Source organism: Cydia strobilella, chromosome 12, assembly GCF_947568885.1.
Source record: "Cydia strobilella chromosome 12, ilCydStro3.1, whole genome shotgun sequence".
Lineage (NCBI taxonomy): Eukaryota > Metazoa > Arthropoda > Insecta > Lepidoptera > Tortricidae > Cydia > Cydia strobilella.
In genome coordinates this window covers 15,900,544-17,053,976 of record NC_086052.1, presented here as the reverse complement: position 1 = coordinate 17,053,976, position 1,153,433 = coordinate 15,900,544, and the positions used below count along the sequence as shown (strand labels likewise).

Below are 1,153,433 nucleotides of genomic sequence, written 5' to 3'. Positions count from 1 at the left end.
TATTGAAACCTGATTCTTTCAAATCTGGACATTTTTGGGCTCATTCTACTCGGAATCGACAGCATTCTCCATCCTGCCATTAAAAAAAGATGTCTCAAAATGTCCATTCCATTACGTCACGTGTTTAGTGTGAACAATTTTTTCACTTGTATGTGCGTGACGTAGTGGAACGTTTTCATACACATTTTTGGAACTTTTTTCAATCATCAGATTTGAAATGCTAGGGATTCTGAGTTGAAAGAACCCAACATCATCAGGATCTGTGAGAATCAGGTTTTCAATATTTATTTTAGAAAACGCCCCTCTACGTGTTGGTTTTAGCCCCGCGCAGGGCTTACAAATGTCCGAAACATCATTGTTCCGTGATGGGAAAGAGGACGTAATAATTTTTCGTATTTCAACCACTGTTGCTTCTGAATTGGTAGCCTAAAAATTTTTTTCACCACATCTGCTCGTAAAGGCATTCTCATTTTTTTTTAATGATATAGAGGGCAAACGAGCAGACGGATCACCTGATGGTAAGCGATCACCGCCGCCCGTGGACACCCGCAACACCAGAGGGGTTGTAAGTGCGTTGCCGGCCTTTAAAATGGGAGTACGCTCTTTTCTTGAAGGTTTGAAGGTCGTATCGGTCCGGAAATACCGCAGGCGACAGTTCATTCCACAGTTTAGCTGTGCGAGGCAGGAAGTTCAAAAACTGATGAGAAAGTTGAAAATTATCCACAAAAGTGTAAAAGTACCATTCATACAAATTTTGAGTTGTTTCGTCGTGTCGGCTGGTAGAATTGACTTTTAATGATTATTTTGAATGATAAATATTTAATAGCATTCATTTAAGTTTGATTTCTAATGTTTCACAGTTATTATTTTGCTTGAGTTATCATATGTTTCAATTTCCAGCAACACATGTAAAATGTATTTCTTTGATCATTATTTAAACAAAAAGATCTCATCATAATGCTTCCGTAGCGTATAAATAGAGTTCATACACCCTAATTTGAACCTTAACACATTGAAATAAAACCTACAATAACCCACGGAAGTATTTTAGAATACATTACCAGCCTATTTCAAAAAGAGCGGGTGACGTATTTTTTCTATAGATACCTATATATACTTTTTTACAAGTAGCAGTTTTACGTACAGTCGCCATCAGATATATCGGAGCGGCCGAGGTGCTCTAACGCCTTGACAATAGAGGCGTGTTCAGATATTTGTGAGCACCTCGGCCGCTCCGATATATCTGATGGCGACTGTATAAACAGCAACACTCTTAACTTACCATCGGTGGACATTATGCCTTTTATAATAAGGTTTAAGAACTGTCAGTTAACAGTGTGGGCGATGATAATACGGAGTAAAACCGCTACGTTAAAACAATATTTGTCTTAACCGTTGGAAAGAGAGGGGGATACTCAGTTAGAGACAGAAATAGACACGTGGAAAATCAAGAGGCTTTTAGGCCAATTCGAACGTAAACAGTTATCGAATATTTCGCTCGTACTTGTATTGGCGCGGTCCCGACGTACGATAATTATAATGTGATTCAAATATCATTCTAATGTCAGTGTGTTCGAATTCCCATAATAAAAAAAAAACAGGGACTAATTTTATATCCGCAACGCAGGCTTCGTCAGGTGTTCGAATTGACCTGTTTAAGTTCACCTCATTTATGAAGTGAAGGGGTTTCAAGAGGTTTTTAAATGATTGTAGTCTTGAAACTCCTTTCTCCTCTTGAAGTCGGTCAATAAACTAAATCATAAGTGAATAAACGGTGAATTCTCTCCCGTTTTTACTCGAAATTTGATAATATGAGGAAGCATGTTAAATAAACACGGGGCTTCCTTGACCGACTTTACCGACCCAATTTCAGTTGCAGGCTCATCACAAATTATTTAAATCAAAATTAATATTTCTATTGTAACAACTTTGTGAAAAAAGGTTCAATTGGTACTTCAGAGAGTAAAGGAAATTTATGTTATTTTAGGAAATTTATGTCAATATTTGTGTGCAGCGCTCGACTAAGCTCTCCATAACCACTCTCTGCATAACCACTTCCACTTACTGAGTGGAATTTGACACCTGAAACGTCAAATTTATGGGAGGTAGAGGTATGGATGGTATAGAAAGGATGCCAATCTCTTATGGCAAAATTGTTGCAAAAGTGACCGCTTTCAGCTTTAAATAATAGTTCCTAATCTCTCCGGTGGCGCTAGTTAGACTCTGGGACATGAGTATAACATGAACCATATAGACAACAATTACCCGACCAAATTACGTAGGTTGTTTTTGGTAGTATTTCGGTGTATGGTGGCGCCGCCTAATTACTGTTTTTTGATGGACACTTTTCATACATAGAGATTTGGCTCCTTTATATAGTCTCCATGGGTAGAGGCACCTCTACCTTTCATAGTCAAATTACTGTTTTTTTTTTTTAAATAAAATATGACCGGTATTAATATTTAATTAAAACTTGTTTTCCGTCACACATTTAGCAAATATTACGCTTTGTAAAAGTACCATTGAAATAAGATAAATAGCCCGTAAAAACTATTCGTAAAATTTATCACAGAACTAAACGAAAAGCTAGCGCTTACTCGTACTTAACTTTAAAAGGTCCTGTGCATGCATTACTTGAATATGCAGTTAATGCCATTTCATAATTAGCTAATAGCAGAACGTTCGCTGGGGCCCTTTGCCCTTGGGGCTATAATTTATAGCTACTAGGGCGGGCAGCCCAGTCAAGTGCAACCTGGTTTTCCTTTGCCTAGCGAACGTATGAAAATGACTACTAAAACCAGTCTTTAGCGTCGCTTAATCAGATAGCGTACTTTAATAATAAAAAAATCCACAGGTCGAGTAAGCTTATTTATCTATGAGAAAATCGTAGGTATTTTGTTTTATGTGCGTATTTGCGTATTGAAAAAAAAATCTTTGTCTCACGCAGCTTTGTCGTTTGATTTGCTAGCAAATAGTAATTTATACCAAAATTTGATACTATTACATAATTAGGGTTCCGTACCCAAAGGGTAAAAACGGGAGCCTATTACTAAGACTCCGTCCGTCTGTCCGACCGTCTGTCCGTCTGTCTGTCTGTCTGTCACCAGGCTGTATCTCATGAACCGTGATAGCTAGACAGTTGAAATTTTCACAGATGATGTATTTCTGTTGCCGCTATAACAACAAATACTAAAAAGTACGGAACCCTCGTTGGGCGAGTCCGTCTCGCATTTGTCCGGTTTTTTAATAAATGTAAAGCTACTTTTATTTGTTTCATTATTTATTAGGACAATATCACATATGCAGGTGACCTTTTTTTGTACCTAGTACCTGTTTCTAGTCTGTCAGTAAAGCCTGACCAGGTATATATGGACATTGTCAAGAGGGTGGTAATATTCTCATTTATATGGTAACAGTTTATCATAGTCTGAACAATGTGGATTGGCAACTCGTTTGACCTACATACTTTTATTTTTTGCCCTATAAAATTCATGTATTTTCTTACGTATCACACATAGGTCAAAGTCGTCTAAATGCGTCTTCTTTTTTATTTTTGGTTTACTTTTCTTAATCGATGCCTCCGATTTACTTAGAAATTAGTCGTAACATACCTGTAGGCCGAGCACATGGTTGACGCGACAGTATCTCGCCGCGAGATAGACTACCCGTCTTTTACTAACTGTATGAATTAAAGGGGGACAGGTAGTCTATGTCGCGGCGAGATACTCTCGCGCCAATCAAGTGCTAAGCCGGTAGATGGTGTGACTACTATTAGCCAATAGCCACACCATCAGCTCAGCTCTATATAGCTGATTTTTTTTATTTCGTCTATCATGTTACTCCATTCAAGGAAAGAGGCCTACATCTAAGATTGGATCACCAAAAGGCCACCATGATATCATCATGGTGATGATGATGATGGTCATGTTAATAGGTAGGTATATATTCCGTAACCTTACATAGGTTCTGCTACATTGTCAATTAACAAGATTGATCGTCTCCAAAGCATAGTAAATATTTTTCAAACTCACTCATTTTTGTTACTGTGTTTCCTCGCTTGAATAACATAACACTACAATAACTAAGTCGTAATAACCAGACTATAATGACATTTTGATTTGTCAGCACTGATGTTCATTTGGAAATGTTTCGTAGCGAAATAGTTTAATTTCCCGAACTGTTTATTATTTACATTATTACCAATGTTCCGGTCCTATTTCTTTTCTAACCATGTATAGTTTTGGGCATTTTTTGTCATTTATTATTTAATATTCAACACTTAAGCATTATTTGGTTTGCGACTCGGGGTTTCGGTGTGTACGCCACACATATGCTCTTGTGGCACGGACGTGGACCGACTGGGACACCATGGATTATCTTGTCAAAAAAGTGCCGGCCGTTTTTCAAGACATGCGTCGCTTAATGACATAATCCGTCGGTCTCTTGCCACCATCAATGTACCCGCTCTTCTAGAGCCGACTGGCATTATCAGAGATGATGGCAAGAGGCCCGATGGGATGTCCTTGGTTCCTTGGAGCTTGGGACGGATGTTGGTGTGGGATGCTACCTGCGTAGACACACTGGCACTGTCCCACCTCCAACGGACTAATGTAAAAGCGGGCGGAGCGGCGGAAAGCGCGAAAAGCCTCGGTAGAGAGTATAATTTCGTTCCATTTGGAGTTGAAACTCTAGGTCCATGGGGTCCCAGCGCGCATAAGTTGTTTGCAGAAATCGCGAAGCGTCTGGTTGACGTAACTGGTGACCGAAGAGCTGGCGGCTTTCTCGCACAACGTATCAGCATTGCGATACAGCGGGGAAATGCCGCCAGCATCCTTGGTACAATGCCTCAAGGGCCTATTTTAGATTTAAGCTAGTTATTAATTTCGTTTACGTAGTACCACTGTATATATTTTGTATGTAAATAAATGTTTATATTAGCATTATTCAAGTAAACCGCCACAATGACACTGACAACTGTGACAACCTATCATTAAAATTATTGCCAGTGTAAGAAATTAGTTCCAATAAAATTCCGCAACATGGCACATGATCATATATTTCTGGTCAGGCTTTGAAGAGACGAGTCGTGAAATGTATTACATTCTACGATTTTTCTCTTTCCGCACAGACTAGCCACGGCACTCAAGATTCTGGATTATTTTCGAAACGTTTAAAGAAAAACTTTTTAGTATTGGCATGCTCTATGTCTATGGCATCCCAGGTAGCAAAATGTCGTCAAATGACGTCAGCGACGTCGTAATGACGTAATAATGCCGTCATTATGACGTCGCTGACGTCATTTTACGTCATTTTGCTACCTGGGCGCATTGACAGCAATTTGTCAGTTCCGTGAAGTTTCATGACAATATAGTATGCTGATAGAATTTACAAAAAACATCATTTCTGTGAATAATCAAAAATAATCAATGAACTAAATTTTAAACAGACTTCTATTGCATCTATAATAATGAATACTAAGATTATATGGATATTTGATGGATTATTTGATTGCGCGATTAGTGAAAATCTGGTGATTATAATTAGTCTCATGATACAGTTGAAGGAAAGTTACCATGAGTTACGCATGGAATTATTATTACTAACGTATTAGTTATAATAACTCAATGGAGTTACGATCGTAAGCTAACCTACAAAATTATCATTAGAAGCTTTGAGGCAGAAGGTGAAAGAGATCGCTGGAGAAAAATATACCTAAACATGTTGACCACCAAAAATTAATATTTTTTGCTTAGTATCCTACACATCACATATTGCTGAACCCAGTGCTTTTTTTAATACTACGTCGGTGTCAAATAAGCATAAGGCCAGATGGTAAGCAGCCTCCATAGCCTATGGGCGCAGTGTAACGAAGTTTAAAATGTGTGACAGACTTCTAAGACTGTGATGAAAAACGAATAAGACTTATCAAGTGAGAGGCAAGTTGTAGAAGGTAATGACAACAAGACGAATAAAGAACGAGTGGCAAATACATAATAAAATACGAAATAAGTAATAAACTAACATGGGACGAGTGATACTGACACCATACGAGCTACATAAAAAAATCTGTTTAGTTATTAACACTCCTACGAACTTCTAAGAAGAAATAGTGAAAATATAGTTCCCTGCGAAGCTTTACGTACATACGGACCAAATTGTGGTGGAGACTAAATGTACCAACGATGGGTAAGTGATTTGTCTTTATCTTACCTCAGAGGCAGAATAACTTGTTGTAATAATAGGACAATATGCAATAACTTCAATGCAATAAATAACCTGCTCTGACCAAAGTTATCCTCCATCGAACTGGCGACTTTATGATGTCAGTTAAAATCAATTTATTAATAGTATGTTTCATACCTAGGTAGAGAGTATCATTTCGTTCCATTTGGAGTTGAAACTTTAGGTCCATGGGGTCCCAGCGCGCATAAGTTGTTTGCAGAAATCGCGAAGCGTCTGGTTGACGTAACTGGTGACCGAAGAGCTGGCGGCTTTCTCGTTTCAGCATTGCGATACAGCGGGGAAATGCATCGCGTACAATGCCTCAAGGGCCTATTTTAGATTTAAGCTAGTTATTAATTTCGTTTACGTAGTACCACTGTATATATATTGTAATTAATAATTAGCGACTCTGTACATACCTAGGACAGTAAAGTAAGAAGCGTCTCAGATCACATGTAATTGTCGGCCGAGGCAAGGCCGAGGTCAACAAACATGTGACCTGAGGCTTTTATATTTACTGGCTGAGGTGTGTATACTATTTTTCTGTTTAACGAAGCCGAAAAGTGGCAACTTCATTTAGCATAGCGGGCTGAAAGTTGACGCTTTCTAGCCGGACACCAAAAAAAAAAGTTTTGCTCACTGGAATAGCCTACAACCGAAAAGATATATTTGTTAATGTCCACGCCCTCAGGGACTAACAGCCAATTTACTATTAATTAATTACTAAAATCGGGCCAAATTGTAATAAGCGGTGTTGTGCTCGATAATGCTATCATAGCGTTTTAGGCTGATTATGGCTTATCCTATTACGAGTATAAATTTCATGTTTTTACGACTATCCAAATATAACGTTACAGTGTAAATTATTTGCTTTTTAGGGTTCCATACCCAAAGGGTAAAAACGGGACCCTATTACTAAGACTCCACTGTCCGTCTGTCACCAGACTGTATCTCATGAACCGTGATAGCTAGACAGTTGAAATTTCCATAGATGATGTATTTCTGTTGCCGCTAAAAACAAATACTAAAAAGTACGGAACCCTCGGTGCGCGAGTCCGACTCGCACTTGGCCGGTTTTTTTATTAATACTCTATATCACTGCAATGAGTCTTTTATATAAAAAATTTAGTTTTGAAACGAGAAAATTTAGTAATATTCACTCCGTGCATGATTGTGGCGTCAACCTAGTAGGTGTAGGACATATTTATTGTTTATTTGATAGTTGGCAGCTGCTAAATAGTATGAAGATGTCGCGCCACGAAAGTTCATATTTGCACCACGTTGTGCGTTGGCGTCGCTTGTCACCAACTTCGCACATAGCCATGGTAGGTACCTATATAGAATGCCATTAAGGCATTAAGTCGGCGATATGTACATAGTTTTTGTGGTTTGTGAAATAAAGTTTAAAAAAAGTAATAATATTCTCTCTTCAAAATTTTGGATGAAAATCTACAGGGATACCCAAGATAACTTTCCTTTTTTTATTAGCATGTTCGTGTGTCCCACTGCTGGGCAAAGGCCTCCCCTCTTTCCCGCCACTTGGCTCTATCCAAAACACATTCCCGCCACTCCACACAGAACGTATCGAGGTCGTCCCGCCATCTCCGTTTGGGTCTGCCTCTGCCCCGAGATCCATCCTGTGGGATCCAGTCCGTGGCTAATTTTAACTTTCCTATAAATGTTAATTTTTTGTGAATGTTTTACGTATGGATACGAACGAATAAAACATTATTTTTAAATGCCCAGCAATCCTATAGATTGCTAAAATTCGCATTCAAACATAATAAAATAAAATCTCGACGGAAATATGCGTGATTTTTCACCGCACCCGTAACTCTGAAAACATGCCTACAACACAAAACAAAGCTTAAAAACAGAGCAACAGAATAACTTTCTAATGACAAATTCGCGCACAAAAATCTAATTCACGCACGGGGAGATGTGGGGGTGCCCCACATTACACCCCCTCCCCCCACATACACGCAATTTTTGATCAATACTTAAAAATTAACCCAGCCTCCGGTAGTTTTTTAAATTACTGCGCATGTCATGTTTTTTAATCAGACCCCTTTGTGACGCCTACATCGGCACACATGTACATTTTGTACGTGTTCTTGTGACATCATGTGATTATACATTTTTGTTCGATTGCGTGTTTTGTAGGAAATTATGCGAGCGATTGATATTGGCAATGTGCCGGTAGCTGTGCGGGGTTCTGCTGGCCTGGTACCTGGAAATCGAAATAGGAGCTCGATAATGTATTTTTATAGGTACCGTCAACCGGGGTGAATAGGGATGGCTGGGGTGAATAGGGACAAAACATAAAATGTGATTTACCTGACAATTATTTAAAAAATACCAACACACATGGTATCATACAAAATCTTTTAATTTTTTCAATCAAATAATACAATTTGTGTAGGCATTTTTTAAGAAATTGACAGGTAAATCATATTTTAAGTTTTGTCCCTATTTATCCCCATTGACAGTAAGTACCTATTTCTTTAATAATTATAAAATATCTACTAGCGGGTACAAATAAATCAAGATTTTTTATTAAACATTGCTTCAACTTTTTTTAAGCATTATGCCGCAAAAAGCGATTTTTTTTTACCGTTTGAAAAGGGTTAAACGTGAATACCTACACGAGTTTCAAAACTGTATACATTTAAAAGTAACGTATAACAATTGAACAACTGAAACAATGAAAAACACGTGCAAGGCCACGACCTAGCGGTTACCATTCCTAGGTTTCCTTGGTATTGATAAGAGAAACCCGATTCAGTAAAATATTCTAATATGCTAAATTATATTTAGCAGTTTTTTATCTACCATAAGCACATATGACAATTAAATCTGCTTTAGGGCGTCCGCAACGTCGCGTGTAAGCACGGAGCGGAGCGGGCTAACGAAAAATACTATGAGCGCCGCTAACTGACCCGGGCGCGTGCGGCGGAGTTTACCTACAATTTCAGATGCGCGCGTGCGCCCGCTCCGTGCACCCGCGCGACGTTGCGGACGCCCTTAAAACAAAGTTGGTAATAAATATCATGAATCTACAAAAATCAAATAGGTATATAATTAGGTACTTAGTATTATTTTCTGCTTGAATACGTGATGTAGGTCACCTACCCTATAAAGTATCAAAGCTATTAAATGCTATATCTAGCCTATAGGTACATTATATTAGGATACCTAGTTTTTACTAAATTACTTACGCATATCTGTTAAGTCACACTTAGTATATTTATTAGGATAAAATACTATGCTTATTACTATTTAAGTTGATAAGTAGGTTCCAGTAACCAGGAAGACACACAAAGTAGCTACGCGAAAGAGTACAATACAAATCCTCTTTAATTGCACAACCTCAGAACCTAATACGAATCTTCGTGATATTTTTACCTAGTCACAGGTTTAAAAGATATTTCTCATTACCATGACTACACGCGTATATAGATACATCATCATAAACAAAACTAATCCAAACGCAATCCCAAATCCTCAACCCTCTTGAAAATGAGAAAAAACCGACAAAAGTATTTTCATTATCTAAGCCGCGTCACAGCCTCCAAAACCGCCTGCCTACCCGTATATTCATTTCCGTTCTGTACTGTTAATACCGCATACTTTTAACTGTCTAACTAGGGGGTAGCCCCCCTCCCCCCTTCCCCACACCTCACTACTTACACGCGGTAGGCACAACTTTTATAATACTACGTACTCTCGGCGTTTTTAACGAACCCCCCCACCCACCTGCCACGCATACCGAAAAATACGCAGGGTGGGGGATGGTTAGAAGTGAAGTGGCAGTATTTTGCGTATTTTTAAATTATTCTACATGCGGGCTGTTTAGTTCGGGATTCGGGTGCGGTTTTTGATGTTTTGCTGAGTATTGATTAGGGTAAATTAGAGCTGTATTCAGTTGTAGTACTTACTTTTAGAAAATGGGTTTGATATTTTTTTTGTTATTCAAGATTGCCCAAAAATATCTGGAGATTTGTTTTTATGTGAATCCATACTATATATAATACTATAAATGCGAAAGTCTGTCTATCTGTGTGTAACCTCTTCACGCTTAAACCGCTGAACCAATCTAGTTAAAATTAGGCCTAGAGATAGTTTGAGTCCCGGAGAAGGACATGCGATAGTTTTTATCCCGAAAATCATCCCTTAAGAGGGTCAAAAACGGGGTGGAATTGAGATAATTAATGAATTGCCTGATAATTTGTGTAAGCAATTAAGCATATGCTTAAATTGAATGATTGCCATTAGACTTTATCCAGGCGCTATTCTTACTCTAGCTGCGGTTACTAAGTCCACGCAGACGAAGTCGCGGGCAAAAGCTATTATTGTTCATAATTTTAACAAAGCTTTTGCGTATATGTATCAAAGCCAGAGTACAATATTTTGAAGATACTATATTTTGTTTCAGTCAGGCTAAGTTAGGTCACCATTTAGGAATATAGTTAATCTAGTAAACCTAATTTATATTTTATTCATTATTTTAACATGATATTGTTAATACCATGTTTAAATAATGAATAAAATAGGCCTTTAGTCGTCAAGAGGTCCTTAATAATAAAAATAATTAAATATATTGTATAAAATCGCTACCCACTTAAACATGCATGTTAAATAATTTGATAATATTTAATTTAATTTATTAATGTATTACAATTATTATATTTTGAATTTAATAATGGAATATAAATATGTATATAATTATTAAGGAATTAAATGGCTTAAATAAATAAATAAATAATTGTTAATAGATAACAGAATTGGAAACGATATTCAGTATTAGGCAAATTTATGCTCATTTGTTACAATCAAGTTATCTGATTTACTTTATTACATTGGATTTCACATTGTTTTTATTAGAATCGCATTACAAATGCAGTTAAATAATTCCCCTAAATAATTGCAATTAATTTGTGTTCAATTATGTTAACTAATTATTCAATTCAGTACCTAATAATAGAGTAGATGTGGGTTGGTGTTTATGATTTGTTGCAAAGATAGATATAACTCCGTAATAGATGGATACAGTCTAAGGAAAAAACGTGCCTCGAAAATCAAGAAAATTTGATTCTCGTTCAGAGGGCGCTACTTGCTTTGGCCAACTGTCGTATAGATGGCGTTGACGGTTTCGTTTGTTATTTAAAAAATTTAACGCATATCAGTGAAAGAACATGGGTCAAAATCATAAAAATAATTAATGCAAATAAAAAAAATCATTTATCCATATTTAAATACATTAAATAATAGTAAATAAATCTTAATTTTTAGTTTTTAAGTGTGTCGACAGATGGCAGTGAATTTACTGGGGTTACAAAATTTACTATGACAGTACCGCTCTAGTATAAGTTACTCTATGCTTTGTTGTTATACTTTTTTATGATCATAGCTATATTAAGGTTTGTGTGCTTTATTTTACTTAATTCATTCATATATAAGTAAACGCTAACACACTTTCATGCATATAACCTAAACACACCTTAAAAATAAGTTACAATTAAACAAAAATGGCTTAATTGTCGTAACAATGGAATCTATTAACTTTAGACTAATACATACAGACTAATTCACTAATTCACTCAAACAATAAATGAAATTTTCTCGCATTAAACTTGATATTTTTATTTAATTTTACTTTTAAGCATACCTTTTTTACGTGATTAAGTAAACAGAAAGAAGTAATTAGTAAAAAAACTACATATAGTAAGATATGAATTTAATGATTATTTGCCAGAAAAAATAACCAGCTGTCATTGGCATTGAAAAATTTAACAATCAGTCTTAATCTTGACATTTGAATACAACTTTAATACAATTTTTTTTTGTCCCTAGTCCCTGCTATGTGATATTTCGGCCCATCAACTACTTATTAATTATAAACTGAAATAAATGTCATATACGAAGGAAAAAATGACCAAAGCCTCCAGTGTCCAGAGCTGGAATCGAACCAGCGTACCCCGTTTACCGGACAGGTGCCTGAACCGCTGCTACCCTGAAGGTATTTCAGTTTATAGTTTAAATAGTAGTGTGTCTACTTGAAAAACCACAAATTAAAATATTTTCATAGAAAATTATTTAATTTGTTCTTAGAGTGCTTATTAATTATTATTTATATAATCTCTGTTTTAAGCAAGAAATGTTAACATTTCTGTCTCAACAATGCTCTTTGCCACATAAGTTAAATTAATTTATTGCTGAAACGCAAATAGGTAATCAGCAATAGTAGTTTCGATTTCAACAAAATGCATAGAACGTAAGCACTTGATCAAACATACCGACCAATTTCAAAAGAATATTTCAAATTTATGTGTTAGCAAAGTCACCTTCAATTAAAGTTACTACGCTGTAACAAGCAATTTTTACTAAATATATTTGTAGTAAGCAAGTTTTTATAAATATATTTTAGCCATTAAAACGATTAATTTATTTAGTATGGCAAGTCAAATTTAAAAATGTAGGCATGAAGGCCTGTCCACGTATAAAATATTTGAATTTCGCGCCTTTTTCTACTAACAAGCTGGGGTTGCCAGAGTATATTTTACCAGTTTTTTTTATTACGAATATTTCCGAATGAGAATTTACGATTATTTTTAAATTTGAACAGTAATATATTTATTAAAACAGTTTTGATTATTTTACTGTACCATTTTAATATTAAAAACTATTTTTATATCTTTCTTATTTTAAATTCAGGGTCATAGAAAAGTATAAAAATATTCTATAGAACAAATTTATGAACAACTTAAACTAAACATAAATCGCCTTACATTACTATAATAAAAACAAAATAACTACATCTTGCAAGAAAAACCCCTATTTTACAACCACGAGCGAGCAAATATAAGGTAAAAAAAACACCAACATACTTTTGCTTTCACTCAAACATTTTCCTTCTTTTTGGTATCTTATTCTAAAGAAATAGAGTTGAAAATGGTATAGCTGAGAGCTAGCAAAGGATAGAGAATATTTTTTTATAGATTGTAACATTATAGCACTCATGGCTGACACGGCAGTTTGATATGACAGTCGCTTGCATTCAGTTACTTTGAAAGACGCTTTCAACTCAAGCAAATTCCTGCTTTATGCAGGTAATAATAAGGTTTCTTTTTCATGTGGAATTGGCATGTTTAAGTTGGTTTCCTGTTATTTTGAGGCGATATTCTGCTGTTAGGATGTAACTGACTATTCATGTCACTATCAAAATATGGGGGCGGGCGAAGAATGCGTACTTTTGACATCGATCTTATTGGGGGCTATTTGTAGAAATAAAAAACGTGTGTTTTTACTTTAGATGTAAAATAAGACCCACTGACATGTAATTTTTGGCAACTTTTACATTAAAATTAATTTATCCTGAAACTAAATTTATTGTCATGTATTTTACATATTATTGTAGTTGGTCGAAATAAAATGTTTGTTGTTTTATTATTAATCTACAGTTGTATTAAACTTTTTAAGGCAAATAAAAGTAAATAATGGTGATTAAGTGAAGTATATACTAGGAAACAAATCAAATTATTTTACTAAAGAGGCTGTGGTAGGTGAAGAGAGTGGGCAATAGAGAGTACTCTCTCCAGGCGGGTGTTATGCCTGGGGACCGGAGTCCGCTGAGAGTTAGTCAGAAGGAGTATATATAGTAAGTGACATTTGAAACTTCGTAACCGCGATGTAGGCTTCTAGCTAATTGCGTTCTAGCTCCCTAACGCCATCTGTTCGATGACGTCGACAGTGGCAGCTAGAGGAGACGCCACATCAGCCCCCCTTTGAGCGGAGGGGTCAGCGACGACGTATGAAGCGTGCAGCGAAACCAGGTGTGTGCTCGAGCCAGTGTGGCGAGCGAAGATGCTCAGAGTCACAGGCGAGCGGAGCTGCTCAGAGCCAGTGTGACGAGCGCAGTTGCTCAGAGCCAGAGCGGCGAGCGGAGAGAGAGAGAGAAGTTGAGGTGCCAGGCATGAATATTTACAAGATATTTTACAGGATATATATAATACATATGTACAGAACTGTACAGAGGCATGCAAGGTGGCACACAGAGAGGAAACTGTTTTTGCTGCGAGGCGGCGTCATCAGGATCTTGAGGTCTTCATAGCTGTCCAATGTCGGAAGGTCACCAATGTGGTAGGTGAAGAGAGTGGGCAATAGAGAGTACTCTCTCCAGGCGGGTGTTATGCCTGGGGACCGGAGTCCGCTGAGAGTTAGTCAGAAGGAGTATATATAGTAAGTGACATTTGAAACTTCGTAACCGCGATGTAGGCTTCTAGCTAATTGCGTTCTAGCTCCCTAACGCCATCTGTTCGATGACGTCGACAGTGGCAGCTAGAGGAGACGCCACAAGGCATTCTAATTTGTGTACGTAGTCACACTACTATAAGTATTCGTCTTCAGTTTCTGGTAAATATTTTTTTTTCCTTTAGAGAATTGTCTTTGATTTTGTAAACCTATTCTCTCTCTTAAGTAAGGGTCATCTTTCTAATTATTAAGTTAATTGGGTATCAAAAAAATTAAGTTTCCTGATAATTGTTTTAGTAAGGCCTTTTAGTCCAATTTAAATGTATTTTATTTGTATATTTTAAATTAAGTCACACCTAGGTTAATCTAACCATGCCATGAGCTTATAGGGCGAACTATTTCGGTTGATGCTAAAATTGGGAAGTTAATTTACCCTAAAATATGCAAATAAGGTCGCGTGAGCAGGCGCTCGGGCGAAACTATGTCTCGCATCTACCCGAAATAAACTACGAGTAGCTAACATAGATAATATAATACCTGATAATAACATAGATAATATAAATACCTGAGGCATCTACTGGTACGCATTTTTAATACTTTATTTTAAGAATATTATGCCCATGGTAAAAGCTCGACATAGGGCTTACTAAAGATGAAAATTGTTGATAGAAAACGCTAATCGAAAAAATGTACGGAAATAGTCACGTGACTATTCGTAATTCATTACATAATCAAATCAAAACAATGTACTTATTACTTGTGTATATGTAACTTTATTTGTTGATAGTTAATATGTATTTGTATTATTTATAATTGTAATTGTATGTCATAATATGGGATTGTATTGAAATTAATATTATTCACTACATAATTTTAAATATTCAATTATTAAACAGGTTTATTAACTTTTATATTTAGTATTATTGTTTAAGTTGCTACGTACTCATTTGTTATCTATTTAATTACTGCATTTATTTTAGTTTTACAAAATAATACCTAATTACTAGATGTCGAACACAGTTCGGTGTATCAATAATTCAGTAGATTTATTTCATTAAGTATATATTTACCTACAATATTAATCTGTAATGCATTGAAATTTTAATTATCAAATAATTAACGACCAATCGAAGTATCAAATGATTTGTTTTTATAAATAGATAAATATAAATAGTGAAAATACAATTGATAATAATATTTGTAAATTATTGGTAATGTATTTTTTCTAGATTTATTTTTGTTTGTTTTTTGTTACTGTTTTTTATGTCTTTATTGTTGACTTTTTGGAATTAGGTATTTATTTATTTAATCTTTATTGCACAAAAGAAAACCTTACAGTACAAAAGGCGGACTTAATGCCATAAGGCATTCTCTACCAGTCAACTACTCTACTTTATGTGATATTTTATTATTGTATTTGCATTGATTTTGTATTATTAGCAAATAAAGAATTACTGAATAGGCAAATTCAACTCAAATATATAATTAGTATATTCCTGTACCAGTCATACTTATATCACAATCCTTCAACAATAGAATAGTTTCAATTTCCATCCGTCTGACGATAATACCGAACATACTTAGTCAAATTGCTTTAGGCGCCTGCCGTTTGCATCATAGCAATAAATCGCAGCGCGGCGTCATACATCGCCACAAGGCGTTGGTCTGATCGCTTGCGTAACTGCGAATAGGAAATATTACGCAAACTCTGCGTAGGTGGCGCCACTACCACAATCTGAGGGTCTATCGCGAAACAAGAAAATCGAAATTTCGTTACATGACATCTCTGTCACTTGCATATTCGAGCGATAAAGAGGCAGATAGCGAAATTTCGGATTCGCGTTTCCCGGCAGGTCCTCTGTAAACAAACCGCCTTGATGCATTAATATCATATTGTATTATCTATGAAAACTTGTCAAATACTATGTTACTATATGGTTTACTAAAAAGGCTAGTGCTGCACTCTGGTGGCAGAACTGCAGTAACCCTATTGCCAAATGGTTTTCTCAGGCGATTGATCTCACAGAATGTTAAACTCGCGAACGCTAAGTACGTTGAAGTCAATATTTTAGTCTTCTATGAGTTCAAACTAGTTTACATAATACTTGAATTATTATTATTATGTTTTTCTTACTTCCTATGCAATTAATGTGAAAACCATTTTCAATGATACGATTTCCTTACTTGGATAACAGTACAATATGTATTTGTATTTTTATAGATTTTTGTATTTTTTAACAATACAATATGTATAAAGGTATGTTTTTATTACTATTTTCAAAAGTTGTTTGTCATGTATCATTACCTATATAATCTTTTTTTCATACTTGTAAATCGTAAAAACCGGACAAATGCGAGTCGGACTCGCCCACCGAGGGTTCCGTACTTTTTAGTATTTGTTGTTATAGCGGCTACATAAATACATCATCTGTGAAAATTTTAACTGTCTAGCTATCACGGTTCATGAGATACAGCCTGGTGACAGACAGACAGACAGACGGACAGATGGATGGATGGAAAAAAGTAAGTACATACAAGTGTAATCTGCTAAAAATAGCGTCTAGTCGAAATAAGTATATCATAGGTAGACAGATAAACTAAGTATTTTCAATAATATACTGCGAGTAGAAATGAGCGAGTTTGATCGCCATTTCAGCAGAGATGTATCCATATTTTAAAGATATCGATACTGTCTTCGGTTACCGCGATAGTTACTCATGAAATAAAACTATGAAAACGGATTATATCGCGTATATTGAATTTATAATACATCCCGACGTTTCGAACTCTTTACAGCGTTCGTGGTCAACGGGTGACACTCTTTACAGCGTTCGTGGTCAACGGGTGACACCCTTGACCACGAACGCTGTAAAGAGTTCGAAACGTCGGGATGTATTATAAATTCAATATACGCGATATAATCCGTTTTCATAGTTTTATTTCATGATATCGATACTGTTAGAATCCGCACCAGAATATTAATCGCCTCTTTTCTCAATAGAGGCCCAACGTTTCTCTGCAGTATTCCTTCCTAAATAATAAATTCGATTCGTCCCCGATTCGCGTCACACAAACATTGGAGTAAAACAATTTGTTACAAAATGTATACAGGAAGAGCGTATTTTCATTTAGAATACGAATGCCCCCCCTCCCCCCGCCATAGACGAAAATACCCGGTTATGATTAATTCCAAATGCGGCGCATTGATCAAGAAACCGGCTTTTTACTTCAAACTACCCATCTCACCCCCCCCACCCTCCGTCAGAGCGAGACTAAGCGCAGCATCGCCCCTCTCACTCTAAAACAAAGATGCTAAAACTTCTTTCGCTAGTATGAAGATTTTAATTTCATATTTTTGACGAAACGGTTCTAATTTTACTTCCTCATCACACCCATTTTCAACCTTATTAGCTTCATTTAAGGTTTGTTTTAAAACAGTTAGAACAAGCACTTGCTTCCATTTTCTAATACCGAATTAGTTTTCGAAGTGAAAAGATACAGTCCCAAGACTGTGTGCGTTGCCAAATAAAGAATGAACCTTATTTAGAATATATCTAAGTCCAGAATGCTTTGTCGGTGCGCTTGTAAGAAATAATTCTCCAGTTGTACCCCGAAATTAGTCGAATGAGGGGAAAGGGGTTCATACGATGGGTGGTTTTAAAAGAAGAAGGCAAAAAGGTGGGGATAGAAAGATGCGCAAAGACTTAGTTCCCGCGGGGGGGTGGGGGTGTTATAAAATATATAATTCTATACTTACAATACTTGTAAATACGGCACGCGGAAGTACAGCGCTCGGGGAGACTTGATACTTGGCCGAGGCGGAAGTCTTATGAGGACGTATTTAGGTTATGATAATTAATAAATTTTCGACCCCTTGCTGTTCCTAATGCTTCGCGTAACTACAGACAGAACCGTTTTTTGATACGTACTAGTAAATGCCTAAATAAACTTACGAGGGAGCAGGACATTGATATTTTCAACAGCAACATCCAAACTGTGCGGCGTATCCTGACGGAGGAGTTCTTTAGGTGAGCATGCCTTATTGAAATTTCATTGTGCTGTATTTTTTCTTTTTCTTTGTGTATCTTCTTTAGTTAATTTCGAATTATGAGTTTACTATAGCTTTGGCGTGTAAATGTAGGAATCGTGCAATAGTGCTAATCACCAATTGTTTTTGTTAATATGTAGCTACTGGTGATAACCTGTAATTGGCTTTTTGTATCATATTTATAAAACCTATAGACATGTTAACAGCTGTTGGATCTCCGAATAATAATAAATAAATAATGTGATTAAGCTTTGTTATAGGATTGGTGATCTAGCAAGGATATTATGTAGTTAAGGATGAAAGAATGTGTTGTTTTCTTGGTAGTTTAGGAGATAGTTTGGTTAAAAGTATTTAAGGGAATTAGGAAATGTGGTTTATAAGTAGTATTAATAAGCTTACTTGCGAGCCGTAAGTTTATGCTTTAGCATCACCAATAATAAAAAAGTAAAAATACTAAAACTGCCAATTTGAACGTAAATTTGATATTAAAATGATGTCATTTAGTTAACTGAATTCGCGCGTGCGTTTCGCTCGTACTTGTACATTTATGTGTTAACGCAATTGAGCACAGGCGAAGGATAACAAAATGACATTATTTAAATATTATTTTGATGACGAAATGTTAGTTTGACTTGGCTTCTTTGTTACAACTACTAAATGCCCTCATCAATTTTTTGATATGTTTTTACCCTTCCATTATATTTATACTGAGCGTAGATACTAAATTCTCTCAAATTTTAAAGTAAATAAAAAGTTAAGTTACTTATACCACTAATCAATACTTAGGTTTATTATTATTGTTATTTATAAATTGTATTTAATGTGATTTCTAAAACAATTGCGATTACGATTGTATTGTTTAAGAATAAAAACAATTCATTTATAAACAACTTAAATTTGCCATGAATCTAAATAAACAGAAATACAATTTTTAAAACCTTAATGTCTACTTACAAACGTTACAAGACTAACAGACTATTTTACTTAGTTACTTCAATCTAGTAAAGGTAAATATTTAATTGTTCCTAAGTAAACTATATCTCAAGATAACTATCATTTTAAGGAAACCTAAGTATAGCAAAATCCGCACGAAAAGCCAAGCTTAACACGTGCCGCGCATGTAAACAGACCGTCAAGCATCAAGTTTACTCGGTCGGCGTAGCCCGCTACATTCGCTGATATTTAGTCGCGAAACGGGATGTATTATAAAAGGCGGTAGTTGTTTAAAATAAGAGCGGGCGCGGCGCGGTGGCGCGGTCGTTGAGAGGGCGGAGGACGCAGGTTCGATTCTGTGTGAAATTTTTGAACGTCGCGTTTTTGATTGGTAAATAGAGGGTTGTGATTGATTTAGCGTGTGTTTGAGAGATATGCGATGAATTCGGAATTAATTTAAGGTTATTTTAAGGGAATCTTGAAAATAAATTTTACTTTTTTGGTTTCTTGATAGTTAATTATTCGTTTTTCTGTTGTAATATTCCCTTTGAGGATCTATGATTTATGTCATTAGTGGAAACTGTTTTAGCTACTGTATTATTCATTTAAATGTATGATTGTATATGTACAATTATAAGATTATTAATAATAATAAATATCTAATTAAGAACAGAAGTCCCTTTTCTAAAACTATGTATCTACCCTTGTCAGAAGTACATTTTTAAAAGTAAAAACGGGACCCTAATACTAGAAATCCTGAGGCCTATTCGAACATACACTGACATCAGAATGACATCTAACTGATGTCATACAGTTATCGTGCATTTCGCTCGTACTTGTCCGTAAATGTATAGGCGCTAGCGAGACGTACGATAACTAAATACGTCATTCAGATATCATTCTGTTCATCATTTAGGTATCATTTTGATTTCAAAGTGTACTTTCGAATTTTCATCTATCAGTGTGGATAATGATACACGTTTCTAAAATGCACATTATGACACAGTCGTATAATTTAAAAGTTAGTTTATATGATTGCTATAATATAATGATAGACATTATGATACTAGTGTGGGTTTATTAAACGGGCTGAAAGTATAAAAATGTCACACGAGTGTTTTAATAAGTCACATAGTACACTGCTTTATTATGTTACGACCGTTATTTTGGCATTTGATCACACTGTTTGCCAGTGACATTTTCATTTTGAATAAAACGTCATTTCGACAAATACTAGAAATAATTAAAGTCAAATAAAATTCCTTTGTTTTTTTAAGAGAGGTTCGAAATTTTAATATCATTAGAAATCGATATTGACGTTATTAATAACATTTTCACACATAAAAAAATTGTTTAAAAAAAGTGTGTGCGTGTAATCTTTACGCGCAATTGAAGTAAAACTTCTTTTTATCGCTATGTTGGCACTTTCACGTGTGTCCTATTGTGCGTGTCACTACCGAGCGTTACTTCCGTCAGAAAAAAAATCTGAGTTACCCTCTAGTCAAGCCTAAAGACGTTTTACCTTAAAAACTTTATGATGCCCGTAATTAGCTGTTAATTAACGCACCATAGATGATTTTGTGATATGTGTGTGTAAAAAAAAATCTGCTAGACAAACAAAAAATGACTGCCTAAACTAACTTAATTTGTCAGAGTGAAGCTACCTATGTTTTATCCACTCATTTCGCGTGGTTCTTAGTAAAAAGTTGTGTAGGGGGGCACTAGCGCCTACGCCGCTACGCCGCTACGAGCTACGGAGCTACGCCGTAGGCCCGAGCAGGGCCATGCAAATGTTACGTCAGGAGGTTTGGGAGTTTTGGTAGGATTTGGTAGAATTATAGCTTTTTGAATTGTCTGTTTTGTTATGTTACGCTATAGTGATGCGGAATGAAAAAAGGTTTTGCAAGATACATTAAAGTTTTGACATGTGTGTGTGTGTGTGTGTGTGTGTGTGTTCATTTGAAAGTTTTGGTAGGGTATGGTAGAATCATAAATTTTTGAAGTATGTATGTATGTATGTAAACACTTTATTGCACATAAGACAGGTTAAGATATACAATTAAACAGAAAGTATACAATGTACAAAGGCGAACTTATCCCTGTAAGGGATACCCTGAAGTTTTTGTTTTATTAAGTAATGTCATAATGTGGTTTGTAGTTATTATCCATTATGTGGTCAAACAGTTGTGTGATTATAATGAGATGTGGTAGTAAAATTGGCAAGATGGCGTAACCAAATGAAGCACAAATTATATTTATGGTCATATTATTTAAAGTTGTAAAACCCACCTTTCTTCTGACTTTGTAATTTTCATGTTATTTCTACTCAAGGTCATTTTTATCAAGATTTTTTCCATTCCATTACCATTTTTCATAGACTTCATACAAAGTCTAACGGAATGGAAATACAAATGTATGAGTATTTTACTACTAACGTATAAATAACTATTACTAACGTATAGAACCGGCACAGAGAACCAGTATTTTGCGCCATGAGTTGCGGCCGTTTTGGCATCAAACCATAGAAGCGGAGCGTGAATCTCGCGACCTAAACGCGTAAGCGCCATGAATTCTACGGCGCTTACGACGTTTTGGTCGCGTGGTACAGGTTGCGATTGCGACAATTTCATTGTTTTGTATGTCGTTATATAATAACTCAATTAATTAATTATTAATTAATTAATTAATCCTAATTAATTAATTAATTAGGATCGAAAAAGCTCGTTATTCTGAGCAGAAATACCATACAAATTTCGAAAGCTAAAAAATATGTTTTTCTGTAAAGTCAGTTTACGGACGATAATTTTGCGTGATAATGATAACCTCAAAAGAAAACATTAACGAAAAATTGCATACTTTTATTAATGAATTGAATTTAATTATTATCACTGAATTATCATTATTTCGTATAATATAAAGTTCATTGAAAAAAAAAAAAAAAAAATTTTGTCGATAAACCAACATTTATTTGCTTTTGGCCTTAACGTTACCATGGAGCTCTGTCCACAACGTTACCATGGAGATCTATCCACAACGTTACCATGGAGCTCTGTCCACAACGTTACCATGGAGATCTATCCACTTTTTCGTGCATGCTACCGGTGTTCATAGATTTATAAGACGTTACGTCAAAAAAGTGTAGTGTACAATTTTAAACAAAATGACCCCAATACGAAATTATCAGACTTACCTAACAGCCAAAATACAACCAGCCCAAAAGTCAACCCGCGTATTGATTTTTAAAACAGCATCTCATCCCCAACTACTCCGTTTCCCTTTAATATCACCCTAAAAACTTAAAAGTTCATTAGCCCGACAACCCTGCCTACTATCTTGCACGTTCCTAAGACGGGCCCGAAAGGGGCCACCCCCCACCCCGAGGGGGGGCGCGGAAATATGAAGGGAGTGCTCATTTATCAATACACACTGAGACTGTTTCTTTCTCTAAGAATTGATTATATTCTGGTAAGAATATTGATGGGGGGGTGCTCGAAAGTTTACCGGCTTAATGGGGGGGTTGATTAGAGTTTTTGTCCCCCCCCTAATGTTTCCTCTCGTATGGTAATGTGCTCATGTATTTGGGTTTTAATGTTGTCATTATTTTCGCTTTTATTTCTAACGGAATGAAGCCTTATAAAAGCTTAGCGTGTTTAATTGTTTTTTATAAGCTTGCATAATCATGGACACCTAAGTATTAAATATGAATTATCTGATCATAGCATCGCCCTATATTTTTTGATGCAAAACCATACAGGTGCAAGCTAGATGATATAACCAAACGGAGTCGCCTTGTCTGTAATTTTCAAGAAGTCTGCCGATTTTTGCGGGGGAGGGGAACGTCAAATGTATACGTGAGCGTTTCTTTTTTTTTTGCCTTTTTTTTTATGTGACCTTTTTTGCAACTTTTTTTTATTAAAATTTTGTTTGCAAAGAACCACACCGCCCGTCCGATGGTAAGCAGTTACCGTAGCCTATGGAGGCCTGTGACGTCAGTAACAGTGATGTCGACTATTGTCGCACCTGTCACCGTGGTGAAATAAGTCAGCGTAGATACGTTGGGACATTTGAGCATGGGTATAAAATGGAGGCATGAAGCTACACTTCTGTTTGTTAGAGGGTTTAGATACCCTCATCGTATAAATATATTAGAACAACTAACTTTAGTGTAAGTACCTACACTTCTCATAGTTTCTCTATAGCGTATAATTAAGTGTAAAAAAATATCATCTGACGTTTCGAGGACGGCGAAGTCCCCGTGGTCTCAGAGAATGTCTTGATGATCTCCGAGACTATGTATTCGGGTACGTCATATCCGCAACGCGACCTAAGCCCTCCTACACGTACACCCGCACTCTACTGGACATTATTACTCCATTGCGCATCGTGTGACCGCATCTTCAAGACAAAGTTTGGTTTTGCGAGCCACATTAGGGCGTTTCATAATCCGGATCTTCTTCTTCTTCTCTCGTGTCGAGGTTCCTTCAAACAGTGGATGCCCAGAAAGCAGCGGTACTGACAGCCCTGACCGTCGCGGCCCTCAGGTAATAATCCGGATGAGAATTGTTGATGGAGTCGCCATTGCCGGACACGGCAAGGAAAATTGATGATGATGTCGGGTAATTAAGACTACTTCAAAAGGTCGGCTGATTCCAAAAATCACCCATTATTTCAATATATTTAAGTCCATCCAGTTAGGGCATGCGACCTTGCCGTGATGAGTGGCAGAAGAAAGGGGAGGCCAGCGATGGGAAACAACATAGACAATTTTTTTAAAGCCTGTTTTTGGAATAATTTGACATTTTGCATTATTCGGAATTACCCGAATGCACCTACGTGTATTTTCTATTCCACTTAACCTTTTAGTTGCCGTTGCGACGTCAATTTTTCCGACACACATAAAACACAACATTTTAAACACGACAGATAATTATGTAAATAAATACACATGTGCTCCCACTTCATTTAACCTGTTCACTTTCTTACCTTTTCCTTGGATCTAAGAGCCAAAGATTCATTGGTTATATAAGATATGTAAAGTTTAAGAAATACAGATGCGAATTTGACAGTTAAAGATGGGTTATACGGTACGAATATAATGCGGCAAAGCTTTTTCGTTACGTCGCGGTATTTGATCGATCGGCTGAATTAATTGTACTCTGTATAGTAGCAATGTATCGAATATTGTATGTCATCTCTGGTTGTCATAAGTTAACGTTTGAATATTTAGTTGGTGATATTCTAATGATGTCTTCTGCAACATTAAGTAATGCTTGTAAAAATGAGTGACGGATTGAACGATATTAATCGCGGCAGTAATAACATAGATTTTAACCTTAAAACCACCACGATACAGCCGCTATTTAAACGACATTGTTGCTTTGTCACGCGCTCAGACACAATGGCCGACCGCTCGCAAAAAATAAACAATGGCTTTTGTTTAACACAATAGGGTCCTAGGCGGATAAATCATTTGGGAAAATTCATACTATACCTACGACATATCAGCAACACCGAAATGCATAGCGACATCTACATGTCAAACTCGCGGCCATTTCTTTTTTCTTTGACTACATCTCTACTATGAATAGCTCTATGCTCAGAACTAATCTGGCGTCCCCTCTAATATTCATACATTAATTTCCTTACACACACAATGAAGTTTCGTGTGTGTATGTGTGTGTGTGTTTCTAAGAGGGATTGCTTTGCGTAAGAATTGTTAGGGGATTTCTTGAGAAATGTTTGTGGAGGTTGGAAGAAATTTGAAGGAGTGCTTTTAGAAAATCTTAATGAGTACTTGTAAGGTAGTGTTTTGTTATTTATGATGGAGCGATAAAACAGATTCTAATATAAATTGCGATGTTTGACTTGAACAAGTTTGTGAAATTATAATACGTCTTAGTGTAAATTGTTTTATTATAAATAAATTACAAGAAATATTCAATCATTCTTTACTGCAGTTAAATTTATTTATACATGCCTTCCTAATTAATTCATTGTAATATAAAATTTTAGGATAATATTTTCATCTACAACCTTCTTTTTTTCTTTATTTACCTATTAGGTAGGTTCATTCAAGCCAACATTTTACTTTTAAAATTATCTATTATCATTTTATTTTCTAATAGTCAATGAATACATCTTTATTGTCACCATACTATTGACCTGGGGCCCATTTCTCGAACGGTATTAATCTAATATTATTAGTGTGTTGCCATGGTAACCCATACGATTTGACAGTTCTTGGACTAATATTATTAGTCTAATACCGTTCGAGAAATTGGCCCCTGGGGCCTATTTCTCGAACGGTATTAATCTAGTATTATTAGTGTGTTGCCATGGTAACCCATACGATTTGACAGTTCTTGGACTAATAATATTAGTCTAATATCGTTCGAGAAATTGGCCCCTGGGGTGTATCATTCCGTATCACGACTTACATATGGAACCCTCGATGTCTCGACGGACTCCGTCGACCACTTTCGTTTCGAATCTGCACTTACTTATCGGAACCCCATGTCTCGACGTCCGTGCGAGGGGACGTGTTCCCACGCGGATCTGGGTCACTGGGCAAGTGTGTGGCCGAAATAGGTGATGGCATGCCGTGTCACTGATTAGGCTTTTGAACTGAGAATAATTAGTTTAGGCTTTTAATAAAGGCATCATTGGACGGAATTTGGCAAATGAGAAGTGACCCCACAAGAAAAAATCGAGCCTTAGTGTTAAGTTCCCGTTTGCACTACGTCCAAATATGTAAAATTATTACGTAGTTATTAGGTATGCGTATACCTATGTTGTAGTGAAAAATCGTACTAGGTAATAAGTTTTTTTGTTGTTTTAACACAGTATTCAAAACACAAAAGGAACACGAATTATTGTTGTGATCTTCCTAGCTTTTTTTAAGGGCTTCCGATTAGACTCTATGTTCCCTTCGTCAAGCCTTATTAAAATTACCGATGGGACCAGTTTCTCAAAAACTTGTAGCTTGTAATACAAGCGGATGTCACTTTTTGACAGCTTTTGTTAGAAAGGGACTCCCACTTGTATTACAAGCTACAAGTTTTTGAGAAACGGGCCCTAGATCTATGCGTGTAAAGAAATATTGTTTCATAATATGTATTTATTTAATCTAATTCTAAGAAATATCGCAATGACTAGTTTTTAGGTAAATAGTTTGTTGGTAAAAGTTATTAATACACAGTTTTGCATAGGTTAATACTATTTCAAGTAAATAACATGTTATTAATTTGAGTACCTAAAATTAACAAACAATTTTGATGATAATGCATCATTAAACTATTATTACTAACGTATAGAACCGGCACAGAGACCCAGTATGTTTCGCCATGAGTTGCTACCGTTTTGGCATCAAACCATAGAAGCGGAGCGTGAATCTCGCGACCTAAACGCGTAAGCGCCATGTATTTTTACGGCGCTTACGACGTTTTGGTCGCGTGGTACAGGTTGCGATTGTGACAATTTCATTGTTTGGTATGTCTTCTCTATAGTGATAATAACTCAGTGTGTTGCATCTGGGGCCTGTTTCTCAAAAGCTTGTAACTTATAATACAAGCGGATGTCACTTTTTGACAGCTTTAGTTAGAAAGCGACTTCCACTTGTATTACAAGCTACAAGATTTTGAGAAACGGGCCCCTGATGTTGCTTATGTCCATGGGCGACGATGACCTCTTTTCACCAGTTAGTTTTCGTTTTCTTATTTTGAGAAGGTATCCTAGGGTGACAATCGTACATCGACAAAAGTCAAAATAATTAAAAAAATGTATCGGGATGACGGATGCTAGGAAAAGTCGCAAAAAGTTTTTATCGATGATTGTCAACTTGGTTAGGCCCCTGACGTAACAATAAGTACGGGCGGATAGCTAGCTGGGATTAATATACCTATCTGACATTATTATGCCTAGTTTTCTTAATATCTAATTGACAAGGATAATGTATTTCAAGAACAGGTCAATTTTAACGTATACTGACATTAGAATGATATTTAGTTATCGTGCGTCTCGCCCGCGCCATTTAATGTACCTACTCACGACGACTAAATAACATGATTCAAATATAATTCTGATGTCAGTGTCTTCGAATTGGCCTGAAGGAGTAAGTATTATAAAACTAGGCTGAGTATTAGGCAGCAGGTTACAGGATTTACTTAACTGTTTAAACTCAAGACTAAAATCTTAAAACTAATTATCAATCGTTCCGAAATGCCACAACGATGCCAAGCACCCGGAAATCAAACGGAAATACATAACAGAATTACATAATTTAAAAGTGTGTGCTCCGCAGAATTGCTAGCGGGAACATTTTAGGTTAAAATATAAGGATCTTGCATAAGAAAACGGAGAGGGGAGCACACCCCACTGTATCTCCGTTTTTAGTATTTTAGTAAGTTCAGGGGGGGAATTACCCCCTGGGGGTGGAGGTGGCAGGGGGCAAGATGTTGATGTTTCTTAGTTTTATATTACTGCTGTACTTTATTATTTGTGTTAGTGTGTTTGTGTTTTATTTGGAGTGTGAGTGAGATTACGTGATGGCACTATGCAGATGTGGATTTTATGAAACGGGTGTTTTTTTTATTCGGCTCGTAAGGGCTGGGGGTGTAGTGGCATCGGTTTTAGTGCAGGATGGGTATTGATCTGGTCGGATGTGGAGTTTAGATTTGGTAATTGCTGAGCGTTTTTGGATGCTGCGTTTTACGGCGGTTTGAAGTGTTTCCGATGCGATTGCGCTGAGTTAATAAGCCTTGTGTATGGCGCTAAGCTATGTTATGTTTGAATAGTCATACATAACATTTAACTAGGTTAAGACGATGCCTAAGCTTTCTTAGTACCTTACCTACATTATTCGTTGAACTGTAATGACATAATCAACAATATACATTTGTTAATTTATTGTTTCCAATAATTTATGCCACTATATATAGACATAATATTTTATAGATTCATAATATTTTTAAATATTACATGTCAAGCATTGATCAGTTCGTATATAACATTAATTTTAATAAAATTTAAGGATTAAATTATTCAGTTAACACATTATTAAATTCCATTATAAAATTAAACATTATTAAATATAAATGATAGCATAGATTTTGGTAATGATTGTGTAAAAATATAATTGGTCAGTAAACTTCAATATCCAAATAATACCTGCTTAATTACAAATAACAATGAGTAAAAAATAATTCTATTTTTTGAGAAAGTTGTGTTGTCAGTATAAAAATGCAGTAAAATCAATGAAAGCAATATATTTTTGTAAATTATACGTGCAAATAGATTTTTGTGAATTTTTCTGTATCTAATAATCATTAAGGAAATACCTAAATTCATTTTCATGCTAATTAGTACTTATACACTATGAAAATGTGTAATTAAGTTTGACTAAAGTGATTTATATGTCTGTAGACTAACTGATTTTTAACAGGTGGGAAGGAAAGCTAAAATAGTAAAAACGTACCTCCGATTTTAACATTATCTAACGAGTTACCAGACTCGAAATTAATTTCCCAGATCAAAGCTTGTACTAAAGTAAAGTAAAGATTACAAGGGTTCTTTTACCAATTTCGAGGTTAAAATAAGATACACGTGTTTTACGCTTTTCAAAGCATTAAATCTGTTAACATAGCCTTTTGAATCACATAAAAGACTTCTATTTATTTGATATACATGTCAAAAATCCGATTGGCACGACCTAAATGGAAACGGCGATGAAAAAAAAAAATGATAACCCACAAAACGGCGCGTTAAAAAATTCGGCGTATTTTTACCGATCTTTATTTGCTTTTCCGAGCAACTAGTGAAAACGAGAGTGGCTGAAAAAATACGTCACTATTCCTATCGTGCGGCGGAAAAAAGAAAAAATGGCGAACGGTCGTCGAGAGCGAGAGTTCTATTTTCAAATTGCTCGCGCCGTCGGCGTTTTTTACTTTTTTTACCGGTTTTTTCGGACATGTGTTGCCGGTGTAAAAATGCCGATTCAGAAGTGTTATTAGTTTTCATTCACTCATTCACTCACCTGTGCTGCTGTGTATTCATCTGAAACAGAGAAAACGAGCGCCTGTTAGTTGTTTTTTTAATAATAATAATACGTATTAACCGACTTTTTAAAAACTGCAAAATAAATTTATATAGCTGGTCAAGCAAATCTTGTCAGTAAATAGGAACAAAAAAACTATACTCATTTTCTTTTGGGTGCTAGTACTAGTGTAAGACAAAGATAATATGATTCTCTCTGTCTATGTTTGAAATGAGACAGTCCCTTGACAAACTATAAGAACCATGTCAGGAAAGAAATAAGGAATTTCAAATTTGGAGTGAACCTAAATTGGAAATAGAATTTAAGTTATGAACGAAACAAATCATTTATAAACTCTTATTTTGGGAATAGAGATTTCTAAGAGAGTCATTACGATGATATAATCTGTGTTAGGGTCAGTGCCATTTTAGCTTACATTAATTTAAGTTACTTCTCACAGATTGCACGAGACAATAGTTATTTGTTATACAAGGGTGCAAAGTTGTATTTTACCCGCGAGTGTGGAATTAAAACACGAGCAAGCGAAAAGATTCTATAGTTGAACCACGAGCGAAGCGAGTGGTTCTAAAATAGAATCCTGAGCGTAGCGAGTGCTTCAACACACGATAAGTAAAATACATTTGCACCCGTGTGTAACACAAAACTTTTCCCCTCACTATAGCGAGGAAAGTGCAACATCCACAGGCGTTAGATCATCTTCATCACTGGAATCACTTATTTTTTTACGATATTATAACAGAAAACACTTAAAATTCTGATTTTTACGTGAGTCGGTGAGAAGTGTTTTTAAGTAAAAATTTTGTTGACAATGTTGACATTTCTGTTCTGACGTATGAAATGTAAACGATGCGTTTTGAAATTGCATCGACTCAACTTGTGCGTTCAGTATATTTAACATATTTATAAAAATCTAACGTTTCTTATGGAATTTTAAGGTTTATGACTTAAAGTTATTAAATAAAGCTTAATTTGGTATTTTTTATTACATTCTCAAACCATTTATTTAATGATAATTAATATCGAACGAACCATTATTATGAGCGTTTTACGTTTTGTTATCTGTCAAAAGCTACTTAAACACGCTCCATCCAAGGTCAAATTACTTTCCCCACTAGTGGATAAAATGCGTTTTTCCCCGCTTGTTTTAAAGGATAAAAGACGGCTTTCCGAGCTAGTGAGGGGAAAAGATTTTTTTCTTCCTTTTGAGGAGTTTGTAAGAACTTTTAGTATAGATGCCTTTATTTGACAATTATAAAACAAAGAATTTCTTAACATTAGCACTCATCTTTTGTTTGTTTTGTTTAATAATTGCTATGTGAGTTATTGAGAGCCCACAGAAAGCGGAAGGGAGGATGCTGTTATGTATAATTTATTAAGAGTTTGGAGTATGCAACAATTTTATGAATAAAAAAACAAATACAATCAGTTTTGGTAGTTTCTCTTTTATAGATGCTTAGTTTTTATATTCTGTTTTTTTTTTACTGTTTAGCGGCGCCGTACTGTTGGACTTAAATGGACAGACTTAGCAAAAGTAAATAAGGTACCGCGCCTTTAAGAGCGGCGGGTCGACCAGGCCACCGATTTATTTTCACATAATACCTATTAATACAATAGGATTCCTATAAAAATATATTTACAGTTTGACAGCAGTTTCATTTAGCGTAGCAAGGCAAAAAACTCTTTAAATGTCCCGCCAACAAACTTATTATTCACATTTTTTATAAGTCTAGTGAAATCGAATTTAAACTATCGTGAGACATACTAAATACTTAAATACGTAAATACGTGAGTGAAACCGCAAAGTTAGCTAAGTCTAGTGAAACCATGAATCTAGTATAACTGGATCGGTCATGAGGGGTGGGGGAAAATGACCGAACGGGATAGTCTTATGTATCTTTCAGTAGGAGTAGCAGAGAAAGCGCTGTTATTGTTTGTCCTTGTCATAGTTTCACTTTTCCACCGCTGCCACAACCGAGGTTGTGGCAAACAAATAAGTACGTGACATGTCATGTTTGTTCGTTGCTTGTTTAATTATCGTTGTTTTGTATGAAATTGTGCTTTCTCTTATGAAATATAGTGATGGTTAGCGTTTTGAATGCTTGAACTTTGATAAAATACTGGTGAATTGTTCTGTAATCGGCTGTAATAGCCGCTCTGAGCAAAAATATGAGATCATAACCTTTCACACGTAAGTACGGTATTTTACACCTTCCTCTTAACGCAATATGAGAGAATAACATCGTAAAATTACGTTACACTCAAAGCAATGTAGAATCAAACGATTTCAATAAAAATATCACAATTATTTACGCAAATTAACAAAACATTATTTGTAAAATTATCCGCCCAAATTACGTAGGTAGGTAGGAATCTGAGTTCAGCCATTTTTAAACTTCTTCTTAATTTAGCTGTATAACAATCATGTTAGGGATACCAGATGAAAATATCATAATTTTATGGGTAATTTTGACCTCGAAGTTTTTTCGTACTTCTAATTCCAAAAAATAAATAAACAAATGTTGTGAAGATTAAATGTGGTGTACATTAATTGGTGTGATTGCGATTTGTTATTTCTTTAAATTAAAACCCATAATACATTTTATTTTACGTTTTATTTACCAAACATGTTTAGTTTTGTACCACCTGCGCGAATTATAAGAGGTATTCCATTGTTCATACGCCTAAAAAGAACGGCCCATTGACATTTTATTTAACAATTTTTTAATACCGTCAAACAAGCTAACTTTGCCTCCAGGGTAATCGCCCCAACGTGATATCAAATATTGGGGTAATTCCTACCAATATGGTATCCCCACGTTTATGACGTCATCTATGTCTATCCCTTACGGGCGCACGCGTATAGCTGGTCTATGTAATGCTAGGTCTATGAGTGAAACTTATTATTATCTAGGATAGCTTTGTTTGTTGTTGTAACAAATAAATTAAATGTGTAGTTTTCTTATATTTGTCTAAGTACACGAATAAGATGGCAGTATTTATTCAATTTCATGTCGTAGAAATTTTTGTGTTAGCCTTCTAAATAAATAAAAATATTTATTTTAATATATTAATTTTTAAATAGTCGGCTCCACTCCCGACGCTGTGCCGACGGCGGAGTAAAGACCTTTTCTTTTTGCCCGCTCCCATTCATTGGCCGATTTGCCGTTCTATTTTTGAATATTTCAACTTTCGCGCGCTACTTACGGATGCGTTTTCGAAATGGAACAATGCGTTCCAATTTTGAACTTATTTTGAGATGTTTGTAGCCGTTTTATTAAGTATTTGAGTACAAATAATTACTTTACTAAAGAAGTTTGTACAAAATAAGTTGTCATTAAAGTAACATATACATTTATTGAATATCTCAAAAACCGTAAGAGTTAAAACACTAGTTTCTTAGAGAAATTAATTTTATTTAACCTGAAGAATCTCCCCTTAAAATTAACGGAAATTAAAAAAAAAAAACGGTGTATAGTTTAATTGCATAATTCATTACCTGCGTTTTTAAATTACCTATATATTATTAACACATTGATTTGTCGGAAACCCGCTCGGCGGGCGCTCCTTTCGTAGACGCTTTCTACAAAGCGGGAAAACGCTAGAATCGGCTACGCGTGTAGCGCTACGAATATGTTGGCAGTGAATGGGTTAATGTTAATGGAATTATAGCTATGAGCTATTTTTAAGTTAGATACGGCCTGTAAATGCAGGTAATGCCAGGTTTTTTTGGAAAATGAGATTCTTATCTCATAATGCCGGCCCATACTACCGCTAAAGCGAGGAAATCACTTGGTGTTTTGGGGGTCAGACTATTCAACACATTACCTGCTGAAATCAGAGATATCTCTAGTGATGTCACATTTACTAATAAAATTAAAAAAACATTACTAGAGATGGCGTGCTACACTATCGACGAATTTTTCGCCAGGGTGTCATCGATCCACACACACGATGTAAAAGTCTAATTTCGCTGTTATCATGGGACATTATTTTCATTGTGAATCTTTATTTTTTAATTTATTCATTATTATATGAATTACTATACACTATTTAAAATTATGTGACCAAATTTAGAATTATTTTAATTTATAATTACGACTGACATAGTATATTATTGTATTTCCGTTTTCGCTTTAAGATATATGTATGCGATGATTTGTTTTTAAGTTTAAACGATGTTTACTTTTGTAATTTTATTTTATGTACTCTGGACGTGTAATTCACTTTATCAATAAATTTATGAATATGAATGAATATGAATATGAATGTAGAGCTCTTCATGAACTATTAGTTATATCTTTTGCTACCACTGTATGATATATGTAACACAACTTTTTTTTTGTTAAAAAAACCTTGTGACGGAATGAACATACATTTTGACATTGTTCCAAATTTTGAAATCGCGATTACTCAAAATGTTACTAAAGTGACTAGACATGTTCTTTCCGTGCTTCATATATTAATTACCTAAACGTAGTGTTGAATTTAAGCTACTGTTACTGACAAAAAATTGTTTGCTAAATTAAAACGTAGTTGATTTGATTCTTTTGCAATTCTGGTAAATAATTATATGTATTGACACCACGAAATAATCACCATGCAAATATAAGCTTTCTGATCAGCGTAGCTAGTTCTATTAATGATTGCACAATCGGAAACGCATATTAATTATTAGTACCTCTAAGGTTATTAAAATGTGATAGTGTCCATTTATCACGTTTGTAGCAAAAATACATCTATCACAAGCAGATTAATACATTCATTAAGCCTGTTGTTGCGCTATTATTTTGACAAGTTAAATTAAAATTATTCCGCTCATTCGATTTTCAACTCTAGCGTGTATCGATTAAGATTGAAAATGCTTTGGATTTGTGTTTTCAAATAAAAATAAATAAGAATTGTCAGTGCGAAATCGCTGATGAGGCATCAGGGGTAGAGCGGTCGCCATTTTTAGTGGTGGCCATTTTGAATTTTAATATGTAGTTAGTTGGTAATGATGGGTAGGCAATTATGGTGATTTTTCTATTTACTATTTACTCGCACACCACGGTTTTAGGATATTCGATTTTCTGTATTATTTGAAATAAAATTAGGAGAGAAATTATGTGATTAATGATATCTAAGTCTGAAATACATTTAAAAGTATGATATATCAAAAATATATGTAGGTAGGTATACATATTTTTGGTACATTGACAACATCGATGTTCCTAGTGGTCAAAAATACACTGTGAAGTTTTTTGACTATAGATATATTATGCAAGTTGCGGAATGTTTCCAAAAAGTTGGAAATTTCACAAAAAAACACAGGAAACTTTCATTCTGGAAATGAAATATTTCGATTCACATAGAAACATATGAGGTTACCAAAAATTTCCCACGTGCACATTTCGCAATTTTGGAAACTTTCCGGAAGCGCATAAGTACTTTTGACCCAGGGATTTCTAATAAATAAAATGCGAAGGCATATTCAAAATGTCTCCATTTTATACACACTTCATAAGTTCCAATATTAAACCTGACATAATTATATTACGAAGCCTTTATTACATAAAAAAATCTTTCACCAGATATAAAATATACTTTAAAATAAAATTGAGCTTCCATTTAAAAACGCGCGTCCATAATGATTTCGGCCCAAATGAGCCTATGTGCCGCACACATACGTGCAGATTAACATTTACATAGAAAAAAAGTAAATAGTGACAAAAAAGCCACATTTTATTATGAGCCGATTGGAGTGTGTGTATCGGTTGATACGGGATGTTGATTTTTTGTGCTTTTTTTTAATCAGTTTTGTAAGTATAGTCAGACCAAGCAAGTTGGCAGCGATTTTGATAGCACAGACTGTGCAACAGTGGCGTAGCTAGGCGTGGGCGAAGTGGGCCGTCGCCCTCGGCCTCGCGCCCTAAGGGGGGCCTCGCGCGAGGCCTCTTAGGGCACAGTGAAAGAAAAGGGCCTCGCAGATGCGATTTCGCCCACGGTTGGACTAGTTCACGCTACGCCACTGCTGTGCAAGTGTTAAGTAAACGTCATTTCATACAAGTGTAACGTTTAAAATAATACTTCTATCAAAATTGCTGCCAAACTTACCTTGGTCTGACTAGGTATTTGTTATGAGTAAGGTGTGATAAGACTCAAAATACATACAAATAAAACACATGTAACTCCTTTGGAGTTGCAGGCGTACATAGGCTACGGAGACTGCTTAACATCAGGCGGGCCGTATGCTTGTTTGCCACCGACGTAGTATAAAAAAACATGTTGGAAATTTAGCTATGATTGTTATATAATAAAAAAATACCTTAAGAATTAATTATAAATAAAAAATGTATTTATAATATGAGTGTTTGAATAAACTTTCGCTATTGCTTATAGGTGCCCACTTAAAATCTGAGAAATAATAAGTAAAATGAAGAGGTATAAGAGGTATTATGTTTGAATTAAATTCTATACAGATATATTTCCATTAGAACAAATAATAACGAACAAAAAATTGTGTCTCTAATTTATTTAATAGTTAGTGTATCTTTTCTTCATTTTAAAATATTTTTATTTTATTTTATTTATCTTATAAATGTTAGCTTATCTTATATAAAATGTATAGATAGATAGATCATTTATTGATAAAAAAAATAAAAAAATACCTGTCAATTTTGCTTATTCCTATTCTATACTATACATTATTATTAGGTACGTTAGGTAATATCATACAATTACAATACGAGTAGGTACATCACAGATTCAACAATTTTGTAGATGGGTCAGTGACTTGTAGCAGTGACTTGGATGCGATTGACTACCAACAGGATGCATTCAAGTATCACCAATTGCATTTCCTATTAAATAATATTATCACTGAAAAAAAGATAATTATAATAAAACAATAAAAATCAGGACATCCTGTGCAAATGGAAAAAATCACTTGTATTAGTGCGTGCGCACACAATCGCGTCTGTGTGAGTGAATTGCCGATGTGTGCGTATCGAGGTCACATGCAGTGTACACCGAGACGCGGCAGTGACGCAACGTGTGAGAAAAAACAAAATTATCGTTTTCGAGAAATTGGAAAGTGGATTTTGTAACGCGATGACGCGTTAGGTTAAAATTGACATTTGTTTGCATGTAACAGTGTAAATTTTTTTACGCATTTTAGCCACAATTTGTCAATGACAAATATGATTATTTAGAAATGCTGATAGAAATGTTGCAAATTTTGTTCTTTTTTTATATTAAATATATGTATTAAATAGATATTTTCTTTTTTATTATTATATAATATATGCGTAAACTAAGCCATTTTTAACTAATGAGACAGTGCCAAAGGGGTAGAAGTATTATGTAAATATTTTTAAATATGATTCTTCTTGCAGCTGTGTAAATAAATTCGGTTGAAGTAATTGCTAGAGTCGGTCGTCGGATCAAGCTAGCTCTGAATGGCATTTTCAATGACATAGAGTGGATGGAACAACCCTATTGGTTGTTGACACATGTTGCATTTTATAACTAAATCTAGTTAAATAGATAGAAAATGAGCAATTTATCACAGTTAATTGGAAACTTAAAAAATATATGTGAATAATAAAAAAAATACGTTTAAAAAAAAAAAAATTTACTTCCAAGTAGAAGAAAAATAATGATACCAATCGATTCCTTACATTTTATTAAAAAAATATTGTATGGCAACAATTATACATAAACGCAACATTTCACCGACAAAATCGCAATTTTCAACTACCCTATTAGTTTTTCTCTAATCTATTGTTATGGTTTTACTTTATTTATTTTTAAAATACGATCATCGCCCAAGAAAGGGATGAATATAGTTTGTTTATTCTACCACCGCAAAATTGTCGCAAAATTGTTTTGGCAGATTATTACACTTTATTCAAGCATGTTTTTGATTGCACCTGCCAATGCTTTCATATTTGGAGGTCTCATCTAGTTACATTTACAAGCGGAAAATAACCTGAATTTCCAGTATGCAGACAACAATTATGAAATAAAAAATTTATAGCTCAATTTTGTTGTTTTTAGTGGGTTTACGACTGTGTTTTGTCGTATCCGTATATTTTAAGTTTATGTATTTTAAATATGTTTCAATTATGCCAAATACGTAGAAATAAGTTTGAATAAGCGCTTTGCAATAACTTTGGAGATAAGAACAAACTGCTTTCTCTTAATGCCTACTTTTTATTTGCTTTTCAGTCATAAACATAATACAAAGCGTAAATATTTAATACTAAATCATTCTTTTCGCATCCGAAATATATTTTAGTCGAGTTGTAGAAAGTTTTCGGTTGTACAAATACGATAGGTATTTTAATTTTGTTATCTGCGGCAGCCAACATTTTCACATGTATTTATTGTGTCAATGCTTAAGAACATAGTACGAATGACAATCATTGCTTAGTAGAAATAGTAATGTAAAGTGCCTATTAATATCATCTCATATTTTAATAATTTGATTGTTACTTTTAGTTTCATCAAACAGATATGTAATGTTTTATATTTGAAGAGTTGATTGGCTTCTAGCAAGAACTAAATGTAGCCTCCCGAGTTCCAAGAGCAATTACTCTGTTTTTGAATTTGATACATTCTATTTCTCAATAAAAGTATCTACAGTCACCTGGAATAATATAATATGTTACACAACGAAGTCCGCCAAGATATCAGACACGATCTTATTTGTAGAGCCATAGGAGCGTGTCACATATTTTTGCGGCCTTCGAAGAGTAACATATTATTTGCAGGTGACTGTACGCAAGGCCTCACGAGGTTAAAACAAAATGTAAAATTATAACTGCACATCATTCAATTCGGTACTCAGCCAATTTACTAAATGTGTCAAATAAATCTCGCTGACGGCTGTTAGTCATCTCGCGCATTCATCTTGTTTAATGCTACGCCGGTTGCGGTGAAATTTGGGTCAGCCTTTAAAGCGTTATTGTTTTGCGATGTTAGGCGTTCGCTTCGTATGTAAAGTTCCGTGATAAAATCTCGGTTCAGTATAAAGAGCTGAATGATTTGTCCAAACAATTTTTGTTGAATGTTTTTTTAGTATCGTATAACTTGACATACATTTGTAGCTGTTTGTTGAGAATGTAACTGTAAATGTGCATCTTATTACCCTTCTTGTAAATAAAAGGAATGTTTCAAATAACATATGAAATTTATAATGTATACAATTTACTTGTATCAAGAAATAAAACTATGGAAACGGATTATATCGCGTATATTGAATTTATAATACATCCCGACGTTTCGAACTCTTTACAGCGTTCGTGGTCAACGGGTGGGTGACGGGGGGGGGGGGGGGGTTTCATAGTTTTATATCATGAGTAACTATCGCGGTAACCGAAGACAATATTACTTGTATCAAGTTATGAATGTAGTGTAAGTAAATTTATTTATAAACTGAAATTTATTTAGCTAAATCAGATCGATAAACATAAAAAGGTCCATCTCAATTTGACTAAATAATGTTTCGATTTATGATTTTAAATTACCTTATATCAAATCAGTATATATGTTTGTTTACATCTTCTATATTAAGTTTTTGCTATGTGTATAAATAATTAGTTTGCAGCTGTATTGTGTTATACTTTTATACAACATAGCTACTGTTAAATAAGCGGTTAATTACTAGGATATCCTACCAATTCAAATGGCAAATCTAATTGCACGGCTGACTGACGAGCCATTTAATTTATAATTCAAATCTAAAAAGCTATTTAATTTTGTTCATTAGCGGAAATAGCCAACGGCACGTGTGCGTGTACTCTATTGCCCAAAAATGCAGGCCTTGTCGCAACAACACATTAAAAATTGACAATCGTGGTGTTCGTCTAGCTAGCAGGTCTACTAGATAAAACTTTTTTTAAATATATTTTTATTATTTTGTGTTAATAGCATAAAATATTTACCTTTTGTTGTTTTTAACTAGGTTTTGGAATATGATAGAAACATTTTTTTTGTTTGCATAATTTTGGTACCAATATCATCATTCTTCCTCAACCCATTTTATGCAATTTTTGTTTTATTCTTATTATATACCCAATTAATAGTCAATGTCAAACATCTACTATTATCGCAAAACAGCAATGAACGCAATATTGTGCCAACACTCCAAACAAAAAAGTCAGCGAGACCGTAATAATGCCGTTTAATCGAAAAACGTCACGAGACAAGTAATGAATCGATAATAATTGCATAAAATCAGCGATTGCAGCGAACCTGTTCGCCTTTATGCGCCGGCGCGGCTTGTCAAAATATCAACTTCTTCAAACTAAAAATATTTAAGACGTATTCATTATCATCCAAAATAATACCTTATTACGTAAGAGATTAACTTTATTTTTTAACTGCGGCGGCTCAGTGTTTATGCCGATTTTCAGCTGTCAATATGAGAGGTCATGTTCACATGGCTCTGAAGCAAGTAGGTACACATCTTTTATTATTATTTTTTGATTAATGTGAAGCCGAAACATGTTTTAAATAGGTAAAGTAGGTAGTTGAAATCTTATTTTAAGTAGGTTATTAAATTATAGACGTTAGTTGTGTTTGGCAAAAAAAGAAAAACAACGTTTTAAGTAAATTATTGTTTGTAACTGTGGAAAAACCCATTAGGAATGATCATAATCGTAGGTATATTTTATTTTCCTTAGTGTTAAGTGAGATTTCGTCGTTTATGAGGTAATTGGTGGTTGAAGTTTTTAAATAAATTGCGGTCGTTACAATACATTTCAGATGCAATCGGCCATCGGCAACCTTACTAAGTATGATATTACTCCAAAAAAATGCAGTTTTTACTACAGGAGTGACTGTGTCAACCTAGATCAAAGAAACAGATAACCTTTAACAAGTTCTTTTATCCTCTAACGGCCTACCATACAAGAAAAAATGGCAGTCAAATTTGAATCAATGGTACTTATTAGAAAAATAAATTAAAATTGTTTTCCCTCTTTCTATGAATTCTATGAACATATTTTAATTTGTGTTTTTTCAAGTAGACACACTACTATTTAAACTATAAACTGAAAATAAATGTCATATACGAAGGAAAAAATGACCAAAGCCTCCAGTGTCCAGAGCTGGAATCGAACCAGCGTCCCCCGTTTACCGCCACCTGTCCTGTCAGGCACCTGTCCGGTACACGGGGGACGCTGGTTCGATTCCAGCTCTGGACACTGGAGGTTTTGGTCATTTTTTCCTTCGTATATGACATTTATTTTCAGTTTAAATTTGTTTTGTTTGAAAATCGAACGCCAATATCAATTTTCCATTCAATAATGATTTACATTTCACTGTAGGTAATTACGTAATTAGTACTAGTATTAGGACGCAGGGACGCTGAATCTTTAATCTACTACCATCTACCATATCTCCATATGTTTAGTATTTTCAAGTAATTAAAACAACTTAAGTTTTAGAAACTAATTTGCATAATTTTCGAACGACGTGCAAAAAAAAAAGAATAATGCAGAAGTGCATGCCTGGCTTTTACAACCCCGGGCCATAAATAATGTTAATGACGGTTAATTTAATTGGCTTTGATGATTATCCGCCTTATATTTTTGTGGGTTTGAACGTTCAAAATGACAACGAACATTACTTTTAAAAATTACTACAATTATCATGAACCCTGGCGTTTTGAGTGCGAATGAGTCATTTATGGACAAAATGACTCTTTACCTATTGAAAAGGTTGAAAGCCTGTAAAAATGTCTGCCTGAATGTTGTAATAATTCTACTATAACACAAAAACGCTATTATACGCCTCAAAGTTATGCGTACAATATAATTTTATGCTACCTATTCTTAAGACGAAAGTGGATGACCGCCCCGAAACCGCTCTTCCATACGAATGTAGACCCCATTTTCCTCTCTAGATATTAACATTGCTGAAAATATTTTAAACCAATTTAATGTATATCAACCACAACTATGCCCCTTCTTAATTATTATAAGAGTTAGCATTTAAAAATGCAAAAATAAGTATGAAATTTATTTTTTGCTCCTAATTCTTATAATACATAAAAAAATCAAAAAAATCAAATGAAGGGGCATCAACATCCAGAAAGGAAAATGGGGCCTACGTTTGTATGGAGAATCGGTCGTTCCCTTCATCGTAAAGCAGCGCTAACTTAAAATAAAAGTAGTAGGGCATACGTTGCACTTCTCCTTGGGCTTAAAAAAAACAAGACGTTCGCCCGACGATGCGTGTTTATTTCAGCAATTGACCTAAATACGCCACATGGTCGCGCTGCGTTAACGCACGCCGTCAAATTGATGTACGGGTAGCTTCATTGTGTGAGTGAAGTGTGAATGTGTGCTCAGGTTGTATTATTTTGATTGTAGGGTTGGAAAAAATAATGCAATTATGATCTCATTACTATGCATTTTGTATTAGTGATATTTGTGTTATTATTTTTATCATCGTATTGTTGTGTTGTCTTAAGATAGGTGAGATATTCGATGGTTAACGTTTATATCGAAATCTTAAACAATATAAAATAAATAAGATACTAAAGTTATTAACATAAAATAGAGCAACTTGCAGTTTTTCACATACCTTTGTTAGAACATAGATAATTTCTTAATTTACATAAAATAAAACGTATTTATTTCAGAATAATTTTGTCAATATTTTGTTTCAAATTGTAAATGCCACTTTTTTACGTTCATAATTTTCTTTAAAATAGTACCTATTTGGCTTTAATCTAACTATATTTTAAGGGCTCGATTGTACCAAGTTTGATTTACGTTATCGAACTAGTTCTATTAATTAAAGTAAAAAGTTTTTTTTTTCTGCAAACTCTACGTCCAACGACGGGCAATATTGAATTGTGGCGCTATCCATGTGTGCGTGCCTCACACATTTTTTGATCTCCATTTTTATTTGCACGTTCGCTTGTGTGCGTGTAGTGCACACTACAGTGCACGCACACTAATTGCGATAGCTACTTCATTTAAATTTCGAATGACAATCGCCCGGTTGCGAAAAGCACGTAAGTAAGAATTTTAAATTATTTCTTAACCGCTTAGGAAATTTGCATTTTATAATGAGTGGTTGACTTTGGCATTTGTATGGACTATAAAAGTGTTGTGAGTTTTTTTATTGCATTTCTGGGAAATATGCATTTTGTGCAAACGCGTTAATTGTGCATATGCTCCCAGTTATAATGAATTAGTGTGTATATTAGTGTAATCTAACTGAAATTTTGACCATGTGACCTTTCGCAAACCTTATAACCATACATCGGGGTTTTTGGTGGGAGAATGATTTCGTGTATAACTTTGTTTATTGCAAAATAATTGCCAAACTATGAATTAAAAATAGGTAGTAAGCTCCACATGTGCTTAGAAATGTTAAAATATTATCGGTTTTTACAGTTTTTAATAATTTTTTGGCTATTGTAAAACATTCCCGCACCAAAAACTCCGATGTAAGCTTAGTATAACTAAAACTAACGTATTTAAAATGATTAGGTTTCCGTTTTATCTTCAAGAGAATCGAATATAGCATGAAATTATACTTCCTTTAACAATGATATTATATAACTATAGATAGGTTATACTGATACATAAGGAGCATATAAAATACTTCCTTATTTATTCCATCACCTACGAATGAATCTGTTTTTGTTGATTAATTTTCGCATACCATTTCTTTTTGTCATACTCCTTGGTTAATAGGTATAAGCTTTGTCTCTTTCTCTTTCGGTATGCGGCAGCTCGTTAGACGTGCATTTCTCGCTTGCCTAGGCGTGACTACTGACTAAAGAAAACTTGTATAATTTGTACAAGGTAAGCGCTTCAAGTTTCGGACGCCTATAACCTATCTGGAGTTATAATATCATTGTCCTATAAACGCAGGTTATATGTTAAAATCACGGGATATTATTATTTTACATATTTTAGATGTACAGTCAGCATCAAAGTATAATGACGGTTAAAGTGGCCAAACATATTTTTGTTACCATAGAAATAAGGATGTCTTCCGATATATTTGGCCACTTTGCCCGTCACTATCTATTTGATGCTGATCGTATTTGTGTAATATTGTTTTCAATTCAGTAGGATGGAAGAACATCAACATTTATCTCACAAAAATGGTTGAGTATTTTGTTGTTTTTTTTTTAATAAAGTGGCTTTTTTATAATATCAAAATTACAGAATAATCGCATTTAATAAGATCATCTTCTTAAATGCAAAAGAGGCTCAATTAACTAATTAAAAGACGGGAAATCCGAAAAGTCTTCCAGTGATTAGGGTCGGATGTTAAAAATAAGAGTATAATTGAGATTTTCTAAGAATATCGTCATATTTTAAAAATACCCAAAAATAATTATGAAATGATTTGAAACTAATTTATATCGGTATTGTGTTTTCTGAATGAATTATATCCTTAATAGTATCGTTTCTTGTAGTATTTTAATGTATAATAATTTACACTTCGAAGACACAGTAAAATATTAGTATTAGTAGACATAGTGTTGTATTGATCTCAGTATTGAGCTTTGAAATAAAAAGTATTCGTCCAGTATACTTAGCAGAATGCTATTAAGCATGAAGTGAAACTAGGCCGATTTATTTTAGAATACAATATAATATTTATTTACTAATTTAAATAATAGGTAGATGGCCAAACGGTAATGATTTCGACAAATTGCAAATATAAAAAAAAAAAACCAAAAAACTAATTTTCCCACTTACCCCATTCTACCACCCATCGCCAATTCACGATAAACGGCCTATACAGCTGGACATTACCGCCCTCATTTTTATTTGGGTACATAGACGAAAAACACCCTTTTTTTACACATAACACACATACACCCTGTATGGCACATTATGTAACTGGCAGCACATAAATTGGCCGACGTCGATAATTAGTGGATGTTTTTTAAAACGGAATTCGAAATTTGAAATGGTGTTTTAAATTTTTAAATTGGATAGTTAATGAATGCATTGTGAAAATGCTGTTTACTATATGGGCGTTTGTTTGTCTGTCGAGGCCTTTATTAAAGTACGGGACAGCTTCCTGTTGAATAAGTATGTAGAGTACTTTTATGGCGACATATGTAGAAATGAGGCTTTATATTACAGTCGCCATCAGATATATCTGAGCGCTCAATGTGCTCACAAATTATATCTCAAATCTAAACACACCTCTATTGTCAAGACGATAGAGTGCATGTTCAGATATTTTTGAGAACCTCGGCCGCTCCTAAATATCTGATGGCGACTGTTTATAAAATCTACCTCTAAATACATGAGAACTTAGACCTTGCACAGCTACGATCAAGTAGCCTTACCACGAGTTTGTACTGACATGACATTGACAATTTGATACAGTGTGCGTCTTACTTTCTATGCATCTCGCTCAGTGCGTGCGTCACTTTTTCTTTAATATAATGACATCTATTACAGTTTATAATTTATATATAGTAGTGTGACTACTTAAAAACACAAATCAAAATATTTAATAAAATAATTTGATTTGTTTCCGAAACTTGTTTATTATATAAGTGTTACTATTATATAAAAAATGTTTGCAATGTGTGGACATAACATAATTTAAGTCGCTCATATACTGGTAATTTTGAGCCGAAAGCTTGCCAATGCTTTCCAAGCAAAGATAATACACAAGAAGTTGTAAGGATACATTAATACATTTCAACGAAAAAGTCCTAAGTTACACACCGTCTCTGGCGCTTAAGCCATTTCGATTAATTTACAATTAAGGGCGAAGGGTCTTAGTAGATAGCCGATAGTTTTATAAAGGCAAGGGCCCTTGAGGACTCAAAGGTCCGAAGGGTTAGGGACGTCACTGGATTTTAATGGTTTGTGACCGGTTTTGAACTGTTTTAGAATTTTATAACAGTTAGGTCAGGCGTGGCTCACTGCGATTTCGTCGCGTCGCTACAAGTACATGCGGCCCACACCAATTTTGGTGTCTAGCCATAGTGGTTGCCGCGCACTGCTACGGAACGGACGCCGGTTCGCGCTTGCGCCACCTAGCGGTCATATCTGTCGTAATGGACGCGTTGTGTTAGTGAATCTTCTCTACCTATTAGACACATAAGACGTTTTTTTGATAAGATGGTTCTGATGAATAGAATGGTATGGTACGTAATTGTAGGATGGTTGTTTACCTTTGCTTGTGTTGCTGTTTTCTTTTATTGAAATGTGCAATAAAGATTTGTATTGTAAACAAAACAATTTTCGGGTAAGTATAATAATTATATTGCTAGCGACCCGCCTCGGCTTCGCACGGGTTAACTAATTATACACTTTAGTCCGCGGCAAGCTCGGTTCTTCATACAAACGTAGTTACGCTCTTCATTTTAACCCTTAAATGCATAATGATGTATATATGCATCGTATATTTGATAGTCCGTGGCTCAATATGCAGCTATCCAAAATATTATTCCCTCAATCTATACAACATGACACATCTATTTCAATTTATTAAAAAGTTATACAAAAAATCATGCATTTAAGGGTTAAAACAGAGCTAGATTGCTCTGAAACTTTGTACTTACAATAGGATAAGGTATATCTAGGTCTTTAATTAATTTATGTAACTTCAGATACAATAGTAAAATTACAAACAGTTTTATAAGGTGTTAGTGGTACTTGTTTTCAGCGACTTCAGCAAGATATCATCTCGGTGCTCTACTTGGATAAACACACTTGACCATTTTTAGGGTTCCGTACCTCAAAAGGAAAAAACGGAACCCTTTTAGGATCACTCGTGCGTCTGTCCGTCTGTCACAGTCTATTTTCTCCGAAACTACTGGACCAATTAAGTTAAAATTTGGTATACATATGTAAGTTTGTGACCCAAAGACGGACATGTAACGCAAACAAATGAATTTGAAACTTGGGGCTTTGAAATTAAAAAATAAAGTTTTTCAAACTATATCGTGTTATATATATCAAATAAAAGAGCTCATTGTCAGAATCTCAAATATATTTTTTTTATAATTTTAGGATAAACAATTTAGAAGTTATTCAAGAAAATAGGCAAAAAATTACCATTCTCCCTCCCCCCCCTTTATCTCCGAAACTACTGGGTCTAAAATTTTGAAAAAAATAAACAAAATAGATCTTTACCTATAGATCACAGGAAAACCTGTTAGAAATTGCAGTCAAGCGTGAGTGGGACTTAATTACACATAATTAATACATTGTTTAAATTGTGTAATAAACGGAACCCTTGGAACGCGAGTCCGATTCACACTTGGCGGGTTTTTTGTTATTGCTATACCTACTTATAGCAATATTTGGTTATGGAATAAAATTTGCTTGCGGGATAAGTATTCCATTTTGATATTGATTGAAGTAAGAAAAACACTGACTTTTACTGTAAATTTTTGTTACAGTGTGGCTACCACTAATTTGGCACTGACATAAACGCTAGTGTGAACGCAACATACTTTCTGTGCATCTCGCTCGTACTGACTGACATTAGTGCGAGGTAGACGTATTGTTTGTTTCTTACATTTCTAATTAAGTATCTTAAGCAACAATAATAGTTAAAGTATGCATACCCTAACAAAGGTTGAAAGCTTATAAAGATATCCTAATCATTTCACCGAAAACATCCACAAATTCCACTTATGCGTTCGATTTCAAACTTCGAACTATCAAAGTGTGCTAAACTAGTACGGATTAGAACAATGCATGTGTGTTGTGTACGCTAGTTCTATCAATGTGTGCGTCTACCCTTCCTTGACCTACAGACGGCGACTATCATTCTAGGTCAGGACCACTACACACACTATACGGAGCGCCCGATTTACATTGACCCTCCCTGCCTCTATTTCCCAACCTAATATAGGGATACCCGCGTGCATTTGAATAGAGAAGCCCAGTTCAGGTTATATTGGACGTGTGATAGTGACTAGACGATCCGTAGACGGCGGCAGCGGTTTTCTGTTCGAATTTCAAACGCTTTGTGGCTTGTTCCATGTTTGAAATTGGGTATAGTTTTAATTGGGGATGTGGATTATTCTAATCAGCCAGTCTCATGTAAATTAAATGGTGGTTTCGTTTTGTTTGCGGAAGATCGTATTAGGAATTTGTTTGAATAGATTTAACACGTTCGCTGCGGGACTGCGGTTAATGTAAAGGGGGCTTTAAAGCCCGCTACGATTTAGTAGTTGAAATAATTATCAATTAATAGTTTTTACAACAAGTTTATTTATTTACTAATATTAAAAGCACTTAACAAAACCTCTTAAACCCATATTATAAACAAAAGACCGTCAGAAACTTCGTCTAATGGTCGAAGAAGAATAATGTAATGTTTTTAAGAATGTTTTATAACATTATTCTAGTGTTCGTAGTTTTACTTGCAGTAAGGAACAAAGTTTGTTAGGGTTCCGTATCCAAAGCTATATCCGCATGAACCGTGATAGCTAGACAGTTGAAATTTTCACAGATGATATACCTATTTCTGTTGCCGGTATAACAACAAATACTAAAAAGTACGGTAACCCTCGGCGGGCTAGTCCGACTCGCACTTGTCCGGTTTTTATTTTTGGAGTAGGTATACGACGCAAACGAGCATACAAGTCTTCAAATGTGCCATTTTAACCAAGAGGGTACTTATTGTCGCTTGTCAGTAAGGCGCTATTTCCATATAGCTTCAATTAGAAATCAACCTTATCAACAAGCGACAATGTGGTACCTTTTGGTTGAAAACGTCACAAATTTAGACTCAAGACTAGTTCCTACCAACACTAAATACCCGTACCCATTAGGTAAATACGGATAAGTGAGGTATAAGGAGAAGTGTAGCAGGCTTTTACATTATGACCTGTTTACACATTGATTAGTATTTATAGCGAGTTTATAAAGAATTACATTTTTCTACTTGCTTAGTAGTTAGTACTACTAGTAATAAATTATAAATACTAACAAATCGTGTGTTTGGGCATTGTAATAAGATAAAGATAAAAATCAATTTATTCAAGTAGGATCTGTTGGATCGCTTTTGCATCGTCAAAAATCTACATTTAATCTTAAACGAAATTAATACTAAACTAGAAATAAAGCATGCATGCGCATAAAGTGCGATTACCTAATGGTAGTTACGTACAAATACCTACTTGTTGGCTGAATCAGCATTTTGCATCGTCAAAAACAAAATTATAAGCACAATAATCCAATTCTAACAAATCTTTTTAATATGAGGGTATATGCCGTTTCGGAGCAAATTCGGAGGTAGATTCAACACCTCTGACTGTCAATCACTGCGGCTCGGGCACGGCCTGCAACGCATGTTCCTCTGTGTGTTAATATTTCCCAAAATTCGGTATTTCGGTGGTGTTTGCGAACAATCAGTTTACAAGGCGTGTGTGACGACCTCTCAAGGCCCTGGAAGTGCTAGCTAGCTGAAGAAGGACCAGGATCCCCGAAAATCATCGGCGTGTGCTCAAGGTTAGTTGCTATCCCATATTGGTTGATTGCAATGCCTGTCCAGTTTTTAATATGCTAGGGAACCTAGGACCAGCTGAGTTATCGAAGGGTTCATAAATACGTGAACATTGTGTAAGCAGACCGCAATGTAAAGGCGAGCCACACTTAAGGCTCCATCACATTGACGCGGTAGCGGAACCGACGCGGATTTGTGTGATGAGCACAGATATTGTGGTATATTCTATAAAAAGGGACCTTATTGTCGATGGCGCTTACGTCATTATTAACGATGCTCCGATATAAATACAATGCTGCGCGACGCTGTGCGGCGTAAGCGCCATCGACAATAAGGTCCCTTTTTATAGAAAACGCCCCATTTGTTTCTGAGTCACGAGTGTTATCTATTTATTTAAGTACTTCTATATTAAGAGTTTTGAATGATTCGCGGTTAGTTTCACTAGACTTATATTGACCGGGATATAGACCGTGATTACCTTTTGTATTGGGGAGCTCATAAACAATACAAAAGGTAATCATGATCTATAGGTATATCCCGGTCAATATAAGTCTACTTCTATATTGTATGTATTGTTGTCTGAGTATCTACCTACAACACAAGTCGTCTTGAGCTTAATATGGGGCTTAGTCAATTTGTATCCTTACACATTAGCAAGTGACCAAAACAAATTCATAAATGTGGTATTTTCTATAAAAAGGGACCTTATTGTCGATGGCGCTTACGCCGCATAGCGTCGCGCGGCATTGTATTTATATCGGAGCATCGTTTATAATGGTGTAAGGGCCATCGACAATAAGGTCCCTTTTTATAAAAAATACCACAAATATTATAAGGTCTTATAATTAGTGACCGCCTGTGACCGGAATAGCTTAATATGGGGCTTAGTCAATTTGTGTCCTTACGTGAGGAAGTGTCCAAAACAAATTTATAAATATTATAAGTTCTTATAATCAGTGACCGCCTGTGACCGAAGTAGGCAGAGTATAAATACCTAAACTTGGTAGAACAAAGTCGTAAAGTGGAGACTCCCTTGCGAATAATTTTTTTTTGGCAAACGAGGCACCACACACCCTGTTTTCACGTTGTCCTTTTCACGTAACATTCATTTCATTTCATGAGCCGTTACAAAAAAATTGGTTGTTTTATTTTACACCTATTTATTAGAGGGTTGGCGAAACAGGCTATAGGTTACTTTTCACTCATGTCGTCGCAAATATGGACATATTTGCTATCAGTGCATTCAGTGTGATGTCCTGAACACAAATATATGAGATGACAAGCGTGAAAGTGGTGGGGGTAGTTGCTGTGACGTCAGAAAGTCGGCAGTACAAAGTTTTTTACTTGTTTTTTAGTAATAATGATTTATTAAATGCACAAATAAATACAGAGAAACACATATATTACATTTTACTTCCTTCCGACGTCCGATATCGGATCAGGCAATGTGAAAACGCTCTTAGTTCTTTCTAGTATCTTTTGGTTGGGCTTCATTTAAAAATAATTAATGATATATGTTTTTATTGTATTTTTATTACTTAAAAGCATTATATTATTATACCATGCTGAAAAGTTCCATTTCTAAATAAATTAATGTGCTACATGTACTGCAAAATATAGTTGGTCAAACCAAATTGGCAGTAAATAAGAACAAAAAAAAAACTATACTCATCCCTTGCTTTTGGGTGCTAGTACTAGTGTAAGACAAAGATAGTATGATTATCTCTGTCTATGTTTGAAATGAGACAGTCCTTTGACAAACTATACAAGCGTTTTGCGTGACCGTTATAGTGACCATCATTCGCTGCGAGAGGTTGGTTGTCCAGACAATGCTTCGGTTCTTTTAAATTTAAAAATATAACGGCGCCCTCATTTTTCAAATAATCCGTTCCTTTTTCGAACTGCAACGTTCACGACGCTAGAATTTGCCAAAGTCAAGGGTTGGTATGCATCGGGGTGGATGACCGCCGAAACGCAACGCTCACAAGGTCACGCACACTAGCGAGCGCACACATAGACGGCGGCCGTGAAATTAGAAATACTAGTGCTGTGGCGAGCCGATCGCCGATAGATTATCGACAGTTTGCATAGACAAAGTTTTGAATGATTTAATAATACTAATTGTAAAACTGTTTATTATTTTTGAAATTAGAAAACAAATAAAAACATTAGTATGTACTTCGAACCTGTATTTTTAAACAAATGTGGGAAACAAAACAAACCAAACTTTGCATACTTATTAAAGTACATAATGCGTACGTTTTTTTTATTGGGATAAGTCCAACCTACATCTGACTCAAAATCCTAAAGAAAACAATTGCGCTGTAACTAAGCGTTATTTAGAGCTATTGTTCTCACAATAACAATTTAGACTGCAATTACCATTGTTCACTCACAAAGGTTAATGACAATTAAGGCGCACTACTTTCAGTCATTCGATAGTTCAACGACCCCCAACAATGCTAAAGAACCGAAATTTGTTTACTTTGAATATGCAATGTACGTTTAATCCGGCCTGGCTGAATTAGCGATCGTTCACCGACCAATGCAAATGGCCGACATGACTTAGCATGAAAAATTACTAAGCGAACCTTGTAACAACGCTCGTTGGAAAAACATCCTTGTGCTATGTGACATAAGATTGAAATTATCAAATTATCTGTGAGACATGTAAGTTTCTAGAAAACAATGAAAAGTTAGTAACCAAATCTTGTAACCATTGTAAAAATACACTTAAGCGCTTCGATATAAGATTCAAAATTGTTAATTTGCTGGCAGACATGTGAATTTCTAGAAAACAATTTATGTAGGTATCTATATATGTTTCGTGGCGCCGACCTATGTTGCACATTTAAATTGTGTTATTGATTTTAGATATTAAATCATATTACTTTGGTGTTTTTGATTTCTCTATAAAATTTTTGTTTGTTATATGGTTGGACGTCTTTTTTTAGAATTTTCTTGATTATTAAATTTAAGCGTGCATGAGATATTTTTTTAAGCACTACTTGTGAAATGATTAGCAAGTAAGGACACGATGATTGTTTTAAACAATCTTAATATAGCTAACCCTTTCAATTCAAATTAACATTTAGATACAAGAACCAATAAAGCAGTACGCTTTATGGCTATTTTATTATTCTAAGCATCGCACATTTGACTACACTGTGTTTCGAATATAAAATTACCTATACGCTAGTGCATTACCAAATTCAAATTACCATCGGCTTAGCATTTCACTGGCGAATTCTTGTGTAACCAAGAGGACAGATTGGGACACAGCTAAATACTGTTACTTAGTAATGAGATCGTAACATTGCTTAAACTGTCCAAATGCTTGTGTTCGTGGATATTTTTATGACTCTACCATAATGGGTAGTCCATTTCGCAATTTCTCAACGTTATAAAGCTATTTGTTGATAAAAATTCAAAGAAATATATACGTGATTTTCTTAAAAAATAACATAAAAACATTTCCTTCTACGGCTAGTTTGTTTTCTAAATTACTTTTAATTGGTTTATGGTTTATATTTTAGACATTTTTTATCGCAGTTACAATTATATCAACACTTCTGCGCATTTTCACCGACTTTGTGCAACAAGGGTCCACCTTTTTGTAAGCTAGCCGTACCTAGTTATATCGACTACTCGTCTATCGATAGACATCGCATCCCTAAAGAGTCGTTGCACTAGGGAGTGACTAATTTCAGTTTCACTACTTGTTTGCTTGGAGCTCTCGTGGTTTATTTTCGTAACGTTAGGCTCACGTTACGTACTATACGTATACGTATAAATAGAGGCGTATTTATGAAAATTTATAGCGTTTCATTGGCTTGAGAGATTTGTGTGTGTGTGTGTAATACTATTTGTCATTTGTTGCAAGTGGTATTTGCTTTTGTCATTGCATTTATTCGTGATAAACTAATTTATTTATTAACACGTTCGCGGACGCCTAGTGACATCATGTGTCATAGGCCAAAGGAAACAAAAAACTACGCGAATGCTATAGCATACGTGTCCCCGAATGTGTTGTTATTTATTTATTTGGTTGTAAAAAGCACGAATAAGTTTTAAGTGCCCTTTAGTAGGGGTCTACATGCTCCTAGCGTACTTTTGTTAATTTAAAGCGTTATTTCCTGTCTAGACCTTAATTATCTACAATAAAAATTTCATCTAAATCGGTTTAGCGGTTTAAGCGTGCAGAAAATTAAGTGACACACAGACAGATTTACTATGGCATTTATTATTAGATGGGATCTACCTATAAGTCTTTACTAAACTAAGATGGCCAATACAAACTTTTTGAGATACATGTACGGACAAATACGAGCGAAATACACGCGCAAACGACATCATACAGATAATATCGTCGCTATACTTACTCAGACTCATATTTGCAACAATCATTTGATGGAAATGTCCCTTTTCTTTCATTCGGAATACGGGTGTTTTTGTCATCAAATGAGTGTTGCAGATACGAGGTTGAGTAAGTATAGCGGCGATATTTTGGTGTCAAATAACAGAACTGTAGAAATTAAAAAGTGGCAATACTATAGAGTCGTCCCGTTTTCTTAGATTGATTTGAAAGTGACGACACTACAGTATTGCCACTGTTTAATTTCTACAATTTCTTGTCGGACTGTACGTTTGAATTGGTTTCAAGGTAGTTAATTCTTTGTAAATTATGCTTAAGTTGCAAAACATCAAACACAACCTGTCGTGTCCTTACAGCGGCCATTTTTACCTTGGACACGCGGAAACGATTTATATGACGCCGACGCCGTTTTCCTTTACTGACTGACGGACAAACGTACAGTTGTTGTTAGGAAATATTCTTTTTCTCAAAAATGGACGGCAAAGTCGACGTTGCCGGTTAAAAAGTAGGTCGCGAAGTGCCTAGTTTATGGTCAGTCAAAAAATTAAAAAGTTAAAAACATTGCAGTCTCGATTTCGGGACTGCAATGTTGCATACAAATTCCATTATTTGTCGAGTTCCAAACTTTTTAAAAGTTGAAGGTCCATTAAACAGCCAAACAAATGATCAGTAATTATTATTATAATGTTGGTACTGCGACTATTTAGCTGTCTCAAATAGGTTGGCGTATTTTCAGCAGAAAAATACACTTCCATTTTTAATTTAAAATGGCGGCAAAGCAAATCTTTTTAGTTTTTTCTGTGAAAATATATACATAAGAACGTTGCTTCTGTAAAATATTTCTATGATATTTGCATTTATTGCGCCATTTTTGAGAAAAGCACTATATATGACTCGGCTGGAAGGCTACTTCCGAGCCTCGACAATAATGTACTATTAAGAGTGGAATGGGTCCGAGATGGGTCCGAGACTACTACTTTTATGTAACGATTTATATGACGCCATCGGGCGCTATTTTCCTTTAACTGACGGAGAAACGCACATTTGTTTGTTAGGAAATATTCTTGTGAGAGTTGAATAGGTCCGAGACTACTACAATAAAAGCATTTCGTGTAACGATTTATATGACGCCAACGGGCGCCATTTTCCTTTAACTTGCGGACAAATGCACATTCGTTAGAAAATATTCTTGTGAGAGTTGAACAGGTCCGAAACTATTACAGTAGAAGCATTTTCCGGTTTCCGCCCGGATAGTGTCAGATTTCGGCCTGCTGCGCTAAACGAAGTTGTCGCGTTGCGAACAGAAAAATACTATACGTTACTCGGGCAGTAAATAAGAAAGCCTCAGATCACATATGTAATTGTAGGCCGAGACGAATCTTACTTTACTGTCCTAGGTACGTAACATACTATTTATCTTGCGTTGTATAATTGGCATGACAAATTTTGAAAACCCTTTTAATATTATTTGTACACTTGTATTGCTTCCGAAAAACACAATGTTCAAGCTTGTACCTTTCAACTCAATTGGTCCAGTAGTTTTGGAGAAAATGGGCTGTGACACAGACAGACACACGAGTGATCCTATAAGGGTTCCGTTTTTTCCTTTTGAGGTACGGAACCCTTAAAAAAATTATTCTAGTAAATGGTTACCAAACCTAGAGCTAAATAGTTGTTAATACTTCGAAACTAATTTATCATCGCTTCGCATCTGAGTGGAAAAAAATATGAACATAATCCCCACTAGTCACAACAGACCGCTCGAAGCGTATATCGTCCCGCCTGGTCATGGAATAGTACAACGATATTCACATTGGCTAGGTCGCTAACCACTCCTAGAATACGTATGCGTCAGCGTCAACAAACCAGTGCGCTTGGCCAACGTGTCAATCGTTAACGCTCCGTACCGTATTGTAGTCATCTCTCGGGCCAATTCGAACAATGATATAGATATCCACTAGATATGAAACAGAAACGATAACGAGAATTTAAATAAAATGTAAGGAATTGAATGGTACCGTTATTTTTTTCCTATTTACAAATAAAGTCGTGGCAGTCAAAAAAAAATATTTTTTCGAAACTGATGAGGTCTTGTATTTTTCTAATTTTCCCATATATATATATTGTGATATATTGCTCGTTTTCTATGTATTTAACGAGATTTAGTTATAAAATTAAACATGTTGTGTCAAATACCCTATTCTAAAATGGTTGCTGTCTCTAACGCCTAAAACCTATTGGAATAGTACAACGACATTCACATTGGCTAGGTCACAAACGATTCCTAGAATATATTATGCGTCATCGTCATCCGACCATTAGGGTTTTTATAAACTATTATTTCGCTTGACTGCGTACATAATAAATGTATATATCGTGACTACTTTGAAAAACATTATTTTAATAAATTAAATAAAAATATAGTAACAAAACTTATAAACTAAACGTAACTAAAATATACTACCTATCCTAAACCTTAACTAAAATAAAAATTCACCCCTCGGTAAGGTGCCGTAGATGCTGGCAGCATTACCCCGCTGAATTGCAATACTAATGCGCTGTGCGAGGAAGCTGCCAGCCCTACGATCCCCAGTCACTTCCACCAGCCTCTTTGATAAGGCTCCGAAAAATTTCAGGGCACCGGGACCCCAGGGGCCGAGTGTTTCCACGCCAAAAGGGGTAAAAAGATATTCTTGGCCGACACAGCTGTACTTGGCCCTTTTTCTCCGCTCAGCCGCATCCGCAGCCGCACCCGGTGAGACGGAAGTGCCATGAAGATGGGACGGGGCTAGTGTATCCACGCAAGTAGCGTCCCACACCAACACCCGCCCCATCTCCCACGGAATCAATGACATTCCGTCCGGCCTCTTACCATCGTCCCTGAGGACGCCGGAAGGCTCCAGCAATAAATTAATAAATTACATTTAAATGAACTAAAAAGTAAACTAAACTAAAACTAAGTCACAACAATACGAGTGATACATAATAATAAATTACCCTAAAATTAACTATAAACTAATCTAAATTAAAACTGAACTAAAAAAAGACACAACTAAGAACCTAGTCGAACCACTTGTCCCGCGCCCGTCCAGACGCAAAGGTGCCCATCACGCTCGCCGCGTTACCATGCTGGAAAAAAACTCGTATCTTGTTCTGTCAATCAAAACAAAAATGTGTTAACTATAGCATGGGATGCATACAGTTACTGCGTTTTAACTCTATGTAGCAGTGCGAGATACAAGATTTTTTCAAAGTATTGACGATATGTATATAATATATGTATATATTTATATAATATATCATATACTAAGAAAAAGGCCTCCAGTGCCATAGGCAGGAATCGAACCAGCGTCCTCTGCTGTCGCGGCAGGTGCCTGTGCCATTCGGCCACCGGGCCACAGCGGCATAGGTCGAATTTTCCCAAGTATATGCACTTCTTACTGAAGACTTATGGCGCCCCCTGCCCATCCCTAAGGTAGAACAGTATGATTCGACCGTCTACCTGGATCATTTTAGATGATACCGAGCTAGTAATCAATACTTTTAGAAGTATTTAGAACAAATTAATTTATTTAATTATTATTTTTTATTCTATTACTTCTAATAGTAGTAACTTGTTTGTAGAGTAATTATTCTAAAATGCTTTCTAACACGTATACCGAAAGTATCTAAAGATCATCATATAGATAATTGTTTGTATTAATTAGATTCGAATTAAATGTTTAATTGAAACTTTGTGGTATAGTGAGGTCGCGAGTTCGAATCTCGCTTCAGGCGGTGAGAATTTATTTCATAAAAAAAAGTTGCTATATATAGTTGGTCAAGCAAATCTTGTCAGTAGAAAAACGCGGCAAATTTAAAAAAAAGTGCGAATAATTATCGGCCCATAGAAAATTTGAATTTCGCGAATAACTATAAGTTATTTAACAATTAAAGCAACACGATGAATGTATAACATAATTCTTCTTTATAATAAGTTCAATAGCTCTTAAACCTAACTCGTTTTACCTTGAGACCTTTACAAACTCGTTACCTACTCAGCCGAATGCATTATGTTCGAACCCTCACATACCCAATATTATCTTGATGCGTCCAAAAATTAAAAGCAAAACCAGTAAAACCTAAACTTAAAAAAATACTAATGCACTGTCTAGCTCACCTTCGAAAGAATAAAAAGACGACTCCGTTGCATTATTTCAGTCACAATCCATTTTGAACCGTGTCCCAAATAACTTGAAGCTTAAAATAATTTGAAGGATAATACAACAGCCGTTTAAAGGCTCTAAAAATGTAGTCTTAACTCGACGGAAAAGAGTTTAAAATCATTCGACGGCGTTCGTTTTTGTGGTAGTCTCAAGACCAATTGTACCTAAATAAGCGAATAGCTACTTTAAATCTATAGATTTTAATTCTAAATTCGAACGCAGAGCGCTGCAGAACTAATGACCGTTTGAGTCTAGTGGTAAACAGCCAAAATGCATCGAGTTCGTTGAACTCCGCGCAGCCAAGGACAGCGCATTCCATTTTTAAATTTGATGCTAGCGCGCCAATAGAAGGCAGAATCTAAATAGGTCCGCCATCTTGAATTTTCGCGGGAACATTTTTTTATCGCGGTTTGTTAAATTTTTTTTTAAACAATGGCGTCGACGTGTATTATTTTCGGCGTAATTAGGGAGCGGTAACGAGTTGTCCGTTCGTTAGGTTTGTTTATAAAATAATAAAGTTTTCGGTTCGGCAGTTGAGCTTTATAAGAGATTTCTTTGTCTATCATAATGATGGGCCGTGCAGAAAAATAGTGGCGTAATTTTTTGGAGTTTTCTCGGTTGAATGGACTTGAATTGTCCTTGATTGTTTGCATTGAGAACTAAATACCTTCATTCTAAGTCATTATAGTTGCGTTTGGATCTTTTATACCCCTAGAGATATTTTCATTTTAGTAACGTTATGGTTTGTGCCTAAATAAGTAATGTAAGTTACCATTAAATTTGTACATTATTTAGGTTTTATTAAATAAAATGATTTTTATTTTGAAACATTAAGATATTTTGTAAATAAGTCGATTTCTTTTTTTGTTTAAAAACCAAATTTTAGAGATATTTACTTTTTTTTACTTATTTCAGTTTAAACAATTCTAAAAGAATATATACAATAATATTAATATATTTATTTTCCTGTAGACAGGCCGATTTATTCTTCAAACTTTGGGCTGCCTTTCCCAAAGTTTGGCATATCTATAAAACAATTTCATAGGTCATTTGGGTACATTTTAAGAAGATCCCCTCCTCCAATTGAGGGGGGATTGAAATCTTCTCGGGGCAGAGATGTAGGGTTAGAGCCGGCGTATCTTTATTTGACGTTTATAAGCGCATTGTAATATGCCTACTTGAATAATAAACTATCTTTATCTTTGTCAAAAAATTTGTTACGTAAAAAAAATGTGGCAGGCCCAGGCGGAGTTGGCGGGACGACTTAGACACCTTCACTAATAACTGGCCGGAAAAAGCTCAACAACGGGAGTCATGGAAAACAAGGGGAGAGGCCTTTGACAATATAACAGGCTATTAAAAAAATGTACAAAAATCTGCTAAGGATCGCCCACGTAGGACACTTCTATAGGTATCAAAGGATTGATTCACCACGCTCCGCGCCGCGCCGCTTTGCGTGTTGTTCACCTACGTAGTACGCTGCGTAAGTGTACCAAAGTATAAAGTGCAAGGTTTAGTATCTACTATCTATCTATTAGTTATTTTTAAAATGGTCCCGCTTTCTAAGTTGCCTTAATGCAAAAAAACCGGCACTATTTGCATATGTTTTAACACTTTTTTATACATAAGACCGGTTGGAACACAATTTAAAAAATATATATACAGTAAAATACATAAAATAGCAACAAATAACAATTGAATTGAAACTCCATTAAGCTCGGAACACACCAAGGGCAAGTAATCTAAAACAATCGCATCAAAATGGTAATCGCTCCAAACCGGGCTCGCGAAGCATGTCCGTCTGTCTGGGCTAACTGTATAACCTAAACGAGCTCATTTACAATGTTAATGCTTTTTGGGGTTCTGTATACTAAAGTACCATACAGGATTTTGTACCTACTTTTTAGGGTTCCGTACCCAAAGGGTAAAAACGGGATACTATTACTAAGACTCCGCGGTCCGTCTGTCCTTCTGTCCGTCTGTCTGTCTGTCACCAGGCTGTATCTCATGAACCGTGATAGACACTTGAACTTTTCACAGATGATGTATTTCTGTTGCCGCTACAACAACAAGTACTAAAAAGTACGGAACCCTCGGTGGGCGAGTCCGACTCGCACTTGTCCGGTTTCTTTGGGATGCAAAAGCAGTAATAGCGGTTGACTATCCTGAGAAGGACGCTATTTTAAACTCGGACTATTATTGCAGACTTGACTTTGAAAAGCCTTGGACTTGACAAAGGAAGTTCTCTTTCACTAGGATTATTCACGTGTTCATACGTCACAAAAATGGGGGATATTCACAACTGTGGGTTTTAAATATTGCACCACCCACCCCGATTCACCCGATTTAGTACCGGGCTTTCACATGTTCCCTTCTATAAAAAAAACATGTGGTATTGACGCAAACGTACGTTCATAATTGAATTTAGAAATAGAACACCGTACATATATCAATGAATGAGGGCTACCGCGTTTAATTTCGCCGCTATAGGGGCGCTAGTGTAGATGGAGGTCTTTCAAAATGTCAAATGCATAGAAGTGTTGGGGGTTTCAAGCTTTTTTATCGGGATATTTCACTCCTTATTCATGACTGTGGTAATTCTTTGTCCATCTTTGATAAATCATGGTTAATAGATATAGCTCAATAAATGTTAGTGATTTTAAAAAAGTGCCAACTAAAATATATGCAAAATTAAACAGGTTAAAAAAATGGCACATTAAGACGTTAAAATACCTTTGTGTACATTAGAACGTATTGATTTTATAAAAATAAGCATATAAGAATTTTGAGATTTATTTTTCTGGACCTACATCTACAGTGGCGCCAACTGGTGAGCACAAAAACAGTAGCTCTCATTGTATAAATAGTATGAATGAATGCTACAACTCTCGTAGCATAGATTAGGTCTATGCTACGACTCGTAGCGTAGGCCTATGCTACGGCGTAGGCCTGTCGTAGCATGCTGACGAATATTTTCTAATACTATTTTTATACTGCTACTAGTAACAGTAGTAATTTATTATTTAAAAACAAGTAAGTAAAAAAAACATAGCTTGCTCTAAGCATTTCGACGGAAAATAGTATTATAAATCGACGACCGGTCTGGCCTAGTGCAGCCGGTGGTCCTGGGTTCGAATCCCGGTAAGGGCATTTATTTGTGATGAACGCAAGTATTTGTTCCTGAGTCATGGGTGTTTTCTATGTATATAAATATGTATATCGTCGCCTAGCACCCATAATAGCTCTGCTTAGTTTGGGGCTAGGTTGATCTGTGTATGATGTCCCTAATATTTATTTATATTTTATTTGGGGCATTTTCTATGAAAAGGGACCTTATTGTCGATGGCGCTTACGCCGCACAACGTCGCGCGGCATTGTATTTATATCGGAGCATCGTTTATAATGGCGGATGCGCCATCGACAATAAGGTCCCTTTTTATAGAAAATACCACATTTATTATTTAAATTTTGATATACTCGTAGGTACAGGAAGAGTATTCTGATTGCAATAACAGATTCTGATTTTGATTTTGTTATGGATATGATCTGTCAGTGTCAAAATTGACAATTTATTTTGCCCAAATCTACAGTTATCGTAGTCCCCGATCCCCTGTGGCACGTGACGTCGTTGCAAATGCCCAACTTCTTGTTTTAGTTTAGGCTGAACCCTAAAGGGGCCCACTGACTATCAGTCCGCCGGACGATATCGGCCTGTCAGTTAGAACAAAAATTTAACAGTTCCCTACAACTGACAGGCCGATATCGTCCAGCGGACTGATAGTCAGTGGGCCCCTTTACAGAGTAGTGAGATGATAAAATTGTAACTACAAACAAGAGAAAAAAAAATTGCAAACTAACGTAAAAATGATATAATTTAGTATTATTCACAAGAATCAAATGAGTATAACGAACTAGTGATTTCCGTATTATGTACCTATGACAAAAACTGTTAGCGCCACTTGTACCATTCCAATAACCCGGGGTTAACCGGTTAAACCTGGAGTAACCATGGTTACCCGTACAATTTGACACCGAGTTAACGAATGTTGCGTGTCGGACTATTGACAATAATTATCATTTATGCGTAGTGGGTGGTTTGAAAATGTGATGTCTACCCTAAACTTTAAATACACTTTTCGTGGGGTAGTCACACAAATCTCTGTTTTGACATTTTGCTGGGACGTCAGTTAGCCGCGACCACGACCAGTGAAACCTGTGTCAAAACGTCGGTAAATAAAGGTAACAAAATAAATTCGCGATAGACCCGATTTTAAATGTGATTAATATGTGTTCAAAGCGCGAAAGTTTTAAATGTTATACTGAGTTAACGGTTTAACCGCTTAATCCCGGGTTAGTGGGATGATGCAAGTGGCCCTTATTTTTATTTTTATTTCGAAAGGGCAAGCCCACATTCATCGTAGTCTCCGCTCCCCTACGGTGTATGACGTCATGCACATGCATACTATTTATAAGTGCATCTGCGTTGACAATTGCAGGCGCATTGGGTGCTTCCCGTTACTTGTATTGCAATGATGTTTATTTTTAACGGCTGTAGTCTATATTATTCACAACGATGGGACTTAATCGCGTAACATAAGTTTTAAATTTACCTCCGACGTTTCGAGGACGGCGTTGTCCCCGTGGTCTCGGAGAAGACTGGCTAAAGTTGACATCAACATCTTCTGGGCGTGCGAGTTGGGGTGGATGTTGATGTCAACTTTAGCCAGTCTTCTCCGAGACCACGGGGATAACGCCGTCCTCGAAACGTCGGAGGTAAATTTCAAACTTATGTTACGCGATTAAGTCCCGTTGTTGTGAATAATAATGAGTAAAAATCGTGAAAGTTTAAATCAGTGTGGGCTGTAGTCTAGTTACAGTTAGTATAGTTTGTCAAAGGACTGTCTCATTTCAAACATAGACAAAGAGAATCATACTATGGTTAGTCAAGCAAATCTTGTCAGTAGAAAAAGGCGCGAAATTCAAATTTTCTATGGGACGATACGATATCCCTTCGCGCCTACATTTTTTTTAATTTTCCGCCTTTGTCTACTGACAAGATTTGCTTGACCAAGTATATCTTTGTCTTACACTAGTACTAGCACCCAAAAGAAACGGATGAGTATATAGTTTTTAGGGTTCCGTACCCAAAGGGTAAAAACGGGACCCTATTACTAAGACTCCGCTGTCCGTTGAAACTGTCACAGATGATTTCTGTTGCCGCTATAACAACAAATACTAAAAACAGAATAAAATAAATATTTAAGTGGGGCTCCCATGCAACAAACGTGATTTTTTTGCCGTTTTTTGCGTAATTTTATGGAACCCTTCGTGCGCGAGTCCGACTCGCACTTGGCCGGTTTTTTAGTTTAGAGCCGATTGGTATGTAGTAGCAAAGAAAGCGCATCGCGGCAAAACAAGTGCTCGGATGGAGGTCAAGGCGGCTGCAACTTTCGAAAATAAATGTAGGGTTGTCACTTGAACCTAACAGGCCAATAGGGAATGTTACGCGAAACTCTACATAGAGGGCGCCACGACCAAAATCTGAGGATCTATAGCTAAACAAGAAAATTGAAATTTTGTTATCTAACCTACTCATAATGTTGTGTTTCTGCCGGTGAGTAAGATTGCCAGAGCTCAACGAGGGTGCGGAGTGTTAGGGTCGGCTTACAATCAGGCGGGTCGAATGCTTGTTTACCATCGACATAGTATAAAAAAGCTAATCTATGGCTAAAACTTGATCGTGCCAACCCTATCGCCCCCTGATTGTCCTTGCACCGCGCCGGCTTTTGTTATTTATAGTCGTAAACACAAGCTACAAGCTTGTCCGCATACTATGCAAGGATATCGTTAGTTCTCACATCCTTTTATAGATGGCGCTGTAACGATCGAGTGAGTTTCCGGATCACGCTATCGGTTTTAAGTGTAAGATTTGTTTCAGTCATGTATACATTTCGGTTCAATGGCGGGGGCTCCGTAGCAGTTCTTTGTTTTATAATCATATCAAAGGGGATATAATAAGATAGAGCGGTACTGTTATAGTAAATTTTGTAACCATTGTAAATTCACTGCCATCTATCGACACACTTTAAAAATGAAGATTTATAAAAATACGACAAAATGTATTTAAATATGGATAAATGATTTTTTATTTGCATTAATTATTTTTATATGATTTTGATCCATGTTCTTTCACTGAGATGCGTTAAAATTATAAATAACAAACGAAACCGTCAACGCCCTCTATACGAGAGTAGGCCAAAACTAGTGGTGCCATCGGATCGAGAATCAAATTTTCGTGATTTTCGAGGCACGTTTTTTCCTTAGAATGTATCCATCTATTACGGAGTTATATCTATCTTTGATCATATTAATTCAAACTTTAACAACAGCGGTGTCAGCATGGTTGCATTTTTATCACCTGTCACTTTCTCACTTACATACTTGTTAGAACGTGACAGGCATACAGGCTTCTTTTAATAATTGTCGTTCTTCAATTTCTGCGCCCACTTGGACTCGCATAACTCTGAATGAATTTATTATTATTATAATTATATAGATAAAATATTACCTTGAAAAGTTTAGACAAGGTCATTACAAAACAGGAACGCCTCTGAATTGGTATTTTTAGGGTTCCGTACCCAAAGGGTAAAAACGGGACCCTATTACTAAGACTCCGCTGTCCGTCTGTCTTATCCAGGCTATGCTAGACAGTTGAAATTTTCACAGATGATGTATTTCTGTTGCCGCTACAACAACAAATACTAAAAAGTACGCAACCCTCGGTGGGCGAGTCCGACTCGCACTTGTCCGGTTTTTTTGTTCACATTTAACACCAGGAGCTGCTTTTTGAACTTGATGAATCATGTTGATTAGATATGACCGGATAGATATAACGTAATTGCTGTATATCTTGCACACGGTTGTATATTACTATGAGAAAATGCTATGTTAGTATAGTCGAAGGCAAAAATATCCAGACAAATGGCTCAAAAATATGTTAACACGACTTTATTGTCAAAGGTTACGAGCGTATCTACGCATATTTTTGAAACTTTGGGAATGTATATATATGTATGCCCTTGACTGTACATATAATTTTGATAATATTTTATAGTTCGAATGCTAATTTTGGAGGATTCATTAAAAGTATTAAACCAAATAACCAAATGAGCAATTATCATCATGTCATTATGACAAAAAAAAACTCCACCCATTCTGCAAAAATCACCATTAAAAGCCCCTTCATTTACATTACCTATAACCTTTAAATGCGCATTAAATTCCATAATAATCTCCAACCAAATTGCACACTCAATGACTAACTTGCAGACTGCAATAAAACAAGACAATGATGCGTGTGCGCAACTTTAAAGCAAAACGTCGTAAGTGCATTGAATTTACATGTAACTTAGGACTTTTTGGTGTAGGATGGTTGAATAGGCCGTTTGCAAACCCCAAGGTTGTCTCGGTACCTTTTCCTTATGCAGCTAGCTGCGTCTACGCAATTTGAACAGAAATAAAAGGACGTATGTGTATTAGAAGTGCGTAGGAAATACGACTTTCTAATATAGGTAAGTTAGTAGATTGAAATGGATAAAACAGCGTGACAATAAAATGAACAAATGTGTTTTTGATAAGTAATGCTTGAAGGTAAATAAAATGGATTGACAATAAAAATAATGTGAGCTTGAAAAATGATTGTCTTACTGATATACTTTTTAAATATCAAGTAAAATTAAAATTAGGTGTCGGTCTTAACAGTGTCTTTTTATACGGTGCCCCTAAACTTAAAACTGTAACTTAATTTTAAGAGACTCAAATCTAGACGCCGCAATACAATCGATATTACGCTTTTATTTTAAATCAAAATTATGACATGAAATTTGACATGAACTCAGGTAACATATATGTAATGTCCGGGCATGTATAATATTGCAACCGTATAAGGTACAGAACATTACGGCCTAAAGACTGGAATTTCCTGGATTCAACGGGCATTAGTAATGAACTTTAGAGGGAACTCAAAAGGTTCGCAACACCACAATAATAATTATAATCTATGTCTGGTACTAGTGGTTCCCCTCGTCGGGCAGAATATTATGTCTTTCAGTGTCTATTGGGCAAATCGTAAAGATGAGAGAAAGCATTTGCCCAGCAGTGGACATGTTTTGGATTATACCAACTAAGCCAAGCTACGTGAATCTATTTCTTTCCAACATGTAACCGCGTCCTGTATGCTTGCTTTAACTGTCCCAGACGTGTAAAGGCAGCACAACAATTAACATAACACTAACTACTGCAGCGACGTCTAAAATGTGTTTAACCTACTAGTAAAATAAGCAGGATGTATCAAGTACTTAATGTAAGTTTCAAGCACAAATAGAGTCATAAAACTGCCCAGTAATTCTAAGAAGGCGTAGCTTCATGCGAGCAACAACATGTCGTTTTTAGGGTTCCGTTTGGGTACCAGTCACAAAACGAACCCTCAAGTAAATTCGTTTGACGCTCATGCAACCGCGGTAGCACAATAGTTATTACAATCACACACACAATATCAATCACAACAGTTAGTTAATTTATTTAATAGTATATTACATAATTAACTAGTGCACTAAAGTAAGAAATGGGCTACGCCTCTCGGTCGACGATTTCATCTTATCCAAGGCTTTATTATTTATTGGCCGAGGTGTGTATACTATTTTTCTGTTCGACGGAGTCGGAAAGCGGATTTCGCGCGTTTAGCGTAGCGTGCCGAAAGTTGACGCTTTCCGCAAGGAGAGCAGAAAAGCATTTTGTTTTTTATTATTTACAAATGTATGCCGGTCGGTTTTCTCCATCTCTGCTTGTAATAATATAAAATAAATAAAGTGGACGACTTTAAAAATAAATACGAATTTTGCTATATGCTTGAAAATGTTTTCGACGTTCTGGTTATTCTAAATTCATAAATCTGATTAAAAGTTCACATCGTTTTTAGAAACAATGACAACTAAGGTAAAAAGCTTTTTGATTCAAGCTTCTTGTCCCGTTGTGTGATGAAATGGACTGTTAGTCTTAGGGTCAGTTGCACCAAACTGTTTGTCATCGTTAAAGAGTTCGCTAAATTTTATTGTATGGAAACTTTCATAGTAAACCGCCGCGGCGCGCCGGGTGACGTTGATCAGTCTTTCAAGTGCGGATGGTGCAACTGGCACTTAAACAGAACCCTTTAAGGTAGGTCCTACTCGCTATCAACTGCAATAGCCTGCAGGGCGTAGGGCTGACGCACCGGGCGGCCTTCGCGCCACTATTTGATTACGGAAGAGCCCCTTCTTAGATCCAGACATGGACTAACTTGTATAGACTGCGCAATGCCACGCGCAGTTTCAATTAGTGTAAGGCCTAAGTGGACGCTCGAGTTGGGCGTGCAGCGGGGCGACGCGTGCGGCGTGCATGTTAAACAAATGGAAACATATAGGAGCGGCCTTAGTGCACGCTGCTCAATTCACTTGTGAGTACTCCCCGCCGAACGCTCCGCTTCGAGCGTCCACTCAGGCCTTACACTTATTGTGTGGTATGCGTGCCTCGGCCGCTACAGACCATGGCAAGCGCGGACTTTGAGTCGAAGGGGGTGTTTCGGCGGTTTTGAGTCAACCTATAGAGTCCTATGCCGGATCAGCCTCGAAGTTACGTCACCTAGCTTTAGGTACACTGTTTTTTCTCCCTCGTAGTAAATATATAATGTAATCTGAAATTCCACCGCAAGCGTATCCGTTCGTAAAAAGATTGATTTAAAATGGTCTTTTCTTTTTAATTCTGTGTCGGCAATCGGCATTCTATTCTTTAAGTTGGGACAGTATAAGGTTCTCAATGAAAACCAACGCTATAGCTTAATGGCAAGAACTAATTTTTTATCAAGCAGAAACGTCTATGAGCGATACTACAATTTTTTAAATTAAAGAAAAAATGGAAAATGTACACCTCCGGCAGGACTCGAACCTGCGACCAAGAAGAAACGACTGCTTGATTGAGTGGTTGAGAAGCGATTGGATCGGTGTTCAAATGGTCGCAGGTTCGAGTCCTGCCGGAGGTGTAAAATTTTCCATTGTTCCTATAAATTTAAAACTCATGGCATCATGCTTAGTTGATCCTCATCATCATCATCATCATCATCATAGCATCCTGTTTTACTGTCCCGTTTATCTTTATTTTTTTATATATATTATTACTTTGTTGTACCTCTGTGTTCAAGAATAGAATAAGAGCGTTTTCACAACGCAAACTACAACAAGCATTATGCCTACACATACGCACACAAACAAATAAATATTATCGGTCCGATAGCTGACGGGGGCTCCGACATGGCTGAATTTATCGGAAGCGCCTTATCTATATCGGATGTCGGAAGGCGCCTATGAGAAAAACAGCTGCAGGAGAGTGCCATTGGCATTAAGTCCGCCTTTATTGCGTTATTTATCGTTTTTTTGTAATAATGATTTATTAAATTCATAAATAAATACAGAGAAACACATATCATCTCACATTTTATTTCCTTCCGACATCCGATATCGGATCGGACAATGTGAAAACGCACTAAGAATAAGAACAAGTACTAGAACGCCAATGTGTGATGGGCACGCGTCTTTTGCGTGTGTGATGTGTGATGCACCGTCTAGCTGGTTAATGATCTATAGATCCGACGCAGGCGCGGCTGATTTTAATAAAACTGGAATACTGCATAAAGAATGTGCAGCATTTTAACTACTGGTACTCCTGACTAACCTCTGTTGGACCTTATGTCTTGACAATAGGGTTTAAAAATGGTTTAATAATTAATGGTTTAGTAATTTTTCAGCTTTATTTTTGTAAGCATTGTTTACGCAAGTATTAAGTTTAAGCTTGTAAGTATGAAATGAATCTTTATTTTGCCTTTATAGGCCCATTGATAAATACTTTAAGATTAGCATATCTACGTATTACAATATATTATACTATATATTAGAGACGTTACGGAGCTCCGGTTCCGATTCCGTTAAGTCGGAACTTCCGATTGGCATTACACATCCGCTTCGGTTCCGGTTCCGTTGCTTTTGAATCGGAACTAATTGGAAGTTATATCGGATGTCAAAGCTGAGCGCGGCGGCGGGACATGAGCGGCGTACATCAAAAACAAACAGGTTTATACCTGCCATTCGCTTATCTTCCCGCTTGCCACGTGCTGCACTGCACTAGATAGTAGTATTGTTTTATTCGTGTTATTGAATTAAAAATAGCTATTAGTATTGTGTAATGTAAAGCTACAGACAGTACTGACTAAAGGGGCCCACTGACTATCAGTCCGCCGGACGATATCGGCCTGTCAGTTAGAACAAAAATTTGACAGTTCCGAACAACTGACAGGCTGATATCATCCGGCGGACTGATAGTCAGTGGACCCCTTAAGGCTCCGGTTCTGGTTCTGGTTCCGTTTTCGGTTCCGATTCCGTTTCTGGTTCCGATAAACTAAATTTAAAACATTTGGTTCCGCTTTCGGTTCCGATAAAACTACATCCGTTACATCCCTGCTATATACCAAAATAAAAACATAAACTATGGCTGCGATGTATTTCGTAACCCCGCTGAGTCAGGGAGCCGGAAACTTGACACCGTTCGGCCAAAACTCCTCCTTGGTGAAGTTCGATAATATAATAATATAAGTATCTTAACATATAAAAAAACGGCCAAGTGCGAGTCGGACTCGCGCACCAAGGGTTCCGTACTTTTTAGTATTTGTTGTTATAGCGGCAACAGAAATACATGAACATGAACTGTGAAAATTTCAACTGTCTAGCTATCAAGGTTCATGAGATACAGCCTGGTGACAGACAGACGGACAGACGAACAGCGGAGTCTTAGTAATAGGGTCCCGTTTTTACCCTTTGGGTACGGAACCCTAAAAAAACCAGTTTAAGAAATCCAAAACTGATAATTACAATAAAATTATACTCCGCGAGTACGCCTTAAGTGCTCTTTCACTAAAACATTTGCAGTGACACCACATTCTATGAGGTTTGCAATAAAGATTTGTATTGTATTCTATAGGTTCGGCATACATAACATTTTTGGAGTTGCAGGCATCAATAGGCTACAGTAAGCGCTTACCATCAGGCTTATTTGCCACCGGCTGGATATAAAAAGGCTCCTTGAAAAAGTCTATCAACCTGAGAACGTAGACATCTGATATTTTCAAGGCTAGGTGAACAAACCGTCACAATAACGTTTACTTAGATGGGATAGATAGCTCTTTCTTATACGTCTTAGAGTCTAACGGGCGTATGTATTTGTAGTATGTATTAGATAACCAACTTATTTGCTTATGATGCTAAGTTGAACAATGCCCGTTTTTAAAGCAGAAGTCAAGTGGTGCAGGAAAACGAAAAAAGATGTTAGGTGTTCTTTAGAAGAAAATAGATAAGCAGCTAAACTGTGATCCTGATTTCTTACTGTGACTAAAAACTGTATAGGTAAGCTTTTATAGCGTGAGGCGGAAAAAGTCTAAGAGAGAAATATAGTAGCTGCACGGAAGTTTCGGCCCTTCGACTAGATTATTAATCTATCAATGGACTCAAGAATTGTAATATGATTGCAACCTTTAATTTGAATTATACTAGAGTGAAAACAGCCAACTCCTATTAGGGGGGACCCATGGTGAGTTAATAAAAAAGAACATTGAAAGAATGTACATTTCGAGACATCTATAACTGTTATCGAGCTGAAAAAACTATTTTTTTCCGCGCCCCACCGTCCGCTGGTCCCTCCCTCAATATGTGTCCTTGCCTTAAGACGATTATAAATACCTCAAAATTGACGTTGTTTTAACTTATCTCTATTTCAACTCACCTCAGTCACTCCTAGTGAGAGGACACCTGTTATAATCAGCAGTAGGACGTGAAAAGCTGGTGAAAATGATGATGATTAACGGAATGAGCTATTTAATGGAAGAATAGATCCCGTTTTTACTAACAAACGGTTTTAAGTTATTCCAATATGATCTGCCTAAGTTAAAAGCCTGACTTTGCAGTACGGAGTCGATACAATACATACTTCTTCCCGATTGGTGCAAAGGCGCGGGTGCGTAACACATCCTCGCATGCACCAATCAGACAGCAGTGTTATGTCGAAACGATTCCTTACTGCCAAGCCAGTACCAACGGTGTAAGAGTTTCCACACCAGACGTATGTATTTATGTAAAAGTTCGTTAACTTCAGGAATACCGTACGACGGAAAATAACCTTTCCAGCGGTTGGCCTTCGGGCCCGAACGATCAACCCGGCATACATTAGAATTCATTTACCACGTGTGCAATGAACCCCAGAGTAGATGTCATTGTTATAAAAATGTATTGGATACCAAGTTTCGTGCATTTTAGCTGAATATTAGGGCAATGCATTAGCAGTATTCCACGGGCCTACGGAAGGTCCAAGAACCGGGTCCAAACGTGTCATGTAACGTGTAATGTAACAGGATTTCTGCGTGTGGACAGCACTACGAGCATTACATGTAACGCTCGTGCCCGATCCATCGGCTGTCGGTTTTGAGAGCGAACACAAACTACACCGTACCGTGGCGTCCACACGTTGAACACGTTACACCCGTCGGGACCCGGCTCAAGCATGGCTCGCTCCTTAGTTGTCTCCCGGTCGTTAGTGTAACAATATATACGTTCTTAATGAAGTACCTCTGCTTTCTTATTTGGAATTCCAGATAGCCCCTTAAAATAGAATAGAATAGAATAGAATAGAATATATTTTATTTGTAGTAATTGTACATCGTCATAATCAAAAATTATTTACAAATAAACCTATATAGGAAGCGGGAGGGTTTGCGCTGCAGCGTACATTATACTGAGCGCGAAGGTGTGGAGGGCGTGGGTGTAGTTATGCTATTATGAAACATCTTCCAAAAACGAAGACTGAAAATCTGGTTAACATTCCAGAGAACTCTTGAACGATGCGAACTGTGTCCAGTGCTTAGGTAAGGCGTAAAACCAAGAAATTAGAAGGTAACAAACGGCGAGGAGGCGATGGCGAAATACCGAAATTTATAAGCGTTAAAGAGAAAAAGGATTATGCTGCCATACACTGTCAATAAATGAATATGTCTTTCTCTTACCCCTGCCGGGCTAGCACATGATTGGCGCGACAGTATCTACCGCGACATAGACTACCCGTCCCTCTTTAATTCATACAGTTAGTAAAAGACGGGTAGTCTGTCTCGCGGCGAGATACTGTCGCGCCAATCATGTGCTTAGCCTACTGGTCGCTCGGTTTCATGTCTATAACTACTTGTATACCTATATACTATGTCTATATGCAAGTGCAACGTTTAATTCAGTAACATGTTCTTGATAATAGCTCCCAAATTGGATGAATGGATATGACTTTGGTCTAGCTGATATTGAACCAATGAAACTTTAGATAGGTCATCATTTTGCGGGAATAAATAAATGAATAAAATTTAAATAAATATTTGGGGACAATCTTGCACAGATCAATATAGCCCCAAACTAAGCAAAGCTTGTATTATGGGTACTAGGCGGCGATATACATACTTATATAGATAAATACATACTTAGAGACATAGAAAACCTCCACAACTCAGGAACAAATATTCGTGATAAACACAAAAATAAATGCCCTGACCGGGATTCGAACCCGGAACCTCCAGCTTCAACAATGTGGGAACATTTTAGGGTTTAGGTTCTCTTTTTATAGTTTTTCGTAAATAACTCTTAAACGGTGGCCCGTAACAAAAAATGTTCTATTACATAAATAATCTACATAAAATTCTCTATAAAAAAGACTCAGTATACTTTTTCGCTAAGATCAATATATGGGAACAATATTAAAGTGGGAAAGTTACTTATAATATGTTCTAAGGTCGTTTTTTTTAGTTTTTCGTAAATAGCTCGTAAACGGTAGCCCATAGCAAAAAATAGTCTTGTTACGTAAATAATATGTATAAAATTTACTACAAAATAGATATACAGGGTGTCCCAAAAATATCACGTCAAACTGACACTGGAGGTAAGACATAGTGTGTATTAAACAAATACACCTTTATATGTAAACTGTAATAAATGTCATATATACTAAGAAAAAGTGACCAAGGCCTCCAGTGCCCCAGGCTGGAATCGAACCAGCGTCCTCTGCTATCGCGGCAAATCTATACGTAATCTAATATATATCTGCTATCTGTAAATAATTTAATTTGTTTTAATACTTTAATTTGTTTTAATAAACTTTCAGAATGTTTTTCTTCATGCTCTCACTCGGTATGAAAGTACCGTGTGAAAGAGATGGTAAGTTGTTATTGTAAGTTTTACACTTGGTTACTTGAGCATTTTATTTTGCACGCAAAATTTCTTTCTAGCGATATGGATACTTTCGACTTTAGAAACATATTTACAAGCCAAAGTTCTAAAAATACATTTACACGAATCTAAGACACTGACTAAGGTCATGTAAATATACAGTGTGGACAAAAATTATGGGCCCTGGAGGGAAAGTGCCTTAAGTTAGGTCATTTTACTTAAAGGAAACATTCTTTTATTTTTAAAAAGAAACAAAACTGCATTCAAATATTATTTTAAATTCTATTGTCTCGCCCGGTAATCGAACCGACTAAAAATTTCAAACAATAAACGCTAGTCGATAGAGTTAATGTTATTGATAACATTTCTCTAAGAAACATTACGTCTTACCTTACAAGTCTGTCGTACAAAATATCCATAAAATCGAATATTTAGTACTCAAGAATATTTTTAGACGAGCGAAATTGAAAAAAAAAATGAAAATTCGTTGAATGCAGTTTTGTTTCTTTTTAAAAATAAAATAATGTTTCCTTTAAGTGAAATGAGCTATGGCCAGGATTACACTTGTAAGTTTTACTTACGTAAGTAGGGACAAAGCTATTTGCTAGAATGAGATAACGATATTCATATCTCATTCTGTAGTATACCTGTGTCCCTACTTACCTAAGTATAACTTACAAGTGTAATCCTGGCCTAACTTAAGGTTTTAAGCCACTTTCCCTCCAGGGCCCATTAATTTTTTCCACCCTGTATAGGTATTCACAACATTGGCTTTTAATCATGTTTGTGAACTCGGCCCGTTACACCACCTACACAAAATCACAACATAAAAAATCTCTATTTTCCTCTTTCTTAATTATTTACTGAACGAAAGATCCTTATTTCCAAAACTCGTCGAATATTCAACGAAATTAACTGAGTTGATATTTTGAGCCCTTTCACTGTCACAAAGTGTCCCTTTGATAGGATTTCTATTTAGGTACTTTATTTTATTTTGCTAAACATTTTTTGCTCCATATAAAAGCAACGGTATCAGTATACCGCAGTCTGTACCGTACGCGCATTCTTACGATTTTGCATCCTGTGTCCTGTAGGAGACAATTGCGCGTACGCAGTTCTATAGCAAAGCTGTACGATACTTTCAGCATCAATAGTAGGGGATGAAACAAAGCGCCAAAATAATCTACCACCAATCCTTTCCCAAAAAAAAAAAATATCGGGAGACCGAGATTTGCTCGGAAAACATATAAAAACTCAAATATACGCGTTTTCCCAGAGATAACACCTTAGCTAGATCGATTTTTCGCCCCCGAAAACAACAAATAGCAAATTTCATCGAAATCGTTAGAGCCGTTTCCGAGATCTCCAAAATATATAAATATAAACAAGAATTGCTCGTTTAAAGGTATAAGATTTGTACAGTTTGCGTTTAAAAGTATTTTTTACAGTCAAATTGCTCTACATATGAGAGAATGGTGTAACTTTTGACGTATAATGTGATCCGCTACTTTTGATGCAGACTATACTTGCTTTAAAGTTATGTTTTAATTTTAAATAAATTTATTATAAAGAAATAGTTTAATGATATAGTTGTTATAAAAAAGAATAATAATTCTAAAACTTATGTAATCGACACTGATGCGCTCCAAAAGATTTGCAAAAAACTGTTTTAAAATATTTCAGGTGTTTAATCTTAGTTGCCATTTTATTATTAGAGATAAGACTTACGTCTTTAACACAATATGTATTTATTAACAATTATTCAAAACCTGTCCTCAATTTTTTAAACTTTTATTGTTCTTGTCCAAATTTCTCTCCGCCATAATGGCGACGCGCGCGCACTTAGTAGGCTTCAAAAAAGAACAAAATCCAAGATGGCCGACTTTCTCGCCAGTGCCTAGCGCGTGACGTCACAGGACGACGTGTCCTTGCGACTATTTCTAGCTTTATCCTTATCCTTTTGTTGGCATTTCTTCTTTTTGTGTATAATAATAAGGGGGTTAGGAGAATGGGTGTGGTGAACTTGATTTTGGTTTCGTTCAGCGTAAGTCTCTTATAAGTATTTATATTTAAATTGAACATTATTTAACTAGATATTGAAATACAAGAAATTGACATATAAAAGTTTTATTTTATTTTTAATTTATTTTATTTACAGAAACTGGTGTGTATCAGACGTCATTGTGCTACGAAAAACAACGAAAAATAAGGGTGAACGAAATGCATAAAAAATATAAAAATAACGAAAATAAATAATAAGTACTTACCAGGTGAAATGAACAGAACAACAGGAAAAAAGTCCAAACAAAGTTCGTAAAAAATAAAATTTAAATAAATAAATCACAACACGACACAAGGCACTATCTAGAGTTTTTGAGAAAATCTTGCTTTATTATTATGTCATTATTGAGATTCCTGAAATTAAATAATTCACTAGGAATAAGACACTGGCCACCACCACCGATATTTTGATCAAAACGCCCGTTAGACAAAAGGATTAAAAATCGAAATCGTTTCAAAAATCGAACGTGCGATCCGAATTCAAATTAGAATCCTATTAGCGCGCGACGCTTCTTGTTCTTTATTTGAAAAAATATGTTAAAACCAACAACAAGATAGGAAGGGCATCACTTCCTAGTGATGTAGACAAAATTATTTTTTAAAAAGTCTGGAACGAGCGTTTTGAGCCAAAAAATCTAACCTATCCTAACCCTGGCGGACGGGCGACTGGCGGGCGCGTAGGGGCCGCATTGCCAAATATTTTTTTTGCATCTCGGCCGAATTATGCACTTGTATGCTACGTTCCCTTCATTGTAGTGGTGCGACATGTACGTATTGGGCATTTTTATGTTGTGTGTGTGTGTCACTCACACAGAGTGCATCGTCGAAAATTTTGTATGTGCGCGTAGCCCTTTCGGGTTATTTAAAAAATCGTTGTGTTATGTAAACATGAGGTTTTTTTTAATATTTAGGTGTCGGGTGTTGGGTTCAACGGCCGAGTTTTTCGGGAACTGACTAATTCCGCTTAAAGGATCTGCTTTGACGTCTCGAGCAGATCTGCTCACGCGCAGCCGCTATCACGAACTGCGCTGCATTTTCGAATAGATGGCATATTGTTTTTTTCTAATGCATGAATCACCTTTGTGTTAGTTGTAGGTGACTGGTAGGATAATGAGGTCTTTAGTGGATATACACGACTGTTTTGTTATACTTTAGTTCTATAATTATATTGATTTCGATGCACATTATAGCAACAACAGCGTTATAGCTACCTACTGCATCTTACTGTTTCAATCAGCTGGCCAGATGTGCAGTAGTGAAAGATATCCTGATGTGTTTTTCATGGTTTACTCGAAAAACATAAACCAAACCCACCAAGCATAAACTCTTCTCGCCCAAATTCAGGCCCAAGAACAATCGGAAACTTGTCTCGCTCCCAGGCATACTCTACGCTTTAAGAAAAACATTATTATAAGTAAACTCTTATACACAAACAAATACTAACTTTTCTTGTACTCGAGCCATGATAGTCGGAAACGACATTGCTGTATGGTCAATGCGGTCAAATCCGTATGTGGGCAATTCCGTAGTTATTAAACCCTAGCCAATAGAGCGCAGCTACTTTTGACCGTTGAAACTAAAAGCAATCGCTGCTTTGTCGATGAAAAAAAGGTAATATTGTTTGAAAAAAAAAAAAGCCTTTATGTACGGAATTTCCCACAGACGGTTGTGGCTGCATTGACCTACTTGCACACTGAAGCTACTTCAGTTTACTTTCATGGTTACGATTTAGTTAACGAAACTTCGTGCGCTTTAACCGCGCTTTTTAATGGGAACTAGGGCGGCTTCGCACGGGTTACTAAAAACCTTAACAAATTAGAGTGAGACCAAGCAACAATTTTGACAACGATTGGCAACATTTTTTGATGGCACACGCAGTACAAGTGTTATTTATACGTCATAATTTCACAGAAGTTTGACGTTTAAAATAACACTTGCACTGCGTTTGCTATCAAAATCGTTGCAGACTTTTTTTGGTCTAACTCTATACAACTAAACCTTCCTCAAGAATCACTATTGATAGTTGAAATCCGCATGAAAATCCGTTGTTTTTGAGTTTTTCGCAAACATACAGGCAGAACGACGCGACCGGGATTTTGTTTTATAATATGTTTGGTGTTCAGGAATAAATAGGGAGATACTCTGGCAACACTGGACTCAGGACTGAGAGGCATGGCAGCCGGCTTTGTGTGTTACGAGGGCACTGTATGAAGAAATAATAAATGGTTTTATTTACCTACAAAAAATATAATTATCCCAAGAGTAATTAGATTGGTGAGGAAAGTAAACACTACAATATGTAGGTATGATGTCGTTCTCAATTATTATCATAATGTTAAAATAATGTGCAACAAAATCTGGAAGCCTTTAATCCGTTAGGCAGCTTTGTTATATGAATTTCTTTGAGAAAAGGGCTGCAAACATAAAAAAAATCCCTCTGTGTCCTGTACTTAAAGGTACATTTGCAGAGTATAATGCATAATTATAAACTAGTGATGTACCGACTATTGATTTGGCCGACTAGCCGACTAATCGTCGCTCCGATGGCCGACTAGTCGGCCAAATTCATAAATCATTATTTCTTTTTAAAGTTTACATTCAGACTGCGCAAGTGTTACTTAAACATCATAATTTCATAGAAGTTTGATGTTTAAAATAACACTTCTCATTAGCTATCCAAATCGCTGCCAACTTAGCTTGGTCTAACTCTATTTGCATATCTAATATAAACTTAGTACCAAAATAAAGGTAGGAAAAAGTTTATCCTAAAGAAAGCCTGATAAAGATAAAGACAGTTTATTATTCAATTAGGCATATTACAATGCGCTTATGAACGTCCCGGCTCTAACCCTACATCTCTGCCCCGAGAAGATATAAATCCCCCCTCAATTGGAGGAGGATATCCCAATATGGGACCGGCAACAAACTCGGCGGGTCACATCTTTTCAAAACAATACATCTTATAATTAACATGCATTACGAGTAAATAAGAAAAAATACAATTAGAATTAGAATTCATGCAATTACATACAGTACTTTACTAACTAAGTACTTTAAAAAGCGGGGTGGAATTGAGACAATTAATGAAGTGCCTGCTAATTTGTTTGCATAATATGCTCAAATTGAATGATTGCTATGAGAATTTTTCCAGGCGCTATACTTACTTTAGCTGCTGTTACTAAGTCCACGCAGACGAAGTCGCGGGCAAAAGCTAGTAACTGAACAAATGATGATATGATATGATATGATATGATATGATATGATATGATATGATATGATATGATATGATATGATATGATTGTTTCTGTTGTATACACTATACAGTTTAACCGAGGTTCGAACCCACGATTTTTAACCACTAAACACATATGAAAGGTTAAGCAATAAATTCTGGTAGTCAACATCCGAAAAGTGTAGAAGTCGGGAGATAACCTAAGGTCCAGCGATACAAATGAAAAACCCAGAATTTGCCGCTGAAATTTGAACCTATTGTGCAGGGAATAGAGTTGATTTTTATTTGAATGAAACGCAACTCTGTTCCAACAACATTAAATATGGTTTAAATTTCATCGAACTGAAGAAGTACTATAGGTAGGACCTTGGTCTTAAAGCGGCTTCCAAACGAAATTATTTTGTTTGAGCTTCTTTACTCGTACCAATGAGTTCCTTGGATTGGATCCCATCATAAACCTCACGAGTTTTTCACTTTTACTCTACCAAAAAGTATCTAGCCCTCTGGATCCGGTATTTTGAAAAAAAGTCCCAAAAACTAAATCGGAATAAAATCGATTATCCACTGAACCTGCTCAAAAAGTAGCCGAAAAAACCTCGCGTGATTTGTGCACAAGCCCTTTTATATGTTCTTTATAAAACATTCTCAAATAAATCATTAATTTATAGGTACGCCATTTAGCCATTTACGGTACGCCATTTTTTAGTGCGCCTAGACTACTAATATAAACACAATAGCTTAGCTCATTTCCATTACCATAGATAGCCCTGTCGTCTAGAGTCTAGACTATGACAAATTACCATAGTTATTTAATACGGACGCATCTAACAATGCATTAGGAGACTCTATAAACCTACTATTCGCGTCCGTAGAGTAACTTCATACAAAAAGCTTTACCACATATCATGATAGATGGCGCTGAACCGGCAACGTCGATTCGTACATCTCGCTAACGAATTTTTTATCGGATTCGTATAAAATGGTAATCTTAATTATTATGTTATCGAATTTAAACTATCGTGAGACATATTAACTTAACTAACTTAGCGGTTAGCTACTCACTCAGGCACTGTTAGTGCTTGAAAATAGACCTAGGCTCTCCGAAACATGTCGCGCGAGTGACTAAAAATACGTGAGTGAAACCGCTAAGTTAGTTAAATTATTTACGAGTATGTTCTTAAAAATATTACAGATTTTCTCTCACTGTTGCATTTAAATTTTGTATGTGTATGTGTGTGATTAAAAATCATGGATTGCAGCCTCTGTATAAGCAGAAAAAAACATTCTCAAAACAAATGGAAAAAGATAACTAAAATTCGGCCAAGAGTAGGACACTGAACATCTAGCGACCTACCAAAGAAGAGTTTTGGCCGAAGGGTGTCAAGTTTCGGCGGATCCGCGGCCGGCATCGCAGCCATAGTATGTGTATTATTTTTTAAGATACATACATACATACATATAATCACGCCTATTTCCCGGAGGGGTAGGCATAGACCACGGATTTCCACTTGCTACGATCCTGACATACCTCTTTCGCTTCCTTCACTTTCATAACATTCCTCATACACGCTCGCCGGTTTAGGGTGCTCTTGACCTGGCCTTTCTTTAGGATTTCCCCGATCTGATCAGAGAAAGTCCGCCGAGGTCTGCTCCTTCCAACTCCCTTTTTTAAGATATATTGTATAATATGTACCTATGCTAGTTTTATCTATGGGTTAATAGTTGCCTAAAAATAAACATTTTTCATTTCAGTTCATAAACAACCCGTATATCAAATGAAAGACACAATCATTTACAAAATTTAACGACTTTCTAAATCACCTTGAAAAACTAAAGCTCAGTGCACACACGCGCAGCCCTGGAAACCTACAAAGCCCTAAATGCAATAAAGCTATAAATAGCTTGGGACAGCCGAAGGTCAAGGGGACGTGCGTAGGACACAGGTGCCAGTAGTACCATAGAACAGGGGCCTATTTGACTTGTTAGGATGGCAGGTTGTGATTTGACTCGCGTGATTTTTTTGTTAAAGGTTTGGATTCGATTAGGCCATGATATAGTTTAAATTTATCTGATGCCGACAGTACTATTAACAACGCAACATCCTTTAATACAGAAGTGGGATAAAAGTGACAAAATACCACCAATATATATACATACCTATATATTCTGTATTTTGTTTTACCGGAACTACAAAATATAATTTTACTAAAATTTTCAGTACCTATTTTAAATAGGTACTGAAATTTACAGGTATGTATTGCGGATATTTACAGATGTGGCAATTATACGCTATATTAAAATTGGAACATTGGTTACACTACTATTACAAATTTTACGCAATAATTACACTATCACAGATCCTAGCATTCAACATTACAAATGTAATTGTACAGAATACGAACCAAGTATATTTGAAATTCAAAATTGGAACCGCGGTTAGGTACATCTAACTGCGCAAGCGACGCGTGGGCTTAGATCGTAGCTCGGGCTGTTGGCCCCGTGCCCTTGCGAAGGACGGACCGACCTTCGCTAGTTAGGGTTATGCAGGGCTCAGTAAACAATTTAAGACAAAGGTACTTAAAATACCTACAGTACAGACAGGAATATGTAATTTAAAAATAGTTTCTAAAACCTGTAGCGATTAGCAATAGGTATAACTACTAAAAGATTTTTATTTTGTAATTTTTTTTTCGTTGGGATAAAAATTTGGCTCGTTTGAAGCTCCTCATTCTAGGTGGAATAAATACGAAATCAAAACGTCTCCCGCAAAAAATAGTAGTAGTAGTAAATACTTTATTGCACAAAACAAGTACATAACACAGAGAGGATACAGTAAATGTGTACAAAGGCGAAAAATATATGTATTTTTCCGTTATGCTTTTAGGACATGCAGTGAAATTGTTTTTAATATTGAACAGAATTGGGAACTCTATCTAAAAACCAAATTTTATTAAAATCTATCAAAAAAAAAACTACATGAACAAAAATTGGCCCAAAAACTGATTTAGGGCTCAAAAATAAATACATACCCGGGAAGAACTAAGTCGGCAGCGATTTTCATAGCACAGACTGTTTAAGTTTTATTTAAAACTACCAACTTCTATGAAATTATGACGTTTAAAATAACACTCACTAAATAACAGTGTGCCATCAAAAACGCTGCTGAGTTAGCTTGGTCTAACTCTAAAGGGGCCCACTGACTATCAGTCCGCCGGACGATATCGACCTGTCAGTTGTTCGGAACTGTCAAATTTTTGTTCTAATTTTGGTAGGTAGTAGTAATTGGTACCTTTAAGTGTACAGGGCAGTGGAAACTAAAAACGGTAAACCTATTCAGGTGGTCTAGCATGATTGCGTTCTCGTTCTTGATCGAGTTCATACTTGAAGTCGCGCTAGATGTATGGAGTCGCGCGCGAGAACGCAACTCATGCTAGCAGGTCTGATAGTTTAACCGAAATGTCTCTGTTGATCGACAGATTATACCCATAACCCATCAAAGATTATCAAGTTCTAATTAATTCAAAAAGACTAAGCTTGCTTTGGTACGATACGCCTCCATAGCATAGACACGATGTTCTGCTGGCCAGCGATCCATTGTCAATAATCATTCCGCAACACACGAAACTAAAACGCCTCGCGTCTGCCTCGCACTTCGCGTTCGAAAATTATTTAAAAGTGAAATCGGAAATCTGCTGCTGGACAACCTGTTCAAACGTCATATCACTCATATTATAGTCGTGGACAAGCATATGGATTGTTTTTATAACCAGATTCTGCAAAGCTAAGACTTTCAGCTTTTCTAGTCTGCTAGAAGATTTGATTTTCAGTTTGAATGATTTTTTGACTAGTCTTTCCCACCATTTGGTCCCTTCCAACGTTCACTCCCGCCCTTGAAGAAATACAAACAAATTTTTTATCTTTTCGTAACTAAATTTCTTTAAAATAAGTCCTTCATTTCATCTATTGCAGCGACCATCTAAAACAACATTGTGACGCGAATTAGGGCGTTGCGCGGGAGCACGCGATCAACGATCATACACACACACACAGAAACACACTCATGCATATCCATATATCCATTTATTTAGAGTCTATCAGGGGTTTTCGACCCCCGAACGATGACCGCACCCAGACATGCAACTAAAGTACATACATACCTACATACATAATATAGGACCATGCAACTCATACACGTGTGTATTTATGACGGTTGTGTGACCGATTTTTAGAGGCATATATCGTAATTGTCCCGGTGCTGGACACTGTACCAATAATTGTCATCTTCAATCTTAATTGACCGAAGCGTAGCGAAGGTCTACGTTTTGACTCGGGCATTTTGCTTTCGTATGTCCGAATGTTCTCCTCTACAGGTCGCTATTCTCAACCGATTCTAGTGAAATTTTGTGACCAGATTCTATGATTAAATAGATTTTTTTCTCGATCCGGCTTTGGAAAATTTTCATAATGGCGGAGTCGTGATATCTCGCGCCTAAACAAATAGTCGTATCGATATCATAAGCGGTTTTTCTTTTTGAGACGTGTTGGCAAAAAATGCAGAAAATTTATATCGCTGGTTTAGGCGGTATTTAGTTTTTACTCGAGAATAAGTAGCCAAATTTCGTCAGCTTAGCTAAGAGCTCGTTCATGGCGCAGTTTGCAAACATACGCTTTGAAGTAGGGAGGTTCCTGGTTCGATAGCCAGTAATTGTATGCTGAGACATTTTTTGTATTTTTTTTCACAAAGCCTCATTTTCAACAAACAAAGAGACGACCCAGGACCGTGCTGCCTGGAGACGCATGATACGGAGGACCGACCCCAAATAAAATGGGAAAGGGCCAGGCAAAGAAGAAGAAAGCCTCATTTTCAAGAGCGCATTTTCAACGCACGTTAAAAAAGCGTTTGAATGACACAAATGGATATATTATGTGTATTTATTCACACGATGGCGGTAGCGCTTTTTATCAAGCGTTGTTGGATTTTCAACTTTAAGCCTTGGTCTTTAAATCTAATTTAGCGCGCGGGCAGTTTCAAGCGCTTTTTTAACGCGCGCTGAAAAAGCGCTCGTGTGTAGGGTCACTTAATTTCGTATTGTTTTTTTTTATTTATTTAAAAAGGACCTAAAAATTTCGTATTGTTGACTGATCAAGCGCGGGCTAAGCGTATTCGTTTAATTTTTACAAGCTTTTAATTAACTTACTTACTTCACTACTGGCTCAGTGAACTAGGGTAGAATTACTTAACAACTGAGGTACTTACCTACAACGGCTACAACTAGCAATCATGTATCACTAAAACATAGCAAACTGCGTCACCGTAATATGCTGTCAAAATGTCTGACGACTTCTAGAAATCCATTTTGGCACTTAACTTCTTTTTTTCACAATAACGGCGCGATTCGGGAAATTAATTAGAGATTCACTAGATATGAAATAGTAAAGATATGTGACATTCCACGGCAAAAGGTACCTTCTGGCGGCTGGCGCTTACGTCGCATAGCCCCGCAAACTATTGCGGCGCTATGCGAGGTAAGCGCCATTCAATATTAATTTGAGCGGCGTTGATAATAGCGTAAGCGCCAACCGCCATAAGGTACCTTTACCCGTGGGACGTCACTTATCTTTACTATTTGATATCTAGGTATCTAGTGAATCTAATTCATTTCCCGAATCGCACCGTCAGTTTTTTAAAATATTAATTCCTTAAAACCACCCAACTATAAATAAATAAATAGGTAAATATTATAGGACTTTATTACACAAATTGACTAAGCCCCAGAGTAACCTAGATAAGGCTTGTGTTGTGGGTATTTAGACAACGATATATATCCTAATATATAAAACTATATTCCAGTATTATAGCTATTAAATATATTAATAACGGGTCACTAACGTATTTTAAGTCGAAAAACGCTCGACATGTTTCACTCCGTAAGTCCGTACCATAGCTATTGTCCACAAATTCAACACTAAGTACCAATACCAATCTTATTAATAGTATTTTCTGTATGTTTTCCGCCATTTAAGCAACGATGTTGCATCAGAACTAGTAGGTAATAATTCAAATAATTATCATTCCTAATCCAAGATATTCGAGTAACTTTTGGACGTTCGGTAGTTAGGATACTTTGGACGATAGTTAAGTTTTTCTGCTTACACATCACACAATTATTTCACTAGTTACTAAAACTAAGATGCAACAAATGTAGTCCATCAGAGTCGCGCGTAAAACGTACTATGAGTTTCGGCAACTGTGCGTCAGCTATACGTGCTCGATGTTATAATTCTATAACTAGACACAGCTCAATAATATGACCTCTATAGATTAGCAATAACATAGATGCGTCTGAAATAATGCCGTATCGATGACGTTGATAATTAAACCTATAGCCCCCTAGCTATAACCTATACGAATGATGGTCCCTACTCGTGTGACCGTTCCTTCGAGTCTCTTTTGATTGTGCTTAATTTAAAATTTTAAATGAAAAAATAGGTATCTTTTTACCGTAGGTTTTAGGGTTCCGTACCCAAAGGGTAAAAACGGGACCCTGTTACTAACGGGGCCCACTGACTATCAGTCCGCCGGACGATATAGGCCTGTCAGTTAGAACAAAAACTTGACAGTTCCGAACAACTGGCAGGCCGATATCGTCCGGCGGACTGATAGTCAGTGGGCCCCTTTAGACTCCGCTGTCCGTCTGTCCGTCTGTCACCAGGCTGTATCTCGTGATCTGTGATAGCTAGACAGCTGAAATTTTCACAGATTATGTATTTCGGTTGCCACTATAACAACAAATACTAAAAACAGAATAAAATAGAGGTTTAAGTGGGGCTACCATACAACAAACGTGATTTTTGACCGAAGTTAAGCAACGTCGGCCGGGACAGTACTTGGATGGGTGACCGTTTTTATAGATAATGGTACGGAACCCTTCGTGTGCGAGTCCTCGCACTTGGCCGGTTTTTTTTACATAAATGTTATATTTCTAAATAAATGAACGTGATACTTCCAAAAAAGTATAATAATAATCTATCATAGGGACCAATGGGACCATCATCCGACTCGCGAGAATTATCTATTATTTTGAGTTAATCGACAACGTGAAAGACTCTTCATCATCATATCAGCCGAAAGACGTCGACTGCTGGATATAGGCCTCCTCCAGGGATCTCAACAACGACCGTTCTTGCGCCGCTCATATTCATCGGCACTCTGATCATCTTGTTGTGAGTCTTTTGATGCGTTTTCCGGTTCGCGGTTGGCACTCATTGCTACCGTGTCAATGTTACGGAGCCTTAAGGGAAAACTGGTAAATTCTACAAATGCGTCTTGTTAATCTTTATTGCACAAAAGAAAATACAAATGTACAAAAGGCGGACTTAATGCTACAAGGCATTCTCTACCAGTCAACCTTCGGGCAAAGCAGATAACTTGTAGGCGGTGCAACATCACGTTATAGGTATTGGACTTTTCAAAAATTTGGGCGAGGTATTATTTCATCATCAATATCATCATAATTTATGAGCATGGCTTGTCGATGGGGTAGAAGCCAGTTTTCTCGGTCCTCTTATTTTTTATTTTATTTTCTTTATTGGGAAAAAAAACAGATACATGCCAATAAGATTTACAGGCAAAGTTAAAACAGTACATATAGCCTACATCATAGAGTAACTTATACTAGAGCGGTACTGTCATAGTAAATTTTGTAACCCCAGTAAATTCACTGCCATCTGTCGACACACTTTAAAACTAAAAATAAATATTTATAAAAATACGATAAAATGCATTTAAATATGGATAAATGATTTTTTTTATTTTCATTAATTATTTATATGATTTTGACCCATGTTCTTTCACTGGTATGCGTTAAAATTATAAATAACAAACGAAACCTTCAACGCCCTCTATACGAGTGTAGGCCAAAACTAGTGGCGCCCTCTGATCGAGAATCAAATTTTCGTGATTTTCGAGGCACGTTTTTTCCTTAGACTGTATCCATCTATTACGGAGTTATATCTATCTTTGCCTACATCCTAAGACAATTCCCACTAGGAGATCAGACAGTAGTTTTAGGATAGCATTGTGATCGGAACTAAATACACAGACATACACTATATACTTAAACTTAACTATAACGACATTTAACACTTCTAAAGTACTTCCAAGTATAATAATTTCTGTGGTCCGAAGTCACGACATTCACTATTCCTTTTAATTGTGTATCTGTATAGCATGCTCGTTGTTTTCCTCTTCCTCTTCTATCATCTCACTGTGCCCTATATATCTCGCCTATGTCTATTATCAGTGTTATTTTCCATTTATCTCTACTAAATCAAACCTCGATAGGGACAAATGAACTAATGGGTAATAGATATTTCCGATATCAGGAATTCCGGATACAAAATGGTCAAAACAAAACCAATCAGCGACCGCATTCAATTTGCCCTTCGACCAACTCTATTTACGGTATTTTATAGTAATTATTTTTAAATAGTTTGTTGTGAAATTTTCCTTTTTAGGGTTCCGTACCCAAAGGGTAAAAACGGGACCCTATTACTACGCTGTCTGTCTGTCTGTCCGTCTGTCACCAGGCTGTATCTCATGAACCGTGATAGCTAGACAGTTGAAATGTTCACAGATGATGTATTTCTGTTGCCGCTATAACAATAAATACTAAACACAGATTAAAATAAATATTTGAGTGGGGCTCCCATACAACAAACGTAATTTTTGTGCCGTTTTTTGCGTAATGGTACGGAACCCTTCGTGCGCGAGTCCGACTCGCACTTGGCCGGTTTTCGATTTTTTTTTCGTTAAATATGGAATGGTAAATACGAAATCACAACTATTAGTCTCGAAAACAAATTATGTAATTTTCCCTTGATTACGAAAATACCATACTTTTCCGTAACTCATTAAAAGATTTTTAGGACATATGGTGACATTGCGCATATATTGTATAAAATAGGGGACTATCTATCCACCCAATATCGAAATTTGACCAAAAAAATCAACAAAAAAAAATCGGTTGTTATTAAATAGCAACAGCACCTTCACCTTTGTTTGACATTCCAAAACATCTAATTTGGGAACCTAGCTACGAGTATAATGCACTACGATGCACGATGTCAATGTCGATAGTACATCGACTATGGACTGTATAGAAAGGACGACAATCTATGGCAGAACTGTTGCAAACGTGACAGCTTATAGCTAGCTGTAAATAATAGTTCCTATCTCTCCGGTAGCGCTAGGTAGGCTCTGGGGTATGACATGGACCATAGAGGTATAATAATATAGAGATGAAATGGGCGAGAGCAACAAGTAACCCGACCAAATTACGTAGGTTGTTTTTGGTATGTTGAATGTTAAAACGTGTTTTTAATTTTGTCGCATTGCGTATGTTCTGTCCCTCATCTATATAAAATACTAGATCTATGTTATTTTATTTCGGTGTATGGTGGCGCCGCCTATTTACTGTTATTTGATGGACTCTTTTCGGACGTAGAGATTTTGCTCCTTTATATAGTCCCCATGACATCGACACTTTTAATGTCATGACAATTATTATATCACAAAATATTATCATAATCATAATCATAATATCTTTATTGCGTTCATGCTGGTACAAACAGTTCGAGAGCGCTGGTGGCCTAGCAGTAAGAGCGTGCGACTTGCAATCCGGAGGTCGCGGGTTCAAACCCCGGCTCGTACCAATGAGTTTTTCGGAACTTATGTACGAAATATCATTTGATATTTACCAGTCGCTTTTCGGTGAAGGAAAACATCGTGAGGAAACCGGACTAATCCCGACAAGGCCTAGTTTCCCCTCTGGGTTGGACGGTCAGATGGCAGTCGCTTTCGTAAAAACTAGTGCCTACGCCAATTCTTGGGATTAGTTGCCAAGCGGACCCCAGGCTCCCATGGAGCCGTGGCAAAATGCCGGGACAACGCGAGGAAGATGATGTTCATGCTGGTACAAACAAGTGAAACTTACAAAATAAGGGCACACCAACATGAGACCCTATTAATTGGGTATTGCAAAACTATAACTATAACACAAATTTTCTTATCAGGATTTGAACCGGGACTTCTTGCTTCATAGGCAGTCACTGCCGACTAGACTAGAAGGCTGAAAATAAGTTGGTTATTAAACTTTTGGATTTTTTAATTACTTATTCAATCGAATGGCGTAAAAAGTCACAAATAAATTGAAAATATAACAGGTATGTCACAAGTTTATATCCAACGTTCTCAGCCATTGAGCTGCGTCAGAAGTAAGTGAGAACAGGTCATCGGGGCTTCCAGTCCAGGGTAGGCTTTGAGGGGGCACTCCTGGACTATGTTTGGACAGTCTGCGATTTGGCGCCACAATCGCATCTGGGCGAGTCGATCCATCCACAAAGATGTTTAAAATGCGATTTTTTAATGCGTACAATAAATTATAAGTAGTGACATACAAGGTATAAAGAGTATTGAGCTTGAGTATTGAGATTGTCCTGTTTTGCCTGCAAAGCTGTTTACAAAAAAGCTTCAATTACAAAATATTTTTATAACTGCTATTTATTTAGTTCATCATCATCATATTCATCATCATGTCAGCCGATAGACGTCCACTGCTGGACATAGGCCTCCCCCAAGGCTCGCCACTCCGACCGACCCTGTGCCGCTCGCAACCACCGAATTCCCGCGACCTTCATCAGGTCGTCGCTCCATCTCGTTGGAGGCCTACCGGCAGTTCGTCTTCCGGTACGCGGACGCCACTCCAGAACCTTCCGGCCCCACCGGCCATCAGTTCTGCGAGCAATGTGCCCCGCCCACTGCCACTTAAGGTTTGCAATTCTGCGAGCTATGTCGGTGACCCTAGTTCTACTGCGGATTCCTTTATTTAGTTATCGTATGGCAAATTTACACTGTTTTATGTATTTATGTACAGGCAAATCATTATTCAAATTCAGCATTCCGTGCTATTCGTTAATCAATACGCGTTTAAAACGATTCATAAACAATAATCATAAAAGCACCATTTGACAACATCCGCTACCAAAAGTCGTTAATACGTTATTATAACTATAACATTACCTACCTCACTAAAACGCCCATTGTCATGCTGTCGAAATACTACTACTTCTAATAGGTACCACCAATGTTTAGACTTGCCATAACCTACTGTACCTATTAAGTTCCATAATAAGTGAGATCCTGTCTGTCTGTTCCCTTTTTCACACTTGAAACTTGAACTGATGCATGCACCGACTTAGATGAAATTTAGTATGGAAATATTTTGAGGTTCGAGGAAGGACATAAGAAAGTTTCCATCCCGGAAATCATCCCTTACGCGGGTGAAAAGGGGTGTGACATTTACTATAGAAATACTAATTTTATTACCGACGAAGTCGCCGGTAGAATTAAGTTACTTAGACTATATATATACATCCGTTATCAAGTCATTTAAATTTTAAACTAACCATAACATAAATTATCAAACTATCACACTAAAAGGCCGTGTGTCATACTAAGAATCGTATGGAGATACGTCTATTTCTAATATCGTATTAATGTTTAGACTAGCCATACCTACTTGTGTTGTGAGACCTAAGTGCCATTGAACGACACTCGTTACCAGAAGTCATTAAAATAACCATAACATAGATAAATAGGTCAGGAAATGAAAGCTATAAAAATGGTATAGAGGGAAACGCTTGGAACACAATTTTTGACTTCGTAGCTTTGTTTGGACTAGTTAGGTGAACATATCAAAAGCCCCCGCCCGTAACCCTGGTGCCGGGAGGGAGAGGAGTTTTGAAGGTTCCATTTTTCGGTATTTCGATTATAACTCGGAAACTATGCGTCTCAGCGACATGGCCACTTATACAAAATGAAAAGTGAATTAATATCTCGAAAACTATTCAAGATATCGAAAAATTTGACTAAATTAAACTTGTAGCAAATTTAATCACATTTCGTTTTGTTTAAGTAATCATCTTGCTAAGACGCAAAGTTTCCAAGATATACTTAAGTAAAAAACAAAAAAAAAAAAACCTTCAAACCCCGCTGTGCTGCTGTGCGAGCGTTTTTCGACTTAAAATATGTGAGTGACCCGTTATTAATATATTTAATATGTGTGTCTCACGGAAGTTTTGTTATTAAAATGTCTCACATCATATTTAATTTAACAATCACAAAAACGCCATTAAATGATGCTGACAAAAAGTTGTTTGAAAAGCCCCTTGACAAAGACTTATCATAATAATTACACATCGACTATTAAAAATATATATATGTACATATATATATTTATTTATTTATTTACCAACACAAAAAACAATGAGTTGCGAGATAAAAAAAAATCAGATAGAATTACAAATATTTGTGCAGTACAATGGATGAGACTCAGCGAGACCGCTGATTTTCAGCCCCAACTACTACTAATAAGCACACTAATGTTTAAACTACCCATAACCTAACACACGTTTTACGTAGGGACATTTTACCTAAATATGAAACTAGAAACAACAATCACAATTATCACAAATAACATCTCTCTCTAATAATTGTGGAGATTTAATTATTTCTAATAACCGCATGAAAAACCGTTCACTAGTTTTTGAGTTTATCGCGAGCATACCGACAGACGCGGCGGGGGACTTTGTTTTAAAAGGTGTAGGTATAGATAAGGAATTCCATTCACTACATTTTAACAAAAATCTGACGAAAAAAAATGTCGACAATCTAAAAATCGGCCCGTTTAAAAAGCCTTTTGCCACGATTAGAATCGCATGGACATAACTATTTCTACGCACACTAATGTTTAGGCTAGCCATAACCTACCACACTGAGTACTGACCGCGTGGCGTGGTGTTTGACCTTGAGCGACGCCAGTTCGTTACCTATTGGCTAGATGAGTTTGGCACATTTCACGTACATGTTTTTAAGCTAGAAGTGGGCAAGGAAAGGTAGTTGTTTTGGCGAAGATTTAATGCTTTTATGTGGCGGTTATTTGCTTCCAGAAAAAAAGAGCTGTGTAACTTGACGAAAGGGCAAACTTCAAAAATGTATAAGCAGGTAACTTCCCAGGTCACAAAAAATTCCCAGGTCTTTAAAATATGGTCGACAGCTTTCCTTTGGTTTTATGTTACTTACTTACTAAAATTCGGATGCACCTTTTTAGTAAAATAAATAAGTCATTGGCATTGGAGCTATTACCCCAAAGGAGTATGCCATATTGGAGTATAGAATGGGCGTAAGCATAATAAGCGGAAATGGCAGTTTTTTAATCTGTTGTTTTTTTAATTTAAATAAGGCATATGAAAATCTGGATAGTTTATTGCAAATGTTTTTGAATGTGGTCTTTCGTTTGTGTCAATTGTTAATCGTAACAAGGGCAACGTATCTGTTCGTTCCAATTTGGTATTGTTGTAAGGTAAATCTATAATTAACGGTTACTTTGGTATGCCACTTTTGACACTGGCAGATCGTATCCATGATAAATCCAGATCGTCACAGTCAGAACATCAGTCATACTTTACGATCTGCCATCCCTACGTGCCCCCCCCCCCATTGTATAATGCCTTACATTGCCTCGAATATAAGTGGATCACTTCGCCCTTGTTGTACAAACTATATTTGTGAGTTATTATTTTTCTATACATCAGCATTTTTTGTGTTTTACTTAGTACTTATATTTACATAACTAGGTTAATATAACATACTGAGAATGATCATGGAAGATCAAAGTTGTGTTTAGATCGTAAAGAACATGTCGCTCGCGTAGCTACTTCTGCTGAGTTTACATACTAACTACTACTGTAGATACTTGTATGTAAAGTAAGTAACAGGTTATGTGGACCACTGTGCACTGTCCACTTAAACAATACGCCTAAATTGTGTAATCATCGCAAAAAATGAAACTCGCTCAAAAACCGGTATCAATTTCCTAAACAATGGACCTACCTCACTGCAAGCCGCGCTAGCCAAATAAAAATGAGTCTAGTCAAACGTTCGCCTGACCTTCGCTCAACTTTAGACCAATAAAATTCAAAATGGCGTAAACGTTATGCGACTTCTAGCAAAATAAGCCATTTTAAAATAGGAACGCAAAACATCGGCCGTTGACATGGATTCCACCAATTTTATAAATACCGGTGGACGAAAAAAGAACCAAGTCAGTTCTATGTTTTTAAAACTATATATACGCTGCGTAGTGTCGTGATTTTTTAACGTTGGCTGCAAAATGTTATTTGTTTTTTTTCTAATATAAAATGTGGATAAAATGACGAATACATTATTTCGGTCATTATTTTATGATACGGATAAGATTTAATCTTTAGATTATTTTTTGAACGTAGGTCATTGGCCAAATAATGTGCATATTTTTTGTTTTGTTAATCATTTTATCTACATCAATATCATAACCTTATAATATATTCAGACACGATAAGCTAACGGCCTATATTAAAAAACCTGTATCTGTGGGTGCATCATAATTTTAACTGTACGTTATGTAGAAGTCACATAAACTACTATTAAAGTGTAATATCGATAGCTTATTATATAGGTACAGTAAAGTAATGTGGTAATGTGCAGCGAACGGAGAATTAATCTTGAAGCGCGTTTAAACCACCATTTTGGAGTCAACGGCGGGTAGTCCACGTGCTTCTTGTAAAGTCCAGCTATCGCTTTACAAGTGCTAATAACGTCACGTCTTGTACTAACAGTACAATTTTAGTCGTATTTAAAGCTCCTAAGACCTTGATACTGGCAAAATGGTCCCACTGGACTGAAGCCATAATTTCAAAAGAATGACATATCTTAAAGTTAGAATCGGGCCGTTTGTCTTGGCAAGTTTCGATATCTGGGCGGCTAAAGGATAAAGCTTTAAGAGGCCGTAGTCGATTTTGGAGCAAAAATTTAAAATTGATACATTTAGTCGTTGAAATTATACACGTTTTGTTACGTAATATCTAAATAACAAGTATTGATTTCTATTAGCACGTCTTCTCATCTTGCCTTTTAATAATGAGGTCGCGAGCGTGCGTCACCGGTAATGCATGAAGAGAAGGGGCAGTTTTTAAAAATTCATCAAAAAATCATGGTGGTAAATTATACAAATTGATGTATAAGAATAGTTTCAGCAAATGTTGTAGATTGTTTAAGTATCAAAATTACGTTGAAATTAATTCGATTTTCAGAGAAATTGTCACTTGTTTTGAAGTAATTTCTGGAGAAAATCGATTTCGTCTAACTTTCATTTACACTACTTCAAAGTCATAATAATAAAAATGTAGTCTGATAAACGTCAAGTACAGGATATGTGTAATACAAAATTACCATGTTTAGCAGTCCAAACTTTACGAAATTTACAAATTAGAGCGACAAAATCAGTGCTTTACGCGCGTTTACCTTAACGTCCATCAGAAAAGCAAACATTACTAATTTAGTGAGTATGTTTTCAAAAAACTGATCTGATAAAAGGTAAGATAAGAAGACGTGCTAATAGAAACCAGTACTTGTTATTTCAATTAGGTAACAAAAGGTGTAAAATTTCACGGACTAAATCTATCAATTTTACATTTTTGCGACTAAAATCGACACCGGCCTCTTAAGTTTGAGCCGCCATTACTGAGCGTTTTCAAAAAAAAAAATTTAATAGGTACCTGATTCTCACAGATCCTGATTTTTTTGTATGCTACTATAACTCCTGATGCTTAAAAAAGAGTCCTGAAAGTTCGTGCGGTTTTTTTTTATACCACGTCGGGGTTGGACTAAAGCAAAGGGGATGCCGACACTTAGAAATCTTTTCATCGGAGTGATGTTATTATGACACCTATTTTTTATTATGTTATCGTAGAGAATACGCTAAAATAAGCATGTTTTGTAGGAAAACTTTTCTCTAAAATCAAAAATCCAGAACAGACATGTTATTGTACCTACTAAAAAAATTCTAAGTCTTTTTTTTTGCACCCCCTTTGCTTTAGGCCAACCCACGTCGGTAGCAAACAAGCGCACTCCCGTCTGATGGTAAGCAGTCACCGTAGTCTATGGACGCCTGCAACACCAGAGATTACATGCGCCTTTCCGGCCCTTTAAAAACCTGTCCACTCCTTTGAGAAAGAACCCCATGTAGCCCCTCGCGAAAACCTCGGCAAAACATTATTTATTATTATTATTATTATTTGTATCTCCTTGGATATCACGGGCCTATAAATCCCGGTCTTTTGATAGGCTTGCGTGGGGATATAGATCCAACACGTAGAGGCCCCTTGGAGAGCTTTAATGTCATGTAGAACGCCTGCTGGAACCCGTTCACAGGCGCAACAATAGACACCCATGAACCGGTCGCAGCAGGCATTGGGACTATTGCAGAAAAAGTGAACAGTATACCGGTCTATGGATTAAAGTTTGGGTGGACAATGAGACTGGGCTATTGTAAAGAACTCCGGACACCTGCCATAACAATGTTAATACACATTATCGAGGCAGGTGGTGACTTGCCGCTGACTAGATGGGCCCCTGAAACTGCCGTCGTGAAGACGACCAGGAGCAACACCGGTGTGAGCGGCTCAGGGGTGTCGAGAGGTGTGCGCCGCTTTCTACCCAGTGGCTGTTAGCAGCCACTGTGCCAACTCGCGTCTTATGCATCTTTCACTTCCACCCCTGGAGCATATAGCTCTTACGACTCCCCTCTGGACGGCCAATGAAGGCAAGCCAGAGCTGAGAGTCCTGCGGGTCCCCTTGGGGTCCACTCCGACCGACGAAGACACGCCGGAGACGGAGACCCTGACCGACTCTCTGGAGCACTCGGGTCCGTGGGGTCGTCACTCCCCAACAGCTCGCCACAAGCTGCCCTTATTATTATTATTATTAGAAGCCTATAATGTCCCACTGCTGGCCAAAGGCCTCCCCCACTTTTTCCAGTTTTCCCGATCCTACGCAATCTCTGGCCATTCCTTTAAAAAGGAGTTTAACTCGTCCCGCCATCGCCGACGTCGTCTGCCAGATCCTCGTTTTGAGCCGGGCTGCCACTCTGTGGCGATTTTGGCCCACAGCTCGCTCGGCATTCGCCAGACATGACCAGCCCAGTCCCACTTTAGCCGGGCTGCTTACAACATTATAATTTATAAAGTATAAAATCAAATTATTATTCAACAACGACGGGACTTAATCGCGTAAAATAAGTTTTAAATTTACCTCCGACGTTGATGGTCGACGTTGTTGATGTCAACTTCTCCGAGACCACGGGGACAACGCCGTCCTCGAAACGTCGGAGGTAAATTTAAAACTTATTTTACGCGATTAGGTCCCGTCGTTGTTGAATAATAATGAGTAAAAATCGTGAAAGTTTAAATCAGTGTTTATAAAATCAAATGTATCAGTCGGTCCCAAACTAGTCGTAAGCATTAGCCTTGTGCGCGGTCGTTCCTACTGCGCGTGCGCGTCATCTATTGCCAACAAGTGGTTAAATGGGTGCCCCGTGCCCCGTCTGGTTCGCTGTCTATCTTTGGTTAGATCGGTTAGTATACACTACCGCTCAAAAGTATTAAATACTAAATTTACACTATTTAATTTATACTAAATTTTAAGCACCCGCAATTTTCACCATACAATTGTACTTATACAAAAAATATTTTCAAAATCATACTGTTCGATCGCAGGCAAATGACTCTGTTACATGTTGGATTAATTTTTTTACAGTACATATGGTGCTACTTTCTCGCTCTAGTGCGTAAAGAGCACTTTTCGTGCATATGTCGAAAGTTTAAAGTACTGTAAAACGTTGTATGATATACGTGCGAATAGGTAATTCGCAACTAGTGTCGATTTAAAACACTCCCTACGGTCGTGTTTTAATTTATCGCCACTCGTTTCGAATTTCCTCTTATCCGCACTTGTATCGTAAATAACTATATTTAGGTAAATATATTGAGCCTCAAATTGTTGCAAAGACATCCTTTAAAATTTCGAGTAAAATAAAACGATTTTGTACTGAAAAATTATTTCTGGTTCTTTTTACGTTTGTCGTTTGGTAATTACTAAATAGGCAATGTAGGCACCGAAATATACGAATATTCTGAACATCATTTTAAAGCTCGATATGTCTCTTAAATTAAAAAAGTAAACTCCACAAAAAACTGTTACCCGACTGCGACTTAGCGGTATAATTCTGAAGTCTATTTTGTATACAATTGTATGGAAAAAATTACGAGTGCCTAAATATATAGTTATGAGCGGTATATATATAGGAATCGCAATAAGACTATCTTTCTCTATCAAAGAGTGTCAGGCCCTTGGGCATTTATGACATTTGTCAAAAGTCAGAATCATATTAGTCATAAATAAAAAAGAATCAAAAACGTCGAAGAAGGTTTCATACTATTCTTATCTATATATTACCTCAGGAGCTTTCACCTCAAAATTGTGAGTTAGGTACTAACTCATACAGGCTGCTCCAAAGTAAAAAATCGTAATATTTTGTTAATTTTTTCGTAACCGCTGCACCAGTTATTATGACTCTTTGTATACTGGGTATAAATACCCTAATGCATATGTACATTTCGGCTTTCTCCAATGACTAGGGACACCCTGTATACTCATGAAATTATAAAGAAAACAAACAGCGGGTCTCAAATAGTCCCACTATTATACGTAAACTTATAATTTTCGTATTCAGTGGTGTTCGTCTTATGAAACATTTTTACTAATGTCTAACCGAAAATTCGATTTCGGCTTCGAAATTTTTGATTTTAGAATTTTTAGGCGACTAACTTCGTACCATGTAAATTCGTTCCATCCAGATTCCAGACGTTATACACCAACAGCAACTCTTAACTGCCCATTGTTCAACCTTAAGCCTTTGCAATACGGTCTATCAATCGTCAATTAAACCTCAGACGGAACTACAACACAAAACTGCCCATTGGTGAACCTTAAGCCTCTATAATAAGGTTTAAAATCATTTAACCTGGACAATGTAGTATTCACGGCCTTGCACGAGGTCGTTAGCTCGCAACGTCATCTAATGGTTTCAAAACAACTACGTTAATCATCACGTAAGTAACAAACAGAACGTATGATCAGAAATGCATTGAGGACACGTGAATACGTGAATATTTTCGTAAAACCCTATACTGGGCCTGTTTTTGACTTTGAAATACAAAACAAAAATTACGCACCGTACCATTACGCAAAAAACGGCAAAAAAAACACGTTTTTGTATGGGAGCCGCACTTAAATATTTATTTTATTCTGTTTTTAGTATTTGTTGTTATAGCAGCAACAGTAATACATCATCTGTGAAAATTTCAACTGTCTAGCACACACGGACAGACGGACAGACAGACAGACAGACGGACGGACGGAAGGACGGACGGCCAGACAGACGGACAGACGGACAGAGGAGTCTTAGTAATAGGGTCCCGTTTTTACCCTTTGGGTACGGAACCCTAAAAAAACCGGCTTTTCAAAACAGTTTGAAATGCCATATAAATTATTGGTTAGAGTTTATTTGATCACCAGATATAGTATGCTTAATCCATTTCGTCACTTTTTCAGTAGCATTTCGTTTCTATAAGGTTCGCAGTTCTGAACTAACCTAACCCACTTCTCTGATAGCAGTTCGGTTCTGTGAGCACCGCAGTTCAAACTTAACCCACTTAGGTATCTAGTAGCATTTCGTTTTTGTAAGGGTCACAGTTCCAACTCTCCGGATCCGAGTCCAAGTCCGGGTCCGAACCGGGTCCGGGTCCGAGTCCAGGTCCCAGTCCAAGTCGAAATCGAAATCACCAAACGTGTACTATGCGTCGTTGAAGAGTTCCGTTCTGATCCTCATCAGCAGTTCCACTTAATCAAATGCGACCGTTTTTAATAAGATAAGATAAGATAAGATACATTTATTGATAAAATTGTACAAATTTTACACGTCAATTCAGCCATACTATAATATACAATGTCAACCATATAATTATAATAAATTTATACTACGTTACAATATACAATTTGTGTTCGTAGTTCTATTGATAAAGTTCATTATTACAATTATTATATTTAAATGCTTAATTTTCTGATGACAATACAAAAATCTCTATACGTATGCCTTTAAGATTTGAGGAGTTCCGTCGATTCCTCATGGATCCCATCATCAGAATTCGAGCTTGACAAAAATGTGTCTTGAAAACTTAACTTGCTTAGCAAACATAACGAAGACGAAACGTCGCCACACGTGAACTATTTATGCGTCAAACATCAAACATCAAAACATCGTAGCATGGACACTATATAAAGGAGCCAAATCTCTATGTATGAAAAGTGTCCATCAAAACACAGTAATTAGGCGGCGCCACCATACACCGAAATACTACCAAAAACAACCTACGTAATTTGGTCGGGTTATTTGTTGGTTCATGTTATACTCGTGTCCCAGAGCCTAACTAGCGCCACCGGAGAGATTAGGAACTATTGTTTAAAGCTGAAAGCGGTCACTTTTGCAACAATTCTGCCATAAGAGATTGGCATCCTTTCTATACCATCCATACATCGTAGATTCTCGCGCACGCCACCCGCCGGGCCCCATCATAATTTGGTCTAGGTTGAGGTAGGACGCTAGGTTAAGACCTAGAGCAAGGTCAGGCATATTTAGAATGTCTATGTGTGCTGAGTTTTGATAGTGTGGGAAATAGTGTTAGTGTGTGTCTGATTAGACTGTTACTAGGAATTGGTAGCTAGTCTACCCAGGTAGCATTTATACGTCATTATGACGTCCGTTACGTAATTATGACGTATAAATGACGTCATAATGACGTCACTTTTACGTCACTGACGTCACTTTGCTACCTGGGTAAACACTAAACAGTAATAGGTGTTGAGCAAAATATTTAATATATAATAGGTACCATATTGTATGTTTTGATATGTGTATGATTATGATTGCTAGAAGTTAATGGTAGCTTTATAGGTATAGTCTGTAAGCTAAGTTTGTAATTTTAATAGAACAACTTGAGGGAGTCATCTTCCTCGCGGCCTTGTCCCGGCTTTATGCCACGGCTCATCAAGTGTCCCCAGTTTTTTATACAAATTTTGGGTGTTAGTTTTGTAACGGTCCATACAAAATGAACGCGTTACAAAACTGTCATTTTTTTGGTGATACATTTCTTTTTCTTTTTAAATCGATAGTCCTCGTGATTCGTAGAAATACTCCAAAAGTTGATGGATTTTTGAAAAAAAGTAAACGGTACACTTTTAAGGAGTGTTGCTGTTTAGTACTAAAATGTGACTCAAAAATATTCCAAAGTCCATTATTTCAAAAAGTTTTTATAGCCTAAATACATTTTCTGTAATGCCCGAGTAACGTTTGCTAACGCCATCCTAATACGAAACTATGCTCGACGACAAGGTCAGGCGGGCGGGTCACTGCCACGAGTAGGGTTGGCGACTATTATGGATCAAGGTCGAAAAAAATAATTTTACGCATTACATGCCTACTGCTCTTTAAGATAAAATTATGTTTGTTAATTAGTTTTACTGGGCATTTTCTGCAAATCGACATCCAATGTGCCTATTTTGCGTGAAACGAGGTAGCGCTACTCTAACCACCCCAGCTCCTCCACGAAGCCTAGGAAAGTCTTCAGGTTGCTAGTTGCCTCCTTAAGTGTGCATGGTATTCCCTAAGTCTTTGCTCCTATATACTTCAACCTGTTTACAGTCTAGGAGAATATGTTTTGTTGATTCTTCATCTTCCATGCACGCTCTGCACATGGGGCTGTCCGTTTTACCCATATTATGTAGGTGTTTGTTTAGTGTGTTATGTCCTGTTATTAATCCTACTATTGTACGTAGTTGGCTTCTTGGTGTTTTCAGTAATATTATGTTTGTTACAGCGTAACTTTACATTATAACTTAAGTAATAATTATTAAATATAAGAACCTACTCCAATATAGGAGTGTTCATAATATCATTTAGAGATGCAGAAAATGTTTGTTGTAAGTTTATTTATTTCCAAGTTATCTAATAAAAAAACTAGCGGCAAACTATGCTAGAAAGTCAATGCCCGACGGGCGACGACACAAGGTCAGTCGCCGTCACGGGTAGGGTTGGCGACTATTATGGATCAAGGTCAAAATTAAAACAAGAACAAATATTTATAGAAATAGAAATAGTTTTTTCGTGGCACACTATTATATACAAGTTAACAAGACGAACGAAAAGCAAACTTACACATAACATTACAACGCATATTTAACGTTACATTACATGACACAAATAATAATTACTATTATTATTCAGAGCCCACTGTGTCCCACTTCGGGGCGAAGGCCTCCCCCCTCTTTTTCCACTCGTCTCTGTTTAGTGCTATATCTGGCCAGCCTCTCAAGAAGGAGTCCAAGTTATCCCGCCATCGCCGACTCGTGGGGCTCCCACTCCGTGGTTAACTTGGCTCACAAGTCGTCCGGCATTCGGCAGACATGACCAGCCCAGTCCCATTTCAACTTAGCCGCTTTCCGAATACAACAAATAATAATCTTTACAAATAATATTAGTCACAATTATAAGTACATCATAAGACCGATACAGACAGAACGACTGTAACACGACTGCCATTTACATGGGAACTGATCGCTGACTGCACGCTGACTGTACGCTGACTGCACGCTGACTGTACGCTGACTGCACAGTTTCCATACATTGAATACAAATAAAGTTTACCCATAAGTTATGTAATAAAAACCTGAAACTAGCGGTAAATAATATAATAGTTAGTATTCATATAGGGACGTGCACTGTCGAAACTGGAAGATACCTAACCTACCAACCAGCCTTGATATAACAAGTTACGTTGTAATAGTGTACGTGTTGCTTAAGTGGCTCCTGTGATGTTGCTTACGTCCATGGGCGACGATGACTGCTTCCCATCAGGCGGCTCGTCTGCTCGTTTGCTGAACATCACATAAAAAAATAAAAATAAAAAATAAAAAAAAATAATAATAATTAGAATTTTAAAAACACAGAAAGAAATAAAAAAGGACTGTAGGTTTTTAAAGAGTGAGTAACGCGCATGTACTGTAACACTCCTGAAGTTGTAGGTCTGATAACTATTAGGCGTGGTATATAATAGTAGATTGTTAACCAAGGGATGAAAGGCATTCATCACTGTCGAGGTAGTTTGGCGCTCGAACGCAGTGAGAGCGCCAATAATCCGAGGCTGAAATGATGCCTTTCACCCGAGTTAAACACTATTTTTCATTTCGCATGCGAGGAAAGTAAAATGCATGTGTTTTTTTGTTAACATGACTAAGTATAATTTTTTATAGTATTTCTTGAGGGTATTACTTTCAATTAACAATTTAGGGAAAAGTATCTTTATTTATGAAATAGGGAGTTAAATATCAGAATGGAAATTGTATAACAAATCCATTTAAACCCTAATTTCAATTGCTTATCGTAGAAAAAAATACAACTCGTACTTGGAACGTAAAACACTCTAGTGCAGAAACTTATCATTCTCTGCACACCTTTGAGAACAACAATGACCCTCTTTCAGAGCATGAGAAATGAAAAAAAAATTAAACTATGTTTTTTACGAAATATTGTACCACGTTGTGACAGCCCTGACCAAATAGTGAGCTAGATCGTACGTTGTGGTAGGTCGGGTGTCTAGCATGACTCAGATATTGAACAATAAACATTACGTGAGAGGAATTTGGGATTGTGCTAGGCCGGAAACTACGTCAGGTCTAGCATGACTCAGCTTTTTAGAAGTCCGACTGAAGTTTCGAACTTTTCGGTAGTATTTTAGGTAACTATTTGGGTAAAAATCAACAAAAAAGTCCGAGTGGTGGACTACTAGTACATTTGAGACTTAGATCGTCTTATAGAGAAAAAAAAATTCTGGATGGCATGAGTGAATGTAAAGCTTTGATTAGAAATAATAGGCAAGATACTAAATTATAATTATAGTACAAAATTGTATGTTTTTCGTAGGTTGTTACGTTTTTAAAAGAATTTCCGCGTGGTAGTAAAAAAGACGATTTTCATAATATTTTTTTAATACTTCCAATATTAATATTGTCGTCGGTTACAGCAATAGTTACTCATGAAATATAACTGGACACGGATTATATCGCGTATATTGAATTTATAATACATCCCGACGTTGGAACCCTTTACAGCGTTCTTGGTCCTCTGCAGTTACCCGTTAACCACGAACACTGGAAAGGGTTCGAATAGTGTCAGTTGTTATGACAACACACTAATAATATTAGACTAATATTTAGTTCCTTAGGTAGTTGCATGCGTTGACATTGGCGCGCCTTTGACGGTGCATTAGATATCGGGTTAATGAATTGTGTACTGTCGTGCTCAAAAGCGTATCGATTTGTTTATTTATGTCCAATCTAAATGAACGCTATTACAAGGACGTATTTATCACTCAAAATCTTAAAAGTCAGTTCCACTAGCTAACGTGACACGAGAAAGCAACTTAGAATTTGCATCAAATTTGCCGCTTTTTTGGATAAAATGCAACTGATAAAGAGAGAGCCTTTACGAGCAGGCGTGGTGAAAAATATTGTTCCAAATAAACAATTAGGGCAATAAATATGTTTTTTGACTTTTTGATGCATCATTTGAATTTGTATTTTTTTTATATTGTCTGGATCAAAATTGAGAATGGTTCTGAGTAAGACCTTTTCACGTTACCCGATCCGATATCGGGTATAGAATACGACAAAAAAGTAAAGAAGTAGTAGTAAAACTCTTTATTACAAAAAGAAACATATAACAGAAAAAACCCATATTACTGTAAAAAATGCTCTAAATTTTCATTTAATAAATTGTGTTTTGTTCAATAGAAAGCGTATTATACAAGGTCTGAAAGTTGTGGGTATCCGTTTAAGGGCATATTCGGTATCGTGTTCAAACGTAGAAGAAAATTATTTTTTATGCGAAATTGTTTTGCCCTTTGTATGGAGGGTTGGTCGACTTGGAAGACCTGGCCCATAGAAAACTAAACTTTTTTCGCGTCAAAATATTTTCTGAACTTTATTATAGAACACTACATTCTACAATAGGTACATAGCTTCATCAGAACACTACACCGAATACTCGTATGCCCTAAAACGGATCCCCACAATTTTTGTTACACCTTGAATTAAAAAAAAACGTGATGTTATAAACGTGAGGGCACTGGAGCAGCTGTCATTGAACTTCAAGAGTCACCCTACATCCAATATTAGATTGGGCTATGTGAAACATACCTAATATGCACTTCTGTATATAAGTGTACGTTTTTACCGCCCTTGACTCTAAAAGTTCGTTGGCACAGACCCTCTTCTTGTGTCGCTAGTCGGCTAATGTAGCTTGAATAGTATTATATTCTCAATAATTATGTATGTGGCTTTCCTTCATAGAAGGGTCCTTATGCTTCAAGTGCAATAAGTCTTTTTTATCTGAAAGTACCACTGAGGTTATTCATATAAAGATACAAGCAAATTTCGTCTTTATAGTCAAGCGACAAAGTGGTACCTTTTGATTGAGAACGTCTCAAATATAAATTTTATGCCAAAAATGCCTTACATCATTTTGAAAAAGAGCTGATGCTCTTTAAACTGCTGGATCGATTTCTATCAAACATAGCTAAGAATCACCGCAAGGAAATTCGCTTTTACTTTTAAAAAAAACGCAATAATATCCCTATTTTTGCGTAGGGGGTTAAAAACTGAGGGCCTACCGCGAACCTCGTTCGACGTGTTGCCTCTCTGTCACACTTATAAATTCGTGCGTGAGTGTGAGGGGAAGGCAACACGTCGAACGTGGTTCGCGGTAGGCCCTCAGGAGCGGCAGCGGAACGTAACTTTAGACACTGTCATATCCGATCCATGTCGTATCTTTACACACTGTCATATCCGATCCATGCCGTATCTTTATACACTGTCATATCCGATCCATATCGTATCTTTATACACTGTCATATTCGATCCATGTCGTATCTTTATACACTGTCATATCTGATCCATGCCGTATCTTTATACACTGTCATATTCGATCCATGTCGTATCTTTATACACTGTCATATCTGATCCATGTCGTATCTTTATACACTGTCATATTCGATCCATGTCATATCTTTATACACTGTCATATCTGATCCATGTCGTATCTTTATACACTGACATATTCGATCCATGTCGTATCTTTATACACTGTCATATCTGATCCATATCCTATCTTTATACACTGTCATATTCGATCCATGTCGTATCTTTATACACTGTCATATCCGATCCATATCGTATCTTTATACACTGTCATATTCGATCCATGTCGTATCTTTATACGCTGTCATATCTGATCCATGTCGTATCTTTATATACTGTCATATCCGATCCATATCGTATCTTTATACACTGTCATATTCGATCCATGTCGTATCTTTATACACTGTCATATCTGATCCATGTCGTATCTTTATACACTGTCATATCCGATCCATGTCGTATCTGTACACACTGTCATATCCGATCCATGTCGTATCTTTACACACTGTCATATCCGATCCATGTCGTATCTTTACACATTTGTCATATTCGATCCATGTCGTATCTTTACACACTGTCATATCCGACCCTATCGTATCTTTAGCAACTTTTTGACGTATCTTAAAGTTCGAATCAGGCCGTCAGCCCCGCTATCTCACAGCATAGTGTAAATGAAGACTGCATTCTACATAACTTTATACCATCGTTAAATAACTAACTATACATAAACCTTATTGCGACGGAATAAGAACTAATATTAGTCAGTTAAGTATGCTGCTATATGTCTATGTACTCGGGTGAGTACCTCATCTCTACGGGAGCTTTGCCCGCGGGCGTACACTGGTGGCCGAAGAAACTTATGAAATGGATCGTTTAAGAGACATATCCATACTAAAAGAGTAGGTGTTTCGCTGAAATCAAAAGCTCCCCTGACTTGACAGAAAGTATAATGAATGCAACATTATACTTTTTCATTTCTCATGCTCTGAAAGAGGGTCATTGTTGTTCTAAAAGGTGTGCAGAAAATGATACGTGTCTGCACTAGAGCATTTTACGTTCGAAGTACGATTTTTTTAATTTTTTTACGATACGCAATTTAAATTTGAGTTTAAATGGATTTGTTATACAATTTCCATTCTGATATTTGACTCTCCATTCCATAAATAATGATACTTTTGTCTGAATTGTTAATTAAAAGTACCCTCAAGAAATACTATAAAAATGTATACTTAGTCATGTTTTAAAAAAAACACATTCATTTTACTTTCCTCGTATTCGAAATGAAAAGTAGAGTGTTTAACTCGGGTGAAAGGCATCATTTCATCCCTTGGTTAACAATCTACTATTACCTGATTGACGCGGCGGGGGTATACCCCTGCCAGGCATCCCAATCCAATAAAGAAGAAATACTGCGCACTGTAATAAACACATTTTGATGCATTATAAACTTGAATAGGGGTTTTAACTATAAAACTCCCGTGAGACTCAATAATATTAAATTATTTTAAAACGGGTCACTCACGTATTATTAAGTCGAATAGCTCGACATGTTTCGGTCCAATTTACGAGGACCGTCTTCACGGAGCAACGACACGTCTTCACTGGTTAAATAGGGGTCTCTCCCATAAAGTTTTAAGTCATAATGTATTGTTTATCCGCATTTTTTTATGATATAGGAGGCAAACGATCACACGGATCACCTGATGGTAAGCGATGCGATGTCATAATTTGGTTTTTCTCAGAAACCCATAACATTTCAGGCTTGCCATAAAACAAAACTAACCTAACCTAACCTATGTCATTAAACAAAATAAAAAATATAAAAACTCGTAGCTAGTAATAAAATTGTAATCTTGTGTTGTATTGTTATGATTGTTATTGTAATTGTACCTATTTGATTTCAAATTCTAAATTGAAAATTGTGCTTGTTATTTTCCAAATTCTAAATTATGCTTGTTATATTTTTAATCGTGCTCGTGGAATATTACTCAAAGTTATTGTTAAATTCAACTTTAAATTCAAAATACCTAATAATTGTACTTTTTTCGGACCAAAGGAATTTTGTATTAACTATAAGTGGAAACTCTTTTGGCCTATGTTCTAACTATATATTTTACCTTATTGTATTATTATGTGCTGTATGTTTCCCAAATAAATAAATTAAATAAATTAAAAAACTATCTATATGATAAACTTACGAAAATCCTGGAAAGTTAATGGTTTCCGAATTATGACTAATGATAATCTGACAATCATTACATTATGACTTTCAATTATTATATGTCAAACAAAGGGACCCCTTGAAATAGATGTCATATATTAAAGAAAAAGTGACGGCGGAACCAGTCCTAATTCAAATTCCCAGTCCTAACCAGTCGACATGTTCCCCCTGGCCAGACCGTGACTACGGTCGATACCTAGCGGGGAACCTCACAAGTCTTCCACTCCTCGTCTGCTTCTCTTTGTTAGCATCACTGTTAATGCTGTTATCCGTCTCAGGGGATTGCGGCGTCACTTCCCGCATGACAAATGCCGGCTTGAGTCTGACGACCGAAACGTTGTTCACCTTGCCCTTAATGTCTATAGAGTAGTATTTCGACTGTCGCTTAATGACTCTATATGGGCCTTCGTACGGTGGTTCAAGCGAGCTGCGGACTCGATCGACTCGAAGAAACACGTGGGAACATGATTCTAAGTCGACTATATGCCATCTTACTAAGACTATAGGCGTCTTTGCCGGGGTGGCCTAGGGGTTCAAGCCGTTCAAGGCGTTAGCCCGGATTGCTAAAGACGCCGGTTCGAATCCAGCTTTCCCCACTGGAGGGCTTCGTCACTTTTTCTTTAATATATGACATCTATTTCAGTTTATAATTGATATTATACTCTATAATATAATACTTCAAAAATTCAAATCAAAAATATTTTATAAAATTAATTGATTTGTTCCCAAAGTTGTGTACATTTTAATGCATTTTATATTGCTGTCGATTTTTTTTTGTTATACTTCTATACAATTTGGTGGATAAATAGATGATGCCTTTTCACCGTATGTTCTAAAAATCCTCCTATGAGTTACGAAAACGTACGGTACCTATATCATCATCATCATCATGTCAGCCGATAGACGTCCACTGCTGGACATAGGCCTTCCCCAAGACTCGCCACTTCGACCGATCCTGTGCCGCTCGCAACCACCGAATTCCCGCGACCTTCACCAGGTCGTCGCTCCATCTCGTTGGAGGCCTACCGGCAGTTCGTCTTCCGGTACGCGGACGCACGGACGCCACTCCAGAACCTTCCGGTCCCACCGGCCATCAGTTCTGCGAGCAATGTGCCCCGCCCACTGCCACTTAAGGTTTGCAATTCTGCGAGCTATGTCGGTGACCCTAGTTCTACTGCGGATATCATCTAGTTTTTTGAAGCTGTGGTACCTATATATAAATCATAAATTATTTGTGACGTTTTCAACCAAAAGGTACCACATTGTCGCTTGTTGATAAGGTTGATTTCTAATTGAAGCTATATGGAAATAGCGCCTTACTGACAAGCGACAATAGGTACCTTTTGGTTGAAAATGGCACATTTATTTGCGACTCAACGGAAATTTTATTTTGTATATATTACGTAGGTCGTAGGTATGAGGAGCTCTTCAGACTAACAAAAAAAAATCGTGAACGAATAAAAATTTGCCCATGTTGAAACCTAAAGAGATTATATAAGAGTTTCATTATGTTAAGAGATAAATATATTTGATTTTAATGCTCTGAGAAGGGGAAGACTTTTCTCCTTATTTTGTTTTATTTCGTTATAGAACAATCCAGTGCATCAACTTTTTGGTTCTCAAAACCTAAGCTAACTTCCTTCACACGATGTGTGCAATTGTGCATCCACCGAATGCACCCAAGTGCACAATCCCCACTGAACATTTGCCAAATATTTTTTTCTAAATATGTATCGCTCGGTCACTGACCCCGCGGCCATTATCGCGGAGTGTTTTAGATCAAATCCTGCGCATGTGTGCGTGCTTGCGTGTGTGGGTGGTAGTCGTATTTTTATTGCATTCTGGAGATTATTTTATAAGTTATGCGTTGGTTTGTGACGGCGGCTTATCCGGTTTGGGTTCACGCTCATAGGTTCATGTGGTATTATGTGCTTTCACGAATATGAGCACTTCGAACAAGAAGCAGAAGATTTTTGTGTTTATACCACGTCGGTGGCAAACAAACATACGGCCCGCCTGATGGTAAGCAGTCACCGTAGCCATGGACGCCTGCAACACCAGAGATATTACATGCGCGTTGCCGACCCTTTAAAAACCTGTACATTCCTTTTTTGAAGAACCCCATACTGTATCCCTTCGGGAAAACCTCGGAAGGGAGCTCATTCCACAGCCGAAGCATCCACGGGAGGAAATTCCTCTTAAACCGCACAGTACGCAACCATTTAGGTTCTAGGGTGTGAGGATGAACAGATTAGTATGATAATTGTGTTTCTTGACATATTAGGTGAGTAATTGAATGGTTTCTAGCCTAGTCGGTAATTAGTAATTACCCTGCATACGAAAGGATACGAAGCAAAAGGTCCCGAGTTCAATTCCTGGAAAAGGCATTTATGTGTGTTCATTTCGGATATTTCCTAAGTTATTAATATTTTCTAAGTATTTAAGATAGGTCAGTATTCATTATTATCTTTACAAGTCATTACTTACATATTACATTAACTCCATTAAATCTTTACATACTACAAACTAAAACCTAACACAAAAACAATACATAAAAAAAAAACACAAAAAAACCCTTACAAACGAATCGCTAACTAACCCTATTGTTGCCCGAGGCATTGTTCCCAAGACACTGGCCGCATTTCCTCTTTGCAGGGCTAAGTTTAGTCTTTGGGAAAAAAACGCCCCTGCCCGGAGGTCGCCAGACACACCAATACCCAAAACACACCAAATGTATTTAGATCAGTACGGTTTCACTCACTATTATTTTAGTCGCTTTTGGCGACATGTTTCGGATTCGTCGGGAATCCTTCTTCAGGCACGAGTATCTGCGGCGGCTGTACTCCGTGGACTCGTGAGTCCGAATACCGAGTATTCGGCAAAATGGCCAAATAGGCCGAATACTGAATAGTTGCCGAATATTCCTGGCATCTCTAGTTTATAATTAATCTCATTAACGGGTCTAATGCGATTAAATTGGATTATTTTACCTTTTTTCCGACGTTTCAGCTAGTTTGCATGGAAGAGTGACGTCCCAGCAAAATGTCAATTGAGATATTGGTAAACAACACTAAACTACCCGACATAATTAGTTTATATAAATGTTCGGGGCAGACAAATAAATTTATCTACCCGTTTCTGTTTAATGTTTATGCACGACACGCAACACTAACAATATCCGCACACTGGTCCGAAGATAGATCCCTCGGTTTCAACATCTGAATCACTAGTCCCTAAGTTGACGATAATTTGTACCCGTCTTCCCTGTTGAAATCTTTCGGGTGTTTTTGAATTTCGATAGCTTCTCTTACGATCCGAGGTTAATAGTGACATTAGTGACGCTCGGGGCACATTTTGCTGGGACGTCAGTCTTCCGTGACCACAGCTAGTGTAACCTAGCTGAAATGTCGGAAAAAAGGTAAAATAATGAAATTTAATCGCGTTAGATAGATGACTTTAATTATGCGTATAAAACGCGAGAGTTTAAAGTGTTACGAGTATACCTCTAGTTTATAATACAAAACAACTTTATATGCCACCCGGCAGTTTCACAAACCAACTACACTAACTTTAATAACAAAACTTCCGTGAGACACAGACATATTAAACATATTAATAACGGGTCACTCACGTACTTCTCCGCCGGTCCGTCACCGTCGACGCAAGCTCCTGATGACACTCCTCGGTACGGAGTGAAACATGTCGAGCGTTTTCGACTTAAAATACGTGAGTGACCCGTTATTAATATGTTTAATACTACACTAACTTCCTCATACCTACGAGTATTTCCACCCTTATTCCCTTACCCTACGGCTAGTCTGTGCCCTACGATAACTGTTACTACCCCTGCCGACCCCACTTGACCCCGGGGTCAAGGGATGTCTAGACGGAAACAAACTAGTTCCTTGTCTATGTCAGTGGGCAGTTTGTCGTTGTTTACTTCCGGTTGAGTTAATTGGCGGTTTTACAAAGGTTTAGGGTTAATCAAATAAATAAATATTCTTTGACGACCGGTTTGGCTTAGTCGATACTATCGACTATCGAACCCAGCACTCGCTATCGACTCTATAGCGAGTGCTGGGTTCGAATTCCGGTAATGGCATTTATTTTTTTGGGTTCCGTACCCAAAGGGTAAAAACGGGACCCTATTACTAAGACCACTGTCCGTCTGTCTGTCACTCCGTCTGTCTGTCTGTCCGTCTGTCTGTCACCAGGCTGTATCTCATGTACCGTGATAGAGACGGTTCAAATTTTCACAGATGATGTATTGTTGCCGCTATAACAACAAATACCAAAAAAAGTATAAAATAAACATTTAAGGGCTCCCAAGCTCCCATACCACAAACGTGATTTATTTGCCGTTTCTTGCGTAATCGTACGGAACCCTTCGTGCGCGAGTCCGACTCGCACTTGGCCGGTTTCTACTTTAATATATTACATAAATCTATTTCAGTGTATAGTGGTTACCACTTAGACCAAAGGGTGTGTACTCGTTTTTTTTTAAATAGTTCTTAATATACGTCACAGCAATATTTACCTGTGCAAAATGTGATAATTGACCGTTTTGTACATTTTGAGAGAAAAAATAAAATAGTTGTAGGATGGATGCCGTGAGGTTTTTTTTTATGAAATAGGAGGCAAACGAGCAGACGGATCACCTGGTGGTTTCAGGAAATAGTAGACAGTTGTGTAGTATAAATTGTAATAGTCAAAATTGTGGAGCATTTTGTCCTCACAGATAATCCATATAGTAATAGTTTCGAACTCAAAGCTTTGGAACCAATTTTTGACAAGTTATTCTACTACACTTTAGTAATAAATATCTAGCTTTGCTCGGAATACATAAAAACTCAAAAATGCGTTTTCCCATAGATAACACCTAGCCAGATCGATTCTTCGCCCCCGAAAACCCCCATATAGCAAATTTCATCGAAATCGTTAGAGCCGTTGCGAGATACCCCAAATACTACACGCTTTATAAACAGGAAACATTTTACCTCAATTCCCACACAAATTGAACAACATAACACCCGTAAACCCGCAAACCCCGACATATCAAACTAGACAATCCCTTTCCCTTGTAATCTTATAGAAAACCCGTTCCCTTCCCACCCAGTAACAGAACGTCATAACTACGTATATTCCGAGGAAACTTCGTTCTTAACATCACTATTTTAAAGGTCCTAACTCCGTGTACGTTCCATGTACTTAAGCCGTATAGTTCCAAGCGTCTTAACTATCAATAGTCTACACATGAGCGAGATGGTGGGCCGGTTGTGTAAGTGGAAGGGAGACGGGAGGAAAACATAAGAAACACAAGGTCGCCGGTAGTGGGTCAGCGTCTAGGCGACGTCTAGCACGCACACTAGAGTGAAAGTACGGTGTGCAGAGAAAGTGGATTGTTATTTATTTATTTATTCGAGAAACTATTTATCATATCGGAAACAGATCGAATATCTAACTAAAATTGGAATACGCCTGTAAGGCAATTGCAAATGGCCCTATCGTTGGTGGTATAGATTTTGTATGCAATTCGACAATACCTTCAAATTGACAGTTTACTTCCAAATTTATTGAGTTTTTTCAATAAATATGTTAACAAGACATTCAGGCCAATTCGAACGTGCAACTGACAGCAAAACAATATTGGATTAATATTGGAATCATATCAGTTAGCTGTCATTGGCGCGGGCGTCTCACTCGCACTAATACAAGTACGGACCAGTCCGAGCGAAATGAACGCGCGAATGACAGCTAACTGATATGATTCCATTTTTTTAGCCTACTTTAGTGTTCCCACTGCTGGGCAAAGGCCTCCCCTCCTTTCCTCCACTCAACCCTATCGTTTCTACTTTCCCGCCAATCCGGATAAAATGCGTCCAAGTCGTCCCGCCATCTCCTTTTCGGTCTGCCTGAACCCGGCCTGCACCATCGATGGTGTTCCGTGGGTCCCACCATTTTGGCCCACCTTTCAGGGTGCATGCGGCAGACATGTCCAGCCCAGTCTCACTTAAGCTTAGCGGTCTTGACACCTACATCTACAACTCGAGTTCAGGAGCGCAGTTCCGTGTTTCTGATTCGATCAGTTCTACCAAAGATAGATATAACTCCGTAATAGATGGATACAGTTTAAGGAAAAAACGTGCCTCGAAAATCAAGAAAATTTGATTCTCGATCAGAGGGCAAATTAAATATCAAAATATCAAATATCTTTATTTTGCTTAAAATATGATACAAAAGATGGACAGCTTTGGCCTACTGTCGTATAGATGGCGTTGACGGTTTCGTTTGTTATTTAACAATTTTAACGCATATCAGTGAAAGAACATGGGTCAAAATCATAAAAATAATGAATGCAAATAAAAAAAATCATTTATCTATATTTAAATACATTTTATCGTATTTTTATAAATCTTCATTTTTAGTTTTAAAGTGTGTCGACAGATGGCAGTGAATTTACTGGGGTTACAAAATTTACTATGACAGTACCGCTCTAGTATAAGTTACTCTATGGTTCTACGAACACCTAGTATACTGCGCTCCATCGCTCGCAGGCATACCTTAAGTTTGAACTTTAAAGCCTCCGTTAATGACCATGTTTGAGCGCCATACAAATATGATTCAAATATCGTTTTGATGTCATAGGGCCTAGCCAAGATGACAATCGTTTGCGCCGTAGCGAACGAAACGGTAATGTCTCTTTATCACTATCACTCTTCCATATTAGTGCGACAGAGAGACATTAGCGTTACGATTGGCATCATAGCTAGGCCCTCAGGTGCACGTTTGAATTGGCCTGATTGTATCTACAAAAAACCGGACAAGTGCGAGTTGGACTCGCTCACCGAGGGTTCCGTACTTTTTAGTATTTGATGTTATAGCGGCAACAGAAATACATCATCTGTGAAAATTTCAGCTGTCTAGCTATCACGGCTAACGAGATACAGCCTGGTAATAGACAGACGGACAGACAGACGGACCGACGGACAAACGGAGAGAGGAGTCTTAGTAATAGGGTCCCGTTTTTTACCCTTTGGGTACGGAACCCTAAAAAACGCACAATACCTAATGCTAAAAAATATTTTTTTTTATTTGATAGTAAAATAGTTTTTCTCTATTGTAACTATGAACTACCGTTTTTGCGGACGGTCCCACACACGCACGCCACTAACGCCGCGTCCGACGGTTCAATGTCGTGGCCACCCGGTCCGATAAGGAAGCATCTACTTTACTATTAGAAAGGGTGTGCACTTGACACGACAAGACACGGATAATTAGTTACACGTAGGACAGGGTCAAGGGCCTGACAGTCTGTGATAGAGAAAGATAGTCTTATTGCGATTCCTATAAGAGGAAAGAGAAACTGTAGGTATTAATAAAAAATTGTCAAATACCCTATATAATTTCAAAAAATACGGTTTAATTTATTACGGCCTCCTAGCTTTTCGGGTTCGAAATTCGAATCCCGGTCAGGGAATTTATTTGTGTGTTCATCACGAATTTGTTGAGTTATGGATGTTATATACATACATATGTATCTAAGTATGTATGTATCCATATAAGTATGGTTATCTTCGCCTAGTAGGTATCCAAATCAATAGTACAAGCTTTGCTTTTTTTTTAGTTTTTCTAACTTTATTTACTTACAAGATATATACAGTGGTACTATGTAAACGAAATTAATAACTTGCTTAAATCTAAAATAGGCCGTTGAGGCATTGTACCAAGGATGCTGGGGGCATTTCCTCGCTGTATCGCAATGTTGATACGTTGTGCGAGGATGCCGCCAGCTCTTCGGTCACCAGTTACGTCAACCAGACGCTTCGCGATTTCTGCAAACAACTTGTGCGCGCTGGGACCCCATGGACCTCCAAATGGAACGAAAAGCTTTGCTTAGTTTAGGGCTAACGAGAGCGGCGACGGAGGGCGATCTGCGTGAGATTGTCCCTGTCAGTTTCGAGATCTCGCGAGATCAAGATAGCATGCCCTACCCTATGACCAAAGATAGATATAACTCCGTAATAAATGGATAGGTACAGTCTAAAGAAAAAACGTGCCACGAAAATCAAGAATATTTGATTCTCGAACAGATGTCGCCACTACCTTTGGCCTACTCTCGTATAGAGGGCGTTGACGGTTTCGTTTGTTATTTAACAATTTTAACGCATATCAGTGAAATAACATGGGTCAAAATTATATAAAAATAATTAATGCAAATAAAAAAAAAACATTTATCCATATATGAATACATTTTATGGTATGTATTTTTATACATCTTCATTTTTAATTTTAACCGTGTGTCAATAAATGGCAGTGAATTTACTGTGGCTTAAAAATTTACTATGACAGTACCGCTCTATCCTATTATATCCTCTTTGCTATAACCCATGTAGCAATGTGCCAAAGATAATTTTCTAAATTGCAGTCCCCGTGAAAATTTCTCGGTATTTTTAGGATTCCGTACCCAAAGGGTAAAAACGGGACCCTATTACTAAGACTCCTCTGTCCGTCTGTCTGTTTGTCCGTCTGTCTGTCCATCTGTCTGTCTGTCACCAGGCTGTATCTCATGAACCGTGATAGCTGGACAGTTGAAATTTTCTCGAATGATGTAGGCATTTCTGTTGCCGCTATAACAACAAATACTAAAAACAGAATAAAATAAATATTTAAGTGGGGCTCCCATACAACAAATGTGATTTTTTTGCGTAATGGTACGGAACCCTTCGTGCGCGAGTCCGACTCGCAATTGGCCGGTTTTTTTCTGCACATTTATTGCCAAAACCCAACTACTAACCTAACTAGTTGCATGTGAAAACGACATTAATATGCCAAATACGGCTTTCTCTGAAACAAAGGTTTCCTTTAGTAGAATTAATATTTGTAGTAGTAAACTCTTTACTGTACAAAAATACATATTAAAAGTAACATAAAATTAGTAAGAAGGCAAACTTATCCTTTTGAGGGATCTCTTCCAGTTAACCTTTGAGTAGATGAGAGGAGTAAGTGAAAACAGTACAACAAGGTACCAGAAAGACAAAGGTAATAGCGTCTATGGCGCTTAAGACTATTGTGAGTTCACTGTTAAGGTTTAGACTAGCAAGAACTTGCATGCAATTGTCATTACATTGCGGTATCTGATAAACATTTTGAATGCAGTTTACCTTAGTAGTCGGCAATGTAACGTAAATTGCATGCAAGTTCTTGCTAGTCTAAACCTTGCATTATAACAATTCACAGTGTGTGATTTCACCTTAAAAACCGGCCAAGTGCGATTAGGAGTCGCGCATGAAGGGTTCCGTACAATTACCTATAAAAACGGCAAAAAAATCACGTTTGTTGTATGTGAGCCCCCCTTAAATATTTATTTTATTCTGTTTTTAGTATTTGTTGTTTTTTTTTTTCAATTCAATTAGTTAATTCGAATCATTTTGATCCATATAGTGTTAGTAAGTACAACAAAACTTAACATTAATTAAGGTTAGTGACATACAATTACAATTCACAAAACACACACATAAATTATAAAATAAAATACAATAACAAATAGAATAAAATCTAGGCAATCTAGATGCACAACACTGATTTAAACTTTCACGATTTTTACTCATTATTATTCAACAACGACGGGACTTAATCGCGTAAAATAAGTCCCGTGGTTGTTGAATAATAATCTAGATGCACCATTTCTCAATATCTGCGGCCAAATGTAGACCTGTTCCAGTGTTTGAGTAATGGTGCATCTATCTTACCTGCCAACGTTTTTAGGATACTATTATTACTGCCACTCAGTCTCCGCTCTCCGTTCTCTCTGTTGCGTATAATCGCAAAAAAGTCGTCCGTGTGCGCCTCCGCGAACATTCCGGACGCACTACAGTGACGTGGCAGTCCCATCAGCATCCTGAAAACGTTATTATACTGTATTCGTAGAGCATTGTACGCTTGCTGCGTATAGCTGGCCCACAGGCTGCAGGTATAAAAAGATTGGCAGAATGCCTTAAACAGTGTCTTTTTCACGTCTTTATTATTTGTTATAGCGATAGAAATATATTATCTGTGAAAATGTTAACTGTCTAGCTATCACGGCTCATGAGATACAGCCTGGTGACAGACGGACAGAACAGACAGACAGCGAAGTCTTAGTAATAGGGTCCCGTTTTTACCCTTTGGGTACGGAACCCTAAAAACGGACATCGCTCAAATAGCTTCATGGATATTTAATACATTAATATAAAACACCCTAGCGTAGTTAGCGCGTACTCTTGTCTTGGCAGCACTGTAGTGTATTGACGTTTCGAGCGGTTATGGTGACGTCACTGACAGTTAGGGTCAGTCGATATTATACCACGAGCAGAGCCAGTCGTACCGCGTGATGTTTGTGTTGGCGAATCGTTGGAAATACATTACATCGTATGATATACTGAGGTAAATACGGTACATTACAAGCCCTAACACAAATAGGTATTTATAATTCTTTAAAATCTAAATCTATTCAAATCCAAATCCGTTGCTCAAATTAATTGTCTATTTACTAAAGAAGATATCTTGATAAGAATTTATCCCGCATACCTTTGGAATCATTTAAAAAAATAAAGTAGTTTGACTACCTACTAAATTGCATTTCTCAGTTCTGAAGTATGCTTTAAGGATACTTTTGCTTCTATATCAGCCAGGAGAATTAACACGTTTAGGTACTATTAGTAGTAACAACGTTTATATAACTGGCTGTACGTCTTTTTACTATAAAGGGGACAATTTTTGCGATAACTCAAAAACGGCTAAACTGATCATGTTCGCTATAGTTTTCATTTCTTTTTAAGCTCTATTTCTTTGTTTTTTTAGACCCATGGTTCAAAAGTTAGAAGGGGGACACATTTTATTTCTTTCGGAGCCACTATTTTCGAAAATATTCACTTTATCAAAAAATGATTGTTGTGTACCCCTATTCGTTTTGAAAGACCTATCCAACAATACCCCACACTATAGGGTTGAACTGAAAAAAATTCTACCCCCACTGTACGTGTAGGGGATATCCTAAAAAATATATTTTACATTTTATTTTACGACTGTTGGATTCTTTGATTTATATATCCATGCCAAATTGCAGCTTTCTAGGACTAACGATCACGGTGCAAACCCTCGGAGCCTCGGACGGACAGACAGACAGACAGACAGACGGACATGGCGAAACTATAAGGGTTCCTATCCTAGTTGACTACGGAACGCTAAAAAACAACAGAATTTAAAGTGACCCAAGAGAGTGTAACCATGGCAAACGAGTGACAAGAAAAAGTTTTTTCACTCATTATTTAAGTTTGGAAGTCCAGATTAGATAATAAACGTCATGTTATCAAAGATTGATAAATAAATAAATAAATATTATAGGACATTCTTACACAGATTGAGTAAGTCCCACGGTAAGCCTAAGGAGACTTGTGTTATGGGTACTCAGACAACGATATATATAATATATAAATACTTAAATTTAATCAATATAGGTATATTATAAAAGAAAGTGTACAATGTGCGTACCGCTTAAACTCAGAAACTAATAGTCCCGGTAAGGTCATAGGAGCTATACGGTGTGTTAACCCTCTATCTCCCGTCCATGAAGAAGTATCCCGTGTTTATCTGAAGAGTGTGCTTTTGAATCTGTACTGCATGAGTCCGGGACCATTGATCACGACATCCGGGCCCGAATCAGCGCGGCTTGGTCTAAATGGTGGGAGGTCACAGGAGTCATCTGCGATCGCAGAATACCGCTTAGACTCAAAGGGCTAGTGTATAAGTGCATTATCCGTCCAGTCCTACTTTATGGCGCCGAGACGTGGCCGGTTCTTGGAAGGCACGTTCAAGAACTTCGCGTTACAGAGATGAAGATGCCTCGGTGGATGTGCGGCGTTACGCGAGCTGACCGCATCCGTAACGAGTACATCCGTGGCAACCTCGCAGTCCGTGACGTAGCGGAGAAGCTCCAAGAATGTCGCCTTCGGTGGTTCGGCCACGTTTGTCGCAGGCCAGCTGACTACGTGGGAAACATATGCCTTAACCTAGCCCTTGACGGCCCCCGACCCCAGGGCAGACCAAAAAAGCGATGGCTCGATGTCGTGAAAGCGGATATGAGCGCAAACGGGCTTACGCGAGAGGACGCCCAGGATCGAGCAAAGTGGAGAAAGGCAAGCAGGAAAGCGGACCCTGGCAAAGGCCGGGATAACGCTAGGTAGAAGAAGAAGAAGAAGATGTATTTCTGTTGCCGCTATAACAACAAATACTAAAAAGTACAGAACCCTCGGTGCGCGAGTCCGACTCGCACTTGGCCGGTTTTTATGTTCCATGAAGAAGGTTTCTTACCTGAAGTTTTTTATCTGAAGGGCGTGGTTTTGAAGATATAATAGCTTAAAGTTTCGCCCTCTAGACATTTCTAGAACAGTCTAAAACATTCGAGAGTATTCGAGAGCATTCCACAATATTCCGGAATGTTCGTGAACATCCCAGACTATTATGGAACATTCCGGAACACTCGAATGTTGTGATATATTCTGGAACATTGTGGATCATTCGCCTTTTTTGTATGGAGAGTTATCTATTGGTAGGGGTATATAAAACTATATCCGTCGTGGGGTTCGAATGTTCGGGAAATACATACCTATCATCATCATCCTGTCCAGGCCGGTTTCGGCCTCGGCGACTGGGTTTTTCTGGTTAGTGAGAGCGACGATCGTGAGCTCTCAGGTGGCTGACGTAGCCTATTTTCGCAGTAAATGTACGACCACACTCACCGCAGGTCAGCACCCCTCCGACAAAACTATAGTTTATGACCTATATACCTCGGGGCTTATACATATACTTACAACGAAATGAAATGTTGTTAATAAACAAGTATTGTAAATAGAAGTAGGTAGGTATATGTTAGGATATATTTTTTATAAAAAAATTGTACCTTTTATATTTTAAAGTTTATCCTGTCATTACAACTACCACACAATCTCACGTCAACTCCCTGAGCGAAGCCGGGTACTTCACCTAGAACTTAAATACATAGAAAACACCCATGACTCAGGAACAAATAAATGCCCTTACCGCGATTCGAACCCAGGACCATCGGCTTCACAGGCATGATCACTACCCACTGGGCCAGACCGGTCGTTGATGTTTCATAACGCCTTCCAAAACATCAAATAATGCATATTTCGTAATTGCAAAGTGTGTTTGTTTTGCCCGACTCTATCTTTAATTGTAGAACCTAGTGTTGTTAAAATTGTAGAAAGAAATAAAATAAAGATAACGTATTCATCGCATCCTGAAGAACAACGCGCGCTCAGAAACGTATGAATTAATTCGTAATTTCAAATTAGTTTCCACATAAAGGAAGCTTTTCCAGCGCGATCCCGTTCAGAATTAAACAAACAATGCGAATTAAAAACCGAACAAATAGAAAAAAGGAAAACAACCGCCGTTCGTAATTTAAAACGTAATGACGTTCCATTTCGCGCAGGACACAGAGCTCGAAAATTAAACACGCTTTGCAGTGTGCCACTTAAAATTATTTTTTCACTCCGCTGTGTGTTCCTCCAAAAAAACGAAAAAGATACTAATACAAACGCGCAAATCCATCATGTGAACAACAAAAATACGCACACGCGCACAACCGTCTACGCAACACATTAAAAAACACAACACAATACAAACGCATAAAGAATGCAATTATACATCTATACAATGTTTTCCGACGCACACTAAGAGAAAATTTGGTGTTCCTATAATCAAAAATCTCGTATGTGTGCGTGCCTTCTTTCCCATGCATGCATTTTATGTTAACATACTAGCTCTACAAATGAGGATTGCTTTTCAATTTCCGACCATATTGTAACCCGTTAAGGTGCCAAATAATTATGATGCAGATGATTATCGGGTTGCATTTGCGCCGATGTGTGGGTAAGCAATTCGTTCGTTTTATTCCTTTTTTTAAATTTCACCGTTTAGTTCAATCTACTTATTGGTTGTTTGGCTGTGTGCTGTGGTTATATCAGTACACGCGGTTTGTGTGAATGTGTGTGCGCGAAAGTGCGTAGAAAAATGGCTGCAATAAATAATTAATATCTTATTTAAAACTAGCATAATGTATGCGGCTGTTGTCTGGTTTATTTCGGCACTAAAGTAGTATCCGCTGTTTGAAAACATTCCGGATTCTATTATAGTCGTATTCAAATTATACTAAATATTTTATATACTGGTTTGGAATTTTTCCGTAAGTACCTATAGGTACAGTACAGTCGCCATATCGGAGCGGCCGAGGTGCTCAAAAATATCTGAACACGCACCTAGCGCCTTGACAATAGAGGTATTGTCAAGATATTTGTGAGCACCTTGGCCGCTCCGATATATCTGATGGCGACTGTACGTGAAAAATTTATAACAATACATGTGCAAAGGGATCTTTGCCCTTTGACTATGTATTGTATACATAATTTAGTGAAGACTTTGTGGATTATTGAATTAAATAAAATACCTGAATATTATATTCTTAATAATTAATTGTCCAATAGCATCTTAAAGCGCACTTTAGTCGCACTTTACCGCGTGCCCACCGAGGGCTCCGTACATTTTAGCAAAGATAGATATAACTCCGTAATAGATGGATACAGTCTAAGAAAAAAACGTGCCTCGAAAATCACGAAAATTTGATTCTCGATCAGATGGCGCCACTAGTTTTGGCCTACACTCGTATAGAGGGCGTTGACTGTTTCGTTTGTTATTTATAATTTTAACGCATACCAGTGAAAGAACATGGGTTAAAATCATATAAAAATAATTAATGCAAATAAAAAAATCATTTATCCATATTTAAATACATTTTATCGTATTTTTATAAATATTTATTTTTAGTTTTAAAGTGTGTCGACAGATGGCAGTGAATTTACTGGGGTTACAAAATTTACTATGACAGTACCGCTCTAGTATAAGTTACTCTATGATTTTAGTATTTGTGTAGCAATAGAAATACATCATCTATGAAAATTTCAACTGTCTAGCTAATCACGGTTCATGAGATACAGCCTGGTGACAGACAGACGGACAGCGGATTCTTAGTAATGACTTCGACTTATTGTCCTCTAGATGGGGCAGAGGGCGCCCACAGTGCGCCACCAGCATCTGGATCGGTCTTGAGCTTCGTGCTTGAGTTCGCTTCAAGTCTTCCCAATAGCCTTCGCCTCTGCAATAAGTCCGGCGCCAGGTCTGCTTTGGACGGCAACGTTTCCTCTTTCCTTGGGGATTCCAGTCTAGGGCTTGCCTCGGTATGTGTTCAGGATCCCTTCGGAGTGCATACTTACTTACTCAATGGCGCAGCGACCCAAAATGAGTCCTGGCCTCCGACACGAGTAAACGCCAGTTGTCTCGATCCTGCGCAATCTCCCGCCAGTTATCGGCTTGAAGGTCGCGCAAGTCCGCTCCAACCACATCGCCTCAGCGATACCTAGGACGCCCGACCGGCCTTCGCCCTACCGAGCGTCCCAGATATACCCTAGGATGTGGTCCTCCAGCATATTCGGGGTTGTGCGGCGGATTAACACCAACACCCCTCCCACATAAAAAAAATACTCGTTACGATACCGACAAGAGAGAGAAACCGATCGGAGTGTATGCCCAATCCAAATCCATTTCCGGCGCTTGATCTGCTGGTCGATCGGAGTCTCATATCCCGTCTTATAGTTTACTCTTTGGGTACGGAACCCTAAAAACTACAATATTGCGTTAGCCCTGAGTGAAGCTGTAAGACTGTAAGTAGACCGTGCACAGTTAAAATTTGCACAGCGATTTGCACTCTTAAGCCATTAAAATATGCTAGTCATAAATTTTTGAGACCAGAGAGAGTGGCCAAGCGAGTACCTACTACCTATATATTCCATTCCAAATAAGTTAGATAGAAAATACTGCAATTTTAAGTAACAAAGATTATGAAATAAAACTATGAAAATGGATTATATAGCGTATATTTAATTTATAATACATGCCGACATTCCCGACGTTTCGAACCCGACGACATCGATGTCAACGACATGTCCAGCAGCTTCCCGTCACGGAGATGAAGATGTTTGGATGATTGGCGTTCTGGCGTTACGCGACTAGATCGCATACGTAACTAACACATCCGTGGAAGCCTCGGAATCCATGACGTATCGCATAAGCTGCAGGAAAGTCGCCTCCGATGGTATGGCCATATAAGCTGCAGACTGGTAGACTACGTCGGAAATAGATGCCTCAACCTCACTGTCCAAGGCCTAGAAGCGCTGGCTGGACGTCGTGATAGCGGACATGGAAGAGAACAATCTCACACCTGGGGATGCCGAAGACCGGGCAAAGTGGAGAAGATTGGGTAGGAAAGCGGACCCCGACGCTAGGCCGGGAAAACTATCGGTTAAAGAAGAGAAGGAGACAGGCAACATCTCTATTTGTAAATTCAATATTCTAATTTAAGTTTGAAATAAATTTAGAAAATTAACTTTGTTAAAACGAACAATATATTAGGCAACTGTGACACCCCCCTCTCCCCCCTCCCTCCCCCATACTAGGCTATATATTATTGTTAATTTGTACTAATGTCTATTTGTGGTTTATGATCAATAAAATAGCTAATAAATCGGTCTATTTGCAACCGCAAACCGGTTGTATAGTTTATAGGACTCAATGGGGCGATTAGGTTACAAAAAGGGTATAAAAATAACCTTATAAATACTGTATATTACATATGTGACGTTTTTAACCAAAAGGTACCACATTGTCGCTTGTCGATAAGGTTGATTTGGAATTTGGAATTGAAGCTATATGGAAATAGCGCCTTATTAACAACCGACAATAAGTACCCTTTTGGTTGAAAATGACACATATATATATTTACATAGTTTACTCGGCTATGAGTTGTTAATGAATGAAATATAGCTTACAATATGTCAAATTCAGTCAAACTTTATTTTATTTCAGTATGTCGTTTTAAAATGAGAGCGTGACTTCGATTAGTTCGATTGTATGGTGGCGGCTAGGTTCGTCTGACTCTTGGATAGCAAATGAAACAATATTCAGTATTCTAGTCCGTCTATGCTAACTTTGCAGTGGCAAAGTGTGGGATTGCAATTAAAAACATAATATTTTCATGGGAATTTTACATTTATATTGGCACTACAACACTAGCAGACCAATTCGACACTGACATCATTATGATATTTGAATCGTTTTATTTAGTTTTCTTGCATTTCTTTCGTACTTGTCCCTACACCCTACATGTACCCTTTACCTATTGGCGCGGGCAAAACGCACGATAACTAACATTATTCAAATATTATTTTGATATCAGGTGTACCTAAGTACGTTCGTAATGCCCTGTAGGTCTCGACATCCGAAGCAGTTTCATTTCAAAATAACAATGTATAAACTATGCAAAATATTCATAAACCGACTATACTTAATGCGTGTACTCCGGCAGTTAACGACTTTCTAAACTTAGATATTCGGGGGTCCGCCATTTCGCATTGGTCACGGGCGGCGGAGCGTGCCTCAGATGTAGTTTTATGGAGAAATGTGTTTCGACGTTTTATAGGCTTTACGCATGCTAAGGCCCTGGGGGCGAATATGAACTTGAAAGTTACCCAATCGTACATCGACCAACGATAAGAAAAAAAGGATCGGGATGACAGATGCTACGAAAAGTCGCGTGACTACTTCCATACATTAATGTTTACCCGAATATTTGTTAATTAATCTGTCGGTAGTCGCGAAAATGACCCTTCTCTCCTACCCGCGAATTCTAATCATGGAAAAGTATAAATATAACGTACCACGGGGTGGAAGGGGCATGGCGTAGGAACCAGTAACATTTAGTACGAAGGCTAGAAGGCTACTACTCGTTAAGTTAAGATTGTTTAAGAGTGTCGAAAGTGTTGAAGTAAGAACATGGAGTAAATAATAGTTATTTGTGCAACAAGAGAGGAAAGTTGGTTTTTTTGCGAGTGTTTATTTTGAGTCCCGAGAAAGCGAAAGATTCTATAATTGAATCACGAGCGAAGCGAGGGACTCAAAAACACGAGATGTAAAATAACTTTGCTCTCGTGTAACTCGTGTTGCACACATAATTTTTTACCTCAGTAGTGAGAACATATTAAAGGTTAAAATGTATTTCGAATTACACAGAATAAACAGAAAAAAAAGTATTATAATATGTACGATACGATAAGATACGATACGATACGATACGATACGAGACGAGACGAGACGACACGAGACCGGACCGGACCGGACCGGACCGTACCGTACCGTAAAAAAAAAATGTAATAAAAGTATGAAGTTCATGGCCTTCACTAAATTAAAAAGCTACATTGTTTCACTCCCTGGAGTGAGAAAAGTCGCACTTTCCTCACTCCAGGGAGTGACGAAAGTAGGCTTGTTCGAGCTGCTGAGGTGAAAAAGTAATTGATTGTACCAAGGACTTTGAATCATCACACTATCTACATCTATCTATTACATATGAAATCATTTAATGGAACAAATTAAATAAAAATGTATTTATTTGTGGCGTTTCAAACCCTTCTCTGATGGAAATCCACATTTATTTGCAGCGCGTCTCGCTCGTGATTCTATAAGGTAAGGTCTATGCGGCCTAATCGCCCTAATACGTAATACCGGACAATATAGATGGGCATTTTCATACTCACAACCCAAAAGATGATGGATTTTCGAAAAAAGCAAATGGTACACTTTTAAGTAGGTAAAAATGCCCAGATACATACGTACCTACCTACATGTAACTTGAATGTTCATGTAAATTTTCATTGTTAATTCAGAAAGGCGTATTCTTTTCGATATACCTACTTAAAGCGAAGTACTTCTTCCAAAAAGTTTAAGACTGGCAAACCTGGTCCTCGTTGCAGTGCGCTAGTCCCGAATTGCTTCCTTTACAGGTGCATTAAGCGTGTGTGAGTGCGCTGGTGAAATTCAACTTACCTACCTACCTTACCATACTAACCTAACTTCTTCGAAAAAAGTTCATTAGACCGTCAAACCTGATCCTCTGTGCAGTGCGCTAGTCCCGAATTGGTTCCTGTACAGGTGCATTAGCGTGTGTGCGTGCGCTGGTGAAATTTAACTTGTTCTAAAGAGACTTACGGCAGGGCTCGACAATTTCGGTGCAATTTAAATTAGGCTCAAAAACATTCGGGAAAATAGGCGTATTTTTTGTGGACAATGCAAAAGTTAACGACTCGGATAAGTCTCTATATGAATTTTGTCGTTCAAATTCAAAAAAGTGGAAAGTTTTAATATACTGATAAGAATAAAATACGAAAATTGTCTTTTAAATTTCTTTTATTTTATGATCGACAGGTCGACACCTTACATCATCATCAGGCATGTTTACGGAAGCACGAATGGACTATTTTCATGCCATAATGAGGAAAAGAATCGCCTCTTAAATGTATCGCCTGCGGGGTAGCACCAACAGCTTGCTGGTAGATATAGCAGAGAGGTGGGATTGTCTGTTTTTCAGCCGCCCAGTGGCTTTCAGTCTGCTCATCGTTCTGTGTACCAAGACCCCAAATACCTAAGTTCAAAAAAAAACTGTAAAACCTAGGTTAAGATATACTAACTAATATTATAAGTCTGTATATAACTAACAATCTATGGGCAATCTGGCCTGAAATAAAGAATTTATTATTATATTAAAGAACCTACAAAAAAATCCTATTATTCCATAACAAATTCGAAATTAACTGTTTATCCATATGTTAACTTTTCATGACTGAAATATTTAACCGCTTTCATTAGAATTTTGGGATAACTAGCCGATTCTGGTCTCGGCTACCGGCTTTGCTCACTTTTCATTATTATATTAGACCGCGAGCCAGAAACAGATTTCCATGACCAATCGCCTCCCGGACGATAACTCGTATAGTGGTTAACGGCTATGTATGTATATGTATCAGCCGGCGATGACAGACGATATAAAAAAAATATCGTTTATTTCAGGCTTTTAGCTCATAATACATTAATGCTCCTGGCCCGCGGCGCGGTCTATATGATTATATTTATTGATAATGTAATTATAATAGTATGATGACTTAAAAACACTAATAAAATAAAATAAATGATGCGTTCCCTAGTAATATAAAAATCGACCGAATTTAAAATCATAACATCGAAAAATAAATCCGTTCACCTATCTTCAAGATATATCCTCAAAACGAAAACTTCAGCCCCAAATTTAAAGGTTCGCGACACCTGGCATAGAGTAATGTTACATGGGCAACAGGTCTCAGCCGCCATTTTGAAAAAGTTTTTTAGCGCTTTCGAAATTCGGGGCCTAGGCCGATGACCCCAAAGGGCTTGCGGCCTTCGGCCAACTATTCAGATTACTTGCTATTGGTACTTTGTTATTAGGTAGGGAGACCAAAGTGAGTTTAAACCGAGGTAAGTTGAAACAACCTCACTTTTGCGGTGTTTAGAATCATATTGAGGGACCAGTGGACGGTTGGACGCGGCTAAACATCGTTTTTTTCAGCTAGTTAGATAGATGAACAGTTATAGATGTCTCAAAATGGACGTTGTATCAACCCACCTCTATTTTAACTCACTTCGGTCTCCCCTACTTTACTTACGAGATAAATGTGTACACTTACCTATATTATGTTAACCTGTTGGCTTTTAAAAACTGTAATAGATGTCATATATGAAAGAAAAAGTGACGAAGCCCTCCAGTGGTGAAGGCCGGATTCGAACCGGCGTCTTTAGCTATCGCGGCTAACGTCATGAACCCCTAGGCCACCCCGCCACGGCGGTACCAACCCCAATTTCTCGACTATATGCCAATGCTGTTGCCTTCTATTCAGGTAGGTCGATTTTCATTTTGTTATAGATTATTTTTTTCGTTAGATTTAGGGGTCATCCATAAATTACATCACACGAATTTCATTATTTTTTTACCCCTCCCCCGTTCCTGGTCACATTTGGCAACCCCCTCCCCCTTGGTGTGATGATATTTGGCAATCCTGTTCAACGAAATCAGCAATTCGAATGAAGTATTACTATTTTAATAAATAAAAATTTAATAAGAGCAATATTAGAAATTTTACGACACGAAACGGATTAGGAATAAACATTTGCCACATTTGATCCAAAATTGAATGAAAAAAGAAACTCGACAGCAAAATAAAACCGGAAGTAAGTGCGAGCCGGACCCGCCCACCGAGAGTTCCGTACTTTTTAGTATTTGTTGTTATAACGGCAACAGACATACATCATGTGTGAAAAATTCAACTGTCTAGCTATCACGGTTCATGAGATATAGCCTGGTGACAGACAGACGGACAGCGGAGTATTACTAGGGTCCCGTTTTTACCTTTTGTGTACGGAACATTAAAAATCGTTCCACGTTATGTTTGATGGTTACAAAAATATGTAGAAAAATTTAAACTATGTATAGAAATATTCGCGAATTCCACACCTCCACACAAACACACATCACACATCACACATCACACATCGTCGTCACATCGTTACATCTTCTGCATTTTCATTTTGAAAGGTTGTCTGGAAGAGTTGAAGAGCAATGATGATGATGATGATGATGATGATGATGGTTGATGATGAGTTGAGGAGGGGTTGTTGGAGTAGAAGAGTGATGGTTGCCTATTGTTTTTTTATAAAACAATTTCGGTACACAATTATAAAATTGAACTAAGGGCGGCTTCAGTACGCGCCTATAAGCTCGTTTTTCTCGAATAGCCCGAAGACTTATAACTTATACTTATTTGGAAGCGCGTGTAGGCGCGTATAGACCAAATGTAGCGAAATTTAGCGCGCGTATAAGCGCGTAACGCCGAAACGACCGTATACGCGCAGAAAAAAACGCTATTCTAAAACCGTCCTTATAGTCCTAACCCTCTAGGAACCGAGACCAGAATCGAAGCGAAGCCTCAGCTAACCCTATAACCGTCGTCATTAGGTACATTAGCCACTGGATTATAATAAGTACGTAGGTATTTCTAATACTTTCTACAATCCAAATACTGAATAGAAACCCAGCTAGTGGTACTTAGGCACGTTCAAAAACTTCTTTCAAAAACAGATAATGAAACTCCAACATTAAATTAAAAACCTCACATCCACCCTTTTTAACCAAAAGATCAAAACTGCTGCATTTTTCTTATAAATATACGTCTTTTTAGTTCTAAAGTGTACTTTTCACGCACACAGGCTTAAGCATGTATAGAATTTAGATTTGAATCGAATTAGCGGCCTCAGGGCAGTTACGTATTTGTAGAGGCCCGCCCTCCCTGGGGGGTACCCCCGAAAAAACCCTTTAAAGTGAAAAGTTAGGAAAGCGGTCACCTCGAATTTTTACCATTTGCATGTTTAATTTTGTCTATTACGTTTCGGGTTAGTGGAGCAATTTTATTCTTTTTAGCAAATTTGTTGCATTGGAGTGAAAAAATCTGGATGTTTGGGTGAATCGATTGAATAATGTTAATGAATATTATTCTGATCGGCTCGAAGTTCAGTCAGCATGAAAAGTAGCAGATAGTTCATCGCGCTAAAAAAAACTCCCAACCTCTAATCCATAATAATATAATTATTCATACTAATAGGTATGCGAAAGTGTGTCTGTCTACTGTATGTCTGTCTGTTACCTCTTCACCCTTAAACCGCTGAACGGATTTAGTTTAAATTTGGCATAGAGATAGTTTGAGTCCCGGGGAAGGACATACGATAGTTTTTATGTCGGAAGTCTTCCCTAAAGAGGGTGAAAAGGGGAGTGGAAATTAAAGAAAATTAATGAATTGCCTTTTAATTGGTGTAAGCAATGAAGCATATTATGCTCAAAATTATTGCCATTAGATTTTATCCAGGCGCTATACTTAGTCTAACTGCTGGAACTAATTCCACGCAGACGAAGTCGCGGGCAAAAGCTAGTAGTTTTATAAAAACAGATATGTGTCTGAAAATAGAAAATGTGATTATATCTTAGTCAATCTGTGTAAGACTGTGCTATAATATTATTACTTTTTATATAGATTCCGAGTATACTTGCTAAAATAAAATGAGGTTTTTAGACTCCAATAAGAGTGTTCAATGACATCGAAGACGTAATTACCAAAAAAAGATTTGGAAGGGTTTAACATAGTTAGGCGGGACATGTTAACAGGCAGAGTAATGGCAGGTGGACTTAAGTGGTCACTTTCAAGTAAAAAAACTGCTTGTCATCCGTTTACTAAATCGGTTGACGGCATTCGGAAGATTGTGGCAACACATCTGGGTAAGAGTAGCACCAAACCAGGCTTCAATTCAATGCCGTAGCCTAAAAGCGACTAATCTCCTGTTAAAAAACTGCATTGTCTTCCGATCAGCTAAAAAAAAACCGGCCAAGTGCGAGTCGGACTCGCGCACGAAGGGTTCCGTACAATTATGGAAAAAAACAGCAAAAACATCACGTTTGTTGTATGGGAGCCCCATTTAAATATTTATATTATTCTGTTTTTAGTATTTGTTGTATTAGCGGCAACAGAAATACATCATCTGTGAAAATTTTAACTGTCTAGCTATCACGGTTCATGAGATACAGCCTGGTGACCGGCAGACAGACGGACAGACGGACAGCAGCGGAGTCTTAGTAATAGGGTCCCGTTTTTACCCTTTGGGTACGGAACCCTAAAAAACTACCTACATACGTCCTACTGCTGAACACGGGCCTCATGCACGACGGGGCTTGGGCTCCCCACGCTGCCCCAACGCGGATTGAGGACTTCACATACACCTTTGAATTTCTTCGCGGATATATGCTGGTTTTCTTATGAAATTAAATAGGTTAATCTCTTTTGTCTGACTGTGATTAAATAAATATACACAGTCCAAAAAATATTGTTTTTATACGTAAGCTAAACAGTCAAACTCATTATCCAACATGCTGGTAGCCTAAACCGTACGTGGAACAGTCCCTAAAACCTTGCAAAGGTTCAAGCTTAGGTAACAGTTAAGTAACCTATAAGTTTTAGTACTTTGGTACTAGACCTTTAACAACTCACGCGGGATAGTAACATAATGGCTACTCTATACGATGGGCCATCATACTGGCCCATTAAGATGGCCCAGCGTGTAGAGAGGGAAGTGGTGTCGGATGGCTTATGGCGCAGCGGGATGGCGATGGAATGGCCACGGTGTCCGTTTTCGTCCGCACATCAAAGCTAGTGGGCCAGCGATGATGCGTACGCAACTACACGTGACCCATTCCATAGTGCGTGCTCTCAACCATCGCATGGCTATCTCGCTGGTCCAGCGCTGGGCCATCGTGTAGAGGAGCCATAAAGGGTTAGGCTAAATTTCTTATCTGCAAAATTACATGAGCTTCTAAAAACAATGTGGTTCCCGTAGGGGAGGGCCGTTATTATTTCCCAATTTATTAGTTGGCGGTCCGTTCCCTTTATTTGGGCTGGATCTATGCGCGTTTTATTTTGAAAACGATTTTAGATAAGGGTTGGGGGAGGCGGTGCAAGATGAAAAAGCTCAGCGGTATGGAAAATATTATTTTAAATTACTAAAATTACATATACATTATAGGTACCTACAGAATTTCTCGTGTTTTTCATGTTTATAATGTCTCCAAAGTTTAAATATAATTTTATGTGATTAATGTATTGTATTTTCATTGTTTAATTGTAATTTGATTGCTCTAATTTAATTTAAGTGTGTCAATTGTGTCAATTCTATACTACCCCCGAACCCCTATACCCGAAGGAATTTTGTTGACCATTTAGCACTACCCGGAGGTCACGTGTAGGGTATCTAGAGTCAAGAAGCACAAGTACTTCGCCCACAGACGCGGTCAACATTAACCCCCAAAATAGACTTTAGTACTAATAATATAATATAGTAATCCTATCTAATCTTGGAAGCATTTGAATTGTGGTGCTGGAGGCGAATGGAAGGCATTAGTTGGAGAGACAGGATTACGAATGAGGAGGTGCTATTAAGAAGAGTGAGTGAAAGAAGAGCTATTCTGAACACTATTGCAAATAGACGCAGGAAAATGGTTGGACACTTAATACGACACGACTACTTCTTTAAAACTATCCTGGAGGGGCGGATAGGAAGGAAGCGGGGTAGAGGAAAACCCAGACGCAGCTTTTTAGATCAAGTGAAAGAAAAAGTAGGGGTCGTGTCGTATCAAAAAGTCAAAGAGCTGGCGCAGGATAGGGAAAGCTGGAAGATACTCCACCGACAAGAGAATAACTTTTAAGTTAATGATGATGATGATCTAATCTTAAATCCCGACCTCCTGTAACTTAAACACACCCGTAGAGGCAAGAGGAACGTGTGGACGATCGATGTCGCCCGGAGGCGTCGTTGCGAACGCCAATGATGTTTTTTATGCCGGATTCCTTGTATACGAGCCTCAGCTGAGTTATAAGTTGGGCTTTGAGTACTTAGTGAAATACCGATGCTTTTTAAGGGTTATGTGTTGTGAAAGTGGCTATGCGAACATCGGTCTTATCCGAAGCACGCACGCACTTTTTTTTTCTTTTTTTATTTATGTGATAGTCAACAAACGAGCAGACGAAACGCCTGATGGGAAGCGGTCATCGTCACCCATGGACATAAGCAACATCACAGCACGGGAGCCACTTAGGTTAGCGTTGCTGACCCTTGAGAACCCAAAATACCCGCTTCTTGAAGAATCCCATGTCGTAGCGCAAAGGAAATAGCTCAGGAGGCAACTCATTCCACATTCTGCACGTTCTGGGAAGAACCGAGCGAGATGCCCGCTTATTCTTGGTGTGCCATGTATCTAAGAAGTGAGGATGAGCTTTGCTCCTTTGGCGGGAGGTGCGGTGATAGAAACTAGACGATGGCACCAAATCAAAAAGTTCTTCGGAACATTCCCCCTTGTACAGACTTTTTTCGACCCAGACCATTGCCAAATACCAGATATCTTCAAAAGACGCATTTACCACAAGAGACGCATTACCCCGGTTGACCTTAGGCTGATTAAAATAAATGAATTAATTTAAACTAGTTAGACCAGGGTGCCTAACCAAGGGCTGAGGTGTATTAGGGTTAGAGTCGGCGTGGCGGCGCATTGTAATATGCATACTTAAGTGTGAATCGCTTGAGCTACGATAACGAAACGCTTTGTCTCTCATCACTCTTCCATATTAGTGCGACAGTGACCGTTGCGTTTCGTTCGCTAAGGAGCGTAAACAATTGGCATATTGGCTACGCACCCTGGGGATCTAACCGAGATGGCAATCGCTGATAGAAAACGCTTATCGAAATCTTAATAGTGTATGGAAACAGTCACGTGACTTTTAATGTACTTATATATATATTAAGAAAAAACCGGCCAAGTGCGAGTCGGACTCGCGCACGAAGGGTTCCGTACCATTGCGGAAAAAAACAGCAAAAAAATCACGTTTGTTGTATGGGAGCCCCATTTAAATATTTATATTATTCTGTTTTTAGTATTTGTTGTTATAGTGGCAACAGAAATACATCATCTGTGAAAATTTCAACTGTCTAGCTATCACGGTTTATGAGATACAGCCTGGTGACAGACAGACGTACAGACGGACGGACAGACGGACAGCGGAGTCTTAGAAATAGGGTCCCGTTTTTACCCTTTGGGTACGGAACCCTAATAACCTAGAATATACGCCAGCTTGTACAGAAAGTGACAAGATCGTATTCTTGTCACTCTCTGTACAAGCTGGCTAGACTGCAATAGGGCTATAACTAAATTCTTGGATTATACAGAAAACAAAAACAACCGTCAGATATAGGGTTGGGTATTCGAAGCATTTTATGCATGTTTGTATCTATAGGCTAAAACTAGAGACCGTTAAAACCTATTTAAGCGCCATCTATAAAAAATCTTTAACAGTTTTTAACCCTATTACTATTTCTCGTCCTGAATGTCAGTGTACAAAAATGTACAATGTGACATTTATAAATGTGTAACAAATATGAAACAATTTCCCAAACACGATATCTATTTTTCACCTCAGCAGCTCGAACAAGCCTACTTTCGTCACTCCCTGGAGTGAGGAAAGTGCGACTTTCCTCACTCCAGTGAGTGAAACAATGTAGCTTTTTAATTTAGTGAAGGCCAATTATAGAATCTTTCGCTTTCTCGGGACTCAAAATAAACACTCGCAAGAAAAACCAACTTTCCTCTCTTGTTGCACAAATAACTATTTCACCGGTGTTGAATTTAAAAAACCGGCTAAGTGCGAGTCGGACGCGCGCACGAAGGGTTCCGTACCATTACGCAAAAAACGGCAAAAAAAGCAAGTTTGTTGTATGGGAGCCCCACTTAAATATTTATTTTATTCTGTTTTTAGAATTTGTTGTTATAGCTGCAACAGAAATACATCATCTGTGAATATTTCAACTGTCACGGACCGTGAACCGTGATAACTAGATGTAAGTTATCACGGTTCATGAAATACAGCCTGGTGACAGACGGACAGACAGCCAGACAGCGGAGTCTTAGTAATAGTGTCCCGTTTTTACCCTTTGGGTACGGAACCCTAAAAAGGCTACATACGGGTTAAATACTAGTTTCATAGACAGCGCTCGAAACTGAGAGTGAATTGTCCGGATCGTGTTACAGCCAATTTGCAGTTTGCTCTATGCTATTCTAAATTGGCCATGTTTGCTTTCACACCAACGGTTATTCCATGGTTGAAATATTTCAATTTTGCGCTACGTTTGCGTATAAATAACACTTTTATTTAGCTTCACTGAGTATTTAAAAAATTTGAACCGCTTCCTAGTATCTGATTCAATTGAAATTTGGAGTATTTAGTACTTCCGTAATTCTGATGACAAAATGCAATAATATGCTAATATGGAGCTGATCTTATGATGCAGAAGGTAACCCAAAAAACCCAATTCTCATTAGAATGAACTTGAGAAGTAAATAGAGATACAAATGAGAAGAAGCAGGCTGCAATAAAAATGTGTCACTTTTTTTTTACAGTAAAGAACTTGTTTTTACACTGTGTTAGGGTGAAGTGCTGTTTGGTATTTTCAGATTGTAGCTTATGAAAGTTATGAATGTAATTTTTTCATTAAATTGAAAATCTACTTTTTAATATTTTCAAAAGTCTCAAAAGAGCATATGTACATATACATGTACGTGTACTACGGTGAAAAAGCCTTTTCACCTTTACCGGTTTTATTAATCGCATTTAATACATACCTATAATTGTTTTTCTAATTTACTTATTCGCATTGACAGTCAGCATTTCAGTTACAAAACTACTATGGTTTCCGTTTTATCAGTTTATTCAATGATATGAGAATTTGGTCTATTATAAATTTAAATATTATAGGTACTTAAATCATATTTGCATTCGTACTCGATCGTAATTTAGTAACTCGCTATCACAAATTTGAAGGCAACACAAAATAGGAGCCTTAGCAAACGCTCCCAAAAAATTAAACAGATAAAAAGGCGGGATTACGTGCGTCACCGACATCTGAACTACCCTCATCTCGCTATTGATTCACTGCGGATAATTGAGAACACGCGCCACCCCTCCCCCCTCCCCTCCCAACACACATGGCACCTCATTTGATTACAACGAAAAAGCGGCGAAAAATCGAGTAGAGATGCAGTAATCGGTCCGTTGCCATGACAACACATATTAACGCGGGGGGGAACGCACATAAATAGATTCGCACATAATACAACACACACCCCGCGCCCACCTCATTTTTGTACAGTGTTAAAAAGCCTAAAACCTCCCCCCGCTTTAAACAACCCGGGCATGCAGATTAGCTAAAACTACGCATTTTTTACCCCACTCCAAAGGGATCTTTTTTCTCGTTTTTCCCTGCTAACTACCGAAAAGGGGGTCGGGTGGAGGAAAAGTTTGCGTTTTAAATATGTCCGAAGGCACGCATTAGGGCCGTGTGCGAAATACGAATCATTAGAGGTCCCTTTTAGGATTTCTATTCGGATGTTTTATTTGATACTTAGCTTGAGTGATGCTGATGTTAAAGTAGATACGTTAGCTTTGTGACGTTTGCTTGAGATAAATACTAAGGTCGTTAATGTGTACAAATGCAAAGTAGGCGTTTTAAATGGGTCTCTATTGTTTGACATAATTATTGAAAGTCATAATATAATGCTCGTCATATTGTCATTAGTCATAATTTGGTTTTTCTCAGAAACGCGTAACTTTTCAGGATTGCCATAAAACAAACCTAACCTAACCTATCTAATAGGATAACCCGAGGAAAATCCTGAAAAGTTAACGGTTTCGGAATTATGACTAATGATAATATGACAATCATTACATTATGACTCAATAATTATGTCAAACAAAGGGACCCCGTTTTGGGCCTGTTTTTTATGTTTTTTCAAAATTGAAATTTTAATATTGGTATAACATCTCCCTGGGTTGCACCGTGAAAACCAGGTTGGCTTTTTGACTAATTTTACTAACGCCACATAGGTTTTACCTGTTAATCTTAATAATAGTGTCAAATTCTTGTTATTCTTTGGACTGTATGGACTGGATGCTACACCTTTAAGCGATATTTCATAAAACAAAAATAACAGATACAGATAAAACCTAAACTTTTGATAGTTGCCAACCCCACTCCTAGTTCTAAAGAAAATTATATTAAAATATAGTCTGAAGAACGAATTTTGACGATGAAGAAAGGCGTTGAATTTTAAATTATTATGGAAGCTTGGACCATTGTGCCTAGTTTTTAAATTTGCTAGACTTGCCTTTTTCTAACTTCTGCTCAGCAACATAGAAAAAACGAGAGCAATCGATTGGTGGAAGTTCGTCAAAGGACAAAAACACTCGAAAGCTCTCATCAAAGGGTTCAACAGCAAAACTGCTAAGGAGCTTCTAGGGCTCAAAAGACACAAAGCCGCGCAGTGACTAGAATATTGACTAGCCACTGTAAGTTGAACAAACACATGTTTCAAATTGGGAAGAAACAAGTTGCGACATGCAGGTTCTGCCAGGAGTCAGAGGACCACTAATGTCAAAAAGAAGTATCCACTTAGGGCGGCACGTACTGCAACCCTATGAGGTACAGAACATTACGGCCCAAATAATCTGGAATTTTCTGGACTCAATGGGCATTAGTAATGAACTTTAAAGGGCCGTCACAATAGATCACTGATTGTTCGAAATGACACCCAAAGGGCCGTATCAACCCAATAATAATACCTTTTTCTACTGAAGAATTGTACGTTTGTGGGACTGTAGTAGGTATTAACTAATATATTGTGCAAATGTACAAACTGCGCAACAAAAATCGTTTTTACTGCTAATTATTAGTCAAACAGAATCCTTATATACCTGCGCGTTCCAGGGTTAGCCAACTATCTGGAAGTTAACCGGTTTAATTAGATACAGGGTTAAACTGTAGGTAGTGCATAAACTGTTCACTTCGAGTTAGTTAGCAAACCCTAGAACGCGCAAGTGTAAAAAGGATTATGTATTTTAACAAAAAACCGGACAAGTGCGAGTCGGAGTCGCCCACCGAGAGTTCCGCTTTTTAGTATTTGTTGTTATAGCGGCAACAGAAATACATCGTCTGTGAAAATTTCAACTGTCTAGCTATCACGGTGCATGAGATACAGCGGTGACATACAGACGGACAGATGGATAGACGGACAGACAGACGGACAACGGAGTGTTAGTAATAAAATAAAATAAAAATAAATAAATAAATATATTTGGTCATATTGCAGTATTATTTATGACTCGTATTTTATCTGTATTTTTTTCGCATCATCTTATTGATAAATCTACTGGAATTTCCTAGTCCTCACGACACAGGCTTGACCTAGTGTGATGGCTACTGCTAACCAAATTGTCATATGACATAATATACTCACAAATAAAAACACTTTGAACTTTGTAAGTGAAACCGATTTGTTTTATCCTATATTTCATCTATGCCTGGTAAAGAAATAAATTTTTGTATTATGTATTTGTAACTATAGAGAAGCAATATCAAACAATGAAATTGTCGCAATCGCAACCTGTACCACGCGACCAAAACACCGTAAGCGCCGTAAATGTCATGGCGCTTACGCGTTTAGGTCGCGAGATTCACGCTCCGCTTCTATGGTTTGATACCAAAACGGCAGCAACTCATGGCGCAAAATACTGGTTCTCTGTGCCGGTTCTATACGTAGCAAAGAGGATATGATGTAAATTCACTGCCATCTATCGACACACTTTAAAACTAAAAATGAAGATTTATAAAAATACGTTAAAATGTATTCAAATATGGATAAATGATTTTTTTATTTGCGTTAACTATTTTTATATGATTTTGACCCATGGACAGATATGCGTTAAAATTATAAATAACAAACGAAACCGTCAACTCCCTCTATACGAGAGTAGGCCAAAGCTAGTGGTGCCATCTGATCGAGAATCAAATTTTCGTGATTTTCGAGTCACGTTTTTTCCTTAGACTGTATCCATCTATTACGGAGTTATATCTATCTTTGATACGTAGTAATAATATTATTAGCGATATTTTTTAATTTTCAATTTCCAGTTGCTGTGATTTTTTCATTTATTTCTGACTTTTGTAAAGACGATAATGATAACACTCATACTAATAATAATTTCGAAACCTTATAAAACGTGTACAATATTTTGTATAATACTTACCTTATCTTCAAAAGCGCCATCTGTTAACATTTCCCGGAACCACGAACATTTCCCGCCCTACTTAAAAGATGTACAAATTTTCCTGCACCCCTCTAATATACTTCTCTCTCCACCCGTGAGATGTCGTTACTAGTATTGTGTGATAGCAGTTACATTTACCCTACGATAGATGTCGACGTTTTTGATTTTCCTCCATCTGCTGCGTATTTTCCGCAATTTTTATGATGTTACCAGCGGTGAGGACGGTAGTTGTGGAGTATTTGCATTAGATGTCACTTTAGCTCTCTTCATGCCACTAGCTATAAAATTAAAAAATATATTATTACCTAAGTATAGCTATATTATAGCTTCAACTATTTTTTAATAGGTATACTATTGACTTGTTATTGACTTTAACCTTTTATGTAGAGTGTCGCATTATTTTTATATTATTTATGTATCATATTATGAAATTTAGCAATTAGGATATTTAAAGTTTTTCTTATTATATCTCTGTGTGAACTTTTCCTCCAGAAAAACCGTTTTTTGGAGGAAAAGTCCGCCTTTTGAACTATAAGCTTTCCTTTAGTGCAAAAAAGGTTAAATAATTAAATATACACAGGGATGGAGGGATGGCAGATCCTAGTCAACATTCAATAACGATGAATTCAATTTTGAAATGTAAGGCACTATTTTTGACAGAAACAAATATCAAAACTGTAGCCTTACCACGAGCTTGACGCTGACCTTGCACTGACATATTCGCTAGTGTCGTAACTTACTTTCTATGCATCTCGCTCGTACTGCCATATTAGTGCGAGCATAGAGTAACTTATACTAGACCGGTACTGTCATAGTAAATTTTGTAACCCCAGTAAATTCACTGCCATCTGTCGACACACTTTAAAACTAAAAATGAAGATTTATAAAAATACCATAAAATGTATTTAAATATGGATAAATGATTTTTTTTATTTGCATTAATTATTTTTATGATTTTAACCCATGTTATTTCACTGATATGCGTTAAAATTGTTAAATAACAAACGAAACCGTCAACGCCATCTATACGACAGTAGGCCAAAGCTAGTAGCGCCCTCTGAACGAGAATCAAATTTTCTTGATTTTCGAGGCACGTTTTTTCCTTAGACTGTATCCATCTATTACGGAGTTATATCTATCTTAGGTGCGAGCGAGATGTATAGAAATTAAGTTACACAGACGTTAGCAAATATATCAGTTGAGTGTCAAACTGGTGGTAGCCTTACTGGTGGTAGCCGTACTGATGGTCGCCGTACTGGTGGTAGCCGTACTGGTGGTAGCCGTACTGGTGGTAGCCGTACTGATGGTAGCCGTACTGATGGTAGCCGTACTGGTGGTAGCCGTACTGGTGGTAGCCGTACTGATGGTAGCCGTACTGATGGTAGCCGTACTGATGGTAGCCGTACTGGTGGTAGCCGTACTGGTAGCAAGAAATAAATGCACACGTTTATTTTGCAAATTACTTCAAATTTATTTATAAAAGTAACTATAAACAAAAATAGGTATTACATTAGTTATGCAAATAAAATACCTAATACGAATAATAGTTAAATCTACCTATGAGATTCATACCCAAACAATACTACATAGATAAATTCATATTTAATACCGATAAAGTATAATGTATAATTTTTGTTTTGGCACAGAAAACGTTCGATTCTTACGGACGGCTCTAAACCTAAAACCGAAGATATATCTACATTATTATATTCTACTGCAATATTTTTTCTAAAAAGATCCTTAACGTTTACCAAAAATTTCAAACGTTGTTTTGAGATTAAACAACAATGGTATTTTGTACGATTGGGTTGAAAGGTCAGATGGCAGTCGCTTTCGTAAAAACTAGTGCCTACGTCGATTCTTAGGATTAGTTTTCAAGCGGACCCCAGGCTCCCAGGAGCCGTGGTAAAATGCCGGGATAACGCGAGGAAGAAGGAAGGGTATTTTGTACGATTTAATTTTGTAATGGTGTTATCTATACCTAAACTTTTGTCATATCTAACAAACCGTTGCGTCATTTGTCCCTATGCATTTTGACATTTCTGTTTCTTAGAAAGAAACAAAATTTAATTTAATTTTTGTAAGTTTTATGAATAGGGAAGTTAGTGTATAGTCCGACGAACCTATTTTTTCAGTATAGTCTTCTTTTTTGGGTTATAATACCATCAATAAAAACAGTATGATTCTCTTTGCCTATGTTCTACTGACAAGGGACTCTTGTCAAACTATAAATTTACGATACTCCGCATGACCTAAATATAGGTAGATTACTTTGGCATATCTACCTATTTAAGAAAATAGGTATATATTTATTTTATTTAGGAACAGTGTTATAAGTGAAATATGTTTGCATACAGATAAACATTGAGGACCTTTTTATAATCATAAATATCTTTGAAGATTTAAACATGCATTTGCCTTATAATAAAAACTTATTAAAAATAGCAAATTCATAACATTTCATTTAAATCAATTATTACCTTTTATAGATAAAATTCAATTCCTCCATTATATTTACTTATTTTATAACAAATGTTATATTTAAGGCTAATTTTAGTTATGTCGGTACAAGTAGTTAAATGGAGATGGTTTTAAACAATATGAATACAGATTTATTAATGAAAGATGCATTAAGGTACATATATAATTCTCTTAAGGTACCAGATTTCCATAAATGTAGTATCCCGAAAATAGATTTTAAACCTATCGAATATCGCTAAAATATATACTAATTTTTACAGCTAAGGTTTGAGCGTAAAGGAACCTAATTTTAAAAATCGGCAATGAAAGTATAGCAACAGAAAAATAAAACATATCCCATCTATGTGTACAACTTATCAAAAGAGCAGAATATCGAGTAGTTACAAAGGAATTATGACTTGACATATATTAGAAATCTGGTAACTGACAAAGAAGTTCTTAAAGAAATCATGAAACCTATAATGAGTTTTCTAGGTAAAAGTGTAATACCTAAGAACAAATGTGAAGTAACTAGTAATCTAGAAAACAACATATTCCTCTTATTCATGTACATTAGGCATCTAGAACTAGACAAAAAGGTAAAGGACGCGAATCATAAGGAACTAGTTTAGAATTTGAACAATGATGAAACTAAAGTTATTTATAATAGTCTAACTACATCATGAAGTGATTAATGGCATTTCGAGCTAAAAAATATATTTGGCAATGTCACTTTACTGCTAATTCATCACACATGTTACTTACATTGAAATGCATGTGGTACATAAGAGCAGCACAATATTACTATATACTTTATTGAAAATACTAACTATAGAAACGCTAAGCAACGTTCATAAAATCGGAAACGAACTGTTATGTAAAAAGTTGCATTAAATAATTTGTTGGCATTTAGTTCAAAATAAAATGATGAGGAAAAATAAATATCAGTGGTTAAACAAATTATTTAGGTATGTAAGGTACGTTTTTCTGCAGATATTACAAACAGTGACTGCATCACAATAATCCCTTATCCACACTGTTGACTACAGATGTGCATGTTGCGATTTCAAAAATGTTTAAGAAAATCGGAAATTTTAGGAAAATTTTACAGGAAACAAAGGAAACTTTCATTTTGTTAATGGAAACTTTCTATTACCAAAAAACTTTTGAGATGTTCCTGAAATTCTACCATGTGCAAACTTCTCAATTTCGGAAAGTTTCTGACGGCACATCAGTACTTTTGACTGACGATTCGTTTACCTCATTGCAAACATACACGCCAGCAGACGATCAGTTCTGAGTGTCCATGAACATCATGAAATACCAAACAAAAATGGGATCCCAAATCAATACCGTAATCTACATATTCTTTCAGATCGCTACCTACTGTTATAACTTTAAATATTTTGATAATAACCTAGTTTACATTCAATATCTACAATATGGGGTGCTAATTTGTCTCCCACTAATTGGATATATTTTTGCAAACGGGAACCAACCCACACCAAATACTCGTTCAAATATTCACTACATTGTTTTAAAATTAAGGTTTGATTTTCAATGAGTATTTGGTGTGGGTTGGTTCCCGTTTGCATAAATACGTCCAATTCATACACAACTTTTCAGTTTATTTTCGAAATGTAAAGAATTTTCATATTTTAATTCTCTACTATATTTTTTATCTTATCTCTGGCTCTCGCAATTGCAGTAAAGCAAGTCTTAAACTTTATGCTCGTACTATGAATTGAGATTCTTCCAGTATTCCAATAACAAATCTTTACAATTTAGTCCCTAAATCACTGGATAATTCCAAAAACTATTTCCTTGATTAAATTGACAAAGTAAGTAATTTATCTTCAAAGAAAAGAAAATCAAAATACGAAGACTACTTAGATGCTACACTAGGCAACGTGCTTCCAATTACAGTACTCTTTCCTAAGATACTTTGGTACCGATTACTTATTTAAATCTCCTTTACCATTGTAATCACAATTTAACTTACATCTATTTACATAGATAGAATTTAGGAATTTCAAAGCTTAATTAACTACCATTTTCAGACTTGCCACATTCTTCCTCAGTTATGGTGATCATCGGTGGCGGGAGATCAGCGTCTCCCGAAGAGATGTCGTTGGAAAACTTCTCAAATTTAGGAGAACCTGAGGGTCTTATTGCATCTTTAACAGACTCGTACACCTCTGTTCTTATAATAGGAAGTGAAGCTCGTTTGTCTTTCAACGCATCTTTCGACGGTGCGTCGTCTTCTTTAATAGTCTCCATCACCACACTCTTCTCTATCACATCTGGAACTTTCTCTTCTTCTAACCGCACGGGCAGACTATCGGCTCTGTTGAAAGTATTTTTTGGGCTCTCAATTTTTTCTGAGACGATAACTGTTGTCCCGTTTTCTAATTTTTTCTCCATTTGATCATGTATATGTTGCAAGCTGACTTCCCTTGCTTGGACGTCGGAGAGCAAAGGTCCGTCAGTAGAGCCTTCGATGCAATATCCAGGGCCTTGCAACGCATCATTGCCAATAATTGAATCCTGTTTGAATATAGCTGCTGTGACTACAGGCTTGTCTGGGTCTGTAGGGGTTTTTGTAATGAGAGGTTCTCTTGAGCTGTCATGGATAATACCATCTCCAATATCTTCTTTAGGTATATCGTAGCCTGCGTATATTGGGTACCCGAAAGGGCCTTGTTCGTAGCCAATTTGGCTTCCATAGGAGTAGCTGACGTTGTGGGAACCAACGGAAGACATACTTAGATCTGATATCGATAGTCCGGTACTTGATAAGGCGAGGGCCTTTTCTCTTAATTTTCCACTGATGTTATCTTCTTCGATTGTTTTTGGTTCTGGTTCTTCTGGCACTCGATGGATGAGCGCCTGATTGGTGGAGATCTGAGGGTCATGAGGGGGGGAGTTCTGCAACGACTTGTTGGGACGATATGCCGTGGACTGTTGGACCTCGACGACGAAAATTCCATCGTTGTCGGGAGAGTACTTCATTTTCGTCTCGCGCCCGTTTTTGGTTATATCCTGAAACACATAATCTTGAATTTACTATCTTTTTATTGGCTCGAGTCGTCGATAAACTCGCTATTATGACTTTATTTACGATTAGTTAATGCTCTTAAGTTTGCAAATTTAATGAAAGTTCAAAAACCAAAGTTACACGGCGCAACCTTAATGTTTTCTTCTTCGCTAAAGTTGAAAAGAATAATGAACAGAGGTTCGAACTTCAATTTAACTTTTGTAAGAAGTTCGTAATAATAAGAAGAAGCAAATTGGCTGAAGTATTTAATTTAGTTACCTACAGTATCACAAGAGGAACGTTTCAGTTTGGAACAATCGTAATTGGTTTAAACTTTCACGATTTTTACTCATTATTATTTACAACGACGGGACTTATTTTACGCGATTTAGTAAATCCGTCGTTGTAAATAATAATCGTAATTGGGTCTTGCTTTCAGTAGCTTTTATTAAGTAAAAGAGAATACGCTATTAAATTTCTAAACGTGTCAGTCGTGTTATGATACATAATAGCTAACTAAACTAATGTAATATTATCTTATATTTATCTAATTATCACGAATTACGAAGATATAAATGCAAACCATATTGAAGATCACAAACAGACATTGCGCACAACTTTCCATTAAAAACATGTTAAAGGTAATAAAATAGGTACGAATCTACTGTTTTAATGCTTAAACAGTAGATTCGTTAAAGATTTAATTCATAGTTTTTTTTTTTTTCATGAAAACTACATTTTCACATAGGTATAGTACAAACTGTATAACAATTTCTTGGCCATACAATTTTGCGCCTGAGTATGTATACTATGTATACGATAATGAATGAAAAAGTATCTTTAATAGCCATGACCACACCCCGCAACCGAAGTAGCAAATCTGTGGCAGTTGTACGTCAGGGTTATCAGTACCCCGAACAAATTAAAGTACAAAAAATATTGTTTCTTTGTTTTCATACTTTCAAGAAATAAATATTCTATATTATTTAAAAATAATACGAAAAAACCGACCAAGTGCGAGTCGGGCTCGCGCACGAAGGGTTCCGTGCCATTACGCAAAAAAAACGACAATAAAATCACGTTTGTTGTATGGGAGCCCCACTTAAATATTTATTTTATTCTGATTTTAGTATTTGTTGTTATAGCGACAACAGAAATACATCATCTGTGAAAATTTCAACTGTCTAGATATCACGGTTCATGAGATACAGCCTAGTGACAGACAGAAGGACAGCCGGACAGACGGACAGCGGAGTCTTAGTAATAGGGTCCCGTTTTTACCCTTTGGGTACGGAACCCTACAAATAACGTGATTTTATAAACAAAATAACAGACACATTGAAACGCATTTAATATTGATATCGACATGTAAATTTATTTCATTTTACAGAAAATTAAACCGGGTTATATCGGAAGAGGGTCCTTTTTGGTCGTTTCTGGGATAGCCACCTCATTTGGTCTCCAACTCCTGGGACACGCCATGACGCTTTGTCGTCTTCGTATGGAACCATCTGTCCAAGTGCGGACGGTACTAAAAGGGTTAAGAGTATAGTATTACAAGATGCAACACAGTTCTAATCTGGGTTTCCGTTTTTCCTTTTTAAACTTAAAACTGTATGACAACTCGATCCTCAGTTTTATTTTACGGTACAGAAGGAAGAACTTACCTATGTTGAACAAATAAATCTGAATTTTGAATTTGAATTTGAAGGAATTTATATCAATATCTCGGAACTTAATTGTCGTTTTGGTTTTTTACCAACACACCCTCGTAATCGCTAACCCTGACACAAAATTGCATATGCTACGGTTTTGCTGCTAGCTCCGTTGCGAGGTTTGCCCGTGACACATTGACAACCATGATAAACTTAGACTAGAACTACCCAGTGTACAGTCAAGGGCATAAATATATATACATTCCCAGTTTCAAAAATATGTGTACGCTCTTACACCTTAGACAATAAAGTCGTGTTCACATATTTTTGTCATCGATATTTTTGCCTTCGACTGTACCTAGCCAAGATGAAAATCCTACAGTCGCCATCAGATATATCGGAGCGGCTAAGGCGCTCACAAATATCTGAACACGCCCCTATTGTCAGGGCGTTAGAGTGCGTGTTCAGATATTGTGAACACCTTGGCCGCTCCGATTTTTCTGATGGCGACTGTACATCGACAAACGAAAAACGAAAGAAAAAAACGTAAGAATCGCGATGACACATGCTACGAGATACCACGTGACTATTACCATACCTAACATACATTATGTAAGTTGCGTCCCCCTTTCTTTCCGAGGGTGTCGTAAGAGGCGACTAACGGATTACGGCCGAAGTGTCTTATGAAACACTAAGCCCCGAGACGTTGAGACCTACATACATACATATAATCACGCCTATTTCCCGGAGGGGTAGGCAGAGACCACGGTTTTTTTTTATACTACGTCGGTGGCAAACAAGCATACGGCCCGCCTGATGTTAAGCAGTCTCCGTAGTCTATGTACGCCTGTAACTCCAGAGGAGTTACATGCGCGTTGCCGACCCTAACACTCCTCTCCCTCGAGCTCTGGCAACCTATTAGTAGGGTCTAGTGTTATTTGGCTGCGGTTTTCTGTATGGTGGAGGTACCTCCCCAGTTGGGCTCTGCTCTAGATCTGGAATGACATCCGCTGTCCTGTGCCCTACCACACAAAGCGAGATGTCATTCACAGTGCCCATACCTCTCTTTTGGACGTAGTTTAAGGACATACCCGGGTCCGGGGATTTCCACTTGCTACGATCCTGACATACCTCTTTCGCTTCTTTGACTTTTATAACAATCCTTATACACGCGCGCCGGTTTAGGGTTAGGGTGCACGTTGACACCTAGTCTCAAAAAAGAAGGAAAACTAATAATAAACCCGGACCTGCAGCCACCGTTTAGGCGCAAGCCAGGTACCTGACCTCTTTAACCATAATGACAGCATTTTGATTATGAAGAAAATAAACTGTCAAACTTGAGTGAGATATGAGTTTCCAAAAGTAACCAGATATGGATGGTATAGAAAGGATGCCAATCTCTTATAGCAGAATTGTTGCAAAAGTGACCGCTTTCAGCTTTAAATAATAGTTTCTAATCTCTCCGGTGGCGCTAGTTAGGCTCTGGGACATGAGTATAACATGAACCATATAAGGCAACAAATAACCCGACCAAATTACGTAGGTTGTTTTTGGTAGTATTTCGGTGTATGGTGGCGCCGCCTAATTACTGTTTTTTGATGGACACTTTTCATACATAGAGATTTGGCTCCTTTATATAGTCTACATGTAACCAGACTATGATGACAGTGCTGAAGTGATGACACTCAATTTGACAAAGAATATCGATAGTTTTGTAGTTATTCTAATTGTAGGGCGACCATGCATGTCGTAAATAACTTAATAACTTTTTTTTTAACGCGACTAAAAAAATAACGTTAATCTCACTAATACTGATACGAGACAGTTGCTTGTAATTAACGAAATGCGCAGTGTTAATCCTGCTCACGTCTTCTAAATCATCATGTATGACTATAGATTTTTATTTTTTTGCTTTTCCGGATACATAATTAGCAACCCTCCTGTACAACTTGTATAGCAAAGTGTACCAATGTCCCGCTAGATGGCGCTGTTCCCTCCGCGCTGTTCTGTACATCGCGGTGTTAAGATTTTTCTTAGATTGTATAAGTATTCTGTCATGTTTTTGTTTAACCAACCTCAATAAACCACCTATTTCGGATAAACAGTTTTGTTTGATTTGTTCACCTAAGATCATACTTACATTCCTCTCCTCAGTCTCAACAATGAGATGGTTGTTCTTCAAGGTCATGGTGATGATGGACCCGTTGGCCGGGGTGCTGTCCACGGGTACTCCGTCTCTGGTGTCCTCGCTGGGTGCTTTGAGCTGTGGACAAGGTATGTATCTTTCATTTTTGATATTTTGGGTATAGGGTTATAATTTTAAGGGCACTGGATACTGAACGGACTGATACCAGATGCCGTACTTAATTTTTGAGTTGTTGGAATGAAAACTTTCTGTCAAAATCAAAATTTTATCCATCCAGGAAGTGATGATTATGTTCTCGAGAACTTTGACCTAAATTTCAGTTTTTTGGTATCTAAAGGATTACTCCTGTATATAAAATTGTTATTAGCTATTTCTAATTTAGTAACTAATAATCTTTCATTTTAGGAAATGTTTATGAAAAGGTGATGTTATTATAGCATTAACAAATAACAATAATATACCTCAGTTCAGTACTACACTCTGGCTACTTCAATGCTATATAAGAACATGAGTAAAAATTCCGTCACAAAGTCTGTTAAAATTACAGTCCTCAAATAATTTACACTTCCAGTTCTGCTAGTTTCAAAATCAATGAAACTCTTATAAAAGGAATTAAAAAAAAGATTTCATATGTACTACAAGTTACAAGCTTTCGTTAAACGAGGCCAAGACATCATTAATACCTACCACATATAGAGCCCTTGATTTCTGTTCCCAAACTCATTTCAGGTTTAAAAGGGCTTTGTTTAAACGTAATACATAAATTTTAAGCCTTTTTAAGTTACAGCGACAGAACTGGTATCATTCGACCGACAGCCGCCTTAAGATTCAAAGTGGGCCATCATTTATCAACTAAAATAAATGACGATCATTGGCGCTGCCGTCAATATGTAGGCTGGGAGGTCATCCTCAGTTTGGCCAGGCCATCAGGTAAGGAAAAGGTCGATGTTTGTTATTCAATTTAATTCAATTCAATAATCATTTATTTCAAATAACAAAGATTCATAATACATGGTTAGTAACATAATAGCTCATCATCTTATTATCTACGTTAGTATTGTTATATCTAAGGTATAAAACTCCCGTGAAACTCAAACATATTAAATTCCGACTCAAACATATTTGCTCCGTGAAGGCGGTCCTCGTAAATTGGACCGAAACATGTCGAGCTATTCGACTTAATAATACGTGAGTGGTCCGTTTTAAAATAATTTATTATACATATATCTAAGGTTTGCACGTAAACACATGCACACTCACACATTGTTGCATTGTTGTTGTTGTTGTATTAATACTATTAACGTACGCCTATTTAACTAATTTTTTTTAGATTTTTTATGGTTTTTGCTACATATTTTTAGTCACTAACGTCACAACACGTGATATATTATTATGCATATAGTATTCATATTTATATACAAATATGTATTTAAGAATGTTAGAAGTTATACAATCGTATTCGTTTCTTTTTGATTACATATCAAAGGAAGAGCAAGAAACTTAGTTCTTAATGTGACAACTTTGTGCCACAATAATAACATGAATTTAAAGAACATCCAACTATCTCCGGCTACTACATTAAATTAATATACCTACTATTGATAACTAGTGGCTTTCCATATAAAAAAAATAATTAATTAATGTAAATTACCAGCACTCACAGCAACATTTCTAACTATCGCTGGAACATATGCATTGGTAATAAGACTAAATGTCAGTTAAGCCTATAGCAATGCTACAATGGATAACCTAAGTGTCCATTTTTGGTACAATAGCTATATTCCATTTGGCTCTCAGACTGTTTGTATTATCGACTGAGTTGGCACTAACAAAGAGCGGTGATTCTATAAATAAAAGAAGGAATATTGCTTAAACGAGAACTTGATATTGCCTGATAAAGTTGGGATCAAGCAAATCGAAAATAATGGGTTTCCTAGCTGATCAGCCGGCCTAGCCAAAATGACAATCGCTATCGCTACGACAACGAAACGCTTTGTGTCTCTCTATCACTCTTCCTTATTAGTGCGACAGTGACAGTTGCGTTTCGATCGCTACGAAGCGTTAACGACTGGCACGTTGGCTACGCGGCCAGAAGCCCTAACAGATGCTGCGATAATCACGTGCCTATTTGTATACATTATTTATGTATGTTTCGATTGACTTTTTCTACCAACGATCTATCAAAGTCAAAGTCAAAATATTCTTTATTCAAATAGGCCTAGCAACAAGCACTTTTAATCATCATCTTGGCTAGGGCCCCAACAGAAGAATAGTAGATTGTGTCACAAGGGAACAAAGTTGTCAAGTGTTAACGCCCAAGGTGGAAATAATTTTTCCCCTCACTAGCTCGGAAAGTTGTCGTTTATTCTTTAATACATGCGGGGAAAAACGCGTTTTATCCACTAGTGGGGAAAGTAATTTGACCTTGGATGGAGCGTGTTTAAGTAGCTTGACAGATAACAAAACGTAAAACGCTCATGATAATGGTTCGTTCGATATTAATTATCATTAAATAAATGGTTTGAGAATCTAATAAAAAATACCAAATTTAGCTTTATTTAATGATTTTAAGTCATAAACCTTAAAATTCCATAAGAAACGTTTGTTTTTTTATAATGATGTTAAATATAATTCTGAACGCACAAGTTGAGTCGATGCAATTTCAAAACGCATTGCTGACATTTCATACATCAGAAATGTCAACATTGTCAACAATTTTTTTACTTAAAACCTTTTCTCACCGACTCGCGTAAAAATACACAACTTCCAGAGTTTTCTGTTATAATATCGTAAAGAAATGAGTGATTCCAGTGATGAAGATGATCTAACGCCTGTGGATGATGCACTTTCCTCGCTATAGTGAGGTGAAAAGTTTTGTGTTACACACGGGCACAAATGTATTTTACTTCTCGTGTTTCAATTCTACACTCGCGGGTAAAATACAACTTTGCACCCTTGTATAACAAATAACTATTGCTACCATGTAACACATACTGCTTTTCACATCACCTATGACGAAACTGTTATGTTCCAAAATATTATTTAACCTAAAAAAATGTATGCAAAAAAGAAAAAAAAAACATGTCCTAGAACAGAAAAGTGCTACTTTGATCCCTCCTAGCAGGGAAGAAATGTGCCACTTTGATCTCTCCTAGCGGGAAAGAAAAAGCCCTTTTCCGAATAGGTGATGTGAAAAATAATTTGATAAAATAAAATGAAGCAATTATTTATATTCAACATCAGACAACTCTATCTCACATTTTAGTCAAGACAAGATAAACATTGCGTGCCTAGAAAAAGAAATCGGCGCGATTCGGGAAATGAATTAGAGATTCACTAGATATGAAATAGTAAAGAATATGTGACGTACCACGGATAAAGGTACCTTATAGCGACTGGCGTTTACGTCGCATAGCGCTGCAAATGCGCTGCAAATGCGACGTAAGCGCCATCAAATATTGATTGGAGCGGCGTTAATAATAGCGTAAGCGCCATCCGCCATAAGGTACCTTTACCTGTGGGACGTCACATCTTTTACTATTTCTAGTGAATCTCTAATTCATTTCCCGAATCTTGCTGATAGTCGGCGGCGAAATTTAAATTGGGACACTTTGTAAAGGATTGCTAAACAAGGAGTAGCGTGGTGACAGTCATTCTACCGAACCTTCGTCAAATCGGTAAGTCATCGTGGAACATGCTGATACTAAGAAACGGTTTTTTTATTCCAAAATTTTATTCGTTTTCCAAAATCAGCCTCATGGTTACTAATTACAAATATTACTGCATTAAAAATCGGTTGATTGCTTTGTAAAGTATATTAGGAACAATTTCGTGTTAGTACACTCAACGTCAAATGAAGGGAACACGGAAAGAACATGTCTAGTCACTTTTTTTCGTAAATGAGATTTTAATCTCAAAATATAGAGCCCTCAATGAACTATTAGTTACATCTTCTGTTACCGCTGCAATTATAAATATAACTCCTTTTTTTCTCACTTTAAAATCACTACTACACGAAAATAATATGGTTAATTACCTACATCGTTCCTTTCAAACAGCGATAACTCAAAATGTTGTCACAGTGACTACACAGAGACATGTTCTTTCCGTGTACCCCTCAAATACTCTGTAGCAGTCAAAGTGGCCAAATAGTTCGGTACACCATACTAAATATATGGTGTACCGAACTATTTGACTACTTTGGTTGCTACAAAGTATTTGACGCTAAATGTATTACAACCTTTTCAATAAATCAATCTGTAATAGTCCCCCAATGTAGTCTCGAAGGCTCTAAAGCTCCCAAGGGCAGCATGATGTATTCTTTTGTTTTTAGGGCAAGGGTAAAACAAAAACAATAAGTGCAAATACAGGATTACCTAAAAATACGAAGATACATTATTTTAAAGAATGATATTCTTGCTTAATCTTTTACAAAATATAATTTAAAATTATTTAAAACTACAAAACTACAAACAAAACGTATTATTATAAAAATGTTCTCCTTTAACGTGGATACACAAACCAAACGTTCCGCATTTGTTGAAATTATCAACAATATTTATGCCGCCGTTATAGTAGATTGTTAACCAAGGGATGAAAGGCACTCATTTCTGCCAAGGGATTTTGGCAAAAGTATCGTTATTTATGGAATGGAGAGTCAAATATCAGAATGAAAATTGTATAACAAATCCATTTAAACTTAAATTTCAATTGCTTATCGTAAAAAAATTATGGTAAAACAGCGGTGACATTTGTTTTTAACATCAAAACAGTTTTTGATACAATAGGTAGGAAACTAAAACACATAAGTAGTTTAAGGCGCTAACTTCTTTGAACTTTACTGCCAGTTCCTTTGACCTTTGGCTTTTAATCTTAGGCTACAAAAAACCGTTTTCTCTCCGTCAGCCTTGGACCCAAAAAGGATTGCAACACAAAGAAAACTGCCGTTTGCATTTTCGAAGCTATTAATAACTTGTACCTATTGACGAATCGTTCACCTTCGCCCACGTAATGTTTCACGTCATAAGAGCACCGCGATACATTGCGATGCGTTATCAAACTGTTTTTTGCAAATGGTCCAGTTGTAGAAATAACTTTGCAAGGTTTTCCGAAAGACTACAAATTACCCTGACACTTTTATTTATGCAATATTCAACTATCACAACTTCTGCAATCTGCAGTGAAAATCAGGAAACAAAACTGTTTACCTATGTGTAAAAAAGGAAAACATGCTTTCAGATAGCAGTAAAAGCATTTGCATACGCTCATACTTTTCTTCATAATCAATACAGTTTTTAATAGAGAAATCAGTTACAAATTGCGTAATCAGTGTACAGCTTTTCTAATTGTTAATAGAAAACGCCGATCGAAACTTAAATAATGTATGGAAATAGTCGCCTGACTTTTCGTAGCTTCTGTCATCCCGATATATTTTTAATTTTCATTTAAGCTCTGTTTTCCTAGTAATACTACTCCAATCGAATTTAAACTATCGTGAGACATATTAACTTAACTAGCTTAGCGGTTTCACTCACGTACTTTTAGTCACTCGCGCGACATGTTTCGGAGAGCCTAGGTCTCCATTTTCAAGCACTAACAGTACCTGAGTGAGTAGCGGTCACGACGGGTGAGAGTCACGTACTGCGACGCGCCGTTAGTGCTTGAAAATGGAGACCTAGGCTCTCCGACACATGTCGCGCGAGTGACTAAAAATACGTGAGTGAAACCGCCAAGTTAGTTAATACTACTCCATCCATATTTAGCCGTGTTATTTTGTATGGAGACGGCCGCTATATGATGGTACCGCTATCCTAGGAAACCAGAACTTTATTGTTTGTCGATATACCTACGTCTGTCATCTTGGTTAAGCCCCCTGTTCCTCCTCCTCTCGCGTTCATATCACCCTGCCTGTCTTTTTCAGTGTCTATGAAAATCTCAAGACTGAATATTTCAAAAACTGCATCGCAAATTCCTATCAATTGGAACAGTGTCCATAATTTAAAGGTATTATTTGGCTGAACCAAAACCAATTGACCCTTAAGCCATCGAGGATAGTAGTGAAGACTTTTTTACGACTCATTTGAGGGACTCAGTGAGTAGGTCTTCAGACATTGGTCGACATCGGATTTCTTGCCTGATAATATTTTTTTAATTTATTTCGTTTGAACTTTATTAGATGATTCTTGTTTTAAATAGTGCATTTGTTCTTATTACTGCTTGATACGTCTATGACGTCTATTATCATCATGTAAAATAAGAACGTATTCCTTTTTAAGGTTCCGTACCTAAAGGGTAAAAACAGGACCCTATTACTAAGACTCCTCTGTCCGTCTGTCTGTCCATTTGTCCGTCACCAGGCTATATCTCATGATACCGTGATAGCTAGACAGTTGAAATTTTTACAGATGATGTATTTCTAAACCGGCCAAGTGCGAATCGGACTCGCGTTCCAAGGGTTCCGTACATTACACAATTTAAACAAATGTATTTTTTATGCGAAACGTGAGTGAAATGTCTTTAAAAAACCCGTACGGGTCGGATCAAAAACTAAGTAATTAAGTCCGACTCACGCTTGACTGCACATTTCTAATAGGTTTTCCTGTGATGTGTGATATAGGTAAAGATCGATTTGTGTATTTTTTTCAAAATTTTAGACCTAGTAGTTTCAGAGATAAAAGGGGGGGATTGGTCATTTTTCGCCTATTTTTTGAATAACTTCTAAACTGTTTCTCCTAAAATTATTAAAAAAAATATATTTGAGATTCTCACAATGAGCTCTTTCATTTGATATGTAACACGTTATAGTTTGAAAAACTTTATTTTTTAATTTTCACATTTTACCCCCAAAAGTGGCCCCCGTGTTTAAAATTTATTTGTTTACGTTACATGTCCGTCTTTGGGTTACAAACTTACATATGTATACCAAATTTCAACTTAATTGGTCCAGTAGTTTCGGAGAAAATAGGCTGTGACAGACGGACAGACAGACAGACAGACAGACAGACGCACGAGTGATCCTATAAGGGTTCCGTTTTTTCCTTTTGAGGTACGGAACCCTAAAAGTACAGAACCCTCGGTGGGCGAGTGCGACTCGCACTTGTCCGGTTTTTATTATGTTTATTTTACTGTTCATATTATTTTAATTAAAATTGTTACCCAAAAATACGTAGAATTTTAGGTTTTTTTTTCTTACTTGCACGTCTTTTACAAAATGTCTTTAAAAATTAAAACTATGATGCATGGAGACTGTATAAAGGAGCCAAATCTCTATGTATGAAAAGTGTCCATCAAACAACAGTAATTAGGCGGCGCCACCATACACCGAAATACTACCAAAAACAACCTACGTAATTTGGTCGGGTTATTTGTGGCCTTATATGGTTCATGTTATACTCATGTCCCAGAGCCTAACTAGCGCCACCGGAGAGATTAGGAACTATTATTTAAAGCTTAACGCGGTCACTTTTACAATAATTCTGCCATAAGAGATTGCGATCCTTTCTATACCATCCATACTATGATGATTTAACTAAATTAAAACGTATTTCTTCAAAATATTCTCCTTTAGCTTTCATAGACAAACGCAAACATTTGTTAAAATTATCAATAATATGTCGAAGTAAAAAATGCTTTTGTGTTTAAAACTCAAATATTAAACTATTCATGTATTTTCAAAATATATTATAAAATTATATGATACGCAATCGACATCTCTATGAACATTATTTGAATACGTCGCACAATACGAATTAACTATTACATTGTTATTTCAAAACTCATTAATAACACAAAAATCCCTCTCCCTCCTTTTCACCTCGACACATTAGACCCTTTATCAATTATTTCAACTTCTTCATTAAAATATCTAATAAACAATCCCTAAACAGCCTGATACCTAATGTCCTACTGAACACTTCACCATCTCCCTCAACATTGCAACTCAAAACCCACACACCCAAAACCTAGTCTCCCAAAATATTTTTCTCCTCACCGCACTCACACATACATCAAGCGACCAAAAAAAGATAACGACCAGCACTTGAATTTAAACACCTAGGTGCCTAAAGTCTAAGGGGTCGTCGGCCGGTCGTCGGCTCGGTTTTCGGCCGTCGAGTTGCACTTTTTAGATGCACCTACTTCTCGATGTACGAAGATCTAACGACTGGACAGGGGAGGTGTGGAGATGTTTTTCGGAACGCGTTTATAAGCTTGAAGATGTTTTTTTTTAAATGAGGTTGGCCGGTCGAAATAATTAGCAGATGGCACCAGCATAGCTTGCCCTATCAATCCCTAGAATTGTGTCAAATTTTTATTTTTGTAATGCCCTGGATGCCAGCTCTTTAAGCCAAATCGCATAGAAAAAGGGGCAAGCTATGATGGCACCATCTCTGCAAACCTTTGACAGTTGCCAACCCTATTGATAACTGTATATCCTCTACTTTCGAGCGCTCAGCAGAAGAGAATTTCGAAGATTGTTTGTGGAGAAATAAAAATGAAGAAAGAGTGTGTTCCTATTGTACGCATTATGTATGCAAAATATATTTATGGAAGGTAATATAAATATTATTCAGTTCAGCTATTGCTATTCATCGTTGAAATAAAAAATCCGCAATATTAATAGACACAAACAAAAATTTTACTTAAATAATTATACTGATACGTTAATTAATTCCATAAAATTTACTTCACCTTCTTAGGCGCTCATTTGCAACATTAAGGAATATAATGCAAGAATTTAATTTTTCTACACTTTTACTAAAATTTTTCAACGTGCAATAATTGAATAAAAATAGCAAAATTAAAATTGTAGACTATTCTAATTTTGTATTAAGCAGAACGTCTGAAAATGATACTACAAAGCTTAGAAATATGTAAATAAAAAATGGAAAATTATCCAGTCCCGAGTTCGAGCCTCGCCCGAGACAGCAAATTTTTTCACTAGATGAAGGCGCATCGTAAAAGCAACTAGTATTAAAGACAATCATGTACCTACTCGTAGCGACCACAGCAACATTATCATCTTTATCACGACAAACACGTCCACTCTGACAACAATACACGACTAAAATAAAAAGACACCCTTTTGAGAAAGAGAAACATTTACCAAATGCTCCTGAAAATCTCCATCACCCTCTCCTTGCATTCCCTAACCGCACGCACCTTTGCCGAAGTGCGTTGCACTATACGAGCCAGTTTGACTAGATTTTTGGCAACGCCGCCGCGCCCGCGCACCCTCCTCTGCGCACTCCCCCTCCCACGCCCGCGCAGATGCGCTTTTGGAACTTTCTGCTTAGTTTTTTTCTTGTTAGTTATTATTTTGGCGTGGGTTTCTTGGTTATTGTTTTAGCGACGATTATTTCGGTTGTGGCTGTAACTAATTCTAGAAACTTAAAGAACTTAAGTCTTTAACGATTTAACAGAGACATACGCTGTTTTAGAATGAGAAGGCAGTATTTGGGGTTAGGTTACTGCCCGTTGACATTGCAACGCGCATTAAGTTAGTATGCATTTGAAAACAAATGGATTTAAATCGCTGAGATTTTCAAAAATCGGCACCCATGTTACGTTGTTTATGAATCGACACCAAAAGCCATGAGTCATGAGTAAAATGGAAGTTTTTCGTTTAATAATTTTTAAATATTTCGGTAAATGAAAAAGAAATCGTTCATTTAATCATTTTGAGCCTGTATTTTTGTATACGAGTTCATAACGATTTATTACTTTAAGTTTTTTTTTATTGAAACTCCTAAAACGTACTACTATGAGCGGACTATCAAAACAACGCCCTTGTAATATGCACATATGTATAATATAATTCTTAAGCATGATGAAGATTTCTTCTCAGTTGTATTAAAAATCTATTTAATCTAGTACTTAATATAAGAAATGTTCCACTTTCTGCATCTCTATCCCTACTAATAAAAGTAGCCCTGTCTGTCTGTCTGTTACCTTTTCACGCTTAAACCGCTGAACCGGTCTAAGTAGATACAATTTGGTATGGAGATAGTTTTAGGCCCGGGGAAGGACATATGATAGTTTAGGTATATCATTTATCTTCATTCCACGCAGACGAAATTCTGGGAAGAAGCTAGTCAGAAATAGTTTAGTTTTGAAATGTTAATAGGTACCTTACCTAGTACCTACAGTAATTGCAAACAACAGCACCGCCACAATGCTCGATACAAAACATAAATCAAAAACAAGAAAACAAATTAAGACACACAAATTGGAATAACGTAACGAAACAAAATATGGTTCTGGCTCGGACACATTTTTGCATAGAGTTTAAGAGTAAATGGCGGGGTAACAAGGCGGAATTCTTTTTTTTTTTTCTTTTCAGAAAACTCCATCCAAAACGTGCCTGTAACTTCCACTTAATTTTAGGTGCTTTTTGCGAGCTTGAGGTATTTGTATTGGCTGAGATGTAACGGACAATTTTTGTTAAATATGACACGTGGTTGCTTAAATCTATCTCAGAATGTTATTGTATAAAAGTAAAAGTACCTATTAAAGATTATATTGTCTTCGGTTACCGCGATAGTTACTCATGAAAAATACCCATTTTAGTATGTGGGTATTTTTGCACTTTGTAATTTTTCCTCAGTCACCCGTTGACCACGAACGCTGTAAAGGGTTCGAAACGTCGGGATGTATTATAAATTCAATATACGCGATATAATCCGTTTTCATAGTTTTATTTTATATTAAAGATTGCAAAATTTATTATTGAATGTGCAGTTTCTTTAGTAACTACCTTTATGCTTAGTTTTTAATTTTTTTAAACGATGCGTGTTCATATCAATTGGTGTTTTCGGGGAAGAGTTCGGTCTCAAAAATATTACAAATCTGGAGGCCTATTCGAAATTCAAAAATATCAACTGGATTTGATGCAATTATCAAATATCGAACGCACCAATCAAACAAAAGCGTTATTCATTGCTTCTCCCGAAACGATAATACTTGGAAAACTTTTCTTGTTTCTTGTTGTTGTTTTTTTGTTTTGTTGTTGCTTGTGTGTCTATTATTATTTCTACAGTCAGCATCAAAAATAGCGATCTCAGATAGCTTACCAAAAATTATATGTCTCTATATACTTATAGAACAATTAAACTGTTGCATATACAGTACCGGCCAATAATAAATCACCTTTGAGTGTTTTTGTATGAGCTTGTAAGAAATATAGGTTAGTTTGTAGATTGCATATTTTACTATTCATTTTATACAAATATATGATAAATATTGGAATGAAATACTGTAAATTACAATACTCATCATATTACTAAAATACCTCTAGTAAAAAAAATGAAGTTACCAATACATTGATAAAAACCTCTATGAGTTAACCACTACATGAGACCAATTTTTCTCATCGCCCGTACAATTACTACTAGACTATCTAAAGCAGTGAGGTGGAAGTCACTCACAAATATATATAAAAAGTTATACCGTAAAAACATGGAGGTGATATATTATTGGCCGTTACTATATACTGTTGGACGCAAGCCGTCGAGATATATAATATTTACTCGTATTTTGAAAAGTAATATAGGGTAGCAGATACATTTGGCGCGCTGTTTCATTCGCTACAACTAAATAAAACTACATACAAATACGATTTCAATAAGCGTATTTATTTATTTTAAAGTTCGTCATTAAATGAACCACTTATTTAAAGTAGGTATTCCTCTTTATATAAAACGTATGACACGATGTCATGATTTACACAAGTCACTATATCTCAAGCCTTGTCACAAGTACAAGTTCCTCAAATTAGAATTGCGAGAAAACTTTTATGTCGCGACTAGCGATAATATCACTCATAAAAAATACATAAAACTGTTTATGGGTCTTCGTGAGGCAATTTTGGGAACTACAACCCTGGGCTATTCAGAAATTTTATTCATATTTTTTAGCAGCTGGCCCAGAATAAGACTGCCTTTCTACCGAGGCGGAAATAAGCGGAGATGAGAGGAAACATGCGGGAATCAACCAATAACATTGATTGGTTGTGAATTGTGATCCAGCGGAGCGGAGAAGGGATCCAATTAATAATTTTTATAATTTGACTTAGGCATATTTTGTAGTGTGTGTACTACACCTTACCCACACACACACTACAGTAGTGTGTGAGGATAAGCGTGTCACACACTACAATTTCTTGAAATTAAAAACAAATGCTACTAGAAATATAAGAATCACTGCACAATTGCACATCACTTCTCATCCCATCTCATCTCCGCCTTCGTAGAAAGGTAGGCTAATTGTTTATTGACAAGAATTCCTTTTTTTAACCCCCGGCGCAAAAATAGGAGTGTTATAACTTAAGTGTTAAATGTTATAAGTTTGACGCCAATGTTCTGTGTTATAACTTAAGTGTTAAGTGTTGTGTGTGTAGTGTGTGTTTGTGTGTGTTTTTTAGTTTTAATTTTTAGTTAAGAACTTACTAACAATGCTATGGACCTATGAGTTGTCTGAAAATAAACGAATTTTATTTATTTATTTATTTATAAGTTTGACGCCAATGTTCTGTGGCATCGTAGCTCTCAAACGGATGGTCCGATTTCAATCCGGTTTTATTACGTGAAGCGACACTCCTTGCGTGGTTCTTAGCTATGCTTGATAAAAATATAGGGGTATTTAAAATCCAGAATTAATCAAACTTTGAAATCGAAAATCTGCCTGTAGTCACCCTTGTACTAATGAAGTTAATGTGTGATCAGTAAAAAACCAAAAAGCTTTGTGAATAAATAAAGCGATCATTAAAAATGTAGGTATTATCTCAGCAAAGAGTACCGAGGATCTGCATGTTGTAAGACAGCGAAAAAGACCTATAAAATGAGAATGCTTGTGGGCTCCATTTTGGAAGATCCTTTAAGTAATATCATAGAGTAACTTATACTAGAGCGGTACTGTCATAGTAAATTTTGTAACCCCAGTAAATTCACTGCCATCTGTCGACACACTTTAAAACTAAGAATGAAGATTTATAAAAATACGATAGAATGTATTTAAATATAGATAAATGTTTTTTTTTATTTGCATTAATTATTTTTATGATTTTGACCCATGTTCTTTCACTGATATGCGTTAAAATTGTTAAATAACAAACGAAACCGTCAACGCCATCTATACGACTGTAGGCCAAAACTAGTAGCGCCCTCTGAACGAGAATCAAATTTTCTTGATTTTCGAGGCACGTTTTTTCCTTAGACTGTATCTATCTATAACGGAGTTATATCTATCTTTGGTAATATTTTGTCATTGAGAAAAAATTACATTTCTCCACAAACTTTTTAAGTGTATTTTTATCCACAAGATAACGAAACGTCTTGTATATTTCTCGTGATACCATTTGAAGATTAAATAGTAAGTACCTGCCAGATTGTAATAACAGTCCGCCTATAACTTTAATATGAATTTTTGTAACTGAAAGTCTCCTGGCTTAACGTAATTTTTACACAAATATACAAAAGTAAATAATACTTTTTTTTGCACTTTGTAATTTTTCCTCAGTCACCCGTTGACCACGAACGCTGTAAAGGGTTCGAAACGTCGGGATAAATTCAATATACGCGATATAATCCGTTTTCATAGTTTTATTTCATGAATACTTTACTACTTTATATAAACTTACTTAACTGGCTCAGTGACCGAAAAAGGATTTTGGCCTTTGACACTAGAGAACGCCACTTTGCCCTATCCTGCGCCACTTCACGTCAGTTGGGTACTCCGAGGGCGAACAGGACAGGGCTTCATCACTCCTGCCGGGCTAGCACATGATTGGCGCGAGAGTATCTCGCCGCGACATAGACTACCCGTCCCTCTTTAATTCATACAGTTAGTAAAAGACGGGTAGTCTATCTCGCGGCGAGATACTGTCGCACCAATCATGTGCTCGGCCTACAGCGTTAGATACTTTATACCAAAGATAGATATAACTCCGTTATAGATGGATACAGTCTAAGGAAAAAACGTGCCTCGAAAATCAAGAAAATTTGATTCTCGTTCAGAGGGCGCTACTAGTTTTGGCCTACAGTCGTATAGATGGCGTTGACGGTTTCGTTTGTTATTTAACAATTTTAACGCATATCAGTGAAAGAACATGGGTCAAAATCATAAAAATAATTAATGCAAATAAAAAAAATCATTTATCTATATTTAAATACATTCTATCGTATTTTTATAAATCTTCATTTTTAGTTTTAAAGTGTGTCGACAGATGGCAGTGAATTTACTGGGGTTACAAAATTTACTATGACAGTACCGCTCTAGTATAAGTTACTCTATGCTTTATACAAAGCAAAAGCAAAACAGCTTCTGTATTTTCTGTCATTTACTTAACCGTCTTGAAATAAAAATATTGAATTGTAACAATTAATATCCTCTTATTAAAATGTATTCAAGTACAAATACAGCCAGCAATAAGAAGTGTCACCGGCACGCGGGTCTTAAGTACAGTTTAATTAAATAATTAAGTCTTCGAGAATTTATTGTCTCTAAATTGTTTTCGCGATCCTATTTACGGCTGGAGATAGGTAATAATGTGCCTGTATTTTGTTACTGTGTTGTTTCTATAACTGTGACATGCGGATATATACGGAGGTTAAAATTACGTAAAGATAATGTTTGGTTTTTAATGACTTTAACACTACTATGGCTTTTCTTAAAAAAATACTCTTCTTGGAAGAAATTAATATTAAATTCAAACAAAAATTTCAACCAATTTCACAGCACTGACTTAAGCTGACTCGAATCTGTAACGAGCGAGATGCCTAGAAAGTAAGTTGCGCACTCACTAGCGAATATAGAATATGTCAGTGTCAGATCAGTGTCAACTCGTGGTAAGGCTACTGTTATAAATTATTACAAATAATATCAACGTTCGATTTTGGATATTGTTGTTTTTGGTGCTGAAAGCTTGGGTGAACGGTACGTTTTCACGTCACGTTTCGGTTCTAAGTAGTTACGCTGGTACTACGTGCTTTTTCAGGTTTGGTATTGTATTATACCATGCCTACATATAATAAAAGGAAGGCAGGACCTACGTACGAAGACATTATAGACGATAGAGTTACACTCTCGCACCCTATTGCTTTTCAATGGCAATATTTGTCAATTATTGTAACGAATGTAACGATGATGACGATTACGGATTACGATGATTACGGAGCGTTACATTATCAACCTTCATACTATTTCTGGCACTTAACATTCTAAATTCCCTTGTTTAATTCAAATATTTCTTGGAAGCCCCATCGCTGGTTTTAATTCTGTTCGATCTAAAACTTTGATCGATTAACATCTTCATATTCTAACGTACTTAGGTACTTTAAAGCTTCTTATCTCGTCTACGGTGTAATTGTGATTCAAACATTTATTTTTAATAATATAAATTAGTGTTGTGCAGTACTATAGTGCATATCCAGTCGCCCAGCGCACCTCCAGACTATCTACATCGTAAATCTACTAGTGTTTTATATAACTGCTACAGAGGGCTAACCTCTTACCTGTATTGTTGCGGGTGCCTTTTTATTTCTTTAATAAGGGTATTTAACCCTCGTCGTCCTGGAACCTGAGTTTCATTTACTACACCGTTGAGTGAGGCCCGATCCATCTGCCCACTCACAATTACTTTTTAGAAAAAGGCTCTATGAACTTCGATATCTGTCTTTTACATGTTCAATTTATTTACAAGTAAATAAAAGAAAACAAAACAACGAGGAACCAACGGTTTCAAAGCAAATCTATAAATTGGAATTCTTGCGTTATTAATCCACATTTTTTTATTAAATAAAACAAAATGTGTGCGTGTATTATTTACGCGCGATTGAAGTGACACTTCGTTGGTGATATGTTGGCACTTTCACGTGTGACACGTGTGTCACTGCTAAGGTCACTACTGAGCGTTACTTCCGTCAGAAAAAAATCTGAGTTACCCTCAAGTCTCGCCTAAAGAGTTTTACTTCAAAAACTTAAACTTAAGATTATTTGGAAATAGCATATATGCACATTACACGTGTAAGGAATTTCACATAGATGCAAAAAGCTTAAAATTAATAAATTTGTCGAATGCCACTCCAATGTTGCCTTTTTCCACGACGCATTATTACCACACTAGAGCAAAAACCCCGATTAAGGGTCAACCTTAAATTACCTCGAAAGTTCTTGCATAACGATTTTCGACATTACATCCCATCCTTTTCATTCAACATCTGCGCGAAAGAGAGGGACGATGATGGAAATCGATTCTGAAAATCGGTTTAGCAAGCACCCTAATGAGAGAAAGCCGGTTCCAAGTAGTTGTCCGTTAGGACCGTGGTAAAATTACTATGTCGCGATGCCAATATACATATTTTTACACAATGACAAAATAAAACTGTCAAGTGCGAGTTCATTTAACTCGCGCACTGAGGGTTCCGTAAAAGTATTTAATTATCTCATGCAACTACAAACACGAAAGACTTTTGACCCGTAGTATAACTAAGGGCCCTTGCACCATCCCATTAACCCGGGGTTATCCCGTTAAACCGTAAACCCAGTGTCAAATTGTACTGGTAAACTGGTAACTCCATGTTTAACCGGTTAACCCTGGGTTAGTGAATGGTGCAAGTGGCGCTAAGTATAATTGTATACAGCGCTATCTATCGGAAAATCGGCTACCTATTTTTTGCGGCCTAATAATGTAACCTCTACGTTGGCGGCCGATCGTAATACCCGACAGATCATAAAATTCCTAGGCGTAGGTATTTGTCTCGCTCATTTGACAGAGCCCCGCTACGCCGACATATTATTTAAATTATATATATTGGTTTACAGGGATAATTCTTTATCACGATTTTTACTCATTATTATTCACAATGACGGGACTTAATCGCGTAAAATAAGTTTTTCTTCTGACGTTTCAAGGACAGCGTTGTCCCCGTGGTCTCGGAGAAGACTGGCTAAGTTGATATCAATATCTTCTAGGCGCGCGAGTTTTAAAAATCGGAGATAAATTTAAAACTTATCTTACGCGATTAAGTCCCGTCGTTGTGAATAATAATAATTATTTATCATGGAAACCGATTTCAATAGTTTTTATTTTATTTGAAATAGGTTTAGTGTTCTATTTTAACTATTAATAAAAGAAACACAAGCAAACCTGCAAATGAAATAAGGAAAAGTATCGAGAAATTTGGTGATTGATGTATTGATGGGCAGGATTTCCTGTCACAAGAGACCTACTAGATCATAACGGTTGTAAATTAACCTGTATTTTTAAACAGAAATAAACATTTTTTCATTTTTATTTTCATATTTATTGCTACCATAGAGTAACTTATACTAGAGCGGTACTGTCATAGTAAATTTTGAAACCCCAGTAAATTCACTGCCATCTGTCGACACACTTTAAAACTAAAAATGAAGATTTATAAAAATACGATAAAATGTATTTAAATATGGATAAATGATATTTTTTATTTGCATTAATTATTTTTATGATTTTGACCCATGTTCTTTCACTGATATGCGTTAATATTGTTAAATAACAAACGAAACCGTCAACGCCATCTATACGACAGTAGGCCAAAGCTAGTAGCGCCCTCTGAACGAGAATAACATTTTCTTGATTTTCGAGGCACGTTTTTTCCTTAGACTGTATCCATCTATTACGGAGTTATATCTATCTTTGTTGCTACTAATGTTCATCCTAAAAGTAACAAGCAGAAGGTATTTAGAAATTTGCTACAGCCAAAAATGAAAATTTCTCCAAATAATATAGATAGATAGATAGATAAATAATTTATCTGGCAGCTGCAATTATACACAATATAAATTTACAAACACATCAGAAAAAAACAAAAACAAAATAATAACTACTTAGACTAGCAAAGAAATAAAATTATAACGAAAATACCATAATTAAAAATGAGAGAGAAATGGTGTAAAATTATGTACAAACTGTGTGCGTTGCAGCAGGACAAAAGGGTCACGGCTCAATATGCGTAACCCAAACTTCGTTTCATATTATCACAGCAAACAAGTGCCTAAATATACCTTATTATGACGCACATAACTCGTGAATAGGTGTCAATAGTGCCGCTGAGGGCAACATCCTGGGGGAAGTCAATGAACCATCACCATCACAGAGCCATCTTCATGTATTTTGTTTTATTAGCTGCTTATAATATATATTTCGAGGATCGTACTTGCGGAAATCTTTCTTACTTTATTTGAGTTATACCAAAATAAGACATGTTAACTACTCCTAGTTCGATCAAACATAATGTTGGTCATTGTTACAAATTTTTATAATGCGTTTTAGACCTATGTTCGAGATTTTTGACTGTCCTGTTCTGTGTCACCATGAACTGTGATAGCTAGACAGTTTTTTATATTTATTTTATTTATTTAAGTAATTACAACAACAATATCTAACTAATTTACAAAGTATCGATAAACCCGTAGGGTTTGTCTCGATAATCTATTCCTTGTGGGAGGCGTGGTTGAAATTTTCACAGATGATGCATTTCTCTTGCCGCTATAACAACAAATATTAAAAATAGAATAAAATAAATATTTAAGTTGGGCTCCCATACAACAAACGTGATTTTTTGCCGTTTTTGCGTAATGGTACGGAACTCTTCGTGCGCGAGTCCGACTCGCCGGTTTTTTATTGATTTTTTGTAGCATTGTATAATTTATTTATGTAATTAAGATGAAATTACACGCGATCCTTGTCGCAGGTTTCAACTAGTGGTGTCGATCGATAGGTTGATCCGTGTAGTTCTACTTAATGTTATGTACAACATATGTCGTCATATTGTATTTCTTTTTTGTATTAGTTTGTGTGTAATTTATTTTTTGCCATATTTTATGTTTATTTCCTTTATGTTGCTTTATTTTTGTCTGTTACCTTCCGTGATTCTCACTTGATGGTCTCATCGGAAGATCAGCGCTGGAAGTCGCCAGCACCATGCTGAGATGGGGCCATTTCGTGACACTTAATTTTCACTATGGTCTTTTAATGTATGTCTATTTTCTGTGTGTTTACGAATAAAAACGATTCTATTATATTCTAATACATTAACCCAGATATAGCTAATCAAACCCTGTATTTCTGAAAGCAAATACACAAATTCCACTCTTGGCGGCATATTCCATCTGATTTATCGATGTCATTTCTGTCCCGACCTTTCTTTTCTTTTGGCGGGTAATTTCACCGCTCAGTGCCTGTCCAATTACAAGATTGCGCGGATTCACCCGTTTTCCACGGTTACTTAAAAGTGCTGAGATAGTAGCTGCCAGCGAAATAAAAGTGCCTTTACACTAAAGGAGCATTTATAAAGGGTTTAAGATCGCTATCAAATCGTTTATGGTTCCCTATATTTACTTTAGGCACATTTTTAGGACATGTTTAGGCGTCATTTAGATAATAAGTATTTTAGAACAATATTATCACCGTTTAAAGTAAAATGTTTATACAGGGTGTTTCTGACCATGGGGCTTTAAATTCAGGGCTCAATTCTACTATCTAAACTGAGCTACTTCTATTATGGGACCAACCTCGAAAACGCAAAAAAAACTTGGCTTTTTCATATATTTTGGCTAATCAGATGTCGACGTTTTCTATGGCAAAGCCAAAAAAAAATTCGCGATTTTATGGTTGGTCTCATAATAAAAATAGCTCAGTTTAGCGAGTAGTATCGAGCCCTGAATTTAAAGCCCCATGGTCAGAAACATAAGTACTATATTATAGAAAAAAATTGGCAGTTCCGAACAACTGACAGCCCGATATCGTCCGACGGACTGGTAAATGGGTGGTATGAATAAATAAATAATTACCCTTTACTTAATACTAGTCAAAATCATAACTCATTTGAACAGAACAATTTTAAAAAGAACAAAAACCAACGTATCGGAAACAGCCAAACAGGAAACTCATAGTAATTAAACTACATTCATTTCAGTCTAATTTCAGTTCTGAAAAACTGAAAATAATTAATTTCCACGAATATTGAATAACGTTGAAAAAGCTGGTTAGTTCCATTAGTTCCAAACTTTCTCGAACTGAAATGGAGTTTCGATAATTGAATTATATTCCTGCAGAGGACATCAGTGCAATTAAAAAAATTAAAGTTGAATTTATGTTTTAAATAATTTAATTTAATGACAACTTTGGGAACAAATCAAATTATTTTAGTAAATATTTTTATTTGTGTCTCCTGGGATTCCTGGAATTGCGCAAACTCGGATTATACGCTTTTAGGACCAAATGAAGGTATTAAAATGATCAAGCTTGCTGGAAATTATTCTTCGAATAAACCTAATTTAGTTGGCCTATTCCTATTAGTCTTCCGTTATTTTTTTCAGAGATGATATAAACGTAATACTCGATCATCATCATCATCATCACTTAAGAACTTTGCTCTTGTCGGTGGAATAATTGCCAGTCCTTTCTTTTCTGAGCCAGTCTTTTGATTTGCTCGTACGATGCATTCTCTTTTACTTGGCTCAGGTATGTGATTCTAGGCTTTCCACTGCCTCTCGTCTTTTCAATTTTTCCTTCCAGGATGTTAAGGAAAAAGTTGTCGTTTCGTATTAGGTGTCCTAACATCTTGCCTCTCCTATTCCTTATGGTATTTAATAAGCTTCGCCTTTCTCCTACCATATTCAAAACCTCTTCATTCGTCTTTCTTTCAGTCCAGCTAATCCTTTCCATCCTCCGCCAACACCACATTTCGAAAGCTTCCAACCTTTTTCTGTCTTTTTGTCTCAGTGTCCACGTCTCACTCGCATACAACGCAATGCTCCAGATAAACACTTTTATCAATAGTTTCTTGGCTTTTTTGGAAATGCGTGCCTTAAGTAGGTCTTTTTTGTACTACTCGATATGTACCCGTAATACATAAGTGTGTGTATACGTAACATACAAATCAATCATTAAAACATAATATATAATACATGTCTCAGCATGTCGCAAGAAAATGAGGCCATTTCAATGCATCGGTTGCTGTCAACTTTCAAGCATCTGCAGGGTCATTCGCATCCCTTACTTTCGACAAACTAATTTTAACTGACCCCTGTTTGTAAAATGTTGTAAAAGATCTTGAGGTTACATTATATTGGTTTGGTTAAATTGATGTGGTAAGCTTTGGGTATAGCTTTGGGCTTAATTAGCAGGTGGTTTTTGAGTTAAGCGTTAGGACTTTGGCACTAAATTAGGCTTTTAAAATTGACGCCTATTATTATTTGTGATATCACAGGTTTGAACGAAATTTCAAGTCAACGTTTTGTAAAATTAAGGCGTTGCTTACAGTCAAAGAGGCATATTCGGATTTTTAATAACAGGTTATGAATTTGATCTGGATTTGCTATGGATATGATCTATCAGTGTCAAAAGTGACAGGTCTACAACCAGAAACATCGCTTTTGATACTGACAATCAGAATACGTTTGTCAACGTTAGCTCTGCTTAAATGAGATGGCAGCTGGCTCCGCCATAAACATTAAAAAATAAGTAGTTGTTTGTGGGTGAATCAACTATTTCTTGTTGTTATTGTGTCCCGTCAGCCAGGGGACAATATTAGCACAGTTTGTTATACGGATACGAATACGGAACGATCCACAAACGTGCTTAGCTCAGTGGAAAGGCCTTATATCTACCACAAAAATGCATGTTTGGTTATTTTAATTACCATAAAATCGGGGTTTTAAGAGTGACCCAGGAGAACGTAACCATGGCAATGAGTGACAAGAAAAAGTTGATTCACCCTTGTGCGTTATGCAACTCTCGCCCATAGTGAGTTAGGTAGCTAAAATAGTGACATGAGATGCATCAAGGTATGCACAAGGTATGGTTGCATATAAAATATTTGCATCTGAAATTAATATGTTGCGACACTTACGACGCGTGAAATATGGTACGGTCTTGCCTGAAATTCTACAGTAACACGACGTAGGTAGTTATGCTACATCTCGCGCTCTCACTCTATCACTCTCTTCCGCGTTACTTCACTGCAAAGCTATCAATATTAATTACACTTCAAACAACATTAATGAGCAAAAACACAAAAAACATTCTTGAGACGATCTCGCTATTCTGTAGTTCAACAGGAAATCCAATGAGCGTCTCATAACAGTGTGATTCATCACATTCAGCTGTCAAAATTCCGTTTTCTTAAGCGAGGTTTAGACTAGCAAGAACTTCCATGCAATTTACGTTACATTGCTGACTACTAAAGTAAACTTGTATCCTTCCCTGCCTTACATATGGATGTCAAACTTGGGCCCTAACTGTCAAGGAGAGGAAAGCTCTCCAAGTCTGCCAAAATAGTATGGAAAGAAGCATGTTGAATATAAAACTTAGAGATAGAATAAAACTGGAGGACATTAGAAAGAGAACAAAAATAATCGACGTAAACCACACTATGAAAAAACTAAAATGGAAGTGGACCGGCCACATGCTCCGAGACAAAAGAGAAAAATGGTCAAAAGACATCACAACATGGTACCCAAGAGACGGAAAAAGGGATGATGGAAGACAAAAAATGAGATGGGAAGACGAGTTTAGGCAAGTGGCTGGAGCCTTCTGGAGAAGACAGGCTCTGGACAGGGACTCGTGGAGGAATGTGGGAGAGGCCTATGCCAAGGGCAACCAGACAAGACGTCTGCGGAGAAAGGCTAGCAGTAAGCAGTAAGTAAGTAAGGTAAACTGCATTCAAAATGTTTATCAGATACAGCAATGTAATGAGAATTGCATGCAAGTTCTTGCTAGTCTAAACCTCGCTTTAGACAGTGGAATATCCGTTCCTAGTATCGATACTAAGGTAACATATCGCATGCTACAAACAGAATGTTATAATTTTGCTAATTTCCACTTATTTGTTACCCACACAAGTACTGTTTAAAGGCCAAAGGGCTATTTACTCAGATGATTTAAAGGTTTAGTGTGATACTCATTAATCCGGAGCGAACAGGGTAAGGACCCTTAATGAGGCCCTTTGACCGCAGAATGAGGGTTTTGAAGTACATACATGTAACGTAATTTTTAACAAGCAGAAACGTCTGCGATCGATGCTATTAAGCTTAGAATAAATTTAAGTGGAAAAATTACTGCCTTGGGTGAGACTTGAACTCACGGCCTCTGGATCGATACTCCAGCGCTCTGCCAACTGAGCCACCAAGACCTCATCCATGGATGAGGAGGAGGATTAAAAATTAATTTAGAATGGGTAGCACATCGTAACTGGTGAATTTCCAATATGACTTGGAACTTTGGTGGCCGTTTAAGAAGTGTAACACTCTTACGGTAAATGTCGCTAGGGTCCCCTAGACCCATATAGTGGGAAGATTTGCTGACTATGGATGAGGTCTTGGTGGCTCAGTTGGCAGAGCGCTGGAGTATCGATCCAGAGGCCGTGAGTTCAAGTCTCACCCAAGGCAGTAATTTTTCCACTTTTAAATTTATTCTAAGCTTAATACATGTAACGATTTACTAAATCAATATTATGAAGATATGGTACCATTACGTGGGCGTAAAGCGAAACAGTGGGTTAAGGCTATTTTGTGTTTTTTATTCGATCTTTGACGACCTGTCTGGCCTAGTGGGTAGTGACGCTGCCTGTGAAGCCGATGGTCCCGGGTTCAAATCCTGGTAAGGGCAATATTCAGTGATGAACACGGATATTTGTTCCTGAGTCATGGGTGTTTTCTATGTATTTAAGTATTTATATATTATATATTACTATATCGTTTTCTTTAGCTTTATTGAGCTTACCGTGGGACTTAGTCAATTTTGTAATAATGCCCTATAATATTTATTTATTTATTATTTATTCGATTTTCTATCAAGCAATAAAGTTCGTTAAGGCAACTGCCCCTTAAGGCTATTTATAGGTATTTGAACGAAACACAAAGAAGTAAACTTCAGTCGTCAGCATCGACAATTCCATGTTTTGTACAGGTAACACTTTCTCTTAGAATTTCCATCCATCAGGAAATTTCCATCAAAAATGAAGCATCCGCAAGTCAGCTCGGATACAAGTAAAAACTGATCATCATGGGTTATAATCGCCCAAATAAATAAAAACCGTAATTTTCGCGTTTTTTTAGATTTTTGACTAAGTTGGTAAGTTGCGTTCGGCGCTCGAGGTCTCAAACTTGGATTGGTCATTGAGCCAACATCATAAACAAGTCTGCCAAAAATCAGAACTACCGGATTTGACGCAAATGAACCCCATTACAAAAGGCGACAAAGTTACTGGATTATTACCGGAAGCAGTGAATTTTTCGTTTGCGTGAATGTCGCTAAAACTTTCTCCTCCATTAGCACCCTTAAGGGTTGAATTTCCTTCCTCACGGGAACTCTAGGACATTGGATAAATTAGTTTCAAGTTTAAGGGTTATGTACGAGTTTCTGTAATGGTATAGTCTGTCACTTGTCCATCAATATCCAAGTATTCTTGAAGCTGTACAAAATTTGAAAAATACATAAATATATGATTTATATTAAGGTCCTACTTACAATGAAGCCTATACATTATTTGTCGATATGTAATGAAAACTGTTCATAAAGTACAGTCGCCATCAGATATATCGGAGCGGCCGAGGTGCTCAAAAATATCTGAACACGCACTCTAACTCCTTGACAATAGAGGCGTGTTCAGATATTTGTGAGCACCTGGGCCGCTCCGATATATCTGATGGCGACTGTACAAGATAATATCATTAAACATACAAATGACCCACTTACGGCATGATTCACGTCTAACCTTGCAACGTTTTCTTTTACCAGCTATAGAAATTGTATTATTTTCCAAATACCCATGAGTCAGGCTACAGAAAACCTTTGTATTGTCTCAGATCCCATTTGTACTGCGAATCAAGTACAGCCAACCAAAGTTTACCGTTCAATTCTCGATAAAATACTCGAATTTAGTCCGTAGTACTATGCGATAAAGGCTTGAAGGTTTCTTAAACAGTTATAGTATAAGTTTGTAGTGAAACCACAGCATCTTTGTTGGTTGGCCTAACGGTAATTCAGGTTTGGAAAGTACTAACAGCAACTCACTAAAGTGACCAATGGTATACTCGTACCTTATGCCATTGTATTAAGGTTTAGAAATAACCAGTCAGTTGTGTCCATGGTACTATGTGAGATTCGGGTTATGTGCCGGGTTTAGGTATTCGGTCGTTGAAATACGATGGGCTAATCAGGCATGGTGGAAAAATGTTAAGAGGGTTTTGAAGACGTATTTGCAAGGAAATGTGCGTTTAAGTGCACATAATTTTTTGGCAGAATATTGTACTTAAAAAGTTTTAAACGCATTGCATTTTTACAATTTTATGTCGCATTTTTCATTTAGGTCAACAATTAGGCTAATCAAATTTTTGAATAATGTTGTTTTATACTGATTTAAACTAACTCGATTTTCACTCGTAATTTTAAAACTAACACAGGACTTAATCGCGTACAAACTTACGTTTATTTATGGCCTGACGTTTCGTTCGAGTGCGGGTAGTTCGCAAAACCCGCGCGGCAAGATGTTGATACAATTCCTCGCCAGTCTGCCTGTGACCACGAACGTAACGTCACGTTCGAAACGTGGTATAAATAAACGTAAGTTTGTACGCGATTAGGTCCCGTACTAGTTTTAAAATTATGAATGCTGCTTTATTTAATAATATAAATATTTATTTGTTTATTTATTTTAAACTTTATTGCACAGTAAAAATATACAGTGACAAAAGGCGGACTTAATGCTACACGGTATTCTCTACCTGTCAACCTTTAGGCCAAACAGAGAAGCATAGTTGGTGCGGGATATGTAAAGAACACTAAAACTAAATGCTTTAAATTAATAGGCACAAATATAAATGAAGATAAAATAAATATATACAACAATAAATATATTAATATAAATAATTTTATTTATTGCAAAATTATAGGTATTGTAATGTTAATCAAAAAATAAACAATTTATTAAAATGAGCCTCTGTTCGGTAAAAATACTAATTACTTCACAAAAAACATGCAAAGGTTTCATCCAGAACCCCTTGTGTAACATTCGATAGCGTGACGGACGTACGCGTTTGCGTTAAGTCTAATTTTGTATGGGATTTTGAACAGCGCGCCAAGCGGGACGTTTTGGAAACTCAAAATCCCATACAAAATGACACTTAACGCAAACGCGTACGTCACGTCACGATATCGAATGAAATTTACATACAGATATCCTTTTAACATGATGACAAGAATTTAAACAAAATCAGTGAACGAAATCCATACTTATTTCACTAACAGCCTTCATTTTCTGCCAATCCCGGTCTGTATAAATTCGTTGCCACTCGACTGAATTTAGGCTTTTCTAGTTCACGTCTAGACTTTGATCTAATTTCAGAATCTCCTTATTATATCAGCTCAATGGAGTTGAAAATACGAGAGGAGTGATGCGTGGATAGTTGGTTTTCTAAGAAAAATATAACTTAGCAAAGAAAATTTATAATTACGTAGGTCAATAGAAAATAGTACCTAATTATGACTGTATAGATTAATTACCCAAAATATTTGTTCCCCAATAGTTGTTTTTCCATTCGCGTTTTTCCCCATTCTGCTTTTAACCAGGCGTTTATTTTTTCAGTAGTTAATTTAATCACACGCGTATGTCCCAGTCGCTTATTTCCCCAAAGAGTAATATTTCCGAGAACACTCCCATCACTACTTAACTATACTTTTTCTGGGCGGTTTGCCCTTCGGGCATCTGAAGCTACCTAACGAACCTAACCTACCTATCTGTTGACTTAGTGTGACTATCGTGAAAACATTTCTCTGTGGGAAAAAATCGACTGGGATTTACGCATGTGATTAAATTAACTATTGAAAAAATAAACGCCTGGTTAAAAAGCAGAATGGGGAAAAAGGCGAATGGAACAAAAGCTATTGGGGAAAAAAAATTGGGTAGCTAATCTAAACAGTCCTAATTATGCAAATAACAAACACTTAATTGTATAGGTTACCGTAGATACATAACTGAATGTACAGAGGCGAAATTATCCATAAGAGGGATCTCTTTCAGTTAACTTCAAAGGTGATTATAATCATAGAGTAACTTATACTAGAGCGGTACTACTGTCATAGTAAATTTTGTAACCCCAGTAAATTCACTGCCATCTGTCGACACACTTTAAAACTAAAAATAAATATTTATAAAAATACGATAAACTGTATTTAAATATGGATAAATGATTTTTTTTATTTGCATTAATTATTTTTATGATTTTGACCCATGTTCTTTCACTGATATGCGTTAAAATTGTTAAATAACAAACGAAACCGTCAACGCCATCTATACGACAGTAAGCCAAAGCTAGTAGCGCCCTCTGAACGAGAATCAAATTTTCTTGATTTTCGAGGCATGTTTTTTCCTTAGACTGTATACATCTATTATGGAGTTATATCTATCTTTGTTATAATCTATAGTTTTGTGGCAATGCACAAGCAATATTGTTTAAGCATTTTCAAAGATTTCAAAGATGAGTAATTGTATAATACTGCTATAATTTAAGCTTGTACCTACTACTGTTTTTATTTTTATTTACTGCGACAATAAACGACTTTTTTTTTTAATTTTTAATAATTATTTGTAAAATCATAATAAAAACATACATACTGAAAACCATTGCAGAGCGATGTGAGGGGCGCTTCCAGAAGCACTGGAACCTTTTGCATTGCTCGCTAGGTTATGTATGATTGTTCTTGAGTGTGTTATTATGTATATATTAATTTAAGGAGCCTACTAATACTAGCTCTAAGTAAACTTTTGTTACTAACAACTATGGACATTGTTTCCGAAATAAATTATAGATATATTTGAATTTGAAAAGAGGCGTCATTTATGTTTCCGTGCGATTTATTCTGCAAAAAAAATTATGTAATCGACTGTAGGTATATGTAGGTACAGTTGTAGTGCTTAATTATGTCCCATCGTATCATCGTAAACGCACGAACGTGTCTTATTCCTATTTCAGTCAATCTCGGTAAAGAAAGTACTGAGGTTGTGAAGTAGCATGACAAATACGAACGTTTCCGAGAAAATACGATGGAAAAAATTATGCACTACATCTGTACAAAAAATTTACATTCTAACCTTTAGAAAATCACTATTTTGTAGTAACTCACTTACTTCCGGCAATAAAAAAAGGATTTTCTTATTCTTAAGCAAGTTTAAGTTACTTACAAATAGGTAAGTAATGTGCGTATATTTATTTTTTAGGTATCATCTACATTTCTAAACTACCACTTTGTCTCGCTCTTTCACGTCCACATTGTATGGTTACCTAATTTGTTAACTTTCAAAGCTTTGTACATGCGCAAAATCCACCCGTATCAAAATGTTTCCCATTAAGAGTCCCCGGCAAGCTCGGCCGAATTTCATCAATTTCACCTTCCCATACAAACGGAGTTTCGTTCTCATTTTAAAGCTACGTGTTGGATTGTAATGAAACTTTGCATATATGTACAATGACTAGTATATAAAACAAACAAACGAAATAGAGCAAAAACACGTTTTGTATGAAAAACTTGAATTCGCTGTATTTTTTTCACTATTGTATGTGAAGCTAGGTACATATACTAATTACAGACCTAGATATACCTTATCCTATTGTAAGTATAATGTTTTAACCAATCTAGCCAGTCATTTAAAAATGAGAGCGTAACTACGTTTGTACGGAGAAGCGAGCTTGCCGGGGGCTCTTAAAGCCCACTACTTTAATCAAACCCGCTCGGCGAGGCCTTGTGCGGTAAAATTACATTGCCGCCCGTTTTATTGGTTTTAAAACTGTGCTTTTATTACTCAATCGAACTGCGATATGTTATTCAAGAAGCCTCAATGAACCTTGCATCCCGTCCCTAGTGTATTTAGACCTAACCGTTTAGTAGCAACGTGGCAAAGAGAATTTTCGAAAATTGCAGTTTCTATGAAACGTTCTCGGTAATTATTATATTAGTAATTTTTATGCACGTTTATTGCCAAACTTTAGTCTGTTTCGATTTCTATGACGCTTGAAGTAGTCGCCAATAAGTGACGCAGGTTGCGTTGGGGTAAGATTTAACGGGTTTTTCATGCGGACATGAAAAACCCGTTCAATATTACCCCAACGCACCTTACTTAAATTTTAACTGAAGCAGTCAACAGTTAAGAACATTAAGTAATAATTACTAATCTGAACGGGAACATTCTAAATGGAACGAATGAATGATTTTTTTTTATTTGCTAGAGACAAGGAAACTTGCATGTTTTTTTTATATCTCTACAAATTTTCGGAAACTTGTCTTTAGAGAGGAATAATCTGCAACTTTCACATTGCTACTCGCGCTCGCCAAGAATTGGGAATAAAACAAAAAAAATGATATTCCTTTCTGGCTAATCAGAAGCAGGTGCTTTATATATCCTCGTTTAGCTATTACCTTATTCGCAGTTTGATATCGGTAAGTATGTAATTTATACAACATTTTGGCTATGAAATTTTGTAGCGACAGTTAGCTAGTTACATTTTGGCCTAAAGATTAACCGCGAAAATATACTGTTTTCCACTGTTTTCTATAGACCCATTCGAATAAAATATTGAATTTATCACATTGCCATACGTTTGGACAAGTCTTATTACTTATGACTATCAGCCTATCTTACAGCAGGTTCTATCTCACAAACTGTAACTCAAAATTTTCGCTGTGTGTACACACAATGTCAGTAATATTAAATGAAATTGCTTTTAAATAACGACAATGATTTTTTCGGTGTTATTTGTAAAAAACAAGCTGGTTTTTTTGATCAATCAGTATTTTCTGATTTTCCCATTCTGCCGTCTTTTTTCATCCACCCTGAATGTATTTTAAAATTTAATTTCAACATTTTGGACCCGGGTATGTCCTTAAACTACGTCCGAAGGAGAGGTATGGGCACTGTGAATGTCATCTCGCTTTGTGTGGTAGGGCACAGGACAGCGGATGTCATTCCAGATCTAGAGCAGAGCCCAACTGGGGAAGTACCTCAACCTTACAGAAAACCGCAGCCAAATATCACTAGACCCTACTCATAGTGTTGTGTTCCTGCCGGTGAGCAAGGTTGCCAGAGCTCAACGAGGGTGCGAAGTGTTAGGGTCGGCAACGCGCATGTAACTCCTCTGGAGTTGCAGGCGTACATAGGCTACGGATCGAGGCTGCTTAACATCAGGCAGGCCGTATGCTTGTTTGCCACCGACGTAGTATAAAAAATATTACAGAAACGCACCGCCTCGTTCTCGCAATTTTGAACCATAATTTACACAAACGTAAAGCAACACCCATCGCCTTATCATTCCTTTAGTGCCGACATAAATTACTTTAAACATTATTACTTCAAATAACCTTTATTACTTTGTATCAACAAAATATGTGTGAGATATTGCCTGTACGAAGTTATAATAAACTGTACGCCTTTTCTACCAAATATTTAGCGATAAGAAAAGTTTGCAGTTTTTTACACAAATCTAGCCTATTTTGTTTTCTCGAGGGGGCTAAAGCTAAATTGTAGTTTTTTAGGGTTCCGTACCTCAAAAGGAAAAAACGGAACCCTTATAGAACTTGTGCGTCTGTCTGTCTGTCTGTCCGTCTGTCTGTCACAGCCTATTTTCTCCGAAACTACTGGACCAATTAAGTAGACGTAATAATTTTGACGTATCTCAAAGTTCGAAGCCGAAAGTCTCAGCTCCCTGTGAATTCAGTCAGAAATTAATACAACACGTAAGAACAATGAAGTCATAATGCTGTTATGTCGCTACACGAACATTTTCACTGCGCAATTTTGAAACAGACTACGTTGGCCTCGGTTGCACCTTTAAATTTATTTTATAACCTTTTTTGCATTAAAAAAAGAAGGCTGGTTTAAATATTTAACAACACTGTCACGGAGATTTGAAAGTTTATTAGAGCCATTTTTTTAAGGTTGTACAATGTGCACTAAGTACACTTTTTTATTTGGAACTTTTTTTTTTTTTTTTTATCTTTATTAAAGGGCTTTTTCGAGTGAACGAATATGTCGCCCCAACTTTTTATTTTATTTCTACTCAGAACCCCGAGCTTTTTGATCCTAATAAGAGAAAAAAGTGTGCCAAGGTTTTTATTTCCATTGCATTATAATTTTTAATTAACTGCATGACGTTAATGGAATGGAAGGATCTAAAAATGTATGGAAATTTAGGAATATCTAGTTCTTCCATTACGATCGAAAGAGATCGTGATTCTGACTAGTAATATTTAACATAAAAAATCCAGTAGCATTCGAGATGTCTACTTTATCTCCAGATTTCCACTGCTCCTTAGGGGTAGTTACTAGATAGAAAATGAACTAGTCCCGAATAGTTTGTAAAGATTTTGTGTAAATGGGGCATTTTCTATAAAAAGGGACCTTATTGTCGATGGCGCTTACGCCGCACAGCGTCGCGCGGCATTGTATTTATATCGGAGCATCGTTTATAACGGCGTAAGCGCCATCGACAATAAGGTCCCTTTTTATAGAAAATACCACAAATTAGTTGAACTACCCGTGCGAAACCAGGCAGGTCGCTACTAATTTATAAAACAAAGAGAACGCTCTAATAAGTATTAAGTAGACTATTTTTAGTATAGTAACATTAAAACTTATGAGATTAAATTAAATAATTACATGCCGATCGATTCGCCTGTCATATCCTATTTTGGAAATATAAATTAGAACTTGGAAAATATTTCTACAAAAAGCGTCGCATAATAACCGACAGATGTAGCAAGTGCTCTAACCCCGAAATTCTCGAACATAGCCAAAAGTAGTATAGCCACCCTAAATGTAGGTACTTGAATACGAACCGGCTCACGCACACACGCGGAAAGGTTGCCCAGGCGCATCCACACACACTGATAAAGGGCGAAGGGAAATTTTGGCAATGTTTTGTGGTGTGTAAACTGTTCGCGAAAAGATGGTGCGCGGTTATTGATTTTATTTGCTTTGTGAAATAAGTATTAGAACATTTAGGTATATACTAAAATATTTAGGTATGTCTTTTATATATTGCTTAGTCAAATTATTGGTACGGAGTGGTTTTGATTGATGAATTTAATAAAGCTTTTGGCAGTAGTATATATTTTGTGGCAAGATATTTAAACGAGTGTGAACGCGACCGGACCGACAAGTGTGAATGCGACCGTTGGTAACGTTGAAAGTGAACGCAGCCGACGCGCAAGAATGAGGGTAGACAGAGCGCTGTCTACACAACTTTGACACCCACCCGCTATCTTCAGTCACCCGTGAACATGATGCATGTAACTGCGTCGAAATATCGGGAGCTCACAAATAATACAAAAGGTAATCACGGTCTATATCCCGGTCAATATAAGTCTAGTGAAACTAACCGTGAATCATTCAAAACTCTAAAAGATATTTAAAGTCCCCGGCAACCTCGGTTCTCCATACAAACGTAGTTACGCTCTCATTTTAAAACGACTAATTAGCTAGATTGCTCGGAAACTTTGTACTTACAATAGGATAAGGTATATCTAGGTCTGCAATTAGTTTATGTAGCTTCAGATACAATATTAATACAGCGAAATATATACAAAATTTGGTTTTACTCTATTTCGTTTGTTTTATATACTAGAGCTATTTAAACTAATTACAGACCCAGATATACCTCATGTCATTGTATGTGTAAAGTTTCATTACAATCCAACACGTAGTTTTAAAATGAGAACGCAACTCCGTTTGTATGGGAAGGTGAAATTCGGATATTTGCCATTATTGAACTTGTTCTTGCAAAACGTACGCCAGCTAGTACTACTTTACTCAGTAAAATAATCGAAATATAGTATGAAGCTCTTCAAACGAGCTTAGAGGTACATCAAGGGCCTGACACTCTTTGATAGAGAAAGATAGTCTTATTGCGATTCCTATAGGAGGAAAGAGAAAATAGTGCCATGATTTGTCCTTATCACCGACCGAGTGGCATCATAGGTAGGAGGCGATAGCGAAATACCGAAATTTATAAGAGTGAAAGAGAAAAAATTCTATGCTGCCCAAATTTTATATGAATGTTCTTTCTCTTACCCCCGGTCGCTCGGTGGCGCGTCTATAACTACTTGTATATACCATGTCTATGAGCTACATAATAGGCCGATTCAGATGCTCACGAATAAGAGTGAGATGCCTAATAACACCTCTCAAGATCGTATCAAAACAAGATAAAAACCTGAACAAATTGTTATGTTAGAATCAGCCTCTAGTTGTTTTGTCAACGATTAGTCACAGGCGCGAATGAAATACGCATGCAAATATATCAAATAACCCTTACAAATCAATCCATCAGCAATTCAAGTAATAATTAATATTTTTTTAAAGCGTTTTTCAATAAAAAGTGTAGTCTTTTTCAAATGCTAAAAGAAACGAAGTATAAACTGTAACTTTCAAAGTTACTATTTACTATAAAATGCTATACACTAGTTATGTAGTTTCCAGTAGAGAGTAGTAGTAGATAACAAACAAAACGAAACATGGCCCCTCCATTACCGATCCTTCGAGATCATCCGAAACGCATTAAATCCCGCTAACGCACCCGGATCCCGGATCCCGGATCCCGGAAAACGAGATACTAGCTCGAAGATGTAAATGGAATAGTTTTAATATGCTTGTCAAGTTTTCTGCGTAGTACAGTCAAGGGCATAAATATATATACATTCCCAAAGTTACAAAAGTATGTGTACGCTCTTACACCTTAGACAATAAAGTCGTGTTCACATATTTTTGAGCTATTTGTCTGGATCGATATTTTTGCCTTCGACTGTACCTACTGAAAGAAAATTGAAAGGAATACCAACTGCTGGTTTGATTTAATTCGGTTCAATTGTTCATTCTATTTACCATATTAAAATTAAACATAATAGAAATAATTCAGCCGATAAAAAACGCATTGCTGGGTACAGGCCTCCTCTCCGCGAGAGGGCTTAATGCGGGTTGGGGACTTCACATACACCTTTGTATGTATGTCGGCTTTTCTCTTGGTGTTTTTCCATTACAGAAAATGTAAGGTAGTAAATATCAAAATATGATATTCCGTACAGAAGTTCCGAGAAAATCATTGGTACCTTCGGATTGAAAGTCATATATGCCATTTTCAACCAAAAGGGTACTTATTGTCGCTTGTCAGTAAGGCGCTATTTCCATATAGCTTCAATTAGAAATCAACCTTATCGACAAGCGACAATGTGGTACCTTTTGGTTGAAAACGTCACATATACTTAAACATATTATTCTGTATCTATGTTTTTAATAATATTTTGTAGCAAATCCAAGACCTTGCGTTTTACACAAATATATTAGTAATTTTTAACACTAGGATCAAAATCACTTGTAACTAACAATGAAATAACAGCTTAGAAGCGATTTTTGATGGACCCTAAATTAGGTACTTATTAAAACACGCAATCTTTTTTCGGGTATGATTCTTATTGCAAGCACTGCATTTGTATGGGTGAGATGCATCTGTAGGGGTAGTCACGCGAGTGTGCGTTTTAGGCTTGTGTGCGTGTATGTATGTGTGCAGGGCAATCATTTTTCGTAAGTACTAGAGGATAGGAACATACAATATATAGATTTCGGGTGTAATGTATTGCCGGGTGGGAGAGAGTGGATGCAAAAATATATTGTTTTAGAAATGTAGGGAAATGATTATTGAAAGTTTAAAACTTTTGACCTAAATAAATAAGTGGAATAAATTACCAGAAGCAGTGACATGTGCTCCTTCAGTGAACACTTTTAAAAACAGACTTGACAAACACTTAAAACAATTAACAAAAAAACACTAAATAGACCTAATAGTTAAAAAAAACAAAACAAGTGCAGTGATATACACGCATCAGCTTTCAGCTGCTAGTGTATTAAACAATATAATAATAATAAATTTGTACCTACCATTTTATTGGAACTTCGTAAATTCATGAATTTGAGGGATTATTTTAAGGACCCTAAGACTGTTGCATGGCATGAACAGTGGTCAATCCTACAAACATAAACGTAGGTACATCGGTTTCTAATTCGTCTAATCTACCTCTTAGACTATAGTTATAAATAGCAGAAATATAAGTCTCGTGTCATACATGTATGTTATGTGTATGAGTTACAATAAACTAAGAAAATTCATATAATAATATTCTTATCAAACTACTACTCGTATTTTACATATACATATTTTATTACAGTCTCTTTGTCTATAACGTCGATTGAAGAGCGAAACCCTCCCACACCATGATTAGCCCGATATAAATTAATGTAATTACAACAGTTTCCCCTTCTAATGACTACTCATGATGATAGGGGATGACAGTTTAACGACACTGTGAAAATTATGTTGTAGTTAGCACCGTGAAATGTGAATACTTTACTCCAAAATTGGCTTCAAAATTTTAAATTTAATTTAAGTTTTAAGGTTATTATGGTGTGGTAGGTAAATATGTATATTAATATATAAGTACCTGTATATGCGGACAACTGACTGTCTTAGCCTTTGGGCTTCGGGAGTACTGACTGCCCCAAAAATTACACATTCTTTCTAGCTCTGAAATTAAATATATTAATAACGGGTCACTCACGTGTTTTAAGTCGAAAACGCTCGACATGTTTCACTCCGTACCGAGGAGCGTCATCAGGAGCTTGCTCCTCAGTACGGAGCGAAACATGTCGAGCGTTTTCGACTTAAAACACATGAGTGACCCGTTATTAATATATTTAATATGTCTGTGTCTCACGGAAGTTTTGTTATTAAAATTGCTAAGCTCTGAAATTGGTTATGTAGTAAAACTGTTCACACAAGTGCCGCTTCAAAAGATCGACAGGGCGGAAAACTGTCACATTTCGTTCTAGCGGCCGTTATGTGATTTTTCTGGAGTGGAAGTTTTTCTTACGCTTAAAAAGTTGTTTTATTTGATCTTCAACAATTATGTTTCATCGTAGTGATGGATGTCCGGTTTCCAATAAGTACCGTGGAAACATTTTCGAAAACTATTATTTATGTACGTTTTTGATGAAAGTAGAGCAATTATTCTTATACTCGTATTACTACGAGTATTTCTACTTTATTTGTTTTTAACATTCATTCTTCATCATCGTCTTATTTAAATTATTTTAAGTAAATACATGACATGTTTCTTGTGTTATTAATGCTGCAAACTCAAATTTGATTATACCTACTGAGAATCGGACGCCTCGAAGTGACATAGCTGAAAGATTATTTAGTGTAAACAAAGGTTGGAGGTAAAAAACAACATTTCACTTCTGTTCAAATTAAGCCAGAGCAGATAACACTAGTCCTGAAAATTGGTAACGGCACATTTCTATCCTCATCTCAAGTAAGTAATAAATTATATAAAGCTGAAGATTGACGCTATTGTTATAGAAACAATTAACTTGGAGTAATTAATACCGAGCCTATCCGAGTACAGTGATGAATTGTTCCATTTTATTGTGCGAAACGTATGCTTTGAAATAATTGTATGATATTATAATATTTTAAGCAAATATATTATATAATAAATTTGCTTAAAATATTTTAATATGACAACTATGATCGAAACTGTTACTACGTAGTTTAAAAGATACCAATGATATTCAAATTTTGATTAGAGTATAATTTTCTGAAAAAATAGTAGAAATAAGTAGTCCATCATTTCATGGGTCTTTTCCGTTTAAAACTATACGTGAGATATCATACATTTTCTTCTTATAACTAATTGAAATTAGGATAGTCCGCCTACGCTTACTCTCCACCAATACAAACTTGTATCGAAAAACTGTGGAATGCCACTACACACTTCATAGAATTAAGAAAAAAAAAAGTTATAATATACTACTACTCACTAATAATAACCGTTTTGCGTAATATACTACTTTACTTTTTTCTTATTTCAAATGGCCTCTACGAAAGTTCGGCTAAAAACACTCAACTTTTATCAATGTACATAGATGTTAAAATTTTAGCCAGCAGTTTCTTTTTGTGTAGGTATTCTAGAACCAAATAAAATGCATATAGAACCTACATGCTCTTGAATAATCCATTCACTTATAGAAAAACATTCTCGGCTGGCTTTTCTACTGAGTGACTAAAATGACACATGCAACCGAACGCAAATTTAAATAATAAAATAGCAACACTTACAAAAATGTACGCCATGTACGCGATAGTGCATTCTTTTTGACTGCACGGTACATTTCGCCTCACTTGGGTATCGTAAAATATCTAGAATACAATTTTATTATTTCATAGTACCTACACAATACATTTCGGCTCAGTTGGGTATTGCAAAATAGAATACATTTTATAGTACATTTTCCAATCCAATTTGGCTATTTTATAATTTTGAATTATTTTAAAAATAAAAAATTTGAAGGATTTTTAATTGTAATGAATTTGTTATTAAAATTGTAATTTTATTTATTTATTTTAATGTAATTTTATTTTATTTTAATGTATTTTATTAACAAATTATTTCCTGTGTACTAACATAGTTCTAAGTATTACCTATTGTTACTAACATATTTAGTTTTAATTTAGGATTAGTTATTTTATTTTATTTTAAATGTAAATGTAATTGTATATGGAATTTTTATTCTGAAATAAATTAATTGAATTGAATTGAATTGAATAATAGAATTCTTGATGCGACGCGAATGGTTTTTCAAGAATGTTATTTTAAAGATTTTGTGTGATACATTTTCCAAACCACATGTATGTTGCGAAATGTGACTAGTATTTTACGTAGGTACATATTACAAAATGATATGAGATCTCATGTGTATTAGTCAGTATGTCAGTAAATGTAAGTGCAATTAATGTTTTCATATGAACAGCCAGCCAGAACCGCAGCACAGGACAATTTGTACGAGTCTTTAAATAGCCCTAAAGGCGAAAAGCAGCTGTACCGCCTAGCGAAAGCGAGAGAAAGAAGTTCTCGGGATATGGCTCATATAAAATGTGTGAAAGATGATGCAGGTAAGGTGATTACGAAAGATGAAGCGATAAAAGAACGTTGGAAAGTCTACTTCGAAAGGTTGATGAATGAAGAAAATGAATGGGGCAGGGTGCTAGAGCACAGGCTGATAAATATGGGTGCAGTGAAAGAAATATGTATGGATGAAGTAAGAACGGCTGTGAGAAGTATGAAAAATGGAAAATCTGTAGGACCAGATGATATACCAGGAGAGGTATGGAAGTTATTGCGTGAGGATGGATGTATGTGGCTGACTTTATTCTTCAATAAGTTGTTGCATGAAGAAACAATCCCCGACGAATGGTGTAACAGTTTGCTGGTGCCCATTTTTAAAAACAAAGGGGATGTACAGGAATGCAACAACTATAGAGGAATAAAGCTCATGTCACATAGCATGAAAATATGGGAAAAAGTGATAGAGAGACGCCTGAGAGATGAGAGTGATATAACACAAAACCAGTTCGGGTTTATGCCGGGGAGAGGTACAACAGACGCCATCTTTGCACTTCGCCAAATGTGCGAAAAATACAGACATGCCAAAAAGAACCTGCATATGGTGTTTGTTGACCTCGAAAAAGCATACGATCGAGTACCCCGAGAGGTTTTGTGGTGGGCTCTGAAAGAGAAATGCGTGCCTGGAAAGTATGTGGAGCTAATCCGGTCAATGTACAACCGATGTTGTACACGCGTCCGGTCAGCCGCTGGCACCACCGACAGGTTCAGTGTCACAGTAGGCTTGCACCAGGGATCGGCTTTAAGCCCTTACCTCTTCCTGCTAGTTATGGACGCACTGTCGTCGGACATACAGGAGGAGGCACCTTGGTGTATGCTGTTTGCTGATGACATTGTGCTTATAGGTGAAAACGAACTAGAGGTGCAGAGCAGACTTGAGAAATGGCGGCAAAAATTGGAGAATGTTGGCCTAAAGATCAGCAGATCTAAAACAGAACACATGTTCTGCGATTTTGGCGGTCTCTCCAGTTTTGCTGCCATAGAACTCGATAGCGTTACATTGCCGGTCTGCTCCGACTTCAAGTACCTCGGTTCGCTCGTACAGTGCGATGGCGATATTGACCGTGACGTGAAAAACCGGATTAGCACAGGATGGATGAAATGGCGACAGGTTACGGGAACCATTTGTGACGCCCGTATGCCCCTTCGGTTGAAGGGTAAAATTTATAAAACGATCATAAGACCTGTCGTCATGTATGGATCAGAGTGTTGGGCCCTAAAGGTGACGGATGAAAAGAGATTGCATGTAGCGGAGATGAGAATGTTAAGGTGGATGTGTGGCGTGACGAGAATGGATAGGATAAGGAATGAGTATATAAGAGGAAGCCTGAAAGTTGCACCCATAACAGAAAAAGTAAGGGCAAATCGCCTAGCATGGTACGGGCATGTGATGCGGAGGGATGAAAGTCATGTGACGAGAAAGGTATTAAGAATGAATGTGGAGGGAAGTACGAGGAGAGGAAAACCGAGGAAAAGGTGGATGGACTGTGTGAAAGATGATATGAAACTAACGCAAGTGAATGATGAGATGACGGGTGACAGAGATGTATGGAAGAAAAAGACATGCTGCGCCGACCCCAAGTGAATGGGACAAGGGCAAGCGAATGATGATGACCTATTATTGAAATTTTGTTACTAATTATTTCTATTATTAGTTTAGTTAGTTATTAAGCTGATTAGGGATGTGAATTGCCGTGCCCTCGCTGGGCTTATAGCTGATCTTGTTTGATATACCACCTTATGTATGCACCTATAAAAGCAATAAAATACTGAATATTGAATATGTATTTTTAATAAATACATCTTATATACAATTGAAAATTGATTTCAGTATAAAAATAGATGGTTATTATCAGTAAGTGACATTAATTTATTGTAACTTAATAACAATTGTTCAATTAATATTTTATTTACGTCTACAAACGGTATTACAAATTTTCAAAGTACAGGAAAATTTCACTAATTTGGGCCAGTCACTTACAAATCAATATTTTTTTTTTGTAAAAAAAGATCAAGGAATCCAAGCACCCCCACACGCCGAAAAACGAACTACCAAAATCGCGAGCGCATAGGTCAAGCGCACTGTAATCGTCTCGCTCACACGCGTGCGCTAGAGCGAGATAGCAGCTTGGCTCTCTATAACGCAAAAATGCAGTTTGAACCGCCTTACAAAGTAATGAAATTCTTGAGTGCTTTGGCTTCTTTAAGATCAAAGTTAGTATTTTAAATGGATTTTCTATTTAGACAAGTATAGTTGCATAAACAATTATAGTTCCTAAATAGGGAGTATTACTGCAATGTTCTGCCGCCAGAGCGCAGCACTAGTGCACATACTAAACCATAGACTAACTTATACATAGGCCTTAAACCATGGAGACTAAATAAAGGAGCCAAATCTCTATGTATGAAAAGTGTCCATCAAAAAACAGTAATTAGGCGGCGCCACCATACACCGAAATACTACCAAAAACAACCTACGTAATTTGGTCGGGTTATTTGTTGGTTCATGTTATACTCATGTCCCAGAGCCTAACTAGCGCCACCGGAGAGATTAGGAACTATTATTTAAAGCTGAAAGCGGTCACTTTTGCAACAATTCTGCAATAAGAGATTGCCATCCTTTCTATACCATCCATACCTTAAACAGTTTTTTGACAAGTTTTCACTATGACATTGATGCATCAAGGCGGTTTGTTTACAGGTGGCCTACCGTAAAACGCGGAAATCGAGATTTCGTTATCTGCCTCTCTATCGATCGAATAGGCAAGTGATAAAGAGGCAGAAACCGAACTTTCGATATTCGTGTTTCGCGGTAGGCCTTGTGATTATGCTAGTGACGCCCTCTACGTAGAGTTTTGCGTAATATTCCCTATTGCTTGCTTGTTGTCTGTAAATAAATAAATGGTTAAAATAAATAAAGTTATGTTACAGTTGATGTACCTACTTGAATAGACCAAAGTGAGGGAGTGTCATTTCAAACGTCGTCTAGTAAACATATTAAGCACAAAGTACTACCTTATTTTTTTCTTGAGACAATTCTTCTCTATTTCCAGACTTGTCTCTCATACCATGAAATTTGATAAGGTTGTAACTATAGTAGGTACATTTGCGACATTCATATTTCCTTTTTAAATTAGGACTGTTTCTAACGTTGTACACAGACTTCCACACACAGACAACGCTTCATAACCTATTTAGTATACTAGTAAACTCTTTATTGCACAAAAACACAATAAAAGTTACTTCCAATTGGGAAAGCTAAGTACAAAGGCGAACTTATCCCTTTAAGGTAAGGCACCAGTTAACTTAAGAAGCAAACTTAAGCTACCACATTATCTTAGGTGTCGTGGCCATATCATGGATTTTGATCATTTCATAAACAGTCATTACAAAATTGATCACTTCATAATATGGTTAGGTTAAATATAGAATATTGTAATAGTTTTTAAGAGGCCGTAGTCGATTTTGGAGCAAAAATTTAAAATTGATAGATTTAGTTGTTGTAATTATACACGTTTTGTTACGTAATATCTAAATAACAAGTATTGGTTTCTATTAGCACGTGTTCTCATCTTGCCTTTTAATAATGAGGTCGGGAGCGTGCGTCACCGGTAACATATGAAAAGAAGGGGCAGTTTTTAAAAATTCATCAAAAATTTATGGTGGTAAATTATACAAATTCATGCATAAGAATAGTTTTAGCAAATGTTGTAGATTGTTTAAGTATCAAAATTACGTTGAAATTAAGTCGATTTTCAGAGAAATTGTCACTTGTTTTTAAGTAATCTCTGGAAAAAATTGATTTCGTCTAACTTTCATTTACACTACTTCAAAGTCATAATAATAAAAATGTAGTCTGATAAACGTCAAGTACAGGATATGTATAATACAAAATTACCATGTTTAGCCGTCCACACTTTACGAAATTTACAAATAAGAGCGACAAAATCAGTGTTTTACGCGCGTTTACCTAAACGTCCATCAGAAAAGCAAACATTACTAATTTAGTGAGTCTGTTTTCAAAAAAAATATCTGATAAAAGGTAAGATAAGAAGACGTGCTAATAGAAACCAGTACTTGTTATTTTAATTAGGTAACAAAAGGTGTACAATTTCACCGACGAAATCTATCAATTTTACATTTTTGCGACTAAAATCGACACCGGCCTCTTAAGTACCTAGTATTAAGACATAATACAAATACAAATGAATTTATTTCATTACTTTTACAGTTGTTCTTATTAGGAACATAATGACATGTAAAAATATTTTTTATCAATAAATGATCATATCGTACCGTATCGTTAGGTTTGACCTTTTCATGATGTTGCCGACCGATCATTACCTAAAATTACCTCATCATGAGAGAGGTATAGAACAAAAAGGCATGCTGCGCCGACCCCAAATGAATGGGATAAGGGCAAAGCGTATGATGATATATAAACATATTGTAAAACTCCTAACTTGAGATAAAATATAAATAAAGAGAAAATAAAACGAATAAACGTAAAATTATATATTTTACAAATTAAGTATAATATCACCAGAATTTCATGAAATAATGACCGGCAAACGTCGATTTACTTTTTCTAATTTTAGACACTGGCTGTTTTATAACGTTATAGAACATTTTGTGACAACGACAAGATAATATAATATAGGTACAGTCGAAGGCAAAAATATCGATCCAGACAAATGGCTAAAAATATGTGAACACGACTTTTATATTGTCAAGGTGTAATAGCGTATACATATTTTTGAAACTTTGGGAATGTATATATATTTATGCCCTTGACTGTACTATCAATATTTTCTTCTTTAATACTTAAATAGTTATTTAAAATTAGGTTTTGAGCGTATAATTGAGAAATGTTTTACTTATTGAATGAAATCCTATAAAAAACAATTTTTCATTCTGGAATGGAGTCTGATAGCTATTGATCTGTTGTATCTAACAAACTCGTCCCTCGGGTGACGACCGCGTTTGAATAAGTAACAAAACACTGCGGTGCTTGAAACAACAGGCAGAAAACATACGGACCAAAATACTGAAAAGAAACGCTCTATAATACTAATCATAATCATTTACTTCGTAAATACAGACAAAATATTACACGTCAGAAACAGGAAAATACATTTTCTATCATTAACATAAATAATAATAAAGATTTTTTATTAATAAAAAAGCGCATACAAAACGAATACGAAGTAGTTCTTCTATACGACAGAGGTTTTAATTGCACTATCTATAAAGAACTATTTTCCTTCTGTCTAATCCTGGAATGGAGTCCATTAGCTAGTGATCTGCTGAATCTAACAACTCCGTCCCTTTGTGCATAGAGATGCTGTGAAACGGTGACCCAAAACTGCGTAGTTTTTTTTTCATAATGTTGATTAGTCTAACTTACGATTGCGCTTGTGTATAAGCTTGTGTGTGTTGTGTGTGGTTAAGGAGAATATTTTGAAGATAATGCGTTTTGTTTTAGATAAATGATGGTAGTTATAATATAGTTAATGTAAAAAATTATATTCAGCGTAATTTTATCTGAAACTATCTAATAAGCTCTACAGACTTCACCGTGCTTGATACAGTACGCCATTTGATCGATCGAATGAAATTTACACTTAAACGGCTACCGGAGTTCCAAATCATATTGGAAATTAACCAGTTTAAGTAGCCAGCTTGCTTACCCAGCCGAAGGTACCCGTTAGAAGTATAACACTCACTGTAGATGTCGCTAAGGCACCTCCCTATAAGGCGCATATAGTGGTAAATATTCGCTGTCCTCAGGTAGTCTCGGTAGCTCAGTTAGCAGAATGGGCTAGTGATCCAGTGAAGCCAAATTTTCACCATAATATCATTTGATCGATCGATTAAATTTATTGAACCTGTAGTCAGTAATTCAGTCAGTAATTTTCGTATCGCAAATCAAATGCAACTATCTAGGAGGATATAACCAAACGGAGTAGCCATTAACAGGCATTCCCCTCCGAAAATAGTCGGCCAATGGTCATACACAATGTATGGACTGACGTTTATCTGACATCTATTTTGACGTTACGTATACATTTGACGTTCGCCATCCCCCGCAAACATTGGCAGACTTTTTTGTACATCAAATTACAGACGTGGCGGCTTCGTTTGGTCATAGAGTAACTTTAAAAGTGGAAAAATTACTGCCTTGGGTGAGACTTGAACTCACGGCCTCTGGATCGATACTCCAGCCAGAGGCCGTGAGTTCAAGTCTCACCCAAGGCAGTAATTTTTCCACTTTTAAATTTATTCTAAGCTTAATAGCATCGATCGCAGACGTTTCTGCTTGTTAAAAATTAATTTAGAATGGGTAGCACATCGTAACTGGTGAATTTCTAATATGACTTGGAACTCCGGTGGCCGTTTAAGAAGTGTAACACTCTTACGGTAGATGTCGCTAGGGTCCCCTAGACCCATATAGTGGGAAGATTTGCTGACTATGGATGAGGTCTTGGTGGCTCAGTTGGCAGAGCGCTGGAGTATCGATCCAGAGGCCGTGAGTTCAAGTCTCACCCAAGGCAGTAATTTTTCCACTTTTAAATTTATTCTAAGCTTAATAGCATCGATCGCAGACGTTTCTGCTTGTTAAAAATTAACATAGAGTAACTTATACTATAGGTAGAGCGGTACTGTCATAGTAAATTTTGTAACCCCAGTAAATTCACTGCCATCTGTCGACACACTTTAAAACTAAAAATAAATATTTATAAAAATACGATAAAATGTATTTAAATATGGATAAATGATTTTTTTTATTTGCATTAATTATTTTTATGATTTTGACCCATGTTCTTTCACTGATATGCGTTAAAATTGTTAAAAACAAACGAAACCGTCAACGCCATCTATACGACAGTAAGCCAAAGCTAGTAGCGCCCTCTGAAGAAGAATCAAATTTTCTTGATTTATGAGGCACGTTTTTTCCTTAGATTGTATACATCTATTACGGAGTTATATCTATCTTTGGTTTGGTTATATCCTCCTAGGCAACTATCGGTGATGATGATGAACACTTATAGATTATAATTTATACTTTGTGACTACACTTTGGCACAAGACAAAACTTATAGTTTTTTTTTTTTAATTTATTTATCTCAATGTACATCACAACAATTTTCTTACAATTATATTCCTCGCCAAACTGCGATTGCAGTTTGTTGGCGAGATAGCGCTCATTTTTACATTTTAAGCATTTATGCACTTAAAAAACTAAACTTAAACTAAACTTAAACTTAGATACTATCCGAGTGTATTAATATAATATTTTTTAAGTTCAAAACAAATTAAACGAACAATATGAAATGGCTGAAATGCTCGAACATTAGTGTCATTAGTATTATTAGTAGTAAACATCAGTTGGATGCCAACGTGTGACGTCATCACGCTTTGTCGAATTCGCGCCAAAAGTTATGAGCGTTTCAACCGCTTTAAATTTTTCAACATTTGAATGATGCCTGTGGTCCCTGTGGAGCTTGTAGCGACGGGTTCGCTATAAGCTGATGTCAGTATGTGTCCCGTGAATTATTCATCGTCACGCAACTACGCGCGTGATTCGGGCGCGGTGAAATTTTCACCCCGAGCCGAGATTGTGCCATCTAATCGCACATCAACGTGTACAAAAATGCTATCCAATAGCCCACAATATACAGCAATCCGGGTATACAATAAACTGCTAAACAAAATCAAGTCGCATAATAATTATAAATTATTTTATAAGGCAATCAAGGAATTTTTGTTACACAAATGCTATTATTCTTTAAATGATTTCTTAAATGCTAATTTGGAATAAATTGGATTTCATAATAATAATGTAAAAATTTGTAATTGTAAAAAAAATAATATTTGGATAATTTTATGATAAATTATAATTTAATATAATTTAAGCTGGTGAATAATGTATAGCTGTTAAGATATAATTTAGACTAAGTATTATTTATGTAACTATGTTGCTATGCCCTAACGGGTGCATGTTGTAACCTAAGATATAAATAAGACCTACTGTTAACACATGTATGCAATAAATGACATGACTATGACTACAATTCACATGCTTTGTACTATTACATGTTATTACTGCTTGCCAGGGTTGGTATACCCAAACTGGCAAACTAAATTTGATAGTAGAAGGAGCTAAATTTAAAATTTGGAGGGTCGATAATTCGTGCATACATTTTTAAAGTTGCTGCGCTTTTTAATGAAAAACCTGGCTTTTCAGAGTTTATTTTTATAGTTTCTCAAAGGACTGTCTCAGTTCAAACATAGAACGAGATAATTATACTATCTTTGTCTTACACTAGTACTAGCACCCAAAAAAAAAGGATGAGTGTAGTTTTTTGGTTCTTATTTACTGCCAATTTGGTTTGACCAACTATATTTATTTATTTTATTATTTTAAAATTGTTGTACATCATAACATACATACTAAGTCACTGCAAAACTACAAACAAATTAAAAACAAAAATAGGTTAACTATAGTAATAAATAATTTATGATGGGCGTATTTTTTTGCAGCAGCAGGGAAACTTTTGTCAGTCGTCAGGGGGCGCAAATTTGGTGACTGCCCCGGGCGCCATATCCTCTAGCTACGCCCCTGTACAAAAGCCTCAAAGTTAATACTTATTGTCTTCGGTTACCGCGATAGTTACTCATGAAATAAAACTATGAAATCGGATAAATAGATGGATCGGATATGTAAAGGGTGCGAAACGTCGGGATGTATTATAACAGATGTTGAGAAATGGTGCATCTAGATTGCCTAGATTTTATTCTAGCTGTTATTGTATTTTATTTTTTAATTTATGTGTGTGTTTTGTGAATTGTAATTGCATGTCACTAACCTTATTTCATTCTAAGTTTTGTTGTACTTACTAACACTGTATGGATCAAAATGATTCGAATTAAATATTACAGCGATATTAAATATTAATATTAAATATTATATTGATACAGCGGGGAAATGCCGCCAACATCCTAGGTACAATGCCTCAAGGGCCTATTTTAGATTTAAGCTAGTTATTAATTTCGTTTACGTAGTACCACTGTATATATCTTGTATGTAAATAAATTTGTAGTAAGATTAAATAAATAATTGAATTGAATTGTTAACATATAAATTCAATAAACGCGATGTAATCCAATTCCATAGTTTTATTTCATGTGTTCAAAGTTGTTTTTCTTACTCAAAGCATCAGTTTTCGACGCCCAAAACGACTGCGAGAACCTGTCGTCGCGCTAACGCAAAAAAGGGGAACGTCGTAATTGCGCAGACAAATATGGCAGGCGCTTTGTTTTCGTTAACGAACTGCCCTAACAGCGTTGCCTTTGAAACTATGATTGAACGATGATTGGGTTCTTTGTTGGTCAAGGGTGGAACTTGTGGGGTATTGTTACTTAAAATCGCAGAAGTCAGGTAAAAAAACTTATGTAATTTAATAGAATTCAAAGCGATATGATATACTTATATGAACTTATATGAACTTACTGTAATCATTTAAACCTATAAATAATAAATTTTAAATAATAATTATGTCAGGTAATAATTATCTTATACCTAATATTATATTCATACTGATGTGTTTTGCTATGTAACTTAGATGTAAATAGTTGTAAATACGAGTATGAAATATTGTATTTGACATGTAAAACTATGTTTTATAAAGGAATAAATGAAATGAAAATGAAAAAAATGAAATGAAAAAGCAGTGGTGGTTTTTGGCGTTGTCAACATTGTAAAAATAAGTGCATTCCCGTTGCCAGGGAGGTTTTGGGATTATATTGAGCATCTTTTACTATGGGACCAACCACGAAATCGCGAAAAAAATTTACCCTCCCATAGAAAATGGACCAGCCAAAATGTATGAAAAAGCCAAAATTTTTTCGCGATTTCGGGGTTGGTTCACAGTAAAAGTTGCTCAGTATAATCCCAAAACCTCCCTGGCAACGGGAATGCACTTAGTTTTTAGCCACCGTGTAAACTACTTCTTATTACGTTGGTTTTACGAAAAAGGAAAGCTAACAACACGTGCCCAAGTAGACAACAACTATCTACTCTCTTTGCTACGACATGCTACGCCGTAGCGGGCGTAGCGGATCTAGTTGTAGACTGTAGAATAATAGAAATAATTTATTCGTAAAAACAAAAGAGGAAATTATACAAAACAGAAACACTTAGGAAGGAGAAAATGCCACTAAAATGGTTTCATTTCAGAAAAATGCCGGCGACTTCCAGCCCTTCTTAACAAAATCAACAACAAAAATAATCAACAAAAAGAAAATTACATACAACAAATATGAATTTACCATTAACTAGACATTAAATTAATCTACACAGGATAAAACAACACTTATAAAGATATATTTTATTCATAATATTAAATTAAAGATGGATAGATAAAGATAAAAGATATTTATTCGTGACGATCACAACGCAAGTACGAACATGTACAGACAACAACAGCAAGAAAAGAAGAAATCATCAAGTGTGCATCACGAAATGGACCCAACTCAGCATAATGCTAGCTATAAAGCCAGCGCTGGTCTTCCGTAGGGCCCATTCGGTGATGCCACGACAGATAACACTCAAAGATACATATTAAAACATTACAAAAATACACACAAGCGATAATTACAAACATATTAACCAAACCAAAAAATACTCATAATGAGCACAAACAAAAATAAAAACAAGTATACAAGAAATGAACACAGCTTTCATATCAGATCCAACATGCCATACAGTCCGAAAGGTAAAGTGTAACGTTTTACACAAGGTAAGGTGTCGGGCTGTTTTTAGTACACGGTCACAGCGTCCACTTGCAGCGCCAGCGTGATCCTAAGCAAAGTAAACCTCTTGGTCGCCAAGAAATCTTAAAATTGTCGTTGTATAAACACTATAAACATAATAGACCGCGGGCCAGGAACAGATTTCCATGACCATCCTCAACCCACCAACGGAGCGGCAGCTGACGTTCACGAGGATTCATCATACATAGCCGTTAACCGCTATACGAGTTTTCGGCCGGGAGGCGACTGACGAAATTTGCGCCTGACTCGCGGTCTATAAGGTTTATTATGGACTCGCTTATATCAATCATATTGGGATATGCATGACGTTTTTGGAATTGACTAAAACGATGAAAAGGTGAAAAGATGACTCACTCACTCACTTTGTTTTCTATAGAAACATCACGTGATCACCGGTCACCTTTCATTGTAAATAAAGTGTCGGTTGCCACGGCCCGGACCCGGCCCATTCTTCGTGAGTCATCCTTAAATGATAGTTTGATTTCACTTTGTTGCTTGAATTAAAGTAATGAGACATGATAAAAAACAATATATCAGCAAGAAACCTAACCAGAAAACAATAGGCTAGATGACAAATTTTCATTAATGACATCTTTTGATCAGGTTTATCTTTAGGATCAAATCTCTATATGGGACCCATTGCATTAAAGCAATACAAAAGTCAGAAATGATAGTCAAAGTCCGACAGTCGTACTTCACTCGCGAAACGCTCCTAAGAAAACGAACGAAAGTGAACGTGACGTCAAGGTCACTGAGAGCCCATTTTGAATATATGGACAAAACAATAAAATTGCGTTTATGTCGGTGAAATATATTAGATAAAATGTAAGGAATCGGATGGTACCCTTACTTTTTTCCTTTTTGAAAGGTAAAAAATTACTTAAATTTTGAAACTTTCAACTCCTGTATTTTTGTATTATTTCCATATTGTTTTTTTTTTATAAACTGATCGGCGATTGGCCCTAGTCACACCTGATGGAAAGTGAAGACAGGGCCTAAGATGGAGCTCACCGGTTCGATAACAGCCTATTCACTCTTGTTTTAAAGAGACCGAGGTCATATTGATCAGGGAATACAGATGGCGGGAGCGCATTCCATTCCTTAGCCGTCCGTACCAAAAAGGAGGAGGCAAAACGTTTCGTCCGAACGAATGGAATGTGGACCACGAACGGGTGCATTAGCTCCCCGCGCCTGGATGTCCGATGATGGAAAGGGGAAGGTGGGATCAGGTCGTGCAGTTCCTGTGCGCACTCCCCGAAATGTATCCGATAGAACACCGATAGGCAAGCGACTCGACGGCGATGCTCAAGGCTCTGTATCCTTGACTTGACAGATGGGTCATCGCCAAAGAGTCTATGAGCCCGGCGCTCTACTGAGTCCAGGGCCGCCAGCTGATATTTGGCAGAACCGTCCCATAGGTGGGAGCAGTATTCCATGCACGAGCGTACCTGTGCTTGGTATAGGGAGAGAAGCTGATTCGGCGTGATATAATATAATATTTTAATATCTACATTAAGGATGACTCACGTTAGACCGGGCCGTGTCCGGGCCGGAGCTTCCGGCGCTTCGTTTTCTATGGAAAGCATCACGTGATCACCTGTCATGTCATAGAAAAGTAAGCGCCGGAAGCTCCGGCCCGGACACGGCCCGGTCTAACGTGAGTCATCCTTTATTGTGATAAATTGCTCATTTGCTATCTATGTTACTAGATTTTGTTATGAAATTCTAACTTCTATTCAACGCAACAGCGACAACATAAGTTCAAAACAAACTCACAATAAGGCACTTAACACCGCTCTCAAAAGAAAATTACTGAAAAAAACACCCTTACATTAAAGGCTCCCTAAAAGTCTTAGCTTTCCGATTACATCAATTCAAAAAGCAATCTTGTTACGTATAAAATATGGTGCTATTTTCGTTGATGGAAAGTTAGAGAAGGAATGATTCAAGTTCGCGTCGCAGCCACGATTGAGTGTGATTGATTTGACAGCACCATTGATTTGGCTTTTTCGGATGTCATTGTGATTGCTTGCCGAGCACGTGATGATCAGAGGCTAAGGTTCAGCTAAGTACATTTTACTTTGTTTAATTTTTATTTTAGTTTTTATAACAGTTGTATTATTTTTTGTGATTCTTTCTATCTAAATATACATTCGGTGTGTACGCCACACATATGCTCTTGTGGCACGGACGTGGACCGACTGGGACACCATGGATTATCTTGTCAAAAAAGTGCCGGCCGTTTTTCAAGATATGCGTCGCTTAATGACATAATCCGTCGGTCTCTTGCCACCATCAATGTACCCGCTCTTCTTGAGCCGACTGGCATTATCAGATGATGGCAAGAGGCCCGATGGGATGTCCTTGGTTCCTTGGAGCTTGGGACGGATGTTGGTGTGGGATGCTACCTGCGTAGACACACTGGCACCGTCCCACCTCCAACGGACTAATGTAAAAGCGGGCGGAGCGGCGGAAAGCGCCGAAATTTTAAAACGTAATAAATATAAGAGCCTCGGTAGAGAGTATCATTTCGTTCCATTTGGAGTTGAAACTCTAGGTCCATGGGGTCCCAGCGCGCATAAGTTGTTTGCAGAAATCGCGAAGCGTCTGGTTGACGTAACTGGTGACCGAAGAGCTGGCGGCTTTCTCGCACAACGTATCAGCATTGCGATACAGCGGGGAAATGCCGCCAGCATCCTTGGTACAATGCCTCAAGGGCCTATTTTAGTTTTAAGCTAGTTATTAATTTCGTTTACGTAGTACCACTGTATATATCCTGTATGTAAATAAATGTTTTTTTTTTTGATAGAAAGAATCATCTATATACATACATGCTAGTATATAAGCGACTTGGTTTCTGTTGACTGTAATGCTTATATATTTTGTAATAAATAAATAGAAATAGACCTTTACGAAGGTCGAGGAGATCGAAATGTATGAATGTGAATTCCAATTATTTTGTGATGTGTTCCGTCTGAACGTTTACCGACCTTCACCAAGGAGGAGTTTTGGCCGAAGTGTCTCAAGTTCCAAGGGCTTCCTGACACTGCGAGATTGTGAAATGTATCGCAGCCATAATTGTGTGTTTTATTTTAGTAAGTCGATGTATTTTAATTTTATATTAATATTAATAAGTAACTATGCTAGTTTTATGGTATCTATGGGCCAATAATAGTGTTATCATACAGAACGGCCACGCACCGCCCCGCCCCGACTCGAATTACCTCGCCCCGCGACACAAATCTGGCGGAATTCTGGCTTACTCTCAGTAATATTTTTAAGCAATTTACTCACACTATGACGCATGACGCGTGTACAGACGTGCCGTTCACACATAGAACCACAAGTATTTTTTGATGTATAGCGGGTCCGCCCTATGTCTAGGTTACATGCCTCTACTTATATCGCTTTTATTTATTCGAGAAATAGATAAGTGCATGATTGATGAAATAAAACTATGAAAACGGATTATATCGCGTATATTGAATTTATCCGACGTTTCGAACGGGTCACCCGTTGACCACGAACGCTGTAAAGAGTTCGAAACGTCGGGATGTATTATAAATTCAATATACGCGATATAATCCGTTTTCATAGTTTTATTTCATGAGTAACTATCGCGGTAACCGAAGACAATATTATGCATGATTGATATTACGCATATTTTTCTGAGAAATGACGGTGGCCATACTCAGATATAGGTACATTATATATTTTAATTAATTAGTAGGTAATGTAAAACCACTTTTACTACCTAAGCAAGGGATTTAAAAAAAATGTCACGAAAGTAATAAATTATCGATCTCATCACAGATTCCCGCAAGGTTTAAGAGGTTAGCCCAAACTCGCACATCAAAGATAATAGAGCTTGACTTCATTCACCGCACCCCATTCAGCCGCGAGTGAGCGGATTGAAAGAACGAGTGAACGGGTATTATTGAATGAAATACGGTAAATGACTCCGATGGCTATAAAGAGTGGAAATATTTGAAATTTATGTTAAGGAATTAAGGAAAAGAGCATTGGCGTTGATTTTGTTATATTTTTTATTGTACTTATGATTTTGAGCAAAATACAAATATAAAAGGGCTTTTTCACACGATGTATTAATAAATACGAAACCCTAAAAACTGATTGAACCTTAGAGCGTTTTCAGATTGCCCGATCCGATATCGGATGTAGGATCCCACATCTATAATGTCAGGCCGTGGCCCCCGCGGGGTGTACTGGAGCTCGTCTTCCACACATATACGCACACAAACAAAAGTTATCGCTCCGTAAGCTGACGGGCTCTAACATGGCTGAAATTATCGGAAGTGCATCTCCGATATCGGATTCCGGGTGGGATCTATGAGGAAAACGGCTGCTAGAGAGTGCCCTATGGCATCAAGTACGCCTTTTTTGCATAATTTTTTTTTCATCAAGAAATATTTTTGATATTAGATAATACAGAAAAACACATTTTATAAATTTTACTTCGCTCCTCCGAGACCCTATTACTAAGACTCCGTCCGTCTGTCACCAGACTGTTTCTCATGAATTGTGATAGCTAGACGGTTGAAATTTTCACAGATGATGTATTTCATAACAACAAATACTAAAAACATTACACTCTCTTTTTTGGGCAGTCGTGTAAATCCATACTAATATTATAAATGCGAAAGTCTGTCTGTCTGTCTGTCTGTCTGTCTGTGTGTTCCCTCTTCACGCTTAAACCGCTGAATCGATTTAGATGAAATTTGGCATAGAGATAGGTTGAGTCCCTGAGAAGGACATAGGATAGTTTTTATCCCGAAAATCATCCCTTAAGAAAGTAAAAAGCGGGGTGGAATTGAGATAATTAATGAAGTGTCTGCTAATTTGTGTGCATAATATGCTCAAATTGAATAATTGCTATAAGATTTTCTCCAGGCGCTATTCTTACTCTAGCTGGGGTTACTAAGTCCACGCAGACGAAGTCGCGGGCAAAAGCTAGTACAGAATAAAATTAATATTTAGGTGGGGCTCCAATACAACAAATGTAATTTTTTTGCCGTTTTTTGTGCGTAATGGTACGTGCGCGAGTCCGACTCGCACTTTTTTTTTTGATATCACAATGTTAGTTTGAATTGGCCTCCTTGAAGAAGTGTCAATGCCAATGCGATCAATTATTATTACAATACAGACTGATAGCGGCTATCTGCCGCGGACCGGACAACGTGTGAGTAAGATTGACGCGTCCCTAGGGCGCAAGACCTCTGCGCCTCAGATATGCTGTTAAATGGTAGGTTAGCTGCAAAACTGAATGTTGTTACTGTAGTAAACGTACTTTAGATATAACGCGCGGCTGCGCCCGCGCCCGATCAGTCAATAAATAGCTGTCACACAGTCCCTACGTGTGTTTGACTCAGTCCTCCCGGTTTACCGTTATAACAGTGGCGACGAGGATGGGATTTAGTAAAACGCGTGTTTAAATAATGGCCAAGTTAGCAGTTGGTTCATTAACAGCCTTTAACCACGAAGTTCAAGAGTGGTCACTTTATAAAGACAGACTGGAACAATGGCTCCCGGTTTACCGTTATAACAGTTACAAATATTGAATGTTGTCTGGTTAGTGTGCCTTTAATTAAAAAAAATCGTCACCGTTATAAACAGACAATTAACTAACCTGTTGATGGCTGGCGGTGTCTTTGTTGTCACTGCTTTCGGAGTCCGAGGAATCTGAAGGCTTCTTGCAGTAGCGGCGGCACAGGCATCTACAACAACAATATTGTTAACTTGCAAGGCATAAAAGCGTTTTCACATTGTACGATCCGATATTGGATAATTCAACGTATTTCACATTTTGTCCAAATTTAGCATCTCCGACAAACATAGGTAGACCGACCAGGTACAGTAGTACAACTTGTGAGAAACGATCCAACTAAAGCCTGACCAGTAATATATGATCATTGTCAAGAGGGCGCTGTTCATTCTCATGTATAGGGTGACAGTTCAGTATAGTATGTAAAAATTAGTTCCAGTGAAATTCCGCAACATGGCGCGTGATCATATATTCCTGGTCAGGCTTTAAATAGTAAGAGGTAAGTAGTTAAACTCGGAAACTTTACCTCGCTTAGGTACGATATTATGTTACCAGGTTACCACTATATACTTTTTTGAGATAAATTCAATCTTATAACTTGCAGCTTAAAGACTATATTCGTTTGATAGTCGACCATGTAGCAATTCAGTAACTTCAAAACTTACAGCAAAAAGGAAAGTACAACATCATTCTTATTTTCTCTCGTTTAAACGTTCGTCTTTTTTTTCTCTATTTATATTTTCTAGTAGATTTTATATTGTTTTGTTTTCGTAGTGTAACGGAACTGATTCATGTCTTTTTTTAGTCTTTTCATGAAAAACTACATAGCTAGTAAGCAGTAAGGCAATATTGTATTAGGGTTAACCTATAAGGATAGTTGCTAAGTGACAGTAAATAAAATAAAAAAAAATAAAACTGCTTGAAATTCCGTAGTTTAAAAAGCGGTGTAGAAATAAATTGTCTAAAATGTTCTCTAAATATACAAAACAATGTAGTAAAATGCTATCTGCGCTAGTATCACTAGTGGCCGTTCTACCAAATGAAATACAAAGTTTCGTAAACCACAAAGATTTTCTTTGGCAGGATTACTCCTTACGACCCAAGGATAAATTTAAGAAGTGAAGCCACCAAGATTTTTGATGTTTATTAAGAGTAAAAAATTAAGAGTCCATAGACTCTTAATTTTATTCCTCCTCGCGCTTCAGGTCAACTTCCTCTTCACGCTTAAACCGATTAAGGATAAGATAGTTTTTATCCCAGAAATCATCCCTGAAGGGAGTGAAAAGGGGGATGAAAGTTTGTATGGGGAATCAATAACCGCCGAATCGATTAGAATGAAATTTGATATGGTCTACATCTTTGATTTAGTTGAAAATGATTCTATACTTGACGTAGTACGTGTTACAAAGAATAGATTTAGGCAGCTATTTGGCATAAGTAGTAACCAACATTGATCAATTTTAATCTCCGGGTATGATATTCAGTTTTTAGGGTTCCGTACCCAAAGGGTAAAAACGGGACCCTATTACTAAGACTCCGCTGTCCGTCTGTCCGTCTGTCCGTATGTCCGTCTGTCTGTCACCAGGATGTATCTAATGAACCGTGATGGCTAGACAGTTGAAATTTTCACAGATGATGTATTTCTGTTGCCGCTATAACAACAAATACTAAAAAGTACGGAACCCTCGGTGGGCGAGTTCGACTCGCACATGGCCGGTTTTATTTTTCTACTTAAACAGCACAACCAATAATAATTAAAGCCACGATATTTAACCACCATTTACATATGAAAGATATAACGCTCACTTATCGCCGTAAGTGGGACACCTGCCTAAGTAAGCTCATAAATGCACAGCTGTTGTCCGAATATCTTTAGCGTTAATCGTAATATCTTTGTCGTTAAGAGTAACAAGAAAACAATCAATAATCTCCATACTCAAATACACAAAGATTATTTTGAGATTACGTATCCCGGATTTTCGGGGGCAAAAATGCACCAGTGCTAGTGATTAATTAAATAACATTAGACTTATATTGACCGGAATATAGACCGTGATTACCTTTTGTATTGCATTTTTGTTGAATTTCAATCGTGAAGATGGGTTTAAACTGTCAAATGTTTGGAATCCTGTGACTTGTTTGTGCATAAAACCAGTGATAGCCAAATCAAACACGCGTAGTGACACTGTGAGTGTAGTGTGCTTGGACAGACGAACGAATGTGAACGCAACCAGACCAGTGTGAATGCGACCAGTGATAACGTTGAAAGCGAACGCAGCCGACGCGCACGAATGTGGGATGAGGGTAGACCGAGCGCTGTCTACACAACTTTGACACCCATATCCGCTATCATCAATTTACCCGTGAACAAGATGCATGTAACTGCGTCAAAATATCGAGCTCAAAAAGAATAAAAAATCAAAACGTAATCACGGTCTATACATGTTTACTCACCTGATGAAAAGCGTCGCGAAGAGCACCAGCAGCAGCGGCATCAGCGTGGCAAAGCAGGCTAGGAACAGGGTCTGTAGATCCGTGAACCCTGAGAACACGGACAAGACTGCGCCGGGTTAAATGTCCCACGACTCCAGTAATAGAGATAACCCCCCCGAATCAGCTCTAAGCTAACCCAATATTGGCATCGTCTAACAGAGACCCGTCATCCGGTTTGAAGGACCATATTGAGAAGTCGCGGTTAGGTAGAGGTGGGCCATATAATTAAAAGATGTTAACATAGGACAAAATAGCAAATTAAGAATTAAGCTTTATGTAAAAGGTTCATAATAGGTAGGTTTAATGGACGAACGTGAATAACCCAGCCATACAGGCAAAAATGGCTAAGAGAGATGGCAAAGGTGGTCGCCGACGTCCGTCCGTCCGAGGTCATCGCAAATAAAGAAGAAGAAGAACGGTTCATAAATACGTTTCCTGATTTGACTTTGCTTTCGCACACTATGCATTATTTATCTCTGATTGATGAGACGTTTTAATCAGTCAATTCCTGTTGTCATGAATCCAAAGAAAAAATTCTGCCACTGAGCTGGTGTGGTAAAAAGAATTGTTTTGCTTACTACAAACGTACCAGTATACCAGCCCGTGGCTTTCAACAATACGTCTTACATACTCTGTTTTTACCGGTTTATTTCGCTTAAAATTCAATTTATATTCCTAAAATCCCGTTGCCCTAAAAATCTGCATTCAATCCATCGAAAAAGCTTCGCCAATTTAACAAAATGATTTCAATTGTCAACAGATTTAAGCAGCTAAACTCACGTATCATTAATCCATTTAATTTGGGTGAAAATAAATTGTAGACGGAGAGCTAGTTCCGGAAAATGGTATAGACAAACACGCATGAGACAAGTCAGTACATGACACACAAGATGAGTAAATACATAATAGCGTGTATTTTTAACACGTTTATTTAAACGAGCCGTACGTTTTAGTGCTATAAAGTGATTAAAAAACAGCTTTAACTAACAGAGTGAAACGAAATCTTGAAAATTTCATATTTTTTCATATTTTCTTAGTTATACTTCATTTTATAGTAAAAAAGATTGTAATATTTAAAAATTACATAACGGTAGTGTTACGCCATAATTTTATTGACATTGAAGTAAATTTCACTTGCCCTCTCATTTTATAAACAAAATTAAATTGAAATTGTCAAACCGGATACTGGGTTATCATTTATACCATTTTTCGGGGCTAGCTCTCAGTCTATTTGCTTTGTATAAAATGGGTCGTCTAGACTAGATTACATTCCAGAAATAAATTACTATCGGATTTGAAAGTAATTTTGTAATTAGTTTAGAATCTGAGAATTAGAATGTGTTCTAATTCGTTTAGAATATCCAATGGTTTGAAAACAAATCATAATAGCTTTTTATTTTATTGAGAGTTTATTATGCTTAATTGCGGCGATTTAATATTGATATGCCTCAAGCTATGCTATAGAAATAATAACCGGTATTTATACCATTTTATAAATGGATTGCTTACTTGTATCGGGCGCCAAATCATTGTCGACCTCATGTCCCGTTATATTCACAAAGTATGCACTCTTGTTGTCTCCCTTCGGCCTCAACACCTCCACCAGTTCCACGTAGTCAAACTTTCTACTTCTATTCCTACCTTCTAAACTGTTATCACTTAAACCATCCTTAACGCTCCGGTTATAAACATCAGTTTCGTTTAACTTTGTTGAAATTAGAAACTCAAATCTTGGCATGTCTTCAACTAGCTCTGACGCTGGTCTGAAAAGTATATCTGTCAGCGTTTCATCTCTATCAGTCTCGGAGTCTATTATATCTTCCATCAACGAACTTGATATGTTTAGCTGTTTTTCAAACCCTGGAGCATCATCTTTCTTTATCTCTAACACGCTATCCTTTTCTTTCATATTCTTTTTAGATAACGCTTCGTCTCTATCTTGCTCAGCGTTAACAATTTCTTCCATATCAGTATTTGAATTTCTATTTGTTTCTTCAACTGTTTGATCTGCATGACCATCATTATCGGTAGCTACTATTAGTGTATCTGAATTAGGTTCTACAGGTAGAATAAGAGTATCATTATTATTTATGTAGACATCTGTAGTGTTGTCAGAATATGGTCTAGCGTGTACTATGTCTGCTGTTAGTAGTGCGTTTAGAAGGAAGAACATTAGTTTTAGTTTGACGTTCGTCATTTTGCTTCTCACTTCATCGTTGGTTGTTTAACGCCGCTCCGCTTTCATAATTGCGTTGAAGTCTGGAACAAGAGGAACTATTAACTATGCGGCAACGAGGTTAAGGAGAGGACGTCCCCACACTTTAGCAGTTTATCGAAAGTTTAGAGCAAGGATAAAAGGCTCTAAGTTGGGTAAAGGTGAGTTGAATAACAATGAACATTAAGCGAATTTTGAGTAATATTAAAGTTTGACTGATTTATAACTAATTTGAGAGACAAAAAATAACGTAAAATTAAAGACAAGTCTGGCAAATGTCAAACATTATATAGCTATATTTAAATCAACCTAATAATTTACATGAAATAGTTTTATGATGTACTGTCTCAAAATGATTGCCTCCAACAAACATGTAGAAAAAAATTACCCATCTTCCAACTTTGTTTCGAGTTTCTACAGTATGATAATGTTCAAAATTGGGTGTACAAGTTTTTAAAGGATCGGTATCGTGCATTATACATCTACAACGGTAACTATTTACTCATTCTGGCCGTATGCTTGTTTGCCACTTAAGTAGTATGAAGTTCCAACTATTTTAAATGAGTGAGGAATATTTGTCGAATTTGCATGAGTCTCTTTTCCTTTGTTTGGCTCTGTAGCCCAACGCAGCGTACTACCTAGGCGAACAACACGCGAACGCGAAGCGAAGCTATGCAACGCTAGGTGAATCAATCCTTTGATACCTATAGAAGTGTCCTACGTGGGCGATCTCGTTGCGAACGCCGTGGGCCCGCCGCGCCGCGCCGCGCCGCGCCGCGCCACTTCGCTTTGCGTTCGCGAGTTGTTCGCCTACTTAGTACGCTGCGTAAAAGTAGATTGGTAACTACCTATATTATTTATGTAAACAGGGATTAAAATATGTAACTATTATACCTTTTGAGAAAACCTTGAACGGCGAAAACGGCCTTGCTAGGAAAATGAACGCTGTCCCTAATACTAATAGTATTAACATCATAATAAACTGCTATTTCAATTTTTCTATTAAAGGACATTTCCTTTCAGCTTCTTATTTAATATCTTTTCAGCAAAATGTTCGTTCAGTTTTATAACAAATGATATAGCTTGTACAGAAAATATATAAATCAGAACTTTATCTTCAATTTTTTAATTTAATAATTTATTTCAATAGGTAGGCATATCCACCACTACCCAGAAGAGTTGTATTAGGTATTGTAAACCACCAGAAAGTAAGTACGAGTAGTTATATACATGGTGGTTGATTATGATACGACATTGACAAGACCTACAATAACTATTTATCACATTCACTGCCGGCGAGAGCTACGCGCTACGGGCGTAGCCGATAACACGGGAAAACCGTATGTAGCGAAAAGCGCCTACGAACAAAGAACCCGCCTAGCGGGTCGCTGGCAGTGAATGTGTTATTTATCTACAGATGACAGCTTTTTATTATTTTGATGCGTCTTCTTAATAACAGGACTCCTCTAGGTATATAAGAGAATGTATTCGCGTAGCCATCAGCTGTCTTTTATCAACCAAATCACACAAAAGTATTTGGATACTTTTGCACTTTTACTCGGACGTACTCTCTGGCAAGCTACGCTACATTAAAATTTAATGGCTCCTCTACGCGATGGCCCAGCGCTGGACCAGCGAGATGGCCATGCGATGGTTGAGAACACGCACTATGGAATAAACCACGTGTAGATGCATACGCACCATCGCTGGCCCACTACCTTTGATGTGCGGACGAAAACCCGAAACAGTGACCATCCCATCGCCATCACGCCGTGCCATACGCCATACGCCATCCGACGCCAATACCCTCTCTACTGGCCCATCTTAGTGGACCAGCATGATGGCCCATCGTGTAGAAGAGCCATAAAAGATAATCGCCTGAGCAAACGACATTTTCTGTGGTCCAAGACACAATTGTGCCAATATTACGTAACGACTTGAAGGGGACGCGATTGCGCAAATTGAATTTGAGTTTTTATTGTCAGCTCTTTCCACGCTAGCTTTACTTGTCTATGGCGCGCTTATTTCGTTTTACAGTGGTAAATCTAGGCTTTTCAGGTTACTTGTACAGATCTTTATATTGGGTTAATTTTAAGGTTTTTTTTTACTTGCAGTGTATGTGTTGGCACAGAATAAATAATAGTACTAGGTACAGAAGATTCACTCTCTATCAAAACGCGTCTATTACGACAGATATGACCGCTAGGTGGCGCAAGCGCGAACAGGCGTCCGTTCCGTAGCGGTGCGCGGCAATTACGGCTAGACCCCAGAATTGGGGGCGGCCGCATGTACTTGTAGCGGCGCGACGAAATCGCGGAGTGAGTCACACCTGGTGTTGGGGTCAAATCTTGCAAGATAAATCAGAACCACTTTCCGTTATTCGATTGAGCTGAAACGTCACAGACATATTCGTAGGTACATATTGAATTGACTTGAATTCGTCGTTGTAATATTTCAAATGGCACAAACACTCAACCAGATTGGGAATTGGATACTTTGATACCATCATAAAATACAGTGATTTCTGAAGTAAGTAGTCTTCTATAATTTATAACGGTGATATATCGATGACAGTGCGACAGGTCTCTGGAACAACTTGCGATCCACGAATGCCTCTTAAACTTAAGGGGAAAATTTACAGGACGATCGTGAGACCTGTTGTAATGTATGGATCAGAATGCTGGGCGACGAAAGTGACGGATGAAAGAAGAGTGCACGCAGCGGAAATGAGAATGTTGAGATGGATGTGTGGAGTGACGAGAAAGGATCGGATTAAGAATGAGTATATTAGGGGAAGTTTGAAAGTAGCACCAGTAACGGAGAAGATAAGAAGTAGTAGGTTAGCGTGGTATGGGCATGTGATGAGGAGGGATGAATGCCATATAGGCAAACGAATGTTAGGGATGAATGTTGATGGACGGAGAGCGTATGGTAGACCCAAAAAGCGATGGATGGATTGTATGAAAGAGGATATGAGAAAGAATGGAGTGAGTGCTGAGGTGACGAAAGATAGAGGAGAATGGAAGAGAAAAACATGTTGTGCCGACCCCACATAACGTGGGATAAGGGCAGGAAGAAGAAGATATCGATGACAGTGCAACTGTACAAGTGTACAAATAACATGATTGCGGTTATATTAAACTTAACAGGAAAAAATATTATTTTCAAATTAATTTTGCAGTTTTCTTGAAATTAAATATCAATTTTAACTTTCTGAGGGACTTTGAACATTATTATCTCGTTTTACCTAAACTTTTTCATCGCACCAACTTCCCTAGAAACTTCCAACACTATTTGCCGTTAAACTTAACTTTAGTTAGTTTACAACAGAACCTCTCAAGCCGGAAGCGGTTAACTTGTTGTAATTCTGACTTGTACAACGGGATACTTCAGTTACCTATATGCTAATTACAGCGTCTTACGTAAGCGAACAACTCGCGAACGCAAAGCGAAGCGGCGCGGCGCGGGGGGCCCACGGCGTTCGCGTTCGCAACGAGATCGCCCACGTACGACACTTCTATAGGTATCAAAGGATTGTTTCACCACGCACCGCATCGTTTCGCTTCGCGTTCGCCCGTACGTACGTGTAATTCGCCTACGTAGTACGCTGTGTTAGACTGCAAACCTGATAAAGTTCAAAACTCATATACGTATTTACTGTGTGAACCATTTTGAAAAGTGCTCCACTGCAGTAATTCCGGTTTGCGATCTGAATAACTTCATTATACGCTAATTAGACACGTTCAAACAGACGGGAAAAACTGAATTAGACGCTTTCAGCTGCGATGAAATTTGCTACTAACTTTATAAAGAAATTAAGCTAAGAATTCACGTGCATCATTAACATTTTAAGCCAATGCCAATGGAGGATGGGCAGATTTGAATGGTTACTGGCCATTACTGGCCATGAAGCAATAAGAATAAGCAACATATCATCGGAAAGGTTTTTTTATATACTCAATTTTTAGGGTTTCGTACCCAAAGGGTAAAAACGGGACCCTATTACTAAAACTCCGCTGTCCGTCTGTCCGTCTGTCTGTCAGCAGGCTGTATCTCATGAACCGTGACAGCCAGACAGTTAAAATTTTCACAGATGATGTATTTCTGTTGCCGCTATAACAACAAATACTAAAAAGTGCGGATCCCTCGGTGGGCGAGTCCGACTCGCACTTGGCCGGTTTTATTTTTTGTATGGCGATAGTTGTTAAACCCCTATTTAAAAAAATTATGACACAAAACATAAGAAAACGAATAAAAAAACTAAAATACCGTGACACAATATCATCGAACATAACAAAACCTTCATGATCTGCGACACAAGAACTTAGTACTGAAAAAACATAGACAGTCACGTTAAACACACTACTTTTTTCATACAAGATTTGGGACTACCTGCCATAGTAAAAGTTAGGTTAGGTTTGGTTAACTTAAAACATATAACCTATCCGGTGACATACCGCTTGCCCTTATTGGTCAAATGGGCCAATTAGCCCACCCTCCTTTAAATTTGAAATTAATTATAACGGAAAACTTTTACGGAGTTATCCATGTGACTAATTTTCATTGCAATTCATTGACTTTGCTATTGTAAACGAATGTTCTTTTGCGTTTTCTGTCCGATATTTTGTATATCAGAGTTGTTAAGAACTCTTTTCTCCTGACTTGTTTATAACACTAGTAATGTTCTTTTCCCCTCAATAGCTCGGAAAGCCGTCTTTTATCCTTTAAAACAAGCGGGGAAAAACGCATTTTATCCACTAGTGGGGAAAGTAATTTGACCTTGGATGGAGCGTGTTTAAGTAGCTTGACAGATAACAAAACGTAACACGCTCATAATAGTTCGTTCCATATTAATTATCATAAATAAATGGTTTGAGAATTTAATAAAAAATACCAGATTTAGCTTTATTTAATGATTTTAAGTCATAAACTCCTAGTGAGTATTATATTCTTTGGTCATAAACCTTAAAATTCAATAATAAACGTTTGTTTTTTAATAATTATGTTAAGTATAATTCTGAACGCACAAGTTAAGTCGATGCAATTTCAAAACGCATCATTGACATTTCATACGTCAGAAATGTCAACATTGTCAAAAAAAATTTTACTTAAAATCTTCTCACGTAAAAGTACAGAATTTCCAGAGTTTTTTGTTATATTATCGTAAAAAAATGAGTGATTCCAGTTGTAGAAGATGATCTAACGCCTGTGGATGTTGCACTTTCCTCGCTATAGTGAGGGGAAAAGATTTGTGTTACACACGGGTGCAAATGTATTTTACTTCTCGTGTGTTAAAACACTGGCTACGCTCAGGATTCTATTTTAGAACCACTCGCTTCGCTCGTGATCGTCAACTATAGAATCCTTTCGCTTGCTCGTGTTTGAATTCCACACTCGCGGGTAAAATACAACTTTGCACCCTTGTATAACAAATAACTATTCTTTAAAAGTAATCTAGAAGTCATCGCACCCCTATAGCTTCGCTCTCTATCATCAAAATTGCAGTCCAATTGAACGTCAGTAAATGGGTCTAATTTAGGCTCTAAAATTTACACAAGCACTATATACGGCAAGTCAAATAAAAGTGTTAATTATGTCTAAATGCCCAAAGTTTAAATGCAAGATATACAAGTTTGTCCTTGACCTGTGTGCTCCGAGTAAGCCAGTTACATCAATAGTGCGAAGTGAAGAGCTCTCTAGGACCGTCCGCGGCCACTTCATGGCACCGGTTCTAGGGTTTCATTATGTTGCATAAAGTGACCCATTTTTATCATTCCGGTTTAATATGGAAGGTCAAATGAGTTTTAAATGCAAGATATGCAAGTTTGTCCTTCTTGACCAGGTGCTTCGCGTTCGCGTGTTGTTTGCCTACGTAGTACGCTGCGAAGTAGACACCGTACGACTATTACCCTGCCTACCACTCATAAGAAATATTTTAAATATACTCAAACACACCCACTTCGTCAGTAGAAAAAGGCGCAAAATTCAAATTTTCTATGGGAAGTCAACCCTTAATGCCTACATTTTATTTATTTATTATTTGCCGCCTTTTTCTACTGACAAAATGGGTGTGCCAGAGTATATCAACAAATTTCGTAGTCCGATACGATTCACCCTGTGATCTTATTCGCCTGTATACCCTGTACTCCGATAAACAAAAACATGCCAACGATCTTAGTGCAGCTCCCTCATCAACGTGTGCAAGCGGGATGCTCTTATATTGATATCTTGTTCGTACACGTATATCGTATATCGTAGTGTCAATAGGATAAATTGATATTCACAAGTTATCGGTGACCACGTTCGAGCACGTGCGAGTAATGCCATATGCACCACGAATTGCAAACGTTATGCATTTCAATTTCAATGCACCACATTTGGTATCCGGAACGAGATATAGAGAAAATATATTATATTATCAACATAACATAATACTATAAACTAACAAAAATAAATTAGACTATAAACAAAACTAAACTAAAACTAATACCAAAAAAGTAAAAGCCGCCTGCTTTCGCGTGGTCGATTTGTTTTTTTACATGTATTTACGACAAAATGCTCTTATTAAATTCAAGTTTCTGGCCTCGACAGCCCATGAAACCCATCGAGTCATAGTGACAAAATACTCTTATTAAATTAGTTTCTGACCTCAACAGCCCATGAAACCCATCGAGTCATAGTGACAAAAACCGGTTTGCATTCCCTAGTTTTAATGTATTTAGTTTATACCTAATTTTAATAAAACATTAAGTTTTGTTATTCATATCTCATTCCGTAAATAAATGGAATTTACTTTAAAATAATGAGTATAAGATTATTTTTTCTAAAAACTCTCTTAAACGTTTTCTTAACCCTATTAGAGCTCTTGTCGTTCAGCTACCAACTAGCTTTGATAAAAAGCTTAGCTCATCGCTCAAGTGCTCCAGTGGAGCGGTTAACGAACGTGCTTATCGCCTCCCGAGATAGCCAAGATGGAAATGCGATACCTACCGTAATGGCTCCTCTACACGATGGGCCATCATACTGGCTCACTAGATGGGCCAGCGTGTAGAAAAGGTAGTGGTATAGAATAGAATATAATAGAAATAATTTATTCGTTAGCACACACAAATAGAAAATTATACAAAACAGAGAAACATAAAAAAGAAAAAGTGCCACGAAATGGTCTCACCTCAGCATGTTGCTGGCGACTTCCAGCGCTGATCTTCCGGTGAGACCATCCGGTGAAACAATCACGACAGGTAACAAGTGGTGTCAAATGGCTTATGGCGCGGCGGGATGGCGATGGGATGGCCACAGTGTCGGTTCGTTCGCACATCAAAGGTAGTGGGCCAACGATGGTGCGTACACTGCGTACCCATCTACACGTGGCCCAATCCATAGTACGTGCTCTCAACCATCGCATGGCCATCTCGCTGGTCCAGCGCTGGGCCATCGTGTAGAAGGAGCCATAAAATGTGCCTACTTTGCTCCCCATTGGGTATTAGTGCTTCAACAGTTTTTATACCTATATTAAATCTTGTAATATGTGGCTTTCTATCAGGTCCTTAAGCTTCATATGTATGGATGATGGAAAGCCGGTCTGTTTGAAGTCTGTCAAATAGTATAACAGTAAGGTGCTTTGGGGTAACTTCGAAGGCAGTTTAACTTTGAAAATCGCTAATATCTAGGTACTAAACTTGAAGCACTTGATAGGCGTTGCAGTAGCATATAATATGTATGCTAGTTTTAACTAGTTTTAAGGTATTTGTTGCCTGAAATAAAGATTTTCATTCATTTATTCATTCATAAGTGTTGCCGAAGTATGAAGTGTTTACTTTAGTAGATATTACCCATTTTCAAAATTACCCCGTTGTCGAAGTTATCCCAATGCACCTTAAGGGGCCCACTGACTATCAGTCCGCCGGACGATATCGGCCTGTCAGTTGTTCGGAACTGTCAAATTTTTGTTCTAACTGACAGGCCGATATCGTCCGGCGGACGGATAGTCAGTGGGCTCCTTTATATAAGCTGACAGTGGCAAAGCATTTCCAATCTAGCTGTAATGGAAGGTGAAATGCGACTATTCGCATACGACGCCGTTTGCACATCGCGTCGGTGAGATAAACGTGAGAGCTTAAACTTAAACGATCCATGCTCTTCTTAATAAAATAAGCCAGGCACTAAGATAAGGGACAAGTTATGGGTTTTGTAGTAAAATCTAAACCTAGGAAAAAATATGATTAAACAGTGTATCGGGCCAATTCGAACAATGGTCAAGATATCAACGAGACATTTAAGAAAGTCATGTCAAATTTGACATTTCCGCGATTCCGAATGTCCTCTTAAACCATCTTTTTAAGATTTCCTTATTTGGATATCTAATGGATAACCCAGAACGTCACAATAATTATAGCGTGAAATGACAATTGGTTTCCGAATCGAACTGCAAAAGATAACTAGTTGAGAACTAAACTATAACGTATCTATTAGATCTCGTATTGTTCTCGTATCTAGTAATTATCACGTTGTTCGAATTGACCGGTATGTTTTAATAACGTTAACAATGCAGTTGCTAAAAGTAACATTTAGCACAAGCTTAAAGTGATTTATATAAAAAGAATTACTGAAATCGGACCACGGGTCTCGAGAGTAATCGGTGAACGTACAAAAGTGACAGAACAGAAGTTTTCAACTTTCGCCTTCTTTCCCTTGATGTGTACGTACCATTGCCAAGTTCTCTATATAAAATGAATTTTGAAAAAAAGTATCAATGCAAAACTTAAAAGCTTGTCGACATGGACATGAGGACGTCATCAAAATATGAACTTTTGCTAAGCTTCAGTTTTATGCTAAAATTAAATTTCTATCCAATGGATTCTGTATCAAGAAGCGCTCGTATAAACGATGTCAGTCGGGTACAATTTTGTCCTTTCAAATTGCATCAAGCTATTTGCCTTGTCATTTTAATTTTGAACCTTAAATTACAGAGTCACGGTCGATAATACGTCAGCCAGTCAAAGGAGTTGAGCTCTTTTGTTTGATCGTGCGATTTGTCAACGTCATTGGCTCATTTTTCTACTCTTTATTTATGGAGTGACACCCGTTTTCGAACGTCGATGTTTTCAAATTGCAGCACAACCAAGGTTTTAATATTATGAATTCATAAAAGTATAAGTAGAACGTTTAACGAAAGCTGGTGCGAATTTGGTTTGAATTTGGTGCGTGGAGAGAATGAGTGAAAGCAGACTTAAAAAGAGAGTGTATAAGGGAGAAGTAGAAGGGGGAGTTGGAAGGGGTAGACCTCGGCGGACTTTCTCTGATTAGATCGGGGAAATCTTGAAAAAAGGCCAAGTTAATGGCATCTTAAACCAACCTTAAACCGGCGAGCGTGTATGAAGAATGTTATGAAAGCAAAGGAAGCGAAAGAGGTATATCAGGATCGTAGTGTGTGTGGAAATCCGTGGTCTCTGCCTACCCCTCCGGGAAATAGGCGTGATTATATGTATGTATGGTGCGATTCTATGAAAATATTAACTATTCAATATAAATCTCGCGCTTGCTCTTATGCTATTAGGTCATATTGAAGTATAACACTGGTGAAACTTATTTGAATAAGAGGAATGAGAAACAGAGGAGCTTGAGTTCATCGTTACGCACAAAGTTCTTGGTTAGAATCTCTAGCTACGGTCACGATTCTGTTTTGAAATCTTTTGCTTATTCGCTCTGCATATTGCATTTTGCATTTTGTTCTTGAAAACATTCTACTGATGAATGCTCTTTCTTTAAAAGTCCGCTTTCAATGCAGTTTTTTCCGTATCAAGCCACAAATTATTATAAATACGATATAGGTATATCTCGTCTGCTGTTAGCAAGTTTTCCCAAAGTTTTAGCATTACAAAAAGCTCTAATGCGAACGGGCGATCGGCCGATATACGATGTGCCTCAAGCCTGTTCAATACTCATCATCTTCATCTTCCTCGCGTTATCCCGGCATTTTGCCACGGCTCATGGGAGCCTGGGGTCCGCTTGACAACTAATCCTAAGAATTGACGTAGGCACTAGTTTTTACGAAAGCGATTGCCATCTGACCTTCCAACCCAAAGGGGGAAAAACTAGGCCTTGTTAGGATTAGTCCGGTTTCCTCACGATGTTTTCCTTCACCGAAAAGCGACTGGTATAAATATCAAATGATATTTCGTACATAAGTTCCGAAAAACTCATTGGTACGAGCCGGGGGTTTGAACCCGCGACCTCCGGATTGAAAGTCGCACGCTCTTACCGCTAGGCCACCAGCGCTTCAATACTATGAGCAAAAAATATAATAGTCGCATTTTAACACGCTTGATAGTATTTCCGGACCAATAAGACCTTCAAACTTTTAAGAAAAGAGCGTATTCCATCTTAAAGGCCTGAAATGGTGTTGTAAGTGTCCGTGGTAATATATTTATCAGGGGATTCTTCTGTTCGCTTGTCTCTTATACCGTACAAAAAAAAACCGGCCAAGTGCGAGTCGGACTCGCGCACGAAGGGTTCCGTACCATTACGCAAAAACGGCAAAAAAATCATGTTTGTTGTATGGGCCCCACTTAAATATTTATTTTATTCTGTTTTTAGTATTTGTTGTTATAGCGGCAACATAAATACATCATAAATTTGAAAATGAAAATTTCAACTGTCTAGCTATCACGGTTCATGAGATACAGCCTGGTGACAGACAGACGGATAGACGGACAACTCTAATTATTTACCCTCCTTTTTGAAGAATCCCTTTTACGAAAACAGTTTGTCAGTCCTATTTTGTTATGTAAACTTTGGCTTCGCGTCTCTTGAGAATATCTTCGCTTGCTGTGACTTTATCCATAAAGGTTAGAGTCCAAAAAGGGCCCTTTATGCCGTTAATGGCATGCTGTATCTCTTACGACTATTACCTACTCCTATATCACGGGCCGTAAAAGCCAAACTTTGCTCTTTATTTGTGCCATTTTCAACCAAAAGGGTCTTGTCAGTAAGGCGCTATTTCCATATAGCTTCAATTAGAAATCAACCTTAGCGACAAGCGACAATTTGGTTGAAAACGTCACATTTTTCTTTATGTTATGCTATTTTATACTAAATTGGTGGTAAACAACATAAAGTCAGTCTTACATTAATTTACCTAAGCGATTAAGTACAGTACTCTATAGATCCAACCACTAGATCCAAGATGGATCTAGTGAGTTTTTTTTTTTGTTAAAATTAAATGGATCTAATGATAATATCCGTCCGTGGTGTAGGGTTGGAGCCGGCGTAGTTTTTATCGCGTATATATATATATATCTTTACTTGAAAATAATTGTACTAGCCTTATGAACCGATTTTGCATGTACAACCAGCCTTAAAGTTTGTAGTCTATGATTGTTCATTATTTTAGTATGTGGGTATTTTTGCACTTTGTAATTTTTTCTCAGTCACCCGTTGACCACGAACGCTGTAAAGGGTTCGAAACGTCGGGATGTATTATAAATTCAATATACGCGATATAATCCGTTTTCATAGTTTTATTTCATGGATCTAATGATATTAATTATTTTCCCTATAGATCCAGTGTCTACCTGTCAACATAAAATTTATATCTATGAAGAAAACTTTTCTCACTAGATCCATTTTGGATTTATCGACTGGATCTATAGAGAAACGTTTTCAACTCCCGTCACGTGCCCGCCCGCCCGTGTACATGCCCGCTTAATTTTTTTAAGTCCCTTTTTGAAGAACTTCATACTAGTCCGTTAATAAAACTAGCTTAGTCTCTCTTGAGAAAATCTTCTCTTGCTGTGGCTGGGACCCCTAATGTTCGGGTCCAAAAAGGTCCCTTTATGCCTTTAACGGCCCAGCTAATGGCATCCTGTATCTATTACGAATATTACCTATTCCTACATCAGGGGTCGTAAAACCTAACTTTGCTCTTTTTCTTTCATTTTTCTGGATATTTTATTGTATGTATATTACTATTCAGGATGTTTGAATCCGATCTTCTTAGGCGGCATCGGCAAGAAGCTACACTGGCTGTTCACATTTTTACTACAGCTGCAGCCAATTGTCTCATGGCGGGGAAATTTTAAATATTGTTGTACCGCCTGAGGAGAAGCTTACAAACGATAATACTTAAGTAGGTATGTTATAGTTAGTTAATATGATTTAAAATTACATACAATTATAATTCATTTATAGTACCTACCTACCTTTAACTGAAGTTGTATAATGGATTGACTGAGTTTAAAAAAAAATGATAATTTACATAATGTAGATGAAATTGTTAAAATGTACATTACTTTACACCTAATGTCCCTAACATTATTTCGCTTACCTACAGAATGTCACAATTCAAAATGGAGTATCTACTTTATGTACCTACCTATGTACTTATAACGTGTACTAGGTCCATAGATTGGGCAGTACATAAAACCTCTTAACCAGCATAAGTACCTGAAACAAAGAGATGACACATGTAATATTTCAACCCATATCCAATTAAAATTTCTAAAAAATATTATGTTTAGTACTTAAACATTGGAATGTAGGCACAGAATAATTAATAGTATTATCATACAGAACGGCAACGCACCGCCCCGTTCCGACTCGAATATCTGGCGGACTTCTGGCGTGCTCTCAGTACAATTTTTAAGCATCTTACTCACACTATGACGCATGACGCGTGTACGGACGTGCCGTTCACACATAGAAACGCGAGTGATTTTTGATGTATAGCGTGTCCGCCCTGTGCTGTAGGTATGTTTTATCCCTACTAATGTTATAACTTACCTGTTTACTAGTCTGTCTTTTACCTCTTAGAATAGAATAGAATAGAATAGAATAGAATACTATATTCGTAAACACACACAGACACGCTTAAACCGCTGAACCTATTGAGATAAAAATTTCTATAGAGAAAATTTTAAGCCGGAAAGGATAATTCATGCATCATCATCAAAGGACGTCAAGAAAAATATTTTTACCTCGTATTCAAGATAGCCTTCCTAAATCTTCGGAAATACAGAAACCGGAGAGGCGTTTCTGTTAGGAGCAGATCAGAAAATTTAATATTATATAAGAAAGGAAATTCCTCGCGGTCTAGTTATTCAATACGTAATGGACGATGGAAATATTGGCTCAAAAACAATGCGTTAGTAGAAATAAATATGGAGCATAAATTGTTAATGATAGAGGACTTTAAAGCTACAAAGCGGGATAGACGTAACATAGACTACAGTTCAGACTGATAACTTGTCGGAAGACCTAGCCTTACCACGAGTTTGACATTAACATATTCGCTAGCGTCGCTCAGGATCCTTATCATACACAAACAAAAGGTTAGTGTGATTCGTATCCGCGAAACTCAAACTTGTAGGAATCTAGTACTAGATTAACCACACCCTGATAGATTGTCTAAAATTAAAATGACAAAGCAAATAAGAGACAGTTAGCGTACAAACACCGACGAAGATGACTCGGAAAACTATTTGTTTATACTCTTGAGAAGGTGCCTTGGGATTAATAGACGTTATAAATTTAAAAAATATGTTAAACGTAAACTTATCTCTAAAGCCTATTATAGCACACAAGACTACATGAATGATGAAACACCGTGGGATTGTGATTGAAAATAATTAATTATTTATTATTGTGTTAATGATGAAATTGATAATTCAATGAATACCTATATTAGGTAATCCGTATTTTTTGACATTTAGATTTTTATTCTAGAAAGTTTCTAGACTAGTATTTTTTATACAATTTTGGTGTTTGACGATCCTTTTGTGAATTCTTATTATTAAGTTTGACATATCTATAATAATTCAATGTTTTTAAGAATAATAATAACTGCATCAATAAATTGCTCTGATATTTAGATTAAGGTAATATTTAAAACTTGACAATTTAAAAGTGCTTGTTGCTAGGCCTATTTGAATAAAGATTATATTGACTTGACTTGACTTGACTTGACTATACTCGTAGTTACCATAACACCACAAGAAAGTATTAATGTGCAGAAAGTTTTTTCTCTGGGTCAAAATTATTTTTTTGTCTAGTTTCTGACCACTGTCACGCTTCTATTTGTGTCTTTTATTGCATGTTATTCTAGCTATAGATTATAATTCTCTTGAGAAAAATTCAAAACAAATTTCACCCTATACAAAAAACTCCACTCCGTCACATTTTCTGGGGACAAAAAGCAAGACAATTTTGATCCCTCTAACCTCTAATATAGCCGACAATTGATTGCTGATTACGACCCTTCTTTCATAACAAATCATCTTCCTCGCGTTGTCCCGGCATTTTGCCACGGCTCATGGGAGCCTGGGGTCCGCTTGGCAACTAATCCCAAGAACTGGCGTAGGCACTAGTTTTTACGAAAGCGACTGCCATCTAACATTATAATATATATTTAGTATTGTATGTATGTATGCTAGTATGTATTTTATGTATTTTAATCTTTAGTGTTATTTCTTTTTTAAATATTAATTTGTACATCCTGTAAGTTTGTCTATCTGACCTGGCTATAGTTTTCCACTCGTACTCGAAGGTTAGCTGGAAGAGATCCCTTATAGGGATAAGTTCGCCTTTGTACTTCCATTACTATAATTTTATTTATTTTTTTAAACCTGTGTTGTGTACAATAAAGTGATTACTACTACTACTACTAACCTTCCAATCCAGAGGGAAAACTAGGCCTTGTTGTGATTAGTCCGGTTTCCTCACGATGTTTTCCTTCACCGAAAAGCGACTGGTAAATATTACGATATTTCGTACATAAGTTCCGAAAAACTCATTGGTACGAGCCGTGGTGTGAACCCGCGACCTCCGGATTGCAAGTCGCACGCTCTTACCGCTAGGCCACCAGCGCTCATTTCTCTCATACCAAATGATAAATAAATAACTATTCGAGAACTATCTTGTGGCTCCTATACATGATGGCCCAGCGTAGGCCAGTCTAAGGGACGCAGCTATGCGGTGGAATGGGATAGCAATATCACTTGGACTGGCCTACGCTGGGCCATCGTGTAGAGGAGTCCTTAGGTACACCCAACTGCAAAAGTGCATGCCCGCTTTTGCAGCCAGCTGTATATTAGGTACATAGCCTCAAACTTAGCAAAGCTTTTACTATGGGTACTAGACAATAAGAAAGATATACATAGGTACTATTAGGTACCACTATGATGGAATGGAAACTCTTGAAGTATTCCTTAGTAGATAAATAAATGTCAATAGAATGACAATAGATGATATTTACAGTCCATATTCCGACCGCAGCGTACCTATCTCGTCCGGTCCCCATCTTACATCCGATTTATCTTTATCCCACATAATAAATCATACAAGAATAGGTAAGTTATCGTTCATTTGGTCTACACGATTTATGCGAAAAACGCATTTTCAATCGTTTACGCAAATCCCAATCCAATCCTTGCCATATTTATAAAAGAAAGTTCAGGAGTTTTACCCGTGCGATATTGTACTTTATCTCATGGCATTTAAGCTGAGTTTTGCGTGGTTTTCGGTTGAAAAATAGGTATTTGGAAGTTTGTAAGATTAATGAATCCGTTTCATAATTGCGCGACGTGGCGGGCGATAAGAGTACGCCCCCAGTGTCTCGCTTGACTCAATTTTTTGGACCGTGTAATAAAAGTTTCTTTTCAGGGTTATTTTTTCACTTTTTGTTCGACTCGTGAATATAACATTCATCGTCATGTTTAAAATATTATCATTACATTACATTCATTCAATCAGTTTCACTTTTTTAAGGCGCGTATACATTAAGGCTGTTTCAGATACATTCCAATTTAGGACCGGATTGTCTGTGGTTTTAGTTTTTTTTTTTCGATCAAAATGTAAATGGAGCCAATTCCAGTCCCTAGTTCTCTTAACCGTCAAAAGAAATATACCTATAATACACCTACATTTCTTGTGTTTGACTTTCCTCGTCGTCGAAATGAAAAGTAGTGTTTAACTCGGGTAAAAGTAACCATCTCACAGTCTAACTATTGGAGCTCTCACTTCGTTCGAGCGCTAAAATATCTCGGGTGACTTGTTTCACATTCCACCTTTGGTTAACAATCTACTATTTAATGTTTATCCTATGTATGACAACAATGTAAGGTAAATGTAAAATGTATCCACGAATGCAGTGTCGATACAAACCCGATAGGGTTTCGCGGCACTTTTCTGTCTGATCTAGTGTAAGATTGGAATATAGAATAAATAATAATAATAAACCCTTCTTTTTGAGCGTAGAACAAACGACAACTGATAAAATCCTAACGTTTTAATTTGCCGCTAAAGCAGATATCCAAACCAAAGCTCAAATTAATAATATTACCATCAAAATTCAATTCGTAGCTTATTATTTGCTACGAGTGGAAAGCGTAGTTATCATGACCAATCAATTGTCGGTTTTTATTGTTATTTTGTTAGACAAAAACATTCTATACGTTAATACTTTCTTGTGCTCTTTGGCAACTATTTGGTCTCCAAGTCCCAAGGCACCGTCTCAAGAGTGTAAACAATAGTTTTCCGAGTCATCTTAGTCAGTGTTTTCACGCTAACTTTCTGAGTGATTTGTTTTGTCACTTTCCTCATATCTAGTCAATCTATCAGGATGTGGTGAGTGTGAGTTTCGTGGATACGTATGTTTTTAAACCTCACATTTGTAGATTAATAAGATTGTTTTTAAAGATATATCAACTACCTTGTATAATGGTTTTACTCAAAAGCATCGCTATATTTCTTGTATCTCAATCGATTTTCTCAAAAAGTGTAGATCAACATCAATGTACTAAATCCCACCGTACTGCCGTACCTATATATTTACACCAACCATTTCAACAAAATGGCTCAATGTATTTCCTAGTATTTGATCCGGAAGCTAGTGCCTCGGGACTCACAAATTCCAGTCCAGACTATTTGTTTCTATAAGTTAGACGAGTCGAGAATGACCAGTGTAGTGTGACCTCGAGATCTTTGACAGCTATATGTAATGGAGAGCGTATTTATAGTGGTACTCCTAATATTAGGCAGGCCCGGGCAGTTGCTATTATATAATGGCTGATTTCACACCTTCCTTGATAAATAGACATAATAGGGTAGTTGACACATGTAGAATTTCATAACTAAATCTAGTTAAATAGATAGAAAATGAGCAATTTATCACAATAATTTGGAAACTTAAAAAAAAATAGGTATATTAAAAAATAGACCAAAAAAATACGTCGAAAAAATCATTTTTTTTTTTAACTTACAAATAGAAAAAAATAACGGTACCATTCGATTCCATACATTTAAAAAAAAATTGTATAGCAACATTATATTGTTGTTGTTTATGTATACATAATACATAAACGCAACATTTCACCGACAAAATCACAATTGCCTTGTTTTTCATACATCGGAACGGCTTCTAAGCAAAGTGACACAGTGACGTCACGAACTCACAATGTGTTGCCATTTGTGTTAGAGCGTTTGCACAGTAAAGTGGCGATGCCAGACTGACCATCATTTGTGACTTTTGTATTGCTTTAAGACAATGGGTCCTATACAGACATTGTACCTCAAAACAAACCTTTTAGATCTCTAAGGTACGTTAAGTACCATTGAGTGAGCGTTCACTGAAAAAAATAACTATCCAAACTCTTTGAGTAATTCAAAAACCAACTGAACAAGTTCGTAATAAATAAATCTTCTTCTCTCATGTCGAGGTTCCCCTAAACAGTGGATGCCCAGAAAGCAGCGGTGCTGACAGCCCGGACCGTGGCGTCTCTCAGGTCGGATTCAGAGCAGGAGTGCGGGCACGCGGGGCAGTCCAGCAGGTGCACCATAGTTTGCGGTGATTTGTCGCAACCACATTGGGTAGAGTGGCCACGAAGCAGTCCCCATTCAGCCATGCTCTGCTTACAACGGCCAACCTGAGACCTGAGCCTGTTTATCGCCTTCCAGATGGGCCATGGTTCTTTGTGGCCGGGTGGTAAGTGCTCCGACACTGGTACATATGTGTCTGGCGGTGTAATAAATAAATGTTGATTAATATCCTTAAATCGATTTAATAGTAACAAACCGACCTATCGGTGTAACATATAAATAGTTCGCAATTTTGTTACTGTTATGCATACATTTCTTTCAGTATTTCAAGTCGCTTTTCATACAGCTTTATTATATCATAATTTTACTAATTGAAAGGTTGTTTATCTTTAAACAGCCTACCTACAGCAGTACTACATAATTATAAAGTATCCCTCCTTTTATATGGGAGATAGGCTATCGTGAAATCTAAAAAAAATACAGGGCAGACAACGGTCGCAAAGTTTCGTTTCATTCTAGGAGCCCACTGACTATCAGTCCGCCGGACGATGTCGGCCCGTCAGTTGGAACAAAAATTTGACAGTTCCGAACAACTGACCGGCCGATATAGTCAGTGGGCCCCTTGGAGATCGCGTCATGAAAAAAATGCAAAACAGCGTCCTCCAGTAAACAGGATAATCTACATCGAATAGATCCTTGATTACGTATTACCACCCCAAAAGTCATTTTCACTCTCGATTACTCGGACATAATACACATTATCGCCCTCTCTCATTTGGTGTCGTTTGTCGCGCCTCAAAAAACATTACATTATGCAGAATTGTGTTGCCTCTGCCTCAAATTATAGATCACTAGGTCATACTAGATAGAGCATTTGCCTAACACGAGTAGCGGCCACCATATGTACGAGTTTGTATATTGGCGCCAAAGATAGATATAACTCCGTAATAGATGGATACAGTCAAAGGAAAAAACGTGCCTCGAAAATCAAGAAAATTTGATTCTCGTTCAGAGGGCGCTACTAGTTTTGGCCAACTGTCGTATAGATGGCGTTGACGGTTTCGTTTGTTATTTAACAATTTTAACGCATATCAGTGACAGAACATGGGTCAAAATCATAAAAATAATTAATGCAAATAAAAAAATCATTTATCTATATTTTTATAAATCTTCATTTTTAGTTTTAAAATGTCTGTCTTTGTCGACAGATGGCAGTGAATTTACTGTTGTTACAAAATTTACTATGACAGTACCGCTCTAGTATAAGTTACTCTATGTTGGCGCTCACAAATTAATTTAGAACATTTCATTTTCATAATACACTAAATCATCTGTTTGTTGTTTTGTTGAAATATATGTATTTTTTTTATACAAGGAAAAAAAAAACCCCGTGTAATGCTCGCCGTCGATTGGGCTATCGTATATACTGTAAGGTTACTGTATAGTACCTATATTAGGTTATAATCAAATCTCAAATGCTTACAATGTTATATTTATTGATTGTTGTCCAATTTACATCTGCTAATACATTAAGCATAATTAAGTACCGTAAAATGGGGTGAGTAGGGTTCGCGGGGAGAGTTGGGTTATGAATGGGAAGAGAAGGGATGAAAGGGGGTAAGATGGGATTTTAAGGCTACTGCTACAAAAATAATGTATTCTAATATGAAATGGAGCTACAGTAATATTCATAATAATAATAAATCGATCTAACATTCTTCCAAAATTACCTTTGTGGTGGTGGGGGTTTTCATAACCCATCTCACCCCAATTACGAGGGACTACAGGGTTAGGTGGGATTTCCTGTTATCGTCAAAGTTATGAAATGGAACTACCCAAAATAAAATAAAAACTAAAATACAAACGTTCGGAACACTTATTATATACACCATTCAGTTTGCATATGTAAAAATAAAATGTTATCGAGGTTTAAATGTCAGTTTTGCTCCTACTCACCCCATTTTACGGTACAGATATGTAGAACGCAAAGAGTCGCAAACAAGTGGTACACAAAAAAGCTTAAGCTTACGTCAGATATTTTAGCGCCCTACACTGTAATAAGATATGCATGTACCAATACAATAGCCTCTAAATATGTGTTGTGACCTCGCAATATTCATAGTTGCTTCACAAAGCGAGGTCCATCAGTGGTTCTACCAAGTCAGACCAGTTTAAGAGTGAACCCTGATCACACACAATAGTCTCAGCTCGCGAGATCCCAACATTATTGTTAAAAATATATGCAAATGCCTACAAATTATGTAGACACTCATTTAGCCCCCGAGCACGCGCTGTCGTATCATTAAGCTTTTAATCAATTTATTATGTTAACTAATACCTTCGGGGAATGCTACAATAAGTCGCTCGTGCAGTATATTTACGTATCGTTTTTCCTTGTCTAGAATACAGTGTTGCGGATACAAAAAAGAATCGTGAATTTTTGGCCTCGTCTGTGACATGTGCGACAATGTGCGAACTTATGATTTGGCCGCACTTGACAGGTTTTATTTTTACTTTATAATTCAAGAAGATTGTGACTGAATGTAACTTTTCGTTAAACAAATCATAACATATAACTGTTATGGCTCAATAACCCTGGCAGGCGTGGCTCACTTCGCGATTTCGTCGCGTCGCTACAAGTACATGCGGCCCACACCAATTTTGGTGTCTATCCATAGTAGTTGCCAGAATGGACGCCTGCTCGCACTTGCGCCACCTTGCGGTCATATCTGTCATAATAGACGCGTTTTGTTAGAGAGTGAACCTTCTGTGCTTAGTACTATTATTTATTCTGTGACCCTGGCAACACTGCTAGAGCACTTCTTTATCACAATGAACGCAACCTAATGTTACCGACGCTTGTTTTCAGGGTTCAGTAATCAACTAGGAACCTTTATAGTTTCACCATGTTCGTCTGTCCGTCTCTCCGTCCGCGGCTTAGCTCAGTGATCGTTATATATCATTAAAGTTATAGTCGTAGTTACATATCTAAAGCATAGATCAGATAACTTTAACCCAAGCCGACACAACACAACACACAACAACACAACTAGGATACAACTCAATTTTATTCCAGGTACGAAATCATATTTCGCCAGAACACGCCGCGAGATGCATCCATGATGGCGGTTATCATACGAGTTAATTAAGCCAAACGCGAGTAACGGAAAAACAGATGTTTTTGACAACCCTATTAAAGGGTCAAATTGGATTTTTAATCCCAATAATACCTAATTAATTATTGCGGCGGGAAGCGCCGAAATTTTAAAACGTAATAAATATAAGAACCTCGGTAGAGAGTACCATTATTCCATTTGGAGTTGAATTATAAATCAATAAATATTAGGGGACATCTACACAGATCAACCTAGCCCCAAACTAAGCAAAGCTTGTACTGGGTGCTAGGCGACGATATACATACTTATATAGATAAATACATACTTATATACATAGAAAATACACCCATGACTCAGGAACAAATATTTATTTTAGAAAACGCCCTACTACCGTTGTCTTAAAAGGCAGCGCATGACCAGACGTTGTAGAGCATTTTGGGCAGGCCTATGTTCGGCAGTAGACGTTTTCAGCTGATATAATGATGAACTGATGGTTATTCGATTATATAAACTGTCTAATAAGAGTAATAAAAATTGTTCAAGACTAAAACCAGACTAGCTAGATACGTTTTTTCTAAAGACTCAGAGCTCAATTATCTAGCGAAGACAAAAGAGCGACGACAATGAATTCATTTCAATATGACAGAGATCCTTAATGAGGAAAAACGTTGGAAAACTTATTCTTTTTACCTGTACGACTTTTTCAAAGTAATACTTTTTAAGTGGTAGAGGTAATTATAAAGTATACCTAAGTTGTTTATCGTTCGTATTTTTTTGTTCATAATTCTTTTAAACATGAATTTTCGATATGCCTTCACTCAAAATTTTCCCAAGGGTATTGCGGTATTATGTCAAATTGGGTAATATTGTTAAATTTCTAATTTTACCGGATTACGGTACATTACTATTACTTTTAACTTCACTGTAAACCGATTATGTCAGTAGCGGTCGTGTCAAACTCGATGGAGATGTAATAGAACTTATAGTTCCAAGTGCATTCTTTATAAAAGCGAAGAAAAGCTGAAAAAAGCTGAAAAGACGTAAAAGTAGGATTTAGATGGAAGGAAATTAGCTTTAAAAGCTTTAACTGAGGAGACTATTTGTAGAGCTTCTTTAGCGCTTTGTTCTCAATTTAAAGGACACGCAAGGCTTATGGCATCAGGGGGAGTAAATTGCTATACAATTGTTCTATAATACCGTACATTTTTTTCTTGTACATTTTCGATAAGTGGGCAGTTAAGGAATGTAGGCACTATATACAGTTTATACCCTGGTTTGAAGGGTGTAATTTGGTTTGAGTAGATTAGCTTACTTAATAATTTTTAATAAGGTAAGGCATATAAGGTACACCTTAATTTAGACTGAAATGTTTTTAGAAATAATCAGGATATTATGTAAAAGTCACTCAATACAGGTTGCTCATTTGTTTATGTTTCTTAATATACCAAAATAGTTGTAAAAATATTACAGTACCACTGTTAAAAAATACAAGTTTTATAAAAGTACTATTTTGTGCCTTATTAGGCCAACAACAAAATTATATTTCTTTGAAAGTAACTACTAGTTTTAATTGTTTGTAACTTTAAACTTGTACAAAAAACAATATTGGTATCTTAACAAACGGAAAATATTTTTCATTAGTAGAAATAAATCGTTTTGGGCCTAACTATGGTAAAGATATAAGGAATTGTCTATTTTACTTAAAAATAGTAGGCTAAAACTAAACTTCATTATTTACAGCTTTTTTAACATAAACTTTTACCTTATATCTAGCCAATAATACTTAAAATACTGTATTTATTATATATCTGGATTTAATATTCGTAGACGCTTTTAAGTAGCTCCGCCGGATCCGATCTGTCATGCCTTAATTTCCTAGCGGTGGCTAGAAATACAACGTATCCGGTAGAAATACGAAATATTAAACTAGTAACAAAGTAGAAAAATGGGTCACAAAAGTTTGCGGTGCTTATATAACTAGCTCAGTGTAATGTTTATATTGTGAATAGATAGAAACTCGTAAAATATTAAAAAAAAAAAAACTAATTTGCATTAGTAGCCGTAAACAGGTAAGAAAGGGGTACTCTGTTTATCTCACCCCGTGAAACAATTGCTTACATGCACAGGTGTTAACTACGAGTGATAACATTTTTTTGTTAATAGGCTAGATGACAAATTTTCATTAATGGTACCTATCAATCGATCAAGTTTATTTTTAGGATCAAATGTCTATATGGGACCCATTGCATTAAAGCAATACAACAGTCAGAAATGATAATAAAAGCCCGACAGTCGTACTTCACTCGCAAAACGCTTCTAACAAAATAAGTGAACGTGACGTCAAGTTCACGAGAGCCCATTTTGATGAGAGATGGACAGAATAAGAAAATTGCGTTTTTGTCGGTAAAATATTGCGTTTATGTATATAGGTATAGTTGCTGTACAATATTTTTTTGGATAAAATGTAAGGAATCGAATAGTACCTTACTTTTTTCCTTTTTGGTAATAGAAAAATTACTTAAATTACCTTAACTTTCAAGTCCTGTATTTTTGTATTATTTCCATATATTATTTCAATATCTACATTATTGTGATAAATTACTCATTTGCTATCTATGTTACTAGATTTTGTTAATTCAACATGTGTCATCAACCCTATTTATGGGGTCATAAAACGTGTATAGGTCCAGGTATAATGGTCCAGGTCCAGCTAAAAAAACTCGCAAAAAATGTATTATGGCTTAAAAACTAAACTTTCAAAGTCGCCCCCGCAATTGAAAGCCACCCCGTTTTACGGTATATTTTAACTTTCGTTCTTTCCTAAACCCTGTCGCAATTGTGACATAAATCTAAAATGCTCCGACACTCGCAACTTTCCTCAGCAAATAAATCCTCTCGTGTCCTACTTGTTCGTATGTTCAGTTTTCCACCCTCTCATAAATAATGCACTTGGGCTGTAAATGCTATTACGATGGAGTTAAACAGGACAAGTACTGGCGTAAGTTGCTTACATTGTGCAAGTTTCAACGTCGCATTCTTCTACTAAACCACGTCTTCTACTAAATAAATTAAAAAGCTATTGTCTAAACAAGTTTTTGTCAAAAAAATCTTTTTTGGTACAAGCGTTTATCGCTGAAACTTTTCTTTCCGCAGGCAACTAATACTCATCGAGACAATTGTAAAAACCCCACACAATTAGTTTGCGTTGTTTTATCACAGAGTTCCCATGACCACCTGCTGTCTCCATCATCTGATCAGCTCGATGGTATCATAATATTGCATTGTCACCCGACTTACATATGTATATTACATACTTACAAATTTTCAGTTTCATTGGAAATCGGGAAGTGAGTTAAAAACTTGCAAGATTTGACCCGTACAAACAGTACCTACATGCTTACATTGCAAGTTAAATAATGTTGTAAAATTTCTTTCTTCTAACTAAATTTTTACATTCCTTACGTGTCCTTTAACTGTTAATAAAGTACTAAAATTTGTATTAAATATCAAGTACCAATGTGTAGCTATTTAACCTACTTCAAAAAAGGAGAAGTATTTGTGTTTTATCAAATATTCATGTTCGTATTTTCTGCTTATTTTCCCCGCTCTTATGAATTTGTACCGCAAAAGCTAGGTTTATCGATCGATAACATCTATAAGAGTAAGCTGCTTCGGTATTCGGTGTAGTCTACAGTCAATATGTGTACGCTCTTACGCCTTAGACAATAAAGTCGTGTTCACATATTTTTAGCCATTTATCTGGACCGATATTTTTGCATTCGACTGTACAAGTTTCAATTTCTCTTACATTCTTACAGCAACGTAACTTTTCTGATAGTGATTGCATGCCATTGAGAAGTAGGCAGCAGCGTTCACGACGGCAGTGTATCGCGTACTGCCGCGCGCCGCGTCGCCCGCTCGCTGCGCGCACGCCGAGATAGCCGGTTGGGGGAGGTCTTGCGCTATCGTTGTAGGCGGGCACGCAGCGGGCGACGCGGCGCTCGGCAGTACGCGATACACGGCCGTCGTGAACGCTGCTCGCACTATTAGTGGTTGAGAAAGGAGACCTAGGCTCTCCGAAACATGTCGCGCGTGTGACTAAAACTAATGAGCCTAAACCGTAAAATTATTTAATGTTAATAGTATGTCTCACAACAGTTTAAATTCGACAAGTCTTACAGTCTATTATACATATATTTTAGACAAGACCGGTGTCGCTGGCATAACGGCGGTCCAGAACGGGGTTAGGCGGCCGCGCCTACATTATTAAGTACGTCTTTGCACGCTGCGCTGTCTTGGATGACGTGGATTAGCCCTACGATTTTCAGATTCCGTAATTTAACTTATTGGATCGTGTCAGAAAAAGTACCTAGCTACTAGTTATATGTAAAACTTCGACTCGCTCTAAATTCTTTATATTACAATTTCTAGCAACGAAAACTATAAAATATAATCTTCATCATCATCATTATTATCATGTCAGCCGATAGACGTCCACTGCTGGACATAGGCCTCCCCCAAGGCTCGCCACTCCGACCGATCTTGTGCCGCTCGCATCCACCGAATTCCCACGATTTACATGATTATATTTCCACAATTAGAATTGTGGAAATAATCTTATCACTTTGGATTTCCATATTGTATAATCTATGTCTTATCTTTAACTTAATTAACATTATTTGGGGGAAAATTTTTTTATATGTTATTTGAATTGTATTTCAAATGTAGTTTTATAATGAGAGCGTAACTCAGATTGTATGGTGGCGGTGACTCTTAAAGTTGGTAATTAATTCACACTTAGTTTGTGTCCTTTCAGCAATTTTATTCTTAGAAAATATTAAATTTTTTATTCATCATAATAAATCATATTAAAAGAAGAGGCGTCATTCCGACACGTCCTGAGAAAATGAAATATTCTCCAACTAAGTCCTAGCTCTTCCTGCGTAATTCTATCATTTTTAGGGTTCCGTACCTCAAAAGGAAAAAACGGAACCCTTATAGGATCACTCGTGCGTCTGTCTGTCCGTCTGTCACAGCCTATTTTCTCCGAAACTACTAGACCAATTAAGTTGAAATTTAGTACACATATGTAAGTTTGTGACCCAAAGACGGACATGTAACGTAAACAGATGAATTTTAAACATGGGAGCCACTTTTGAGGGGTAAATGAGAAAAATAAATAACAAAGTTTTTCAAACTATATCATGTGGTGTGTGTGTGTGCGATATCAAATGAAAGAGCTTCTTATGAGAATCTCAAATATATATTTTTTATAATTTTTGGGATAAATAGTTTAGAAGTTATTTAATAAAATAGGCAAAAAATTACCATTCCCCCCTTTATCTCCGAAACTACTGGGTCAAAAATTAAAAAAAAATACACAAAATAGATCTTTACCTATAGATAACAGAAAAATCTATTAGAAATATGCAGTCAAGCGTTAGTCGGACTTAATTACTTAGTTTTTGATCCGACCCCTACGGGTTTTTTAAAGACATTTCACTCACGTTTCACATAAAAAGTACATTGTTTAAACTGTGTAATGTACGGAACCCTTGGAACGCGAGTCCGACTCGCACTTGGCCGGTTTTTAAGCTTCTTTTATGCAGTAATAAAAGTGCTTAAGGCGGAAATTCTTCTAGAAAAGACATCTTATAATAAAACTGGACGGTGACGACCTGAAAGGCTGTGCACAGATATAAAAGTTATTAGTTTGCGCGTAAAACTTAAATAACGGTGTTTTATGGGACATTCATTATTCATGATTTCGGATTAAATTTATCATCTTCCTGCGTTATCCCGGCATTTTGCCACGGTTCATGGGAGCCTAGGGTCCGCTTAACAACTAATCCCCAAAATTGTTGTAGGCACTAGTTTTTACGACAGCAACTGCCATCTGACCTTCCAAACCAGAGAGGAAACTAGGCCTTATTAGGATTAGTCCGGTTTCCTCGCGATGTTTTCCTTCACCGAAAAGAGACTGGTAAATATCAAATGATATTTCGTACATAAGTTCCGAAAAACTTAAACGAGCGATTAAATTAATACTAATCATTTAACCCTTATGAGGAATTTGAACGACCGCTTCTCCATACAAACATATTTCCCATTTTCCTCTATGGATATTGACATTATGGAAACAAAATTTCATGTGTACACCATAGCTACCTAACGAAAGGGTCGGTAATAGGATCCCTTAAACTATTATACTACAAAAAATTAATTTACAAAAGTCAAACGAAGGCGAAATTGTTTTAGTTAATAATAATAATTATAAATCAACCTCTATACCTCCAACTGCTGAGCAGGCCTCCTCTCATGCGCGAGAGGGCTTTGGCTATAGTCCCCACGCCAGCCGAATGCGGATTGGGGCCTTAGTTAACATATATATCAAATTGTAAATAGTCTTATTTAACCACAAACATCATAATCACGCAATAGTGCATTTTACAACTAGTGTGAAAAGAATGTCTTTTTACAAGACTCGGTACGAGTGGTAAAAAGACATTTCACACGTGTTGTAAACGACGTTTTTTAATACAATTGCGAAAAAATAATAAATTAATATATCATTAGTAGAATCATACCACCAAACCAAACCAAAACCAAAAGTACCTATATACAGCCCGCGATACTTGAGCTGCCGCAGCCCGCGATACCTTCATACTCGTGCGCGCCCCGGCCGCGGCCGCCGCGGGCCCGGCGCGGGTTGGTCAACGACACCGAGGAGTAACGAGTGAGGCCCGCGTACCTGCTCAAGCTAAATTCAATTTTAACTGCGTTTCGAAAGTATAGTTTGGAACTAAAAAGTAAAAAGCACTAGTTCGAGAAATTGAGCTTCTCACACGCTACGCAGCCACAAAAGTACCACTTTTTGAGCAACTGTATTAAAAAAGTAGAATAAAAACTGAATACATTTTACATGCTAGTTAACTATAATAGTTATTGTATAAACAGTGTGAAGTGTACATAAGTAACTCCGTTTACCTAGTGTAGTGACAGGTACCTAAAATTTTCAGTACAGCAAATAACTCAGTTTCAAAAATGCCCACACTTTTAAGATATTTCCATATTATAGCTATAAAGCAGGCAGAGTAAAGGCTTCGAGACCGTTAGGTAAAGGTTAATAGGAAGTGAGGCTGTACATCATCGGTAACGGGCCATTCCGATGAACAGACGCCAGCAACACCAGGGAGCTGCGGCGGTGTGTGAGGTGATAGGTGAATTATACGATAAAAGTAAATATTCCACACACCTTGGCCAAGGTATAAAACAAACGAATTAGAGCAAAAGCAAGTTTTGTATGAAAAACTTAAATTCGCCGTATTCATTTACTATGGTATCTGAAGCTACATAAACTAATTACAGACATAGATATACCTTATCCTATTGTAAGTACAAAGTTTCAGAGTAATCTAACAAGTCGCTTTAAAATGAGAGCGTAACTTTTGTATAGAGAACCGAGTTTTCTGGGCACTCTTAAAACGTGAAATAAAGGAAAATTAACCCTATTTTCTAAATAATTTTGTTTAAATTTCAATGGCTTACACTAAGTATGGTGGGCAGGACGAGGGTTAATCCTTTACCCATGTTATTTATTTACCATTACCCATGTAAAGCAAGGGTATTTACCTTATCCCTCAAAACCATGCATTTATTCCGGATTAAAGTAACCTCATGTGTTTTCCTTGTTACTATTTAACTCTTGTTGTGACACTACGTACACTGAGAATAATCATAGTTATAATATTTTATTTATTGACTATAATTAGATATCCTTCAGTATATTTAGTCACCAATTTCATACAATGCAGGAAATCTCTGATCAGAATAAAGTACTACTAAAATTAATCAATCAATCAATTAATTAATGAATAATAATTTATTTCCAACAAATAAGTCCATAATGTGTTAGTAACATACATAATAATACTTAAATCTAGGGTTAGTACAAACATAATATTAAAACATAATTTCACATAATGGGGCATGTAGCTGCACCCAGTGCTTCAGCCACGGCGAGTCCCACCGGTCGGCCAACGTGCAGAGGATGGTATTCGAGCTAGCGCCATCGCCTCAACAGCGAGGTACACCGCTTCCTGATGATCGCGTGGAAACCATCGATCCGTCCCTACGTGAACATACCCGATGCGCTACAGTGTCGCGGCAGCCCGAATACCACCCTGTACGCGTTGTTGTACTGTACCCGCAGAGCGCTGTATGCCCGCTGCGTATAACTGATCCATAGGCAACACGTGTAAAAGGACTGGCAATATGCTTTAAAAAGCGTAGCCTTCACCTCTTCAGTACATCGTGCAAACCTATGAGCCAGCATATTGCAGCGCACCGCCAGCGCTCTGCGTTCCCTCTCGATATCCATATTGTCACACATGTCTTCAGTGACCCAGTGGCCCAAATACTTAAAATGCTTAACTTGTGCCAAAGGAGTTCCGCAAAGAGTCACAGGGGCACGCTGTAGGTCTTATTACCCGCTTTAAACAGCATAAACTCGCTTTTGTTTGCATTGTATTTGAGCCCATGGGCCTCTGCATACGACTCACATTTGCGCAATAAACTAATTAAACCACTCACTGAGGGGCTCAGTAGCACCATGTCATCCGCGTAGCTGATGTTATTAACGCGCACTCCGTCTATGGAACATCCCACACTGGCACTGCTGAGCTCCTCCAGCAGTCGATTCATATATAGGTTGAAGAGGCGGCGTGAACTTAACCCCCCTTGCCTCACCCCGCACTCCAACCTATATGTCATCGAATACGCTCCAGCCCACTTCACACAATTTTCTTGGTTACCGTACCAGTATTTAAGCAACGAGGTAACTTCATATTGCAAATCCGTATCAGATTGTAACTTATGCCACAGCACGTCGTAAGATACGAGGTCGAATGCTTTTGACAGGTCCAAATAACAGGCATATACAGGCGTTTTTCTTGCCGTATAGTACTGGACAGTCTGCTTCAGACATAGGATGGCAGATTCGGTGGATAGGCCAGGTCTGAAGCCGAACTGAGCGTCGTGCAGGCGGATATGCTTAGCCAGCTGTTTGTCTAGCAAACTGTCCAGCACCTTAGCAATAACATTGAACAACGAATCTAATAATCTAAACCGGAAACCATAAAACTAAATAATATCACACAACCCACACAATGTTTTTCCAATATTCTCACACAAAACAAAATTTAGCGGGAAACTGAACTAAGTAATCCTACCAACAATAAGATATCTGTAAAAAAGTTCAGTGCCCGAACCCGATTCTGATTCAACAAGTTGTTACGGTTTTGAACTATGTAGTTAAAATTTTGATACGACCCTTAAATGCATGATTTTTTTCTTTTTGCCCTAAACGAATATATGTGTTGCGTAATTGTTTGCTAATTATGGAAAAATGGTAAAAATATATAACCTCGATTTTCACTGCGAAATCAGTGTTCGAAGTTGCATAGGCTTTAAATCATATTTATGTAAATATATAACTTTCAATAAGGGATATATGAAAAATGTTAGTACCATCAGAAAGGTATTTGTGATATATCTATGATAAAGTTTTTAAATATAAAATAATTACAAACTCCGAAAAAAAAACGTTCGAAATCGCATACTAAAAAATCACCAAATTATGGATTTTTCCATGTTTTCCGATATTTCATCTTAAAACGAATGTAATTTTTATAAATTAAAATACTGCGTAAATTTAAGTATAGGTAGGATTGTAATATTATATAGGAACAAATTATCTATTTTTTTTCTAATTATGTATAAATTTACATGTTTTTGTTGTGTAGGCTGCGTCCTACACTATGCATTTAAGGGTTAACTATGGTCTTAGTGACTGGCGTCAGTGTTGGCCGAACGTTAATTGCAATTAACCATTAACCAGTACAAATTGAACCGTAAACCGTAACAGACGGTTACAGTTTACGATTCTATTCGTACTGGTTAATGGTTAATTGTTAATGTTTCGGCCAACACTCGCACGTGCATCACTCGCACGATTTTCACTTCACTTCGCATGTACATTGCAGCGTCAGCGATGTTCAAAATCTTATCAAAACAATATCAAATCCGTAACAAGTTTTAAAATCTAAATCGGGATCCTGATCATGTGTGCTCAGCTTTAAGGGTGTAGGAAATGCGGTAGGAAATAGGGGTTACCGTAGCAGTAATGTCGTTGTTGTGTGATGGGGATGATTTGTCGCCTTCACAAGCAATATCCTGTGGGAGGGAACAGTGGATGGTTGATCTCGTTTACACTGTTGTGTTTTAATAAGATAAGTTGCGATGAGTGTAGTTGGCTGGACTGTACGTTAAGCTAGAAAGTAGAAGGAAATTAAAGATGGTGCGCCAAATGAAACTTGGGACGGAAGATGTGGCTATATTGGCTATCGGGTTTTTACGTTATATCAGAATACTTTGAAAATATACTTTTGTTTACTTGAATATTATTAGACATGAAATAAAACTATGAAAACGGTATATAATAATACATCCCGACGTGTCGAACCCTATACAGCGTTCGTGGTCAACGGTTCTATCGAGCCATTTAACCTTTTAGGGCTTTGTTTGGTGTAAGTCTTTGTAAAAATAGTCTAGTATCTGTGTGAATATTCATGGCATTTGATTTTAAAATCGTGGTCCTTCTTACGCGAGTTGCGTTGTGTTATATTTTCTGTAAACAATCAAGAAATTTCGATTCCTTCGGACATTCATCCTTACAGACTGCGCCAGTACTTATTTATTTGTTGCTATCACCTTAATAAAAGTTCTTAAACAATAACATATCTCCGTCTCCGGCCATTTTGGGTCACATAACATGACACAATATAACAATGTAATGAAACATGAGGTTATGACTTTGAGGTATGACACGAAAGCTGAAGTTTAGTCAACTTTGTTTATTTCCAATATCTGGGAGACCGAGCTTTGCTCGGAAGACATATAAAAACTCAAAAACGCGCGTTTTCCCGTAGATAAGACCTAGTTAGATTTTTCGCTCCCGAACTATATAGCAAATTTCATCGAAATTGTTAGAGCCGTTTCCGAAATCCCCGAAATATGCAAATATATATACAAGAATTGTTCGTTTAAAGGTATAAGATTAGCTTTGTGCCCTACATATTTATCTACCTGAATGAGTTTATATCCCTTTACGTATCTAGATATTCCCTTTCGACGTTCATGGCCGCAATACCTGTTCGTCCCTAATAAATCTAATAATCCCGGTAAATCCAGGGTAAATGTATCGTGCCCTTGTAACGTGCGTTAACTTTTCTTCTGTCTACTTCTTTGGGTGCACCCACATGTTTTTATTGTTGAGAAACGCAATAACAACCAGGGAACCAATCAAATTGTTTTTTATGAAATATTTTGATTTGTGTTTTTTAAGTAGTCACACTACTATAATAATATAATAAATGCGAAAGTCTGTCTGTCTGTCTGTCTGTCTGTCTGTCTGTCTGTATGTGTGTTACCTCTTCACGCTTAAACCGCTGAACCGATTTAGTTGAAATTTGGTATACAGATAGTTTGAGTCCCGGGGAAGGACATAGGATACTTTTTATCCCAGAACTCACCCCTCAAGGGGGTGAAAAGGGGGGGGGGAAATTTGTATGGGGAATCAATAACCGCTGAACCGATTTAGATGAAACTTGGTATGGGGATAGTTTGAGCTGTGGGAAATGATATAGAATAACTTTTATCCCCGAAATCATCCCTTAAGGGTGTAAAAAATGGGGTGTAAATGTATAGTGTGGACCAATTTGGGGGTGAAAAAGGATGGATTAATTCCACGCAGAGAAAGTCGCAGGCAAAAGCTAGTAATATTATGAATGCGAAAGTCTGTCTGTCTGTCTGTCTGTGTGCTCCCTCTTCACGCTTAAACCGCTGAATCGATTTCGATGAAATTTGGCATAGAGATAGGTTGAGTCCCTGAGAAGGACATAGGATAGTTTTTATCCCGAAAATCATCCCTTAAGAAAGTAAAAAGCGGGTTGGAATTGAGATAATTAATGAAGTGTCTGCTAATTTGTGTGCATAATATGCTCAAATTGAATAATTGCTATAAGATTTTCTCCAGGCGCTATTCTTACTCTAGCTGGGGTTACTAAGTCCACGCAGACGAAGTCGCGGGCAAAAGCTAGTATAAATTATAAACTAAAATAGACACCGGCGTCCGGGCCGGGTGGTCTAGTGTTCAGGCCATTAGCCGCATAAGCTGAAGCCGCAGGTTCGATTCCCGCCTCGGCCACCGGTGGACTTGGTCACTTTTTTTTAGTGTATGATATCTTATTTCAGTTTATATATACGCAATAGTTGAGCTTATATCATGTATACTTTTTTGACTTCACCAGCCCAAGGCGAAAGTCCAGCTCAGCACAGAATAAGTAATAGTACTACCGTACAGAAAGGACACTTCCTACAAACCCGAAGTTTGACATCGATTCAGGGTACCATGCTGTCCCTTTCTAATTACACTATCCCTTTCGGCTATTTAGGGTTGTCAAAATTCAAGTCATTATCTTATCTGTGTCCGTGCACGAAAAGGGACGTCAAGTTGTGCCAATCCTCATAATTGCTCGAACGGAGCCGACTTTCCCCGAAAGGAGGAGTGTCCACCACTGGCTGGAGCCCGATTGAAATTTAACAACTTGTAACGCGTAACCGCGGTTTCGAACTGGTTTTGATACGACTGATGATCGCCTTGGTGATTGGCGCGCATCTCATGCACGACTTATGCACTAATGAGTGTGAGCGATCGTCAAGATCGTTTCAAAATAAGATCAAAATCGCAACAAGTTCATAAATCTAGCTCCTGATATTAGTTCTACTATGCCTAATAAGTATACTCGTATAAATCCTTTCTACTAGTAGAGTACAATCACATATATATAAACCAAATACCAATATACAGTGTGGAAAAAAATTATGGGCCCTGGAGGGAAAGTACCTTAAAACATTAAGTTAGCTCATTTTACTTAAAGGAAACATTCTTTTAGTTTTAAAAAGAAACAAAACTGCATTCAAAGATTTTTTTTAGTTCGCTTGTATCGCCCGGGAATCGAACCGACTAAAAATGCAAAAAAATAAAACCGTATTTTATTCTATTAGTCGATACAGTTAATGTTAATGATAATATTTCTCCAAGAAACATATTTAGGTCTTAAGGAGCCCATTGACTATCAGTCCGCCTGACGATATCGGCCTGTCAGTTGTTCGGAACTGTCAAATTTTTGTTCTAACTGACAGGCCGATATCGTCTGGCGGACTGATAGTCAGTGGGCATCTTTACAAATATTCTTCAACAAAATATTCATCAAATCGAATATTTTGTTGAAGAATATTTTCAGACAAGTTAAATTTAACCTCGTGAGTCTAAATGTACATTAAAATGTACATTGCAATCTGATTTGAACCTTTTGATGAAACAAATAGAGTAGCATTTCTTTTGTTTCACTGCGTTGTAAAACAAACGAAATTCGTTCCAATTTACTTATAGCATAAGTTTCAAATTAAAAATTGAAAAACTTAAGTTGGGTCTTACGAGGTTAAAGTAAAAGTTTCTTTAAGTAAAATGAGCTAACTTAAGGTTTGAAGGTACTTTCCCTTAAGGACCCAATAATTATTTCCATCCTGTATAAACCTATGTTAGTAGGGTCGTGTTACAATCGTATAAACATATCAAACAAAACATGAATGAAATAAGGGATCCCAAAAACCAAACGCATACAACAAAGTATAGCAGTGCCAATATCAACAGCTACGTGCCGCATCAATGGACCTTTTTATCTACAAAAGGATTCGTAAAACGGATACTAACCGATATAACAAATTCGGCTGCTGAAGCTCTTATTGCTTTTAATATAAAGTTTAAATTTGAATAATCTGCGAGTAGATAGCGCTTGTATCGGAAAGTTATCCAGGAAAATAGTTAAAGTAGTAAAATACGCGCTGCCTTTCAACTGAGACGTTATATCGGAATATAATAGGTACTTGTCTCGTAAAAAGACTAACGGCGCGATTAGGGAAATGAATTAGATTTACTAGATATGAAATAGTAAAGATATGTGACGCCGTGGGACGGTACCTTATGGCGGTTGTAGATTACGCTATTATTAACGCCGCTCTAATTAATATTGGATGGCGCTTACGTCGCATACGTAAGCGTCGACGTAAGCGCCAGCCGCCATAAGGTGATGGACCCGGGTATGTCCTTAAACTACGTCCATAAGAGAGGTATGGGCACTGTGAATGACATCTCGCTTTGTGTGGTAGGGCACAGGACAGCGGATGTCATTCCAGATCTAGAGCAGAGCCCAACTGGGGAGGTACCTCCACCTTACAGAAAACCGCAGCCAAATAACACTAGACCCTACTAATAGTGTTGTGTTCCTGCCGGTGAGTTAGGTTGCCAGAGCTCGAGGGAGAGGAGTGTTAGGGTCGGCAACGCGCATGTAACTCCTCTGGAGTTGCAGGCGTACATAGGCTACGGAGACTGCTTAACATCAGGCGGGCCGTATGCTTGTTTGCCACCGACGTAGTATATAAAAAAAATGTAATTTTTGCTGCGAAATGTCACATATCTTTACTATTTCATATCTAGTGAATCTCTAATTCATTTCTCGAATTGCGCCGTAGTTGTACCGGATTGTACCGGAAGTTTCAGTCGATAATAGTTAAAGAAGAAATCCATGCCGATTGCTACGAGAACTAAATATATCTTACATATAATATTATCCACAGAATAGTACCCACAGGAATAATGGGAATTACAAATATATCTGCAACCTTTTGAAATCAAATGCAAATATTTCAATAACAGAGCGAGTTGACTTTGACTGATTACAAAATAACATGGAAGGGATTCAACGGTTCGGCATTTTGGGCCTACTCATGTGTCCTCCCACGGCTCCCACACACACAGTATCCCAACACACACACAGTATCTCAGTCATTTACGGAACGCCAGTATGACAAACTCGAATAATTAAAAATATCTGTTTTTAGTGTAATTCTTCTAAGACTAGTATTATTTATACAGGGTATCCTTAGCCATTGGACACAGCCGAAATGTACATATGCATTAGGTTATTTAGCGATTACGAAGGAATTAACAAATTACGGTTTTTTTACTTTGGAGCAACCTGTACGTGTTCATAGCTCCTGAGGTAATAAATAGTATGAAACCTTCTTTGACCTTATTTATTATCTCCTTTATTTATGTCATTATGTATGTCAAGATTCTGACTTTTGACAAATGTCATAATTGTCGCACATTTTCGAACAAATTGTCAACAACAGTGCCAATGATTAATGCAGTATGTTTCTTTTTGTTGACGATCATTAGAATTAATTTTCGTTAGAATTTTTTTTTTTCTAATTTAAAAAAATATTAACTATAGAGCATTCCTGAGAAGTTACCCTACGTGGGATTTCAGGGTTTGTCCAATGGCTAAGGTCACCCTGTATAAGAACTAGATGTTTTTTAAAAACCAGTAGAATCACTTCATTTGTTTTCCTCGCTCAGCGTGTAGTGATTCTGTTGGTTCTTAACAAACATATCCCTCGCTACGCATCCTCGCTTATCTCTGGTGGAAATGCAGCCTAATTCAAAGCCCACTTGCATCATGCACTAATAAAGGTTGTCTGGAAGAGATCGCTTTTAGCGATAAGACCGCCTGTTGTTTACCTCTGCTTGTGTTTCTGATTTCTCTTTGTATTGTTTTCAATAAAGAGTAGGTATTTGTATTGTATCATATACCCGGGGTTAACCGGTTAAACCTGGAGTTACCATGGTTACCAGTACAATTTGACACAGAGTTAACGGTTTACCCGCTTAACCCGGGGTTAGTGAGATGGTGCAAGTGGCCCTAAGTATATGTTTTATAAAGTGCGCTGAGCAAAACTAAAATTGTGTTCTATTCTAAACATCCACATGTAAGTGTTCACATACATACATACATCCAAAATCGTAAACTATTTCTTTATTCTGTCATTCTCAAGAACACAGCTGTAATCCAATTTAGCTTGCAACTGTTTGCTTTGCGAGAACAATAGAATAACCGCCGCTTGGCAGTAAGGACCGAAACATACGGGTAGCATCCCAGCTGCAAATAATCTCTTTTTTAGGGTTCCGTACCCAAACGGTAAAAACGGGACCCTATTACTAAGACTCCGCTGTCCGTCTGTCTGTCTTTCCGTCTGTCTGTCCGTCTGTCTGTCTCTCACCAGGCTGTATCTCATGAACCATGATTGCTAGACAGTTGAAATTTTCACAGATGATGTATTTATGTTGCCGCTATAACAACAAGTACTAAAAAGTACGGAACCCTCTGTGGGCGGGCACTTGTCTGGTTTTTTTATACCACGTCGGTGGCAAACAAGCATATGGCCCGCCTGATGGTAAGCAGTCACCGTAGCCTATCTATTATTATAGTTATAGATTTTCCGGCTTCTTACAGGAGACCGGTTACCGGTTACGTTGAATCTCAGTAATTTTAAGTACGTATCTACCTGGCTATAGGCAGATTTGGGGTTACTTTGATATTTTTAAAACGGCCATAAAATTAACATTATTCATTATTTACTGAAACCGTCCGTGTAACTAGTTAGATTACGATATATTGATGTTCACCTACTGTAAAAAATATCCCATAAAAATATATTATGGTTTGAACTGAACTGAAATGTCAGTCGTCCCTGAATTTGAAACCCACCCCGCTTTACGGTACTAACTTTAGAGAATGCTCTTCTATAGGTCGTATACGAAGAAATAAAATAAATAAAAACCGGCCAAGTGCGAGTCGGACTCGCGCACGAAGGGTTCCGTACCATTACGGAAAAAAACAGCAAAAAAATCACGTTAGTTGTATGGGAGCCCCATTTAAATATTTATTTTATTCTGTTTTTAGTATTTGTTGTTATAGCGGCAACAGAAATACATCATCTGTGAAAATTTCAACTGTCCAGCTATCACGGTTCATGAGATACAGCCTGGTGACAGACAGACAGACGGACAGCGGAGTCTTAGTAATAGGGTCCCGTTTTTACCCTTTGGGTACGGAACCCTAAAAAGTAACCTTTGTACTTCGGTCAAGTTATTGCCTAAGTGATACCTTAATTATATCTCTAGTATTTATTATCAATACAAGTCTTTTATGAAACTTATTTTTCTGTATCGTTTTGTGTAAAATGTCTACTTTGTATATGAAAAAAAGTATTTTCATTATTATATTGTCAATATTTGACTATTTTTTTAAATATAATTAAAGGATAATACGATCATTGTTTACTTTGACTCGTAGTTTCAAAAAAAAAACAACGTATAAAGCTAAAGTTGACGTTTTTCGTAGGAGTCTGTTACATAAAAAATAAATGTATATAAATTAAGTACTTATATAAGGAAAATTTCTCATCATAAGTGGATTATTATTGTGACAATGATATATGAAAACTTCTAGCACTCATACGGCATACAAAAAACATAGGTACCCCAAAAGTTGCGAATTAATTAGTTACCTAATTTCTATAAAATTAAAATCTTACCTCAATTAATAACACTCAAACTCAAATCACAGATAACAAATAACTCCAAATGCAAACGTTTATCACAAAAAACGTCTCACAAGTCACTCAAATTTCAAACACGCACTGGCCACTCACAATGTTCCTTTTTCAAAAAGTTTTATTTTTAAATTAGGGCGCTTATACACTTGATGGAAAATCATCGTAGTTTTTAGGTTATCCGTATCACGATAATGTCGGAGGCGATGCCCGGGGTCTCACTGGATTCAGAGGCTGAGTCGGGTCCGCGCGTCGCTCGAAGCTGCGTAGAGTGATCCCCTCTTGCGTAACTATTGCAAATTGCCTAGGAGCTCTAGAAGGTCTAGAGTACTTTGGAGATACTTTGGAGTATAGAGAAGCATTTTATAAATAAAGAATGCTTTTATTCTGGTCATTTTTAGCTTAATTTTGTATACTAAATTATATTATCCACATTTTTTATTTAGAAATAGAGTCCAATTTTTTATAATTAAAACATGTTATACTAAATAGTAAAATTGCAAGAATTTTGACGTTTAAATTATTACGTTTAATCAAGTTTCGCAACTTTAACAGAATACAGACCGAAATTTAAAATCCTGTTATATTTTTCAGCATATGAAGCTTCGAGTGCCCGCATCTTTCGGGAAAAACGTCTCTGCGCAGGCGTGAATCGGAAAAGTCGAGAGAGACAGACATTGGGGGTGACAGAGAAGGCAATAGACAAAAAAGTAAGCGCTTGTGAATGAAGTTAATCACTTTAAAGAATTATTCTGAATTTCTGAGAGATAAATATTAATTTCTTGATACAAGCAAGAATATTTCGTTATGAGATAATATTCGGAATTTACAAGAACGGCATATTTAATTTATTATCTTATTTTCTAAAGGGCTTACTAAAGTGTAATAATGTCATATTTTTAGTTAACTTATATTCCGTTTTTTACTCCCATGAAGAATATTTCAGTATTATTTTATAAATTTTAGCAGCATATTCAACTAATTTATTAAAAAAAATGATTTATTATTATAAGGATTTCAATTATCATACTACTTCAATTTTCTTATACGCGCTCGTTGTTTAGCGTTTTTTATTTAACTCTGAAACCGTTTTTTTATAGATCTGGACTTTTTAGGGACCCACTCAGAATCGCATTTTGGACCTTAAATCTTAATACTGGCAGATATAGTATAGACTGCGCAGTTGATAGCTTAGGATTTTTAGTTTTAGTTTTTTTTGTTTTAGCCTTAAGTAATACTAACATTATCCTTGTTTTGTTTTTGTCATGGAGACTGTATAAAGGAGCCAAATCTCTATGTATGAAAAGTGTCCATCAAAAAACAGTAATTAGGCGCCGCCACCATACACCGAAATACTACCAAAAACAACCTACGTAATTTGGTCGGGTTATTTGTTGCCTTATATGGTTCATGTTATACTCATGTCCCAGAGTCTTACTAGCGCCACAGGAGAGATTAGGAACTATTATTTAAAGCTTAACGCGGTCACTTTTACAACAATTCTGCCATAAGAGATTGCGATCCTTTCTATACCATCCATAGTTTTTGTTTTGTAATTTGTCAAGTACTAACCAATGTTTATGGATACCTACCTAATGTGTCTGAAATAAAGTTTTTCAATTCCAAAAATTCTATTCATAGACAATTTAGCTTCTACCACCACCTACATACGATCGAGTATGTAAAATAAAATGTTCGGAAATCACTCTGCTATAAATCCTGCCATTTAACATTATGGGTCGGCTTTGCGAGCTAAGCCTTTTAGCCTCCATCCAGGCAATTATTTAGATCTAAACGTGAAAGCATGGACAAATGTGACAAAATTTAAAGCCTAATCTTTTTTAGGGTTCCGTACACAAAGGGTAAAAACGGGACCCTATTACTAAGACACCGCTGTCCGTCTGTCCGTCTGTCTGTCTGTCACCAGGCTGTATCTCATCAACCGTGATAGCTAGACAGTTGAAATTTTCACAGATGATGTATTTCTGTTGCCGCTATAACAACAAATACTAAAAAGTACGGAACCCTCGGTGCGCGAGTCCGACTCGCACTTGGCCGATTTTTTTGGGGTTTGGCCAGTTTTTTCACGAAGTTTTCAACATCGACTAGCCAGAATATTGTCTTCAGTTAAAGCCTGACCAGTAATATATGTACATTGTCAAGAGGGCGCTGTTGTTGTGCATGTATAGGGTGACAGTTCAGTATAGTATGAAAATATTAGTTCCAGTGAAATTCCGCAACATGGCGCGTGATCATATATTCTTGGTCAGGCTTTACCTGACTGGAGTAATAAACAATATCGTCGCTATACTTACTCAACCTCATATCTGCAACAATCATTGAAATGGAAATGTCGCTTTTCTTTCATTCGGAATACGTGTGTTTTTGTCATCAAATGAGTGTTGCAGATACGAGGTTGAGTAAGTATAGCGGCGATATCCTTCAACGTATGTTGTGTGACGTGTGACAGATTGTCATGTAATTGGACCATTACGAGGTGACAAGTAATGGGTCCGGCTCGGGCCGGCACGGGGCGGGCTGCGTCGGAGATAGCCCCTACTATGACGATTTGCGATACAAAGATCGTCTGTTACTGGCCACCTTTCAATAACTGGACACCTTATACTTAAATGGCTAAAAAGAATTATTGTTATACTTGGTCAAGCAAATTTTGTCAGTAGAAAAAGGCGACAAATTTGAAAAATCGCGGGTTAGCAACATTACCTTTGAATTGTTCGAAAATCGTGTGTCATTTATATCTTATCTGTGGAGCTGTTTTGTTCACATTGCATCGTTGTTCGATGTACATTGCTGCTTTTTGTTCGTTTCCTAGGGTTACCATACTTTAGTTTGCTACTGACATATCCAGCTTGACAGACTATATGTATTCACACAATGAGGGCTATCGTTTTTTTGCTCACCAGTTGGCGCCTCTGTTGATGGTCCAAAAGACTAAAGAACAGCTGTCTTCTTCTTCTTCTTCTTCTTTTAAAATTATGGCTTCAGCCCAGTGGGACTATTTCGCCAGTATCAAGGTATTGAGAGGTTTACAAACGACAAAAATTGTACGGTTGTACAAGACAGTGTACGGTGATTTGTTAGCTCTTGTAAATCGATAGCTAGTCTTTACAAGAAGCACGTGGACTACCGGCCGATGACTCCAAGATGGTGGTTAAACGCGCTTCAAAATTAATTCTCCATTCACTGCACACTACCACATTAGTTTACTGTATAATAAGCTATCGATATTACACTTTAAACAATATTAATAAGCAAAAAACAAAGTAATTAATCACGATGCTAACTATCAAGATGGCGCTCGAACCGGAAGTCCAAGAACAGCTGTCAGTCCTTGTCAGTCATTGAAGTGACAAGTGACATTTGACATTTCGAACTATGGAAAAGACCACCATCTACACTAGCGCTCCTAGCGGCGAATTCATACGCGTTAGCCCTCATTCAAGTAAACCCAATAATACAAATAACATTAGTTCTGAAAGGGAAAGCAGGCATCAGCTTGAGGGGCGATCACACTGGCGATTTGAGGGAGAGTTGAAAGAGAGGCGAGCGCGCAGCGAGATCGTCGCGAGCGCGTAACGATTTCGCCACGAGCGCGTAACGAATATTAAAATCAAATCATCAAAATCTTTTCTGGCTCAATCAATCTTCAAATTTTTTTTTTAATCTTTTTTGGTTCAATTTCTCGATATAATTTATGAATCTCCTGCACCAACATTTGTCTCTGTTTGACCTAATGGTTGACTGGTAGAGAATGCCGTTTGGCATTAAGTCCGCCATTTGTACATTTCTCTTTGTTTGTGCAATAAAGTTTAAATAAATAAATAAAATAAAATGAGCTTTTATTTTTCGAAATTCCCAGTATTTCAGTACGCAGCCGCCTCGCTTTCAATTCTCCCGCAAATCGCCAGTGTGACAAATCTCTTATGCCCATAGGCAACGATGACTTACTTCCGTAAGGGTTAAGAGGCCGGTGTCGATTTTAGTCGCAAAAATGTAAAATTGATAGATTTCGTCGGTGAAATTGTACACCTTTTGTTACCTAATTGAAATAACAAGTACTGGTTTCTATTAGCACGTCTTCTTATCTTACCTTTTATCAGATCCATTTTTTGAAAACAGACTCACTAAATTAGTAATGTTTGCTTCTCTGATGGACGTTTAGGTAAACGCGCGTAAAACACTGATTTTGTCGCTCTTATTTGTAAATTTCGTAAAGTGTGGACGGCTAAACATGGTAATTTTGTATTACACATATCCTGTACTTGACGTTTATCAGACTACATTTTTATTATTATGACTTTGAAGTAGTGTAAATGAAAGTTAGACGAAATTAATTTTCTCCAGAAATTACTTCAAAACAAGTGACAATTTCTCTGAAAATCGACTTAATTTCAACGTAATTTTGATACTTAAACAATCTACAACATTTGCTGAAACTATTCTTATACATGAATTTGTATAATTTACCACCATAAATTTTTGATGAATTTTTAAAAACTGCCCCTTCTTTTCATATATTACCGGTGACGCACGCTCGCGACCTCATTATTAAAAGGCAAGATGAGAAGACGTGCTAATAGAAACCAATACTTGTTATTTAGATATTACGTAACAAAACGTGTATAATTTCAAAAACTAAATCTATCAATTTTAAATTTTTGCTCCAAAATCGACTACGGCCTCTTAACCTTTTCGACGCCGTGTCAAACACAAAAGCAGTCATCCAGACGCTACGTCACCGGTGTCAAAACCGAAATTGAACTTTATACATATGCATGTAGGTATATGTTGCTTTGTGGTCTATTAAATTAAATAAAAAGTTAAAAGGCCTTTATTTCGGATTATATATCCATAGAAGTACATATTATTAAAATTAACTTGCATATTTAAAAGTTACATTTAGTACTAGTGTAGTGTAGTGTTTAGTGTAGTTTGTGTGTTAGTTACTTTTCATAGTGGGCATGTGGCGCGTGCGATTTCGCCCAGTAGCCAAATATCGGGCTGTCATTGGCCCCTGTCTATGACCGATTAATCGGTCTTTGGCGTTGAACCTACGGTGCGTATACATCGGTCATTCAGAACTCTAGTGCTCGTTTCTTGCGGTGAGTTTTCAACCTCGCTGATAAAAAAACGTTGAAGTCACAATCTTTTAGTAGCGGTAACCATTTTATTGTCACCTCTGCAATCACGGCACTGGACGTAGCTTCATTGAGATTTATTGAGCGGATTATAAATGAATTTGTCTGATTCGCAAACAAAATACAGTCGAACCTCGTTAACTCGAACCTTGATAAGGTGAACTATTCCTTTGCCTTCGAAGCCCGAAATCACCATAACTAAATATTTAACCTCATTGAGACGAAGTAAAGTATTCCCTTTACGGTGATCCAGTATAGTTTTTACCTCCATAAGTTCCGAAAAACTTCGACCTCTATAACTCGATAAAATAGGCATATTGTTAGGGTTCCGTACCCAAAGGGTAAAAACGGGACCCTATTACTAATACTCCGCTGTCCGTCTGTCCGTCTGTCCGTCTGTCTGACACCAGGCTGTATCTCACGGAGCGTTGAAATTTTCACAGATGATGTATTTCTGTTGCCGCTATAACAACAAATACTAAAAAGTACGGAACCCTCGGTGCGCGAGTCCGACTCGCATTTGGCCGGTTTTTTTTATTTACTTACAAACCTCTATAAATTAAGCAATATATTAAGTGAAAAAATTCACTGTCTTGGGTGGGACTTGAAACCACAACCACTCGCTAGCCCAGCTAGTGCTCTGCCATCTGAGCTACCAAGACCGTTCCCAATACACAGATCACATCAGAGCATCCTTTCACCCCCTACTCATCATCTGAGAGATGAGGTGGGAGAGATAGAGATGTGGCAGAGCACTGTATACACTGCACTGCTGAGCACTGGTCCAGGGTATTTCTAAGCTTAATAGGGTATTTGACTGTACTTAAAATAAATTATTTTACACAATGCATGAAATAAAGCACCAGAAGATTAATAGAGAAACGTAGAGAGCAGTTATTTTTAGACACAATTTTTATTTTAAAACCTGTATAAAACTATAAAGAGTAGGTAATTTGATTATGACGTCACATGCTAGTGTTTCATATAAATTCCATAGTAGCAAAATCGTTTTGACAGTTCGAAAAAATAAACTGATTTGACTAGTAGTCAAATACCCTATAGCATCGCTCCGAACATTTCTGCTTAATACAAAATTTAACCTCGACAATTTGAGAATTGAGAAGACGATAAGACTGTCCTTTCCACGTTTGTATAGTTACGTCTAATAAGAATTCTTCATTATTTTTCTGTAACCTTTTTAAGACGAACAAATTTCAATTGGTACCTCTGTAAGTCGATACACTCTAGTCTGCCCATAGAAATAGCATTACATAGATGAGCTATACGCGTGCGCCCGTGAGGGACAGAACATACGCAATGCGACAATATCATTGGTCGAGTATATTTGTAGCCCACCATAAACCATACAAAATTACGGTGGGAAAAAAAAAGTGAGACTGTGACAAGGACAAACAATAACAACGCTGATACTCCTACTGAAAGATAAACAAGACTATCCCGTTCGGTCATTTCCCCCCACCCCTCATGCCCGATCCAGTTATATTCATGAGTCTGCCTCATTCCACGACTCTTCTCTTTCCGAACAGACTCTATAAGTTAAGTCGTCCACTAGACTCGCCGAGGGGAATCGAATCGAATCGCAATAATTCGCCTCCTATATTTTCTAATGCAACTGCGTCCATTGGCGAAGAGCCGCGGCGCGCCCGTCAATGGGCGCAGTTGCATTAGAAAATCATCATATCATCATAACTCTTAAGAGCCTGGCTCTTGTCGGTGGAGTAACCGCCACTCCGTTATATAATATAGGAGGCGAATTATTGCGATTCGATTCGATTCGCCTCGGCGAGTCTAGTTGACGCCAGCCTTACACGAACTTTTTGGTGATTCCCTTGAGTTTCGTGCTATCGAGGTTCCACTGTAGTATCAAGTACTTCGACTATCTATTTACATTTGTATTTCGATGTGATACAATACGTGAGTATAATATCAAAGTTTCCAATAGTTGTTATAAAGGAATTGCTATTATCTTATTTGGCTCGAGCTCTGACTGTCAACTTTACAAAAGAAAGACTGTATCTTTCATAACCTTGGAATTTTGTTTCTTTAGATGATACTCGTATAGGTACTTATTACACTGTACATCTATATACCTATATATTGTATGTTCTTGTAGCTGTATAGATATTGTAAGTGTTATATACGTATACACGTGTCTGCGCGAGTGCAATCAGCCGTTCCCGTGCTAAATGACGCTACAGACGCTACAGTGACGCGATCATAGCCACTATTTAAAGGACATTGACGGTCACGTTTGTATGTATGTATGTTTGTATTGTTGTTTTGTATGTAAGGTTTCACCCACTCAATAAAGAAAGGGTTTTGATTTTAGATTAATTTAAACAGCCAAGGAGTATATTTATTTACTTCTCTACAACTCGTAATTATTAATTTTTCGTTTTACAAACATAGACATAGTATATACTAGTAGTTGTAGACGCGCTACCGAGCGACCGGGGGTAAGAGAAAGAATATACATATAAAATTTGGGCAGCATAGGATTTTTTCTCTTTCACTCTCATAATTTCGGTGTTTCGCCATAGCCTCCACCTATGATGCCACCCGGTCGGTGATAAGGACAAAGCATGGCACTATTTTTTCTTTCCTCTTATAGGAATCGCAATAAGACTATCTTTCTCTATCAAAGACTGTCAAAGACAACAGATAATTGAAGCGAAAGTTAAGTAATACACGGAGAGTTACGGCACAAGTTGAACACTGGTTAAATGAAGGTTGACAGGTGGATTGTTGACAAACATTTCTGACAGTTGGTGGTTTGGAGTTGACAGAATGCTCTCGCTGTAGACGTAGATATTATTAAACATACCACGAACATCCTGCAACTATTCGGTATTCGGCCGAATATTGCGCGTTTTGGCTGAATACCGAAAACCTGTTACACCAGACCTACTTGTAAAGAAAAATTGCATAGCAGAAGTGTACAATACCGCAAACTATTCCACATATTTAACGGAGTTTTTAAAATCGTAGCGCTTTTTTTGATCACAATACGGCTGCCATAAATTTAAATAGCAATTTTGAAGCCTTTTCTCGAGGGACTGTATCGATTCGAATCCTGTTTTTTACTTTCGCTTGATTGAAAAAAAATCACGAACATTGAGGACTTAAATGCACTTTAAAAAAAATGTAACAAATTAAGCACAAAAGCTAAAAATATGAAAATTGCTTCTAAAAATCGGCAATATCATGTTTGAGGGAACTCGATACGTTCCCTCAAACATGATATAAGAAGTGGAACTGCTGATGATGATCAGAATGGAACTCTTTAATGACGCATAGTTTACGTTTGGCGATTTGTCCTCTTCTTTATGTTTGTTAAGCAACTTAAGTTTTTAAGACATATTTTTGTCAAGCTCGAGTTCTGATGATGAGACCCAAGAGGAACCGAGGGAACTCCTCAAATGTGAAAGGCATACATATAGTGATTTTTGTATTTTCATCAACAAATCCAGCATTTACATTAAAAAAAGTGACATTTGATGAAGTGGAACTGCTGATGATGATCAGAATGGAACTCTTCAATGACAGATAGTTCACGTTTGGCGATTTGTTTTCTTCCTTATGGACCCAGACCCAAACTTGGACCCGGACTCGGACCCGGACCCGGGTCTGAACATGGACCCCAACTCGGACCCGGACCCGGACTCGGATCCGGGTCCAGACCCGGACCCGAAAATGCTACTAGAAAAGTGGGTAAGGTGGGTGGGTGGGTTTTGAACTGCGATTCTCACAGAACAGAACTGCTATCAGAAAAGTAGGTTAGGTTAGGTTAGAGCTGTGACCCTTACAGAAACGAAATGCTATCAGAAAAGTAGGTTAGGTTAGGTTAGAACTGCGACCCTTACAAAAACGAAATGCTACTAGAAAAGTGGGTGGTTTTACCTCCTTTTCTACATAATTAGGCAAAAGATGCTGTCTTTTTCATTTCATTGTCTGGAATCTAAGAGTGCACCATCAACAATAAGTGAACTTTCAGCGGCATCCCCCATTGAAGTCGGTTTTTTTTTTCTTAAAAAATATTGGTATTTGTTGTTATAGCGGCAACAGAAATACATCATCTGTGAAAATTTCAAATGTCTAATAGCTATCACGGATCATGAGATACAGCCTGGTGACAGACAGACAGACAGACGGGCACACAGACGGACAGTGGAGTCTTAGTAAATAGGGTCCCGTTTTTACATTTTGGGTAAGGAACCCTAAAATGAGCGTTGCTAACTAGTGTGAACGTGTGCGACGGAATTTACCTACAATGGCACCCGCGTGCGTGCGCTCGCTCCGTGCACCCGCGCCAGCTAAGCCCTAAGCAAGATTATTACCGTTTACGAAGACTATTTCTAACAATTCGGATTGGAGGTGACATTACGCTGGTTCCCCAGCGATTGAACAATTAAGAAACACAGGCAGTCAAAATGCCCGCAATGCAAATTTGCTAATGGAATAGGTACTAATTCTGGAGGGCGCGGGGCGCTGCTTTGTAATGAGAGACTGATGTTGTGCTTACGTACTGTAAGTATAATGTGCTTAAGTGACTGGTAAGGCTCAGAAATAAATAAAAACGTTCATCATAAATTTACCCTTAAACTTATCAAAATTACCCCTATATTAAATATATTAATAACGGGTCACTCACGTGTTTTAAGTCGAAAACGCTCGACATGTTTCACTCCGTACCGAGGAGCGTCATCAGGAGCTTGCTTGGGTAGTTTCTCGCCCCCCCTGCCGCCACCGGCGCCCGCGCCGAGTCATCGGGCGCGGAGGGCTGCGGCCCGCAGTCTGCGCCGGTCCGTCACCGTCGACGCAAGCTCCTGATGACAACAATGTGAAACATGTCGAGCGTTTTCGACTTAAAACAAGTGAGTGACCCGTTATTAATATATTTAATATGTCTGTGTCTCACGGAAGTTATGTTATTAAAATTACCCTTAAACTTATCAAAATTACCCCCTTTTATATGTAACTGCAGCAGTATCTTTCCACAACTCCAATAGGATCCCAGGACAAAGGTGCGAAACGTCTAGATGATAGGTCTTCATCATCTAGACGTTTCGCACCTTTGTCCAGCACAATGGCGTAACCTTGGCTCCAACGATCTACATTGGCAAATTGTCGGCTCCGCTCAATACAAACAACACTTCACAGATCACACGCTTTAGATGGAGCATTTTAATAAGTCGACTTCTTGGAATTAGCTTGTCGCTTCCATATCGTAAAACCATTCAACTATAGCCCAGTTAGCTACGCCATGTTCCTTAAAGTTCAACATGAAATTAAGTATAAATACAAATGTTCTTTTTGATTTTGTTTTGTTTTTTTGAATTTTTTTTTTCATTTATGTTTCAGTTATGTTACCACTACGACATTTATCAGTCATCGAGCAACAAGATTTCAATGAAACGCTGCAGTAGTAATGTTTTTTTGTTTATTTGTTGCACATAATATATGTATGGAGTTGAAACTCTAGGTCCATGGGGTCCCAGCGCGCACAAGTTATTTGCAGAAATCGTGAAGGTTGACGTAACTGGTGACCGAAGAGCTGGCGGTTTCCTCGCACGACGTATCAGCATTGCGATACAGCGAGGAAATGCCGCCAGTATCCTGGGTACAATGCCTAAAGGGCCTATTTTAGATTTAAGCTAGTTATTAATTTCGTTTAGTAATATATTATAATAAATGATTTTAAAATCATAAACATTTTCTATAAATTGTATATACATACAGATGTCAATCACAATGAAAAAATCAACGATGATCAACTCTGGTCAACGTGGGACTCGAACCCACATCCTTGGATTGCCGGTCCAATGCGTTACCAATAATAGATTGTAATAATGTGGTACGGCCCACAATAAAAAAGGGAACAATATATTAACATTTAAGTTCATTTTTTTATATGTATATAACAATGTACAAATGGTGAAATTACCACTCAACCAAAGGACCAAAAAGAAACAGAAACGTAGTATTTACTTGAGCTCCATGTGATATCACGGTCATTGTAAACTTCATTTTGTGGAGTCTGCATACGGTAGTCTGTGAAGGTACCACTTTAAATGTTTTCGTCTGAACATAAAGTTATACGTCCATAGCTCGTAAACAATGTATTCAACACCTGCAATAAAATACTCTTTTAAGAAGGATGGCCATGTTTTGGAACTAAAAACTTAAATACTAAATATTTATATGGCTGAGTTACAGGTATGTTTGTTCGTAGTCCTGAAAACAGTACAGTCATTAAAAGCTTTCAATTTATAGCAACGAAACTATTAGTACCAGACATAATTATGGTACTGTGGGACTAGGTCGATATGGGTGAAATTATACTATAATGTTTCATATCATATCATATCATATCGTTTATTTTCATAATAGGATTTTACAATCTCTTTATGACGTCAAACATTTGTAATTACTTAAAAATTAAATATTAAATAACATTATCTATGTTACACTACATACTTATTAACTCCAGGGGTTAACGTCTTCTAAATAGTCTGATATTTTATAATATCCATTTCTGCACAACTTTCGCTTAATGACCGATTTTAATTCATTTAATGGCAAACTTTGAATATCCAAAGGAATTTTATTGTAAAAACGAACACATTGGCCAATGAAAGATTTACTTATCCTCTGAAGTCTAGTTATAGTAGGTACAAGTTTGTCTTTGTTTCTTGTATTTCTGTTGTGTATGTGGCAATATTTCTTAAACATCTGTTTTTTTTTTGCACATAGAATAGATTTTCATAAATGTATTGCGACGCAAATGTCAAAATGCCTAATTCTCTAAATTTGTCTCTTAAGGAGATCCTACATCCCAAATTATAAATAGCTCTAATTGCCCGTTTTTGCAATATAAAGACACAATTAGCATCTGCAGCGTGCCCCCATAAAAGGATGCCGTATGACATTAGGCTGTGGAAATAGCCAAAGTAGACCAGTCGAGCCGTATCCACATCAGTCAGGGTTCTAATTTTTTTGACTGCAAATGAGGCAGAACTGAGCCGATTAGACAATTTACGGATATGAGATTCCCACTGTAGTTTGGCATCCAGTTTATAATATATTTCCATCTTCACCACATTGGCAGTCCTCAACTGTGCCTTTCTCCAGAAACTTCCTGCCTCGCACAGCTAAACTGTGGAATGAACTGTCGCCTGCAGTATCTTTGGACCAATACGACCTTCAAACCTTCAAGAAAAGAGTGTACTCCCATCTTAAATGCCAGCAACGCACTTACCCCTCTGGTGTTGTGGGTGTCCATGGGCGGCAGTAAACGCTTACTATCAGGTAATCCGTCTGCTCGTTTGTCTCCTATATCATTTTTTTTTTTACATTTGAGCAGTATCTTTTCAAAAGGGCTTATTTCTCTATGAAATCCATACAAAAATAAACCCTTCAAGTAGGGTAAAAGGGTTTATTTTTGTATGGATTTCATAGAGAAATAAGCCCTTTTGAAAAGACACTCCTCATTTAATGTTCATGCCAAATTTTATATTGTTTCAGCATGTCGTTTGAAAATGAGAGAGCATCTTCGATTGTATGGATGCGGCCAAGTTCGTGCGACTTAAATAGTTTGTCATTATTGTCAACTTGACAAGTGTAAACATATTAATTAATCTGGCGATGAATAGAGTTCATTACCTGATTCGAAATTAATTTCTCGTGCAAACAGTATCCTTATTACATGGATCAATACTTCATGAACACACAAAGCTGAATTCAGTCCATCATATAATTATGTATGTATAATTCAATCGGTATACCTACATGTAATTGACGAGATAATTATTGCGATGATGACTAATTTTGTGACAATTTTTAAAGACCATAATTGTAGGTAATGAACAAAACAGATCTAAACTTCCATACTGAAAATAATGATAATAAAGTGGAAATTAACTAAAAAGCAGGGACCGAATACCGGTATATTATTCATACAAATTAACCGGTATTCAATTTCGGTATCACGGTTGTTTATGTATAGTTTAATCTGATCAATCATATCCTTACGTCAATACTGTTCTATAATATCAAAGAAATTTAGTGAATGCTATGAGATATTTTGATTTTTAGTTAGTAGGGTGGATATGTATGTTCTGGACCAGTGACGTCATCATGACGTCATCACGTGACGTTAGTTATACCGGTAACGGTCCCTGCAGTTAAAAGCATAGTGGAGGACGAAATCTCCATACAACCGTAGCCTCCATTTTCCTCTCTGGCTATTGATATTTTGGAAAATCTTTTTACATTTAGATGTTTTTTTTTTTTTTTTTCTTTTTTTTTTGCAAAGGGAAACAAACAGCATATAATCACCAAAGATAGATATAACTCCGTAATAGATGGATACAGTCTAAGGAAAAAACGTGCCTCGAAAATCAAGAAAATTTGATTCTCGTTCAGAGGGCGCTACTAGTTTTGGCCTACAGTCGTATAGATGGCGTTGACGGTTTCGTTTGTTATTTAACAATTTTAACGCATATCAGTGAAAGAACATGGGTCAAAATCATAAAAATAATTAATGCAAATAAAAAAAATCATTTATTTATATTTAAATACATTCTATCGTATTTTTATAAATCTTCATTTTTAGTTTTAAACTGTGTCGACAGATGGCAGTGAATTTACTGGGGTTACAAAATTTACTATGACAGTACCGCTCTAGTATAAGTTACTCTATGTAAACTATGTTTAACAAATTGAGTTGACACAACAGCTAGAACAGTTTCCACTAGGTAACACAATTATTGCTCTGAGAGAAACAATAACAAACCACCATGATGAAAATGAGTTCGATCTCCAGACAGCAGTCAAGTAAGGAGATACCTATTTCGCCCTGTCGCGAATGGCGTGTGGGCGGTGATGAATCCTTCGGTACTCTGAGAATGACACCAAAATATTTCTGCTATTTCGCTACCCCAATATTACAAGGTTCTATGTTACATTTTCAAGATAGTTGAAATTCGACTTAATGTCACTATGATAAAGTTCAAATTTCAGTTCGATATAAGTGAAACATAGAACCCTGTCATATTGGGGCAGCGATTTGTATCCTTTGTTTGTTGTACTATTGCGGTTTTTTTTTGTATCTTAACCTAGACTTAACAATATACTTGTGATTTTCGGGAAAGTGAAAATAATAAAACATACATACTTATTGCATAAACCCTAACGTGTAAGCTGCAGCTTAGGTTAGTTTAGTAATGTCAACCATCATGGTTTTATACGCACCTACACGTCTGAAGACTAATCTACACTGAAATAAAGTGTAAAGCCTGACCAGGAATACGATCACGCGCCATGTTGCGGAATTTCACTGGAACTAATTTTTTCATACTATACTAAGCTTGCAGCTGTCACCCTATACATGCACAACAACAGCGCCCTCTTGACAATGATCATATATTACTGGTCAGGCTTTATATAGTTATTTGTGCAACAAGAGACGAAAGTTGGTTTTTCTTGCGAGTGATTATTTTGAGTCCCGAGAAAGCGAAAGATTCTATAATTGAATCACGAGCGAAGCGAGTGATTCTTAGGTAGAATCTTGAGCGTAGCGAGGGACTCAAAAACACGAGCTACATTGTTTCACTCCCTGGAGTGAGGAAAATCGCACTTTCCTCACTCCAGGGAGTGACGAAAGTAGGCTTGTTCGAGCTGCTGAGGTGAAAAGGTATTTTTCAACACACTTGCTCAAAACGACGTTTTTATTCCACCGATTTTTGGCTCATAATCCTAGATATTAAACACGCGTGCTCTGACAGTGTATTATTCCACTCGTGCTTTTTCATTATATTATCCGACTGAGTTAAGAAGGTAACTGATTGCTAATAATATGCATGGAAAGGGAGCCTTCTTTAATTGGTCGGACTGGCGGGCACCGGCGCGCCCGACCGCCTGCGCGGTGCGCGGCCCGGCCGGCCCGCCCGCCGCGCCGCCCGCGGCCGGGGCGAGGGGCGGCCGGCAGTACGAGTATGACAGATGCAACACACAATACTAACTGTTTTAACTATTAAAATTTGATTAATATGAGTATCTTTTTTTTGTTATCGCAAGTGTGTTGAAAAACGTCGTATGAAACGCGTGTGCATTGGTCATTACACACATCGGCTTTCTTATTGCGCGCTCGCTTACAGCTCGCGCGCACAATATCGCCTCGTGTGTAATGACCAACTTAGCACACTTGTATCATAATGTACTATTTTTTATGTATAACATTTACAGTTACTTAACTCGTATAATTTTTCAATCCAATGACGAATAGAGAATAGCGTTGCATTACCATTGTAATTGACATATGAGGCTCAAAATTTATGCATGGTCTAAATTAGTCCTCAAATCCATTCTTTTAACGTGTGCACATTTTGAATCTTATGTAATTGTGATAAGATCTACTTTTCTATGTTTATAAACTGGACTGCATTTAGTCCGGTGTAATTGAGTAAGTTGGACTAATTTAAACGTGCAACATGGGAGGCTATAGTCTGGTATAGCGAATGTAAATTTTTAAACTGATTGTGTTATTGCTTAACACTGAAGGGCTTGGTCACTTTTTCTTGTATAGTATGTATATGATATGACATCTAATTTAATTTATAGTGTATATATAACTTACAATATGTCAAGGTTGTTAAAAGCTAAAATTGATTTTTCACATCACGCGTAGGTAATACCTAATATTATCAAAGAGGATATAATAGGATAGAGCGGTACTGTCATAGTAAATTTTGTAACCACAGTAAATTCACTGCCATCTATCGACACACTTTAAAAGTAATAATGAACATTTATAAAATTACAATAAAATGTATTTAAATATTAATAAATGAGTTTTTTTATTTGCATTAATTATTTTTATATGTTTTTGACCCATGTTCTTTCGCACTGATATGCGATGTGCGTTAAAATCGTTAAATAATAAACGAAACCGTCAACGCCCTCTATACGAGAGTAGGCCAAAGGTAGTGGCACCATCTGATCGAGAATCAAATTTTCGTGATTTTCGAGGCACGTTTTTTCCTTAGACTGTATCCATCTATTACGGAGTTATATCTATCTTTGCTATTATTATGTTAGTATAGGATTTAATGTTATTACTCATCCCAATAAGGCCTAGTTTACCCTCTGGGTTAGAAAGTCAGATGGCAGTCTGTAATGGCAATTAGCCACTTTCAGTGTTTAGCAGTAACACACTTGATTACTGTCACATAAACGGGTACAGTGGAAACTGGATAAGTGGAACCGGTTAGTGGAAAACCTCTTTAAGTGGACCTAAGTTCTCGGTTCCAGTCCCTTGGCAACGAATTACCTCTATAAGTAGAATTTTGGGACCTCTATAAGCGGAATACATTTTTTCGAAAATTTCTTATTTTTACCTCTGTAACTGGAAGCAGCCGTCTCCGAAACCTCTATGAGTGGAATAGCTCGGCGTTATAAAATTTTTATTTTTAATAAACCGTCACAACACTCACAACGAGAGTAGTAGTTTGTTTCGTTAACATTATGGTTCGTGTTTTAACTACGTATTTTGTATGAGATCACACATCGTTCAGTTTGGTTCTTTTAGCCGTGGTGCGGTGCCGTGCTGTTAGATAAGATAAATAATAAAATGACGGATTTTTTTCATTAAAGGACAATCGGTACATTGATTTATTTAACCATACTGGTTTCTCTTGCATAAATAAATATTAGGAGTGATTTTATTTACATAAAAGTTACTTCATAACAAGAGACAGATATTATTTCTGTATACGAGTACTGTGGCTTATTTACAGTATTGCTTTTTTTAAATCAGGATTACATATTTAGGGTATTTAGGGTTCTCAAAGGTGGGCAACGCATAAGTGGCTCCTCTGGTGTTGCTTATGTCCATGGGCGGCGATGACTGCTTCCCATCAGGCGGCTCGTCTGCTCGTTTGCTTCCTATTACATGAAAAAAAAAAGCATCTATTTTTTGTTAATACATATCTACATGTTAGCGATGCAACCTTTGTGGTCTAGCGCGGATGCTACTTATAAAACTATAATTTTAAATATATGTCATAAAACATTCGCTATAAAAACAATAAGATATGTCAATATACATTCAATGTTAAACACAATAAATAATATTCTGATTCATTATATTAACAAGTTTTCATTATTACAATAATAAAATCAAGAATATAGTTCACGCCTCATAGGCGCGTGAACATTTGGTGACCCCGACGTGATAGTATAGGTCATTTGATGACCTTAACGCTCTTTGAGCAACAATCTTCTATCGAAGCGGCGCACGGATAACTACTGAGTCAGTCTTCAATAAACCAACATCAACCATCAACCACGAGCACGGAGCACGGAGATTATACAGGAACCCTTGCGTGAAGTGTTTGAGTAACGTAAATTACGAATTTCATGGTTGCCTTAATCCTGCTCTGCATCAGGTTGTATTCTTCTATTATAACGTTAAAAGCAAATTATTGCATTGATTTAATACTTACATTTAATTTTATTTAGATTTACAACAATTTTATTTTAAATTACAAATAGTCCAGTCACTTCAGACTGATAGTCCAATAAAATACAAAAAAATATTGAAAATTTTCTTGAAAATTCTAAAAGTATATAAGAATCAAGGCATACGCAAGAAACGAGACTTGCGCATCATTTGCAGCATATTAAATAGTATGCTCTGATAATAGCGTAATTAAAATTTCAGGGAATACACTATCTGTTGCCTTCGAAATTCTTCCGGAGATACGGGTGTAAGCTGGTTTTCTGCGTAGTTCTTTCGCTTGATCGCGAGGATATCATCACTACACGTGGACAGCTCTCCTATTTGCCGCCTGTTTAATACGGTGGCCTGCACGGTTTGAATTTTAATTTATTCTTAGTACAGTCTGTTCAATTTATTTATGCCAGTTTCTTAATTGTATGTGAATTTAATTGTATTTACAAAATGTCTGAAGAACTAAAGCCGCTAGTTCGCAAGCGCGGCACTATAAAGGCAAAGGTTACTTTATTTGAAAAATATATTGACACTATAAAGGCGATTTCGACTGAGAACTTCACTAAGGCTCTATTCGGTGAACTCCAGTTGAAACTAGGTCGATTTCAAGAATTGTTATCTCAGTTTGATGAAATTCAGTCAGAAATTGAAAATTTAGATGACATCAACTTAGCCGATCAGCTTTTAGAACGTGAGCAAGTTGAGGATTCTATCATAAGGTTGATTTCATTGTCACAATTGATACTTGAGTCGAACCAACCAGCGACTACTAAATATGCTACCGCTGTTTCTCGGGCCGAAGGTTCAATTCATTCAAATGGCAGTTCTCAGGCGTCTGTCAACTGTCACATTCGGCTTCCTTCTATAAAATTACCTTCCTTTGACGGCTGTTATTCAAAATGGATGGAGTTTCGTGATAGCTTTGATTCATTAATAAATAAAAACGAGTCCATCCCTACAATAAGTAAATTTCATTATTTGCGTGCATCTTTGGAGGGTGGAGCAGCGATAGTCATAAAGTCTATTGAGTTTACAAGTACTAATTACAAAATCGCATGGGATTTACTGTGCGAACGATACAACAATGAGAGAATATTAATAAATAACCACATTAAGTCACTGTTCAACTTTGAACCAATAACTAGGGAATCTCATAAGGCTATAAGGTACATGATTGACTTTTATTCCAAAAACCTACGAGCCTTACACACACTCAAAGAGCCCACAGATAGTTGGGATACGTTAGTTATATACATGATGGTGTCGAAACTAGATGGCGCCACTAGTAGGAAGTGGGAAGAACACAAAGGTACATTCGAAGTTTCTCCTAAACTCGATAATTTATTAGTATTCCTTCGTAATCGAGCGGATGTTTTGGAAACAATACAGTTTAGTGCTTCTACACAAAAACATGATAAGCCTACTAACCAAATAAGAGAAAACAAATACGTTACAACAATGCTAGGTACAAGTGAAAATAAGTACACAGCTAGTACTAATAACTTAGACACAAAAACAAAAATAACTTGTGCGTTTTGCAAAGAAAATCACTTCAATTTTGAGTGTGACAAGTTTAAGGAAATGTCATTGGATTGCAGGCAAAATGAAGTTGCGAAAAACAAATTATGTAAAAATTGTCTGCGCCCTGGTCATCACCACTTTCATTGCCGGTTAAGCCCATGTAAGACATGTCATAAAAAACACAATACACTATTACATATTGAAACTAATGACAACAATGACACAAATAATACTACTGCAATGTCTACATTCAGCCCAAACAACAAGGGTTATGTGCTGTTATGTACTGCTGAGGTAAATTTAGTTAATCCTGTAACAAAAGAAACTCACATTACTAAAGCTCTATTAGATCCAGGGAGTCAATCTTCTTATATATCTACAACAATGCAAAGAAGGTTGAACCTTACCTACAGTGAAATTGAGCCGACTCCTATAACTGGATTAAATGACTGCCTGATTGGCAGTGCTTCAAAACTTAGCGGTGTTATAGTACAATCTAAAACCGACCAATTTGAAATAGATGTGTCTTGTTTGGTTATGCCAAAGGTATCAGGACTTACACCAAGTTTAGAAATTGACACATCACACTTTGACATTCCTGCGTCTATTAAGTTAGCGGATCCCAGTTTTTATCGCCCGTCTGAAATACATGTGTTACTAGGAGGTGATGTGTTTTGGGACATTGTAGGATCCAAGAAAATTAAATTAGGCAAAAACAAACCAATTCTAAAAGAATCTTATCTAGGTTGGCTTGTGTCTGGTCCGACAGGTCAGGGTTCAAGCTCTTCTACTCGATGCCAATTTTCTCAAGAGAAGCTTCCACTTCGTGAGGCCCCGGAGGACGCCTTAAGCGAATGTTATTATGCTTCTAAAGGCGGTATATTTAACCACGAACATGATTATGCTTTCCTTCAAAGTATACGAAAGGTTAGAGCACCTGACCGAAATGGACCGTCCCGTTTTCGGGTATTTTATAATACATCATTACGTGATTCGCGAAATGTTAATGGACCTGTAGTCCATCCTAATGCAAGACATCACGTCTCATCAGAATTGAACTCACCAGATCGGGCTTCAAGGGGTGTCAAACCTCAACAATATACTCGCCAGTACTCTGTGGTGGGAAGGACCCTGCTTCCTTGAGAAACCAGTCTGAGTGGCCTTTAGCCAAACACTTTGACGTTCAATTACCAGATGTTAAATCGTTTATTACTTACTACACATTTATTATATTACTTTAAAGGAAGTAGTAGAGTATAGTTCGTTAAGTGGCCTTACAACGTATCTTTGTGTGTTTGCTTAATTTTATTATTAATAATTATTAGTATGTAGCTAAACATCTTTTGTGACAGTTAAATAAACTTTATAGGTAATTTATAATGAATTGAACAGAATGTTACTACAAACGTGTACATACGGCAAATCGGAGAGTTTACTTGTAGTGAGCAACTTATCTTTCATTATTTTCCGGTATACGCCCCGAACTTCGGCGGAGTCTGGAAGGCAGCAGTCATGTCTGCTTAGCTAATATTAATTTAAATGTATTACTGCTAATATCCATTTAACCTTTAAGAAATTAGCCTAATCTGTTTGCATGGACAAAGGCAATCATGATTTCGCGTCCTCTGACAATTTGTCTGAGGATTATTGGAATCAACTCCACTCACGTCTAGGCACTTCCTTATCGGGCGACCATTGATGTCACATGCCATCGCCTGAAGTGAAGATGATGACGGTCGATAGATACCAGCTCGTAGAACGACTTCAGCAACATTTTTGGACACGGTGGACTAAGGATTATCTCGCTACTCTCCAGAAACGTTTCAAGTGGAAAACCAGTAAGGGATCCATCAAGATCGACGACCTAGTCCTAGTCATGGATGATCAGCTGCCACCAATAAAATGGCTACTAGGGCGCATCGTCAAACTTTATACTGGAAATGATGGAGTCTGCAGAGTAGTCGACCTACAAACAAAGAACGGCATTATAAATCGAGCCGTATCCCTCCCATGAGCCTCTTGAAAGCCAAGCTTTCAAGGTGGGGCAGTATGTTAGCGATGCAACCTTTGTGGTCTAGCGCGGATGCTACTTATAAAACTATAATTTTAAATATATGTCATAAAACATTCGCTATAAAAACAATAAGATATGTCAATATACATTCAATGTTAAACACAATAAATAATATTCTGATTCATTATATTAACAAGTTTTCATTATTACAATAATAAAATCAAGAATATAGTTCACGCCTCATAGGCGCGTGAACACTACATAATAAATAAAAGACGATTATTTAAGTCTTGATTTATTATTTGACCATATACGTGACCTCTATAAGCGACATTACTAGCACCCACAATCTCTGTTAGCGAGAGCCTCTGTAAGTGAGAAAACGTTTTATTTAAACCTGGTTAAGTGGAAAACTGGATAAATGGAAAACCTGGATAAGCGGAACTAAACAGCCGGTCCCTTGCAATTCCACTTATCCAGTTTCCACTGTATATATATATGTTTAAGAAAGGGGCAAGTAGGTAATTTTGGAAGATATTTGTCAGATCGTCAAGACAGCACCACTAACCTTTCCGGGAGATGGGATCCGCAGACAGGACTCGGGCAGGGCACAATTCTTCAGGTAGGTATCCGAATTCACGAGGTTCACAAGGAGCACCACACCGGCGGCCAGGTGCATGTCTATTTTACGTCTGTCATAGGTAGTGTCAACTAATTAGATGGCCGCGCGGGCGGGGTGTGTGGCGAGGGGGGGGAGGGGACAAATCTGCATACATAGATAGTATTTTGAACATACCCCCGCCCTAAACATCACCATGTTTACGAGAGAAGAAAAGATATATACATATGGAATTTGTTGCATTCTGGAATGGATTAATTGACAGGTTTATCAACGGGTAAACGAATAATCCTATTGGTGGGCCTGGTCAGTACGCCGGTAGCCGTCCGGACTTGTACCACGCGCACAACGCCGTCCTTCCCAGGACGGATTGATATGATGCGACCGCGTCGCCATTCTAACGGAGGAACATTCTCTTCTCTAAGGAGTACTAAGTCCCCAACGACGGGGGGCTCTGTATGTGATGCCCATTTAGGCCTTGTCTGCAAGGTACATAGATATTCTGTTTGCCATCGTGACCAGAAATGTTGAAACATCTGTTGCACCAGCTGAAATCGGGTGAGCTTATTGGTTTTAATATCCTGTAGCGGATATTCAGGAATGGCAGTAAGGGGTTCTCCAATAATAAGGTGTCCTGGTGTCAGAATCTGAAGATCGTTAGGGTCCGGCGATAGGGGGCACAAAGGCCGAGAATTAAGGGCCCCTTCAATTTTTGTGAAAACCGTCGTAATTTCTTCATACGTGAGGGGGGTATCTCCGACTACTCGTTTTAAGTGGGCCTTTGCTGATTTTACGGCCGCTTCGAATAGGCCGCCCCAGTGAGGGGTGGTCGGGGGATCAAAAATCCAGGTAATGTTTCGTTTTGCCATCTCTGAGCCTATTGTATATTTGTTAAGGTTTAGGAAATTGTGAACTTCAATAAGATGATTGTCCGCGCCTACATAATTTCGTCCACAGTCTGAACGTATAAGGGAGGGTGAACCGCGTCGGGAGGCAAAACGTGTGAGTGCTGCGAGGAAGGCTTCGGTAGTCAGGTCCGAGACTACCTCGAGATGGACCGCTTTAGTCGCAAGACACACGAAGATACACAGATAGGTTTTTACGAGTCTCCGGTTACGTACAGCTTGTACTTTCGTATAAAACGGGCCAGCAAAATCTGTACCGACTCCCTTAAATGCACGTGCGACCGTTACACGGTCTTTTGGAAGATCACCCATGAAAGGTTGTTTCGCGATTGCATTTAAACGATAACAAGGCAAGCATTTAAATACTGTATTATTTATTAGTCGTCGAACTGACAGGATCCAAAATTCACGGGCTAATATACTATGTAACGCGCCAGGTGGGGCATGTGAGTTTTCTATGTGGTAGTGCAGGATTAGAATTTTCACGAAATTCCCAGTTTTTGGGAGAAGCAAAGGATGACGTGCATCGAATGGTAAATCAGAGTGCCGTATGCGGCCACCTACTCTGATTAAACCAGTTGTATCAAGAAAGGGATTTAACTTTTGAATAGGGGAACGAACTGTTAGTCCACGTTTTAAAAGATCAATTTCTGTGGTGAAAGAGGTAGTTTGTACAAGCCTGATGAGGAAGACAAGGGCATTTTTTCTTTCAGTTGCAGTCAGGAAGGGGGAGGTATCCCGGTGGTTAGGTGATCGAGCATTTTTATTGAACCTAAGAATAAAACCGGTTACGCCAATTAGTTTCTGGAATGAGCTGAAGCGTTCTAGGAGAAAGTCAGGACTTGGAATGCAACTTGCACTGGTGACTAAGAGACAACGTAGTCCAGGAAGTTGTGCGATCGGGCACAATTTGTCAGATGGCCAACTAGATGGTGGCTCTAGCAACCACTTCGGACACCACCAGAGTGGGTGATTTAGGAGCGCACGAGGGGATAAACCCCGGGAGGCGCAGTCGGCAGGGTTAAGACTGCCGGGAACATGTCTCCATATTGATGGGATTTCAGCATTTTTAATCTGAGATACGCGATTAGCTTCGAAAGTTTGAAGTTCATGTGGTGAAGTATTAAGCCAGGCAAGAGTAATTTGACTATCCGTCCAAGTATAGATGGCGTCTAACACTATTGACTTCTGCAGACAGGAGACAACGTGTTGGACTAATTTTGAAAGGAGCGCAGCTCCCTGCAATTCCAATTTTGGAATTGTGAGACGGGTCCGAACTGGGGAGACCTTTGTCTTGGACATTAACAAATGAACGGAGGAATTATTTTGCTGATCTACAGCGCGAAGATAGATTACGGCAGCGAATCCGGCCTCTGAGGCGTCACTAAAACCATGTAAAGTATAAGTCTGAGGTTTAGGGGGGAAAATACATCTAGGTATTGAAATCTGTTGTATGGTACTCATCAGTTCCTCAGTAAATGTTAACCATTCGGTCGTTAGCTCTGAAGTAAGTGGGGCATCCCAATCAAGGCCCGAAAGCCATAGCCGCTGTATAAAAACCTTGGCTTTAAACACGATGGGTGAAATCCAACCGCTGGGGTCAAAGGTACGAGCTATCAGAGATAGCACCTTTCGTTTAGTAGGGCATTTATCACAGTCTACGCGCGTCGTATATGTGAATGCGTCAGTCACGGGATTGAACTGGACTCCAAGGACCGCTACTGTTTGGGGGTTTTCAACATCTCGGATTGTATGAAGGGGTTGGAGGTAATCAGGGGGGAGGTCATTTAACAATTCTGGCTTGTTTGAAAGCCATTTCCGCAGTTCATAACCGCCGGCACGCATTACAGATTGTAATTCAATTTTAAGGTCACGAGCTTCTTCAAGAGTTGAGGCTCCTGTCAGGCAATCGTCAACATACACGTCGGATTCAATTACCGCAGCTGCGCGAGGGTACTTGGAGCGTTCTTGTTCCGCCAGTTCAAGAAGTACGCGAATCGCAATATAGGGACTTGATCGCAAGCCATAGGTATTGGTATTAAGTTCATAGGTAAGGAGAGGTTCCGAAGGGGACTCGCGCCATAAAATTAACTGAAACCGCCTGTCCTCGGGATGTATCCACGACATTCGAAACATCATACGGATATCAGTAACAAATACAATTGCATGCCTACGAAAATTTAGAAGTATGTGGGTAATATCTCGCTGTAACTTGGGACCTGTGTGTAAACACTCATTAAGAGATATTCCGTTCGAGCTTTTACTGCTGCCATCAAAAACTACGCGGAGCTTTTCACTGTCAGAAGCTTTAAATACTCCGTGGTGGGGTACATAATAATGCTCTACTGAACGCAAATCTACGGAGGATACTGACATGTGATTTAAACTCTGATATTCGCGCATGAATTCAATATATTTTGATTTTAGCTGTGGGTTCATTTGTAACCGCTTCTCTAAGTTAAGGAATCTTTTTTCAGCTATGCCGCGGGTCTCACCGAGGGAGGGACGATCACTTAAGAAGGGCAATCTGGTTACGAAGGTACCGTCAGAGTTTCTAGTAGTGGTGGTCTTAAAAAGTGTCTCACATTCAATATCTAAAGGGTTGGGTTGAGGTGGTTCAGGGGGTTCCTCTATTTTCCAGAATCGCTCAACGACTTGAGTTAAAGAGAGGGCAGTCATAGGGGGCTTTGAGGTAGGGAAATTCGTAACTGGCCCAGATAGGATGTAACCAAAATTTGTTGATATAGCTGTTAGACCACAGGGTTGTAGTTGAATTACGTCGGATTGTAAAAGAGATCCAAAAACATCGGCTCCTAATAAAACATCTATTTGTCCGGGTTTATAAAATAAAGGATCGGCGAGGTGCAGTGATCGTGTTGCCGATCGGACAGATAGGGGCAGTTCCACATCCGGGTGGATACCGGCAATGGTATCTACAACCATAGTTGAGGTGACCGTAGTAAGTGGTGAGGAGGAGTGAACAGGCTTGAACGTGACAGGGATACAATCGCGTATTGACAAGGCGGGAATATTTCCAATGCCATAAAGTACCATTGGCGACGAGGGGGGAGGGGTTAAATGCACATTGAGCCGGGTTACGGCTAAGTTACAAGTAATCATACAACCTTGGGCACCATTATCAATCAGAGCCCGTGCTTCAACGTAATATCCGTTAGATGTTTTCATATGAATAACAGCAGTAGCGAGTACGACCAGATCCGGGTTTATAATTATTGAAGCACGAGAAGGGAGTGGGGGAGGGGGGCTGTCTAGTTAATGTTGACTCTCGCGGTGAGAGCCCTTATAAATTTCATGCCGAGAAGGGCGTGGAGACGCTGCACGCCTATCTCTACTAGTGGTAGGGGTAGGGGAACGCACATCACGACGAAAAGGTGGTGAAGAATACCGGGTAGGGGAGTGGTTTGGAGAGCGGTGCCATGTCCTAGAAGGAGATGGAGGGGGGGATGCACGGGGTGAGGTCGGTGAAGTAGGACGGGGTGAAGAACGGTTCATGACGTAATAGCGAGCACCCCCGCCCGTGCGAGGGTGGGGGGAGCTAGGTCTGGCTGGTTCAGGAGAGCGACGAAAGGCAACCGACCTATTCTGCGGGTTTCCACGAGGGTATACCGGGTTTCGCGGGTCATTAAAGCACAAAAGCGTGTGATGGGTAGGACGGCGGCAAGTACTGCAACGATAATCACGCGTACACGATGCGATTGAGTGTTTATCTAAACATCTATAACACAGGCCATTTGATTTTACGAAATTCGAGCGGTCGCGGGGATTCATATCCAGAAAGTCTCGGCACTCACGCAAGTAATGAGTTTGGCTCGAACACATAGGACACTTCGATGAACGCTCGTTAGATTCAACGACCAACGCATGACGTGAGTCACGTGACTCACGTGGGGCTCTCGGCACCGTACCGGTTTTGGAGTAGGAAGGCGCGGCATCCACCAGAGAGGTATTTCCGACGTTATCGTGGTGCCGGCATTCTTCTTCTAGAAAATCTATAAGCTTATCAAAGGTGGGTAGATCCCTTTGGCCGTCCCCGTGGCGGCGTTCAAAACGTGACCTCAAGTCCGCGGGAAGTTTTCCAAAACAAATGTGAACAAGAATATATGACCAATGTTTCACAGGTAATTCGAGTCGCTCTAAACAACGATAGGCAGTAAGTAAAGGATTGAGGAAACTGGCGCGTAGCCCAGTCAACCGAGGACTAATTTCGGGCAGGGATATTATTTGGGAAATGTAGGTATCGGCAAGGACGCGTGTATTATGGTATCTTCTTTTAAGAAGGTCACGGGCTACACAATAATTACCGGCTTCGACTTTCAAATGTTGTACCAAACGTTTTGGTTCGTCAGATAAGGCACTCATTAAATAATGCATTTTATGGGTAGGTAATAAATCACTTCGAGTGTCAACGACGCTGTCAAATTGATCAATAAAGCTAATCCAGGCGTCCGATCGCCCACTAAACCGTGGGATTGGGAGATCAGGTAGTTTTTGGGGACGCGGCGGGAGGTCATAATCAGCGGCGACAATAGTGGCCCTATCGGGCACCGAACGCATTGGAGTACTCGCGGAGATAGGGGCGACTATTTCGTTACGTTTCACTTTAATATCGACAACTTGCTCGCGCACTGTCCTAACGAGGCCTTCAACATAGGTATATTCCTCCACATCTATGGCCTGATCTAATCCGCCGAGGAGCTGGGCACTAGCTTCCCGAAACTCCTTATATTGTTCTTCAAGGTCATTTACATAAACTATAAGTCGAGCGCGGTCTGCGGTATTAAGTTGTGAGTGTGCATTCGAAATCCACTGACTAGTTAATCTTAAAGTCCCGATTGACTGTCTATAATCTGGAGTTTCCGTGAATAATGTTGATCTAATTGTATCGTTTTCTCCACCCATTTTAACTCAAGCGATAAACAGCAGTTAGCAACAGGGAAATTAAATATTAATCGTAGGACACTTTAAATTGAAACTTATTCACTTGCAGATAAGGTCGAATTGGGGAGCGCAGTGGTTTGCCTAACATAAATAATTATAATTACGTAAAAAGTGAACAATTCTATTTTGCAGTCAAAATACTAAGGGGTTTTAAAGAACACTAGTTAAACGAATTACTTTTAAGGAAAACGATCATATAGCATTGATTTAATTGAAGGTAAATTTCAATTCCACGTGGTAACTACTAAAACTTACAGGCAATATTGAGCCGTCGGCCCTTGAAATAAGGTACTAATTACCATACGGCGGTCGGGTTAATCTAAAGATGAGTGGATTGCAGGATACCGTTATAACATTCCAGAATGCAATTTTACGATATAAAACTATGGATAATTATGGTTAAACGGGGGAATACAATTAAGAAAAGGGGGTATAAATGACTTGATGAGGGGATCAAACCACGCTCTGCTACCAAAAATGTTTAAGAAAGGGGCAAGTAGGTAATTTTGGAAGATATTTGTCAGATCGTCAAGACAGCACCACTAACCTTTCCGGGAGATGGGATCCGCAGACAGGACTCGGGCAGGGCACAATTCTTCAGGTAGGTATCCGAATTCACGAGGTTCACAAGGAGCACCACACCGGCGGCCAGGTGCATGTCTATTTTACGTCTGTCATAGGTAGTGTCAACTAATTAGATGGCCGCGCGGGCGGGGTGTGTGGCGAGGGGGGGGAGGGGACAAATCTGCATACATAGATAGTATTTTGAACAATATAGGTAGGCAGGCATTTAGAGAATATACGTAAGAACGTAAAAGAATACTATCACACGTATTCCACTTACTACTCCCTGCTCGAGACAATATACAACAAGATCACTCTTGTTATTTGAAGTCGCTATCGTAAAAACTAGTTCCTACGCCAATTCTAGGGATTAGGTGCCAAGCGGACCCCAGGCTCCCATGAGCCGTGGCAAAATGCCGGGACAACACGAGGAAGATGATGAGGTAGGTATAAAAATATGAATATCATTTTTTTTTTATTGATACACACTTTTATAGGTGATTGTTCTTGTTTTATACAATATTTTTTGTTTTATAAACATTTTTTAAAATTATTTAAAAAAATGTATTTACTGTTGTACTCATAAGACAATATTTAGTTTTATATAAACACTCATGTTAATAAATTAATAAATATGCACTGGAATATAAATATAGATTTTAAATAATTTTTATCTTATATTAATCCAACAAAATAAACATTTTAAACTTAACATATATTAAATAGAAAGCTCAACAGGACAGGACATGTTACCAGGCAGAGTGATGGCAGGTGAACAAAATGTTAACGAAGCGGTGGCCGCTTTTGGATGAAAGAAGCGCTCAGGGCCTACCGCGAACCACGTTCGACGTGTTGCGTCCCTGTCACACTTAAGTATAAATATACAAGTGCAACAGAGAGGCAACACGTCAAAGGTGGTGGTAGAAGGAGGCCCTCTGGCGTCTGTGAGCTCGTTGGGTCAAACGACGACATTCAAAAGATCACGAAGGGTGGATCAACTATTTCTTGTAGTTATTCTGTTTTGTCAGCTAGGGGACAATAGGTATATAGTTGTTGGAGGAACTGTTATACCATGTCCTACACATGCTCATTGATTATGATCAGGCATCGCATTTTAGGGGGCAAAATTAAATGACAGGATCTACGTTTATCCTGTCATTTAATTTTGCCTTCTAAAATCCGAAGTCTGATGATGAAAATCGAAGTTTAATCTATCGTAACTCTACTCGTCTTATAGGAGTCGCCGACGACACTAGCGTTGTATCGCTGGAAGAAGTTGCTCTTGTACCCTAAGCCGGGGTCGGTGGTGCCCGCGATCGCTGACAGGACGTCGTTGGTTCTCTCGCCGGAGCGACGGCTCAGCGTGATGTTGTATCTGTAGTAAATAAAAATTATAATTAATCCGGATTATTTAAATCAAGTTACTCTCTTTATATAACATCATACAAGATGACACAATAGTTTTGAGCTAGACTATGACAAGTCTGCAACGATTGTGATAGCACACGCAGTTAGAGCGTTTTCACAACATCCGATCCGGTCAATCAAAAACAATTAATTTTAAAAGAAATAAACTGACTGACGCTCGTACCACATGCCACACTGTTTTAAATTATTTTGCAAAGATATAAGGTGCTGTTTTTAGAAAGTATGGATTTTATTTACTGACACAGAAGGGCGGAAAAAAGCGGCAAAAACGTATGAAAACCCAAGCGTGGGCGTAAGCCGATCAACACGAATGATCCGAAAATAGTCACCACGTTTTACTCTGACGGTAGTACAAGAAAATATCGTTAATAATATCAAGATAGATAAATTCTGCCAAGTGAAACTCCTAATGCGACTTACAACAAGGTTGCGTTAAACGTTTAACGCTAACATGGAGGGCGTATGAAAGCACGGTTGCGTAAAATCTTTTTATACTATATATTTTATATAAATAGTAATATACTAGTAATATACCAGGCGAACATAACTATGAAAAGGTTTACGCTCAAATTTTTCCATGAAGTTAGAATTATATAGCTGGAGAGGTGACAGGGAAAATTTCCGATAGATAATTTAATTTTATACTCTATTATTAACTCACTAAAGTTAACTTTCGCTAAGTATGTTGAGGTACCTGTTAATCTCCAACCCAGTCTTAGTCTTGCTGAAGCTCCGGCCCAGCGACTTGGACCTCTTCACGTTAAACTTGTCCCGTATTTTCCCGTCGTATACGGGGTTCAGCACGCCCGTATAGGTGTTCTGGCGAGTGGCCAGCTCCAATTGGGTGAGGTGGGTTTCAAGAGCGTCTAGCTTTGGTGAGAGGTAGTCGGTGTAGCGCTTTGTGAACTGAAAGAAAAGTTAATGAAAAAAAATTAAAAAAGTTTATTGTATTAATTTAAATATATAGTAAATCACGACCCTGTGTCCTAAGCTACGAAACCCTGTGTTAGGACCCAGTTTCGTTATACCAAAGAGGATATAATAGGATAGAGCGGTACTGTCATAGTAAATTTTGTAACCACAGTAAACTCACTGCCATCTATCGACACACTTTAAAAGTAATAATGAACATTTATAAAATTACAATTAAATGTATTTAATATAAAAGAATTTTAAATTCTCGAACGGTAAAACCGTTATATAAACTTTTTTTTTTTCAGCAAAAACTTACAAATTTCTTGAATTTGTAACAACCGTACGCCTCGACAGACAAGACGCCAATGACGGGCGCGCGCTTGCTAGCGCCCTCCGTAGCTACGACCCCTGGTGGCAGAAACTGGAACTAGATGGAGGGGAGAATGGAGTGGGGTATTGAGCAATCAGCAACCGTCACGTCACGACAAACAATGTTGCCTCTCAAATATTAATAGGCTTTGAATAACGGTACAGAAGCTTAATAAATAAGTTTTTTATTTGCATTCATTATTTTTATATGTGTTTGACCCATGTTCTTTCGCACTGATATGCGATATGCGTTAAAATTGTTAAATAACAAACGAAACCATCAACGCCCTCTATACGAGAGTAGGCCAAAGGTAGTGGCGCCATCTGATTGAGAATCAAATTTTCGTTATTTTCGAGGCACGTTTTTTCCTTAGACTGTATCCATTGTTTATTACGGAGTTATATCCCAGGTAGCAAAATGACGTTAGTGACGTCATAATGACGGCATTATTACGTCATAATGACGTCGCTGACGTAATAATGACGTATAAATGCTACTCGGGATCTATCTTTGGTTATACTAATGGCTGTAGAAATTAGGAAACGTTATGTAGGTTCTAGCAAAGATAGATATTACTCCGTAATAGATGGATACAGTCTAAGGAAAAAACGTGCCTCGAAAATCACGAAAATTTGACTCTCGATCAGATGGCGCCACTAGTTTTGGTCTACACTCGTATAGAGGGCGTTGACTGTTTCGTTTGTAATTTTTAATTTTAACGCATATCAGTGAAAGAACATGGGTCAAAATCATATAAAAATAATTAATGCAAATAAAAAATCATTTATTCATATTTAAATACATTTTAACGTATATTTATAAATCTTAATTTTTAGTTTCAAAGTATGTCGATAGATGGCAGTGAGTTTACAGTGGTTACAAAATTTACTATGACAGTACCGCTCTATCTTATTATATCCTCATTGGTTCTAGCTATGCAAAACATATAAATTAAACTTGAAGTCAAGTAGGTTACTCATTTTGACAGAGTAACTTAACGATCCCTACACCAAAATTATTTAGGTAAAAGTGTCATCAAATTATTCATTAAATGTATAATATAACACATTTGAAAACAAATTTGAGTGTCTATTTTAAAATGACTCAAATTAAGTTTTTTTTTGTGTTGAGTGGTTTGTGTTGGCTTAATAATCTGCCGTTTCATTTCTTCCAAGGCTCACCGTGTTTAATTGTGGTAATATTTCAGAAATGAGGTATACTCTTATCAAAGTACAACCAGCCGCAAGCCACGAACCCTTCGCTCTCAAGCTAAGGCTCGGAACCTTTAATTAATTTTTCCCCTCACTAGCTCGGAAAGCCGTCTTTTATCCTTTAAAACAAGCGGGGAAAAACGCATTTTATCCACTAGTGGGGAAAGTAATTTGACCTTGAATGGATCGTGTTTAAGTAGCTTGACAGATAACAAAACGTAAAACGCTCATAATAATGGTTCGTTCGATATTAATTATCATTAAATAAATGGTTTGAGAATCTAATAAAAAACACCAGATTTAGCTTTATTTAATGATTTTAAGTCATAAACCTTAAAATTCCATAATAAACGTTTGTTTTTTAATAATTATGTTAAATATAATTCTGAACGCACAAGTTAAGTCGATGCAATTTCAAAACGCATCATTGACATTTCATACGTCAGAAATGTGAACATTGTCAACAAAAATTTTACTTAAAAACTTTACTTAAAGACAGCGGCAAACCGATGGAACGGCCTTAAAAACTTCTCACGTAAAAGTACAGAATCTCCAGTTTTTTGTTATAACATCGTAAAAAAATGAGTGATTCCAGTTGATGAAGATGATCTAACGCCTGTGGATGTTGCACTTTCCTCGCTATAGTGAGGGGAAAAGTTTTGTGTTACACATGGGTGCAAATGTATTTTACTTCTCGTGTGTTAAAACACTCGCTACGCTCAGGATTCTATTTTAGAACCACTCGCTTCGCTCGTGGTTCAACTATAAAATCATTTCGCTTGCTCGTATTTCAATTCCACACTCGCGGGTAAAATACAACTTTGCACCCTTGTATAACAAATAACTATTTATCCTTACAATGTTTAGTTTCGTAATTGAGTTTTGTTATAAGTAATTCATTCAGAGGTTCCTTTGAAATCAATATTGAGGTTGTATTTGTAACATGGCAATACACCGCAATGGAGACGGTACTTTGTAATTTTGATTTTTTACCCATTTTTATTCCCACTGAGTGCAGGTGCCGCGTTAAAGCACATAGTAGGTATTAATAATTATTATGGTTAATGTCTATCTCACCTGCGGTGGCAGCATGGTGGCATTTTTATCGCCTGTCACTATGCCTATCACTTTCGCACTTACATACTTGTTAGGACGTGACAGGCATGGTGACAGGCGATAAAAATGCGACCATGCTTAGCCCGCTGGTGATGGTGATGATATCACTTATGGTATGGCCACGTCATGAGGCACCCACCAGATCACATGACGAGAAAGGTGCTAGAGATGGGTGAGAAGCCTCTAGGGGACACGGAGGCCCAAGATAATATGGATAGGTCTTGTAAAAATGAGCCTTGAAAAAGGAAGAATACCACCAGAGACGACCCACAACCGACGCCGTATACCTATATAAGGAGAGCAGAGCCCAAGTAAATAGGGTAAGGCTAAGAAGGATGATCTCACCTGTTTGTCTCTACTAGATCTTCTAGGCAGCGGCGGCGGCTGCGGTGCTTCATCCCCTGACACGTAATCTGGAGGCCTTGCTCGGTATGTCTGCGGAGCCTCTGTCGTTCCTTCAAGTTCTGGAAGCTTCCAGGAACTGGGGACGAAAAAAATTAAGTTAAAATTGAAATCATATAAACTGCTCCTGAAGTATTCAAAGTTAAAGTTCAAATATACTTTTGACCAAATTTCAACTGATTTAGATACCAGGAAGTAAGTATACGCACTGAGCTAAATAAAAGTGCGGAAAAATATCATTTTCCCTATTCATTCTCTAAAGATCAAACGCCTTTGGTTTCCGCGAGCAATTTAGGCGAGAGCGACATTATTGCCGATCAACCAGATATAATTGAATAAGTACCTATCTCAAATATCTGAATATGACGGTAGTCTCATCATGTTTTCCATGAATGAAAAATGGGACGTATTTATTGGGACTCTTTTAGAATGTTTATAATCTAAACATGAAAAGATTTGATGCGTTAAAATTTCTTGCACGTGTGAAAGGGTAGCCTTGGAAAGGTGATACGTTATTTGAAGGCGTCTTTGGATGCGTGTTATTATGTTATGAAGGTTGCCGGTGTTGCCGACGGTATTTAATACCCTGCGGACGATTCCAATTTAACATTTGTTACGCTTTTGATCTTATTTTGATATGCGACCTTGTAGACCGTTCACGATGATTGGTAAATACAGTCAGTTAGCTTGACACCCCTACATCATTACACTTATATGCAGAGGTGCTGAACTATTAGTTTTGCTGACTGTTCATGCGAAATGAAATAAGAGTCATGGGTGCGATGCTCGCCAATCACCAAGACGATCGTGGTTGTATCAAAACCAATTCAAAATCATACCTACCCAGGTAGCATTTATACGTCATTATGACGTCGCTAACGTCACTTTGCTACCTGGGTACTTGATTATGAGATTTGATTTCTTGATTTGTTATAAGAGAGTTATAAAATAAAGTATTGGCGGTAAAGTTCGTTACCCCGAACCCAAATGATTTAAAGTTGCATTCGTTACCTACGTCGAATCAGATTTGAAGCCAATTTTATACGAAATAACGTAGTTTTATTTTTATTAAAACGCTATTTTTGTGGTCACAATAGTACAGACCGGTCGGACAGAGGCCTAGTTTAAAACCTAAACCGTTGAGTTGGATCTGCTTGGTCGAAGTTAGTTTCATGTGAGCTTGTTAGGAATGTTACTCTGACTCGTTTAAATTTAACTTGTTTGTTAGTTTTGCATAGACACAGGTTAGTTAATATCTTACTAGGCAGGTATCATCAGGTCTTGATAAAATACGAGTAGGTCTGTTGAATGAATAAACTGTTACTGAAACTATACAATGACAATTATAATGTTAATGGAACACTTGCTCAAAACAAATGTTTGCTCAGAACAAAATGTTCGCTCAGAACACTACGTGGAAACGCGGCTTTAAGCTTGTAATTGCTTACTTGGCGATCCTCTCGCTGCTTCTAGATCGAGCCGCTCTTGCCAGTCGATGGAGTGCGAACAGAGCCCCCTCACTGGAGTCCCCCAGCCACGAACAGAGTTCCTGCAGTACCTGCCAAAAAATACAATCCATATCAGCCTTGGCCAGGCTTTTGCTAAATTTCTGCGGGCTGGATTCTTAGAAATTGACTCTTTTTTGAAGAAATTGCCACCCAGGAAATGAGAGGATTTTAGAGCGATGTTCGAACTTTTGTCAGGACATTTCACATGTTCATATGTAAACCCTACTCACTGTAAAATGTCGTCGCAGCAACAACGCCGGCAGCAAGTCAGCGAGCGCGGCGTGCAACGCGCGGCAGCCACAGCGCGTCGCCGTCATAGCTAGCGGCGCCGTCTGCCCCACCAGCCACTCATCGCTTAGAGACCATCCTGTGTCCTCAGCGTCCGAAGTACCGGATTCTTCCACTAAGAAAGAATTAAAATGGTCATTGAGGTTGTGTAAATATAGCAAAAAGAAACGATTCAAATAAAATTGCGTCCAGTCTAGCAAATGAGCCACGAGTGCGCACGTAATTTGATTCAGATGGCATAATATATCAAGTGCGTATTTATTACTTGTATCATCATTATCATCATCATCATATCAGCCCTTTATCGCCCACTGCTGACATCCGGAAGATTGCAGGTCACTTCTGGATGAGATTAGCTCAGGACCAAGACAAGTGGCGTACTGGAAGAGAGGCCTATGCTCAGCAGTGGGCGATTACTTGTATACCTAGATGGAACTCATATAAATTGTCAGTTGGAAGAAACATTTTATCAAATCACTAACCACAAAGCGCATCCTTCACACTATTAATAAAATCCAGCGTCTCCATCAAACTAGGTCTACTGAGAGCCTCCTTATTCCTCACAGTAGACCCCGCAGACCTCGGTCTTCGCCTCAACTCCTTAATATTTTCCACCGGTTCTGAATACACCAGGTTCTTCAAGGTGTGGTATTTGCGCCGCATAGTTTTAGTGTCTGATTGGTTGGTGATGGAGATTTCTGGAAACCCGTAGGCTGTTGCTGGTCGGTTTCGACGGGATCTTCGCCGTGCTTTTGGAAGGGTATCTATGGAAGAGAACAGTATTTTGTCAAACATTATAGGTGCAAATTAGAACTGATACCTACGATGTAACAAATAAAAATTGACAGTGTCGGGTAACTCCGAAAATGAACTCCAGTATGATGGGAATGAAGAACACGACCATCTAAAGTAGGTATATATTGCACTCTTGCTACACACACACACTTGCTATTTCACAGAAATTTATTTTATTTTATTTTTTCATTTTTAATTTATTTATTTAACAAATTACACAGTATGACAGTTAAAACCAATTCACTGTGGAATTTATATAAAGTGTATAGAAATTTGTAATCAATAATAACAGAGACATTTGAAAATATAAATCTAATATATAACAGACGACTCACGTTTATCCATCGCCTCACAGAACTTCATACACTCACTACAGACAGTCAGCAATAGACCAATCACTTGCAAAAACATCACATTCCGATGCTGATGCGAGAAGTGAAGAGCGCGGACTATAGGAGTTATGTACATTGTATATGTAGGAAAGTTCTTATCCCGAAATTCACCCCGAAAAGGGCGTTGTTGTGATTATGTGATTACGCAAGTAGATACTGAGCAATGATGTTGGCAGTTGGAGGTAGTAGAACTGGTGACAGTTTAACACGAAAGTCGTGGGGAGAGGCTAATATCACATAATTATAGCAACAGTACGAGTATATATAGTATGTATATGTAGTTATAGTATATTACCCACCTATGGAAGAAAGATCCTGGACGGAAGTAGAGGGGATGACGTCAGGCTTGGTGTTGTTCCGCCAATAGTTGCCTTTCTTCACGCTGGCCAGGATTTCATCGGAGCTGCCGTGCCGGCTTATATGCTGTTTTGTGCTGCAAATAAAATAAGAATTATATCAAAAAAAATTGGACAACCGTTAAACTATAAAGCAAGTAGCGGATAGCAAGTGTCGCGACAAACGAAAAGTGTAATGTTAAAAAATTTACAACTAATATTACAAGCGGAATGAGTTGAAAATAGAGTTCCGGTTATAATATTAGTTGAACATTGTTGCCGGGCTTTAGATTTTTCTTTTCTCGCGACACTCGCGACATCTAGTGCCAAGTAGCGGTACTGATAAATCCGCTACTTAAAGCTAGATGTCGACTACGAAAATCAGCAGTTGCAAGGGATAGACTGTCTATGTATTATTAGTATGTGATAGTAGTTGTATTTACTAGTATGCCGTCAGATGATCAGGCCGCGTAGCCAACACGCCAATCGCTTACGCTCCGTAGCGATCGAAAAGCAACTGTCACTGTCGCACTAATATCCATGGAAGAGTGATAGAGAGACACAAAGCGTTTCGTTGTCGTAGCGATAGCGATTGTCACCTTGGCTAGGCCGGCAGGCCGCGTAGCCAACAAGCCAATCGCTTACGCTCCGTAGCGATCGAAACGCAACTGTCACTGTCGCACTAATATCCATGGAAGAGTGATAGAGAGACACAAAGCGTTTCGTTGTCGTAGCGATAGCGATTGTCACCTTGGCTAGGCCGGCAGGCCGCGTAGCCAACAAGCAAATCGCTTACGCTCCGTAGCGATCGAAACGCAACTGTCACTGTCGCACTAATATCCATGGAAGAGTGATAGAGAGACACAAAGCGTTTCGTTGTCGTAGCGATAGCGATTGTCACCTTGGCTAGGCCGGCAGGCCGCGTAGCCAACAAGCCAATCGCTTACGCTCCGTAGCGATCGAAACGCAACTGTCAATGTCTCACTAATATCTATGGAAGAGTAGAGTGATAGAGAGACACAAAGCGTTTCGTTGTCGTAGCGATAGCGATTGTCATCTTAGCTAGGCCGCAGTTTTATTAATAAAAGAGACATAAAACATCCACAAATGCCTAAATAATAAAAAAATAAATAAAATAAAATAAAAGAAAATAATCCATTACAAAAAGACATCTTATCTAAAACTTTTCTTTCGACTAACTAAACAAAAACACGTTTCTACAACGTTCCGTCCAAAAAAACGCTACAAAACAGTTTCGCTTCAAAAAATTACACGCCATCTTATAAGTTCGTAGACGGTAAAAACAAGATGGATCGCCAACGGGGGAGCGGCTGTCAAAGCAAAATGGTCCTTATAAACATGTCCTAGTGAAATGTAACTATTCATGATATTTGCGTGTCCCCGCTGTGTATAGATGTAGGTACAGCGAAGTAGATGTGTCCCGCTTTTGGCCTACTCTAAATTTGTAACGGCCTAAATGCCTTTTGTATTCTGTGGAGCCACTTTGGTTAATACTTGAGGCTTTGTAGGCTTGTTGAGAGCTTAGTAGGGCGTGTAAGGGTATTTACTATTTTGTTTCGTATTAGTTTATAAGTTAGGAAAATGGGGCGAAGTAAAAAATATGGGAAAACGGGATTTTAGAAAATGATAAGTTTTAAAACTGTATCTGCAATTTCATGTACGACGACGTAAAAAAGTTGTTTGTGCTGTTTTTAAGTTTTTTGCGTCACAAGTAAGTAACATAGTAGTTTATGTGTTTTAGTGCTCTTTGGTTTTTGATATTTTGTCTCGGCACGACACGAGGCCTAAAAAATACAGATATCATGTGGCACAACTTCATATCTCAGTTAACGAGAAAATCGACTTTATACCAAAACATGTCATACGGCGCGATTCGGGAAATGAATTAGAGATTCACTGGATATGAAATAGTAAAGATATGTGACGTTCCACGGCAAAAAGTACCTTTAGGCGTTATGCGACGTAAGCGCCACCCAATATTAATTGGAGCGGCGTTAATAATAGCGTAAGCGCCAACCGCCTTAAGGTACCTTTATCCGTGGGACGTCACATATCTTTAATATTTCATTTCCCAAATCGCGCCGTTATTCATTAATCTCCAAAAGATTTTGTGGGTAGAAAAATCCCCAATTTCCCAAAATATTACAATCTTGTACAGTCGCCATCAGATATATCGGAGCGGCCGAGGTGCTCAAAAATATCTGAACACGCACCTAGCGCCTTGACAATAGAGGCGTGTTCAGATATTTGTGAGCACCTTGGCCGCTCCGATTAATCTGATGGCGACTGTACTCCGTATTTATGTTCGGCGCGACAATTCCCGAGTTTAAAAACACTTGTCGAAGTTCGCCCTTTCCTTAATAAAAATGAATCGTAGGCTTGTGTACTAACAACGACAATTAACTAACCAATGGTGTACTCTATCCCGTTGCAATAAGGTCTAAGAATAGTTAATGAACAGGGTGGATGATTGTAAGGAACTTTTTTTATGAACTCATTGATATTCGACCCGCATCACGGGGCGTTGAAACGGCTAGTATGTGTCGAAAGACCTTCCCTAAGTTCCCTATCCCTTAGGAAGCGAATTTGAAAAACAATATCGCTTATAAGTGCTGGTGAAAGGACGTTGGAATGTGTTTTGGAAATTATTATTACTACAGAGAAGCCATACCAAACAATGAAATTGTCGCAAGCGCAACGTACCAAGCGACCACAACGACGTAAAGAGTCGCTGAAAGCTAAGAAATAGGATAAACACGTACCTGCAAAATAATTATGGCCGGTATCATAGTTACCGAAAATAATTTTGTCAAATTGGCCGGGAATTGTAATATAGGTAGATAATTTATAAAAAAAAATGTTTATATTAAATTTAATGGTTGTATTGTTATTGTGTACCTATTGTCAGTGATAATTATAATACCTACTGAAGTGTAGTTTCAGAGGGGCTACCGCGAAAACCGAAATTCGCAAATTACGGGGATGACCAACCATAACTACATAGAAACAGGGTGCAAAATTGATCGTAAATTGTTTCTAATTAATTTTGGTAATCGAGCGTACATGACCTAACTAATAAGAGGTCAAACTGCAAGAAAATTATATATTGTATATATGTAGTCACTATGTTGCACCGCCTACAAATTATCTGCTTTGCCCGAAGGTTGACTGGTAGAGAATGCCTCATAGCATTAAGTCCGCCTTTTGTACGATTGTATTTTCTTTTGTGCAATAAAGATTAAATAAATAAATAAAATTACTAGGTACCGCGAAAATCGAGTTCGCTTTTTGCCTCTCTACTCTTGCATATTCGAGCGAAAGAGAGAAATAGACGAAACGATGTGGTTCGCGGTAGGCCTTGGACTTTTAGAAACCAGAATATACTTGGTCCCTTATTACGTATGGTTCTTATAAAACTTGAGGTTAAGTAATATCGGGGGGGTAACGTTTTATATAAATTAGTCTGCATCGGAAAGGCGATCCTTGATAATAATTTATTACGGGACTTGGGCTCTGGGTTACATAGTTAGCACCTAATAGGCACCCATATATTTAGGCATACCTATTGTTTCTTTCGTACGTAGTGGGTCTGTGAGCTGATTTCATAAACCCATCAAGTGCAATTTAACCGTAGATATCGTCCTAACAAATCTTCCCCTGAGTTCCCAAATTGGGATTTCGTGTTTGTTGAACAAACATGAAATCCCAATTTGGATGTTGCGGATGTCGATTTTTTGACATCCGCGGATGCGGATGCAGATGCGGATGCAGATGCGGTTTTTTAAAGGCTCACATCCGCGGATGCGGATGCGGATGTCGAGTTAGGCACATAAAAAAACGTCAAATATTACACTTTAGTAGTTTATTTAAAAAAAACGAAACTTAGTATTTGAACAAGAATACTTATAGGTACCCCACAATCGCATTACTAAAGTCCAAATAAAACAAACTTTTTACTTCTTGTCGCTGTCCGTCATAGGCTAAAGTGCTCGATCGACGAATCACAAAAACGAAACGAGATTCCTATTTTCTAATGAAGAAATTACCTAGCACTTACGTCGCCGCTAAGACGTTTCTGTAGTACCTGTTCCACATCCGCATCCGCATTAAGCTCCGCATCGATTTTATGCGGATGCGGACGCGGATGCGGATGTTGAAAATAATGCGGAAGTTCCGCGGTTGCGGATGCGGACGCAAATATTCGCAACATCCCTGGACTTTGTTCCGCGCAAAAGCAGGAGCTTTTTAAATTAAATCTGACGAAAAATAATCGACAAAAAATAGAAATAGGCCCAAGTACGAGTATTATTGCGCTAGTCTCTCTAGCTTGATAATATGCTTAGCTCGACAGAAATGCGATCAATGTTCACTATATGGCACTCGACGTGAGTTAACTATCAATCTACGTGAGCGTGTAGTGAAAGCATGCGCTGATATAGCATTACTTACGTCTGATACTAGCTCACTCAATAAGCGAGCTCCCACAGTCCTTCACACGAAATATATTGAAGTAATACATGGTATTAACGAAGTCACTGTCACAATTAAGTATATATATATATATCTCCTGTTCAGTCAGCTCAATAAAGTAAGCGATTCCCATTTTCCCCAACTATTCCACTACCACCGAACTTATAGTTCAAGGCCGGCAAAAGTATTCGCCAACGATTTGCGAGCGCGAGCGGGTTTTATTTCAATCACAAAGGCTGGCCGCAATGCAAAATTCCTGGGAGATTGCCGGCCGGGCCTGCAATAATTTAATAAGTATGTTAACGAGGCAACCCTCATCTGCTAGTGAAATATAGTCTGGTTTAGGGTTCTGATTTAGTTATGACTATATGACGTACGGTGGGGGACCCGGTACGATTATTTTTGACTTTGAATCTGCGGAGGCAGCATCGCTCATGGATAGATATTAAAAACCATAAATTTGTTTTTAAAGTTCTATCAAATGATATTAATTTTGAAAATTATCTGATGAACTAGAAGCACTTTCTATTGTAGAAACCTTCGAGCTTCGTCGTGTTTTCGATAATCCTTAGATCCTAGAAATCCCTATGTTTTTTTAGGGTTGCCGCAAAAAAGTAATAGTCCCTAGTTACGTGACTCGAAGCCAGATAAATTGTCAGAAAGAGAAACAAGGTAACCGAGTTAGCCAAGATTTCAATTAAACCCGCTCGTGTGCCAATAATCCTAATCGAATTCTTTCTATTGTATTGGAACAATTTCTGCCTACGCGATACGGTTAGTGGAGCCAAACTTAACTAAACTTTTTATAAAGTAGAGCTAACTATTGTTACACAATCCACCGGGGCACATCGGGGCAATGTTTTCACTGCATTAGTTAAGAGGTATATCCAGATTTTTTTAAATAAATATCTAGTTCTCAACTGATACCTAGGCTTAAACTAGGCCCGCAACTTCGTCTCGTAGATGTCTTTAGGTTGTATCCCTCCACATTATGTATATAAATCATTTTTTTAAGTACCTACTGCATGTTGTTTCTTACTACGACTTGTTACTACACCAAGTTAGTTTCTCATTTTACGTATTTTTTTTCTTGGTACATCCCGTTTACCATAGCTTAGTCTAGCACTAATATCTCTTCGACTCAGTGCGATATGAGCTCGAAAGCGGCGCTCTTCATCGCATGTAGGTACAAGGTACAACATGTGAACTTACCGTTTGTCCCCTACAAAGGCCGTAAAGGCCTCAAGCACACTCCGTCGAGCTAAACGCAGCTTGGCCTCGCACTTATCCCTCCAGCTCCGTGTGAGTTCTCTAACTGCTCTCTTTTACTAGATAGTTAATAGTTAATTTTGTGGTAATTTATTATTATGTACAATGTCAATGTATTGTTGTGACTTGGTTTTAGTTTAGTTTACTTTTTAGTTAATTTTAATGTAAATTGATGTATGTTTAAAGGATATGAATACATATCTAAATCTATCTAATAATAATCTATCTAATAATATTCTAATTTCCTGGTATTACGGCAAAAAAAATAGTTATGTAATGTATATTAGCATGTAAACTTACCGTTTGTCTCCTACAAGGGCTATAGTAAAGGCCCCAAGCACACTGCGTCGAGCTAAACGCAGCTTGGCCTCGCACTTATCCCTCCGGCTTAGCGTGAGCTCTCTAGCGGCACTGTGTTCTCTTCGACTTGGCAGTTTCATCGGATATGACACCGCCATGCCGTCGCCAGTTGGGAAGACGAGTCGAAATTCTGAAAAGAAAATATAGGTTAAGTACTTTTTCAATATTTATTAATAAAGCTGGTAGATTGAACAATATTTAATCTTCATTGAACAAAAAGCTTATCGTACGAGAGGCGATCTTAATGCTATGTATTAATATACATACCAAATACCAGGATTGACAGTATTTCAAGCAAAGTTAATAGCTTCAATATTTAGGTACCTATAAATATGTATATTTCATCATTTTGTGAAAAGCATGAGCAAAAAGTAATATTTCTTATTAATCGGATTAACAAAGTCAAACAATTCAAGTTTCGTTTGCTAAGAATGAATAAGTATAAGTATTTATTTATTTTTAACGTAATATATATAATTATCTTGAAAGCTCTACACAACTGTTATTTGCTACAATCTTGTATTAAATACTTTCCTATAAAATATCTTACATATTGAGTCTGAACATGGGCCCATTTCTGGAACGGTATTAGTCTAATATTATTAGTGTGTTGCCATGGTAACCTATACGAATTGACAGTTCGTGGACTAATAATATTAGTCTAATACCGTTCGAGAAATGGGCCATGGGCCCCATATAGGTAATAGATACGTAATCTAAATTGATACGAAAAGCTTTTCGCTTCCTGTAACAATATTATAAAAGTAAACATTTCATTTTATGAAAGGTCCAGGAAAGTGTGTTGGCCGTGTTTAATTTCCGTTCGGGTGTCGTTGGATCGGGCTGATCGGGCACAAGAAACCTTATAATTAGATTGGATCTTACGGACCTTCGAGGCAATTAACGAGTTGTAGCTAGTGTTGCGACCCTCAAAACCCGTGACGCTTACGTCGAACCTTAGTTCGAGTCAAGTTAAAGTCAGTTAGTGCCACTTGCACCATCCCACTAACCCGGGGTTAACCGGTTAAACCTGGGGTTACTATGGTTTCATGGTAGAGTGCACTGGCGTTCCCATGGCCTCGCCTTACAGCACCGAGGCGACAGACAGGTGGTTTTAGTGGGTATACCGGACTTACGTGGTGAGTCCCACATAACCATCCCGGGTACATCCCCGCACCCGGGTGGTATGCGCAACGCATTTCCCCTGTATAAAAAAAAAAAAAAAAAAAAAGGGGTTACTATGGTTACCAGTACAATTTGACACTTGGTTAACGGTTTAACCGCTTAACCCCGGGTTAGTGGAATCGCGCAAGTGGCCCTTAGTGTAAAAGTAAAAGAAATAATCGAGGCTATTTCCTTAGAAGATCTTATGTGATCTTTTTAGGTGAATCAATTCAACTCAGCATTAACTTTACAGTACCTATTGTATAAGAAAAACACCTATTATATAAGAAAAATAGGATACATAATACTATGTTTTACAATACCTATTTATATACAATAGCGGTTACACTATCCAGTATATAACCTTTTTATCTATACTCTACTCCCGTTGAGTTAGCTGCCTGTACTCTTGCGGCCAGTCAGCATTTTAAGTACCCTTTCCTTTGAGTGGGTTTAATCAAAGTACCCAAACTACGTTGTTGTTTGATCCCGCTTGCGCGGCACCAAAATGTAAAAACATGCAAGTATTCATAGACCGCGTCAACGCCAGCGCAAACTGAACATAATGTTCTCATGAGGAAGTTCTTAGTAACCCCAGTGTAATGAGACCTAGAGACCCGTAACAAATGAATATGATCAGGGATCATAGCTATATCGGTTTGAGGCATGCAAAAGGGATACAAGGATGGGTGACCTCGGAAGTTCTCATGATTTGCAAGTCAACAGACCCAAATTTAAAGAGCACATGGAAGTTAACACTGGAAGTACCTACCTACATAAAAAACTGGGTCGAAACTTAAATATTTAGATTAAGGTAATATTTGTAAAACTTGACAATTTAAGTGCTTGTTGGTAGGCCTATTTGAATAAAGAATATATTGACTGATTTTGACTTAAATATTTAGAGATTTTTGAGCAAAATGCGTTTTTTACGATCAGTTACCAGACATTAGAGGTGACACAGTGGCGTAGCTATGCGTGGGCGAATGGGGCCTTCGCCCACAGTTCGCACTTAGAGGTCTCGCAAAGCCAATCTTTTTAATACCTTGGGAAAACACATTGAAAAGGGCCTCGCAGATGTGGTTTTCGCCCACGGCTAGATTGGTTGACGCTGCGCCACTGGTCGTACACAGCAAATAGGTTCAACACGTTTCTCCTGTGGACATGGAACACAATGGCTAAAAATGACTGGAAAACATTATATACTTACCTAATATACTCACTATTGCTAACAAGCTGTGACACTTTTTATATTAAAATCTGTGACATTTTTAAGTATCTTTATTGTAAAATACAATCGACTGGAATAAAGTGTTTAATATTTTTCTAATTTACTATGCACATTTTCTTCAAAGTTCTGTAGAAATACGTCTTTTTCGCTATCAGTTCGCACTGTTCGCAGATTCAGGCAGGCTGCAATGCAGGCTTTTGTCGTCAACTGACATATACTATAAGTTAACGTTTTGAAAAGATGTGTCCTTCCGAGTTTGTTGCCGGTCCCATGTTGGGATACCCTCCTTCAATTGAGGGGTGAGTTAAATCTTCTCGAGGCAGAGATGTAGGGTTAGAGCCGGCGTAGCTTTATTTGACGTTCATAAGCGCATTGTAATATGCCTACTTGAATAATCTTTATCTTATCTTTATCTTTAACGTTCCATTCTAGTTTGTCCTTCAATGTATGGGCCTGGCCACATGTACGCGGTGCGACGTCGCCGACGCAACGCGGCGCGTTTTGCGTTGCCGCCGCCGCAACGCAGAAATCTGCGGCGCCGCTCACCGCAACGCAAAATCTGGCGTTGCGTCGTGCGACGCCGCGCGCGGTACCGCAAAACGGTGCGCGGCGTCGCCCGCCGCAACGCAAAATTTTGCGGTGCGTCGTGCGTCGCCGCGCGCGGTGTCGCAAAGCGTTGCGCGTCGCCGCGCGCGGTGCCGCCCGCCGCAACGCAAAAATTTGGCGGTGCGACTTGCGGTGCCGCGTCCGTCGTCGCGGCACCGCATGCGGCGCCGCGCTGCATAAGTAGTAAAGAATTCGACTACCAGTGTTTGACTGTTATTAAGAAGGCGCAGAAATAAGAAGCAATTGAAAAGAAAATTTTGGGTAAACCCATGTCTTCATGTCATGAATGATGATGGATATCATTTCAAAAGAAAATACGAGGCATTGAAGATGACTGAAAATAAATTTCATAACAATTTTCGAATGTCTGTGTCGTGTTTTGAAGAACTTTTAAGGAAAATATCGCCTCTAATAAAGAAGAAACACATATTTAGAAGACCCGTCTGGAGATGTTGGGAATAACAATAAGGTAAGAAATCTAAGGTCTATTTTCTGTCTCTTTTAAGGCCTGAAGTATATCGGACTCAAATTGGTCGGTCGTTTTCCTTTTCCGAGAACAAGGCTGGTACCGAGATCTGCTTGTAGTTTCATTTGTCTGGCCATCTTCGTCACTTTCTTGGTCCTCGACTATGCTCGAGTCAGTTAAATTTGCAGCATTTTTTTTTAAAAACATTAGTTGCTTGTAGAAATGGTATTTTTTTACTCTCGTCACACCAGCGCCCGATTTATTTAAGCTTTCAAGCCTTTTTGAGTATCATGTAAAATTATCTTTGAGGTTTTTCCACTTTTTTATCACCTCGTTTCCTAAAAAATAAAGTTCATTTAAAACATTTTACATTGTAAAAAAAAAACATCTCTGATTCAGCAAACTTCTATGAAAATATGTCGTATAAATAACACTTGCACTGCGTAGGTATGCTATCAAAATCGTTGCAGACTTTTCTTGATCTAACTCTACTTATAATATGTAATAGGAAATTTTATTAGTCAAACTGGAAATTGTTGCATACAACGTTCATTAACTTTGTTTTTGTTTCTTGAGTGACTCAAACCATCTCAACGGTATCTGTCACTCAAATGGCATTTTAATATTTACATTAATACGTGACCGCGAGATTGTCTGATAAAGTTTTATATTAATTGTCCGACTATTTGTTTCCTACTTATGTCATTTAAACTTTAATACACATTTGGGTATCTATTAAAACCAACCATATAAATAATAACAAACTTACAATAAAATAATATACATATATAAATTTACTGCATGGTTGTTGTCACTTTGTATGGCTGCGTAACTATTAACTTGTATATGCAATAATATGCATACATATATATGTAACCTATGAAATATTTATTTTCAGGTTTTTGGCGACTGGGAACACATTCAGAGATATGGAATTTACAGAATATCGTGGAAGAAGTACAATTGGAAAAATAGTTAGAGAAGTCTGTCAAGCTATATGGAAAAGCCTTCTAGGTAAAGGTATACCTAGTATAACAAAAAATCTACTAGAACAAATCGCGGACGAGTTTTTAAAAACACTAACTTCCCCAATTGTATTGGGGCCCTGGATGGTAAACACATTCGAATTTGTAGTCCCGATCACAGTGGCTCTCTTTTTTTCAACTATAAAGGCTACAACTCTATAGTCTTGCTGGCGCTTGTTGATTCCAATTACAGATTTGTATATGTGAACATAGGAGCTTACGGCAAGGAATGTGATTCAACGGTTTTTCACAATATAAAACTGAATGAATTATTACAACAAGGCCAGCTTCCCGTACCAGCACCAAAGCCGTTACCTGGTTCTCAGACGTCAATTCCCCATGTATTTGTAGCAGACGAAGGCTTACCTTTAACGAATAACATAATGCGTCCATATCCAGGAAAACACTTGACTATACAACAATAGTACATTATTGTCGAGGCTCGGAAGTAGCTACTTGCTGGCTGAGGATTTGTTTTAAACGGACGACCTTGGGAGTCCGTTTAATTGAATCCGAAGCCAGCAAGTAGCCTTCCAGCCGAGTCATATATAGTGCTTTTCTCAAAAATGGCGCAATAAACGCAAATATAATAGAAATATTTTACAGAAGTAACATTGTTGTGTATATATTTTCACACAAAAAAGTAAAAAGATTTGCTTTGCCGCCGTTTTATTTTTTTAATTAAAAATGGAAGTGTATTTTTTTGCTGAAAATACGCCAACCTATTTGAGACACCTAAATAGTCGCGGTACCAACATTATAATAATAAGTACTGATCATCTGTTTGGCTGTTTAATGGACCTATGCCTTCATTTGATATGGCCACTTCAACTTTTAAAAAGTTTGAAACTCGACAAATAATGGAATTTGTATGCAACATTGCAGTCCCGAAATCGAGACTGCAATGTTTTTAACTTTTTAATTTTTTGACTGACCATAAACTACGCACTTCGCGACCTACTTTTTAACCGGCAACGTCGACTTTGCCGTCCATTTTTGAGAAAAGAGTTTTTAATTATCGCTTGAGTCGCGCAAGAAGATACGTTGAATGTACTTTCGGTATTTTAGCTAATAAGTGGCGCATTTTTCACCGACCATTGAATGTCCAATATAACTTTGCAACAGACATCATAAAGGCATGTGGTGTTATTCACAATTTTGTTATTAGTAGAGATGGAATTAAACCATCTGAAGAACTACTGATTCACGACGGTTTTTCAGATTTACATCATTCAACAAATTATATATCCTCGACAAACCCAGTTAACATAAGAAATGAATTCTGTAAATACTTTTCTAGTGATGTGGGAGCCCTTACTTGGCAATTAAGTAAAATATAATTTAATATTAGTATAGGTTTTATTTCCGTTCGCATGTACAAAACTATTAGCTTAGTATACTTGTATTGTATTATCCTTTTAACACATAAACATATTTGTAAGATGCATGCTACTTGACAACAACTATATAAGAAATAGGTAGTAATATGTTTTAAATAATTTATTAATATTTCTTATCCGTATGCATAAATAAATGTGATGCATACAGGCAAACAATACCACGTTGCAACACTGTCAGTTTTCAAAGACTATTTCACTACCTTATAATACATATATATCTTGATGGCAGGGCTATAATCGCGAACACTCGAATAACGCCTCAATTGGAGTAAAAGAGAAAGATTCCCGAATTTTGCGAATTTCGGTGTTTGCGGTAGGCCCTCCTGCGTAGTGTCGTATTAACAACTGGCATTACTGGCAACAAGTTATTTTTCGCTTGAAAACGCACATACTTAGGTAAGTAGGTATAATATTAATTAGTAATAAACAAACTTCTCACATCTTACTCATTTTATGTATTTATAGGTTAAAACAAGACTCATCTTACCAAGATGGTTACCCAAGACCCCACTCGTCAGCATACGATTCTGGTTACCAAAGAACCCAACAAACATTTAATAATTATCCACCAACAATCCCATCATCATCAGGTCCTAATTATTTACAAACACCTGTCGAACCAGTGACCAACGAAAGCGACAATCAATCAAACAAGACAAATGAATCTGAATTTGACTTTTCATAATAAAAAAAAGGCAGCACATATATAATACTAATAAAGTAGGTACGTACTTTGACTAAAATTTGATTTTATTAAAACTTAGTTGTTTATATAAAAATGGTGATTTTTTTGTAGTAGTAAAATAATATAATATAACCACCCCCACAACCTGATTGTCATTGTCTTAGAGGCGTGTAAATTATTTTTGGATGTTGACTAGTAAAGATGTTTGTGGACTCGACTGTACCTATATGAAAACTGTAATTTTTTTCTAATATGAAAGTTGGTGAATTAGTAAGTAATTATTATAGCCATATTTATATAAACGATTGTTGATTTTTATAAGATATATACTTATACATATAATATTATTATTTTTCGAATGTTTACTTGTAAAAATGTTTGTGAACTAGACTGTACCTATATGAAAACATTGAAAACTGTTGATTTTTTTCTAAGATACCTATATTAAGCCTGTATGAAAGTTGGTGAATTAGCAAGTATTCATTATAGCCATATTTATATAAGCGATAGTTGATTTATATAATATACATATATTCAAATTGTAATTACAGATTTGCAAAATTATTAAAATATACTCAAGAGCAAAGGGGTCGGCCGCTAATCCATACAAACGTACTCCCCATTTTCCTCTCTAGATATTAACATTATGGAAAATATTTTTTCATAATTTGATGTATATATATTAACCATAGGGGCATAGCTATACAACAAATTGTGTCAAAATATTTTCAACAATGTTAATAACCAGAGAGGAAAATCAGGACTACACGTTTGTATGAAACGGCGATTTCGCGCGGGTCCTCCACTTTCGTATTAAGTATTAAAAAAAAGAAAAAAATATTATTTTGTAAAATGGTGGCGGTATTAATTTTAGAATTTTAGAACACGACCTGATTGTCATTATCTCTAAAGGCGTGTAAATTATTTTTGGAATGTTGACTTGTAAGTAAAGCTGTTTGTGATTGTTGTTGATTTTTTCTAAGATATATTAAGCCTGTATGACAGTTGGTGAATTAGTGAGTAATCATTAGAACCATATTTATAGATAAACGATTGTTGATTTTTAAAAATATATACCTATCTATAGTATATTATTATTTATGGAACGTTGACTTAATTGAGATTACAAATTTGTATAATTATTTAATTATACTTAAGCTTTTGTAAAATGGTGGTGGTATTATTTTTAGAATTATAAACTACATAGTTGTGATTTTCTGTACCTAACGATTACAGTTATAATTATATAGTTGAACCTCGATAGCACGAATCTCATGGGAAATGCCAAAAAATACGTGCTACCGAAGAGGATTCCTCTTGTAGAGGACACCGACTTAGAGAGGTTCTTGTGGGTTTTTGTTCGTTTTAAAGAGGTTTCGAGTTACAGAGGTAAAACGCACGAAAAATTATTAGTGTTAAAGAGGCGTAATTGTAGAAACGGAGAAAGTACAATGTTTATATCTTTTTCGAGTTATAGTCGTGAAGGGAATAGTTGGTTAGTTCGTCTTGTGAGGTTAAATATTTCGAGTTATGGAGGTTTTGGACTATGAAGGAAAGGGAATGGCATTGGCATTTTATTTCACGTTAACGAGGAATTCGCCTTATCGAGGTTCCACTGTAATTTCATGGAAGTTTTTGATTTTCGTAAAACAATTATACAAAAAAATGTATTAAAAAAAAGTTAATTATAGTCATGTTAGCAGGTATACAAAAAAGGATGATTTAAAAATAAAAGTTGTCGATTTAGTTAGCCACAAGTATAAACATATTTTATATACCTAACAAAGGCAATCTTATATCATGTTGATTTTGCAAAAAGACATACACCTACATGTTTTTTTTATATTTACCTATTTATAATTACCTAATAATTATGGTCTAAAGAATAAAAATAATTTACATACAAAATTAGTTATGATTTCTTACCTTATTGTTATTCCCAACATCTCCAGAGGCCCAACGGGTCTTCTAAATATGTGTTTCTTCTTTATTAGAGGCGATATTTTGCTTAAAAGTTCTTCAAAACACGACACATACATTCGAAAATTGTTATGAAATTTATTTTCAGTCATCTTCAATGCCTCGTATTTTCTTTTGAAATGATATCCATCATCATTCATGACATGAAGACATGGGTTTACCCAAAATTTTCTTTTCAATTGCTTCTTATTTCTGCGCCTTCTTAATAACAGCCAAACACTGGTAGTCGAATTCTTTACTACTTATGCAGCGCGGCGCCGCATGCGGTGCCGCGACGACGGACGCGGCACCGCATGTCGCACCGCCTAATTTTTGCGTTGCGGCGGGCGGCACCGCGCGCGGCGACGCGCAACGCTTTGCGACACCGCGCGCGGCGACGCACGACGCACCGCAAGTTTTTGCGTTGCGGCGGGCGGCGCCGCGCACCGTTTTGCGGTACCGCGCGCGGCGTCGCACGACGCACCGCCAGATTTTGCGTTGCGGCGAGCGGCGCCGCAGATTTCTGCGTTGCGGCGGCGGCACCGCAAAACGTGCCGCGTTGCGTCGGCGACGTCGCACCGCGTACATGTGGCCAGGCCCTATCCTTGTCCTAAATTCGGTATTAACATTTCACCAGTAACTAGAGACCTTTCTATCCGACACCTAACACACAAACTACTTTTAAGAGGAGGCGTAAAGCCTAGAAATTATAGAAAAAATAATAAATAATAAAATTAAAATTAAATTTCTTTATTTCGGACAAATGCATCCATAGAGTGTTAGTACTACAAGCAAAATCTTAATCTAGTGTTAGTATTTAATACAATAGGTACCTACTTATACTTAAAAAACTTGCGACAGGAAATATGGCTACCGTGCGGGTTTTTAAACCGTTTATCTAAATTATCTGCGGATGCAAGCCTTTAAAAATCCGCATCCGCGTCCGCGGATGTCAAAAAATCGGCATCCGCAACATCCCTGACCTGTATGTGATAATATCTAGTTTCTTATGTTTTGTTTTATGTATTCCGACATTCCTGTTATGTTAATTTGGTAAAATTTAATTTTTCGCTGTATTGGTGTAAACTGGAATGCCGTGTAAATAAATGTGTCAATAAATAAAATAATAAATAAATAATAAATAAAATAAATCATCATCAGATCTTCGGTTTAAAAATTTGTCAGATCCCTCGGCTATCACAAACTGTATAATACCACAATTATAATGCTATAGTATGCCGGGTATTATACATTACTAAGACTTCACTGTCTGTCTGTCTGTTGTCACGTTACTCCCTCCTCCACGTATATTGGAGGAGTGGGTAACGGAGCTGGGAGTGAGGAGGTAGAAAGGAAAGGATAGATATAACAGGGGTAGGTTCTTTATTTATCGGCTATAGTCTAAATATGACACGCTAACAGATGGTTTAAATTACAAAAAGAATAAAAATACGTTTATAGTTGCGCTAGTAGCACGCGCAAGGCAGGAGCACGCACACGGATAGGCGCGCTGATAGCACGCGCAAGGTGAGGCGCGCTGGTAGCACGCGCACAGTAAGGCGCGCAGATAGCACGCGCAAAGGTAAGGCGCGCAGATAGCACGCGCAAAGGTAAGGCGCGCAGATAGCACGCGCAAGGTGAGGCGCGCTGGTAGCACGCACACAGTAAGGCGCGCAGATAGCACGCGCAAGGGTAAGGCACGCAGATAGCACGCGCAAAGGTAAGGCGCGCAGATAGCACGCGCAAAGGTAAGGCGCGCAGATAGCACGCGCAAAGGTGAGGCGTGCTGGCAGCACGCGCACAGTAAGGCGCGCTGGTAGCACGCGCACGGTAAGGCTCGCTGGGTAAGGCGCGCTGATAGCGCGCGCACGGTAAGGCGCGCTGGGTAAGGCGCGCTGATAAGCACGCTCTTCGAAGAGGCGAGGCGCGGTGACAACACGCGCCTGTTGAGGCGAGTCGCGCCGATAGCGGGCGAGGCGCGGTGACAGCACGCGCCTGTTGAGGCGAGGCGCGCCGATAGCGCGCGCCTAGGAGACGAGGCGCTCCGCTAGAGCAACCGCAAAGCACCACCGGACTTGGGCGCGTGCAGAGAGCGCCAGACTTCGCCAGGAACACAGGTAACTTTTTAAGGAGCGCGAGCGAGGGTTTCTTGATGGTGCGGGGCCTGGCTTGGCCCCGCACGGACCCTTACAACTGACGTTCCTTTATTGGGAACTAGAAGCAAACTGAATTCAGATGTCCGCTGGGCCGCTTATATAGCTAGCGATAACATTTTCTAGAATTATTGTTTACCTTATTATTAATTTTGAAAATATTTGAAAATATTTGTTCACCAGTAACAATTTTTAGATAAAATTTAGAACAAACTACTTGAAAACTATACGACCTAAACTTCATGCTAAAGAATTTTGAGTAAATTATTAGTTTGACGGATAATGTCAAAACAAAGAAACAAATATGTCAATGGAAAATTTATAGTGAATTTTAGGTCGATTAGCTTCGAAATTATTATAAAAACATGAAATGATTAGAAAAACAGCAAGGTAAGTAACCGGACGGGTCAGGGCCGTATTAGGGTAGAAGGAGTTTAGGGAGAATTTAGAAATGATAGCCAGAAAGTAAAACATTTTAAATCAAAAGTTTCAGGGAGTAATTTGGAAGACGAGAATCAGACAGAAAGAGAACGCAAAAGCGTTAAGGAATTATAGCCGATTGGAGAATCCAGAGCATCAGCCCGTGGGAGTAAGAACTGGGAGTTAGGACCCAGGTATGAGATGCTACATTACCCCAAAAACCACGGAAAAAAAAAACTTTGTCGTAATCTTAAACGGAAAAGTTTTTTTTTTTTGTGAAGAGTTAAGTTTTAGGGGAAAGTAAAGGAAGTAAGTAGTTAAGTAAGCAGGTAAGTAAGTAGGTAGGTAAGCCAGTAAGTCAGAAGAAAGAAAGAGCAAGCTCGTTAATGGGGATGAATAAATGGAACGAGAGGATGAGTGATATAATGGAGAAGAAGATGAATAGATCGAGGAACTTCCCTGCACTCATACATCGCCTGTCATAATCACGCATTCATAAGTCTCTGGCAAAGGAAGGGGATGTGGTTCACGCTCTATGACGCACACTCCTAGGAAGTCCTCGCTATGACCTGAGGCTTCTTTATAGAAGGGAGTAGTCAGCCGCTCCACTGGAAAAGATAATAAGATAATAATGAACGACCTAAGGCTTATTTTAAGGGAGTAGTCAGCCGCTCCGCGAAGATAAGTTTATGTACAAGTTCTAGTCGGTTTAGAGCCGACGAGAATAGAGAGTAGGGGTAGAGCCTACTTAGGTTGTGGTAGGGGTAGACCTACCACAGTAGAGTAAAAAAAAAAGTAGTGTTTGACCATAAGGCTTATTTTTTTCTTCAGAGTTGGACTACCGCTCTGCAGGGTGAAGAAAAGAAAAAGAAGGGCACCTGGCTTATTAAGCCACCCGAGAATATGAAGAAATATTTACAGATGACACACTCACTCAAAATGAAAGAAATGGAAAATGGCAGTTAATGAAGAATGAAAACGAGCTTGAAGAAGGAAAAAGGGGAGAAGGAGGACGGGCTGAGCTGAAGAGTAAAAGAAGTACAATTATTATAAAGTTAAAGACCTATAAAAATACATCATTAGAAATAAAAGTGATAAAAAAAGTAGCTATCTAGTCTGATTGCTATAATAAGATAATCTAAAAAAAACGTGCCATATTGACTAAGGAAATAGAAAATTAAACAGAAAGAGGCCGAAAAGTTATTTAAGATTTAAAGACACGGATTCTGTCTATAATTTAGAATTTAGTGGGTTAAGAAAGCCGGTAAATTTAAAAGTTGGGCGCCAAAACTGTCACGTTACTCCCTCCTCCACGTATATTGGAGGAGTGGGTAACGGAGCTGGGAGTGAGGAGGTAGAAAGGAAAGGATAGATATAACAGGGGTAGGTTCTTTATTTATCGGCTATTGTCTAAATATGACACGCTACAGATGGTTTAAATTACAAAAAGAATAAAAATACGTTTATAGTTGCGCTAGTAGCACGCGCAAGGCAGGAGCACGCACACGGATAGGCGCGCTGATAGCACGCGCAAGGTGAGGCGCGCTGGTAGCACGCGCACAGTAAGGCGCGCAGATAGCACGCGCAAAGGTAAGGCGCGCAGATAGCACGCGCAAAGGTAAGGCGCGCAGATAGCACGCGCAAGGTGAGGCGCGCTGGTAGCACGCACACAGTAAGGCGCGCAGATAGCACGCGCAAGGGTAAGGCACGCAGATAGCACGCGCAAAGGTAAGGCGCGCAGATAGCACGCGCAAAGGTAAGGCGCGCAGATAGCACGCGCAAAGGTGAGGCGTGCTGGCAGCACGCGCACAGTAAGGCGCGCTGGTAGCACGCGCACGGTAAGGCTCGCTGGGTAAGGCGCGCTGATAGCGCGCGCACGGTAAGGCGCGCTGGGTAAGGCGCGCTGATAAGCACGCTCTTCGAAGAGGCGAGGCGCGGTGACAACACGCGCCTGTTGAGGCGAGTCGCGCCGATAGCGGGCGAGGCGCGGTGACAGCACGCGCCTGTTGAGGCGAGGCGCGCCGATAGCGCGCGCCTAGGAGACGAGGCGCTCCGCTAGAGCAACCGCAAAGCACCACCGGACTTGGGCGCGTGCAGAGAGCGCCAGACTTCGCCAGGAACACAGGTAACTTTTTAAGGAGCGCGAGCGAGGGTTTCTTGATGGTGCGGGGCCTGGCTTGGCCCCGCACGGACCCTTACAACTGACGTTCCTTTATTGGGAACTAGAAGCAAACTGAATTCAGATGTCCGCTGGGCCGCTTATATAGCTAGCGATAACATTTTCTAGAATTATTGTTTACCTTATTATTAATTTTGAAAATATTTGAAAATATTTGTTCACCAGTAACAATTTTTAGATAAAATTTAGAACAAACTACTTGAAAACTATACGACCTAAACTTCATGCTAAAGAATTTTGAGTAAATTATTAGTTTGACGGATAATGTCAAAACAAAGAAACAAATATGTCAATGGAAAATTTATAGTGAATTTTAGGTCGATTAGCTTCGAAATTATTATAAAAACATGAAATGATTAGAAAAACAGCAAGGTAAGTAACCGGACGGGTCAGGGCCGTATTAGGGTAGAAGGAGTTTAGGGAGAATTTAGAAATGATAGCCAGAAAGTAAAACATTTTAAATCAAAAGTTTCAGGGAGTAATTTGGAAGACGAGAATCAGACAGAAAGAGAACGCAAAAGCGTTAAGGAATTATAGCCGATTGGAGAATCCAGAGCATCAGCCCGTGGGAGTAAGAACTGGGAGTTAGGACCCAGGTATGAGATGCTACACTGTCTGTCACCAGGCTGTATCTCATGGACCGTGATAGCTAGACAGTAGACAGTTGAAATTTTCGCAGATGATGTATTTCTGTTGCCGCTATAACAACAAATACTAAAAACAGAATAAAATAAATATTTAAGTGGGGCTCCCATACAACAAACGTGATTTTTTTTACCGTTTTTTGCGTAATGGTAAGGAACCCTTCGTGCGCGAGTCCGACTCGCACTTGGCCGGTTTTTAAATCAAGCAAATGTGTTTTTCTTTATCAAGCAAACTTTCATTATAAGGTTTTGGTTGGAGTTGCCCCTTGCAAGTAGTCTAGTCTCCGTTTGAATTTTATCATGGTATTTTGTTTTTATAAAATATATAAAAAGTATCATAAAAACTAAAATTTTGTGTTAGCCCCCTCCTAAAACTGGCTGCTAGAGTTCATAGTAAACTGGTCTCTTTGAAATGTAAAATCGAGACGAATTTTGATCCAATGGGGTTAAAAAGGATTGGCAATTACTCCACCGCGACAAGAGCAAAGCTCTTAAGTTATGATGATGATGATGGGGTTAGTAAAGGGGACAGTGTATTAAAGTTGATGCATTTGACAGCAAAACATTATGCTGTCGTGCACAGGTTTAACCAACATTTTCGATTGATACTCAATTTCGACTAGGGTTTTAGGGAGATTTTAATTACTATGCATAGTATGCATATATGCACGGTAGGGGTCATTGTGAACATACCTTGTTTATTTTGTTTTAGCTACTGACGAAGATGTGAATAAAATAGATACAACAAATAGATTCACGTTTTTCTTGTGGCCTCAAAGGTAAGGTTTAAGGGTATAGGGCAATGTGGTATTTCGGCGGTTCCGTGGAAATCTGCCGAATCCTACACTAGGGGACAAATTCAGATTTAACAACTTGTTATGGTTTTGAATTGGTTTTGATACGACCTTGACTTTCACTTCTTTTCGCATGAACCAATCGTGAGCGATCTTCAAGAAAGTATCAAAATAAGATCAACAAGTTTAATCTAAATCGGTTTCCAGAATGACGCAGTAAAAAACGTTGTTGCGTCACCAAAGTGATTTTTAGTGTTTTAAGATTATAACCGTTATACAAAACCGTTATAATGTTTGATAACGTTCTCAGTTTAGGTATAGTAAACAGTCTGTGTCTCAATCCTACCCAATATTAAAATAAATAGAAATCTTCCTAGCCTATCTCAATTTCACAGATCCGTGTTCCGTGCCATTAAGTCAATACACTTAGCGTGTGGTTTTCCTCGAATTTGACTAAAATCACACCTTGAAGGGTGCGATAGTTCGATCAAACCGACTTTGATTACCCTAGGGGCGCCTTCACGATTATTATAATAGTTTGGGAAGTATATAGCTACCTATATAGAAGGAGTCTTTTATGTAAGTATTATCAAGGATGATATTTCACGTACAAGGAAATAAACCAAGAACACTGAGAAGAAAAAAGTGTGTCCTATTGAGCATTGTACCTACCAAGGCCAATTTCTATAGGATAAGCTCAGATTTTTTTAGTCAAAGAATTAAGACAAGTCAAGATCTTAATGGATATAGGCTTTACTAGATATTCCTTCTGCCTGTCTAAATAATATGCAATATATAATATTATTAATATATTTTTTTAATTCCTACAAGAATTCTAAACAGAAACTTAATTTTAATTCTCGTTTAAGATTTTAGAAAATTCCGATAATGTTCCTGCTTTTTTGACTGTTCTGCAACTTGCATATTGCTAGTCCTACCTCCTAAGAACTACAAGGCAATAATTGTGTGAACGCTTTCCGGTCCTTCGCAAATTTTTGACCATAACAAACTATACATCTTGCAGGTAGGTACTTGAATTTCGCTCACAACACCATTATTACCTACGAATTTAATAAATTGTCGGTAATCACGCCATTTCCGTTCAAAATGGCGGCAAATTGTGTTTTTTAACTCATATCTGTTGAATAGTCACGAAAGATAAAGTACATATTAATATCAATTTGATTTATTCGAAACATTCGTGCATATTACTCACAGCATAAACGGCCATAGGTTTAAATAAAACGAATTTAAAGTGCCACTTATTTTATGCATGAACGAATAGCGAAATAGAACAAGAAAAGTGCATCGATTTTGATAGCACACGCAGTGCAAGTGTTATTTTAAACGTCAGATGTATGCTATCAAAATCGATGCAGACTTTTCTTGGTCTAACTTCTAAGTGGCAAGTAATCAAGGACCTTTTAGATAAGCTGGATGTTTGATGTTTCATCTAGCTAGGTTTTGTTGTTGAGCCTCAAAAATATGACTTTCAAGCCAATTTGATGATAGCAAAAATACTTGATTATTACATGTTAATTTTAAAGTAGAAACACTAGTTCTAATATAAGTTTTTAACTAAAGTACATATCATATGTGCTTCTGCCCCAATTCCGGATTCGAACCAGCGCCAGCGTCTTCAGTCTAATGCCTTGAAGGGCTTTAACTCTCCTACTTGTTTAGTAGCAAAAGCTTCAGTTTATAGTTTTTCTCGCTCTTGTGCGTTTTTACCCAATTTTAAAACCTACATTCTAGCTCTAGCAACTTCTACAGTAAGTTACCGTCACATAACCCGCCGCAGCTGCTTCCGCCCCAATTCCAGGATTGCGAACTGTCCGAACTACCCGGGAACTTATGCGGTGTCAGAGACAACTCAATAATAAATACTTGGAGTTTCAGTATTTAATTCACCGCTTACATCCAATAGCCTAGTTTATTTTAGATTCCATCAACTCAATTTGTGTTTGCACCCTGGCACTGTGCCACTGCCTCTGTGTGCATCCCATGACTCGGACAAGCATCTGCTCAGTGTAACCCTTACATCACATTCAATTGTCAAAAGGACTATACGTGTTGGCTTCGGCTCCGCTCACGCCTCCCAAATGTCCGGAATACCATTGTTCCGTGATGGATATCTTCTTCTTTCTTCGATCTTTATTATCCCCGACTTGTCCGACTGTTTAAAACCCAGATAATTTGCTTAAGAGATATCTTTACAATGAACTACGTATCTTTCTGTGGTACCTGGAGAAAACCACGATTTCAATGACAACTTCTTTCCGGTTTTATAAACTTGCTGGCAATGTAGGTGATGACAGTCCTATCTTGCTCTTGAGGCTATAGTTTAGGTTCTCAAACAAAGTAGTGTACACGTTTTTAAAGCACTTACCAGTGTTTAGTGTACCCTTGAAAAATGAGAAAGGATTCAACTTTCAATCAAAGTAACGTACAACAAAGACAAGAAACGCTAACTTGTAATGAGATTTAGGGCCAGTTGCACAAACCACAATTAACAGACTGATCAACGTCAAGCAGCAGAGAACTATGAAACTTCCCATACAATAAAATTTAGCGCACGCTAAAACGGTGACAGACGGTTTGGTGCAACCCGACCTACGTGTCTTTACTTTTTACTTATCTCTAACGTTGAAAACTGATCTACTATTCCCGTAGTTTAAAGAGCGTAGGAAAGTCACACGCTAAAACCTCCATTGCAACGAGAACGGTTATGTCGAGGATATGGCGGGCCGAGTTTGCAACTTTGCACTTTGATTGCGAGAAAATATGAAGCATATCAAATATTTAAGGTTATTTTGCTGTAGTTATTCAAGATTTTAGCGCGCCAGCCACCAGCTGCAGCAAATGGCAGTTTGTATGGCAAGTTTTGAACTGTATTGCTAAGCCAATCTGTAAAGAACTGTAAAGCTAAGGGTCGTAACAGATGATTTTACTTTATGCACAAGGGCATAAACAGCAACTTTATACCGCTTACACACGACTTAAACACCAACTTTACGAGCATGAAAAGGGAAAATTAACGTTTAACTCGCCCCCGCTCAGTAATAACACCCTGCACTTGCAACTTCGTAACTTTGACACCTTCGAGAACTTATGTGGAAGTTTCCCTCGGTTACCGCAATATGTGGCGATTATACTTTCAAATGAGGTCACTTCAACTGCGGGTATATTGAGTGGCAATATTACACACATGTACACATTATCTACAACTACTCCTTTTTAACAGGTCCCTTTTTCTATGATATAAGAGCCAAGTGATCAGACGAATCGCTTCATGGTAAACAATTACCGTCGCCCACGGACACCTGCAATACCAAAGGGTTTGCACTTTGCAAGTGCCTTTAAGATGGGAATACCCTATTTTCTTGAAGATTTTTTATGGTCGTATCGCCCCAGTAAAGGATGACTCACATTAGACCGGGCCGTGTCCGGGCCGGAGATTCCGGCACTAACTTTTCTATGACATGACAGTTGATCACGTGATGCTTTCCATAGAAAACGAAGCTCCGGTCAGGACGCGGCCCGGTCTAACGTGAGTCATCCTTTATACCGCGGGAGACAGTTCGTTTAGCTGTACGAGGCAGGTTTCTGGAGAAACGTACAGTTAATGACTGTCAAAACTGCTGTACGGCATTGATGCTCGAAAATGTCGTATCTGTTTAAATCGCGCGGTTATTAAAAAACCCGGCCAATTGCGAGTCGGACTCGCCCACCGAGGATTCCGTACTTTTTAGTATTTGTTGTTATAGCGGCAACAGAAATACATCATCTATGAAAATTTCAACTGTCTAGCTATCACGGTTCATGAGATACAGGCTGGTGACAGACAAACGGACAGACGGACAGTGGAGTCTTAGTAATAGGATCCAGTTTTACCCTTTGGGTACGGAACCCTAAACATATGGTTGCTTTGTGTTTCCGATATCCATGACTATTATACATTATATTACTAGTAACCCACTTTAGAACTAAAACTCACCGATATGCTTATATCTGTCCACAAAATCCACCATAGCCTTAGCCCAAGCTAGCTTCTTAGCTGCATCCAACAGCCCAAGACAGGGCTCAATGACCCCATCATGGACACCAGTACAATACTCCTTAAGTCCTTGGAATTCTGCTTCACTCTTCTTAGTGTCGAATTCTTCGAGGAACCAGGAGTTTTCAAGGGAGCCCGTGAAAAGGGTATCGAGGTAGGGCTTGAGGACTGGGCTGAGGTATTTCTTGTCATCTTTGACACCTGAGATGAAAGACGAATAGCATTAGGAAAATCAGTAAGTTTATCCTACTAAAAGAAAAAGCTTAGTTGTTTGGATTTTTGTTCCTTCATCACGCAAACGGCTGAATTGATGACCCGACAGATAGTTTATAACTTGACAGCTGCTTTTTATCCCGAAATGTATCTCCTATTTGGGTACAATGGAGGTACTAAGAAGGAGACGGGAAGAGATTAGTTAAGTTAAAATTAGGAGACTGGCAGGCATAGGTAGCGTGGTGCGTAATTGAGATAAATCAAGTAAGTTGGAAAACATAGGCTACGGCGTCTATGCGGGAAATCCGTCTAATAGTGTGAACGATTTTGAACGTTGCCATACAAATGTTGCTATCACCAAGGTATTCGATAAAATCCCGTAGTTGTTTTAATCACTAAAAATCCTAAGAACTAAGACATTTAGGTACTACTAATAAAACTAAAACTAAATCAATCTTCAAAAACGAATCGAATAACCCACCCCGCATCGCTCCCAGCGAAAAGGTGCCCATCACGCTAGCCGCGTTTCCGCGCTGAACCGCGATGGTCAACCTCTGCGCCCGTCGAGACCTTTCTCTCGCAAGCGACGCCCAAGCTCCCCGAGAATTTTTTTCGCTTCCGCGCACCAGCACCAGGTTGCTTTGGCAACGACCTTGTGAAAACTTACCTTTATAAAGCCAGTTGAGCACATTCCTCATGACATTGAGCTCGTCATCCAAATTCTCTGTCCGCAGCTCGGGGTCCCGTCTGACTGCGTCGATCAAACACGCTGATGACGCATCATAGTAGTCCTTTAACTTGTTCCATTTCTTTGACCTACAATTTTAGATCGGTAATCAAGTAAGCTCCTGTAAGAAATACATTTTTACAGGGAACTGCAGATCCTATCATAAAACGATGATGGAGTCAAAAAAGTTGGTGCTTTCGAAGAGTAAATGGACATAAGACAATATGATAATGAATATTATAATAGTCCCATTTGAGTTTTTTCGGTTCCTCATGATCCTCTCAATAAATCCTGACGAGATAACAATAGGACCAGTTAGTTAACTTAACAAACAAGTTTCAAGAGCCATCATTGAGAAATCGGGAACGTAAATCAAAATAATAATTATGCCGATGAATTGAAAACCTCTCCTGTCTTTAGTCTGTTAAGTAATCAATACTTGTAGGAGCCCATTTCTTTTTTCAATATAAGTAGGAACATGAGTAACCGGTAAGTAGCTTTTTACCTATAAGTGGAAGTATCTCTGTCGAACTCTCCTAGACTTCTGGTCTCGATATTGTTCAGATACAGGTCTCGTGCTTGATCGAGCATGATCGCCAAGATGTGTATCAGCTGCTCTATGTTTTCGTGCTGAGAAGTCACTTGGAGCAAGTTGGCACGGAATGTGCTGTGGTTTTCCTGTGGAATTTAGCTACTTAACAGAGGTACATTATTTACAGTCCTTAAACCGTTACTTAATTTTAATTATAATATCAGATCATAACATAAGCAATTAAGCATATATTGCGTAATATGGGCTCGTTAATCGAAGATACACGCGATATAGCCTTCGCTTGTCTCTTACTACGTGTTGTGCACACCTTAAGACGTTTGACGTTGTGCAGGATAAGTTGAAGACACCTGTCAGTTGACAGGGACGCCAACCCTTTCTTTGGAAAAATATCAGGGCAAAAAAACACTGACTAAAAGTTAACTTGGACTAAACTCGATGTCACTGTTAATGTCCCTTCAATCTGTTCTTAAAATTGTGTGAAATATACATAAACAAAGAGCCAACTCACACAAGCCACCATGTTTTTACAAGCCACCAGCTCGCTGGCGACTCTCCACAGATACATCAGCTGACGCCTGGTGAAGCTTGGGACCCCAGTCGTGGGCTTAGGAACTCTGTTTAGGTGCTCCCAGCGAGAAAACAGCACCGATTCCAGGGACTCGGAGGGCGTGAGCAGGATGTCTTCGGACGCTGAAAAGCATTGCTGGCTTAGCATTGTCTTCTTCAGACGTAGGAATGGTTTTGGTTAAGTTTAAGCGATTCATTCTTTTTTCCAAGGATAATTCAAAAATAGACGGAACTAAAATGTCTTGCAGTTACTTAGTAGTCTTCACAGTACACAGACATGGAAACGAAGGCCACGAAGATGCAATTTCTGCCGCAGGCCAGTCCGCGCCTTGTGCTGCGCAGTCTAAAACTTATAAGCAGTTATGGATCCATCTATGTATCTCATATTCAAAGGTGTCCACTGCTAATTATACACGGTGCCTAAAAAATAAGTGCTTCCCATTCCAGGGAGGTTATAGGATTATACCTGAGCAACTTTTACTATGGGACCACCGCCGAAATCGCAAAAAAATTTAACTGTTTCATACATTTTGGCTGGTCCATTTTCTATGGGAGAGTAAATATTTTTTCGCGATTTCGTGGTTGGTCCCATAGTAAAAGTTGCTCTGTATAATCCCAAATCCTCCCTGGCAACGGAAATGCACTTTTTTATTAGCCATCCTGTATACCTCCCGCATCAATTACCACAGCTACAGATCAAACTGTTTGACTATATAGACGCAGGTATTGGAGATAGTAACCAGGCAGACGATGCAAGTCCATGATACACCGTCGAATCGTAGCTGCATCGGCGGCCCAGTCCGCGCCGCGTGCCCCTCGCCTCACCAGCGCTGCTCGGTCTACTGGATAAACGTAGCCAGCTGTTGTTCCCCGCTCACATACTGCTAGTAACCTGAACCGAAATATAAATGAAGATCAACTGATTGATCACTGATGACGATTTATTAATATCTGCATGTGAAAGTGTTCAGATTGATATTCGAGAAATAAAGTCTGGTCTAAAGGTGTCTTACCAATCATCACTGGCAGGGTCAATGTTTGTCCCCTGCGCTGGATCATCTTTTCTACTTTTCCGCTTCGATTTGACTATGTCCTGGTCATTGTTTTTATCTAATCCACAGGCGATCTTTATTAATAACATTTACGTAAAAAATTGGCTTGGTTTCGTCTGATTTTAACCAAAAAGGCATTGGTTGCCTTTTGGGTTAAAATCAGACGAAACCAAGCCAATTTTCTAGTGTTTGTATATATATTCTGTCAACTTCTCCTGAAATACTGATAAGGCCAAACCTCAGCAAATTTCTCCGAGGTTTCAGCGAATATGTCTGTCAATGAGTATGTGAATATTATGTCTAAGTAAAATTAACATTATACTCACGAGTCCAACACCAACAGTAGATGATGCGACGCATGAGTTTGCGCAACCAATCGCGCAGCAGCCTGATTGTGCGCCGCGCAGCGGTCCACCCGCCGGCGCAACGCGCACTGCGCCATGTAGCGGCTCACACCGCGGAGGGAACCCTGGAATAAAATCTATTAAATACTCAGGAAAAACCTACAAGATATAGAATTAGTGGAGAATAAAATTAAGTATCTACTTTCTTGTAACATGGTACGAAACTACACCAACCTGATATATTCCTTCCCTCATCTTATCCAACAGAGAGTTGAGGGCCCCGGCGACCCTCGCTATGGTGGACAGTTCAGAGAAGTGCGCGTCAAGGGTTGCTTCTAATGAAGGGTGCCATAGTTGCCAGGTAGCTGCTCGTTCGACGCACATCATGTTTGACGGTGGGCCCACTGCCGTTGCGTAGTAACCCTGGGATATTATTACAATGAGTAAAAATCCAGAGTTTATTGCTGGTAGGTTGCGTGGGATATGGTTTAAGGAAAGTCAGCTTAGGTAGAAGTAGATCTGTATAAGAGCCAGACTACGCTATATAGAAACGAAAGGAAGGAGGAAGAAAAACCAATGACCGCTACTTTATACTGGTAAAGTAATATACCGCTAGAGCATTTTTGTTGGTAGAGGAAAGTGAGTAGGATTCGTATACTTTTTACTTTAAGCCTTTTGAAACAAAAGCTTCTTCATAGGTATTAGAAAAAAACTGCCTTTATTCGGCTTATTAGGTACCTGATTTGCAGCTGTATAGTGTAATAACGCGAGTGGGCTTGTGAGCGGCACGCGGCAGGTGTAAGCGGCCGCACTCACGCCAGCGATCCTGGCTCCCAGCATGAGCTTGGCTTCAGCTTCGCCGGCACCGACACGAACCATCACCCAAGCTGCACCTTCCACGATGGCTAGACGGCGGTCGGTCATGGCTTGAGGTGGGGACGCTGGAAGAATAAATATGATTTAGCAATATTAGAGTCCGACCAGACTAAGTAGCCCACCAATTTTTACTATCAAGTTTAAAACTCGGATAGATGATACGAGTTTCATTACATTGTTGACTACGATATCTCGATTAAGTATACCGCAATGTATCGAAACTCGCATACGAGTATGTTATACACAATACTATGGATGGTATAGAAAGGATCGCAATCTCTTATGGCAGAATTGTTGTAAAAGTGACCGCGTTAAGCTTTAAATAATAGTTCCTAATCTCTCCGGTGGCGCTAGTTAGGCTCTGGGACATGAGTATAACATGAACCATACAAGGCAACAAATAACCCGACCAAATTACGTAGGTTGTTTTTGGTAGTATTTTGGTGTATGGTGGCGCCGCCTAATTACTGTTTTTTGATGGACACTTTTCACACAGAAAAGAAGAGATTTAACAACACGCGGTCTTATCGCTAAAAAGTGATCTCTTCTAGACAACCTTTAGTTTTACACACTAAGGGGCTTTATAATATTTTAACGTAATGATTATGAAAATAAAATTATCCCGTATCAACACGATATATTTACATGTAGTAACATTTTCAAACAGCGTTCAGTGTTCATTTCCCCGTGCAAATTAAACAATCCTTTCAAATCAATTCATGTGAAACAAACTATAATATAAGCAAAGTGTCGGTTACATTCACACCCCATAAATAAACAGTAGGTAGCTATTTTCGTAAACGCTCTATTTAAATTAAATCAAACTTCTTCCCGCCGAACCTTCTTTCATTCGCAAATCCTCGTTTCTTGCCAATGAATATTCGACCTTATTTCAAACGAAATTGATAACTTTTTCGATTATAGTGCACTTTTACGAATAATCACAAGCGAATAAGGCTCTAATTATTATGATAAGAGAGTAAATTGGTAAAATTCTGACTCAATCCTGAAAATCTACGGAAATATATGCAGAAAATCGTTTCGTCTCTCTCACTTATTTATTTAACAATAAAGTGTGAAAGGGGAAGTGATATATATGCCTTAGGTAGGTTTGAATAGGTGTGGTAGATGTTTCACACTTCCGCGCAACTTATGATTAATCATTAAGGCTGTGTTGAAATGTCGTGCGAAAATAACGGGTTTGTTTGTGATCAATGAACGATATTGTTAAGTTTAAGTTTAAGGTAACTTTAAACGACGGGATCATTAAAATGTAGGCTTGTTTAATGGGAGTTTTAGAGTTGTTCCGAAATGTTTTGTTTACCTACAGAATTTGAGTTTGCAATGATCCTGTATTTCCGACGAGGTTTTTTGCGATTTTATTAATACTTACTTTAATGTTTATAGAAAATTTGTTATTAGACTAACAAAAAAGTTAAATTAGCTTCGCTCCGATCCGGCCTTCACCACTGGAGGGCTTCGACACTTTTTCTTTAATATATGACATTTATTACAGTTTCTCTCTCTCTCTCCTTAGCATTATTATTCCCATCTGATTGTGGGGTCTGCTTTTCTTGTCTTTTCTCTCCACGTGACGTGTCGACATCGGACGTGTCGTCGGACAGTTTATAACTTATATATAGTAGAAATCCCTCTTTGATAGTAGTGTGACTACTTAAAAAACACAAATCAAAATATTTAATAAAATAATTTGATTTGTTCCCAAAGTTGTTCTTAAATTAGCTTCAATTTAATAAGGGAAAAGTTTTTACGAGTGAAGTAATAAAGGATAACATTATGTATGATTAATTTATAATGAAGGAAGTAGCATTAACGAAAGGGTAACTAGTGTAGTGGTCATCATTCTAATCACATTTTAACACACTAAACAATTCCCTCAAGCCCAAAAAATTTCATCTTTTTCTGGATGTGACAACGCAAGGCATAATGAACCGTTAGGTACAGAACATACTGAAGATTTCTACCACGTGTGTTGCGATTGAAAAAGGCCTAAGATCAAACCCGTTGGTGGCACACCAATAGTGACGAAATCCCGTCACACTCGTATTATATTTTGTTATGACTCACCCCTCTCTAAGTAGCAGTACTTGTGCGGGTGTGCACGCGCAGCCGCCCTTGCGCAGAGCACACGCGAGCCGCCGCCGCCACGTGCGTGCGCGCAGCGCGCGATCAGCTCCACCCACCGCTCTAGGACTTTGTCTCTGAAAAAAAATACATGACTATATCAGGTTGTAAGACGATTGAGCTACGCTTGTCTAGAATATTCTAGTAAGCTCCACTAGACAGGATTTCTCGCTATCCTCATGAAAGTTAGGACCTTTTCTGACGATAAATCTTTCTGAGCGAGGCACATCCTCGCATCTGCGGCTGGGTCAAACACAAAACTGTGATCGCGTATTTCCTGTAGACATACCCAAAAGTTAAGGGTTATAAAAGTTAATTTTCTTATTTAACCCTTATCCACATGAAAAGGTACCTAGTACCTACTCCTTTTATTTGGATAATTATGATAAAATCATTACCTACGTGCCCACGAGCTATTAACTATTGCCCACAGGAGAGAAAACTGTACAATTCGGACGAACACACAAGTTTTCTCTCCTGTCCAAGTAGGAGTAGATGTCCCACCGATTCCTGACTGCCATGTCAGAAAATAACTAAGAAACGCCTTAGAATAGAAAGCGAAAGTAAAGCTTATAGCGTTCCATTCTAATCAGACTATATGTATATCTTCCAAAACAAATTCAAAACATTAAAAGCATTTATTTTTTACTAGCCTAATTTAGTGTCCCACTGCTGGGCAAAGGCCTCCCCTCGTTTCCTCCACTCGACCCTGTCGTTTGTAGTGTCCCGCCAATCCGGATAAAATGCGTCCAAGTCGTCCCGCCATATCCTTTTCGGCCTGCCTGCACCCCGGCCAGCACCATCTATGGTGTTCCGTGGGTCCCACTCGGTAACCATTTTGGCCCACCTTTCAGGGTGCATGCGGCAGACATGCCCAGTCCCACTTAAGCTTAGCGGTCTGGACACCTACATCTACAACTCGAGTTCTGGAGCGCAGTTCCGTGTTTCTGATTCTATCAGTTCTGCGAACACCTAGCTCCATCGCTCGCTGGCAAACCTTGAATTTGGACTTTAACGCCTCAGTTAATGACCATGTTTGAGCACCATAGGTTAGGATAGGCAGAATACATATGTCGATGAGTTTGCGCTTGAGACAATTAAAAGCATTAATAAGGATAAACTCCTAATCATTATCTTTGTAAGAGGACCAGGGCCTTATGGCATTTGTCCCCTTTTTAAGCCTTGTCCCCGTGTTTAGGAATGGCTCGCCCACTCCGAGGGTCAGTATTTCAGTGAACAGGGCAAGGGCCTATTGCATAAAAAAATACAAGCTGATTTTATTATGCAATAGGCCCCAGGATTACATCTAGTGGTTTAAAAGATTTACTAACCTGCACAAATAGCCTGAAGGCGTCAGGAACTCTTCCCACTTCTCAGCCTCCTTGCCAGTGAGGCGCACTCTTCCATAGCCTGTTGGCCCCTCTTGGAGACAGTAGTCTTCGTTCCCATCATTTAGGACTGACATAGAGTCGAGGGTCACTAGGTATTCCAGAGAACGGGAACGCATCTGGGGAAAAAACATTCAATCAGTAGGAAATCATAGAACGCTGTACTGGGATATTGAAACCTAAATACTGGCAATACAGGCAAAAATATCGCTTACCGGGAGACACCATCCCTCAAATTATATGGACTTTGTTTTATAAAATAAAGAATTTTTGTATTTTGTATTTGTATACACGTTTCGATATTTCTCTGAGATAGCTGTAGATTTCCAAGATACAGGCTGAGCCTAGTGCGGGGATCATTGTGTTTCTTTCAGATATAAGTTACTCTATGGTTTCTTTTACTTGTACCTAATGTTAATTTCTTGAAATAAATAAATATATTGTTATTGTCATAGCAACGAAAGCAAAGTGCGCTGGCGGGACTCAAATTAAGAGGGTCACTAAATGTAGCTTTACATTAGACACTTTATTTGTCCAGGACCATGAAAAGCATTTTCATAAGGTCACGATTCTGTAACATGAGGCAGCGACTAGGAAAAGAAACTCCAGGATATATATTTTTATTAGGTACCTACCTTCTTGCCTCTGTGCAATGCGATGAGATGACAGCATCGGAACCTGGGGTCACGTTGCCCTGCTCCGTCCACTATCCTCTGGACCAAGCTCTCTACTGCGCTCTCCATCCCGGTTGACATTCGATCTAAAACATGGAATAAAGGTTTGCTTTACCTAAATCAAAATCATGAGTTTCTTATAAATTTTTTGTTGTATTTTTAAAGAGCTAAGATGAGAAGGAGAGATCATCACCTTTTTGGTCGTCATCATAGAGCGAGTCAACATAGCCGTTGAGCGCTCTCAGCTGGTTGATGTTGAACTTTAGGCCCGAGGTTGGCAGACGGAGGTCGCCACCGGGCGTGTCTACTGCCACTGATGCGCCTGACCCCATCGCTGTAGAAGAAAACACTATGATGAGACATACTTTCTGAGAGCAAACGTCATTACAACTTTAAGGATGACTCACGTTAGACCGGGCCGTGTCCGGGCCGAAGCTTCCGGCGCTTACTTTTCTATGACATGACAGGTGATGCTTTCCATAGAAAACGAAGCGCTGGAAGCTTCGGCCCGGACACGGCCCGGTCTAACGTCAGTCATCCTTTAAGCAGAGATTTTTATGAAGAGTAAAAGTTGAGCTGTTCGAATACTGCTCAGTTTAAGGATATTCTGAGTCATTTTACAATAAACCTAAGATCGCTTGAAAAACTCATCCACTCAGTCAAATGAAATCATCACTTGCAAACCAGACATATTTTGAGACAACTGTGTGTATTACATTGATTTGCTTTATTATAGGAAACAAGTAAAATCAAATTATGTCAGAACTGACATAATTTGATTCAACTTCTAATTTAACTTCAAGAATACTTGGTTTAACTTGGTCGGTTTGGTTGGTTGATCGGATATTTCGGGCCCACACTGTAGTAGATCGTCACAGCATTGGACATACGCAACCAAAAACTACAGCATTGACTATCGTGAATAAATAAGTACCTATGTCAAAATTTCGACCATTAGCGTGAAAATACATTTAGCGATGGGCGAAAAGGTCTAACTGTATTACCTAAATCAGTTTCAGTCTTTCAAATAACAGAATCTGTACGGAAAACTCGTGTATGTAAACACACGTGATTGGTCGTATACCGATTATCCACGGTCGGCGCGCACAATCAATCCAATATGGCGGCGATCCGTTTCCGGCGGAAGCGCATTATGCCCGTGCGCACTTGCGCAGGTGACCGTGGGCCGATTGTTCGATTATGGGCATTTTAGAGCAAGTATAAAGTTATGTTAGATGTAAACCATTTTTAAACTGCGCGCTCTCGCTATGCCCACATGTAAAGTAATCTTGAAGATGTTAACGCACACAAACACGTCAAAAGTGGCGGTATCGGCTTCACAGGGTAGTGACCAACTAGACTAAAGCACACGTTAGTTGTGAATAAGTTACCTACTCGTAATGTTCAGTACAGTTTGGCACATCTCATAAACGGTGATAGCTAGACAGTTAACATTTTCACAGATGATGTACCTATTTCTGTTGCCGCTATTACAACAAATATTAAAAAGTACGGAACCCTCGGTGGGCGAGTCCGACTCGCACTTGGCCAGTTTTTTCAGTCATGATTTGTGGTTATACAGGGTGATTTGGTAATACTGATGTCTGGCCCTATTCTGAGGGATGCATAAGTGGGTCATACTGAACGATTTTTTATATAAGGCCAAACCCGAAATCGCGTAAAACAATCTGCTGGTCCATAGAAAACTATGACATGATATTCGCCGAAATGTATGAGATAGCAGATGTTTTTTTTGCAATTTCGGCGTTTCCTCATGGTAAAAGTTGTTCAAGACAACAAAGTCACTCTGTAGTCTGTAGTGGACTGTCACTTTTAGGTTCATAGTTATATCTACACAACCTATAGTTCGTGGCCTCTTGTTAAGGTCTAAAGGGCCCTCCACACTCGTGCGCGAATCGCGGCTTCGCGTCGCGTAGTCTGGGGCGGCTTAAGGTGCAATAGCAACTAGCAAGTCACACGAAACGACCAAACTTCCCTACATAAACAGCGGGATATTGACGTTCGCCATTCAACTTGTTTCAATCAGGCTAACAAACAAAACAACCAAGTACACAGGTGTCGGCACCAGAGTTGAGGGCTCACACAATTTCACAAGTAGGTAGACATGTAATGACAGCAAGATTTTGAAATCTGCGTTGTTTTCATACCTGCAAGCAAAAGAAAAAGTTTCTTTTCCCCTCACTAGCTCGGAAAGCCGTCTTTTATCCTTTAAAACAAGCGGGGAAAAACGCATTTTATCCACTAGTGGGGAAAGTAATTTGACCTTGGATGGAGCGTGTTTAAGTAGCTTGACAGATAACAAAACGTAAAACGCTCATAATAATGGTTCGTTCGATATTAATTATCATTAAATAAATGGTTTGAGAATCTAATAAAAAATACCAGATTTAGCCTTATTTAATGATTTTAAGTCATAAACCTTAAAATTCCATAATAAACGTTTGTTTTTTAATAATTATGTTAAATATAATTCTGAACGCACAAGTTAAGTCGACGCAATTTCAAAACGCATCATTGACATTTCATACGTCAGAAATGTCAACATTGTCAACAAAAATTTTACTTAATAACTTCTTACGTAAAAGTACAGAATTTCCAGAGTTTTTTGTTATAATATCGTAAAAAAATGAGTGGTTCCAGTTGATGAAGATGATCTAACGCCTGTGGATGTTGCACTTTCCTTGCTATAGTGAGGGGAAAAGTTTTGTGTTACACACGGGTGCAAATGTATTTTACTTCTCGTGTGTTAAAACACTCGCTACGCTCAGGATTCTATTTTAGAACCACTCGCTTCGCTCGTGGTTCAACTATAGAATCCTTTCGCTTGCTCGTGTTTCAATTCCACGCTCGCGGGTAAAATACAACTTTGCACCCTTGTATAACAAATAACTATTTATTAGCTTCAATATCGTGCACTAAAATGTTATCCACTAATTCAGTCACTGGCGTTTTTTCATGATTTTTATGGTTCCGTACCCAAAGGGTAAAAACCGGACCCTATTACTAAGACTCCGCTGTCCGTCTGTCCGTCTGTCTGTCACCAGGCTGTATCTCATGAACCGTGATAGCTAGACAGTTCAAATTTTCACAGATGATGTATTTCTGTTGCCGCTACAACAACAAATACTAAAAAGTACGGAACCCTCGGTGGGCGAGTCCGACTCGCACTTGTCCGGTATTTTTTACTTTATGTTGCTGCGTGTGTAATCAACTATTATTATTCACATTCTTATGACACCTAAAATTATTAATTTTTATCAAGCAGAAACGTCTGCGATCGATGCTATTAAGCTTAGAATAAATTACCATATAGTGGGAAGATTTGCTGACTATGGATGAGGTCTTGGTGGCTCAGTTGGCAGAGCGCTGGAGTATCGATCCAGAGGCCGTGAGTTCAAGTCTCACCCAAGGCAGTAATTTTTCCACTTTTAAACCTAAAATTATGTTTACTTTTTATAAATAACTTGAAAACGTGCAATCAAACTTTCATCAAAATACAGTTAGTTAGTACCAAGTTGCCAACCAAACTTTTCTACAATATAAACAACGGGATGTTGACACTTTCGCTATTCAAGCCAAAGCCAATGCGTCTAAACAAAACAACAAAGTATAGGTAAACAGAATGAGAATGTGTTACCAAAGATAGATATAACTCCGTTATAGATGGATACAGTCTAAGGAAACAACGTGCCTCGAAAATCAAGAAAATTTGATTCTCGTTCAGAGGGCGCTACTAGCTTTGGCCTAATGTCGTATAGATGGCGTTGACGGTTTCGTTTATTATTTAACAATTTTAACGCATATCAGTGAAAGAACATGGGTCAAAATCATAAAAATAATTAATGCAAATAAAAAAAATCATTTATCCGTATTTAAATACATTTTATCGTATTTTTATAAATCTTCATTTTTAGTTTTAAAGTGTGTCGACAGATGGCAGTGAATTTACTGGGGTTACAAAATTTACTATGACAGTACCGCTCTATAAGTTACTCTATGGTGTTACTTACGGGCTCTACGAAACTACCGATATACCTCATGTTATTTTCGATACATTACGGCGTTTTATCGATCGGTTCAATTCGTTGTACCTCAAAGTCCGCAATGTATCGTAAAACGCTTGCAATTATAGGAGACGTCTATAGAGGTGTAGATCTAATTAATTGATTGTGCTAATTGGTTATTAATGCTTTAAATAATTAGTCCTTCTGGATTTAGAGAGATATGAGATTTAAATTAACTTTGTACCCATTTGTCAAATTAAATTCAATCAAAAAGTTAGTTTGAAATTGATGACCTATATAGTAGTTATAGTGCGTTTAGGTACTTGTATCTAACCTAATCTATTAATGTCAGCTATCTACTCAGATACAAGCGGAATTCATACCTGAATGCACTGCACTGAATAAAATACCCATAGCCAATAAAGTTTCCTGTAAACAACGTTCCTGTAACATGTCTGGCACTAACGCGTATATTGTGCGAGCACAAACATGTCCGGACGGAGAAAAATTATGCCATTCAGAGTAGAGTTGTTCGTGCAGGGGGACTGGGTGGAGTAGACACCTTTCTATGTATTAGGTATGTAAAAGTGTTGTACACCTAAATGTTGAAACCGAAGGCCGATTTTATCTAGCTTTGATAAGAACACGCTTCGTGTTATCAAGTTTTTAGAAGTAGAAAGTCGCAAATATGCTGAAAATCCGGCAAGAAAATTTGGCTTTAAAGTTCATTTTTTAGGGTTCCGTACCCAAAGGGTAAAAACGGGACCCTATTACAAAGACTTCGCTGTCTGTCTGTCCGTCTGTCACCAGGCTATATCTCTTGAACCGTGATAGCTATTTTCAACAGATGATATATTTCTGTTGCCGCTATGACAACAAATACTAAAAACAGAATAAAATGAATATTAAAGTGGGGCTCCCATACAACAAACGTGATTTTTTTGCCATTTTTAATTGCGTAATTGTACGGAACCCTTCGTGCGCGCAAAGATAGATATAATGGTGCGCGAGTCCGAATCACACTTGGTCGGTTTTTTTTATTTAAAGATTTCCACATAAATCTTCCTTACTCATATTAAAAAAGGGTTTGACCCATTTGCTGTAACGGATTTGCATTAAGGCCCAGTAGGCCCGGGCCTAGGGAGCCCAGATATTAGGAAAGGCGGCTAGTGTTTAGTACATACAGGGCCTGGGGCCTAGAGCGGCCAACGGCCAACACTGCAAATCTGCCACTGCGCATTTGAACAACGTGAAGCACAATTATTATTCGTACATCGACACAAATAAACAAAACGGCTTTACACAAACACGGCCATTACAATAAGCTGTCGTTTTCACGAAAATGCATTGTCATTTGCTGAAATAACACAAATTTATTCGCAACGGCGATTTCGGAACGTAGTGATGCTCCATTACACTACAGTCGCATTCGTAGTTTAAAAATATGATCTTGATGTAACAATACGTGTAGTGCATCTCACGCACATTAATAGAATGTCCAAAATACAGGACGGGATAATAATAGAAATCTGAATGCCGCGTGTTGTGTTTGTCAAATGTTTCAATATGATCACAATATAAAACTCCTAGTGCTTGAAAATGGAGACCTAGGCTCTCAAAACATGTCGCGCGAGTGGCTAAAAATACGTGAGTGAGACCGCTAAGTTAGTTAAAATAAAGAGCCAAAAAGTGTTAGTTTTCTCTCCGCAGAATTCCTGAATGATAACTTACACAATGCCCTTACAATATTATCTCCGATTATTAAGAGGCCGTAGTCGGTTTTGAAGCAAAAATTTTAAGTTGATAGATTTAGTCGTTGAAATTATACACGTTTTGTTACGTAATATCTAAATAACAAGTATTGGTTTCTATTAGCACGTTTTCTCATCTTGCCTTTTAATAATGAGGTCGCGAGCGTGCGTCACCGGTAATATATGAAGAGAAGGGGCAGTTTTAAAAAAATCATCAAAAAGTTATGGTGGTAAATTATACAAATTGATGTATAAGAATAGTTTCAGCAAATGTTGTAGATTGTTCAAGTATAGTCCAAATTACGTTGAAATTAAGTCGATTTACAGAGAAATTGTAACTTGTTTTAAAGTAATTTCTGGAGAAAATTGAATTCGTTTAACTTTCATTTCCTCGAACTCTAAGTCATATAACAAAAATGTAATCTGATATAGGTCAAGTACAGAATATGTGTAATACAAATTTACCATTTTTAGCAGTCCAAACTTTACGAAATTTACAAATAAGAGCGACAAAATCAGTGCTTTACGCGCGTTTACCTAAACGTCCTTCAGAAAAAAAATTATTACTAATTTAGTGAGTCTGTTTTCAAAAAATTGATCTGATAAAAGGCAAGGTAAGAAGACATGCTAATAGAAACCTGGGGCCCTATTCGAGATGCACAACTGTCAGTTTCGGCTTCAACATCAGTTCAACAGTGGAATGAATCATTTGTTCATCAACTGTGGAAAGTATCATTTGGTTGTACACCAAAACTCATTCATTGAAAAAATTATGCAACAAAAATCAACTTTGTTTTCTTACTACTATACGGTTTAAAATGGCTCTGAACTCTGCGTGGTGGGGTTTGGTTTCGTTGTCACCTAACTGTGGATTGCTAATGTCAAATTTACCTATTTGACAACACACGATTTCTTCCATTCAACTGAAGTTCAACACGAAACGTCACTTAACGCATGTCGAATACCGCTCCAGTACTTGTTATTTCAATTTGGTAACAAAAGGTGTACAATTTCATCAACGAAATCTATCAATTTTACATTTTTGCGACTAAAATCGACACCGGCCTCTTAAAATTGCATTCATCGCGTTATCTATGAGCCCATCGTGCAAAGATTACCGAGCAATATTGCTTATCTTGTCTAGCAATTGCCGCAAGAAAACCAGCCGGGCTAGCACATGATTGTCGCGAGAGTATCTCGCCGCGACATAGACTACTGTCCCTCTTTAATTCATACAGTTAGTAAAAGACGGGTAGTCTATCTCGCGACGAGATACTGTCGCGCCGATCATGTGCTCGGCCTACACCATATGGAGTATACACCGCGGTCGCGCGAAATCGCCTTTTCATACAAACGTAGTCCTCATTTTCCTCTCTGGATATTAACATTATTAAAAATATTTTGACAAGAGTATGTTGTATATCAACCACAGCTATGCTCCTATGTTTGTTTCTTTTCGAATTTTTAATTATTATAAGAGTTAAGAGCATTTCAAAATTTGTATGTAATTTTTACATTAATGTGCTCCAATCACTAAGACGATTGTCAAGGTCGTGTCAAAACCAATTCAAAACCGTAACAAAATTGTTGAATTGAATCGGGCTCTTGGAGCGGTATTCATATTTTTTTAAATGGTGTATTCCCATTTGTCCCGCCGCCATACATGAGGCGGGGTCAAATGGGAATGATTTATATGAAAACATACCTCATTGCATCTATGACCGGTGGGGAAAACTGGATATACACCTTCAGACCTTCAAGAACAGAGCGTACTCCCATCTTAAAGGCCGGCATCGCACTTGTACAACCCAGAGTTGCGGGTGTGTATGGGCGAAGGCAATCGCTTACATGAGGCGATTCACCTGCTAGTTTGCCTATACTAAATACATCTTTAAATGACTAAAAAACTGTCTCGTTTTGTAATGTCGGCCCTTGAATTTTAAAAACCCTTTTTATGTACCTGTTGCTTAAAATCTAGTAGGTACCTATGTAGGTGTGTATTTTAGAGAGATGTTGTTTTTGTAATTAGGTATTTAAATCTGATGTCTTTTACCTTTTTAATTATGATTAGCGACCCGCCCCGGCTTCGCACTGGTAGTTCAACTAATTTACACAAAACCTTTACAAATTATACATATAAACCTTCCTCTTGAATCACTCTATCTATTTAAAAAAAACACATCAACATCCGTAGCGTAGTTTTAAAGATCTAAGCATACATAAGGACAGACGGACAGACAGCGGAAAGCGACTTTGTTTTATAATATGTAGTGAAATAAAGATGAGAAGTGTTTTATACCTATAAGTAGTTGTAACAGAGAACAACAACGCCATTATGTAAACAAAAAGTGATACCAGCTAATAAACTTGTTATTATATTATGACTTTTTGCTTCAATTTTTTTCGGGTTGAATTTAACATTATAGGTACAATCAGCGTTAGATACTTTGGCCGTCATTATCTAATTAATACTAATTGAAGGGTTCACGGAAAGAACATGTCTAGTCACTTTAGTAACATTTTGAGTAATCGCAGTTTTAAAATTTGGAACCATGTCAAAATTTATGGTAATTCCGTGACCAGGTCTTTTTTAACTAAAAAAAAGTTGTGTCACATATATTTTACAGTGGTAGCAAAAGATATAACTAATAGTTCATTAAGAGCTCTACATTTTGAGATGAAAATCTTATTTTCCGTAAAAAGTGACTAGACATGTTCTTTCCGTGTAGCCTTCAATTGTACTATTTTACACTTAATTTAAGTTAATTTTACACAATATATATAGACAAAGGAGTCACACAGGCCATTTCTCGATGTTAAAAATGTTCCGAGAGCTTCTCATATCAGTATACTTTTTCGCTGCTGCTGGTTATACCTCTTCACCATACTCTTTGCAAAAGCCAATATGCTAAAGTGTCCAATACCATGTCCACGCACGACATTAACCTAATCACCAAAATAAACCCCAAAACAGTTACAAAACACTAAAAACCACTTATCCATTACGAAAATGTTAAACAGAACTCTTATCAGAACCGTGACTGTTCGCCGTTTACACAACCTTTATTGTCTGATTAAAACTTTTCATAATTTGTTTTCGGCGCTAACTTAGATTAGGTTTAGGCTGGGATATGAAAAAAGGAGCAAAGCGTGCTAAGTTGTTAAAAAGCAGTAAATATGTATGGTTTTTGAATGTAAACAGTACTTCTTGTGTAGGCACATTGTAATTGTAACCCGCATAATAACATTTTCCGCATAATATGCAACTTGCATTTTTGACGTGATGGCCCTTCAGTTCAGAACAGAATCTTCTGAAGCGGGGTTTACCTACTGCATTTGGTTTGTCTGAATTGATTATTTATATACTGAATAGTTTAGCAGGTATTCTTAATAACTATTAAGAATACCTACCTACTTATACCCACCTACCTATTGGGAACTCCCAACGGTCGTAGAAATTGTAACATTTTTAAGCATAATACATATACCTACTCAGTAGCAATGAAAGTTTACCGTATAAGAATGCGCAAGTAGGTACTTATTTAGCACGAAATAGTTGTATCCTAAACACGATACTCAAATAAAAGTGAGCTTTTTTTACTTAAAACCACTAATTGTAATTAAAAGTTTTAATAAGAAAACTTCAGTGAGGCACTGACATTAAAAACATGTCGAGCAATCATCGACTTTATAAACCGGTTCGGTTTAATATATTTAATAAGATAAGATAAGATAAGATGTTTATTTGTAAAGTCATGTACAGTCAGCTGCAGAGAAAAGGCACCCCCCCTGCATACAAGTACAAGCAACAAGCTGCGTACAAGTTCTGTAAATTAGTATGGACGTGGGGTACTTTTTCTCTGCAGCTGACTGTACATGGGATGTTATTAAAGTTATACAGGAAGCTTCCATGACACCCTGTCAGGGCACACAAGTTGTCTTATATGTAGCTTATTACTAAATTACATTTACAGGCCATGCATGCTATTATGTATAATTAATAATTGAATTAATGTATAATTAATAATATGTATTTTAATGAATTATTTTTTATTGTGACATGTTATAGCTAATATTATTATGATTTTTTTTTCTTTGTATTTCTTAATTCTAATTATTATTTTCAATTATGCTTAAGACAGATATATAAATTCAAATAATAATAATTACAAACCAAACTGAAATATGAAATGACGCATGTTTAAAAAATTAAGGAAATAAAGAGGCTTTATTTATTTAATAATATGTAAGTAAAAGTGTCTGAAAAACTATCAACCTTATAAAATGAGGGTTACGGTTACAGCAGGTATCAGGCAAGCCGTCCAATAAAATACATGCGTCAACATAGGAGAAAAATATGTATGTACAGTCGCCATCAGATATATCGGAGCGGCCGAGGTGCTCACAAATATCTGAACACGCCTCTATTGTCAAGGGGCTAGGTGCGTGTTCAGATATTATTGAGCACCTCGGCCGCTCCGATATATCTGATGGCGACTGTACATAAAATTTCCACAAGCTAGGTCCCGCAATTTAGATAGAGGCCGATAAAACGAATGACGTATGAATAGAATTAACGCAATATGTAGAAATGTCGTACTTAATTTTAAATTGGTTCTTGGCCTACGATACTGCTAACCCAACCTTTACATAGTGTTCCCATAATTTTGACACTGTTCGCACAGACGCCCTTGACTGACCAATCGCGTTAGCCTCTGAAATGACATGTCATTTACTAAATTCCATTGTCATGGCGGAAGGCCGCTCGGCTGTGACGGTGACGACTAATTTGCTCACAAAAAATAAATAATTGTACGAAAGCGGGAAACGATATGTAGGTACGGATCTATTGAATTATGAGGCTGATGGTCCCTTGATGCCTTGTTAGGGTTCCGTACCCAAAGGGTAGAAACGGGACCCTATTACTAAGACTCCGCTGTCCGTCCGTCCGTCTGTCACCAGGCTGTATCTCATGAACCGTGAACGACATTTGAAATTTTCACAGATGATGTATTTCTGTTGCCGCTATAACAACAAATACTAAAAACAGAATAAAATATTTATGTGGGGCTCCCATACAACAAGTGCAATTTTATTGCCGTTTTTTGCGCAATGGTACGGAACCCTAATTATTATCCGACTCGCACTTGGCCGGTTTTTTTAGTTATACTTAGGTAAACAAGTGAACGCCCATACGACTCATTTTTTAGATTTTTTTACAATCCTCCCTCTCCTCGGTGACCGCCCGTAGTATAAGCGCACAGAGGAATAGACAAACAGACGGACAGTAGGACATGACGAGACTATAAGGAATCCTAGTTATCTGCGGAACCCTAAAAATTGTTGTGCATGCTTAGTCTCCTATTAGACGAGTAGGGTAGGGTAGGAGACAGTGGCTCAGCTCAAACATTGGGTCAGTCGCCCCAATATCGCCTCTATCATGTTGGATTTAGGTTGAGTGAGCCACTGTACCCGGTTATTTGTTTTCCGAGCCACTGTTTCCTACCCTACCCTACAACAAAAACATTTGTCAGCTGAGCTGGTCAGCTGTTGTCTAGCTAGAACAAAAATTTGACAGTTCCGAACAACTGACAGGCCGATATCGTCCGGCGGACTGATAGTCAGTGGGCCCCTTAGTACAGGAAGGTGTTATAATCTTATGATACTGAAGCGTTAAAGCACCTGGCTGTCTGGAGATAACCAATAGGTATGCTATGACTAACACGACACTAATGGCTAATGCGATTGTTATGTATACTATACTGTGTACCTACCGGATGTCTTAAGATAGTACTTAGTAGATGCTATGAACAGTCAGGGTAACATGAAGGGTACACGGAAAGAACATGTCTAGACACTTTTTTCTGAAAACGAGATTTTCATCTCAAAATGTAGAGCTCTTAATAAACTATTAGTTATATCTTTTGCTACCACTGTATATGTAATATGTGTAACACGACTTTTTTTTTATTAAAAAGACCTGGTCACGGAATTAACATACATTTTGACATGGTTCCAAATGTTAAAATCGCGATTACTCAAAATGTTACTAAAGTGACTAGACATGTTATTTCCCTGTACCCGTCACATTTTAACTTAATTTCTTTGGAATAACGCTTAAACGGGATTTACCGTATAAATAAATTTGAAAAATTTCTACGACGGCGACGTTACGAGCGCGACATTAAGGTCTAGTTTACCCTCTGGGTTGGAAGGTCAGATGGCAGACGCTTTCGTAAAAACTAGTGCCTACGCCAATTCTTGGGATAAGTTGCCAAGCGGACCCCATGGCTCCCATGAGCCGTGGCAAAATGCCGGCACGAGAGGAAAATGATGATGATTTTTATTTTTTATTATTTATAACGCCATTATGACTGTCCCATTTTCTTTCACGATAGTTATGCGTTAAAATTGGTAGTTATCAAACGGTGTCGCCGTATACGCGAGTATAGGCCAAAGGTATGGCAATCTATTCGCATAAATTTTTCTTGATTTTTGAAGTACGTTTTTTTCTTAGACTTTACTTATCTTATACGGAGGTATATATTAAGTATATCTTTGGTTGTAAATATTGATTAAACAAACTTACGAGTAGGTACAGCTATATTCCCTCCGATACTATTTTCGTAGTTATAGCTCACATAATTAAGAAGCATCTAATTATTGAATAATAGATTGTTAACCAAGGGATGAAAGGCACTCATTTCAGTCGAGGTAGTTTTGCGTTCGAACGCTGTTAGAGCGCCAATAGTCCGAGTTTGAAATGGTGCCTTTCACCCGATTTAACATTTAACCACTAATATTGTCTTCGGTTACCGCGATATAATCCGTTTTCATAGTTTTATTTCATGATTTAACCACTACTTTTCAATTCGAATACGAGACTAAAATTAATGGGCAATGGGCAATTAGAGTTTAGTTTTAAATGGATTTGGCATACAATTTTTATTCTGATATTTAACTCCCCATTCCATAAATACCTAACGATATTTTTACCAAAATTATTCATTGGAAGTACCCTCCAGAAATACTACTAGGTATAAGTTTAGATTTAGTAATGTTTTTTTTTAAATACACATGATGCAAGTTTTTAAGTCCTCATGTCGGTTGGTTGAGTTGACTTTTAAGTTTTGATTTTCAGGATTCATTTTCATTTGGATTTGATTTGTAATGCTATATATTTTGTAATTTACACTTTAGAGTTATAACCTATTTTCCTCGAGTTGGTGTGGTGAAAAGTGTCGTGTTTCACTCGGTGGCAAAATTGTTTAACCCTTAGTGCTTTAAAAACCGCGCATGATTCCACTTTTCGAACCACTCGCTATTACGCTCGTGGTTCAATTTTGGGCTTTTTCGCTTGCTCGGGTATCAATATTAGCACGAGGAGTTAAACAGCAACTTTGCCCCCTAGTAAAACAAATGACTATTATTGTTTACGTAGATCAAATAATAAAAACTTACCTTGAACTTTAGCTAAATTAACACCACATATCACAACCTCAGGGAAAAAAAACAATTATCCCATTTTTAATTTCCGAACGAATTTTCCCACGATAACTTTTTAATACGCGGCGATGGCCGAACCAAACAGCCACTCACAAAGCGCGGGAAACCAGAGTGTTCACCGTTCAACTGTTCAACAAGGCAGGTCCACTCCACATTAGCGGAAACATTTACGTAGACCTATTGTCATACACTTTTAACATTGTGGTTAAGTATAATACTTTATTTGTTGTGTTGCGGTACAATGGATTTGAGTTCATTGGGCTCATGCTTGTTTTGATTTTCGTTGATTCGTTTGTCATAGCTTGATGTGTCCAATTGTGAGCCATTTTGATTATACATTTTCATCGTTTGTAGTATAAAAGGCTCTCTATTGTTTCCCATATAGTTCCAAGTCATAATGTATTGTTTGTCCACATTAGTCATAATTTGGTTTTTCTCAGAAACGTGTAACTTTACAAGATTGCCATAAAACAAACCTAACCTAACCTAACCTATCTATAGGATAACCTGCCTGAGGAAAATCCTGAAAAGTTAACTGTTTCAGAATTATGACTAATGATAATATGACAATCATTACGTTATGACATTCAATAATTATGTCTAACAAAGGGACCCCAGTATGGGTGCATGTTTAGTTACCTATAGACCTATATACTAGGTATACTAAAGTTTGACGATCGCTCTGGCCTAGTGGGTAGTGATCCTGCCTATGAAGCCGATGGTCCTGGGTTCGAATCCCGGTAAGGGCATTTATTTGTGCAATTAACACAGATATTTGTTCCCGAGATATTATACATATCGTTGTCGACCCACAACACAAGCCTGCTTGGGCTTACCTGGGACTTGGTCAATCTGTGTAAGAATGTCTTATAATATTTATTTATAGACTACAATATTAGCTAAGTATTACATGAATGTTTTAGGTATAAAATAAAAAACATCGACATCAGATCAGCCAAAAAAAACTCCATCTATTAGTTACCTGATAACGATACCAAACTTGACTCAAAGGTCCAAACTAATTCGCGAGTTTGGGCTTAGGTGGACGTGTATAACATTCGTACCAAATGACAATGCTCTACTCCAAAATGTCATACTGTTTCCCAATAGAAAACGGACTATATATATATACCATGTAGTCACGCTCCGTGATAACTGAGCCATTTAGGGTTCTAGCTAAATTAGACATTTCATAGCATAAGTATTGAACAACCAAATTAGCTAGGACCCTAAATGGCTTATTAATCGCGGAGCATGATAGTACTTCCTAAATAGATAGGTGTTACACGATTAGTTCATTTCATGTAAAGTTACTCTATAGCCAATGAAATCGAACTTGGCATACTATCTCGTCTTAATTCGCGCTGGATTTCTGTTCACATGGATCAGAACAGAAAATGTCTGGACTAGATTTAGATTTATTTTTAACATGACTGGCACCTCTTTAAATCAAATCAAATCAAATCAAATGTTTTATTCGTGATAAACTTAAAACTAAAATTACATACAAAAGTATACTAAAGCTATAGGAACTTATAAAATAGGTAGGAGTTGAAGTTTACCACGAAATCACATACATATATTCTTTACAGTGTCAATTAGTTGTTAAGTAGTATTTAATTTTGTACGCAATATGGGTAAATGCCTGAAATAAAAGCTTTTTATTTTATTTATTTAATCCAAAACTTCCTACACTATAGATCATCTATAGATAGTATAGTATAGATAGATAGGTACACGCGTGCCTCGAATACCTCACGAAGTTTCCTTATCAGCTCTGACGGCGAACACTATCTCTGTTTGTTTAAAATACCAGAGCCACCGACGAGAATTAAAAAGCTATTAGGAAGTTCAAACACGCGAGTCAAAAGTTTCTGAATAGGTAAGTATATATATTACCGCCGCTACGTACTGTATTTTGTATTTAAGTACCTTTTGAATACATTATATCTAATAGTTTTTACGTTGCTGGATTCGTCAATCTATGCGTCCAAAGTTAAAAAGGCCGTTTTTGTTTTGAGTTCATAGATCGACGAATCCAGCAACTTAAAAACTAGTTTGATGTATTCAACAGGTACTTAAATGCAAAATACAGTACGTAGCGGCCCTCTTTTTTAAATATCTATCGTTAAATTTAAATAATCACAATTATTTAGCAGTGGCGCTAGTGAGCACGTTAATGGGCTCTTAAAATGTGCCATTTTCAACCAAAAGGGTACTTATTGTCGCTTGTCAGTAAGGCGCTATTTCCATATAGCTTCAATTATAAATCAACCTTATCGACAAGCGACAATGTGGTAGCTTTTGATTGAAAACGTCACAAATGTTGTAGCTTTGCAAATGCAATCGCGATGCCGTGCCAGCCCGCACTCGGAAATGAACTTGTACATATCATTAACACTTCCACACGCGATTATAGCCTTCGAGGGGAAACTGTGCTATAAGGCTTTAAAGCTAAAATGTCTAAAAAAATTTATCGCGGTAGGTGTAAATGAAAGAAACAGTTAATCTACATTTTGTAATAGACATCAGAGCAGGGTTGATCCCTTTTCCAAATCCCTTAGGTAGGTACTCTTAATTTTTTTTTTATTCAGAGCCCACTGTGTCCCACTGCTGGGCAAAGGCCTCCCCCCTCTTTTTTCACTCGTCTCTGTTTAATGCTATATCAAGAAGGAGTCCAACCAAGTTATCCCGCCACGAGGTCTGCCGGATCCCCGGTTAGACTCGTGGGGCTCCCACTCCGTGGTTAGCTTGGCCCACAAGTCATCCGGCATTCGGCAGACATGACCAGCCCAGTCCCATTTCAACTTGGCCGCTTTCCGAGCTACGTCTATTATTTGAGTCTTAGAGCGCAGCGTGCTGTTTCGGACTCGATCCCTTAATTTTACACCTAATATGCTGCGCTCCATAGCTCTCTGGCACTCTTAAAAACTTTTTTGTATTTATTTATTGTAATTATGATGAAGTGACGTATAAAAATTTTATTTTATAAATAAATAATTGAAATAGAAAGAAATAGTTATTTGTTATACAAGGGTGCAAAGTTGTATTTTACCCGCGAGTGTTTTAACACACGAGAAGTAAAATACATTTGCACCCGTGTGTAACACAAAACTTTTCCCCTCACTATAGCGAGGAAAGTGCATGAAAGTGCATCATCCGCAGGCGTTAGATCATCTTCATCAACTGGAATCACTCATTTTTTTACGATATTATAAACAAAAAACTCTGGAAATTCTGTACTTTTACGTGAGGTTTTTAAGTAAAATTTTTGTTGACAATGTTGACATTTCTGACGTATGAAATGTCAATGATGCGTTTTGAAATTGCATCGACTTAACTTGTGCGTTCAGAATTATATTTAACATAATTATTAAAAAACAAACGTTTATTATGGAATTTTAAGGTTTATGACTTTAAATCATTAAATAAAGATAAATCTGGTATTTTTTATTAAATTCTCAAACCATTTATTTAATGATAATTAATATCGAACGAACCATTATTATGAGCGTTTTACGTTTTGTTATCTGTCAAGCTACTTAAACACGCTCCATCCAAGGTCAAATTACTTTCCCCACTAGTGGATAAAATGCGTTTTTCCCCGCTTGTTTTAAAGGATAAAAGACGGCTTTCCGAGCTAGTGAGGGGAAAAAAATATTATAGCTGTAACTACCTACTCTCTAAGATTACAGATTGATACCAAGAACTGTGTTGGTGCCACGCATTTAAGAATTCTATTTTTTTTTAACCGTCGCTGTAATTATTCCCACCAAAAAGATTTTCACGTCACTGTCAAAAAGTTATTAGATCTTTGTAGAGCCAAGCTTCTCGCTCTGCAAGCCCTAACTTCACAAACTCGGCTTATTGCCGTCCATTGTCTTTGTGACGGCTGGAATTTGCAAACTAAGATAAGGAATCCTGAATGCATCCTAATTGGTTATCTTTATTAGGAGGCGAAGCTTAGCCTAAACAACAACAAGTAATAAACTGTCCTTGCTACCTGTTGTTTGTCTCATTACCTGTTTTTACCCTTTTCATTATTAAGATAAAGAATCCTAAATGCATCGTAATTAGTTATCTCTATGAAAGGTGGAGTTTAGTGGGCTCGCTCGTAAGGATCTAGGTAATTTTTTTCTAAAGTGGTTTACCGCTAATATCCCCGATTGTACCTACATTATTTATATTGAAACATCCTTGTAAAAGAAAGAAATCTCTTTTTCAACACACTTGCTCAAAACGACGTTTTTATTCCACCGATTTTTGGCTCATAATCCTAGATATTAAACACGCGTGCTCTTTCAGTGTATTATTCCACTCGTGCTTTTTTATTATATTATCCGACTGAGTTAAGAAGCTAACTGATTGCTAATAATATGCATGGAAAGGGAGCCTTCTTTAAATGGTCGGACTGGCGGGCACCGGCGCGCCCGACCGCCTGCGCGGTGCGCGGCCCGGCCGGCCCGCTCGGCTAGCCGCCCGCGGCCAGGGCGAGGGGCGGCCGGCACGAGTATGACAGATGAAACACACAATACTAACTGTTTTAACTATTAAAATTTGATTAATACGAAAGTTTCTTTTTTCCTCGCAAGTGTGTTGAAAAACGTCGTATGAAACGCGTGTGCATTGGTCATTACACACATCGGCTTTCTTATTGCGCGCTCGCTTACAGCTCGCGCGCACAATATCGCCTCGTGTGTAATGACCAACTTAGCACACTTGTATCATAATGTACTATTTAGCGATTACACCGCTTTTGTCTACCATTCTTATTGTTTAGTAAGCTTCTTATTTAGGAAACCCTCTGATAAACTAATATTCACCCCTCAGAGTAGGTACAGTTGCCATCAGATATATCGGAGCGGCCGAGGTGCTCACAAATATCTGTACACGCACTAACGCCTTGACAATAGAGGCGTGTTCAGATATTTGTAAGCACCTCAGCCGCTCCGATATATCTGATGGCGACTATACTTATGGCTGTATCTCTCGTGTCGAATGATAGTTCGACAGTTCCTTTCCTTCAAGTCTCATTTGGTTCGGCTTAATTCAACAAATAATTGATGAAATATATTTTACCATATTTCTATTGCTTATATTACATGATACCTACATTTCTAATGTACTTTCTTAAAAAAAAATCTACAAACTGTTTACATAACAGCTACCTACTCCTATAAAACCGGACAATGGCGAGTCGGAATTGCCCACCGAGGGTTCCGTACTTTTTAGTATTTGTTGTTATAGCGGCAACAGAACATGGTTCATGAGATACAGCCTGGTGACAGACGGACAGTGTAGTCTTTGTAATAGGGTCCCGGTTTTACCCTTTGGGTACGGAACCCTAAAAATGAACTGTTACGGGGACTATCATTCGACGTCAGTGGGAAATGGGCCGATACAGGCGGACTGCAACCCGACTGCATTTTGAATGTGAACTGCACGCCAACTGCAACGTACAAGTTGCAGTTGGCGTGCAGGCCGTCTGTCCCGGCCTTAAGGTTGAAAGAACACCTTGTAAGTCAATGTTCATATTGTATCACACACAACAACATATATTGTTGTGTTGTATTGTTGTGGTTGTGTATTGTGTGTATTGTATTGTTCATATTGTACACGGTTGTACAATAAAGAACTATCTTATCTTATCATATCGTAAGTATCATACGGGGACTATCATTCGACGTCAGTGGGAAATGGGCCGATACAGGCGGACTGCAACCCGACTGCATTTTGAATGTGAACTGCACGCCAACTGCAACGTACAAGTTGCAGTTGGCGTGCAGGCCGTCTGTACCGGCCTTAAGGTTGAAAGAACACCTTGTAAGTCAATGTTCATATTGTATCACACACAACAACATATATTGTTGTGGTTGTGTATTGTGTGTATTGTATTGTTCATATTGTACACGGTTGTACAATGAAGAACTATCTTACCTTATCTTATCATATCGTAAGTATGATATTGCAAGTCGATTAGATAAAAGAAACACAAGGTCACTTGAAATAGGACTTTATTATTATTTACATAAGAGTTAAATGAAGAATTCATTCACATACAATATTTTTGTCCTACGATGTTATAAACAAGCCCACACATACATATAAGGCATCGTAGTACCGTTTATAATACATTCCTTAGGTGTTGGGGTAAATCTAGCACGATTTTTTTTACAATGAAAGTGCTAAAATTTCTAGACCTAGACGTACTTGTGCCGTTGGAAAGTTTCCAAATTTCCGAAATTTCCACAGAAAATTTCGGAAACTTCCCATATTTTTGTATGGGAATCGTAATTTTCCATATCCATAATGAAAGTTTCCCATGTTTCCTGTGAAATTTTCCAGAACCTTTCCAACTTTTTAGAAACTATCCACAACTTCCACATCTGTAGACATATAGGCCTAGACAAAACTACCGAATATGAAAATAATTTTTCATATTTTGAGGATTATTTGTACTGTGAGTTACTATTTTATAAACCCACTCTATACTTAGACATTAGATGCTTTTGTGTATATCAATTTAATTAATATAATTATATCTTTGCAGACTTTAAAACTTACCTTTCAAATATGTGCCTTATTTTAAAATCTTTAGCTTACAGTTTCAAACGACCATTTATTCATATCGACTACCGAACGAAAGTATTTAATTGTAATTACAATAAATTTAATATTTCCTTGCTTTACTTATATTAATTTAAAAGGTTCCATTTCTAATACTTAATTGGGACCTATTTCATAAAAGTCATGTGTCAAATAACTCATCAGCTCATCACTAATCATATAACTCATTAGATGTTAGATTTTTTTACACCACATCAAATCGAATTTTATACTTGAAACAAACAAACAACATATTTACAAAATACATATATTGTGCCTATTGTTATTTAAACACGTGAAATAATATTATTAATCTTACTTAAAAAAATACTAGTTAGTCCCGTTATTACTCGAGAAATGGAACCTTATAAATAACACCACAATGCCCTAAGTTTTACAAACCAAGCTCTTAAAAACAAACTCAAAATACACAATTTTAGAAAACAGTCCGACTTGAGATTGATATAATTAGCAAGTTGTGCTCCACAATTTCACATTGCCACTCTTAACTCTGAATAATTGATAACAAAATTCGTGATGTGTCTAACCCATCTCAGTAGTTGACTGTACAATATCGGCACAAGAATAGCTCCTTGAGCTACACCAAGTAACGAGGAAGAGTAGCAGTCCAAGATTACCCCGAGGTACTCATGATGAAACGTGAACGAGGAACAGTATCGGTCCTATGTTGCTAATGTTGCCGTGTGACACTCCGAGATAAGTATGAACGAGAAGTAGTATCTAACGGTCCCAAAATTGCCTTGTGGTACTCCAAAATGAACGAGGCACAATGCCGGCCCGAGAGTGCAGCCCTGTGCTACTCCTACTGCGCTTGTGGGTCTACTCAATTCCTACAGCGCTTGCCGGTCTACTCCATTCTACAATATCGGGACAAGAATAATTCTTTGAGCTACACCCAGGGACCGGCCCGCTATCCCTTATCGGGGTTTTATAAGGGTATTGCATAAGGCTTAACTCACCATACCCTTTGCCAGACGAAACCCTTTGTTTTGCTTTTAAAAACCCTTATATAAAGCTACCACATTTGAATAATCGGTAGCCCAAATACCCTTAAAAAACCCTTATCATCCGCTCACCAACACCTTGCATATTGCTCATAAGGGTTAGCCTTATAAAGGGTTTCCCTTTTAGCATATAAGCGTGCTAATTTAAGTCGTCTACCTTGTTCATAAAGCACACATTACTTCGAATCCGAGCGATCGTCGGCGGCGACGGCGGCGTTCTTTGACTAGGCACGTATTTTCTTTCCTTTTCATACACTACCGTAGATATATACTAATCCTGTCTCTTTCATGCAAAGGGAAACCTTTATAAAAAGCGCTTAAAGATAAGGGTAACCCTTATTAAGAGCTAGCCTTATTTTTGGTAAGCTTTTCGGTAAGGGTTAATCAAAGGTAAGGGTATGAATGGGCTTGCAGTTCAAAAGGGAAAGTCTTTCAATGTGTTAGCCTTGTTAAGTGTCGCCCATTGAAAGGGTTTTATCGCGGAAAGGGTTGTCCGGTCCCTGGCTACACCAATTAATTAGGAATAACAATGGACCCATATTGCCTTGCGGTACTCCGAGATAAAGTGTGAACGAGAAATAATAGCGATTCCAAAATTGTCTTGTGGTACTCCGAAATAAACGTGAACAAGAAAGAATATCGGTCCGCGAATAGTACCCTGCGCTACTCTCAGCGGCTGCGCTTGCCGCTCCTGCCTGCCTGTCACATTTACGTACAAATTTACAAGTGCAACAGAGAGACAGCATGTCGAACGTGGTTCGCGGTAGGCCCTCTGCGCACGCGGTCTTCCTGCCGCGCCGGCGCGGTAATAAAGAGGGAACGAGGAAAAGTATCGGTCCGATGTTGTTGATGTTGCCTTGTGGTACTCCGAGATAAGTATGAACGAATAACAGTTAGTAACGGTCCCATAATGCCTTGTGGTTGTGTAAAATAAGCGAGGTACAATTTCGGTCCAAGGTTGGCTTGCGCTACTAAAGTAAGTACTAACTAACAGCGAACGAGGAAGAGTATAATAGGTCCTAGAATAGTACCCTGCGCTACTCCCAGCGGCTGCGCTTGCCGCTCTTGCGCACGCGGTCCTCCGGCCGCGCCGGCGCGTTGACGCCGGGCACGATGCTGCTCTGCAGCGTCTGCTCCCAGGAGTGGTCGGACGACGCCGTGAACTGGGGAACAAAATACAGCCTGACAATAGGTTCTGCCACCAGAGTGCAGCACTAGCCTTTTTAGTAAACCATAGAGTAACTTATACATACTGTGCCTTTAACAGTTTTTTGGTAGACCCTCAGATTGTAGTAGTGGCGCCCCCTACGCGTTTCGCGTAACATTCCCTATTGCACAGAGTTTAGTTTATTTTTTTCCGTTTCATTTTAAAACAAAACAAATTCAACCAATTTCCTTCACTATTGATTTTAAAGCCAGTTTTTTGTAGTCAGCCGGAGGATATGACAGTAATCTGGATTAGAAAAAAAAAACCGGCCAAGTGCGAGTCGGACTCGCGCACCGAGGGTTCCGTACTTTTTAGTATTTATTGTTATAGCGGCAACAGAAATACATCATCTGTGAAAATTTCAACTGTCTAGCTATCGCGGTTCATGAGATACCGCCTGGTAACAGACAGACAGACGGACAGCGGAGTCTTAGTAATAGGGTCCCGTTTTTACCCTTTGGGTACGGAACCCTAAAAATGATAGTAACCTGGTTATACTGCGAGCGGAAAGCCTGCTTGAGTGAGGAAAGACGATCCGTAGCGGGTCCGCCCGCCTTTTCAGTAGGGGGCGCTACTGTCGGCTCGTCTGTGTGAGCCGGTAGCCCTGGCCGCTCCTTATATCTGAAATTTTATTCATTTGTATTAACAACCAAATTCCTAGTACACATTTTACACTGGAAACTAAATAGGTGGATCGAATGTTTCTTGTCATATAACTCATTGCAATTATTTTATAGCAGGACGTTAGCGTCCTCAGCCACCAGAGGGCCTGGTAATTTTTTCTTTAATATATGACGTCTATTTCAGTTTATAATTTATTAATTACTAGAGACCCGCCCCGGCTTGGCATGGTGCAATACATATAAACCTTCCTCTTGAATCACTCTATCTATTAAAAAAAACCGCATCAACATCCGCTGCGTAGTTTTAAAGATCTAAGCATACATAGGGACAGACATCCATCCAGACAGCAGGAAGCGTCTTTGCTTTATACTAGCTTACTAGCTTTTGCCCGCGACTTCGTCTGCGTGGACTTAGTAACAGCAGCTAAATTAAGTATAGCGCCTGGAAAAATTCTCATAGCAATTCAATTTGAGTATATTATGCACACAAATTAGCAGGCACTTCATTAATTATCTCAATTCCACCCCGCTTTTTACTTTCTTGAGGGATGATTTTCGGGATAAAAACTATCCTATGTCCTTCTTAGGGACTCAACCTATCTCTATGACGAATTTCATCTAAATCGATTTAGCGGTTTAAGCGTGAAGAGGGAACACACAGACAGAAAGACAGACAGACAGACTTTCGCATTTATAATATTAGTATGGATAGTGATAAAATCTACATTCTTTCGAGCTAAAGCCAAAACATTAAAATCACGTACCCGAGTCCACAGCCCCCAATGTTCAGGTTCTTGCCCTTGCCTTTCTTGAAGCGCGACTTGCGGAACCACGCGGACTGCATCGCTAACTGCATCAGGTCTTCAGGGACCTCCTGCAAAAAAAAACATTCGTTACTCTACGGAAAGCCAACACTACAATATTTTTTTTCTTACACAGCCTACTTCTATTTAAATGGGCCGGTCACGTCTATCGTATGTATCCGGATAGGTTGGCTAATGTAGCCACCAAATGGATGCCGACGAAGAACCGTGGGCGGGGCAGGCCCAGGTGGTGATGGCGGGACAGCTTTGACGCCTTCCTTAACAACTGGCCGAAAGAAGCGCTTAATCGAGAGTTATGGAGAACCGGGGGAGAGACCTTTGCCCAGCAGTGGGACTAAAGTATTTAAATAATAAAAATCTTTTGCTAGCTCTGTGATGTGAGGCCGAATATTTGACGATGAAAAGGTAATAGTCACGGCCCGCTTAGTGGATTGGTTAGATTAAAATTTGTAAAGTTTATTTTCATGATTATATTTTAGCTTTACATCAATAAAACACATAGGTCTAATATCCAACATTAATAAAAACCACGCATATTGTGGAGACTAAAAATGACTTATAAGTAAAAAAAAGCCTTTTTTTCCTAAACTGCAGCTATCCCCAGTGACACACAAAAACAAAATAAAACAAATCCATTTTTTACACACCCTAATCAGAGAACTCCACATATAGTCTGAATTATCTCAGATGATTTTTTCGGGCTCGGGCCCTAATCCGTTAAACAAAAGCCTGTGTTTCTTTTAAGAGCGGTCTACAGCACGTTCCTAAACCACGTCGTTTAAAAAGCAACTATCTTGATAGTATTAAGGTTCAAATTCATGTGAGAGCTAATTCAGAGAACAGTCAGGGTGGTCTTGATTTTGGAGATAACAAAACGTGTTATCTCCGTGTCATATATATACTGATATGTGTGGGTAGATGAATAAAGAATCAGTCTTACAACTAGCTTACGTGTATTACTTGCTCCTCCGTCCCAATACATATTTTACATGGCGCAGTCGATTAAATCTACGTGAAATCGGAATTATATAACACTAAATTACGGTCCGTATCCGGTGTCATAAGGAAATTGAGTGTTAAGTGCATAAAATAAGTGTATGTCCTATGTGAAATTAAACTAACCTATGAACAATGGAAGCTGTGTTACAACCACCCGCGCCGTTTCTATTTGAGAACAATATTTCAAGTGTTACTTCGGGAAATTTGAGTAAGGCGTGGCAAAACTGGAAAAATGCGTTTAACATATATTGTGAGGCATGCGAACTTCATAAAAAAGAAGAAAAGGTGAAAACTAATATTTTATTGCACGTCATCGGACCCAAATGCAGAGAGGTATATCAGCAATTTAAAGTGAAACCAACGACCTTGCAGGCGCTTTTAAAAGAATTTGACGATTTCTTTTTGCCTAAAACTAACACGACAGTGGAGAGGCATAGATTTTTCACGAGGGAACAGAAACCACAAGAATCAGCGGAACAATACGTTTTTGAACTTACTAAAATGGCTGCCAAGTGTGGATTCAAAGACTTATGTGATGACCTTGTAAAAGATCGTTTGATTTGCGGTATACGAAATACTACTCTGCGTGAACGTTTATTAAGGGAGCCAGATTTAAAACTTAGCTCTGCGTTGGATATTTGCCGTTTAGTGGAGATGTCGCAGGTGCAAGCCAGTACTATAAAACCAGAATCGGAGACACATCATGTTCATGAATTGAGCACGAATTCTGGTACAAATAGACATGAAGACGTTGAGGAAGCGGTAAACTGGGTAAACAGTTCGCATTGTCCTTGTGGAGCTCGTACGGTGAGAAGTGCGCCCCCCACCCCCGCAGCCGCCGCCCCCGGCTCCTGGGAGCCGCGCGGGCGCCGCCGGCGCGGTCGCGGACGTGGAAGAGGTCGTCGCGCTCCTGCTGCAGTCCCCGTACAGGCGGACAGGGCTCAAAGTCCTGGATATAGTAACGTCTCGACTCATCATTCGCGGTCATATCAAGTATGTTCGAGATGTGGTGGTAATCACGCGTATAACAAGTGTCCGGCATACGGTGTGCGTTGTGACAGCTGCAATGGGTATAATCACTATGCGAAGATGTGCCGGGTGTATGCTGTGGAGGGAGCCTCCAGTGATCAGGTAAAAAGACATAATAATAATACTTCGAGTACTGATTGGTCGGTTACACTTTGTATCAATGATAATTCAATCAAATTTAATATTGATACTGGTGCCGGTGTAAATGTTTTACCTTTAAACAGTTTGCAAAACATTAATATTACAATGCAACGGTTAACGCAAACGTCTATGAAATTAAAAAGTTATTCGGGTGACGGCATCAAAGTAGTTGGCAAATGCTATCTAAAAACATACTATAAGGGCAATAACTATATATTGAAGTATATTGTTGCTGACGTCGATTCTCCCCCGGTACTAGGTCGTGAGGCTAGTGAGGAACTAAATTTAGTAAAACGCGTAATGTCGATAGATGCTAGTAACGAGCACGGCATATTAGCTGACTACGCTGACATATTTGAAGGAATAGGTTGTCTTCCTGGAGAGTACAGGATACGGTTAAAAGATAGCGCGCGTCCAGTCATACATTCACCCCGAAAATTACCCATTGCACTAAGGGAAAGTGTTAAAAACAAATTGATAGAAATGGAAAAACAGAATATAATTTCTAAGGTCGAGGGACCAACAGACTGGGTGAATAGTATGACTCTGGCTAAAAAACCGAACGGTGATTTTCGCATCTGTCTAGACCCGCAAGATTTAAATAAGGCTATAAGAAGGGAGCATTTTCGTTTGCCCACCCTAGATGAAATTACTTCCAAATTATTAGGTGCAAAATGGTTTAGCACTCTAGATGCTAAGCAAGGGTTTTGGCAAGTGAAACTTAGCCCAGATTGCACTGATTTGTGCACTTTTAACACTGCTTTTGGCAGGTATAAATTTTTACGATTGCCATACGGAATATCGTCAGCTAGTGAGGTATTTCACAAAAAACTTTTAGAACAATTTGATGATTTAGAAGGCGTGTGTCAGTTCATCGATGATCTATTGGTCTATGGAAAAACCAAAGAAGAACACGATGAACGATTGCGAAAAGTCTTGGACAGGTGTCGTAAAATAAATATAAAATTAAATAAAGACAAATGTAAAGTTGGCCTAAAAGAAATAAAATACCTAGGTCACAAGATAAGTGAACATGGGGTCTCGCCCGACGATTCGCATGTAGTAGCTGTACGAAATATGCCTGAGCCAAAAAATGTTAAGGACCTAGAAAGGTTTCTTGGCTTAATTACATACGTAGGTAGTTTTGTGCCAAACTTGTCTGATAAGACACACTTGCTACGCCAACTTTTAAAAAAAGATGTGGAGTGGCATTGGCATGAAAAACATCAGCAAAGCTTTGACTTGCTAAAACAGTGCCTGATAAATCCGCCCGTCCTTCAATATTATTCACTGGACATTCCCATAACGGTCTCAGTTGATGCGAGCAAAAATGGTCTAGGGGTTTGCATTTTACAAAATAACTTACCAGTTTGCTATGCGTCTAAATCGCTTAACAAGACAGAACAAGCATACGCACAAATAGAAAAAGAGTTATACGCTTGTGTGTACGCGTGCGAGAAATTTTATGCTTATTTATACGGACGTTCCGATATAATAATAGAAACAGACCATAAGCCCCTAATTTCAATAATAAATAAACCCATAGGTTGCGCACCACCTAGATTACAAAGAATGCTAATGAGGTTGCAGCCGTATACATTTAAACTTGTTTATAAACCCGGTAAATACCTATACGTAGCGGATACTTTATCTCGGGCGTGTGATAACAATAAGGGCGCTGACCTTGACACAGAGCCGCGCGATCATCTGGAAGCGCAAGCGCAGGTGTGTGCGTTGACCGCATGCAACCCGCTCACAGATACACATTTTTTATTAATACAAAAATGCACGCGCGAAGATAACGTACTCCAACAACTGATGAAAATGATAAAAAAGGGATGGCCTATTAATAAAAATGATGTGGATGTAAATATACGTAGTTATTGGGATGTGAGAGATGAGTTGACCTTGTCTTATGGATTAATTTGGAAAGGCACTCGAATAGTGATACCTACTTGTATGCGGGCTGAAATGTTAAAGAAAATTCATTTGAATCACTTGGGTGTTGAGAAGTGCAAATTAAGGGCTAGAGAAACGATTTACTGGCCTAACATAAATTCGCAGATTGCCGATATGATTTCACATTGTCAGGCTTGTTTATCCTATAGGAGGTCTAACTGTAAAGAAACGATGATTCCGCACGAAGTACCAAATAACCCATGGTATAAAGTTGCGGCAGACATCTTTCATTATAATGGGGAGTCATATTTATTACTGGTTGACTACTATAGTAAATTTATTGAACTTGTCAAGATTAAATCTTTAACATCACAAAAAATAATTAGTCATCTGAAAACGATATTTAGAAGGCAGGGCATACCGGTTATATTTATATCAGACAATGGGCCAGAATTTCGGTCTGAACTTTTTGAGCAATTTTCAAGTGATTGGAAGTTCCAACATATTACATCATCTCCAAGATACGCTCAGTCGAATGGTCTTGTGGAACGAAGTATACAAACGATAAAAAACATATTAAGAAAAACAACTTACACTAACTCGGACTTCAATCTCGCACTTCTCGAATTTTTGAATACACCTATAAGTAATGACATACCTTCACCTGCAGAACTTCTATATCAAAGAAAAATTCGTAGCATAGTACCATGTGCGTCTACCGTGTCTACATCTAAATTTCAGCAAAATATTTTAAAAAAGTTGCAAGATAGGCAGATAATTCAAAAACATTATTACGATAAACATGCTCATGATCTTCCATCGTTAAAAATAGGTCAAAAAGTAAAAGCACTCATAAATAAAGAGTGGAAAAGTGGGACTATAGAAAACATAGTCGGAATAAGATCCTACCTTATTCGTTTAGAAACCGGAAATGACGTAGTCAGGAACCGTAGGCACGTGATTGCCGATTCTGAACGACACAACAATAATATTCAAAACCGGTCCCAATCATACGATGATATTGTCATCCCGAATAACCAGACTAATTTAAATACTAGCTTATCTAGCAATCTGTGTAATCAAAACAACAACTCATATGTTACTCGTTATGGCAGGACAGTGAGACCACCTGATCGCTGGGGTTACACCGACACGCACCGAGGGAACTGCGACTAGAGATGTAAAAGCTATACCTATGTACTACTTAATGTATAAGCTGATTTTGCAAGTATTGTTGTACATTTAAAATAATGAATTATAAGGATTTCTAAATATTATAAATATGAAAAGGTACTTGTATACCTAAATGCGCTCTGAACAATTGTATATAAAATAACGTTAATGTACAAGGTAATATAAAATAAATTAATTGTATAATTACTTCAATAGGTTCTTGAATATTCTAAGTATATTGTAAATTTAATAATAGTAATGAATGTTAAAAGTTAATCGAAATTTGATAACAATATACTAAACTACCAAATGTAGAAGTTACATAATACATTTAAAATTAATAATAAATTAATACAACTATTAAAATATTGTAACTAAACAAAATAGAATTTAAAATATTAAAAAACCTATAGTTATAGTTAAATAGATTGTTTTAGTGAATAGTAAAATAATAAGCATGTATAATTTTGTAAAGAAAATTGCATGTAATCAAATCATCTAAAAATCCCCTAATGGATTTAGCATGTCATTTTTTTTATTGTTTTATTTCCTTTATGAAAAGGGAGATGTCATATATATACTGATATGTGTGGGTAGATGAATAAAGAATCAGTCTTACAACTAGCTTACGTGTATTACTTGCTCCTCCGTCCCAATACATATTTTACACTCCGAATGGGCTGTTTCACGAATTTGAACCATATAATTAGAATGGTAAATTTGCTTTTTAAACGGGCTTGTTCCCGTTACTTATATGGGGCATTTTCTATGAAAAGGGACCTTATTGTCGATGGCGCTTACGCCGCACAGCGTCGCGCGGCATTGTCAAACGGCGGTGTATCGGAGTATCGTTAATAATGGCGTAAGCATCATCGACAAAGGTCCCAAGGTCCCTTTCTATAGAAAATACCACATATTAGCAGTAAGCAGTATAACCACTACATAAAGGAAACAATACCTTTTGTTTAACAGATTAGGGCCCTAGCCCGAAAAATACACCTGAGATAATTCATCGCTCTCAACCCAAAAGACGACTGAGGCCATAAAACTCGAGGCAGGGGTAATAAAGCTCGGCGGTCGTAGTGATAGCAATGTGTCGATTACGAAGTGTTATAAACGTCGATGTAATTTTATTTAATTTCACTGTAATTGCCCAATTATTTAATAATTTTTGTCTGTGTAATTGTTTACTAATTTAATAAACTAATGAGGTACCTACATGGCATTGAAACAGTTCATAGTGATGGGTAATTAAGAAATCACATATTTTATTATCATTTTACCATAAGTAATTATGCTGTTAACTATAAAAGGAATATTATATTATAAAAGGAATGTTATATTATTAATTAAATAACAATGAATGATAGTCTGAGCCGGTCACTCTTTAATATCATTAGATAAAGATACAATAAATAATTCCAGGTACGCGACACGCGACGCTATTAAAGTTTTCAACATTTCGAAGAAGGTCTCATTATCTTGGATTTTTTAAGTGTTGATCCCCATGTTTTTGAAGACGGCTGAAGCGATTTGCAAACTTTTTTTTTATCTGTCATCGAGTCATTATCTAATAATCATCAAGCAATCTTAGCACGACTTCGCCGCGACAGTGACCGACGCGCGAAATAGGCTACACGTCTTTTTCTAACTGTATTTATTAAACAGAAGACTGTCGCGGCGCACTCGTGCCAAGGCTACAGTTAAGTATAGTCCTGTAAGCGAGGGAACTCTTTAGATATTGTAGGCTTACCTAAAGCGCATTTCCTCTCGGAAATCGACATTTGGTGAAGTGAAACTACTGATGAAGACCACAAAATTATGAAATAAGGCTTTGTGAATTAATATTGTCTAAACAATGTTAACCTATTGGACGCCAATGACGGATATATCGGCACCGCAGGTCCAACGCCAAAAACGGAACATAGGCCTACGTGCATGTGCATAGATTAGATTAGATATTTATTCTCATAATATGAACTTACATTATAAATTATGCTAGACTAATCTACATGAATTTATATTATGATCGTCGTTGACTAGATTTACATAACATTATTTAATAAATTAATAGATACAAATCATAAAGTTCAATTTCAGTATTGACACTTCGGGGACGTGGCGTCCGAGTGACAGCTTTTGTGTTTGACACGGCGTCGAAAAGGTTAAAAATTTCTAAATACTGTGCAATGTAAAATAGTAGATATTAAATATAATGGAAATAAAAAAAATCCATACTAAATTGTTATAATGTTTAAGCGTTTTACGTCAAAAATGTGACAGTTACGTAGGAAGTGGCACCCTAATTTTCTACAATTCCTTGTCGGACTATACTTATTGTCTCTTGCACGACATCATTCTTATTCGTATTCTATCCACTCCATACTAGTACTAGGATCCCATAAACGAGTACAATTTCGGAACGTACTCTATCACACGTCCACCTTTTCTTTTCGTTCCTTATAGAGCGTCGCTCTCAATAACCAGTAATAAACAGTCGCCGTGGTCGAAATCGGCCAGGACAGTATGATATGATACAAATTAAGGGGTGGTGGCTGAGTGGATCTGACGTCCGACTTTCATTCCGGAGGTCGCGGGTTCAAATCCCAATGAGTTTTTCGGAACTTATGTACGGAATATCATTTGATATTTACCACTAGCTTTTCGATGAAGGAAAACATCGTGAGGAAACCTGCATTCATCCGCAAAGAAATTTAAAGGTGTATGTGAAGTCCCCAACCCGCATTGGGCTAGTGTGGGGACTATAGCCCAATCCCTCTCTTGCATGAGAGGAGGCCTGTGACCAGCAGTTTTATAGGCTGAAATATTTATATTAATATATACACAAATTAAATTGTATAGGTACTTAATTATTTTGCGATTAGAAACTGCGAAGATAAATAAAATTACATTATTATTATGTTAATGAGGTTTATTTATTGTTAATAACGGACAAGTAAAAACATAATGAAGGAAATTTATAAGAAATTAAATCCCAACTTAGTTAATGTGTGAAAAAGGAAAAACCTAAACTAAAAACTATTTATTACAAGCAGTTTCTTGCCGGTCCCATATTGGGATGGGTCCTCCTACAATTGAGGAGGGATTTAAATCTTCTCGGGTCAGAGGGTTAAGGCCGTTCCATAGGTTTGGCGCTGTCACTGTCACATTTCGCAAGAAAGAACGGGAAAGACAATGCGCGCCAAGTGCCAATTTTGATCGAAATTTGACGATTTTTATTTATTTTAAAAAAGTTGCTTTACAATGTCGAAATTCGAAAGCTGTCAAATTACTATTTGTTATGATTGTTTTTTCTTCTTTTTTTGTTTATAGTGTAACATAATAAATAGTAAAGTTTAATTAAAAGTCCGAGTTAGAGGTTACTTTGAGAATTAATTGTATGATGTATCGAGCGAAGTGTCATAATTTTTAAAGGGTCGGCAACGCGCGTGTAATAACTCTGGTGTTGCAGGCGTCCATAGGCTACGGTAACTGCTTACCATCAGGCGGGCCGTATGCTTGATTGCCACCGACGTGGTATAAAATAAATAAAAATTCGTGCATCGGAAACTGTGTTATTACAGATAATATAATCAAGAACTACATATATTTTTTACACGTCTACGAATATCAACGTCTCTTAGAAAAATATGATCATATAAGAAGATTTTTCGCCTTCTGGCTCAGGGAACGGCCTTAAAGCCCGAGTAGCTTTATTTAACGTTCACAAGCACATTATAATATATAACATTTAAAACTTTTGCGTTTTGAACACATATTAAAATTGCACATTGTAATATGCCTAATTGAAATAAACTTAGTTTACAAGCACATTGTAATATGCTTACATAAAATAAACCTGTCTTCTCTGTATTCTAAAAACTTATAAACAATAGTTATTTGTGCAACAAGAGAGGAAAGTTGATTTTTCTTGCGAGTGTTTATTTTGAGGCCCGAGAAAGAGAAAGATTCTATAATTGAATCACGAGCGAAGCGAGTGAATCTAAGTTAGAATCTTGAGCGTAGCGAGGGACTCAAAAACACGAGATGTAAAATAACTTTGCTCTCGTGTTGCACACATAATTTTTCACCTCAGTAGTGAGAACATATTAAAAGTTAAAATGTATTTCGATTTACACAGAATAATACAGAGAAAAAAAAACTGTAATAAAAGTATGAAGTAGCAGTTAATGGCCTTCACTAAATTAAAAAGCTACTTTGTTTCACTCCCTGGAGTGAGGAAAGTCGTACTTTCCTCACTCCAGGGAGTGACGAAAGTAGGCTTGTTCGAGCTGCTGAGGTGAAAATAAAAATGCCCTAGGCCTCCGTCGCTAGGTAGGGCACCCAGAAGGCTGGCCGCATTACTCAACTGGATAGCGATACACCGCTGAGCGAGGTAGTGGCCAGCCCTCTTCACCGGAAGCCTCAATAAGGCGCCTAGGTCTTTTTAACAAATACATAAGTCAAAATGTCAGATTAAAACAAATAAAACAATTTGAGGGCTACCGCGTTTAATTTCGCCGCTAGGGGCGCTAGTGTAGATGGAGGTCTTTCAAAATGTCAAATGCATAGAAGTTTTGGGGGTTTCAAGCTTTTTTATCGGAAATTTCCACCCCTTATTCATAATTGTGGTAATTTTTGTCCGTCTTTGATTAATCATGGTAAACAATAGATATAGGCTCAATAAATGTTAGTGGTTTAACAAAGTGCCAACTAAAATTAATGCAAAATTAAACAGGTTGAATAAATGGCACATTTAGACGTTAAAATAGCTTTGTGTATATTAGAACGTATTGATTTTATAAAAATAAGCATAGAAGAATTTTGAGATCTGTTTTTCTGGACCTACATCTACAGTGGCGCCAACTGGTGAGCACAAAAACGATAGCCCTCATTGAGGCTTGTAGCGCATTTATAAATAAGGGTGTTATTGTTTTCCATCTGCCCGTTTATGTATAACTCCACTGCAGACTCGTAGTACTGTCCCACAAGGTAAAGTCCACAGCTTCAGAACGTGCTCTATCACACGTCCACCTCTTCTTTTCTTTTCTGATAATTAAAAATTCGCCAAATTCCCGAAGTACCGCTTTCCTTTTCGACACTCCAGTGATATCTTTCAGTTTTTTCATGGTACCTTTTAAAAATATATTATATCACTTTTAGGGATTACCTTTAATTTATTGATATGCTGATTTCTTTTATTTTTAATTACCTCCAACTCTTTTTCTCTTATTTTTCTTTGCTTTTCCATTTCCTCTTCCCTTTTTTTTCTCATCTCTTCCTCGATACGATTTCTTTCGATACGTTTCTTTTTACACGGGTCACACATATGGGCATAATAGTCCTCTTCCCTAGTATTAAAAAAGTCATGAGATACATGTTCGATAATGCAACCACAACTCTTTTTCGTAGTGCCTGTGACTTCATACCCCATTTTAATATGAACAAATCTACAACTTGTATCGTAGTGTGTACTTGCAACCTCGGATATCGAGCGGTCCTGAATATATTAGCTAATATACCCTGTTATAATTATACCGCTTCTAGCCGACAGGGTAGAAAGGTTCTTGAATGATCGCGTACAGAACTCAGTAAGACAACGCCCTTACAAGATCGGGTAAAGTCGAAGGCAGATGTCGGATGTGGGAGCTCGGAGATCGTCGAGATCCTGTGAGGCCTATGTCCAGCAATGGATGACTGATATGATGATAGCACGACACCAGGTTATACAGTCTTGAAAAGACGCGAACTTTTGCTCACTATTATCACGCACAAACTTTTTTTTGTGTTGGTTTACGTAATTATCCTTTTTGAGATATTTTATAACGCTCCAAAACGGTTTAAAGCACAAAGTTAGTATTTGTTGTGTACATGGCACGAAAGAATTCACAGAAAATATCGCAGTGTCCTTGCCTCTCGGTGTCAGATAGCGGAATGGACTGACAATGCAAAACTGAGGACCGTATGCCTATAACCGTATTCGAATGAAAGTTCGTATATTTCCGTCTTTATCGCGCATGTAATGTCGAGTGAAAGGGTTGGATATAGATCGAGCTTCAGATTTCGTGGAACTGAAACTGAAGGTGTACCCAGGTAGTAAGACGTGAGGTCGTAAGTATTGTTTTAGTAATTGTATTGTTTTCACGTGTTGATTTTACTGTATTAGTTATTTAAAAAGTTGTTTTTTTTTTTACTTTATTGTTAACTAACAATCTACAGAGAATGTATGTACTGGGTTACTTAAAAAATTTTCTTGTAATAACGGTTTTATATTCATTTTACAAGGTAATTTTCATAATGAACAGGAATTTTAAATGTTAAAATAGAGTTTAAAGGTCACCCTGCTGCGTTTGCCCCTGTAAGTATAATGTCCATTGGGCCTTTGTCTATGACTATTGTCACTAACTACCTGCTACGTGCTAATGTGTAGTTTATTACATTTCTATGCTATTATTACCCACACCACAGGGTTCTTCTACACCTACAGTGTACCTGTTGGTGTCTTTCAAATTTTCTTCTTCGTGATTTGTGTAGGTATAAATAAAACACATTGTATAAATAACATAAGATCCAAAATTAAAAGAATTTACTCAAAGACAGTTTAAACCTACTGCGCGTGTTCCAGGTTGTGTCCGGCGAGGTTCTCTAAATATTTGCCGAAAATACCACGTAGTCTACTCGACAAGCTCAAAACGGTGAAAAATAGAGACACATTCGGAATAATGTCTAGGTATGGTACCTAGGCTCTCCGAAACATGTCGCGCGAGTGACTAAAAATACGCGAGTTAAACCGTATTTTTTGGCTTAAAATACAAAGTTTATATTTGTAAATTAAAATTATAATATTAAACAAATATATCTGTCTGCTCGCAGTTAACCTAACGCGCTCCTTTATCGCGCTCTGATCGCTATATATGCGACCAGAGCATGTCAAAATTTACAGGTAGCTCTTTATAATAGATATAAAGAGAGGTATGGGCACTGTGAATGACATCTCGCTTTGTGTGGTAGGGCACTAGGACAGCGGATGTCATTCCAGATCTAGAGCAGAGTCCAACTGGACCTTACAGAAAACCGCAGCCAAATAACACTAGACCCTACTAATAGTGTTGTGTTCCTGCCGGTGAGTAAGGTTGCCAGAGCTCGAGGGAGAGGAGTGTTAGGGTCGGCAACGCGCATGTAACTCCTCTGGAATTGCAGGCGTACATAGGCTACGGAGACTGCTTCACATCAGGCGGGCCGTATGCTTGTTTGCCACCGACGTAGTGTAAAAAAAATAATATATAAGTCTCTTTCCAAAGACGTGCCGTATTTACCTGTTGCGCCTGCTCCAGATTCCTAAGCAAGTGTCCAGCGAAGTCCTTGTCCTTGGCCCGCTCCAGCAGCGTGTAGGCGTCGCCGCGGACGCCGGCGCGCCCGGTGCGGCCCACTCGGTGCGTGTGCGTGTCCACGTCGCGCGCTACAGTGTAGTTGATGACCGTGCGGATGTGCGGGATGTCGAGACCGCGCGCTGAAATAAAAAATTACATACTAAATAGGAAACCATTCACCTGCGACTCGGTCAGCTTTGTCCCGCAATCGATTGCCGATGAAACTAGCAAAAAAAAATTTACACAAATCGACCTTATCTCATAGTAATCTCAATAAGATGATGTGAGTACTACGAGTAGAAGTTAAAAACGATGACACCGTGATACGCCTTCCTCAAAAAAAAAAAGTCAAAATAATGTAAACAACTAATCAGCAACTTCAGTAGCGTCGAGCATTTTCACCGAATTACCCCAAAATATTATGCCATACGTCGATTAAGGACAAACATGTCCGTAATACGCCTACTTCAAATAAAAAAAAGTTCAAAATGATGAAAACAGCTAATCGGCAACTTAAGTAGTGTCGAGCATTTTCACCGAATTCATCATCATCATCATCATCATCATTTTAGCCTTCAGTCGCCTACTGCTGAGCATAGGCCTCTCTTCGTGTACGCCACTTATCCCGGTCCTGGACTAGTCTCATTCAAAAGTGCCCTGCGATTTTTCGAACGTCATCCACCCAACGAGCCTACGGACGCCAGGTGCTTTTTTCATCTTCGCGTCCACCAATCCGTCAACATTTTGGTCCACCTGCCCAACTCCATTTAAGCTATGATGTTATACAACAGTTCAGGATAAACATTTCCGTTATACGCTTCCTTCGTATTGAAAATATATTAATAAAGATAAATTTGCTCACCAGCAACGTCAGTAGCGACGAGAATGTTGACCTCTTGTCGTTTGAACGCCGTGATGACTTTGTTACGATCAGCTTGTTCCATATCCCCGTGTAGTAGTAATGCGTCGTATTCCTGGACACCCAAATTTGCCGCCACTTGCTCCGCTTCCAACTGAAAATATGCATTTATCAGACTGTTTCACATTTCACTACGGTGACAGTTGTCACCCATAACAACGATTTACGTGAATTGCTGGTTCAACATAAATACACATATCCATCTTTAAATAAATGATTTTTTTATTTTATTAAAATAGGTATTTCTATAATGTTGTCTTCGGTTACCGCGATAGTTACTCATGAAATAAAACAACGCTGTAAAGGGTTCGAAACGTCAGGATGTATTATGAATTCAATATACGCGATATAATCCGTTTTCATAGGTATTTCTATGTTTTACCGCATACTCGTGTACCTTTTTAGTGACGAATATTAGAACACTGCCCGCAGACTGGAACTCGACTAGATTATTCAGTAGCCACGTCCATTTCTCCTCCGGCTTGTTGAATATACTGCAAATAAACAAGAAGTGGAAATAAAACATTAAATATAACATTTATAACTTCGCGTTGTGAACACATATTAATACATATTTTATACCCAGAAAATAAAACAAAAATACGTCGGAAATAAAGGAATAAATTCGCGATAGACCCGGGTATAAATATGTTTTAATACTAAGAACAAGTTTGGGAACAAATCAAATTATTTTATTAAATATTTTGATTTGTGTTTTTTTTTAAGTAGTCACACTACTATATATAAATTAAAAACTGTAATAGATGTTATATATTAAAGAAAAAGTGACGAAGCCCTCCAGTGGTGGCCGGTTTTTTTTTTTTTTTTGTCTTTAATATATGACATCTATTACAGTTTTTATGTTTTAATACTTTTAATAAACCATTAAATAATTTTATTCGGGGTAAATTGTGGTCTTAATTCTTTAACAATATAAATTTGTAAATTTCAGCACTAGAGTGGCGGCACCAGTATTAGACACTTCAAGCTGACCAGTGATGGACATTTAATTTTAAATTTTAAGGTTATGCCGTTAAAAATTGGCAGTAGCATAATGAATCCTTAGTACTTATACCAAGAATTGATGTTCATCATTGGCATAGTGCCTATCACTGGTGCCGTCATCTTGGCATGATATTAAAATGTATTTTTCCCCTCACTAGCTCGGAAAGCCGTCTTTTATCCTTTAAAACAAGCGGGGAAAAACGCATTTTATCCACTAGTGGGGAAAGTAATTCGACCTTGGATGGAGCGTGTTTAAGTAGCTTTTGACAGATAACAAAACGTAAAACGCTCATAATAATGGTTTGTTCGATATTAATTATCATTAAATAAATGGTTGGAGAATTTAATAAAAAATACCAAATTTGGCTTTATTTAATGATTTTAAGTCATAAACCTTAAATTCCATAAGAAACATTTGTTTTTTTAAATGATGTTGAATGTAATTCTGAACGCACAAGTTGAGTCAATGCAATTTCAAAACGCATCGTCAGAAATGTCAACATTGTCAACAAAATTTTTCTCACCGGCTCCGACACGTAAAAATGCACAACTTCCAGAGTTTTCTGTTATAATATCGTATTATCGTAAAAAAAATAGTTATTCCAGTGATGAAGATGATCTAACGCCTGTGGATGTTGCACTTTCCTCGCTATAGTGAGGGGAAAAGTTTTGTGTTACACACGGGTGCAAATGTATTTTACTTCTCGTGTGTTGAAACACTCGCGGGTAAAATACAACTTTGCACCCTTGTATAACAAATAACTATTTTTAAATTATGTTACTTAAATTTATACGAACCAAGTAGGCATGAATGAGTTTTACTTTGAAAACACTGACGTTTATAATTTATTATTTTTGTTTATGCTTTAAAATATTTAATTTGATTAATTTAATAGCAGTTCTAAAATATTTTTACACAATTTTTAATTGTGGCTGAATGCCGATGGGCTTATGCCTTCGATACCTAAACTGCCAAATGTTTGAAATGTCACCGTATTTAAGAATGATTTCGCTTAGTATTTAGGTTTTTCTTCGCAAGTGTGATGAAAAACATTGTGTTTAACTCCAGGGGTAAGAATATTGTTACTCGAGTCTTTAATTAACTCCAGCCTGCGGCTGTCGTGAATATATAGACTCTCGTACAATATTTAAGTTACCCCCCACGTTGCACAATGTACGGGTTACTCACTGTGCGGGAACGTGGCGGAGAACACTCTGTACTCACTGTGCGCGCTGCGTGACGAGCGCGCTGGCCTCGCCGGCCGCGCCGTGCTGCACGCGCACGGGGTCGTGCAGCGCGTCGCGCGCCAGCCGCTCCACGCGGCGCGGGAACGTGGAGGAGAACACTCTGTACTCACTGTGCGCGCTGCGTGACGAGCGCGCTGGCCTCGCCGGCCGCGCCGTGCTGCACGCGCACGGGGTCGTGCAGCGCGTCGCGCGCCAGCCGCTCCACGCGGCGCGGGAACGTGGAGGAGAACACTCTGTACTCACTGTGCGCGCTGCGTGACGAGCGCGCTGGCCTCGCCGGCCGCGCCGTGCTGCACGCGCACGGGGTCGTGCAGCGCGTCGCGCGCCAGCCGCTCCACGCGGCGCGGGAACGTGGAGGAGAACACTCTGTACTCACTGTGCGCGCTGCGTGACGAGCGCGCTGGCCTCGCCGGCCGCGCCGTGCTGCACGCGCACGGGGTCGTGCAGCGCGTCGCGCGCCAGCCGCTCCACGCGGCGCGGGAACGTGGAGGAGAACACTCTGTACTCACTGTGCGCGCTGCGTGACGAGCGCGCTGGCCTCGCCGGCCGCGCCGTGCTGCACGCGCACGGGGTCGTGCAGCGCGTCGCGCGCCAGCCGCTCCACGCGGCGCGGGAACGTGGAGGAGAACACTCTGTACTCACTGTGCGCGCTGCGTGACGAGCGCGCTGGCCTCGCCGGCCGCGCCGTGCTGCACGCGCACGGGGTCGTGCAGCGCGTCGCGCGCCAGCCGCTCCACGCGGCGCGGGAACGTGGAGGAGAACACTCTGTACTCACTGTGCGCGCTGCGTGACGAGCGCGCTGGCCTCGCCGGCCGCGCCGTGCTGCACGCGCACGGGGTCGTGCAGCGCGTCGCGCGCCAGCCGCTCCACGCGGCGCGGGAACGTGGAGGAGAACACTCTGTACTCACTGTGCGCGCTGCGTGACGAGCGCGCTGGCCTCGCCGGCCGCGCCGTGCTGCACGCGCACGGGGTCGTGCAGCGCGTCGCGCGCCAGCCGCTCCACGCGGCGCGGGAACGTGGAGGAGAACACTCTGTACTCACTGTGCGCGCTGCGTGACGAGCGCGCTGGCCTCGCCGGCCGCGCCGTGCTGCACGCGCACGGGGTCGTGCAGCGCGTCGCGCGCCAGCCGCTCCACGCGGCGCGGGAACGTGGAGGAGAACACTCTGTACTCACTGTGCGCGCTGCGTGACGAGCGCGCTGGCCTCGCCGGCCGCGCCGTGCTGCACGCGCACGGGGTCGTGCAGCGCGTCGCGCGCCAGCCGCTCCACGCGGCGCGGGAACGTGGAGGAGAACACTCTGTACTCACTGTGCGCGCTGCGTGACGAGCGCGCTGGCCTCGCCGGCCGCGCCGTGCTGCACGCGCACGGGGTCGTGCAGCGCGTCGCGCGCCAGCCGCTCCACGCGGCGCGGGAACGTGGCGGAGAACAGCAGCGCTTGCCGGTCGGGACGCACGTGGTTGCAGATTGACCGAACTTGAGGCTCTGAAAATGTAATCAAATTAGAATCAGCTATTTATAATGAAATATTTGACTAGTCGAAAATAGACCTCGAAACATCTATTACACTTCTCGTGCCATACTTTGAACCTGTCCAGACGAGGCCCTGCAGTCGCCACACACCCCAACACATGCACCGTGTAGATACTCTCGCGCGTAAAACGGGTGCAACGAAAGGGACTCCTGACTCACTCGTCATACGCGCGAATTGAGATACTCTGGCGCGATTGCAGCGTTCAGTACGCGCGAGTCGAGCGAGAGAGCGTATTCATAACTGGCACATATCTGTTGCACTTCGCGCGTAAAGCGCTGCATCGGGACGCAATGTAAAGCTAAACACACACACACAGAGTGAGTGCGTGCGGACGCATGACCCGCGTCCGCGGCCTGTGTGATGATATTCATGTAAAACTAGCTGAAGAGACGCGCCGCGGGCTCGCTTGGTCACGCGCCCAACCCGCACTTGCCTTGTGCGTGGTTTAAGCTTAAATTGAAACACGCGGGCGAGCTACATGAAGTAACAGAAATGTAAAGAAGTTTTAACATCCGACCCAACAGTGAGAGACAAAGAAAATTGAACCTTCTATACAGTAACTACATTCCATATTTCAATAACAGTGCTCACATACGCTGCACATTAAAAAATGGATCATTAAACTCCTGCATACAAGATTCAAATTCCTTTGACTTTAAAATACTTTATGTACCTTACACTAAATACTTACCGAAACCCATGTCGAACATGCGATCAGCTTCATCGAGCACGAGGTAGGTGACGCGTTGGAGGTTGGTCGCTTTACACTTGATAAGGTCGATGACCCGCCCAGGCGTACCCACTATTATCTCAGCACCGCCACCTAAAACATAAAAATACTTGCAGTACAAACATTAGATAAAGAGGTACAATCTCGTTGAATTAACGGTTTAAGAGTACTCAGAGACGTGTGTATTGCTTCCAAACAGGAAGTCGGAAGTCTCTTTCCAATTCCGAAAGAGAGTTTCGCTAATATTATTAGTTACAAGCTATTATGCAATTGGCCCCAGGTCGTGGGTTCTGACACCGCATGTTCGAAAACATGAGTCAAGTCAAAAGAATGTCAGTTGTTGATTAGGTAGTCAAATCTCGCCGGTCCATGACTTTTTTACCATAAGAAGAGTATTAGGAATGTAATTATAGACATGGAAAGAAGCATGTTGAATATAAAACTTAGAGATAGAATAAAACTGGAGGACATTAGAAAGAGAACAAAAATAATCGACGTAAACCACACTATGAAAAAACTAAAATGGAAGTGGACCGGCCACATGCTCTGAGACAAAAGAGAAAAATGGTCAAAAGACATCACAACATGGTACCCAAGAGACGGAAACAAGGATGATGGAAGACAAAAAATGAGATGGGAAGACGAGTTCAGGCAGGTGGCTGGAGCCTTCTGGAGAAGACAGGCTCTGGACAGGGAGTCGTGGAGGAATATGGGAGAGGCCTATGCCAAGGGCAACCAGACAAGACGTCTGCGGAGAAAGGCTAGCAGTAAGCAGTAAGTAATTATAGACATGCAGAAACAACAAGATATACTTACCCTCCAAAGCTTTGGTTTGTTCCCACTTGGAGCCGCCACCGTAGCAGCACACACATCTTATATTGTACACCTTGCCGAACTTCTTCGCCTCCATATAAATCTGACAAAGTATAAGTTTTCACTAAAAATATGATACATAATAACGCAGGGCAGCTTGTGGCGAGCTGTTGGGGAGTAGCGACCCCACGAACCCGAGTGCTCCTGGGGGAGTTATGTTGTCCGAAAGGAGGGCGACTGGGATAGGATCCTCTGGCTTGCCTTAGCCGGCTGTCCCGTGGAGTCGTGAGAGCTGCGTTCTCGAAGGTAGATGGGGAAACATAAGCTGCAAGTTGGCTATAGGTATGTTTAAAGTCCAGTGACACGTTTCTACCCTCAGCCTTCACACCGGTATTGCCCTTAAGCCATCCTCGATGTCTCTATTTGTGGCGGCCCACGGCCCATCTTGTGAGGGCGAGTCACCGATGTCACCGTCTACCGCAGTGCCGGAGATAAAATTGCATGCCGTTTTATTAGGCAGGCGTCCGGTTTTTTATCACATAGCCCACCATTGAGGTAGACTCTTTCACTCAAAAGCTTAGTTCATTTTAGATTCCATCGACTCTCGTTAGGCCTAACACCGTGGCGGGTGCTGCCATCCGCTTGATGTACCCCTCCCATCTCAGTAAAGTTTCAAAAAGGTATCTACGTGTTGTCTCCGGCTCCGCGCACGTTTCCCAAATGTCCGGAACACCATTGTTCTGTGATGGGTAAAATAAATAATTCTAAAACTACGGTTAAATCTCAAGAAACCCGTTAAACCGTCCTACCGACTGCGCCAGTTCTACAGTCCTTGGTGTTAGGGGTCTATTACTGATGGTCACTATTACCACCACACTTACCTGCTGTGCTAACTCTCTAGTAGGTGCCAATATGAGACCAATGGGCCCGTCGCCCGGAGCAAGCTCCTTTTGGTCCATAATGTGGACCAGTAATGGCCAAAGGAAAGCTGCCGTTTTACCCGAACCAGTCCGAGCAATACCTGAAAAAAAAAAACACAAAAGATTACAGTCAGCAGCGGAAATGGCTAAGCTGACCAGGTGTTCATAATGACCTTTACACGATTTGCGATATTTGTGAAAACCTCATCCACTTAAAAGTGCAATCACACTGTCTTTCGCCGCATAAAAACAATGTCGATTGCTCTGTTGTGGCAACTTCTAAAAAATTTTTTTACCAATAATATCGGGAAAAGTGGTGTCCTCTCGTTTCGGAGGTCAAGATCCTCTTTGGCTCGCTGAGCGGATATTAGTTAGTTAGTTACCAATAATATCCCTTCCCGAGAGAGCAGCAGGTACACCAGCGGCTTGAACTGGAGTAGGTTGCGTATATTCTGAGCGCTGGATCGCCTTCATGAGTTGCTCGTCAAATCCGAAGTGGCCAAAGCTGGTTACGGGTTTAGGCGGGTCTGGGCCTGTCACCTGCCGAGAGAGAAGAGTTACAGAAAGGCAGTAGAAGTAATACTTTATGTCTCGTCCTCTTGGGGGACACGGAACGCATTTATTATTGTACCGTGGGCATATGTAAACTTAAGGTCACGTGGGGAAGAGACACCATATGAGGAAAGTCCTTCTACGTAAGTATTTTCAAGATTATTTTTAAAATTAAGAAGTTTTCTTCAAATCCTCAACATGTTGGTGGTCTAACTTCTCAATATCTTCATGGGGCGTATAGAAGAACTTCTTCTCAAATGGTTCATAATTCATATTCGATCTCAGAGTGGTCTATATGGGGTAGGAGTCAATGAAATACAAGCAAGAGATATTTTTACCTTTAGTCCAAGTGTTTTCTTCAAATCCTCAACCTGTTGGTGGTCTAACTTTTCAATATCTTCATGTGGTGTATAGAAGTTCTTCTCAAACGGTTCATATTCGATCTCAGAGTGGTCTATAGGGGGTAGGGGGTCGATGAACTTTTTCTTGGCGGGTGCTATGGGGTTGCCGTCCTCATCGTACTCGATTTCGACGTCGGAACCGTCGTCGGCGTTGTTGAGCGGGTTGTCCTCCATGTACCTGGAAATAATGTCGGTGTTATAAAAAAAACATAATGTCAAAAGACATAATTTTGCATACTGGAACCCACCCACACGAAATCTCCATTCAAATTTTTACTTCATGTTTTAGCACTATGGTTCGATTTTACAAATCTTTGTTTAATTGTACAGTTGGTTCTCGTTTGCAAAACTACGTATATTTATTGCGTTTAGTGATAGCTTGTTGCTGGGACTACTACAATGGTACAATTTCCGGCAAGCTCGGTCTCCAAATCTCCATACAAACGTATTTCAGCTCTCATTTTAAAATGACAAGCTAGATTGCTCTGAAACTTTGTACTTACAATAGGATAAGGTATATCTATGTCTATAATTAGTTTTTGTAGCTTCAGATACCATAGTTAAAAAAATACAGCGAATTTAAGTTTGTGCCCTAGTTTTTAAAGTTGATTTTGCTCAGGTTCGTTTGTTACTGTACCTGGTAACTGGAGCTATATAAACTAATTTCAGACCTAGATATACCTCATGTCATTGTGTGTCCAAAGTTTCATTACAATCCAACACGTAGTTTTAAAATGAGAGCGGAACTACGTTTGTATGGGAAGGTGCAATTCGGCCGAGCTTGCCGGGGATTCTTAAAACTTTATGGGAAACAATAGAGAGAGAGAGAGAGAGAGAGAGAGGTACAATCATCAATATTTTAAGTAATAAATTTGAGGATGAGGCTTTTTTTTATACAATAATTAAAAAACATCAGTTATAGCTATAAAAAATATCAGAGCTCAGAGAAAGAAGAGACAACTTTTGTTTCTCTCTGTGTGTAAGTCTTATATGCCAAACCCCAGGCTGACATAGCGATCAAAAAATGGACACCACTAAAGAGAAAGAAAGATGGTCTGAATACAATTATCTAAAGATTCTAAAGTATAGCCGGGTCCGTATGCTCGGACCACACAGAGCGAGCATACGCGCGAGGCAATTTCCTCGCGCACAAAACGGATAGTGTAGACGTGCCTCGGCCGAGGCGGCGCGCGCGAAGCACATCTAAAAATGTCGATACAACACGCGCGCCTCGGCCGAGGCACGTTTACAATGGCCGTTTTGTGCACGAGGAAATCGCCTCGCGCGTATGATCGCTGTGTGGACCCGGCTTATTACTTATAGTAGCTCTCCTCGTCGTCCATATCGTCGATGTCGTTCCTCGCGCCGCGTCCCGAGTCCGTCTTGCCCGCGTTCTCCTTGCTCTGAACAAGGTCCTTGGCTGCTTGCTGCTCAAGTCCCGCCATGAAGGCGTCCAAAGGATCTTCTTCTTCATCTTCCGCTTGCTAATACACAGAGATATTTAGGAAATGAATAGAGATTATACAATATAAGAGCTCCGTCACTGCAGCGCGGCAGTAGCGGTGGCGTGCTATAGTATTTTTCAAACTCGATGGGTAGGGAGACAGCTAGGTATCATCTCCATATAATTTATAACTTATGAGCTATGCCACATTGCCGAAGCGCGGCACCGCGTTCAATCCGCCCTCGATCCGCCGACCAAACGCGGGTCGCGGAACCGACGCGGGGTGGAGCGGCACGGGCGCGACCACTCGCCCCGCTCGCCCGTCATATTGAGCGCGGATCGGAGGCGGAGCGGTGGGCGGAACGAAGTAAATAACAATATAAAAAGTAATAAAAGTTCTTCCTCGTCCGAGTCCGTCTCGTAAGACATCGTGCCGCCAACTGCCTGCGGCCGCCTACCCGTAGCCGTAGGTAACTTACAACGCGGTTGCAACGCGGGTCCGCGAACAAAACGCTTTCAATCCGCCGACCGCGCTCAATGTGATATCACCGCCTTGCTACCGCCTCGCTACGCGACCGCTCCAGCGCCCGGAACGCTTCCGCGACAATGTGACGGAGAGACTTTACGCTAACTGTACTGATACATAAACAGATAAATAAATCATGAATTGTAAAGCTAAATGCATTCTCTTCATAAATGATTCATGTAAGTATGATTTGAATGTTTTCATAATTCATATCAGTTCTCCATTTCAAGTCACATACAACATTCTGAATATGTCCTATCCATTTACAACTTTTTTTTTTCATCAAGAAGGAATGATTTTATTCTTGTATTGTCAAGTAATGTTATTTCTGAACCACTTGTGAACCAGCTGCTGCTCCATTGGTGGGTTGAAGACAGGCAGTTCCGTGGCCATTCACACGTAAAAAAAAACAGTCATCACCTCCCTGTTCAAACTTTGTCAGATGGTAGTTTAGCTACCATTGCGAAAAAAAAATCGTCAGCCAGTTTTATCGAGGTGGAAAGACCGTCAGCTGGTCACATAAACATGTAGTAAAAAAAAGAAACCACTATACGAGTTATCGCCCTGGAGGCGATTAGAAGTCTGTTTTGACTCACGGTCTATTACACAAAATGGATCATTAATGAACAGCACTCTAGGATCCATGCCTTTTGCATGTTCCAACATCTATTTCTTGTTAGATCTTAAATTACCTTAGCTCTGGCAGCAGCCTCATACGTTGGACTGCCTGGTGCTGGGATGTAGGCCAACGCTGGGGTAGGGGGTTCATCATCCTCATCAAAGTATCTGCAACATTCAACATTATTTGGTATATCCATTTGTAACTTATAACAATTTCTGTTCCTGTGGACCACTAATGTCAAAAAGAAGTACGTTAACACTAAAGAATCTGGAATTTCATGAATTCAACGGGCATTAGTAATGAACTTTAAAGGGCTGTCGCAAGTCACAATGGATCACTGTTTGGTCGACATGGCACACAAAAGGCCCACAATAATAAAATATGTTTGCACAGGTTTTCAAAGTAGTCCTTTGATTACGACCGAAATTGGAGCTATAATTATAATGTGGGAATCAAATAAGGAGCCTTATTAAATACCCTTCTTTTTCTTTTTTTTTTAATGTTGGGGAAATGAGTTTACGCATGCCACCTGGTCCGGGGGAACCAGGAGGGATGACGGACTAACCAGAGGACTACCGTCTAAAACCACCAACGAGTGCCGAATGATGGGGTGCCGCAGGGTCGCTATCAGCATTCGACCGCATGCAAGTATTAAATACCCTAAGACACTAATTAGCCAACAAACTGTGAATGTATCAAGGTATACTTACTCATCCTCAGTCTTGGACCTTTTCTTGCCCAATGTAGTGTAGTTGCCCGTCACAGCGTTCTGGGTTATCGCTGTCATAGTTGAGTAACCCTGCTTGGATAACCCCGAACTTGGCGGCGGCACCGCGTTCATCTGCGACGACGGAGGAGGCACGGCGTGTAGGGACACATTAGACGGATTCCGCTTTGGCATCGCGAACCCGGCGAACCCAAAGCCCTTACTCCCACTCCCACCCGAATTATAACTCATCTTTAACCACTAAAACTAACTACAATACGACAAAATCTATCACGGACACTGATATTCTCATAACACTTATAAGGTTAACTCTTATATTGCATACAAGATTTTTATAACAACGAATAAGAACACTATTTGACGTTAAATTAATCTAATTTAACACCAATTCAGCCTTAATGTGGCTGATATTCCTGAAATTCGTGTACAATCATACAACACAATCAACGAATGTATACAATATGACAATTGAAATCAGGTGTTGCCATTACTCAAAAACATGCGGTATCAAGCCGATGTATTCAAGTCCACGTTCAAAACGTTGCTAAATTCAAGTGTTCTTGTCAATGTCATCTGACAATATTGACATTAATGACGTCATAATAAAAACATTTTCCATATCATTATTTTCATCATTATCCAGAAGAAGACCTTCAGTAGAAGTGTTTGTTGATTTATTGTGTGAATAGACTACGACGAAATGTATTTGAAGCTGTGTATATTAATATTTGCGCTGCTAGCCGTTAGCAACGTAGAAGCGTCATCCGGCTACGACTTCGGAGACTTCTTTGCGACAGTATTAGGTCTCGGAATCGCGATCATTGGTATCCTCGCGTGTTTAGGCAACTACGCGAGACAGAAAGCGAGGAACGAATTCATATAACGCAATCATGTGAGTGACTATTAGGTTAATTGGAACCGGTTGTTAGCCTACTTACTCCACTAATAAGCCTACAGTTTTGACTTTTTGTAAATCGTTATCTTTCTTTATTGCAGATACACACGGCAGGTGGAAGCAAGCAATGCGAAAAGACAAAATAAAATGTATATGGCCTGTAAAGTTTTTGTTAAATATAAGAACTTCCATAATGTTAAGTATAATGGAAAAAAAATAAGACTACGTGAGCTAAAATGAATTAGGTATATTGATATGGATTGAATCTAATAATATAGGCTTTGTTTAATATAAGAAAAATCGCAATAGCCAATTCCATAGCACTTGTATTAATTGTTGTTAATTAATTCACTGATAATGTAGTTCAGTAAAAGTATGTTTTGTAACTAATATAACTGCAACATGCCACTGACACCATGTTTTGTATCCAGGGTTTATTTATCAGTAAAAATAATATAATACTACCAAATTTTTGTTTTTGTGACGGTCTGATTTATGTTTGTACCTGATATTCCGGTTTTTAAAGGGTCGGCAACGCACATTTAAAATCTCTGGTGTTCCAGGCGTCCATAGGCTACGGTGACTGCTTACCATCAGGCGGGCCGTATGCTTGTTTGCCACTGACGTGGTATATAAAAAAAAAAACTGTGGTGGTCAAAAATTTTAGGTTCAAACCTTGGCTGTACCGTTTAGATCAGATCATTATAAAAAAAAATACTAAAAACTTGGTCCGGATCCTCATAACATCAATATAACCTTACATAATAGCAGCTGGCCAATAAATACAAATAAAAAGTCATTAGGTAAAAAAACATAATACATACAAGCTGCTGGGGCATTATGCCTAAGATTAAATCATTGTGGCAGACAATTTTCTTCCTCCTCAAGTCAAATGCAAGAGTCCAATATTTTTATTCACCAAAACCAGTAAATTTGAGAGTACTAATTATTAAAAACGTGTGTTCTTGTAAATAATTTAATTTGATTTAAAGAAATTTCATCAGTATGTATTGCCATAAGAGGCATAAGACAACAATTCATGTTGAAAATAACAAAATTGATTTAAAATCTTAAATTACACATAATCCATTTGGCTTCATTCACTGACTTCTTTCTCTAGAACTTCTATTTCTTTTAAGATTGAGGGTTTCTTTGACATTTTCTCCTTTTGATCCTTGTCAGGTGTCTTGAGGATGCCGGAGTTAATTTTTTCTTCCAGAGTTTCTATGTCTCTGAGTTTCTTACGCAAGTTTTTGAGCCGCTTGGCGGGGTCGGAGGTCCCGGTGACTGAGAGGGAGGGGAAGGGACTGTTGAATGTGGGTTCTGTTATTTCGCATTTGGCAAGTTTTTCCGCAGCTTCCTCAGCACCTGCAATGAGAGATAATGATATTATGACAACTTTAGTTATTTAATAGTTTCAATGTTTGAGGCTTCTAAGCAGAGGAAATCATAGAATTTCAAAATAAGCATTCAACTAAGACAATTTAAATTGAATAAATACTTAGCTATAAGACAGTAAAATATAGTGCCAACAAGATTTTACCTTTTCAAAACTAAAATGTATTCTGTAGTCAGTAATGTAATGGATAATAATTATGGAAATTACAATAATGGTTTTGGCAACTTTCCATCTTCATAATCACCAATTAAATATTTAACCATTATGAACACTTAAAACACTAAGTGCCCAAATAAACTCACCAGATTTCTTTTTCTTCTTCTTTTTCTTTTCAACATTAATAATCATGCCGGGTATGGGCTGTATGATGCCCGATTTCTTTTTCTGAGCCTCGGCCACAATTTCCGGGGTTAGACCGACTGGGAGTCCGGTGGATTGGCGAGCCTTAAACTGCTTGCCTTTGCTTTCATAGAGCGGGACCTCCTCCTGAGGTACGTAGCCGTCGCGGACGCGCCGGGGCTTCCTCCATGTACCGTCAGGGCGCTGCGTAGCAGGAATGAACTTTGTTCCTGAAATGTATGAAATTCATTTAAGATTCCGTACAGACCTGACATAGCGTTATTCATCTGGAAGAGTAGTGGGGCTATGGCTATTGCTTAATGAAATAGAACTGGAAAAGCCTCCGTTTTTCGAAAGTCGTGCTATCACAAATACATAACACAAAACTTTCTCATTAAAGATGAACATAAGTGGTGAGGTGAATAACATTAGTTTATTTATGAGTGACTGATGCGCCCCGCGCTTCCGCAGCACGCTAAGCCCTGCAGAGCTTACCATCCGCATCAAGCTCGTACGCTGCAGCAGCCATAGCCATGCTGGCTCATGCGATTCGAGCTTCGTCACGACTCAATACGACCTCTGCTCAACATGCGACCCGTGATCGTCAGACCTTCCAACGAAACTTTATAAAAAATAAACACCAATACGCTCGCTATTTTTGTGGGACAGTGGGACTATTTTGTTTGACATTTAATTCTTTGTGTGGGTGATTGATTTTTTTTTATTACAACGAATCGGTGAAGGCTGGTATTATTGATAAATCATTTACCGACGTTTTAAACATGCGCTTAAACAAACTTACAAAAAAAATACTTCTACCACTCGTGTGTGAATCGCGGCGCGAAGCCGTGAACGCGAGTGTGGAGCGCGTCGCAGATCTGCGAAATCGACTACACACTAGCGTTCGCGCCTTCGCGCAGTGATTACAGAAAGTATAGTTGATCAAACCAAATTGGCAGTAAATAAGAACCAAAAAAACTATACTCATCCTTTTCTTTTGGGTGCTAGTACTAGTGTAAGACAAAGATAGTATGATTATCTCTGTCTATGTTTGAAATGAGACAGTTCTTCGACAAACTATACCTATACTAGTCTTTGTTGTATATACTATGCTATTGCTGTTGCTCTGTCTGTTGCTGCATTTATGTTTTATCTGTCAGAATTTGTAGCGAATTAATTTTGAATCAAGAATTTACGTTTTCTATTGTCTTTATTAAGATCTAATCAAAATAAGGTACTATCCAAAATGCGTAAACGCAGGCGCCTATTGACTACACCAATGAAAAACAAAACCAAACTTCTAAATAGCGGTAGGGAAGAGAATAAGGCAAAAGGTTTGTAAAACACTTGCTATCAAAATCGTCATTCAAAATTAAATCATTCATTGTTACTAAACTTAATATAACACTTTAGATACGGCACGAGGCAGACTTAAAGGGGCTTTGATGGATGCCCTAGAACCAGCAGGCGAGGAATCTGACGCTTCATCAGATCACAACCCATCTAAACGAGAGAGGTTTGTAACAACGATACTTAGGTACTATCTATAACTGCTATGTAATATATCGCAAATCGCACAGTAATCTGGGGTGATGAACTATCCTTTATTTTTGTATGGAACGTAATTTTGCCCTATACATTTGACCATTTAGCGCAACCTCATTCTGTTTAATTATTTCTAGTTTTAGTCTTATGTTATGTTGTGCTAATAAATGCTTTTTCTTTCTTTCTTTCTATAGACCAGAAACAAAAAAGTTTTTTTTTTTCAGGAATACCAGCCAGGACCACAGCAAGCGTGAACGCGACGCGTCAGACGACGATGACCGCTACCACCGCCCGTCGCCGCCGCGCCAGTCGTACGTGTTAAAGCTGTTCGACCGCAGTGTGGACCTGTCGCAGTTCAGCGAGGACTCTCCGCTGTACCCCATCTGTAGAGCTTGGATTGCCAACCAACCTAAAGCTAACTACAAGGACTTTGGGTAAATTTTATCATTATGACTTGCTGTTTGATGCTAAGTTCGTAATATATAGATATAGAACTCTTTATTGGCACACCTCAATAAAAGATACAGCTCACAGAAAACAATAGGGAATATTACTGCAATGTTCTTCCGCCAGAGTGCAGCACTAGCGCACATCCTTAACCATAGAGTAACTTATAAACAGTTTTTTGACAAGTTTTCACTATGACATTGATGCATCAAGGCGGTTTGTTTACAGGTGGCCTACCACGAAACGAGAAGATTGAAATTTCATTATATGTTATATGCCTTTCCATCTATCGAATATGCAGTGATTGAGAGGCAAAAACCGAACTTTAGATTTTTCGTGTTTCCAGGTAGGCCCTGTGATTGTGCTAGTGACGCCCCCTATGAGGACTGACGCGTATGAATTCGCCGCTAGGGGCGCTAGTGTAGATGGTGGTCTTTTCCATAGTTCGAAATGTTAAATGTCAAATGTTTCTACCTCTAACCGTGTCTGGCTAGAGCCCTAGAGGCCCATAATTTTATTGTTTACCGTACACTGGCTATGGATGGCCGATATGTTTTAATCAAGAAATATTAATTCGATCCCACGTGGATCCCACTTCGACGTCGGCGAAATCATCGACAGTATCGATGGAGCCATACTACCTGAAAAATTGAATTGAACAGAGGCGCCAACTGGTGAGCAAAAAAACGATAGCTCTCAAGCATAGAGGTAGACACACAGAACTATGGTAGACAACAGGCCGTAATTGGTTGGGGAGTATTTGTTTAGGTAAAAATGTTGATTTTTTCATTAGAATGTTGGAGATTCTATTTAAAATAGTAGATTTAATGAAATTTTGTATTTTTTTTTTACATAATGACTACTAGTGGGTACAGAGAACTATATGACTATGCTAAGACTGCTATGTCCAGCATGCAATGTCAGTTCCAGATCAAACAGCAGACTAAGCAAACATACATTTCTGCACTTCACAGAAAAAAGCCTGATGAGCCATCGCCTGAAGACAACATAGAATTGCCTGGACCCGAGGGGCCTCGTGTCTCCAGGATACCAGAACTCATACCTGAGCAGAAGCAGCGTGACAAGGACAACATCAATCTCGATTACGTAAGCACTTGCATATAAATAAATAATTTATATAAACGAATGGCGGGTAGTTTAATGTTGTTTACCAATATCTCAATTGACATCTTACTGGGACGTCAGTCTTCCTTGACCACAGCTAGTGCAACCTAGCAGAAACGTCGGAATTAAAGGTAAAAACAATGAAATTAAATCGCGGTAGACCCGTTCGCGACATTAGACAGTGATATATCATTCTTTCCTCAAAGCTATTCAGGACATGCAACAAATGTATTTGTTTGCAGTGTGAAGCGCCCCCGCCGCCGCCCTCGGCGCTGCTGGCGGCGCACGTGGCGCGCTGGGGCTGCGTGCGGCGCGCCTGGCTCGAGCAGGCGCAGCGCCACGAGGCGCGCTACGAGGCCGCGCAGCAGCTCCTCAACAGCCTCAACGTCAGGTAACAGACTACTTGCAGAGCCAGCGGCAGCCTGACGAGCCACACCAAATATGTGCTATACCTATTTATATTTTACTAAAATATTTTTTTTTCTTTTGCAGTACATTGTGATGAAAATATTTGCGGGAAGGAAGAAATCATCCGATTCATTTTTAGCAGCCTTTTTTAAGATTACTTTTAAAATCTTTAACTTTAAGCGAGAACATCTTTTTTAAACAATTTGCACATTAGTATGATCATATTGTGTAAAATAGCTTTCTGATTTTGTACATTTAAATCATGATTCTTGAAGAAATAAAACAAATGAATATATTTTGATTATTTATTTAATAACTATACATTCTTGCAGTTCACATACAGTAGACAGCAAATACTCGGTAGTAATTATGCCTTACAAATGTTGCCTGCTGAAATGCCTTCAAGCGTTTTTCCTCTTCTTCTTTTGAGGTCCCTGTTTGATCAGAGGACACGCAGATTGCTTGTGGCCCTTTTCTTGGCAGTTGTAACAAGACTGAAACAATACAATAATGTTTTAATTGAGAAATTTAAAAAGACCTTCATATATTATACATGATGAATCAAGCGATGGCCCATAATAGGATAGACGTAGGTCACGTAGGTACCTTAAAGAGCTACTAATGTGATCCTCATCCCCCATATACAGGGTGGCTAAAAAATAAGTGCATTCCCGTTGCCAGGGAGGTTTTGGGGTTATACTGAGCAACTTTTACTATGGGGCCAACCCCGAAATGGCGGAATAGCCAGAGCTGTTCTATAGAAAACATTGACTGATGCGCCAAAATGTATTTGACGGCAGTTTTTTTTTTCGCGATTTCGGGCTTGGCCCCATAGTAAAAGTTGTTCAGTGTGACCAAATCTCTACGATGAAAGATGTGTAACGTAAGTACATATTCACCCCTTAGAGTTTGGTCAGTGACGACCATAGAGTAACTTATACTAGAGCGGTACTGTCATAGTAAATTTTGTAACCCCAGTAAATTCACTGCCATCTGTCGAAACAGTTTGAAACTAAAAATGAAGATTTATAAAAATACGATAGAATGTATTTAAATATAGATAAATGATTTTTTTTATTTCACTGATATGCGTTAAAATTGTTAAATAACAAACGAAACCGTCAACGCCATCTATACGACTGTAGGCCAAAACTAGTAGCGCCCTCTGAACGAGAATCAAATTTTCTTGATTTTCGAGGCACGTTTTTTCCTTAGACTGTATCCATCTATTACGGAGTTATATCTATCTTTGGTGACGACAAAAGCATCCTGTATGATTTTTCTGATAGTGCTATTAATTTTTCACATATTTTTTTAAACCAACCAAGAATTATCATCAAATCAAAAATTGGCATCCAATGTTTTTAAATAGAAAAAAATATTTACCTGTGACTCCACAACTAGACCGCAGACATGTTTTTCGAGGCAGCAGCGTCCGCAAGTCTCGCAGTGAGAGTATGTGGGCTTCACACACCTCTCGCATTTGTTGCAATGTTTATATCTGAGACAGTAAAATGAAAGGTTAGGTGGATTAGTTTAAAAACAAGCAGTATAATTGGAAACTTATTATAAGGTTTATCGTCTAGCACTCACTGTAAAAAAATAACAGTAAACCTCTCTCACAGAATAAGTAATAGTATTATCATACAGAACGGCCACGCCCCGCCCCGACTCGAATTACCTCGCCCCGCGACAGCAGATTGACGACCCTTTGCCGACCGCTCAGTACTATTTTTAAGCAATTTACTCACAGTCTCACACTGACGCGTGTACAGACGTGCCGTTCACACATAGAAACGCAAGTGATTTTTGATGTATAGCGTGTCCGCCCTGTGCCTCTGTTAACAGAGGAACATGTGTCCCATCCTTACAAACACAAATGTCAAAATGACGGATAAGGACAAAATTATCAAGGCCTTGTTAGACTTGACCATCGTTATTGAATAACGCCAAAAGAGTTTGTGTGTGTGACGTGATTAATTCGCCAGTGTGATGAAACAGGCGAGCCGAACCCCTAAGACGAAAGGGGATCGACCAGCTCGAAACCGGTTTTCCATACAGACGTATTCCCCATTTTCAACATTATTCAATCATCAATTTGTAGCTATTAGCTAAGTTGCTTATGTTTACTTTAAGACTGTTTGTTTCTCAATAAATAATAATAAAAAAAAAAAAAAAAAAATTGAAAATATTTTTACACAATTTGGTGTATTTTAATCATAGCTATGCCCGACCGTTTTTTTTTTTTTTTTAGATTTTTCAATTATTATAAGAGTTAGGAGAGAAAAACCGGTTTCATACCAATTTTTAAAAGCTTCTAACTCCTATAATAAAGTAATAAATCTAAAAAAATGAAATGGTCGGACATAGCTATAATTAAAATACATCAAATTGTATAAAAATATTTTCCGTAATGTCAATATCCAGGGAGGAAATGTATACTTTGGAAACTACAAGGTGCTAAGCTGCGTTTGCCAAACCTTAGCACATGATAAAGGGTTTTTTGTATGAACTCAAAATTTTGAGGGTAAAAACGGGACCCTATTACTAAGACTCCGCTGTCTGTCTGTCACCAGGCTGTATCTCATGAACCGTGATAGCTAGACAAATGAAATTTTCACAGATGATGTATTTCTGTTGCTGCTATAACAACAAATACTAAAAACAGAATATATATATATATATATATCTCTCTCTCTCTGTCTGTCTGTGTGTGTGCGTGTGTGTGTGTGTCTGGGGTTGCGGGTGTCCATGGGCGGCGGTAATCGCTTACCATCAGGTGATGCGTCTGCTCGATTGCCTCCTATATCACAAAAAAAAATTTAGTGGGGCTCCCATACAACAAACGTGATTAATTACCGTTTTTTGCGTAATGGTACGGAACCCTTCGTGCGCGAGTCCGACTCGCACTTGGCCGGTTTTTTGCTTAATGGTACGGAACCCTTCGTGCGCGAGTCCGACTCGCACTTGGCCGGTTTATTTTTACTGCCACCTTACCTCATGCCATTCTTGCTAGTGCACTCGCCGCACTTGTGGCAATGGTTGTTGGTGGTCAGCACCCAGTACTTGCACTTGCCACAGAGCTTATAGTTGGAGTCGTTGGACATGTCTATGGTGTTTAGAGGCAGGTTAGTGAAGAAACGGACCGGAGAGCCGAGCTTCTTGCCTTTGTTTTTGAATTTCTTGTGGTTTTCGTATTCGACCTGAAAATTATGATAAATAAAATAATCTACTAAAATAATAAAATTTGCAGTTTGGTAAGTCTATACACACTGCTACATGTTACTGCTTTTTTGAGAATGCTTTTATATCCCAAATACGAAATAGAAAATGATGTTTGATTGTCCAAATTTATCCAATTTTGAGTATAAAAGCAGAATATTTAGCTATTAAATTGGCCAACCAACTTTTATTACAAGCATTTTATTAACTTGCAATGTACTTATGTAAGTATGTATGTACTTATTAGTTACATAAGTACATACATACTGTACTGTTGCTAATACATAGATACTGTTTGTACAGGACAAAACTTGCAAGTTCAATTTGACCCTCTTCCCGACTTCTAATGAAGCTGAAAATTTGCATACTCATGTAAATCGGGTGACAATTGACAATACAATATTATCGTACCATCGAGGTGGTCATAGGAATTCTGTGATAACACAACGAAACCTAATTGTGTTTGGGGTTTTTTGAATTGTCTCGATGAGTATTAGTTACCTATGGAACGAAAAGTGCAGTCAGCGATAAAAGCTTGTACCTTACAAAAATGAAATTTTTGCCAAAAACTTATTTTGCTACTTAGGTTAGAATACAAAAAAAACTGCTTAGCCATGCTTATTACCTGAAAATCATGCATTTTCATCTCCGGCATAATGTTCCTTATATACGGCTCCGAGAAATACGGGAAAGCCCAGAGGACTGGCACGGTAGACTCTTTATCACACAATTTATTGTATGTGGCTGACAGCTCTTTCAGTGTGTGCGTGAGCGGCTCGACGCGACCGCCGAAGGGTGGGTCCATTACTATGGATAAGCCGCCTTCTCTGTAACAAACATGCGTCAAACAGAGGATTTTTAGGAGCTACTTCGCCTGCGTGGAATGATGATTATTGATAAAAACTATCCTGTCCTTCTCCAGGGCCTCAAACTATCTACCCATCTATGTTTTAAGGGAGTCCCCTCTGCCAACAAACTGTCTTGCAGTTTGGCAGAAGAATTAATGTAAAAATAGGGTTTATTTCGTCAGAATAAATGTTTTTTTTATTTTATCTCCATACCAAGTTTTACCATAATCAGTTCAGCTGTTTAATCGTGAAGAGATAACAGACAGACAGTTTTATTACGTGACTACGGTGAAGCGAAACGAGGGTTGTGATTTCGAATATATATATTAAAACTTTTAATGTTCGTATGTAATGTTCGTAAGTTCAAAAAGTTTTCTTTAAAAGTTTTAAACCACAGCGTGATGCGAAGGAGGTTATTGTGTTTGTATGTACGTATGTTTGTTCCTTTGTGGTGTGTACCTACTCTAGAGATGGGTCGATCTTGACTTGTTGGTGGTAATCAAAGATAGATATAACTCCGTAATAGATGGATACAGTCTAAGAAAAAAACGTGCCTCGAAAATCACAAAAAATTTGATTCTCGATCAGATGGCACCACTAGTTTTGGCCTACACTCGTATAGAGGGCGTTGACTGTTTCGTTTGTTATTTATAATTTTAACGCATACCAGTGAAAGAACATGGGTCAAAATCATATAAAAATAATTAATGCAAATAAAAAAATCATTTATCCATATTTAAATACATTTTATCGTATTTTTATAAATATTTATTTTTAGTTTTAAAGTGTGTCGACAGATGGCAGTGAATTTACTGGGGTTACGAAATTTACTATGACAGTACCGCTCTAGTATGTTACTCTATGGTGGTGATGAATAGGTTCTCCCAAGTATCGCTTACTTGGAATTCTTAAAAACTTCTTAAGCACTTTCTCATCGTCATCCCCGTTGAAGATAGTTGTTGAACATATTTTACGAAAGGTTGTTGGGGGCATTGAAGAGCATCTGCCAAGTCTCGTAGCCTAGTTAAAACTTACTTGGAATTCTTAAAGAACTTCTTAAGCACTTTCTCATCGTCATTCCCGTTTAGGAGATAGTTGTTGAACATGTTGTACCAGAGGTACTTGTTGGGGGCATGGAAGAGTCTCTGCCGAGTGTCATAGTCCAGCAAAAGGGAATTGAAGTCCGGGTGTGCTTGGGCTGCCTCGTGGATGGATGGGGTGCCGATGCAGAGGATGTTTCTGGAAATTCATTAGTACTTTTAACAGACTGGTTAAAGGACTTTAAGGTGAGTAAAGTTTAAATCCTACGTAATCGGTTTCTGGATTCGTATTAACGATATAAAAATAGTTTCATTCTCAAATCGAAACTCAATATTTTTTCAAAAAATTCTGTGTTATTGTAAAAACCAGTTTTGACGGAACTTAGTGGTTTATTTTTTTATTTATTAGGATTCTATAAGGCAAAGAACTATAAATATGGTCCATGGTAATTATTAGAACTCGTAGTATGTAATTTAGGTTAGTTAACATTAGAATTTCACTAATAGTTGATTTCTGTATAAATATAAGTTTTTTTTTTCTTCTTGAAGTATAGATATCCTTTTACACTCAGCGTCAAATACTCTGTAGCAGTCAAAGTGGCCAAATAGTTCGGTACACCATACTAAATATATGGTGTACCGGGTGTACCGAACTATTTGACTACTTTGGTTGCTACAAAGTATTTGACGCTGAGTGTACATTGCGGTGATCATAGTATCAATATAGCAAAAAGTAATTACAACGCAACAAAAAAAAGGTATACTTGTCCTTGTATACACACAAAACTCACTTAATATTATTATTCCTCAATATCCCCAGCACGCAGCTAACCGACTTCTTCGTAAATATATACTGTGCCTCCACCGTATCATTCTCAAGAGCCGGCAGCCAGCTCGAAGGGTTCTGTAACTGTTCGTCCGTCAACGGTGTGATGACTCGGTGGTTTGAGTGTTTCTTGCTTTGGGACAGTAGGTACAGCTCTTTGCAGGTATCGCAGTACGCTCTGTCTGAAGGATGACGGGATTTTACCTGCAATTAAAATAATATAGGTACAATCAAGGGATGTCTGGTCGTCAGCGGGAAGAGTTGTTGGTTCAAGCATTTTCTAAGGGACGGTAAGTGTATGTCGGCGAAGTTCTACTATTCGCATGGTCTGCATGGTCATCGGGTGGCACGTTTTCATGACCATCCCTTAGGATAGAGATAATAGAGAAGAAACAGACGTTTCACTTAAAACTCACTTTTATTTACGACACGGGTATAGATAGCTCTTACACAGTCGAGGCTTAGCATAAGAATGAATCAAACAACGGCATGCAACCGCTTAAATAACCTTTCCAACCCTACCCCTCCAGGTAACACCTGCCACCTGCTATCTGAGATCACGCCACACCACCTGCGGTATGGTTGTTCTATCAATACCTATACAATTCCCAATTATTCATATTTCCGAGATCGTCTAAAAATAACAATTAATTTAATAATAATATTTATTTAATACAGTAACCTTGTGATTATTTTAATTAAACACATTCAATTTATCATTTCAAAATTATAATTAGTCAGTCAATTGACTATGCTTCCTTTGAATCAAATATTTTTATTTTTATTCGTAACTATCGACTTAAATAATAAAAATCTAATTAAAATTATTTAAAAAAACACGCATGTAAACAAACATCAAGGATTGCCGCCCACACGGCCATTCTGCTCCAGCGCGCTCCCTGCGCTGACCCTGGCATCACCCATCCTGGGATCTAGCCCACATCGGCATCACTCAACATAGAGATCTAGCCGCCAAGACCGGGAAAAAGGAAACGCGTGGTGGCCAGCCAGCGTTATAAGGAAGGTGTTGTGGATAAGGTGGAACAATGCATACACATAATTATAAATTTGTTAATACAAAAGAAAACACTTACAATAATATCTAATGAATAAAACCACGTTTGTTGAGTCTCGGTCTGTGAGCAGTTTTCATTTTGAACACTGCTACTCGTCTCATCCACCGCCCACACGGTAGACTCGTCATCATCAGTAATTCAGTATTAAATGGATCTGTCTGTCCCGTAGGAGTAGGTCTTAATAAATCATGGCTGGCGATCTTTTCAGTACTTCCACGTAAATTAACATGTTTTAATTTATAACGATAGTTTAGTAATATTTCTAACATTTCCATGGGACCTCAAATTTTGCACCCAATTTGGTAGTATGTCTTTCATGACGACGCATCAAAACAAAATCTCCACTTTGTAAGGTTTGACTCGCGCTTTACCTATATCAAACCTCACTGTCTTGAAAAGATCGCTCGTCCATCCTTTGCTTACAAACATTTCTAACAAAAGTAAGGTTTCTATAGGCTCATCATCGTCAACTTGAAGAAGCTTGGTAATATACTCTGCTCTGCCTGACCATTTGCTCTACTAGCGCCTTTAGCCACAACGTAATGCTCAGTACGAAAATTATTACAAAATCTTTAAATTCTAGCGACGTCATACTTTTATCTTGGTCTGTTATAATAGAGTTAATAATTCCTTTTTGTTTTTTTTTGCGGAATCTATTGTACGGTCGTCAGCATAAACTAGATGAACGTATTTGGTGAATGCGTCTATAAAAACTAATGCAGACTCGGTTTCAGTTCGGGTCCCATACATACGGCCAGTTATGTCCGCATGGGCGGTACGAAAGGAGCCACTTTATCAATAGGATATAGAGATATTTGCCTAGTGCTTTGTTTATGGCGTAAAGTAACGCACCTTCCCTAACCTATCTATCTGGTTAGCAATCAAAGGCAATGGAAACTTGGAAAGTGGGCTCTTAAAGTGCTAGCATCCAGCTCACGGAAATCTATGCAAAATCGATCTAAACCATCCTTTTTCTTAACTATCAAAATTGGACTACTAAAAGGAAGTGTTGTTTTCAATTTACTGGTATTTACTTTGGAAACTAGATTTTGAAAGCTGTCTTTATATTTATCAACAATGCATGCATGTAATATTTTTTTTTTTTGTAAATCAGTATCTTTTACGTCAGTATTTAAATCAGGCTCAAGACATGATTATTTTTGTATGCATTCGCTTACTAAGAAATTGCGTTTTACAGAAATATCATTTTTTTGCTTGGATGACAAAAAGTCAAATCCAATTATGATATCATGTTGTATCTCAGTATCTTTAACAACATAAAACTCCTAACTCAACACAAGTACCAGCTATTTCCACCGTATTAGTAACGGTCTGTCTTGAATCAAATGAGTGTTCACCTGCACCGAAAAAGTGGCGTTAACAGCCTTTCTCTTCCCGGGAATCGAACCAAAGAAGTGATTTCGCATCAGTGAACAATCAGCACTAGTATCAAACAAGCAAGGATAAGTAACGTTACCTATTTTAACTGTAGTAATACTACGGGCCTGGCGGTAAAAATTACCTACTGCAAAGGATTACTGACTTGACTGAATTCGACCGCTCATTTAACATTTTACGAAAACAATTATTTTCAACATGACCCTTTTTATTACAATATTTGCATTCCACTGATTTAGTATCATTAGGGGCTTTAGACTCGCTTCCGACAGTAGTGGAATTATCAGATCCGGAATAATTAAGCGCCTTGCAATCGCGAAAGCGATGACCAGGTTTATTACACCTAGAGCAAATAGACAAATAGTCTGGTTTAATACCTACTTCATCTTCAGTGGCGCGAGCTTTCTGAGAATTGTTATTATTGTTTGTTTTTTCTAATGTATCGAATTTACGTTTACGGTATGTCTTCAAAACAGGTACTAGTTTAGGCAAAGAGTCAGGCGTATTTCGTAACAATTCAGATCTAATATGTTCAGGATAAATACCTGTGATAACCGCATCCACAGCATCGGCATCATTAGCTTCCGGCCGCACGCGCTTGAATAATGTTCAAGCTGTAATGGCGTATTCGGCGTAGCTCGATGCTTGGTCCGACGTGTAGTTGCGCCATTTCTGTACATCATCAGCATACCGGAACTCCTTCGAGAAGGTCTTGATTAGATCTTCCTTCACCTGGTCCCAAGTAGTTGAATGTAGAGACCACGTGTCGGCCCACACTTTTGCTCTTCCTTTTAACTGAAGTATGGCTTTCATCCGTGCTTCTTTAGGTGATATAGCGAAAACGGAAATGGTTTCATCGACATTAGCGCACCAATCTCGAATATCATGAGATCGTACATCCGGGTCGAACGGAGGTAGGTAAAAATTTCCTCGTTCACGGGGTAGCGCCGGCTGTTGTGGATTAGCGGCGGTGGCGGACACTGCCGCATTAACAGCACTTGCTGCGGCTTGCTTGGAGACTGTTGTTACCAGGCTCATCACTTGGTCCATGGTAAAAGTAGGCTCAAGTTGAACAAGCGATCGGCGGCGCCCGCCTAGTATAGGGGATTGTGATCCCACCGCTGCTGTCGGCGAAGTTCTACTATTCGCATGGTCTGCATGGTCATCGGGTGGCACGTTTTCATGACCATCCCTTAGGATAGAGATAATAGAGAAGAAACAGACGTTTCACTTAAAACTCACTTTTATTTACGACACGGGTATAGATAGCTCTTACACAGTCGAGGCTTAGCATAAGAATGAATCAAACAACGGCATGCAACCGCTTAAATAACCTTTCCAACCCTACCCCTCCAGGTAACACCTGCCACCTGCTATCTGAGATCACGCCACACCACCTGCGGTATGGTTGTTCTATCAATACCTATACAATTCCCAATTATTCATATTTCCGAGATCGTCTAAAAATAACAATTAATTTAATAATAATATTTATTTAATACAGTAACCTTGTGATTATTTTAATTAAACACATTCAATTTATCATTTCAAAATTATAATTAGTCAGTCAATTGACTATGCTTCCTTTGAATCAAATATTTTTATTTTTATTCGTAACTATCGACTTAAATAATAAAAATCTAATTAAAATTATTTAAAAAAACACGCATGTAAACAAACATCAAGGATTGCCGCCCACATGTACGTTTACAAGTCGCAGTCCACTCTGTCTGACAAATGACAGGATTTGACCTGCATCAAGGGGTGACAGCTATATCCTCTGATTAGGCGTTTGTCAGTTGTCAATTTTTATCCAAATTGTTTGGAGACTTAACTCTTTTCCAGGCATAGTACGATTTATAGACCATATACTCGCCAATACAATTTAAACCTTTTCAATTCGATTTAGGGTTGAAATTGACTTTTGGAAAATGTAACTAGTCTTTAAATGAATCATCAAAGCTGGTTTAATTGGAGTGGGATATATTTGAATTTTTTGGGAAAACCTTGTAGATTGGTGCGGCCTGGAAAAGGGTCAATGCGAAAAAGGGCAACAGACTAAGGGGCCGGCAGATATCGATTGTCAAGGCGGCTGAGCTTCGCGTAGGGCCGACAAAGCGGAGAGTCCTAATTACTCGTAATTGTCATTGTTTATGATTCTGTAGGTACATGTAGGTTTTTTATGATAAAGGAGGCAAACGAGGAGACGAGTTGCCAAATGGTAAGCGATTACCGTCGCCCATGGACACCTGCAACACCGCACCAGATGAATTACAAATGCATTGCCGGCATTTAAGATGGGAGTACGCTCTTTTGTTATAGGTTTGATGGTCGTATTGGGCAATGGGCCGGGAAAGGTAGGAATTGTAAACAATTTAAGGTGTATAAAATAGTATTTTATTGTATATTTGCTGCAGTTGTTGTACAGACATTGGACTCGTTATAATGATCAAATGTCTTCAAAGTATACTGGAGGCCAGTGAGTGTTGAGGTCTTAAGACGAGGGACAGAGATCTGGCCTGGGTCATGACACCTAGCCTGACATGTAATTAATTATTTTGTTATTGTCAAGTGGTTAAAATTAAATAAAAACTCTTTTTATTAATATTTATTTCTTTGGTAACTAATTCCATTTGCATAAAAACTAGTGAGCTTTGATAAAAACTGCTTAAGGAATGCTTGTTTTCAAATAAGTAGTGACTTCTCAAACATTCCAGACAAAGATTCTTACTTATGTCTAACAGGATCTTCAATTCGCTAGTCAAAATAAGTTTCATCAAGGTCTTCTCCACTCCTATAGGTTTTCAGTCTTTTTCTTAATATTTGTTACGTATTCCATATACCATTTTGATTGTCTTGCCTCACCTTTTCAAGACTCATATCCATCTGAAAGACTCCAAATTGGTAGAAAATGATCCTTCATCAAGCATTACATTTGCTTCTTCTAAAAATACGAGTCCTATCTTCCACTATTTCCCAAATGGGCATTTTCTTGGCTTAGGCTTAGATGTGGTGGTTGGAGGAGGTTCAGTTACTAAGTCCACATATTTTGAATAGACACGTTTAAAATTCTTCTTAGGATCGACTGGATATTTCTTGGATCCCCTAATACATCCACCTTCACAATGGCAGCCGAAAATATTGCACGGTCCCTTTCCACAAAAAGTGCCGGTAGGTGGACGGCCATCATTGCAAACTTTCACCTCACACGGAGCAGCGATAACTGGACTGAGTGGAGTGTTATAAATAAATACCGTGCGCATATAATCCAACGGAATGAAAGTATTGCACCGTCCGCTATTGTTCTTTGGTAAAAATTCAACAGTGACACCTCTACAACATTCACTTTCAACATGTTTAAAAAAAAAAATTGGAGAAAAAATTAGAAAGATAATCTTCATTTCTTGTTAAAGACAACTCGGGTAGAGCTCGTCAATTGCTCAAGTATCGCAGTTGAAGTTTACAGAGGCTTTTTATATGATAAAAACTAAAACAATAATGACACAATAATTCTCAACAATGGCTAATTGTTCATTTTAGGATAAGAAATTAGGTAAACAAAAAGTAGTTGCGAAACTGTTATTCAATTTGTCCAATAAATTGAATGGAGAATGATAACAATGTGCTTAGATCACTTGTATTGCTTTATGTCTATCAATAAATATAATTATAAGAAAAGACTTTGGTATAGTGCATTTTGGGTATAATTATTGAAAGAATAGGAAGTGTTGCATAGTTAAGCCTAGAAAATAAGTTTTCCTTAAAGAAAATAAACCTTGTCAAAGGATTTAGAATGAGCTCAATTAAATCCACAGACAACCCAGGACAGATGGTCCTGGCGCATGAGTATGAGGAGAGCCGACCCCAAATAATAGGATAAAGACAAAAAAGAAGAAAAAGAAAGAAAATAATAAACTCCATGCAACACTGTGATCCTGGTCATCCTGGTGTACCTTTTAACTGTTTCAATTTTAGTTAATACATGTAAAATGATTATTTTTTAAATTTACTCTTGTGTCCACAACTGTGATCAGTTCAATTGTACATTATGAAATTATAAATAGCATTATGGTGGCAGTTTTCATTGCCATCAATAATCTCGCACATGCAAAGCTCTTAGCTTACTTAAGAGTTAAGGGCCAGTAAGGCGAAATTATACATTAAAATCTATTATCAAACAAAGCTGCTTAAGAAATTAAAACTAACCTCATTCAAGTTACTCCAAGCCGCCGCTTTATCAATCTTAGGAATCAAGTTATAATATTTCTCATTACGTTTTCGGACGCCTTCCTTCTTCCACTCGTCTTCCTCGATGTACACCGTACACTCCTTCTTGTCTCTGCATGAGGCGCACGCGAAATATCGGCCCTTCTCCGACGAAAACAACAGTGTGGGGCCGTGAAGACACATTGGATGGTTTGTAATATCTTCTACGATGACTTCCACTGGTGCGTGCTTTTGCGGCTCAGTAGCTTTTGGGTTAAACTTTCGTTTTTTCGTCATTTTAATTAATTTAGAGACAAATAACAATAGTGGACACGAGTTCAGTTTGTGAACTAAAATCTTAAATCAATCTTGGGATTTGGTTTGGATTGGAATGTCAAATATGTCAAACATGACCACATGGCCACACATCCAGATACTATTTGAGCTACTGGGTAAAACGTTCTTATTTCTTTCATCACTATTCAGTTAAATAAATAAAAAACTGAAAAAATAGAAAGAATTATTTATCTCCTGGCAACATTTATTTTCTGACCGGCGCTTTGCTGTATTCCATTCTGTGACATTTTTTCGAAACTTCCATTTTATTTTGTGATCTGATAGAAAGTTTACTGAAAATGAACGGCTTGGTCAGGTCAGCACACAGAGTAATCCAGGGATGTGTTAAAAACACAGGCATAGCGAGTGCGCTAGTGAGCCGAGCGCAGGCTCCCGTGAAGCGTGATTTTACGAGAGGAATATGGCACATGAGCTGCTCAAAGAGGATGGACGGGCCCGTGGCCACCAGCCTGCTTCATAACCATTCCAATACATGCAACTGCGGATGCGGTCTGAAAGCCCTACACACGAAAGGTACTCTCGATATATTTTGAGGTTATGTCTATTGCGCCATGCTTAAATCATTCCTGTCATCCCTGCTACCCTGTTCCTTCCCTAATACTTTTTATTGATTATAGAAGACTACGGACGTGATACTTCTACCAAGAATAGGCCGTTAGGTTAGTCCTATTACCTAATCCCTGCCAAGTTCTGGTAAGTGACTTGTTCCTTAACCAATATTCTGTACCTCCTTGTGAAGTGCTGTGTCTAAACTAAATGCACTAGAAAGCAGCTACAAACTTTTTTCATCCTCCTTTACTTCTGTTCCAAATTGTATAAGATAGTAGATAGATACTTACCATTGTCTCTTCTCCAAATTTGTTGTTTAGTTATACTAGTGCCTCATCTTAATTACATTATGTTAAAGTAGTTATAGATTGATGTAGTTTTCAAACACAATAATTTACGGAATTATATAAAGTAGGTTGTGTAGAAAAAAAACTGGACAAGTGCGAGTTGGACTTGCCCACCGACGGTTCCGTACTTTTTAGTATTTGTTGTTATAGCGGCTACATAAATACATCAACTGTGAAAATTTCAACTGTCTAGCTATCACGGTTCATGAGATACAGCCTCGTGATAGACGGACGGACAGAGGAGTCTTAGTAATAGGGTCCCGTTTTTACCCTTTGGGTACGGAACCCTAACAAGGTAGGATTAGTTAGATCACTATTAAAATTTTGTTGAAATACATAGGTGAGCGAGAGCTGGTGGAGTTCCTCACAGAAGAGATTGTGGCGGAGAGAAAGGCTCAGAAGTTGAAGACTCTGCCCACGGAGGTAGACGGCTTCAAAGTGAATGGGACTGGAGCTGAGGTGCTGCTGTCCAAGACACTGAAAGATGAAGTGTGAGTCTTATATTACAGAATATTCTTAAAACCAGTATTTCATTACAAAATAATACGAATACTCTTTTTTGCACACCTCAATAGAAGAAAATAATACAAAATGAAACCAACAACAGGGGATCTTATCATTTGTTAAGGTAATTTTTATTGCTTTTTTAAGAAACACAAATAGCCGGGTCCACACAGAGCGAGCATACGCGCGAGGTATTTCCTCGCGCCCAAAACGTCCAGTGTAGACGTGTCTCGTGCGCGTCGTTTCGCCCTTAATGAATTAATTTATTTATAATAGGTTACATTTAGCTGGCTACCCAGGCAGCCGACGGGTCTCGAAAGTTTAACCTGTGGGTCTATAGAGGGGTCACTGAGCCTCCAAAAAATCAAGTTAGAAACAGTAGAGGATAGGGTATTCAAATTTTTTTTTGCTTAAAATAAGTGTAATAAGTGTCCATTGTCAAATCAGATTGATGGTACCATAATATTGCATTGTCACCCAACTTACATAATACATATATACGTTTTCAATCAAAAGGTACCACATTGTCGGTTGTCGATAAGGTTGATTTCAAATTCAAAATAGCGCCTTATTGACAACCAACAATAAGTACCCTTTTGATTGAGAATGCCACATATTATGTATGTTAAGTTTCAGCTCAATTGAATAATGGGAAGTGGGTCTTATTTAGATTGCAAGATTTGACCTGAACATACATACTTTCATACAAAAAACAATTATAGCTTGTAATTATACATACCTATCTTGTATTTTAATCATGTATTCTAGCAACATTTTACCTAAACTGCATACCATGTATTTACCAACTAGCTTATGTTTACAGAATTAACGTAACATTCAACGTGAATCACACCGTCGACTCGGACGATTTCGGCGAAGGCGACGTGCAGCCAGAGAAGCAGGAGTTCTCCGAGATGCGCTCCAAGCCGCAGTTTGAAGTAGACGTCGTCCGCGGCGATACCACACTTGGATTCACCTGCTCCTTCTTACAAGACCCGCCTACGAGTAATGCTGATGAGTACAGTGAGTATTCAACATGAACCCCACACCCATGAGGTTAAGATTGACTACCGTTAACGCCATCTAGCTGAGAATAGGCCATAGGTTGGTATTGGTGGTAGCGCCATCTGTGCGAGAATCAAATTTTCTTGATTTCCTAGCCACGTGTTTTCCTTAGACTTTATTGATCTTATATGGAGTAACATAGGTCTTTGGTACGAACAAAATGTTTCGCTTTTGTATTGTTTTAAAGCTGGCAGAGGCTTCGCGATTCCCAGGGGGTCGTGACCCACAGTTTGATAAACACTGCTCTAGCCACCACCACCACCACCACCACCACCACCACCACCAGTGGTGGGCAAAGTACGGCCCGCGGGCCAGCTCCGGCCCGCGAAAGGATTTTATCCGACCCGCCGCTGCTCCTACGAAATAATTAGTAGGTAGGTATATAGCATACATTGGCCCGACAAAGACTGTTAAACTGTGTTTACAGTCTTATCAGCTCAAAAATCCCAGTCAATCCCAATAACAAAAAAAAATATTTTTGCACCAAACTTCAATAAAAGTATGAAATTTTGAACAAGTTTGGAAACAAATCAAATTATTTTATTAAATATTTTGATTTGTGTTTTTTAAGTAGTGTGACTAAAGTCTAAATCACTTTTTTCTTTAATATATGACATCTATTACAGTATGTACAACTTTGACTTCGATAAATCCAAAAGCCATAAAAACATTAAAAAAAGATAAATTTAGTAGCCATGTTATCTAAGATCATCCCTGCATATTACGCCACACTAGATTCTCCCATTTATGGAGAAATCTGGTGCCATTTGCAGGGTACAGCAAATCATATGCACATCCAGAAATAGGTTGGTACCTTACTTCTGCATAAAAGTATGACACAAATAAATTATTGGACATTTTCATTTCGCCATTCATTACGTAAGATAAGGCAATTTAGTTTTTTGTTCTTACTAAGTAAAAACAAAAAAAGACTATACTCATCCTTTTCTTTTGGGTGCTAGTACTAGTGTAAGACAAAGATAGTATGAGTCTCTCTGTCTATGTTTGAAAAGAGACAGTCCTTTGACAAATCTTTTTTTTTTTTTTCAGATGACATATTCGGAATCGACGAGGTGACCCTCTACAAGGGAGAGTGGAACGACAAGGTGTACGCAGTCGCCGGTGACGTGCTTGACGGGGTCAGTACGAAAACTTCTCTTCTATCTACTACCTAAATCAGTAACGGTTTCGTAATTTCGAGCAACTATCTCTGTCAGTCTAATTACGCCTTATTCGAAGTGAAAGAGATAATTTCCTGAAATTTTTGATGTTTACGATGGTTCCTCTGATGACTAGCCTTTATTCGTAAACAAGTCTTCATATAAGGCTGTATTATTTGTCGTTATTCTCATCATTCATTTGCCGTTTTCGTTACAATTTCGGAAATCATTTTGATACAGGAATTTAAGGACTGAAAGACCTTGCAACAAAAATTACATATGATTTTCGATACATTACATTTACGCATTAAGTAGGTATAACGATTGATCAATCAAATGTCTCAATAGCTTGTATCTAAATTATCTAAAATCACATGTGACTTAACCTTTTCGACGCCGTGTCAAACACAAAAGCTGTCATCCAGACGCCAGGTCACCGAAGTGAAAACTGAAATTGAACTTTATGCCTATGCAATGTAGGTCTATGTTGCTCTGTGGTCTATGACTTATAATTTGGTCTTTGGCGTTGAACCTGCCGTGCGTATATATCGGTCATTGGCGACTAAAAGAGTATTTATGGAGCCCATTAACGTGCTCACTAGCGCCACTGGTAAATAATTGTGATTATTTAAATTTAACGATAGACATTTAAAAAAGGGGGCCGCTACGTACTGTATTTTATATTTAAGTACCTTTTGAATACATCAAACTAGTTTTTATGTTGCTGGATTCGTCGATCTATGAACTTAACCCAAAAACGGCCGTTTTAACTTTGGACGCATAGATCGACGAATCCGGCAACGTAAAAACTATTATAATGTATTCAAAAGGTGCTTAAATACAAAATACAGTACATAGCGGCCCCCTTTTTTTAAATATCTATCGTTAAATCTAAATAATCACAATTATTTACCAGTGGCGCTAGTGAGCACGTTGATCTGCTCTTAATATAAGGTCTTTATGGTGCCCTTTATATTAAATCGGCTGTATGATGATCGAGCGTGTTCATTAGTTCTCAACAGATCCAATAGATGGCGCACCGGATCAATGAAACACTAACCTTGTTCAATAATTTGGTACAATTTGATAACAAAATTAACAAATTACCACTACATATTCATCACGATTCAAATATTAGAATAAAACATTTGCACTGTAAAATCGTAACAATATATCTTTATTTTCGTTCTACATGTGACTGGGCCTATTGGTCTAGAGGTTCTGACTATGGACTGCTACGCAGCGGTCCCAGGTTCGATCCTGGAGCATGTCATTGTTGATGACCAGATTTCACCCCATTTCTTACGCCACACTTGATACTATAATAAGTGTAGTGGTCAGGTGCCAAAATCGGGGGATATTGTCAGCTCAGATGTGAAGTTATTTTCCTATCATTTGGGAAATATTCATTGACGTGCGACATTTTTTTATTTATCTTTCATGCTTTAAGCTTTTACTCTTAAATGTTTATCCACTCGTTTTAAATTGGTTTTATATTGGATAGGAATTATGATATTTATCTTATGAACATAGTCTTTTAATTTTTTTTGTCAGTATTTAGATTTTTTTATTGTATGAATAAAGCTCTTTCGCTGCGTTACACAAAGAACTTCGAAAAAAATGGTGGCAAATCTTATTTTACCATGGAATATGGATACTTTTTTTTTACAAATAGCATTTAATTTTGTTTAGTTATAAGATTGTAAATTAAAAAAATCCTATCCTATAGCCTGAAAGCATGATTCTCATAGCCCCACGGATTCGTAATAGCCTCACATGGTGCCTATATTTATTTCGTGTAGTTAGTTATTTTCTTATAAGTATTTTTTTATTTCAGTACCTGTACGACCTTCTCATGAATCTGCTGGAAGAGAAAGGCATCAGCAACGAGTTCGTTCAGAAACTGTCTGATTTCAGCACTGGCTACGAACACGCCGCCTACATCAACCTTCTCGAAGGCATCTCCAAATTCACTATCGGAAAACAATAAATTTGTAGTCATTAAAAAAAATAGTCTATGGTATCAACATACCATAAGTTTGTCTATGGTCATTGGTACAAATGAAATACCACTGCAATATAATGTGGCACAGGAGGCCAATAGCATTTATCTTGCTAAAACAGCTTTAAAGGATGTTAGTTTAGTTGACAAGGAAGTGTTTTGTTCATTTTAGTGATATTTGGTTAGTTATGTTTGAATAAATGTATCCAAATTTAGTTTGTTTGTTGTTTTCATTTATTTCTTCTAGTTTTATATGGATTACTAGCGACCCGCCCCGGCTTTGCACGGGTGCAATGCTGAATACATGTAAAGGGTATGTCAAGGCGCAAACGTTTTTAATGCTTTTGGATCGCGGTAATGAATATAATTTACAGAATTTAACTGTTTCATAATTTGGCGACCGGTCTGGCCTAGTGGGTAGTGACCCTGCCTGTGAATCCGATGGTCCGGGTTCGAATCCCGGTAAGGGCATTTATTTGTGTGATAAGCACAGATACCTATTTGTTCCCGAGTCATGGGTGTTTTATATGTATTTGCATATTATATATATCGTTGTCTGAGTACCCATAATACAAGCCTCCTTGGGCTTACCGTGGGACTTAGTCAATCTGTAAGAATGTCATATAATATTTATTTATTTATTATTATCACTATTATAATCAGATTAATAAGTTAAAGCTCTCGCGTTCAAATTTCCCGCGCACACTCGGAATCGCAATCAGCTGACAAAACCATTGCAAGTAGAAACATGAATAAAGCTTTCCGTCTCGCTCGCACAACCTTTGTTTTGCTTCTTATCAGCTGACCTCTTGAGTTCTGTCAGACAAAGGCCGCTAATAATTCCCCCTTTCGCCCTTAGTTTTAGCAAACGACTACCAATAGAATCAATGCTGACTGGTAAGCTTACATCGTTGACCAATATCCAATCGGCTTGAAGTTAGTTGCAATCGCTTGCAGCTGTCAAAATGTCAAATGTCTGATCCGACAGCAAAATGAAGCGAGTTTTGTTTTACCTTGCCAAAATGGCTGACGCGTCGACGTTGCGTGCTAAGAAAATACCCGATAATTTATACGAGCTGTGCTTAACAAGTTTAGTGAACTACTTGCAGAAATCAAAGTGCGAGCGGAATGATTTGCGATCACTGCCGGACAGCATCCTCATGGATGTATATTACAAGGTAAGTCCTGCATGGAGCTCGTGCAGATAAAAACATTCTTGCTGTATGACCGTTATAGTGGCTGATATTTTCGCGTCTCATAATCGCAAAATAAGTGCGTGGGGATGATTTATTGTGGGATTAGAAAGATTAGTTCGGGTTTGTGCTTGTATCGAAGCAGTGACCATGAACATAATTGGCGAAGGAGTAAGTACCTAGAGACACTTTCACTGAACAATGTACGGAGCCGGGGCAAGGTGGGAGTGCGACGTGCCGCGCGCCTCTTTGTTACGAAACACAACTACACCGATATTGAAAATGGCTTGAAAATAATTGAAATCGTAAACAATAACGTCATAAATCATATCCGATTGTTATTGTACATTATTCGTTTTCTCACAAACCTTTTAGAGGCCTGTAATCTATAAAACATGTAAAATATTTGTTTTTAATAATAAGGTAATGTTGAAAGTCATGAGAGTACTCTTCAAAATACTTAGAACATCACAAATCTTCAGTTGGAGTGGATGACATCACTCCTCTTAGTTTTGTTTTATCTTGGTTGTGAAACTTTCCCTGCTAACTATCACTTAGATGACATCACAACTTTCAATTCTTGCATGCATTAGCATTTATATGTTTGAGAGATCTGATCTATGCTATTGCTATTGTACACAACATTAGCCAAATAGATCATGTTTTTTTTTTACTTGAAACCAAACTGACTTGACTTCTATATATATATATATTTTTTTTAGTTTTATTTGTTTCTTCAGTTTAATATAAAGATAGTTTATTATTCAAGTAGACAAATTACAATGCGCTTATGAACGTCAAATAAAGCTATGCCGGCTCTAACCCTACACCTCTGCCCCGAGAAGATTATTGTTTTTTTTTAACATGCATATATGGCCTGAACTGAACCTATGCTAGAACAGTAGGAGGCATGATTTTCAAAATTTAAAATGGTAAAATACCTACCTATGTCATTTTAATAGCTGGATGCATATATGTGATCTTCAGTGTCACTGACTGTGACTGATTGCTTATTTAGGTTGGTGAACAAACATCATAATCTTCTTTGTTGTATAATAGGATGTAATTCCATCTGACCTGATAATTATCTGCTTTGGGTGTTTATATTTTATGTTATGACAAACCAAAACATAGTATAAAAACAGTAATTTTCTGCTTAATTTAATTTTTCTTAACAATTATTGATTCATCATGTCTTCCTCGCGTTGTCCCGTCATTTTGCCATGGCTCATGGGAGCCTGGGGTCCGCTTGGCAACTAATCCCAAGAATTAGCGTAGGTACTAGTTTTTACGAAGGTGACTGCCATCTGACCTTCCAACCCAGAGCGTAAACTAGGCCTTATTGGGATTAGTCCGGTTTCCTCACGATGTTTTCCTTCACCGAAAAGCGACTGGTAAATATCAAATGATAAGTTCCGAAAAACTCATTGGTATGAGCCGTCATTTGAACCCGCGAGCCCGCGACCTCCGGATTGAAAGTCGCACGCCCTTACCGCTAGGCCACCAGCGTTTACAATTATTGATTGCTTAGATAAAACAGTAATAATGAAATATTTCTCAACTATTTGTGCCATTTTCAATCAAAAGGGTACTTATTGTCGGTTGTCAATAAGGCGCTATTTCCATACAGCTTCAAATCAACCTTATTGACAAGCGACAATGTGGTACCTTTTGGTTGAAAATGTCACATTTAGTTTTATTTAATTACAACATTTATGAAACTTTTACTGTGCAATGAAGTTTAAATAATTTTTATTTATTTAAACTTTATTGCACAGTAAATGTTTCGTAACCCTAGGGCCAAATAGATAATATGTGTGTATGATACACAATGTAAACAAACAGGATATGACATTCATAGATTTGATATTGATACATTGATAGATTGATATGATATGATACATGCTTTTTTAGGGTTCCGTACCCAAAGGGTAAAAGCGGGACCCTATTACTAAGACTCCGCTGTCCGTCTGTGTGTCCGTCTGTCACCAGGCTGTATCTCATGAACCGTGATAACTAGACAGTTGAAATTTTCACAGATGGTGTATTTCTGTTACCGCTATAACAACAAATACTAAAAACAGAATAAAATGAATATTTCAGGGGGGCTCCCATACAACAAACGTGATTTTTTTGCCGTTTTTTGCGTAATGGTACGGAACCCTTCGTGCGCGAGTCCGACTCGCACTTGGCCGGTTTTTTTAATCAGTACAGTCTCCATCAGATATGTCTAAGAGGCCAAGGTGCTCAAAAATATCAAAAAATGTAATTTAATGTCTTGATAAGAGACTTTGTTCATATATTTATAAACTCGTTAGCCACTTTTACTAAGTTATTGTACCTATGTATTCTTCCTTTTCAAAATTCCACGAGCTTGATTCTGAAATTCATAGTAAAATAAATAAATGGTCAGAAATAGTTTTTGACTTTTGTCTTAAAACAATCTTATAAGTTTCATGATCATGACTGCATGTTTAACGAAATGAATAAATAAATATTTAAATTCTTATTAGATTCTTATTGGATAAGAAAGCGCTGGTGGCCTAGTGGTAAGAACGTGCGACTTGCAATCTGGAGGTCGCGGGTTCAAACCCCGGCTCGTATTACCAATGATTTTTTCGGAACTTATGTACGAAGTATCATTTGGTATTTATATATCAGTTGCTTTTCGGTGAAGGAAAACATCGTAAGGAAACCGGCCTAATCCGAATAAGGCCTAGTTTACCCTTACCCTCTGGTTTGGAAGGTCAGATGGCAGTCGCTTTCGTAAAAACTAGTGCCTACGCCAATGGGCTGAGTTGCCAAGCGGAGCCCAGGCTCCCATGAGCCGTGGCAAAATGCCGAGACAACGCGAGGAAGATGATGATGATTAGATTCTTATTGGATGTCTAAGGATACATTTTATGTGCTTCATTTTGTTTTATCTACGGGCACCAAGAATGGGGCAGCACACTTAGGGTTGCCATATGGAAGAATTAAATGTCCTGATAAAAATCCTGACATCACCCTAAAATCCGGACATTTCTTGTAACAGAGATTTGGCGTAGCTTGAACGACGCCCCGGCGACGCGCTGCGCTCTGCGGTGTACTGATGAGGTCTTTCCTAAATATCCGGACACTTGCAAAGTCCGGCCGCAATCCGGACAGAGGTTCAAAAATCCTGACATGTCCGGACAAATGCGGACGTATGGCAACCCTAAGCACACTGGTGAGCACACGAATGCGAGCCAATCGTGCCGTCCAACGCAAACGAGATTATAGTTAAATTGCGACGGCTTGCCGGAGCGATTTATAGACTCGAGTTTGCAATATTATTACGCCCCGTTACACACAATGTTTTTCATCACACTTGCGATACAAAAATGAAGTATAAAGACAAAAAACTGTTAATTATAATACAAGAAACTTCATAACTCCCTAGGAAAAACGCTTTTTCTATAGTTCCCGCTAAGCCTGCGTGCAATTCCACGTTTACTGAGTAAGTGTGATGAAAATAATGTTTTTCAATTAGGATCCTATATTAAAGCACATAATTTACATTATTTTGCATTCAATAGAGTTCAAAGTTAGTGATACATGGTCTAAAATCAAGGTAATTACCATTTTGTAATCATAAATAAATACAATTTGCGTTAATTTACAAAATTCTGATTGTTTACTCTTACTACTATAAGATTCAAAATCATTTGGCTCAATTGTTGTTTCTTAGATAATTATTTCGGCAAACAAATAATTAATGCTATTAGCTGGCCTCACACAGAGCGAGTACACGCGCGGGGCAATTTCCTCGCGCACGTCTACACTGGCCGTTTTGTGCGCGAGAAAATTGCCTCGCGCGTATGCTCGCTCTGTGTGGACCCGGCTAATGGTTATCATTGAATTGACAGCAGAATGTCCTTTACCCACTTAATTAGTGCCTAATTACAAGTAATTTGAATAACAGTGTCAAATTACATTGTTATTTGGGTAGTTAGGTTAGTTAATTACTTTATTTTTATCCAGAAACTTCTTATATTAAGGCTGGCAAATAGAGGTAAAAGTTTTTAAAATGTATCTTTACAACATAATAAATATTAGTACTACCTTACAGACATGACCATGACACTTCCTACAAAACTGAAATTTAACAGCGATTCAGGGACGAATCATGCTGTCCCTTCCTGATGTATGGCACTATCGTTTGCGGCTATTTAGGGTTGTCAAAATTCAAGTGATTATCTTATCTGTGGTTGTGCACGCAAAGGGACGTCTAGTTGTGCCAACCCTAATAATTGCTTCCACTCAGAAGGAGACGTGCAAGAAGAAGTGGAGCGGAGAAGAGAACCAATACTTGTGTTTGATTCCCGCACGTCTCTTCTCATCTCCACTCATCTCAACCTCAATAGAAAAGCAGTCGGAAAGTATGAGTTCCGAGGAATTTTATGGAACCCTCGCTTGCTCTCACACATTCGGCGCACGGCGCAGCGAACACCCTCCGGCTTCAGCTCGAAGCCACGCCTTAGAGAAGCTATTTAGAAAAACTTTAGTTACGAGTGTTTTTTGGAAGTTAGTTTCTTTGTCGCAGGATATAAACAAATGGAGCCGCCACGTCTGTAATTTGCTGTACAAAGAAGTCTGCCAATTTTTGCGGGGGAGGGGAACGTTAAATGTATACGTAACGTCAAAATAGCCATGTCAGATAAACGTCAGTCCACACATTTGTATGACCATTGGCCGACTATTTTCGACGGATGGGAATACGTTATATCCTCCTAGTTAGTCTAGTAATATATAATCCGATTTCGTATATGAAAATACGCAGAGCTGTAAGTATAGACGAGAAGTGGCAGAGAAAGTGAAGGTAATACAGACAGAAAAGTAATGCTATGCTAGGCATAGAGATTGTGGGGCAGCTGACATTATCAAGTATAAATAACAGTGACGTCACGGCGAGTGGAAATCGCGTGGGGTGACTATTTGAATAGACCTTGAGCTATAGAAACACCTCGGACCTATGAAGTAATGCTTTATTGTCAGCGCAAAATAGACTTACAAATCGTTGATAACAATAATTATGCTATTTTTGATTAATAATTAATTCATTTAAACAAGGTAGCAATAGTTAGCCGGCGTGCAGTATTTAGGTAGTTACGTTTTTGAACGCACGTGCACTTAGCTCGCTTTTTGTGACATTACTCGAAAGATATCACTTTCTTAGGTGTCAATAAGGGCAAATAGATGTTGCCTTTAAAAATATCGAATCAGGATATTCCATAAACGTCAGAACAATATTTTAAAGCAGTTTTACTTCTTCCTGATTTTTGACTTCATATCCTAGGAGATTCTTCATACAAGAAGGATAGGCTTAGCTCCAATACATAATATGGACAATATCTATAGACAACCACGTGAGCACATGACCTGTTCACGTATATTTACGAGTAGGTATTACTGAGGAAGCTCGGGAAGTTTGTTATAATATGTCGAATGTGAAACAACGAATGTACCAAGAATCTGACCTCTTCCACAGTCTACACAGTGGTAATTACCACACTTTGCGTTTGCGTACTTTGTGTTTTCAATACCTGTGCTGAGTTAGCTTAAATGGGCTCTAAGTAATGTGGCCCAAAGGCGCCAAGCGCTGGTCGCGCATATTGCCTATTATAGGACCAATCAAACTTTTTATTAAGCCGATTCAATCGAGATCGATTGTGATTGTATTCCAATGTTGCGCACATGAGCACTAACTACGGCGACTATTATAAGACTTTCGTTTAGCTTAACTTGTTTTTTTTACGAAAAGCAGAATTATAATGCCTATATTGCCTATCGAGACTTAGCAGATACGTATTAAAGTTTTCCTTCCTCTTAGTTTTTTTTATACCACGTCGGTGGCAAACAAGCATACGGCCCGCCTGATGGTAAGCGGTCACCGTAATCTATGGACGCCTGCAACACTAGAGATATTACATGCGCGTTGCCGACCCTTTAAAAACCTTTACACTCCTTTTTTGAAGAACCCCATACTGTAGCTCCTCGGAAAAACATCGGCACTCAAATGTGTTTACTCAAATTTTATTAATTTACGTTTAATTTCCGAGCAATGGTCATGATAACATTTAATCGCCTTAATAGCTTAATCACAGACATCACAGTAATGTTTTCGGCTACGAGGCACAGACACATAAAGATATCAAATCTAGATTAGGTATGCTTTGCTTTCTGTTGTTTTGCATAAGTGTCATTAGTAGCAAACGTCAGTTGGACCGTCCAACGTGTGACGTCATATCGCTCTGTCGAATTCGCGCCAAAAATTTTGAGCGTTTCAATCGCATATAATTTTTCAACATTTTAAATATTGTGAAAAATAATTTGAAGATTTACAAAAGTATTTTAATTTTTCCGGTGTTCAAATAAATTATGATTACGAAAATTTAAAATAAATCATTCATGGAGCTAATTCTGTCATTTGTAGATGCTTTTTAATTTATTTTATCGCTCATGACATGACTCACATGACACAACATATCGGATTGAAAAACATGCATTATGCGACTGGTTTCACTACAGGTCAGGTCAGGATTATATTTCCTAACGTTCGGATTCTAAAATCATAATGTGGCCATCTCATGCGGCTTTTGTATAAATAATGGCATTACATAATGTCGTCTTTTTACTGTTCGGCCCAAAACACGCCACCACATATTCCGCTGTCGCCAGTCCCCTCCAATCGAAAGTGTGTTTGCATTCAGAATGCTAATAGATTTCTAGTTTCCGAACATTCGTCGTGTCATCATGTGAAAGTAATATCAAGGATAAGTCGAATTCTGTCTTACCAAAGAGAGACCATGTTTGTTCTGTCAGGGTAAATTGTACCAAACCGTTTGTTATTACCATCGCAATTCGTTAAATTTTGTTTTTATGAATAGTTTTATACTTTTACTCAACTTGGTCAGTTCGTTGATTGTGTGCAACACTTCCTTTAACACTTTCAGTGCCAAGACGATAAAATAAGCCCACCCAGCGGGTTCTTGGCAGTAAATGTGTTAAGTATTGGTCTCCGGTTGTCTCTATAGGTGGAGGTTTGCGCCGCGACAGAGACAAGCGACTAAGACAGAAGACCGCGACCGTCACCGTCACTTGACGGTAGGCAACATATAAGCGACAGTTGGCGCTGAGACAAGAGACAGGCGATGCTCTGTCTCTGTCGCGACGCGAACCTCCACCATAAAGGGAATTGCCGGGTGGTTTAAAACAGACCAAAAACGTATGACGCGATTAATGGACGCCCCCTCGGACCTGCTAAAGGTGCACAAAAGTATCTGAACATTAGCCTTAACAGTAGAGGGGTGTCCAAATATATATGAGCAACTCGGTCGTTTTGATAAATCGCAATCGTTTTTAAACATTTTAATGAAGGAGGTCCCGGGTTCAAATCCTGGTAAGGGCATTTGTTTGTGTGTTCATCACAAATATTTGTTCCTGAGTTATGGATGTTTTCTATAATTTCTATGTACATATTTAAGTATCTATCTATTATAAAGGTATATATGTCGTGTAGTACCCACAACACATGCCTTACGCTGCGTCTTACGTACCCAAGCGAACAACTCGCGAACGCGAAGCGAAACGGCGCAGCGCGGCTAGGGTTGCCATATGTCCGGACATGTCAGGATTTTTGAACCTCTGTCCGGATTACGGCCGGACTTGACAAGTGGCCGGATTTTTAGGAAAGATCTCACGATACAGTACACCGCAGAGCGCAGCGCGTCGCCGGGGCGTCATTCAAGCTACGCCAAATCTCTGTTACAAGAAATGTCCGGATTTTTAGGGTGATGTCAGGATTTTTATCAGGACATTTAATTCTTCCATATGGCAACCCTAAGGGCGGCGGGCCCACTGCGTTCGCGTTCGCAACGAGATCGCCCACGTAGGACACTTCTATAAGTATCAAAGGATTGATTCACCGGATTCACCCCGCGCCGCATCGCTTCGCGTTGCGTTCGCGTGTTGTTCGCCTACGTAGTACGATGCGTTATTGTGCTTACTGTGAGCTAGGTCTATTGTTTAAAATTGTCCCATAATATTTATATATTATTGTTCGATGCAAATGCCAGGCAGTGTTAGCTTGGTCAGACACTATTTGTTTTGTGCGGACAGCATTTTTGTATTGCAGTCCGCTTCTAAAGAAATCCAAACATCAAACAATTTTACCAGATCAATATCACCGTCTAGTATCAACTAAACTCGGAATTTAATACCAAACACGCGACTGTATACAACACTCAACCTTAAGTTTATAATTTAAGGTGCATTTTCCAAAAGCGCTTGCTGCATGCCGGTTTGCCTTCACCTAAAAATGCTAATAACCACTAGTGGATAGCGGTATCGGTAAGTTAACGGTGAAGGATTGGTAATGTTTAGCACCGGATTCACCGGAATGGCAGTTGGTAAACAATTGTATTATTAGTGCCAGTTGCACCATCCGCACTTGACAGACTGATCAACGTCACCCGGCGCGCCGCGGCGGTTTACTATGAAATTAAAGCATACATCTTAAAGGCCGGCAACGCACTTACAACCCCTCTGGTGTTGCAGGTGTCCATGGGCGGCGGTAATCGCTTACCATCAAGTGATCCGTCTACTCGTTTGCCTCCTATATCATAATTATCATTAAAAAAAACTTTACACACAATAAAATTAAGCGAACTCTTTAACGATGACAAACAGTTTGGTGCAACCGACCCTTCATATTTTAAATATTATTGCGCATCAAAATGCACAAAAGGCGGACTAAGCGTTTTTTTTTTATGTGACCTTTTTTGCCACTTTTGTGTTATTTCTAGTCAGGATCACGAGCCCTTTTCATCCTTATAGGAAAAAAAGTGTCCTAATTTTTTTTTTATTAAAATGTTAGTGGCAAACAAGCACACCGCCCGTCCAATGGTACGCGGTTACCGTAGCCTATGGAGGCCTGTGTCGTCAATAACAGTGATTGACGACAATTGTCGCACCTGTCACCGTGGTGAAATAGGGGCTTGATCTACCGTTGTCATGACAATGGCAAATTTCAGAGGTCAGCATACGTAATCGCAACGCAAGGATAAGGGTACTAAATTTAGACTCCGGGAAGTTGTAACGACCTTACCTTCGCTTCTATACGCTTTCTCTAATGTCCAAAGAGTATTTTCAGAGTTCAGCATACATAATCGCAATTCGCAACGCAATTTAGACTGTCCGCAAAGTTCTAGTGACCTTGCCTCGTCTTCTGAACTATCTGACTGACTAACTATGTCTAAAAAGCCTTGTTGTACTGAAGTAGCTCATAACTAACTAACTAATATGGCTCAACGACCCAAAGTGGGTATTGGCCTCCGAAACGAGAGCACTCCACTTTTCCCGATCCTGCGACGTTTCCTGCCAACCTGCCAATTATTATTAGTTATTCTGTGATATCACATCACATATTATTTTCAGATATTTTGAGTTCCATTGCCGCTCCGATATTTTTGATAGCTACTGTAGTGTGCCTTTATCGTAATGACATTCCTAAAGAAACCGGCCAGGTGCGAGTCGGACTCGCCCACCGAGGGTTCCGTACAAATTGTAACTATTTTTTATTATTTTTTTTTACAAATTTACAGTTTTCAGATTTTTCCCTGTATTTGTAGTGTAAGACGATATTACTTGCCAAATTTCAGAATTCTAGGTCAACGGGTACCCTATCAATTTTGATTCCCTCGAGTGTCGATATAATACATTTTTTGCGGCATAAACGGCCGTATCTTTTTTTTTACGTTAACTTAGAAGTATGATTTTTTTACAGCTTCAAAGGACCGTAGACCTGAGTATATGGTTTTAATTTCAACTCGTTCCCGAGTTAAAGAGTCTTGACAGACAGACGGACGGAAGGACAGACGGACGGACAACAAAGTGATCCTATAAGGGTTCCGTTTTTTCCTTTTAAGGTACGTAACCCTAAAAAGGGCAGAGATGTATTTATTAAACAACAAGTTCTTTTAGTAACGTGCGTCCAATCCAGAGGATCTATCGCAAAATATTTCGTCTAATTGTCTCTTTATCGCTCGAATATGCAAGAGTTATAGAGAGGCAGGTATCGAAATATCAATTTTCAATTTAAGCAGCCCTGTAGATCAGGGAGCCTACTCTAATGCAGCGTACTACGTAGGCGAACAACACGCAAACGCGAAGCGGCGCGGGGTAAATCAATCCTTTGATACCTATAGAAGTGTCCTACGTGGGCAATCTCGTTGCAAACGTGAACGCCGTGGGCCCGCCGCGCCGCGCCGCTTCGCGTTCACGAGTTGTTCGCTTACGTAAGACGCAGCGAGTGGCCCTCTGATCGTGAACGCACCGTGAATGCATCCGTTTGCAAAGTAAAAGGCTTGCAAAATGCTACAGATCTGAGCACTCATTGACCTAAGACCTAAGGAGATACAACTTTAAGAAAGAATAGTACATTTCGATGCTAGTGCGGAAAGTATGTCATTACTTCACGAGTACCGAGATATCTTGTGCCACGAGCCGTAGGCGAGTGGTAAGACTCGGGACGAGTGAAGAATGACATATCCGCACATGTATCGAACGACGTTTTTTAATACAGTTGCGAAAAAATAAGAAAAGCAACAAGTATTAAGGAATGGAATTCGAACCTTTTTATATTATTAATTCTGTGACATCACTGACATTAACATTATGAAGAGGTGTTTTTCTAGCTTTTATTCGACTAGAATAGATTTTGTTATTATTATTGAACCCACTTCAATGAAATTTTTTTTTTAAATGCATGTTCTATAAGACAGAAACAATTGTAAAAATTAAAACATTGTACTATTATTACCTAAATATCGTTATTTGCGATTATTTGTGTATCATATATTTATAAAAACAATATCGAATGTTGCCTTTGGAAACTTAAAACATTCTTGCAGTAAGAAAATACGCCTTTTCTTTGACAGGCGTTTCGTTCCGTTCCATTCAGACAACTTATTAAGAACGGTTTTTCAACATTAAAAAATAAACGTGTTATAATACTTATAATGATGAAGAGGTAAGTAATAAAATATGAAATATGCATATTTTTCGTATTCTTACATTAACAGTAGGTTTTTATGTTGATTACGACGTTTAAAGGAAACTAATATAAACACTCATCAATAAGTAGTCATGAATTGGAACAAGTATAAATTTAAAAAAATTGGAAAAGTAAAAACCAACTTTCCGCACGCTAAACAGCCACGAAAAGTAGCACTTTTTGAGCAACTGTATTAATAACAAATCATAGGGGTGTGTTGAACCAAATAAAATGTCATTTTTTTATCCTCCTCAGCTACCCACAGATTTTTTGCCCTTTTTGCCAGACTAGTTATTCGCTGTGTATAAAACTTAGGTCCCAGCAACAGCTCGTTTTTGTGAGTCTCGAAGTCATGCTAATGATGAATGTTATAACGGACGATGTAACGGTACTCCTTTCAGGCCCCACGCCCACTGGCGTTTTTGTTAGGCTTTTTACATGTCATTTGCGAATCCGATCGTGATGTTGTAGATAATGTAATCTGTATGGAGCAAAAAGCTGGAGCATCTAAGAAGCTTCACAACTGACGGTTTGAATTTCGAATTTTGCGTGCGCCGTTTTTAACGTTCACTTTCTTTAAGATGTGTGATTTTAGCTGTTAAATGTGCAGTAATTTCGTGTACGAATCCTAGTACATATACAGGAAACATGTTATATAGCTGCAACATATTTATGCTGCAATATATTATTGCTGAGCGCTGCATACGAGTATCTGTCCTAGATTTCGAAAGCTAATTTAATAATTTTGTCCCGTCAGCCAGGGGACAAAAGTGACACAGTTTCTTAGAAGCACTTACCAATGGCCCATTACGGAAAGCGCCTAAAACTACCACAAAAATGCATTCTTAATTCATATAAATGCCATAAAACCGTTAAGGAGTGACCCCAAGTTCAGTCTGTTAATTTTTGCCACGCTCCTGAGAATCCTGAACCCTGGCACGAAACGAAACTCGTCTCATCCCTGTCTAGTGTCTCGTGTCCGTGTGTGTCTCTACAATATTTAAATATTACTATCTACAAGTTTGGGAACAAATCAAATTATTTTATTAAATATTTTGATTTGTTTTTTTTAAGTAGTCACACTACTATATATAAATTAAAAACTGTAATAGATGTCATATATTAAAGAAAAAGTGACGAAGCCCTCCAGTGGTGAAGGCCGGATTCGAACCGGCGTCTTTAGCTATCGCGGCTAACGCCATGAACCCCTAGGCCACCCCGCCGCTGTGGCATCTATTACAGTTATTACTATCTAACTAAATATCTATACATATTATAAAACAAAGTTCCCCGCCGCGCTGCGTCTGTGTGTGTTTGTATGTTCGCGATAAACTCGAAAACTACTGAACGGATTTTTATGCGGTGTTCACAACACACAATAGAGCGATTCTTAAAGGTTTTGGTATATAATTTATTAACGTTTACCCGTGCGAAGCCGGGGTGGGTCGCTAATTTAATATAATGTAGTTCAAAATCAATCCAAATTTAGACGTGGACAGTTGTAGGTATCATATTTTAGCGGCGTACTCTCGTTTTCGCTACGACCGGTCTGCGCGCGAGTTGATACAAGCCTGCTTTCGCTTTTCAAGGTGAATTTCTCCTGGCGTTGAGGAAAATGTATCTGTGTGAATGTGACAGCTGTCTGTAATTTAGATTGTAGCACAGCCACCTGCAATAATATTTTACACAACGAATGCCGCAAAAATATCTGACACGATCTTATTTGTAGAGCAATAAAAGAGTGTCACATTATTTTTGCGGCTTTCGAAGAGGAACATATGTGCCAATTCCAACCAAAAGGGTACTTATTGTCGCTTGTCAGTAAGGCGCTATTTCCATATAGCTTAAATTAGAAATCAACCTTATCGACAAGCGACAATGTGGTACCTTTTGGTTGAAAACGTCACATATTATTGCAGGTGACTGTACTAGCATCAAGAGACGAAAAAGGGACTTAGGGACTGTTTTGTTAGCCGTAGTCGGGTGAGTAAAAAGGACGCCATACATGGGTGACTGCGATAGTTATTGGCCACTCCTAACAAATCAGAATGAAACAAAAGCCAATAGAAGCCTTATTGTTAAGAGTGGCCAATTACTATTTATGTAGTGGCCAATAACTATAGCAGTCACCCTATCGCAGTTTTAAGTTGTGACTAGATATGTTTAAAGCTGAATATGTATATGGCCGTGAGCCGCCTGCAATTATAATTAACGCCGAAGCGCGTAAAATATCTGCATATTAGATATTATCCCAATTACATCGGTACTAACATTCGTTCCTCTACTGTTATAAGATATATTTATTTGCAAAAATGTAGTGGTAAACATAGTTGGACAGTGGGTAATTTTAAGTGCGTACATTTTACTTAAAGAAGCATGCAAACATTCCTTATTAACTAGGTACTATAACTAAGTATACAGAACAATTAAATAAACCATGCATTATTGCAAACCAATCATATAGTATCAGTTAACTTTACATCAGTTAGAACACATATACTAATTATTAATTTCTATCTAAGATATACAATATATTATAAGCATTATTCATCATCATTCATTATTTCCATTATTAATTGTTTATTATTCATGTTGAGCCAAATATCACCGCTATACTTACTCAACCTCGTATCTGCAACACTCATTTGATGACAAAAACACCCGTATTCCGAATGAAAGAAAAGCGTCATTTCCATCAAAGGATTGTTGCAGATATGAGGTTGAGTAAGTATAGCGACGATATGTTTCCTTGACTACCTTTCGCTACCAAAATCTAGTTCTGCCAGCCTAGCTAAGGTCTCTCAGGTTTATTAAATTATTTTCAGGTTCAGATCTCTCAGGTTTGTGTCTCTCTATCACTCTTCCGTATTAGTGCGACAGTGACAGTTGCGTTTCGATCGCTACGGAGCGTAAGCGATTGGCATTTTGGCGACGCGGCCTGCGGTGTCAGCATGGTTGCATTTTTATCACCTGTCACTATGCCTGTCACTTTCGCACTTACATACTTGTTAGAACGTGACAGGCGATAAAAATGCTACCGTGCTAAGCCCGCTGGACTTGCTTTAAGAGGGGGCGTAAAGCCAACAAATTGCGCAGCTCTGCGCGAATTCTGCGACGGAAGATTTGGCGATAGCGCGGGTTTTGACGTTTTACCTCAATAACTCTGACTCTGACAAAAACTTTCCGAAACTTGCACAGATGTGCAAAATATTACTAGTATACATGCTTTCTAGGTAAATGCAGGTAGAGTCGAGCGGGTTTCACTTTCGCCAACTTACGTAAAGCGACCTTTTATCGACGACTAACGCACACATACGAATACATCATACATATGTGATGGTTTTAAGCAAAAGGGTGCCAAAGTCAATTTGGCACTGCTGCCACAAAAAGACAATTAGACACTTACACTTTCTGTATGGTAGACCAAGGAGAATCGGATCACAGGGTGAATCGGATCATGAGGAAAAATCCGTTGATATTTGAAATATTGCTTTGATATGAGTGCACTAAAATAGCGCTGTGTCTTCTGTTAGCATGCGACGCCACTGACGCCAGTCATAAGCAATATTTTCAATATCAAAAATTTTTTTTGTCTGACCCGATTCGCTCTGTGATCCGATTCGCCTCGGTCCACTATACTTTATTTAATTGGACCAACATATTGTATATCATTTTGACTGCTCGTATATTCAAGAGCGATACAGGCAGATAAAAAAAATCACTTTCGAGGTAGGGCCTCTGCCGCTGACTTTACTACTATAACGATTTTGTTACTATGACTGTTTTGGTGAATGAATGAATGGTTTTTTTATTTGCTAGAGACGATTTTGATTTTTTTATTTGCGAGTGGTTTGTGCAAAACACACACACAACAAAACAACACAAACATGTGTTGTTTTGTTGTGTGTGTGTTTTGTTATTTTGTTGTGTGTGTGTGGTGTGTGTAAAATTTGTCAGTATATTTCATATCATATTATTTTTATTTTAAACTTTTTTTGTTAAATCTATCCTCATGTACAGAATTTGAAGAAATCTCATAATTCATAATTTATTGCTTATTATCATTTATTGCTTTGTTACTATTTTGTTTTGTTTGTTGTTGTGTTTGTGTGTTTATTTTGTGACTTTTTTGTTTGTTATTATAAGTTTTGTTTCGCGAAACTTTATTTAATGTTGAATATTATTTGTTACAGGTATAAATCATAAACAACCAAAACACGCACCAAAAAGGAAGCCTATTGTGTGAATATCCTGGTAATGAGTTATGAAACTAGAAAGTCTACTGTGGATAGTATGTATTTTCACAGATGATGTATTTCTGTTGCCACTATAACAACAAATATTAAAAACAGAATAAAATAAATATTTAAGTGGGGCTCCCATACAACAAACGTGATTTTTTTGCCGTTTTGTGCGTAATGGTACGGAACCCTTCATGCGCGAGTCCGACTCGCACTTGGCCGGTTTTTTTTTTCGTTTATTTTATTTGCATAGTAGCAAATCCCTATTGTCATTTAATAAATTTACGAAGTTTTGGACTGGCCGACGATATAGTGTATAAACCAACCTACTGGTCATTTGCATTGCATCTAGTTACTAGTATCACAGAATAAATAATAGTAGTCTAATCGCACTTAAACTATCGTGAGACATATTTGCACGACGTACAACCGCCGCGGACACTCGTGCCTGAGGATGGATTCCCAAAGAATCCGAAACATGTCGCCAAAAGCGACTAAAAATAATAGTGAGTAAAAACCGTACTGATAAATATTTTGGAATAGTAGTCTAGTATATGTATAGTAAAGTAAGCGTTCGCATCGCACTAATTAATCTAAGTGTACAGACCATTAAACATCTGTCGCGTATTTAGGTACTTACAATCACACGTCAGTGGCCAAGCTTAACCGTAGCTTGCCGCGATAAGGGTCACGAATGGTTAGTTTTATGTGTCAGCAAATGTACTTCTCGGACCGAATGGTCTGTACAAAACGGGAACTTGTTCTGTACAAAATGGTCATTGTGGCAAACACTTTCCTACTCGACCAGATCCCAGCAGCACCTTGTGAGTACAGGATTAATGTAAAAGCTTCTTGATTTTTTAGTTCGAATCTGGCTCCGTTCTAGCCTATCAACAAAATGATAAGAAGTCATGACAAGAGGTTAAAGAATCCTACACTACGATTATTTGTCGTGCGATAATTTTGTCGCATAAATGCAACGTATGTGTTTATATATCATTTTGACTGCTCGTATATGCAAGAGCGATACAGGCAGATAAAGAAATTTCGCTTTTTCGAGGTAGGGCCTCTGCCGCTGACTGTACTATTTTGTTTGTTATTATAAGTTAACTCGCTGTTGTTATAGTTAGCTATAGTTATTATAAGCCAGTGAGTGCATATTCGACACAAAACTGTGTATTACAGCGCGATTCTAAAATTATGTCGCAAAAATTTAAATCGTAGTGCGCGCTTGGCTTAAAAGGGATAAAATAAAGTATTATCCCTTTTATATGCGCTATCAACTGATATGTTTGAAGTCGGTGCCAAGCTATTTTAGCTACAACTCTAGTAAGCCAAGTTAGCCAAGTAATGGCATCTCTTAAGCAGTGTTTTACAAAGCTAGCTCATTGCAAGCCTTATATTATGTAGCAGCCTAAAGGCGTTTCGTGCCCACTCAGAATTCCAAGCCTTTCATATACATGAAATGGAAAACACTTGTTACATTGTGCCTTGCTTTTATGCTTATTATATTGCTCCACATTTTGTAACGCCACAATAAAGGATTTGCCGCACTGGATGCGTTCTGCGGGAAGCAGTCAGGTCAAACTTCAACTTCAAAGATTGCTGTCAATGTTGTTCATACATAATGCGGGTTTGACCTGACCGCTGACCGCATCCAGTGTGGCAAATCCTTTAACGCTGTTTGAATTTTTTAATCGGAGTGTTGGGTTTATTAGCTTATTGTAAAGCTTTGTACTTTTATATAAAACGGAAACATTTTTTTAAGGCGGTTCCCTGAGCCAGAAGGCGAAAAATCTCCTTATATGATCCTGTTTTTCTAAGAGGCGTTGATATTCGTAGACGTGGAAAAAATATATGTAGTTCTTGACTATATTATCTTTAACAACATAGCTTCCGATACACGAATTATGACACTTCGCTCGATACAATTAATTCCCAAATTAACCTCTAACTCGGACTTTTAATCTTACTTTACTCGGTTATTTATTATGTGATACTATAAACAAAAAAAGAAGAAAAAACAATCTTACCATAAATAGTAATTTCATAGCTTTAGAATTTCGATATTGTTAGGTAACGTTTTTAAAATTAATAAAAACCGACAAAATTCGATCAAAATTGACACTTGGCTCGTATGTTCTTTCCCGTTCTTTCTTGCGAAATGTGACAAAGACAGCGGCAAACCGATGGAACGAGATATAAACAAAAAAAGAAGAAAAAACAATCTTACCATAAATAGTAATTTCATAGCTTTAGAATTTCGATATTGTTAGGTAACGTTTTTAAAATTAATAAAAACCGACAAAATTCGATCAAAATTGACACTTGGCTCGTATGTTCTTTCCCGTTCTTTCTTGCGAAATGTGACAAAGACAGCGGCAAACCGATGGAACGGCCTTAAATCTAAGCGTACTCTCTCTGTCGCATTAATATGGAAGTGATAGAGAGACATTACCGTTTCGTTCGCTACGGCGGAAACGATTGGCATCTTGCTACGCCTTCAGTTGAGTGGAGATACATACAATACATGTAACATTACCTAAACGTACTCCTCAACATTGCATATGAAACATTGGCCTGTAAGGAGCCTATAAGGAAATTAACTAGCGAACCGCTTACAATCGACAGAGAACACTTCATACAAAGTATACAAACCTTATTTATTATCAAACTTTGTATTACCTGAAATACTAAGTAACACAACGCATACGCGAAATACTTTCATTACGACATTGAAAGGAAGACACTTAACTGGTTGTCTGTCTACATTGTACATTGTATATAGCATCACATAGTTGCCCTCGACATTGTAAGGTACCACAGGCCCGTGTGGGCCGTGTGGTTGATGATAGCCGGTTTTATTACTCGTACAAAATCCCTGCTCTCCTTACAAAGTATAGGTTGAATTTGTTACATGTTTCTCAGGCATAATTACCTTTTAAGTCCTAAGTAGTACTTAGTAGGCACCAAGTCGTCAATTCTATGTAAGGATGCTTGCTTTTCCATATTATTTTGACGAGTTAGCACTGTTTATAATATGGTAATGTGGACAGACAAGTTAGGAAATTGACTTATTTATAATATGGTAATGAGGCCCGACTTAGGAAATTGACAAAATGTGGGCGAGCTAACTTGCATATGTGAACGATATGACAAAGTAGACAAATAAGTATGACTAGGATTGAGGACAAAGTCATGTTAGATAATAATGAATTTCAGTGCAAATGCGGTTGATAATGATTTAAGAAATTCTTCCATGCCTTACCCATATGTGGAGTCTGCCCTCCTGGATTTAAGCCGACAAACCCTTGTTCGTCCATCTGTGGCCGTTCCATATCCTTGGCAGCGGTAATTATTTCATATATCAAGAGTTTCTTATTTCTCATTTTCGCTACGAAATCATTGTGGAGTCAAGTGACACTATCTGCGTCATTTCGCTCGCTCCGCTCTGAATACCACATTCCATATAGGTACAGATTGTTTAATATAACGTCTATAACATACATATAAAATTTAGCACACGGATACCTTAATGAATAAAGCTAATACACATCGATTCATTCACGCGTAGTCTGCTTACTCTGCTTAGTAAGATAGAAAACGCAGTTCGGCAATTTGTTTGAATTATGTGCATTTTACATGCGAACGGACGGTATCATAAATTTAACTGTGTCGGTTGTAAAGTAGCTTACATACGACTTGAATATACTAACTAGGTTATTCATGTGTCGAGTATTTGTTTTATTTTGGACATGTAGCACAGCTTCAATATGCATTTTGTTATCAACCTCGACTAGTTATTATTAGCTGTGTTCTCTCGCTTCTTGTGTGCATTTGAGGTTACCACTAATCCCACCATATCAGATAACTGATAAGATATAATATCTACCTTTAAGCTCTGAACCTGATACTGTTTTTCACCTTCAAAATCCAAATAACTCTTTTCTGTTACCTTTTCACGGTTAAGCTGCTGAAACGATTTGATTGGATGATTTTATGCGGACAGATGTTGCATTGCAAATGATCTAATAAGTACATTTTTTGGAGATTAACAGAACTGGTGAATCAACTTTTTCTTGGCACTTGGTTACGGTTGCCTGTATCTATAGCTGTGACGTTCTCGAGAATGTTCTCCGATTGGCATGCGAGAACATTCTCCATAGTAAACTGATAACGTTTTAGAGAACGGCACAACTATACCTGTATCTGTCTTAAAACAATGGTTTTATTGAATTTTAAATAACCAAACATACGTTTTTATGCCACTTATCCCTTAATCCCTTTCTAAAATGCGTCATCTACTAAGCATACCACGTTCTACTAATAAGTAGAACATAGTATAACATTTTCTTCTAACTAACTACGCTATAGCCAGGCGACAATCCTGGCTGACGGAGCAGTATAAAGTAAAGATAGAGTGTGTCAGTCATTTTGACAATCCGTCCGCTGTTGCGGAGCGCAGATACGAATAAGAGCCACAGAAATTACATTTACATTAATTTATAGAGCAGAGTAAGTAATCACAGAAAAAGTAGTACAGGGTCAGTAAATATATAACGTAGTAAGTAAATTGTACCGGGCGCTATCGCTCCTTATCGACACTAAAAAGGGTTGCTCGAGATACGCGCGCTCTGACTGCAGCATGCAGCTTGCAAAATGCACTTGAATCTAGCCTTGATATAACCACATTCGTCAGGAGGAATAACTAGATTCGGACCAAGCTAACTCTGCATGGTATTTGTAATGACAGTGTAGTTTTGTCAAGATTAATGTTAAATTTCTATGAAAATATGTCAGTTCAGACGGACTACATAAAACTAGTTCTCAAAATCATCTAGATACACGCCCCGCGCCCGTTTGCATTTGTTAAATTAGTTGACCTTTCAATTGGAATTAATATCGGACAATAGCGCACCAAATTTTTACATACATTTTTCATACAACATTTTGTTTTTTATTAGAATAAGTTTTTGGCAAAAATTTCATTTTTGGTACAAGCTTTTATCGCTGACTGTACTTTTTTCCACAGGCAACTAATACTCATCGAGAAAATTCTAAAACCCCAAACACAATTAGGTTGCGTTGTTTTATCACAGAGTTCCTATGGCCACCTCCTGTCTCCATCATCAGATCAGCTCGATGGTACCATAATATTGCATTGTCACACGACTTACATATGTATGCATATTTTCAGCTTCATCGGAAACCGGGGAGTGGGTCAAATTTAACTTGTAAGATTTGACCCTTACAAACATGTTACATACATATTACATACATACTTATATAGGTACATTGAAAGTTAAATAAAAGCTTGTAATAAAAAGGTAAGCATTTGACCGCATTCTCACCTGATCGTAAGTGCCGTGCAGTTAGGATGAAACATGCATACCTAAAAGATGTCTATTCACTCTCGATTTAAAAATATCCAAGTTATAGTGGACTGGGAATAGATTTGCAGGAATAAAGATAAACTATCCAACAGTTACAAAATTATTAAGTACCAAGAAAAGACATAGTGTTATGTAAATGGAAAGTCCTTAGCCATGTAAATTATACAATACGGCTACAGTTACAAGTCAATTTTTTTTTTTTTTTTTTTTTTTATGTGATGTTCAGCAAACGAGCAGACGAGCCGCCTGATGGGAAGCAGTCATCGTCGCCCATGGACGTAAGCAACATCACAGGAGCCACTTGAGCACTCAATTTGTAACTTTGTAGCATATCGCATGCGTCGGTCTACTATGTTGCACTGTTGCATGTTATTTTTAAACGGATCCGAGTAATTCTACTTAATTCGTTGTTTTTAATAAATAAATAATAATAGTAGATTGTTAACCAAGGGATGAAAGGCACTCCTTTCTGCCGAGGTATTTTGGCGCTCGAACGCAGTGAGAGCGCCAATAGTCCGAGGCAGAAATGATGCCTTTCACCCGAGTTCACTCTACTTTTCATTTCGAATACGAGGAAAGTAAAATGCATGTGTTTTTTAAAAACATGAGTAGGTTTTTATAGTTTTTCTTGAGGGTACTCTCAATTATCAATTCAGGCAAAAGTATCGTTATTTATGAAATCGAGAGGCAAATATCAGAATGGAAATTGTATAACAAATCCATTTAAACTCAAATTTCAATTGCTTATCGTAAAAACATTAAAAAAATCGTACTTCGAACGTAAAATGCTCTAGTGCAGACAAGTATCATTTTCTGCACACCTTTTAGAACAACAATGACCCTCTTTCAGAGCATGAGAGATGAAAATATTATAGCACATTCTTACACAGATTGACTAAGTCCCACGGTAAGCCTAAGGAGGCTTGTGTTATGGGTACTCAGGCAACGATATATATAATATATAAATACTTAAATACATAGAAAACACCCATGACTCAGGAACAGATATCTGTGCTCATCACACAAATAAATGCCCTTACCGGGATTCGAACCCAGGACCATCGGCTTCACAGGCAGGGTCACTACCCACTAGGCCAAACCGGTCGGCAGTTTTTACTTACAAGTTTGCTTAAACAACCGTGATACACTAGATATACCAGGGTTAGAAAACTTTTTAGAAGAAGAGAAAGCCTTAGTAGAAATCCTCGGTTATAATAATATAAAAGGGCCACGAAATAAATATTATTTAGGTTAGAGTTATGAGTGACTAAAAACCCTGATTGCTAATTTCTTGGGTGACTTGAAGGGCCGCTTTTGAACCCTCATATATCATATAGGATTAAATAGTAATGGCTAAAAACTTAACATTTTATTAGGGAGGTGGGACATAGAATTAAGGAGAGGACCTCTGATGCTCGTGCGGGTTCGCACCTGGTGCAAAGGTTGGCCATCGCTATCCAACGTGGTAACGCGGCAAGTGTGATGGGCACCTTTGCACCCGGTACAGCTAGCGGAGGTCTTTTTGAATAAAATATTTTAGTTAGTTTTGTTGTTTATTGATTAATTTAGATAAGTTTGTTATTTTTATGATTGTATATATACCATTAAATGTACGTTTTTAATCTAATAAAAACTTATTAAATTTTAATGCCTTAATTGTAAACACAACATGTTTACGGGTAATTTGTAACTTTGTAAAGGTATCGCGTCACACTTACTATGTTGCATTGTTATCTTTAAATGCATCGAAGTATTTTTAGATAATGGTTGTTTTTGATTACTAACTTGCGTGGTTATACAGGATGTTAAATCTAAATGGCGTTCAAATTAGGAGCTATTAATTTTCCCTGGAAAACTGAGTTGGAATTTCGTTTTTCGCTGTAGTATCGTATGTAGCATACGAAAAAAAATTTGCTTGATTTGATTGTCAGCCCGCCGTGCTTTTCTTTTTTTTGTGACTAATTAATTAACCCTTAAATGCATGATTTTTTTTGCCCGAAATTAATATATTTGTTGCGTAATTGTTTGCTGATTATGGGAAAAATGGTAAAATAATTATAACATCGATTTTCACTGCGAAATCAGTGTTAGAAGTTGCATAGGCTAAATCATATTTATGTAAATATATAATTTTCAGTAAGAGATTATGAAAATTTTTACTACCATCAGAAAGGTACAAGGTAATTGTGATATATCTATGATAAAGTATTTAAATATAAAATATTTACAAACCCCAAAAAAACCGTTCAAAATTACATACAAAAAATCACCAACTTCTGAATTTCTTCTTTCCGACATTCGTCTTAAAACGAATGTATTTTTTTTATAAATTAAAAACTGCGTAAATTCAAGTTGAAAATCGAAAAACGGATTAGTTTTACTATTGAAATAATATATAGAAACAAATAGATTTTATCTAATTATGTATAAAATTAGATGTATTTGTTGTGTAGGCTGCATCATACACTATGCATTTAAGGGTTAATATGAAGTAAATTAATAAGTGTGATTAATGTTCTCTTCGTTCGTAGTCTATAGGTACTTTAGATTTTAAATGAATACATGTTAGCTAGTGATGTACCGACTAGTGATTTGGCCGACTAGCCGACTAGTCGGCGCTCAGATGGCCGACTAGTCGGCTTGGCCGATCATTGGTTTCGGCAGAGTTTGGATGCAATCGGAACCGTTTCGGTCGCCTCGTTCCTGAGGGCCTACCGCGAACCACGTTCGGCGTGTTGCGTCTTTGTCGCACTTGTAAATTAGTACGTAAGTGTGACAGGGATGCAACACGTCGAACGTGGTTCGCGGTAGGCCCTCTGGCAGCACAAGTCTTGCGTTCATGTTTACGTATGACTAGTTTTGTCTACCTAAGTTTTCGTGATTTATTAGTCGCCCTTTCGTGTTTCATAGCGAAAACAAGAAATTGTAATAACTGTTTAAATAAATAATACATATAGTGCTCTTAATAAATACGAAAAATGTCGAAAAGGAAATCGCGAGTGTAGACTTTTTTTGAAGATGCTGAAGGCGATGCAAATAAAGTGAGGTGCACCCAGTGCTCGTTACTAAATCATATCAAATATAAACACAAACACCAAATGCCTCAGCTGGCCGCTGCAATTAAATCTAGCGATTCATCACCTTGTTCCATTTCTCTGCCGCAACTACCGCCGACACCATCACCGACACCGGCGGCTATATCGGCTCCAGCGGCCAGCCAATCTCAAGTTGTTATTCTCAACGTTGTATTCTCAAAGTATTCTCAATGTTGAGATTCTCAACGTCAACAGAATATCAAAGACTGTTTTTGTTAGAGTAGAATTGAAAGAGTTGAAATAAAAATCTTATCTTTCCTGAAGATTAAATAGTGCCGACTATTCGGCTAATTTTGCCGACTAGTCGCCGACTAGTCGCCGACTACAAACGTGGCCGGATAGTCGGCTTTCCCGACTAGTCGGCGACTAGTCGGTACATCCCTAATGTTAGCCATGATACCTTAACTAGAGAGTTCAAAGTACTTAGTTCTTATCACGGTGATTATATATTTTTTTTACTCGTGTACGTTTTATCAGTCATTGACATAGTCACGAACGTACATGTAAGCTTAAGGACATACATTATTTACTCCTTATAAAAGTCTAGGTATAGTGTATTGCCCAAAAAAGCACTTGTGTCGTTTTAGACATTGACATGACACGGTAAGCTAGTGCGGAGCAGCAGGTGCCACATACAGATACATTGCTAGTTGCTACCAACTTGACAAACGATTGAATGCATACGGTTTTTATAAAATAAAATAAAAACAAATTTGTACTAAGTTTATTGCTACCAACATAATAAAAAAATCTTTTTTTGGTATCATCACTATCGAAAGGTTGATGTCGAAAACAAACATAAAATATTGTATTGTCTGTTTTATCATTGTTTTTTTACTTATGTCTTTAAATATAAGTGTCAAAACGATCAAGGGTTGAGGATAAAAGATATAACAATTATGAGTAGATATATGTGACGTTTTCAGTCAAAAAGGTACCACATTGTGGCTTACTATAAGGACGAAAATTTCTTGTATCTATACGAAAAACCTGTCAGAGCGTCCTTATGGCAAGCGACAATATGGTACCTTTTGCTTGAAAACGACACATATGATACGACAAGAGCGACAAGACAATCCTCTTCCAACAACTTTTATTTTTGTTGTGGGTTTTTATTGTGGGTCTTGGAGACCCTTTACATCTCTGGATAATTTGATGATCTTTTTTATTATTATATACATTTTATCTCTGACACCTAGAGACTTTTACATCTCTAAACAATTTTAGTACTTCTGTTATTTGTATAGTTTTTATTAGTTTTTTTTTCTTGTGTAATTTAACATTTATATTTATGTAATTGTTTTTTGTAATTTTGGATTAATTTTATTGTTTGTAAAAATTGACATGTAAAAGTGCCCCTGTGGCCTATTTGCTGAATAAATGTTTGATTGATATTGACTGGATTCTTATTCGTCAAATGAAATAGTAATCGCAAAGTCAAAGTCAAACCTTCGCCTAGGTTTTATTAGACGTCAGGCCGGACTCCAAACGTTTTTGTTTCCATTATATGAATCCAAATAAGTCGAAAGGTGTCGTTTTCCCGAATCGATTACTTGGTCCAGTTCTTACTCCCTGTGGAAACAAGTTTCTCGACGCGTATACGTTTCTGGGGCATTGCATAAAAAAGTCTACTTTGTCGAGACGTTACGCGTATACGGTAGCTAAGCTAATAGATACCTTAATCACCTGCAGAAATATGTTTTATATACTGGAGCATTCCACGAAATTGTCTACCGTTGTCCATTACGAATGCGAATTTTCTCAGGATTTGCAGGTATAAAAGTTTCCTTTTCTGTCACAAATTGTCAAAAATATGCACAGAAAAATAATCATCTGCTTTAAACGCCGAAAAAAGTCGCAACACAGGAAATAAAATTCGTTTGTACGGGACAGCCCGTGCTCCTACTGCTGAATTTAAATATCAAACGTTATTATGCCAAATATCGTCTTCTTAACTTTATCAGAAGTGTTAAAAGAAGCGTCACTCTAATAAAACTTTTCTGGAGGAGTGTTCCTTCTGAGCAAGAGCACAATTGGTACCATCTTTGGTGCGTGGCCGTTCTGTATGATAATACTATTATATACTTATTCTGTGCCTAGGTGTTACCGCCAGTGACTGTACCCCGATGTGTGCCGCTCGTCTAGACCTAGGAATGCTGGGCGTCAAGGCGGTTACCCGGTGGCCCGCTTGCACACTTGCCGCTTTTTGTGGCGTACGGAGTACGCAGATGTTACTGTGTTAATTGCTCGGGCTAGGTTCCCGGACTTGTATGGCATACCAGACGGCACTATTAGGGTTAAAGCGTTTTAGTACCTGCTCGCGTAATGTATTGGATTTGTCTGACCACGACATGTCGTACCTCATATAAAATGCATTTTCTATTTTTAAGATTGAAACTGCCTTCAGTTCTTGTAAAAAAAATACCGATTATTTGTTCACCTTCTTGGAAACTTTCCTCGATATTATACTTTATTTTGGCCCTCTGTACCTAAGTAATATTAAAACTGATTTAACCATTAATTTTTGATTTCAGGTAACAACTCCTTTATGGCTACCTACAGGCTCCACTATACATCACTAATGTAATGGGTAGGTATCTGTCACTGACAATAAGGCAGACCGAATGTTCAGATATTTTCGAGCACCCTGGCCGCGCCGATATATCTGATTTTGACGCTCGCTCTTATAACGAATAGAATATTTGTTGAGAGAATTCACTCGATAAAGCCCATTAGGCAACGCATACATTGCATTTTGATGTGCTGCGAACGCCGTAAACAGAGGCTAAATCTATTTAAATTTCCGAAGGTCTTTGGCCATATGCATTTGAATAAAATAAACCTTGAAAATAAAGAACAGTGGTGTCAGAGGACTCGGACACTCGGAGGTAACTACTCCTATAGGAAAATTTTAAGTGTTGATCAGAAGTCTCAGTATTCTCAGTTGTTGTCAAATCAATTTTACCAAAATAAACTAATAAACTATATAGGTAGTTTTTTCATTCAAAAATGTCGTTTTAGATACATAGCTGTACCTACAAACTTTTAATGGCTCCTCTACACGACGGCCAAGCGCTGGACCAGCGAGATGGCCAGCATGCGATAGTTAAAACGCAACTACACGCGATGGCGACATTCAGTTGTTATCTATTAATTTTCTTTGATGTGCGGATGAAAAACCGACACCGTACCGTACTTTGGCCATCCCATCGCCATCCCGCTGCGCCATAAACCATCAGACACCACTGATCTCTCATATGATGCAGGGATGTTGTTGCGAATATTCGCATCCGCAACCGCGGAACTTCTGCATTATTTTATTAAATCCGCATCCGCATCGATTTTATGGACGGGTGTGGAACAGGAACGTCTTAGCGGCGCCGTAAGTGCTAGGTTATTTCGTCCTTAGCCAATAGGAATCTCGTTACGTTTTTGTGATTCGTCTATCGAGCACTTTAGCCTATGAATGACGGACAGCGACAAGAAGTGACGAGTTTGTTTTATTTGGACTTTAGTATAGTAATGCGATTGTAGGGCGAAGGGTGTTATATGAGTAATATGAGTAGTGATATCACTACATAGTATAAAACAAAGTCGCTTCCTGCTGTCTGTATGGATGTCTGTCCCTATGTATGCTTAGATGTTTAAAACTACGCAACGGATTTTGATGCGGTTTTTGAGTAATTCAAGAGGAAGGTTTATTATGTATTGCACCCGTGCGAAGCCGGGGCGGGTCGCTAGTTAAATTATAAATAGAAATTTTAAATTGCGGATATTCAGTTTTGTTGTGAGTATTTACTTTCGAGTGAATAAAACTAGTGGCAGCGCCGGCGCAAAGTGTGATTTGAACTTATTTTTAACAAGACGAACATGGTCGTGAAAAAGCTCAATGTATTATCATATTATCGGAAGGCACTTACAACCACTTCATTAAAAAAAACCACCATTAATTTATGCACCCGGATCAGTTCGACTTGTTTAGCGGTGAAGTGGCAGTACAAAAAGAAAAAAGAGACATCTCAGGTTTTTTTATATATTGATACCTGTTTTTATTTTTTTAATTCGATAGTGTAGAACTAGAATAGTTCAGTAGATAGTTATTTTACCTATAACTAAATCGTCTACATCCAGAAAAGTCGGCCAAGTTACTGTTTATTAAATATAACGCACCTATTCTTGTTCAAATTCAAATACTAAAAGATTCTGCTTTCTTATTAATAAAAATTACTATAATGTTATATTTGACGTCATATACCTAATCTTGACATCCGCATCCGCGGATGTGAGCCTTTAAATATCCGCATCCGCGGATGTCTAAAAATCAGTATCCGCAACATCCCTGGTATGATGCCGAGGAGCTATAATGCTGACTTTATTTTTCTTCTAAGTCTAAATACAGTCGCCATCAGATATATCGGAGCGGCCAAGGTGCTCACAAATATCTTAACACGCCTCTATTGTCAAGGCGTTAGAGTAGCACGTTCAGTTATTTTTGAGCACCTCGGCCGCTCCGATATAGCTGATGGCGACTGGACTACTCATCGCGACGTACTCAATAAGGTTGCGAAAGTTGCGATGTTTTATGACCCAGTTCATATGGCCACTTTCGATCTATATCAGCAGAACAGCTCGATGTCATAATACCTACTCATAATATTGCATACCAAACGGAACCCTAAATTAAGCATAACTCGATATGCTCACTGTCGTTTTTTTTTATTTATTCGAAACTGCATCTTATCTGAATGCATAATGAGGGTTTGAGGGTAAACTGTGTTGAAAAATATTTGCATTAATATTGTATTAGATTAGTAAGGTATGTAACTAGCTCTGTTTATTTATATATCTTTATTTGCACTTTGACGATTACAGAAAATAAACCTTTATAAACAATAATAAAAGCAGTACATCGTAACGAAAACAAATAAAACTATCTTTGGAGAATACTAGTAACTGTAGGTTAGCATGGTTTTTGACCGGTGGTCCACGAATCTAGAAGCAATTAAAGTGATCCGCGTATTTATAAATAGAATAGCAATCCTTTAATGACTTTTGTCGTAATAAACATATGTGGCTTTCCATCAAAGAAGGGTCTTTGAAGGATGCTTGATATGCATAAGAACCACACATGCTCCATGTTCACATAAAGTATAAGGACCCTTCTGTGATGGAAAGCCACATATTTCCTTCCAAACAGTTGGTGCTTGGTCCTTACCATGAAATTTAGAACCAGAACTAGCATTTGAACTTGATCTTTTGGATTCAAAACTTAGTTTTTATTTCACAATTCCCATAATCATATTTATTTAATCTTTATTGCACAATACATGAAGGTACATATGGCGGACTTAATGCCTTAAGGGGCTTAAGGCATTGTCTACCATTTAATAATCAATATTTAGGAGACCGATTTTTCCTCGGAAAACATATAAGAACTCAAATATGCGCGTTTACCCAGAGACCTAGCTAGATTGATTTTTCGCCCCCAAAAACCCTCATATAGCAAATTTCATCGAAATCGTTAGAGCTATTTTCGAGATCCCCGAAATATATATATATACATAGATATATACAAGAATTGCTCGTTTAAAGATATAAGGTACTATTTAAAATTATGTAATTATTAACGGCGCCAGACGTTATCATTATCACTTTACGGTGAACTATTCTAGACCGAGCTACGTCACAGTACTTACCCGCGTTTACTATTACTCGCTCTAATCTATCATTTAATTGTTTACTGCACTGGCGGTACCTATGTGTAACACACCTTCCGTATATCAGACCGGAAATTCTACCTATATAGTTTTCTTAGGAAATTGTAGACAAGACAGTATATATCCTCAAACCCTAATAGCCGCCCAGAGGCGTATAAAAAGGTCTCCCATTTCATTACATTTCGAATCTTTATTTTGACTCCTTACTGAAAATATTACTTTTAAAGCAGTGTTAGTGTTAGATTATTGTATTCAGCAATCAGCAAATATTGATGACGGTAACGTTGTGCTTCTATAGTCTTCGGGACACGGAAAACGTGGGCAAAAGCTATGGTTTAAATATCAAAACGATATAGTAAATAGTTATACAATAAATTTGTCAGTAAAGTTCTGGAATCTGGATACACATAACAGAACTTTAGTAAGGCAGTAACAATTAAGTTTAGTCCGGAAAAGGTCACAGACAATTTACCTTTAATTGATTTTATCCAACGACGAAACGGAGACGTTTGTTTAGGATAGCCTTTGTGTATGTGTGTGTGTCTGTGCAATATACGAAACATGTTTTGATTTAATAGAGACGTAATACGCTGCCGTACAAAAAAATCAGATAGCTAATCAGTGTATTATGTAAACATCGTCTGTACCTACAATGGAAATATATGGGGCATTTTCCATGAAAAGGGACCTTATTGTCGAGGGGGCTTACGCCGCACAGCGCCGTGCGGCATTGTATTTATATCGGAACATCGTTAATAATGACGTAAGCGCCATCGACAATAAGGTCCCATTTTATAGAAAATACCACATATTATCTTTGTTAACGGAATATAATTTAGTCAAAGCAATACTTTTATCAATCAGATAATTGGATAAGGTCGATTGACTTATTAGTTTATTAGCATATTTAAATGGCAATTAATTGTAATTTTATAATTCCAGAATTTCATAAGATAGCTTAGTTTGGTTTCATTTGTAGATGTTATATACGAGCCGCATAAGGCGGTGCTACGGTCACGCACAGAGCAAATAAGGTATATATAGGTGCTGAGTGTGTAGGTCCTCATCGAAAAATTTAAAATCGCTATCGCCCTCTCTATCGCTCTTGCACATTTGAGCGACAGAGAGGCAGATAAAGTTTTCACCTTCTGGTGAAGTTACCAAGCTGACGATGTGTTCAATTTGCTGTAGGGGTGGCCCAGGCACGATGCGCTGGCAAGTGGCAAGCGCTAAAGGGGCCCACTGACTATCAGTCCGCCGGACGATATAGGTCTGTCAGTTGTTCGGAACTGTCAAATTTTTGTTCTAACTGACAGGCCGATATCGTCCGGCGAACTGATAGTCAGTGGGCCCCTTTACGCTGCGTTGATCTTTATGCCGTTCGGTACAACATACCTTATAGTTCGTTGCTCACGGTTTTCCTCTAGAGGATTACAAGGGTGTTGACCCGCCTTTGTGCAAGCGGTCAAGGCCGTACTAAACAAGTAAACAACTTGCTCAGCCTATACACTTTGTAGCCAACCGCGTATTAATACTAAGCGTAGGCACATCGTACGCCCAGCTTAGGCAAACTACGGGACCTAAACCTTGTTAATGAAAAAAACTTATTACGATTTTTATATAATTGTTAAGAAATATTACTGGACATTTAAGTTAATTGCTTGTTTGACATACACACTGATTGTAAATATTAATTTAGTGCATGCTAGTTGCTATTAGCTAACAAACAGAAATTCGTATGCCCTTGGGTACGACATAGTGGAACAATTTTTCTTTTTTACCATCATATGCAATATCATGTTGTGTACACCTATGATCGACGAATAAATAATTTGTTTGTTCGTTTGTTTGTTTGTTGTTACCTTGGGACCTTATTACTAAGACTCCACTGTCCGTCTGTCTGTCACCAGGCTGTATATCATGAACCGTGATAGCTAGACAGTTGAAATTTTCACAGATGATGTATTTCTGTTGTCGCTATAACAACAAATACTGAAAACAATAGATAATAACGGAGCTACGGAACCCTTTGTGCACGAGTTCGACTCGCACTTGGCCGGTTTTTTTTATATCCGAGATACTAATCTACTGAAATGTTTTTCTTTTTCAAATCATCTCTAATCTTCTCTCCGAAATCTTTTCACATGTGAATGGAATGCCTACCTGCACCCAACCATTTTCAACCTTACTAAAACGTTCTACTAGTAAGTCTCTATCTACAATGATACTTAATTCATATTTAATTACACGAACGGGTCTACCGCGTTTTAATTTCACATTTATAAACGAATGTCGGGTAGTTTAGTGTTGTTTACCAATATCTCAAATGGCATTTTGCTGGGACGTCAGTCTTCCCTAACCACAGCTAGTGCAACCTAGCAGAAACGTCTGAATAAAAAGTTAAAAACAAAGAAAAACGCAAGAGTTTAAAATGTTATATTGCAAACCGATACTTAATTCGACGTGATTATGCTATCATTTGTATTGTGCTGAGACGTATCACGGCAATGACGCACAAATGATGGTGATAATGAATATACTTACATGGATTCATAATATTTTAAGAAGCTTGTTCTGTCTATTGACACTTGACAGTAGAGTTGTGCATGCTCGTTCACTAAAAAGATCGATCACAACTAGTACAATCTCACAACACAACTGTACTAGTTCGGTCTTTTAGTACAGTACACACAGTGGGGTCGACGTTTAGTTTTAGGTGGTTTTAGTTCGGTCGGATGAGTCGGATCACTCGGATCGCTTTGCTGTCATTGTCACTCGGTCCTCACTCCCATTCTCTTTCGTTCACGTGTAGTGTACTAAAACGTACTAAGAGTAGAATCATTAGGGAATAGTTCGGTCTAGTACATTGGATGGAATTGTGTCTTTTTGATTTTAGTACATGTACTACACAAGCCGCACAGATTTATTTTTATCCCTCAAGAAATAGCAAGGCGATATGATCTATTTTTTTGGACAAATAGTATAATGTATAGTTTATATTTTTGAAGGATCGATACGAGTATGTACAAACAACGAAGAATATGTACTGCACGTAATAATAATTCATCTTGATTTTTTGACATGGTATTGCTAATTAAATTCATATAATATAATATTATAATATTCATTCTACACACTAAACAAAATCCATACTAATATTATAAATGCCAAAGTGTGCTTGGCTGTCTGTTACCTCTTTATATACGCTTAAACCGCTGAACCGATTTAAATGAAATTTGGTATAGAGATAGTTTGAGTCCCGGGGAAGGACATAGGGTAGTTTTTATCCCAGAAATCATACTTTATGGTGGTGAAAAGGGGGGTGGAAATTTGTATGGGGAATCAATAACAGCTGAACCGATTTAGATGATATTTGGTATGGAGATAGTTTGATGTGTGGGTAGAGATATAGAATCGTTTTTATCTCCGAAATCATACCTTAAGGGTGTAAAAAGGGGAGTGAAACTTTGTATAGGGAATCAATAATTTCTTAAGTAGGGAATAAAACTCAATATTCTAATTAGTAATTACTAATTCCACGCAGACGAAGTCGCGGGCAAAAGCTAGTAATGTATATACCGAAACAAAACTTCACTCTAAACTCGTTATCTATTATTTTATTTACTTGACAAGAATACTTAGTTCGAAAGTTCGAACAATAAACGTTTTCAGGTTACACATTTGTTATTCAAATAAATCAAACAATAGACCTTGGATGCACCAATTCTGTACATTGTCACTACGTAATCTTACGCAATTGCGATAACCCTTTGTTTATTTTGACGAATTGCTCCAATACCCTATTTACCGTTAGGTTGTGCAACTTACTTACTGACCACCGCACTATGACCGTTGTTAGACTTTATTCCGTTGCAATAAAGATTAAGAACAGTCTCTTGACGATGGTAGATGGCGCAATAGTGAGACTTTATTCCAACAGCTTAACAGATTAACACGCACTAGCGAGTCATGTCATAGTCTCAAAACAAAAACACGATACAACTACAAGTGCGTTCTCTGTGGCCGTAGCACGGTCGCATTTTTATCACCTGTCACCATGCCTGTCACGTTCTAACACGTATGGCAGGCATAGTGACAGGCGATAAAAATGGAACCATGCTGCCACCGCAGTTCTTTTTACGGTTATCGAGGTCAGCGGCCGTAGCACGGTCGCATTTTTACACACCCCTAGGTAGGCCACCCCGCCACGGCGGAACCGGTCCCAATTTCTCGACTATATGCCATCTTACTAAGACTAGGCGTCTTTGACCAACTCTAAAGGGGCCCACTGACTAACAGTCCGCCGGACGATATCGGCCTGTCAGTTGTTCGGAACTGTCAAATTTTTGTTCTAACTGACAGGCCGATATCGTCCGGCGGACTGATAGTCAGTGGGCCCCTTAAGGGCGAGTAGTACGCGCTTGCACCTCCTATACTCCTATACGAATTCCTAACGGAATTATGATATAGCAAAAGAGATTGGTGTTGCTGGTGGAACAAATCAAATTATTTTATTATTAAATACTATATATATTAGTTGCTCAGTTTACAATGTACTTACAATTGTACACCTACACCTACCTGTAAGGACCAGATTAAAGGACCACAGAATCAACGTACCTATTATATTATTAATCAAACAGCCATCAGGCTGGAAAGGAAACTGATCTATAATTAGCAACGCTATTGCCACTCAATTGAAGCAATGGTCAAATTTATTCCGCTACATGTCATGTGATCGACACGATCAATAATCAAGTGCATACCAATAAAAGTACATTGGCGCGGTCGTCTGCAAAAGTCACATGTTGCAGAAATAAATCATAAAAGCCCGTGAACCCGTGATTCACTGTGCGGTATGGACTATGGATCGTTTTGATTGGTCGCGGAGAGCGCGACTGGCCGCTTGGCGAGCGCAGAAGTGACCTTGTAATGCCGTCATTTTATTTACTGGCCACCGCTGCGGCATGACAATATGAAATAAACCGGCCAAGTGCGAGTCGCACTCGCGCACAAAGGGTTCCGTAATCCGTATCATTACGCAAAAAATCACATTTTTTTGTATGGGAGCTCCACAAATATTTATTTTATTCTGTTTTTAGTATTTGTTGTTATAGCGGCAACAGAAATACAACATCTATGACAATTTCTGGCTGTCTGGCTATCACGGTACATGAGATACAGCCTGGTGACAAACAGACGGACAACGGAGTCTTAGTAATAGGTACGGAACCCTAATAATATAATTCTTATCTATAAATACCGATTGTTTAGTTTATCGTGGCGAATGTTTGGTTTTAAAACAAGTTCTTCGCTTTGCAAACAATACCTACCTACGTACCTATTGTTTTAATTGAATGAGAATATATGAGACTTTTTCAATCAAAATTGTTGCTGCTTACCTTGCATTGTTGCTTACCATGAGGACGAAAATTACTTGTATCTTTATACGAAAAACCTGTCAGAGCGTCCTTATGTCAAGCGACAATGTGGTACCTTTTGCTTGAAAACGACACAAATTATCTGTTCTTTGTGATGTCAAAGAGTCAAAGGTGTAGTAAACAACTTTATTTGGAAGATCCATGGAACTAAATACAATTACCTATTTTTTTTTAATGAAATAGGAGGCAAACGAGCAGACGGATCACCTGATGGTAAGCGATTACCGCCGCCCATGGACACCCGCAACACCAGAGGGGTTGTAACTTACAACTTGTAAGTGCGTTGCCGGCCTTTAAGATGGGAGTACGCTCTTTTCTTGAAGGTTTGAAGGTCATATCGGTCCGGAAATACCGCAGGCGACAGTTCATTCCACAGTTTAGTTTAACGTGGCGAATGTTTGGTTTTAGAACAAGTTCTTCGCTTTGCAAACAATACCTACCTACGTACCTATTGTTTTAATTGAATTGAATTTTAAAGTAAATTGTATTATGTCATCTGTTGTGGCGTTAAATAAATGTATTTTCTTTCTTTCTTTTTCTTTCAATATCTATAAGACGAACAATATAGGTAGAGGGTGTCGCAATCAGAGTAGAGTACCGTGTATGTGTATATGTGTCGTTTTCAAGCAAAAAGTACCACATTGTCGCTTGCCATAAGGACGCTCTGACAGTTTCGTAGAAAGATACAAGCAATTTTCGTCCTCATGGTAAGCGACAATGTGGTACCTTTTGATTGAAAACGTCACATATAGTATTTATTTACTACATCTTATGCAACTTTCTTTACTGCGTAATCCATGTACTAATGCTGTTAATATATTAACGTATCAATACTTTAACACCAACAAATAATTACACTGATTTAAACTTTCACGATTTTTACTCATTATTATTTACAACGACGGGACTTAATCGCGTAAAATAGTTTTAAATTTACCTCCGACGATTTGAGGACGGCGTTGTCCCCGTGGTCTCGGAGAAGACCTTGGTGTCTTCTCCGAGACCACGGGGACAACGCCGTCCTCGAATCGTCGAAGGTAAATTTAAAACTATTTTACGCGATTAAGTCCCGTCGTTGTAGAAGACACCAAGGTCTTCTCCGAGACCACGGGGACAACGCCGTCCTCAAATCGTCGGAGGTAAATTTAAAACTATTTTACGCGATTAAGTCCCGTCGTTGTAAATAATAATAAATAATTACATCTTGGCTAGCCCTATGCAGATTACTAGATCCCAAGTTAAGCCAAGTATCTCAGATAACCAGACTAAACATTCAAATGTTATTTAGGTCCGCTGTCTATGGTAACAAAGTAAGCTGTTTCATAGTGCGGTGTCAACGGCCAATGCGGTGTCAATGCCAGCGCAACCGATGTGTGCCATCCGAGTGCGCTTGCACATTGTACTTTGCTTCCCTATTAAAAACCTTATAACGTTGCAATAAGGGTCATGAAAGTCGCTAGAATGGTGAGCCATCTGCGCCGTCGACCTTGTTGTCTCATACTTGCATTGCATTTTACTAGTGAGTACTGACATCGTATACGCATGTTATAATATCATTTTTTTCAACTCGTCTACTGTAATGGTTGAATGGTTTAAGATATCGTATACCAAACTGTAATTGGGTGCTTTCCATGTATGGGCTTGGGCTCCATCACGAGTACCGAGATATCATATTACAGTACATATGGCCCTTTAAACTTTCGACATATGCACGAAAAGTGCTCTTTACGCACTAGTGCGAGAAAGTAGCACCATATGTACTGTAAAATACTATTTTTAAATCCTAAAAATTGTGGTAGAGTCGGAGTTGGGAGTTGGGACTAAGCTTTGCATGACATATGAAAGACTGTGTGAAGCAATGTCATAATTAATGTGAAATTTCTGTGAAGATATTACCTTTATAATGACACTGCCTCACTTTGTGCTGTTCCAGTCGGTGCAAAGTTAGCTTAAACGAACGATTTATCGGTAACTGGCCGGAAAAAGCACAACAGCGGGAGTTGTGGAGATCAAGGGTAGAGGCCTTTGCCCAACAGTGGGACACTTTAACGGGCTATTTAAAAAAAACGTAGTTTATTATCTCGAATGGCTCTAGGAAATTAACAGCGATCGTGTCTGTCGCAGCTTCCTTAATGCCGTTATCTAAATGCGCGATGCGTTACCACAGCTGTTATATAATAATAACGTGTTCTCGTTTCGCATTCGGATTCTTATATTGACATACCTCCTCCTGCGTCATAGACATATTATATACAAGTAGTTATAGACGCGCAACCGAGCAACCGGGGGTAAGAGAAAGAATATTCATATAAAATTTGGGCAGCATAGGATTTTTTTTCTTTCACTCTTATACATTTCGGTATTTCGCCATCGCCTCCTACCTCATGATGCCACCCGGTCGGTGATAAGGACAAAGCATGACACTATTTTCTCTCTCCTCTTATAGGAATCGCAATAAGACTATCTTTCTCTATCAAAGAGTGTCAGGCCCTTGTCCTGCGTCCTGAGTGGCGCAGGCTGGTGCAGGACAAAGTGCGCGATTTCGAGGAGCAACGTAAAGTCGACCTCGACGCTAACCGCGATGAGCTGAAAGCACGCCACGCACACGGGGTTCGCATCGAAGATCGGCTACGTCAGCCATATTCGGGCGCACGAGCGCCGAGCTAACAGCAACAGTTAGCTCTTAGTTTTTTTTTTTAGTTACTAGGAGTCGAAGTGGTCGCCATGGTCGAAATCGGCCGGAAGGATCATTGACATACCGATTCATAATGAGTATCACCGAGTCATTGCTATCTAGTAAGTCGGGATAATATAAAATAAAAATAGAAATTGAATATAATCTGAAATAAATGTCATATATTGAATAAAATTTATCGACGAATTTATCAAAAACATAATTGAAGGGAGAGTTGAGGCAAGGAGACGAAGGGGAGACCAAGGAGAACATACATAGATCAAGTAAAGGCAAAACTCAACGTCGTGTCGTATCAGGCTGTCAAGGAGAAGGCAGAGGACCGACACATATGGAAATCGCTCCACCGACAAGAGTATCTCTTAAATATATGATGATGATTATAATTAAAGAAAATATAGAAGAAGATATTCGTATAGGTGTAAGCTTCTGCTTGCCCTTAGAGTTGGTCAAAGACGCCAGGTCTTAGTAAGACGGCATATAGTTGAGAAATTGGGACGGGTTCCGCCGTGGTGGGGTGGCCTAGGGGTTCAACTCGGATTGCTAAAGACGCCGGTTCGAGCTCGGCCTTCACCACTGGAGGGCTTCGTCACTTTTTCTTTAATATATGACATCTATTACAGTTTATAATTTATATATAGTAAAGGTCGAACACGGCAAAAGTGGGGCATGTAAGATTGACTATTGTAAAAAAAAAAAAAAAAGGTATATAAACTTTTTAAGCAACTATTTGATCACAAGGAACTGGCCTACAATATGTCAATGTTTTTTTTAAATTTTATTTATTCGTTGCCAAAATGTCGACCAAACAACATAAGCAACGTGAACGTATTTTGCACGAATATGTAGAAAATTCAATGCTCAGCTACAGAGACATCGCGAAAAGACTGAAATTTCCTCAATCTACGGTTTGTCGCGTATTAAAACAGTTTCGTGAACGCCTCACAATAGATCGCAAGCCAGGAAGTGGTGGGTTACAGGGAATCAAGAATAAAAAAAAGGAAGAGAGTGTTTTAAGGAATTTTGCCTCAAATCCAAAAATCTCATCTCGTGATGTTGCCAAGAAAGTTAAAATGTCTCAGTCCTACGTTCAAAAAGTAAAACGTAGGGCAGGGCTTAGAAGTTTTAAAGCCCAGGCCGCACCAGATCGAGACTCAAAACAGAACTTGTCTGCTAAAAAACGGTCACGAAATCTCTATGAAAATTTTATTACGAAATTTAAGTGTGTAGTCATGGACGATGAAACATACATAAAAGCGGACTTTAAACAAATTCCTGGGCAAGAGTTCTATACTAGCACAAGTCGAACAGATGCTCCTGAAGAATGTAAATTAAAAAAACGGTCTAAATTCCCCAAAAAATTCCTTCTCTGGCAGGCAATATGCAGCTGCGGAAAAAAAAGTCGCTCGTTCATTACCACCGGGACCATAAACGGCGATATTTATCAAAAAGAGTGTTTGCAGAAACGTTTGCTGCCTTTCATAAGAAAGCACGACTCACCGCCGCTGTTTTGGCCAGATTTAGCCAGTTGCCATTACGCAAAACCAGTGATGGAATGGTACAAAGCAAACGGCATCGTGGTAGTACCCAAAACATGCAACCCGCCAAATAGTCCAGAACTCCGGCCCGTTGAAGAGTACTGGAGTATTATGAAAGGAATCTTAAAAAAGAAAGGCGGTCAAGTAAAATCGGTCCCTGAGCTTGAAAAAATATGGACCTGGGCGACTAAACGGTGTCCTAATGAGATGGTGCAAAGTCTTATGAGCCGTGTGCGTAGAAAAGTTAGGAGTATGGGTTACTGTGTAAATAATATTTAAAATAAGAACTGTTATTTTAAAGTCCGTTAAATTTGTCATTAAATGCAGTAAACTTCATGTATTTATTTATTGTAAATATTATTTAATATTAATTTTTGTGTGCCCCACTTTTGCCGTGTTCGACCTTTAGTGTGACTACTTAAAAAAAAAACAAATTGTTCCCAAAGTTGTGTGTAGAGTAGAAATTGAATAGTTGTATTCTTGAACTAGACTAGAGAATCATATTTTCTAATGTGCATTTTTAACTAGTGTTTGTGCATCAATTTGTTTGACAGGAATATTGGTATCCTTGTATTGCTTAATCTATTTCGTCTAGAACCAAAAAAATTATTTAACAACCCATTGCCATAAAAATAGAAAATAGAACATTCTTAAGTCTTTGATATAAGTAAGATCAGAGTTTGTTAGAAAGTCTTGAACTCGTAGGTGGTTATGACGTTATGACTACGTTTGGTTGTACTTAAAAAAGAACTTTGGGCCTTAAGAGGATATACGAAATAATGCAAAGTTCTCCTTATTCTGCTAGCTAAGGTTCATTCAGGTCAGCACTGATTATAATTATTGTCGTAGGCATTTACAGAATCGTTATCTGACCTAGATTTAAATTCAAAAATAGACTTTATTGGAAAATGTATTTTATGCACGCCCGCGGGTACAGTCAAGGGCATAAATATATATCTTCTTTTTCTTTGCTCCATCCCACTTTAGGTGGGGTCGGCTCTCCTAATTTTTCGGCGCCAAGACTGCCTGTCATGGGTTGTCGGGTCGGGTAAATTTAATTTATTAGCTAGTTTGGTCATGCTGGTCCACCATGTCAGCAAAGGGCATCCGCGGCCTCTCTTACGTTCCGGGAGGCATAGAGCTTTTTTGACCACGTGTTCTTCGTCTCTACGCATTAGGTGGCCATACCACCTTAAGCGACTTTCTATTAGTTTTTCGGGGATAGGGGCCACTTTTAAGCTACCACGGACATATTCATTCCGGACTTTGTCGATATTAGTTACTCCTCCTGACCATCTTAACATTTTCATTTCTGCGGTATGTAATTTTTGCACATGCGACTCTTTTACCGTCCAGCATTCCGCCCCGTATAGCATCGCCGGCCTCACCGCCATCTTATACACCTTGCCTTTTGTGCGAACAGGCATACTAGGGTCACATAAGACCCCAGTTAGCGACCGCCATTTTTGCCAGGCAACACTTATTCTATGCCCTATATCTGGCTCTACATTCGCGGTACTGGCAATTATGGATCCTAAGTATTTAAATTGCTTTACTTTTGGTACCGGTGTTTTATCAGGATAGCAAATCACTGAATCATTTTCTAAATTGTTGCTGAAGATGCATTCGAGGTGTTCCGTTTTTGTCCTGCTAACCCTGAGGCCCGCGTCTTCTAGGGCATTTACCCACTGACATAGAGCATTTTGGAGTTCTTGAGTAGTTTTGGCGATAAGGACGATGTCGTCTGCGTATAAGAGATTCCAAGGTAAGGGTTCTTGAATACATTGAGTGATATAGTCCATGACTAAGTTAAAGATCAGAGGGCTCAGTGCTGACCCTTGATGAACTCCCACACCCACACTGAATTCCTGGCTGAGACCTGCTGCTGATTTAACTTTGGTGCGTACATTATGATACATGTCCTGAACCAACTGCACGTAGCATTCAGGTAGGTTTTGCGCTCTTAACGCCTGCCATACTAGTTTTCGTGGCACCCGGTCAAATGCCTTCTCCAGGTCGATGAAAATGAAGTGCAAATCTTCTTTATTATGGCGATGTTTTTCTGTGAGGATTCTAACTGCTTGGATTGCATCAGTTGTCGACCTAGAAGGAGTGAATCCAAATTGGTTGGGCGTGATTGACGTTAGTTGTTGAATGCGTCGGTTGAGTATACGCTCCCACATTTTCAGTGTGTGAGAAGTCAGCTTTATTCCCCTATAATTACCGCATTGTGTCACATCCCCTTTATTTTTGTAAAAGGGAATTATGTAACTAAGACGCCAAGACTCCGGTATTACCTTGGTTACTAGTATTATATTGAATAGCTTTGTAAGCCAGTCCAATCCGATCGGACCCAGCAACTTCCATATCTCAGCCGGTATCTCGTCAGGACCAACGGCTTTTCGGTTTTTCATCTTAGATACTGCGGTTTTTACTTCATCCAGTCCAATATCTTGTACTGGCCCTTCTGTTAGGCTTTGGGGTTGTATCTCTTTGCTTGGGAATTCTTCATTCATAAGTTCTTTATAGTACTCATACCATCTGTTATTTATATCATCATTCATAGTCAGTAGTCTATCCTCCTTACTTTTGATGTACTTATTGGTTTTAATATCTTGTGTGGCTCTGTTTCTGCTCTTTGCTATTTTAAAAATTTCGACTTCGGACTCCGCTTCTTCAATCTTGCTATAGAATTTTTTCCGTGATGCAGCCCTTGCCTGTGCTACTTATCTTTTAGTCATGGTCTTTGCTTCTTTGTATTTGATGCGGTCTTCTTCAGTACCAGTTGTTTGCCAGGTTTTGAACATGTATTTTTTGATCTTCAGAGTCTTTTTAACTTCTTCGTTCCACCAGGTCGGATCTTTGCCTGTACTGACTCCTCCTTTAGACACTCCCAATGTTTCGCTGGCTTTGGCTCTACATTCTGTCTCAAAGTTTGACCACATCTTTTCAGCAGACAAGTAGGTGTTTTGTATATCACTTTCCAGGTATTCTTTCAAGGCAACGAGAAGAGAGTCACCCTTATTCCCCTTGAGTTCCTTCCATTTGATTCTAGCTGTACGGTCTATGATCTTTTTAATAGGTTTTGGTAATTCATAGACTCCAACCAGTAGCCTATGTTGGGCCGTTAGTGATTCTCCCGGAATCACTTTACAATCCTTGAAGCTTCTTTTCACTCTATTATCAGCTAATATGAAGTCTATCTGCGAAGTTTTGCCCCCACTTTTGTAGGTAATAAGGTGTTCCGATTTCTTCTTAAAGTTGCTGTTAATTATGCTTAGACCAAGGGCATAAATATATATACATTTCAAAAATATGTGTAAACGATCTTACACCTTGGACAATAAAGTCGTGTTCACATATTTTTGAGCACTTTGTCTGGATCGATATTTTTGCCTTCGACTGTACGTACCATCGTCGGCTCGCTCAAGGTTTTTGAGAAGACGCCTTATTGTGTGACTTATTAGTTTATGTAGTTTATAGATTACTAAGTACCTATATTTATTACCTTTGTAAATACGGAGTTTCATTTCGGCGCCTAAAATATGTTATTTTGTACTCATGCTATTTAAAGCTTAATTTTCGTGTTAATATGGTTGTTAAAAATCTTACCTTGGATTGCTTAAATTTAAATATGAACATGTTTAAATTAAATCTACAATTCAATTATCGTCCGTAAAAAAAAACGACCAAAGTTGTAACTTATTTAAAATTATCTTGAAGAAAAATTGTCGGCTATGAAGAAAGTTGGATCAACATGGATCTAATATAGAACCCTGAGCGACTCGTCCACAAATTGCTCAACTCAATACAACTAGGTAACAAATCAAATTATGTTAGTAAATATTTTGATTTGTCTTAAGTGGTCACAATATAATTAGTAAATAATCTGCAATGTACGCATTAAGCCGGGAATCCACCAGTGTGCGACACTCACAAAAATCCCGGCATCCCGCCTTTAGTCGTCAGATGTAGAGAGAAAGACCAAACCCTCCAGTGGACGAGGTCGGTCTCGGGGTATAAATTACTCAATGTCAGAAATAGGTACATACGATCTTTACTTAGGCTTTTTCATGTTTGGCTTGGCTATAGGCAAAATAGTTATACTGTTTAACAATCTCTTTGTAGCATTTTCTGAATGTTTTGCCATCTTGATAATGAATTTGTCTTATGTTGTGTTAAATCTCTCTCCGGGATGGTGACTAACGGTTCTCCGACAAGAAAATGTGCTGGTGTCAGCGGCTCTAGGTCATCAGGATGATCGCTCAGTGGTGATAAAGGTCTTGAGTTCAGACAAGCCTCGACCTGGTTCAAAAGAGTTGTAAATTCTTCGAAGGTAGGTGTAGCGTCTCCGAGAGTTCTCTTAAGATGAAACTTGATACTCTTGACTCCGGCCTCCCACAATCCGCCATGGTTTGGTGATCCAGGAGGGATGAACTTCCACTTGGTGCCTTCTGTATCTAGTAGGGCTGCTAGTTCAACGGGGATTGTTGACTTGCCAAGTCTCCAAGTCTCTAGTATTTCTTTGCTCGAGGAAATGAAGTTAGTCCCGTGGTCACTCCACATCTCCTTGACGAATCCTCTTCGTGATGTAAATCTTCTAAATGCTGCCATGAACGCTTCCATAGACATGTTGCTCACACATTCTATATGTATTGCTTTAGTTACCATGCAGATGAAGATGCTTATATATGCTTTGAAAGTCTTTGTTCCTCGTCCAGGGCTCATGCGCACGTTTACTGGACCTGCGAAATCTACACCAGTTGTAAGGAACGCTCTTGACGGCTTCACTCGTATCTCAGGTAAGTCACCCATCAGTTGAGTTACTGTCTTTGCTTTTTGTTTAGCACAAGGAAAGCAATTTCTCACGTATGTTTTTATAGTGTTTCCTGCGTCAATCAGCCAGTATCTTCCTCTAAGATATGTAGTCATCAGTTGAGGGCCTCCATGCAACGTCTTCTTGTGTGCGTCGTTAAGTAAAAGTGGTATCAGTACGTTGTTCTTGGACAGGATAATTGGATGTTTGCTCAGGAACTCTAAATCTGCATGTTTCAATCTTCCTCCAACTCTCAGGATTTGTTTGTCATCGAGAAAAGGCGTAAATGACAGTAAACGACTTCTTTTCTTCAATGTTGTGTGATTTCTTAGAGCTTCGATTTCTTGTGGAAATTCTAGTTGTTGAGAAAGCTTGATACATGTTGTAAGTGCTTCTTCTCGCTCATCATGAATTACATATTGAGGTAAGTTTTCTTTTACATGTTTGTTTTTTAAGATAAGCCATCTTCTACAGTAGGCTATGACTGAGATGAGTTTTCTCAATGATGAATATCTCTTTGAAATTGTAAGTATGAAATCTTCTGTCTTCTGAGTCTTCTCTGACAAGGTAGTAGTTGCGCATTTGATAGATTTTCTTGTTTCTAGATCTGTATCTTCTACTTCATAGTGTTCTCTTCTCCATTCTCTTTGATGTAAAAATGTTGGGCCTTGAAACCATAGTGTATGTTCTTTTAATTTCTCAGGTGTGACTCCTCTCGATGCTGGATCTGCAGGGTTTTCTTTTGTGTTCACGTACGACCATGTTGTATCTATGTTGTTGTTGATTGCAATGACTCGGTTTTTCACAAATGTTGTCCACTTCAGCGGGTCTCCGAGAATCCAGGCTAAGGTTACTTTTGAATCTGAATAAGCGTATGTATGGTTGTGCTCGATTCTCATAGCTGTAGCGACGTGTTTCAGTAGTTGGCTCAGTAGCAGTGCTGCACTCAGTTCAAGACGGGGCAAAGTGAGTTGTTTTTTCAACGGTGAGATTTTTGTTTTTGCCATGATGAGTGATATTTTGACTTCTCCGTCTGGTTGGATTACTTTGCTGTAGACTACTGCTGCGTAGGCTGACATTGATGCATCAGCAAAGCCATGCAGTTCTACTAACTCGCTGTTGTTGGTCGTTCCGATCCATCTCTCAAGCTTCACGTCTGACAGGTGCTCTATGCCTCTGCAGAAAGTCTTCCACTCTGTCTTCAAGTCTTCAGGTAACTCTGTGTCCCATGATAATTCTCTTGACCAGGTCTTCTGTAGAAATATTTTCGCCATGGCTACAGATGGTGCTAGCCAACCCATTGGATCAAACAGGGAAGCGATGACTGTTAAGACGTTTCTCTTTGTTACTCGCTGCTCAGATAAAGTGTTGATTTTGTTTGTTACTAAGAGGGTATCTTCGTTTGAGTTCCAAGTGATTCCTAATGTTTTGATTGTCTCTTTTTTGTTGATGTCTATCTCAGAATTCTTCGCTCTCTTCTCTGGTTCTACTGTGTTTATGAATTCTTTGCTGTTTGAAGACCATTTTTGTAACTCGAAGCCTCCTCTTCTTAGTACTTCTGTCAGTTGACGTTTAGCCTCTACTGCGGTTTCTATTGTATTTCCCCCTGACAGTACATCATCCATGTAGAAAGAATGGTTGATGATTTCTCGAGCTTGTGCATAATCTTCTGTGTTTGCCTCATCGATTGCTATCTGTCTCAGGGTTTTGATTGCTAAGAATGGTGCACATGCTGTTCCGAAGGTTACAGTTAGCATTCTATACTCTCTTATGTCTTCATCAGGGCTGAATCTCCAAAGTATTCTCTGAAAGTCTGTGTCTTCTCTTCTTACAAGGATCTGCCGGTACATTTTGATGACATCGGCGACAAAGCAGACTTTATGCGTTCTCCATCTCATAAGAATGTCTCGAAGATCTCCCAGAAGTGACGGACCAATTAGCAGTTCTGAGTTGAGGCTTACTCCGTTGGCTCCTCTGCATGAAGCGTCATAAACTACCCGAAGCTTAGTAGTGTCTCTGTCTTCACGGATCACAGGATGATGTGACAGGTATACTCTTCTGTCTGGCTCTCTCATAGGTTCATCTCGTTCAACTAATTCCATATGTTGTAACATTATGTACTCTCTCATGACCTCATTGTAGGATTCTCTCAATTTTGTGTTTGCTTCTAATCTTCTCTCAGTGCTCATGAATCTTCTCAGTGCGATTTCTCTAGAATTCTCTGGTAAAGTAGGTTTGTCACACTTGAATGGAAGTGATACGATGTATCTTCCGTTTGTATCTCTTGCTACTGTATCTTGATAAATGTTCTCAGCTCGAAGTTCTTGTGGGGTGAGAGTGTCGTTTTCCTCTGACTCTAATCTCTCTGTCTCCCAAAATTTTTCTACCATCTTCTCTAATGTTATGTTCAGATGCATGCTTTTGAACTCTCTCATGTGGTTGTTGTTCAACTGACCTCCTGACAGGATGTATCCCAAGCGAGTTTGTTGTGCTATGGGAGTACCTGGTTCTCCTTTAATCACTCCGTTCATCAAAATGTCTGTGTAGATGTGAACTCCAAGTAGTAGATCAATGTTGCTTGGTGTATGGTAAGTTGGGTCTGCAAGTGACAAGTATTGCAGATGACTCCATTTCTGTGGACTGATTGGGACTTCAGGCATAATGTCGGTGACATCTTGAACAATGTAGGCTGTGCAGTTGACTTTGAAGTTGTCATTGAACCTTGAGTAAACTTCTATATCTGTAGCGGACTTGATTCTTGTTGACATATGACCCACTCCGGTAACTAATCCATCAGCTGGTTTTCTTCGCAGCTGTAATTGTTTGACAGTTGCTTCACTTATAAATGATTCTTGTGAACAGGGATCAATGAGTGCTCGTAGAACTTGTATACCATGGCCAGTCTTAATGTTTACTAGTGCGGTAGCCATGAGCGCAGTATGACTCTGAGTGATAAGGTAGTTTCTTATTTTTGGCGTATCTGAAGGTTTTGTAGTAGTCTCTTCTCTCAAATTTGTAGCGGTTTCTCTCGATGTAGATTGTATTGGATTTTCTCTCTTCTCAGTTGGTTGGTTTTCAAAATGAAGTAAAGAATGATGTCTTTTTTGGCAATGATGACAAGATACTCTGGATTTACAATTTTTCACATTATGTTTTGATGACATGCAGTTAAAGCAAAGTCTTTCCTTTTGGACATGTTGAACTCTGTTGTTGACATCTAGGTTTGCAAATTCTTTGCATAGATAGGTGAAGTGGTTTTGTTTGCAGTAGGAACACTGTATTGTAGTTGTAGCGGGGCTTGTTAGAAAGGATCTCTGTCTCACGATAGCTCTCTCTCTGTCCTTCGAATAGGTTGTAGATGGAACCATTTCTAACACTCTGAAACGTGTCTCTAAGAAGGTTGTAAACTTCTCTAGTTTCGGCAACTCTTGTACAGGTAGCGCTTTTATCTCCTCTTCCCACTGTTTGCGCGTCTCGTCATCCAATTTGTTGAGTATAATGTGAATCACGATAGTATCCCACTCGTTAATCTTTACGTCGTTGTTTTTAAGGCTGTTCAGGCATTCTTGGGTAGTATCGAGTAGCTCTCTGATAGATCTAGATGTGCCGTTATACACTTTCTTTTGATTCATAAATCTATTCAAGATGGTATTTACTATCATGCGTTTGTTGTTGTACCTCTTGTCTAAAGTTTCCCATGCAACATCATAGTTTTTCTCGGTTATTTGCAGATGCTTCAATAATTGTTCAGCTTCACCGGTGACACTTGATTTCAGGTAATGAAGTTTTTGTACCTTGCTCAGCGATGTTTTATTATGAACGAGCGACGTGTACAGGTCTCTAAATGACGTCCATTCTTGATAATCTCCAGAGAATTGGGGCAGGATCACTTTTGGAAGCTTCACCTCTTGCGTAGAATGCTTGTTTACTTCCGACGTTGACTTGTATTGCGGTTGCGATTGCGGTTGCTCACTCAAAGTTTCGGATTTGTTGAATAGCTCGATAGTATCCGATAACTCTCCTTTAATCACAAAATACTCTTCTTCTCCATTGGAGTACAAGTCGGTTGTGAAGTAATTATGCTCCTTTTTCTGAGCCGTAGTTGCATATTTCAAGATTTGGAAATGGTTTGTTTGAAATTTCTGCCAATACTCGTTCAATGTATCAATTCTAGCTTGTACATAGCCTTTCGTAATACGTGATTTTCCTTGCTTCTTTAAGTTTATCCCGATCTTTCTTATTAATTCGTAAGTAATTTCTTGTTCCGACACGTAAGTATCCATTTTGTAGGTTATGTAGTAAAATCTTACGAAATATCTTGAATCTTCACTCTTTTGGCTTGAAAAACACTAAATGTTCGTAGCTTTGCTCGTTTTTACACGTTTTCTTCAAAATTATTACGAATCTCGATGTATTTTCACAGTTTTATGTCCATTGTTTACACCAATGTTTACACCGAAGCGCCGACTATTTTTACGAAAATCACTCAATTATTGTTCTCGCGGTAGTCGATATGGTTATTTATTGTATTTATGCACTGAAACCTCGTAAATATTATTCATTCATCGTTTATTTCTCGTATTTTTAGTATTTTTTTTATCATTGTTCGTATTTTGTTTTTTCACTCTTGTTCCTTCTTCATTTATTTTGTTCTAGAATGTTCGATGCGTGACGTCTATAATCTCTCAAAATTATTCTTATTTCACTGCGATTGTTCGTTTTTCACCACTAATTCACTATATTTCCGGCTCTAATGGACCACTTTGTAGACTCTAGTTCCTCATAACGTGAAATAAGAATTGAAACGCCGATTTGCAACACAATTATATTATTAATAAATTAGACGCGTATACATGACATGTTATTTCTTTGAAGGATATTGCAAAAGTAAAAAGCTTGACAATGGCCGCGCTTATATAGGTCGCAGGAAACCCGTAGCGCGCGATGTGTGCAGCGCAGCGCCATCTACCATGAAATTGAGTATGCTTTCTTGCTTGCCGCAACAGATCCTTTGTAATGTTTTTGCGATGATGGATGCAACGGAGTGGCGCGAGCGTTGACCTGAGGATATTGAACGTTCTGCAATTGCTTCACAATAGCCTGTCTGAACTCGAGAAATTATCATTTAACATTTCACTTAGCGTTGGTGAGGCGTGGGTTGCAGGATTGAAGCCCGGCTCGTACTAATGAGTTTTTCGGGACCGTCAACTGCTTCAACATTGCCTAACCATGCAAAACTTTGCCTCGCTTGTAAATAAGTGGTATATACTCCAAATCGCTATCTATATTTAATTCTTAATAATGGGAAGAGGGTGACCGTAAAAGTAATACGACGTGGCTATTTGATAGAGAATCACTGTTTTTTTTAAAGCCTGCCAATGTTTGGCATGTTAAGGGGCCCACTTATTATCAGTCCGCCGGACATTTAAAATTTTAGAGCGATGCTAAGCTATAAGTTCATATTTACAATGATTTAATTGTGAAATCGTTTACCTTGTAATAATTATATTATCATACAGTTGTTGCATAGTTACATAGTATAGTTCAACTACTGATCATGTTATTTTAAATTCTAATAAATATAATGCTACGAACACAGAGTTATATCGGGAATATTAAATTAGCAACGGCGGATATAAAACTACTTTGTACGATGTAAAGCTTTTTGCAATTGGATCATTTTCGGCCCGCATTTTACAATGTAGTTACGTTACTTTGGAAGACTATCAGCTACATATATTTCATGAGGCTAACTGTAGGTACAAACTACAAAGTATACAGATTGTGAACTTTCTTATCTGATATACCTTTACAATGTATTTGTAAACTCCAGTTTTGTGTTACAGCAGGTATGGTACTTTGTCACAAAGTTGCAATATGAATTTAAAAGTTTAGTAGCTGCCAATACTTATTTTTATCACTTAAGCTATAGGCTCAAAACTGAGGCTAGCAAAGTGATCTATTTGTTACGAGGCTAGTCGCCTAGGAAAACCTATCGTTTAGTGCTTAACCAAGGAGGGCTATATTTACGATAATTGTAGTATTAGGTACAATTTGCTGTGCCTCCCTCGCTCCCTTGGGTTTATCCTCGCTATTGAATCCGTGAGCAAAATTCACAGTATTTTATAATTGGACACTACTCAAATCAGTTCCCCACATCGGTTCTGGTTCTACAAAACGAAAAGCGTAAATAAATCACACGATTCTATAATTTATTTTGTTAAAATGTTTTGCAAATAAAATCGTGTCAGATATGGTTCATCGTGACTTCTCATGCGAAATGTCGATATCATGAGTTACGTGTCAACCAAAACAGGCATAACATTGGCCTTTAGATTAATACAATAACATTGTCCAGTCACCTGCAATAATAAGTACTCTTTGAAGGCCGCAAAAATATGTGACACGCTCTTATGGCTCTACAGATAAGATCGTATCAGATATTTTTGCGGCCTTCGTTGTGTAACATATTATTTCGGGTGACTGTACACAAAAGGTAAGTTACGAGTACCTACAATACAACAATGTTAGTATCAGAACTATGTAAGCAACGTAACTATTTACACCGCATTTAAGTGGGGCTCCCATACAACAAACGTGTTTTTTTTGCCGTTTTTTGCGTAATGGTACGGAACCCTTCGTGCGCGAGTCCGACTCGCACTTGCCCGGTTTTTTGTACAATTAACCTAAACACTGAACCCGATACATACTAAATATTTCATGTTTTTGTCTGATCGGGTAGGTTTTTCACAAAATCTGCTACTTAAAAAAGTCAACTGCAAACACCTAAAACAAAACAAAATTATAACTTGTCTATGACCTATGACAATGGCCGTCCTCGGATACCGCTGAAAGGTATACATTTAATATTTAATAGAGCAACAAGCGCCGCAATGACACGGGCAAGGGCAGCATCCGCTTCGCCATACGCCCCTTACATCTTACATGTCATAAAATGTCAAAATGGCCTCTCTAAGTCTTGGGTTCAGTTCCGCGCCTCCCAAATATCTGGAACACCATTGTTCCGTGATAGATAAAGTAGAGTAGGTCGGTGACTTCTGACTAGATGTCACACTATGGTGCATATCGCATGTTAATCGCACATAATTGCCTGCGATTAGCGTTCACCACGCTCAGGTGGTAATACCCCCGTAGAACTGCTGCGTACTGCTGTAACCTTTGGGCAGGAGCACCTGGATGCCAGATTGGACCCTTCGACTCAGTCCAAAGGCGCGCTGTACGAATCTTCGACGATCCCAAACTCACAAGCGGTATTGAACCTTTAAGTCTAAGGAGAGACTTCGCCTCCTTGTGTGTGTTCTACCGCTTGTACAATGGGCTGTGCCCTGAAGAATTGTTTGATATGATGCCAACGGCCGCTTTCTACCACCGCACCGCTCGCCATCGGCAGGGTGTTCATCCCCACACCCTAGCACCTAAATGGTCGGGTACTGTGCGGTTTAAGAGGAATTTCCTCCCGCGGACGCTTCGGCTGTAGGATGAGCTCGCTGCCGAGGTTTTCCCGAGGGGCTACAGTATGGGATTCTTCAAAAAAAGAGTGTACAGGTTTTTAAAGGGTCGGCAACGCGCGTGTAATATCTCTGGTGTTGCAGGCGTCCATAGGCTACGGTAACTGCTTACCATCAGGCGGGCCGTATGCTTGATTGCCACCGACGTGGTATATAAAAAAAAGAGCGCGTTTTATGGCCCTGGGCTGGCATCTTTACTTATTACATTACTTTTAAGAGCTATTGGTGTAGCTCGGACATGTGTCGTTTTCAAGCAAAAGGTACCACATTGTCGCTTGCCATAAGGACGCTCTGACAAGTTTTTCGTATAAAGATACAAGCAATTTTCGTCCTCATGGTAAGCGAGCGTCCTTTTGATTGATTGAAAACGTCACATATTTTCTTTAATTTGCAGTCATCTATGCTATAATATCTTGCACAAAATAGTATTTTATACAATCGTGATATAATAGAGAGCTTTTCAGTCGAATACCGTGTTTAAGCAACGAAGCTTGCTGAGTTGCTTAAGTTAAGGTACGAGATTGAAAAGCTTGATTATATCACTATTGTATACAATACTTTTTGTACGAGACAAAAAAATAATACTTTCAACTAGTAGAATCATATAGGTAAACAAACCAAAAGTATACAGCTAAGATACGCAAGCTGCCGCAGCCCGCGATACCTTCATACTCGTACGCGCCCCGGCCGCCGGGCCTAGCGCCCCCGGCGGGTTGGTCAACGACACCTCGTAACTCATGAGGCCCTGGTACCTGCTTCTTGCTAAATTCAATTTTAAGACAGTTTTTTTCTCGATTTTGGCCACCGTAGCCTATGGAGACTAACAAGCAACGCTAAGCGGTTTTCGTAGGGTATGAATGTTGCTATATGAAGGGTGTCACATGCGCGTTTCTGACTTATGAAGCAATTGTTTCTACTCCAACATAAAATAAAATGTGTTTGTTGGCCAACCAATCACAAAGCAGATGCGACGCAGCGTGTTTAAGTAGGCTAATTTGCATTGAATCGAGTCTCCTTAAACAAGAAATATTTTATCGAAATGTATGAAGTTCTATTTTCAAAAATTTTATACTTGACTAAACCGTGTCGATAAAATTCTTATGCTTGAGTCGGAAGTGCCATAGACTATCCAACGTTGAAAAGAGTAAGGTTATAGTGTTGCATATGAAGTTGTAATACACAGATTATACTCGACGAGTAGAAAAATATCCATACGACACTCTCTTGTAGCTCTCTACAAAGACACATACTTATATCTACAATAACAGCATGTATATTATCGCGACGATGAGGAAGTCATAAACAGGCCTGCGTCATAGGTTACATGATTTCAGTCATGGCGATCACGGCCGCCAAAATAACACAATCACAATACCATTCATTACGTTGTCGTACTTGTCGTCCAACTCTACAGGCAATTTTTGCTGCATGCGGACTTTAACATGCTACGGGCTACGTAGCGCTACGAGCGTACGTAACGTGAATGTTTGGATCAGAAAAAATAGTATCAAGACGAGGGTAATTAGTAATTAAAGGAACTCAATTGTATCTTGATACTTGAAACGTATTGACAAGATAAAGGAAATATACATACACGGTGGCAAAAAAATAAGTGCATTCCCGTTGCCAGGGAGGTTTTGTGATTATACTGAGCAACTTTTACTATGGGACCAACCCGAAATCGCGAAAAAAATGTGTCTGTTTCATACATTTTGGCTGCTCCATTTTCTATTGGTGGGTAAATTTTTTTTGATTTCGTGGTTGGTCCCATGGTAAACGTTGCTCAGTGTAATCCCAAAACCTCCCTAGCAACGGGAATGCACTTATTTTTTAGCCACCCTGTATAATAATAATAATATAGGTACTCATATTGCACACTCTGGTGTTTCCTACTTCTTTCGTGCCCACCTACGTAAGTTATCCTAGTTGCCAGTGGTTCTTAGTTTCGTTAAGACTAACCAATGTATCTGTCCATTCCAGATGCTGCAGGAGAAGAGGCTCTGCATCCTTGGCGCGGAGCTGTCAGAGCTGGACATCTTCGAGCGGCTGCTGCGCTTCAGCGGAGCCCAGTTGAGGCTGCTGCAGTGCTTCCAGGTTAGTCAATACCACAGGGCGGACACGCTATACATCAAAAATCACTTGCGTTTCTATGTGTGAACGGCACGTCTGTATAACTGTATAACACGCGTCATGCGTCATAGTGTGAGTAAGTTGCTTAAAAATAGTACTGAGAGTACGCCAGGAGTCCGCCAGATTTCTGTCGCGGGGCGAGGTAATTCGAGTCGGGGCGGGGCGGTGCGGGGCCGTTCTGTATGATAATACTATTACTTATTCTGTATCAATACAGATACATGTAAAACTACAAAGATATTTTAAAGAAAAATAGAACCAGGTAACAACAGGCGGTCTTGTCGCTAAAAAGCGATCTCTTCCAGACAACCTTTGCTCTTTAATTGTTAATAATAATGGAATTATCTTATGTACCATGATTATTACTTATAATTTACCTAATACTACAAATATTTACCGCAAAAAGTGCCCGATTTGGAACCTCAGACTTACTTCTGCGAAGTTCTTTCTAATGCGAAGTATAGAGAGAGCCATACTCGCGTCTTTCGAAGGTCGGCTTACTAGTCAACTCTGGCTGCTGCTCGACGCAACGAAGTGGCTGTACCTATATGAAAAAGGCCTCACTCATCAATAGCATAATTTTACAATGTTCATAAACGTCCGACACTTAACTGTGATAATGATAACACACCTGCATTAAACACGTAAAACAATGGACAATTATTCTCGCAATCATAACATAAATATCTTATTATACACATGTCAGTGTCTGCGTTAAAGTAATGTAAAATCAAAACTTCGGCATATATTTAAGTATTTCACGACCAAGTACTATCGTAATCACATCGATCAACATAACTATTAACAATGAATGTTATCGCTCTTAAATTGAGGAGCAAAAGGTCAATCAACAAGCAATATTTTTATACCAGAGTGCCTTGAAATGAATCATGCATACATTGTTATGGAGCATAACAGAGTTATACTTCATTTTAGTTTTTTTCTTGTTTAATTACTCAAGTTACTGGGTGTAATGGGGATGGGGTGGGAGGAGGTTACCCAAGCTGCCCAAGACCGTAGTCAATGGAAAGACAAGATTCGGGCCCTACACCCCAGCAGGGGGTAACAGGAAAAGAAGAAGAAGAAGAATTACTCAAGTATTTGCTCGCGGAATGATTAGTAGATAGCTAATTGGCCATTTTTATTACTTTATAGACTGGCAAATGAGAAATAGTGCAGTCAGCAATAAAAAACCGGCCAAGTGCGAGTCGGACTCGCGTTCCAAGGGTTCCGTACATTACACAATTTAAACAATATATTTTTTATGTGAAATGTAAGTGAAATGTCTTTAAAAAACCCGTAGGGGTCGGATCAAAAACTAAGTAATTAAGTCCGACTAACGCTTGACTACACATTTCTTATAGGTTTTATTGTGATCTGTAGGTAAAGAGCAATTTTGTGTATTTTTTTCCAAATTTTTGATCCAGTATTTTCGGAGATAAAGGGGGGGGAGGATGGTCATTTTTTGTATATTTTCTTGAATAACTTCTAAACTGTTTATCCTAAAATTATAAAAAATATATATATTTGAGTTTCTCACAATGAGCTCTTTCATTTGATATGTAACACGATATAGTCTGAAAAACTTTATTTTTTTATTTTCTTGTTTACCCCCCAAAAGTGGTCCTCATGTTTAAATTTTATTTGTTTACGTTATATGTCCATCTTTGGGTCACAAACTTACAAATGTATACCAAATATCAACTTAATTGGTCCAGTACTTTCGGAGAAAATAGGCCGTGACAGACGGACAGACAGACAGACAGACAGACGCACGAGTGATCCTATAAGGGTTCCATTTTTTCCTTTTGAGGTACCGGAGGCACGGAACCCTAAAAAGTGTGTCATCAGTGTCACAAAAAAATGGGCAGTTGTAGTACTTATTTGTCTTGATTTCAAAAATCTCACTAAACAAGTTCTTCTTTCTAGAGTTTTTAGAGGATAACTGATACACCATTCCTTCCATATCAATTGACTGTAGACGCATTAACGTCGGCTGTCGTATTGGCAACAATGCACTGTTTGTGCTCGCCAATGCCATTCTAATCATACACTCGTTACAACGCCGCAATTTATTGCACCGACGGTTCGATTGATTCGTTTTAACTTTGCTATTGGTATTCACAATATCTGAACACGCACTCTAACGCCTTGACAATAAAGACGAGTGAGCACCTTGGCCGCTCCGATATATCTGATGGCGACTGTACAGACTTAAAAAGTACGTATAGTAAAACTAACCGGCGGGCATAATGGGAGCCTTGGCCGGTCACACGAGTTTTGGCCCCTTAATCGTTTTGATATGAACAGGTCTATCCGAGTATGTGTATAGATTGTAGGATTCTGCTCTGGTTTTCATAACAATAGGTACTATCAATTTGGCTCATGAGGACTCGTGATATTATTGTCATAAACAGTTAACTTTATCTGCCCTGTCCTGTCATAAACCTCTCTACTCGGACTCCGTTCTGCGTTTTAACAGTTAGCTATTCTACTGAAATACGGCAATGTAACTGGACATACCTGTAATTTATTTGAAGTGTTACCATTACGTAGGATAGGTACCTATATATTAATATACCTATGATGTGGATGTATTTTAATAAAAAAATAAAATTGAAGTTCAGTGCGTAAAGCAGGGACCGGCCCGCTATCCCTTATCGGGGTTTTATAAGGGTATTGCATAAGGCTTAACTCACCATACCCTTTGCCAGACGAAACCCTTTGTTTTGGTTTTAAAAACCCTTATATAAAGCTACCACATTTGAGTAATCGGTAGCCCAAATACCCTTACAAAACCCTTATCATCCGCTCACCAACACCTTGCATATTGCTTATAAGGGTTAGCCTTATAAAGGGCTTCCCTTTTAGCATATAAGCGTGCTAATTTAAGTCTTCTACCTTGTTCATAAAGCACACATTACTTCGAATCCGAGCGATCGTCGGCGGCGACGGCGGCGTTCTTTGACTAGGCACGTATTTTCTTTCCTTTTCATACACTAACGTAGATATATACTAATCCTGTCTCTTTCACGCAAAGGGAAACCTTTATAAAAAGCGCTTAAAGATAAGGGTAACCCTTATTAAGGGCTAGCCTTATTTTTGGTTAGCTTTTCGGTAAGGGTTAGTCAAAGGTAAGGGTATGAATGGGCTTGCAGTTCAAAAGGGAAAGTCTTTCAATGTGTTAGCCGTGTTTAAGTGTTGCACATTGAAAGGGTTTTATCGCGGAAAGGGTTGTCCGGTCCCTGGCGTAAAGTAATAAAAATACAAACTCGAACACGTGGAAAAAGCCATAATCACGGAATCTTATTTTAAATGTTTGCAAATAAATTAAACGTTTGATAATTTTGATATGCATTTCGCATGGAGTCATAATGATAACGAACTGTTCACGTAATGTTCACACCTTTGTCTTAATATATTAGCATCATCATCATCGAGACGTCTCGAAGTCAGAGCGCCTACCGCGAACACCGAAGTCGAAGTACGAAAATTGCGGTCATTTTTCTCTTTTACCTACTCCAATTGGAGTAATAGAGCGACACAGAAAGATGCCCAATTGGCGAACTTGATTGACACTGATGTGAACATGTGTAAATAACGTCCAAGCGTGAAGCGAGGCTATGACACGCTTGCAAATAGCGTTTTCTCTGCTACTCCTACTGAAAGTTTCATAGGAACATCCAGTTCGGACATTTCCCCCTACCCTCTAAGTCTTATCCAGGAGATCTTTATGCTTTCCACAGTTTTCGAGCATTTCTAAAAGAGCGATGTGTCAAAATTTTAAAATGTATTCTGTAAGTAGGCCTCAAGGGCTCTTTTAATAAAACATTAAATAAAATCCAAAACATTAAATAAAAACCGGACAAGTGCGAGTCGGACTCGCGCACGAAGGGTTCCGTACCATTACGCAAAAAACGTCAAAAAAATCACGTTTGTTGTATGGGAGCCCTACTTGAATATTTATTTTATTCTGTTTTTAGTATTTTGTTGTTATAGCGGCAACAGAAATACATCATCTGTGAAAATTTCAACTGTCTAGCTATCACGGTTGATGAGATACAGCCTGGTGACAGACAGACAGACAGCGGAGTCTTAGTAATAGGGTCCCGTTTTTTACCCTTTGGGTACGGAACCCTAAAAATGACATCATATATTGACATGAAAAATACATAGCAACAAGGAATACAACAGCCGGTACCTGGCTGGGTAAACACTGTTCTGTGTCACTTCGTAACGCCCCACTATTAATAAAGACCGACAGTTTAATTATCATTATCAGTATTATCACGCTGTCATGTCATAAAGAACAAATACGAATTACATTCGTACAGTTTTGTTTTATAAAGGTAAATAGGAAATATGAAAATTTTAGATATAGGCATTGGGACACTTATTTTGCGACTGAAATAACACAAATCGTCAGACCTAAAAATATCGAGTTAAGCAATACACCCACAAGTAGCACAACGGGTTTTTACGACATATTTATTATACCTAAGGTTGGGATAGGTTACATATGAAGTGATACTCGTATGTTACAAACTGAATAGCTGTTCAGTTACTACCATCGCCGATTAAACCATAAAATCCAACATAAAATCGTTTTCCGTCTTCTTTCATGCGCGCACCTTATTGAGTTATTGCTATAATAATTTATTTTACGATGTATCACGTCAATGCATAAAATATCCGACTGTCGCCGGCCGATCGTAAAATCAGACAGATCGTGCAGTTCCTAGGCATATCGTGAATCGTGAAAATCATTTCCTCGGTTTCTGAGTCGACGGAGCCCCGCTAGCGGCGGGACTCCTATATCTGGACAGTTTGCCCTTCGGGCATCTGAAGCAACCCAAAGCAAACCTAAGCAAACCTATCGTAACTATTTATTGGATTTATGTGACTTAGGTACTGTCAAAATGTTACATAGGAACTATACGATCGGCCTGATTTTACGACCGGCCGCCGACACATAGAAGACATCCATAACACAAGAACAAATATTTGTGATAAACACACAAATAAATACCCAAACCCAGGTCCTTCATCAGTCACTACCATTCATTTCCTCATAATCTAACAGTCTTTTCTTTGTTCCAGGCCGTGATAGAGCATGGATCCAAGCTATCAGCAGAGCTGGCCACCGGCTACCTGTCGCGCTGCGACGCCAACGCGCGCTCTGAAGAATGCCTGATCCAACTGGGCTTGCGGCTCGGTCAGTATCTGAGCTTAGGTCTTACGTGGAACGTTGCTGACGATAGTGACGATTCAGAGACGACCAAGCTGGCAACGTCGCGCTGTGAAGACAGGACGTGTGAAGATAGCCTAATCTATATGGGCTTGAGACTCGGTCAGTAGATTAACTTTTGATTACATGTCGCGAGGTCAATCACACAGATACAGTACGGAGACGAAGCTGTCAACGTCGCGCTGTGAAGACAGGACGTGTGAAGATAGCCTCATCTATATGGGCTTGAGGCTCGGTCAGTAGATTAACTTTTGGTTACATGTCGCGAGGTCAATCACACAGATACAGTACGGAGACGAAGCTGTCAACGTCGCGTTGTGAAGACAGGACGTGTGAAGATAGCCTCATCTATATGGGCTTGAGGCTCGGTCAGTAGATTAACTTTTGGTTACATGTCGCGAGGTCAATCACACAGATACCGTACGGAGACGAAGCTGTCAACGTCGCGTTGTGAAGACAGGACGTGTGAAGATAGGCTCACCGATCAGGGCTTGACATTCGGTCAGTAGAACTTTAGGTTATCAATTATGTTCCGAGGAATTTCAGGTCTAGAACGCTTGCTTCGAGGATTGTCTAGGCTGGTGGCTGCAGTATACTTCTACTGTAAGCTTAAACGCAAACTTAAGAGAGTACAGACTTGAAAAACATCGTCGACGCTGCCGGTCCCAAGACTTAAGATAATGTAGCTACTCTAGCTAGGCCTACGGTAGGTACGACTACTCTGTAAGCATATTCTCCTGTGACATTTAAGAGGCCGTAGTCGATTTTGGAGCAAAAATTTTAAATTGATAGATTTAGTCGTTGAAATTATACACGTTTTGTTACGTAATACCTAAATAACAAGTATTGGTTTCTATTAACACGTCTTCTCATCTTGCCTTTTAATAATGAGGTCGCAAGCGTGCGTCACCGGTAATATATGAAAAGAAGGGGCAGTTTTTAAAAATTCATCAAAAATTTATGGTAGTAAATTATACAAATTGATGTATAAGAATAGTTTCAACAAATGTTGTAGATTGTTTAAGTATCAAAATTACGTTGAAATTAAGTCTATTTTCAGAGAAATTGTCACTTGTTTTGAAGTAATTTCTGGAGAAAATTGATTTCGTCTAACTTTCATTTACACTACTTCAAAGTCATAATAATAAAAATGTAGTCTGATAAACGTCAAGTACAGGATATGTGTAATACAAAATGACCATGTTTAGCCGTCCAAACTTTACGAAATTTACAAATGAGAGCGACAAAATCAGTGCTTTACGCGCGTTTACCTAAACGTCCATCAGAAAAGCAAACATTACTAATTTAGTGAGTCTGTTTTCAACAAATTGATCTGATAAAAGGTAAGATAAGAAGATGCGCTAATAGAAACCAGTACTTGTTATTTCAATTAGGTAACAAAAGGTGTACAATTTCACCGACTAAATCTATCAATTTTACATTTTTGCGACTAAAATCGACACCGGCCTCTTAACGCTAGCTTTGACAATAGACGATAGGCAGCCCATAACGACCTTGATCTTAGCTATAGACACGGGAAATACCGCCGTGTCAGAGAGTTGAGACTAATATTGACGTAGTTTCACTCGTGACTCCGCCGCACGTGAGTGAAACACGTTTCTATGATCGGGTACAATAGTCGCGTGTTTTGAGATTTACATGCTGAAATACTCTTCTGTTTTGAGAATATCTAATAATTAAAAATATCTTGTATCGCATAATAAAACATGAATTGTAATGAATTTCGTGATGGGAAGTAGAGATTTCCAAAACATTTGCTGGCAGAGTGTTAATACTTATAATATAATAGGGAGTAATTAATTACTGTGTGTGAACACATTAGCCGACCTTTTGCCACTTCTAGTGCCTTGTTAGTCTGAACCTGAACTTAGAAAAATACTGGGCAATGTATATGCTTATGTGTAATCGACTTCTCTGTTTCGCATACCTGTATTATTCTACTAATTTAAAATACTCAAAGTTTATCCTACGTATACTTACACCGTCTTATCCAACTAAGTACGCGATCAGTAAAACGAATCCATTATAAATCAAAATGTTAATATTTTTTCTACTCTCACAAACCTAGTCAATATAAAAACTCATCCTAGTCATCTTTGAAGTTTAATTTTGCCTACCTACTTAGCCACGTACAGCGGATACAGGTCATTTTTGCATTTTGCACGTTTAAAAATCGCTATCGCGTGCGCACAAAATAGTTTTAAGAATTGTTAGCAGTTAAATGTATATTATTTAGCAAACTTAGTCAACTCATGGCGTTAATCATAAACGTGTCTCTAAGAAGCCGTTGATATTCATTTGACCCTACCCGTCATTTTGAAATTTGCGTTGTCAGAAAGTGACAAAATTTTATTTAGCGAGCAAGTAATTTAGGTAAACAACCTTGTTGTCAATCACCTAAAAGTCATATTACAAAAATATTGAATGAAAAATAATGTTTTTTATCCGCGGCGTGTCAAATTATGATTTATGTTCGATTTTTAACTAGATAAATAACACTTTCCGTTCACCAACAAATTGTCATACAGTTTACGAAAAATTCTGTGTAAAAATAAAAAAAGAGGTTACTAAGGGCCACTTGTACCATCTCACTAACCCGGGGTTACCCCGTTAACCCAGTAACCATATGGTAACCATGGTAAGTGGATGCTCAGTGTGTTATTACTGTGTATTGTGGTATATGCTGTGTAATTTTTTTAAACCAATAAAATAAAAAAAATATTATCAAAAAACATTATCTTTAAGAATTGTTTGTTTGTCTCGCTGTTGCAGGTGGTTTTCTGAATGAGGCCGGCTGGTACGCGGACGCACAACGCGTATTGCTACGTTGTCGCGCGCTATGCCGCGCTCAGCCGCCGAGCGCGCACTACACACGACTCACGCTCGAATGTTGCCACAGGTGCGTACACTGATTCTGATAGTCTCTAACTATGCCAACTCACTTGATTGATAAAAAATATTTTACTTACATGTCATTATGTATGTATGTATGTTTATGTATGACTATTTATATTTCTTATATACTTACTTACTTACTTACTGCTGTGGCGCGACGACCCGAAGTGGATCTTGGCCTCCGACACCAAAGACCGCCATGCTACTCTGTCTGTACCGTTTCTGTCCAGTCGACGGCGCCGAGTTCGCTGAGGTCTTTCTGCACTTCGTCTCTCCAGCGATACCTAGGGCATCCAGACGGTCTTCGGCCACTTGGTACTCCAGAGTACGCGCCCTCCAGACTGCGCGATCTTCCCCCATCCGGACTACTTGCCCGAGCCATCGGAGCCTGGCGGCTTTCGTTTCTCCAATGATGTTCGGCTCGGACACCAGATCTTCACTCTCCTGGTTCTTGCGGAGTCTATTTCTGAGTATTTCTTATATGTGTATGTTTATGTAATCTCTCTGTTTCCGCTACCCAAAGGTTGTCTAAAAGAGATCGCTCTTTAGCGATAAGACCGCCTGTTGTCTGCCTCTACATTTTATCAGTTGTTCTTTTAATTTGTATCTCTACTGAGGTGTGCCAATATAGAATGTTATATCTATCTATCTACCGCTCAGCATATCTAGTTTTTCTTTGCCGAGGAGACATTTATGCAATATGAAGCATCCCCTGCCCTGTTTGAACATAACTGCGATGTTTGCGATAGACAAACGCAGGTATACGACGTGCACCAAAAATGCACGACAGTGTAAGGCGACATCAGTGGCGTAGTTAGGCGTGGGCGAAGTGGCCTCGCGCCCCAAGGGGGGCCTCGCGGTGAAAGAAAAGGGCCTCGCTGATGCGATTTCGCCCAAGGCTAGATTAGTTCACGCTACGCCACTGGGCGACATCTAGTTCAGATGTGAAAGAGAGGACTCACTTTTTAGGGTTCCGTACCCAAAGGGTAAAAACGGGACCCTATTACTAAGACTCCGCTGTCCGTCTGTCTGTCTGTCACCAGGCTGTATCTCATGAACCGTGATAGCTAGACAGTTGAAATTTTTACAGATGATGTATTTCTGTTGCCGCTATAACAACAAATACTAAAAACAGAATAAAATAGAGATTTAAGTGGGGCTCCCATACAACAAACGTGATTTTTGACCGAAGTTAAGCAACGTCGGGCGGGGTCAGTACTTGGATAGGTGACCGTTTTTATAGTTAATGGTACGGAACCCTTCGTGTTTGAGTCCGACTCGCACTTGGACGGTTTTTTCGTTTGCAATGTAAATGCACGTGTGCCCGCAACATAAGTGGACAAATTAAAAGTATGAGTACAAACAAATACTCCACTTCGTTTTAAGTACCCAGCAATGTGTTAAGTATTAAGTAGGTGCTAAAGTAAATTAACATGGTTAACTGGCAATTTCCGGTCGACCGGCAACTTGTGCGATTACAGCTAAAACGTGACAAAATTCACGTGTTCTTCTAACTTGATGTCATTGACCTGTGCTTGTCCTAATTAAAACATACATGATTAGGTAATGTGAGAATCAGACAAGTTTTTGTGACAAAATAAAGTGATTGACAAAATGAAATATCGACATGTCTGTTATCGAATATTTATTACATGTTATAAGAAGCTAGTTATCGCGATACACAACACGTTCGATATCTTCTTCTCTTTTGATATTAGTGGTTTTCTATTCTTTTGGCACTGTTTACTTTTTAATTTTTAAGTACTAAATATATGTAATAAAGAAATTATGTACCGCTTTGTAATTGATCTGCATTCTTGAAATTTCTCGGTAACTTACCTACAGCAAGTAGAAGTTACATCTTTTAGTGAATCTGAAAAAGCTTTGGCTTTCCCACGAAGTGTGATTTGGTTGAGTACTAATATATATATATATATATTTATTTATTTAGTACTATATATTTATGTATGCTAGTACATATTTATTTTATTGCATAATGCTATTGATGTATTTTAGTTATTCGTAGACGTTAATATTGTAGTTTTCCTTTTTGAATATTATTGTACGTTCTGTAAGTTTGTCTATCTATCTAATTCGAATTTTCCACTCATTTACTCTAAGGTTAGCTGGCAGAGATCCCTTATAGGGATAAGCTCGCCTTTGTACCTAAATTTATATGAATTTCATGTTAACAATTTTTGTTTTGTACAATAAAGTGATTTACTACTGCTACTTAATCTATTACTTATCGATAACAGATTTATCGATGTTTTCTCAAACACTCGTGTTTGCCACAAAAGCTTCTATCTGGAGAATGATCTTTATCTATGCATTTATTGACCCGGTTTTTGCGTCAGAGCGTCTTTTGATGCTTCTCCTTTGACTAAATTAAAGTTTATGAAGATTTTAGATATCAGTCAAGAGCACCCCAAACCGGCGAGCGTGTATGAGGAATGTTATGAAAGTGAAGGAAGCGAAAGAGGTATGTCAGGATCGTAGCAAGTGAAAATTATATGTATGTATGTATGTTAGATACCAGTTTTCACAAACTATCGATGAATATCATATGTACGAACAGCAACACTCTTTTAACTGTCCATCGGTGGGCCTTATGCCTTTTGTAATAAGGTTTACGAACTGTCAACAGTATGGGCGATGGTATACTCGATACTTGCACGAAGAAGTGCGTAAAAATATCTTACACAATCTTGTTTCCGTTCAGCAGCTCCTCCGTTCCTTCACTCATACTGTAAGTGACTGTGATATGTGGATTCCGCAGTCTTTCTTTACCTGGAAAAGAGATGTATCTAAACCAATATATTAATATATTATTCCGTTACAGACTGCTGAACACACAATCCGCCTACTGCTGCTTCCCGGCCGCGGCCGAAACGTACGCGCTAGCGCTCGACCTGCTGAGCCTCACCGACGACGCTCCCACACAGACCGCTCGTCCAGACACGCCCAGACATGTCTCCGAGGAGTGCAGCCGCAGGTAACAGACCTTATGTCCGTGCAGTAAGGTCTATTCTGAACTGGCGCTCGACCTGCAAAGCCTACAAATCTAAAGAAGCGCCGAAGGAATAAATACAACCGAAAGGCAACCTTAAAGACGTATGTTAAGGGTCAAAATGTATTAATCCTTTTTTTTCAGATTGGACACATGCGACATCCTCTCCCAAGTCCCCGGGCTGACCGACCCGCACGAGCCGGCCAGCGAGTGGGCGCTCTCAGCGCTCCTAGCGCGCCTGTTCAAGGAATTCAGCGCACTGTTCTTCGTGCGCTGCGATTACAGCGCCGCGCACGCTTGGGCTATGCGCGCCTTACGTCTGCTTCGTCCTGATACGCCGGCAAAGTGAGTGTCAACTTGCTCGAATTGCTCACTAGATGGCGCTATGCGGTTACGGGTTATTTCTACATCGCACTAACGACGTCGTCGTCGCACGAAGAATGCGATTTTAAGGCGGGATTAATTAAGAGATATGCAAATATTTAGGTTAATCACCTTTCCGGTAATTTTATGATTATCGATCAAGCAAATGAGGATGACAGTGACGTAGCTAAAGATATGATGATGCTAAATATTTTGATAGTAGTTATCACTAGATTTATATTGACCGCGATATGGACCGTGACTACCTTTTGTACTGTTTTTGACACCCACCCGCTATCTTCAGTTACCCGTGAACAAGTTGCATGTAACTGCGTCGAAATATCGGGAGCCCGAAAACAATACAAAAGGTAATCAGGGTCCATATCTCGGTCTATATAAGTCTAGTGAAACTAATCGTGAATCATTCAAAACTGTACTTATCACTACTTTAATATTTAATAACAAAAACATCAAAAAAGGCAAAGAACTACCTAAAATCCTAAATGAAATTACGTGGTTTTAGTTATTATTTGAGAAAGCGACTCAATGTTTCTCCCGGATTGTTCCAAAATGAGAATTTACCGTTTTCCGAGCAACCCCAAACAGATTTGGGGAGGGTAACCGCTTTCTGACTGTATACTTTCTTACCTTATTGTGCCATTGTTCTCCTAACCGCAAGCTCCTCCCAATGGTCAAGAGATATTGCGAGCTTTGAAATGACGCTTCAGAACGTTTTTATTAGAGTTGCCACGAATATTCGGCAACTATTCGGTTTTCGGCCATTTTGCCGAATATTCGGTATTCGGAATAATGTTGCCTACTATTCGGCCGAATACCTGTTGCGCCTATCTAAAATGAAAAATTACACAATAAAAATAACCAAAAACTAGGTAGAGGGCAAACCTTGGCTTATCGGTGACACTTGGTAATTCGGTGATACTGCGTTATTATCTTACGCTAAGCTCACAATGGTGAAATTTAAGTAATTAAATCACTGCCAACCCGATCGCAAGTATCAAAACTGATAGCTGCCATCGATTTTATAGCCTCATGATGAGAGCTGTGTAAGATAATAATGCAGTATCATTGAATTACCAAGTATCACCGAGAAGCCAAGGTTTGCCCTATATTTAATATTTAAATTGTATTCTTGAAAAGTTGTTAAATACGAGGACTTTTTTTTTTGATTACAAAATATTTTGTTTTTATCTACTCTGTGACTCTTCTGTCCAAACAAAAATATATGTTAGCAAACTTTGTGCTTTATTAGCGAACAGTTTCATAATTATTGTGACTCAATATGTTTGCATGGCATGCCGAATATTCGGCGCTTCGGCCGAGAGGGGCCGAATATTCGGTATTCGGCCAAAACCACTATTCGGGGCATCTCTAGTCTACACTCTACAGTTATCCATGCGACAAACATGGTTAAATAAACAGCGGTACTTCTTGACTATAGGTTGTTGAACCTTGTTATTGTAACATGTCATTTCTATGTTAATTAACTCGCTGTATTTTTTTATCCACTCTGATATTTATAGATTGTATGGTGAATAACCAGTTTGTTGATATAAATTTAGATACAATGGTACCGCGATAACTCAAGGGAAACGGATAGGGTCAAGAATATTTAGTGTTGGAGGATATTGACCTAGAAAGATTTATGATATGTACCTATATTTGTCTGTTCGTATAAACTCTTTACTGTACAAAACACAAAAACACAAATATGGCACGGGATAGGCAGCACAAAAGCGAAAGGGGTTAAAAAAAGAAAAAAATTAAAACGGAAAGGGGTATGTTTTATTTGAACCTATCAACATAGTTCTTGTTCTGTTCAAACTGATATTCGTTTAAAACACGAAATTATGTCAATTGTACTGTATTGCCGTGCATGGAATCGCTGGTTACATCGACTTAATAAGCGGTATTACTGCAATGTTCTGCCACCAGAGTGCAGCACTAGCCCCTTTAGTCAACCATAGAGTAACTTATACATACTGTACCTTTAACAGGTTTTTGACAAGTTTTCAGAGATAATAAAATATGACATTGATGCATCAAGGCGATTTGTTTACAGAGGGACCTACCGGGAAACGCGAATCCGAAATTTCGCTATTTGCCTCTTCGCTCAAATATGCAAGTGACAGAGATTATAACGAAATTTCGATTTTCTTGTTTCGCGATAGACCCTCTAGATTGTGGTAGTGACGCCCCCTACGCAGATTTTTGCGTAATATTCTCTATTTACATTAACGAAAAAATACCCAAACAAAAATACCAGCGGCCCTAGTTTTGAGCTATAAAGGCAAGTCCCTTGCCGCAGGGGACAAAGTTTTAGCATTAACCCAAGTAAAATAAGTATAGCAAAAGTTTTTTTATTTTATTATTATAAACTGATCGGCGATTGGCCCTAGTCACACCTGATGGAAAATGAAGACAGGGCCTAAGATGGAGCTCACCGGTTCTGTAACAGCATATTCACTCTTGTTTAAAGAGACCGAGGTCATATTGATCAGGGAATACAGATGGCGGGAGCGCATTCCATTCCTTAGCCGTCCGTACCAAAAAGGAGGAGGCAAAACGTTTCGTCCGAACAAATGGAACGTGGACCACGAACGGGTGCATTCGCTTCCCGCGCCTGGATGTCCGATGATGGAAAGGGGAAGGTGGGATCAGGTCGTGCAGTTCCTGTGCGCACTCCCCGGAATGTATCCGATAGAACACCGATAGGCAAGCGACTCGACGGCGATGCTCAAGGCTCTGTATCCTTGACTTGACAGATGGGTCATCGCCGAAGAGTCTATGAGCCTGGCGCTTGACTTCCGGTTCGAACGCCATCTTGATATGTGCAGTGAATGGAGAATTAATCTCAAAGCGTGTTTAACCACCATTTACGAGACAACTACAACAATCACCGAACAACGTCGTGCTCTAAGAGCATTTGGTATTTCTACCTCTAACCGTGTCTGGCTAGAGCCCTAGAGGCCCATAATTTTATTGTTTACCGTACACTGGCTATGGCAGATGGCCTATATGTTTTAATCAACAAATATTAATTCGATCCCACGTGGATCCCACTTTGACGTTGGCGAAATCATCGACAGTATCGATGGAGCCATACTACTTGAAAAATTGATTGATTGAGCCTGGCGCTCTATTGAGTCAATTTAAAATAAGAATCACCCACCCGATTAGTAGCGGTTTAACGAAGTACTCTGTTCTACAGGATCACAATCGAAGTCCTCCGAGCGTGCGGCAAGGCGTGCGTAGTGAAGCGCCGCTTCGGCCAGGCGGGGCTGCTGGTGCGGCAGGCCGTGGCGCTCGCGCGGGCGGCGTTCGGCGCCGCGCACCCGCGCTACGCCGCCGCGCTGCTCGACTACGGCTTCTACTTGCTCAACATCGACTCCATCCCGCACAGTGTGGCCGTATACGAGGTATGTATACTTGGGGTCACATTGTTAGACATAATTATTGAAAGTCATAATGTGTGCCATTTTCAACCAAAAGGGTACTTATTGTCGTTTATCAGTAAGGCGCTATTTCCATATAGCTTCAATTAGAAATTAACCTCATCGACAACCGAAAATGTGGTACCTTTTGATTTAAAAACCTTTAGATTAAAAAATCACATGTAATGATTGTCAGATTATCATTAGTCATAATTCTGAAACCGTTAAGTTTTCAGGATTTTCCTCGGGTTATCCTATAGTAGATAGGATAGGTTAGGTTAGTTTTGATTTATGGCAATCCTGAAAAGTTACGCTTTTCTGAGAAAATCCAAATTATGACTAACGAAAATATGGACAAACAATACATTATGACATAAAACTATATGGGAAACGATAGAGACCCGTGAATAGTTTTATGTATTCATTATTTATATTAATAACAACATAGGTAAATGTTTACGTTATTTTATTGAATGACATTGACATGAGTGACAAGACAATTGACTATTTCTTCTGTGGCCGTAGGTCTCATAGATAACACAAAATAGGTATAACATATAGTATGAATTTTCTCAAATGATTTTTAGGCCTCAGACCCTAATCCGTTAAACAAAAGCCTTTGTTTCTTTTATGGAGAGGCGCCTTAGTCGCGTGCCGAGCGCGTGCCATAGCATACCATGTCGTTTAAAAGCAACTATCTTCAAACTTCAAATCTCAACATTTATTTAGTAAATAGGCCACAAGGGCACAAACACGTCAATATTGAATTTACATACAAACAAAAAAATTATAATAATACATCAACAATTATAATATACAACTAATTGCAACTACCGATTCAAACTTATATTAATAAAATATCGTGATAGTATTAAGGCTCAAAATGTAACAGCTCATTCTGAGATAACGAGTTTGTGTAATGAAGGACGATCGGTAGCCTGTGTGTGGCCTCAAAAACAGAGCTGCTACATAAATTTGAACCATATATATATAGGACGGTAAAATTTATTTTTAAACGAATTTGTTCCCGTTCAGTCAGTAGCGGTAGCATTGGTAACCGCTGAACAAAAGAAACAAATGCTTTTGTTTAACAGATTAGGGTGTGAGGCGTAAAAATCATTTGAGAAAATTCATACTATAAATGGTGACTATTGCGTCATCCGTAGCACTTGCCGGGCAGGCTGTAGTCCGTAGCACTAGTTAGGCAGGCCATAGCACTAGTCAGGTCAACATCGACTGTATTCCGCACAGCGTGGCCGATGTACTAGACGTTTATATAACAGATTTTAAAATAACCATAACACAGTGATTTATCGTAGCGAGCCGAGTGATATGAGCGAAGAAAATTTAATGGACGCTCGACGCGCTGCATAACTCACTGAGGCCGTATCGTGCACCGATTCCTTTCTGCGAAATTAGCAAAGGAATTGAATAAGTATATATATGTCACATGTATAGTTGGTCAAACCAAATTGGCAGTAAATAAGAACAAAAAAAAACTATACTCATCTTTTTCTTTTGGGTGCTAGTAAGCTAGTAAGACAAAGATAGTATGATTCTCTCTCTCTATGATTGAAATGAAACATTCCTTTGACAAACTATACTTGTTGACTTATACGCTTTTGTCGATAAATGCATTAGAACCGGAAACAGATTTAAACGTTACTTGTGATCTTCGATTTACACGTTCACGACAGCATTTAAAAATACGAATAAAATATTGTATGTTGTAGGAGGCACTAGCAACACTACGCCGTGTATTCGGCCGGAGCAGCTTACACGTGGCCACAGCACAAGAGGACCTGGCATACGCGTTGTATGTGCTGGAATACTCCTCCGGCAGATTCTACAAGGCGCGCGATCATGCTGAGCGCGCAATACGTATTATAGAGGTGAGAAGTGAGAAACTATACGTCTATATTGCACTGGACGCGATTCGCACATTCGCACGTCGCTCTAAAGTGCGAGCGGGATGTTGCTATAATACGAGCATAACGTCTCGCTCAAACATCGGAGCGACGTGCGAATCGCATCCAGTGTGATAACCGCCTTATAAATAACGCCATTAGTAATTTTGGACGCAACTGATGTTCCTTTAATAGGGAATATTACGCGAAACTCTGCGTTGGAGGCGCGACTACCACAATTTGAGGGTCTTTCGCGAAATAAGAAAATCAAAATTTATTTGTCTAACATCTCTGTCACTCTTGCATATTCGAGCGATAAAGAGGCAGATAGCGAAATTTGGGATTCGCTTTTCCCGGTAGGTCCTCTGTGAACAAACCGCCTCGATGCATCAATGTCGTATTTTATTATCTTTGAAAACTTGTCAAATACCTGTTAAAGGTACAGTATGTACAAGTTACTACATTTCACATTTAAAATCGGGTCTATCGCGAATTTCTTTTCTTTTTTTTATTTCGAATTTTTTGTCTGTTTTGACATTTTGGTGGGACGTCAGTTAGCCGCGACCACGACCAGTGAAACCTGTGTCGAAACGTCGGTAAATAAAGGTAACAAAATAAATTCGCGATAGACCCGTTTCTAAATGTGATTTAATATGTGTTCAAAACGCGAAAGTTTTAAATGTTAAGTTACTATATGGTTGACTAAAAAGGCTGGTGCTGCACTCTGGTGGGCGAACCGTGAACATTGCAGTAACATCCCGTATCGTGTTCCTCAGACCCTGGTGCCCACGGACCACCTGCTGCTGGCGTCGGCGAAGCGCGTGAAGGCGCTGATCCTGGAGGAGATCGCGCTCGACACGCCGGCGCCGCACCACGAGATGCGCGGGCAGAATGGTACCGGCTCTATACTCATGCGTTTTATCATTCTCATTTCTCATGCTAAATGGGTCGTTGTTTTTCTAAAAAGTGTGCACAAAATGATACGTTTCTGCTCTAGGCAGGGGTCGGAAACCGGTATTTGCTCCATACAAAAATACCGGTATTATTACGTTCTTTTTCGTTCTTATGTTTATAATTTCATTTTTAATGGGACGTTTTAATAATGCAAAATTGTTTCCTAAATACATGATTCAGTCCTACGTAATGAGCATAAAAAAATTTAAAATATTGGGCTATTTCGGGGTTTTTAAAAAATACCGGTTCCGATCCCTGGCTTTAGGACGTGTTTTTCTTTTTTTACGATAAACAATTAAAATTTTGATTTTTAATGGATGTGTTGTACAATTTGCATTCTGATAATTAGCTCCCCATTCAATAAATAACGATATTTTTACCTAAATTGTTAGTTGAAAGTACCCTGAAAGTAGACTGATAATATATTGTACATAAGTTCCGAAAAACTCATTGGTACAAGCCGGGGTTTGAACCAGCGTTTGCATTATGACCGCACTTATTTGCGGTCGCTACCGGTCATAATGCATAGGCTCTTACACACATCACAATAAATATATTCTCAGAACATCAACTTTTGTTGCTCACTTAACTTAACTTTTGTTTTGTTTTGTTACAGAATTATTAACATTGTAATATTTGTTTTCACAGAACCATCACTGCTAGAAGAATCCGAGGCACTACACAAAGCGGCGCTACAACTCTCCATGATGGCGTTCGGGGAGAAGAATGTGCAGACCGCCAAGCACTACGGCAACCTCGGCCGACTGTACCAGAGCATGCACAAGTTCCAGGCGAGTATTGTTGTCAACCAACTACAATAAATAGATATTATAGGACATTCTTGCACAAATTGACTAAGTCCCACGGTAAGTCCAAGGAGGCTTGTGTTATGGGTACTCAGACAACATTCATCTTCCTCGCGTTATCCCGGCATTTTGCCACGGCTCATGGGAGCCTGGGGTCCGCTTGACAACTAATCCTAAGAATTGACGTAGGCACTAGTTTTAGTTTACTCATTTACTAGGGTACTCAAACAACGATATATATAATATATAAATACTTAAATACATTGAAAACACCCATGATTTAAAAACAAATATCTGTGCTCATCACATAAATAAATGCCCTTACCGGGATTCGAACCCAGGACCATCGGCTTAACAGGCAGGGTCACTACCCACTAGGCCAGACCGGTTGTCAAAATCACAATCATCATATACACAAAGATCCATTGAAAGATAAATTTATACTTCGAAAAAAAAACCGGTCAAGTGCGAGTCGGACTCGCGCACGAAGAGTTCCGTACCATTACGCAAAAAACGGCAAAAATATCACGTTTATAGTATGTTAGCCCCACTTAAATATTTGACAATACTAAAGCCTGACAGTGATATGATCATTGTCAAGAGGGCGCTGTTGTTGCGCATGTATAGGGTGACAGTTCAGTATAGTATGAAAAAAATAGTTCCAGTGAAATTCCGCAACATGGCGCTTGATATTTTTATATAGTTTAAATACTAAAATAGGTACAATTAATAATAATAGGTTAATTATTTTAGAACTAGTAGTGTAACGCATTGAGTGCCGGGAACCCGCTGTTCATAATCTCTCTCCTCTACAAAGCGGGAAACGCTGGGATCGGCTACGAGCGTAGCGCTACGAAAACGTTGGCAGTGAATGTGTTAACACGCTTTTTCCTTTACAGGACGCAGAAACCATGCACCTGAAAGCCATCGCGATCAAAGAGGAGCTCCTGGGGGCCGAGGACTACGAGGTGGGGCTCAGCATCGGCCACCTCGCCTCGCTCTACAACTACCACATGCAACAGCATAGAGCTGCTGAAGCGCTTTACCTGCGCTCCATCGCCATCAGTAAGTGAACCAACGGAGCGACAGCTGACGTTCACAGCGCATCTTTTTACATATCCCATCTATTACACAATTAATAAGCGTATAGTCAAAATTTACATTTTTTTTAGGTCTTAAACTATTCGGGTCCCGCTACTCCGGTCTCGAGTATGACTACCGTGGCCTCGTGCACGTGTTCACGCAGCTCAAGCGGCACGACCGCGCCGATCATTATTCGGCCCTACTTCAACATTGGCACGGTCAGTACATCCCTCTCCCACGCACAGTGACCGAGCGAGACGGAGCTACACCCTCGACTACCGCGGCCTCGTGCACGTGTTCACGCCAGGGACCGGACAACCCTTTCCGCGATAAAACCCTTTCAATGGGCGACACTTAAACACGGCTAACACATTGAAAGACTTTCCCTTTTGAACTGCAAGCCCATTCATACCCTTACCTTTGACTAACCCTTACCGAAAAGCTAACCAAAAATAAGGCTAGCTCTTAATAAGGGTTACCCTTATCTTTAAGCGCTTTTTATAAAGGTTTCCCTTTGCGTGAAAGAGACAGGATAAGTATATATCTACGGTAGTGTATGAAAAGGAAAGAAAATACGTGCCTAGTCAAAGAACGCCGCCGTCGCCGCCGACGATCGCTCGGATTCGAAGTAATGTGTGCTTTATGAACAAGGTAGACGACGCTTATATGCTAAAAGGGAAGCCCTTTATAAGGCTAACCCTTGTAAGCAATATGCAAGGTGTTGGTGAGCGGATGATAAGGGTTATGTAAGGGTATTTGGGCTAACGATTACTCAAATGTGGTAGCTTTATATAAGGGTTTTTAAAAGCAAAACAAAGGGTTTCGTCTGGCAAAGGGTATGGTGAGTTAAGCCTTATGCAATACCCTTATAAAACCCCGATAAGGGATAGCGGGCCGGTCCCTGGTTCACGCAGCTCAAGCGGCACGACCGCGCCGACCACTACTCGGCCCTACTTCAACATTGGCACGGTCAGTACATCCCTCTCCCACGCACAGTGACCGAGCGAGACGGAGCTACACCCTCGACTACCGCGGCCTCGTGCACGGTTGTCGGGGAGATCTTCTTCCTCGCGTTATCCCGGCATTTTGCCACGGCTCATGGGCGCCTGGGGTCCGCTTGACAACTAATATGATCTGATTGGTTGGTAGAGGTGTATACAGAAACTGTTATACAGCAAATTTTATAATCAGTCTGATTGTGGTCGGAGCAACCGGATATTTGCAATATTTTCAGTCTTGCATCACTCTGTTACTACTTATAAAAATAAAATTCATTTATTTCGGACAATTCGGAATCCATATATCACATATCAAATACAATCCATACTAATATTATAAATGCGAAAGTCTGTCTGTCTGTGTGTTCCCTCTTCACGCTTAAACAGCTGAATCGATTTAGATGAAATTTGGCATAGAGATAGGTTGATAGGATAGTTTAGATAGTTTTTATCCCGAAAATCATCCCTTAAGAAATTAAAAAGCGGGGTGGAATTGAGATAATTAATAAAGTGCATGCTAATTTGTGTGCATAATATGCTTAAATTGAATGATTGCTATGAGAATTTTTCCAGGCGCCATACTTTAGCTGCTGTTACTAAGTCCACGCAGACGAAGTCGCGGGCAAAAGCTAGTCTAATATATATTATAGTTAGTAACAATTTATTTATCTTTCCAGACCTACGGGAGCAGTCAAAAACTGAACAGCAGCCGGACTTAGGCGCAGAGCAAGTTCTGCCGCTAGACGAACTTCAAGCCAAGCTGTTCGCGCCCAACGACTGAGCGCCTCGCTCCGCTCGTGGTTCCCTCCCAGCCCTCACCCCAGGCGGCTAACAGCTATGTCACGCCAGGACGCGTTTTAGCAAAAATATTGCTATTTACTTTGACACTATAAAGAATTTATATAGATTGAAACTTCAACATTTGTGACGTTTTCAACCAAAAGGGTACTTATTGTCGCTTGTCAGTAAGGCGCTATTTCCATATAGCTTCAATTAGAAATCAACCTTATCGACAAGCGACAATGTGGTACCTTTTGGTTGAAAACGTCACATTTATTCAGAAAATAGGCCACAAGGGCACATTTACGCGTCAACATGGAATTTAAATACAAGCAAAAAAAACACATCAAAAATTATAAAATACAGATTGAGGTGTTTTTGCGTTACTTTTAAGCCAAAAGGCAGAAAGTAGGTTATTTTGATGCTGATTTGTGTTTAGGTCGTTGAGGCGTGTACCGAAATTTCGGTACATGACCGTGTCCCAAAATTTCGGTACACGCCAAGCCCGCGAACTGTATAGTCGCGATTCGATGTCTATTAGCCAATTTATGTTAGTTTAGTCGTAGACCACTGAGTGACTAAAGTATTTCTTTTTCAACTTGGACTCAAATTTGTATATTGCCAGACACTGCCAGCTTAGGGTGGTATTCCATCTCCAATTTCTTTGTTCAATGTGCATTGCGTCTCACGAAAATTAAGCAAAATATGAGACGCAAATACACATTAGACCGAAATATTGGACAGATGTAATACCATCCTTATGTTGACTTTATATTTTTGGTTATTTGAGATAAAAGTTTATGTAGTAAGTAGTACTGTTGATTCTGGACATCATTAGCACACTTTGCATAATAAAACAACTTTATTGTATTAATTACGTACTTATATAAATATACTAGAAAAAATGGCTAATTTAAAAAATGTATGCGCAAAGGGTTGTCCTCCCATAGAAAATTTGAATTTCGCGCCTTTTTCTACTGACAAACTGGGTGTGCCAGAGTATATAAAAGAAACTGTATCTAAATATTAATTCAGGCAAACTGTGATTAATAGTGAGTTATAAAACCTAACAATCATTCGTGCCTCAAATTTGACAGGAGTCCATTATATGGTAGCATACATTCTGAGGTAGTTCTGGTTGTCAAAATTGACGTATTATAACACCACAAAACATATGGCGCTGTATAACAGCATCTAGTTCAGCTGTCAAACTCGGGAGCACGATTTTTGTCTCAGACCAACCTCTTACTCTGCTTCAGTCTATATTCATTAACCTTTCGTGTGCGCATGTCAAAAAATTGCCATATAAATAGCAATCGGACAACTTCATGTTTAAGGCGGTTCCCTGAGCTAGAAGGCGAAAAATGTCCTTATATGATCATGTTTTTCTAAGAGGCGTTGATATTCGTAGACGTGGAAAAAAAATATGTAGTTCTTGACTATATTATCTTTAATATCTTAGCTTCCGATACACGAATTATGCCACTTCGCTTGATACAATTAATTCCCAAAGTAACCTCTAACTCGGACTTTTAATCCAACTTTACTCGGTTATTTATTATGTGATACTATAAACAAAAAAAAAACAAAAACAATCTTAACTTAAATTATAATTTCATAGCTTTCGAATTTCGATATTGTAAGGTAACGTTTTAAAAATCATTAAAAATCGACAAAATTCGTTCAAAAATGACACTGGCGCGCATGATCTTTCTTGCGAAATGTGACAGTGACAGCGGCAAACCGATGGAACGGCCTTAAGTTGAATATATATGGAGCAGATCTGCTCCTAAGCATACGAAAGGTTCAATATGGCTTAAGAGGAAAGGGGACGGTCGCTGCTCCATACAAGTGTAGTCCCCATTTTCCTCTCTGGATATTGACATTATGAAAAATATTTTTACATAATTTGACTTGAATACTTACCATAGCTATGCCCCTACGTTTAAATCTGTTTCATTTATTGATTACTGTAAAAATGAGGAGCGAAAAACAGATTTCATACAAATTTTTGAAATGCTCCTAACTCTTATAATAATTAAAAATTGAACGTAGGGACATAGCTGTAGTTGATATGCATCTAACTGTGTCAGAATATTTCCAATAATGTTAATATCCAGAGAGGAAAATGAGGATTACGTTTGTATGAAAAGGTCATTTCACGGAGGTCCTCCACCTTCGTATTAAAGGACTCTCATCCAGGCCAAAATTGTTTAAAAAAAACATTCAATTTTTTTTGGCAGTGTCCAGACAAAGTATTTACATTTGCATTCTCGAAAATGGATATTCGTACTGTGAAATGTTGACGAAAATCTTCAGCAACTATCTGAACTACAGTTGTGCATTAATTATTTTCCATCGTATTTTCACGGAAACGTACGAATTTATCTTGCTATTTCAGTCAGTCTCAGTACAAAAAGTACTGAGGTTGACTGAAGTAGCATGACAAATACGAACGTTTCCGAGAAAATACGATGGAAACCAATTATGCACTACAACTGTATCTCTATACTAGTTTTCACTGTAGTACCATATGACGTTTATTATATGAATACGAATTATAAAAATATATGAATACGCCAGCCTTTCAGCACAATACATGTCCAGTATTTATAAGTTGTTGTTATACTTATACGTAAAGCCTGACCAGGAATATATGATCACGCGCCATGTTGCGGAATTTCACTGGAACTAATTTTTTCATACTATACTGAACTGTCACTCTATACATGAGAATGAACAGCGCCCTCTTGACAATGATCATATATTACTGGTCAGGCTTTACTAGCAGTGGAATGGTACAGGTCGATTTATAAGGACCAGTTGCACCAACCACAATTAACAGACTGATCAACGTCAAGCAAGCAGAGAACTATGAAACTTCCTACAATAAAATTTAGCGAACGCTAAAACGGTGACAGACGGTTTGGTGCAACCCGACCACGAGATTTGTACTAATTTAACAATATTTTTATAAACACTGCGCTCTTGTGAATCGATGTGTAGCCAGTTATCAACTAGATACGATTCGCATGTCGCTTCGATGTTTGAGCGAGACAACGCTATGCGCGTATTAAAGCGACATCCCGCTCGCACATCGGCGCGACGTGCGAACCGCACAGTTAAAAGTCAAACGAGCACAAAATTGGTCGCTTTTCGCCATTTCTGAATAGGCAACCTGAACCTTACTGTAATAACTACAAGGTTCAAAATGAAATAATTAGATTTGTTTGAAAGCTGATGGTTATTTCTCATAATTTCGGATTGAGATCGCTTTAGCGCTCGATGAGTTGTCTCTGTATGTTTTATTGGAATAGACAAGGATATAATGAAACTGATTATGCGCTTAGCTGTAGTGAGTTTCGAGGTCGAGAGAGCATGGAAAGAAGAAATGGTAATGTCTGTTTTCAGCGGAGAATTGATCACATTTATGACTGATACGGACGATAAAGTGTACGCTTGTCTCTGTTAATCAAATACTTTAGATGTTTTCTTCTCTGGTATTATATTTACCAGCGGGCGATATTGATACATATATCCCTATGGGTTAGGGTTGCCACCTTTTTTCTATACACATATAGTATTTTTGTCAAAATATTGAAAAAAATATAGTATTTACTGGGAAATTTGAAAAAAAAATAGGGCCGATTTGAGGCGAATTAAAAATCCAAGTCGCATACGATGCGATATCGGTGACATTTGTATACCCCATTCTTGAGTGATCAATATAGTATTTTTCGTACTATATTGTTTTTGTATAATATATAGTACAAGTGACTACAATATAGTATGATACTATATATTATAGTATGGGTGGCAACCCTACTATGGGTACAGTAAGAATGCGCCACGCACTGCCATTTACTTATTTGCCGTTTTAGTCCAGGTTTTAAGCTTGACCCTTGCGCTTTCAAACTATCTCTTTCCAGCTCGTAAGTGCGTCTCTCTCGACCCGCGACAGAGGATGATGTAACGGCGACTGTTAAGAGCTTAATGTTGTTATGTTCCTCATTTTAAGTGATTTTCTTATATTAAAAAATGTATACTCTATGTAAAATCTAGAATATAGTTATTTTTCGTTGTTTTAGAGCTTATTTTTTAGAATTAGCGAATTTACTGTATGACGAAAAAATTAATTGAAAAATGTGTATATAAATATTTATCTTTGTTTTATTTCTTACCAATTAATTACTAAACCTATCTGTACTTAACTTTATTGCATTTCTTTAGTTTAGATAAGGTAGAAACAGTGTGAGGTTTGGATTGGGATTTTAAAGTAAAAAAAGGGTATACATACAATTAAACTGTATTCGAGGTGAATAGGTTAACTATATCTAGTAACTCCACAAACGAGGATGGAATGCGTAAAACAATTAAAATTTATCATTGCAATAACAATATACGTATATCAATTTATATTATAATTTGAGTAAATCTACAATTCCAAGGCACTGCTTTCTAGTTATTCGTTCAGCGAACTGTTTATAAGGTATTCGTCATCAGATATATCGGAGCGGTTAAGGTGCTCAAAAATATCTGAACACTAACGCCTTGACAATAGAGGCGTGTTCAGATATTTGTGAGCACTTTGACCGCTCCGATATATCTGATGGCGACTGTACACTTTCGACATTCGATACAGATTGTAATAAATTATTAATATACAATAAATTGCTTACATTAAGCGCATCACGACGAGCGCATTAAGCGATTTTATAAAAAAAAAACGAATACTTTTCAATTTAAAATTATGTGATGTCCAATCATTCAGTACAATATCATCTTTATACTTTATACATATAAATAAGCGGGGCGTTTACATACAAATAATTTAACACAAATGTTTGCTTAACTGAGCACAATCATAGTTGAGGAATGAGGGTATGAAAAATAATGAGAATTAGGCCTAGATGACGGTAAAAAAAACTTCGGTAACAAATCGTAAACCTTAAATAAATACAACAGTGAATCTTAACTTAGTAGCTGCTTATTCGACACAATGTGATCTTAGTTTATTTAACTGCAAAATGCAGACGAAAATTTATTTAATTTTTAAGGAGGCTCATGACTCTCATGAGTTAAAACAATTGTTTTATAAAGTTAAAACTCGGTTTTATATGCTGCTATATATTTCCAAACGCAATTGTTTTACTGTTTTTTATTTTTATTTGGAACCTGTTATTCAAAACGAATTCTAATATTAGGAAAATATTAGATTTTCAATACGTACGTTTATTTCTAAATCCAACTATAACGACTCGTATAGATTTGTTACAACCATAAGTGTCGCTTTATTAAAATTCAGATACTAGTGAATGTTTATGTCGGCGGCCGATCGTATAATCAGGCAGATCGTAAAGTTCCTGCGTAATGTTTTGAGAGTAGTCACATTAAAAACCGATAGATATGTGGGATTATGTTAGGCCTCTTAATAAAAACAAAAGTAACACTTGACTTGTTTTATTTAAATGAGATAAACTAATTTTAAGGAATATTTTAACACTTTAGGCACGTTCGCTCGCTCACCATTCAAATCGTTCTCCCCGTCCCTTTCGCACCTCTTGTCATCCTCCTCTCTCTCTTACGTTCCGTTTCACGCTATCCTCTTACGTTCCATTCCTACAGATATTAGGTTCATTAGGTTGCTTCAGATGCAAGATTTAGTATCAAAATATAGAGATCGATATTTTCAACTCACTGCTAGCGGTATTCAAGAGGCAAGTCAGAGTTCTCGGCAATCATTTGAGCAATTTTGTAATTCAGTATTTCTTAAGATATACATATATTTTAATAATTTTAGGATAGTTTTTGCTCATTGTTATTTATTTTTCTTGCTGTGCATACTTATTTTGGATGGCATTCCTGTCTAAAGTCTACTTTTATATATTTGTAATCATGTATTAGATGTTGTCTGTATAGTGTGTCTCATAAATAAAATGTGTCGTTTTCAATCAAAAGGTACCACATAGTCGCTTGCCATAAGGACGCTATGACAGGTTATTCGTATAAAGATACAATCCAATTTCATCCTTATGTTAAGCGACAAGGTACCTTTCGATTGAAAACGTCACAAATAAAGATGCCTGCTAACATCAACTCAGGAAACTAGAAAATGAATTTCACGTTTCACGATTAGGAATTTTATGATCTGCCTCATTTACGATCGGCCTCCGACTTAATTATGAATTGACATTTCTCCTAGATACAGCTACAACATTAATAAATATCGTAAGATCTTGCAATCGTCTCGCAGCCTCCGCCTCACGCCGGCGAGATGAGCGCCACCAGCGCCCTCTTGTAGTCGCCGGAGGTCTCGCCCTGCTGCCGGGGCGTCACGTTAGCGGCCATGTTGGAAGTGGCGGTGATGGTGTGAGCGGAGCGGGTGCGCATGCGGAAGACGCGGTATATTAGTAATGTGCAAAGTTATAGCCATTCAGTAGAAAAGAGCGGCAAATTTAAAAAACCGGCCAAGTGCGAGTCGGACTCGCGCACTAAGGGTTCCGTACCATTACGCAAAAAACTGCAATAAAAATCACGTTTGTTGTATGGGAGCCCCACTTTATTTTATTCTGTCTTTAGTATTTGTTGTTATAGCGGCAAAAGAAATACATCATCTGTGAAAATTTCAACTGTCTAGCTATCACGGTTCATGAGATACAGCCTGGTGACAGACAGACAGCCGAGTCTTAGTAATAGGGTCCGGAACCCTAAAAATGTACGCGAAGGATTTATCCTCCCATAGAAAAATATTTCGCGCGTTTTTCTACTGACAAAGTTAGTTTGCCAGAGTATAGAGACGTACAGTCATCTGCAGTAATACCTTGAATAATTAAAGGCAAAAAATATCTTAAGACACTTTTTTTGTCGAACTATATACAGCTAAATAGCTATAGATAGAGCATGTCTCTTGTAGGTTCGATTAATGCAGTTGACTAAAATTATCCAATAAAATATAATATGAATTAAATGTCATTTTTCTAGCAGATATTTGTCTAGTTTTTATTATCTGCCGGTTTGTGAATAGACCACTATGCTTTGGGTTAATTTATATTTTATAGTATTATAAGTATATGCTTCGACCACAACTTTTATATCGTTTTGATTCCTTTAGTTGTAATATTTTAGAACATTTAGTCTTAACAGTTTATTACATATAGAACTTAAGTAAATCCTTACATTTACAAAAAACACCTATTCTAAGTTTATAAAATATGATAATGAGATATAAAATTTTGAGGTCGATAAAAGCACAAACGTAGTGACAAAGAGAATAATGTATTCGATCTTATCATGCATATATATTTCTAATTGAATTATAATATCCTCACCTCCTAATCCAATCACCAAGTTATTGCATAGAAATGTTAAAACACAATTGATCATAATAACAACATAAAAGTAACACATCCAAAGCTTCTGCCATTAACATAAATTTCAAAGCCGAATAAATGAACGAGCAATTTTGTACAACTATTAATATTTGTAATATTGTTGAAAGCATTACTTTCATGCTATTATTGTGTGATAAAATTGTGCTGTGCTGAATAAAATATAGCATGTATTTAGTTTTCTCAAGAGATTTAGTTGATACTTGTAGAATTATATGTTTTATAATTCTTTGTTTAAAATTGACGTCAAACTTCTATGATATTATGACTTTTAAAATAAAACGCACCGTCTGTGCTTTCAAAACCGCTGCGAAGTTATCTTGGTCTAATTCTAATTGTATTTTGTGCGCCATGCACTGTATCCAATGCAAGTAAAGCCTGACCAGTAATTTTAAACTTTCACGATTTTTACTCATTAAGTTTTAAATTTAAAACTTATTTTACGCGATTAAGTCCCGTCGTTGTGAATAATAATATATGATCATTGTCAAGAGAGCGCTGTTATTCTCATGTATAGGGTGACAGTTCAGTATAGTATGAAAACATTAGTTCCAGTGAAATTCTGCAACATGGCGCGTGATCATATATTCCTGGTCAGGATTTACATACTAATATCGCAGATTATTATAAATTTGCAATACATGTTTAATAATTAATTATATTTTGACGGTAGGTAATTAAAGGATTTTAACGAACTCTGAATGAGTTTATAGAATGAAACATTAAAATACGTGACCTGATATTTCGTGGACAGAAATATTTAAAACCGTACAAAAAACACAATTCAACAAGTATCATCAAGCAACACACCTTAATATCGCTCTCTAGCGTCTTATCATAGATGCGCTCATACTCCCGCTTGATCCCGCCCAGGTCTATCTCGGCGCGGCTCGCTACGATGCGCACGAGCGCCGCGTCGTCCGTGCCCGCGCCCTCCACGGCCGTGCGCAGGCGCTGAGCGAACCAAGCGGGCGCATTCTCCACGCATTCCACTGAAATAGACAAAAGACACTCTCACATACCCTGATTTCGCTTTCTAGAGTCTTATCGTAGAGCCTTTCGTATTCCCGGGCGATGGTGGCCAGGTCGAGCTCGGAGCGGGACACGATGATGCGGACGAGCGTGCGGTCGTCGGTGCCGAGCCCCTGCATGGCGTCGCGGAGGCGCGTCGCGAACCAGGCGGGCGCGCTTTGGGTGCACTCCACTGGAAGCGTCGGCCAATTATGTTATTTGGGTTCGTGGAGCGCGAGGAATGAGACATTTAACCTTTCGGACGCCGATCACCGATATATCGGCACCGCAGGTCCGACGCCAAAGACAGATTAATCCGTCACAGATCACAGACATAGACCTACATGCATGTGCATAAAGTTCAATTTCAGTTTTGATACTTCGGTGACGTGGCGTCCGAGTGACAGCTTTTGTGTTTGACACGGCGTCGAAAAGGTTAAGTGGGCGAGCGTGTAGACCGTAACTTATTGGCATGAAAAATCAGTCAGTTTTGTGTATGAGCAATTCGACCGGCCGGCGGCGTCGAAAGGGCAAAGTGAGACCGCTACGAGAAATATTATCAGTGACTTGAACAGAATGGAGGCAGATGCAGGTATCTAGTAATGACTAACTAAACTCGTGATACTACAAACGCGGCAAATCTCACAACAGAATATTTATGTGGAAATAAACAAACTGTGCGGCGTATCCTGACGGAGGAGTTCTTTAGGTGAGCATGCCTTATTGAAATTTCATTGTGCTGTATTTTTTCTTTTTCTTTGTGTATCTTCTTTAGTTAATTTCGAATTATGAGTTTACTATAGCTTTGGCGTGTAAATGTAGGAATCATGCAATAGTGCTAACCACCAATTGTTTTTGTTAATATGTAGCTACTGGTGAGAACCTGTAATTGGCTTTTTGTATCATATTTATAAAACCTATAGACATGTTAACAGCTGTTGGATCTCCGAATAATAATAAATAAATAAAGAAATAAATAAATAAGCAATCTGAATAAACTTGAACTAATTGAATTGATTATCGAGTTCATAGTATATTTTTGTTGAAATCTATCAATGCCTAGAGGACAGTTACTCATAAAATGTAACAGCTATTTACCCATTAGTCATCTTTTGTTGGCGGTGACGTCATTCTAGGGGTCGGATTCCGCCCCAATATAGTGTGTTCGCATCGCAGCCCTGACCCCGATACTCATCCGTTCGTTTCAGCAAAACAACTACTTACTTCGATATCTTTCAGCCGTCCGAGATTAGAAAGTACAATAAAAACTACAGTAGTCGGCTTTTTAGAACCTATACATGTTTACATGTTTACCAAAAGCAACTAAAGTTTTAAAACACCTTGAAAGTTTGTAACTTGTAAAGTATTGGGATAAAATTGAAAAAGATGAGTTAAAACGATTCTTCCGCTTGTATTTACTAGTTGCAAGCTTCGTGAAACGGCCCCAAAAATTACATCTTGTTTCTGGCTATACTAGGTTTTAGCGACTTTTCCTCATTTCAGATTAGGTACTTGTTTTAGACAAGATTGGGTATGAACTTTCTTGTATGTTGTGTAGTTTGAAGTTTTAATTTGCTTATTTAATTAGATTAAAAAGCAGTAACAAAACACTTTGAATAACCAACAATTGATACACTATAACTAGCAGGCATTGCAAACTAATACCAAGAATTCGGGGTCAATTGAGGCCTTCCCACAACTCCCGTTGTGTCGGACTAACCGCGCTCACAAGAGACAAGTAAAGCACGCCGGAGCAATTGACTTAAATCATTTTGTCGTTCAAATCTCAAAAGCGAATAATGAATGGGACCTCATTTTTATTCCACTGAAAAATAGAGTTCAGATTCGTAATAGATTGTCGTTCAAGTAGTGACAATTCTATAGAACGGGAAGCGTCTCAAATGACTCAATTAATCAGGACTGAATCATTTTACAAATGTGCCATTTTCAACCAAGAGGGTACTTATTGTCGAGGACGTATGGTATCATCAAGTATGGACGAGGAGCTGCTTATTGAATACGTACGACAATTTAGAAGCGTTGCCAGCGCCAATAATTACATATCTTCTTCAAAATCTGAATTTGAATCGGATGATTCTTGAAAAAACATTGCGAATGTGTTAACTCTCCGAGAGCCAAAACGGAACTGATAAAAAAAATGCGTCATAATGCATCAGAACACGTCAGATAGATGTGAACAGTATGCCATCACGACAGAGAGCATCACAACACAACACGACAGACAAATGTGAACCCGGCTTAAGGAAACAAATAATAAAGACAAAGTAAAAACATAAAGAATACTGACCGATAGCGCTGAGCGCGTCCTTGAGCTCGCCCCCGACCTCGGCCTTGATGGCCTGCTCGATGGTGCGGCCCGCGATGTCCTTGTACGCTTCGAAAATGGCGCGCAGCTGCGCGAAGCTCTCGTGGGCGAGGATCTAAAACATAGTGTAATGTTATCATAAACATATGCTAAATGACATATGAAAAAACCGGCCAAGTGCGAGTCGGACTCGCGCACGAAAGGTTCCGTACCATTACGAAAAAAAAAACAGCAAAAAAAAAAGTTTGTTGTATGGGAGCCCCATTTAAATATTTATATTATTCTGTTTTTAGTATTCGTTGTTATAGCAGCAACAGAAATACATCATCTGTGAAAATTTCAACTGTCTAGCTATCACGGTTCATGAGATACAGCCTGGTGACAGACAGACAGACAGACGGACAGCGGAGTCTTAGTAATAGGGTCCCGTTTTTACCCTTTGGGTACGGAACCCTAAAAAGACAATTATAAGCCAATGTTTAACTGACAAACGATATTGCAAGCAATAGGGTATTTAACTGTATAAATGTTTGATGTATTTAAAATAAATTATTTTACACCATGCATTAAATAAATTAAATAATTATTAGAAAAATAATATTTAATAATTCATAATTCTTTATTGCAACCATGGTACAGTATAGATGTAAATTATAATATACAATGTCTCACATGGACCCTGTAAGGGCACAGCATATCAATAGCTTACTCATAACATTTTATTATTATATTTTTTATTGTATTGTATGTAGCAAATTATTAATTTATCTAAAAAAATATCAGGTCATAAAACAATTATTCTAATTACACATGAGATCATTAATAAATGTATTATAATAAATAAATTATTGTACAATATTCATATTATAAAATTGTTTTGTTATAAATTTAGGTATGTATGTCATAGTAATTTAAGTAAGTATGTCATTGTTTTAATAAATTACTTAGAAGGTGTCTGTAACATTATCATTAAAAAAGTCCTTTAAGTCGTAGTAGCATTTATTTATTAGGAAGTCTTTCAACATTTTATTAAATTGTTTCTCATTTGCTTGAGCTTTAATGTCGTTTTTAAGGTGGTTATATATTTTAACTGCCATGACGTTAATAAATCGGATGGATATATAAAAAGAAGGTGAGTTGACGTTGTGTAATGTTTCATATAAATTCCATATTAGCAAATTTCGTTTTGACAGTTCTAAAAAAGAAACTGGATTGACTAGTAGGAGAATACCCTATTTCCCATACCTTGTTGGAGATCTCTTCTGTGCCCCGCTTAGCTTCTCCAGCATCATAAAGCTCCTGGGCTAAGCCTGAGAGCGCCCTATGTACACTCCCGCCTCCAAATGCCAGTGTACTCTAACGTATATAACATAAGGTCCACATTACCTTGTTGAATATCTCCTCGTAACTGCCCCACTTGGCTTCCCCAGCATCAAACAGTTCTTGAGCCGACGCCTGAGCGCGGGCGAGGCCAACGTCCACCTACAGTCAACTCTAACGCTTACAACATAAGGTCCACATTACCTTGTTGAAGATCTCCTCATCAGTGCCCCACTTGGCTTCTCCGGCATCGAACAGTTCTTGAGCCGACGCCTGAGCGCGGGCGAGGCCAAAGTCCACCTACAGTCAACTCTAACGCTTACAACATAAGGTCCACATTACCTTGTTGAAGATCTCCTCATCAGTGCCCCACTTGGCTTCTCCGGCATCGAACAGTTCTTGAGCCGACGCCTGAGCGCGGGCGAGGTCAACGCCCGCTTCCTCGTCGCGCGCGCCCTGGTGAGCAGACTGACTTAACGCGTAGAAGATAAGGTTCGTATTGCCTTGGCGGGCACAAGGGATTGAGAGAAGCGACTATGTTAAAAAATATATATTAAAGAGTAACATGCCCTGATATCGGCCACAAGTGCCACAACAAAACTTTTAAAAATTGTAACTAACGCTAATTTTGCTAGAGATTACGACCATACGACATCTATTGTCGACATAGATGCGTAATTCATGATTGTATTTTGGACGGTTTTAGAAAGCGTAGTTGACAAGAAATTTACAAAAATTGCTGGTTCTTTTGTTTGTGACTAGCTGAAAAGCAGAAACTCAGTTAATACACTTGTGCCAACATGAAACGTCACATGTGCATAGTTACATAAAACTTTATCGATAGCATCCAAGTACACACAGCTGGAACTCACAAAAAAAATTACGAACACATCCTATTTGTACTTTTTTCCGTTTCCAAGGCCCGCCAAGGCCGCTTGAGGCTGCAAAAGCGACAGAAAAGATTGATGGTGCCTGGCTTCTTAATGTTATTCGTCTAAGTGTGGTAATGCCACCTGTCCAATATCTTTGTTCAATGTGTATTTGCGTCTCACATTTTGATAGTGAGAGAGTGAGACGCAATCCACATGCATACGCTTGTAATCGGGAAGAAACTGGCTCTTGAGACACAAGGAAACCTACTTTGAGAGCCAGGAACCAATGTTATGTAATAATTTAAAGTTGCAATAAAGATTTTTTTTATTGGACCAAGAAATTGGACATACCAACCTAATGCACCAAAATATGTACAGGTAGGTGCCTGGAAATCCATTCCATACAACCATATGGTTCATACACATTTACACGTCCTTGCAATTATTGTACTTATTCTTAATTTCTAGAAGCGGTAACATATGCCCTTTTCCAATCCCGACATATTGCTATTTGTACGGAATGGACTTTGTATACTCGAGAGCAATGAAAGCGAGTAATTTTTGTGAAAATTGGTCCGTTTTCATTGCTTTGAGTGTAATAAAATGTGTCAAGGGCGTGAACACCGCGCCCTTTCCGGGAACCCCCGCAAATTAATGAAGCGAGGTGGAAGCGTGAGAATTCAACTAAATCAAAAGTAAAGCACACGTCATGTCACGAATGGTTAGACTTTGTCATTTGCGTTTTCATTCATTTTACGAGTGGTTTTATTGTAGTAGAGGGGCTAAAATCGTGTTAGTGAAATTAGTCACATAACTTACATACATAATTCCGAATAGCGTAATTATTATTATGAAGTTAAACACCATCTAGTCCTTGGGTTCACAACCTTTGTTGTTTAGTATGCAGTCACCAGCAGAAGTTGCTAAGCGGGCGAGGTGTTCAAAATTACCTTGACACGCTCTTATTCTCTTAACAATAAAGTCGCGTCAAAATTATTTTGAACACCTAGCCCGCTTAGCAATATCTGCTGTACCTTTGTAGCAAACATTTTTTTTTTCACGCCTTTCATCACAATTTTCGGCAAAAATATGTAGTTTTAAAGTTAAAAAAAAACTATAATTAGGTTTTTGTCCATTGGTTGGTACACAGTTTTCCACGCCCTCTTGCGGACAAGCCTAGTAGTAATCTGAGCTAGGCAGCAACCATGTTAAACAAAATGTGTGTTTACAGTTTTTTACGTTATGTAACTTTACTATTAAATTTATCACTGTCATGACATGAACACAAGTTACCTACCCTTACTGTGACTAAAACTAATTAGTAAATGAGTTTTTGTGCATTAGTAGTAATACTACCACTATCAATATAGTAAAATAACGACTGAGGGCTTGGTCTCATTAAAATCGACACCAATTACCTCGCCCATTTTAGGAGGGTCATACACACTACACATAAAAAAAAAAATTTTGTCCCCTCTGTGTTCGAAAGGTGTCTGTTTGCGACTTAGGTACATACAAAAATTGTTCGGAAATTGTTTCATCAACTTAACATAAAATACAAATTAGAAACTTAGTTTGAGAATGACCTAGGAAGCCTAGGACATAAGGCACAAATCAAAAAGGCGATATCTAGAACAATGTTAGTGTGCAAAGAAAACAACGGCACATAAGCACTGTTACTACTATCGGTTAATTGTTACAATGGTTATTGACATTAACATGCGTTATAGCTATAATTACTGCTAATGAATTATCTTCTCTACTTATACTAATGATAATTATATTTTTCAATAAAATCTAATATCCGCAACACAAGTGTGTTTGTATTTACACAAATATAGCTGTGTCAAATAATTGTACGGTTTAGACTCACTTGTTTTAATGAAACATGTCGCGCGTATGTCTCACAACAGTTTAAATTCGATTATGGCTGTGTCATTTCCGTTTGCGATAAAAAAAGATGAAAGAACAACACAAATATTTGGGCAAATATGTGCGTTAAATATTTGGGCAAATATGTATTCTTTTATTATTGTGCACTTCAAGGGTAATTTATAAATTTTCTATGGTCTGTTCGAAGTTTAAATACTAATTTGATTCCTTACTGGGATATTTTGGAGTTACCAACAGGATGTAGACAAATTATCGAGTAAACCTCGCCTCATTCACTTAGTATTTAGGCGCGACGGCTTATTCGTTCGTCATTTTTTTTTTCCTCTTTGTTATAAGACTCCAATGTGCAAGAGCGACAGAGGCAGATAACGAAATCTCGATTTCGCGGTAGGCCGCCAGGGCATGGCGCCAATCGGGGACAACGGATATTGGGTGGATGGATAGAACTTGATTGTGATGTTATTGATGATAAGTGATGTTATTGGTTTAAGTAAGAGCATGTACATACGGTCACGATGAGCGTGAGTAGTCGGCGGAAGTCTCCTGAAGTCTCGGAGCACATATGCTCGGCCAAAGGGCGGTTGTACACTGGAAAAAAAAGTTTAGTTAGCTGTTGCTCCTATCCTATATATCAGTGGCGGAGCTTTCATTGAAGAAAATCCATTTTATTTTAGCTCCAGATTACTCATGAATAACTTTTATATATATGTTACTTATTCCAGGCTAAAATACTAAACCTTAAATTGTAGAAAACTTTCTAGTCCTGTGAAAGTACATACAGGCGAGCGTATTTTGCAAAATGTTTCTTTAATAGGTTATTTATGTACAGCAATCTACAGACCCAGAACAAAAAATCTAGTTTGAATCCCACGAGAGGACTCGCGGTCGCAGCCACCGCTAGAATTATAAATACGAAAGCAAGGGTAACTACGTAGAAAGTAGACAGACAGACAGACATGGTTACTTTCGATTAGGCTTCTGAACCACTGAAAGGTGAAACGGCGGAATATTAGTGCATGAAATAATACTAAATGAAAACATAGACATAGGCTACAGTGACGCTATCGAGGCAGACTACGCTATGATTGTTGTAGTAACTATGCTGAATAATAATGTTCAATTTAGCTAACAGTGAAAGCCACGCGAATAAATTGAAAAATAATTGCTCGGCAACACGAAACAGCCTATCACCGCGATGGGTTTGCCATGTAATAGGCGGAGAGTTTTTAGCTAATTTGGCTATAGGCCTTAAAAAACATCGATAATATTTTAAGGTTTTGCTCTACATTTAGAATAGAGTTCTCCAAACTGCCGAAGACGAAGACCTTGTCGTGGCCCTTGGGGTATAGAATTTGAGTGGCGATCAGATGCTGAACAAGTTGAAAAACGTACAAACTTATTGTAGGAAGGCCTTTGATAAGCTGGCAGGAGGAGCAATTGGATGCAGCGTTAGACAGGTCATTTTAGAAATCCATTAGGAAGCGGTCCAGCAGGCCTAGCTAAGGTAACAATCGCTATCGCTTCTCCATCGAATCGCTTTGTGTCTCTCTATCACTCTTCCATATTAGTGTGACAGTGACAGTTGCGTTTCGTTCGCTACGGAGCGTTAGCGATAGGCATGTTGTCAACGGAGCCAGGTCCAGCACTAGACATCTTTTAGGTAAAGTAATGATGTATATAGCTACTCACATTTCTCATAAGCGTCGACGATCTCGGCTATTTCCTTCTTAGTCCTAGTACACAGGATCTCCACCAGGGTGTTCTCATCGGTGCCCATGCCCTCCATACAGTTGTGCAGCTCCTTGCAGAGGTATTCTGCGGGCGGACGCATCAGGGCGACGATCACGTCCTCGAAGTGACCGCCTAGCTCGGATTTCAGGTCTTCGATGATGTCCTGTCGAGGTTTGCATGTTATTATAATATCATCATCAGTCTCAGAGGTCCTACCGCGAAAAATTAATATCGAAATATCGTAATCTGCCTCTTTATCGCTCTTGCATATTCGAGCGAAGGCAGATAAATTTCGATATTAGTTATTCTGTGCTTCGATTTTCTTTTTCCCAGTAGGGCTTCAGAAGTCGCTAATTATCAAGATTTACATAGTAACGCGCAAAGTGCACATTTCCGACAGACAATGGTACAGGCAGCAATAGTAAGGATTACACATACAACGAGCTCAAGATGACCTCTCCTAAAAACGTTCGTACGTAGAGTGTAGAGACGAAAGATCGTCTGATGGCTTCTACAGTTAATTAAATCGTGACCACCTGATCAACTAAAGAGGTAATAAAATAAACCTTATATATTATCGTGTTATTTCGCTGATACTACTGCAGTGCGCTATGGATTTGTTATGACATCATCATTGCATTTTGTATAGGATTTCCATACCGTATTCACTGGTTTTGCGTGTAGGCACAGAATAACTAATCAGTGTAGGTACAGGTACTAGATTAATACTCCAATGTTAGCTGAACAAAACGCGCAAAAAGGCAACTTTTTCGTCGGCCAACAACTTTCGAGCCTTCGTTTTTAGTGTTCCGTACCCAATGGGTAAAAACGGGACCCTATTACTAAGACTCTGCTGTCCGTCTGTCTGTTACCTGGCTGTACTGTATCTGTATCTCATGAACCGTGTTAGCTAGACAGTTGCAATTTTCACATATAATGTATTTCCGTTGTCGCTATAACAACAACTACTAAAAAGTACGGAACCGTTGGTGGGCGAGTCCGACTCGAACTTGTCCGGTTTTTAGCATCACGTCTACAATTTATTTAGAACCGTCGAGTCATTAAGGCACTCCCCTGGTACCCCACTTAATGGAGCCCTATTGCCATCGCCGTAAGAATCATACTCAAGGTCGCAGCCGGATTCTTTTTATGTGAATCATAATTACTAGGTAATCCGCATTACATTGGATGACATAACTACGTAGTACGTGGGCACTGTGGCCTAGTAGTTTGTATATTTTTTGCCTAACTCGCCTAGCGTGTGTCTAGGCCAGAGTTCATTGGTCTGTTGGCTAAGGCGGTCAAAACAGCATAACGTTATTTGTATTGTAGAGATTTGTGACGTTTTCAATCAAAAGGTACCACATTGTGGCTTACCATAAGGACGAAAATTGCTTGTATTTTTATACGAAACACCTGTCAGAGCGTCCTTATGGCAAGCGACAATGTGGTACCTTTTGCTTGAAAACAACACATTTATAGATGTTCCATTATCTATGTCCAACCTCTATTAGGTAAATTAAAGGTATAGTCTGCATCTTCTCAAATGACTTTTTCGTCTAAGAAGGTAATCTGTTAAACAAAAGCCATTGTCTCTTGTGCGAGCTGTCGGTCTTTTTGTGCTATTGTGTGTTGGTGCGTGCCACGGCGCCTGCGGCGCTCACACACAATGGCGACCGCTCGCACAAAAGAGACAATGGCTTTTGTTTAACAGATTACCGTCTTAGACGAAAAAGTCATTTGAGAAGAAGACTATTAACAGTTACGATTTTGTCGTTGAGAATAAAGAAACGAACTCACAATCAAAGATTTTTTTTGCATAGATTTTATTCATGGTTCTCTCAGAAGCCTTTCATTAAATGAATCATGATCATTATATGGTAGAGCAGGTACTTATAAGTAGTATGTTATGTATAATGTGAGTGATGGCGATCAGATAGGAATCCGAGGTAATTACCTGCCTATTATAATTAGCTATCAGGTGATCGTGTTTGAACAAAACTAACAAAGAACTACGACCAAGGAAATAATGAGTAAACATGAAATATGGTCCAGACGCGTAGTATTTGTTGTTACAGCGGCAACAGAAATACATCATCTGCGAATATTTCAACTGTCTAGCTATCACGGTTCATGAGATACAGCCTGGTGGCAGACAGACGGACAGACAGACAGTGGAGTCTTAGTTATTACTACCCGTTTTTTCAGTACCCTTTGGGTACAGAACCCTAATAACAACAATTTTATGACAAAAGACGGCTAGGTGCAAATGGGGCATTCCACGAGAATGTCCCTTACGAAATGCTTTTGCTTTGTATGGCAGCTAATTCAATCAAATCCGTAAAGCTCAAAAATATACTGCCAATTTGTTAGCAAAGTCATGAAATATTACCAGACCCAATATCATTTTCTCAGCCTTTTCATAACTATTAGAAGAATGTTTCGTAAGGGACATTCTCTTGGAATGCACCAAATGGTCTTAACCTCTAGTGGCCCACCATGTAAGGGAAATTGGCAATCGAATTTGAATCAATGGTACTAGAAAATACAGTTGCATTTGTTTTGTTTTAAAATCGAACGAAACAAAAAAGCAACTCTGTTTCAATGAATTAACACTTAAATTTCATTGGAGGTGATCTGTACTAGTATTAGGACATTGTATTTCCGTTTTTCGCTTTAAGATATATGTATGCTATGATTGGTTTTTAAGTTAAAACGATGTTTACTTTTGTAATTTTATTTTATGTACTCTGGACGTGTAATTAACTTTATCAATAAATATACAAATACAAAAAAAAAATTGAACCTCAAGAGGCGAGAAGTGTCAGTAAATATTATTATTATTATATATGAATGCACAGGCAGCTTAAAATAGCTGATACACGCATATCAATGTCCTGCACTTGTGTTTTAAGCAGCATATAATTCCTTACCCTTCCATACTCATGGGTGAATGCCTGGGCAATAGCTTGCCGCTGGGCATTTGAGCGGGTGCACAGGATGTCGATGATGGTCTGCTCATCGGTGCCGAAGCCCTTCATGGCTCCGCGGAGAGTGGCGGCATCTTCTGCAGCGTTGAAGTTGGCTACCCCCACCACGGTTGGTTCACGCTAGGAGTTGAGTAAGGATCGGAAGTTCTATTAGTACCATGTTATGTTTTTTTAAGTGATTTTAGCATATTATCAACATCAGCATGTCACTAATTTAGTAGATATGTGCATAAGAAAGAAAGAAAAGATTAAGTACCTCTTTGATATGAGTTTATGAGAATTGTCAATACATAGATGTTAGACTGCCAAGGAGGGTTTTTATTTATTATTTTCTCAGAATTGATGAGATGAGTATAGGTTAGGGTTTGCTCCCGGTATTGAGTTTGTATGGCGAGAACCGGGAATTCCCGGTACCGGTAAAACTCAGTACCGGGAGCAAACCCTAGTATAGGTCAACAACAGGACTATATATAAACGCGAAAATCGGAAGTTCGTAAATTGCAGGCATCTTTCTTTGTCACATTAATTACGCCTTCATTGGAGTAAAAGAGATAGATCCCCGCCATTTGCGTATTTCGGTTTTTGCCATGTTTTTGCGGTAGGTCCACTGAAGAGAGTAGATACTAATACACATAGGTGAAATATGGATAAAAGATGGACATTCATTTTACTTTCCATAAAGGCCAAGGGAAGGTTCTGTAGGGCATACGTGAATAATTTAAAACGACAGCAGCTGTAAGTAGGCTGGAGGTGCATTGGAATGCGTAAAAGTAGTCGAAAGTTAGCGACGATCTACCGCCCAAAGAAGCCAGTTTTTCGTCATTTGGCCACCTCTTGTTTTATTCATAATATAGCGTGGTTTAGACTAAAATAGTCTCTCATCGCCCGCATTAATAATTTAAAGATAATTGATCACATTTATGGCAGGTTGTTTACAAATAATTACAACTTTGTATGTAGGATCAAGGACTTCCCGCCCCTATTTGCAACGACGTCACCGGGACCCGCCCTACAGCTGCCCTTCAAGCAATTTAATGCAAATACTTACATGATGAGACATTCTGGCGTCAGGCGGAAGAAGTGAAGTCACTGTCTATTAGAGCAAGAAGTGTCTCGCTATTTGTGTTAGTGGGACACAACACTTGTGGCACGTCTGGCTATTATTATTGAACAAACACTGTATTTTGAATAACAACACGGTAATATAGCACTCTTAGTAAAATAATGTAAATACTTCGATTGGAAATTAAAATTACCAAGCACCGGACACGTACACAAACTTTGACATCCAATTTCAAACTGATTGATTGGTGATTGAAAAGAATGAATGAAGTAGAACGAAACGAAACGTCAAATGAGGAATGGACGGAACTTAGTTATTATTCTGATTGAGGACGGAACTCACGGAACGAATGAAGAATGAAGGAAAAGTGTAGCTGATGCATCATTCGTGCAAAATATGGCGGGAATTTCGTTTGTTTGCGAAACTTATTAATATTGTTTCTCTTACATACGTTACGAATAATGAAAGCTTGAAAATGAAATGCCATTATTGATTTGTAAAACAGGTACTTTATTTAATTACGTCTAAAACATACTTCATTCATAAAATACATTTACGATCTTTAAAAACTACATTCCAGTTAAAATTTGAATAAAATGTTTAAACGACGATAATCGTAGTCTAAAAATAGTATTATCCGTATACCTAAAGTAAACTAGAATATTTATACCTAGTATACCTACTAATAAATTCCATAAGTTTAACATAAATTTGTAAATACATTTATGTCAACTGAGAGCTGTATATTTAATAAAGATATTTTATTTATTTTATTTTATTTTATTGGGAAACAAACAGCTTACAATAATACAGGATAAAGATATTATGACTAATACATGAGCCAAAACAGTTTCCACTTCCACTAAGGCCCTGGTCTGCAACAAACGCCGTAGGTCGCGTCCGGCGTGACGCCGTGCGCCGCGTCTGGCGTGTGAGAGAGAACACTTTAGTGCATTTCTATAGTAAGCATTCGTACGTCGCGACCTACGGCGTTTGTTGCAGACCAGGGCCTAATGGTATAAAACATAATTGCTCAAAGGGAAGGGAAGATATTAGTAATAAAGTAAGTAGTTACAACCTATGCTTAAATATGATTAGACTTAAGGTCAAATCACATCGCATGTGTAATGTAATGCAGCACGCATATAGATATATATAATGTTGGTATATTGTAAGCCATGCAGTTGATCCAGTACTATACGATGTGTTCTGCATTGTACTAAACTCGTCACACCTTTCACTTTAAAATCCACAATGGGACCATTAGGAATTAGTACTGATTTCAGTAGACACTATATTATTCTAGGTTATCAGTTGACGATGCCGGTGTCCTCCCATACGACGAGACGGTAGCCGGGCTGCACGCTGTCCACGTACAACCCGTTCATGTACGGGCTTGGAAACAGTGCGCTCAGCTGCAAAATATTACCACTGCTTTGTAATTTATACATTCGTATGGAAAAATAAGTTTTTGGCAAAAATACCATTTTTGGTACGAGCTTTTATCACTGACTGTACTTTTTTGCACAGGCAACTAATACAATTCTAAAAACCCCAAACACAATTAGGGTTCGTTGTTTTATCACAGAGTTCCTATGGCCACCTCCTGTCTCCATCATCAGATCAGCTCGATGGTACCATAATATTGCATTGCATTGCATGCAAATTTTCAGCTTTATCGGAAACCGGGAAGTAAGTCAAATTTAACTTGCAAGATTTGACCCTTACAAACATAGTTACATACATATAAGTGTTCCGTAAACAATTTTGTATGGAACACTAAAAGTATCGTAATATTATCATTCAGTGTAGTGAAATGTAATGCAATGATTTCAGACCAAAAGTATGAATGATAAAAAAACTGTAATAGATGTCATATATTAAAGAAAAAGTGACGAAGCCCTCCAGTGGTGAAGGCCGGATTCGAACCGGCGACTTTAGCTTTTTCTTTAATATATGACATCTATTACAGTTTTTAATTTATATATAGTAGTGTGACTACTTAAAAAACACAAATCAAAATATTTAATAAAATAATTTGATTTGTTCGCAAACTTGTTCTTATGAATGATAAATTAGTAATTTTGTCCCTTGACCAACAAATACCATGTACATATAATATGTCTAAATTTCTTAGTAAAAAAAAGTAAGAGCAAAATTCAGTTGTAGTGCATAATCCTTTACAGTATTTTCTCGGAAACGTTCGTATTTGCCATGCTACTTCAGTCAACCTCGGTACTTTTTGTACTGAGACTGACTGAAATAGCAAGACACGTTCGTACGTTTCCGTGAAAATACGATGATACAGGATTATTCACTACATCTGTAAATGTAGGATAAACGTACTTACTATTAGTCATAAATGTTATAATTGCAAGTACATATATATTATATAGCATCCTTTAAAACACTTATTACACATCATACTTTATAAGTTATTTTGCACTAAGAACGGAATGAAATTAAAATAAAATTTTCTTACATATCACAGATATTTATTTCAAATTACCATTTCAGCATATCAAGCACGCCAAGTATTCAAATAGGTCTAAACAATGAAATGCTCATAACAGTTCTCACAAACATTTTACTATTGTACAGTCGCCATCAGATATATCGGAGCGGCCAAGGTGATTAAAAATATCTGAACACGCCTCTATTGTCAAGTCAAGGCGCTAGGTGCGTGTTCAGATATTTTTGAGCACCTCGACGGCTCCGATATATCTGATGGCGACTGTACATTATGACTTATAAACAAGGCACTTAAATAACAATGAAATGTGCCATTTTCAACCAAAAGGGTACTTATTGTCGGTTGTCAATAAGGCACTATTTCCATATAGCTTCAATTTAGAATCAACCTTATCGACAACCGACAATGTGGTACCTTTTGGTTGAAACGTCACAAATAATCTGCTTTTGGCATTGGCCGTAAATGACGTAATGCCTATTTATTTATTTATCATTCTGTAGTCAAACTCGATAACAATAAAATACCTATTTAAAGAAACATTATACAAGTACAATTTTTACATCATCCTTACAATAAATTCAAGTCAAATATTACACAGACTTTACACCATTTTAAATCACAACTATCTACTTTGTTACAATATTTACTTTAATAGATCAAAAATAGCTTAAAAACTAAATTACAGTATCTACACATTTTATAAGTTATGCCTGAAGCGACATGTTTTATTTTATTATAATAGTTAAATTTAAAATATAAATGTATTACTGTAGGACCATTAAGTAACCCAGTCTCGAAATTTAATTCCTAAAAAAACAGCAAATGCATATTACTTACATATTTATATACATATTACTTATAGGAAATTTTTACACAAATTGACTAAGACCCACGGTAAGCTCAAGAAGGCTTGTTGTCAGTTGTGGGTACTCAGACAACGATATATATAATACATAAATACTTAAATACATAGAAAACAACCATGACTCAGGAATAAATATCCGTGTCATCACACAAATAAATGCCCTTACCGGGGTTCGAACCCGGGACCATCGGCTTCATAGGCAGGGTCACTACCCACTAGGCCAGACCGGTCGTCAAATACTAAATCTTATATTTATATCGACATATGCTACCCCTTTCCTGCGATTGGCGCAATTAAAATCCAGTCACAATCCATTAAAAAACCCTAAAGGCTCGGCCAAACACAAGGCACGACGCAGCGCCGCGGTCGCGCGGCGCGACCGCCGCCCATGCTAACAGGTTAGCGACGTCAAACAGACTGCGTCCCGCCGGCATCGCGCCCCGCTTCTGTCGCGCCCCGTCGCGCGCGTCCACGCGGCGCGGACGCGGCAGCCCGCGGCGGCACGCTGGGTCACATCAGTCGGACGTGAATGAGAAACCCTCCGCGCGCGCATGCTGTTGTATCGGGCGCGAGTCACGCCCGCATCGCGCCGCGTCCGCACCGCGTTCGCGCGCGCGATGAGTGCATGTTGAGAGCGCGAGGCCGGCGCGATCCGCGCGCGACCTGTTTGAACAGGCATCACGTGGCGCGGACGCGGCGCTGCGTCGCGCCTTATGATTGGCCGAGCCTTAAATTATATTTTTAACAACATAAGTGCAAGGTGGAAATTAAAAATATCCCTTACGAGTAAACCCTGTTTATTTCCTTAGATTGAAAAGGAAATATTTTACGTAGGAATTATGCATATTTAGATCCGAACATCAAAATCAGATCAGGTAAATCATTGATTCATTGCACTAATTTAAACTTTCACGATTTTTACTCATTATTGATCACTTAAACGGGACTTAATCGCGTAAAATTTTGTTTAAGTCCCGTTTTAGTAAATAATAATAAGTATCTTTTATTCAGTATATTCAGTTTCTCCGAGTTGACATTATAGTCGGATTCGTCGGTTCGGAGTTTTTCTCCTACTAATTTGAGCAATTGCAAATTTATCATTATCATCCTTATGTTAGCAGCAGTAACTAGCCCTGATCTGTCTGCGACTATATAAAAAGGGTCTAACCTAAGTTACCTGACTTAGTGAATATTACTGAATATCTTATAATAGTGGCAAATAAGAACGTAGTCGTTGAGCTCGTAGCCGCGCCAGTCCCATCAAGGTGCAATCTGAATGGAAACTGCAGTGAACAGCGGAGCGTCCGGCGCGTCATCCATGTTAAACAAATGCAAACATGTATACGCGTGTGGCCTCAGTGCACGCTGTTCAAATCAGTTGGAAGCTCGACGCTGCACGCTCCGCTTGTCGCTCGCGGCCGCACTCAGGCGAGCCTCTCCGGGCGGTGCGTGCGCGCGGGCGCGGGCGAGATCCGCCAGTGCCGACGCTTCACGCCCGACGATCGGCGCTGCAAACGAGACGCCTATACATATGAGGGAGATAACATATCCCCCGGATTTGGTTTTAAAATGCCTGTTTGGCATGAATTTGACACATTCATTCATGTATATGTATAACAATGAATCTACAACGGTTATTTAAAAGAGATATCGTGATACAAACTACACATAGGGGAGATAATCCTCAAATTTCTCATAAAAAACCTAGAATCGTCCACACCCATGTTTTGCTAGCCGACTTAATAAGCGTGATATGCTGAACCATTCATATAATATTATTAATCAGAATTGCTAGATAGATTGAATACGAGAAGCACAATTGCTCGCGTATATAAATGTACAATTATTCGTTGGAAATGTTTAATATTCAAACATACGAAAAGTTATTATCGCGATCGCTACCCCACCATGCAACAAAAATTATAGACTGCATTTAAAACTTTAACAATTTTCAGACAATAGTCTAAAGTCTCAGACGAGTACTAAAATACTTCAGTACGTATAGATATATAAACAAAATATGACGACCGGTCTGGCCTAGTGGGTAGTGACCCTGCCTGTGAAGCCGATGGTCCTGGGTTCGAATCCCGGTAAGGTCATTTATTTGTGTGATGAACACATGCAGATATTTGTTCCTGAGTCATGGATGTTTTCTATGTATTTAAGTATTTGTATAAGTATTATATATATCGTTGTCTGAGTACCCACAACACAAGCCTTCTTGAGCTTACCGTGGGACTTAGCCAATATTTGTAAGAATGTCCCTATAATATTTATTTATTTAAAATATCACAAATTAAATTACATATGTAAAAATTGTAAAATCACAAATTAATTAGACCATACAACAATATTCCGATATTCTAATTCTTTTTACATTATTTTATATTGAATATAATTGTTCCATCTACCCTATAAAGCATTAATTAATAAATGCGTACTTTTTCACCAAAGGGACAAAACTACAGTATCTAAAGGGAGCCAAATCACATCAAAATATGTACAAAGGATGCCAAAGAAAAACCCTAGGGTGAGCACTAACAATTCCTTATTATGCAATGAGTGTCTTGTCTTCTCATTACTTACCACGCTATCGCTGACTTCCTCAAAGTCCATGGGAGACTCTTGTTGAGATGTGTCGGGAAGGCAATCTGAAATTAAAAAATAATAATTTTGTTAACAGATTTTCTTAAGGCTTACATATTTCGCAGGCACATGGTTTTTAACATCTCTTTTTTACCCGTCAACTCCTTTTTTATCGGCTAGACAGAAAAGTTACCTCTGACAAATACGCCAGTGAATTAGTTTTTAGTAAAGTTGAATATAAATTATTTATTTGGAGACATGCAACTGCAAGGAAATGCAGGGCAAAAATTAGTTCTGGGCATATATTTATGGGTTAATAAATTAATAACATATGTAGGTTTTACAATATCATATTAACAAGCTTGGGCGAATCACTAATTCTAAAACAAATAAAGTAATCAGCTAAGGTGGTTAAATTCAGAAGGTCGTTTTGTTGCGGTTTTCCTACACGAAACGTTTTAGTTTGTCACACTAGAGTAGAGAATATAAACTATTATCCTCTCGATACAATTAATTCCCAAAGTAACCTCTAACTCGGATTTTTAATCCTACTTTACTCGGTTATTTATTATGTGATACTATAAACAGAAAAAGAAGAAAAAACAATCTTAACATAAATAGTAATTTCATAGCTTTAGAATTTCGATATTGTAAGGTAACGTTTTTAAAATAAATAAAAACCGACAAAATTCGATCAAAATTGACACTTGGCGTGTATGTTCTTTCCCGTTCTTTCCTGCGAAATGTGACAAAGACAGCGGCAAACCGATGGAACAGCCTTAAAAGTACCTACAATGTTTATTATTATTAACATAGTATACTGAGCAAGTTATTAATTTACTTTTCTCAAAAATGGACGGCAAAGTCGACGTTGCCGGTTAAAAAGTAGGTCGCGAAGTGCGTAGTTTATGGTCAGTCAAAAAATTAAAAAGTTAAAAACATTGCAGTCTCGATTTCGGGACTGCAATGTTGCATACAAATTCTATTATTTGTCGAGTTCCAAACTTTTTAAAAGTTGAAGTCGCATATCAAATGAAGGCATAGGTCCATGAAACAGCCAAACAGATGATCAGTACTTATTATTATAATGTTGGTACCGCGACTATTTAGGTGTCTAAAATAGGTTGGCGTATTTTCAGCATAAAAATACACTTCTATTTTTAATTAAAAAAATAAAAAGGCGGCAGAGCAAATCTTTTCACTTTTTTCTGTGAAAATATATACATAAGAACGTTGCTTCTGTAAAATATTTCTATTATATTTGTATTTATTGCGCCATTTTTGAGAAAAGCACTATATATGACTCGGCTGGAAGGCTACTTGCTGGCTTCGGATTCAATTAAACGGACTCCCAAGGTCGTCCGTTTAAAACGAATCCTCAGCCAGCAAGTAGCTACTTCCGAGCCTCGACAATAATGTACTATTACCAAATATATATAAAAAATATACCGAGTTGATAATTACTAGTGATCGGTAACAACGTTTTAATCTCATGGCAGCATGGTCGAGTTAAAGTAAAGGAAAGTAACAATTTTGAAGGAGACGGTCAATTAAGGTTCATATAAAGGTTACCTAATCAATAATTTTACTATGAATTTTACTTTATAGATTCCTTTAACTCAACAACGCGCTATGAAATTAAAACGTTGTTACCGATTACTAATAATCACCATAACATAATAGATGTATGGTAATTATTAAGTATGGTAACTGAATTTATTAGATTCAGTTATTTCAGTTACAAGCGCATTAGGTACATTTTCGCTCAGTGTTTTTAGTTGAGCTTGGTACGATTTAAAGACTTGAGACTAAAGCCAGTATGAAAACCATTTCTCGAGTCTCAAGGACTCCGGTGAGGCACCAAATCGCAATAGTAATTTCAATTCGTATTGTAAAGCTAAATATCTGTCCGTGTGAATCACTACGCTAGACCGCTCAAACCACTATCACACCAGCGAGCCGACGAACTGTCATTGACTTCTTATCGCGCTATTTCAACTACAACTGACTTTGTTTCATAAAATAATACTTTCAAAGTCTTCGCGATAAACGAATAACATTAAGGCCGTTCCATCGGTTTGCCGCTGTCTCTGTCACATTTCGCAAGAAAGAACGGGAAAGATCATGCGCGCCAAGTGTCAATTTTGATCGAATTTTGTCGATTTTTATTTATTTTAAAAACGTTACCCTACAATATCGAAATTCGAAAGCTATGAAATTATTATTTAAGTTAAGATTGTTTTTTCCTCTTTTTTTGTTTATAGTAGCACATAATAAATAACAGAGTAAATTTGGATTAAAAGTCCGAGTTAGAGGTTACTTTGGGAATTAATTGTATCGAGCGAAGTGTCATAATTCGTGTATCGGAAGCTATGATATTAAAGATAATATAGTCAAGAACTACATATATTTTTTCCACGTCTACGAATATCAACGCCTCTTAGAAAAACAGGATCATATAAGGAGATTTTTCGCCTTCTGGCTCAGGGAACCGCCTTAAGAAGTGTATGAAAACGGGTTGTCACATTCCGTGCCTCACTCGCTCATGGCATGGCCCCGACGGAAGACCAGCGTCAGCCCAGCCAAGATAGCACCATGCTGAGTCGGAACCGTTTCGTGAATCGTGGTTAATGTGTCATGTAATGTTATGTGTTGTAACTTTGTTTTTTGTTCCTTTTTATCTAAACATATTTCATTTGCCTAGTATTTGTAACGTTTGCCACGAACAAACAGTTTCTGTTTTTATTCAAATATAAATTTCATGCATTGCATGAGGCCAATTGGGTCACATTGTGTGTTAACTACAGTTCATCGACCACATTTTTTTATCGCTCTCACCTATTTAAACCCAGTTTTTATTTAAAACACCGCTATCGCAAACAAATAAGACAATTAAATGACAGATTTCTCCGTATGTTCAGTTCACACGAGAAACCACTTGCTCATAAGTTCTTCCGCAATTTTGAGTTTGTTCGTTTTTAAATTTCACAAAAAAGTACATTCATTATTTGATATTAGGAAATAGATTCATACGGAATAATATTTTTTTACTGGCGAAGAATGACGAGGAGAGCCGACCCCAAATGATATGGGAAAAGGCTAGGCGAAGAAGAAGAAGGAATAATTTTTTTTATTAAAATATATACTCATGAAATAAAACTATGAAAACGGATTATATCGCGTATATTGAATTTATAATACATCCCGACGTTTCGAATCCTTTACAGCGTTCGTGGTCAACGGGTGACCGCTGACGAACGCTGTAAAGGGTTCGAAACGTCGGGATGTATTATAAATTCAATATACGCGATATAATCCGTTTTCATAGTTTTATTTCATGAGTAACTATCGCGGTAACCGAAGACAATATTAAAATATATACTATAAATAATAAATTGGGAATGCATACCCGATTACCCGATGCAGAGTTGCAGACAGGACATCGCCTCATCGACTATTAGAAGTAAAAATTAGACATAACCTAACATAATTCACCTTCAGTAGGCATCAGCATCCAGAAATGCGGCCTCAACAGCCTCCACAGCCCCGGCGGTATCCTCGCTCGTTCTTCCTCACTGACTGAAGCTGACAATATCTTTCCTGCGTCGACCAGTAACGACGCCCGCCATGATGCAGCGTATATCATTCGCATGATTGACTGCGCTGCGGTGGAACACACCATGGATATAGTTATAGCTACGTCGACCAGTACATTAGACAACTCACCTTCAGTAGGCATCAGCATCCAGAAATGCGGCCTCAACAGCCTCCACAGCCCCGGCGGTATCCTCGCAGGCGCGGATCCACCGTTGTGGGCAAGATGGGCATGCCCACAACCTTTTTTACACTTTCACGGTATATTGAGATCGATAGGCCTTCATAAAATAAAAAATAAAAACAATGAATCGTGCGTGATTCGGAACGCAGCAAAGAGCCATAGACAAAAATGGTGATACTGTTTGTCACATTTTTACAACATATTATCTGTTTCTTTTTGGCGCATGAATATGTATTAGAAAAAAAGAGATGACTACTGGTTGGAAGCGCGCACTCGCGCAGACCATAGACAATAGACAGATCTACTAATTTAAAAGCAAGAGTGTATTGAGTTGTATGCATGCACATGTAGATTCCCGCCAAAATGCCAAAAGTTCCGAGGCAAGCCGCCATTCTTGAAAAGTTTTTTGTTAATGTCAGTCAGGGTAAAATAGCTGTGATAGTGTGATTGTTGTTTCGACACAATGGTAAGTTATTTTAATGAAATTATTGCTATTTTACCGCTCTAATGCAATGCCCTACTCTATATATCATTTGTAACTTTATTTTAACTTTGTTTTTTGGTCATTTCGGCCAGGGTTTACCTAAACAATCAGAGCAATTTATCGCTCTGATTGTTTCTCGACGTGTAAGTAAGCTACTCTATGTATATTACTTTTATAATAAAACATAGTTACAAATTATCCAATAAAATATTCATTACCTACATTGTTTATCGATTTATTATTTGTACCTATGATATTTCGTGTTGTGTGTGATTTGTTTTCTTGAGGGGGTTTTTTGGCGTCTTCTAGTCAATGACTAAGTAAATATCTTGAAAATTAAATCCTACAACTACTCACGCAGCTGTGCAATAGGTATATATTTATGGGGCATATCATGCAATCTCGACTGAACATTTAGATTTAAAAATTTTAATTGGGTAGATTCTTTATGTACCTAGTCAAATATAAAATAATTTACCTACATATTTAGTGGTCGATTGAGTAGTAATGGAATACCTCATACTATAGGGAAATAAGTCAGCTAAGCGTAACTACGTTTACTAAGTATTAGGTTCAAGGGAGTTTAAAAATGATTCATAATACGTATGTATTATTAGTAATTTTCAAACTTTACCATACTATATATTAAGTAAGGAAACTGGTATATGGAGTACTCTATGCTTACTTATTTATCTAAGATTTGTACCCTAACATCAAAATGTTTTTACAAATATTAGCAACTCTCCCGGTTAGCGTTGCTACCGCAGAGAGATCTTTTTCTACTCTTCGCAGAGTAAAATCTTGGTTGCGGGCCTCAATGGCAGAGGAAAGGTTATCCGGGCTAGCTCTCCTGAATATACATAAAGATACGAACCTAGATATAGATCAAATAATCAACGTTTTCGCAAAAAAGAAACGTAAGCTTGAATTTGTAATTTAAGTATATACTTAAATAGCAAAATCAAACTTACGTTTGGGTGCTCCCACAGTTAAACCTCGTTACCTCGCGCGTCCAATGATGATGCCTATGACAGTTCATTTTTGTATGGAACAGCTGTCACGTAAAATGTTCGTACACTTTTTTGGAAGTATAGCACATTCGTTTATTTAGAAATGTACTAATTAACTAATAAAAATACGGTATAAACATAAAATATTTCTTATCTTAAGTTCTTAAGCCTATTCAAATTTGACTTTGGAAAGTAAGTAAAGGTGTAAAACTGAGTCAAAAGTAGTACCTTAGTAATAAATGTAATAAATAGATATATATTGATTATAGTCTAGCATGACTTAATTGCTTTTAATGCAACTTATAGATTATGAAAAGCTCTGACAACTAAGTAGTCCACAAATTAGCTGTCTATCATTTATGATTTTTTACTTAGCCTCCTTGGGCTTACTGTGGGACTTAGTCAATCTGTGTAAGAATGTCCTATAATATTTATTCATTTATTTACTTACGCAAAAGGCTAAAATGTAAAATTCTTACTTTTTCATAACCTCGATACGAATGACTCCCTGTATACATAAGTATATAACAGATTGGCTCAAATATTTTTTTGCAAAAAAAGAGTGGTGCAAAACTGAATCATTGCAAATAAATATGTATGAAGCAGACCACTGATTAATTTTTGTACGTAGTATTTATTTCTGCAATAATTACTAGATTTAAGATTTGAGAGAATTGCTGTTTATTATAAGACGCGTTACAATAACAAAACAAATTAATAATAAAATTTTATAGGAATGTAAATAGGTATAGTGTTGTAGCACTATACCTATTTACATAAAAAAAATCCTATATATTTTTTTAAAGTTCCTACTTAAACCAACTTGTCTGAATTATATTGGTTAAAAAGGAGTAGTTATATTACTAATCATCAGTCATGATCATTATCTTTAATTTCTATTTAAGTAAAAAAAAATAAACGAATTATCTATTTTTAGTTCATGTACGTATAATAACTTGATGGATGTCAAAGGATATTTATGAAGATCTTCGAAGTTTTGTTATGAAAAAAAAATAGACTACCCGACTACCCGCCAATCATACCTCTATGATTGGTGCAAAACATGGTAATAACTTTTTAAAGATAAAATTCAACATCCTATTTTCAAATTACTCAAAATGAGAAATAATTTACAGCAAACATAATTGCTTACCAAATTCGTATACCTACATTTAAGATTCATTTCAAAGAAGAGTAGAATGCGGTTCGGTTTAGCATCTAACTGTAAATAAAGTTATTTAATGTAAAATGTATACTAGCGTTTAATTTAATTTGATATCATTTGAAGTAGCCGAAATTTCATCAAATCGGTTCAGTAGTTGTAAATTAAGTCTCGCCTGGTGCATGTCACTTGCTGGTCACACTACAATTTCCGAGACACCGTCAAGACACCGCCCAGTTTAGTGTCCCTATTGGTTTACTAGCTGTGGCTAGTATAGGAAACAAAAAAAAGATTGATTGAAATTGATTTGGAATTTAATCAAAACTGACTATTTAATTGGACGAAATCAGCTCTGAATTAATTCAAAGCCAAAGTCCTGATGCGCAGGAAAAAGGAAATAGGTAATCAAATTCAAAAGTCATTCATGACTCATAATTGCTTTATGAGCGAACTTAGAGTCGCACTTGGCCGATTTTCGGTTTTCGGGTGGCTGTGACCACAACCTTTTTTGAGGGCTGGATCCGCGCCTGCATCCTCGCTCGTTCTTCCTCACTGACTGAAGCTGACAATATCTTTGCTGCGTCGACCAGTAACGACGCCCGCCATGATGCAGCGTATATCAGTCGCATGATTGACTGCGCTGCGGTGGAACACACCATGGATGTAGGTAGTTATAGCTACGTCGACCAGTACATTAGACAACTTACCTTCAGTAGGCATCAGCATCCAGAAATGCGGCCTCAACAGCCTCCACAGCCCCGGCGGTATCCTCGCTCGTTCTTCCTCACTGACTGAAGCTGACAATATCTTTGCTGCGTCGACCAGTAACGACGCCCGCCATGATGCAGCGTATATCAGTCGCATGGTTGACTGCGCTGCGGTGGAGCACACCATCGGGAACAGGTTTTGATGGCGGCGGAGGTTGTAGAATGATATGCCTGGGAATTCACAAAAACGCGATTAGACGACAAGAAAGTTGCATAACTATTACTCTTCCTATTTGGTATTTGATTAAATATACATGAGCTTTTCTACATCATCCGGGCCAAAAGAAGGAATAACGTGACACATTATTCATGAACATATTTATAATTCATCATTTAAAAATATCGGCTCATTAAATAGTGTCGACGCTACGGTGGAGCACATATAATTGAAATAAGTAGGTACCTATTAAAACAAACCCACTTTTACACACATACATACATAGGTTGCTATTATCAACCCCCGTTTGGCTTAGTCATGGTGTTAGAAAAATCTTTCAAGGTTAGCAAAATAACTACGAAGAATAAGATTCAGTACCTCGATGGCATTGATCGATCATGAAATCGCATGTTGACAAGCGGATGTTTATTGATATTAATTTAAAATGTTTTCATTAACTTCAGGATCTGGGTTGATTACATTTTCGTCGGATCAAAGTTAGAAATTGATCAAGGGCCTATGATTAAGAGCTGAAACCGCTTTTGTTATGAGAAAACTAGCTTGCTGAATATACACTACCGCTCAAAAGTATTTAGGAACCCGCAATTTTCACCATACAATTGTATACAAAAATTATTTTCAAAATCATACTATTCGATCGCAGGCAAATAAATCTCGTACATGTTAGATTGAATTTTTATTTAGGTTAATATATTGAGCCTCAAATTGTTGCCAACCACATCCTTAAAAATTTCGAGTTTACTTTATGCAACGATTTATGGATTATTTTACGCTTGCCATTTGGTAAATAGGCAATTTACACGAATATTCTGCACATGATTTTGAAGCTCGATATTTCTGATAAATAGAAAAAGTAAACTCCACAAAAGCTGTCACCCGACTGCGACTTAGCGGTATAATTCTGAAATTCGATTTTGTATACAATTGAATGGAAAAAAAATACGAGTGCTTAGGCATAGTTATGAGCGGTAGTGTAAAATACCGAAAAAAGATAGGTATGGTGATTAAATATTAGGTAGATGGCATTGATAGCTTATCAAATTAAGCCATGCCAAAGCAGCCTTTAATAACAAATTTATTAAGTTTTTAGCAAGTTGAAAGTTTGCGTGCCAATTGTCACTAAATTGCTTAATCACGCGAGGTTCAGTCAACAAAGTCAGGTACAAGGCAATGTCACTGAATTAAATCGCTCAATAAGGAAAACATAGTAAGAATAGTAAAAAATACTGTTAAATCAATTTTAAACTTTTATTATAAATGTTAAAATTATTCTGTTTTTACAGTTTAAACCTCTTTTTTGGCTAAGTGTAAAACATTCCCGCGACTAAAAATCCGGGGTATGCTAATATATTACCGATAAAATATCTACTTTAACTTACTTACTTTAGGGATAAGCTCGCCTTTGTACCTAAATTTATATGAATTTCATGTTATCAATTTTTGTTTTGTACAATAAAGTGATTTACTACTACTACTACTACTACTACTACTACTACTTTATCAAGATCGTTGTACTCCAACCAAACCTCTAGGATGCAGTCTGTACAGTCGCCATCAGATATATCGGAGCGGCCGAGGTGTTCACAATATCTGAACACGCACTCTAACGCCCTGACAATAGAGGCGTGTTCAGATATTTGTGAGCGCCTTGGCCGCTCCGATATATCTGATAGCGACTGTACCAAAGTAGGCTTGAGATAATTGCCCTGCTTTATTTACCAGAATAATTAAGTACCCAGTGTTGAACTAATTATCTATATATATATTACGCGAGGCCGATTTTTGATCATCCCATCAGATCTACAGTTATGGTCCGATTTTAATAAAAATCTATGTCATTTGATTCGTCTCATGCTACAGATTTGCAATAAGCTCTTAGTTTTTTGATTTTTTCCCGAAAAAGTACTAAAAAGTTAATTTGAAAAAATGTACCACGTGACCTTTGTTATGACTTGAGATTGAATTGAACTCAACCTATACATATATGCAGGGACCGGCCCGCTATCCCTTATCGGGGTTTTATAAGGGTATTGCATAAGGCTTAACTCACCATACCCTTTGCCAGACGAAACCCTTTGTTTTGGTTTTAAAAACCCTTATATAAAGCTACCACATTTGAGTAATCGGTAGCCCAAATACCCTTACAAAACCCTTATCATCCGCTCACCAACACCTTGCATATTGCTTATAAGGGTTAGCCTTATAAAGGGCTTCCCTTTTAGCATATAAGCCTGCTAATTTAAGTCGTCTACCTTGTTATATTTAATGAGCAAACTAGTAAATGACCCCACGCAACATTGTAATCAAGTCGGCTTAGCTTACCTTATAATAACTGGATTATGCAGATAGAGACATTATCTTATAATCACAATGACTAGATTAATGATTAGTTATTGGAAGTACATTATAACATTACCTGTATTTAGAAACGTCTCAATTTGAAAAGAATGAACAATGTTGTCAATGAGTCAAAATGGAACGTAGATGGTATATCTACAACTATGCGTCTATATCTATATTGCATATACTGGGTTACATCTTTAGGTGATACAAGATATAGGTATGTACACGATTGTACTCATTCCTATACAGAGTGGCTAAAAAATAAGTACATTCCCGTTGCCAGGGAGGTTTTGGGATTATACTGAGCAACTTTTACTATGGGACCAACCACGAAATCGCGAAAAAAAATTACCCTCCAATAGAATTTTGGCTGGTCCATTTTCTATGGGAGGGTAAATTTTTTTTTCGCGATTTCGTGGTTGGTCCCATAGTAAAACTTGCTCAGTATAATCCCAAAACCTCCCTGGCAACGGGAATGCACTTATTTTTTAGCCACCGTGTATATGATCAACTTTTACTACAGCAAGTATAGTAGCTGCGAAATCTCTAGAACAGTCTTGAAATTTGTTGTGTATATAAATTAAAGGCCCCCTTTTCATATCCACACCATTTGACATTTGGGGACCTCAACTACTTTAAGGAATAGCAGCCATTTTGGAAAATGTGTACCATCCTGAAGCAATTCGCGTTTTACTCTAAATCTACGTTCTCTATGAAAATATGGTGGAAGGCAACATTAAAGTTTATTAAATTCTACACAAAAAAGTCCGTAATATATTTGCGGAAAAAATACATCTTGTTATTAATAGTAAATTTCGATGCTAGTGCGGAAAGTATGTCATTACCTCACGTGTACCGAGTACCGGGTCGAGTGAATAATGACATTTCCGCACGTGTATCGATCGAACGACGTTTTTTAATACACATATTTTTCGTATTTTTACATTAACTGTAGTTTTTATGTTGGTTACGACGTTTAAAGGAAACTAATATTAACACTCATCAATAAGTAGTCATGAATTGGAACAAGTATAAATTTAAAAAAAATGGAAAAGTAAAAAGCACTAGTTCGCGAATACCAACTTTCCGCACGCTAAACAGCTACGTAAAGTAGCACTTTTTAAACAACTGTATTAAAAAAATACTTACTGAATCCAGATTACAATTCCGTAGTAATAAAAAAATCTTGTAAACGTGTATTGGGCCATTCTGTAGGTATAAATTGTAACTTTGTTCCTTATTTGATATCAAAGAGGATATAATATTATAGAGCGGTACTGTCATAGTAAATTTTGTAACCACAGTAAATTCACTGCCATCTATCGACACTTTAAAACTAAAAATGAAGATTTATAAAAATACGATAAAATGTATTTAAATGATATTTTTTATTTGCATTAATTATTATTATGATTTTGACCCATGTTCTTTCACTGATATGCGTTAAAATTGTTAAATAACAACCGAAACCGTCAACGCCCTCTATACGAGAGTACGCCAAAGGTAGTGGCGCCATCTGATCGAGAATCAAATTTTCGTGGATTTTCGAGGCACGTTTTTTCCTTAGACTGTATATCCATCTATTACGGAGTTATATCTATCTTTGTTTGATATTAAAATAAAACGTTGTGCAACCGACCGATTTAACCTTTGTATGTTTATTAAGGGGCCCACTGACTATCAGTCCGCCGGACGATATCGGCCGGTCAGTTGTTCGGAACTGTCAAATTTTTGTTCTAACTGACAGGCCGATATCGTCCGGCGGACTGATAGTCAGTGGGCCTCTTTACAATGTAGTCAATCAGTTTGAAATTGTTTACGATGTCACGCAATCAATAAATACAATGCACTCTCGTAGCGATATAGTAATTGGTGTTATTATAATTGGACGACTCGTTTGTGTTACCAAAATAACAGAGGTACAGTCTGGCAAACCAAATATATCAATAAATACTTAAGATCTGCTGTGGAATGGAGTACCCACCAAAAACATTTTCATGTAAAATGTTGCCAAGACGAAACCATAAGGCTCGCACTGTCAAAAAGTTATCAGATTTCTAATAGGGCCAAGCTTCTAACTCTACAAGCTCTAACTTCACAAACTCTACACCTTAGTCAAAATATGTGGCTTGGCCGTTTCGCTACCGTCACATGGGCGTAAGGTGACATATTTATTCACTACTAGCTTTTGCTCGCGGCTTCGTCTGCGTGGACTTAGTAACAGCAGCTAAAGTAAGTATAGCGCCTGGAAAAATTCTCATAGCAATCATTCAATTTGAGCATATTATGCACACAAATTAGCAGGCACTTCATTAATTATCTCAAATCCACCCCGCTTTTTACTTTCTTAAGGGATGATTTTCGGGATAAAAACTATCCTATATCCTTCTTAGGGACTCAACCTATCTCTATGCCAAATTTCATGTAAATCGATTCAGCGGTTTAAGCGTGAAGAGGGAACACACAGACAGAAAGACAGACAGACAAACAGACAGACAGACTTTCGCATTTATAATATTAAGTATGGATAGTATGGATTCATTATACAGTTCTTGTAAGTAGTAACGAAACGGCCAAGCCACATATTTTAACTAAGGTGTAGAGTTCGTGAAGTTAGGGCTTGTAGAGTTAGAAGCTTGGCTTTACAAGAGATCTGATGGTTTCTGACAATGGCACGCTCTGTAGCACGCGTTCAGACATAATGGCACACAATGGCCGACCGCTCGCACAAAAGAAACAATGGCTTTTGTTTAACAGATTAGGGTCTTAGACGTAAAAATCTTAAAAAAGATGCAGACTATACCCAATTAGGGAGCCCGTCTAGTGATACCCTGATAAGAGTGATAAGTATAATTAATGTAAAGATTTCGTAACACAAACACAATTAATTCGAGTAAATTTGATTGTTTACGTTTTGGACTACAATTACTACAAATAAAAACTTTCCACGTATTGTTTATACGACTTGCAGTTGCAGAGTAGGTGTACAGTACCGATCAAAAGTTTAATTTCACCCTTTGTTTTCGGTACAAATGAGTACTTTTATGCTATAATTTTTTTCCAGTTCGGATGTCGAAAATTTCCAACTGATCCGTTATTGTTTCCAGAGATGTCTTTGATTAGTCAGACACAATTTACGTACATTTCTAAACAGCTCATTACCTATATGCATTGCCTTATAGGCATAACGGGCTACAATTAGAACCACATCGAATTGCCTCGGTGGGGACACCCGACGTGTCCGAAGTGTGTGCGCATGAATCCATATTATCTGCCTAAGAAAGTGTTTCAGTTTCTCAGTCTAAGGTAACCGACATAGCTCTTAGGATTGTACGTTTAGTGGCGAGGCCACATGGCTCAGCATTTGCCGCCATTTCGTTTTGTTATTTAACAATATTAACGCATATCAGTGAAAGAACATGGGTCAAAATCATAAAAGTATTTTTATAAATCTTTATTTTTAGTTTTAAAGTGTGTCGATAGATGGCAGTGAATTTACTGTGGTTACGAAATTTACTATGACATTACCCCCAACAGCATTCTGGGCGTGTTCATGGAGCGCGAAAATGGCCCCATGCTCAACCGTTGGCAGGGGCTGCATGCACTCGCCGTCTAGTTTTTAGTTTTAGTTTTTATGCGCTACTAACACTAGTAATAAGATTGAAATGTTTGCTAACCATGTATGGACCTTTTAGTCTGCAATAAATGATTTTTATTTTATTTATTTATTTATAACCGCTCTATAATATTATATCCTCTTTGATTTTAGGGAATGAGCTGTTTTATGTACGTAAATTGTGTCTGACTAATCAAAAACATCTCTGGAAACAATAACGGATCAGTTGGAAACAAATTTCGACATCTGAACTGCAAAAAAATATCGCACACAAGTACTCATTTGTACCGCAAACAAGGGGTGAACTTAAACTTTTGACCGGTACTGTACGTTAAAGAGATCTTCTGACAGATATTACAAAAGAGGACATTTCGTACAGTCTGGCAAAAAAGAGTAGAAATTATGACCACTTCCTGAAATGATCGGAAGAAATCCCGAATATTCTTTTTGCAAATGTGACGTACATCTCTGTTTTCCATATTAAACATTATTATACGACTAAGAACAAAAATCGTCATGAACGCAGTGTGCAAAACGCACGCGACACCAGCACAATATTTAATAATGTAATATTATGTAATATTTATTAATGTCAAGCATAAATAATTAGCATAGATTAACCCAGATCCTATGTTTGATTGTGAATTGCGGCCGGCACTATCTTAATAGTGTTTAATCCATGTATCTTAATCATAATTAGTCGGGAATTAAACATCGCTTAGGGCCTGTTTCACAATGTCCAAGTAAAGTATTGGATAGCTAATTAACAAACAAATTAACTGCCAGATAAAATTTCCTACGAAAAAAGCACTTTATCCAGCAGATAAAGCTTATTTGGAGATTGTGAAACGCCAACGATGACTTTATTCGTCAGATAAGTGGCAAGTAGCTTATTCAGGACTTTACTTGGACATCGTGAAACAGGCCCTTAATATTGTAAATAAAATACGGCCCGTATGTTATCTCACTACTGAAAACCCGGTCAATAGGTGTGACAATAATGCATAAGGGGGCGTTCAAATATTACGTAACGAAATTTTGGAAGCTTTTTGACCCCCTCCCCCCCGTGTAACGCGCCATAATGTTTTCCTGTACCCCCCCCCCCCCCCACCCCGTACCTAAAAGTTACGTAACACCAGTGACCATTTTTACCTAAAAGTCACAATTATGTTTAGGAAAGTATAATCATAAAATTGAAGAAATGAGCGACCGTGTATTAGGAATGTTATAGAATGAAAGTAAAGGAAGCGCAAGAGGTATGTCAGGATTGTAGCAAGTGGAAATCCGTGGTCTCAGCCTACCCCTCCGGGAAATAGGCGTGATTATAATGATATTTATTTTAAAAAAAAACATGTTACGTAACGCCTTGTTCCAAGTGTTCCAACCCCCCCTCCCGCCCCTGTAACGCATCGTAACGTTTTACAAGACCCCCCCCCCCCCTTTGCGTTACGTAATATTTGAACGCCCCCTAAGACAGATGATGTTAGCAGTCTATGTATGTTGTTATGTTTGTGTCGTGTGTTATTCCACCGTGTCCTGCCACGAATAACTAATATATACTTTGTAGCTTCTAAGTTCCCGAGACGCGCCATCCTAGTCAGAGAAGGCGTAGCGAGAAGGCAAGAGGGCGCGGGAAACTTATTTATTTACTAGCCTAATTTAGTGTCCCACTGCTGGGCAAAGGCCTCCCCTCGCTTCCTTCACTCTAACTTAACTAAACAAACAAACTTAACTAAACAAAAAATCTTATAGATTTCTCACTACTAAACCATTAAGGCTCTGCCTTTTTATAGAGGCGGAGACGAACGGACATGAGAGGAATCAACCAATAGCATTGGTTGTAATCCACATTTCTTCTCCACTCCGCAGATTCTGCTCATCTCCGCCTCAGTGGAAAAGCAGCCTTTTAAGGAGGCACGAAAAACATGTGACAAATCCACTTCGCCGCGACCAGAGATGACGGCTAGTTAAGTACAGCTAGCTAGTTAACTTACCTTGCGGCTCCCTGTTGAGGTAGAACTCCAGTGTGCCCTGCCACATATCCACGCGCACGCCAACTATGGAGCCGCGACAGAACCCCGGGCTGTCGGCCTTCTTCGCGTCGTGCTGCACTGCACCTTTGTACGACAGGCCGTAAGAATGTTCGTCCTCGCCGAGGAGAGACGTGAACCTGAAGCGGCTGTCGGCGATGTTGACTTTGTCGGTGCCGATGCCTACCATCTGTCGACATGTCGGTTATATTAGAATACGTCGGTCAGAAGTCTAAAACAGGTGGTGGTAGATTTAACTAAATAATAAATATATTTCCACAACTTCTTGTGGGCACGAATTCTATGAAGCAATTTGAAATCATGCTGAATTTGAATAACAAACTAATAGTGGTGTAGTAGCATAGGCTGCATAGGTAAGTTAATTATCATTATCAGTAAACTAGCCACATGTTCGGTTCGGATCGAAACATGTCTAATGTCTATCAATACGACCTATATTACGTGATTGTCCCATTTCAAATTGTTACGTTTGACTGATGAGGAAATAATGAACAATACATTATATCATAAGTTTGACTCTGGCGACAACTATACACGTGCGACCTAGACCCTGGCGCTCTCAATCACACAGGCATTTAGGCAAACTGCCAGGAAAACTAGAAAAAACTATCTCGACTTGCCTTGAGAAAGAATGCCAACGAACTATTGGGGAACTAACTGCGCAAAAGTACGAAGCTTAAACAAAAGCTGATAGAAACCAAACGCATTGGTTTACTTTTTGACGCAAATGTAATAAATGTATTGTACTTAAACCTTGAATTGAATAATTTAATTTGTTATGTGTATGCATACTGAGTATGTGGAGGGCATCCCGTACTTAAATTGGACAATTCCCCTTTAAGTGAAAGGGCTGCTGCTGTTGTCATCGAAAACTACCCCAGTTTTGTTTCACTATTACCTATAGATACAATGTAAAACAGACCAAAACTTGAAAAACTTATAATATCAGCCTGTTAAATCTCCTATTATTACTAATGAATAATGAAGGTCCTCGCTTATCTGTTTTCCCAGATCCAACAATATAAGCGAAACTTCTATTGGCGTCGAACATTACCCTAATACTACTACTACTATTAGCCCCTGGGGCGGTAAGATAAGAATGAAATACTTACAATATCAGTGCCATATGTGGCTGTTAGCATCTTGATTTCCCAGTAATAATGATGGTCCCTGTTGAAAGCAGCGTCTCCTCGCACGGCAGCTGTGCCGGAACTGTAGAACGGATGGAATGTGACTTGCTTCTGGTTGTCTTCGAACACAAGCCAACTCTGGCTTTCATCGGGCTGCTGCCATTTCCATTCGCGTACTGAAATGGGATTAAGAATCGTGAAATGGATTTAGCTTGGTAATTGAGAAATACACTATTTAATTACATTTGAATTACTTTTTTTCGTCAAAATTGGGTATATTTACTAATTTAGATTTCAATGCCTGCAAAGCGGCTACCTCTATCCGAACGCTGACTAGATTTGGGTAGCGATTTTTTTTAAAGAATATATGAGTAAAAAATTCCGTAATTTCCGTATGAATAAATAAGATGCATATCATAGCTTTACATTACGATACAACTGCGAAAAAGAGGAAATTACCTATTCGCACATGTGTCGTACAACATTTTACAGTACATATGACCCTTTAAATTTTCGACGTAGTTGCGTAATGAGCTTATTTATCGCACTAGTGCGGTAAAGTAGCACCAATATGTACTGTAAACATAATTATGCACTGATTGTTAAGGGGCCCACTGACTATCAGTCCGCCGGACGATAACGGCCTGTCAGTTGTTCGGACTGACAGGCCGATATCGTCCGGCGGACTGATAGTTAGTGGGCCCCTTTAGCAGTGAAATAGCCTTAAGAATTTCGTAGATATACATTTTTTCCTATCTTTAGAGGTGTTTAAGAATAGTTAATGGCATCAAGGAGAAAAATGTGGTCTTATATGACAACTTAATTAAAACAGCACTTAGTTGTGTGGCAGTAGGTTGAAAAGGTAAACACTTATACCTACAATGTAGCCGAAGTAAGTATCTTTAACGAGGTATGACAGTCTAATAAAGCACATTTCTCTATACACTTGTAATTCTAGACAAATATGTCTGAAGTTTATCTTAATAGAATAATCCAGGTGGGGAAAAAGGGGTATGGACAACATCTAATGTAAAAATATACTAGAAGGGAAAGGGGGCATATGAAGTGCTAAGTGAAATCTTGTTAGAATGGAGTATAGTTAGTTAGTTTTGCTGGGCATTTTCCGCAACTCGACATCCAATGTGCCTATTTTGCGTGAAACGAGGTAGCGCTACTCTAACCACCCCAGCTCCTCCACGAAGCCTAGCAAGGTCTTCAGGTTGCTAGTTGCTTCCTTTAGTGTGCATGGATTTCCTAGGTATTTGCTCCTATATACTTCTACCTGTTTACAGTCTAGGAGAATATGTTTTGTTGTTTCTTCTTCTGCCATGCACGCTCTGCACATGGGGCTGTCCGTTTTACCCATAATATGTAGGTGTTTGTTTAGTGTGTTATGTCCTGTTATTAATCCTACTATTTTACGTAGTTGGCTTCTTGGTGTTTTCAGTAATATTTTGGTAAGTTTGTGGTTCAGTTCCGGTAGAATTTCTTTGGTTTGCCTGCATGAATGGAGTATATCACCATACAATAATGATCACAACTAGAAAACAATAGTTATATTGACTTGTTAAGACACCCAACAACACATGTACCCCAAAAATAAGGTCCTTTAAAATGTAAGCTTATTAGGGATTACTTGGGATTAATCAGTTATTCCTAAATTCAAACGAGCCAAAGTTATCTCAGGGACTACAAAACACAGCTCAAGCTTACCCGTTTAAAAAAAAAGTACCCTTTTACAGTTCTGTACCCAAAGGGTAAAAACGGGACCCTATTAATAAGACTCCACTGTTCGTTTGTCTGTCTGTCTGTTACCAGGCAATTATCACAGATCATGTATTGTATTTCTGTTGCCGCTATAATAACAAATACTAAAAACAGAATAAAATAAGCATTTAAGTGGGGCTCCCATACAACAAACGTGATTTTTTTGCCGTTTTTTGGGTAATGGTACGGAACTCTTGAAGTCCGATTCGCACTTGGACGATTTTTTAAACTATTGACTTTTATTGCAGTAGACAAAAGTTTGTAAACTAGTCGAGACTTTAACTTACCCTGCTACTAGTGCAACTTATGTAATGATGGCAACATACTAACAATTAAGTGCTATTTTCATCTTTTCCTCTATTGCAAGATGTAATGTTATGGTGTAAGAACAAGTTTTAACCATGCAATGTTATTGAGTAACAATAATTAAAGTGGGTAATGGAGCATTTCATCACAGTGTCACTTACACCTTTTTTTTTATAAGTTAAAATATTTATAGTAGGTATGTCATGAAATAACTACGGAAACCACTGCATTATTGAGGTAAAAATTGATTATATATTTCTTTTTTAGTTCTTAATGTTCTTATGTTATATATAAATAGTTTTTCTTTTGGTTTTACAGCTTCTGCCCGCGACTTCGACCACATATAATGATTATTTTTGTGATAAACCTAACCTAGGTCCTTGCTCGGGACTTAAGCAATTTTCATACCAAATTCAACAATCCTTATTAGAAATCGGTTCAGATATATCATTTTTAGCGTTCCGTACCCAAAGGGTTAAAACGGGACCCTATTACTAAGACTCCACTGTCCGTTTGTCTGTCACCAGGCTGTATCTCATGAACCGTGATAGCACAGTTGAAATTTTCACAGATGATGTATTTCTGTTGCCGCTATAACAACAAATACTAAAAAGTACGGAGCCCTCGGTGGGCGAGTCCGACTCGCACTTGTCCGGTTTTTTAAGCAAGTTTTCTCTCCATCCAACCAACAAGTCAACCCATAGTTTAAAAGTAACAGAATATTTACAAACCTTCAACGTCCTCCCCACATGAACAAGGGTTCACCTGCTTCCGTGGCACAGGTTCACGTTTCTTGAAACACTGACAGTATGGTTTGGCATATTTGTTCTCACTGACTTTAGATTTTTGTGGCCCGAGCAACATTTTGACTGCATAAATTCGTATCACAAAGTAAGAACAGGGTTCATTTCACTTCGTTATTTCAATACAATGCACAAAATAACAACACGTAACGTACAAACGACAGCACTGTATCTCAGAGGCACAAATAACCAAAGAGCATAATATAATCACTACGTTCACTTCATCAAATGGTTCAAACAAAAACGTCAAAAACTGAGTGACTTCACTTCAGTGACTTGAGTGAGTAGTGAGTACTGACTCAACTGACTGAGCTAATGAGTGAACTGAGTTAACTGAAGGACCTGACTGCCTGACGGTTGGTAGCAGTGACAGACTTATATTAAGTTGTCGTTCAGAAATATATAAAGTTATCAGACCTTATTACTCTCATCTTTTATTTGGCGTTTAAAAAATGTCAATTAAAATTAATCATTTAAAAATAAATAATAACTTGAAAAAATATATATCAATGAAATATAAATAAAGAAATTTGCATTTCGTAATAACAATTATCAAACATTTTCTTTCAAATATATCAACTAAATAAATTTGTTTAATTTCTGAACGAAAACAATGAAATTTGACGCATGTCTGGAAAATTCCGGAAGTTTCGTTTCCCTCATTTTCATTTTCTCTCGTTATGGCGGGATTATTTAATTCTTTTTCAAGAACAATTCATGTATTATCTTCAAATTAACACTAAAATATCGAATTTCATCAATGTCAATGCTGAAAACACAATTTTAACGAAGAGGTTACTCTAGTTACTAAGAAAACAAGATTAAAATTATTAAATTTAAAACTTTTAAATTTATTATTTTAAAAACATATAGGCAGCAAGTTAGTTTTCTGTTGCATTTTATTTACCACTTAACATCTACTGAAGTTGAACGTTATCAGTTTTCTCAGAAGCGCAATCACTTCACACACCGTTCACGCTCACCGTTCACCATTTTCACGAAAGCTTCTTCCGCTTTTCCAAGAACTCTAAAGTTGCTGAACGTTGGTAGCCCTGTTTGTTTTGCTGCGCACCCCGCCCCGCGCTTCGGCCCCGCCCACTAATGGCTGTCAAGTACCAGTCAAGTGTTAAGAAAAAATGCATTTATTCAAATTAAAAAATGTGTGAAGAATTTCTTAGTATTGATCGAATACATCTGTGAAAAGTGTAAATCTGACAAAGATCATTATATCCGAAGTTTGTGTAAATATGAGCTAGTGGATTTAGTACATTCAAATTATTATAAAATGTAAGTAAGGATTTCTATACGTTGCAAAAAACTTATCATTTGCTACAGATTTGGAATATAATATTCTTTACTATTGATGGTCATTATCTTATTTTTAATATGTAAAGCTTTTACCAATAAACGTTCTGATTCTGAATGGTCATCCTATAATTTGCGTAAAGTTTTTCTTAATAAAATCTTGATAACAGTCAACTGATAAGTAATGTTATAAAAACAAGAATTCACTTACACTCCTACACTTATTAAGTACTTTAATCAGTAACCAATTAAAATAGGTTGAGTCTGTCTGAATGGTGTAGAATTGAAATGTTTATTTAATTATTTGTAATACAATATTTATTGATGAAATTGACTTGTATTAGAAGTTTTCCATTTTCTTTGGCTTTACTAGCGGCTATTGTAACAATATTGCTAGTTGCTAATAGTGGATATTGTATTGTATTTGATAAAAATGTATGTAGTTATAAATAATAATGTCACCGTCAGCCGGAAATAAAATTGTGTACCATTTTATTAGGCAGGTGTTTTTTTTTAATGTTTTTTAATTTAGGCAACAAACAGTCATATACAAATAAAATAAAAAAGCCTTTATTTCCAAATTTCCAATTTTACATTAAAAGTTTTTGCGTGTTGTTAGTAATTTTCTTATAGCTAGTAGTTAGTGTTAAGTTTGTGTATGTTATTTACTAATTTAATTTAATTTGGACCCCTCTTTGAGTGGAGGCCTCCTCCAATTCTCTTCATTTTTCTTTCCCTGCAGTTTCATGTCATTTTGTAGTGTTTTTCTGCGTACAGGTTCTTCATTTGTTTTGAAATTGTTTTTTTGTTCAAGTTTCTGTTGTGTAGTTTTTTGTTGTTTAGTTTCGCTGGGATTACTGGTTAGAGTTTTGTTGCGCATGATTTGTTTGTGGTTCTTTCGTTGGAGGGTTGCGGTCATAATTCCCCACGATGACCGCTATTCATCTTGGGGAATGATAGTTTATGTTGGTTGCTTGATCTACTGTGGTGTGTTTCCGGGGGTCTGTCGTTCATTGCTATTCTTCGCTTCGTTCGCTCGTGGACTGATATGAATTTGCCCTTGGGCGGTTCATGAGATCGAAAGCATTTGTCTTATATATTTTATTTGGTGCCTTCTGGGGCACTTCTTCATCGGAGTCTTTTTTTGTTGGTGTTATCGTTGGTGACCTTTTTCTTTTTTCTGTTGCGTTTGATCTTTCTCTGATTATGAGTCGGTCATAGGGAATCACTGCGTTGTTTCCTTTTTTGATCTCTTGCATCTTTGCTTTGAGTTCTTTTCTTGTGTTTAAGACGTCTTTTGGGAAGTCTTCTGTGACATAGGTGTCCAGGGGAAACTTTTTGTTGTTTTTTAGCAGTTCTGTCCTTCTCCATGCGAGGGTAAGTTTTATACAAATATAATGTGATAATAAGCAATATGTTAATAGACCTTGAGTGCCCTACCTTAATAAAATGTGTTGTTTTCAAGCAAAAGGACTGACAGATTTATAGTATAAAAATACAAGCAACTTTCGTCCTTATGGTAAGCGACAACGTGGTACCTTTTGATTGAAAAGGTCACAAATAATTTCTAATCATAAATAGCTAGTGTAGGAACAGTAAGCGGAAAACAAAGTTATCATTAAGAAGTCCTTAGCCCAATATATAGTCCATTGCTTTCACTCAACAGTCTAGTTCATATTTTAGATTCCATTAACTCAATAGTCTTTACACCTTAGCAGGTGCTGCCTCTGAGTGCATCCCATGACACGGGCAAGGGCAGTATCCGCTTGGTGTTTATTGCACATTTCATTAAAGTGTTAAAAGGGCCTCTACGTGTTGGCTTTGGCTCCGCGCACGCCTCACAAAGGTCCGGAACACCATGCTTCCCTGTCCTGTGCTATTGTCATCCGGTCTGTGCCGGTTGTTCCTTTTATGTCATCTTCCCAACGCGTAAGTGGTCTGCCTTGGCCTCTTGCAGACAGAATGACAACAAGAAATAGTTTATCCACCCATCTGTTTGTTGCTTACATTACTTTAAACAACTTTTCTTTAGCTTATAGGTACAGCGCTGGGATGTGCCTCGGCGAGCTTTGAGTGTGCGGTGCGAGGCAGGAACTCCAATGCATTTCTGGATAGACAAACGCAGCCAGTGCTACACCGGCCGCCACCGCGTGCCCTCATCTTTGTCAGCTGGTAACATTTTACCTTTTTAGGGTTACATACCGAAAGGGTAAAAACGGGACGTTATCACTGTCTGTCTGTCTGTCTGTCTGTCACCAGGCTGTATCTCATGAACCATGATAGCTAGACAGTTGAAATTTTCTCAGATGATGTATTTCTGTTGCCGCTATATTCGCTATAACAACAAATGCTAAAACCAGAATAAAATAAATATTTAAGTGGGGCCCCCATACAACAAACGTGATTTTCTTGTCGTTTTTTTTTCGTAATGGTACGGAACCCTTCGTGCGCGAGTCCGACTCGCACTTGGCCGGTTTTTTTTTAGTTAGGACGCTAAGAACAAAAAATGTCGTACATTGACCTGCCATGTCCTATCTCTATCGCATGCTCGTACTTTTATTGCTCCGCTCGCACAGTGGCATTTATAGTATGAATTTTCTTAAATGATTTTTAGGCCTCAGACCCTAATCCGTTAAACAAAAACCTTTGTTTCTTTTATGGAGAGGCGCATTAGTCGCGTGCCGAGCGCGTGCCAAAGCAACCATGTCGTTAAAAAGCAACTGTCGTGATAGTATTAAGGTTCAAATTTATGTAGCAGCTTATTCTGAGATAACGAGTTTGGGTAATGAAGGACGGTTCCCTGTGTGTGGCCTCAGAATGAGCTGTTACATAAATTTGAACCATATAAATAGGACGGTAAAATTTCTTTTTAAACGAGTTTATTCCCGTTCAGTCAGTAGCGGTAGCATTGGTAACCGCTAAACAAAAGAAACAAAGGCTTTTGTTTAACAGATTAGGGTGTGAGGCGTAAAAATCATTTGAGAAAATTCATAAACGCCGTATTTCATCGGCTGCAACGGCCACTACTCATAGGCGAGGGAACTCTCAGATTTTTCACAAATAAGTATTTAAGTACCTATAGAAAGTAGGTAGATGTGTACAATTTTTTTCTAGAGAAAATATATTTGTATTTTTCCCCGAAGTGGACACGGCTTGCGTTGGACCGAGTTGCGTGTTGTTCAGGTCAAGCACGATAAGGCTAATATTGACCTATTTCGTGACAAAGTAAATCGAGCATTTAAACTGAGCTGTTATTGAGCTGAGGCTGGATTTACTGAAAGTTCAAATTCCGGCCGTTCTTAAGGTTTCAACACGTTATTTACACGTTTAATTAAGTAGGCACATTGGGCGGCCCCAGAAATATGTTAAGGTGGTGCGAGATCAGTTTATTTTAGTTTGTAATGTGGCCCGCCCCTGCCTACGTAGATTAAATAAACGTCGTTCAGTCTTCTCTCATTTAGGTTGATCTAGAACTTGCTCTTTGAAATCGCGTTCGGTTTTTTTTTTATTCAATTTTATCTTTGTGTCAGGGGTGGGGCGGTCGCGCGGTCGCGTGTGCGTGGGCGCGCGCAAGGGCATGGCGGCGCCCGTCCACCGCTTCGCAGCCGTCGACTGCCCGCCGCGCCGCCCGCCGCGCACACACCGACACTATGGGTGAGTGTAGTGTCCAGGGAGATAGGGAGACGGGAGACCTAGGCAGGGGTTACAAGGCATATATATAGACCTAGCATTACATAGATCAGCTATACGCTTGCGCCCGTGAGGGACAAATACATACGCAATGCGACAATATGATTGGTCGAGAAGATTTGTAGCCCACCATAAACCATACTAAATTTACGGTGGGGAATAAAAAAAATGTGACTGTGACAAGGACAAACAATAACAGCGCTTTCTCTGCTACAATCCTACTGAAAGATATATAAGACTATCCCGTTCGGTCATTTCCCCCCGCCCCTCATGACCGATCCAGTTATACTAGATTCATGATACATAAAGCTTGTTACGTCACTAGTAGCTGGGGGAACTACCTACCTGTGAATCAGAAAATATGACCCTACCAGGGTTAAATGACACAAACTTCAGGAAGTGCAGTCGGGGTCGTTGGCCTTGTTGGGGATATGGTGGTACCGATTGGGAGTCAACTGAGTACTTGAATTTAATTTTATATACCATCTACAATGTAGGTCTTACATAAATACCTAAATCTAATAAGTATTTGTTATTTAACTCGCAGACCCCCACCAATGCCGCCGGTGCACACAAGCCGGCGTCAAAACGACGAACCAAGCCTTTACGTCGAAATACCCCCTGAACCCCCCCAACCAACCATCGCAAGTCTCGCAGCCGCTAGAAGCGTGACCCCAGACACCCTACTGAGGACCGCAGCCTTAGGGCTCCATCACTCACCGATGATGGCCCCGCATTTGAAGTTTGGGATGCTGGTGTCGTTCGCGCTTGCTACGGTGTTCTTAGCTGGTGCCAAGTATTATTTCGATCGGCAGGTCAGTGGTTGTCAAACTGTATGGGTCACTGGAGGGGTCGTGTTTGACCCCTTTTTGCGGGTTCGTAGTTTATTTTTGGATGTAAATTCTTTAGAGTTTATAATTAGTATTTTGATCCAATGGAGGATTTTTGTTACAGCTTAAAAAAAATGAATAAAGAAGATACTTAGTTGTATGATGAATATGAAATTTATACAACAAATTGACAAGTTATGTTTGTTAGACGTCAAAACCAATTGGAAAGTATTAATTTTGATAGTTTGATACGTTTAATACAAATGGGCGTTTTTAGGGTTCCGTAGTCAACTAGGAACCCTTATTATAGTTTCGCCATGTCCGTCTGTCTGGACTGTCTGTCTATCCGTCCGCGGCTTTGCTCGGTGGTTGTTAGTGCTAGAAAGCTGCAATTTTGCACGAATATACTAATCAATCACGCCGACAAAATGGTAGAATAAAAAACTAGAAAAAAATATTTTCCTTGGGGTGCCTCCCCTACCCTACAGTGGGAATGAAAATTTTGTGTGGATAGGTCTTTCAAAATGAATAGGGGTCTTCAACAATCATTTTTCATAAAGTGAATATCTTCGGAAATAGTCGATCCAAAGAAAAAAATGACGTCACGAGACGTTATGACACATGAGACCTCAAAAATGTAGACATAGACGTCATAGGCTAACGAAGTCTCTTATAGGTGGCACGCGACAGCTCGGCCGGCGCCGAAGTGAACGTGGTTGTGGCCGCCGTGTCCATGGCGTGCGTGTGCGGCGTGGGCTGCGCGCTGTCCATGTGCCGCGCCAAGCCCGCGCCGCTCGCGCCGCCCGACCGCGTCTCCTCCACCGCGCGCCGCGCCGCGCCGCCGCCGCGCGAGGAGCCCTCGGTGAGTATACTTAGTGAACGTAGTGGTAGCCCCGTGTCCATGGCGTGCGTGTGCGGCGTGGGCTGCGCGCTGTCCATGTGCCGCGCCAAGCCCGCGCCGCTCGCGCCGCCCGACCGCGTCTCCTCCACCGCGCGCCGCGCCGCGCCGCCGCCGCGCGAGGAGCCCTCGGTGAGTATACTTAGTGAACGTAGTGGTAGCCCCGTGTCCATGGCGTGCGTGTGCGGCGTGGGCTGCGCGCTGTCCATGTGCCGCGCCAAGCCCGCGCCGCTCGCGCCGCCCGACCGCGTCTCCTCCACCGCGCGCCGCGCCGCGCCGCCGCCGCGCGAGGAGCCCTCGGTGAGTATACTTAGTGAACGTAGTGGTAGCCCCGTGTCCATGGCGTGCGTGTGCGGCGTGGGCTGCGCGCTGTCCATGTGCCGCGCCAAGCCCGCGCCGCTCGCGCCGCCCGACCGCGTCTCCTCCACCGCGCGCCGCGCCGCGCCGCCGCCGCGCGAGGAGCCCTCGGTGAGTATACTTAGTGAACGTAGTGGTAGCCCCGTGTCCATGGCGTGCGTGTGCGGCGTGGGCTGCGCGCTGTCCATGTGCCGCGCCAAGCCCGCGCCGCTCGCGCCGCCCGACCGCGTCTCCTCCACCGCGCGCCGCGCCGCGCCGCCGCCGCGCGAGGAGCCCTCGGTGAGTATACTTAGTGAACGTAGTGGTAGCCCCGTGTCCATGGCGTGCGTGTGCGGCGTGGGCTGCGCGCTGTCCATGTGCCGCGCCAAGCCCGCGCCGCTCGCGCCGCCCGACCGCGTCTCCTCCACCGCGCGCCGCGCCGCGCCGCCGCCGCGCGAGGAGCCCTCGGTGAGTATACTTAGTGAACGTAGTGGTAGCCCCGTGTCCATGGCGTGCGTGTGCGGCGTGGGCTGCGCGCTGTCCATGTGCCGCGCCAAGCCCGCGCCGCTCGCGCCGCCCGACCGCGTCTCCTCCACCGCGCGCCGCGCCGCGCCGCCGCCGCGCGAGGAGCCCTCGGTGAGTATACTTAGTGAACGTAGTGGTAGCCCCGTGTCCATGGCGTGCGTGTGCGGCGTGGGCTGCGCGCTGTCCATGTGCCGCGCCAAGCCCGCGCCGCTCGCGCCGCCCGACCGCGTCTCCTCCACCGCGCGCCGCGCCGCGCCGCCGCCGCGCGAGGAGCCCTCGGTGAGTATACTTAGTGAACGTAGTGGTAGCCCCGTGTCCATGGCGTGCGTGTGCGGCGTGGGCTGCGCGCTGTCCATGTGCCGCGCCAAGCCCGCGCCGCTCGCGCCGCCCGACCGCGTCTCCTCCACCGCGCGCCGCGCCGCGCCGCCGCCGCGCGAGGAGCCCTCGGTGAGTATACTTAGTGAACGTAGTGGTAGCCCCGTGTCCATGGCGTGCGTGTGCGGCGTGGGCTGCGCGCTGTCCATGTGCCGCGCCAAGCTCGCGCCGCCCGACCGCGTCTCCTCCACCGCGCGCCGCGCCGCGCCGCCGCCGCGCGAGGAGCCCTCGGTGAGTATACTTAGTGAACGTAGTGGTAGCCCCGTGTCCATGGCGTGCGTGTGCGGCGTGGGCTGCGCGCTGTCCATGTGCCGCGCCAAGCCCGCGCCGCTCGCGCCGCCCGACCGCGTCTCCTCCACCGCGCGCCGCGCCGCGCCGCCGCCGCGCGAGGAGCCCTCGGTGAGTATACTTAGTGAACGTAGTGGTAGCCCCGTGTCCATGGCGTGCGTGTGCGGCGTAGGCTGCGCGCTGTCCATGTGCCGCGCCAAGCCCGCGCCGCTCGCGCCGCCCGACCGCGTCTCCTCCACCGCGCGCCGCGCCGCGCCGCCGCCGCGCGAGGAGCCCTCGGTGAGTATACTTAGTGAACGTAGTGGTAGCCCCGTGTCCATGGCGTGCGTGTGCGGCGTGGGCTGCGCGCTGTCCATGTGCCGCGCCAAGCCCGCGCCGCTCGCGCCGCCCGACCGCGTCTCCTCCACCGCGCGCCGCGCCGCGCCGCCGCCGCGCGAGGAGCCCTCGGTGAGTATACTTAGTGAACGTAGTGGTAGCCCCGTGTCCATGGCGTGCGTGTGCGGCGTGGGCTGCGCGCTGTCCATGTGCCGCGCCAAGCCCGCGCCGCTCGCGCCGCCCGACCGCGTCTCCTCCACCGCGCGCCGCGCCGCGCCGCCGCCGCGCGAGGAGCCCTCGGTGAGTATACTTAGTGAACGTAGTGGTAGCCCCGTGTCCATGGCGTGCGTGTGCGGCGTGGGCTGCGCGCTGTCCATGTGCCGCGCCAAGCCCGCGCCGCTCGCGCCGCCCGACCGCGTCTCCTCCACCGCGCGCCGCGCCGCGCCGCCGCCGCGCGAGGAGCCCTCGGTGAGTATACTTAGTGAACGTAGTGGTAGCCCCGTGTCCATGGCGTGCGTGTGCGGCGTGGGCTGCGCGCTGTCCATGTGCCGCGCCAAGCCCGCGCCGCTCGCGCCGCCCGACCGCGTCTCCTCCACCGCGCGCCGCGCCGCGCCGCCGCCGCGCGAGGAGCCCTCGGTGAGTATACTTAGTGAACGTAGTGGTAGCCCCGTGTCCATGGCGTGCGTGTGCGGCGTGGGCTGCGCGCTGTCCATGTGCCGCGCCAAGCTCGCGCCGCCCGACCGCGTCTCCTCCACCGCGCGCCGCGCCGCGCCGCCGCCGCGCGAGGAGCCCTCGGTGAGTATACTTAGTGAACGTAGTGGTAGCCCCGTGTCCATGGCGTGCGTGTGCGGCGTGGGCTGCGCGCTGTCCATGTGCCGCGCCAAGCCCGCGCCGCTCGCGCCGCCCGACCGCGTCTCCTCCACCGCGCGCCGCGCCGCGCCGCCGCCGCGCGAGGAGCCCTCGGTGAGTATACTTAGTGAACGTAGTGGTAGCCCCGTGTCCATGGCGTGCGTGTGCGGCGTGGGCTGCGCGCTGTCCATGTGCCGCGCCAAGCCCGCGCCGCTCGCGCCGCCCGACCGCGTCTCCTCCACCGCGCGCCGCGCCGCGCCGCCGCCGCGCGAGGAGCCCTCGGTGAGTATACTTAGTGAACGTAGTGGTAGCCCCGTGTCCATGGCGTGCGTGTGCGGCGTGGGCTGCGCGCTGTCCATGTGCCGCGCCAAGCCCGCGCCGCTCGCGCCGCCCGACCGCGTCTCCTCCACCGCGCGCCGCGCCGCGCCGCCGCCGCGCGAGGAGCCCTCGGTGAGTATACTTAGTGAACGTAGTGGTAGCCCCGTGTCCATGGCGTGCGTGTGCGGCGTGGGCTGCGCGCTGTCCATGTGCCGCGCCAAGCCCGCGCCGCTCGCGCCGCCCGACCGCGTCTCCTCCACCGCGCGCCGCGCCGCGCCGCCGCCGCGCGAGGAGCCCTCGGTGAGTATACTTAGTGAACGTAGTGGTAGCCCCGTGTCCATGGCGTGCGTGTGCGGCGTGGGCTGCGCGCTGTCCATGTGCCGCGCCAAGCTCGCGCCGCCCGACCGCGTCTCCTCCACCGCGCGCCGCGCCGCGCCGCCGCCGCGCGAGGAGCCCTCGGTGAGTATACTTAGTGAACGTAGTGGTAGCCCCGTGTCCATGGCGTGCGTGTGCGGCGTGGGCTGCGCGCTGTCCATGTGCCGCGCCAAGCCCGCGCCGCTCGCGCCGCCCGACCGCGTCTCCTCCACCGCGCGCCGCGCCGCGCCGCCGCCGCGCGAGGAGCCCTCGGTGAGTATACTTAGTGAACGTAGTGGTAGCCCCGTGTCCATGGCGTGCGTGTGCGGCGTGGGCTGCGCGCTGTCCATGTGCCGCGCCAAGCTCGCGCCGCCCGACCGCGTCTCCTCCACCGCGCGCCGCGCCGCGCCGCCGCCGCGCGAGGAGCCCTCGGTGAGTATACTTAGTGAACGTAGTGGTAGCCCCGTGTCCATGGCGTGCGTGTGCGGCGTGGGCTGCGCGCTGTCCATGTGCCGCGCCAAGCCCGCGCCGCTCGCGCCGCCCGACCGCGTCTCCTCCACCGCGCGCCGCGCCGCGCCGCCGCCGCGCGAGGAGCCCTCGGTGAGTATACTTAGTGAACGTAGTGGTAGCCCCGTGTCCATGGCGTGCGTGTGCGGCGTGGGCTGCGCGCTGTCCATGTGCCGCGCCAAGCCCGCGCCGCTCGCGCCGCCCGACCGCGTCTCCTCCACCGCGCGCCGCGCCGCGCCGCCGCCGCGCGAGGAGCCCTCGGTGAGTATACTTAGTGAACGTAGTGGTAGCCCCGTGTCCATGGCGTGCGTGTGCGGCGTGGGCTGCGCGCTGTCCATGTGCCGCGCCAAGCCCGCGCCGCTCGCGCCGCCCGACCGCGTCTCCTCCACCGCGCGCCGCGCCGCGCCGCCGCCGCGCGAGGAGCCCTCGGTGAGTATATTTCTTGTACAGGTCGCTACCAGCAGCTGCAAAAGTACACTTTTAACAGTAAGCAAACCATTTAAAAGGCCTCAGGGATGTTGGACAAAAGCGCCTGACTAGAGGATCTTAACGCCTTTCGTAGTCATAAAGACTAGTTTTGACTGTAGCTCGCCAGTCCGATCTCTGAATAACAAGCCCCTCCTTTAACTTGGAAGTGGAATAGGAAATTGCATCACTACGGGTCCGGTAACTCCTTCGCTGGACTTTACCAATTGAAGGCTGGGTGGGAATGGTTATTAGAAGACTGCGTCCGCGGAACAAGCAGAGATCGACTAGACCAGTTTTGGACACTAGTTTGAAGCGTGTTCAAACAGCTTCTTTAATTCCAGCCGCCCACCGAATCCGGCGACGAGCTCTCCCTCAGCGCTCTCCTCGAGCGTTCAGGCTCCGAGCGCAACCGCTCAACCTCCCGCTCACCGGCACCCGAGGCTCCTCCTCCGTACCACATCGCCGTGCTGCTGCCCCCGCGCTCGCCGCCCCCGCCAGCTTATAGCGCGCTCAGGTAGCTAGAGCATCTCACCGGCACCGAGTACATCATATAGGTGAGCCCTGACAGATCCAGTTGTTGAAGCCGTTTCGAGCTGTCGAACTATTTCTACCACGCTTCGACATAGGCAAGGTGGAGTCCTAGTACAAAAGGAAATGGGTTGATAATTTTTACCTTGATACTCATGTGAGGTGGTTAGTCTTAACAGAAAGGCTCTGTTAGTATTGATTTTAAACTAAGTAATAGATCAGATCTACCCACTCCAAAAGGCAAAATCAAAATTTTTATTCTCCTCACTTCACTCGTCCTCCGTTATAGTAAGAAGAGAATGAGAGAAATAAAAAGATTGAAAATTTGTATCCACCTTTTAAGACGATCATTTGTTAATTGGATTATAGCCGTTATGAAATTTAACAAAAATCTGGATACCCAACTTGCAATTTTGCTATTACCATCTCTATCTGGATCTGAAAAATTAAATTAACAATCAGGGCTTAACTATGTGGTGTCGTGTGAAATGTGAATTCCCACACGTGATTGTACCTAATTTAAGTAAGGGATACCAAACGGTACCATGAAAGCCAAATTAATGAGCTTAGTCGGGCAAATACTCGATATAAAATATTGCGATTGCAAGAAATGAACGAGTGCGTATACTTTAAACAAATTCCTATTCCATATAGGATATTTTTACAAGAAAAGAACCAAGGGCATACGATATTTAAAATTGTTTAACGTAAAATTAAAAACCGGCGAAGATAATTCAAGATCTTATCTACCTAATGTCGAAAGAAGTCTTCTCACGACTCTACCTACGATTTGTCCGAATAGAATCTCAACTAAGTACTTATATTTTATTAGATATATTTTAACTGTCCCTTTTCGTCCTCCCGGATCCGATCGAGTCGTGAATCAAGCATAGTGATAAAGTAAATCACTAAATGTCTTATAAGAATCTCAGTCTTACCAAATCGATGTTATTGTAAATACAGGGTGCATAAGTACTGTTACTGCACGTTTACCCTATTTTTGGAGAAACATTGTAACAGTGATTCGATATTCTTAGATTCAGCTTATTTTAGATCATATTCAAATAATCTAAAATATGTTTGATGTTATCTTTGCTTTGTTCTAATCCTAAAATAAGGTATATATGGAGAGTTTAATATTTTCTGCTTCTGCTAGACTAAACTAAGCACGCACACTATCAGGGCATTTATTTGACGCTATCCGCTTTGGACAAATGCTATTTTAATAAATTTTACTTAATTATTGCACAAAATGAAGGAGGACCCCGAGTAATTTTTAATAAGTAGGTGTACGTATTTATTATATTAAATCAGTGTTACCACTTCTAATAACTGAAATAATCCCTAACATAAATCATTTCAATGATACAGAGGCAAATAGACGAAACAAGACGAAACCTCGATTATCGATGTTCACGGTAGCGCCCATGGTATAATAAAACAAGGTACTCTCTTCCGAGACTCGCGAACCACGTGACTGAAGCCTAGGTCATCGTGCTGTTCACAGGTTCACGATGACGTAGGCTTGTGTCAGTCACGTGGTTCGCGAGGCTCGGAAGAGAGTACCAGGCGGAGTATATTATTATACCATGGTAGCCCCCAAGTTCCTAAAATAGGAATCGTGTAAATAATGGTCGTGTTTATTAAATAAATTAACACAAAAATAATTTCACGACTCACTTGTTTTGGTCATAAATGTCATAATGTAAAACCATCGTTTTTAAAGTAAAAATTCATGAAAATCATATTAAGAAGTGGTAATGCAGATTGTTTGTGTGATATTGACAATGGTAAATTATCTTTAAGGATGTGGAGTCCAAATTTGTGTTGTTAAATAAAGAGATGTCAAAAGAAAAGGCTAACACGCGGTTAAGGGAAATAAGTAATTGTTAATAGTTGTATGCTCTATAGTATAACTGATGGATGCTGTAAGACTTTAGGTTCTAAATGCGTTAAAGCGCTTTAAGGGTAGGTCTATTAGGTACATTTTCAAAGCGGTGTTGCCTACTCTACTGCTATCAGTGTCTCTCAGTCGACAGTGTCTATAAAACCAAATTTAAGACAAACAAAACTGTAGCACGACTCATATCGGACGTTGTTAAAAACACTCAAATAAACCCGTATTAAATATTAGGTCCTTACCTAAGAAATTGGCGTTTTGTATGGAGAATTTTATGAAAACTGTGATTTTCATATATACATGCAAGTTAAACTTCTCATTATGTTGTAATGATTCCCCGCCCGTTGCTAATATTATTGATTATATTGAATTTTGCTGATTATGGTCAAATGTCAAATTCAAACCAAACAAAATTTTCTTAGGAATATTGAAAACTTTTAAGCTACGTTACACGTATCTTAATTACTTAAAAAACATCATAAAACTAAACGTAATTGAAACAATTGAACCGGCAGCACATGAAAAGGGTGGTTTTCAAGCTTTAATTTGAAACACAAAATAAAAAATAAAAACCTATTATTTGTATTTAAAACCTTTGTTTGTTACTACTAGTCTACTAGTGAAATTAAAAACTAATTTGGAAGTTGCAATTGAAATGAATAAATTACGTACAAAATAATATCTGTGAAAATAACGCCAATTTCATAGGTAAGGACAAGGACCTAATATTAGGGGTCACATTGGGGTCGTTCTTAAAAAAAGTTTGACAACCACTGACTTATACCCAAATTTTTAACGCGATTTATTTTAGGTAGTTTTCTTTAAGTATGAATCGTTCTTCTTTCTCGCGTTATCTCGGCTTGTTGCCTCGGCTGATAGGAGCCTGGGGTCCGCTTGGCAACTAATAGTAACAACTATCCATCAGTTATTATGCTTTAGGAGTCATCCATTAAATAGGTACATCACACGAATTTCTAGGTTTCTCGACCCATCCCCCCCCTCCTTGTCACATTTGGTCATATTTTTTCTACGAAATAGCAAATCGTATTAAGTATTATTAATATTGTATCAAAATATTTTTGACAAAAAGAGTATATAAATTTTTATAACCCAAAACTGATTAGGAAAGAAAATAAAACGCATAAAAACGAGTCAAAGTGACGTTACAAAGTTTGTGACTCCCCCTCCCCCTTGTCACAACATGTCACATTTTTTTGACCCCCTCCCTCCCCCTAAACGTGTAATGTAAGTAATTAATGGATGACCCATTAGATGCTACGCGGTGTTATGAAAGTGTTATTCATTTGTGTAATCTGTAATCAATTTTCAATGAGAATTACAGAAGATATGTAAGTATTGTAGCAATTCAAGAATGGTGTTCATTGAGAATGTTTTAAATAAATTATAAAACGTAATTAACTAGTTTTATAATAAAATTTGTATTTTATGCAAAGAGCATAATTTTAAAAACCCCATAAATAAGTGTTATTAGGATAGTCTGTGTATAGAAGTCGTTTCATGTATGTAAACAATAAACATACCTACTTTTGGTATAGGTTATTCGACTGGGCCCTGTTTCATAACGTGCAAGTGAAGTGACAAATAGTTGAATTGTTGATATTATATTTTAATTTTTATTCATTTTATGAAATGGGGTTATCGAAGTTGTTCCTCAAGAGTACATAAACAACTCAGTTGAAGACATTTGACATGAGATAAAATGATACTGCAGAAGTATTATAGATTACCTACCTACATCCAACATATGTAGTACGTAAGATATCAAAATTTGTTCCAACTAAAAATAACCTTTTAAATGTAGTCTTCAGTGTCTTCACCATCTATTCTGCGAATTTAATGGGGCTGACTTGGCAACTGTCAAAGGTTCTCATAAATGGCGCCAGCATAGGTTTTACAAACCTATCTCTAGTTTTGTTCCATGGGTCTTGGCTTAAGGTGGATATAATAATAATAAAAAACATAAATTTGACACTATTCGTAGGATTGACAGTTAAAATGCTGGCGCCATCTGTAAAATACTTCTGCCGGCCTACCTCATTGAAATCTCAGACTCAGATACACTGGGTTGTTTACCTCAATAATGTGAAAATTCAGTCTAACATCGTCTTATCTTTCCTTCAATCGACAAAAATAAAATTAAATTCAAAGGCAAAAACATAGAAGTTTTCCTGATCGTACCATAATCATATCTTGGCAATTGAAATAACAGCTTAGATGAAGGTAAGTCGATGTCACTCCGGATCAAAGATTATAATTTGTGTAATATGGTCTAAATACATTGGAATGTAAATAATATTGTCAGTATGTTGAGATGAAAGAAATGTCTTTGGATAGCCAGAATAAATTTATAAGTAAAGCATATTGTTCCTTACTAATTTTTGTTAGATTAGTTTTTCAAAATGCGGAGACTAATTCATTCATACAACGAATGAAAATATTCATAGCTATATTGAATGCTTCAGAATTAATTATTTGTTTGATCTGAAATAAGATAGCAGCAGTGATTGACAAAGTTGTGATATTATTTTATTTATTTATTTGCTAGCAGTGGCCAATCACAAAACTTACATCGACCAAATTATCAGTAAAGTAAAAATAACTCATAGACCTCATGCACGAACCCCCAAACTGAGTTGACAAAGAAAATCTTTATAATTATCGAACATGCGAGCGAGGTTGTTGAGCCAATGGAATCACTTCGCAAATCTATCGCAGCCTTTATTAAGAAATCGACCTGTCAGCCGGACAGACATACATAAATCATATTTAGGGCATCTAATCCACCGAGTTGGTTCCACTCTAGTCGAAGAAGTTTTATATTTTAGTCACTTCACCTTTTGTCGTTGTAAGCTTTGTGATTGGCCGGGTTACAGTGACATTTGTTCGGGACCAGAGGGTACGCGTGTGGTTCTATCTATTTTGCGGTTGTGTTAGTTGTGATTCGAGAGATTGAGAGGTAGCTAGGAGGTGGCTAGGGGAGTTTTGGGGCTCGCTTGAAATGATACCTTTACTATGGCGTTCTATGCCTAAAGGGTCCTAATGTTCTCTGATGGAAAGCGACAAATATTCATCTCATTCTAAACAGTTTAGTGAGAGAGAAATACAACATTTCAGAGATAAGGCGAAAGAAAGAAAGCTATTCGAGAGTTACAAAATAAAGCCAAATATTAGGTTATGTCGTGTTCGTGGTATAAACATAAATGTCATGTATAGTCAGCTTTAGTTATATCTATACGGACTAAGAGCTCTAAATTTTCTATAGTATTAACTCTTATACATACTTTCTTATTGACATTAACATTATTTGGATACCTACTTATTCGATTGGTAGAGACAAAGGTAGATATAACTCTGTAATAGATGGATACAGTCGAAGGAAAAAACGTGCCTTGAAAATCACGAAAATTTGATTATCGATCAGATGGCGCCACTACCTTTGGCCTATTCTCTTATAGAGGGCGTTGACGGTTTCGTTTGTTATTTAACAATTTTAACGCATATCAGTGAAAGAACATGGGTCAAAATCATAAAAATAATTAATGCAAATAAAAAAAATCATTTATCCTTATTTAAATACATTTTAGCGTATTTTTATAAATCTTCATTTTTAGTTTTAAAGTGTGTCGATAGATGGCAGTGAATTTACTGTGGTTACAAAATTTACTATGATAGTACCGCTCTATCCTCTTTGGTAGAGATTACTGCCTTTGAGGTCTATATAAAAGCGTCACAAAAAAATGTGTCATGTGTCTTTTGATCTCTTGGTCCGTATAGACCTGAGTGTACAAGTGAGTATAGTCCATTCGCTTATTAAGAACATATGCTCATACATTGTCTACCGATATGATAGTTAGCGGTTGGTAGTCTGTGTGTCTATATCTATAGAGTATAGATGTTATGGAGAGAAATGTACATAGAATGAAACGGTGGTGACTAATAGGGGCGGCGCGGACTTAGAATAGTCCCGTCAATATGTGTAACTACTCCGATTAATTAAAATAATTGTATAAGTTTTTATGTTTTTGTAAGTTTTTTCGAACATAAACAATTTTGATTGTTTAAAACACTTTTTTGTTCTCAAAACTAAGTTACAAATAGTTAAGATTATTTGTGCACCCGGCGAAAGTAAAGAAAATGAAAATTGTTTACTGGACTTTTTTGCAAAATGCCCACACCATACAAAAATGTTTTATGTAGGATATAAAAATTTCAACATATAGGTATGAAATTGGACCTTAATGTTTGGTACATAGTGGGTACATACGACCTATAATTACACCAGACTTTGTACAATAACCGCGCCGCCAACTAATGGATAACTTAATTATAAAGTAAATGTGCGTTTAATTGACATTATTTTGTGTCACTTCGCTTCGAAACTTTTTTTGTCCACTTACGATAATTTGAGAAAAGGATCCCTTCCATATTTATGTTTTAAATTGTCAATCTAGTCCTTGTGTTTTTAGGTTTACGTGAAGGCAATGAAATACTATCTTTAAGCACTGGAAAAATCGGCCAAGAGCATGTCGGGCCATGCTCAGTGTAGCGTATCGTAGTTACCATTCTGTCAAAATAGGCTAAACGGGGGCTATTATATAGTAACACATATTTTTTTTCCGAGCGATTATTTCCGAAAATATTAACTATATCAAAAAATGGTTTTTAAATACCCTTATTCGTTTTACAGACCTATCCAACGATACCTCACACTATTGGGACAATGCAAAAAATAAAACATTTTGTATGGGAGGTACCCAAAAAAAAATTACCTTTCTGTCGCAATGCATGATTTATGTGTCCATGCCAAATAGCAGCTTTCTAGCACTAACGATCACGGAACCTCGGACAGACAGACAGACAAGGCAAAACTATAACGGTTTTTAGCTGACTACGAAACCCTAAAAATCATATATACAGTTACAACCTCTAGCGGCCCACCATAGAAGAAAAAATTGTCAGTCAAATTAGAAATCATGGTATTAGAAAATAGGATTGAATTTGTTTTGATTTAAAATCAAACAAAACCTAAGCAATTCTGTTTCGTTTAATAATGATTCAAATTTCATTGGAGGTATATTGAATCTCGAGAGGTAATACAACGTGAAACAGTTCCTTTAGCACCAATTTAAAAATAAAAAAACCGGCCAAGTGCGACTCGGACTCGCGCACGAAGGGTTCCGTACCATTACGGAAAAAACAGCAAAAAAATCACGTTTGTTGTATGGGATCCCCATTTAAATATTTATATTATTCGGTTTTTAGTATTTGTTGTTATAGCGGCAACAGAAATACATCATCTGTGAAAATTTCAACTGTCTAGCTATCACGGTTCATGAGATACAGCCTGGTGACAGACAGACAGACGGACAGCGGAGTCTTAGTAATAGGGTCCCGTTTTTACCCTTTGGGTACGGATTTACGGAACCCTAAAAAAGCATCCCTATAGAAACATTTTACGTAGGAGAAATGTCTTCCAGAAAATCGAATCCCTAAGTTTGACAGCTAAAGTAGATGGCGCTTTACGGCGCCATGTTTTTTGTGCAACTTTTGACGACCAAATTTAGCTGTTCAATTGGAAACACGAACTCTAGGCAACACATTCGCACTAGCGAAAGCGATTCTTTCACAACGTAATACAATTTTCTTAGAAAACTGTAGCCAATGTTGCCATATACAAAACAAATCTATTTCTTGTTAAAATGCAAGAGTATTTTTCATTGCCGTTTGCGTAAACTTAATAACAGTTAAAGATGTAATTTATTTTTGTGTAGTACATATAAAGAGTAAGTAACATTTAGTCGTTTAGTGCGTGTGATATTTTGTTCGTTCGTTGGCTGTTGACGCGATTTATTTTTTATATGGACCTTTTATAGAAGGGACTGATCGGTTCGTCTTTTGTAACAGACGCTTGACTATAATAAAATATTGTAATTGTGACGTGTTGTTTTAATCGATCCTATTTAACCCATTCATGGCCAAGAACCGCCGACCGTACCCAATAGGGAATAATACGCGAAACTCTGCGTAGGTGGCGCCAGTACCACAATCTGAGGGTATATCGAGAAACAAGAAATTCGAAATTTCGTTATCTAACATCTCTGTCACACTTGCGTACTCGAGCGATAAATTGGCAAATAGCGAAATTTCGGATTCGCGTTTCCCGGCAGGTCCTCTGTAAACAAACCACCTTGATGCATCAATGTCATATTTTACTATCTCTGAAAACTTGTCAAAAAGCTGTTAAAGGTACAGTATGTATTTAGAAGTTACTGTATGGTTTACTAAAAAGGCTAGTGCTGCACTCTGGTGGCAGAACATTGCAGTAATAACGAAGAAGTTTGACGAATTTAAACTAGATAAATTTATGTAATTCTTAACTCTCCCCACATCTATCGACGCGGAATAGGCAATGTCCGATAGAAAAAAGGTACATGTCTACGCAATAAGAGCGAAAAAGATGTCGACGCGTCGGCCGAGCCGATCCGACCCGAACCATGCCTTTTTAGATCTTATTGCGTAGACATTAAGCTTTTTTCTACCGGCTTTTGTCGATTCCGCGTCGATAGATGTGGGGAGACCCTTAAGTAGCCTTTATAACGTTTAAATTTACGTGAGAAGGTTTAAATTTGATTGACGGGCCTTTTTTGCCCGTAACGCCATAACTGTACTTACCTGTAACGTTTAGTACGAATATTACTAACAGCTAAGCTGTATTAAACAACACAAATAAAATACTGATACAAGCTCATTTATATGTATATTCATAATTTAATAACATTAAGTACATCGGTTGATTGTAATAAATAAATATAAATTAATCTAAAAATACACTAAACAACAAAGGTAGTAGGTACATTATTACATTACATCCATTGCACGCGTTCACATACATACAATCACAATATTCCAAGTTCCAAATTTGGATTTGGTAACAGAAATAAAACAATACATTTGATATTCAAATTTTAAATAGATTAATTTTGTAAAAAGACCTTACCGGTAACCCAGTGTCAAGTTGTACTGGTAACCATGGTAACTTCAGGTTTAACCGGTTAACCCCGGGTTAGTGGGATGGTGCATGTGGCGCTTAATCGTACACACAATAAATTGACAGTCAGTAATAAAACTAACACGGATAATATTTTATTAAAAATGTCACATGAAAACAAGGGCTGTGGAACACTTTATGCTGTATGCTTTATGCTTAAAAATTTTATTCTCACTTTTATATTTTTTTACATACATGAATCCACACACAATGCGAAAGTCTGTCTGTCTGTGTGTTCCCTCTTCACGCTTAAACCGCTGAATCGATTTAGATGAAATTTGGCATAGAGATAGGTTGAGTCCCTGAGAAGGACATAGGATAGTTTTTAACCCGAAAATCATCCCTTAAGAAAGTAAAAAGCGGGGTGGAATTGAGATAATTAATGAAGTGTCTGCTAATTTGTGTGCATAATATGCTCAAATTGAATAATTGCTATAAGACTTTCTCCAGGCGCTATTCTTACTCTTGCTGGGGTTACTAACTCCACGCAGACGAAGTCGCGGGCAAAAGCTAGTTAACCATAAGACGTAAATATTTTGTATCCATTAATAATAATCATAACATAACACAGTTGCATTCACATATAAACACCACAAGTGACTAGGTGTAGATAATTGCTAAGAAACATAATAAATAGTCAGCCCTTTAAAAAAATTACATAAAATCATAAGAACAATCTGATTAAGTCGAAATGCAAATTGGTGAAATTATAAGATCATTTAATAATAGTATAATGTTTACTAAATTACTTATTTACATAATTAAAATTATTTGCTAGAATTATTTTTAAATAACGGATAAGTTTTGTTTTCATAAGCTGTCATGTAAAAAAAAAATATATTTTTTTCTAAATTATGATATAAAATAAAATCTAACTTAAGCCTCATTTATGAAGGGCAGTGCCGGCCCAAGTCCTTGATCAGGGTAGAGCGAAATGGGGTTTTGGCGCCCTTCGTTAATGCTTTTTACCCTTTTTTTCTCATTTGCCATTTTGGCGCCCCCTTGCCATCCGGCGCCTAGAGCGGCCGCTCCACTCGCTCTACCCTAGACCCGACCCTGATGAAGGGTAATGGGGATTCTTGTAAGGCTTAACATTCAGATAAAGAAAAAGGAAATGGTCAAGTGCCAGAGCGTACAAAGAATTATTAGAAATATTAAAGTAACTACACTTGCTTAGACACATTGTTGCAAAAGGTCAGGTCAGGTTTGCTTCTAATGCGACATACTATTAAACTATTGTCTGTATGATATGATATGAACCCTGACCAAATTTTTAGTCATCTTTCTGCATTTTTTTGTAAAACGACTTTTTCTGCTCTATACAGTACCATCGCCCACACTGTTAACTGACAGTTCGTTCGTGACCTTATTACACACGGCATAAGGTCCACCGATGGACAGTTAAGAGTGTTACTGTTTGTATAACATATGAAAGGTTAACAAATTGTAGGTATATGAAGAAAACAAATTTAACACTTATCCGGGCGTTTTCTAAAATAAATATTGAAAACCTGATTCCCACAGATCCTGGTGTTTTTGGGTTCTTTCAACTCAGAATCACTAGCATATATTCAATCCTGATGATTAAAAAAAATGTCCCAAAAATTTGTATGAAAATTGTACATTCCACTACGTCACATACAAATGTTTTTTTTTTTCCCACTAAAACGTGACGTAATGGAATGGACATTTTGGGACATCTTTTTTTAATGACACGATAGAGAATGCTGTCGATTCTGAGTAGAATGAGCCCAAGAATGTCCAGATTTGAAAGAATCAGGTTTTCAGGTATTTTAGAAAACGCCCATCCACCAGATTCTACAAAACGTTTATTATACTTGCTTGGGTTGTGGGTACTAGATACATAACGATATCGTCATAGGCTGTCGCGTTTAGTACGGATCAAATGAGTTCCAACGATTAGATCTACCAATTGGACTAGTAAAAATTAACGGGTTCACAGAATCGTTGACCTCTTGCATAATGCGTCGCTATAATTAGTATCACTATACTTGCTATCGTAAGGAATGGTCGTCCGCTCATCCATAATATCCATACAGATCACGTTACAGAAGCTGTCCTGTTCAAACGACGCATGAAAGGCCAAATACTACCTAGTTGGTTACTAAATTCTGTTAACAGTTTTCACGGAATAAAAGGAAATAGGTAGCGATTTTTAATTATTCATGTATACAGTCGTAAAGATTTATAAGTGATAAGCTTACAATACAACCTAATAAACATTGTTGTTCTGGTTTTACAGAATACCTTACCTCGGAAAAATGGCGTAAAAAAACATGTTATGTCGTTTTTAAATGCTATTTATTTCTAATCATATTAACCTCGTAAGGCCCAATGTGCATTACACATTACACTCTGTTTCAATCTAATTTGAACCTTACACTAACTGAATTAAGTAGCATTTCTTTTGTTTCAATGTTTTCTAAAAAAAAAACGAGTCACTCTCATCTTCTATACAACAAGGTTCAAATTAAAAATAGGGAAACTTTGTATGGTGGGCCTTACGAAGTTAGTTAAGGATGTGATAGCCTTGCACAATTTGATAGCTTGATTATTCATCTTTAATTTAACATATGGTTTACGTGGGTTTCTTTGATTAAATACATAGTCTACAGTTTTCCAAGCCTACCTTTTGCACAATTGTCTATCTATAATTCTATACGTTTTCGTGAGAAACTAAAAAATATTAAATCTTAGGTACAAACTAGTAAAAATAATGGTGGTCACCAAATTTACGGTAATATAGAGGCCTCATTAAAACAAGCAATTGAACCTTCTGGCAAAGTTGCAAGATTGTATTGGACACACTTGTAAAGTATAATTTTCATAAATTGACCGCGTGTTTACGTCTTCAGACAATCTGAAGCTTTCCAAGGATTTCCATAAATTCTCCATCTGAATTTTGTATAATTATATCATGTTTTGATCATTACAAAGTAAGTTATCAAACTGTGCCTAAACTTTTTTTATATTTAATCAGTTGAAAATCTAGTAACAGAACTTAGTGACCGACTGGGTATGCCAGTATTAACATTTTCGGTGGAAGCGACTTAAATTATATAACTTCGCTCGATATAGTTTTAAAACTCGGTATAGTATCGGGTTATTGTGCGATTTGACCTTCAATGAAAGGAAAAAATTACACTTCAAAGATATAAAATGAGACGTCCAACGACAAATAATGATTCTTTTTTTGTATTTTTTTCTTTGGTGAAGTCAGACAGTCGACTATGAGTAACGCAAATTAATTTGATGATTGATAGGAATGAGTTACAAATGGAATTCTCAATGCAGATGGCGCTTCAGTCTATCTTTTACTGCAAGATCAGAGGGCGTAGTCAAAAGTGACAATCGTTAACGCCATTAAAAAGTCAGAATCTGATGTAAACGAAGTCATTTCCATATGCATATTATTAACTTTTAAATTGGCGTTAAAGATTGATTATGGCTAACTTTTCTACGCCCTCTGATGGCAGATAGATAACAAATGTACGAATTTTCCAAAAGACCACGTTAAAGGGACTTCATAAAGTAACCTTCAGCAGTAAGTAAAAGCTAGTGAAATTCCTATATTATGTATTCCTGTGTTTATATAAATGTATAAGCTATCTCCGTCGACTGACTGGCTAGCATTTGCAGGATATACAATAAAATACTCAGCTGCCACTTCACGTCGCTCAAACTCGCTGGATCTCGAATAGCTTCACGTCCGTGTCGTACCATATCGGCGGATCCACGTTTCTGCAATTGAAAATAAAATAATTTTAAACATGATACGGAATTACCTTACAGTATTTATAGAGGCCAAAATCCCCCTCTCCCCCCTCCTCCCTCTCGGCCTCTGTTCATTGACGGAAAGTTTCGATTTAGGCCTCAACGTGCATGGTCACTGTAAGTCAGTGTTTTACGTCTTAGTATATTTAGACATCTGAATCTACTAACGCTTGGGAAACGCTTGATACTTATGACTGAAAATTATATCGGTTCCGTTAGATAGAAGTGCTCTCAGGGGCTTACAACAATAGCTGGATAGCTGGTTTAACCTTTTGACCGCCAAAGACGGTAAATCACGTCGTCGACATTTTGTGCCACTCACGCCGCCGACGTCATTTGCCGTCCAAACTTAATTTATCAAAGACTCTTTAATAAATAACTATATTTCTTTGTTTGTATTTGCATTATTTTATTTTGCCCTTCTTCTTTATTGTATAACTTTATTACAATTCAACTATGAATAGAAGGTTAAAAAAAAACAACATGATGTTATAATACGACTTACCCAGTAAATAGCATAGCTAGCCACGCCAAAAACGGCACTTGACGTCGCCTAGTGATGTGACCGAGTCATGGAGGAATAATATTATTATATGAAAGTAACAATCTCCTAATAGAAATCGTTTCGCGCAGTTCCGACAAACACGCTAGCGCCATCAATAATAGATATGGCTTAATCCCATACATTTTGTAATAGGAGTTGTTTTTGCTAAAATAACTGCTATTTGTGCTGTTACGGTACTTGTTTTCGTGCTTAATTTAAACAACTTGGTTTGAAAGACGGTACTGACCTTTTGTGATAATGTAACCCCTTATGCATTTATTTTATTGTAACGATACTGCAGTTTGCTAATTAGTAGGTAATAATAATCGACAACGGGTTTGCACATCTCTGAGTAACGCGCGCTTATCAGTGTTCCGTGCGCCCATGACGGCACTTCACGTCCGATGCCTGACGTCACCACCAAGTAGTGATGTGGCATTATTGAGAGATTTGAGTGGAAGTTACAAGTACATTTTGATATTTAAATACGTTATTTAAAGGTTTTTAGTAGAGCTAAAAGCCAGAATTATCTAATATTATATTGTAAAACACCTGTGTAGTGGTTCTTCTAATCTAAGTATGTCAAAAACGAAATCAGTGAAACTATCGATATCCTGTTTTGTAATCACTATTGTTCTCTAAGGTTTTATTTTGCTTGATTGCGGTGTCACGTCGAGTTACGTCAATGCTTGGCGTTCAAAAGGTTCATCATACCACATATTATATAAGAAAAAAATATATGGTAGGTATCTTCGTCACAATCGGCTAAGCTTTGGTAGCACAGTTGGTACAGCGTGGTGTCTAAGAGGCCGCAACTTCAAATCTTGCTCAAGTTGATGTTTTTTTCTGTTTTTCTTTAGTACGCAAATAGGGAATATTACGCGAAACTCTGCGCAGGGGGCGCCACTACCATAATCTGAGGGTCTATCGCAAAACAAGAAAATCGAAATTTTGTTATCTAACATCTCTGTCACTTGCAAATTCGAGCGATAAAGAGGCAGTTTCGAATTCGCGTTTCCCGGTAGGTTCTCTGTAAAAAAACCGTCTTGGTGCATCAATATTATATTTTATTATCTCTGAAAACTTGTTAAAAAACTGTTAAAGGCACAGTATGTATAAGTTACTCTATGGTTTACTAAACGGGCTAGTGCTGCACTCTGGTGGCAGAACATTGCAGTAATACCCCCTATTAAGTGTACATTGATTCAATCTATATAACGCACCGTATGTATATGACGCCCCACATGTAGGTGCGGAACCAGGCCGCGGTGCCGGCGTTGGCCTGGTACTTGCGGATGAGGATGGGGTGCGGCACGGGCAGCAGCCCCACCAGCGTGCCGTGCTGCAGGAAGCGCAGGATCTCCGACTCGTCCGTCAGGCCCCTACCGAGAGGGAAACTTCATGTTAGCCACCCGTCTGTGCTCCACCTACACCTACATCACCCCGGCTACACTCACTTGTCGATGCAGATCTTCTCCACCTGCGGCACCAGGACCTGCAGCAGCCTCATGATGGTCTGCAGCGGGAGCTTGCCCCGCCAGCTGGCGACCCACTCGGCGCTGGCTCGCCACCCGTCTGTGGTCGGGCTGCGGATGCTGCTTGTGGACTTTATGCTGTCCCGCTATAAACAAATTTATTGATAATTCTTGAAAACAAGATTTAACCATAACGACAAATATAGAATGCTAAATTCAAATGGCATCGCTTTTATTCTAAAGAGTTTGGAGGCCTTAATACTTACATGTGTCCTCGGCCGCTGTGTTTTCTTCTCCCAGTCTTCTCCGTCTCCGCTGCTACGACTTTCCAACAGGGATTGAGTGTTTTGTTGCGACCTGGTGCTTCTCTAGCGACTGGTTGTTTTCTAGCTGTTAACCGCTAGGGTGCGCTGACTCGCACTGTCATGGCTACGATTGCTATAAATGTAAATCCTAAGATGCCTTAAAACAACTATTCTTACATGTGTCCTCGGCCGCTGTGTTTCTTCTCCATCGGTGATGGCGTCAGGTTCGCAGTCTTCCCCGTCTCCGCCGCTACGACTTTCCAACAGGGATTGAGTGTTTTCTAGCTGTTGGACGCTGGGGTGCGCTGACTCGCGCTCTGTCATTGCTGCGATTGCTATAGAAAAAAAGGTTGAACAACTGTCAAAAATAAAATTGATGATACATAATGTTTTTATTTTTTAGTAAAGCAAAAATGTAATTGAATTATTATTGATGTTTTTAATTTATCAACCGCGCACGCAACCGCGAGCCCTCCATGGCGAGCTCCGCTACCGACTCGGCACTGTCCGGCAACGTCGCTCACTGCTAGGGTACATACCGGGCGTGTCTGGCAACGTCGCGTTGAGCGTGCCGGGCTCGGCGGGCTGCGCGGGTCGCGAGCCCTCCATGGCGAGCTCCGCTACCGACTCGGCACTGTCCGGCAACGTCGCTCACTGCTAGGGTACATACCGGGCGTGTCTGGCAACGTCGCGTTGAGCGTGCCGGGCTCGGCGGGCTGCGCGGGTCGCGAGCCCTCCATGGCGAGCTCCGCTACCGACTCGGCACTGTCCGGCAACGTCGCTCACTGCTAGGGTACATACCGGGCGTGTCTGGCAACGTCGCGTTGAGCGTGCCGGGCTCGGCGGGCTGCGCGGGTCGCGAGCCCTCCATGGCGAGCTCCGCTACCGACTCGGCACTGTCCGGCAACGTCGCTCACTGCTAGGGTACATACCGGGCGTGTCTGGCAACGTCGCGTTGAGCGTGCCGGGCTCGGCGGGCTGCGCGGGTCGCGAGCCCTCCATGGCGAGCTCCGCTACCGACTCGGCACTGTCCGGCAACGTCGCTCACTGCTAGGGTACATACCGGGCGTGTCTGGCAACGTCGCGTTGAGCGTGCCGGGCTCGGCGGGCTGCGCGGGTCGCGAGCCCTCCATGGCGAGCTCCGCTACCGACTCGGCACTGTCCGGCAACGTCGCTCACTGCTAGGGTACATACCGGGCGTGTCTGGCAACGTCGCGTTGAGCGTGCCGGGCTCGGCGGGCTGCGCGGGTCGCGAGCCCTCCATGGCGAGCTCCGCTACCGACTCGGCACTGTCCGGCAACGTCGCTCACTGCTAGGGTACATACCGGGCGTGTCTGGCAACGTCGCGTTGAGCGTGCCGGGCTCGGCGGGCTGCGCGGGTCGCGAGCCCTCCATGGCGAGCTCCGCTACCGACTCGGCACTGTCCGGCAACGTCGCTCACTGCTAGGGTACATACCGGGCGTGTCTGGCAACGTCGCGTTGAGCGTGCCGGGCTCGGCGGGCTGCGCGGGTCGCGAGCCCTCCATGGCGAGCTCCGCTACCGACTCGGCACTGTCCGGCAACGTCGCTCACTGCTAGGGTACATACCGGGCGTGTCTGGCAACGTCGCGTTGAGCGTGCCGGGCTCGGCGGGCTGCGCGGGTCGCGAGCCCTCCATGGCGAGCTCCGCTACCGACTCGGCACTGTCCGGCAACGTCGCTCACTGCTAGGGTACATACCGGGCGTGTCTGGCAACGTCGCGTTGAGCGTGCCGGGCTCGGCGGGCTGCGCGGGTCGCGAGCCCTCCATGGCGAGCTCCGCTACCGACTCGGCACTGTCCGGCAACGTCGCTCACTGCTAGGGTACATACCGGGCGTGTCTGGCAACGTCGCGTTGAGCGTGCCGGGCTCGGCGGGCTGCGCGGGTCGCGAGCCCTCCATGGCGAGCTCCGCTACCGACTCGGCACTGTCCGGCAACGTCGCTCACTGCTAGGGTACATACCGGGCGTGTCTGGCAACGTCGCGTTGAGCGTGCCGGGCTCGGCGGGCTGCGCGGGTCGCGAGCCCTCCATGGCGAGCTCCGCTACCGACTCGGCACTGTCCGGCAACGTCGCTCACTGCTAGGGTACATACCGGGCGTGTCTGGCAACGTCGCGTTGAGCGTGCCGGGCTCGGCGGGCTGCGCGGGTCGCGAGCCCTCCATGGCGAGCTCCGCTACCGACTCGGCACTGTCCGGCAACGTCGCTCACTGCTAGGGTACATACCGGGCGTGTCTGGCAACGTCGCGTTGAGCGTGCCGGGCTCGGCGGGCTGCGCGGGTCGCGCGGGTCGCGAGCCCTCCATGGCGAGCTCCGCTACCGACTCGGCACTGTCCGGCAACGTCGCTCACTGCTAGGGTACATACCGGGCGTGTCTGGCAACGTCGCGTTGAGCGTGCCGGGCTCGGCGGGCTGCGCGGGTCGCGAGCCCTCCATGGCGAGCTCCGCTACCGACTCGGCACTGTCCGGCAACGTCGCTCACTGCTAGGGTACATACCGGGCGTGTCTGGCAACGTCGCGTTGAGCGTGCCGGGCTCGGCGGGCTGCGCGGGTCGCGAGCCCTCCATGGCGAGCTCCGCTACCGACTCGGCACTGTCCGGCAACGTCGCTCACTGCTAGGGTACATACCGGGCGTGTCTGGCAACGTCGCGTTGTGCGTGCCAGGCTCGGCGGGCTGCGCGGGTCGCGAGCCCTCCATGGCGAGCTCCGCTACCGACTCGGCACTGTCCGGCAACGTCGCTCACTGCTAGGGTACATACCGGGCGTGTCTGGCAACGTCGCGTTGAGCGTGCCGGGCTCGGCGGGCTGCGCGGGTCGCGAGCCCTCCATGGCGAGCTCCGCTACCGACTCGGCACTGTCCGGCAACGTCGCTCACTGCTAGGGTACATACCGGGCGTGTCTGGCAACGTCGCGTTGAGCGTGCCGGGCTCGGCGGGCTGCGCGGGTCGCGAGCCCTCCATGGCGAGCTCCGCTACCGACTCGGCACTGTCCGGCAACGTCGCTCACTGCTAGGGTACATACCGGGCGTGTCTGGCAACGTCGCGTTGAGCGTGCCGGGCTCGGCGGGCTGCGCGGGTCGCGAGCCCTCCATGGCGAGCTCCGCTACCGACTCGGCACTGTCCGGCAACGTCGCTCACTGCTAGGGTACATACCGGGCGTGTCTGGCAACGTCGCGTTGAGCGTGCCGGGCTCGGCGGGCTGCGCGGGTCGCGAGCCCTCCATGGCGAGCTCCGCTACCGACTCGGCACTGTCCGGCAACGTCGCTCACTGCTAGGGTACATACCGGGCGTGTCTGGCAACGTCGCGTTGAGCGTGCCGGGCTCGGCGGGCTGCGCGGGTCGCGAGCCCTCCATGGCGAGCTCCGCTACCGACTCGGCACTGTCCGGCAACGTCGCTCACTGCTAGGGTACATACCGGGCGTGTCTGGCAACGTCGCGTTGAGCGTGCCGGGCTCGGCGGGCTGCGCGGGTCGCGAGCCCTCCATGGCGAGCCCCGCTACCGACTCGGCACTGTCCGGCAACGTCGCTCACTGCTAGGGTACATACCGGGCGTGTCTGGCAACGTCGCGTTGAGCGTGCCGGGCTCGGCGGGCTGCGCGGGTCGCGAGCCCTCCATGGCGAGCTCCGCTACCGACTCGGCACTGTCCGGCAACGTCGCTCACTGCTAGGGTACATACCGGGCGTGTCTGGCAACGTCGCGTTGAGCGTGCCGGGCTCGGCGGGCTGCGCGGGTCGCGAGCCCTCCATGGCGAGCTCCGCTACCGACTCGGCACTGTCCGGCAACGTCGCTCACTGCTAGGGTACATACCGGGCGTGTCTGGCAACGTCGCGTTGAGCGTGCCGGGCTCGGCGGGCTGCGCGGGTCGCGAGCCCTCCATGGCGAGCTCCGCTACCGACTCGGCACTGTCCGGCAACGTCGCTCACTGCTAGGGTACATACCGGGCGTGTCTGGCAACGTCGCGTTGAGCGTGCCGGGCTCGGCGGGCTGCGCGGGTCGCGAGCCCTCCATGGCGAGCTCCGCTACCGACTCGGCACTGTCCGGCAACGTCGCTCACTGCTAGGGTACATACCGGGCGTGTCTGGCAACGTCGCGTTGAGCGTGCCGGGCTCGGCGGGCTGCGCGGGTCGCGAGCCCTCCATGGCGAGCTCCGCTACCGACTCGGCACTGTCCGGCAACGTCGCTCACTGCTAGGGTACATACCGGGCGTGTCTGGCAACGTCGCGTTGAGCGTGCCGGGCTCGGCGGGCTGCGCGGGTCGCGAGCCCTCCATGGCGAGCTCCGCTACCGACTCGGCACTGTCCGGCAACGTCGCTCACTGCTAGGGTACATACCGGGCGTGTCTGGCAACGTCGCGTTGAGCGTGCCGGGCTCGGCGGGCTGCGCGGGTCGCGAGCCCTCCATGGCGAGCTCCGCTACCGACTCGGCACTGTCCGGCAACGTCGCTCACTGCTAGGGTACATACCGGGCGTGTCTGGCAACGTCGCGTTGAGCGTGCCGGGCTCGGCGGGCTGCGCGGGTCGCGAGCCCTCCATGGCGAGCTCCGCTACCGACTCGGCACTCGTCGATCTGCACAGGTGTATCAAAGGTTATGGTTATGGGACAATCTTACAAGTAGAGATGCAACGGATAGTTGTTTGGCCGGATGTCGGATGTTCGGCTTGGCCATCGGCCGAATATTCGGTATCTGGCCGCCGAATATTCGGTTGGCGGAACTATACCTACATTTCGGTTTTTCAGGTGCGCATTGTGCAGGTTTTGACCTGTTTCGTAGTGAACGTTCGCGCGCACTCATTTCGAACCTAGAACGCGTGCAAGTGAGTGGAATGTTTCAATTGTTTTTAAATAATACACGAGTAAGATTATGACCGTGACCGTTTCTTAAATCCAATTTGTTTACTCCGAAATCATGCGGTATCCGGCCGGATAGTAGGTCACTATCTGGTATCAGACCGGATAGTAGGTCACTATCCGGTATCCGGCCGGATATTAAAATAAGGGCCGGATAGGCCGAATACCGGATAGTAACTGAATATCCGGTGCATCTCGGCTTACAAGCCTAGGTGGTAGACGACGATGTATGGAACGTTCAACTATTTTCTTGTTGTTATTCTATCCCATCAACCTAGGAAAAATAGTAACTCAGTCTGTTATAAGAGATTGGAGGTAATTTTGCAAACGGGAACTAACCACAATAAAAAAACGAACCTTAGTAATCACTAATCTAACATGAAGTAAAAATTTGAATGTATACTAGGTATAGCTGTTGCCGTTCTCGAGAACGTTCTTCGTTTAGAATGTTCTTGTTAAGTGTATAGAAATAAGAACAGGCGGGTCAATGTACGAAATTATTCGTGATTAGCGTCCCACTTTATCTAAAATTAATATTATAAATGCGAAAGTGTCTGTGTGTTACCTCGTCACGCTTACCGCTGAACTGATTTAGTTGAAATTTGGTATAGGGGTAGTTCGAGTCCCGGGGACGGACATAGGATAGTAAAAACTATCCTATGTCCTGTCGGAAGTCATCACTAAAGAGGGTGAAAAATGGGGTCGAAATGAGGAAATTAATGATTTCCTGTTAATTGGTGAAAGCAATTAAACATTCGAAATTATTGCCATTACATTTTATCCAGGCGCTGTACTTACTCTAACTGCTAGTACTAATTCCACGCAGACGAAGTCGCGGGCAAAGCTTTTCTGTCTAAAATAACTGAGAGCGTAAAACACAGCTCGCTTGCGGATGATGGTGAACGTGTACACCAGGTTGGAGTCCGGGCACAGAATAAGTAATAGTATTATCATACAGAGCGGCCACGCCCCGCCCCGCCCCGACTCGAATGCCCTCGCCCCGCGACAGCAGATTGACGGCCGTTTGCCGGCCGCTCAGTACTATTTTTAAGCAACTTACTCACACAATGACGCATGACGCGTGTACAGACGTGCCGTTCACACTCAGAAACGCAAGTAATTTTTAGGGTTCCGTACCCAAAGGGTAAAAACGGGACCCTATTACTAAGACTCCGCTGTCCGTCTGTCTGTCACCAGGCTGTATCTCATGAACCGTGATAGCTAGACAGTTGAAATTTTCACAGATGATGTATTTCTGTTGCCGCTATAACAACAAATACTAAAAAGTACGGAACCCTCGGTGGGCGAGTCCGACTCGCACTTGGCCGGTTTTTTTTATTAATGTATAGCGTGTCCGCCCTGTGGTCCGGGTGTGTACAGTATTACAGGTGTAACCTGGGCAGTTTGTCGTGTGTGGCCTGCAGCGAGCGCGCGATGGCGGTGTGCTCGTGAGGCAGGTTGGCGAGCGCGTGGAACACCGCTCGCTTACGGATTATGGTGTACACAAGGTTTGAGTTGCCTGAAAATTTCAACATTATTAGTACTAAAAACATGTCAAAAATCCATTAGTAATTCTTTCTCACGTAACTCGTAAAGTGGTTAATATATGTATCATAAAAACGCGTAAGTCAGCTGCCGCTACATTGGCGGATTAAGTAGACGTACCCAAACATGTAGGAAATAATAATATTTTTCGTAATTTAGGTGGCTTATAAAATTACTAATAACATTTTTTTTTCTGCGTGTTTTGGTGACTATCGTTCCTCAATCTACTAGCGGAGCGGCAGCAAAGGCTTCAATAGATATAGGTAGATATGATCAGTGTTGTAAAATATACAACTGGTAAATATTTATACATATTTTTTTGTAGTCCATTATATATTTTGTTGTTAAAAATTTGTGGTGTAAATTTTTTCGAATTACTTGCCACTTGTAGGAAGTAGATTTATAAATTTACCGTCGAACTGGTACTGAATGATGTTGTTGAACATCTCCAGCAAGAAGAACACTAGATGGTGATGCTGCGGCGCCGAGAACAGGAACCACGGCGTGCTGAAGGCTTCCAGCAGGTGCAGCAGCTTGCTGGACGATACCATCGAGAGAGTTTTCAGGTACGGCGATACTGGACATAAATACTGATGTTAGGATTCAGTAAAAGACAATACTTATTTCAGTCCCCTTCGAGCCCCAAGATCGATTAGCTAGTTGCAAAAGGCAGCAAATTTGAAAATTGTAGACGTGAAGATTCAACTCTCCATGGAAACTTTGATATTCGCTATCAAAATGATTTGCCAGATTATCTAAAGTACTAGTGTGTTTACCATTAACTAGTATAGTAAGTAGACAATTAAACAACGGCTGCAGACGCTGATGCCTCGTAGTAACTATCTTGTGGAACACAGTACTAGTAGATCAGCATGAGACCCGGTACAGACAGGTACGTCCATGGGCACGGTCGCCATGTAAGGCTTGTTGTGTCGTGTGTACAAAACTTGCGTGTATACTGACTTACCATTGACAAGAATAGTAAGCAGACAATCAAACAGCGGCTGCAGACGCTGATGTCCCGTCGTTATTATCTTGTGAAACACGAGTACTAGTAGATCAGCATGGGAGCCCGTGAAGACAGGCACGTCCATGGGCACGGTCGCCATGTAAGGCTTGTTGTGTTGTGTGTACAAAACTTACCATTGACAAGAATAGTAAGCAGACAATCAAACAGCGGCTGCAGACGCGACATGCCCTGTTGTAATTATCTTGTGAAACACGAGTACTAGTAGATCAGCATGGGAGCCCGTGAAGACAGGCACGTCCATGGGCACGGTCGCCATGTAAGGCTTGTTGTGTTGTGTGTACAAAACTTACCATTGACAAGAATAGTAAGTAGACAATCAAACAGCGGCTGCAGACGCTGATGCCCTGTTGTAATTATCTTGTTCATACGGCGTCTACATACAGTATTTTTAGTATGCACATAAATCAAAAACATTCGGTTACCAATTTTATTCTGAATAGTGCCTAGAACCCAAATCTCTTTTCTTTCAGTAAACCATTTAACCCATACTTGATCACCGACATTAAATTTTCTACAATTGTCTATAACACTTTTATCAATATTATCTCCTTTAGTTTCCTTAACATCTGGTATGACAAGATCTAACCGTGATCTTAAATTACGGCCCATCATCAAACTCGCTGGAGTTTGACCCGTAGAACAATGGGGAGTATTACGGTACTCGAATAATAAACCCATCAGTTTATCCTCAACTTGAGACTTATCTGTTGTATCTATACATTTAATCATCTTTTTACACGTTTTCACCGAATTCTCGGCCTGTCCATTGCTAGGGGCGTGATAAACTGGAGAAGTGACGTAACGAATGCCGTTCATTGCACAAAAAGAATTAAATTCGGCTGAATTAATTTTTATATCATTGTCGGATACAATGACATTCGGTACGCCATATCTGGAAAATATTTCTTTAAGTTTACATATCAGCGCTCGAGTAGTAGTGCCTTTGTCCATCAATAGACACTCTAACCATTTACTATATGCGTCTATGACAATTAAGTAAACTTTCTGATGAATAGACATGTAATCGATATGCACCCGGTACCAGGCAGAGGGAGGACGCGGCCAGGGAGCGGGAGCGGCGCGGGGCGGGGCGGCGCGCACGGCCACGCACGCGGCGCATGAGCCGATCCAGCGCTCGATATCGCCGTCAATGTTAGGCCACCACATCTTACCGCGCGCGACGCTTTTCGTCTTGACAATACCTAAATGTCCGGTGTGCAATTCGCGTAACAGCTGATCTCGAAATACTGTCGGAATAACCACCCGGTGACCGCGGAAAAGAATACCATCATCTATTTGTAAGTCGGCTTTGCATCTAAAATAAGGTAAAATAGATGCACAGCTTATCTTTCGCGGCCAACCTAGACTCATATACTTAAAAACTTTTTTTAATGTGAGGTCATTTCCGGTAGCCTGTCTTATTTTATCAGCTGTTACGGGAGTCACACTTTCATCTAAAAAGTTTAAATCCCATCCTCGTCGCCACTGAGGTGTTTACAAGTACTTAAGTGAAACAACCGGCTCTGATAGATGCTCGTTTATTACTAGTATTCGTACAGTACAAGTAGCCGCGCCTGTGAGCGTGCGGACGCACACATGCAAAACACCACAGGAACACGAGTACTAGTAGATCAGCATGGGAGCCCGTGAATACAGGCACGTCCATGGGCACGGTCGCCATGTAAGGCTTGTTGTGTTGTGTGTACAAAACTTGCGTGTATACTGACTTACCATTGACAAGAATAGTAAGCAGACAATCAAACAGCGGCTGCAGACGCTGATGCCCTGTTGTAATTATCTTGTGGAACACGAGTACTAGTAGATCAGCATGGGAGCCCGTGAAGACAGGCACGTCCATGGGCACGGTGGCGGTGTAGGGCTTGTTGAGTCGGACGCCGAAGTTGCGCTCGCCGGACAGGAGGAGGAGGATGAATACGCCGATATGCATGAGACCGACGCGTGCTGTGGATGTATGGAGCGGTTAAGACTTGTTAAAGATAGTTATGACATAGCGATACAAAAAGAAGCAGAGCTTAGTAGAAATGATATGTAGTTGATCTGTTTTGTTTGAAAGTAGGACAATGATTATCCATACGCTCAAGAGCAATACGAACTTAAGTTTCATGAATATTTTATTTGACGTTTGGCTCGCAGTTCCAACATGCTTATGAAAGAGACAAGACATGCAACTATGTTATGTATAATCGAATGCAGTATTTAGATGCAATGCATGTTTAGAACAGTCAGTACTATTTATGTATGATGGATTAAGAATTAATTAAATATCAAAACTGATGTCAAGATGTTTTTGTTTAATAGTTAAGTGTAAAGTTTGCTTGTTTTAAGGAAATAATGTATAACATGAATTACCTCTATGGGTTAGAATGAGGCAGTTTTACTTAATGCAAGTTTTTGTTTGACTTTAAGCGAGGTTTAGACTAAAGAACTTGCATGCAATTTTCATTACATTGCGGTATCTGATCAAACACGTTGAATGCAGTTTACCTCAGTAGTCGGCAATGTAACGTAAATTGCATGCAAGTTCTTGCTAGTCTAAACCTCGCTTTATAGCTTTATCATAGCTGTTAGTTCGCTGCCATGTCGCTTACCATCCGATGCAGCAGTTTTCATATGAATACCTATCGAATAAAATATGTATATCTCAAATTGCTTCGTTTCGGTTTCATAGAATCTATGAGAGTATTAAAGTATATTTTCAATGTATAATAATGTTGTTTTGGTCATATATTTTCTACATAATGAATGTATTGTATTGTTTTCTTAAATTGTATTGTAGTACTCAATTCGTTGTTCATTGTTTTGTTTTATGTATGTTCTCCAATTTCACAAAAAATCATTAAACGATTTTGTTCTTAAAGTAAAGTTTACTTGACAATATACAATCTCGTCCAAATAGGACAAAGGGTACTTGTTATAGTTGTTATCTTGGAATTTACCCCTAAACGTTTGGGATAGGGGTTGTTCAACACGTGAGTTCTAAGGAGGTTATCGACAACACACACTGGTGTAAACACTTACACTGGTCAGCGCGCGAGTCGTTGAGGTGGTACAAGATGGGCACTAGCACTTCCAATACGTCGCTGCTCTTCAACACGTAGTACATAAATTTCTGAAACAATACAGTCAATAAATCTCACTTCAACATTTTTCTTAGTTGAGGATGTTTCATTAAAACTGCATTTCAGGTACGAAGTCACAGACGAAATAGTTAATTTACATACATACATATAATCACGCCTATTTCCCCGACATACCTCTTTCGCTTCCTTCACTTTCATAACATTCCTCATACACGCTCGCCGGTTTAGGGTGCTTTTCAGGATTTCCCCGATCTGATCAGAGGAAGTCCGCCGAGGTCTACCCCTTCCAACTCCCGTTTCTACCTCTCCCTTATACACTCTCTTTGTTGGCCTTCTTAAATAGTTAATTTATATGATTTAAATACACTAAATATAGCTTGGTGCAGTAGTTTTAACCCCATTTCCTCATGGCTCATGGGCAACCTATAAAGCATTAAATATTCCACATTTTTTAAAGTAAATTCTGATGATTTTTCTCCTGGCTGTGACGCACACTGGTCCCAAATTGATTCTTCGTTTTTGAAGAAAAAAATTGATTTTTTTTTCTACATACATTATCTTCATCAGGGGTTTGTTCAGCAACGACGCGCAGCACGAAGGCAACAATGCGCTGAATAAGTTGTATAATACGTTAAAAACCGGACGAGTGCGAGTCGGACTCGCCCACCGAGGGTTCCGTACTTTTTTGTATTTGTTGTTATAGCAGCAACAGTCTGTGAAAATTTCAACTGTCTCTCACGGTTCATGAGATACATCCTGGTGACAGACAGACGGACAGTGGAGTCTAAGTAATAGTGTCCCGTTTTTACCATTTAGGTACGGAACCCTAATAACACTAACCTTGTTATAGTCGCACATCTTCCAGAACAGAACGAGTAGCTCCTGATGTAAGGCTACCCGCTTGGCCGAATTAGGCAGGTATGTTTGTGCCAACGGGTTGTTCAGCAATCTGGTGACTCCGCGCAACACGAAGGCGAAGTCCTCGTCGCGATGGATGCGGGAGAGGTAGTTGATGAATAGGTTATCCGGGAGGGCCTGGGGGTTAATGAAAACTTATTGAGTTTTTCTATGCAGTAATGTAATCCTGGTCACGGCACCGAATTGTAACAACTGTCCACAATGCATCATAAATTATTTTATTTTTTTAACTCTTGTTACTTTATAAACTTTATGTTGTCAACAGAGATACCGTAAAATAGAAAAAAATACTTTATCATAAGCAAACGTTATATACCTAACAGTCAATTTTACAACATATGGGCTCACCTCGTCAGAATCTTCATTCATAGCGTTGCTGGTATCGTGGTCCAGGGTAACGATTAAAATTTGCAAAGCAACCTGCAAAAAATAATCTTAATAAAACAAGTAAATATTAAATCAACATTGTGTAGAGAACAAGTCTTTAACTTATTTTACAAGTTAATTTAGCAGTATTAAAAAAAACCGGCCAAGTGCGAGTCGGACTCGCGTTCCAGGGATTCCGTACATTACACGATTTAAACAATGTATTTTGTATGTGAAATGTCTAAAAAACCCGTAGGGGTCGGATCAAAAACTAAGTAAGAATTAAGTCCGACTCAAGCTTGACTGCACATTTCTAATAGGTTTTCCGGTGATCTATAGGTAAAGATCTATTTTGTGTATTTTTTCAAAAATTTTGACCCAGTAGTTTCGGAGATAAAGGGGGGGGGGGAGGTCATATTTTGCCTATTTTCTTGAATAACTTCTAAACTGTTTATCTTAAAATTATAAAAAAAATATTTGAGATTCTCACAATGAGCTCTTTCATTTCATATGTAACACGATATAGTTTGACAAACTTTATTTTTTAATTTACTCATTTACCCCCCAAAAGTGGCCCCCGTGTTTAAAATTATTTTTTTACGTTACATGTCCATCCTTGGGTCACAAACTTATATATCTGCACCAAATTTCAACTTAATTGGTCCAGTAGTTTCGGAGAAAATAGGCTGTGACAGACGCACGAGTGATCCTATAAGGGTTCCGTTTTTTCCTTTTGAGGTACGGAAGCCTAAAAAACTATAAGTGCTTATAATACTAAAAACTATACCTCGACCAGAGGTTCCAGCGTGTCACTGAAGAGTAGATGGTTGTAGGGCAGCCCTAACCCCACCGGATCGTAGGAGCATACTGTGTTTAATAGGGACGTGAAGAGTGGCAGGGCGTGGCGGTTGTCGGGGCTTGACAAGTACCTTTAAGGAAGGTTTCGATTAGAGCATATACACGGTGTTTCATGACCCACTGAAAACCTAAAAACCGTTTGTTCCCATTTTAATGGGGGTAATTTTTTATTATTTTTACATGCTCAGTCTAGAAGTTTGTAATGTAACAATATCAATAACTAGCATTTGACACGTTATTTGTCAATGAGCAACACCCTTAACTGGCCATTGGTAAACCTTATCTCGTTGCAGTAAACAGTGTTTTCGATGGTAACTAGCAATTGTTTGATGTCACTAAAACGACGAAGCATCTTGTGTAGAATTACCAGTCGAATAGAATTGTTAAGAAACCTAAACAACTTATATTTTTTTAAATATTTATCGGATTAAAGAATAAATACTCAAGATGAGTTCAAAATAAAATAAAAACTCTTGGGGTGTCTCAGGTTTTCAGTGGCTCAAGTAACACCGTGTATAGATATAACAACTCAGTACATGCCGCTTCATGTCATAATATACTACAGCACCACTTTTAATTGGACCTTAAGTCGTTACAATAAGGGTGACTTACGCGATCCACTTATTGTGGTGTGTTTGGTGTGGTAGCTTATACACGGTTTCACTGAAGGCCGTAAGCAGGAGTCGTAAGAGCTCCGTCCGGGCCGCTTCGTGCGCGGCGCAGCGCGGGCGAAGCCTACTCCGGAATCTAAGCATCTGTGGACCTTATGTTATCGCAATAAGGTTTATTGTCGGTTAATAGTAATAAATGACTCACGCGATCCATTTATTATGGTGTGTTTGGTGTGGCGGTTTGTATACGGTCTCACTAAAGGCCGTCAGTAGGAGCCGTAATAGTTCAGTCCGGGCCGCTTCGTGCGCGGCGCACCGCGGCGGCGCGCGGGCGAAGCCTACTCCGCCGGCCCAGATGTACTCGCAGCTGTCGAGGGAAGACAGTTCCTCGGCGCGCTCCTGATGAAGAAATATTGCTTTTAAGCTTGTTTTCCGATTACTGCAAGCAGCGTAGAAGACGTCGTTTGAAGACGTCATCCCACGAAAGTCCATATTTTTACCGCGTGCGTTTGCGTTGCTTGTATTTCTCCCACCACCAAGTTATCACATAGCCAAAAGCATGACGTTGTGCGAAAGGACATATTAACTGTGACAGTTAGTTACACTAGACATATCCACCGGGATATGGACCGTGACTATCTTTTTTATTGTTTTCGACCAGCGGTAATGTTGAAAGCGAACGCAGCCGACGCGCACATGTGAGGGTAGACTGAGCGCGGTCTACACAACTTTGACATTGACACCCACCCGCTATATTCAGTTACCCGTGAACAAGATGCATGTAACTGCGTCGAAATATCGGGAGCTCGATAACAATAAAAAAACCCGCCAAGTGTGAGTCGGACTCGCGCACCGAGGGTTCCGTACTTTTAGTATTTGTTGTTATAGCGGCAACAGAAATACATCATCTGTGAAAATTTCAACTGTCTAGCTATCACGGTTCATGAGATACAGCCTGGTGACAGACAGACAGACGAACAGCGGAGTCTTAGTAATAGGGTCCCGTTTTTAACCTTTTGAGTACGGAACCCTAAAAATGTAATCACGGTCCATATTCCGGTCGACATAAGTATATTGATTGTGATATGACATATTCAATACATTCTATATAAAAAATACCCATACGAGGCCGAAAACGTCAATATAATATAGGATGAGTTAATAAACCACAGTGTAATGCCAAAGATAAGTTCTGTTATCCAGATAAGATTCCATTATCGATCGTGCACTTACCGGGCCGGAGCGACGCGTGCTCGCCACCGTGAAGTCTGGGCAAAACAGCAGGTCCTGCAAGTACAAGGATACTATCGTACAATGACCACCAGAGATGGCGGGGCAACCTATACGCATTTTGAGGCGACTTGGGTGCACGGTGCATGCACCAAAACAGACACAAGTGGCGTAAAAAGTGTCCAAAGGGCACAAAATAGGCTGTAGAAATAAAAAGACATAATATTTAAGCATATATATATATATAAAATAAAATTAAAATAAAATATCTTTATTTCAGAACATTCAAGATTTCATACAATATTGTTAGTACCATCGTTATAGCTATGTGTTAGTAAATACATTAAGGCGCTCTTATAGTCAAGTTTTAGGTTTTCGAGGGGGTGAAGCAGACGTAGTGGTAGAATAGGCAGGCGGGCGCCCCGCGCGCCGCGCCGCACGATTCCCGCGCAACACGGCTACGTCCTTATTCTGACGCCATCCGTATTCTGGATATTCTGATTTGTTAGTTACGGATTTTTTTCCGGAAATTTAATATATTTAATAAGATACATACATTATATACATTGACGTAATAAATAAAATTGAAGTTAAAAATTTAATTGAACTTTAAATTGATTATAGGCATATTCGTATTTTCATGACTATTTAATGAAATTTAAAATGGTAGGTAAATAAATTGTACCTATGTATACAATACTAGAGTATGCCGCAGTAAAACAAATAATCAATCATTTCTAATCACAGTTAATCAAAGTTATGGTTTGGAATTTTATTATAAAATGTCCGTCTGTCACAATCTATTTTCTTTGAAACTACTAGACCAAAGTTAAAGTGTGGTACACATATGTAAATTTGTGACCCAAAGACACATGTAACGTGAACAAATGAATTTTAAACATAGGGGCCACTTTTGGTAAATGAGAAAATTAAAAAATTAAGTTTTCAAACTATATCGTGTTACATATCAAAAAAAAAGAGCTTATTGTGAGAATCTAAATTTTTTTTATAATTTTAGGATAAACAGTTAAGAAGTTCCCCCCCCCCCTCCACCCCTTTATCTCTGAAACTACTGGGTCTACATAAAAAAAATACACAAAATAGTTCTTTACCTGTAGGTGTAGATGACAGGAAAACCTATTAGAAATGTGCAGTCACGCGTCAGTCGGACTTATTTACTTAGTTTTGATCCGATGCCTATGGGTTTTTACAGTAATTTAGGTTTCACATAAAAAAAAATATTGTTAAAAATTGTGTATTGGAACGCGAGTCCGACTCGCACTTGGTCGGTTTTTAATTTTATGGAGCCAAGTGAAGGGCACGCCGAGCTTAAGAACACGAGTGAGTATGGTTATGAATATGAGCTAAATTTTAGTTTTAATATCGAATATTTCTTTCGTCTTACCATATGATAAAAATCCGAGGCTTGGTCATTATGCTATAGAAATAACTAAAATATACTAATCGAGCTGTTTTCAAATCAGTTCACTAACGAATTTTGCTCACTGCAAAGAACAGCCTATTCGAAAGAGCAGAAATACACTGATTTAAACTTTCACAATTTTGTGAATAATAAAGAGCAGAAATAAACAAATATCCACATATAATTCCAAATATCCAAATATAATTGTAAGTAGTGGATATTTGTTTCATCTTGGTTATCGCCTTGTAATGCTCTAAAATTGTAATAATTAAATTAGGTAGGTAGATCTAGTCTCAACCTAAAAAAACTTTATTTTTCGGTTTTCCTCTAGTTAAACGACGTTAAGTATGAAAAAAATATTGATATGTGATCGGTCAATTGTTGATACCTACAAGCTGCACCTAAATGATACTCATCCATCAATAATATTTTAATCCGGTATATCTCCTGCATGTGCTAAAGCTGAAGGTGTTCCAATATAAATAGGGTAGTTGACACATGTTGAATTTTACAACTAAATCTAGTTGAATAGATAGAAAATGAGCAATTTATCACAATAAATTGGAAAATAAAAAAATATACGGGAATAAAAAAAAAATACAAAACTTTTTTTTTAATTTCACACAGGAAAAAAATAACGGTACCATTCGATTACTTACATTTTATTTAAAAAATATATTGTATAGCAACAATATACATAAACGCAACATTTCACCGACAAAATCGCAATTTCCTTGTTTTCCATACATCGAAACGGCTTCTAAGCAAAGTGACACAGTGACGTCACGATGTGTTAGAGCGTTGTAAAAATGCCAGACTTTGACCATCATTTGTGACTTGTGAGTTTTGTATTGCTTTAAGACAAAGGGTCCCTTTAGGGACATTTGATCCTCAGTACAAACCTGATCGACTAATACCATTAAAAAAAATTGTCAACTACCCTATTATTTCCATAAATTTTACAAACCTACTAGCTACACCTACTTGAAAACACCAACAATGATATTGTTATGAAAAATCCGGAAACCGAAAAATATTATCCGGAATTGTGAAAATAATTTCCGGATTTCTGAATAACACTGGAAAAATAAATACCCAACTTATTCACGTGAATCATAAAATCTGAGGGCCTACCGCGAACGAACTACGTTTAACTTGTTGCCTCTCTGTCGCACTCATGAATACGTACGTCAGTGTGACAGGGAGGCAACACGTCGAAAGTGGTTCGCGGTAGGCCCTCTGTTTCTAAATTAAAGTACTTAACTTGTACGGTCAGCTGCAGAGACGAGGTACCACCCCTGCATAGAAATTTGTATGCAGGGGTGGTACCTTTTCTCTGCAGCTGACTGTACATTGTTTCGATACTTCGTAATTATACTTTACCTATCGCCATTATGCGATTCTGTTCCCGTTTGAGTATAATTACAAAATGTCCCATTGTCTTCAAGATGACAATCTTTCTGAATTCTAAACTAGAACAAAACTTTATTCAAATCGTAATAAAAGCAACTAATATCATTATCATTTTAGAGGGCCTACTGCGAACCACGTTTGACGTGTTGCCTCTCTGTCGCACTCGTAAATTCGTACGTAAGTGTGACAGGCAGGCAACACGTCGAACGTAGTTCGCGGTAGGCCCACTATTCAATATACTCTATGGTAGGCCCTCAGTACATTCGATGCCCAACTTGTCTAAAAATTATAATATGACAGACGAATGTCTGAAATGTCAGCGTATTTAAGAATTATTTCGCTGAAATTTTAGTTTTTGCTTCGTAAATGTGACCGAAATATGCTCTCGCAGTTCACGTAGCCGTGCCCTTTTGTGTTTAGTTTTTTTTAATGCTGTGATTACCCATTTTGCCGCCAACCACCAACGTCCGCTAAACTAGTACAGGTCCGACGCTGACAGTGGTCACGGGCGTACTGGCGTGAGGAATCGACGCACGGTGTTGCCGCGTGGTTGCTGAGCAGGGTGATGTTTAGTATTATATTGTAATTATGAATGAAAAAATTTACGTATAAATGAGAGGTCAAGCAAAAACTTAGATTTACTTAAAAGCTATCGAATGAAGTAAGTCTCATATTAATTTTCCTCGTAGTACTTCTAAAATAAGGGAACAAAGTCAATTTTAAGCATATTTTCAAAAGAGAATTCTATCGAGGAAATCATGAGCCATCGTGTTTCTGACAAGCAAATAACTAGTTCAGAGTCTGAAGTTATACATACTAGAAAATAATGCTAGAAATCCTTGTAAAAGTCTGTAAATATTGCTTCAAAATAGCGCATTTTACTATACACCGCGCCTTAAAAAATAAAAACAAAACTTTCAACAATAAAATCAAAATCCAATAAATTTAAATAATGAATACAATAATAATAATTAATAAAGGCAAGGTACCTTTTGCATGAAAATGACACATTTTGTTATCATTATTCACGGACATAAAGTTCTCATGTCATGAGAAGTTTTGACCTTGATGTGGCATTTATCAATAATAGCCTATATGGGGCATTTTCTATGAAAAGGGACCTTATTGTCGATGGCGCTTACGCCGCACGGCATTGTATTTATATCGGAGCATCGTTTATAATGGCGTAAGCGCCATCGACAATAAGGTCCCTTTTTATAGAAAATACCACATATTTTTTAGCTACAAAAGGAACACAACCATGATATAAAACATTTCCTGTTAATAGTTTTATATTACAATAAGTATTAGTCTGAAAAGGTTTTTTAACTCTGTTTTCACATCTAACTGGTTTTATATTAAAATGCTTGATAAATCATTTTCTGGGGTTTTTTTTATTTTATTTGGGGCATCAACAGCAATACAAAAATTAATACAAATCATAGTGAACAGAAAACATAGCCAATAACAGATGTTCACAAAAGTACAATTAACATGCAATAACTAAGTGGAAACGCAAAAAAAAAGAAGGGAGTAAAAAAGCATTCTATACAAACTAGATATGGCTTGCATAACATGTAGTATGTAATGACATACTATTCTTTACAATATAACATATGCTTTAGCCTATTGCTCTTTTACATGGAAATAGCTTTTGATTATTAAAATATTTCTAAACACTTAAAACACTGGAACTTTTTTATACCTCTATTCACACTAAATCTATAATATGCATAATTGCATATTGTGCATAAATTGACATACATTTTGTAAACTAGAATTTGAATATTTCAGTAATCTAATTTATTTTTATGAAACCAGAACTTGTACACTATTACTCGTTTCAAATAAATATGATAAACACTATTGCAATGCAGCACTTACACAAACAGCATTGATGAGAGACTGTGCCAGCGGCACATACTCGTTCTCCGCAGCCGGCAGTGAAGACCAGAAGAAGCTCTGCCACTCGGGCTCCTCAAGCATGTACGGGAGCACCCGCGTAAGCAGCCGCGCGCAGTTTAACGCTGCAGACAATTATAGACATCAATGATTGTACTGTATTATAGCACTGGCAGGTTTCCGGGACTCGAAAACTGGTGCCTATTTTGTGTGGCGGTAGGGGGTAGGCTAGGTGAAATGGCCAAACTCCTCAAGGAATCCTATCAAGCCTTTGATGTTGAATAGATCCTTGAGAGATATGAGATGTTTTGCCTTGTATAGAGCCACTCTCCATTCTCGCACCACATGAAAGGATCTCTTCTGTCTCCATGCATTAAATCATTAAATCATTTATTCATTTGCAAGAATGTAGTACACAAAACAAGTTCTTACAATATAAAGATGTCCAATACATTCTGCTTAACAAAGCATGCAAAGATGAAGGCTTAGACTAAACTTAGCTAAATGACATATATTTTTAAGTGCCTAAGGAGATAATATTATTACACATATGTCAATTATCAGAATTCCAGAAAGACTAGTATTGTAAAATAAAGTAACATTATATAATTCAATTAGTAGAATGTCAAATTTAGAATCACATATAATAATAGAAATATTCATTCAATAATTAATTTGCGTTATAATCAAAATTGAAATATTCATTAAGGCTGTAGAAACAATTTTGTTGAAGCCATTTTGTCACTTTTTTCTTAAAGATATTGAGGCAGTCTTCTTTGAATTCAGATGGCAGTTTGTTACCCTTGGCATAGGTACGAAATCTTTGCTTTGTACTCCAGATATTAAAATGATAGGTTGTCCATTTTGTCGAACCAATCTGTTATTTTAATACAAAAGCGGAATGATTGGGTCGTAAATTGGGTAAGCAAGCTGTCACATTATCTGGTGTTTTTATGGTCACCACTAGTGGTTTTATATGAATGTATTTCCATTTAACATAAGATATCAATAAGAGAGCTATGATATATAACACCACACCACATGGCCACATTCACATTCACAGAACATTATAACATAACATGAAGTGAACTTGTGGATTAAACAAATTACCTATACATAAAATGGAAAGAGTATATTTCAATAATTCTATGACTTGTGATAGAAATTACTGAGAATATGTTATAGTTTTTCGTAGCAGTAGACAATTTTTACATTACCTACATTTAAAATTAAGAAACAGTTAACAATGCAATAAGTTAAATTGGTGATTATAATTCAAGGCTACACTGATTTCACCTAGACATACTCTATAAAGCAGTGTGTCATGCTACATTAATTCTTTCTACTGTTTCAACCCTATAGTGCAAATTATTCAACAGTTTATAGTAACTTACCGATCTGTTGTTCCCTTTGTGTACGGCAGCTGCTGTCCACGGTCTTCACGAGCTTCTCGACAGCCTTGTACACGAGCGTTGCCAGATTATTGGGCGACTCCTCGCGCAGCGCGCGGATCTCCGCCCCCGGCACCAGCGCGAACACATCCTGCACGTTCGTCACGCTCTCGGACCAGAATTGGTCCCAGAAACTGTCATCCGACGCATCGACAGGCTGCAATGAAGTCAACAAATTGATTCATCAATACAAACACCAACGCAAATCTAACATATGCGTTTGGCTTCAAGTCCTACCTGGGTTTTCGATGTCAGCTGGACCACAGCTTTCCGAAAGTTCAATTTTGTGTCAGCGTTCCCCATTTTTATGTTTCTATTAATTGTTTAGACAGTTAGACACATTAAATCCATTTTCATACGTACGTACTCTGGGAAAACAAATCGACATAAACTGACAGGTAAATGACAGCGAGCAAGACGTGTCATAAAGCAAAATGTTTATTTTTTTAACTATTCAAGACAATGCTTTAAACTCTAAAATGAACGTTCAGGAATGCCTTACTTATGGCAACACTCGAAACGTCTTATCTACTCTATCTTGTCTATTGCGGAAAATATTTGAAGCCCGAAAAATGGCTGCTACGAATCTTGTTCGAAGTGCTTTTAGCGGATTATTACGAAAATCCACCACATATAGAACTCCGGTAGTATGCCGGCTTTCAACCGTCGCTCTACAACAAAAATACAATACAGTGAAAGTCGCTGTAAACTTATACAATAACAAGTACCTGCAAAATGGGGTAAGGATCACTTTAATCAATACAATGTTTTTTTATAGATTTCTAGGCAATAATCCTTTCTAAATTGACATTTTATTATAAAATACAAACTTGGACGTCGTATATCTAAGCTATAAGAATATAATTTGTCTCATTTTATATCATAACCTCAATCAATATATTGCATAACAAATGTGTACAGTGTTACTAAAACTGTTTAGGTGCAATCTCATCGTATGCGACCATACTCGTCTGGGGCCCAGACCAAGCCCTCTCCGAAAGAGATCGAGGAACGAGTGATGAAAGTGTGCCAGGCTTACGACAAACTGACTCAAGTCAAGGTACCTGTTCATTATTTGTTAAATTTTGTTTCAGAGCCAGAAAGTCGGTGTCCGCCACTACAGTGCGGGCCCCCCGCTCTCGCTTGAGCTCATAGAACAGAGAGTCCTTCTTGTTCTGAAACTTTATGACAAAATTTGTGCTGAAAAGGTAGAATAAAATTTATTGTGTATCCAAAATTATTCCAGACTGTGACCCACATGCTTTTTGGTAACTTTAATTTAATTATGACACTTCTTGTTCTAAAACTTTAGTTCTATTGAAAATAAAGTACCAAAGCACATTTATTAAAATTATAATTATAACTGCTTCTTTTTTCAGTTGAATGCGAACTGCCACTTTATGAATGACCTGGGCTTGGACTCCCTTGATCATGTAGAAATCATCATGGCTATGGAAGACGAATTCGGTTTTGAAATTCCCGATGGAGATGCGGAAAGGCTGGTCAGGCCCAAGGACATTATCCAATACATTGCCGACAAAGAGGACATCTATGAATAAATCAAAATCATTTCAAACTTTCAGTAATTTTAGGCCAAATGCACTTGACATTTAAAGTTTGCTAAACTTAATTAAATGTATCTTCAGTTGGTGTAATATTACTAAGTTTGAATAGTTTAGTTGGATTATTTGTTAATAAAGATCAATATGGCCGAACATCTGTCTAAGGGGAAAAGTGTAAAATCTGTTTTTATTATATGCCTGTTAGTACTAGATCATGTGCTTTTTATTTGGTCAAAGCTATTCTGTGGTACCATTACAATAAACTATTAGATTATGAAATATTTTGTATCATTCACTTGTGCCAAATTGCATCCAGCATACAGGGCTCGGAACCGGTTTTTTTTTAAATCCCATTATAGCCCAATATTTTTAATTATTTTATGCTCTTTACATAGGACTGAATCGTGTATTTAGGTAACAACTTCGTATTATTTGATTGTCCCATTAAAACCGGCCAAGTGCGAGTCGGACTCGCGCACGAAGGGTTCCGAACCATTACGCAAAAAAATCACGTTTGTTATATGGGAGCCCCACTTAAATATTTATTTTATTCTGTTTTTAGTATTTGTTGTTATAGCGGCAATAGAAATCCATCATCTGTTAAAATTTCAATTGTCTAGCTATCACGGTTTCATGGAATACAGCCCAGTGACAGATGGACAGACAGACACCGGAGTCTTAGTAATAGGGTCCCGTTTTTACCCTTTGGGTACGGAACTCTAAAAAAGGTATCTTACGAATTACGTTTACAGGCCGTCTAACTACTTTACAAAATTTCTATTAGTTTAACAAGACCACCATAACTTGACCCCTGTTTTCGTAAAGATGTTACGACCCTCGGGGTCAGATTAGCAATAATACTGCTATTATTAAGCTTATAAATGAAAGACTTTCTTCAATAGTATATCCCTGGGATCACAGACGTGCATAGTTCAAGTAAGTACAGTAACAGCTTGCCATCAGGCCGGCTGAAGTTTGTTTGCCACAGATGTAGTAAAAAAAAATCTCTGCAAAACTTCATTCTTGTTTGGTTCGATGGTTACAGGGCATTATTGCATGCTATAGTTTACGTTTTTTCTTTTGTACCTAGTCCACTTATTTGTTTATTTTAACTTTATTGCACAAAATACAAAAAATTAAAGCTTTACAAATAATGCCTAAAGGCATTCTCTACCAGTCAAACATCTTTTTACTATACTCAGTTGCTATGAGAAAAAAACTAAATATATCTACCTACGAGTATACGTGCTGGTACGTAGGTTTTGATAACTGCGTGTAGCGAACCTAGGCCGCTGTATGACCTACATAGATATGTAGGTATACGCACTATCGACGTGACCCGTATATTTTTGCCTGGATTTATTGATTTATGTTCAATGACGCCGCGCGGTCATCCGGAACGAATAGGTACATCTAGATGCAATTTTAGTAACTAATTAAGGTACATGACAGATTTGCACAAGTAACTGAAGATATTCCAGCCTTGCTTTGCTACCTAGTTCATACGTTCGAAGTACGTGGGTACAACATATCCTGCACCTCAGTAGATAATTAATTAATTATACGTTTTCTAGCAGTGTTTTCGTATTCTAGAACATACTGTTTCAGTTTAGCTGACCTTACTACGCCTATTCTATAGTTCGAACGTATGACTGTGTGTAAGCTATGCTAATAAGGACTACACATTTAAGAAAGGAGTCGGGCAAAGACCACCTGCGATGCTGGGCAAGATCAAATTCAATATAAACCTTATTTGAAGAACATTACAGTTCATTTTTCGTCGTACCTAGTTCACAACACAACGATCTTTGACACATCTGAATGTTGACGTCAGACGTATAAAGAGTCCGGTAACTCTTTAGTGTAAAACAAAACGTACCAATAGACCCAATGAAATCTTCAACTAACGTGTTTTTTGCACGATGTTTCAGTTTATACCTAACGGCTATCCGTTGTAAGTTCTAAGTATAGCGCGGCGTTCCCTGATGAATTGCTACATGTAGGTAGGTATCTGCGGACCGTACGAGCTTCGACGAAACGCCGGCGGCCGGAAATCAATACGCTATGCGAGGCCGTGCAATACCTATATGGAAAGTCCTCGCTCCTAGCTATTCAGGTTCGCAATATAATAGACGTTAGAGTAGGTAACGTCGATATAAAAGAAACATTTGGTATTATAGAATATGGAGCAGAAATGTTTAAAAAAATGCATCGTAATGTTATGAAACTTACGAATGGAAGCAGTAGGCCGAGCACATGATTGACGCGACAGTATCTCGCCGCGAGATAGACTACCCGTCTTTTACTAACAGTATGAATTAAAGAGGGACGGGTAGTCTATGTCGCGGCGAGATACTCTCGCGCCAATCATGTGCTAGCCCGGCAGTTGAGAATAAATAAAAGACATGTTGAGAATCATAATATTTTATACAACTTTAATGACGAAATTACACGAGATAACTTTCATTTGTTTATAAATAAAAAGGAAAAGAAACAGTTCGCATTCGTGCAACAGTTATATACAGACTAAGCTCTCTCAGATACACACACGGACACTCGGTTAAATTAGTCTATTTACAATACTCATTAAATTATAGGTATACCCTATGTCCAGCCTCAAAAACATAGTCTTGATAAATTTATGCACTATATCTTTTAACGGCATGTTTTTAAGAAAGTCTTGACTTCACAGCGCGTACGAGACGAAAACAACGAAATTGACGACTATGGCGAAACGCTACGTTTGTCACACTTTACATAATGTCATCCTCCTGCATAAGCGAAGAACGTAAAGGTCAATTTAAATGACCAAATAAAAAACAATGATATAGTGAAAAACAAATAGCAATTAAACTCACTATGGACTAAACTAAAGGAGCAAATAACTAATATGCAGGAAGATAACATTACGAAAGTTAATTATGCTAGGTAACTCAAAAAAATTGTCACTCAATCGGCACATTTGTCACATTCATATCCCTCAATAAAAATAAATTTAGATTCCACTGGAATCGTCGACGTCAGTAGTACAGGTCGCCCGCACCGACATGGTACATGGCGCATCAGGTACAGGGAGCCTCGCTCGGGTCCCGCGCTACCTGAGGCGGCTGGAGCGCGGCTTGGCGGCGGAGCGCAGCCGCCTCGCCGCCGCGTCCACGCGCGCCACGCGCACGACCGGCTGCAGCCAACTGGCCAGGTTACTCAGCGCGCGTTTCTTCTTCCTCCCTCGCTCCTCCGCCTCCTCCGACACGGACGAGCGCGCCGATCCTCTTTTGGCCACTTTCTCCGCTTTTTTCTCGTCCTCGAGGAGCACTTTCACGTCGAGCCGCAGCGGCTTGTCGTCGGATTTGCCGTCCCCCTCGACGTCCATCGCCTCCCGCTCGTCCTCCGACTTGACCTTCGGCGGGCTCGTCTCCTCGATCTCCGACAGGTCCTCGTCGCAGGTGTCGTCGGCCGTGTCCGCGGACGCGACCGAGGACCGATCGAGGCTGCTCTCGGTTTTCTCGGAGCTGTCGGTGCGCGAGCTCTTCTTCGACTTCCTCTGGTTGGGCCAGCCGGTCCTGTTCTTCTTTTTGAAGCGGCCGCGACGGCGCGCGCGGCGCCGCTCGGCGACCTCCGCTATCTCGTTGCGGATGATGTCGCAGCCGTCGCACTCGGACACGAGCCCGAGCACGTCCGGCGGCGCCGCCGCGGCGGGGAGAGCGCCGCCGTCCACCTCGTCCAGCTCGAACTCCGCCGCGTCGTCGAACACCTCGGAGAGGAACTTCTGGAGCCGCTCGTCGGCCTCCTGCGCCTCGGAGGGCTCCGGCTTGGCGCTGAGCGCGTCGCTGACGGTGTCCTCGGAGGCGGTGGACTTGGAGTCGTCGGGCCCGCGGCGGGGCAGGCCGGCCGAGCCGAGCATGGCGAGCGTGGAGGCGTGCTCGCGCGGGGACTTCCTCGGCCGGTCGTGCTGCGCCGCGACGGCAGCGAGCCGCTTGTGCAGCCGCCGGGACTCCAGGCCGCGCGTGCCGTAGCGCTCGGGGCGCGGAGTGCGCGCGGGGGCGGCGGGGGCGGGCGGGGGCAGGCTGCTGAGCGCGCAGCAGTCCGGCTTCAGCGGCGGCAGCTGACCGATCTCGTACGGTAACTTCGGCGACTTGGAGTATAATGCTGAAACAAAAGAAACAGTTCCTAACGCGAAAAAAAAATTGGGTAGGCCGATGCGATTTTATCAGCAAATTTGATGGGGGAAGATTCGATTGTGAATGAAGATTAAAATTTTTAATGAAAACGTCTTACCGAAACACCGGGGCACGTTTTTGACCGAGACCTGGTCGTGGTCCTGCCGCGTGAAGGTCTCGAACCAGGGCTCGCTCCGCGGCACGCTCTCGAACGCGAACTCCAACTGTTCCACCGCCGGAGTATACTTGAGTCGGCCATCCTCCCACTTCATACATTTCTCGACCGGCTCCTCTCGGAGCGGACTCACTTCGGGCTCAGGGTCCGGGAGAGGTTCCTTTTCTACTGGTAGTTCTATTTCGGGCGGCGGTTCGGGCTCAGGCGTGGGAGGTTTGCAGGGCGCTCGCCGCGTTCTCCTCACGACGGGGACCACTCGTCGCTTTCGCCGTTGCTTGTCATCTAGCCAGCTGTCTTCCTCGGATGATTCCTCTTTTAATGCGGTCGGACGCGCTTGACGTCGCCGTTCTAGCGCCGGCGCGGGCTGGGGCGGCGTCTTTCGCCGAGGAGACTCCTTTTTTTCGTCCTCATCATCATCATCATCGTCGTCATCCGAAGAAGTCGAGCTAGTCGAACTGGCGCGTTTCGGAAACATGAACTGCTCCGCCTCATCACTGAGTACCGACAGCTCGGAGCGTCTCACTTTTCTGAACTTGACCACGAGCGGTTTCGCCCCGTTGCACGTCGGGGACGAATCCTTCCGTTTGGCGACGAAGCCCCCGCTGGAGCGGAGCTTCGTACTGACCCCGACGACTTTGTAATACTGGCGGTCCTCCTGGCTGTCGGTTTTCCTGCAGCGCGTGCGTCGGGGTTCGTCGTCTAGGGCGCCGTTGACTCTGCGGGAGTCCAGCTCGCCGTTGCACACGTTGCGGAGGGAGCGGCGCTCGCCGTTGACGGGCAGGAAGGAGGCGCCGATGAGGGAGTCGAGCGCGAGGAAGTTGTTGGTGTCGCGCGCGAACGCGGCGTGGCGCGGCGAGCGCGCATGCGCGGCCAGGTCGGCGAACATGGCGCCGCACGCCTCGCAGTACCCGCCCTGAGGCTCCTTGTCCTCTTTCTCTTTTATTCGCGGACGATTGTTCTTCCGTGTCATTCTGAAAATTTTAATCTTTATAATTTCTACTGCATGTACACAATATCAATACTGTAAGGAGTTGAGTTTATATGTGTAGATAGAATAGAAATATAAAATAGGTTCCATAGAATTATATGATGGTGTTATACAAAACTACACTTTTAGATACAAGATACATTTTTGTTACAGATACACATATATACAATATACATTCAAAATCCTGCAAAAAACTTATGAGTAAAATACTTACTCGCGATTCTGTCCAATAGTATTTTGGTAGTTGTTATTGACCGTGACTCCTTGGTTTATAGTGGGCTCCTTCTCTTTCCTCTCCGGGTTAGGTTCTAATGAGATCTCAGGCCACGCATCAAACTCCTTATACAGAGGCCTGCACTGTCTGAAAAAGAAACCCTTCTATAGACATGTTGTATGGCTAAAGTTATAGTAAAATTAGTTTAAAATTATGGTTCATACTTGTCCAAAAATTCAATCTTGATATAATGTTTTGTGAAGAGCCTGACATTCGATTTACGCGGGGCCGCGAAGAACGTGTCATACAGTTTATCCAATAGAGCTATAGCCTGAAAGTTCAAATTAGCTGTAAATATATATAGGAACGTAAGAAAGCGGTTAGTATGAAAGAGCGAATTTCCATTGGTCAGTAAAACACATGCAAAACTTAGTTATTTCTGAATTATTCCATAAAAGAAAGTGTCATAGCAGAGCAGTATTTTTATCAACCAATGGAAAAAGCAGGAAAATAAAGTTTATAAAGTGCATAAATAGTAAATGACGCATTATTTTTGCACTTTAGTGTAGTAACTACATTTACATAAGGTATACATAAGTATATAGGAAAATAATGCATTGTTTTGGATTGGATGTGAAGTAAATTTTTAACAAGCAGAGTAAGATTCTTAGGAAGTGTGTTTTGTAACAGAGACCAACCTTTATCTTTTGAAATGTTTACAGTGACACAAAGTGTGAGATTAGAATTTAACAGGACATCTGATAAAGCTAATATAGCCATAGAAATAGTAACATTTATTCTTTTGTCTCTCTCTCTATTACCCAAGATTTCGATTAGTTAGTTACTTCTACATTTTAGTCAATGATAACTATGAAGACCCTTTATAGGGTATCCGTCGAAGCTAATTTTGCAACGATTTGAATTACAGTGATGACTTATTATTATTATAAACGTCATATTCTCATAGAAATTTGATGTTAATGATGACATAATCATATTTTGTCAGTGCAAATGCCATGCAGTTCAGCTCTAGTATATTTAATTTTCGGGAATTTGTCTTGAGATTCTCGGGAATTTTTGGCCAGTAATCATCATTATCTGCGGGCAGCAACACTGTTCGAGGCGAGCGCATCCGCATCACCCAAAGACCAGACAACGCACGCTCTACGCCGAACACCATACGCAGCCTATGGGATACCGCCGTTTAGCCAAAATATTTTTTGCCAAATTTCACTTCCCAACAAACTTATGGCATCAGTTTCATTTTCCAAATGAAATTTTAGCAAGTTTTTTTACTTCGCAACCATTTCATTTCCCAACCCCATATTGCGAAATGAAAATGACGTACTAGGTTGGGTTAGGTTAGGTTGGATTATGAAAATTTGCGAAATGAAATTTTGCCAAATGATAATTTGCGTAAAATAGTTTGGGAAGTAATACTTTGGGAAACGATTTTTGGCAATACATTAGTAAACCGCAGCCTATGCAGGCCGCTTACAACTTAGACCCTTCACCTTCAGTTACCTTCTCAACAGAGAGCAGCACGTAGTTTTGTGGAGTGGGCGCGTGGCGGACGCGGTCGAGCATGGCATCGGCGCGCGTGCGGGCGGAGTCACGGCGCCATCGCGGGGGCGCGGCGCCGGCGCCGCTGTCGCGCACCACGTGCGTCACGCGACCGCTCAGGCACGCCTCTTGTTGCTGCAAACAGTGTAACATGTGACGCTCTGTGACTGAGACCCCCCTAGCGTCGGCGTCTAGTCAATTATACAGCTGCTGCTCTGCTCGACGCAACATTGGCGCAACTGCGCAGCAACACCATTTTTCATATATAGCGCTGACTAGATAAAATGTATGTGATTTTTGATAAAGCGAAGCTTTATGGCTGATGATTGTTTGTGTTGAATCTTGTGACAACAATGAGAGAATAAAATGCTCAACTTTATTAAAAAATTATTAATTAAGATTAATAGTATTTTTTTTTATTATGACCATACCCCGGATTTTAGGGTGCGGGAATGTTTTACACTAACCAAACTATAAAACTATTTAAAAAAAAAAAACTACTGGAGACCTCGGTTGACCCTAGGGCTGGCTCATTCCTATGGCAAAAAATAGGCATAGCCATCCAGCGGGGTAATGTAGCCAGCCTCATGGGCACCCTTCCGCAGGGAACAGACTTGGGGGACCTTTCATAGGTGATCGAACTTAACTATCGTGAGACATATTTCACAAACCCAAAACAAAGAAAGAATCCGAAACATTGGATCTATAGTTTTTGGGATCTGTACAAACTCGCAGACTTCCACTGAAGGTATCCTATAGCCTAGATGACCAAAGGCCTATTTGAATGGCCTTTGAACTGGGAATAATATTTCAGACATCAAAATTGTATTTGCCTTAGATTAAAAGGTTTTGGTTTGGTGACTAGTATGTTCAATGAACAAGAAATAAAATAAATCATTTTATTTATTAACACTCATTAAAACATTTTTTGCTGTCTTGAGAAAATACAAGTAGGTTGAAAGAAAATCTACAAAGCATTTTTTTAATGAACAAAAAAGCGTTTCTGTTAGTATTACTGTAATATGTTACAAATAATAATCTAGATAAACAAGATATACACACTGCCAGCCTAACATTTTTTTATTTTATTAATTACATTTTAGTACAACATTTCTTTATGCTTCAGGATGTTTATTTTTTTTATGAATAAATTAAATAAGTGCAGATCAAAGTAATTTGGATAAGTTATTGTTCCTTTATTAAAATGTTTAATAGTAATAACAGCATCTTTCAGTGCTTTAGCTATGCGATTTTTCTAAGGCACTTGGTCATTGTGAGGATCATGACAGTTGAAGTTTTTACATTCCCCTCCATTCATTTTAAGGATTTTTTACACTTAGCTGAATGAGAAAATCATATTAAATTGAATTTTCTAAATTATGCAAACATGTTATTCAGTTTAGTATTGTAGTGTTGCCAGCAAATTTTAATTAAATATAATTAGCAACTCTTATAAGAAAATCTGTCACTGTCAAATAAAAAAAAAATGCTAACAGTGCAGTAAGTAAACAAAAATGTGAAAGTCAGCACAAAACTGGCAGTGTGACCCAGCACGTATGTCGCAACGCAATGCCCCCTTTACGGTAAAACGCTGATTCGGTCACAAGAGCATGCAGAGGAAGTGAGCATCAAGTAGTGGCATACAAGTATCTAGTTGATGAGGTAACGGCGCCACTCGGCGGTCGCCGCGCCGAGCTACATAATACAATAATACACCGCACTTTTCCTTGAAATACCGTCAGCAAACGTAGCGTGGCGCCGGCACCGCGGCATCCCGCCCTTCGTTCGCTCCAACCGTCCCGCGCAAAAAAATAACATGCCCCCTCTGCACACACCAAACTCACCCTTACTATTGACGTCTTAAGAACCACATCCCCTTGAGACGGTAAAAGTAATATCAACTGTCAAAAATTAAGCATACACACGCGTTACCGATAGGAAACTACATTTTTATACCGCTTTTAAAATGGATAGAGTGCACCGCGGGTGTGAGGTTGCTACGCGCGGCCTCGGCCCGTTGCATTTCGCGCTGTGGCGGCGACTCTAACGCGACCGTACAAAAGATGACCTAAAATCGAACGCAAGCTACGCGCCCGACTGGTCACTGTACAAACTATGTTTTAAACCGTTTTCTAAACAATTATGACACGATCCCAGTGTCGGTTCGAGTATGTAAGCGTCGCCGAACATATATACTTACACAAAAGCCGTCCGCAGGCCCCGCGCGCTCCGCTTATCACAAAAATAAGTAACTATATACCACTCAATGAGATGGACACTTCGTCACTGCTAGATTCACTCCGAATTACGACACCCGTTAAATGTTCGTATTATTTAATGTATAACGGAATTCCAGGTAGTTTACGCATTCAATATAATAGTAATTATTAGTAAATAGGTACATTTGCTAAAGTTAAACGAAATATTCACAATAAACACACAAATCTGTCAGACAAGATGGAGTTATTTCGCTTTAGTTTTTGTTTAGGTCGCTAGCGGCGCTGCTGTCCAGCGGAAGGGGCAACGCTTCTGATTGGTCCGTTACAATCACGTTCCATTACTACGCAAATTTCTATTAACAGATACGAGACCTAAATGTTTATTTATTTTATGCCAGTTTGTTATCAATCCAATTCACCTCGTAAAAACGAAAACAACAATTAATTTAAGGCTCATATGCTTAAAATATAAGCCTATGTTGTTTTCACACTTAGATAGCTAATCAAGAATAATCATAATATTAGAAATGGAACGTAGATAAAGCGACGAAATTTGATAGACCTGAAAAGCACCCCAAATACCGTTGTCGATGTGGATTTCCTATTTATTGAACTTGCACTGCTACATAACCAAATACATGCAGCAAAGTAATGCAACGTATACCACCTTAGCTGGGCATACGCAATGTGGAGTATGATTTTGGCGGTAAAAAAGTATATACTCACTAAAGCCATGTCTTGAAGTCTTCTTGATATCGATCTACATAGTCCCTGGTCTTGAATATCCAAATAAAAACAGAAATTTCTTCTCGCTGTGAAAGAACAACACGGTAAAAACTATTTATTAACTTGAATTAATATACATCCCCCAAATAAGGGTTCAAAATATGGCGAACCTTGATTGAATTTTTCTTGACGACTCAAAGTTGACACCATCTTCAATGAAAATCTTCGTATATTTCCAAATATACAACACAATGCCTGCAATGCTATTTACATATCACGCCATATTCTTCAACGACCCTAAAATATTAAAACTAAGACACTAATTATATAAGAATAAGATCATATTGATGCAAAACTAAAAATGAATTTTGCAAAATACGTTCGAACGTAGAAGTGTCATTGACAGCTGACACCAATAGAGCATAGACTTTGCTGACGTTGATCTATGGACGAAAAAATCGATATAGAGATCGATATCGGTATTCTTTCGTGAACAATCGGATATACTGTGTCGATGTTATTTTTAAATCGGTTGTAATTTGCATGTCGGATAAAATGCAAGTATTTCTGAATAGTACACATAATAATTTAAGTTTTGTTTGTTGCAAACTGAAAAAATCGATTGGTAATATCTTAAATGGTACCATAATAAATTCGTCAATGAATTCAAATTCATTCAAAGATTGTAATCGGAGTACTTGTATTCACGGTAGTACGGTACTGCAGCCGAATATTCTGGGAACAGGAAAATGGAACATATCGGTATAAGGTATAGGTAAATATGAAGCGGCAGAGGCCGGGCCCGAGCGGCTGGCGTACATGCCGGCTATGTTAGGTACGTAGTTTATTGATTGCTCATGTTATGTGCGAGCTGCCCGCCCAGTACCTAGGCAGCTAGGTAACACGACTCGGTATGTTTATTTTGCTGCGCCACGTATTATGTAGGTCGAAAATGAGCGTTTCCCTACGCCGTGTTTTGCGTTCATCTGTTAACAATTAATTGATGAAATTATAGGTATTAGTCGTAAAAGAAAATAAATATAAAGTATTATTATCATATATCTTTAGTGAGGTACCTCGTCTTATAATTATAACGATAAGTTTCTAATTACATTCTTAACGTTCAGTTTGTTATGTAGGTTAACCAATTTTTTTTCTGCTCCAAGACTCCTTACATGTTTAGCTATAGGTACTTTTAATTTAAAAACATTAACACATTGCTGATGAATTCGCAGCTTTATTTCCTTTTGACTTTGCCGTTATTGGGTAGGTCATAAAAAAACAGACGACTTTTTATTTTAGTTCTCCGAGATGATATTACCACAAATAAAAATAAGCTATATTCGATCGTAAAAGCTTCTATCTATTCCACTATTCATTTCAATGAATTATCAATGTTTGCTTTATTTCCCTTTTACTTTTTTTCAGGACTTGTAGCGCCATCTAGCAAAGAGTAGTGCTATTTAAAATTACAACTTGTAATCTACTCTCCGTTAGATGGCAGATACCTTTCTTTGTTATTTTTTCACTAGATGGCAGAGTTCGGTATTTTTTTTTAAACAGTGTTTTTATTGTATTGCAAATTGCAAATCACATGAAAATATCATCGGTAAGGGTGGTACTCCACTTGTCAAATGTGCATGTTGTGCATTGCGTCTCCCTCTCTCGTAATAGTCGCGTTTTGTTAGAGAGAATCTTCTGTACTTTAGTAAGTACTATTATTTATTCTGTGCCTTACAGACGTTGTGGTTGTAAAGGCGCTGTCATGGAGACTATATAAAGGAGCCAAATCTCTATGTATGAAAAGTGTCCATCAAAAACAGTAATTAGGCGGCGCCACCATACACCGAAATACTACCAAAAACAACCTACGTAATTTGGTCGGGTTATTTGTTGCCTTATATGGTTCATGTTATACTCATGTTCCAGAGCCTAACTAGCGCCACCGGAGAGATTAGGAACTATTATTTAAAGCTGAAAACGGTCACTTTTGCAACAATTCTGCCATAAGAGATTGGCATCTTTTCTATACCATCCATAGGCGCTGTATTAAGTCACACGTCACACGAACCTGCCGCCAAAAAGCCGCTCCAATACAATCGATGTTACGTTCTCATTTTAAAACAACATGCTTAAATTTTATGTATCTCGGCATTAATGATTAACATTTACGTAACATATATGTGACGCTTTCAATCAAAAGGTACCACATTGTCGCTTTTCGATAAGGTTGATTTCTAATTGAAGCTATATGGAAATAGCGCCTTACTGACAAGCGACAATAAGAACCCTTTTGGTTGAAAATGGCACAAATATCTGTATCTGCTACTAGTTTTCGTTTCTAGAAATTGAAAAAAGAAATTAGAGCATGTAGAAGTTTTACTAGTTTTATACTCTTTGTATAACAGTTTTGTTTATGTATTTTAGGCATTCGTTTGAGGAGTAGAACGTAATTTCAATTGTATGGGAGCGGCTTTTTGGCCAGTCGAAGTTTTTTAGTATCTGGGATGTGCCGTCGGCAAGTTTTTTCATATTTTTGAACAGCAATCGAAACTTTAGTATTTTCAAAGTAAAACTCATTTATACCTACTTGGTTCGTATGAATACATACGAACCAAGTAGGTATACGGGTTAAAACTTTCACAGATGATGTATTTCTGTTACCGCTATTACAACAAATACTAAAAAGTACGGAACCCTCGGTGGGCGAGTCCGACTCGCACTTGTCCGGTTTTTTTTCAGAATCCATCTATGCTCCCGCGGGAACAATATAGGTCCTTCAGAACACCTGCATGAAATAAGATCTTTTTCGAGCAAATGTGATGAAAAAGCACATTTTGGACAGGGCTTAAATTAGGTAAATAAAACACACAAACCCACTTAAAAATACACTTATAATAAACATTAAATTAATTACATACATGTCATATACATAGCCATATGTAAACCATTGTTTGTAAACCTACCTACATATATCAATATGACGATGGTAGGCGAAACTGGAGCGCTTATAAAAATATATGTGCTGGACATTTTTGCTATTAATTCGATCAGCAGAAGTATATCATGCCATCCCCTTTTCACTTTATTAGGTTAGACAAGGATGATAAACCTGCATTGGCGAGTGAAGTAGCGCAAGAAAAGCTTGTATTTCTTATTTAAAAAATTACCTGAAACGCAGTCGTTTTGTTTCATTCTCAATCGTGTCAAGGGAATTTCAATTTTATCGTTAATAAAATAAGATTTGTATTGCTTTAACCCTTAAATGCATGATTTTTTATTTTAGCCCGAAATTAATATATTTGTTACGTAATTGTTTGCTGAATGTAGAAAATGGTAAAAAAATTATAATAAATCAGTGTTAGAAGTTGTATAGAGTTAGACCAAGAAAAATCTGCACATTTTGACAGCACACGCAGTGCCAGTGTTATTTATACGTCATAATTTGGTAGAAGTTTGACGTTTAAAATAACACCTGCACTGCGTATGCCGTCAAAATCTCTGCAGACTTTTCTTGGTTTAACTCTAGGTTAAATCATATTTTTTATATTTTTTTATTTTTTATGAAATAGGAGGCAAACGAGCAGACGGATCACCTGATGGTAAGCGATTTATGTAAATATATAATTTTCAGTAGGATATACGAAAATACTTACTACCATCAGAAAGGTACAGTATTTGTGATACACCAATGACAAAGTTTTTAAATATAAAATATCACAAATATAATTACAAATGTCCAAAATTAAATATGTAAAACCTATCAAATTCTGGATTTTCGTCTTAAAACGAATATAATTTTTATAAATTATATTATTGCGTAAATTGAAGTAAAAAATCGGAAAACGGATTAGTTTTACTATTGAAATAATATATAGGAACAAATACACTATCTAATTATGTAAAAAGTTAGATGTTTTTGTTGTGTAAGCTGCATCCTACACTATGCATTTAAGGGTTAAGTTATAAATATTAGTTTGTGTTTTTACGTCAATATCAAGCGTGTTAATATATTATCACTTTCAATGTATGGACACTATTTAATTCTTGATTTTTGACAACTAATATACATATATATAGTATATATATATTATATTTGTATATATGTGATTATATGTTATTTTTATTTTATTTTTGCTGTTGTATTTGTAGCACCGCCCACAATTTCACTGCTTAGCCTTAAGGTTGACTGGTAGAGAATGCCTTATGGCATTAAGTCCGCCTTTGTATTGTAAGGTTTTCTTTTGTGCAATAAAGATTAAATAAATAAATAAATAAACTACCGAAAAGTCCCATTTTGATACTAAGTCAGTTATAATAATTATTAAAAACCGAAAGTAACAATTCAGCTTACAAATATTTCACAACAACGGTTTCAAAAAAAAGTAAAAATTTACGAAATTCGAATGCACTAAGCAAGTTCCAAGCATGTATTTTGAAAGATCTTTTTTTTTGTCCCAGCACTATCTCTCGAGTGAAATGATAAGATTTCGAGAGAGTGAAATGATAAGATTTATTTCACGGACACGGACTTAGAAGATAGAAGACTCACTTATCAGTCTCCAATTCAACTTCACAGACGGTACAAGCCACCACAATGAGTTAAAATTACATCCATTTAGCGCCACTTGCACCATCCCACTAACCCGGGGTTACCCGGTTAAACCTGGAGTTACCATGGTAACCAGTACCATTTGCCACTAGGTTGACGATTTTACTGGTGAACCCCGGGTTAGTCGGATGGTGCAAGTGGCGTTTAGAGTCACTGTCGATATCTATAAATAATATTGGATATTTTGTATAATCGATATTTATCACTTTATAAGTTGTCAACAAGCCGATATTGCTATAATGATTCGCTTAGAAATAACCTTTATCGACAACTGATAGTGATACTTTTGAAAAACGTTAAATTTATATTACAATGTGTACAGTGAAGTCAACTTCAAAAATGTTTCAGTTAAGAAATATTGTGCAAATGAAGATGTTTTTGGCATTATTGTAGCTGAGACATTTTTAAAGGAAACATTAGCCAGGCTCGTTGTGCAAGATGTTATTGCGGGTGATAAACATAATAAATTATCTAGAGATGCCTAGAGTCAGACCAAGCCAACTTTGCACCGACACGGCAAAGTGAAGGAATGCCACAGCTAACGTCAACTTTACCGCCCACATTTTATCGCTGCAAAATCGGCACAGATGGTCTCTAAGCCATTTTCTGAATCCCAGAACCTCTATTCCATATACACGGTGGCAAAAAAATAAGTGCATTCCGTTGCCAGGGAGGTTTTGGGATTATACTGAGCAACTTTTACTATGAGACCAACCCCGAAATCGCGAAAAAAAAAATTGGCCGCTTCATACATTTTGGCTGGTCCATTTTCTATGGGAGGGTAAATTTTTTTTGCGATTTCGTGGTTGGTCCCATAGTAAAAGTTGCTCAGTATAATCCCAAAACCTGCCTGGCAACGGGAATGCACTTATTTTTTCCCACCCTGTATGTACATAAAATCCAGCACTTTTTAGCATAGTTGACACATCTCTATATATAAATACTTAAAAGTATTTTAAATGTACTTGGTACGATAATTTAGAGATATCATGCGTTGCTAGTCGGACCAAGCTAACTCTGCATGGAATTTGCAATGGCATAGTGTGGCAATATCATTATTACCTATGTCAAATTTCTATGAAAATATGACCCTCACTTTGTTCATTTTAATCGATGCAAAGTTAGCTTAGGTTGGTATTACTGTACAATTTCTTGGTCCAATGTGCATTGCGTCTCACTCTCTCACTAAGAAAAATGTGAGACGCAAATACACATTGGACAACAAAATTGTACTGGTACCAGCGTTAGAGGGACTTTACATGTCCTGTACAAAGTCCTGTAGGTGGGGGTTTTCAGAAAAAATGGTACCATTAACTTTTTTTGAGAAACCATCAAGTTTTGGGTTATTTAGACTCAAAATCAAGAGTACTATTGAATGAGACAAAGAAAAATTATGTCCTCAGTTTTTCATACAAATTTTGGGTGTCAGTTTTGTAACGGTCCATACAAAATGTATGTGAAAATGCGTTACAAAACTGACAGGACATTTTTTTCTTATTAAATCGATAGTCCTCGTGATTCTGAGTAGAAATAACCCAAAAGTTGATGGATTTTCGAAAAAAGTAAATGGTACACTTTTAAGTGAAATTGCCCAGGTATAAAGTGCGTTGCGGTAAGGATTGGAAAGGGTTTTTCATGAGGGGTAAGACAATAAATCGTCCGTATGCCGAAACATTACTGTCGACTTTTCATCTTGCCCCGCATGAGGGGCCCTTTCAAACTTACCCCAACGCACCTTAATAGGTATATTAATGTTTTTCACACTGGTCGTTGTCGGCGTTGTCGCCGTTCAAGTCTCCGTTTAGTACCGGGGGTACTGGCGCCGTGATTAGAGGCGCTGGTATCACCTGTGGAATAAATTACGTGTAAAAATATGGCTTAACTGTGTTTAAATAAAATGGGACATTTTCTATGAAAAGGGACCATATTGACGATGGCGCTTACGCCGCGCAGCGTCGCGCGGCATTGTATTTATATCGGAGCATCGTTTATAATGGGGTAAGCGCCATCGACAATAAGGTCTTAAGGGGATAAGTTCGCCTTTGTACACATTTACTGTATCCTTTCTGTGTTATGTACTTGTTTTGTGCAAAGTGTTTACTACTACTACTACTACTACTAGGTCCCTTTTTATAGAAAATACCACAAATATGGCTTTGTTCACACATGTGGTTGCAAATGTTGCGATAGTGCGTAACCTTAGTACCTGTTAGTTTAGTATTATGTCACTACCTGTGAGTGCCTATAATAGGGAATATTACGCGAAACTGCGTAGGGGGCGCCACTACCACAATCTGAGGGTCTATCGAGAAACAAGAAAATCGAAATTTCGTTATCTAACATCTCTGTCACTCTTGCATAATCGAGCGATAAAGAGGCAGATAGCGAAATTTCGTATTCGCGTTTCTCGGTAGGTCCTTTGTAAACAGAGGGCCTTGGTGCATCAATGTCATATTTTATTATCTCTGAAAACTTGTCAAATACCTGTTAAAGGTACAGTATGTACAAGTTACTCTATGGTTTACTAAAGAGGCTAGTGCTGCACTCTGGTGGCAGAACATTGCAGTAATACCCCCTATTGGCTTCCTGTATCTAATATAACTTTTATGTTAATGTCACAGCTGTTGGATCTCTAAATAAATAAAATGAAATGAAAAAATGTTTATTTGTTATAATTAATCGAATTCTCGTTAACTGCCTCTATCGCTCTTGCAGATTCGAGTGAGAGAGGCAGATGTCGAAATATAGGTTTTCGCGGTAGGCCCTCAGATAAGGTTGCAGAGAATTTATGTCCGAGGTAAAAGCATTCTTCGCAACAACAAATGTTCAATTTTAAACATACAAATATAATTAAAAAAAAAAAAAAAAATTTTTTTATTCTTTGCAAATAAATAAGTGCAATTTTTAGTGGTGTTGGTAACTTTGTCCAGATATTATGACCGAAAATAAAAGTTTTTAGTAAGTAGCCAGATGATAAATCTCAATTTTGTTTAAACAAGTCAAGAGACTTAAATTTTTGCCGTTACGCAAATTTGGAGAATGAATTTAAAAATTTGGAGGTTGTAATAGCGAATTAATATTACAGTAGAATTTAGAATGACATGCCAATTTGACTGAGCTTCATTATTAATGCCAAATGTGTTTCATAGAAATTTAGAAAAGCGCTATACAGAGGTAGTACCAATAGTAAATTGGCAACGATAAGGAACAATAATGGAATTGACCTCATTTTAGCAAAAATGGCTACCGACGACAGAATTATTAAAAAGTGTGAGGTTTTTAGAGCCTTATTTATCAAGCAAATTTCGCGTCTCTTCATTTCAATATACAATGTAATTTCGGAGATTTTTTTTCTAGCCGATTAGAGTGTCCTACTGTTAGGAAAAGGCTTCTCTCCTTGACACCCATGATTTCGCATTTAGTGCAATATGTTTGTGTTAAATAAATTATCTTTTTTTTTGTATTAAACAGACAAGTCTGCAAACGGTGCCATAAAGCTTAGAAATAAATGAAAAGTGGAAAATTCACTGTCCTCAGGTGAAGTCTCGGTAGCTCAGTTGTCAGAGCGATGGGGTAATGATCCAGTCGCGAGTTTGAGTCTCGCCCGAGACGGTGAATTTTTCCACATTTAATTTATTTCTCAGCTTTAAATAAATTGTCGTCGGCAACCAATAATTGCTCAAGAGTCTCCGGCAAGCTCGGTCGAATTCGAATTTCACCTTCCCATACGAACGGAGTTTCGTTCTTATTATAAAATTACGGTTTGGATTGTAATGAAACTTTAAACATACAATGACATGAGGTATATCTAGGTCTGTAATTAGTTTATATAGCTCCAGTTTATAAAACAAACGAAATAGAGCGACGACCGGTCTGGCCTAGTGGGTAGTGACCCTGCCTGTGAAGCCGATGGTCCTGGGTTCGAATCCCGGTAAGGGCATTTATTTGTGTGATGAGCACAGATATTTGTTCCTGAGTCATGGGTGTTTTCTATGTATTTAAGTATTTATATATTATATATATCGTCTTAGTACCCATAACACAAGCCTCCTTGGGCTTACCATGGGACTTAGTCAATCTGTATAAGAATGTCCTATAATATATATTTTTTTATATATGTCCATTTAGCGAAACAGATTGTTCATGATTTCACCACAGACGGTGTTAATAGACCGAATGCATTCTGAGTTGCGTGGCCATTTTGTAAAAAAAAAGAAAAAAAAGGAGCAAAAACAAGTTTTGTATCAAAACCTCAAATTCGCTGTATATTTTAACAATGGTATCTGAAGCTACATAAACTGATTACAGACATAGATATACCTTATCCTATTGTAAGTACAAAGTTTCAGAACAATCTAGCTAGTCGTTTTAAAATGAGAGCGTGACTACGTTTGTATGGAGAACCGAGCTTAAGTCGTCAATAGAACTTGCTAATGATGTAAACAAACCATTTTACCTTTATTACTTCGTAATCTCGCTCTTTAAAGGACAACAATGACCTTATCACCAGTCTATATACTTAAATATTTTATTTATATAAATTTTTAGTTAAATTAAATGTTAATTTTTAATATTTTAGGGAAAATAACTTTCGGCAAAATGAAATAAAACTATAAAAACGGATTATATCGCGTATATTGAATTTATAATACATCCCGACGTTTCGAACCCTTTACAGCGTTCGTGGTCAACGGGTGACGAACGCTGTAAAGGGTTCGAAACATCGGGATGTATTATAAATTCAATATACGCGATATAATCCGTATTCATAGTTTTATTTCATGAGTAACTATCGCGGTAACCGAAGACTTCGTAAAAATGCTAGGTTATGTGTCGAACGCTAACAAAATCTGTCATATTTGTTTACATATTTGCAAGTTCTATTAACGACGACTTTAGCCGGGGACCCATCTTGCTTATTCGGCAATAAGCAATGTTCAGGTGAACTCAGCTATATCTATTAAAAAAATTAAATAAATACTAAATATGTTCGTACAGTCACAACCGCCACCCCCGTACAAAGTGGTAACTTAACTTTGTGAATTGAGTCCCGCCCCAGATGTGAGTTGTTTTCAACATGCCATGGCGGGTCTAGTCTATCGATATACTATTTTACTGCGGTGATTATATGGGCGATGTGAAACGGGATTAAGTTTTTTTAACGCATAAATAAACAGGTAGTTCGATACCACACGGCACACATCACCACAATAATGATCAGTCACAATTTATGCTTTCAAAACATTTGCCTTCTGGTCACAAATGGCACAATCTAAAAATAAATATCCTATGTATGTATAATATATTTGTAGTAAAATGGGATTATATAGGACACCAAGGGATATTTTAGGGGGGATATTTTAAAGGGTACCGAGTGGCAATGAGGCTTGATTGTGGATTTTATAAAATTACTAGCTTTTGCCCGCGACTTCGTCTGCGTGGTTAGTAATTTGGGTAGCTTATGTTTTATCCAATCTGCTTTTTATCGATTCCCCATACAAACTTCAACCCCCCTTTTTCACCCCCTTAAAGGATGACTTCTGGGAAAAAAACTACCCTATGTCCTTCCCCGGGACTCAAACTATCTCTATACCAAATTTCAACTAAATCGGTTCAGCTGTTTAAGCGTGAAGAGGTAACAGACAGACAGACACACTTTCGCATTTATAATATTAGTATGGATTCCGTTAATTTTTTAAATTGTAATACAATATTATTGTAATTATGAGTCCCTGTTACTCGAAATAAATGTTTTTTTTAAAGGGTTTTAAACTATACACATACATATAGGTACAATTATTTCACCCCGCAGTTAGTAGACTAGACATATAAAAAACCGGACAAATACGAGTCGTACTGGTCCACCTAGGGTTCCTTACTTTTTATTATATGTTGTTATAGCGGCAACAGAAATATATCATCTGTGAAAATTTCAAATGTCTAGCTATCACGGTTCATGAGATACGGCCTGGAGACAGACAGACGGACAGTGGAGTCTTAGTACTTAATAGGGTCCAGTTTTTACCCTTTGGGTACGGAACACTATAAAGTATGTATTACTTCAGAAAATTAGGACTTGGAGCGGTAGTAAAGTCACATTTAAAAATTTGAATTAAAGTTAAAATTGTCTTTTGTTCCACTACATATAAAAATAACATTATATAATATATACTACATAAAGTTTAAGATCCCGGTATCACAACGTCCATACATCGCGCAGTACCGTCAACCGAAATGAACAGGGATGGCTGGGGTGAATAGGGACAAAACTTTAAATGTAATTTTCCTGACAATTTCTTAAAAAATACCCACACTAATTGTATCATTCGATTGAAAATAATAGTATATTTATTGTGATACAATTTGTGTGGGTATTTTTTAAGAAATTGTCAGGAAAATCACATTGAAGGTTTTGTCCCTATTCACCCCAGCCATTCCTATTCACCCCTGTTGACGGTATATGTAACTAGTAACTACGCACTGTCATGCGAGACAACATATAGCGTACGTTCTCTATATGTCTGTTTTGTCCTCTTCTTCTTCGCCCTGTTAGGAACAAAACTTACAATTACCATTTAATCTATTGTAATAAATAAATACATTTTATTTTAATAAACAAAATTCCTTTGTTATAAACACAGAGTCGGACTAAGCTAACTACACTTAGTTAGTTTAGATTGACTCTAAAAGCTTATTAGTCACCAAGGCATTAAACATTACTTTTCTGCCCTCCGGCCAGAAAGCGTCAACTTTCGGGCCGCTGCGCTAAACGAAGTTGCCGCTTTCCGACTCCGTCGAACAGAAAAAATGTATACACACCAGCCGGGCTAGCACATGATTGGCGCGAGAGTATCTCGCCGCGACATAGACTACCCGTCCCACTTTAATTCATACAGTTAGTAAAAGACGGGTAGTCTATCTCGCGGCGAGATACTGTCGCGTCAATCATGTGCTCGGCCTACTGTATATAAGAAAGCCTCAGCCGGGCTAGCACATGATTGGCGCGAGAGTATCTGTGTGTTTGTCGAACTCTGCTTCGTCTCGACCGACAATTACATGTAATCTGAGGATCGGCAATTACATTTCTTACTTTACTGCTCTAGGTATGGTATGAATTTTCTCAAATGATTTTTACGCCTCACACCCTAATCTGTTAAACAAAAGCCTTTATTTCTTTTGTTTAGCGGGTACCAATGCTACCGCTACTGACTGAACGGGAACAAACTCATTTAAAAATAAATTTTACCGTCCTATTTATATGGTTCAAATTTATGTAGCAGCTCTATATTCTGCGGCCACACACAGGCAACCGATCGTCCTTCATTACCCAAACTCGTTATCTCAGAATGAGCTGTTACATTTTGAACCTTAATACTATCATGATAGTTGCTTTTTAACGACATAATTGCTTTGGCACGCGACTAAGGCGCCTCTCCATAAAAGAAACAAAGGCATTTGTTTAACGGATTAGGCTCTGAGGCCTAAAAATCATTTAAGAAAATTCGTACTATATGTAATATACACGTACTATATGTTTTATGTATATTTGTATGTCATGTCCTTTTTATATTGGTAGGAATAAAAAAGATTTGTATTGTATTGTATATACTATTACATTGTCGCGAAAATTCAGTTGTATTTTTTACCCGTAATGGTTCTATTCTGTGCCTGCTTCGAACTTGTTTGGTAATTCCAAAGACAACGAGACGAGTAGTTTTACCTTTTCAAATGTCTGCACATTGCTTTTAGAATACCAATACTTCAAAAACGACTTCCCAATTGATATTAGACTGAACGGTGGTAGTCATTTTCAAGGTTTTCGTTTCACGTGCAATACGCCACCGGAAGCAGAAGCAGCTTTTATCATCTCTACGATAGATATATCTATGAAGATCTCTATGACAGAGTATCTATATCTACAGGTTGGCTAATAAATAACTGCATTCCCGTTGCCAGGGAGATTTTGGGATTATACTAAGTAACCTCACGACGAGAGTCTCGGCGCCGCTCCGATCCAATCGGAGAAGCGCGAGACGAGACGAGGAAGAGCGAGACGAGAAGGGAGCACCATGTACACACTCGTTCTCGGCCTGTCTCGGGGTGTCTCGCCGAGTGTACAGCCGGCAATACATTTTGGCTGGTCCATTTTCTATGCGAGGGTAATTTTTTTTCGCGATTTCGTGGTTGGTCCCATAGTAAAAGTTGCTCAGTATAATCCCAAAACCTCCATGGCAACGGGAATGCACTTAATTTTTTGCCATCGTGTATATCTGTATAGGTAATAGGTAGTATAGCTCGGTATAGAATAGAATAGAATGGAATAGTTTTTATTCGTTAACACACAGACAATAGACATACATTAAAAGAACATAGTGAAAATAAAGTGTCACGAAATGGCCCCATCTCAGCATGCTGCTGGCGACTTCCAGCGCTGATCTTCCGATGAGACCATCAGGTGAGAATCACGGAAGGTAACAGACAAAAATAAAGCAACATAAAGGAAAGAGACAAAATATGGCGAAAAATACATTACACATAGTTTACACAAACTAATACAAAAAGAGATACAATTTGACGACATAAGAACATAACATTAAGTAGACTTACACGGATCAACCGACCGAACATGTACCGGTCCGGTCGGACCATATCGTGGCGCAACATTAAGCGTGCATAACTAGCGCCAGTGGTGGCTACACAACAATAAATTCAATGACAATGATATAATTGACAAACATAACGATAGAAGTGAAGTGAGTGAATCTAATATTTTATTAATTCTAATCCGTTATTGATCATGAAAACCATAAAACAATGTTATAAAGTTGACTAACATAAACAAAACAAACAAGAAAACATATAATGACACACAGACAAAAGGATGGCATGTTTGGAATGATTCTACAACCCATCTCGGGCAGTCTTTTCGTCGTTCGATTGGTGTCGACTCCAAAGCGGATGGAACAAAAACATTGTGGTAAGTAACAATAGCAATAGCAAAAGTCTAGACTACAGGCAACTTGTTTCTAATCTGCAGGTTTCCTGGCTAAGCTGGTGATTGAGCAAATACTGTTTAAGTTTTGTCCTGAAACTATGTATACTTTGCAGGTTTCTAACGGGGGGCGGCACGTTGTTCCAGCAGCAGGTCGCAGAATATTTAAAGCTTCCTCGGAAAGCGGCTGAGGCATGACGCGGCGTCAACAGATGAATCCCACAAAGACGGCGTTCGCGGAGCTTAGTGCAAGATAACTTCTTGAAGAGATATGCAGGAGTTTTATAGTTCAGTACGCCAAAGAGCAAACAAGCCAAGTGTAGTTTACGGCGGTGTTGCATTTTGAAGATCCCATGGCTATTTAGATACGGGGTCACATGAGCTCTCAACGGAATATTGAAACAGAAGCGAGCACAGGCATTTTGAACACGCTATATGAGTCGCTTAGTTTTTGCAAGAAGTCTTGGCCCAAACATAACATCCACATAGTTTAGCTTTGATAGGACGAGTGATTCAACTAATTGAATGCGCAGGTTTTCACTTAAATATGGCCGAATTTTATATAATACCTTAAGTTTATAAAAGCAACTCCTAATGGACTCAGCGGTATGTTTCTCATATTGTAATCCGCAGTCCATTATGAGACCTAAGTTACGCGCTTCATACACCCTCTCAACCGGTTCGTTCATGAGCATAACATCCACTGAAATGCTGGCACCAGCCATTGAACTTTTTGTGTTGGTGCTGTTTAATAAGTTAACATTGAAGTCACCAAGTATGATTAGATTATCGTAGCTACGAATTGCATTAACTGAGTCAGTTAAGGCATTAAAAAATAGTTGCAGATCCATCCAGGGTGGTCGGTATGCCGTTCCGATTACAAGCTTCTTTCCGTTAAGAGTAAAAGTAATCCACATCTGTTCAACCAACTTATGCAACGGATCAACAGGATGAGGCCAGGTCCGAGCCTTGAGACCCCGCTTAATATAAAATCCCACGCCTCCACCGCGCGACCGGTCGCCCTGCGGTCTGGGAATATGCCGAAAACTATATCCTGGAAGTGCAGGGGCTCGCCTCTCTTCACCCGCCCTTAACCACGATTCGGTGATCGCCAACACATCCACGTCCTGCCGAGTAGTAGCCGCTATGAAATTGTCATGATTTGTGCCAAGAGAACCTGCATTATACAAACCTAATCTAAGTGTTTTTTTTTTTAATAGTTAAATACCTCAGTCCACCTGATAGATGACGTTACTTTGACAAAACGGATTATAGCAACATAACCAATTTGGCATAGATGCCTGAGCCTGCAGATTATAAACAACTTCTTAATTATATATATACTAAAATTAACAGAAATAAACGCAGATAAGATTATAGCAACAGAACCAGTTTGGCATAGATACCTGACGCTGTAGATTATATACAACTTTGTAATTATATATACTAAAATTAACAGAAATAAACAAACAGACATTACCGTCCCATATTGTAATGACAAAAAAATATATGCTACATACGCCCGCCCAGACCTCAGACGGTGCTGACCCCAGAAACACGATGGAGATCGGCGTCAGAACGAATGGAAAAAGCTATAAGTTATACTCACAGAGGGCTTGGGGCGGTGCGTGTCCACCGCGTCCACGGCGAGCGCGACGTGCTCCTCGCGGCAGCCGTACGCGACTGGTGTGAGTTTGATGACCGTGTGCAGCGGCACGTGGAGGTAGGGGAGCTCCTCTGTGAACAAATAGACAAATCATTTCATATAAATAAGAAATATGCAACAAAAGAGGAAAGTTGGTTTTTCTTGCGAGTGTTTATTTTGAGTCCCGAGAAAGCGAAAGACAATATAATTGAATCACGAGCGAAGCGAGTGATTCTAAGGTAGAATCTTGAGCGTAGCGAGGGACTCAAAAACACGAGATGTAAAATAACTTCGCTCTCTCTCGTGTTGCACACATAATTTTTCACCACAGTAGTGAGAACATATTAAAGGTTAAAATGTATTTCGAATTACACAGAATAAAAAGAAAAAAAAAAAGTATTTTAATATGTACCATACCATACGATACGATACGATACGATACGATACCATACCATACCATAAAAAAATGTAATAAAAGTATAAAGTTCATGGCCTTCACTAAATTAAAAAGCTACATTGTACGAAAGTAGGCTTGTTCGAGCTGCTGAGGTGAAAAATAAATATTATAGGACATTTTTACGCAAATTGACTAAGCCCCGCGGTAAGCTCAAGAAGGCTTGTGTTGTGGGTACTCAGACAACGATATATATAATACTTATACAAATACTTAAATACATAGAAAACAACCATGACTCGAAAACAAATATCTGTGTCATCACACAAATAAATGCCCTTACCGGGATTCGAACCCGGGACCATCGGTTTCATTGGCAGGGTCACTACCCACTAGGCCAGACCGCTCGTCAAAATCACAATCATCATATACACAATCAAAGATCCATCGAAAGATAAATTTATACTTCGAAAAAAAAAAATCGGCCAAGTGCGAGTCGGACTCGCGCACGAAGAGTTCCGTATCCGTACCATTACGCAAAAAACGGCAAAAATATCACGTTTATTTATTTATTCAAACAAAACTTATACAGTCTGACAGTATACACCAAATCACTGTACAATCTAGAGAGCTTTCAACTTATTAGCTAAGGTACACAACACGTTACAATAACAATTTTATAAAATACCACTACCATCCATCGCCGCGCAATACTTCAGACAGATATTACATACACTTACCCATCGACTTGCAAACAAATCACTTTCAGGAGCCCATGACAGAAGCGCGTTCAGAAATTTTAGAGCGCGAATGAGAGGAAATTTTTGGTGTGCTACAGTGCGCGTTGCTGGGACTGCAAGAAGGTTATGGTGTCTGGGCCTAAATTCCTGCTTGGATAGGAAAGGTACAGACAGCCTCACTATCTGTGACACTAGGTCGGGGCAGTCGAAATCTCCGCGCAAAGTTCTACAAGCCACTATCAGAAGATTATAGCAAAGATACATATAACTCCGTAATAGATGGATACAGTCTAAGGAAAAATGTACCTCGTAAATCAAGAAAATTTGATTCTCGTTCAGAGGGCGCTACTAGCTTTGGTCTACTGTCGTATAGATGGCGTTGACAGTTTCGTGTTTCGTTTGTTATTTAACAATTTTAACGCATATCAGTGAAAGAACATGGGTCAAAATCATAAAAATAATAAATGCAAATAAAAAAAATCATTTATCCATATTTAAATACATTTTATCGTATTTTTATAAATATTTATTTTTAGTTTTAAAGTGTGTCGACAGATGGCAGAGAATTTACTGGGGTTACAAAATTTACTATGACAGTACCGCTCTAGTATAAGTTACTCTATGATTATAGTTACGCCTCACTTGCAGGGAGTTGAAACCCAGGGATCCTAACAAAAATTTTGTAGGGTATAAAAATGGATAGTACTTGTAAACATTCTTGTACAGGAACCTTAGGAATGCCTTCTGTACCTTTTCTAGTAGCAAGGCATACGTACTCTCAGCGGGACTCCACACTATGCTGGCGGCTTCAAGCTTACTCCGAACAAGGGCTGTATGAAGTAATTTAATTGCCTTTGGGTTGTTAAAGTCGCGAGCATTCCTGGTGATGAATCCCAGGCTTTTAAAACAATCGGTAGCCAGAGCCTCAATGATCGCGAAAAGTAAGCCTGGCATCAAAAATAACACCGAGGTCTTTTATTGTAGTTACGCGAGTTATTACTTCAGATCCAAGTAACTACTGGGCGTGAAGTGGTTTCAATGAGCGAGTATAGGACAAAACACAGCATTTGGAAACATTAAAAAAACAGCTTGTATACTGTGCTCCAATTAAATACAGCCTCTATGTCCGCCTGCATTGCCTCGCAATCTGCCACTCCTTCTATACCGCAGATAAGCTTTATACAGCAGATACTAATGCTTATCCGCATAAAGAAGACATCTTGCGTGTTTCATCACTAGTTCAAGATCATTAATCATGACTCCAAATAAAAGTGGGCCAAGAATGGAGTCTTGACTAACGCCTGATCTTGTTGGATAGATGGAAGATACGAAACATCCGTGCTTTACAAATTGTTGCCTATTATGCATATAGCTAGCAAACAATACGATATGATTTATTGTATGATAGCCCCACTTAAATATTTATTTTATTCTGTTTTTAGTATTTGTTGTTACTATAACACAACAGAAATACGTCTGAAAATTTCAACTGTCATGGTTCACGAAATAAAGCCTAGTGACAGACAGACGGGACCCTACGTTTTTACCCTTCGGGTACGGAATCCTAAAAAAGCTGAAGCCTTTTAGAAAGCTGTTGTAGATGGCGTTACATTATGCGATAACTCTGGTTGTCAGTTGGAAAGTCGATCTGGGATACTAGAAAGCATACAACCAAAGATAGATATAACTCCGTAATAGATGGATACAGTCTAAGGAAAAAACGTGCCTCGAAAATAAAGAAAATTTGATTCTCGTTCAGAGGGCGCTACTAGTTTTGGCCTACAGTCGTATAGATGGCGTTGACGGTTTCGTTTGTTATTTAACAATTTTAAAGCATATCAGTGAAAGAACATGGGTCAAAATCATCAAAATAATTAATGCAAATAAAAAAATCATTTATCTATATTTAAATACGTTTTATCGTATTTTTACAAATCTTCAATTTTAGTTTTAAAGTGTGTCGACAGATGGCAGTGAATTTACTGGGGTTACAAAATTTACTATGACAGTACCGCTCTAGTATAAGTTACTCTATGATTATAGTTACGCCTCACTTGCAGGGAGTTGAAACCCAGGGATCCTAACAAAAATTTTGTAGGGTATGAAAATGGATAGTACTTGTAAACATTCTTGTACAGGAACCTTAGGAATGCCTTCTGTACCTTTTCTAGTAGCAAGGCATACATAATCTCAGCGGGACTCCACACTATGCTGGCGCCTTCAAGCTTACTCCGAATAATAGACCTGTACCAATAACTTCTGAGGTTATAAGAATATTAATGTTGCTTATTTTTTATATATAGTTTCCAGACCATATACTAAACCTAAAAATAATATTTTGTGTCATCCTAGGTATTTGCTTAGGTAGAAATTTAGGTATTTCTTTTTTCAATCAGCATTCTGTAAAAAAAATATTCGAGACGAAATTCTTTGTTTCCCTGTAAAGGCAAAGTGGCTTCCGACGTACACACGCATTTTGTGTCATTTTCATCCACGGGTATAATGGCATTTAATAAATACCTAATATTGATCCTAAAACGCCTAAAAAAATATTAGAGTCGGTAAGTGAAGTGTTGTACTTTACAGAACATTGTTATATGTTATTCAAACAAATCTGTGTCAAATTCATCCACCGCTTTTATTTAAAAAAAAAAAAATTCTAATTAACACCCTGTATCTGCCACAAAAAAAAATTCATATTATTAAGTTTACGTCTATAATATTATAATACCACATTGAGACATCATTCATAATTTGGGTCATTTTGATCCACGGTTTTTTTTCTATCTGGCAAAATAAAACTCAATTGAGCAAGAAGGGCGTGCGCGGGGAAGGGTACCTACGCGGGTGGGGTGCTTATTATACTTGCCGCAATATCAGCTGGCGACTGAGATCTTAATACTATCTCCTTTACCCTTGTTAAGTTAAGACCAACCAAGAGATGGCATTATGAGCTGTCTCGCCACTTAGTTTTGCGATACAGTGTATTTATTTCATTCGGAGGCATAATTACATTGTCTTATCAATCTTACCGTAGTAGGTATATAAATATAATTAAAAATAAACTGTAGGCTGCACTCCTCATACTGACCAACATTTGTGACGTTCCTAATCAAAAGGTACCACTTTCTCTGACAGGTTATTTGTATAAAGATATAATCAAATTTCGTCTTTATGGTAAACGACAAAGTGGTACCTACCTTTTGATTGAGAATGTCACATCAGCGACTTAAAAATTACTTTTGTTTCGATTTTTAGTAGACTTTTTAAGTTTATTTTAAGACTCAATTTATTGTGATTTTTGTTATGTTTAAGCGTGGCAAGCAACATTAATTACATTGATGATGATGTTCATTAAATACAATATTTTTTCATACTATACTGAACTGTCACCCTATACGTGAGAATGAACAGCGCCCTCTTGACAATGATCATATATTACTGGTCAGGCTTTAATATGTGTCATAATTTAGTAAAGTCCCCTTTGTGGATTCTAAGTTTCCGAGTTACAGCAGTTTAGTGAAAGCGTTTTTTTTTTTAAATATAAATTAAGGGTTGAATAAAGAGGAAAGAAAATTTGATTATTTTTGCGCTACGACGCACGGTTTAGGAGATACAGCCCTATAAAGTTTTTTTATTGTTTTTTTCTTTTTTACATTGTGTTTTTTGTATATTACTTTGAGGTTTCATAAAGGGGAACGAAAATTTAATTATTTTTGCGCTACGACGCATGGTTTAGGAGATCAAGCCCTATAAAAAAAAACTTTTTTTTTTGTATAAATTAATGGTTACATAAAGGGGACCGAAAAGTTGATTATTTTTGCGCTACGACGCACGGTTTAGGAGATACAGCCCTATATAGATTTTTTTCTTTTTCTTTTTTACGTTTTTAAATCTTAATTAAGGGCTTCTTAAGGGGAACGAAAATTTGATTATTTTTCGCTACCATGCACGGTTTAGGAGATACATCCCTAAAGTTTTTTTTTCTTTTTTTTGTCATTGCGTTTTTTGTTATTACTTTGGGGTTTCATAAAAGGGAACGAAAATTTTATTATTTTTGCGCTACGACGCACGGTTTAGGAGATACAGCCCTAAAATGATTTTTTTCTCTTTTTCTTTTTTGCGTTTTTAAATCATAATTAGGGGCTTCTTAAAGGGGAACGGATATTGATTATTTTTGCGCTACGATGCACGGTTTAGGAGATACAGCCCTATAAAGTTTTTTGTTATTATTTTTTTCTTTCTTTTTCTTGTGTTTTTGTATATTATTTTGGGGCTTCATAAAGGGGAACGAAAATTTTATTATTTTTGCGCTACGCATGGTTTAGGAGATACAGCCCTATAAAGATTTTTTTTTAAATTTTGCGTTTTTTTAAATATAAATTATGAGTTGCATAAAGGGGAACGAAAATTTTATTGTTTTTGCGGTACCACGCACGGTTTAGGAGATACAGCTCTATAAAGTTTTTTTTCCTGGTTTTTTTTTGTTTTTTTTTAAGTATTAATTACGGGTTTCTTAAAGGGGTTTTTTAAATTATTTTTGCGCTACGACGCATGGTTTAAGAGATACAGCCCTATAATGATTTTTTTTTTAATTTTGCGTTTTTTTTTTAAATATAAATTATGGGTTGCATAAAGGGGAACGAAAATTTTATTATTTTTGCGCTACGACGCATGGTTTAGGAGATACAGCCCTATAAAGATTTTTTTATTGTTTTTTTTCTATTTTTCTTTTTTACATTGTGTTTTTTGTATATTACTTTGGGGTTTCATAAAGGGGAACGAAAATTTTATTATTTTTGCGCTACGACACATGGTTTAGGAGATACAGCCCTATAAAGATTTTTTTTTTATTTTGCGTTTTTTTAAATATAAATTATGGGTTGCATAAAGGGGAACGAAAATTTTATTGTTTTTGCGGTACCACGCACGGTTTAGGAGATACAGCTCTATAAAGTTTTTTTTTCCTGGTTTTTTTTTTGTTTTTTTTTTAAGTATTAATTACGGGTTTCTTAAAGGGGTTTTTTAAATTATTTTTGCGCTACGACGCATGGTTTAAGAGATACAGCCCTATAATAATTTTTTTTTTAAATATAAATTATGGGTTGCATAAAGGGGAACGAAAATTTTATTATTTTTGCGCTACGACGCATGGTTTAGGAGATACAGCCCTATAAAGATTTTTTTTTTAAATTTTGCGTTTTTTTAAATATAAATTATGAGTTGCATAAAGGGGAACGAAAATTTTATTGTTTTTGCGGTACCACGCACGGTTTAGGAGATACAGCTCTATAAAGTTTTTTTTCCTGGTTTTTTTTTGTTTTTTTTAAAGTATTAATTACGGGTTTCTTAAAGGGGTTTTTTAAATTATTTTTGCGCTACGACGCATGGTTTAAGAGATACAGCCCTATAATGATTTTTTTTTTAATTTTGCGTTTTTTTTTTAATATAAATTATGGGTTGCATAAAGGGGAACGAAAATTTTATTATTTTTGCGCTACGACGCATGGTTTAGGAGATACAGCCCTATAAAGATTTTTTTATTGTTTTTTTTTCTATTTTTCTTTTTTACATTGTGTTTTTTGTATATTACTTTGGGGTTTCATAAAGGGGAACGAAAATTTTATTATTTTTGCGCTACGACACATGGTTTAGGAGATACAGCCCTATAAAGATTTTTTTTTAAATTTTGCGTTTTTTTAAATATAAATTATGGGTTGCATAAAGGGGAACGAAAATTTTATTGTTTTTGCGGTACCACGCACGGTTTAGGAGATACAGCTCTATAAAGTTTTTTTTCCTGGTTTTTTTTTGTTTTTTTTTAAGTATTAATTACGGGTTTCTTAAAGGGGTTTTTTAAATTATTTTTGCGCTACGACGCATGGTTTAAGAGATACAGCCCTATAATGATTTTTTTTTTTAATTTTGCGTTTTTTTTTAAATATAAATTATGGGTTGCATAAAGGGGAACGAAAATTTTATTATTTTTGCGCTACGACGCATGGTTTAGGAGATACAGCCCTATAAAGATTGTTTTTTTTAAATTTTGCGTTTTTTTTAAATATAAATTATGGGTTGCATAAAGGGGAACGAAAATTTTATTGTTTTTGCGGTACCACGCACGGTTTAGGAGATACAGCTCTATAAAGTTTTTTTTCCTGTTTTTTTTTGTTTTTTTTTTAAGTATTAATTACGGGTTTCTTAAAGGGGTTTTTTTAAATTATTTTTGCACTACGACGCATGGTTTAAGAGATAATGATATGTTTTTTTTTTAATTTTGCGTTTTTTTTTAAATATAAATTATGGGTTGCATAAAGGGGAACGAAAATTTTATTATTTTTGCGCCACCACGCACGGTTTAGGAGATATTATATCTATATATATAGCTATAATAGCTCTATAAAGTTTTTTTTCCTGGTTTTTTTTTTTAAGTTTTAATTAAGGGTTTCTTAAAGGGGAACGAAAATTTGATTATTTTTGTGCTACGATGCACGGTTTAGGAGATGCAGCCCTATAAAGATTTTTTTGTTGTTTTTTTTTCATTGTGTTTTTTGTATATTATTTAGGGGTTCCGTAAAGGGGAACGAAAATTTTGTTCTTTTTGCGCTACCACGCACGGTTTAGGAGATATAGCTCTATAAAGATTTTTTCCTGTTTTTTTTTTGTTTTTTTTTAAGTATTAATTACGGGATCCTTAAAGGGGAACGAAAAATTGATTATTTTTGCGCTACGATGCACGATTTAGGAGATGCAGCCCTATAAAGATTTTTTTTTTGTTTTTTTTTTCATTGTGTTTTTTGTATATTAGTTTGGGGTTCCACAAAGGGGAACGAAAATTTGATTATTTTTGCGCTACGACGGTTTAGGAGATACAGCCCTATAAAGTTTTTTTGTTTTTTTTTTCATTGTGTTTTTTGTATATTACTTTGGGGTTCCGTAAAGGGGAACGAAAATTTTATTATTTTTGCGCTACGACGCACGGTTTAGGAGATACAGCCCTAAAATGATTTTTTTTCCTCTTTTTCTTTTTTGCGTTTTTCAATCTTAATTAGGGGTTTCTTAAAGGGATTTTTTTTAATTATTTTTGCGCTACGATGCACGGTGTAGGAGATACAGCCCTATAAAGTTTTTTTGTTATTTTTTTTCTTTTTTTTCATTGTGTTTTTAGTATATTACTTTGGGGCTTCATAAAGGGGAACGAAATTTTTATTATTTTTGCGCCACCACGCACGGTTTAGGAGATATTATATCTATATATATAGCTATAATAGCTCTATAAAGTTTTTTCCTGGTTTTTTTTTAAAGTTTTAATTAAGGGTTTCTTAAGGGGAGCGAAAATTTGATTATTTTTGCGCTACGATGCACGATATAGGAGATACAGCTAATACAGCCCTATAAAGATTTTGTTTCTTTTTTTTTCATTGTATTTTCATGTATGTCTTTTGGGTTACATAAAGGGGAACGAAAATTTTATTATTTTTGCGCAACGACGCATGGTTTAGGAGATACAGTCCTATATATTTTTTTACAATGCATGTGCTCGAAAAGTGCGTTTCCTACAGAGCCATATCGTGCGGAAAGTACTGCTTTTCCGCACTAGTGCTTTTTGTTTTTACAGTACATATGGTGCTACTTTCTCGCACTAGTGCGGAAAAGAGCACTTACCGTGCATATGTCGAAAGTTTAAAGGGCCATATGTACTGTAAAACGTACGATACACGTGCGAATAAGTAATTCGCAACTCGTGTCGATTTAAAACACTCCTTTTAATAATTAAACTTATTTGCCATGACATGTTTTTTTATTTACTCGCACAATGCATAGTAAAACATTGTATGATACACGTGCGTAAAGATGACTTCCGCACTTGTTGCATAAATAGCAATTTTTTTTATCAAAGAATGAAAGAAAGTCATCGTATTAATAACCAAATTTTACTTTAGTGGTACCTTTTCCCTATCACTGTCACAAATGTATGTGGCGTTCACGTAAACGCGATATTTTTAAGATTTCCCTGCGCAATGTTGCCAGCTCGCTCGCAAATCAAACATGTACTTACAGTTCTTTTGCATAATGGTGACATTGTACAATATCTATGAGTTTTAAATAGGTAAAAGATAATTCGACGCATTCTTTGCTTGCTTGTTGCTTGTTGTTGTGTTGTTTGCGTAACTTCTTTGAATAAGTTGCGTTAATTTGGCGCACAGGCGAAGTAAACATGCGTTGCGTACGGCAAGGTCACGCCGCGGCCCCACCCTGCACGGCCTCCGTTGCCCATTCAGACCGCCCGCTAGCTTCGTTTGAACGCAAATAATATTTTTGTAATATTTGTTTATGCAGTGGATGCAAGTGACACAAATTCATACATCTTATTTATCTTGCATTTCAAATTAATAAGATGTAAACTCTAATATCTTTAATATTCTTTTGTAACGGTGACTGCCTGTTACAACAAAATCATCAAATATCTTATGAAGCTATGCCTTAATAAGACACAAAATCATTTAATGGACCTATTTAAACGATTAAATTCGACCTAAGTAATTTTTTTTAACTCTAATTTTTTTTTGTGTCATTTAGAATATTATGACATAGTATCAGATTGCAGTGGACGTAATTGACACAAACTATGTTTTCACACTAAAAACACTATCCTAAATGCAACACAGTTACATGTGTTCTCTCGAATATTTTTTTCTCCAAGATAATTCAAAATAAAAAATAATTACCACAAAATAACAAATTACTAGAAAAGCAAATTATATATATGACACAAAACAAAATGTAAGATTTACATCTTAACAAAGTATTCATAAGCGAAAACAGAATTGACTTTAATATTTTTATAACCTAGGGGTCAAAATATAGCCAGCGGTACAGGTCTATAAGGGCTGTATAAAGTAATTTAATTGCCTTTGGGTTGTTAAAGTCGCGAGCATTCCTGGTGATGAATCCCAGAGTTTTAAAACAATCGGTAGCCAGAGTCTCAATGATCGCGAAAAGTAAGTCTGGCATCAAAAATAACACCGAGGTCTTTTATTGTAGTTACGCGAGTTATTACTTCAGATCCAAGTAAATACTGGGCGTGAAGTGGTTTCAATGAGCGAGTATAGGACAAAACACAGCATTTGGAAACATTAAAAAACAGCTTGTATAGGTATACTGTGCTCCAATTAAATACAGCCTCTATGTCCGCCTGCATTGCCTCGCAATCTGCCACTTCTTCTATACCGCAGATACTAATGCTTATCCGCATAAAGAAGACATCTTGCGTGTTTCATCACTAGTTCAAGATCATTAATCATGACTCCAAATAAAAGTGGGCCAAGAATGGAGCCTTGACTAACGCCTGATCTTGTTGGATAGATGGAAGATACGAAACATCCGTGCTTTACAAATTGTTGCCTATTATGCATATAGCTAGCAAACAATATGATATGATTTATTGTATGATAGCCCCACTTAAATATTTATTTTATTCTGTTTTTAGTATTTGTTGTTACTATAACACAACAGAAATACGTCATCTGTGAAAATTTCAACTGTCATGGTTCACGAATTAAAGCCTAGTGACAGACAGACGGGACCCTACGTTTTTACCCTTTGGGTACGGAATCAGGGGGGTGTCACTGCGCAGTTTAGGTATATTTGGCCGGCGCACCGCCGGGGAACGGGGAAGGTGTATGGCAGTGGGCTGCCGCTCGGCTCGCACGAGTCGTGTCACGTGGCGCTCGCGCAAAATTGAAAATACGCAATGGCTTCGAAACCTAAATCGCGATCTTAACTGTATAAAAGATAGTGTTCTGTTTACGGATGTCTGAATAAACGAAAGAACAAGGAAGCAGAAAAAACATATTTTTTAAATTCCGGACTATATATTCCGGCTAAAAATTGTATGTTCACAGAATCAACGTTTGTAATTCCTACATATTTATCTTAAAAATAATAAATCAGTAGGTATAGGTACAAAAACTTGTCAAGTGACAACCCCGTCCCGACACTCGCAGCTCGGTCATAAAACTGCGGCGCGCAAAGATAATTCACGGTTCGTGCGCGGTTATAAGTTTCAATTCTGCTTGCAAGCGGCGAGTGTAGGTATAATTTTATACCTAAAACTGGATTTTGTGAAGGAGTGAATTTTCTGTACGGTAGTACTATTAGTTATTCTGTGACGGAATCCTAAAAAAGCTGAAGCCTTTTAGAAAGCTGTTGTAGATGGCGTTACATTATGCGATAACTCTGGCTGTCAGTTGGAAAGTCGATCCGGGATACTAGAAAGCAAACAACGTATGGAAACCGCCGGACGGAAGCCGTGGCTCCGGGCGCGGGCGCGGGCGCCCTGTACACTGTTGGCGGCGTGACAGCGTCCGGCGTGAGCATGAGCATAGAGTAACTTATACTAGAGCGGTACTGTCATACTAAATTTTGTAACCCCAGTAAATTCACTGCCATCTGTCGACACACTTTAAAACTAAAAATGAAGATTTATAAAAATACGATAGAATGTATTTAAATATAGATAAATTATTTTTTTTATTTGCATTAATTATTTTTATGATTTTGACCCATGTTCTTTCACTGATATGCGTTAAAATTGTTAAATAACAAACGAAACCGTCAACGCCATCTATACGACTGTAGGCCAAAACTAGTAGCGCCCTCTGAACGAGAATCAAATTTTCTTGATTTTCGAGGCACGTTTTTTCCTTAGACTGTATCCATCTATTACGGAGTTATATCTATCTTTGGCATGAGTGAGCCGCGAGCGGGCGGGTGAGCCGGAGCGAGGCCGGAGGGGTCGCTGAGGATAGGAAGGCGTGGCGCGAGCTTGTGAAGGCCCTTGCACCTCTGGGGTGCCATAGGACAACAACAAACAACGTAGAACGGGTGCTTTTATAAAACCATATATTAGGAGAACCTACCAGCAGACTTGTCAAGGAAGTACGCCAGTAGACACCGCATGACCGCCTGGTGTGACACCACCAGCACGTTCCCCTGTCTCTCCAGCTCCATGATAACAGGTTCGAGTCTCGCTACTAAGTCTTCGTAGCTTTCTCCCCGGGGGTATCTGTATGCGAACTTGTTCGCGTCCCGCGCGTTGAAGTCTGAAGGGTACTTTTCTTGGATCTCGGCGTAGGTCATCTCTTCGCAGATGCCCTGGGGGATAAATGGATAATAAATAAGACTATTTACGGAATAATAACGTGATCCGTGCAGGGAATGGATGACCAACAAATTGGGATCCAAATTTTTCTAGCTGTACGTAAAAGTTAAGAAATAGTTCTTAATTGTAAAAGGTACAGGTTATTAACAATATCAGGATTAATTTTCGGCGATGTAATTTTTTCGGGTCGTTTTGGTGGCAAACAAATGCACATTGTGTTACATTATACATAACTTTAGGGAACAGAACAACTTCTATTTTTCTACGTGCGTAATGTGTATTGTATGACCCGTATTTCTATAGGACGCGTCTCGTAAAGTCGTCTACACACGCAGGCTAGGGATGACCTGGTCGATGCATGACTATACACTTACAGCATCTATCTCGTTGAGCGCCTTCCACCGCTCCTGCGGCGCCTTGACGTCCTTAACCGTCTGTATGGCGCGTCGCATCCACGTCCACACACGCAGGCTAGGGATGACCTGGTCGATGCATGACTATACACTTACAGCATCTATCTCGTTGAGCGCCTTCCACCGCTCCTGCGGCGCCTTGACGTCCTTAACCGTCTGTATGGCGCGTCGCATCCACGTCCACACACGCAGGCTAGGGATGACCTGGTCGATGCATGACTATACACTTACAGCATCTATCTCGTTGAGCGCCTTCCACCGCTCCTGCGGCGCCTTGACGTCCTTAACCGTCTGTATGGCGCGTCGCATCCACGTCCACACACGCAGGCTAGGGATGACCTGGTCGATGCATGACTATACACTTACAGCATCTATCTCGTTGAGCGCCTTCCACCGCTCCTGCGGCGCCTTGACGTCCTTAACCGTCTGTATGGCGCGTCGCATCCACGTCCACACACGCAGGCTAGGGATGACCTGGTCGATGCATGACTATACACTTACAGCATCTATCTCGTTGAGCGCCTTCCACCGCTCCTGCGGCGCCTTGACGTCCTTAACCGTCTGTATGGCGCGTCGCATCCACGTCCACACACGCAGGCTAGGGATGACCTGGTCGATGCATGACTATACACTTACAGCATCTATCTCGTTGAGCGCCTTCCACCGTTCCTGTGGCGCCTTGACGTCCTTAACCGTCTGTATGGCGCGCCGCATCCACGACGTCCACACACGCAGCCCAGGGATGGCCTGAGCGTCGATGTAGCGCGCTAACGCGCTGGCGTACTGCGTGCCGCGGGGAGACAGCGCGCTGTCGCCGCCGATGCGGCCTACGATGTTGTGCACGCTTTCGCCGTGCTGGAAATATTAATAAACATAGAAAGTTTGTTTTATTTTAGTTTAAATTTTATAGCCCCTCAATTAATTGTGTCCATGGAATTATAAGTTAAAATGGAGAGGAAAATAGAAATATTCGCCATTTCGGCCGCGGTTATTTCGTTTATTTGGCTCACAGAACAAGTTATAGACAATTGCAGGAATTACAGTGTAAGCTTACAGTTCAGGCGTGGACCATTATTCGAATATTTGGAATAGGATATTAGTATATAATTTTCAGCTAGTACACCTCTGTACTAAGTGAAGGAAACGATGGAAATATTAACCGCAATCGAGTAAACTTCGGTATTATGTAGTAGAGGGGAGGCCAGAGTCCCACAGCAATGGTTTAGCCGAGACAATGAATTTGTTTATTTTTCTTCTTTCAAAACAGTAAATATATTTTTTTCTTTATTTCAAGAATCTTAATAAGTTCTGAATGTAATGTGGAAGCAAATAGCAAACTCGTTTAAAACAAATACCGACATATATAGAGTTAGACCAAGATAACTCTGCAACGATTTTGACAGCACAGACTGTGAAAGGGTTATTTATACGTCATAATTTCATAGAAATTTATAATAACACTGGCACAGTGGGCTATCAAAATAGCTGCAGAACTATCTTGGTCTAACTCTACATATGTTTTAATTGAAAGACTCACCCTAGTCAAATATATGGTCCGTGGCACTATGTGTATGTTCATCAGGTAGTAGACTATCCGACTCTGTATGTGTCCTTCGTGTTTGTGAACCACTACCTAAAAAAGGAAAAACAAATTAACCAGATTCACACAGCATAGCTCTGTTAGACCTCACGAACCTCCATGGCAAAAAGTATATTTTTGATTAAAGAACCTGGCTCACAAAATTTCTCGGGAATTGGTTGAGAAATGCGATGTTGTAGAGGAGAAAAACCGGGCAGACATACGAAAGCCAATTTTGGCCTAGCGGAGTCAATAATTTGACATATTCAGATTTTATTAACTAATAAAAAAATATTTAAATGATGAAATATGGTTAGGTTACATTTTTGCATATTATAATGTAAAGTATTTATTCATTGTTAACTGTGTACATAAGATGACATATACAGGAGGTATCGATAAAAATACGTGAGTGAAACCGCTAAGTTAGTTAAGACAAAGATAGATATAACTCCGTAATAGATGGATACAGTCTAAGAAAAAAAACGTGCCTCGAAAATCAAGAAAATTTGATTCTCGTTCAGAGGGCGCTACTAGTTTTGGCCTACAGTCGTATAGATGGCGTTGACGGTTTCGTTTGTTATTTAACAATTTTAACGCATATCAATGAAAGAACATGGGTCAAAATCATCAAAATAATTAATGCAAATAAAAAAATCATTTATCTATATTTAAATACATTTTATCGTATTTTTACAAATCTTCAATTTTAGTTTTAAAGTGTGTCGACAGATGGCAGTGAATTTACTGGGGTTACAAAATTTACTATGACAGTACCGCTCTAGTACAAGTTACTCTATGGTTAAGGTTAATTGAACCAACCGTTGCCCATTTCGAGCATACAATATGATCTTAAAGCTAGCTTACTGTCTAACTTATAATTATCAAACTGGTGATTCCAGAAAAAACTCATTGAGGTTGTAAAATACATTTTCAATCAACCAGTTTTTTTACTTAAATTTGAAAATGATTTTCCTCTAACATTTTTCATTCAATTGGCAGAACGTTAAAAACACGTATTGTAGTATTTAATGTACTTCTGTAGAACATTGAGTTGTTTGATTTTGGACATACAAGATTAAATCTGTACTGCTCTCTGAGTTCTCTCTGCGAGGATTTTTTTTTTCTAAAATAGGCGCCATTATTATTTACAGAGACAAAGTTCTAGAAATAACCGCTTTTCTCTAAACACATTACGTAAGGATTGTTCAGTATGCATGCGGTATATTGTAGTTGTACGTAAACATCGTTTTTGGAGGATAAATGTACTGTGAATGTCTACCGAGTTACCCCATAAAATGACACCGTATGGTTAGCAGCGGTTAATGTAAGGTTAATAAGACTGATTTTCCCAACAACAAAAGAGATTTTAAATATATTAATAACGGGTCACTCACGTATTTTAAGTCGAAAAACGCTCGACATGTTTGCAGGGCTGCGGCTCGCAGTCTGCGCCGGTCCGTCACCGTCAACGCAAGCTCCTGATGAGACTCCTCGGTACGGAGTGAAACATGTCGAGCGTTTTTCGACTTAAAATACGTGAGTGACCCGTTATTAATATATTTAATATGTCTGTGTCTCACGGAAGTTTTGTTATTAAAACAAAAGAGATTGGCCATAAAGTTTCCTCAATGTATTTAGCTTAACCCTTTAAACGCCACGCCTATCATGCGCGGCGCGTCATTGTGAACCTTGTTGGAATGCACGAAGGTTAATATTGGGCTGCAGCCGCGCACGTCAGTTACCGCCTTTGCCTTTGGGTCAAAGGGTTATATGATACACTGAAAACTTATTCACCCAGCCAAAAAACGACCTTAATGTATTAAAATTAGAATCTCTCGATTTGCCCAGCCAGTAAACGACCTTGAAGATTATCATTTAGAATTGAATTTTGATCTTCATTTTTGTGGGACTCGAGATATTAAATCCCATTCAACCATTCGTTCACTCATTACCTTTTTTACCTTCTCTCCCGTGTCGTAGATCTTCATAAAGCTGTAGTCCGACTAGAGGTTCTCCCCAGGGACCGGCCCGCTATCCCTTACAAAGGGTTTTGTATGGGTTTTGTATAGGCTTAACTCACAATACCCCTCAATAAAACCCTTTCATTATGCTTTTAAAGCCCTTAGCTAACCCATATGATTAATCAGTATCCCAATACCCTTACAAAACCCTTATCATCCGCTCACCAATACTTTGCATATTGCTTATAATGGTTAGCCTAAAGCCTTATACCTTTATAAGTTTACCCTTTTAGCGTGTTAATTTAAATCGTCTACCTTGTAATACATAAAGGACTTCCCATCCGATAGCAAACGATAGTCGGCGGCGGTGGCGAAGTCTGATGTTCGCCCGCTTCCGAGTGATCGCCGCTGTAGACGAAATACGGTTCAATAGGCAGTAATACTGCAATGTTCTACCGTCAGAGGCAGCACTAGCACAAACCGTAAACCACATAGTAACTTATACATACTATGCCTTAAACATTTGTTTGAGAATTTTTTACAGATTATTTGTTACGAATAAATATGACATTGATGCATCAAGGCCGTTTGTTTACAGTTTGTGCTAGTGGCGCCCCCTACGTAAAGTTTGGCGTAATATTCCCTATTTTCAATGGCAAGAAGTAGTGAGTTGCGCTCTTTCTGAATTAACGAAAACTTAGTGGTTATATTTATGCATCTATGTATTATATAAACATAAGCGCAAAACACGAGAACGTATCGACCAATTCGGATATATTTTTTTCATATTTTCAATAACGCACAAGGAAGGTTTTTATGGAGAGAGAATATGCAAAAAATTGCGAGGAAAAGAGTAAAAACAACAATTTTATTTTACATTATCAAACATGAATATCTGCATTTTTGCTGTGATCAAGATGAGAGAAGGTTCAAAAAAACGACGAAGCGCCTCGAGAAAAGGTAGGTAGTGCTCTTGCACTTCACTTGGCTCGTCTTGGCGGAAGCACTACCGTGCCCCCAGATAAAGGGAATGCAAGGCATATATATAGGATAGCAGTAAGCAATTGCAAAGCTTTATTGTTTGGTAAGTTTTTCGGTAAGGGATAGTCAAATGAATGGGCTAGCAGTTCGAACTGGTACGTCTTTCACTGGTTTAGCCGTCTTAGAGGGACGCCCATTGAAAGGGTTTTAGGGAGGAAAGGGTTGTCCGGTCCCTGGTTCTCCTCCAAAGGCTCGTATTTCTCCTTGTAGTGCTCGATCCGCTGAAAATCCCATTTATCCATTCGTTCACTCACTAAAAAACGACCTTAATGTTTTAAAATTAGAATTTCTCGATTTGCTAGCCAGTAAACGACCTTGAAGATTATCATTTAGAATTGAAGATTTAGATCGTCATTTTTGTGGGACTCGAAATATTAAATCCCATTCACCCATTCGTTCACTCACTACCTTTTTTACCTTCTCTCCTGTGTCGTGGATCTTCATAACCTCGTAAGGCCCACCATACAAAATTTCCCTGTCTTTAATTTGAACCTTGTTGCATAGTAGATTAGGGTGACTGTCGATTGCTTTAGAAAACAATGAAACAAAAGAAATGCTACCTTATTTAGTTCTTGAAAGGTTCGAATTAGATTGAAACATTTGAAACAGAGTGTGCATTGTAATGCACATGGGGCCTTACAAGGATAAAGCTGTAGTCCGACTCGAGGTTCTCCATCAAAGGCTCGTATTTCTCCTTGTAGTGTTCGATCCGCAGTAGGAAGTCGTTTAGCACGTTGTCAGTGTTCTATATATATTTTTTTTATTTTTTTATTTACTAGATAAATCACAAATTTTACATGGTAATTAATAAAAAGTATCGTTAAACCAGAATGGTTTGTCTCGATACTCCATTCCGCAGTACTTACATATATGCAGTATATGTTCGTGTAGTTGGCGCTGCTCACTTTTACTTATATTATATTACATATTTAGCTTAAATATCACTTAACCCCTGGAGTTCCATATGTTTTGTCAGCCAAAAACAACCTTAATGATTTAAATTTAGAATTGAAGTTTGATTGTCATTTCTGTGGGACTCAAGGGATTAAATCCCAATCACCCATTCATTCGCTACTTTTTTACCTTCTCTCCCGTGTCGTAGATCTTCATAAAGCTGTAGTCCGACTCGAGGTTCTCCTCCAAAGGCTCGTATTTCTCCTTGTAGTGTTCAATCCGTAGTAGGAAGTCGTTCAGCACGTTGTCAGTGTTCTGGATGTTCGTGTAGTCGGGGCTGCTCACTTTCACTTCCTGGAAGATTTTAGTATGATGTAGATTCAAAAGTCTCCCGATTATATTTTTATAAGGACACAACTCTCTCAGAAGTATACTTTTAGAAATATATGACACTCGCGGACACGAATGCTATAGCATTCGCGTTGTTTTTTTTATTTTGGCCTATGACACATGACTCTTTCTTTCTGCAAGCTAAGGACCGCCTTGTAAAACCATTAAATCTGCGCCAAAATAAGTACCTTTCCTTACCTACTTCTAGCTTTAAAATATTTCACTCCGGACCACACATGATGTGTATTAAAATCTTCAATAAACTACCGCAAACCGCAACCAATAAAAGAAAAAGAAAACCTAAGCAAAAAAAGCACTTAGTCACTAAGTCTTAGTGTATTTCTAATAGATAAGTCTTTTTACACGCTACAGGAATTTTTTGAAGACAGAATGTTTAATTAATATATATGATAAGAAATAATTTAATGTAAACCATTGTAGTATACCTAGTTTTATTTTGTTATTTAATTGTAAGATTGCTGCGCCCTTGCAGGGTCCATATTATGTACTTATTTACTTAATACGTTCGCAAAAAATGCTTTGTCTTTGTCTTTGATGTCACTTAGCGTCCGCGTACGTGTTAATTTAGTTGTTTCATACAAACGAAACTAAGTTGCGTTGTTTTATCACAGAGTTCCTATGGCCACCTCCTGTGACTATCGTTAGATCAGCTCGATGGTACTATAATATTGCATTGTCACCCACCTTATATATGTATTATGTATATAATAATAAATACATAAATATTATAGGGACATTCTTACACAAATATACTAAGTCCCACGGTAAGCTCAATAAGGCTTGTGATGTGGGTAGGGTCACTAGTTCACTACCCATTAGGCCAGACCGGTCGTCTGACCGATATGAAGTTCCAGCTCAATCGAATAATGGGAAATGTGTCTAATTAAGCTTGCAAGATTTGACCTGAACAAACATAATTACAAACAAACATTACAAGTTAAATAAAAGCTTGTAAAAAAGTAGTTATGTCTGTAGTGTTGTCGTATCGCTAGTCTTCACAAGTCTCATTATCTCTATTTATCTGTTAGTCTTTAACCCGTGCAGCGCTCCAGTATCACACTTTAACGACCGGTCTGGCCTAGTGGGCAGTGACCCTGCCTATGAAGCGGATGCTCCTGGGTTTGAATCCCGGTAAGGGCATTTATTTGTGTGATGAGCACAGATATTTGTTCCCGAGTCATGGATGTTTTCTATGTATTTAAGTGTTCGTGTATTATATATATCGTTGTCTGAGTACCTACATCACAAGCCTTATTGAGCTTACCGTGGGACTTAGTCAATTTGTGTAAGAATGTCCCTATAATATTTGTTTATTATTATACTAACTCCATACTACTGTGATACTGGGGCGCTTCACGGGTTAAATAAGCATTGATTATGTATCTACAATATTTAATAAAAATAATGCATTCAGTATCCACCGGTTGGTTTATGACATGCAATAAATGATTCTATACTATTCTAGTTGTTTCAATCGGAAAACTGTTTACAAATACAATTGGGGCATTTCTATGAAAAGGGACCTTATTGTCGATGGCGCTTACGCCGCACAGCGTCGCGCGGCATTGTATTTATATCGGAGCATCATTAATAATGGCGTAAGCGCCATCGACAATAAGGTCCCTTTTTATAGAAAATACCACAATTAGTCATAGAGCGCTAATACGTTGCGCGATGCGTTACGGACAAAGTACCACCGTTGACATAAATAATTGACCATAAAATGAACCTTATAGCTACGAGATAATGTGTACCATTGGTTAACCTACAGTTGTTTACTTGTTTAGTGCAATGTTGACGTGGCGACTTATCTATACACGGTGCGGAAAATTTCTCTATTCAAAGGCTGAATTTATTATTTTCCTTCCTTTCCTTCCTTCTAAGAGAGTTTATTTTCCATTATATTTCTTATTTGATATTTGATGTTCTCATCCGACTGTCTTGAGTCTGATAACACATTGATCAGTGTTAAGTTCGAGATCATTCATTAGCTACAGTATGAACGCAAACAACACAAAACGACAAACGGTACATTAATGTTAATTAAATCTAGAGAGTGAACGGTAATTATAGTCTGCATCTTCTCAAATGATTTTTACGTCTAAGACCTTAATCTGTTAAACAAAAGCCATTGTTTATTTTGTGAGAGCGGTCGGTCATTGTGTGCCATTGCGTCTAACAATGGCACGCGCCGTAGCACGCGCTCATACACAACGGCACATAATGGCCGACCGCTCACTCAAAAGAAACAATGGCTTTTGTTTAACAGATTAAGGTCTTAGACGTAAAAATCATTTGAGAAGATTCATACTATACCTACGCTTGGTTCTTGTTGACGAAATGAGTCGCAGGTAAAACGTGTCGTAACAGAGGGCCTACCGCGAACCACGTTCGACTTGTTGCCTCTCTGTCGTACTTGTAAATTCGTACGTTAGTGTGAGACAGGGAGGCAACACGTCGAACGTGGTTAGCGGTAGGCACCCAGGGCCGTCAGGTTCTCGGCAGGGGTATTAGATTCACAGTACTATGAATATTGGGTCAAACACCATAGATCCCAAAAACTTACCATAATGTTCTGATCGAAAATACTTGAGTCGTCACAGTTGGACTCCACTAAGAATAATCTGAAGCCCATCACGTGTACTACTTATACATTCTACGTCGACACAACGTTAGCGTGTTGTAGGAATAGCAACGACCTGTATAGCGCCATCTAGCGGACGATCCGTGCAACTCACCATAATGTTCTGCTCGATAATGCGTGGGTCGTCACAGATGGACTCCACAAAGAATAATTTGAAGCCCATCTCGTGTACTACGATGTCGCGGATCATGCGCCTGCGCTCCCGCGTTGAATTCGTCGCGTCAAACACCTGAGTAACATACACCATGAATTAAACCTAAATTATTATAGCAAGAAAGATAAAAAGTGCGAGTCGGACTCGCGCACGAAGGGTTCCGTACCATTACCCAAAAAACAGCAAAAGATCACGTTTGTTGTGTGGGAGCCCCACTTAAATATTTATTTTATTATGTTGTTAGTATATGTTGTTATAGCGGCAACAGAAATACATCATCTGTGAATATTTCAATCGTCTAGCTATCACGGTTCATGAGATACAGCCTGGTGACAGACAGACAGACACGCGGACAGTGGAGTCTTAGTAATAGGGTCCCGTTTTTACCCTTTGGGTATGTAACCCTAAAAAGAGTTGATTTAGAAATGGTCTCATGTTTACTGCGGATGCGGCGGAAAGGGGAATGGGCGGGGCGCGGGGTCCAAAACAGATTAATAAAAGTCCCATTTTGCTCACGCCACCCGCCGACCTACTCGATCAAAATATATACATATATTATATTGTAGAGACTTGAACGAAATGGATAAATCTTTATAGGAGGACAGCAGCGGCGGCGGACTGCACGCAGCTAAACTCATAATCGCATAAGCTGATGATACCAGTCATTATTATTTACGAGTTTTACGACGCACTGCCACGTACGAGTACTATCGTTAATACTGTAAAATGTTAATGTGAACTGAATATGTAAAACATTATTGGAAAGACACAAGTTCCACCGATTGTCAGGAGTGTAAATAGTAGTAGTTTTCGAGTTTAAGTTTAATAGGCATGATGACAAATTTTTATTAATGGTATCAATCGATCAGGTTTGTTTTTGGGATCAAATGTCTATATGGGGGTCCTGCATGCATTAAAGCAATACAAAAGTCAGAAATGATAGTCAAAGTCAGACAGTCGTACCTTCACTCTCGAAACGCTCCTAACAAAACCATAAGTGAACGTGACGTCAAGGTCACTGAGAGCCCATCTTGAATGTATGGAAAATAAGTAAAATTGCCATTTTGTCGGTGAAATGTTGCGTTTACGCATATAGTTGCTATAAAATCTTTTTTTTTGATAAAGTGCAAGGAATCGAATGGTATCTTTATCTTCCTTTTTGAAGGTAAAAAAAACTTTAAATTTTGAAACTTTTACATCCCATATTTTTTATCATTTCCATATATTATTTTAATATCGATATTATTGTAATTGATAAATTGCTCATTTGCTATTTATTTTACTAGATTTTGTTATAAAATTCAACATGTGTCATTATCCCTATTCCAGCTCAATGCACAACATTTCACACTGGAATCTTCCTTCTACAAGTACTTACCGCGACCTCCCCCCCTTTGACCAGCCACTCGCAGACATCTTTTAACGCGTCGAGCGCGCACTGCTGTCTGATCGCCATGGCTTCTATATTGTCTGCTCTGAAGAACTCGTGTGACGTGTATGCGGTTGTGGCGTGCCGCCGGTATTCGCCTAGGTTGAATACTGGAAACGAAAAGTTTATGTTAGTTATAAATCTGACTTTAAAGGGGCCCACAGACTATCAGTCCGCCGGACGATATCGGCCTGTCAGTTGTTCGGAACTGTCAAATTTTTGTTCTAACTGACAGCAGGCGTGTCCGACTCCGCGATTTCGTCGCGTCGCTACAAGTACCTGCGTCCGCCTCAATTTTGAGGTTTTGCCATAGTAATTGCCGCACACCGCTGTGAAACGGACGCCTGCACGCGCTTGCGCCGCCTTGCGCGTAGTAGATGCGTTTTGTTAGGGAGTGAATCTTCTGTACCAAGTACATATATTCTGTGCTGAGTGCTGACAGGCCGATATCGTCCGGCGGACAGATAGTCAGTGGGCCCCTATATTGTCTTATATATTACTAGCTTTTGCCCGCGACTTCGTCTGCGTGGAGTTAGTGATTTGGGTAGCTTATTTTTTATCCAATCTGCTTTTTATCGATATCCCATATACCAATTTCTACGGAACCCTTCGTGCGCGAGGGTTCCGTACCATTACGCGAAAAACGGCAAAAAATCACGTTTGTTGTATAATATATTTTATTGTTTTTAGTTTTTTTTTTATACTACGTCAGTGGCAAACAAGCATACGGCCCGCCTGATGTTAAGCAGTCTCCGTAGCCTATGTACGCCTGCAACTCCAGAGGAGTTACATGCGCGTTGCCGACCCTAACACTCCTCTCCCTCGAGCTCTGGCAACCTTACTCACCAGCAGGAACACAACACTATTAGTAGTATTTGTTGTTATAGCGGCAACAGAAATACATCATCTGTGAAAATTTCAACTGTCTAGCTATCATGGTTCATGAGATACAGCCTGGTGACAGACAGGCGGACTGTGGAGTCTTAGTAATAGGGTCCCGTTTTTACCCTTTGGGTACAGAACCCTAAAATTATCTGTACTGAATATGTATAGGCTCTAAAGATCTGAATGTACATCAAACTTATAAAACACATTGAAATTAGAACTCTATGTATATATATCTCTATGGATGTATAGTAAAATCAAAATTCGAAACACATGTAAATTTAAAATAATTAGAATTTAGCTTAATCAGTATTAATGTATATGTAACTTGACCATAAACCACAATAAGTGTAGTTCAATATAATGGTTAGCAATGTGGTTAACTAATTAACATAGGTGAGCTAACTCGGGGCACAAATACTAAAGTGATGTTTGTTGATGTTATTCATGCAGTCTCTGATTAAAAATTACTACAAAGAGATTCTAAATTGAAGGTCTAATAACAAGCCTTATAAAGTTATTACTTTAATTTAGCTTTAGTAATTACTTGACAATGTTACTTTAACATTATTTCTTTCTCATTGTAATTTTACATGTAAAATGTATGTTTTATTGGAGTAATAAATCATATTTACTTACTACTTGCTGGCCCAATGTGTTTGTGGCCCAATTTAGCTAATTCAGTTGGCTGTTTTAGTATTTGACAGGAAGGACCTCTGTCAAATACTAAAAATCTCTCATGTCAAATTTTCCTACAGCCTATGCATATTTTAGAAAAAAAGATTTTTTTATACATAGAACTGAATCATTATTAACTACACAGGAACATTCACTCAATTCAATTGTAATAGAATATTATTGTAATTATGAGTCCCTGTCACTCGAAATAAATGTTTTTTTTTTTTGTTTTTTTTTAATTCTCTAAAAGCACTGACCCCTTGTATTGATTCCTATCCAGTTGAGATATCGGGAAAGCTTCTTAGAGATGTAGGTCTTCCCCCGCGCCGGGAGCCCCACCATGGCAATCACATGGGGAATGTTCACATAGTTCGCCCTTTCACCTGTAAAGAAAAAATTAAAGGTTTTGAATAAAGTAGATAAGTGGCTCACATATAGACATTTTTATGGTCAATAACAACCCCGGCAGAGAATTTTTGTTTATAAATTTCAGCACTGGGCTATTTAAACAAGTAACAAGTATAAAGTGGTAGTTTATGCCATGCTATGCTGGATTTTCGTTGTAAAATCACTAAAGTGTAGCATACAACACAAACAGGAAGCCAGTGGATTTTGAAAAGCTAAGCAGGAAAATTCCAAACTAGAATATTTTGTCAGCCAGGATCATAAATCTTTGCTGGTTGCTTGCTGTGCTTTATATTCTATTAATCAATAACTTGTCATAATTAGGAAGTAAACAAATTCATAGTGGACAGGGGCAGATTTAGGTGGATGGCTATGTTTTAGTAATAGCATAGAGTAACTTATACTAGAGCGGTACTGTCATAGTAAATTTTGTAACCACAGTAAATTCACTGCCATCTATCAACACACTTTAAAACTAAAAATGAAGATTTATAAAAATACGATAAAATGTATTTAAATATGGATAAATATTTTTTTTTATTTGCATTAATTATTTTTATGATTTTGACCCATGTTCTTTCACTGATATGCGTAAAAATGTTAAATAACAAACTAAACCGTCAACGCCATCTATACGACAGTAGGCCAAAGCTAGTAGCGCCCTCTGATCGATAGTCAAATTTTCTTGATTTTCGAGGCACGTTTTTTCCTTCGACTGTATACATCTATTACGGAGTTGCATCTATCTTTGGTAATAGGGTCCCGTTTTTACCCTTTGGGTATGGAACCCTAAAAATGATGTCCGTACATAAACTAACCCTTATAGGGTTCAAGCCCCCCCCAAACTAAAATCCTGGATCCACCACTGATAGTGGGCATTAGGATATTAAATTACTTTACCGTCACTGGAAGCTTTATAATTGAGAGAGCATATCTGTTTCCGTCGAATTATCACCAGTCTAGTGCTTTATTTGACTCTTGTTTCCGGCAACAGTGGCGACACCTGGCGGACCGCGCCATTTTTACACCAGGTAAAAGATGTCCGGTGAACTGTTTGTCATTGGCATTCAGTTTCCCGTCGAAACAACAAGTCCGCAGCGAGTCAGGCTCACTGACCCTGCGGCCATTACAATTTAAATTTTAAAAAATGAAATGAAATTGTTACGTGTGATTCCGTAAATCAATACGTTATATTAATTAAAGTGAATTTAAGTGTAAAAAGTGACCACGTCACGTAAGTACCTTGATTTCTAATATTAGTAAAATGAATATGTGGTCATATATTTTAACAGTTTTTCTGTTCGGACCACTACCTACATTTTAAATTATTGTGCCAAATAATTAACCAGTTTACTATAGTGTTTTATTTGCAGATCTTTCTATCCGATTATACTTTTTGTGAGAAATTATACAATCGCTTGCATTTTTGACGAACGCTGAGAGTCAAGACGCAAATTTAAATTTGCCGTTCACTTTGATATTGAAACGAAATTAAAGGAACCTTCGGTCCCTAAGACTCCAGTATTTTACTTAAAATGCTTCTTGACGTTCAACGCTTGGGAAGCGCAGCATGGTCTGAGGGTAGATACTCTGATATATAAAAATTTTACAATCATACTCCAGGTTTCATAGACCTGGAAACAAACGAAGAGGTAAACATGTATGATACTTTACACCATCTAGCTTATGCTGATAGAATAATATGCAGCTATTACCTACTCCATTTTGAAACAAAAACAGGCGATTCAAGATAGATTTCGTAGTCTTTTATCGTGGGCTAAAAGTATGAAATTTTTCTTATGAATTAAATACTAGTTAATGAGCTCGATTTACAAAAGATTTCCTCTGATCTTCTGCAATTAGTTTGTGGTTACCGCGCCGAAGCTATTGAAATACGCAGAGAGGCCATTACAAGCCAAATTAAAGAGCCACTTGTCAAGGCATTAGTAAACAAAATCCCCCCTTGCACAACTAACATTTTTGATGCTGATTCTTTTACATCACCTCTTGAAAAGGCAGGAGGAGTTTGAAACATGTTTGGCCTCTTAAACATAATGATATTACCAAGGCAAATCAGCCTAACAGCCGCCCCTCGCGGGGGCAAGGCATACAAAAACCTACAATTCCATCGCGTGGAATTCAGTGCAATGCGAGCTCAGGGTACTTTTCCTCGCAAAATACGCATATGCAAACCTGTACCGACGCACCCTCGCGGAGTGTATGTCATTGGCAAAATTGTCAACAACCAAATTACCCTTGGGTCAACCTTCAAAAAACCACCTTGCTTACCACACAAGTGGAAGAGCGTAGTTTCAAAATTGAGGGTCGCGGCCCGGTCGTGGAGGTAAGTACTAGAGGATGAGGAAATTCCAGTAGAGGTTACAAAGGCAACCAGAAACGGCAGAAACCATGACTCGGAACCGTTTCAAGTAGGCCGGTAGCGCACTTCCTCATACAGTGGAAGAAAATGGGAGCACCAGTATTTTGGTGATCCCATTGTCTCATTTGCTATTGCATTAAAGTTAATACGAGGGTATCGCATACCATTCCTTGCATAACCACTTCTGGTGTATCCCAATTTAAAATCAGGCCCCTTTCATCACACTCCTGTGTCAAAAGAAAATTTCTTCAATTGTGCACTAGAATTAATATTTATTTATTTGCATTGCTATTTTAAGAAATGGATAGTGATCAGTGAATGGGTGAGCTTCGCAAGCATATTGCAGTTGGCAATGTCAACACTCTTTGCCAAGATAATAATTGTTTTAAAAACAAACGTTGCCTCAAAAATTGCTTTCCCTGATAACGAGTCAATCCTGTCAGAGGTGAGTGGTGAATTATATAAATAAATAAATATTTGGGGACAATCTTACACAGATTGACCTAGCACCAAACTAAGCAAAGCTTGTACTATAAGTACTAGGCGACGATATATATACATATATAGAAATACACATACTTATTACTTATATACATAGAAAACACCCATGATTCAGGATTCTCAGGAACAAATATCTGTGTTCATCATACAAATAAATACCCTTGCCGGGATTCGAACCCGGGACCATCGGCTTCATAGGCAGGGTCACTACCCACTGCAGACCGATCGTCAATATATAGTTAATGATGTCAATGATGCTCCGTGCCCAAAATGAAGGCTCAAGGCATTCTAAGTGTAGCACTAACCGTCACCAAGCTTCATTTCTCCTCTTTTCCTTTTATCGGACGGATCAGCTCGACCAATTTTCAACTTGAAAGCGCTAAACGGTTTATATACTGGTCGAACCGTTTCACCACATAAACATGCATCGGATACCCGACTTCCTCAACCAAATGACGGGGTGTGCAGGTATATGCCATAATAATCATAATATACTTCCACGTTCCACGTACAAGTCTCACGTTGCACGCACGTACGCCAAGTGTATTTTCTATACTGACAAAATTGACAAAAACGTTGTCAATACTGACAAATTGGGTAGCTCAGACCTTGCGGCAACAATGGAATGTCAGAATTGTAGTTTACCTAGACGATTTTCTGATTGTCCATCAAAATGCCATACTACTAGATCATGTCAAAATCTTTATCGAACCCTCATAAGTATCGATGGTAAGTAAATTCCACCCTGCCAGACCCATCGAACACATCGTTCCTAATACCGCAAAGTGTGTCGAGCGATTAAATTGGTGGGTATAAAGTTGACAGGCGTCAACAACTCTACATCACCCTCCCCACCAATTTTCTAAAACCGATGTCCGGGTCGCAGTTGAACGACCTAGCTCTTTCGGGAGCTTCGGAACCTTCATTGTAATCAGAAAGAAATGTTAGCTATCCTTCATGTTCTTCAAGGTTACGCTCACCTGTTGCATCACAGTTTGATGCCTATACAATGCGACAACAGGACGGCCGTAACCCGTCTAATGAAAGAAGGGGGATCGAAATCGTTAGCCCTGGTAAACATAACCCATCGGACTTTAGATCTTCTAGATCAAAATCAAATACACTTTAGCATACATTATCTACCGGGGAAGTACAATTGTCAAGCCGATCAATTATCGCGTCGTCACCTACCGCCGGAATGGCACTTACTACCGGCTTGCGTGGATACAGTTTTTGCGAAGTGGGAAATACCGGTGGTGGATCTATTCGCCTCGGCAACAGCCCACATGGTACACAATATTATGTATCCCGAGACCTGAAAGACCCTCAAGCGATGTACCACGCATTCAGTATTCCGTGGAACTATCCACTCGCGTGGGTATTCCCACCACCTTTTCTGATGTCCATAGTCCTCGCTCACTTGAACCAATCGACCGGGATATTTCTGGTAATGATGCCTTGCTAGGGAAAAAATGTTCTGGCGGGCAGATCTCAAAGCCCGAGCGCTAGCAAGGCCGCTTACTCTGAGACACCTGCGGAAGAATCTCAATCTCATCGACACGTCGACAGGGTTGCCACCTCCCTAAATCGAGGAAATGATTCTCGAGGTTTGGAAGTATACTCTGTATAAGTATACTCTGAGGCGCTAGTCATGGAGCTCAGATCAATTATCATTGCTTAACAATTCTTGCAGAAAAATGACTTTAAGAACTTACAAAAAAGCTTGAGCTTGGCAACGTTGGATTTCTTTGGCATGTACAAATATATATATAAACTAGCACAATTTTTATCGGATTTACATCAAATAAATAAATTATCAGTATAATACCATACTTTTACACAAGTCAGTCGTTTCTACATTGTGTAACACTGAAACATCAAGTTGTTTGAATTCACATGTTCTGATAAAACATATTCTTAAGTCGATTTCCTTAACATGTCCTAAAACGACTAAACCTCCATTTTGGGATGTTGATTAACTGATAATTCTTTAACAATGCTTTCCAAATAATGCGTCATACTGCCACTTTACTACTTCTGTGCTCTGGTAGGCGCATACATAATTTAACCTTGCTTACGATTGACCATGACAACTGTATAAGATCAGATAAATGTATCATTTTTTGGCCACAATTTGGCTCAAAAATAGACTAGTAATTACAGGCAGTCAGGTTGGAAACTATTAGCAAATACGAGTAATAGAGTATGCAAAATCTCCCTTTTTTGGATAGAAAGAACCATATCACTTGTAAATGACAGACGTAATGCTGCTAAATAAATCATTTAATTTGTTCATGACAAGTGTCAAGAATCGGCCGCAGCCAGCCTCACGGACGATCATTGCTAATTAGATAAAAACTTTGTTTAAAGAAGCGAACATAGCAGCTGCCCAAGGTAGTATTAGATCAGCTGCAGCTTCAAAAAGTTGGTGGGAAAATCATTCCCTTGATGACATTATGGCTCGTGGAAACTGGCAATCACATAACACATTTCCAGCGATTTTACAGGAGACAGGTAGCAAGAACAAGTATTTCTTCTACAAATGTCACACAATTGTTTAATTCTGTATAGGTATTACGATCATTGATTTATATAATATAGTAATAGTAAAGTAAATTTGATTTCTCAGGCACTGTGCCTGGTTGCAATCATTGTACCTGATCGTTCAGGCAAGATTATACAATTAAAATAAGTACATAAATAAATTATTGTTATGTATTTAGATGGGTACTTGCAGGATTGAAATGTAATGACAGCTGAAGGTAGTTTGGAAATAAATGAGTTTTGCTACTGACCTCAATGGCGTTGTATCTTTTATTGGCGACTACAGTAAATTAATGTAATTTGTGCGCAAAATGAACAGTAACCTTTCTAATGTGGTGCTTCTTGGACAATTTAACCCAAAAAGTCTTAGGGTTGGTACACGTACGAGTGGTTTTAGGCGACAAAGAAGCTCAGTGTGAACTGTTGGTGGTCGCCGGCCGTGGACCAAGCTTGCTCGGTAGGAACTGGTTTAAGAAGTTGGGGCTGCAAGTGGACGGCGTGGGCTGGTCAGAAGAGGAAGTAGCTGAATGGAAGAATAAATATCCAGATTTGTTTATGGAGGGTTTGGGAGTGTACACGGGACCACCAGTGTCACTGCATGTGCGACCTGGGACTGCGCCACGATTCATGAAAGCGCGGCCTGTACCATTCCCACTAAAACAACAAGTGGAGGATGAGCTGCGTCAAATGATTAAGGATGGCGTATTAACACCAATCAAATATTCCAAGTGGGCTACTCCCTTAAGAATTGTTAAGAAAGATAACGGATCTTTGCGTATCTGTGGAGACTATCGTTCTACGGTTAACGCATCAATAGATGTTGACACATACCCGCTTCCTACATCAACAGAAGCATTCGTGAAGCTTAGCGGGGGAAGCATATTTAGCAAATTGGACTTGAAGCAGGCGTACACCCAACTCAAGGTTGACGATGATACCGCGACGCTGCTAACACTAAATACACCCATCGGACTAATGAAGGTGAATCGTTTGGCTTACGGGGTGAGCGCTGCGCCTGGCATCTTCCAGAGGCTCATGTCGACCACCCTGGCAGACATGGAAGGAGTCGCGTGTCTTCTAGACGACGTAGCTGTCACAGGGAGAAATATGGAAGAGCATAACCAGAGGTTGAACGCAGTACTGGAAAAACTGCAAGGTCTGGGTTTTCGATTAAATGTTAATAAATGCGTCTTTGCTTCACGTAGTATCACCTTTTTGGGCCATATGCTGGATGCTGAAGGGCTACATCCGACTCCGGAGAAAATAGAAGAAATTCAGGGTAAACCAGCGCCCACAAACAAAGAGACATTAAGAGCATTTTTGGGATTATACACGTACTACGAGAAATTCTTACCTGACAAAGCAACATTACTTGAACCATTATACCGGTTGCTGGAAGCGAAATCATCGTGGACTTGGGGTGATAAGGAACAAGCTGCGTTTAATAAAGCTAAGAATCTTTTATCGTCGGATTGTACATTAGTTGGATATGACCTAAATAAAGATTTGTTACTGGTTTGTGACTCGTCAGATTATGGGTTGGGAGCCGTGTTGGTTCACATCATGGAAGATGGATCCGAACGTCCGGTGATGATGGCGTCGCGGACATTACAACCACACGAGAGACGCTACGGGCAAATCGACAAAGAAGCACTCGCGATAATGTTCGGGCTAACTAAGTATCACCAATTTCTGGCCGGACGGAAATTTTGCATCATCACCGACCATAAACCCTTAGTTGGTCTGTTCAACCCGGAGAAACCAATTCCTGACCAAATATCGCCTAGAATGTTACGGTGGTCGCTAAAACTTAACGGATACAGTTATTCTATCCAATATCGACCAGGTAAATTGATTGGAAATGCGGACGCTTTAAGCAGGTGGACAAAACCGGAGACGTCTTCTGTGAACCCAAATATAGACTGCCTGGGCGAGGTACTTTTGCTAGAAGAGCAACCACTGGGATGGAACCTGGATGTGAAAGCTATTGCTGAAGAAACCAAGAAAGATCAGATGCTACAGAAGGTGTTGTTTAACGTACTCCATGGGTGGCCGCACTCCAATACAGATCCTGAAATGCAACCATATTGGATCCGCAGAGATGCTCTTTCACATAATAAAGATTGTTTATTGTGGTGTAACAGAGTTATCATACCAACTTCGCTTCACCAAAAGGTACTTAAGTTGCTACATGCTCCACATGCTGGGATTGTACAGACAAAAGCATACGCTAGAGGGTACCTTTGGTGGGCCGGCATGGATAAGGAAATCGAGAAGGTGGTGGCTGAGTGCGAGGACTGCCAGTCTGTGAGGAACAACCCACCTAAAGATCCCCAAATATGGGTAATGCCTGACAAACCTTGGAGTCGAGTCCATATCGATTTTGCTGGTCCCTTCCAGGGAAAAACCTTCTTGCTATTAATCGATTCTTACAGCAAGTGGATAGAGGCAGAAATTGTTCCATCTATGAGCTCGGATTCCATAATTACAATTTTGATAATTAATAATAAAATAATTGAAATCGATATTTCAGTATCATATATTTCAGTCATCATAAATTCAGATACTAATCAATCACATTGGCGCTATAATACATTAGAATTAATCTAATAAGGGGCGACACCAGGCGATAACAAACAGGTCTCAATTATAAAGCTTCCAGTGACGGTAAAGTAATTTAATAGCAGCGTTTTACCTGAAATAAAACGCATATTAAAATACTTACCTCACTGGAAGCTTTCATTTAATTTCTGCCTGGTGAAATTGAGCCAATGACAAACAGTTCACCGGACATCTTTTACCTGGTGTAAAAATGGCGCGGTCCGCCAGGTGTCGCCACTGTTGCCGGAAACAAGAGTCAAATAAAGCACTAGACTGGTGATAATTCGACGGAAACAGATATGCTCTCTCAATTATAAAGCTTCCAGTGAGGTAAGTATTTTAATATGCGTTTTATTTCAGGTAAAACGCTGCTATTAAGAATATAACTAGATAACTATCCAATGGGGTTGGCAACAGTTAAAGGTTTGCATAGATGGCACCATCATAGCTTGCCCCTTTTTCTATGAGATTTGGCATCCAGGGCCTAAAATTACATTTAAAAAACAAGTATTTGACACAATTCTAGGGATTGACAGGGCAAGCTATACTGGCGCCATCTGCTAAATACTTCGACTGGTCAACCCCATTAGAAATGTTTCTAATTAGAAAAAGGCTAATTTTGTAATAATATTAAATGTTCTTAATTAATATGCGATGATAACTTGCTGATTTATAAACCTTAACGCAAGAAGATAGCCTGATACCTTCATCAATATCTACAGACTGTAGACTTAACAATTCCGTCAATTGCATGCTTAATTACATTTCAAGCCATTTAGAACAAAATAACAACTAAATATATCCACTGGGGCCGTAAAGGTTATCAACTAATAAATGTTTCAACACTTTCAACTAGCCACGATAATTTGATATATTTCTTTCCAATTTTGCGAGGAAATCGAGGAATACCAAAACTGGACAAACCGTCTCCAAAGAACTGCTTATTAAGATATTTCCAGCCTTCTGCGCGTTTGTCGTCTGAATCCATAGTGCGTGGCTGATTACTTTATCACTTATTTTTATTTAATACACAATTAATCCATTAAATTTTAATTAAAACCCGTTGACTACAATCCAGGCTATAAAATCGCGAATTTGGTCTAGCTGTCATATACACTGACGTCACTGACATGACATATGCATTTTTTTAAATTTATCTATAACTACAATAGTTACGTTTTACGCAAACGATATTGGCCTGGCTAGTTACTTTTTCATATTTATTATTTTACTCAACTATTACACTGGGACAATGATAAATAAAAATATAAAAAATATTACATTTATGAATTAAAACTATGAAAACGGATTATATCGCGTATATTGAATGTATATATATCGCGTATATTGAGTATATTCAATATACGCGATATAATCCGTTTTCATAGTTTTAATTCATGAGTAACTATCGCGGTAACCGAAGACAATATTAATATAAAATTTAGTAAAATTTTTTATAGTCACGAATTAAATATTGGTAATACGTTTAACGGAACGGTGTCAGTGTACGTAGAAATATCCTAGATTTTCTGTCACATCATTGATTTGACACAGGAGGCCATCCGATTTTGAAGCATAATGACTAGGTCAGGGGTCGGCAAACTTTTGAGAAGAAGAGCCAACCGCAGTAAAAATTACCAGTTTTACGAAATATGAAAAAGCCGTAATTGGTGTTTTCAGTGGTATAAGATGTATTTTTTTGTTGCCTGCTTGAAGAGCCGCAATCGTACCCCTAAACAGCCACATCCATTGACATATATCTAAAGAGAATGGGGCCAGTACAGGGACGCCACAACGCAATTGGTTGATGAGTTCGCATCACGCGTGCGATTGGTCACAACTAGCTGCGTTAAACTGCACGATTGCCTCGAATTCGTGAGTGACACCGCTAAACTAGCACCATTCTTGTCCTCGTCTTTAGTCAATGGGCACATGCGGCTTGCGAGACGCGATTTGCCGATTGAATAAAACACAATAAAAAAAACTATTTAACATCAATATCCGTTACATTAAAACCCGTTTCTATACCCTGAGCTTTTTAACGCAGAAAACAAAATAGCAAAATTAATTTGTTATCAACTTATCACAAGGAGAGCGAGTGGGTCGAGTGCGTCAGATCTTATCAGTCGCCACTTCACTGTTCATATTAACTGGGGGCTTCTCAGATAACCCTACCTTGATGATAACTCACCAACTCACTACAAGCTGGCCACTCATAATAATTATGCAGTTAACCTTTTCGACGCCGTGTCAAACACAAAAGCTGTCACTCGGACGCCACGTCACCTAAGCGTCAAAATTGAACTTTATGCACATGCACGTAGGTCTATACATATATGTTGCTCTGTGGTTTGGACCTGCGGTGCCGATATATCGGTCTTTGGCGTCCAAAAGGTTAAAGCCTGACCAGTAATATATTTTATTTATTTATTTATTTATTTATTTATTTATTTTACATAAACATATTTACATAATATGACAGTCGTAACCAATGCGTCATGGAATAAAAATAACAGCTCAAAACTACACAACAACAGTTGACGGTCTAGCAATACACACACAAACAAAATTCGGTCCTACAGCTGACGGGGGGCTCCGACATGGCTGAATTTATCGGAAGCGCCTTTCCGATATCGGATGTCAGAAGGCGCCTATGACAAAAACAGCTGTAGAAGTTTGCGTTATTTATCGTTTTTTAGTAATAATGATTTATTAAATGCATAAATAAATACAGCTCTAACCTAACCAACTCTCATTGGATTTCGGTCTTCAGGCATAACACCCGCCTGGAAAGAGTATTAAGGATGACTCACGTTAGACCGGGCCGTGTCCGGGCCGGAGCTTCCGGCGCTTCGTTTTCTATGGAAAGCATCACGTGATCACCTGTCATGTCATAGAAACGTAAGCGCCGGAAGCTCCGGCCCGGACAGCCAGGTCTAACGTGAGTCATCCTTTACTCTACATCCGGTTATATGTAATTCTACATCGCGCTATTGGAATTTTCCCAGTCTTTCGTTACGTACTCGTGCTATATAATAGTGTAGTATAGTAAATGTGCAATGTCAAGGGAGCCGTTTTGCCGTACGTAGTAAAATTAGCACATCCACTCACTTTCATTCACGTCTTGGCACGGCGGAGTCAGTCAACAAACATGCGATATGCTTGTTCAGAATCTTTAAAACATTGTGAACTTAGTCTCCACTGTATTTTGACCTTGAGATTAGCAATATTTACGTATAATGAAAGACTAGACTTATGCTGGTTTTTTGTGAGGCATCACTTGGATAGTGAAGAATAGATTTCAAATGTTACGTTTAAATTTGCCCATTTTGGCAAAGATTGGAAATGTCCGAAGACGAGTAGTCAATTTTTTTTTTTTTTTTTTTTACCAAATAAATACATTTAATTTACAGATAACATCAACACACAACAGATAAGTTAAATAGTTATCTATAACGCCATATACTTACCCTCCTTCCTACTTGCACTCTTGCAAGTTACAAGAGTAAGGAGGTAGCTATTTGCTAGGGTGGAAAAGAAATATATTGTGTGTTAGATCGGTCAGCGACTAATCTAAGGTCTTATCAGTTCTGGTCATCCTGCACATATATACATACCTACGCTCGAAAAATATTACCCTCCTTCTGACGCAGTCGGGTAAAAATACGTTTCCAGTAAAAAAAACAGTATAAATTAGTAGCTATATAAATTTTGAAAATGGCCCCCATAAATGAAGAAGATGTTGAGGTTGACCGTCTCTTTTTTTATGTGTCTTGCCTGTCTTACGAACCCGATCGAGCCCTTTTTGGCAAAGACTGGGAATGCGAATATACCTACTGATAAATAATAGTGAAGTGTAGAAGTAGTTACGTAATTAAGTAACGTACTTACTTAATAAATCGTCTCTCACGCTCCCACTGAGAGACATAATCGTCGCCATTTTCAGACGGATGTTGGCACTCGTGGCCCACATTTAAAAGAATTTTTAATCAGACGATATTACATCTATATATAACTAAAAAAACGCAGTCGCTTATAAAACGGGGCAGAATATCCAAGTTTCGGTTCTATAATGACCTTCAAGAAAAGAGCGATGGTAATTTTCAGCGGACTGACAATGCTGTATGAAGATCCATTATCGGCGTCTCTTTAGCTTGCTATAACGATACCAACATCACGAACAAATGGATGAAATTTTTGCGATTTTTTAATATGAAAATGAACCGACTCAACTCGGTAAAAATAATACTCGTTCCTCCTTGTTTCATCATTATCAACGACGGCTCTACTTAGCTCAATTGTTTGCCAATAGAGCGGTTCAGGCTTCAGGCATTATCATTATTAATGTTTGAGGAGTACTTTTACAATATTGTCAATATTAATTTTTAAGTTAATATGTTTTGTATAGATAGCTGACCAGACAACTATACAAAGGAAAAAGAAAGAGGAAATGAAGGAAGGACTCCTCCTTTACGTATGTTATATACCTAACTGTAGGAAGGTACCTCTAGCGTGTAAAAAGTTAGATGTTGCGTACTCCATATTAGTACCTAAGTATCTATAGCTATATAGTCAGTCAGGTCAACCATTTCAGTGAAAAAAAAAATTACGATACGGCTCGTGATTTGAGGTTTTAATCTTACCTGGAAAGTGTTTTAGAATAAATATGGTCCTTCGAGCCAGATTTTATAGATGTAATACGTAATACAATACCTTACAAATGAGATTTTCTATTTAGAGCAGTAGGGATAGATAATAATAAATCTTGATATGAATATCTAAATTTCTAAAGTATATTAACCGTGATCGTGATACAGATAAGACTCAAGGTTAATTATATAATGAATTAACATAATTTTATCTGGTCTACCGTTAGAATGTAAGTGGAAGGGTCGTAAAACATAAGTGCATTTGTTCAGGTCATGGTTGTGCCCAACAATACTTACCAACGCATTGAGCTCAAGTTATACTCTGATTTGTAATTAAATTCCAAAAAACTAACCTCACTCAGATCTTTTTCTTTCGTAATAATGGAAAATATGTAAAGAAGTAAACTCAAATTTCCCTTTTGCATACTCTAGCATTTAAAATAAATATATATAGATGTATCCTTTTAGCTTTGTTTAGTTTCTTAAAACATACGGAAAAGAGAAAAAGTGAGGTTAGATTAAATCATTTTACGGTTTAGACTCACTTGTTTTAGTCACTCGCGCGACATGTTTCGGAGAACCTAGGTCTCCTTTCTCAAGCACTAATAGTGCGAGCAGCGTTCACAACGACCGTGTATTGCGTACTGCCGCTGCCGCGCACCGCGTCGCTCGCTGCGCGCGCGCCGAGAAAGCCGGTTGGGGGAGGTCTTGCGCTATCGTTGTAGGCGGGCACAGTGGTGTGTTTGGGTTTGGGTCACCCAACACTTGTAGCGCCACACAGCACGAACTCACACCACTGTGCCCGCCTACAACGATAGCGCAAGACCTCCCCCAACCGGCTTTCTCGGCGCGCGCGCAGCGAGCGACGCGGCGCGCGGCAGCGGCAGTACGCAATACACGGTCGTCGTGAACGCTGCTCGCACTATTAGTGCTTGAGAAAGGAGACCTAGGCTCTCCGAAACATGTCGCGCGAGTGACTAAACAAGTGAGTCTAAACCGTAAAATGATTTAATGTTAGTATGTCTCACAACAGTTTAAATTCGTTGAGGTTAGATTATTGGAATTTAATTATAAATCAGAGTTTAGAAGTGTTAGAACTACACCCTACCGTCCTAATACTAGTAAGTACTATAGGTACTATAGGTAGGTACTATAGTACCTACTAGTATTAGGACGGTAGGGTGCTACGTGGGATTAATTAGCTCGAGATTCTGTTTAGGTATGTAGTTCTAACACTTCTAAACTCTGATTTATAATTAAATTCCAATAATCTAACCTAACCAAACCTCACTTTTTCTCTTTTCCGTATGTTTTAAGAAACTAAACAAAGCTAAAAGGATACATAATTACATCTAATGAAAAAATGATTGCTTATTTGGAACAGAGTTGCTTTTATATTAAATCACATTTACAATCGGTTCTATCGCGAATACCCCCAATACCCGAATAACCCCAAATGCGATAGACCCGATTGTAAAATGTGATTTAATATGTGTTCAAAACGCAAAAGTTTTAAATGTTACAGAGGTGCTTGTGTTTTGGTTCGTTAAATTTTAAAACAAAACGAATTCATAATATTGTCTTCGGTTACCGCGATAGTTACTCATGAAATAAAACTATGAAAACGGATTATATCGCGTATATTGAATTTATAATACATCCCGACGTTTCGAAACGTCGGGATGTATTATAAATTCAATATACGCGATATAATCCGTTTTCATAGTTTTATTTCAAAACGAATTCAATTCCACTATCTAATAAAATTGATATTTCTTGTATACTTAATGGGCAGCAGGTTGCAGGGCAGCATGGTTATAGTTGTATAAACTAAATGAATACGAGTAGATGAAAATGTATTAAGCAAAAACGTAAAAGGACCCTCTTACAATAATAATTCAATTCAATTTATTACCATCAGATCACCGTTACGAGTAAACTTACCTATATACTAATGTATAACCTACCTACTGTAATAAACACGTGTATAAAGGATATAGATTTAAGTTTAACGCATGGGCTATTTAAACTGTCAATCTAATTCTAAACCTTATTTCAAGAACATAAGTTTTATTGTCGTCAATCAAAACTCAAAAGCGTTATTGTCGCTAAGGTCATACATGTTCTTATCATGTTTGTTATCGAAAGGGTTCCAAAACCGGTTCAAATGACAGTAGGACAGTACACACGTGTAACTCACAATGGGCCAGTGAATTAACGAGAATTAGCGAACAATAGAGTCGTTAATACTGTAACGGATTGTGACGTTAGTGTAACTGGTAAACAAATGTAATAATCAGTCTAAGCTGTTTCAGACAAAAACCTGAAAAACCATACTTTATATGTAAACGTAGTGGGATCAAACACATTTTACAAGATATCCCTTCCGTGGACAATACAATAAAAGTTAATGACCCGGGTTCATATACAGGGTCCTTATATTTGGATACGCATGATAAAATCCGACATGGGCATTGGGCAAAGGAAATAAAACTTGTGTGTTCATCCGAACTGTAATGATTTCTGGGCACTTTATCATACTTTATCCAAATAAAAGGAGAACCTATCCCTTTCATGTGGATAAGGGTTAAATAAAAAAATTAACCTTATAGCCCATAACCTTTGGGTATGTCCACAGGAAAAACCTGAACATGGTTTTGAGTTTGACCCTCTTTAATTATTTACGGAGGAAGAATTTTTTTAAATACACATACGCCTACGCCAATTCTTGGGATTAGTTGTCAAGCGGACTCCAGGGTCCCGAGCCGTGGCAAAAATGCCGGATAAAGGATGACTCACGTTAGACCGGGCCGTGTCCGGGCCGGAGCTTCCGGCGCTTACTTTTCTATGACATGACAGGTGATCACGTGATGCTTTTCACAGAAAACGAAGCGCCGGAAGCTCCGGCCCGAACACAGCCCGGACACGGCCCGGTCTAACGTGAGTCATCCTTAACGCGAGGAAGATGATGATGATGGGAAGGGCCGTAGAATAAGCACTCTAATATTACTGAATCAGAGATGCATATATACGGAGTATCTATGAATGCATCATTAGCGGAAGCAGACACCCACTCGGTCTTTTCATTTAACTAATGCAATCTTGTTTCGGTACGGATTGTACGTAATGACTAATGACAATTTGCCACTTTGCAGTGTAAAGTGGTTATAACTACTATCCAATTCAGCGCAACCTGCGCATCGGACGCAATAAATTATATAATGGTTTTGATGTGGTTGGTTGTTTCGTTTGTATTATATTTTACTGTACATTTAGTGCCAGTTGCACCATACGCACTTGACAGACTGATTAACGTCACCCCGCCCGCGAGTCGCGACGGTTTACTATGAAACTTTCCATACATTACAATTTAGCTAACTCTTTAACGATCACAAACAGTTTGGTGCAACCGACCCTTAGTCAATTCGCCAATTACCAGACATCATGGAGACGCTACTCTGAATGCGCTGTTTAGGCTGCGTTTCCACCAGAGATGTGCGAGGATGCGTAGTAGAATCACTTAATTTACCTATCCTCGCTTTAACAGTTATTTACGATACAAGTGCGGAAAAGAGGAAATTGAAAACGAGTGGCGATAAATTAAAACACGACCCCAGGGAGTAGTCAAAATGTAGGTAAGGACATCCTAGCTTATCTAGTAACAAACTAAAGTAATTGATAATTTATTTTTAATTTATTTACAAAGCACGACGGATTCACGCATCCTTATGATTACAATAAATTGAACTTTATGGAGGTCGATAAACTAAGAAGATAAATAAACAATGTGCCTATCGTTGACAAAGACTACTTAGTTAATAATTATAAAAAGAAGTTAGCGCCCATACAAATTTGTGTTCCTCGTCAATGTGTTAATCTAATCAAAGAGTTTTAGGCAAATTTTAGGTTACTAGTTTTTCTAGCAGAAATCATTACCTACATATTGTCAGGTGACAACCAAAACTCAAGGGAATATTATACGCGAAACTCTGCGTAGGGGGCGCCAGGGCGCCCCTACCACAATCTGAGGGTCTATCGCGATACAAGAAAATGGAAATTTCGTTATCTCCGTCACTGTCAAGAGGCAGATAGCGAAATTTCGTATTCGCGTATCCCGGTAGGTCCTCTGTAAACAAACCGCCTTGATGCATCAATGTCATATTTTAATATATCTGAAAACTTGTCAAAAACCTGTTAAAGGTACAGTATGTATAAGTTACTCTATGGTTTACTAAACGGGCTAGTGCTGCACTCTGGTGGCAGAACATTGCAATAATATCCCCAATTACTAAAAAATCTTCTTCTTCTTCGTCTTTGCCTTTATCGCATTATTTGGGGTCGGCTCTCCTCGTTCTCATGCGCCAGGACCATCTGTCCTGGGTTGTCTGTGGATTTAATTGAGCTCGTTCTAAATCCTTTGACACGGTGGACCACCAAGTAGCAGGCCGGCGCCCTGGTCCTCTTTTGGTTTCCTGAAGGGCCAATGCCTTTTTCACGACATGGTCATCGCCACGCCTCACAATATGTCCATACCAACTCAGCCTCTGTTCGGAGAGTTTCTCAGTGATGGGCGCTATTTTAAAACTTCCTCTGATGCGCTCGTTACGCACTTTATCAAGTCTAGTTACACCCGCAGCCCATCTCAGCATCCTCATTTCGTTGGTATGGACTTTTAGTTCGTGCACCTTTTTCAGCGCCCAGCACTCAGCACCATATGTTAAGGCAGGTCTTATTGCCGTTTTATATTACTAAAAAATAATTAAACAAAAATCAACCTTATTCAGATAATAATACGCCGCTATGGCTATGAACTTGTGGTGGTAATTAGTGAGTTTTGATTGTCACCTGACGATATATCATATATTATATTCTTTATGTATTTGGTATTGTTTTGTGTTTTTGTATTTTACTTTTAAATTCATACTATAAATGCTGTACTATTTGTAATACAAGAAATACGAAAAAAAATAATAATAATTAGAAACTAAAATCCGTTCTGAGCCATGCCGGGTCCAAAGGTCCCAATAACACTAGCAGCGTTACCCCGCTGGCGATGGAGACCTGTTGGACGAGCCATGACTCAGAACGGGGGTCACTCACTTTCTCTCTGAGGCGCTTGCCAAGCTCTCGGAAGAGCTCACGCGCCTCCCGCCCCCAGGGCCCGGCTGTCTCGACGGCGACGGGCACGAAGTCATAGGTGGCTTCCAAAGCAGAGTATTTGAGGCGCTTGCTTTTGGCGGCAGTCTCTGCCGCTGAGCCTGCCGACTTAGCAGTGTGTCCTACATGGGATGCAGCAAATGTACTCACACAGGTTGCATCCCATATAAGACACCGCCCTCTCTGCCAGGGAACCAGCGTCAGCCCGTCGGGACGTTTGCCGTCTGTTCGAGACAGCCCTGGTGGTTCCAGGAGGCACGGAACACCTACCGAGATCATCGCTCGGCGAACGATTTCATTTAGAGCATGGTGCCTGGGGAAACGACCGGCGCATGTTTGGCAGCTTAGCCCATGGTGGCCGTTCTCCTCCACCATTACTCCGCAAATGCAGCGGTGCGCGTTGCACACCTTGCACCCCAATCTTAAAGCCACTGCGATCCTTAGGGAATCGTTGTCCAGCAGTGTGCCTAGAAGGCGTGCAGCCACGCACCCGACTCAGGCTTGGAGGCGGCCTTAAGAAGCGCCAGATCAGTTCCCGAGGCACCAGCCTGTAAATTTGCGTGACGTAGCCTGCAGAGGATGTCATCCCAGCCCCTCTGAGCGGCCGGGCTATCCGGATGTTCGTTGGATGGACATAATGTTGCCCATTTTGCTAAGGCATCGGATGCGAAAGGTATGCAGATATTGGTGCTCTCTATTGCAAGTATGCGCCCAACTAAATCAGCTGAACCGTGTACCGAGGCCAAAAAAGCCACCAAGCCGATGTCCTGGACTCGACGGACACCGAGACCGCCATAACGAACAGGTAAAGACGACTGACGCCACTGATCTCCGCTCAAACTTAAGTTCAGTACTGTTTCTAGGATGAGTTTTAATGTGTCGTCAAGGCTTTGTAGGTCCTGCTCGAAAAGCCAAGTCGGAGATGTTCATAAGGTGTACACGGTACGAGGTAGACCGAAACAGTTCCGCAGAAGAATGAGGGAAACGTGTCCAGACAGATGCACCAAGTGCTGCCGGATCCCCGAGAGTGCCTGCCTTTTGATTTGTAGAACAGAGCTGACACCCTCGGAAAATACGGGAGCACCTAGTAGTTGAAAAGAGGATTTAACGATTTGCCTCATTCCCGGCAGAACCGTTTCGAGATCTGTGAGTGTTTCAAAAGTTATATCGCCACAGGTAAATAATTCGCACTTTGAAGGGTTAATTTCTAGTCCAATTGTTTTTAATGCCGGTATTAAGGTCTTTAAATTTTTAAAAATTTTTTTTTTTTTTTAATTTTATTTTATTTTATATTCTTTATAAAAATAAATATTGAATGTAAATATCAATGAATTGTTAGTCACATTAGCTTTGAACTTAACTTGCTTAACACCGCAATGCTATATAGGTTTTTTTGCAATGTGCAAAGCATTTTCTTAATAATAGAACTGCCGGTCTCTATTATCTTCTTGTCTCTCTCATAAAACATTATCGTTCGTGCACTATCACAGGCGGCAACGGATCATTATTAAAAACGTACTTGTATTATGTTAACAGCCCTTGATATTATTTATGTTATCTACTTATCTATGTAAGGACTGAAGTATCGCGGAAGTACGCCGCGTTATGTTATTTGCGTTTTGTTATACATATATGTAGTGGTTTAATAGGTGATTTTTTTAAAATACTACGTCGGTGGCAACCAAGCAAACGACCCGCCTGATGTTAAGCAGTCTCCGTAGCCTATGTACGCCTGCAACTCCAGAGGAGTTACATGCGCGTTGCCGACCCTAACACTCCTCTCCCTCGTTGAGCTCTGGCAACCTTACTCACCGGCAGGAACACAACACTATGAGTAGGGTTTAGTGTTATTTGGCTGCGGTTTTCTGTAAGGTTATTTACTTTTTCTCATTTAAACGTTTCTCAACACTAGCCTAGCCTAGCAACCTTTTCGTGCTGCATCTTTCCTTAGCCTGCGTCACCTGAAACGTCCTCCACTTTTATTTTTAAAACAATCATACATATATCTTTTAGTACCGGTCATTGACATTGATTGACATGGATACAGCATTCGCGAATATTTTATGTCATTCGTGCTTTTCCAAGTTGTGGCGGTTTATGAATTTATCAGGGTTTATTTCGCCAGAATAAATGATTTATTATTATTCATATTTATAACCAATGTTTATTACAGGCATAACAGGCTTCTCCCAAATATGGTTTTCGATGGCCACTGCTAGGCAGAAAGGTACTAGAGCTTACTGCTTAGCAGCAATCTCTATATTCTCTATTCAAGTGCAATCCTGATGATGCACTTCAAACGAAATTCTTCAAATACATTATAACCCGGTAAGGGCATTTATTTGTGTGATGAGCACAGATATTTGTTCCTGAGTCATGGGTGTTTTCTATGTATTTAAGTATTTGTATATTATATATATCGTTGTCTGGGTACCCATAACACAAGCCTCCTTGGGCTTACCGTGGGACTTAGTCAATCTGTGTAAGAATGTCCGATAATATTTATTTATTATTTATTTATTTATTATAATTTTTACTAGATACCGCACGTGCATAACGTGTGCAACACGTTACCTACATCTTTATTAGCTGTATATTATATAAGATAACGGTTATATCTTACAGTATATAACATAATGCTCGCGCTAATCTTGTTATTCGACATAAAATACAATTGTGATTGTGACGCGTGACACTCATGCAGTGTCGTAAAAAATAGCTAAGGGCAAGTTATCACACGTCATCTTTATAATATATGTTAGTTGTACGTAAAGTAACCGTAAAATGTGCTTACTTTGCTCCCCACTGGGTAATTGTGCTCCTAACAGGTTTTATATTTAAAAAGTTGAAAACTAATAAGAGCGTGTGAGCGTGACATTTTGGACACCTCAATAACAGCGGGTGAGATATTCAAAAATGTACATTAGATAGAATAGAAAAGAATTATTCAAAAACGCTTAATATTAACTTTTCTTTCTTCTTATTTGTCGAGTAACAAAGTGAATATAGTTCTAATACTGCGTTTAAAATTGAGGCAAGCAGGGAAAAACACCGGACATAAGGCAAGATTTAGAATTAGGACGTGACAGTAAGACGGCCGACCTTCATGAACGAGGCGACTTTGATGTTTGGTCGCAATCGTCTATGACGTAGAAACGGTTCTTTTAGTTCCTTATTCTTTTTGTTTACAACCGTTTTTCTGTCACTGCCACGTGCGCGGCGCGTGCGCTGCGGCGCGCGACCGCAGCTTTATCTAAGTAGAATAGAATAGGATAAAATGACTAGTAAAATATGCAATCTACAAACTTACCTTTAATGTTTACTACTTATAGGTATAAATGCTCATAAAAAACCACAAAGGTGACATATTATTAATAAATCCATTTATTCAAGACACCATATAGGTCCAACACAATCATATTACGATGTAAAAAGCGGAATTAAAAATAAAATGACTGGTAGAGAATGCCTCAAGGCATTAAGTCCGCCTTTTGTACTTGTTCTTGTGCAATAAAGTTTAAAATAATAATAAAATAAATAAAATAATAAACAGTATAGATTTTTTTAAATATTTGAACTTTCCTGACATTTTTTTAATTATTTTTTTATTAGCCTACTTTGGTGTCCCACCCCGCCGATGCCGATGACAGGGTCGAGTGTAGAAAACGAAGGGAGGCCTTTGCCCAGCAGTGCGACACCAAAGTAGGACCTCTGACATTTATAAAAAGAAAACAATCATATCAAAAATCAGAATAAAACATTTAAAATATAAACTATTCATTTAAAAATAATAAGTTACTTAAAATAAAAATAAAATTGGCCGGTGCCGGTACTGTAGGCCTAAAGGATGACTCACGTTAGACCGGGCCGTGTCGGGGCCGGAGCTTCGTTTTCTATGGAAGGCATCACGTGATCACCTGTTATGTCATAGAAAAGTAAGCGCCGGAAGCTCCGGCCCGGACACGGTCCGGTCTAACGTGAGTCATCCTTAATGGTTACGTTGGTTAGGGTTCTTTTACTATACTGTAACCATGAAGTCCATGAATCTAGTTTATCTGGATCGGTCATGAGGGGTCGGGGGAAATGTCCGAACGGGATAGTCTTATGTATCTTTCAGTAGGAGTAGCAGAGAAAGCGCTGTTATTGTTTGTCCTTGTCACAGTCTCACATTTTTTTTATTCCCCACCGTAAATTTAGTATGTTTTATGGTGGGCTACAAATCTTCTCGACGAATCATATCCTCGCATTGCGTGTTTTGTCCCTCACGGGCGCACGCGTATAGCTGACCTATGTAATGCTAGGTCTATGACTGTAACGAAGTGTTTCAAGTGTTTGTGGACTATACTGCTCGCTATAGACTGACTCACAACGTCACAACGCATGCTCTAGATGGCTGCAGCTGGTAAACAAGTAGAGTTTTGTACTTTGAACGTGAACACGCGAACTTAGATTACTCTGCGGACTCTGGTTGCAGTGTCATATCAAAAGTCATGTTATTTTTGTTTCCATGCTAATAAAATAACTGATATTATTTATTTAGACTAAAGTCCATAAAACATTAAGTACAATAAAGATAAAAATTAGAATATAATAAAATTAAACTTTATATGTTAATAGTTGCTTCTGATTTTATGGTAATTATTTTTTAAAGACCAGTTACTTTCCATGAGGAATATATCTCCAATAATCTTATTCCCATGCAAGGAAGGATTCTTTATTTAGAGTATGACTACGCAAGTTGTCATAATACTCGTAAATACTACGTCAAGTCGTACCTGGTCTATAATATGGCGCTCCTAAGAGATATTTAAGAGATAGTTATTTGTTTTACAAGGGGGCAAAGTTGTTGTTTAACCTCTAGGCTAATATTGATACCCGAGCAAGCGAAAGATTCCAAAATTGAACCACGAGCGTAGTGAGCGGTTCGAAAAATTGAATCTTGCGCGTTACGAGGGTTTCAAGGCAGGATAAACAAATTTTGCCACCGTGTGAAACATAAAATTTTACACCACACCAACACAAGGAAAATACTAACACATATAAATAACAAAATCAAAGCAAATCGATTCAAAATGAATGTTATTAAATATTTATCATTCAAAATCGTCATTTATAAGTAAATTCTGCCAGCAAACATAAGAAAACAATTAAAAATTTGCATTTGATTACTTTACCTCTCATGTGGATAAAATGCAACTTTCTTATCATTTTTTGAACAATAAAGAGAGCCTTTACCAGCTGGTGTGGTAAAAATAAACTTACGTGGGAAATATACAGCGTTATAAGAGATTATATTATTTATCACTTCCATAATGTTATTTTTATGTCCTATTCCTATGTCCCTAATTGTTGTTGGCCCCGTTGTGGTGTTTTATATATATTCGTAAATATGTTATATATGATATTTATTTATGTATGGTAGTGTATGTAGTTTATACTATTTGCCATTTATGTATGTGTATTATTAGGTATTATTATTTCTCAATTTCTATCACTCACTGCATCACCTACTCACATTACTTGTTTTTTTTTTGCCTTGTCTCCACTACCCTAAGGTTGTCTGGAAGAGATCGCTCATTAGCGATAAGACCGCCTGTTGTCTACCATAGTTTAAGTGCTTAAGTTGTATATCATGTCCTTTTTATAATGGTGAGCAATAAAAAAGATTTGTATTGTATTGTATGTTATAATAAGGAGAGTGTAGAGGAGTAAGCCATTACATGTATTTTACAATATATTACGCGACTAAAAGATTTCATCTTGACGTGATGACTAATGCGTAAATCTCTGATGACTAAGTAACAATGGAATATAACCAGAATTCCCCGATTGCGATAAAAACATCAAATAATATATCTTCAAGTACTACACAGTACAGTCAGAATCTAATGTACCTGCCACCCTAGAATACTTTTCCAAGTTATCTATATCTTCTACAGTTTCTGTTCAAAATCATATATCACAGTCTAATTGTTCTACATTTTGTATTACTTATTTATTTAGTTTTCAGTAATTTTAGTTTATTTTATTTTAGTTTAGTTTGCGTATCTGCCGCATCGCCGCATGGCGCTAGTTATAATCTTAGGCGTATTGTACGGCCAAGTTGAGTTTGGCCGGATATAACAGCTGTACGTAATACTACCGATTATTGTAATATTTATTTTTATCTTAATTCTGTCTTTGTCTTGTATGTTATATATTAAATTTGTTGTTTTTCCCTGTTACCTGTCGTGATTGTTTCACCGGATGATCTCACCGGAAGATCAGCGCTGGAAGTCGCCAGCAACATGCTGAGGTGAGACCATTTCGTGGCACTTTTTCTTTTTTATGTTTCTCTGTTTTGTATAATTTTCTATTTGTGTGTGCTAACGAAAAAATTATTTCTATTCTATTCTATTTAAGCCATTAATTAATTCCTTAATAACAATATACATTTGATTATTAAAATATATAAAAATTACACATAAATTTAAAAATCAAGCTAGTGGGGGGCATGACCTGCCTTCTGTCTGGCCCTGGGCTGTCACTACAATAATTAATTTTCAAAGCTTTATTTGCGACGAAAAAAAAATGCTCATTAAGAAAGTCAAAATACAATAATTATAATCCTAAAATTATTTAAGCTACCTCTTCCGGAGCGTTCAGATCCGCATATCCGCATCAGCCGGGTTAGGTTAGCACATGATTAGCGCGAGGAGTATCTCACCGCGACATAGAGACTACCCGTCCCGCTTTAATTCATACAGTTAGTAAAAGACGGGTAGTCTATCTCGCGGCGAGATACTGTCGCGTCAATCATGTGCTCGGCCTGCAGGCCGCTTGTAGACGTGCGGTGTTTTCACCGGACAATTGTCCAAGTTCGGCGACTATGTTATGTTTTCTTGGGTGTAGCTGTCGGTGGCCACATACAAAATCACCTGCCACTATGCATGTCACTTTCGCACTTACATACTTGTTAGAACGTGACAGGCGATAAAAATGCTACCGTGCTAAGCCCGGACGTTGTCCGGCGAAAACATCGGACTTCTACAAGCGCTCTCAGTGTGATAACCGCGTAATAATAGTACTTAATTGTTGTTCAATTGGGTCCAATAATAACAGCTGGTTATCAACAGTTGTTATCATTATTAGTGTCTACGTCTGGCTGTCAAGAATTTAATCGATTTGTTTTCGTTATCGTAATAAGCTTTGGGTATTAGTAGCTGTCAATTAGGCTCGACCAAAAAATAAAATAATGGATGACCGATAATATATTTGAGATAAATTGACACACCCTAAGCACATAGTATGTATGTATGTAAACACTTCATTGTACAGTCGAAGGTAAAAATATCGATCCAGACAAATGGCTCAAAAATATGTGAACACGACTTTATTGTCTAAGGTGTAAGAGCGTACACATATTTTTAAAACTTTGGGAATGTATATATATTTATGCCCTTGACTGTAGATATTTAAGACAGGTTAACAATAAAAAAAAATACATACAATGTACAAAGGCAAACTTATCACTGTAAGGGATCTCTTCCAGTCAACCTGTGAGCAATTGAGAGTAGACAATTAAAAATGACAGACAAACGAACACTATGTACAGAAAAGTGAAATTATGGTTAAATTATTACACAAGTAAATAATTCAAACCTGTAACCTATATTATAATATAAATACACATATAATACATCATCATCATCATCATTCGCTTGCTGCTGTTTATTCACAATAGCATCTAAACTATCATCTGACAAAGTCTCAAGCGGGAGGCGATGACAAAAAAAAATTATAGACTTTATTTGCTGCCATTCCTCAACCCACCAACAGAGCGGCAGCTGACGTTCACGAGGGTTCATCATACATAGCCGTTAACTACTATACGAGTTTTCGCCCGGGAGGATTGGTCATGGAAATCTGTTCCTGGCCCGCGGTCTAATATAGCTCTTGAGAGTTGTGACTGAACAGTAGCTTCCTAATAAAACTAATAATAAATGGAAGCCTAGAGCGTTGTCAGTAGGCCAAGGACGGGTAACGCTACCGCGTCGTCGTAACTCCTCTGATCCACTTTACTTCGTGTAGGTACAATGTAGGTACTAGCGGATAGAAAAACGCACTACGTATAAAAGCATCTGCCACACTTCATAGCTTAGCCACAGAATAAGTATCATACAGAACGGCCACGCACCGCCCCGCCCCGACTCGAATGACCTCGCCCCGCGACAGCAGATTGACGGTTGACGGCCGTTTGCCGGCCGCTCAGTACTATTTTTAAGCAACTTACTCATACTATGACGCATGCCGCGTGTACAGACGTGCCGTTAACACATAGAAACGCAAGTGATTTTTGATGTATAGCGTGTCCGCCCTGAGGCTTAGCTTTGCATATAGCATACTACATGTATAGAGACACATCTCTTTTTATACCGCTGTTAGAGAATGTTTAATAGGTACTTATGTCGTGTATCTTCATTCGCTAATATGGCGAATGTACCACCATTGGTTTCCGTATAAATTCATGTTTGTTAACCCTTTCAGCGTTAATCACGACACGTTGTCGTTTTGCGTCTACAAAGCATTTCCGCTACATACCGGGAAACTGATGTTATCGGCTACGACGTAGCGCTACGACGTAGCTCAGCGGTGAATGAAGGGAGGTCTCAATGTTGGCTGTCGATATGCAAATTTAAAATATTAAATAAATATTCTTATGGTGCCTGCACAAAATACCAAAAAATGTACGTATATCACAACTACATAACTAAGTAAAATAAATGGTAGAATAATTATCGATATTTTAGAAATTAAATTTAATTTATTACTTGGCGCCAGCTCTCCCATGCCCTTACAAAATACACAAAATAGATCTACACAATATTTGCCTTATGTAACTATTTTTCGTAGACATTGTAGTGGCACTTGTGTCTCTGTTTAGTTGTTTACGTTCTGACGTCCACGCGATATAACGAGTCATTAATTCTGGCTTTTATTCAAATTTAAATCTTAAAGACTTTATCTATGGTTGATTTTATCTGTCAAGGGTTATACGAGGCTGTGAAAGTTATGGTGTTATGTAATATAGTTGCTGATTGATTACAGACGCGGACAATTTTTACAACGCTATCTGAGTTCACTGACGAAGGTGTACCAGTTGAAAGTCGATCCGTGATTATACATAGTTGTAGCTTGTCTAGAGGCCAACATATATTGGAGATGAACGAACAGAGAAGACAAAATGTTTATGGAATATCTAGTGAGGAGTTTAAATCTTAATATCACGCCATACTGGCGCGATCCAGTTCATGACCAAACTATTGACTGTCATGTGTAAATGTCGTGGCTTGTGGCGGTGGTTTCATTAGTGTATACGTACACTAAGTACCAACTTCAATATTAAATCACATTTAAGAATGGGTCTATCGCGAATTTATTTTGTTACCTTTATTTACCGACGTTTCGACACAGGTTTCACTGGTGGTGGGTGTGGTGGGTTCAAAACGCGAGAGTTTTAAATGTTATACCTACTTCAATATCGTGAAAATTAAGGTCCTTTGGTTCGGGTACTTCATCGCCGCACAGCATCTTCGTATTTGAATAAAAACCTATTTTAGGTAATTGAATCCCCACCCTTATACATTTTTTTTAATTATACCATTTATATGTAAGATATCTGAACGCAGGCTTCGTCAGGTATTTACAAATCCAAATCAGAAACATGCTTCTGGTCCAATCTAGGATGAAAATATCACGAGTTAATAAACCATTGTCGCCAAACACACATTCATACTTAAGTACAACACGGCATACATTAATAGCAACTTTCCATTCCAATTGGGTTTTACCCATTTACCAGTTGACATTTTTAGAAAGAATATCAACTGTATGTAACATATACCACGGTCTGAAAATATAATGCGTCGAAGAATTTCTCTAAAAATGTAGTAAATGGAGTCCTCAGTAGATATAATTTATAAAATAAAATATAATAATTTTAGGTAGATGTCTGGCTCTATTAGATATGCATAGCTTTATCAATTTCGCTCTACCATAACATACAGGTTTCATTAGCAATTCAATTTGTCTCTGCTTCGGATAAATACGTGACCAGAAATAGCGTCACGTGACTAATCCGTGCAAATAATTAAGATAAGTGATGAGTAATTAATGTACAATAAATAATGTCTATTTATATTGTAAGATTGTAACTCGTCATAATGTTATTCTGAATAGATTTGAGTTACAAATATTTTGTACAAGGTTTTTTAAGTTGACTGAATTGAACCTCATAATATTAGATATTTTCATGACCTATGTATTAAAATAAGATTTTTTTTCATTTACTTAGAAAATAATGATGATGACTCTATTCACTTTGTTACTCTAATAATTTCAAAGTATAAGTAGAGGTAGCTACAGCTACTACTACTCTGTATGTTACGTAGGGTAGTGCTATTATTTATGTGTAGTACGGTAACGTTTTTGAAACTACCTATAATTTAGTCGGTAGGAAATTCACATTTTATATTTTCCTACATTTTTCAATTTGCAGCGTTTTTCTATTGAAGGGAATGTTTTGTCAGATTATATACGGAAGTGTAACCTATATAGGTAAGTAAAAGTAATAATTCCAGATGGGTAATATATAATTCAGCACCTATATAACAAGTCTTAACATAATTATTATCTCCAACACTCTGTTTAACCTTTGCAACGTTAAGGGGATCCCATGCCCCAATGACCTTCGATTTGAATCCCTTTAGTTTTCTAATGTTTTTTGTAGCTTATCATATTAACAGCAACGGATTTTAGCAATATACTATCCCATATTTACTTCAAAGTTCATTGTTTTCGAAATATTTGGCATCAAAGTTGAACAATTTTAGCCCAAAAAACTGGTTTTCTGGCCATAACTTTTGTGTTAATTAGTTTAAAATTAAAACCTTAGACATATTTTTAGAGACGTCTAAGACGAACCCAAATATGTAGATTTCGTATAAGTAAGATCTTTCACAGCAATCCAGATACGAAAAAAGTGTTTTTTTAGACAATGTTTAAAACAATCATAAATAAATAAGTATTCATTTTTTTCACAATCCGGTAGACAAAAATGGAGATAAAAGATTGAAGAACCGGTAGCCGCTTGTCTTATAATTCTATATGTAGTGCAAAAGTAGGAGATACGATTCAAAACTTGTCAAAAATCGATGAAAACCTCAGGTAGCCCCTTAACGATAAATACGTCACGTCATCAGGTTATCTCAAAGATCACGTGTTAGTCGTTTACACGATCTCAAAATATTAATATAGCAAGCCAAGTATATAAATTATGGCTTATCAGCAATATCAGCTCAATCCAGATGTTATTTTTTTTTTTTTTTTTAATTTATTTATCTCAATGTACATCACAACAATTTTCTTACAATTATATTCCTCGCCAAACTGCGATTGCAGTTTGTTGGCGAGATGTAACTTGGCTACTTACATAAATATTTATTGTGAAATCCTGTATGTTTATGTGATAATGATTATTATGTTTTAACATTAAAACTGTTAAAATTTATAAAAAAATATATTGAAAAGTCCTTTTTGCTTATTCTAGAATTTCATGCTATATGATTAACAAAAAATTATGTTAAAATACCTGTTAAACGTAAAATTTAAAAATTCACTACACTGCTTTGGGCAAGACGAGACTCGAACTTGCAACATTTCGGAACTCCGGTCCCATCGCTCTGAAAGGTCGCAAGTTCGAGTCTTGCCCGAAGCAGTGTTTTTTTTTCCATTACATTTTTCCTTTAATATAAAAAATTGTAGTACCTATCACTCGCAGTCGTATCTGCTTAATAATTTAGAAGTGTTTTAAGTTATTATAGTATGAATTTACTCAAGTGATTTTTACGCCACACATCCTAATCTGTTAAACAAAAGCCTTTGTTTCTTTTGTTCAGCGGTTACCAACCCTCGTGCCTTGATACCCGAGCAAGCAAAAGGTTCCAAAACTAAACCACTAGCGTAGCGAGTGGTTCGAAAAATGGAATCTTGAGCGTTGCGAGGCAAATAGCACGAGAGGTTAAACAACAACTTTGCCCCGTTGTAAAACAAATAACTATTGTTAAACGGATTAGGGTCTGAGTCTGAGGCCTAAAAATCATTAATTGAGAAAATTTATACTATAATAATCATAATCATTTATTTCGTAAATGCACATAAAACATTACACGGCAGTCCAGTTTGATGGATGGAAGAATACATTTCTATCATTAAAATAAATAACAATAAAGAGAATTCATTTTAAATACCGTAAAAGGGGTGAGTAGGGTTCGCGGGGAGAGTTGGGTTATGAATGGGGAGTGATGCATCCCTTCACTCCTAATAAAAATAATGTATTCCAATTTAAAATTATTTATTCGTATGGCATTATTATTTATGAGTCGTTCTACAGTTATGTTTATTAATTTACAAATTAATGTGTAGGTTCTTCACCCATTGGGCTGCGTTATCACTAAACGTTATAAAGTCCAGAGAGAGGGTCACCAGGGTACATTCGTTTTGGGCACTCGTGAATTATATGGTGGATAGATTGTATAGGCGCTCCGCAATCGCATTCCGGTGAGTTTTTTCACCCACCTAAACATGAAATCGCCAGATCGACCGTGCCCTCTGTGCGAAGTCTTTCCCGTCTTGGGGCCGAGAAGCCTATTATTTTAATAATTTGGGTTCTATTAGTTATTTATTTTGATTGAAATAATTTTCGACGTAATCATTATCTTTCAATCGTAAATTATTAGTTTCAAACGCATTTCTTACAATCTTATTATTTTAATGTTTACCTAATATGGAACTACTTACATAACGAATTCCAAACGTTATTCATTTCTGTGTGTTCTGTTTCTGTTGTTGTGTTTGTGTGTGTGTTTTTCTGTTTCTGTTAACTATTAAGTATTTTCACAATATTATCTATCTTGAACGCGGGTACATCTTTTAATTATGTACCTATATTTATTTCTGTACCAGCTGTATATAACTGCTCTTTATAAAGAACAAAGTCTAAATGTCCTACTGTACCTATATTGTATGTCCTAAGATACTGCTATAAGCTGTGGTTACCTATAATTGGACAAACATCTAACCTCAATGTTATGTAAGCTACAGATTGTTTTTTCATGATGTATTGTCTGTTGGTGATCCCAAATAAATAAAATAAAAAAATAAAATAGTTTTTTTAGATAAATCTTGCGAAGTGTACAATTTTGTGTGTATTGCTGATAATGAAAACAGATCCATAAATTATTTCTCATCTATAGAATAGGTAACAAGTCGTACATTGAATGATTGAAGGTACATAATTCGAACAGAAAACATAATGCAAATCAGGGTCAAGCATTGGAGCAGAGCAGACCAATCCAGTTCAGTTCAATGTGACCGGGACCGAATTGAATGGATTTGAGTCTATTAAAAAAAAACGGTTAAGAATCTATCGTGCTTCCTTGCGGATTCTAAAGACAAATTATACATTACCTCATAAAAAACAACCTTAAAATTTCATTTTTTTATATGCCAGCCTGTTGAATTAGCTAAGCTGGTTTGAGTGTAAAATATATAGAGTTTGACCAAGCTAAGTTGGCAGTGATTTTGATAGCACAGACTGCGCAAGTGTTATTTAAACGTCATTATTTCATAGAAGTTTGCAAGTTAAAGTTCTGGGCTACCTATCAAACTCGCTGCTAACTTAGCTTGGTCTGACCCTAACCAATTTAAATTTAATTGAATTGAAGTCGACAATCGACTAAGTAGTTAATAGTAGTTTAGTAGGCACGTAGTTTTAGTAGGTAATTATGGGTACTTGGCCTATTTCTTATATTTATATTTTTCTGCAGGGCGGTTGCTCTATGCAAGTTTTGCGAGAGTTCGAACGACCATCTAAACATAGCTATAAAATCGCTAGAAATCTTGCTAAAGCCGTAATAGATCTAATCAAATCCTGCAATGTTTTTTAGACGATAACAATACATTGATACCCAGGTAGCAAAATAACGTCAGTGACGTCATAATGACGGCATTATTACGTCATAATGACGTCGCTGACGTCATAATGACGTATAATTGCTACTCGGGTACTTAGGAAGGTAGTAGGTGTAAGATCGGGGACATTCCCGGTGATTCCGGTGAACCACCTTAAGGGCATTGCCGTTGCCAGGGAGTTTTTGGGATTATACTGAGCAACTTTAACTATGAGACCAATCACGAAATAGCTAAAAAAATTCCCCTCCCATAGAAAATGGACCAGCCAAAATGTATGAAACAGCCAAATTTTTAGCCACACTGTGTATATGTATAGGATAGGTATAATAAACTGTCCTTACTACCTATTGTTTGTCTCATTACCGGTTTTTACCCTTTTCATTATTAACAAAGAATCCTAAATGCATCCTAATTGGTTATCTCTAATATGGGAGGCGGAGTTTAGCTCACTCGTAAGGATCGAGGTAAAAAAAATCTGAAGTGGTTCACAGGCAATGTCCCCGATTGTACCTACATGATTATTAGGTATTCAATCACGAGAATTCCCTAATATAATATCTTTTAAGTTGGACAACCTCTTTTAGATCAATAATTAAATTTAATAACAATAAAAGTCATATAAATCTAGTAGTTTGCTTTGTAGAGCAAATAAGCATGAATATAGAGTCGATAAATTATGATAATATTTTTTTTGTAGCCATAACAAACGTGCCATACAGTCCACTAGTAAATCACAAAGTAACATTATCGCAAATAACATGTTATTCATCGCACGTAAACAAACACAGGTTATAGTACTGCATGGCCGGTTTAAAAAAAAGTCCGTTATTTACGAGCTGAAAGGATTAGTCTCGATTTCTCGAACGTCAGTGCAACGCATTATTTTAATCTCTAAATGCTTTCAAGTTCCGCGTATTTTTAGTCTTACCTCTAATGGGGAAGGGTTTGGTCAAGATGGTCTCCGTAGTTGGCGGCAGCAGCCGCTTGGTTTCCGGAGACATGACACTAGGGCACTGGTTTAACTCATGATTCTCACTGGCACTGACGCCGCGCTGCCGGAGCGAGGGCGACGCGTTTAGCACTTCCATAGCGTATCACTATCGCGGCATGACTGAGTAACGTTAATGTAGACTCGACACGACCGCTGCGGCCGACGTTCAGATATCAGCTGATATTGTCAATTGTGGAAATTTATGGAAGCGCGACGGATAGGTATATGTCATTGTCGCTCTCGCTTGCGCACGCGGCTTGTTATGTTACGATGCGCAGTTACATCGGTGGCCACATTTTGTAGATATATCCGGATGCATAAATAGAAACTATTATGTTGCTTAAGAAAAGTTCTAAAGCCGTTATTTTTAAGAAATCATTATAACTCACTCACACTATACTTCTTTATATATAACGCTCGCGCTAACTGTAAAAAAATCTTAAGACGGTCCTATAATTCTGATGTCTCATGGTCACTCCGCGTCGGTAATGAAATTACGTCAAGTGCAAGGACGCAAGAAACAAATACAGCACAATGGCTCCGGCGAGCGTCGGTCAGATACTGTGCGGGTTTCGGGCACTCTGCCATCAACACTAGACATAGACGCACTAAAATTACACTGTTATTGGAAAACCGCACTTGTTGTTCAGTTCTTAAGGTCTCATCAGGAAACATTATATATTTTACGGATACCTATAACACAACACAGCGCGTGCGCTGTTGATCGATGGTCTCAAACGGAAGAGGCGTATGTTATTGGTCCTTCGAGCACGGATACGACTTTTTGCTTGAAGCAGATGTTTTGAAGATGTAAATTCTTTTGCAGGTATTATGTGCTCTATTCGATCCCACATCTTATCTTTATGTTTGCTACTGCTATGTTTGCATAATTTAATTTCAAACTGTGCAGCTGTGGTAGTCTTATATATGTTTTTGTATTCAGAATAAGTCGCTTGTGGTATTCCGTTAAAGTAATATATATTAACGTTTTATGTTTATGCCCTAGTTATTTTGACCTTTACCCGCATTTTATTAAGTGCAGCTCCATAACATTATAATATAAACCAGAGTTCAAAGTAGCAAGCAGTAATTAAGTAAATTCATTGCTTTTTCATCATTGCCTTCGCGGTAAATATATTTTTTATTTAAACTTCATTGCACGATATAAAATTGAACAAATGGCGGACTTAATGCCTTAAGGCATTCTCTACCAGACAACCATATAACCATACATATGTATATTTTAATAGCGGGAGATTCGTGTATAATTTTATTGAGGTAAACTACTAAATCGATATTATGATCAAATTAGGCATGTAGAGCCTTGGCGTTAGGTGGCGGCTTAGGTTACTTAACTTTTCTATGATTGTATATCATTTCAATATATCATATGTTATGTGTTACCTGGTGAATGCAAATAGTGTTGTTTACCTATTTAGACTGACGTTGTTATTGCAATTTGTCGGACGGGTCATAAGAATAGCTACGACTATTGACGCCGCCAACGTTTTAAAGTTTTAATGGGAGTTTTTCTTATCGTTTCTTGGCACCGCGGTCCGGATGTAAATTATTTTAACTAATTCTAGCATCGTTTGAAATACTTAATTACAAGGCAGTATACAGTCATCATCATCATAATCATGTCAGCCGATAGAAGTCCACTGCTGGACATAGGCCTCCCCCAAGGCTCGCCACTCCGACCGATCCTGTGCCGCTCGCATCCACCGAATTCCCGCGACCTTCACCAGATCGTCGCTCCATCTCGTATACACATCTAGTATACATTTGCCTGGAAATAAAGATTTTCATTTCATTTAAATAAGAAAATCTCACTTAGTGAATGAACTCAAATCGTCGTTCCCGACAAACACACCGTCACGTATCGATCAAACATTTATCGCAACCACACAGTCCTTACATCCGAATGTGAGTCACTACACGGAGTCCTCCAACTTCCATGCAACTTTCGTAATTCCTGCAGTCAGTGTCTACTAGAATACTGTCAGACTGTCTCGAACGCGACCGATTGTTGTTAAATAAGAAGTTTTGAGTGTCGACGTGATATTTTGTACGCGTTTGTAATTTTTGATGTCGACTTAATAGAGCTTATTTACCGTTATACCTAGATAGTTCCTAGTACTGGTAATCCTGAGTTTATGGTTAAGTCATAGGCATTTGTGACGTTTTCAACCAAAAAGTACCACATTGTCGCTTGTCGATAAGGTTGATTTCTGATTGAAGTTATATGGCAATAGCGCCTTACTGACAAGCGACAATGAGTACCCTTTTGGTTGAAAATGGCACATTTTCATTCATAAACAAGAGAATTGAGACTAGTCCAAGATGAATATGTTTCAAACATTCCTCGCATCAATTCCCTCGAACCGTACAGAGATAGTGAACGACCTGGAAATCCCTGAAGTACCACTGACGCCATACATCTGGGAGCCAGACCCAATCAGCATCAGCGACAGTTCCCTGGAAACAGTTACGTCAGTTACTGCTGAAGAGTACGACGCTAGGAGCCTTAGCACGGATTCTAGTGTCGCGCTGTCGAGGGCTATGACTGGTTCGGAGTTTGACTATGATTGGTATAGGCGGGTAAGTTGTATCAAAGATAGATATAACTCCGTAATAGATGGATACAGTCTAAGGAAAAAACGTGCCTCGAAAATCACGAAAATTTGATTCTCGATCAGATGGCGCCACTAGCTTTGGCTTACTCTCGTATACAGGGCGTTGACGGTTTCGTTTGTTATTTATAATTTTAACGCATATCAGTGAAAGAACATGGGTCAAAATCATATAAAAATTATTAATGCAAATAAAAAATCATTTATCCATATTTAAATGCATTTTAACGTATTTTTATAAATCTTCTTTTAGTTTTAAAGTATGTCGATAGATGGCAGTGAATTTACAGTGGTTACAAAATTTACTATGACAGTACCGCTCTATCTTATTATATTCTCTTTGGTTGTATGTTGGGAGTTTTGGAGTTGGAGACGTGACTATTGTCACATTAAGTGCCACTTGCACCATTCTACTAACCTGGGGTTAACCGGTTAAACCTGGAGTTACCATGGTTACCAGTACAATTTGACACTGGGTTAACGGTTTAACCGGTTAACCCCGGGTTAGTGGGTTGGTGCAAGGAGAGCCTTATTTAGTTGAGCATGCAGAATTTAAATGGCGTAAAATTTCCGTCTCTCAGATACTTCAACTGCCTATAATATACCTACGTTACGTACTTTTTCCTGCTCATATTTTTTCTCTTGCCCCGAGCGTAATAAACGCTGTTTTTCTTACTATACTGCACGTGACCTTATAACACTAATTGTACCTGCTATTCACAATGACGCGAAAACTTGTGCTATTAAGACATTATATGAAAATATATGAAATATACTAGAATCACCATAATATGTACCTAGGTGTAATAGTTAAAAGATCCACGGGTGCATGGGCAGCACTACTTGTTAGGACCAAAATCTTCAAATAGAGGCTGAACTAAGAGAGCGAATTAGCTAACTTAATGTCGAGTTTGTTCAGATCTTTCATCATAGCTTCAGTCTCTCTATTTATTAAAGGTTTCAATCGAAATTAAACTTTTGTGAGACATATTTTCAAAATATTTAAAGAAACGGTCAAACTCACGCCAACTACTTAATCGTCGCTATTGGCGGCATGTTTCGTACCCATCGGGGGTCCTTCCTCAGGCTTGAGTGCTCATGACGGCTGCCCGATGGGTTCGAAACATGTCGCCAATAGCGACAAATAATTGACGCGAGTTTAACAGTTTTTGTCTTTAAATGAAAAATCTCCTTATATGATCATGTTTTTCTAAGAGGCGTTGATATTCGTAGACGTGGAAAAAATATATGTAGTTCTTGACTATATTATCTTTAACAACATAGCTTCCGATACACGAATTATGAAACTTCGCTCGATACAATTAATTCCCATGCTCATGCTTCGTTCAAGCAGACCCGTTCGATAATCCGATTGTAATTGGTTTACAGTACAAGCGGCTGGATTTAAGTAATCCCTGGGAGCAGATGAGGATCGGTTGGGCCGCGTTTCCACCCGAGCATATCGCCACACTTAACAGGTTAGTTGAGAATGCACTTAGGTACATTTTGTTTTTTACACTTTTCAGAATCAGAATAAGAATCATCGCATTTATTCGTGATCAAAGATAACTCCGTAATAGATGGATACAGTCTAAGGAAAAAACGTGCCTCGAAAATCAAGAAAATTTGATTCTCGTTCAGAGGGCGCTACTAGCTTTGGCCTACTGTCGTATAGATGGCGTTGACGTTTTCGTTTGCTATTTAACAATTTTAACGCATATCAGTGAAAGAACATGGGTCAAAATCATAAAAATAATTAATGCAAATAAAAAAAAACATTTATCCATTTAAATACATTTTATCGTATTTTTATAAACCTTCATTTTTAGTTTTAAAGTGTGTCGACAGATGGCAGTGAATTTAGTGGGGTTACAAAATTTACTATGACAGTACCGCTCTAGTATAAGTTACTCTATGTTCGAGATAAACAGGCATCGTAAACTGCGAGCGAAATCCATTGAAATGACGTACTTTGACTTGACTAAGTAACAACCCTAGTACTTCAATGGATTTCGCTCGCAGTTTACGATGCCTGGTGATAAACTATAACATACAAAAGTATAAAAACAACAGAAATAGTTTACCACGAAATGGTCCCGCCTCAGCATAATGCTAACCCAAAAGTTTGCGCTGATCTTCCGGCGAGACCATTTAAATGCTATTAGTATGTATTGTTATGTAAATAATTAAAGTACCAATGAAGTAGGTATATACTTCTGTTTACTACTAAATTCGTCCTATGTTTGCACTGACTTGGCAGTGAAAATGTTTACGATATATTTATCCATTATATGCGCCATCGTCATACCGGACATAGCACGGATAGCCTGAAAACTCAGCGTGCTCGCACACCAAATACACCGAGAGATAAGAGATTCTAATAAATATTTTAATTCAGTCAGAAGTGCCATAGAGTATCCAACATTGAAAAGTATGCGATTATAGTTCCATGATGGGATTAGTCTTCATTAAAATATTAATAAAGTTGACGAGAAAATAAACAGTTTCTAAAATAATCCAGTGCTGTCGCGCGCGCCGCGGTCAGAGGAGTAATTGAACCTTATCTGTTACCTGACGAACCCACAAGTTTTCTCTTCTGTGGACAATAGTTAACAGCTTGCATGTGGGCATGTAGGTAATGATTTTATCATACGTAGGTATCCAAATAAAAGGAGTACCTTTTCATGTGGATAAGGGTTACCTTTATAGCTCATAACTTTTGGGTATGTCTACAGGAAAGACGTGAAGACGGTTTTGTGTTTGACCCACCTAACAAAGGACACTGGCAATAATCAGCAATATATTTCTTACTTAGGTGTTTATCAGCTTTCACACGTAGTTTGTCTCGTAGTTTGGTAAACTCTACATGGAATTTGCAATGACAAAGTGGGACAATGGCAACTAACAACTGTATCTATTGTTATTGTTAATCACTCTGTTCACGGTTACGAATAAGGTAGGTATCTAGACACCATAAGGACACTGCCATAACATACAATTACTTACGTCATTTCTTGCAGTCTCAGCCTCCAATCGACCACGGACTCGACGGACAGCCCTCCCCCCTCCATTCCCTTCGAACCGTTTCCGAGCCAAGAGTTCTTACGAAAGATAGACCGTTTCTTGGAGGACGAGTGTTGCGTGTACGGGCCTGATGACCCGGCGATACTGGCGCTCGAGGAAGCACTAAAGGACGTAGACTTGGAGGTGAGCCTTATAAACTAAAATAGAATATACTAAAGAAAAAACCGGCCAAGTGCGAGTCGGACTCGCGCACAGAGGGATCCGTACTTTTTAGTATTTGTTGTTATAGCGCCAACAGAAACACATTATCTGTGAAAATTTCAACTGTCTAGCTATCACGGTTCATGAGATACAGCCTGGTGACAGACAGACAGACTGACAGCGGAGTCTTAGTAATAGGGTCCCGTTTTTACCCTTTGGGTACGGAGCCCAGAGCTGAAATCGAACCAGCGTCCTCTGCATTCGTGGCAGACGCCTAGGCCACTCGGTCACGGGCCATCAATCATCATAATCATTCCAGGCAAATGAAGTCGCGGCCAGAAGCTAGTCCGTATATAAAACAGTGTTCTGTACCACAAACCTAATTTGAACGCTCTGTACAATATAATCTAGCTAAACACCATTTCTTTTTCAGAATCTTTATTCATATCAGGATGTCATAGCATAAACGCCGCTAAACAAACGATGTCCGATGGAATGATAAAGAAGAACGAACTTTATGTATGAAGTGCTACAATTATTAATAAATAAAAAAATACAATCGTCCCAGGAAAGTCTTCCTGCTACGTTGCATTAGTCATGGCTACTTTTTGCAGCCGTTAGAAAGTTTCTTAAACTGCGAAATTTCCTCAATGAAACTTCGGAAACTTCCTATAATATTGTACGGAAACAAAATTTTCCATTCCATAAACTTTCCGAATTTTTTACAGGATATTTCATAAAAATAAAAACAATTTCATGTGTAAAATGTACTTTTAATGGGAATGATTTCCAACATCACAACAACTGTATGTTATTCTAGTTAATGTACTTAAAACTTGTCATCACATTTCTGTAATAGTGTTACACGGAAGAACTCATACCAGCAAAATGTTTAACTTTAAGAATATCAGTTCCATCACGATTTGAAGGGTGTACCACATTTTATGGAGAATGTTCTTAGATAGTTAATAATGTTGCAGAATACTGTCTTAAATGATTCAACATTAAGGTTATAACATTTTGCCGACGCTTCAATAATAGAAAAATAACTATACATAATTAATAAAAACTAATCATAATATTGCACTTACAATAATTTTGGAATAAAATGAGATTCAAAGTACAATATATATACTTTTGTTTGATTTATTATTAATAACACAACGCGGTGAGATTCAAGGCAATACAATTTTGATCGTTGGAAGTGTTATGGAAGGTTCAGTTCACTGTTATTAACATTTTTTTTTTTAAGTTTAATCTTAGGGCCGATTTGTATCAAACAATTTGTTCGTTAAAATATGAAAAGATTTAGAGTTCCTTCTGAAATGGCAGCTGCCATTTTTAAAGTTAATCAGTTGATTTTGCGTAGTGCAATACGTTAAATGAAACTAAAGTATCATCAATAACGGCATTCATTTGTCAATAAATATATACTTATATGTAGTAACAGTGAACAAAACCATTACTCGTGTAGTGATAATTAGTTCTAACAACTGTATCTATTGTAAACGGCAGACATAGTAGGACACAGAAAGCTTACTATTGAAGTTACAATGTCGGCAGATTTTGCTTACATTATTCTCATTGGGACAGCTGAAAGTATCACGATGACAGCATCTGTCTGTTTCTGACATATACCTATGTATAGTTTTTGTGAAAGGGACGGATGCTTTCACCGTGTAGTCGTAACGTGCTTAAGCAACTAATTATCGACTTTATTTCATTCATGTTAAAGTTTTAAATTGGTTACATAAGCCGTAGCTCACTATGACAAACAGTTGAGGAGTATATCAGAGTGGGATCGTCCCCGTCTCACTAACCTAGTCTTATACATACTTATGATATAAAAACATATTGCCAATTATAAATTTGGTATACTAGACCGGTGTTCAATTGCATGAAACAACCGGCATGCGTCATAGTAAAAAGAGGAGTCATCAGGTACAAGCAGCAAAGTTTCTAAAAAGTCTACTCAACAATATCACTGAGCATCTACGATAGTGCTTTTTCTCAAATAATTGCACGACTTTTCCCTTTTTACTATGACAATATTAACAGCAAAGTAAAGTTAACGTTCGCTGCCTATATCATGGACGTGCTTCCAGGCGAAAAGGCGACCTTAGCCTAAGGTAATACTTTAATATAAAGTAAACAATAGCGAGTTTTAAGTAGCATTCAAATAAATTTAGGTATTTAACCTTTTGAACGCCAAGATCACTAAAGGAGTCGTAACTAAGTCGTACCCACAGCGCCAAGGACAACTATAATTGTTATGGCGTACGCTGTCAAAGTAACGTTCATACAAAGTATGGCTTACATCAGCTCGCTTGCGCTCGGGACCTTGGCGTGTGTGACGTTTAAGTTTATGACGGAAAGCGTTCAAAGGGTTAAAGTGTAATCACAATATTAAATAACCAGTATTTGAACGCGGCTTAAAAGTTATATAAACATATCATATACCAGTATGAAATAAACGTCGAGAGCACAGCATATGTCTGTGCACATACTTAACAGATAAGAGGCAGAACAACATGAATTCGCATTGGCAACTATGCTTCCAACTATGGATATTTTGTCCGCAAAATGTGACCACTTTTGAACATGTCAAAACATAATGTTTACACCTACAGTCTCCATCAGATATCTATATCGGAGCGGCCAAGGTTCGTCTTAGCGCGTCTTAGTCTTAGTCCATTGTTCAAAAGTGGTCCAATATCGAGAGCGAAAAGAAATCAGGGATACGATGGTAGTCAAATAGAAAAGAGGCAGGTAGACCAGACCAGCAAACACATTCGTAAATAGGTACTGGATTTTGGTAGGTTACATACATATTTGTAAGTCATGTTTTCCCTACTTAGTTTTCACTTATACCTTGTGAAAATTAACAAATACAAGTTCTCCAGAGGCCCATTTCTAGAAAGATATTAGAATAATATTATTAGGTATTGTCTTGCCATGGTAACCCATACGACTTGACAGTTCGTGGACTAATAATATTAGTCTAATACCAGGGGCCCGTTTCTCGATCGATATTCATCATTGGCCACAGCATCTTTACAGATGATAGTTGCAGCGACTAGAGGTATTTGAGGAGATGTCTACAGTCTACATCGACTGCGGTGACTGTAAAGACCAATGGCTGATCGGCATTTTTTGCCGCACCGATCACAGATGTGTCTTGACTCCTGGGGTGGTCCAGCAGCTCTGCGAATTCGTTTCCGGTTAAGGTGATCCAACCAGAGCTCGTCGTGCTTTGCCATGCCTTCCCGCAGGTTACGACGCCACTCGAGTCTCATCTCCGCGCGTTTCTCCCAACGGTTAGTTGGAATGCTGAAGCCATTCATGTCGCGCTTACATGAATCCTTGAAGCGGAGAACGGGGCGACCAACCGGTCTCTTAGCTTCGGCAATCTGTCCGAGCATGACTTCACGTGGCAATCTGTCAGGGTCCATTCTATGAACGTGTCCCAGCCAACGATCGATATTAGACTAATATTATTAGTCCACGAACTGTCAATTCGTATAGGTTACCATGGCAACACACTAATAATATTAGTCAAATACCGTTCGAGAAATGGGCCCCAGTATTGTCGTCTTGTTAACATCTGCGACATACTCTCTACCTCTATTCTATTACTACGAATGTATCCCCTGTCCCTTTTGCAAAGCCTGAAGCGGTGAAAACAAGCGTTATATATTGAAAATCATTTAGTGAAATAAAAAGCTTGATTCCGTTTAGATGGTAATCAAAATTACACTACTTACAAGAATTAAATTTAGTGTAGGTACTGATATACACAAGGCTTGCGCGGCATACATACCACATATATCGTAATAGTTCTCAGTGTACAGTCGAGTTCATAAATATGTATAAATTTTTTCACCTTATTGCAATGGATTAAGGTGAAGAAATGTATACATATTTATGAACTCGACTGTACCTAATGCCATGTTTACGGCTATGTACTACTTAGCGACTGCCGCGAAAGCCCCGTCTAGGCCTTATAAAATGTATGTACATCGTAGGCACATTGAATGTTTCTCTCCAAAACATTTGAGGGCGTTATTTGATTTCCCAATTCGTAAACTTTTTTCAACAGAATAGGGCCGTCTCATAAAAGTTCTTCCAAAATAAATAAAGGCAAAACATCATCTCATGTGCGAATGATTGTTGAATTATTAAGTACCTACTTGTCTTTGGACTATTAATAAAATGAATTAGGTAGTAGAAATTAATATTGTACAAAGCGAATGCCACGCGTGGCACAACGCATCATCTTACTTCTGTCATGAGCTGGAAAAATAATGATAGACGAGCAGTCCCGGCGACTGTGACTACAGATTTTGGGCGCTGCAGTTGAAACTCAAGCGATATAGCTTTTTCATTCCTTCCAGTGCTTTTTGGTACCAGCGTGGCATTCGAGTTAAACTAGACCGCGAGCCAGGTGCAAATTTCGTCAGTTGTCGCCTCCCGGGCGAAAACTCGTATAGCGGTTAACGGCTATGTATGATGAACCCTCGTGAACGACAGCTGCCGCTCCGTTGGTGGGTTCAGGAATGGCAGCCACCGAAACGCGTAACACGGTCTTTCCACCGCGATACAACCGGCTGACGATTTGTTTTATTAACAATAGCATCTAAACTATCATCTGACAAAGTATCAAACGGGAGGCGATGACGCCGATGACTGAAAAGAATTTTCTTTTTTACATGTTCATGTGACCAGCTGACGGTCTTTCCACAGCGATACAATCGGCTGACGATTTTGTTTATTCACAATAGCATATAAACTATCATCTGACAAAGTATCAAGCGGGGGGCGATGACAAAAAAAAATTATAGACTTAATTTGCTGCCATTCCTCAACCCACCAACGGAGCGGCAGCTGACGTTCACGAGGGTTCATCATAAATAGCCGTTAACCACTATACGAGTTTTCGCCCGGGAGGCGATTGGTCATGGAAATCTGTTCCTGGCCCGCGGTCTAAACCCACCGGTTAAGCATTTTTCTAGGAACCCGTCGCATCGTCACACCCCCGCACCCCAGTCTTGACTCTCGCTCTCTATCTAAGTGCCTCTACGCTAGCGTTCAAACGGCTAAACTAATACAACCCTTAAAGCTACCTACTTAAAGTTTACTTTACTTATACATCTGGATGTTTGGCGTCATTTGCTGATGATATACTACAAATAGTTCTTGACAATTTGATTTAGGTAGTTAAAATTGGCTTTATGATAGTTACGCATCTAAATGCAAAAACAAAATATTTCAGTCGATATTATATTGAATACGTATCGTCATAGATATCGAAAGATTTAGAGAAGCCATCAAACGGATTGTGAATAAAAATATTGGTTTGCGACATAGACAGGTCTGCTATACATTGAAATACTTTGGAGGGTTAAAATTTACTTGGATATGCTTATTTAACAACGTTACCTAAGTTACTGAATTATCATAATTTCGTACTGTAACAGGATTCGCGATAACACGACCACAAGGTCAATATGCAACTGACAAGTCTATAAAAATACATGCACAATATCAACCATCAAAAATGCCTCGTCAATCGTAATCTACTAAAAATACTATCTAATACGTACCATCTCGAAACCCGTGTTTGTACAACGCTTATAAGTATGTGAAATTAGAGGAAGATCAGTAAGTTTAAGGTGCGTGATTCAATGCAGAGACACAGGCTAAACTTCACTCAAGTTTTTTTTGGATAATAAATATGGCGTTTTTAAAGTTTAAATAAATGATTGATACAGGGGCCTATCCGAGTGACAATTGTTGATAGAAAACTCCAATCGACAGTGAAATAATGTACGGAAATGATCAATCAAGTGACTTTTCGTTGCATCAGTCATACCGATACATCATTTTTTCTTGTCGATCGTCGATTGTCGATATACAATTTGTCATCTTAGCTAGGCCCGCCAATACATTTAGTGTGACCAGTTGCAATGTGACAATGAGAAAGTAAATTCGAAACGGCTTACACATAGCAATAATGCATGCAGTGTGTACAGTGCGACATAAAATAGTAGAAAACAAATGAGGGCGCCACTTTCTTCGTAACTGTCAAATTTTTGATCTAAAATGCTTAAACATGGCAACAATTATGTATGGAAATTGTTTAGTTCCATTTTATTTAATTTCTACTCTTTCATGTCGCATTTTATTTCGTTTTCAACACCGTAAATTGTCTTTGTGTGCCAATTTGTATGGCAGTGTGTGTTTATGTCATTTATGCTTACAATACACATTAATATGGACAATTATTTTTGCAACTTTTTACCAAAAAAACTTCCAAAAGCACTTTGGTATAATATACTTGAGTGCAATTTAGCATATAAATATTAAGTGACAGTGCAGCACACGACACAGAAATAATTGACACGTTAGCACATTTACAACTGCAAGACGGACACATGTTTAATTCACAATTATCGTATAAATATATATAGGTACTTAGTTTAGAGGAAGCAAGCACAACGCAGTTTAGGAATACATTAAGTTACAGCGGTTCTAGTTAGCTTAGTGTGAAATGCAGACTAAAATTAAAGTAAAGACGCTTAGCACGAAAAATTTTGTACATCGACCCGCCATTTCCTTTCTCTGTCGCATACGCATAATTACATTGCTGTCCCACCAGGCGTGGCTCACTCCGCGATTTCGTCGCGTGCCTACAAGAACATGCGGCTCACGCCAATTTTGGTGTCTAGCCATAGTAGTTGCCGCGCACCGCTACGCCACCTAGCGGTCATATCTGTCGTAATAGACGCGTTTTGTTAGAGAGTGAATCTTCTGAACCTAGTACTATTATTTATTCTGTGGTCCCACCCATAATGACGGCGGTCAATGCCACTATGCGAGTGGAACTGGGAACAGCAATATAATTATATTATTATAAAGACAGGACATACCGGGTGAATGTACGGAATTATTCGCGCTTAGCGCCGTTAGGTACTGTATACCTGATCAATCAGAAAGTGAGGCACCACTGTTCGAGGAATTACAATTACAGCGAAAACTGGTGTAGACGTGTGAACTGGATTCACAGAAAGGCAATGAGCTTCTTTGGAAGGTAAAGAGAAGCGTAGCCCGAGAGAGTATATTTTTAATTTATTTATGTTAAAAGATGTCTTGTACTTTTTGTCTACAGTCAAGAGAATATGTGAACATGCATTAGTACAAATAAGACCACACACATTTATGAGTCAGTCTCTAGGTTTACGGTCTAGGGACAAAGTTGGTAAACGGAATAGCTTTTTTCCCATACAATTTTTACTACCTCTGCTTCTTGCCACACTGGCATCCCGTTGGTGATAGGTAGACCTCGCCTTTGGCTCGGTCGGCTATCTCAGCAAAAATGTTTTACATAGGTATTAAGAGAGTGATTTCATTTTGAGAATGTGACATCATGGTCTATATCCCGGTCAATATAAGTCTAATGTGACATGTTCACACTTCTTGACTTCGGGCTACGAAGAATAGAGGAAAGGATATTACAAAATATATTCTGTATGACATATATTCTTCCTAATGCTCCCTCCCTGATATGCATGCTCGCCGTGTACAAAAATAAACAGCTCTACACTTCTATAACAATTATATGCTCTTACTTATCACTAATGAATGCTCTAGAAACTCAAAAAGATTAATATTTTTCAAATGTGGCAATACAGTTTTGAGGCTGACAACCAGCCAGTGTTGCAAGATAAATTTATTACTTCAAAAATAATATATGTAATGATCAGCATCAAATTGATCGTGACAGCAAATTTTTCGTACCATAGGAATAATTGTTTTTTGATATATTTGACTACTTTGGCTGTATATATTCTACTAAGGCGAAAACAAAATCAGCTCTATTACCTACAGTATAGGTTCAAATGTCATTAGCAAATTTTGGATTTTTCCTTTTTTTTTGTATAGCCTTAGGAGGCTATGCGATGCTGGCTGTACCTCGTTTCCCATTACAAGTCTCAAAACAAGCAACTATTTAAACTGAAAGTATATAGAAAAATATATTAATCTTTTTGAGACAGCCGAATGAGCTTCAGAGCATTCAAAAAAAAATCACAATCGTTATTCATTTCATATGCTTCATTGCCTTCAAGTGTTACACGGTTTCGTTATACATTAATCAACCTTTCAATAATATTGTCGTGTACTATCATGTAAATACATTAACATATGAGCGGTACCCTGGACGAATAATACAAGACCCACAACCTTTATACATTATCATGATTCTTCATTAAGCAGGCTATGTAAGTTTTAAATTTCCCTCCGACGTTTCGAGGACGGCGTTGTCCTTGTGGTCTCGGAGAAGACTGACAATTTAAAGCTTATTTTACGGGATTAAGTCCCGTCGTTGTGAATAATAATGAGTAAAAATCGTGAAAGTTTAAATCAGTGTTATGTATTGCTAGTTGGCGTTCCTATCGCATCAGTGGGCTGAGCACGGTAGCATTTTTATCGCCTGTCACCATGCCTGTCACGTTTTAACAAGTATGTAAGTGCGAAAGTGACAGGCATAGTGACAGGTGATAAAAATGCAACCATGCTGATACCGCTGGTCTTAGTTTCATCCATTTTGTTCGGCGCTTAGACATCTCGCTTATTTCCTTACGTAATGTAACAGCGACCCAAAATGAGTGCACACGCCAGGGTGCCTAGCCAAGGTGGCAATCGTTTGCGGTACGACAACGAAACGTTATCTGTCTCTCTATCGCTGTAATATGTAAGAGTGATAGAGAGACAGAAAGCGTTTCGTTGTCATATCGCAAAGGATTTGCATCGTGGCTAGGCACCCAGTTGTATCGATCCCTCGCGATCGCCCGCCACGCTTGGCACGCTCCAGTGATACCTGGGACATCCGATCGGCCTCCGCCCTACTGAGCGTCTCAAAAGTATTGAGGTATGCCCTTTTAGCGCCGCGATCCTCACCTATTCTTACAACATGGCCGAGCCCACAGAAATAAATATCCCGTAGATGATGCAAATGCATCTACTTCGCGTGTCCGAACCCCGACCAAGCGTCGAGGTTGACCGTCGCTCTTTACAGTCCACGCGCGTCAGTTGTTGCGGCCGGACGTACGTGAAAACTTAAAAAATGCTTCATTGCATGATAATTAACTGCAACAGCCCAAAAATTGCGAGCACCCAAAGGCAAGAACATATTTCTTATCACAGATAAGTAATATTAAAATTATATTATGCGTAAATTTTGTATGAAAAAGTCGGCACGCTTGGTTTCAATACAAACCGTGGTATTTGCGTCATCTGGCGTATATATTAAATCTGTGGCCGAGCCAGTAAACGCGGTGGGCTTTTATCTCGCCGATAATATTGGCTTAGACATGAATGTATGAATGAAGGATGAAAAGGACTTTGTGTAGACAATTTTAGTCTTGTTTTATTCTTCCGTAGTGAGTATGACTTGAATGCGCTACGATATAACCGCTTAACTACGAATCACAGTGCCGTGACTTTATGCTACGTTTTAGTCGTTATAAAATTTGAATAGTATTACGCGATGCGCGTCTAAAGCATTGCATTTTACTATGACGGTTACTAAGAACTACATCGTTGTGATTGCAAAGCTACTCTCGTAGCGTTACGCCGTACCACATAGCATAGCTTTTCTCGTATGAAGCGAAAATTAAGTTGTGACTTGTGACGGTATTCTCATAAGAATTTTATATTACTATTAACGAGTTGAGTCTAAAATGTCCTTTGTTTGAGTTAGTAATATGACTGAATGTTGTATTGTCATATTTATCAAAGGCTTACAGTTCCTATTCGAATAGGTACATATTTTAAAAGTTACGTCCAAAGTTAGGCGTGCTAAGAACCTGTGCACACCGGATGCATGTGCGTAGACGTGCGCGTTGTAATATACAAATCTTTATGAGTGCGGCACACCGTTTGCGTGACGTGTGCGTGTACGCAGCCGGTGTGCTCTGGCTTAATAAATCTGTGTAAATGGCTTGCAAAAAAATGGCAATCTGATGTTTACTTCCTCAGTTGAACAGTCATAGTACTATGCGTCGATTGCTACACGGTTGGCTTTACTATGTACATCCTTAGCTCCGCGCACGTTATGTACCATGTCAGAAAAAATAAATATATACAATCGCCATCAATTCCTTATATATAAATATTAAAAATAAATAATAACGCAAATGAATCACAGTACAAAATCACGATTAAATAAACGAATGGCGTCTCCGCGCATGCGCGGCCTCCTAACTAATTTACTGAGATCTTTTTTTATAAAAATATATCTAATATTGCAAAAAAAATATATAATTAACGATACAATTCTTATTACTAACAATATATTACTTGAACGGTAAGCAACAATATTCCAAATTCAAAATGGCCGTCGGGGTTGCCAGGAGAGAAATAAATAAAGCGTTCAGTCAGACTTTTGCCATAACTGTGTATTAGTATATAGTTATCAAAAGTAAATGCAAGCATTATATAAAATTGTGACACAGTAAAATACTAAATTATGTCTTTCAGTGATGGCAACCCCGACATTGATTATAAAAATTAAATGCTTACAATACTAAAGCGATCTCTCTCAATGGTAGATTTACGCTAAAATTACTCCAAACTTACACCAATATGCTATTTCAAGTAGTAACAGCTTTCAAGACAAAGAGGGTCGGATGAAAGGAACGGATGAAGATCCATAAAACGATTTCCAATCCGGCCCTGAAGTTTCCAGTTATCGATTTTAGTCAATAAACAACGCATCATAATTTACAAACTATTATTAGTTATATCTGGCATTTCAATTCAAACCTTATCACTTTCACACTAAAGTTAAATTCTGCTTGCACCGTTACTGCCTTGAAACGATAGTTTGGTGATAGTTTAGAGTGTAAACTTACAGCAAGCACAGCATGTTCCGCAACCTAGGGATATACTACACACCGTCCACTTATAAACTTGATATGTCCAGCTTACCCTTGAGCCATACACGTTGTTTCCATGTCCTGAGGCTGACACGGGAGGCAACGTTCATCCGAGGTAACATGATTAGCAGAGCCCGGACTAATCATCGCAAAACAATAACAGAAATAGAACAAGATACAATTGAGTCGTCATATGTATCTAAAGAGGATATTTTCACAATTAGCATTAGACCTATTTGAATTGCATTTCTACATCATTTCTGCCATGGAGACAATATAAAGGAGCCAAATCTCTATGTATGAAAAGTGTCCATCAAAAAACAGTAATTAGGCGGCGCCACCAAACACCGAAATACTACCAAAAACAACCTACGTAATTTGGTCGGGTTATTTGTTGCCTTATATGGTTTATGTTATACTCATGTCCCAGAGCCTAACTAGCGCCACCGGAGAGATTAGGAACTATTATTTAAAGCTGAAAGCGGACACTTTTGCAACAATTCTGCCTTAAGAGATTGGCATCCTTTCTATACCATCCATAATTTCTGCCATAACTTTGTCAGTGACGTTCCTGATATATTTTATGACAACTAAAATTAAAAAAACAATTTCCACAAACTTTTGGCGAATTTTGGGTTGCGGTTGTAAATATAATTGAGAATATTTAACATAATATGGCTCCATTACACCCCTTTCCATTTCTAAGTTGCAATTGGTTTGCGATGATTAGTCCGAGTTCTGATGATTAGTAACAATGAATGCAAGATGCCTCTTTGTAGAAGTATACAAATAATTTAAGCTTATGGCATAACTTTTTCAAAAGGGGTGTTTAAAGTATTGAAGTGCCTTGTCGAATTGATAAAGTAAGATACAGAACAAAACAATTCATCATGCCATTCCATTTAGGGTATTTGAAAGTCGAGATATAATTTTTAGGGACGGTAGAGGGTGTATAAATCCATATATAAAATTATGGTATTTATTAACGTACTTTCAAAAAAAATGTTACCTCGCATATTGAGAATCAACAGAAATTGGAAACAAAACTTTTTTACTAATAACATCCAAAATATAATTGTTAAATCATTTTTATATCTTTTGCTTCAGGATTTACAGTCTCTAACAGCTCTATATCGTGATGCAGGTAAAACTCTCAAAAATACCTTAATGCACATACAGTCAACCAATTCGATTCATAGGCCACTATAGAACCACGTCATAATGAATCAATTTGTTAATCTTCTACGACAGCGCTTATTAAGTGTCATGTATCTAATAGTACCTAGTTAAAGCGACAAGGTTCTATAGTGGCCTAGGAATCAAATTGTATGACTGTGCACTACAGTCATGTCACACGCAGACATTTCTGTAAAGTATTCAACGACTATACGCAACGTCGCTCCCGTATCAACGTCACACCTCAACGCTACAATCATGACAAATGTCCCGAATCGGTGCGATAGAATATCCTAAGGTTAAGTATAGACGAGAATCAGACCCGCCGCGGCTTGCCCGGCCCCGGACACTCCGTGGAGCGGATCACGCTCCCGGCCGTGTCCCGCGGCACGGGATCCGTGTCCATGAACCCGGGGTTAAGGATTATGTTAGGCACTAGCTCCATTATGTCTTGTTCTTCGAACTCTGTGTGTTATACGTACCGTTCCCGTGTGTGAATGTTAAGTGTCCGCAGTCCAAGCGTGCGTTCCAAGCGAGTGCGATAGAGGGAAAGAAGAAAAATTTAATAAATAAAACTGGCACGGTTATATAAAATGCATGCGGAGAAATCTCGCTTTTGTGGGTCGATGCGAGGAGTTAAGAGCGAGTTACTATTGGATAGAATAAAATTGAATGTCGCTCCACACTTAGGTGCACGAATAACGCGCTAAACACCGATTTAAACTTTTACGATTTTCACACATTATTATTGACTAAAAATGGGACTTAATCACGTATAATTAAATTTTAACATTACTTCCGACAATTTGAGGACGGCATATTTCCCGTGGTGTCAAAGAAAAGTCAGAGGTAATTTGAATACTTAATTATACGCGATTAAGTATTATGAATAATAGCGCAATAAAGGCACCATAGTAATGCATTATTGTCATAATAAAGTTCATACTTAGGAACTTAGGCAAAAACCGAGAAGCGAAAGTTCACGATTCTGGACGCTTTTCGTGAATGTGTGGAGCGAGCATTAGAGCTCTTCGGTTTGGCGCTCTGAGCATTTTACCGAATGAATTTCACAAGTAATGGAATGAAATTCATCGCACTGATAAGAACTAGGATTGCAACATAGCTCTACGCCAAGCAAATCTCTTGAGTAATTTACGAGTTTTAGAAAAAAAAAGCGTAATCGTAAAGCTTCACTAATTAATTTAAATTCTAAAAGAATTGCTTAAGAGGCTTCGGCAATACTAGGTAACTATGTAAAATCACTCCCTTTCTTATTTTTAAGAACTCCATAGTTGGTTGTATTCATGTCATCCTATCTCTTTTATTCTAAGAGAAAAAGTGTGCTTAAATTTAAATACATATGTGATTTCATGCATAATCTTATCAAATACTTACAATCTAAATAATACCTAAAAAAGGACACTTAGCGCGAGAAATTTCGTACATTTACCCGCCTGGTCCTATCTCCATCGTACGCGCGTAATTACATATCGTCGGGTAAGAATACGTTTGTGCGATACGCCACTTACATTGGTTTGTAGGATATTTTTCGAAAAAACACTAATTTAAACTTTCACCGATTTTTACTCATTATTATTCACAACGACGGGACTTAATCGCGTAAAATAAGTTTTAAATTATTCGAAAAGTTTTACATTTAGGAAATATTGAACTTATTTATCATTTAGGCACATATGTTAACTATCTACCTATATACTACCATACAAATATTGTGAATATAGTGATAATAATGAAATAAAAGCGTTATTATTATTGTCATGAGGTCTTGCTGCACTTCGTCTCTCCAGCGGTACCTAGGGCGTCCAGACCGTCTTCGGCCACTTGGTACTCCAGAGTACGCGCCCTCCAGACTGCGCGATCTTCCCCCATCCGGACTACGTGCCCGAGCCATCGGAGCCTGGCGGCGAACTCGGCGCCGTCGACTGGACAGAAACGGCTTTGGACAGAGTAGCATGGCGGTCTTTGGTGTCGGAGGCCAAGTTCCACTTCGGGTCGTCGCGCCACAGCAGTAAGTAAGTATTATTATTGTCATATCCGTTCTTTATGACAATTATGAGTAAATGTTAAACGTACAATGTACCTATGACATGACACAAAAGTGTTGGATATGTCACACTTTTGTGATAATTTTCTGTTAACAGAGTGTAATTATCAGTAAAATGCGGATATAGCACAACATTTTTGAAAAATCATTATTTTTTCTAAAACAGATTAGTGTCAATTACAGCATTATTTTTGTTATTTTAGGAATCATTAAAAAACTGTACCGCCCGTGACGCCGACAGCAATATAATTATGCGCGTGTGATAGAGATAGGAACAGGCGGGTCAATGCACGATAATCTTCGCGCTAACCGTCTTTTCGCGTAAGCGAGTCTTGGTTACTATAGTAACAGCATTAGAAACATAATAAGTTCCTTACAGTGGTCCAGATATAAGGAGTGGTCCTAAGTCATAAGAATAGATATACAGGGTGGCTAAAAAATAAGTGCATTCCCGTTGCCAGGGAGGTTTTGGGATTATACTGAGCAACTTTTACTGCGGGACCAACTACGAAATCGCGATTAAAAAAACCCTCCCATAGAAAATAGTCATCCCTCCCATAGACCAGTCAAAATGTATGAAACAGACAAAAAAAATTTCTCGATTTCGGGGTTGGTCCCATAGTAAAAGTTGCTCAGTATAATCCCAAAACCTCCCTGGCAACGGGAATACACTTATTTTTTAGCCACCGTGTATGAATTTTATTAGACACAACTGTTTGAGCGTAAACGAACTGTGGTAGTAGGTTGTCATTTGATTTTATACCTTGAAAAATATATAATAAGTTCATTTGGCATCATGGAATAAATAATATTTAGTTTTTTTATTGCTTTTAATTAGTTGCTCTTTTTACTTAATAATATAAAAACAAACTATTTCAGAAAAAAAGGTTAGATCACATTTGTTCAACGATTACGTTAGTGCGTGTAATAAATTTATATACAAAATACTGTTAAATATTATATTTTTCTTATAATATGTACTTAGTAAATATATTGAAGCGAAAATATGGCAAGAATCAATTGTTATTTTATTAATTACTATTGTATTTTTTTTGTGTTTTTATTAGTATTTTACTTGGATTGAAATATATGATTTGTTTTATTATTCTAACTGTCTATTTCCTATTAAGTATTGTTCAATACGAGTATAGTAACAAATGTATTTTTCTAGTATTACTAGCATAACTATGAAGATATAAAACTGTCTTTTTTATAATTTTCTTTTTAAATAGATTTATTAATCGTAATAGTGAATAGTTTCGAAGGCAAGCGTGTTAAATATCATTTCTAAGCAATAATTGACGGTCCGTAGTCCTTTGGTCCATACCCTACATTACCCTAAAAAGGCGAAATTCCTATAGTGCTTATAGAATCTTTATTATTATTGCTTTTCGTCCCTAGGACGTTATAGGAATGTATATATTAAATTGTATTTATACTCTAAGCCTATATACAGCCGATAACTTTTGAATTTGGAAATCTTTCTTTTTGGTATTAGTTTTTTATCACTATTAAAATATCGACGTGTAGCACCCATCCCATAGCATAAATTTAAATAATCTAAAGTTTATATTTTTATATCGATTTATATAGAAAAGCTATATAGGTATAATAATTAGAAACTTTATTATGGAAGAAAGTTCTTATAACTATAACTTGGCACTAATCACCTCTAACTTAAATATAATATCACTAGTTTATAAAAACTATTATTTTATTTGAAGTTTCAAAATTGTTACGATTAACGGTTTATGTTATTTCAAAGTCTATATAAGCAGTGCGAAGATTAATTCGAAATATAACGTACCTTTTTGTGATAGAACTAATAAAGTCAAAAAAGTTTTTCTGAAATAATAGTTGAGCTTAAAATTATTATTATATTGCGTAAATATTTATTTACGTGACTTAAAACTATAGTCACCTTAATTTTTGTTCAGTAGGTACTTTAATAGTCTATTATATATTATTAATTTGTATATAACCTAACGTAAGTAGCTGTGAATATTACGGCAACAAACATTTCATACCTACGCAATATTTAATATTATGCAAAAGTGATTAATTTATCAAAACATTACACTGTTTCCTATTTATATTTAAAGTTTAAGTTAAAAAGCTTATAAACTCGTGGAAGATGCCTTTAAATATTAAAATAGCGATTTGTGCCTGTAAACAAGGCTATCTACATCACAGGAAGCTTTAAAATTAGTCCTTATACCTAAAAACGTGAACTTTTTACACGGCGAACGACTAACTCCATAATTGTTTTGCGGCGGCGCTATAGATTTATAAAAGGCCATACACATTTATTAAAAAAGTCCATTTATGCTCAAGCTGCTTCATTCTTTTATCCTTAAAGCCTATTTGCAACCTGCATTAGTTCAATTCAATTAAGGTAGTATTAGCGTTTGATTCCAGCGGAATTGAAAGTGGACCTTAATCCTAACCGCCTAGTCTTAATCCGTTTATTCCCACAGGAAATACAGCCTGGGAAGTGGTTTGTGCTAGGGTTTGGGCTCACCGGGGCGGCGCCACTCGCGGCACAGCACGGCGCACGTGCCGGCCGCCAGCACGAGCAGCGTGCCCATCACCACGCACACGGCCGCCAGCCAGGTGCGCGTGTCGAACTGCTCGGCGCCGCTGAAGAAGTGCTTGTACAACTCTGCGGACCATATATTCTAGTGTTATAGTACATTGTTGCCGAGGGATGGGAAGAAAGGCATTTTCTGACGAGGTACCTAAATGGCAAAAGGTTCGTGTCAGAAAATGCCTGTTTGCACCGAGGGTGTCGGGCGTCCGGCGGCTGGGCGTTGTCGTCGTTGGGATAAAAATTAGGCACTTTGCATTTTCGATTCACGAACGAAATGCGACCATTTGCGAGCATGTTTCAGAAAAAGAGGATAGTAAGTGGATTATATAGGTATAGACCTCTGGCGAGTCTAGCGTCCCACGGCGGTACTAATAAATACTAATAACAAATTACCTCAAATTACATTTAAATCATTATTAAACTGAACAGACTTGCTTTTGTTTTGTTTCGTTCGATTTTAAAACGATACGATAGAAGTGGAAAAATCTACTGTCTTGGGTGAGACTTGAACTCACGACGCGTTAGTTAGATCAAGACAAGTCTGCAACAAGTTTGATAGCACACGTCATAAAGGCCCATATGGTAAATACAAGAGAAATTAACTTTATTTAACCTGAAGAATCTCCCCTTAAAATTAACGGAAATCAAAAATAACACGGTGTATATTTGGTATTTGGTGAGGTATTGGTGCCTCAGATGGCAGAGCAATGGGCTAGCGATTCAGGGTCGTGAGTTCAAGTCTCACCCAAGACAGTATTATTTTCCACTTTTCAATTGATTCTAAGCTTAATAGCATCGTTCGCTGATGTTTCTGCTTGATACAAAATTAATTTTGATACAAAATCAATTTTCAAATACCATTTATTCAAATTTGACTGGTCATTTTTCTTGTATTGTGGGCCGCTAGAGCGTATAATGGCGGTCGGTGACAGCGTCGAGCGTTCATTCCGTGGCCCTCGGGTAACTAACCAAAATGATACCTAATGACAATGCAGTAAGGTTTATGAACGGGCAGGTGACGATGGTACTGACCTGCCTTCGGGTCGGAGTACAGAGTTGTTGGCCCACACGCGGAACCAGTAGGACGTGTTCGTGTAGGTCGGTGTTGATACAGTTTGACTGACTATAGACCTTATGTCACCGCAGTAAGGTTCATGACTGACCTGCCTCCGGGTCGGAGTACAGCGTGGTGGCGAGCACGTCGACGGGGGGCCCGGAGCCCAGCTGGGTGTTGGCCCACACGCGGAACCAGTAGGACGCGTTCGTGTAGGTCGGTGTTGATACAGTTTGACTGACTATAGACCTTATGTCACCGCAGTAAGGTTCATGACTGACCTGCCTCAGGGTCGGAGTACAGCGTGGTGGCGAGCACGTCCACGGGGGGCCCGGAGCCCAGCTGGTTGTTGGCCCACACGCGGAACCAGTAGGACGCGTTCGTGTAGGTCGGTGTTGATACAGTTTGACTGACTATAGACCTTATGTCACCGCAGTAAGGTTCATGACTGACCTGCCTCAGGGTCGGAGTACAGCGTGGTGGCGAGCACGTCGACGGGGGGCCCGGAGCCCAGCTGGTTGTTGGCCCACACGCGGAACCAGTAGGACGCGTTGGTGTCCAGGTGGTACACGTCGATTTGCCGCTGAAATTTTAGGTAGTTTATAAGACAATTATAAAACGATTATACCCAGCTGTAAACAGTTGTTGTGTGATAGCAAAACTCATTAAACGTACTAGCTGAGTAAAGTCAAAGACGAATTTTTCGAATTTGACAGTTACACGAGATGGCGCTATACACTAGTACAGCTCAGTTCATTATGCGCGTAACTCTGATTGACAGAAATTGACGTTTGACAATGCAATGACTACAAAAAATACGGACAGTACAGCGCAGCCATCTGTTTCGGTTGAGAAACTAGGGGGCACGTTTATTTCTTAAACTTTACCTCTCTGCTACAATTAACTCTTTGGTGATAGGTATAGGCAATAATTAATTAACTGCAACTGGGGCCCATTTCTCGAACGGTATTAGACTAATATTATTAGTTAACGAACTGTCAAATCGTATGGGTTGTCATGACAACACACTACTAATATTACACTACTACCGTTCGAGAAATGGGCCGCGAATCTTGCAACGAATTTGCTCCTGTATTTCAGACGAACCGAAGCAATGCAAAGTAGTACGGTACGAGTACTATAAACGCTGTTGCTTATATGATAAGGTATTTAATTATACCCAACAACTTGCAGTCAACTGCAAGTTCGACGCCATGCTGAAAGCCCTGCTAAAGTCGAGTCGCTAGATGTTCACCACTGAGGTCGTACACTAATCAAGTTGAGGCTGACAGGCCTCCACGGCTCGATGAAGTCGATGATGGGGTGCCCACCGGCGCCCGTTACGTTTCATAGGATGCGATCCAGGATGTGGATGGACTGTCACGTTAACTGGACACTGACCGAGTTGGGACTGATGTGGTTGGGGCTGATACGCCGCCACGGCTCCAGGCTGCCGTTGACCGGCGTCGCGGAGCGGTACTGCGCGGTGAAGTCTATGATGGGGTGCCCACCGTCGCCCGCTACGTTTCATAGGATTCGATCCAGGATGTGGATGGACTGTCACGTTGACTGGACACTGACCGAGTTGGGACTGATGTGGTTAGGGCTGATAGGCCGCCACGGCTCCAGGCTGCCGTTGACCGGGGTCGCGGAGCGGTACTGCGCGGTGAAGTCTATGATGGGGTGCCCACCGTCGCCCGCTACGTTCCATAGGATTAGGGCGAGAATTGTGGACGCGTGGACTGTCACGTTGACCAGTGGGGGAGGTTCCGCTGAGGAAGAAATAAGAATAATATAAAGTTTTAATTAATATAAAATATCAAGTCCCATTCGAGATGAGTAAAAAGTCTGAAACACTAAGATAGAGACAGAGCAAGAAATACGATCTAAGAATCAATAAAATGTTCAATGAGTGACGCCCGCGTGGGGCTCACTCAAGCTCTCTTGCCCAAGGCCGCCAATGTCGTATGAAAATTCATTGCCAGCGCATCTAGACAAAGTACCCACAAAGCGTTATTTCGCAGTCTAATATCTCATATTGCTAACGTCCCGCCCCGGCTTCGCACGGGTGCAATGCTGATGTATTATACATATAAACCTTTCTCTTGAATCACTCTATCTATATAAAAAAAATCGCATCATAATCCGTAGCGTAGTTTTAAAGATCTAAGCATACATAGGGACAGACAGACAGCAGGAAGCGACTTTGTTTTATACTATGTAGTGATTATCAACCTGTAGCTATTTACAAAATTGCATGGGGTTTAATAACGAAGATATTTTAAAAGCATGTTATTATGATATTTATGATACTGCGCAAAAATAGTAATTAGCATCATTATAACAGCCGTCCAGGGTTTAATACGTTATGAGAAAATTACTGCAGTAATCGTCGGCAATCGACAAGTGATAAACAACTTCGTGCCGGCGAGTTAATTATTGCAGCGCTCGCCGGAAAATCGTGCACTTCTACAAGAATATGTGCCATTTTCAACCAAAAGGGACTTATTGTCGCTTGTCAGTAAGGCGATATTTCCATATAGATTCAATTAGAAATCAACCTTATCAACAATAAGCGACAATGTGGTACCTTTTGGTTGAAAACGTCACATATAGTCACCCAAAAAAAAACAACGAAATATACAGATAAAACATAAAATACTACCTTGTTTACTTTTATTATCTTTTCATGTACAACCAATTTACTTTAAGATCTTATACATTTTGTGACAGTAATAAAAATTATGCATTTTGCGGCCTTGGTTAGTTTAGCCTTAAGTATTGGTAAATGGATTCTCATAAAAAATAAAGGTGCAAACATGTTTACACGGCCAGCCGGGCTAGCACATGATTGGTGCGAGAGTATCTCGCCGCGACATAGACTACCCGTCCCTCTTTAATTCATACAGTTAGTAAAAGACGGGTAGCCTATCTCGCGGCGAGATACTGTCGCGCCAATCATGTGCTCGGCCTACTGGTGGTAATTTTTATATAGATTCTCGTTTGCTGGTAATGGATAAATCAGTTTTAAAGGCATACTCAAAACAGACAACTATGACAAGTTAATGGCTACGGAAATAAAATAAACAAATAGAAAAAGGTAAACAAACACAGGTACGGCCTGGCAAATATGAAAAGCCTATTTACACAATGTCTCGCGTCACATGTCATTGCGAAACCAGCTTTACATACTTCGCAATAAAGTTCAAGTTTCAAAGTAGTCGGCGAATTAAATTTTATTGATTATGCGTTTGGTTCCGATAGTACCTACGTTAATGTCGTTAGTATGCGGGGGTTAACTACTAACAACAACTTAAGTGACTATCGGTCTTATGTATTTGGAATAAGGTTTAGATTGTCTGATAATGTGAACGAGGCGTGAAGAAACTCATCCCATAAAACGGGTCCTTAATCTCCCAGAACAGCCGAAGGGACAAGGCAGGCCACCTTCTACATGGTGGTCTAACGTGCAAAGAGAGGTCCAGAAGCAGAACATTAACCCACAGACAACCCGAAATAGAATTCTTTGGCGCAAATGTACGGGAAGACCCGACCCCAGATAAACTGGGATAAGGGAAGGACAAAGAAGAAGAAGAAGTCTGATAATGTGAACGATCGTTCATAATGTGTGTTACATGACATTATGCGTTTTTTTATGATGCGATCAGAGGCAAGTCGTAAACAGTGATTTGACAATCTGCATAAACATACTAGTAACGGCGTGCGTTTCATCATCGCTGTATCATTATACATAAATGGCGATTCTTATTATGAATGCATTTTAGCTTTGTGCGTATTACAAACGTCAATGGACAAATGTTTTGAATATATGTTGTGTCACACGTAACTTAAAACTTAAATTTTGTTTGTCTAACCTTCACATGCACAAAACTACAGTGAAAGTCAGTGCCGGCCCGAGTCCTTGATCAGGGTAGAGCGAAATTGGGTTTTGGCGCCCTTCGTTGAAGCTTTTTACCCAAAAGCGAAACGAACCGTATTTTGGGCCCGCGTCGCACTCGCGTCTTTAAATTTTTTTTTCTCATTTGCCATTTTGGCGCCCCCCTTGCCATCCGGCGACTAGAGCGGCCGCTCCACTCGCTCTACCCTAGATCCGGCCCTGCTAAAGGTGTTCTATGTGCAGCGCCAAATAGCGAGGACTATTATAGGGTTAATATATAGGTATGGAGCAAATATGCTGTGAGTTTTTAACAAAAGAGCAACATACAATTACTACGTACGAACTTTTCACTCCTGAAAACTCGCCGCTCTAATACGTCCAACATTCTTTTCCTTTATCAAAACCCTCACTGTTCATGTTTATACCTAAGATGGACGACTTACCAACCTAACCCTTATACCTGAGAACACTGTAACAAGCACAACTGTAAAACAACAACTGACAACTGTAAAAAGCTAGGAGGGAACGGAGTAGCCATTATCATGCGTTCCCCTCTGTCGAAACTCTATGACCAATTGTCATACACATTGTATGGACTGACGTTTATGTGAAATGGCTATTTTTATGTTACGTATACATTTGACGTGACCCTCCCCCGCAAAAATCGGCAGACTGTTTTGTACAGAAATTTACATACAAGGCGTCTCCATTTGGTTATATATTCCAAGGTAAAAAGTAATGAAATAAATAAATGATGTATGAAAAGTGTCCATCAAAAAACAGTAATTAGGCGGCGCCACCATACACCGAAACACTACCAAAAACAACCTACGTAATTTGGTCGGGTTATTTGTTGCCTTATATGGTTCATGTTATACTCATGTCCCAGAGCCTAACTAGCGCCACCGGAGAGATTAGGAACTATTTTTTAAAGCTTAACGCGGTCACTTTTACAACAATTCTGCCATAAGAGATTGCTATCCATTCTATACCATCCATAGCATTTGAGTTAGTATATTGTATTTGTAAAGCCCTCAGAATTTACATAATATATGTTAAACTTCTGGTTAAGATAAACTGCTTCATATTTGTTAAATGAGTTGGGTTTGTGGAATGGACTAGAGTTTCGTGCCTCTTGCTCCGTTTAGTGGCATTTAGGTCAGCCTTAATCGTTTAAGTAGATTACTTTGAAAACTGTTAAGGTTTATAGAGACGGGTAGACGGTAAATTAAATCCCTTTAGTGCACGGTTTGCAAGCTAGTAATAATAGCACGTTTTTAGGGTTCCGTACCCGAAGGGTAACAACGAGACCCGATTACTGAGACTTCGCTGTCTGTCTGTCTGTCTGTCTGCCTATCTGTCCGTCTGTCACCAGGCTGTATTTCAGGAACCGTGATAGCTAAACAATTGAAATTTTCACAGATGATGTATTTCTGTTGCCGCTATAACAACAAATAGTAAAAACATAATAAAATAAATATTTAAGGGGGGTCTCCCATACAACAAACGTGATTTTTTTGCCGTTTTTGCGTAATGGTACGGAACCCTTAGTGCGCGAGTCCGACTCGCACTTGGCCGGTTTTTTTCAGTTAAATGAGACAACTCTGAAATAAGAAATAAACGAGAAACGAATGAGCCGAGCGATGATGATACCATTATGCCCGCCGTACGGATATGATGGTCTTATTTGTCTACATGACAGCGTAATTAAGACAGTGAGACGCAGTGAGACGGATCTCCTTCAATTACGTGGTGCTAAAAAGTGACACTTATTCTATGACGTGGATAAAGCCATCCATAATACCCCTGCTAAATTTCGAAAAATTAAAAACAAACTAACCGTTTTTTTTCTCGGAATTAGATTAGAGGACACAAGCAAGTCTCAATGGGACATAGGGCCGTTTAGGCAATCTGGGTATGTAGGTCATTGGACTGCATGAGCTTTTCATAGCAACCCAGCCTTCGCAGATTCGGAACGGGCAGATGTTTCGGGTCTATTTAGAACGGGTATTTGCAGTTCTAATATTGAAAGAGATCACAGTGATTTCAAATAGAAATAGATTATAAATATAAATATCATGGGACAATCTTACACAAATCGATTGAGTAAGTGTTGTGGGTACTAGACAACGATATAACAGATAGATATACTAGATATTATACTGCAATACATAAAAAACATCCATAACTCAGGAACAAATATCAAATATTTGTATATCAATCGTGCTATCAAAATCGTTGCAGATTTGTCTTGGTCTAACTCTAACTAACCTATCGAAAAAACAGCATGCAATTATCAAAAGACAAAAAAAAAACTTACGATTACTCAAGCTCTACCATTTCATAATACCATTATCATCTACGGGAGGAGTACATAACGTATGATTTCCGTCATGAGTAGTTAGGCTTACTTGTATACAGATTTCGATCTTTTCCTTATCATCGTTATTTTCTTTTCCTTATTTCCTTACCTTCATTTGTTATCGAGTAAAATCGTTTAACAAAGAGGAAAATTACGGGTCATTCAACTGCATGGCAATTTGTCAACTCAACAACATTTCTAAATGTAAGGAATTAAGCGTCAGACGTTGCATAAAGTTTGTAATAGATGTTGGAACAAAATGTGAATTTTTGAATGCAGTTTCCTCGCGAAAGTAGTCCCGAGACATAACGCTGTTTATACAGCACAGAAACCTTTCTACGCTATAAAATTTATGAAATAACTGCAGTAGGAAGTTTGACGACCAAGTAAATACGAGGACTGTTAATGTCAATTAGCTCCATGCATGAATTTATTTTTATTTTTGGATTCATAATTTATATCGTTGGAACTTTGGAAATGATAAAAACACTTTTGTAAACCTTAACATTATTTTATAAAAAAATATTTAAAATGTTGAATAGTGATGGGCAGCGGTAACATTCCCGCTACCAGTAAGTTTCCATTTGGGAATGTTACTAGTAAGTTACCAATGTTACCAGTAACATTCCCAAAAGCCGGTAACATACGAAACTGACGATAGTGATGACTTATATGAGATAAAATAAGGTTCAAAACTTATTTTTTTAGTACAACATACTCAAAAATATGTCCCATAGTTCTTAATTCGCTGACATAAGAGCTATGGGATCAATTTTATAAATTTGGTATACAGATAGTGAGTACCGGGGAAGGACATAGGATACTTTTTTATCCCAGAACTCACCCCTTAAGGGGATGGAAAGGGGAGTTGACATTTGTATGGGGAATCAATAACCGCTGAACCGATTTAGATGAAGTTTGGTATGGAGATAATTTGAGTCCTGGGGAAGGACATAGGATAGATATTCGCGGGCTTGGTTTCCGCAACTCGACGTCTTACTATTGCGCCTATTTTGCGTGAGGGACATAGGATAGGTTTTACCCTAGAAATCAACCCTAAAGGGGGTGAAAAGGGGAGTGGAAATTTGTATATAAAACCGATAAAACCGATTTAGATGAAATTTGATATGGAGAAGTCTTAATTGTTGGGGAGGGTGTAGTGTAGAGTAGTTTTATTCCCGAAGTCATCCTGTTCTCTTCTCCACTCTTCTAACACTCACTCAAAGTGCCGCTGGTAATGTATGATGGAGGCAGCTCAAGACCTGGAACACCTGGAGTGCTCCTGGGTGCAACGGGTTAGGGGTAACAATCGCTCAACGTGCTGCTGGTAGTATACGATGGATAAAGCTCAAGACAATGTGGAGTGCTACTGGGAGCAAAGTGTCAGGGGTAACACTCGCTCAACGTGACGCTGGTTGTATATGATGAGGAAAGCTCGAGACCTGGAACACCTGGAGTGCTGCTGGGTGCAACGGATCAGGGGTAACACTCGCTCAACGTACCGCTGGTAGTGTATTGAGGAAAGCTCAAGACCTGGAACACCTGGAGTGCTGCTGGGTGCAACGGATCAGGGGTAACACTCGCTCAACGTACCGCTGGTAGTGTATTATGGGAAAAGCTCATGATCTGGAACACCTGGAGTGCTGCTGGGTACAAAAGGTCAGGGGTAACACTCGCTCAACGTGTCGTTGGTAGTGTATGATGGAGATAGCTCAAGACTTGGAACACCTGGAGTGCTGCTGGATGTACCTGATGAGGGTAAAACTCCTTTAATCTGAAGTTGGTAGAGTATGCTGTAGGCAGGTTAAGTTCTCCAAGACCTGGAACACCTGGAGGTCTGCCAGATGAAGCAGGCGTCTGACCAGAGCTACCACACGCTTAACGTGCAGTAGATACTGTTTGCTGTAATCAGGTTGAATTTTCCAAGACGTAGAACACCTGGAGGTGACTTCCCATGGGTCACTGATCTCCCACCAGGGGGCTACCACAAGCTGAATGTTCAGCGGGTAAAATTTAGGTAGTAAAAAGGGGTGGAAGTTTGTATGGGGAAAATCTAGCTGATTGTTTAAAAATAAGCTACCCAAATTACTAATTCCACGCAGACGAAGTCGCGGGCAAAAGCTAGTATTTTATATGAAACTGTGATCATTATTTATTATCCCTTAGTCTACTATTACTACTCTAATTTCAAATTTGATTAATTAATATAAAATCGAAATTCCAACAACTCAAAAATGACGTTTGCCGCTTGAAACGTTCTACAAAACTAGCTTTTGCCCGCGGCTTCGCTCGCGTGATTTAAAAATCTATGTCGTTTTGTCTAATGTACAGGGTGCGGGGGAGGCAGGGGAAGGAGAAAATATGGTTTTATAACGACTTACAAAAGATGGTTTATACGGTATATGGTTCGTAGGTAGAATACATATATACTGTATGTACTTACGATGTTTTGCATTTTACTTAGAATGGAAACCTAAATTTATAAGAAGCAAATAGACAACCACCTTCTTGTAGCACCTTGAACGTACTCATTACGGATGCAGGAAGTTTCCCAATTTGGCACAAATACGAGTACTTTCAAGAGTTTTCATGAGCACATTATTCAATTTCAAAATCTATGCGATTTTCGTAATTAACGTCCCAAAAAACCATAAAAACGACACCCATTTTGATATGTAGACATTTCAACCCCATTGCACCCCAACAGGGCAGATGGTATTTCACGTCCGTCACGTTGGATTTTAAAATCGTTCTTGTTTTCCTAATTAGCAACAATAGCAACCCGATAAACCTTAGAAACAATACCCATGTTGATTTTCAGACTTTGTCACCACATTTCCCCCTATTAGGGGGGAATTTGCAAAAAACCTGTAACACGTGTTTATTCATTTATCGTTAGGAATACTCCTGTGAAGTTTCGAATATAATAGTCTCTAATCTTGTTTCCCCATACAAACTTTGAACCCCCATTTAACCCCCTTGGGGGGTAAATTTTGAAAAAATCATTTCTTAGTGCACCCCTAGACCTTATAAGAAACCTACGTGCCAAATTTGGAATCTCTAGAACCAGCGGTTTGGGTTGTGTGTTGATATGTCAGTCAGGCAGTCAGTCAATCAGTCAGTCAGTTTTTTCTTTTATATATTTAGATGTTCATTGGTTTATTCTAATAATTAAACTGATTTATACACATATTTTCTTTTACTTATTTTAATCATTATTTCCAGATAGTAATGTTCCCAGTAACTTTGGATAAATAACCTGGTAATATTGGGAATGTTACCGGTAACATTGGGAATTTACTCTCTCAGAGATGCCTTGACTGTTTTATGACTGTAAATAATAGCATTATTATTTTCTTAAGTATTTAACACGAAAGAAGCATATACAATTCTAATAATTTTTTCAAAGTTACTCAATGTTACCGATCTGGGTAATGTTACTGGTAGCATTACCGGGAATATTCCCACTTTTGAGTAAGTTACTGGTAACGACCCATCACTAATGTTGAAAAATTTTAGCGGTTGAAACGCTCATAATTTTTGGCGCGAATTCGACAGAGCGTGATGACGTCACACGTTGGGCGGTCCAACTGACGTTTGCTACTAATGACACTAATCTGTCGAACGCGTGACGTCACGTGGCGTTTCGAGCGTTTCGCTCACTAGCTTTTCGCGGGCAAATTTTTGTACTTTTTATTTATAATTTTAAGTAATTAAATGGTAATTTAAAAACGGAAATGCATTTCTAACATGATATAACGGTAACAAACATCCGAATAAAACATATTTCATTCAAATATAAACTTCATGCATGAGGCTAATTGTTGAGTTCGACACAAAAGTATTACCAGTTACGTGTTTTTTAAATCGAAAACACTGTAGTTTGTGTCCATACATTCCGTATTTTATTAAAAATTAGATCATAAGTACAGTCATGAGAAGGTACCATTATCGTACAGTACAGACCATCGCATTTAATAAGTACTTATATTACCTATGGATGTGACGTGATGACTAGGTATGATAGATATGTAACCAACGTATAAGAAATCAAGACAAAATTCCATCTTCGTACATTTAGAAAGTGACGTAAAAATTGGACGTAAATATTACACGTCCCTACTTGTCCAAGGTAGGTAATCCGTTAGCTATGTATATTTCGTCTGTCCGTCTAGCTGCATCGACTTAACAGCTATAAAGTGTAGCATCAGTGGCACCACAAACGTCATATTTTCAAAGGAATTATTGTGATGATTCCACATTGCAGCATTGAAGACTCTATAAGCTTGTAGCAAATATCATTAAGATGGTTTTCGTTGGAAATTTTACTTTAAAGGTCCATTATATAAATTAACTCATATACGAGTCCAAGCGCTGTCGATTCGACACGGTATAAAGTTATTAATGTATCAATTTATCGACGTTCGAGCACTCGTAAACCATGTCTCGGCGGGCGATATATCACCGATGGTAGCTGCCGTGTCTGTGAAACTGCTAATGTAACATGTATAAGCTGCGGACTCAAGGGACATGCGGAGTGCTAAACTAGGTAAGTTTTAATCAGTGGTGTTGAGTTGGTGTTTCTGGTGTTAAGATGACGAGAGGTGCGAAGTTACGATTAATGAATAAAATTCTCGCTGAATGTATGCAAAATAGTTTCTGTTTCGGCATAAAAACCATGTTTCGGTCGAAGGTTCGGTTTCGAACAAAACAGCACCGAACTTTTCCGACATTTTTTTAAAATAAATATTATAGGACATTAATGATAAGTGAATTCTATTTAGTCTTTGTTAGTTAAGGGGCCCACTGACTATCAGTCCGCCGAACGATATCGGCCTGTCAGTTGTTCGGAACTGTCAAATTATTCTTCTAACTGATAGGCCGATATCGTCCGGCGGACTGATAGTCAGTGGGCCCCTTTAGAATAGGTGAGATCCGACACGCACTTGGCCGGTTTTTTTGATACCTCTATTAAGCGCCACTTGCACCATCCCACTAACCCGAGGTTAAGCGATTAAACCGTTAACCCAGTGTCAAATTGTACTGGTAACCATGGTAACTCCTGGTTTGACCGGTTAACCCCGGGTTAGTGGGATGGTGCAAGTGGCGCTTAATATGTCAAGGGCCACTTGCACCATTTATTTATTTTTTGTAGGAGGGGAAAATGCGTTCCGCATACCACCCGGGTGCGAGGGGTGACCCACGTGAGGCCCACGGTCATCATCATCATTCTCTTGGCGCATTCCCTATTTGGGGTCGGCCCTCCTGATACTTGATCGCCACTTGTTGCGATCTTTAGTCATTGCTGGCGTTAGGCCTAGCTCCGTCATGTCCTTGGAGATGGTTCTAGTCCAGTTGGTTGGCGGCAAGCCTCTGCCTCTCTTGCCCTCGTCTATAGCCATAACTAGTCTCGTCATGTGGTGTTCGTCTCTGCGCATTACATGGCCATACCAGCGTAATCGGCCCTCCTGCATCTTATGATGTATCTCTGCAACTTTAAAAGTGCCTCGGATATACTCATTCCGAATTCTGTCTGATCGAGTAACACCTCCAGACCAGCGCAGCATTTTCATTTCAGTGACATGTACTTTCTGTTCGTCACACTTTCTCATTCCCCAACATTCGGATCCGTAAAGTAAAGCTGGTCTTACTGCTCGTTTGTACACGGTACCCTTGGTTTTAATTGGCATTCTTGCGTCACAGAGAACTCCAGTAAGAGATCTCCACTTGAGCCATCCTGTTTTTATTCTGCTTTCAATATCACTTACGGTATCGGCTTTAGTATTAACAACGGACCCTAAGTACTTGAATTTCTCAACCTTATTCAAAGGATTTCCATCGATTGTGGGTCGTAATGAGGCCCACGGTATACCCATTAAAATCCCCCCCCCCCCTCCCATATTCCGCCTCACCGCCCTATTGGTGTGGTTACACGATAGGCGCGCCAGATGGTTCGATGCGCCTTCCTCCTCGGCCTCCGTTCTGCACTGTCCCCCCCCCCCCCTAACGCGGACCTCCCCGAGCCCGCCACAAGGAAGCCACGGGCGCCAGAAAATTCCCCGACGCCCGGCGACTGATCAGGTCTATGGTTCTGCCGCAAAACCACAACTCGGCTGCAGAGGACGGGGAGAACGGCACGCCGTAACACCGACACTCCTCTTCCTCTGCAGTCCCACGTGCGTGGTGCGTGCGTCCCACTAACTCTTAAACCATGTGAATAAACGTGGTTTAAGAGTTAGTGGCAAGTTTTAACGATACTTTAGTGAGATTTTTAAAACTAGAAGTTTGCGATAACAGAAGTTTAAACGTAGGTATGGGACAATTTCCACACCACTGAAACAAAAAAAAATATATCAAATGAATTAGATGTAATATACCTACGAAAGAAAAAGTGACCAAGACCAGTGGTGGCAGAGACCGGAAGACAAACATAAAATATTTAAAAAAAATATTTGATTTGTTCCCTACTTGTACAAAAATATCAGTTTTTTGCCCAATATAGCGACTGCTTGTTTTAGTTACATTTATATGGAATCCAGCATTTATCATTTAGACACTTCGTTGGGTCCTTGAATTTTAAATTTGCAGTCGAAAACGACTATCATTATCTTCATAGCTAAAATGGAGGAATCCTCAACTTTTAAGATGAGCCCGTATTTCTAAAACGAGCAGTCGGATTAAGAAAGACAAACTTAACGACCACAATTGGGCCGAGGGAAGATTTAGCTTAGCTTTATTCCAAAATTTCATTAAAACATATAATTGAACTTGGGATATCTACTTTACAATAGGGCTTTAACAGCGTGGGGAAGCGGACGAATGAAATGTAAATTTGGGTTTTAAATTAAATTATTCGATATCAAATTTCGTTGCAACAACTCACAATAAAGGTTCTTACAGATATTTGTAGTTGGGGAAAAATCCTTAAGGGGCCCACTGTCATCAGACCGCCGGACGATATCGGCCTGTCAGTTAAAACAAAAATTGGACAGTTCCGAACAGGCCAATATTGTCTGGCGAACTGATAGTCAGTGGGCCCCGTTAAGGTAGATAAGTAACATCGCCTTCCTCCGCCAAACCTTATTACAAAAGACATAAGGTCCACCGATGGACAGTTAAAGTGTTGCTGTTTGTACACACTTATGCAGGTTGCAATAAGGTTGAAAATAATAATAGTATTGATACTTGATGCTAAATATACATCAAAAACGTACACGAGGAAAACTCATTCAATACGCACCATGTCATTAATAAATAGAGCCGGTGTGGTGATCTACATTGGCCCAGGTGCCCCAAGATTGACAAGCAGCGGGGGCCAAGAGCGAAGCGGGGGAATAATCGTGCGGTAATAGCAGTTATTATGTGACCTTGGCAGCGAAACTGTAGTTTACTGCGTGTGGCAACTGTAACGATTTGGTGGATAATACGAACTGGGAATGGGAATTTGATTAATTCGCTGAATATGTTCACGATAAGAAATCAAGCTAGTTTCGAAATATGAAACTGAAATTAACATAAAATTGACAAACAGCAAGATACTCAAATGTGCCACGGTGGTTGGCTAATTGTGTGTGTCTAAAAGACTGTTTGAAAAGATTTGAAACCGACGGATAGACGAACTAAATAGAATCTAATGTGGAGGAGGTATGTATGAAAGTCCGCTAGACCTAACAAGCGATCCAATATTAGATGAGCTATTTATTCGTCCGTCTATAACTCAAACGGGGCCATTAATTGTCTCTGAGACTGTGACCTCAGATCCAAACTTGCTTCTGATACAGCCAACCAATTTAAAGTCTGGGACAATGTATATAATTTCTTTCATTGTGACCGATATGAGATCATACACAGCTTTCATATTAATTCTGACTGACAAGGTAAGAAGGTAGGAAGTGTTTTGGACATCAAACTTGTTACAAATGTTACAATGCAATAAAATACAAAACTTTATTGTACACCTCAATAGACAAAACATTACAACGAATTGGTACAGTACCTCAAGAAGAGGTAAAAATAAGTTAACCTGTGTTTTTATACCATAGATAACATCAAAACTCAATTAGCCAATTTACTATCAAAACAACCTGTTTTTGTACCATTTTTACCTAAAATACAGATAGAGTGGACAAAGTGGGACAATCGAGCTGTAGTATCTTATCTTGGATAAAAAATTAGTTTAGGTATTAAGGACTCACGAAACAGGTAAAGCTAAGGCTAGTCTTAACTCATACAAATCAATTTTTATCAAGCAGAAACGTGTGCAAGCGATTTTTTTAATTTTCCCTTTAATATAAAAATAAAAACCGGCCAAGTGCGAGTCGGACTCGTGCACGAAGGGTTCCGTACCATTACGCAAAAAACGGCAATAAAAATCACGTTTGTTGTATGTGAGCCCCACTTAAATATTTATTTTATTCTGCTTTTAGTATTTGTTATTGTAGCGGCAACAGAACTACATCATCTGTGAAATTTTCAACGGTCTAGCTATCACGGTTCATGAGATACAGGCTGGTGACAGACGGACAGGCGGACGGACGGACAGCGAAGTCTTAGTAATAGGGTCCCGTTTTTACCCTTTGGGTACGGAATCCTAATTAAATTATCTACTTTCAGTGCTCGATTCTAGTTCGAAATTACAGATTTGCGAGGAAAAAACACGAGCATCTTTACCTAAATCTTAAGCTTTCCGTAGTCTTGAAAGATATCAACCGTTGAATTCTAACGAAAACTTGAAAGAAATCAGATTCTACCTAACTACTTTGAAATTCACGTCTCGTCGTATTCACGTCTGTATAATGAGCAGGTTATTTACCGGACTTGTACCCGGGTTGCGATAGAGTGTGGTGAACACCCGATCAGAATTTGTGTTTGAGATGATTTGAGATTTATTAACAAGCTATTGGAGTCTGAAGGAGTTCAACACTTATTAGGTGTTTACTCAGTTTTCACGGTTAATGTGTATCTTATGATTCTTATGTAGCTAAAGGTGCGCTGCAGTGTCTCTCTCTCTTTCTCTCTCTCTCCCGACCGATTTCGGCCACAGCGACTGCAAATTATGTCTAAGAGCGGGAACTGAGCTGGTCCGCCCGCTCGTGCGCCCTCATGTGACTGCAGTATCCAATTTTCGTCTGCAGTGCTCGTCCACACCGAGGGCATGTCAGGACTCCGTCAGCGTAGTGATAGGTTAAGGCCGTAGGTGGTCGGGCCTTTAGAGCATCTCGCTTACTGTCAAGGTCTACCCTCCTACGCTCTTCGAAATCATCAACCTGCGATTGCACCAACCGTCTCCACTCTGGACGCTTGCAGTGTATTAAGTATTTAAAACAATATGTAATAACTAAAATGCAGTTTTCAAGAAAATGCAATAGGTATCTATGTCACCAAATTCCAACACGGCTATTTGTATACATATATGTATAATTGTCTATTTGAATGTTAGACAGCTGAAGATGTTGAAGACTACATATTTGAGTATTTTATTGGCGTTCTAAATAAGGCTATCATTTAAAAATGGGTTCACTTATTTACTGACATTACTGTATGTCACATAATATGATTCGGCATTTCGCAATATATGCGAAGCTCTCTCAAGTAAAATGATGTCATTGAACATCAAATAAAGCTCCGATGGAACCTCATTTTCGTTTTTTGCAAGTCTGTGAACGCTAAGCTGCCTTCGACATATTTACTTATCCTTTATCCTTGATATGACATCAACTGAATAAATATAAATTTCCATATATTTGCGCAGGCCGTTTTTTCTCCCTACTATATGAAAGATATATTGTTCAGTTACGCAATAGATCGTTAGTTGACAGTCAACATTTTTAAAGAAATCTTTCATTAATTTGGGAAATAATGTAGATTGTTGTGACTAAATGATCAATCAAATGAACCGCCGAATCAATAGTGGAATTCTGTTCACATCTAATGCAAAAGCTATAAGAGTCTCAGGCAAGCTCGGTTCTCTCGGCAAAGTTTCATTACAATCCAACACGTAGTTTTAAAATGAGAGCGGAACTACGTTAGTATGGGAAGGTGCAATTCGGCCGAGCTTGCCGGGGACTCCCAAAATAAACATCAGGTAAAATCCAAATCGAAAGCGAACACAGAAGACAATGCGAGTTTGAACTTTGACTCGCACAAAATAGCTGGCGTTGTCAATTGTATGGTTAGAGTAATACAGTGTATTTGGAACAATTACATTAAACTTTGGATGTAATTGGGACTCGGACTACATTTCTGCATCTGTCCAGAATTGGGTAGTCAGAAGCAAGTGGCTAAGAGAGCGAGCTGACATAACGCTATCTTGATGGACTTCAAAAAACCTTGCCACTCTTGCCAGTAAAAAATTAGCTGAAAAATCGCAACAACGAAGGACGTAATAGTCTTAAACTAGTGCTGAGTCACTGATTTTCAGTAATGCGTCGCATTTATTATGTGCCGGCTCTCACGCCGGCCCTCATTAAGTAAAATTATATGTGTCATAAACGAAAATAAAAACCCATTCCGAATAGCCAGACGCATATACATATTACTCGGCCAACGAATGTGGCACGCTAGCTGTCGCTGGCATCGACATGAAAGGCTTTCAGACCAGAATGGCGCATAAAAGGCTTTAGTACATTTCGATGCTAGTGCGGAAAGTATGTCATTACTTCACGAGTACCGAGACATCTCTACTTCACGAGTAGACTCGGGACGAGTGAAGAATGACATTTCCGCACGTGTATCGAACGACGTTTTTTAATACAGTTGTGAAAAAATAATAAAAACAACAAGTAAGAAATAAAAACTTTGGAAACTTAAAACGCCTCTTAGTAGGTAGTAAAAGTAAGAAAAAACGCCTTTTCTTTGACAGGCGTTTCGGCAGCTATTCCGTTCCATTCAGACAACTTATAAAACACACACGTACACATGTTATGCAAGCCATATCTAGTTTGTATAGAATGCTTTTTTACTTCCTTCTTTTTTTTGTGTTTCCACTTAGTTATTGCATGTTAATTGTACTTTTGTGGACATCTGTTATTGGCTATGTTTTCTGTTCACTATGATTTGTATTAATTTTTGTATTGCTGTTGATGCCCCAAATAAATAAAATAAAAATAAATAAATAAAGAACGGTTTATCAATATTCAATATTAAAACATAAACGTTTTATATAATGATGATGAGGTAAGTAATTAAATTATAAAATATGTATATTTTTCGTATTCTTACATTAACAGTAGGTTATTATGTTGATTACGACGTTTAAAGGAAACTAATATTAACACTCATCAATAAGTAGTCATGAATTGGAACAAATATATAAATTTAAAAAAATTGGAAAAGTAAAAAGCACTAGTTCGCGAAAACCAACTTTCCGCACGCTAAACAGCTACGTAAAGTAGCACATTTTGAGCAACTGTATTAAAAAAATATGAAAGCTGTAGCAGCAAATGTTTAAGAGGCCGGTGTCGATTTTAGTCGCAAAAATGTAAAATTGATAGATTTAGTCGGTGAAATTGTACACCTTTTGTTACCTAATTGAAATAACAAGTATTGGTTTCTATTAGCACGTCTTCTTATCTTACCTTTTATCAGATCAATTTTTTTAAAACAGACACTTTTTTTCAGAAATTACTTCAAAACAAGTGACAATTTCTCTGAAAATCGACTTAATTTCAACATTATTTTGATACTTAAACAATCTACAACATTTGCTGAAACTATTCTTATACATCAATTTGTATAATTTAGCACCATAAATTTTTGATGAATTTTTAAAAACTACCCCTTCTTTTCATATATTACCGGTGACGCACGCTCGCGACCTCATTATTAAAAGGCAAGATGAGAAGACGTGCTAATAGAAACCAATACTTATTATTTAGATATTACGTAACAAAACGTGTATAATTTCAACGACTAAATCTATCAATTTTAAATTTTTGCTCCAAAATCGACTACGGCCTCTTAAATCGATTAGTATTAGTACCTAGTAATTCATCAGAAACCAAAGCGAGAACCAACCTACTAAGGCTTCTACACCCAATAGGTACACAAACAACGGACCATTAGGAAATCCAATTTATAAACTGTCACAAGGTGAAAAGAAAATTTAACTTAAGAGCTACGCAACTGGATCCAGCTGTCTCAAATATTGATCTAAGGCTGACTTGGTCGTATTTCCTCAAATATTCGTGTTACAGATTTCATAATTTCATTCTTTACTCAAACGTTAACTGGAAGAGATCCCTCTTAGGGATAAGTGCGCCTTTGTACTTAGCTTTTCCTAATTTTGTGTTACTTTTAATATGTGTTTTTGTACAATAAAAAGTCTACTATTACTTTATGAGTAGGAAAATAAATAAGAACTAATTTTTACGAGGGGTTGATCAGCGATTGTTCCAAGGCTTACACTGACTGTATTGAGTTGTATAGTTTATGAGTTGAGAGGTTTATTTTTCCTGCGTCTTCATACTTACAGTTCGGCCACGACATTGCGCGACCGGCGGCGGCGGTGGCGGCAACCATAGGTTGGAGCGAGACATAGCGATCTGACCTTGCGTTCCCACCCATGGTTGCCGCCGCCGCCGGTCGCAATGTCGTGGCCGAGCCGTTAGCGTCGGACGAAGCTAACTCTTCATGGCATTTGCGGTGACAGTGTGGCAATGTCATCATTAATGTCACATTTCTATAACAGTATGTCATTTATAATGACACTCCTTCACTTTATCCTGTTCAAGTTGGTGCAAAGTTAGCTTAGACGGACTTAAGGGGCTCACTGATTATCAGTCCGCCGGACGATAAAAGCCTGCCAGTTAGAACAAAAATTTGACAGTTCCGAACAACTGACAGGCCGATATCGTCCGCGGACTGGTAATCAGCGGGCCCCTTTAAATCGCCTCGCCACTCGTCACGTATGTAAATGCGGCACTACAGAATGGAAAGAGAGGATAAGGCCACATTTTAGTTCACTGGTTGAGAAAAATATAACCGATTCACCATTTTATTTTTATCGCTTCTTATGTGCCGCAATACGGCTCAGTGAAGTGCCAACCTGAATGGGTTAAGTTTTCAACGTTCAAACTTCCAATAGCTGAATAGGAAAAATCAGAATACAAAATGCAGTCAGCCCAGTATGTATAGAAGAAAATATTTGTAGTTATAGAGGCAGAAAAAAAAGACAGAAGATGGAATCTTGACGTGACTATCAGCATTACCGACGGCATAAAGTGACCATTCTCGTAATGAATTAGACCTTATCTCAATGCAATACGGTGCAATACCACATCGACATCGTGTAGAGTAGTCGTTTAGTGGCAGTAATTGGTGGTAGCCCGGTTGATAAATGAACGTAAGTACTTACAAAGTAAAGGGGTCACCGCGACCGTAATGCAAGGGACGCGGCAGGGATTTATTAAAGTTGACCTATTTCAACGCACAATCATTTTGAGTGATGATAGTTTTTTTTCCCAGTAGTTACCACTGGTAAAAGGTGGGATCTTTTTCCCAGTAGTTACCACTGGTAAAAGGTGGGATCTTTTTCCCAGTAGTTACCACTGGTAAAAGGTGGGATTTTTTTCCCAGTAGTTACTACTGGTAAAAGGTGGGATCTTTTTCCCAGTAGTTACCACTGGTAAAAGGTGGGATTTTTTTCTCAGCAGTTACCACCAAAATGTTGTTAGAGTTCAATAGTTTCAATACTAATAAAAACAGTAGAAATAGTAGCAGTGGTAAAAGGTGGGAAGAAAAATTGCAGTAGTTACCACTGGTAACAACTTGGTGGTAACTATTGGGAATAACCCATATACTTGTATGTTGCAGATTACACGGCGATGAGTTGAGATTTGTAATAGGCATGCAATTATTTATTTTATTTATGGACCTGATTATTCTAATTTTTACTGATAGTTTCTTATCTCTGGTCCACAATTATTACTTTTATAATGCGTACACTCCACTCGAGAAAGCAATAATAATAAAATGGAAAATACACCAGAGTCAACGGGTTGCGGCTCCGCAGAAGTTTAATATACCACTTTATCGCTTGAAGCGCTGAATAAAATGTCAAATCTTTGCAATATGAACGGGTGAAAAGCGCCACTTGGAATGGAGAGGCAGTTTGGCTATTCAAATTTGAATGTTAAAGAGGCCTTTGTACTAAAAACCTGTTAACTGCAGACTTTTGATTAATATTTAATGTGTTCGTAAATAAAGACTTTCTATTGGCAAACATAAGTATTAAAGCTTGTTCGAAAGTCTCTGCCACATTAGAGAAAGACATAATAATTACTTTTATTTTCGGATATGTAATTTAAATTTAACCGAGTACACTGGATGGAGTTAAGCAGTTATGCATATAATTAATACAATATTCATTATTAAAATTTAGATGGTCTCGAGCTTAATAAGCTGCATGGCTATTTACATTATATTTACTTTTAAAAAACCGGACAAGTGCGAGTCGGACTCGCCCACCGATGGTTCCGTCCTTTTTAGTATTTGTTGTTATAGCGGCAACAGAAATACATAATCTGTGAAAATTTTAACTGTCTACCTGTCACGGCATTCACGGTTCATGAGATACAGCCTGGTGACAGACAGACGGACAGTGGAGTCTTTGTCATTAGGGTCCCGTCTTCTTCTTCTTCTTCAGATTCTGACATTTTGGCTCATTTTCACGGAGTGACTTTCGTGCTGCTGGTTTCAATCGTTGTCTACCTAAAGAAAGAACGCTTATAACGAGGAAATTCGTACATTAAAGTACTTTAGCTCCCTGTCACACTTACGTACGAATTTACAAGTGCGACAGGGAGGCAACACGTCGAACGTGGTTCGCGGTAGGCCCTCTGTTCCTATCACTCTCGGTCGCGCGTAATTATATTGCTGTCCGGACCTATACTTAAAACATAATCACGAACTAAGTACTAAGTCTACCGTAATATTATGTACGTTCACGTTATCAGAGACACGATACGCGATGCACATTGTGATGCAAACGAACAGGTTTAGCGACAATATGACAATCAAACTCCGTTTGGAACTGCCGACCCGGAAAGTATCCAACCCATGGCCGCATACCTAATTAGGCTGCTTTCATGCTTTGTTGTGGAATTAGCTACTAGCATTTCAATCCATTTAATTTTCATTATTTGGGTCGATTTTTATTTTTGTCATTGATATTTTTTTCGTTAGATATGGACAAAATTTGGTTGGTTTGAGAGCTCATTTTGGTTGGAATAAATACGACATCCCAATTTGGAATAAAAAATGTGTGTAATTTTCCTTTGAGTTATGTTATGAAAATGCCACACACCCGTTTTTGTAACTCAGTGGAAAACATTTTAGGATATAAGATGAAATTGCGCTTATTATATACAGAATAGGGAACTTTATCTATCCAACACATTTTTTTCGAGATTTGAGGAAAAAAATCGACAACAATAGGGTCTTGACAGACAGACGGACAACAAAGTGATCCTAAAAATGGCTCAGTTGTTGTAAAAGCGACAGAGGAAATACCTACACAGTCTGGGAAATGTCGAACTTTTTATTTCAACTGCCTTCCTCTTACGCTTCATTAGATACAGCCCAATGACAGACATGACTAAGCTTAGTAATTGTGTCCTGTTAGCTTTTTAAAGGGACGGGAACTAATAAAACGTTCTTTGTCTGAACGATATGGACAAAGAGCGAATACTGGTACAAATCGCAATTCTATTAAATGATATTCAGAATTTGCTACGCATTTAATAATAAAGTCGACGTCAATAGAACTTGCAAATAATTTAAACAAATATGACAGATTTTGTTAGCGTTTGACACATAACCTAACATTTTTACGAAGGTTATTTTCCCTGAAATATTAATAATTAACGTTTAATTTAACTAAAAATGTATATAAATAAAATATTTAAGTATATAGACTGTTGATAAGGTCATGGTTGTCCTTTTAAACAGCGAGATTACGAAGTAATGACGGTAAAATGGTTTGTTTATATTATTTGCAAGTTCTATTGACGACGACTTTACCTAAAGTTGAAAACGGCTTGCGACTTAACCTGACGATATATCAATCTGTATGTAAACAAACTACATAGATAATTCTGAACGATGACTAGGAAGAATAGTTTTCAGTAACTCGAACGCTTAAAACTAGTTAAACTATTCGCACATTAAGCTCGTAAATAAAGTACATTTTATAAGGGTGCACTAAAAGCAGCAGCAGGACGACAGAGAACAAATTTGTGACCAAACTTTATACTTTGTTCGTGAGAATTATTGATGTGTTTTCTTGGAACTTCGGATCCTGATGGGGAAGGGACTTACGACTAAGAACTATTAGTCATTATTTATTACTGCAAATTGAAGATCATTTCACACCTATTAAGGTGTCTTTAGATCACTTTGGACTCGAACGGTCAATGCTTACTCGTAACGTAACTGTAGGTAATCTTTGTTTTCTGCCTGACACATCCGATTTTGTGTACCAACAGCCTATCAGATGTATATGTAGGTATTTAATTTAAGATCTTGTTGCTATTATTATAATATGATTCGGGGAAAATGAGCTACGTATAACAAAAGAGAACTGATCCCGATTAGTGAAGGACGGCAAGTAGAAAACCAGAAGCTGGAAAATGCCGGTAAGTATAACGTTCGGCAGAAGTACTCACTTTTGACTGTGACATTAATCCTATCAAGGAACGTGGTGTCATTTTCGACGCCGCACTCGTACACGCCCGCGTACTCCACGCCCACGTTCAGCAGCACCAAGCTTCCGTCCGTCTGCAACAAAGGAAACAAAACGTGAGCAAATACGAGAATAAACACTAGGGAGTAAACTCAACTAGAAACAGTTTTTTTCTGTAGTAACAGTATGCAAGATGCTTTGGCAATGCTTGCAGTAACGTATTGCAAAAGTATGACGTGCTTCTGGTTTTATAGATATTTGTCATTTTCATAATTACGTACCTACCACGATTTCGAAGATACCCCAAAGCACCTAAACTCCAATGACAAAATAACAGACAACCGATTATCAAGGGCTGGTTAGATTTTTTTGACGTTTACAAATAACGCCCCAAATAGCTGCCGCGAAAAGTGAACTGATCTGTCAATCTTTTCAGATTTTGGTGCCATCTTCCGATTCCCAATCTAAACGAGCCCGGAGATTTAATTTAATGATTTGAATCGACGAGCAGATTCGAGATGTCCATTTGGATATCCCGTATCGACTCCATCTATAGTCCGGAGTGTCTGTGCGAAGATTTGCATCTATCACAGAGAATATTTAAAACGTGGGACGCTTCTGTACAGTTGGGAGTAACTATTAAAGAAGAATAATTATTGCTAAAAGGAATTAGTTCCGACGCTGAATTAGTTGATTCTCGGACAATTCACAGAGAATTGGAAGTCCAGTACGAGTATGGATATGATGGTCGTGTTTGTCTATATACGTGACAGCGTGATAATTACAGTGTCCCTTTTAATTGCGTGATGTAGAAAAGTGAAAAGCTTATTTTATCACGTGTATAATAGCCATCTATAATACCGCTACAGGTCGAAACCATCTAAACCTAATCTAAACCAACTTTACTGACTACCTTGTATAGGGAATAAACTCTAGGAATCTAGGGAATTTTGGGGTTGTAAGCAATGCACGCTTAAGAAAAGATAACACAACTGTGTTATTCTGATTTATGATGTAATTACATATAATTGTAAGAATTTTGCACCACATATTTTCATAAATGGCTGTCATTTCACATCCACTTATTTATTTACCCGTGAGTCTGATAGCCTCTTTCATTGCCTACATAATCACTTATTTGACCGTTAGGTTCATGGAAAAGGTTTGTTGGTTGCAGAACATGAAACTATTAGTCTATTACCGACCAACTCACGATATTTCCGAGTGGCATTTCACCACGTCTCGCATTGTGCTAAACTGAAAAATAAGAAGGATTATTATCGCGTGACGAACTAGGAAAGGCGCAGCTATTGTGCCCTTTTCAAATGCAGAAACCTCAGGCGAGGGGATGTCGGACTGTGAAGGTAGCGGTCATCATTATTTTATACATACCGACAGTTTTTCTTCTCAGACTAATCTCTGTATCTATTAGAAAATAAGTACTAGCTCCAGACAAGGGAACAAACACAATGATTAATTCCCTTTGCGATCACGATCATCCACGCACGCAACTTTTATATTAACGGAGGTCACGACCACGATGCACATGATGCACATGCACTAGAACTTATCAAGATCCTTATTATCTTAATAACATGTTCGGTTCGGTAAACGCATCATGGCTTGAATACATGCTAAAGAAAATATGGTTCGGGTATTTTAGTAAACATTTTTATGAGAAAAGAACTAAGTTAGGCTGGAGTCGGGCCGCGACGGAGCGGCATTTCACAATGTGCCTAAGATACATTAGGTTGATGATTTCGAAAGGCTCATAAGGGCTCTAAAGGCCCGACCACCTACGGCCTTAACCTATCGCTACGTTGACGGAGTCCTGACATGCCCTCGGTGTGGACGAGCATTGCAGACGAAAATTGGCTACTGCAGTCACATGAGGGCGCACGAGCGGGCGGACCAGCTCAGTTCCCGCTCCTAGACATAATTTGCAGTCGCTGTGGCCGAAATCGGTCAGGAGACAAGAGAGAGAGATACATTAATGTATGGCAGACGCGATGGTGTCCGTCCGGAGCCGTCCGCGTTCGTGAAGAGCCGACCGGCTTGCGGCCAGATCAATGTGAAATGCGCTCCCACGCCGTCCGGTTGGTCGAAATCGGATAAAAGTCTTCCGGATTACAGGTTTCCGTTTACGAACAATAAAATTCAAAATTACACATTATTACTGTGGTGGCTTGTAATAAAACAAATTAACAATTCAAATTTAGTGAAGAAGTGGCATTGGCATTATTGTTGCGGACAATGATTTGGATCCTATACATTAACTTGGTACTATTTAGAGTAATAAATGTCAGCTTCAAATTTGAAGTGGGAACAGAGCCATTTGTATTTTAATTAAATTGAAACCTTTTAAGGTTTATTTTAGTCAGTGATCGATTCAAAATTCACGAAATTCGACTTCAAGATTCAGCCTGCAGCTAAGATCGATGTATTAGAATTAGTAAAGTTACCGCTCAGTCAATGGAGATAAAGGAACAATCTTGATTAAGAGATGTACCTTCTTCCATGCGGCGAATATAGTAAAACGGGTACAACGAGCAACCAGTGTTGTAACCTTTATCTATGAAGTCACGTAGCTTACAGACTAACTCTCGTGGTTAGTTGTACAGTCGCTATTGGATATATCGGAGCGGCCGAGGTGCTCAAATATATCTGAGCACGCTCTCTAACGCCTTGACAATAGAGGCGTATTCAGATATTTGTGAGCAGCTTAGCCTTTCCGATATACATTGCATTTTATAGCGCAGCCGGCGTTGTATGTAATGACGGCAGTAAAGCCAGTAAATACATATATTATGAGCATGATCGTGCTAAGATTACGTGGGAGTAGGTATATAAATCTTTATCATTTTAAATTAAGTTAAGATTTATAGCGAACTGTAAAGAGCAAATATTGCTAGCTTGTTTAGCTAAGGTGTTGCGACGAAATAGAACGAATTTGTATTTATCAACAAACTTTCAAAAATAACATCAGGGAATTTCGGTTGTTTACAACACATATCTATCGGTTTTAAGACATGTAAATATACATTTCCAAGAAAAAAGAGAGGGAGGGATTGAGATGTCAAATTATTTGTTTGCCCCTCTCGCTGTAGACACGTTTTTTAATATTGTTATTTGTATATTAAATAAGTAAAGAACACACTAAATCATCATTCCAAATCCAAAAGAACTTTTCATGCAAGAAAAAATATTAAACATTATCTTCTTTTTATTGCCCCGCGGCGGCATTTCCATTCCCTATGCTGAGTAAGGTTCGTTTTTGCTTCTCGCCCGGTTCTACTTGAGACCGATAAATTAGAAAAGTGTAGGTACCGAAAAAAAAACCTAAAGGGGCCCATTGATTACCAGTCCGCCGGACGATATCGGCCTGTCAGTTGTTCGGAACTGTAAATTTTATGTTGTTTGACAGGCCGATATCGTCCGGCGGACTGATAATAGTAGGCCCCTTAAGGTGCATTGGGGTAAGTTCTAAAGATTTCAAAAATGACAAATATTTACTAAACTAGAAACCGTTATTACTGTAGAACTAGAAACAGTAAACAATATGCCTTTCGCAAGCGTTGCAGTAGCGTAAGTGTATTTGTTTATTTCTTTATTACACCGTGGTAATTACAATTACAAGATGTTAAAAACGTGTAAAAAGTATAGTGTTGCAGAAATATGCTGTGCTTCTGATGTTGTAGATATATATTTGCAATTTTCAAAACTAACCCGCTTTCAAAGTTACCCCGAGGCACCTTTTATTAGTTATTTAACATTGTCTATTAAAAGTAGACTCTTATAAGGCGTGTTCAAGGTTGCATTCTCTCAATCTCACCGCACGTAGTTCATGTTGGTTACGTTCGTTAAGTTTCGCCTCGTAACTTTGAGTTGATCAACTGACACGTGACTCATTTCTCAATTGTACTCCATATATAAATTGTACCATCATGAAGAAAGGCCAGGTCAAGAGCACCCAAAACCGGCGCGTGTATGAGGAATGTTATGAAAGTGAAGGAAGCGAAAGAGGTATGCCAGGATCGTAGCAAGTGGAAATCCGTGATCTCTGCCTACCCCTCAGGGAAATAGGCGTGATTATATTATATGTATGTATGTACAAATACAAGTCAAATCGAAAGCTTTCCAAATGTTTCAGTCTGTCACAAAATGATTGCAACCACAGTGCAATTACCAAGTTGCATGTGATCGCGTAACTAGAAGGGATCGAAGCCTATCAGAATAACTTTGCAGCATAATGAATATCGCTCACATAATGTAATATGTCTTTTTTAATTTATATATATGAACGCTTAATGCTTCAGTATAAAAACGTCGATCTTACAATATCCTAAATTGTTATTGCAATTTTCTAGGACCTTTCCTCCCTTTAAAGTAAAAAATAATAATTTAACGACGGAAAACGCTTGAAAAAGTTCGGATATATCTTGCCCTTTTCCAAGTGGCCAAGGGCCCTTACAAGGACGTAATTGTATCCCCAGGGGAAGCTCCGGTGACAGGCGCTCTTATGACGAAATCACGTTCGGAGATAAGAGCTTGACAAATGGCAGAATGATTACTTTTTAGGACCTTCTTGGGAATGAATGGGAAATGGGAAAATACATTTGTTTTGTGGTTAGCTATTGAAATTCTGCTTGAATGGATATTCGAGTCAGGTTTCGAGTTCTGACTGTTCTGAGTAAGTCGGATTAAAGTGTGGTAAAATGAGTTTTGGTGTAAATGGAAACTGTTAACGAAGATAGATATAACTTCGTAATAGATGGATACAGTCTAAGGAAAAATCGTGCCTCGAAAATCAAGAAAATTTGATTCTCAATCAGAGGGCGCTACTAGCTTTTGCCTACTGTCGTATAGATGGCGTTGACGGTTTCGTTTGTTATTTAACAAATTTAACGCATATCAGTTAAAGAACATGGGTCATAAAAATAATTAATGCAAATAAAAAAAAAACATTTATCCATATTTAAATACGTTTTATCGTATTTTTATAAATCTTCATTTTTAGTTTTAAAGTGTGTCGACAGATGGCAGTGAATTTACTGGAGTTACAAAATTTACTATGACAGTACCGCTCTAGTATAAGTTACTCAATGCTGTTAATATTGTAACCAGCGGGCGAATGATTGACACTTATCCACGTGATAAAGCAAATGTCACTTTCTAACACCATGTGATTAATAGAGACAGACCTTCGAGCAACACCGGCTTCCGACACGTCGGAGACAGACACTTTCATTATCACGCTGTCACGTTGATAATGGGTTCTATCTCGGTGTGAAATATATCAATACACGATATATAAACTTAAAACAACCTGCAGCTATAATATGTAGTACCGGGTACAAGCGTGAAATTAAACTTTCATGAGACAACCATGATATAGCCATACATATTGAAGTCGCATTTGACTGACCTTACCCCCGTCAACATGCTACTTCGTATAATGGTTATACCTATATCACGAGTAACAATGGACCGCGCGGCGTAGCGAATAATGACAAAGTGTATTAATAGCACAAAACCGATACGTGCATGATACGCCTACGTCATACCGTACCCGTACGTGCTTCTAATGAGGTACGGATTTCCATAGGCCTGCTAGGAGTGAGGCTTCAATATGCGGTTTAAGCACGTTTAAGTAAGTCTACATAAGTAAGTAGAGTACGTAAATGCTGAAGACCTAGGCTCTCCGAAACATGTCGGACGAGTGACTAAAAATATGTAAAGGGGCCCACTGACTATCAGTCCGCCGGACGATATCAGCCTGTCAGTTGTTCGGAACTGTCAAATTTTTGTTCTAACTGACAGGCCGATATCGTCCGGCGGACTGATAGTCAGTGGGCCCCTTAAGTTAAAGCGTCAAATTTGCTTAATGTAAAAGTAAGTTCTGTTTTGCTCCAATAACATTACATTGATAATAATAATAATAATATTTGATAATATTATAGGACATTCTTACACAGATTGACTAAAATGACTAAGTACCACGGTAAGCCTAAGGAGGCTTGTGTTATGGGTACTCAGACAATAAATACTTAAATACATAGAAAACAACCATGACACAGGACAGGAACAAATATCTGTGCTAATCACACAAATAAATGCCCTTACCGGGATTCGAACCCAGGACCATCGGCTTCACAGGCAGACCGGTCGTCAAAACATTTTACATGTAATATTACCTTTTTTTTAAGCCTATTTTGTGTGCCACTGCTGGGCAAAGGCCTCCGCTTTCTACCGCCACTGTTGCATTGTCCCGCCAGTCGCTCCAAAGCTTGCAGCGACTGGCGAGAACATGTAAATTACTATGAATTTAAAAGGAAAAATATGACAAGGTAACAACAGAAAGTCTTTCTTCCAGACAACCTTTGGGTTTAAGACAGTTATACTTAGGCTTTGTGGTATTTTCTACGCAATTTTCTGTCGAGTCGCTCGCTAGAAAGATAATATGATATATAGAAATACGTGGAGGAAACAGAGTCCAGTAAGGTACGCACCGGCCTCATCCGCGTGGATCCTACACCCAGCCGCTAATTTGCATGGTCACTGTACCAATGAATTAATTCATAAAGTTCAATTCTGCAGCTCGCGGTAAATTACTTGGTTTCTTTTTTTGTTCCCTATGAGTGTATACAGGGCTGTCCCTAGCCATTGGACACAGCCGAAATGTACATGTGCATTAGGGTATTTAGAACCAGTATACATAGTATCATAACAACCGGTGTAGCGGTTACGAAGAAATTTACAAATTAAGATTTTTTACTTTGGAGCAGCCTGTATGTGTTAGTAGCTCCTGAGAGGTAATAAATAGCATTAAACGTTCTTCGACCTTTTTGATTACCTTTTTTATTTATGACACTACTAACATTCTGATTTTACCCAACTGCCAAAGGAGGTGGGTAATGTTTTTGACAAATGTCACTGCACATTTTCTAACAAATTGGCAAAAGCACTGCCAATGATAAATACAGCATGTTTCTTTTTGTTGTCGATTATTGGAAATAACTTGTTTGATTTTTTTTTTATCTTTTCTAATCAAAAAAATATTAACGTTACAGCATTCCTGAGAAGTAACCATACGTGGGATTTCAGGGTTTGTCCAATGGCTAAGGATACCCTGTATAAAACGAGCGTAGGTATCATATGTGATACACAACACTGTTTATGGAGTAAACACGTGGGGATAGTCGACAAATTGGTTTGGTTAGCCGATCGCTTTATTAATATGCTGCACACGTTCTGACTGAAATATACCAGTCTTATAATCAGTATTCACATTAAATTCTTTCATATCTCTCTGTGTCATCTCTCCATTCAGATCCTTGCGAATGTCGGTGTCAAACTTGTGGTAGCCGTACTGTAGCTATATCAAGAAATGCTTCCAAGTAAAATTTTAAATACAAAACACAGTATATTAATATATACGAAGATACGAGTGTGCATTCAAATTCTTGTGACGGCTCCAATATTTCCTGCATTTGCATAAAGTGGAACCTTAAAGGAACGCTAAGGCAATATTGGGAGTCGAGGCGATTATTCACAGTACGCAAATAGAAAGCCGAATTCATAAATAAAGATACAATCCTGTGCCTTCTTCCGGGTCAAGAAGGAACATTTATCTGCATTATCGGCAAGACACCTTTTCTCGAAGCGCTTCGTCGTTTTTTTGAACCCTCATAACTTAGGTTTGGATAAATATTTATGAATAACTGTATTTCATATTTGTCAGGATAAATGAGATCTTTAAAAATTGGTTATATTATATCTTAAGCCGCAATGATTGTTATAAATATGAAAAGAATTATGTTGAGTCGCCTTTATGAAATGTTCTTGGTAAACTTCCAATAAACAAGGATTAATTTAGTTCAAAAGCCTGAAACGTTATTGCGATTTAATTGTTGTATGCCCGTTTGTGGTCCCAAAATCATTAAGAAATAAAATAACTATTTATTCTCCTCATAAAATCAGTGAAATTACGACTATTTTGTACGGAACTGCGTTGCTACGAAGTGCTACGCTATAAGGCCGTAGCCCGTAGCAAATAAATTAGTTTGATATAGAAGAAAATCGTGCTATGCGTGCCGCATGTGAGCCCTATATCAAAAGATTTATAAGTAACTAGCGACCCGCCCCGGCTTCGCACGGGTAGTTCAACTAATTTACACAAAACCTTTACAAATTATACATATAAACCTTCTTCTTGAATCACACTATCTATAAAAAACCGCATCAGAATCCGTTGCCTAGTATTAAAGATCTAAGCATACATACAGACAGCGGTAAACGACTTTGTTTTATACTATGTAGTGACTAAAAGTATGTATATTACACTGATTTAAACTTTCACGATTTTTACTCATTATTATTTACAACGACGGGACTTAATCGCGTAAAATAAGTATTAAATTTACCTCCGACGTTTCGAGTTTCGAGGACGGCGTTGTCCCCGTGGTCTCGGAGAAGACTGGCTAAATTTGACATAAACATCTTCTAGGCGCGCGAGTTTTTCGAACTACCCGCACTTGTTCTTGTGCAACATCCTTAGTGCGCGAAACGTTCAAGTTAATAAACAAGAACAAGTGCGGGTAGTTCGAAAAACTCGCGCGCCTAGAAGATGTTGATGTCAACTTTAGCCAGTCTTCTCCGAGACCACGGGGACAACGCCGTTCTCGAAACGTCGGAGGTAAATTTAATACTTATTTTACGCGATTAAGTCCCGTCGTTGTAAATAATAATGAGTATGTATATTATTTACAATCTATGTATATGTATGTACGTCATAATAAAATAGATCATACGCAAGGTTAAGATATTTCATATAAATCTCCGAAGCCAGCACAAACTCCGTTTTAAATCGTTTTCCGACACATGAAATGATCATGATCACACGTAATGTATGTAACGTTTATCTCAGGGTCGTCTTCCCGTCATAAATCCACCCACATCCTGATCCTGTAAGGTGATACACATAACTTTAATCCAACTACGCGACGAGCTATTTTGATTCACGTATGCACGTGTTTCAGTTTGCTGATGATGATGATGATGTATTCCTGTTATCCTCATTAGGGACATAGGGCTCGCAGAAGAATCCTCCATTTATCACGATCTTGAGCGGCTACTTCCAGCTCTTTCCAGTCGAGTTCAGTTGAGTCAGCCTCTTTCTCAACTGAACGCCTCCATGTAGTACACGGCCGTGTACTGCCAGCCGAATGCCAGCGGAGACCCTGCTTGGCCAGATTGCTGTCCGGCCTACGGAGTACGTGTCCGATCCAACGCCATTTCCTTTCAAGGATTTCTCGTACTAATGCGTTTCTGGTCAGTCATCTGCCATGGTCTGACGTTTGAGATGGTTCGTGGCCAGGATGCGTCGCAGGCATTTGTTTAGTCGTGTTTCAGTTTACACTTGAAATAGTACTAGTGAATATTACAGAGGCCCTCACGCGTCGCAAAAATACCTATTAACATTTTTGTACGTGATAACGTCTTATAAACGGTAGCATGCACGAGAAAGTGTCACGTTGTGGACAGATCTCCATGGTAACGTTACGGCCTTTTCATCAATGTTTTCTTGTGACGTTATCACGGAAAATAATCGACCGTAAACCAACTTTACAGACAACCGCATTTTTTTGGATCATATAATTTATCAGCTCTTGTATTCGTTGCACAGTCAGCATTAAATAAAAAGTTTTTGGCATAAATTAAGATTTTTGGTACAAGATTTTAATTGCTAACTGTACTTTTCTTTCTACAGGCAACTAATACTCATCGAGACAATTCTAACAACGCCAAACACAATCAGTTTTGTGTTGTAAAGCTAAGCGAGTAAAGTTCAAATTTCAATGATTTTCAATAATATTTGTATTTTTTTTTACGAAGATCATTTTGAACGACTTCCTCTGTATACATATAATAGAACCCAGTTCAAGATATATATTTCTGAAAATGTGTGTGATGGTATTGAAACCTCGCTCGATGCATTAGTCGTAATCGGAAATGGACAGCTTTTAAGGCCGTTCCCTGAGCCAGAAGGCGAAAAATCTCCATATATGATCATATTTTTCTAAGAGACGTTCATATTTGTAGACGTGGAAAAAATATATGTAGTTCTTGATTATATTATCTTTAATACCACAGCTTCGCCCACTTCGCTCGATACAATTAATTCAAAAAGTAACCTCTAACTCTGACTTTTAATCAAACTTTACTCAAGACAAGACAAGACAAGACAAGAGACGCCACACCCAGCCAGGAACATGCCTGCTCCGGACTAGCCGGCATACCAGGGGACGTAATATTATGGGGAGTGACACGCTCTGGGATGGGAAAGGGATAGTTATAATCAGCCGGCTATGCAGCCTTAAGCCAATATTGGAAGATAGGTGGGGTAGGTTATGTCGTCGAGGGAGAGCGTTGGTGATAATATGCTTCTCGTCGTTTTCGTTTCGGTCTTCATAACATCTTGTGCCAAGCGAGGCCAATATCATCTTGAGATAACGTTTGCTCGTCGATTCGAGGTATTGGTTCTTCTTCTTCTGATTCGCTGTCGGTTTCGTCCAGTTGATATATTTATTTCTCTTGCTGCTTTGATGAATTCGCCTTTGTCGTCTGCCATGTTGAGCCACTCAGAGGGATGCCGGGATGGAGCTCTGTAGCTATATCTTATGCGGCTTCTAAGAGATAAGGTTTTGGGCGTCTTAGGATGTCCTAGGTAGCATTTTATCCTCTTGGTTATTGTTCTGCCGTTCTGACATTAATTCCCAATCATGCAATTCTCCCCGCTCGCTTGCATCCTTTATAAAAAACTAAGTCTACCAAGATGCCCATACTTCGAGTACAAGAGGACGGCACGTTGTCACTTAAACAACACTCATTTAAACAATTCATAAAGAAATAGCACCACAAAGAAACACACAAATAGCACCTCACTTGGATTGCATAGCTATCAAATTTGAGTGGTAGAGTCCTCTAATTCCGCGTAGTGGCGATACCCTTTTTTTGTCACTGCACATGTTGCAGCAGTGAATCGTGTAGACAATGCAATTCGTTGAGCCCCCCTCCCCTCCCCCCACCCCCCGCGTCTGTCAGCCAGCACGTTCGGGATAAACTCAAAAAACCGGACAATCGCGAGCCGGACCCGCCAACCGAGGGCTCCGTACTTTTTAGTATCTGTTGCTGCAGGCAACAGAAACACATCATCCGTGAAAACTTCAACCGTCCAGCCATCACGGTTTACGAGACACAGGCCGGCGACAGACAGACGGACAGACGGACAGCGGCACGGAACCCTAAAAACCACCGAGCGGACCCCCATGCGGCCCTCACCCATTAACAGAGCGACTCCCGAGGAAGGTTCAGGCGTACAATTTGTAGCCTAATAAGTTGTTTGTTTTTAAACTAACCCAACAACACCGAATGTAGTTGTACCTACATACAAACACTGTTAAGAACGGACCGTTATTTAAAAGACGTAAAATGGAAAAATCTCACCGGTAAATTGCACTGTTAACATTGCCACTCACTGTTTCACTTCACATACAACCAACCCACGTGTTACGAGATAAGCAGATATTCTATAGAAACGTATACTGCATATCTAGATGCTCGCGTTGGTAAAAACTATCACGGTCCGGTCAACATCTGGTGACAAGATGCAATTGCGAATGCCATTGTAAAGGGCCCCCGGAACACAACCGACCCCGGCCGCGGTCAGAACCAAACTCACTTTTAATCAAACTTTACTCGGTTATTTATTATGTGACACTATAAACAAAAATAAGAAGAAATAACAATCTTAACTTAAACAGTAATTTGACAGCTTTCGAATTTCGGCAACGTTTAAAAAAATAATCGACAAAATTCGATCAAAATTGACACTTGGCGCGCATGGTCTTTCCCGTTCTTTCTTGCGAAATGTGACAGTGATAGCGGCAAACCGATGGAACGGCCTTAAACGTTTCAGCTGGATATTGGATTGGAGGTAGCGGCCTTGCCTCTAGCTCGTGCATTTGCACAGCCTGTGAGTCGAGGTCTTGGGTCAACTAGTTCAGCGAACCCGCAAAACACCGCGTGTAGTACATTGTGCAGCGAGGGGGGTAAGCGAGATCTTGTAAAAGAGGTCTAGAATTAAAGACTCGAGTTTACAATATTCTTACCCCCGGAGTTACACACAATGTTTTTCATCACACGACGACACGAAATAATTATTAAATATGTTGACATTTTAAACATTTGTCCGCCATATTGTCATATCTTGACAGGTTAGGTCCTAATATTAACTATTTCTATAATTGAGCCTTGATAATCAGCCTTGTGAATCCTAAGAACAAAGTTGACGCCTTTGGTAGAGGGAGTATATTTCCCACCTAATTTTGAACTTTAATTCAAAGTGATAGGGTTCATTTTTGCATGATTTCTGACTACCTTAAGGGTTAAACTATCTCTTAGCGCCACTTGCACCATCCAACTAACCCGGGGTTAACCGGTTAAACCGTTAACCCAGTGTCAAAATGTACTGGTAACCATGGTAACTCCAGGTTTAACCGGTTAACCGCGGGTTAGTGGGATGGTGCAAGTGACCCTTAAGAGTTTCTGATTTTCCCTCTGCTTTATTTGTATTGCCTTGCCTATACTGATTTGCCGTCGGAAAGTTAGGAAAACTGCGAATTTTTCACTTGGAACAAATACGGAAACATCTCATATTTTGGTATAGGAATCGAAATTTTTCATCTCCAAATTGAAAATGTGTATGGATGTTTCCTGTAAAATTATCCTGAAATTTCCAAGAACATTTCCATCTTTTTTTCCGCAACTTCCACCCTTCGCCCCTTTTACCCTGTATGTAATCGGAGAGCGCTCTTATGCTAGTTCTCCTGAGCCTTCGACTAGTCTGTACTACGCGGTTAGAACGGCACCCCAGAGCCTTGGGCAACGATCAATATAAAACGGCTCTTTACGGCGAAAACTTAGTAGTTAGTCTAACTTGTTGTGTACAGCAGACGGATTTTGATACTTGGCAACCGAAACGACACTTCTCACTGCAAATTTTGAAAAATACTCCTAGGAAAACTCATTCACTCACTCATTTCATCAACTTTAACTATTGCAGCCGCTAGTTTAGGAAATGATTATTTAAGAACGTTAACAGTTTTTGAATAAATACTAATAGTTACGTCGTAATGTTGAATGAAAAAGGAAGCATTTTGCAAAATACGCTCGTTTGTAGGAATAAGGCCTATTGGTGTTATTCACAATGATACCTGATTGAAGAATGCTAATAAGGATCACGTATTTGACCGGACTGAATTTCTCTGTTGTTCTTGAATATTCAGTAGGTTTTACCAACCACCAACATTTCCCACTTAAAAACAATGCTAAACAATGGTAACTGAAAACAGCTTACGTTTTATTAGGAGCGTGATTCAGATTTAACAATTTGGTACACTCGCTTCTCGTGTTCTCGAAATAAGAGTGCCGGAAAAGACATGTCTTGCGCCTAAACAGCCGAGAAGTAGGCGTCACATGTGACTTATAGCCTGCAAGGTACGTATACCGTATACACAAAGATAGATATAACTCCGTAATAGATGGATACAGTCTAAGGAAAAAACGTGCCTCGAAAATCAAGAAAATTTGATTCTCGTTCAGAGGGCGCTACTAGTTTTGGCCTACAGTCGTATAGATGGCGTTGACGGTTTCGTTTGTTATTTAACAATTTTAACGCATATCAGTGAAAGAACATGGGCCAAAATCATAAAAATAATTAATGCAAATAAAAAAAATCATTTATCTATATTTAAATACATTCTATCGTATTTTTATAAATCTTCATTTTTAGTTTTAAAGTGTGTCGACAGATGGCAGTGAATTTACTGGGGTTACAAAATTTACTATGACAGTACCGCTCTAGTATAAGTTACTCTATGGTATACATTACTGACGAGCTGACTGAAATATGGCCACCGCAATGGTTTAACTGATGTGCAAACAAATATTTTCTGGAAATACGACCGTCTTGATTTATATTCGCAAAATGTTAAGGAAAAACGGGAATGGCGGAGCGGCTTAAGCTCTTGAAGGAAATGAGACGGAATGAAAACTCTGAAAATGCATGGTGTGAAATAACGGACAATTTTATCATGATTGTCGGTCCTTTTATTGTATTTTTTCCAGAACGGATTTTTACCATGAGACTCTTACTAGAGACCTGTACCGCTGGCAATTTTGACCCCTAGGTTATAAAAATATTAAAGTCAATTCTGTTTTCGCTTATGAATACTTTGTTAAGATGTAAATCTTACATTTTGTTTTGTGTCATATATATAATTTGCTTTTCTAGTAATTTGTTAATTTGTGGTAATTATTTTTTATTTTGAATTATTTTGGAGTAAAAAATATTCGAGAGAAAACATGTAACTGTGTTGCATTTAGGATAGTGTTTTTAGTGTGAAAACATAGTTTGTGTAAATTACGTCCAATGCAATCTGATACTATGTCATAATATTCTAAATGACACAAAAAATAATTAGAGTTAAAAAAATACATTTGCACCCGTGTGTAACACAAAACTTTTCCCCTCACTATAGCGAGGAAAGTGCAACATCCACAGGCGTTAGATCATCTTCATCATGGCAAAGATAGATATAACTCCGTAATAGATGTTTACAGTCTAAGGAAAAAACGTGCCTCGAAAATCAAGAAAATTTGATTCTCGTTCAGAGGGCGCCACTAGTTTTGGCCCACTGTCGTATAGATGGCGTTGACTGTTTCGTTTGTTATTTAACAATTTTAACGCATATCAGTGAAGAACATAGGTCAAAATCATAAAAATAATTAATACATAAAAAAAAATCATTTATCTATATTTAAATACATTTTATCGTATTTTTATAAATCTTAATTTTTAGTTTTAAAGTGTGTCGACAGATGGCAGTGAATTTACTGGGGTTACAAAATTTACTATGACAGTACCGCTCTAGTATAAGTTACTCTATGATCATGGGAATCACTCATTTAAGGTTTATGAGGTTTATGATCATTAAATAAAGCTAAATTTGGTATTTTCTATTAAATTCTCAAACCATTTATTTAATGATAATTAATATCGAACGAACCATTATTATGAGCGTTTTACGTTTTGTTATCTGTCAAAAGCTACTTAAACACGTTCCATCCAAGGTCAAATTACTTTCCCCACTAGTGTATAAAATGCGTTTTTCCCCGCTTGTTTTAAAGGATAAAAGACGGCTTTCCGAGCTAGTGAGGGGAAATAGCTATTTATGCAACAAGTGCGGAAAGTGTATGATTTCCGACGAGTGTATAAAGGAATACGAGTCGGAAATCATCTTTACGCACGTGTATTATGGAGATGACTCTATCATCGTACCATTCCAGTTTGAAAAATACCATAGTATAGTCAGATTATAAAATTAAATTCGTGAAACTATTTGATAAATTTAAGCGCTCTTAAAACTAATCCAATCAATAGTTTAATAAGTCATTAAAAAGTTGAAAGTAAACTAAAAGTCTGGGCGCGACGTCGTAAACAATTTACAACCCGCAGTTAAACCAGGCGACAATATATAAATAAAAGTTTACGATTCTACGTAAGGCACAGAAGGTAGCGATATCATATTATAACCCTTCGTTAAGCCCGGTTTCCACCGCGAGCGGAGCGGACTCATTAATGACTTAGTTTAACTGCAAGAGTAAACTACGTACTTCTATTTACACCAAGAAAGAGTCGAGGGGAAATGACAAAGCAAGCAAAAAGAGTTGAAATGAACTCGCTCAGTTTTGAGAGCGGAGCGGTGTCATTACGGAGCTCGTTCAACTCGCAATGGTAAATTACATGGGAGTTGTTCTACACAGAAAGAGGTGAGCGGAGCGAGTCAAACGAGTAAATATGGGTACGGTCTGCGGTGGCAGCATGGTTGCATTTTTATCGCCTGTCACTATGCCTGTCACTTTCGCACTTACATACTTGTTAGAACGTGACAGGCATAGTGACACACGATAAAAATGCGACCGTGCTTAGCCCGCTGGTTTCAGCTTGGGCAAAAATGCTTTCGAATGTTCAGTTGTTCTGTTCTACAGGTGAAACGTGAAACTTAGTAAACAGCCTGGCGGCCTGATTCGAACTTTAAGATACGATATGGATTAGACATGTCAGTGTCAAAAGTGAAGTTTTTTTAAAGAAAACGTCACTTTTGACACTGACATATCTAATCCATATCGTATCTAGACGTATCTTAAAGTTCGAATCGGGCCGTAGGACGATTTACATTTCGGAATATTTTCAAAATGGCGGAGTTATATTAGTGTTCGCGATTTCTACAGCTCACAGAGCCACTTGATTAAACCTAATAAGTAACTATAAACCAATGCCAAACCAATGACTGCAAGTGTAGTCATCTCTACAGTTAACTCCTAAAATTATATCCAGTTCATTCCATGTTCAATATACCATGTCCCGTTTCGACACTGCAATTTTGATAAACGAAAGTCACGCAACTGACTGAATTAGACCAATCAAAACTGCGTTGTACCGGTGTCACCTGCACTAAACGAAACGTAGTGACGATTACGTGTTGTTGTTACGAACCTTGTGGTCACATAACACTAGGTGTATAATAATAGTCGTAGATCGGCCAAGCCATTTTTTAGGGTTCCGTACCCAAAGGGTAAAAACGGGACCCTATTACTAAGACTCCGCTGTCGGTCCGGCCGTCTGTCACCAGGCTGTATCTCATGAACCGTGATAGCTAGACAGTTGAAATTTACACAGATGATGTATTTCTGTTGCCGCTATAACAACAAATACTAAAATCAGAATAAAATATATATATAAGTGGGGCTCCCTTACGTGATATTTTTGCCATTTTTTGCGTAATGGTACGGAACCCTTCGTGCGCGAGTCCGACTCGCACTTGGTCGGGTATTTTAAACCAAGGTGTAGGGTTAGTAAAAGTCAGGGCTAGGGGATTGTACATAAAACATGTTTTTATACATGAAATAAAACTATGAAAACGGATTATATCGCGTATATTGAATTTATAATACATCCCGTTGACCACTAACGCTGTAAAGGGTTCGAAACGTCGGGATGTATTATAAATTCAATATACGCGATATAATCCGTTTTCATAGTTAAATAAATAAATAAATAAAATAAAAATATTCTTTATTTGCTTAAAATATGGTACAATGAGATGGTACAGATAACATATTTCTGCACTAAGACATATTTTATTTCATGAGTAACTATCGCGGTAACCGAAGACAATATTATGTTTTTATACACTTATACAGAACAGAGGTACAAAAACGAACATAGAAGCGGGTCGCTGGCGCTTCTAACTTGTAGATAAAAGAAAACATACTAAGCGAATATGAGTCAGGCCCAAGTCTGGGGCGTTTCTCCCCCGATCGGGAAATTCTATGCACCCTTCGCATGTTGGTGACTCATTGGTGACCGTGCATATTATGTGCAAGGGAAAATGAAACTTAAAGCGGTCGTCCTTTATGTCACACAGTGCTTTCTTTGTATGAAAGTTAATAATGTCGCCGCGACGGTAAGTTTCATTTTGCGTTGAACAGTCGTATTTCAAGTCGGGTTTAAGGATTGGAGTTTAGATTGTGGCAGACGATTTATGTGACATTAATAACGAGTACCTATAGTAAAGTGAAATATATTTTCACTAATAAAGATTTGTACTTCATAATCTTCTGTAATAACTTATATAAGCATAATACTACAAATTCTGATATACGACTTATACTTAAGGAAGTCCTATTACAATGACTTCCTAGCAGTAATGTCTATCCTATAATTCGTGTTTCCGTATTTTCACGGTTAAGCTTTGTTTTTATTTTCCATATACTACAATGACACTTCAAATTGACCTAGTTTATCACACCAATCTAAAGTCAGGTGGGGTAAGAGAAAAAGAGTTTATTTTGCTCGGGGCAAAAGAAACCGTATGATCCTTCTACGTAAGTATTTTCAAGTTGATTTTGCTTAATGCAAAGCTGGATGCCACCTGCAGTGTGCGGCACTAGCGTATTCAGTACAAAAATGCTTGGTGGCACCACGGTGGCACACTGGGCTTTAGAAATTCAAGGGTCTAATAAATAAATAAAACCGGCCAAGTGCGAGTCGGACTCTCGCACCGAGGGTTCCGTACTTTTTAGTATTTGTTGTTATAGCGGCAAGAGAAACATCATCTGTGATAATTTCAACTGTGTAGCTATCACGGTTCATGTGATACAGCCTGGTGACAGACAGACGGCCAGACGGCCAGACGGCCAGACGGACAGCGGAGTCTTAGTAATAGGGTCCCGTTTTTACCCTTTGGGTACGGAACCCTAAAAAGGAATGAACTCGCAGTCATGTACGTCATGTTTTGCGAATAGGCGTCAGCCTCAGTGAGTGGAGTTTTCAATCAGAATAACAAGAGGCTGGAAGGGGCGTGTAATCTCGTTGTGAGGAAAACTCTCCCTGGCCTCCACGGAACCCGGGATTAACCGTCATTAGCGACTGCTTTGAAACGGCCGTTTAGGCATTGCCAGTTTGTGATTACTTTTGTTCATTGATAAAATTAATAATACGGGGCGATGGGCTGTTACAATATATGTGTCTGTAATAAAGTAAAACAAGTTTTCTTTAGTGCTCAAGAAAGTTAGGGATAATTGAGTCTAGTGTACGTCTTATTGTATCACCTATAACCGGTTCTGATGTAGTTTTAGCTGTAACTTTTCTTTCACAAATGTTCTTAACTTTTGGATACAGAAAAAAACTGACTAGAACTTGTATGACCCATTTCTTCAGCTCAAAATCTTTCTCCAACTCCAAGCGGTCTAAATTTGCCAGCCCAAAAACGACCTAGACGTTTTAAATTTAGGATTGAATATCCGAAATCGCGTCGGTGAGCGTGAAGTTAATATGTCAAAGCAATTCATATTGTAATCTGTTTGTTATTCTCATTTGCTTCCAACCGAAGAAAACACTGAGTTGAATCGCTGATTGCATACAAACGCGTCACGGGACTAATCGGGAACAATGGCCGCTAAAAGCCCGACCCGCTCTAATGGACCGCTTTGTGTCATTGTAACATATACCGCAGATAATATACTCGTTCCAATATTTACAATCGCTTGCAGAGTTATGGTCGCTTATATGTATACTTCACTGTGGACGTCCACTGCAACGACATATTGCAGTGGACGTCCTCAGGTCTCAGTTTGGCCGTTGTAAATCGGACATGGTCGGATTGGGAACTGCTGGGTAGCCACTCTCCCCGGTGTGCTTGCGACACAGCGCCGCAAACCATGGTGCATCTGTTGATATGCCTCGCGTGCAAGTAATCCTTAGAATCTGACCTGAGGGACTTGACGGTCAGGGCTGTCCGCCGCTGCTTTCTGGGCATCCGCATCCACGTGTCCAAGGGAACGTCGACACGAAAGAAGATGGATGTGTTTTACGAGTTCGTATGTCGTTAACGTCAACATACACAGCAAAACCTTTCGCACAGCCGATTCAACTGCAGCAGCAAAAAACTTTGAAGTAGCCATTCGTCCATAATTTGAACTCCGCGCCTGTCGTCCGCGACGCACGCACGCACGTCTTTTGCAATCAAATCAATATCCAAGTCGAAACTACATTGCTTTGCGCAATTATCGTGAAAGTTGAAATCAGACTTAAAACAGATAAACCCACATTACCCAGACAGAATCTTCTTGAAAGAGGCACGTTTCTCCATTTCAAAAGCGTAAGTCCTAAAATGAAAGCTCCCGCAGATGAATAGTCGAGATAAGTCGGTCGCAATCCTCCTTTTACGGCTGACTTGGCATTTTTCACATTTTTTAACGGTCGTGCAGTTTTAATTCGCGTCAGCAATGTGGATATGTAAAAGTAGAATTAAGTTTTTGTTTCACTTTTAGATTTTCAGTTGTTGACAAAAGTCGACCTTACTAGATTTTTTGTACCTAGCAGAAGCACCTTTATTATGTGTAGGTAGTAGCCTAGTGCAAAAAAATATCAGAAACTATTTATCAAAGCGTATTAATTAAGCACAGTTAGAGCGAGTTTTTGCGTGAGCTACATATCGTCGGGTAGTTTCCAAAATTGCGTAATTTCCACATTTAAAAATTTCAGAAAATCCTCATACATACTTTTGTATGGAAATCGAAATCCGTTTCCAAAATGAAAGTTTCCTTAATTTTCAATGAATTTTTCCCTGAGAGAACTTTTCCAACTTTCCGCAACTTGCACAGCTGTGAGCGTAATATATAGGTAAGTTTCAAAGTGTCAAATTTGTTCAAACGGTCAGTTATTTTCAAGAGTGACCGCTCATACATCAATTCTAATCGGTTCATTGTCCTAGCTGCAAATTACACTCATTCGTCGTTCAATCTCGACGCAGGAGCAAAACGACGCATGTTAGTAGTATAAAGTGTGTAAATACGTCCATTTGGTTTTGGAGTCGTTGTTTATCTAGATCGCATCGCTCCTGAGCGAAGACAAACAGACAAGTTCCAGTTACAGTTGTTGCATTTAGGGGACTATGTTCCCGTGATACTTGTCTATAAAGGGGCCCACTGACTATCAGTTCGCCGGACGATATTGGCCTGTCAGTTGTTCGAAACTGTCAAATTTTTGTTCTAACTGACAGGCAGAAAAAACGAATTTTCTCAAAGATGTCCTCGCTAGAGTAATTTTATACCCATATAATTTTAGGAACACACCAACAAAAAATAATTGCTTGTTGCACGATAATACCTAGCATATTATTAGGATTTCTTACACCACAAGTGGTATAAAAAAGAGCATTTCATTCAATGTGTTGGTTGATTGTAATTCGGTAAAAAAGGTCGCCTTAAGAACACCTCACGTATATCACTACATAGTATTTAAAGAAGTCGGTTTCTGCTGTCTGTCTGTCCCTATGTATGCTTAGATCTTTAAAACTCAGCATTGCACCCGTGCGAAGCCAGGGCGGGTCGCTAGTGTAGGTATATGTAGAACCTACCTATATAAATATCTGCCCTGTTTTTCCTCGATATAAAACCGTTATTTTCCATTCTGCATTCAACGCTAAACCATTTGACCCAAGAATGACAAATTGATAAAACCTGCTTTAATCTACAAGAGCTCTGGCTTTAACCGAACAATTTGCTTTTATTCGACGCAATAACCAAATAATAAATAAAAAATCGGCAAAGTGCTAGTCGGACTCGCGTACGAAGGGTTCCGTACCATATACGCAAAAAACGGCAATAAAATCACGTGTATTGTATGGTAGCCCCCTTTTAATATTTATTTTTTTCTGTTTTTAGTATTTGTTGTTATAGCGGCAACAGAAATACATCATCTGTGAAAATTTCAACTGTCTAATAGCTATCACGGTTCATGAGATACAGCCTCAGTGACAGACAGACAGACGGACAGTGGAGTCTTAGTAATAGGGTCCCGTTTTTACCCTTTGAATACGGAACCTTAAAAGCGACCTTTGCCGGCGCATACGCCTTTCTCATTACTAAAATGGGTAAATGAGTATCAGCGTCAACACCGGTAATAATAATAATAAATAAATAAGGGCAGGGCAGCTTGTGGCGAGCTGTTGGGGAGTGACGACCCCACGGACCCGAGTGCTCCAGAGAGTCGGTCAGGGTCTCCGTCTCCGGCGTGTCTTCGTCGGTCGGAGTGGACCCCAAGGGGACCCGCAGGACTCTCAGCTCTGGCTTGCCTTCATTGGCCGTCCAGAGGGGAGTCGTAAGAGCTATATGCTCCAGGGCTGGAAGTGAAAGATGCATAAGACGCGAGTTGGCACAGTGGCTGTTAACAGTCACTGGGTAGAAAGCGGCGCACACCTCTCGACACCCCTGAGCCGCTCACACCGGTGTTGCTCCTGGTCGTCTTCACGACGGCAGTTTCAGGGGCCCATCTAGTCAGCGGCAAGTCACCACCTGCCTCGATAACGTATATTAACATTGTTATGGCAGGTGTCCGGAGTTCTTTACAATAGCCCAGTCTCATTGTCCACCCAAACTTCAATCCATAGACCGGTATACTGTTCACTTTTTCTGCAATAGTCCCAATGCCTGCTGCGACCGGTTCATGGGTGTCTATTGTTGCGCCTGTGAACGGGTTCCAGCAGGCGTTCTACATGACATTAAAGCTCTCCAAGGGGCCTCTACGTGTTGGATCTATATCCCCACGCAAGCCTATCAAAAGACCGGGATTTATAGGCCCGTGAAATCCGAGGAGATACAAATAAATAAATAAAAATGTTATTTATTTAGGTATCAACCCATTACATTAAATTTATACATGCTAATCTATATTACATTTAACTATTCTAAACTAAACTAAAATTAAATAATCTAACACTAATTAAATAGTTGCAGCGGAGGCCTTGCTCATACAGTAGCTATGTAACTACGCTAACAATGCTGTTCGTCGATTCGCTCACTCTCCCGACAAACGACCAGTGCCTTTTACGCATTATAGCGTAAAAGTCATCTACTCTGTTCACGGCTAACATGCCAGATGCACTACACCGCCATATAATATAATAGATACTAGGCGTGATTATCCCTCACAAACCTTAATGGCAGGCTTTTCACCTGATTCAGGTGTTTGCATAAAATTTAACACTGATGGAGTTTCATGCTAAGCAAAATAAACTGCTGTGGGAAACGGGATTTCGATAAGATATAATAAAAAATTGGCGAAGCTCGAGGTCACGACCCCGTGATAAGTGTTCCGTCCGTAGTGTCCGTACCATCGTGCGCATCGTTATGATAGGTTAAATCTTAGGCATTTGCCTGACTAGAGGTAGCCGCTAAAAAGATCAAATACAATGCAAGGCCTTATTATAGGCTTCTGGCCGATACGTAGAAGCTATAAAGCTACAATCATTTACAGCATTATCTAGACACCTATGATTATGATTATGACGCCCTAGGACTATAGGATTATTTTCATTACATTTCATAGGTGGGTCTGGTCACCCGTGAACAAGATGCATGTAACTGCGTCGAATCATCGGGAGCTCAAAAACAATACAAAATGTAATCACGGTCTATATCCCGGTCAATATCAGTCTAGTTCATAAAAGTGTTTCCTAATGAAGTAATTTTGGAGCCCAAAGTGAAAAGTATACAATTATAGTTTGGCTAACAAAAGTCTTAATGCATTTTTCAACTCAACGAGTAGAAAAAACCGGCCAAGTGCGAGTCGGACTCGCGCACCGAGGGTTCCGTACTTTTTAGTATTTGTTGTTATAGCGGCAACAGAAATACATAATCTGTGAAAATTTCAACTCCCTAGCTATCACGGTTCATGAGATACAGCCTGGTGACAGACAGACAGACGGACAGCGGAGTCTTAGTAATAGGGTCCCGTTTTTACCCTTTGGGTACGGAACCCTAAAAAGTATCAAAGAATTCTCTATCGATGACTTATTGTTATTTTGCTTAGCCGCGAAGTTAAACACCAGTTTATAATAAAGCAAATTCACAGTTTATTTTTGCTCATTAATATAAATTAGGCAGGCGAAGTCTGAGTTGGCGTGAATCGTAATACATATTAATGATCCGCGGTTTGCGGCTTTTGTAAGGACGTATATTAATATTAGGCATAAATACTACTCTTGTTCTTAAGTTATTTGCACATGCTACATACATAGTAAATGAATTATTCTGAATTGCGCAATCCAGGGACGATTCTGCTTTACAATTTGATATGGTTTTCATATTATTCTGATACGACTGAGTCGTGTCATCAGTAGAGACCGCAATCTCGTAATAATTGGTCTAATCTAATTTAACGAGCTAGATTTGACCCGAATATACATAATTATGTTCGGGTCAAATCAAACGAAATGTATGTTACATTGCAAGTTAAACGCAAAAGCTTGTCAAAAGTGCATGTCCAATGACGTGCCAGTATGACCAGTAGGGCTAAGATGGTCGGTTTTTTATCATCTGTCATCAATTCATCATGGCTGTCACGTTCTAACAAGTATGTAGGTGCGAAAGCGACGCATGACATGACAAGTGATAAAAATGCGACCATGATGATAGCGCCGTACGTTTCACCGGGCTGATTATCCAAGATGAATACTAGTTCCTACCAGATCCAGCAAGGCCACGACGTCGTTCTCCTGTCTTCCACGACATAGCTAACTTACTATAGACAGATCTTATTCCAAGGAAATAAAGTCGAAAAACGGTTATATAATTCGGTACAATCAAAATTGATACGACAATTGCCCTGTTAAAAGTTCGGTTGGGGATTGGAGATTGCGAATTAAGTATGATTTATTTTGTTTGTTTACGGATCTGAGCGGAAAGGTACCCTACCAGTGGCGGCGCGTCAAAGATAAACCGGTCAACGTGATAATTACTAGATACGGGAACAATACGAGATCTAATAGCAAATAGATACGTTATAGTTTAGTTCTCAACTAGTTATCTTTTGCAGTTCGATTCGAGAAACCAATTGTCATTTCACGCTACAACTATTGTGACGTTTTGGGATATCTATTAGATATCCAGCAAATCTTAAAGAGATCGTTCAAGAGGACATTCGGAATCGCAGTAATGTCAAATTTGACATGACTTTCTTAAATATCCCGTTATCGTTTCTGTTTCATATCTAGTGGATATCTAGATCATTGTTCGAATTGGCCCGGTAGGCGTGTATTTGGCTTTTAGCTTTAATTCACGAGCTGTGGAAAAATCCTCAACTGTTGGAAAATTAGGCAAACCATCAGAAATCGAGTTCTATATCATATACGCCCGCCACTTGTTTATACCGGTTGGGTTTATAACAGTAGCAAAAAATTAAACTGTAGGCTGAACTCCTCAATCTAACCAATGTCGTATAATATCCGGAAACGTTTTCGATTACTGGGAATTCTAACAAGAATGAAAGGAAGTGGAAAGTGTCTCATGGGATAGTTTATGACATTCCTAAGTATCCATGTGGAAAGTGGAAAGTTTCATAGACAATAACTTTCTGTGGATAAAGTCGCAGGCGGATGCTATAGTTAGTAATAAATAAAGGTTGTAAGACATGTATTTGGCCTGTGCTGTTTAACTGAAATGTTATTTCCATTGCCAATAAACTTGGACCAAACAGTCCAATCTATTAGGTCCATTGCATGAGCGTGCCAAAACAAACAATACGTTATCGTAACAAAAATCTAGGTAAAGTATGTCTTAATTGTTGGGCAGACAGAGGAAATAAAATGAAATGAAATGAAATAAAAGTAAAACTGATGCGCAAACAATGGTAAGAATTTCGGAAATAATCGGAAGTAGCAACCAAATTAAGGATCTGCAGTTCCAAATGGTATATATTTATGACAAAGCTTTTGGATAAATGATCCCTTCTATCTACAGAAAATACAAAATAAACCATCTATCTTACAAATTGTTTGGCCCTGCATATTTTCCGTGTTACGTTTTTCATGGTATACTTACTTCCCTATTTGCGTGGTAATTTATTAAGAAACACTATAGTCTATTTATATAGTTGTACGTGAAATTATGACACGAAACCCATAAAAAGGCGTTTCCTTTATTGAAATAAAGGAAAAAATTAAAATTCAGCGCCTCTACCAAACCAATTGAGCTGTTGCAGCGAACACTATAGTTTATTTATAAACATGTACTTGAAATAATGACACGAAGCCTATAAAAAGGAGTTTCCTTTACTGAAATAAATGAAAATTTTTAAAAATCTGCGCCTCTAACCATTGTAGCGAACGCTATACTTTCAAGAAACACTACGAGTACAAACCTGTACTTGAAATTGTCCCATGGTACCCATAAAAGGGCGTTTCCTTTTTTCAAATACAGGAAAAATCTAAAAATTCAGCGCATCTACCATTAACAAACCAAGCTATTGCGGCGAAAATTCCTTACCATGTCCTTCATTATTTGTAATGAGGCTAATGACAGTTATTTTTGTTTTCAATCATGTTGCGATTCGCAACACAATATTTATTCTCGCAGCAAAAATTGACACTGAACAAAATTTATGTTCATTGATGGAAACGAATTAAATGCCCGTACCGTTTACGGCCGTCTGATTGTTTCCATTACCACTAAAAAAAGATCAAACGAACTAGAACTGGATTTTATGGTTGTTTTTATAGATCAATGTTCTAACTTCTAATTCTTACGGCGCGATTCGGGAAATTAATTAGAGATTCACTAGATATGAAATAGTAAAGATATGTGACGTCCCACGGGTAAAGGTACCTTATGGCGGTTGGAGCTTACGCTATTATTAACGCCGCTCCAATTAATACTCAAAGTCAACACCCGGAAGACCCAGGAGATGAGGTGCAGGGCGACAAGTACCGTGCCGCTCCTTATTGGCACAGAGGCTGTGGAGCAAGTCCACAAATTTACTTACCTCGGGAGCGTCGTGTCGGAAACAGGAGGGACCGAAGAGGACATCGCTTCGAGAATAGCCAAAGCAAGAGCAACCTTCGCACAGCTTCGCCCCGTATGGCAATCAAGAAAACTGACACGGAGAGTCAAGCTCAGAATATTCCGGTCAAACGTAAAAACCGTATTGCTGTATGGGTGCGAGACGTGGAAGGTCACAAAAGACATCTCGCGCCAGCTACAAGTCTGTATTAACCGCTGCCTCCGCCGCATTCTCGGTATATACTGGCCCGAGAACATTTCCAATATCAACCTGTGGAGATGCTGCAATGAGACTCCGATCGACCAGCAGATCAAGCGCCGGAAATGGAGTTGGATTGGGCATACACTCCGAAGGGATCCTGAACACATACCGAGGCAAGCCCTAGACTGGAATCCCCAAGGAAAGAGGAAACGTTGCCGTCCAAAGCAGACCTGGCGCCGGACTATCATTGCAGAGGCGAAGGCTATTGGGAAGACTTGGAGCGAAGTCAAGCACGAAGCTCAAGACCGATCCAGATGGCGGCGCACTGTGGACGCCCTCTGCCCCACCTAGGGGACATAGGACAATAAGTAAAGTAAGTCACGCGACGTAAGCGCCAGCCGCCATAAGGTACCTTTTGCCGTGAAATGTCACATATCTTTACTATTTCATATCTATAGTGAATCTCTAATTCATTTCTCGAATCGCGCCGTTATTCTTATTATATTCTTATGCAGAGGATTTCGTAACATTAATCAGAACAGCTACTATAAGATCTAAATATACTATTTAAGTTCTCGTATGGCGGAAAGCGGACCCGCGTACGAGGAAACTATTCGAAAAAAATACTCACACGCACGGCACACGAGAGGTTAATTGTAAACAGATTCAAGACAATCTAGGGTTACTATTGTTAAAATGGAGTACGAATATACCTATAATTTCCAGATTCACGGCCACGACAGGATATACTCGTAACGTATTATGCGATGAAGACGAGACTGCGTACATCGCGATCTACTACGCAGAGAACCGCATACGCATCCGGGGTGGCCTGAGGGCCGAGGGCCTACCGTGAAGATTGATAGTCCAATTTCGTTATCTGCCTCTCTATCACCCTTGCATATTCGACCGATTTGAGAGACAAATAGACAACTAACGAAAGAATAGTACGCCGTAGACCCTCTAGCCTAGCACATTTAGCTACAGCTCTTCGTTTTCGGCTCACATTTTAACTTCAGAGAGCTTTATATTCAGGTGAGCTTATCTATATGTTCTATTTTTAATGAAATAACTGACACCAATTTATGGCACGGCAATAGTTTTAAACTCTAGACGCAGTACAACGAAGACATAAAAACAATAGCTCCCATCAAACACCCACACGGTCGAAATTACCCAATCGAGGGCAGCTTACAGCGTCGTAAAGCGAATTGGCCGATGTCTTCATTTGGACGTCGCCCATTAGTGGTGAGATAATTATGATTGCTTGAACAGTGCGGGCGATGTCGCACGGACGAACTATAGTAAACAAATTAAATGAAACAATTTCTGATTGTTAGCTTAGTAAGACATGCTACTGTCAAATTGAAGGACGCAGTTTCGAGCCCACTCGTTAATTAAGTTTCTTGGAAGTCTTGGAACTTATGTAGGTACTAACGAAAAATCTTTTGAAGGGAAACATTTTGAGGAAACCAGAAAAATCCTAACAAGGCCTAGTGTTCCCTTTTCGTTAGAAGGTCAAATGGCAAAAGGTTATCACAGCAGACCTCATCTACTTCAAGCTCCTTTGGGATGGAACTGGGAAAGCACTGAGATGAGGAGGAACTTTTAACTACCTATATTGTATTTAAAGATTTTAAAATATTCAGATTGGTTTAGTCTTTTGTCAGTGGTCTACTAAAAGAGCTCTAGGCATTAAACTACCCACCTAATTCTAATTACAAATTAAGGCCCGTTGTGCCTTTCCTCGCGCACAAAACGGCCAGTGTAGACGTGCCTCGGCCGAGGCGCGCGTGCTGTATCGACATTTTTAGACGTGCCTCGCGGGCCGCCTCGGCCGAGGCACGTCTACACTGGCCGTTTTGTGCGCGACGAAATTGCCTCGCGCGTATGCTCGCTCTGTGTGGACTGTGGACGCGGCTATTAATGTATAAAAGCTAAAATTTTACAATTAACGTAGAATTTGATAAGCAAAATAAGTTTGCACCTGGCATAACTAAGGTATAACTTTGAGATCTGTAACAATGTTACTGCAAAAGTCCAAATCACGCTAACAATAAGTACTTAAAGCTTATTGCAAATATAAACGTGCGTCGGCCGAGGCGGCGCGCGCGAGGCACGTCTACACTGCCTGTTTTGTGCGCGACGAAATTGCCTCGCGCGTATGCTCGCTCTGTGTGGACCCGGCTAATGGTAAGTGCTTTTTTTTTATGAGATTTAGGAGGCAAACAAGCAGACAATTACCGCCATTTAAGAACACCTACAACACGAGAGTGGTTGCAAGTGTGTTGCCCCCTTTTAAGATGGGAGTACACTGTTTTCTGGTAGTTCCTACAAATATAATAATTTTTCAATGAATCCTTGCACTCACCTGTGAGTTTTAACTTAGGTTGTTTTTTTTTTTTACTTTTCATTAGGTGAGACAATGGTCCATGTTTTTTTTCTTTAAAAAAAAAATTTTTTTTCATACAGCCCATAAGTTGTTTTTCATAAAGTTAGACATTGATTAATATCATGCCATTCCATTACAAGTGAACAACATTGTAGGTATTTCATTCATTTTCCAGAAATCCGGCTCTCTCATGTCAGCATTAGTGCCGGATTAGTGAGATTGTACTGTAAATAAGGTTCCTTAGTTTGTTCAAGTGCTGGTTACGAAAAAGTTGCTAGTAAATAGGTTCATAGACGGGGCCTGAGTATAGTTTTACATATTTAGTACTAAAAGCAACACTTATGATTGAGCATGAGTGGACTCTATGTCTTTGAAATAAGGTTTATACATTGTCAATTAACAGTACTACGACTGAAAATGTGGACTGTTTATTGTTTGTGAATATGGTTCAGCCGATTTTTCTGTTTGCAAACTGAATCAACATTGCAACTTGGACTTAGTGTTTATATGGAATATGATTGACATCTTGATATTTATATAGGATTTATTACTATTTTGAAACTGGTTTGGCTTTTAGTACTTAATGCTTACTTGTTAATCAGGTTTTGATGCCTTTGTTTAAATGTTGTTAAATCAATAAAGTTAAGGTAAATAATAGTATGTTGGTGGTAAACATTTGTTGACTTTAATTGCGCTATTATACCTGAAAAATTTTGTGTACATAGAAACATAGAACAGCATGTTTTGAAAACTACTAGCAGTTGGTAAAGTTCAAAGGTATTTTATTTTTCTAAACAAACTGTTCCAATACATCCAATTGGAATCTTACATAACAAGTTGTACTCACCAGGACTTCATGGTGCGTGCGGTTGCCCTTGTGCACCCACTGCACGTTCTGCGGCGCCAGAGTCAGCAGCCCGCCGCACGGGATCGTCACGTTCGTCCCCTTGTCCACCGCTACCTCGCGCAGCGCCAGCTCCTCGCTCGCCGCTCCACGAGACACTTCACAGAACAACACTCGTAAAATTAACAACAACAATTATAATACCCTACTGTTCATACCTCACATCATTTAAATATTTACCTTCTATTCCGAGACAGAACAGAGGAAATAGTATGCGTTCGAGAAACATTATACTGTGCCTACATCTATGAATCTACTAAAAACAAAATTTCGGGCTCTATCTATTGGAAAGTAAAAAATATTTTTTGTACTATCTAATTATTTACATCACACAGAATTTAATTAAACGACGGAAGGCGAAAAAATAGGAAACTAATCTCACAACAAACGTCTTCACTTCATTGATGAAAGTCATAGACTAAAAAAATAAATAATCTCAAGGCATAGACAAATTTTGTTTGACAGTTTAAATTCTTTATTTAAGCGCCATCTATTGTACTTTTTAGGCATGTGCATTTTGAAGCTGCTTTTGTGTCACACAAATTTTATTTATTTTATGAATACATATTTCACCAGAAATAAATCCATTTATAGATAGATTTCGAATATTTTTTTGAATAATCGTCAAATCAAATTAATTTTTTGATAATGGGTGACAACTGTCAAAATTGTAGTCCGTGGTTTGACAGCGCATAGACTAAAATATAGATTTTCTACGGATATGGCCGCGTATCGGCAATACAACACTGCAATGTTTTGTATAATCATTTTTTAAAATGTATAAAGTGTTTTTTTATTATAGTGACTAGTACTGACTAGCAGATTGTGTATAGTGCTGTGATATTTGTAATGGATATAGAAGAGAGCGAAATAAGAGATGCAATCGAGATGGTAGAGACTCTCCAGTCCATGATCGACGTTGCAGCTGAAAGACTCGAGGGTCTGAGGACGCAATGCTCTACAAGTGCGGGGCTGACGCAGCAGGAGATCCGGACGTTGGAGGTAAGGCTCGACGGGCCGAGACCGCAGGCACCGGGCGCCTGCCCTTGAAAGTATTAAGGGGACCCGGGATTCAAGGACGTCGTCTCACTCAAGGCCTCCAGCGTATAGTTCAATGCCGACGTAGAAAGCGGCCTTGTTGCGTATTCCCGGGCACCTTGAGCGTATCCCTGACCTGTTTATGCAGCACAATACACCATAGCTTACGCAAACATTGAAAATCTGGAAACAATCACATAAAATAACTTTTCATATATTTGATTGAATGCAAATTGCAGGTGTGTCTTCAAATAGTGAGACATGTTTGATTATGTGGGAAATGTGTGACCTACCTCTAGTTTTTGATAAGATTATGAACATCTCACAGGTGTGATAACTGATATCATTTGTGATTGACATGATTTTACATTTTGGAAATACCTGTAAACTATAAAATGAAATAAATGTCATATACTAAGAAAAAGTGTCAAATACTTGAAATAAAAACAAATAATAATATTTTCTGAAAATTATTTAATTTGTTCTAATACTTCTAATAGTACTTTTAAACTGGTTGTGAAAGTAAAAAGGATGGCTTAGGAATATATTAAATAAAAATTTAGATTTTTTTCTCAATTATGTAGGTAAAATCGTTAAATCTTTTTAAAAATGAAGGTTTTGAAGAAAGATTTGATTACTATTGCTATTGATTTATTTTGATAATTAGCAATTCTTAATAGGTTAATATTCATAGATTTCTCAATGTGTTATATTTTCACATAACTAAATTTGAAAGAATTCAATGTCAGGACCATGATAAGTTTTAGTGGCTGTGGATTCAAACTGATAATACAGTCAACAATACTATTAGCTTAGCACCTTTGCATACAAACTTCTATGCAGGGGGGTACCTTTTCTCTGCAGCTGACATTTTGAAGCAATATTGTTTGATTATGGAATTGTAGTTAACAGTTCTTTAGCTCTTAGTTGAAATATTTTTTAACTCTTACTGAGCCTCGATCCAAGTAAGTCAGCGGGTCCCGATCAAGTGCCAGCCTTGTATTATATTAACTGTGCTAAAACCCTAACCAAACCTGTTTCCTTATTGTTCCGCCGTTCGTTTGCCGAATGTACCGTTCCCGCGATCTGGAAATCGGCTTTTATTACTCCTGTTATAAAGAAAGGTCCTAAAACGGATGTGACTAATTATAGGCCCATTTCCAAATTGTGTATTATAGCTAAATTATTAGAAAAAATAGTCCACATACAGGTTTCATCTGTACTCAAAAATTCCATAGATAACTCTCAACACGGGTTTGTCCAACGTAGGTCAACTGTGTCTAATCTTGCTTTACTTAATGACTTTGTCTCAGAGGCAATGGACAATGGCCGTCAAGTGGATGTAATCTATACTGATTATAGTAAAGCTTTTGATCGAATTGATCATGATATTCTAATATCTAAGCTTTACTTAATTGGTATAAGGGGTGATCTTTTAAGATGGTTCATATCTTATATAAAAAATCGATGCCAGTCGGTGGTGATCAATAATTATATGTCAAGCTGGGTAGCTATACCAAGCGGAGTGCCCCAAGGCTCTTTATTAGGTCCACTTCTATTTAACATATTTATAAATGACATTAGTACCTGTTTCCAGTTTTCAAAATTACTTAGTTTTGCTGATGATATGAAAATTTTTGCTAAAATTGATACGCTTGCCGATACATATGCATTGCAATCCGATCTAAGCCGGCTAGATAGCTATTGTATAAGAAACAAGCTAGATTTAAACCCCTCCAAATGTTTCACTGTAACTTTTTCTCGTAAACGTGACATAATTCCTGCATCATATTCGTTAAAAGGTGACATTCTACAGCAAGTAGAGAGCATGAGGGATTTAGGTGTTATTCATGACTCCAAGCTTATTTTCAATGACCATATTGACAGTATAGTGGGTAAAGCAGCTAAGTCACTTGGGTTTATAATGCGTAGTTCAGCTTGTTTTACTCGTCCTAAGACCCTTAAAATCCTGTATTGTGCTTATGTAAGGAGCAAGCTGGAATATGCATCTCAGATTTGGAATCCTCAATATCAAATTTATGTTGATAGGATTGAGCGATTACAAACTAAATTCATAAAATTCCTCTGCTTTAAAATGCATGTAAATTATAATTCTGCTAATTATTTTAGGCTGTGTAAAAAACATCACTTAATCCCACTTGTTAAACGCCGGGAAATTGCGGATATTTTGTATTTAATAAACATTATTAAAAGCCATGTTGATTGTCCTAGTTTACTTAGTAAAATCTCTTTCACTGTTCCATCGAGAAGGTTAAGGCACTTACGTCCCATTAGTACTAACGAGGCTTCCACTAAATATAGAAAAAACAGTTTTTTGTGCAGGGCAGGCAAGACTTTAAATAAAGTTTTGCTTAATTTAGACTTCGATATATTCAATGATAGCATATCTGTAATAAGAAAGAAATTAATTGCATTTTATATGGGTGATACTTCTAGCGCAGGTTCGGGCTCGGCTTACTAAAGTTGTCCTTTATAGGTGTATTTGCTTTTTGTTTTTTTTAATTTATTTTTTGTTTAATCTTTAAAGTTTTGTGCAGTCAGCGGTTGAAGTGCATGGTTACTTTCTGAATGAATTCCATTCCTGTTGTGTCTATGCGGTTTTGCAGCTGGCAGTACACACTAACCTTGCTTGTGCTGTCGGTACTTGTGTGTTGAACTGAATTTTAGTTATATTTGATTTTTGTATATTTAATTTTTATAAGTGAGAACCTGTAATTGGCTCTGTAATTCTATTGTAGCTTTAAAAATGTTTATAGCTGTTGGTTTTCCATGTATGAAATAAAAATAAAAAATAAAAAATTATGTGAATAGGTGTGATAGAAATGATACAACTGATATATCTGGCTTTCCATGAGAGAAAGGTCCTCCTTATGCGCATGGAGCATATAGGGCCCCTTAGACATGGAACTTCACATATGATCTTCTTATTCTTATTACTACTTATGATACTTGACAGGGCCCGATTTAGGGAAGGGCAACCAGGGCTACAGCCCCGGGGCATCCACAAAAGTGGGGCCCCCACAATAAAGACTTCGGAAATAAAAAATTGGGGACAGGGGGCCTCCACTCCTTTGTTGCCCCGTGGCCCGTGGCCTCCAGACCTCTAAATCTGGCCCTTCACTTCAAGCCGTTATTTTTGAAGTGACCACAATACTATAAACTGGCTGCATTCAATGCTAATGCAGCACCATTTGAAATTCACTCCAGTTATGTCAACGAACAATGGATAACAGTTATTCAATTTCCTATCCACGTTGTGTGATTTGTGTGGAATAATGATTATGCATTACATAGTATAAAACAAAGTCGCTTTCCGCTAAACGAAATAATTAACCCTGCCTGTTCCGCTGTCTGTCTGTCCCTATGTATGCTTAGATCTTTAAAACTACTATTTTTTTTATTTTTTTGTGTATTATTTTATTACTTAATTAACTTAGCGATTTCACTCACGTGTATTAAGTCACTCGCGCGACATGTTTCGGAGAGCCTAGCTCTCCATTTTCAAGCACTAACAGTGCCTGAGTGAGTAGGGTCACGATAAGCGGTAGCGGTAAGTCAGTTAAGTTAATATGTCTCACGATAGTTTAAATTCGATTATTTTATTACTTTTCAAATTTTGTTGCAAACACATGATGTTGTTTTGATGTACTTTTATTTTTCTTTATTTCTTTCTCTCTGTTTCCTAGAATGATTGAAATGATAAGTAATAATGTATTTTCACTTTTCAAAGCTTCCTTTGAGCAATTTAGTTTTATTCCATTAGTGGAAACTGTTTTGGTTCATGTATTAGTCATAATATTTATATCCTGTATGATTGTTAGCTGTTTGTTTCCCAATAAAATTAAATTAAATCTTTCGCTTGCTCGGGTATCAATATTAGCACGAGAGGTATGGTACGAACAACTGTGCCAAATAACAATTACTAATTTAGCAAAAACTCAAAAGCAGAATACAAAGAGAATGTGCAAATAAAATTTTGTGTGATGAATGTAGCTTTCTCTGAGATGCATTGAAGCAGGGAGGAATGGAAGTCATGTTCTGCTTGAGAGAGTTGAGAGCATATGTGTTGCTGCTTGCTTTCTAATGTTTTTAATAGGGGTATTACTGCAATGTTCTGCCACCAGAGTGCAGCACTAGCCCCTTTAGTAAACCATAGAGTAACTTATACATACTGTGCCTTTAACAATTTTTTGACAAGTTTTCTGAGATAATAAAATAAGACATTGATGCATCAAGGCGGTTTGTTTACTGAGGACCTACCGGGAAAAGCGAATCCGAAATTTCGCTGTCTTCCTCTTTATCGCTCGATTATGAGAGAGTGACAGAGATGTTTGATAACGAAATTTCGATTTTCTTGTTTCGCGATAGACCCTCAGATTGTGGTAGTAGCGCCCCCTAAGCAGAGTTTTGCCTAATATTCCCTATTACATCTTATTTCATATGTTTTTTGTTGTCTTCAGGGTAAGCTGCTGAAGCACTTCGCGAAACAGCTGAAAATCAAGGAGCGCTTCGAAGAAATTTTGCCGCAGTTGAATGACATCCCTTGCTTGAGGCAATGGTTACGTGTGGTTGGGCTCAGCGAAATAGCCATACAGGTTGTTATCGTTATTGTATACCTAGAGATAACTACATTTAGTGCTGGCAAACACTTCAGGTTTGTAGATGTAGATGTAGTGTAGGGACGCCCGGCCGGAAGCAGGCGGGCTGTCGATCACGTGTCGCGTTCATTCAGCCCAGTTCCCTGAAGTTGGAGCTGCAGGTTACTGTCCCGGCGGCATTCCCACACTGTTCTCCTCAAATCTTCCTGTTTTTCTGCAGAACAGGACATTTCAGGTTTAGGAGTTATCTTTAGGACTCAACTTGGTTTTTTACGTAATAAATTCCTTTAAACTGGGTTGAGTCAACTGCAGAAACTTGAGTCCTTTCTAGAGACGATACACAAAAATCAAGTAGATAAACAATAGCAGCAATTTTCATACAGACCAAAAATAAAACAAATATTTAAGTGGGGCGGAAACCTTCGTGCGCGAGTCCGACTCGCACTTGGCTGCTTTTTTCATTTTCGTATCCAAAGGGAGAACTTATATTTAACAATCATTGTTCACAGCAAATATGCCTCCGAGTGTCAACCCTGGATTCTCTCCGAGACCGTTCGGATTCCGAACTACGCGGTTGGCTGGTTTCCGTTCGAGAGGAGGAATGGAAACGATTGTGTCGGGCTATGAACCGATTGAGAGCTTATAGTGGTATGTTCTTGCCTTATGACATATATATTTAGACAGACTAGTAAGATTAAGAGCTTCTTCACACTGCAGCCAGCGGGGCTATCACGGTGTGTTAATACGCTGGATGCACGATCTTCGCGCCTGGTTCACACCAACCTACCTACAACGCCCCGCTAGTAGTGTGTCAAAGCCTTAATAGACAGAAAACACACATTGTAATGATGGAACTACAAGTTTTATTTTTTTTCAGACGCCCTAAATCGCGGCGAGGCGGAAGCGGAAATCCAACTGTACTGGGATTCCTGGGACCGGAATCGGCAAGAATGGGAGCGGACGAGACTAGAATGGGAGCGGAGCCAACAGTGGCGGGGGTCACCGCGAGCCCGCATGAGGCAGCGCGGCTCCGTACCCAGTGACCCCGACCACACGCCACGTAAAGGTAAGTGTGGGAGCGAGACAGCTAGAGTGGAAGCGGAGCGAACAGTGACGGGGGTCGCCGCGAGCTCGCATGAGGCAGCGCGGCTCCGTGCCCTGCGACCCCGATAACACGCCGCGAAAGGGTGAGTAACCACAGGACGCGACGGGAGGGTGAGTGACCATTGCACGCGCAGTGAGGGACCGTGTCTGTCTGCAGCATGCACCGCGATGGTGAGTTACTACAGTATTGTAGTAACTCACGTATGTGCAGCGAGAGTGATTGACCACAGCAGGCGTCGCGAAGGTGAGTGGCCACATATCACTCTCTGCAAGGGCATGATATGCTCCATATAATATGCTAGATGATCCTGATAACACATAACGTTTAGTTGGAAGTATGAACTAAGCTACTTCATAATTTCGTGCAAAACGTCTTTGGTTTTAGGGCTAACTTTGGTTTGGCTTAAGATGGTAGGGAACAAAGTACCTCAAAAACGATTTCGGAGACGAGGGACACGGTTATTAATACATCAAAACAAGTGTTAGATCCACCTACAATGAGCGCTTTGTCTAAAGGCATGAATTTCGCTATAACCCCAAAAAGAATTCCGTACGAGAACGTAATATGTAGCGTAGAGGAGGCATTATTACGAAATAAAGTACCGTCAAGTGATGCGGAAACTGTGCGCCAAGATATTTCGGTGTTGCTACGGAAGGTCAGACTACCCTCGAGTAACATTACTACAGAGGAGCGTCAAGCACTGAAGGCCCTTCGTGATAATGAAAACCTGTTAGTCTTAAAAGCTGACAAAGGTAACGCTACTGTAGTTATGGATAGTTCGGAGCATGATGGCAAAATAAAAGCGCTGTTGGCAGACAAGAAGGTCTATAAGCCAGTTAATTATAATTCAACTGCCAGGGTAACTCGTCGTTTACGAAACCTCATCAAAGACCACGAAGATCTTTTTAAAGAGGATGAATAAAATCGGCTATACAGACCGAAATCAGTCCAACCGCCAAAGCTATGGATTGCCGAAGGTACATAAGTCTAGTACACATTAGTGTGCCATTGCGACCAATTGTTAGTCAGATCAATTCGCCATCCTATGATCTCGCAAAACATGTAGCAAGCGTGCTCCAGGGACTAGTTGGAAAGACCTCGTCCTATGTAAAAGATTCTCGCCATTTCATTGATATTGTCAAGGGTATAAGACTGGAACCAGATGAGATTATGGTGAGTTTTGATGTGGAATCTTTGTTCACCAACGTTCCATTAACAGAATGTCTGGACATTATCAAAAAGAAACTACAGGAATGTAGGATATCGGAAAAGTATATCACTTTACTGGAACACTGCTTGGAGGGAAACTATTTCATATATCAAGGCCAGTATTTCCTCCAGGTGGATGGAGTAGCAATGGGTAGTCCTGTTGCTCCAGTAATCGCTAACATCTGGATGGAGCATTTTGAGGAGTTAGCACTGGAGTCGGGACCTAACGTCATTGCAATGTGGAAGAGGTACGTGGACGATATTTTCTGCATTTTTAAGGGGAATAACGATACCGTCAAAAGTTACACCGAGCATCTAAACTCCATCTACTCAAGAGTGAAATTCACACATGAAATAGAATGTGACAGATCCTTACCTTTTCTGGATGTCAAACTGATGGTGAGATCGGACGGCACCTTGGCACACTCTGTATACAGAAAACCTACGCATACCGACAGATACTTACAGGCATCCTCTCATCATCACCCAACGCACCTACAATCCGTGATCACGTCCTTGGTGAACAGGGCACATGACTTATGTGACCCTGAGCACCTGGACGGTGAACTAGCGCATGTCCAAGCTGTACTGGAAAAGAATGGATACCGAAGGGGGATGAAACGCAAGCCGTAGAGAACGGAAAGACATCCAGAGGTCAACAGGCAACCAGCGTTCTTACCATATGTGAAAGGGATAACGGACAAAGTAGGAGCAGTACTTAAGAAATTCTTCATCAAGGCTGTATACAAGCCGTTATTCAAAGTAGCAGATCTTTTACGCAGTCCAAAAGATGTCATTCCGTACCAAAATCCGGGCGTTTACAAAATAGAATGTAGTTGCGGAAATGTGTACATTGGTCAAACCAAACGAAGTGTGCAAGAGAGAGTGAAAAAACACATAGCGGCAGTAAAAAATCGCCAAGTAAATATGTCCGCGATCGCCGAACATCTACTTACATGCGGCGCAAATCACTGGATTGAGCTTCATAAACCAAAAGTTGTCTCCACTGAACGCCATTATTATATATCCTCGAGTTATGCGAGAAGCGATTGAAATCAAGAAGCACCCCAGAAATTTTAATAGGGAAGATGGTTTTAACTTATCGGCAACTTGGGGACCAGTGATCCAGAAGTTAAAGCCGAGGGATCTATCTTCGGATGTGTACGCGGATGTTGTGAGTGTTGTGTGTCGGACTATTGACAATAATTAACTTTTATGTGTAGTGGGTGGTTTGAAAATGTGATGTCTACCTCAAACTTTAAATGCACTTTTCGTGGGGTACTCACACAAATCTCTGTTTTGACATTTCGCTGGGACGTCAGTTAGCCGCGACCACGACCAGTGAAACCTGCGTCGAAACGTCGGTAAATAAAGGTAACAAAATAAATTCGCGATAGACCCGTTTCTAAATGTGATTTAATATGTGTTCAAACCGCGAAAGTTTTAAATGTTATAACTTTGGTTTTCCGCCTAAAGTCAATTACGACCAACTAATAAGATTTTTTTTTATTTCAGTTGGCAAATCACCTAGGACACCTTTAAACAAACGGAAAGAGAATTCTCATCTCCCGGCACCTACGAACCTCACCAAGTCGCGGTCACACGAGAGTCAGCTCGCAGGACGACCGGACGAAGTCGGACAGGACGTAAGGTAAGATCTACAAACGTATACTTACATCAGTATAGAGTGAAATTAATCGGATATTTTACATCTTAAAAAGTTAGTGTTTCACTTAAAGATTGTATTGTTTTCAGCGACAACTCCGGCGCGGAAGCCGCTCCCTCCCACTTGGAAGGCTTGGGCTCGCCCCCCGCCACCCCCTTGGTGCCGGTGCCGCCCTCCCCCGCGCCGCGCCCGCCCACCCCCGGCCCGCCGCCCGCGCCCGCGCCGCCCGACCCGCCGCCCGCCGACCCCCCGCACACCCCCGCCTCCGCACGCGACGGCAGCCTCGCCGTGAGTATATGTGGACTACAGCGACCTCCTCCCTCGTGCCGCCATCATACAACAAACCTTATGTTCTTCCCCACAGGGTTCACTACCGTACAGCGTGATCGGAGCCACTCCCCGCTCCCCGCGCACGCCCGTAGGCCGCTGCATGGCGCATGACATCGCGCACCGATTCGCCAAGACTTTCAATATGATAGCGACGTGCGATTATTGTGACAAGCAGATGCTGTTCGGATCTGGACTTAAGTGTAAAGAGTGCAAGTTTAAATGTCACAGGTGAGTTTAGACCTTGTTCCATACATGTAAGATTCACTATCGTATGGCGCGTGATATAGCGCACCGATTGGCCAAGAATTTCAATATGATCGCGGCGTGCGACAAGGCGGATGCTGTTCGGATCGGGGTTGAAGTGTAAAGAGTGCAAGTTTAAATGTCACAGGTGAGTTTAGACCTTGTTCCATACATGTAAGATTCACTATCGTATGGCGCGCGATATAGCGCACCGATTCGCCAAGAATTTCAATATGATCGCGACGTGCGACAAGGCAGATGCTGTTCGGATCTGGACTTAAGTGTAAAGAGTGCACAGGTGAGTTTAGACCTTGTTCCATACATGTAAGATTCACTATCGTATGGCGCGCGATTTAGCGCACCGATTCGCCAAGAATTTCAATATGACAGCGACGTGCGACATGACAGATGCTGTTCGGATCGGGGTTGAAGTGTAAAGAGTGCAAGTTTAAATGTCACAAGTGAGTTTAGACCTTGTTCCATACATGTAAGATTCACTATCGTATGGCGCGCGATATAGCGCACCGATTCGCCAAGAATTTCAATATGACCGCGACGTGCGACATGGCAGACGCTGTTCGGATCGGGGTTGAAGTGTAAAGAGTGTAAGTTTAAACGTCATAGGTGAGTTTACACCTTATTCTACTCAATTAGGGTTCACTATTGTATTATTGAACTAACTTCAGTATTATATATCGTAAGGAATATGGTCTATACCTTATTCCTTAGAGGCACTAAGTGAGTTTAGACCTTAGTCCATCAGTATAAAGTTCACAATCATATGCCGTGATTAGCATGAAACCATTCATAATTTCTCCATGTAATTTCAAACCTCACTGTACTTACTACAATAGACAGATGATGTTCTTAACTCGGATCTGGACTTAAACGTAGTGTAAGTTTAATGTCAAAGGTAAGTGCTATGCAACTTATGCAAGTGACCATAGTTTAGCTTTATTCCATTTAAAATTATGTTAAAAAACGTATATCGTGATCTAATAAGACTCAGTCTTTTATTTGTATATTATTATTTGTTGCAGAGATTGCGAGGCTAAAGTACCTCCATCGTGCGGCCTACCTGTCGAGTTAGTCCACGCATTTAGAGACAAAGTTAGCTTCAAAGAGAGTAAGTTCTTATTTTTATAAAGAGGGCGCTGTTATTCTCGTGTATAGGGTGACAGTTCAGTATAGTATGAAAAAATTAGTTCTAGTGAAATTCCGCAACATGGCGCGTGATCATATATTCCTGGTCAGGCTTTTATAGTTGGTCAAACAAAATTGGCAGTAAATAAGAACAAAAAAAAACTATACTCATCCTTTTCTTTAGGGTGCTAGTACTAGTGTAAGATAAAGATAATATGATTCTCTCTGTCTATGTTTGAAATAAGACAGTCCTTTGACAAACTATATATTGGTACGTTGGTCTACAGCGCGCATAACTTAAATTCGCCGTCAACTCGGCCATCCTGACAATGTTCGCGTCCCCATTGTAGAAACAGAAAATCTGTCTTAGGGCAATTTGAAACAATTTTGGCATATTCAACATTTTGATCAAGAGTGAGTTGCTCTTCAAATTTAATAAATATTAAAAATAAAAAAACGCTGATCGACTGTTTCATGTAAGGATCATTTATACGTTCGGTTATCTCCTTTAGCTGCTTTCCGCGGCAACCTTTCTAATGAATAAAGGTGCAAATTACCATTGAAATAATGAATTGTTGAGTAGTGAATGTTATCCCCTTGTATTGTTTGTTATCAGGTCCATTTGGGCCTACTCCCCTCCTGCACCTCCTGGCGGCGGGCTCGGCCGGGTCGCCGGGCGCGTCGCGCGGCTCGCTGCTCGGCACCATACAGCGCACGCACCGCCACAAGGAGAGGAGGCAGAAACACCCGGTAACTTAACACTAGCTTTGTTTTCACCGCGTCTAGCGTGCGCCCTGCTACGAGTGCTACCACGGCGCTACAAGCGCTACGAGCGCTACGGATGATGCGACTATTTGTGTGTAAACTGAGTGGGCCGCCGAGTGAGGCATGCGATGGTATTTATTATTATCGTATTTTTAGTATACAGGCAGGATTTTCTTAGTGGGTCAGTGAGGGCAGCTACCAGATCCCGTGCTGCTATGCGAAAATGTTCTTAGAAGACCTTCCCTCAATTTTCAAATTAATGAAGATTGGCGTTTACAGATTTTTGAAAAAAAAAAACAGTGCGAGAAAAACGAAATTTTTGGCAAACTTTTTTTTTATGTCAATCGATCCTATCCAGGATCAAAAGCTTGTATATTTATGTAAAAAAAAAAATTAACGACTAGAAAAGCCATAAATCGAGGAAAAATTTCCCATACAATTTGTATGAAAATTAAAACTTTTATTTTCCACATGCCAATCGATTCCATTCCTATCAAGTATCAATAGTTTCCTAGGGGTCCTTATAATGTACTTAAAAGCCACAAATTTAAAAAACCCTTTTCCATGACTTAAGACATCCATGATTTGGCTTAAGAACTCTAATTGTTAATCTTTTGGTTACCTTGACAAGCTGCAGTCTTACCTCCAAAAACTCGCGGTTTGTCGACCCCTGAATGTTCAGTATATAGTTCATAGTTCATACACTACATTTAACGTAAATATTTACGGACTAGCTTTTGCCCGCGATTTCGTCTGCGTGGACTTAGTAACCGCAGCTAGAGTAAGAATAGCTCCTGGATAAAGTGTAATAGCAATCATGAAATTGGAGCATATGCTTAATTGCTTATGTGCAGGCATCGTAAACTGCGAGCGAAATCCTAGACAACAACCCTAGTACTTCAATAGATTTCGCTCGCAGTTTACGATGCCTGCTTATGTGTTATGTACACAAATTATCTGGCACTTCATTAATTATTTCAATTTTCACCCCGCTTTTGACCCTCTTAAGGGGTGATTTTCGGGATAAAAACTATCCTATGTCCTTCTCTGGGACTCAAACTATCTCTATGCCAAATTTCAACTAAATCGGTTCAGCGATTTAATCGTGAAGATACCTCAAACACACAAACAGATAGACAGACTTTCGCATATATAATATTAGTATGGATGTGAATAGTATCGTTTATTGCAGGGCGATGACCTATCGAACTCTTCCTCGTGCAACAGCTCCACACCTTCGTCGCCAGCGCTAGTGGCGCCCTCTACCCCCCACCACCCTCCGCACGTGTTGCAGCCGGCGCAGCCGCACAAGCCCCAGTTCCACTTCCCAGGTACCTTATGTGGTTGCAGTAAGGTTCATGTTGGCTTGTCTCGAGCAACAGTTCGACCGGCGCTAGTGACTATTTATTATTACAGGCTGCGCCACCGCACAAGCCCCTCCAGGTACCTTATGTGGTTGCAGTAAGGTTCATGTTGGCTTGTTTCGTACGACTGTTAGTTATTGCTAGCGCTAGTGCTACCACCACACATAGGCGCCATTAATTTATTACGTAAGACGATTTAGGGGGAAGGGGGTCGAACATATCTTATTTTTTCTTACAACGGGGCAGGAGGGGGTTTTCATAGTTCTTACGTAAGATCACTAAGATGCGTTTATTTAATTTCTATGAAATTATGACGTTTAAAATAATACTTCCACACTCTATGCTATCAAACACGGTGCAGAGTTAGCTTAAACGGGCTCCAGTATCTTTGTAAGTACAAATAAACATTCCAAAAATGTTTTTTTTTTTAATCAACACTAAACAAACCAAACGTGTACTCATTTTTTCCTAATATTCTTAAGTAATTACGTATAGGGGGGAGGGGGTCAGCCTATTCTTATTTTTGTCTTACATACGTAAGGGAGGGGGTCAAAAACTGGCAAAAATCGTCTTACGTAATACGTAATAAATGAATGGCGCCATACTTCAGTTACACTTCCCTGGTACGTTAATATACTTTCTTATTTCTTGACTTAAATCGAAAACCGCAGAAAATACAAGTTAAGCCGTTTTAGAGACAAATAGAAACATATTAAAATTAAAATTCATTTATTTCGAGTATCTGTGACTCATAAGTACATAATACATATTACAAACATTAAACAAAACACAAACATTAACACGATAACATTAAACAAAAACTACAAAAATTACATTACATTAATTAACATTACATTAAATTACATTAATTACAAAAATTACATTAAATAAAAATAAATTTACTGTGGTAAATACATTGACATCCTTCATTTATTTCTCAACGTGTTTACCACAGTGCTGCCGGGCGTATGAAGTCCGCAGCAAAATGTGATATACGGACAAAACTTGTCCGCAATCATTTCTAGGACGCTGTTGGAGCTGGCGCGGACGCGTCGCACCCGCGCCAGGGACGCGGCTCGCAGGCGCATAGTAGCTTTAAAACACGCCACATGCGCCTCCGCAAACATCCCTGACGCGCTGCAATATCGCGGCAGCCCCATCAGCGCCCTAAACGCGTTATTATATTGTACTTGTAGGGCCTTATACGACTTCAGGGTGAACTTTCGCCATAGACTGCAGATGTAAAATGTTGTGCAAAAAGCTCTAAACAATGTCACTTTACTCTCCTTTGAGCACCGAGCAAATCTGCGTGCAATCATATTAGCTCTGATCGATAAGGCCCTACGTTCCCGTTCTATGTCAGCATCGTCCCTGAGGTCGGCAGTAACTATATGACCTAAATATTTGTACTGGTATACCCTTTCTAGGGCAACCGTGTTGAGTCTGATAGGTGGTATTACTGACGGGATTTTAGACTCGACCCCAAACACCATGTACTGACTTTTGCTTGTATTATATTTTAGACCGTGCGTGTGTATACACGGTGGCTAAAAAATAAGTACATTCCCATTGCCAGGGAGGGTTTGGGATTATACTGAGCAACATTTACTACGGGACCAACGCCGAAATCGCGAAAAAAATTGGCTGTTTCATACATTTTGGCTGATCCATTTTCTATGGGAGGGTAAATTTTTTTTCGCGATTTCGTGGTTTTTTCCCATAGTAAAAGTTGCTCAGTATAATCCCAAAACATCCCTGGCAACGGGAATGCACTTATTTATTAGCCAGCCAGCTTCTCGGCTACACACTATTATTCAATCTTACGTCTGTCGATATCTTGTTGCGCAATAACTGCTCATTTATGGTTGTTGAGAAGTTCATGTAACGTGCCACAGTAATACATATTTTGTATGCAGAAGTGAAACCTCCGGTGTCAAGTCCCAACCACGTGACGCCGGCGCCGACGCCGGCGAGGATCGTCGACTTCAGTTCTGAAGTGGAGGAGATTGAACCTGGTAAGAACAATAGGGTATTGCACTGTATTTAAAATGAATTAGTTTAGTAATAGTAGCAGTATTGATAATTCCGCTACTTGACCCTAGATGTCGACTACGAAAATAATAGTCGTTTTGGTAACAAAATTGTTGTATATAGTGAGCAATCTATGCTTACTTATTTCTCTATGGTAGTGCACATTTAGCGTAAATTCTATATAATTTATTCGGCTTATTTCCAATTGGCCTCTTTAGTGTTATAATGCAGCATTGGTGACTCCTACGAACATACGGACCTACGACAGAACTTTAACCTTTTCGACGCCGTGTCAAACACAAAATCTGTCACTCAGACGCCACGCTACCGAAGTGTCAAAACTGAAATTAACCTTTATGCATATGCACGTAGGTCTATGTTGCTCTGTTGTCTGTGACGGATTAATCCGTCTTTGGCGTTGGACCTACGGTTCGGATATATCCGTCATTGGCGTCGAAAAGGTTAAAGATTGATCAATAATTGACCATTGGGTATTATATTAACTCAGAAGACAGCAAACTTTCGAGAAAAAGGGTCAACCGTAGTAGAAATCACCAGTTTTAGGAATCTCAAAGAGCCGCAAATGTTTTTTTCAGTGGTTTTAGAACTCTAAAATTTTTAATGTGATGTTTTTGATCGCTTGAAGGGCCGCAATGCCCACAATTGTACTTCCAAAGAACCAGATGCAGGCTCGCCTTGCTTATTTGTGACGTTTTCAATCAAAAAGGTACCACATTGTCGCTTACGGCTTACCATAAGGACGAAAATAGCTTGTATCTTTATACGAAAAACCTGTCAGAGCGTCCTTATGGCAAGCGACAATGTGGTATTTTTTTGCTTGAAAACGACACATTTATTTGGATATAATCCTATAGTTGGTCAAGCAAATCTTGTCAGCAGAAAAAGGCGCGAAATTCAAATTTTCTAAACTGATTTGTAATTAGATTCCAAAAAACTAACCTCACTCAGATCCTTTTTCTTTCGTAATAATGAAAAATATGTTAAGAAGTAAACTTAAACCCTTTTGCATACTCTAGCATTTAAAATAAATATAGATGTATTCTTTTAGCTTTGTTTAGTTTCTTAAACATACGGAAAAGAGAAAAAGTGAGAGTATATGGGACTATATCACTTCGCGCCTACATTTTTTAAATTTACCGTCTTTTTCTACTGACAAGATTTGCTTGACCAAGTATAGTAGTAAAACTGCCTGTATTGCAGAAGAAATGGCGGAAACGAACGACGCGCTGCAAGACTCGCTCGACGCCAACAACCAGAACCAACCGGGGCCGTGGCCGAGACAAAATAGCGTAAGTCACTATTTTTGGTCACTATTTTTATTTATTCACCATAAAGTAATATGTGCAGTGGCGGATTTGCCCTAAGGCCCGGGCCTAGGGCGAAAAGATATTAGGGGCGGTAAATTGTGACAAAAAATTAGCTGATGATAACAAGAAATAACTCAAAATTTAGTCTAACTTAACCTTTCGTATGCTTAGGAGCAGATCTGCTCCATATGTCCAGTTGAATATTCAACTTAAACATGAAGTTGTCACGATTGCTAATTATATGGCAATTTTTTGACATGCGCATACGAAAGGTTAATTTGTATAACTTGAAGGGGCGGCTACAGGACCTGGGGCCAAGGGCGGCAAAGACTGCAAATCCGCCACTAAATATGAGCATTTCATGGTATGTCGTTACAAGCATTAAATACTTAAAATAAGTACAATACATTACAATTATTATATAGAAATGAATAGTTATATTTTTATTTCCAAACTGGAAGCCTGAAAGACACCTAAATATTATAATCTCAAAAATGTGCACACTACATTAAAAATAAAATACAGAATTTGAGAAAACCTTAAAAATTAATATAGTTACATGTAAAGAATCAGCAACATGCTTCGTCCCAAAAATACCAATGATGATATCCCCAACAGGCCTCAAAATGAATTAAAAGTAATTATTGTCAATTAAAATAATTATATATTTTTTGTAATGTTAAATTATTTTGAGTTGAGGCCATAAACTACCGGCTTAAATTCCATTTCTACTTGTAAACAACAAGTAGTGGGCAGCGGCAGCGGTGTCTGTTATCTCTGGACAATAGGTACTTACTGTGGTCACCCGATAACTGTATGATTCAGCAGCTACGCGTCTCATTGAGAGTTCACTCGTAAGATGTGTTTACACTGTGGAAATGTAGTAAAAAGCTCCATCTTGCAAGTTACGAGGGTTGATCCGTATGCACCACCCCTAACCCTCTTACAATGAAACTACATTCAAGATTTATTTTTTATTTTTCTACATAGTCTCCCTCAACACTAATACACTTATTCCATCGGTGCTCCAGCATTTCAATAGCCTCCTGAAAAAAATGACCGACCTCTGAAAACCACTCCTCCACAACAGATATCACCTCTTGATTATCCAAAAACAAAATCTACTTAAAAATTCCTTTAATTTTGGGAATAGCCTGTAGCCGCTGGGGGGCCAAGTCAGGCGAATACGGTGGGTGCTCCACCAATTCGAAGCCTGCTTGGTGTATGGCAGCCTTAGCGACGCATGGACGGTAGCATTGTCTTGGTGGAAGAGTACGCCACTTGTCAACTTGCCCCGGCGTTTCTCTTTAATAGCCTCTCGCAATTTTAGAATTAAGTTTGCATGATATCGTAATCGTAATAACTACAAAAAAAAAGAGACATTTTCACTAAACATAACTAAGAAGCGGGGTCCCTTTGTTTGACATAATTATTGAAAGTCGTAAAGTAATGATTGTCATATTATCATAGTCATAATTCCGAAACCGTTAACTTTTCAGGATTTTCCTCGGGTTATCCTATAGATAGGTTAGGTTAGGTTTGTTTTATGGCAATCCTGATAAGTTACGCGTTTCTGAGAAAAACCAAATTATGACTAATGATAATATGACAATCATTACATTATGACTTTCAATAATTATGTCAAACAATAGAGACCCCTAAGAAGCATCTTTCCAGATAACATTTTCGATTTTAAAAACGCACCCAAATCGATTCATCCCTTTGGAAGTTAATCACTACATACCTAGTATAAAACAAAGTCCTTTCCGCTCTGTATGTATGTCTGTCCCTATGTATAGTATGTATGCTTAGATCCTTAAAACTAAGACAACGGATTTTGATGCGGTTTTTTTAAACAGATAGAGTGATTCAAGAGGAAGGTTTATATGTATAATTTGTGAAGGTTTTGTGTAAATTAGTTGAACTACCCGGGGCGGGTCGCTAGTATACACACAAAACACATGTATAACTCATAATAATTGTGTCAGGGGTAGGTTAAAATTCTTATTGGTAGTTGTCTTGTTTATAACCACTCTCACGGATTGATTAATGTCTTAAATCAAACAAATAAATAATGCGTAGCAAATTGTTTTTCGTTTTCATGATTATTTGTCTCTGTTAAGACCTATTTTAACAAGTAACAGATAAGTAGGTATTAGCATACCTAAATACCTACTTACCTAATCTAGATGGATTAAGTCTCTCAATCGTCTGTAGGTGGCACCACAGTCCTATGATATGTAAAGGTGACATCTACCGAAACTATTGTGTACTAGTATAAGTGCTCAATAAGCTTAGTTAGCTATGTCAATGTATGTAATAGTTCATAACCAATCTGTAGTGTCATAGTGTGGCGCTGTACTTACCTATATAAGCTTCTACATGTATGTAGATAAACGCACTTTTTCTAACCAGCCTTCTGTAAACATTAAATCTAGAGATCAGTATTCCCTGCTTTCATTTGGTCGCCATTACCTCCAACGCTGAACAGTCTCAATAAAGGGGCCCAACCATTCCGCCGGACGATATCAGCCTGTCAATTAGAACAAAAATTAGACGGTTCCGAACAACTGACAGGCCAACATCGTCCGGCGGATTGGTAATGCCCACCCCTTAAAATAAAACACCACTCCAAAATCACTCCGTCACATTGTGGTGATAAAAAACCGGCCAAGTGCGAGTCGGACTCGCGCACCGAGGGTTCCGTATTTTTTAGTATTTGTTGTTATAGCGGCAACAGAAATATATCATCTGTGAAAATTTCAACTGTCTAGCTATCAGGGTTCATGAGATACAGCCTGGTGACAGACAGACAGACAGACGGACAGCGAAGTCTTAGTAATAGGGTCCTGTTTTTACCCTTTGGGTACGGAAACCTAAAAACAGAACAACAAGTTAAATAACGTGTGGCTGACCCCTTATAATTAGTGAGCCATTAAGTTTAACTGGCGCGCGACCGTCAGTCAGTGTCAAGCTGCCAAGTCAACAATTCAACGTCGTACTAATGAACGATTTCGCGTATCGCCGGCGGTATTTCGAGGAAGTGCGTTTGTCTTTATTATTTAACTACATTTTTGTGAATTAATTTATCATTGTGGTTAAACCCCGGTAATCCAATGTCGAAACGTAGGGATATTTCATATTTGTTTTTATTTTACATTTATACATTGCGCTGCGAATTGACGATTTGTATGCATTTATGCCTAAGACGGTAATCTGTTAAACAAAAGCCATTGTTCCTTTTATGCTAGCGGTCGGCCATTGTGTGCCATCGTGTCTGACAATGGCACGCGCCGTATCACGCGCTCAGATTCAATGGCACACAATGGCCGACGGCTCACATAAAAGCAACAATGGCTTGTGTCTAACAGATTACCGTCTTAGGTGTAAAATCATTTGCGAAGATGCAGACTATATTCAGTGGTATCATTTATTTCCCGAGTACCGATTATTTTCGATGTATTTTTTTATTTCGTTAGTACGAGCACCGCTCATAACTATTTAGGCACTCGTAATTTTTGCCATACAATTGTATACAAAATCGACTTTCAGTATTATATATACCGCCAAGTCGCAGTAACAGTTTTTTGTGCAGTTTACTTTTTTAATTTAACAGACATATCGACCTTCAAAATGAAGTGCAGAATATTCGTTTACATTGCCTATTTACCAAATGGCAAGCGTAAAAATATCCATAAATCGTTTTCCAGTACAATATCGTTTTATTTTGTATGAACTAGTACATAAGGGATCGTTGCATAAAGTGAACTCGAAATTTTAAAGGATGTCTTTGGCAACAAAGACAATCAATATACCTAGAAATAAAAGTTCAATCCAACATGTAAGAGAGTCATTTTTCTGCGATCGAACAGTATGATTTTGAAAATAATTTTTGTATACAATTGTATGGTGAAAATTGCGAGTGCCTAAATACTTTTGAGCGATAGTGTATTGGCCCCGTAATAAGTAGGCGCTTATAAATCCATTAATGATCCTCTTGTAGAGTTACAACTGAATATGTTAACTGTTCCTCTCTTTCCAGCTATCGCTAAAAGAATGGGACATCCCCTACGACGAGCTGATACTCCTGGATGTGATTGGGAAAGGCCGCTTCGGTACCGTCTACCGCGGCTGCTGGCACGGCGCCGTCGCGGTCAAACTGCTACACGTTCAGACCCTGTCCGACCACGCCATACCTCTAGACACCTTCAAACATGAGGTAAAGGTTTTTTTATCCAGTTTATCCATCTGATGTGTTATTTTAGTACAATATTGATACTAAAACAGGACGAGTGCAGAGGCTGGAATGAATATTTATGCATATATATGCTTACAGTGGCAGTTAAGCCTTAGGGGCCTTTGTTCGCTGTCATAATTTTTAGAATGTATACTTTGTGTTAATAAATAAATAAAGAAAAAAAAAAAACAATGTAAAAGGCCCACTAAAATGACGGTCTTATTGCCCCAATTACAAAAATAAATCGGCAGTCACAGAAGCCATAAAGTATCAACAAAACTTTAATTTTAGTGACTGTTTCAGCTAACTCTGCACAGAAGTTGACGTGTCAAAGTGGGGAAATGCCACAATAAACGTCCTGTCGTCATATTTTCACGTAAATATGGTGATATTGGTGACAATTCCCTACTTTCTGTCATTAACTGTAAAGCCTTGCAGAGTTAGCTTAGTCTGGCTTTGGGATCTAGAAGTAAACTGAGTTATTTAGGCCTCCTAGCCCCAAAAATTTATCTAATTGCAGTTTTAGTAGCGGCCCCAATGAAGAACCCTTTAAAAATGTTTTAGTTTTTTCCAGGTGGCAACATTCCGTAAAACCCGTCACGAGAACCTCGTGCTATTCATGGGCGCGTGCATGAAGCCGCCGCGACTCGCCATCGTGACGTCACTGTGCGGCGGCATGACGCTACACATGCACATCCACCTGCGGAAGGACAAGTTCAACCCCAACAAGAGTCTTAGTATAGCGCAGCAGATCACGCAGGTATATGGTTTTCTTGTATTCTAGTCGCAGATAGCGCAGGTGTATGTTTTTTTTAATAGTTTTCTGGTCCTTTATTTTTCCGTAACTCGTTCTGGTTTTGATCCTCCAACGTAATTGTAGTCTGTTGCTATGTTTGTTTTATTGTAATTGTTATAACTATAATTATTTTGTGTGTCTGTGTCGATTATTTCCCATGGGTTTTATAGTCATTATATTTGAAATGCATACACAAAGGCCTTGATTATTAAAAAAGCGAATATTTTTCTCGACAACACGAAATCATTTTCGGTAAATCACATCGATAACGCGACTTTACACTGTGAGCGTATCTCTGAAACTAAGTTCAAACAAGTGAATATTGAGAATAGACCATTACCTTCTGATAGTTCTGATTACCCCTTGGAACCTTATAACACAGAATAAGTAATAGTACTCCCATACAGAAAGGACACTTCCTACAAACCCGAAGTATGACAGCGATTCAGGGTCGAATCATGTTGTCCCTTTCTAATGTATGGCACTATCCCTTTCGGGTTAAGGTTGTCAAAATTCAAGTCATTATCTTATCTGTGGTCGTGCACGCAAAGGGACGTCAAGTCGTTCCAACCCTAATAATGGCTCGGAGCAATGCTGAGCCGAACGGAGCCGAAAATGCCCGAAAGCAGGAGTGTCCCCACTGCTTATAAGTCGTCTCTAAATCCTGATGAATGATATGTGACAGGGTATGGGGTACCTGCACGCGCGCGGTATCCTACACAAGGACCTTCGGACGAAGAACATTTTCGTCGAGAACGGACGCGCCATCATTACCGACTTTGGACTGTTCAGCGTCACCAAGCTGTGCTTCGGGAATAAGTCAGTATTTAATATTCATACATAATGATATCTATAGTAAAATTGTGTCTCATATTAGAATGCAGTTTCCCCTGTTTTTTTGACCACAATGCGTAACGTACTATGTACTGTTCAGTGCTCGCGGCGACAGTCTGGGCATCCCGCCGGGCTGGCTGTGCTACCTGGCGCCCGAGCTCATGCGCGCGCTGCGGCCGCACACGTCGCTGCATCTGCCTTTCAGTAAGCGGACCGACGTGTACGCGTTCGGGTAAGTTACTATGTTCAGTGCTCGCGGCGACAGTCTGGGCATCCCGCCGGGCTGGCTGTGCTACCTGGCGCCCGAGCTCATGCGCGCGCTGCGGCCGCACACGTCGCTGCATCTGCCTTTCAGTAAGCGGACCGACGTGTACGCGTTCGGGTAAGTTACTATGTTCAGTGCTCGCGGCGACAGTCTGGGCATCCCGCCGGGCTGGCTGTGCTACCTGGCGCCCGAGCTCATGCGCGCGCTGCGGCCGCACACGTCGCTGCATCTGCCTTTCAGTAAGCGGACCGACGTGTACGCGTTCGGGTAAGTTACTATGTTCAGTGCTCGCGGCGACAGTCTGGGCATCCCGCCGGGCTGGCTGTGCTACCTGGCGCCCGAGCTCATGCGCGCGCTGCGGCCGCACACGTCGCTGCATCTGCCTTTCAGTAAGCGGACCGACGTGTACGCGTTCGGGTAAGTTACTATGTTCAGTGCTCGCGGCGACAGTCTGGGCATCCCGCCGGGCTGGCTGTGCTACCTGGCGCCCGAGCTCATGCGCGCGCTGCGGCCGCACACGTCGCTGCATCTGCCTTTCAGTAAGCGGACCGACGTGTACGCGTTCGGGTAAGTTACTATGTTCAGTGCTCGCGGCGACAGTCTGGGCATCCCGCCGGGCTGGCTGTGCTACCTGGCGCCCGAGCTCATGCGCGCGCTGCGGCCGCACACGTCGCTGCATCTGCCTTTCAGTAAGCGGACCGACGTGTACGCGTTCGGGTAAGTTACTATGTTCAGTGCTCGCGGCGACAGTCTGGGCATCCCGCCGGGCTGGCTGTGCTACCTGGCGCCCGAGCTCATGCGCGCGCTGCGGCCGCACACGTCGCTGCATCTGCCTTTCAGTAAGCGGACCGACGTGTACGCGTTCGGGTAAGTTACTATGTTCAGTGCTCGCGGCGACAGTCTGGGCATCCCGCCGGGCTGGCTGTGCTACCTGGCGCCCGAGCTCATGCGCGCGCTGCGGCCGCACACGTCGCTGCATCTGCCTTTCAGTAAGCGGACCGACGTGTACGCGTTCGGGTAAGTTACTATGTTCAGTGCTCGCGGCGACAGTCTGGGCATCCCGCCGGGCTGGCTGTGCTACCTGGCGCCCGAGCTCATGCGCGCGCTGCGGCCGCACACGTCGCTGCATCTGCCTTTCAGTAAGCGGACCGACGTGTACGCGTTCGGGTAAGTTACTATGTTCAGTGCTCGCGGCGACAGTCTGGGCATCCCGCCGGGCTGGCTGTGCTACCTGGCGCCCGAGCTCATGCGCGCGCTGCGGCCGCACACGTCGCTGCATCTGCCTTTCAGTAAGCGGACCGACGTGTACGCGTTCGGGTAAGTTACTATGTTCAGTGCTCGCGGCGACAGTCTGGGCATCCCGCCGGGCTGGCTGTGCTACCTGGCGCCCGAGCTCATGCGCGCGCTGCGGCCGCACACGTCGCTGCATCTGCCTTTCAGTAAGCGGACCGACGTGTACGCGTTCGGGTAAGTTACTATGTTCAGTGCTCGCGGCGACAGTCTGGGCATCCCGCCGGGCTGGCTGTGCTACCTGGCGCCCGAGCTCATGCGCGCGCTGCGGCCGCACACGTCGCTGCATCTGCCTTTCAGTAAGCGGACCGACGTGTACGCGTTCGGGTAAGTTACTATGTTCAGTGCTCGCGGCGACAGTCTGGGCATCCCGCCGGGCTGGCTGTGCTACCTGGCGCCCGAGCTCATGCGCGCGCTGCGGCCGCACACGTCGCTGCATCTGCCTTTCAGTAAGCGGACCGACGTGTACGCGTTCGGGTAAGTTACTATGTTCAGTGCTCGCGGCGACAGTCTGGGCATCCCGCCGGGCTGGCTGTGCTACCTGGCGCCCGAGCTCATGCGCGCGCTGCGGCCGCACACGTCGCTGCATCTGCCTTTCAGTAAGCGGACCGACGTGTACGCGTTCGGGTAAGTTACTATGTTCAGTGCTCGCGGCGACAGTCTGGGCATCCCGCCGGGCTGGCTGTGCTACCTGGCGCCCGAGCTCATGCGCGCGCTGCGGCCGCACACGTCGCTGCATCTGCCTTTCAGTAAGCGGACCGACGTGTACGCGTTCGGGTAAGTTACTATGTTCAGTGCTCGCGGCGACAGTCTGGGCATCCCGCCGGGCTGGCTGTGCTACCTGGCGCCCGAGCTCATGCGCGCGCTGCGGCCGCACACGTCGCTGCATCTGCCTTTCAGTAAGCGGACCGACGTGTACGCGTTCGGGTAAGTTACTATGTTCAGTGCTCGCGGCGACAGTCTGGGCATCCCGCCGGGCTGGCTGTGCTACCTGGCGCCCGAGCTCATGCGCGCGCTGCGGCCGCACACGTCGCTGCATCTGCCTTTCAGTAAGCGGACCGACGTGTACGCGTTCGGGTAAGTTACTATGTTCAGTGCTCGCGGCGACAGTCTGGGCATCCCGCCGGGCTGGCTGTGCTACCTGGCGCCCGAGCTCATGCGCGCGCTGCGGCCGCACACGTCGCTGCATCTGCCTTTCAGTAAGCGGACCGACGTGTACGCGTTCGGGTAAGTTACTATGTTCAGTGCTCGCGGCGACAGTCTGGGCATCCCGCCGGGCTGGCTGTGCTACCTGGCGCCCGAGCTCATGCGCGCGCTGCGGCCGCACACGTCGCTGCATCTGCCTTTCAGTAAGCGGACCGACGTGTACGCGTTCGGGTAAGTTACTATGTTCAGTGCTCGCGGCGACAGTCTGGGCATCCCGCCGGGCTGGCTGTGCTACCTGGCGCCCGAGCTCATGCGCGCGCTGCGGCCGCACACGTCGCTGCATCTGCCTTTCAGTAAGCGGACCGACGTGTACGCGTTCGGGTAAGTTACTATGTTCAGTGCTCGCGGCGACAGTCTGGGCATCCCGCCGGGCTGGCTGTGCTACCTGGCGCCCGAGCTCATGCGCGCGCTGCGGCCGCACACGTCGCTGCATCTGCCTTTCAGTAAGCGGACCGACGTGTACGCGTTCGGGTAAGTTACTATGTTCAGTGCTCGCGGCGACAGTCTGGGCATCCCGCCGGGCTGGCTGTGCTACCTGGCGCCCGAGCTCATGCGCGCGCTGCGGCCGCACACGTCGCTGCATCTGCCTTTCAGTAAGCGGACCGACGTGTACGCGTTCGGGTAAGTTACTATGTTCAGTGCTCGCGGCGACAGTCTGGGCATCCCGCCGGGCTGGCTGTGCTACCTGGCGCCCGAGCTCATGCGCGCGCTGCGGCCGCACACGTCGCTGCATCTGCCTTTCAGTAAGCGGACCGACGTGTACGCGTTCGGGTAAGTTACTATGTTCAGTGCTCGCGGCGACAGTCTGGGCATCCCGCCGGGCTGGCTGTGCTACCTGGCGCCCGAGCTCATGCGCGCGCTGCGGCCGCACACGTCGCTGCATCTGCCTTTCAGTAAGCGGACCGACGTGTACGCGTTCGGGTAAGTTACTATGTTCAGTGCTCGCGGCGACAGTCTGGGCATCCCGCCGGGCTGGCTGTGCTACCTGGCGCCCGAGCTCATGCGCGCGCTGCGGCCGCACACGTCGCTGCATCTGCCTTTCAGTAAGCGGACCGACGTGTACGCGTTCGGGTAAGTTACTATGTTCAGTGCTCGCGGCGACAGTCTGGGCATCCCGCCGGGCTGGCTGTGCTACCTGGCGCCCGAGCTCATGCGCGCGCTGCGGCCGCACACGTCGCTGCATCTGCCTTTCAGTAAGCGGACCGACGTGTACGCGTTCGGGTAAGTTACTATGTTCAGTGCTCGCGGCGACAGTCTGGGCATCCCGCCGGGCTGGCTGTGCTACCTGGCGCCCGAGCTCATGCGCGCGCTGCGGCCGCACACGTCGCTGCATCTGCCTTTCAGTAAGCGGACCGACGTGTACGCGTTCGGGTAAGTTACTATGTTCAGTGCTCGCGGCGACAGTCTGGGCATCCCGCCGGGCTGGCTGTGCTACCTGGCGCCCGAGCTCATGCGCGCGCTGCGGCCGCACACGTCGCTGCATCTGCCTTTCAGTAAGCGGACCGACGTGTACGCGTTCGGGTAAGTTACTATGTTCAGTGCTCGCGGCGACAGTCTGGGCATCCCGCCGGGCTGGCTGTGCTACCTGGCGCCCGAGCTCATGCGCGCGCTGCGGCCGCACACGTCGCTGCATCTGCCTTTCAGTAAGCGGACCGACGTGTACGCGTTCGGGTAAGTTACTATGTTCAGTGCTCGCGGCGACAGTCTGGGCATCCCGCCGGGCTGGCTGTGCTACCTGGCGCCCGAGCTCATGCGCGCGCTGCGGCCGCACACGTCGCTGCATCTGCCTTTCAGTAAGCGGACCGACGTGTACGCGTTCGGGTAAGTTACTATGTTCAGTGCTCGCGGCGACAGTCTGGGCATCCCGCCGGGCTGGCTGTGCTACCTGGCGCCCGAGCTCATGCGCGCGCTGCGGCCGCACACGTCGCTGCATCTGCCTTTCAGTAAGCGGACCGACGTGTACGCGTTCGGGTAAGTTACTATGTTCAGTGCTCGCGGCGACAGTCTGGGCATCCCGCCGGGCTGGCTGTGCTACCTGGCGCCCGAGCTCATGCGCGCGCTGCGGCCGCACACGTCGCTGCATCTGCCTTTCAGTAAGCGGACCGACGTGTACGCGTTCGGGTAAGTTACTATGTTCAGTGCTCGCGGCGACAGTCTGGGCATCCCGCCGGGCTGGCTGTGCTACCTGGCGCCCGAGCTCATGCGCGCGCTGCGGCCGCACACGTCGCTGCATCTGCCTTTCAGTAAGCGGACCGACGTGTACGCGTTCGGGTAAGTTACTATGTTCAGTGCTCGCGGCGACAGTCTGGGCATCCCGCCGGGCTGGCTGTGCTACCTGGCGCCCGAGCTCATGCGCGCGCTGCGGCCGCACACGTCGCTGCATCTGCCTTTCAGTAAGCGGACCGACGTGTACGCGTTCGGGTAAGTTACTATGTTCAGTGCTCGCGGCGACAGTCTGGGCATCCCGCCGGGCTGGCTGTGCTACCTGGCGCCCGAGCTCATGCGCGCGCTGCGGCCGCACACGTCGCTGCATCTGCCTTTCAGTAAGCGGACCGACGTGTACGCGTTCGGGTAAGTTACTATGTTCAGTGCTCGCGGCGACAGTCTGGGCATCCCGCCGGGCTGGCTGTGCTACCTGGCGCCCGAGCTCATGCGCGCGCTGCGGCCGCACACGTCGCTGCATCTGCCTTTCAGTAAGCGGACCGACGTGTACGCGTTCGGGTAAGTTACTATGTTCAGTGCTCGCGGCGACAGTCTGGGCATCCCGCCGGGCTGGCTGTGCTACCTGGCGCCCGAGCTCATGCGCGCGCTGCGGCCGCACACGTCGCTGCATCTGCCTTTCAGTAAGCGGACCGACGTGTACGCGTTCGGGTAAGTTACTATGTTCAGTGCTCGCGGCGACAGTCTGGGCATCCCGCCGGGCTGGCTGTGCTACCTGGCGCCCGAGCTCATGCGCGCGCTGCGGCCGCACACGTCGCTGCATCTGCCTTTCAGTAAGCGGACCGACGTGTACGCGTTCGGGTAAGTTACTATGTTCAGTGCTCGCGGCGACAGTCTGGGCATCCCGCCGGGCTGGCTGTGCTACCTGGCGCCCGAGCTCATGCGCGCGCTGCGGCCGCACACGTCGCTGCATCTGCCTTTCAGTAAGCGGACCGACGTGTACGCGTTCGGGTAAGTTACTATGTTCAGTGCTCGCGGCGACAGTCTGGGCATCCCGCCGGGCTGGCTGTGCTACCTGGCGCCCGAGCTCATGCGCGCGCTGCGGCCGCACACGTCGCTGCATCTGCCTTTCAGTAAGCGGACCGACGTGTACGCGTTCGGGTAAGTTACTATTATCAAACAGAATATACATATAGGCTAGAGGACTACCGTCATAGTCAATTTACTGCCATCTACCGACAGACATTAAAAATGAAAATTTATAAAAATACCAAAAAAATTGTATATATATGGATAAATGTTTTTCTTATTTGTGTGATATGTGTTAAAATTGTTAAATAACAAACGAAACCGTCAATGCTATTTAGCCGACAATTAGCCTCATGCATGAAGTTTATATTTGAACGAAATATGTTTTATTCGGATGTTTGTTACCGTTATATCATGTTACAAATGCATTTCCGTTTTTAAATTTCCATTTAATTACTTAAAATTATAAATAAAAAGTACAAAAATTTGCCCGCGAAAAGCTAGTGAGCGAAACGCTCGAAACGCCACGTGACGTCACGCGTTCGACAGATTAGTGTCATTAGTAGCAAACGTCAGTTGGGCCGCCCAACGTGTGACGTCATCACGCTCTGTCGAATTCGCGCCAAAAATTTATGAGCGTTTCAACCGCTCAAAAATTTTCAACATTTTAAATATTTTTTAATAAAATAATGTTAAGGTTTACAAAAGTATTTTTATCATTTCCGGTGTTCCAATGATATAAATTATGAATCCAAAAATAAAAATAAATTCATGCATGGAGCTAATAGGCCAAAGGTCCAAAAAGGGCCAAAGGTAGGAGCCAACTGTCCGAGAATCAATTTTGCTTGATTGCCGAGGCACGTTTTTTCCTTAGACTGTATTCATCTTACACGGAGTTACTTAGGTTAATGTTACTTAGGTAGGTATTTTCGTTGGTTGCGGTCAAGTTGGTCCCCGCCTGCGATACTTACCATCAACATTTATAAATTATAATTATTGAGTTAGTATTTAGAATAAGTTTTAATTTATTTAACTATCGATTACATATAGGTACACATTTCATAGTGCATTTTTTATATTGTTTAAACGGTATTCCATAGCTTGGTTTTAGCATTTGATTAAACAATATTTCTTGTGGGGCTTGTTTTCCTCTTTTTAGTGTGCAGTCGGGTTTTTTGTTATTTTATAATATTTTTTTTTGTATGCAGGACGGTATGGTACGAGCTACTTTGCCTCGAGTTCCCGTTCAAAGGGCAGCCGGCCGAGGCGATCATCTGGCAGGTCGGCAAGGGCGTCAAGCAGGCGCTCGGCAACATGTCCTCCACCAAGGACGTCAAGGTTGGTCCTCATGACGCTTTCTCGATTGCACTTTAAAGAAGCTTGCGGTCTGCATTGGCATGCTAGTCCCCACCAAAGGGTTTTTAGGGTTCCATACCCAAAGGGTAGGGGCCTATTACTAACTCCGCTGTCCGTCCGTCTATCACCAGGCTGTATCTCATGAACCGTGATAGCTAGACAGTTGAAATTTTCACAGATGATGTATTTCTGTTGCCGCTAGAACAACAAATACTAAAAACACAATAAAATAAATATTTTAGTGGGGCTCCCATACAACAAACGTGTTTTTTTTTGCCGTTTTTTGCGTAATGGTACGCAACCCTTCGTGCGCGAGTCCGACTCGCACTTCGCCGGTTTTTTACGAAAGCGACTTTTTTTTTACCTACCAACCTAAAAAAGGAAAAACCATTCCTCGTTAGAATAAGTCCGGCTTCCTCACTGGCGAGCTTTGCTTTGGAAGTCGCACGGCTAACGCTTAGTTTACAAACCGATTAAGATTAATATAGTGACGGTGTCTGACATACCGTAGAAAACTGATGTGAAACTTACCGAAATAAGACGGCGTCTTTCGGACATAGACTCATGCCAAGCTACTCGCAGTTCCCAATTTATCATGTTTTGTTATATCTGCCCTAATAACTTTATAATTTTCCAGGACATGCTAATGAGCTGCTGGGCGTACCAGCCCTCGGAGCGCCCCGACTTCGCGTCCCTCCTCGCATCCTTCGAGAAGCTGCCCCGCAAGCGTCTCGCACGCTCGCCCTCGCACCCCGTCAACATGTCGCGCTCGGCCGAGGCCATCTTCTGAGACTGACGCGCTCGCACCGGCGCGGCCCGCGAGTGCGAGCGCAACGCCAACGCCCTCAACTCCATCTGCCGTGTTTCTACATGAACCAGATGAGGGAAATGAAGGACAGACAGTTAGTATTCATTTGAAATTGTTCAATAGCGCTATTTTGCGAAAGAAGTTGTTTAAAATGCTTCTAAAAGTTATGCGAGAGCGAGCATTTAGAACAACAAAAAACGAGACAAATGAAAAATACAGTCTTTAGTAATCTGATACATAGCGTTAAGACGTTGACATGATTTTCTAACTATACCTAGTTATAGTTTCAGTTAATTCAATGTAAACGTAAAAATTCAACGCTTTACTCGAGTTCCTGATAAAAATTCTGGGTCGGAGTTGACTATCGAAGGAGCTTTTATCGAGTCCGCAAAAATGAAAGTGTCTCAAAATATAATCATTAGCAATGGCAAGACATGGCGGCATGTGCAAAATTAAACGTGAGTGGTTTTTCAAATGTCAGCAAAGAGGTGGTTAAATTTCATATATAACACATAAACAACACATAATTATCTAAGTAATATAAATCCTTGATTCTGTTTGTTAGTGTTTGATGTAGCAAACCGACTTATCGTTAACCTACCGCAATAATGAAGCTTCTGACAGGTTGTACCCACAATAGGGTCAACGCTAACTTATATTAGCATAAGAATAATTTTAAAGTATCTACGTTGAAATAATGTTAATTTACTCAAATCAATGAGGTACCAGTGAAGCATACAAAGCAGTCCTATATTTTAAAATTTGACAGTGTTCTAATGTAATTAATATCAGTATCTTTATCATCCTGTAAAATTCTTTGATTGTTGCAGTCACCTCGTTGGTTAAACTTGTAAAGCCTTGATCTCGTAACTAGAGTAACGAGTAAATTATATTTTCTTATCAAACTGGACGTAGATTTGTTGAATGTGTAAATATTGTACAGTGTTACTAGGTATGTGGATGATATGCTAGGCTTTTACTTACTCATGACCTATATTTAATACCTAAGATGTGTTAAGAATAATTTTGAGTAAAAAACATGTAAATAAAATGGTACTTATGCGGCGATCAAACGAAATTTTTTCCTAAAAGAAAATTGTAAGGACATGTCAGATGATAGAATCATACCTGGGCATGATACAAAGGAATTGCGCAAGTGAAAGCCTAAGTGTTAAATTTGTATAAATTAATATAATGTTGACTTGACGTTTAAAGTATACTGAATTTGTCGACCGCGAGTGTCCTTACCTTGACAAGGTGTTATATTTATGTATATTTCCAGGCAAATATATGTAAAGAAATCTTGAGCCTAATAATTGGAAATCTCTTATCTGGCAGTTTTAGGAAATATATGCTTTATGTAGTTAGTTCTTAAGTATTTTATTCCTACTTTGATTGTTCTCATGGTTGGTACACGCATCGGCTATGTATCAAAGCATGTGTAAATACTGTTCAAACTTATTACTAATAGTTTCTTAACTGTCAGGTTATTTCAAAATCTTAAAAGATGTTGAACTGTAGTTGATGATGAGAAAGCAGGGCTTGGCAAAAGTAAATAATCTTTTTAAATGTTACATTTAATTTTATTCTTGGAATTTCTATTTCAATAGAACACCACAAAGTCCACAAATATATGATGACCGAGAAATATGCATGTAAAAAGTTATAAAAGTTGAAAACAAAGTATTATGTAAAAATGGGGTTAATATTTAAGATTGAGAAATAAAATTTGTTACATCTCATCTTAAAATTGTTTATTAATCATTTGAATTTTAATATAATTATACCTCGTTTTTTGGTAATGGTCAACAATCTTGTTGAGTCTTTTTATTGAAAAACGCTTTTTTTAAATAGTAATTATTATCTCTAGAAAGTAAAAGAATGTAAATGATCATATGCTATATAATTGTCACATATTTGCTGTGACTTATTTTTCAAAAGCGTTTTTCAATAAAAAGGACATGTCAAGATTGTTTACCAATTCTCTAATGTTAAAAATGTTGTACTTTGTGTTCATTTTCACAAATTGAAAAATGGTCTTAAAAATCATTGCAATATAAATCTAGCGGTAGGCAGATTTTTCTTATTATGCTTTTGTTTAATTTCTGCGTATTTATAGTTGTTGTGAACCTGAAGTGTTAGATAAGACTACCGAAAATGTATTCTGCCTACATTCATGTTAAAAACAATCATTAAAATGATTTATGACTGTAATATTAACCTGGTTCTTACATTGTCATCAGAATAGTATAAAACTTGTAATTACTTTTACAAAATTTTATTAATAATATTAAATAATAAAAGAAAATTATTCTGGTCACTCCACTCCTATTGAATTTAGTTGTAAATGGGGGGTGTTGCCACTTGATGTGTATATAGGGGGTGTGGCTTGACATGTATCATATATTTATTGATAGAGGAGAGTGTGAGGCAGTAGGTTTACATAAATAATGAGATTTTGAATGATTAGGATAGTCGCATTTGCCAAAATAAATCTCCATCACTGTTTTTTATTGTTTTATTACACCCTTTAACATGATGAGAATGACTTGTCACAATTCTCTATTATTGTTTTCTGCATAAAATGATTTTCTATGATATATACAAGTATTTATAGACATGAAACCGAGCAACCAGGGGTAAGAGAAAGACATATTCATGTATTGACAGTTTCATGTATGGCAGCATAATCCTTTTTCTCTTTCACACTTATAAATTTCGGTATTTCGCCATTGCCTCCTTGCTATGATGCTATAACCCGACCATGGAAAAGTGCCCGGTTGGTGATAAAGACAAAGCATGGCATTATTTTCTCTTTCCTCTTATAGGAATCGCAATAAGACTATCTTTCTCTATCAAAGTGTCAGGCCCTTGTATGGTATGCAATGTCATTTACATAATATGATATGTTTTGAAATATGACAAGAGTTAAAGACTAGGGCAGTGGTGGGCAAACTTGTTAAAGAGTAGGCATGGCATAGTAATTGGCCACTTAACAATAAGGCTTCAATAGGCTTGTTTCTTTCTGATTTGTTAGTAGTGGCCAATAACTATAGCAGTCACCCTATTAGATATACCTACATAATTATAACAGTTCTTTTTAGGGTTCCGTCAACAAACTCCGTCGCCGGGTTCCGTACCCAAAGGGTAAAAACGGGACCCTATTACTAAGACTACTGTCCGTCTGTCTGTCACCAGGCTGTATCTCATGAACCGTGATAGCTAGACAGTTGAAATTTTCACAGATGATGTATTTCTGTTGCTGCTATAACAACAAATACTAAAAAGTACGAAACCCTCGGTGGGCGAGTCAGACTCGCATTTGTCCGGTTTTTTTTATAGAGATACTTATAGGCTTATAATTCTGACCATAGGGTCATTGCACTAGTTTTCGTCCACTTGACGAAATTTGAATATAAACCTAAATTGCTGCACAAATTTAGACATATAGATAAAAATAATATTTCACAAGTAGCAAATTAAAAATGAAATATATTATTTGCTAATCCGTCAAGTGGACGAAAACTAGAGCATGGACGGAAACTAGCGCAATGACCCTACATTTAAAATAAAACCAGAAACAGTTGTATACATAATTTATTATGAAATGTGTCCAGCTAAAATATTTGCAATATTACTGCACAGGCTTTTGATTTCCTGGTTGTCCAAGTATTCACAACCTAGAATGGCATTTCCAACTGCAATTGTTTCTCTCATAGTCTTAGCTTTGATCCAAATTCTGCCATTCATGCCTGCAGCTAACTCAAAAGGCCACTCATTCCTGAGTGACTCCAACAGAGGACAACTGGGATTCAATATCTTCCTAACAAGGTTAAGTGAACATTTAAAAACAAATCCGTCTGCCAATACTCCTAGGCGACCTTTCTTCCCATGAGAATCCACGCACACTAGCTCAGGCTCCATGTCTTTGCTAGCAACTAAGGTTTTCGCATATACAACGTCACCAACTTGAACTTCGGGTCTGTTTTTCTTCGTTGCACCTTCAAATGATAGGTAGGATAGCGCGGCGGGGCAACTTCCACCGATGTCCACTCTAAATATGTCTCCCGCTTTTTGAATAACAAAGCCAACTACGTTTTCTCCTCTTGACGGAACATATCGCTTCTGTTGGTTGTCCACCCAATATGTATTAGGACTGCGTTTTCTCAGAATTCCAGCTTTAGTCATGTAAACTTTGTCCAGTTCGCGTCCCAATCCGGGACCGAGTATAACCTTGCTTTTTTCACCTACATTTGTGATTTCTTCGCAATAATCGCCAGGCAGAACAACATCCCCCACTGAAACTTTCATTGTACATAAATTGACCCGAAAAAGTAACGAAAACAATAATAAACACGTGAGTAACTCTGTTTTGTTTTAAACCGTTTGACGCAATGCAAGGCAAAACTGGGCAAACTGGCAAAAGTCTGACAAGTGACAGAACATGACTGACATTTCTAAAGTATTCGAGTTCACAAAATAATCGCAAAAAAATCTGTATGGGCCTAATATTAAAGCGTAACAGATTTAGATTTTTTCTATTAAAAGGATTCAGTAATATAAATTTTATATTTTTATTACCATCTTTTTTAGCCGATTAATGTCTCCCGCTCTTGTAAACTTTAAAGAGCCCTCCACACTCGTGCACGAAGCGCGAACGCGAGTATGGAGTCGATATCGCAGATCTACGACGCTCGCTACATACTCGTGTTCGCGGCGTCGCGCCGGGATTCGCGCACGTGTGTGGAGCTGGCTTTAAATGTTTGTTTTTTCATAAAGGTACAATAATATAGAGAGGGAATATATAGTGCCCCATTTGACCGAACGAGATGCTCTTATAGAATTTTCTGTAGGAGTAGCAGAGAAAGCGCTATTATTATTGTTTGTCCTTGTCATAGTCTCACTTTTCCTTTCTTTCTGCCTACTTCTAAAAAATCCTAAGTGACGTAGACGTTTTTTTGCGTATAGCACATCTAGGGTCTATGGTTTTAGGTGCTTTTGGCTAACTCTAGCTCTTTGTGTAAACGCGTCGACTGTCACAATGACGTGAACTTTGACGTCTTTGACAGTTTGACGCACGTGCATTTCGGCATGGTGTTTATTTACCAGATATCTTGATTTTTAAATGGAATATCGCAATAAAAACTTAAAATGCCTGCCACAGTACAAAACGACACTCTTATATACAAAGGAAGTAATTTCTTCCGGCAGCGGTTGCTGTTATCTACTCTAAGTGGTCGTTCCGTGAGGATAGAAGAAATTCGTAGTTCACACGATGATCCTGGCTTGCGGGAGTACGAAGTGAGCTTGATACGGCTGCTGGACAAAGTGACGAACGGTACCAGGGTAGAGTTGAGCGAAACAGGCACGTCTGTGTTTTACCAGCCGGGAATTTTGATCGGAGGGCAAGTCACACATAATTGTAGCACACAAAGAGGCATAGGTAAGTTTGCTGTGTATTTCATAGTATGGTTCTAATAAATCTGTCACTGCATTGTGTTAATATTTCGTATTTTAAGAGGTAAATAACACAAATAACAATATATCCACTTTACGTAAGTCGCCACTATTGTGTCCAATAAAACACTATTTAAACGGAAATAACCTTTAATATGCTAGGGAGCACATATTGACACGACTTACATAGGAATATAAGTGAAGTACCTTCAGTTACTTTTTATCATAAAAAGTAAAAGAGTCTACCCACATCTTTACATATATATGACAGTACCCTTACTTTTTACCTTTTTGGAAGTTAAAAAAAAAGTAAATTTTGAAACTCTCAGGTCCTGTATTTTTGTATTGTTTCCATATATTACTTTAATATCCACATTATCGTGATATTTCATTTGCTACCTATTTTACTAGATTTTGTTATAAAATTCAACATGTGTCATCATGCCTATTGGCCTTTCCATACAATGTGACAGTGTATACCTAATATACTTTTTGGTTAAATAGATCTCTCATTTGTCCGAAGTTGTCCCCTGATAATTTTTTCCATGTTATTAATTTACTTGCAGGTTACTATTTAGAAGTACTGCTAGCACTAGGCCCATTCTGCAAGGAGCCACTGAATGCTGTGCTGCAAGGAGTCACCCACCATGAGCTGGATGTATCGGTAGATAAGGTGAAGGCAGCAGCATTGCCTATATTGTTGAAGTTCATATTAGTGGATGATGGACTGGAACTGAAGGTGGTTAGGAGAGGTAAGTTAATACTTGACCGGTCTGGCCTAGTGGGTAGTGACCCTGCCTGTGAAGCCGATGGTCCTGGGTTTGAATCCTGGTAAGGGCATTTATTTGTGTGATGAGCACAGATACTCGATCCTGAGTCATGGATGTTTTCTGTATGTATTTAAGTATTTGTACAAGTATTGTGAGCTTACCGTGCGTGCACGGTGGCCGCTCGCATACGTTTTCATTTGTTTAACATACACGCCGCACGCTCCGCTCCGCTGCACACCCAGCTCGAGCGTCCACTCAGGCTTTACACTTAGTGGTCTTTCAGGAGCGCCACCTCTCGGCGGCGGCGAGGTGGTATTCCGCTGTCCCGTGCGGCGCGGCGTGCGTCCACTACAGTGGACCAGTTGGGGTCTTGTCAAGCGGATCCGCGGTGTCGTTTACGCGTTGCGCGTGTCACCCACCATGGCCAACAGAGTGGTTGAGGCAGCTAAAGGGGCGAGTATACTTTTTATGAACATGTCTTCTTCTTATCGTGTGAAGGGATCATGACTAAATAATTTTTGGCCAATATCTTGCCACCTCTAACCCCTGGTAGCTCTTATGAGGTCTTCTGTAGTGCACATAGTTGGACACAGGGAACTGCATCATATGTTGCGTTGTTTGTAGGTCGCCACATTCGCATAGTACGTCACTTTGTCCCAGGTTGATTTCCAATTTCAGAAGGTTTGAGCATGTAACTAAGTATAAGTGGTAGCCTAAATATTAAGTTGTCTTTGGCATGGGCGCCAATTAGATAGATGCCTGAATTTTATTCCATGCTCAAAAAACATGATCAATTTTTATTGTCTGAATATGCAAAGATTCAGAGGGACATTTTGATAGTGGATTATTAACTTTTCGACTGTTTGTGTGCCAGTTCTTGTGAATCAATTTACGCTCTGTAAATTGAGTAATTGCTTGTTAAATAGGGATTTTGGTGAACAATAAAATATATTGAGTAATTGTGTGATAATTTTTCAGGTCATGCTCAAATTCCTACCCGACGTGTACATCAACACAGACCAGTGCCGCGGCCCTAACGCGGGCAAGAGCCCTGGCTTCGGCATCAGCTTGGTGGCCGAGACTAATGAAAAAACTTTCTACTGTGCTGAAGCAGTAAGTGTTTTGAAATAATCTAAAACTCAAGTCAATAAGTTTGTCGAAATATTGTTTAAGTATTTTACTTAGTTACTTATCATAAAAAACCGGCCAAGTGCGAGTCGGACTCGCGCACGAAGGGTCCCGTACTATTACGCAAAAAACGGCAAAAAATAGCCCCACTTAAATATAAATTTTATTTTAGTATTTGTTGTTATAGCGACAACAGAAATACATCATCTGTGAAAATTTCAACTGTCTAGCTATCACGGTTCATGAGATACAGCCCGGTGACAGACGGACAGACAGACAGACAGACAGACAGCGAAGTCTTAGTAATAGGGTCCCGTTTTTACCCTTTGGGTACGGAACCCTAAAAATATCTGTTTTTAACTGATTAGTCAGCCTAATCTTAGCACACTTGATACGCAATACAATTTGTGGGTAAGGTATATTGTTCAATCTTTGCCTAGATATAGAAGCGTCGTAAAAAGCTAGTTTAAACTCACATGCATTGATTTATTCTTTTCTCAATATCTTTTATGGCAATCTTATATATTGGGAATACTTATTTTAGAAATCATTAGAAGCTGGCAGCGGCGAGACGACGCTACCCGAGGACTTAGGCCGCGAGTGTGCCCAGAAACTATTGGACGAGATCTACCGCGGCGGCTGTGTGGACTCGGCCTTACAGTGGCTCGTGGCACTGTGGATGGCGCTGGGACAGAAGGACGTCAGTGTGTGTGTGGTACGTATTACAGATTAATCGTATTAGGACTTAGCGTCTGCCACACCTTGTGACCTAAATCGAAAACTTATATTTGATATCGACATTTCACCTCAGTGGCACACGTACGCACTCTTGTGCGTTGTTAGATCTGCTACCTTGTGGCCTAATAAAAAACCGACCAAGTGCGAGTCGGACTCGCGCACGAAGGTTTCCGTACCATTACGCAAAAAATGGCAAAAATATCAGTTTTTGAAAGCGAGAATCATCTATGCAATAATAGTAGATTGTACACCAAGGGGATAAAGCACTGTTTTATGTCACGGGCGCGACATTGAATCCTGAACGTAACGGAGGAGTTCCAGTTTTACTCCCGAGCGCAGCGAGGGAGTTATGACATGACTAAGTTGCAAGACTGAGTCCTGAGTGCAGTGAGCGATTCAAGCGCCCAAGACAAAAACAGTTTTATTCGCGAGGTATATACTCTACTTTTCTCACCTTATGCGAGACAATAATGTCTTGCTTTCGGTGAGGTTTATATGATATATAATCCGGCTTTGTAGAGAATGTGGTGTGAAAAATTATTTATGCTGTGGACTGATGTATTTCATATCATTTTTGATGTATTCATAATAACTAAAATTCTTTCCCAGATGGGCCCCCTCTCCGACTACACCATCACCTTCCTGCAACACCTGAAAGAGTTCTTCGGCGTCATGTTCAAACTGGAAGTGTTACGAGCCGATGATGATGATGACAGTGATGACGAGACGTCGACGTCGCAGCGCGTAAAGATGACATGCGTGGGCATCGGTTATGTTAATATTAGTAAAAGGACCTTGTAGTGTTAATAAATATAGTTTCTATTACACATTTCTCTTTGTTTTAATGTAAATACCTTTTTTAGGGTTCCGTACCCAAAGGGTAAAAACGGGACCCTAATTCTAAGACTCCGCTGTCCGCCTGTCCGTCCTGTATGTCACCAGGCTGTATCTCATGAACCGCGATAGCTAGACAGTTGAAATTTTTACAAATGTATTTCTGTTCGGTTTTTTTTATGAGATTTGGCAGCCAGGGCATAAAAATCCATTAAAAAAACAAAAAATTTACAATTCTAGGGATTGACAGGGAAGCTATGCTGACGCCATCTGTTAAATACTTTGGCCGGCCAACCACATTACGTAAGTTTGTACGTCTCAAGTAATGGCGTTCAACAGGTTAATGTGTACGTAACTGTAATTGGGAAGAAATTAAACATTACATATTTTTTTAAATTTTATTATCTTAAACAGTAACTTTACAAAAATATCTTACAGCTACGATTGTAAAAATAATTAAGGCACATTATGAAAATTTCATTTTATATATCGTCTGTAATATTGCCGATACAAATTTTAGTGATATGTAATAATTTAAACAGCTAAGAAAAAAATATACAACAAAGGAACTATGTAAGTATATGTTTTAGAAAAAAACATTACTAAGCCTCAAAAAAATGCGAGTAAAATTTTGGCAGTGATAATTTTCGCATGTGAAATAAAAATTACATGTTTGACTTAGAATACGTCTAGATAAGTTAAATATGATTTCAGTCGACGAATATACAAACTTATCACATACATTTTAGGTGCTAACTTCGTATAAGCCAACCCAGATGTTGCAAGCGTGAAAATTTAATGCTGTAATAAAAAAACCCTTTTTTGACACAGTTTTACAATAACATTGGTGGTATTCATTTTCCATACACCATACATATATTATCAGTACAATCATCATTTAGTTAAAAATATTTCAATGATAATCTACCAACGCTTATTTGGACATCTATTTCGTTTCTACGTTCTCATGATAAGCCACCTTCACACTCGTGCGCGAATCGCGGCGCGAAGCCTTTAAAAATTCCAACAGATATCGCTACTAATTGAAAGATTGTCACTTTAGACCTTAATGTCAAAGAAATAAAAGTCGTTTTTTATTGAATTCAGTTGTAAGCACAATCAAGCAGTGACGTTTCAAAGAGGTATTTTTCTTCTTGTAAATCTATTTACATTCCTATGCTCACGACTGTAGTCCCAAGGGGAGTAGTCAGAGGCATGTTAGTCGATATTTCGCTGGCTCAATATTACAAGGTTCTATGTTACATTTTCGAGATAGTTGAAAACCGACTTAATGTCACTATGATAATGTTCAAATTTCAGTTCGATAAAAGTGAAGCATAGAACCCTGTAATATTGGGTCAGCGATTTCTCATATTTCTGTTTTTAGGGTTTTTATAGAACATCGACTTATCTACGATTCACCGAGCATGTTGACCTACAGTTTTAAATTTCTAAATTCAGCTTTAATACCTTCGTATTAAGTCTCAATTAGAAATCGGGTAAGCCTCTTTCAAATGTCACCGCAGTAACTTTGCCAAACAAAATATGTTGAACTCCCAGCTTAGAATAGAACGAAACTAAAATGTTGTCTAATTAGTATAGTTTGCTGTAGCGTTCTTTTAGTAGGGTCCTTGTCTTATGGGACGTTCAGAGAACTAGAGACTATCAGCCAAGTAAAGTAGTCTTAGAACAAAACAACGTTATGGGAATAAAGTGTAGGCATAAATCATTCATGAGCCATTTAAAAACTCGTGGGTAAAAACGATGACAATTCTTTTACGACAATAAGTGACAAAATAGTATTAAAAAGTAAGCAAATCGCTAATCCCCCGAACGTATCAACCCCTTGTCTTAAAGATCCTTCTCATCGCACCCAAGCCCCGCGGACCAGTTACAGATGCCCCCCACGGGATCGAAGCTCAGGCCTTTAGGACAGATGTACTCCCAGCCCAGTAGGGAGCCGTTATCGATGCGCGCGCATGAGATGAACTTCTTGCACGACGATGGGTGGGGGAAGTTGCCAATGTCCAGGCATTCTATGGTTCCTGGGCAAAAAAGTGAGATTAAAGGCTTAGATAGAGGGTGTCATATCTAGCGACTGCTTAGGTTTAGTTAAATTCAACCGATCGATCAAATACTATTAAAGAAAGTCGCATGCAAATTCTCGAACTTGTGATTGAAACAAGTTGAGGAATTATCAAGTAGATCAAATTGAGATTGCGCTAGCGCGTGCGTAAATTTCTTTCTATGCGTCTCGCTCGTACTGGCAAGCGAGATGTGTAGAAAGTAAGTTACGCAGGCGTTGGCGAATGTGTGAGTGTCACTGTGTCAAACTCGTGGTAGGGCTACTGAATGGTTAAGAAATTCTCAAAAGTACATAGTCTCTTGATTGGGAGAGAAACATTTTCAGATTAATAATGAATTGGCGCAGTCAGTGGGATGGAGCGTAAATTGTTTGAAAGGGTGTTTGAAGTACTTGCAGCGTGGAGAACATTTATGTGTATATGATATGAGTCTAAAAAAGTTTTATGATAGCTTTCATTAATGACTGTATCGTATAGTACTCTTCTTACCTTTCCCATGCAGCACGACCTTCGTCTCTTCATACTTCTCCGCTATCCTTTCTGATCCATCATCATAATAATCATAATTATCAATGGGCCTGTATGTCCTATTCGGCAGGTCCTTCTGAATCTTTTCGAAAGGTTTCTCGAACTTCTTGGAGGGGACGCGGCGGGGTTTGGGCGTGGTGGCGGGGGGGAGGGTAGGTGGTAGAGTGGTGGAGATCTTGCGGAGGATCGTCTTGCGGGTTGCTGGTTGCCTGGTCGTTTGCGGCGTGGTGACGGGTGAGAGGTATTGATATTCGTCTGGGGAAAATAAAATGTACAACCAATGTAGTTTCACCCTTTTCTGTCGCCATCAGATATATTATATTGTATGTTAATATACGAGTAGACGTGTAGGGGAGACCGAGGTGAGTTGTGACAGAGGAGAGTTAATTGTGTCATCGTCGATTTATTGGAATCTATTAAGTAATAACGAGCTCGCAATAGCGCGCGTTTGTTATTTCAAGTTACCAGCTAACAAACGCTCACTGTTACGAGCTCCAAAACATCGACAATGCCACAACTCTCCTCTGTCACAACTCGCCTCGGTCTTCCCTAATCTAGAGCAAACATTTTGACAACAATTAATTAGGACTGACTACTCAGCCGATTTTCCGATAGCATAGGTATGTAAAATAGAACGTACCTACTTAATATGTCTATAAATTAAGGAGGATAGTTATGAATATTTAATGGTGCGCTTCTTCAAATTCATAAACGACGGAATTACTCGTACTTACCATCATAAGTCTTTGTAATCGGCGACTCCAGCAAGTACTCCCTAGTGAAGTACGATGGCTCCTGCCCAGTATACCCCGATGTCGAGTACCCAAACTCCTCAACCGGCACGCTCACATACTTGTCATTCCCGCCCAAATACCTCGCCGTAGACGGACCGAGGTTCTGACTGCCAGTAGCACCCTGGTTTAGTACTGAAGGCGTGGACAGCGGAGATCTTGATACAGTGGATAGGAACACTGGGCTAGTACTAGGAGGGTTGTAAGTAGTTTTAGCGTAGCCAGTCGTGGCTTCGTACGCTCCAGTTGTTGAAATATAATCCTTGTTTCGCAGAGAAGTGGATTCATAATTGGGTGTGCTGAATTCCTCGGAGTATATGGTCTTGGGCTCGGTGAAGTCGGTGTATTGCGGGGTGTATGAATAGTCGGTGGTCTGGGTTCGCGCGGATTTCTTGGTGGGCTGCGAGTCGTCGTCGTAAGCTGGCAGGTTGGGGATGGGAGCGGCTAGGAGTTGGTGGGCTGCTATGGCTACCGCTGTTTCTGCGCTGTTATCTGCAAATAAAGTATTTTGTTATTTTTAGGGTTCCGTACCCAAAGGGTAAAAACGGGTCACTATTACTAAGACTCCACTGTCCGTCTGTATGTCCGTCTGTCTGTCACCCGGCTGTATCTCATGAACCGTGATAGCTAGACAGTTGAAATTTTCACAGATGATGTATTTCTGCTGCCGCTATAACAACAAATACTATAAGGGTACCGGTACAGGGTAAGGGAACCCTGAGTCCTAGTCGCACTTGTCCGGTTTTTATAGTACCTAGGCAAACAAGGATTTACCATGGTCATATAGTACCTAGTTATATTATTTAAAATACCTTAAAAAAAGTGAACCGTCTTCAAAAAATGGTAAAATATTTTTTTATATGCAACTAATATGTTTTAAGTCGATGCCAAGCCAAATAATTATAGTTGCCTCCACCTTTTTAAAGTCGGTTAAAACATGGGAAATATAAATAGGTACGGTTCCTTATTCCTTAGCTCAATAATCTAGTACGGGCCCTATGTTTCCCCATATCTATAACAGCTACATGCATGCCAAGTTCCCTGCTTAAACTTGAATGGCCATATTTAAATTCAAGAATACTTACTAGTTAATAGTTTACCTTCGACCGTAGTGGAACCCATAGTAGTTGTATCACCAATAACCTCTTGACTCTTCGATTTCTTTAGTTCTTCCAATTGATTCCGTTTAATGCTTGCGCTGTACTTCTTGCTGTGTCTCTTTGGTTCTTGCTCGTTGGTCGCGGATGGGTTCTGATCCCTCGTTTCGTCTTTGAGATTAACAAGCGGTCGTCTTTGGATTTTCACTGTCGTTTTTGGAACGTATCTAGGTGCGAGCGCTGGGTCTTCGATCGAATCTGTTAAATGAAAAGCTTTTGAGAATAGGTGTGCTGGGGCCTGGGATGGATCTGTGGAGCACTTAGAAAAAGTCACGCATTTTAGAAATAACACGTGGTGAAAAAATCAATGAGCATTGAAGGTAACAAAAGTCTAACAAAAGAAATGTACTATCAACCCCAACCGATTTTTTTAATGTCACAAAGACAAAGAAAGACTTGTGAAATAATAACAGGATTTCTGGTTAAAACAGTTTGGGCTGCATCTTCACTATACCCATCTTCATCATCACTCTTTCATGTCCTCCTGTTTTTTATCGAGCAGTCCAATAAAAAATTAAATTGCCAGTGTCACTTATGAATGACTAAAAGACTTACCAGTATCCCCGATGTCCTGAAGCGATTCCTCACTAGCCAAGCCCGCTGTTGAGGCTTGCGTGGTCGATGTAGTCGAGAGCGACGACTTGGTCACGATGGCCGGGCGTCGGCGGCTGGCTATGCGGAACGGCCGGCGTGAAGTTGGAGCGTTGGTGGTTGGCGTCGGCGACGTTGACGCAGATGATGATGGTGATGCTTGAGATGACGGGGATGGCGTCGTTGACGTAGCTAACGGTAGAAAAAAATTAGTTTTGTAATAATGGCTTAGTAATAATGTTTTGATATTGGGACATACAAATTGTGCAGCAGTTAAGCCATTCGGGGAAGCAGTTGAAAAATCTACCAACGTCAAGTAGATCTTATGGTAACTAATGAGTAGGTAATATAATGTATTAATTTATTCAACCATTTACGTCAAGTAGATCTTAGAGTAACTAATGAGTAATATAATATATGGGTTTATCCGGCCGACTATGTTAAAATCTATGTTAACATTTAATTATTTATCTATATTATTTAGGTACAAAAATTGACCTCTGCCCTTTTTAACTCGCAGCATTAAACTAAGGCCAGGATTACACTTGTAAGTTTTACTTACGTAAGTAGGGACAAAGCTATCTGCTAGAATGAGATAACGATATTCATATCTCATTCTGTAGTATAGCTGTGTCCATACTTACGTAAGTAAAACTTACAAGTGTAATCCGGCCTAAGTTTGTTTTTGTAACATAAGTAATCATAAATGTAATGAATCATTTAAGCTTGTAAGCACGTCCACATGAGTAATAACGTAGGTGTATCATGCGTCACAATCCGCATTTTTATTGCGTTATCCGCCTTGACATTGAAAGCTTTGAATACTTGTTTGTTATTCGGCATTAACCTACATATCTGACCATGTTAATTGTCAGATGAACAAATATCACGCCGCATCATAATACTGAATATAATTAATCTTTTGTATGTATATGAGGTACATCTTCATGGTTATTTGCTTTCGAGTATTTGTACCTTGGAAGATCTTACTACGAAAAGCGCGGGGTAAATAGGTATACTAAACTGTATTGTATATTATACGACCAAAGTAAATTTCTCTTTTACTAAATAGACAAAAACGTGTATAGGTGACAAGTTATTGTGCAAGGATCAATGCTAGTTCATTTTTTTAAATAAATAAATATTATAGAACATCTTACACAGATTAACTAAGTCCCACGGTAAGCCCAAGGAGGCTTATGGGTACTCAGACAACGATATTTATATATAATATATAAATACTAAAATACATAGAAAACACCCATGACTCAGAAACAAATATCTGTGTTCATCACACAAATAAATGCCCTTACCGGGATTCGAACCCAGGACCATCGGCTTCACAGGCAGGGTCCCACTAGGCCAGACCGGTCGTCATAAACCAGGTCGTCGTATGTAGTATAAAAATATATTTGCATGATTATTTTAGACACTTTCGTTATTACTTTCAAACCTGACTAGGATTGATGCCAAGTAGGTATTTAGATTATAAAAGCTCTTTGTTGTAGATCCAGTTGCACAACCACATATTCGGATGGCGCAGAAAACCTTAATGGAGCCAGTTTAGCTCAGTTTAAAGGCTCGGACTGAAACGAGGAAGATTGCATACACATAGGTCATAGAGTGCAGCTTACACATTGCTAACGTTTATACAGCAAACATTGAGCAACTCGGCGACGTGACAAATAGCTTTAGTTTGATTAATGATATAGAAGACAATGTTAATAAATGAATGGGTTGACATGCTGTCGTAGAACATGGTAGAATGCTAGAGGGTATTGAAACCGCTTATAAGTTTCATAATTGCATCGCATGTCGCAAAGCTTAGTTGCAAAGAACAAAAATAGTTTACAATAAGAATAAGAAAGGGACAATAGTTTGCTGCCTCTTTTTAACCAACTGACATAGAAGGTTTATTTCAATTTCATTGGCATGCTCGAAATTTTAAAGGCTTGAAACTCTAACGTATTAATTAAGAAGTTACGTTAAGCAGTCGTTTGATTTGTCTTAGTTTTTTTAAAGTTAGTCTTGCTCTCTTTGTGTTCTTGCACGCTGTGGAATCTTTTGACTCAATTTACATGTATGATATTGTACAATTGTAACAAGTCCAGCTATTGGCGTGGCATTTTGAAAAATAAAATAGATACAAAGCCTTATTACCGCATATATGCATATTTAGCTTTCTAGCTTGAAAGGTACCTAAGATACCAAAAATAATCGCAATGAAAGTTCTGTTCGTCTTGATATTAGCAACCGAGTCATAATCGAGTTTGATAATTAACATCGATAGTATCGATACACTGCAAAACACACATCCATAGACCATTGTCCATTCTCGAGCACCCGTGAAACGAGCGGAAGTTCTACAAAGAATCGTTTACCGGCCGGTAATTATGGACAAACAAAGGGTCACTAAGTTACACTGTTACGGATCCGGAGTGTGTGAGCAAGATAACGCTATGCATGTATATAGTGATGTCTCGCTCGCAAACCAGAGCGGCTTGCAGATCCGCACCCGATGTGAAGAACGCCTTATATCTAGTATCATATTTGGAGCGATACCATTGTTAGTATTAACTAACTTACCTAATGTATGGCAGGTTTGAATGGTTGAAGTTGAAACGTCTAGAACAATAAGTAAGACGGATCATTGAGACTTTGCAAAGACATTAAATTCTTTTAAACCGGGTCACTCACGTTAAAATAATTTAATATGTTTGAGTCTCACGGGAGTTTTATAGTTAAAACCTTGCAAAGATGTTTTTGGTTTCGGAACGACAGGTACTAATTGTAAGTTTGTTTCATTTGAGATGGTCCATTGCTTATTCGGCAATCGTTGTGCACTATGGACCTTCAAAAAACTCAAAAGTATTACCTGATAGAAAAACAGATTTTGCTCCACGTTTTCACGATAAATGGCATCAATCAATTGGGTTCATTTTACCTACAAATGTTTCTTGAATTCGATAGATGGTAGTTTTGTAGCTTTTTAGGTAGATTAAACTTGTGATACATATATTCACACTATTTATTCACAATATATTTATTGAATCAGTCAATATATAATGATTAATGATTAAAAATAATGTTACAATTTGGACATAACAAAACAAAACCTTAAATTGAGGTTGATTGATTTGATTATTACTTGTGATTAAGTTCAGAAAAGAGCGTTGTCTGTGTCCGAATAACCTAGTTCTAATTCATTGTAAGTTTATTCACGTATTTCTGGTTTATGTAACATCGGATATGATTGTTTACTGAATGTTCACTGATCCACTTAGTAACCAATTATTAATTATAACTAGTTTATACTTAAAACAACCTATGAAATAAAGATATGTGGTTTCTCAATCAGTATTTATTTTCAAATCGATGAACATAAATAAATAATATGGGATAATTCTACAGAAATCGACCTAGTCACAGGGTACGGAGGTACGGAGCTTTCAAAAATTTGTACCTACGCATCTTTTTGATGTTCATAACTGATAACATTTAAAAAATTGAATAACGCGAGGAAGATGATGACATCATCAATATCAACATCCAGAGAGGAAAAAAAATTAATAATTAATTAATTAATTTAATTTATTTCTAAGCTTAATAGCATCGTTCGCAGACGTTTCTGTTTAATTTAATACAAAATTAATCCAGAGAAGAAAATGGGGACAACGTTTGTATGCAGAAGCGGTCGTCCACTATCTGCTTAAACATCGAGGATCTAATCAATCAATCGAGATCTTATCAAATTTAATCAATCAGTGTTCATTTCCGAACGGATAAAAACCTTACATAAGTGTTGCCCCACAAGTATAACGAGCACAACGTGTGTAAAACGAGATCAATAGTGTTCTCAGCGATTAATCGGATCATTTCTCCATCGTTTCACAATAATCGATTTGTTTTGACGTGGGAGCGAGCTACGAGAAATAACATTTGTAATTCAATGGGAGGTTTAACAACTAACATTGACATACCTATCTAATGATCGACATACGTCTTGAAAGCGAGATCAAGCTTAGGCGAACCGAATCGCTTTATAGTAAGTAATAGCTAATAGCACACCTAGAGCTGAAACGTTATTTACGACGGTTACATCGTACAACATTATTTTACCTTTCTAAAATTATTCATTGAAAGTTAAGAGCCCCTTTTTAGGGTTCCGTAACCAAAGGGTAGAAACGGGACCCTATTACTAAACTCCGCTGTCCGTCTGTCCGTCTGTCGTTCTGTCACCAGGCTGTATCGCATGAACCGTGATAGCTAGACAGTTGAAATTTTCACAGATGATGTATTTCTGTTGCTGCTATAACAACAAATACTAAAAAGTACGGAACCCTCGGTGCGCGAGTCCGACTCGCACTTGGCCGGTTTTTTTTTAATTTAGGTACTTTCCATGTTTCATGTGTATGTTTCAGGAAATTTCAGGAAAAAAGTCAAATGTTGCGATTGTTGTCCATAGAGTGAAGATGCATATATATTTTTTTCATAATTTTTGGTTGACTCATTTAGAAGTTATAAGCTCTAAAAAGTAACAGTTTTTGGCCAAAAACTGCGCGAAGCGCCTTAACGGAGTATGGGGTACTGCAGGCTTCATAAATGATTTTGTAACACTTCTTTTTCACTAACCTTAACTGATTGTCTACTCTCTACTCTTTGTCTTTATTTGTTAGTTTGTGTTTTGTGTGTTTGTTTTTTCTTTGATCAATTGTTTTTTCTGTGTCTTCTATTAAGGAGTCCAATAAACAGCATGTCGATCTAAATCCATCCAATATAATTATAAAAATGTGTATGCTATTTGATAGTATTACTTGTGCTTAGTTGGGGAGTTACTACTAGTTTAAGCGGATGGCTTTACCGCCAATCCAACCGGCAGCTGCTTTATAAATACAATTGTCATTCAAATTTCCTGTACATATAACAGGAAAATTATGCAACGATCTACATGGTCCCTCGAGCCGGATTTCCGCTCGAACTGCCAGGTTCTTGTTTGGAGTAATTGGAGTAGATTCATGTTTAGATAAAGTATCTTTTTAACGGCGCTGAGACGAAGTGACAATGCAAGTGTCGCTGTCAAGCGAAAGCGATAACAATCTCGTGTTCCTTTGCTAACACGATCTTATTCACACTGTTTATTGTTTACAGTGTTATTATTCACAACGACGGGACTTAATCGCGTAAAATAAGTTTTAAATTTACCCCCGACGTTTCTAGGAAGGCGTTGTCCCCGTGGTCTCGGAAAAGATTGGCTTAAGTTGACATCAAAAAAAAATCGTGAATCGTGAAAGTTTAAATCAGTGTGTTGTACAGTGTTGTATAATTTCGTTATAGCGAGGTGTGTTAACTAGCCCCCAGATTGACAAATACTTGACAATAGTAACTATCCATTAATTAGCATGTGTTAATGATATGGAAGAAAAGCATGCGGCTTTCGGGCTGCGGATTGTCCATCTTTAGAGTAGAATGCCTACTGAGAAATGACTTTTGTACCCGATTTATGAAAAGATGAGAATTTTTGATTGCATAAAAGTTTGAATATAAGTGGTAAATAATATGTTGCATTATTTCTACATTTTATTTATTACTAATGTAATTAATTTATAGATATAAACACCTCATCAAGCACTTGCACTTGTTCTAAATACCAGCTACATTTTACACGCGATCAGGGATGCTTTAGATAAAACAACAAAGCGTCGATTAGAACTCCGTTTCCCAGATCCAGATCAAAAACGGCGTTACGACAACGCGTGAGACGCGGTTATAGGGCTTATTACAGTAAGAAAATAGGCGAATTTCCCACGCGTAGGGTGCGTGGCGAAATTTCGCGTATTGCCCAACGGTGGGTTATGATGACCATGGCGCGTTGGCGACACCGTCGTGGGAATATATTATGTTTAATGAGTGCCTGATTTTATTGTGTTGGAAACCTTTCGAAACTGTCTTTAGGAACAGGGGAAGTGGAGAGATGAACGGTGTTAGCCTCGCCACTTATTTGTCACTACAATTTTTTGCTATATTATCAGTTTTTTCTGACTGTAATCGTTGGTGGTGTTACCTATTAGAGACGATGTGCCCATATAATGAATGTACAACTACCCAAGTATGCACAAAGTTCTCAAATAAAGGGTGATATAATTTATCATTACCATCTTGTCACCAGTACAGGTATTAGAGAAACCTCTTCATCTCTTTTCATAATGTTTATATTTGAGGTTGCTACTAGTAGTTCTAGTATGTATAGTGGCATCGCTTTAAAGGTTTAATTTCACTTCAATAATTTATCAATTGTGTAATTTGCGTTCTATATGCAAGATTGTAATTTTAGTAAAAAAGGCTTTTTTACTTCCACGGTGCCACATTTTGGGAATGAACAATAAAAATTGATACGATACAAATCTGATTCAATGATTTAGTGAACCAAAATAGCTAAAATCTTTAATTATAGTAATTACAGTTATGTAACCATAATTATATGGCTAATGGCTCCTATTAACCGAGCGCTCAGTTAAGAAGAAACCGTTTTACAAATCGACGGACGATTGCATCTCGTTTCGCGACTATGAACGTGCAGATTTCCGATACACTTGACCGCACGCTTTCACCGCGCATCAGAGGAAACTGACTGGTTATGTTAGGTTAGGACTAAAGAAGATAGCTGCAAACAAACCGTTTAAACCAAAGTTAGCAGGGGATTAAACCTACGATATAGTTTGGTACAGATAGAAATTGAATTGCCTAGCCATAGCCTAGCCAAGATTAATGTTGACAGAAAACGCTCATCGAAACTTAAATAATATAGGGAGATAGTCACGTGACTTTTCGTAGCAGCTGTCATCCCGATACATTTTTTTTTACTTTTCGTTTGGCGTTTGTCGATGTACGATTGTCAACTTGGCTAACCCCTCTGATCTGTTTGCTTAGAGTTGATGCCGTGTAGGTGCACGGTAAGGTACCATTATTTACTTGTGCAATTATAATTTATCTAACATTATTTTTCCGTTACTTTCATAAAAAAAAAATCGTGCTTCTATTTCGGTGAAACGAGTTAAGTAAGGTTAAGTAAGTGATGTTCGTATCCTTTGACATATGTTTTTAATAAATTTGGGTATTTTAAGAAATTAAAACACATTTAACCGATAACCGATCCCATATACTAAAAGTATTTCAAAACCTTTACAGACCCAGAGTGTAGTAAACTTGCTCATAATAATCTCGAATATTTTAATCATCATTCAGCATAGTACACTTTCCCGCAATTTACTCACCAATTCACACAAAACAGCAACAATCTATGGCCTTTTAATTGAATTACCGTTAAGGTAAACGCGCCACAATAGACCGTTGTTTGTTGTTGTTCTCACGTGACGCAATGACGCAACGCGGTGGCAGTGAGTGTTGACCCAGAACTTTCTCCCGAGATGCCGAACGTAATTCACAGGTTCCTCTATTATGCGACTATATTCGGAAACGGAAATTTTATATCAGTAACTTACTGGAGTGCCATTTTATAAAACTTTTATGCGAGTTTTTTTTTACTTCTTGATTTTGGAAAATAAACTAATATTGTGTATAACTTAACTATGTATTCCGGTGCATAGTGCATACCACTACAGTACCTAGTTGATACTAATTGGCACCGCAATCTTTTTTTTCACTGTAAATTAAGAACAGAGTTTTGCACGTTCACAATATTTATGTTTATCTTTATATCTTAGTGTTTGGATATGGACCTAAGGCTCTCGTGAAAAATACGTGAATAATATGAGTTACGAAAACTGTAAAATTTATTTCAAATATAATTTTGGCACTACATTTGCACATTGAGAATAAGTCCCGTGGTTACGTCTAATATTAGCGGATCGAACACGCAAAACGAGAATAATGTAGCGTGATTAGTTTGTATAGAGCGAAGCGTGTTGTCATAAACTTTTAAATTAGACTATTACATTCTATTATGCATGAAATTTCTTTTTGCTGTAGCACAGCGACGAGTAATTTGAATGAAATGTATTTACCTACCTATTTATAATAGTTGTACTCATAGTCGTACGTACCTTAAATAAAAACCGGCCAAGTGCGATTCTGACTAGCGCACGAAGGGTTCTTCAACTTCAAAAATCATTTATTCAAGTAGGCTTTATAATAAATTAATAAGCACTTTTGACAAGTCATACAAAATATAAGTAAATATTACAATCATTATAAAAAAAAAAATATAGAAGAATTCCGTACCATATCTATAAAAACGGCAAAGAAATCACGTTTGTTGTATGGAAGCCCCTGTAATATTTATTTTATTCAGTTTTTTAATATTTGTTGTTATAGCGGCAACAGATCATCTGTGAAAATTTCAACTGTCTGACTATCACGGTTCATGAGATACAGCCTTGTGACAGACGGACAGACAGACAGATGGACGGACAGCGGAGTCTTAGTAATATAGGGTCCCGTTTTACCCTTTGGGTACCGAACCTTAAAAACAGTGATAAAGAATTGTGTAGGTACCTATTAGGTACTAAGATTGAAATAGCTAAAATTGTTAAAAACTGCCACATGATGCCACCAGGGGTTTAGAAATGATATATAAGAATAATATAAGCCATTGTCTTGAGTGGAATATATTCATTTATGAGCAAGTGTGATAGGAAATCAGAATTATTATATTAATTAACATGAAAGTATTCGAGAACGGAGAGTGGTTTATAAATATTGATAGGTACACAACTTTTACGTGTATAGATACAGATATGTATGAGCCGATCTAATTAGTTTGATTTGTAGGTACAACATATACACGTCAATCTTTTGATTATATGATAATAGGTAGTTTGTATGATGCTGCATTTGATTTATACTTTTTATTGGCGCATTGAGCAAATGATGGATGAATGGAATGGATCATTATCGAAGCTAAGATATGAATGAAAATTTGAAACTAAATACTCGAAACGTGTTCTTAATGCGTAGGTACTAGTTTCTTGTTAATTAATATAATGTTTTCATTCTAAAATTAATTCGATTTAGTGCAATCAAATTAGTCATTGTGTACATTACATATAATGTAGAAGTATTTATGAATGAGTCCATCAATCAGCTACAATTACACGCAACAGCATATTCTAAGGCTTATAACTTACTTTCATGATGTTTATTGTTCAAATTTAACACCACTTCGTCATTGCCTTGTTGTAATACAAAATATTTCATAGGGAAATTTTTACGTATTTCCTAAGTACATCAAATTGAATGTCTTTTACGAGTGTGGAAAACAAAATATATGGAATTTTATTAAATTTATAAAGGGAACCAAATCGATTACAACGAAGTTTTAATGAAATGCACATATATACAGTACATTGTAATGCATTATTATGCCTTACGAGGATAGTTTCTTTTAAGATGATATACGTTTGCTTCGGCCTATCTACATCTAACGTTCTTTTGCATAAAATAATATCATGCGAGTTGTGGTAACTCTATTGTGTTTGCATTGGCAACCCGTAAAAATTGAACCGACCGTGAAAAGTGCGTTAATGTTTTTTTGCCACACGGCTCGCGTGATACGATTTAACTGATCTTTATAAAGTTAATAACAATTAAACTTTTAGTACTGGTAATAACAAGAACGGTTTATATCTCTTTGTATGCAAATTTATTATTTGTTTGAATTGTTCGTGATGTTGGTTCATTTCATAATTGGGTTTAAGTCATTTTAATTTTAATAGTATAATTTTTTGCAGCTAAAACTGGACTGAACTTACAACAAAAAAATATGGGTTGAAATTTATAATCTATAATCTATTTTAAATATAACACATAAGGTTTTTGTAGCTTAGGTTAGGTCAGGACTGACTAACTAAAATATGCCTAATAGTTATTAATAGCCTACCTACCTAATAGTTATTAGAGCCTGAAGAGGTACCAAATACCTTTTGCAAACCATGCAAACACAATTGCCACCGGTCTGCCCATTTCAAGGCTCCAAGTAGGTATCCTAGTTGTCCAAAAAAAGGCAAGAGTAAATACCATTGACAACATTACGGTATAATAAATCGGTGATTTATATACCCTTTCATAAATCACAAATAAGTTGTGAACATTCGTAGGCGCAAAAACCAATAGCTGGCTGATATCTCATACCGAGCGTCGCGTGAGAACATTGCAAATATTAGAAACCCGAAGCCGTTCCATTTTCTACCAACAGTTTGATGCGTGGCTAAAAGAAATGGCTTTTACTAAAACGGGGAATTCGATATATGGAAAAATTGATGATTTAATAGTTACAGAAGTATTTTAGGTAGGTACTCTTGGAGTACAATAGACAACAAAGAAAAAAGCAACAGACATATGTACTTGTATGATTATAGGTAACTTTATGTTTTTGAGCAAACATACCTACTTATTGCAATTATAGATTTAACGAGGAAAATATTTGCATTTACCGGAAAAGTACCTCAAACAAACAATGCTCCAGGAAGGGACCTTGAACGGAACAAGGTTTATTACATATTGTAAAAGCAACAATACGTGATAATACTCTGAAGAATCCACGAAAGTTGATGACTTAAACTCACGCTAATTAAACATTGAATTAATCAAAATACCGACATGCGAATGGATATATTGTGCAAAATTTAATGTTATCAGACAAATCGAACACATAAAAAATGAGCTAGTATAATTTAGGAGTTAGATATTGGAGGTATTAATAAAAACAAAAACCTAATTAATCACACAATTATGTATTTTGGAAGATGCTATCTTAATGCTGCTAAAAATCTGTAACGAACGGCTGTCAAGGCTGGCTAATCTAGAAACATTTAAATATTTATCATAATCAACGCTTATTGAAGACAAGTGCGTCAAGGACCGCCGGTACTTGTACGGGACGACATGTCGTCGACCTCCTAGCCGTATAAGGAGAGATGCCAAATGTCTAGGTTGCTGAAATCGTGGCGGTCGACCACTTGTTGTGTTGTGACAATTTCATATTTCATTTATATTTATAGGTTGCGAATAATGCGAGTCATTACTATTAACTCCTTTAAATATGTTTTCCCCTTACTAGCTCAGAAAGTTGTCTTTTATCCTTTAAAACAAGCGGGGAAAAACGCATTTTATCCACTAGTGGGGAAAGTGATTTGACCTTGGATGGAGCGTGTTTTAGTAGTTTGACAGATAACAAAACGTAAAACGCTCATAATAATGATTCGTTTGATAGTGGTTTGATATTAATTATCATTAAACAAATGGTTTGAGAATCTAATAAAAAATACCAAATTTAGCTTTATTTAATGATTTTATGTCATAAACCTTAAAGTTCCATAAGAAACGTTTGTTTTTTAATAATGATGTTAAATATAATTCTGAACGCACAAGTTGAGTCGATGCAATTTCAAAACGCATCATTGACATTTCATACGTCAGAAATGTCAACATTGTCAACAAAATTTTTACTTAAAAACTTCTCACGTAAAAATACAATTTTCAGAGTTTTTTGTTATAATATCGTAAAAAAATGAGTGATTTCAGTGATGAAGATGATCTAACGCCTGTGGATGTTGCACTTTCCTCGCTATAGTGAGGTGAAAAGTTTTGTGTTTGCACGGGTGCAAATGTATTTTACTTCTCGTGTGTTGAAACACTTGCTACGCTCAGGATTCTATTTTAGAACCACTCGCTTCGCTCGTGGTTCAATTCCACACTCGCGGGTAAAATACAACTTTGCACCCTTGTATAACAAATAACTATTGTTTATTCGATGATAGAATAATTTGTGAATTGATATTTTTTATAAAATACATAGTTTTTTTATCAAAAAGGACCAATAGGCATAAATACGCTAGTATTGAACACATTGTGCCGAAAACGCTTGGAGAATACTAAGGTAGCTGAAACCTCAATATCTTACTGCATTCGATTGTATAAAAAATATATGTAGGTACAGAAACGAACTTAAGTAACTAAGGGCGGATTTGTCGATTGCAAAACTAAAGTTTTAGAAAATTATGTATAGACAGATACATAGTGGAACCGGCCTAAAACTGTAAGCGTTCAGTAATCTGTCACATAACCATTACGCAGAGAAACTGTGCAGGCTTTCATCTCAGTCGTGCTTTGCTTTACGTCACCATACCACCTGAGGACTAATATGTAAACATCGGACAAAACATGAATGGCGGAGAGTTGGAATGGAGATGAGCTATCACATAGTAGAGGATACCTGTTACACCTGTAGCCTTACCGGCTTTCTAAGCATGTTATCTTAATGTAGGTAGAAATTGCATAATGTATTCTAATAGGTACTTATTTGGTTTAGTTTCGAGTTTGTCAAGGATGTATTAAAAAGTTTTATTTTATTGTTTTTAGATACATTGTTGAATAATTTGCATATTGTCCCCATCGAAATATACATTTTGTATTGTATTTGCATATTAATGGCGATAAATAAAGAACGATGGCGATTTCCTGCGCTAGATCAGTTTTCTAAAATTCTATTCGTATTTAAATAAGTAGTTATTGATGTACTACTCCAATACTTCATATGGAAAGATTAGTAAGGAAATGAACTCTTGATTACATGTCATGATTACACCGTAAACCGTAACCCACTCAATATAAACAGTAACCACATGCAATCACCGCAGCCTCATAATGTCACGATTTCCACGGGAAATCTTATCGGCGATCGGTTGACTATGGTGCTGGGTTCAACGCTCACTGTTCTTGACTTTCAATTACTGACTAATAGTGTCCTACTAACTGGCATGACTAAGACGTGATTGGGTAACTGCTGGCTACTTAATTACACACGAATAAGTATGATATCTAATACAATCTTATTGCACATGTCAAAATAAGATGTTATGATTTGATTGATCTATTCTGCAAGGGTCGGCAACGCGCATGTAATATCTCTGGTGTTGCAGGCGTCCATAGGCTACGGTAACTGCTTACCATCAGGGGGGTCGTATGCTTGATTGCCACCGACGTGGTATAAAAAAAACTATGCGATAACAGGTCCAGAGTTGTACGTAATGCCATTTTTTTATTCTAATACAATTGCGGTTTTTATAATGAAAAAGATAATTTCAATAATCATCGTATATATAAAATCTGTTGGGCTTGTTTTGTTAAAAAGTTTTCCGTTTGAGTTAAACTCCTTAAGGCAAAAAAAAAAAAACAATGGAAAAGCTTAAAATAACTATCCGTACATTCCAATCCATGATGTCACGATTAGACGCAGATATTCCTGTTCGAGCTCTATTTGGTTAAGACAAGAAAAATAGAGCGGACGAGTATTATATAAGAAAGAAACTTAGGCAGTATACCTATTCATAGTTATAGCTATTACAAGTGAAAATGCTAACTAGTCGACCGGAGACGATCCAAAACTGAACCCTTCAAATGCGAAAAGCGCAGAGAAACCTCAACCGCAAACACGCAGCCTCTCGCATAGCTATCAAACCGGACTCACCGTTCGCCCCTCCAAGCCTCCGGCGCACGAAGCTGCGCGGGCGCTCACTGCGCACCGCGCTACCGCTCAAAGATGGCCGTCGCGTTCCATTTTCAATTTCGTTTTTCTTCGCGATTTCTTTCCGGGCGAGTTCCTTTCGGGTCTTGAATTTGGAGTTGCCCCGTCGAGTGAACTTGCTTGTGGTGGTCTCGTTGTCGATGGATTCGGTGACGGAGTCGGTGTCCGTGGTGTCTGGAGGAGCTGTGGCTTTTGTTCGCCGGAGGAACGGCTGCCGGGATTTTGCAGTCTGTGGAGGAAATATCATGGTGAGTTTCTTTAATTTTTGGATCATAAATTGGTAGACTTCGAAAAGTTTGACGTCGAGTTGAAAAAAATAAATAAAACATACAACTTATTAAGGAAAAAAACAATTGATTAAAGATAGAGCCATGCACCAGGTGGACTAAGACAGGGGGGGTAAAATCAGTTGTGACCGGAAAACTTTTATAGAAAATGAGATAACAAGTCAAACTTTTTGGATTCTACCTAACAGGTAGGTACTTCAAAACAAAAAATCTTCAGGGTTACAATCAACTAAAGTATAATGACAGTGGGCTGTTATTATTTAACAAGGAAGTTAAAAATGTAAATAAGTGGAATCGATCGAGTGTTGAGAGTAACCCTGGAGCTTTTTGTATTGCTTTTTGTTAAAGATTTAACTTTAGATTAGTTTGCATGACAATTTCGTTGTAATTTACCTTTTTTAGAAAATTCAATTAACCATTTTTTTAATACTGTTACCCCCTTATTCATAAAACTTTAGGGACCTGATTTAGTTATGTTTTATCCCTTTCTTACAAATACATAAGTCAAAATGACAGATAAGACAAACGATTCACAGCTAATTCAGGCCAGTAACGCGTTTATTAATAACGCCATTAGACAATATCTGAAAGGATTAAGGTTTGTAGGATTTACAAATAAATCGTCCCGATTTTCAGTAGAATTAGTATTATAGTATCTCTAACAGTGTTCACTGTATTATTTTATTGATTTCCTATCTCTACTTATCTAAATTTAGTGTTGTTACAATAATGAATATTAATGAATAAATGCGGTCACCCAATGACCGTTAGTAATGTTATGTTTTTTTTCTATTGAATAAGGAAACAAATTACAGTTTATTAGATTATTACAAGACCCATCGTAGGCAAAACCTTATGGAGGTTTGTGTGCCAATGGGGAGTTCGAGAATAATATAAAGAAAAACAATATTATATCCTATATCTTATCATAAGTATGGTTCTTAGTATACATAGCTTGTGTCGTTAGTTTTTAATGTATAAAGTTAATTGCTATATAGGCATAATTTGTCTGTAACAGTTACAAGTGGGTGTGTTGTCTTAACAATTTGCCTTAATTCAATATGCTATTATTTAAGTTCGATAACAACCGCTGGTGGCCTAGCGGTAAGAGCGTGCGACTTTAAATCTGGAGGTCGCGGGTTCAAAGTGTTCAAACCCCGGCTCGTACCAGTGAGTTTTTGGGAACTTATGTACGAAATATCATTTGATATTTACCAGTTGCTTTTCCGGTAAAGGAAAACATCGTGAGAAAACCGGACTAATCCCAATAAGGCTTAGTTTCCCCTCCGGGTTGAAAGGTCAGAGGCAGTCGCTTTCGTAAAAACTAGTGCTTACGTCAATTCTTGGGATTAGTTGTCAAGCGGACCCCAGGCTCCCATAAGCCGTGGCAAAATGCCGGGATAACGCGAGGAAGAACATGGATTAAAGATCATTTTACATAACGTTAAATATCCCAGTGCTGGACATTGTGCCAATAGTTACCTAATTTTAATCCTAATTCCAAGCAATAGAGATAACAAACGGATTGTCTACTAATGGAACTATAGGCTGTCTAACCCCTAGTGTTAGACAGCCTATTTTTTCAGCCGTTTACCTTATTTAAGTAAGTACACATTTACTACTCGTAGCGTCTACGGTTAAACGTTCAGAATATAATGTTCTAAACAAACTGAAATAACCACTCCAGCTCTGGACACTGGAGGCTTTGGTATATTTTTCCTTCGTATATGACATTTATTTCAGTTTATAGTTTAAATAATAGTGTGTCTACTTGAAAAAAACACGAATTAAAATATTTTCATAGAAAATAATTTAATTTGTTCTTAGAGTAAAGGTACCAGGAGTCTTAGCACGGTACGCTTATCACCATGCCTGTCACGTTCTAACAAGTATGTGAGTGCGAAAGTGACGGACTTAGTGATAGGGGAAACCATGCTGCGCGGGCTGTGCTATTGCTACTATGCATAGTACGCGTAGTATGTATGCGTAGTAGTAGTAGTAGTGTGGTAGATACTAGTATGCATATTTAAAATATTATGGGTAGAAACATTGCTTTCAGCCATAGTTGACGAGAGATTTAATAATAGTGACAGTAGCCGTCGGGTAGAAACTGCGATTTGCGGTGAAGCCTGTGGTCAAAATTACGGTATAATGTTACTGTTTACAGTATATAAGTATAGTTATTTGCTCAATGATCAATTTAAATATACTTTCGACCTATTTAACTACTAAAACACAATAAAATACATATGCAATAATAATACAACATATTTACAACTTAAATAACTAACATGTAGTGATGGTTTTTTTTTTCAAGTAAATGTTTTCTTTTATTAACAATAACAATATACATTAACAGTATTCGTCTATAAAACCTAAAGTTGTAAATAAATAATACAATTATGGCTTGTTCTTGTGGTTTCGGTCGAGAAGTAAAAAGTTGTTTAATTTTAGACCATATTGGTTGTGCTTATATTTAAACCATATCCCATAGAAAATGGACCAGCCAAAATGTATGAAACAGTACATGTTTTTTTGCGATTTCGGGGTTGGTCCCATAGTAAAAGTCGCTCAGTATAATCCCCAAACCTCCCTGGCAACGGGAATATCGGGAATGCACTTATTTTCTAGCCACCGTGTATAGGCGTGAAAGTCATGCAGACACACGATTGTCATTACCTATCTTACCTCCCTATGCATCTTTAAAAAGTCTAGTCTATTCTAGGTATATATAATTTTAAATAAGGACAAAGTTAATTAAACCAATGTATGTATAACAATTTATGTAACATGCACCCATATTTTTAAACTTAAAAATATGGGTGCATACAACTTACTCAAAAACATCCCATAGTTCTTAATTCGCTGACATAAGAGCTACATATCTGACATATTTTTGAGTACCTATGGTGAGTGCACCCATATTTTTACACTTGACTGTACCTATATAAACTAATCGCAATGTTTTTGTACAAGCCAAACAGGTAGCTGTTTGGCTAAATTAATTCTAAATTACGTAATTAGTTACGATAAACTTTTTGAGCTACGACAATGACCATTACGTACGCTATTTTTTCGACGAGGTATCCTAAAGTGAGATAGATTTTGTTAAACGAAGGACAAGCAGTATTATTTGCTCGGCCTTGCCTTTACAAATCAGTAGTTGTTAATAGATAAGGAAGTGATCCGTTGAGTTGTGTAACTATTAATATAAAGTTATAACATAATGTATAAATATTAGCCATTAATGTTTTAGTTTGATTTAATAATACTAATAATTGTTTAATTTAATAACGGATGTTATTTTGTTACTTTATTATGAATGTTACTAAATAAATTATTAAATTCTTTGGCCTTAAATATTATTACGAGAATGCTTTAAATTCGATTACTTATTAATAAACTGATTAAAATATTTGTTCCGGTTGTCATCTACCGTAATTACCATTGAAGTTTGTCTTTGAATCATCGACCAAGTATGAGTAATTGAGTACCTGATAATGATAATTGATAATTATTTAATAGTTACCGAAATTGCGTAACGGCTGTGGTTTATGTAATCTGCTTCGAATGTGAGTAAATTGGAGAAAGTTTCATCCGTTAATTAATTATATCTACATATCGATATCGTCATAGGTATTACACTGCCTGTTTTTTTTATCTAAACTATGTTAAAGGTACCATAATGTAGACTTTATACGTTGTGTCTTAGCTAGTTACATGTACGAAGGCAATCAGTCTTGAACTTTTTGTCTTTTATCTTAAACTAAATTTCTTTTAGCGCTCCGTAAAATATTCACGGAATGCATTAAACTTTATGAAATCAAATAGAAACTGTAAAAACGGAATCTAACCAAAATAGTTATGTTTTGGCTTTGTAGCATTATTACATCATCTCAAGATCACTATAGTATTAATCTGTTAGCAAATATGTTTATTACGTTCTCCAAACTTACAAATGAACGATGTAATTTAAGATAAGTGTGTTGTGTGTTGTGAATGAGATTGCATCTCGTGGTTACGGCCGGTTGGTGCGTAAGTACGCGTGACGGCTAGGTGTGTATGGGGCGTAGGCTCAGTTTTGTGTATTATGATTTATGAATATTATGATAGGCGGTTAAGCTTATAATAGTACATTTGAACAAATAAATGCTTTTGACTTTTGACAATACAAGTGCGAAAAGTAGGAAATTTGGAACGAGTGCGGTAATTAGCACTTTACGTGCCAATGTCGAAAATTTAAAGGGCCATATGTATTATACTGTAAAACGTACAATACAAGTGCAAATACGTTCCTACTTTTCGCACTTTTATCGTAATGTATTATTATAAGCTTTATTATCTTACTAGGTGTTAGTAGCTTTAAATCTTGCTAATAGAAGTAGGTACTTCTCGTATTGCCTTAGTCAAATATATGACCATAGGCCATAGGAGTTTATTACTAAGGGTGTGGTGTGCATATACATACACGTTTCTATGCAAAAGTATCAGTTAAATGCAGGGAAACATTTATCTGCGTTTACTATTTATATATATTTAGTTTAGTCAATTTGTATAAATATATTGTCACTAGCTAAACTTTACTTTAACTCTACTCTACTTAGGGCCACTTGCACCATTCACTAACCCGGGGTTAACCGGTTAAACCTGTAGTTACCATGGTTACCAGTACAATTTGACACTGGGTTAACGGTTAATTTAACCAGTTAACCCCGGCGGGTTAGTGGGATGGTGCATGGCGCTAAGACACATTTTTACATCAGTGGACAACTTAGTATTAACTTCTTAATCGACAGGAAACTTTTTTATATAAAGTTGTAGGATATGTGCTCACGCATACGCATACCTAAAAACGTGCGCAAGAAATGCCATGCCCTTACACAGCCTGTAACTTAAACACTTGTAAGAATAATGTCGACAGACAGTCGACATGACTTTAGTTACTGACGCTAATTGTAAGAAAAAGTAACCTTAAGATTTGCTTTACCTTTATCTAATCCGCTTCAGCTTCGCAAACTAACAAATTATACACTTAAAGATTCCTCAAGAATCACCTCTATTTATAGGTGAAAACCGCATGAAAATTTAGAGTACTTTTTGAGTTTATCGCGAACATATAGACATACAGACAGAGAGACGCGGCGGGGACTTTGTTTTATAAGGAGTAGGTAGTAACAAAAAATTATTAGACAAAAAATATTAGACAAAAAAAATCTCTAGAATTGTCATAAGTATTTACCTACAGGCTCGTAATCCAGAATTGACTGCGCTGTGGGATACAAAATAAGAACTTAAAATACTCCAACAAGGTTGCATCACCGGCATCACCTGCATACTTAATGCGGGATGCGAGGCTAGAGCATACATTATGTGTCTAAAAAGGAGTTCATTACTGAACAGAACACCTACATCCCATGCTACGCCAATCGTGGCTTCCATTCAGTAGGATCTGTGGCTGATTGTGAGATTGATGCAATTATTATTATTAATTACTTATTTTTCACCACACCAGATGGTAAAGGCTTTCTTGATTGTTCAAAGTAATCAAATGAAAATTGCGAGTTGTTTTCTTATGTTTAACGTTTTTGGTTTTTGGTTTCGCAGGGTTGACAGACGGTGTCTTTATTCCGTAAAACCAGATTACAGAAATCTCTGTAACTATTATTTGTTATTTATTTATTCTGCATTGCACAAAAAAAAAATCGGGAAAAGATCGGAATTATATATTTTTTAAATTTATCGAGATAACAATTTAATATAACAATCTGTAAAAAAAATCTTCGAAATGAAATGTTCTATGAATAGTAAGCTAACGTGGGGTAAGACTAACATAGTTTATTTTGCTCGGGGCAAGACAAATGTATGAGAATTCCATACAAGTAATAGTCTTATCCCACCTTACCTTAGTTGTTTAGTAGGTAAATGAAGAGGCACCATACAAATACAAAATAGTTAAGAAACTATGTTTGCTTAAAAACAAGATGTTATTTGATAGGTAGGTATTCGATGTTGAGGGCCTCAAGCTCGTGATGAGAATATAAATATCCAATTAATACAGAATCGAGCAAAGGTCGTGGTACTATCGGAATAATAATAGTAAACGGCGATCGTAAGGTTGTATCGAATAAATAACTATTGGAATCGGACTTGGGCATCAGTTTATGTCACTTTATTTATTTTTGCAGAAAAATACCTTTGTTTCACGGAATAACTATATAGACAATATATATATGCGTTATATGGGCAGGTGTTTATTTGTGATATAAGCTTCCAAGAAAATGAAAATATGTAGAGTTTTATAGAAATAAAGGTTGTGTCCAATCAAAATGACTAAGCTAATGCATGTATCTATTATAGTTTAGGTACATGAAATCCGAGGAACAGACACAGTGATAATTGTACATCTTATGATCAAGATATCTCCCAGTGGCAGAAGAGCATAATCCTACTGTGTACTCTTTAGAAAACTAATGTTTTATGCTATCTGCGTATAATAACTTCGTGTAATTTTATGACTATACAAAATCATTATAGAATATTACTTAAATTGAGCATGTTATGAACTTTCCTATGTTGTTGTTATATTCTATTATTGTATCAAATCTACTGCGGATGGTGTACCGAGACAAACCTTACTGGTTTAACGGTACTTTTGTAATTAAGTTGTATATTATGTGTATTTACCTAATTAAATAATAATAATAAATTATTTCATGCTTTGTTCAATGCACATTACTTCCTTGTCCTTACAATTCGGCCAATTGAAATGGGCAGCTAAAATAATTAATTCCAAGCCGTGAGGCTCAATATATATCACATACGTTCATCTGCCTGACAGGTTGAAACCGAACTGCCTTGACCGTGGGCGAAGTATGCGAGCCCACGTCCTTGTGTTGAAATAACTCGAAGAACACCGGAGTTATTCGGTCGTTTGCGTTGTTGAGCGATTATTGAGGAGTGGCTCAGGTAATGTTTAACTAGCTTAAGTATTCTCGACTTGCTTAAGAGGCTTTGAGCTTAAATATCCCTTACGGTCTACTTACAAAATACTTTTTTGAATTTGAAATTTGTATTAAAGATACTTGGTAGAAGTATTAATACAAATTTCAAATTCAAAAAGGTATCAACTCAACAACGCAAACGACCGAATAACTCCGGTGTTCTTCGAGTTATTTCAACACAAGGACGTGGGCTCGCATACTGTATTGTTGGGTATTCTGTTTTCCGTTGCTGGGTATTCTAATTTTGTAGTTTTTTGATACTTAATTATTTAAAAAAAAAAATGCATTATTGAATAATTATAGGAATCCAATGTAAGTATATTAAGTATTTTACGACAGCTAAAATTTTCATAACATATTTTTAAAGTAGCACCAAGATAAAATTTCAACTACAAACTATTCATAATTCCCGTTTTTCTTAAAATCACTATGCGACGGGAGTTGTAAAATCAGGTTAAACAAATTAGTAAACAGTTCGTCTCGTGTCTTGACACTCTTGACATACAATCCTCAATCGTGTTTAGAATCTTGTACCAAAATAAGAATGTTGCCGGGAGGTAAGCGAGCTTCCACTACTCTTAATTTGTATGATTGCAAGCATTGGGTGATGCGTCGATGTCACGGTCCGTATAATTGCCGCACCTGTAGCCCTAATCCTAATTCAAGTCCTAATTAGGTAGATACCGATATTTTGGTACCAACTTTTTAAATAAATCTTGTCTTGTAATTTTACATGGTTAGTTTATAGTGCTCTATTTAACTTGCCAGCAAATGCAAGTTATACTTTAATGGTCCACGGATAGACGGAACGGACTCAAATAGACGGAACAGTGGATCATAGATTTTCTTATTCGTTACTATTTCTCAGTAAATACGGTTCTTCTCTCATTTCAAGAGTAGTAGATATATGGATTTGTACAGTTAATGCCTAGATTCTAACCATAACAGGTTTCAATGTCACGTATCAAGTCTTCTTTTGGTCATTATTGCATTATGTATTCAAATAAAAGCATAAGCGTTTGTCGCGTGGTCTCAACGTGTTGTCGCGTTCGGTGTCGACATGCTGGAATCCAGCCTTGGCTCCGATTGTAGGAAATTAGCATATATCTGTATATTAATAGGATTGATTATTCTATAATTGACTGCCAAGGTGTATAGAGAATCTTAGATGTTGACAGTCTATGAAGTAAAGTCGGTAAACAGAGCAGGGTCTAAGGAGTAATCAGATTAAAATGAGAATGGCTGAGATAAACTATGATATGATATGATATTTATTTATTTCATAATATTACATTACATTATAAATATAATTATAATTATAATTATTTATGTGAATTGGAATAATGTTGGATATTCAATGTAAACTTGATGATGTTGTAAAATGGTAATGTAAAACTTACTTTTTATAATCGTTTAAAAGTGCCGCTGTAGTTGAGATATTTACAATTAGCGTGGTAATTTCTGTTGTGAATCTAATGGTCAATAATAAATGACATATATATACATATGAATGTGTAAACGTTGCGTGCAGTTTCCCAAAATAATCAGATAATAAGAACTAATAATAGGTTTTTTATAATTTCACACTGCCAAATACAAGGTAAATTAACCAAAAACACGCTAATATCGTTCAGTCGCAATTTAGGAAACAAAATCACTAGGTTAATCGCCACCACCAAAGTGTAGTTACAAGTATAATAGCAATGTGCAAATACGCGGGCGCGGCCAATTCGAGTTTTAGTTATTCGATCGGTTTCCGATGTAATACTGATCTGTCAGTGATAAAAGTGACGCTTTAGGTTGAAGAAATGACACCGACAGATCAGTGTCATACCGAAGACAGATCGAATAATTAAAACTCGAATTGACCTGATAGTTACGTGAACTACTTGTTTGGTTTGATCTTGAATGGAATTTGCATGTTGCGTAAGAGTTGACGCCCAACTCATTTCCTAATAAGCTTTCTACATAATTAATAAATAAATTTTTATTTTCCTCATTTGACTTCACACCGCTGTTGCAAAAAAAACAAAAAAAACAATCGTGTCTTGTTTGCGTGCTGGCCGATTTGAAATCGATGTTTGGTCCAATAGAAATCGCGTGGACAATTAAGCTTTCCATATTTTAAACAGCTTGTGAAATTATAATTACGTAGCTATTTATATGTAGTTTTTTACCAAACCTTAATAAATACCTATATTTACAGTTTCCGCCGTCACCACACGAGTTCATGTTACAATTTGAAACATTTTGATAATCGGAAGAAGACGACATAAAATGAATGAAAATGTATCTTCGGCAGTGCTACAATCCCTGTAACTAGGTACCTAAACCTAACTTAAGTTTTTAACACATTTTCTTTAAATGGTTTTCTAAAATTTCGAATTAACAAAGCACTGTCGAATGCGCAGCAAAAATGTCTAATTTTCTCAAATCACCTAAATGAAAAAACGAAATATGCCTGGCAGTAGTATTCATCCGTCACGCATCACTTGCCTAATCGTATTGTCGTGGTTGCGCAAGGAAAAGTCAACTGTAGGTGCCAAAGTAAGATCGCAGCATCCGTGCGGAGAAAACCGCTTTCACTCGCTATCCTTATCTAACTTTAGCCAATACAGCTTTTTTTATTTTAAAACTGTAGGTTGGTCAAAGATTTTATAATGTCATTTATTTTACTCATTAGTCACTTAGGTAGAGGAATTTATGAAATGCTAAGATTTCTTTGCGAATATTTGTGATTTATTTTCTTTTCAATTAATCGCTTATGTTTGGATGCAATCAGTAGAATACTTTCGCCACATACTCGTAAGCTACGTAAGTATATGTCGAGAAACGAGTCTTTTTTAGGGTTCCGTACCCTCAGGATAAAAACGGGACCCTATTACTAAGACTCCGCTGACCGTCTGTCACCAGGCTGAACCTTGATAGCTAGACAGTTGATTTTTTTTACAGATGATGTATTTCTGTTGCCGCTATTGTTATAGCGGCAACAAATAGGTACTAAAAAGTACGGAACACTCGGTGCGCGAGTCCGACTCGCACTTGGCCGGTTTTTACTTTTAATGCTACGGAGAAATATGAAGAATTAAAAATCAATATCAAGATATAAAGCGTATCTACACTGAAGGCTAGGTAAATGAAGCTACTTATTCTCATCGTAATAGGATTTTAACATAGCTATTATAGCAGAGAAACAATATTATTTAAGTTGTAAATGTACCAATAACAACGATACTATAAAGAGGTTATTAACTTATTAAGGAGTGTTGTGTATCTAATTACATTAAATAATAATATACGAATATAGATATGCTTTATTTGATAGCTCAATCGATAAGTCAATGAATTCAAATTGACATTGTCCTCTAGTCATAGATAGCTAAACCATGAAGGCCTAACAAGGAGCAATTATTATGCTTTTACGAAAATAAAAAGTGATAGATAGACTGCATAAAATAACACATGTAAAATTTATTTTATGGTCTAAATTTAAATAATAACTTGTTTATGCAACATTTGCGGTGTATGTCGGTCGTCGGTCCACATCAGACTCTTTAATCACCAAGAATTAATCAATGCCCATATAATATTGATTAACCGCTACGTGCGTGATATATTTTGAACTAGATTATATTACTTAATCTTACGAAATCCACTGGATCTAGATTGACAAGTCGTTTAACAAGTAGGTTAAAACTGTTAAATGGATAATTGATCACTATCACGTATCTAAACTCCAGTTTTTGGCGTTTTTCTGTTGTTCATATATAATTACATTAATTATAGATACTTATTTTTCATATATATGTAAATGCATTTTGTGCACTAATGATTGTTTTCAAGTGACATTTGGCGATTGAAAAGCATGTATATGCTCTCGCGTATTATTGCGACGTACTGGTAAACAGCCCAGTGCTTATATGTTAAATTTTACACATGTTTATGTAAGTAAATACAAATCCGGGGATATTTCGCATGAATATTTAACACTAATATTGAACTGTTGAACTAAAACTTAATATATAATTATTTTTGCTAAATACATAAATGGTTAGCTCTGAACAACAACTGTAAATAATACAAAGATCTAACAGATATTTTTATCCAAAATCTCCAATAAGGATGCTGTACGTTGCGTAACGAGTTTTAATGTTTTTTTCTGGCGAAAAGTGGCACATAATCTTTCCAACTGACTAAAACGACTGAGCATAATCGACAGTATTATCTTACTATAGGCATACCGTGGGTGCGCCCACCGCTGACTCACTCGTAGGTGCAAAAGCCCGTCATGGCGTTATTATATCACACAGGGCCTTTTACGGCGGCCACACGTATGGATGTAGCATAAAAAATATTTTGGGGATGTTTAAACGACGTTAACGTGTCATAATAACACTTTGTCACGCCACTGAAAAGGTTTCCACTGAGCTTACTTATGTCAAGGCACTCTTTCGATACCTTGACGCTGGTCTTCCGTCGAAGCCATAATATTTAAAATTTGAAACCAATATTAATTAAACACATTAGACACCATCATCTAAAATACTGCCTCTGTTTTACGGGTAACATTAGACAATAAGTACGAAGACAATTTTGAATGAGTCGTGTAACCGGTTTTGATCAAATGATTGATATTAGCATTCCAAACTTTGTTTATTTGACATGGTTATTAGGAGTTCCTTCACAGTAGAATGAATCTTAAAATTGGTTTTATAATTGTTTCAGATACATATACCAGTTAAGACGAAGATCGTGTTTTGTGAAGACAACGGGGGTTGAAGATGAGGTGACAACTTTAGATGAAGGCATGGCTGTTAGAAGATTTAACATATCCGACATGGATATTTAAGTTTTAGTCCAACATGATGAAGCATTGAAGAAATAATGTGAAATCATGAGAATCAATCAGAATAAGGCATGAACCACCAGAAGCAGTTTCTAAAGTTGTAAAATAAAATTAGCGTGCTTGTGTCTTTACTTAAATTACCCCCGAACTACCCTAACTTTAAATAACTAGTCACTAGTTTATCTTAGGTAAGTAATCGTGTAGCTTGATTGAAATGCATTCTTAAATCATTCTATTACTTAACTCTTTTCATTTTAAGTTAAGTAATATCCTGAGGTATCCTATAGTATAGTTCATAATATTACTACACAGTATGAACTCAAGAAATAAATGGCCATTCGCCGTATTAGTTATAATGGCTTCTTGTAGATCTCTTTTCCCCTCACTAGCTCGGAAAGCCGTCTTTTATCCTTTAAAACAAGCGGGGAAAAACGCATTTTATCCACTAGTGGGGAAAGTAATTTGACCTTGAATGGTGCATGTTTAAGTAGCTTGACAGATAACAAAATGTAAAACGCTCATAATAATGGTTCGTTCGATATTAATTATCATTAAATAAATGGTTTGAGAATCTAATAAAAAATACCAAATTTAGCTTTATTTTATAATTTTAAGTCGGCTGACATGATGATGATGATGACGATGAATAATTTTAAGTCATAAACCTAAAAATTCCATAAGAAACGTTAGATTTTTTATAATGATGTTAAATATAATTCTGAACGCACAAGTTGAGTCGATGCAATTTCAAAACGCATCGTTGACATTTCATACGTCAGAACAGAAATGTCAACATTGTCAACAATTTTTTTACTTAAAAGCACTTCTCACCGACTCACGTAAAAATCAGAATTTCCAGTGTTTTCTGTTATAATATCGTACAAAAATAAGTGATTCCAGTGATGAAGATGATCTAACGCCTGTGGATGTTGCACTTTCCTCGCTATAGTGAGGGGAAAAGTTTTGTGTTACACACGGGTGCAAATGTATTTTACTTCTTGTGTGTTGAAACACTCGCGGGTAAAATACAACTTTGCACCCTTGTATAACAAATAACTATAAGTTTGTTGACTCATTTTATGGAGATTATAACACCTGAGAATTTACTGCATATATTTAGTTTTCAACGATATCCAGTAATATGAACAAACGTATGAGGCTCGAAAGCTAGCGTATTAGCTGTTAAAGGCAAGCCAAGTTATTTTCACATGTTTTATAGGATGCCATGTTCTTTATTAGTTTATAGAGTGTGTGAGAGGGGCCCAATACATTCCACGACTCTTCTCTTTCCGAACAGACTCTACTTTATTGACCAAAAACAAAAAAAACATGTATTTACTATGCCTATAAAGACTGAATGCCTGATGGCATTATATTTTTTTCTCTGTATATAAAAATAGCAAAAGATCTGATGGGGATGTACGAGAATTGAGAAGATTAAATAAGTAGGTAAGTTAGTTAAAGGTAAGTTCATGTTAAGCTTTTGTTGCATACATATCGATAATTCCAAATCATCCTACCAAAAATATAAAAATCAAACACCAATACCAAATGTAACAAAATGGCTACAAGGTTTTAAAATCTTAGAGGGCCTAGCCAAGATGTCAATCGTCTGCACCGTAGCGAACGAAACGGTAATGCCTCTCTATCATTCGTCCATATTAGGTTGTGTTGTGCGACGTGTGTGCGACAGAGAGACTAGCGTTTCGTTCGCTACTGCGCAAACGATTTACATCTTGGCTAGGCCACGCGTCATCACTGAGCTGGCCCTTAAACCTTTAGGAATGTCGCAACGTGGTATTGTTTGCAAGACAAACGTCCCGGCGGGTTATGTCAGAGGTGAGGTGAATAATAGAGGCTCAGCCCTGCGAGTGGCACGTAACAGCGATGATACGGCACAAGTAGGGTTAGCGAATTAGATGTGTAAAATATATAGGTAAAATTATTTTAAACTACGTCGGTGGTAAACGTACGGCCGGTAATATTAACCTGTTACATTACTTTTAGTCCCTGAAGAACATCTCGTTAGGAAGTTCATTACATAGGGGAAGTGTTTGTGGCAATAAATTGTCTGAAACTGCACAGGGACGTCAGGGACAAATGAGGTTCTTAGCAGTCATAGTATTTTTAAATCATCAGATCTTATTCCTCTAACGCTCTGTAGTCAAAAGCTCGTAAATGTCAAATGAAAATATTTCTACTCAATTAGCATCATGCTATATTATCAATAACACATAGTGTACCTACGATAATTATATCTGCTGTCTGTACCATCTCCGCGAAACAGGTTTGACGACTAACCTTTAAGGTTCGTACAGGATGAGTAATGGCACCTACCTACAAATATGATGGTGGATTACAGAGAGGCTTTTAACTGATTCTTTGATGACACCTGTTACTCTTTTCATATGTATCTATAGACTTGAAAATGTTAATGCTTCAACTCTTATCTAGACTCGAAAATGTTAATGCTTCAACTCTTATCTAGACTCGAAAATGTTAATACTTTCTCTTTCGAGAGCTCTACATAAATATTGAACAGTAATGTTAAGCCAATACTGTAATTAGGAACACATAATAATATTCAACTCGTAAAGGCTCTCTTTATTCTTCAAAAACTGGCTAAGTGCGAGTCAACTCGCGCACGAAGGGTTCCGTACAATTACGCAAAAAACTGCATTGTTGTATGGGAGCCCCACTTCAATATTTATTTTATTCTGTTTTTAGTATTTGTTGTCATAGCGGCAACAGAAATACATCATCTGTGAAAATTTCAACTACCTGGTGACAGACGGTCAGACAGACAGCGGAGTCTTAGTAATAGGGTCCCGTTTTTACCCTTTGCGTACGGAACCCTAAAAACTGATGAAAATGTTGCATTTTATCAACAACAGTAGCAAATATATTTCATGCAAATTTTGAATAGTTTTCTTGTCTTGGCTGGTGGAATTTTTGACTTAAGTGATGATTTTAAATGATGAATATTTGATAAAGTTCAATTCCATTTGAATTATTATGTTTTCAGTTAGTATTTTCCTTACGTTAGTGTGGTGATTTTTTTTGCGATTCATTCGGTAGCAATGTTTGTTTTACTCTCGTCTACTCACACTTAAACTATTAACCTAATTAAGGTCTACAAAAATTTTATTCAAAAATAAATTTTCTCTAAAATTTGACCTGCTTTGATACAGTCAAAGTAAGATAATTTTCATGTCAAACTGTAGAATTCTTGTCGAATTCGATGGCAGCATCATCCTAAACGTTCCAGGTATCAATAATTGTGTAATAAATTAAATTGTGTAGGTAATTAATTAATCATGAATTTTGTTTGCTTTCACTACAATCAAGCCAGACAGTAGACAAGTTTAATTGCAACTATTCACTATTAATGAACGGACTCATTCCTTCATTCATTCGGAACATTAAGATACATTAGTCAAATAAACAGTGCATCAACTCATCAAGCATTGTTACTCAAGCACGTTTATAGATCGAGGACTGTTTTCGGAACATGTCTATTAAGTAGGTCTTTGTACGCTGATATTTATACGGACGACTCACGTTAGAACGGCCCGGGGCCGGGCCGAGGCATCCGAGACTTCGTTTCATATAGAAAACATCACGTGATCACCGGTCACCTGTCGTAGATAACGAAGTGTCGCTGTGGGTTGCCTCGGCCCGGAGCCGGTCCGTTCTAGCGTGACTAGCGGGACTCACCTTTTCAAAACATTACATCTTATAATTAACATGTATTAGGAGTAAATAAGAAAAACACAGTTTAAATTACTATAGAATACCTAATAACTTATATCTAATATCTTAGGTACTGTTATACTGTAGCAACAGTAGGTACCTAAGCAAGATCATAATGGTAAGTGTTGAAAATATATGAAGTGCTTCTAGTAAACTACATATTAGCGATTTTCCTCGTTGTCGAAGTTACCCTAATGCTGTATTAATAAAGGCTGTAAGTAACGAACCTACGCATTGTCACATCCTGTCACTAGTACATTATATACGCACACAGCAGCTTCATCACCATATTTGCGCAAGCGCCCTAGGATCAAAGCTCGGATAATACTAATGAGTACATTTGTCAGGGCACGATATATCCCTCGCCTAACTTACCTGACAAAAACCAGTACATGTGTATATCTAAATACGTGTACATTTTACGTATCTTGAGGTCATAAGTAACTGGCTAGTCTGAGCTTGCATTTAGCAATAGAGACAATAGAGAACTATTAAACACTCCAAATTTAGCTGACGATTTGTAAGCTTTAATGCAACGAAATAAGGTCTATCATCGGTCAAATATTTGTGGTCTTGTTATAATCGATGCAATGAGACGGGATCCGTCGTGCGGTTCGTGATCCGCGGATGTGCGGGAGTCGTGATATGTCACCGTCTATATTAAAGAAAATTATAGTCAATGAAGTGAGTATCGACGTGGCTAAGGTATTGTCAGTTACAACTTTCTATGCCTGGAGAGGTAGACCTTTAGCTTTCTATCTGCTCTAGGAAACAATTCCATTCATGGATATCTATTAGGTAGGGATCGGATCGCAATAAGGTAATGCTAAACCCTTAAACAAATTGCTTTTCTTTTCTAGTAGTTCGGTTTCGAACCGTAATTCTTATTGTAGTTCTTGTTTTAAGTATGTTGCCGCTATGGACTACAGGGTTCAGAGTATCAATGGATTATGAATATTAATATACGGCCTTAACGAAAACCAGCACATTTGTATGCAAACTAAGTAAGAAATAAAGTATAAAAACCGGCCAAGTGCGAGTGGGACTCGCGCACGAAGGGTTCCGTACCATTACGGAAAAAAACAGCAAAAAAATCACGTTTGTTGTATGGGAGCCCCATTTAAATATTTATATTATTCTGTTTTTAGTATTTGTTGTTATAGCGGCAACAGAAATACATAATCTGTGAAAATTTCAACTGTCTAGCTATCACGGTTCATGAGATACAGCCTGGTGACAGACAGACAGACGGACGGACAGACGGACAGCGGAGTCTTAGTAATAGGGTCCCGTTTTTACCCTTTGGGTACGGAACCCTAAAAAGATTGTTGAAATTTTATTAAGCGAAAACAATGAATTACTTAAATCCTTTCTAAGTATGGTCAGTTCCATACCGACATTAGTAACTTCATGTAACTTGTTCTAAACAAATCTAGAAATCGACTACCTACCTACAATTTTATGACATTTAATTCCTTACGGCATTAAGTCCGCCATTCCTACTTTTTTGTATTGTACAATAAAGGTTAGATTCGGACCCGGGTATGTCCTTAAACTACGTCCAAAAGAGAGGTATAGGCACTGTGAATGACATCTCGCTTTGTGTGGTAGGGCACAGGACAGCGGATGTCATGGACAACTGGGGAGGTACCTCCACCTTACAGAAAACCGCAGCTAAATAACACTAGACCCTACTAATAGTGTTGTGTTCCTGCTGGTGAGTAAGGTTGCCAGAGCTCGAGGAGTGTTAGGGTCGGCAACGCGCATGTAACTCCTCTGGAGTTGCAGGCGTACATGGCTATGGAGACTGCTTAACATCAGGCGGGCCGTATGCTTGTTTGCCACCGACGTAGTATAAAAAAAAAGATAAATATACTGTCATTGTTAGGGTATTTGATGTCTATTATTTTCGCTCTACCTATCCTCTATAATACCTGGAGAACTGATTTTACCGCACTATTCAATGAAAATTACTACAAAAGGTGTGCAGCAAATGCCTATAAACATAGTACTTATTTAATAGCTACATAAGAATGTTAGAAATTGAATTCACCGCTCCAGTTTATGCTCTGGTATTTATAATCGCGAGAATGGCTACATAATGTCTTCATAAATGGCTCGGAATTTTCTCACAATTTGGTCCGGTCTTAAGTCAGTTTGGTCTGAATTGTCATCTGAAGTGAAGGGCGAGCGTCAGGGCTCATATATGGCTTAGCTACTATGTGGGTCAACTTATATGAATTTAACTAATGCGTGCTGTAATGCGAATTTTTCTTAAATTAGGTATAGAAATGTAAATATTTTTAACCTCTATTACACAATATACGAATGTAGGCGAGCTTAATGCATTATTTACAAGTTAATCATGCAATATTTTTCTGTTTAGTGTCATAATTGTAATCAAAATTAAGAATACCAGCGGAAATAGATAACAATTTAACAAAACTTCCGTGAGACATAGACATATTAAATATATTAATAACGGAGTCTGCGCCGGTCCGTCACCGTCGACGCAAGCTCCTGATGACGCTCCTCGGTACGGAGTGAAACATGTCGAGCGTTTTCGACTTAAAACACGTGAGTGACCCGTTATTAATATATTTAATTTAACAAAATAAGAAGTTTAACCTTTGCCTATAATAAATATCAATTTTAAGATGGTACAGAATCATTAAATATTATTACTAAATTGCCCCTTTTAATTATTTAATAATCTACTGGCGTGAATTCTTCATATACCTATATACAGGGTGGAACAGAACGAACGACCTTTACGCAAACGGGGAATTGTTTAGGCCACGTACTTTATTTTTCACTTATTAATCACGTTAATATTTCTTACCGTTTGTGAGATACAGTTTGTTAAACATTTGTGAAAAAATCTGTATGTTTCAACCCTAGCAAGTAGATCCGAAATTAATGACATGACATGTGTCAATAAAAAATGTAAATAACTTTGTAGGGTTGTCACTGATATAAACATATTTAATTTTAATGATTTTGTTTCACTTTTTAATCCAGCTTTGCGATTGTAATAACTCGATTGTAGATCACTTACATAACACTGTCCTTTAGCTCAGTCGCTAGAAATGTTCCACCCTGTATACCAAACATCTTATGGCATGAGTGGAACTATAATTTTCGCTCATTTGACCTCGTCTTTTCAATTTTTTGCGTAATTAAATAAATATAGTTATTTGCCGTGTTCGCATTACAAATACGTATGTCTTAATTTACCTACCCTCGATAACGTTTTTTTAACAAGGTTAAGTATGTGTGTTAGGTTGTACCTAGGTACTAGTTATTATAAATTTATAATACAGGCTAATAATTTTAACAAAACGTTTGCGTTTGTGTATCAGAGGTAAATTACAATAGTTACATGATTGTTGTTTTAATTTCAATTAGATTTTGTAAAAGATGTGTATACCTACCTGTATTTATATAGAACCTAGCCGTTGACCACGAAGTAAAAATAAGAAAAAAATTGTTTGTAGTACTTATAGTATGACATCAATATTTATATTTGAACTTATTTATTATCATTTTGTTATTTGTGGCAAGCATATTTAAATACTTAGAAATGTCTAACAACAACTGATTTAAATAAGAAATGTTAATATATTCATAATTACTGATTTATATACCTATCAAACATGTTTTTCCAAATAAAAATAGTTTCACGAATTCTTGGTTTTTTTTTTAAACGGGATTACCTCTTACCTCAAAGCTCATGAATTCCAATTACCTAATAGTTTTTTGATATACAAGGGTGCAAAGTTGTATTTTACCCGCGAGTGTTTCAACACACGAGAAGTAAAATACATTTGCACCCGTGTGTAACACAAAACTTGTCACCTCACTATAGCGAGGAAAGTGCAACAAAGTTAGATCGTCTTCATCACTGGAATCACACATTTTTTTACGATATTATAACAGAAAACTCTGGAAGTTATGTATTTTTACGCGAGTCGGTGAGAAAAGTTTTTAAGTAAAAAATTTGTTGACAATGTTTACGTTTCTGACGTATGAAATGTCAACGATGCGTTTTGAAATTGCATCGACTCAACTTGTGCGTTCAGAATTATATTTAACATCATTATAAAAAACAAACGATTCTTATGGAATTTTAAGGTTTATGACTTAAAATCATTAAATAAAGCTAAATTTGGTATTTTTTATTAGATTCTCAAACCATTTATTTAATGATAATTAATATAGAACGAACCATTATCATGAGCGTTTTACGTTTTGTTATCTGTCAAGCTACTTAAACACGCTCCATCCAAGGTCAAATTACTTTCCCCACTAGTGGATAAAACGCGTTTTTCCCCGCTTGTTTTGAAGGATAAAAGACAACTTTCCGAGCTAGTGAGGGGAAAAGTTTATTGTCATGTGATGTGATGTAGGCACCAAACGCGCGCAGCCGCGAAAGCTAGTGACATTAAGTAGATGTTAACTGGTAGTGTCATGAACTTTGTTTAGAGAAAACAAAAGAAAGGCGTAACCTGTGCGGTACTCATATTTCATGACATGTTGGAATTCATTTAGTGTGTAATAAATAGCGCATAGTTCACAAATATATCTAGAGTGAATTATCGTAGATTTAACTTAGGAGCGAATTATTACAATATTTAAAAAAATGTCCCATTACAGAATAAGACCCATGACAGAAAGTTGTTCAAAGAAAAACAAAAAGAAAATATATTTCGACTGTGTTGTCTCATCAATAGGTAGGTATGTACATAGGGCGTGAGACGTTAGCACTTGTACTTAGAGGCATACGTTTAAGTTTCTAAACACATTTTGCCACTCGTGAGTGTCTTTACCTACGATGTTCAATATTTGAACGATTTTTCCCTAGCATACATTATTAATAGATTTGAAACTAGTGACATAACTGGCACTGGCCCATGTCCGCAAACCACATATGGCTGGCGTTATGTAACACTGTCGCGCCCTCTGGTGATCGTAATATCCGTATTCGGATGACTGATTGGAAAGCCGATATATACATTATCTGATAATCATGAAGACAACTTTCATCTTGCGATGAAAGCGCGGGATTCTTAATGTGTTCGGATAAAATCAAATTACGATTTTCCGCGATCAATGGTACAGAATGTTCGTGTTAGATTCATAAATTATTGTTAGTTCTTTCGTAGTAATTAACGTTTGGTAAGCATGAAAAACCCGGCTACATCTCTATGCTAATTAAATTATCAAAAGTTATGTTTTCATCATAGGTACTCTTCAAAATTTCACACCGCATAAGTTACTGCATAGAATAACAAAATATTGCAAGAAACTGAAAATTAACAAGCAACAATGACTTCAATTTACCCATTTATGGGAAAAAACCTTTGACATGTTTGAATTGTCTTCACAAAATCTCCAGCCATTGTTCCAAGTCTATAAGAAATAGCACAATACGACATTATATTAAGAAGAACCGTCAGATGCCTCTAACAATTAAGATATTGAAGAATGCAACAAAGAATTAAATTGCTTACCTATAGTGAGATTATGAAGTAGTCGAGTAGGTAAATATAAAAGTTCACTTACCTTGGTATGATCCGCTAGTCTTCAACACGCACAAACACAAATCTGGATATATATATTAAACGAAACCTTAAGACCAAAAGCTTTTAAAGCGTCAAGCTTAGCGCATGAGGTGTAAATAATTTGGAAAGGTGCAACTGGGTAATACATAAAATGATAACATACTTTCGAAACACGAAAATAATATAAATTTGTGTTCACTTATACTTTATTACAAACCTTTATCGCTTTTTTGAATGTTACAATACAAAAATACACATCGTGAATACAATGCTCGGTCCTAACTCGAGAACGTACCCATGTACATTGAAATTTTAAATAATTGGTAACGTTACGGCAACATTAAAATTGTTACAAAACATTAAATAACTATACATTACAATATAACCTACGACAATTTGTATTTGAAAGTCTTCGATATACCAAAACAAACTAACAAATTATAATATACATTTTTTTGGTATAGAAAAACTTCCATAATCCTAATTTAAAGCTATGAATCTTTAAAAATATGACTACAACGAAACTATCAAGTTTCTAAAGTTCTATATACAAAACATAAAGCCAATGAGTAGCAGATGCCAGGTTAAACCTTGAAGAGTCAATTTGAATAATTTACTTTTTATTAACCCTTTCAACTTCGGACTCGGGGAACCATGCTCTGAGAATCGGAGTTGAATGTTATTGATAATATCAGTCATCGGGTTACTATGGCCAGAGTACCGGACTCAACGGGAACATGCACTAGTCTAAAACTACGTTTAGGTTACCCCATTTAGGTGTCTCCACTGACCTTTGGCGTTGTACTTTTACGTGGCACGAATGCTGGTCGCACACTAATAGGCCTTATCGGCTTGAAGTACAGTTTTCTTTCAGTTGTTGTTCTAGGTGCTTCTGTGGTAAACGTTTTGCTTGCAGGTTTAGGTGCTAATTTAGTGGTGTTCGTTTTCTTTCTGAAGTCAATGGGGACATTTTGAGCTCTGTTAGCAGTAAATCTGGATATGGTCGGGTTGAATCCAGACGTATTATTAGATTTTAGGCCATTAGAGACTACGGTAGCATTTATCTTTTTAGAAACACGCGGAGTCGGACTAGGTCTAGTAAAATTTGAAGGTTTAACGATGGGTCTACGAGGGAAAGCAAATTTCCGCTTCGCGTCTAAGGGAGATATTTTGACAGTAGTGATTTCATCAGATATAGTCTCTGTTGTTGATGGCGTTTCCGTTGTCGTAACTGTCTGTGCTTCAGTTGTTAAAGTCATTGGTGCAGGTGTCGTTAGTAGGTCAATAATAGGGCTTGTATTCACGCTCTCTGTAGTGAACGTACTGGACGTTATTGTGGTGGATGATGGACTGTCAGACGTTTGTGAATAAATTGTGATATTAACCGGGTATTGAATTGTCGATTGATCAACTGACGCACCTTGGAATTCTTGTCCTTTAGCAAAAGTTATTATACTGCGACCAACCTCTGGCTTTAGCACGTCCACTTTGACGATATTCGCATCATCTTTTTGTGAGAGCACCGATGCTGAATATACAAGAAAAGGTTGAGAGGCCTGGTCATTGTTCATCCTTTTAGCCATGACTGGAACTTCGGTCTTAAATAAAGCCTCTAAAGGTAAAGTAGATGGATCAGTTAGCATGCTTCGAGGCGTAACTATTTCAAAGCTTTTGGCAGCTTTGTTTAGTTTGTTTTGCTCGTTTTCATAAGCAGCTGGCACAAATTGCCACTGAGAATAAGTGTTTTCGCTGCTTTTGTCTGTTTTCTTATCATTATTAATGTAACTCAAAAAATCATCACTTTGTATATGCTCTACAGTGTGTTTTGGGACTTCACTGCTTGGCTTATTAGATTCCTTAGTGATATGTCTGTATGCTTCGTTGATGCTTTCGGAAGCAACGAGGTTCTCTTTAGGTCCATCAGCAAAATTGCTCAGAGCTCTGGCATTACGGCCTTCATCGATCCGAATCGAATTGTCCGGCGGATTTTCGACGGGATATATGTGTCCATATTTAGTTAGATAAATTGGGATGTCGTCTTCAACAATTTTGATGAGACTGTACCTACTTACCTCTCCAATTTTGTCTACCACTGGCTTCTTCTCGACCATAATTTTACCTTCTTCAATAAGCCGTGTTTCGTTGTTTTTATTCAAACGATGTTTATCTAATTTCGATGATACTTCTACAACGCGGCTTACTGAGAACAGTTTATTGAATTGAGTTTTTATAACTGGTGGAACTGTAGGTACAGGCGTTGTTTCGGCAATAGATTCTGTAGTCACCTCTGTAATGGGATCATCATCTTCTGTTTCAGTTTGTGAGTTAAATGTTGTATCATGAGTACTAGGGTAGTTCGTTGTTGGTTCTGTATTGTCTAAATAATCATCAGTACTATCACTGACTTCCATTTCTGCTGTTGCCGTTTCGGTCTGAAGAGTGTTGGTAGATAGAGTCTCACCAATGTCTGTTAACGTTGTGCCAGGACCTTCAGTCATCGATAGATAATCATCGCCAGTGCTCATATCAAAGTCATCACTGAATATATTTGTAGTGGTTTCTTCAGTACTTTCATTTGTGGTTTCTGATGGTTCATTAGCGACGCTTGTTTCAGTTACTGGACCTGCGGCTGGTTTATTATATGCAACTGGTACATTCTGTACTCGTTTTGCGTTTGGATCAACAGGTTTGTTTGGGCTTGCTCTATTGTATATTGAAGTCCTATTTTGAGAACCGTTTAATCGTTTAGGTAGTTCTGTAGTGGATGTAGAAGTCCTAAAGGTATTTGAGTTAACTACTCGTGGCCCGAAGGGTTTTCTAGAAGTCAAATTAGGTTTTTGTTCTTCAGAAGTTTCATCTTCAGAGACCTCGCCTGAATCTTCTAAGTCTTCATCGTTAAATTCAGGTTTTCTCGTAAACAATTTGCTCGGTGGAACAAACACCAGTTCGTTCTCAGGTTCTTCTTCCAAGATTTCTTCAGAGTAATCTTCTTCTGGTTCTGGAGTTGTACTGGACGTAGTGAAGGGCCGCCTAGTAAAGGTCCTCGACGAAAACGGCCTTCTAATGCTAGGTTTAAAGGCATCTTTATCGACAGTAGCCGGGCTAGTATAAACTCCAGGGTTAAATTTACGGCTAAAAGTTCTACTGCTTGGAGCAGAAGTTGATTCAGTTGTGGAAGTGAACACTCGTTTAAGTGGTCGGTAAGGTGCCCTTGAACGTGATGAAGGTGAAGTTGTTTGTGTTGTGGTCGTACTTGGTGTTGTGGGCGTACTTGGCGTTGTGGTCGTACTTAGTGTTGTGGTCGTACTTGGCGTTGTTTCAGGTGAGGATTCCTCTGCCTCGGTAACTGGTGGTTGTTCACTAGAGGGCTCAAGTGACGCTTGATTCTCGTTTTCTGCTTCAGATAAATTAATTTCTCTTTGGCTTGTTTCTAGTGAAACTTCAGGCTTTGCCTCAATATTAAGTTCATCGGCAGGTTTATCAGTCGTTTCTTCCTTAATATTGCTTTGGTTTATTAGTGGGTTCTCAGTATTATTTTCTTCGGCATTTGTATCGTTTTCATTGTTCGTTTCAAAATTGCTGTTGTTTTCATTTTCAACAATTTGTTCATCTAACTCCTTTTCTAGCTCTGGAGTGGTGGAGGAAGGCGCCTCGGTTGTTATAGAAATTATTGAAGTTTTTGTTTTTTCTCCGTAGTTAGTAATAATTTCTGTTGAACTTTCTTTATTAACTGCATTCAGAGAACCTATAGATTTGGCTAAAATTTCAGGCTCATCCTCAATTGGTATTATCTTTTTCCTAATTACCTTACGAATTTTATTTTTTGTTGGTTCAGTGGGAGCCTTACTAGGTTCTTCAGGAGCAGCGGTAGAAGTTGGTCTTCGTCTAATTACTCTAAATTTCCTTTTACCCGAATCATTAATTGGAATAGTTTCTGTAGAAATAGGACTCTCAGTCGTAGAACTGCTGGGTGTTCTGAGACGTTTAATGACAATACGCTTAGGAGTTTCATTAATTTCCTCGTCAAGATTTTCTTCATGCTCTGTTTCACTCAAAGCACTTTCAGAGAGAGTGATATCTTCATTTTTATCTTGCTCCTCCTCCTCAATGTCACTAGTCAGTATTCGCGAAGTAGTAGATTTACGAGACGGAAACGATACTTTCCTAGCCTGGAAAGTCGGTAGAGGAGTGGACGTCGACGGTCTCACTCTGCCAAATGGCAACCTGGGTGGGATTTTTCTAGTTACTTCTTCACCAACCTCTTCTTCAACCTGCTTATCATCTGGGCTAGACGCGGCAGTCGCTCTAGTAAACGGGCGTGGTGTAAATTTTGTAAACGCTGGGCGTCGTGCCACTAATGGGGCATCACTTGTGCTGGGTTCTATGCTTTGAGTAGTGGTACTCCCAGAAAACCTGCCTCTACCCCTCGGTAATATACTCGGCCTAACATCGAGTGTAGCGGCGGATACTTCACTGTCCTCAGCTTTATCGGCCACGGTGGTGGATGTTCTTCCCCGAAAGCGCCTGGGAGCAAAACTAGGCTTGGGTGCAGACACTGGAGCTTCTATGTCACTGTCAATATCTATCGGAGTTAACGAAATCAACTCCTCACGATTTAAACGAGGCCTAAATTGTCCTCGCGGTACAGCAGACGCTTCAGCCGGGACCGAGTCTTCGGTTGAAGGTTGAAGCCTACTTCTAAACCTACGCCCGGTGTCCCCTTTGACCCTAGTACCTCCGATCTCCCGGCTGTTGGGCGTGGTCGACCTGATTTTTCTAGACAGCTCAGCGGTTTCGTCCGAGTCCGAAGTGATCTCGTTGGGTCTCGCTAAAGGCCGGCGGCGGCGGACGAAAGAATAATTCCTGGAACTCACCTGGGTGGTGGAGGGGGCAGCGGTGGAGGTGGTGGTGGTAGTGGTGGTGGAACCGCGGCGGCGGAGGATGGTGCGGCGTGTCGGCGCGCTCGGGGCCACTGTCGTAGTTGTTGTCGTCGGGGGATCCGTGACGACTGTCGTCGGGGCTTCAGGCTCAGGTGTCTCCTCGGGGGTGTTTAGTAAGGAAGATAATTGGACAGATAGGACAGTAGTGGGTTCGGGGCTCTCCGGCTCTTCCAGGGGAGGGGAGGTGGTGGAACGAGCTCTCACTATGGACGTATACTGAGGCTGTGCTTGAGATGGTGGAGACGAGATTTCTTTTTCTAAAATTGTCTCTTGTGAATCTTCCTCTCGCAATGTGCTCGGCGGGTACCTGTAAATAAATAAAGTTACATTTTACTGCGGGTCTCGATTTATAGATAGATTGTTTAATACGTAGCATGTTGAGTATTAATAGTATACTTACTGGACAGTAGTGGTTTCCTCAGTAGTAGGGCGTTGTCTTCTGATAGTGACATACTCGGGAATATTCTCTCGTCTTGCACTTTGAATGTCCAGCGATTCAGGGGTTTCTGAGACAGTCACGAAAGAAGCTGGACGTTCGAAAAGTGCGTTCCTGAAATTAACAGTGTATGTTAGATGGAAGCACGACATCTGTCAATAAGCTGGTAAAACTACTTAGCAGTAATTAAATCCATACCTATTTAGAACATATTGAATTTGTTTTTTTTTTTCATGCATTAGCGCCCTTATTTAAGTATTCAGACCGTCAGTCTTCTTCTCTAGTATGCCTAAGTAGTTAAATCCGAGCACTTACTGCACAATAATTTGAATCTAACCGGATGATGTTCACTGTGAAAGAACTAGTGAGACCTCCATATAACCTAAGATTCAATGGATACCTTCATGTTTCTATTTGTGAATGTCCTTCCGCATTATTTTCTGAAAGTCTATCACTTTTGAAATACCGTTTTAAATTCATTTGTCTTACTGTCAATTTCACATATGACTTTCTGGAAACAGATTTAACGAAGGCAACATAATTTCAAGTATAATTAGGCAAATACATACCTTTAAGCGGTATCATCAGCCGTATCCGACGTAGACACGCTGGGGCGCGCCCTCTTAATGTTGACGTACTGCAGCGGGTGCGCGGTGCTCCCGGCGGTCCGTCCAGCTCGGCCGCACTTTGATCCTTTCGACTCTTCGGCAGGTTTTAAATAATTAGGTAAACAGACCTTGAAGCGGTATCATCAGCGGTATCCGACGTGGACACGCTGGGGCGCGCCCTCCTGATGTTGACGTACTGCAGCGCGCGCGCGGTGGTGGCGGTCGCGGTGGTGGCGGTGGCGCCGGCGCCGGGCTCGGCCTCGCCGGCGCGCGCGCGGCTCGGCCTCACTTCGATCTCTTCGTCGGACTCGGACTCGGACTCTTCGACGGGTTCTGGGGTCGTGGCGGCGCGGGCGCGGTTGATTGTTGTGTATCTGGCGGGGAAAATGGCGACATCAGTGCTAAAGTTCGAAAGCATGAAAGTATGTTATCTGTCAGTTCGGAATAGAAATCCAAATAAATTGAGCACATTAGCTAAAATACAAATATACATTTTGTTTCAAATGAAATTACTATATTACAAGTTAACTTTACCCAAGTTTTAGTTTGAAGAAGCATTTTAACGGTCAAGAAACTGATAATTCAAAAAATCTAGTAAACACTAAAACTACCTCATGAAAGTCATGAATACATAAATTAGGTATACATACTGAGGCCTGTCCTTCCGTAGCAATTTGTCCTTGTCACCGGTCGCCTCTAAACCTGCGTTTTGTGGTCCTCTTTGTCGGTTTTGGGCGGCTTTTTCGAAAATGCTGTTGCCCCCTTGCCTGATAAGCAAAAAACGTCAATTAATAGCTAGAAAAATATCCATATAAAATAAAATGATGTAGGCCTAGCGGTGACCATTTTGTAAACGTTCCATAATGTGGTGACAATTTAATTTGTTATCTTAGCAAGAAACACAGGTATCCTTCCACGTACTTGGTCCTGGCGATAGTCCTCTCCAGCACCTTCTTGTACAGGTTCTTGTTGAAGGACGAGGGCGTGGTTGTGATTGAGCTACCGCTCGATTCTGACAGGTGCAGTTGTCTCTCTAGCTGTTCGACACCACCTAGAATAAAGCGATCAATAAATTTAACTGAATTTGTAATACCATTTTTATTTATAGAGGTACAATATTGGTGTGAGCTGCGGACACCGTGATCGTAACAAATAAAAGTTTTTACATCCCTCGAGTTTGAACGCCGGCTTTCAGGTATGTAAAGTATTGTAGGCAACCCTTAACGACAAAATGTACTCAGTGGTCATGCGATATAAGTGATACTGATAGTTCATTCATAGTATAGCTATCACTTCTGGATGAGATTAGCTCAGGACCGGGACAAGTGGCGTACTGGAAGAGAGGCCTATGCTCAGCAGTGGGCGATAAAGGGCTGATATGATGATGATGATGATGATAGCTATTGGGTTATACCTACATACAAACAAAGCTCGTTCCATCTATTCCCGAAATTAAAAGAAAAAGCGAAATTTTTAACCATCGCAGTTTTGGTCAAAATGACTCAATAATCACGAAGCGTGACTGTAAGAACGAAGAAGAAGAAGTGTGGAAGTAACATGAATGTGATTGATAGTAGTTAAACTTACCGACTTTCTTGATAAGATCGATGAGTTCCTTGATAACCTTAGGGTCTTCAGCGTCCACGTCGACGGAATCCTCTTCTACCTCATCCTCGTACTCCTCCTGAAATACCAAGACACATATTGAACTATTAAACACCAAGATACTTTTCAACCCGTTCAAATGAGTAACAGAAATCTAGGGAATTTATGTACTTATTTATTTAAGGTACTTGCACCAAAAAAGGCCTGATTCTTAAGCGTGCTAACTTACAAAATTTCGTATTATTATAACTTCATAGGTTTAAATTTTGTTCGCTAATACCATACACAAAACTTACATAAAAAAAAGTTCATATTAAATACATATAAGAATAATAAAAAATAAAAAGAAAGGAAATAAAAAGGGCCTGTGCAGCCACCTTATTTAAAAAAAAAAAATCTAGAGATTAAAGGTTTGCGCTCATTTACCATTTCAGGAATTATGGTTTATTGTTTAAATTATAGGAAAAAATATATACTTAGCTATTCCTATTACATAGGTTATTCATATTAGTCTCTCTCCTCTCCGGTTTTCATTGCGATATAAACACAGCGCCTTCGAGTTACTGTCATTCCTCTTGTATACGAAAACTTATCTGAATAGGTATGAGATTCCTTAATTATCTCGGGCTCAGGCGTGGTAGTTATTGTGGTCGCAGTTCTGAACATCACGGAGCTCTTATTGCTCAGCTTGATAGGTTTCCTCGTGGTGGTGGCTTCAGTGGTAGCCGCATTGGTGGCGGGGGCCTTGGTGGTGGTCGTGGGTTTCTTGCAGAGACAGTAAACTATTTCTAATTACCTCAGTCTCGGGCGTGGCAGTAGTAGTCGTAGTCCTAAACAGCACGGAGCTCTTAGTGCTCAGCTTGATAGGTCTCCTCGTGGTGGTGGCTTCAGTGGTGGCCGCTTTGGTGGTGGGAGCCTTGGTGGTGGTGGTGGGTTTCTTGCAGGGCACGTTGCGAGCGAAGTCGCATGAGTCCGCGGCCTTGTTGAAGAAGAGACCTGGAGATGGTGTTATGTTTGTTTCAAGAGTTCTTTTAATAACCATTTAGTTCAAGTTTAAATAATAGCCAATATACTATACTCAAATTAGACAAAAAATAGCTAGTGTAGTTTTTATTACGCACGTGAGCTTCGAAGATTTAGAAGCTGGAAGGGAGAAAGGGGGACGGGGTGCCCTCAGCCTCTGAATCCTCAGACCTCGCGCGCGGGTTGGGCATTTTGATGAAAATATACAAAGTTATCCTCTTACAAGAGGATTTATAATGTTTTAATCAAGTCCCCGCACTAGTCTAATGCAGATTAAAGACTCACACTCGCCTTTAAATTTCATTGCAGATCATGCACATCTCCTCGAAATGTTTATATTCAGTAAAGGGCAACTGGTAAATAAAGAAACATTCCTGCATATAAGTACAAGTCGAGGCTCGAACAATGGTTTGGAAGTAAAATAATGATCGAAATCTTACCAGAAGGACAGGTGAACTGATGGGCCACGATGCCGAGGTTGGAGGGGCCGGAGTCGAGGCACCAGAAGTACTTCTTGCAGTCGCGCGGATGCTGGAAGAAACCCTCGTCCGTGCACTTGAAGTCTGTTAAAAGACGAAGCAATTTAAGTGTGACTTGCTACACAGTTTATAGCAGGCGCATGTGGTTTTGTTGAAGCTTCTTTGCACATCGTGACTAGAAGTGATTCAATCGCAGGTTTCGAAATTTCGATCAATCGAACGATGTGATAATAATAAGGCGAGGGCATCATCCGCGCGGTGTACCCCTTACATCTCATTAAAGTGTCAAAAGGGACTTTACGTGTTTGTTTCGGCTTGCGCTCACGTTCCAAATGTCCGGAACACCATTGTTTCGTGATGGGAAAGACATACAAATAATAAATAAGTAGGTACGTCAAAGAAAATAAGATTTGGCACCCTAGATCTGTCATTACAGGTTTTTGCCACCCACCCCTGATAGCGAGGTTATATAAGTGCCCCGGGTCATGGCTCTTTTTGGTCTTTGGGTAAGTTCGGCCACGATAATAAGTATGAGGTATTATAATTCTTTTCTACAACAAACATCGTCGAATGGGTCTCGTTTTGCAAGACTATTAAAAAAAGCTTACTGAAAAATTTTCAGTTCGTTGTGTTATTTAGTACTTCTGAAATGTATGATAAGTTTACCTGATCCTGGGTCGGGGGTGGTCGGTGGCTCGGGGGTGACGATGTTCCATGTGGGGGTGGTGCTCGTGGCCGAGGGTGCGGCGCTCTTCCTGTTGTTGATCTTAGCCCTGAAAGTTAACAACAACAAAATTAGGAAAAGGTAAAAAAAAGTAATATTACTCAAAAATTCATGTAATCTGTATCCTAGTCGATTTTTTTAATAAATATGTTAGAATAATATGCAGGTACAGCTAAACAATTTGAGTTCTAGGCCACTATAGAAATAGAACCATGCTACTTTAACTACTAGATACACGGCATACTTCATCCAATAAGCACTGTGGTAGATGCTAAACATATTGATTAATTATGACATGGTTCTATAGTGGCCTAGGAATCAAATTGGTTGACTGTACTTAGACTGCGATTACAGATTGTGGATACCTTTCATAAAATACGTCAGAAGTCGTTTTGAAATTAAAATACTAATAGAAAATTGTGGAAAAAAATAATTTATTTAGCCCTTTAAGGTACATTATCGATTTGTACATGACGCAGCCAACTACTGAAATTAGCCAACTAATTATACGCCTAGTCCGTTCATTAAACGCCGGCACCAGCCAGGTCATTGATCACAAATCACAACGTTTAACGCATGAGTGTGGAAGCCGGGCCCTCAAGTCATCTCTACTTACTTGGCAGCCGAGGCGGGTTTGGCGGTGGTTGTGGTGGTGGCAGAGGCTTTAGGTCTTGGTCGCCTTCTGTTACTGGAGCTCGAAAGTTTAGGTCGCTCCGACACTACTGAGTTGTCTGTCGATCTGCGCAGAAATGAAAAGAAATGAAATGATTCCCTAAATAATTACGGCTTTATGGAGATACGTACGTAAACATGTATCTATGTTCAAAACGCTTATGTTCAAAGTCTTGTCTTTTTACTTTTTATAACATTGCTAGAGATCAGCTAGATATGTAACATTTAAAACTTTCGCGTTTTGTATACATATTAAATCACATTTAAAATCGGGGGTCGGGTCGGGTAACTTTAAATACACTTTTCGTCGGGTAGTCTCGAGTTCCGGTAATTTTTTTCTCGTCTCGAATGAAGTCAAAATTCTCGAGTTGTCTCGAGTTTGAGAAATCTCGGTGACAAACCCTATATTTGTTCTACTTACCCTAGTTTTGATATATAGGCTTCCTTGGCAGCCTCGATGAGTGGGTAGGGCTTCGCGTGACACGTGCCGCGGAAGTCATCGTTGTCAATCGACCAGAACATAATGCCTAAGGAATAACATTATTTTCATTATTGAGCAAAAAATACTTTCATATTACGAATGCTGAGTTCAAATGAAAGAAACGGAGAAAAAAACGAACGAGCAAGTGCTGCAAATTGTTGGATAGAAGAGAAACCTACTGAGGACCATAGAAATAATAGACGAGGCAAAATGATAGGTCACTTGATAAAACACGACACTTTCTTTAAAACTATATTAGAAGGCACGATCGAAGCTAGAAGAGGAAGAGGAAAACCACGAGCAAGCTATACACAACGACTAAAAGCAAAAGCAAGTGTCGTGTCTTACAGGTGCCTACAGAACCTGGTCGAGGACTGCGAAGGCTGGCGCATACTCCACCGACAAGAGCCATGCTCTTAAATTATGGTTGTAAGGCTTGATTTCCTCCTATGATGACATCAGTCGCTGACGTCGGTCGATCGTACGAATTAACACAATGTTCTATGGGCCCCCGCACAGCGACGCTGACGTCCGCGGCAGATTTTTCTTCCGACGATACGCTCAACCGACGTCAGCGACCGACTTCAGCGTAGGAGGAAATCAAGCCTAACTTTAAAGAAAAGAGAATGAAGAAAATACACCACGGATGTGGTGACGAGATTCTTAACCTCCTAGTCCATTCTCAGCCACATATTCCGCCTTCTTCTGAACAATATCTATGTCGTCGTATCCAACCTACTGGTTGCCCTTTTACGCAACGGGTCCCATAGCGTCCTTGATGGGCTAAACAACAATCCACGTCTCCTCAGTGGAAGATATATAATATAAAGCTTACCTCCCAGTCCATTCTCAGCCACATATTCCGCCTTCTTTTGAACAATATCTATGTCGTCGTTTCCAACCCACTGGTTGCCCTTGTACGCAACGGGGCCCATAGCGTCCTTGATGGGCTAAACAACAATCCACGTCTCCTCAGTGGAAGATATATAATATAAAGCTTACCTCCCAGTCCATTCTCAGCCACATATTCCGCCTTCTTCTGAACAATATCTATGTCGTCGTATCCAACCCACTGGTTGCCCTTGTACGCAACGGGTCCCATAGCGTCCTTGATGGGCTAAACAACAATCCACGTCTCCTCAGTGGAAGACATATAATATAAAGCTTACCTCCCAGTCCATTCTCAGCCACATATTCCGCCTTCTTCTGAACAATTTCTATGTCGTCGTATCCAACCCACTGGTTGCCCTTGTATGCCACGGGTCCCATGGCGTCTTTGTTGGGGTACATCACGGTCCATGGCTCGTCCTCTTCGGCGGATGATTCGTCATCAGAGTCTTCTTCGTCTGAGCTGATAGCGCGCTTCGTCTTTTTGGGCTTTAGGGCTTCGCAGATCTGAAATGTAGAATTTGTTGATTTAGTAATACGGATTTGTTGATGCATGGTATGATTGTAGGAGTTGTTGATTTAGTTATGCGTATTTGTTGATGCTTGGTATGATCACTAGCAATATCTTGCCCATTGATGCCGGGAAAAATATATGACACACGACAAATTAAAGGCAAAGATATATTACTTTCAAAGCTCGGATTTCCACCTTCTCGGAATTCCAATACAATTATGATCGCCCTCAATTCACATTACTTCTACTCATTGATTTAGATCTACCAGCTGGCACTTTATATTGATCTATCGCGTATTGCCTTATTTGGGTAGATGCCTTTATTTAAACTTTATTGCACGAAATACAAAAAAAAATACAAATAGAGGACTCAATGTCGAAAGGCATTCTCTACTAGTTAACCAGGGGTAATTTTAATAAATATAAAAAAAAACTATTAATATTTTTTTTTCTTAGTTTTTAAACTTTTATAGTAATGAATTAATATGTTTTGTGATGGTTTATAAAGAACTATTTTATTTCATTTTAGTTTAGATAACAAATGGCCAAAACCGGCTCAGTGGCCAGAACCGAACCAGAACTTTACTGATTTCTTTCTTACCTCGTAATAAGCCAAATATCCCTTCTCCCTGGTAGCATCTCCCTGTTCACCGGGGCCGTCGGCCGGCGCTCCGATCTCCGTCGCGTCAGGGTTGAACAGCGTGTATGAGCGGCCGTACGTCGGTATACCGAGCACCAGTTTTTCGCGGTCGGCGCCGTTTTCCAGGTAGAATTTAATCGTGTAGTCCTGAAAAAGAAAGAAGGAAGGAAGGAAAATTAGTATGCTATATGATAAATTAGTAGTGTTTTGTATATTTTTTAATGTAACGAAAATCTTTTGTATAGTTAGTTAGTTTTATGTATGTAGTAGACACTTACGATGTTGAGTTCGTTGTCAACGCTGTACTCGTTGGGTTCCTCCAGCGGGAACAAAGGGGCGTGGTGGTTGACGGCGGGCTCGAAGGCGGAGTGATAGTCATATGTCAGCAGGTTCATCCAGTCCAGGTACCTGAAAACGATAGATAACATTTCTTAATTGATGATAAGCAAAGGTTTAAAAAGTGTAAAGCTTTTACGGCAAATGTCGCTAGGGTCCTCTCTAAGGTACGGATATGAGTGATATAGTGGACACATTCGCTGTCATCGAGTGGAATCTTGGTAGCTCAGTTGGCAGAGCGATGGGCTAGTGGTCCAGAGTCGCTCGAGCCTCGCTCGAGACTTTATTTTTCCACTTTTCATTTATTTCTTAGCTTTTCAGCCGGCCTAGCCAAGGTGACAATCGCTATCGCTTCGACAACGAAACGCTTTGTGTCTCTCTATCACTCTTCCATGTTAGTGCGACAGTGACAGTTGCGTTTCGATCGCTACGGAGCGTTAGCGATTGGCGTGTTGGCTACGGCGGCCTGATAAGAAAAGGACTTTAGGTTTAGACACATGAGGGTCTACATGTGAGTTTCAAATGTTTTACTGCTGAGTAAAATTGTGTACTTAAAAGCTGAGTTAGCTGTAACTCAGCTTTGCTAAGATGTTGCCATCTGGCCAATGTCACATATGTTTCTGACAGTGAATGCAGCTGAATAGACATGGACTACTTCTGTAAACATTCGTCAATCTAGTGACTGCGTGCTGATTTAATGCGTGACGTCCTAACGTCTCTGAATAGACGATTAATTTTAATGCATATGATTATCTAGATTCGATTTATTTATTTCAGGATAAAAATTACACTATAAATTTCTAGTCTACGTTCAGCGTAAACAGAAATACGAGTACTAGAATCGACTCTTTTAGTAGTAGTAGTACGTAGTAATCACTTTATTGTACACAACACAGGTTTACATAAAATTTACAGAAATAGAGGTACAAAAGGCGAACTTATCCCTATAAGGGATCGCTTCCAGTTAACCTTCGAGTAGATGGGGGGAGTTCAAATTAGATAGAAAAACTTACGGAATGCACAATAACATTTTAAAAGTACACTAACCAAATTGTCTAAAAGTAAATAAAATACATAAATAACATTATAAAATAAAATACATACTAACGTACATAAATAAATACTAAACATATATAAAAAATATCACAACCAAATAAGACAGGTTTACCTAGTTTAGGGCTCAGGACACTATTCCTAGGCTGTACAATAGAATACTCCTAAAAATGTAATTCAACTATGTAATTAGCTGCATTTTTGATACACAAATAAATCATCTTTCATTTTTCTTTTTTTTTTCAAATCACGCTTGGTTGGAAAGCAAAAGCTTCTTCAGATTAGCCTTGAGTGACGCTACAGACTGGGACTGTTTGAGCGACAGGGGCAACTCGTAACCTTTTTAGGGTTCCGTACCCAAAGGGGAACGGAAACGGGACCCTATTACCAAGACGCCGCTGTCCGTCTGTCTGTCCGTCCGCCTGTCCGTCTGTCACCAGGCTGTATCTCCTGAACCGTGTTAGTTAGACAGTTGAAATTTTCACAGCTCTATTTCTGTTGCTGTTATAACAACAAATACTAAAAACAGAGAAAGAAAAATATTTAAGTGGGGCTCCCATACAACAAACGTGTTTTTTGCCGTTTTTTGGGTAATGGTACGAAACCCTTCGTGCGCGAGTCCGACTCAAGAAGCCAACTAACAGGTAGTTTAATCTTTTAAGATTTTGTTTAGTTGATTGTTCTTCTATAAACATAAGTGACTATCTTAATCACCTCACCTTGAGACAAACAAGATTTGTGCTTAGTGTCTGAGTTTAGAAAGAGTAGGTTGTTAAGTTCAAGACTTGTCGACATGACTCATTAATTGCAATGTCAGATTTGCACGTCTTTGTTCAAAGTTTTATAAACACGATATAGAAAACTATATTTAAAGAATATGAATATGTCCAAGGTAGACGAGAAATCTATTAGACAAGCACAAAAACGTAATTAACATACCTACCTGCCATTAGGTTTATAAATAAGCTTTAAGAATTCATCTTCTAAACCAATTTGTCTAGCTGAGGTCACTTCGGTCGGGTTATCCGGATTAATAAGAACCACACACGATCAGTAATAATTATATTACATTGAAATAATACAAACTCTGATATGAACTATATGTATATACAGTGTGGAAAAAAATTATGGGCCCTGGAGGGAAAGTGCCTTAAAAGCTCATTTTACTTCAAGGAAACATTCTTTAATTTTTTTAAAGAAACTAATCTGCATTCAAAGATTTTTCTTTTTTTTTCAATTTCGCTTTTCAATTCTCAATTGAACTATCAGTTCTTATTTGTTCATATCAGTTTTTGTATCATTATATAGATATAACATTATTTTATCTGTTTGGTAATGCTGTAACTAAATTATTGAATTAATTTATAAATTTGACTCATTCAAAAATTTTAATATAGTTTTTAGGGTTCCGTACCCAAAGGGTAAAAACGGGACCCTATAACTAAGACTCCGCTGTCCGTCTGTCCGTCTGTCTGTCTGTCACCAGGCTGTATCTCATGAACCGTGATAGCTAGACAGTTGAAATTTTCACAGATGATGTATTTCTGTTACCGCTATAACAACAAATACTAAAAACAGAATAATATAAATATTTAAATGGGGCTCCCATACAACGCACGTGATTTTTTTTTGCTGTTTTTTTCCGTAATGGTACGGAACCCTTCGTGCGCGAGTCCGACTCACACTTGGCCGGTTTTTGAAACTATGTAGCTAAGTAACCTTAGTAACATATTCTTCGTTGCGTAGGTCTACCGGAACCACATTACCATGTCTTATACATTGTCTCATTACATTTGGACGCCATTATGTTGTTATATACTTATCACATGATGCAAGAGTCACGGTCAGCAGATGTGGGGCGGAGAAACAGAGCATGCGATGCTTGCTCGAGAAAACAAATACATATTTGCATTGTTTAGCGAGATTAGAGATTGACCGAAAATGTAACCATTTACGTACACGTACTTGTTTCTATCGATTATGTTTTTTGTGTGTGGGTATGTTTCACCGCAGCGACGGTCAGAAGGAACTGCTGAACCGATTATGGTGCATGAGAATTTCTTAATCGATTAATCTTGTTGAATGACAAGACATTCTACGGGTGGGCCATTTTGTTTGAACATTTTTATAATATTTCTAGTCAGAATCACAATCACGAGCTATTTAGACTTTAATCAGAAAAAGTATCCCAAGTTTTTATTTCTATTCCGTCTCCATTTTTCGTTCGTCAATCGTTCCGTTTCACGGACTTGTTTTTACGCCGCAATTTCAGTATCTCAATTTTTATTTTTTGTAATCCACTGTTGCAAGGTACATCCACTTACTAAGCAATTCCATTCAAGCCTTTAAAAAACAAGTACACAATACGAAGTAATCGTCACGTAAAAATAAGGACACAATAATGCAAGTCCTCATTCCCCATTCTATACCTAAGTAGATTTAGCAACGTTTCAGGGCCATAGAGGAGCCTAGAGCCCGTCCCCATTGTGTTACATTGTACATTCAAATCAGTTGCGACACGTGATAATGACGAGTGGGATGTAATGTGGGCTAGAAAAGTGCTGGGCAAATGGGGGGTTAATTATAACCATGAATATAAAAGTTGCAGCGGTGCATCAAAGAAATCAGGCAGGCTGAGTGAAGTAGACAAGTTATATGATTGGAATCTAGTTCTTTAAACGCGTAGACACTGTAGTTTCTATAATATATATATGTATATATAGTGTCATATGTTTTATATTATAAGCAAATAGTTTTTATTATATGTGAACTGAAATATTTAACACATTTTAAGTCGAAAGCGAAATCTTTGGAATTAAAATAGACTGAACTGAAGGATTTCAAAATGAACTAAAATTAGTTAAACAACAGGGTTTGTTAAACCGTTTACCGATAATGCCAATAAAAACAACAAATAAGTTGGTAATTTAATCCCATTTTTAGTGGTAGGAAATCAATTACGACCGATTAAGCAAGAACTTTTATGATTGACTAACTTTCCCGAAAAGCAATCACACTCCCACACCATAAGAGAAAACGATTTATTTAACAATTAGCATACGAGTATATGCGCACATGCAACGCGACCTTTATGTAACCACAATGCCAGATAATTGACACCAATAGCGCTACCAATACACCCGTCAACGCTACTACGTGTCAGTCAGCGCTACGCATCATGTATCGTGTAGCCGCAATTATATGTGGTGACACGGTTCATTTCTTTCACTTGTAAGTCTATGATAGCACCTGTTTAAATTTATACTCAGTGTCAGAGCAGTAAAGCTCAAAATTATAGATGTTGTGATTTGATGCTTTGGCTATACAGCGATACGCAAATAAATAGAGTTGGGAAAGACTCACACGTTGTTCTAGTCCAATGTCAGATTGGGTAAGAGAGTGTGTGTGAATGATAAGGTGGGAACTTACGTTAATTGCGCCTATGCGAATGAAAAAAGATCTATGTAATGATATTTATATTATTGCTTAATTCAACCATACATTTAATACTTGAAAGGCATAAAGGCAAGCCTTAAATATTAACGCCAAAACTTTAAGATGAAAACTATAGCCACAAGGTATCAACCACCTTCATACTCATGGAAGCTGACAGTCTCTTCTTAGTTACCTAACTAAAAGTATTAAATTATATTACTTTATGCTAAAGCCGCGTAGTAAATGAAATAATTCACTTTCTAAAATGTTCCTGAAACTAACTGAAGCTGTAACTAGAAGTAGGTACTTACTGGTTCAAAGTCTTGACGTCGAATCCCTTCTGAATATACTCGATGCCAGCGGGCACAGCCATCGTGAGCAGGAGGCGAGTTTTTCCTGTCTTCTCGTTCTCTCTTTCGAACTCCTCTCTCAGTTCTTTGACGAGTTTGGCGTAGTTCTCTCTGTCTTTCGGCTTGCCGCCGTCGCGGAACGCGGGGTACTCCCAGTCCAGGTCCAGACCGTCGAAGTGGTTCTGTCTGAGGAACTGTGGAGGAGATTTTGAAATTACTGAACTATTAGCACGAATGAATAACCTAAAGCTAGACAAACGAAGGGACAGGATGTGGTGTCTTCTCAGAGGACCTGAACATACACATCACAAAGTCCCTTGGTGAACACAATACGGTATTCCAAGCTGAATGTTTAGGAATAATAGAAGCTTGCAATGCTATTACAAGACGACAAGTGAAACACAAAACCATACTAATACTGTCAGACAGTAAATCGGTACTACAAGCGCTATGCAGCGACAAACTTACTTCAGAGCTTATACTTGAATGTCATCGAAGCCTCACTGAAGTGAGCAAAGAAGGCAACAAAGTAACAGTACAATGGATAAAGGGGCATAGTGGATCAAGAGGAAACGATGCAGCGGATGAACTGGCCAGGAAAGGTTCAGAAACACCGGCATATGGACCCGAGCCAATCATGCCCCTACCAATATCCTACATACACAACCAGCTAGAACAACATCACAGACAACTGCACAACAAGTACTGGAATGAAATGAAGACATGCAGGCAAACCAAAGAAATTCTACCGGAACTGAACCACAAACTTACCAAAATATTACTGAAAACACCAAGAAGCCAACTACGTAAAATAGTAGGATTAATAACAGGACATAACACACTAAACAAACACCTACATATTATGGGTAAAACGGACAGCCCCATGTGCAGAGCGTGCATGGCAGAAGAAGAAACAACAAAACATATTCTCCTAGACTGTAAACAGGTAGAAGTATATAGGAGCAAATACCTAGGGAATCCATGCACACTAAAGGAAGCAACTAGCAACCTGAAGACCTTGCTAGGCTTCGTGGAGGAGCTGGGGTGGTTAGAGTAGCGCTACCTCGTTTCACGCAAAATAGGCACATTGGATGTCGAGTTGCGGAAAATGCCCAGCAAAACTAACTAACTAACCTAAAGCTATGTTATTTGGCTGCCACGGGCTAGTAGCCAATTGCGGCGAAGGCTAAAATAATCCTCTAGCGTGAAATTGAACTTGATAAGACGGCCTAATTCGAACAATGCTTATAAGATGTCAAACGGATACGATACTGACCTGTCAGTGTTGAAAGTGACTTTTGTTCAACCAAAAACGTCACTTTTGATACTGACAGATCGGTATCGTATCAGCAAAGATAGATATAACTCCGTAATAGATGGATACAGTCTAAGGAAAAAACGTGCCTCGAAAATCACGAAAATTTGATTCTCGTTCAGAAGGCGCTACTAGTTTTGGCCTACAGTCGTATAGATGGCGTTGACGGTTTCGTTTGTTATTTAACAATTTTAACGTATATCAGTGAAAGAACATGGGTCAAAATCATAAAAATAATTAATGCAAATAAAAAAAATCATTTATCTATATTTAAATACATTCTATCGTATTTTTATAAATCTTCATTTTTAGTTTTAAAGTGTGTCGACAGATGGCAGTGAATTTACTGGGGTTACAAAATTTACTATGACAGTACCGCTCTAGTATAAGTTACTCTATGGTATCAGTGTGACATCTTAAAAGTATGGTTCTAATTGGGCCGAGAAGCAAATAACTCGAATTGAACTTACCCGCTAGCCACTCAGAAACTAAGTAAAGTTTACATATTGCGTACGATAGAATATTAGGTAGCAACTTGTACAGATTGATATCTAACTAGTAGCTAGTAGTATTACTATTAATCATGTTAATGGGCATCGAGGTACACTTAGCCAGGCTAATGCTGGTCATTTTAGGTCCACGTCGGCTAGTTACAGTGGCTCGTAGAAAGGGGCAGTCCTGCCGGTGAAAGTGGTACAGTCAGCTATGGAATTATGTGCTACAGTAATGTGTGTGTATCAGGAGTATCGAATAATCTAATATACATACATGTAAAAAAATATAAACAAAGGACGAGTGACGATGAAAGGGACCGGGACATTAAACCGTGGACCGATTCATATATTATATTAATAACTAGCTTCGGACGGGTAGTTCAACTAATTTACGCAAAACCTTTACAAATTATACATATAAACCTTCCTCTTGAATCACTCTATCTATTAAAAAAAGTATTAAAATCCGTTGCGTAGTTTTAAAAATCTAAGCATACGTAGAGACAGACAACGGAAAGCGACTTTGTTTTATATACTAAGTAGTGATATGCATTGTTGGTATTAGTTACATAATATACAGGAATATAAATATACTTAATAAACACGCGTATTCCGCATTAGGCTTCTATATATGAAAGGTAATAAGAGAATAAATGTACATTATGTTGTCGTATCATAATAAAGGAAGAAATCATGTGTGACGTGTAGTGACCTATTTTTTTCTTTTATTTTTAAGTAGGTATTTAGATATCATTTTGAAGTGACATCAGGTCGCGTTTATCATAAATGAATAAAAAAATAAAAGTGATAATTTGTGTAAAAATAAAGAATATATAATTTACGATACTTATACTAAAATTAAAGGAGAGGAGACTATGAGCGCACGTGTTACGTGCATATCGAAGAAAATGTGTAGGTGGTATCGGGTTTAACCCCGAATGCTACAAAAACATGTAAGAAATGAGTCTCAAGATGACGGACATATTTGTTGTATTATAAATACGAATTTACACTCGAGACCAAGAGTGAAATTAAAAGTGAAACCTGTTCTGTTGGCTGTACTTTTAGAGCAGAGATCTAGATTAAGCTCATATTTTATATCAATAGAAGCTTATCTATTTATTATTAGACATTTAAAATTACATTATTAAGTGCGATGTTTGTTTATTTCATCGATTTTAAGATACTTACACGATTAAATGACATGTAATTTAAACCAATCTTAAAACAAGCAGGTACATCCTAACATAGCACGTATGATTTTCTTCGGTTACCACGATAATTACTCATGAAATAAAAAAAAATAAAAAAATATTATAGGACATTCTTACACAAATTGACTAAGTCCCACGGTAAGCTCAAGAAGGCTTGTGTTGTGGGTACTCAACAACGATATATATAATACTTATACAAATACTTATACATACATAGAAACGTCCATGACTCAGGAACAAATATCTGTGCTCATCATCACACAAATAAATACCCTTACCGGGATTCGAACCCAGGACCATCGGCTTCACAGGCAGCCAAAAACAAAAAAAAAACTAATACCAAAAAAAATAAAACTAATATAACGGGATATATCGTGTATCACTACATAGTATAAAACAAAGTCGCTTCCTGCTGTCTGTCTGTCCCTATGTATGCTTAGAGCTTTAAAACTGCGCAACGGATTTTGATGCGGTTTTTTTAGATAGAGTGATTCAAGAGGAAGGTTTATATGTATAATACATCAGCATTGCACCCGTGCGAAGCCGGGGCGGGACGCTAGTAATGAATAAAGTACATCCCGAACGTTTCAAACCATTCCCAACTTTCGTGGTCAACGGGAGACTGATACGTCGGATATGTTTCAAACTCATGTTAAGCGATATAATCCGTTACAATAGTTTTGTCACTTAACACATAATAAAGCTTAAAAATTAAAATTAAGTTTGATTTTTCAATAAGCCCTAATTCACAGGAAATAGTTATTTGTTTTACAAGGGGGCAAAGTTATTGTTTGTTGTTACTACTCGTGCTAATTTTGATATCCGACCAAGCGAAAGAATCCAAAATTGGATCATTAGTTTTTAAAGAATACAGAGATCCTTTACGAGCTGGGTGGGTATTTTATGTTAAATATTTATTTAAACGTCAAGCTTTTCACTAAATGCCCATTTTGTTTAGGTACGAGTAATACGTAAGGAGAATAATATGTACCCATAGTATGTACCTAACTCAACGTGTACACGCGCAGCTTTCGTAACACCGTCATCGGTAATAGAATGCTACTTTGTCTGTGTCCAGCCGGACTGGCATCTCGTCCGTGACGAAATAGGACTTCACTGTTCCCGTCCATTACATAACATCGACACATTCAAATGTTAAATACTAAAATACCTTACTAGATAGCTGACTGTATTTTTTTAACACTGTAATTATGGTATGGTCAATGGTGTACGTAACAAATAAGTCAATAGAATTCAACACAAAATATATACTGTGTTCCAAGAGCATATCCGACTTGTCAAAACATCAGGTCGTGACATGGCCAAACGTACGTTTGTATAAATTTACGATTTATGATATCTTTTAAAGATATTGAAGCATTTTCAATTAATGTACTTACCTACTTATTTTAATCGTTTATAGCAAAAACCATACTTGATATTGGAGCTAAATTGATTTGTAGGAAATGTCTCCAAAGAAGTATCCTTCTTTTCCTTCCTTACGCTCATAATACTACCATCTATCCTACCGATTACATTTTAACTTATACATCCACTAGTGCATTGACCAACACGTCTCCATATAGGAAACCATATACCTAAGCGAATCGAAATGCAATTTCCTCGACGGAAGATAGAAATCGGCGGACTTCCGAACAATATACTTACCTACCGACTCAATCCAGGCTTAATAAGGCTTATTAGTGATAGGAATGTCCGTAACGAATAGTATCTCCGTATATCTAAGTAATTGGTGACAACTTTAATGTAATGCCGTAAGAGCTATTTCTGGATGGTGATCTTGTTAAAATTCTGTAGACAATACATCCTATTCAATGTTTGTAGCAGAACGTTAAATTGCAACGAAAATGTTTTGATGGCTAGATATCTACTTACTATACATATAGCTTATTACATTTACATTCAATTTACACATTTTTAATTCCCTTACGTACGTTTAAAAATTATATGCTCATATGGCTCTTCAATTGTACCTACTAAATAAGATTGCGTCTAATATTTTTGCAAGTTCTATTGTGGAAGATAAACATACAGGTGACTTTTTAACGCGCGATAATTACCATTTGGCCTCAGTTATTGGTAATTTAAAAAAATAAGTAGCTTCTTAAATAATTCCATCATGCCGTTTCTTTTGTAATTGATAATTAATTAAAGTAAAAATAAGTACTTTATTTATTAATTTTAACAGGTACTTCGTATTCGTTTAGGAAGGTTTTTACGAAAATATAGTTCTAGTTTACTGCATTATAAATCATTCAGTATTTTATTGGTTCGTAACTTGTTAATGTGGATAGACGTAGCGAGGCGAAAGCGTCGTATTACCCTGTACACAGACTCATTATTTTTTATACGCCGCGTAATCATAATCACGTAATTTTGATGTCTACCTATCATATTTTTCATCATAATTAATTTGACCAGGGTTTCTGATGAGTGACAGATTTATAACTTGATTGAACCGGATGCTACAAATATGAAATAAAAAGTATCTTAGGATCATACAGTTTTTTGTCTAGGTTTAGGAATTATTACATATGTTCAGTTACTATTAATGCTTGTTTGGTATTAAGTCTTAAGAACCTTTTAAATGCTAAGTAAGTAGATGCCTGCCTAATTGAGCAATCGGATGAGTTATTAACAGAACAGAAAGGAAATGGAGGGCAAGATTTATGACGTCCATTTGTGTGCTTTTCATATGATCGACAATAGGGGATATTACTGCAATGTTCTGCCACCAGAGTGCAGCACTAGCCTTCTTAGTAAACCATAGAGTAACTTATACATACTGTACCTTTAACAGGTTTTTGACAAGTTATCAGAGATGATAAAATATGACATTGATGCATCAAGGCGGTTTGTTTACAGGGAACCTACAGGGAAACGCGAATCCGAAATTTCGCTATCTGCCTCTTTATCGCTCGAATATGCAAGAGTGACATACATGTTAGATAACGAAATTTCCATTTTCTTGTTTCGCGATAGACCCTCAGATTGAGGTAATTGCGCCCCCTTCGCAAAGTTTCGCGTAATATTTCCTATTATGAAAACGCTAAGACCTAACTACTTTCTGTCGAATTAGGGGACCGACCCGAACGAAAAGAAACAGTATCGGGATGACAAATGCTACGAGAAGTGACGTGACTAATTCCATCCAAGTTTAGATGGGCGTTTTCTATTAACGGTTGTCATCTTGGCCAGGCCCCTAGTCTTGTAGTAGAATATTTTTACCTTAATAGTGTTCCGTACGAACTCCTTTCTGCCGGCCTTCGAGGCGACCATGGGCGAGAAGCGCGTGGAGCCCTCGTTCCACCCACCAATGGCCAGCATGGTCTTCAGTTTCTTGTTGTACGTCTTCAGGCCCGTGAACTTGGCGTAACCGCCTGGAGGACACACGTAGATTAATAAGGATGTTCGGAAAGTGAAACGATAGTGAGGCAGGTCAAAATATTATGCATAGTGGAATAATTTATCAAACTAATTTTATTAAAAATGTTAATTAGCATTCAGCAGATTTTATTCAAAATAAGAAAAGATTTGAATATAAATTGCAATACACGTACGTGTGAATTTTTATAAAGGCTTGCTTAAAAGTTATCTACTATTATTTTCTACAACCAGTTTTTGAATTAACTACTAAGATAAATATATTAATTGATTAGATCAATAAAGCCACAAAATTGTGGAATAATCGGACACTTACAATAATTCATATAATCTGTTTAATAACTTCCAAAACAAACACTAACCTTTCTCTATATCGACAATATCCAATACTATGTAGGCACCTCTATCTGATGTAACCTTGATTCCTTTCTTTTTCGTACAATAAAGTGTTTACTTACTTACACTTGTTGAAGAGTTTGAGTGTGTTGTCGTTGGTGAACCCTCCGAAGACGTAGATGAGATGCGTGTAAAGGTAAGGGGTAGGGGTTGAGGCTTTGGGGATTGAAGCGCGCCGATCTTTTTCTAGTATTTTTAGTTCTGTAACGGTTTTAGCGGAAACATGGTCGCCCTAGACCTACTTGGCGTCGTTCTGTGAAGCAAAAGCTGGGTGTATTGGGGATGGGGTGGGAGGAGGTTACCCAAGCTGCCCAAGACCGAAGTCAATGGAAGAATAAGATTCGAGCCCTACACCCTAGTAGGGGGTAACAGGAAATCAATGGCCTTCCCGCCGTCGGGGGGTCGCTGGGTCAATGCATTTCCCACTCCGTAAAAAAGGGGGAGGGTAACAGGAAAAGAAGAAGAAGAACGGTTCTAGCCTTACCTTTCTCAATATCTTGGTACTTGTCGAAGGGTTTAAGCGTGTTGTTCTTAGTGAACCCTCCGAAGGCGTAGATTAGATGCGTGCAGAGGTAAGGGTTGATATTCTGAGGGTTGAAACGCGCCGTGCCGGGCCGGTAGACCGACCAGTTTGTGTAGTAGCAGACCACGCGGGGCTCGTGTGTCGCGGCTGTGGATGACAAGCAGAGTTTACATATGACAAGGGCCTGACACTCTTTGATAGAGAAAGATAGTCTTATTGCGATTCCTATAAGAGGAAAGAGAAAATAGTGCAATGCTTTGTCCTTATCACCGACCGGGTGGCATCATAGGTAGGAGGCGATGGCGAAATACCGAAATTTATAAGAGTGAAAGAGAAAAAATCCTATGCTGCCCAAATTTTATATGAATATTCTTTCTCTTACCCCCGGTCGCTCGGTGGTGCGTCTATAACTACTTGTATATACTATGTCTGAGATATGATGAATTAAAATTGTAAACTTTTTAAGACGAAAGGGGACGACCACCTCGAAACCGGCTTTCCATACAAACGTTTTCCCCATTTTCCTCTCTGGATATTAACATTACTGAAAATATTTTTATACAATTTGATGTATTTTAGCTTTGCCCAACTATTGGATTTTTTCGTTTTTTTCATTATTATAAGAGTTAGGAGCGAACATAATAATAAAGTAAAAATCGAAAAAAATCAAACAGTCTGGCATAGCTATGATTAAAATACTTACTTCAAATTGTGTAATTTTTTTTCCATAATGTCAATATCAAGGGAGGAAAATGAGGACTATGTTTGTATGGAGAATCGATCTTCCCCTATCCTCTATTTAATTTTTTATTTATTTATTTACATCAGTAGAACGGTGTACACCCATTATTATTATTATGAATTATTTTTTATATTCTGGTTAGGGAAAAATCTTTTTGATAATATCAGCAAAAGTAAATTGTAAAGTAAAATGTTGGTTAAACGCCATCTTAGAACTAGAATAATCAAATTTTAAGTAGGTAGGTAAGTAAGTAAGTAATTTTATACCTATGTACATATATCACGAATAGCTGCACACATGCAAGATGCCGCTTCAGTACGGGTCAAACAAAAGGCTAAATTTCGAAGTAGAGTCACATATCACGAACTTGTATTTAGTCTAGATTCGTCTAGTTAGAACAAGAATAGTATACACAAATAGCTATAAAAGCATAGTTTTTAAGCAGCGTGAATCACATATGTACCTACGTGTGTAACAAATATATGGGTATTACGTATCATTTTATGATTAATATGTACCGTATCTGCAGTACAGTTCCATAAGTCTCGTTAAATAAGTATTGAAGTAGAATTGTGTCACTTTGTAAGATTGAAAAATTAAAAAAAAAATTGTAAATGATATTATTTTCAAAATTGCTTTCTTGGGGTTGGATATGAGGATATCACGTATCATTTGTGGTATATTGTACAAAAAAAAAATTTGCCATATCGTATCTGGAGGAACCCAAACTTGGTATGTTTTGAAAGTTCTTTTTGTTTTAAGGCGGTTCCCTGAGCCAGAAGGCGAAAAATCTCCTTAAATGATCATGTTTTTCTAAGAGGCGTTGATATTCGTAGACGTGGAAAAAATATATGTAGTTCTTGACTATATTATCTTTAACAACATAGCTTCCGATACACGAATTATGACACTTCGCTCGATACAATTAATTCCCAAAGTAACCTCTAACTCGGACTTTTAATCCTACTTTACTCGGTTATTTATTATGTGATACTATAAACAAAAAAAGAAGAAAAAACAGTCTTAACATAAATAGTAATTTCATAGCTTTAGAATTTCGATATTGTAAGGTAACGTTTTTAAAATAAATAAAAACCGACAAAATTCGATCAAAATTGACACTTGGCGCGTATGTTCTTTCCCGTTCTTTCTTGCGAAATGTGACAAAGACAGCGGCAAACCGATGGAACAGCCTTAATTTAAAAGAAATGGCTGAAGTGTAATGTGGTATATTTTTAGAATCGCCTCAAAAAGCCCTTTCGTATGATACCACACACGATAGATTTTTAAAAAACATTTTTTTTCCATACAAAAAAGAAATGTTTCAGCACTCCCCTCCTAAGGGAATTTTTTTTAGGAACTGCTGGTCAAAAATTTTGTTTTGACCTCTAGTATGCGTGTGCCAAATGGCTAACCTGTACATCGATTTGCGGTTTTTCTTTGAAATTGGGGTCGAGCGGCTTCCACTATTATCGGAATTAGTCCGGTTTCCTCACGATGTTCTCCTTCACCGAAAAGTGACTGATAAATATCAAATCATATTTCGTACATCAGTTCCTAAAAACTCATTGGTACGAGCCGGGGTTTGAAACCACGACCTCCGGATTGAAAGTCGCACGCTCTTACCGCTGGGCTACTAGCGCTCTAATATCTATTTAAGATATGTGTAAATAATAAAATAATAATTACCTGGTGTTGCGAATGTGAGAACGGCTATCGCTAAGGATAGCCATGTTGTCACTTCCTGTGGACAAAAAAAAACTATTAATATAGGTATGTTACAAAGCTTCTTTGGTAGGTCAGATGCGACTACATAATATGAACTTAAATTATCATGTCAATTTATATTTCTCTATACGTAGTGATTGAAGAGGAGAGTATACCTATATATCTTCACAGTATAATAAATCGCTTGAAATTATACAATAAGTATATTGTGTAATATTAATATACAATAATTATACAATGTACCTACAGCAGAAAACGTATAATTTTCAGGTAACCGGCACGGCAGCCCAACATTGTTCTAGAAAGTTGCTAATTTCACGCATATTTATGCTAGTAATTGACAATCGATGAAATTATGCTTCTGGCTGGAAAACACAGCATGATTAATCATCTTATTTATAGTTGGTCAACCCAAATTGTCAGTAAATAAGAACAAAAAAACTATACTCATCCTTTTCTTTTGGGTGCCAGTACTAGTGTAAGACAAATTAGACAAAGATAGTATGATTCTCTCTATGTTTGAAATGAGACAGTCCTTTGACAAACTATATCTGCAAGTCTTAGTATAATAGATATCTATTCTCTTTTGACAAATTTGCAAGATTTTGTACGAAAAATACATAATAATAGCGCCGGATCCATGCAAGATTGCAGCTAATGCTCTGTTATGAAACTTTTTAAAATTGTGGTTAAGCTGTCAATTTAAATAAAATTTGTCTTACTTATCTAGAATCTACACTAACAAAAAACTCTCAATAAAAAACCGCTTAGACCACTCAATAGTGTTATGCTATCGAAGAATGACCTTTTATTTTAACACAGGTGACTGGTGAACCGATTATGTAAGGCAACCTTATAGAAGCCGGATCATATGAAAATATTTGCATATATTATGTTAAGTTGTGGTCATTATAGAACGTCAAGTGATCAGGTTATGGTGAGGTTAATGTAACCAGAGGTTAAAACGTTGGGCTGTCAATGTCAGGCTAGATAATAACAACGTAATATTCTAAAATATAATTAGAAAGTAAGTCTAAATTACTAAAGAATGGATGCTATGATTAAGATCGCACGAATAGTAGGAAATATCTGCGAAATTTTGAGGGGAATCCTTGGGAGATGACGTGATACAAAAGTTAATCGGCTCACATGCAAATGATATAAATGGGTTTATCATGTCAAGGTGTTTATAAAACTCAAAAACTGTCAAATATGTAATCTTAGGTTGCACCGACTATTATCTTAATTAATGCAATAAAATTTACGAAGCATTAATGTAATGTCAATTTCGCCTCGACTCGGAAAGTACATACTAGATTTTGGTTGGGTTATAAACGAGAATGTCACGTTTCTCGTTTATAACCCACTGTTTTTCAAAAATGTATGAGAATAGTGGCTAATTTCTGGTTCTGACTTAATGCATTCACTGCCAGGAGCGTGGCCTAGGAACAAACTTGTATGACGGTGAACGCGTGCGGACATGTGCGTTGGGGGCAGTGAATGTGTTAACACCTAAAACCAATTAGGACGCAATTTTGTACTATGGCAAATATGTGATAATTGTTTCACTAATGTTCTTAAATTTTGGATACAAAAAAGAAAACTTAGAACATAAATTTGTGTGTGGTATGTTATGTAAACCTAGTTTTCTGTTTTCCGTGCAGAGACGCTAAACGAAGTTGCCCCTTTTCCGGCTCCGTCGAACAGAAAAATTTCAGCCAGTACACAGTAATGAAAGCCTCAGTCCACATGGAATTGTCGGCCGAGGTGAATCAGAGACATATTTTGTTTTACTGCCCTGTAATATACAAAAAAAATCACTCAGTCTCCAGTCAAAGTGAATGACCCTTCTCTCCTCATGCTCATCTACGAGTACATGGCAACTAGCACAAAAACGAATGACCTATCGTCACCCGGGTCACGCAAGTTTCCGCTGCGACAATGCACAATGACATTTCTTGCGTTTGCGCAGAAAAATACGCCGCTTTGCATATAATGCCCGTTCGTGTATATGTGTGTTAAGGAGGTCGATGACTTGTTAGATAAGAAAAAGGTGGAAATATAAACTATGTATGACTTTAATAACCTTTTGAGAAAGTAACAAACAAATATCTTAAGTATCGAATAATGCCAAAGTGCTACGTGGATGGATGCATCCACGCTCAATTCACAGCAAAATTTTGTATAAGTATCTTAGGATTTGTACTTAAATGATCGTTAGCTAAAGTGGTGGTACACTATACATTTCTAGTAGGAGGTTGCTTAGTTTAAAGATTCAATCTAGAGGAGTAATTTATTTTTACTTACAAAACATAAGTAATACAATTCAGCCCTACGCAGACTCTTTCTACTTCGGACAAGTATAATCAACCATAATACCTTCTTAATAAACTCGCAAAATCGAGAAAACTTACGAACGTCATGGGTCGTAAGGTGCTCAACCACCTACCGGCTGACATTACTGCTGCACCAAGTGCGCCTATATTTAAGACTAAGCTCAAAAAATGGCTTCTCGAGCAGGCGTTTTACGACCATAGGGAGTTATTCTCTAATACATAGTGTAAGACGCTCTAATGATAATAATGCTATTTGTAATATATTTTATATTAAGGTTGACATGTAATTAAATATTACCAAATAAAATGAATATGAATATGAATAATAACTTTAGACTTATACATATAACGTGTTACCAAGTTAATTAAGAAGCATAAGGATTATTAACCTAGGTATATTTTTAGCACCACATTTCTAAATAATTTTCCAGTACATCTGGTGCTCCATTCCGACACCCTGTGTTATAATAAGCACATTACGCAACTACATTGAAAATTTAAAGGGCCATATGTTCTGTAAAATGTTGTACGATACACGAGCGAATGTAATTCGCAACTCGTGTCGATTTAAAATACTCCCTTCGGTCGTGCTTTAAAATTCGCCACTCGTTGCGAATTTCCTATTTTTCGCACTTGTATCGTAAAAAAATATTATTTGTAGTATAAAATACATAATACGCAGTATTGTCTTGTAACATTCGAGTACAGCGATATGCAACTAAGGGAAGGAAGTGCATTGCTTCGAAACCTCCAAACACCACATATTCTTATTGTTCATAAAACAATACCCCATTTACTATTCCGTACCGCGTCTGCGTCCATTAAGGTAAAGTACCGGACAGTTAGCGGCACAATAACTTTACGGTTATGAAACCGCTTGAATATGCATGACAATTATATGAAAATAAGAAATATGGAGCGTGCCACTGTATCACAGTTATTATACGATATAAATTTTATTTTACAAGATTGTAAAAAAAGAACGATTTATGTAGTTGGCGTGCTTTAAATAATACTGAAATGGCAGTTAACACACGCATACACACACTTGAGTATACAATATTCACCGTATAAGTAAGTCTATGTAATAAAATATCAAAGTGATACTTATTCAGTTCCAAAGTAATGTTCAGACATACATGAAACCAGATAACAACCATAAAAGAGGGTTGGTCAAAAACATTTTTAGTACTGTGGCTTTGTGAGCTGTACTAGCTGTAGAGCTCGCAAGTATAATATAAAACATTCAGTTTTAAATTATGCTGTATGTATACTGTATGGCTCCGCTATTTTGAAAAAAAAATATATTTAATCCTTCGAGCAACGCGGGCTCAAGTAGGGAGCCCGCGTTGCTCGAAGTTTTAATCATCGGACCTGTACCCTGTTTATCAAAAGCTTGTAGCTTGTAATACAAGTGGAAGTCCCTTTCTAACAAAAGCTGTCAAAAAGTGAGTTCCGCTTGTATTACAAGCTATAAGTTTTTAATAAACAGGTCACTGCTCACAAAATTTCACTACAATCGGTTGAGAATTGCGACCTGCAGAGGAGAACTTCCGGACATACGAAAGCATTTTTGCCCAAGCCAAAACGGACACCTTCGCTCGGTTAATGAGTTGAGTTGAGGTTATGCGATTTTCCTGTGGACACCATACAATAAACGGACTTCAAAGCCTAATATTAACTTTATCCTGATAGGCATGTTAAAGACTTTTACTTCTTAAAATTTGTAGGGTGAAAGTCTTTGAAAAATTTATCCGAATTGTTAACTTTTGCAATATCGACATTAAAAAAACGCTGCATGTTTTTCCCGGACATGCCCACTTCGCTAATTACCTTTATGGATTAAAAATACTAACATATTGGTTTACAAAACTAATTTGTATTCCAAAGTTCATTCAAATACACTGGGTTAAAATAAAATACGGGTTATTACAATAGGTATGCGTTCTTTCCTTATTCCTACGGAGCGCGGAATGCATTGCGTTGCGAAAGATAGCAGGCTCTATATTTGAATGTCCGTCTGTTAATATTATACGAATGGCAAGCAGAACCTTATCATTTTCTAAGAATCTGAAAGCGAGAACGGAAATAATATATAATACAAAGGTACGGATGCAATTATTCATAGATTAAATGTCCAACATTGTTGAGATATTTAAATATATAGGTACATAAAATTATGATACAAATAGCCAACTTTACACCAACAAAAAAATACATGTAAGATATATTAGTAACATAATCCTAACAAGATTGAGGGCAAAAACTAACCACACGTCACCATAAAGTGAATGTCAAGGTTACCCGCTTATCTTAGAATTGTCATAAAGTTTTGTGGTTTGCCGGTATGAGATAATATTTGTATAACTCGTGATGTATACAAATCTAAACAGCTAATTCTGTGACAGTAATTTATTTGCATAGTTGAATGTATAATTCGTTACATTTAAGAGTACAGCTCCACGAAACAATATCTATTTTTAAGAACTTAAAATACGATGCGAATGAAACGTATCATGTATGACGAAACATTGCACAGACGCTCAACGGCAATAAGCGCGTTTATGTCTTTTACTGCTCAGTAAAAGCCTTCTAAGCGCTTATATTATTCATAATTAAAAAAATCAAGTACACCACAGTAAGGAGTATTTTATTTAAATCGGTACGCGCGTCTGACCCAATCAGCAGGAAATATAACAATTAAACTAAATCATAACTGTAACATAACCGTTACTTACGCAAACTTAAAGTACCTAACATTCTCCTCACCATAATTGAACCTTATATCTATGCAATAAGGTATATTGATAATCAGTTAAATGTAGATAGTAGGTACATAATACTATAATAGGTACTTACGTCTTTTACGTGCTACGCCTGGCGGTTGATCGATCGCATGCCGAAAATGGATATTGCGACTAGGTTAAATAGCTGTATATTTGATTCGTTATGGATGTTGGAATTATAACACTGCATTTTATTTTTGTTTTTTGTATTATAGTTAATGGACGACCCTTGCCTGGCAAGGAAATGGCCTTGAAAGGAATCTAAGTATACTTTATAATTTATCCAAAGAGTCACCCGTTGACCACGAACGCTGTAAAGGGTTCGAAACGTCGGGATGTATTATAAATTCAATATACGCGATATAATCCGTTTTCATAGTTTTATTTTATCCAAAGAGGTTAAAGATACTAAGCGCAATGCATACAGCTTTATCATGCGAACGGCTAAGGAGTGGAATTCACTTCCTGCAAATATATTCCCAGTCCACTATAACTTGGGTCTTTTTAAATCAAGAGTGAATAGACATCTTTTAGGTAAGCATGATCCATCCTAGACTGCATCGGCACTTACCATCAGGTGAGATTGCGGTCAAATGCTTGCCATTTTTTAATTAAAAAAAATGCTTAGTATATAAAAAAGCTAATCGACCTAGTCCGACAGTGAGCTTAATAAAATTTCTGTTAAACAGTGATAGCGTCGTTTCCCTTCTGGGTCGTTATTCAATTTTAGCCCAATTTTCAGACTACATATATATCAATAAAAATGTAGACATATTCTCACAAGCATATCATGTCATTTATCACACTATACACGCGATAATTTCGACCATGATAGAGCCGTACTCGTTGACACTTGACACATCTGTCATAACGAAGTTTTAAAGTACAGCCGTGTTGAAATATCCTTTTAAATAATTGATTACAATTTAGTATGAACAATAGAGAACACTGTTTATGAAACAGTACGATTCAACCGAGTCTACGACAGATTAGCTGAACTAAAGCGTTCTCAGCTCTTTTGTATATAACAAAAGACAGTTTACCAACATCATTACAAAAACCAAATTCGACACAATGGAGGCAAGAGCTAGGAAAATATTAAAATAACTATTGCGGTTTCCTAACAGAAATAAATAGCCCCATTATAAATATCTAGCCTATTTATATCTAGCTGTTGAAATACTTGATTGAATTCTGAACGTAAACACTATTGTAATAAGATCGATTATAGATTCTACAAAAACTTTTACACAACATCTAGACGTATGTAATTGTAAAAAATTAAGACTATGTTGCAAACGACATAGGTGGCGAACAAAATATAATTTGACATAATTATATGGGTCTATAGGCTACATATGCTCCATTATAAAAGTAGTATATTTATCTGTAGATTTTTTATCTTAAAATACATTTAATTCTGGACGCAAATACTATCATAATACGATCGATTATAGATTTTACAAAAAACTTTTACACAATACCTAGACGTAACTGTAAAAAGACTATGTTGCAAATATAGGTGGCACATAAAAGATAATTTGTCATAATAATATGGAAACATTAACCGGTGTCTCAATGTAATTGACGCAATAACCGGGGCAGATCGGTTAATAAAAACATACTTCTCCTAGTGTTACCTACGTAAACTTGCTCAAGAATTAATGAGATCAGATGAGAAAACTTCCGTGAGACATAGACATATTAAATATATTAATAACGGGTCACTCACGTGACACGTGAGTGACCCGTTATTAATATATTTAATAGATCAGATGAGGTCGTTCATTGATAAAATATCTTGTAAGATTGCTCTGTAATAAGTTTTGTAAGTAAGTAAATATGAGATGTAGGTTAATAGAATCAGGCATTATTTTGAGGAAATCTATATTATAAAAAATGTATATATATTAATTTGCCAATCCGCAAAATACAAATTTATTAGAGGCTAACCGCTACGTGCCGCTACCATCCAAAACTCATTCTAGGTGTTTTAGGTGCACATTAGGTGTACCTGTTTATCAATTTAATTCGATCATAAAGCAGCTATTCACTATTGCAGTTCGCCGTATATCGTCCATTCATCTAGATCGAACGTAGAACCATGTTAAGTATAAGACAAATGTGTTTCGAACTGATTTTTAATGCGTCTCGTCCGCCTCTAAGCTTGCGTGACGAATCGTAACCCAAGTACTACCACGCTAAGACAAAAGGGCATAACTCTTTGAAACTCCCTTGGAAATACAAGTTTTTGACTTAAGCTTGAAGTATATAATGTGGTCAAATGACTATGGTTGTGACGGCTTGGCTTACGACATAAGTTGCCTCACTGATATGATGCTGTTTGATTGATGATGTACGTGAGGCCTCAGATAGTAACAGAGTTTATGAATTAGATATGATTCATAAAGTTCATTTGTTTTTCGACACAAAGAACCAAACTGTGGAAAAAGCTTTCAATTGAATGATTCGATTTTTGGTTAATTGGTTGTTAGGTATGCGGATGATTGAAAATGTTGAAGTAAAATTTTGTATTTTTAGTACTTACCAAGGAAATAATTGTCAGTTACCTATATGTAACGGGGTAAATAAACTTAAGCTCTCGTATTAAAGTAAATTAATTAAATTTCTAGACATAATATAAGCAAAAACTAAAAAGTTCCCAGGCATTCACTTCATAATACTTGTTTAGACCGTAGGTAATCATAATTTATAGCATTGCACTCTAATTTCTATAATCAACTTGTCAACTGTTGCGTAATAATAGCGAATTGTGTGTCCAAAAGTTCATAACACATATTCTTTTGTTTGTGTTCCATAGATACTGTATAAAGGGTTCTTTTTTACATTATTTTTGACAACTCGTGACTCCGCCATCACACAATGCCATATTCCAATTCCAAATGTAATATTTTATTACAGGTAGTCATTACAACTGGCCCCTATTTCACCACGGTGACAGGTGCGACAATTGTCGACATCACTGTTACTGGCGTCACATGCCTCCATAGGCTACGGCTAGGCTTGTCATTAGCTTCGCAAAATAAGTACGTATTTAATTGCCGATATAATATTTTTTTATTATAAAAATGTTGGCGGCAAACAAACACACATCCCGTCCGATGGTAAGCGGTTACCGTAGCCTATGGAGGCATTTGACGTCAGTAACAGTGATGTCGACAATTGTCACACCTGTTACCTGAGGGGCTACCGCGAAAACCGAAATTCGCAAATTGCGGGAATCTTTCTCTTTTACTCCAATGAAGGCGTAATTAGAGTGACAGAAAAATGCACGCTATTTACGAACTTCGATTTTTGCGGTTATAGCCCTGCAGTAATATACAGGCGTATGTGCTTGACTAAATTTTATTAAACAGATTGTAAAATACTTCTATTATATCAATAAAAGTTTGATTGATTGATTGACTTTGTGAACATCAAAATGAACAGTTTGCGACTGTCTTTGCACAACTTCACAGAAGCGACCGACGTATGATCGTCATTTCACATGCTGTTTTTAAATTAAGTTTGCCTCCCGAACAAGTTGGTCAAAAAGTATCTTCTTCCTCGGTTCCTCATGGCTGAGGTTCGCGACCACATGAGGTCATTATTTTGTGCACCAAGGAGACCCATTCTGCACGATAAAAAAAAAATCTGCAACAATTTGTACGGTGATAGTAGTAGGTTACGTCGAATGACATAATGCTGATGGTGTTCCCACGTCGACTATACTCTTACTTTCCCATAAACTTGTGTTTGGTGGGAAATCTAGTACATTACGAGTATGGATTATGTAAATAACAGTAATAATAGTAATGATATCAACATCAACATCAAAAATTTATTCAGCAAATAGGCCACAGGGGCACTTTTACATGTCAATTTTTACAAGCAATACAAAACCAAAATAACCAAAATTTACAAAAAACAATTACAAATATGGAATCAATAAAATATTAGATACTTTGTCAGAGATGTATACAGTCTAAATGTCGAATTATAAAAAAAAAAACTAATAAAACATATACAAACAACAGACAATTACTAAAATTGTTTAGAGATGTAAAAGTCTATAGGTGTCAGAGATAAAATATGTACAAGTAATAAATAAAAAAAACGATCATCAAATTATCCTTAGAGGTGCTCGCACCGAAGAAAAACTTGTTATTATTTAATTTATATTCATGTTACTACTTAATATTTCCATCCGCCCACGAATCAGTACTTGCCAAGACAAATGCAAGATTTTTCAAAATACAATGGAATGGAAGACCTTTTTATAGAGGCCTATAAAAAGTGGTGGCTAGAGGATATGGTAACTCCAAATTTGAGATTTATTTGAATTTATAAACAAGCATAATCATCAGCCGTAGGTAAGCTGGCAACATAGCCTATGAGAGCATGCAACTTTAGGACGTGAAGACGTGATTAGTGTGAACAATGTGTAATACCTAATTAGGTTTCTGAATTATGGACAGACAAACCAGATATCCATTTGATAGTATAATAAAGGTTTTGAATATTTTTGATAATTTCCACCCATTGAGTTAGAGAAATAAATACTAAGCACAGCAAACTGTGACGCTAATGGTATATACATATAACAAGTAACTACATCAAAAAGTTACATCAGAATTCAATTATCAAATGATTCGCAGACCAACGCCCAAATTATGTCGGAAATGCTATATTTCCGACATTGTACAAAATGAACAAAACCAATTTGTCTGAACTTCTATTTCCTATCGTATTGTGTAACCGGATTGACCATTTTGCAACCTCGCAGTGACTATTAAAGTATTAGCCGCTAATTATGACTTGATAGACGGGTTATAATATAATAAAAACCGGCCAAGTGCGAGTCGGGCTCGCGCACGAAGGGTTCCGTACCATTACGCAAAAAACGGCAAAAAAATCACCGTTGTTGTATGGGAGCCCCACTTAAATATTTATTTTATTCTGTTTTTAATACTTATATGTTGTTATAGCGGCAACAGAAATACATCATATGTGAAAATTTCAACTGTCTAGCTGTCATGGTTCATGAGATACAGCCTGGTAACAGACGGACGGACAGACAGACAGACGGTCAGACAGAGTCTGTGGTCGTGCACGCAAAGGGACGTCAAGTTGTGTCAACCCTAATAATTGTTTGGAGCAATGCTGAGCCGAACGAAGCCGAGAATACACGAAAGGAGGAGTTTTGCACACCTGTACCCGTACCATGAGTCACTGACAGTATCAAAACTGACATATACGCTAACGTCTACGTAATTTACTTTCTATACATCTCGCTCGCACTAATATGCGAGTACGAGCGAGATGCATAGAAAGTAAGTTACGTTCTCGATAGCGTTTATGTCAGTGACAAACTGGTGGTAACCACACTGATAGAACCAGCAAAAGTTTAGCATACATTGCTCTAACACAATACAATTACAATTACGGCGGAATCATCTCTGTTCATAAATTTATTTAAAGTAATCCGAAACTACTATGAAAATCAGAAACTCACTCAGTATGTCTTGACCCCTATTCATAATATCTATTGGACATGCGATCCATGACTCGTCTTACTGCTTACTTTATGGTTTTCTCTCACGTGTGTCTATGATATATTGTCCTGGATTGTACTAGTACTAGACAAATCATCAGCTTTCTTTATTTGTTCATCGTCTCATCAATATAAAATATCTAAATAAAATTCTTGTAGATGGAATTCCAAAGGTTTCATAGCAGTTTCATCAAATTAGGTATAGAAAAATAACATTAGACAACAATTTACCAACAATTGACCATTATGAACTAAAGTAGATACTTAGTTGTAAAATTGATTCTTCAACTAAGGGTCTGTTTTACAAAGTCCAGGTAAAGTCCTGAAGAAGCTACTTGCCACTTATCTGACGAATAAAGTCATCATTGGCGTTTTACAATCTTCAAATAAGCTTAACTGGTAGATATACTTTTACAAATTAAGGTAGTTTTATCTGGTAGTTAATTTATTTGGGATAGGTAGTTAACTTTAACTAGACTTTACTCAGACTTTGTGAAACAGACCCTAAGTATAGTGTTGATTTAAACAACAATTTCCCTTGTCTAATGCTACCCCTCTGTCCTCAGTTACTCCATTTGGCTGTTCCCGGTCACACGACCAAACATAGCCATACTGTTTAAGGACAGGATTAAGCATATGGCAAGCATTCGAAGCATCCCATCGTCAACCTGTCCGTTGCGCAAGCGTCGACGCAACTCCTGCGGCATTCTTACCAAGAAAGTACGTTTCACTTTCCTTACGCACGGACGGACCCGGCTAAATGAAAATAAATAAATCATAATAAGTTAGGTTATGATTTTTTGCTAGTTATGTAAATGCTCCGTGACGAAGGTTTAATATATAACACACATTTTCGATAGCGATATTCATACATTCGTCCAGCAATTTTCAGACGATCAATTTGACTATTAGATAGTTGAACGTGGACTGAAGGAATGAGTAAGATACAAACTGTAAAGTTATGTTAATCGTCGTCGTATATATAATTAAACAATTATATTGACTTATATAATATACGACGAGGTTGCCAAACAAGCGTGCATCCCACCTAATGATAATCGGCCACCAGTCTAAGCGAGGTTTAGACTAGCAAGAACTTGCATGCAATTTACGTTACATTGCGGTATCTGGTCAAACTTTTGAATGCAGTTTACCTTAGTAGTCGGCAATGTAACGTAAATTATATGCAAGTTCTTGCTAGTCTAAACCTCGCTTTCAGATGACAGAAGAAAAACTAAAAAAACCTCAACTAACTAAAAGAATCTCAATAATTTTAATCGATAATTCTACTTAAGATTGGCTATAAAAGCTTATTTATCATGCTTTTAAACAAACCACAAGTACCCAGGAGCAGGATTATTACAACTCGGAATGAAGATAATTACTAATTGATTATTAATTGAATGATAGTGATCAAGTACCTAGTTAGCAAACTTGGTAAAGGCATTTTCTAAAGTGTTAAAGGTCAAGAAGTGTAAGTGAAAAGTACTCGTATGCGTGATAATCTTCGCAGTAAATGCAAACATCTCAGATGAAGCAGATATTTAGACGGCTTAACACTTTGACTACCGAGAACCCGCCTGGTCTGGTAGGCACTCGTGGACTTTGCTCAGATGCCGGACAACCCGCCCAGCGGGTTGTTTTATACGCAGCTATAGACGACCGGTTTCTGGGGTATTGTTCAAAATTTTGCCCGGTTGCGAAAGTGTGGGATTATACTAGCTTTACGTCGGACACTTTCGGCGTTTCGGCCATCTTTCTGCTGAGAGAGAGAGAATTTCTCTGTATTCCGAAAATGTTATAACCCCTTCAGGCACTAGGAGGAGGAGGACTAAGTAGAAAACTTAATGGCATTTTCTAAACTAAAGTAAGGGCCGGGAAATATTAAACTAAGTAGGAAGTGTGACATCTTCCTAGAAAATGCAATCATCAATGAAGCTGTTAGTTAGGCGGCTAAGAAGCGACCTCGGTATTAAATGGCAATATTACAAGTACTGAGTGATGTTGGTGGCATTTTAAACTAAAGTAAAGGCTAGGAAATATAATGTAAACTAAGCGGGAAGTATGTTGACATCTTCAAACTCTTCATAGACAATACAATCATCGCAGATGCCGCGAATAGGCTTGGACCGACCTCGGTATTAAGATGCGGCAGAGACCTTGCGTTTTTGACTTGATCCGTATTTGGAGTTCATTTATTTGTACATGACTGCGGTCTAGTCGTTTATCAATATATTGAGTACATTTGTCTTAATTTGTATGTATTGTGCATTTTTAAATGTATCAGACAATATTTTTAACTGACTTCAATATTTCAGAAGGAGGAGATTCAATCACAAATAGTTGTTTGTTTGAATGTTTTTTAGGGTTCCATACCCAACGGGTAAAAACGGGACCCTATTACTAAGACTCCGCTGTCCATCTGTCTGTCACCAGGCTGTATCTCATCAACCGTAATTAGACAGTTGAAATTCTCACAGATGATGTATTTCTGTTGCCGCTATAACAACAAATACTAAAAAGTACGGAACCCTCGGTGGGAGAGTCCGACTCGCACTTGTCCGGTTTTTTTAATTTCTCAACCACATTATGTAAACAGGACAAATAAGTAAAAAAATATGATATGCATCATACATAGTATGTGAAACCAGTAATTAAATAATTCTATACGGATTGGACTACAACAAATTTACGGATAAATTTTATAATTAAATTAGGTAAGACGAGTAATGAAGGAACACTTTGCGCCCTATAAGACGTTCTTACGTGGATGGCTCCTAGCCTAGATCAACTTGTTTCCTTTTAGCAATAAAGTATTTGAATAAAAACCTTCCTTGTGAGCTTTCTGTATTATGTAACATGTCAATGGGGCTCAGTACCTAAACATTCAGTTATTAGTTACACCTATGCCAGAAGGATTAGGTAATAAAACTTAAAATGGTATGTTTGTTACACATATTTTAACGTGTCTATATGTTTTTTTGGTGTAAGTACATACGTAATGATTACCTAGATATTTTTGTCTGCGTTAATACATAATACATAATTATATTCTATGATTATTTATGCTTTTCTATCTTCACTTAATATACATATTTGATCATAATATTCATAGTCACGAATACTGACCAATTTTTATATACTAACATATATGGACAAAATTAGCTCACTCTTTATATAATTAATGTATGTTAAATCATTTTACGGTTTAGACTCACTTTAGTCACTCGCGCGACATGCGACCTAGGCTCTCCGAAACATGTCGCGCGAGTGACTAAAACAAGTGAGTCTAAACCGTAAAATGATTTAATATTAGTATGTCTCACAACAGTTTAAATTCGATTAATGTATGTTGTTATACTTTCTGCCTGTTTTAAGAAATTTTGATCGTAACTTAGTTTCTAAGCCGCATTACTTACCGCACCGTATCTCGGAATGATGCTCGTTAAGACATACTTAGGCTCAAGCCTAATTCACCACATTCGAAGACTGTGCCAATTAGGCTCAAGAATAATTCGCCACATTGGAAGCGAATGACTCACGGCGGAGATCGATTTCAAAACATACAGTATATGAACTAAATCGGACTCAGTTCAATTTAGTGCTTGGTATTTTTAACTTTAAATAAAACCTCACTAATTAGAGGAAATATCTTATTTGAAAAAAGTGTTTACATGGATATATAAGGAAAATCTATTTAAATTGACACTTAATTACAGCAGTTTATCAATCTAAATAATCCAAATACAAGCATAATATTAAGTTAAACTTCTTATATAAATATTTTTTTCTATGTAAAACAACTTTCAATAAAATTATAAATTCACAAATACCATTCTCAGGCAATCACTCCAAACGTGATATTGGTAACATACTCTGAATACTGAGTCACAGGTACAACGTACAAGGAAATTTTATAAAACCGGCCCAACCGATTCTGACAGGTACCATCAACTTTTAAATGTCAAATTTAAACTTTATTGCAAAGACATAAGTTCTATCCATGATCCGTTAAGAGAATTACTGTTTCTGGCCGATTTGAGGACCACACCTCGGGGATCTGTGTTGCGACATCTCGACCAAGTCAAATTGGTTTTTAAATGAGACAGCATTTCGTTTTATTACCAGTTTAATAAGTAGAGTCGAATGCCGATTTCCGCTAAAATGGGTAATTATTTCGTCCACTTGCCGTCAAATATTACATGTATGAGAAATGTTTTAGCGCAAATATTGATAAATAGTTAGAGGAGTTGCGTAACCTCATAGCATGAAAACCAGCAACATTATTTTCACACACAAGACTTTTCTCGTACCACATATTTTGAAATAGGTAACAGGTATCAGGATATAGTAGATTGTGTCACAAGGGAGCAAAATGACATATTTACGGCGAGGACGTAAATTGAATCCTGAGCGTAGTGAGGGATTCAAGTGTTAACGCCCAAGGTGGAAATAATTTTGCTACCATGTGACACATACTGTTTTTCACATCACCTATGAGGAAATTGTTATGTTCCAAATATTATTTTAACCCAAAAATATTGTATACAAAAAAGAAAAAAAATCATGTCCTAGAACAGAAAAGTGCTACTTTGATCCCCCCTAGCAGGGAAGAAAAGTGCTACTTTGATCCCTCCTAGCGGAGAAGAAAAAGCCCCTTTTCGAATAGGTGCTGTGAAAAATATATTATGTAATACTTAGCTTAATATTCTAATGTAATATCGCACTAGCAAAAGTTCTGTCGCATATGCATGCACTCCCTTCTCCTGAAACGGAATTGATTGTTAAATAACTGAAATAAGCATAATCACCACCAATTATAATTCTAATTTTAGGTACCTATGTATACATGTGCAAATGCACAATCGTCATCTTTTTTTATTTTCAAACGATTACGATCGAGTAGGCGAAAGTCTCGATTCTATGGCAACCATCGCACATGTATGTTGCAATGCTCGATATTCGGAAGTGATAAACTAAAAAACATAAAATAGTATTGAAACCCGGCCAGCATCATGCCGGAATGTTGCGTGCTCGAGAGTGCTTGTTATTGGAGCGCGCGCAACGTCTAGCAGATAATCTTCATTCTCATATAATACTGCACATAATGTACTACATAATTGGGTCACACGTTGGTGTAAAAGAAACGTGCTATCTAGTGTGAAATCCTTGCATATTGAGGGAAGGTAATGAGCAGTAAAAATACGTACGTACATACTATAAGTGGCATACTATACAGTATACTAGGAAGTAGGAATGACGGCTGTCAGAACTCAGAACTATGAATATAAACTATGACCATAGAGTAACTTATACCTAGAGCGATACTGTCATAGTAAATTTTGTAACCCCAGTAAATTCACGGCCATCTGTCGACACACTTTAAAACTAAAAAAGAAGATTTATAAAAATACGATAGAATGTATTTAAATATAGATAAATGTTTTATTTTTATTTTCATTAATTATTTTTATGATTTTGACCCATGTTCTTTCACTGATATGCGGTAAAATTGTTAAATAACAAACGAAACCGTCAACGCCATCTATACGACTGTAGGCCAAAACTAGTAGCGCCCTCTGAACGAGAATCAAATTTTCTTGATTTTCGAGGCACGTTTTTTCCTTAGACTGTATCCATCTATTACGGAGTTATATCTATCTTTGCTATGACTTTGTGCTCAATACGAACAGTACGAGTAGGGTAAAATCTCACAAGGTTCAATTCAATGTTTTCAATTGATTTAAATGCAATTAAATGGTAATTCAATTTAACAGACATGTTTGTACTATAATTAAAATACCTTCACAACAAGCTTGATTGGAATGTAAATCATTATTATAACTTTAGCCTCTTGTCGCCCACTGCTGAACATGTCACTTATCTCGCTCCTGTGCTAGTCTCATCCAGAAGTGCCCCGCAATCTTCCGAATATCATCCGTCCAACGAGCTAACGGACGCCGCGGGTTTTAGAAATAACAACGATACCTAATATCGAAATACTTCTAATTCTTATACAATATGCAACACTCATTATGCACTCGTACATAGTTGCTTAAGCAGAGTCTAATTTATGATTTACCTTGTGTATTCACGCGAGAATGTCTTCGCTTCGATACGCAAACCTCATATTTTTTAGGAAATTTCGTTGAAAGATCACGCATGACTTTTAAATTAAGAAATGTAGATCATTGTGTCAGTGGTGTTTAATAATTACTGTAATTGCACAGAAATATGCCCATATTGTATAACTTAATTAACATTGATAAGATACCTATTTAATATAAAATTAATGTAATTTGCGTCGGTGTTCAAAGTATTTACAAGTAAGCAGGTATTTCAATCACTACCATTTGAATGCATTAAACATAATATATATGCTTTTATAGCACTAAATTGCAAACTCCCGCAGGTATTTAGTCTACACTTAACAACAGTGAAAACGGGTAATTTTTTATATAATAAAAATCATTATTATTTACAACGACGGGACTTAATCGCGTAAAATAAGTATTAAACCCACCTCCGACGTTTCGAGGACGGCGTTGTCCCCGTGGTCTCGGAGAAGACTGGCTAAAGTTGACATCAACATCTTCTAGGCGCGCGAGTTTTTCGTCGTTGTAAATAATAATGAGTAAAAATCGTGAAAGTTTAAATCAGTATAATAAAAATCATTTTCATGATCTTGAATGTATATCTAAATTCTTACCACCATTTTTATTTCTACCTTAATGAGGGTTCATGTATAATTCTAAAAGCGACAAGGACTACGTGGCCTTGATTTCCATCTATTAATTAAATTTATTTAACTTTTTACTGCTTTCAAAGAAAAGATAAGTTAATATCAACTGCAACGTGTCTGGCTTGACACCGCTCCACTACTTTCTATTTATTTACAATGCATGTGCTCGAAAAGTGCGTTTCCTACGGAGCCATATCATGCGGACAGCACTACTTTTCCGCACTAGTGCTTTTTGTTTTCAATTTTTTTTACAGTACATATGGTGCTACTTTCTCGCACTAGTGCGTAAAAGAGCACTTTTCGTGGATATGACGAAAGTTTAAAGGGCCATATGTACTGTAGAACGTTGTACGATACACGTGCGAATAGGTAATTCGCAACTCGTGTCGATTTAAAACACTCCTTTTAATAATTAGACTTATTTGCCATGATATGTTTTTTATTTACTCGCACAATGCATAGTAAAATATTGTATGATACACGTGCGTAAAGATGATTTCCGACTCGTATTCCTTAATACACTCGCTCGCTTTGCTCGTGAATAAAATTCCACTCGTCGGAAATCATACACTTTCCGCACTTGTTGTATAAATCGCTATTATTAAACATTACAGCGGCATAGAACAACGAGTGTGTGAATTATCAAATAAGACTGCGCAATGAAAAATTCCAAAGGTTACCAAGAAAGGTCACATTTCGACAGGACTCGCGATCGACTCGCAAATTCGCGATTGTCGAAACGGATTCACGCGCAACCGTAAGTAAGTCACGTGCGGGTCAAGTGTAAGAATAGATGATGAAAGGAATTTTAATAGATATGTCTAGACTTTACCGGTATAAAAATGTAATGTGCCATGAAAGCTAGTGACACGAGAAGAATTACGACGTACTTCCTTTTTGCGACAGTTACCTAGGTACCTACTTTACTTAAGAATCGAAAACTGGACCGACATAAATAGGTACCCTCTTTGCATGTAGTCATTGATTATTTTTATAATGTAGGTTTTGTAAGGCAATTTTTAAACTTTTGTTCTTACCTATGCATACACAGCGTTTGTAACTTTGTACCTAATGTGCAAACCTGGGATAACTCGGGGCACGGTCTAGGGATTTGATGTCGATAAATAAGATGTCGAATTGTCGAGATATATTTATACATATGTGCTCACTGAAAATCCTCGATTACTAAAAAGAGGTTCGATGTACCTCGTACATTTATCACAATTATGACTAAGTAAAGTAAATATATAAGGTTCATCTATAGGTATAGATCTGTTACATATTACGATGGTATTACAATCCGAGGCTCCGATCCGGTTTCAGAGTCATGCGCGGCCGATATTAGGTCAGAGTGTTCGCATGGCAGATCACTTGTAAACGACGTATCATGAGTGAGAACGCTTGGATACGCAGCGGATTAATGTCGATAATTAGCTGTGATTGTGTTACTGGTGTTTCATTGACAAAATATTACAGCTCAAATTACAGTAAGAAATATTTTCCTGTGAATTTATGAGTATTGTAAAAAATGCGTCTTTCCCGTACCGTAAAATGGGGTAAGTAGGGTTCGCGGGGAGAGTTGGGTTATGAATGGGGAGAGAAGGTTTGAAAGGGGGGTGAGATGGGTTTTTAGGGCTTGCTACAAAAATAATGTATTCCAATTTAAAATGGAGCTATAGTAATACTCATAATAATAAAAATCGATCCAACAATCTTCCAAAATCACCTTTGTATGAAAACCCATCTCACCCCAATTACGAGGGACTACGGTGTGAGGTGGTTTTTCCTGTTTATCGTCAAAGTTATGAATACACCATTTAGAATCAGAATCAGAATCAGAATGCTTTATTTGTAAAACATAGGTATACATGGGTTTAGTTTGCATATGTAAAAATAAAATGTTATCGAGGTTTGAATGTCAATTTTGCTACTACTCACCCCATTTTACGATACCACGGGACAATGGTGGCCCTAAGATTTGGAAGGCTTGCGATTATTTGATAGTCGAAGACGACACGTAGGTATAAATATACACACCGTTCCGACAATTCAATGAAATGTATGGGGTACACTAAGCGTAGGATTCCCTTGCCCGTGTCATAGGATGCACGCAGATAGGTACAGGGCCTAGGCATGTTCTCCATTCGTAGGCGCTTTTTGTTACAAAGCGGAAAATTTCTACGAAGTTGGAGATCCCGGGTTCGAAACCCAGTAAGGGAATTGATTTGTGTTATTGTCACCTTTATGACCATTATTTGTTCCCGAGTTAGGATGTAGTAGTAGTAGTAGTAAATCACTTTATTGTACAAAACAAAAATTGATAACATGAAATTCATATAAATTTAGGTACAAAGGCGAGCTTATCCCTATAAGGGACATATGATGTAGGATGATTCCTACATAATATATAAGTATTTGCAGTATTAATATTTATCTATATTCTTCATAGGCTAGCATTCACAACACAAGCCTTATTAAGCTAGCTGTAGGACTTGGTCAGTTTGTGATTGATTTATTGTTTACCTGTTTGTTATTATTATTTATTTTATGCTTAGATGTAAGAAATGATTTTTCAGTAGGCATTTAATGGTCACTCATAAAATCTTATGAAATAATTATGTTTCCATATAAGTAACTAAGGATAATTAATTAACCCCTAATAACCCCTCTGGTGTTGCGGGTGTCCATGGGCGGCGATAATCGCTTACCATCAGGTGATCCGTCTGCTCGTTTGCCTCCTATTTCATAAAAAAAAAAAAAAATTACCTACGTCGTTAATTAATTATGATAACATAAATTTATCCCACGTAATCAGGTTAATAGTTCTACTTGCGGTTTGAGGTCAAAAGACGTGAGACCTGCCTTTTATAACTATAACTAAAATAATTACAAAACGAACAGACGTCACAAAAAAAATAGGATCAGTAATCTTTTTCATAATTTCCACCACATTTCTTTCACAGAAAATGCTTAAAAAATTGAATTTAAAATAACCATTTGTGTGTCCAAAAAAAGATTCTGGCGAATTAAACATCATTTTTTGTAAGTCGGTCAATAATGTCTATGGATTTCCCCAATTTAAATATTTACTTGCGTCACTGTATACTTGCATTTTAAGGTCATAATTAACCAAATTAACTATAAGGAGTAGTAATGATTGATTCGATACATGCGATATTTAATTCATAGTATAGTAATGGGCAGAATGTACTAAAATTATTTATCATTGATTGGTTGAAGATCTTTTCACAAGAATTAAATTAAATTGCGTTTTTTAACGAATGCTACCGTTGCTAATTTTTCATTTTTATTAAAGTGGTGGGCAGGATGAATTGATTAAAAAAAATTATAATTAATAATTGGTTAAAGATCCTTTTTACAATTATCAAATTAAACAAAAGATCACGATACTGATATTTAATGGTAATTTTATCCGGTATACAGATACTTAAGGGGCCCACTGACTATCAGTCCGCCGGACGATATCGGCCTGTCAGTTAGAACAAAAATTTGACAGTTCCGTACAACTAACAGGCCGATATCGTCCGGCGGACTGATAGTCAGTGGGCGCCTTTACATCCCTGTAACATGGGGTGATCATATCTTAATTTGGAGCAGCTTGAAATATTGCTTATTAAAATGCAATTCCCTATTTCCCAGCCTTTGTATTAGTTCTAATGAATTTTACTGCAAATTGTCAAGCAACTTTGATGTCGGGAGAATTAACTGTATATTATACAGCGTATAACTGCTACGGGGTTAGAATGTTAATGCTTTCGCCTCACAAGTTTGGAATGTTGGATCAGTCACTTCACGTTACCAGGGCTTAGCCAAGATTACAAATCATACGCATTTTCTTCAACAAGTTCGAAACCTGATTTTCAGTTGTAACCGTCAGATTAAGAAAATGCGTACAAAATAATTGTCAGTTTAATTATTAGCACAATTATAGAATCAACATTGGACCAAACCAAACTATTCAAATCCTCAATCTACTTAGCAATTTGGTGGTGAAGGTAGACTCCACGTGTAGCAAGATATTACTCATATCTTAATCTGACACACTCGAGTAATTACAAAAATCCTCTATTTGGCTCCCCTACCACTAGTGTTGAGGTGGTCTGCTGCTGGTCGACCAGCCGGCGTTCACGCAAGTGAAGACAATAGGCGGCTGTACACACGTTCCGCCGCGTATTAAATACATGGAATAACGTGGTGAGGTTCATTTCATTCAAAGATATTATCGTTACATTAAAATGCACGTTCGTGACTGCATTGTACTTTTGCTTCATGATACCCTTGATGAATTAGTAAATATTCATGATATGAAAGAAAATACATTAAAATAAACTGCCAAAATTCATGAAGCAAAGTAATAAAATTTTAACTTGTAGGCTTTAGCGTAGTCAGTATTTTCTAAGATACATCGCAGCAGGATACTGCTACGAAACTGCTACGGTTTTTATGCAGATGAGTAAATGTACATTTATTCGGATATACTACTGGCTGATAAATATAATTATAAAAATATGTTATAACAAAGTGTGAATTTGTATGGAAACATGTCGTTTATAATGACACTCCCTCACTTTGTTCTGTTATAGATGGTGCACAATTAGCTAAAGCCGCGTTTCCACTTAGTGTTCTGAGCAAACATTTTGTTTTGAGCAAATGTTTGCTCTGTTCCATTTACTATTGGAGCAAGTGTTTCCATTAAACGAACGAACGAACGATTGCTCGCTCAGAACTTTTCAGAACACTAAGTGAAACCGCGGCTTAAGACTGACTGTATTACCACAGTCTATAAAACAATACAGTCATTCGACGAAGCCTTCTAGACAGGACAATTGTGCGGGGTGCGAGGCATGAGGGGTGTACCGCGCGCACCCGAGTTGCCTACATCGCCATTGTTAATAGCTCGGTACAAGTCAAAGTCGTCGGTCCACTGTATACTTTTTATACTGTGGTATTACTCCTCCTCCTTGCATCGGTTTCCTCATCACTGAGGGTCGTGGTCACTTCTAGGGAACAGCTTCTCTTGGACAATTTGCCGTCACCTCTTTCTGTCTGTCGCCGAGTGTAGGGCACCGTGGAGCGTTACATCAAGGGCTGAGCGAATTTGGTCTGTCCAACGCATTGGGCTCCTGCGTCTCGGCCTATCGCCTTCGATTTTACCACTGATTACCAGCTTTTCCAGGTTATCACTGTCTTTCCTGGCATTACTATTATTATGAGATGATACTGACTCATAGACATTCTAGAGCAATACCCCGAAACGTGACACTTCGCAGATGTCAACAGCCTCCGCGATTATCATTACAGCGATTTAAGAGCGCATTTCAAAAGGAAGCTTAGACAATAGAGACTACAACAGGTTGCACAATGGTTCGCACGTCGAATTCGCAGGCATCGTTCTCAAACAGTTGACCTTTGTTTATGGTAGATTTTGATGATTTGAAAATGTAAAACATTGTCTGTCAAACCTATATAGCTGGTCAAGCAAATCTTGTCAGTAGCAAAAGGCGGAAAATTTAAAAAAATGTAGGCGCGAAAGGATATCGTCCCATAGAAAATTTGAATTTCGCGCCTTTTTCTACTGACAAGATTTGCTTGATCAATACCTATATAAGACTAACACAATTTACCTAAAAATATTAGATAAGTACTTGTATTCTCGCACGTGCTATGCTGCCCTACTAAGCCAAATAGTGCTATCTCAAAGGAAAACTCATCGCTAATTTATACAATACAAAACAAAAGCGCTTATTGCACACCTCATTACAGAAAACAATACAAATAATACAGAAAAGAAGAGGTTAAACAACAGGCGGTCCTATCGCTAAAAAGCTAAACTTTAAAGCTATAATTAAGTTTCTATAGATGATAATTCCATTTTTAAAATCATTTGTTATTGAGATAGCGCTATTCGGCTTATTAGGAGGATAGTGTGGACATTATGGACCGCGAGCCAGGCGCAAATTTCGTCAGTCATCGCCTCCCGGGCGAAAACTCGTATAGCGGTTAACGGCTATGTATGATGAACCCTCGTGAACGTCAGCTGCCGCTCCGTTGGTGGGTTGAGGAATGGCAGCCACCGAAGCGCGTAACACGGTCTTTCCACCGCGATACAACCGGCTGACGATTTGTTTTATTAACAATAGCATCTAAACTATCATCTAACAAAGTATGAAACGGGAGGCGATGACGCCGATGACTGAAAATAATTTTCTTTTTTACATGTTCATGTGACCAGCTGACGCTCTTTCCACAGCGATACAATCGGCTGACGATTTTGTTTATTTACAATAGCATCTGAACTATCATCTGACAAAGTATCAAGCGGGAGGCGATGACAAAAAAAATTTTATAGACTTTATTTGCTGCCATTCCTCAACCCACCAACGGAGCGGCAGCTGACGTTCACGAGGGTTTATCATACATAGCCGTTACCCACTATACGAGTTTTCGCCCGGGAGGCGATTGGTCATGAAATCTGTTCCTGGCCCGCGGTCTATTATCGATAAAAAAACAATTGTTTCGTATGCATGCTCTCGCTTGTGCTAACAAAATTTTTAACGCGACACTTTTAGGCGCATTAATAAAAAAAATACACATTAATAGTATCCAGATATGGGTTTGTATAAATATATGGAGCAGTTTTAAGTGGTTTTTAGCCTAATATTCTGACAGAATCATTGTTCAATATTTTCATAGAGTAACTGATACTAGAGCGTTACTGTCATAGTAAATTTTGTAACCCCAGTAAATTCACTGCCATCTGTCGACACACTTTAAAACTAAAAATGAAGATTTATAAAAATACGATAGAATGTATTTAAATATAGATAAATGATTTTTTTTATTTGCATTAATTATTTTTATGATTTTGACCCATGTTCTTTCACTGATATGGGTTAAAATTGTGAAATAACAAACGAAACCGTCAACGCCATCTATACGACTGTAGGCCAAAACTAGTAGCGCCCTCTGAACGAGAATCAAATTTTCTTGATTTTCGAGGCACGTTTTTTCCTTAGACTGTATCCATCTATTACGGAGTTATATCTATCTTTGATATTTTCAATTAAATCTAAAGCACTAAGTTATTCCAAATATCTTAGAACTGCATCTGTATCGCAACAGTTACCGATAAGAATTCCGTGCCGGCAATGAGGACGAGTCAGGTAATCGATGCGTAATTCTAATTACCATCGTTACGGAATCGAGCCAACTGCGTCGACAAATTCGTTCAACAATTATTAGGCGATTTGCGTGATTGACTGTTGTGTAAATAGACAATTTTTTTGCAATAGGAAATTAGTTTTGCTTTATTTGTCGATATCGTTAAAAATAAAATATCTAAATATATATACAATATATAAAAAAACTTTTTATGTGCCACAGAGGAAGAGACATCAAAATATACCAATTTTTACGTAATACATATTAAGCATTAAACTACATTAAGTACTTACATACTTCGAGATGGCACAACATATGTCTGCGGTTGTGTCTAATTCATTGCAATTACACAACAGACATTTATGTAACATAAGTTAAAAACAATAGCGCCTCAGGTTCGGTAACTGAAGAATTGATATTATTGATAATAATGATATATGGTGATTATGCGAAATGATTATAGGAGTGTGGTAGTTACATAATTATTAACGAGCATAGAGATTACACTATGACCCTAAAGATCATGGAGACTGTATAAAGGAGCCAAATCTCTATGTATAAAAAGTGTCCATCAAAAAACAGTAATTAGGCGGCGCCACCATACACCGAAATACTACCAAAAACAACCTACGTAATTTGGTCGGGTTATTTGTTGCCTTATATGGCTCATGTTATACTCATGTCCCAGAGCCTAACTAGCGCCACTGGAGAGATTAGGAACTATTATTTAAAGCTTAACGCGGTCACTTTAACAACAATTCTGCCATAAGAGATTGCGATCCTTTCTTTACCATCCATACTAAAGATAATAAGTCAATGTTGACACCTGTCATGCATTATCATCATAAACAAGAATGGATAGGGACTTCCGGTTCGAGCGCCATCTTGATAGTTAGCATCGTGATTAATTACTTTGTTTTTTGCTTATTAATATTGTTTAAAGTGTAATATCGATAGCTTATTATACAGTAAACTAATGTGGTAGTGTGCAGTGAATGGAGAATTAATTTTGAAGCGCGTTTAACCACCATCTTGGAGTCAACGGCCGGTAGTCCATGTGCTTCTTGTAAAGTCTAGCTATCGATTTACAAGAGCTAACAATTCACCGTACACTGTCTTGTACAACCGTACAATTTTTGTCGTTTGTAAACCTCTCAATACCTTGATACTGGCGAAAAAGTCCCACTGGGCTGAAGCCATAATTTTAAAAGAAGAAGAAGTAGAAGAATGGATAATAAGATTATAGAAAGAGGTAAAAATATTAAACATAATAACGGGTTACTCACGTATTTTAAGTCGAAAAAGCTCGACATGCTTCACTCCGTACCGAGGAGCGTTTTTCTACTCAAAATAGTAGTAGTGGTCTGCGGAGCTTACTTTTTCCATAGCAGTCTTTGCTTTAAAAAAAAAAATTGTAATTGTTCTATAGTCTTATGTAACGTACGTATGTTTGTAAGCATGTTTGATACTTAGGTACTTTATTAGTTGTGTATCCAATTGTTACTTCTGTGTATCTTCCTATTTATAGGCAGTGCCGAACAAGCCCTGTTTCTACTTGTTATCAATTGTCAGTATGTTATAATTAATGGAACTATAGGTCTTATTGTATATCTGCAAGTTTAAACTTATCTGTATGTGACTGTTTGTTTCCTAAATAAATTAAAAAAAAAAAAAAATACGTGAGTGACCCGTTATTAATATGATTATGAATGGGGAGAGAAGGTTTGAAAGGGGGGTGAGATGGGTTTTTAGGGCTTGCTACAAAAATAATGTATTCCAATTTAAAATGGAGCTATAGTAATACTCATAATAATAAAAATCGATCCAACAATCTTCCAAAATCACCTTTGTATGAAAACCCATCTCACCCCAATTACGAGGGACTACGGTGTGAGGTGGTTTTTCCTGTTTATCGTCAAAGTTATGAATACACCATTTAGAATCAGAATCAGAATCAGAATGCTTTATTTGTAAAACATAGGTATACATGGGTTTAGTTTGCATATGTAAAAATAAAATGTTATCGAGGTTTGAATGTCAATTTTGCTACTACTCACCCCATTTTACGATACCACGGGACAATGGTGGCCCTAAGATTTGGAAGGCTTGCGATTATTTGATAGTCGAAGACGACACGTAGGTATAAATATACACACCGTTCCGACAATTCAATGAAATGTATGGGGTACACTAAGCGTAGGATTCCCTTGCCCGTGTCATAGGATGCACGCAGATAGGTACAGGGCCTAGGCATGTTCTCCATTCGTAGGCGCTTTTTGTTACAAAGCGGAAAATTTCTACGAAGTTGGAGATCCCGGGTTCGAAACCCAGTAAGGGAATTGATTTGTGTTATTGTCACCTTTATGACCATTATTTGTTCCCGAGTTAGGATGTAGTAGTAGTAGTAGTAAATCACTTTATTGTACAAAACAAAAATTGATAACATGAAATTCATATAAATTTAGGTACAAAGGCGAGCTTATCCCTATAAGGGACATATGATGTAGGATGATTCCTACATAATATATAAGTATTTGCAGTATTAATATTTATCTATATTCTTCATAGGCTAGCATTCACAACACAAGCCTTATTAAGCTAGCTGTAGGACTTGGTCAGTTTGTGATTGATTTATTGTTTACCTGTTTGTTATTATTATTTATTTTATGCTTAGATGTAAGAAATGATTTTTCAGTAGGCATTTAATGGTCACTCATAAAATCTTATGAAATAATTATGTTTCCATATAAGTAACTAAGGATAATTAATTAACCCCTAATAACCCCTCTGGTGTTGCGGGTGTCCATGGGCGGCGATAATCGCTTACCATCAGGTGATCCGTCTGCTCGTTTGCCTCCTATTTCATAAAAAAAAAAAAAAATTACCTACGTCGTTAATTAATTATGATAACATAAATTTATCCCACGTAATCAGGTTAATAGTTCTACTTGCGGTTTGAGGTCAAAAGACGTGAGACCTGCCTTTTATAACTATAACTAAAATAATTACAAAACGAACAGACGTCACAAAAAAAATAGGATCAGTAATCTTTTTCATAATTTCCACCACATTTCTTTCACAGAAAATGCTTAAAAAATTGAATTTAAAATAACCATTTGTGTGTCCAAAAAAAGATTCTGGCGAATTAAACATCATTTTTTGTAAGTCGGTCAATAATGTCTATGGATTTCCCCAATTTAAATATTTACTTGCGTCACTGTATACTTGCATTTTAAGGTCATAATTAACCAAATTAACTATAAGGAGTAGTAATGATTGATTCGATACATGCGATATTTAATTCATAGTATAGTAATGGGCAGAATGTACTAAAATTATTTATCATTGATTGGTTGAAGATCTTTTCACAAGAATTAAATTAAATTGCGTTTTTTAACGAATGCTACCGTTGCTAATTTTTCATTTTTATTAAAGTGGTGGGCAGGATGAATTGATTAAAAAAAATTATAATTAATAATTGGTTAAAGATCCTTTTTACAATTATCAAATTAAACAAAAGATCACGATACTGATATTTAATGGTAATTTTATCCGGTATACAGATACTTAAGGGGCCCACTGACTATCAGTCCGCCGGACGATATCGGCCTGTCAGTTAGAACAAAAATTTGACAGTTCCGTACAACTAACAGGCCGATATCGTCCGGCGGACTGATAGTCAGTGGGCGCCTTTACATCCCTGTAACATGGGGTGATCATATCTTAATTTGGAGCAGCTTGAAATATTGCTTATTAAAATGCAATTCCCTATTTCCCAGCCTTTGTATTAGTTCTAATGAATTTTACTGCAAATTGTCAAGCAACTTTGATGTCGGGAGAATTAACTGTATATTATACAGCGTATAACTGCTACGGGGTTAGAATGTTAATGCTTTCGCCTCACAAGTTTGGAATGTTGGATCAGTCACTTCACGTTACCAGGGCTTAGCCAAGATTACAAATCATACGCATTTTCTTCAACAAGTTCGAAACCTGATTTTCAGTTGTAACCGTCAGATTAAGAAAATGCGTACAAAATAATTGTCAGTTTAATTATTAGCACAATTATAGAATCAACATTGGACCAAACCAAACTATTCAAATCCTCAATCTACTTAGCAATTTGGTGGTGAAGGTAGACTCCACGTGTAGCAAGATATTACTCATATCTTAATCTGACACACTCGAGTAATTACAAAAATCCTCTATTTGGCTCCCCTACCACTAGTGTTGAGGTGGTCTGCTGCTGGTCGACCAGCCGGCGTTCACGCAAGTGAAGACAATAGGCGGCTGTACACACGTTCCGCCGCGTATTAAATACATGGAATAACGTGGTGAGGTTCATTTCATTCAAAGATATTATCGTTACATTAAAATGCACGTTCGTGACTGCATTGTACTTTTGCTTCATGATACCCTTGATGAATTAGTAAATATTCATGATATGAAAGAAAATACATTAAAATAAACTGCCAAAATTCATGAAGCAAAGTAATAAAATTTTAACTTGTAGGCTTTAGCGTAGTCAGTATTTTCTAAGATACATCGCAGCAGGATACTGCTACGAAACTGCTACGGTTTTTATGCAGATGAGTAAATGTACATTTATTCGGATATACTACTGGCTGATAAATATAATTATAAAAATATGTTATAACAAAGTGTGAATTTGTATGGAAACATGTCGTTTATAATGACACTCCCTCACTTTGTTCTGTTATAGATGGTGCACAATTAGCTAAAGCCGCGTTTCCACTTAGTGTTCTGAGCAAACATTTTGTTTTGAGCAAATGTTTGCTCTGTTCCATTTACTATTGGAGCAAGTGTTTCCATTAAACGAACGAACGAACGATTGCTCGCTCAGAACTTTTCAGAACACTAAGTGAAACCGCGGCTTAAGACTGACTGTATTACCACAGTCTATAAAACAATACAGTCATTCGACGAAGCCTTCTAGACAGGACAATTGTGCGGGGTGCGAGGCATGAGGGGTGTACCGCGCGCACCCGAGTTGCCTACATCGCCATTGTTAATAGCTCGGTACAAGTCAAAGTCGTCGGTCCACTGTATACTTTTTATACTGTGGTATTACTCCTCCTCCTTGCATCGGTTTCCTCATCACTGAGGGTCGTGGTCACTTCTAGGGAACAGCTTCTCTTGGACAATTTGCCGTCACCTCTTTCTGTCTGTCGCCGAGTGTAGGGCACCGTGGAGCGTTACATCAAGGGCTGAGCGAATTTGGTCTGTCCAACGCATTGGGCTCCTGCGTCTCGGCCTATCGCCTTCGATTTTACCACTGATTACCAGCTTTTCCAGGTTATCACTGTCTTTCCTGGCATTACTATTATTATGAGATGATACTGACTCATAGACATTCTAGAGCAATACCCCGAAACGTGACACTTCGCAGATGTCAACAGCCTCCGCGATTATCATTACAGCGATTTAAGAGCGCATTTCAAAAGGAAGCTTAGACAATAGAGACTACAACAGGTTGCACAATGGTTCGCACGTCGAATTCGCAGGCATCGTTCTCAAACAGTTGACCTTTGTTTATGGTAGATTTTGATGATTTGAAAATGTAAAACATTGTCTGTCAAACCTATATAGCTGGTCAAGCAAATCTTGTCAGTAGCAAAAGGCGGAAAATTTAAAAAAATGTAGGCGCGAAAGGATATCGTCCCATAGAAAATTTGAATTTCGCGCCTTTTTCTACTGACAAGATTTGCTTGATCAATACCTATATAAGACTAACACAATTTACCTAAAAATATTAGATAAGTACTTGTATTCTCGCACGTGCTATGCTGCCCTACTAAGCCAAATAGTGCTATCTCAAAGGAAAACTCATCGCTAATTTATACAATACAAAACAAAAGCGCTTATTGCACACCTCATTACAGAAAACAATACAAATAATACAGAAAAGAAGAGGTTAAACAACAGGCGGTCCTATCGCTAAAAAGCTAAACTTTAAAGCTATAATTAAGTTTCTATAGATGATAATTCCATTTTTAAAATCATTTGTTATTGAGATAGCGCTATTCGGCTTATTAGGAGGATAGTGTGGACATTATGGACCGCGAGCCAGGCGCAAATTTCGTCAGTCATCGCCTCCCGGGCGAAAACTCGTATAGCGGTTAACGGCTATGTATGATGAACCCTCGTGAACGTCAGCTGCCGCTCCGTTGGTGGGTTGAGGAATGGCAGCCACCGAAGCGCGTAACACGGTCTTTCCACCGCGATACAACCGGCTGACGATTTGTTTTATTAACAATAGCATCTAAACTATCATCTAACAAAGTATGAAACGGGAGGCGATGACGCCGATGACTGAAAATAATTTTCTTTTTTACATGTTCATGTGACCAGCTGACGCTCTTTCCACAGCGATACAATCGGCTGACGATTTTGTTTATTTACAATAGCATCTGAACTATCATCTGACAAAGTATCAAGCGGGAGGCGATGACAAAAAAAATTTTATAGACTTTATTTGCTGCCATTCCTCAACCCACCAACGGAGCGGCAGCTGACGTTCACGAGGGTTTATCATACATAGCCGTTACCCACTATACGAGTTTTCGCCCGGGAGGCGATTGGTCATGAAATCTGTTCCTGGCCCGCGGTCTATTATCGATAAAAAAACAATTGTTTCGTATGCATGCTCTCGCTTGTGCTAACAAAATTTTTAACGCGACACTTTTAGGCGCATTAATAAAAAAAAATACACATTAATAGTATCCAGATATGGGTTTGTATAAATATATGGAGCAGTTTTAAGTGGTTTTTAGCCTAATATTCTGACAGAATCATTGTTCAATATTTTCATAGAGTAACTGATACTAGAGCGTTACTGTCATAGTAAATTTTGTAACCCCAGTAAATTCACTGCCATCTGTCGACACACTTTAAAACTAAAAATGAAGATTTATAAAAATACGATAGAATGTATTTAAATATAGATAAATGATTTTTTTTATTTGCATTAATTATTTTTATGATTTTGACCCATGTTCTTTCACTGATATGGGTTAAAATTGTGAAATAACAAACGAAACCGTCAACGCCATCTATACGACTGTAGGCCAAAACTAGTAGCGCCCTCTGAACGAGAATCAAATTTTCTTGATTTTCGAGGCACGTTTTTTCCTTAGACTGTATCCATCTATTACGGAGTTATATCTATCTTTGATATTTTCAATTAAATCTAAAGCACTAAGTTATTCCAAATATCTTAGAACTGCATCTGTATCGCAACAGTTACCGATAAGAATTCCGTGCCGGCAATGAGGACGAGTCAGGTAATCGATGCGTAATTCTAATTACCATCGTTACGGAATCGAGCCAACTGCGTCGACAAATTCGTTCAACAATTATTAGGCGATTTGCGTGATTGACTGTTGTGTAAATAGACAATTTTTTTGCAATAGGAAATTAGTTTTGCTTTATTTGTCGATATCGTTAAAAATAAAATATCTAAATATATATACAATATATAAAAAAACTTTTTATGTGCCACAGAGGAAGAGACATCAAAATATACCAATTTTTACGTAATACATATTAAGCATTAAACTACATTAAGTACTTACATACTTCGAGATGGCACAACATATGTCTGCGGTTGTGTCTAATTCATTGCAATTACACAACAGACATTTATGTAACATAAGTTAAAAACAATAGCGCCTCAGGTTCGGTAACTGAAGAATTGATATTATTGATAATAATGATATATGGTGATTATGCGAAATGATTATAGGAGTGTGGTAGTTACATAATTATTAACGAGCATAGAGATTACACTATGACCCTAAAGATCATGGAGACTGTATAAAGGAGCCAAATCTCTATGTATAAAAAGTGTCCATCAAAAAACAGTAATTAGGCGGCGCCACCATACACCGAAATACTACCAAAAACAACCTACGTAATTTGGTCGGGTTATTTGTTGCCTTATATGGCTCATGTTATACTCATGTCCCAGAGCCTAACTAGCGCCACTGGAGAGATTAGGAACTATTATTTAAAGCTTAACGCGGTCACTTTAACAACAATTCTGCCATAAGAGATTGCGATCCTTTCTTTACCATCCATACTAAAGATAATAAGTCAATGTTGACACCTGTCATGCATTATCATCATAAACAAGAATGGATAGGGACTTCCGGTTCGAGCGCCATCTTGATAGTTAGCATCGTGATTAATTACTTTGTTTTTTGCTTATTAATATTGTTTAAAGTGTAATATCGATAGCTTATTATACAGTAAACTAATGTGGTAGTGTGCAGTGAATGGAGAATTAATTTTGAAGCGCGTTTAACCACCATCTTGGAGTCAACGGCCGGTAGTCCATGTGCTTCTTGTAAAGTCTAGCTATCGATTTACAAGAGCTAACAATTCACCGTACACTGTCTTGTACAACCGTACAATTTTTGTCGTTTGTAAACCTCTCAATACCTTGATACTGGCGAAAAAGTCCCACTGGGCTGAAGCCATAATTTTAAAAGAAGAAGAAGTAGAAGAATGGATAATAAGATTATAGAAAGAGGTAAAAATATTAAACATAATAACGGGTTACTCACGTATTTTAAGTCGAAAAAGCTCGACATGCTTCACTCCGTACCGAGGAGCGTTTTTCTACTCAAAATAGTAGTAGTGGTCTGCGGAGCTTACTTTTTCCATAGCAGTCTTTGCTTTAAAAAAAAAAATTGTAATTGTTCTATAGTCTTATGTAACGTACGTATGTTTGTAAGCATGTTTGATACTTAGGTACTTTATTAGTTGTGTATCCAATTGTTACTTCTGTGTATCTTCCTATTTATAGGCAGTGCCGAACAAGCCCTGTTTCTACTTGTTATCAATTGTCAGTATGTTATAATTAATGGAACTATAGGTCTTATTGTATATCTGCAAGTTTAAACTTATCTGTATGTGACTGTTTGTTTCCTAAATAAATTAAAAAAAAAAAAAAAATACGTGAGTGACCCGTTATTAATATGATTAATATGTCTGTGTCTCACGGAAGTTTTGTTATTAAAGGTAAAGATATTATCTTGACACCCACACCTTTGACTTTTTATTATATCTTTGTTTGTGTAGTTAAATTATAATATTCGCATTAGAAGTGTTGTCATACAGGCGTTCGCAAAAACAATATTTATGTAACTATAAACTACCAATTTAAAGTAGTTTCATGTCAAAAGAAGTTGACATTAATTCACGTCAAAATTGTTACCTATCAACACAACTGATAAAATCGACTAAAACGATGAAATCAAAGTAACGTCTTGTTAAAACTAAAGCGAATGTGAGTAATTTGATGCGTTCATTTAAAGACAGGTAATTTTAGATTAATGTCTGCAAAAATCGCATTCAAAAGTAGAAATTTACAGATTAAATGCCTTTTGGCTTTAGCTTTAAGCCCGCCTTTTGTACGATAAGTTTTTCTTTTGTGCAATGAAGATTAAATAAATAATAAAAAATTAATCAGTAGAAAATACAATTCGATAAAAGATGTAATACAATTGCGGCTCAAGCTAACACATTAAGCAAGTAATGATTAAACCAAAAAAACTCCTTCTTAATAATAATGTTTAAATTTATCTGACTTATGTAAAGTAATTTTACAGCCGTCAATGGAGAAAATAATAGGAATGCATTTTTGTGTTCCTATTTACATCAATATAAAATTTAATAGAATATAATAAATAAATTCTATAAATTAATTGCGTTGGAAATGCCTCTTCAACCAATGGATGAAGCGGGAAGCAAAGGTGCTTTAGTTAATTATAACGCCGCCTCGAATAGGATAGAAAGTATTTTTTTTCTGCGGTTCATAAAAGCAGACCATAGCTAAATACTCTAACGATACCAAATACCTCATAGCTAGTTTTCTAACATTTGAGGACAGGTGAATGATATATACCTGAAACAAATAAATAATAGCAATTAATACAATGAATAAATGTACAACTAAGTATAAACATTAATTGAACTTAATGATATCATCAAACATAATTACTAAAATTCTATGTACTGTTAAGAAAGTTACCTACTAAAGACATCAACGGGCTTACACACACATATGAACTTAAACAACTTAGCATTGAATAATTTGCTAATATTTTTATAACCGATGAAATTTTCATAATGACTACATAGTATAAAACAAAGTCGTATTCCGCTCTGTATGTTTGTCTGTCCCTGTGCATGCTTAGATCTCTAAAACTACGCAACGGATATTGATGCGTTTTTTTTATTAGATAGTGATTCAAGAGGAAGGTTTATATGTATAATTTGTAAAGGTTTTGTGTAAATTAGTTGAAATACCCGCGCGAAGCCGTAGCGGGTCGCTAGTAAATTAATAAAACAATTTCATGGAAGACCTAACGGGTTTGAAAGTCTCAACAAAACGAAATCTAACTTATTGGAGGAGAACTTGGCAAATGAACATTGAAAAATTTTACAACAAACAAATACGGACGAATCGAATTGATCTTCCTCCTTTTTTTAAACTGGTTAAAAATATGACGAGATAGGTACCTATTAATTCTAGAAACCCGAAAATAATTTGCAGGCGTGCGAAACTGACTAGATTTTGAGCTGCAATTTTTCCATTGTCTCGTAACCAGTTATTATACAACCGCATGTTTTATTAAGGGGCCCACAGACTATCAGTCCGCCGGACGATATCGGCCTGTCAGTTGTTCGGAACTGTCAAATTTTTGTTCTAACTGACAGGCCGATATCGTCCGGCGAACTGATAGTCAGTGGGCCCCTTAACATTTGTTTTGTTACATTTCAAATTACTTAAAATAACTAAGTTCCGTTACATTGTGGTCAAAGTAATCAGCCATCAAATTGACCGATAAATGGGCGTACACATCGTTAAAGTGACCACAAAACGATATTCGGTATTTCAGATATTTTCATTATCTCGATCGGAGATAGTGAAAGTATTATTTAATTAACAACACTGTTAAACTGTAATTTGGATCGTAAACCGGTAGTTATCATACATTCCGACTAATTAATTATAACGACCATATAATTTATGAGATATTTTTTGTAACATTAAGCGCCACGCACCATCCCACTAACCCGGGTTAATCGGTTAAACCTGGAGTTACCATGGTTACCAGTACAATTTGACACTGGGTTAACGGTTTAACCGCTTAACCTCGGGTTAGTGGGATGGTGCAAGTGGCGCTAAGAGTAAGTACTAGTGAAATAATTGGAATATATTAAAAATTGCATATAAAATATTATGGACTCTTAACTCGAAATCAGACCGAAAATATAGTAATAGTGTTAAATTAAATATAAATAAATTAAATAATAATATTAATTTTTCTTTGGTTTCGTTTTATATATACTTATTAAGTTATTAGGTATGTTATATATAAAGTAACGTATGTACTCGTACCTATAATAAAATCACTTATTCGTAATCCCAAAAATTAACAAATCACACTTTTTACCCACGACCACGGGTAACAATCACTCATTATCTACTTTCTTAAGTAAGAAGTCTTTTATTTCAAGTATAATTTAACTGATTGTGATCAAAGCCTTTTGTATAACATATTCGTAAAACGATTTTATCAAGTGATGATGAGTACTGCCTCTATTGAATCCTCTCATAAATTTACATACAGACAATTGTGTCTGTACCCACATCATCCATTTGCACGGTGTGGGTTCCGCCAAGGCGACTCGGCACGCCATAAAATGCTAAGTGTTTGGTATTATTCTTGTTAGCGCATATATCCTTTTTGTGTACAGAATGACCCAAAAATACGTTGACAATTTTTTTTTGAAATATTTTTTTTCCACGTCTTTTTCAAAATGTTAGGTACTAAAATGAGTAATACAATCATTTACTAACAACGGATTAAGTATCTTCAAAATATTTTCATGTAGCTTTTGATACACAAATGCAAACGTTTGTTAAAATTAGGAACAATATGCACAATACAATATTTGTCAACATTTTTTTGAGCCACCTGTATCACGTCTAAGATATACATAAGGATTAAGGACCAATTACAATGTTCCTCCCTATTCCTCCTCCTCTGACCGTATTTCTACGAACGTATCACCTAAACCTAAAGCACTTGTCGTTTTATGTTTCTAGGAGATCTATAAATTGTATAAACAGATGTCAATCACAATGAAAAAATCAACGATGATCAACTGGTCAACGTGGGACTCGAAATCACATCCTTGGATTGCCTGTCCAACGCACCACGCATAATACATATATCACCACCACATTATGCATAATATGCATATGCATAATGTGGTACGTCCCACAATAAAAAAGGTAAAAATATATTAACATTTCTAGGAGATTTTGTACTTTACTTTTATATGTTATACTTATTTATTTTAACCATGGTGTAATTAACTATGGGGATGTTTTTTTTATAGAAAAAGGTTTAAAATATTTCGTGACACGACTATTCAGCAGATGTAGCAAGTTATGGAAAGCCTCGATTACGCGCATTCATGGTTACGTCACACGGCGGATACCCTAGGATCCGAACCGAACCTGGTGTCTCCTATTTGGTAGGTGGTTTCGCAGTACCACTACCGGCAAAGGAGGTAAATAAATCGTATTTTTTCTAGAACCCTAATACTTCCTATTTCTCACTTAACGATTATTCAGCAGATTTAGCAAGTAAAGGAAAGCTTCGGGTGTGGCGTCCGCGTATGCGTCGTTACGTCACGGCGGACGTTCGCTTTCTATAATTTGTTCAACATGGAAGCAGGTGAGGTGACACCCTGAAGGCCAGTTCATGTTTACCTACATACAGGTACCTAGTAAAAAATTATGGCCGTTTTGATTGATTTGATTCGACCCGGATATAATGATTGTTTCAAAAATAACATGCTTTCGACGCGTGTGCCTTAAACGCGCATCGACGGCACGTTAAACATACGCGGTGTGCATAGGCCCTAATATTTAAGATGTTCTATTAGCTTCTAATTGAAACAGATTTCCAACGTAAAACAAATATTATAGCCGCATTGAAAACTTATTCATTTTCTATATATTGTATAATATATACAGATGTCAATCACAATGAAAAAATCAACGATGATCAAACTCTGGTCAACGTGGGACTCGAACCCACATCCTAGGATTGCCGGTCCAATGCGTTACCAATTGCGCCAGCTGACCATCCGTCAATCAACGCGAATTTAATCATTGCAACTGTGACGACGTCACCTGCGACATCTGCATATTAAGGTTCACACTTATTCATTTTCTTTAAAAATATGCTCACTCTGCCCTCCTACGTATGCATCTATTTCATTTATTAACATATGCACAACACGTACCAACATTGCCAACATTAATTTTATAAGCATCGTATCCTCAATCACGACACGACACGACTACTTCTTTAAAACTATCCTGGAGGGGCGGATAGGAAGCAAGCGGGGTAGAGGAAAACCCAGAACCAGCTTTTTAGATTCATCATCATCATCATCATGTCAGCCGATAGACGTCCACTGCTGGACATAGGCCTCCCCCAAGGCTCGCCACTCCGACCGATCCTGTGCCGCTCGCAACCACCGAATTCCCGCGACCTTCACCAGGTCGTCGCTCCATCTCGTTGGAGCCCTACCGGCAGTTCGTCTTCCGGTACGCGGACGCCACTCCAGAACCTTCCGGCCCCACCGGCCATCAGTTCTGCGAGCAATGTGCCCCGCCCACTGCCACTTAAGGTTTGCAATTCTGCGAGCTATGTCGGTGACCCTAGTTCTACTGCGGATATCATCATTTCTGACTCTTTAGATTAAGTGAAAGAAAAAGTAGGGGTCGTGTCGTATCAATAAGTCAATGAGCTGGCGCAGGATAGGGAAAGCTGGAAGAATCTCCACCGACAAGAGAATAACTCTTAAGTTAATGATGATGATGATCCTCAATCAAATTCCATGTTCACTTCGATTTATCCGCCGTAATGTAAGTCGAACTTGTTAATTTATCATTTAACTACCTATCCATTAAACAGTATATATATATTTACCTGCTGGTTAAACCTCATACAACCGCAGCAGCGTGGGAATCGCCTGCGTATCAAAACCACCAACTAAACAGTATTATTAACTACTGCATGTTGTAACTTGTAACTGTATTCGTCAGTGTTTTAGTACTTACAATTAGGAGCATTGTCTTTATATAAGGATTCGGCGACACCAATAACGCTTGCCACACCGCTCTATCCAATAATGTGATCGTTAATATCTATGCTAGAAGGTTTATTGCCCAGGGACATCGCTAATATGCAGGTCTGATGCAAGGGATTGCACGTAAGATCTAGAGCTACACGTTAACTGCGTGCGCGATTTATATATATTACTCGAAGACCATTAGACTTAATAATTTAAATGGTAATCTGTGCCATTTTCAACCAAAAGGGTACTTATTGTCGCTCGTCAGTAAGGCGCTATTTCTATATAGCTTCAATTAGAAATCAACCTTATCAACAAGTGACAATGTGGTACCTTTTGGTTGAAAACGTCACATTTAGTTATGCAATGCTTAAATGTATAAAATATTATATCCTTCTATCATATTTAAGTACGTGGAATATAACTATACGACGTACATCGATGCCATTTATCTACATTATATACCTATTTGGAGCATGCGAGCAGAGGGCCTACCGCGAACACCGAAGTTCCCGAATTGCGGGCATCTTTCTCTTTTACTCCAATCAAAGGCGTAATTAGAGTGACAGAGAGAGATGCCTGCAATTTGCGAACTTCGGTGTTCGCGGTAAGGACCAGAGTCCTTTTTGTCAAAATTGTTAACTATAAAATTCTATGAAATGGTCTAAGATTAGTTTAGTACAGAGGGTATAGCCAAGATGACAGCAACAATCGCCAAACGAATAGAAAAACTGTGTCAGGATGACAGATGCTACGAAAAGCCACATAATTATTTCCATACATCGCTGCCACATAACTATTTCCAGCGCTGGAGGGCCTACCACAAGCCTGTCGTATCGGGGTCGGGGTGACCCGAGACGCTGGTCCTTATTTGACATTTAAAGATATTAATTTTTGTGTTTGTGTACGTCTCAATTTAATTTAATCATATATTATTATGTATGAGAAAGAAAGGAGTGAGTGCTGAGGTGACGAAAGATAGAGGAGAGTGGAAGAGAAAAACATGTTGTGCCGACCCCACATAACGTGGGATAAGGGTAGGAAGAAGAAGATTATTATGTAATTCGTTTTTAATATTTTAACCACATATGGAAATATTTTCTGAATTAAATAATTTCACTCATTCATTCATTTATGTTTCGTTTGGCGTTTTCTATCAACGATTGCCAGCTTGGCTAGGCCCCTTGGACCTCTAATAATAGTTTATTAAAAAAAGCTAAAGTACTATAAGAATCATTATAAATCACCAGAAGGTAACATTACTCTATGTTACGTGGCGCGGTCAAAAATAAGAGACACTCGGAAGTGGTTTTTTAATTGGCAATATAAATGACTTTCGCTATCGAAGGCGGCGCTAACTGAATGATTAATTTGACAGACATTGCTCTAGGGCATTCGATTTTAACATCATGAATGATAATTTTTACATAATAATTCTCTTTACGTTAATAATAAAGGTCAAGGTCATATTATTATTTTAGTAATAAATGTAGATACACTGACCTTAAAAGTACAGCCCTGATATCCTAATCATGCATGTCATACGATTTTTTTGTGCAACTATAAGAATAGTGCAACATATAGGAACTATAATAAATAGAACGAAAAGAAACAATGAACTTAGTGAAATTACCGTCTTTAAAACTATTTTCATGCAATTACAACTCGTATTACTGCGGTGGAAGGCGTGAAAATAGCATCACATTTCATAATTAAGTCGTTACATAACCAACGTGATAGATGTTACATTTAAATCACATTTAGAAACGGGTCTATCGCGAATTTATTTTGTTACCTTTATCGAACCGAACTCGAACTTTAAATGCACTTTTCGTGGGGTAGTCACACAAATCTCTGTTTTGACATTTTGCTGGGACGTCAGTTAGCCGCGACCACGACCAGTGAAACCTGTGTCGAAACGTCGTTAAATAAAGGTAACAAAATAAATTCGCGATAGACCCGTTTCTAAATGTGATTTAATATGTGTTTAAACCGCGAAAGTTTTAAATGTTAGATGTTACATTGACCTGCAAACTGTATTCTAATTTTAAAGATTTGAATGTTGATATGCTCGTCAGTGAAGAGTGATGGATGACAGCTTGGCATTTGTCGAGAGCGAATATGATTTTTTGATATAAATGTATTGTCAGCATTAAAAGTAGCATAGCATTTTCTGATAGCTTAACAAATAGGGATGTCTTTATAGGTAATATATATACGCTCAAATAACTTAGCCTTATCAAAAGCGCGAACAAATCAGTTTGGTCAGAAAAATTTTACTCGGGAAGGACCGAAGCTCTACAATAGTTTACCAATTGAAATACGTAACTCAGCATCATTGAATATCTTTAAAAAAAAGCTGAAGTGTCGTATTTGGAACACTATTAATATAGAATATTACTTTTTCGTAGGATAATAACACGCCAGCTTGCGACCCCCCAGTAAGTAATTGGCTGCTGTATTTTGTGGGCGCCTGCAACTCCAGAGGTGTCGCATGCGCGTTGCCATTATTTCTTTTAAAAAACCTATACTATAGGCAACTATAGGTATAATAACAACATGTTAATTTATGCATGCATAATTTATTAATAACTTTTTTTATGTAAATCTTTTCTCATTTAAGTGAAGTTTTGTTATATCTTCTTGAGAAATAACGATTATTAAACCTAAAACCTGATATATAACAATTAAACTACTGCGAATCTACCTTTGAACGCGAACTGTAAAAATGTACCTCTATTAGGAAAAGTATTCGAGGGAGGCAGATTATTTTGGCGCGTTGTTTCATACTTAACTACGCTACTTGCTTACACACAATATGTATACTATTAATTACTTCTGACAATAATTATATGATTACAGTACAATTAGGTACATACATTAATGTCTTGTCATTGGAAATAAACCATTGATACTACATGATCGTTTCAAAAGATCATACCACGAGAAAATTGATGTAATGCCCTTTACTGAGCTCTCTAAATTCAGATCAGATATATTGTATTTTTTTAGTAAATTGTCGGAGTTCTGAGGAAAATTGAAACAAAACACATTAGCCAATAAAATATAGACTTCATATCTAACATGGTAACTTTTGTCAAATAAAATAAATAGCACGCCTTTTTATACAGTATTCATTAAAAATAATGGATATAAAAACATTAGGACCAAAAAAAAATCGACGACAGAAAAAAGATAAGAAAAAAAAAGTTTTTCTTCGAACACGTCATGCTACGCGAGTTTCACCCTATTATCACGAGCACGTTAACGATGTTACGCGTCGTTTCGTAAATGTTACCGGCCCTTTGTAATGTTACACCTTCTGTGTGCTGTTCATTTAGGATTTTGTAATAGTAAGTTCTTATACGGGTTTTAATTATTTGAACCTTTTTTAGGTGCCATAGAAAAATAAGAGGCTACCATAAACTGGGGCTAATTTGATTCGCGGTGTAACAATACTGATCATCGGGGGGTCAATTTAGAATTTCGAGCGCCCAATTTCGTTACTCGAAAATCTGTGGAAAACGGCTAATTGATATTTTTGAAATACGAGCAATAGAAATTGGAAGTCTAGTGGTATTGACCACTCGTTTAAAATTCTATTAGTAGAATTTAAATGCCTAGTAGTGGAGATATTATTGAAGGCAGCTACACAAAATCGAGCGCTCATTATTCAATTATTTACCAGTACCTTAAATCAGGGATGATTTAAGTTTATTGGACCTATATTATGTTGTATATTGTATAGAATTCGGATGACACAGCTGTATTACAGAAAAACACTATTATAAAGTTTATATAAGAAAAAGAAAATCGTTCTTATTTAATTATGCAGTTTATTTATTGATAATTGATAATTTTATTTGCATTAAATATGGTAACATAAACAGGTCTTAATTATTCATTGGAGCCATCATATTTAACCGTCAACCGTCATCATATTTAGTGAATAAAATTGCAGCTCCCACCTTAATCAAGAAACCCAACGATTAAACAACCATACCACCGAAGCGAATCACCATAATCTCCTCAAGTGTTAGTAAATCAGATCTAATTGCGGCTTAATCGAATCTATGCGCGCGTCGAAGCGTAGCGTCAAAACGGAACAGATTCTGCAGCGCAGACGAGCGTTCGACTCAAGCACGACTCAAGCTACGCCCTGATTATAAACACTTATAAATAACGGACCCGGCAGGCCCAGACGGAGATGGCGGGACGACCTAGACACCTTTCTCAACAACTGGCCGGAGGAGGCACTATATCGGGAGTCGTGGAAGACAAGGGGAGAGGCCTTTGCCCAGCAGTGGGACACCATAATAGGCTAGTAAAAAAAAAAAAAACACACTTTTATTTAGCTTCACCGCCTATATAACTATACATATTTGTATAAATACATGTATGTGCTTCAAAACTTGTATGTGTATAGGTAAAAAGTGTCCTGTGTTCTGAAAGCTGGATGCTACACAGGACTAAGCTTCATCCATTTAGTCTCTCTACTCCATCTGGTAGTCATAATTGTCCGTCCGTTTCAATTGTTGAGTTTTACCGCCATCGCCTGTTTCAGCTATAATTGCGAACCACTTCGTTTGATCTTCAATTTGTCTCTTTATTGCTCTTCCATGGAGTGATTATTAAGAACCACGTCGTAGTTTAATTGACAGAGCAAAAAGCGACGGTCCCATTTCAGTTTGAGAATTGCCGGATGTTTATCCGATTTATGACGTGAAATTTTGTAATTAGATTCAATAGTTACGTATGGATTTTTTGTCGTTTCTCTTATTAAACGCCACAAGGTTCTACGGCACTTAAAGCTATTGTTAGTTCGCTGTCATAAAGACTGAATGAAATAAGTATTATTATTTGTACATTTTTTTAGGCCTATCGCGAGTTTTACAGCTTACAGTAGATTTTGTGGTGAAACAAACGGTTGCGAAAAGTGTTCGTCTTGCGACCCGCTGTGGTTCTTTGTCAAGGTACTCTATATTTTTTCTAAAAAACAGAACAGTCACTGTTCCCAGTTTCAAATCTATTTACGAAACACTTAAATTCATTGATTGACTATTTGTTGCAAAAAGTAGGTATTTTAAATGCGGCCGCTGGTAAATAGAAGCGTGTTGAGTCAGATCCCGTTCAAATTAGGTTTAGGTCTTGAGTAAGAATAAATTACAAGCTACCAATCTAATTAACTATTTTCTAAGACGGTTTCCTATCGAAAATTTAATCTGCAGATATCCTAGTAGGTACCTGCCAGACCTAAAATTAGACAGTCGGGATCAAATTTTAGATATATTAAGGGCGTATATATTTTTAACTACAGAGAAGAGAAAAAACAAATACTTATACGACCCAGTTGCACAAATTTATATTATTAACTTATATAGAAAATACTAATTATATATCATTTCACGTTTCCTTAATTAAACGCAGTGTCAGGGTTACTTCCTTCCTAGACACTAACATTAGCTTAACGCCTTCCATTTCGACTGAAACCGGGTACTGTTATGTACTTTATGATATAATAATCTAATATGGGCGATATTAGATTATTTTCCCTAGATGACTAGACAGGAACTCTATAATCAGCAATGCTGTCTGCTTGTCTGTCCGTTCTGACATCACAACTAAACTTTCACTGGTGAGGTCAACGTGTGATCTGCGTAGCTTACATTAACTATTCAATACGTCAAGCGTTATGTTAGGTATTATGTTAAGCGTTATGCGTATGATTTGAACATTGTTATTTAATATTGGTTATTGTGATTATGTACTACTCTGTAATATGAGAGTCATGCGAAAACACAATGCCGGATAACGTATTTAAATTAGTATTTACATTATAGGTATATTTTGTTCGGTTACCGCGATAGTCACTCATGAAATAAGACTATGAAAACGGATTATATCGCGTATATTGAATTTATACTACATCCCGACGTTTCGAACCCTTTACAGCGTTCGTGGTCCGCGGGTGACCACGAACGCTGTAACTAGCTAATGATACAGAATACATAGGTAGTAGGTATCCAATAAGTCAAATATATTATTCAATATCACAGAGACGTATTGTCTCCACGGCTAATACATTAAGAGGCCGTAGTCTATTTTGGAGCAAAAATTTTAAATTGATAGATTTAGTCGTTGAAATTATACACGTTTTGTTACGTAATATCTAAATAACAAGTATTGGTTTCTATTAGCACGTCTTCTCATCTTGCCTTTTAATAATGAGGTCGCATCGCAAGCGTGCGTCACCGGTAATATATGAAAAGAAGGGGCAGTTTTTAAAAATTCATCAAAAATTTATGGTGGTAAATTATACAAATTGATGTATAAGAATAGTTTCAACAAATGTCGTAGATTGTTTAAGTATCAAAATTACGTTGAAATTAAGTCGATTTTCAGATAAATTGTCACTTGTTTTTTAGTAATTTCTGGAGAAAATTGATTTCGTCTAACTTTCATTTACACTACTTCAAAGTTATAATAATAAAAATGTAGTCTGATAAACGTTAAGTACAAGATATGTGTAATACAAAATTACCATGTTTAGCCGTCCAAACTTTACGAAATTTACAAATAAGAGCGACAAAATCAGTGCTTTACGCGCGTTTACCTAAACGTCCATAAGAAAAGCAAACATTACTAATTTAGTGAGTCTGTTTTCAACAAATTGATCTGATAAAAGGTAAGATAAGAAGATGCGCTAATAGAAACCAGTACTTGTTATTTCAATTAGGGAGCAAAAGGTGTACCATTTCACCGACTAAATCTATCAATTTTACATTTTTGTGACTAAAATCGACACCGGCCTCTTAAGTTCAGGGATGAAATTATTTTATACCTAAGTATTTTTTGTTAGGGTTAATTATGTATCTTACTTTATTTTTCAGTGGCAACAAGTATGTGTTATCAAGCGGCCTTTCAGTAATATTAATTTGTGCGTTTAATTACACATAAATCTATCAGTTACAAGGTAAACACAAACACATACATACGAAACTAATTTAAGCAATTACTCTTTTCCTTAATAATTTTACAAGGTACTAAAGATCTTAACATTCCAGTAGCTTGGTCAAAGAGGCACTTACCAAACCTATTATTTATTAACAAGCTATTAAACGGCATGCTAGTGCAACAATGACCTTCGAAATCCCACGGCAACGTCGGAAGATACTCAAATCGGTCAACTTTGACATTTAGCCAGTAGTGGACGGGTTGACTTGCGAAATATGATAACAAGGTCGAAACAGGTGTTTGGCAGGGATACCAATTTTGGACAACGGAACAGAAGAATCGAAACAGTATGAGGTGCGTTGGTGTAAGATTGAAAGGGTTTTTCATGAGGGGCAAGATGAAAAGTCGCCCGTAATGCTTCGGCATAAGGACGATATATTGTCTTAACCCTAATGAAAAACCCTCAATCTTATCCCAATCAAGATGGATTGGGGTAAGATTGAAAGGATTTTTCACTTCTTCAATCTTTGAATGCAGTTTTGTTTCTTTTTAAAACTAAAAGAATGTTACCTTTGAGAGGCACTTTCCCTCCAGGGCCCATTCATTATTTCCACACTGTATAGTCACACTGCTAATATATAAATTATAAAGTGAAATGGATACCTGACTGACTGAAATAGAAGCCCTCCAAAGCCGAGGCTGGAACCGAACCAGCGCCTTTAGCTTGCTAACGCCTTGACAACTAGGCCACCCGGTCATCAGGGCTTGGTCACATTTTCATTAGTGAGCACTTGAACTTCTTTAGTATTTGACATTTATTTCAGTGCATTTAAAAAAAATTGTAGACTTCTAAGAAATGTTGCCGAAAAATATCGATAACTGATAGGTATGATTCAGAACTTACGCAAGAATCTATCCGGAAACTTGAGACCCCGTAGCTAAATATTGGTAGAATTAAGGAGAAAGTGCACGATGATGATAATTGGATTACCTATACATGTGAATAGTGCTGCTTTTAGAATAATGAAAGTTATTTACGAACACGAATAGTCTTATAGAGATTGCATTTACGTTGAAGTTTGAATAAAGATTAAAGAAAACAGTGTGCGGAAAACATGAGCACATATTTTTCAATCCTCAGCGACAGCGTATTAATAAAAGCAAGCTAAAATGGGATCAAACCCTTAATTTGGCAGGGTTATTATCGACAAAGTTAGCAATAGTACAGTTATTATACATTTATATATGCGCTTGTGTACTTACCGAATTTCCCGCAAGTGGATTTGGCCGTATTGACCTTACATATTTTTGTCTCAAATATAACAATGTAACTCAATGTAACAAAACATAGGCCTTCTGTTTTCAAATACGTACCTACTGACTTTGAATACAGAGCACCAAATTATGTGAAACGCAACACTATTTGCATAAAAATGCGGTTTCGTTATTCTAAACCAAATGCAGAACATTTATAACTATAATTCTTGTATTTTTGACAGGAGATTAGAATTTATATCGTGCTTGGCATAACATTAGAGTAAATACAAAGCCCCGAAAATTGGAAATTAAAAATAATCGAAGGATAATGATATTTTAAGAACATTTTGTATTCCGATGCAATTTAGATTTAACAACGAGTACACAAAAGTTAAGACAACAAAGGGTAAACTTATTTCCCCTTACGACTTTTAGGACCAATTTATGAAACTTAGTTAACATGGAACACACGCCATGTCTCTCTTTCTAATTAAAATACCTAAGTGGTTAAGTTTCGCATTTATCTGGTACGTTATAAGTTTTATAACCTTGTTTCGTATTATAATATACGCTTTCATGAAACACACCTATAACAATATTAAGCTGAACTTAACTTTGGTGAACTTTAAACCGCTTATCCCCACCTCATAGTCCGCAATAAAATTACTATGTCAATCGCTAAGTCAAAACGCCTTAACGACACTACTATAACAGACCATCATAAGCCCTAGCTAATCGCCGCTATACTTACTCAACCTCGTATCTGCAACACTCATTTGACGACAAAAACATCCGTATTCCGAATGAAAGAAAAGCGACATTTCCATCAAATGATTGTTGCAAATATGTTGAGTAAGTATAGCGACGAAATGTCAGGGGTGAACAAGCTTAGGCACACGACTTTGACTTTTAGGTTGAGTATGCGTGATCTTTACATTGTTAGATTTGTTAGTCACTGGAGGCTGAATGTCGCGAAACTTCACGCGGGATCAACGAAGGCCTATGTCTTTCGTTATTTGGAGCAGATTCCATTTACAAGAGCGAGTGTTGGGTAAATCACAACATAGTATAAAACAAAGTCGATTTCCGCTGTCTGTCTGTCCCTATGTATGTTTAGATCTTTAAAACCACGCAACGGATTTTGATGCGGTTTTTATAAATAGTGATTCAAGAGGAAGGTTTATTTATTTATTTATTTATACAAGGAATTCCAACAGCTATAAAATATAAGTTTAACTTTTTAAATAACAATACAGAGCCAATTATATGTATAATACATCAGCATTGCACTCGTGCAAAGCCGGGGCGGGTCGGAGTATATGTATATGTATATGTACAGTCGAGGGCAAAAATATCTATACAGACAAATGGCTCAAAAACATGTAAACACGACTTTATTGTCTAAGGTGTAAGAACGTACACATGTTTTTGAAACTTTGGGAATGTATATATATTTATGCCCTTGACTGTGTATGTTTATTAATTGTTACCATCGTACACTGTTAACTAACATGTCATAATCCTTATTGCAACGACATAAGGTTCCCCGATGTTCAGTTAAGAGTGTTGCTGTTAGTACAGTCACCTGTAATGATATGTTACACAAGGAAGGCCGCAAAATATCTGACACTATTTTATTTGTAGAGCCATAAGAGCGTGTCACATATTTTTGCGGCCTTCAAAGAGTAGCATATTATTGCAGGTGACCTAATATGGGCCTAGATAGTTCAGTGAGAGTTGTCCATATAAACGCACAATGGTACCGGATGAAAGTTTGACGAGGGATCAGCAATAATATCAATATTGTAACGAGCCGACAGTATCGTGTTCGCTCGTTAGCAAATGGAAAGTGAGCACTAGAACACCTGCAGCGGCGAGCCGTGTTTCTTACGCATCTATCATTGTTTGAATACGATAGGTTCTGTTGTTTTGATTTATCTATATATTTTTTCACATTTTGCACTCGGCAGCATACTTAGCTATTCCGACCACGCTAAGTCTGCATCGACTTGGAAATAATAATTATAGATCGTACAGTAGCAGCAAAAAATCTATCATATTGCTATTTTTAAGCATGCATTCATTCGAAAATTCGTGAAATTAGACTTTATATCATATAAACAATAACCATATATATATATATATATATATATATAGCACGTGCCACGTTAGCACAATGTGGATTGGGGACTTCACACACACCAATTATATACCGTATGTTATAAATGTTGAATTTCTTATTTGAAAACACTCAAAAGCGAATCTTACCAACAATAAAACCTAGATGGATCGATGTTTAGCCCTCGTCAGCCTCTGGTTTGAAAATTAAATCGAATCATTACTTTACAATTTGATATAAGAATAAGAATAAGAAAACATTTATTGCCACACAACAGAAGAGAAATTACAGGAAACGAATAACATAAAAAATTGGCATGCGCGACAAAAGGAGCGGGCTCAGCATATATATATATATATATGTGTATGCAGGTTAAAATTTAGAATAGTTAGATTACACGAAAAATTTCATAGTTAAACTCTAACAAAGTATTATTACAGTTTCATACAGTTTACAAAATTTCATACAATTAACAAGTTTAACTGTTTATCCTAATATTATTACCAAAATATTTTTCATTACCAAGTCTACTAGTTTGACAGTTACAAAAAAAGACAAGTACTTTTTGTATGAGGAAATACTTATAATATTTTTAACAAATTATAATGATACTCAACGGGCTACCGCCAAAACTCGGGCAACCTAATTATTCTAAAACGTTCTTATATTGTAAACTTCATCGAAATCGCTAAAGCCGTTTTTGAAAAGTTACCAAAAAAAATGCCGTTACTGTACAATACTTCTACAATACCTAGGTATGTATGTAGGCTTCAATGAAGTAATAGCTATTACTTCATTGGAGCGCAACTTGGGAAGAAAACTTTGGTTGGTCTGGCTCTAGTTAAACTTGATTTCTAGATTCGTACCGTGATATTGACAGGATTGTACTGGCTCGCAGTTGGAGGGGTCAGTGCTGATGTGAATAATAAACATTCCTACGCATAGAAGCAAAGCAAAAAATGGCAAAGTTATGCAACCAAATGTTAACTGGGAAAAACTTGTCAATGAGGTAAATCAAATTAGCAAGTAATTCAAAACTTCTATTGCCGTATTGCCAAGTTGCATTTTACTAACACCGCTGCCATATTAATTGTACGTATGAGGAATAAAGACAAGGAAATTTTCTTTTCATAAAAAAGATTGCCCATACATAAGTACAAGTGTGAGACTATATACAGATTTAGATAAGAAAAACCACTCTTACTTTTATAGGTATGTGACATTCGACGTCGGTCGAAAGAGTAACCGGATTCTTTAGCTTTACTGGTTCCTTTATCGGTAGAATGACATCTTCTTGAATCAACTTACCTGTAAACAAACAAATAAAAAAAATGTGTCAAAAATTTGAGTTTTTAATAAGTCTAATGTGTCAAAAGTCTATTCGATCTGTAATAATTTCTTAAGTAGACTTTTACTCGTACATAGATGTGTTCAAGTTGGGGAAAGTTTCATAAAAGTTCAAAAAGTTCTCGTAAATTGTAGGAAAATTTCATTTTAGAAACGGAATATTTCGATCCCCATACAAAAATATAAGAAGTTTCCGAAATCATTCAATGTGGAAATTTCGCAGTTATGGAAACTTTCCGACCAAGCGACGCCACAGTAAGTAAACTTCATGCTTTTTAAATGCAATAAATTAGTCAGAAAATAATTATCCAAGACTTTATAAAGGGTTTTCTGGAAACTTATTATAAATTGCCATTGAACACGTAAACAACTGCAGATTTCTTTAAAAACAAATTCATACAAAGGCCGACATGTTTCGACAATGGCTGATGAGGTTGAGGACATTGCCTTATGCGAGAAGATTTATTACTAACATCAGTAACATCCTCTTAACTCACCAACGATGACCCTTATCAATTCAATTTCAATTTATATATTTAGAAAAACCGGCCAAGTGCGAGTCGGACTCGCGCACCGAGGGTTCCGTACTTTTTAGTATTTGTTGTTATAGCGCCAACAGAAATACATCATCTGTAAAAATTTCAACTCTCTAGCTATCACGGTTAATGAGATACAGCCTGGTGACAGACGGACAGCGGAGTCTTAGTAATAGGGTCCCGTTTTTACCCTTTAGGTACGGAACCCTAAAAAACAACAAAGGCCCATAATGGTTAGTAACAATTAAATTAACAAAAAACAGGGAGCAGTAACAATAATATAGTTATTCTATCACCTAGTAGCGGTTATGACACACTCAAAATGCCGCTTTATAGTTTATAAGATGAGTCGTATCGGCCCTACAGAAGCCAGAGGGGCTACCGCGAAAACCGAAATTCGCAAATTGCGGGAACTTTCTCTTTTACTCCAATGCAGGCGTAATTAGAGTGACAGAGGAAAATGCCCGCAATTTGCGAACTTCGATTTTCGCGGTTATAGCCCAGGAAGGGGTTGAAACTGGCCCGCACTCTGCAGAGCAACGAGGCGATTCTCTTGCGTATTATATCTTCGCAATAAGATTTAAAAATTGACAGTCAACTGTGTGGACGATGGTAAAGTCAGCATCAAAAGTACCGGATCAGACTACCCGGCAAAAGTATCTCCCATACTCTAACCACTTAACAAAAACGTGAACAAAAAGATATGTCTCTCTCAATTCTCTCTACACGTAGAACAATTAGGCTGCAACACATACTTTTAATCGCAAACTGCAGAAATATACTTATCTCTATTTACACTGGCAGATACTTTTGGTACGTTCTTTTATCCGCTACTAATACTGATTGTACATGACGTTATGATTGGTGCCGATTGGACACAGTGCATCTAGGCTCAAGACAAGTGATAGGTAGCTTGCTTCGTATTGATTATGGCTGTAATATGCCTTGCAATAGCGTTTTCCCTCACGCATAACAACTGAATAAAATATGTATACCTAACGAAATATTTGATGAACAAATTAAGATTATATTAAAAGACAACACACGAATTATAGCGTTTCTCACATTTTTGACAATCAATCGGTCAATCAAGAAACCGAAAATTAGAAAATTAAAATAAGAAGAAAACAACAATTGTCTCAGAGATGACTTTATCTGACGAAGGCGTCTCCGAACAACTGCTATAGCTCCAATCAAGATGAAATTTCAATTAATAGAAATCCTTTTTTTTTTTTAAATGAAGATTGTTTCTATTATTTATTGATGAATTTGATAAAAACTTTCATTAAATGTCTGTTAAATTACTGTGTTCTCATTGGAACTTTCGTACGATTACACTTAATTGACTCTATTTAACAATGAACGCATTAGTTATAAATTCTTACACTAAACATTTCACTTTATTTCTTAATCCTACCTTTCTATAATCTACTCAGTAAATATAATAATGAGAATGATAGCTGAAAGGAGGGATTCGGATATCCTCCGCCGACCTTCATGTCGTACGATCTAGGAAATAAGTATTTTTATGCTTTTATGTAATAGGTAGTTTACTAATGTAGTTTTTTATAAGTGTCTTGAAACTAACAATTTATGGATCTCAGCTATCTGAAAATAAATAATTTTTATTTTTATTTTATTTTTTAATAATGATCACAAAAGACACCTCTTGATACATAATAACATAACATTTTTTACATCCTCAACATCTATCATATAACTTATAAACTGTGAACAATAAAATAAATCATTACATCTCATCATATTCCTATCTTGTCTATACGGGCTAGATGAGGTGGTTACAAAATAGCTTACCCGAGTCCATTACGGAAACAATATAATAGATGCACCATTAGGCACCATGCCTATATTGTGTATCGCTCTCTCATCGCGAAAGTGCAACGTGCTCCGTTTGATAATCCTACGCATTCTTTCACTTCTCGTTTGCGATCACGGATTTGCGCAGGCGATTCACAAAACCGAGCAGAATTAAGTGATAACGATGGTTTTGGTGACTTACGACTTTGTGCTTTTGAGGGTGATCCCCGAAAAGGATGTTTTTGGGTGTAGATGTATGCAGAAAGTTATTTTGCAATAGGCATTGCGATGTTTAGTTTTTCGAGTGAATTTAAAGTTACGTCATGTGAATAAACATGCATTGATTGGCATTCCAAATATAGAAGTTGGCACCTAATTTATGTATGATTATCCTGAAATGTCTCAATAAAATAAGATTGAAAGTATAACATTTCCAGAGGAGTTACATGCACGTTGCCGACCCTAACACTCTGCACCCTCACCGGCAGGAACACAACACTATGAGTAGGCTCTAGTGTTATTTGGCTGCGGTTTTCCGTAATGAAAACATTGAAATTATTGAAAAGATATGAGACCGAACATAACGCGTTATGTTAGCATTATAGTCGTGTAAAAATGTTGCAAGCCGCCGAGCAAGCCGTACATTATTTAGATGCTTTCGTGGACGTTTTCTATATAAACCTTCAACGCTTGGTTAGCACGCCTTTCTGTAATCCTTAACTTGATCTATAAATTAGTAGCGACATTTCAATAGACCTGTGGTCACCTTAGTAGAAACTACGTAGCATTTCAAAACCAAAAAGTTAAGGGCAACCGTTTGATCCTCATGAAGTGGACAGAAAGGTTATTATTGTTTGTTTGAAGTGCATTTTATGTTTGGTTAACGAAGTACTTTCAGACGCAGGAATTTAGTTCGCAAATGTAAAACTAGGGTTGTACTATTTCTTTATAGTATGAATCCTTTAAAACTTGTTTAAGTAATATTGTAAGTGACGAACAAAGAAAAGAAAACGAACAGAGTCTAGTCGATAGCGATGCGTTACCTATAGCAAGCAGGTTATAACCTATATTAATATAAAATTATAAATAGCTCTTGTACTAACTAACGTATTTAAAGAAAGTTTGTATTTATAAGGAGATTTACAAGCATAAACATTAACATTAACACCTAAAGAATTACAAGCCAACGATTGTTTATTAACTAGTCTTTAGCAATCTTTCGTATATAAAGTGAATTTTCACTTTCCTTTAGCCGGTCTTGCCGGTAAGGGTCTCGAAAGGTCACAAGGCAGCGACTATGTTCAATATGGTCATATCTAACCATGGTCATTTGTAAGTATATTGCACCCCAAAGAATTGTAGCAACAAGTTGTATTAAAAAATACATTTTTTTCAGTTCTCATGTAGGTAATGCGGTTGATTTTGTACCTATTGAAAGAAACTTAATATTGCGATTTCGCTAGCAGACTTGCTGCTTACTTAGTACAAAAATGAATTTATATAATAAGGTTGATATTTCAAAGACCTTTTACCTCCTTATCAGGGACTCACCAGAACCAATACTATTTGCCTTAACAAGAACGTGTGTTGAAAACTTAAAATAATAAATCGATAAATAAACTATTGAATATCAATATCCTGTAATATATTACGTACGCAGCGCAATTGAATATTATTCAGAATAAAATTGTATCATATTTTTGAATACTAAAGGTATTTGCAGATCAGATACGCTTTAGTTAACTTAATAAAGTTTAGTAGTAAACATACAATTTCCAATGAGTTAATAATGTTCCTTGAAACTCACGGAAAATTTCACAGAAATTACATTATGAAAGTTCTCAATAAAATAATTAAAATATTAGGAACAATGTAATAGTTATTTACGATACAAGTGCGGAAAAGAGGAAATTCGAAACGAGTGGCGATAAATTAAAGCACGACCGCAGGGAGTGTTTTAAATCGACACAAGTTGCGAATTACCTATTCGCACGTGTATCGTACAACGTTTTACAGTACATATGGCCCTTTAAACTTTCGACATATGCACGAAAAGTGCTCTTTTACGCACTAGTGCGAGAAAGTAGCACCATATGTACTGTAAAAGAAGTTTACAGTACATATGGTGCTACTTTCTCGCACTAGTGCGTAAAGAGCACTTTTCATCCATATGTCGAAAGTTTAAAGGGCCATATGTACTGTAAAACGTTGTACGATACACGTGCGAAAAGGTAACTCGCAACTCGTGTCGATTTAAAACACTCCCTGCGGTCGTGTTTTAATTTATCGTCACTCGTTTCGAATTTTCTCTTTTCCGCACTTGTATCGTAAATAACTATTCTTTGTGCAAAGTTTCGTGGATTTTAAAAACTTTCCGTAGACACATTATTAACTGCAACGGATATCACAATAAAGAGAGTCGTAGATGTGTTGTATTATCGGTAATCAAATATAGAGAGAGCATTAAGTAAATCTAAACATTACTTATTTATAGACTATTATTGCTTACATGCTATTTACACGATAGCCCTGTTTTTGACGGCCAATTCGGTTTTAGGGCGGGGCTGTCCACGGATAGTGCAGTTCTATGTCTTAAGCACACGGTCAGGTATTATACAGATAGGAAAACCCCCGTATACGCCTGTTTCCTCGATTTGTCCAAGGCATTTGATCGAGTCAATTATGATCTGCTTTGGCAAAAACTAAGTGAGACAGGTATACCGAGGGAGTGTGTGGGACTGTTTAGGCACTGGTACAGCAATCAGATAAACCAGGTCAGGTGGGCGAGCAGTTTATCCAGTGAGTATAGGCTTGAATGTGGGGTAAGACAGGGCGGTATCACCTCACCGAAGCTCTTCAACCTATACATCAACGAGCTGATAGTCGGGCTGAGTGGCATGCATGCTGGGTGCTATGTTGGTGGCACTTGTGTCAACAGCCTAAGTTATGCCGATGACATGGTGCTACTGAGCCCGTCTGTCAGTGCACTGGAGCAGCTGCTTGCCCACTGCGAAGCCTACGCCTTGACCCATGGACTAGAGTACAACACCAAAAAGAGTGAGGTGATGATATTTAAGGCGGGTAAAATCAAGCCATACTATGTACCACCTATTTTGTTGAACTCTAGCCCATTGCAAGTTGTGGACAAGGTTAAATACCTGGGACACGTTCTCACGAGCGACCTAATAGACGGAGAGCTGGTAGAAATTTGGAGTAGGTCCTTGAGGCAAGTTGAAAATTGGCCTGATGCTTATCCTATCTTACCCTACCTCAGCACTACAAGTCTGGCTGCAGGGTAGCGGGTCTAAACCAACCTATAAATTTTTAAAGAATTTTTTTTTTGGTGCCCAAAAAAGGTTCTTGAGGCAATCTGTAATTTCTACAAGTGGAAATTGAATATCTAAATAGTCATAAAAAAATTATGCCAGACGATTTGGCCGGGTCTTTAACCTCGCCAGACGCGTGCAAAATATTTTATCAAAAAATTCTAAAAAGGTCCTTGAGGCAATCTATAATTTTTACAGTTTAAAGTTAAGTATCTAAATAGTCATAAAAAAAATAAGCCAGACGATTTAGTCGGGGCCTTCTACCTGCCAGACGATCTAGAAAGTTACGTATGGCACTTACTCGCACGCAAAATAAAGTTTGTTATCCTGTATAAATGTATGCTAATACAAAGTTATTTTTGTAGTTCAGAAAATTAAAGATAGAAAGGTATAAATTTGGATGTACGATGTGATTGTGAGTATGAAGATGTGTATATTTATGATAATTATGCGTTTTTTTTTTTTTTTTTTTTTTTTATGAAATAGGAGGCAAACGAGCAGACGGATCACCTGATGGAAAGCGATTACCGCCGCCCATGGACACCCGCAACACCAGAGGGGTTGTAAGTGCGTTGCCGGCCTTTAAGATGGGAATACGCTCTTTTCTTGAAGGTTTGAAGGTCATATCGGTCCGGAAATACCGCAGGCGACAGTTCATTCCACAGTTTAGCTGTGCGAGGCAGGAAGTTTCTAGAGAAACGTACAGTTGAGGACTGCCAACCATCTAAGTGGTGAGGATGGTAATGTTTTCGCGTAGGGCGATGGCGAAAAGAAGCTTCAGGGATTAATCCGAACAATTCCTCGGAGCACTCCCCGTTATACACGCGATAGAAAATGCAGAGCGAGGCCACATCTCTACGCAGCGCCAAGGAGTCAAGCCGTTCCGAAGTACGCTGGCAGTCGACAATTCGAGTCGCTCTTCGCTGGATGCGGTCCAGAGGGAGAAGCTGGTATTGGGGTGCCCCTGCCCATAGATGAGAACAGTATTCCATGTGTGGGCGAACCTGCGCTTTATACAGCTGTAGGCGGTGGGCCGGCGTGAAATACTGTCTCGATCTGTTGAGCACACCGAGCTTTTTTGAGGCTAATTTGGCCTTACCCTCTAAATGGCCGCGGAACTGGACTTCACTCGAAATGTCGACGCCGAGGATTCCGATACTGGCTGCGGCAGTCAGGGGAGTGCTCTCAAAACGAGGTGATACGACAAATTCTAACTTTTTTGCGGTAAACGCGCAAACCTGTGTCTTGGCAGGGTTAAAACGGACTAAGTTTAGTCGACCCCATTCAGAGATTTCTTTTAGGGAAGTCTCAATTTCAGACACAAGTTTGTTCCGGCTCTCGATGACGTTTTCCCGAGAGATATTGGTGCGGCCGGTGTAAGAGGCATCACCCGTACTATCATCAGCATAACAATGAATTCCGCTGATTTGCAGCATGTCATTGATATGCAGAAGGAATAGCGTATAGAATTATAGAATTATGGGTATGAATAGGGTGTGGGCATATTACATATTATGAAATTAGCGACAATATGTCCAGCTGTATCTCTATTGTAGATCCATGGGTAGTTCATTAGTTATGACGAAGGCCTTTTTATTTAATTTTAATGTACCATGGCGTGCATGGCTGTGTTCATGTACTTTTTTCATCTTTAGGGGTCATATAATATAATTAAATAATAAATAATTAATTAAATAATTAATTATTTATTTTAGGGGTTTAATATAATTTTAGTCTAATTTAACTTTAATTTTAATAATATTGTCTTCGGTTACCGCGATAGTTACTCATGAAATAAAAAGAGTAAAGAGTTCGAAACGTCGGGATGTATTATAAATTCAATATACGCGATATAATCCGTTTTCATAGTTTTATTTAATTTTAATCTTAACTGTAATATAATAATTTTATGTAATGTTATAATGTAATATATTATGATCCTAAGTTGATTGAAATAAATGGATAAATTAAATGAAATTAATATCATCACACGTTTAGGGGGGGGGGGAGGGTGTCAAGAAAATGTGACATGTTGTGACAAAGGGAACGGGGAGTCATAAACTTTGTGACGTCACTATAACTTATTTAAATTATTTTATTCGCTGGACAGTTAAATAACAAGTTTTTGGAACGATAATCGTTTTTAATCGTTTAATTTTCTTTTTTCAAACATGCAATGAAATATCTGTGCCTCCAGTGTAAAAGGGTTAAACTCAAAAAGTGTCATTTTTCAGTATGGCCGAAAAACGTTTCTAACCTTGTTTTCTCTGGATTCTTTCTAAAAAAATTGGGGTTTTGCTTTTAGTTTAGACTAGATAGTTTAGGTAATGAATTATAAATTTTCAATTTTTTTTTTTTTTATAAATTTTCATTTAAATTGAACTGACTTTTGTGAAAGTAACAGAAATATTGGCTGTCAAAAAAAACTTATATCCCTTTTCACAAAAACAATAAATGTGTGAAAAGGTTAAACTGCACTTTCTCTAGTATTGCTAAAATCTTTTTTAACTTTTGTATTGTGTAAAGAAACCATTTCGGGAATTCAAAATAGCATTTTTTTAGTACGATGGTAAAAAAACCAAATCAAAAATAATAATATTCATGTAATTAAAGAGTGAATAGGTATCTTTAATTTTTCTGCTGAAATTGCTAATGGTTCAGTACAACAGGGCAGTTGTACTTTTTGGTTTTTCTTCCCCATCTTTGTTTTCCTTTTTTGTTTTGTTTCCCAATTATTTCATAATCAGTCTCATTCCAGTTGTCTTTTCTTCTACAGGACTTTCTTTTTAATATTTGAATTCACTTACCTCTACTTATGAACAAGAATTTTCCTTTTTTTTTCGTTTAATTTTCTCGCAGTGAATTCAGTTTTTTATAGCACACTGAAGTTATAAAAGCTGGCATGCGTCATGAAGTCACGAGCGGGACTCTCGGGAGTCTCGGGAGCCGAGCGGCGTACGCGCCGCCGACCCCTCTTCGGCACCCCGCGAATCCTATTCATTAACTCAATTTAGCTAAACTAGATTGTGAAAAACGACCAAAGTAAATAAATTTATACCCCTTTACACATCATGACGTCCTAAAAATTGTCTGTAAATAATAAAAAACTTAATTTTTACCGTTATTCACGAACTAGACCCGGTAGTTGAAAAAGATCTAAGTGAATTTTAATTTCTTTACACCGAATGTTAGTTGAAATGTAGTTTATTCACTAAGATTAAACTTTACTTTAACCATCGTTCGTAACACGATTTTTAAATACCGATTTTTTAAACGAGATAATATGAAAATAAATCGTTTTGAACATAATAGTATAGCATTTTGGCAAACTTTAACCCTTTTGCACAATCGATATCTCAGCAATTAGAAGTCGTAAGGCTGTGAGTGTCAACACAAAAGGTGTAGTTTTATGAAATAAACCTCTTACTGCCAAAATTTGTAATTTGGACAAACTCGACTTTTACACTGGAGGCACAGATATTGTCCTCATGTGCATCAAAACAGGCTTCAAAGTATCATGTTTCGGGCGGAGCAACTCGAGAGAACTGTAAAGGAATTGCATACGAAATTGAAGGCCTAGGCCGGGAAGTATTTTTTTTTTAATTTTAATGTAAACATGGCATCTGTGTTCATGCGAACAGGCTAAACAGCTGAATTTTTTTTTCAGTCGTAATGCAAAAATAATCAGTTTCTTTCCCGCGTAAGCAACCCTTAATTAATATTTAAAAAAAAAACGCAAAAATAAACAAAATCTTTATAGGGCTGTACTCCTAAACCGTGCGTCGTAGCGCAAAAGTAATCAAATTTTCGTTCCCCTTTGAAAAAACCCATGTGATAAATAAAAAAACAATAAAAAATAAATAAAAAAAAACAACAAAAAAAACTTTATAGGGCTGTATCTCCAAAACCGTGCGTCGTAGCGCAAAAATAATCAAATTTTCGTTCCATTTCAAGGAACCCATAAGTGATATATAAAAAACACAAAAAAAAACAACAAAAAAGTTATAGGGCTGTATCTGCTAAACCGTGCGCCGTAGCGCAAAAATTATGAAATTTTTGCTTCCCATCAGGAAACCCCTAATTACTATTTTTTTTTAAATCACAAATAAGAAAAAAAAAGCTTTATAGGGCTGTATCTCTTAAACTGTGCGTAGTAGCGCAAAAATAACCAAATTTTTAAAAACAATAAAAAAAAAGAAAATAATATATGGCTGTAGCTTCTAAACCGTGCGTTGTAGTGCAAAAATAATAAAATTCTCGCCCCCTTTTAACACCCCACGCACTTAATAACCTATCACATCTGGACATGAAACAATCATCATCATCATCATCTTATTTGTATTATTATTTCATTATTATTTGTATTGTTTAAGCATTTATTAATTAAATAAAAAAATTACACATTATAATAATTAGAACACATTACTATTCTGTATTTAAATTGTATTATTTTACATATACATGTATTTTTTTAAATTACAATTCATTCAAAATATTTAGATAAGTACGGTTTTTACTCACTATTATTTTTAGGCGCTACAATACATTACAATACATTATTATAAATTCAGTCATATTACGTTAACTAATTTATCATAAATATACACATATTCATAATCATAATCACATCGTACATCCAAATTTGTACCTTTTACCTTTAATTTACTGCACTACAAAAATAACTTTGTATTAGCATACATTTCTACAGGAGAACAAACTTAATTTTGCGTACGAGTAAGTGCCATACGTAACTTTCTAGATCGTCTGGCAGGTAGAAGGCCCCGACCAAATCGTCTGGCTTATTTTTTTTATGACTATTTAGATACTTAACTTTAACCTGTAAAAATTACAGATTGCCTCAAGAACCTTTTTTAAATTTTTTCAAAAAATATTTTGCACGCGTCTGGCAAGGTTAAAGACCCGGCCTAATCGTCTGGCATAATTTTTTTATGACTATTTAGATATTCAATTTTCACTTGTAGAAATTACTGATTGCCTCAAGAACCTTTTTTGGGCACCAAAAAAAAAATTCTTTAAAAATTTGTAGGTTGGTTTAGACCCGCTACCCTGCAGCCAGACTTGTAGTGCTGAGGTAGGGCAAGATAGGAGAAGCATCAGGCAAATTTTCAGCTTGCCTCAAGGACCTACTCCAAATTTCCACCAGCTCTCGGACCATAAGGGATGATCTAGACTTAGAAAGGGAGCGCAGGGCGTTGGCGGTTCGGAGTAATATGATTACCCGCAGGTTTGCTCGTTGCTCACATGATGTAAAAATCACACTGTTTAAATCATACTGTCAATCCTTGTACACGAGCAGCCTGTGGGTCCGGTACACGAAACGAGCATACAACGCCTTGCGCGTACAGTACAACAATTCTTTTAGAATGCTGATGGGACTGCCCAGCAGGTGCTCTGCATCGGGCATGTTTGTGGCAGCTCGCACGGATAGTTTTGAGACTATATTACGTAAAAATATAGTCTCATTACTAAGTCGTGTGAGATGTAGTCGCAACAGCATTCTAAGAGAAATTGCCGATAGGTTTGATTGTCCGATCCTCAAGCACTGGACCGAGCAAATTAAAAGTGTTGTTCAATTCATAATATAAGTAGGTACCTATTGTATTAAATACTAACACTAGATTAAGATTCTGCTTGTAGTACTAACACTCTATGGATGCATTTGTCCGAAATAAAGAAATTTTATTATTATTTATTTTATTTTGCTCACCAGTTGGCGCCTCTGTTGATGGTGGTCCAAAAGACTAAAGAACAGCTGTCAGTCATTGAAGTGACAAGTGACATTTGACATTTCGAACTATGGAAAAGACCACCATCTACACTAGCGCCCCTAGCGGCGAATTCATACGCGTTAGCCCTCATTACGTGCATGTGCATCGCATATTTATGTTGCAAACAGTAACGTTATAGTTACTGTTAATATGTTAATTTAGACATATAGTACCTACAATGAGATTCATTTGTATAATTTGAAAGCCACTCCGTGGCCACTCCTGAACTCGCGCAACCAAAATAATGCATGCGCCCGCGCCTGCCCTGAGCCTGACCGCTCTGTGGGAACCGCCATCGATCGCTGATCTATATTCAAGCCAGTATTAATATGTGATGCCATTCAACTATTCTGTGCCACTTTACGTGGTGACTATTTGTTTTTTTATAGTTATTTATTTACAAGTGCGAAAAATAGGAAATTCGCAACGAGATCGATACGAGTTGCGAATTACCTATTCGCACGTGTATCGTACAAAGTTTTACAGTACATATGGTCCTTTGAATAGTTACGTAACGTGCTTATTATAGCAGTGTTCAAAAAAGTTTAAAAAAAAAAAATTAGTAGGTACCTAATAGAAGTAGTCAGACATAGATAAACTTTGTAATATGCTTATAATAGAAACATAGGTAGGTAGACTTATATTGACTGGGATATAGACCGTGATTACCTTTTGTATTATTTGTGAGCTCCCGATATTTCGACGCAGTTACATGCATCATGTTCAAAACCAATCATCCAAAACTCATAGGTAGGTACATATGCCCCGTTGCAGAACGTTATATCACGTGATAATTACATAAAAAAATTGTTTATTTATTAGGAAGTAAGATAATAACAATTATGTGCGCTTCATAGCATGACGGACACGATGATCCAATTAAGTAGTACAAGTAAAGTGTCCGGCCAGCAAATTATAAAAGATAAAAAATGCGGCAAAATTTACGGATTCATTTACGCAGAACGATAATCAGTTGGATCACTATTCACTCTTTTTTTTAGGGTTCCGTACCCAAAGGATAAAAACGGGACCCTATTACTAAGACTACACTGTCCGTCTATCCATCTGTCTGTCACCAGGCTATATCTCATGAACCGTGATAGCTAGACAGCTGAAATTTTCACAGATGATGTATTTCTGTTGCCGCTATAACAACAAATACTAAAAACAGAATAAAATAAATATTTAAGTGGGGCTCCCATACAACAAACTTGATTTTTTTGCCGTTTTTGAGCGTAATGGTACGGAACCCTTCGTGCGCGAGTCCGACTCGCACTTGGCCGGTTATTTTGATTCCTTACCATATTTTAGTAACATCAATGATTGGCCAGACTTATATTTAAAAGAAAATGTGATTATAAATGGGGCATTTTCTATGAAAAGGGACCATATTGTCGATGGCGCTTAAGCCGCAAAGCGTCGCGCCGCATATTGTATTTATATCGGAGCATCGTTAATAATGGCGTAAGCGCCATCGACAATAAGGTCCCTTTTTATAGAAAATACCACAAATGAATATGAGAGATAAGGTAAGGTGGGGTAAGACTAACCTACTCGTAGTTTATTTTGCTCGGGGCAAGACTAACAGTTTGAGGAGTCCATACAAGATAGTCTTACAGTTTTAAATTATTCACGGTTAGTTTCACTAGACTTATAAGTACGTCGAAATATCGGGAGCTAGAAATCAATACAAAAGGTTAATCACGGTAGATATCCCGGTCGATATAAGTCTAGTGATAGTCTTACCCCGGTGATAGTCTTGCCCCACCTTACCTTAGATCTAATAATCCGTAGGAATGTGAAATAAAAGTTGTATGGAATGCTCCGCAACTGATAGAAAGTTTGCTCTTCTGTTCAAGATGTTTTATTTTAAATGGTCATAGGTCAAAGTTACGCTGCAAATATCATAATAACCGCATTCCGTTGCCTCAAGGCAGATGAGATGATAGATAATAATGTATACCAAATTTCAACTTAATTGGTCCAGTAGTTTCGGAGAAAATAAGCTGTGACAGACGAACAGACAGACAGACAGACAGACAGACGCACGAGTTATCCTATTAGGGTTCCGTTTTTTTCCTTTTGAGGTACGGAATCCTAAAAATTAGTTGTACCGAGCTGAAATTTACACTCAACATACTTTGGTTATTCATCTGTCCCTTTTTATAAGTTTTTCAATTAATATAATAAAGTAGCTTGTCAAGGTTTAAAAAAAAGGGAAATTAGCCACTGTGTACCGGTACTGGGGTATTGTGACTATACCCTGTAGTACACAGTGACTCTACTGTATAAAAAAAACTATAACACCTATCAGCATGAACATAATAATAGCAAAGAGGATATAATAAGATAGAGCGGTACTGTCATAGCAAATTTTGTAACCGCTGTAAATTCACTGCCATCTATCGACATACTTTAAAACTAAAAATGAAGATTTATAAAAATACTTTAAAATGTATTTAAATATGGATAATGATTTTTTTATTTGTATTAATTATTTTTATATGATTATGACCCAAATGTGTGCGTTAAAATTGTTAAATAACAAACGAAACTGTCAGCGCCCTCTATACGAGAGTAGACCAAAACTAGTGGCGCCCTCTGATCGAGAATCAAATTTTCGTGATTTTCGAGTCACGTTTTTTCCTTAGACTGTATCCATCTATTACGGAATTATATCTATCTTTGATAATAGGTATAGTCGAAGTACAGTCGCCATCAGATAAATCTGAGCGGTCAAGGCTCTCATAAATATCTGAACAAGCCTCTATTGTCAAGGCGTTAGAGTGCGTGTTCAGATATTGTGAACACCTTGGCCGCTCCGATATATCTGATGGTGACTGTACCTGACGACCTAGCCCAGCAAGGAAAGTTGTTTCGTAACTCACCAATACCGTTCTTACGGTTGGTTACCTCCGAGTACGTGTTTTTTGCCACTAACTACGTGCTACAGGTTAACTCGTGATGAGCACTTGACCAGAAAGGGATAAGAAACGCCTTGTACAGTTTTTATGTTCATAAATAATAATTAAATTAGTATAGAAGCTGTTATAGGCTTTTTATTAGTCGTTCCGGTTTTTTGGAAGTTAATGTTTGGGAGTTATTAGTATCGCTACTGTCATTTTTTATGATAAACGAAAACTGATGATCAAAATAATAACTAGTTCTTAACGTTGGGTTTTCATGGTCTTCAGGATTATAATTTGACTCGTGAACCTAACATGCCAAAAAGGTATATTACTTATGTAACATCTTATCTAGCCTGCACTATTATTGTGACCATTTGATTATTTAGTTATGCATTCCAAAGTAATTTATTTTATCAGTTATTGGAAAATTCACGCTGCGATAGTCTTAGTTGGTGTAAATATATAAAGTCACGGAATGAGTGTATTGTCGAACATTTCCATTTCACTAACACCATAGTCAATAAATGTTTACAGATCTCTGACTGCACAAGCGTCAGGAACTGTGTTTATAAGGAAAAGGCAACGGCCCGTCACACCAAGTAGTTTTAATTTAATTAGTCACAGTGGCCTATATACCTACATATGTACTGCATACAGGTATACCTCAGTAAGACCGATCAAAACAAAAACTATAAGTAAGACCTGGATTTAGTGTGACTAATTTATGCCTTCCCCCTATCAACTCGCTGTAGTCTAGCTAGTTAATTGGGGCATTTTCTATGAAAAGGGACCTTATTGTCGATGGCGATGGCGCTTACTCCGCACAGCGTCGCGAGGCATTGTATTTATATCGGAGCATCGTTAATAATGGCGTAAGCGCCATCGACAATAAGGTCCCTTTTCATAGTGTCATAGGAGGGATTCACACTGGTGGAAAGGAAGAGAAAGGCACGCAGGTCGCCCCGTAAGACTCTGTGTGGCACTGCGGAGCCGGTTAATTCCGGTCTACGAATTGCAACACCGAGTAAGGCGCTCTACGTGTCTCGACTGCATTACTCCGCCGGAGCCGACGAGGTGGTGGAGTACATCCGCCGGAAGACTGGCTATACGCTGAGGGTGCACCAGCTACAGTCGCGTCACTATGTGCACTTCAGTTCATTTGTGGTGCGCGTGCCGCGGCCGCTGCAGGACACCATCGCTAGCGCGGACTTCTGGCCGAAGGGTGTGGTGTTTCGGCGGTTCCGGGGCAACTTGCCGAATTCTACACCAAGCCAGACGACGCAACGGAGCCACGCTGTTATGTCGTCGCCCAAATCTTAAATACTTAAGTTTTTGTGTTTTCTCGTAGGGCATTGTATCTTTGTATTTTTATTTGTTTTGTAGTTCGCAGTGCCTTGGTAGTAATACTGTAATGCTGTGTAACTAATTTGAATAATAAAATAAAATAAATCATAAAATAAATAGTAAATACCACAATTTGTCACTGACACTGTCTCGCTAGTGAGTCGCTAGTTAAACGCGGTTTTAATAAGCTTTTTGCTAAGTTGTGCTTAGTTTTGGTTGACAACCGGCGGTGTATGTTAAATTAACTGCTTATTTTCAGATAGCCGATACTGTTAGGTGGCATTGGTGGCAAACTTCTGTAGAACTAAATTATCTGTGCCGTCGGCTTTGTCACGCAGTACGACACGCACCGTACGCGACAAGCGTCACAAAAGACCACAAAAGACTAACGAACGTATTTTCGAAAGGGACCATTGCTTGACAAATACATTTCTATATTGAACCTTACGTGAAAACAAATTAGGTCTCAATTTGCCCTTAAGGATACAACCATTTTTGTAAAGACAACTGTTGAGATTTGCGGAGTCAATGAACTCAGAAGGTACCTTTAGCGGCATGGCACCAAGGCGTAATTTTTATATACTAATAATAAGTGTGTGAGTCATGTTATGTCTCAACCTGCTTTGAACCATCGTGGTAGGGGCTTCCCTTTGCTCGAGCTTGCTGCTTAACAAACTCGTACAAGGGATGAGAGGGATCTCATGCTCGAAAAAGGGCCTGTGCCGAACAGTGGAATGTATAGTCATAAGCTGATATAATGATGACGAATGTGTATATTATTTATTAGCGTTAAAGGCGCTATCAAATTTACGAAATCTGAAGTAACGCACAATTAATATAGGTAATCAATCTTTGCGTAGTAAATCCCCGATTAAGGCAAAGAAAAAAGCTTAAATAATGTTTTCTTTTAATTCCTCTAGTGATGTGTCTGCTTAAAATTTGTAGGCACAATATCAGTGTTGGCCGAAACGTTAATGCAATTAACCATTAACCAGTCCAAATTGAACCGTAAACTGTAACCGTGCGTTACGGTTTACGGTTCAATTTGGACTGGTTAATGGTTAATTGCAATTAACTTTCGGCCAACACTGCACAATATCCTATTAAATGTTTGTTGCTATCGCCAACTTTTGGAGGCTAGCTTTAAATCAAATGAAATTGAAATGAAGTTATTAGAATAGAATAGAATAGAAATCATTTATTCAGACAACACATCAACACAACACATATATAGCAAATACAAGACAAAGATAAACAAAACAGTAGAAATAGAGATGTGAAGCCGAAATGGTCTCCATTCAGCAATGCAGCTGGCGACTAGCGTGGTCAACGGCGCTGGTTTCCTGTGGAGCCAGCGGAGTGTGCGGGACAGCATAGTGCGGGACGGGACACGTTGTGGACGACGTGACATAATAATATTGAGTACTAATAATATAAATATATACATCGAATTTATATATATATATATAAATATACATAACTTAACTGCTGAGTAACAGTAGTATTACCTACAGATTTATAGTCCATTTCTATTGCTACACAAACTCACCTACAGAAACATTTCGTGTGATACAAGCTTTCCCTAAAGAAAGTGACAATCCAAAGTGACAGCCAGTTTAATGGTCTGGTTCTATAATACTGAGAGCTAGTAATTGTCACCATTTGGCTTAAAATGGTCATTACACACGTATAGTGGAGGAAATTTGTCTAATAGAAAGATAAAGGTGCTAATGTTCGGGCTTAAGTTAATAGAAAATTTTCACTTGGTAAAACAAAGACTCATTTAAACGAGAGGTTTCGTCGAAAGTACGAAATTGCCCACTACAAGTCTTAAGCCCGATTTACGCATTGATTAGTGTTAAGTGCGAGTTCATACATTTGCTACAAAAGTAAGTACGTGGGTACTTACGTTTTGTAACACCAAAGAGAATATATAGGATAGAGGGTCATAGTAAATTTTGGTCACAGTAAATTTACTGCGGCACAGGATCGGTCGGAGTGGCGAGCCTTGGGGGAGGCCTATGTCCAGCAGTGGACGTCTATCGGCTGACATGATGATGATGAAATTTACTGCCATCGACACACGGTTAAACTAAAACTAAAAATATCAAAAAATGTATATATAATGGATAAACGATTTTTATTTTATTTCTATTTATTATTTTTATATGATTTTGATCATGTTCTTTTACTGATATGTGTAAAAATTGTTAAATAACACGAAACCGTCACGTCAACGCCATCTAAACAAGAAAAGGCCAAAGGTTGGTATTGGTGGTAGCGCCATCTGTACGAGAATCAAATTTTCTTAATTTCCGAGGCACGTTTTTTTCTTAGACTTTATTCATCTTATACGGAGTTATATAGGTCTTTGGTAACACTAATCAATGTGTAAGTCGGGCCTAAGGAAACTATCGACCCTTAGAAGTCTTTGAAAATGTGTATATTGTTAATCATTTCGAAAAGAAAAACGTAATGTTTGACAAAAAAATAACACAGAAAGCTGGGCAAAAAAAAAACTGATTAATAAATGATTCGCATTCCAGTGTATTCACAAGGTACCTACAGGAAACATAAATCTCAATAAGACACAGAGGCCGTGGGACAGAATACGCCAATAATCAATGATCTGGTACCACTGTGGTACTTACACTTGCAATTGCAACTGAGACGGGAGCGTCGGTCACAGAATATATACCTATACAATCTACATATACGTATTCATAGCAGTAACGTAACTCTAGTAAGCCCCTTGCGGAGACCTAGCGACTCTTAAATCTTTAAATTTCGGGCGGATACTTGTCATGTTCTAACATACATTTGTATTTATGGAAATATGTTTAGTGCCAAATTCTTGAGTTATCTTGATTTTTTAATTCAAGATATCCTCCAACAACTATAGATCTTACAAACAAGAAAAATACACCTCTAGTTGACTTTTTATCTAAAGCCTCTTCGCTCGGTCGATAAATCTTAAGTAGGTTAGTATCTATTAAATATTGGTCTACATTTTCATCATAATCAATGCATACCTGTTATTATTTTAATAATAATGGATTCCTTATATCTACTTTATTTTAATATGATCGGAGAATAGTCCTTACCTGCAACAATAAAATAAAATAAATTAATAACAATATTAAGGACAGTAAAGTTAGTTTTAACTTTGACAATTGTATCAATATATAAATAATTGATAGAGTTACCTTTACCTAAAGAGGTAATATTTGCCCATTTAAACTACAAAACTTCAAAATAACTTCAATCATCAGTTCTAGTCTGTGCGGAAATAGAAGTCGGTAGAATAAAAGGGAGCCAATACATTCTATGACTCTCCTTTTCCCGCACAGACTAGTACAAAATTAGATACATTGGGTAATCGAACTATATTTATAAATGGGAAATAAAACCAAAGTTGAGTTACTGCGTCGAACTATGTGTACACTCTGGCCGGGTGTTCTCTACCAGCCTTGGAGTGATGCAAATAAGCACGTACCAATACCACCATTCAAACTCGAGAAGTCATAACTACTCTTAAAAGTTAAAGTAACATAAGCGTTTTCAGAGTTAGGCCGGTATCACGTACCAAGACCATTGTACCAAGTCAAAAAGTTATATATACGTATTAAAATCAGTTACATAGGCCGTTTTGGTGTTAAAGTGACTATCACTTCACCAATTCACTATCACGGAAATTAAAAACAAGTAAGATGATTGAAATGCCTTAACAGGTTACTTTCAGCTTCGCTCGAGAATGCCTGAGATATTTAACTAGGTATCAAATTGATTGTGGCATTTGTGGCCTAGAAGGGCATTCACTATATTTAATTAAAGTTGGGCGATGGAGCACTATTTTGAACCCCTGGGGAAATTATATTCGGATATTTAAGAAAAGGATTTTTAATCAATCATATAACGACAAACGCAAAACAAAAATGAAGAATGTGTGTATGGGGATGACTGATCAGATGCTAAGAAAAGTCACATGACCATTTCCATTCATTATTTAAGTTTCGATGGGCGTTTTCTAACCACGTTTGTCGTCTTGGCTAGGCCTCCAGAAGAGAAAAAAAAAGTATCCATGTACGCGAAAATATTATCACGGTGTCTGTACAGTAACTAAATATGATTGCAGATAGTTAAATAAGTAGCCACGCGAAATAGTTACTACAATAGAACAATGTTCGATTATTAGTGCAGCAGCTACTCGCAGCAGCACTGTCCGTCACGTTTTGCAACTTCAATGCAACGGATAGCTTGCAATCTTCTCACATTAAGTTCGCTTTAAGAGCCCAGACATATTTACGAGGTTTTGTAGGTAGTTGGTTCTGATCTGAGCTAATACAACTTGAGCTTTATTTTCGTACTAGTAAAAATCAGAATAATTCCTTGGGCGAGATTCAAACTTAAGGCTTTGCGGGGACACTGGCTAAGCTCCGGGATTTTACTTGACTGAGTTGACTGCGATGTATGTTTCCATCTATCCTTCATTACAATTATCGCGTCCAGTCGGTTCCCTTACATAAGTATCCACTTTTCTATGCATTTAGTATGGCAACGTGGGTACTAAAGTTGGGGCACCGAACGTACTACAATATTTTAATGGTATCAACAACCCAAATAGAATTTAGTGAAGAAACAATGCGCTACTTCAACTTAAGTAGTTCGTATCTCTACCTCAGCGGTGACTTTTGCATTTTGTTTTTAACTTAACCTTCCATGTGTGTGGTGGTCAAAAATCGTGAGAGCAAACCCCTGTTGGGCTGCATAGGGGTGAGCAGAAAAATTTATCCCACAAAAATTCAAAACAGATGACTAAAATTTCGGTCAGAATCCTTATCATAAGTACACAGAAAAGAGGTTAAAGAGGCGTTCTGTTAACTAGGTTATTTATTCGTCAGAGCTCAGACTTCTACTGGTTTCACTATGACGAAGTGATTTGTGAGCATTTCCGAGCATGTGCCATTTTCAACCAAAAGGGAACTTATTGTCGCTTGTCAGTAAGGCGCTATTTCCATATAGCTTCAATTAAATATCAACCTTATCGACAAGCGACAATGTGGTACCTTTTAGTTGAAAACGTCACATATAATGACGAGTAATCCCGTAGTACTGCGGTTGGAAACTGGCTTGTGGTTGTCCTACTGTTGTTTATCGTGCTCTAGTTGCTACAGTCAGTGCAGGGAAATCATCAATGATTTTTGATCTATATACCTGTGTTGTATTGTTTTTTTTTTCACTGATTGTAACAGTTCTAGAGTTATTAGTTTAAATAATTTTTAGTTTGAGTGCACTTTCAACTTTAATGGGTAAAAAGTCATCACATTTAATGGTTTTTGTAAGGCATGTTGTAACAATAACTGTCACTGATTATATAATTTTGCGTTTGTTAATAAAGCATGAAACAACCGATAAAATACTAATTATCTTTTCACAACTAATCTCATTTTCTTTTAATTTAAATTACATGGTTTGGACATTTGAGTCTCTAATAAACTATTGCGATTTAAGGACAGAAAATTCTTCCCTAAAACTTGTTATATTGTCTGTAGGTAGCCATAGTTCACAGAACAAACAATCCCGGCAAAAGAAACACGTACATAGCGTATTGCGCCACTCATTACTTAAGACAAGTCAACATTACATGTCTCGCAACGTGTTTGAGCGCCCCACATACTCTTATACACCAAAACTCTTTACCAATCATAGATGGACCTTAATGCCTTTTCAATAAGGTATACAAATTGTCAGTTAATTTTGTGGACGATGGTACTAATACACTGAACAATTGTGAACTTTATGCATTTGCAAATAAGGTTTACGTGTGACAGTGTGCTAGTCCGCGGTTGCCGATTGGCATAGCTTTGATTTGGCTTTGGTTAATGCGGTTTGGGTTGTTTGGCTTTAAATGGAAATGAGAACGAACCGCGAATGATTCTCATAAGGAATGAGTATTAAGAGCGATATAAACTCTATAGTCTATACGCTATACATACACGCTAAGGCGGGTTTTAGTGTTACGCGTGTCACGCGGACCGTCCGACCGCGCGGACAGCTTTCTCATACAATTTGGCGGTGCGGAGCGATCCGCACAGACGGTCCGCGTGACACTAAAATAAAACCCGCCTGACTTAGGGGCATGACATGCGAGCGGGACGCGAACGCGAGTGTGGAGTCTAGTTCGCTAATCAGCGAAATCGACTCCACACTCGCGTTCGCGAGTTCGCGCCGCGTAGTCTCTGGAGCGGTACTTTTTGGTACTAATGTTTGGTACAAATGTTTATTAATAATGGGACGTCAATAAACTATCATACTAAATTTCAGCGCTACCTATTAGGTAAACCTAAACCATTAATGATAAATTAGCTTTGTACTCAATTTAAATTTTATAACAATATATACTGTTCAAACAAGTTTCTCGCAATTACTAGTAATATTCGTTATATCTCAACCTTCGCGTGATGTAACAAAAATAACTTACAAAATGAGCGAACAATCGCCAACCTACATTTTTTTTTCCTAAAAAAACACACATGTACTTTACGATCGTTTTTCAGGAAGTTATTTCCTTCCACGAAAACAATAGACGAATTACCGCCTAGTTTTGATGTTGGCTAGAGCAGGATATCCGGAGAAGGAGATGAGAACAGCCACAATGGGCAATTAGTTGAACTTGGTATCTTAAACAGCTTAGCGCCGATTTAGATAATGAATAGTCGACGCGAACCTTAAAAACAGGCGTAACTTAGTGGAGAATGTTATACGGTTCCGTCTATTTGAATGTGGGAATGTAGATGTGACGATTCTTAATTAGATATAGAATTGTATGCAGTTATTAAAGTTTAACTACGGATAAAATCTCGCGCACAATAGGTAATTATGGTTTACGGAGTTTCAACTTAAATTTTTGTTTGGAGAAGCTGAAATAAAATAAATGCTAACAAATCTAATAGTTAATTTGTGTATCTGCTACCCTGGAATACTTTTTCAAATAAGGATATATCTGAAACTATAGAGTTTGCGTAGATCTGCATGTAAAGATATGTAGATACATTTATTTTAGTCAAGTCATTAGAGAATGGTTTAATAAAAGAGCAAAAATCGATGTTAAATGACAAATTTAGTGGTATTTAATAGATACCTTAAATATTTTAGTTTTGTAAATTCGACCCGAGAACTCAGTCGCCAATGTACTCCAAATAATTAGAAAATCTCGTACATCCTGTTGGTAATTTTTAGGCTACGAATTTGTTACTGAATACATATCCAATACTCACAATCAAAGAGTCGTATTATGAGTCTTATGACATAATTGTCTAGTTAAGGTTGTATTTTAAGTTTCGATGTATGCTCTATTGTGTGAATGACTCTCAGATATATCACTAGTAAGCTACTATTAGAATAGCGACCATGGGCCAGCCTTCCAATGCAACAATAGATTTCCTACCCACTGGGAACGAATGGGGGACCTTGTGGCGTAATATCATCGGATTTTTCTGTTCTCTGTTTACGATTGATATATATAATGGGTCCCTGAATTAAGTTAGGTTTAGATATGTGTTATTAACATTTATGACAATGAGCTTTGGATTAATGTCATCAGATTTCGTCGTCCCAAGGTTCTAGTATTCGGATGGAGATAAAACGGTGAGATTCTATTTATCAGTGAATCTTAAAGCTATCAATGCCGATACCACAGAACAAGTATCTACTCGTAATAAATAGTGTTTTTGAAAATGTATTTTGGGAAGCTATTCAACATTAACCTCCTGAAATCAACTAGGAAGCGGTATGATGTGTTAGCCCGGGAACTGCTGTATGCTGATGATGCTGCACTTGTCGCCAACTCAGAAGAAGAACTGCAAGAGCTGATTAACAGGTTTAGCCATGCATGCCGATCTTTTTCAATGAGCGTGAACACCAAGAAAACTGTAATAATGGTTCAGGGCACCAATATACCAACAGCAATCGCCCTCGATCAAGTACCGCTTTAGTCTGTCGATCATTTCTGTTACCTCGGATCCACCACGACATCAAATCTCTGCAACAACTACTCGCATTGGAAGGGCTGCAACAACTTTCGGCAAACTTTCTAAACGAGTTTGGACTAACAACCGACTCACCATGTCCACTAAGGTTCACGTTTATCAAGCCTGTGTCCTTAGCATCCTGCTGTACGCTTCAGAAACGTGGACCACCTACTCCAAGCAAGAGCGTCGCCTAAACGCATTTCACATGCGTTGTCTCCGAATCATATTAGGAGTAACTTGGAGGGATCGAGTAACAAACGAAGCTGTTCTTTCTAAAACCAATTGCTACAGCATAACGGCTATGCTGAAACAGAGACGACTCCGTTGGCTGGGACACGTTCATAGAATGGACCCTGACAGATTGCCACGTGAAGTCATGCTCGGACAGATTGCCGAAGCTAAGAGACCGGTTGGTCGCCCCGTTCTCCGCTTCAAGGATTCATGTAAGCGCGACATGAATGGCTTCAGCATTCCAACTAACCGTTGGGAGGAACGCGCGGAGATGAGACCCGAGTGGCGTCGTAACCTGTGGGAAGGCATGGCAAAGCACGACGAGCTCTGGTTGGATCGCCTTAATCAGAAACGAATTCGAAGAGCTGCTGGACCACCCCAGGAGTCAAGACACATCTGTGATCGGTGCGGCAAGAAATGCCGATCAGCCATTGGTCTTTACAGTCACCGCAGTCGATGTAGACTGTAGACATCTCCTCAAATACCTCTAGTCGCTGCAACTATCATCTGTAAAGATGCTGTGGCCAATGATGATGATTCATCATTTGGTGTTTTCTAGACCACTTTAGATATTAAATGCATTTCTATGTTTACTAATGTGAGCTTTTTCCTTCCTAGTAATAAATGCCTCTAGTCACAAAACTCACAAATTTCCACTCATTTTTTTAAAACTTAAATACGTTTTATTTAAATATTAATTTATCACTCTTCACAGATGATTGCCTGTTTAGTAGCCTAGCTGTTAACTAACCAGAATAATTGGGTTTTTATAAGTTAGTTGAATTTTTATACTATTAAATTTAGGTACTTACAAAATTGTATTTTAAATTTTAGATTAAAATATAAATAATATTTTTATCGGTAGAGTCCGCATCCCATTTTATAAAGTTCTAAAACAAAATGATTATACCTAAGTAAACGCAATTACATAGGTATTTAAATGATTTAGTTTTTTAGTTTTTTGGTACTTCATCAAATAATAACTTGCTTAACTTAACCTCATATATACATTCACATATATGTATTTCGTGAAATATTTGCAAGTAAAAACCATGTCCACAGCCTGTTTGAATAACTAAACCAGTTTGTTAGAAAGCCAAGTATTTGACAGCGCTTAATGTTTTTACATAATGCCTTAAGCCAAAGAGGATATAATAAGATAGAGCGGTACTGTCATAGTAAATTTTGTAACCACTGTAAATTCACTGCCATCTATCGACATGCTTTAAAACTAAAAATGAAGATTTAAAAAAATACGTTAAAATGTATTTAAATATGGATAAATTATTTTTTTATTTGCATTAATTATTTTTATATGATTTTGACCCATGTTCTTTCACTGGTATGCGTTAAAATTATAAATAACAAACGAAACAGTCAACGCCCTCTATACGAGTGTAGGCCAAAACTAGTGGCGCCATCTGATCGAGAGTCAAATTTTCGTGATTTTCGAGGCACGTTTTTTCCTTAGACTGTATCCATCTATTACGGAGTTATAAGTATATCTATCTTTGCTTAAGCTTTACTTCCCGGCCCGAGGCGTCTCTTGAGTAAGAATTTTCTTTACTTAGTGCCTATTGTGTGGTAATATCAGTAGGTATTTATTTCGCCTGTAGTGACAAAACTGTTTGCAAGTATTTACCTACATGTGAGTGATGTGGGAAGAATCATTTCAGATTACAGGACTTCACAGGAGGAAGAAGAACACAACCACCAATCTCTAACATCGAATGAACCCAAATATAAAGCCTTGACAAAAATCAGTACACTACTGGAACTGGAAATCATAAAATACTTAATAAACTTAAAAAAGGTCCTAAATAATTAATACTACTGTTTAGGGTTCCGTACCCAAAGGGCAAAAACGGGACCCTATTACTAAGACTCCGCTGTCCGTCTGTCTGTTACCAGGGTGTATCTCATGAACCGTGATAGCTAGACAGTTGAAATTTTCACAGATGATGTATTTCTGTTGCCGCTACAACAACAAATACTAAAAAAGTACGGAACCCTCGGTGCGCGAGTCCGACTCGCACTTGGCCGGTTTTTTTCATTTTGACCTCAGAATCTGCAATTTAATTTCAATCACATTGCTTTTTTTTACAATATAGGAGGCAAACGATGAGGCGAATCACCTGATATTATGCGATAACCGTCGCCCAGACACCCGCAACACCAGAGGGGTTGTAAGTGCGTTGCCGGCATTTAAGATTTTCTTGAAGGTTATTAAAAGGTCGTATCGGTCGAAATACCGCAAGCGATAGTTTATTCCACAGATTAGCTGTGCGAGGCAGGAAGCACTCGCATCAATATATCACTACACATTATCAAATAAAGTCCCCCACCGCGTCTGTCTGTTTGTGTGTATGTATGTTCGCGATAAACTCGGAAACTACTAAACGGATTTTCATACGGTTTTCACCCATCTATAGAGTGATTCTTGAGGAAGGTGTAGGTGTATAATTAGTTAAGGTTTTGTATAAGTCGTGCGCAGCCGGGGCGAGTCGCTAGTGTATTATGTAATTAAGGGCGAGAAGCCCTGCGAGTAACGTAAAATCAAAGACAGATTTATAAAGTTGAACGGTGCTCCTACTCCCGCTGCACGCTGACTATGCGCGCGCGCCGTACAAGGAGAGAGCGGGTGACGCTGCATTCCTTGATACACATCTAGATTTATTAACTATTGAGGCAATATTTGGTCTACAAAGGAAGTATTAAGGAGACTAGAGATCTTTATGAATAGACGCAGATTAAGTTTTAATTCGAAGATTGTAATTTTAATCTGCAGATGTTCAGAGTAGTATAGAAGTAAAATTCTTGTTCCAATTTGTTAATAGTGTTCAACTAAATAATTCAGCCAAATACCTCCCCCACTGCTTGTCACAGACACAGGCCTCTCATGCGCGAGAGGGCTTGGACTGTAGTCACCACGCTGGCCCACTGCCGGTTGGGGACTTTACACATACCTTTGAATTTCTTCACGGATTTACGCAGGTATCCTCACGATAATTTCCTTCACCGAAAAGCTAGTGGTACCTTTATTCTGTACATAAGTTCCGAACAACTTATGGAAATGAGCCAGGATTTGAACCCTCGACCTCCGGACTGACCAGACTGAAAGTCGGACGTCTGATCCACTCGGCCAACACCACTCGTGGTCAACTGTGGGTTGCAAAATAAAATGAAAAAACCGGCCAAGTGCGAGTCGGACTCGGGCACGAAGGGTTCCGTACCATTGCGCAAAAAACTGCAAAAAAATCACGTTTGTTGTATAGGAGTTTAGGAGCCAAACTTAAATATTAATTTTATTCTGTTTTTTGTATTTGTTGTTATAGCGGCAACAGAAATACATCATCTGTGAAAATTGCAACTGTCTAGCTATCACGGTTCATGAGATACAGACTGGTGACGGACGGACAGACAGACAGACAAGCAGACAGACAGACAGCGGAGTCTTCATAATAGGGTCCAGTTTTTACCCTTTGGGTACGGAACCCTAAAAATTAAGGTTTTGGCTACGGCGGGGCTTAAAATATTTGATAGACAGCAAAATGCAAACACACGTCATTGCGTACGAGTAAGTACACATCCGCAATGTCTTGCGGTGCGTCGCAGTCAAGTTCCGGCTCCAAGGTTCCATTGAATATGCTTTCTCTAATATTAACACTAGGACAAAAATCAAAGGAATGCTGACCGATATCGCTATTTGTCTTAAAGTATCGCATGTCACTCAGTGGACATGTTAAAAACATCTGAATTGGCGATTGCTGGTGATATAAGAAACGCGTCGCGCGCCGGTGCGTAAGCAGGTGCGTTGTTATCCGCGTAGTGAGATTATTGGTACAGGTGACTGTCAGCTTCTCACTGCGCGTTAAGATAACGATAATTTTAAACAAGTGACACTCGACTAGGTATTCATTATTCAAGCCACTCGTAATCTAATTATCCCAAATAAAAAAAAAATAAGTATAATTTTTATACATACATACATACATATAATCACGCCTATTTCCCGGAGGGGTAGGCAGAGACCACGGATTTCCACTTGCTACGATCCTGACATACCTCTTTCGCTTCCTTCACTTTCATAACATTCCTCATACACGCTCGCCGGTGTAGGGTGCTCTTGACCTGGCCTTTCTTCAGGATTTCCCCGATCTGATCAGAGAAAGTCCGCCGAGGTCTGCCCCTTCCAACTCCCGTTTCTACCTTATACACTCTCTTTGTTAGCCTTCTTTCACTCATTCTTTCCACGTGTCCAAACCATCTCAACATACCTTTCTCAATTTTATTTTATTTATAATTTTTATGACACCCGGATTCGCTTTATCTGTATTATAAATTTTGAAAAAAAGCGACAACTATATCTACTATTTATGATGTGTATTATATCGCCAAGTAGGTAAATATGGAGTTGCTTGTATGTTTACGTTTACAATCAAATGTTGAAGTAACTCGAAGGAGCAAACCGATATCTCTACAGATTGTTTTAAAATAAGAACACAAAAACGGATTTTTTTTACAATCTGACAGCAGATATTTTGTCCTTGGAAAATTTATAAAAGCATATCGTGTGCGTCACAGCTTCTACCGTTTACTCAATGTAAGTACCAAAGTACCTTTTAATTTCGTGAGCGGATCTATATCGATGACATCAGCAGGTCAAGCCGGAATGTTCGTGGAACTGAAATAAGGTTACTTCGTGATCTATGTGCTCTTTAAACTATGTTCAAGGAACAATTACTTGATCTATTTTATGTTAGCTTAATATATTTATATTGTTATATTAATATATTTAATCGAAACGTTAAACAATGTGGTTTTGTTTTTTAAGTATCTGAAAAATTAAATGATTTTGGTAAATCTAATACTAACTTAAAACTAAGCAAAAAGAAAGTTGTGTGTGACACAAGACGCTAACATACCTACCTAAATTAAATCGTGTTACAGAAATATAAAAATACCTAAAGGGGCCCACTGACTATCAGCCCGCCGGACGATATCGGCCTGTCAGTTAGTACAAAAATTTGACAGTTCCAAACAACTGACAGGCCGATATCGTCCGTAGGACTGGTAGTCAGTGGGCCCCTTAACGCTATTATTTGGCACTAAATAAAATAAAATAAATGAGGATTCATTTGACCAAAGGTATATCTAACTCCGTATAAGTCTAAGAAAAAAACGTGCCTCGGAATATCAAGAAAAAGTTATACTCGAATAGATGGCGCCACACCTTTAGCCTATACTCGTGTAGATGGCGTTGACGACGTTTGATATTTAACAATTTTAACACATACCTATCAGTGAAAGAACATGGGCAAAGTCATATGGCGATCTCAAAAAAAGACATTTATCCTCCATATATGTATATATATATATATTTTTTTTTTTTTAAACATTTTCATTTTTAGCTTTAGGTAATCCGGTGTCGATAGATAGCAGTAAATTTACTGTGACTACAAAATTTACTATGACAATAATTCTATACAATCTATTCTCTTTGATTTGACCGAATCGGGTCACAACTAGGTAGCTGTATAAAAGAAACTCTATTCTAATTTGATCAAACTATTGTTTCTAGAAAATTTGCTCATTTAACCTTCATAATTGACTTCAAACTATTGCTTGTTTTACGCTGGGTTTTTATTTGGACAACTTTATTGACATTGAGGATAATAGATGACTATCTCCATATCGCGACAACGTCGAAGCCATAATGTAGTCAGTGTTGAAATCAACTGGTGACATTCCACTGAGCAACCTGTTGACATTGCCACGCCCTCGAGGCCGATCGTACTCGATCCAATCATTATTGGCTATTTGCTTTGAAATTACTGTAAATAACTTTTATTTGGATACAAAGAAGGATATAATAAGATAGAGCGGTACTGTCATAGTAAATTTTGTAACCACAAAAAATTCACTGCCATCTATCGATACACTTTAAAAATAAAAATGAAGATTTATTGAAAATACGATAAAATGTATTTAAATATGGATAAATGATTTTTTTGTTTGCATTAATTATTTTTGTATGATTTAACCCATGTCCTTTCACTGATATGCGTTAAAATTGTTAAATAACAAACGAAACCGTCAACGCCCTCTATACGAGAGTAGGCCAAAGCCAGTGGCGCCATCTGATTGAAAATCAAATTTTCGTGATTTTCAAGGCACGTTTTTTCCTTAGACTGTATCCATCTATTACGGAGTTATATCTATCTTTCTTTGAAAGTAACTGTGCTGTCAAAAGGAAAGCGAGATGAAACTGGCGAAGAAGTGATTTTAGAACAAGAAAACAATTCCTAATCTTCAAATGATCACGATCATTCTAGAGTAGGTAATCGAATTTAAAATGTAAAACGCTTTTCAGTCGAGAAGACATCTCATCATAGTCAACCAAATATACCACAGGGGTCAATTATACAGCCATCACCATCATACAGCCTTTAGGCAATAAGATTGACGAGATGATTATAGTACAGTCACAAAAAAGTCTTCTGGGCCTTGACATTATCCAACCGGATTATTTCCGGACGTCGCACCATTACTCATTACCATAGAGTAACTTATACTAGAGCGGTACTGTCATAGTAAATTTTGTAACCCCAGTAAATTCACTGCCATCTGTCGACGCACTTTAAAACTAAAATTGAAGATGTGTAAAAATACGATAAAATGTATTTAAATATAGATAAATTATTTTTTTTATTTGCATTAATTATTTTGATGATTTTGACCCATGTTCTTTCACTGATATGCGTTAAAATTGTTAAATAACAAACGAAACCGTCAACGCCATCTATACGACTGTAGGCCAAAACTAGTAGCGCCCTCTGAACGAGAATCAAATTTTCTTGATTTTCGAGGCACGTTTTTTCCTTAGACTGTATCCATCTACTCATTACTGTTACGGCTGTCCATAGTGACCATTATATTATAGGAGCATTCCATGAAGGTTTTTCATCTAGTTTTTTTTAATAATATTCTTTATTTATGCAATGTCTACGTGTAGGACAAAGTATTGGCGTATTTTGCATGCGAGTCGCTTAGGAAATATTTGTTTAATTCCGAATTACTTTGTCGACTTGCGTATATAGTAAAAGTAAATTAAACAAAAGTCAAGAAAACAAGCAGCTTTAAGATGATACTAATATTACACTATAAAAAGGCATGCCAAAAAAGAACCAGGCTCGGAAAGTCGAAAAATGGCTGTGCCATACTATCATTATTAATTAATTCGGGCGCCTGACAGCAGCTCAGCGGTACAGGTTTTCTGCTATTTTATTTACTAGAAACCAATGAAAATAATAAACACTGATTGATATATTTAAATTTTATTTGATTAATAAAACGCTGTACCTATATGTACCTAAAGTTAATCTCAGGGTGAAGGGTGAAATAATTCTTAGGAGGAACTTTTTCTTAAATCTGAACGTTGAAAAATAAGAACTTATCGCAAAAATAGAATAACTAAACAATTCAATAGTCAACCTGTTTCTGTCATTCGTTTAGCAAAAAGTCAATACGGCATATTGCTAAAAGCAAGAATCGAGCGCAGTTATGAAACGCTATTACGACTATGCGCTTGCGATATTTTTTTGTGTGTATTAATTACTCAGCCTGCACATACGCCCCGTTATGAAGCATTTACGAAGTTCGCTAGGTCACCACAGCATAGAAAGGTCCTATTTCACTTGCAAAATATGACATTTCGAGCAGCATAAACGAGTTTTTTTTTTTCTCCTACTTACACAAAACATCTCCCAAAATATAGAGCAAAATTAATAAATTTTTACTATGCTGCCAATGGGGTTGGCCGGTCGAAGTATTAAGCAGATGGCGCCAGCATAGCTTGCCCTGTCAATCACTAGAATTGTGTCAAATTTTTGCTTTTTTAATGGATTTTTTTGCCCTGGATGCCAGCCCTTTAAGCCAATACTTACAAGGGGCAAGCTATGATGGCGCCGCCATCTATGCAAACCTTTGACAGTTGCCAACCCCATTGTCTTCGTGGTTTGATATCGCTATTTTCACAAACATTCGTGTTTCATCTCCTTCCCTTTATATGGCAAATTAGTGTAAGGTGTAAGTGATGCAACCAGTCACACAATAAGAAACCACGTATTAAATTGAGTTAAGCAAAAATAAACAAACATTACGAAGAATAAGTGAATTTGTAACAATTGTAACGTAGCAGAAATTTCCAGTTACACTACAGCTAAATCACCTTATCCGCTAACTTCTTCATTAACTTGATAATAACTCTATTTACTGTTCAAAAATACTGTTGTTACTTGCTATTACAACCTGTTGTATTATATCATCAGCCAGTTACAGTTTTATACAATAGCCAATTCAACTCTGAATAGTTGATTGAGCCACGCGTTGAAGTCTTTTGTATGAAACATTATATGACAATTATACCGTGAGCTTTACACGTTTACTTGCTTTTATGAAACCAGGGGTCTTGTTACGTGGACGACTAAGCACGTGGCAAAAACAGAGAATATAATGAATAATGAAACTCACTTTTTTCACTTTAACATAACAAGTCTAATCCCATTAGCTTTTAAATGAAATATGCCTTTGTTCTGAGCTTAGAAACTTAAGCAGGCATGTAAAAGTCGTAGAGGTGTTATTCTAAACGTCAAACTTCTATGAAATTATGACGTATAAATAATACTGGCACTGCGTGTGCTGTCAAAATCTCTGCAGACTTTTCTTGGTCTAACTCTAGTTAGACTAAAAAATAACAATTGTAATAATATTGTCTTCGGTTACCGCGATAGTTACTCATGAAATAAAACTATGAAAACGGATTATATCGCGTAGTGTACAGGCTGGACTGTGAGTGTGGCCTATCATATGTCGGGCAGACGAAACGGAGCATTTCCACTCGGGTGAAGGAACACATAGCTGATGTCAAGCACCGTCGACCTAGGTCTGCAGTCTGTGAGCATGTCATGGATAAAGCCAATCACTCAATCAAGTTTGATAAGCCTCTGGTTCTTGCCAAGGAGAAGCGTTACATACCCAGAATGCTGCGCGAGGCCATTGAGATTAAGAAATATCCAAACTTTAATAGGGAAGATGGCTTTTCTCTACCACCAGTTTGGGATCCTGTAGTCCATCTGATAAAGGAGCAAGCGAGACATAGACTGTGAGACCTTAGTGTTGGATGATGTTGGACATTCTGAGTATAATATGTTTTGAAAAGATGTGTCCCGCCGAGTTTGTTGCCGGTCCCATATTGGGATACCCTCGTACAATTTAGGAGGGAATTAAATCTTCTCGGTGGTGTAGGGTTGGAGCCGGCGTAGTTTTTTATCGCGTATATATATATATATATATCTTTACTTGAAAATAATTGTAGTGTATAACTAGCCTTATGAACCGATTTTGCATGTACAACCAGCCTTAAAGTTTATAGTCTATGATTGTGCATTATTTTAGTATGTGGGTATTTTTGCACTTTGTAATTTTTCCTCAGTCACCCGTTGACCACGAACGCTGTAAAGGGTTCGAAACGTCTGGATGTATTATAAATTCAATATACGCGATATAATCCGTTTTCATAGTTTTATTTAACAATTGTAATGTTATGTTATGATTAACGAGTTATTACCAATATTTTAATGCAATCGTTTCACATGGAAACACTAGCAACATTGTGCGATAACTTGATTCTAAGTAAGCAATGAAAGTATTGTATTTATTTTGACCAAATAAACTATTTCTATTCTATTCTAATTGAAACAGATATGTAATTTTATTTCATTAAGGTTAAGCTCATAAATCTTTTAAGATGGAAGGACTGAAGTATAGTTTCGCAGTTTCTTAATATATATGTATCAATTCACTAGACTTTCAAACTTTCGACTTAATTCAAAGATAAAGATTAGGCATATTATAATGCGCTTAAGAACGTCAAATAAAGCTACGCCGGCTCTAACCCTCTGTAATAACGTTATTAAAAGTAGTTAGTAACGTTGTAGGTAAGTATGACATTCAAATAATATATTATTTCAGGAGTTATACATAGATTCAGCTTCTTACTTTTTTCTTGGAAAATTAAAATACTACTAAAATTTTATGTTAGCTGCCTCTGAACTTCTGGAACATAAAGTTACCACTTTTTTAACGACTTCAAGATTTCAAAAGGAGGAGGTTCTCAATTCGGTTGTACGTTTTTTTTGTTTTTGTTTTTTTACGTGTCAAGACCCATTTCCATACTGCAGTAAAGCTTGACCAAAACAATGGACAGTAAGTCTCAGGAGCAAAACAAATGCACATCGGAATGCGAAGAGGCGGGCTGCAGCCAAGGACGAGCCTCTTACTGCTCTAGCGGTACCAGCACTGCAGCAAGTACGATTCACAATTTCACATACTCGTTAGGTACGAACGACGAACATTTTATAAGTATAGACAAAAAAATGGCGGTGGTTATTTTTACATTATGTGAGCCATTTTTTCAGGGTTATGAAATGTAGTAAAACAATAAAAGTAAAAAAATAAAAATTATAGAAATGTGGCTCTTCTTAAGTAACAGGAACAGAAATTTTTTTTAGAAATGGTAATTTATAATGACCTTTTTAGTTACCTGATAGAAATAAAACGACCTCTAACAAATAACAGCCAGTGAGTTTTGTAAAAGATACTGTAATTTTGATGTTTATTAAAAAAAAATTTACATACAACTTAAAAAAATATAACGATTGTACATCATTTAATATAATTGCGCAACATTTACAGTAACTGGCTAACTGGTTTACTTACTTAAATAAGTTAACTATTACTTAATTATGATAAACAAGTCTTGTTTGGCTTTGAATTGGGTTTCTACATATTTCTATAGTAAATACTTTATTCTTATTACCGCCTTGTCATAAATGTGCGTTTGTGTACTTCTTATTAAATAGTTGTGTAGGTAAATAATGTTTAAAAAGTATCTTTATGTATCTACATTTTACATTATATTAGCTTCCACTGTAGTCCATGGCTAACTCTTAAAGGTGTGTATTATTATGCATTATAATATGTAATTGAAAGTAAAAACGATTTACTTGCTTATTATGTAGTTATTATAATCACTTAGAGAAGAAAAACAAAATCATAGTACATTAAAAGTTAATTATCGATTAAATAAATTAGCATTATGCAATGCTTATAATGTCGTATAGGTAACGGGTACCTTTTTGAACTTTAGATCTTTAATGTCGATTCGATGTAGATTCGACAGTATAATTATGTACTACTGCGAGCAATGTCAAATCAATATCAAACAATTTTCTTCTTCTTCGATCTAGCGTTTTCCCGGCCTAGCGCCAGGGTCCGCTTTCCTACTCAATCATCTTCACTTTGACCGGTCTTCGGCATCCTCAGGCCTCAGGTGTGAGGATTACAAACAATTAAATACAATTAATCATTAAATAAAATTAAAATTAAAAAGCCGGAGACAACAGAGTTCAACAGACATTGTTGAACTCTGTTGTCTCCGGCTTAATATTTTTAATCGGACTTGATATCTAAAAATAGGTTTAACATTGATAATTTTATTTTGCGTATAGATCCGCCAGTGCTCCTTATATTACACATAACATAAACCGTAGTAAAAATATGCAAATAATATTTTATTCATAAACGAGCGGAGAAATCTTTGCAAATCGAATTTGGTGAAAATGCGGGTTCGTCGTCACAACCAGTTTGTTACTCAACTGCTTTCTTCGTAAAATTCGTTACGAACCTATTAATTATTAATGTGGCCAATAGGGACTATTATGTCATTAATTTATACTTTAGCGAAGTTATCCAAATTTTTTGTATGAAACAATTTTAATAGTTTTTAAACGGATACGGCCATTAAGTGTTGGTAGAACACTTTTCAGGACATTTCGTGAAGTAATAAGGTTATCGCGCTAGTTTTCGTCCTCTTGACGAAATTTGAATATAAACCTACATTGTGTCGGATTATTACCGGGTTGATGATGAAAATTATTCTTGTACCAATATTTTAACTTTATTCGTTTGATAAAAACGTAATAACAACCAATTTACAATAAATATTTCAAGACGTCTTCACTATAACTTGTCAGTACTCGCCACTTGTCACGCATACCCGCCTTTTTATAACAATTTAAAATGGCGGGAACCAGTGACAAGTAAGAGTCAATTGATACTCTTTTATAAGCTAATTATAAATAAAAGTAAGAATGATAAAAAATATAAGCTATTAATGAATAATGATCCTTACAATTGCTGCACAAATTTGGACTTATTGCAGTCCTTAATGTCTAAACAATATATCTATATCTACATAAAAAAGATATTTCGCAAGTAGCAAATTAATAATGAAATATATTATTTGCTAATCCTTCAAGTGGACGAAAACTAAAGCATGGACGGAAACTAGCACAATGATAGCCCTAGATATGTAGTTAGCGATTTTATATCTAAGTATTTAGTAATTATGCAAGTTTATTAGGTGTTGTAATCAGTGGCATAATGATCGTTATTTTTAGTTTAATTAAAGCATCCAAGTGTAAACGCAATATTTAATACCTACCTGTAACTGTAAATAGTTAATTTGTTGATGTAGATCATATCTAGTAAATGTATTTATTTCGTGCAAAAATGTAATCGGAACACATTCGGAATGTTACCGGGTGTGCTGTGAATGCACTTAAGTTTTTTTATGCGTTTTTCAGTAAATACTCGACGTCGATACGAAGTAAAAGGAATCCGTAGAGGTCATTAGTAGTAATTGTAAAACTTGTTTACATAGTTTTATAAATATAATATATTATAAAATAATTAGGACAATCACTTACCATTTTGAAAATCGTGCCGGTTTTACTCCTGTCAAAATTTCCCATAACGTGAAACTCACAAATCCTGTATAAAGTTTCTCGTTTCTATTTCTGGCACAAATGTTTCTATCACATCATTCACAACACTAAATACGAATCGACACAAACAACACTGGCCGATAAACGCGCATCCAAATAAAAAGTAAAAATTAAAAAGTCAAGTCGCGTTTGTTCGATATTCAAATTTGGCGGGAGCGTCGACTCGCGCGGACGGCGCGCCACAGACTGGCAAGATGGTGGTTTTTTTGACGGTTCACACGAGCCGATTCACTTTCTACGACGACCTTACGTTGTATGAGACTTGTAATTAAGCATAAAGTTTTACGTAACGAGGCGAATGAGGCGATGTAATCCTCGTCAACTTCGATTTCCGCCAAATTATTTTTTGTTGCAATTTTTGAGAGCGTCTTCGCTTCCCGGTGGCGTAACGAAAATAGGTGGTGACCTACTTAAAATTTCACACCTTTTTGTTTTTCTATTGTTTTTACCGTTGATTTATTGGAAATGATAATGTGTATGACCTACTGACTCATTATTTAAAAACAACTATTGTTAATTTATCGTTGCGATCACACTTTTGCACAAACTTGCTAACTTAAACTTTTGTTCACGTCAACTGCTGTAATATCAACAACTTTACTGGGATGTCAAATTATGGTAAAAATAGCATACCTTAATTAGACTATTTATATTTTACAAATCTCAATATGTAGGCGTCTAGTCTAAATAGTCTTTAATTTGAATTATTAGTTTACTGTAGATTTATAATGAATGTTGGTATTCGCACTTAAACTATCGTGAGTCATATTTCAAAATATTTTTCCCCTCACTAGCCCGGAAAGCCGTCTTTTATCCTTTAAAACAAGCGGGGAAAAACGCATTTTATCCACTAGTGGGGAAAGTAATTTGACCTTGAAGGCGCGTGTTTAAGTAGCTTGACAGATTACAAAACGTAAAACGCTCATAATAATTGTTCGTTCGATATTAATTATCATTAAATAAATGGTTTGAGAATCTAATAAAAAATACCAAATTCAGCTTTATTTAATAATTTTAAGTCATAAACCTTAAACTTCCATAAGAAACGTTTGATTTTTTCTAGTGATATTAAATATAATTCTGAACGCACAAGTTGAGTCGATGCAATTTCAAAACGCATAGTTGACATTTCATACGTCAGAACAGAAATGTCAACATTGTCAACAAACTTCTCACCGACTCACGTAAAAATCAGAATTTCCTGTTTTCTGTTATAATATCGTACAAAAATAAGTGATTCCAGTGATGAAGATGATCTAACGCCTGTGGAGGTTGCACTTTCCTCGCTATAGTGAGGGGAAAAGTTTTGTGTTACACACGAGTGCAAATGTATTTTACTTCTCGTGTGTTGAAACACTCGCGGGTAAAATACAACTTTGCACCCTTATATAACAAATAACTAAATCAGTACGGTTTTTACTCACTATTATTTTTAGTCGCTTTTGACGACTTGAAAAAGCGACTAAAAATAATCGTGAGTAAAAACCGTACTGTTAAATATTTTGCATGTTGGTATTGTATATTGTAATTGTATGTATGTTGTTCCCAAATAAAGTGATTTGATTTTAATAACAAAACTTCCGTGAGACACAGACATATTAAATATATTAATATATTAATAAAGTGATTTGATTTTTAGTTTAGGTCGAAAAATAGTTATTTGTTATACTGCAAAGTTGTATTTTACCCGCGAGTGTAGAATTGAAACACAAGCAAGCGAAAGGATTTTATAGTTGAACCACGAGCAAAGCTAGTGGTTCTAAAATAGAATCCCGATCTTAGCGAGTGTTTCAACACACGAGAAGTAAACATTGTAAATAAATATTATTTTCATGATACAAATTTAAACCCGTACCCGTTATCGGGTAATGCAAATAAAGTTATAAGCGGGCGCTTCAATAAAAAAAAACTGCTTTGCCCTAAGGTTGGCTGGTAGAGATTTCCTTATGACATCACAGGTCCGAAATAATTAAGCAAATTAAGTCTTTCACAATAGGCATATTTGAACAGGAAGGTCGCATGAAGACAAATATGCAACAATGACGTTTTGCAGACGTGAGGTTGTTTTATGACAACTTGTGACTGACAAGGCTGTTTTGTTGGCGACATTCTCCTGCGATGCAAGTCATGCAAGGCTTTAAAGTTCTATAGGCTAAATGAGATGTTATAAGTCTATAGTGTCAATAGTGTGTAGGCGCAGGGCGGACACGCTATACATCAAAAATCACTTGCGTTTCTATGTGTGAACGGCACGACGGCATGCGTCATAGTGTAAGTTGCTTAAAAATAGTACTGAGCGGCCGGCAAACGGCCGTCAATCTGCTGTCGCGGGGCGAGGTAATTCGAGTGGTGCGTAGCCGTTCTGTATGATAATAAATGTTGCTGAATTTGTTTCTAAGGCATCGTAGGCCCCAAACAAATAAAAAGTAAGTACCTACTTTTAACAAATTCATCAATAGTTTATTTATATCATAACTCTTGTGCCCGTACGGAATTTCACAGGAGTACTGTCTTATTATTACATAAAAATAAATAATTTGACATTTAAACTGAATATCGCAATAAAATAGCGCCTATTTGCTTTAGACAGCGTACCCGCTCTAGGCTATTCTCTCCTTCAAGGGGTTCAAACCCCGACTCGTACCAATCAGTTTTTTGGAACTTATGTACATTCATCATTTCTTTTCGGTGAAGGAAAACATCGAGAGGTAACCGGACTAATTCCAATAAGGCCTAGTTTTTCCTCTGGACTGGAGGGTCAGGGTTATAACCGCGAACACCAAAGTTCGCAAATTCCCAAAAGTTCACTCTAATTACGCATTAATTTGAGTAAAAGAGAAAGAAGACTGCAATTTGCAACTTCTGTTTTCGCGATAGGCCCTCTGGTCAGGGCAGTCACCCTCGTAAAAACTTAGTGCCTACGCCAATTCCTGTGAATCAGTTTCATTCAGATAATAATAACGAAACTCGACAAATCTGTTAACTTACATTTATGTTAGCTTACCTACTTAGACTAACATATGAGAGCGCGTGGCCATTCCCTCAACCAAGTTAGCCTTCGATGTGTTCTAGATTGACGCGTGACCGGCAAAAACTGCGAGGATTAGGCCCCATTCGCACGAGAGCTTAAAAAGCGTTGCGTGTGTGACGCACCCATAAGTAAGAGCGAGAAAGAGATATCGCTGGGTGCGTCGCACACGCAACGCTTTTTAAGCTCTCGTGCGAATGGGGCCTTACGTTTACAACAACCAATTCGTTCACAAGTCGACCAATTTAAGTCTGACGTCTAGGTGGTCTAGGCGCCTAGTCAAGATGAAACGTTATCTGTCTCTATTACTCTTCCATATTAGTGTGATAAAGAGACAGATAGCGTTTCTTTGTCATAGCGCAAATAATTGTCATATTCTCTCAAATCGACAGAAAACACGGAAGATCGTGAGGTCAAACCTCGGCGCTCAATTTGTAGCAATGATTCTGGTTAAGAAAAAAATACAGAAAGAGGGATGTAGTTGGTAAAGAAAAAGACCAAACTATTCGGTCGTTAGGTAGGTAGCTCAAATGTTAAAGTGGCTAACTGATATTTTAAATGACGCGCACGGATACACATTTACTGAAGATTGTCGTAAAGACTTTTAGAAATTTGAGGAAACACCACTAATAACAGGAGCCGGAGCCGATACAGCGATGTTTAAAGTTTAAGCTAAAGAGAAATTTTGGACTCGCAGGTGACTTACCCCGCGTTAGTCCGTACTTCCGTAGTCCTCGTCTAACTTAATCTTCTTGAGCGGTTGTTGAATACCTATTAAATTTAATCATTTCTTCGATATGCGGCGGCGGGGCGTCGATATAGGTAAAGGTTAGCGGGGCAGAATCAATACAATATGCAATGATACGAAATATTCTTAACTTGAAGCTTGCCGTAATTAATTTATTTGTGAAGTCAGTTGTCAGTTTGTCAATATGTCAGTGTCCTGTCTCGGTGGCCAGCAGTCACCTTAGATGAGTTTTTATGTAAAAGAGGTTATGCCGAAAAGGAATTTGGCGCAGTACCGCCACCAACATAAATCTAAGTCTGACCAGGAATATATAATCACGCGCCATGTTGCGGATTTTCACTGGAACTAATTTTTTCATACTATACTGAACTGTCACCCTATACATGAGAATAAACAGCGCCCTCTTGACAATGATCATATATTACTGGTCAGGCTTTACGTGCATTCCGATAAGGTTCACGATGACGCGCCGCACACATATAGGCGTCATAGGCGTGGCATCCAAACGGTTAAATATCTTTAAGTACTTAATCCCGGGGTGCAGTTATGCTAGGGTCTAACCACAAAACACCTATTTCTAAAGAACACGTATAGAGCAATTATTTCATGAAACCGATGCTGCCAAAAATACAGAGGTGCGGGGGACGTAGTGAGCGAGTCCCGTGCCGTGATTGGCCCGTTCAAAGACATGTGGTCCGCCGACTGAAGTAGGATCGGTGGCGTGATTCGAAATTCGAAAATTTATCGAGTAAAACTACCGTATTTTTTTTATACTACGTCGGTGGCAAACAAGCATACAACCCGCCTGATGTTAAGCAGTCTCCGTAGCCTATGTACGCCTGCAACTCCAGAGGTGTTACATGCGCGTTGCCGACCCTAACACTCCTCTCCCTCGAGCTCTGGCAACCTTACTCACCGGCAGGAACACAACACTATTAGTAGGGTCTAGTGTTATTTGGCTGCGGTTTTCTGTAAGGTGGAGGTACCTCCCCAGTTGGGCTCTGCTCTAGATCTGGAATGACATCCGCTGTCCTGTGCCCTACCACACAAAGCGAGATGTCATTCACAGATCCCATACCTCTGTATGCGTGGCAGAGGGGGTAGCGAGACTATGCTATGTGAGCTATGTCTTTAGAATACGCGGTCTGTGGATCTAACCAACAGTCGAAGAAAATGCTTCGTGAACAGCATAGGAATGCAGCTCGCGGTCGCACCTAGCTCCTTCTAGACAATCGCATATCTTCTAGACAATCGCATATGTGGTTTTTATTGAAGTGAGATTAGGTTGACAACCTGACCACGACTTGTTACATAGTAGGAATTTTCATCCAAATGTTATATAGAGTTAGACCAAGCTAAGTTGGCAGCAATTTTGAAAGCCAGATTGCAAGTGTTATTATTAAACATCAAACTTCAATGAAATTATGACGTTTAAATAACCCTTTCGTAGTCTGTGCTATCATAGAGTAACTTATACTAGAGCGGTACTGTCATAGTAAATTTTGTAACCCCAGTAAATTCACTGCCATCTGTCGACACACTTTAAAACTAAAAATAAATATTTATAAAAATACGATAAAATGTATTTAAATATGGATAAATGATTTATTTATTTGCATTAATTATTTTTATGATTTTGACCCATGTTCTTTCACTGATATGCGTTAAAATTGTTAAATAACAAACGACACCGTCAACGCCATCTATACGACAGTAAGCTAAAGCTAGTAGCGCCCTCTGAACGAGAATCAAATTTTCTTGATTTTCGAGGCACGTTTTTTCCTTAGACTGTGTCCATCTATTACGGAGTTATATTTATCTTTGGTGCTATCAAAATCGCTGCCAACATTACTCTTGGCCTGACTAGGGATTTTCATCCAAAAGCTATTAAGCTACACAATGCTCATGATTCTCATTGAGTCAAGCAGAAAGTGTACGTTCATGCTGTGTCGTTGACTCGGCGGGAATTTCGCATTAGCCTCGTCCATACCCTCCTCACGGATCTGATATATCTTCTGTAAAGCTCTCGCTACACTGGAGCATCGATACTTTAATGTGTGCACCTAAAGCAAAATGCATATGTGTTAAATAAGTAGGTTGAGTATACAGAATAAGTAACACCTTCATTTGTCTGATCGTTAAAGCCTGACCAAGACCACCTGTCTGAACCAGTGGGAGGATCGGGAGGCCTGATCACGCGCCATGTTGCGGAATTTCACTGGAACTATTTTTTTCATACTACACTGAACTGTCTGTCACCCTATACATGAGAATAACAGCGCCCTCTTGACAATGATCATATATTTCTGGTCAGGCTTTACTTTAGTTGGTCACCCTTAATGCCAACTGCCTGGAGGCGTAGTCTAAAGGAGGGATTCCATCAGTGTGAGGCACAAGCATATTCAGTACAAAAATGCTTGTGCCGCACACTGGTGGCGACCCGCCTTAATAAGCCTCCCAGATGATCATAAACTTGGCATTCTAAGATCTATGACCTTTTTTTTACTACCTCGTACGCAAACAAGCTTACGGCCTGATGGTAAGCGATCACTGTATCCCATGGACACTTGCTCCTACACAGTGGCGTTGGCGTAGCGTGAACTAATCTAGCCGCGGGCAAAATCGCATCAGCGAGGCCCTTTTCTTTCACTGTGCCCGAAGGGAAGGGGCCTCGCGCGAGGCCCCCCTTGGGGCGCGAGGCCGTGGGCGACGGCCCACTTCGCCCACGCCTAGCTACGCCACTGCTCCTACACCTGCCTCTTAATCGCCGCCTACGACCTAAGTGTATTTTCTCTGACTACTTATTAGTTTATGGAATTGTAAAATTCTGTTCTCCATACAAAAGGCTAAAGGTGAATACCTAAAGTTGGCTAAAGTTTTAATTTTAGGTAAAATTTTATACTTATTTTGTTATTAATCACTTGGTGTGCAAAGCCTAAGGTTACGCCTACACTGGTGACTCAGCAGTATCCTTGCTAGCAATAACGCTCCTGAGTGGCATACCGAGTGCATGAAAGTCTTTTCTCTACAGCAGTCGATTAGATACATATACAATAAATAGAATGCACTAACGAATGGTCTATTACATGTACCTACAGAGTGAGACAAAAAATATGGTGTTTGTGAGATCGCACTATTTTTTTCCTCGTTTTTTCAACGATTAAACACACTCGTTTAAAAGCGAGGAAATAACAAGATTTGTTATTTAATTATACTCTGGCAAACGTACTTAGTTTTCTCAGTATTCTACTACTAGTAGTTATCAAAGAATATATTACTCACTTATTTGAATAATCGCGCGTTAGCTACTATACTCTATGTTTTAATAATAGCATTGATAATAGGGAGCAATAGGGAGTATCACTGATGCAATGTTCTGCCGCCAGAGTGCAGTACTAGTGCATCCTAAACCATAGATAGAGTAACTTATACATATAGCCGGTCAAACCACTTTGTCAGTAGAAAAAGGCGCGTAATTCAAATCTTCTATGGGACGATAACCCTTCGCGCCTACATTTTTTTGAATTTGCCGCTTTTTTCTACTGACGGAAATGGCTTGACAGATTATAAGTACCATGGAGACTGTATAAAGAAGCCAAATCTCTTCTCTCTCATGTATGAAAAGTTTCCATCAAAAAACAGTAATTAGGCGGCGCCACCATACACCGAAATAGTACCAAAAACAACCTACGTAATTTGGTCGGGTTATTTGTTGCCTTATATGGTTCATGTTATACTCATGTCCCAGAGCCTAACTAGCGCCACCGGAGAGATTAGGAACTATTATTTAAAGCTTAACGCGGTCACTTTTACAACAATTCTGCCATAAGAGATTGCGATCCTTTCTATACCATCCATAATAAGTACTATGTGGGTACTATGCCTTAACTGACATTGATATATCTATGCGGTTTGTTTACAGAGGTAGCCTACCGCGAAATGCGAAAATCGAAATTTCGGTATCTGCCTCTCTATCGATCGAATACGAAAGTGTGATAGAGAGGCAGAAACGTTACTGAACCTTCGATTTTCGTGTTACACGGAAGGCCTCGTGTTTGTGCTAGTGACTCCTTCTACGCAGAGTTTTGCATAATATTCCCTATTAGAAAATCTTACCTCACCACTCGTGCGATTGTGCAAATATAGTTTGACAAAGGAAAAGGACTGTCTCATTTCAAACATAGACAGAGAGAATCATACTATCTTTGTCTTACACTAGCACCTTTAGCACCCAAAAGAAAAGGATGAGTATAGTTTTTTTGTTCTTGTTTACTGACAATTTGGTTTGACCAACTATAAATATGAATTACGAGTAAAAAAAAATTGAGAACCCTTTACCCTTTCTTTTGGAATAATAAATGTCTGTCAAACAACTTTATCAGTAGAAAAAGGCGTGAAATTCAAATTTTCTATTGGACGATAACCCTTCGCGCCTAAAGCCTGACCAGTAATATATGATCATTGTCAAGAGGGCGCTGTTCATTCTCATGTATAGGGTGACAGTTCAGTATAGTATGAAAAATATAATCCAATGAAATTCCGCAACATGGCGCGTGATCATATATTCCTGGTCAGGCTTTAAATTTGCTGTTTTTTTCTACTGACGGAAATGGCTTGACAGACTATATTTTAAACATTTTTATGCTATTCAAACTTTTTGTGTAATTTAATGGCGATGTGTAAACTAATGAGAATGAAGAATACGTTAAAGCCATTAAAAGAGTTTTAAAAAGAATAAAATGGTTTATTTGCATTCTATTCCCCAATAGATGGTAGCACAAAAAGTTAGCTGTATTCAACTATTCACTACGAGATGGCGCTGTAAACACATCGCGCTTACAGCGTGATAAACTAAGACTTAAATAGTGTGATACCGGTCCGAATTACACCCCGGTATCATTACTTGTACTTGGCTCTTACTGAAACATAACAGATAGTACAACACGGACATTTACCTTGTCACATCTGTCAAAAGTTGTCAAATCAATCAAATATGTCAGTGTTTGCAAAGCGGTCGATCGCTGAAGCAATGAGCGAAATCATGTGAAATAAAATCGTCTACGATAATTTTACATTGTATAGTTACCTCTTAAGTGAATTTTAATAAATCCAATGTAAAAAGGACTATATTTATAAGCGGAGGTGGAATTGACAAGCAAAATGGCTAAGTGAGTAGATTAATTTTAGTAGGATCTAATAAGATTATCGTACCATGCTAATGCTAAGCTATATCGTGTATACCTTCGCGGACAATTGATTCCGTACACAGCACAATTTATGCGTACATAATGCAATCGTTATTTGTGATTTTTTTTTTTTTTTTTTTATTCGCGTCTGTTCTGACACGAATTTGTATTGTAATGTAAACATTGCATTAAGTGGTTTTCCACATGTAAATATAAAGCGTATTCATTAGCTACCAATGTGTAAATATTGTGTTATAATATTTTTTCAACATTGTTCTCTTTGTAGTAATAACAAAGAATTTAAAACCAAATGTATGTGTAATATTAAGGAATCAGTATTCAGTATGTTGACATTAAAGTAGATATTTATATTATCTATCAAATGTGTGACCAGTTAAGTACCATTTATATTGTTTTTAATGTAACTAACATGTAAATTATTATTTATAGTTTATTATAATATAATAACTATGATGATGATGTATAGTCAAGAAAGATTTTTATAATTCTATAATTCGAGGGATAAAGTAATTCTCTCATACTCTCTCATTGCCAAGTCATTATATGTGTGTATTAAAAAAATTAAGGTATCTAATATTGTTACGGTTTTAACACCCTCTGGCACTGACTAAAATAACCGACTTGGTTTCACATTACATCTCAAATTTTTTTGTAGTAGAAGAACTGAGTTGCGAGACTTGCATCTTTTTACATGTAATGTTTTTGATGGGATAAAAATAAATAAGCCTTTTATTTCTCGGCATAACACTTAATCTAGGATTTAAACCTAATTTGTCTGTATCAAAAATTACTCCAGAACCCTCCTATGAGGTATTATTGAGTAGTTATGATTCATTTAATAAAATAAAATTTTGATGTTTGTCTAACAGGGAAATGATGATAGTGTTTGTGTATGACACACAATGCTGCGTTGCTGAGGAGGATGACCCCATCAATGCTGTTCTGTACTTCCACCCCGGTTGGGTGTCCGACACGCAGCGGCATGCGTTAGCCGGACAGGTAAGAACTGCAATTTATCAGCTGACTTGTTGCTGAATTGAGATTTATACATGATCTCTCCTGCTTGCCTATGAAGCAGATGGTCCTGGGTTTGAATCCCAGTAAGGGAATTTATTTATGTGAAGAGCAGAAAGCCATGGGTGTTTCCTATATATTTTTATATTACATATTTGTTGTCTGAGTACCCACAACACAAGCCTTCTAGAACTTACTGTGGTGCTTAGACATTTGTGTAAGAATGTCCAATATTTATTTATTTCTTTCTTTCTCTTATACTTTTTAGGGTTCTGTACCCAAAGGGTAAAAACGGGACCCTATTACTAAGACTCCGCTGTCCGTCTGTCCTTCTGACCGTCTGTCTGTCATCAGACTGTATCTCATGAACTGTGATAGCTAGACAGCTGAAATTTTCACAGATGATGTATTTCTGTTGCCGCTACAACAACAAATACTAAAAAGTACGGAACCCTCGGTGGGCGAGTCCGACTCGCACTTGGCCGGTTTTTTTTTATTTACTATAATCGTCTCTTCAGATGGCATAATTCAAGTTGTGTGAAAGACAACATTTTATCAATAAATTAAAGTTCAAGTTTGATTGACTTATAAGTTTGATCGACTTAACATCTAGCTACCAAAGGTTTTTTTTTTAAATATTATACTGATTTCGAGAAATCAGTTTTGAATTCTGACCTGCTAGAGATTAATCCGTTCCCCGACCGTTTCCCGATTTCCTGATATTCACAGAGCTAATAGGTCATTATAGAGATTACAAGTATTACAACTGACCCCCGGCTCACCAAAGATGCTTATTCACTCTTGATTTACCTATCTCTTAGAACTTGAGCTCTGCAACATTTGAAAAATACATGTTTCAAATTTCAAGGCCCTTCCTTCAATTGTGCAGGCTCTACGTTGTCTGACAATATCATGAGAGCCTGGGATCGGCTTGGCGACAAATTCCAAGAATTGGCATAGGCCCATTATTTTACGAAAGCGATTGTCATCTGACCTTCCAACCCAGAGCGGAAACTAATACGCCTATAAGGATTAGCCCGGGTTCTTCACGACGTTTTCTGTCAAAAGCGACAAGTTCCGAAAAACTCGTTGGTACGAGCCGAGATTCAAAATCGCACGCTCTTACCGCTAGGTTACTAAAAAGCTAGCGCTTCTATTAAGCAACTCTACCTATTAAAAACTGTAATATATATTAAAGAAAAAGTGACGAAGCCCTCCAGTGGTGAAGGCCGGATTCGAACCGGCGTCTTTAGCTATCGCGGCTAACGCCATGAACCCCTTGGCCACCTCGCCACGGCGGTACCCGTCCCAATTTCTCGACTATATACTTTTTTCTTAATATATGACATCTATTACAGTTCTTAATTTATATATAGTAGTGTGACTACTTAAAAAACAAAAATCAAAATATTTAATAAAATAATTTGATTTGTTCCCAAACTTGTTCAACTACCTATTATTCAGGTAGGTATAAACATAGATTCTAAAATGTTATTTTTTAGAAAGTCGCTTCCGTTGTTGAAGAACTTGTTAAAAATGCGACAGAACAAGTTCATGCATAAATAATTACTATAACCCGTTCGGACCAATTTAACTGCGTCTGTGATTACATAATGTTGTTAAAACACCATAACACACTAATGCTTTATGAGTAGCCTTGGCTCTGTTACGTAAACCTAGATATTTTCATTCCATTCATTCTTTAATAGTTTCGGAGTTTTTGTAAGGTCTACTTTTAAAAAAAAGTTACATTCCAAATTTTCTAGTAAAACGAAATCTAATTTGAACAGTCAGCCTTTATTTACCTAATGTATTTACGTGTCTAAAATCAGTTCGATAGGTACGTTCGACCGAAATCGAACCCTCTTTTTGTTTTAGTTTCGGCTGAAACCGAACCTTCGGCCGAAACATAATTTTTATGCTGAAACCTGTCGAAACCGAAACCACTACCACTTCTGTCGGACACCTCCGAAAATACAGTTTCGACGCAGCCGAAATGCTCGGCAGTTTTTTGACCGAAACCGAACCTTTGGGGGCTCTGATGTTGCTTATGTCCATGGGCGGCGATGACTGCTTCCCATCAGGCGGCTCGTCTGCTCGTTTGCTTCCTATTATATATAAAAAAAAAAAAAAAAAAAAAAAAACATGGTATTTGTGCCGAAACCGAAACCTAACCTTCGGTCGGACAATTTATCGACGTCGACTGTTAACTGTCAATTCGTCAACCTTATTCCAAAGACGTAAGGTTCATCATAATAAGGACGCTAAGCAAAAATAATTTTGTACATTGTCCCGACATTTCGTATATCTATCGCACGCGCGTAATTATATTGGGGAGAGCCCATGATGCCGGCGCGAGCCACTGCGAGTGCATCGCACACCTAACAGCCATATTTTGCAGGTGGTAGGCGCCGCGCACTGCGTCAACTCGCTGTTCTCTCAACCCACCGCCATCACTCTTCAAAGCGGCAAGTTCATCATCAGGGAGTACGGCAGATACATTCTGGTGAGTCTCATACATTGATAATTATAAAGGCCGTAACACACCATCGCACCGCACTAATAGGTGGTACTGCAAGGCGTGGGCTTCCACACTATCGCACCGAACCGTCAAAACGGTGCGGTCCTACCTTACAGACTGCCGCACACGTGCGCCAGTGTTGCCAAGTGTCCCGTATTTCCATGTTTTTCATAGACAACTCCAAGAACTGCTCCAAGGTCGCGGTGCGGTGCGATGGAGTGTTACGCCCTTTACGCTGGAACAATTTTTGAGTAGCGACGCAGCAAGAAAGGCCTTAAATGTTTTTACGGGCGATTTTCTCCTATTAAAAGTACTCGCCGGAAGTGTTGAATGTGATTAATACGCGTCTTTTTCTCATTGGGATCATAGTCTGATTAGTCTCGAAGCAGCGGCTGCAGCAGCCTGGAGGATGGACTGAGCATAACAAATGTAATGTTTCTCACGCATTTTGCAGGCACAGCTAAACAAAACTGATACGTCACATATGAAACGATAATAGGTAATCTTTTAACACTAAACTAAACCCAATTGGACCAAACTGGAAATTGGACTTAAAATTAAATTAGATTCTAACTTCTAAGAAATAAAACTATGAAAACGGATTATATCGCGTATATTGAATTTATAATACATCCCAACGATTCGAACACTTTACAGCGTTCGTGGTTGGTCAACGGGTGACTGAAGAAAACCAACAATGTGCAAAAATACCCATATATACAAAAATAATGAACCTTAATAAACTATAAACTTTAAGGTTGGTTGTAATGGTTGTAAATATACAATACAACTATTTTCAAGTAAAGATATACGCGATAAAGCTACGCCGGCTCTAACCCTACACCTCTGACCCGAGAAGATTTGCCATCAACATTTTAATAACTGTTAAACTTTAATTCAACCATTACGTGTTCATTACCTAAGTATAAGTAAGTTAACTAATCGCAACAGGAGCTAATCGACCTTTAATCACAAATGAAATTAGTTTATTGACGTCATTCACTCATCCACTTTTCCATCGTCACGTATCGACTAATATTAAACCATTCGAAACCTTACTGCAACGACATAAGCTCTACCAACGGTCAAGAGCATAGGTACGGTACAGTTTTAATTATTTTAATTTATATTATATTTTTAGTATGTAATGTTTGACGATCATGATAAGAAGATAAGCATAATTTTGAGATTGATGCAAATTTATAGTGTAATTTTTATCCTAAAATAAATAAATCTAAATCTACGCATATAGGCAGGCGTGACGGTCGTAAATATCGTAAAGATTTATGATTATAGTTATAGTGTATAAATCGTATTTTTTTTTCTAAGTTTTACTGGTCACGCTCTTATCGTACACAGTGTAGGTATAGATAACCCCTACCTTATTGCTGGGGGCATGACTTGAGGAACATGACATGTTTACATGAGTGATTTAGTTGCACGTTCGGCCACCCATGTGACATTGTGGAGTCTGGTTTTTGTATCTGTACGGCTACCATCAGTTATCTTTACCTATACCAGTATAGTCTGCATCTTCTCAAATGACTTTCGCCTAAGACGGTAATCTGTTAAACAAAAGCCATTCCTTTTGTGTTAGCGGTCCATTGAGTCTGAGCGCGTGCCATTGTCAGAGACAATGGCACACAATGGGCGACCGCTAACACAAAAGGAACAATGGCTTTTGTTTAACAGATTACCGTCTTAGGCGAAAAAGTCATTTGAGAAGATGCAGACTATAACTGGTATGGAATAACTGTTATTCTTTATTGAATTTATCGATGTTTCCTACTATCTACCACTTCTACCAGCGGCGGGGCGCAGCGCACTGCCCTTGATCTTTTCTGTATTTTTGTTAATCTTTGGCTTGAGGAGCAGAACAGTATCAGGAAGTTAAGTCTTCACTTCAAATTTTTAAACGGAATAAAATAAAATAAACTATTTTATGTATAGGAATAATATATATAATATTTCAAATAGACTGACGGTTTATTATTAAACTGAGCTAGTCTTTTTTGGCCGCATTATAAGAAGGCTACTGCGGTTTTATCCAGGGCATATAACATAGGTGATATTGATATCGCTGTGACGAAATATCTTATTATAATCAGAGTCGAGGTAGGTACTTACGTAAACTAACTAAACGCAGCACCTCTTAAAACTGAGGGCCTACTACGAACCACGTTCGACGTGTTGCCTCTCTGTCGCACTTGTAAATTCGTACGTAAGTGTGACAGGGAGGCAAAACGTCGAACGAGGTTCGCAGTAGGCTCTGGCTCATAGAACTGTAGCCGTACCACGAGTAGACACTTGACGTTTACGTTAACGACTGCGTAAACTCGATCGCAGTCCATCTCGCTCGCACTGATGTATTGGTGCGATAGAGTTCACGCAGTCGTAAACGTCAAATGCCAACTCGTAACCGTGCTGGAGTAGAATAAAATAAAAAATACATATATATTCATCTTTATTTATTCCATTGTTATCATTTTCATCAGTACATAAAGGTTCTACATTTCAATCTTAGTCGTAGGCATAGAGTAACTTATACTAGAGCGGTACTGTCATAGTGAATTTTGTAACCCCAGTAAATTCACTGCCATCTGTTGACACACTTTAAAACTAAAAATGAAGATTTATAAAAATACGATAAAATGTATTTAAATATAGATAAATGTTTTTTTTATTTGCATTAATTATTTTTATGATTTTGACCTATGTTCTTTCACTGATATGCGTTAAAATTGTTAAATAACAAACGAAACCGTCAACGCCATCTATACGACAGTAAACCAAAACTAGTAGCGCCCTCTGAACGAGAATCAAATTTTCTTGATTTTCGAGGCACGTTTTTTCCTTAGACTGTATCCATCTATTACGGAGTTATATCTATCTTTGGTCGTAGGTATATGATTCCCTGCTAGTAGGGCATGCAATATAGATCCTAATGATAGGGTACGTTTACTATTAACCACCTATTAACACAGAAATAATAATAGTAGAAAAGGGTATAAAGTCAAAGATAATAATCCTACCTCAAATTTGACAGCTAAAATTCCTAGATGTCGCGGTGTAAAAGTTGATGTTCAATACTTACATGGCTCAGTATAGCGCAGTCGATATATAAAAGGCGTTACACACCAACGCACCGCACCAAGGTCATTGTGCGACGCACCATAAGTAAGAGCAAGAAAAAGATATCACTTTCTCGCTCTTAGTTATGGGTGCGTCGCACAATGACCTTGGTGCGGTGCGATGGTGTGTTACGGCCTTAATAGTACTCCTTAGGCCGCTTCCCCACTTGGCGGCGCGGTAGCGGTGCAGTACGCAGTATTTCTTCCTGATTGGCGCGGAGTCGCGGGCGCGCCGTGGCGCGGAGTGGGGAAGCGGCCTTATAGTCAAATTCGGGGCCTCGATTTTTTTTCTTCTACAATCTATAATCTTTCTGAGCAGTTTTTGTAACATAACAAATTACTAGTATTTATTTAAAAAATCTCAAGTACTTATCTTGTTTTTACAATCATATAACGATCTGTTTAGTCTAATATAAACTTTTCCCCTAGGCCATAGGCAGCGACCGCAACATTCCCGACTGGGTGCTCAAAAACCGCGCGTCTCTCCTCACGTCCATGATAAAAGTGTACCACGGGGACCTCCAAGCTTTAGCTGTTCAGATGGAAGACCAGAAACGGCTGTCAGAGAAGCTGTATCAGATCTTCGAGACGTACTTGCCGGTGTTGCAGTATGGATGTCATATCTTCCAGCGAGTGCCAATGCTTAGCCTACCAAAGGTAAGTGGCAGCTGAATAGTGGCCTCAAGTCAAAGCTACAGCCAGCCGGCTGCGTCGGTCAGCCAACGCAAATGGCTCTCGGTAAAGCTCCTCCATTTTAGATTTAAAAAGTCTACCTCTAGTCTTTGTGTTAATATATCTTGAGTACACTAAATATCTCAAATCATAAGTCTAGATAAAATCGAAGCTAATCTTTTTTTAAACTAGACTATGAACAGGTACTTTCCGGAAGTAAATACCTACCTAAAAACCGTCTTATACCTACCTAAATACCGTCTTATGTTGACGTACCTACCCGGTTCGTTTTATTTATTTAAATTTAAGGTATGGACCTTAAACTTAAATAAATAAAACGAACCGTGAAAATACTTGGCCATGAACGGTATAAAAACTCGGAAATCTTCTGCATAAATTAAGTGATGGTTTCGTTTATCAGTAATACCTACATCTTTTAAAATCATAAGTCATCACTAGCTACGTCGCTATTAACAGAAGCTAATAATATTACAAAATAAATACAGAATTACCGTATACGGACTACAGAGATAAGATAATGTTTGGAGTATTTGTTTGCTTTGCCGGCCGCGGCGGCCAACAACATGACGTGTTTGCGAATAGGGTGGAAATATTACGTTACCTACCTACTTGTTTTTGTCCATATTTATGCCTAGGGGTCTTGACCCTAACCCAATACAATTCACTTTTGACATTTTTTAAGTGCCATTCTATTTGTCATCACTTTTGTGTTATCGCCTGACCGCCTGCAAGACGTTTAAACGATTTTTAGCCCTTAAGGTGGTTCACCGGGAATGTCCCTGATTGTACAAACATGTGACACGCTAAAACGATTATCGTCGTATCCGCCCTGTGATCATTGTATTATCCCTTTGAGCGCCAAAGACGGCAACTGACACGCGCGGGTAGCCCAATCGACGACCGGTCTGGCCTAGTGGGAAGTGACCCTGCCTGTGAAGCCGATGGTCCTGGGTTTGAATGCCGGTAAGGGCATTTATTTGTGTGATGAGCACAGATATTTTTTCCTGAGTCATGGGTGTTTTCTATGTATTTAAGTATTTATATATTATATATATCGTTGTCTGAGTACCCATAACACAAGCCTCCTTGGGGTTACCGTGGGACTTAGTCAATCTGTGTAAGAATGTCCTATAATATTTATTTATTTAATGTGGGCGTGGCATTCAAATGGTTAATAATTTTAAATAATCCACGCACATGTTTTTACAGAGTGCCACTGCAGTATATCTGGAATCCATGCAGATCCTGGAGCAGTGTCGCCGCAACCGCGGCGTGCTGGGTGGCGTCGTGCTATACAATAACAAGTAAGACTCTGCTTTTTAGGACAGCGATCTCCAAACCACGGCTCGTGAAAAGTGCCAATTTCGATACAATCCAGTCCACAAAAAAGTATGGAAGCCTGGCTTTCGGTCTCGGATCAAAAAAAACTGGATACCGGAGCTTAATAATAGGACTTAAGACTTGTCTCCAGTTAATGCCGTACACGGCGTATGGCTATATTTATCACATTGTGATGACGCGCCACAGCACGCACACATACAAGGCGGCACCACAACACAGCCACGCAGAACCGGCCGCCTGTCCGAGCGCCGCGCCCCACCGCCGACCGCGCCGCGCACCCCGCGCGCCGAACCGTATATAACCCCGCGCACTCGCAGCGATCGGCGAGTGTTCTTCGCAGTCGCGGATCGGCTGCTAGGGGCACTGCACTCTAGCTGAGCGGTGTGTGGTTCACGCGTCAGCTCCCTAGAGACTCCCTCCCCCTCTTCCTCGGTACGTTGAGCGGTGTGTGGTTCACGCGTCAGCCCGGGTACCTTGCTAGAGGATTCTATACCTTACCCTTGGGGACAGTAGTGCCGGGAGCGTGGTAGACGCCCAGCACACTGTCCTTGCCCCGAGATCCCGTCACTCCGCCCGAAGGAATAGTAGCGCAGTGTGTGGTTACGCGTTAGCACTCTATCCCTTCGGTACAACCCCGATCCCGTTCCGTACACCGTAAGCCTGGCCCTGCCGACCGTCCCGAGGGTCAGCACAACCCCGTATGGTTGTCGCGGATAGATTAGGGATTCGCGCCCGTCATTAACATCCCGAATAAGGGATCCCGTCCCGTGCGCATTAGCGTAGGCTCTAGCATACCCGTTTGATCCTATTATAAATAAACCGGCATAAAAGCCCGTAGATTGTAGAGATATAAATCAATGTTTCTTTACTCACCCCTCTGCCCTCTCATCCCTGAGCTGTCGAGACATAACCCGAGGTCCCGTCTGGACCGAGGGAGATCGTACATGCTGCCACACTCGTCCCGACGCGTGTGACAACATTACAACATGATAAAAACAAGATAAACATCTGTACATTTCAAACAAATGGCATAATATGTGTCGTTTCCAAGTAAACAGTCCCACTTTGTCGCTTGCCAGGACGCTTTGACAGGTTATTAGTATAAAGATACAAGCAAATCTCGTCCTTATGGTAAGCGACAAAGTGGGACCTTTGACTAGACTTCGACACATATTTTCTTTAATAAACGTTATTATGATAGATTCAAATTCATATCTCGTATAAAATTGGGAACAAGAGATACGAACACAGTACGTAAGCTTACTTAAACTATAGCTTAAAACTGGTACAGTCAAGGGCATAAATATATATACATTCCCAAAGTTTCAAAAATATGTGTACGCTCTTACACCTTAGACAATAAAGTCGTGTTCACATATTTTTGAGCCATTTGTCTGGATCGATATTTTTGCCTTCAACTGTACGTAAAGCACATTATAACGACTTTTTTTAACTATTAAGCTTGTAAGAAAATCATTTATTTCACAGAATCGTCGCAACATTGCTACCACCAAGCCTCACGTCCTACCTAACCGTAGTGGACCCGTACCGGATAAAGTCTCCTGCCGAGACCCTTGAAACAGAAACACCATTGCCGCTAGGTGCTCAACTGCTTGTGGTATACGTGGCTAAGAAGATGTATAATAGCCTTAAAAAACAGGCGGAGAAGATGCAGGAGTTCAGCCACAATGGGGAGGAGATGATTGCTAGGTTTAAAAAGGTAATATTATTAATGGAAAAATTCACTGTCTTGGGTGGGAGTTGAACCCACAATGGATCGCTAACCCAGTGCTCCGCCATCTGAGCTACCAAGACCTTACACAATACATCGAATATTTCCACCATATATGAGCCTTAGAGAGGCCCTAGCGACCTCTACCGTAAGGCTACGCGCGCACTACGGTGCGGCGAGTTGCGGTGCGTTTTTAAATACGCAAAGAAAAAAAAACCGTGTGTGTCCAGTACGCGCACAGCGGTGAAATATCCGCAGGTTTTGCCATTCTAGTCCCAACTCAAGTTAAGAACGGACGTTGAAAATTCGGAGACGCGCTAGGCGACGACATGACCGCGCGAGCTGCAGCAGCACCGTGTCGCGAGAACAACTGCTTCACTGGATGGCTGCCGGCCGGTGTCCGCACGGATTTTATTCCGCAGTGCGCGGATTTATTCAATAGTCCATAGGATGCAGAAAATTCGTGCGGCGCCGCACCGCAACCAATCTGCAGCAAACCACAGATTTTAATCCGCATACAGATTATTTTCCGCAGTGCGCGCACTTCAAGGAGATTGCATACTACACAGATTTTGCGGGAATAAAACGCACGGAAGAAGTCCGCAGTGCGCGCGTAGCCTAAGAGTTATACTTCGTAAACGGCTAACGGAGTTCCAAGTCAGGCATCGTTTTGATTGATAAAAAATTAATTAAGGTAACATTATGTTATGTTCTAGTAAATACTTGATACAGAAACCACTGCTGCTCGGTGCTCAGTTCCCGGAGTATATGTCGCTAAGTAGATGTACCATAGCCTTAAGAATCAAACAGAAAAGATGCAAGAGTTTAGTCATAATGGAGAGATTATTGATGGGTTTAAGAAAGTAAGTCCTCAGTAGAATGTAATGGGTATTTTAATGCAGGTAATTGTGAATCTAACGTTAACGAGCATAAGGTTGATATAATAATTAGAGTGCGTTCTGAACCATTCTCGTAGCAGTTTGCGGTTTTGAACACTACAATAGAATCTCTAATCGAATTCACATTGGAGGCATAATGCTTTATCTGACAGCTATATCAACAGCAGTCTGAAGTAACTATGTCTGCTCTTTTGCAGAACCAAGAAGCCGAACGGGACAAGCGTGACTTCCCAACAGGGATGAAGCGAGACAAATCTCTCCTGTTCACCGCCGTGCCAGAAGAGGACCACACGATGATCTCCCCTCCCACCCGCGACCCCCACGAACCCCGTCCCCCCGCCATGCCCGACGTCGTCCCCTTCACCAACAAACCCAGACCAAGACCAAATAAATTGTCCCTCAGCTTCAAAACACAAATATCGGTCGACGAGGAATCAAAGGAAAACGAAAAAGTATTCACAGGACAAACTAGCGTCTGCTCCACACCCATGCTAGAATATAAAAGACTCCATGGAAACATGTTATCCATTTGCCAAAATCCCGACCCGTTAAAAGAAAAACTAGAATCAGAACCCGACGTCCTAAAGAACATAGAAAATTGTGCCAAAGTAATTGAGAACGAAAAGCGAGACAACAAAATAGTCTTAGACATCAACTGTATCGCTGATCATTACATAAACAAACCTGAACCCATTCGTAAAATGGCGAGCGTTATAGACATACAGGAAACGTTTAAAAACGTCACCAACAGAGCCACAGCGAAGTTCAAATTAAAAAGATCCCATGTCCCTTTAAGTGATGATATGTCGCCTGACCAAATGCAGAAAAGCGTCAGTACTATTACAATTAACGACCCCTCATTTCCTGTATTCAGAAATGACGGGATCGAAATATCAGAGTACCTGTTCAACCAATACTTAGAACAGCACTACGCTAGCATGAAACAGGATTTATCCAAAGAAGACAACATGTTCACTTTTAACATGAAGTTATGCGAGCAAGAGAAATTCGAGGGCTTCGATTCCGAGTTGACTAAATCGCCTCAACGGACACCAAAGAAGATCCCAAAAGATTCTAAAACCGTTGATCAGTCCAGGCGAAAATCGCTGTCATTACCTTTAAAGTCTTTATCGGAAAGCTCAGATTCGCAGATCGGTTCGGATTCGTCGGCTAGCTTTAAGAAGAAGTTAAGTGGCGTGCAATTGACGCCATTGATGGAGAAGCTCAGTCACCTGGCGTTCTCGGACAAGTCGAGCGGGTATAGCAGTCGAGTTATGACGCCGCTCGAGCTAAGAGAGTTTACACCGGCGGCTGAACGACAAATAACCTTCAATGACAGGTAAATATACTGTAAATAATTTGTCGATTTTCTGTATTTCTAGATAGATCCCTGGTAGACCCTTTTATAAATCAATTTACTATTCTTTCTCTGACTTTTAGGATCAAGCAAGGACATTTCATTCAAGCTTCCTTACGTTTATTCGAACCGCAAAATGCCTTCAATGACAATCACGTTAGAATTGACGGATGATTATCTCAAAAGAAGCTGTATATAACGTTGACTCCTTTGAAAGTGCAGCAGCCTTAGAGCTTACAAAAGAATTACCTGTAGATCAAATGCAACGTGGGTGTCATTCAAGCGCATTTTGTGCCTCATCGGAATGGCCTAGCTAGACGCGTCCAGTTTAAAATATAATGTCCATGTGCTCTGTGCCTAATATTGTTTCAGACCAAAAACCCAGCGCCAGGACTCAGAATCGGACTACGATTCCGACTCGGATTTAGACCTCCTACCTTCCTACACGCAGCACGCCGTCAAATGCGGTCTGTTCGTAAGCGGCCTCCACAACATGGCGCTACTGGCGCTCGTGGACGTCAGCGCGGCTGGCGACAGCGACGTCATCAACTCCTTGGTGAGACATTACTGAGACTTGGCTACCATCCTACACACAATACGCCGTCAAATGCGGTCTGTTTGTGAGCGGCCTCCACAACATGGCGCTACTGGCGCTCGTGGACGTCAGCGCGGCTGGCGACAGCGACGTCATCAACTCCTTGGTGAGACATTACTGAGACTTGGCTACCATCCTACACACAATACGCCGTCAAATGCGGTCTGTTTGTGAGCGGCCTCCACAACATGGCGCTACTGGCGCTCGTGGACGTCAGCGCGGCTGGCGACAGCGACGTCATCAACTCCTTGGTGAGACATTACTGAGACTTGGCTACCATCCTACACACAATACGCCGTCAAATGCGGTCTGTTTGTGAGCGGCCTCCACAACATGGCGCTACTAGCGCTCGTGGACGTCAGCGCGGCTGGCGACAGCGACGTCATCAACTCCTTGGTGAGACATTACTGAGACTTGGCTACCATCCTACACACAATACGCCGTCAAATGCGGTCTGTTTGTGAGCGGCCTCCACAACATGGCGCTACTAGCGCTCGTGGACGTCAGCGCGGCTGGCGACGGCGACGTCATCAACTCCTTGGTGAGACATTACTGAGACTTGGCTACCATCCTACACACAATAAGCCGTCAAATGCGGTCAGCGGCCTCCACAACATGGCGCTACTAGCGCTCGTGGACGTCAGCGCGGCTGGCGACGGCGACGTCATCAACTCCTTGGTGAGACATTACTGAGACTTGGCTACCTTCCTACACACAATACGCCGCCAAACGCGGTCTATTCGTGAGCAGCCTCCACAACATGGCGCTACTGGCGCTCGTGGACGTCAGCGCGGCTGGCGACAGCAACGTCATCAACTCCTTGGTGAGCTATATCATAACTTATATTGTTACTAACGCACCCTGTAGGTGCAGGGGGTCTTCATATGGGTATGGGTATGGGTGGGTTTTCCGAAATGTACATATGTAAATCTTGACATGTAATTTATATTACCAATAAAGTATGAGTATGGGTGGTTATTTAGTGTTTTACTCGGTAGGAAAGTGTTTACTTATCATGAAACCGTCGTTACGCTCAAGATTCGTATTTTTGAGCGACTCGCTATCGAGTCGCAACTCTCAATATTGAGATTGATTGCGAGTGATAAAACAACTTTCGCTTTTTTTATAACAAATAAATAAATAAACTTCTTTTTTTAGTGGGAAACCTCCCTAAACGCGCTGGGCCCTATTGAGCAAAAATGCATGGAGCCCCTCGGCGCAGGCGCGGACGACGCGAGCGACTACAGCTATCTCACTCTAGACCCGGATTGGGGTACAGTGCGCAAGGGAGGGCCTTGGGCTGCGCTCGATATAGCTACCATGGGGCTCATACACCATGAGTTGGCTCAAGATCCTGACATGTCGGAGATGATTCTAAGGTAAAATGACATCTAACAAAGACTCTTGCATTCTCGATACATGCTATATAGACTATAGCTGTGTTACTCTCGACCCGGATTGGGGGACCGTTTGCAAAGTCGGGCCTTTGGCTGCATTTGATATAGCTACTAGGGGGCTTATATCTTATATATGACAAGTTGGCTAGCGATGGAGATATGTCGGAGATGATTTTAAGCTAGGTGGCGCTGATCACTGGAAACGGTAATGCTACATTGCAATATAATATATGCAAAATAATATATTGCCAATGTATCAGTCAGGCTTTCGCAAGAACAGGGGAACGGCGATAGCCCTGCTCGACGTTACTGATCATATTTTGGCAGCTCAGGACCGGGGACAAGGTATTATACTCAAATTACTGGACTTCTCTAGAGCGTTTGTTACTATCGACATTTCGCTCTTGTTTTTTTTTTTTTTTTTTTATTTGGGGCAAAACATTCATTCATTGGGGGTTGTTGTCAAAGCTATCATATTACGGTTTCTAAACTGACACCTTGAAATTGTTTGATAGTTACCTCAGTAATCGGAGCCAGCTAGTTGAACTTCAAGCGTCTAATGGTAAGACAGCCATGTCTGAAATACTTCCAGTATCTAGAGGCGTGCCACAAGGTTCCATTTTAGGCCCAATATTATTCATATTATACAGTAGCAATATAATACATGTTATCAAACACTGTAATTACCATATTTATGCTGACGACTTACAGTTGTACGTTTCGTGCAGTTCGAGTAACGTAGACTCAGGAATACGTAAGTTAAACGATGATCTCGAGCGCATTGCTGGATGGTCACAAGCAAACGCACTTGCACTTAACCCTTCAAAGTCCAAGGTTATGTTATTAGGCACAAAAAAACAAATAGATAAACTTTCTATGAGTAATTTCGAAGTGTTCATAAACGACACTATTCTTGAACATGTTAAAGATGCTAGAAACTTGGGGCTTCTTATGGACGGGGAATTGAGGTTTGAAAAACATATACACAGTTCGAAATCGCTTTTACAGGCTAAAACAACTTTATAAAATAAGATATTTCCTTAGTGTTGAGCTTAGGGTGCGCTGTTATGCGATGCACTTGTCCTCTCACGGTTTGATTACTGTGACACAGTATATGGGCCACGTCCCTGGCGAATACCCAGAGGTTAATACAGAGAGTCCAAAATGCCTGTGCGCGTTTTTGTTTTGATATCCCTCCACGCGCATGTGACACCCTACTTGAATAAAAACCACATTATGAAAATGTCTACGCGTCAAAAGGTCCATTTAGCATCGCTTATGTTTGGAATAAGGGCTAACGCGTATGAATTCGCCGCTAGGGGCGCTAGTGTAGATGGTGGTCTTTTCCATAGTTCGAAATGTCAAATGTCACTTGTCACTTCAATGACTGACAGCTTTTCTATAGTCTTTTGGACCACCATCAACAGAGGCGCCAACTGGTGAGCAAAAAAACGATAGCCCTCATTGTGCACTATCAGATGCCTTCGTACCTTTACAATAAGCTAACCTGGGCTCATAACGCCAGATCCTCAGAGGTCAGATCATCCAGGTATCTGCAACTTGTTTGCCCTCCTCACCATTCAGCGGCCTTTCGTGGCAGTTTTCGGTATGCTGCCACGAAGTGTTGGAATGACCTGCCTCCACCAATGTCGACCTGAAGTCGTTAAGCGGCTTCAAATCAAAATGTCGTTCACACTTATTACAAGCACAGGTTGAAGCGTCACTGCAATATGAGTGACACACGTGCACGTGCATTTTATTGTTTGATGGCTGAAATGATCACCTAGTATTGTCCATATCTGTTTTGTGGCTAGCTTTAAGACGATTCTCGCTGATTTGGCCTTGAGCGTCTCAGCGTCTCTGTACCCGCACCCCGCTCACTGAGATCGTACGTGAATTTCGTCTCGGTGCGACGACTGCGGCGGAACGAGCTTCAAAGAATAACCTACAGCCCAGAGGCGCGCGGCATTTGGCGCTATACCTCGTATTTGTGTATCTTTTGCAGATATTTTGTTGTTTGAGTATGAGTAGATCATGCGTGTAGTGGAGGTCGTAAATAATAATAAAAATATATTCCCTTATGCATTATACTTTACAAGCCTCAATTAGTTAATTTGTGTTTTATCTGTTTCTTACAAATAAATACCTAAGTCAAATCGACGGATTAAGATTTATAGCTAAAGCTTGGTATGTACTAAATTGAGGCGTACAGTGCGTTTATTTTATACAGTTTTTTTTATGCCGTATTGCCATTAATAGTTAACTTATAAAATTAAAGTACCTACTAGCTTCATATACTACTACAAATGTGTTATTTTTCGAAGTTCGAAATTTTGTCAATCATTACGTGGGAATATCATCATTATTAGGGTTCCGTACCTCAAAAGGAAAAAACGGAACCCTTATAGGATCACTCGTGCGTCTGTCTGTCCGTCTGTCACAGCCTATTTTCTCGGAAACGACTGAACCAATTAAGTTGAAATTTGGTGTATATATGTAAGTTTGTGACCCAAAGACGGACATGTAACGTAAAAAAAATAATTTTAAACACGGGGGCCACTTTTGGGGGGTGAAAGAGAAAATTAAAAAAAAAAGTTTTTCAAACTATATCGTCGATATCAAATGAAAGAGCTCATTGTGAGAATCTCAAATGTATATTTTTTATAATTTTAGGATAAACAGTCAATTTATTCAAATAGGCCTAGCAACAAGCACTTTTAAATTGTTTAGAAGTTATCCACGAATATAGGCAAAAACTGAGCAATCCCCCCTTTATCTCCGTAACTACTGGGTATAAAATTTTGAAAAAAATACACAAAATAGATCTTTACCTATAGATCACAGGAAAACTTATTAGAAATGAGCAGTCAAGCGTGAGTCGGACTTAATTATTTAGTTTTTGATCCAACCCCTACGGGTTTATTAAAGACATTTCACGCACGTTTCACATAAAAAATAAATTGTTTAATTTGAGTAATGTACGGAACCCTTGGAACGCGACTCCGACTCGCACTTGGCCGGTTTTCATTACAAGCGCGCCACAACCAAATCAGCGCTTTGCAGTATGATGAACCCCTGTGGACGTCAGCTGCCGCTCCGTTGATGAGTTGAGGAATGGCAGCCACCGAAACACGCAAAAAAAATTGTTATCGCCTCCCGCTTGATACTGTGTCAGATGATAGTTTAGATGCTATTGTGAATTAAAAAAATGGTCAGCCGGTTGTATCTCGGTGGACCGTCAGCTGGTCACATGAACATGTAAAAAAATCTTTTCAGTCATCGCATCCCATTATTCCCATTTCATACTTTGTCAGATGGTAGTTTAGATGATATTGTTAATAAAACAAATCGTCGGCCGGTTGTATCGCGGTGGAAAGACCGTCAGATATTAAAACATTATTGTTAGTTTAAAAATAATTTTAATTGATTTAGCCGTTTAGTAAAAATAACCAAAGTTAGCCGCAAAATGGCCTGTTTTATTATTTTTATTACGGTAAAACTATAAATATCAGGAAATAAGTTTAATTTTATAATTGTTGAACAATAAATGAAGATTCATATATATTTTTTTCATAATTTTTTGTTTACCCATTTAGAAGACATAATACACCAAGTTGACCCAATGAATTAATTACTGAAATCCAGAAGGAGATACAAATAATAATAAAATAATAAAACGTTTATTAACAGGCAAGGATCACCCATGAAAAATTTACAGACATAACTACAATTACACTATTTAACACTAATTACTACTTAACTAAACCGACAATAAACTTAATAGTAAGTTTTTTCGTAAATAAAAATACGATAGGCCGTTTTGCTAGTTCTTAATCGATTAAAATTATTTTTAAACTACAAAAACAATGTTTTTTAACAGCTACTACATTCATACATAAAACGTAATAGGTAGCTTATGTTAAATCAATCATTTATTGTTTCGAGATGGAATGGAACATTATTCAAAACGTAAAACTTGTATGACATTATAATATGTCGGTTAGAAAACATTTATTTATTTATTTCAAATGTAGTTTTCTCAAACATACGTATATTATAGTATAATATATACGGATATTATCATTACATTCATTGTAATAGACCGCAAAATACCGTGTTGCGCTCGCTAATGCGCGTCGCAACCAAATCAGCGCTCTGCAGTTATTTATTCTTTGGCCACAATAACTCCGATATTATAGCACTTTGCTTGTGCATAAGCGAACATAGTGCAAGGAAGGCACGGAGCGACGAGCGACACAGCCTCCTCGTCTCAAAGCTGGCACACGACTGCCGGCCACGCCATTTTCAGGCTGCATACGCATGAAATGTGGAAAAACGTTCGATTTCTTAAGAAAATATTTTTTGATTAAGAAAAGCTATGTTGCATTTGTAGAACCTGTTAAAACATATTTGTTAGTTTAAAAATAATTTTAATCGATTAAGCCGTTTAGAAGTTATAAGCAAAGTTAGCCGCAAAACGGCCTGTCGTGTTATTTTTTTTTCAGTGAAACTACAAATTTCAGGAAAAAAGTCAAATGTTGCGATTGTTGTCCATAGAGTGAAGATGCATATATATTTTTTTCATAATTTTTGGTTAACTCATTTAGAAGTTATAAGCTCTAAAAAGTAACAGTTTTTGGCCAAAAACTGCGCGAAGCGCCTTAAGTTTCTAGGTTACAGTTTTAATTTAATTGAATTTTTTTGAAATTTTTGTAAGCTTTCATTCTATGTTTTTTATACCTATATATAATTCATTGTGTATTTTATATTTCATTATTGTTTTTTATTTTTTCTCTTTTGTTGTTTAGTATGTATAGATTTCTTGTGGTAGTTACTTACTTTTTTTGTCTGTGTTTTTTGTTTGTGTCGTTGGCGTATGTGTCGACACCAACTCATAGTTTTAAGTCAGCCCACTGAAAACCAGCGCCGCGGATTACCGCGGCATTATGCTGAGTGGGGTCCTATTTTAGCGTCCAATGTTTTTTGTCTGTATGTTTCCTTTTTTCATGTATGTAATCTGTTGTGGCGTTAAATAAATGTATTTTCTTTGTTTCTTTCTTTCTTTCAATATTACGAATGTTCTAGCGATATACACATATATTTAAAAAAAAAAACAATATTTAAAAAAACTAATTGTGAGGTTTGTATAAAATTATATGGAAACAGATACAACTAGTATACATAATTTGTCTTTTTCTACTCGTCGACTATAATCTGCGTATTACAACTTCATATGCAACACTACAACCTTACTCTTTTCAACGTTGGATAGTCTATGGCACTTCCGACTCAAGGATAAGGATTTTATCGATACGGTTTAGTCAATTATAAAAAATTTGAAAATAGAACTTCATACATTTCGATAAAATATTTCTTGTAACGGAGACTCGATTCAATGCAAATTAGCCTACTTAAACACGCTGCTGCGTCGCTTCTGCTTTGTTATTGGTTGGCCAACAAAAACTTATGTTGTAGTAGAAACAATTGCTTCATAAGTCAGAAACGCGCATGTGACACCCTTCATATAGCAACATCCATACCCTACGAAAACCGCTTAGCGTTGCTTGTTAGTCTCCATAGGCTACGGTGGCCAAAATCGAGAAAAAAACTGTCTTAAAATTGAATTTAGCGCGGAGCAGGTACCAGGGCCTCACGAGTTACGAGGTGTCGTTGACCAACCCGCCGGGGGCGCCGGGCCCGGCGGCCGGGGCGCGTACGAGTATGAAAGTATCGCGGGCTGCGGCAGCTCGCTTATCTTAGCTGTATACTTTTGGTTTGTTTACCTATATGATTCTACTTACTAGTTCAAAGTATTATTTTTTTGCCTCGTAGAAAAATTATCGTATACAATAGTGATATAATCAAGCATTTCAATCTCGTACCTTACTTAAGCAAGCTTCGTTGCTTAAACACTGTACCCGACTGAAAAGCTCTCTATTATATCACGATTGTATAAAATACTATTATAGTGATAAACGACACTGTTTACTCCCAGAGAAGGTTAAGAGATTAATGATTACCTACTCCTATCAATATCATAAACCAAATATAATGTTATGTGCTGTTCGATATCGATCAAAAATGTTTCTAACTCTAGCAAGATTGCGACACTTTTGGTTTGCCGCGAAAATTCCGGGCTCTGATTATAAAACTCACTTAGTTCGTTTTATAAACCCACACTCGAGTTTTAATGCCTTTCATTATTTAACAGTGACATAAAGTAGTATTCCAGGAGCGACGAGAGCTGCGTGCTCGGCGTGTCGATGGGCGGCGCGCAGATCTACTACCAGGAGAGCGCGCCGCGCGGCGCCGGGCCGCCCGCGCCCTCCGACCCGCTCGCCGCCGCCGAGCTGCGCGCGCGCCGCCGTCTGCACCGCGACCACGCCGCCACCATTATATAAACCCACCTATACCTACACCAGGAGAGCGCGCCGGGCCGCCCGCGCCCTCCGACCCGCTCGCCGCCGCCGAGCTGCGCGCGCGCCGCCGTCTGCACCGCGACCACGCCGCCACCATTATATAAACCCACCTATACCTACACCAGGAGAGCGCGCCGGGCCGCCCGCGCCCTCCGACCCGCTCGCCGCCGCCGAGCTGCGCGCGCGCCGCCGTCTGCACCGCGACCACGCCGCCACCATTATATAAACCCACCTATACCTACACCAGGAGAGCGCGCCGGGCCGCCCGCGCCCTCCGACCCGCTCGCCGCCGCCGAGCTGCGCGCGCGCCGCCGTCTGCACCGCGACCACGCCGCCACCATTATATAAACCCACCTATACCTACACCAGGAGAGCGCGCCGGGCCGCCCGCGCCCTCCGACCCGCTCGCCGCCGCCGAGCTGCGCGCGCGCCGCCGTCTGCACCGCGACCACGCCGCCACCATTATATAAACCCACCTATACCTACACCAGGAGAGCGCGCCGGGCCGCCCGCGCCCTCCGACCCGCTCGCCGCCGCCGAGCTGCGCGCGCGCCGCCGTCTGCACCGCGACCACGCCGCCACCATTATATAAACCTACCTACAAAGCTGTATGGGGAACCCAACACGAGGGAAGAAATGTTTCCTAGACACAGATGTTTCACGGGGCATAGCGGGGCAAAGTAAAGACGAGCGAGGCTCGGAAACCGGTTATATTTCCAAACCATTATCATGTACCTACTTGGCGCAACACCTTTTAATTTCGGTTTCGTTCGTGAAACCGGTTTTAGAACTTTCATAAAGTTTTCGTTAGATTAACCGGTTAAGAACAATAAAAACCGGTTTATTTTTTCCTATGTCGGTCTTTATTTACGCGGCATACTTCCGGCCGGCCGTCTCGTCGAATAAAAAGGTTTATTTAGGTTACAATAAAGTTCTTAAAACGTTCGCGTTCTTAGGAAAGCTCGGAGTAAAACGGAATTAAACCGGTATTTACCGCTATTTTTAAAACCGGTTCCGAGCCTTGAAGACGAGCGAGGTCCTGAGGTCTGATCTATGGGCCCCGCTCGCGACGGCTCCGTTGGCGGCTGCATCGCGACCATGCTGCTCCTAATATAAATGTACTTAGGTGTATATTGAGGGAGACGTTTCTGGGCCTCTTAGGTGTCAGTTTTACCAAAGATTCGTTGATTGTATGAGTGAAGTCTACGAAGAATTCGTGCTTCGAATTTGACGGAAGGTAAAACGAATGGCTCTACGGCTACGTTCATGAGGCGGTATTTCTAATTGTTAAATATTGACGCTTGTTTATTCGATGACCAAATATCCAATGACACAGTACAGCGACATTTATTTTAGTTACACTAGGGAGAATGTTTTTTATTAATACACTATTCCGATCTTATAATAACAATGAATTATAATTAATTATGGTTATGCACAAGCGCGACCATCGGTGCCAGAATTCTCGCGGTTGTCTGGCTTCCGATGCGTCGCCGGTAAGACCCTACCGCCATTAATAAGAACCATTCCTCAAATTATAGTTCAGTTTAGACCAACCAATCATAGTGTTAAATAAATTAAGCGATTACTGAGTACTGGAGTATGCTCATGTGAAAGGCATATGGAACCTTAAATATCACAGAGGGGCTATGTTCAGTGTAAATTAGGTATATAGGTATCCTTAAAACCTGATAATGACTCATTTACTAATGAGTATGTAGAACGGTGTATTCCCATTTGTCCCCGCCGGGCACAGATGGAATAAGGTGTTTTCATATAAATCATTCCCATTTTTCCCCACTCCATGTATGGCGGCGGTCACGTGGACGAGAACAAATAGGAATACACCCGTAGAACGCGTATTGTTTCGTTATTTTAGTGTAAGCTTGTGACGCAGTCAATCTTTGATACCGTCTAGAAGTAATAGATGTGTAGTTGGAATCTTATTCCTTATTTTATACTCTTATTATATATTATTATGTAGAATTCACTATTTATACAAGATGCCACAAAATCATAAAGGAAATTGATTTTGCGACATCATGTAGGTGCTTACCACAGATTGTGCTTAGCACTCGTCCAGTCACGCCAAAATACTTAATTTTTTACCTAAATTAGAGTCTTGACCTTGCCATAGATTTTTAATTATACAATAATGTATTTGCTAGTTTACTTATCAACTATTTTATTCCAGATATAATTAGATATAAGTATATTTTTATTGTTATTTAGGAACTGAATGTCTTAACTTTCGGTGCAATGCTTCTCAATTCCCATACTAAATAGACTTTTGGCAGTGAAGTGTCAACTCTAGGACTGCTTCGGGTTATGGAAAAATTTCTTCTATTATAGTGAGTGGTTGTGGGATTAAGATAAGATGAAAAGTTTTCCTTGATCCCATTTACATTTTGATCAAGATTTATTTTTTGACTAAAGTTATTTTTTACTTTGCATTTTGCAGCTTGTTTTATCTGAATTTGCAGATTTGATGACCAGTATAAGATTTGTATACAGGTGTCTACATATCATTCTCATCCCTCCTACTCGTGGGTTCTCGTTCTAAATCTTCTATGTACATTATGTATATACCAACCGTATACATAACAGAAAAAAAAGTGGTAGACGTGAAAAAAAGTGGTAGTATAAATTATCTGACCTTTAAGTAATGGCAGCCGCTTCCACAGTGTTTGAAGACTGGATGTTTTCAAATAATAGTTAAATATACTACCATGACTTTGAAACAAAACATCGAAATATCATCCGACTAATGAAACAGGTCCCGATAGGCTAATGAACCACCAGACGGACTTGGTTGATAAAATATTACTACATATTACACAAGTAGAAAATAGTTATTTGTGCAACAAGAGAGGAAAGTTGGTTTTTCTTGCGAGTGTTTATTTTGAGTCCCGAGAAAGCGAAAGATTCTATAATTAAATCACGAGCGAAGCGAGTGATTCTAAGGTAGAATCTTGAGCGTAGCAAGGGACTCAAAAACACGAGATGTAAAATAACTTTGCTCTCGTGTTGCACACATAATTTTTCACCTCAGTAGTGAGAACATATTAAAGGTTAAAATGTATTTCGAATTACACAGAATAAACAGAAAAAAAAGTATTATAATATGTACGATACGATAAGAGACCGGACCGGACCGGACCGTACCGGACCGTACCGGACCGTACCGTACCGTAGTATGAAGTTCATGGCCTTCACTAAATTAAAAAGCTACATTGTTTCACTCCCGGGAGTGAGGAAAGTGCGACTTTCCTCACTCTAGGGAGTGACGAAAGTAGGCTTGTTCGAGCTGCTGAGGTGAAAACAAAATTTCAATACTAAAGTACACTATCTCTGCTTGCTTCATTTGTTTCCAAGAACTAGCAATAGTCATGAATTGTATTCTTGTATAGCTCATCTCATTCTTGCCATTAGATATAAGTTTCTGGCCAAGTAGGATAACGGTATCTATGCGCGCTCAATTTTGCCATCCAATCAGAGTATTGTAAGCAGTTTTTATTATACTTTGTATTCCATGTTTGTTATTCAGTATTATTTGACATTCCAAGTTATAATGTTATTATTTTGACATACATATTTCACGTTGCCACGAGATATTATCTAATATCTCATAACGAATTACGTCTGACGATTATGTTATTTTACATTAAGGTTACTTTGACAGCCAACACGGTTTTCTGATGATGACGATGATAACTCCTAAATCTTTGGCGTTGCGACCATCTTACACGATCTAACAATTCTAAGTATTCTAATCAATTGTTATCCGATAGTCACGTATGGCGTACGCCGTTCAAGGCAACCCGGAAACTGTAATTATCTCCGGTAATAGAAGGTTAAGTTTCAAGTTCGAGTCTCGCGGCAACATGAAATGAATTATTATTTTACCTAGTTTTAAGAAATGTACAAAATGTTACGCGTCCAAAGCTAGTTTTTTTGCATAACTATTTCTCGTATGTAAGTGCTATTATTTTAACAGCCAAACTGAGTGCTTATTTATACAAACCATACACTTGAGTGCAATTGACGAGTCTAATCAACAAAACAAATTACAAGGGATTATGGGTCCCATATGTGACGTTTTCAACCAAAAGGTACCACATTGTCGCTTGTCGATAAGGTCGATTTCTAATTGAAGCTATATGGAAATAGTGCCTTATTGACAACCGACAATAAGTACCCTTTTGGATGAAAATTGCACATATATCTTTAATTAGCTTTCTAACACTCCATAATTTTAATTAGTCCTACATAAAATACCTTGACTCGATTGGACTGTTATTTTTAATGTTTTTAAAGTAATTATTTTATATTTTTACATGATTTGGAAGGACATTAGAAAAGTTGCGATTGTAAGGAGTGCCAATGTGACACGTATGTAATATTTATTTATAATAGTTATACATAGATATTGTTAAGGATTTTAATAAAAACCCAATAAGAGAATGTTGTTTGTTATTGATACAGCGAATATACCCCACTAATCTACTTAAAATACAATATAAAATTATAATACACCATAAATAGTACACTAAATACAAATGACTAAATGGGCTAAACTACTTTTCCATCCCATAGACACAGACTAGGTTAACGTAAGACTATAAAATTTTACCGAAGACTGGTCCAAAAACGGCCCAATTCCTTTTTTTAGCACTACCTTGTCTGTCTTTTTCTCTTTTTCAAGTTTTTAAAGTAAACCATTAACCATTAAGAATTCAGAGCGAATGGTATTAACTTTTTGCTCAATTCCTCCTGCCCGCAACATCAGTCGGAAGGTGAAGGGATGATTGGACAAGTACAGGTGGGACAGAAGACTGAATGAAGAACCATAATGACATTACAAAACTAATGTTTATTAACAAGTCGCTCACAACACAAGTCTACACTAGAGAATGTGAAATATGATGTCATATTACTCATATTCAATACTTCGATATATAATTATATTTAAATACATACTATGTCTCTGAAAAAAATGCAAAAAGATCACGTTGAAAAGTAGGTTAAAGAAGTGGATGCTTAGACTTGATAGTTAGTTGTCGTTTGATAAGAATATGATCTGCGCTCCCGCCAGTGTCGCTGCCTACTTTACGCCGCCGACTTGATCATATTCTTTTCGCTTCGACATTTGCCAACATTTTCCGAAAGCTTCGCTTCGGCACCGAGCTGTTGTCTCGGCACCCACCAACCGGTCGGGATTTTCCATTTCGAAAGGACTTTTCAATCAAACATTTTCAAAACTTCAACACAGTTAGTTTCAAGGAACTTCATCCTTTACTTCTTGTTTCAATACCTTTTCAAACAAACAAAATCAATATTAGACTTAGTGTTAAAACTTTATTAGTTATAGTTTTACATTCTAGAGGCAACTATGCCCCGGTGGGGGCGTTACAGACTAACTTACATCTAGACCCTTTCAGCATCGCGTCTAATGTTAAAACAAAAACGAGTTCCTCTCGTTGACTGGACATCAGAGCGCGCGATCGTGGCGAACGATCAATATTAAATTCCATCTTATTTACAAAAGTCATATCAAATTAACAATATTCGATACACTACGCCGGCCTACGCAGAAACCGTTTAAATGCACAAAGGAGGCCAGCGATACATTGGGGAGGGTTGTATCAAAATCTATGCTATGAAGTTGACCTCAGCATCACGGAACTATTAATAACGACCTGCAAAGTCAAAGAGGGGAGTAACCAGGGTGTTCATAGCATGGGTGAGACGCGGCAATTATAACTGGTGCTTGTCTGCCAATTGTAATTAACTATTAATTGTTCCACGATCGTTTAAACAAATATGGTTTTAATTGATGGACAAGCACCGTTTGAAATGAGGTAATGAATTAAACTTAGGCGTAACAATTATACAAAATGAAAATTTGGTATCTGTCTGATTGCAAAATATAGACAAAGGTTTATTTTTTTTATTACATTACAACGTCTCATTTGATATCACTACACATCAAAAACTACCAGTTTTCTTTGGCTTGTATAATAATTTATACTTTTTCAGTTGAAATGAGGTAAAAGAAAAAAGTGCAAGTGCAATGGATGTCAAAATGAATCACATTCTTTTACTCCATCCCACTTGACCGTAAGGAATAAATATGCCTGTTTTAGGCATATGTTGGAAGGTCAAAAATCCTAGTTAGATCATATTCCAACAATTAAATGCTGTGGCTCCATGCAATGATAATTTTATTACTTATGAATTGTATGTTTTGGTGCATTCATACCTATTATAACATGCCAAACAGTATTAGATAGAAAATCAATACATAGGTAAAACCTTCATTTATATTGTAAAATTAGTCATCTTACATAATTATTAATTACCGATTTAAAAACGCCTATCAATTTTAATAGTACGCGCATATGTCAATTTACGTCATAATCATAAACGTTGCTATTACGGGAAAAGGTTTCATTAAAATTTCATTATCGCTGATACATACGTTGATTAACATTTTATTGTGTCCTTTCGTATGGAAAATTAGAAATGCAGCATTGAGAAATAGTTGCTATGGTACTAAACTAAGAGCAACTCCTAAACTGACCGTCGATATAACATTTGACTACGGTAAAATGTCTCTACTTTGATCCCTACTAGGTAATTGTGCTCCAACAGTATAGGGTATTTGACAACATTAAAAATATATAACGAATTGCTGTCATCCTGAAAAATAATAAACTAATAAAGTATATTTCACTATATTTGAATGTAAATTGTTTATTTTTTGAAAAATAAACGAAAGAAAATTTAATATTTTTTGAAATTTCATCAGGGACGTGAACGCTCTGTGATTGGTCAACGCTCGGATGACGTCACACGCGGGTAAAAATTCTCGATTGCCTTGAGTGTTTTAACTGTTTTATTTGTATTTAGTTAATTTTAGTTATTGTTCCACAGTTTTCTGATATATTCCGATTTATCCGTATATCTAGTAGCACAATATTCATAAGAATCTCAAAATGGAGCCGAAATATGTGAAAGCTGATAGCGCAACCTACCAGACAGACGCATTAATGGTTACACTTTTCTTTAAAGATAATCCGGATTACTATGCTGCGGAACTTAGAAATGTAAAAACATTTCGATTTCGATGATACGAGTACGACGACGATATATATATATATATATATATAGAATACGACGACGAGAATAATATCTCCATACTGCACTTTAGTTTGAAAGAAAAAGTATGCTACTAACTACCTACTAATGCTGAAAGAGCTATGTTATGAGGTTATGTAGTAATACATTAAATACCTAGATCTTGTTTCGTTAAATAACAAAATCCGCTGCTTTAATTACCATATTTATTTACAGTTAAATATTACTTACATCGAAGTGGTCTTCACACATAAAAACATTTGTATGCGCTAAAATGCTCTTTGGGTCTCTTCGCGCTAGTTTTAACCACATTTTTCTTTTTTTGGGATTCGTTGGAACGGAAACAAACAATTTATCTGGATTTTTTATAGTCGTACTTGAACATTGCGGCACTATACACACACCATATACACCATTTATATACCATTTTACAGTGAAATAATCAATTCAATGCACATAAACCATAAGATTTACTAAGGTCATTGACTGAATTTACTCGCGTGTGACGTCACACGTGTCACGTGGTTAGCCCCTTTGCAAAAACAGCGTTTAAGGCGCGTTCAAAATAAATAAACTTTAATATTGTTTTTTTTATATTTAATACAGGAAATTTCACGGAAATATCAATGTAGTGTAATTATTAAGTCATAAACAATAAATTTAAACCATTTTCAAAAATTAGTCAAATAGCCTATTTATGTACAGTAGAATCCACTTATAATGACATTGAAGGGAAGTGACAAACACGTCATACTAAGCGGATGTCATATAAGCATAGTTGATTAACTTCTTATTATTGTATTTTTTTCCAAATGAATCCCAAATTCCTTTGTGAGAGGAGTTTTATTAACCTAAACCTAACTTAGCACAGTAATTGCGTCATAGGTCATAGTAAGCGGTTGGTCAGTATAAGCTGAGTCATAATAAACGGATTCCACTGTATATGAAAACCAAAGATAGATATAACTCCGTAATAGATGTTTACAGTCTAAGGAAAAAACGTGCCTCGAAAATCAAGAAAATTTGATTCTCGTTCAGAGGGCGCCACTAGTTTTGGCCCACTGTCGTATAGATGGCGTTCACTGTTTCGTTTGTTATTTAACAATTTAAACGCATATCAGTAAAAGAACATGGGTCAAAATCATAAAAATAATTAATGCAAATAAAAAAAATCATTTATCCATATTTAAATACATTTTATCGTATTTTTATAAATCTTCATTTTTAGTTTTAAAGTGTGTCGACAGATGGCAGTGAATTTACTGGGGTTTCAAAATTTACTATGACAGTACCGCTCTAGTATAAGTTACTCTATGGAAATACCGAATATCGTTTTTATGGATGGTATAGAAAGGATCGCAATCTCTTATGGCAGAATTGTTGTAAAAGTGACCGCGTTAAGCTTTAAATAATAGTTCCTAATCTCTCCGGTGGCGCTAGTTAGGCTCTGGGACATGAGTATAACATGAACCATATAAGGCAACAAATAACCCGACCAAATTACGTAGGTTGTTTTTGGTAGTATTTCGGTGTATGGTGGCGCCGCCTAATTACTGTTTTTTGATGGACACTTTTCATACATAGAGATTTGGCTCCTTTATACAGTCTCCATGATCGTTTTGTGGTCACTTTAACGATGTGTACGCCCATTTATCGGTCAATTTGATGGCTGATTACTTTGACCACAATGTAACGGAACTTAGTTATTTTAAGTAATTTAAAATGTAACAAAACAGAAATGTTACTCTATGACCTAAACTTAACTTCGCACAGTAATTGCGTCATAGGTCATAGTAAGCGGTTGGTCAGTATAAGCTGAGTCATAATAAACGGATTCCACTGTATATGAAAACTATATCACAACTTCATTTAAGTGTTACAACATGTTATCAACCTAGTACTTATGCCTACCCACAGTATTATAGTTTTGGAGCAAAGTAGACACATTTTACGGTATGCAATTAGGTTTAAATATTGTCAACAACTTCGGTTGATTTTAACATTTATTTCCTTCCTTAACAATTGTGAACTTGCTTACATAATCAACTTATGCGCGTAATACATTTACTGTTTAAAGGAACAAGCATGGATACAGCGGCAAACCAAAGTACGAAATGTTGTTTAGACCTTGTATGACATCGATAACGACATGCACGGTTTGATTGTGTTGGCTAGATTATTATCGCATTGGTTGTACTTAGCAATACTAGAAAACACAAGAGCTACCTAACTAAAATTCAACTGTATATTTACAGAATTAATTTAGTAGAAAAAGCGTAGAGTAATGTACCTGTACACCAGGACTCACAGTCATTATTGTATTTATAGTTTGTCATAGTGAAAAATTAGATAGGAATTTTTAAAATAGCTTTGGTTATTCATGCTATAGTGATAATATTATAATAAAATAATGTCACGTTATCAACACGGAATAGTTGAATTTTGTAATGGATTACATAATATTTTGGGCTATTTAATTTTTGCTATAATTATTTTCAAGGATAACTATGGCACTTGTCAAGAAAGTTAACAATAATATCAGAATAAACTACAGGTTTCTCTTTTCTGTTTCATTTATTGGTTTTAGTGGCTTTGTTAACTTTTAGTGAGCACTGGCAAAATGATTGTTGGCTTAGAATCTGCGATTTAAAACCAAGCATCTCAAAAAAGATTTCTATTTGTTGAAGACTACGAGAGTCCTAGCGTTAGGCGAGAAACTAAACTACAGAGCCACAGCATTGACACATGATCTGTGTAGTGTTGTAAGTTAAGCCATGACCGATTCCCAAAATTAAAAAAGTAGTAGCTGGCTCGCACCAAACCGTCTATCACCATTAAAACGTTAGCTAAATTTTATCGTATGGGAAATTTCTTAGTTCACTGCTGAGTGGCGTTGATCGGTAGGGTAGGGTAGGAAATAGTGGCTCGAAAAAAGTTGCAGGGTAGTGGCTCACTTAACCTAATCCCAACATGATAGAGGCGATATTGGGGCGACTGAGCCACTGTTCGAGCTGAGGCACTGTTTCCTACCCTACCCTACGTTATTTGTGGGCACCGACCACTGGCCCTTAGTCTTGACAACTTTAGCTTCTAACTAGAGTGCTTGCGCTATGAGCATTTTGCCGCCCGTGGCGAAAAAACTGTGATTACTTGAACACGGTACATTTGTCAAGGTAATTTCTACTATAATAATGTTATTATACCAATATTATTTGATTTATTTTATATAGTTGAAGTAGGTGGTAAAATGCTCCCCACGCGAGCACACGGAAAGGCGCGACTACACCAGGGTTAACATTCAACCATGACTTAACTCACAGCACTATGTAACCAGGTGATAGTAACTGGGGGAGGGGGAGGTGGAGGTGGAGGGGGCAGTGGGTATGGGTCTCTATCGTTCATAATAAGACTTACGCGGCGAGTAGGAGCGCTCGCGCTCGCGCTCGTAGCGGCGCGAGCGGCGGTAGTGCGGCGAGGGCGAGCGGTGACGGTACGAGCGGTGGTAGTAGTCGCGCTCGCGGTAGCCGCCGCCGCCGCCGCCGCCGCCGCCGCCGCGGTAGTAGTAGTCGCTGTAAGGGAAACAGTGTTAAGAGGAAAGTGACGTGAGGTTCTCCATACAATCGTAGTTCCCATTTTCATTCATATTGATATTATGGAAAAAAAATAAGAGCCCCTTCGTTCGACTTGATTTTTATAAGAGCGACAATGTGGTACATTTTGCTCGAAAGCGACAGTTATACTTAACAACTAAATACTAAATGATGCATAAAGAAGCTATCCGCCCCTAAATGCTAGTAATCTACATCGAACATTGAGCAAGGATCGAAAATAACAGAAATAACTTACTCTCTATCCCCCCCTCGCCCTCGCCTTTCGTAGCCGTTATCACCACGACCGCTCACGCTATAAAGAAAAAACCAAATCAATCTAATGCACACAAGCACTTTCAATAGAATAGAAAAAGAATAATTTATTCGTAAGCACACGAGAGATAATTATACAAAACAAAATTATCCAAGATCGCGGCGGTTCCTCGAGGTCCCAAAACTGCCAAATGTCAAATGGCGTGGACATGAAAAAGAGACCTTTAATTGATATACATACCAAATTCAAAATTTTATTTAGATGGTGTTTCTTATGCCATACTTATTTTTCTCAAAATGTGAACTAAAACCCTGACCAGTAAAATGACGCAAAAATTACATTTCAAAAATATACCCGTTTACAACACAATGTACGAACAGGCCTTTAGTAATCCAGCTATACTTTTGGCTGGCTCACTCTAAATCTGCTCTTTTGTCTACCAACACATAGGGGCTTCGCGTAAAATAGATTTACAAAAGCATTTCATGTTGGATATCAATTCAAACAACGAGATATGCGGCTATTATAGATGTACGATATGATTATCCATTGGACAGCGTTGTGTAGAATTGTTGTGACGCAATATAGGCGTTTATAATTGCTATCATATTGGTGAATCAGTCGCTTTTTGCTACTATATAGATCATCTGATTATGCCCCTAATTATTTTCCTCTGTTATGTATCTTTCCATTACACACAGTTACAAATGTGTAGTTTGTATTCTGATTCTATGGTAGGGAGGGCAACAAGAGTAGGTATAAGGTAAATAAATACTTTTTCATGTTTCTTTCATGACATTATATGAAATTCAAATTTTTGGTATCATTATTCCCTGTCACTCTTAATCCGCGCTCATGTCCCTATCCCTATCCAATATAGTTTAACAATTATCTAGTCCAGATCATTATTCAACCTGTCAAATCCGCGAACATACATTTCAATGCATTTTTTTTTCTAATTAGAGGGGAATATCAAAGGTCAATACAGAAAAGAGTACCAACTATTAAAATTCTAATAAGTAGGTTCGCCCTGTAGATGCCAGACGTGGGCGTGTGCGCTCGCTGCGTGATAAGTAGTCCACTTGGATGCGACGCCCGTCTATCTCCATACCAGTGCATTCGTCCTAGGTCTAGTAACTCTAGTAGTTAGTATACATGATCTATGAATCTACCAGCAAGTTGTACTCACGTAGGTTTGCCCATGTAGATGCCCGGCGTGGGCGTGTGCGCGCGCTGCGTGATGGAGAAGTCCACTCGGATGCGGCGCCCGTCTATCTCCATGCCGGTGCACTCGTTCTTGGCCACCTTCGCGTCTTCCTGGGACTCGTAGTATACGAAGCAGAAGCCTCGCGATCGCCCGGTCTGTGTTAAATAACTTGATGAACGGGTGGCTAAGAAGAAACTAAACTTTTCAAAACAAAGAAAGGGACGAGTACGATATCAAAAGCTAACCTAACGCTAAACTAACCAAAACGGTTAGGAATTCCGCCCGCGGGCCTAAAATCTACAGTGTAACAAGAACGACAAACAGTGTAACATACGATAAAAATGGCTTTTTCATTTCTCATGCTCGTATTTCGACTAAGTCGTGCGTAGACGACATAAAGTTGCTTATTATGTTCTAGAGCATAAAGTAAAATCATCTTACGACCCTTATTGACTTAGTAATAAAATCCTGTATCTGCCATACAAACTGCCAGCCCGACCGGCGTGCCCCGCGCCCCCGACACAACCAAATACAATTTTCTTTAGTCTTGAATAAATACGGTAAAATAACCTACACTATTGGATATTTTTGTATATTTTACTCACAATCAAAGTGAAAAGCAGAGTGTACTCAGGCATAAATGTCCATTTTTATCCTCGACTATATATTGTAGTAGTAATAAAACTTTTTATTGTACAAAAAGAAATATAAAACAAGAGAAAAACGCATAATTTGTACAAAGGCGAACTTATCCCTTTCAGAGAACTCTTCCAGTTAACCTTGTTGTTGTATTATACTATCGCTCTATGCCCTCCTTGTTGAACATTCTACTATTATACGGTCCAGATATTTATGCTTAGTTTTTATGCCAATGTTATCGGAAAAGCGCGATGTAACAAGCACTTTTTTCATTAATAAAAATACTAAGTTAATACGTAGTTTTCATTATCACGCAATAAGTCACATGATAGATCACTGTACTAATGGGTGGGTCGCATGTCAATGTCTAGATGCACTATAATGGTGGGTCTAATGGTTCCCCACTTAATGGTCGCATCACACGCCACAAGCAGCATTTGTTTTATAATAAATAAATTATAAAGTATTTGCCGCGTTTTATTTGTTTTCTTTTCGTTGATCCCTTAAATATTCTAAACGTGACCGTTCCCCATGTTAGTGCCGGCTGCCGAACGTGTAATTTGCAAATATTTATTTCTGTAGTATTTTATAGCTATGTACGAGAATACGATATGTATGAGTAATAGATATGTATTTCCAACGAAATATGTATTTAATTGAATTTTATAAGGTGTATTTGGGTTATTCTTTTGGGCTAGTCTAGCTGACACGATGTGGTGTGTGGAAAAAATCCAATTAAATCCCTTTTAAATTAAAATGAATGCATTTTTCAGAAATGTTAATGAATTTTGTAGATAATACTCGTGTTTAAAAGTTAAGAGTTAGGTTAACCAGGAAAAATGTATGTAACTCACCTTAGCATCTATGACAACTTGCACTTTCTCCACCGGTCCATATTTAGCAAAGATGTGATTGATCTGTTGTTCGGTAGTGTACAAACTGAGCCCAAAGATCCCCAGGCACCGCGACGGCGTCGGGTTTTCCTGTAGACAAGTAACAAAAGCATTACCAAAAGCTTTACAGCTTCTAAAAGTTATGTTCATGAGGTTTTTAAAATGCCTGAGTTACAGCTATGAGTGCTGAATAACACCTAAGGTCAATACGGATAAGTGTGGCATACGGGTAAGGGATCATCCATTAATTACCTCACACGTTTACGGGGTCCCTCCCTCCTCGACATTTTTAAATTTCTAATATTGCATTTATTAACAAAAAACCTTTACAAATTATACACTAAAACCTTCCTCAAGAAATACTCTATTGATAGGTGAAGACCGCATCAAAATCCGTTTCATAGTTTTAAAGATCTAAGCATACATAGGGACAGACAGACAGCGGAAAGCGACTTTGTTCTATATTATGTAGGTAGTAATTTTTTTTATAATACCTAGTTCGAAATGCTGGTTTCGTTGAAAACGAAATTGCCAAATATGTGACGTCACACTAGGGGGGAGGGGATTGCTAAATGTGACCAGTACGGATGGTCGTTCTTTGTATACGTGACAGCGTGATAAAACGGTGTCCGTCACTTTCAATCGCGGTGTGTTAAAAAGTCACTGTTATTTTGTCACAGCGTGGATAAAGCCATCCATAATACGCCTGCAGGCGTGACAGCCTTCAAACAGGCCCCCTGTTTACACGTTGATTAGTGTTTACTTGTTACTTGCGTTTAGTGTCAAATGTAAGAACTCACAATAAACATAAATCTGTAAACAGGTCGCAATGTGAAGGCCGGCCTCACTTACCCCACGGCCAGTTACCCCTATTGACCTTACTAAAGCTATACATATTTATGTCAGAATTAAATAAAAGCTGCAAAGGAACACGACATCAATCTTATCTTAAGGCTCCTGCCTTCTGCAGCTGCTGAAAACAAAAGGTATTATTAAATGCATTGCTCAGTTTTTTTTTTTTTTTTTTTTTTTTTTTATGAAATAGGAGGCAAACGAGCAGACGGATCACCTGATGGAAAGCGATTACCGCCGCCCATGGACACCCGCAACACCAGAGGGGTTGTAAGTGCGTTGCCGGCCTTTAAGATGGGAATACGCTCTTTTCTTGAAGGTTTGAAGGTCATATCGGTCCGGAAATACCGCAGGCGACAGTTCATTCCACAGTTTAGCTGTGCGAGGCAGGAAGTTTCTAGAGAAACGTACAGTTGAGGACTGCCAACCATCTAAGTGGTGAGGATGGTAATGTTTTCGCGTAGGGCGATGGCGAAAAGAAGCTGCAGGGATTAATCCGAACAATTCCTCGGAGCACTCCCCGTTATACACGCGATAGAAAATGCAGAGCGAGGCCACATCTCTACGCAGCGCCAAGGAGTCAAGCCGTTCCGAAGTACGCTGGCAGTCGACAATTCGAGCCGCTCTTCGCTGGATGCGGTCCAGAGGGAGAAGCTGGTATTGGGGTGCCCCTGCCCATAGATGAGAACAGTATTCCATGTGTGGGCGAACCTGCGCTTTATACAGCTGTAGGCGGTAGCTGTAGTTCAAATGTGTTTGTCAAAATACCGGTGGAGACAACCTACATACAAGCCAACATACAAGCTTTGTGAAATAATAACCCGCGCAAAGTGGGTCTACTACAGACACAAAATACGGGAAGCAGTATATAAACTTCAAACACAAAAAGCTGTTTTGCTCACACAAGGAAACTTAATGATATGGCGGCAAACATTTGGCGCCAGACCAGTGGCGTAACTATAGGGCCTATACCTCGAACGTTAGACTAATATTATTAGTCCACGATCTGTCAAAGTGTAAGGGTTACCATGGCAACACACTAATAATATTAGACTACTTCCGTTCGAGAAATGGGCCCCAGATTTGCAAGTAGCGAACGGAAGAAAAAGTTGGGAAAATTTCTCGGAAATTACAGAAAAAAATCATAGGAAATTAAGGAAATGTTCATTTTGGAAACGGAAAATTTCGATTCCCATACATATGTATATGAGAAAATTCCGAAACTTTTGAATGGCAAATTTTACGACGGCAACTCTGTAGGCGTAAAATATAGAGTGGCAAAGCGGGCAAAATAATTTGTTAAATAGGTAATTGAAATTGATTTAATTAATAATTCTTTCTTTTCTAAGTACTTACGTTACACAATTACGTTATGTGTTTTTAATGTCTATGTATTTAATGTATGTTGTGATTATTTGGAATGTTTAATTTTAATTCTGTACAACTGTACTTTTTTGACATTCATAAGTTTATTATGTTAATGCCTAAATAGAATAATAATAAAGAAATTGAAAATGCTATAGCCCGAGACGGGACGGGTCCCTATTTAACGGGGAGAGGCCGAGAGCACAGCACTTCTATTGCCCCCTTTTTAGGGTTCCGTACCCAAAGGGTAAAAACGGGACCCTATTACTAAGACTCCGCTGTCCGTCTGTCTGTCACCAGACAGTTGAAATTTTCACAGATGATGCCGCTACAACAACAAATACTAAAAAAGCACGGAACCCTAGGTGGGCGAGTCCGACTCGCACTTGTCCGGTTTTTATGATTGATTCGCCACACATTTTTTATATTGAGGAGTAATGGATATAGAGATACTTTAACAACTATGCTGCAACGAAAACGCCACAATATTTGCAATAATATATCTAAAAGGAACGCCAGAGGAACTAATGTCGTTAAATTTAGTTAATATACTTACTGTTTGTAGTTTATATTGTACTACATACGATGAAAAACTAGGTTAAAGAAACTAGGCTGATACGATGGGTCGCATGTGGTGTTCAAATAAAATAAACATTACTCTAACACTTATGTTCCGTTTTTTTTAAGATTAGAATTTTTCTAACCTCAAAAGTAATGGTAACTGGTAATTCTTCCGAAATGCCGGTACAATATACTCAGATTTAATTTTGGGGGGAAAAGTTACGACTACTTTTGAGGTTATAAAATTTCTAATATGAAAAAAAATACAGGCTATAAGTAATATAAAAAATCTGTCAAATAAATATTACCATAATTTTACGCTTTTCTCACGTATTTTAGTCACTGCGCGTGGCATGTTTCGAAACTTTCGGAGAGGTAGGTATCCATTTTCAAGTATTGAGTGTGCTAAATTTACGTGACGAAAACCGTTATGTTAATACGACTCACAAAAGTTTAAAACACAATTATTGTTAAATAAATATTTTCCTGGATGTATCTAATTAACACCTTTCAGCTTGCACCCTTTCTTTCACATGCAAGAAAAGAAAGAGAGTGTTATCTTTATCTGACAGATAATTTTATAAACATATATAAACATGATAAATAAATCTTAAGCTATAATTATCTCTAATTAAATAAGTAGTGCATGAGCTCGGTGTAAGAAACAGAGTGCCACTTCAAACCAAAAACAAATTGTTGAAAATACATTACATTCCATTGTTTGTGTGAGGAATTTCTCGTAAACATCCTACAGTGACTTACGGAATCAGTTGATTTGATTATACTTGTGACCTGCTATTGTATGGAAATGTAACCGTTTTTTTTATGATGGTCGCAAATTATACATGTTTTTCATTCTACGAACTCTTGTTTATTTATTGTGAATCTACTCAATTTCGTATTTCGATTTGTTTGGTTCAAAGGCTAACAATAAAATAGTTGAAAATTTCTCACGTTCATATTCTATTCTCACATAAGAAAGCAAAAGCAATAATGAGCAATAGCAATTATTTCATGAGAATTTGACAAAAAATCTATTCCATACTTGTTTAATGTGTGCTTTATTTAATTAATTTCTAATTTCCTTTATAGGCTACAAAATAATTTATGCGGCTAGAATAAACTAAAATATATGTATTTACCGATTATCTAAAATGAAATCTAAGGACTGATGTAGAATGACGATTAAGAACCTAAAAATAACAGTATTGCAGTAAAGATCTTCATAACTACTTTTTTATACCATTATTGCAATCAAGCTTACAACCTGCCTAAGGAAGGGTAAGTAGTTTCTTAGCTAACATTTCTGGACCTCAAAATCAGAGCAGATTTCGAAAAACTACTAAAATGTATCTGTTTTCATTAGAAAATGTATGGTAAATGTCCCTCTGTTTATTACACGCCGCCTAGCACCACAAGATTGTTCACGTACATATGAAGCAACCCTCACCCTGTCCCCCTGGTGGCGGCGGCGCGACGACATGGGGCTGTGGCTGGTGGAGCGGCGGTAGGAGCCGCGCGGGGAGTAGCTGCGCGAGCGGCTGCGCGAGTAGCGCGCGCGGTAGCCGCGCCGCGCCGAGCCCGAGCGCGAGCGCGTCCTGGAGCGTGAGCTAGCGTCAGTGCAACATGGGTGGTCAGTGTCATGCTGGGATTGGGAAGGAATAGGATACAGGTGGCGCGTGAAAATGACAAGGAAAAGATATAGGAATGTTTCAGTCTAGTTCACTATTTTAACAACACAACTGCACTGGGTTTTTGTATGATTTTCTCCGAGCAGGGAGTGTTACCGGTATAACTAAAAATCAAAATATCACAAGTATTCACAATATTTATTTGATATTATAGAATTGTATTTAGGTAAGGATGATTGATCAGATTAGCTAAATTAAGTGCAAAAACATACAGAAACAACATATAGTATAAAAAATATACCGGTATTCGGTCCCTGCCTCCGAGTGCCAAACCAAAGCTTGACTTGGAGAATTTAAATAGTTGCCAAAGACATTTGAAGCTTTCAAAATATACAGTAGTTACATATTATAAATTAAAAATTGGTCTTGTGTACATGGCCTGGTTGGTAGGAATCATACAATATAAACATAAAATGAAAGGAATAACATCCATTGTGATGACATACATCAAAAAGGAGTATTTTGAATGTTTTCTTAGCTAAAAGCTTCACCAAGAGGTGATACCTGTTTCAATCTGAATAAATATTGGTATAAGTAGTTTAAAAACAGCTCTTCACATGTTAGCTAATAGATTGGTTTAGTGTTAAGAGCTAAATAGAATGTAAAAATCATTAAAATTATGTAAAACAAACACAAGGAGGATAATTACAACAAGCTGATTAGCCTACATGCATTCAGACAAGGAAAAAATGGTAAATCTTATCACATTAATGAATCCTGATTCATGCTGCATTATTATTTAACTTAATGAGCTTAACAACCATTACAGCTTGTAATTGTGATGTTTTCAACTAACGTTTTCGTCCTGCGGACTGATAGTCAGGGGGCCCCTTAAGATTGATTTCAAATTGAAGCTTCATGTAAATAGTGCCTTATTGACAACCGAGAATAAGTACCCTTTTGGTTGAAAATGGCACAATTGGTCAGATTTCCATAGAACATTACTGCCATACTGACTAAAAGCTTGCTATGTCTTATCATGGCAACAACTTTTGATTATCTTGAAACCTAAGATTCTACCCAGGTGTTCATTAATTTACATCTGAGCTTTGCTCAGAAAACATAAATAAAAAATAAATATTAGGGGACATCTTTCACAGATCATCCTAGCCCCAAACTAAGCAAAGCTTGTACTATGGGTGCTAAGCGACAATATACATATTTATTTATTTATGACTTGGGAACAAATATTTGTGTTCATCACACAAATAAATGCCCTTACCGGGATTTGAACCCAGGAGGCCTACCCACAAGGCCAGACCGGTCATCTAAAAAGATAAGATAAAAAGGAGGCAGAGGTAACTTTTCTGCCGACAAGCATAGAAGCTCTTTTTAATTACATGTGCCAAATAATTAGTTCAAATCAGGCCAAATTAAATCCACTTTTTGGCCATGGTGAGATATGCATAAACCCAAGGTTTTATGCAAATATTTATATAACTCAGAACACATCCAATTATGTAAGCATAAAATGTTTATAATCCTGTGCACCATAAACTCTTATCAGCCCATGATATTGGTTGGTTGGGCTTGTAATGTAAGTAGCTATTGATAAAACAGGTTGCCATAGCATTATGATTGTTATTGATAAAACAGGTTGCCATAGCATTATGATTGTTATTGATCAAACAACCCATGATTTCTCTACCTATTTAATTATTTCCACTATGTACTGAATTCGAATTTACGGATGTAAACAATCTGATATATATCTACATTAAAAAAGGGAATTAAAACGGAAAAAACCAACTGATCGGTCAGTGATTCCAACATAGCAATAGATGTTATCAAGTTAGGCGACAACACGCGAATACAAGGACGATTTTAAAACGCACTCAAAATTGCGCAACGAAGTATACGCAAAAATCACACATAACCTTGACAGCTAGGTTACATGTCGTTTAATAATATGTATACTAATGCAGATTCAAGTAATTACTGATTATATGAAACACAAATCGATAGAACACATCACTACATCTACTGTCTGCGCTCGAAGGTCAGTCATGTTACAAAGCAAATAAGTACTCACGGGCTTCTATACTTCCTGCTCGAAGCTTTTGGCGGGGGCGGCGTCCGAGACCGGCTTCGGCTGTGGCCCCGTGACATCGTCGGTGGTTTAGGTTCAGCCTCGCGGGAACCGTTCCGAGTCCTCGAGCGACTCCTCTGAAACCACGGAAACGGCACGCTCGTCAGTAAATATAGCAAACAAACGAAATACGACCAAATAAAACACGCGGTCTTGTACCCAACGATTGTCTAACAATACGCTAATATATTACCTCTCGATCTGACATGATGATCTCTATGGCGTGTACAATGAAAGCAAAACAATTGACGCGTATTTAATCTATTATTAACCGCAGTGAACCAAATAATACCACACGCGCACGCCTCACTGTGAACACCAACTGAAAAACAAAATGGCGGCACAACGATTGGCGCTTGCTTTCGTACGTTTTTTTTCTATGCTTTGTAAAAGGCGGCAAATCAAATCAAGTAAAAACAATTAAATTTTAGTAGATAGAGTTCAATCATTGTTAAAACTTTTTTAATGCAATACAGCAGTATACTTTCACATATTGTATTTGAAAACTACACGAAAAAGATACAAAATTCCAGTAATTATGAGTAAATATAAACTGCAAAGATATTTTTATCAGTTAACGAAACGCAGCTATCATTGATAAGGTTTATTCGTTCTACGCATCTGTTCGCAAAAAGGTAAAAACTATTCAATTATGTACTTTATAAAATCATAAGAACATTTAAATAAAAATCACTTTCGAGGTATGTTTTTACTTCAAATTATTATTCAGTTACTACTACAGTACCGTTTAAGGGCCTGCCAATAATTGAAAACATTATAATTTTTAATTTACTTGCGTTATGCGTACTACGAAAAGCACAATGTGTCATGTGTCACTTTTTCGTCACCTACCTTCCCATGCTACACGCAGTAGCTCTCCTCTCTTTTATATATATACGTTGTAGTTTGTAGTGTGGTGTACTGGTGTATCATCAGTGAACAGTTTCTAGGTTTAAATTTATATGAAAGCATGACTGACAACGAGGTACAGAATGGTTCAACGGGGGACCAACCCCAAGAGAAGACTGCCAAGCAGCTGGAGAAAGAAGCCAAAAAAGCTGCAAAATTAGATAAACTAAAAGCCAAGTTGGACAAGAAAAGCATCGCGCCAGCTGTGCAAAAAGATAAGCCTGAGGTTATATTTTTACGATACAATATATCTTATTTAATATAAACAATTTTGAAACGTCTTTTAGTAATAACAACAATTGTTTGGTTTACTTGTGAACATAAAGTGAAAGTACAGTGATGTGGTACCCTAACCACAAGGACATGGATAGCCTTGCATGAGTAATATAGTAATTTGTCTATTGTGTTGCGTCAGCAAACATATAAACTTAATGATAATTAACAAGTTTGGGAACAAATCAAATTATTTTATTAAATATTTTGATTTGTGTTTTTTAAGTAGTCACACTACTATATATAAATTAAAAACTGTAATATATGTCATATATTAAAGAAAAAGTGACGAAGCCCTCCAGTGGTGAAGGCTGGATCCCTGGCGGAGGCTGGAGGGCTTCGTTACTTTTTCTTTAATATATGACATCTATTACAGTTTTTAATGATAATTGTTTTATTTATAGAAAAAAGCAAAGGAGACAAAAGAGGCTGCAGTGTATACTGCCAACACAGCGCCTGGTGAGAAGAAAGATCTTACTGGGCCTATGCCAGATGCCTACAGTCCCAGATATGTGGAAGCTGCCTGGTATTCCTGGTGGGAGAAGCAGGGCTTCTTCAAGCCTGAATATGGGGTAAGTTAGATCAATGATAACTTTGACGACCGGTCTGGCCTAGTGGGTAGTGACCCTGCCTGTGAAGCCGATGGTCCTGGGTTCGAATCCCGGTAAGGGCATTTATTTGTGTGATGAGCACAGATATTTGTTCCTGAGTCTTGGGTGTTTTCTATGTATTTATGTATTTGTATATTATATATATCATTGTCTAAGTACCCACAACACAAGCCTTCTTGAGCTTACTGTGGGACTTAGTCAATCTGTGTAAGAATGTCCTAGGTATAATATTTATTTATTTGACAAGTATAATAAAATTATTGAAATTTTCTTCTTAACCTTTGGTATGCTTAGTAGCAGATCTGCTCCATATATGTTCAACTTAAACATGAAGTTGTCTAGATTGCTAAATAGCAATTTTTTGACAGCACATACAAAAGGTTAAGAGTCCCCGGCAAGCTTGGTTCTGCATACACCTCATTTAAAAATGCCTAGCTAGATTGCTCTGAAACTTTGTACTTACAATAGAATAAGGTATATCTTTGCCTGTAATTACTTTATGTAGCTTCAGATACCATAGTTAAAATACAGCCAATTTAAGTTTTTCATACAAAACTTGTTTTTGCTCTGTTTCGTTTGTTTTATAAGCTGGAGTTATATAAACTAATTACAGGCATAGATATACCTCATGTCACTGTATGTGCAAAGTTTCATTACAATCCAACTCATAGTTTTAAAATGAGAACGAAACTCCGTTTGTCAAGGGGGAGGTGAAATTCGGCCAAGCTTGCCAGGGACTTTTTTTTTTTTTTTTAATAACCTGTAGTATCCCACTGCTGGGCAAAGGCCTCTCCCTTAGATTTCCATGACTCCCGTTATTGAGCTGTTTCCGGCCAGTTATTAGTGAAGGTGTCTAAGTCGTCCCGCCATCTCCGCCTGGGCCTGCCACGTCCGCGCTTCTTTTGCGGCATCCACTTGGTGGCTATACTAGCCCACCCATTAGCATTTATTTAGCATTAGCCCATTTATTTAGTATTTAGTATAGTAATATGCGATAGCATATTCATAATAATATCACTGTATCGATTGATGTATTTTATTAATAAGTTTTGTTTTTCTTAGCTCAGTGTACTAAGAGTATTGAATTGTGGGTATTTGATAAGCAGGTATTCACATTTTGAAATTAGTATTAGTTGAATACGTTGTAAAATTTTAGTGCTAACCACCAATTATGTGTTAACTTGTTGCTATTGGTGGGAACCTATAATTGGCTTTTTGTTATTTACTTATATAACTATTGTATAATTGATAGCTGTTGGTTCTCCGAAAATAAATAAATAAATAAATAAAAAAATTAGAGATGTCCCAAAGTTGGATATTATTCAATCAAGACATAAAAGCTTTTGGTATTTAGGACGACTCATTATAAACTGAAATAGATAACATACACTAAAGAAAAAGGGACCAAGTCCACATTTATTATAATAAGTACACTACAATGCATTGCATCTTACCTTTAAGGGATAAATCGTCGGGTGACAAGCAAAACTCACTTATTACTGAAAAATAATTAAACAAAAATCAACCTTATTCAGATAATAATACGGTTCACTATGGCTATGAACTTGTGGTGGTACTTAGTGACTTTTGCGTCACCCAACGAAATATAATCTAGTCTCTAAACATATGTTTATAGTTCAGGCCTACTTTGTTTTTGAGTTATTCAAATTACAATTTCTTAACAATTAATTTACTGTTTTCTGGCATCAGAGAGGTTTAAAATAGGTAGTGTAATGTATTTAAATGAAAAATGCAATTACTTTGATATTTTACCTATTTCAAATAAATATACAAAATAGTTTCACTAAAAGGTATTTGAAATTCAAAATGCAAAATAGGTATTTTCAAAATACTTTTATTCAAATAAAATACCTTACTCTGTAAAGGTAAAAATGAAAGGTAAAGGAACTTAAAAAACCTTAAATCTTTGCAGGCTTTAATGATGTCTTCAGTACCACTAATTGTTCAAACAGGCTGTCTTTCATATTCCTACGGTGTGGCCGGCGGTACCACTACCAGTACTGTTTCTATGGAGATCCTTGTTGCAACAAATCGCATGCGATTCTTCATGATTGCGGCATTTAATCGATCGATCGATTGTTTTAATTGCACCTAATTATAATTTGTATGTTCTACACATTTACCGGCATCGCATAATATTTCGAAATACACTGCCTGCGGCTGCGGCATTTGTTTGCAAACGCTTCCGAAGGTGTTGTCAATGTCACATCACAGCTATAGAGTTGTCAGAGAAAGAGAAAGATCGAAAAATACAATTACTTTTCTTTGGCGTCGAATGGACACACGCGCCCGGTTCCTGTACCATCTGTTTTACCTTAAAAAGTTACAAAAAGCATTTTGTATTTTAAAGTTTTTCAAAATGCAAAATGCGTGTACTTTTTAGTATTTGGAATAAAATACAAAATAGTTTTCGATAAAAGTATTTAAAATACAAAATAGAAATAGGTATTTTGTATTTAGTATTTGCATTTCAAATGCATTTATTTCAAATAATTAACATCTCTGTCTGGCATACTACTAAGGGGCATAGCAACATAAAAGTCTTCGTACTTATATAAAAATATTGTATTTTCAGAGAAAGTCAATATTGGAGCCGAACCCGAAAGGCAAATTTGTGATGGTATTTCCTCCTCCTAATGTCACGGGCTCCCTGCATCTTGGCCACGCACTCACAAACGCTGTGCAGGACTCTATTACTAGATGGCACAGGTTTGTTGATAGTCTTTAGAACAATTTATTTCAGTTTATATTATAGTTTAATTTTGAATCACAGATTTAATATATACGTTAGATGACGCAAATACCACGATTTGTATTGAAACCAAGTGTGCCGACTTTTTCATACAAAATTTACGCATGATATAATTTTCAAAATTACTTATCTGTGATAGGTATGTTCTTGCCTTTGCTGACTTCCCGGCTCACTTTGGCTGAATGTAAATGCGGCATTACAAGTATGAGTATTATGTTTGTTAATCATCACTGTTAGGGGGTTAAATAAATTTCACAGTATTTATCTGTCAGTAAGCAGAAGTAAGTATTGTGCATTAGGATGTTAAACTTACATTAAAGCACAGAATAAGTAATAGTATTATCATACATAACGGCCAAGCACCGCCGCGCCCCGACACTAATTACCTCGCCCCGCGACAGCAGATTGACGGCAGTTTGCCGGCCGCTCAGTACTATTTACTCACACACACTTTACTCACTCACTCACTCACACCTTACTCACACTATGACGCGTGTACAGACGTGCCGTTCACACATAGAAACGCAAGTAATTTTTGATGTATAGCGTGTCCGCCCTGTGATTAAAGTCATTGTTCATATTAACCATTATTTCCAGAATGAATGGTCGCACAACCCTCTGGAACCCCGGCTGCGACCACGCCGGCATCGCCACACAAGTGGTAGTGGAGAAGAAACTGTGGCGGGAAGAGAAGAAGACACGCCACGACTTGGGGAGAGAGGAGTTCATCAAGCGCATCTGGGAGTGGAAGAATGAGTAAGTTATTATGGAAACTACTGATTGTTAAATGCCATACCATACACAAGCAGCCACACATTGTAAGGACATTGCATTCCTCATAATCTAAAAACTCTATTATGTTGGGGGGGCGTTGATATATTACGTAACGCAATTGGGGGGGGGGGGGGGGGGAAGGGGAACGTCTTGTAAAACGTTACGATGCATTACAGGGGCGGGAGGGGGGCTTGGAACAAGGCGTTACGTAACAATGTTTTTATTTTATGGAATAAAATACATATATAAGTAATCACGCCTATTTACCGGAGTGGTAGGCAGAAACCACGGATTTCCACTTGCTACGATCCTGACATACCTCTTTCGCATAACATTTCTCATACACGCTTGCTCTTACTGAACATTATTGTGACTTTTAGGTAAAAATGGTCACTTGGGTGTTACGTAACTTTTAGGTATTGGGGGGGGTTTACAGCTCACCTGCGTTACGAAGTACAATGTGGACAACGCATGTGTCGTATTCGCCAGATTTGGGCAACAAATGCGAACCACTTGGTTGCGTTCGTCTATCAATCAAATATGGCTGAATTGTTACTTACAACAATTTACTAATTTCCTGTTTACTTTCCAGAAAAGGCGGGCGTATCTACGAGCAGCTCCGCTCGCTAGGCTCCTCATTTGACTGGTCCCGCGCCCGTTTCACCATGGACCCGTCCATGTGTCGCGCCGTCAACGAAGCCTTCATACGTTTACATGATGAAGGAGATATTTACCGAGCGAACAGACTTGTCAACTGGTCGTGTACGCTTAAGAGTGCTATCTCGGATATTGAGGTGGATAAAGTGGAGTTGCCTGGACGGACCATGTTGGCTATACCGGGGTATGAGCAGAAGGTAGGTTCAGCTTTTAACTGAAAGTTTCTTGTCTAAAAACCAGCGGTCAACAAGGCCTTTATATGGCTACGCCATGCTGGCTTCAGTGAAGAGGCTTGTCGTTGTACTCTGAAAACTGCTGTATTCTTTTCGTTATCCTGAGATATTGGCATGAATAAGGTGGACCTGTAAACTGATTGATTTAAGAAATAAAACTATGAAAACGGATTATATCGCGTATATTGAATTTATAATACATCCCGACGTTTCGAACTCTTTACAGCGTTCGTGGTCAACGGGTGACTGAGGAAAAATTACAAAATGCAAAAATACCCACATACTAAAATAATGAACAATCATAGACTACAAACTTTAAGGCTGGTTGTACATGCAAAATCGGTTCATAAGGCTAGTTATACACTATAATTATTTTTCAAGTAAAGATATATATATATACGCGATAAAAATAAACTATGCCGGCTCCAACCCTACACCACGGACCCGAGAAGATTTAATTCCCTCCTAAATTGTAGGAGGGTATCCCAATATGGGACCGGCAACAAACTCGGCGGGACACATCTTTTCAAAACATCAGAATGTCCAGCATCATCCAACACTACGGTCTCACAGTCTATGTCTCGCTTGCTCCTTTATCAGGTGGACTACAGGATCCCAAGCTGGTGGTAGAGAAAAGCCATCTTCCCTATTAAAGTTTGGATATTTCTTAATCTCAATGGCCTCGCGCAGCATTCTGGGTATGTAACGCTTCTCCTTGGCAAGAACCAGAGGCTTATCAAACTTGATTGAGTGATTGGCTTTATCCATGACATGCTCACAGACAGCAGACCTAGGTCGACGGTGCTTGACATCAGCTATGTGTTCCTTCACCCGAGTGGAAATGCTCCGTTTCGTCTGCCCGACATATGATAGGCCACACTAGGACATATGATTGATTTAAGTTTAGTTAACCAACATACCTCTGTTGATTGCGAAGCTGATCTTCACATGTATAAAATATTGAAATTTAAAACGTCGCATCATTATGGCCTTACTATTTTCCCATAGGTGGAATTCGGCCTGCTTGTACACTTCGCGTACAAGGCTTCTGCGCACGCGTTGTGGCCCTTTTCGTGTGGAAACCATTCTTTCATAATCAACAGATTCAGTCTAAAGTTAACCTTAGGATATACAAAATAAAGTTCACATTTGAGACGCCGCATCATGGCCTTTTTTCCCATAGGTGGAGTTCGGTGTGCTGGTACACTTCGCGTACAAGGCAGAAGGGTCTGATGATGAAATCGTCGTGGCTACTACTCGTGTGGAAACCATGCTCGGGGACGTCGCTGTGGCTGTGCACCCTAATGATGAGAGGTATTGTGACTGACTGTTAAAGTTTTGGATATTTGGATCATGTATATAGGGGATATTACTGCAATGTTCTGCCACCAGAGTGCAGCACTAGCCTTTTTAGTAAACCACAGAGTAACTTATACATAATGTACCTTAAACAGGGTTTTGACAAGTTTTCAGAGATAATAAAATATGACATTGATGCATCAAGGCGGTTTGTTTACAGGAGACCTACCGGGAAACGCGAATCCGAAATTTCGCTATCTGCCTCTTTGTCGCTCGAATATAAATAAATAAATAAATAAATATTATAGGACATTCTTACACAGATTGACTAAGTCCCACGGTAAGCCCAAGGAGGCTTGTGTTATGGGTACTCAGACAACGATATACATAATATATAAATACTTAAATACATAGAAAACACCCATGACTCAGGAACAAATATCTGTGCTCATCACACAAATAAATGCCCTTACCGGGATTCGAACCCAGGACCATCGGCTTCACAGGCAGGGTCACTACCCACTAAGCCAGACCGGTCGTCTATGCAAGTGACAGAGATGTTAGATAGCGAAACTTCGATTTTCTTGTTTCGCGAATGGATTCGGCTAAAATCTGACACAGATATTTTATAACCTGGGAAAAGGCGAATACCTTTTAACTCGGAGTTTATGCGAAATGACTGTCGAGAGAAAAGGAGTACTACGGGTGATGGGGAAGGGAGATTACGTTTTAAATAAGGACTAACTCAAGTACATAATGACACATGCAATTTTTAAAATAGATCAGATAAGAAATATTTATAAGCACAAAAAAAGTTACAAGGTATGTGTATAAATTTATATTTAATGGAACATTGGAAAATTGCGCTGAAAAGTCCTCACTCAGCTTTATGTGCCGAAGTAAGTCCTAGGAGTACGTGATTTTAAAGCCTGGTAAAATTAAAACCAGAACTAAAACTATGAAATCTAATAGTAGATTGTACAACAAGGGCATAAAGCGATCCATTTTTATCCTAGGCAATTTATTGGTTCGAGCGCAGCGAGGACCAATATAGTCGAGGATAAAAATGGACATTTATGCCTGAATTATACACTGCTTTTCACTTCGAGTGTGAGTAAAATATACAAAAAATATTCAATATTGTAGGTTATTTTACCGTATTTATTCAAGACTAAAGTAAATTGTACTCGGTTGCACCGGTCGGGCGCGCCGGCAGGGCTGGCAGTTTGTATGGCAGATTTTGGACTTTATTGTTAAGTCAATAAGGGTCGTAATAGATGACTTTACTTTATGCTCTTGAACATAATAAGCAACTTTATGTCGTCTACGCACGACTTAAAGTCGAACTTTACGAGCATGAGAAGTGAAAAACTATATAGATGGCACTAATATCTATCTAACAACAACTGTTAAAATACTGTAATTCTAACTAAACTTTTTTATTGTCAGGTACAAGCACTTGATAGGCAAGCACCTCATTCATCCCATCAGCAAACGGAAGATGCCGGTCATAGCAGACGAGTATGTCGACATGAACTTCGGAACTGGTTAGTTTTGGTTTGGTTTGGTTTGTTTTGGTTGGTTGGCTGGATAATAAACTACTTGTAGTATTGCTGTAAATAGGCTATATGACAAATTTTTATTAATGGTATCAATCGATCAGGTTTATTTTTAGGATCAAATGTCTATATGGGACCCATTGCATTAAAGCAATACAAAAGTCAGAAATGATAGTCAAAGCCCGACAGTCGTACTTCACTCGCGAAACGCTTCTAACTAAACGATAAATGAACGTGACGTCAAGTTCACTGAGAGCACATTTTGAATGTATGGACAAAATAAGAAAATTTCGTTTTTGTCGGTGAAATATTGCGTTTATGTATATAGTTGCTGTACAATATTTTTTTGGATAAAATGTAAGGAATACCCCTATTGTGTTTTCTATTCAAACTTCAACATTTATTCAGCAAATAGGCCACAAGGGCACTTTTACACGTCAACATTGAATATACATACTTCTTAGAGATCGTTTATAAAATCATTTACAGTGTAGTACGCCTTACTTGACAATGTGTGTCTTAAACTTGTTAAGTGGTAAATTCGCTTTATCAGTTGGGACTTTGTTATATAAATATTCGATATTTCTTATATATTTTTGTTTGTTAAACTGGGGCATCAAAAATACATTTGTTATGTAATCTCGAACATGCAATATCTGATAGTGATAAGAGATAATAAATAAAAAACCGGCCAAGTGCGAGTCGGACTCGCGCACCGAGGGTTCCGTACTTTTTAGTATTTGTTGTTATAGCGGCAACAAAAATACATCATCTGTGAAAATTTCAACTGTCTAGCTATCACGGTTCATGAGATACAGCCTGGTGACAGACAGACAGACGGACAGCCGAGTCTTAGTAATAGGGTCCCATTTTTACCCTTTGGGTACGGAACCCTAAAAAATAAAAATAAAATTTCGGATGACACAATCCATGTTTTGTTAGTTACAAATATACTTAAATTACTATGTTAGTACCTAAACTAAGATGCTGGGAGCTCCAGTGCCTAATTAGTGCACTGTCCCATCTCCGTGCCATGACAATGATAATGTGCAGGAAACGCAACGGTCACCATCATTTTGGCGTTCAAAAAAAACTTTTTTTATACCACGTCGGTGGCAATCAAGCATACGGCAAATAAAATAAAAAAAAATTAAAAATATAATGGGGGTTTATTGGGGGTAAATTATCTCAAAGACTCACAAATCTAATGTCAGTCGTAAGTTATTCAAGATCAACTATAAAAAAAAAACCTCTTCGTATTTAGTATATCTATGTTATTATTATTGTTCGATAGGTAGTGTTAAAAAAATAATAATTATTACTGACATTCTGAATGATTAAAATAACTTGGTCAATTTATAAAAATAACTGTTGTCAGGTGCCGTGAAGATAACTCCAGCCCACGACCCCAACGACTACGAGATCGGCAAGCGGCATAACCTACCATTTATTACCATCTTCGACGACGAGGGTCGCACGCTTGACAACTGCGGTGCATTCTCGGTAACTACCTAATATGTATAGGGTTAGGGTTGAAAATCAAACGGCCAGCACTTGTAGCTGGGAGGGTACGATGCTGCGGTACAGTGCCTTATGGATATGGAATTAAGGTTGAAAATCAAACGTATAGTACAGGGCCGGATGCTCGACCACTGCGGCCCTTTCTGGAAAAAGTACTTTGTGTATATAGGCTTAAGGTTGAAAATCAAACGGCTAGCACACTTGACCCTGGGTCACTCTTGGTAGTATTACAATACCACCTTCTGTATGTAGGGTTAAGGTTGAAAATCAAGCGTCTGACAACGCATATGGTTTTGAAGCGCCTTTGATTTTTATAAATGTTTTGCCAATGTATTTTCAACGTTATCCAGTTATAATTAAATCTAAATTCCCCAGGGCATGAAGCGTTTCGACGTCCGTCGCAGCATAATCAAGACGTTAGACAGCTTGAAGCTATACAAGGAGACCAAGGACCACGCTATGGTGGTACCGCTCTGCAGTCGCTCTAAGGACGTGGTGGAACCCATGCTCAAGCCACAATGGTGAGTACTATTTTGTTTATCAGTTTTTACATAAACATAATTAACAAAGTAACAACAGATGAGTTAAATAAAATACTGTAAAAACTGTTTGTAGTATGCATCGCGAAAACGGACAAACACTATTCTGACACTAGTATACAGGATGGATTTTCTTTTTGGGTCAGTGAGGGCAACTACTAGAAAGAAAATGATTTTGTCTGTTTACGAAAGTAAAGGATCCCACCAAAAACATTTCAAGTAAAATGTTGCCAAGACGAAACCACAAGGCTCGCACTTTCAAAAAGTTTTCAGATCTCTTGTAGAGCCAAGCTTCTAACTCTGCAAGCCCTAGCTGCACAAACTCTACACCTTAGTCAAAATGTATAGCTTGGCCGTTTCGCCCAATGAATCGTTGGCCCAGATAGATACAGGAGCTAAATTTAGGGATGTGAGCATGTGTCACCAATTTTACATAGAACAAAACATACGTACTTATGTCTGAACCTATTTTTCTTCCTAGGTACATCCGGTGCGACAAAATGGCCGCCGAAGCCATCAAGGCCGTCAAAACTGGCGAACTCAAGATCATACCAGACGCGCACGAGAAAACGTGGTACCACTGGATGGAGGGCATCCGTGATTGGTGCATTTCCAGACAGCTGTGGTGGGGACATCGCATTCCGGCCTATCGTGTGACGTTGCCGCATTCAGAGGTAAATACTTGGTTAATGAAAACCTGGTACCACTGGACGGAGGGCATCCGTGATTGGTGCATTTCCAGACAGCTGTGGTGGGGACATCGCATTCCAGCCTATCATGTGACGTTGCCGCAGTTAGAGGTAATTTCAAGATCATCTCCGACGCGCACGAGAAAACGTGGTACCACAGGATGGAGGGCATCCGTGATTGGTGCATTTCCAGACAGCTGTGGTGGGGACATCGTATCCCGGCCTATCGTGTGACGTTGCCACATTAAGAGGTAAATACTTGGTTAATGAAAACCTGGTACCACTGGATGAAGGGCATCCGTGATTGGTGCATTTCCAGACAGCTGTGGTGGGGACATAGGATTCCGGCCTATCGTGTGCCTTTGTCGCATTCAGAGGTAATAGTTCAAGGTTGTTCTGGACGAAAACCTGGTACCACTGGATGGAGGGTATCCGTGATTGGTGCATTTCCAGACAGCTGTGGTGGGGACATAGGATTCCGGCCTATCGTGTGCCTTTGCCGCATTCAGAGGTAATAATTCAAGGTTGTTCTGGACGAAAACCTGGTACCACTGGATGGAGGGTATCCGTGATTGGTGCATTTCAAGACAGCTGTGGTGGGGACATAGGATTCCGGCCTATCGTGTGCCTTTGCCGCATTCAGAGGTAATAGTTCAAGGTTGTTCTTGACGAAAACCTGGTACCACTGGATGGAGGGTATCCGTGATTGGTGCATTTCAAGACAGCTGTGGTGGGGACATAGGATTCCGGCCTATCGTGTGCCTTTGCCGCATTCAGAGGTAATAGTTCAAGGTTGTTCTGGACGAAAACCTGGTACCACTGGATGGAGGGTATCCGTGATTGGTGCATTTCAAGACAGATGTGGTGGGGACATCGCATTCCAGCCTATCATGTGACGTTGCCGCAGTTAGAGGTAATTTCAAGATCATCCCCGATGCCCTCGAGAAAACCTGGTACCACTGGACGGAGGGCATCCGTGATTGGTGCATTTCCACCAACAGTTGTGGTGGGGACATCGCATACCGGCCTATCGTGTGACGTTGCCGCATTCAGAGGTACCTAATTCAAACGCTATATGTGGCTTTCCATAGGTAGATAAGGGTCCTTTATGCTTCATGTTCAATAAAGATTATTATATCAGAATTTCTGTTGAAATTTCAGATAAAAAGGTCCTTATTGCACTTACTTGAGCCATAAGGACCCTTCTGTGATGGAAAGTCACATATTATTTACTGAAATATACTCATACTCATTTATTCATAATATTCTTAAAATATTACATGTCGAACATTAGAATATAAATTATTATCATCACATAATTGATAATATAAGGAATATATTAACTGTTGTCATAACAAAAGTCCCTATTGGACAACTTCTTCAGGGCCATTTCTACATATTGTTGCGTTCGCAAGTAGTCGTGATACAACTCTACCTAGAGTATTGTACAAGTTCGCCTCAGAGGAAATGATTTACGAAATTTGTACAGCGGCCCATTGGCTAGAAGGAAATCGTCTGTAAGTTCACATATTTTGGTGCCAAGCTGTAAAATGAACCCTGCCGTTGTCACAGAATAAATAATAGTACTACCGTACAGAAAGGACACTTCCTGCAAAACCGAAGTTTGACAGCGATTCAGGGACGAATCACGCTGTCCCTTTCTAATGTATGGCACTATCCCTTTCGGCTATTTAGGGTTGTCAATATTCAAGTCATCTTATCTGTGGTCGTGCACGCAAAGGGACGTCGCAACCCCAATAATCGGAGCAATGCTGAGCCGAACGGAGCCGAGAAAGCCCGAAAGGAGGAGTGTCCCCACACTGCCGTTGTCGGGCAGCAAATGTAATAGTAGATTGTACAACAAGGGCATAAAACCATCCATTTTTATCCGAGGCAATTTATTGGTTCGAGCGCAGCGAGGACCAATATAGTCGAGGATAAAAATGGACATTTATGCCTGAGTAATACACTCTGCTTTTCAGTTCGATTGTGAGTAAAATATACAAAAATATCCAATATTATAGGTTACTTTACCGTATTTATTCAAGACTAAAGTAAATTGTACTCGGTTGTGTCGGGTCGGGGGCGCGGAGCGCGCCGGCAGGGCTGGCAGTTTGTATGGCAGATGCAGGACTTTATTGCTAAGTCAATAAGGGTCGTAATAGATGATTTTTTTTACTTTATGCTCTAGAACATAATAAGCAACTTTATGTCGCCTACGCACTACTTAAAGTCGGACTTTACGAGCATGAGAAGTGAAAATAAACATTAAATAGGTGTGTTGTTTAACGCTGCAAGGATACATCGAAGGCTGCGCCGCGGCGGCGCCGCACGCGCTCCGGCCGCAAGAAGAGCGCGCGCATCCGCTCGCGCAAGCACACCGTATGTCTACTCTAGTGTCATCTGTGCATGTCTACTCTGGCTAACTTACTACTCATAAAAACTTGATCACCACTTTAGATTCTTTTTTCAAGGGATACATTAATAAAAACATTTTTTTTTGAAATCAATATAGGAGCAAAAACAGATAGTCATTTTTTTTTTAGATTCCATATTCGGGGAGATAAATAAAAATGAATTTTGAAATTGATCAAAGTAACACCATTCCATCACATTCCATTTTAAGTTTGTTACCTAGAAAGAGACACAATTTAACAACGACATTTTTAGTTTTATGAGTACCGATTCATAAAACTAAAAATGTCGTTGTTAAATTGTGTCGCTTTCTATGTAACAAATTTAAAGGACGTAACTAGATAAATGAATTTCAGTGGCCTTTTAGATAGATTAGATACATGTCGAATGGATCATACATCATTTAAAAAAAAACGTTAAAAATCCTTCGCTTTGTTACATTAATGTTTTATACCTATAACATACATTTTGTGTTCAGCTGCCATTTTCGTTGACACTACATATATTGCAAAAATATAAAATAGGATATTTGACTACTAGTCAAACGAACTGTCACAACTATTTTGCTACTATGGAATTTAAATGAAATACTATCACGTCACAATCAAATTAACTACTCTTTAAAGTTTTATACGAGTTTTAAAATAGAAATTGTGTCTAAAAATAACTGCTATCTTGCATGGTGTAAAATAATCTATTTTAAATACAGTCGAATACCCTATTCTGTCATAACTCATCACATCAAAAACCACAGAAAACGTCCAATATTTTATACATACATACTTAAATGCACTACAATTCCTTTATCGATACCACACCATGAAAAATATTTAATTATGCAGTTAACTAATGTTGTTAAAATTATTTAAATACTATGTCGAATTTAAACTGTTGTGAGACATACTAACATTAAATCATTTTACGGTTTAGACTCACTTGTTTTAGTCGCATGTCGCGCGAGTGACTAAAACAAGTGAGTCTAAACCGTAAAATGATTTAAATACTATGTGCTTGTTGTGTTATTGTTTTTTTTACAGCATGGTTTTCATATTGTTTTCTCAACAGTTATCTTTCTCATTATGTTATAATAAGGCTCGCCAATGTTGATGAAATATAACACGCAAATTTTGTGTTTTTGAAACGTTTAACATAATTTTCACTGTTTCTGGGAATCAATAACAGTGTTCAGAACCATAATTTAAACATTGACACTGCCACAACAATATCTAACCCACCATTTTCCACCAGACACAAGCCAGCGACGAACTCTGGGTGTCAGCACATACAGAAGAAGACGCGCTAAAGAAAGCCTCCGCCAAATACAACGTACCGGCCTCCGACGTCAAACTGGTGCGAGACGAAGATGTTTTAGACACGTGGTTCTCTTCAGGGCTGTTCCCGTTCGCGATATTCGGGTGGCCCGACCAGACAGAGGACCTTCAGGTACGGTCCTTATATTCTCGTTGCATCTCTTTCGTTGTATCAGAGGTATAAAGGAATAAGAGATATATTCGTAGGAGGCTAAGAAAATCTCCGCCAAATACAATGTACCGACTTCCGACGTCAAACTGGCGAATTGTGTTGAACACGTGGTTCTCATTCTGGCATCCCCTTCACTATATTCGGCTGAGCCGACCCGACTGAGTACCTTCAGGTACAATCCTTTTATTTTCGCGTTATTTTCGTTATAAAGGAAGAAAATAATCAATACTTAGGTGTATACGAGCGCTAATTTTTTTCACAGGCGTTCTACCCAGGGGCACTGCTGGAAACCGGCCACGATATCCTGTTCTTCTGGGTGGCGCGAATGGTGTTCTTTGGACAGCGGCTTATGGGCAAACTGCCCTTCAAGTAAGGCATTTTCCCTAAATCTTGCTATCCTCTTACATATCAGCGGGCGCAGCATGGTTCCATTTTTATCGCCTGTCACTGTGCCCATCACTTACTTGTTAGAACGTGACAGACATGGTGACAAGCGATAAAAATGCGACCGTACTACCGCCGCTGGTCTCAGAAAATTATCACCAAGAAGATCATTCTGTGGCCCTAGTGAAAAAGGGTACAAGTCTCGGGCAGCGCAGTTGTAAAAGGGCTTAAGGACTGGTTCCCTTTTTTACTAGGCCCACAGTATTATTTATTTCATTCCCGAATTGTCATTTTATAAACCAAAGGCACATATTTAGTAATTAAGTTAGTTCTTGATTTACATAATACCAGGCGTGACTCACTCCGCGATTTCGTCGCGCCGCTACAAGTACATGCGGCCGCCCCCAGTTCTGAGGTCTAGCCATAGTAATTGCCGCGCACCGCTACTATTTAACCGCTACGGAAGGGACGCCTGTTCGCACTTGCGCCACCTAGCGGTCATATCTGTCGTTATAGACGCGTTTTGTTAGAGAGTGAATCTTCTGTACCTGGTACCAAAGATAGATATAACTCCGTAATAGATAGATACAGTCTAAGAAAAAAACGTGCCTCGAAAATCAAGAAAATTTGATTCTCGATCAGAGGGCGTTACTAGCTTTGGCCTACTGTCGTATAGATGGCGATGACGGTTTCGTTTGTTATTTAACAATTTTAACGCATATAAGTGAAAGAACATGGGTCAAAATCATAAAAATAATTAATGCAAATATTTAAATACATTTTATCGTATTTTTATAAATCTTCATTTTTAGTTTTAAAGTGGGTCGATAGATGGCAGTGATTTACTGTGGTTACAAAATTTACTATGACAGTACCGCTCTAGTATAAGTTACTCTATGCTAGTACTATTCTTTATTCTGTGATTATTACTAAGTGGGTGTTCTATTCAACAGAGAGATATACCTGCACCCCATGGTCCGCGACGCCCACGGCCGCAAGATGTCCAAGTCTCTCGGAAACGTCATCGACCCCGTGGACGTGGTCCGCGGAGTGACCCTCGAACAGCTGCATAACCAACTCCTGGAGTCTAACCTGGACCCAAAAGAGATAGAGAGAGCTAAAGCGGGACAGAAGCAGGACTATCCTAATGGGATTCCGGAATGCGGAACCGATGCGTTGAGGTAAGCTTTAGTCTGGAACGTCTGGATTTCCAGGTGTTGGCCAAATTAGCTTAAAACAGTGTATTAGTGGCAATGTGATCGACCTGGTGGCTCGTGGACCTTAGAACAGCTGCACAATCAACTGCTGGACTATAATCTGGACCCGAAAGAGATAGAGAGAGCTAAAGCGGGACAGAAGCAGGACTATCCTAATGGGATTCCGGAGTGCGGGACTGATGCTTTGAGGTAAGCAGGTTTCCTGTTACAATAAAACCATGTTACTGCAATAACTCCTCTTTGTGGGCGCTGACTATGCCTCTTCCTCTATGTATGATTTACAGTCGGAGCAAGCTAACTCTGCATGGCATTTACAATGACAAAGTGCGGCAATGTCATCATTAATGCCAAATTTCTATGACTTTCATCATTAATACCACTTTGTTCTGTTCAAATCGGTGCAAGTTTAGCTCAGTTGGACTCTAGTCTAACACATATTCTATAAAACCATATTAGTGCAAAAGCTGTAACGTGAAGTTTTCGATAGGTTCGCCTTATGCGCGATGACGCAAGGCCGCGACCTGAACCTGGACGTGCAGCGCGTGCAGGGCTACCGGTTCTTCTGCAACAAGCTGTGGAACACCGCCAAGTTCGCGCTCATGTACTTCCCCAAGGACGCCGTGTTCGAGGTACTATAACGTGTTGACAGGGTCGCCCTGTGACCCTAACCTGAACCTAACTAAGCGCGAGCAGGGCTACCGCTTCTTCTGCAACAAGCTGTGGAACACCGCCAAGTTCGCGCTCATGTACTTCCCCAAGGACGCCGTGTTCGAGGTACTATAACGTGTTGACAGGGTCGCCCTGTGACCCTAACCTAAACCTAGCCTAACTAAGCGCGTGCAGGGCTACCGCTTCTTCTGTAACAAGCTGTGGAATACCACCAAGTTTTGCTCATGTACTTCCCTAAGGACGCCGTACTTGAAGTAAGTAAACATTTTTTTTATTTCCCCGGACTGCTGTTAGGAGATCAAAATTGAACTCCAAATCTACTTAATAGGGTATTTGAGTGTATTAAAAAAAATTATTTTACACCATGCGTAAAATAAAGCACCAGAAGACTAATAGAGAAGCGTAGACAGCAGTTATTTTTAGACACAATTTCTAGTTTAAAACCCGTATAAAACTGTAAAGAGTAGGTAGTTTGATTGTGACGTCACATGCTAGTGTTTCATATAAATTCCATAGTAGCAAAATCGTTTTGACAGTTCGAATAAAGAAACTGATTTGACTAGTAGTAAAATACTCCATTGTAATGTTATATTAAACTAGAGGTGTCTTAATTTGGGACATGACATGATCGTATGATAGAGTAGCAACTATCTGTTACATTTTTTGTGATGTACACACAGCTGCAAAAGAGCATACCTACGTACTTTATGAATGGAATTAATTCATAAAGTGTATATACACTTTTGTAGCTCTCTGTACGTCACATATTACTGATAAATTGAAAATTCTAATCATACGAGTATGTGTACTTAACTTAATGAAGATTTAGGTAATGAAATGTTAAATAAAGGAGATAGTTTGAATGAAAGTTCGTTATCTGGCTGGGCTAACCAAAGGGCAATATAATATAATAATAATAAGGGGATATTTTGGACAATATCCTGTTCTAATAACTCTGCGTAGGTGGCGCCACTACCACAATCTGAAGGTCTATCGCGAAACAAGAAAATCGACATTTCGTTATCTAACATCTGTCACTCTTGCATATTCGAGCAACGAAGAGGCAGATAGCGAAATTTCGGATTCGCGTTTCTCGGTAGGTCCTCTGTAAAAAAAACCGCCTTGATGCACCAATGTCATATTTTATTATCTCTGAAAACTTGTCAAAAACCTGTTAAAGGTGTAGTATGTATAAGTTACTCTATGGTTTACTAAAAAGGTTAGTGCTGCACTCTGGTGGCAGAACATTGCAGTAATATCCCCTATTCGTACTAAAACGTACACTACTTCTCCCCAGGTGTTCGCACCCTTGCTACCCAGTACCCTGGCGCCGATGGACCGCTGGATGCTGTCCCGCGTGGCGCTGGCGGCCAGCAGAGTGAACGCCGGCTTCCTCGACTACGACTTCCCGTCCGCCACCACGCACTGCTACAACTTGTGGCTGTATGACCTCTGCGACGTTTACTTGGTAAGGAATTAGCTCAAATCTTTTATTATATCCCACATACCAAAATAACAGTAGGATCTACACAAATATCATTAATATGTCCAATTTAAGTCTCGAACGTACGCAAATTCAGTCACAGTGCGCGCGGTGAAGTTGTGGAACGAGTTGCCCCTGTCGCTCAAACGGTCCCGGTCTGTAGCATCACTCAAAGTTAATCTGAAAAAGCTTTGGCTTTCCCACGAACTGTGATTTGGTTGAGTGCTAATATATATATTTCATTTATATGTTATATATATATATATATATATATATATATATATATATTTATTTAATATTTATTTAGTACTATATATTTATGTATGCTAGTACATATTTATTTTATTGCATAATGCTATTGATGTATTTTAGTTATTCGTAGACGTTAATATTGTAGTTTTCCTTTTTAAATATTATTGTACGTTCTGTAAGTTTGTCTATCTATCTAATTCGAATTTTCCACTCATTTACTCTAAGGTTAGCTGGAAGAAATCCCTTATAGGGATAAGCTCGCCTTTGTACCTAAATTTAAATGAATTTCATGTTAACAATTTTTGTTTTGTACAATAAAGTGATTTACTACTTACTACTACTACTTTATTTTACAGGAATACCTTAAACCCGTATTCGCCTCCGGCACCGACAGCGCGAAGGAAGTCGCCTGGCGCACCCTCTACACCACCCTGGACTACGGACTCAAACTACTCAGTCCCTTCATGCCTTTCCTCACTGAAGATCTGTACCAGAGGCTGCCTAGGAAGGATAAGAGCTGTGAAACCATCTGCGTGGCTAGTTATCCTACTGTAAGTTGATTTTAAACCTTACCCTGCAAGGCTTTAAGTCTATTTTAATTTACTGGAGGTTGTAATTACTACGGAAAGAGCGACTCAAATTAGTCAGTCCCTTCATGCCTTTCCCTGAAAGTCTGTACCAGAGGCTGACTCGGAAAGATAAGAGCTCTGAATCGATGTGCGTTGCTAATTATCCTTCTGTAAGTTGATTTTAAAAGGCTTTAAGTCTATTTTAGGTTGCTTGATTTTTTATTTAGTACAGAAAGAGCGGTTAGATCACGGACGCAAATTAGTTAATCCCTTCATGCCTTTGCTCACTCGAGACCTGTATCAGAGCCGCCTCGCAAGGATAAGAGCTGCGAAACGATACGTGTAGCTAGTTATCCTACTGTTAGTTGAAGATAAACCTCTTGATTTTTAAGGTAGTAGTTATAGTAGTAAAGCATAGTATCTTACTGTCATGTTGAAAGAAATAATCTAATAAGGTAACCCGAAACGATTTAGGGCATTTTAGGGCTTAAGGTTTGGGCCATTTGTCAAAATAACAGTTATGATTATGATGTACGAGTACCTGGTCATAGGTAGCTCCTGCTTTATCGGAACGGAGCTGGATGTCCGCGATAAAATATAAAAGCGACCAATGGATTTAATATCCAATTGTCTCATTTCCCACCAACCCCTATCACCTTTAGCAAATTGTACAAAAAATCGTTTGCAGGAATCGGACGCCCCATGGCGCTCAGAAGACCTCGAATCTGACGTCGACACAGTACTCAAAATGATCCACCTCATCCGCTCAACCCGCGCCGAGTACAACCTCACCAACAAACAGAAGACCACCGCACACCTTGTGTTGAGTCCCAAACTTAAAGTGGCAGAACTCAAGGGACTATTCAAGAATTTGCAGAGTTTGGCCAATAGTGAATTGTCTGAAGAAAAGCCACCGGTTGGATGCTCGATATTGACAGTGTCGGATAAGATTGAAGTGCATCTTGTGCTTAAGGTTGGTATTTGTATAAACTCATACTCAGTAGGGTCATTTATACAGACAGAGATTAGATAGATAATGCTACAATACTATATTAGTATTGTTTAAACACGAAGGGTACCGTGACAGATGTCAACTCCCTACACTGTAACCTCAAAACGCCAAATCTCCCAAAATCTTATTGAGATGACACCTGTCACCGTACCTTTCGTGTTTGAAAAATAAGTTAAGGTTGACATTGGCAAATTCGCGTATTTTTAGGGTTCCGTACAAAGGGTAAAAACGGGACCCTATTACTAAGACTCCGCTGTCCGTCTGTCTGTCACCAGGCTGTATCTCACGAACCGTGATAGCTAGACAGTTGAAATTTTCACAGATGATGTATTTCTGTTGCCGCTACAACAACAAATACTAAAAACAGAATAAAATAAATATTTAAGTGGGGCTCATTTGACCTTTTTAGGCTCTAGGCAGGAAAATCAGACAGAAACCAGAATCTAACTTACAATTTGTTTACAGGGGCTCATCGACCCTCAAAAGGAGATAACCAAACTAGAAAAGAAGAAAGACACCCTGTCTCAAACCATCACCAAGTTATCCCAAGCTATGGCCGCCGATGACTACGCGACCAAAGTGCCCGCCGACGTCCAGAAAGGCAACAGCGAGAAACTAGCGCAGTCCCAGGGAGAGATCGCGAGGTTACAGGCCGCTATAGAAACGCTCAAACTTATGTAACCGTCAACTAGATAGACATTTGTTAACCAATTTAGAACCTTATGCTTGAAGCATTAGGGTCACGAATAGTATTCGTCTAATGACTAGTGATACCACTGATAGGGTATAAATATTTTATACATTGAGTTATCAAATTGGCAATTTTAATCGGTTTTTCACAAGTTGTTCTGGATTGTACATGAAACATGCTAGTTTATGCGGAAGATTTTTACATCTGTTTATTTATTTATTTATTTTGTTTTTGCAATAAAGTGTCGCTTTTTTACAGTGTCTATTTTTCTAAAATTAGTCTTAACCCGAATTTAGATTTAAGAAAAAATAGGTAACAGCTCTCTTAACCCTTTGTGTGCTGCCTGCCTTTGATCATAGAAAAAGTGACCTAGACATTTAAAACAATAGATTTAAATTCCCATGCACGGATTCGTGTCTAAGCATACGAGGGGTTAATGCTCCAGATATGATGTGATTAATTGATTATCCTACTACCTATACACACTCACGACATTATATTTTAACAATGGAATAGATTCAAACCTAACCATTGTAGACACCGTTATTGAACAATCGTAAACCTCATTGCGAATGAATAATGTTCACCCATGTTTGTATAGTTATTATAGTTGGTCAAACCAATTTGTCAGTCAGTAACAACCAGGAAAATTATACTCATCCCTTTCTCTTGGGTGCTAGTACTAAGTGTAAGACAATGATAGTATGATTCTCTCTGTTTATGTTTGAACCCAGGTAGCAAAATGACGTCAGCGACGTCATAATGACGTCGCTGACGTCATTTGACGTCATTTTGCTACCTGGGAAAGGAGACGGCCCTTTGACAAACTATAGTTACCAAATCCGAAGCTTAACGAAACACGTGTATTATGATTTTAATCTTTCTATTAGTTCCTTTTGTGAGGTTAAGTTCAAGATGGTATAATTGGTATAAGATGGTCTATTAGAAAAAAAATGTTATTCTACTGGACGCTAGATGGCATTATTTTTATACAACATCATATTTGCCAAAATTTCTGAACGAACGCTAGTTGTCATTGTCAAACTGACATTGACGTTTGTAGGTTATGGTTTATCATTTTTGTTTTCATTGGGTTTCATGACAAAGCAATACGTTTTCACTCGGAAATAAGTGCAAAATACTGATAAAACACCTGTGAAATGGAGTTTCCTACATTAGGCGAACATTGCATGTTCCAAAACTGCAATCAGATTGATTTTCTACCGTTACAATGTAAATGTGGAAAGGTTTTTTGTCGTGAACATTTTACTGAGCACAGCTTGTCGGGAGAGTGTAAGTTAGCGCCCGAACCGAAGGAAATAAAGCTGAAGAGCGATGATCAGATATTCCGTTGCTCGTCAAAAGGCTGTCGGAAGGGTAGCTTGCACGAAATATTGTGTCCGAAGTGTCAAAAACATTTCTGTATTGAACACCGATTTCATCCGTAAGTACTCCACGGTATTAGCCTTTTCGGAGATTATAATACGATATCACTGCATATCTATAATTATTTCTTAATATAGTACAGTGACCACCTTCAGCTACAAGGGTTAAGTCACTTTTTTTCTTCATTTATTTTCCATAAAGTACGTAGAGGCTCCAGTGCCCGACACAGCTCTAATAATCGACATTTTAATCATAATGTCATATTGGGTCTTAACATGTTGATTATTGGTTTGTTTACGCTGTGAGGCCTTTTAATCTCACTTGCCACACATTATGTTTAATGGCAAAACTTGAACGACTTAATGTTTTTTTTTTTGTGTGAAAATATAACAGTATGTAGTACATTTACAAATGTAAATTGATAGCTAGAAATATCTAATTATTGTTTTCATTAAATATTATTTTTCAGGTCATGCCCAGAAATTGATGATGAAACAATGGCAGCTAAAATAGAACAGCTGGAAGCCCCAAGACGTCAGTTCCATCAGGCAAACAAGCATTTGCAAGAGAAGGTACATTCTTGTTACATTTGCTTACAAAAATTTGCAGATTCACTTGACAAACTAAGTAGTGTTTTAGTAAACTGGTTTTTTTGTTCTTAGTAGTACAAATATCTCTCTGTTGCAGATAACAGAAAACATAAGAAAAGCACTTCAATCTACAGCAAAAGTGAAAACAGCCTCAAAAATCCATCTTATGAGAATAAAACAAAAGGCAAAAGGTCCTAAATCTATCCCTGCATCAGATCGGGTCTACTTTGCTATTGGAAAACCAAAAAACATGGAAGCCAAGTCTATCAAAATCATTGAAGATGTGGATAAACTAGTGGCCTTAGAATCTGTGACCTTAGATCCTGATTTAAAGGATTCTGTGCCTGTATTTATAAGCTCAAAATGGAGTTTAGGCAGGGCAATAGACAGTATTTGTGACACTTGTGACATTAAGAATGAAAATAACAAGATGAGTGATGTGAAACTCAGGCTGTTTCGACAGTTGGACGGATACTGCATCAGTCCTCAGAAGATGGATGTGGAGATGGGAGAGCTGATGAAGCAGGAGGTGTTGCTGGAAGGTGACAAGTTAGTGGTAGAGTACATTGATGGTAAAGTGTTAAGCGGTATTTCAGAAAATGCTCAGATTTTCTTAAGTTGATGTAAGTATCAAAAAAATTAGTAAAAACTTTGAAAACACTTGTAATGTAGTTTTCCTTTCTATTGCATCATTTCCATTGTAATATTTTTAGTCTGATTCAGTTGAATACCAAATTAATTTACTTACCATTTTAATAGTAAATGCCAACACTCATTCAAAATATTTGTCAAAAACATAGTACCTTAAGGTATTTTTTTTTAAAGTAGTTTAATGGTAGTGTCTCACGATAGTTTAAATTCGATCATATTACCTATTTTTCTATTGGAATAGTCAGGACAATAAAAAACAACATAATAAATAAATTATCTAATAAGCATAAAATTACAAATATCATTAACAAACGTAAATTAAAGCAGTTCCCCATTTTCCTTGCTGATTTGCGATGTGCTCCTCCCATACTGCACGAGCGGAATAAGCGGCGCCGGCGCCGACTGCTGTGTGTGCGCAGTAGCGGGGGGCGTGGCCGCAAGCTTGTACCGTTCCACCAACCAATTGCAGCGCCCGCTGCGCGCGATCAAATTTATCAAGTCCCTACGGTACTGCTTTGTGAGTATTGCGTACAAGAACGGATTAGCGCACGCATTTAGCGGATAGAAAAATACTAGCAGCACTTTTCCGTGGCTCACGTCGACTAGAGGAACCCCCGCGAGCGCTGTCACTCCGAAAAACGCAACCGGCGCCCAGCAGAGTAAATCTGTACCGATTAGTAAAGCCATTTTGTTGGCGATGCGTCGTTCAGCGGCCGCCGCGGCTGCTCTACCTCCATACTTTTCTCCACCGCCTCCAAGCGATCTGTATATCCCCACGTAGCATACCACTATTATCACCCACGCTACGGCATTGAAAAGGAACAGCGATCCTTGATACATGGCATCCGAGGTCGATGAGCTCTTGACTGGCAAGCAAATAGAAGTAGAAGAATAATCTGACACACCAGCCAGAGGCAACCCGGCCATGTGAATAGAAAACAGCCAGCCACCGATCATGATTTTAGCTGCCGTTCCCAAAGAGATTCTCCTCTCCAAATATATCGCAAAGGTAATCGCGAACCAGCGTTCCAAAGTCACTATAGTAAGAGTAAAGACTGATAGCTGTCCAGAGAAAACGGATAAGAATCCAGCGATTTTGCATCCAACTCCATATTGCCAGTCGTAAGCGTAGTTGAAGAATTCTCCGTAAGATTGTAGGTCTACTACAGCTAGCATGAAGAGGTAGATTCCAGTGCACAGGTCAGAGAATGCGAGATGGCACATAAGGAAGCGTGAGACGGTGAGTTCCGAGCGGTTGGCGAGGAGGACGATGAGGACAGCGAGGTTGCCGACAACGGCCGCGGCGATCACGAACCAGACACTGGCGCGGAGCCACGTCCAGCCCATCACGTCCTCGCACGGGTTGAGAGCGTCGGGGAGGGGCGTGCAGTTTACTACGCGCAGCCTGTTGACAAAATTTCGGTTAGTTCGTCACCTAAGTGACTCGGAGCCCGAGATGTCTCATACGTTGACAAAGAATTTTTAAAAGTATTTTGCTTATTAGGTACTTACACGTCTTGTACAAAATGTCATTAAAAATTAAAACAGCAATAGTTTAGTTAACTAAAATTATTAAACAAAACGTATAAGGTATCTTCAAAATATTCTTTAGCATTGATACACAAATGCAAACGTTTGTTAAAATTATCTACAATATACTGCAGTAAAAAAAATGTCAACGATCTTTTTTGCCATCCGCATCCTGTACCTATAGCCAATTAGCCATGCATTGCGTACGACATGTCATGATATAAGCCCTCGAGCCTTAAGAGGCCCATTGACTATCAGTCCGCCGAACGATATCGGCCTGTCAGTTGTTCGGAACTGTCAAATTTTTGTTCTAACTGACAGGCCGATATCGTCCGGCGGACTGATAGTCAGTGGGCCCCTTTACTAAAACGCGGTGTCAGAACTGTCAGAAAACTTGTGTTCTGTGCTCTAAAACTATGTCATGTAATGCTCAACTATAGGGAACATGCCTACTGTATTATAAGTAGTAGACAAGCAAGATTGTCCAGTTCTTTACCCTGGTAGATCTCATCTTGTCAAACTATGTGAGTAAATCGTGATCGTGACAGGTGTGGTGTAGGACATGGAACAGTCGCTGACAGACAATTAAGATCAAGTACATTATGACAATTAAGCCCTATTGACAGCGGCTTGATGAGGGTGGCCCAGATTCAAATCGGGAGTTTGCCACACGAAGGGTTAAGGGTCTACTTCCTACGTGGGCTATTGTATATATCTTACTTGGCGCTGAAGTTGCCGCACTCTAGCATCTCGGCGCCGGTGGTGTTGACGGCCTCATGGAACATCTCATCGCCGTATTCGGAGCTGACGTCACCGCTGTAGTCGAAGTCGAACATGTTCGGCGAGTAGTCCTCGCTCGTTGTTGCTGTTGACTCGTCTTCATCTGAACTCCTGGACAAAAAAGTTTATGTGATTATATATACTTCATCTCCTTGGTGTTAAATGTGTCAAATCGTATCACTATCTCTATAGTTGGGACACTTCAAAAAGGGCGAAAGGAAGGATCAGAAACGCGCATGTTAAGCCTGGAGCTACAAATATGTCAGTAGGCTACTGTACCCGCCCACCGTGGCATGCGAGCTGCACCCTTGTTTGCCATCGATGCGGTAAAAAAGAAAGTGTGAAGAATTAGATCAGAACCGCTACGAGCGGCGCTCAACACTCAGCAGGCTATACGGGCTGAAGGCGATGATGATGAAGTATGCAAGAGAGTATAACTATAATCAATGAGAAATATCAGGTACCTACTTTTAGTAATCAAATAAGTTGAATAATTACTAGGCACATATTTGGGGGCCTTTACTTCGCCTAAGCGTCACCGCATATTTACCAACTTAGTTCACTTCACTCGTAGCGAGACGCTTGACGCTTACCCTTGTATTTCTGCTACTAATCGTTGAGTGTCGAACTCCAAGGATCTCTGTCGTCTCTCTGCAGATTTTGCGTTTTGAGCACATTTCTGAAAAATATAAATAGTTTTAAAACATCTGCCTTTAGCATGAATCGAGTAGGATACAACAACATACAAGCAAAATTTCTTATAGGTAGGTATGTACCTACAGTCAGAGTCAAAAGGTATCGGATAAAACAAAACAACGCGCCAAAAAGACATCCCTTGAAATATTCTTCCTAATAGTGATATACAAATACATATATCTAGATTTTGAGTTGAAAAGTATCTGTAACAGTCTTATTGCGCTACATAGAAAAGAGACGTATTAAGGCCGTTCCATTGGTTTGCCGCTGTCTCTGTCACATTTCGCAAGAAAGAACGGGAAAGATCATGCGCGCCAAGTGTCAATTCTGATCGAATTTTGTCGATTTTTATTTATTTTAAAAACTTTACCCTACAATATCGAAATTCGAAAGCTATGAAATTATTATTTAAGAGAAGATTGTTTTTTCTTCTTTTTTTGTTTATAGTATCACATAATAAATAACCGAGTAAAGTTGGATTAAAAGTCCGAGTTAGAGGTTACTTTGGGAATTAATTGTATCGAGTGAAGTGTCATAATTCGTGTATCGGAAGCTATAATATTAAAGATAATATAGTCAAGAACTACATATATTTTTTACACGTCTACGAATATCAACGCCTCTTAGAAAAACAGGATCATATAAGGAGATTTTTCGCCTTCTGGCTCAGGGAACCGCCTTAAAGGAGATTATGTTAAGCTAGAGATTGGTAGATACTTTTGGCGCGTAATCTGATCTGCTACTTTTGATGCTAACAGTACTTATGCTACTCGCGCTCTTTGTCAACGCTATAATAGTTCAGAGTATACTGGGTGTGTGTTTTAAGTACTCTACCTCTTTCAGTTGTTTCATGTAGAGCTCATAAAGTGCGTGTCGAGCTGGGTCATGGCGCTCGGGAAACGCGAACGCACAGCAGTGGAAGTGGTGGGTCAAGTGGGCCTCCTTCAGGCTCTGTAACACATACAAATTATTTGAAAAACTTTTAATATACAATTACGTAACTAATAACTTTACTTAGCTTTTGGGAACAAATCAAATTATTACGACGCCTGACTATTAAGATTTACTAGACTTACTTAAGACTATTATTTCTAAGATTGCATATACTCGAGTACCGCCATAACAGGGTAGACTAGCTATCCAGGGCGTTAGCCGCGTAAGCTGAAGCCGCCGGCACAGAATAAATAATAGTACTACCGTACAGAAAGGCAACTTCCTACATAACCGAAGTTTGACAGCGGTTCAGGGTCGAATCATGCTGTCCCTTTCTAACATATAGCACTATCCCTTTCGGCTATTTAGGATTGTCAAAATTCAAGTCATTATCTTATCTGTGGTCGTGAACGCAAAGGGACGTAAAGTTGTGCCAACCCTAATAATTGCTCGGAGCAATGCTGAGCCGAACGGAGCCCAGTTTGCCCAAAGCCAGGATTTTCGCACCCCTGCCGCCGGTTCGAACCCGGCCTCTGCCTCTGGAGGGCTTGGTCACTTTCTTTTTGGTACCTATACGATATTTTTTTCAGCTTATAATAAGTTTACTATAGATCAAGCTTTTACTGCAACCATTTAAAAATAACAAAGCCCAACACGATTATGGAATATGGATTTTTCTTTCTTTGTCAACATGTCATCAGGATTTATTAATGATGAACTAAATTCCAATTCTGTTAGTGCCTTACTAACATTTGAAAGAAGACAATGAGTCTTATGGTATGTGAGTAAGGTATACAATTTGATGAGTTTTAATTACATATACATTAGCAATCACGCATCAGAACGTTAAAAGCTTATAAATAAACGGCTTTTGGGTAGTGTCTCGCCATAAGTCGACATATAATATATGTGGTTAAATGGGGTTTAGCCTTAAGTCAATAAAAGCATTAAAAAGCTATGCTGCTTCGGATAATTGAATTGTACCTAATCCCTGAGGCCAATTTGAACTTATACTTTGATGTCAAAATTATATCTAAATGATATCATTTTGTTATCATCCGCCGGTGCGTCTGGCTCGCGCCAACACATGTAAATAAGTACGAGCGAAGCGCGAATGATAACAAAAATGACATAATTTTGACAACATTGACAAATCCAGATCAAATTCATGACGTGTCATTAGAATCATACTCGTAAGTACCTCTAGTTTACCTGTAAATCGTATATAGATGGGATGTATTTGAGCGCGGGGGTGCGCTCTATCTTGAGTATTTCTAGCTTTTCTAATCCTTTTATAGGTAACGAGGTAATTGCGGTGTTGCTTAAATCTCTGCAACAAATCAAATATAAATAACTTAAATATATTAATAACGGGTCACTCACGTGTTTTAAGTCGAAAACGCTCGACATGTTTCACTCCGTACCGAGGAGCGTCATCAGGAGCTTGCGTCGACGGTGACGGACCGGCGCAGACTGCGCAAACATGTCGAGCGTTTTCGACTTAAAACACGTGAGTGACCCGTTATTAATATATTTAATATGTCTATGTCTCACGGAAGTTTTGTTATTAAAATAAATAAATTACCTAATTATCAGCGAGGGAATGCTGCCAGCATCTTTGGCACAATGCCGCGGGGGCCTTATTTAGATGTTTTTTAATTAAGAGTAGTTTTGTTTTTTAATTTTTTTTTTTTTTTTTTTATAAGTTGTTATTCTTAGTTACTTTTAGTTTTACTTTTAATTGAATAATAAACACAATTACCTAACAATTATACCATTTAACTCATGTATTTTGAGTCAATCGCGTAATTTGTTTTGGAAATATTAGCCTAGGTGTCCATTATCAAGCAGTCAAGCACTAATAAAGAATATTAGTGGTGGTAAATGCTATAACTGTTTCAAATTTTAGGTATCTATGTCAAACGGTCTGAGAAAAAGGCATTTAACTGATTTGCAAGACCGAAGTGATCCCATAAGTGTTCCGTTTGTCAAAACAAAGTTTTGCACGGAACACTAAAAATCTGAGGATCGGTCAAGTTGCCCGCGCGTCAAGTATGTAATCGCTAAAAAACAAAATTAAGTTAGAGATATATGTATCCCTTAACTTCAAACTGGGAGCCGTTGTTAAGAATGAAAACATAAAACAATCATAAGTAAGAGTAAAGTTAGCAACTATAATGTTGTTTTTACGTTTACATATTCAAAAGATGGTAAATATTAATTTGGTTTTATAGCTATTTGGATAAGACGTTGTTTATCTAAATTATGTGTGTTTTTACCTAAACAAACTTTGCAAGGTGGTTTTGTGACTTTCGCTTAATTCAAATAAAATAAATTGATGATAAATGGACATTTAGGTACATAATAAACGCTTATTAAGGTAATGTAGCTAGCAAGTATAGTGATTAGGTATAATGAATCTACTGTATTGTAGTAAGTTTTCTTCTAGATACACTAGATATATAGATATAGTATTAATGCGTTTGTACATACCTAATCAACTACAATAAGATAAATACTTCAAAGTTACGATAAAAACTGCATTAAAGAATAACTCCTTTAAGCCGTAATATTGTCTTCGTTCGTTCATAGTTACTCATGAAATAAAACTATGAAAACGGATTATATTAACGCGACATATTGAATTTATTACATCCCGACGTTTCGAACCCTTTACAGCGTTCGTGGTCAACGGGTGACTGAAGAAAAACTACAATGGATGTATTATAAATTCAATATACGCGATATAATCCTTTTTCATAGTTTTATTTCCTTTTAGGCCGATTTTAATTTTTTTGGCGATTTCATTTTTTTGTCAGATTTGATAAAACTTGGTAGGTTTGAAAACCTCCTCATTCTGAACGGAATAAACACGAAATCCAAATTTGGGAAAAAAAAGTTGTACAGAATAGGGAACTCTGATGATAGAAATTAAAAAAGATATAGTTAGACCAACAAAAGTCTGCAAAGATTTTAACAGCACATGCAGTGCAAGTGTTAATTATGCGTCATAATTTCATACAAGTTTGACGTTTAAAATAACACTTTTTCTGCGTGTCCTATCAAAATCGTTGCAGACTTTTCTTGGTCTGACTCTAACAAAATAAAAATCAGCCCTTTTTAAAACTTAGGCATAAAAATCTTTAGTTAAAGTCTTAACTTACAACTGGCGCAGTACTAGGTTGCCGGCGAAGGCATTTTCATCCAACCGCTTCAGATTCATGTTGCCCCTGAAACTCCTGAAAATAGAATACAATACGTCGTAAATGTAATTATGTTTTAGAAGTCAAGTTGTAAACGATGACATGACTATTTTGCGTTATACAGCATACTAAAGTAGATGACAAATGTATGTACAATAATTGTTCCTGTCTTGCATAATTATACTCATTTAATCGTTAATTCAAACATTTATTAAATAAAAAAACTTGAAAATAAACTAATATTAGGCTTAAAAATTAATTACAACTAACAAAAACAATTAACATATGAAATAAACAAAACGAAACTAAAACTTAGACTAAACTAAGTTACTTAAATTAAATTAAAAACGGACTTTATTGTGTCTTAGAACATTAATAAATGATAATTAACTAAAAACTACCTAAAAAGTAAAAACCTAATTATGTACAAATAAAAAATTGGCCCCAAATCTGTGCCAAGATGGCTTGCGGCGTTGCCGCACTGGATAATTATTATGCAAGAATGGTTGAAAGTATTTACAAGTATTTAGAATATTAAAAACATTATAAATGGCAGATTTTTCAAAATGATATTTATTTGACAAGAATTATACATTTTTTAATACGATATTAGAACCAGTCTGAAGAGCCCATTCGTCTTTAGACACTTTTTTGTACATTAAGTACATAGCAATAGGTACTATTGTTTTTTTTTAATTGAGCCATGATTAAACCAAAGTTTCTTACGCATTTTTTTCATAAATACATATAGGATTTTTAACTACGATACAAGTGCGGAAAGTGGGACATTCGCAACGAGTTTCGATTAATTAGAACATGACCGAAGGGAGTGTTTTAAATCGACATGAGTTGCAAATTACCTATTCGCACGTTTTACAGTACATATGGCCCTTAATTTAAACTTTCGACATAGGCACGGATAGTGCTCATTCCCGCACTAGTGCGGAAAAGTAGCATCATATGTACCTACTTACTATAAAATATATACTTACAGTTTAGAAATCTCAGCGAACTTGAAAGCGTGTGCCGGCACCTCTTCAATCAGGTTGTAGTTCAGTGAACTGCAATAATCACACGTGTTATGTTATAGCGATAAAACAAGTAATCTTATTCTGAACATCTTATCCTTATCGAGCGCACTAGGGTTCCCCTCATCTGGCAGACTATTAATTAGCCTCATGCATGAAGTTTATATTTGAACGAAATATGTTTTATTCGGATGTTTGTTACCGTTATATCATGTTACAAATGCATTTCCGTTTTTAAATTACCATTTAATTACTTAAAATTATAAATAAAAAGTACAAATATTTGCCCGCGAAAAGCTAGTGAGCGAAACGCTCGAAACGCCACGTGACGTCACGCGTTCGACAAATAAGTGTCATTAGTAGCAAACGTCAGTTGGGCCGCCCAACGTGTGACGTCATCACGCTCTGTCGAATTCGCGCCAAAAATTATGAGCGTTTCAACCGCTCAAAAATTTTCAACATTTTAAATATTTTTTAATAAAATAATGTTAAAGTTTACAAAAGTATTTTTATCATTTCCGGTGTTCCGACGATATAAATTATGAATCCAAAAATAAAAATAAATTCATGCATGGTCAGCTAATTGTCAGAAATACACTTCGCATAACACGTATCGCAGAAAACTTTTAGTCGAATGATACTTTCGCATAAATATATACTTGCCATTAATAGTCATTTCGCATAATATAAATTCGGCAGAATTTTCTAAGTAGGTTAGTTTAGGGTTTTCTGCCAAATAATATGATGCAAAAAGAAATTCTGCAAAGTAATATAATGCCGACATTTCTGCCAAGTAACATTATGCAATACAAAAATATATCAAAAAACTTTCTGCAACACACTAAGGTCGAACATACCTAAATATTGGTATCTTGTAATTACTGCATTAAATTATTTGCTAGTTTCTTGTATTTTTAAGGTGACAATAACACAATTATTGTTGTTCATTAATACAAGATATGAAGATAGCATGATCGTCGTTTTGTCGTCTATCATGTCATGGGTCATTTTTGCACTTGGTATCTACTTTTTACCGGAACTGTGTAAGGTACCTAAATATCGTTTATATCGTTAAGGGGCCCACTGACTATCAGGCCGCCGGACGATATCGGCCTGTCAGTTAGAACAAAAATTTGACAGTTCCGAACAACTGACAGGCCGATATCGTCCGGCGGACTGATAGTCAGTGGGCTCCTTACCTAGAATAAATTCAGGATTTTTTATGAGTTCTATAAGTAGGGTAACAAAATAAAGGAGCAATCTCTATTGATTTTTAACCATTGGTTTTTAACCATCACAAAATTTGCAAGGATTGTGGATAGGATGCATAAAATGTTTGATATACTATCTTTGTGATTTATAATAAGTTTCAGGATAATATTTGGTAGAATATTGGTAATCTAGGGTTTCAAGTTATGCCTCTACGACTACGAAGCATTTTCGCTACATATCGGAAAAACTATGCTATAGGCTACGACGTAGTATTACAAGCGTAGCTTGGTAGTAATCGCTACGGCGTAGCATCTTCAGCTACCAAGTATTATCATCCAGTGTTTTTTTTTAACTATGGGTCGTTAACCCATTAGAGGTCACGGAGGCTCGAAACCTTAATCTATACTAATATTATAAATGCGAATTTTGCCGAGAGGAGGCTTTTCTGGGACGTCGGTGGTAAACAGGCATACGGCCCACCTGATGGTAAGCAGGGTGGGGGTTTGTCGAAAAAAATATATCATGTCAAGGACGGACCCCTTGAAATTAATATCAAGAATTTTTTTGAAAAACACGGAGATAGAACCAAGGAGATTAATTCCTGTGTTGTTCTTCATTCCTATGGGGAGTTTTTGAGAACGGCCAATTAAAGGAAAGTAGATGCAAAGAAAAAGCAAAAGAAAAGCAGAATGCAATCGGTATGTATGTACCTAGTGACGTATACTTGAGCCGCGCTACATCAAAAGAACTGACCAATGAAAATTTGTAGCCAAGTAAAAGGTAGGTGCAAAGTAAAAATAACAGAAAAAAATGCCTTCGTGGGTATGTACCTAGTGACTTACACTTGAGCGGCGCGCACGCGCAGTGCGTGTGCCGGGATCCGTTTAATATGGTTGCCTTCGAGGTCTCTGTGGACAAGTTGAACTGTTTAAAACTGGACAAGAACATGTCTGATCATGCATAAAGGGTACCTAACTACCTACCGTATGATTCTACGTCAGATAGAGATAAGAAATGGCTGTATAAAATTCTTCGTGCCCATGACCGTGTTTAACAATAATATGTGGCTTTCCATGACAGACAATCCGGTGAGGTCTAACCAAGAGGCTTGCGTAGTTTGGTTTTCCTTATCCTCGTAAGGCCCACCATACAAAGGTTTCCCTATTTTTAATTTGAACCTTATTGAATAGTAGATTAGGGTGACTTTCGTTTGTTTTAGAAAACAATGAAACAAAAGAAATTCTACTTTATGTAGTTTTTGAAAGGTTCGAATTAGATACAGAGTGTACATTGTAATGCACACTGGGCCTCACGAGGTCCCTACCAACCAACCAAATAGAATCCGTCAAAGCTACCTTGCACCGACTTGAATAGAACAATAGAAGAAAATTGTCATTAATGATGATTTTGTCACACTATCATTTCAAATGCAATGCAGAGTTAGCTTGGCCCTACTCTTAGGGAAGAATCCGGTACTTACATGGTCTGTAGATACGCCACGGAAGAGTTGACTCTGTTCTCGTGCACGTGACTCAGGTTGGGCACCTCCACCAGGCCCGACGTCGTGATCATGCTGCAAGTTGGATTTATAGATCATTCTCTTTTGTTTCGAAATGGCTAAACAATCAAGATGTCTCTAGAACTTTGACACATGGGTTCTGATCGGCAAATTTATTCCATAAAACACATATATAGTTTTGGAAAAGAACTCACACCATTAAAATATGTGATCGCGCTGGTTTTGTTGTAATTTTGACTACCTAAATAAATTATACGTATGGACTTTGTCAGTTTGTTTTATTGAATATTGTCAAGATGAAGAGAATTAATAAATTATATGTGGTATTTTCTATAAAAATGGACCTTATTGTCGATGGCGCTTACGCCATTAAAAACGATGCTCCGATATAAATACAATGCCGCGCGGCGCTGTGCGGCGTAAGCGCCAACGACAATAAGGTCCTTTTTCATAGAAAATGCCCCATATGAAGGAAAAAAAGCACTCACATCTCACCACACTATAACCAAACTAATTTCCGTGCACCCTTCCTTTTGGCCCGCGGCAAAGAAAGGGAGCCTAGCCAAGTTGACAATCGTTTAAATACTGTATGGAAATAATTAAATTTTTGTACGTTTTGTCATCCTGATACATTGTATGCGTTTGTAGATGTACAATTGTCATATTGGCTAGTTCGGCCTCAACGAGTGTGGCCCTTGGGTCACGAAGTTTGAACGCCCGTGCACTAAAGGTTACTTTGAATATAGAATATATAGTGGTGTTAGTGAATAGTAATATAGAGCAACATACATACGTACAATGTGAGTAGTTCCGGCAGGGCGGGCAGCGGCGCCACCCGCTGCAGCTTCGGCGCTTGCGTTATGTACCTGCGCAAACATCATATTTTGTATTGTACATTGAGCAAAGCTATTAGCTTGGCATTCCTGCATACACATATTTTGTATGCAGCGGTTATAAGCTAATAGTTTTACTGACTGTTCTTTTGATTTTCTAAGTCTGTCTGGGCCGTCTGTATGTACTGATTCTATGTACCTACATGTGCTTCAAGTCCATACAATAATACTTAGTATATGGAATCGAAAAATAAAAACAAATGATCTACAGCAATTCTACACTGATACAAAAAATATTCATGTATGAAATAATGCGGTGATAATTTATTTTCCCCTCACTAGCGCGGAAAGCCGTCTTTTATCCTTTAAAACAAGCGGGGAAAAACGCATTTTATCCACTAGTGGGGAAAGTAATTTGACCTTGATTGGAGCGTGTTAAGTAGCTTGACAAATAACAAAACGTAAAACGCTCATAATAATGATTCGTTCGATATTAATTATCATTAAATAAATGGTTTGAGAATCTAATAAAAAATACCAAATTCAGCTTTATTTAATAATTTTAAGTCATAAACCTGCAAATTCCATAAGAAACGTTAGATTTTTTATAATGATGTTAAATATAATTCTGAACGCACAAGTTGAGTCGATGCAATTTCAAAACGCATCGTTGACATTTCATACGTCAGAACAGAAATGTCAACATTGTCAACAAAATTTTTATTTAAAAACACTTCTCACCGACTCACGTAAAAATCAGAATTTCCAGTGTTTTCTGTTATAATATCGTAAAAAAATAAGTGATTCCTGATGAAGATGATCTAACGTCTGTGGATGTTGCACTTTCCTCGCTATAGTGAGGGGAAAAGTTTTGTGTTACACACGGGTGCAAATGTATTTTACTTCTCGTGTGTTGAAACACTCGCGGGTAAAATACAACTTTGCACCCTTGTCCCTTGTATAACAAATAACTATTTTATCATCAAATCCGTTTATAGCTAAACAATTTTAATTACATATCATCATGATCTTCACTATCGTAATCGTCATCGTAGCCTTCTTATTTTATCTGATGAAAAGGTCTCTTAATCGCAAGTTATTATTTTGTTATTTGTTTATGTATTTCGTAAAATAGAAATTTTGAAATACATATATGGGGCATTCTATAAAAAGGGACCTTATTGTCGATGGCGCTTACGCCGCACAGCGTCGCGTGGCATTGTATTTATATCGGAGCATCGTTAATAATGACGTAAGCGCCATCGACAATAAGGTCCCTTTTTATAGAAAATACCACATATCTATGTCGATTAATACAGAAACATTTACAACAATCCCGTTTATTGCTACACAAATTACCTACATATCATCAAGACCGTCAGGATTATTATTATCGTCCTCCTAGGTTTAGGTATATATTTGAAGTTCCTTAATCACATGTTATTGGTACTAGTTGGTAGTTTTTTAGGTATCAATTTTTATTGCATTTTTACAGAGGGCAAATCTGAAACAACAACAAAATGAAAAAAAAAAAATGAAAAATGAAAAAGGTTTAATTAGGCAAAAAACATTACATCACAGAAAACTTGACAGTGGTCCCCAAACTAGGCCGAGCCTGTATCTTGGGAACCACAGAGAGGTCGTAAGCATTTAATTTTATGTTACACTTATATATGTCACCTAGTACTTAAAGATATAGCTATTGTAATACTAAACGCTAACATGTTTAAAAATAATAAACGGCTTTATGAAATCCAATGGGCTCAATTGACATTCTTAATGAATGAATCATGTTGATAAATAATGATGCTGTCTTGTCATTGTGGGCACGAACAACTTCAGGCAGAATTTTATGATATGAAAGTCTGGAGTATAATATAGCCCATTAACATAAGTATAGTTTGCATCACAATCTCTATAATTGAATATTTTTCGAACTTTAAACTTTACAACGATTAAAAACTAAAAAAAATATGTACCATATTTACTCTTTTGGCCTAAGAAAGTATACATTTATAAATATACCTAGTAAACAATTTTTCCGAATGAATAGTAATAATAATTTACAGCAGTTTTTTTTAATTTATTTATCACAAAGTACAACACAACAATTTTCTTATAATTATATTCCTCGCCAAACTGCGATTGCAGCGCTCATTTTTACATTTTAAACATTTATGCACTTAAAAAACTAAACTTGGATACTATCCGTAAAGCGAACATGCATGGCGATAGTTTATGATGACTATTAAAAAAAAAGATATATTATTTTATCTTTTTGTTTAATTGTCACTATTGTTGTTGTTTTGTTCAGTTGACATGGCACTTCCCTTTTTACCAAAACGTTTAGAGTTAGACCAAGAAAAGTCTGCAGCGATTGTGATAGCACACGCAGTGCAAGTGTTAGTGATACGTCATAATTTTTAAAATAACACTTGCACTGTGTATGCTATCAAAATCGCTGCAGTTTACTTGGTTACTTCTACGAATGCTACCATTCAGGTTCATTAATAAAATACGAATTGTGCCCTCATATCTTATTTTATAAAGCTACATATACTATGTAGGTATGTAGGTAATGTGTAGGTATCATTTTAAAAACAAATGAATTCAGCAGCAGGTTATTTGTTGATTAGAGCCGAATCACCGTTTCATGTCTTTGAATGGTAAAAAGATAGCAATAGATAATGTAGAACTATCTTATCAATAAGTACCTTTGCTAGGCATTCATCGAAAGTAGCATGTCAGCATTGTCAAGTACCGTTATCGGTAGATATTTAATTTTACTCAGCATTCAGCTAGTTCTTAAAGATTAGGCTGACAATTTCGGCTGAAAACAAAGAGTCTATCTACTTACGTTAAAAGTCTGGTTTTTCCATACCTCGATATATTGAAAAATACTTATGTATTAAATATATCTTCAAGCAAGTGTAGTCGATGTCAAAGATATGTTTATACTTTTGCGCCTTACTCATTTGTAATAAGGCGAAAAAATTTAAACATATAGGTATTTTGCGTTGACTGTAGGTCAATCGTATTGTGAATTTGTAATTACGATATGAAATCTATATTATGCTGTGTATATTTACGTTAATATATTGGATTGCTGCATTAACACGTCAAGTGTAGACCACATTAGTCTGTCTTCGTGCCCGACGGGGACAAATGGGAACCCTCCTTCTAAATGCTAGCGTAGGTTAGTAAACGCACAAAATGTCCGTCAAATGACACCGCGGGAGAGTGGACGTTTGACGTGCTAAGTGACAAAAAATAGGTAAAATAGGTAGGTATTGATAATAATGCAATACTTACAGGGATTTGAGATTAGGCATCTTAGTCAGATCTTCTACTTTGATGTGCTCGAGCAGCGGCGCATCTCTTATGGTCCTGCAAAACATAACACTCGTCATTCCGACCGAATAGAAATTGAATGTAGGAAGTTATCTAAAGCCCTATAGCATTAAGACAGTACGCGTATCGCTCTTCTAGAGACCAAAATTAAACTACCTACAATGATAAGAAGGTACTGACTTATATTTGGGGTTTAAAACGCTTATTTTTTAAGGTAAACCAGCACTAGTCTTCAACTGCTGCAACAAGCTGGGATTTCGTGCTCGTGCTCGTAGGAATCGTAAAAATTGTTGAATCCCTGGAACTGTCATTTTACTTATTTCAATTTCTTTTTACAAAATGCTGCATTTCACAGAATTTTCATTCTGAATCTTTTTTTTTTTTAAATTTATTTATCAGACATGATTTAAAAGACGCATACAGATGTCTGTGTGTAAATAGGTGGTAGCCGGCACCCTGGATGCTGTTAGTGACGTTATTATGTTCGGCTTGTAAAGTTCCACCGTCAGTACCGTCACCAGCCTTCTTTCTCTCTCTTACACATAACTAGCTGGATAAGGAGGTGCAGGACAGCGTCATGTCAGTTGGCCAACTGTGTGTAGGTGGTAGCCGGCAGCGTGGATTGCGCGCGTGAATGACGTGATGTTCGGCTTGTAAACTTCCACCGTCGTAGCTCGCTTTTCCTCTTACACATTACTATAATCTGGACAAGAGGGCAAAGGGCAGCGACATATCAGGATACGTACAGATGTTCAACTGTGTAGGTGGTAGCCGGCAGCGTGGATGGCGCGCGTGAATGACGTGATGTTCGGCTTGTAAACTTCCACGTCGTAGCTCGCTCTTCCTCTTACACATCTGGACAAGAGGGCAAAGGGCAGCGACATATCAGGATACGTACAGATGTTCAACTGTGTAGGTGGTAGCCGGCAGCGTGGATGGCGCGCGTGAATGACGTGATGTTCGGCTTGTAAACTTCCACCGTCGTAGCTCGCTCTTCCTTTTACACATTACTATAATCTGGACAAGAGGGCAAAGGGCAGCGACATATATCAGGATACGTACAGATGTCCAACTGTGTGCAGGTGGTAGCCGGCAGCGTGGATGGCGCGCGCTGTTAGTGACGTGATGTTCGGCTTGTACAGTTCCACCGTCACCAGCTCGCCAAGCGCTCGCCGGCCTGAGGACATCAAACAATATAAAAATAAGATGACATAATATATAAAAATCTTATGACATTTCTGCACACACTCATAGGGCATCGTGTCCCTTTTGGAAGCATGCGCGGAGCTAAAAACAACACGTAATATCAGCCAGGGTAATTGCATCTATGGAGCAAATGCAACTACACTAATAATACAAAAACCGGACAAGTGCGAGTCGGACTCGGCCACCGAGGATTCCGTACTTTTTTGTATAAATCATAAATCATTTATTTGCTTGACAAAGGTACATCAGTTACAGATGTTCACGTTTGTTGTTGTCCTCCTTATTCAGCTGTACACCAACAGCATGCAAACAATTCAAGTGTATAAGCAGGAGTATTAAAATATGCCTACTTATATAACTTAAATTAATAAAAGAGTCCATGCCTATATACAAGAATGTCCATGTTCACGCAATTGAATTACATATGTCAAATTTTAATTTCGTAATTAATATAAAATTCATACAGCGGCAACAGAAATACATCATCTGTGAAAATTTCAACTGTCTAGCTATCACGGTTCATGAGATACAGCCTGGTGACAGACAGACAGACGGACAGAAAAGTCTTAGTAATAAGGTCCCGTTTTCCGGGTACGGAACCCTAAAAAGCTATTTATCTATTATCTTTGTCTTTAACCATTTATCCGAGAACCAGACTAATTTATGTTGGTTATCTTGTTAAGTGTGTGTGTATTCAAAACTGTATACTTATATTATAACGCAGGACAAAATTTATTGATGTTTAATCAGTTCCAGATTTCCATAACGTTTATCTGAAGAGCATACCCTGTCTGCGCGTATAGACATACGTAGATAGCTCTGCTGGCCAGGATTTGCGCTGATGTGGATGGCAGGTTGTTGAAATGATGAATTCTGGATTTTTACTTAATTAACTTTATCTATAAAAAATAAGCAAACTAAAACAGGAGTAGGCATGTTAAGTTGTTCGGTGAGAAATCAAATTGTGTTGTCATCCTCTGTCTTCATTGGTGCGCGCAGGGATGACGAGCCGCTACACTATTGGCTGCCGATCACGACATGTCTGATGCACGCCTCTCATTGGCTGCTGGGGGCATGACGCGATGACATGTGTGTGACGTCATGGTACTCGTGGTAGGGGCGCATCGCAGCCGGGGATAAGCGCGCGGGTCGCTAGGCGCGGGTCGGGCTGAAGGTCACGGGCCGCCGCCGGTTTCTATGCACTTTAGGTATTGCCGTAACATAAGCTCCCGGCCTTGGAAGAGTGCACTTCCAATGTGAAGATGAGACGGTGAAGTTAGTCATCATCATGCGTAGGTAGCGGGCAGATTTTCGAAAAAGCTCGGCGTACAGTGCCGCGGGATGTGCGGATATCGGCTACTCGGGAGACGCCGTCTTTGCCCGGGTAAGTCTTGGTGATTCGCCCTAAGCTCCATTTGAGGGGCGGAGCATGGTCCTCCTTGATTAGGACGAGGGTATCCACCTTTAGGTCGTCCAAATTTTGCGTCCACTTTGTCCTGACCTGCAGCTCGGATATGAACTCCTTCGACCACCTGGCCCAGAAATGTTGTCGCATTTGTTCCACTCGCTGGTATCGTGACAGACGGTGCACGGGAGCGTCGTTGAGGTCAGCGCACGCAGGGGCTGTCAGCGGACGTCCAGCAAGGAAATGAGCAGGGGTTAAAGGGGTGTAGTCTTGCGGGTCTGAGGACAAAGGACTCAAAGGCCTGGAATTCAGAATGGCTTCGCATTCCGTCAAAATAGTGCTAAAGTGCTCGTAAGTTAGCTTGACATCGCCTATCACACGTCGCAAGTGATGCTTGCAACTCTTAACACCAGCCTCGACCAGACCGGCAAAATGACTAGCATAAGGAGGCGTCATAATAAATTCAATTTTTTGTGAGATTGCGTACTCTTTTATTTCGCTCGAACATGATTTTAAAAACTTTGAAAAATCATTCATAAGACCTACAAAGTTCCGTCCGTTGTCCGAAAATATTTTTGAAGGTTTACCACGACGCGAAATGAACCTTTTCAACGCCAGTAGGTAAGCATCTGAAGAGAGATCGGTAACCAACTCTAAGTGAACTGCGCGCGTAGCAAAGCATATAAATATACATAAATACGCCTTGACAGTTGTGGCTCCCCGACCCTTGCGGTTTAAAATGTAGAATGGACCTCCATAGTCCACAGCGCAATTGACAAACGCGAACCCTGGTTCTAATCGCTCAGAAGGTAAATTACCCATAATAGGAGTTAACGTTTTACCCTTAAAACGAACGCAAACAACGCAGCTGTGAACCACTTTCCTAGCAAGATTCCTACCGCTTACGGGCCACCAGGCCTCGCGAAGCGAGAATAATATATGCTGCGGTCCCGCGTGCAATAATCTTTTATGTTCAAATCGGAACAACAAAATAGTAAAATGATGCTTACTAGAAAGTAATATCGGGTGTTTTTTATCGTAATCAAACCTAGAAGAATTGGTAAGCCGTCCTCCGACTCTAATTAGGTTATTATTGTCAATGAACAAATTTAATTTGGCTAAGAAACCCTTTGCGATACATTTGTTCTTTGTCAATGCGTTGTGAACATCCGATAATGACTCCAATTGCGATAAGCGCGAGAGTAATATCTCAGATTCCCTCAGTTCATCTACAGTGAGCGCGCCGGTTCGACGTGCATCCTTATTGCGCGAGTTATGAATGAAGCGAATTACGTACGCGGCTGCGCGCTGCATTCGGTTGAACTGAGAAAACCTGTCGAATGTAAATAGTTTATTATTGTTATTGTCGTTGCATACCAGACTAGTCATCGGATTCGTTTTACGTTCGGGTATCTGGGACTCGTCTGGCAACAATGACGGATCTACAGTCTGAGCATTATAATTAATGTCATGAAGGAAGTCAGGGCCGCTCCACCAGAGACTGGATGAGCGAAGTGCGTCCAACTGTACTCCCCTAGAAACCATATCGGCCGGGTTGCACTTGCCGCTAACATGATGCCACGAGTGTTCTTTCGTTAGTTCGTGGATTTCTGCAACCCTATTTTGAACGAAAGGTTTTAGTAAATTAGGCTGCATTCGGAGCCAACTTAGTGCGATAGTTGAATCGGTATGAAATATTACTCGGTTGAATTTCGCGCGGAACGATTCTTTTATTTTATTATATAATTTAGCGCCCAATAAGCACGCGGACAGCTCCAGTCGAGGCGTACTCAAAGGAGGCGAAATTGGGGCCACTTTACTTTTCGAGCATAGCAACCGGACGGTAACAGCTGATTTATTATCAATCGTTCGCAAATAGGCGCAAGTGCCATAAGCTAATTGGCTTGCATCTGAAAATATATGCAAATCTATACATATAGGATCATTGCACATAACATGACGTGGTATGCGAATGTTAGGTAAAATAGCCAGGTTGCTTACGAAGCGGTGCCAGGCTTGCGTGACGTCATCGGGCACAGCTGCGTCCCAATCTACCTTTAATAAAAACAACCGTTGTAATAAACATTTGGCGATAATTATCATTGGACTTAATAATCCGAGCGGATCGAAAACCTGTGATGCCGTGGATAATATTATGCGTTTCGTGACAGGTTTAGGATTTGGCTCGTGTCGCGAGTGATAGAACAATTCGTCACTTTTGTTGTACCACCCGAGACCTAAAGTTTTACTATGCGCGTGCTCGCCTAATGATAATTCCTTTGACGTGTCGTCATTATAACGTTGATCGTTACAATCGAAGTTAAATACCCATTTTCGTAATGGGAAGCAACCAGAACTTAAAACTTTCGCGGTTTCGTCACAAATTCGTAGCAATTCGGGAATCGTAGACGATCCAGAAATAAAATCGTCTACGTAAAAATCGTCTCTAATAGTTCTAGCTACTTCGGGATCTGTACATTCTAGCGCCAATTGTTTTAGACACCTGCAACTGAGGAAGGCAGCGGCCGCCGTGCCGTACGTAACGGTACTCAGCTGATATATGTCAAGGTCGTCGCTTGGATTATCGCGCCATAAAATTAGTTGTAAGTCGCGTTGAGATTCGTCAATTAGGACTTGTCTATAATGTTTTTCGATGTCAGCGCATGCAACAAACCTATTTTCACGGAATCTTAACAATATAGCAATCAAATCGCCTTGTATAGGCGCGCCTACGCGTTGTATGTCCTTCAGCGATTTGCCACTGGTCGTGGGGGCGCTAGCATCGTATACGACTCTTAGACGTGTTTTTTGTGCATGTGCACGATAAATTCCATGGTGGGCCAGAAAGTAATTAGGGGTCCCGTAGGTATATACTCGTTTCATATGACCTAATGCGAGATATTCTTTTATAAAGTCGCTGTACATGCCTTTATATATCGGATCGCGATTGAGGCGTTTTTCCAACGACATAAAGCGTCTTTTCGCTTGCGCGAATGAGTCACCGAGAGACTCGGGAGATTCTTTGAGAGGAAGTTGCACGCAAAACCTACCATCCTCGAGACGGGTGGTCGTTTTGACAAAATGGTCTTCGCATGCAATTTCCTCTTCGCTGCGCGAATCGTGCGATTTGTTATTTACCTGCACCTCCTCTATTTCCCAAAACCTACGTAATTGATTATCTAATGAGGTCGCGTCAAGAGATTGCATAAAATTACAATTAATAGGCTTTGTATTGCGCGTATTAGAGGAGACAGGTCCAGAAACGATCCATCCTAACTGGGTATTTATTAAAAATGATCCGTTCGTTAAGCGCCTTATCTCAACTATCCCTACGAGGAGCTCCCAGAATATGTCAGCTCCTATAAGGACCTCAACAGGTTGACTTTCATGAAAGTTAGGATCTGCCAGACGTACGTTGTCTGGAATGCGGAATTGATTACGTTTACTCGGAAACGTAGGCAATGACGAGGTTAACTTCGGTAAAACTCGACATTGTAATCGCGCCTTAAAATTGGTAACAAGTGAATTTATTTCGATCTCACATACTCGCGAACTATGTGTAGCTAAATTCATGATACCGTTTAGTTCTTCTGTGGACTGTATACATAGCGGATTTAATTTGTCACACAACGCTTCGGTAATTAGACAACCTTCGCTCCCATTATCGAGAATCACTCGCGTTTTATGATAGTTACCGTAACTATCTGGAATTTCGACAATGGCGGTTGCTAATATTACAGGACGCCTCGAAGACAATCGCGCGTATAAGTCTTCGTCTATGTGTGCGTTCGATACCTGCAATACGTGTTGTGCGCGTGCGATATTATTATCAGAGATCGAGGAGGAGGGCGACTTTGATGCGTTGTCTGTTGCCAGCAACGCTACGGAGCGCTTGTCACTGGCACCTTCCTTCTCGTCCTCGTGAATTATGGAATTGTGTTTTTTGTTACACTTTCTGCACGGGCCATATCGGCATTCACTGGGCGCATGCCCTGTTCGTAAACAATTCTCACACAAACATTTATCGCGAACTAACTTTAATTTATCTTGCAAACTTAAATCAATGAATGCTTGACACGAGTACAAAGGATGTTTACCGTTGCACATAATGCATAATTTTTTGTTAGGTGTTTGTTTGGAGTGAGATTTGTCCACGGACTTTTCGGTAACAACATTACAGTGAACCTTTGGAGCCGTGTGCGCGTTATGAGTGTATGATTTTTTAGCATCATGCTGCGGATAAGTGCTATGTGAGCTGGACCGGCTGTGCGTAACCAATAATGTTTCCAACATGTCAGCGCGGTCGCGAATGAATTTTAGCAAATCATCTACCTTAAGCGCGGTTTTGTTTTCGTTCGACACTGGTAATAAAGTGCTTTTGTATTGCTCCCACTCACGTTCGGTGGTGGGATCTAATTTAGAGACGACTAAATAAATAATTAGTGTGTCCCAACTTTCTGTGGGCTCACCGAGCAATTTTAAAGCGCGTAAATTCTTTAAAACTGTATCTAATAACTTTCTTAACAGTGCCGGCGATTCTTTGTTAAGCGATTGTATAGAAAACAAGGCCTTTACGTGATTGTGCACTAGCAATCTACTATTGTCATACCGGTTCAGTAGTAATTCCCAAGCAATTGCGTAATTGTCTGCCGAAAACTCAAGCGAATCGATAACAAGAAGCGCATTACCCTTGAGCGATGATTTTAAATAATGGAACTTTTGAATGCTGGTTATTTCTTGCGAGTTGTGCACTAAAGACGCGAATGTGTCACGGAATTGTAACCAGTGTTCATAAGATCCGTCAAAGGTAGGCAAAGAAATGACGGGGAGCCGAACTGTTTGCGCCAAATTATTAGAAGCTTGCACTTTAGGTTCGTTAGCTTTCTCCGAGCATTCCACCATACATTGAGTTTGAGCTAAAATCGCGTAATATTCGCTTTCAAACACCTCTCTGGTTTCAAAAAGTGAGTCCATTTCGCTATCGGGAATTAAACTTTCTAACTGATTATGAATTTCACTAAAATCATCGAAAATACCCTGAGCTCCCTGCATGCGTAAATTGAGCTCTGTGCGTTGGGTATCGGACAAAGTTAAACCCTCAAATGTTTTTACAAACTTTTTGAAATTAGTCAGCCTACATTTTACGGAACCTCGTCTACGGTTTAAATGTTTTATCGTTTCCGAGTCCGCTTCTTGATTAGGACCTAACGCGGCGTGAAACACAAAATCATATTTGCCAGTCATTTTGCGAATCGAATAAAGGCAGACGCTAAGTACTCACAGTTGCAATCACCACCACGGTCGAGCACAGCAAGGCAGCTAGCAGTGAAGCTGACGCGGGCTGCTTGCAGACTTTTGCGAAGGTCGACTCGACGACGTGCGATAGGGTCACAACGAAAGCACAAGCACTGGAATTGAGAAAAGCACGGTATGACGCAAGCGTAAAAGGGAAAGGTAGGATAGGTAAGCTGGCTCGTCTCACCGAAGATCTTCACCGATGTCGATGACTCTGGTCGTTTCAGCACTCTGCCGATGCGTTCTCACACCCAATCCGTGGATCCAAGGCTGGTTGATATCCGGTATCGATGGATCAAAATTATGTCTGCGCGTATAGACATACGTAGATAGCTCTGCTGGCCAGGATTTGCGCTGATGTGGATGGCAGGTTGTTGAAATGATGAATTCTGGATTTTTACTTAATTAACTTTATCTATAAAAAATAAGCAAACTAAAACAGGAGTAGGCATGTTAAGTTGTTCGGTGAGAAATCAAATTGTGTTGTCATCCTCTGTCTTCATTGGTGCGCGCAGGGATGACGAGCCGCTACACTATTGGCTGCCGATCACGACATGTCTGATGCACGCCTCTCATTGGCTGCTGGGGGCATGACGCGATGACATGTGTGTGACGTCATGGTACTCGTGGTAGGGGCGCATCGCAGCCGGGGATAAGCGCGCGGGTCGCTAGGCGCGGGTCGGGCTGAAGGTCACGGGCCGCCGCCGGTTTCTATGCACTTTAGGTATTGCCGTAACATACCCTTATTACGTAATTTGTAATTACGCTCAGCGGACCAGCGTTGCTATGTAGAGGGGGGCAAGGGCCTGCCTTCTGAGCACCCTACCAAGCGATCACGACTTAGGACAATTGTTTTATTAATACGTTTTTAATTTAAGTAAGTTTTTAGGGTTCCGTACCCAAAGGGTAAAAACGGGACCCTATTACTAAGACTCCGCTGTCCGTCTGTCTGTCTGTCACCAGGCTGTATCTCATGAACCGTGATAGCTAGGCAGTTGAAATTTTCAAAGATGATGTATTTCTGTTGCCGCTATAACAACAAATACTAAAAAGTACGGAACCCTCGGTGGGCGAGTCCGACTCGCACTTGGCCGGTTTTTTTATTATGTTTTACCCACTTGTGTTGTTACCAAATAAATTATTTCATTTGTAATTAATTCTTCTTTTCATCCATATTCAATGTATCACGGTTTGCAAAACAGTTGACAATACACCCAAGTATTAGGTATTGTAAACGACGATTCTGAATGATTCTCACTGTGAGTAATGCGAGTTCGATGGTTCTATTACTGTTCAATGGAACGGACTCGATAACACATTTCATTAGTCTGTTTACATGTCATTCAAGAGCATTTGCAGCGGACCGAATGGCCGTTTAATGCACTAGTACTGTTAAACACATTAACTTCAAAAGGAAACTGAAAAAATCAACAGATTGGTACATTAAATAGCATTAAGTAGGTATACAGTAAACAAACCATTACTTTTTATCGTAATTTGTTTATGAACTTCAGGGCTTCAACGATTTGGCATTTGACATTTACGTTAGCGGCGGCGTGAACTCGATCGCATTCCCTCTCGCACCGATGCGAGCCAGTGTGTGTGTGTGTGTGTGTGTGTGTGTGTGTGTGTGTGTGTGTGTGTGTGTGTGTGTGTGTGTGTGTGTGTGTGTGTGTGTGTGTGTGTGTGTGTGTGTGTGTGTGTGTGTGTGTGTGTGTGTGTGTGTGTGTGTGTGTGTGTGTGTGTGTGTGTGTGTGTGTGTGTGTGTGTGTGTGTGTGTGTGTGTGTGTGTGTGTGTGTGTGTGTGTGTGTGTGTGTGTGTGTGTGTGTGTGTGTGTGTGTGGTTGCGGAAAGGGTGGATAAGCCTTTTATCTCTCATTGGATGTCTTATGCATGTACGATCCAAAGACCATTATACTTTTCACTAACATAGGTACCTATAGGTACAGTCGAAGTCAAAAATGTGTATATCGTACACGACTTTATTGTCTAAGGTGTAAGTGTACACATATTTTTGAAATTTTGGGAATGTATATATATTTATGCCCTTGACTGTACATTTATAACTTCTTGGATATGGATACCTGTACAGCTACCACCAGTTTTGATATCGACATATTCGCTCACGTCTACGTAACTTACTTTCTATGCATCCTGCTCGCACTGGCATATTAGTGCATGCGAGATGTATAGAAAGTATTAAGTTACGTAGGTAGGCGTGAGCATGTCAATGTCAAAACTGGTGGTAGCCGTTGGTGTCTGAAATAAATATTTTTAATTTTTAGGGTTCCGTACCCAAAGGGTAAAACGGGATCCTATTACTAAGACTCCGCTGTCCGTTCGTCTGTCTGTCTGTCTGTCGGTCTGTCACCAGGCTGTATCTCATGAACCGTGATAGTTAGACAATTGAAATTTTTACAGACGATGTATTTCTGTTACCACTATAACAACAAATACTAAAAACAGAATAAAATAAATATTTAAATCATACAACAAACGTGATTTTTTTTGCGGTTTTTTGCGTAATGGTACGGAACCCTTCGTGCGCGAGTCCGACTCGCACTTAGCCGGTTTTTTCAGTTCATAAATTTAATTATAAACTGAAATAGATGCCATATACGAAACAAAAATTATCATAAATCAATCATGAAGAAAATTGAAGCTGCAATAGTAATTGCTCTTATCCCTCTAATGAGCGCCATTTCTACTACTATTTAGGTAAGTATTTCATTAACCCACATTGCTTCATGTATATGCCTTCAATGTCGTGCAAAAACTCTTGGTCACGATTCTACATGACAATAGCCATTCGCAAACTTTTGTGTTGGTTATTGCCAATTAATATTGTGCTATAAGAAGATGGCTGACATTGACTTGGGACGTTTAAGTCATGATGTCATGAAACTCATGAAACATTTTTATTCTTTCTAATTTACCCTCTCATTTATCTATTGCCTACTAGTAATAATATTACTAACTTCTACTATATTTTGTCTCTTTACAACAAACACAAATATTATCGAATCAAAGTGTTCTTAGATTTGATCGATGTTTATGAGTAAATTACCTACTTCTGTTAGGTAAGGTTTGGTAAGATAGAGTTAGAACTTGATTCTATAAATCAATACAAATTAAAACTCCCTATTAAAACGTTAACTTTTTGTAAACAACTTTTATACTATTTATTTTAACAAAATGCTTCTTAAATTAGGACTTTGGTGGCATCAATTAATCCGTTTAATTACTTGCTTTGTAGTTGAGATTTATACGACATGTGATCGATTCCAGACGCACGTGATTTCAAGCATCCTCGAGGATTAAAGTTTTAATTCAATCAGGTACTAGATTAATAATGAACCAATAGAACCTTATATTATTCGTGTATTTAACAATAGTGCTTAGGTAACTATATTAAATTGTTTTTTATCTCAAATTGTTTTTTTTTACTAATTTTAATTGCTGTATCTATTTAATGCTATTTGTGGCATTAAAACAGACTTATTTAGTGTAGATTAGATTAGATTAGATATATATATTTCACAACATGTGATTACAGTACAAATTACATTAATGTCAATTTATAAGAATCAACATTGTGATCGTCAGAAATAAATTTAAATAATATCAAAATAATCCAAATAAATTAATTTCATTATATGAAAAATTATACACACACCTAACATACCTAATTAATATTGTAGATTTATGAGTTGATTTAGTATTTTAATCTATCAACCAAACGTTAAGGACACGCGATAATAAATCGCATCGTAAACTCGACTATAAATTAGTCATTATGTAAATATCTAAAAGTCCTAAAATTAGAGTTGTTGTGAAGAAGGGTCCTGCTGATTAGACCCCTTGTGTTATTTTTATATATGTAGGATGTAGAAAAATGGAGGCATGTATCACATGCGCGTTTCCGATTCCTTAAAAAGCTGTACTTCTGTAGGGAATTCATTCAGCCGGATCCATCGCGGAAGGACATTCCTCTGACATGAGTCACATGAGTCTGACACCTTACTGCGCGTGACCATTTTTTTCTTGAGTATAGAATCCCAAGACCGTTGCGACCGAGCCGCTTTACTCGTAAGTCCAGCTTAAGAATCTTAAGATCAGCCGGGTCAATTGCAACTATGGGCCAAAAAATCTAATTGCGTGTTTCTATGCGATTTTGTACTGCGTTTTGGTTCTTCATTACCATCACCTCATTATTGGCCGTTTTATAAGAGCAAACAGGATCATTGTGACAAGAACAGCAGAAGCACGGGAGTGCTACAAGATAACCGAAAATGACTTCACCATTTATACGCAGTTCGTCAATAATATGGGAATGGTAATGTAGCGATTGGTGCGACTGAATAATCGCATAGAACTACCCATAAATACAAGAAGCTGCCATGAATACAAGTGGCTCTAGCTCTAGTAGGTCCTTGTATTTTTAGAGTAAATACAATTGTCCCGGCTGCCCTTATGTCGCTTTAAAACATTGGATGATTGTTTCCTACATTGTCAATGACTGGCGCTAGCCTCTGTTTGCCCGCAGACGTGCAAACATAATTGTCAATTTTAAACAGCGTTATCAGTGACGTGTCGAAGGTAATCGTGATAACATGCTAAGGATCTGGGCCAATGCAAAGTTTAATCGAGCATCTTTACGAGAGAAAATTGTACAAGGCCTTAATTGATCGGCTTGATTGACAGACAATTGAGTTGGACAAACACCAGATGTGCAGAAATGCTGAGTGGAGGTGCATTAAGGATTACTCGGACATACAAATACGAGCGTGCAGCAGAAAAATATTATGTTTCGGTCACTGCAACTGAAATGTTTAATACAAAATTATAAAGAGTACCATTACCTAGCAAAGATCTGTCTATGGCCAGAGATTTCGGCATTGAAATCACATTTTGTTTTGTTATCACAATGGAAGGATCATGCGCAACAATATTGAACACATGTAGAGCCATCTCTCGTTTAGTTATCAGTTATAACTTACAAATTTTCTGCTGATGATAGCTCCTATAACACTACGCTGCACCGTGCTGATGCTAAGCCGTTGCATAATTCAATAAACCCCTGTGTGTCACCTGAATGGTCTCGGTACTGGTTGAATTTGGAATGCCTCTACTGAAAGCACATCCTGCAAGAGCGTCGCCAGCTGATGGGTTAGGGAGGGGCACATCTGTGCTCATCTGTATATTAGTCTTAAGTTATAGATCGAGCATTGACCAACATTCATGCCGGACACAGTATATATCGTATCGTGACTCATGAAAGGCAATGCCATGGATGTAGTTTCATCGCCTGTCAAAACATTTCAACGAGCCGTAGAATTACCTCATCATAGATTATTTATAAAAATAGGCTATTTTGAGCGGGATTATCCGTGTTGGATATATGTAGGTATTTTAGGTACGTATGCTGGAGCTATCTTTACGCTGTAAACTTTATTGTCCCGATATTCAGTAGTAACACGGAATTTAATTCTATTCAATTAACAAATAAAACATAAATATTTTTCTTAATATCTGTCACTCGTGTGAATTAAATGAGATAACGCAATTTTAGATAATTGTACTAACGTTGTTTTGATAGTTTTAATTTTAGAAGTAGGTAGAGCCTGAAAAGTTAACTACATCCCAAGCACGTAATTAGGAGACGTTTCTTAAAATATGGTCTTACTTACATAACCTACTTATTACCATTAGAAATAAATAAAATGTGACAAAGATGCCTAAATACTCGAGTTACCACTAGCTATAGTTACTCGGTACGGTTAAAATTTGTTAAGATTTCCGATTTCATGAAGCAGACGAGAATTTGCATAGGTAATTTGAATTGAAAATGTAATATTGCACAATATTGAAATTGCATTGAATAAACCTATGAAGATTATTTGAAAGTAGGAATAAAATTGGTAAAAATACGACTCGTCATGGCATGACAGGCCGAGGTCGTCTGTGGAATAAAAAGAGCATATATAAATAATTTGAATGTCAGCGGAGCGAATCAAACAAGTTGTTTGGAGAAGCGACGATGTGGGGCTTCGGGCTGAAATCGAAAATGTGGGGTATGCACAGTCAACAGCAATAGCACTTAACGGTTGAAAATACTCGTCGAACTATTGATTATAGGTTACCATTACTCATGAAATAGAATTATGGAAATGCCGGATTATATCGCGTTTTATATACGTTTGGAACGCTTTACAGTGCTCTTGGTCAACGAGTGTCTGTCTACGCGATATAATCTGTTTCCATAGTTTTTTTCTCTTATAGCTTCTTCAAAAGAGATATAATATATGTCTATATGTAAAATACTTTTGTTTGCAAACTGAAGATATTATGTCCCTATTGACAAAGATTTTAAATAGAAGATTAAAGATACTTTTAGCCTCTACGTTACTATTGTTGCCGACTGTAACTATACATATAAATAGTATAACTACACCATAGAGTAACTTATACTAGAGCGGTACTGTCATAGTAAATTTTGTAACCACAGTAAAATCACTGCCATCTATCGACACACTTTAAAACTAAAAATGAAGATTTATAAAAATATGATAAAATTTATTTAAATATGGATTTTAATTTATAAATTATTATTTTTATTTGCATTAATTATTTTTATGATTTTAACCCATGTTCTTTCACTTATATGCGTTAAAATTGTTAAATAACAAACGAAACCGTCAACGCCATCTATACGACAGTGAGCCAAAGCTAGTAGCGCCCTCGGATCGAGAATCAAATTTTCTTGAATTTCGAGGCACTTTTTTTTCTTAGACTGTATCCATCTATTACGGAGTTATATCTATCTTTGACTACACTAACAAAACGAATGAAACATTCATCGTCTCGGATACGAGTGGACGGCTGGCTTCATGATCATGACACTTTAGTTAGAAAATCAACGAAAAACAGTAGACTATTTTGTGTTGTTCAGTTGATTTTTCCAGTTTTTAGCGGTGGCAAAACGTTGCTTTGCTCACCATATTTTGGACTGTACGAAAAATTGATGCAGTTTTTTGCCAATTTAATTTTTTTTATCTATAATCTGTTCGAATAATCTATAATCTGTTGTGATACCTATCTATCTAGCAAATGTAACCATTAATGTAACGTAGATGGTCTAGTTAAGGTTAGGTTTTCCTCAGTCATCCGTTGACCACGAACGCTGTTTCGCGGGTTCGAAACGTCGGGATATATTATAAATTCAATATACGCGATATAATCCGTTTTCATAGTTTTATTTCATGAGTAACTATCGCAGTAACCGGTGCCAATATTACGTTATTGTAAAATTTTCTCAGTCATATCACCCGATATTACGTTCACCACTTTTCCATTACACTTAGCGGGCGGCCATTTAGTGGGCGGCCCTTGACAGTATGTTTACCATATCAATTGAATTTTGCCGAAGATTTATTTAATCATGCCTAACAACACTTAGTCACGATCCTTTTACGAGCACAGCAAATAGTGTCACAACTTTATGAGGCCAAGTTATCTAAGTGCCACGGTGCATGTCATTGCCATGGCCCTTTTAATAGTCTTAATTTCGTTGACTTTTTCACTTACAGGGCGATTTAGATTATAACGAGATTTTCATTTTAACAGGTAATTTTTTTTCGAATCCATTTTTCAGGTGTGCAAGGTTAGCTCTTGGCTTTTTAAATTTTAATCCTGATTGTTTTGAACATATGAGTTAAGATACAGTGAATCCTGAAGTAATATATTTTTTCTTAGCTCATGAATTGGTTTTAAACTCTAGTTTAGAAAACACAGAAACACATATTTAGAACATGATACTTTTTATTTAATCAACACCAAAGAGATTTTGAATCAAGTATCAATCTATTATTTATTTGTGCTATACATATTTTCTTAGTATTAAGCTTCATGTAACAGATAATGCATTGGCACGTTATTGACGTCGAGTCAGCCACACCTTTAAACCCAGGGCTAAGTCAAGTGCCAGTCCTTAGTCCATTTCAAACGAATGATTGATATTATTTTGCAATTTATGAAAATTTCTTGGAAGGTAAACTAATTTTTTTCAAGAAAATCTTGTATTTTTCTTAGAAAGCATTAAAGAAGAACGTGATATCTTTACCTGCCAGTAAGTTTCGTATCGTAACAATATTATCTACATAAATAACAAAAGTCACGGAAGAAGTAGTCAGTGGTCAAGGTTATGATCCAATTAAGTGTTTCCATCAATAAATTGCTTATTTATGCCAAAATCTCGTGCTATCTGAATTTATTACAATAGGTAGCTTATAATTATTTCTTATTTCGTTTTTGTCATAGGTACGTACTATTGTACTCGCATGATGAAGTCTTTTTAAGACTCATGACTGAAGATTGTAGCCAATTATACATCACTTTTGTGGCAGCCAAGAATGCAGCCTACACTTTATTTAATAAACATCATAAGTATTCTGCATGGTTCATAGTTGAAAAGCACGCAAGGTACTGTGTGTGATGCTCTTGTATTCATGTGTAATGCATTTACCTTAATAATATTAAAAAAACATCGAGTTCTATTCAGGTAGCCATAATCGTAATAATGTAAAATGATACCCAATATTTTTAACGTGGTCAGCTACTCATTAAATAATACAATGGAAACGGATTATATCGCTTCCATTCCGACGTTTCAAACCCTTTACAGCGTTCGTGCATGGTTAACGTGTGACTGAGTAAGGTAGTTTTTAGTTTTATTTCATGAGTAACTATCGCGGTAACCGAAGACAATATTATGTTGTCAGCTACTGTTAAAGTTGGTGCTTGGTATTTAAAATTAGAAGTAAAACCTACCATGCCAAATGATACATATAGTCTCTACGATTTAGCGACGATACAAACATCTTTCGAAGCTAATGAGTGTGTCACGGCGCGCTAAGTGAGGAGTCAACAGCGACGGGCGTGAACGAAGGAAATCAATTAAGAAGATGGGACACGTGTCGGTTGTGACACTATAATAAACTGTGGTTTAGAGGGGAAATCTGTAAATTAGTTTTTGTATATAATAAGCAGAGACATCTGGGAGCGAAACTATAAATTTTAAATTAAAGGAATAAACTTTCACCGCCGCAGGCACATTCAAGACTTCCCTAGTTCAGATTCAGAGTCACATTATTTATTGATAAAAAGAATACAATTTTTTACACGTCATATTTCTAAATGATTTAAGATTAGACTTAAATGTACGATATATATAATTAAATACAACTTCAATATGTCAGTTATTGGTTCAAGTTAATAATCATGTCATAATAATCATCATAATGTTATAAATTAATAACTAAATTACAAAATGTCACTGTCATCGATTCGATTAAATTACAAACAAAAAATGCATGCAACAAAAATCCACTACTTAATACTACAAATTATCACTTAGGTTTTCAAATTCATTTATATCGTAACAAACACATTTAATAAGTAACGCCTTTAATTTATTTTTGAAAATTGTGTCACTGCCTGACATAAGTCAATTGGAATTTTATCGTATATTTTGGGCCCGAAGACGCTGAGAGATGCTCGGGCCTTCGAAGTTCGAAGGGGTTATTAAATCTATAAATTTTCAGAACACTTGCTACTATTTTTTTTTATTTTTTTTTTCTTTATTTAGGATTACCAACAGATAATACATCTTACATGCTCTTAAATCTATATAACAATCATTACTGATGCTTATCTAATTATAGGTAACCACAACTTATATAAGTGTCTTGTACCTGTGAACAATAGTGAACATGCAGTAAACTTATGGCTATATGAAATTAGTACATTACATTAACTAAAATATTTACTATAAAAATATTTTATTAATATTTTATTAAGTATTACTTTAGAATTTTTAAGAAACTATGACTAACTAACTACTTTGGGACATCCAGTGAGCCAACATATTTCGTCACCTTTCTTTTAAACTGTTCAAGTTTGTCGTTGAATATGTCAACTCCCGCAGAGCCTGGGATGTGATTGTATGATTTTGCCATTCTTAAAAGGGCAGAATTACGACCTAAATTTGTTTTTCCAAATGGAATGCTAAACAGTTTATACAAACCAGGACGAGGTAGCCTAGCTGGAATAGTTATTTTAATCTTACTTAACAATTCTGGGCAATCCAGCCCCTTACTATTAACTAATTTGTAGAGGAACATTAAATCTAGCACTTTTCTCCTGTTACTTAGTGAAATAAATCTAAAGAATTTCATTCGTTTACTATATGATGTGAGTTTACGGCGTTTGGAAGAGGAATATCCTAAATGTGTTAAAAAGCGTCTCTGTACCTTCTCAATTCGATTCTTATGCACCTCGTAGTAAGGTGTCCAAACCTGGGAGCAGTACTCGAGGTTACTTCTTACTAGTGTATTATAAAGCAATACTTTAGTACGAGCACACCTAAACTGCCTAGCGTTTCTTAATAGGAATCCTAACATACGGGACGCTTTTTTAATGATGTTTGTGTAATGGGCATTAAAATTTAACTTACTATCTATTGTTACTTCCAGGTCACGGATTGTATCAACCTTTTCAGGTTGCGTGCCTCCGATAGTGTAACAAGTGGGCACAATAGTTTTATTGCGAGTAAAAGAGATGTAAAAGCATTTTTTGGCATTCAACGTCATTTTATTCTGGGAGCACCAATTAAGGTGAGTTCGGCTAAGTTTCGGACGATTTTAGGTGGGTTGAGATGATGTTGTTGTTTTTTTTTTTCTCAGCTTTTGGATAGGGTACGGACATGATTTAAGTACAGAATTGATAATAATGAAATGCTCTATATAATTGAATTTTATTATATTTCTAAACGTCATAGTGAGCGTGTAATGAGTGTTTAAATATAGGAAACAAAATAAATTGACAGCATTCTTTTTTTACCTGGTGGTGTAAGAACGGACGGGCCTATAAGTTCGGCCCTATTGCCGGTACCATAAAGTTTACCATTGCAAAATAACCGGTTTTACTCACCGATTCATATATAGAAGAATTGGCCTAGCAGTAATTCGGGCTATCATATCCGACCCATTTTTTTTTTTTTGCATTTTCTCCGTCCGATCTTACACCATGCGCTAATTTTCAAGAAATTATGGTTGTCAAACTTTTAGGTGTGGGGTCAATGAACCCATGTGGGTCAATGAACCACGTAGGTTCATTGACACCTTAAGCGCGGTAGGTTGAAAGAGGGTGATAAAATAGGACAAGGATAAAATAATATGAAAGTGGAGGAATTAACACGACCAAAACTTAATCAATTGCAGTAATATCAGTCTATAGGTACTTAATAAACTTTCCAACGCCATCTCACATAACTACGAGTATGATTTCGTGTGAGAAAACATCTCTCGATCTTACAAACAGGCCAATTCGCTTTGATAAGCACACATTTTAAACCAAGTAAGAATTGATTAATCAACCCAACAATAATATTTCAAGAAACCATTATATTTCTTTAACATTATTAAAATAATAATAATAATCAACAAACAAATAAACCTACCTCTTCATAATTACAGCAGATAGGTAAATAAAAATATTTATAATTATTTATTCATAAAGAGATCAGTTACCTACTTAAGTGTGCAATATTAGACGCTTAGATTGTAATTTGCGGTTATGTAAAAAAAACACCACTATATACGTCTGTTAGAGAAATTTAATCAAGCATCGTGGTGACACGTATAAAGTTTGAGCATTCCTGAGAATTTAAGATCGGATGATTTGCATCCGATCTTTTACCACTTCGGGTAAGACCGGATCTTGGCCTACAGGCATCGTATCAGAATTCCAAATATACAGATTTGTCACAAATTTAATAAAAATAACATGCAATCTGTAAAAGAAACAAATAACGCTTAAACTTACCAGTTATTCCAAAAAAACTAGCGGAGGGTATATCCGGATGGAAAATAAAAACAAATTTTTTGAACTTTTCTACTTAACGGCACAAAACACGCGTCTAGTCTGTCAGAGCAACAAGTGCGGACTGAAGAGGGGTGCGGAACAAAATGGCGCATCGCATCACCTTGTCAGCATTAAAAAAATACCCCACAATAGGCGGAAATTTGAATCATACGATCTTACCCTATGTCCGTAACTTTGCCGAACTCACCTTACTCAACCTGTCCAAGTCGTCTTGAAGTAGAATACGATCAGTAGAATTTTTAATAGGTCTGATAATTTTAAGGTCATCGGCGTAGAGATAAGGTTCGGAATTTATACAACAGCTCACTATGCTGTTAATAAAAATTAAAAACAATAACGGGCCTAGGTGCGATCCCTGTGGGACACCTGATGTTGCAAAAAATTGCTTGGATTGTTCACCATTAATAGCTACATACAGCATGCGATTGGCCAGGTAGGACCCGAACCAGGACAATAGTGACCCAGAAACGCCATAATCTCTCAATTTACTTATCAAAACAGTGTGATCGACTTTATCGAAAGCCTTACTGAAATCTGTATACACAGCATCTACCTGCACACGATTATCTACATTCTTTGTAAGGCTTTCGATAAAGGCTACCAAGTTTGAGCTAGTAGATCTACACTGCACGAATCCGTGCTGTCTATCTGTAAGTTGCTGTGCAAAGTGAGAATACAAGAAAGGGTAGACCAGTGATTCGAAAATTTTAGGCATAACAGATAAAATAGAAATAGGTCTATAATTTTTTATGTCAGACTTTGAGCCATCCTTAAATATCGGGACTATTTTTGTCTCTTTCCATGTTTGAGGAAAAATGCCTGTTTCGAGAGATTTGTTAAATATGAATTTTAGCGGTTGTATCAGGCCTTCCGCACACCTAGAAATGAATATCGGCGGTAGACAGTCCGGGCCAGGTCCCTTATTTAGATCTAAAGCTAAGATCATATTTTCATCAAAAAATATTTTATGTAACGAATTGGTCAACACCGTTTGTTCTTGTATGAGGTTTGTGTTGTCGAAACTAACAACATTTGGTTCGTAAATTGAAGAAAAGTTTCTCGCAAATAGTTCACAAATACTTTTGCAATCACAGGCCCGTTCATTGCCAAGTTTCATGTTAGTTGGTATGGATGATTTGTTTTTCCTTTTATGTTTCATAAACGACCAGAAAATTTTTGGGTTTCGCGCTATATTCTTTTCAAGCGTTTTGCAATATTGATTGTAACAGTTTAAGGTTTGATCGATACATCGTTTCTTAAGCAAATCGAGAGAAAGTTTATCCAATGGGTTTTTATATTTTTTATACCGTTTACGAAACTTTTGTTTTTCATGTAACATCCTAATTAGACTTTTTGTAAACCAGACTGGGTATTTAGTTCCTTTAGGTCTAGTTAATGGAACAAACTTTTTAATAGCGACCTGTAATGTCTCGTATAACTTATGCACCATTTCATCAACATCCTGACATGCCTCTAACAATAAGAACCAATCAATATCGATTAAATATTTAATAATTTCATCATAATTAGCTTTATAAAAGTTTAATTTTGGACGAAACGTAGGAGAAAGAGTGCTCTCAAGTTCTAAGTCTAAGGACATTTCTAACGGTGGGTGAAAAGAGTCAACAATGCTTAGCGGGTAATTACTTTGATCTAGAGATACTGTATTTGTTGAAAACACAAGATCAAGTAACCTATTATTGCTGTTCATAACATTATTATACTGCTTTAGATCACAAAAGGCCATGAATTCAATAAGTGCTTGGTATACATTACAAGAACTATTTACAGGTAACATAGATGTATCGGAATTACTTGCAATCCAATCCACGGAAGACAAATTGAAATCTCCTAATATTAATGCTTCAGTAAAACCAATAACATTTGCGGAAGCCTTATCAACAAACAGCTCCAGATCATTAAATTTTACTGGTGGGGGTAGATATACACAGCATAAGCATATTTTAGTTACACAATCTCTAGATCTGTTCTCTACAACTATCCACAAGTCTTCTAGTTGTGTTTCAAATTCATACATTCTGTAAGACACTAATCTCTTATTTACAGCTACCATAACACCTCCGCCAGTTTTTTTAGCTGATGGACTATCAATATTTCGTGCACGCCTGTACACGTTATATCTGTCATCGAACAATTCACCATCACTTATATTATCCTGTAGCCACGTTTCAGTGATACAAATGATATCGTATTGATTAACAGAAACATTGCATAGAAAGTCTATGGTTTTAGTGTTCAACCCTCTAGAATTTTGATAGTACAGAGTTAATTTATTCACGAGAAAAACAATAGTTTAAAAATCATGCACTAAAAGTTAAATAAAGAGAAAACTAAAGATGCCACTTATAACAGGCGACTAATTGAAGACAGGTCTTTCAGAACAATGGCTTGCGACGTTTCGTCTTTGCGAATAAAGATCCGGCCGCTTCGAACCCAAACAAATTTGTAATTCTTATCTTTTGCTGCTTTTCTTGCCGCCTTATGCAATTCCCTATTGTACGGCGAAAGGTGCTCCGCTACATATATAGGGACCTTATCGCCACCAAGGCCAAGATGGCTAGAGTTGAGTTTGTCATCCTTGTGGGTTTTATTGAATTTAATCACTGACGCAAGTAGTCTGTCGCGTGTTATGGGACTTTTCATCTGTACTACTACTGAGCGCGGTCGCGAGCTAGCTGCATCTAATTTAGCTGTTCTAGTGCAGTGATGGATATCATCTTCTTTTATGTCGCAGGACACTGTTTTTGCTAACTGCATAATTACCGTCACTAAGTTTTCAGATCGGTGTTCAGGCAAACATTGAATTTCAACGTTGCAAGCACGTGAATGCTGTTCTATTTGAGTAATGCGTTGATTTAGTTCTGTGTTTGTAGCTTGTAGGACTTCCACCTCCCTCGTCAGACGCTTGCACTCTTGTGACGTATGATGTGTGTCCTTCTTGATATCCTCGAATTGAAGATTGATGAAGTCCATGGAATCCTTAACTTTGCCTATCTCTTCCTTTAGACCCGTTATCTCTGCCTTCACATCCTGCAGATGAGCTGACACACTTCGATTTAACACTTTGGTTATTTCTTCTGACAAAATGTTGCGTAACTCCGTACAAACGACATCGCGGACGTCTTCTTTTGTTAGGCATTGATGACTTCTATTACCAGATTGATACAACAGCCTTGATTGAGATTGATCGGCGTGTTCTTTGTTACTTCTTTGCCTTTGGGTTACCCATGATACAGGAGTCTTCATGTCGACATCGGTTAGCTGCGCCGCGGCCTCTAACATAAATTGGTTTCGGATCGGTGTATTTTGGTTTTCCCCTTTTCTTGCACTGCCATAACAATTTGGGCAAATCCAGCCTGCCTTCTGGGTGAATGTAAGGTTGTTGAACTGCAATTCATCTATACGGCAGCATTGGTAATGGAATGCTAAATGGCATTTTGAACAGTCCAATTTTTCATTTATGTATAATGGGTCATCACAACCCGCGCACTTGACCGCATCGTACACACTGTGATTTGCATTTTCATGCATTTTTTACGATTAATTAAATTTGCACGCTATTAAAGGCTCCTTACTGCTCTGTATGGCGTTATCTTCAAGCCGATTGAGGCAAACGACACGCTACTAAATGCTCCGCAGCGCTGTACGATCACGGCGTTTGAGTATCACAAAAGGCGTAAGCGCCGCGGAATTTTGAAGCCGCTTACGCGTTCTGATCGAGCACCTTTCACTGGAATGTTTTTTATTGTTTCTGACGGTGTTTTTAATATTGTTGCAAACTATATGTATGAATTGTACTTCTTACACTGTACACTGGTTGCTTTCACATGTTACATTTTGATAAGCACAAAGTAATGCACTGAATTTATATAAAATTCGCCAAGAATAAACACTTTAAATCGCTTTTATGGAATTAAAATTACAGAGCTCACGAAATATCGTTGTGCGCGTTCGGGTAGTTCGCGCGGCCAAAAGCTAGTACTAAGAGGGAAAGATAGTTCCTCTTAGTAGCAAGATAGCTAAAAGTTCTAGACACAGGATAAATTTAATAACTAGACAAGTAGGCACTCAGGGCCGGATTTAGGGGAGGGCAACCGGGGCAACTGCCAAGAGGGGCCCCCACAATAGAGACTTCCGAAAAATAATTTAGGGCCTAGGGGCCTCCACTCCTTTGTTGCCCCGGGGCCTCCACACCTCTAAATCCGGCCCTTAGACACTGACTCTCGAAATACGCTTACGCTGGGGTTCTCAAGATCCACACCGTTAACAGAACTATTGTGAAACAACACTGTGCAACTGTGACTTTTTACTTTCTGAGCACACCATAAAAAACATTTTCACCTCAGCAGCTCGAACAAGCCTACTTTCGTCACTCCCAGGGAGTGAAATAATGTAGCTTTTTAATTTAGTGAAGGCCATGAACTTCATACTTTTATTACATTTTTTATGGTACGGTACGGTACGGTACGGTCCGGTATGGTACGGTACGGTCCGGTCCGGTACGGTCCGGTACGGTCCGGTCCGGTCTCGTATCGTATCGTATCGTATCTTATCGTATCGTACATATTATAATACTTTTTTTTTTCTGTTTATTCTGTGTAATTCGAAATACATTTTAACCTTTAATATGTTCTCACTACTGAGGTGAAAAATTATGTGTGCAACACGAGAGCAAAGTTATTTTACATCTCGTGTTTTTGAGTCCCTCGCTACGCTCAAGATTCTACCTTAGAATCTTTCGCTTTCTCGGGACTCAAATAAACACTCGCAAGAAAAAACAACTTTCCTCTCTTGTTGCACAAATAACTATTTCTCACGGACCGATTGAGTTAAGCGACAGACCTATGAGTAGTAACAAACCATTACGTAATATTTTAAGCCTCTGTATTAGGCATGCAAGTTTCGCACGTAATGTGTTATCAATTATCAGAATAAACATACTTAAAGATCTGGTGTATTAGTTAGAAAACAACACTCAACGATGTTTACCTCTTATTTTAGAGTGTCATAGAAACATACGCATGTTATAGGCGTTGATTTCCTCGGTCAAATACAAATAGTTTGTTCATAACGCCAAGTCACATGTCATTATGGTCATGGCATCCCGGGTGATAACGCGTAAAGTGGTTAAAGGCGATGTGTAGTGAACCCTCGTGGACGTCAGCTACCCGCGTTAGTAGCTCGAGGAACGGCAGGCAACCAAACACGTAAAAAAAGTTTTGTCATCGCATCCCTTCTTCATTTCGCATGCACAAATCAGCGTCAGCGATATTCATGGTCGTATCAAAATAAGATCAAAACCGTAACAAATTATTCAATCCGAATCGAGCTTTTGTACTCTGAACAGTCAGAACCAACTGAAATGTATCGTTACTCCTCACACTTTCTTACTTATTAAAAAATTACGGCCACGATGATAAAAGCTATACCATCTTAGGCCCTCTGTATGTATCAAATATGTATGGGTAAATAAGGGTCAACAACCCCTTAATTTAAATTAAACACACCGGCAGCGACGTGCACGCAACGCACCTATCACGCAAGTGGCGTGCCGTCTCTCATAAGGATTTGTCTATTACAACGCGCACGTGCACATCTATACGCATCTGGTGTGCACAGGCCTTTGGTCTTGTATATAACAAATAACAACATAGAGTAACTTATACTAGAGCGGTACTGTCATAGTAAATTTTGTAACCCCAGTAAATTCACTGCCATCTGTCGACACACTTTAAAACTAAAAATAAATATTTTTAAAAATACGATAAAATGTATTTAGATATGGATAAATGATTTTTTTTATTTGCATTAATTATTTTTATGATTTTGACCCATGTTCTTTCACTGATATGCGTTAAAATTGTTAAATAACAAACGAAACCGTCAACGCCATCTATACGACAGTTGGCCAAAGCTAGTAGCGCCCTCTGAACGAGAATCAAATTTTCTTGATTTTCGAGGCACGTTTTTTCCTTAGACTGTATCCATCTATTACGGAGTTATATCTATCTTTGATAACAATCATAACAATATACAGGGTAACAAGCCCTTCATTAATTTCTACATGCTCTGCCTTATCGTAGATATAGATAACCCTACTTATTTTGCAAATGTACCCACTAAAACACAAGCAGAAGTTAAATGCCGGCAAACATCCATGAATCGTCCATAATAGTTCCACCCCAGCCCAATAAAAAGTCCAAAATGATGTTTCTATTATGCCATAAAACAGTGGAGAGGAACCAAGGCGGATTCCAGTTCGTAAAACTTAACATTAAAATCTATTTGAGATACTTGCCTGATGTTTACGCAACACCATAATAGGTTATTTAAATAAATGATGAGAACTTTGTATTTACATAACTCGCCAACCGGATTTACACGTAAAATGAAATGATGCATATTAAGTACCTATTTTTAGTTCGTGTGTCAAATTGAACTAAAATATAGTTGGTCAAGCAAATTTTGTCAGTAGAAAAAGGCGGCAAATTTTAAAAAAGTGGGCGCGATGGGTTATCGTCCCATAGAAAATTTGAATTTCGCGCCTTTTTCTACTAACAAGATTTGCTTGACCAACTACAGATAATAAACTGTATTAAGGGGCCCACTGACCATTAGTCCGCCGGACGATATCGGCCTGTCAGTTAGAAGAAAAATTTGACAGTTCCGAACAACTGACAGGCCGATCTCGTCCGGCGGACTGATAGTCAGTGGGCCCCTTTAGAGTGACGAAGCCCTTCAGTGAACTATAGATACCTATACCAAAGTTAGTTTAGCAAATAGATGAGTTTAATATACTTCACTCTATGTAAATAGTTACTTATACAGTGTGTAAATCCAATACGGGCGATAAATAAAACCGGATATAGAAGTTATCCGTGTAATCAATATTTAATTCGTTTTTTAAGACACTTAATTGTGAACCCGTAATTAATTTTTGAAAATTCACCGAGGAGCAATTACGAGACATAACAGACATTACGAGATACGAGCTTTTTAAACGGTCTGTTAACAAGCGTTGACAGTCACTAACAAAAAACTCGTATCTCGTAACGTGTGTTGCTTTACATTGCGGGCCGAATATTTTGTATGGTTAATATTTTCATTGCCTATGCAAAATATGATTCCTTTGGAGGAACTATAGTTTCGGATACTTAAAAGGGTTTATTTTTGTATGGATTTCGTAGAGAAATAAGCCCTTTTGAAAAGACACTCCTTTTATTGTTAGAAAGTAACTAGTACATAAAGTGCGTCACAATCAGCCAGTATTTGGCGTACAATATATTGTTTCTAATGCATGGCATTGAATACCTATAATGTTTAAGTCAAAATTAAAAATTATTAAGTAATAGTAAATTTAAATTTTTTCAGTATGTAATGTTTGACGATCATGATAAAAAGAATTTGAAATTGATGCAAATTTATAGTGTAATTGTTATCCTGAAATAAATAAATTTAAATCTAAATCTATAGGCGGATGTCAAAAATAAAAATAACGAAATATTTAAAATAAATATATGTCAGTCATGCTATAGAAATATTAAAAATAAATACAAATATTACTATGGACGGTATAGAAGGACGACAACCTCTTATGGCAGAACTGTTGCAAAAGTGTACGCTTTCAGCTGTAAATAATAGTTCCTAATCTCTCCGCTGGCGCTAGGTAGGCTCTGGGACATGACATGAACCATAGAGGTATATACTATAAAGATAAAATGGGGGAGGGGTAATAACCCGACCAAATTACGTAGGTTGTTCTTGGTATGTTTTTTTTTATTGGTGAGCAATAAAGAATATTTGTATTGGTATTATATTGTATGTTGTCAGGAATGTTAAAATGTGTTTTTAATTTTGTCGCATTGCGTATGACAAAAAAAAAACAAAACAAACAAAAGTCTCTCACGGTCGCACGGGCGCATATCTATATAAAATACCTATATAAAATACTAGGTCTATGACATTTCATTTCGGTGCATGGTGGCGTCGCCTATTTATTGTTTTTTGATGGACACTTTTCATATAGAGATTTTGCTCCTTTATATAGTCTCCATGAATATTACAAAAAGGAAAAAACAAATAGAAATGTCAATGGCGGAACATTCATTAATATCCTTCCAGAATTCCTTCCTTCAGAAGGCTGATTCAGATTGAACAACTTGTTGCGGTTTTGAACTGGTTTCGATACGACCTTGACGATCGTCTTGGTAATAGGCACGCATAACGTGTAGGTACGACTTTCACTTCATTTCGCATGCATCAATCAGCGTGAAGCCATTCTCAAGATCGAATCACATTAAGATCAAAACGGCAACAAGTACTCAAATCTATATCGGGCTCAGTAAATACCCGAATTTTTCCCCAAAACTGATTCTTTTCTTAGAAAGTTACCTTTCATCGTTTGTCTCTGCTTTTCGCCACGGCTCATGGGAGCCGGGGGCTCCTTGGCAACTAATACCAAGAATTGGCGTCGGCACTACTTTTTACGAAAGCGACCTTAGAAAGTTATCTTTGTTTACAGTTAAATATACGAGCATATTTCAGTCGGTCTACGTTAGTCTAATATTAGAGCTATTCCCAATATAAACTAACTACAAAGTATGTTTTCGGCCTTCTCTCAAATTGTCTGCTGATGGCTTCCCATGTTCTGTAGATTTTGATTGGGGTTACGGTACATACAATTACTCTGCCGTCACAATATATCTATGAAGATATTATGTACACTAGAAGAAACTACGAACATCTTCCGAAAAATAGTGTAAAAAATACATTGAACATTGAACACAAGAAACAAAGATAAACTTGCTGTGCGCATATAAAGCTCGAAAATCATTTATTGGACTGGCAGTATTCCTATAACAAAATTCCTAATCATATAATAAATTTGTCAGATTATAAATTTAAGAAAATTGTCAAACATAAATTAATAGAAAAATCGTACTATAAATAATGTCAGATTATTTGGAAGAAAAAAATGTATGGGATAATTGTATTTGTTAATTGTATTAGTCAAATAATTAAAAATGTTATAGTTTTAAGGAAAGAATGTGCAATAATTGACGAACATAAGTGTATCTTTGTCTAAATACATGGCAAAATAAAATTGAAATATATCAATTATACTTTGTGTCGTATTCGGTCTAGCAGAAGTTTTATTATTTTAGATAATTATTACCTAATCAAATTGTCTCTACAAATATAGTATTTATTTTACTTATATAAAAGTCAATATGGCTAGGTAAGTGTTGCTAGTCTTTATATTGGGGCCTGTTTACACATTGATTGCTTAGTCTTTATTGCGAGTTCATACATTTACGACTTGCTACTTGTGTTTAGTGGCAAATGTATAAACTTGCGATAAAAACTCTCGCGATAATCAATTTCAACAATCGCACACACATACACACTCACATCACACACCCACACACACACTCTTACAAGTCTTACATACACACAGAAAATATCTCTCTTTATGGTCATATACATAATTAATACCACATCTATTTTATTTGTAACTTCTTATTTGTGTTCTTATAAAAACAGTCATGTTAGATTAATCTATGTTTGTTTAGTTTAGGTTACTATATTTAGTTTATAGTTTAGTGTTAGTATGTTAAATTTAGAATTACTTATAATAGTTATAAGTAGTAAGTAGTATTTTTAAACATAGTGCTTTAGACGAAAGTGGAGGACCCGCACGAAATCGCATTTTTATACAAACGTAGTCCTCATTTTCCTCTCTGGATATTAACATTGAAAATATTTTGACACAATTTGTTGCACATCAACCATAGCTATGCGCCATAGCTATTTTCGAAGTAAAGCTTCTTTAGGCGCGACTAGAGGGTAATTCAGATTTTTTTCTGACGGAAGTAACGCTCAGTAGTAACACACGCACAATAGGACACACGTCAAAGTGCCAACATAGCGATAAACGTCAAAGAAGTTTTACTTCAATCGCGCGTAAGGGGTCATCCATTAATTACATCACACTTTTGGGGGGGGAGGGGTTCAAGAAAATGTGACATGTTGTGACAAGGGGCAGGGGGAGTCACAAACTTTGTGACGTCACTTTAACATTGAAATTATTTTATTCGCTGTTCAGTTAAATAGCAAGTTTTTTGGAAAGATAATGGTTTTTCCTAATCTGTTTTGGGTTATAAAATTACTAATATTTCTTTTGTCTAAAATATTTTGATAAAATATTAATTACTTTGATTTGCCAATTCATTGAAAAAATGTGACGTCACACCAGGGGGGAGGGGTTTGCCAAATGTGACCAAGTGTGACAAGGGGTTAAAAAACCTCGAAATTCGTGTGACGTAATTAATGGATGAACCCTAAAGATTACACACACACACACTTTTTTCTAATTTTTATTAATTATAAGAGTTAGGAGCATTTAAAAATTTGTATGAAATCTGTTATTCGCACCTTATTTTTACAATAATCAGAAAATCAAAATAATTCAAACGTAGGTATGATTAATATACATCAAATTGTGTAAAAATATTTTCCATAATGTAAATATAGAGAGGAAAATGAGGACTACGTTTGTATGTAGAAGCGGCCGTCCCATTTGCATTTGTCTCCCGACAACCGCAACAGTGGCTATTTTATGCTTACTGGGCGGCTCCATCCCCTTAGATCATTTTGTAAAACTAATTTATTAAATAAAGAATTGTGTATTTGTATTTTGTATTTATTTGTACACTGATCAATGTGTAAACAGGCCCCAATGTGAAGGCCAGCCACCCACCCAGCAGCCACACTTGCCCGTATTAACCTTATTTACGTGAAGATGAAAAGAACTAATAAAAAAATTGTATTTGTTTTCTATTAGGTATTTGCGGAAGTCTTTCTTGAGTAATGGTTTTCGGAAGCACTTAATTGAGACAAACGATGTTTTTAGAGTTTGTTAAAATGGTTATTGATCGCGTATTTAAAATAAAGAGATTAATCGTGATTATTGCAAAAAGTACAATATTTATGTCTGGTAATAAAAAAATAGTCTGGAAGATAAAAATACCTAATATTTTATCGCCTAGGTACCCGGAAACCATACCTTTCACAAAAAGTGCGTTCGACACTAAAACATTCGATTTTATGAAGGCGGAACGATCGTAAATTATAGTTCAGGAGTCCAACGTAGGTTTGCTTGCGTCAATCGCGGTATACCGAGATAATGTTCCCTATTGGGCCTGAACGAAAGTACTACTAACACCGACAATGTTGGTATATTCATTAATTAAATAATTTTTGGTTAAAAATACTTAATACACATTTTTGAATCACCGGAAACACCTTAAGTATTACAAAATGGTTGCCTTGTTCTGATTCTGATCTGATTAATGCCTACAAAAGCACTTGACCACCTAACGGTGACAACCTGTAACCAGCAGATCAACACGCTTACAAGACTGTGAAAGTCAAATTCAAGTTAGGTAACTGAAGGATCTAGTTTTATGTGATAGTCAACATTTTTCTATGGATGACAAAAGTGTATATGTTGACATTAAGTATTTGAATATTTATGGGTTAGCTTAGGTCTTTAGTTTGAAGAGTATTCATAGGGTTAAAAAATATAGTAACCAGTATGTAAAATAAATAATAAAAAATCTATATTACAGCCTAGTAGAGTAAGTGTCTACAAGCAAAGCGTAACTTATACTAGAGCGGTACTGTCATAGTAAATTTTGTAACCCCAGTGAATTCACTGCCATCTGTCGACACACTTTAAAACTAAAAATGAAGATTTATAAAAATACGATAAAATGTATTTAAATATGGATAAATGATTTTTTTTATTTGCATTAATAATTTTTATGACTTTGACCCATGTTCTTTCACTGATATGCGTTAAAATTGTTAAATAACAAACGAAAGCGTCAACGCCATCTATACGACAGTAGGCCAAAGCTATTAGTAGCGCCCTCTGAACGAGAATCAAATTATCTTGATTTTCGAGGCACGTTTTTTCCTTAGACTGTATCCATCTATTACGGAGTTATATCTATCTTTGCTACAAGTCAATGTCATTTCAGCTGTATGTATGTATAATAAATAGGTGTATTGTATTACAAATTTTTACATTAAAGGAACGACGACAAGTTTCTGCTTGATAAAAAATAGTTTAATAGGTATATTATCTAGATGATAAGGTTATAAAACTATCGTTTGTCTTCCAGTCTATAGCACAGCCGTAAATAAATTTGGGTAGCCGTAAATCAATTCATCAAAGATTGCCCGATATAACCGTGATAGATGTATAAAATCGGTTTTATCGGCCAAATATTGATTTTGGGCCGGTCATTGCGGGCCGCCGGCACTAACTTATCATTAGGTACGTAGGTAATGTATTTACCTATTATCTATCGCAACGAGGACTGGGGTCTAATCAGTCGTTGGGTCTTCCACATTTTATTGTATGGTTAACATCTCATCGGAAGGTTAAAAGAATCTAAAGTTAATTTTTATGCTTCACATTTACTGTAGTACATTTTTTCAGTACTTGAGACTCAAATAAGAAAACCTTGATATAGGTACGAGTATGTACCCGGGTCGTTAACTTTTATTGTATTAGAGAAGATACATTATTCTAAAATGTGTTAGACCCAGTTCTTTAGGTCCTTTTTATCATTGTCAATGATTGTTTAGTATTTAAGATTTTTTATTATTATATATATGTTAGTTTGTAACGTATGTACCTACGGGCCTTAGTTGCCTGAAAATAAATTATTTGATTGATTGATTGTGTTCCGTTTAATTTGTATAGGTACTGTCTGCACCTACTAAAAGCGACATTATGTTTTGCAGAGCTATAACCGCGAAAATCGAAGTTCGCAAATTGCTGACATCTTTATCTGTCACTCTAATTACGACATTACGACTTCATGTGAGTAAAAGAGAAAGATCCCCGCAATTAGCGAATTTCGGTTTTCGCAGTAGGCCCTCTGAAATCCTAACAGAAGTTCAGTTATCAAAAAAATCTAGATTGTATTAAAATATAAACCACTTCTCCGGCGTGATGGATATTTATACTATGCCAAGTTGCAGCTTTTCTAGTATACACGATCACTGAGCTAAGCCGCGGACGGACAGACGAATGGACTGACAAACAGACACAGGCAGGCGAACAAGGCGAAACTACAGGGGATCCTACTAATTTACTACGGTACGGTACGGTAAGAAAGATGACAATCTTACATTGAATTAAAAATGCTACGAAATGTCACGTGACTACATCTATACATTATTTAGGTTTCGATTTTCGTTTTATATCAACGATTTTGTCACCTTGTGTAAGCCCCTTAGGTTACACAGTCAAACATGTAAGTTATTTCCAACAGTTGTGAATAAGTCTATTTATTAAAGTACTGCAATAAAAAAAAACAGTTGTGAAGAGTCATGAATTTAGTATAACTGGATCAGTCATGAGGGGTGGGGGGAAATGACCGAACGGGATAGTCTTATGTATCTTTCAGTAGGAGTAGCAAAAAAAGCGTTGTTATTGTTTGTCCTTGTTACAGTCTCACGTTTTTTTATATTCCCCACCGTAAATTTAGTATGGTTTATGGTGGGCTACAAATCTTCTCGAGCAATCATATTGTCGCATTGCGTGTGTTTTGTCCCTCACGGGCGCACGCGTAAAGCTGATCTATGTAATGCTAGGTCTATGTCATAGAGTAACTTATACTAGAGCGGTACTGTCATAGTAAATTTTGTAACCCCAGTAAATGCACTGCCATCTGTCGACACACTTTAAAACAAAAAATGAAGATTTATAAAAATACGATAGAATGTATTTAAATATAGATAAATGATTTTTTTATTTGCATTAATTATTTTTATGATTTTGACCCATGTTCTTTCACTGATATGCGTTAAAATTGTTAAATAACAAACGAAACCGTCAACGCCATCTATACGACTGTAGGCCAAAACTAGTAGCGCCCTCTGAACGAGAATCGAATTTTCTTGATTTTCGAGGCACGTTTTTTCCTTAGACTGTATCCATCTATTACGGAGTTATATCTACCTTTGGTCTATGTGAAGAGTTGTGTTTTTTTAATAACCAGCTAGAGTAAGTATAATGATACGAAGATAAAAGATTACCGTAATCATATGTTGATATTGTCGGCAAACACGTGGTGTACTATGTGTGTACGTCACCTTGCTTCACATAATATTGAGATTACCGGCTTTTGACCTTGTTGTCTTTCGATAGACGTGAAAATAAAAGTGGCTTTAGCTATTTCAAAGTGAAATTATGGATACAGGGTGCGCAGACAAGATACCAATCGTTAACGCTGGGTTCCGTCTATTTGGCATAACTCTTCTGCGACCCCACGTAAACAAACTGTTGCCAGAAAAGTGGGTTAGGTTAGGTTAGAACTGCGACCCCAAAAAAATGTTGCCAGAAGAGTGGGTTAGGTTAGGTTAGAACTTCGACCCCACGAAAACAAACTGTTGCCAGAAAAGTGGGTTAGGTTACTTAGGTTTTAAGGAAATCCAAAACGTGGAGTGAAAAATCGGTTTTTATGTAAAAATAAAATTCACTACATTTATTCCGCATCTGCTCAATTGAGCAATCATGAAGAGGACGCATAGATAACATGTTTTAGCACAATATTATTAGCCTTTGGTTTCTTTAAATCGTATATACCAAGGAGTCAGTGAAATAGTCTCAAATTAAGCTCGATTGGCTCGTCCGAAATGTATTTGCTAGACGATATTGAAAGCATTATCATTGATAAGAAAATTTATATGTAAATTAATTTCAAACACAATGAAAATTGTTAATGTATAAACTATGACTATGACATCATAAAGTCCCTAAAAACCTTCTTATATCAGATATGGCTGGCTAAAAATACCCTTGGATTAAACCCTTAGAACATAGTAATACGAAATAATACACATATCAACAGTTAGACCGTTTTATCTGTATTTATAATAAACGATACAGTCCTTATTAGTGCAACAATTACATATTCCATCATATGGAGGCCAATTGATGCTTTTATGACATTAGATGCTATATAAGTAGGTATCAGCAGCGACCTATAGACTGCTAATAAGACTACCAATTGGCCACCCGTCGAGTACAACCAGAAGTGAAACATTATAGGTCTTACTCAAGTTTTATTACCAATTGACGTATATCTGAAGACGAGCCTTACAGGCACTAAGAATTGTGCTAGTTCAGCGGTGTGCCTCACGAATTCGAGCCAATCGTGCTATCTAACGCGCGTAACGACCAATCGCGCGCGTAATGCGAACTCATCAACCAATCACGTTGTAGCTGTGGCACACCAATATCTATATATTTATTTATTTATTATTACAATATATTTTCAATGTACTGGCCCCATTCTTATTGTCCGTAAGGCCCGTCCTTAGATAATATAATACGTCAATGCCAATATATCAATGAACTAGAATAACTATAGAAATCTGACTAGAGCCCAAACATGACCCGAGTATTTTTGATAAACGCACAAGTAATTAAACCAATTACCTTTACTAGGATTCGAACCCGGGACCTCCTGCTTCGAGGCAGGGTCACCACCGACTTGGCTTGAAGGCCGTCAAATTAATAAATCTAAATTTTAAAACCTATAAAACAGTCCCGGAGCTTCTGGTCCATGAAGGTTAATGAAGGGCGGCCTTCCACTGGCACTAAAACGCAAACTCGTCGCCATGTGTATCCTACCTATCCTAACCTACGGCGCCCAAACGTGGTCATTAACAGAAGCCCAAAAGTCTCGACTCAAGATTTGCCAGCGAGCAATGGAGCGCAGTATACTCGGAGACTCGGAGTCTCTTTTTGTGGCGACTGGCGGGAACATGCACAACTGACGAGCGGAAGACAGGGGAGGCTTTTGCCCAGCAGTGGGACACAATATAGTCTATAAAAAAACAGTTAAAAGAAACCTTGCATCTTGCTTGTGACAAATGTCACACAGTAACATATCGATGATCACCTCGTAACCTGCGAGTTATTTCAGGTTCACGAAAAATAAAAATGATGACATTGGAATAAATAATGCTATTAGTGCCATTTAATTGCGACACATAGGTGTTAGAGACACCGTAATACAAGTACGAGCCCCGATGCATATGTTTTCGTCTAGTCAGACCATTTTTTGAGGTTCTCGCGTTTGTACAAAAATAATGTTTAAGTTTAAAAATCACTAACATTTAATGCTAATTCTAACGTAGTTTAATTTTATATGGTAAAAACGATTTTTTATTTTTTATTTGACGGGCAGGAATATAACAGATGTGAAAAGGGCTATTACTAGGGAAAGCAACACGGCTCTACCAATGTACTGCCAATTTTGTTCCGAGTCCATGCATGCAGCAGTGCTATAGAAGAAGACAATATGATTTGGAGAACGTTTTTGAAAAGTACATTTTTTTAACAATAAGAGTCTCATGTAATTTTATTATACGATCAAAATAAACTAGATTAAATATTACTATTACGATTCCCATTACTGGGTCATTTTATCTTCATGTGTAAAATTTATTAGAATAAATTGTTGTGTGGAACTAGACGAACTAATTTGCATCGGGGCTTGTATATTAACCTAAATGATAAATTAATCAAATTATTTATTTTAAAAAAACAGCATTTCGCACATCATTCGTTTTTAACAGACTTCAAAAAAGGTAAAATAATGAAATTTAATTGCGTTAATGACATTAATTATCTAGCAGTTGGTTTCTGCAAAGGTCGCAATTCTAACCTAACCTAACCCACTTTTCTAGTAGCAGTTGGTTACTGTGAAGGTCGCAGTTCTAACCTAACCCACTTTTCTAGTAGCAGTTGAATTAAAGAAACCAATTGACCCACTTTTCTAGTAGCAGTTGGTTTCTGTAAAAGTCGCAGTTCTAACCTAACCTAACCCACTTTTCTAGTAGTGTAACCCGTTCGAATTAAAAAACCGCAAATCGATGTACAGGTTAGCCGTTTGGCACACGCATACTAGACGTCAAAACATTCTACAAATATATCACATCATTACATTTCGGCCGTTTTTGTTAAAACATAAAGAATTTTCGAAGCATACCAAGTTTGGGCTCCTCCAGATACGATATGGCAGATTTTTTTAGTACAATATACCACAAATGATACGTGATATCCTCATATCCTACCCTAAGAAAGCAATTTTGAAAATAATATCATAAACATTTTTTTTTTTAATTTTTCTATTTTACAGTGACACAATTCTACTTCAATACCTATATAACGAGACCTATGGAACTGTACTGCAGATACGGTACATATTAATCATAAAATGATACGTAATATCCATATATTCAACGGGAAATACTTCTTTAACCCTTTAACTGCGCTTTTTCATCAGTTGGTATAGTTTGTTTAGTTTTTGACACAAAATATCAAGGTTGTATCCTCTGCTCGTGTCACGTGGACTGATTTCGCTCCGCCTGCAACTATCAGATTACCATCATACCATCCCTTTAATATGCATACCTCTCAATTAAACTGCTTAAAGACATGTTTTTTCTGCCAACCAATAGGGTATTTGACTACTAGTCAAATCAGTTTCTTTTTTCGAACTGTCAAAACGATTTTGCTACTATGGAATTTATATGAGACACTAGCATGTGACGTCACAATCAAATTACCTACTCTTTATAGTTTTATACGGGTTTTAAAATAGAAATTGTGTCTAAAAATAACTGCTGTCTATGTTTCTCTATTAATCTTTTGGTGCTTTATTTCATGCATGGTGTAAAATAATTTATTTTAAATATAGGTACAGTCAAATACCGTATTCTTAAATCTTGCTGACTAGGCAATTATTTTGCAGCTCGACTATTTATTAAGCAGATAAATTATAACAGAAGATCGATATTGGTTCTAATGTTGACCGTTTGCGAATTGTTTGCTGAACAAGAGTTGTGGCTCGATTGTTATTTATTGCCAGCAACATTTTTCTATCCTGTCCAAATGAGTTAATGGCTATTTTTTAACCGACTTCAAGATTTCAAAGGAGGAGGTTCTCAATTCGGTTGTTTTTTTTTTTTTTTTAATGTTTGTTACTCCATAACTCCGTCATTTCTGGACCGATTTTGAAAATTCTTTTTTTGATTGTAAGTATATACATACAGATTGGTCCCGTTTTTGTCAAAAAGCAGTTCTGATGATGGGATCCATGAGGAAGCGAGGGAACTCCTCAAATGTTAAAGGCATACATATAGTGATTTTAGTATTTTCATCAACAAATCAAGCACTTACATTTAAAAAAGTGACATCTGATGAAGTGGAACTGCTGATGATGATCAGAACGGAACTCTTCAATGACGCATAGTTCACGTTTGGCGATTTGTCCTCTTCGTTATGTTTGTTAAGCAAGTTAGGTTTTCAAGAAACATTTTTGTCAAGCTTGAGTTCTGATGATGGGATCCATGAGGAATCGAGGGAACTCCTCAAATGTGAACAGCATACATATAGCGATTTTTGTATTTTTATCAACAAATCCAGCATTTTCATTTTAAAAAGTGACATTTGATGTAGTGGAACTGCTGATGATGATCAGAATGGAACTCTTTAATGACGCATAGTTTACGTTTGGCAATTTGTCCACTTCTTTATGTTTGTTAAGCAACTTAAGTTTTTAAGACATATTTTTGTCAAGCTCGAGTTCTGATGATGAAACCCACGAGGAACCGAGGGAACTCCTCAAATGTGAAAGGCATACATATAGTGATTTTTGTATTTTCATCAACAGATCCAGCACTTACATTTAAAAAGTGACATTTGATGAAGTGGAACTGCTGATGATGATCAGAATGGAACTCTTTAATGACGCATAGTTTACGTTTGGCAATTTGTCCACTTCTTTATGTTTGTTAAGCAACTTAAGTTTTTAAGACATATTTTTGTCAAGCTCGAGTTCTGATGATGAAACCCACGAGGAACCGAGGGAACTCCTCAAATGTGAAAGGCATACATATAGTGATTTTTGTATTTTCATCAACAGATCCAGCACTTACATTTAAAAAGTGACATTTGATGAAGTGGAACTGCTGATGATGATCAGAATGGAACTATTCAATGACACATAGTTCACGTTTGGCGATTTGTTCTCTTCCTTATGGACCCAAACCCAAACTTGGACCCGGACTCGGACCCGGACCCGGGTCTGAACATGGACCCCAACTCGGACCCGGACCCGGACCGAACTCTGACCCAAACCTGGACCCGGACAGCCGGACACGGACCCGGACTCGGATCCGGACCCAGACCCGGACCCGGAAATGCTACTAGAAAAGTGGGTTAGGTGGGTGGGTGGGTTTTGAACTGCGATTCTCACAGAACAGAACTGCTATCAGAAAAGTAGGTTAGGTTAGGTTAGAGCTGTGACCCTTACAGTAACGAAATGCTACCAGAAAAGTAGGTTAGGTTAGGTTAGAACTGCGACCCTTACAAAAACGAAATGCTACTAGAAAAGTGGGTCGGTTTACCTCCTTTTCTACATAATTAGGCAAAAGATGCTGTCTTTTTCATTTCATTGTCTGGAATCTAAGAATGCTTTCAGCGGCATCCCCCATTGAAGTCGGTTTTTTTTCTTAAAAATTATTTGCAAATCAGTTTTTAAAAACGACTGATCATTTAATTACTTCGCTTTAATAAATAACAAGCCTTAGCATGCGATCCGGAATTAAGTATTAGAAATTAATAGAAGAATTACTTTGCCCATTTTTATTTAATCAGGCAATCCTAATTATGGAAATATTACATACAGAACTTGATCGACGCGTTAAGTAGGTAGGTATTTCAATAATATCAAAATGCTGTTACTCAGTACACAGAAAGTCAAAACGTCATGACCTCGTTAGACCCAGGCCAATTTATGCGCTTTTGAATTTAAACTATAAGAGTTCAAACCCCCAGTTTAATTTGTGTACAAGTACTTACGAAGTTAAACTGCTCGTAGTATAGGTATAATAAAAAATATAGCAGCATTTCACTAATAATTACTCGTATCGTATGTCAGTTTGCAGGAACCACTATCAGCGGCGTCTTTGGTCTTTATCATTGAGTTACAGCCTAATCCGTCAGTCACGCTGTCTAACTGGAGTGGAGGACGTTGATGCTTGAGAACACATCTAACCGTGTTCGATCTAAGTTTTCAAATAAATATAATTCCTCATAAACGCTTCGTAAGCACCAGAGTGGTTAAAGCTTGGAACAACCCAGAGGACATTGGACAACAGTGTCAATGAATTTAATAGTAAATTAGGCAAGCACAAGCACAATGAAAATTCTACTCAACACTAAAAACCTCTGAATACACGCATTATCAGATATTACAGCTGCCAGCTGGCTTTACAAAATAATAATAATTTACATTCGGGCACAGTTAATGTCGAGACTGACATACCTATTAGCCTAAGATACGTTATATATGGTCGACCTTCACCGAGACGTCTGACGGATGAAACTTATATTTTATGAAAGAAAATATGTTCCTGAACATAAATAAATAGGGTTGCCTAAAGAAATATGATCAATGCTATTTTTAATAAATTTTTGTAAATATTTTTTCCCCTCACTAGCTCGGAAAGTTGTCGTTTATCCTTCAATACAAGCGGGGAAAAACGCGTTTTATCCACTAGTGGGGAAAGTAATTTGACCTTGGATGGAGCGTGTTTATGTAGCTTGACAGATAACAAAACGTAAAACGCTCATGATAATGGTTCGTTCGATATTAATTATCATTAAATAAATGGTTTGAGAATCTAATAAAAAATACCAAATTTAGCTTTATTTAATGATTTTAAGTCATAAACCTTAAAATTCCATAAGAAACGTATGTTTTTTTTTATAATGATGATAAATATAATTCTGAACGCACAAGTTGAGTCGAAGCAATTTCAAAACGCATCGTTGACATTTCATACATCAGAAATGTCATTCATACATCAGAAATGTCAACATTGTCAACAATTTTTTTACTTAAAACCTTTTCTCACCGACTCGCGTAAAAATACACAACTTCCAGAGTTTTCTGTTATAATATCGTAAAGAAATGAGTGATTCCAGTGATGAAGATGATCTAACGCCTGTGGATGTTGCACTTTCCTCGCTATAGTGAGGTGAAAAGTTTTGTGTTACACACGGGCGCAAATGTATTTTACTTCTCGTGTGTTGAAACACTCGCTACGCTCAGGATTCTATTTTAGAACCACTCGCTTCGCTCGTGGTTCACCTATAGAATCCTTTCGCTTGCTCGTGTTTCAATTCTACACTCGCGGGTAAAATACAACTTTGCACCCTTGTATAACAAATAACTATTTTTTCTTCAAATTTCACCGACTTAAGTTCGAAATAAGTTCCAATGGAAAGTATACAACTTGTACAACATGAATAAATTAGGTTGCCTATCTTTTTCCGGTCACTATTAACGGGTTGCAGTGTTTAAACAGGTGAGTTTTTATCAATAATTGTACTCATCTGTCTGACGCTTGAATTATATATCAAAATAATGGTAATTTTAATGCGAATACAGTGGTGAATATAGGGTTGCCTACGAAAATCCGGTCACAAATAAGCGTTGCCAGGCTTTTAAAGAAAATTATCGCGAATGTGTTATAAAGCACTATTTTTGTGATTTTTTTCATAATTTTGGATGGATGGTTCAAAAGTTAGAAGGAAAAACCCTTTTTTTTCTCGCTAGTCTAATTTATATTTTAGTCTAATATATTATCTTATTTATTATTGAAATATTAATTAATGCGCTATTTGTAGAATTGTGTCCTTATCTCTATCGTAACTAGATATTATATTGAAGTCTGATGCGCTTCGATAACGACCCGGACCGGCAACTCACGCTAGTTGGCGCTGGAGTACACAGCGTCACGCCGGGTTTTAGCCAGGTGGCGGGAACGGCGTTACGGCGCGCCGCGGACGGTAGGCACGGCGCGGCGCCCATAACTAATACCTAAGTATAAACTGCCACTCATTGTTTGTCTGTCACAACATAGGGGCGTCGCAACTTTCCCGCAGAAAATACGTGTCTATAAAAGAGCTTACCTATCTTCGTGAAAATCACGTATCACTAAATACCACTATTCGTGTTTTCTAGGAATGTGTCGCGTGCTAATGTGGTGTTTCTCATTTTCGTCGGCCTTGGAAATGATTAATTACTCAAACAGGAAAAACAGATATTGTTCTTGATCATAGAGCAGCGACACAACCTGCGGCCCGCCAGACTATTAGTTAGCACGCTAGGTGATCCTGGTATAAAAACCATATAAAAACATAACCGTTGCGTTGCCAACAGAACGTCACCTTTAAGCAAATTCATCTTGCGGCACGAGAGGCTACAAGACAAAACCGTCTTTGTGGTCCTCATAAAAAAAGGATGAGGCTGTCATAGAGGAAGGGAGGACAGACAAATAAGCACACTTAAAAATTTCTGAATGCAAGTACTTACTTTCATGTCAAGTAACTCAAGTATGATTTAAAACTAAATTTGTATTTTAGTTTTTATTTTATTTCGGGTAGTTCCATTCCATAACTTTGACGATAAACAGGAAAAACCACCTCACCCCGTAGTCCCTCGTAATTGGGGTGAGATGGGTTTTCATACAAAGGTGATTTTGGAAGATTGTTGGATCTTTTTTTTTTATTATGAGTATTAGCAGTAGCCCTAAAAACCTATCTCACCCCCCTTTCAAACCTTCTCTCCCCATTCATAACCCAACTCACCCCGCGAACCCCATTTTACGGTACCATCGAGGCACCGGAGTACAGTCAGTGTTCTAACATATATCCCCTTCTCCACATACTTGGACATATGATAAGTTTAAAATTGTTATAAATATTTTCTCGATGCTCAAGAGAAAGTAAGGACTTTATTCAGAGCTTTTTGCACAACATTTTACACCTCTAGTCTATGGAGAAAGTACACCTTGAAATCGTATAGAGCCCTACAAGTAAAATACCATAACGCGTTCAGGGCACTGATGGGCTGCCGCGATACCTACTGCAGCGCATCAGGGATTTGCGGAGGCGCAGATGGTGATTTAAAGCTACCATGCGCTTGCGAGCCGCATCCCTGGTGCGACGCGCCAGTTCCAACAGCGTCCTTGCAATGGTCGCGGACAAGTTTTGCCCGTACATGACATTTTGCTGTGGACTCCATGCCCCCAGCGGCACTGTGGTTGGCACATTGAGATATAGGTGATAACTGTCAATGTGTTAACCACTGATGCGTTAAAAAAACAATTGAATTAATGTGTATTTTATTTTATGTGTTTTACTATAGTGTAGTCTAGTGTTTAAGTGTACTGTTTCAAATTAATTCAATTCAATTCAATTAATTTATTTCAGAATAAAAAATTCCATATACAATTACATTTACATTTAAAATAAAATAAAATAACTAATCCTAAATTAAAACTAAATATGTTAGTAACAATAGGTAATACTTATGTATGAGTATATAATATGTATGAGTCATTATGTTACTCGAAATAAACGAATTTTAATAATTGCATTCATCGATAACGTTGCAGTCCTAATCTGTTGGGTTCTTAAATTTATAGGTACTAAAATAGCTTGTTGATGTTCATTCACTCCCATCCGCGAAATAAACCTGTTTGATAAATGGCTATTATGAGGTAAAGGTAACAAACTATGTCCGGGTGTAACATCTCTCCCTACTACTTTGTATAACGCAGATAACGGGTTTCTAGAGCGTTTATAGATACAACATTTAAGTCATTTAACCTCTTGTCTATTTATGATAACGATCCTGACCAAATATTATTAATTTTTATCACACTTGCTTGAAAAATATCTTATTTCATGCAGGTGTACTGAAGGACAAAGGCCTGTATTATTCCCGCGGGAGTTATGAATTGTGAAAAAAAGCTATAACTCACTAGTGAACTTATTTTTTACTTATAGCTTTTTTTACTGTTACTAATTCATACGAATTAACTAGGTATAAATGAGTTATACTTTTAAAATACTAACGTTTATAATTTAGTATTTTTGTTTATGATTAAAAATATTTAATTTGATTATTTTAAATAGCCGTTTAAAATATTTTTACACAATTTTTATTGCAATGTTCTGCCACCAGTGCAGCACTAGTAGTGATGAAAAACATTGTGGGTAACTCCAGGAGTAAGAATATTGCAAATTCGAGTCTTTAATTCACTCCAGCCTGCGGCTGTCGCGAATTAACACCCTCGTTTCCATTATTTCACTTACCCCCCATCATTGCACAATGTACTATTTCGCATATTTTTAGAGAATAATGTTTTTTGCTCTTTCCGGCACGACTAAGATTTGAACCCCTGATATTTAGGGTTCCGTACCCAAAGGGTAAAAACGGGACCCTATTACTAAGACTTCACTGTCTGTCTGTCTGTCCGTCTGTCACCAGGCTGTATTTCATGAACCGTGATAGCTAGACAGTTGAAATTTTCACAGATGAATTTCTGTTACCGCTTTAACAACAAATACTAAAAACAGAATAAAATAAATATTTGAGTGGGGCTCCCATACAACAAACGTGATTTGCCGTTTTTCGCGTAATGGTACGGAACCGTTCGTGCGGGAGTCCGACTCGCACTTGGCCGGTTTTTTACCACAACACACATACGAAAGTTTGAGTTTATAGCTAGACAGATTAGACCCAGGTAGCAAAGTGACGTCAGCGACGTCATAATGGCGTCATTAATACGTCATAATGACGTAACAGACGTCATAATGACGTATAAATGCTACCTGGGGAGCGAAACCCATAAAGTTAAAAGTAGCCTTTCTTGCATAAATGCATTTTTAAACATGTACTACCTATATATATAATACATGTTGCTGTAAAATTGGTATTTGACCCGTACCCCGTTTGATCTATACCTATATGATGACATATAGTAAATTTTGTAAACCCAGTAAATTCACTGCCATCTGTCGACACACTTTAAAACTAAAAATAAATATTTACAAAAATACGATAAAATGTATTTAAATATGGATAAATGATTTTTTTTATTTGCATTAATTATTTTTATGATTTAAACCCATATTCTTTCACTGATATGCGTTAAAATTGTTAAATAACAAACGAAACCGTCAACGCCATCTATACGACAGTAGGCCAAAGCTAGTAGCGCCCTTTGAACGAGAATCAAATTTTCTTGATTTTCGAGGCACGTTTTTTCCTTAGACTGTATCCATCTATTACGGAGTTATATCTATCTTTGATGATGAGTTCATAAATGTGGGTTTTGTAGTTTCTCAGAATAATAATATAAGACTTTATCCAAATATACCTATATTTAACATAATGGTATTTAGTAGGGTCCTACTGAGACGTAGAAATAAAAACGCGGACTGTATCAAAATAGGCTGGTTTATTCCGACTTAATTACAGAGAATTTCCCGGCCAAACAATTATAAAAACTAACCCCCTTAAACATAAAAACTTTACGGGCCTGATTTAATTAAATTATGTTTTATCCCTCTTACAAATACATAAGTCAAAATGACAGATAAAGACAAACGATTCACAGCTAATTCAGACCAGTAACGCGTTTATGAATAACGCCATAATTCGGTATTCGTCAGTTGCCGGTGAAGTAGGTAAAGCAGAGTTAGTTTTTATAAGTAATTGTTTGGTCGGAATCTTCTCTGTAATTAAGGCGGAATAAACCAGCCTATTTTGATACAGTCCGCGTTTTTAGGGTTCATATGGTTTTTGTCTGTCCGTCTGTCACAGCCCATTATCTCCAAAACTATTGGACCAATTAAGTTGAAAGGTACACATATGTAAATTTGTGACCCAAAGACGGACATGAACGTAAACAAATTAATTTTGAGACAAAAAATGACCCCCCCCCTATATCTCCGAAACTACTGGGTTTAAAGTTTTGAAAAAAATACACAAAATAGTTCTTTACCTATAGATGACAGGAAAACCTATTAGCAATGTGCAGTCAAGCGTGAGTCGGACTAAATTACTTAGTTTTTGATACGACCCCTACGGGTTTTTTAAAGACATTTCATTTACGTTTCACATAAAAAAATACATTGTTAAAAACTGTGTAATGTACTTACGGAACCCGTAAGGAACGCGAGTCCGGCTCGCACTTGGCCGGTTTTTATTTCTACGTCCTAATAGGATCCTAACAGGAACATTTGGGACAATCGTATAAATTACTACATTCTTCTTAAAATGCATTAAAAGTCCGATAATTCGGTAAAAGATCGGCACGTCAGTACTGTAGGTAGGTAGGTCTTATTTACTCAAAATATAGTTTTATACTCAAAATATCACAACACGGTCCAATACTGTACAAACAGTACCTACCTTATACTTTTAAAAAGAAAAACTATATGTGAATGTGAACCTTATAATTGTCGGAACTGTCATTTAGTTAGGTATATAGATCTTACTTATGTAAGCACTTGACGAAGCCTGCGTTGCTGATCATGAACTATGAATGGACTTGTTTTTTATTGTTAATCTAAATAGTAATTAAAAGATAATACACAGGTTTATGTACCTATATCTACGTATGCAGTGCATATTTAAACAAAAACTAAGACTAAACTATATGAACTTTTTTCTCTGTGTTATGTACTTAATTGTTTTGTGCAATAAAGTGTTTACTACTACTAATACTACTTTTAATGTTAAGCTTAAAGTTTAATCAATGTTTTATTTTACAATAATTCATACTTACTTAATAAAATTAAAAAAAGCACCGCATACTGTAATCTCCAGGCGGCACACATTTTCACTAAATAATCCTTAAATCACTATAAAAAGTCAATTATTTATCATTGTCACTAAACAACACTATCTCGCTAAATCTAAACACCATGCATACATTTCAAAAACAAAAACATTTTATCCACTGTTTCTATTTCGCCGAATTTTGTTTATGTAAAATATAGATAGTTGACATCACTGTTGATAGCGTCTGCTCGCGATGGATCATCAAGACGTACTGCCGAAGGAACGCTTAGGAACGCTGAAACCTGAAGAATTTTCATACACGGAGCAAAATTTTCGCACTCCTATCTATCGAACCTTTACAACAAAATGCACATCAATTAGTGATTTTTTTTTTTTACTCTGTAAATTCAAAGGTTTCTGCCTAGCTTGAACTTCACCTTCAAACTGGCTTAAACCCGTAGAGTTAGACCAAGAAATGTCTGCAGAGATTTCGACAGCACACGCAGTGCCTGAGTTATTTATACGTCATAATTTCATAGAAGTTGACGTTTAAAATAACACCTGCACTGCATGTGCTGTCAAAATCTCTGCAGATTTTTCTTGGTTTGATTCTATGGGAATCCTTTTCAATTCAATTCAATGCATTTATTTCATGTAACCAAGACACTTTTTGATTTTTTTAAATAATTTTCAGCTAGTGTGAATTTACAACGACAAAGTGTGGTACGGTATTATTGTCAAGTAATGATATGCCCTCACTTTGTTCTATTTTAGCTATACGGACTCTAAATCTACATATGTTATACTGATTAACGACGGTTATCGGGGAAGGTGTCGGGTTTTTTGTATCTACAAAAGGAAGAGATTAAAATATTAATTTTCTATAATTCGATAAAGAATGAATGTCGATGAAGTTAGTAATCTCGATTTATGTGATTTTTAATAGATTTTTTTTTATAGATTGATACATATTGTTTTTTTTTTCGTGATTTAATTTATTGGGTTTTGAATTTATTTAGCTTTTCGCATAGGTTTGTTTGATGTATGTGAATTTAGATTTGGCTTAAACCATTGTATATTTTTCGGTAAAGTCGTCATTACCTATTTTGGTAGCTATAAAATCTATAGAAATGGGTAGGTACCTAATTTGAAATTCGTATTTAGTTTTGTTCATAAATCAACATAATTAATGATTGTAAGTTGTGTTATTTAACCTATTAAACTTACCTGTGTACATATGTACTTGTAGCTATCTTAACATGTTAAAATAGTAACTATATTGTTATAATAATTATATTGTAGGTATTCTTATTTATTCCTTATAGGCTGCCCTATAATTAACTTGGTTTCGAAGGCCCCATTTTGCATAATGAACACCTACGTAATTTATTTTGTCGAGGTGTTCGCAATATTGCAAATTACTTCATTTGGTATACATTATTTATTGCTTTATAAACACAATTAAAACAGTTATTAGTTATTCAGTTAGTGCTTCGCATTTTCCGCAACTCGGACAACTATTGTGCCTATTTTGCACAGGTAGCGCTACTCTAACCACCCCAGCTCCTCCGTGAAGCCTAGCATTGTTTTAGGTTGCTTACTGCCTCTTTTAGTGTGCACAGAGTCCCTAGGTATTTGCTCCTGTATACTTCTGTTTGCAGTCTAGGAGAATGTGTTTTGTTGTTTCCTCTTCTTCCATGCACGCTCTGCACATTCCGCATTAAGTGTTGTTTACTGCGGGTATAAAAATGTGCACCTGGTACTTAATTTTAAAGCTTTATAGTTGTATTTAGATAGTAGTTGTGCCCGCGACTCGGTCGGAAGTCGGAATGGAATTCGTTCTATGAGGTAAATTCTGATTTAACAATTTGGAATAGTTTGGAATTGGTTATGATACGAACTTGACGATCGTCTTATTGATTGACGCGCATCTTTCTCACGACTTTCACTTCATTCAGCATGCACCAATCAGCGGTTTTCAAGATCCTATCAAAATAAGACCAAAACCGTAACAAGGTATCAGGATCGGGCTCTGGGTCGTCTTTTAGATCCCCAAGAGCTCCTTAAACGCTATATTTTATTTCATCGTAATCAGATGACTGGTTTAGAGTTTAAATGTATCAGACAGACAGTATTTGTTATATAATTATCTGGGAAAAATTAAGTTAATTCATTATAACATTTCGGTGAAATAGTAAATTTAAAGGATAGTCGCATTTGATATTTTAGCTAGGAACAGTAGGATTAAGAGACACATATGATGCGAGTTACTGTCACGGAGACTTTTTGCTGGTTTTTACTACTAAAATGTAGTATTTTCTCTACCACCTAATCGTTTTCGTTAGCTTAAGCCAGATTCTCTCTTGTCGACTTTTTTATTATCTACATTCCGATGCCTCTTTTTACAACATGCAGTTTAACAGGTCTTTTGAAGAGTTTATGGGTGCAAAACACATTTAATATGCATGAAATCATGTACATAATATCATTAATATCAAAACAGTCGCCATCAGATTTCAAGGATGTAAAATTTGTTTTTTTGTGTTAGAAACAAAAAAGGCCGAGTAGCTCATAAATATCTGAACACGCACTCTTACGCCTTGTCAATAGAGGCGTGTTCAGATATTTGTGAGCACCTTGGTTGCTCCAATATATCTGATGGCGACTGTACAAAATAATTATAGAGTCATTATAGGTATCTATATCACTCGAGAAAGCTCTCTGGACCTTTAGTGGCAAGCCTTTATTTCCGGACCGATACGACCGAGAAAAAGAGCGTACTCCCATCTTAAAGGCCGGCAACGCACTTACAACCCCTCTGGTGTTGCGGGTGTCCATGGGTAGCGGTAATCGTTTACCATCAGGTGATCCGTCTGCTCGTTTGCCTCCTATATCATAAAAAAGCATACATTAGAAATGTACGTACCAGATTACCTAAATTATATCAGAGATGTGTTTATAATTTATAATCGCCTTTACATTTCTAAATTACTACCTACACACAGCCAAATTTTACACTCATTTGTTTTCTCTTACACAGATTTAGAGCTCATCAAATAAACATTCAATACAATTATCTCCATAACATATTTCAGGTCATAAATCATAATCGCTTACAGCTTTTATTTAAAACAAGTATGTTTGTAAACGTATATCTATGTTTTGGCAGCGCGCCATAAGTTTCAAAGTGTTTTTCAGCAAGATTTATGTATCTTTTTATCGATCGAATACCAATTTATCAGTTGGAGATATGTAAAATATGCGAGTTGCTGTAATCCTCGGGATTTTCTGAATTTTGATACAGGGATTTAAGCACTAAATAGTTCAAATATTGGCTTCTCGAGCACACATTTTACAGTTTCGACTTCGACGAATTTTTAAATCTTAAATTATGAGTTATACCTAGAGTATAATTATTAAAATTAATTATGTTAATGATTATTACCTGTATTATTAATCAACTTTTATTCAATATTTTTTGTAAATAACTGACATGTAATATTAATATTATACAATAAATGATTATGATTATGATATTAGACATAGACATAGACATAATTTATTGGTAATAAGGTATTACAGGTGTTTGCAAGAAAGCTGAACTACACCTCCGCGGATGCTGGCAGCTCATATATACATAAAGAAGTTGATGTATCTCTTTTAGTTTTTATTGCTATCTCACTTCAATTTTCCACAAGAAATATTGAACACACATATTTTTACACTTGGAGTTATTTTTAATATAAACCCGTCAGACCCGTAAACATGGTCCACACGAACCGGGTGTAAATAAAGGAACCAGCATTTATTGACGGACCAAAGGGAAATACCTATAAAATACCAATTGAACACTGCGAGGATATTATGACTGCCGAGGCTGTGATGAAGAAATTCACCAGGACATCGGAATCCGCCAGTGTTGAGTGTGTTAGGATTTATAATTAGGACCAGCACTCGTAAGGTAGTAAATAGGTAGGGTTTATAGTGAACTCCAGGTTGGTGAACATTTTATTGTAAAATGTACCTATTTGGTAGTTACATGGGGTCAGATTCATTTGTAATTTAGTTCGTTGAAATTATTTAGAATTTGATTTTGTCAACGCAACCTCTGACCTATAATTTGCGATAATTTTGTGTATTGTGGATTAATTATATCTGTATTCATTTTAAACAGGATTTATATTTCTAGGGATTTTAAAATAATAATTGGATTATAAATTGTTTACATTCAAGGTTTACGTACACCAGCTTCCCAAAAATGGTTGAGGAAAAGGATTTAGTTCGCAAGAGAGGCAGTTACAAAGGTCAACTCACCTTATTTACCACATACCTAGGCAAAGTTAATGAAACGTCACTAACTCAAGCGGAAGCCAGTCAATTGCAGTTGCGTACAGGTAAGATTGAAGCATTGTATGCACTTTATGACGATGTACAGACACAGTTGGAGTGCAGCAGTGATAATTTAGATGCACACATTACGGACCGAGATGAGTTTCAGAATAACTACTTCTCTGTACTCTCGCGGGCACAGGATATACTCAACAATTTTAATAAAAAACGTGACGAATTTGAGTCATGCAGCAATCGTGGGTCGCGAAGTGGTGCAAATCATCGTAAGCTGGTTAAGCTGCCAACTATTCAGCTACCGAAATTTCAAGGCTCATACGAAAATTGGCTAGGTTTCCGAGACACTTTCACAAGTCTTATTCATTCTAATGATGACATCGATAACATAAATAAATTTCATTATTTAAGAGCATCGTTGGAAGGATCTGCGGCCTTAGTTATTAATTCTATTGAGTTTTCTGACAGCAATTACGAGGTAGCATGGACACTCCTGTGTGAGCGGTATGATAACAAAAGGTTACTACTGCAAAATCATGTATCAGCGCTGTTTAACGTTGAGCCGATCACGAAGGAGTCGTCCGTTCATTTAAAACGGCTTATGGATCAAGTAAACAAAAATCTTAGATGCCTAGAATCCCTAGGCGAGCCTGTCAAACATTGGGACACGCTCCTTATTCACATCATTAGCAACAAATTAGACACTACGACATTTCGTGAGTGGGAGGAACATAAAGGAAGCTTTGATAAGAATGTACCTATTTCATTTGATAATTTTATGACTTTTATGCGTAATCGTGCAGATTTGATTGAAACCTTAGAGTTATCGAGCGCCTCAGGCGCCGGTCAGTCTATTCAGCCGGCTAAAATCGCATCTAAACATAGGGTTTTGCTTTCTACTCAACCCACTGAGTACTGTGTCACTTCTCAGTCTCAATTATGTCCGAAATGTAATGGTGAGCATAGCTTAAATAACTGCTCTCAGTTTCTCGCGTTAAGCAATATCGAGCGGCTTAATTTGCTGCCGAATTATAAAGTTTGTTTTAATTGCTTCCGACGCGATCACTATGCAAACCATTGCAAGAAGGCAGAGTGTAAGTTATGTAAGCGCAAACATAACTCGCTTGTTCATGCCGCAGAGCGTAACCTAAAAACAGGATCAAGTTCGTGCGAGCGGCCCAGAGCGCAGGCAAGTACTACACCGGCACAAGTGGCGCCGCCGGTGGCGGGGAGCGCAACCGTTCCTACGCTATCAGCTAGCATGAGCACGGCAACATCTCAATCGTGCGCAGCTGAGCAAGAGGTCGTGCTACTAGCAACTGCACTAATTAAGGTCTATGGGCATGATAATCGTGAATTTATAGTAAAAGCAGTGTTAGATAATTGCAGCGCGACATCTATTATGACTGAGAAGATGTGTCGTCAATTAAATTTACACACTGATCAAGTAGATAAATCGATTGTAGGGGTAAATAAGTTGAAGACGCCCGTAGGTAAAATATGTCAAGTGCCAATAAAGTCGTTGGATGATACATATTCCACTCGTCTAATATGCTCTGTGCTACCATCTATAACTGAGCCCACACCTTATCATCAGATTAACTCTCACGATATATCGCGGTTAAATATCCCGTCTGATTTGTGCTTAGCTGATCCTAACTTTCACACCCCATCTGAAATTGATATTTTGATTGGAGGTGATCTATTTTGGGAGTTGTTGGGGTCACACAAAATTGAGTTAGGAGATAGGCGAACGGTGCTATGTGAGACTAAATTGGGGTACATAGTTGCAGGGCCGTTAATCAGCGGTCACGCATTGACTTCGTCGCACGCCATTCAATGTAATTTTGCGAATGTCATTTCTAACTCGAGTGCCGACTTGATTAATGATGAGGTTCAAGCTCAACTTACACGATTTTGGCAGCTTGAAGAGGTCTGTCCTAAAAATTCTCATTATTCTCCTGAGGAGAAGTCGTGTGAAAAACACTTCACTGAAACTGTCACTAGGCTCGGAAATGGGCAACTCTGCGTAAGGTTGCCGTTGAAGGAGGATCCTAGTGTTCTAGGGAATTCGTTTAATCGAGCTAAGCAGTGTTTTTTATCACTAGAGCGTAGAATCGATTTACGTCCAAATTTCAGAGACATGTATAAGGAATTTATGGCAGAATACGAGTCACTGAATCACATGACTGAGTGCAAAGAGTCTAAATTAGAGCAGAAGGCATACTACATACCTCATCATGGAATTTTAAGGGAGAGTACGACTACACGATTGAGAGTAGTTTTCAATGCTAGCGCTCCCACTAGCTCTGGGGTATCCCTGAATAATATTCAGATGGTAGGGCCTACTGTACAGGACGACCTTTTGTCTATACTGCTTCGATTCAGGCAACACAAGTACATTATTTCAGGGGATGTAGAGAAAATGTATAGGCAAATAGTAGTTCATCCTGATGACAGGTATTTGCAGCGGATTCTGTGGCGGGATGATCCATCTAGACCTTTGAAGATCTTTGAGTTGAACACGGTTACATACGGGACTGCCAGTGCACCCTTTTTGGCAACACGGTGTTTGAAACAGCTAGGTCTTGAGTGTGAGGATGAGGTCGTTCGCGAGATCATCATTCACGACTTTTACGTCGATGATCTGCTCACTGGCGGGGATGATTTGCAACAAGTGCTTTCCATTAAAACTAAGGTTACTTCTACTCTAGCATCAGCGGGTATGAATTTGAGAAAGTGGAAATCAAATGAACCCCAACTTATAGTTGACTCCGATTCGTCTCAATTAAATTTAAATATTGGCACCGAACCCAGTAAAACCTTGGGACTCAGCTGGCAGCCAGGGTCTGATGAATTGTGCTTCCCAGTTGGTAAATGCTCGCTTGTCGGCGACACTAAACGGGATTTGCTATCAGCAGTGGCGCAAATATTCGACCCCACTGGTATGCTGGCTCCTTGTGTCATTCTCATGAAGATGTTGTTGCAAAATTTATGGCTACAGAAACTTTCATGGGATCAAAAGTTAACTCCTGAGATCAGCAAGCTTTGGGAGGATATTGCCCACGACTTACCTTGTCTCAATGATATTCGCGTTCCACGGTTAGTGTTATGTGAGTCATACGAGGAAGTCGAATGTCATATTTTCACAGATGCATCCGAGCGGGCGTATGGCGCTTGCTTATATTTGCGGAGCATCAATGAGAAAGGGGACGTATTGGTTAGGCTATTATTAGCCAAGAGCCGCGTGGCTCCCATTAAACCCACGACAATCCCGAGGCTTGAACTTTCCGGTGCGCTAGCTGGAGTTAGATTATATGAAAAGGTAGTAGACTCGCTAAGAATTAGTTTCAAGAGTATTACGTTTTGGACAGATTCCACAATTGTGCTAGGATGGTTGCGGATGTTACCTAGTAAGTTACAACCTTTTGTCCGCAACCGTGTAGCGGAGATATTAGAAAAGACGGGGAACTGTACATGGCGACATGTGCCGACACATGAAAACCCTGCTGACCACATTTCTCGTGGGGTTCCTGCCAGTCTTCTTAGGTCTCTAGATATGTGGTGGTCTGGTCCTACCTTTTTGAAACAGGACAAGGCGCAATGGCCTTTAAGTCCAGTAGTAGTGGAAGTATTACCTGAAACTCGGTCTGAAGTTGTACTTCACGCGAATGTTACGAACAATCGGGGAGCAGAAAACGGTGACGCTTTCATTGATTTTTCCCGGTTCTCTAATCTATCACGGCTTATTCGAACAGTCGCTTATATTGTGCGCTTTGCGAGTCTGTGTAGAAAGCAAATTGTTTCAACAATTTATCTAACTGATAACGAGCTGAGAACCGCATTAAATATAGTCATTAGGGTCTCTCAAGCGGAATCATTCTCAGAATATAATTTGTTGTTGAGCAGTCACTGCATTCCAAAAAAAAGCCCTTTGCTTAAACTTAACGTATTCTTGGATGAGAATAAAATGATGCGCGTAGGAGGTCGAATTGATAACTCTAATTTTCCATTTGAGAAAAAGCATCCGATTGTGATTCATGCTAAACACCGATTCACAAAATTATTGTTTGAATCTGAGCACAAGCGGTTAATGCACGCCGGTCCGCAATTATTATTATCCTCTGTTAAAGATGAATACTGGCCCATCGGTGGGACTAACTTAGCTAAAGCATGTTTCCAAAAATGCCTTAAATGTGTTCGTATGAAAGGCCAGATTGTAGCGCCATTGATGGGAAACTTACCAGCGTCACGTCTTGTCCCAGATATGCCTTTTAAGAGTGTTGGTGTCGATTATGCGGGCCCTCTGACTTCTGCCAGTCGTCAGGGTCGTGGGTGTAGACTTGTAAAGGTGTACATAGCCATTTTCGTATGTTTCACCACCAAAGCAATTCATCTAGAGTTAGTTGGTGACTTAACGAGTAACAGTTACTTGTCAGCATTGCGTCGTTTTGTGTCACGTAGGGGTTTGCCAACCGACATTTATTCTGATAACGGCACATCATTTGTAGGTGCATACAATGAGCTATCAAAATTCTTAAAAAGCAATTGCAATTCACTGGCTGAGGCCGCAGCTAACGAAAAAATCAACTTTCATTTCATTCCGGCATATTCTCCACATTCAGGAGGGCTTTGGGAAGCTGGAGTAAAGTCGACCAAATTTCATTTAAAAAGAGTGCTGGGAGAATGTAATTTAACGTATGAGTTACTTAACACTGTGCTGGTCCAGATTGAAGGGATTTTGAACTCTCGGCCGATTACTCCCATGTCGTCGGACCCGCAAGACCTGCTACCGCTCACTCCGGGGCATTTCCTTATTGGGCGTCCTCTAACCTCATTGCCGGTCAAGGACATCAGAGAGCGTGAATTCAATCACCTCAGCCGTTACCAACGCATTGAGCAGTTGCGCCAGCATTTCTGGAGCAGATGGAGCAAAGAATACGTCTCGGAGCTCCAAGTCAGGACAAAATGGCGCACGAACAGTGAGGTGCTACGGTTGGACACCTTGGTACTCATCAAGGAGGACAATTTACCACCCTTGAAGTGGAAATTGGGCCGCGTCGTCGCTGTTCATCCTGGAAGCGACAGAATTACCAGAGTGGCAGATATAAGGACTGCGGGAGGACTAGTTCGCAGGTCCTTCAGTAAAATTTGTCCACTCCCGGTGACAACAAGCAAGTCTGGTTGAAAGGCTAGCTTCCAACGCCCGGGGGCATGTTTGCAAGAAAGCTGAACTACACCTCCGCGGATGCTGGCAGCTCATATATACATAAAGAAGTTGATGTATCTCTTTTAGTTTTTATTGCTATCTCACTTCAATTTTCCACAAGAAATATTGAACACACATATTTTTACACTTGGAGTTATTTTTAATATAAACCCGTCAGACCCGTAAACAACAGGTCACAATCAGGACCAGGTCAGGATTATTTATGTCTTGTCTTTTTTTGAGTCTAGAATAGCTTAACTCTTATTACTTTCATAGTTTTCTACCGATATGTAGATACCTACAGTTAAAGAACAGAATATGTAATATTAAAGTTTAAAATGATTTTATATTTTTTTAAGAAACAACATTTTTTTTACTGTACCTACCTATTAAAGTGTTTGCAATTTATTTTACCTTTTCACCGTCCAAAAAATGTATCGTCGGTATTTTTAATATTTAAATCCTAAGCACTATAAATATTGTTTCTAATTGTAATCAGCCCGCTAATCAGCTGTTTTGTGTAGTAAGGTCACTTAAACACTGGCATTTTTAGGTTATTCTATTTTTATCGTAATCTAAATCTGGCGTCGTGCCAGCGCTGGAAACTACAGGTATTAAAATAAACATTTTATCGTATTTAGTATAAAATTTAAACACTTTGTCTGATCTTAATCTTGACGATCTCGTGATGATAGATTTATGCCCCGAAATTTTTACAGACAGCGCGTTCAAATGTAAAAAAGTGAAAAAGAATTACACACGCGCCGAAGATACTAAAACAAATTTATTGCGAAATTATTTAGACATTGCGAACCCCCAGGGTTAGATTTCACCATTTGGAAATTTTCTAAAACCTGAACCGATAAAATAATTTTAATAATTAATTAATAATTTTAATCATCAAGGCAGCTCTCAAATTTTTTTAAAGATCGGTTGAGAAATGTGACCTGTAAAAAGGAAATTTTCACTACGTTTTACCAAAGAGAATAGATAGTATAGAGGGTTATTGTCATAGTAAATTTTTTAGTCACAGTAAATTTACTGTCATTTATCGACACATGATTAATACTAAAAATGATATTTGTTGTTTTTTAGAACGCCATATGAATTTGACCCATGTTCTTTCTATGATATGTGTTAAAATTCTTAAATATCAAACAAGGGTCGCCAACGCCATCTATCCGATTATAGACCAAGGGTGTGGCGCCATCTGTTCGAGTATAACTTTTCTTGATATTCCGAGGCACGTTTTTTCCTTAGACTTGATTTATCTTATACGAAGTTACATATATCTTTGGTTTAACCAATAAAATATGGCAAAAATGTAATGCTGCATGCTAACAAAAATGTTATAATTATCAAGAGTTTATAACTTTATGCACAAATTGAAACTAATAAACATGTCATATTATCAACCCGATAATCAGTTGTAAATTCACCTCCTGCTGCTCCGATGGAATTTTCCAATTACCTAAGCACAATATTAAAGATATCATATCGGTTGACCGAAATAGCGGATCTAAAATAAAACGATGATTATGAATATTATGAATCAACATGAATGAATGTATTGGGGAATTCATTGTTTTTCAATTCCTCATAACCAACATTATTTTGTTGTTGATAATTATGTGCGCAAAAACATTATTAAACTTATGAAACTGAATTGTAAAAGCAGATGGGAAATTGAAAAAAAAAAACCTAGTAATCTACTTAAAGGCCGATCAAATTAGATTTTTTGTAAGAATTAATTTCCAGCAAGCTGCATGTTAATACCTTACGTACGAGAACGGTAGATGGTAGCACTTGCTTTGGCAATGTGTTTATGTTTCAGATTCAGGCCACAAGATGGCAGATCCTCCAACGCGCACGGTCCCTGTATAAGGAAAATTTCTTCTAAAGCTCCCAAAATGTATGCACACCACTTGGGATGGAGCAAACTCGGATTACACGCATTTAGGACCAAATAAAAGCATTAAAACTATTTCCAACTTGCTGGGAATTCCTCAAAACTCTTTATTTGGATCTAACTTGATTGGCCTGTTATGATATCTGGACTAACGGCTACTCGTATTAAATTACTACATTCACACCAATTTTCTCTAATTGTCATAAAATTGGAATGTTTTCTGTTGACTGCATCTTGGAGAAATTGAGGAAATACTCGTATGTTGGGTCCTTTTAATGTTTTTTTAGCAAGTTTATATAGTGAAGTGGAATAGATGACGAAGACCAAAACAAGGATGATTGAGGGAGTTAGTGAGTTTTGGTTGTGTTAGTTGGTTCTGGATGAGAATATATGTACTTATGTATTATTATTTTTTCGGCCTGTGACCTATCATCGCAAAATAATTAAACAAAAGCTGATTCATTTGCTTTTCTCCTTCTTTACACATGTTTAGTCTGTTGTCAGTGCTAATGTTTCCACAGAATAGAATGCACGGAATGAGGTTGCAACTGACATTTTGCATCTGTTGCACCAATTAATTGAAATACATATGGTTCTTTTAACAGGTGCTACCCTTCCAGCTTCCAGCGCAAGGGCATGATGGCCGAGATACTGAAATAAACGCAAGCTTTTGCCAATCCGCTACTATTAAGGCCCACTTGCAACATCCCACTAACCCGGGGTTAACCGGTTAAACCGTTAATCCAGTGTTAAATGGAACTGGTAACCATGGTAACTCCAGGTTTAATCGGTTGGGGTGCTACGAACAGGAAACCTCCTAGTGTGCCGAGTCTCTCTCACTCCTCTCGATCAGCTGATCCGGGAAAAAGGGAAGGGCTCTCGGGCGGTGCGCCCCGGGGGCAACGGTAAGTAATCTCTCGGTTTCCAAGTTATTGCTTACCGGCGCTTCCAATGCCCTGTCGTGGGGGGGTTAGGGGGGTTCCGCTCAGGGTGTCCTCTCAATGAGGGAGAGTTTACCCAAGTGCGTGCTGGAAAGCCCCCCTAAGCGGCTGCGGTCGTGATAAGCCGGGCGCCTTCGGGTGCGTGAGGGCATGGGAATGCCGCTGACCTGTATAAAACTGCGGTCCCCGTAACTGACTAGGCAGAGGGCCTATGATAACGGCCGGGGGGTTGCCACTGCTGGCGTGGTGGCCACGAGGATGACCACCTCTATAAAAAATCGCTAAGGCAACCTGAGGGGGTGGTATAGTCGGTATTTGGTCATTCGGCCACGATTCCGACATATCCGTCCTAGTTCCCCGGCTAGTCGGAATGCCTAAATGGCAAATGACACATTTTAGCAATCTGTGAAGAATTTTAGTCGTATAAACGCCGAGAGGTGTTTATAAAGCCCAACAAGTTTAAGTAATATTCCCCATAGAATATATAATAAACTTTGTTCTAGCGTCAAACCGACACGTTCATTTTAAACCTTAATTCAAACGATAGAAATTTCAGGACTCAATGCTAATATCTTTATAAAGAACTCTCGGGGCTTTTATATTACGTATTTATTTTTTGAGCGTTTCTTTTTTTTGCCATTTTGTTTATGAGACCTGTTTTGCCACTTTTGTGTTATTTCTAGTCAGGATCACGAGCCCTTTTCATCCTTATAGGAGAAAAAAAGTGTCCCAAAATTTCCTTTTTGTTACCGCCATACAAAGTATATGGGGAAATGGTAACACAATAGGAAAAAATCTTGGGACATTTTTTTATCCTATTAGGATCGAAAGAGCTCGTGATTCTGAGTAGAAATAACAAAAAAATTGCAAAAAGGTCACATAAAAAATGGGAAAAAAGAAACGCTCTTTTATCGGGACTCCGGGAATAAGGTAGGTATAACTAAAAGATTTAATTTTTTTATTCATTTATTAACATAGACTATAGACTCCCCAGACAGAGCAGGTATCCGAGCCCTTAGCTAACAGAGCTTGCAGAGTCCGCTGTTTGTCTTGTAATGGAGAATCAATGCTAATGACGTGACGCACCACATGATTAATGAGGTTGACATGACGCAGCGCGTCGCAAACACAGGGATTTTATGTTACATCCTATGAGAAATTGGTTTTCTTGCATAATTAAGTACTTAAGAAAGAATTAAGTGGCTAATCTTCGCACGTTTTAATCTTTAAAAAATTACGTCGTGATACAATATTAATAGGGTATTTGCCTGCCTAGTCAAATAAGTTTTTTTCGAATTGTCAAAACGATTAGCCATTATGGATTTTTTATGAAATACAGAAGAAGTGACGCCTCGGTCGTTATCTACCTACTTTATATAGTTCTACCTTTCCGATTTATTAAATAAAAGTTGCCTTCAAAAATAACTGCTATCCACATTGTACTGGTGCTTTTATTTCGTGCATGGCGTGAAATAATTAATTTATTTTATACTAGCGACCCACCCCGGCTTCGCTCGGATTTACACAAAACCTGAAGAAATTATACACCTAAACTTTCTTAAAAATTACTCTATTGATAGGTGAAAAGCATTTGCTATTTCACCTATACTACTACCCGTAGATAAATGATTTCACAATTAAAAAGATAATGCACCCGCATGTCTAGCTAAAACTCATTGCGCTCACTGTAAACTGTTTTTTATCTAGGTACATAAGTACCTATTACCTGCCCGCCTGTTAGTGTTTGGTATGCACTTATACAAGATGTTGTTTTAAATCTTAGCATTATTCTGCGAAATCGCGAAAAAAAATTCTGATGCAATATTTTTTTCGGGATTTCGGGGTTTGTCTCATTAGTAGCTAGAAGTTCCTCATTGTGACCCCGCAGAATATGGCTAAAGGTTGAAGAAACACATCTAAGTACAGTCAAGGGCATAAATATATATACATTCCCAAAGTTTCAAAAATATGTGTACGCTCTTACGCCTTAGACAATAAAGTCGTGTTCACATAATTTTGAGCCATTTGTCTGGATCGATATTTTTGCCTTCGGTACCTTACCATATACACACATATAATAAATCTATCTATCTATCTATACATAATATATACACACGTCAGAAAATTTTGACACCCCATACCGTCTGTATCGCTGTATGTCGCTCGGTGCATGGCGTGGCGATCGGTATAATACCCCTCTTTTTTCCTCAGCAAAAAAATGCTGGGCGTTCGTGGTCGGTCTGTATTCCCCATATGCTACCTCAACCACAATTTTGAATTGAATAGAAAGAATAGAATAGAATAGAAATAATTTATTCGTTAGCACACACAAATAGAAAATTATACAAAACAGAGAAACATAAAAAGAAAAAGTGCCTCGAAATGGTCTCACCTCAGCATGTTGCTGGCGACTTCCAGCGCTGATCTTCCGGTGAGACCATCCGGTGAAATAATCACGACAGATTGCTTCCCTTGAATTGGTTTTTGTCATAGACATTATATATACAAGTAGTTATAGACGCACCACCGAGCGACCGGGTGTAAGAGAAACAATATTCACATAAACTTGGGCAGCATAGGATCTTTTCTCTTTCACTCTTATAAACTTCGGTATTTCGCCATAGCCTCCTACCTAAGATGCCACCCGGTCGGTGATAAGGACAAAGCATGGCACTATTTTCTCTTTCCTCTTATAGGAATCGCAATAAGACTATCTTTCAGTCCCTTGTCAGGCCCTTGGTTTTTGTCGATAAACGACTATATACGGTCCCTGAAATATGCCGGTGTTTTCCGACAGCAAACTAGGTACGAGTATTTATCAAATACTTACGTAATATTTCGTGCCATAACTTGTGAGAAACTCAATGGTACCATCGCCCACACTGTTAACTGTCCATCAGTGGACCTTATTACAAAAGACATAAGGTCCACCCATGGACAAAGAGTGTTTCTGTTTGTACACTCATCATCATTAGCAGTGAATAATAAAACAATGCGCCAAGCCCAAAATGACGGACGCAATCTAAATTGTTTTACTACTATAGATGTCTATTTTTAGAGTTCCGTAGTCAAGGTTCCTAACCCTTATAGTTTCGCCATGTCCGTCTGTCCGTCTGTCTGTCTGTACGACGCTTTGCTTCGTGATCGTTAGTACTAGAAAACTGCAATTTGGCATGGATATGTAAATCAATAAATTCAACAGTCGTACAATTAAATTAAATAAATAAAAATTTAGGGTTTTTCGCTTCAACCCTATAATGTGGGGTATTGTTGGATAGGTCTTTGAAAACGAATAGGGGTCTTCAACAAAATGTTTTTGATAAGTTGAATATTTTCGGAAATAAGGGCTCCAAAAGAAAAAAAATGTGTCTCTCCCCTCTAACTTTTGAACCATGGGTCCAAACAATATGAAATAGAGTTTAAGAAATACATTAAATGAAAACATGATCAGTTTAGCCGTTTTAGAGTTGTTGCAAAAGTCTCCTCTTCATAGTAAAAAGACGTACAGCCAAAGTTACGTAAACGTTATTACGACATTAAATGGGTTTTTTAAACTTATTTGGCATTATTCATGTAAATAAATTAAAATGTAGCATACAAATTGCTTATTTTACTCATTCAATGACCAGTATGACCAGCGGGCGCAGCATGGTTCCATTTTTATCGCCTGTCACTATGCCCGTCACTTTCGCACTTACATACTTGTCAGAACGTGTCAGGCATGGTAACAAGCGATAAAAATGCGACCGTGCTACCGCCGCAGACATGCAGTCTCCGATTGAAAGAAAAAATCATGTCTATCTTGCTTTCGTCGTACTCGATATGAAAAGTAGATTGTTTAACTCGGGTGAAAGGCAGCAGGCATTACTTTGTCCTTTTGTTAACGATCTTCTATTCTATACTAATGGCTCCAGCTTAGCCTATTGTGATGGAAGGGTAACTACGGAACCCTACACTGAGCAAGGCCCGACATGCTCTTGGCGGGTTTTATTCATATTTTTATACAGCTATTATAGTCCCTGCCGTGGTGTACACTTAATTATACGGCAAATGATGATGATGGAATTTCCTTTTGTAGAGTTGCTCCTTTAAACTCACAGATTGATTTAGGAAGGGGAGTCAATCGAATTTTTCATGCAAAATTTTTGCATGAAAAATTCCTTAAAATTAGTAAAAAATACAGTTTTGCTATGTGGTCAAGTTTCGTATCATTTTCGTGTAAATCAAGGATGCTAAATTCATTTCTGGTATTTAATTTATACGGTTTCATATAAATAATTTAAAAAAAGAAAAAACAAAAAAATGCCATTGTTTTCCGATCAAATGCCTATGTTTTTCTTATTTTAATATACACATAAAAAACAAAAAAAAACATGAAAAAGCCCTACTATTCCTCGTTATAAAAAAGTATACATATGGCATATTTATTTTAAAAAATGTGGACAAAAAAAAAGCTAATAGCGTTGGATAGTAATAGCTTCAAGTACTTGAGACATATGTAATCGACGCAATATTATTTGCGCAAAAATTAAAATGGAAATGGTGTGGCCATACAGCATACAGCACGTATGCATAGGGACAGATGGGCAAAAATAAACCACCCTATGGCGGGGCCCTTCGGGGACAAGAAAGAAAGGGAAACCTAAAGAAAAATGGCTCGACGAAATCGTGGCTACAGCCGGTCAAGACTGGTCACAGAAGGCCAAGGACAGGAAAAACTGGCTGAATCTGGAGGAGGCCTTCACCCGTAGAGGGGTCTCTACACAATAGAAATATAAGTTTTTTTTTACTTTTATAAATAAATAAATAAATAAAATAAATAAAATCATTTATTTCGACCAACTTAGGATCATATCACATTACATTGGGACATTACATTAAATAATAAAATTATAAAATTATAGCAGTTAAAATTAACATTAAAATTAAATTAATTAATAAAATCATAAATATTACTTAAAATCTAACCTAAATAATAATGCCCGGTCGAGCCTTAGGAAGGCTTGGACACCAGCACGTGAATCATCTGACAGTGATTCAAGTACTGGCAATCAAACCTCTCCGCAAACGCCCTCAAGATGCCGCTGGAACTAGCCCGCACTCTGCGCACCAGGGATGTGCAGCGTTTCCTCATTGTAGCGTAAAAACAGTCTACCCTGGCCTCCGCGAACATCCCCGACGCACTACAAAAACGAGGTTTTATGTTTATATTTTAATTTTTTTATGTAGAGATTTAATAAAGGCTTTTTATTTTATTTATTTACTTGGGACATATCCAGAGCGAGTACTTGAAAGATGAGGCCGATATAGAGGGAGCGCAGGCCGCGTAGCTAACAGGCCAATCGCTAACGCTCCGTAGCGATCGAAACGCAATTGTCACTGTCGCACTAATATGGAAGAGCGATAATTCATAATAATAATTCATAATTCATAATTTATTGCTTATTATCATGTGGTACAAAAGAGATGTTACATTAGGGTACGTTCACACATGAACCCTGTTAGGGCACAGCAAGTATTTCTTAAAACTAAACTATAACTAGGTACATAAATTAAAATTAACGCATTTATATCAATAACGCATATATATTATTTTATACTTGTCGGAGTATCGCATCCGGTTTCCGGCCGCCGAACGCAAGTATGACATGACCGGTTTGTGAACTTGGACATGGCCGTTGGGGCGCTTCGGGCATTCGATGGTGAGAGCTCGTAGCGAGCGGACGTGTCTGTTCGGTTTACCTGTGTATTATTCCTTTGTCGATTATTGTAAACCAATCAATCATTCAGTAAAAGTGATCAAGTTATTTCTGGTGTTTTCATTATTGCTTGAGGCTACCCATAATGCAGGATCCTGAAGAAAATGAACGCCCACTCAGTCCAGTTCTCAATCCTACCCCGTCATCAGAAGTTCTCAATCCTACCCCGTCATACTTATTTTATTATATTAATTACTTATTATTTTATTATAATTTTTATTCTATTTTATTATAATCAATTATGTACTTTAATAAAATAGAGAGACACAAAGCGTTTCGTTGTCGAAGCGATAGCGATTGTCACCTTGGCTAGGCCGGCAGGGCTCTCGCGGTTCGGTGCAACATGTTGGCTAGACGGTTTGCGCGTTGTTCGAGTGAGGTAAAGGAAGGTGACCCTGTTCAAAGCCTTTTGCCAATGTTTTTATATTTGTCAGCTTTGGAACAGGTACACCAGGCACTCCTTCAACGCGCTAAGGGTGCAGTACAACAACGCCTTTTGTATTTTGTTGAAATTACCGCGTTTCTGCAGTGCGAAGGACATGTTTGCGGACGCGAGAGTCCCTGATTTCTTCGCCATTCTGAGAGCCAGGTCGGCTGCCTTCCGGGCGAGACTGCTAGCCTCTACAAAACAACAACAACAACTCTACAATGAAATTTTGTCACTGGTAGATAAAGACTACAGTGACGAATTTAACAAACATTGGCGAAAACGGCACCGTTCCGAGAACGTCCATCTTTAGTACATAAGTTTGTAAATGTTTTATTTCATTGTTTTAGGTTGTAAGTTTTAGTATTTTGTACTGTATTTTATGTTTATTTATACACCTTTTTTATAAAACTATGAAAACGGATTATATCGCGTATATTGAATTTATAATACATCCCGACGTTTCGAACCCTTTACAGCGTTCGTGGTCAACGGGTGACTGAGGAAAAATTACAAAGTGCAAAAATACCCACATACTAAAATAGTTCATTATTTCACAAAAACATCGCATTTTTTATCGCGTATATATATATCTTTACTTGAAAATAATTGTAGTGTATAACTAGCCTTATGAACCGATTTTGCATGTACAACCAGCCTTAAAGTTTGTAGTCTATGTTTGTTCATTATTTTAGTATGTGGGTATTTTTGCACTTTGTAATTTTTCCTCAGTCACGAACGCTGTAAAGGGTTCGAAACGTCGGGATGTATTATAAATTTAATATACGCGATATAATCCGTTTTCATAGTTTTATTTCATGAGTAACTATCGCGGTAACCGAAGACACCTTTTTTATATTAGATTGTATTTTTTTGGGTTTCTTGCCTGCCAAATAAAGAATTAATTTATTATCATTTATTATAGTCGTAAAATAAAACAATTAATAGGCCATGACTGTTGAAGTCATCGCCTATTAATTGTATGCAGTACGTGTTTGCACCTCCCACTACGATTTAAGAATTCGGTATCCTATCCGGTTATGAAGCCGGATACCTTTTCGTGGTTGTGCTTATAAATATACCTACCTAAGTTTATTATGTTTTCAATATTTGCCATGTACAATTTACTGCCTCGACGTTGGCAGAATTTTAACATAATAATAAAAATAAAGGTGTCAACCAGAATGCTGTACATTCGGCTAAAGGAACAGTCACGATCCCAAGCCGAGGTGTTAAACACAATATTTGATCTGGCAGGCCTTCGGTGGCTTATTGTGACCGTAGCTACTAAAATTAAATGTGTAATAAATTCAAGTGTTACCTAAATAAATTGAAAATTGATAAATTACTAACAATGCGTGATCCTTATTGCAACAATAATAGAGTCTATGTTTGGTTAGTTACGGATCTGTTAGTACTTTAGGTGTGCAGAGCCGGACCAAGATAAGTCTGCAGCGAGTTCGATAGCACAGAGCGTGGAACGTAAACGTCATAATTTCATATACATTCGACGTTTAAGATAACACTTCTACGCTCTGTGCTATCAAATTCGCTGCACACTTATCTTGGCCCGACTTTAGGTATTTATTTAAAAAAGAAAGCTTATTTGTTTAAAGAATTCTGCCTCATTCGCCGAATCTAATTATATTAAAATCTGGACCGATATGACCATGAGTTTTTTCGAACTTTTGTATGGAATAGGTATCATTTGATATATGTGCCATTCTCAAACAAAAGGATACTTATTGTCGGTTGTCAATAAGGCGCTATTTCCATATAGCTTCAATTGAAAATGTGATTTTGTGAAATTTTCATTTTTAGTTTTAAAGTGTGTCGACAGAATGGCAGTGAATTTACTGGGGTTACAAAATTTACTATGACAGTAGTACCGCTCTAGTATAAGTTAATGCTTATACTAGAGCGGTACTGTGTGAATTTACTGGGGTTACAAAATTTACTATGACAGTAGTACCGCTCTAGTATAAGTTAATGCTTATACTAGAGCGGTACTGTCATAGTAAATTTTGTAACCCCAGTAAATTCACTGCCATTCTGTCGACACACTTTAAAACTAAAAATGAAAATTTATAAAAATACGATAAAATGTATTTAAATATAGATAAATGATTTTTTTATTTGCATTAATTATTTTTATGATTTTGACCCATGTTCTGTCACTGATATGCGTTAAAATTGTTAAATAACAAACGAAACCGTCAACGCCATCTATACGACAGTTGGTCAAAACTAGTAGCGCCCTCTGAACGAGAATCAAATTTTCTTGATTTTCGAGGCACGTTTTTTCCTTAGACTGTATCCATCTATTACGGAGTTATATCTGAATTATTGCTCTAAAAGTCATGATCAAAGGCACGCTATGATAGCGCCTACTACAAGTTAATTACATCATTTCGAAGTTTGTGCGGTTCATATAATTAGAATCGAACTTCACTTACAGGTAAGTTCGTTTAATTCCTAATTATATCTATCTTTGGTATAAGTTACTCTATGGTCTAGGTAAAATTACATGCATCTCATACAAATAGCAATAAAATCTATATTTATAACTTTGTATTTTATCGACGTTTATGCAACGTTAAATGTCAAGTTCGTTTAGAAAATTAGTAAAATAATAAAATAATGATGCTAAATATTAAATGTCCAGGTTAATTTATAAATAGATTTAAATAATGTGAAACAATATAGTTAATATCAAGCAGTATGTAATTAGTAGGAGTAAATACCTAGGGATTAAAGATACCACGTCTTACACGAACTTGCCTATGTATTATCTACCTATCACCTACATATATGCAACCAAATATAATTTCGGACGCTGACGGCGTCTGCCAATCGCTCCAAGTAAATATTGACTCCCAAAATATTATGGCAAGTCATATGTGACGTTCTATGGGCAAAGGGTCCTTATGCTCGATATGGAGTTAAGCATGGATCCTAAATCTACGTTATATAAGCTATCTAATACAAAAAAAATCATGTCCCTAAGTAGGTACCATACTTTTTTTTTAATCAGCAAACCTACACATGCTAAAACTGCGTTTTTGAGAAACAGTTAAAAGAAGTTTGAGAAGCATAACTATGTTTCCGTTGCTAGTTACATAAATAAACGAAACTGAACGCTATACTGAGATAATCTGTTTTCTTATCTACCCACATTTTGTCAATAAATTTATAAAGCGGGTAGTTGGTCTACTTAGTTCTGTCAAACATTAATTCTTCATTATAATTAATTAGATATTTACCATGGCTGCTGGCACAGAATTTAACAAGAAAGAGGAGGAATTATCGGATAAACGTGGTAAGTTAATTTCTCCTTGTTTACTAAATTGCATTGTTATACGGACAGGTTTTCGCAATTCGACAACTAGCGCCTATTTTGCGATGTTTATCCTTCTTTTCAGGTAAGACTTTTTAATAGTGAAATACATAGCGGTGGTGTACCTTTCGAACGAACAATATTCAGAGCTAGGTGCCGATTTACGCTCAGGTACAGGGCCCAGGGGCAGACTCAAAAATTTGTTGTTAAAGACTTTTTAGAGACATTTTTTTACTAAAACATCTTTTAAAAAGTCAAAACGTATTAACTTCAAAATCCTTTAGCAATCCATTGTTAAAATTATTAACAAAAAAAGTATTTATGGGCCACCTATATTTTCAGCAAAAATGTATGTAATGTGTGTAAATGTATGTTTTTTTTTATCATTTATGGCCTGGATGCAAGTCCTTTAAGCCAATGTAAATGTATGGTTCGGAGAAGTCTTCCTTTGTGTTCTAGGTGGACAGCGCTATTGCTAACCCAACTTTTGGAACGAAATTATTTTGAAAAGTAATACTAGTTATCTGTAGATAAGTCGAATATGGCTTAAGTAAATTTAATAAATAAAAAAAACATTTATTTCAAGCTGCAAGGCTCATAATCAGTTAGTCATCCATACTATATCCATCCATACTAATATTATAAATGCGAAAGTGTGTCTGTCTGTTACCTCTTCACGCTTAAACCGCTGAACCGATTTAGTTGAAATTTGGTATAGAGATAGTTTGAGTCCCGGGGAAGGACAGGGTCGTTTTTATCCCAGAAATCATCCTTTAAGGGGGTGGAAGAAGAACTCCACGCAGACGAAGTCGCGGGCAAAAGCTAGTAGGTAATATTGGTCAAGAGACCAGAATCTATTACTTATAGATAGGATCACTATTAGGAGCATCTGACTTCACACCTTAGCTACCTAACTTCGCTGAACATAAGTATGTAAGTACATGGTAAAATCGGTAGCAAGGTACTGTCATTGGCCTTCATTTTGATCCTCTCAACACACGACACTCTGGAAGTGTAGGTAATCTTATAAAAAAACACATTAGGTGCCGCTGAAAGTAACCTCATATCAAAGAGGATAATAGGATAGAATAGAATAGAAAAGAATATAATTTTATTGGTATTAATCATACACAGTCAGTTACATAACAATAATTACTTACAAAATGATAATAAATTTAGATTCACATGTCAATATTTTTAAAATGCACATAACTATAAATTAATAATGTCAACAGTTCGATAATTATAAATAACAATAAAGCGGTACTGTCATAGTAAATTTTGTAACCACAGTAAATTCACTGCCATCTATCGACACACTTTAAAACTAAAAATGAAGATTTATATAAATACGATAAAATGTATTTAAATATGGATTAATTATTTTTTATTATCATTAATTATTTTTATGATTTTGACCCATGTTCTTTCACTGATATGCGTTAAAATTGTTAAATAACAAACGAAACTGTCAACGCCCTCTATACGGGAGTAGGCCAAAGGTAGTGGCGTCATCTGATCGAGAATCAAATTTTCGTGATTTTCGAGGCAAGTTTTTTTCCTTAGACTGTGTCCATCTATTACGGAGTTATATCTATCTTTGCTCATATCTTACAAGCGCCTCGTCTAGGACTATTAGCTAGGTACCAAGGATATACAACTGTAACTCCGCATAAGATAAGTATATAGTCTAAGAAAAAAAACGTGCCTCGGAAAATCAAGAAAAATGTATGCTCGAATAGATGGCGCCATACCTTTGGCTTATGCTCGTGCAGATGGCGACACGGTTTGATATTTATCAATTTTAACACATGAGATGAGAACATGGGTCAAATTCATATAAGGCGTTCGGAAAATAGTAAATTTATAAAAATCACCCATTTATTTTATTTTGATATTTTTATTCATTTTCATTCTTAGTTTTAATCCTGTGTCGAACGATAGCAGTAAATTTACTGTGACTACAAAATTTACTATTATAACTCTATACACTCTATTCTCTTTGGTACCGCTTTCTGTATGTCTGTATCTGATTCTGCATTTACTATTTAGTCGTCTTGATGTCGTCTTGACTTGAAAATTTAGAGATGTGTCGTTTCTTTGGGGTGTAATTCAAATATATATTCGTCAATTTCAGAAGCCAATCGATTTAATTTGTAGGTATTCAGGATCATAACTACGGCGTTACTGTAGGATTAATATTTTTATCACTGTTAAAATTTGCCACGGTGATAAACTTTGTGTGTCTTGTTTATTTGCCATTTCACCAGATTTATTGTTTTTAGGATAGTAAATTTCGGTAATAAAGTTACAGTAAACGGGCTTTATAGACGTTTTACTGTCCAAGGCCGTTTATACAAATATTATTGTATACATTCTAGAAAAGGGTAAATAATAAATATTCAGTGATTTGTAGTCACGGCTACAAATTGGGTCACGAAGATAAATTTAGTACGGAATGTATTTGAATAAGTAATAGAATAATTAGAAAACAACGCCATCTAAATAAAAAAAAATAAGAGTTCTTTTTATTTTATTTTTAGTTTTTAGTGTCATCTACGAATTTTAGGGTGAACTATTTTAAGTTTTGATTTTAGCGCCATCTAGTTGAAAAAGTACTAACTTCTGTAAAATAACACTAGCGTACGTTAAGAGCGCCATCTAGATAATTGAGAGTGATTTATAAAAAAATGTTTTGGCGCCCTCTAGAACATATTACATGAACTTCTGATGTTATGAGTTGATGTTAGTCATAGACAAATTAAATAGTTTTCTTTAAAAAATATTTTCGTTTAGAAATTTATTTTATTAAGTTTATCATTACTATATAATTCCAAATTAACAAACACTTATCTTCATATTTGTATTAATTGTATTAACAATGAAATGTAGACATTTAATCTAAGAAATGAAGAAGAAATTTTATCATTTTCGCCATTTCTCAACGTTTTTTTCGCCAATTTGTCTATGGCCAACTCTATTATTTTGCGCCTGCGCACTTGATGGTCTACGCGACGTACCTACATAAAATCATTTTGTGGAAAATTTGAAGTTTGTTGATATATTGGTGACAAACCATTCATATTATTTATGAAAGCTTCGTGCTAATTACCATTCCAGGCGCGAGGCTGTGATCATCTGTCGGTGGTCAGCCTGGATGCGTTCAGTCACTATTGTTGTACAGTTCGAGCGGTGTACGGTAGCCATCTTGGAATCGAACAAAGCTTCAGATGTGTAGTTTGTCTGTTTATCAATAATTTTTGTGCATTTTGTTGTAAATAGTTTGTATGTTTAGGATATGTACGAAACGTTCGTCCACATGTGTAAATAGCTATGGCTGCGACAAGAAAATTACAAGGTAATTGTCATGTTATCAGGTTAGAGATTGACCCCAACCGATATACGTGTTCTAGAGCATTATTGTCAGATTGACGACTCCTCTGCTACCCTGGCGGTGAAGAGCTCTGCTAGACGGTGGCTAACATATTGTACCGCATATTTCCAAAACGTGGCACCCATAAGAATTATTCAAGTTCCTCTTGACAGTTCACAGCCGCGATGCTGATAGTATTGAGTCGTTAGTTTTTTTCGATTTCTTGAATTGTAATACGAGTGGTAATTCGAAAGCATTATGTTTAATTACTCCAGCGACAGGGCTTAAGTACATTGTTGTTGAAAACTAGCATTGTTTTTATTTAAAAACGGTTGCAAACTGGTTTTTTGTTTTTTATGTTAATATGGACGTATGTTGCTTGCAGGTGAAATAGACAGGTGTTTAAAAAAGGTAACGGAAGGGGTGGAGACGTTTGAGGACATTTGGCAGAAGGTTCACAATGCCACTAACAGTAACCAGAAGGAGAAGTATGAGGCAGATCTCAAGAAGGAAATTAAGAAACTCCAGAGGTTACGAGATCAAATCAAGTCTTGGATCGCCTCCGGAGAGATTAAGGATAAGAGTACACTTTTAGAATATAGGAAACTAATAGAAACGGTGAGTACTAACATTTTACTACCTTTACAATGTGACAAAAACAGTAGCAATGTCTTGCATATTATTGATATGAATGGGTGACACATTTTTCTACATGTAGGTAGAATTTTCTTGTTAGAATAATAACGTTTTCTATACTACCCATTGTTCAACTAATAGTCATAACCTCAAATAATAAAATAAAGTACAACATAAAACATAAAAAGAACTAAGTAAAAAATATTTTTAAAAACACCATTGTAATAAAAACCTTTATTTTATACACATCCATTCAATTATAATATCATTAGCTTTGCTGTTGGATGGTTTGAGGTTTTCCTAGATTAGTAATCTAAATTATTAAAAATACAAGGTGTATGCCACCTATAGCATAAGGCAAGGAGTAAAGCGCAACCAGAATTATATCATTTATCTATTTATAGTAGTAGTTGTATTTCGTCACTTGTTTATCTCCAAACAACACTAAACATACTGCTTATATTTGACACAGATACTGTTAAATTTGAATAGAGTGTAAACATCACATTTACATATGGCATATTGTTTACGCAAAACTGTTTTTGATGTAAAATAACTACTTTGTCTACAAAATAAGTAAAAAAAACATCTGTGTACTTTTCTTAACCCTTAATTCAACAACATCCAAAATTCTGGACATAATGTTTGGCCCATTTTTTTCCTAATCAGAATCATTAGTACTATTGAGTGTCAAGGAGACTCGAACTCAGGACCTTCATGTTTTCTGTTGATTTAAGGAATAAAGAACCAGCCTATCACGTGTTTGAATGAAATTCTATTATCATAATTGAGGTTATTGAACTTTGTAGATTATTAAAAACAGATTAATAGCTCTGTATACATTTTAATGCTTACATGACAAAATAATGTGTCTCACAATCATTTAAATTGGCCTTACATAATGTTAATGTTAATTAATAGACCAGTAATAAAATATGAATGTTTTTTTCTTAGTAGCTCAGTCTTAATTAAGTACCTAAATGACTAAATAACTGATTATTTGAACACAATTATAATTAAAATTTTTGTTATTAGAATATTTATAATATATACGTACATAATCAGATGAAATATATTATAATCAGATGATTATAGTGGTTACAGAAATTTGAATCTATTATTATCAGATAGAAAAGTCGGAAAAAAGCAGAAGACCCAAAAAACATAGAAAGTCACCTTTCAAGGGTCGCCAAAGCTCTGTTATAAAATTCTAAAGAACAAATGGGAATAAGGATTTAACAAAAATGATAGAACAGAGAAATAGTATTTGTTTTACAAGGGGGCCAAGTAGCGAGTGGTTTGAGAAGTGGAATGTTGAGCATAGCAAGGGTTTCAAGGCACAAGGGTTAAACAAATTTTGCCACCAAGTGAAAAACAATTTTTTTAACTAAAACACTAACTGTAACACAGCGTTATTAAATATTTATCATTCAAAATTATCATTTACTAGTCAATTCTACCATTTCTACCAGTCAACATAAGAAAACAACTCAAAATTCGCATCAAATTATTTTTCACCACACCAGCTGGTAAAGGCTCTCTTGATTGTTCAAAAACTGATAAGAGAATTGCATTTTATTCACATGAGGCAAAGTAATCAATTTCAAATTTTGAGTTGCTTTCTTATGTTTGTTGGTAGAATTGACTTTTAAATGATGATTTTGAATTATAAAAATTTGCTTTGATTTGGATTTGGTGTGGTGAAAATTTTGTGTTTTACTCGGTGGCAAAATTTGTTTAATCCTCGTTCCAGGACACCCTCACAACGCTCAAGGTTCAATTTTGGAATCTGTTGCTTGGTCGGGTATTAATATTAGCACGAGAGTTTAAACAAAAACTTTGCCTCCTTGTAAAACAACTAATTATTACCACTATTGTAGATAAAATGCAACTTTCTCTTCAGTTTCTGAAGCATTTATGAGCTGATGTGGTAAAAAAAATCTGCTTTATCTTTACTATTCTAACCCAACCTAACCTAACCCAAAAGTTGTTTAACTAAACCTTAATTACGTAAGTAAGTAAGTAAAGTTTGTTAGCATAAAACCTTACAAACACCATAACATGATTGCAAACTTTTAATGAAGCTATTACTAACAAAGGCAGTTGTTAAGCTTTATATAACTTTGAATGGAAACCTTGTTTTGCCTAAAGTGAAGGCTTGTTGCTAAGGTTCTAGTTTTGGTATTGCAAACAAACTTTCACATATGCCAAATTGGCTTCTTATTTACGCAGTTACATATACGCAGTTACGCTAAATGCCTACGAAGTAATGAATAAATATAGCTGTGTAATGTGTATACATTTTTTCAATTCAATTCATTCAAAATGTTTATTTCAGGGAAAAATTTAAATACATGTCAACTAACTTTACATGTATTTTGAATAATGTGTAATGTGCTGCTGAATTTTTTTATCATTTTAGTGTAAATGGCTAATTGACTATGTTATTAGTATGATGACTATTGATGACACTGACCTACCCCATCACAAAATGTGTTTCACTATTCATATAGCGACAATGTGTAAAAACCATTATTTGACGTATATTTGAAAATTAATGAAGTGAAGATTAATTGTTGTATAAAGGTTATCAGTTATAAATATTTATATTATTTTGAAATTGACTGTATTATTCAGTGATAAATATGACCAATATATAACCATCTAAGTCTATGTCCTATATGAAATTAACTTTTTAATTTAGAGACCGGATTCTTAATCATTCTATATTTTTGCACTTAATGTCAAAGCTTTATTATATCTTTAGGAACCCTGCTTCAGGAGACATGCTATGCTATTTTTGATTGATTTTACTAAGTTTGTACATGGCACTTAGCATTTTCTTGACAAGACTTATTGATATACTGATCGAGCATATCTTTATGTCTCTTCTAATTCATTTTCAAATTTATTTTCCAGCAAATGGAAAGGTTCAAAGTAGTGGAACGGGAGACGAAGACGAAGGCGTACTCGAAGGAGGGCCTCGGAGCCGCTCAGAAGCTGGACCCCGCGCAGAAGGAACGAGACGAGATGTCCGCGTGGCTCATTCAGTCCATCGACGCGCTCAATTTACAGGTGAGAGCACTGACCACAGATGGATTTTTTGTCTCTGTAATAAGGTTCAAAGTAGTGGAACGAGAAACAAAGACGACGGCTTACTCGAAGGTGGGCCTTGGAGCCGCGCAGAAGGAACGACACGAGATGTCCGCGTGGCTCGTACAGTCTATCGACGCGCTCAACCTACAGGTGAGAGCACTGACCACAGATGAATCTTCTGTCTTTGTAATAAGGTTCAAAGTAGTGGAACGAGGAACAAAGACGAAGGCGTACTCGAAGGAGAGCTTCGGAGCCGCGCAGAAGCTCGACCCCGCGCAGAAGGAACGAGACGAGATGTCCGCGTGGCTCGTTCAGCCCATCGACGCGCTCAACCTACAGGTGAGGACCATCCATTACCCGAACCCCTTTATTCATAAAACTTAACGACCTCTTACAAACCTCTGTTAAATTGTATCTCTTTCTAACAAACAGAAATGTCAAAATTATGGATAGGGAGTTAGGGAGAAACGATTATCAATGCTTTGTTAGATTTAATAGATTTGTATGGCACAGGCGTTATTATAAATGAGAAAGTAATTTTCTGTCTGTTACCTCTTCACGCCGATTTAGATGAAAATCGGCATGGTTATAGTTTAGGCCCCTGGGAGGGCTAATAATAGGTTTTCTCAGTCGAGGGCAGAACCTAGTAAGATTTATAAATTGTCAGTTAAAGAGTGTGGGAGTGGTTTTAAAAGTGTTAAATTCATTTGAACCTGGAAATGAACTCTCGAACTAACCGATGGTTGATTATGGAGATGAGTAAATTTAAATTCCAGCTTGTCTTGTAATAAGTATGCTAGTCTCAGGTTCATTAGAACCAGTAGCATTAATAAACAGACTAAACAGAGACCAAAAATAAACCCCACTTAAGTAAATTCTGGTCTTAAAACCCGCATTTAGATTTAGAAGTCTGCAGTTTAGTGGTTATTTGCTGACATACAATCTGATGTAAAGATGCCTAACCCCTCTTGCATAAGTTTTCTACACATTGCAGTTTGTAAACACAATTATTTGTTTTTTATTATCACATTTTCGTGGCGCCACTATGCTAATTGTGTTTGTCAATGTGTATTATTTTCATTCAGCACCTAATTACTTCCTTATTATCTCTTATCTTGCTGTTTGTTTTTAATATTTTACTATCACTGATACAACTATGAGTTATAATTATTTTCTGATTATCTATATGCTGTAGAGGTGGAAAAACAATTTATATTTTACAGATGATTAAAGCAATTAATATATTATAAAAGTTTTATCCAATTGACTATTTGTAACATTAGCTTATCACTGGTTGCTCGCTTATCCGACAATCCCATTTCTGTGTGTCTGTCAGAAAGAGATGCGTTGTTATTAAAATACGACTCATGCGTTAGAGGGACAACGTGATTCGCTGTCAAATATCAGTTCGTTAGACATATCGGTATCTAGTACTATTATCTATTTTTTTGCTGTGAAAAAAAAACCCCAGGAATGCCCTTTAGATTTTATCTATCTAAATATTTTAAAGATGTTTTTTTCTATGAAATTGAAAGTTATTGGGCTTGCTACCTCATTTTTCCGACTTAACCTAACCATGTCCCTTTGACACTTGCCACATGTGCCTGACCACGATTTGCCAACCCCTGACCTATCCTAACATTTTCTATTTACAATTACAGGTTGATCAGTTCGAGTCAGAGATCGAGTCGCTGCTGGTCGGCAAAAAGAAGCGGCTGGACAAAGAGAAGCAGGATCGCATGGAGGAGCTCAAACAGAAGCTAGAGAAGCACCGCTTCCACATCAAGAAGCTCGAAACCCTGCTGCGCATGCTAGACAACATGTCCGTTGAAGTTGAACAGGTAATAACAACTAAATATTCATGATTATCATCCCTATTATAATAGCGCTTGCATCCTTAAGGAGCCTAGGTTCCGCTTCCGGATCCGAAAAATTGACGTAGCGAATACGAACATGGTTAAGTTGGAGGTTGTAGAGGACAATCTGTGCCTTTTGGAATTAGTCCGATCTCCTCATATCTGTTAGTTTAGTTCACTGTTTGGTTTCCCCAAGCCAGAATTCCGATACCATATTCTTTTTTGGTCAATATACAGACTGTTGCGCTGTGCTATTTGGTAAGTTTTTTTTTTTAAATAATAAACTGATCGGCGATTGGCCCTAGTCACACCTCATGGAAAGTGAAGACAGCCTAAAATAGAGCTCACTGGTCAGGCCCCTAGCACGAATAAAAAAGTTAGATAAACATATTCACTAAACTTGAGAGTTTTGAGACTCTTGACAGTCTATGTTGTCTCTAAAATAGTTGGACTTAGGTCGGGTTGCACCAAACCGTCTGTCACCGCTCTAGCATTCGCAAAATTTTATTGTATGGGAAGTTTCATAGTTTTCTGCTGCTTGACGCTGATCAGTCTGTTAATTGTGGTTGGTGCAACTGGTCCTTAGCAACCTAACATTTTTTTTTTTTTAACATATACGTGACTAAACCAGTTTCGCTTTCAATTCCAGATAAAAAGAATCAAAGACGACGTAGAATACTACATAGACTCATACTTAGAACCCGGCTTCGAAGAGAACGAGTACATATATGACGACATCAACGGTTTGGACGAAATAGAACTCAGCGGCGTCGGGCTACCATCCTCCGCGACTACAGACTCTAATAGCAACGAGTCAAACGGCTCGCCCACTAGCATTATATCAGGTACTTTACATAGTACATATACATAGAACCTGGCTTCGAAGAGAACGAATACATATATGACGACATCAACGGTTTGCGATATAACATTTAATCCATACTTCCATGCTAATATTATAAATGCGAAAGTGTGTCTGTCTGTCTGTTACCTCTTCACGTTTAAACCGCTGAACGCTGAACCGATTTAGATGAAACTTGATATGGGGATAGTTTGAGCTGTGGGGAAGGATATAGAATAATTTTTATCCCCGAAATCATACCTTAAGGGTGTAAATAATGGGTTGGAAATTTATAGAGTGGACCAATTTGGGGATGAAAAAAAATTGGTGGATTTAAAAACAGATTTGTTTAAAAATTAAGGTACCCAAATTACTAATTCCACGCAGACGAAGTCGCAGGCAAAAGCTAGTAGGGTATAAATTCGCGATAGACCTGTTTATAAATGTGATTTAATATCAACGGTTTGGACGAAATAGAACTCACCGGCGTCGGGCTACCAACCTCCGTGACTACAGACTAATTAATAGTAACGAGTAGAGGTTAGTTTTAGTAGCGCCATATAGTAATTTATCAAAAGTTAAGAATCTTTTTTTTTTTCACTCACTACACCCAACTTCACGTTTTCTGTTTTGCCCTATGGTTGACTGGTAGAGAATGCCTATAGTGGCATTAAGTCCGCCTGTTGTACTCGTTTTATTTGCAATAATTTAATAATAAATTACCATTGAGTATACGTTTTATGTGTAAAAATTAGAAATAGTTTTTACATACTTCTGTGGAAAACTTTGGATGCATTCAAAATTAGTAAACAAGTACGTAATAGTTTGGGTCGTTGAGCCATTGGAATAAGTATACGTAATCCTAACACGACGTCATAGCATGTTTCGCCAATTTTTACCCTATTATAATGCGGCGAAGGATCAAAATCGGTGAATTCGACTCTAATAATTAGTCAAACGTGCATTTTGGCACGGCTTCCCTGCTGATCGGAAACTGTCAACGCCACTGTATATTGAGTCTCACAACAAAGTTGCCAAAATATCTTTCAGGTGTTACTAACTGTATTATTTTGGTGGCAATTTTGCAAAAATAAAGCGATAAACTAAAAGTAATCTCAACTCGTAACTGGTGAATTTCCAATATGACTTGGAACTCCGGTGGCCGTTTAAGAAGTGTAACGCTCTTACGGTATGTCGCTAGGGTCCCCTAGATCCATATAGATGAGGTCTTGGTTGCTCAGCTGCCAAGCTGCTGGAGTATCGATCCAGAGTCCGTGTGTTCAAGTCTCACCCAAGGCAGTAATTTTTTCCACTTTAAATTCTAAGCTTAATAGCATTGTTCGCAGACATTTCTGCTTGCTCAGTTTAATTTAAAAATTTCTTCTCACTATATCAGCTGTGTGTGGTATATCACGTTGCTCTGGCTTGCTCGGTTCAGTGCTCTGAGTAATCAAGGTGCTATCTTGCGAGCAACAGAGTCCTCTCTATAGCGACAACATATTTTGTGACCATTAACTGTCATACATCAGTTCGGTTAGACAACGAGAATTCTTTACGTAGTACTATTACCTATTCTGTGGTGCTACTGGTGCTGCTATTATGCATTAAGATTGACAGTTATGCCTTACTACCCGTTCGCTTTGAGTTGCCCGTTACCTCCCGGCCTGCTTCTCCGCATCACTCTGTCTGACACCTTATCCACTTACTGTAGCTTTACAACTATTGATCTTACATTAATACTGCTATTAAATGAAGTGAGCATTAAAACAAAGTACAACATTATTTTTTGTCGAAATAATAGGGTATTTGACTGTGTTTAAAATAAATTATTTTACACCGTGCTTGAAATAAAACACCAGAAGATTAATAGAGAAACGTGGAGTTATTTTTAGACACAATTTCTATTTTAAAACCCGTATAAAACTATAAAGAGTAGGTAATTTGATTTTGACGTCACATGCTAGTGTTTCATATATATTTCATAGTAGCAAAATTGTTTTGACAGTTCGAAAAAAGAAACTGATTTGACAGGGTACCCGTGACTTTATCATGTAACGGTCCCCGACGGCCAACTTGAAACGAACGGGTAGTATGTCATGAATCTTTAATTATGATCAGTATGCTAAATATTCTAACTCTTACACCTACTTACGTAATATTTCTTTCAGCACTCGCATTGATTTGTTATTTCTCATTTCAGGAACAAGTCCCATTCCGTCTCCCACGTTCGAAGTCCACAACCACTCCACAGATTCCATAGACATTGAGAAGAAAAAGAAAGAAGAGGTCATAGCGAAAGTGAGTACCATAAACATAGACAACACGATCATATTCATTCATCGTCTAACATTATTATACTGTATATTTAATATAATGTGGAGTATTGATTTTCCAAATTGATTTTGTTGTTGGTTTTGGGTTCAAAGCTGATTATTTTTAACAATACTCGAATACATAAAGGTATAAAAGTATGTTATACTGGGAATTATCTGGTAATAGTAGATCTGGATTATATTTAAAATTCTCTTGCTTTCTAGTTACTTACAAAATAAGTATCTAGATTTGAGTTTTGAATAGATCATGCCATCGTAATTACGAAAGTACAGCTTGCTCTCGCCATGAAACATTCGTCTTGAATTCGTTCTGTATTCTATCGCTTACCACATTAAATTTAAGCTCGTGATAAGGCTACTGGGACCTCTACAAGAACCGATCAAGACGCATTGTCGAAAAAGATATTCCAAAATAATTATGCAGTCGAAACGCTGCATATTTTTCACGGTCAGCTCGTGTGCGGATATATAAAACATATGAGCTTAACAGAAAGAGTTTCGTATTTTGACCCGCCTGTTTATATCTATATCACACTCGTATAATTATATCACAAGCTTTTTATTAACTTGCAATGTATGTACCTATGTATGATTGTACGGGTCAAATCTTGCAAGTTAAATTTGACCCACTTCCCGACTTCCAATGAAGCTGAAAATTTGCATACGCATGTAAATCGGGTGTCAATGCAATATTATGGTACCATCGAGCTGATCTGATGATGGAGACAGGAGGTGGCCATACTCTGGTGGTGGAACTCTGTGATAAAACAACGAAACCTAATTGTGTTTGGAGTTTTCAGAATTGTCTTGATGATTATTTAGTTGCCTGTGAAAAGAAAAGTACAGTCAGCGATAAAAGCTTGTAACAAAAATGAAATTTTTGCCAGGAACTTATTGCTATTGCGATCGCAGTGTCTTTGACCGCCATCACATGGGCGGGACAGCATATAATGATGCGCAATGTTAATTATACAGGATTTTGACTCTTGGAGACCCTATACATCTCTAAGGATAATTTGATAAATTATATACCTAATCGTATAGTTCTGATACTTAGAGACATTTACACCTCTAAATATATTTTTTATCTAGGTATCTGTGTTTCTTTTAATATTATTATTAAAGTATTTTTTTACGTAATTTGACATTAAGAGACCTTATACATCTCTAAGTAATTATTACGTTAGTTTGAATTGGTAGTTGCAGTTAGTTGTTTATATTTATAATTGTTGATGTAGGTATTATAATATTTTTGCTTGTATGTAAATTCAATGTTGACGTGTCAAAGTGCCCTTGTGGCCCTATTTGCTGAAAAAATGTTGAAGTTTGCATGCGACAGAGATAGGAACAGGCGGGTATAAAATTCCTCGGGCCAAGTCCTTTGTTTACCAACATGGGGTAGCTGCGAACCCAAAACCAGGCGGCGTGTGTGTGTGTGCTATATTGTGGTGTATATTTGCAGCCGGTAAAGCCCCTGCCGCTGCGGGCGGCGAGCAGCGCGGTCAGTAATAGCACGTCTCTCGTTAGTTCCTTGCTCAATAACTCCGCCGCCTCCACCAATAGGTCAGTCCACTGACTTTCTTCTTACTGCTGTGTGCTACGTGCTAGAACAAAATTCACGTCACTAAAGCTCTGGTTTCCTAGGAAAGCGGCGCCGTCATCTAGCGGCCGTAATATTACGGACGCAAAAAGACGGCCGTCTTTACGGTGACGACACGTGCAAAGTTCCACGGCCGTAATAACACACCGTCGGCCACCAATCATTAATTTAAATCTCGTGGTACCGAAGGTGCATTTGAAATTTCGTCGTCCTCGCTGCTTCAGTTGGAGTTGGAACTCATTTTGCACAGCGGTCCGGTCGAAAAAACCCACCTATAATATAATTATAGAAATGGCTTCATCTCTATCAAATAAAACATTCAAGAACCTTTCGACACCGTCAAGACGGCCGTCATGCAAATGGCGGCACCCCTTTTTGACATTATGGTACCGCCCTCTAGGAGACCGCGCCGTTTGGTTTACATAGACAACGTTCTAGTGACGTCATTCACCGCTGTATTACGGCCGCTATGTGACGTCACCACTTTCCTAGGAAACCAGAGCTTTACCTTTTCGACGCCATGTCAATCACAAAAGCTGTCAGTCAGACGCCACGTCCTACGGAAGTTGAACCCTATGCATATGCACGTAGGTCTATGTTGCTGTGTGGTCAGTGACGTATTAATCCGTCGACGTTGGACCTACGGTGCGGATATATCCGTCATAGCGTCAAAAAGGTTAAAGCTTACACTTGTGTTAGATTGGCCAACGCTGGCCCAATGTGTACAGCAAGCTTAATAAGCCTCTGGTGTCTATGGGCGACGGTAATAAAAAACTTTTGAAATGGTTAGAGATATTTTGCATTTCAATTATTGATTTATTTTGAATCAAGGCCTGTTTGCACGTTGATGAGTGTTTAGTGCGAGTTCACACATTACTTACATTAGCTACTTGCGTTTAATACACACTAAACACTATTCAATGTGTAAATAAGCCCTAAGAAGTCATTGAAGTAAATTTTGTTATTGCACATAAATACGGCATTTTTGTAGAATTTATTAGACCGAAAACAACTCTTATACAAGTATAATGTAAGATAAGGTACCTACTAAGAATTGTTATCGGCTAATATGGTAGAAATAGAACACATTATAAAGAATAAGAATAGTTTTCAGATTATGAAAATATGCTGCACATATTTAATCGTATTAAAATACATCGGGTTATTCCCGCTAGTTACCACCAAGTTGTTACCAGTGGTAACTGCTGGGATTTTTTTTTTCCACCTTTTACCACTGGTAACTACCGGAAACCCAGTACCTAGTTACTACCAAACCGAGTTGATTGGTAACTACTGGGAATTATATTTCCCAGTAGTTACCACTGGTAAAAGCCACCATTGTCGTCAAACTCTATGTATAGTCTGCATTGTGTGCCATTGAGTCTGAGCGCGTGCTACGGCGTGTGCCATTGTCAGACGTAATGGCCCCTCACATAAAGGAACAATGGCTCTTGTTTAACAGATTACCGTCTTAGGCGTAAAAATCATTTGAGAAGATGCAGACTATACCATCAGCCGAAAAAGTGCAGCGCGACTTTATCAATGAATTCCTTCATAATTTCTCCATGCAATCTCATGTAATGCAATCAATCAGCTCACTGTACACTCGCCATCAGATATATCGGAGCGGCCGAGGTGTTCACAATATCTGAACACGCACTCTTAGGCTTAGAACACACTGCGGTCTTTTCAAAAGCGGTTCCGCAACCGCAAAAAATGTAACGTATGGCATGCTTTATAAGCGCACGCACTTAAAAGACTGAAACCGCAAGAAAAAAACCGCAGTGCGTTCTAAACCTAACGCCTTGACAACAGAGGCGTGTTCAGATGTTTGTGAGCACCTCGGCCGCTCCGATATATCTGATGGCGACTGTACAATGTCACATTCTATAGCAGGGGTTTGCAAACTTTTGGAAAGAAGAGCTAACCAATTTAGAAAACACCAATTTTATGATTCTAATGCATTTTTTGGTGCCTTGAAAAGCCCCGGATTTTCTATGTGAGGCTCCGGTTTGCCGACCCTTGTTCTGTAGTAATTTTGGTGTATTTTATTTGGTGGGTCCGAGTGTGCACGCTCAACGATAACGCGTACCATCATACACCGGTTAAGAAAAATTTATTACAATCAGCTTTGAGCGTGCGTTCTTTGACCTTCGGATAAAAGTAGCCCCGTGGCAGAAACGTTACACTGGGACAGTACCATCGCCCACGCTGTTAACTGACTACGAACCCTATTACAAAAGGCATAAGGTCCACTGATGGACATTTACGAGTGTTGCTTGTACACAGCGTACGGCACGAAACGGCTACGGCCTTACACAGTGTGTGTTCTTGTACTGAAGTGTTATTTCTTCGCAGCATAAACAACACGGGCGTGTCGGGCGCCTCCACGCCCAACAAGCAGCCGCCGCCGCCCAGCCCGCCGCATTCGCATCCGCACCCTGCGCATCCGCATCCGCATCCGCACCCCGCGCATCCGCACCGGCAGCCTAACAACACTGGTGAGTACATGCTACTTCTCTCAATATGGATTAACCCTTCGTAGGCCATCGACATCGATTGATGTCGGGCGTTAAAGTGCATTGGAACCCAGCGACATCACATTTCAGTCGTTCTACGCCCGAATTGGTATTTTAGCCTAAAGCACTCGAAATTAAAAGATTAAGGGACGGCTTCAATATCAGTATCGAAGTTCTTCATGTTAAATTTTCGTGCATAAATGTCGTTTTACTTTTTATAATATACCTGTGCATTTGAATCAGCAGATGTGTCTGTCGTGGCCAGATCTTAGAAATGATCGGTTAACCACATTATGAAATGGTCAAACCCAACTTGAAATCATATCACAAAATCAATTCTTAAATGATCAAATTTTACGATCCGGCTACGACATATCTATGTGGGTGCGGTGTCTAAATAAATGTTGATACGCACTGAATCTCTAAATGTCCTTCATAGAAAGTGGAAAATTGTAATAGACCGTACCTACTGAAAATGTGAAGAACAAAATATACATTATTGTTTAGGACTATATATGATCTATATATGATCTATATTATGATTAAATTGATAAAAAAACATATAATTTTACCATCCATGAAAATTTCATGGATCTTTTAATGATCAATCAGTTAAAATAATACATCACAAAATTAAAGTGCCCCCAATATTCTATAAATCTATACCTATTATAATTTTTCGCTTTATGCATTTACTTATCAATCGTACCTATCTAATAAATAAGGCTTATAAACTAACATTTTAATACTCTATTTACAATATTGCAATCGGAGATAAAATTCAAATGGCGCCTAATGTTTTATTATAACTTTCCGCTTTCTACTCTCCACATGCTAATCGATCGTATAAGGCTTTCGAACTAATGTTACTAAAGTGATATAAAACTAGCATATGTATGTATGTATGTCAGCCTTGGCGCTGGCGGAGTACTTGCCCGCGGAGGCTCCCTCGCCTGCGCCCGCGCATGCGCCTGCGCCTGCGCATGCGCCGGCGCCCGCCCCGGCGCCCGCGCCTGCGCCCGCGCCCGCGCCCGAGCCGCGCGTCTACAGCGCCAGTGAGTGCCACCACTGTGCTACATTATCCGACAGGGCGATGCAAGATATCTTGCAATGCAACCATGCAAAATCACATTTGATAAATGTATCTCCAATACGTATTTTGAATTTCGTGCGTTTTCCTCCTGACAAAGCTATGACTTGGTGGCACAGCTCGAGCCGACCACACGTAGGTGCAACTTTACATTTACTTTGCGGACGGCGCTATTGAATTGCTATTTCAAGCCATTTTTAATTTACATGACGTAAACGTTTACGCAAGTGCGATCGCGTTGACGCGTTCTGATAATGCTACTCGTAAAGTAGTATTACCTAGTCGGCTCATAAGTTCTGTCACTGGCCTTTAAAATTTAAATTTGGAACTCCTAAACCAAAAACCGTTCTGCATTTGAATTTCGAATCTTTATTAAATATTTGAGTAGTATAATTTTGCAATTTTCTGTTTTCTTCAACATGGAGTGGACGCTTAAAGATAGCCGTACCGCAATAATTGCACTATATCGTTGTCGTCACTCGCCGACTAAAATTTTTAAGCTACTTGAAAATTTAAAATTCTCTCTAAGATTTGTGTATCGTACCATAGAAAGATACAGTGAGGTCTCTAGTTTAAATGACAAGAAAAGAAGCGGTCGTCCGCGTACAGCTAGGACTCCAGCGGTTGTACAAGCAATTAGGGCACGCATTGCCAGAAATCCCGCTAGGAAACAAAAAGTTATGGCCCTCCAGATGGGTTTGAGCAAAAACACGGTGAAAAGAGTGCTTAATCAAGACCTGAGACTTCGTGCTTATAAACGAAAAACTGGCCATCTTCTCAATGGTCGGCTTAAAGCTTTAAGGCTTAAAAGATCTAAAGCTTTATTGAAGAAGTACGCTAAAAATAAGCACCGTTGTATACTGTTTTCGGACGAGAAAATTTTTGACATAGAAGAAAACTGTAATAAACAAAATGATAGAGTGTACGCTCGCAATAGTAAAGAAGCGTCTAATAGCATTCCCCGTATTCAAAGAGGTCATCACCCTTCATCTGTGATGGTTTGGCTGGGAGTTTCTTATGCGGGCGTCACTAGTATGCATTTTTGTGAGAAAGGAGTAAAAACTAGTGCCAAAGTGTACCAAGACACGGTGTTGACTAATATTGTGAAACCACTATCCCATACGATGTTTCTAAACCAGCATTGGGTTTTCCAGCAGGACTCTGCTCCAGCCCATAAGGCAAAGTCTACACAAGCCTGGCTCGCCTCCAATAAAATCGACTTTATACGGCATGAAGATTGGCCCTCCTCTAGCCCAGATCTTAATCCTTTAGACTATAAAATATGGCAGTATTTAGAGGAAAAGGTGTGCTCAAAACCTCATGCAAATCTAGACTCGCTGAAAAAATCTCTTGCTACGGCAGTGGCCAATATCGACATGAAAGTGGTGCGTGAATCCATTGACGACTGGCCACGAAGACTTCAAGCCTGTGTAGATAATTATGGCGGTCATTTTGAATAAATGTTATACATTTAGATTCTCTAGTTTATAAGCTTTCAAACGCTGTACAAATTATACGGAATAAACTTAAACTTTTGATTTTATTTGATACTATGTATATGACAGAACTTATGAGCCGACTAGGTATATACGAAAGCGCCTATGTGTGGTTTGTGTGGTGACCGCGAATTGACTTAAAAGCTCAATTTCAGTGCTTTGCCCTGTCAGATATTGCAGACTACTAAATGAGAGCTAAAAAATATCTTATATTTACAATTTGAGATATTTTCTGCTATTACTCTTAAAACCTCGTAATATTCTGAGTCTGTATTGGTTGGTTCGTTAATAGAAAACGTTGATCGAAAATTGAATAATGTACCGTAAAATTAGGTATAACTTTAGTCCACAACTTACAACTATGGTCCTAATTCAAGTTCTAGTGAAATATATGTATAAGTATTACATTTACAATCGGGTCTATCGTGAATTTATAAAGGTAACAAAATAAATTCGCGATAGACCCGATTGTTAATGTGATTTAATATGTGTTCAAAACGCGAAAGTTTTAAATGTTATATGTATAAGTATTTTTTATTTCATTTCATAATTTACCAATGGTTATTGGCCCATAGATAAATACCTTAAAACTAGCATACATATTATTATAAAATATATCTTAAAACTAAAAACACACAATTATGGCTGTGATGCGGTTCGCAACCCCGCAGCGTCAGCGAGCCGGCCGCGGAACCGCCGGAACTCGACACTCTTCGGCCAAAACTCCTCCTTGTTGAAGGAATTAAGTTGATTATATAATATAGAAAGAGCATTACTGTATCTAAGCTCCAAAATAAATGTAACTAGTACAAATCGTAAAGGCTCGTTGAGAATCAACGTTAAAAGTCACGTGACTATTTCAATGCTTATTTAAATTTTGATTGGCGTTTTCTATCAATGATTTTCACTTTGTCTAAGCCCCCTGTGGCCTATCGCATAATAAAATACAAGCTAAAGTACAAGCTAATACAATTAGTGATTTTACATACAAAACCACAAATAGTTAGCTTGTATTTTATTGTGCAATACGGCCATGTTCATTCCCTCGATACGTTAATAAGATTAGAAATTGAAGCGATATTGCATCAAAATTAATCATAAATATTAGCCCTCATTTAGTAATTTAAAGACATATCCTCTACTCTCCCGCTTGAAAAGAGGACTTCATGTCTAGAAGCACAGATTTTTTGTTGGCTATGCGTAATTATTAGTTTCAAACAAGTAGTTGGGTCGGTTTTTTATGCACGATTCATGGTTTATTTATACTTTGATATTTTAGTTCAATATTTTCAGCAAAGCATGCGTAGACATACTTTTTAGTTTTATGTTGTATACACGTTTTCTTAGTCAAAAGTTGCTCGTCGTGTTCACGAAGAGATTTTACCGTGTTACATTTCATGTCTCACGGGAGTTTTGTAATTGAAATGCACGAAAACAGAGATTTAAATTAATCAATATGTAACAGAAAATTGTCCGAAAGATTAAAAAGATAAGATAAAAAGATAAAAGACATTTATTCGTGACGATCACAACACAAGTACGAACATGTACAGACAACAACAGCAAGAAAAGAAGAGATCATCAAGTGTTTAGCAAGATTAATTAGCATTCCACAATAAAGGTCCACTTTGTCAGCAACGAGACGCACATGGCAGCTACCTTAATAACTTACAGAAATCTGTATTATATAGTATAGTTGAATTTATAGATAAGTTATTAAACGTTATCATGTCAAATGTCGGCTTCTTAGCTTTAAAAAATAACTAGACCACCCGGCCACAAGTCGGCGGCGGCGGCTAGAGGTCAGCACGTTAGCCGCGTAAGCTGAAGACGCGGGTTCGATTCCCGCCTCGGCCATCGGTGGACTTGGTCATTTTTTCTTTAGTGTATGATATCTATTGCAGTTTATAATTTATATATAGTAGTGTGACTACTTAAAAAACACAAATCAAAATATTTCATAAAAATGATTTGATTTGTTCCCTAGATGGGTATATGTTTCTAGTTAAAGCAGTAGTTTTTATATGCCTTGACGTTTGAATAAGTAAAAAACGCGCACGTTGTATGCAGGTATCCGCAAACTAGTTATATCGAGAAGTTGTCATTCCCAAGGTTATAATAACAGCGGTATCGATTGCCCTATGTGCCTAGAGTTATTTACGGAGGAAGTATGACGTTACAGTACACGATACGGTTCTAACTTAACCGGATACGTTACAAGTACATTTTATTTTAGAATACAGATGTTGCGGAAAGTTTCTAAAGAGTCGGAAGTCCTCGATAATTAAAACAAAAAAATAGGAAACAAAGAAAACTTTCATTGTGAAATTCGATCGATTCCTTTACAAATATTTGAAAAAAATTACGATATTTTACAAAACTAAGGTTAGAACAACAAGTCCAAGATAAAAATCCAATTAGGTAGGTGTAGCGATTTATGAATAGTGTACGTGATTCATACTCACGCTATCAAACATCTATAGTTATCCAGCGAGCGTTATCAGCTTTGTTTACAAATAAGCAACGTTATCGCCGCTTGAATGGCAACTCCGCCACATTACACATTACAAATTACAATATTACACCGTCCGCCATTGGCCGCGCGCCAATCCTAGCGTTCTCCGAGCGATGTTGGCCACAAGCCAGCGCCACCGAGCGCAAACAGTCGCCATCCATCCTCCAACCGGCCAGCATCTAATTAGAAAAAAATAAAAAATAAAAGAAAAAATAAAAACATGTTTTCCCGCCTAAATACCGGATAGATTAATAATATGGACGACGGTAAATAAGTTTCGTGTGTGCATGAGTTTTTGACGGTGTTGCGCGGATATGTGGTATGTTTTCGATGTGTTGCGTATTTAGTTTTTTTCGGTGTGTGTTTTAATAGTTTCTACGCAAAGTTGCTCGTTATGTAATTGTGTTTGTGATTGTTTAGAAGCTATACGCGTAGCCGTGTAGTAATCAATAGTCGTGTAAATTATTTGTTCGCGAGTTATCCGCATTCACATGGAAGACAAAGGACATTATTGCTTTTATTTACGTACAACTGCCCATTATAGAAGTGCGTACAACTGCCCATTATAGAAGTGACGATGTTTTGTGACGACATATGGACTTGAGGAATAGCTAAAAACGGAACGGAATCAGGAACAAAGTTTTGTTTTTAATTTTTGAATTGGTAAATGTTAGCATTAGAAGTAGAATCATAGACAAAATATATTGAATATCATGAAGTTATTATGAATAATAATGATAGATTTTATTTAGTCTCTAGTGCTATGAAAACGAGAGCGATTGTGGTGACCTGGTGACACATAATCCTCCAAGTGCAAATGTTTTTTGATGTCCAATAAACATAAGTTTATGACACTATAACGTTAATTATATTAAACCCAATCTTAAATCACTCACTGCGCTCCAAATCTAGATGTAAACAAGTGCATTGACTTTTAGTAAACCGCCCAACGTAAGTAAATGTGCCATTTTCAACCAAAAGGGTACTTATTGTCGCTTGTCAGTAAGGCGCTATTTCCATATAGCTTCAATTAGAAATCAACCTTATCGACAAGCGACAATGTGGTACCTTTTGATTGAAAACGTCACAAATACACGACAATAAGTATAGCACACATTATGCCGTCAATCAAGTAATGAGTCACTTGTCTTAGCGACTGTATTAAATTCTTCAGTTTATCGATAGATATCTAATTATAACGAAGTAGGACGTTGCGATATCGATGCCTGCTTGTCATACTTTTTTCCGTTACGTTTAAGTCTAAACTTTAAATGTTTTTCATAAGGGTGCAATTTCAATAGCAAGTTTATAAACATGTCAGACCGCTATGTTGTGTGGGTTGCCATGGCAACCTACTTGTAAACAACACGTGCTTTATGAAAGATGCATGTGAGGTTAGAAGTCGTAAAACTGAATTGCTAGTTAAATTGTACTGTGTATTATAAACTGAAATAGATAACTACTGAAAAAACACAAATCACAAAATATTTCATAAAATAATTTTATTGGTTCTGTGTACTGTTAGCCTTATTTCAATAATATAAGGTCTACTTTTAGACATTGCGATTTGCCTTTGGGAAATAAACAATTGACTGCGATTTCTCCTAAATAAATAATACATACAACAGGCATAGAGTAACTTATACTAGAGCGGTACTGTCACAGTAAATTTTGTAACCCCAGTAAATTCACTGCCATCTGTCGACACACTTTCAAACTAAAAATGAAGATTTATTAAAATAAGATAAAATGTATATAGATAAATGATTTTTTTTATTTGCATTAATTATTTTTATGATTTTGACCCATGTTCTTTTACTGATATGCGTTAAAATTGTTAAATAACAAAGGAAACCGTCAACGCCATCTATACGACAGTAGGCCAAAACTAGTAGCGCCCTCTGAACGAGAATCAAATTTTCTTGATTTTCGAGGCACGTTTTTTCCTTAGACTGTATCCATCTATTACGGAGTTATATCTATCTTTGCATACAGGTATTATCAGGTACTTTAATTAAGAACACAGAAGTTTTAATGTAAAGACGCGGTTTATTCCCACGTACACTTTATTGATAATAAGAACCCGTCTTGACCGAACTTGAACTGTACGTAGGTTTTTAATAGTTGAATACATTTTACTTTTTAGGAATGCATGCATATTCATAGTGTTTTTAAAAAACGTTTTAGTAGATGTTAAGTAATTTATGATGCAATCACCCATTTTTTGTTGCATACTTAAGTGAATAGACCTACTAATATAAGCATTAGTCAATAGGTTTTTGTGTGGTTGAAATTACCTGAGATTAACTTAGACTTTTTAACATATCTGTACGATCTTTTCTTTGATTTTGTCACTCTTGTACTCAATAAATATTTGTTCAGCGGTAAAGAATGTTGTGATGCTTGCTTAAGTTTGTTGATTTCACATAATTTCAACTAGGTATATGGAAGAAGAGGTCAGAAGACCAAGGGTTACATTTTTGAAGTAAAACTTCTTTAGGCGCAGCTATAGAGGGTAACTCAGATTTTTTTTCTGACGGAAGTAACGCTCAGTAGTGACACACGCACAATAGGACACACTTCAAAGTGCCAACATAGCGATAAACGTCATCGTTCTAAGAAGTTTTACTTCAATCGCGCGTAAATATTACACGCACACACTTTTTTTTCTGTATTTTGATGAGCAAATGGGCCATACATCTTCTTTGCTCTCTACCTGCATTTCTTTATTAGTAAGAATGGAAATGTGATACTCCTTAAAGCTGTGTTCAAAATTAAACTATAGATAGATTTCGGATAATGTTCGTAAGTTCCACCATATCTACTTGTATGAGTTAATTTTTATTAAAATCCTGCTTTGTATGGTTTTAAGGGTCTCCGGCAAGCTCGGTTTTCCATACAAACGTAGTTCCGCTCTCATTTTTAAACGACTAGCTAGATTGTTCTGAAACTTTGTACTTACAATAGGATAAGGTATATATCTATGTCTGTAATTGTTTATGTAGCTTCAGATACCATAGTAAAAAAAATACAGCGAATTTAAGTTTTTCATACAAAACTTGTTTTTGCTCTATTTCGTTTGTTTCATAAACTGGAGCTATATAAACTAATTTGAGACCTAGATATACCTCATGTCATTGTATGTGCAAAGTTTCATTACAATCCAACACGCAGTTTTAACATGAGAGCGGAACTACGTTTGTATGGGAAGGTGCGATTCGGCCGAGCTTCCGGGCACTCTTAAGAGGCCGGTGTCGATTTTAGTCGCAAAAATGTAAAATTGATAGATTTAGTCGGTGAAATTGTACACCATTTGTTACCTACTTGAAATAACAAGTACTGGTTTCTATTAGCACGTCTTCTTATCTTACCTTTTATCAGATCAATTTTTTTAAATCAGACTCACTAAATTAGTAATGTTTGTTTTTCTGATGGACGTTTAGGTAAACGCGCGTAAAGCACTGATTTTGTCGCTCTTATTTGTAAATTTCGTAAAGTTTGGACGGCTAAACATGGTAATTTTGTATTACACATATCCTGTACTTGACGTTTATCAGACTACATTTTTATTATTATGACTTTGAAGTAGTGTAAATGAAACTTAGAAAAAAATCAATTTTCTCCAGAAATTACTTCAAAACAAATGATAATTTCTCTGAAAATAGACTTAATTTCAACTTAATTTTGATACTTAAACAATCTACAACATTTGCTGAAACTATTCTAATACATCAATTTATATAATTTACCACCATACATTTTTGATGAATTTTTAAAAACTGCCCCTTCTTTTCATATTTTACCGGTGACGCACGCTCGCGACCTCATTATTAAAAGGCAAGATGAGAAGACGTGCTAATAGAAACCAATACTTGTTATTTAGACATTACGTAACAAAACGTGTATAATTTCAACGACTAAATCTGTCAATTTTAAATTTTTGCTCCAAAATCGACTACGGCCTCTTAATTAAAAAATGAAAGAAGATTCTGGAATTTTAAACGCAAAATTATTTTTGAGCTTTAATGGCTATAATCAAATTTAGTACGACACTGGTGTACTAAAATCAATCAGTCGAGCGTGCTGGATATGGTTTTCCAGCACCTATGTGTAATCGGTTCCGCAGTTATATCGAACGCGTGTATGACAAATCGCATTCGTATAAACATCACGAAATAATCTACATCGATTCGTCATACACATGTTTTATAAAATTAGATCGTACAAATAAACCGTTACTAGGTAAAGAGTTCACGGCATGCTCGGCCGAATTGCACCTTTTCATACAAACGTAGTTCCGCTCTCATTTTAAAACTTCGTGTTGGATTGTAATGAAACTTTGCACATACAATGACATGAGGTATATCTAGCACTTAAATTAGTTTATATAGCTCCAGTTACAAACGAAATAGAGCAAGAACAAGTTTTGTATGAAAAACTTAAATTAGCAGTATTTTTTTAACTATGGTGTCTGAAGCTACATAAAATAATTACAGACATAGATATACCTTATCCTATTGTAAGTACAAAGTTTCAGAGCAATCTAGCTAGTCGTTTTAGAATGAGAGCGAAACTACGTTTGTATGGAGAACCGAGCTTGCCGGGGACCCTTAAATCGTTTTCGCGTGTCAGGCATCAACTGCGACCTTACACGAGTACACGGCTAAAGTTTCTGTTTCTCGCGCGCGACATATACTACTCGCCTCTTTCTATTTAACACAGTAAGCCCACGAAGTGGCAGGAACCGTCGGACAATTTACGTCAATTAAATTTGGAATTTGTTAAATTAAAATAAAATCGAAATACCTTCAACTCAAAAATGACGTAAGTGGCATACGTATAAAGGATTATAACGACGGGTGGGTAGTCTATCTCGCGCGCTTGGTTATGTCGCGGTGCAATCTTGTTTAGAACGCTTGAAGAAAAGACCAGTAGTAATTGGTACCGTAAAGCCAAAACTGTGGTCCAAAATCTCAACTATGGTACAGAACCAACTCGAATAACCTTGGTTTAGGGGTGACTATTATTTGAATTTCTTAGTTCTGAAGCAACATAGTTTCATAAATAACAATAATAAATCTTTATTTACTTGAAACCTAATACATTATGTAAGCCTTAGACTAAATGGCGGAAAAGACCCAGAAAATACTAAAAATAACATTGGTATTGGTACTTAATTGAGTGTTGAAATTGTAAACCATAGCAGGCGGGACTCACTCCGCGATTTCGTCGCGCCGCTACAAGTACATGCGGCCGCCCCCAATTCTGGGGTCTAGCCATAGTGCAATCACTATGCAATCAATTGCTATGGTGGGCAATCCGCGCACCGGTACGCAACGGACGCCTGTTCGCGCTTGCGCCACCTAGCGGTCATATTAGTCGTAATAGACGCGTTTTGTTAGAGAGTGAATCTTCTATACCTAGTACTATTATTTATTCTGTGACCATAGTTGTAGTATTGGAATATAGTTGGGTGGTTTTACGGTATGAAGTGTTTAGATTAGTATATTTGATGTGACGTGTGTGCGTGTGTTGCAGAAATAGTGGAGAACGGCCCCCTCCCCGCCGCGCCGCACCCCGCGCACCCCGCGCAGCCCGCGCCCGCGCCGCCGCCGCCGGTCAGTACACTCACTCACTACACTACACTACCTTCTCTTACACACACATTGCCACCATATAAAAGGAGTCTGAAAAAAAAAACCGGTCAAGTGCGAGTCGGACTCCCGTACCATTACGCAAAAATGGCAAAAAATCACGTTTGTTGTATGGGAGCCCCACTTAAATATTTATTTTATTCTGTTTTTAGTATTTGTTGTTATAGCGGCAACAGAAATACATCATCTGTGAAAATTTCATCTGTCTAGCTATCACGGTTCATGAGATACAGCCTGGTAACAGACAGACAGACGGACGGACGGACAGCGGAGTCTTAGTAATAGGGTCCCGTTTTCCCTTTGGGTACGGAACCCTAAAAAAACATACATCCCAACTGAGAACCTCCTCCTTTTGAAATCTTGAAGTCGGTTAAAAAGCTCTTCCCAAAATACTCTTCAGGAACCAAAAACCATTCTTTACTTGTTTTTCTTTCAAGAAAGTGGAATGGAAATTGTTGTTCTTGGTTTTAATACTTGTAAATCTTGTAATCATATATCCTGCGTACGTGAATTTTGAGTCACTGTCTGAGCCGCATTTTTCCAAGCAGTAGTTTTGTAGTTTGTAGAAAACTGTTACCACGCAATCAATGTAGCGGGATCTAAGAATGGGTGCTAAACCATTTCTAACTGTTAAATTATGCTTAGAATGCCATCAACCCTCATCAATCAGCATCGTCATCGATCGTCAGATATCGAACTAAAACCAAACTAATTCCAATATGGCTGGGTTCCCTGGTCTGGGTTGGAACGCCAAACGGCAGTCGATTTCGTTTCAAGTAGTGTTTGCGCCAATTCTTTGCATTACATTGTCAAACAAACCCCAGTTTTTCCAATTGAGCCGTGGAAAAATACCCAGGACAAAGCTAGAGATGAGACGATACAATTGAAACTCAGTATTTTTAACATTTTTATATTATTTTACAGACGTCAAAGAGTTCCATCGCACCAGCGCCCAGTGTTCCCACGGAACCCGCCGTGTCCCCTCTCACAGTCAACGGCCCCCTCCACCACCATCCACACACGCCGCAACACACAGTCAATAAGTAAGTTATTTACTGTCTCGGTAGTTATCTCTAAAGTCTCCTCATCTCATGAGGTTGATGACGTTTACCCGAACTACTAACACGTTACATAATCTCAACAATGACCGAGCGAGCGCGAAGCGTCTTAGGTACAAACAAATGTTTTCGAGTGTCTATTCGGCTGTCTGGCTGAAAGAGGCGAGGTGAACCTTTATAGGTCGCATTTCTGAACCGATTCTTGCGAAAATTTGTTTAACCTTTTCGAAGCCGTGTCAAACACAAAAGCCGTCATCCAGACGCCACATCACCGAAGTGTCAAAACTGAAATTGAACTTTATGCATATGCATGTAGGTCTATGTTGCTCTGTGGTCTATGGCCGATTAATTGGTCTTTGGCGTTGAACCTACGGTGCGTATATATTGGCCATTGGCGTCTAAAAGTTTAATAACTGTTTATATTTGACGACCGGTCTGGCCTAGTGGGTAGTGACCCTGCCTGTGAAGCCGATGGTCCTGGGTTCGAATCCCGGTAAGGGCATTTATTTGTGTGATGAGCACAGATATTTGTTCCTGAGTCTTGGGTGTTTTCTATGTATTTATGTATTTGTATATTATATATATCATTGTCTAAGTACCCACAACACAAGCCTTCTTGAGCTTACTGTGGGACTTAGTCAATCTGTGTAAGAATGTCCTATATTTATTTATTTATTTCCAGTGGGCGAGGAGAGGCGACCACGCCGCTACTGGCGGGCGCGGGCGGCACCGCGTCGCTCAAGAGCATGGCGCAGGAGGCCGTCCAGCGTGCGGGGCTAACCACACAAGGACAAGTAAGGCCTCTCACTAGCTGCTATCCTATACACCCACTTTATTAATGGAAATCAATCAAACACAGTATACACTTTTACAGTTCGCTGGAGTACCAAAAAATCCGAAACGTAGGTCAATTTGTGACAAATACATTGCAAGAAATATAAATATAGGCCACAGATATATCATAGATGACGCAAATGCGTCTACTTCGCGTGTCCGAACCCCGAGAAATTCTCGGGGTTGACCGTCGCTCTTGACAGTCCACGCGCGTCAGTTGTTGCAGCCGGACGTTCGTGAAAACTTAACAAATGTCTCGTTGCGTGATAATTACCTGCAACAGCCCAAAAATTGCGAGCACCCAAAGGCAAAAACATATTACCTATCACAGGTAAGCAAGTTTAAAATTATTATGCGTAAATTTTGTATGAAAAAGTCGGCACGCTTGGTTTCAATACAAATCGTGATATTTGCGTCATCTAGCGTATATATTAAATTTGTGATATATAAGTAGTATAGGTAATGTTTATATAATATACCATAGACGAAGAAAATAAGGATATTACGTCGTTAAGACGGAGTTGTGACATCGTGGCACATCGATTTGACACGCACACTCATTTAAATAGGGTTTGAGCCTATGATCGCTCGTTTGGCTCTCAAGTAGTGAATGTAATCGGAAACATAAACTTGACATTGACATTTCACGTTAAAACAGGTGCTGCCCCTCACAGTTCACGCGCGCTACCTTGCGCGTTGTAGGTTCTGCCATCTTGTGGCGTAAATTATTAACTTGGCTTGACATTTACATTTCGCGCCAATAAACTGGGGGCTCCTGTTGCTGCCCCCTACATTTCATGCACGCTCCCTATAGTATCCCCTAATTTCATAGTACAGTCAAGGGCATAAATATATCTACATTCCTAAAGTTTCAAAAATATGTGTACGCTCTTACACCTTAGACAATAAAGTCGTGTTCACATATTTTTGAGCCATTTGTCTGGATCATGTCTGTGTGTCATCACATCGACCAATGTTGAATGTTGTATTGCAGACCGTGCGGCGAGGCGCGGCGCTGGCGCAGGCGCACATCCCGCCGCTACTCGGGGTCGCGCCACTCGGCCCGCTACCTCTCAACTCGGTAACTACACAGTACACATCTCTATCCACTCAAATCATCCTGTCCTGCGGCGGTAGCATGGTCGCGTTATTATCCTCTTATTCGTGTTAGAACGTGACAGGCATTACGTTACAGACGATAAAGAGACCATATTAGTCCTAAAGTAAGGTTACGACCGCTGCGACTACATTTGTATAAGCTAGTAGGAGCGACTAACGTGAGCTTTCAGGCTGCTGAAGTAGCCTATTTTAATACTGAATGTATCCAGCAATATTTTTATTTATGTGTGTGTGTTCTCGCAACGTAACGCCAACGCCCCGCAGTAAATTACTAAAACACGATAAGTTTACTTATGAATATTGCCTCACTAGGTGAGTTAATGTCCTCTGTCGGAAGGATGGTCTAAATGTTTGCACTCATGACATCGAGTGACTTCCGAGCCTTGGCCAGTCGCAGCGCGGGACCGGCGGGACGTGTTGCGGCCCCACGCACTGTGGGGACTGTGGGCACTGTGGGCAGCACCACGAGTCCTATATCAAATAATAAGCACAATTTCGAATGCAGACGTTTATTAAATACATTTCTGAAACCTTTCAGAAAATGCACAGTGCTAGAAATAATCACAAAATAGCAATAACTAGATCTAGTGTTAAGAGAGTGAAGAAATCTTTTCTAGGACAATGTATATTTAGTTGTAAAATGTACTTCTGACGATTCAAAAGAGATTGTAAAATCCCACTTAATTAAATGAAATTCTTTTCTGTGTAATTCCAGGACCACCAGCTACAGTTCCAGATGATGGAGTCGTCGTTCTACCACATGCCGCACCCCAGCGACTCGGAAAGAGCACGACATTACCTGCCCCGCAACATCTGCCAGACTCCACAGTACTACAACCAGGTGGGTGTTTAATTTTAGCCAGAGTTAACACCTAGGGCTTGTTGCACCATCCGCAGTTGACAGACTGATCAACCGGCGCGCCGCGGCGGTTTACTATGAAACTGTCCGTACAATAAAATTTAGCGAACTCTTTAACGATGACAAACAGTTTGGTGCAACCGACTCTTAGTGTAAGGCCTGAGTGGACGCTCGCTCGGCGGGGCGCGGGGCGTGGGGGGCGGGGGGGGCGGGGCGGGACGCGGGGGGCGGGGCGTGCAACGTGGCGTCGGGCTCACGAGTGATGTCTCATGTGAGCAGCGTGCACTAAGGCCCCTCCACATGATCGCCTGTACAACGCAGCCACCCTGCGATTCAGGACGTTTACCGCGTAAGGTTCGATTCCCGCCTCGGCCACCGATGGTCACTTTTTCTTTGGTGTATAATATCTATTTTAGTTCATTATCTTCTACTTTGATGCAAAAGCTTCCTCCCCCATTGATGTATTTTATCGTTTTCAATCGAATACTTTTTTCGCACGATCTGGCGAAACGACACATTTAACCGCACGTCGGTGGACGCGCGTAGTAAATAACTGGCTTTCGACCTTAAAAAATACACGGAAATTTTCACAGGCCTTATCGCTTTATCAAAGAATAGTTCTGCCAAAGCAATCGCCGCCAAGCTCTACCAAATTTGGACTTAAGATTCTGAAATTCTTCGAAACTAAACCCTTATTTTGACACATAGACCTAGCATTACATAGATCAGCTTTACGCGTGCGCCCGTGAGGGACAAAACATACGCAATGCGACAATATGATTGGTCGTGAAGATTTGTAGCCCACCATAAACCATACTAAATTTACGGTGGGGAATATAAAAAATGTGAGACTGTGACAAGGACAAACAATAACAGCGCTTTCTCTGCTACTCCTACTGAAAGATACATAAGACGGGACGGGATACCGTTCGGTCATTTCTCCCCGCCCCTCACGACCGATCCAGTTATACTAGATTCATGTTTTAACATTTCAGGTGGTAGTCCCCCATTCAGACAGCGTGGAATTCTTCCAGCGATTATCGACAGAGACTTTATTCTTCGTGTTCTACTACATGGAGGGCAGCAAGGCGCAGTACCTGGCCGCCAAGGCGCTCAAGAAGCAGAGCTGGCGCTTCCACACCAAGTACATGATGTGGTTCCAGCGGCACGAGGAGCCCAAGCTCATCAACGAGGAGTACGAGCAGGTATCTACATGTACAACATGTCTGTGCCACTCCTGGCGACTGTCAGAAACAAATGAAGAAGCAGATTTTATTTTCTTTTCCATTTCTAAGAATTTGATATGTTTTCTGAAAGAGCTACATATTTGTATGATTTGATGTATATACATATATATTTTTAAATATTTCTATAAAGAAAAGTACCTACTCTATGTAATTGCATGAACTTTATAGTAATTTAAATTGTACTTTTTCTTATTTACTCGTAATTCATGTTAATCATAAGATGTATTGTTTTGAAAAGATGTGTCCCGCCGAGTTTGTTGCCGGTTCCATATTGGGATACCCTCCTCCAATTGAGGGAGGGATTTAAATCTTATCGGGGCAGAGGTGTAGGGTTAGAGCCGGCGTAGTTTTATTTGACGTTCAAAAGCGCGTTGTAATATGCCTACTTGAATAATAAACTATATATTTATCTAATACCACTGATTCAAATTTGATAACCTATCTTTTTACCGCTATCGCCGATATAAACTCGTTGAACGGCTAACCTGTAGTAAATTATATTATTTTACAAAATTCTGATATGTTCCAGGGTACGTACATCTACTTCGACTACGAGAAGTGGGGCCAGCGCAAGAAGGAGGGCTTCACGTTCGAATACAAGTACTTAGAGGACCGAGACCTGAACTGAGCCCTCGAGGTGTGCGACAGAGACAGAGACAGTAGCGCAACAACCCGTGTCTAGTGCAGTGGTGCAGGAGTCTAACTCCACAGAACGATCGGTTCGGTTCGGTTCGTTTCGGTTCGTTCCAAGTTTCAATTTGCAACTTTTTATGGACACTAAAAAGTATGAGTAACATTTGAAATAGTCACAATCACTGACGATGCTAGCGTCGCCGTATCGCGGATTCCGTTGCGTCAGTATTTTTTATATTTCTCAGTAGAGTAAGTTAAGTATTTCTGTGATGAATTTTCCAATAATGAAAAAAAGATGGTAATGTCTGATTTTTTTTATTAAGTAAACGTTGAATCGATCTGTTGTAAAATAACTTTGCACGCTGGCAGTTTGTATTATTGTTGTACGCGGTTTATGTATCGAATTTGCATGTGAACGAAGTAAGCGAAATATATCATGTGATGCCACTAGCTTCCGCCGTTGGTCGGTTATTATAGAAAACAATGTGATATTGATATAGGGACCCCGGGCTTACAGAGCTGCGTCTGCGACATGGTTCCTAGACTAGACTTGCGACTAAACATGTTATTGTAGTCTTCCGTTCCGAGCTCCAGCCTTAGCCGTGACTAACCAAATGACGTATTCGGTTCTCACAGCTAATAAAAAAGGTTATAAAGGTGGATAAAATAGTTTTATGGCCTTTTTGGCCGAGCTCAAACATTTAGACATCACAGTTAGAAAAACGCTAGGTGAATTATGTTGTCTAGGCTACCTTTAGATTTAGTACCTAACTCGACCCGCTCAGCGGGAGTATGTATAGTTATAGAACATCCGTTAGTATAAAGAGGCCCATGTCGCACCCGCAGCGCCGCGGCTTCACCGAGCAACTAAATAATATGCTAGTCCTAGTATTCAACAACAGTGTGCCTATTTAGGTAAGTCAGTTATAACCTGCCGCGGAGCCCGGGGTGTTTGTTTTATTAACTTGTGTATAGTCGCCTAGGGCAGGGGTCGGCAAACTTTTTAGAAAAAGAGCCAAGTCCAGCAAAAATCAGCAATAATAAAACTACAAGGAGCCGCAAGTGTCGCTTTCGATGGTCTAAGAACTCTCAAGTGTTCATTTTTTGTGTCGCTTTAAGAGCCGCAATTGTACCTTCGAAGAGCCGCGGTTTGACGACCCCTGGCCTAGGGGAGTCGGGGCTCGGCCTCGTGTCGGCCTCGCGCCGCTCGAGCGGTGAAGCTGGCTCGCGGCCGCGCGGCGTCTCCTCCCTCCTGTCAGGCGGTGCCATCCACTAAACATATCGTGTAGGTTCTTTTACACTACTAGGCGAAATTTTATACTATTGGCGTAAAAACGTATGAAATTTAACATTCCAACGACTTTGTAAAAGCACCCAGTCGACTGGCACGTTCAGAAACGAATTAACTTTTCGCCGTGAGTACGTTTTTTGTACTGGTCGGGAGAAGTTTCTGAACGTTCCCTAGGTGACGGTGCGCGACGTCGGTACTCGCGGATGGCGCCGCGCTGACGGCCCCGACGCGAGCAATGAAGGCCGCGCGGCCGCCTAGCTGTAAGACATCCAGTGTGATTCATTACATAGAAATAATACACTTTTTCACCGCCCATTGTGAAATTTGAAAAAAGAAACCTATGTGATTTGTACATTTAATTTTAATTAGTGCATTTAAATTGAACAAAAGTATATAAATTGTGTGTAAGAGCATTGTATGTAAATCACTGCCACGATTGTATTATATTCGGATAATTAGAATTATCGTCGGTTTAATTTGTACTTATTTATTTGTGATAAATTATTTGTATGCGTCAGATACTCGGCAGGGGTGGGGGTGGGGGGTGAGACAGTGTATTATTGTCGACTGCCGGCCGCGGGCCTCGTTGTCGACCGTACACGTGACCGCTGTACGTACGGGGGTACTCCCAGAATTGTTGCACATGCCTTGCGCGAACATTGAAGCCTTCCGTCTCGTTCCGTGTGAGTTGTGTGAGGATGGTTGTTGCGCGGAGCCGCGCCGGACCGGACCGGACCGGACCCGGACGGACTGGACCGGACCGGACCCGGACGGACCGGACCGGACGGCGGCGAGCGGACACAGCACGCGATCTCGTTTATTCCGTGCGTGATGTTGATAGTTTTCACTTTTGTAAAAAGTCTATCGTGAGAGCAGTTGAAAATGTGGTAAATAATAATTTAAAAAATTATCTGTACAGTTCTATTTGTATAGAAATAATAAATAACGATTAAAAAAATTTAAAACAATGTTGTGATTTCTTCTTAACGGTTAAGTGCGCGGGCGTCGTTTACAGGCGCGGCGCTTTTTGGCATTTCTTTTCTTATTTATTTTTTTATTGAAAGAGATGACTGTTTATTTTGTAGAATAAACTGTAAAAAACCATTTTAACATTTTGTTTGCTTGAGAATCTCGCTGATTCCCGAATCGTCTACGTCAAGAATTATTTTATGAATTGATCGCCTAGCTGTGATCATCAATTTGAATTATTTGCTTTGAAGAGACATTTTCATTTGTTTCTGCTTGAAATTACTAAAATTGTACTCTGTAAACAAACCTCCTTGATGCATCAATGTCATAATTTATTATCTCTGAAAACTTGTCATAAACTGTTAAAGGCACAGTATGTATAAGTTACTCTATGGTTTACTAAACGGGCTAGTGCTGCACTCTGGTAGTAGAACATTGCAGTAATACCCCCTATTCCATCTAAGCTAGAGTCTGTTCGGAAAGAGAAGAGTCGTGGAATGTATTGGGACCAATACATATGGATTTGGTTAACTGCAGCGACAAAGTGTTGGTCGGGCAAGAACAAATTGGAATAAACTAGTGATGTACCGACTATTTATGTGGCCGACTAATCGACGCTCGGATGGCCGATTAGTCGGCCAGATCATTAGTTTCGTCTAAGTTCGCCTTAAAAACAATATTTTTTCCCCTTTCGTCGCGCTATTAATCATATTAAAGTAACGCTAAACGGTCGTAAACGCGCTTTTAATAGAGCTTACTCTCTCATACTGTAAAATGAGTCGTAACCGCGAAACGCCTATTCTTCATCTATTATGATATGTGCCTAAAGCAGATGCGGTTGGTTTCTATTACTCAAATAAATATTTCTCTGGCTCCGTATAATTTTCCCTCAGTCACAGGCTTTGTTCCGACAGTCGGGCTATAGTTTGTCAAAGAACTGTCTCATTTCAAACATAGACAGAGATAGTATAATCATACTATCTTCGTCTTACACTAGTACTAGCACCCTTAAGAAAAGGATGAGTATAGTTGTTTTGGTTCTTATTTACTGCCAATTTGGTTTGACCAACAGCACATGATTGGCGCGAGAGTATCTCGCCGCGACATAGACTACCCGTCCCCCTTTAATTCATACTGTTAGTAAAAGACTGGTAGTCTATCTCGCGGCTAGATACTGTCGCGTCAATCATGTGCTCGGCCTACAGGTGCACACGACAGGCGACAATTTAAGTCAAACAAAAACGGCTTAATTGAACTGGACAGGACAATACGGTTGCCTTATACAATTAATTACGGTAAGTTGCGATTTTGTTATGATTCTTATTTACTTACTCTGTTATATTTCGTGTATTTAGAGTAGGTATTTTAATTTTACTGATTCTGGTTGTAACTAATTAGGGCGACAAGAATTCATTATGAGGCTATAATCTCGTCAGATTATAGGTACAATGGTTCCAATTCCAACTGTCTTGGAGCTAAACAAGTTTGTAATTTATTTGGGTTTTCAAACGATTGCAGCGCTGTCTGCATTCAACTTTGCGCGTTTATCCTCATTAAATATCCCTTTTCAGTTCGTAATATAATGACACTTCTTTTTAACTCAGCGTCACGGAAATCGCACATCTTCGGGCGTAAGCGATTCTTTCAAAGGCCGATCCGACAATCTTAACAACAAATAGAACACTTAAACAAGAGACATCAGATTAAAGGTTATTAAATTAGCTTTTAAATGATGTCATATTGATTAAGACAAAACTATTTCACTAAGAGCTAGAATCGTTCGTACCATATGAAGGTGCATGTGCGATTTCCGTGACGCCGAGTGTACCTACATTACATATTTATTATCGCATCATCACATGGCTTTATTTTCTGTGCTTTCTTTGCGCTCGCGTAGAATCTTCAGATGTTTTCTACAAGCGTATGATGCTTGTCACTGGTGACCCTCATTGCCACTGACCACCCATTAAGCAACCGTCAAACGATTCATCCAATGAGGGCTATCGTTTTTTTGCTCACCAGTTGGCGCCTCTGTTCTTCTTCTTCTTCTTTTAAAATTATGGCTTCAGCCCAGTGGGACTATTTCGCCAGTATCAAGGTATTGAGAGGTTTACAAACGACAAAAATTGTACGGTTGTACAAGACAGTGTACGGTGCTTTGTTAGCTCTTGTAAATCGATAGCTAGACTTTACAAGAAGCACGTGGACTACCGGCCGTTGACTCCAAGATGGTGGTTAAACGCGCTTCAAAATTAATTCTCCATTCACTGCACACTACCACATTAGTTTACTGTATAATAAGCTATCGATATTACACTTTAAACAATATTAATAAGCAAAAAACAAAGTAATTAATCACGATGCTAACTATCAAGATGGCGCTCGAACCGGAAGTCCGGCGCCTCTGTTGATGGTGGTCCAAAAGACTAAAGAACAGCTGTCAGTCATTGAAGTGACAAGTGACATTTCGAACTATGGAAAAGACATAGACCTAGCATTACATAGACCAGCTATACGCGTGCGCCCGTAAGGGATAAACATAGATGACGTCATAAACGTGGGGTACCATATTGGTAAAAATTACCCCAATATTTGATATCACGTTTGGGCGATTACCCTGGAGGCAAAGTTAGCTTGTTTGACGGTATTAAAAAATTGTTAAATAAAATGTCAATAGGCCGTTCTTTTTAGGCGTATCATCATCTTCCTCGCGTTATCCCGGCATTTTGCCACGGCTCATGGGAGCCTCGGGTCCGCTTGACAACTAATCCTAAGAATTGGCGTAGGCACTAGTTTTTACGAAAGCGATTGCCCATCTGACCTTCCAACCCAGGGGGGAAACTAGGCCTTGTTAGGATTAGTCCGGTTTCCTCACGATGTTTTCCTTCACCGAAAAGCGACTGGTATAAATATCAAATGATATTCCGTACATAAGTTCCGAAAAACTCATTGGCACGAGCCGGGGGTTTGAACCCGCGACCTCCGGATTGAAAGTCGCACGCTCTTACCGCTAGGCCACCAGCGCAAAAGACTAAAGAACTCGTTCTTTTTAGGCGTATAAACAATGAAATACCTCCTATAATTCGCGCAGGTGGTACAAAACTAAACATGTTTAGTAAATAAAACGTAAAATAAAATGTATTATGGGTTTTAATTTAAAGAAATCACAAATCGCAATCACACCAATTAATGTACACCACATTTAATCTTCACAATATTTGTTTATTTATTTTTTGGAATTAGAAGTACGAAAAAACTTCGAGGTCAAAATTACCCATAAAATTATGATATTTTCATCTGGTATCCCTAACATGATTGTTATGCAGCTAAATTAAGAAGAAGTTTAAAAATGGCTGACCTCAGACTCCTACCTACGTACGTAATTTGGGCGGATAATTTTACAAATAATGTTTTGTTAATTTGCGTAAATAATTGTGATATTTTTATTGAAATCGTTTGATTCTACATTGCTTTGAGTGTAACGTAATTTTACGATGTTATTCTCACATATTGCGTTAAGAGGAAGGTGTAAAATACCGTACTTACGTGTGAAAGGTTATGATCTCATATTTTTGCTCAGAGCGGCTATTACAGCCGATTACAGAACAATTCACCAGTATTTTATCAAAGTTCAAGCATTCAAAACGCTAACCATCACTATATTTCATAAGAGAAAGCACAATTTCATACAAAACAACGATAATTAAACAGCAACGAACAAACATGACATGTCACGTACTTATTTGTTTGCCACAACCTCGGTTGTGGCAGCGGTGGAAAAGTGAAACTATGACAAGGACAAACAATAACAGCGCTTTCTCTGCTACTCCTACTGAAAGATACATAAGACTATCCCGTTTGGTCATTTTCCCCCACTCCTCATGACCGATCCAGTTATACTAGATTCATGGGAAAAGACCACCATCTACACTAGCGCCCCTAGCGGCGAATTCATACTCGTTAGCCCTCATTTAAGGCCATCCTACATTAGCGTCGGCGTCTTGTCAGCGCTATGGAAAATGACGTCGCTGCGCAGTTGCGCCAACGTTGCGTCGCGCAGCAGCCATAGAGTTGACTAGACGCCAACGCTCGGAATACGCTAGTGTGGGGCGGCCCTTAAGGTTGACTTGTGTAATATGACTGACTTCAATAAAACCCATCGTAATATTTAACCATATATTCATCGTTTCCTCTTCTTCCCGCCATGATTACTCCCCCCCTTCCCCTTCCCCTTGATCCGGCGCCGCACGCCGGCCGCGTTCTCCGTGTCATCATCATCATCGTCCGCGCCGCGCTTGCGCCCCTTCGTGTTCCTCTTGTCTTCTAGCTCTTTCATTTCCTAGAGATAACAAGAGAACAATTCTTAAAGGCAACATTTACATTTGAATACGTATAAATTGGTGCTTATCATTTTTTAGCCTTCGTTGATATAGTTGATAAGCAGACTTATACTAAATGTTTTAAATATTTGCCAAGATATTTATGTATAAAATGAATTTGTTGTTATTAGGTACTATGAAGAAAGACAGTAGTTATTAAAGGACCTTCGTGAACAAACATTAAAAGTGAGACTTGATGTTATATCTGAAAAAGTTCCATACAATATACTTACAATCTTGGTGAGTCTCTGCGCCTCGGCTACTCGCTCCTGCAGCACCATAACCTCGCTCTCCTCAGTCGGGTAGAGGGGCATCTGTTTGCCGATCAGCTGCTCGATGCGCTGGTACAGTTCCACGTCATACTGAAACAAATGACGGGGTTGTACAACGCCGAACTACATTCCTGGGTGAACACATAATCATAATCGTTTATTGCAACCATGGTATTACAAGGTACAAGACAGTACATACATGGACCCTACTAGGGCGTGGCAACATTTTTAACACGTTTACTGCTAGGGACCCGTTAGGCAGGTACTCTGTTCGTTGGCGCTTTTTGCGGAAATAACACGTTATCGGCTACAAGCGTAGCGCATAGCTCGCTCTACTGGCAGTAAATGAGTTAAGGGTCCGTAAGGGAGCGTAGTTCCGCTCTCATTTAAAAACGAGTAGCTAGTTTGCTCTGAAATTTTGTACTTACAATAGGATAAGGTATATCTATGTCTGTAATTAGTTGATGTAGCTTCAGATACCATAGTTAAAAAAATACAGCGAATTTAAGTTTTTCATACTAAACTTGTTTTTGCTCTATTTCATTTGTTTTTTTAAATTGGAGCTATATATAAACTATGGATGGTATAGAAAGGATCGCAATCTCTTATGGCAGAATTGTTGCAAAAGTGACCGCTTTCAGCTTTAAACAATAGTTCCTAATCTCTCCGGTGGCGCTAGTTAGGCTCTGGGACATGAGTATAACATGAACCATATAAGGCAACAAATAACCCGACCAAATTACGTAGGTTGGTTTTGGTAGTATTTCGGTGTATGGTGGCGCCGCCTAATTACTGTTTTTTGATGGACACTTTTCATACATAGAGATTTGGCTCCTTTATATAGTCTCCATGATATAAACGAATTACAGACCTAGATATTCCTCATGACATTGTATGTGCAAAGGTTCATTACAATCTAACACGTAGTTTTAAAATGAGAACGAAACTCCGTTTGTATGGGAAGGTAAAATTCGGCCGAGCTTGCCAGGGACATAACGTGTGTTTTATTATGTCCAGACAATCAAAGTAATTTGAATTCATTTTTGTACTAAGCTGAGACAACTCTGCTAGCTGAAATTACATCAATATGAAAATGAAAGAAAAAGTTCAAGTTTACCGAGGGTAAGTAAGAACTCAGTTGATGATGATCTGTATGGGTATCTTGCTCGACGCGGTGCTGTTTCAAATTTGAGTATGTATATTTTATTACCTGTGAGACGAAGGTGACGGCCTTACCCGCCCGGCCAGCTCGGGCCGTGCGGCCCACGCGGTGGATGTAGTCCTTGCTGTGTAGGGGTATGTCCAGGTTGATCACAACGTCCACGTGGGGGATGTCCAGACCTCTGCACAATTAGAAACAATTGTGAGATTATAATATAACACAGTTGATAGACTTGGACTTTCCTTTAATGACCGTGAGGTAAGAGAGCTTCGAAAGAAGTCTGCTCAGCGGCCGTAGCACGGTCGCATTTTTATCACCTGTCACGTTCTAACAAGTATGTAAGTGCGAAAGTGGCAGGCTTAGTGACAATAAAAATTGAACCATGCTGCAACCGCTGGACATGATTCTATTTCTCGAATAAGAATGATATCATATCACATCAACATGCAGTGGTACAGTGCCAGGCCAAGGTTGCGCAATAATAGCGCGGATTTATTTTGAGAGAAATATCTCAAATAGTAATAACTACAACAATTAACACTGGGAAGTGTTAAAAACACTAGAGATTACAGAAACAAATCGCTTCATGCGAAGAACCCGTTCGTAAATCGTCAGAATGTTTAGCAAAATTATTAAAAATGTACTCTTGTTCTTGAGCTTGTTTAATGCGGCCTATCATTTGTTCTGCGATATCTGCCCGGCTACACCGGCGAGGCCTAAGTTGCGCAACGTTGCGTCACGCCCTCGCCAGACAAAGAATGAAGGACTTTGGAACAGGCTACCTGGTACCAAAGGAATTCAAAAAGCTACCCATAAGGTCCATCACCCGGCATATGGAGATGGTGGGGAAGGCTCTTGAGTAGCGGACGGATCTTTCCTAGGGGGTAACTGCACAAAAGATCCCTATGGGTCGAAGTGTATCCGTAAGGGCCCCCGAAACTATAAGATAAGATAAGTTGCGCAAAATGAGTAGTTAAATTATAAAAAGGTGTACTAACCTGGAAGCAACATCAGTACAGATTAAAATCGATCTGCTCTTATTCTTGAACTTGTTCAAGGCCGCCAGTCTTTTGTTCTGTGACATCTGGCCGTGCAGCGGTACAGCGGCTAGCCCGAGGTTACGCAATAACAGTGCGGCTCGCAGTGCGCCCGCGCAAGTGGCCACGAACACGATAAACGAGTTGCCGGAGAGCTCGTTTAGAATGTGCACAAGGTATACATCCTGTAATAATTTCATTTATTATTTAAGGCTTCTACAGACCTTGCAACAAATGGCTTGCGACTTTAGTTAAGGCTAAGTAGCAGTAACGAATTCAATTGATCTATATATATTGTGGTAATGTATTGCAAATCGCATGTGGTTATCGGTGACGTTTGGAGAGGCCATTTTATTTTAGATAGGCAACTTGTGTCTAATTCATGGTTTACTTAATATGATTACAGTTTTAGAAAGTTTGTTAAAGTTTTCGAACTGCATGGTAAACATTTTCATAATTTAAAACAAATGAAATAATGAAAAGTTGACGACAACTTTTTAAGATTAGTCTTTTTTTATAAATGGTAATTTTTTGGCCATTAAAAACATAGAAAGTTACAGTCTAACTGTATGATAAGCCTTGCTGCTACAGACTATTCACTCTTGCACAAAAGAAACCAAGATAGTATTAATCAATTTAGTACAGACTACAGGAGTTAATTCCAATCCATAGAAGTCTGCATTACAAATGACAACGAAAATCGTTTTTTTCCCAAATTCTTATTAAAATACTAATATATACTAACCTTATATTTCACTGGGATAAACACATAGTACTGCTGCAGCTTTTCTACTGTCTGGTACTTAGTGGACACCTCCACCTTCACCGGGTTCTGAAGCGAGGCCCGCTGCAGTTTCTGCACTTTCTTGGTCATGGTGGCGGAGAACAGGTACGTGCGGCGCTCCCGGGGGATCACGCGGAGGATCTTGTCCACTTCCACTTCGAAGTCCATGTTGAGAATGCGGTCTGCTTCATCCATGACCTGCAAATATTTTATTACTCTTGTTAAAGTGTTTCTATGATTGGTGATAAAGACTTTGCGTTCGGAAGTTTACAAACAGCATAGAATTAGAAGCCCTTAGTTACGGACAGTTGAGAAAGAGGCTGGCTCAACTGGAAAGAGCTGGAAGTAGCCGCTCAAGATTGTGATAAATGAAGGATTCTTCTGCGAGCCCTCTATGTCCCTAATGAGGGATAACAGGAATACATCATCATCATCATCAGTTGCGCTAAGTCACGAGCCACATCAATCAGTGCGCAAAATACCTTCTTGTAGAACTAAGTCTCTGAGGGTCACACTTACGTACGAATGTACAAGTGCGACAGAGAGGCAACACGTCGAACGTGGTTCGCGGTAGGCCCTCTGTTCACAATGGTAATTACTAACATAACATGTGTCCTTCAACTGAGTTGCTAATTTTGCATTCATTCTTGTTGGTAATACAAAAGTATTTTTATTAGTGCATCTTAAGGCATCGTTTTCTACACCCTATTGTATGAAAAGTAAACAGGATAATTAACCCACTTACCAGATATTTCAAAGCCTTCAGGTTGAATCCTTTAGTATTCTCCAGATGGTCAACAAGTCGACCGGGTGTGGCAATGATGATGTGCGGTTTTTTAGAGAGAGTGAGGGCCTGCGCCACCATGTCCATGCCTCCCACTATTACTGCACATTTTACTCCTATACTAGCTCCTACAAAAAATATTTAGAACGATAGGATCTTGGGAATACAAATATTCTCTGTTGGACATCATAATATTGTAAAATCCCTACATGGGAAATTATGTTATCGAAATCAAGAAATGGATATTAATCATGTTAATCATGTATATGGCAATGTGTATAAAGAATAATAGAAACAAGCCCCCTGCTTAGCGCCTAAAAGCCCTGGTCCTTTTCAATTGCATATAACTTTTTAGGGTTCCGTACCCAAAGGGTAAAAACGGGACCCTATTACTAAGACTCGTCTGTCTGTCCGTCTGTTTGTCACCAGGCTGTATCTCCTGAACCGTGATAGCTAGACAGGTGAAATTTTCACAGATGATGTATTTCTATTGCCACTATAACAACAAATACTAAAAAGTATGGAGCCCTCGGTGGGCGAGTCCGACTCGCACTTGGCCGGTTTTTTTTAAATTCATGTATCTAAAGCATTCCTAAAACAACTTTTAAATATAGTAGAGTAAGAGATAATTTGATTCTAAACCTTACCAAGTGCCTCAAACTGTTCTGAAATTTGGAATGCCAACTCTCTGGTAGGTGTAAGTACGAGGGCAAAGTATCTCTGTGGGTTTTCGAGCAGCGCCTGCAGGATAGGCAGTGCAAAGGCACCAGTTTTGCCAGATCCTGTCTCTGCTAGACCTATGATGTCTTTGCCCTGCAGTGCTACGGGTATTGCCTCTTTCTGAATTTTTGACGGGTTCTTCCATTTTAATTCCTGGCATGCTTCGCATAATACGTCGACTACGCCCTGAAAATGGAATACAAAAAATACTGACATAACCTCGAAATAATCGTTTTTGCAAAAATTCGCAATGTACAAATATATTAAGACAGACGTGCGATAGCAACGCACACTGTAGGTATATAAAAAATCTATACATTTATATTATTAAAATTGGGAAATTCTACAATACTATACAATTAAAAGCACAAATCACCACATACCAAATCTTTGAAAGTTACTGTTTCTTCGGTTTCGCCATTTTCATGCGGTTGTTCTTGTTGCTGCTCTTCTTCTTGGCTCTCATCTCCGGATTCTCCGCTGCTAGAAGAATCATTCTCTTCAGTCATAGTTATTTTTGTTAAAATGTTTATTAAATAACACGCAACACGTGAGAACTCTCCGCACACACAAATGTCACTGTCAGTGTCAATGTCTAATGTTTTTTTTTTTAAGTCGCATAGTATACTGGAATGTGTTGGACGTTTAAAATTATATCTCAAACATTCCTAGACACCTTTATTAAGGTGTTTTTCAATAAGGTCAATAGAAAGTGTGTTCGACCATGATTTTACCACACAGAACTTGGCTTCTCAAGCAGTTCAGCGGTATTTTTCCAGAAAAAACTCCTTAACTGAAACGTCATCTACGTCAAACAAATTCGGCGGCGTCTTCTTATAGAGGTTATAATAGTGTTGTTTCATTAAAATTATCAAGAAATAAGACTGTAATAATGGCTAAGCATCATCCTGATTTAATTTTCTGCAGAAAACAGCCCGGCGTCGGTAAGTTTCAGTAACTACATTGGAAAAGTACCTTCACAATATTGAAGTGCAGTCATAAAGCGTTTTACTTTGTTTTCGCAGCTATAGGCCGATTATGTGAGAAATGCGACGGTAAATGCGTGATTTGCGACTCGTACGTACGGCCATGCACGCTGGTCCGCATCTGCGACGAGTGCAACTACGGCTCGTACCAGGGACGATGCGTTATCTGCGGCGGGCCCGGTGTTTCTGACGCGTATTACTGCAAAGAATGCACTATCCAAGAAAAAGACGTAAGTAGCTCATACTTAACAATACTTACTGGTAACTAGACCCTCTGAATGCCTCATCTAGTTCAGGCATGTGAAGTCCACTTTTAAGGAGCCTTATGGCAACTTATGAGGCAAATGGAGGCAGGGACAGACAGGGTGCCCTAACAATGGAGCCATAAATATCGCATAGTACAATTCTAAATTAAGGCTATTGCTTAATTTTATTGCTTTGCATGACAAATTCCTTCAGCGGGACATGTAGAAATTTTGTTAATCAACTCAAATGATGTAGGTCACCTACTATAAAATAAACCAAACTTGTAAGTCCACCTCTAGTGAGATTATTATAGTTTTTAGGCTCTTTGTTAATACATCGTCACAGTTTTTAAAATGTTAAAATCAGTGAAAATGACCAATAAAGACCATATTTACCTTAAGTTTCCACTGCATGTCTTAATATTATTATTTTTACCTTTCAGAGAGATGGGTGTCCAAAGATTGTGAACTTAGGAAGCTCAAAGACTGATCTGTTCTATGAGAGAAAGAAGTATGGCTTCAGAAGACACTAGTAGTAGCTGTAATCTTAGGCTATTTGTATTATTAAACATGTGACTTGGACTTTAAGATGGATTTAAGTTAGGGCCACTTGCCCTAAACCATTAGTAATTTTTCTTCTATGTAAGTTTCAAAGTACTCTGGTAAAATGTTTACCAATCTGCTGATAGTGGTTGATGATGAGTGGGGTTTTATTTATATCATGCATGACCTAAATACCTGTGCAAACTTTGTTTAAAAATAACACTACTTTTCTGACAAAATGTATATTTTTAATTTAAAAGAAATATTTTGGACAATATAGCCTCTAGAGACCAGTGATTATATTGACCAAAATATTTCTATTTGGTATTTAGTTCCATGTCTTTGTGATAACCTAAAAATGTTTATAAACAAAAAACTGTTACTAAATATTCCATGAAGTGTTTTTTTCCATAAAAACTGCTGATACAAAAAAGTTGTTGGCTTGTAAGACCAGTCAAAACAAAATATTTGTAAATAAAAACTCCAATGCAATTTTGGTTTTATTAAGCCTTTATTTGTGACGTTTTCAAGCAACAGGTACCACATTGTTGCTAACCTTGAGGATGATATTTGCTTGTATCTTTATACGAATAACCTGTCAAAGCATCCTTATGGCAAGCGACAATGTGGTATGTTTTACTTGAAAACTACACATTTACAATACATAAATTTCCACCTGTTTTGTTATTCACGAAAAACCAAATTTAAAAAATTAAAGGCAAACCTCATTTAATTTGTATGCCTACATCTACAAATTATTTGGAGGGCTTAGTGAAAACTAAGCACTACTTATACTAAAACTAAAAGGAAACACTTTATTGTCAAGTATATTTACCTACTACTAAAAACTAGTTACCTACATAGTTGAATAGTGTCTTTACATAAATATATATACACTATACAATCAACTGCACAATTAATAAAACAGGATTAAGCCTTTATAAGGCAGAGAGAGAGGGAATAATTATATTTCCCACAACAATTGTTAACCTTATTTCAAAGTAATAGGGTTTAATTACATGTGTCATGTGTGTGATTTCTGACACCCTTATTGCCTTATAAAGGGTTAAGTTGGCTAACATATTTGTTTACAATTTTAACGTAGGCGTATTTTAGCGTAGGTGGCAGTAAATTCTAGCTGCCTCTACTGCCGGCGCTGGCGACGCTGTTGGCGGACGACCCCGCGGGGTTAGTCCAGATGTTAGGTTGCTCCGAGGACCCCATGTCAGAATATGCTGGGCGCGCGGGTATGATCGGTGAACGAATGCATACGCTGAAAAGAGTGTATAGTTAATTTGACTAATTTGTATGCTTGTAAATCTTGGTGCTGCAGTGAAAAAGGGCGTCAAGTGATTAAGTAATATAATCTGGCCATTTAGGATACTAAAAAGGCGTGAAATTCAAGCATTGTTGGCACGGAAGGTTGATATAGGTAATCCAAGCACGTTAAGTTTTCACGCCAAGTGCTACATCAAGTATCTACTTATGGCGCTTTCATTTCATACATTGTCACTGCCAAATAGGTACTTAGCGTAGTCGCACTCATCATGTATTGAATTTGCGGCCTTTTTAGTGACGGAAGTCGTTGGCCAGAGTAAATTAATTAATTTAAGTTATCTAAATGAAATTAAACCAGTGACTAAATTGATCTAAGTAGTTTTCACACGTGGTAAGGGAATGTGCTTGAAAAAATAGACGTTTATAGCATGTTTATGTAGTTTATTTGATATTTTATGCTTTAAATTGGTAATGTTAACCATGCATTTAAGTTAATAATTTTTAAATATTATTTTAGAATCATCAAAGGTCATAGCCGTCAGCATATTATAAACGCTGGCGAAATAATAAACCCTAAAATCGTGGATACTGGGCGGTCGGACATATGCTGACGGCTTTGCCGATTGCCGACTAAGAATAAGAGGGTTAATTTTATTAAATCTTTGTGCTCGACATGCACAGGCAAGTCTTACGACTAACCTGTCGGGGTATCAGCTTCCGAATATAGTCCTACGAACATTTATAAATTATTACAATGGTATATTAAATTCAGATAAATAGGACACATTTTGTCCGAGTAGGAAAATAAATAACCTCACTGATTATGGCAGTACCTCAAGTTCGCCATTTCCTCAGGTAGAAAATATCTTCTGTGGCAGTCGACTAAAACTACTTACATGAAACTTACCTACCAAGTTATCACTTCGTCACTTCACTATCGTCAGCAAAAACTTGTAGGTAGATACTCCTCCCGCCATACATTGGTAACAGTTCCTTTTTTCGGTCTTTTCTGTAGAACCCTCTTCTTAACGGTATCGGGCTTTCGTTAGTCTACCTTCTAAAGACAAAAACACACAAATACATACAAACTTACGAGTTGACATCCTCCAATTTTTTCAACAGCCGCTCGTTCTCCCGGCTCAGCAACTCCTGGTCTCTCAGCAGCTGGTCCCTCACGCCGTACAGCTCTTGGTTCTCGGTCCTTAAAGCCGAGTTCTCGTCCATGGACTAGCTCGACTTATTCTTAACTAGCTTCTAAAGACAAAAACACACAAATACATACAAACTTACGAGTTGACATCCTCCAATTTTTTCAACAGCCGCTCGTTCTCCCGGCTCAGCAACTCCTGGTCTCTCAGCAGCTGGTCCCTCACGCCGTACAGCTCTTGGTTCTCGGTCCTTAAAGCCGAGTTCTCGTCCATGTGCAGTTGGACTAGCTCGACTTTTTCCTAACTAGCTACTAAAGACAAAAACACACAAATACATACAAACTTACGAGTTGACATCCTCCAATTTTTTCAACAGCCGCTCATTCTCCCGGCTCAGCAACTCCTGGTAGCAGCAGCTGGTCCCTCACGCCGAACAGCTCTTGGTTCTCGGTCCTTAAAGCCGAGTTCTCGTCCATGTGCAGTTGGACTAGCTCGACTTATTCCTAACTAGCTTCTAAAGACCAAAACACACAAATACATACAAACTTACGAGTTGACATCCTCCAATTTTTTCAACAGCCGCTCGTTCTCCCGGCTCAGCAACTCCTGGTCTCTCAGCAGCTGGTCCCTCACGCCGAACAGTTCTTGGTTCTCGGTCCTCAAGGCGGAGTTCTCATCCATGTGCAGTTGGACGAGCTCGACTAGCTCTGATTGGGGAAGCTGGTAGAGTTTGTTGGCTTCGAGTGCTGGGGTGTTGCGGGGACGTTGGTCTGTAAATATTAATTATATATAAGTAGGTACTACAGCTTGGCAAGCCATTTCCGATAGTAGAAAAAGGAGGCAGATTTAAAAAAGCGGCCAAGTGCGAGTCGGGCTCGCGCATGAAGGGTTCCGTACCAGACAAACAGCGGACTCTTAGTAATATGGTCCCGTTTTTACCCTTTGGGTACTGAACCCAAAAAAATGTAGGCGCGAAGAATTTGTATTCCCATAGAAAATTTGAGTCTCGCGCCTTTTTCTACTGACAGTGGGTTTGCCAGTATACAGTAAAAAAAACTAAAATGGGATAGAGTCGGACCAAGCTAACTCTGCGTGGCATTTGCAATGACACAGTGTGGTTAATTTCTATGAATTATATGTTTATAAATTTTATAATGACACTCTCTCACTTCGTTCTGTTCGAGTCGGTGGCCGGTCCAAAGTTGGCTTACTCTATTATGTACTTAACTTAGTGTATTAATAAGGTTGGCAATTATTCCTTCTGTGAATTGATAATGTAAATTGTAAGCTAGGGACTTAAAACTCAGTTTCGGTCCTTCGAGCCGGATAATGTTTTGTGTACTTACTGTAATCCATACTGTAATCTGTATGTACGTGTAGCGCAGTCCGGAGGTGTTGGTTTTCTGCTTGGAGAGCTTCCACCTCTCTCTTTAGACTCAGAATGAGCGCATCTCTTGCGTCCTGCAATCAATTATATATAGCGAATATGTACGTGCAATTCATGATTTCTTCTTAAGAGTAAAGGGGACGGCCGTTTCTTCATACAAACATAATCCCCATTTTCCTCTCTGTATATGGACATTATGGAAAATATTTTTACATAATTTGACGTATATTTGACCACAGCTATTGACTACATTTGACTTTTTTCGATTTTGAATTATTGTAAAAATTAGGAGCGAAAAACAGATTTCATAGTAATTTTTAAATTAAAATTTTGAGAAAAATCAAACGTAGGGGCATAGCTGTGGTTGGTATACAACAAAGTGTGTCAAAATATTTTCAATAATGTTAATATCTGTTAATATCCAAAGATGAAAATAAGGACTACGTTTGTATGAAAAGGCGATTTCGCGTGGGTCTCCCCCCCCCTTTCGTCTTAAAGATGCGTACAAATTCTGTAAATTATTGTAGTTATAAAGACATGAAGTAATCGATATATCAGGACCAACTGACAGCCGATTGTCAAAACTTAGCCCTTGGCGTTGGCGACCTAACTTGCTACTGCGTTATGGCGTTAGGTATGTACAGGGCTTTACAGTGCCACCTGCTTTAGCTCTCATATATGCGGCTAAAATTTGCAGTAAATATACGTAAAGTAGGTAATGTTTTGAGTAAGTACCGTATTTAAAAAGATCTTAAATAGTGTGCAAAACCTTTAATCATGGATCATGGAGTGTTAGTGTCATATACGAAGTTCTTACCATTTTTACGATAGGCTTGGATTTGATCTTCTTAGCTCGGGCTGCATATCGTAAAGTATTGATCGTTTCGCTTATGTTTGATCTCGAAGGGGCTATACACGCAATCTGTGATAAAACAATTTTCACATTAACACATAATTTTAACAGGCGAATCATGAGAATTTGCGGAATCAATACAATGAGGTTGGAACAGCTAAAAGTAATTGTTAAAAAATCTTTACTTTTTGTTGCTCTTAATTAAACTATAATATCTTTCTTTACAAGCTCTGACCTGCTAGCATGAGTTGCGTTTTCGCGCGCGACTCCATACGTCTAGCGCGACTTCAAGTATGGACTCGTGCGAGAGAACGCAACTCATGCTAGACAGTCTGAATTAAACTCAGGCGGCCTAGCCAAGGTGACAATCGCTTGCGCTTCGCCATCGAATCGCTTTGTGTCTCTCTATCACTCTTCCATATTAGTGTGACAGTGATAGTTGCGTTTCGTTCGCTACGGCATCTTGTCTACGGGGCCAGATTTCAAAAGGCAGTTCCCTTTGTCTTGTCTCCGCCAGAATGGCTTAAAGGTTTATCTTACCATTAGAGTAACACCATTGCCCGCTAGACTGTCAGCCAACAGTTTCGTCAGCTTACTGTCCCGGTATGGAATGTGGCCCCTCTTCTTACCGTCGCTTAGTTGAGATATGCAGTATCCTGGAAGAAAGAGTACGTTAAAAGCTACGGTTATGGTGGCGTCACAATGAAGAGCATAGAAGAATTACTCATCTCTATTTCCCGCCAAAATCGGGAACAATTAAAGTCCTCCAATATCGATCATATATTGTGATTTCTGGCCGAGATAATGGATGTGATAAGATAATTAAGACTCTCCTGAAAGTGAAAGGAACATCTTTTTTTTTTCAATTGATAAGAAACTGTATTTTAGGATAACTGCAATAAAAAGCTACTTTTAATTTAGAATATTTATCAGTTTTTTATTAATTTCAGTGTTTTGAAAACTTTATTTCGCTTTAATCCAATAGTGTATCGTTGGATAGGTCATTCAAAACGAATAAGGGTCTCCAACAACCATTTGTTGATATATCATGCATGTAAGTAATTAGTTCGTAAGTTTTCTAACACAATGCATTATTGTTAAAGAAATAAATAAAAAAAATAAAAATATCGGAAATAATCGGTCCGAAAAAATTTTTTGTCCATTCACCTAAAACCATAAGACTCCTATTAATATTATTTGCCTCCTCCAACGTCTTCCCCGTACTCTGCGTCTTCTTGGTCATCTCGCTGCCCGCCAAGTCCACAAAGTTGATTTTGCCGTGGGTTGAGCACGTGACGTCGCCGTCGGTACGCAGGTCTCTTCGCACCCGTACGCAGAGCAGCGTGTGCGAGCGGGATGAATGGCTGTTCATCGCGTGCGAGCCTACTGCGCGGTTACGCATGCCTGCGGAAAATGTTGAGAATACAGTCAACTATAGAGATACCTGATTCCTGGAGTGATTATCTACCTAGACAGTTAAGCCTTCTCTTAACCTCACTGCCTAATATATCGGGGTTGTTTTCCATCTCACCTCTCCCAAGGACGTGGCCCGTCGACATCCACTGCGTATTCAGTCCAACTTTTCCTTACTTCGGACAAATCCCAAAGTTAATTTCTCAAAAACTAGTGCCTGAACTAATTCTTGGGATTCGGTTGCCTAGTTGAACTCAGACTCTAAGTAAGCTGTGGTAACAGGACACGATGAATTGGTGCGCCTTCCTCTCAAAACAGAGGTCAGACGGGAGTAAACCAAAAATCCTGTCTGGACAGACGGACTTTTCTGAAGCACACACGCCCCGACTGGCATCTGCTCATTTCCAATTAACATAATCTACATAGGTGCATATTTACATAGAAAACTTTAACTTTAGCTTAGAAGCCGTCCATAAATTACATGAGGCGTTTTTGAGGTTTTTTTAACCCCGTCAAATTTCGTGATACTTCCGAAACCTCATGAGATTTAGTGAGATTCGGCTTGACCCCCTTTCTCCCTGATCCGCTTACGTATATAATTATTACCTTCTTCCAGCACAGCGAACAGGTCGTCAAGCTCTTCGCAGTCGACAGTGAACAGGTTCTCGACGTAGAACCCTCTGCTCTCCTTGGACCATCGCACTTGCAGGGGCTTGCGAGCGCTGCCTGGGTTCAGCAGGTCTATCACCTGAATGACAATATTACTTAATAGGTATGCGTGTTGATCAGGAAACAAATAAAAACAGAATAATGATCGTTGAGACGGAGAATTAATTAGAATAAAGAACTCGGTGTGTGTCGGCGGTTCACCGTCCAATCGGGAGACACTTAAATATAACTGTGGAAACAATTTTGTTAAAGTACAGATAGGAACTCTACCAAATAATCTAAAATAGGTAATTAGCTATAAAGTCGTTTCAGAAGTGTGGCGTGTGGCGTGTGAAGTTGTAGAATAATGATGCAGAACTAACCTTTTCATTGTAGATCTCAAGGAAGCTGGCTTTCAGTATGAAGTGGCATTCCGGACGGTCATGTATCAACCGGAACAGGTACACGAAAGACCGCACCACCAGCCCATGTTCTTCGGAGTATGGGCTTGCTCCTCTTTCCACCTGTAGGCGAAAATGGTATTCATACTCTGTTGCTTTAAGGCCACGATCAGTGGCGTAGCTAGGCGTGGACGAAAAGGATTGTCGCCCACGGCCTCGCACTTACGGGGCACAAAGCCAACCTTTTTTTTACCTTGGGAATACTCATTGAAAAAAAAGAAGCCTCGCAGATGCGACTACGTCCACGGCTAGATTAGTTCACGCTACTCTGGAACACCAAGATTCAGATTCATTTTTAACACCCTTTTATTATGAAACACAGGGAGGGTGTATGAACTGTATGAGGCTGCACAAGAGCCCCCTGGTTATTGCGCAAAGTATAAAAGTAGGAGTTTAAGTTTCCAAAATAGGCTACTAGATGGCAGACTTGCGTGTGCTCAATGAACTGTAGAGGGCAGCACCTGATTATAGGCGTTAAGTATTAAAGTTTTCAATTAGCAGACCCTCCAAAGCACCCGTTCTATTTAAATAGATTGGACTTATAATATGAGATTGAAAACTAAACCTGTGTCCTAAGTATATTACTTAATCCTCGTATATATGTGCCATTTTCAACCAAAAGGGTACTTATTGTCGGTTGTCAATAAGGCGCTATTTCCATATAGCTTCAATTCGAAATCAACCTTATCGACAAGCGACAATGTGGTACCTTTTGGTTGAAAACGTCACATATATTATTTAAATCTATTTTTACACCTTTACCTACATAATATCAGCCAGCCAAAATGTTTTACACGGAATTTAACTGAAGTAAAAGTTACGTGATGAATGAAAAAAGTAAGTTAAATTCTACGTATTATTGGTAAGCTCCATAATATAGGATCATTAGTTGGAATAAAATATATATTTTTAGAAGCTTTACCTTTTAGTTAATTGTCTGTCGCCAAGCGGCCCGCTCGTTACGAGCTATCGCAACATGAATAATTGTTCTTTTGCCTGTTTATTAATTGGTTAGATACAGACCTGATGATTAATGTGTACGAGTACCTACTTAGCTGCAAAATGCAGGAACACTTTTCTCTTAGGTATGTGACACATACATTCGCGACAGTGGCGATTCGCCACTGTCGAGAACATAACAAATTGACACAAACATTTTTGTACCTATGCCGATCGATGATAGGTAATAACCTAGTAACTAACGGGGACAATTTTAGATTCCATCGTCAGATTGCGGCAAAATAGCTTTTGGATGTGCTGTTATTTAAATCTACCTACCTACTATACTACTCAATTATTTTACTCATTATCAGAATTAATTTTTTAGAGTTTTTACGCCGTTTTATGTATGAATTATATAATTATGCGATTATGAGTATATGTGATTTTCAATCGTTTCAAATGCTATTAATGTATATATAAGCACCGATAAAATTGCGATGTTAGTGAGATAATTAACTATTTTATGATTAAACAGTAAAATATGTACTTAGGTATACTAAAAATACCTACCTACCTACATCCTACATCGCATGCAAACAGTGTTAGAAGATTTTGAACCCCGAGCAAGTGAAAGACTACAATAGGAATACGAGCAGAAGTGCTTTTTAATTTACGGTTCCGTACCCAAAGGGTTAAAAAGAGGCCCTGTCCTAAGACTTCGTTGTCCGTCCGTCCGTCTGTCACCAGGCTGTATCTCATAAACCGTGATAGCTAGACAGTTGAAATTTAGATGATGTATTTCTGTTGCCGCTATAACAACAAATACTAAAAACAGAATCAAAATATTTAAGTGGGGCTCCCATACAACAAACGTGATTTTTTTGCCGTTTTTTGCGTATTGGTACGGAACCCTTCGTGCGCGAGTCCGACTCGCACTTGGTCGGTTTTTTCATTTAGTTTGAGCGTATCAATAGATTTAAAAGAGTTATTACAGGGAACGGATTCAGATTTATAAATTTGTTTCGGTTTTGATCATATTTTAATATGACCCTTAAGTTAGCTCACGCTGATTGGTGCATGCAAAATAAAGTAAAGTAAAGTAAAAATTTATTTGTGGAACACAGGTAATACAGTTAAGGTCTTATATATGAATTAATAAATAGAGCTCTGTGTTTTGCATATTAGCGTACAAATATTAAAAACTTAATATATAATGGTGACTTATTATGTTAATAATAAATTATTTCAGTTAAACAAACATACATTAACTACCTATTAGTAAGTGAGACGTGAGACACGCGCCAATTGCCAAGACGATCGTCAAGGATTTATCAAAACCAGTTCAAAATCATAACAATTTGTTAAATTTTAGAATCGACCTCCAGGTAAAAATATCAAAGTAAATTTATATTTGTTGATAGATACATAATATAATCCTTTCGGTTCTTGTATCATGTTTATCTACAACTATTACCAATATTGACGCTTTCCGAATAAACCAGGAGCCCACAACAACAATGGCCTGTATGTTTTACACGACACAAAGAATTTTAGTGCAACGCGTGACGTCTACATTGTCCATTTCCATAACACGATTTGAATAATGACCATGCGCCAAAGGACACAGATAAATGGCCGCAGCGTCACGCCACGTAATCAGCGTCCATACATAAATAATCGAGGGTAGTTCACTGTCGCCGTAACTACCTTTAAAGTTTAAACTTTATTACTATGTAGAAAGAGGCAAAGTTGAGTGGTTTGGTGAAAGAGTTTCGGGTGTCGGATTGTAATTTGGGAAAGTAAATTTGTCGGTTTCATTTGTTTAGTTGTATTGTCTGTGAGCTGTTATGCCGGGGGCACACTACCGGGAAACGGCGGGAAACGCCGTTAATTATCGCGATAATTCCAGTGTGGCCGTATGAAAAACGTCGAATCAATGCGATAATTAACGCGTTTCCCGGCGTTTCCCGTTAGTGTGGCCCCTGCATTAAAATGTCCTTCAGGTGAAAAGCGTGATATACGACATATGCAATATATAGTAAATATGTATACACTAAATTACACGGCAAAACAATGTCAAGGCATAGAGACCCAACGGCGAGTGTATTGTAAAAGAGATGCAGATACTCTACCACTGCCAGTAGGAGTAGGATGATTTCTTCAAGTTTAAATAAATCACTATTCTACATTATTAAGGGTTATGATATTGCGTATGTCAGCAAAACAGGGCACGACCGGGATTTGAACCCGGGACCTCTCACACCCAAAGCGAGAATCATACCGCTAGACCATCATGCCACTCGGTTTTCATTTTATAATTCTTCAGTCCAATCCAAAAAGGTTGTATCGAACATTTGTGTAAATACACCTTCATTTTATGTCTGTACAAGTACGAGTCATAATTTGACTGCAATGACGTAGTTTTAATTGCGTAATAATTGTACACTATCATTATAGTAGGTTTTAATAATTACATAAGGATTCTTCAAGAAACTGGTAGAAATTCTAGGTATTTAATGTGAGATTTGTTAATCGATGGAATCATTCACATTTAGGAAATACTTTGAAAACCAAACTTTATTAGTAGGTATATAAAGTACCAAAGCCCGAATTTATAAAGCTACTAGTCACAATTACACAAGTCCAAATCGGCACCACCGCCGATCAGCTGTCAATCGCCTCATTATTGCCAGTTTGCACCTGTAAAGCTGTATTTTGTACTTTTATAAAAACGAAGTCCAATTAATTATATTCCTGCAGTGGTATCGCTGTCATTACTAAGCCGGCCTGGTAGACAGCGGCAAAAACGCACACGCTGCGCTGACTGGCAGCGTATGCGTCTTCCCGCTGCCTCTGTCTGCCCGTAGCAGAAAGCGGTGCAGGAGCAGGTGCTTCACACCGGAGTATTCTAGGACTTCCTCCTAATCCAAACTAGATCCGACATGCAGGTTCTGCCAGGAGTCAGAGGAGACGGCAATGCACATTCTCTGTTCCTGTGGACCACTAATGTCATAAAGAAGTACCTACTGAGGGCGGCACGTACTGCAACCCTATGAGGTGCAGAACATTACGGCCCAAAGAATCTGAAATTTTCTGGATTCAACGGGCATCAGTAATGAACTTTAAAGGGCTGTCACAATAGATTACTGCCTGGTAGACGTGACACTCAAAGGCCCATTACACCCCAATAATAATAATAAATAAAAATAAATCCAAACTAACATGTTAGATACTTAAAATAGCCTTACCAAACCCGGTGGGCCGGTTAATGTGTGCGTCTTTCCACTTCCAGTCTGCCCGTAGCAGAAGGCGGTGCAGGAAAAACCTTCGACTGCCATCTCTAGGAGCCGCTTCACACCGGAATACTCCAGGACGTCCTCCTGGGAAATATAAAAAACAATGTTAAATACTATGCTAAGTATCAACTACATTGGCTATGTCTCTGGAAACGGGATATTTTATATGGTTTTCTAAACCAGCACTACTTGAGCGTAGTGCGCGACACCCCGGTGCGCCCGCGCCTGGGAGACGCAATGCGCCTGTTGTGCGTTATCCGCCCGTCTCAGGGGTCTACCATGTTTATTGCACCATTTACTATTGATGAAGTAGCAAAAATCTTAAAGAAACTTAAAGCGAAGGGAACTAAAGACGTTTACGGGTTCCCTACCTCAATTCTCCATAGGCTACCGTTAAACTTCACTTACCATTTGTGCGAATATTTCAATAGCTCAATATTTAATGGTTGCTATCCAGACTCACTTAAGAGAATCAGGGTGACTCCGGTTTACAAGGGGAAGGGTACCAAAGACTCAATGAAAAACTATCGGCCTATATCCCTTGTACCCGCAGTCTCCAAGATTTTTGAAACAGGTCTTTGTGATAGGCTCCTAGGGTTTCTCAACAAGAACGGAGCACTCAGCGATGAGCAGTACGCCTATCGGGCGGGCCGATCTACTGTAGGCGCAGCGCGCAAACTACTACGAACAGTCCTTGACAACTTGGAGGCAAAACGGTATGTGGCTGCTATATTTTTTGACCTATTCCGCGCATTCGATCTGGTTGACCATGGACTGATACTGTCTAAACTAGAGCACTATGGTGTACGTGGTACAGCCTTAGACATTATTAAATCTTTTTTGGCTGACCGTAGTCAAATAACAGATATAAATGGCGATCGGTCTGAGCTGGGATCTATCGGGGACCGTTCCGTGCCTCAGGGCTCGAATGTCGGGAATACCGTTTTTGCATTGCTCGTGAATGATCTGCCATTTCCCAGCACTATTGTTAAATTTGTAATGTACGCAGAGGATATCTGTGCAATCGTTCACGGCTGTAACCATGAGGAATTGCAGTCTAATACTAAGGACGTTATTTTTAAATTGCTGCACTGGTTTGAGAGTAACGGGATGCAAGTGAATGCTGCCAAAACAAACCTAATTCACTTTACACTCAGTGGTACGGTGCAATCAAATTTGGATGTTGATGTTAATGGCAACCAAATTAAACCTGTTAATCATACCCGTTACGTTGGGTTCACTTTTGATAGGGGTTTGCAGTGGGGTGAGCATATTGATGCGCTATGTGCGAAACTTAACTCTGCCTACTACGCTTTGTCACGCTTAAGACGTACACTTTCGCTGCAGAACCTTATGACAGCATACTACGCTTACTTTCATACTCACCTGAGTAGCGGAATAGACCTGTGGGGCCTAGCAGCTGATAGGGACCGGCCATTCATAATTCAAAAGAAAGTTGTCCGACTAATATGCGGTGTTCCTACGGACGAGCCAGCCAAACAGCTTTTTATTAACCTTGGAGTTTTGACAGTATCATCTCTCTATGTTTTCGAGGTCGGCAAGTATGTGAGGAGAAACCCACATGAGTTCCCTGTGGCAAAGGGAAATTCCGCAAAGAGGAAGCCAGGACTGGCTGTCCCCGCGCATAGGCTTAAAAAAACCGGTAAATCACTTGGTATAATGGGAGCAAAAATTTATAATAAAATACCCGAGCCAATCAGAACCGTTGACACCGACTGTACTTTTGTTCGTAAACTTAAGAATTATTGCACAATGAACGCCTACTATTCGGTAAATGAGTTTCTGGACGAATGAAGTATGTCCAAATCCCCGTAATAAATGTAATTGTGACCATTATTTTCGTCCATCTAATTCTAATTCTAATGTAATTGTGATTATTTCTATTGTAATTGTAAGTATTTAATTTGAATAATATTTTACTGATTTCCTAATGTAAGTATTAGAATCTCAAAATTGTCGACATTAATTTTTATGTGAATTTAAATAATTTTAATTTATTATGATTTTTGTAATCAATTTTTATTATGTAATTGACAATGTATGATTAATACCGAATAAAAATCTATCTATCTATCTATCTATAATTATTGCACATCAAAAAAATCTTAAATCAAAATTTAATACAACTATGTTTTGGCAGAAGAACGGTAAACGGAGTTCCCGATTCAACTTTCTTTGGAACAAGCATTATATTTTACTTATAGTGGTTATAGTAACATAAAGTTCAGATATACTTAGAATCGAAATTCTCACAAAACAGCATGCGTAAACTCACATTAAATGAAGAATCATAACAGAACTACAATAATTACAAGTTTGTTACAACTGATAATTATCATAACTAATAAATAAGAGTTGCATTGGTAAATATAACTTTAATATACCTATTTACAACGATTAATTTGTTCATTAATATCCAGTCAACATATTGTGAAAACAAAAACATCGTTAATATTAATAATGACAGGAAATGGGCGGCCATAACAAGAGTAGGTACAAAATGCCAGTCACTTCCCCAAACTGTATACATAGGTACCTACGGTGTATTGATTCATATTCTTCATTTGATTAACAACCGTTAGATACCTACAATGTGTCCTATGTAGGTATAAAATGTAAAATAATAGTACATTTTGATGCAAGTGCTAGATATGTAATGTTGTACAAGTCCCCAAAAATAATTTCTTAAAAAAAACATGGGTCAATCAATTAAATATATTTGTGAGAAAATGACAATAAAACGAATATTGGTTTTGTATGGGTAACAATGTATAGGTGATATCAAATAAATAAATTCAAGGCTCTGAGCGAAAACAAATGTGTCACGTTTTCTCCACTAATAGTTATTAATTTTAATACCTTGCTTTTTGGTTCGATACCATGTTTTCAAAATACACCTCGTATTTCTCCAAAGTTCTAACGGATCACCTTTCTTTAAAGATAAAGATAGTTTATTCACCAAGTAAGTAATATGTCTATTACAATGCGCTTATGAACGTCAAATAAAGCTACAGTAGTTTTTGCAGTTAATTTTGAAATATGATATTCCTTCTCACCTGCGTCGCTGCAGGCTCAAAGACCACATTATACGAAAACACCTTGGCCTTTTGTCCCGGGTTTTGGCAGATGACTTGTCCCTTGCCAGGGAATTCCAGCATGTCACGTTCTTGGCACGCTCGCTCCCTATCGTTGAGAGGACGAACTCTGAAAGAAAAGCTTACGTTTTTAAAAATGGCTGCTGTGTTGCACGACGGTTGTGAATTACTCGTTATGATTCGGTAGGTACTCCCGATCGCCGTGAGGAATACCTTAAAAAACGTCATTTATACGCAATTTAGGAAATGCACTGGTGCCTATTTTTTTTTTGCGATGAAATGCAAAACAGGGCACGACCGGGATTTGAACCCGGGACCTCTCACACCCAAAGCGAGAATCATACCGCTAGACCATCATGCCGCTCGATTTTCATCATTAAATAACCAGCGAATACAAAAAAAGTTTGTACTAAACACTTGCGTAAACACAGGTTTCGTCTTTCCATTGCAATAAGATTGGTTTCATATTCAGCTTCGTTCTTTGGTGTAAGGATCAACAGATCCTTAAATCGATTAAAAATCAACGTCGGTCTTGTATTCCGTAGTAATCTGATAACTGTTGTTTTTTTTAAACTTTATTTACATACAAGATATATGCAGTGGTACTACGTAAACGAAATTAATAACTAGCTTAAATCTAAAATAGGCCCTTGAGACATTGTACATTGTTTTTATTTGAAAAAAAGTTTTGATATAAGATTAAGGGCACGACGGGGATTTGAACCCGGGGCCTCTCTCACCCAAAGCGAGAATCATAGATACCACTTGACTAGACCATCATGCTGCTGATGTTGTATCATTAAATTACCAGGTTTCAATCCAAAAAATCTGAAAAAAAAAACATCTGTGTAAATGCTGCATCGTTAATCGTTTTATAAACCTGAGTGGCATGATAGTCTAGCGGTATGTCGTAGCACCTGCACTATTAAATCACATTTAGAAACGGGTCTATCGCGAATTTATTTTGTTACCTTTATTTACCGACGTTTCGACACAGGTTTCACTGGTCGTGGTCGGCAACTTGGGGAACAGTGATCCAGAAGTTAAAGCCAAGGGATCTATCTTCGGATGTGTGCGCGGATGTTGTGAGTGTTGTGTGTCGGACTATTGACAATAATTAACTTTTATGTGTAGTGGGTGGTTTGAAAATGTGATGTCTACCTCAAACTTTAAATGCACTTTTCGTGGGGTAGTCACACAAATCTCTGTTTTGACATTTTGCTGGGACGTCAGTTAGCCGCGACCACGACCAGTGAAACCTGTGTCGAAACGTCGGTAAATAAAGGTAACAAAATAAATTCGCGATAGACCCGTTTCTAAATGTGATTTAATATGTGTTTAAACCGCGAAAGTTTTAAATGTTATATTGCAAACCTGCACTATGTTAATCTCGTAAAAACCACACGTTTTAAAATGAAACAGTGGTTACAAGAAGCTGTGACAAGAAGAAACCTGACCGAACAACACTATATTTTTTTAATTTGGATCAGAGTTCCGTAGTTTTGTTTGTAGCCCGAAAATTATGTCAAACTAACAAATATTCAAACGGTCTTCCAAGTCGTAAGATAATTTCTTATTCGTTGTTCTCTCATGACTGATGACTTAGGTGTGTGACCAATCATGAGGTGTCTCTATATGGCGCGGTCAAGAGATACTTATGTGGCCTGCTCTCTGCATACATCAGTCATCATCATTACTGATTCAGTAAGCTTAAAATTATTATTAGTGTCAGCCCACTTGATAGCAGTCTTCTTTATTCTGCTGCAGGTGCCCTTGACATCATAAATTTAGTATGTAGGGTTTCTTTAGAGGTAGTGCTGGTCAGCATACGTTTTTCTTATCCTTTTCGACGCCGTGTCAAACACAAAAGCTGTCACTCGGACGCCACGCCACCGTAGAGTCAAAACTGAAATTAAACTTTATGCACATGCACGTAGGTCTATGTTTCTCTGTGGTCTGTGACTGATTAATCCGTCTTTGGCGTTGGACCTGCGGTGCCGATATATCCGTCATTGGCGTCCAAAAGGTTAAAAGGTGTGAGAATCTTAGGTTGTTGTACTTAGATTTTTTTTAAGTCTTACAAAATGGATTCATTAGACAATAGACAACAAGCTCTAGTAAGGAAAGATATCCGTATTTACACAAGTGTTTGGTCTAAACATTTTTGTACTGGTTGATGGTTTCAAGATGAAAATCAAGCGGCATGATGGTCTAGCGGTATGATTCTCGCTTTGGGTGTGAGAGGTCCCGGGTTCAAATCCCGGTCGTGCCCTGTTTTGCTATCTTTACCTTACCTACCAACAGCGCTCTTTATTGCAAAGGATTTCTTTTGACACTTTGTTTTCTTTGATAAGGTTGTACAGTCGCGCTCCGTGAATATGGCGCCATTTAGCCTAAGTATTGAACAGAACAAAAAATTCAGCTAGGACCCTAAATGGCTCAACAATCACGGAGCGTGACATAAGCAACTTATGCTCAGGTAAATTAGAACTTATAACAGAGGTCATAGGCGATTCAATTATCAACGAAACTCCATAAATAAAAATACAATGTAGGTATTCTAGACGTATGGGCTATTTGTAATATACTCAAACACAAGCACGCACACGGCAATACGGCAAGCTCGGTCGAATTGTACCTTCCCATACAAACGTAGTTCCGCTCTCATTTTAAAACTACGTGTTGGATTGTAAAGAAACTTTGCACATACAATGACATGAGGTATATCCAGGTCTGAAATTAGTTTGTATATCTCCAGTTTATAAAACAAACGAAATAGAGCAAAAACAAGTTTTGTATGCAAAATTTAAATTAGCTGTATTTTTTTCGCTATGGTATCTGAAGCTACATAAACTAATTACAGACATAGATATACCTTATCCTATTGTAAGTACAAAGTTTCAGAGCAATCTAGCTAGTCGTTTTAAAATGATAGCGGAACTACGTTTATATATTTTTTACCTTCTTTTAATGGTACTTTAGACTGTTTATACAAAGTTTGTCATGAAACAAGTAACATTGTGGATTGTGCAATCCACCATGACGTCCATGACAGTTTGTCACCCACTCCGGGCGTGCTGTGACACAATCCAATATAAATAATTACAGTGTTCGCCGATGTATGGTATGCGGCACTGGGTTCATGGTACAATTCATAGGCGAATATGCAAACACAAATACATGAGCCGATGAGTATCAGTATAGTATAAGATGCAGGAGTATAGGATGCAGAGTTTTCGTCAATAACGTAGGTACCGTAAAGTAAAAAAAAAATTAAACATTCGAGCCACTTCATGAAGTCCGTCTCCACTAAATCTTCACCAACTTTGTCAAACGTCATAATTTTCTTAGTAATTTCACGTTTACGGTGATCCTTACACACTTTGTCTTAACAATAGGGTATTTGATTGTATTAAAAAAACCGGCCAAGTGCGAGTCGGACTCGCGTTCCAAGGGTTCCGTACATTACACAATTTAAACAATGTATTTTTTATGTGAAACGTCACGTAATCAAACACTCACTCGGTGAAATGTCTTTAAAAAACCCGTAGGGGTCGGATCGAAAACTAAGTAATTAAGTCCCACTCACGCTTGACTGAAATTTCTAATAGGTTTTCCTGTAATCTATAGGTAAAGATCTATTTTGTGTATTTTTTTCAAAATTTTAGACCCAGTAGTTTCGGAGATAAAGGGGGGGGAATGGTAATTTTTTGCCTATTTTCTTGAATAACTTCTAAATTGGTTATCCTAAAATTATAAAAAATATATATTTGAGATTCTCACAATGAGCTCTTTCATTTAATATATAACACAATATAGTTTGAAAAACTTTATTTTTAAATTTTCTCATTTACCCCCCAAAAGTGGCCCCCATGTTTAAAATTAATTTGTTTACGTTACATGTCCGTCTTTGGGTCACAAACTTACATATGTATACCAAATTTCAACTTAATTTGGTCCAGTAGTTTCGGAGAAAATAAGCTGTGACAGACGGACAGACAGACGCACGAGTGATCCTATAAGGGTTCCGTTTTTTCCTTTTGAGGTACGGAACCCAAAAAAACACATCATGCATGAAATAAAGCACCAGATAATTATTAGGAAAACATATATAATATAATAGAGCCTTTTATTCCTTAAGTATACAATTCATTTTACTTATATTTATTTATTTATTTTTAATTTAAGGACCCCTTCTGGGGATAGGCCTCCTCCAAAGGCCTATACCCAGGAAAACATAGATAGCAGTTATTTTTAAACACAAGTTCTAAAAGTATTTAATAAATCGGATAGAAATAAAAAAGTAGGTGTTGACCGTGATGTCATTGTGTAATGTTTCATATAAATTCCATATCAGCAAATCGTATTGACAGTTGTAAAAAAGAAACTGCTTTGACTAGTAGGAGAATACCCTATTGTGCAGAGTTCCCTAGGTTCGCCTTCATAAACAATTGAACATGCCGCTACCGCTTTAGTTTTGTTTTGTAACACTTCTTTTACAATACAACGCCACAAACATGGTTTCATTCAAAAGAAAATCGATTACTTTTAATGCGAAGTCTGTTCAACAGCCGCCCGCCGTCAATATTCGGTGACCATTCGAACTCTCTTTGTTTGGTTTTCCTTATGTTACATCCTGTTCTTTAGGAAAAGGTTTTTCACCTGCAATTTGCGATTATTTAACGGATTTTGCTTTGGCCTTCCACTTGACTTTTGCAACTGTAGGTTAAACAAGACAAGGGCTAGACAATCATAGGTTGATATCATCGTATGGAAAATGTTAATGTCGAGGACAAATTACAATTTCGAAACCCTTAATATCAATTGAAGTAAAGCATAACACCTTCCACGTGTGGCTTGCAATGTAAAAGGGGCAAATAATGAAATACTGGGATAATAAATTTGGGTTTTCAAAGTTATGAATTGAAAACGAAAATATGTATAGGTACATACATTAAGATTAATAAATATTGTAACCATTAATTTACCTGACGACGACATTGATGTTGTCTTCGTCCGAGTTAAGGGTAGTGCTGGAGCCCCGGGAGCTCCGGTCCAGGCTACCCGCCCTGCTGCCACTGAAACAAGGTGATCATGGGTCAATTAACGGCCTCCTAACCTTGTCTTTTGATATATTCACCTCCTAACTAGTTCCAACTAAGTTATGAAGTCAAAAATTGTGTTCCAAGCATTTCCCTCTATAGCTTTTTTGAGCATTCGTTGCCTGACCTATGTGACTTATTTCTCAAAAGTGTTTTCAATAAAGAATCACGGCAAAATCGTGTACATAGTCTTACTCTAATCCTAAAAAACCAGCCAAGTGCGAGTCGGACTCGCGCACGAATGGTCCCGTACCATTACACAAAAAAACGGCAAAAAAATCACGTTCATGAGATACAGCCTGGTGACAGACAGACAGACAGACGGACAGCGGAGCCTTAGTAATAGGGTCCCGTTTTTACCCTTTGGGTACGGAACCCTAAAAAACGAGGTATAGCGGCTGCCTGACTCCATTTTACACTCGTCGATCCATGCGTTTAAAATATAGAAAATTGACAATGTCACATAATTGCGGAATATGCCTTATTGCAATAAAGATAAGAATCATTACGGCATAATGACCGCAGCAAACAGAGCCTTGTATGATATGGATCGAATTTAACGACAATTACGTGTTTGTCGACTCGTCTGTTGACACAGTGTCGATCGGTAAACAACTTCTGTTATTTTACCGATAGATAAATATAGTTTGTAAACTAGTGAAAAAACGCTACGCTGGTGGCCTAGCGGTAAGGGCGTGGCTAGCGTGCGACTTTTAATCCGGAAGTCGCGGGTTCAAACCCCGGCTCGTAGTCTTACCAATGAGTTTTTCGGAACTTATGTACGAAATATCATTTGCCACTGATAAAATATATGTCATATACGAAAGAAAAAGCGACCAAGGCCTCCAGTGCTCAGAGCTGTGGAATCAAAATAGTGTCCTCTTACGTTTTTCGCAGTAGGGCATCTGTTTACCAAATTAAACGACAATGAGTGGAGAAATGCGAGCTGTAGGGGAGAACAGTCGGACATACGAAAGCATTTTTCCCCAAGCTGAAACGGAAGCCTTTGTCCTCGCTCGGTCAATAGAGATTGTCAGTTTCGCTTACATCTCGCCAATGGATGATGACAAAGATATATAAGACATAAAATTGACAACATTTAGTATTCGATTGAAAACAATCTCACAAAGATATTTCAAGAAGCTTTTAAATTGATAGTTCTCGATTTTTGCTGCAGAATGTATAGCAAGCGTATGCATAGCGTATGCATACGCTAATGCGAATGTATAGCGTATGTGTATGTATGTGTACACTAACGCAGTAACGGGTTGATTTGGCTCTCTGTAAATATGGCTAATTGCGATGTTAACTAATCGCCACCGCGAGTGAAAATCTTTTTTTTTAAACAATTTTTTATCAAACAGGTCTGTGAGTTTCGTAACATCAAAAGGAAATAACGGAACCTTTATAGGATCATTTTGTTGTCCTTCCATCCGCCCGTCCGTTCGTCCGTCCATCGGCTGTCAAGACCCTTTCAAGGGAATCAAAATTTATAGGGTACTTCGCGTTGACCTAGGATTATGAAATTTGGCAAGTAATATTGCCTTACACTACAATTACCTACAGGAAAAAAACTCAAAACAATACATTTGTAATAAATAAAAATAAAATTAATAATAAGTTAAATTTGTACGGAACCCTCGGTGGGTGAGTCCGACTCGAAGTTGTCCGGTTTCATATATTAAAGAAAAAACAATTCAAAATTCACAACTTCGGATAAGACTTGAACTTGTTCTCAAAGTTGGCCAGTTCGAGTTTTTACGCGAAGTTTACCGCTTTTCCATTTTTCCTTTAATGGGTATACTCGTATTTTTTTATCTTTTTATTCCAGATTCCGTGAATCCACGTGTTTTAAGCCATGAATCGTGTTTGCTCGTATAATCATAGTTTATGCATGTCACTGCCAATGCCAAGGGTGTATCGATTCAATAAATCACACGATAACAGTGGTTGCATTACTTATTCATGTATTAAGTATTACATAAATCTATTACCTAATAGTATGGAGTGATTGTAACTTAGAAGAACCATTTTTCATTGCACTGGAATATAGTACAGTAATAATAGTGAGTAATACCTGATTTTACGCCCAACAGAGAGCCCAAGATTGTAATCGTTTTTGTTCTAATTACTTTTTATTTCTCATGCTGGCTCAAAGTGGCTCAGCAAATCGTCTAAGCTAACTCTACCAAGTTGGTAAACGCTAAAGTTTAGTAGCTCTACCAAATAAGTCTAGTTTCTATGAAAATATGACGTTTGTATATTGGCGCTCTAAGTCGGTGCAAAGTGAGCTTACAAAGTTAGACTCTGACCATACTAACTTTGCACAAACTTGGCAGTAAGGACGCATACATATCCTTATAAGCTCAATACTAGACGTAGCATTTGGCATGAAAACTTAGTTCCGACTCTATACCTCTACGTTTACATAAAATTTACATTTATATAAAGAATCTTAATTTAATTTAGTCGTTATGTTGTATCTTCTTGCTGTGTAACTTCTTCTTATTTAACTATTTGTTCACTGTATGTTATTTTTATGTTTTTTTTCTTCTTGTATGTTACCTTCCGTGATTCTTCTCACATGATGGTTGATGGTGTCATCGGAAGATCAGCGCTGGAAGCCACCAGCAACATGCTGAGATGAGGCCATTTCGTGGCACTTTAATCTTATTATTATTATTAAAGCTTTATTTAATTCATAATTTTAACAGTTTTATTTATAATTTTTGACATGAATGATATTTTTTATATGGACCCCGTTTGGGTAAAAGCCCGTTTGTAACTTTAATCTTATTCTAAGTTTTCTTTTATATTGTGTAATGTCTCGTTTGTTTGTGCTTACGAATAAAACAATCCTATTATATCCTATTATATTTATTATATTCTACATAGACGATAAAACGTAGTGTGATTATTTCGTGGGTGTATTTTATTTTAGGTTCAATTGAAGCGAACTAAACTATAAAAAGATGGAGTTATAAATATTAAATTAATTCATATAATACAATGGAATACAGTGCGTGACTAGGTACATCATTTCGTAATTCACTTCACATCGTTATATAATCTATAATTTACTTTAATAATTTATTGTGTAGGTACGAGTCAATGTAAAATCAACAATATAATTTAATAGAGTGCGTGATCAACGTAAATATGTATAATATGATATCGTAATCCACTTCACATCGTTATATAATCTAGCATACATAAATAAATATTTGGGGACAATCTTACAGATCGATCTAGCCCTAAATTAAGCAATGCTTGTACTATGGGTATTAGGCGACGATATACATACATATACAGATAAATACATACTTATATATATAGAAAACACTCATGACTTAGGAACAAATATCTGTGTTCATTACACAAATAATTGTCCTTACCGGCATTCGAACCTGGGACCATCGGCTTCATAGGCAGGGTCACCCAATGTCAGACCGTGGCGTTTATTAATCAACAATTATCAGTTATCATCTTGGCTACGGCCGATATGCAAATTATAACGCTCGCTACGATACGGGGTTCTTCTACCCCGTTCATAAAAATATGGTTAATTGATAATTACTTGCTGATACGTCGAGAATAAGGGTAGTCTATTGATAAGTCCTTTAAGTATAAGTAGGCCTAATTAGTAATTAGGCAGCTCATAAAAATAGCTCTACCACATTTGACCTTTATTATATCCTGCGCCTATTGTTTTCAGTGTTTGGTATCTGATATCTTTAATTAAGCACGCATATTTTGCGAGTTTATGCAAAGTAGTTTAATTTTAGTTATGCTAATTATATTTAGTTTGTATTGTATGGAAATGGTTCAAGATACCAACCTCGTCCTAGTCTAATGTTCTCGATATATGACACTTTAGTTTATGTCATGTTTATGTATTTAATCATGCATAACGAGGATAAATTGGCGATATTAATACCATAATACCTGATTATTTAACTATTCTTTAGCATAAAAACATTTTTTTAAATATTCGGTAATGTATTAAAGCCAGATGTAAACACAGCAGCAAAAGTGCATACTCACTTCATTAATTCATTTATCAAGTGGGTATGCATTTTTGCAGCTCGCTGTAACTACGCATAGCAATGTACCCTTTTTCAACGGCATACGGTCAATTTTATTTATCAAAAAAATTCTGGATCCTTCTTTAAAAAATGAACGAGATTCTCAATTCGTCTCAATGCTTTTTAAATGTGTCTATTTATGTATATCACTGGGAGCGAAAACTCTAAAATCCTTTAAAAGACTGCTCAACCATTTCCTCAAGCTGCCGAGTTAATATTTAAGAGACCAGTTAGGAGTGACAGCCGCCGGCCGTCGAAATGTCAAGGGCTCTACCTGCTTAATATGTATAGGCTTTTAGTGAACCTAATTGATTGGGAGGTAAGTTTTAACATCGATTTTATAATATGTTTTTGTAAGGCAAATTGGTCAAAAGCCCGCCCACGCGCTAGGTGGGCCGACGAAATAGTAAAGGTGGCGGGCCAAGGGTGGCTAGACATGGCGAAGGATAGGGCAACATGGATTTCTTTTGAGGAGGCTTTTACCCGAAGGGGGTCCACAGGTCCACACAGATTATCAAATCTTAATAATAATAATGAAATTATTACATGCTGTTAACATTTTTTAAATTATATAATTTGGCCCTGGTAACTGTGATACTAATAATTTAAAACAGAAATATGAGAAAACAAAGAACACAGGAAATCAAATCCTTTCTTCTTTCTTCCTCCTTGACCTTTTTCCCATTTACTTGGGGTCGGCCTTTCTTGTCCTTTTCTTCCATAATACACGGTTTTTGGCTATTTCACCGTCTGTATTAACATCTTTCATGTCTTTTTCGACTGTCGTCAGCCAAGTGGCAGGTGGTCTTCCACTTCCTCTCCTTTGTGTCGGCAAATTTAAGGCTAACTTGACCATATGATCTTCCGGGCGACGTAGGATATGCCCGTACCACCGGAAACGATTTTCTTTAAGTTTCTCCAATATAGGTGCGACTTTAAAACTTCCTCGTATATAGTCGTTGCGTATTTTATCCAACAGTGTGACTCCTCCCGACCAACGCAACATGCGCATTTCTGTGACATGCATTTTGTTTATGTGTTGTTTGCATGTTGCCCAACATTCCGAGCCGTACAAAAGAGCGGGTCTTATTGCACTTTTATAGATTTTCCCTTTAACTTTTATTGGCATTTTCTTATCGCATATTACGCCAGTCAGTTCTCTCCATTTTTGCCAACCTACTGTGGTCCTATGTGTGACATCCTTATCGATCTTGCCATCGTTACTGATAATAGATCCCAAGTATTTGAACTGGCACACAGTAGGAATTCTTGTTGCACCGATGTAGATCTCAAAGTTGTTGGCGTCGGAAATCAAATCCAACGCGCCAAATGTAACACGGGCCTCGAGCCCGTATATTATTCTATTCATTATTTTGATTGTACCTCTTATTAATTATATGATTTCTAAATTACTGTAATTGATGACTACTATACTATAGCATGTAATGTAAGGTTATAAATTTATATATTTAAAGAACGTGGGGAGAATTTTCAGCGTCAGAGTGATAAAGAAAATGTTTTCGAATGTTCTGGATGTGTAGTAAAGGGTCTACTTATTGCTGTTACCTAGATTATAATACTAATAATGCTTCTAGGTTAAAACTCTAATATTTATAGGTACATTTTATAAGTACATATACGCCGGGTTATCAAACTTCTTGTTCGTTCCCCTTGCCGTGGAGACGTCTGGGTGCTGGTGCGCGGAAGCAAAATAAAATCTCGGGGAGCTGGGGCGCCGCCTGCAGGAGAGGGGCCACGACCCCCGCTCCGGGTCGTTCCTGGCGCAGAGGTTGTCCATCGCGGTTCAGCGCGGAAACGCGGCTAGCGTGATGGGCACCTTTTCGCCGGGAGCGATGCGGGGTGGGTTATTCGATTAGTTTTTAAAGATTAATTTAGTTTTAGTTTTATTAGTATTTTTGTTTGTTGAATATAATCCTTCTGATGTAAAAGTACATATATATAATAATTTTAGATAATACTTTTTTGTAAGCGACTTGGAATCTTGGAATTTATTGTAAGTAACTTTGTCCGTGTAAAAATCGGTTGTAACTATCTACCCCATTTCTAAGTAGGGGTAATTTCGAAACATACTGTCTTAGTGGAGCTTTACAACATTTCAAGGATAAGTACCTTCAGGTTTTTAGGGTGTGCGTTGTTGACAGTAGGGTGCGTTAGCCAACATGACAATCCTTTACGCTCCGTAGCGAATGAAACGCAACTGTCACGGTCGCACTAATATGGAAGAGTGATAGGGAGACACAAAGCGTGTCGTTCTCGTAGCGCAAGCGATTGTCACCTTGGCTAGGCACCCAGGTAGGTATGTATTTAAGTAACGGAATAGTTTTATTAGATGCGGGTATCTAATATTATATACCACGTTTCACTAAAAAGAAAATTAGTTTCAGCTAACAATGATGTTGATGGATCTAGTCATTCAAACTCAAGGTAAGTAGAAGGGGTAATTTGTCCGTTGATTGTAATAAAACCATTTCTAGATAGACTAGACTTAATTCGCTGAAAGCACCGAGCTATTAAAAGGCAAATGATGGAACAAACCACAACATGCAAACCTAGGTTTACCTTACCTACTCGTATCGTTACCTAAACCAACTAGAAACAATTAAAAGTGGAAAAATTCACTGCCTTGAATGGGACTTGAACCCACGACCACTGGATCGCTAGCCCAGTGTTCTGCCATCTGAGCTACCATCGCAAGACCATAGCTAAGAACCATTCCAAGGAAACTCGCTTTCGCGTAAAAAAACACCGCATCGAAATCGGTCCATCCGTTGGTGAGCTACGACGCCACAGACAGACCCAGAAGTCCCAGAACTATCTATTATCAATCGAAGACTAAGACAAATGTCAACCCTATCTTACAGCTGGTACCTACATCAATTTCTTAGAACGACCACTCAACTTCTTGAAATCATTAACCACGCAAACCAAACGTCGCTATCCGCAACACGCAAAGCTCTATCCTCCTAAGGCCCAGCCATACAAATGAAAAATCAAAAATTTACCACTGAAATTTAAACCTATAGTGTAGGACATAGAGTTGATTTTGCATTGTTAGAAAATTGAACGAAACGAAGCAAAAGCGACTGTTCCAATTGTATAGGATTTAAATTTCATCGAACTGAAGAGGTACATAGGTAGAACCTTGGGCCGTAGGAGGCTACTGAATCACTTGATGGAGCGTTTCGGGCGCACGCGAGGTTCTCAGTTTCTCACCACATTACGCGTAAGTGTGAAATCATAGTTCTTTGTATTGCTGCGGGATTACTGAGAATTTGAGTCACTTGATTTACATAGATGGTAGATAAGGATGACTTATTGTGTGATGCCAAATTATAAGGTTCATACAGCTGGTCCCAAAGAGTTGGTCAAGTTCAACTCGAAGTAGCCTACCTTGTACGCAAATACTGATTAAATAACTGGCGAAACTTTTATCGGATATATTTGCGGATACGATATCGATTGTGGATTCGCTCTTAAACACGTGTTGCATTTGGCAACGCGATCGCAAATAACACGGCAAGCCGACATACTGAAGCCTAAAGGGACGTAGTTAGTTAGTATAAGGGACGATATTGGCCTGTTAGTTGTTCGGAACTGTCAATTTTTTGTTCAGTGGACCCCTTTAGTATAGTCATCAATTACTCAGGACCGGCATGCAAATGCTTTCTGCGGTCAGTTTCAGTAGTCAACAATCATAATTATTAACTACATGATCACGTCGCGGAAGCACAATTGGGTGTTTCTGTTCCTGTCCTTTACACGAATATAGACAGAACGTAGTAGTTGGATCTTAATACACTGTAGGTCTTAAAACAGAAGTAAAAAAAATAACGCAGTTTTCTAGATATCAAACTAGAAGCCTAGAATTTGAGAGTAAAATAAATTGATAAGCATAGAATTTTCCGTTAGTTTAGGTACCTATTACACACCAAGTTTAGCTTCGTCATCTTTGACGAGCACTAGTTTGTCGATTTTCCTACCCAAATGAAAACTAGGCCTTTTTGGGATTAGTCCGTTTTCCTCACGACGTTTTTCTCCACAGAAATGGTAGAAGGTACGCAAAAATACCAAGTCAATTTTCTTTCCACTCATTTCCGCAAATAATAGGCGCTTTTCCTGAACTCACTTATATAATCGCATGCAATATCAGTGATGACTGTGAAAAAGGTAAAACGGTAAAGGTTAACCTACTCCGCACATTGAAGGGCTTAATGAGTTCCATTGATATCAACCTTGGTCCAAATTGTTAATACGCACCGTCATTGTGTGAGAAACATACTACATATGATTATGTCTTACAAATTGGACTTTGACTAAGTTTGCCTTTTCCGCTGTTTATAAGTGTCTTAAATGTTAGCATTAATTAATACGTAACTAATAATGAGCAATTGAAGAAAACTCATTCACATATTTACAGTAAGTAAGTAAGTACCTAAGTACCTATTCTTGTGAAATAAATTCCAAGTTGGTTTTCCAATTTCTGTTTTGTTATATGGATCAGTTTTGGGCAGTGGGATTTTCTACTGCGATAATTCACTAGACTTCCAATTAGAGTTTTGAATGATATGATGCGATAATTCTTGAAAATAATTTAAGTTCTGCAGAACTCACTCTAGCAATTAGCCGCTTCACAAGGTTAGAAGGTAGGCAGAGGTAAAATCGCTGCGAAGAATCTGTGACTTCAGTACACGTTGATTCCCTCGTGTTCACACATTCACAACTCGAGGGATTCCTAACTACCTATCTGTCAATTCTGTGAGCTGCACTATGTATAGTTGCAAGTGTTGCAACGGCTGAAAACCTAAGCAGAATTAGACAATTTATCTACAGAGTGTTTTTAGGGTTCCGTAACTATAACACCCTATTACGAAGACTCCGCTCTCCGTCTGTTTGTCTGCCTGTCACCAGGCTGTATCTCATGAACCGTGATAGCTAGACAGTTAAAATATTCACAGATCATGTATTTTTGTTGCCGCTATAACAACAAATACTAAACGTACGGAACCCTCGGTGGGCGAGTCCGACTCGCACTTGTCCGGTTTTCTTAGACCTCGGATTAGGCTGAAAACAGAAGCTTCCAAACTACCCAGAGGCCGGATTCAAATCTCGGGTGGGAGAGCAAAATGCCATCAATCCGGCCCACGAAAAGAAACCTGGATAGCCGAAGGCCGATGACACTTGGGTTAAAAAGTGCGGAGACCCCTGATCTAATACAACCACAAAATCAAATCCTGTGTCTCAGTACCTACATCTCCAAAAATATTACAATGCTAACTATTAAACCTGGTGAAGTAGGTACTGCAATGTTCGTAGATTTGAAACTAACTTTAGATCAAAATATTAATCCTGGGTGATTTTACCATTCCCTTTTACCTGTCTGTTTAGACAGCAGACATACCTATATGTAAGTCTCGCGTGCTGTTGTACAGCGGTCAAGTAGCCAGCCCCTATGGCCATTACCGCTACAACATTCATTATTTAATCAATATCAAAAGTGTCTTCCAATCCAATATTACCAGTACTTACGTCTAGGATTGATTGTTATTTTTTTACCCCAATAGGTAAATATAAAGATTGACTTAGACAGTCTACCTACATAATACACAATACATAATTTATTGGATCGTGATTGTATGGAATTTTGAACGTTCCGAAATAAAGATCTTTTATTTTTATTATTTTAGTTATAATATCCATCAGGTGACAAACAAAACTCACTAATAAACTCTGCAGATAGAGAACAATATGCACTTACGGAAAATCTAGAGGGCGAAGAAATGCGGTCTTCAGTGAGATCTTTAAGCAGGGGAACGCCCCAGGGATCCATTCTAAGTCCAATTCTTTTTGCGCTATTTACTGCTGATCTTGGTTATAGGTTAAAGTTTTGCTCCGTCCACTTGTATGCAGATGATACCCAAGTCTACTTATCATTTGATCCTCAAGAGACAGCACAAGCAGTGGAACGTATTAATGAAGATTTAGAAACCCTATTTTCCAGGACTGTACCGTACAGCCCTGGAAAACGCCTCACGGATAGTCAGAAGTCTACAGTCTACTTCATAAATGATGGACCGAAGTGGTCGAGAACTAAATTTTAGGCAGAACATACCTGACATTTTTCTCGTTTATCGCAGGTAAGTCAAGGGAGTTTCTCTTCACGGTTGTACCGTTTTTCTCCATACTGGTAGGATGAGAGCGGCGTATGTTCACACTACTCCCACTTCTCCAAAAGTACCATTCATTCATTCTTCCGAAAGCCTTTTTCTGTTGATAAGAAATTTTATAGTTAGTTACTTTTTTAAGGAAGGAAGTAAGTAAGAAGTGGGAAGTATTATATTTGGCGACACATTAAACGTCACATTCCTATGAAAATACGTGATCCTGCCAAATATATTTGACTGTCGAGTTAACTATTTCAAACAGATTCCAACAGTACAGAAAAAAGCTTTCGGAAAAAATCATTTCAGAGTTTTAGCACGGATCCTAAAGACTACATATGTAATCTAACTCACCTGCCATTCCTAGACCGGCTGCGCAGGCTTTCGTCATCTCTGCCCCAGGTCTTACCCAGGGCTGGGAGGCCTAAGGAGCTGGAGCCTTTGACAAGTCCCGCGGCGCCAGGTTGCTCTGTGCTGCGCGCTTTGCGAGTTTTTACTTCTTTCCCTGCAATAATTTTGAATGTATTGATATTTTTATAGAGACATTTAAACATTTAACACTAAAGAACAATGAACAATGAAGAAGAAATGGTAATTGACCTCAGGATCAGGACTGAGGAAGGGATTAACAACTCGTACTCACTCATAAGCCACGGAACATTTACCATACACCATACTTTTGGCACAGTATTATACTTTTGGCACAGTATTATATAAAATACTTACCTACCCTTATATTTGATACTTTTTTCTCAATTCCCGTCTCTTACCTTTCACCGGTACTGGCCTTAGTTTCAACACCCTTCGAAATGCTCCTTGATAAACCCGTTGGTAGCGCTCGCATCAGCGTCTGCCGATGGTCGTACACCATAACACAGCCCGACTTCTGTAATACCTGCAAAGACCTTACCTTTCATACTAGCGACGGCTTCAGCGCTTTTCGAAATTCGCCTGAACAGAGCAAGTAGGTGGTAATACATCATATCACGGCACAACGGCTAGAATACCTGCAAACACCTTACCTTTCGTACTAGCCAGGGCTTCAGCACTTTTCGAAATGCTCCTCGATAAAGCCGTTGGTGGCGCCCGCATGGGCGTCTGCCGATGGTGGTACACCATATCACGGCTCAATGGCTGGAACAGCTGTAAATTCTTCAGTGCCATCTTGGTTTTGCATTTTTAGTATTTTTACTCAACGGCCTTTTGACAGTTCTTGACTATGACTGATAAGTTACTCTATGTATGACTGCACTGCGTTTTTATTTAAAATTGGAAGGCGTTTGGACACCTATCCCCTACCGATAATAAATTGTAGAAAATAAATTAGAGCGCCACTTCCTACGTAACTGTCACATTTTTGACGTAAAAAGAAAACATGGCAACAATTTAGTATGGATTTTTTTAGTTTCATTCTATTAAATTTTTACTATTTTATGTCTCACTATAAGTCGAGCGTTAGTAAACTTTAGAGTGTGCAATGATAGGAGTGTTAACTGATTTGTTATTTGTTAACAAATGCGGGTCGTAGAAAGTAGACAGTAAAATATTTTCATGTTTTGATAACATGTGAATTTATTGCTTGTTTTCTATTTGCGACAAGCTGATAAGGTTTCATTGACTGCCTATAGATAAATCAACAAGTCAAAGTTATTTACACCACCTATGCTGAAAAGTAAGTAATTTTCAATTGGTTTGGTAGGTCTACTTAATTGTGTAAAATAAATATCCTAATGTTGCCCAATTTTCTGTGATAACTATCGAAAGAACCAAATATCAGTTGTAAAAGTGTCCCATTGTCTGACCTACAAAATTATGTTATGTCACAGTATAACAATCGATTTAAATATCGTCTTCTTCAGTGTCGTGTGAACGTCCGAGTGTCAATTGTCAATGGACATCGATAACACATATGTTTGTTAATAATGCCAGCACAACACTAAGGAATAAGTCAAAAAAAATTAAAAAGTAAAATCAATTTCTGTTGACAGTATTTTTTTTTAATGTTTCACATGCACGCGGTCGAGTGGAAATGGAAAGGCGGGAAATATTTAATATGGCGGCGCGGGTGGCGGCAACGCGCGCGAGGCTTAGACTGAATTGCTTTCAGGCAGAGGGGTTAATTCTACCAAAGCTTTTTCATCGATACAACTATAATTTCATAGTTTGTAATGGTGTGGGCCGCGGGATATGTTTAATAGACGTTCTTCGAATAAGGGTGAGTCATTAGTGTTTCAACTTTTTTGTTTCCACGAAGGTAAGTATATCAGCAGTTCTGTTTTAGCACCTATCCATTTCGTCGTTAAGGTAAGAAATCCAAAGAGAGCTTATGGCTAAAACTACACAAAATATAAAAAATCACAATTAAGGCATTCGGAATGCAAACCTGTATAGATATTTTTGCATGGCCAGAGACTCCAGAGGGGTTACTTTTTTGTAGCTTTTCAGCTACATGAAAAAGAGGTGTTGGCCCGGTCGACTAATCATAAAATTGCAAGGACTTTTTCCCTTCACTAGCTCGGAAAGCCGTATTTTATTCTTTAAAACAAACGCATTTTATCCACTAGTGGGAAAAGTATTTTTTTTTTTAATAATATGTCCTTGGATGGAGCGAGTAGCCTTTGACAGATAACAAAACGTAAAACGCTCATAATAATGGTTCGTTCGATATTAATTATCATTAAATAAATGGTTTGAGATGGAATTTAAGGTTTTCTGAACTCACAAGTTGAGTCGATGCAATTTCAAAACGCATCGTCAGAAATGTCAACATTGTCAACAAAAATTTTCTTACCGACTCCGACACGTAAAAATACACAACTTCCAGTTTTCTGTTATAATATCGTATTATCGTAAAAAAATAGTGATTCCAGTGATGAAGATGATCCAACGCCTGTGGATGTTACACTTTTCTCGCTATAGTGAGGCGAAAAGTTTTATGTTACACACGGGTGCAAATGTATTTTACTTCTCGTGTGTTGAAATACAACTTTGCATCCAATGAGAATCTTCACTCGCTTGTATCTCGTAACTTGGCCACGAAACCCCTAACGCCGAAGGCTTTATATCGAAGAGGGTAGAGTCATGATGTAGAAGTTTTATTTTTAGGGAGGTAAGTAAGACTTAGTATTTAAATAAACTTCAATTGGTCTACATATGCAGCTATTTAACTATGTAAAATAAAATAAAAACTATACGTATGGACCGCAGTCTAAAACAAACGATTTTTTCTTTAGGGTCAAAGTACGTAACTGAGCATGTCATAAGTAGAGTTACAAAGACGCAATATTGTTCGTCGTATGCTTAAACGATAAATCAACCCAATCGAATGAATTAATAACCGCTACAGTCTTTCACACTCGCGTAACATTGTTTAAATGGCTAGAAATAGTTTCGGAGTCAATTCAACCTCAATTTCCTAGTGTTATGTTATGTTACAGCCTTTTCTATGTACTTAGTAACATCATTATTATGACTTTCTCGTGGGCGTTTATCTTTCAATCAAGGTTAAAAAGTCAAGGTTTTAGTAAAATGGAAGTTTCCAATCGAATTTAAACTGTTTTGAGACATACTAACATTAAATATATAGTTGCTCAAAAAGTGCTACTTTTCGTGGCTGTTTAGCGTGCGGAAAGTTGGTTTTCGCGAACTAGTGCTTTTTACTTTTCCAATTTTTTTAAATGTTTACTTGTTCCAATTCATGACTACTTATTGATGAGTGTAAATATTAGTTTCCTATAAACGTCGTAATCAACATAAAAACCTACTGCTTAATGTAAATTACAGTCAACCAGTAGAAAAAGTATATTATGCATAACATACCATCCCCCAAAATCCAAAGTCCTTCTCAAACTGAATTTTAAATCGTAAAACTACTCAAAGGTCAAAAAGTTTCGGAATAAATTAACATTGACGATAAGTAAGTAGTTAATAAACCAAGGTTAAAGTGTAAGAATGAGGGCCGTCAGCTGCTTCATTCCATAGCTTTGACGCTATTTCAGTTTACACTTGACATTATTCACCGCCCGAATGTTTTTAGGTATGCGTAGAGTAGAAGGACAGTCCCTGTAATGGACAAGGTCATAATGTGCTTGTTATTTGCTTCTCTTGCTGATAAGAGAGAGCCTTTCAGAGTGCGGTGAAATAATGATTCGTTTTACAAGGGGGCAAAGTTGTTGTTTAACCTCTCGTGCTAATATTGATAGCCGAGCAAGCGAAAGATTCCAAAATTGAACCACAAGCGTAGCGAGCGGTTCGAAAAATGGAATCTTGAACGTTGCGAGGGTTTCAAGGCATGAGGGTTAAACAAATTTTGCCACCGAGTGAAACACAAAATTTTTCACCACGCCAAAACAAGGAAAATACTAACTGTAAAATATCAAACAAAATTTAAGCAAAATGAATGTTATTAAATATTTATATTTCAAAATCATCATTTAAAAGTCAATTCTACCGGCCAACATAAGGAAACAACTTAAAATTTGCCTCACATGTGAATAAAATGCAACTTTCTTATCAGTTTTTGAACAACCAAGAGAGCCTTTACCAGCTGGTGTGGTGAAAAATATACTTCACTTGTGTTGTGCTAGTAACTAGGTAAGTAGGAAGGTATGTATATAGTAGTTTACAATTGCCCACCTGTTTTTGCGTGTCATGCTGTACTTACTGTATAAACCTATCAATTATTAAGTATGTACGTACAAATGATGTAGGGCGACACTCAGAGGGTGACGAAGGCCGTCGACCCGAACACTGACCACTGATTTGACGTGTTTATACACATTAATATTTGAGAGCTTGCCATGATAGTATTTGACATGTGAAAGTCTAAATAATTTGAGTTTAACAACAAAATCGTAGGATGTATTATAATTAATAATCATCTCAAGCGAAAGAGAGGGTGTAGTTGGTAGCTGTTAAAAGCCATGTAGAGCCGATGGGGAATAAGAGTATTTTTCCATTATTTTTCGCATCTATTTTAGCATGTAGCATCGGTTGCTAGGCGTGTTCCGTGATTTCATGAATAGAACCTTATTTGCTTTCCAAT

General features: G+C 38.4%; 34 protein-coding genes, 2 long non-coding RNA genes, 3 other non-coding genes and 1 pseudogene across 60 annotated transcripts; 19 read left to right on the top strand and 21 right to left on the bottom strand.

Moving 5' to 3' along the window:
• Window positions 1-142,243: 142,243 nt before the first annotated feature.
• LOC134746298 (uncharacterized) lies at window positions 142,244-245,350 on the bottom strand. 2 transcript variants are annotated; one of them, XM_063680672.1, is made up of 6 exons: window positions 245,056-245,350; window positions 205,864-206,613; window positions 204,316-204,421; window positions 201,946-202,033; window positions 147,416-147,538; window positions 142,244-143,625 (listed from the first exon to the last, which is right to left on the bottom strand). In XM_063680672.1, the coding sequence occupies exons 2-6, from the start codon at window positions 206,549-206,551 to the stop codon at window positions 142,627-142,629; spliced, it is 2,004 nt and encodes a 667-aa protein (XP_063536742.1). In that variant the 5' UTR covers window positions 206,552-206,613; window positions 245,056-245,350; the 3' UTR covers window positions 142,244-142,626. The 2 variants fall into 2 exon arrangements, with proteins under 2 accessions (XP_063536742.1, XP_063536743.1); XM_063680673.1 differs by having other exon boundaries at window positions 204,316-204,403.
• Window positions 245,351-273,862: 28,512 nt separating this feature from the next.
• On the bottom strand, window positions 273,863-329,119 carry LOC134745881 (uncharacterized). The gene is made up of 21 exons (XM_063679977.1): window positions 328,786-329,119; window positions 315,742-315,882; window positions 315,510-315,634; window positions 314,818-314,993; window positions 313,430-313,563; window positions 311,204-311,406; window positions 310,700-310,888; window positions 310,448-310,590; window positions 309,810-309,961; window positions 309,011-309,192; window positions 308,455-308,627; window positions 307,890-308,038; window positions 306,950-307,210; window positions 288,167-288,356; window positions 282,071-282,204; window positions 281,067-281,348; window positions 280,527-280,699; window positions 280,237-280,346; window positions 278,732-278,867; window positions 275,465-275,680; window positions 273,863-274,717 (listed from the first exon to the last, which is right to left on the bottom strand). Exons 2-21 carry the CDS (start codon window positions 315,878-315,880, stop codon window positions 274,553-274,555), a joined length of 3,432 nt encoding a protein of 1,143 aa, XP_063536047.1. The 5' UTR covers window positions 315,881-315,882; window positions 328,786-329,119; the 3' UTR covers window positions 273,863-274,552.
• LOC134745824 (uncharacterized) lies at window positions 290,862-294,058 on the top strand (annotated as a pseudogene).
• Window positions 329,120-337,193: 8,074 nt separating the features above from the next.
• Window positions 337,194-363,596, bottom strand: LOC134746322 (ATP-dependent RNA helicase DDX42). The gene is made up of 15 exons (XM_063680719.1): window positions 363,148-363,596; window positions 362,508-362,601; window positions 361,163-361,329; window positions 359,783-360,023; window positions 359,276-359,432; window positions 358,854-358,993; window positions 357,976-358,075; window positions 357,121-357,252; window positions 356,206-356,380; window positions 353,043-353,139; window positions 352,589-352,739; window positions 351,673-351,866; window positions 339,056-339,165; window positions 338,157-338,289; window positions 337,194-337,624 (listed from the first exon to the last, which is right to left on the bottom strand). The coding sequence occupies exons 1-15, from the start codon at window positions 363,393-363,395 to the stop codon at window positions 337,499-337,501; spliced, it is 2,265 nt and encodes a 754-aa protein (XP_063536789.1). The 5' UTR covers window positions 363,396-363,596; the 3' UTR covers window positions 337,194-337,498.
• On the top strand, window positions 340,014-351,005 carry LOC134745823 (uncharacterized). The gene is made up of 2 exons (XM_063679913.1): window positions 340,014-341,107; window positions 350,982-351,005. The coding sequence occupies exons 1-2, from the start codon at window positions 340,247-340,249 to the stop codon at window positions 351,003-351,005; spliced, it is 885 nt and encodes a 294-aa protein (XP_063535983.1). The 5' UTR covers window positions 340,014-340,246.
• A 164-nt stretch (window positions 363,597-363,760) lies between the features above and the next one.
• On the top strand, window positions 363,761-364,528 carry LOC134746330 (uncharacterized). The gene is made up of 2 exons (XR_010128225.1): window positions 363,761-364,056; window positions 364,161-364,528. It is a non-coding gene; the product is annotated as an uncharacterized LOC134746330 (long non-coding RNA).
• Window positions 364,529-365,021: 493 nt separating this feature from the next.
• On the bottom strand, window positions 365,022-366,485 carry LOC134746277 (partner of Y14 and mago). The gene is made up of 3 exons (XM_063680621.1): window positions 366,293-366,485; window positions 365,761-366,027; window positions 365,022-365,427 (listed from the first exon to the last, which is right to left on the bottom strand). The coding sequence occupies exons 1-3, from the start codon at window positions 366,330-366,332 to the stop codon at window positions 365,156-365,158; spliced, it is 579 nt and encodes a 192-aa protein (XP_063536691.1). The 5' UTR covers window positions 366,333-366,485; the 3' UTR covers window positions 365,022-365,155.
• Window positions 366,486-366,945: 460 nt separating this feature from the next.
• Window positions 366,946-369,617, top strand: LOC134746312 (protein lin-37 homolog). The gene is made up of 6 exons (XM_063680707.1): window positions 366,946-367,131; window positions 367,211-367,313; window positions 367,567-367,776; window positions 368,764-368,896; window positions 369,157-369,305; window positions 369,407-369,617. The coding sequence occupies exons 1-6, from the start codon at window positions 367,044-367,046 to the stop codon at window positions 369,414-369,416; spliced, it is 693 nt and encodes a 230-aa protein (XP_063536777.1). The 5' UTR covers window positions 366,946-367,043; the 3' UTR covers window positions 369,417-369,617.
• Window positions 369,618-369,633: 16 nt separating this feature from the next.
• On the bottom strand, window positions 369,634-382,330 carry LOC134746304 (rRNA N6-adenosine-methyltransferase ZCCHC4). The gene is made up of 7 exons (XM_063680683.1): window positions 381,939-382,330; window positions 375,224-375,462; window positions 374,428-374,631; window positions 373,170-373,371; window positions 372,320-372,525; window positions 370,709-370,823; window positions 369,634-369,816 (listed from the first exon to the last, which is right to left on the bottom strand). The coding sequence occupies exons 1-7, from the start codon at window positions 382,233-382,235 to the stop codon at window positions 369,724-369,726; spliced, it is 1,356 nt and encodes a 451-aa protein (XP_063536753.1). The 5' UTR covers window positions 382,236-382,330; the 3' UTR covers window positions 369,634-369,723.
• Window positions 382,331-382,465: 135 nt separating this feature from the next.
• LOC134746276 (complement component 1 Q subcomponent-binding protein, mitochondrial) lies at window positions 382,466-388,137 on the top strand. 2 transcript variants are annotated; one of them, XM_063680619.1, is made up of 6 exons: window positions 382,466-382,808; window positions 382,913-382,954; window positions 383,532-383,682; window positions 384,519-384,718; window positions 385,811-385,899; window positions 387,758-388,137. In XM_063680619.1, the coding sequence occupies exons 1-6, from the start codon at window positions 382,574-382,576 to the stop codon at window positions 387,908-387,910; spliced, it is 870 nt and encodes a 289-aa protein (XP_063536689.1). In that variant the 5' UTR covers window positions 382,466-382,573; the 3' UTR covers window positions 387,911-388,137. The 2 variants fall into 2 exon arrangements, with proteins under 2 accessions (XP_063536689.1, XP_063536690.1); XM_063680620.1 differs by lacking the exon at window positions 382,913-382,954 and having other exon boundaries at window positions 382,468-382,808.
• A 762-nt stretch (window positions 388,138-388,899) lies between these two features.
• Window positions 388,900-464,445, top strand: LOC134746299 (amyloid protein-binding protein 2). Its single transcript, XM_063680675.1, has 13 exons — window positions 388,900-389,100; window positions 442,632-442,745; window positions 447,882-447,996; window positions 450,823-450,949; window positions 453,788-453,940; window positions 454,100-454,300; window positions 457,548-457,755; window positions 459,504-459,662; window positions 460,454-460,571; window positions 461,280-461,422; window positions 462,337-462,502; window positions 462,610-462,738; window positions 464,196-464,445. The coding sequence occupies exons 1-13, from the start codon at window positions 388,915-388,917 to the stop codon at window positions 464,297-464,299; spliced, it is 1,923 nt and encodes a 640-aa protein (XP_063536745.1). The 5' UTR covers window positions 388,900-388,914; the 3' UTR covers window positions 464,300-464,445.
• A 1,181-nt stretch (window positions 464,446-465,626) lies between these two features.
• On the top strand, window positions 465,627-468,454 carry LOC134746331 (uncharacterized). The gene is made up of 2 exons (XR_010128226.1): window positions 465,627-468,053; window positions 468,107-468,454. It is a non-coding gene; the product is annotated as an uncharacterized LOC134746331 (long non-coding RNA).
• A 567-nt stretch (window positions 468,455-469,021) lies between these two features.
• Window positions 469,022-485,115, bottom strand: LOC134746308 (annexin B10). 6 transcript variants are annotated; one of them, XM_063680695.1, is made up of 9 exons: window positions 484,878-485,115; window positions 483,773-483,949; window positions 480,798-481,002; window positions 479,617-479,696; window positions 476,686-476,811; window positions 475,006-475,138; window positions 472,709-472,890; window positions 469,800-470,616; window positions 469,022-469,747 (listed from the first exon to the last, which is right to left on the bottom strand). In XM_063680695.1, the coding sequence occupies exons 1-8, from the start codon at window positions 484,887-484,889 to the stop codon at window positions 470,560-470,562; spliced, it is 972 nt and encodes a 323-aa protein (XP_063536765.1). In that variant the 5' UTR covers window positions 484,890-485,115; the 3' UTR covers window positions 469,022-469,747; window positions 469,800-470,559. The 6 variants fall into 6 exon arrangements, with proteins under 6 accessions (XP_063536765.1, XP_063536764.1, XP_063536766.1 ...); XM_063680694.1 differs by lacking the exon at window positions 472,709-472,890 and adding an exon at window positions 472,497-472,678 and having other exon boundaries at window positions 469,800-470,619; XM_063680696.1 differs by lacking the exon at window positions 472,709-472,890 and adding an exon at window positions 472,497-472,678.
• A 779-nt stretch (window positions 485,116-485,894) lies between these two features.
• LOC134745880 (uncharacterized) lies at window positions 485,895-510,424 on the bottom strand. Its single transcript, XM_063679976.1, has 8 exons — window positions 510,140-510,424; window positions 507,318-507,511; window positions 506,149-506,374; window positions 497,958-498,188; window positions 497,778-497,890; window positions 494,312-494,663; window positions 490,817-490,881; window positions 485,895-486,307 (listed from the first exon to the last, which is right to left on the bottom strand). Exons 1-8 carry the CDS (start codon window positions 510,270-510,272, stop codon window positions 486,203-486,205), a joined length of 1,419 nt encoding a protein of 472 aa, XP_063536046.1. The 5' UTR covers window positions 510,273-510,424; the 3' UTR covers window positions 485,895-486,202.
• Window positions 510,425-511,191: 767 nt separating this feature from the next.
• LOC134746329 (uncharacterized) lies at window positions 511,192-536,433 on the top strand. Its single transcript, XM_063680726.1, has 7 exons — window positions 511,192-511,498; window positions 513,549-513,688; window positions 515,047-515,170; window positions 515,754-516,021; window positions 516,713-516,898; window positions 521,611-521,783; window positions 536,356-536,433. Exons 2-7 carry the CDS (start codon window positions 513,616-513,618, stop codon window positions 536,402-536,404), a joined length of 873 nt encoding a protein of 290 aa, XP_063536796.1. The 5' UTR covers window positions 511,192-511,498; window positions 513,549-513,615; the 3' UTR covers window positions 536,405-536,433.
• On the bottom strand, window positions 531,029-558,037 carry LOC134746321 (protein HID1). Its single transcript, XM_063680718.1, has 17 exons — window positions 557,835-558,037; window positions 557,541-557,754; window positions 556,129-556,271; window positions 551,412-551,465; window positions 550,384-550,577; window positions 549,497-549,638; window positions 548,692-548,763; window positions 548,266-548,460; window positions 547,364-547,454; window positions 546,056-546,286; window positions 543,707-543,871; window positions 543,145-543,268; window positions 541,364-541,467; window positions 537,063-537,220; window positions 536,563-536,726; window positions 536,329-536,487; window positions 531,029-534,528 (listed from the first exon to the last, which is right to left on the bottom strand). Exons 1-17 carry the CDS (start codon window positions 557,898-557,900, stop codon window positions 534,465-534,467), a joined length of 2,340 nt encoding a protein of 779 aa, XP_063536788.1. The 5' UTR covers window positions 557,901-558,037; the 3' UTR covers window positions 531,029-534,464.
• Window positions 558,038-558,132: 95 nt separating this feature from the next.
• LOC134746313 (acyl carrier protein, mitochondrial) lies at window positions 558,133-559,438 on the top strand. Of its 2 annotated transcripts, none has more exons than XM_063680709.1 (3): window positions 558,133-558,337; window positions 558,692-558,805; window positions 558,977-559,438. In XM_063680709.1, exons 1-3 carry the CDS (start codon window positions 558,170-558,172, stop codon window positions 559,154-559,156), a joined length of 462 nt encoding a protein of 153 aa, XP_063536779.1. In that variant the 5' UTR covers window positions 558,133-558,169; the 3' UTR covers window positions 559,157-559,438. The 2 variants fall into 2 exon arrangements, with proteins under 2 accessions (XP_063536779.1, XP_063536778.1); XM_063680708.1 differs by lacking the exon at window positions 558,692-558,805 and adding an exon at window positions 558,538-558,657.
• A 2,129-nt stretch (window positions 559,439-561,567) lies between these two features.
• Window positions 561,568-569,616, bottom strand: LOC134746293 (serine/arginine repetitive matrix protein 1). 4 transcript variants are annotated; one of them, XM_063680658.1, is made up of 7 exons: window positions 569,372-569,616; window positions 569,202-569,287; window positions 566,218-566,391; window positions 564,918-565,024; window positions 564,694-564,840; window positions 563,435-564,462; window positions 561,568-563,305 (listed from the first exon to the last, which is right to left on the bottom strand). In XM_063680658.1, the coding sequence occupies exons 1-7, from the start codon at window positions 569,409-569,411 to the stop codon at window positions 562,254-562,256; spliced, it is 2,634 nt and encodes an 877-aa protein (XP_063536728.1). In that variant the 5' UTR covers window positions 569,412-569,616; the 3' UTR covers window positions 561,568-562,253. The 4 variants fall into 4 exon arrangements, with proteins under 4 accessions (XP_063536728.1, XP_063536729.1, XP_063536732.1 ...); XM_063680659.1 differs by lacking the exons at window positions 569,202-569,287; window positions 569,372-569,616 and adding an exon at window positions 568,457-568,915; XM_063680662.1 differs by lacking the exons at window positions 564,918-565,024; window positions 569,372-569,616.
• A 2,460-nt stretch (window positions 569,617-572,076) lies between these two features.
• On the bottom strand, window positions 572,077-642,396 carry LOC134746301 (6-phosphofructo-2-kinase/fructose-2,6-bisphosphatase). Of its 3 annotated transcripts, XM_063680678.1 has the most exons (11): window positions 642,016-642,394; window positions 609,098-609,223; window positions 607,227-607,387; window positions 605,789-605,923; window positions 602,829-602,993; window positions 598,699-598,794; window positions 597,798-598,016; window positions 596,507-596,741; window positions 584,415-584,542; window positions 580,322-580,359; window positions 572,077-575,660 (listed from the first exon to the last, which is right to left on the bottom strand). In XM_063680678.1, exons 1-10 carry the CDS (start codon window positions 642,173-642,175, stop codon window positions 580,327-580,329), a joined length of 1,458 nt encoding a protein of 485 aa, XP_063536748.1. In that variant the 5' UTR covers window positions 642,176-642,394; the 3' UTR covers window positions 572,077-575,660; window positions 580,322-580,326. The 3 variants fall into 3 exon arrangements, with proteins under 3 accessions (XP_063536748.1, XP_063536747.1, XP_063536749.1); XM_063680677.1 differs by lacking the exon at window positions 580,322-580,359 and having other exon boundaries at window positions 642,016-642,396; XM_063680679.1 differs by lacking the exons at window positions 580,322-580,359; window positions 642,016-642,394 and adding an exon at window positions 618,196-618,350.
• Window positions 642,397-644,395: 1,999 nt separating this feature from the next.
• Window positions 644,396-648,445, top strand: LOC134745801 (uncharacterized). Its single transcript, XM_063679889.1, has 4 exons — window positions 644,396-644,679; window positions 646,101-646,189; window positions 647,732-647,918; window positions 648,370-648,445. Exons 1-4 carry the CDS (start codon window positions 644,422-644,424, stop codon window positions 648,400-648,402), a joined length of 567 nt encoding a protein of 188 aa, XP_063535959.1. The 5' UTR covers window positions 644,396-644,421; the 3' UTR covers window positions 648,403-648,445.
• Window positions 648,446-660,257: 11,812 nt separating this feature from the next.
• LOC134746328 (cell adhesion molecule DSCAML1) lies at window positions 660,258-719,065 on the bottom strand. Its single transcript, XM_063680724.1, has 7 exons — window positions 718,841-719,065; window positions 718,604-718,758; window positions 688,683-688,794; window positions 667,340-667,530; window positions 666,212-666,341; window positions 664,636-664,776; window positions 660,258-660,514 (listed from the first exon to the last, which is right to left on the bottom strand). The coding sequence occupies exons 1-7, from the start codon at window positions 718,887-718,889 to the stop codon at window positions 660,366-660,368; spliced, it is 927 nt and encodes a 308-aa protein (XP_063536794.1). The 5' UTR covers window positions 718,890-719,065; the 3' UTR covers window positions 660,258-660,365.
• A 307-nt stretch (window positions 719,066-719,372) lies between these two features.
• Window positions 719,373-751,990, top strand: LOC134746274 (kinase suppressor of Ras 2). Its single transcript, XM_063680618.1, has 18 exons — window positions 719,373-719,662; window positions 724,180-724,314; window positions 724,827-724,965; window positions 725,195-725,383; window positions 728,147-728,282; window positions 728,387-728,585; window positions 728,662-728,855; window positions 729,911-729,996; window positions 730,630-730,763; window positions 731,971-732,109; window positions 734,059-734,157; window positions 735,395-735,483; window positions 739,544-739,720; window positions 740,313-740,498; window positions 741,220-741,353; window positions 741,469-741,600; window positions 748,527-748,656; window positions 749,312-751,990. Exons 1-18 carry the CDS (start codon window positions 719,510-719,512, stop codon window positions 749,462-749,464), a joined length of 2,604 nt encoding a protein of 867 aa, XP_063536688.1. The 5' UTR covers window positions 719,373-719,509; the 3' UTR covers window positions 749,465-751,990.
• LOC134746273 (exosome complex component RRP40) lies at window positions 728,089-753,884 on the bottom strand. The gene is made up of 2 exons (XM_063680617.1): window positions 753,075-753,884; window positions 728,089-728,101 (listed from the first exon to the last, which is right to left on the bottom strand). Exon 1 carries the CDS (start codon window positions 753,791-753,793, stop codon window positions 753,083-753,085), a length of 711 nt encoding a protein of 236 aa, XP_063536687.1. The 5' UTR covers window positions 753,794-753,884; the 3' UTR covers window positions 728,089-728,101; window positions 753,075-753,082.
• A 665-nt stretch (window positions 753,885-754,549) lies between these two features.
• Window positions 754,550-758,397, top strand: LOC134746272 (probable RNA 3'-terminal phosphate cyclase-like protein). Its single transcript, XM_063680616.1, has 6 exons — window positions 754,550-754,925; window positions 755,506-755,691; window positions 755,993-756,162; window positions 756,688-756,822; window positions 757,382-757,552; window positions 758,185-758,397. The coding sequence occupies exons 1-6, from the start codon at window positions 754,634-754,636 to the stop codon at window positions 758,374-758,376; spliced, it is 1,146 nt and encodes a 381-aa protein (XP_063536686.1). The 5' UTR covers window positions 754,550-754,633; the 3' UTR covers window positions 758,377-758,397.
• A 1,816-nt stretch (window positions 758,398-760,213) lies between these two features.
• LOC134746316 (mucin-2) lies at window positions 760,214-914,088 on the bottom strand. Its single transcript, XM_063680711.1, has 25 exons — window positions 913,833-914,088; window positions 826,514-826,568; window positions 824,044-824,229; window positions 823,008-823,159; window positions 816,697-816,929; window positions 811,840-811,969; window positions 811,523-811,708; window positions 810,689-810,914; window positions 809,460-809,565; window positions 808,983-809,105; window positions 808,309-808,415; window positions 807,604-807,726; window positions 806,937-807,136; window positions 806,123-806,219; window positions 805,457-805,586; window positions 805,186-805,302; window positions 804,664-804,909; window positions 803,892-804,041; window positions 803,426-803,798; window positions 777,044-777,329; window positions 763,525-763,752; window positions 762,913-763,167; window positions 761,756-762,304; window positions 760,983-761,276; window positions 760,214-760,454 (listed from the first exon to the last, which is right to left on the bottom strand). The coding sequence occupies exons 1-25, from the start codon at window positions 913,875-913,877 to the stop codon at window positions 760,261-760,263; spliced, it is 4,791 nt and encodes a 1,596-aa protein (XP_063536781.1). The 5' UTR covers window positions 913,878-914,088; the 3' UTR covers window positions 760,214-760,260.
• An 8,603-nt stretch (window positions 914,089-922,691) lies between these two features.
• LOC134746319 (uncharacterized) lies at window positions 922,692-944,102 on the top strand. The gene is made up of 10 exons (XM_063680716.1): window positions 922,692-922,854; window positions 923,763-923,892; window positions 926,309-926,413; window positions 929,989-930,216; window positions 931,462-931,556; window positions 933,082-933,313; window positions 934,422-935,563; window positions 935,954-936,137; window positions 937,335-937,555; window positions 943,806-944,102. The coding sequence occupies exons 1-10, from the start codon at window positions 922,847-922,849 to the stop codon at window positions 943,972-943,974; spliced, it is 2,514 nt and encodes an 837-aa protein (XP_063536786.1). The 5' UTR covers window positions 922,692-922,846; the 3' UTR covers window positions 943,975-944,102.
• A 4,743-nt stretch (window positions 944,103-948,845) lies between these two features.
• On the bottom strand, window positions 948,846-964,648 carry LOC134746310 (transformer-2 protein homolog beta). Of its 3 annotated transcripts, none has more exons than XM_063680700.1 (8): window positions 964,487-964,648; window positions 964,237-964,370; window positions 961,946-962,123; window positions 957,697-957,825; window positions 956,186-956,358; window positions 954,979-955,035; window positions 954,547-954,701; window positions 948,846-949,306 (listed from the first exon to the last, which is right to left on the bottom strand). In XM_063680700.1, the coding sequence occupies exons 1-8, from the start codon at window positions 964,499-964,501 to the stop codon at window positions 949,281-949,283; spliced, it is 867 nt and encodes a 288-aa protein (XP_063536770.1). In that variant the 5' UTR covers window positions 964,502-964,648; the 3' UTR covers window positions 948,846-949,280. The 3 variants fall into 3 exon arrangements, with proteins under 3 accessions (XP_063536770.1, XP_063536773.1, XP_063536772.1); XM_063680703.1 differs by having other exon boundaries at window positions 961,964-962,123; XM_063680702.1 differs by having other exon boundaries at window positions 961,946-962,111.
• Window positions 964,649-965,189: 541 nt separating this feature from the next.
• Window positions 965,190-986,559, top strand: LOC134746318 (valine--tRNA ligase). 2 transcript variants are annotated; one of them, XM_063680713.1, is made up of 19 exons: window positions 965,190-965,428; window positions 965,880-966,047; window positions 968,683-968,816; window positions 969,457-969,615; window positions 970,226-970,487; window positions 971,707-971,837; window positions 973,272-973,369; window positions 974,760-974,884; window positions 975,278-975,423; window positions 975,923-976,115; window positions 978,429-978,512; window positions 979,794-979,988; window positions 980,290-980,396; window positions 981,365-981,592; window positions 982,116-982,257; window positions 983,595-983,765; window positions 984,389-984,583; window positions 985,290-985,574; window positions 986,079-986,559. In XM_063680713.1, the coding sequence occupies exons 1-19, from the start codon at window positions 965,264-965,266 to the stop codon at window positions 986,292-986,294; spliced, it is 3,204 nt and encodes a 1,067-aa protein (XP_063536783.1). In that variant the 5' UTR covers window positions 965,190-965,263; the 3' UTR covers window positions 986,295-986,559. The 2 variants fall into 2 exon arrangements, with proteins under 2 accessions (XP_063536783.1, XP_063536785.1); XM_063680715.1 differs by lacking the exon at window positions 978,429-978,512 and having other exon boundaries at window positions 965,191-965,428.
• Window positions 986,560-987,376: 817 nt separating this feature from the next.
• Window positions 987,377-988,947, top strand: LOC134746271 (AN1-type zinc finger protein 1-like). The gene is made up of 3 exons (XM_063680615.1): window positions 987,377-987,748; window positions 988,160-988,262; window positions 988,378-988,947. Exons 1-3 carry the CDS (start codon window positions 987,465-987,467, stop codon window positions 988,900-988,902), a joined length of 912 nt encoding a protein of 303 aa, XP_063536685.1. The 5' UTR covers window positions 987,377-987,464; the 3' UTR covers window positions 988,903-988,947.
• Window positions 988,948-989,193: 246 nt separating this feature from the next.
• Window positions 989,194-1,050,755, bottom strand: LOC134746294 (lutropin-choriogonadotropic hormone receptor). Of its 2 annotated transcripts, XM_063680663.1 has the most exons (13): window positions 1,050,629-1,050,755; window positions 1,005,079-1,005,193; window positions 1,003,978-1,004,052; window positions 1,000,630-1,000,698; window positions 999,794-999,886; window positions 999,156-999,221; window positions 997,066-997,134; window positions 996,035-996,109; window positions 994,083-994,200; window positions 992,772-992,888; window positions 991,835-991,920; window positions 991,182-991,352; window positions 989,194-990,336 (listed from the first exon to the last, which is right to left on the bottom strand). In XM_063680663.1, the coding sequence occupies exons 1-13, from the start codon at window positions 1,050,678-1,050,680 to the stop codon at window positions 989,250-989,252; spliced, it is 2,193 nt and encodes a 730-aa protein (XP_063536733.1). In that variant the 5' UTR covers window positions 1,050,681-1,050,755; the 3' UTR covers window positions 989,194-989,249. The 2 variants fall into 2 exon arrangements, with proteins under 2 accessions (XP_063536733.1, XP_063536734.1); XM_063680664.1 differs by lacking the exons at window positions 1,005,079-1,005,193; window positions 1,050,629-1,050,755 and having other exon boundaries at window positions 1,000,622-1,000,698; window positions 1,003,978-1,003,994.
• LOC134746287 (uncharacterized) lies at window positions 1,006,209-1,011,265 on the bottom strand. Its single transcript, XM_063680646.1, has 2 exons — window positions 1,009,013-1,011,265; window positions 1,006,209-1,008,847 (listed from the first exon to the last, which is right to left on the bottom strand). The coding sequence occupies exons 1-2, from the start codon at window positions 1,010,918-1,010,920 to the stop codon at window positions 1,006,499-1,006,501; spliced, it is 4,257 nt and encodes a 1,418-aa protein (XP_063536716.1). The 5' UTR covers window positions 1,010,921-1,011,265; the 3' UTR covers window positions 1,006,209-1,006,498.
• On the bottom strand, window positions 1,025,944-1,027,799 carry LOC134746270 (uncharacterized). The gene has a single exon (XM_063680614.1). It carries the CDS (start codon window positions 1,027,415-1,027,417, stop codon window positions 1,026,230-1,026,232), a length of 1,188 nt encoding a protein of 395 aa, XP_063536684.1. The 5' UTR covers window positions 1,027,418-1,027,799; the 3' UTR covers window positions 1,025,944-1,026,229.
• Window positions 1,050,756-1,057,111: 6,356 nt separating the features above from the next.
• LOC134745879 (uncharacterized) lies at window positions 1,057,112-1,062,746 on the top strand. Its single transcript, XM_063679975.1, has 2 exons — window positions 1,057,112-1,058,070; window positions 1,062,692-1,062,746. The coding sequence occupies exons 1-2, from the start codon at window positions 1,057,112-1,057,114 to the stop codon at window positions 1,062,744-1,062,746; spliced, it is 1,014 nt and encodes a 337-aa protein (XP_063536045.1).
• Window positions 1,062,747-1,072,420: 9,674 nt separating this feature from the next.
• LOC134746295 (CCR4-NOT transcription complex subunit 3) lies at window positions 1,072,421-1,107,710 on the top strand. 5 transcript variants are annotated; one of them, XM_063680665.1, is made up of 16 exons: window positions 1,072,421-1,072,532; window positions 1,076,309-1,076,541; window positions 1,079,479-1,079,634; window positions 1,081,317-1,081,496; window positions 1,082,161-1,082,356; window positions 1,084,553-1,084,650; window positions 1,086,148-1,086,248; window positions 1,088,644-1,088,786; window positions 1,089,716-1,089,859; window positions 1,099,444-1,099,523; window positions 1,100,484-1,100,602; window positions 1,101,300-1,101,411; window positions 1,102,446-1,102,532; window positions 1,103,286-1,103,411; window positions 1,104,425-1,104,634; window positions 1,105,206-1,107,710. In XM_063680665.1, exons 1-16 carry the CDS (start codon window positions 1,072,478-1,072,480, stop codon window positions 1,105,302-1,105,304), a joined length of 2,139 nt encoding a protein of 712 aa, XP_063536735.1. In that variant the 5' UTR covers window positions 1,072,421-1,072,477; the 3' UTR covers window positions 1,105,305-1,107,710. The 5 variants fall into 5 exon arrangements, with proteins under 5 accessions (XP_063536735.1, XP_063536737.1, XP_063536738.1 ...); XM_063680666.1 differs by lacking the exon at window positions 1,072,421-1,072,532 and adding an exon at window positions 1,075,553-1,075,908; XM_063680667.1 differs by lacking the exon at window positions 1,102,446-1,102,532 and having other exon boundaries at window positions 1,072,422-1,072,532.
• Window positions 1,107,711-1,111,731: 4,021 nt separating this feature from the next.
• Window positions 1,111,732-1,117,275, bottom strand: LOC134746269 (ATP-dependent RNA helicase DDX47). Its single transcript, XM_063680613.1, has 8 exons — window positions 1,117,091-1,117,275; window positions 1,116,635-1,116,893; window positions 1,115,949-1,116,115; window positions 1,115,165-1,115,401; window positions 1,114,381-1,114,604; window positions 1,113,431-1,113,563; window positions 1,112,182-1,112,310; window positions 1,111,732-1,111,908 (listed from the first exon to the last, which is right to left on the bottom strand). Exons 1-8 carry the CDS (start codon window positions 1,117,214-1,117,216, stop codon window positions 1,111,750-1,111,752), a joined length of 1,434 nt encoding a protein of 477 aa, XP_063536683.1. The 5' UTR covers window positions 1,117,217-1,117,275; the 3' UTR covers window positions 1,111,732-1,111,749.
• A 226-nt stretch (window positions 1,117,276-1,117,501) lies between these two features.
• LOC134745800 (PHD finger-like domain-containing protein 5A) lies at window positions 1,117,502-1,118,967 on the top strand. Its single transcript, XM_063679888.1, has 3 exons — window positions 1,117,502-1,117,651; window positions 1,117,733-1,117,923; window positions 1,118,382-1,118,967. Exons 1-3 carry the CDS (start codon window positions 1,117,600-1,117,602, stop codon window positions 1,118,469-1,118,471), a joined length of 333 nt encoding a protein of 110 aa, XP_063535958.1. The 5' UTR covers window positions 1,117,502-1,117,599; the 3' UTR covers window positions 1,118,472-1,118,967.
• A 641-nt stretch (window positions 1,118,968-1,119,608) lies between these two features.
• LOC134746266 (kinesin-like protein KIF12) lies at window positions 1,119,609-1,149,565 on the bottom strand. The gene is made up of 13 exons (XM_063680610.1): window positions 1,149,412-1,149,565; window positions 1,148,744-1,148,894; window positions 1,138,012-1,138,101; window positions 1,132,985-1,133,132; window positions 1,129,860-1,129,991; window positions 1,125,592-1,125,732; window positions 1,125,167-1,125,308; window positions 1,124,315-1,124,551; window positions 1,123,688-1,123,803; window positions 1,123,112-1,123,216; window positions 1,122,254-1,122,368; window positions 1,121,458-1,121,677; window positions 1,119,609-1,119,754 (listed from the first exon to the last, which is right to left on the bottom strand). Exons 1-13 carry the CDS (start codon window positions 1,149,551-1,149,553, stop codon window positions 1,119,616-1,119,618), a joined length of 1,878 nt encoding a protein of 625 aa, XP_063536680.1. The 5' UTR covers window positions 1,149,554-1,149,565; the 3' UTR covers window positions 1,119,609-1,119,615.
• On the bottom strand, window positions 1,128,838-1,128,909 carry Trnap-ugg (transfer RNA proline (anticodon UGG)). The gene has a single exon. It is a non-coding gene; the product is annotated as a tRNA-Pro (tRNA).
• Window positions 1,133,313-1,133,384, bottom strand: Trnap-ugg (transfer RNA proline (anticodon UGG)). Its single transcript has one exon. It is a non-coding gene; the product is annotated as a tRNA-Pro (tRNA).
• On the top strand, window positions 1,135,224-1,135,295 carry Trnap-ugg (transfer RNA proline (anticodon UGG)). The gene has a single exon. It is a non-coding gene; the product is annotated as a tRNA-Pro (tRNA).
• Window positions 1,149,566-1,153,433: the final 3,868 nt, after the last annotated feature.

What these genes read in the sequence shown, in the direction of transcription:
- LOC134746298 (XM_063680672.1), bottom strand. Translation starts at nt 206,551, where the DNA reads ATGACGAACGTCAAACTAAAACTAATGTTCTTCCTTCTAAACGCACTA. An exon ending in ACACCGCCAGCCATCAACAG is followed by an intron (nt 147,539 to 201,945) that starts GTTAGTTAATTG and finishes CCTTGTCCACAG; the next exon opens with CTCAAAGCACCCAGCGAGGA. An exon ending in TTGAGACTGAGGAGAGGAAT is followed by an intron (nt 143,626 to 147,415) that starts GTAAGTATGATC and finishes TATGTGTTTCAG; the next exon opens with GATATAACCAAAAACGGGCG.
- LOC134745881 (XM_063679977.1), bottom strand. Translation starts at nt 315,880, where the DNA reads ATGGGGTCAGGCGCATCAGTGGCAGTAGACACGCCCGGTGGCGACCTC. An exon ending in TGAGGGAAGGAATATATCAG is followed by an intron (nt 310,591 to 310,699) that starts GTTGGTGTAGTT and finishes ATTTTATTCCAG; the next exon opens with GGTTCCCTCCGCGGTGTGAG. An exon ending in GCTCAACTGGCTTTATAAAG is followed by an intron (nt 307,211 to 307,889) that starts GTAAGTTTTCAC and finishes CTTTCATCTCAG; the next exon opens with GTGTCAAAGATGACAAGAAA.
- LOC134745823 (XM_063679913.1), top strand. Translation starts at nt 340,247, where the DNA reads ATGGAAGCTGTGTTACAACCACCCGCGCCGTTTCTATTTGAGAACAAT. An exon ending in ATCATTCGCGGTCATATCAA is followed by an intron (nt 341,108 to 350,981) that starts GTATGTTCGAGA and finishes CGCGTGTTCCAG; the next exon opens with GTTGTGTCCGGCGAGGTTCT.
- LOC134746322 (XM_063680719.1), bottom strand. Translation starts at nt 363,395, where the DNA reads ATGAGTTATAATTCGGGTGGGAGTGGGAGTAAGGGCTTTGGGTTCGCC. An exon ending in CTCGTCACGCAGCGCGCACA is followed by an intron (nt 353,140 to 356,205) that starts GTGAGTACAGAG and finishes GTTTATTTGCAG; the next exon opens with TATATTCAACAAGCCGGAGG. An exon ending in ATCTGGAGCAGGCGCAACAG is followed by an intron (nt 339,166 to 351,672) that starts GTAAATACGGCA and finishes TTTTTTTTGCAG; the next exon opens with GAGGTCCCTGAAGACCTGAT.
- LOC134746277 (XM_063680621.1), bottom strand. Translation starts at nt 366,332, where the DNA reads ATGGCTATGGCTGCTGCAGCGTACGAGCTTGATGCGGATG. An exon ending in GTACGAGCTTGATGCGGATG is followed by an intron (nt 366,028 to 366,292) that starts GTAAGCTCTGCA and finishes CATACATTTCAG; the next exon opens with GAACAAAGTTCATTCCTGCT. An exon ending in GAAGAAGAAAAAGAAATCTG is followed by an intron (nt 365,428 to 365,760) that starts GTGAGTTTATTT and finishes CTCTCATTGCAG; the next exon opens with GTGCTGAGGAAGCTGCGGAA.
- LOC134746312 (XM_063680707.1), top strand. Translation starts at nt 367,044, where the DNA reads ATGCGTAAACGCAGGCGCCTATTGACTACACCAATGAAAAACAAAACC. An exon ending in GGAAGAGAATAAGGCAAAAG is followed by an intron (nt 367,132 to 367,210) that starts GTTTGTAAAACA and finishes ATAACACTTTAG; the next exon opens with ATACGGCACGAGGCAGACTT. An exon ending in GCTAACTACAAGGACTTTGG is followed by an intron (nt 367,777 to 368,763) that starts GTAAATTTTATC and finishes TGCACTTCACAG; the next exon opens with AAAAAAGCCTGATGAGCCAT.
- LOC134746304 (XM_063680683.1), bottom strand. Translation starts at nt 382,235, where the DNA reads ATGACGAAAAAACGAAAGTTTAACCCAAAAGCTACTGAGCCGCAAAAG. An exon ending in CTTGGAGTAACTTGAATGAG is followed by an intron (nt 375,463 to 381,938) that starts GTTAGTTTTAAT and finishes TTTTAATTGCAG; the next exon opens with GTAAAATCCCGTCATCCTTC. An exon ending in TTGAGGAATAATAATATTAA is followed by an intron (nt 374,632 to 375,223) that starts GTGAGTTTTGTG and finishes ATGAATTTCCAG; the next exon opens with AAACATCCTCTGCATCGGCA.
- LOC134746276 (XM_063680619.1), top strand. Translation starts at nt 382,574, where the DNA reads ATGAACGGCTTGGTCAGGTCAGCACACAGAGTAATCCAGGGATGTGTT. An exon ending in GAAAGCCCTACACACGAAAG is followed by an intron (nt 382,809 to 382,912) that starts GTACTCTCGATA and finishes TATTGATTATAG; the next exon opens with AAGACTACGGACGTGATACT. An exon ending in AAGACACTGAAAGATGAAGT is followed by an intron (nt 383,683 to 384,518) that starts GTGAGTCTTATA and finishes TTATGTTTACAG; the next exon opens with AATTAACGTAACATTCAACG.
- LOC134746299 (XM_063680675.1), top strand. Translation starts at nt 388,915, where the DNA reads ATGAAGCGAGTTTTGTTTTACCTTGCCAAAATGGCTGACGCGTCGACG. An exon ending in CCAACTGGGCTTGCGGCTCG is followed by an intron (nt 447,997 to 450,822) that starts GTCAGTATCTGA and finishes TCGCTGTTGCAG; the next exon opens with GTGGTTTTCTGAATGAGGCC. An exon ending in CCTGCGCTCCATCGCCATCA is followed by an intron (nt 462,503 to 462,609) that starts GTAAGTGAACCA and finishes CATTTTTTTTAG; the next exon opens with GTCTTAAACTATTCGGGTCC.
- LOC134746308 (XM_063680694.1), bottom strand. An exon ending in ATGAGGAGATCTTCAACAAG is followed by an intron (nt 475,139 to 476,685) that starts GTAATGTGGACC and finishes ACTATGTTTTAG; the next exon opens with ATCCTCGCCCACGAGAGCTT. An exon ending in GGACGCGCTCAGCGCTATCG is followed by an intron (nt 472,679 to 475,005) that starts GTCAGTATTCTT and finishes TGTCTATTTCAG; the next exon opens with TGGAATGCGTGGAGAATGCG.
- LOC134745880 (XM_063679976.1), bottom strand. Translation starts at nt 510,272, where the DNA reads ATGTTGCTCGGGCCACAAAAATCTAAAGTCAGTGAGAACAAATATGCC. An exon ending in CCACATATGGCACTGATATT is followed by an intron (nt 506,375 to 507,317) that starts GTAAGTATTTCA and finishes ACATGTCGACAG; the next exon opens with ATGGTAGGCATCGGCACCGA. An exon ending in GATGCTGATGCCTACTGAAG is followed by an intron (nt 497,891 to 497,957) that starts GTAAGTTGTCTA and finishes GTTCCACCGCAG; the next exon opens with CGCAGTCAATCATGCGACTG.
- LOC134746329 (XM_063680726.1), top strand. Translation starts at nt 513,616, where the DNA reads ATGCATTTCTGGATAGACAAACGCAGCCAGTGCTACACCGGCCGCCAC. An exon ending in GCCCTCATCTTTGTCAGCTG is followed by an intron (nt 513,689 to 515,046) that starts GTAACATTTTAC and finishes TCTTTGTGTCAG; the next exon opens with GGGTGGGGCGGTCGCGCGGT. An exon ending in AGTATTATTTCGATCGGCAG is followed by an intron (nt 516,022 to 516,712) that starts GTCAGTGGTTGT and finishes AGTCTCTTATAG; the next exon opens with GTGGCACGCGACAGCTCGGC.
- LOC134746321 (XM_063680718.1), bottom strand. Translation starts at nt 557,900, where the DNA reads ATGGGGAACGCTGACACAAAATTGAACTTTCGGAAAGCTGTGGTCCAG. An exon ending in CACCATAATAAATGGATCGC is followed by an intron (nt 549,639 to 550,383) that starts GTGAGTCATTTA and finishes CCTTCCTTAAAG; the next exon opens with GTACTTGTCAAGCCCCGACA. An exon ending in TGAATGAAGATTCTGACGAG is followed by an intron (nt 548,461 to 548,691) that starts GTGAGCCCATAT and finishes ATTAACCCCCAG; the next exon opens with GCCCTCCCGGATAACCTATT.
- LOC134746313 (XM_063680708.1), top strand. Translation starts at nt 558,170, where the DNA reads ATGGCTGCTACGAATCTTGTTCGAAGTGCTTTTAGCGGATTATTACGA. An exon ending in ACAAGTACCTGCAAAATGGG is followed by an intron (nt 558,338 to 558,537) that starts GTAAGGATCACT and finishes AAAACTGTTTAG; the next exon opens with GTGCAATCTCATCGTATGCG. An exon ending in ACAAACTGACTCAAGTCAAG is followed by an intron (nt 558,658 to 558,976) that starts GTACCTGTTCAT and finishes TTCTTTTTTCAG; the next exon opens with TTGAATGCGAACTGCCACTT.
- LOC134746293 (XM_063680658.1), bottom strand. Translation starts at nt 569,411, where the DNA reads ATGGTGTCAACTTTGAGTCGTCAAGAAAAATTCAATCAAG. An exon ending in TGCTGCTCTCTGTTGAGAAG is followed by an intron (nt 565,025 to 566,217) that starts GTAACTGAAGGT and finishes TTGAACTTTCAG; the next exon opens with GCTATAGCTCTATTGGATAA. An exon ending in ACTATTGGACAGAATCGCGA is followed by an intron (nt 564,463 to 564,693) that starts GTAAGTATTTTA and finishes TAAAATTTTCAG; the next exon opens with AATGACACGGAAGAACAATC.
- LOC134746301 (XM_063680677.1), bottom strand. Translation starts at nt 642,175, where the DNA reads ATGGAAGTGCTAAACGCGTCGCCCTCGCTCCGGCAGCGCGGCGTCAGT. An exon ending in GGACCATATATTTGACTAGG is followed by an intron (nt 598,017 to 598,698) that starts GTGAGTCTTTCA and finishes TAATATTTCCAG; the next exon opens with CACGGCGAAAGCGTGCACAA. An exon ending in CTTCCTTGACAAGTCTGCTG is followed by an intron (nt 584,543 to 596,506) that starts GTAGGTTCTCCT and finishes ATTTGTTCACAG; the next exon opens with AGGAGCTCCCCTACCTCCAC.
- LOC134745801 (XM_063679889.1), top strand. Translation starts at nt 644,422, where the DNA reads ATGAATATGTTTCAAACATTCCTCGCATCAATTCCCTCGAACCGTACA. An exon ending in CATATCGCCACACTTAACAG is followed by an intron (nt 646,190 to 647,731) that starts GTTAGTTGAGAA and finishes CATTTCTTGCAG; the next exon opens with TCTCAGCCTCCAATCGACCA. An exon ending in TAAAGGACGTAGACTTGGAG is followed by an intron (nt 647,919 to 648,369) that starts GTGAGCCTTATA and finishes TTTCTTTTTCAG; the next exon opens with AATCTTTATTCATATCAGGA.
- LOC134746328 (XM_063680724.1), bottom strand. Translation starts at nt 718,889, where the DNA reads ATGTTTCTCGAACGCATACTATTTCCTCTGTTCTGTCTCGGAATAGAA. An exon ending in GATTAATGTCACAGTCAAAA is followed by an intron (nt 667,531 to 688,682) that starts GTGAGTACTTCT and finishes TTTCTTCCTCAG; the next exon opens with CGGAACCTCCCCCACTGGTC. An exon ending in CCGCGAGTGGCGCCGCCCCG is followed by an intron (nt 660,515 to 664,635) that starts GTGAGCCCAAAC and finishes TATAACACACAG; the next exon opens with AGTTCGAAGAACAAGACATA.
- LOC134746274 (XM_063680618.1), top strand. Translation starts at nt 719,510, where the DNA reads ATGGATATAGAAGAGAGCGAAATAAGAGATGCAATCGAGATGGTAGAG. An exon ending in GAAGTCGGACAGGACGTAAG is followed by an intron (nt 728,283 to 728,386) that starts GTAAGATCTACA and finishes TATTGTTTTCAG; the next exon opens with CGACAACTCCGGCGCGGAAG. An exon ending in AGTGGAGGAGATTGAACCTG is followed by an intron (nt 734,158 to 735,394) that starts GTAAGAACAATA and finishes CCTGTATTGCAG; the next exon opens with AAGAAATGGCGGAAACGAAC.
- LOC134746273 (XM_063680617.1), bottom strand. Translation starts at nt 753,793, where the DNA reads ATGAAAGTTTCAGTGGGGGATGTTGTTCTGCCTGGCGATTATTGCGAA.
- LOC134746272 (XM_063680616.1), top strand. Translation starts at nt 754,634, where the DNA reads ATGCCTGCCACAGTACAAAACGACACTCTTATATACAAAGGAAGTAAT. An exon ending in TGGTTGAGGCAGCTAAAGGG is followed by an intron (nt 756,163 to 756,687) that starts GCGAGTATACTT and finishes ATAATTTTTCAG; the next exon opens with GTCATGCTCAAATTCCTACC. An exon ending in AGGACGTCAGTGTGTGTGTG is followed by an intron (nt 757,553 to 758,184) that starts GTACGTATTACA and finishes ATTCTTTCCCAG; the next exon opens with ATGGGCCCCCTCTCCGACTA.
- LOC134746316 (XM_063680711.1), bottom strand. Translation starts at nt 913,877, where the DNA reads ATGGGAAATTTTGACAGGAGTAAAACCGGCACGATTTTCAAAATG. An exon ending in TCAGTTCACCTGTCCTTCTG is followed by an intron (nt 807,137 to 807,603) that starts GTAAGATTTCGA and finishes CACCATCTCCAG; the next exon opens with GTCTCTTCTTCAACAAGGCC. An exon ending in CTGCCCCCTCCACCACCCAG is followed by an intron (nt 777,330 to 803,425) that starts GTGAGTTCCAGG and finishes TTTCCTCCACAG; the next exon opens with ACTGCAAAATCCCGGCAGCC.
- LOC134746319 (XM_063680716.1), top strand. An exon ending in AGTACGGCAGATACATTCTG is followed by an intron (nt 926,414 to 929,988) that starts GTGAGTCTCATA and finishes CTTTTCCCCTAG; the next exon opens with GCCATAGGCAGCGACCGCAA. An exon ending in GTCGTGCTATACAATAACAA is followed by an intron (nt 931,557 to 933,081) that starts GTAAGACTCTGC and finishes TTTATTTCACAG; the next exon opens with AATCGTCGCAACATTGCTAC.
- LOC134746310 (XM_063680700.1), bottom strand. An exon ending in ATCTACATGGGCAAACCTAC is followed by an intron (nt 955,036 to 956,185) that starts GTGAGTACAACT and finishes TTTTCTTTATAG; the next exon opens with CGTGAGCGGTCGTGGTGATA. An exon ending in GGGCGAGGGGGGGATAGAGA is followed by an intron (nt 954,702 to 954,978) that starts GTAAGTTATTTC and finishes TTTCCCTTACAG; the next exon opens with CGACTACTACTACCGCGGCG.
- LOC134746318 (XM_063680713.1), top strand. Translation starts at nt 965,264, where the DNA reads ATGACTGACAACGAGGTACAGAATGGTTCAACGGGGGACCAACCCCAA. An exon ending in CCAAGGACGCCGTGTTCGAG is followed by an intron (nt 982,258 to 983,594) that starts GTACTATAACGT and finishes ACTTCTCCCCAG; the next exon opens with GTGTTCGCACCCTTGCTACC. An exon ending in AAGTGCATCTTGTGCTTAAG is followed by an intron (nt 985,575 to 986,078) that starts GTTGGTATTTGT and finishes ATTTGTTTACAG; the next exon opens with GGGCTCATCGACCCTCAAAA.
- LOC134746271 (XM_063680615.1), top strand. Translation starts at nt 987,465, where the DNA reads ATGGAGTTTCCTACATTAGGCGAACATTGCATGTTCCAAAACTGCAAT. An exon ending in ATTGAACACCGATTTCATCC is followed by an intron (nt 987,749 to 988,159) that starts GTAAGTACTCCA and finishes ATTATTTTTCAG; the next exon opens with GTCATGCCCAGAAATTGATG. An exon ending in ACAAGCATTTGCAAGAGAAG is followed by an intron (nt 988,263 to 988,377) that starts GTACATTCTTGT and finishes TCTCTGTTGCAG; the next exon opens with ATAACAGAAAACATAAGAAA.
- LOC134746287 (XM_063680646.1), bottom strand. Translation starts at nt 1,010,920, where the DNA reads ATGTTGGAAACATTATTGGTTACGCACAGCCGGTCCAGCTCACATAGC. An exon ending in CGATTCCCGAATTGCTACGA is followed by an intron (nt 1,008,848 to 1,009,012) that starts ATTTGTGACGAA and finishes GGGTGGTACAAC; the next exon opens with AAAAGTGACGAATTGTTCTA.
- LOC134746270 (XM_063680614.1), bottom strand. Translation starts at nt 1,027,417, where the DNA reads ATGCATGAAAATGCAAATCACAGTGTGTACGATGCGGTCAAGTGCGCG.
- LOC134746294 (XM_063680663.1), bottom strand. Translation starts at nt 1,050,680, where the DNA reads ATGTGTGCCGCCTGGAGATTACAGTATGCGGTGCTTTTTTTAATTTTA. An exon ending in CTGCCGGAACTACTCACATT is followed by an intron (nt 999,887 to 1,000,629) that starts GTACGTATGTAT and finishes TCCAACTTGCAG; the next exon opens with CATGATCACGACGTCGGGCC. An exon ending in ACATGAAACAACTGAAAGAG is followed by an intron (nt 991,921 to 992,771) that starts GTAGAGTACTTA and finishes TATATTTTTCAG; the next exon opens with AAATGTGCTCAAAACGCAAA.
- LOC134745879 (XM_063679975.1), top strand. Translation starts at nt 1,057,112, where the DNA reads ATGTATAAGGAATTTATGGCAGAATACGAGTCACTGAATCACATGACT. An exon ending in AATGATATTCGCGTTCCACG is followed by an intron (nt 1,058,071 to 1,062,691) that starts GTTAGTGTTATG and finishes TTCTTTTAACAG; the next exon opens with GTGCTACCCTTCCAGCTTCC.
- LOC134746295 (XM_063680665.1), top strand. Translation starts at nt 1,072,478, where the DNA reads ATGGCTGCTGGCACAGAATTTAACAAGAAAGAGGAGGAATTATCGGAT. An exon ending in CCGGCAGCCTAACAACACTG is followed by an intron (nt 1,088,787 to 1,089,715) that starts GTGAGTACATGC and finishes TATGTATGTCAG; the next exon opens with CCTTGGCGCTGGCGGAGTAC. An exon ending in CCGCAACACACAGTCAATAA is followed by an intron (nt 1,100,603 to 1,101,299) that starts GTAAGTTATTTA and finishes ATTTATTTCCAG; the next exon opens with TGGGCGAGGAGAGGCGACCA.
- LOC134746269 (XM_063680613.1), bottom strand. Translation starts at nt 1,117,216, where the DNA reads ATGACTGAAGAGAATGATTCTTCTAGCAGCGGAGAATCCGGAGATGAG. An exon ending in CAGTAACTTTCAAAGATTTG is followed by an intron (nt 1,116,894 to 1,117,090) that starts GTATGTGGTGAT and finishes TTCCATTTTCAG; the next exon opens with GGCGTAGTCGACGTATTATG. An exon ending in CCGTCACCTTCGTCTCACAG is followed by an intron (nt 1,112,311 to 1,113,430) that starts GTAATAAAATAT and finishes CATTTGTTTCAG; the next exon opens with TATGACGTGGAACTGTACCA.
- LOC134745800 (XM_063679888.1), top strand. Translation starts at nt 1,117,600, where the DNA reads ATGGCTAAGCATCATCCTGATTTAATTTTCTGCAGAAAACAGCCCGGC. An exon ending in CAGAAAACAGCCCGGCGTCG is followed by an intron (nt 1,117,652 to 1,117,732) that starts GTAAGTTTCAGT and finishes TTGTTTTCGCAG; the next exon opens with CTATAGGCCGATTATGTGAG. An exon ending in GCACTATCCAAGAAAAAGAC is followed by an intron (nt 1,117,924 to 1,118,381) that starts GTAAGTAGCTCA and finishes TTTACCTTTCAG; the next exon opens with AGAGATGGGTGTCCAAAGAT.
- LOC134746266 (XM_063680610.1), bottom strand. Translation starts at nt 1,149,553, where the DNA reads ATGGCACTGAAGAATTTACAGCTGTTCCAGCCATTGAGCCGTGATATG. An exon ending in GCAATGGTGTTACTCTAATG is followed by an intron (nt 1,123,217 to 1,123,687) that starts GTAAGATAAACC and finishes GTTTTATCACAG; the next exon opens with ATTGCGTGTATAGCCCCTTC. An exon ending in AGATTACAGTATGGATTACA is followed by an intron (nt 1,121,678 to 1,122,253) that starts GTAAGTACACAA and finishes TAATATTTACAG; the next exon opens with ACCAACGTCCCCGCAACACC.